The 926,021-nt window shown below is 41.3% G+C and overlaps 3 protein-coding genes and 2 long non-coding RNA genes across 8 annotated transcripts; 3 read left to right on the plus strand and 2 right to left on the minus strand.

Moving 5' to 3' along the window:
* The first annotated feature begins 328 nt into the window (after positions 1-328).
* On the plus strand, positions 329-29,110 carry LOC132405395 (uncharacterized). Its single transcript, XR_009515853.1, has 4 exons — positions 329-491; positions 11,910-11,951; positions 15,264-15,432; positions 28,864-29,110. It is a non-coding gene; the product is annotated as an uncharacterized LOC132405395 (long non-coding RNA).
* Positions 29,111-65,743: 36,633 nt separating this feature from the next.
* LOC132403911 (fibulin-7-like) lies at positions 65,744-96,556 on the plus strand. Its single transcript, XM_059987736.1, has 9 exons — positions 65,744-65,855; positions 66,838-66,995; positions 68,312-68,468; positions 73,519-73,689; positions 79,976-80,101; positions 83,924-84,052; positions 84,387-84,524; positions 85,059-85,197; positions 96,196-96,556. The coding sequence occupies exons 1-9, from the start codon at positions 65,744-65,746 to the stop codon at positions 96,554-96,556; spliced, it is 1,491 nt and encodes a 496-aa protein (XP_059843719.1).
* Positions 96,557-154,644: 58,088 nt separating this feature from the next.
* Positions 154,645-192,133, plus strand: LOC132383400 (uncharacterized). The gene is made up of 3 exons (XR_009508660.1): positions 154,645-154,713; positions 176,128-176,206; positions 191,727-192,133. It is a non-coding gene; the product is annotated as an uncharacterized LOC132383400 (long non-coding RNA).
* rgs6 (regulator of G protein signaling 6) lies at positions 157,344-726,084 on the minus strand. Of its 4 annotated transcripts, none has more exons than XM_059954274.1 (18): positions 725,952-726,084; positions 725,411-725,515; positions 331,272-331,371; positions 244,758-244,808; positions 239,283-239,389; positions 236,681-236,732; positions 227,161-227,225; positions 226,922-226,998; positions 223,878-223,959; positions 221,792-221,866; positions 219,917-220,015; positions 219,513-219,574; positions 216,266-216,376; positions 212,134-212,259; positions 193,393-193,579; positions 179,929-180,018; positions 178,404-178,457; positions 157,344-167,577 (listed from the first exon to the last, which is right to left on the minus strand). In XM_059954274.1, the coding sequence occupies exons 2-18, from the start codon at positions 725,492-725,494 to the stop codon at positions 167,527-167,529; spliced, it is 1,473 nt and encodes a 490-aa protein (XP_059810257.1). In that variant the 5' UTR covers positions 725,495-725,515; positions 725,952-726,084; the 3' UTR covers positions 157,344-167,526. The 4 variants fall into 4 exon arrangements, with proteins under 4 accessions (XP_059810257.1, XP_059810249.1, XP_059810245.1 ...); XM_059954266.1 differs by lacking the exon at positions 725,952-726,084 and adding an exon at positions 725,602-725,808 and having other exon boundaries at positions 223,878-223,950; XM_059954262.1 differs by lacking the exon at positions 725,952-726,084 and adding an exon at positions 725,602-725,808.
* LOC132405400 (general transcription factor II-I repeat domain-containing protein 2-like) lies at positions 699,234-700,483 on the minus strand. Its single transcript, XM_059990168.1, has 2 exons — positions 699,597-700,483; positions 699,234-699,511 (listed from the first exon to the last, which is right to left on the minus strand). The coding sequence occupies exon 1, from the start codon at positions 700,201-700,203 to the stop codon at positions 699,601-699,603; it is 603 nt and encodes a 200-aa protein (XP_059846151.1). The 5' UTR covers positions 700,204-700,483; the 3' UTR covers positions 699,234-699,511; positions 699,597-699,600.
* Positions 726,085-926,021: the final 199,937 nt, after the last annotated feature.

Genomic DNA, 926,021 nt, shown 5'->3' on the forward strand with positions numbered 1-926,021 from the left:
TAGCTTTATCTCCTTGCTTTTATATTCTATTCCCCTTGAAATAAATGCCAACATTGCATTTGCTTCTTTACCACAGACTCAAACTGTAAATGAACCTTCTGGGACTCTGTCACGAGGACTTCTCAGTGCCTCTACACCTCTGATGTCTGAATCCTCTCCCCATTTAGATAATAGTCCACACTATTGTTCCTTCTACCAAAATGCATTATCGTACGTTTCCCAACACCGTATTCCTTAACGCTAAGTGTAATACCACTTGGTGTGATGTCTAACTACTACATGATTTCAATGTTTGATTAAATTTCTGAAGTTCTCTAGATTTGGGGAAGGTCCCATTGCATTGGAAAACAGCAAATACAACTTCTTTATTCAAAAAGGGAAGGAGACAGGATTCAGTAAACTACAAGCCCATTCCTTTAACATCCATCAAAGGAGAAAATGCAGAAAGCTGTTCTTCAAGATGTTATTGCAGAACAATTAGAAAAATCAAGGTAATCATCAACTTGGTTTTGTGAAAGGGAAATTGTGTTTCACCACTCTATTGAAGTTCTAAAAAGATGTAACGTTTGCTATGGATAAGGGGAACTAATTGACATACAACATTGAGAGATCCAGAAAATGCCTTGTAAGACACCAAGTCAAAGGTGATTTGGAGGCAAGAGAAGTACACGGTGAAGGAATAATATATTAGTGTGTGGAGAATTGGCTGGACGACTCTTTTGTAAGATGTAAATGACTGGTGTTCCACAGAGGTTAGTGTTGAAGGCTCAGCTTTTTATAATTGGATGTAAGGATCAGAGGTGTGGTTGCTGACTTTTTCAATGCCATAAAGATAAGAAAGAAAGTTGTGAATAGATGCACTGAATAATCTGTTGGGGAACTCAGCAGGTTGAGCAGTATCTGTGGAGGGAAAGGAATTTTCAATTGAATGTAACAATCAGGTTACAAGGAGACTACAGAAGGATAAAGTGAGTATGTACAAATCTGGCAAAAGGAGCATTTCCCCACTCGGGCCTCTTACCTCTTCTCACTTGCCTATCACCTCCCCCGGTGCCCCTTCTCCTCCCCTTTCTCCTCTGGTTCACTCTCCTCTTCTATCAGATTCCTTTCTCTCCAGCCCTTTACCTTCGTACCTGCCTGGGTTCCTCCAGGATTCTGTGTGTGTTGAAAAGGAATATATGTTACCCTGATCACTGGCAATGACTGAACCCAGGTGCAGAAGAATGACAGACTCCTAAGCAGAGACAGAAACCGGAGTTTATTCATAGGAATTCCAATAGTACATTGGTAGCTCAATCGAGCGACATTGCATATTAAATCATTCTCGAAACACGAGGACTCCGCGATAAGCACTAATTAGGAGTCCCCTTTAAATAGTCACAGTGCGCAGAAAACCCATGGCAGTTAAAATAAACTTGACAAGATTAAGCAGAAAGCACAAGGGCTTAGCAACTCTAGATAAGACAGCAATATGTGAAATAATGTGAAAGTGTCCAGTTTGGCATGATCAATGGTAAAACAGTACATTATGGTGAGAGATAGCAGATCTCTGAGATGCAAAAGGGTGTGCATTTTCTTATGCATGATTCTGAAAAGGCTAGTGTGCGTGTACAGCAAGTAATTAAAAAAGGTAAGGCAATGCCTTTTTCTGCTGCTTAAGGTATTCAGTGGCAGGAAGCTCATGCGGCAATTTTATTGGACATTTGTGAGAACTCATCTGGAGTACATTGATCTCCTTACTTAAAGTAGGATGTTAATACACTGAAAACAGTTCACTAACCTGATACTTGGAATGCATGTGCTGTGTTAGGAGGAAGGATTCAATAAGCCAGGATTGTAGCTTGCTGGAGTTTAGAAAAATGAAAGAGAACTTGAATGAAACTTACATGCTTCTGAAGGATTCTGACCAGGTAGATGTGGAGAGAATCTGGAATTAGTGTCACTGTTTAAAAGTAAGGCATTTCCCTTTTAAGATAAAGACATTTTTACTTGAAAAATATTTAACTATGTTCCTCAGAGAGCAGTGGAAATGGAGTCTTCGAATACTTTAATGCTGAAGTAGACTGATTTCGGATAAGCAAGGGAATGAGAGGTCACCATGGATAGACAAGAGCTGAGATTAAATCAGGTGCACCACGTGCTTATTGAAGAGCTGAATGGCCAAGTTCTGGTTCTAATACAGTACATGCATACAATTACTCTCCATCTCCTTGAAGAGGATGAAATGGCCTTTAAACGTGCACTTTACATTTAGAAGGTGTTCTCACAATACTGGTAACAAGTTTAAAGACACCAGGGAAATTGTAGGTTTAGATTTTGACGTCAACAGTGAAGGAAAATTTACCAAGGGACATCTTAAAGATTTTTGACAAGCAATTTGTTTACTTGAGAACACAGCACCTACAACAGGCTACCTGTGGCTTTTTAAAAATTAAATTTCTTGGGCAAGACTAGCATTCATTTTCCATCCCTGAAAAGTTTCTTGAATCTCTTCAATCTTTCTGATGAAGATACTTTCAGAGCCCCGTAGGGCAGTGAGTTCCAGGCAATCGTAATGAACAGGCGATCTATTTCCAAGCTAGGAAGGTGTCAAATATGGCAATAGAACTGTAAGATTTGGGAGTTGCTGTCAGGGCATTCTAGGTGGGTAACTGCATGCACTTAGCAAAGACTCTGCGGTTTGATGTTTCATATTCTGTATGTTATTCGCTCATTTTCTTGCCGTTTGTGTAATTTGGTTTTTTGGCATATTGAGTGTTAGATACTGTCTTTGAATGGGTTCCATGGTGCTTCTTTGTTTCATGGCTATCTTCAGGAAGATGCACCTCAGGGTTGTATACTGCATACATACTTTGATAATAAATGTACTTTGTAATTTATATATTCTGTATTGGTGGTGAAGTGAATGAATATTCGAAGTGTTGATAGGGTAAGTTTTGAAGGATGAACTAGTGCAGCCTTGAAATTTCTTTCTCAGAATCTACTGACACCAGAACAGTGTAATGCTGACAATAATTTTATAAGTCCCAAACAATCTCCACCTTCTGACATTAGATTGACAGATCAAAGCTGTTGGTGTAAAGCTGCTCAAAGTCAGTTTCAATGCCTAGTATTGTGTTCATCTGTTGCAAGATCAGATCCAGTCCATAATGGGACATGTGCAAAACACAAGCAGCAACCTCCAGCCATTGGAGAGTTTTGCTGGTTCAAGAATGGATACTGCCATGGTAGATAAAGGAATTCCCAGGTCCTGAGAGAGTGCTAGTAAACAACAGTTTCCACAGGAGGCATGTTCTTTGCGTAGGAGAGTCACCGCAACCTTCCAAGGTGACAGGCAGGTGGAAGTGGCAGGAGTTTCAGTCCAGGGAAGCCCCAGTCATAAGAGTAAAGAGTCAGTAGAAGAAATAGTGAGGCACCAGAGAGCTATTAAGTAGGATGGCAAAAAGATTAAGTTTGGTCCATTCATTGGTCCTTCAACTGGTCCAAAGATCAACCAGTTCATGTGTGTAAGCATGAACTGACACTCTCATACCAGGAGATTGAAAGTAATGCTGGTAATGACTATTGGACATTGAACTACGATTGATAAAAGCAAGGGAAGGTTTATGTCTGAACGATATTTCCATGATAATGAAAATTAAGGGTTGAATTTTTCTCAAGTGTTGGGGAAATGGGCATCATTAAACCAGTCAAGGCCACCACATTTTTCAGCATTATTAAGGGGTTTCTGGGTCTGTGCAATCTTGACAGCAATTCAGCCAAATCATAAATTAGAACTTTTAATTCAATGTGAAATTGTGTTCTGGCATTGAAATAAAAGGGAGGAAAGACAGGAATTAAAAGAAAGATTGTGGAATGAGCTTCCAGTAGAAGTGGTACAGGCAGATTCGGTATTGTCATTTAAAGTAAAATTGGATAGGTATATGGATAGGAAAGGAGTGGAGGGTTTATGGGCTGTGCGGGCCAGTGGGACTAGGTGAGTTGGCATGGACTAGAAGGGTCGAGATGGCCTGTTTCCATGCTGTGATTGTTATATGGTTATATGTTATATGGTTTAAGTATACAAAAAATTAAACCAGAGATTGAAAGAAAGTTTCACCAATAATTAGAAGTTGAAGGAATGGAAGTCCAAGTGACAAAAGTGAACTTTTAGAAACTGGGAGGCAGTTTGACTTTGTTAAAATTTCACTGACACAATTGTATGAGCCCACACCCAGTTTCATGTTCAGCTGCATATCTCCAGATGTTTGAAGTTGCTACTCAATTTGTTCCATTATGACAATGAAGTCTGATGGTCTCACCATAATTCACAGTGTGGAATTGAAGGCAATAAAAAAGATGGGACGTCCCTTTTCTATTTCTGATGTATTAGGTTATTTAAAGTTTTGTAAGGTAACTGCAGAAGAAAACAAGAGATGATGTACACTTCCTGCTGCACATTAGATCTGTTTTGTTTGCACACCTGTGATGTGTCCATAAATATTCATTCAGAAATCTGATTCAGTGGTTTTCTCAATAAGTATATATAAAATAGATTGAAGATTACAAAATTAGCTACAAGTTAGTTAATTGGATTGAAAACTAGTTCAGCAATAGAAAAGGAACAGCAGTCATCATCATCATTATGTGCCATATCGTGTGACGTGAACGATCATGGTCTTTTTCTACAGAAGTGATTTGCCATTGCTTTCTTCTGGGCAGTATCTTTACAAGAAGGGTGGCCCCAGCCATTATCAATACTCTTCAGAGATTGTCTGCCTGGCGTCAGTGGTCACATAACCACAACTTATGATATGCACCAGCTGCTCAGATGACCATCCACCACCTGCTCCCATGGCTTCACATGAACATGATCTGGGGGCTAAGCAGGTGCTACACCTTGCCCAAGGGTGACCTGCAGGTTAGTGGAGGTAAAGAGCTCCATACACCTCCTTTGGTAGAGATGTATCTCCACCCTGCCGACCAAGGAACTGCAGTAAACAGGTAAAAGAACTGATGGCATTAGTTTACTTCATTGATATTAGTCTGACTCGTGGCTCACATCTGAGTTGGTTTGGAGCAAGGCTCAGTAGCACACTGTAAGTGATTTGACTGTAAGATACACATTGACTCTCCAGGGTTTCACAGGGGGAATGAAAGGAGAAATACATTCAGAAGAGATATTAAACTGAGGCAGCATCTATTTGTGTAGTTTGATATTGTTATGTTTTGTTACTCCAGAAACTCCACTGAATCTTCTGCCAGGGCATTCCCAGGGATGGAGAGGCACCATTCTTGCATCTTCTGGACATGTTGGGATCTCAAACAGTGCTGCCCAATCTGCTGATCTACCCCAGACCTACGTTTTAACTTTGATCATGCCTAGATGACCAGCATGTAGCTCCTCCAACACTTCAGCTCTCAGCTTGGATGATCCAACAACTCTCAATCCCTGCATAAGGCCATTACTGTCAAGGTTAAGTCCATCATGGTGCTGATAAAAATGAGGGAACTGGAACTTCTGCTGCACATTCCAGCCATTTTAAGTTGCCAAGTAGAGCTGAGACAGTTTGGGGTAATTTCTGGTTTCTCTTTGGATAATGTCTGCCGTACTAGAGAAACTCGTAAATTTTTCAGGTATTTCCTTTTCCAAGGGTAAATGAGATAGTGCATCAGCACTTCTATGAAAAGTTATCAGCAAGAATTCGATCTTGTAACTGTGTCCTCCAAGAAACAGAGCCCATCTCTGTATTTGTGCTGCTGCTGTTAGTGGAACATACATCTGTGGATTGAAAATGGTTTCTGATCAGTAAAGAGGGTAAACTCTCCCTCATCCAAGTGTTGGTTGAAACATTTTTCACCCCCAACCAGACTGAAGGACTCTTTGTCAATCTTTACGTCATTTATCTCTGCAGCGGATAAGGAACGCAATGCAAAAGCTATGGGGTATTCACTTCCATCACTCATAACATGTGGCATGACTGAACCTAAACCATAAGAAATCACAGGCTAGCTTCACTGGATGAGGTAGATCATAATGTGTGAGACCAGTGTCTGATGTCTCCACTCCCTTTGCCTTTTTAAAAGTCACCTCCCGCTGCTTTGTCCATTGCCGTTTCTTCCTGTTCTGTAGTGATGAGTTCAAGGGATGAGGCACGGAGCCGGGTTTGGCAGGAACCTGTTACAGTACTTGACAAATCCTAAAAAGGACCACAACTGTGACACATTTTTTGACCTTGGGGCATCCACCAATGCTTAGATTTTTTTCAGCACACGTGTGTAATATTTGTCTGTCAATGGTGTGATCACAGCAACTGAGGCTTGGTTTAAAGAATTCATATTTTCTGCGCCGTTCTCTGAACCCATGTTTCCCAATCTTTTTAACACTCCCTTGAGATTTTGGAGATGTTCTTTGTTAACAATGACATCATCCTGGCAACAGTGAGTGCCTGGGCAGCCCTGCAGCACCTGGTCCAGAGCTTTCTGCCTGAGAGCAGGTGCAGAACTACACCAGAAACAAGCCTATTATAGCGATAAACCCTTTTGTGAGTGTTTATGGTGAGAAACACTTTGGACTCTTCTTCCATCTCCATCTGTATGGAGGCCTCAGCTAAGTCCACTTTGCCGGAGGGGTTCCTCCAGATATGTGTGCAAGGAGGTTGTCTATCCAGGCATAGGGTATTGATTTACTTTCAGTACCAGATTGAAGGTGACCTTAAAGTCACCACTGATACTAACAGACACATTCTCTTGGCTTCTGGGACCACTGGCATCGTCCATGGGCTGCATTTAACCTTGGAAAGAGTTCCTTCAGCCTCCATGCCATCTAGCTCACTGACTAATTTATCATGGATGGTATAAGGAACCTGATGGGCTTTGAAAAACTTGGGTGCGGCATTTTAATTTAACACTATTTTATCCTTGATTTGTTTGATTTTTCCAATGCCATCCTTGAACACTGTTGTGGTCTCATCCAGTACCTTTCTTAATGTGCTTTCAATTGACTGTAGGGGATGTAAATGGCAGATAGATCTCCAATCAAATTGTAGTTGTCTCAGCCAATCATGGCCCTATAATGCTGGTCCACCTGTTTTATTTACCACATACAAGCTCAATGTGGCTTGTTGTTATGGTATTTCACATTAAGAATGTGATTCCCAAGGAGTTATCTTTTCTCCAGTATAAGTTCTTAGTCGGTTACCTGCAAGCTTCAGTTCGGTATCTTTGAAATGCCATTCAAACTCATGCTGTGGAGTGATTGAAACAACTGAGCCAGCGCCCAATTCCATTTAAATTAATTTGCTGTTCATTTCTTCTGTAAACCATATTTCTTGTCTCATAAGTTTTTACACTGTAAATCGCAAGGCTACTCAGCCCTGTATCACTCTCACCATTATCAGATTTTTTTTATCAACATCAGGCAGATTAGTGCTCTTTTTGAAATTGCATCTTGACTTTTTATCTTTATCTCTTCCCCGTGCAGTGTGTTTATTTTTAATCTGCCAGCATGCTTTTTGTATGTGTCCTACTTTGGTGCATTTTCTGGAAGTTTTGCCTTTAAACCTGTATTGGTCTGGGTAGTTGTTGTATTGGTATTTGTTGTTCCATACTGCTCAGCTGGTTCAGTACACAATATACGCTGACACTGCCACAACAGTAACACAGTTAGTTCAGTCAGGCAGGCTTCTGTTTAGATGCTGCAGTTCTGTTCACACTCACTTTCATTCCTGACTGCAACTCAATTCCGTCTGTGGCTGCTGTTTCCACTGTTACAGCGATTAAAAATGCTCTTTTCAATGTGAGCTGTGCTTCAGTTTGCAGACATTTTTGAATGCAGATACCATGAATTAACTGATCTCTCAGTGCATCATTAAGCCATCACTGAACTGACAATTCTCAGACAATTTCATCAATTCAGCCACGTAAGCTGAAATGGATGCCCCTTCCTTTTGAATCCACTTATGAAACCAAAAGGGTTCTGCAATGAATAACAGTTTCAGTTCTAAATGTTTCTGCATTACATTAAGAATATCAGCAAAGCTCATTTTGGCTGGTTTGGTTGGAGCAGTTAAATCTCTAAGCAAACTGTATCCTTTACCACCCAATGCACTCAGCAATACTGAAACTCTTTTTTCATCAGCTATTTCATTTTCTTCAAAATACTGCTGAATTTGTTCAATATACATCATCCAGCTCTCTGTTGTAAAATTGAATGTGTCTATCTTTCCAATGTAGCCAGCTGATTAATGCCTTAATTTTTATTTATTATTATCATGCTTGTTTATTTTGTCGATTTTCTTACTTAAAAAAAAATCCAATCATCTTTTCTCCCACCAAAGAGAAAACATGCTGTGCTTTTTTTTTAACTCGTGCGTCTCTCTCCCCACCTGAAGGAAAACACACAATGCTTCACAGGCAAGTAGTCAGCCAGGGTTTGCTTTAAAATTTCCTTGTTGCCTCTATGTTTTGTTAAGTCCAGAAACTAATCCAAAGAAAAGCACAGGAGTCAAGATACAGCTCTACTTGGATGTTATTTCCTTTTCTTTAGAAAGGCATTCTTATATGACGTGGTAGCGTACTTCCTATTCATACCCCACAATGTATCAGGTAAACAAAGGATTCTGAATCAAACAATATATTTACAATATTTCTTAAATATTACTGGATTAGTGAATACACTACAGATATCAAACATACATTTTGAAGAGCTTAACAGGTAATCTATTCAATATCCATCTCTTAACCAAAATTACTAACAGTTGGTCCTGCCTGTATCACATTTCTGTTGCTGTACTTCAGTATTTCCATACTGGATGCTGTCATGGTCCCAAAGAGCAATTCCCCATCTTGCCACTATCTCATTGATTGTGCCTTAATTCCTGTCGGCTGATTCCCCATGATTACTAGTCCCATTAATTACCGCGCACCCGGTTCCCGTTAACGAACACAGGATAGAACTCGGGCGTTACAGCCCTGCTTTGCCAGTTTGTTGGTTGACTCTAGTGTGAGTAAACCCTGTTTCCTTAGGACAGTCAGTTGTATGCTCTGCATCATTTCCTGGATACTCTACGTAAACCTCAGTGTAAAGACTCTCCTGGATACCAGTTCCCTGTTCACGATGGTGCTAACGCCTCCTGACTCTGCCTCTGTGCCTGTGTCCTGCACTTGGGTTTGTCCTCAGCCTCGTCCTTGCAACAGATGCTGCTTTTCATACATTAGAAGGGTGCCTCCATTTCATAAGTGCTTTACTTGTTGCACCGTATTCAAAATATCCTGAAATCCTGAAAGAAATGTTATAAATTAAGCACATTATTTTTAATCTTTCAGTTACTTTGTGACTAATAGATTATAATAAGAAGAATGATTGCAGTTTCTGAGAACTGTACTAACTAAAGGTTGGCAGGGGGTGTGGTGGAGGGAGAGACTGACCCTATTGGAGAACAAGTCCAAAGTATTTTTAACATCTGGGGGCTTGCATTAGGACAGTCACAGTCTGGTAAAGCAATCATACCCGTTCCAATCATCACCAGACAATGTTATCAACTGTGAGGTAAGAGAAGTTCAGTAGCCCATCTATCAGCTGAGGTTTGAAAGTTACTGTAAGTTTTTATTAATGTTCTAAAGTTTTGATTAATAGAAAAACTTTTTCTCAAGAAAATCCCTTTAAGAAATTTAATATATTCGATAAATTATGTGAAACTTCCTGTGTGGTCCGTGGACAAAGCAAGTGTAGTAACTTTATCCCAAGCTTTACGCTGTTTCGTTAATCACCTTTAATAAGATGGCTTTGCATATCTATTGAAGTAACTATAATCAGCCACTAGGTGCCGCTAACATCTGGAGTTCTTGATGAATGTGTGTTAAAACCATTGCAGGAAGGGAGAAAAAACTTGAAATACAGGCATGTGACAGGATGCATGGACATGTATGCATCACTCTGTATGAATTATGCATATTTGTGTATGTGCAGCTATGTTCATGTATATGTGTGTGTGTATGTGGGCAAGAGTAAATCATATGTGTGTGTCCATGAACATGCATGAGTGTGGGTGTAAAGTATGAGTGATTTATAACATTTTACACCATTGGGAGATTGATGACTATCTAATTCCTTCCGTGAGAATTTATCAATTATGTTGTTACGGAGAGAATTTTAATGCAATGTCTGGTTTTTGACCAGTGCAATTATAAAATTATCCTGTTGTTCACATTGCTATTTATTTGAAAAGAATTTCATTATGTAAAATACATTAAAATCATGGGCTGAATTTAATAAGTAAGAGACCTCAAGTACACTGAAGTTTGGGCACTGAGCCAGCCTTTTATGTTTTGTAAAACTACTAGCAAGTTGAAGGTCAAATTATGTTCACAGCAACATCATTTATGTAGCACCATTAATATAGTACAAATATCCAAGGAATTTATCAAAACAGGATCAGTTAAAATTTGACATCCAATCATGTCTTGTAATAGACCACCACAAGCTTGCACAATTAAGTTTTGAGGAGGAGATGGGGAGGGAGATGATAAAATGAGGAGATTTAAGGAAAGAATGGTGACCCATAGAGTCCAGGCAGAATGAGGATAACACTAACAACGAGGTGAAAGAAATCTGAGGTGCAGAAGAGGGCAAAATAAGTAAACATAGTTAGGAGGCTAGGGCAGAATCCTTTGAGGTTCTTCCCTTGGGAATGAGGATGGTTTGCTTCATGTGTAATCAGAGATGGTTGTAGATTCCTAGATAAGGCTTTCAGGCTCTTCTACAAGTGAGCCAGCTGGAATGTGATAGATAGGTCATTCTTTCTGCTGTTTTCATTTGGCCTCCTTGTGCACCATCAAAATGAAAGGCTCAGTACCGTCCCAAATGCTCCTTGTCCATTTAGAATGGTTTTGGTGAGGATTGCAAGAAAGTTTTGAGAACATTCTTCAAGTTTTTTTTTCCTTCCTGAACATCTCCTGTCACGCCAGGCTTGGTGTAGAGTTCTCATTTCAAAACTGGGCTTGCATGTGGTATGGCTTGCATGGATTTGGAGAATTTCCTGTACTTTGAGATGGCTGTTGAAGTGTATTTATTTATTGAAACACTTAATGCATACAAACTAAATACACACACACACACACACACACACACAGCACATTCAGCCCATTATACCTATGATGGCTCTTGGAAGGAGTTATCTGATTGGCCCAATCTCATGATGTTTATGCATAGGACCTGCATCTTCCTTTAGAAATAAATACATAATCCTCTTGGTAATTTTATTATTGAATTGGCTTCCATCAACTCGGGCAATTAACACTATCTGTGATTCCAAGATTTTTTTTATCACACAGCCATTTGTTATAGTCAGAAATGATGATCACAACAAATGGCTTTGTAAGGAAATTTCTCCATACATTCCCTTCAACTTAAACCTTTGTCCTCTGGCTAGTTTTTCATCTCAATAGAAACATCTTCTCCCTCTTTACTCAATGAAAAGCTCTCATAATTTTGAATTCAATCTTCTTTGCTCTAAAAAATTTAGCCCCTATTCTGAAAGGTGCCATTCTGAGAGATCACTGCTACACCACTCCAAGGCATTGGCATCTTTCCTAAATTGTGCAACCAGAAATGGAACGTTGTTCCTCAGCCGAGGCCCATCTAACAACTGTGTTATTATTGGGCGTTCAGTGCCTGCGGAGGTTATACCACAAGTAAGGAGAAATGAAAGCAGGGAATTTGGTGGCGGAAACTTGACTTAAGTGAATATTTGTCAGCAAAATCGGTTTAGAGATCCTAAGGTTAAAGATCTGTGTGTAATTTTCCCTGTGACGGGAACTTTCCATAAGCATCATCTTAAAAGTATATAACTGGGCCATCCTTTAGCAGACGGACCCGGAGTCTCCAGTAATTTACAAAATTTGTTTCCTTTGTGTCTCTTTTGCTATAGAGTCACTCTATGAAGATCTAAGAAGTAGAAGCAGGAGGAGAGGTAAATTGCTGAAATATGTGTATAAATATAAAAAGAATGTGTGCACATTTTTGGTCCAATAGGTCATGCACTTTACTTTTAAATCCAAGTCAAATTTATGGTTGAATTCACTTGTATAATTCACCATATAATTGAATTCACTTGTATGACTTGTGTCTAAACTGTTTGAATAGAAGTTGTACTTATCTCAATGAAATCAACTGCATGTGAATCAGTATAACTAATGGATATTGGCAATAGAGGATGATATCCCCCACTATCTCTTGTCTGTAAAGTTTCCAACATCCAGCGTCATTAATCATGAGGGGATGCAAAGATCACCTAGTTTTTTGGAGAGGTTTAAAATCAGTTTTAACTTTTTTTTTAAAAAAAGGTATTTCCACTAACAGTATGCCAAGTGTTGAAGAGTGTGAGTGAAGAGAAGTGAGTGCAGTTACTATTACAAGGGAGAAGGTGCTCAAAAAGCTGAAAGACCTAAAGGAATATATATCACCCAGACCAGATGAACTGCATCCTAGGGTTCTGAAAGAGGTAGCAGTAGAGATTGAGGAGGCATTAATAATGATTTTTCAAAAATCGTTGGGCTCTGGCATGGTGCCAGAGGACCGGAAAATTGCAAATGTCACTCCACTCTTTAAAGAAGGAGGAAGGTGTAAGAAAGAAAATTATAGACCTGATCTCAGTGATTGGGAAGATGTTTGAGTCAATTGTTAAGGATGAGATTATGGAGTACTTGATGACATGGGACAAGATATGAAAAAATCAGCATAGCAAGGGAAAATCTTGTCTGGTGAATTTGTTGGAATTCTTTGAGGAGATTACAAGTAGGACAGATAAAGGGGATGCAGTAGATGTTGTATATTTGGAGTTTCAGAAGGCCTTTGACAAGGTGCCACACATGAGGCTGCTTAGCAAGTTAAGGGCCCACAGTATTACAGGAAAGTTACTGGCATGGTTACAGCAATGGCTAGAGTGTGAGGCAGCAAGTAGGAATAAAAGGATCCTTTCCTGGTTAGCTGCCAGTGACTAGTGGTGTTCCACAGGACTTGGTGTTGGGACCACTTTTTTAAAGCTGTATATCAACGACTTAGATGATGGAATAGATGGCTTTGTCACCAACTTTGCAGATGATATGAAGATTGGTGGAGGGGTGGGTAGTGTTGAGGAAAAAGGAAGACTGCAGAAGGACTTAGACAGGTTAGAAGAAAGGGCAAGAAAGTGGCAAATGACACACAATGTTGGAAAATGCATGGTCATGCACTTTGGTAGAATAAATAAATTTGCAGACTATTTTCTAAATGGGGAGAAAATCCAAAAACTTCTTGTGCAGGATTCCCTAAAGATTAACTTGCAGGCTGAGTCCGTGGTGAGGAAGGCAAATTCAGTATTAGCATTCGTTTCAAGAGGTCTTGAATACAAGAGCAGGGATGTGATGCTGAGGCTTTATAAGGCACAGGTGAGGCCTCGCCTTGAGTATTATGAACTGTTTTGGGCCTCTCATCTTAGAAAAGATGTGCTGGCATTGACGAGGTCCAGAACAGGTTCACAAGGATGATTTCAGAATGAAAGGGTGATCATACGAGGAACGTTTGATGGCTCTTGGTCTGTACTAGCTGGAATTTAGAAAGATGAGGGGGGGAACTCATTAAAACTTTTTGAATGTTGAAAGGCCTAGACAAGGTAGATGTGGAAAGGATGTTTCCCATGGTGGGGGAGTCTAGGACAAGAGGACACAGCCTCAGGATTGAAGGGTGTCCATCTAAAACAGAGCTGCTGAGAAATCTTTTTAGCAAGAGGGTGGTGAAATTGTGGAATTTGAGACCACATTCAGCTGTGAAGACCAGGTCATTGGGTGTACTTAAGGCAGAGATTCATAGGTTCTCAATTGGCCACGGCATCAAAGGATACAGGGATAAGGCCAGAGAATGAGTCTGAGGAGGGGGTAAAAAAGGATCAGCCATGATTGAATGGAGGAGCAGACTCAATGGGCTAATGACCTAATTCTGCTCCTATGTCTTATGGTCATATTTTCGAACTCTCTTAGCTCCTACTCATTAAATATTGTTTAAAGGAGGCATAACTGGGCGCTCTGTGGATGGATCCAAATGACTAAAGGTGAATGGAAGTCTTTGCAACTGCTAGCATGAGAGTATTAGTCACAAAATCTTGTTAGATATAAAGTTCTTGGTGTGAACATTCTTTTACTTGAGTTATGGAGGAAAAATGGAGAATGCTCTTCGAGGCTTTCATGACCAATGTGAACAGTATCAAGCTCCATGTTCAGCTTCCTCATACTTAATGAACATAATATCATTGTCCAACAACCTCGAGTTGGTGGTGAAGCCACGGTGGCAGTGGAGTGTTCCCTGATTGCTGAAAAATGGTTGCAGTCACTCTGAGGATTGCTCCAGTGGGAACTTTTATAGAGGAGCCAACTCTGTCCATTGTCGTGAAGTCCTGCCTGGCAACAAGAGGGTGCTGCAATATAAACAGGGAAGAGGTGGAACCCTGATCACAATATCATTGAAAGATCTTAGTTACATCTCAGCTTCAGCTGTCAAAGGTGTCAGATATCAAGAATATTTCAAGAGCTAGAGACTCTGCAACAATTAACATTAGAAAAAATAAACAGAAACACATTTAAATAAAAACAAACGAACATATGCCAAAGCTCAATTTACCTTATTCTCAGATCCATTACCCTCCATGGAAATTAGTGGGATACAGATCTCTGTGCCAAATACAAAATGGCATTGGTTGTTCAAGCTGATTCCCCAAGTCCTGATGAAGGGTCTTGGCCCGAAACATTGACTGTTTATTCATTTCCGTCGATACTACCTGACCTGCTGAGTTCATCCAGCACTTTGAGTGTGCTGATTCCCCATTTTTTATGGTGGGGAAATGCTACAACATTACATATTATGAGAGAGGAACAGTTACACAGCAGTTAGCACTATGCTTTACCAGCTATATAATTGGGCTAAATTCCCTCTGCCCTCAGTATCTCCCCATGACTGCATAGGTTTTCTCCAGGTACTCCTGTGTCCTCCTATGAGAAGAAGTTTAAGTTGTATGCACAGTTAAGGGTTAAATCTTTTTAACTTTCCCAGGGTCAAGGAGATGGCTCTATTGCACCACACTGTACTAAAGACAGAGATGGTGTTCATAATATCCAGTAGGTAGGGCCCAACTTACAATCATACTCATTTCCAAATATGTACCAATTACTACAGATGACTTCAAATTAATTAATTTGTGTTTAACACCTTTCTTCAAAAATAACGACACAACATTTTCTGTACATGTTTGCAGGTTGGAGGATTAGGTGGAGAGTTCAGAAGGAGGAGAAGACTGAGCTTTGAAATTCATTTCATTCAGGGTTGCTCCTGTTACTCAGCACCCATGGTGGTGAAGGAGCTATTCTTGGTTTGACGACATTACTCTGAAGAAGGTCAACACAGCGCCTGGCACCAGAGGGAATGTGAGTAAGTTTAACCCAGACAAAACAGTGAGACTTTTGATAAAATTTGAAAAGTTCCATGGCGCTGGAATTAAACCAAGTCCCCTCTTTTTGGGGGAGGAAGCACAGAACTCTTTGAACTCCTTTTAACCTCTTCTAGCCCAGTTTCATTCTTTGGCAGTACAGCATAGATTATTGATCTGTTCACAAACAAGAGAGGATCTGCGGATGTTGGAAATCCAAGCCACATACACAAAATGCAGGAGGAACTCAGCAGGTCAGGCAGCATCCATGGAAAGGAGTGAACAGGTGACGTTTCGGGCCGAGATCCTAAATCAGGACTCATTATTGATCTATTGTTGGCTAGAAGCTTTGGTTACAGCCCCATTTGGAGTTCATGTCAAGGAAGGGTGTGGTGTTTAGTTTTTTCCCCGAGTTCGGAAGGTGACCACGACAGTAACGGTGCTTTGATATCTGTGTGTGAGACAGTGAAGACCAACATTTACTTCGACCTATCTGTGGTGTATTGAACAAGAACTGCAACGTATTGTAGTGTGATTAACTGTTGTGAATGTTCCTCTGTTCTGCTTCAATATTCCTTCTCTCTTCAGGTTGTAGATGCAGAATGAAAGAGTCTTCACCAGGTGGTATTGTCATGTCCAAGGCTTTCCCAAGACTGAGTTAACCTTTAAAAACTTCAAGGATGACTTGAAGGTTTTCTTGACACACACCTACGATAGCATTAGCTTGCTGGAGAAGATTTTCTTGGTCATTACTTGTTTGACACTATAGTAATTTGGATGCTTGGACTACCATGGCCTTTTTGTGTGCTGTGAGCCCATGTGAAAGCAATCAGTTTTAACAAACAACCTTTTTAGGTGTCTGGGTTTCAGATCACATGATAGAGAGGACAATATCTGTGTAGACCTTGAGTCAAGTTAAGTTTATTGTCAAGTATACTGAGATACAGATGCAATAAAAAACCTGCTTGCAGTAGCACCACAGGAACATACAGCACATCCAGCCAACACATGGAACACTCCAACCGGAGTCCTCTGGGAACCTCTCTCACTGCTCCCACTCTGTGTCTTCCACAGGGGAGCCTCCGCGCAAAACATAAATTATACTTAAATCATACGAGACAATAGAAAAATAAATTATTGCTGCAAACAAGCCATTAGTGCAAACAAAAAGAGACAAGTCCATGGTTGTGCAAGAGATACTCCATAGTGTTCTCTTGCTGAGGTAGAATCAGGGTGATGCAGGTCAGTTCAAGAATCTATTGGTTGTAGGAAATTAGCTGTTTCTGAAGCTGGAAGTGTAGAACTTCAGGCTTCTGTGCCGCCTGCCTGATAGCAGCAGCGGGAAGAGGTCATGACCCAAATAATGGCAATCTTGGATGATAGATGCTTCCTTCTTGAAGCAGCACCTCATTTCAATGGTGGGAGGAGCAGCGTCCGTGATGAATCAGGCTAAATCCACTATTGCCTTCCTGTCCATTGGGATTGCTAGACAAGGCCATGAAACCATTTGTCAGGTTACTATAATCAGAATCAGAATCAGGTTTAATATCACTGATATATTGTATGCCATGAAACTAGTTGTTTTATGGCAGAAGCAATAGTGCATGTCTCTATGTTAGCAAAATAAGTAAGTAATGCAAAAGGCAAGTAACAAGGTAGTTTTCATGGGTTTATGGACTGTTCAGAAATCTGATTACGGAGGGGGAAAAGCTGTTCTTAAAACACGGAGGGTGGGTCTTCAGGCTCCCATACCTACTCCTGAATGGTAGCAATGCAAATTTGGCATGTCCCAGATTCTGAGTGTCATTAATGATGGGTGATGGCTTCTCGAGGCACTGCCTCTTGAAGTTGTCCTTGATGCTGGAGTGGGTTGTGCCCGTGATGGAGCTGGCTGACTCAACAACTCTCTGCAGCCTCTGGTGATCCTGTACATTGGAGCCTCCACACCAGGCTGTGATGCAGCCAGTCGGAATGCTCTCCACCGAAATTTGCGAGAGTCACTGTGACATACAAAATCTCCTAAAGCGCCTAATGAAGTAGAGCTGCAGGCATGCCCTTTTCATGATTACGTGCCCATAGTACAGTGCATCTGTAGAAGTTTGTTGTTGTGTTTGGTGACATGGCAGATCTCCTTGAACTTCTAAGAAAGAGTAAGTGCTGGTGTGCCTTATTTCCTTGATGTTAGCAGTAAGGAAACTGAAGCTGCCGAGTATACTTCTGCCCCACCAATGAGAACTGATGTGTAGTCTCACATCTTCCTTTTTCTGAAGTTAATGTTTTGCTCTTTAGACTCATTAACATTTATTTGTGGATGAATCCCTCTGTTTTCCACTGGCTTGCAAGTGATCTGCAGGAGGCCGCACTTGCATTGGCAAATCTGTTTTGATCAACGATGTGGAACGTATCGTTGAGATAGGTGAACGCCTGCGAGTTTGGGGATAGCAGTTCACTTTAATGGTAGGTTGCATGGAAAGCATTCTGGTGCTAGGTGGTTCTGTCTTCCTGTCATAAATGGCCAGACCAAAGTTGTCACTAGCCAAGGAATATCCATTGTCAAATGGAAAATCACAATCAGTAACTTAGAGTATTCGAGTCATGCGCCATGGAAACAGGCCAATATCTAGTCCATGCTGACCAAGGTGCCTATCTGCTAGTCCTATTCACCAGTGTTTGTCCCAAATCCTTCTCAACCTTTCCTTTCCAAATGTCCAACTGTCTTTCAAAAGTTGCTATAGTACCAGCTTCAACTGCTTTCTCTGGCAGCTTGTTCTATATGCACATACTCTGTGTAAAAAGGTTTGCCCTCACGTTATTTGACTTCTGTGCTCTCTCATTATTGACTTCCCTACTCCAGCAAAAAGACTGCATGCATTCATTCTATCTGTGCGCCTTAAAATTTCATACACCTCGATAAGATCACTTCTTAGTCTCTGACTTTGCAAGGGAAAAAAAAATCTTAGCCTATATAACATCTCCCTATAACTCATTCTTTCAAGTCCTGGCAACATTGGTGTAAATCATTCATCACTTGTGAACTAGAACTAATGGGGAGATCTAATCTCCCCCTGATTCTACGTAAGACACAACAGAACCATAAAAAGGTTGACCATATCATGATAGTGTGGTTTTGGTTTAGTGAGGTGGAGATTATTCTGTACAAAGATTGCATTTGGGTGTGAAATCATTCTCCCAGCAATGGTTCCTCAAGCAGACTATCGAAGCCACTTGTCAGGACATCTCATCATCAGAACTTCAAGACAAGTAATGGGACCTCACACACAAAAATGCTGGATTAACACAGCAAGCCATGCAGCATCTATAGGAGGGAAGAAACAGTTGGCATTTTGGGCCGAGACTTTTCATCATTCCCCCGCATAGATGCTGACTGACCTACTGGGTTCCTCCAGCATTTTGTGTGTGTTGCTCCAGATTTCTAGCATCTGCAGAACCTCTTAACTAATTGGACCTCTTGGTTTTAAGTTGCAGGAAAGTGAGATTGAGTTTCAGATCTTATTTCCAAAACCTTGCTTGTCCAGTACAGAGGGAGAATGTGAAAGAGTTCCTCTGTGCACAGCTAGAGTCTGAAAATCTCCTGTAACTTTTTCCTTGTTGGTAGTTTCCTTGCACCAAAAAGTTTGCCATCAGTTTGTTAACTCACGTCAATCTAAATACCAATCATAAAAGGCATTGAAACCTTGATAGAGAATGTTATTCTACTAAGGCAACACAAAGTCCTCCTTTACACCACTGAAGGCTGGCTATAAGTCAACTATTTTACAGCCTTCATCAGCACCCGTGCAATTTAGAGGGAACTGTGGTACTCAGGCAACAGCCTTGCTCATTGTACAGAACAAAGTGCTTCAGCAGAATTCTGGCAAGGGTATTGCCAGCTACTGCCAGTGAGGTGATGCCCTGATGACTTTCATAGGGCTGTTTATGCCCTGTAAGTGGAAGGTGAATGTGTCCCTTTATTCTGGTGTATAGTGCAGTGACCAGAAAATTTCGGCCTGTCCTGGAACCAGAGAAATGTCTCAGGATGATTTTTTTACTGATATGCTATCTGTTCCAGGTGCTTTATCATGTAATGACTTATTCCTCATTTGTGCTGTCTACCTATTCACTTATCTATTTATTCATCTACAGTATTGTGCAACAGTTTTAAGTATATGTAAAAAATCTGTAAAGCAAAGATGCTTTCAAAAATAGTGAATTGAAATGTTTCTAAATATCAAAAAAATTACTATAAAGAGCAGTAAACAGTAAATTAATATTTGGTGTGGCCACCCTTCGCCTTGTGAAGTTTTATAAGAAATTCGGCTGTTTTCAATCATTTTGGAGAACTTGCCAATTCTTTTGCAGACTTCGGCTATCACACTTGCTTCTGATTCTCCAGATAATCCTAGACAGCATTGATGACATTTAGATCAGGGCTCTGTGAGTGCCCCGCTAACTAAAAATCACCTAAAAATCTAGGACTTTTACACAGTACTCAATTTATTTATTATTATTATTTATCTACTTATTGTACTTATAGCAATTATTATGCCTTGAACTGTTGCCACAAAACAGCAAACTTCATGAAATAAGTCAGTGATAATAAACCTGAGCCTGATTATAGAACATCACAGGTATGCATTGCCTCATTATCAGCCTGAGCCATGCTGATGTCCATCCAAAAGTATATGATTAATTGCATCTTTATTAATAGATGACAGTTGATTGCACTGGACAACAAAGATCTTGCTTCCTGAATACTTTACAGTGTACTTTATCAATTTTGGGCTGCTGATCATGAAACTCACCATGAAATTTCCCTAACACATACAACTTTAAAAAAAAACTGCCTACATTTGTTAATTCAATTCATAATTCAAGTCAATTAAAATGTTGCCCACAACATAAGCTGAAACCATGAAGTGCAACATGTCACTAAAGATTCATTGTCTGCATTCCTCCTTGCAAGTCTTGGCACTGTCAGTGATGAGCACGGTGAAAGGTTTCACCAAGACATTGTGGTCATGGGGAGATGGTATCAGGGCAACTGGAATCCATCATTGCTGGCTGATTATTGTTGGATACTTAAGTGGGAACCCTCAGACACTGAGTACAAATGAAAATCATCAACAAAACATTTTTTTTTAGCTTAGTTGAAAAGCTATTGAAAAGCTTCAGCACCATTATGCAATTAAATTAATTACATTAACTCAAAGTTAGTTTCTTGCCTACATTGAACTGGGTCTCATCTGTCTCATGGCTCAGCTCTGAGTTTTGCATCCCTCCAAATTTGTGCTGTGCAGCCTTGTTGACGTTGGGGTGATGTTAGAGAGCAAAGGGAAATGGGCTTCCCATTATTCATTCGTTCTCTGAATTAGACATTACTGGCAAAGCCAGCATTTATTGCCCATCTCTAACTGCCCGGGAGAAGATGGTGGTGAATTGCTTTCTGGTGTGAGTGCTCCCACAGCACCATTAGGGAAAGAGTACCAGGATTTATACCCAGGGATGATGAAGGGCCAGCAATATAATGCTAGGTCAGCACCATGCATGACTTGGAGGGGGTGTTATCTTCCCCTTAAAGATAAATGGCTAAAGATCTTTAAAGATACAAGTGATCAATTGCTGGAAGGCAAACAGTGTGTCGTAGATTAAAGGATGGTGAAGGCTGATATGAAAGAGGCATTTGAGGCTTAGACAGTCATACCGTATATGAATATGCAGAGAATGGAGCAAAAGAAATTAGTCTACTTCGGAATTTAATTAGTTCCACATAACATTGTGGGCTGAAGAGCCTTTTCAATGTTCAAAGAGACCTCAGGAGTAGGAAAAAGTACTTCAGAAGAGCAGAATCTGTTCTGCAAAACACGAGTGACACATTCCAGGATCAGGGAAGGTACATTGGATTAAACACAGCCAAAAAGAAAAAAGGAAAATTTGATTTGAATTGCATCTTGCATATCCATGGGATATCCCAAAGCATTTTACAGCTAATTAGGTGCTTTTGAAGTTAGTTACTGTGGTAATGTGAAAAAAGTATTGCCTATGAAATAGCACAACACTCCCTCAGTACTGGGGCAGCCCGGATTTTGCACTCTAGTCTCTAAAGTTTGACTTAATCTATCTGATGCAGAGCTGAAAGCGCTACCCCACTGTGCTACAGCTGAAATGGTCTGGCTCTTCTGTAATTTGGAATATCTCATTTTACATTGTGGCAAGTAGAAAAGAAATGGTGTATAACAGTGGGAAAGTGAAACTCCCGCACCATTTTGTTTGAACCGTAGAAATGTAAAGAAGTCCAAAGAACCGTACAGCCCATTAAGTTTCAAGTTCTCAGGAAATCTTTAAATATATTCAACACAAACACACATAAGCAGGAGTCCGGACAGAAGGTTTATCAATCCAGCTATTCATCTCAAGTTCTGTAAGGCGATCAAGTGACCACTATGCTCTGAAAATAAATTTTGATCGGCTCAAGTAACCCATTTCTGGCTGGATAATTGTACAATTACTTACATCTATACAGCACCATCTACATGGTGTAGAATCCTGAAGTTCATGAAGGAGGATTAACTCTTCATGAAAAATCATTCAACTGAAACATTAACTCTATTTCTTTCTCTCCATAATTGAATGTCAAAGCAGACTCAATGGGCTGAATGGCCTAATCCTTCTCCTAGATCTTATAGATGCATGGATCTTAATTTGAACTGCATCCATTACTGACTGAGGTCACAAACATGAGAAAATCCACAGGTGCTGGAAATCCAAGCAACACACACACAAAATGCTGGAAGGACTCAGCAGGTCAGGCAATCTCTATGGAAAAGAGTAAATAGTCAACGCTTCAGGCCAAGACCCTTCATCAGGACTAGAAAAAAAAGAAGCTTCTTTTCCTCTCCTCACACACCTTCTTATCCTCATTTGTCATCTTTTTCCATTGAGAGTCAGAATTCATTGTCCATCACTAATTCCCTTCGAGAAGGTCGTGACGTGGAACCAGGTTCTCCTGCTGCCTTTGCGGGGAGGCATCCTCCACTGTGTTAATGGGCTGGAATTTCCTGGATTTGGACCCAGTGACAATAAAGGATCAACAATATATTTCTAACTCATGCTGAGTGCTCCTCATTCTTTCTCAAATACTGTCAAGAAGACCCAGGCAGGGTTTTAAAACCATAGAACCATAGAACACTACGGCACAGTACAGGTCCTTCAGCCCTCCATGTTGTGCCGACCCATATAATCCTTAAAAAAAGTACTAAACCCACACTGCCCCATAACCCTCCATTTTTCTTTCATCTATGTGTCTGTCCAAGAGGCTCTTAAATACCCCTAATGTTTTAGCCTCCACCACCATCCCTGGCAAGCCATTCCAGGCACTCACAACCCTCTGTGTAAAAAACTTACCCCTGACGTCTCCCCTAAACTTTCCTCCCTTAATTTTGTACCTATGCCCTCTGGTGTTTGCTATTGGTGCCCTGAGAAACAGGTACTGACTATCCACCCTATCTATGCCTCGCATAATCTTGTAGACCTCTATCAAGTCCCCTCTCATTCTTCAATGCTTCAAAGAGAAAAGTCCCAGCTCTACTAACCTTGCTTCATATGACTTGCTCTCCAATCCAGGCAACATCCTGGTAAATCTCCTCTGCACCCTCTCCATAGCTTCCACATCCTTTCTAAAATGAGGTGATGAGAATTGAACACAATACTCTTAAGTGCAGTCTCACCAGAGATTTGTAGAGTTGCAACATGACCTCTCTACTCTTGAACTCAATCCCCCTGTTAATGAAGCCTAGCATCCCATAGGCCTTCTTAACTACCCTATCAACCTGTGCAGCGACCTTGAGGGATGTATGGATTTGAACCCCAAGGTCCCTTTGTTCATCTACACTCTTAAGTAAGTGACCATTAATCCTGTACTCAGTCTTCTGGTTTGTCCTTCTAAAATGCATCACCTCACACTTGTCCGGATTGAACGCCATCTGCCATTTTTCTGCCCAACTTTGCAGCCTTTCTATATCCTCTTGTAACCTTCGACCACCTACAGTTCCATCCACAACTCCTCCAATGGTTTTGGTTTGGCATCTCCCGAAGAAAGGAGCGGAAACTGTGCAACACCAAACTGGCTGTGCAGTCTGGAGTCTGTGCTTGACTTTCTAACCAGGACTTTGAGTTTCCTGTCTCTGCTGACCCAGATCTGCAATAGGACAGTCAGAAAGGGACTCAGCTGGCCTTTACTGCCTGATTCTCCATTGCTCCGTTCTGCGCTGTTTCTCATCCAGCTCCTCATAATAATAGATTAGAAGAGTATTTGTGCACATATTACCCAAAAGCCCCAGAGGGTTGGTTGTGCTTCAAAGTTCATCCCTCCGGAAATGTGACTGTCCAAGAAGTAAGCATAGGTGAGGGCAGCAAGTTAATAATAAACGTCTGTCAAAAGGGAGAGCAATAAAGACCTCCTCATTATTCTTTGTCTTATGCTTTTTAATAATGGGTTGGCACTAGTGAACAAGTTCAATTCATGTCTTTAAACTGATTTTTATGTTCGGCGGATCCTGGTTAATTACGCTATCAGATATTTGGAACAACCACTTATTTGGGACAATAAACAACTGAGAAAATAGCCAAGATTCCTTTCATTTATATGGGACACTAAGCCACTTAATTGGGACAGGAGGCTGTTGGCATATAGTTTCCGGCTACAGTCAGTTCAGTGCACCTGTGTGGCTATCAGACTCTACACCATGCTTGAGTGAACTCTTTAAATACTGTCAGTTGTGTGTGTGTTTCCATTCAAAAATCAGTGTTGTTGCCACTGAGTATTGGCAGTAAGACAATGCAGTTTTAAGTATTCAAGTATATTTAAGTACTCAGGCTTGGGGATGCCACAAACAGCCAGGAGTGAAAAATGAAACAATTTTGTTATTTCAACAAGTTAAGCACTGCAAAGAATTTGAAGGTATCAACAGCCATCTTGATTGTTACAATGAAGACTGGGAGGATGCAGTCATTGAAAACATTGTACGAAGTAGTTCATGATCTGCACCAGGTGCATGCACTGATATTGTTCTATCAAAATAACACATCTGCATACTCCAGATGAATTCCACTGTTGATAACTACTAGGAACTGATACACAGTTTTATAGTACTGTAGAAGTGTTCTAATTTGTTCTTGATTTTATTTAACTACATAATTTGCTACTCAGTTAAATGGCAGTTTGTCTTTTTATATCTTTTTAACTATTTCCAAGAAACTTTAGCTAATTGGGGCAGCTGCTTAATTGAGACAAAACGTAGTGGTCCTGATGTTTCCCAATTAACCAGAATCCACTGTATATCTAAAAGGGGCTGTATCTTAAATTTACTTGACACTGAACTAAAGGAAACTGTATTAAAGTCTAATTTACAGAAAACTCTGGAGGACTGTGTATTTACCTTAAGATTACACTAATTTCACACGATATGTACTTTTAAATCCCGTTTATCTAACTCTGTATAGACCATGCCTTTAAATTCAAGAATTAAGGGGCTGCTAAAAATAAACTGTCCATGTTTCTTGAGGAAAATGTTCTGTTTCTCTTGGCTACACAGCAGATTGCAAGCTATTCATGAAAGGATCTTGATGTTAGGGTATGAACATATTTTTCTTGTGATTTATCTTCGTCATGAATATTTAAAACTTGAGGATTGTTGAAGTTTAGCAACTACAGACCAAAAGCTAAATGGTACTAGTTACAAAGGGGCAGTATGCATAAGGATCTTCACTGAAACGTCAACTGTTCCATGGATGCTGCCTGACCTGCTGAGTTCCTCCAGCATCTTGCGTGTGTTGCTTTGGATTTCCAGCATCTGCAGATTTTCTTGTGTTTATAGTAGGCATAGATATTACTTTTAGTCAGACTATCTTATGCTAATAGTCCGATATAGAGTAAAAGTCAATGACCCATTTGGGACTAGTCCTTCCATAGATTCTGTCCAACCTGCTTTGTACTCCATCTGTGTTCATATATGAAAGTATATCCTTGGTTCTCTACATAATATTCTTGAATCTGATACAGTCATGGGATCAACCATGACTTCAGAAACTTGATTTCTTAGTTCTCTCCAATGCTTCTCAACAATATCATTGCTGTTGCATAACCAAATGGCCAGAATCTACCGCCAAACAAGACCAATTTTAAACAGTATTGTAATGTAGGAAACACTGCTGACAATATGTGAAACAACAAGTTGTAATGCATCTCAACGACATTAATCATGATGTTTCAGGGATAGGTATTAGCCAGGAAACTGGGGACAACTTTTCTGACTTTCCTGGAACTTCCACATGCACCATTAGCTTTATAGGACTTTGGTGAGACCATGTCAGGTGTATTGTGAGTAGTGTTGATCTCCCGGTTTCAATCATGTTAATGCGTAGGAGGCAGTTGAGAAGATTTACAAAGCTGACAACTGGGCTGGTGCCTTGAGAGGAAACTGTGCTTGTGTCTGCTGAGTCCTGGAGAATGTGGTGGGACTTGATATGAACATATTAAATCCTTAGGGGTCTTGACAGGTTGGATGTGAGAGATAACGTTTCATATTGTGAGAGAAACACTGTTTAAATATGGGGGGGGGGGGTGTTCACTCATTTAGGAGAGTGATGAGGCAAATTTTATATATATCATAGACACTCAGTGGCCACTTGACTAGGTACAGGAGGTATCTAATTAAGCGCCCAATAAAGTGGCAATAAGTGTATGTTTGTGGTCTTTAGCTGCTGTAGCCTATTCATCTCAAGGTTTGATGTGTTGTACGTTCAGAGCTGCCCTTCTGCACATCACTGTTGTAACACATGGTTATTTGAGTTACTGTCATCTTCCTGTCAGCTTGAACCAGTCTGGCCACTGTCCTCTGACCTCTCTCATTAACAAGGCATTTTTGCCCACAGAACTGCCACTCACTGGATTTTTTTGTGTTTTGCACTATTCCCTACAAACTCTAGAAACTATTGTGCATGAAAATCCCAGGAGATCTGTAGTTTCTGAGATTCTCAATCTACCCTGTCTGGCACCAACAATCATTCCATGGTCAAAGTCACTTTGATCATATTTCTTTCTCAGTCTGATGTTTAGTCTGAACAGCAATAGAACCTCTTGACCATCTCTGCATGCTTTTGAAGACGGAGTTGCTGCCACGTGATTAGATATTTGCATTATCGAGCAGTATACCTTATAGAATGGCCACTGAGTGTATAATATGACCTTTTTAACAGTTCTTTCAAAAGCAGGTACCCGCATCTCCAACTGCTCATGGAGTGAGACTCGAACCCTATACTCACTGATGTGCAGACAAGATAATGCAAAGCTGAGGCAAACCTGGATTTTCAACAAATCTGTCCTTGCTGATATTAAGCCATTTTGGCACAGTTAAATACTGTCTAAAGTAAGACAGTGTTTGCTGAGATCAGTGTAGGCTAGAAATGCAAACCCATTTTGGTACAACACACACAGATGCTGGAGGAACTCAACAGCATCAATGGAAAAGGGTAAACAATTGATGTTTCAGGCTGAGAACCTTCATCAGGACTGGAAAGAAAGAGAAGAAGCCTGAGTAAGAAGGTGGGGGAGGGGAGGAAGAAGTACAAGGTGGCAGGTGATGGGTGAAACTGGGAGAGCGGGGGAGGTGAAGTAAAGAGTTGGCAAGTTGATTGGCGAAAGAGGTAAAGGGCTGGAGAAGGGGGAACCTGATAGAAGACAGAAGACCACGGAAGGAGGAGGAGCACCGGAGGAGGTGGTGGGCAGGTAAAGAAAGAAGATGAGAGAGGGGAAACAAGAATGGGGAATGGTGAAGGGGAGGGGGGGGCAATTGCCAGAAGTTTGAGAAATTGGTGTTCATGCCATCAGGTTGGAGGCTACCCAGTTGGAATAGTCTGGTACGAGATCAGCTTTGTTCATTACTGCTGCTGCCCCAGCCTGATGAGGTCAACTAAATCCATTGATAATGAGACAATAGTCTAATATAGGTCAGCTCACTTCATTAGTAAGCAGGCCTCAGTTTAACTCACTTCGGATCAGTTCATTGTTAATGTGACTCTATTCTAGCACAGATCATTTCAAAGGCTGTCAGTCTGGTGAAATGGTGTCAAATGTGACCCTTAGTTTGGTATGAATCATTTCAGTCCATTATCAATATGTGACCTGCTGTTAGGATCATCATAGTCCTTTACTAATATGATGCTAGCGTGGTAGTTCAGTTTTATTGATTATCATTCAGACCTTAATCTGTTACAGCAGAGATCTCAGCCAAATCTTCATAATCAATGTGCCTCTGGCCTGGTGCAACTTAGCTTAATCAATATTGGGAAGCTAGCCTGAAAGAATTTAGTTTTTCTTTATTTTATTGTTGATGAGAATGCACTCTCACTTTTCTTAATACATGTTGACACCTTATACTCAGCAAATTTAGTGCAGACCAAAGCTGGACACAAAACATAGAGCGAAAATATCTCCTTTTGACATGTACTGTCATATCTTTATACTAAGATTTATTTGATCTCTTCAGTCCAAACAAGAGCAACGAAAGCCTTTGAAATAAAGCAGTAATTTCAGATCAAAGTTGTTGCTCTATAGTCTCAGGCTGACATTCAATTTGAGAAGGATTACATGAACTCTTTGTGTTCCTCTTCTTTATTCTGTGCTTTGACATGGAGAAATGTTATGATAATTAAGAGGAAATCTATAACCCCTTGAGGCTTGTTTCTGTATCAAGGCAGTGAGCAGAGACTGCCTAGGTGGTGCAGGGAATTCTGCTGTTTCGCAATTTTAGGGACCCAGGTTCCATGCTGACTCTTTTTCTCATCTTCTCATGGCTACAATGGAAAAACTCTCTCCTACCTGGACTGCTGTCAGGGAACCAGCTTCCTTCAGATATCAACTGAAACTTTGCTTTGTTACAGATTTAAGTTCAAAGTATGTACACTGTATACAACCTTGAGTCTTCTCTCCTTACAGGCAGCCACAAAGAAACCCAATAGAGCTCATTAAAAAAAAACAGGAGCCCATCAAACACCCTTATTGCAGAGAAAAAACAAATCATGCAAACAATGCTCAGTGGATTGACTTTGGTGTTAGAAACATTATAAATATCATTTTCCTACATATATGCATTCTTTTAAGTTTGATAATTATTTTCCTATCAATGCACTCTTGGGCTTTTCTGTGTATAAGATGTTGTACATATGGTTTTGAGCTGGAATAGAACATGGTAGATGATTGTAAGCATTTCCTTAGATAAAATTTACTTTCTCTTGTCTTTAATCATCTGGCAGTCTTCATTCAATTTATGTTTTTATTTGTGAAATGCCTTAAAAATAATTTTAAGCCTATTTGATCCGATTTTCAATTACTTTGAACAGCAGACATTTAACAACTATTGAAATTCTTTTGCAGCCTCCTAATCAGTCGACAGAAGAAATTATCGTGTTTTGAGTGGTGAGAGCGTGGAACACCCATCCGAAGCACAGAGCTGGCAATGCCTCGTCAGGAGTGTGGGCTGTCATACCTCTTGGCCCTCTGCATCCAGAGGAGGTAAAGGTGGAAGTCTGCAGTGGCTGCTAACATGAAGTCAGAACAACAGGACATTCCTGAGGTGGTTTGCCTTGTCATAGTCCCAGAGAGAATGCTCAAGGAGGGGATTGCCAAGTTGCTTTCTCCAAATGAAATGGCCATGTAAAAACACCAAGCAATGACCACACTTGTTTTGAAATTGGTGTTGTAAGGCACCATATCTCAAGATATATTTATTCAGAATACAGAACCTAGGGTATAATTCACAGTATTGGTCTCCTTAATTTTAGAAGAACAGATTGAAGCAGTTCATTGGTATTGGTTTTAGTTTATTATTGTCACAGGTATCCAGATATAGTGAAAAGCTTATCTTATGTACTGTGTATACAGATCAGGTCCTTACACAGTGCATCGAACTAGAATAAGGTAAAATAATAACAATGCAGAATAAAGTGCAAAAGCTTCTGAAAAAGAGCAATGCAGTGAAACGATGATGTTACAAGATCATTATGAGGTAGGTTGTGAGGCCATGAGTTACTCTGATCGTACAAAGGGTCCATTCAGGAGACGGGTAACAGTGGGATAGAAGCTGTCCTTGACCCTAGTGATACATACTTTCAGGTTTCTGTATCTTCTGCTGATGGGAGAGGGGAGAAGAGAGAATGCCGGGAGGATGGAGTCTTTTATTATGCTGGCTGCTTTCCTGAGGCAGAGAGAAGTTTTGACAAAGTTCATAAACAGGAGGCTGGCTTCAGACTAGTTTAGTGAGAGTAATAACTAAAAAGAGCAGGTTATCTTCTAAGGCAACTTAGGCTGGGTTGTTTTCTGTCTTGTGTGGGCTTCCTCTTACATCCCAAAGATATTTCATTTGTTTATTAATTCGCGAGTCAATTGACAATGTCCAATTAATTTATTAATCAGTACCCCGTAGACTGTGAGAGGAAACCAGAGCACCCAGAGAAATCCTGCGCCCTCCACAGGGAGGACGTATAAACACCTTTCAAAGGATGCTGGGATTGAACTCTGAACGCCAAACTCTGACACCCTGAGATTGTGCACTGGAACGTGTCTTAAAAGCGTAGTTTGAATTGGGGAGAACTGATAGCAATGTGGGAAGAGTAGGTTGCAAAGGAAGTCAGACAGGGCATAAAATTACTCTATGAACTTGCATAGACAAAGTGGATTGAATGACCTTCTTCAAAGATGTGAGGAAATAAGGAAACTTTTATACATCTGATTCCCTGTTTGGATTTCTACTGTGGCTACCCAAATGTGAAAATCTACAGTACTTTCTGACACAGTAGTCATGTATGGACCACAGGTATGCATACAGGCTTTGCTTTATAAGCTTTCCAAAAACCTGCGATGTGAATGGTAAGATTTCCCATGTAGTTTTTTTATTTGTGAAGTGGGAAGACACCAGATCATGAAGAAAAGTAGGAAATGATTTCTTCCCAACAATAAAGATACTGTAAGAGACTGTGTTAAAGCTGGCTTTAAACAGCTTTGACTGTTGTTATGGTAATAATACATTTTTATATACAAGATCAATATACTGAATTCTATTGCTCTAATGGTGTGCATTTTATTTACGTACTAACAAAATGTAATTAAGAGGCCTCCTGTAGAAGGATAAGAAATGAAATTGATTGAGGTAGAAACTGCTCATCTCCACATTGATTACTGTATGTTTGCAAAGGGACTTTTGAAGGATTAAGCATTTCAAGAGTTAAATGACCCCAAGCTATTCTCCAAAAATATCATTCTACACAAGTGAGCAGCTTTGCAATGTTTGTTTCCATCTTACAGTTACAGTGCCACAAATAGCCTTGACATTACATTACGATTGCCAGAAGAAAGAGGAAAAGAACAGGACAAGACCTGATAATGACTGTTATATTATCTCCTTCTGTACCTGTGAGAATACACCAAATTTTTTCACAGTACTGAAATTTATCCAGTGATCCAGTGATAGATCATTTTTGCTTCTTCGGAATAGAATAAAGACTCTCAGGATTGTAGCTTAATGTATATTGCTAGCTTGTTTTTATATCAATGTGGTATAATTTCTAATCTTTTTGTATTTGCACTGTTTGTTGTCTTCTGCACTCTGGTTGAATGCCCTAGTTGAGCGATCTTTCATTGATTCTGTAATTATTCTTTAGATTTATTGAGTATGCCCACAAGAAAATAAATGTCAGCGTTGTATATGGTGACATATATATTTTGATAATAAAATTTACTTTGAACTTTAAAATGAAGGAGGAGTATGATAAGATCTGGCTCTTACTTGCGGGCAGAACCTTCTTTATCGTGGTTCTAGATCGTACGATCAACAATGGGGAACAGGAAGATAAAAATAGATTTTACTATGAGTTAGCATTAAATAAAAGGGATCCAAGGGTTTTGCTGACTACAGCACTAGTTATGACTGGTTGCTGTCTCTGCAATTCTGGAATCTCATGAGAATCTAAAAGCATTTTTAGTGGGGAAAACTGATGAATAGATGGGAGAATGTCAACACCAGGGCTAATGAGTACTGCAACATGCAAAGTGTTGCTTATGAATTATCTCTTGGCCTTTACAACTCATAACAGTTACATTGTGAATTTAACTTCAAATATTGAATGGAAAGTGTGTAATCAATTTCAAATATATTTTAGTGGTGAACTTAGTCCATTGATCTTTTTAATTAAGAAGTGAATGAGTTAGGAATTGGTCTACCACTGAATATTTAGTTGAAGTAAATTGGGAGGGCATTTCTCAACTTGATTTCCCTTTATTATGGATGAATACCATAAAAGGTGAATCTATTGATATTTTAATCAATGTCTTTGAATGTGAGAAGACTGTTTTATTAAAATTCTATTTTACTTAGATGAATTTCTGATTGTTGTTCTGTAGTTGATTTATTTCTCTGGAGTAAACCAGGTGATATTATTACTCTGCTGATTTTCTATTTACTTGAGTAAGTCAAAGGAGATCTGGGGAATGATCCAGATTGACTGAAAATTGGTAATTAACTTTCATGAAATCTACAACCATTTCCAATACAAGAGAACTTAACTTCTTATCTGGAATCTCAACTGGTGTTTTCAATGGTTTTTGGCACCTGGTGCAGGCTGCCACTAGACATACCGCTTGGGCTCAGTAGGCTGTGAACTATTGATTGAGAATGGTGCAAAGGACTAAGCCAGCTATTGGGAGTTTTCGCTCAGGCAGGATGGAGGTAGAGATGTTGGGGAAGACAGAGGTAGTGAACACCAGGTGGTATTGGGTAACAGCAGTTGTATGTGTAGAAAGAGAATCGCAGATTTCTGAAAAATGGGAGAATAAACAGCCGGTTGAGGATTGTAGTGGCTTATTGTTCAATAATGAAGGTAGTAGACAGGATTTAAATAAAAGAAGGAAGGAATTGTTTAAGTTCTTGTTGACCTGCTTCTGCTATCAATCTAAGTAGACTAAGTAAGGATTTGGGGAGAAAAAGCATTAGGAGATATATTGGGCATAAACCATTTAAGAGATGGGGCACAAATAGTACTTGGTAAAGATTTAAACAATGTGAGAAAGCTGTAGGAGGAAGGAAAGTAATACAAGGAATTATATTTAACTATAGTGACTTTGGGGAGTAATCTCTGGAGTGCCTCTAGATGTATCCATGGACCAAGTTAAAAGAAATTTAGTTGGGGGAATAGTTGTGAACCTAAACTTTTAAAAGGGGTTTGTGGTGAGATTAGAGCAGATAGATTATTGGTCTTGATTAAATTTGGTGGTGGGGGGGGGGAGTTGCTGGATAGGGTTAATTTAGGTTATGATTTATATGGTTCAAGGTTTGAGATGTCAGAAGATTAGTCATGTAGCAGCTTTGTGTAAATGTTAAAAGGCATGTGGTAGATGTGGTGGTGAACATGATTGTGGCAAATGTGGAGAAGGCATTAGGCTAAATTGTAACAACTGTGGAGGATGTCAGCTTATGCAGAGTGTCCTGTATATAAGAAAGATGTGGAAGTGCAGCATGTTTTGGTGGAAATGGATATATCATGTGCAGAGGCTCTGCAGAAAGTACAGCAGAGAATCAATGGGACCTATTAATATCCAAAATACAGTTTAAAGACAATGTGTAAAGTGCACAATTGTATAATGAAGAAGAACTACTTCTCTAATTCAATTGTATTACCCTCCCTGAGACTCACTTTATTGATGCACAGTGGGCCATAGTTGTCCAGAAATTTAACACTATCAGCCACATAAGTACTATGATAGCAAGGTGGCTTGGAGGCTGGTATTCTATGATGAGCGTATCATCCTATACCTTGTGAAATCTTTTTTACTGTCCATGAAGTACAGTGTGAACCTGGCTGGACATGTTTTCAGTACCACCATCAAATACAAAGCAGTCCACTTGAGGTAAATGCTAAGGTACCTTAGCATCTCCCTTATCCTGCACATCCTCCACTAGTGACTACAGGAGAAAAAAGCGATCTCATCACTCACCTTGGAACCCATTGAACTAGAGTGGTAGAAACTACCCTTGACCCTGAAGTGTGAACTGAATCATTTAATGATGTTGTATTCATTGATGTGAATGAAAAGACAATTGCTTTGTTTAATATTTTAATTACTCTACTTCAATAGAAGGATGTTGAACCATGGTCAATCTATGAAACTGGATGTTTGGGAATGTGTTTGGTCAATACCTAACAATATTGGATGGTGAGACCATAGGTTGATCGGGTTTATTTACGAACTCTTCATGGTCCACTTTAATAGACTAAATAGGATAGGAAAGATTTAATGGGTATGAGTTCATGAATTTGAATGGTAGAGCATTAATTTTCTCAAGTTCTGAAAAATAAGGAGAATGGGAACAGAAAGCAACAAATAATCTGCAGCAGGACCTCAGCAGGTCAAGCAGCATCTGTGGGAGTAGGGGTTACCAACCTTTTTTATGCCATGGATCTCTACAATTAACCAATTGGTCCATGGACCCTAGGTTGGGAATCTCTGTATGAGAGGAAAGGAACTCTATGGTTTGAGTCAAAACCCTTGCAGAGACGCTGATCAACCCACTGAGTTCTTCTTGTGTATTATTTGCTGCTCCATGTTTCAGCATCTGTCATCTCTTGTGCTTCCTGAAAGGGAGTCTAATTGTCTATTTAAATTTTATACTATCGAGGTGAAATGGCAGGGTATTCTGTTTAGCTAAGGCAAATGAGAATTAATATATTAATCTGTATAATCAAAATGACTGGCTTATTTAACTAAAATGAATGGGACATATGCTGGATTATTCTAAATGTAAACAATTGAAGTGAATGTTTAGAGGTCGGTTTGCTGTTTTTTTTTAATTGCAGAGGATTAGAAGAAATTGGTCAATTGGTGTTGAATTTAATTGGGGTGAATTAGAAGGCCATGGGTCATTTTAATTCCCTCAATTTAAATTCTTCAGATGCCATGCTCGTATTCAAGCCAATGTCCCCAGAATATTAATGAGACTCGAGCTCTATGCCATCACACTAATTAGTAAGAAGGGGATTAGAATAATTTGAAGAGAAGCTGAATTTTACCAAGAGGATGCTCAGAAATACCTCAGTGGAAAGAAAGGTAGTAGAGACATGGTGGTAATGAAAACCAATAAAGGAAGTAGAAATATTAGAAGAAAGCAAGGGAGGCTGGAATCCTTCACAAGTCAAGTAGTATCTCTGGTGAGAGAAATAGAGCAATATATCAGGTCAAAGGCCTTCGTCATTGCTCCAATTACTGAAAGGGCTGCTCGGCCTAAAGCAAGCTAACAATCAAATTCAGAGAGGATAGCTCCTAGGTTGCTGTAAGAGATGGGAATGGAAATGATAGAATGGTTTGCTGTTAACTTCCAGTCTAACCTAAAAACATGAAAAATGGGCCACTTCAGTATTGTACTGCATTCTAGAAATAGTAACTTGGGAAACCTTAATGCACAGTCTGACTTGAGAAAGGAGAATCAGCAGGGATTTTTTAAACTTTACAAACCCTTTTTTATGCCACTGACCTCTACCAATAACTGAAGGGTCTGTGGATCCCAGGTTGGGAACCCCTTTCTTAAAAGGATATCCGGTTTAAATAATAGGATTTAATAGTTGATGTTGTAATAGAGATAAATGAATATGGGCAATAGATGCTATCTGTATGGATTTTAAGAAAATGTTTGATAAATCCCTTGCAAAAGGCTAGTTACTGAAATTGAGGTTGATGGGACTAATTGATCAGAAGCAGCGTGGGCTGTAGATTCGTTTAAAGGCAGAGGGCAGCTGGAATTTGTTGTTTTTTGGAAGTGGATTTTACCCAGAGGCCAGTGTTTTCTTTTGAATATGTATTAAAATTTGGAGACACACATTTGCAGGGTAAAATTTCCAGTTTACAGATGATACAAAGCTGGAACTGTGGTAAACAATGAGGCAGATAGCAGTAGATGGGGAAAACACACATAGATGGATTGTTTGACCAGGCAAGCAAGTGACAGATGAAACTTAATGCAAGTAACCCCCGCATTACAGAGGGGCTGTCTTCCTAGAAATTGAGGCATATCATGAATTTCTGTATGGTGAAGATGTGTAATCTGCACATGCTTCAAGAAATGCATGTTGAAAAAATTAAATTGATTTGTTTCCTCTTTCACACAAATTCCATGAGAATGAATTTTATTCCATATCTACTGGTAGGAAAGATACTAATATGATTGAAATAATGCAGGTAAAATTCAGAAAGATATTGCTAGGACTTGGGAAACTGAGTTATAGTGAAAAATTTAATATGTTAGGGCTTTAATTCCCCGGAGTGCAGGAGAATAAGGGTGGATTTGATAGAGGAATATAAAATTATATATACAGGTACAAGACAAGGCAAATGCTAGCAGGTCTTTTCACCTATTGGTTGGGTGAGATTACAACTAAAGGGTGAAAGGTGAATTGTTCAAAGGGAACTCACACACATCATGGTAGCAAAACGGTTAGTGTTATAGACATTTAGTTACTCAACAGGAAGGGGACTGGCTTGTTGATATTCTTTTGAAATGTTGAGGCTGGGAAGGTTCGTCGGAATGCTATCTAGCCAATGTGAATGGGAGGTAGAGTATATTTATTAACAGTCAATATATATGGATGGGAAATGTAAGTCGGTTTATGATGTCACATGGACTGAGATACTGTGGAAAAACTTATCTTGCATGCCATCCATATGTAGAAGCTGTCCTCGAGCTTTTGTACCTTCTTGTGAGGTGAGGGGGAGGAGAAAGAATGTCTGTAGTGGGTGGGGGACTTTGACTGCAAACAAGAGGAAATTTGCAGATGCTGGAAATCCAAAGCAATGCATACAAGATACTGGAGGAACTCAGCAGGCCAGGCAGCGTCTATGGAAAAGAGTACAGTCGACGCTTCGGGCCAAGATCCTTCACCGGGACTGATTGTGTTGGTTGCTTTACTGAGGCAGTGGGAAGTATAGAGAAAGACAATGGAGGGTAGGCTGGTTTCAGTGATGTGCTGATTTAATAACCTTGAGTTTAAATAGGCAAATCAGAAAGGGATTTGTTCTGTTAGAATTCAATGAAATTGAAACAATGAATAGGAGTTAGTTTACTAGACATTCATTTAATGAAGTGGAGGCTTTATCTAACAATTAAAGCAATTTGGAAAGTCTATTGAAATAGCTCAATTGTAGCAAGCGTGAAGCCATTGTGAATTCTATTTAAATAGGACAAAAAAATAGAATTGCATTAATCTTCTTAAATTCGGATGAATGCAAAAATGATCATTCTGCTATTCTTCAATAGCAGTTGGGTGTATTAGAGAGATTGATTCTGTTAATTTGTTAATTACAATCAATGGGAAATGTATTTGGATATTTTATTCAATTGAAGTGAATTCGGAGAGGACTGCTTTATTTGGTTGGAGTGAATAGGAACTAACTAGCAATATTCTACTTAATGAATCCAAATGGAATTAGATTTGCAAATGTTCTGTTGAAATGCAATGAATTGAAAGGTGATTGAATTATTGGGAATTTACTAAATTAGGAGCATGGTAAACTAATACTGTAGCTCAATTTGAATTCTATTTAATTACAGTAAATTATTTGAGGCTTTTTTGAAGTCCGTTTTAATTGTGAGTTTAAAGGTGAATTGGGTAATGTTACTGAATGAGACGTTCAGTTATTGAAATTCCATTTAACTGAGGTGAAAAGAAATGGATTTTCTTTGGGGAAATTATATTTAATTGAGACAAATAAGAAGGTAATTTATCTTTGGCAATTCCGTTTACTTGTGAATGGAAGGGAATTAGTATTCAGATGTTTATTGATTATGGTAAAGGACAATGAAATGATTATCAATATTTTACTTAATAGAAATGATGCTTGCATTTATATTAATTGTCTCATGATGCTAGGATCTTGTAAATATCTTACAACCATAAAGATCTGTAATCACTTTAGTGCTGTGGTATTGTGGTGAATGAAAAGAATTGTTCTTCTGATATGCAACTAATTAACAATAGATTGGACATAATTATTCATAATTATTCTATTTCTCACCCTGAATGCAAATAAATTGTTATCTTTGTACTTGATTGCATGATAGTGCCTTGTTCTATTTAATTGGGATGAATCAAAATGACTTTATTCAATTTGTTCAAAATCTGTATTCAATTTGACAGGTATATGTAGTTCACCACAAGTATATTGTTGTTCTTATGGTTAGACTTCATAACACTCTGCTACCACTCAGTACACAAGTACACCCTCCTGAATGCCCTGGTCATTGATCGATCTGGTTACTTTTTCATCTTTTATCACTGCTGCTTGTTTCTATTATAATACCGCCAGTAACATTATACTGTCTGACATACAAATGCACCTCACACTTTATGCCAAGCTGTCAATATTTAGGCCATGCAACTCAGGATCCTGTACTAAAATTATTCTGTGACAATGTGCTGGATCATAACTATATGTGCTGTGTGTGACTGTATGTACTGTGTTTTGCGTACTGTTTTGTTTAGCTGTACATATGGTTGAATGGCGATAAACTTGAACTTGAGTTTTCATTCCATAGAGCATGATAGCACTATATCTCACACACACACTCACACATCATGTCCCTCACTAACTTTGTTAATTAGACCTATTTCACTGAAATTCTTCTTTTTGCTATTTAATTACATCACAGCAATTGAATGATTGCTTCCTATTATGGAAATGAAAAGCTTTTCATTTGCACTTATTTTAATCAGCTCTGGATATTTCAAAGTTCTTCGCAGCCAATTAAATATTTCCCAGAGTTCAGTGCTGTTGCAAGGTCAAAATTGCAATGAGTAATTTTTGCACTGTAAGATATCAGACAGACAGACATACTTTATTGATCCCGAGGGAAATTGGGTTTGGTTACAGCCGCACCAACCAAGAATAGTGTAGAAATATAGCAATATAGAACATACTTTGGCACATACATTGCCAAAACTCTGAGAGGAATAACAATATTATTGCTGGTCCTTGTTGTTCTTGCAAACAGTGATCAAACCTTTTCATCCACCTCTGATGACAGCCACAGTGTAATATACGATCAAAAAGGTACCATTGCTACTGGTGTGTTATCCCCATGCTGGTGCTGAACTGTCTCTGCATTGTAGCAAACTGTACCATACACCTTTATTAGATTAATGGATGGTAGCCTAGTTGGTAGGGCCTCTACCGCTCAGCTCCAGTGATCTGCATTCAATCCTGACATTCCTATGTACGTGAAGTTTGAATGCACTGCCTGTGACCAGAAAAAGTTTCCTCTAGAGGTTTCTGATTTTCTCCTGTCTCACAAAGAGAGTGGTAGATCAATTGACCATTGTAAGCTGTCCTCGGTATGTGGTTGTGTGGCAGAATCTGAGGGTGGTTGAGGGGAGTGTGGGGTGTAATAAAGTGTGATCAGTGTGTGATTGATGACCGGTGTGGTCTTAGTGGACCGACTGGCCCGTTTCTAATATATGCTCAAACTTCTGGAGAGTGAACGTGAAACTGTGGCACCCTGAGCCATGGATGACCCTAAAAATAAGCAGGGAGAAATCTTTTTATATTATCACTCTAAACTTCTTTTCAATGCCTCAGTAAAGCAACTGGCATAATAAAGAGCCCACCCAACCCAGATATTCTTTCTTCTCCTCCTCCTATCAGGTACAAATGCAAAAAGCCCGAAAGCATCTGCCACTAGGTGCACAGACTGCTTCTATCCCACAGTTATAAAACCACCGAATATCCTTCGTCCCATAAAATGAATTCTTGACTTCAGCCTACCTCATTGTGCCTTGCACCTGATTGACTGCATTGCATTTTCTCTGTGATTGTAACATTTCATTCTGCACTTTTTAAAATTATTTTCTCTGGTACTAACTCGATGCCCTGATAAGATAAAACGATTTGTATGGATGATATGCAAAGGGACACGTGAAAATATCAAAACAGTTTGCATTTTACCTAGGTCCGTTTCCAGGAACTCCTTATTTCCAGGCTTAACGTTGTTTGTGAAATTGTTGTCATACATTTTTCGATATTCTTTCAAACATGTATTTTCTCCCCATACTGAATGGCCTTTAACAGAAACAGTGCATTGCTGCCTGGGATATAAAACATATTTGTTATGTTCAGGCAGGGCATTTGATCTGTAAGGGATGTGAACAGCCATCAAGGCGTGACAGTCTAAATAAATGGAAACCGGTTAACTTCAGGCGTTTGGCATTATTTCATAGCGTGGATTTCCTGCCCAGGATAACTGGCAAAAATATAAATTTCCAAATCCCTGCAAAACTCATTCCTGCTCGCACCACACCCCACCCACTTTTTTCCCTGCACACGCGCTCGCAGAGCTCTTTCTACATGTCAATCCAACTCACAGCATCTCATTCCCTGGATTTGCAAACCGCACAGATGCACGGGCGATAAATATCCCGGACCAGACCCAGTCAAAACTACCCTCGCTTGGGAGCAAGAGTTCTACAAAAGAACAAAACACGCCTAGAAGGACTTCGTTTCTGAGAGGGACCTGCAGAAGTCGGCGCCATCGAGACGTTCTGGGAAGTTTCATTTTGACAGATTCAAGATGATCTTTGGAGTTTTTGGCTGGATGATGCTATGTATTTTAGAACTAGTTTCTGGTGCAGACCAGGTAAGGAAGCTTGTACCTGGGGGAGGGGGGGGGGGAATACAGCTTAGAGCTGCGTTCACGAGTTTGCCGAGCAACTTTCTTCGCCGTTTTCACCCCCTCGGGATGTAAAGCATGCGGAGGATTTGTTTGCGGGAAGTGTGCATGTGACACCTCTCGGAGAGAAGGAATAACGAACAGTCATCTTTAATGAACTGCGAGCTAATGTGATGGAATTCACTGCTGGTCGTTTCAATACACTGATTGTTACCGCGAGGAAGTAGTAATGCTTCGAACTGGCCCCTACATAGCATCTTGACCTGGGTGAAACATCTGGCCTCCATGAGTGAGTTAAACCTGCAGGTATACTTGCAGTTCATAATTCACGTTATTCCAAAGCAAACTATATTTTAGCTGGCTCTTAAGTTCAGTGTGATTTCGAGTTTTGTATTAAGTTGGAATCTGCATACGCACCAATGTGAAATTTAAGACAAGAATTAGCGAAGCCATGCCCACCTCTGTGGAAGCTGAGGTGCCTTTGCAGATGTGCAGGGAAGTAGGTTCCTTGCTCTTCAGGTTACTGACTGGCATATTAAACATTTCGGCGGAATTGTAACCTAGAAGGCACAAAATACAATCGTCACTTCGTGAATCTTAACATATTTCTAATTAGTTAATTATGAACTGCAGAAAATGTTATTGGGCCCATGATGTTCACACTTGCACTGCAATATTGCTGAGACTTTTGGTAAAATGTAAATTGTATGATTGCTGAAGCTACCCTTTGGTTACTGAATGTTGATGAACGCTTATTAATGTTTTAACTACATTAATATGTGCTTTGTGTGAGAAATGTTGCAACAGACTAGAGCTTGAGGCTAAACTTGTGTCACCATATCTGCACCTGTAGTCGGTTGGAGGTTTCTATTGGATGATACCATTCAAATCTTTTCAAAAAGCTATTTGTCTATCTTTGGTCCTTTCATTCTTCTTGAGAGATATTTGGCTGTGTTCACCAGAAAATGGAACCATTTCCTTACATGAATAGTGTAGGAGGTGCAGAGCGAACTGTAAGTTTGATCCCACCAGCCACCTTTTAGACAGGTGTTAGATGTGATCCTGTAATACAACTGTGGCCTGTGTACTTGGTTGGGGAAGAGTGGGTGTAATTTCACATGTGTGTGCACAGTGCACGGATTGGTCTGAAAACCTCGAGGTTGTGAAGCTTCTGGAACACAGGAGCACAAGAATGAGAGCATTGTACTGTGACTGAGCAATTGAAGAGTGTGTTTATGTTGGAGTTTAAAGCATCATTTACTTTGGCATAAGTAGACCGAACGGTTAGAAGCTGTGATAAACATGCTGATAGCAATGAATGGGGAAAGTAGAACTCACAAACCTCAGTATATTCCAAATTGATTTGATTACCAATGATATACTTACAAAATGTAAGGACTGATATGGTAGAGGCAACAGGGCTGTCAATTTGCACACAGTAAACTCCCACTAACTGTGAAAAGAGAAATGTAATGAGAACCTGTTTCAGTCTGGGTGGCTGAGAGATTGAACCACTTGTTCCTGAAAGGAAGCTGGAATCTTAAAGGAATTGAGGAACTTGGAGGTAATACAACCAAAAGACAATGAGGGAGAACATTAATGATGATCTTGATGAATGGTAGAGCAGAGGGTTCAATTGGCATACTCCTGACCTTAATTCCATGCTCTTGTACTGATAACATTACCTGCACCAACACAGGTGCTGTTATATTCTGTATTCTCTTTTTCTATTTTACTACCTGAACGTACTTGTGTTTGCAATGATCTTTCTGGAAGGCATGCAAACAAAAAAACTTTTTCACGGTGCCTTGGTACATGTGACAATAATAAAGCAATTCCAGTTCATTCAGCCATGCACAAGGAATGTCAGCTTGTTGCTTGCGCTCAGCTTTCTGGATGGTGCAACATTTGGATTGAAAGATGAGATTGGCAAATTGGTTTATTATTGTCACATATCGAGGTATATTGAAAAACTTTGTTTTGCAGGTATCTATATAGTTCATTACAATCAAATATTAAGGTTGTACAAGGGGAAACAATAAAATTACAGTAATTATCCACCTGCAGTATACTAAGGTGCAAGTCCATGAGGACGTAGAGTGGGAGGTCAAGTGTCCATCTTCTCATTTGAGACTCTCATGACAACAGGATAGAAGCTGCATTTGAGCATGGAGGGGCGTCCTTTCAGGCTTTTCAGTCAATACCCTTTTTCAGATTCAAAAAGTTTATTGTGTGTCAGTTTTGTCAGTGATGCCTGCCTTGTCAAGTGGTAAGTTATTAGCTTCCATTTGAGACTCGAACAGAGAAGGTATACCGACTGAGGGAGAGCTCCAAATTTTGAGCTTCCTTACTCTCCCCACCCCTCTCCCTGCACCAGTGTGCGTGTATACACATACACACACACACACACACACACACACACACACACACACACACACACACACACAATGCTGGAGGAACTCAGCAGGTCACACACAGTATCTATGAGGGGAATGCACAGTTTGGTGTTTCAGTCAGAGACACTTGTTCAAGACCGGAAAGGAAGGGGGCAGAAATCTGAATAAGAAAATGGTAGTGAGGAAGGAGTACATGCTGGCAAGCATTAGATGAGGAGGAAGGTAGGTAGGTGGGGCAGAGGAGGGATGAAGTAAGAAGGTAATAGATAGAAGAGGTAAATCCCCCTGGTTATTATATTGTTGCTGACTCTGTGATTTTTCCCTACAGGCAAATTGACAGCAACAAGGATGGAGGTCTTTCAGCTTGCTGGGTCCATACTAACTCCCAGCCAATCATCCCCATTCCCTCCTTACATATACCCTGCAACTCTTCCATTCACACTTTGTTCCATTTGGTCAATTTTGTAATAGAATTCACACATCAAGAGCACTTCAATGGCTGCAAGGTGTGTTAGAATGTCCAGAGGTTGTGGAAGGTGCTGTCTAAAGAGAGAACATAGAGCATTGAACAATACAGTCCCGATGATGCTGTGCCGATCTTTTAACCAGAACAAGAAGGTGGGAGCAGGGAAATGAGTAGAAGCTTCAAAATCTTTGGTGAAGCCAGGTGGGTGAGGGAAGGAGGACGAAGTAAGAAGCTGGGAGTTAATAGGTGGAAAGGATAAAGGGCTGGAGAAGAAAGAATCTGATAGGAGAGGAGAATGGGCCATGGGAGGAAAGGAAGGAGGTGGGGCATCGGGGAGTGATAGGTGACGAGAAGAAAGGGAGGGGGTTTAGAGAGGGGAATTGAAGAAGAGGGAAGGGAGAGGTAAAATTACCAGAAGTTGGAGTAATCAACGTTAATGCCTTCAGGTTGGAGTTTATCCAGATGGAAAATGAGGTGTTGATCCTTCAACCTGAGAGTTGCTTCATCGTGGCAATAGTGGAGATTGTGGACAGACATGTTGGAATGAGACTGGAAACTGGAATTAAAATGTTTGGTGCTGTTGCTTTTCTTAAAAAAACAGATAATCTGAGGCACAACTAATTAGACGTAGATGTGTAAATGTGCTAATATTCAAGGAAGTTTGACATTCTGGTGAATGCTTCTTTCTTATCTAATGCTACTAAAACTGACCTTCTGGCTACTTACTCATTGCTGTTTGTAGGACTGCCAGTGACCGTGTCTCTATTTCCTGAGGAGACTGAGGTCCTTTAACATCTGCTGGACGATGCTGAGGATGTTCTACGAGGCTGTGGTGGCCAGTGCTATCATGTTTGCTGTTGTGTGCTGGGGCAGCAGGCTGAGGATAACAGACACCAACAGAATTAACAAGCTCATTCGCAAGGCCAGTGATGTTGTGGGGGTGGAACTGGACTCTCTGCCGGTGGTGTCTGAAAAAAGGATGCTGTCCAAGTTGCATGCCATCTTGGACAATGACTCCCATCCACTCCATAATGTACTGGTTAGGCACAGGAGTACATTCAGCCAGAGACTCATTCCACCGAGATGTAACACTGAGCGGCATAGGAAGTCATTCCTGCCTATGGCCATCAAACTTTACAACTCCTCCCTCGGAGTGTCACACACTCTGAGCCAAAAGGCTGGACCTGGACTTATTTCCACTTAGCATAATTTACTTATTATCATTTAATTATTTTTGGTTTTATTTTGCTATATTTCTACTCTACTCTTGGTTGGTGTGACTGTAATGAAACCCAATTTCCCTCGGGATCAATAAAGTATGTCTGTCTATCTGTCTGTCTATGTTAGTGACTGGACTTCAGAAGCATTTCATTAGCCATAGGATCTTCAGGACCCCAAACATCAGGAATGTGTGGTTTTAGTGCAGCTTCTTTGCAGTTTCCTATGACCAGGCAAGTGCTGAATGGGGACAACAGTGTTCTCAGTTCCATAAATTTGGTGAAACGAACATTTTGTGGTAGAATAGTGTTCATGGAGACATGCAGCATGAAAATATTAGTCCATCATGTCAATGCTGGATGTCATAGAAACATAGAAAACCAACAGCACAATACGAGCCCTTCGGCCCATAAGGTTGTGTCGAGCATGTCCCTACCTTAGAAATTACTAGGCTTACCTATAACCCTCTTACTAAGTTCCGTGTACCTACCTAAAAGACTCTTAAAAGACCCTATCGTATCCGTCTTCGCCACCGTTGCCGGCAGCCCATTCCACACACTCACCACTCCCTGAGTAAAAAGCTTACCCTTGACATCTCCTCTGTATCTACTCCCCAGCACCTTAAACCTGTGTCCTCTTGTGGCAACCACTTCAGCCCTGGGAAAAAGCCTCTGACTATCCACACAATCAATGCCTCTCATCATCTCATACACCTCCTTCAGGTCACCTCTCATCCTTGATGCAAGCAACCACTTTGTTGTCCTCACATTCCCATCTACTTCCCCTTCCCGTGCCCCCCCCCCCCCCAACACTCCACCACCCCAGGTTCCTAACATTCAAGGGGAAATCTGCAGTGGCTTATTGGAAAACCTAGTTTTATTTATTCCCATATTAACAACTTCAGAGCAGTGAACTCAGAATCCACTTAAGGAATTTGCAGATTCCTCCGCCTCCCCCAAAAGCTGCTTCTTGACCTGCTGAGTTCCTCTGGTAATGTGTTTTTGCTCTAGATTCCAGCATTGCAATCTCTTCTTTCTCTAAAGTGATCATAAATTTTGGAAGTAACTTTGTCTTGATCTACTGTGATTCTGGTGGCAGATTCTTAAATGACAGAGCTACCCTCTACTTCCAATAACTGATTATGGTGGTGTTAAGTCCAGGGGAGTGAAAGCCCATATACCTCTGTGCCACACCCTGTAATCAGCGTATTCGCCTGAAAATAGCATCTTTACTTGCAGCTGTGGTTCAGTTGTTTGTATATCTGAATCTGAGCGAGACGTAGGTGAATTAACTTGTAATGATTGGTCCACAGAGCTGAAGCCTCCAAGTTCATGTCAGCGCTTGCTGTGTTCTGTGCCATTAAACTGATGACCCAATCCTATTCCCTCGGTTCAGTCCCTTCCCACCCACATCCATGACACTTTTCATGCTCTTGATCTCTTCACTTAACTTTCAATTCCCTGGCCCTGACCCCCTCATTTTCACCATGGATGCCCAGTTCCTTCGTAATTGGGGGGAGGGTGGGAATGGACATCGATCCCCTCCCCTTAATCACAAAGGCCTTAAAGCTCTCCCTGCTTCTTTCTCAATTAAAGAATCAACCAATTCCCCTCCGTCAATAACCTTCTCCATCTGGCAGAGCTGGTCCTCACTCTCAACAATTTTTCCTTCAGCTCCTCTCACTTTCTCCAGACTCGAAGGGTAGCCAGGGACACACGCATGGACCCCAGCTATGCCTGCCTCTTTGTTGGCTATGCAGAACAATCCATGTTCCAAGCCTTCCCTAGTAATGCTCGCCAGCTCATCCTCTGCTACATTGATGACTGCTTTGGCGCTGCTTCATACAACCATACTGTGCTTGTTCATTTCATCAACTTTGGCTCTAACTTCCACCCTGCCTTTAAATTCACTTGGACCATTTTTGACACTTCCTTCCTGTTCTCAATCTCTGCGTTTCCATCTCTGGAGAGACACTGTAAGATGTCATCTTTTATAAACTTACTGATTCCCATAGTTATCATGACTATACCTCTTCCCATCCTGTCTCCAGTAACAATGCTATTTCCTTTTCTCTGTTCCCTCATCGGCGCCGCACCTGTACTCAGCACGCGGCTTTCCATTCCAGAACATCAGAATAGCCTCCTTCTTCAAAGAATGGGCTTCCCTTCCTCCTCCATTGAGGGTGCCCCCACTCACATCTCCTCCATTTCCTGAACATCAACACTCACTCTTTCCTGCCACCTTAACAGTGATAGATTTCCTTTTGTCCATATCGACCACCATGAGCCTCTGCGTCCAACACATCGTCTTCCCAAACTTACACTATCTCCAAAGGGATCTTATCACCAAAGATACCTTTACACCCTGCCCCCCCTGCTTTCTGCAGCAATTGCTTCCTCTGTGATTCCCTTGCCCATCCATCCCTTCCCACTAATCTCCCACCCGGCACTTATCCCTACGAGCGACCTCAATGCTGCATCAGCCCATTCTCCCCCAGTCAGGGCCCCAAACAGCCCTTCAAGGGGAAGCAGCACTTCACCTGGGAATCTGGTAGTGTCATCTATTGTGGCCTGCTGCGGCCCCTCTGCACTGGTGAGACCCTTCATAAATTGGAGGACTGCTTCATTGACCACCTGCACTCCATCTACCAAAAGCGGAACTCCCCCGTGGCCTTACACTTTAATTTTGGTTCCCATTACAACGTGTTGGTCCATGCCCTCCTCTTGTGCCACGATGAGGCCACCCTCAAGGTGGAGGAACAGCACCTTGTATTCCGTCTGGGCAATCTCCAACCTAATGGCATGGACATTGTCATTTTCCAGTAAAAGGATTTTCCTCTCCCCCTCCCATTTCCCACTCTGGCCTATTATTTCTTCTCACTTCCCCGAGTCCCCGTCGTCTTCCTTTTCTCCTAAAGACCACTTTTCCTTCCTATAAGAGTCCTACGCTCTCCAGCCCTTTATCTTTCCCACCTACCTGGTTTCACCTATCCCCTTCTAGCTATCCTCCTTCCCCTCCCTCTCCATCTTTTTATTCTGGCATCTTGCCCCTTCCTTTCCAGTCCTGAAAGAGAGTCTTGGCCTGAACCATTTATTCATTCCCTTAGACACTGCCTGACTTGCTGAGTTCTTCCAGAATTTTGTGTGTATGTTGCTTTGGATTTCTAGCATCTGCAGACCTTCTTGTGCTTTTGAAACTGATGCCCCATTAGCTTTTCTCAGGTGGATTTAAAAGCTTGCAATTTGGCACCTGTGTTGTTGTATTGCAATAGTGTCTGCTGTTTGAAATTGGCTATGAAACAATTTGGGAAGGCCAGAATAGTCCGTGGAAGGGGTAGGATGTAGAAGCCTCAAGAGAAATTGGAGTTCAGTTTTGTTTGAAATATTTTGTAAATGCTCTGGAACATGAAAATCCAAATTCAGTTTGGTCTTGCACCGAAATGCATGGTTGCCATTATCCTTGTGGGTATCTTGGCCAGAAGAAGGGTGTATTCCCGTGCATCCATGCCTGCTGATGTTTTTGTGGAAGCAAGTTTGTATGGGCTTTATGAAAGTAGTTGCAACCATCTTCAGCCCTTAGGAGATGTCAGGGTATTATGCCAAACAGATATTTGACTCATGCTCAGATGAACACAGATGATAGAGGAGCAGGGAATATCCCCCAGTGTTCCAGACAATGTTGGCCACTCTTGTGTACTTTGTTCACTTTCTCATGCAGTTTGAGGCCCAGTCAGAATAAGGAAACAATGCCACACAATGCTTTAGGTTACTTTGATCAAAGGTCAGACCCTACCTAACAGTTCTGGAGTCTTTGGCACAATTGAACATGTGTCCCTCCCACTCCTTCTGGTCGTCATCTATCTGGATGGCACAATGCTTGTTTGGGCCTGCTCTCATTTAGCTATAGCCAGAGAATCACTTGCAACAGCTTCTGTACCATTTCCACAAAATGTCCATGATCCATCCTTGGCTTCCTCCTCTTTCGCACCTGGATGATAGCTTTGACGACATAACTTGAAACCACTGCAGCAGCCTCCCCATACACTCTGATACTTGGCTCAGCCAGGCTCTCACTTCTCCCACACCTTTAAATTTCCCTTAAATTGCCACACTCAGATGCCTATACTGTGTTGATCCATTGTCATAAACCCCATTGCTTTCATCCCTCTCACTGTCAAATGTCTGAACCTGAATGCAAGTGTCTGAAAGCAGTGTCATGCTGTACAATGTAAGAATGATGAGCACACTCCGGTCGGCCCTGCCCAGTCTGTTTCTCTTGTTGTTTCCTTTCAAGCACTTGCCCAGTTTGCTGTTGAGTTGTATATCTCTTCACTACTTTCCCTGGCAGTACATTCCATACCTCAAACACTTGTGCATAAAAATGTTTTTCCTCACATCAGTTTTAAATCCTTTGCCTGTCATCTTCATCTCCTCGTTCATGACACTTCTGATACTGTTAACATATTGTATGTGTGCTCTTTGTGATCTTAAATCCATTTATCAGATACTGTTGCAACCTCCTCTGTTTCTCCGAGGACACCTCAGCCTCACCAGTCACTTCACATAACTTAAATCAGTATTTCCAGGAATCATTTTCACAGATTGATACGTACACTGAACTATAGAAATCGGCCCTTTGGCCCAGCTCCGCTGTGCCAACCAAAATGGCTATACACACCAATCCCATTTCATTAATCTGTTTTACACTTTTATAAAGCCTTTAGGTGTTTCTTAAAGTGTGACACTCAGAAGTGGATGCTGGCCAGGCCACAGGTTTATAAAGGTTTATCACAACTTCCTTGCTCTTGTGCACTGTCTCTCTGTTTATGACACCCAGGACCCAGTTTGATTTTCTGATCACTTTCTTGATCTGCCCTGCCAGTTGTATAGTAAAATATGCATGTATACTGAGATCTTTATTTTTAAACCTGTTCAGGAGATTGTCCCTAATAGGTTGTCTCTTCTCAATTTTCCCTTTGCAATATAACACAATATACTTTCTAAGTCTAAAGCCCCTACATCCCCGAGCTTTCTACTGTGTGTCTCCTTGAAGTCTGTTATTGTCTTCCCCTCACTTCACTACAATTCTAAGTTTTGTCATTTGTTAATTGTTACCTGTCATCTCAAATCCAAATCTTTACTAAACAGGTCCCCCCACCAACTGACACATTTCCAGCCTACTAAGGACCTATTGGAGACTGGGGGGGAATAGATTTGCTGGCCGCTAAGGAGGGTTTGCAGGGATCTTCTGTAAGGAACTCAGTTTGTAGCTAGGTTTCTAACTTGTTCAGGTTATGAACAATTATTTGGAATAAATTATCTTGAATAATGAGGATGTAACTTGGGGGAGAACCCATCTATTAGGGAAAACAATGGGCCATGTACTAATTTCTGTGAACTCCAATATGTACTTTTCTCCAGTTTAAAAAAGACAATGTGGCGACCCACTTCCCAGCGCACTCGAACCGGCTCACAAAGTGGCATGCGCCGGCATTGAGGCCAGTCCCAAAAAGGGCGCCAAGCCTGCTTCACCCGGGGAGGGTGGGAACAGGAAGGCTTTAAAGCGAGGTTGCGAAGTTTGAATAAACCTCTTTTGCAACTGCAGCTCACCAACTCCATGTCGTTATTTTAGCGCTACGTGTAGCGCACCGCTACAATTGGTGACCCCGACGACCCAAACGATATTTGGACTGGAGATGAACAACGCCACATCTGTTCATGCAGTTTCGTTAAGACTGCCAAGCTTCTGGACCTCACCTACGGTTCCAGCAAGCAGAAGCCCAATTCCACATTCGGCAGATAACCTCGGATTCCACACGTTACTACTATGTGGTGAGCTCCCTTGACCAGGAGACAGCCGCCCAGTTTGAGGAGTTCATACAGTCGGCCCCGGAGGATGGCAAATACACAGAATTCAAAGCCCTGCTCATAAGGACTTTCGGACTCTCACGTCGCGAGCAAGCTGCCCGCTGCACCTGGATGGTTTGGGGGACAATCCACACTATCGGCTTTGATGAATGAGATGCTGTCCCTGGCCGGAGGACACAAGCCCTGCCTCATGTTTGAGCATGCATTCCTGGAACAGCTGCTGTTGTCGCCCACCCTGCAAGTTCCCGGGAAACGCCAGGGCCAGCCGCCACTGATGGCTGCAGCGGCTGGCCATCAGGGTAGCTTCCTGTATGTGTGGGACAAGCGGTCGGGATGCCACTTTTTGATCAACAGCAGAGCCAAGATCAGCGTCTTATCTCCGACGAGTTACGACACCCGCAACAGAGCATTGGGTCCCACCCTGAGGGCCGCGAACGGCAGCACAGTAAGGACCTACAGCACCTGTACGGTGCGGCTACAGTTCGGCTCCAGCCGGTTCACATGGGACTTCACTCTGGCCGCCGTAGCCCAACCGCTCCTGGCAGCAGATTTTTTGCGAGCTCACAGCCTACTGGTCGACCTGCCAAGGAAGAGACTGGTCCACGCTGAGACCTTTCAAACGTTCTCACTGGGTGAAGCCCAGTTGCCAGCCCCTCACCTCGACTCCATCTCGCTGTCCAACAACGACTTCACCAGGGTCCTGGCAAATTTCCCATCGGTTCTGGCACCACAGTTCACGGCAGCCATGCCCAGGCACAGCGTAGAGCACCACATCCCGACACATGGACCACCCCTCCACGCCCGCGCTCGGCGGCTTCCCCCGGACAAGCTCCGACTGGCGAAGGAGGAGTTCAAGAGGATGGAGGAATTGGGGATCATATGGCGGTCTGACAACCCATGGGCCGCCCCCCTGCACATGGTGCCCAAAGCAACAGGGGGCTGGAGACCTTGCGGTGACTACCACAGGCTGAATGAGGCTACAACACCGGACCGCTACCCTGTGCCGCACATTCAGGACTTTGCAGCAAACCTGCACGGCGCACGGATCTTCTCCAAGGTAGATCTCGTCCGGGGATACCATCAAATCCCAATGCTTCCAGACGACGCCCCCAAAACGGCACTCATCACCCCGTTCGGCCTTTTTGAGTTCCTCCGCATGCCATTCAGCCTGAAGAATGCCGCAAAGACGTTTCAGCGGTTAATGGACGCGGTGGGTCGCGACCTGGACTTCGCTTTCATCTATTTGGATGACATCCTCATAGCCAGCAGCAGTCGTCAGGAGCATCTGTCCCACCTCCGTCAACTCTACGCCTGACTGAGTGAGTACAGTCTAACAATCAACCCTGCCAAATGCCAGTTCGGGCTCGACACCATTGACTTCCTGGGCCACAGGATTACTAAAGACGGGGCAACCCCTCTGCCCGCTAAGGTAGATGCGGTCTGCCACTTCCCCCGACCCACCACGATCAAAGGTCTTCAGGAATTCGTGGGTATGGTGAATTTCTACTACTGCTTCCTCCCTTCAGCAGCCCGAATCATGCGCCCCCTGTTGACCCTGATGTCGGGTAAGGGCAAGGACATTACCTGGGATGAGGAGGCCACAGCCGCTTTCGTTAAAACCAAGGAAGCCTTGGCAAACGCCATGATGCTAGTGCACCCCAGAACGGATGTCCCTACTGCCCTCACAGTGGACGCATCTAACATGGCAGTCGGTGGAGTGCTGGAACAACTCATCGAGGGTCGCTGGCAACCCCTGGTGTTTTTCAGCAAACACCTGCGACCACCGGAGCTCAAGTACAGTGCTTTCGACCGGGAACTGTTGGCGCTATACCTGGCAATCCGGCATTTCAGGTACTTCTTAGAAGGTCGGCCCTTCACCGCATTCACGGACCACAAACCTCTTACCTTTGCGTTCACGAAAGCATCCGACCCATGGTCGTCCTTCCAGCAGCGACATCTGTCCTACATTTCCGAATACACGACGGATGTCCGGCACGTCTCGGGTAAGGACAATGTCGTGGCCGACGCTCTCTCCAGACCTAACATCCAAGCCCTGTCCCAGGGGGTAGACTATGAAGCACTGGCAGAGGCGCAGCAGGCAGACGAGGAGATCCCTAGTTACAGAACCGCAGTCTCCGGTTTGCAGCTCCAGGGCCTCCCCGTAGGCCCAGGTGAGAGGACCCTACTCTGTGACGTCACCACTGGCCCCGTCATTCCGGCAGCCTGGCGGCAGCGCAATTTCAACTCCATTCACAACTTAGCACACCCCTCAATCAGGTTAACTGTCAGGATGGTAACCAACAGGTTCGTTTGGCATGGATTCCGCAAGCAGGTCAATGAATGGGCCAAAAACTGCATGCACTGCCAAACAGCCAAGGTGCAGCGGCACACCAGCACACCAAAGCCCCGCCGCTGCAGTTCCACCCCACCCGCCGGCGTTTCGACCACATTCATGTGGATATCGTGGGCCCCCTGCCAGTGTCACGAGGAGCGCGGCACCTCCTGACTATCGTAGACCGTTTCACAAGATGGCCAGAGGCAGTCCCGCTCACCAACACCACCTCCGAATCCTGTGCCCGGGCACTGATTGTAACCTGGGTATCTCGCTTTGGTGTACTGGCCCACATTACCTCTGACAGAGGTGCCCAGTTCACCTCCAGCCTGTGGTCAGCTATGGCCAGCCTTTTGGGGACTCAGCTGCACCACACAACTGCCTACCACCCACAGTCGAATGGGCTAGTGGAGCGTTTCCACCGTCACCTGAAGTCGGCTCTCATGGCCCGCCTGAAAGGGCCTAACTGGGTGGACGAGCTTCCCTGGGTCCTACTCGGAATCCACACGTTGCCCAAAGGGGATCTGCACACCTCATCGGCCGAGTTGGTGTATGGTGCACCCCTGGTCATCCCAGGAGAGTTCATACCAGCCCCAAGGGGGCAAGAGGAAGAACGCGCAGCAGTCCTGGACAGACTATGCGAGAGGCTCAGTATCCTGGCCCTCATACCGACTTCACAGCATGGGCAGAACCTGACCTGCATACCCAAAGACCTGCAAAACTGTAAGTTTTTTTTTTGTACAACGGGGCGGACATTGGGCACCGCTACAGCGGCCCTACGAGGGGCCGTTTACGGTGATCAGAAACAACAGGTCCACATTCGTGCTGGACAATGGGGGGAGAGAGGAGATTTTCACAGTGGACCGACTCAAACCGGCCCAGGTGGACTTGGCGCAGCCGGTTGAGATTCAGGCACCGCGGCGCAGAGGCAGACCTCCCAGACAGAGTCTGACCCAGACTGAGGACATTGAGGGGGGGTTATGTGTTGACCCACTTCCCAGCGCACTCGAACTGGCTCATAAAGTGGAGCGCGCTGGCATTGAGGCCGGTCCCAAAAAGGGCGCCAAGTCTGCTTCACCAGCAAGGGGAAAAGCCCGCGCACGGGATGGGACTGTGAATATGCGCCCCCTACAGCATTCCCACCTGGGGAGGGCGGGAACAGGAAGGCTTTAAAGCGAGGCTGCAAAATTTGAATAAACCTCTTTTGCAACTGCAGCTCACCGACCACGTGTTATTTCAGCGCTGCGTGTAGCACACCGCTACAACATTAACATTTTTCTTTACTTTTCTTATTTTATTGTACATTCTGATTTATATCATTGGCAGCACATTACACGGACAGTTTCCTACTCTGACTCTAATGACCTTTACTTATGGAGATGCAGTGCAGAATTGGCCTTTCCAGCCCTTCGAGCTGCCCCCACCCAGCAACCCTAGCCTAATGGGACAAGTTACAATGAGCAATTAACCCACCAACCGGTTTTTCTTTGGACGGTGGGAGGAAACCGGAGCAGGTGGAGGAAACCCAAGTGGTCGCAGGGAGCAAGTATGAACCCCTTGAAGGCAGTGGTGGGATTTGAACCCGGGTTGCCTGCACTGCAAAGTGTTGTGCTAACCTCTACACCACCATACCACCCCCAATATGGACTTATCTGCCATATTGTATAATCCTACCTCGCCCAATCAGGGATGTTTCCTTTGTTCTACCTAATCCCCTCCCCCATCTATTTTTGACTTGTTTCTCTCTTGCCTAGTTCTCTGACATGGAACATGAACTATTTCTTTTTCCACAGATTCTGCCTGATCTGCTGAGTGTGTCTGTATTTCTCATTTTCACATCTGAAATGTCGGCTTTATTAATGTTCAGCTGCTGCCCCTTGTTTTTCTTACGTAACTGTGTGCTTCAAGGGATGGTGCAGCAGTGAGGGTTTTTAAAACTCGTGGAGTGTTGGGATCAGTTCAGGAGTCGGTTGAAGCAATGAGAGATAAGTGCTCCTGGACATCTTAACAAAACACTCTCAGAAAATTACAGTAGTGTAATGGAGAAAGGATTATATTAGTTTGGCAGGGAAGAGGCGAGGAAGGTAGCATTAATTGGGAGAGACTTGTGCCAGAACAATTGGTCATGAGAAATGGCACTAGAATGACGTATAGAAGGTTGGCAGACAGGACTGAACTAGAGAGAGTATAAGCAGCCAAATGTACATTTACAGTGTGTTTACATAAACATAAGAAACCAATTAATGAAGATTGGCGAGCAGCAGAGGCCCTTGACCACATGGGGTTTTTGCAGTTGCCCGAAAATCTGCTTGCGTATTTGCTCTGATTTCTCCGTCGATATATCATCTTAGGTAATTGCAAGAAATCCAAAGGAGCAGCATCGTCTTCCGAATTGTTCAGGTCAATGCTCAACCCTCTTTGCCTAAAGGTTTAACTGGTATTCCTGAAGAGTTGTTTGTGAATGCTTGCTATGTCAAAATTGGTTCCAGGATTTCAAAATATTGCAACAGTCACAATGCTCCTTGAAGAGCTTTATTGATTGTAAAGTTTCAGATGTCCTGAGGTTATAAAGGTGCCAAGTAAGTACAAATACTGTACTTCTTACTCCAAAATTTTAAACAGATTTAGACTTCGCTGCTTTCCCTTTAATGGCCAGGTCTGATTTGATCTGCATGTTCTCTTTGTACCAGTGTAATGTATATGGGATTGATACATTAAATCAATCAAAAAAAATCTCAAAGGATTCTTTTGCATTTTTCCAGTATAAGTATTTTGCTTCAGTGCTGTGCCATTTTATTTTAAGAACAGGAAATCCAACAATTCATTGTGTTGTTTGTTCCAGTTAGCACAAAAGAGTAAATAAGATTTTGAGATTTGCTGTTGGTGTAGTACAACACTTCTTGCCTACTGCTCTGGGGGAGGAAAGTGTTAAGCATTCATAATTGTCTTCCTTTGGTGCCTAGGCATGTTGTTGAAAAGTCAGCATATTTGTTGTGAGCATTCCATTATGCATTCAGTCTACTTGCTTAAGGGTATATTTCAGCTGAAATGGAGTCTTATGGGAGCCTCCTTCTTTCATATTTCATCGTATATTACTCACCTCAGCAGCTTTGTGTTCAGGTCATGCAAATAAAATTAGAACAGCCTTTATAACAAACAAGCTCTGTGTTTTTGGACTTCTTGTGTGAAGCTGACCGTGCAGGAAGGAGCTGTAGCATGCTACTTTGATGCATCCATTGTAGCAGTCTGCAGATGTTTCATTCAGGACTGCAGCATGAATCCTTGTGATACCTATTCTGAGCTGCAGATCAGCGGAATAATTTGCTACCAGTGTGTCAGAATGCTGAGTGTATCGTCAGATCCTCTGTAACTTTAGAAGCGTATTCCATGTTCCTGCCTGACCCTTCAGAGATCTCATTACTTCAAAGAGCAAGTAACCCCTTCCTACAGTCCTGGCTGATAGTTACCCCAAGGCCAACATGCCTAGATTATCTGGCTGTTACCACATTGATATTTATAGGACCCTGATGTGTATAAATTGGCAAGTACATTTTCTGCATTGCAAATGTGCCTTAAAGCAAAAATACTGTGAAGCACTTTGTGAAGTCTTAAGGTCATAAGAAATTCAAATTCCTGATGAAGAACCTCTTGTGTTTACACGTTCCTGTTTCTTTTTTTATAATGAAAGGTCTTGCAGAATATCATTTTAGGAAGCTACATGGAGACATCTGTTGGTCCTCAGACCACCAAAGGGGATAGCAATCTGCTCCATTTCAGCCCATGGTTACAATCAGTGCGTCTGGCAAAGTGTCTGATTCCAAAGAATGTGTAATCGCTCTGGTGACTAAAATGCCAGTAGTTATTTTGAGGTTCGATACATCAAGGTTTGAGTGAATGATATATTAGCGAATGAGCTAAATTGTTGGGCTGCTGTCCTTGGAAGTATAGCTCCTAACTAATTTGCTGCTCCACTTGCTACTTTAACCTGTTGTGTGATACTTCCCTTGTTCACTAACTGAACCAACATGTGAGATATACACTCAGTGGCCACTTTGTTAGGTACCTCCTGAGTTTCTGTTCATGGTCCGCTGCTGCTGTAGCCCAACCACTTTAAAGTTCGACATCTTGTGCATTAGGAGATGCTCTTCTGCCCACCACACTTGTAACACGTGGTTATTTGAGTTACTGTTGCCTTCCTGCATGTACCAGTCAGGCCATTCTCCTCTGACCTCTCCTATTAACAAGGCATTTCCACTCTCAGAACTGCCACTCACTGGATTTGTTGTTGTTTCTTGCACCATTCTCTATAAACTCTAGAGACTGTTGTGTATGGAAATCCCAGGAGAGTGGTAGTTTCCGTAATAGTCAACCCCCCCCACCCCCCTTCTGGCACAAACAACCATTCCATGGTCAAAGTCACTTAGATCACATTTCTTCCCCATTCTGAACCTCTTGATCGTGTCTGCACACCTCTATGCACTGAGTTGCTGCCACGTGACTGGCTGATTAGATATTTCCATTAACGAGCATGTGTGCCTAATAAACTGGCCACAGGGTGTATACATTTTTATTGAACAGTTACGGATCATTCAGCATTTCAAGCTAATTTCACCTTTCATGGTGGTCTTGGCTGCCTTTAAATTTGTCTGAACTTGTCTACCTTTCCCATGGTTTAGTATTTTAGCTGGAGATGCTAGCAGTGTTGGCTGTTTTATAGAACTCTCTAACCCATGGGTATTCCTATCAATTTGTAGTACCTCCATAACATACAAACACTTCATTTGGTCCAATCCCAACAGATTTCATGGAGAGGAGTCCCAGTTTTCCACATTGGATAAAACAATTGTCTTTTGCCACTTAGAGTAGAGAACTTATTATGAAGGGGCAGAATACAGAGAAGCATTTGTTCAAAGTAAATTTATTGTGTGTGTGTGCAACTCAAGAAATCTATAAAGAATAATAACCATCACAGAATCAATGAAAGATGCACTGACATGGGCATTCAACCAAGGTGCAAAAGACACCAAAGCTGTTCAAATACAAAAGAAAGAAATAATAATTAATAAGCAGTAAATATCAAGAACATGAGATGAAGAATCCATGATAGTGAGTCCTTAGGTTGTGGGAACATGTTTGTGACGGGGCAAGTGAAGTTATCCCCTTTGGTTCAAGAGCCTGATGGTTAAGGGGCAATAACTGTTCCTGAACTTGGTGATGTGAGTCCTGAGGTTTTTGTAGCTTCTGACAACAGCAAGAAGAACAAGTGTAATCTTACTAAGAGGAAGAGATTGCTTTTAAGATGTTTAGGACAATCCCCGGTACTTAGGATCTTTTATTTACAGTAAGTGACTTTTGCCAATCTGAACCTGGACAGGATTAGTGTCTGCTACATGCTCTGAGATGGGATTGCTATCTGTTTCCTGACTCAGCACAGGACTGGTGTCACTTCCTGCAACTTGCATCAACATTGGAGTCTGTACCCATGACCTAAGAAGTATTGGTGTCTATCCTTGTGAAATGAAATGGGATGTTGACTGTCTCCTGACCTAGGAAAAGATTATTGTCTCCTTCCATGACCTGGGACAAAATTAGTATCTGACCCCATGACTGAGACAGAATCAGTGTCTTGTGATCTGAGGCAGAACCGTTGGCCTTGAAATTCTGACTAGAATTGATAATATGCTGAATTTGGAATGTTGATTACCGAAGTACAGGTGGGACGACTTTGCTGGACCAATATCTATCATTCCAATACCGAACAGTGAAAGGGTTAAATGAAAATTGTAATTTACCAGTACTTGAGTGTTAACTTGAAAGTGGCCCCTATGGATTGCTTCAAAATCAAACGTCAAACATGTGTTTGGTCTCTTATCATTCATCTGACCAAATAATTCTTATTACTCACCTGAAAATATGGGTCTGTGGCTCCTTCTCATACCATGGCCAACTCTCTGCCTGTTATCTGCATTAATAATAAGTGTAGTGTAGCCACACAGCCAAGTCTGACTTGGCCCCCATGCATGGCAATGCTATCTGTTTGATTACCTGCCGAACCCAGGGTTCTAACCGCTGTTTTGCTGCTGCCCCCTTCTTGGGTTGCATTTAAATTGGCAGAACAACGTGTATCAATGTCCCGGCAGACTTCAAAATGTTAATAGGACCCAATTTCACATGAGCTACGTGAGGAGATATTGGGTTAAATGCCCAAGTGCACGGTCAGAAAAGTAAGTATAACTCAGAGGGGAGTGTGGAAGAAAGGCACATTTATTTGGGGGGGTGGGTTGGAATTCCAGAGCTAAAGACCCAGACAGCTGTAAGGACAGTCACAATTTATAGATCAAAGAAAGGCAAAGGCATGCAATTGCAAAGCATTCCATTTTAAACCTCTAGGCCCTGCCGTTTGTGTAATCTGGTGCTCCGAGGAGATCTCTTCTTCCACCTATGCAGCCAAGCTTATTCCTGTTCTTGAAACTCATTTCTACACGGGCAGTACGTGTATCAGTTACATCACTGGAGATTTGTCTGAATTTCCTTTGATGGCAGAGGCTAGTGCTGGCAGTTCAACACATTGCGATGGCCCTGGTAAATGTTCACAAATATTTAACAAATGTTCACACAGTAAATATTCAGTTCAAATGTTACACATGTCAGGTTATTCTATGGAAGGCATTTCTCTAAAAGCTGGAAGTATGTTTAAATCAATTTAAGTAGGTCCCTGTCGGACTGACACGCAGTTGATGACACCTCAGCTCATATCGAGGTACCATTGTCTCTGACACTTGTGACTTGTGCCACTATACCAGACCTTGGGCACCTATATCTAGGTTAAATCACAGACACGAGAAAATCTGCAGATTCTGGAAATCCGAGCACATGCAAAATGCTGGAGGAACTCAGCAGGCCAGGCAGCATCTATGGGGGAAGAAACACAGTCAACATTTCAGGCTGAAACCTTTCAGCAGGACTGAAGAAAAAAAGCTGAGGAGTAGATTTGAAAGGCGGGGGGGGGGGGGGGGGGAGGGGAGAGAGAAGCACCAGGGGATAGGTGAAACTTGGAGGGGGAAGGATGAAGCGAAGGAAGTTGATTGGTGAAAGAGACAGAAGGCCATGGAAGAAAGGGAAAAAGGGGGGGGAGGGAGGAGTACCAGAGGGAGGCGATGGGCGGCCAAGGAGATAACATGAGAGAGGGACAAGGGGATGGGTACTGGTGAAAGGGGAGGGGGGAAACATTACTGGAAGTCTGAGATGTTCATGCCATCAGGTTAGAGGATATGCAAATGGAATATAAGGTGATGTTCCTCCAACCTGTGTGTGGCCTTATCCCAACAATGGAGGAGGCCATGGATGGACATATGGGAATGGGTGGCCATTGGGAGATCCCACTTGTTTTGGTGGACTGAGTGTGGATGCTTGGTGAAGCAGTCTCCCAATCTACAGCAAACTTACTGATATACAGGAGGCCACACCGGGAGCACCAGACACAGAATGTGACCCCAACAGACTCACAGGTGAAGTGTTGTCTCACCTGGAAGAATTGTTTGGGGCACTGAATGGTGGTGAGGGAGGAGGTGTAGGGACAGGTGTAGCACTTGTTTCGCTTGCAAGGATAAGTATTGGGAGGGAGATCAGTGGGGAGGAATGAATAGAAAAGGGAATCGCACGGGGAGCAATCCCTGCAGGAAGTGGGAGGGGAGGGAAAAATGTGCTTGGTGGTGAGATCCAGTTGGAAGTGGCGGAGGTTTCGGAGAATTACGTGCTGGACGTGGAGGCTGGAGGGGTGGTAGGTGAGGACAAGAGGAACTGTATCCCTGGTAGACTGGAGGGAGGATGGGGTAAGAGCAGATGCTCCTGTATCTAGGTTGAAGTTGGTTACAGCTGCCAGCCTTCACATGTTAATTGTGATTGGGTCTAATCTGATAACTTGCAAGTCAGGGTACTCAGGATTAGTGACATAGCTAGAGGAGTTGCTGCCTCACAAGCACATTAATCCCAGACCACACGTGCTGTCTGTGTGTAGTTTGCGTGTTCTCCGTGACCTCATGGGTTTCTTCAGGGTGCTCTTGTTCCCACCCAGATCCGGAATATGTGAGAGTTGATGAGTTAATTGATCAATATGAATTGCTACTAATGCTTAAATGGGCCGTACCAAATGTGGAAGGCAGATGATAGCAATGAGCTAGGATAGGATTTGTATAAAATTGGGTGGATGATAATCAACATGGGCTCCAGGTCAAAGGGCTTGTGTCTGTCTGTGTTGTATTTCTATGTCCCTGTGACCAGAGTGTTTTGATTTCCTAGAAAGGGTGGGATTTATTTCCACATATCATGTCTTTCCTGCTCTGAATTAGCCCAGGGTTTTGTTTGTTTTTGGTATGGAATGTCCAGATTGTGATGAGCGAAAGCTGAAACCAGCTTGCAAGCTGTCCGTGAGTTTCTGCCACTCGGGTAACCAAAATTTGGCCTTAAGGTATCTAGCAGCAAAACCAAACCAAAACAATTACTGCAACCGATACTTGCGTGACACATTGCTCCAATAGTCAAATCCTCTATTTGATCCTTTATTACCAATTAGCAAACATACAATCTTGAAGTGATGAAACTTAAGTGTTCCCAGGTAAGCTAAGCATTATCTTAGCTGTCACCAAAAGATACGACCTCCATCGGTCCCAAGCTACAAACTGCCACAAAATAAGGAAGCATACGTAACTTACTGTCCTTCACTTTTACCACGTCCCTACTCACGAGACTGCTTACCATAATAAACATGCAACACAGAAAACAGAACAGGTACGTGGCTCCGACAGAGTTCAAAAGTTGCTACTCAGAGATTTGAGGTACACATAAAATTCGCTCACACAGAAGATAAATGCAAAAAAGCAAATAAATCAATACGTTTGCTTTTCCAACTCTCACTTCCTGGTGCATGTGTAGATGGTGCAGCTTTGTGCAACGCAAAGTTGGGATGTGCGACAGACGTCTGCACTTGGGTGTATGTGACATTCACAATGAGAAGATGTCAGGGTTAGTACCATGCTGGCGTGAAGTCAAATGGCCTGATTGCCATTCAGTATGACAAATAATTTAAAGTATGCTTAAATCTATTTCAAAACCAAATGCATTGTAATCAATAAAACATCACAGGAATCTTTGTGTGCTGTATTTTATTCACTTCGGGACAGATTTGGACCAGACTTGGGTAGAAGTATCGAGGCAGTTTTACTTGGAAGCTCAGAAGTTCTGCACCAGTGCAATTTTCAGATTCAGTAATGCCACACTAATTCTGGAGCTTGCTTGGAAGTGTTTTGATTCTTTGATTTTGAGCATAATTTTAAAGTCTTTAATTAAGAAGCAAGTGGTGTTGTGTTTGTACATTTATTTATGTATTCTGTATCCCTTTCTGACAGGGAAGGAGACAATTTTGGTCCATTAAGTCCATGCCACTTGCAGGGCAGCTCCATTATCTCACTAATTTTTCTGGCACCCCTGCATTCCCATTAAACGCTCTCCCTCGGATTCTGCACACCTGGGGCAATTTATGGTCGCTAATAATCTAACAATCTCCACATTTTTGAAATGTGGGAAAAAGTGGAGCATGGGGAAGAGATTCGTGTGGTCTTGGGGGGAGAGTGCAAACTCCACACAGACAGCAAGGAAGGTCTGGATTTGATCTGCATTGCTGGAGCAGTGAGGCTTCAGGTCTACCTTCTGTGCCACAGTATGGCCCTTAGATTGGGTCAGTTCTCGTTGGTCTGGGTCCTTGGACCATAATTGCTGCTGGTATATATAGTCATACTTCTGCTTCCCTGTGCTGGCTAGTCTCATTGGCCTGAATCATACTTCAATCAAAGTATTCATTTCTGGTTGCCCCATTACAGGAAGGATGCAGAGGATTTGGAAAGGGTACAGAAGAGGTTTACCTGGATTGGAGACCATGTACTATAAGGAGAGATTAGACAAACTGTGTTTGTTTTCCTTGGAGCAGCAGATGCTAATGGGGAACGATGGAATTTTATAAGATTATGACAGGCATAGATGGAGTAGACAGCTGGTAGCTTTTGCAGACTATCTAGAGACTATGCATTTAACATGGAGTGGTGGAGTAAAAGGAAGAGAGTGGGGCAAGATTTTTTTATGGTGTTGAGTGTCTGGAATGTGCTGTCGGGGTGTTGTTGCCAAGGCAACTACAGTAGAGGCATTTAAGACGCTTTTTTAGGCACGTGAATGTGCAGAAGATGGAGGGATATGGACATTGTGTAGGGAGAAATTTGGTTCAGTAGTTCCATTTAATATTAAAGAATGTATACAATATACAACTTGAAATTCTTACCTTCATTGACATCCACAGAAACAGAAGAGTGCTCCAGAGTGAATGACAGTAAAAACATTAGAACCCTAAAGCCCCCCTACTCCCCCTCCCATGCAGAAACAGAAACAAAGCAATGACCCTCCCCTCCACCTATTTTAGCATAAACGCATCAGCACCCTACACCCACCAAGTAAGCAATAGCAAAGCCCCCAAGAAAGACCGTGATCTGCAGTACAACAAAAACTAATTGTTCACCCAACAATTCAACATACCACAGTTTCTCACTCTCACTTTAAAAAGAGAGGGGAGACTAACAAGACAAAAGGAAACACTCGCTCATTTACAGTGTTGGAGACGGCCATATTGCTTTTCTTCCCCCCCTCGAGTTCTCCAACTTGAGAATTGGCAACAAACTCTCCCCCACCAAGGAGAGAGAGAAAGTAATTCACTGAGTACAGAGTCCGCCGACAGCTGATCCACTGTTCACGATATTCCGTTTTCTCCCATGATGCTTGAGTCAGTGGTACTGGCATAGAATTGACTTGTCCCCAGGGCCGCAAAGCCTTGGAACCCCTTAGGGTGTTTGTCTTCTAGGCCGCATCCTCGGGATATTGAAAATGGCTGATCAGTGAGACCTGGGAGTGGGTCCCATCACTGCAAGGGTCTAAGTTTGAATGTAGCTCCAGGTCAGGGTCTTAAATGGAGCATCATCCACCTTGAGAAAGAAAAAGAAAAGCATTAAAGGTAGAAATTAAGCTGTTTCTGCAAATAGGCTTGAAGAAGTCACTGTCTAGCGCCATCGTAGCACCACCCAAAAACCCATCGTAGTTCCGGCCAAAAACCATGGTAGCTCAGTTCCACATCGTAGTTGGGCATTTAATTACTTGTTTAAGCAAAACACACAAAACGCTAGAGGAGCTCTGAGTCCTGATGAAGGGTCTCAGCCTGACTTGATGAATTCCTCCAGCATTTTCTATGTGTTATTCAAGATCTCTAGCGTCTGCAGAATCTCTTGTGTTTATAGTTACTAGTTTGTGACAACACTGTGGGCTGAAGGGCCCATTCCTGGGCTGTATAGTAGAGTTTACAATACTGATCTGGAGGGTGGCAGGGATTTTGCTGACACAGTGAAATGGCTCAGCCCCAAGGGTGAAGATGACATAGATTATTCATCCATCCTCTATGTTTGGAAGCGATACCCCCAAGGTTGGAGGTAATTCAAAGATGTTTCTCTAGGCTGTGTTCAGTGTTCAGAACTGTGTTTGGTTCTAGTCAGATCATTACAGGAAGGATGTGGATATTATAGAGAGAGTGCAAAGGAGATTTACAAGGATGTTGCCTGGATTGGAGAGTGTGCCTTATGAGAATAAGTTGAGTGAACTTGGCCTTTTCTGCTTGGAGCAACAGAGGATGAGAGGTGACCTGATAGAGGTGTATAAGATGATGAGAGGCATTGTTCGTGTTGATAGCCAGAGGCTTTTTCACAGGGCTGAAATGGCTAACACAAGGGGCATAGTTTTAAGGTGCTTAGAAGTAGGTACAGAAGGGATGTCAGGGGTAAGTTTTTCACACAGAGCGTGGTGGGTGTGTGGAATGCACTGCCGGCGATGGTGGTGGAGACGGACACAATAGGGTCTCTTAAGAGACTCTTAGGTACATGGAACTTTGAAAAATAGAGGGCTATGCTCTACGGAAATTCCAGGCAGTTTCGAGAGTAGGTTACATGGTTGGCACAACATTGTGGGCCGAAGGGCCTGTAATGTGCTGTAGATTTCTATGTTCTAGGCTAGATCCTGGGATGAGAGGGTACAAGGTACTAAGTAAAATTCATCAGAGCACCTACATGTCACCACATACAATCCTGAGATTCTTTTTCTCCAGGCATACTTAGCAAATCTATAGATCAGTAACTGTAAACAGGATCAATGGATAACAAACTGTGCAAAGGCAGATATAAATAAATAGCAATAAACAATGAGCATGAAACAACAAGATAAGAGTCCTTGAATGACTGTAGTAATCCCCTTTTGTTCAGGAGCCTGATGGTTGAGGGGTACTGTTCTTGAACCAGTGGTGAGTCCCGAGGCACTTGTACCTTCTACCTGATGGCAGTAGTGAGAAAAGAGCATGGCCTGGGTGGTGAGGATCTTTGATGATGGATGCAGTTTTTCTACGACAATGTTTCATGTAGATGTGCTCAATGGTCAGGATTGTCTGCTTGGGAAAATGCAATATCTCCTCTTGACTCCTGAGAGTGTCTGGCATAGAACACTCAACATGCAGGACAGCGAACCTCGAGATCATGCATTGGCAGCAGAGAGATCCTGTATCACCACGGCAACTACCCATCCTCCACCTTGGAAGACTATGAACAGAATAAAGGAGGAGTACAATATGGCTGCCTTTCACAGTGCCTTACTAGCATTGGATTTGAGCTGCTGGATCTGTTTATTGAATACTGAAGGGGATGAACAGTGTTGTGGCTAGTGGAGCTGCTATCCCACAATCCTGACCTCCTATGCCATCTGTGCGGAGTTCGCACATTCTCCCTACGCCAGTTTCCCATAGGTTTGCAGGTTGATAGGTTAATTGACCACTGTAAATTACCCCAGGTGTGGTGACTGGCAGTATCTGGGGTGGGGGAATGTGACGAGTTGATGGGACTGTGGGGAGAATAAATTGGGACTTGTGTGGTCATTTCTGACGATGACACGAAACCTGTGCGGGAGACTTTTTAAAGTGGAAGAACCTTTGCACTGAGGCACTCCCACTCTTGATCTCAAGTCCAAAGCTAATGGTACGAACTAGTGTCACAGACTGGGATAATCCTTGGTTGTAGTGGTTGACCATGACATCTTCTGTGCCCGGTCATGTCCTTCACTCTCCAGAGAGCATTGCAGGACCGCCTTCCTGGCCATTGTATCTCACTGTAGATCTCATCCGCCCAGTCTGCAGGAGCTGGGACGGGCATGTCCTTAACTCACCAGGATAAGAGGCCCACACCTGGTTTAGCCCGCCCGTTGGAAGTGGTGTGCCGGGGTGTGGCCGCTGTCGCTTGCAAACAGCTTCATGGAGCTACAAGTGAGAGCTGAGTGTCCGGTGGGGACCATAGGTGAGTGAGGTGCCCTGCAATGGACATGACAAGCCCGTACAACAGAGGTACTGCACCTCCCTGGACACCCCATACACCCCAGGATTTGTATAGGATTAGTGCAAATGTGGGCTTGTTGAGTTGAAGGGTTTGTTTTTGAGCAGTATAACTCAGTATGAATCCTATATATCAGGGGTGTCACACTATTTGGGGGAAAAAGTATATTCATGACCATTTATTACGTATCAGTATGGCAGCTGTACCATAGGTGGCAGTTAACCACCCACTGTGCATAAGCACCTACCACACTGCACTGAAGACCACTAGGGCCCCACTTACGTTGTCAGACACAGTATAAACAGAGTACTCAGGTCAGTGACACCTGTAGCAAGGCTGAGACTGCTGCTGTGGTTCCAAGAAAAGTTGACATCAAAGGTCGGATATTCAATGATAATTAGAAAGATCATATTTTCTTCTGTGAGGTCAATGGCAAACCTGTGTGTCTGATATGCTCGCAACAAGTGGCTGTGGCAAAAGAGTACGATATCAAATGACTCTATGAGACGTCACACGGAGAAAGATATGACAAGTACGCAGGACGACTCAGAACGCAAAAGGTAAATGAGCTTGAAGCAGCTCTGAAAAAGCAGCAATCAGTGTTCACCAAAAGTCAGGAGACTCGTGATGGAGCTGTCGAGGCTGGCTATATTATTGCCAACAAAATAGCTGCTGCATCGAAGCCAGACTCAGAGGGGGAAATTCATCAAAGCATACAGGCTGACGGCGGCTGAGCTGGCTGGTGCGCCCTGAGAAGAGACAGGCTTTTGGTAATATCAGCTTGTCAAGAAATACTGTGGCAGAGAGAGAATTGGGGACCTTGCAGGAGATTTGAACAGTTGACTAAAAGACAAAGTGAAGTCATTTATTGCCTTCTCTTTGCAATTGATGAGAACATTGATGTGACTGATATAGCTGAATTGAGAATATTTATTCGTGGAGTTGATGCATCTTTGACCGTCACCGAGGAGTTTGTGGAGACGGTGCGCATGACAAACAGCACAGCAGTGAATGACGTTTTCTCCAGCCTCGTCGAGGCCTTGGACAGACTGGGGGTTGACTGGAGTCGCGCTGTAAGCATGGTAACAGATGGCGCACCGTCCATAGTCGGGAAAAAGGCAGATGTTGTTGTGAAACTCAGAGAGAAAGTTCAGACAGAGAATCCAGAGCAGGAATTCTGGAATTTTCATTGTATTATACACCAAAAGGCATAGCAGGAGTCTGAAAATGGACAATGTCATGGATGTAGTAATCAAAACAGTTAATTTTATTAGAGTCATGGGACTCAACCTTCAGCAATTTGACACTCTTTTGTCAGAAAGTAATATTGGACATGGCCTACCCTACCACACTGAAGTCCACTGGTTGAGTAGAGAGGTTGTGCTCAAACGTTTTTACAATTACGTGCTGAAATTGGACTATTCATGAACGAGAAAGGGAAGCCAGGGGCAGAGTTCGATGACCCAGACTGGCTTCATGACCTTGCTTTTTTGGTGGATATAACAGAGCACTTAAATGTGCTTAATGTTAACATGCAAGGCCACAACAAACTTGTTAGGGAATACGACGATAGCCTTCATGCCTTTCGAATTAGATTAGGCCTGTGGGAGATGCAACTATCCCAGAGCAACCCAGCTCATTTCCCCTCTTTGCAGTCTGTGTGTGTCGCTCAGGGGAATAATGACAACATGGACAGGTACAAGGACAAAATACCACTGCTGAATAGTGAGTTTCAGAATCGTTTCCAAGTCTTCACTCAGCTTGAGAAGGAATACTCACTATTTTGCTCCCCGTTTGCTGTCAGCGCAGCATCAGATGTGCCGGAGGAACTCCAAATGGAACTAATTGAAATTCAGTGTAACTCAGATTTGAAATATAAATTTGAGCCTGTGGGTTTGAACTCATTCTATCAATACCTGGGACCGATGTACCCCAAGATGATAGACTTTGCCTCAAAGATCCTTTGCATGTTCGGGACAACATATCTCTGTGTACAGGTGTTCTCCATATGAACATTAACAAATCCAAACTGTGCTCGCAGCTGATACAAAGACATCTGCGTGACATTATGAAAATCACAACTGCCCAGAAACAGGTCCCTGATGTTGACAGGCTGGTTAAAGCCAAGAGATGTCAGGTGTCTGGAAGCAGCAAGCGTTCGATGCGCTCTCACCAGCTTAATTCCTTGACACATTTGAGGCTGTTTACCATATTTACAGAGATGACTGAATGGTAAGTTTTTCAAGTGGTTGTGGTTAGATCAGTTGTACGTGGGCAAAATTGCATGGGACTTGAAATTTCATACCTCTTGTGTGTGAGCAATTGGGAATGATTGTTTTGAGTGTGTGTGTGTGGGCAGGATTGATCTGTGGCATCCCTCCCTCCGCAGGGCTGCCCCAGTAAGCAGCAAGTGCTGAGTGCCATCCGGCAGATGCAGAAGCTGCTGTCTGCGCAGGAAGCCCAGTACAGTCAGGGGATTCGCATGATGAAGAGAAAGCTCAGCCTACTGCAGAACACAATGAACAAACAGGCTTCCAAGCACAATGGTAAGTCAGATGAAGTTCAGGTAAGTACTCGGATAATGAGATCTTTCCTTTGTGTCTCAGGCCACTTTCACACCACACCCATACTCACCACTGGTTTAGACCAAAGTTGGACTGTATCCAAGATGACATGAGCTGCTGGAGGAGCCTGTCTGTAGCAGGAAATGCAGTTGATCCTTCATGTTCAGAGTGCATCCTGAGCCTGTTAACCCATCTTGGTTTTGTAGTGCCTGATGCCCAATTGTCTGTAATACAGGTTTTGGGGATGTCACATTGTCACTTCTCAGGCAAACTTTGTCCATACAATTAAAGCTAATTTTAATAGACCTTTCTTTTTTTTTGTCTGATTGTAGTTCTAAAGCATTTTGAGGCTTTGATACGAAACAGTTGCAGTTTGTTCACTAAATACAGTAACTTACTGTATTTATTCTTATTTAAAATTTCCATTATCTACATTATTTTACTCCCACTGATCTGCTCCCTTATGCATTCTCCCCTCAGTTGATCTGATGACTTCTTCCTAGTGATTCATTATTTGTTTTCTGATTACAGATCCCAAGCCCACTCCACCTGCAATGTCGACCCTCCTCCCTGACAGAGGACTCATCATTCCACCCCTGGCCACTCACCTTCATCTCCATCCCGTCTCTCAAACCGAGCAAGCCTCAGAGCGTGTGAATGCAAGCCCATTGATTGTTCAATGGAATATAGAACAGTACGTCACAGCACAGGTCCTTGGCAACGGCAACGTTGTGCCGATATTCTTACCTACTTCGAGACCAATCTAACCCTCACCTCTCGCTTAGCCCTCCATCTTCCTTCATCCATGATGTTGTGGGCCTCATGCTACTGAGCTCTGTGACAGTGTACCATCACACACAATCTTTGTTGGTGCACTGAGTGTTTTAACCTGCTTTTATCAGCACTGCTCAACATTGTGCTGTCCACAACTTGGGTCGGAATTTCCACAGATCTTTAAAATCTCCTTTAAGTAGTTTTGGCTGAAATTAATATTTGTAAATGAAAGAGGCGATTGTAATGGATTAAGGAAAGTAACCCGATTAGAGCAGGATAACCATAACTCTTTGGTACAGTCTGTCAGTTGGTGCTTAGCACATCATAATCCACTTGGAAAGGATCCTCTGTTTAATTTGGAAGAGGAAGAGGGTGTGACTATGGGATCAACAAATAAAGGCACCCGACTTGTAGATCAGCAGAGAACATGAGTTTTGAGTTGAGCATATGCATAAGTCTTGGCTGATGTGATTTGCTGATAGCACACTTGATTTAGATTCAGCAGATTATCCAGATTCAGATGTCATTTTATTTATCACATGTACATCGAAATGTGCTGTGTGTGATAACAAGCAACCCACACGAAGATGTGCCGGGGGCAGCTCGTGTGTCGCCACACGTCCCAACGCAAATGTAGCATGCTTATGGTGCTTAGCAGAACAGCATGAATGGCATCACCATCAAAGCAAAACAAAACGAGACAACCTCTCGTGCACACGCGCACACAGACACCGCTAACCAAACTCAGGTTGGAAGAGCAACACCTCATATACTGTCTGGTCTCCAGCCCCTTGGCATGAATATTGAATTCTCCAACTTCCGGTAATTCCCTCCCCCTCCCTTCCCCCGTCCCAGTTTCACTCTGCCTCCTCCTCCTCCAGCTGCCTATCACCTCTCTCATGATTCTTCCTTCTTCTACTACACATAGTGCTTTCCCCTTACATTCCTTCTTCACCTTTCCTGCCTATCCACTCCCTGCTTCCCCTTCCCCACCCCTTGATCTTTCCTCTTACTGATTTTTCACCTGGCACCTTCCTACCCTCCCCCCACCTTCTTTATAGGGTCCCTGCCCCCTCCCCCTTCAGTCCTGATGAAGGGTCTCAGCCCAAAACATTGACTGCTCGTTTCCACAGATGCTGCCCGACCTGCTGAGCTCTTCCAGCATGTTGTACGTGTCGATATTTGGGCTTTTCCCTCCGGATTTCACTGATCTCTGGGTATTGACCCCAGAACTCACTGATCATGGGTTTGACCTTCTGGCCTTAACCCTAGCACTTGCATAGACCTCTTACCCCATGACCATCCCTTGTGATTCTTGCCCATATGATCTTCAACCCGTGCTTTGCCGATCTAGGGATCCTTGGTGTCCTCAGTGCCTACAACCCGACTTCCAGGATCGCTGCCCTTTAACCATGGAACTTCCAACATGGCTCCTGCCCCTGACCTCCAACTCTTCCTTACTCCATGTCCATAAACCCTAACTTGATCCTTAATCTACAAAGCTGTCCCAAAACCATCCTTATGAACCTAAAATACAACCAAATGGGTCATTACATCAGTGAAAATCACTACGTGGAGACATCTTGACTGGAAGATCTGGGTCTCAAAATTATTTGGCCAGTCTAAAGTTTAAAGTAAATTTGTTATAAAAGTATGTATATGTCACCATATACAAACCTGAGATACATTTTCTTGAAGCATGGTCAATAAATCTGTAATAGTATAATAGCCATAATAGAATTAATGAAAGACTGCATCAACTTGCAGTCACTGGGCTAATTATGGTTTCAAGTTGCATAGCATTAGATTTGAAATGCAGGCAACACCCACAAAATGCTGGAGGAACTCAGCAGGCCAGGCAGCATCTAGGAAAAGAATACATTTTGGGCCAAAACCCTTTGGCATGACTGAAGAAAGAAGCTGAGAAGTGGATTTAAAAGATAGGAGGAGGGGAGAGAGAAACACAAGGTGATGGGCAAAGGCTGAAGGTGGGGGGGAATGAAGCAAAGAGCTGGGAAGGGAATTGGTGAAAGAGATAGAAGGTCATGAAAGAGAAAATGTGGTGGGGGGGGGGCGGGGGAACATGTCGACTGTACTCTTCCCAGATGCTGCCTGGCCTGCTGAATTCCCCCAACATTTTGTGTGTGTTGCTCGGGGTTCTAGCATTTGCTATAGGCTGACACCCCTGGGTTTCCATATAACCATATAACAATCACAGCACGGAAACAGGCCATCTCGGCCCTCCTAGTTCGTGCCGAACTTTTAATCTCACCTAGTCCCACCTACCCGCACTCAGTCCATAACCCTCCACTCCTTTCCTGTCCATATACCTATCCAATTTTACCTTATATGACACAACTGAACTGGCCTCTACTACTTCTGCAGGAAGCTCATTCCACACAGCTATCACTCTCTGAGTAAAGAAATACCCCCTCGTGTTTCCCTTAAACTTCTGCCCCCTAACTCTCAAATCATGCCTTCTCGTTTGAATCTCCCCTACTCTCAATGGAAACAGCCTATTCACATCAACTCTATCTATCCCTCTCAAAATTTTAAATACCTCGATCAAATCCCCCCCTCAACCTTCTATGCTCCAATGAATAGAGACCTAACTTGTTCAACCTTTCTCTGTAACTTAAGTGCTGAAACCCAGGTAACATCCTAGTAAATCGTCTCTGCACTCTCTCTAATTTATTGATATCTTTCCTATAATTCGGTGACCAGAACTGTACACAATATTCCAAATTTGACCTTATCAATACCTTGTACAATTTTAACATTACATCCCAACTTCTGTACTCAATGTTTTGATTTATAAAGGCCAGCATTCCAAAAGCCTTCTTCACCACCCTATCTACATGAGACTCCACCTTCAGGGAACTATGCACTGTTATTCCTAGATCTCTCTGTTCCACTGCATTCCTCAATGCCCTACCATTTACCCTGTATGTTCTATTTGGATTATTCCTGCCAAAATATAGAACCTCACACTTCTCAGCATTAAACTCCATCTGCCAACGTTCAGCCCATTCTTCTAACCGGCATAAATCTCCCTGCAAGCTTTGAAAACCCACCTCATTATCCACAACACCTCCTACCTTAGTATCATCGGCATACTTACTAATCCAATTTACCACCCCATCATCCAGATCACTTATGTATATTACAAACAACATTGGGCCCAAAACAGATCTCTGAGGCACCCCGCTAGTCACCGGCCTCCATCCCGATAAACAATTATCCACCACTACTCTCTGGCATCTCCCATCTAGCCACTGTTGAATCCATTTTATTACTCCAGCATTAATACCTAACGACTGAACCTTCTTAACTAACCTTCCATGTGGAACTTTGTCAAAGGCAAAGGCAAAGGAGTCCTTCCTTGAGGACCTCCTGCATAGTAGGAGGTACTGCCTTTGGAAGAGGCAGTCTGAGTCTATATTTGCCTTGCTAGGTAAAAAGAAGACATTTGTAGGACAATAGGTATCTTCTGGTGCACTCTTTAATGTCTGTCCTCCTTATCACAAATCTTCAGATCACAACGGAAACAAATTGTCTGATCATTTATCTCATAACTATTTAAGGGAATTTGTTCTGGCTATGCGAGGGGTGATTAATAAGTTCATGGCCTAAGGTAGGAGGAGATGAGTTATACAGCTCTTGTTACCTACACATGCAGTTCAACTCTTTGAGTGATTATGCAGTAAGTTTGAAGTTAATAACTCATCTCCTTCTGCCTTAGGCCACAAACTTATCAATCACCCCTGATGAATTATTAACTTCAAACTTTCTGCATAATCACTCAGAGTTGAACTGTATGTGCATGTAACGAGAGCTGTATAACTCATCTCCTGCTTTAGGCCACTAACATCAATCACCCCTGCTGTGGACACTTTCTGGAGGTCCAAGATCCGTATGCTCTATGACCGCTGGATTAAGCATGTAAATGTAGGGTGGGACTATGTTGAAAAATAAATGCGCTAGGTTTTCTAAAATTGACTCTTTCTACCTAAGGCCACAGACTTATCAATCACCCCTCGTATTGCTGCAAATAAAATATCTATAACTTGCTGTAAGCTACTTTGGAACACTCCTAGTATCATTAAAATCACTATGTAAATTTAATTTCCTCTTTGTTCTGTGGTGCTGGTTGGAATTTGTTCAAAAATGATTATATTCTGCCTGAACACCCTAACCCCCTTCACCCCCCCCACCCATTCTCTCTTTCTCCCTTTCATTTTGACTTTTGTCTCCACAGAAACATGTCCTAGGCTCCAAGCCCCAAATAATGGGAAGAAATTTGGAAGCAGGTACATGGTGGGCCATGAGGTGCATTTTACCTGTGACCCTGGCTTTGTGCTGGTCGGGTCGAACACTAGGGTGTGCCTTAAGGACAAAAACTGGAGTGGACAGTTGCCTTTCTGTAAAAGTAAGTTTCCTGAAGTGAAGAATCCATTTTAAAGTTGGAAGGCAAATCTTTGCAAGACACCACTGGTTGAAAACAGGGCATTCTACAGTAGGAATTCCTGCTATTTGAACAATAGAATAATGATATTACTCCTTTTTTATTACACCAGTCTGGAACATGTTAGTGCAATAATCCTTTCTGAGGAAGCCACTTTATAACACTTCTGAGCTTAGAGCTGAAGTAGTTCATTTTATTACACTGACTTAAAAATGCAGACGCTTTCATAATTACTAGTATTTTGTCCTACATGTTCAATGCTCTTGGATTACCTTACTGAAAGTAATGCTTTAGCAAACTCGTGCCTGACATTAAACAGCTTCACTTCAACGATTCTGTAATTACAGTAATGTCTAAATGGTGCATCAGAACTGAGGCACGTACAGTACGATTCATCACAGAGCTCCTGACATTAACCTGCTCTTGTCCGTACAAGAACTAATGGTTAGGTGCAGGGATTTGCAAGGTGCAGTGCAAGACAGGAAAGAGAAGTAAAAGCATAAAATGTGGGGGGAAAAGTCAGCAGCTTAGGCAGCATGTGCATAAGGAGAAACAATATTTCAGGTTGAAGATCCTTCATCAGAACTGAGAAAGAAAGGGGGTTAGTTTAAGCAGCAGAGAATGTAGGGAAGGACAGAGAAGCAACAAAGGGAATGTCTGTGATAGGATGAAATGATGTAGCCACTGAGTGGACAGTTAAGCCTCTTTCTCTGTGTGATGTGTTCCTAATATTGCTTAGTCTGCATGGTGTGTAGTCAGGCATATGGGGGCGTGCCAGGCAGGCTAGGATGTACAAATGAAAGATGAAGAAAATCAGGATAGTGATGTTGTCAAATGCTCTGCCCTGATACAAACAGAAAAAAGTATTGCAGATATGCTGAGTTTCTCCTGCATTTTATGTTTTCATTTCAAATGTCTGGCATCTGCAATGATTTTTAATTTTCAATAACAAGATTTGCTTCCTTTAGTATTTATATTCACTGGAGCAAATGAAGCACATTCTACCAGTGTATAAATGAGTTGGAGCAAAAAAAATGAGATGTATGCTAGATTTCCATTTGTCAATAGAAGGCTCTGGTTGGTGTACACATACAGCAGCAGCCTCAGAAATACACATGAGCATCTAATCTCAGAGAGCAGTAAATCATCTCCTTTTACCTTGTATATTTGTAATAGGACTGACGTTGAGACACACAGGCTGTTTAAAACACTCTCAAATATATCGCTCTTCATTAAAAATGTGTACAAACTATGGACATTTTATAGCATTCTCAAAAATAATTTGGTAGAACAAATGAGGCTGACATTGGTTATTACTATTAGTACATTGAAGACAGATAATAGAATTTTAGTTTTCTTAGAAGGAACATGTTGCCTGTAGACTGAAAACATTTAACATAAATACTGCACTGACTGGTGTTTATTTTGACAGAAAGAAACTAAACTATTTGCATTTACAGCTCTTGTGCATTACTGAAAAGTGAATATCCATTGCTGATCCCTCATTATCCATTGTAGGGGAATTAATAATGAGCTACATTATGTCAAGGGTGTAATTTTCTCAATTAAGTGCCATTGGTAAGCCAGATACTTTCAGTCTTTCATAAGAATCTGCAAGTTTTATAGCTGCCATCTTTGTTTTATGTTTATAATTTGTTTAATTAATCAAATTTCAATTCTGCCAAGATGTGATTTGAACTTGTGAAGCCACCAGGTCGCTTGCTAGTAACATAACCTGAACAGGGATGGAATGGGCTTCGTGTCCAGTCAGTCTGTTTGAAGCATCCCAATATTATATCCCTCGCATTTCAGGCCCCCGCTCCAGCTATGATCTCCTGGGAAAGGAAGTTAAATCCAGAAAAAAAAGTCCAGGTCAGGGAGTTTCTCAGGGTATTTCTTGGAAATTTCTCCTGGGCTGCATTTCTCTCAGACAATGCAATGGCCCAATCTAAGGCTGATCAGACTCTCGTATAAACTAATCTCTGCATTGGTCTCAACATTGTGGCTCTCATTTGAGGAAATTTACAGATTTAACAATTTTCCCTGCAGTCCGCTCCACAGTTTCATTGGTCTTGTGGAAAAAGGTCACCCACATTCTTGATGTCAAATACTACTCTACGCTTGTGTAACTTTGGCTGTGTGAGGTGACAGTGAACTTGTCCATGCTATAGCAAGTCAGCATTGTAAGTGGCTCTCCAGCAACCAGACTGTGAAGTCTATGCTGATCGTTCCATGGAAGCATTGAGCACTAAAGGGGATGGGGTACTGTTATAGCGTGGGTGGGTGGGGGGGTCAGTTGGAGATGTCTTACAGATAGGATGTCATATAACTGTTCTCTCATGTCCATATGGTGCTGTTTAGTAATTTATTTTTTATTGAAGTTCATCAAACAAGCATTTCCATAAAATGTATTTCAGACATTGTACATATATATCATATAATCATATATATCACAAATCTCCACAAAGTATTTATCTGGGGTATACACTTATGGAAAAGAGAGGAAAGAAATAACAAGCAAAAGGAAAAAACTATGTACAAGTAGGGAGTGATCTTTTTTTTACAACATATTCATTGATTTGTGAGAATAAAATCAGGCCTATGAGGCATTATGTAGTTAAACCATTTTTTCCAATATGAATAAAATTGTTCCAGCTTATGATTAACAGATGCTGTTATCTTTTCCATTTTGTAAATGTCCATTGTAATTTCCATCCATGTATTTAAAGTTGGGCTCTCCTGTGATAACCATTTCCTAGTAAGAGTCTTTTTACCAGCCACCAACAGAATATTCATTAAATATTTATCTCTTTTCAACCATTCTTGATGAAGAGAAACTTGCGAGTTTGAGGTAATGTTTACTCCTAAGTATTATCACTTGATCAAACTCCAGCAGGTCAGGCAGCATCTATGCAGAGGAATAAATGGTCAATATTTCAGGCTGAGACCCTTCGTCAGGACTGGAAAGGAAGGGGGTAGAAGCCAGAATAAGAAAATAAAGGGAGTGGAGGGGGTAGTAACTTGCAGGTAATAGATGAAACCTGGTGAAGGGAAAGTGGGTGGGTGAGGGGTGATGATGTGAGAATCTGGGAAGTGGTGGGAAGAGGTAAACGGCTGAAGAAATTCTCCCTTGCCTACTCATCTCTCTCCACTGATCTCCCTCCTGGCACTTACCCCTACAGGTACCACACCTGCCCCCTACACCTTCTCCTTCAACTCCAGTCAGGGCCCCAAACAGTGCTTGCAGTTAAGACAGTGCTACACCTGCAAGTCTGTCGGGGTCATGTACTGTATCGGGTGCTCCTGATGTGGCCTCCTCTACAACAGTGAGACACAACGTATTTTTAGAGACAGCTTCACTGAGCACCTTGGCTTTGTCTGCCATGAGAGGTGGGATTTCTCAGTGGTCACCCAGTTAATTTTGACATCTCATTCCTGTTCTGTTATGTCGGTACATGACCTCCTCTACTGTCACAAGAGACCGTACTCTGGTTGGAGGAGTAATGCCTCATGTTCTGTCTTGAGTGGCTTCCAACATGATGAATGAACATTGAGTTCTCTAACTTCCAATAATTTCTCCCCCTTCCCATTTTTCCATTCTCCATTCTGATTCCTCGCTTACCCCTTCTTTTCTCCGGACCTGCTCCTTGCCCCTCACTGCCCTTCCTTCCCTTTCTTTCATGGTCTACTGTCCTGCCCTATCAGATTCCTTCTTTTCAGCCGTCTTACCTCTTCCACCTATCACCTCCTAGCTTATATAACTCATCCTCCCTCCTGCTTTCACCCATTACCTGTCAGCTTGTACATCTTCCCCTCCTCCACTTTCTTATTCTGTATTCTTCCCCTTCCTTTCCAGGCCTGATGAAGGGTCTCAGTCCAAAATGTCGACTGCTTACTCCCATTCATAGGTGCTACCGTACTCACTGAAGTTTCTCCAGCACTTTGTGTTGCTCAAGATTTCTGGTTAATATATTGTTTGCTGACTGTGTGATTTTCCTTATAGGCAAATCAACTACAACAAGGAAGGAGACTACCCAACATAATGGGTCTTTACCAACACCCAGCTGATCATTCCCATTCACCCCTTTCCTCATACCCTCAATTCTCATACACACATACCTTTGATTCATGTTGTCATTGTTCCATTGCCTCCATATCAAGAGCATCCCATAGGCAGCAAAGTGCTTTGGAATGGCCAGAAGATGTGGAAAGCACTGCATTGAACACTACAGCATAGTCTTGGGACTTCAGCTCATGATGTTGTGCCAGCTTTTAAATGATTCCAAGATCAATCTAACCCTTCCCTCCCATATTGCTCTCCATTTCTCTTTCATCTGCATGCCTTTGTAAGACTCTCCGAGATGTCCCTAAGACTGTACATCTGCTTCTGCCTCCACTCTTGGCAGCACATTACACACATCCACCACTCTCTCTGCAAAAGGAAAACCTACTTCTGACATCCCCCTATACTTTTCTCCCATCGCCTTAAAATTACGCCCCTTGGTAGCCATTTCCATTCTGGGGAAAAAAGGTGCTGCTTGTCCATTCAGTCTATACCTTTTATCATCTTGTACCTCTATCAAGTCACCTCTCATCCTCCACTCCAAAGAGAAAAGCCCTAAATCTCCCAACTTTTCCTTATAAGACATTCTCTGAAATCTAGGCAGTGTCCTGGTAGACCAGAGAATCAGAATCAGTTTTACTGTCTCTGGCATGTGACGTGCAATTTGTTAATCTAGCATCAGCAGTTCAATGCAATACATAATCTAGCAGAGAGAAAAAAATAATATTAAATAAAATGAAACATTATAATAAACAAGTAGATCAATTACATATATTGAATAGATTTTTCTAAAATGTGCAAAAACAGAAATACTGTATATTAAAAAAAGGGAGGTAGTGTTCAAAGCTTCAATGTCCACTCAGGAATCAGATGGCAGAGGAGAAGAAGCTGTTCCTGAATCGCTGAGTGTGTGTCTTCAGGCTTCTGTACCTTCTACCTGGTGGTAACAGGGAGAAAAGGGCATGTCCTGGGTGCTAGGGGTCTTTAATAATGAACGCTGCCTTTCTGAGACACTGCTCCCTGAAGATGTCCTGGGTACTTTGTAGGCTAATGCCCAAGATGGAATTGACTAGATTTACAACCTTCTGCAGCTTCTTTTGGTCCTGTGCAGTAGCCCCACCATACCAGACAGTGATGCAGCCTGTCAGAACGCTCTCCACAGTACAACTATAGAAATTTTAGAGTGTATTTGTTGACATGCCAAATCTCTTCAAACTCATAATAAAGTGCCCTTTCTAAAGCCTCCACATGCTTCCTATAATGAAGCATCCAGAACTGAAGTATGGATTTTTATGGAGCTGAAATTTCTTCTTGTAGCTGAGCTGTTACAAATTAGATTGCTATTTCTGAGATGTCCTGTTGTGTCATCCTGCCCCAAGTTATTGTTTGGCACATCACTGTGCTGTCTATATCAGTGATCTGTGAGCTGAAAGTTGTTTCTGTCCACAGACTAAGCATGGCTTTGTTCATCAGTGTAGGGAGATCCTCAATCATGTGCAACGAATGGAAGGAATGGTTTTGTCTCTGGAGGCTCTCTTGCTGGTATAACAGCCCCTTCTAGCCCCAGACTTTTTGGGTAGCCATCGTTCTGACTCATATTAGGCAAGATAACTGCCCTGTTGCATTCAAGTTCAAATGAAAACCTTGGACTTGCCCTTTCCTCCAGCAGGAGTGAAAGAACTTTAATGTGGACAAACTCCCCACCCGGTTTCCCCCCCAACATAATTCCTCCCAGACAGTTGATAACCCACCACACACTAGTGAACCGTTATGAGTATTAAATCACTCCCATTTCCTTTCCTTGCCACCTCCTCATGCCCTGCAGCCTTCTGGGGTTTCTCTGCTTCTAGTCCCTTGTGCTTCCTAGATCAATCATTGCAACATCACTGATCTATAGTGCAGTTCCCCTGTTTACAATACTTCCATCCAGCTGGAGCCAATGAATTGCAATTCTCTGCTTGAATTTCTTGCGTTTCTTAATTCACTTTCCTCCTTCAGTATGTTCCCTTGAAACTATTCGCCCAAGTGTCCTAATCTCTTCTAAGTCTCGGTGTCAAATATTGGGAACTTGGGATACCATTATATTAATAAAGGTGACATATAAATACTTGCTGCTTTTATCAGCTCAAGAGCAGAGCATCAGCTTAAGCACTAATTCTGCCCATTGCCTATACTCTCTTCCTGCAGATATAAATGAGTGTGCCAGTAATCCTTGTCTCAATGGTGGGACGTGCGTGGATGATGTAAACCGCTATGCCTGCCTCTGCCGTGCTGGTTGGGCTGGCTTTGATTGCCGCCTTGCTTTAGACTCACGTAAGTTCCACTAGATTGTTGCCATAACCCTCAGCACGGACACAACCCTCAGTTTCAAGCACATTATCTGGAAGGGTGCATTGAAAACACTGCACTATCTGTGCACTGCACATTAAGTTAACTGCACTGTCTGTGTGAAACGTGTTCTGTAATCTCTGCACTGCAAACACACACCGTAATTTCTGCTCTTGTTTTTGAACAACACATTCTAATCGTTGTACTATTTGTGAAATCACTGCACAGATATGAAGTACACATTGCAAAGGCTGCACTGCCTATGAACTCCATGCTGAAGGTACTTCGCTCTTTGTGAATTATGCATACAACACACGAGACAAGCTGTGGTCTGCATGTCAAAAAAGATGTACCATCCGCTTTCATTAAAACAGCTCTATTTGAAAGCCTTGTATTAGGTCTGATTCATACATTGAAATCACTCTCTGAGTTTCACATTGGAAGTGTTACACCAGTTGCAAACAGCTTCTGATGAGCTGAGCTCAGAAAATGTTTCTTAAATAGAGAAGTCTCTTTCTCATGTTTGTCTATTTCTCTTTTCTAATTCTCATTTCTTTCTCTTAATCCTTACAGTGTTTGGTTTTTTTTAACTTCCTTTGCCTTCTGTTCAAAGCTGCACTTGATTTTGAAGTATTTAATTCCGGGTGCCCCCGAAAGAAGAAAAAAATCAATAAAACCTTTTCAGAACCTCAGCATTGGAAGTCTGCTGATGGCAAGCAATTGTTGCTAGTTCCTTGTTGATCACACTTATAGACTGTCAAACGGATTGTAAAAGTGTGCAGGACTGTACGGCAAAACAAAGGCTGAGGTGATGCAGTAATAGTGGTGAACATTGCTCAAAGGTTTGACGCAAAACAATAAACTTAAACGAAGCTGGTTGTCATTTGTGGAAAATGTGATATAACACCTGCTGGCAAGAACAGCTGGTTTTTGCTCTTTTTTTTACGGTGAGCTTTGTGGGAATTTGAAAACATTGGTTCTATTCAGGGAATGCACGTCATGTCTGCTGCTGAATATCTCTATCGGTTGGATGGATCTCAGAGTATCTCCAGTAACTCTGGCACAATGAAGTTGCTGTTTTGTTCATAAAACAGAACAGGCTCACTCCTTGGGGGCAGAGATCAGTTACAGCGACAAAGAATGGAACACAGTGATCGAATACTGCGGCAGGAAGATAAATAGCTGTAGATTCCAGTCTCTAAGCCTCTTCATTCTCTCCTTGATCAACTGTGGGAAGTGGGAATCACGCCTTCTGGTAAATAGCCCAGGACTAGAAAAGGTTTCCTTTGGTGTTTGAAAATGTCCCATGCAGCATAACATGATGTGAACGATAGACAGCCTCAAAGTGCTGTCCTTGATGTATTTTAGGAACAAAAATTTCCACTTGGCAACAGCCGACAGCAGAAAAGTTTTGGTTTGGAGGATAAGTACTTATTCAGACGTTAGGGTTGCACTTAGGGTTGTTTTGATCAAGATAATGCCACTGAACGTGTACCTGAGAGGTTCAACGTCTCTAAGTGCCATCCTCTAAAGTTAGACCACATGCACAAGTTTTGGAGTGCACATTGAAGCATTTGCTTCTGATGTGAGTGGAGAATGTTAATAATTATATAATGATAAACCTGTTTCTGATATGGGTCTCTATTACGGACTGAAATTGAGGAGGGGGCAGCGAGAGTGGGATCATGGTTGGGGAAAAGGGGAAGGCTGAGGGAAGGGAGTGGGAATCACCAGAGGGACATTCTATGATGATCAATAAACCAATTGTTTGGAAGTAAATTATTTTGCCTGGTGTCTCAGGGATGGGTGTACCTGCGCCAGCGTCAATCTCCGGCACTCCTCAGCAACCTGTCCCACCGCTCTCCCGCGGTGCTCCACCCTCGCCATTCCCAACACTTCTTGCTCCCTCTAGATTTACAAATTCACTCTCTGTTCCAGTTTGACAAGTGCAGTACTGTGCAAAATTCTAAGGCACCCTAGCTGTACATAAGCGCCTAAGACTTTCGCACAGTACTGTACATATCTAAATCCATTGAAAGTGTACAGAAATAACCTTGTTACATCCTCAGGTGTGTCCACACCCGTACTGTGTACAGTTGATAGATCTGGTTTTCCCTCCCATATCCCAATGACAAGTGAATCACTGACCACTGACCCCAGTGTGTAGATGAGAGGGGGCATCTGGGGAATCTTTCCAGAGGCAATGTTCCAGAGCAAACTGGTGATGGATTGGGAATTCTTTGAGCTGGGATAAACCGGGAAGTGTTGGGGTAAAGTCAGAGTCATTCAGCATAGAAACTCACCTGGTCCACATTAGCCAAAATACCCATTTAAGCTTGTCCCGTTCTCTCCAGGCTTCTGCAATCACAAGCTACAGGGTATAAATTTAGAGGGGCAGCATGGTAGCATTGTGATTGGCAGGAAACTTCTTGGTACCAGAGATTTGGGTTCAACATCCACCACCTCCTGTAAGGAATTTGTACATTCTGCCCCTGAATGCCTGGGCTTTCTCCGGGTTTCCTGGTTTCCTCCCACATTCTAAGGACGTATCATCAGTTGGTAGGTTAATTGCTTATTGTTAATTGTCCCATGATTTGGTTAGGGTTAAACTGGGGGTTACCGGGCGTTGCTGTATCTCAACAAAATAAATTAGTAAATTTGCCTGTGTTTGGTCCATGTATCTCTAAACTTTCCCTACCTGAATACTGTACTGTGCAAAAGTCCTAGGCACACGTGTATAGCTAGAGTGCCTGAGATGTTTGCACTGTACTGTATTTGTCAATGTGGATCAGACAGCATGTTTGTAAATCTGGCAGGAGCGAAGGATTTTGGAAATGACAAGTGTAGAGCACTGTGGGAAGGGTGTGGGACAGGTGGCATGGGTGCGGTGTGGGTGCAGACACACCCAGCCCTGAGATACCGGGCAGGATCATTTGATTCCAAGCAGTTGATTTATTGCCATTACAGAATGTTTCTCTGGTGCTTCCTGCTCCCTCCCCTCTTCCTTTCCCATTTCCCAACCATGATTCCCCACTCCCTACTCCCTTCCCACTCTCAGTCCAGAAAGAGACCCAGATCAGAATCAGGTTTATCATCACGATGCAATATGTGAAGTTATTACAGTACAGTGCAAAAGTCTTAGGCACCCTGGCTATATGTGTGCCTAGGATTTTGCACAGTTCTGTACCCGTCGAAGCACGTTTTGAATGTTGTTAATGTACTTACCCTAACCTCTTCTGGCAGTTTATTCCATATACAGATCACCCTCTGAGTGAAAAGGTTGCCCCTCAGTTTCTATTTAATCTCTCACCTTAAATTTACGCCCCGTAGTTTGTGATTCCCTGGGGTGTCTGGGAGTGAGTGGGTGAACCCTGGGGAAAAGACTGTCCACATTGATCCTATCTATGCCCCTCATAATTTTACACACCTCTATAAGATCACTCCTCATTCTTCTACTCCAGTTTTAAAAAAACACACAAACATTCTCAACCTCTCTCCATAGTCCCGGGAACATTCTCATAGATCTCCTCTGCATTCTTCCATACAGCAGTGTGACCAAAACTAAACGCGATGTTCCAAATGCTGTCTCGCCATCACCTTGTCTCCAACATCACATGGAAATAGGGAAATATTACTTCATGACAAAATGGCCTCGAGAGGCCAGGTGGTGTACTGTTAATTCCCTCGTCGTATCGTTTTAGGTACAGTGATCCCACTGGAGCTTTCTCAGTGAACTGTAAGGTATTCATCTGATCTCCTGGTTATTTATTTAATGCACTTATACAAACTACTTCCAACTGTTGACAGAACGGACAACGGCGCAGAGCGACCCGTCCTTCAGTCGCCAGCCACGATGCACAGATATCCAAGGCACACAACATTGCACCTGTGAGACCGGCTTCCAGCTGAATGGGATGGACCTCAGGCAGTGTCGAGGTAATGCAACGTCCACGAAGATTGACCTGACCAATTTCACTGATGGAGGCCTGGCACTTAAATAATCAGTACAAAGCAGCCACTCTTCCCACAACCTCCCACACACCACCCACACAGACAGCCCCCACCCCTCCTTCTCTTCTGCACCCCACCTGTATGCTAAGTTCTTCACTCATTGCAGAGGCCAGTGGTCACATTCAGTATCGATGTTTGGTGTTCATTGTCCCCTGAAATTCCATGATGATTTAGTGAAGACCTCCCAGCAGTTTTAATCTACCATACTGAGGAAGCTTGTATTCCTAAAACGTTCAGCAGCCACTCTTGTTTCTTTCAGATATAGATGAATGTAAGATGTTTCACACGGGCAAGTTGGCTCGCCTCTGTGCACATAACTGTCTGAACACTCCAGGTTCCTATATGTGTGTATGCCCCTCTGGATATAACCTAATGGAGGATTCTCGGAGCTGTGAAGGTAAGCACACCCAATCCTCATACTCAACCTACAAAAGTTTATCACTGTCTGCTTGTTACTGTAACTCATTGCTGTCTGACCATTATAATTCACTACTTGTGCATTATACTCTCCTGTTGCTGTCCATCCATTGTATCCTTCACAGCTGACTCTTTATGCTTGCCTTCCCTCCACCTTCCTCCACCACCTGTACATTATACTCTTCCACCTGCCTTCTCATTACATTCTTGCCTGTCCACTAAGGTTCCTTCTGCCTGTCTTTTCTACTCTTAGCAGTTGCCTGTCCAGGATACTTTCTCCTGTCTATTTGTTATTCTTCCTATCCTCTCCACATCTGTCCATTGTCCTCATGTCTGCTGCCTTCCTCTTCACTTTCCCCAGTGCCTGCTCGTCGCTTCTCATAGCTACTCTTCCTACGGTAACTTACCGCTGGCTGTATATTATTTTCTAACTTACTGAACACTGGGCTTCTGTACTTAACATAATTGTGCCAACTACGTGTTATTTTATAGTGTTACTTTACCGCTTTTGCAGATATTAATGAGTGTTTGACCAATCAACATAACTGTACCGGAGAAGAGATTTGCATTAATATGCATGGCGGTTTCCATTGTGTTCGCCCAGAGTGTCCAAAGTCTCGCCACAATGCAAGCTACGTAAAAACATCCCAATTGTAAGTGTTGGCATATCTAAACATACCTCTATTGATGTGAAGAGATTTGCCATGGGAGGTTAGGTCACAGAGGCTTGGAGCTGCTCCACACTGAAGAGCCAGGTGACTGAACTCTGACCTCTGTGAGCGAGTACGTTCATTCGAGTTACAGGGAAAGAAAAACAAGTGGGCCCACAGTCTCAAACAGAAGTCTTTGAAAGATGGATTTAGAGTTAACAGTGGAGGCCGAGAGCAGACTGTAGAGCTGTATCTGAGTAGTGTCATTACAGAGGAGAGCTTAGAGAGGGAAAATAGGACAGGCAGTGGGGGAGCATGTAATGAACAGACAGTGATGTGTGGAATGGACAGACAATGGAACAATATAAGGGGCAGGTGGTGGGGGAGCGTAAGGGACAGGCAGTAGTGAATATTTAATGGAAAGGCCATGGGGGATCTGAAATGTTACTGTTTTTATTTCAAAATAATTGGAATGACCTCTGTTCTCTCTAATGAGACCTAACGAGTGTTTCTAACATCGCCTGTTTATTTTGGATTTCCAGCATGTATTGATTTTCACTTGCTGCTGAGCACCCGTGAATCTCCGCGTCATCATTAGCATGTGTGGGTAAGGGCTTGGCTGTGATGTGGTGGCGAGTCTCATATGACTGCACCTTCCACTTGCTAACATTCGAATAAACTACCATCCCATCCAAGTTCACAAGCAAGGGCTGGCAACTAGTTCCACATATTAAAGCTATGTTGAAATAAGAATCTGCTGGAGTTAATCAAAAGGGGAGTTAGGGGTTTTGCAGGCAAACATGAAATAAGGCAAAGCATCTGATATGGAAAGCATGTGGATGCTCAGTTGATAGTGGATTGGAAATCTATGCCGTTTATGTTCTCAGTAGAACAAACATTTAATCCTTATTTTATCTGGGCTATTTTTCGTTATGCGCTGCAGCTGCATCTAATCTTTGTCTGATGCCCTGAAGTATTCTCATGAAATTTTGGCATTTGAAGGATTTGCTGCAGAGTGAAAGGAAAGCAATGTTAGTGGGATGTTTAGGATGGACTCTTGGCATTAACCCGTCAAACCTAACAGGGCAATGTACTGAATTCAAATCCCAATATGTGTCGTGAAGCAAGGCCTGCTTCACTGTGTATCAGTCCTATAGCTTAAAATGCTGCCCGTGTTTTTGCCTCAGATCTGCCGATGTTAAGTTCAGATGGTACATGGTGTGATTAAGGACAATGAGGTACAATGCAGTGTGGAGGCACCAAGAGGGAGATGCCCACTTACTAGAATTATATAGAGAACTAGAAAGATGGCAGCTAAAATATGGTGTACAGCCTATCTAAGAGAGATGTAATTGAGGAAATGCAACAAAAGTTAATTCCTGAGATGTGACCCAATATATTAAGTGGACTGTATCTGCACTCTCTAGAGTTTAAAAGATCGAGTGCAGTTACTGAAACAGTCAAATATTTGAGGGACTGGATCAAGAAGATGAGAGTTACAGTCCTCAGCACTGCGGTGAGAATAAATATCTTAACCCAGAGTGTGGTGAATCTTTAGCATTTTCTACTCAGAGACTCAGTCATCAAACAGAGACTTTGGGCTGTTAAATTCTATGGGGTTAGTACGGTAAGATGGTGCAGGGGAAGGAAGCAGTCATGATCTTATCTACTGGTGGAACAGGTATTAGCAGATGAATGGCCTACTCCCTCATCTGTTTCTTACAATCTTAATTTTAAAATTTAATTTAGAGATACAGCAGGGTAACAGGCCCAATGAGCCCATGCAGCCTAAGAACACCAGTGTGACCAATAACTCTACTCACCCATGCATTAATGGAATGTGGGAAAAAACTGGAGCACCCGGAGGAAATCCATGCAGTCAACATGCAAACTCATTGCAGACACTAGTGGGAATTGAATCCGATTGGTGACGCCAAACAGCATTACACTAAACACTATGCTGCTGTGCTACCCCATCTTCTAAGCTGTCTAAATAAAAGGGTTGAGAAAGTCAATTAAAAAAATAACAATTGTATTAAGCTATTTCTTTTTCACCTACGATATGATTTAATATAATTTTGTTAAGTCGTCTGGCCTTCCATTTAAAAGGGGAATGTTGAATTGTGCTGTGCATGTTTTCTAAATAATATGTAGGAATATTTTGCAGTAAACTCTATAAGTATAATAAAAAGCTTGGGCTAAGATACAGGGATACAGCAGAGGTTAATATATCTCAAGCAACATTTATTACAAAATGGATACAATTCTGTTTTGTCTTGAATATGGTTTTACAATAATTGACATCTACACTACTGTACAAATATCTTAGGCCTGCGCTTGTCAATGTGAAGTGGAGAGCGAGCTTGTAGATCTGGCGGGAGCAAAGGATGTTGGGACTGACAAGAGTGGAATGCCACTGGAGGGGTGTGGATAAGTGGCAGAGGAGTGCCAGGTGTGGGAAGTGGTGGGGGCACGAGACCTGAGGCAAGCTCATTTGATTCCACGAGATTGGTTTATTGATCATTACAGAATGTCTCTCTGGTGCTTCCTTCTCCCTCCACTCTCCCTTTCCTTTTTTCCCAACCATGCCTGCCCCCTTCCCCATTCTCAGCCCCACAATTTCAGAATCAGGTCTATCATCACTCAAGTATGTCATGAAATATGATTTTTTTTGTGGTAGCAGTACAGCACCGTGCAAAAGTCTTAGGCACCTTAGCTATATATGTCTACATATGTGCCTAAAGTTTTTGCATAGTACTATACCTGAACTAGTATTTTCCCCCTTACACAGGAGAATAAGGCACACGCCAGTTACACAACATGGAAACAGGCTCTTCAGCCCTATTCATCTATGCTAACTCTGTTGCTCAGTGAGCTAGAACCACCTTGCCTGTGTTTTGGCATATAGCGCTCTAAACCTCTCCTATTCATGTACTTGATGATTGTTAAGTGTTACTAAATGGTTCACTTGTTTATTGAGATACAGAGCGGAATAGGCCCTTCCGGTCCTTTGAGCTGTGCTGCCAACCAGTCATCCAATTTAACCCTAGTCTAATCATGGGACAATTTACATTGACCAATTAACCTACCAACCGGTATATCTTTGGACTGTGGGAGGAAACCCACGTGGTCACAGGGAGAACATACAAACTCCTTACAGACAGCGGCAGGAATTGAACCCAGGTCACCGCGCTAACCACTATGCTGTACCCACCTCAACCGCCATTTCTGGCAGCTCATCCTAAATACACATCAGAAACCTAAAATGTATGCTTCCCTATCAAGGAATGTTAAATACACCAAGAATTGCTATCAGAGCTCAATTTCACTTAATACCCTAATTATTTATAATGATAAAATAATGTTGTTTGAAAATGCTTAGCCTTATTATTTTCATATTTAGGTAGATTATTACAGTCAGAGTAATTATAATCTTAATTAGGTACTTGTGCATGGAAGCATTTACTAATATTCTGGGGGTTTTTGCCCTGTGGGTTTAACGTGCAATCACCCTGTCAAAGATGAGTAGATTTCATTGAGGTCATTGAAGAATGGGTGGGCTGCTTTGCGTTATATTACCCACAGGTGGGAATATAAGCTCACAAGTTAAGTTAATTATGGCAGGCCTTTGTAGTACACTTCACTTCAGTTCCCCTCTGGGGTTCTGAACAAAGACTTCTGACAGGGTGAGGTAATTTTCAATTGTTAAGATGGACAAGCAATTTCTCATTACTTATAGATATTCCATTAACATCAGTTTAGCATTAATCACCCAAGTCATTATTAAAGGTTTCTACTCTTGTTGATACTGAATGCAAGTTTTCTGTAAGACCGTAAGATATAGGAACAGAATTCTGCTCTGCCATTTCAGCCATTTTCCCTCTCCGCCCCAATCTCTTGCCTTCTCTCCATATCCCTTCATGCCCTAACTAATCAAGTATCTATCATAATTCCGGGGTGCCTAGGTGCGACTCAAGTAGCAGCAGTACTCAAAGGATACAATTAAATATTCCCTTTTTCAGCCAGACACAGCTAAAAAGTACAACTGCTTCCAAGTCAACAAAGATGTCTTAATGTGTTTAAATGAACTATTGCTGCTCAAAACTGACGGAAACAACAGCTTGTGGTTGGAAGCGCCCATGGAGGACACCTCAGAGGAAGCACGGGTATAGATCAGGGTTACAAGTGCGTTTAAGGAAACGGGTTTTAAACTCCCTATACCGACTATCTTCCAGGTGAACGTGCAGTCTCTGGTGAATAATATCAATGATCTCAGAGCCAGGGTGCTGGATCAGAGGGGCATTAGGACCGAGTGTGTCCTTTGTTTTACGGAATCATGGTTAACCCCTTCCATACCAGATGCAGCGATTCAGATCGATGCATTTACTATACACTGTCAGGGTAGTTCGATAGTCTCTCAAAAGCAGAGGTGGAGGAGTATGCCTCATGATCAACTCCTCTTGGTGCACAAACATAGCAGTGCTGTCCCAATCCTGCTCACCAGACCTGGAATATCTAGCAGTAAAGTGCTGTCCTTTATACCTACCACGGGAGGTCTCCAGGGTCATTTTGGTAGCAGTTTACATTCCACTTCAGGCCAATGTCAAGCAGGCTTTAGATGATCTGAGCAATGGGATCGACATGCATGAAACAGCGCACCCTAATGTCTTCACCATCGTTTTGGGAGAATTTTAACCAGGCCAGTCTGAAAAAATCACTAAGCACTTACCATCAACAAATCACTTGCAGTACCAGAGGAAACAACTCACTGGACCATTGCCACACCAGCATCAAGAATGTTTACCGTGCTATTCCACGTTCTCACTTCAGGAAGTCTGATCATCTGGCTGTACTTCTACTCCCTGAGTATAGGCAGAGACTGAAGACTGCAGCACAGTAGTGTAGACCAAGAAGGTATGGACAAGGGAAGCAGAGGAGTGCCTGCAGGACTGCTTTGAATCGATTGTCTGGACTGTATTCAGGGGTTCATCTTCGAGCCTGAATGAGTGTGGTGAACTATGTGCCTGTCTGGACACGCCCCCTGCTGACTGCTCCTGTGGCTCCTCCCACAGGCCCCTGTATAAAGGCGATCTGAGGCCTGACACTCGGCCTCAGTTTCCAGGACATAGTATGATGGACACTCACTCCTGGTTCCTTCTTCCAGTCAATAAAAGCCGATATCTCGCCTTACGTCTCAGTGTGAGTTATTGATGGTGCATCAATGAGTATGCTGCAGTTGTTACCGACTTCATTAAAACCTGTGTGGATGAGTGTGTGCCTACAAAGACTCACTGTATGTTCCTAAACCAAAAGCCACGGATATATCAGGAGATACATTGTCTGCTGAAGGCTAGATCTGTGGCATTCAAGTCTGACAACACAGGCCTGTGCCAGAAAACCAGGTATGATTTGCAGAGGGCTATTTCAAAGGCAAAGAGACAATTTCGAATGAGTTTGCAGGTGATATCAGATGCATGGCAACTCTGGCAGGGCTTGCAAGACATTACTTCCTACAAAGCAAAACCCAACAGCATGAATGGCAGTGATGCTTCACTACCAGATGAACTCAATGTCTTCTATGCACGCTTTGAAAGGGAGAACACAACTACAGCTGTGAAGATCCCTGCTGCACCTGATGACCCTGTGATCTCTGACTCAGAGACCAATGTTCGGCTGCCTTTAAAGAGTGAACCCTCACAAGGCAGAAGGTCCGGATGGAGTACCTGGTAAGGCTCTGAAAACCTGTGCCAACCAGCTATCGGGAGTATTCAAGGACATTTTCAACCTCTCGCTGCTGTGGGCTGAAGTTCCCTCTTGATTCAAAAAGGCAACAATTATATCAGAATAATGTGGGCTGCCTTAATGACAATCACCCAGTAGCACTCACATTGACAGTGATGGAATGCTTTGAGAGGTTGGTCATGACTAGAATGAACTCTTGCCTCAGCAAGGATCTGGACCCATTGTAATTTGCCTATCGCCACAATAGATTAATGGCAGATGCAATCACAATGGCTCTCCACATGGCTTTAGAGCACATGGACAACACAAACACCTACATCAGGAGGCAATTCATCTACTATAGCTCTGCATTTAATACCATCATTCCCACAAATCTGATTGAGAAGTTGCAGAACCTGGGCCTCTGTACCTCCCTCTGCAATTGGATCCTCGACTGCCTAACTGGAAGACCACAATCTGTGTGGATTGTTGATAACATCTCCTCCCCAACAGTCAAAACTGGTTCACCTCAGGGGTGTGTGCTTAGCTGACTGCTCTACTCTCTATATACACATGACTGTGTAGCTAGGCATAGCTCAAATATGATCTATAAATTTGCTGTCAATACAACCATTGTTGGTAGCATCTCAAGTGGTGACGAAAGGGCGTACAGGAGTGAGATATGTCAACTAGTGGCTATATTTCATTAGGAATTTGAAGAGATTTCGCCTGTCAACAAATAAACTTAAAAGCTTCTATAGATGTACTGTGGAGAGCATTCTGACAGGCTGCATAACTGTCTGGTGGAGGGGGTGGAGGGGCTACTGCATAGGACCGAAAAAAAGCTTCAGAGGGTTGTAAATTTAGTCAGTTCCATCTTGTGTGCTAGCCTACAAAGCACCCAGGACATCTTCAGGGAGCAGTGTCTCAGAAAGGCAGCGTCCATTATTAAGGTCCTTCAGTACCCAGGGCATGCCCTTTTCTCATTGTTACCATCAGGTAGGAGATACAGAAGCCTGAAGGTACACACTCAGTGATTCAGGAACAGCTGCTTCCCCTCTGCCATCCGATTCCTGAATGGACATTGAAGCTTTGGACACTACCCCACTTTTTAAATATACAGTATTTCTGTTTTTGCACGTTTTTTAAACTATTCAATATACATATGCTGTAATTAACTATTTTGTTATTATTTTTTTCTCTTCTATATTATGTATTGCATTGAACTGCTGCTGCTAAGTTAATAAATTTCACATCACATGCTGGTGATAATAAACCTGATTCTGATTCTGAACTACTGACTTACGTATACCCTGTGACTTGGACCCACAAGATTCATCACTGTCTCGTGAAAGAAGCTCCTCCTCATCTCCATTCTTAAAGGACACCTGTCCATTCTGAGGTTGTGTCCTCTGGTCTTAGACTCCACCACCAATGGAAACATCCTCTCCACATCTACTCCATCGAGTCCTTTTAATATTTGACAGATTTCAATGAGGTCACCCCTCATTCTTCTGAATTCCACTGAGTAGAGGCCCAGAGCCATCAACTGCTCCTCTCATGATCAGCCTTTTAATCCCTGAATCATTTTCGTGACCCTCCTTTGAACACTCTCCAGTTCAGCACATCCTTTCTTAAATAAGGGGCCCAAAACAGTTCACAATATTCCAAGTGAGGCCTCACCAGTGCTTTATAAAGGCTTTACATCCTTGCTTTTATATGTCCATGGTTACATACTGGATAGGAGGGTAGGCAGAGGGGGTGGTGTGGCTCTGCTGGTAAAGAATGGCTTCAAATCAGTAGAAAGATGTTACATAGGATTGGAAGACGTTGAATCCTTGTGGATTAAGTTAAGAAACTGCCAGGGTAAAAAGGACTCTAATGGCCTCCCAACAGTGACTGGGAGGTAGACCACAGATTATAACAGGAAATAGAAAAGGCGAGTCAAATGGGCAATGTTATGGTAGTCAGGGGAGATTTTAACATGCAGGTCAATTGGGAAAATCAGGTTGGTAATGGGTCTCAAGAGATTGAGTTTGTTGAATGCCTGAGAGATGGTTTTTTAGAGTGGTTTGTCATTGAGCCTACTAGGGGATCAGCTATACTGAATTGGGTGTCCTGAACCAGGGGCGATTAGTGGGCTTAAGGTATAAGAACCCTTAGGAACCAGTGATCATAATATGATTGAGTTCAACTTGAAACTTGATAGGGAGAAAGTAAAGTCTAATGTAGCAGTATTTCAGTGGAGTAAGGGAAATTACAGTGGTACTAGAGAAGAGTTGGCCAAAGTAAATTGGAAGGAGATGGCAGGACCAGATGAGCTGCACCCTAGGCATCTGAAAGAGGTAGCGGCAGAGATTGTGGAACATTAGTATTGATCTTTCAAAAATCATTGGACTCTGGCATGATGCCAGAGGACTGGAAAATTGCAAGTGTCGCTCCACTCTTTAAGAAAGGAGGAAGGCAACAGAAAGGAAATTGTAGACGAGTTAGACTGACCTCAGTGGTTGGAAAGATGTTGGAGTCAATTGTTAAGGATGAGGTTATGGAGTACTTGGAGACACAGGACAAGCTAGGACAAAGTCAGCATGGTTTTTCTAAGGGAAAATCTTGCTGACGAACCTGTTGGAATTCTTTGAGGAGATTACAAATAGAATAGATAATGGGGTGCAGTGGATGTTGATTATTTAAACTTTCAGAAGGCCTTCGACAAGGTGCCATGCATGAAACTGCTTACCAAGTTAAGAGCCATAAGTATTACAGGAAAGTTACTGGCATGGTAAGAGCATTGGCTGATTGGTAGGAGGCAGCGAGTGGGAATAAAAGGATCCTTTTCTGGTTGGCTGCCAGTGACTAGTGGTGTTCCGCAGGGGTCGGTGTTGGGACCACTTTTTTTTATGCTGTATATCAATGATTTAGATGGAATAGATGGTTTTGTTGCCAGGTTTGCGGATGACATGAAAATTGGTGGAGGGGCAGGTAGTGTTGAGGAAACAGTTAGGATACAGAAGGATTTAGACTGATCAGGAGAATGGGCAAGAAAGTGGCAAATGAAATCCAATGTTGGAGAATGCATAGTCATGCACTTCGGTAGAAGAAGTAAATGTGAAGACCATTTTCTAAACGGGGAGAAACTCCACAAGTCTGAGATGCAACCTAAAGTTTAACTTGCAGACCTCCTTTCAAGAGGTTTAGAATACAAGAGCAGGGATGTGATGCTGAGGCTTTATAAGGCACTGCTGAGACCTCACATTGAGTATTGTGAATAGTTTTGGGTTCCTCATCTAAGAAAAGATGTGCTGACATTGGAGAGGGTTCAGAGGTGCTTCATATGGATGATTCAGGGAATGAAAGGAATGTTTGATAGCTCTGGACCTGTACTTGCTGGAATTTAGAAGGATGAGGAGGTAATGCCATTGAAACCTTACAATTATTGAAAGGCATGGACAGAGTAGATGTAGAACAAATGTTTCCCATGATGGGGGAGTCTAGGATGAGAGGGCATAGCCTCAGAATAGATGTGCATCTATTAAAAACAGATGTGGAGAAATTTCTTTAACCTGAAGGTGGTGAATTTGTGGAATTTATTACCACAAGCAACTGTGGAGGCCAGAGCCGTTGTGTGTATTTGAGGCAGAGCTTGATAGGTTCTTGATTGGACACAGCATCAGTGGCTATGGGGAGAAGGCCGGGGAGTGGGACTGAGGAGAGGAGTAAAAGATCAGCTATGATTGAATGGCAGAGCAGACTTGATTGGTCAAATGGCCTAATTCTGCACCTTTGTCTATGGTCTTGAATTCTATATTCTGCTGAATTCTCTTTGGCAAAGTTGCATTAGAAAATCCTTTAACACAAGGATGTTTTTTTCATTCTATCTTGAACAGCCCTACCTTAGCCAGCATTTGCCCAGCCACAATTCCACAACCACATCCCCTGACTTCTTGGCTGAGATAAAGTACCTTGTTCTTTCTCACTCAGGTCAAGCGCTCAGCCACTTAGCAGTCATGGTGTACTGAGAAATCTGTGGTGGAGCTCGGATTACTGAGTGAGAGGCCATGTTCTAGAGACTGGCAAGGGAGCAGAACCCCACTGGGTAGGCTGTCAGGAGGTTGGCATCTCAGCACTTGTTGAGTGTCTTTGCCAATCCATCACTTTCCAATTGGAAATGGGTGTAATGGCTTGCAGGAGGCCTGGATAATCTGGCCCATTAACATCTGGTGTCAAACAAAGGGTGGTGATCCATATACAATATCAATGTCACCTGATATAAATTGATTGGTATTAAAGTTTTTGCGATGTGAAAGATCTACCCTCATGCATTCGATGCAGTCAGATTGTCAAGCCTGAAATGAACCAAGTGGTCTGTCTGATCCTTAATTAACATCGGAACACTTTCAGCATCTTTCTAAAATAGAACTTCTAAATACTAAACTTCTTTACTCAGAGAGTTGTAGCTGTGTGGATCGAGCTTCCAGTAGAAGTGGAAGAGGCAAGTTCAATTTTGTCATTTAAAAAAAATTGGATAGGTATGTGGACAGGAAAGGAATGGAGGGTTATGGGCTGAGTGCAGGTAGGTGGGATTAGGTGAGAGTAAGCCTGTTTCCATGCTGTAATTGTTATCTGGTTATATATTGCATTATGTTCTGAAATACAGAAAACCAAATCTCATACCCATTTTTAGCCTTTATTTCCTATGTACGTAAACTGAGCATAAATATAAATGATTAATGATTTAGATATTGGCCATAGAAATGTTATAGACTAAATGTAGATGTTATAGACCAAATGATAAGTGCACACCCTGGATTTTGGTCACTCATTGTGTGTTTTTTATTTTGTTATTAATCAGAAACCTCCGTAGAAATGCTGAAGTGTCTAAGTTCAATCACCATGTCTGTTGCATTGACCAACGCACAGTCTGGTTCCTCACAAGTTCCAGCTCTGCTTCTGTTATAAATGTGGGACATGCTGCTTTGCTCGGCCAAAACACTTTGCTGATTGTGATACCTTGGCAGTGCACAAATTGACAATCATGTTTCCCACATTCTATAATGAGAACTCTTTTGAAAAAGTACTTTATTAACTGCAAATTACTTGGAGACGTACTGAGGCGATCATTTTCAATCATTGTTTAACAACAAATCTATGGAATTTTCAGCTGATCGCCTACCTCTTTTGTGCAGTATTGTGGGACAGGAAATGCCTGTATGATAAAAGATCCAACACGCTCTCTTTGTCCTCTTTGTTACTTGGTCTTACTCTTTTCTTTTTTAATCGCAGTAAATGTGAGAGAAGCCCATGCCCAATGGAAAGCAAGTTGTGTGCAAATGCTGCCTACTCCATTACCTTCCATTACCTCACCCTGACCTCCAACCTACGAACCCCCAGAACTCTCTTCCGGATGACAAGCAGCCGGTTCACAGGAGACACCATGCGCTTCAGCATCGTAGGAGGTGTTGGGCAGAACCATTTTTCCATCCAGCGGTCAGACAGGCAGACAGGAGAGCTGGTACTAGTGCATCCCATCCAAGGCCCTGCAACTTTGGAGGTGGATATGGAGATGACAGAACTTCATGGGAAAACAGTCCTTACCAAGCACATCTCTAAGGTCATTGTCTTTGTCTCACAGTATAACTTCTAGGTGAACTTCACTTTCTGGTGTGACTCCTGTTACTGTTTCTTAAAAGAGAGCTAAGATAAATGAAGTATATAACCAATAGAGTGTTAAAATGCTTAAAGGAAGTATTAACAATAATTAAGAGCTACACAATAATGACAAAGTATACTGCTGCTGTGTCAGAATGAAGGAGGACCTCTGAGGCAGAAGACTGAAGGTGATGGAAAGGATTGCATTGATGTCTAGGTGGGCAGAGGACCAACAATGTCTTATGCCATTGTATGTTCTTGAAAGGGCAAGTTCTTTAAAGCAAAATTTTCAGAAAGTGCATGCCACCTTCAGCTGGCATTTTCTTGTATGGTGATATGGGTACAGATCATGCCAGTCAAACATCTAAAGTGATAATAAAGCCATTATGAGTGAATATACATTCTTCATCTCCCTGTTCCATGAGGAGGTATGGGGAAATAGCGTCTCACCAGCATTTTGTCATTCCCCTATTGATCATTATTGTTACCCCATTCATCATCATCATCGTCATCTATTGTCATCATCCATCGTCATCATCCGTCATTATCATCATCATCCATCATCATCATCCATTATCATTGTTATCTATCATCCATTATCATCATCTCCATAATACATTATCATCCATCATCATCATCATACAACTTCATGATCATCCATCATCATTCATTGTGCATCATCATCTCCATTATCTATTGTCGTCATCATTATCAACACCATCATCCATCATCACGTAGCATCCATCATCCCCATCTCCATTATTGTCCATCATCATCACCCACCCCCATCCTCACCCATCACCATCTGACACCATCTATCATTGCCCATCATCACCCATCATCTTCATTGCCTTCATCACCATTGTCGCCCATCACCATCGTTGCTCGTTGCCTTCATTGCCCATCATCATCTTCATCACCATCATTGCCTGCATCACCATCGTCGCCCATCACCTTCATCGCTCGTTGCCTTCATTGCCCATCATCATCTTGATCACCATCAACATTGACCATCACCATCATTGTCTTCATTGCCTTCATCACCATAGTTGCCCATCATCACCATCATTGGTCACCACCATCATTGTCCATTGTCACCCATTGCCATCATCAGCATCATCATTCATCACCTTCATCACTTATTGCCTTCATTGCCCATCATCGTCTTCATCACCATCATCATCATGGTCTTCATTGCCTTCATCATCATAGTCGTCCATTACCTTCATTACCATCATTGCCTATCACCATCGTCACCCATTACCTTCATCGCTCGTTGCCTTCATTGCCCATCATCATCTTTATCACCATCATCACTGACCATCATCATCATTGTCTTCATTGCCTTCATCATCATAGTCACCCATCACCTTTATCACCATCATCGCCTAACACAGTCGTCGCCCATTACCTTCATGGCTCATCACCTTCATTGCCCATCATTGTCTTCATCACCATCATCGTCCATCACCTTCATCACCATCGCCTATCACCATCACTGCCCAACACCATCATCCTTCATCCATCCATCCAATCATCATAATAGAAGTACAAGAAGTAGCAGAAAAATAAGGTAGTTGGCAGTTTAAGCCTTCTCTGTGTTTTGATATTATACTTCTGCCTGATTTCCATATTCCTGTTCCACCTTCCTACTTGTTGATTCCCTCGGTATCCAAAATCTACTAATGTCTCACCAATTGAACATTATAATATAAAGTTTCTGATTCACAACTCTTTGAGTGAAGAGTTTTATCTGTCTCAAAAATTTGAATGTGACCGAATTCTAGTCTTCTAAGGTGGTGTGACATCCTCTCAGTCTTTGACCACGTGTGTACTTCCTAGGTACTTGTTCTTGCTGTCACCTTGATGCATGTGACTTCTAGCTCCATTTCCAGGCCATCCAGTTCAACCCTTTCATCACAATTCCCAATGGTTCTTTCTCAGTACCTGTGCTCTAGCCCCATGCATTGGTACATTCTGGAGTTCTCTCTCGCACAGCTCTGGTCTTAACTTCCCCAAACCTCTGCTCTATTTTGTCTTCCACTGGTTACTTATTTCAATCAGTGAGTCAAGAATTACAAGCTTGCTTGCTTCAAGGCTAGATCCCTTTACATCACTGGCTCCTACCTGAGACCTCTTCTGATTGTGCATCTGACTCTAGCTCGAAACCCTGCTGTGTCTTTACTACCCCTTCCAACCTCCCTCTCTCTGATCTTTTCTCAGCTGAAGCCGCACCTTTATACCCCTCATGGAGTTCTGAGCCTGCCATGATGCTGAACTCTTCTTCCACTACCTATGCCTCCATTCCTAGTTCATTGGTAAGGTGTCCTTGCCCTCCACCTTTTTTCCCATCTCTGAAAACCCTCTTACTTTTGCACACCCCTTCCTGGCTTTTTAACCTTCTCTTAGCCTTTTCATTTTCAACTGCTGACATAATATCAACCATTCTGAGTTCTTCACTCTGCTCACTCACTTCAGCCTCACTCACTGCTCACTCCACACCAATCCTAACATCACCCGCAGACCTGTTGACAAGGGTAGTGCTGTTGTAGCCTGGCATTGAATTCTACTGGCAGAGGGTAGGCAGCAGCTCTCAGAGGCACATCCTACTATGACTCCACCAATGATCATCAGACCACTGTCTCCCATACCAGCAGTTGATGGTCCATTTCTCTGCACAGATGCTGCCTGGCCTGCTGAGTTCCTCCAGGATTTTGTTTGTTTGATCCTCTCAATCTATTCCATACTAGTTCCTTCTAAGTATGTGAATCACCTTTCCTTGTTTTAAATAAGGAATATACAATATATCTCCTCCTAGGGTAAGAACTACATCAGAGAATCAGTCCAGATAATCAATATTATATTCTCCAGTATATTATTTTTCAAAACAAAACAATTTTTCTTTGGTCTCAGTCCTTCCTTATCTTGAACATCTCTATTAAATGATTTCTTAACCTTAATGTCTGGAAAGAGAACCCATCATTACAGTCTCACTCTCATAATTGTATCTCACTCCCATTGCACTCTATCATTGTGACTCATTGTCATCAGTGCCATCTGATTCAGATCTTGAAAATTACTTCACCTTTATCTAATTCTCTGTTATTGTCTCCTTCCATTTTCTACCTTCTCCTGCTCACCATTCTTATTCCATTCTTAACTAATTCCCTTCCTTGCTATCTCATTTCCAACAGCACTATCTTGTTCTCAACACCTCCATCCCTTTCTCATTATTTTCATTCTAATTGCTACCATCTCAACATTATGGCTACTAGTTCATTCCCATTGATACCACCATTGTCTAATATTTATTGACTCGATTTTCTTCTCATTGCAACCACCCCCTTTCTCACTGCTGCATCCTTGCTCCCAATTTATTTTAGTCATTATTAGTTTTATCAGAGCTCCTGTGGCCCCATTCCATCACCATCACATTATCATCATTCCAGGTCATCACTGTTCTATCTGCTGTTATCACAATATCCCCCGTTTCATCAGCAGTCATCAGGTCTTCCTCATATCAAGGCTTGCCATCCCAGAAAGCAGTGTGATGAGACTTCGCTGCTCTCCATCTATTCTAGTATACTGATTTTTGTGGTGAAAGATTGTTGTACATAATAATCCAGTTATGATTTTGCCAAGGTTATAATTGGATTAAGTAATCTTTTCTCCAGCAATAAATCCCATCACTATCACTCCCATCTCATCATAACATCATTGTGATGTTCATGATATCACTACACACCCATTGTGTTACTGTAGTCATTTCCATTGCATGGATGTTACTGCTATTGAATTATAATTATCCTTGCTTCCATTGAACCAATGTCACTCCCAACTAACTCCCATCAGATCCATGACATCACTATGTCCATCGCATCATTATCACTTCCACCACATCACTGTCATCATTCATTCCATCTCATAATCATTCCAATCACATCATTCTCATCATCACTCCCAACTGATTACCACTAGTCCCATCACATCTTTGCTTTGATCATTCCCATCGAATCCCATCACTCTCATATCAGTGGTGTCTCTCACATTTATTTATTGTCATTATTCATTCCATTTCTTCACCATTAATTCCAACACGTCACTATTATGATCACTCATCACATTTCTATCACTACCATTGCAGAAACGGTCAATTTCTATCAATCACATTAGTGTCACCCCGCCCCCACTCATCTCATCGCTATCACTCATTCCATTCCATCATCTTTACTCTCAACACTATCTTCCCAGCACATCAGAGCCATCTTGTCGTGTGCTTTCCTGTCATTGGCATCACTACTATTTCACCATTGTTGTTATTACACCCATGTCATTACCTGCGCTACCGCCTCATTGTTCTCATCATGATTCTATCTTTTTATTACTTCGGTGTTTTGCACCTCATCATTGCCACCATCATGTTCATCATGACCCATTACTTGCATCTCATTACCATCAGTCCTTTCTCATTGTTATTAGTTCCATATTATCATTGTCGTCATCATCATCATCACTTCTATCATTTCCCATTACCCATTATTACACCCGTTGCATCTTTGTCACCATCTCCCCATCTCATCAACGTCACTGTGATCTCATAACAGTTTTTGCATTACGTCACCATTACTCTCAAAGCATCAGCCACCACAATGACACTGATTCATTTCGGTATCACTCCCCATCCCTCCCATCTCATCGTCTCATCCCATGGCATCGTTGTCAACACCATTTCCATCATGATTGTTTTCATCACATCTCTGTATTGTCATTCATTATTTCCATCTCATCAATATCATCACGCTCATTGTATCTCTATCTCTCTTAAGTGTAATTATTGTTATCACTCCCATCTCATCCCCTCCATTTCCATTACATCATTGTCTTAATGACTTGCATCTTGTGGTCATTCCTTCTCACCATCATCAAGATAATCATGACTCTTCTCTCACCATCACTCCCAACCTGCCTGCATCATCATCCCATTGCATTGCTATTATTTGCACCTCACTACTGCCACTGGAAACTTGGCATCATAACCATCTTATCTGCACGCCCATCTTTCCATCACTAGAACCACTGGCAATGCCATCTCATCATCTGTAATGAATCTAGTTATCTCCACCATCTTCATCATCATCATAACCCTTTTCAATATAAACTTGACTGTTGCATTTTGATCACTCTGCTTATTAGCATTTTTATTGCTATTTGTTTCACTGTATAACTTTATTTCTGTTTGCAATGGTTATGATGGTTATCCTTTTTCAACATCATAATCTTTATTATATTACCATTTGCTGTTGCACAGAAATTAACATAGAAAGGTAAAAGATTCAATTCTTTCAGTGCTGTGACACATTTGCTTTAATAATCTAAGAAAATTAAAATATTTGGTGTTAGTATTTTGTGAACAAGGTGGGAATATTAATACTCAAACTTTAATAATCAAAATGAATTGATTCAATATTACAAGGCATGGGTATTTGTGTGTAATGGACATGTGGCATTTTCCAGTGCATGTTTGATGTGATTCTGCATAATTTACTATTTCAAGCAAAACCAGTATGTGTAATATGTGTAGATTTTTTTCTCTCTGTATCCTGACTATCATTCTATTTTTCATCTTTGATGCCCATGTCCCATTATGTGTATTTTAATCTTCATCATTCATCTCATTATGTTGTCCATCTCATCACTAATTCCATTTGATTTAAAATCTCATAATGATCTTAAAATCAATTTGCTAACCCCTCAGTCATCTGCTCATCATTTGCTGCTGGATGTATCCTCCTCCTCCTTCATCCTCACCATTATCAAGAAACCCAGTGAGCTGAAGAGCCTCCAGCTGTTCTCCGTTCTGGCAATTGTAGGTTGTGCCTACTGACAAAGTTTTCCTGGATCCTTCTAATCTGTCTTTACATTCCCGGAGGATGTTTGTCCTGCTTTTCTGCCACCCAATTTCAGCAGGTCAATAAAATCCTTCTTGGTTGTAGCAGGCATTCTTATCAATGAAAATTGAAACTCTATCCTTATGACAGTGATTGAAATGAAGGACTAGAATATTTCCACATCACCCTTCAAATAGTTAATATCCATAGGCACTAAATTTACCTCAAAGTTTGAATTAAAGTGACTTCTTTTGTTAGGTAATGATGAGGCTTGCACAGGGAAGATATTAAACACTAGAGGTGGCTCTGAGCTTGCTTGAAGCTTGGTAGTGGGAATCATGTTACAAGTTAGTTTTTTCTACACCTCTGTTGGCCACTGGTAGATTAAGGTCAGGCAGCTTCACAGAAAGAAGATCAGATGGGTGAGGTGGTCACAGTCTAGGTTCTCTGCCATGGCAACTCTGCATAGAATTGGTACATGCTTCAAGGATACACTCAGTTAAAAATGGAAAGGGAAGGATTATTAGGAGGCGAAGATGGTGCCTGAAGCTTCATTCCAAATATTCTCTTGCTGCACCCTGTTCCTTGTACTCTTTCATGGGATACCATGAATTGTGCTAGTAATTGATGTAGATCCAAACATCTCAGTAGATAGATGATTGAAATAGGATGCAGCAACTTTGCTTTTACAACAAAATTAATGTTTTTAATAGAGCTAGTTTGATAAGCAGTGTACTTCTGTTTAGAATTTTAAACTGTTGCTGATTTATATGTCAGTAAATTATCTTAAAGAACTGTACACAATGAATGTAAACGATACTGCCTGAATCATTAAACTATCAACCCGATTTTATATGGAGTCAAGATGAATCTTTTCAAATCGTACATAACACAATAGTCAATTATTTAAAAATAGCTTTCTTTTCTGTTAGGAGTTAGCTTTGGCCAACTTCTGACATGAGGTCCGTAACCTAGAATAGCCCTATCTGGTGAATGTAAGCATCGGATGTGTGCCCATGCATATAGCATAGTTAAAGAACCAGATAAGCAAGATGCCTGTGTTCTAACAACTTTCAAAGTTTCTTCACAATACCCAGTATACCCACAGTCACACACACAAACTTGCATTACAAGTAACACACAATCAGTACCATTACATTTCAAATTGATGACAAGAGTATTAGGAACAAACCTCCTGTTAAGCAGGAAGATTTCTCTTTGAGCTACAGTAACAAACAACAGCTGGAGGAACTCACCATGTCAACCAGCATCTGTAGAAGGAAAGAAGTGGTTGACGTTTTGGTTCAAAATCCTTCACTGGGACCTGAAAGATCAGCAATTCCTTTCACCTCTACAAGCGCTGCCTGACTTGCTGATTTCTTCCAGCAGATAGTTTGTTGTGACAGGTCTCAGCATTTGCCTGTGTCTTCTCTGTGAGCTGACGTGGTTTCAAGCACCAGCTGATTTGCTGAGTGCAACAGCAGTTAATACTGAGCAAGTATGGGCACTGCAGAGAATGGTAGCCAAACTGCAGCCAAAGTCCTTAGGCTCTTAAGAGTCAAGTCAAGTCACTTTTATTGTCATTTCAACCATAACTGCTGGTACAGTACATAGTAAAAATGAGACAGTGTTTTTCAGGACCATGGTGTTTCATGACACAGTACAAAAACTAGACTAAACTATGTAAAAAAAACACAACACAGAGAAAGCTACACTAGACTACAGGACTGAATAAAGTGCACAAAAACAGTGCAGGCACTACAATAAATAATGAACAAGACAGTAGGGCAAGTTGTCAGTCCAGGCTTAGGGTATTGAGGAGTCTGATAGCTTGGGGGAAGAAACTGTTACATAGTCTGGCCGTGAGAGCCCAAATGCTTTGGAGCATTACTAAGAGACTAGTAATGGTACAACCCTTCTACAGTATATCTTGCTATAATTCATATGATTAATGGGCATGTCACTGTGTATGTTCTATGAAAGGAAACTTCAGTGTCCAGGGGAATTATGGTAGAAAAAAATCACTGTTGGGTTGTGGCCAGTGAGCAAAACACTAACTGCAGAGGTAAGAAAACTTAGCACATTCTGGAGTGATGTCTTTAGTGGGTCTCAGGGTATTTGGAGGCACGTGATAAAATTGGCCATAGCATGGTTTCCGCAAGGGAAAATTTTGCCTGACAAATCTGTTGGAATCCTTTGAAGACATAACAAGCAGGGTAGACAAAGGAGAATCAGTTGATGTTGTGTCCTTGGATTTTTGGAAGGCCTTTAACAATGTGCCACACCTGAGACTGTTTAACAAGCTATGAGCTTGTGGTATTACAGGAAAATTCTAGCATGGATAAAGTAGTGGCTGATTGGCAGGAGGCAAAGAGTGGGAATATAGGCATCCTTTACTGGTTGGCTGTCGGTGTTCCACAGGAGTCTTTGTTGGGACCGATTTTTTTTACATCATTTGTCATTGATTAGGATGATGGAATTGGTGGCTTTGTTGCAAAGTTTGCAGATGATCTGAAGATAGGAGAGGCAGGTAGTTTTGAGGCTGAAGATAAGCTACGGAAGGACTTGGACAGAATAGGAGAATGGACAAAGAGGCTGATGGAAGTGTATAGTCATGCACTTTGGCAGAAGAAATGAAACGGTTGAATATTATCTAAATGTAGAGAAAATACAAAAACTAAGGTGCAAACAGACTTGGGAGTCCTTGTGCAGGATTCTCCAAAGGTTAATTTGTAGGTTGAGTTGGTAGTGAGGAAGGCAAATGGGATGTTAGCATTCACTTCAAGAGGACTAGAATATAAAAGCAAGGATGTAATGTTAAAACTTTATAAAGCACAGTTTGAGGCCTCACTTGAAGTATTGTGAGCAGATTTGGGCTCCTTAGAAAGGATGCGCTGAAACTGGAGAGTGTTAAAAGAGGTTCATGAAAATGATTCTAGGATTCAATGGTTTGTCATATGAAGAGTGTTTGGTGGCTCTGGGCCTGTATTTACTGGAATTCAGAAGAATGAGGTGTGACCTCATTGAAACATGTCAAATGATGAAAGGCATTGATCGAGTGGATATGAAGAGAATGTGCAAGAGTCTAAGGCCAGAGGACATAGCCTCAGAATAGAGGGGTGTTCTTTCAGAATGGAGATGAGGAGGAATCTCTTTAGCCAGAGGGTGGTGTACCTGTGGAAATTTTTGCCACAGGCAGCTGTGGAGGCCAAGTCTTTATGTATATTTAAGGCAAAGCTTGATCGATACTTGATTGCAGGGCATGAAGGGATATAGGGAGAAGGCAGAAGATTGGGACTGAGGAAAACTGTATCAGCCATGATGAAATGGTGGAGTAGACTCGATGGGCCAAGTGGCCTAATTCTGTTCCTATATCTTATCATCTTATGGTACTGCTGGGAGCAGCAGCAGACATCAAGATAGCTACAATGTCTCAAGCCATTTCCATTGCAAGCCAGTGAGCACTGAACACAGAAATGTTTTTTAGAGAGAAGAAAGATATTGGAGATTGACAGTCATGGCTAGAATGTCCTTACACAAAATTAGCTTCACTCGAGCACAAGAAAGCTAGTCTTATAACTGAACTGTATTCTAACCCATGCAGTACATTGGAAAATATTTTTGTCACAGAAAGCAAAATATGTTCATTTCCTCAACATAGGAGTGGGCCACTTAATCTATTTTTCCATGCAACCTGTAACTTACTTTTGTCACATTCTCACCTACTTACCCCGGTTCCTACTACTGCCTGTGTAAGGGACAATTTCTGGTGACTTATAAACCTGTCATTCATAATGTTGGGAATGCTGGAGGAAACTGCAAAACCCACGTCGTCACAGGGAGAGCATGCGCACTCCACACAGGCAGCACCAGCAGACAGGATTGAACCTGAGTCACTGGAATGGTGAGGCAGTGGCTCCACTAGCTATGTTACTGTGCTGGGAAATTTTGAAAAATCGACCTGTCAGATATTGTGAAGCCCTGCAAGCTTGGAACTAGGAATTGAAATGCAGGTTGGATCGTCTGGGAATAGTTTGAATTGGTTCACAGTGGAATCAGCCTGAATTGTCTCCTCAACTGACCGTGCTGCAGCACTCAACCTCTGTGACTGCACAAGATCTTGGTCCTTCCATGACCTGTCTTAGCATGCAATTTTACCCTCTCTTTCAACTGATGTGACAAGTTTGATAGATGAACAAATTCAATGAAAGCTATTAGACACATTGCATCTTACAGTTGAACTTGTGTGCAAGTTTGCTTCTTGGGAGAAAACAACACATTAAAAAATGTCACTGTGTGGTGTGCAAGTATGAATAAAATAGCTGCTTAGGATCATGAAGCAGGAGCCACAATGTCTTTTAGAATAGTAACAAGCCCTTCAGCTCACCTCATCTCTACCTCTACTAATGTCTCTGGCCTGCATTAATTCCATTTCCCAATATACCCAATCATCCTGTTCAGATACCTCTTAAATGCCAGTACTGTTCTTGCCTTCACCACCTCCTCTAGCAACTTATTCCGGATACCACTACACATTGTGTGAAAACTTTACCCCTCGGATCCCCTTTAAACCTCTCTTGGACAGTTAGCCTAAGTCATTTAACGTAAGACACTCCTACCATAGTGACGAAGGCCGCAATCTTGATTTGCTGATTTCTATTTGATATCTTCATGAAGCAAATGATATTATACCTTTGTATTTTTCGTTGTACCCTCAGCATCAAATGGCACAGCCAAGAGACCAATGCAAATTATCAAAGAAAACAAAGGTATTACCAGAGTGCTTGAGTTTAACGAGACATCAATTAGCAAACAACTTGCTAAGCTACAGAGTGCCATCTTCCTCACAGGTTCTGCCTGAGGTGTATTACTAATGCATAGAAGCTTCAGAACATGGTTGAGCATCGTGGAGCCAAACACTGGAGGATAGAGGAAGGGAAATAGCTGAGGTGGAAAAAATTGTTCTGACAACTTGAATGAAAAATGAGATCCTGCAAGATCCTGACAGGGTGGATTTGGCAAGGATGCTCGAGGGTACTGTTTATATAATCGATCGCCCTTGATTTACAGAAATGAAGTGACTTTTTTTCTCTCTCTCAGGGTGTTATGAGCCCTCTAAAGTTATTGAGCACAGAATCTCTGACTGTTTTTAAGGTTGAGCTTAATAAGCAGGGGAGTGAAAGGTTGGGAGTGAAATGTAGGCATGTGCCCTTAATGTTATAATCATTTCAGCAATGATTTAGTTAATGGTGGGGCAGCCAGAATCAGGTAACTTTGTTGGTAATTAAAGAAGTCATGTCCTGGTGCTTTTCAAAGCAGTTCATTGCCCTCAGTATGAGGAGAGGTCGGGGCTGCCAGAAGTTCACACTGGACAAGAATAAGTTTGGAGTTATTATTGTGTTTTCTTGTAGATATCATTTTGTAAATATTGGCATCTTTTCACTATTTTCATGAATTTCCACTTTGTAAATTTGATTTTTGATAGACCTAATAAACACCTTTGCAGTAAAGTACTAAGCGACTCCAATCGTTTTTCTTTGGTGAAAGTAAAGGTCACAACCCACCGTTTTTAACATTTGGTAAAAATGCCACTCAGACATAAGAGCAAAAGCAGAGTTGCTGGAGGATCTCAGTGAGTCAAGTAGCATCAGTGGACGCAAAGGGATGGTTGACATTTTGAGCCGAGGCCACAACTCAAGATTGCTTGCGGGGTCACAACCCAAAACATCATTCATCCCTTTGCTTCTGCAGATGCTACTCAGTCTGCGGAGTTCTTCCAGCATCTACAGTCTCTCAGCAATGGAACACTGGAATGACATCCTTGAAATATCAGAAGACTGAAGGAGATGTGCATTTAAATCCGCGTTCGATGATTACTAACACATTCCAAAGTAGAAAGTGTGTGAGTAACAGCACAGGATTCTATCAGCTCCAGGGTTGTGCTCCCAATGGGTTTTTTGATTTTTTTTCAGTTAGTAGAGGTTTTTTTTTCCCTTTTTCTTTCAAAAAAATATTCTTAACACTTCATTTTCTCAGCATTATTGATAAATTGCTTAGCTTTGTTAATCGGTTATTTGCTAATTTAATTCCTTATTGTATATAATGACATATTGATCTAATGTATCTTTTTTTGTTATCTTCAATAATAATAAGATTTTAAAATGAAATGGTTCTATGAATCGAATGAAAATAAATGACACCACTTGAGGTCAAGGAGAAAACACAACAGCAATGACACAAGATCCTTTGAGAAAATCAAAAGATTCAGGAAACCTGCGAACAGGTTGATTCTGTAAATCAAATGAATAAGACAATAAGTGAACACATTTTGCAAAAAAACAGAAGATGGCAGGATGTCGTGTAATGATAGAGTTGAATAAACAACACACACAAAATGCTGGAGAGGCTCAGCAACTATGGAAATGAATAAACAGTTGTGTTTCGGGACGAGACCCCTCGGCACCGAGAAGGAAGGGGAAGGATGCCAGAATAAAGGGGTGGGGGAGGGGAAGGAGGCTAGCCGGAAGTTGATAGATGAAGGCAGGTGGGTGGGATGCAGTTCCTTTGTATCTGTATATGATCCTCAATATACTTCCAATGTTAAAATAGGTACCATACACATGCAGATTCCTTACCTGTTCAGTGTGTTGAAGGTGTGCTTTCTTTATTTACCTCCTTGGGCAAATGTAAATAATTCATGGTGCCTTTTGAGCAAAAGTTGAGGAAAGCTCCCTGGTGCATCAGAGAATTAGTTGTTCATTCACTACATTTCTGTTTCTGGGATGTAATGTCTATAAATTGGCTGCAGAGTTTCCTGCATTACAGCCAAAAATACATTTTGCAAGCTGTAATTGTCACAACTGTGGACTCTGCTACAGAGTCTGAGTGCCCTCACACGTGGTCAGCTGAATGGAGTCAGCAATCATGCTTGTGAGTGTGCATGTTCCTGCCAATTCGTGTTTGATTGTGCTGTATTTAACTCGCTTCCTTTTGTTTCACTGTCTTTTTGAGTCTTGACCAAAGCGCAGTGAAATCTATGCTCCCTGCTTATCTTAGTCTTTGTTCCGGGGAAGAATACTACAGCTCAGATTGACACATTAAAGGAGTGGAATTAATTTAGTGTTAAGTTCCTGCTTCTGAGCTGCAGTGTTGGTGCTAGCTTTAGTCTGAGAGTTTTAGTTAATGACCCTGTTGGCCTGACATTTATTATTTTTCCTTCTGTTCTGCACAGTTCCTATTAAAAATCAGTGAGCTGTTCAATCTACTTCAGTGTCTCTCCCTCTCCACTTGGGCCATCAGCATACAATCTTGTCAGCAAGACTTGAACCACCAAAACAGAGCCAGCAGAGAGAGAGAGAGAGAGAGAGAGAGAGAGAGAGCAGCTGACATGGATCTAATAGTCAGTCATTGGTCAGATAGGAGAACAGTTAAAGTCGATGGAGGCTGCGATGGCAGAGGTGGCTCATGTAAAGCGACAGCTACGCGCAGAATGATGAGCTCAGCCCAAACGGAAGAGAAGTTAAAGTCAGTAGAGACTGGGTTGGCAGAAGTGACTCACAATATGACAACTACTTTCAGAGCAGTAAACCCAGTCCAGGCAGGAAGGACAGGTGTCCAGCTGAGCACTCACCAGTCAGCCAGAATCGGGTTACATTTATTACTGCTCCCACTGCTACTGTTCAGCAGCTCTCCACAGCCAGAATCAGTGGCAGCCATTACTGCTCTTGCTGCTGCAATTCAGCAGCCTCAGCTACTAATGCCCCAACTCCCATGATAGCATCCGGACTGCCAGGCAGATACTCTGGTGATCCCAACAGCTGCAGGAATTTTATTACCCAGTGTGTGAGCTGAATTTTCGAGCCAACCATATTGGTTCAGTGATGTTGTGTGTGAAACCCCTTTTTATTGGGCATCTCTGGAAATGTGATTCATTAGCCCATCGCTAACAGCCACTTGACTCAGCGGCGAGAAATCCACCTTTCTTGGGCTTCGTACGTCTAGGGTGTAAATGACTTTGGTCCCGCCAAATCCATGAGGTTGGGATGTCTCGCCCACCCAAACCCCAGTTTGTGTGAATAGTTTGTGATTTATTGCCCCCGCCAATCCCTGTCGGCAAAAATAACAGGTTGTATACTGCATACAATTATAAAGTATATCTAAGAACGTTAACTTAAGCAAACAGTTATTAAATGAAAGAAAAGAAAAACAAAAATGGCCCATTACTTTTAAACAGTCAAATGTGCACTTACACTGGAGCTCATCTTGAACTTGTCTGTCACTCAGGTGCTGGACCCTCAGTCTGCGTGAAAGCACACACCATCTTCCAAGCATCACTCGAAATCCCTCTTGAACAAACAGGTCTCTCACAGGAGTATTGGTCCTTCCTCCTTGAAGCCATTCATCTGCACGAAGCACCTTACGCAACAGGATGGCATCCTGAGGGATCTTCCCTCCTGTCTTCTCCCAGCTCCTGCAAAAAGAAAACTTTCCCACACCAGCGTTCTCCAGAACCTTCTCCCAATTCTACCGTCCTGATTGCCAGACACCACATTCCTAAGCTGAACAGCAAAGCATCTTCTTATCTCAGCTCAAACCCAAACAGGGTGAAAGCAGAACAGACTGCTCCTACAAAACTGCTAAAATGAAATCCCTACAGCATAGCAGTAAAAATCTTACCCAGGGCATTACACGTGTAAACTGGCTTACGTGGTAAATCTCTTAGACAGACCCTCACTTAGCCTGTGCAATGTTCTATGAGAACAAGGTTCCCTGCAGCCTAGTCTTTCCCCCAGTTTGTACTTGAGTTCAAGAGAGCGTTTGATCTTCCAGTATGGAACCATGAGGCTGACTCCTGGACCTGAGCCAAGGGGAAGGAACAGTGGGCTGCTATGCAGTGAAGTTCCGCACACTTGTGGTTGAGACTGGGAGGAACGAGAGAGCCTTTATCACTAGTTTCCAACGTAGACTGGAGGCAGGAGTTTGCTTCTGCAAAGGGGGATGAGTGGAAAACAACATTCAACATCTCCAATGGCCACTGTGAGTACCTCATTTCAATTGGTCTGCCCAATGCTCTAGCTGCTCTCAGTCTCTGGTCAGTGATAGGCTCTGGAACACGTACAATTAGTTTGTTCTTTTGTATATGGACGATGTCCTTATCTATTCCCACTCTCGTCAAGAACACATCCAGAGAGTTCTCAAACAGCTCCTCAGTAACAAACTTTATGCCAAGCCAGAAAATGTAAGTTCCACAAAGAGCAGGTATTGTTCCTGGACCTCAGTGTTCAAATGGGCCCGTGTAAAGTTCAGGCAGTCACAGGGTGGCCCAAACCATCCAAGATCAAATAGGTGCAGCGCTTCATGGAGTTTGCAGACTTTTATCATCAGTAACTTCAGTTCCATCATGACCCCCAAAATTGCACTCACCAAGAAGACCTCTGAAGGTGAGGGAGACCAGTCAGTCTCAGAACTAAAGCAATGCTACACTATTGCCAGTATGCACATCCAGAACCATCCCATCCATTCCTCTTTGAAGTTGATGCATCTGATGTTGGTATTGGAGCTGTTCTCTCCCAAAGCTCTTCTGTAGAGAGTTGGCTGCCCCACTGTGCCTTTCCTTCACTCCTGCAGAGTGTAACTATGATGTTGGGAACTGAAAACTTCTGGCTGTCAAACTCTGGAGGCATGGTGACACTGGCTGGAGGGGGCAGAGTACCCCTTACTGGTATGGACAGATCACAGGAGCCTTTCCTGCATCTGTAATGCCAAGGGAATCAACTCCCATTAAGCCCATTTGGCTCTCCTCTTCACCAGTTTTAATTTCTCCCTCACTTGCTGTCCAGGCAACAAGAATACCAAGGCTGATGCCCTCTCCCACCAGTTTGACTTAACTGAGGACAGCGCCAATCCGCAGCACATCCTTCCTTGCTCATGCTTAGCTGCCCCAGTAACTTGGGGAATTGAGGCAGAACTGAGGATCGCCCAACATTCAGATCCAAGCCTAGGTGGGGAACCTCCAAACTGGCTGTTGGTCGCTACCACTCTGCACTCCAGAGTGTTGGATTGTGGTCACGCTTCCTATCTGGTTGGCTATTGAGGATTCAATGGACCTTGAATTTATAAGGAGGCTACTTTTGTGTCTGTCCAAGTCTCAGGATGTCCCCAACTTCATCTCTGCCGGTCCCACTTATGCTCAGAACAAGATATCCCTCCTGCCAGTGTCCTTTTGGTCTACTCTGCCCGCTGACTGTGCCTCACCGCCCCTGATCCTACATCTCGGTGGATTTCATCACTGGCCTGCCTCCGTCAAATTGAAACACTATCATTCTGGCAGTGTCACAACCACAGATTCAGCAGTACAGCAGATACGGCAATTGTGCTTGTGAATATGCATGTGTCAGCTAATTATTATTTCATTGCGATAGTCTTTAACTCCATTCATTCCATCATAGTATTTGTTGAGATTTGGACACAGCAACACTCCGTTGCCTGTTTGCATTCTGCCTTGCCTGAGAAATTGGTCTGTCGAGTCAACTGACTCTGAAGCCTAGCGGTATTCGTTTTATTCTTAGTTGTTCTTTTCAGCCGCAGTGTAGGCTTTGTTTTCCATTTGAGAGCTTTAGTTAATGGCCCTGTTTGGCCTAGCGTTCATTGTTTTCTTTTCCCTTTAACACTGTTCACATTAAAGTCTGTGAAAAATCGACCTGCTTTCAGTGTCTCTCACTCTACACTTGAGCCATATCCACATCGGGTGACAGCAAAGCTCGACCAGACAAAGATGGACCCAGCAGAGAGAGAGCAGCTGACCTTGGCCATGAGATTCATTGGTCAGAGTGATTCGTCGAGGCAACAATGTTCCATTGGAATTCCTCTGTATAAACTGTTGTTTCTGTCTCCATTGTGACAGAAGGTTCTTGCCAAGTGATGGGCCCAGTGAAGTTTGAACAGTGATGTTTTGACATTGGTGGCTTGAGGAGAGGGTGCCTTTATTCTGAGTGCATGTCTGGACTCTACATTCCGAGAGTCCCGAGTCTACATTCCAAGCTTCTCTAGTCTACATTGAGTTATCCAGTATTCTTTCCAAGCTTGTTAAGTCACAAGTACCCAGGTTCCCAGCTTTGTGGTCCCATGACTCAGGTCTGGGTAACAAATGAACGCTTCAAGCAAGCTTATCAATTGATTCAACAAATCATCATGCAAGTCAATAGTGTAAATTCTGGAAGAGCCCTACTCCAAAGGCTGATCCCTGGCTGGACTGTGCAAATACACAAGAAAAGTAACCCTATTAAGAGTACTTTTAACTTCTTGATAAAAGTCATGGTACAGACAGGGAAAATTGAACTTCCATGTAGCAAATTAAGCAGATCTACAGAGAACCTGCTAGTTTATTGATAAAAGAAACCTGTCTGTGCTGTCTTGATCTGTAAAATTGAGAGTATATCCTAATTGTCTCTGGTAAAATGGTGTAAGATAAAACACTGTGAACAAGATATGAAAAGGTTCCTTCTCTTGATTTCAAGTTTCATGTTTTCAAGATTTTCCAAGGACTTGTCTCTACGTTCCCAAGGTTTTTATTTTTTCGATTATTTCCAAGGCTTATTCAATGTGTTTAGGGGTTTTCAATATCCTCCCCATCTTGAGGACTCCCAAGCCTTTCTCTCGGCCCCGCCCGAGGTTTCTTGATCTCACATGAGGTTCCCTGGACTCTCAGTCTGTTGGGGTTCCCAGGACTCAGTCTCTCTGGATCCCCAAGTCTCCCTGCCTCTTGAGTTCCCCATGCCTCCCTCTCAAGCTCCCTAGGTTTCTCGAGTCATCCCTAGATCTCAAATATTCAGGTCTTCCTGAATCAGGTCATCAGGTGTCAGCTATCGGGAGGGGGAGTCCTGTAGTGACTACTTCAGGCCTGTACAGGGCATTGGAGAGCATTGGGCTCTGAGGGTTTAGAGCTCCTGAATTGGTTAATCATTGCTTAACAACAGTTATTAATGGTTTAAGAGCTCCTTGTGTTTTTCTCGAGCGCCTTGCTCTTTGTAAAGCGGTTTCCTGGTGCTTTCTGTTTCAGTTTGTCAAGTTTATTTCAATAGGCTCAGAGATTCTGTGTTAGTTTTATTCTTGAAGCAGATGCCTGATTAGCTCAAATTGGAGGGTCCTCATTTTGAGAATGATTTGTCTCACAGTGTCACTTGGTCGGGCTACCTCTGTATAAGCTCTTGTTTCTGTCTCTACATTGAAGTCTTTGACTCTGATATTGGCATGGTTCTTATCTACCAGCATCACTGACGGACATCTCGGACAATTCCCTCATTCGGGACTTACAGGGGACACAGGTCTGTACAGCCTCAGGGGCTGCGCCTAGTGAGGGGGCCCTGTTACAACCACGGATTCAGCAGCGCAACTGATTCAGCAATCGTGCTTGTGAATATGCACATGTCAGCTAATTATTATTTCATTCTGATAGCATTTAACTCCATTCATTCCATCATAGTATTGTCGAGACTCGGACACAGCAACGTCCCATTGCCTGTTTGCATTCTGCCTTGCCTGAGAAATTGGTCTGTCGAGTCAACTGACTCTGAAGCCTAGCGGTATTCGTTTTATTCTTAGTTGTTCTTTTCAGCCGCAGTGTCGGCTTCGTTTTCCATTTGAGAGCTTTAGTTAACGGCCCTGTTTGGCCTAGTGTTTATTGTTTTCTTTTCCCTTTAACACTGTTCACATTAAAGTCTGTGATCTATTGACCTGCTTCAGCGTTTCTCACTGTGCACTTGGGCCCTATCCGCATTGGGTGACAGACTGTTGTGGACCAGTTCTCCAAAGCTGCTGACATAAATGCTCTCCCTAAGTGCCTGTCAGCTCATGAAACTGCCACTCTCAAACGTTCAGCCTGTGTTCATGCTCCATGGCGCCCCTCAGGACATAATGTTTGATCAAGGACCACAGTTCAGATCGCATTGTTTGGAGTGCTTTCTGTTCTCTGTTGGAAGCCACATCAGGTTTCTAATGGCCAGACTGAGAGAGTGAATCAGGAGCTGGTGACAACCCCTTGCTGTATTGTCTCTTCCAACTTCATGACCTGGAGCTCCCAAATGGTTGGGACAGAGATTGCCCACAATATCCTCCAATCATCCTCCACAGACATGTCCCCCTTTGAATGCCCAAAGGGATTCCAGCAAAACCACTTTTCCCTGACCAAGAGATCGACTTGTGAGACCCTGCTGCTGAACTGTTGGTCTAACACTACAAGCACACGTGGAGATGGGCCAGATTATCTCTGTTGTGTAGTCAGAAACAATATGCTTGGCAGGCTGATTGGCTCTGTTGACACGTGAGGCCTCTCAAGCCCGGGGAGGAAGTCTGGCTGGCACCTAGAGTTCTTCCTTTGAAAGTTCAGAGCTGCAAGTTGACCCACCCTATGTGGGTCCATTTGTAATGGAAAGGGCTATCAACTGAGCCCTCTGTACATGGCGCCTACTATCATCGATGTTTCCCAGCTCAAATCTCCTCCTTTAGTCCAGTCAACACCACCCCTCCCGCCCCGCTTGGTGGATGGGTCCCTTGCCATTCTGTGTGGCTCCTCCTGACATCACGCCGGGTGCAGGGTAAAGTGTATTGGGAGGGTTATGGCCCTGAGGAACGTTCTTTGGTTCCCATCAATCCGGACAGTTCTCTCTTCCAGGACTTCCACCACAGGTCTCTGGATCTGTGCCTAGGGAGGGGAACCCTGTAACAACCATAGACTTTGCTGCAGAGTCTGAGCACCCACATCAGCAGGCAGCTGAACGGGGTTGGCAATTATGCTCCTGAGTATGCATGGTCCAGCCAATTAGTGTTTCATTGTGGTTGTATTTAACTCCCTTCCTTCCATTTCAGTCTTGACCGACTCTTGACCAAAGTACAGCAACAGCAATGCTCCCTGCTTACCTTTATTCTCATTCCAGGAAAGAAGACTACAGCTTCAGTTGATGCTGTAAAGGAGCAGAATAAATGTAGTATTAAGTTACTGCTTCCACGCCACAGTATAAGCTTTAGCTTTAATTCAAGAATCTTAGTTAACGGCCCTGCTTTTCCCTTTGCTCTGACCCGTTCTTATTAAAATTCAGTAAACTGTTCACTTTGGGGCCTCACCAGACATCATTGTCAGTGAATATGAAAATGTGTATGTACAGTAAATGTAATTTCTTTATACTTAACCTAGCGACTGACTTTAAAATAATAAATAAGTAGTGATCGAGATATATTCCTTAGAGAACTCCCCTGGCATATGTTAAAATGAAAACAAAAATGCTCACCAGTTAAAATTAAATTGATTCCCTAGTATTAGATTATGGATTAGGCAGCTCATTCCTTCCCACAGGATTTTTAAAGTTATTTCAGAAAGGTGGCATTCAAATATAAGAGTTAGAATCTGGAAAGCACTGCTTTAAATGGTGGTGTAGGCAGGTACGCTCGTACCATTTCTTAGATGTATCTGGACAAAGGTGGATAAACCAGGGAAGCTGAGATTATCCTCTATAGGAAAAAGCTGTGAGACCTAAAGTTCAGCTCCTCAAAATTGTGAAGTGTCAAGACAGAGTGAATAAGGAGAAGCTGTTCCCCACTGATGGCTGGTTGCCAAAACATGGCTGGATGTAGCCCATGTATTGGTAAATGGGATTAATATTGATGGTTGTCATGGGCATAGTGGGCTAATGTGACTGGTTATGTCCAATATGAGTCTATGATTCTAAGACATTGGTTCAGCCATCAGAACCTGGTCTTTTATGTTCACTCAGTCTTTCTGTTTAGGATATCTCATCCCATCATAATGTTCATAGAGCCCTACCCAAATAGAAATTTATCGCCCGGTGATTCACAGAAGTCTAAGAGAAAACATAGCAAAAGCGGAGATGATTAGGTCTGAACACCTGTTGTGGCAGGGAGGGATGAAAATTAGTTCGACATCGAGACATGACGTTTCTTTTCCCCTCCATATTGTGTGTATGTGTTGACTGCATTGCCCAATCATAACTGGCAGCTTGACCAGCATCAACTCTGATGGTCGATTGGGTCAATATCGTACTTTTATTTGGGGGAGGGTGCTGTGTGCAAGTTACTGTTCCATTTCCTCATATCACCATAGTGAATGTGCTTCAGAAATTACTGTATTAATTCTAAAGCTCTTTTGGTGTTGTACAAACATGACTCATTGCTTTTTGGAAAGAAGCCATCAGCCATCAGCCATCAAGCCTACTTTAGTTTACTGCAAGAACAGTCCAGTCAGTCTCATTCCTTAGGTCTATCCCTAAACCCCAGATCTTTCTTACTTTGATTGATTTGTATTTGAACAACTTCTTTGAATCATTTTGTTTCTACCATTACTTCAAGCAGAGGATTCCAAATCACAGCTAATCAAATTGTGAAAACGTCTTCCTTCCTGGTACTTTTACCAATCATTTCATGTCTATGTCTTTTGATTCTCAACCCATCTATCAATAGGAAGTTGTTTCTTATTTAGCCTCATTCACTCAAGGCAAAATAAACTCAGCCAATCCAATTTCTTATAACTCAGGACCTCCAATCCAGATAATATCCTTGTTAATCTTTTCTGTACGTTGCTTTTTAACCCCATCCAACAGTGTGGTTGTAGAACTTCTTATGTGACCTAATCAGCATTTTGTATAAGTCTAACATGACATCCCAGCTCCTATATTTTTATATGCTAAACATCAAGATTATTTCCATTCTTGAATAATCTAAGCCAGGGGTTCCCAACCTGAGTCCACAGACCCCTAGGTTAATAGTAGGGGGTCCATGGCATAAAGAATGTTGGGAATGCCAGATCTAAGCTCTTAATTCTCTCCAATCTTTAAAACTGGAATGTTATCAAAAAGCACACAGTCCCATTCATTTATTTCTATATCCACATTTAACACGCTCCAGTCAAGTTATGCAATACTCTAAAGCAAGTTCTAAAGTTTCTTTTAGAGAGGAGTCACTTTATAGGAGTGGTTCCCAAACTTTTTTGGGTTACTGGGGCAGACCATATCCCTAGCACCCTCTACCTTTCTGGCCATTTCATAAAAACTATAAAGAATTTTGATTTACGATGCACAGTGAAAGAAAATATGAACTACAAATTCAAAGGAGTAACAAATAATTGCAAAAATTATTCAAATATATTTAAAGCTACAAATAAAATTACTTCTTTATTTATTTACAGTAAAACAATTTTCATCAACAATTTTAGAGCATACATTAGTAGTCCAACTTGTCAGGACTTCATTTGTTTTTCACCTTTCAGTGAGACCGATGATTTTGGTGTAGTTACATCAGCTTCTTGATGTCAGGCTGAATGGTACTCAAGAGTCTCAGATCCCCATGTTCAGTAATTTGAGTCTGTTTTGTTGATTTGAACAAAGTTGGGCGACTGCAGTGAAACAGCACTCCACTAAATATGTGCCAATAAAGAGCATCTTGACTTTTCTCCAGAGTGCAGGATGCTGTTCAGAGATTTCTTTCTGCAACCAAAAGTCCTGAAATGATTTTTTTGAACCTTGGCTTCAGCTCAAGCTCATTTTGTAGCAAGATCAGTTCTTCCTCATCCTTCCTGTTAATTCCTCATTACAACTGTACAGGAATGGATTTATTACCCAGTCTGGAACTTGGATCGAGAGAAGATCCTGAAATCTCTCTGACATGTCCTTAAGCTCACCCAGGTGGGCACAGAACACTTGAAGATCAACATCTGGTATTCTTTCTCTCTCTTCCAACTCAGGGAGGCTCGGAAATTGGAAAAGGTCACTGGCTAACATGTTTTGAAGTGTTTTCTGTTTCTGAAAGTTTTCACAAAGTGACTGAAAATAAACCAAGTTGTGGTTATTTTTATCGGAGTGTATTCTCTTCAAATGTTCAAGGAGCCTGAACAGTTTCATTGCCTCATTTGAAAAAACTTTTTCATACTTCAGACAGATAGACTGCTGTTGGTTGCTTGGTGCTGGTATAAATTTATATTTTCAGATACTCCACACTATAATGTCTACTCTTCTTTTTTGTTTGGCCTGCTTCTGCCATTTTCATTATGAATTAACGACCACGTCAATTTATGGTTGTTTAAGTCTAACTTCAAGTGCTGTGAAAAATGAAAACTTACGGTGTCTGATTTTCTGTCTGAAGGTACATTAAGTGGGGGCAGTGATATCCCATTTGAACCATGGACTACAGAAATGCTGTAAAGACCATTCAAAAGGGCAGATTCTGAACTTCACCTAATTGAATGCCATACCCTAATTCTCAAGAAATGTGTCGCTGCATGATAAGAGAATGGGAATTGTACTAGCTATCGCTGTACCACAGTAGTGAATGGTAATTAATGTGTAGGCCAGGCCTGGAAATAAACATAATTTCTTCAGTCCAGGTTTCTCATGATATGTCAAATTCAGAAGTGTCACATTGCTTTTTAACAATCAAATTCTAAGGTAACTCTGTGTTCGCAAGAGATGAGGTGATTACTTGATCATTGTAATCAATTATGAAACACTGAGAATCAAATATTTATAATAACCAATTAAGTTCTTAAATTAAGCCTGTAATCCCTCAGCTGCCCCCCTTGCAACCTGCAACACGAAGGATTAACTTGCCTGCCGGTCGAAAGCCGCTTTGGCTGTGCCAGTCACTGATTGGCCTGTTCAAAGGATGTGGTTAGCTCTCTCCCACTGGCTGGCTTTGCGCCATGGCACCAGCTTCCAGATTCGGGCACTGCAGGGGTATACCAATAGTGCATGCAGGATGCACAGTCTCCTTACGCCAAGATTCTCCCTTCAGGCCGGGTCACAACCAGGGCTGAAGAACCACTGAGAAAGTCTGCCTCAGATAGGAAGGCCCATGCACACTCTGAGGTAAGTACCTGTTGATTGAATGTTGTAGTTGTGTAATTTGGGGGCACAGTGAAGTGCATGTCCCTGTTTGAGTTAGAGGGGTTATTGGATGTTTAGTATCATAGTGTAACCTAGGGGCCTTAGATAAGTACTTGTTTGATTTAGATACTTGTTTGATTATTTCACTGTTTGTTTCTAAATAAATAGTAAATAAAAGCATGCTTACTCACCATCAGTGTCCTCTGTTCCACTTACCGAATCCACAAATCTGTTTCCAATAACACTACCAATGCACTCCCCCCCCCATTCCCTCCATTATTTCTATCACCCTTTTATAAAATTCTACCACTCCAGGGGGTTGATGTTGCCCACTTTGTGAACCACTTCTTTATACTGTGTATGGTTCTCCTCTGGAGCTTTTCCAAGGCATGTGGTAGGAGCAAATGTAGACATGGTACTCCAGATGTGGTCTAACCAGTAACCTGAATGGTGTCATACGGGGAAGCTTGGTTAGCTGTTCGAGAGGCTGAGAGTTGAAGAACATGCTGATCTGAATGGGCAGCTACGTCTAGTGAAAATGAGTTTAGTTTTACATGATAATAAGGAGAGGACATATAGACTAAAAAATAAGGGAGCAGAGAGATTTTTAAGTTTGCTACAAAGTAAAAGGAAAGTAGAACAAAATATGGAATGTTCACTTTTGCAGCTTTGAAAGCAGACTGCAAATTCAAATAGAAGCTTTGTTATCATAGTCCAAAATTCCAGAATTCTAAACTTGAAGCGCAGTACAATATTTCTCCCAGATGATCCAAATGACTTGCCGTGACTCAGATTCGATGAGGGCAGTTAATGTCTGCTCTGCCTTTATGTCCATATAGCAACCATATGTCAAGCATAAATTACTACAATTTACATTTATGCAGTATCTTTGAAGTGTCACAAGGTGTTTTGTTATTTTAAAGTACTGTATAAATATAAAGTTGTACACTATCAAACAAAACACAGTATTGGTAATAGGAGACCTGCAGTTATATGGCAAATACATTAAACTTTTTGTCATTAAAGAATTGCAAGAGAACATGAAAATGTATTCAACTCAATCAAAGCTTAGAAACTTACATTTGTTACTTACAACAATGTTTCTCCCCAGTTAAATTTTAGCCCATGACTCATTCCTGGAGATCTGCTATTCCATACATAAACTGCCTAAATCCCATATTTAGATCCCACTTTGTAACTTTCTTCTTGATCTCCATTATTCTGTACTTAAATCACCCGAACCCCTAGTTATAATTTCAATTTGAACTTTATTCCTAGTTAATTGGTTTGCTATAAATTTACACTACTCAGCCTTCTTGATTAGATTCCGGCCAAGAACTCAACATTCTTTCTGATGAATACTTATGCAAAGTCTCCTTCTCTGGGTGCCATAGTGGTGTAACAGTTGGCATTGGAGTTCAGAGTTCAATCCTGGCATTCTCTGTAAGGAGTCTATACGTTTTCCCCGTGAAATGGGTGTGTTTTCCTTGGGTGCACCGGTTTCCTCCCACAGTCCAAAGACGGACCGGGTAGGTTCATTGGACATTGTAAATGTTCCCATGGTTAGGTTAGGGTTAATCGTGCTGTTTGGGGGGCTGCTGGGGCGGTTTGTCTCAAAGGGCTAGAAGGGCCTACTCTGCACTGTATCTCTAAATAAATAATTTCATTTTTGATTGATGGATGCAACAGAATTAATTGTCACAGAACGTTCCATGGAAAAATATTTTTCAGCCTAATTGCCGTTGGATTTCTAATTTTCTTGCCAGAATACTCAGCAGAGGATTTGGCTGTTTGTAAAAACCCGAAGTGGGAACAGGAACAAACAAAAGTAGTAATTAGATATGCTGAACGGGAATAATTTCAAAACTAACTTAGGCAAAAAAAATGTTGAGTTATGTTACTGAAGTATTTGCTCTAAACCTTTGGCCTGCTTACTGTTTTCTGCTGTGTAAAAGTTTTCTGTCTAATTCAGGACAGAACAGAGGTAGCTCTTAATGCGTTTGACATGTTTGAATACCACAAATCTCTGAAGCTGCATGCATATAACTGTGCCATTGAGAAGAACTGGCACACACTAGTGTGATCAAACGCTGCAAATACGTCAGTTATGTTCAGCGGAAGCATCAAAGTGAAAATCATACCTCAGGTTGAGTCTGTTCTGTCTTTCCCTTAGATTGCTGGCATAATTGCGGCTGACATTTTTTTAACCGTTTTCTACCTTCGTATGGATACCTCGAACATAGAATGCAGAAGGAGAAGCAAAATGCTGCAGAAAATATGAAATAAAACAGGAAGCCCAGGAATCTCTGAGCAGGACAAGCATTGAGTTTTTCCTGATGAAGGGTCTTGGCCCAAAATGTCGACTGTTTATTCCCCTATGTAGATGCTGCTTGATCTGTTGCGTTCCTCTTCACTTTGTGTGTTGCAAATGGGGCAGACAGCCTTGTTTGGAGATAGCAATAATGTGCAGATAGGTTGTCACAGAATTGAAACATTAAACCTTGATAACGATAGGAATGTGTAAAGATCATTCAGTCCCCCCATGCCTCTTCCCATTCAATTGTATTTGAATATTAAATCTATCTACACCCCTAATACTTTCATCCAGTAAAAGTCTACCAGTCACTTTTTGGATGATCCTAATGACTCTTAGAAACCATTTGGGAGAGCGGGCTCCAGAGTTCTGTGAAGATGTGCTCCCTAACATAGGCTCAGTTTAGCTTCAATCTCACTTCACTGTTACCCACCCTTGTTGTGAAGTTCCCACCGGAGGAACCGTCCACTTGCAACCATCTTAAGCTCTACACCCCCAATATGACTCCGTTGGCACTGCTCAGTCAGCGCTCCGTTCAAAGGCAACTCCAAGCTGGAGTTGGTGCTGTCCCCAGTGTTCACTGGGCAGAAGACAAGCCATATGGTGTTTGACTGCAGGCTGCTGCACCATTCATAGACTCAGGGTCTTTGACCGTTTATGACTGTATTTTACTCATTTCTTCTAAGTGCTTGCTATATGTGCCGTGTACAGTGTGTGAATATTGGTACAGTGTCTTGCTCCTTGGCTCCAGAGTAACGTTGTTTCATTTGGCTGTACTCATGGATATTCATGAATGGTTGAATAGCAATTAAACTTGAACTTGCAGGTTCTGAGTTCAAGCCCTGCTTGGGAGAATGAATGCATTTGATCCAAACCAGCACTCCAGTGAATGTTCCACCAACAGAGGAAATGGCCTTTCAAACTGAGAGCCCATTCAGTTTCTCAGGTGAACTTTATATTTTCTTATATGATGTGGATTTCTTTATAGTACTGAAGGATGCTTTGGTCCCATCAAGTCTTTGCTGGCTTTCAGAGCAATCCCACCAGCTCCATTCCTCCCACTTATTTCCCAGTAACCTATTCTCTCTCTGTTATGTTTTCTAACCTCAAAACATTAAACTAATTAAAAAGAAAACAAGAGAATTGAGAGATACAGACATAGAACATAGAAATCTACAGCACATTACAGGCCCTTCGGTCCACAATGTTGTGCCAACCATGTAACCTACTCTAGAAACTGCCTAGAATTTCCCTAGTGCATAGCCCTCTATTTTCCCAAGTTTCATGTACCTATCTAAGAGGCTCTTAAAAGACCCTATTGTATCCGCTTCCACCATAGCCACCAGCAGCGCATTCAATGCACCCACCACTTTCTGTGTGAAAAACTTACCCCTGACATCCTCTCGGTACCTACTTACAAGCACCTTAAAACTGTGCCCTCTCATGCTAGCCATTTCAGCCCTGGGAAAAAGCCTCTGACTATCCACATGATCAATGCCTCTCATCAACTTATACACCTCTATCAGGTCACCTCTCATCCTCCGTCGCTCCAAGGTGTGCCAGTAGGCAGCGCGGCACGGCAGCAGCGGCCTTTCAAACCTGGTGTTACTTTAATTTAATCTTCTAAGTTAATTTTGCAGCGCAATTTTTTGATTAGGGCACATGGATAACAGAGCGGCTATCTGCCATTGCCAGATACTGCTGCAATACAGAGATCGCCCAAAAACAAACCTTCATGAAGATCTGCTGGTTAAATTACGTGACCTTGGCTTGCTGAGGGGATCGGGCTTACAGTCGTTGGAGTTGCCTGATGCTGGTGGCCGGAGGTGGGGAAGTCGCAAGTGGTGTGCGAGGCAAGCGGACAGGGGTCCGTGCCAGGCAAAAAGCAAACCCTAGCTCTCCCGTCCATTCTGCTCTCCAATGTCCACTCCCTGGACAATAAATTGGACTACATCATTATGAAGGACCCCACACACCCCTCATATAATCTCTTCTCCCTCCTGCCATCTGGGAAAAGGCACCGAAGCATTCAGGCTCTTACGACCAGACTATGTAACAGTTTCTTCCCTCGAGCCATCAGACTCCTCAATACCCAGACCCTGGACTGACACCAACTTACTGCCCTCTACTGTGCCTATCGTCTTGCTTGTTATTTATTGTAATGCCTGCACTGTTTTGTGCACTTTATGCAGTCCTGGCTAGGTCTGTAGACTAGTGTAGGTTTTTTTTTGCCTGTGTTGTTTTTATGTACTTTAGTGTAGTTTTTGTACTGTTTCATGTAGCACTATGGTCCTGAAAAATGTTGTCTCGTTTTAACTGTGTACTGTACCAGAAGTTATGGTCGAAATGACAATAAAAAATGATAACGACTTGAAAAGGCCAAGTATACTCCACCTATTCTCATAAGTTACACCTTCCAATCCAGGCAACATCCTTGTAAATCTCCTCTGCACTCTCTCTATCGTATCCACATCCTTTCTGTAGTGAGGTGACCAGAACTGAACCCAGTACTCCAAGTGGGGTCTGAACAAGGTCTTATGAGTCTTAGTTCGTGTTTACTTTAAGCAAGGTACACATTTATCACGTAGTAACGTCATGATGTTTACACTTTATGTACTTTTATACATAACCCACAGTGCATTATGTAAGCAACAAAGAATGATTAATCAAACAATATTTTTACAATAATACACAAATATTACTGAAATATTAAATACACAGCTCTCATATTTTATCAACAGGGACACCTCTTTCCTCCTTATTAGGGAGAGAGAGAGCTGAATTACTGGGTGAACATGTAGACTCTGGGGTACTGCAAGTCTGTTTCTTTATTGAAGCTTTGCTGCACGCTTGATCGCTTGGGGTGCGCTGATGCATTTTCTGCTGGTGGGGGACAGGGGCGTCATTGTCTCGCTGCTGGTTGTGTATGGGAGGGGGGAGCTGTGGGGGCGGGGTTTGGGGTTCTCACGGTTAACTGTCATTCATTCTTTGGGACACTCTGTTTTTGTGGATATTTGCAAAGAAAAAGAATTTCAGGACGTGCGAGGGGTGATTGATAAGTTCGTGGCCTAAGGTAGAAGGAGTCAATGTTAGAGAACCTAGCACATTTACAGTCCCCTCCTACAGTTACACACTTACAGATCTTGGCCCTCCAGAAAGTGTCCACAGCAGGAGTGATTGATAAGTTTGTGGCCTAGGTTATTAACTTCAAACTTGTACATTTCTCTGGCATTAAATGTACCTATTGAACTTCAATACTAGATTATCTACAAGAAATTTGTCCATGGTCAATAGTGAAAACACTACAGTGTTGCATCATAATCTGCCTCTAAAACTCAGCTCCATTGAAACTAATGGAATAAATTTCAATGGCAGAGTACAACATACTGATACCACAATATTGCTCCCAGCTACCCTTGAAGATAAGCAGAGTAATATTATCCCTCATTTTCTGTCATCATTATGGCAATGTTGTCTGTACTGGCTTGCTTTGAGCAACTGTCTATTCTGCACTGCAACAGTGACTGCTCTTCAAAAGGCACTTTAGAACATTGTAGTACTACAGAATGGAGACACAAGAGAATCTGCCGATACAGGAAATCTAGAGCAACACTCATGGAATGCTTGAGGAACACAGCAAGTCAGGCAGAATGTATGGATAGAAAGGGACAGCTGATTTTTTATTAGGACCCTTTACTGTCTTCTGGTCATTTCTCTCCATAGATGCTGTCTGACCTGCTGTGTTCCATCAGCATTTTGTGTGTAGTGCTAAAGAAACTAGAGAAAGTTATCATTCCCTAAATACACACATACTCTTTTCCTAAATTGATGCAATCCTATGAACAATATGGTCAACTATCAGGATACAAGATCAACATTGATAAAACCCAATCATTATGCCAAAAGATTTGGCAAAATTATCAGAATGTAATTATCAGCCTTTATATAAAAAAATTAAGGAAGATGTGGCAAGATGGAACCTGATTCCTTTTTTCTGTCTCAAAACTTTGCAATTAGCAAAGGAAAGCAGGGGGGGGGGAATGAGGCCTACCTTCTCTTAGAGATTATTATTTTGCAGCAGAGTTGAGAGCTGTGATATGTTGATGCAACCCATCATATGACGCTCAATGGAAATACATTGAGGAGCGGGTACTTCCCATCCCCATACAAGCAATTTTGGCTGATAACAAACTGCAAAGGTACATAAATACTATTGATAACCCATGGGTGAAATTGACTCTTAAAATATGGAAAACTACAATAAAAGAATATAATCTAGAGGGAGATATTGCAATTCTTAAATGGTGTGCATATGACTTGGATTTTACACCAAATAAATTGGATGCTAGATTTAAGGACTGGACAGCTAAAGGAATAAAAGTTCTTCGCAACATAATGAAAGAAGGAACACTGTTCAGTTTTGAAATGCTTAAAGAGAAACACTTAGAAAATCAAGATTTTTATTGGTATTTACAGATGCAACAATATGTTAATAAGATGCATAACAATGTAACCAAGGCAAATACATGCTTGATAGAGCTACTTAGAAAAGCATTTGATTCAGATCATGGTAGAAGAATAATTTCAAGCATGTATAAGTGGTTGTCAAATCTTAAAACACATTCGACTTCATACATTAAAACAAAATGGGAGAAGGAAGGAGGGATAATTATATCTGAGGAAGAATGGACAACAACATGGAGTTATCAATGGAAGTGTACCAGTTCACAGAAATGGAGGGAGATTGGATGGAAAAACTTGATAAGATATTTTATTACACCCTCTCAGAAATCCCATTATGATAGTAACCTCCCTGTTTGCTGGAGAAATTGTGGAAATCAAAATGCAAATCATTATCATATTTTTTGGGACGGCCCTGTTATCAAAAACTATTGGAGGGGGATACACAATGCCCTACAAGACATCTTTAAATGTGTAATACCCTTAGAGAGTAAGACCATATATTTTGGATATATACCTCAAGAATGGTTGAAAAGAGATAAATATTTAATGAATATACTATTGGTGGCTGGTAAAAAGACTCTTACTAGGAAATGGTTATCATAGGAGAGCCCAACTTTAAATACATGGATGGAAATTACAATGGACATTTACAAAATGGAGAAGATAACAACATCTGTTAATCATAAGCTGGAACAATTTGATTCATACTGGGAAAAATGGTTTAACTACATAATGCCTCTTAGGCCTGATTTTATTCTCACAAATCAATGAATCTTTTGTAAAAAAAAAAGATCACTCCCTACTTGTACATAGTTCTTTCCTTTTGCTTGTTTTTTCTTTCCACTCTTTTCTATAAGTGTATACCTCAGATAAATACTTTGTGGAGATTTTCTGATATATGTGATTATATGATATATGATATAAAAAAAACTAAATTACAAAAAAAAGTTTATCTTTCCTTTCTTTTTCTTAAACTTTGAGGCATGTGAACCTGGTTTATGCTCATGTCTCTTTCAGACTTGAACTGAGAGATACAAGATGCAGGAGTCTGGATCAACAATCTGCAAGCGGCATCTGTGAAAGGGAAAAGACTTGTTGATCAGTCCTGATGTAGGATTATGATAATTTTCCTTCCACAAATGCTGCTTGACTCACTGAGTTCTTCCAGCAGATTGTTTGCTACAAGTCTTTGCCATTTTGTTTTCACTCTCCTGCTCCTTAGCTCTATTGTCCCACGTTTTATTCACCCGGATTGAGTAACACACCTTGGTGGCCTGGTCTTCGCATGTGGACAATACTCGCTCTAAGTTGTAATGACCACTGTGTGCAAAAATCTGGTGTTGTGCAACTTTTTGCCCAGTGCCAACAACATGTGCACACTGAATAATTTCTTCAATAAAAACAATATAATTAAGCCAGTTCTAAAATATGCAGACAAATCATCGCAAACTCTGCGTTGTCAATACCGTCTGCATCAGAAACCAGATTGTGAACAATTGTGAAATATACCTATCATGCCAATGAAGTAGAAGGTGACAACCTTTTGAGTGCGAGGTTTAAATTCCTTTGCGTGCTAGTAGCAAAAAATATATGCGTACGTGTGACACCTTAGAGAGAACCTTGGTCTTTAGCACCAGTGCAGAGAACAAGTGTGCCTCACATTATTTCTGAGCCCTCTGTATCTTCATGGCCAGGTTACAGCAGGTGCCACTGGATCACAGGTATCTCACTGTTATTCTCAGAGCACCAATTCCTGCCTCACTCTTCCCCACCCAGCCCTTTGTAGTGGAATGGAGTCCGGAGTGTTCCAAGTAAGTGAGGAGATTCAGCTCGAACACAAGCTATGTAGCTACCTACTTCAGACTGTCATTTTACTAGTTTAGTACTTTGTTATTTACAGCCCACAGAAGATAGAGGTAACATCCAACATGTTATCTTAACCCTTGGCACCAGAAGGATACATTAAAAAGGTGTGTGTTTATATAATGGCCCTCAGGAATGCAAGAATTTCCAGAGCATTTTAAAGACACTGAAATATCTTTTGATAATATATTCCTGACAGCATCCCTTTCAGACTTAATTTTACTCATTGACCCTGCCCAAGAAATCCCTGATGCATACAATCCACTCCTGAGGTCAGTCACATATCCAATAATCTCCTTGTTCTATGTGTGATTTCTTCCCGTCAGCTCTGCTGTTCATAATTTCTTAGCCGCAACGACTGCTGCTTTCATCTCAACTCTCATGGAGTTGTACAAAGTAGAAAGGATCCTCCAGCCCATTGCACCTCTGCTGAGAGTTTCTCCCATGTACTTGCATCCTTCGATGCCCTGCCTATTTGAGTGCCTGTCTAAATGTATCTAAAACACAGTAATTGCATCTGATTCCACCACCTCTTCTGGCAGCACATTCCAGATGCCATCAACTTTCTTTGAATGCAAGTTATGAAGTTTGTAGCTAGTTTTTATCAAAGATTTTCATTGTCTATACAGCTCTCTGGAAATCCTTATTTTCCTGTGAGCCACAACATAAAATAACTTGGCAAACATGAGGAAATCTGCAGATGCTGGAAATTAAAGCAACACACACAAAATGCTGGTGGAACACAGCAGGGTAGGCAGCATCTATAGGAGAAGCGTTGTCGATGTTTTGGGCCAAGACCCTTCGGGACTAACTGAAAGAAGAGATAGTAAGAGATTTGAAAGTTGGAGAGGGACGGGGAGATCCGAAATGATAGGAGAAGACAGGAGAGGGAGGGATGAAGCTAAGAGCTGGAAAGGTGATTGGCAAAAGGGATACAGAGCTGGAGAAGGGAAAGGATCATGGGATGGGAGGCCTCAGGAGAAAGAAAGGGGGAGCACCAGAGGGAGATGGAGAACAGGCAAGCAATGATTATGAGAGGGGCAGAGAGAAAAAAAAAGAGAGAGAAAAAAATGGAATAATAAACAAATAAATAAATAAACAAACAGATAGATGGATTGACAAATAAATAAATAGATAAATAGATAAGGGATGGGGCAAGAAAGGTAAGTTTCGTTGAACACCTACGCTCTGTCCGCCAGAGAAAGCAGGATCTCCCAGTGGCCACACATTTTAATTCCACGTCCCGTTCCCATTCTGATATGTCTATCCATGGCCTCCTCTACTGTCAAGATGAATCCACACTCAGGTTGGAGGAACAACACCTTATATACCGGCTGGGTAGCCTCCAACCTGATGGCATGAAAATTGACTTCCCTAACTTCTGTTAATGCCCCTCCTCCCCTTCTTATCCCATCCCTTATTTATTTATTTGTTTGTTTGTTTATTTATTTCCTTTTTTTCCCCTTTTCTTTCTTTATTCTCTCTCTGCCCCTCTCACAATCACTCCTTGCCTGTTCTCCATCTCCCTCTGGTGCTCCCCCCCCTTTCTTTCTCCTGCAGCCTCCCGTCCCATGATCCTTTCCCTTCTCCAGCTCTGTATCCCTGTATCCTCTGTATCTGGCTCTCAGCTTCACCCCACCCCCTCCGGTCCTCCCCTATCATTTTGGTTTTCCCCCTCCCCCTCCCACTTTCAAATCTCTTACTATCTCTTCTTTCAGTTAGTCCGGATGAAGGGTCTCGGCCCGAAATGTGACTGTACTTCTTCCTATAAAATAACTTAAGAGTGCATTATATTGAAAGGGGCAATGGGACACCATCCTAATATCAATGTCTTGAACTGCCAGCTGCAATGTTGGGGTTATTTGCCACATCATACCTGCTCCAGTGTGGCCTTTCTACCTGACGCACAGCAGAGTCTCACACTGCTACCTTCCACCTTGCAGATTATCATGCACCTCACGGTGACGGGGGCAGGTGTCAGTACCTCCAGTTGAACTCTGCCTTTTTGTGTGTTACCCCCTAGCTGTCATTCTGTGTTTTTGTATTGCCATGAGCTCTTCTTTGTTTTCCTGCCCCATGTGCTCCTGTCCCTGCCCCTGCTCTATTCCAGCCCCTGTATCACTGATTACAACGCCCTCACCTGTTTCTCATTATTACCTGTATTGCTGCCACCTGTGTCTCATTGTGCTCCACCTATCAAATGCCTCTGTTTGTTGCTCAGTGTATTTCAGTCCTGTGTTTTGCCAGATTGTGCCAGTGAGTTTTCCTGAGCCTTTCCAGTATTCATATCTAAACTCTGTCCCTCTGAGTATTGACCCTGCCTGTTTATCTTGATTGTTCTGGTTTTTGACTCTGCTTGTTTCCTGATTCTGATATTTGGATTTCTCTGGATTTTTTGATCTCCGCCTGAATTTTGACACCAACCTTGTTGCCCCTCTGGATTTGTTTCTCGATAAATATCACTGTGCGCTCAGTACTGGGGCTCCGATTGGGTCCCTGCTCCAGTTCCCTGACAGTACAATCTGGCCAGAATGGATCCAGCAGACCCTGATTGTCTGAGAGCTGCCCTGGAACAACAGGGAGTGATGCTGGGGAGACACCAGAACCAGCTGGAGTCTGTGTTCAGGGCAGTGGAGTCGCTTTCTGCCAATGCAGTTGATCTTGTGGTGCCAACTCAGTCACTCCAGCTGTCCCACAGTGCCAACCAACATTCTGCAACTGGATCTGCTGCCCTGCCCTCCGCGTCCTTACATGCTCCTCCCGTCCAAGAACCATGTCTGTCTCCTCCAGAGAAGTACTCAGGTGAGCCCAGTACCTACCGCTCTTTTCTTTCCCAATTCACACTAACTTTTGAATTACAACCAACAACCTTCCTGTCTGATTGAGCCAAGGTAGCCTACGTCATAACCCAACTGTCTGGTCGGGTGAGAGAATGGGGAACAGCTGCCTGGGAGGTAGGCTCACCTTTCTGTATCAGTTTTCAGTTATTTTCTGAGGAAATGAGGTAAGTGTTTGATCACTCCAAATGTGGGAGAGAGGCTGCCTGTGAAATGCTGCACATGCACCAGGGGTGTAGATCTGAGTCAGATTATGCCATAGAGTTCTGGACCTGAACCACCTCCAGTGGCTGGAACTCAGGGGCACATACGACACCTTCCTGAAGGGCCTCTCTGAAGACATCAAAGATGAGCTGGTCACCCATGGCCTTCCAGCCAGCTTTGAAGCCTTGGTGGATTTGAGCATCTGTATTGATGTTTGCCTTAAGCAATGCTGCAGAGGGAGGGGTTCCAAAGGGTTTCCTGGGGGCACTGAGTGGGTTCTAAGCTCCTCGTCAGTCTACATTGCCCTACCATATTCCCCCATCTACAATTCGTGTTCCAGAGCCCGAAGCTATGCACGTTGGCTGTACCTGCCTGATGCCGACTGAAAGAGAAGGGAGAATCAGCACCCGTTCCTGTCTGTACTGTGGCCAACCAAACCACTTCCTCTCCACCTGCGCAGTAAAAAACCAGCGCTCACCGGTCAGACGAGGAGTACTGGTGAGTGTGACCACTGTCCTGGCCCTCATCGAAGCCACTCACTCTCATACCTGCTTCTCCAGGGTGGGGCGTCCAACAGCGGGCAGTCTCCACTTTGGTCGATTCCGGTACGGAGGGATGTTTTATCGATTCTGGCTTGGCTGCCCAGTGGGGGTTACCCACGTCTGCTCTCCAGTCATCATTGATGGCCAACACCTTGAACAGTCAGAGACTGGCTAACATCACTCGTATCATGGCCCCGGTGATTCTCAGTTTATAGGGCAACTATAATGAACAGTTAACCCTTTAGGTTATTGACTCTCCTCAAGCTCCCACTGTCCTAGGGTTAGATAAACACAACCCACACGTTGACTGGCTCAGTTGCAGGTATGTAGACTGGAGCCCATCCTGTCATTCCCACTGCCTCCACCATGCTCAGATCCCCCTGTCTCCAAGCCCAGACCCCTCCGACGAATTTCCGGACCTTAGTGCCATCCCTCTTGATTACATGGACCTCAAGGCAGTGTTCAACAAGTCCTGGGCCACTTCCCTGCCAGCTCATCATCCAAATGATTGCGCCATTGACCTCTTGCCTGGCACATCTCCCCAAGGGGCTGCCTGTATTCCCTGACTGTACCTGAAACAGAAGCCGTGAGTAAGTACATTCAAGAGTCTCTGGCTGCAGGCATCGTCCGGCCGTCTTCCTCCCCTGTTGGTGCCGTTTTTTCTTTGTGGAACAGAAGGGTGGCTCCTTATGTCTACGGATTGATTACCGGGGACTGAATGAAGCCATTGTTAAGAACCGTTATCCTCTTCTGCTCATGACCTCGGCATTTGAACTACTACAAGGAGCCTCAATTTTCGCCAAGCTTGATCTCCGTAACGCCTACTATCTCGTCCATGTCTGCAAAGGGGACAAGTGGAAGACTACCTTCAACACCACTTCAGGCCATTATGAGTATCTGGTCATGCCATTTGATCTCACCAATGCTCGTGCCATCTTCCAAGCCCTGGTAAATGATGTTCTCAGGGACCCGCAGAACCAATTTGTTTGGTGTATCTCGACGATATTTTGATTGTTGTTTTCTAAGTCTCTTGCTGAACAAATAGGTCACGTCTGAACAAATAGAGTACTCCAGCGCCCCCTGGAGAACCAGCTCTTTGTGAAGGCTGAGAAATGTGAGTTTCATCGCAATAGAGTCTCCTTCATGGGGTTTGTAATTTCAGGCGGTTCCATTCAGATGGACCAACAGAAGGTCGTGGTCAAATGGCCCCAACCTTCGACTCGTTGGGAGTTGCAACACTTCTTGGGCTTCGCTAAATTCTATCGTCGCTTCATCAGAAATTACAGTACACTGCTTGCACCACTCACTGCTCTTACCTCATCGGCTGTCAGATTCTTCCGGTCCCCTGCTGCTGAAAAAGCATCCTCTGAATTGAAGCAACATTTCACCTCTGCCCCCATCCTAATTTGACCCGACAGTGACCAGCAGTTCATTGTGGAGGTGGATGCGTCTGACATTGGTGTAGGAGCTGTTCCCTCTTAGCACATGGCCAAGGATGACAAGGTACACCCCTGTACCACCTTCTCTCACCACCTCACTCCCACAGAGCGGAATTACGATGTCGGAAACTGGGAGCTGCTGACTGTGAAGCTAGCTCTGGAGGAATGGAGGCATTGGCTGGAGGGAGCAAAGGTGTCATTCTTGGTCTGGACTGATCATAAGAATCTGGAATATATCTGTACGACCAAGCATCTCAACTCCTGTCAAGCTCATTGGTCCTTGTTTTTCTCAAGATTCAATTTTACTCTGTCCTTCCACCCCAGTTCCAAGAATGGAAAGCCTGCTGCCCTCTCCTGAAGATTTTCCTTCTTTGAAACCCCTGAGGTCCCTGATGTCCTCCTCCCTGCTCACTGTCTCGTGGGTGCAGCACAATGGGACATTGAATTCATTGTGCAAGCTGCTCAACAGAGCGAGACAGCCCCTAGTCAATGCCCCACTAACCATGTTTCTATTCCCAGCTCTGTCCACTCACAGGTATTGCAGTGGAGTCTTTCTTCCCGGTTATCCTGTCACCCTGGAACCCAATCAGCAGTTCTGGTGGCCCTCCATGGGAGATGACATCCACAACTTCGTCTCAACATGCTCAGTCTGTGCTCCAGGCAAGAATTCTAACTAGTCACGCGTTGGTCTGTTACAACCCCTGTCTATCCTGAAGATATGCTAGTCCTCCATTGTCCTGGACTTTGTCACCAGTCTTCTCCCATCAAATGGTAACACCACCACTCTCACAGTAATTGATCGCTCCTCCAAGTCTGTACACTTCATTCCTTTACCTAAACTCCCCTCCGCCAAAGAAACAGCCAACTTACTAATACTACATGTTTTCAAATTACATGGTTTACATGTAGATGTTGAGTCAGACAGGGGCTCTCAATTCACATCCAACTTTTGGAAGCCTTTCCATAATCTTCTTGGTGCCTCGGTGAGTCTGTCTTCAGGATTTCACCCACAGACAAACGGCCAGACCAAGCGGGCCAACCAACAGCTCGAGACAGTATTGCAGTGTCTAGTCTCCCAAAACCCCCACCTTGTGGAGTCAGCAGCTACCCTGGGCCATGTGCACCATAAACTCTCATCTGTCATCATTCATCGGTCTGTTTGGAAGACTATGGGCAGGGCTTCTTGAATTCCTTTTGGACCAGGTGACTCATCCACTTTATCTACTTCTGCTTTATTCAGTCTTAGCAGAATGACAGTACATCTTCCTTTGCTGTGACTCCAGTAACATCTCCATCCTTGGTGAAGACTCATTTCAGATCTCAGTCATGCCTTCTACCTCTGTAAGTACACTTTTGGTCTTTGATCCTCCCTCCCTCCCTTTTCCTTTTCACATTCCTACTGAATATTTTTATGTTGGTTGCCAGTCTATTCTCAGCCTTTGTGTTAAGAACTTACTTGGCTTCTGTCCTATGCTCTTTTTTTGGAGTTCTATGTTTTTTTTTCTCCTTCTCTTTGTTCTCCAAGGAATGTGGCTTTAATTACCCCACCCTTTCCTTCACAGGAATATACCTAGTCAGTATCTGATGCAGATCTATTTGAAACTGTTTAATTACAGTTTTACTTGCCAAAATTCGATTCCATTTTATCCAATTAGATCTGTTCTCATTGAAATTAACCCTTTGCCAATTGATTATTTTCAGCATAATCTAGCATTTTAACCTTGACAACATTATGATGTCTGTTTCCTCGATGTTCTTTGATTGATACTACATGATCTGGCTCATTTATCATAACAGATCCGAGGATTTTGCCTTACTTGTTGGTCTTGATGTGTACTGACCAAGGGTGTTCTCAGAACAAGATTGTTAAACTTCTGTCCTTATCTGTCCCTTATATTATTGCCACCTGCTCTATATTTACCACTGCCTGGTGTGGTTTGGAGGACCAGTTATACTATCTGCTCCTGAGATCAAGCAAAAGACCATTTATTGTAGTTGATTTTACACTTGCAAATGAGAGGGAGCAGTTCACTTTGAGGCTTTGTCCACACACTCCCTGTCATTTACAAAGCACAGTATACTGCGGAATAAGGTACAGTAACCCCATTCAATATGGTTAAAAAGTTAAAGTCTATCCCGAGCCTTATAGGCTCATCAGACTAGTGCTTATGCCAGTTTCCGTGGCGTGACATTCAATATGGAGGCAAGTTTATTTATTTATATTTATTTACTTATTTAGTGATACAGCACAGAACAGGCCCTTCCAGCCCAATGAGCCACACTACCCAGCAACCCCACTATTTAAACCTAGCCTAATCACCGGACAATTTACAATGACCTATTGACATACTAACTGGTACATCCTTGAAATGTGCGAGGAAACCATTGAACTTGTGATTGGTTCATTCTGACATTAGTAACGCTACATGTTCAGCAATTGTGAAAATTCCATACTCTGGTGGTTTCACAGTTGGGTCCCATCCTTGGCTATTCTAATTAGGCCTCAGAATACTCCAGGGAGGCCTACCAGGGCTATCTCTGGCTCTGCTCTTCAGCTGGCCCCATACACTACCAATAGGCTTGGCTACGTCTCTGCATTATGATGGAAGTGCCTATAGCAAAGGATATTCTACAGATCTGCTGTCATTTTACAGAAACCTATGTGTATCTTAACCCATCATATATCAGCAAGCCTTTTGCCAAACATGTAGAATTGTTGCTGCAGAATGTTTAATTGACTACTAAATAAGGATTCCCCATTTCCCCATAGCCAACTACAGATAAATACTGCTGTCACTTTGTGTGCATAGACAATATTGCTGTTGTTTTATTTAGCGTAAGTTCCCATTTAATTGCTCCTTTTTTTTGAACATTTTTTGCAATATTCGTGCAGATTTTTTCCCCCATTGTCCCTACTTTGGCAACCTGCAGGATAATCCCTACATGGAAAATCGAACCATACGGCATAGAACAGACAGACCAGACCTTTCAGCTCACTATCTTTTAATATACTCCAAGATCAACCTAACCCTTTCCTCCCACATAACCCTTCATTTTTCATTTACCCATGTGCCTTTCCAAGGGACTCTTAAATGTCCCATATCCTTATTTAATTTATTTTTTTATACATATTTCTTTTTGTAATTTATAGATTTTATTATTATGAATTGCAATGTACTGCTGCTGCAAAACAACAAATTTCACAACAAATGCCAGTATTAAACCTAAAACAAAAATCTCCTCTGCACCCCTCTGAAACTTCCACATATTTCCTATATGAGGCAAACAGAACTAAAAACGATACTCCAAATGTGGTCTAACCAGAGTCGCCTACTGATCGCCATGGTTATCTTGACTATATCTCTTCCCACCCTATCTCCTGTAAAAATGTGATTCCCTTTTCTCTGTTCCCTTGCTTCTGCTGCATCTATTCTCAGGATGAGTTTTCCTTACCAAGAGATTAGAGGTGTCTTCCTTCTTCAAAGAAAGGGGTTTCCCTCCTTCCACTGTTGATGCTGCCCTCACCTGCATCTCCTCCATTTCTCAAATGTGTGCTCTCACCCCATTTTTCTGCTGCCTTAACAGTGATAGAGTTCCTCTTGTCCTTACTTACCACCCCATGAGCCTCCACATCCAACACATGTTCCTCTGCAACTTCCACTGTCTCCAAAGGGATCCTACCACTAGACTTACCTTTAACCACCCACCTTCCACTTTCCACGAGGACCCGTCCCTCTGTGATTCCCTGGTCCATTTGTCCCTCGCAACTAATCTCCCTCCTGGCATTCAACCCTGCAGGCAGCCTAAGTGCTACACCTGCCTATTCACCTCCATTCAGGGCCTTCCAAGTGAAGCTACACTTCACCTGTGAATCTGCTGGCATAGTCTGTTGTGTCTGATACCACTGATATGGCCTCCTCTACATTGGTGAGACCCGCCGTAAATTGGGGGACTGCATCGTCAAGCACCTCTGCTCCACCTGCCAAAAGCAGAACTTCTGGTGGTCAAACATTTTAATTCCTATTCCCATTCTTGTTCTGACATGTCAGTCCATGGCCCCCTCTTCATCCCCTCTTCAGGATGAAGGAGCAACACCTTATATTCCATCTGGATAGCTTCCAACCTGATCGTAGGAATATTGATTTCTCCTTCCGATAATTATTTTTTCCTCCCAACCCCTCTTACTCTATTCCTCTCTCTGGCCTTTTACCTCTTCTCACTTGCCTATTGCTTCCCTCTGGATCCTCTCCTCCCTTTCTCCTGTGGTCCACTTTCCTCTCCTATCAGATTCCCTCCACTCTAGCTGTCTATCTTTCCCACCCACCTGGCATCACCTGTCACCTCCCTGCTATCCTCCTTCCCTTCCTCCCACCTTCTTCCTCTGGCATCTTTCCCCTTTCCTCCTCCGTCCTGAAGAAGCGCCTTGGCCCAAAACATCATCTGTTAATCAATTCTATAGATACTTCCTAGATGACCGGTGATGTTGTGGCATCTGCACTGGATCTTGAGGCGGATTGTCCTGGTTTTGAATCTGGCCGGTTCCTTGCACGCTTTCCATCTGTGCTGCTTGAGCATCGCACTAGCAACTCAGCCTCGTAAAATCAGCCAAAGTGCTAAAGCAAGGGCGAGGTCGCAACCACAAGGTGCAGAGAGGAACAACAATGGAAGCTGCCTGATGCACTGACTTCCTCCAGAAATTAGTGTGCAACTTTGGATTTCCAGCATCTGGATTTACAGCTCTTGAACTTAGTCCCCTAACTAATGAAGGCGAACCCACCGTATGATTTCTAAACCATCCTACCAACTTTTATGGCCAATTTGAGGGAATCTGTGGACTTGCACCCCAAGATCCCTCTGTAGCTCCCCACTTCTACGAATCCTGCCATTTACCCTGCTCTCTGGCTTCACGTTTGACCTTCCAAAGTGCATCATGTCTCACTTTTCCAGGTTGGCCTCCATCTGTAACTTCTCAGTGCAGCTCAGCACCCTATCAATATTCCATTGTAAACTACGCACCACTTCATTAGACACACCTGTATACCTGCTCATTAATGCAAATATCTTATTAACCAATTATGTCTCAGCATCTCAATGCCTAGAAGTATGCAGGCATGGTCAAGAGGTTAATTTGTTCTTCAGACCAAACATCAGTATGGGGAAGGAATGTGATCTAAGTGACTTTGATTGTGGAGTGATTGTTGGTGCCAGACAGGGTGGTTTGATTATCTCAGAAAATGCTCATCTCCTGGGATTTTCACATACAACAGCCCCTAGAGTTTACAGAGAATGGTGTGAGAAATGAAAAGTAAAATCCAGTGAGTGGCAGTTCTGTGGGTGAGAGGTCAGAGGAGAATGGCCAGACTAGTTCAAACTGACAGGAAGGCAACAGAACCTCAAATAACCATGCATTACAACAGTGGTTTGCACAAGACGTCAGACCTTGAACTGAAGTGGATGGGCTATGGCAGCAGGTCCACAAAAATATGCTCAGTAGCCACTTTATTAAGTATAATACAGTGACCACTGAGTGCATGCCAACTTTCTGAACTGTCCACAATACCACCAACATTTATGTCATCTGCAGTTCCTTTGTAGTTTCTTAATACAAATTACATAAAATCCAATTTCATTGAAATAATGTTAACCTCAAATCTAAGTTGCTCTCTAACAGGTCGTGTCTGACCTGCTGAATATTTCCATTATATTCTGTTTTTCATTTAATTCCCATAATTCCTTTAGGGACGATCAAAGCTTTGTAGCACAGGAGCATAACTTTAATAAATGCATAAGACAAAGGAGCAGAAGTCGGCCATTCGGCCCATCAAGTCTGCTCCGCCATTTCATGAGCTGATCCAATCTCCCCTTTAGTCCCATTCCGCCACCTTCTCACTATAACCTTTAATGCCCTGACTACTCAGATACCTATCAATCTCTGCCTTAAATTCACCCAATGACTTGGCCTCCACTGCCGCCCGTGGCAACAAATTCTATAGATTCACTATCCTCTGGCTAAAAAAAATTTTTTGCATCTCTTTTCTGAATGGGCGCCCTGCAATCCTCAAGTCGTGTCCTCTTGTACTAGACTCCCCCACCATGGGAAACAACTTTGCCACATCCACTCTGTCCATACCTTTCAACATTTGAAATATTTCTATGAGGTCCTCCCTCATTCTTCTAAACTCCAAGGAGTACGGTCCAAGAGTGGTCAAACGTTCCTCATATGTTAACCCTCTCATTCCTGGAATCATTCTAGTGAATCTTCTCTGACCCCTCTCCAATGTCAGCACATCCTTTCTTAAATAAGGTGCCCAAAATTACACACAGTTTTCCAAGTGAGGTCTTACCAGTGCCTTATAGAGTCTCAACAACACATCCCTGCTCCTATACTCTATTCCTCAAGAAATGAATGCCAACATTACATTCACCTTCTTTCACCTCCGACTCAGCCTGGAGGTTAACCTTAAGGGTATCCTGCATGAGGACTCCCAAGTCCTGTTGCATCTCAGAACTTTTAATTCTCTCCCCATTTAAATAATAGTCTGCCCCTTTATTTCTTCTACCAAAGTGCATGACCATACACTTTCTGACATTTGTAATTCATTTGCCACTTCTTTGCCCATTCCCCCAATCTATCCAAGTCTCTCTGCAGACTCTCTGTTTCCTCAGCACTACTGGCCCCTCCACCTATCTTTGTATCATCAGCAAACTTAGCCACAAAGCCATCTGTTCCATAATCCAAATCGTTGATAAACAACATAAAAAGGAGCGGCCCCAACACGGACCCCTGTGGAACACCACTGGTAACCGCCAGCCAACCAGAATGGGATCCCTTTATTCCCACTCTCTGTTTCCTGCTTATCAACCAACGCTCTATCCATGTTTGTAACTTTCCCATAATTCCATGGGTTTTTTATCTTGTTTAACAGCCTCATATGTGGCACCTTGTCAAAGGTCTTCTGAAAATCCAAATACACAACATCCACTGGATCTTGTAATTTCCAAAAAAAATTGCACTAGGTTTGTCAGGCAGGATTTTCCTTTAAGGAAACCATGCTGAGTTCTGCCTATATTGTTATATGCCTCCTTGACAATCCTTGACAATCGACTCCACCAACTTCCCACTACTGATGTCAAGCTAACAGGTCTATAGTTTCCTTTTTGATTCATTGCCCCCTTCTTAAATAGCGGAATGACATTTACAATCTTCCAGTCCTCCAGAACCAGGCCAGAGTCAATCGACTTTTGAAAGATCCTTGCTAATGCCTCCGCAATCTCCACTGCTACTTCCTTCAGAACATGAGGGTGCATTCCATCTGGTCCAGGAGATTTATCTACCCTTAGGCTATTCAGCTTCCTGAATACTTTCTCTGTCGTATTTGTGACTGCGTGTATTTCTCTTTCCTGACTCCCTTGAATGTCTGGTATATTGCTGATGTCCTCCTCAATGAAGACTGATGCAAAATACTCATTCAGTTCCTCCGCCATCTCCTTATCTCCCATTACAATTTCTCCAGCATCATTTCCTATCAGTCTATCTATTATAACAAGGAAAGAAAATAATAATTGAAGATAGCTTGAGACAAGTGATCGGTTATGATGTTATTGCATGGCAGTACAGGGCCAGGTTACCTTCTCCCACTTCTAGTTCTTATGTCCTTGTGTTCTTTATGGGTCTATTTCCTTTAGAGCAATGATGCTCCTTAGCACAATGCATATGCACTGATCTGTTGTCTAAGCATGCACATTGCTGTCTCTTTCTCTCATTGCAATGTGAATACACCAGTTAAAGCTACCTCGTGTATGTGCTTTTATTTTAATTGATATGTGGTTGTACAGCCACAATAAATTGGCAACGAGTTCCAACCTGAAAGTCAGTGAATATCACCAACTGCATTGACAGTTATGGAGAGACAACAAGAGAAAAGAGTTAAACAACACAGAGAAGATCATCACGGACTGTAACCAAGGATACATGAGTAACAGTGCATAGAACACAGTGAAAGACACATGACTAGTGAAGTTGAAGTAAAATTAATGTGATGATGGCCTCAGTTGGGTAAGTTGATGGATTTGACAGAGCTAATGAGTCAAGGGAATTGTATATCGAGAGGGTTGAACTGTATTGTAATGTGAACAATGTGGATGGGGAAAAGAAAATCTCTGCTTAATGGGTGCTAGAGTGTACAAGCTGTTATGTAACCCAGTATCTCCTGAAAAGCGAGCAAGCAAGATGTCTGACAAAATTGTTACAATTTTACAAAATCACTTGAGCCCTAAACTGCTGGTAATAGCTGAGAGATTTAAATTTTACCAGTCAAAGGAACCAGTCAAAGCAAATCTGAATGCATTGCAGAACTGTGCAAACTTTCCCAATACTGTGACTTTGAAGATGGACTTTCTGAAGCATTAAGGGACAGCCTTGTATGTGACATTAATGTCAAAGCACTCAACAGAGGCTACTGTCAGAAAGAGACATAACTTTAATATGGGCATTGACCATTGCAATATCGTAAGAGACTGCAGCAAAGGATGCAGCAGAACCACAGAAAATAGTTCAGAATGTGAAATGCACAAAGTGTCCCCAAATGGTGCAAAAATCCAAAAATGTTATTGCTGGGACAAATCCTCCCATGATGCAAATGTCTATTGGTTCAAACAAAAAGTTTGCAGAAAGGTTCACAGACAAGGTCACATAGAGTGTGCAAGTTAGCCAAAAAGCACAGCCAAGGAGAAAAGCCACATAGAGTGAAACGTTTCAAACACAAAACTAAATATGAAATGAAGTAAACAATACAGAGTCTGTCAAAGGTGGGCTGTCATGCCTAGAACTGCATGGCATTACTGAAGCAGATTACAAAATCATATCGATCACAATAGATATGTCTGGTGTAAAACTGAAAATAGAGCTGGATACAGGGTCAGCTTTGTTTATAATTTCAGAGGCTGACTAAACAAACTGTTTTTTTTTCAGATACCATCAGAAAATACCTTGGTGATGCTGAAGAGCTGTGCAGGTGAAAAAGTGTCTTCCAAAGGAAAACTGAAAGTGTGACAAACACAGCAGCAAGAAGCACTGATCATAGACTGTCACAGCTATTTAATGCTAATGAGAAGGTGCTTGAGAAGGGTATTGTTAAACTCAAAGGTATGAAAGCCAGAATTGAACTGGATGAAGCAGCAACAGGAAGATTCCATAAAGTGTGTTTTGTGCTTTATGCACCATATCCTAAAGTGAATACTGAACTACAGAGATTGAAGGCATTAGGCATTCTCTCCAAAGTTGAGTGGAGTGATTGAGCCATGCCCATTGTTCCAGTGATCAAGAAAGGGAAGGCTGGAACTGATTTCATATGTGGGGTCTTCATTGAGCATCAACCCTGTTCTGTGCACTGTGCAGTAGCACCTGCTACAAATGGAAGACATATTTGTACCTCCTTTTGGCAGGTGGGGAGAGGTTTTCAAAGATTGACTTGTCATAAGCCTGTCTGCAAATGGAGACTGTGGAGTCAAGCAGGAAGTTCCTCACAATCAACAGTCAAAAGGGACTGTTCCAGTGTAATTGTCTCCTCTTTGGCTTCACATCAGCTTCAGCAACTTGGCAAAGAGCAATGGGCCAAGTGCTCCAGGATATCCCAGGAACACAATGTGACCTTGATGACATCATCATTACTGGCAAAAGTGATGAAGAGCACCTCTAGAACCTTGCCAGGCTGAGGGAGTATGGACTGCGCACAGAGAGAGAGAAATGTGAGTTTTTCAAGAATGAAATCTCATATTGTGAACAAGTCATTGACAAGCCTGGCTTACATCAGTCACAAAAGAAAACTGAAGAAGATTGAAGCAGTATTACAGACACACACAAATTTGTCACAATTCAGGCCATACATGGGCCTTGTAAACTACTATGACTGGTTTCTCCCAAATATTGCTCAGTGCTGCATCCATTGAATACACTGCTACAGACAAGAGCAAAGTGGGAATGGTCAGAAAGATGTGAAAGAGCATTCAAGGAAACGAGAGATTAATAACTTCTGATAAGCTGCTCACCCATTATGACCCATCCCTGCCCATCAGACTGGTGTGTGATGCATCCCCCTTATGGCATTGGAGCCATTTTGTCACACACTGTGAAAGGTGGATCTGAATGTCTGATTGCTTTTGCTTCAAGATCACTGGCAAGTGTGCCAAGTGCAGAATGCAACAATGCACAGATTGACCAAGAGGCTCTTAGCCTAGTATGGGCACTAGGGACAAAAGTTTATGCTAGTGACAGATCCCCAGCCCCTTGAGTCTATTTTCAATCCCAGGAAGGGAATTCCAGTGATGGCTATTACCCTGTTGCAACGTTAGAAACTTTTCCTAGGAGCCCACTCTTATGTCATAGAGTGCAAGGGTACCAAACAACACAGCAACCCTGACAGCTTGTCATGCCTTCCACTGAAAACAACTGAAGCCAAGAAGTCTTCATTCTGTGACACAGCAGAGATGTTCCACACTGCATTGGTGGACCAGTTGCCGGTAACAAATTCTGAAATACAAAGAGAAATAAGGAATGACACAAGATTGTCAAAAATCTATGTTATCACCATGTATGGATGGCAAGCTCATGGTAATCCTAGGTCTCCATAGTTCTCAGTGAGATCAAAGAACCTTGATGTGGGTATCTTCCCTCTAAACTGTGCACCAGAGTGTTAGAAAATCTGTGTGAAGGTTATACAGTCAAGATGAAGAGTCTCACCTAGAGTCAGGTGTGGTGGCTGGGAATAGATAGACAGATTGAAGACTTGAAGAAAAACTGTTCAGGATGCCAGAAGTTCAAAATGTACCCCCACAGGCACTGTTACTCCTGTAGCAGTGTCCGTCTTCACCATGACAAAGAACGCACATTAGCTTCACTGGGCCATTCATGGACTCCGTGTTTCTGATTGCTGTGGATGCTCATTCGAAGTGACCGGAGGTAATACCAATGAAGTCAACCACTTCAGCAAAGACTCTTTCTGTTGTGAGGACTATCTTCGCCAGAAATGGCTTACCAGAACAAACTGTGAGTGACAACGGACCACAATACACGTCAAAAGCATTCAGAGCGTTCATGAAGAAACATGGCATCAAAAATCAAGTCAGCTCCTCACCACCAAGGAACAAATGACTTAACTGACAGGTTTGCCCACACCTTCAAGAGGTCCATTAGAGCGATGGGCAAGGAAAATGTTTCTCTACAGCACAAGGTGGACAACCTCCTCTTTGTGCATCGGACTCTGTTCATGCGACAACAAGTCAAACACCTGTAATGCTGTTCATGAGCAGAATCTGAGATCTACCATAGATCTCCTGAAACCAGATCTACAGAGAGAAGTGCAGAATAAGCAGTTCAGCCAGTTGCCAAGTGAAGCAGCAAGGAGCTTCAAGGTTAGATAGAAAGTCCCAGCGTTTGATTACCGAGAAGACAAGTGGACACCCAGTAGGATAGCTACAAGAACTGGACTACTGATGTACACAGTGGATGTTGGAGATCAGACATCTGGACCAGATGCTGGATGCTCAGCCGAAGAACACACCTGAGTCGAATTCATCCAACAAGACGGACACAATACAGCACTGGACTTACCACTCAGTGGTGATCATGTCACTAACAACAATATGACATCAACAACAGAGAACATTGTCTTTGACAAGACACTGGCCAAACCTGGTGCCACTCCACAGGTCCAAAGGCAGTATCCTGAAAGAAACAGAGTGCCACTCAAAAGACTGAATCTTTTGTATAGTGAAGTTACTTCTGGACTCTTTCTGTGAAAATTTGAATATGCTTGTTAAAGGGAAATTGTATGTTTTGATACATATACAGTTTTATGTTACATTAATTTAAAAGGGGAGGAAGTGTAATGTATGGATCTATTTCCCTTAGATCAATGACTCTTTAGCATTAAGTATGTGCACCGATCTGTTGTCTATGCATGTGCATTACATTCTCTCTCTCTTGCTCTAATGTACATACACCAGTTAAAGCCATTTCACATGCAAGCTTTTATTTTAATTGATATGTAGTTGTACAGACACAACACTCTTAATTGTTTTATTTAGCACATAAAATTGAGGGAAAACAGAAAGGACTTATTTATCCTGGACATTAAGATCAATAACTGGTGGAAACAGATGTAAGGATTAAGGAGATAAGTCAGCAGGGTTTCCTTAAGGTAAAATCTTGCCAGGCAAACCTGTTGCAACCCTTTGAGGAAACAACCTGCAGGATTGACAAGGGAGAATTGGTAGATGCTGTGCACTTGGATTCACAGAAGGCCTTTGACAAGGTGTTGCACCTGGGGCTGTTTAGCAAGACTAAGAGCCCGTGGTATTACAGGAACGATAGTAATGTGCATAGAGCATTGGCTGACGGGCAGGAGGCAAAGGGTGGCAATAAAGGGGACCTTTTCTGATTGGCTACTGGTGACTGGTGGTGTTTCCCCAAGGATCAGTGTTGGGACCACTTCTTTTTAAGTAGTATATCAATTATTTGGGTGACAGAATTGATGGCTTTGTGGCCAAGTTTGCAGATGATGAGAAGCTAGGTGGAGGGTCAGGTAGTGCTAATGAAGCAGGGAGGCTGCGGAGGGATTTTGACAGATTAGGAGAATGGCAAAGAAGTGGCAGATGGAATAGAGTGTTGGGAAGTGCATGGTCATGCACTTTGGGAGAAGGAGTAAAAGCACAGACTACAGTATTCTCTAAATGTGGAGAAAATTTGAAAATATGAGGCGCAAAGTGACTCGGGAGTCCTATTGCAGGATTTCTTAAAGATTAGCTTGCAGGTTGAGTTGGTGTTGAGGAAGGCAAATGCAATGTTAGCATTCATTTTGAGAGGACTAAAATATTAAAACATGGATGTGGTGCTGGAGCTGGTCAGGCCTCCCTTGAAATATTCTGAACAATTTTGAGTCCCTTATCTAGGAAAGGGTGTGCTGATGGAGGGAGTTCAGAAGAGGTTTATGAGAATGATTCTGGGAATGAAAGAGTTAACATATGAGGAGTGGTTAATGGCCCTCAGCCTTAGTCACTGGATTTAGAAGAATGAACGGGGATCTCATCAAAACCTATTAAATGTTGAAAGGTCTAGATGGAGTGAATGTACAGAGGATGTTTCCTATAGAGAAGGGATCTAGGACCAGAGGGTATAGCAGAATAGAGGGACATTCATTTAGAGTGGAGATGAGGAGGAATTACTTCAGCCAGAGGGTGACGAATCTGTGGAATTTGTTGCCACAGGCATCTGGGGAAGCAAGGCCTTTGGGAGTACTCGAGCCAGAGGTTGATAGCTCTTTGATTATTCAGGGTGTGAAAAGTTACAGGGAGAGGGCAGGAGAATGAGATTGAGAGGGAATTGGATCAGCCATGATGAAATGATGGAACAGGCTCGATGGTCAGAATGGCCTAATTCTTCTCCTATGTCTTATGGTCTTAGGTCTAAATGAGTTTGTTGTGACTGGAAAGGATGTTGGAGGAATTCCATCTCATCATTCTTAAAAAAGTTACTTGCACGAACACTTGAAGAGACATAAACTTCAGGGTTTCTCTGGGTTTAGACTAATGTTTCACTGAACATGAAAGAGGTGGACGAAATGGACCGTAAATTTTTGTGGTGCTACATTGAGTTCAGTTTTCAGCAGCTGCCTCATAGTATATTCAACAGCACAGCACATTTATTTCAAGGTTCACTAGTTTGTAAGGAATTAAATCACAATGTTTGATGATGTCACAAGGTCTGACTGCATTGACTAGACTTGCCCCTTGATATAGAAAAAGGAATGGTGAATTAAAGAAGTAAATTAAGATGATTAAAAGATTTGTTAGGGTGTCTCTGACGGGGAATGTTTATTGCTGTTGCTGACATATATTCCGACCTCTTTGAATCTTTGAATCTTTTTAGCCAATGCGAAGTTGCACGATTTGCAGGTAAGATTCATTGCCTTAACTGGCACCAAGTCTCTACTCAACAAGGAAAAATGGCTCTCAACTGATTGCAAAAGGATGCTGTAATGAATTTTCATGCTCAGAGCCACAACCAATGCAGACAGAGATAAGAAGAACATTTAAAAATCTGGAATGATTAGAGCTTTATGTGTAAATTGTACATAGAAGATTAAGCTGGATTACAGTGCACTCATGATAATTTCTAGGTGAAAGAGCACCTATTGTAAAACTGGGTTCAGCACTTCTGTGTGGAACTTGTGTTAGCATACTTGATATTCTGGCATCAGTTGTGCACCTAGTGACATCACTATTGATTGACTGCCTGCCAGCATTGCTTAGTGCTTCAGAGTACAGCCTGTAACTCTTGTGAAACGATCACAGCACCATAGATAGCACACTGGGCTGCTTGATGGTGCTTTCACCATTTAAAAGGCCTCACTAACAGTGGGTGACTTAACTGGGCACCTTTGACATGCATTACAGAAACGCTTCCCAAAATCCACTGTAGGGTCTATGTTGTCCCCTGTATAGTTATTGAAATACCTATACAACTTGTACCTTGGCGTTGATGTGGCAATGCCTAGCTGCATCTACTCTCTCCATGGATCCGTACAAATGATTACACAATTGTCCACCATGCCTCCCCATTTGCTGCTCTCCACTGCCTCAAAGCAGTCACCTATACATTGTATTTGTACCAAGATGATCACATTTACTTGGACTTCAGTGAAGAACACGTGGCAGATACGATAGACTGCAGATGCTGCAATCTGGAGTAAAAGCAAACTCCTGGAGCAGGGGTTCCCATGGACCCTTTCCTTAATGGTGTTGGTCCATGACATAAGAATTGCTGGAAACCCCTGTCCTGGAGGAATTCAGCAGCCAGGCAGCATCTGTGGAAGGAAATGGACAGTTGAAGTTTCCTATTTCCCTCCACAAATACTGCCTGACCAGTTAAGTTCCTCCAGCAGCCTGTTTGGAACAGAGAGCATCTCGGATGCCAGGATTTCCCAACAGGGCTGCCTTCCTACTCGTGTGAGCAAGCATTGGCTGCATACATGTTCTCATTAGAGCCAGTCTCAACAACCTGGATTTTTCCTCCTAAATAAATGTTTTCCCATGCCTATATCTCATCCTGAAGACAGCTGCTGATGGAGTCCAGCCAGTCTTTTGGTCCTTTTGTCCCATCCCATCCCTTAGTTTACTTTGCTGTTGAGAATTTCCAGACTCTCCCAGCAAACTGTAGAATTTTCTGCCTTCTCTGGTTTGTGTGACTGCTAAAGGTAAGGCTTTGTAAAAGTCCACACGCTTTACCGATTGGTTCACCACAGTTTGTCAGAAATGCTGTTCACCTAAGCGTTTTACAGGAGTTGCACAAGTTCTGTTCTACCACATGTGCTTTGTGTAAAGCATCACTACCCCATTTCAATTTCTTTCTTGTGAATTTCATTACCTTTTCATAGCAAAATTAAATGAGTGCTGATGATTTGGAGAGATTTACAGCTTAGTGCACCAAAAAAAAAAAATAGGTATATCTATTTCCTAGGCAAAATTTACTTTTTGCTTCTAATGCGATTTGACATTGTGCAATGACTCTGGCTGGTTCCTCATTTGTTTACCTCAGTCAGTTCAGGTTGGTAACATCTCCATGATCTCCATCAGCAAAGGTGTACCACAAAGCTACGTGTTTAGCTCCCCTGCTCTACTCGCTTTAACCCTATGACTGTGTGGCTAAGCACAGTTCCAATGCCATATTCAAGTTTGTGGATGTCATGGGCTGAATCAAAGGTGGTGATCAATCAGCATATAGGAGGGAGACTGAAAATCTGGCTGAGTGAAGTCATAACAACCTTTCAGTCAATGCCAGCAAGGTCATGGAACTGATCGTAGACCACAGGAGAGGGAAACATGAGGTCCATGAGCCAGTCTTCATTGGAGGATCAAAGGTGGAGAGGGTCAGCAACATTAAATTCCTGGCTGTAACTATTTCAGTGGACCTGTCCTGGGCCCAGCACGCAAGTGCAATTCTGTAGAAAGCATAGAACCATCTGTACTTTCTTAGGAGTTTGTGGAGATTTTGCATGACATCTAAAATTTTGATAAACTTCTATAGATGTGTAGTGGAAAATATATTGATTGGCTGCATCACAGTCTGGTATGGAAACACCAATGCCTTTGAATGGAAACTCTTACAAAAAGTAGTGGGTTTGGCCCAGTACATTATGGGTAAAGCCCTCCTGAACATCGAGCACATCCACATGAAATGCTGTTGTAGGAAAGCAACATCCATCATCAAGGACCCCCAACATCCAGAACATGTTTGCTTCTCGTGGCTGCCATCAGGTAGAAGGTACAAGTTCCTCAGGACTTGCCCCACCAGTTTCAAGAACAGTTACTTCCCCTTAACAATCAGGCTCTTGAACAAAAGGGGATAACTACACTAAACTTCATTTGCCCCATTATTGAAATGTTCCCACATCTGACTTTCAAGGACTCTTTACCTCATTATCCCCTGTTCTCTTTATTTATCACTATTTATTTATATTTACACTTGCACAGCTTGTTGTCCTCTGCACTCTGGTTGATGTTTCATTGATTCTTTTAGAGATACTATTCTATAGATTTGCTGAAGTATGCCCACAAGAAGATGAATCTCAGAGTTGGATATGATGACGTAAATGTACTTTGATAATAAAAGTTACTTTGAAAGGACAAGCCCAAAGAGACTTTATTGCTGTTTATATATATGGTTCTGTGCAGTTAGCTTATCAACTTTACTGAGTATTGGAAGCGAACACTTCAGCATAGTTGTACATAAGGTGAAGAGTGGAAGCAGCTACAATATCGAAGGGCTTTTAGATACAAACAGTTGCAGGGAGTAGAGGGAAAGGAACCATGTGCAGGCAGAAACGATTCAGTTTAATTTGGCATCATGCTTGGGGCATACATTGTGTTCAGTGCCGTGGAAAGAAGGGAACTACCAGGGGTATGGGGACCTTTGCTGACCTGCTTTGTTCAGAGAACCATTGTTCCAGGAGGGAACACTAGAAAGAGAATACTTTCCTTTGCTAAGTCAAAAACACTACACCGGATGATGTCAATACCATTGTTACCATCAAATGTGGCATGAATCATAGATGGATAAAGGCCAAACAACACAGGATCAATCACAGACACACACATGTACGGACTAGGGAGAAATGCAATATGCACACCCAGTGAAATATTTTCATAGCAGATTGATCATTATTAAGGATGAAATAGTGGCATATCTAAATAGCAGTGATAGGATTGGGCCGAGCCAGCATGGACTTACCAAGGGCAAATCATGCTTGACTAATCTATTGGAGTTTTTTGAGGATGTAACCAGGAAGTTAGACAAGGGAGATCCAGTGGATGTAGAGTACCTCGATTTTCAGAAGGCAGTTGATAAGGTCCCACATCGGAGATTGGTGGGTAAAATCAAAGCTCATGGCATTGAGGGGAAGATATTGACATGGATAGAAAACTGGTTGGCAGATAGAAAGCAAAGGGTAGCGGTGAATGGGTGTTTCTCGGAATGGCAGTTGGTGACTAGTGGGGTGCCACAGGGCTCGGTATTGGGACCACAGCTGTTTACGATTTACATCAACGATTTAGATGAAGGCATTGAGGATAACATCATTGAGGATAACATCAGCAAGTGTGACATGTGATGAGGATGTTAGGAGAATTCAGGGTGACTTGGATAGGCTGGGTGAGTGGACAGATACTTGGCAGATGACGGTTAATGTGAATAAGTGTGAGGTTATCCACTTTGGGAGTAAGAACAGGAAAGCAGATTATGATCTGAAAGGTGTAGAGTTAGGTAAGGGAGAAATACAAAGAGATCTAGGAGTCCTTGTTCATCGGTCACTGAAGGTGAATGAGCAAGTGCAGCAGGCAGCGAAGAAGGCTAATGGAATGTTGACCTTTATTACAAAGGAAATTGAGTACAAGAGCAAGGAAATCCATCTGCATTTGTACAGGGCCCTGGTGAGACCACACCTGGAGTATTGTGTCCAGTTTTGGTCTCCAGGGTTAAGGAAGGACATCCTGGCTGTAGAGGATGTGCAGCATAGACTCACAAGGTTAATTCCTGGGATGTCCGGACTGTCTTATGCAGAGAGGTTAGAGAGACTGGGCTTGTACACGCTGGAATTAAGGAGATTGAGAGGGGATCTGATTGCAACATATAAGATTATTAAGGGATTGGACAAGATAGAGGCAGGAAATATGTTCCAGATGCTGGGAGAGTCCAGTACCAGAGGGCATGGTTTAAGAATAAGGGGTAGGTCATTTAGGACAGAGATAAGGCAAAACTTCTTCTCCCAAAGAGTTGTGGGGGTGTGGAATGCACTGCCTCAGAAGGCAGTGGAGGCCAGTTCTCTGGATGCTTTCAAGAAGGAGCTAGATAGGTATCTTATGGATAGGGGAATCAAGGGATATGGGGACAAGGCAGGAACCGGGTATTGATAGTAGATGATCAGCCATGATCTCAGAATGGCGGTGCAGGCTTGAAGGGCTGAATGGTCTACTTCTGCACCTCTTGTCTATTGTCTATTGACCAGAGAGAAGTTGTGGAAAAGCAGTAGAAATAATTGGAGTCATGACAATAATTCATTGTATGAAGATTGTGATACAGAGGGATGGCATGTGCGCTGAACAATATTTACCTTGGAAGAGCTGTGTGATGCAAAATACACTTTACTGAGGCAAACAAGAGAAAATCTGCAGATGTTAGAGAGAGTTTATTTTACTGAGAGAGATAGTCCCAAATCCACACTGGCTCTCTGGTGGAAGTCCCTGGTCAACGTGTGATCTGAGACAATTGAGAAGAAGCCTAGCAAAGGTCTGACCTGTGACAGACAGCAAGGATATTTCCTGATGGTCATTGCAGGACTGTAGCTTTCCCTTCACTCACACAGGTGAATGATGGATGCATCTTTAAATTCCTGCAGAATCATCTCTTGCTGCCACATGAGTTAGAAGAGCTGATGGAGCTTTTCTGTTGGCTTTGCACCACCTTCCTTGTAGGCCTCAGCTGGTATTGTGTCTAATCTGGCCAACTTGTAACCAAGAGCTGATGCATCACTTTATGCGTCTCAGCTATGGTCAGTGGAACATCCAGTGATTCATAGACAGACACTTGACATGATGTTTGCTGCAAGGCAACTGCAGGAGAAATGGCAGGAGCAAATGCTGACCTGTTCTGCTATGTTGATCTGAGTAAGGCCTTTGACACTGTTAGCAGAAACAGTCTGTGGAAGATCATGGTGAAGTATGGATGCCCGAAGAAATACATTACATTGGGCATCAATTCCATGATGGCATGCAAGCTAGAGTTCTGGACAATGGTGAGATGTCTGTGTCTACCCCTGTTTGAAGCCAGGCTGTGTTCTTGGTGCTATTCAGTCTGGTATTTTCTGTCATATTGACTGATGCCCTTAGAGACAGCGTCATAGGCATCAACATCAGAATCTGCACTGATGGGAAACTCTCCAACCTGAGAAAGCTCCAAGCAAAAATTAAGGTTATGATATAAACATGAGAAAGTCTGTGATGCTGGAGATCCAAAGCAATACGCAGAAGATGCAGGTCAGGTAGCATCTATGGAAATGAATAAACAGTTGACGTTTCGGGCCGAGACCTTTCTTCAGGACTGGAAAGGAAGGGTAGGGAAGATGCCAAAATAAAATGGTGGGGGCAGGGGAAGGACAATAGCTAGATAGGTGAAGCCAGGTGGGTGGGAAAAATAAAGGGCTGGAGAGGAAGGGTTCTGATAGGAGAGGAGAGTGGATCATAGGAAAAAAGGAAAAGACTAGGGGCACCATGGAAGGGTGTTGATAGGCAAGTGAGAAGAGGTAAGAGGCCAGAGTTTGGAATGGAAGGGGGAGGGTGAGGAAAAATTTCTTTTAATGGAAGATGAAATCGATATTCATTTCATCAAGTTGGAGGCTATCCAGATGGAATATTAGGTGCTGCTCCTCCATTCTTGCAGCCTCCTATATCTGGTGTTCCCAGTGCTGCCTCCTCTATATTGGTGGTGAGACCCATTGTGAATCCGGGCATTGTGTCATTGAGCACCTCCACTCCATCTGCAGGAAGTGGAACTTCCTGGTGGTCAAACATTTTAATTCTCATTCCCATTCCGACATGGCCTCCTCTTGTGCCAAGTATACATAGGTACTTTATGTTAGAATGGACAGGCTGCTGTTTGTTTGGAGGGGGAATCGCAGTGCATGGTGAACAGTGTTTTACAGAGGAGGGACAGTGTGCAGTTGTCTGTGTCTTACAGAATGAGAGCTCTGTGTACTAAACATCAGCTTATACAAAAAGACATACGGGACTGTTGTACTGTAGCATGGCTTAAAAATTTTGTCACAATTAGGACAGAAAGACAGTTCAGTAAATTCTTAGGAGAAAACAAGCATCAGTCATAAATCGTCTTAAGTACCTAAATTGATTTAGTCACATTTTGTCATGGTCCGGTCCGGGAAAACTGCATTCCGGTTCACGGTCCAGTCCCTGTTCCTTATTCCAGGTTTTCTGGGTTTCCCCAGTTTCTGTTGAGGCAGGTGATTCTCATTTGGGCTGGCTTCATAAATAGCTTCAGGATTCCACCTCTGGCTGCTGGATTGTTCCTGTCCAAACCCCTTTCCTTCACCTACCTACCTGCCTGGAGCCTGGCCTTGTTGGAACTGTCTGTCTGTGTCCACGTCTTTGCTAGGTAGGTCTGGCCATTTGCTGCTTCCGAGTGTTGGGAGCTGTCTCGTTGTGTTCAGTGTTCTGTGTGATGAGTCCTGGCCCTATGTCCTGTACCCAAGGAGGAGTCCCAGCTCGGTGTTCCATGTTCCTCTCTCTCCCTCGGCTTTGGTTCTCATCATGTCCATGTGCCTCACCCAGCACAGGACTACCTTACCCAGCCTCATATTCCCTCATCCTGTGCTGGGGTTCCCTTTGTCCTGTCCAGTCCAGTCCTGTTGTCTCTCCCTTGATGAAGGCTCTGTGTTCTCATCATCTCCATGTACCTTGCCCAGCACAGGAGTTCCTTGCCCAGCCCGGTGCTTGGATTTCCCTGTCCTGTGCTGGGGTTCCCTTGTCCCATCCAGGAGTCTCCCATCCCATCCTGTGCCTCTCCTCGTCCTGTAACTTTGTCATGTCCTCGCCTAGTTCTAGGGTCTGAGCCTGAGTCAAGACCCAGGTTCTGGGCCCTTGTCCAGTCTCTGGCTCGGAGTCCAAGCCCAGGCTCCTAGTTCCCAGTTCCATGTCCTGGTTCCGCTATCCTTGTCTAGTCCTAGCCCAGGCCTGGATTCCTTGTCTTGTCCAGGGTCAGTGTCATGTCCAGTGTCCTTTCTTCCCCACTTTCCTTGCTTCCTTCTCATGCCTAGTCCTGTTCCAGGTAGTTCAGTGTCTGTCTTGCTTTTGCGTCCACCCCCAACGCTCACATTATGACACATTTGTGTTGAATACAGACATTTTATAAACTTTTTTTCACTTGCTAAAGAGGAAAACTGTTGAGGATAAACTCAAAATACTTGTTTCAAAATTTGGACCTGTAGAGGCAACATGATCTGGCATAACTGAGTGTTCATCTCTGATGTTAGGCTGCCCTCTGTCTATAGTAATCTGAATGTTCTGGATGTTATTTTTATTGTTTGCATGATTTTTTTCCTTGCTCATTGGGTGTTTGTTAGTCTTTTTTTAATAGGTTCTATTGGCCTTCTTTGTTTTGTGGCTGCCTGTAAGGAGATTAATATCAAGGTTATATATAGTATACATTTATAATAAATGTATTTGGAGCTTTGAACACTGAACATCAAGCCTGTTACTGACGTTGCCTCCACTGGAAATCATTCCTCCATCCCACCTCATTGTCCCACAGTGCTACACCCCTAATTCCTGAATGGAACTTGTCATACTGGGGAAATTCACATAAATGGTGGGTATAGAAATCACAGCAAATCATGCTCCCTGATGTAAGTAAGTTGCTCCCAGAATGAAAGCAATTTTACTTCAGAGCATCATTGCACTATCCTGTTAAGTATCTTGTCTCCGATTCTCTGGGAGAACTTAACAATAATAATCTTTAGGCAACGGAAGTCACTTCATGTAGATAACAATTAAGTAACAGAATCCCCTTTTCATTACTTAACACTTTCAAAAAGCACAGTGAGCTCTGGAATTAAAATTCTTTGGTTGCAGTTTGGTAATGTTCAAACCATGTAGTTATACTGACCCTGCTGGCCACAGTGATTACGGTTTTTTTTGCAGTCTCTATTAAAAATCAAGGTTAGATTCTCAGGGTTTCAGCAAATGCTCTGGGAAAACTCTTGCAGCAGTAATACAGCCTTGGGAGACCGCCCAAATGAGGGCACACTCTCTAGTGATACCACCTTGCAACTTGCAAGAATCAGTATTGTTTGAATGATGGCTGACAAAGAGAAGTTTGGCCCCTTCTTGGCAAAATTTCCTACAGAAGCGGTTTGCAATTGCCTTCTTCTGGGCAGTGTCTTTACAAGATGGGTGACCCCAGCCATTATCAGTACTCTTCAGAGACTGTCTGCCTGGAGTCAGTGGTCGCTTAACCAGGGCTTGTGATAGCACCACCTGGTCCCATGGCTTCATGTGATTCTGATCGGGGGGGGGGGGGGCTAAGCTGGGGCTATGACTTGCCCAAGGGTGACTTGCAGGCTGGCAGAGGGAAGGATCACCCTACACCTCCTTTAGTAGAGATGTATCTCTATCCTGCTACCTGATAGTAACACTGAGAATTCACCAGCAGCAGAGGGGTCCTGTGTACGAGGCTGTCCAAAGCAGCGCCAGGTCGATCATAGCAGGAGGTTCCTGGGGGTGGGGGGGGGGGAGAGGACACAAAAACACAGACCACAGTGGAAGAATTCAAGTCAGGCAGCATCTGTGGAAGAAGATACCAGTTAATGTTTCAGATCTGTCTCCATTCTACAGAACTGGAGGAAGAATGGAGTTTTCTAAACAGAATGAGGTTCAAGACAAAAGGCTTTATGGAGATTGGTTAGGACAGATCAGGTGATAAGGAGCAAGAGCTCTTTACACTAATGGTGGGGGGGGGTGGTCTGCATTTAATGAAAGTGAGTGAGAAAATCATATTGGGAAACAATGAGAGAGCAGTTTACCCGAAGTTGAAAGCAGCTAACTCACTGTGGTGAATCCCATCTGATTCGGTGCAATAGTGGCTGACTAACACTTACCTGCAGAGCTGTTGTGATGAACAATGTCCGCCATCAGTTCTAGATCTCACGTTAGAAAAGGGGGCAAGGAAGAAACCTCCCACTGGCTCACAGAAGACAGTAAAAAGAGAACCACCTTTTACATTGGCATTTAGGGTCTTTGTTTTTATTTTTAAGATCACAGAGTGATACAGCAATGCTCAAGCTTTGGTGCGTTCCATTAAAATAGCAAACAATCAGTAAACTTTGAATGCTTGTTATTTCCTCCCTCTTTCCATCTGGCAGTTAACTAGCACTCCAGAGAACAGTGGTTGTACATACTTTTACATGCTTAGTTCTATGCTAGCAATATTGTGCTTCCAGACAAAGTGAAAATTTTGGCGAATAATGTCACAAGTATTTACTACATCTCCTAACAATTTCCCAACTACTTGACAGGAATATAGACCAGTTTTAGCCTCAGGGGCTTGTTGTTGCTCAATGGTTTATAGGGTCCTCTTTAGTATTATTGAGATTCCTTCTCAAGGATGGCATCTTTGCCATCACAATGGTCTTGATTTCCAAAGACCCCTAGTTGGTAAACACCATTACATTTTTGTACAAGTTTTCATGATTTCAATCAGGACTGGTAGTCGGCCATTCATCCTCTCAAAACTGTTCCACTATAGCTGGCTTTATATGCATTCCCAGCTACCTTGACAAAAATTTATCACAAACAACTAAGAAAAGTTTCAATTAACCTTAAGCAAGTTTTCAGGGAAGAGAATCATAGGCTATATGTGTTGCAATGTGCTTAAAGTGATAAAAGACAGTGCTTTCAAAGTGTAAGTTGTAGCCATACTCAGCATCTATCTGTAGCTAAAGGCTGATCATCTTCTGCTCATGAATTGAACTTGCAGTTGTAAATAGACATATTCGTGCATGTACATAAACTATTAAAAAATTATAGACCAGTACAAAAAGGCTTGTAGAATGCTGGAGGTCAAGAATACAAATAGAAGTTATGCTAACACTGTACAGTGCTTTGCTAAAACTGTTGATGCAGTCTTGTGAGCAGTTTCGGGCACAGACTAGGATCAGAGTTGACAAGATTTCTGAACAGATTTACTAGAATAGAAACCTGGATTCAAGGATTAAATTACAAAGTGGAATTATGCAAATTAGTGCTGTAGGAGACAATTTCCACTGGAGTATAATGTAGACAATCATCCAGGCCTCTTAGGATGGTTACAAAATAGAGGGTGGCAGAAATTTGCAAGTCACTTCTGCAAATAGGAATGCATGCTAGGTTGATTGTTAGTTCTCAGTTCAGCTGTAAATTTATTGAAAGTCTGTTTGCAAATATTGAAAACTTATCCAGTCACTGCCTTCTTCCTACTCTCATCTCAAGGAGAATGATCTTATACTCATCTCATGAACTGTGCAGTGTGGTAGTCATCTGTGCTGCACCATGGTGACCATCTTGAGGCACTCCATGGGTCGGATTTTACTCTGGGATCCACAATAACCAAACTCAGTCCGGTTGTCTCCTGACACTGCCTGGTGCACCTTCCATGTTAAAAGGAGCCTATGGTCCTCCAAAGCCCGGCTGTCACAGCGAACGCAATGGCGCTCTGACACTTGCACTGGCAGCAGCTAACTGAATGTGGCTGACCCCCTTCTCATTCAGTGCGATAGTAGCTGCCTGCAGCTCCCCTTGCAACTGTTATGGGGAGCACTCTGCGATATCAGTGCTTATGAGTTAGGCTCTTCTGCCACACTCACTGGACTTTTCAAATAGTATAGTGAAAACAGGCTGAAAGGGTTAAATAGCGTTCTCCTATCCCTGTATATATAACTAGCCTGGAATGGTCCGCCATGAGGCTAATGTCTTTCCTCTAACGTATCCCGATATTATCTGAAACATGGCTTTCATTGCTATAGTGAGGTTGAACTTATTTTTGATTGAGGGTAAGACATTTGCATTGACTTTCAAGTGTGAATCAGCATCATTCCATTTCTTAAGCCTTTTAAGCCCCTGTCTAGATTTGCCAAGACTGATTGCTGTGTAGATCTTTGCAAGCCATCTTGATTGGCATGCCAGTCGCCACAACAAGAATTAATTCACATTTGAAAACATTCCAAAGCACTTTGCAGGAGCATTGGCAGCCAAAATTTGACACCAAGGCAAAGAAGGTATAAAAGCACTTGTCTAAGAGTGCAGACTGTGCCATGTTACTAATTGATTTCGAGTTTCACAAGTCTAATTGCAAGAGTGTGGAGTGAAAAATTGCATCACCAAAACAAAAAGAAAATTGGTGGACTACCTTTGGAAGTGCTACCTCACGAAGCATTTCAAAATGAATCTTCTGTAGCTATCCATGTCATCACACTAAGTGCAATGTTGTCCCTGATCTCAATCTTAACATTGCAACAGCTTGCTGCTCTAATCCAATTATTTGCCATTTTCTACATTCATAGTTTATTTTGCTGCAGCCATTAGAAATAACCATGAGAATATAATCACTTGCTGTTTTTTGTGATTTGAGATCATCTGCATTTGCAGAAGAAGTTCTTTGATGGTGGAGAAATTACCTGACCCTGTTACACAGCACTGTCTGTAGTTTGTTGCCAGAGCTGTCTGGGACACAGATGGATTTGTGGCAGGGCACAGGATCCTGTGCTTCCATTTTAAAGTTGTGGTACAATATAAATATAAAAGATGCCAAAGAAACTGTGATACATCACCTCTAAGATGTAATTAGGTATAACAATTGGCCATAAAATAAACCTTTAATATGTTTTTAATTATAATTACTAATTATGTTGTGAACTGTACAATCCTGTCTCCTGCCCCAATGACTGACATAAACACGCAAGAAATAGCAATTTAAGTGTTGTAAATATATACATGCTTAAGCTTATAGTATGTTTTTTACATGAGGATTATTTTCATGTATCTGTAAAGGCGGACATTGCTGCAATTTAGTTTCCAAGGACACCTTCAGGTATAAATCTTTTGAGGCTGTCAGTGAAACTTACAGCAACTTGTTTTCTTCATTTTAGTAATGCTTTATTCGGACTAAAAATGCATCAAATATTAAAAGTTTGCTTTGACATGCTGCCATATTATCTGTTGCAAACACTTCTGGAGGCAAAACACATTGTAATTCAGTATTAATTATTTGGTGTATAGAGTACTAGATGAATTATGGGTAGGGTAACACGGCAGCCATAGAGACATTCAGCTCAGAAGCAGCTCCTTAGGCCCTCCATTTATGTGCCAACCCTCAGGCACTCAATTACACTAAACTTGTACTAATCCTGTTCTATTCTCATAAAGTCCACATGGATTCTGCTACGCACTCAGCCTAGGAGCATTTACAGTGATTAATTAACCCACTGACCTGCTAGGTCTTTGGGATGTGGGAGGAAACGAGAGCACCGGAGGAAACACATGTGGTTCATGGTGAGAAAGTGCAAATTGCAGAGAGCACTGGAGATGAGAACTGAACCCAGGTCACTCTTCTGACGTGTTGTGCCAGTGTGCCACTACAGTTTCAAGATACATCTGCAGGAATTCAGCTGAAACAATGCAGCTTTGTCTCAGTACGGTAGCGGAGTGCTAGCCCGGATTGTATAGCCCAAAGTCAGTCGTGAGTACATCAGCTCTTGGGAGGAATGAACAATATTGGGAAAGACCATTATTTTCTTTAAACTGCTTTTTAAGCACCGATGGAAATATCTGTCATGGGGAGCAAAGAGGCCTTTGATAAAACATACATTGTGGTCAATATGTTCTGAAGTAGCCACAGCAGAAATGCAAACAAATGCTTTAATATGTCCTGCTGTATTATTTAAGCAAAAGTATAATCCAGTTGAAATAATTAATCATTTAACTTAAATGATTCACTGAGAATTAGTAAAATAAAAAAAAAAAATTGCATTCTTTCCCACTTTGCTGGATGAATCACTGCTTGATCCGGGGGGGGGGGGGGGGGTGGTGCAGAGACTTGACAGAAGACTTAAACTGAGGATACTTAAAAAGGAAAAATAGCAAAAAATGACTTGGAAGTAATGAGAGACATAGCATTTTAAAAACTGTTCATTAGAGACCACAGGAGATGTATATTTAACTAAAAGGCAAGTCTATATAGGCAACCTCCACAAAGGGACTGAGCAGATTTTCAACTAAAAAAAACTAGGCGTGCACTAGCTGCATGAGTAACAATGGGGAGGAAGACAAATGGAAATACAAAGATGATAGGAAAGAATCGGGCAAAAGTGAACTACATGATTGAAGTATCAAGGAAAGTGAACAGCATTTGACAGATCCATGCATATACAAAGGGAAGTTATGATAAGAGTAGTCTCCCCAAGGAATGGACAAACCAAATGAGTATCGCAGGTTAGCCACTGCCCATCTTCTGCTGAACGATTCACCTCCTGACGTTCCAAAGCTTTTTCACCATCTATGGAGAGATGGTATTACTTCCCACTTGCTTGGACCAGGGCAGCTCTGCTGAGACTTGAGGGGTATAACACCATCCTGGAGAAAGCAGCTGCTTCGACCAGCACACAATCCACCACTCTAAAAGTTAATGCCCTCCACCAATGGCACACATAGCTGCAGAATATACATTAACAAATACTTTCACCTAGGTGACTCCAACCTTGCAAATCTTCAGCTGTCGCCAACAAAAAGAAGGGCAAAGACCATAGGGGAACCTGAGCTCTGCAGATTGTCCCTGAAGACCATACTGACTTGTAGCTTAAGGGCGATGGGGTTTGCTTTATAGATGTGCTAGAGAACCAGATAGATCACTCTTATGTAGATCTGATATGCAGTTAATTGGCCAAGTGGCCAACTTCTGTTCAGTAAAGATTATGGAATTTTGATTCTGTAGTTCTTCATTATGTAAATCCTGAAACTCTCTGCCCAGCGACATTGTGGGATTTCTTTAACTGGAAACAATGCAGCAGTTTAAACTCACCTTCAGCTTCTCAAGGGCATTTCTCACTGGACAATAAATGATGGTGTTTTAACCCCTGCAAAATTCCATAAACAAGTTAAAGTCAATCATAGTTTTTGACTTTGAAGCATAAATTTCAAAATGTGCAGATGGCAGAAAATTGCAAGGTTCAGTCAATACAGAAGAAAATTACATAAAACTACAACAAGCTGTTAATAAACATGAAGAATGGGCACTATAGGCTTCCACATGCTTCCTAGATGTTAAGCGTTTAAATGTGAATAACAAAGTCATTTAGAGAGAAGTAGCAACTTGATGATAAAGCCATACACATGCAGACATAAACAGAATAGATTATGTTTATGTGGGATGCCTTCAAAGTGAAATTTTGAGAGTAAAGCTTGTGTGTGCCTGTCAGAATAAAAGGTAAAGTTAACAGATTTGGCAATTCAGGAGATTTTGAGGCCATGGTTAAGGAAAAAAGAGGTGCATAGCAGGTGTTCACAGACAGAAATAAATGAGGTACTTATGGAGGATAAGAAATGCAAGAGAACACTACGTAAATCAGGAAGGATAAAAGAAGTTTTCCCTAGCAGACAAGATGAAGGAGAATCCCAAGGGATTCTACAACTATGGTAAGAGTGAAAGGATTGCAAGAGACAAAATTGGTCCCCTGGAATATCAGAATGGTAATCCACGCATGAATCCAAAAGAGATGGGGAGATTGTAAATCATTTTTTTTTGTATCTGTATTTACTCAAAAGACAGAGTCTACAAAAGTGAGGTCATGGACAGGAGGAGGTGTTTGCTGTCTTGAGGCAAATTAGGGTGGATAAATCCCAGGGCCTGACATGGTATTCCCTTGGACCCTGTGGGAGGCAATTGCAGAAATTGCAAGGGCCCTAGCAGAAAAATTTAACTAATCCTTAGCGACAGGTGAGTTACTGGAGGATTGAAAGATGGCTAATATTGTTCAGCTGTTTAAGAAAGGCTCTAAAAATAAACCAGGAACTTGTAGGCCAGTGAGCCTGACATCAGTAGTGGGAAAGTTACTGGAAGATATTCTAAGGGTCTGGATATATGAGTGTTTGGATAGACGAGGACTGATTTGGGATAGGTAGCAGGTCTTTGTGTGTGTGTAGGTCAGTCTAACCCATCTTATTGAGTTTTCAAGGAGGTTTCCCAGAAAGCTGATGAAGCAAGACAGTGGATGTTGTCCACATCGACTTTAGCAAGGCATTTGACAAGGTCCCACATGGGAGCTTGGTCAAGAAGGTTCAGTGCTTGGCATTCAAGATGAGGTAGTAAATTGGATTAGACATTGGCTTTGTGGTTGTAGCTAGAGAGTGAGAGCAGATGTTTGCCTCTCTGACTGGAGGCCTGTGACTATCGGAGAGCTGCAGGGATCGGTGCTGGGTCCGTTTGCAATCTATATCAATATTCCAGATGATAATGTGGTTAACTGGATCAGTCAATTTGCAGATAACACCAAGACTGGGAACTTAGTGAGCAGTGAAGATGACTGTCACAGCTTGCAGTGGGACCTGGACCAGCTGGACAAATAGGCTGAGAAATGGCAGATGAAATTTAATGCAGACAAGTGCGAGGTGTTGGACTTCAGTAAGACCAACCGGAGTAGGTCTCACACAGTGAACAGTAGGACACTGAAGGGATCCAGGAATACAGGTCTATAATTCCGTGAAAGTGGCATCATACATAGACAGAGTCATTAAGGAAAACTTTTGTCACATTGACCTTCATAAATCAACGAATTGAGTACAGGAGATAGGTTGTTATATTGAAGTTGTATGAAACATTGGTGAGGCCCAATTTGGAGTATTGTGTGTAGTTTTGGTCACCTACCTACAGGAAAGATGTCAATAATGTTAAGAGTACAGAGAAAATTTACAGGGATGTTGCCAGGACTGAAGGATCTGAGTTTTAAGGAAATATCGAATAGGTTAGGACTTTAATCCTTGGAATGCAGAAGACTGAGGGGAGGGTTGATAGAGGTATGCAAAATTATGGGTATAGATAGGGTAAATGCAAGTAGGCTTTTTCCACTGAGCCTGTGTGGGACTACAACTAGAGGTCATGGGTTGAGGGTTAAAGGTGAAAACTTAAGGGGAACTTGAGGGGAATCTTCAGTCAGAGGGTCTTGAGAGTGCAGAATGAGTTGCCAGTGCAAGTGGTGCATTCAATCTTGATCTCAACGTTAAAACTTGGGTAGGTACATGGATGGCAGAGGTAGGGAGGGCTACGGTCAGAGTGCAGGTCGATGAGACTAGACTATTTAAATGGTTTGGCATTGACTAGAGAGGCCAAAGGGCCTGTTTCTGTGCTGTACTTTTCTATGACTCTATTGTGCAGATGCTGGAAATCCAGAGCAATACACAATATGCTGGAGGAACTCAGCAGGTTAGGCAGCATCTATGAAAATGAACAAACAGTTGACATTTTGGTCTGAGACTTCTTCTGGACTGGAAATGAAGGCAAAAGATGTCAGAATGAAAAGTTGGGGGGGGGGGGAGGGAAAAGAGGATGAATTAGAAGATAATAGCTTAAGCCAGGTGGGTGGGAAAGTTCAAGAGATGGAGAAGGAGGAATCTAATAAGAGGAGAATGTACCAGGGGAGAAAGGGGAGATGATAGGCAGATGAGGAGAAGAGCTAAGAGGCCAGAGCAGGGAATAGAAGAAGAGTGAAGTGGGAGTGAAAAACTATTACAGGAAGGAGAAATCAGTGTTCACACCATCAGGTTGAAGGTTACTTTGTTGGAATATTGAGTGCTGCTCCTGCACCCTGAGCGGGGCCTCGTCAGGCAAAGGAGGCAACCATGGACAAACATGCCTGAATACGAATGGGGATAGGAACAAAGTGGTTCTCCAATTTAGCAATCTTTCTTTCTTTTTCAATCTTTTTATTGAGTTTCATATATATATATATATATAAAAAAAAACATAACATAATAATGAATAGGTTATAGCAATCTCATCAATGTAGAGGGCGCCGCATCAGATTCACAGGTGAAGTTGTTACCTCACCTGGAAGGAGTGCTTGGGGCCCTGAGGGAGAAGGTGAACGGGTAGGGGTAACATTTCTACTGCTTGCAGGGACATGTGCAAGGAGGGAGATTGGGGGGAGAGACACCTGGACAAGAGAATCATGAAACAGCAATCTCAAAGGGAAAGGGGAAAGCAAAGAGTAGGGGGTGGGGGGGAGGTAAAGATGTGCTTGCTGGTAAGATCCCATTGAAGATGGTGGAAGGTGGATGTAGAGATTCATGAAGTGGTAGGTGGGGACAAGAGGAACTTTATCTCTTAATGCAAAGGTCACAAAATGCTGGAGGAACTCAGCAAGTCAAGCAGCATCTACAGAAATGAATAAACAGTTGACGTTTCGGGCCGAGGCCCTTCTTCAGGACTACAAAATTGTCGAGCACCTTTTCTCCATCCTCCAAAAATGAAATTTACTGGGGTCAACTATTTTAATTCCTATCCCCATTCCCATTCCAATATATCAGTCCATGGGTTCCTCTTTTGCCATGATGACACCGCATTCGGTGGAGGGTTTCCGGAGTGGTGATATTTAAGATAGAAATGGTTGCTGTTGCTGTTGCTTTCCATTTCAGGAAGTAGTATGTTCAGATATCCATTGTGATTAAATGGACAAAGTTGTGACTAACATATTCTATGCAGACTTCAGGAAAAATGTGGTAGGAATATGAATGAGTTCCTACAAGAAGTATCTGATGATGAAAGCAGAGAAGAATTCAAAGCAAAGTTAGATAAACAGTTGAGGAAAAGAGAAACAGATGGAGTTAAATGTTGAGGGATGGGATGCTACTCATATAGAACTTCAACATAATCCTATTAAATCCTGTTTCTCTACTTTTCTCATGTGTTCATCTATGACATTGAAGGAGGCCACCCTGCACATTGGTCTATGCCAAGTCTCAGAGCAATCTTTCTTCCCAGTGCTGATCCACGGTCTTGACCTGAAACACTGGTCATCCTTTTGTCTCCACCAATGCTGTCTAACTTGCTGACTTCTTCCGGATTTTTCCTCTGCATATTAGAAGTTACAGTCTCTTCTGTCTCTATTTCCCTGTAACCTTCTCTCTCCCCACGCTCATCAAGATCCCCTGTATATTTCTGCTGCTCACCCTCAATGGGAAAACTATAAGTAAATTTAATTCAGAATTTTTGAACAGTGCTCCTGACTTCCAAAGGTAATTCTCACTCAATTCTTCCTGCACATCATCAGAAAGCCTTAAAGCATTTTGCAGACAATAGTTGTTTTAAATTGTAGATATTATGGTGACAGCAAGCATAGCAACCAACTTTTGCAGAGCAGGACTCTACAAACAACAAATAGAAGACAAGGTAAATCTGCTGTAAGGGCAATTGAAGAACTAATATTGGCCAAAATATATTTTCACTGGGCCACTTTTCCTCTGAGTTTGCAAAGCTTGGGTGTGAACATAAACTAAATTTCTGACCTGTATGGTGATATAGCTACAAAGGTGCTGGCTACTTTCTTAACAGTGTGTTGTACAGTCCGTACTATAGTGTCTTTTCCTTTGGTGTTATTAGATCCCGATCTGTCATTAACTACCAAAATATCCAAAAGGTAATGATAATAAAGCTGAACTGAAATGTGGCTTCTGTATGCCAAGCTGAAAAACACTTATGAGACTCCTTTAATTAAACTTGAGTTTAAAGCTAATTTATGTGTTGTTATGGTGTTACTTCCCATTCTCTGTTTCACTGTGATCAGTCGGAATAGTTCATAACTACAATTATGCTGGAGCACCTTTATAGTTTACACAAGGTGCATTAAATACTCTAAGGTGCAAACATGAGAAAGATGGAAGACTTATGGTTGGCTGAAGTGAATGTGACGCTCAGGGAAACTGAGCTGGTTATTGCCTACAGATTAATCAATCTGCCTCATCCTTGGCAAAAGACCTTCAATATAAGCACCTGCTCCCTTGCTTGCAATTTATAAACCTCCTAATATTTCTCAGTCACACGTGGTTAAAAAGTTCTTTTATACAAATTGATTCTGTGAATTCACAAGCAATTCCCATTACAATATCTAGAAGGTCAAAAACATCCATATAGTTTCACTGGCAGCCAGAAATTCTATCTCTGCTTCCCTGCGCCTAAGATACACTAATTTATTATTTCTTAGTGTAAAAAAAAAGGTGATCTTCTTTGATACAGTTGTGGTAATTCATTCTGCACTGAGGAAGGATTAAAATGTCCTGTTGTCGAGTTGTACGATAGAACTCCTCACAGTTCTCCTTTACATGGTAGCTCCCAGGAGTATAGGTCCAAGTCTCTTCTCATCTTATTGCAACCAGTAAGCCCGGATTGCTGTCAGGACGACTGCATGAGACCGGTAAGCCGTTTGCCAGTCAGAGATTTGCCCTACAAAACATAAAGACATGTTCAAATACAGTACATCGAACACTGGCAATTACCATTACCTGAAACACTGATTAGACTACTGATAAAGCTACACAGGAATTCACTGTGGCTGCTTGAAGTTTTCATAACATTTCCAAATCAAACACACCCAAAAACATTAGGAGTGTTGCTTTTTCCAAATGTGAGTTGAAGGCCTGGGGTAATGAGGAAAGACTGAGTTTATACAAAAAAAATGCATAGCTCTTAAAAACACGCCTTTCACACAATGAATTATTTTAAAATGAAGTCACTGCTGCATAAAAAAACAATTTCATGAACCACAGGTTCAACAAACTTATGTAGACAAAAAATATAAACTACTAGTTTAATTCTGTTGGTCAGTACACCAAAAGCTGTCTATTATTCTTTGGCCAGACAGCTAGGTTCTTCACATTCATCTGACAACTGGAGAAGGAAGAAAGGATTAAACATCACACTCAAAGAATGAAAATGATGGCACGGCATATCACTCCTGTGTTAAATTTTCAACCTTGATTACAACAGCATGAATATTGATATGGGGTTGGACTCCCAAACTGCTACTGTTGGTGGATGTTCTGATGTAATGGCTTAAATAATTTTCTACTGGTACTATTAGTGTTAATGCATAAAATCCAATCAAAGCAGGAAGGACAATGGACAGTAAAGGGCAAATGAAGAGTAAGGACACCAAAATTAGGCAATTGTTTATTGACTGAAGCTCTGCCTTCAATACTATAATTGCAAGCAAACTCATCTCCAAACTCCTAAATCTGAGACTCAACATCTGTCCCTGTCAGTTCTGCTTTCTGTTTTCCAATTACCCCTGCCAGTCATTCCTCCATACCTTCTGTTTGTTCCTCTCTCCTTCCTTTCCTTTCTGGCATCACATGTCGATAGGGTAGTTTGGAGAGTTTTTGGCACAGTGGTCTTCATAAATAAAACTGAGTACAGGAGTTAGGATGTTATGTTAAAGTTGTGAATGGTGTTGGTGAGGCCAAATTTGGAATGTTGTGTGCAGTTCTGGTCACATATCTACACAGGAAAGATATCAATAAGATTGAAAGAGTGCAGAGAAAATTAACAAGGGTGTTGCGAGGACTTGAGGACATTTATAGGTAAAGTTTGAATAGGTTAGTAGTTTATTCACTAGAGTGTATGAAAATGAAGGGAGATTTGCTAGAGATATACAAAATTATGAGGGGTATAAATAGGGTAAATGCCGGCAGGCTTTTTCCACTGAGGTTGGGTGAGACTAGAACTAGGGGTCATGAGTTAAGGCTGAAAGGTGAAATATTTAAAGGGAACATGAGGGAAACTTCTTCAGTCAGAGGATAGTGAAAATGTGGAACGAGCTGCTAGCAGAAGTGGTGGATGTGGGTTCAGTTTCAACATTTAAGAGAAATTTGGATAGGTACATGGATGGGAGGGGTATGGAGGGCAATGGTCCCGGAGCAGGGAAGTGGATCAGAAATCACAGCCCATACTTTACTAAAGTTTTTCCAGTTCTGCATTATCCTTATTTATAAGAGGCGCATGGCCAATATGACATGCACATCAATGAACTCTGTAATTAAATAATATGGAGTATATTTGATATGCTGTTGGTTCTCTTAAAAATCTGCAGCAGCATACATTTAACCCTTTAGTACACTTATTATTATAAATAGGTATCTATTTCTATATACATGATTTCTACATATACTGTATATGGTTTAGAATTTAATCATATCCAAGGGTGGTGACATATTTTATGAGAGTGTGCCCAAATTGGCATAAATTTTCTCAAACATTCTCTCATGTGCCATGGTAATTTTGAGCAGAGGTTATCACTGATTAAGAAATTAGCAACAATAAATATAGACTCCTGTGAAAACAGCTCACTGCCCTCTAGTTCTGGAAAATCATTTGTTTCATTTGGCAGTAAAGATAAACATTATATCTTTTTACCTTGGGCGGGGTTTAAAGAATCAAGGGTCAGCACTACATGCCACATGCCAACAAAATTTTTGACTGTTCCATCTCGGGCAGGCATGCCATTGCTTTGCCATCCTCGAACGTAACAATTGAAGAGTTTTCATATACACAATCCCAATTGTGACTATAAGTGCTGACTTAGCAGCTAGTACATTAGATTCCACAAGATCATAAGAGAAAGAAGCAGAGTTAGGCCATTCAGCTCATTACATATTCTCCGCCATTCCATCATGGCTGATCCATTTTCTCTTTCAACCCTATTCTCCTGCCTTCTCGTCACCACTAGTCATCATCAGCCATATGGCTGATACAGTAATGACAATGCGGTTGCCATCCCAACAATCTGTCACCAGATTAGGAAATTGAATTCAACATGCATCATGAATAAAATACTATCTTTTCTTTCATTTATTCCAAGGAAAATCACTGGTAATTTTTCCTTTGATCTGAAGTCAATTCAAGAGTGCGCTAGGTGGAATTTTGTTGCCAGAAATTGGGAGGCAAAAGGAAGGAATGGAGGCATTAAGGAAGGCAAGGCTGAGAAGCTAAGACTTAAAGCACAGAAACATTCGAATTGAAGCTTGTGTGAATTAACTGCTCACAGAGTGACAAGCAGATGTTTCACACTGACAGACAATGTGTAGAAATCAGCATAGTTTTACAGAATGACCGGCAATAAAATTCATGATTGCTTTTATCTGTTCAGTCCGAAAAATGTTTTTTAATTTATTAGGCTCATTCAAGGAAAATATTGTCCTAATAGGAGAGATTAAGTAGACTTTAGGTTGGGTTTCCTTTCATTGGACCATAGGAGACGACACGGGAAAATGGGGCTAAATTGTAAGCTCTATGGTTGGCATAGCCAAAGTTGGTCTTGAGGGCTGGTTTGCATTCTGCATTGCTCTATGTCTTTAAGCTGAGGGATAACCCTACTGCCTCGTATCTGGCCATGCTGTCAATATGAATCTTAGTATCAATCTTTTTCTCCAGGGCTGATGAGTTTAGAACTGGAGGGCACAGGTTTAAAGTGAGAGGGAAGAAGTTTAAAGGAGATTTGAGGAATAAATTTTCACATGGAAAGTAATGAATATTGGGAATGAGCTGCCAAAGAGGTGGTGGAGGCAGATACAAATCAAAACTTTAAAATGCATTTGGACAAGTACTTGGATAGGAAAGGTGTAGAGGGATATAGATAGATACCTTATTGATCCCAAAGGAAATTACACTGTCTCAGTAGCATTACAAGTGTGGATAAATAATATTTTCTTTATTTAGATACACTGCACAGTAACAGGCCCTTCCATTGTAATGAGCCCGTGTGGTCCCATTACCTTACTAACCTGCACAGTTTTGGAATGTGGGAGGAAACTGGATTAGCCATGAGAACATACAAACTCCATATAGACTGCGGTGAAATTGCAGCCGAGTCACTGACAATATAATAGTATTATGCTAACCACTGTGCTACAGTTGAGCTGGTGCTACATTGGATTGGTATTGATCCAATCACTGTCAGTGTGGAAGAGCTGGGATGAAAGGGCCCATACTTATGCTGTACAATTTTATAATTTCAAGTAACACATTTTCAGTAGGTATGTGAACAGGAGAGGGCGAATTACTGAAAGAAAGGTAGGGAGAAGGAGAGGAGGGTTAAATGATATATGTAGTGATGCTGCAGAGCAACCATATAACCATGTAACAATTACAGCATGGAAACAGCCCATCTCGGCCCTTCTAGTCCATGCCGAATGCTTACTCTCACCTAGTCCCACTGACCTGCACTCAGCCCATAACCCTCCATTCCTTTCCTGTCCATATACCTATCCAATTTTTTAAAAAAATGACAATACTGAACCTGCCTCTACCACTTCTACTGGAAGCTCATTCCACACAGCTACCACTGTCTGAGTAAAAAAAAAATTCCCCCTTCTGTTACCCCTAAACTTTTGCCCCTTAACTTTCAATTTTCCTCTTGTTTGAATCTCCCCTACTCTCAATGGAAAAAGCCTATCCATATCAACTCTATCTATCCCCCTCATAATTTTAAATACCTCTATCAAGTCCCCCCTCAACCTTCTGTGCTCCAAAGAATAAAGACCTAACTTGTCCAACCTTTCTCTGTAACTTAGGTGCTGAAACCCAGGTAACACTCTGGTAAATCTCCTCTGTATGCTCTCTATTTTGTTGACATATTTCCTATAATTCGGTGACCAGAACTGTACACATTACTCCAAATTTGGCCTCACCAATGCCTTGCACAATTTTAACATTTCAACCCGACTCCTATATTTAATGCTCTGATTTATAAAGGCCAGCATACCAAAGCTTTCTTCACCACCCTATCCACATGAGATTCCACCTTCAGGGAACTATGCAGCATTATTCCTAAATCACTCTGTTCTACTGCATTGGTCAATGCCCTACCATTTACCATGTATGTCCTATTTTGATTAGTCCTACCAAAATGTAGCACCTCACATTTATCAGCATTAAATTCCATCTGCCACCTTTCAGCCCGCTCTTCTAACTGGCCTAAATCTCTCTGCAAGCTTTGAAAACCTACTTCATTATCCACAACGCCACTTATCTTAGTATCATCTGCATACTTACTAATCCAATTTACCACCCCATCATCCAGATCATGAATGTATATGTAAAACAACATTGGACCCAGTACAGACCCCTGAGGCACACCACTAGTCACCAGCCTCCAACCTGACTAACAGTTATCCATCACTGCTCTCTGGCATCTCCCATCCAGCCACTGTTGAATCCATTTTACTACTTCAATATTAATACCTAACAATTGAACCTTCCTAATTAACCTTACATGTGGAACCTTGTCAAAGGCCTTACTGAAGTCCATATAGACAACATCCACTGCTTTACCCTCATCAACTTTCCTAGTAACCACTTCAAAAAATTCAGTAAGATTTGTCAAACATGACCTTCCACGCACAAATCCATGTTGATTGTTCCTAATCAGACCCTGTCTATCCAGATAATTATATATACCATCTCTAAGAATACTTTCCATTAATTTACCCACCACTGACGTCAAACTTACAGGCCGATAATTTGATAATTGCTAGGTTTACTCTTAGAACCCTTTTAAACAATGAAGCCACATGAGCAATACACCAATCCTCCGGCACCATCCCCGTTTCTAATGAAATTTGAAATATTTCTGTCGGAGCCACTGCTAGTTCTATACTAAACTCCCTCAAGGTCCTAGGGAATATACTGTTAGGACCCGGAGACTTATCCACTTAAATATTCTTTAAAAGCGCCAGTACTTCCTCCTCTTTAATCATCATAGTTTCCACAACTTCCCTACTTGTTTCTCTTACCTTACACAATTCAATATTCTTCTCCTTAGTGAATACCAAAGAAAAGAAATTGTTCAAAATCTCCCCCATCATCTTTGACTCCATACATAGCTGTCCACTCTGATTCTCTGAGGGACCAATTTTATCCCTCACTATCCTTTTGCTATTAATATAACTGTAGAAACCCTTCGGATTTATTTTCACCTTACTTGCCAAAGCAACGTCATATCTTTTAGCTTTTCTGATTTCTTTCCTAAGATTCTTTTTACATTTTTATATTCCTCGAGCACCTCATTTACTCCATGCTGCCTATATTTATTGTAGACCTCTTTCTTTTTCCGAACCGAATTTCCAATATCCCTTGAAAACCATGGCTCTCTCAAACTTTTAACCTTTCCTTTCAACCTAACAGGAACATAAAGATTCTGTACCCTCAAAATTTCATCTTTAAATGGCCTCCATTTCTCTATTACATACTTCCCATGAAACAAATTGTCCTAATCCACTCCTTCTAAATCCTTTCGCATCTCCTCAAAGCTAGTCTTTCTCCAATTAAAAATCTCAACCCTGGGTCCAGTCCTATCCTTCTCCATAATTATATTGGAAACCAATGGCATTGTGATCACTGGACCTGAAGTGCTCCCCAACACTTACCTCCGTCACCTGACCTATCTCATTCCCTAACAGAAGATCCAACACTGCCCCTTCTCTTGTTGGTACCTCTATGTATTGCTGCAAAAAACTATCCTGCACACATTTTACAAACTCCAAACCATCCAGCCCTTTTACAGAATGGGCTTCCCAGTCTATGTATGGAAAATTAAAATCTCCCACAATCACAGCCTTGTGCTTACTACAAATATCTGCTTTCTCCTTACAAATTTGCTCCTCCAATTCTCGCTCCCCATTAGGTGGTCTATAATACACCCCCATAAGTGTTACTACACCTTTCCCATTCCTCAATTCCACCCAAATAGTCTTCCTAGATGAGCACTCTAATCTATGCTGCCAAAGCTCCGCTGTAATATTTTCTCTGACAAGCAATGCAACACCTCCCCCTCTTGCCCCTCTGATTCTATCACACCTGAAGCAATGAAATCCAGGAATAGTTAGTTGCCAATCACACCTCTCCTGCAACCATGTTTCACTAATAGCTACAACATCATATTTCCAGGTATCAATCCATGCTCTAAGCTTTCTTACAGTGCTCCTAGCATTAAAATAGATGCACTTATGAAATTCTCCACCTCTTACTCTCTGTTTATTGCTAATGGTGCAAATAGCATTATTATATTTTTCTTCCTTCTCCCCTACATCTTCCGTCTGAGCGCTCCCCTTCTCTATCACCTGCCTATCCTTCCTCACACACTGTTTACTAGCTTACTCTATTTATGAGATAATCTCCTCTCTCCTAGTCTCTTCAATTTGATTCCCACCCCCCCAACCATTCCAGTTTAAAGTCTCCCCAGTAGCCTTAGCAAATCTCCCCGCCAGGATATTGGTCCCCCTAGGTTTCAAGTGCAACCCGTCCCTTTTGTACAGGTCACACCTGCCCCAAAAGAGGTCCCAATGATCCAGAAACTTGAATCCCTGCCCCCCTGCTCCAATCCCTCAGCCACACATTTATCCTCCACCTCATTCCATTCCTACTCTCACTGTCGTGTGGCACAGGCAGTAATCACGTGATTACTACCTTTGCGGTCCTTCTTCTCAACTCCCTTCCTAACTCCCTATATTCTCCTTTCACAACCTCTTTCCTTTTCCTACCTATGTCATTGGTATCGATAAGTACCATGGCCTCTGGCTCCTCAACCTCCCACTTCAGGATATCTTGTACACAATCAGAAACATCCCAGACCCTGGCACCAGGGAGGCAAACTACCATCCAGGTCTCCTCCAGTAAAACTGGACAGTAATGGGAGCAATAAAGATAAAGGTATGAGTGGAAATAACAGTGTTATTAGAAAAGTTGTTGCCAGTTAAAATGGGAGGAATTGTTAGATCCAGAAGTGTTGAATTCAGTATTCAGTCTGAGAGGATGTAAAATGCCTTATGAAAAAATTAAGTGTTATCCTTTCAGTCTGCAGTGAGTTTGGAAACTAACAATGTAAACTTATGAACAAGATTAGGTGAGAGAATTAAAATGGCAATTTGAAAACTTAAGTTAGTCATTCCTGTGCCACTGAAAGCACCTGTATGCTGGAACAGTAAGCTGCCTGGCCCGTCCCTCCTTTAGCTGTTTCCATAATGGCAATAATATGCCAGAGCCATGTGGCTATCCTACCCATAAAGTGAAATAAATGCAGTTTATTCAGACGGGCTTTCCTCTCGCTTAACCATTCCCCTGCCTGTCATGCCTGTTTAAATTGCTATTACTTCCCAATTTCTCACTTGCCTCCCTGATGCTTGGGATCCTGCCCCTTGCCCTCCCAACTACTAGTTTAAACTTGCACTAACAAACTTGCCTGTCTGAATATTGACTGCTGTCCAAGGGAGAGAGACACCCACCACCACTACTCCAGTCAGTGTGTTCCAGGCGCCCACCATTTTCTGTGTTTTTAAAAAAAAATTCCCTTCACATCTCCTTTGAACTTATCCCCTCCCATCTTAAAAGCATTCCCTCTGGTATTAGACATTACCACAGGGGAAAGTACATTGCCTGTCCAATCTATCTACAGTATACCTCCCATAATTTTATTAACCATTATCAGATCTCCCCTCAGCCTTTGACGCCCCAGAGAAAATAACCCAAGTTTATCCAACCTTTTGTTATATAATATGTCCTCTAATCCAGGCAGCATCCTGGTAATCCTCTTCTGCGCCCTCTCCAAAGCCTCACCATCTTTCCTATAATGAGGCAACCAGAATTGATTGCAATATTCCAGATGTCGCCTAACTAGAGTCTTATTAAGCTGCAATATAATTTGCTCGACTTTTGAACTCAGTGCCTCCACTAATAAAGACAAGCATGCCATGTGCTTTCTTAACCACGCTATCAATCTGTGTAGTTACTTACAGGGAGCTATGAACATAGACCCCATGATCCCTCTGTTAAGGGTCTTTTTCCTAACAGTGTACTGTCTCTTTTTACATTTGGCCGGGTTAAACTCCATCTGTGATTTCACTGCCCATATCTGCATATGATCTACTGTATAATCCCGCTGTGCAATTCACAACGCCAATCACCAGCAAACTTACTGACCCACTCTTCTATATTTTCATTCAGATCATTTATGTACCTCAAACAGCAGAGGTCCTAGTACAGATCCATATGGAACACCAGTGATCACAGACCTCCAGCTAAAGTAAGTCCTTTCAATCACTACCATTTGTCTTCTGTGGGCACACCATTTCTGAATGGTGAAGCCAAATCACCATGGATCCTAAGGATCTTACTCTTCTGGATGAGCGTGCATGAGGGACCTTGTCAAACGCCTTACCAAAATCCACGTAGACAACATCCACAGCTCTCTCTTCATCAATCATCCTTGTCACCTCATCAAAAAACTGAATCGAGTTAGTAAGGCATGACCTGCCCCACACAAAACCATGCTGGTTCTCCCTAACTAGGCCATGGTTTTCCAAATGCTCATGAACCTCATCCTTAAGAATTATCTCCAGTAACTTCCCTACACCTGACACAAACTCACTAATATATAGTTTCCAAGATTATTCCTGGTTCTCTTCTTGAGTAATGGAACAACATCAGCTACTTGTCAGTCCTCCAGGACCTTGTCTATGGCTGGAGAGGACATGAAGGTATTAGTCAAGACCCCAGCAATCTTACTTTGCCTCTCAATAACTTGGGGTACATATCATCGGGTCCTGGGGACTTATCCAACTTAATGATCCAAAACTATCTGCTCGGCACTGATCTCCCTATCCTCCACTTCCTTCTCCTTAGTAAGTACTGATGTAAAGTATTTATTAAGGACCTCACCCATATCCCTTGCATTCAAGCAAATGTTCCCCTCCTTGATCCTTGAGTGGTCCTACACTCTCTATAGTTATTCTCTTTCTCTTGATGTACAGAATGTATAGAATGTCTTGGGATTCTCTTTAATCCTACTTGTCAAGGATATTTCATGACTACTCCTGGCTTTTCTAATTCCCTTTGTGGGTTCTTTTCTGGCTTTTTTATAATCCTCAAGGGCTCTGTTGGATTTTAAGTACCTAAGTTTTACATACTTCTCTTTTTTTTTTCTTCTTGATGAAGTTCATCACCTCTCTCGACAACCAAGGTTCTCGTACCTTACCACCCTTGTCCTTCCTTCTGACTGGAACATACCTGTCTTGATGGTCTTTAAACACCCTCCACATGTCAGAAATAGACTTCCCAAAAAACAGCTGTTCCCAATTAACTCTCCCCAGTTCCTGCCTAATGATCTCATAATTTGTCCTGCACCAATTTAATACTCCCCTGCAAGGTCCATACTTAACTTTATCTATATCTGTCTTAAAATTTAAGGAGTTGGGGTCACTGTTCCCTAACTGCTCATTCACTGAAAGGTTGGTCACCTGGCTAGGCTCATTATGCAACACCAGGCCCAGTAAAGCCTGTCCTCTTGTTGGTCTACCTACATACTTAATAAAAGAAACGCTCCTGGAATCACCTCACAAATTCTGCCCCATCTAAGCATCTTGCACTGAGGGTCCCAGTTTATATTAGAGAAGTTAAATTCCCCCATGACAACAGCCCTATTGCTTTTACAGCTTTCCTTAATCTACCTACATATCTATACCTGAATGTCCTGGTGTCTATTCGGGGTCTGCAGTACAATCTAATCAGAGTGATTGCATCCTTCCTATTTTTGAATTCTACCTGTACAGACACAGCCAATGAGCCCTGCATCATATCCCTTCTGAGTCCAGTAGTGATACTGGCTCTGATTAGTCTTGCAAGTACCCTGAAGCTTTTATCTTCCTCTCCAAAACGCTGAAACCCTGGGACATTAAGCACCCATTCCTGTCCCTCTCTCAACCAAATCTCTGCATTGGACACAACAATATGAAATACTGACTTAGTTTCCCTTTCTATTAATTCTGCCTGGCCAGCTGTGTGTTCCCAATGTTTTCTGCTTCTATTTTAACTAACAGTTTCCAGTTCACACAACATCCTCTTTAGCGCACTCTCCATTGCAATCAAATCCTTCTGGAAAATTTAGTGTCTGGACATTCATGCAGGACACAAGTTATGATCTAATTAGCACTTCATCAAAAGGTTCTGACGAAAGGTTGCTAACTGCTTTTGTCTCCACGGATGCTGCCTGAAGTGCTTAGCATATTCAGCATTTTCAATTTAATTTCATAATTCTAGCATTTACAGATTTTTTGCCTTTGCACACCATCTTTACGTGTAAAAACAGTTAGTCTAAGGCCATTAACAATCTGTATAATCAAAAGAAGTGCTTCACAGTTGTCCTTCATTAAGTTTTCTTGTCCCGGAGGAAGAATGTGGCTTGACAAACTCATGCTTCGTATCAAGAGGGTTGTGAAACTCACCACACTGCGAGTGAACTTTTCCAGCGAAGTTCTGCGGCCCTGTTCATTCTCAAGCTAGGGCAGAAGGAAGCAATCAGAAAATAAAGCTGAGAGAATGACAACATAAACTCCATACTTATTAGCTGCAAGTGGAAGTTAACATGAGGGAGGGAAAATTAACTTTCTGCTAAACAGGCAGCTTCACAGTGGAATGGAGATCAAAGTACCCTGAAGTGGATGGCTTACACTGAGCAAAGCTCCTCTGCTCTGACAACAATTCTGCTATAATTTATTTATTTAGTGACACAGAGTAACCCTTCTGGCCCTTTGAGCTGCAATGCCCCAACAACCTCTGATTTAACCCTAACCTAACCACAGGAAAATTTACAATGAGCCAGTAAGTCTTCGGACTGTGGGAGGAAACCAGAGCACCCAGAGGAAACCCTATGCATTCAATAGGGAGGACGTACAGAGAATCCTTACAGACGGTGCCAGAACTGAACTCTGAACTCCGATTCCCCGAGCTGTAACCGTGTCATGCTAACCACTTTGCTACCTGGGCACCCAGAGTATACTCTAGTTCCTGTGTTGAAAGGGAGTGGTGTGCTGACTTAAAAGCTGCCAACAACCAGAAGCTTCTTGCTATATAGAGGCACAAGAGAATGCCAATGTCTGAATCCACATCACCGTCCTGATTTAGGGCCTCGACCTGAAAAGTTGACAATACCTTCATTTCCACAGATGCTGCTTGAAAATGCTGCTTCATTTCCACAGTTCTTCCAGCAGTTTCTGCTTTGCTCATTGCTATTTGTCATTTTAGCTGATATTCCCCATGCAATATAGAAAGGATCTATCAAAGACTTGAGAAAGAGACTGCTGTTCCCAGAAACTACCACGGCTAAAAAAAAGATATTGTGAGTTGAGAATTGTCAAATCTGCCTTGGTCTCTACTCCTGATTGCTATCCCATGACTTGTCTATGTATGGGCATCTCCACCTTTGAGTAATCTATTACTCACTATGAAGCACACAGGATACTAATCAGCTGGGGAGGCATCTGAACACTCCTGAAAACAGTTACCCATAAAAAGGGAGGGAAAATTGGCGCAGATTTGAGAGAGAACAAGTTATTAAAACAGCATCTTAATAATTCCTAGTGTCTTCATTTGAAATGCATCCCACCTGTCCATTGCTCCACAGACTCAAAATTTGTTGCTTTTCCAGGACAGGCAGATGGGACACTGTTACTCTTTCACTGGTTCACATTTCCTCACAAATCTCTCTGGTTATCAACTTGGACCGACTACCCCTTGCTTCCCAGGGACACTAAGATTAACCCGCAGCAATTCAGAGTGTGTGCAAGTTGACATCAGCCAATATTGCATGGGCAGTGTTTGGATTCTGGTGCCACTTGTCTTTACTAATAAGTGGAAGCTGAACATTTTGCCTAAAGCTCAGAACAACCCGCATGGACATAGATGCTTAACAGATGACGAATAGAATTATCACTTCCCAATGTGAGAAGACATAGGTTTCTTGGACGGTACCTTTCTTTTTGCTTGTAAGAGCTCCTGATAGGCATTGGAACGCAGAAAACGAGCATAACTGTCACTTTTCATCAGCTTATAGATGTGTTCCTGAAAGACAAGATGATTTCTGGTTGTTTGCTTCCAATTTATCAGCACAACCATGTAACCATTTATGAAAATGCAACCAATATATCAACGTAAGAATTTGTGATGAACGTGGTATGTTGAAGGTTTGTGCATTCCTAATTGCAAACCTTCTGACCACAGGACTGTTATGCTTTCTTACAAATTGCAGTGTTTAGCATTTGTACCTTTATTTACTTAGAAGGCTATGGAATTTTGGCATTTCCCCAATTAGATGCACCACAGAGAACATCACATCCAGACGCATTGCAGCTTGGTATGGCAACTGCTCTGCTCAAGGCCGCAAGAAATTGCAGAGAACTGAGGATCCAGCTCACTCCTTCATGCAAAGTGGCTTCCCCCAAATTAACCACCTACACTTTTGTGATGGATATTCACTTTCCAGAGCCTGAGAGGCTTATTGCCCACCTCAGCTTTCTAGCACAGCGGCACAGCCTTTCTGAAGGATCGGAGTTGCTTATGACAAAGTTAAACTTCTAACAGAAATTCCTTGTTCAGCTTCTTGTTGCAAACAAGAATCAGCCTTCTGTTCTTAATGTAAGTTGCAATCAGCTTGAAGTTAAAAGCACAGCTTTGTAGACAGCATTGTTTACACAGCACAGGCTGCTGGCACACGGAAGGGGCTGGCTGCGCAAGAGATATGGTTTGCAGAGTGGAGTAACCATGAGACTTCATGTTCTGCATTAGACAAATGCAAGACAATGGAGTTATGTTAATCAGCCTACATCAAACCAGACAACTACAGCTAAGTTATTTACATCATTGTGATTACCTGCAACTCATTGACATGTTGTTAGTTTGTAAGTTTTGTACCTGTGCTTGGAAGCCCTTTGTAGTTTATAAATCATTTGTAATTTGGAAATCTTTTGTATATCAGAAATAGTCTGTGTGTTAAGATCTATTTGTCTAAGTTTAAACATCTATTGTCAAATATATGATAAACCGTGTTTAAACTACTTAATTAACTTACGGGGGGGGGGGGGAGCCCACCACTAAAGCAGTGGGTATTGGCAGCTAGACTTCACCATAGAGACTAGACAGGAAAGTAAGCTAGTCCTTGAAGAGTAGGTGGTTACAGTATTACCTTACTATAGTGAGGGTACCTGTAGGTTCCTATATCAGATAGGGCTTAAAATCCTCTTTTGAATTTTGGGTTTTGTGAACAGTGAATGCAATGCTGTCACATTTTCCGCTGCCTCGGTAAAACAGACAATATAGTCAAAGACCCTGCCCACCCTTGGTATTCTCTCTTCTCCCCTCTTCCACCGGGCAGAAGATACAAAAGAATCAGAATCAGGTTTAATACCACTGCCAGATGTCCTGAAATTTGTTAACTTCGCTGCAGCTGTACAATGCAATAAATTACAGTAAGTATATGTATTTATATTAAATAGTTAAATTAAAAATAGCGCAAAAACAGGAAAACAAAAGTGAGTTAGTGTTTGTGGGTTCAATGTTCGTTTAGGAATTGAATGACATGGGAATAAGCTGTTCCTGAATTGTCGAATGTGATGGTAACAATGAGAAGAGGGCATGTCCTGGGTGACAAGGGTCCTTAGAAGGGACATCGCCTTTCTGAGGCACCAATTCTTGAAGTTGTTTTGGATACTATGGAGGCTCGTACCATGCAGCTGACTAATTTTACAACTTTCTGTAGCTTCTTATGATCCTGTGCAGTAGTGCCCCCCCGCCCCCCATAATGGACGATGATGCAGCCTGTCAGAATGCTCTCCACAGTACATCTGGAGAATTTTCAAGTGTTTCAGGTGACAAACCAAATCTTCTTAAACTCCTAATGAAATAGAGCTGCTGTGTTGACCCCTTTATAGCTGCATTGATATGTTGGGACCAGGTTAGATCGTAAGACATTGACACCTAGGATCTTGAAATTGCTCACTGCATCCACTTCTGATCCCTCTATGAGGATTGATTCATATTCCCTTGTCTTACCCTTTCTGAAGTACACAATTAGCTCTTTGGCCTTACTGCTGTTGAACACAAGGTTGTTGCTGTGACACCATTTAACTAGCTAGCATATCTCACTCCTGTACGCCCTCTCTTCTCCCTCTGAGATTCTGCCAACAACGCTTGTATCATTAGCAAATTTATAGGTGGTATTTGAGCTATGCCTTTCTACACAGTCATAGGTATAGAGAGGGTAAAGCAGTGGGTTAAGCACACATCCCTGAGGTGCACCAGTGATGATCATTAGAAAGACGTTATTACCAATCTGCACAGATTTTAGTCTTCCGTTTAGAAAGACAAGGATCCAGTTGAAGAGGGAGGTACAGAAACTTAGGTTCTGTAGCTTATCGATCAGGACTGTGGGAATGATGGTGTTAAACACTGAGCTATAGTCAATGAAGAGCATCCTGATATAGGTGTTTGTATTGTCCAGGTGATCTAAGGCCGAGTGAAGAGCTATTGAGATTGCATCAGCCATATAACAATTACAGCACGGAAACAGGCCATCTCAGCCCTTCTAGTCCGTGCCAAACGTTTACTCTCACCTAATCCCACTGACCCGCACTCAGCTCATAACTCTCCATTCCTTCCCTGTCCATATACCATTCCAATTTTTTTTTGAAATGACAATACTGAACCTGCCTCTACCACTTCTACTGGAAGCTCATTCCACACAGCTACCACTCTCTGAGTAAAGAAATTCCCCCTCATGTTACCCTTAACATTTTCCCCCTTAAGTCTCAACTCATGTCCTCTTGTTTGAATCTCCCCTACTCTCAATGGAAAAAGCCTATCCACATCAACTCTATCTATCCCCCTCATAATTTTAAATACCTCTATCAAGTCCCCCCCTCAACCTTCTATGCTCCAAAGAATAAAGGCCTAACTTGTTCAATCTTTCCCTGTAATTTAGATGCTGAAACCCAGGTAACATTCTAGTAAATCTTCTCTGTACTCTCTCTATTTTGTTGACATCTTTCCTATAATTCGGTGACCAGAACTGTACACAATACTCCAAATTCGGCCTTACCAATGCCTTACACAATTTCAACATTACATCCCAACTCTTATACTCAATGCTCTGATTTATAAAGGCCAACATACCAAAAGCTTTCTTCACCACCCTATCTACATGAGATTCCACCTTCAGGGAACTATGCACTATTATTCCTAGATCACTCTGTTCTACTGCATTCTTCAATGCCCTACCATTTACCATGTATGTCCTATTTTGATTATTCCTACCAAAATGTAGCACCTCACACTTATCAGCATTAAACTCCATCTGCCAACGTTCAGTCCACTCTTCCAACTGGCCTAAGTCTATCTTCAAACTTTGAAAACCTACTTCATTATCCACAACACCACCTACCTTAGTATCATCTGCATATTTACTAATCCAATTTACCACCCCATCATCCAGATCATTAATATATATGACAAACAACATTGGACCCAGTACAGATCCCTGAGGCACACCACTAGTCACCAGCCTCCAACCTGACAAACAGTTATCCACTACTACTCTCTGGCATCTCCCATCCAGCCACTGTTGAATCCATTTTACTACTTCAATATTAATACTTAACGATTGAACCTTCCTAACTAACCTTCCATGCGGAACCTTGTCAAAGGCCTTACTGAAGTCCATATAGACACCATCCACTGCTGTACCCTCATCAACTTTCCTCATAACCTCTTCAAAAAATTCAATAAGATTTGTCAAACATGACCTTCCACGCACAAATCCATGTTGACTGTTCCTAATCAAATCCTGTCTATCCAGATTATTATATATACCATCTCTAAGAATACTTTCCATTAACTTACCCACCACTGAAGTCAGACTGACAGGCCTATAATTGCTAGGTTTACTCTTAGAACCCTTTTTAAACAACGGAACTACATGAGCAATATATTAATCTTCTGGCACCATCCCCGTTTCTAATGAAATTTGAAATATTTCTGTCAGAGCCCCTGCTATTTCTACACTAACCTCCCTCAAGGTCCTAGGGAATATACTGTTAGGACCCGGAGATTTATCCACTTTTTTTAAAAAAAATTTTTAATTATTAGTTTTTCAAAACATTTTACAAATTAAAAACCCCAAATCCCAATGAGGAACATTAAAACAGTGCAAAATTAAGCATACAATAACAATATGTTACAAAGGAAGAGAATTTAGCAAAAAAAAAGCACCTAAATTAAAGACAAGTAAGCTTAGTGTCCTCCCCAAGCCCCACAACACAAGAAAAAACAACAGATTTATCCACTTTTATTTCCTTAAAAGCACCAGTACTTCCTCCTCTCTAATCAGCATAGTTTCCATAACTTCCCTACTTGTTTCCCTTCCCTTACACAATTCAATATCCTTCTCCTTAGTGAATACCAAAGAAAAGAAATTGTCCAAAATCTCTCCCATCTCTTTTGGCTCCACACATAGCTGTCCACTCTGATTCTCTAAGGGACCAATGTTATCCCTCACTATCCTTTTGCTATTAATATAACTGTAGAAACCCTTTGGATTTATTTTCACCTTACTTGCCAAAGCAACTTCGTATCTTCTTTTAGCTTTTCTAATTTCTTTCTTAAGCTTCTTCTTACATTCTTTATATTCCTCGAGCACCTCATTTACTCCATGCTGCCTATATTTATTGTAGATATCTCTCTTTTTCCTAACTAAGTTTCCAATATCCCTTGAAAACCATGGCTCTCTCAAACTTATAACCTTTCCTTTCAACCTAACAGGAACATAAAGATTCTGTACCCTCAAAATTTCACCTTTAAATGACTTCCATTTCTCTATTACATCATTCCCATAAAACAAATAGTGCCAATCCACTCCTTCTAAGTCCTTTCACATCACCTCAAAGTTAGCCTTTTTCCAATCAAAAATCTCAACCCTGGGTCCAGTTCTATCCTTCTCCATAATTATATTGGAAACCAATGGCATTGTGATCACTGGACCTGAAGTGCTCCCCAACACTTACCTCTGTCACCTGACCTATTTCATTCCCTAACAGAAGATCCAACACTGCCCCTTCTCTAGTCCCATGGGTCCCAAGGATCTACTGTGCCAATAGGCAAACTGCAATGGGACTAGGTCGTTGCTGAGGCAAGAGTTGATTCTAGCCATGACCAAACTTTCAAAGCATTTTATCAACACAGATGTGAGTGCTACTGGATGAAAGTCATTAAGGCAGCTCACAGTACTCTTCATGGGCACTGGTATAACCGATGCCCTTTTGAAGCTTGAAAATACTTACCACCAGGCTCAAGGACATCTTCTATCTCACTCTTAAATGGACCTCTTGTCTCTGAAGAAGTAACAATGTATTCTGCATTCTGTTCTTTTGTTCTACCTTGATGTACCTGTGTTTGGAATGATCTGCTTGGATGGCATGCACAACAAAGCTTTTCACTGTGACAATAATAAACCACTTACTAATTAATACGCACGATCCAACTAGCCTATGCTTTCTCCTCCAGAAACTGGGAAAATAAAGCTTTCTGTCAGATATCTCTACACCCGACTGAACTATTCAGCAGGATGGAAGGATGAGAAAATATGATAAAAGAATAGCTTCTGCATTCACTGATGTCTTTAATATCAGCCACCTCCTGGAAATTGCTTGGACAGATTAACTACTTATTATAGATCTTGTCTGACCCTATGACTTTGAAGCAGATCATCCCACTATTGTAGAAAGGAGATTCCATTTTACATTAAATACATTAACAGATTCCTGCTTGTGGCCAGCGACTAGTGGACTGGGAAGTCTATATGATAGACATGTAATATGAAGCACAGATCAGGATTTTAAATCTTTAATGCTGATTTATAATGTAACTGCAGGAACCTTGCGCTATAACGCTAAATAAAAATGTAATACCCTGGGAAAGTTCACTGCTAACGTAATGATCTTTCTGCAGAAGCAGTGCTTGGGCTATGGTTGGAGATAATGGGTGTTTTGGAATGTGAGCTGTCTCAATCATGGGTTTGGTAGGTCCTGAGTGTGTATTCCCTAGACTTACGCAGCCAAGGAAACCAGTGGGATTTCAAAAATAAAAATAGAATATATGATTCCCATTGATGAAAACTGGCTATGATCCTAGTCTGAATTAAATGAATCAACTTTCCAAAGAAGTTGCCCATTTCTGACCTGTGCCAGTGCCAATTAGGGAGCATATGTCAGGGCAGAGAGTTGATCAGGATTTTCAGGAGATGGCTTATGTAAAAATTTACCTCCAATGTAAAACTAAATATAGCAGTTTCACTTCTAAGCAACAGACAGAAAGCGCTGGAGGAACAAAGCAGGTCAGGCAGCATCTATGGAAATGAATAAACAGTCGATGTTTCAGGCCGAGACCCTTCTTCAGGACTAACATATTTCATTTCTAACACATTTTTATCTTTGTGCTTGTTTATTTTTGTCTATAGGTTACATTGGGTATATTTAAAAACTTTTAATTATGACAAAATTTATTTATAAAAACAAAATGGTCTCTTTCACACTGTTAAACTATGGGTTTAAGGAACTCACATCATTGTAAATATAAATGAGTTCAGGAAGCTAGCAATTAGATTGTCCCAGATTAGATTCAGAGATCTCCCACTTCCCACTGGCATTTCAAAGGAAGTAGTGTCAAGGCAAAGTGAACAATGTCATTTTAACTACTGAAACCGTATTGAATCACCTACTGTTACCATTGATTTCAAAGGTATAAAATATGATGTACTTTTAAGTTTGTGAGCCTCTGTTGAGAGTGTTTCCATAAGGATACCTGCTTGTGCTGAATAAAGACTTCTTTAACACCAGCTTCAGTGTCTCCCAGTGACTTCAATCAGTCACAGCACTAATTTGCACCTGGTATATTCTCAAAGTATTGTGTTGATTACCTGTTAATCTATATTTTATCAGCTATGTTGAGTGTTGGATAAATATAAGCAAGATGCAAGTTATCAATCCGATTCAAAATTGTGCCACGGGTCATTTAAATCTTAGTGTGGAGATTGTATGTCTTCTTCAATAGAAGACATCTCCACTGTGCAGATTCCAGCAGTAATATATGGGAGTGTCTGCTTTTCCCGAGCTCAGCATGAACGGACCTTTCTAATTTAGGAGTAAGAGTCTTAAAAGATGTCTAATGATGCTGTCCAGTAATTTTCATTGAATTCTGACCCTTGCCCCATTGTTGGGATTTATCCAGACATCTCCACCGAAGTTCCATAGTCCAGTGCTGGCATCAGCATAAGTCAGTAGTGGCATCTTTTGCCTAGGGACTAGCTCTGGAGAAGTCCTTGTATAGTCTAAAGGGGCAATGCAATTTTCTGAAGTTCTCCCCATCCTCAGGAAGCTACCCGTGAGCCTGCACTGAGCTAACCCTGTTGAAGGCTTCACAAATTATCTAGTTTAATGAATTTAATTAGTTTTAATGAGTGACGTCCCTTTTTTTTTTAGCAATTTTATCTATTTAAAAAGTAACTTTTTAGCAACATATGCATTTTTAACTTGTGGCGATTGCTACTGAAGGCATATGAATGTCAAGACTTTCCCAATAAATGCTCTCAATCACACTAACGGCCCATTAAACTTCTTACAGAACGGAATGCAAGTCTGGAATTCTCTAAATTGGCAAAGTGCTTAAGTGAAAGTGGATTTTTTTTTTTGCAACTTTAAGGGGTGGTGGAGTTTTACTGGTTTTCAAAGCCATCCTGTGAATCTGTTTTTAGCCCCTGTGGTGTGCAGGCTGCTTTGAAGATCCTGGAGAAAGACTACCCCTGAGGCCAGCCTGAAATAAACAGCAGAGCTGAGGAGCAGCCATCCTATGATTTCTGGACAATGGAGGATCCTTGATAACTTAAAATATGGTTAACTACAGGTGAAGAACAAGACATTATAGAGTCACACAGCATAGAAATGCATCATTTGGCCCATGTAGATATTTTGCCTCACCACAGTAATCCCATTTGTAACATATCCTTCATGTCCTATTGAAGTACTTGTCCAAATGCCTCTTAAATGTGGTAATTGTTAAATATATTTTGCAAATATATTTCACTGTATTAGTAATGTGGGCTCAGTGATAACAATGAATAATTAAAGTATGGTGGTTCATGGAAAAACTCTTCATCTTCTGCAGGTTTTCCCTCATCTCAGGCTGAGATATAATCGAGTGGAAACTTGAACCAACACTTTGGAAAGGCCATGTACTTAAAGCACAATTTGCACCCAGTTTGCCAATTAAATCCAAGTGGAAACTTCACTCCCAAAATCAAAACTGAACAGGTGTCCTGATTATAAACTCAGTAATTAAAGGCTCTTGTCAATGGAAGGGCAGCTGATTTACATTGTACCAGCTTTTAACAGAGGAATATCAAATTGCTATTTATAGTTCTGTGCAGGAAGTAAAAAGAACATCTGCCACAAGCTATAGTCTTTTTTTTAATCTTTGGTAGTCTGACTGCTGCATAAAAGTTTGAAATTTGAAAATAAAAAAATATTAACTTGGGTACATACATACTTTATATCCTTTATGATATTCCTGACTGGATTGAGCTCAGTAGGTAGTGCACACTTTAGCTAGTTACCAAATGGGAGCATGCAACAGGCAGGTATGGGAAGCAGGGGTTATCAAGCTCATCTTGTGTTCCATGTCCATCTTAATTCGTTAAGCTCATTAACATTCATCCAGGCAGCTCTTTGCCTTATGCAGGTGAAATGAGAGAGCTGCCATCTTTGGGCATAGTTACATTGTGAAGCCAGCCCCGACATAAAGGAAACCCTGAGCTGCTGTATAAATTAAAGTTCATTCCACCTTAAGGATATAAGATGATCAGCTGAGTATTCTGACATTTTCCATTTTTATTTGAGACTTCTGGCAGCTGGTTAACATGATTAACATTTAATTAGCCACACCATGATCACTGGATTGCGAGTGCTTACCAATTATCTTTGCAGAATTGAATAGCATAAGCGTTAATGACACATCACTCTCTGACGAACTTAATGCTTTTAATTCATGCTTTGAGAGGGAGAACAATGACATGCCTGCATTAGTCCTCACAGCAACAGATGATTCTGTGATCTCAGTCTCAGACACTGACATCAAGGCATCCTTAAGACAGTAATTCCTCATAATGCATCAGGTGTACCTGAACAGATACTAAAACCTTGCACTCCAACTGGCTGGAGTGCTCAGTGACATCCTTAACCTCTCACTTCTGCAGTCTGCGATTCCCACCTGCTTCAAGATGGCATCAATTTACTAATGACTAAAAATGTCGGGTGAACTGCCTCAATGACTACCATCCAGCACTGCTTATACCCACCATAGTGAAGTGCTTCAAGTGGTTAGTTATGGCTTAAGTCAACTCTTGTCTCAGTGAGGACCTGGACCCATTTCAGTTTGTCTATTACCACAACTGGTCTGTGGCAAATGCTACGGCGCTAGCTCTCCACTCTGCTTTGGAGGCTGAACAACTGGAAAATGTACATCAGACCTTTGTTCAATGACTACAGCTCATCATTGAACACTATCATCTCCTCAGAAACTATCATCAAGCTCAGAGACTTAGGCATCCATGCCTTCCTCTGCAATTGGATCCTTCACTTTTTCATTGGGAGATCACAATCAGTCCAGATTAAAAACCTCATCTCCACCTCAATGCCCATCAAAACTGAGACTTGGGGATTGAACCTCTGCTCTGCTCTCCATATACGCTCCTACAATTGTGTGGCTAGGCATACAGTAGGTTCAACACCATCTACAAGTGTCTCAATTATACAGCTGTTGTTGGCACATTTGAGGATGATGACAAGGAAGCATGCAGTAGTGAGTTAGGCAATCCGGTTAAATGGTGTCATTGCACCCAGTGTCAGCAAGAGTAAGGAAGTGATTGTGGACATTAGGAAGTGGAAGCCAGGCAAACCCACACCAACTCTCTCTGGAAGATCTACAGTAGAAAAGGTGAGCAAACTTCAAGTATCTGAATGTCAATTTCTGAAGGATATATTGTATACTCAGCACACAGATGCAGCCATGAAGAAGGCTCACTAGCATCTTTACTTTTTTAGAAGTTTGAGGAGATTTGTTATATCATCAAATACTCTGACAAACTTCTACAGATGCGCAGGAGAAAACATTCTGACCGGTTGCATCATGGTCTTGTGTGGAAACTCCAATACACGGGAACACAAGAGACTAACAAAGTTCTTGACTCAGCTAGTGCCATCATGGGTAGAGCTCTCACCAGCATCAAGGACATCTAGAAGAGGCAATGGCTCAGGAAAGCATCATCTATCATCAGTGGCCCCACCATTCAGGCTATGTGTTCCTTTCATTACTGCCATTAGCCAGGAGGCACAGGAGCATGAGGGCCTCAAGGTTTAACTACAGCTTCTTTCCCACTGCAATCAATTGCTTGAACTGACCCGAAAAACCTTGACACTATTTTGGACTATATTTTTCTCTTTTTTTCTCTCTATCTGGCACTAATGTTGTCATTAAAGAAGATTACTTCTTCACTCAAACTTTTCCACCTTTCAGCTCTCAGCTTCTCACTTCATTCCTCTCCCTCACTCACCATCCGCTTCATCTCGCTTCCTCTGTCAGCTCGTACTTTTGCCCCTCCCCAACTTTCTTATTCTGGGTTCTTTTCCCTTCCTTTCTAGTCTTTAATAAGGCTTTTGGCTCAAAATGTCAATTTCACTTTCACAGATCCTGTCTGACCTGCTGAGTTCCTCCAGCATTTTGTATGCGTGGCTCTGGACTTCCATCATCTGCCAAATACCGTGTTTATGTTGTTGTCATTGCTTGGTTAGAACATGTTTAAGTTGTGTATAATTTACGTTAATTTGCGTTTGTCCTCCTCTTGTAATGTATCCTATTAGTACCATATTCCTAGTTTTCATGGCATTTACTGTGTGCCCTGTGTCTGTATGCCCATGACAATGATAAACTTGAACTTGTGTGTATTTTGCAGACAGAAGTGTTCAGGAGGAATGACTTCAGTAGCAAATGTCTTGCTAAGGTACAATTTTAGCAAGTATTAAGTTAGAGATATAAACTATGTGTAAGCAAGAATAATGGTTTTAAATTGTTTCTACAGAGAGAGGTTACAAGGGACCAAATTGCTCCTTGTACTTGTAGCACAGTCAACATGGGACCTCACATAACTGACAAAACAAGGGAGTGGCCAGTTCTACATCTTGACCACACAAAATCTGTCACTAACGATTAAGGGAGATTACTGTGGAAATAAAGCATGTAATCCAACTGTGTGATGGCACAGCCATATAAACCTCAGCTCAGATTACCTTTGTTTGTTTTTAAGCAGATGGACTTTTGACTCAAGTGACTCAAATAGCAGGGAAATGCCGTCTGCTAGCCTCTTTATGGCCAATAAAAACAGGAGTGTCTCCCAGGTGTAGGACCAGATGGAGCACGAACTAGATTGACTTCAGAAACAGGTGGTCACGAGCTACATATTCAAGCGTAAAACTGTGGATATCCGACAAGGCTCACAAGGCACGTAATACCTGTTCAAAGTAACTTGACTGGTTGTATTGTGGTCCGATACAGCAGTTCAAATGCATGGGAATGTAAGAGGAATGAACTCAGCCCAGATACATCATGGTTCACTGGTTCAATTTAATATCAGAGAATGTATACAGTATACAACCTGACATTCTTACTCTCCACAGGCATTCATGAAAAAGAAGAAAAACCCCAAAGAATGAATGACAGGAAAATGTTACAACCTCAAAGCAACATGCAGAAGCAGCGGCAAGTGCATCAGCCCTCCTCTCTCTCCCATCTGCCTCAGCAAAAGCAGAGGCTCCTCCACCATCCACCATGCAAGGAACAGCAAAGACCCCAAAGAGACCATGATCTAAAGTCCATCAGAAACCACTGTTGACCGCATCAGTTCAACGAGCCTCAGGCTCTCTTTCTCAGTATAGCAACACAATGCACGCGTTAATCACGTTGCACTCCAATGGATGATTCATTTTGTTTTAATTGTGCTCTTTCTTGTATAATTTTGTCTATTCTATATTTTCCTTATTAATGCTATGTATTTGCAGCTATGTGCCCGTGATGCTACTGCAGGCAATTTTTTTCACTCTACCTGTGCATACTTTCATTTGTGCCTATGGAAATAAACTGAACTTTCAATTCTATGCTCAATGACTAAATTGCTATGAAAACATGGAACTGAGATTAACTGTGGCTCCCCACCTCTCTTTCTTACTCTCCCTGTCCTCCTTTTTCCCCTCCCTTCATGGTAGGGAATCAGTGTCACTAGCATGGCTTGCATTTATTGCCTAACACTAACTGCCCTTGAGGAGGTGGAACTCATCTGACTCACACTTCGGAAACTCCGAATGGAGATGAGGGAGGAGGTGTTTGGCCAGCTGTAGCTCTTCGGCTGCTTGCAGGGATAAATACCGAAAGGGACAAACGGACAAGGGAATCGTGGGGGAAGTGGTAGGATCCCTTCGGAGATGGTGGAAGTTATTGAGGATAATAGGGTTTTCTTTTTGGAGCAACGGAGGATGATAGAGGTGGATACGATTATGAGAGACACAGACAGAGTGGACAGCCAGCAACTTTTTTTTCCCAGGACAGCAATGGCCAATACCAGAGAACAGCCATGTAAGGTGAGTGATGGGAAGTTTAGGGGAGATGTTAGAAATAGTTTTTTTTTTACACAGAAAGTCAGTCTTGGGTACATACTACCAGGGTAATAATAGAGGATAAAACAATAGGGGCATTTAAGAGGATCTTAGATAGGTGTAAGAAAAATGGAGGTTTATGGGGGTAAGGGTTAGATGGATCGTGGATAAGTTTATAAATGTGGGCATAATATCATGGGCTGAATGTCCCCTGCTGTACTATACTGTTCTATATGTTATGAGATGTGAACAGGCAGGGAATGGAGGGATACAGGCAATATGCAAGCAGATGTACAATTGACTAGAAGCTCAACACTTCTATAAAAATTAGTTTAAGACTGACCAAATGTTTCAAACATTCACAGTTGAAATTGGGGTGTCATGGTCAGCACAAACATTGTGGGCTAAAGGACTTGTCCCTGTCCTTTACTCTTCTATGATCGGTGACCCATTGTTAGGACCTTGCAACACAAGGTCTGAGACAGCATTAGCTGTGTAGTGTGCAGCTAAGGTTTACAGACTGCTTTGACCATAGGGGTCCTACCTAATTGCTATACTACAAGAGTGGCTGATTGGTTAATGCCCAACACTCAGGCATATTCAGCCATTAGTTTACAATCATCTAATACTGCTTGACTTTTAAAAACATAGTTTATTTAATATTAATACAATTAAACTTAAAACAATAACAAACCTGTGCATCTTCAAAAGAATACCTCCCTGGATCCTTGACATTTTGACTGGTTATCTCATACGAATGGGAATCCAGATTGATAGCACTGGGTGCCCCAGGAGCAAGAAATTCTTGCCAGGTTTCTTGAACTTTGTCTGGAACTTCCACGAGTGGTCGCTTCTTCAAATCTTCTGCGGCTAACCAAAATCTAAAGAAGGAAGAAATGCATAGGAACTTAAAATGCAATAAAGAATTAAATTAGCAAATAACTGATTAACAAAGCTAAGCAATATGTCAATAATAATACAAGAAAAATAAAGTGTTAAGAATATTTTTTGAAAGGAAAAAGAAGGAAAACCCCCCCTACTAACTGAAAAAAAAACAAAAAAAACCCATTGGGAGCACAACCCGGGAGCTATACATCATACAAGCTTCCATAGAAAAAAAATATCAATCTGCCAACTCAAATCCACTTAAAAAAATTGGAAGGAAACCATATTAATTATTTCAAATTAAATGATAGTAGCAGGCGAATGAACTCCACCTTTTCTCAAAATCAAATTGAGGATTGAAAGTTCAACTTCTGATTTTCTCCAAACTAAGGCATAACATCACCTGAGAAAACTATTGTATCAGAGTAGGAGCAAAAACATCTTTCCACTTCAACAAAATAGACTTTCTGGCCAATAATGTAACAAATGCAATTACATGTTGGTCTGATGGAGAAATACCATGAATATATTGAGGGACTATACCAAATAAAACTGTCAATTTATTATGTTGTAAATTAATTTCTAAAACTTTAGAAATTGTAGAGAAAATAGACTTCCAAAGATGTTTCAGTACAGAACATGACCAAAACGTATGAGTCAATGTGGCTGTCTCGGTTTTACTTCTGTCACACTATCAACATTAGAAAACATTTTAGACGGTCTCTCCTTTGTTAAATAGTATCAATGTACACTTTTAAATTGAATTAGAGAGTCATTGGCACAAATCAAAGAAGAGTCAACCAACTTCAAAATCCACAACCAATCTTCTGTTATCAGGGTCATGTTAAGCTCTCTCTTCCAATCTTGCTTAATCTTAAGTGAAGTGTCATTGTGCTGTTGTAACAATAACTTATAAATTTTCCCAATAAAACCCGTCACTAAAGGGTTATTTGCTAATTTGATTCTTTATTGTATATAATGACATATTGACTTAATGTGTCTTTTTTTTGTTAATCTTCAATAATAATTAATAAAAAGATTTTTAAATAGAATTTTAAATGCTCTCAAAAGAATACAAATTAAAGGCAGTAATCTTTAATGGACAAGTATAGTCATTGCTCCAACAAAGTAGTTGGCAATGATCTGTTAATGATTAAACACTTTCAACGCTGGAATTAATATTTGCCTCCATGTTCAAATGTAGCATGTTCAAACATTACAGGTACATCAGATCCATAATTGTTGCAGAGCACTGAGATTCCAGAGAATTATATACAATATAGGAAAGGCTACATATTTACAACATATGTATTTTGTCATGAAACCCGTAATATTAATTTCCTAAATTACAGAGAATCAATTCCATAAATTTAGATCTGACTTATAATGGAATGCCCTACATTTCTTCACATCTTAAAGATCAATCGTCTTTCACAAAAGAAGTCCATCTCAAACTTATATATTGCTGTTATCTTTGGACAATTTGGTTCATGGATCTCTCGGATTTCAGGGGAGAATGAATAAACACAGGTTGACTTCATGGCATGCTAGAGATTATTGGTTTAATGCCATGCACTATGGACAGTTGGGCATGATTAATTGTTTTAAGCTTACCTTTGTGTTTCAAACTTTCACAGCTGGATGAACAATGGCTATTTTTTTCTATATATAAATCTGTCATGGGTTTAAACACATATCCAAGTTATGAGGAGAATGCGTTAATCCTCTCTGTACTATCTACTCTGTCTCATCAGTGATTTTGAAAGAATTTTGATAACCAACCTTGGATTCATGAGTTTACACAAGAATATATTCTAGAATATTTATTGTGGAAAAATTATCTCTGTGTTTGCTGTGTCTTCTCCTGTCTAAGCATGGCAGGTAGCTACATCTCAACATAGGCAAAATGAAGTACAAGTATGTCTTAGACAATGCAACAATGCTTCCATTTTCCAATGGCATACTTAAGCAATGCACTCCCTTTGAGGGATTTCATACCCTTGTATAACAATTCACATAGGTCAAACAGCGCAGAAATTTGTTCTTCTATGTTATCTTTTCTTTTCTCTTGTATACCTAACCAGCCTCCTTTAAATGCTCCTACAATATTCACCTCAATCACTTGCTGCATTAGCAAAATTTTCTATTAATATTGTAACACCTGTGTAGCGCTTGTCTTATCTCATATGACTGATCGTCACAATCATCACACAAGATCAAATTACATTACACTACACTAGGTGCTCGTGGCCATCAGAAGCTCTAGATATCGGAAGAAGGCAGTGAATAGAAAACACACACTTCTAGAGGAAAATTTTGTTTAAAAAAATACTAGACATACAAAACATTTACATGAGTAAAAACAATTCAAAATTACAACATTTTGTTTAGGATCCAAATCTCAGATCTCAAACAAAAACCAAATTCCTGTTTAGTTAGAATCAGTGATACTTATTGGAATAACAGTTGTTACTCCAATTTCTCTAATTAGATATGGTATTAATCCCCTTTAAAAGGTTTACAGATTAACCTTTCCTTTTTTAATCTCTAGTTAGTTAGAAAACTAATTGAATTCCAGTTCAAGTCAGTATGTCTATAAATTCAAAAATTATATATCTATACAGCTCAACTTTCACAGCAATTCTCCAACATCACACCTTTTAAACAAAGTAAATCTCATTCACTAATTTATCAGTCTTTGCAAAAAACAATCTTTTCCCGCAGAAAGTCGAATTCAGATCCTTTGAATGAAAATAAACTTATACATCCAACCATATTAAGCCCTCTAGGTCAAACATTTCGTGCCTGCACTTTTTCTTCATCTTGGGTGGCTCGCCATCTTGATTTGTTGGATGAAATAGTTGATCATCCAGTAAAGTCGATTCACAATACTTACACAAAAAAAGACCTGACCAAATCCCTTGGTATGATTTAACAGAACTAACTTCCTGTTACATGGGAGAGATCTTGGACATTTAGCTCTGCCGATATTGTCTTGTTACAGCTGCAGCTTCAACAGGTCTTTTATCGTTATCATCTCTCCTCCAGAGGTTTCACCCTGAGGTTTTCAAGTAAGTAAGGTAGAGATACTCAACCCTAATTCCATTCTTAACAATTTATATCTTTAGTTTCTAATAGTTTGCTGTGTTTCTCTCATTTCCTGCGCTGCGTCAGCCATGCCTTGTTCTCTCCCCTCCCCTCCAATTCTTTTTTTTTTCAAATTTGGTAAACCTTGTTTTCATCTGTCCACAGGCCAAGCTTTCTAACATCAGATCTTTGGGTTTAATTAACCTGGGTTACAATATATTCCTTTTTATAGGATTATGGCATGGCTGACTTTGTGAGCATTACCCAAAAAAGGTGGTGGTGAGTTGCCTTCTTGAACCACTGCGTTATTTTCTGGTGAAGGTGTTGCTGTTGGGGACAGAGTTTCAGAAACTTAGATCCAGACACAGCGAAGGAATGTTGGTATAGGTATTTCCAAGTCAAGATGGTGTACAGCTGGAGGGGAACCTGCAAGTGCTTGAGGTCCTTATACTTCTTGGTGGCAGTAATTATGAATATGGGAGGAGCTGTAGACATGTAGACCACTGTGAGCTCATGGTGGAAGAAAATAACGTTTAGGCTAATAGATGGGTTGCCAACCAGATGTGCTGCTCTGTCCTCTGTAATGTTGAACTTATTTGGTGTTTTGTAGTGATAATCAGGTAGGCATGAGGAGATTAGACATCATGCTCTCAAATATGTATCTTAAGTATGGTGGAAAGACATTGAGATTTCAGGAAATGAATGACTTGCTAGAGGATATCTAGTCCTTGAGGTACTCTTGTAGCAACAATATTAAGGTGTTGAGCTTCTAGTCAATAGGTCCCACCATGACGTAGAAGGCAATTCCAGAAATAAGAGCAACACACACAAAATGCTGGTGGAACGCAGCAGGTCAGGCAGCATCTATAAGGAGAAGCACTGTCGACGTTTCGGGCCAAGACCCTTCGTCAGGACTAACTGAAAGAAAAGATAGTAAGAGATTTGAAAGTAGGAGGGGGAGGGGGAAATCTGAAATGATAGGAGAAGACCGAAGGGGGCGGGGTGAAGCTAAGAGCTGGAAAAGTGATTGGCAAAAGGGATACAGAGCTGGAGAGGGGAAAGGATCATGGGATGGGAGGCCTAGGGAGGAGGAGAGCACCAGAGGGAGATGGAGAACAGGCAAAGAGTGATGGGCAGAGAGAGAAAAAAAAGGGGGGGGGGTAAATAAATAAATCAGGGATGGGGTAAGAAGGAGAGGAGGGGCATTAACGTAAGTTAGAGAAGTCAATGTTCATGCCATCAGGTTGGAGGCTACCCAGCCGGTATATAAGGTGTTGTTCCTCCAACCTGGGTGTGGATTCATTTTGACAGTAGAGGAGGCCATGGCTAGACATATCAGAATGGGATGTGGAATTAATCTCATGCCATCAGGTTGGAGGCTCTCAAGACTTTCTTGCAGCAGATAGTTCATTGTTTGACACTTCTATGGCATAAAAGTTACTAAATATTTATCAACCTTTGTCCATTGTCAGTTACTCTCTGTTATTTCTTGATATCATGTGAAATGAATCAAACTGGCTGAAGCCTGACTACCCCAACCCATTATTCTCCTCTACCTCCTACCTTGCTTCCACTTAAACATATTTATGCTGCTTGCTTGAATCACTCTAAACTGCAGAGTTTCACATTCCTTTGCTCCTTTGGTAAAGAATTTTCTTCAGAAACCTGTGCTTTATTTTCTCTTGACTACTTTAAGTTGCTGACCTCCATTTAGTGCATACTCTCATTATATCTACATAAATAAAACTTTATAAAGTTCTACAGATCAGGTCCCCTTGGTCTTCACTTTTTAACTGAAAAGAGATTAACTGTTTACATTCTCCCCGAGGTGAAATTTTGCTGTCTGGCATCATTGCAAACAGTTACACACCTTCCAGTAAGTCTAATTCTGCTTTTACCAAACAGCAACCTGACCTATACAGCTTGCCTGAGTAATGAATGATTCCGTTTTTACAAATGTCCATAAATTGGTTTGTCCATAACTCAGAAAATACACAAAAATCACTTGATATGGTAACCATTCTACCACAGTATTGTAACAAATGGTATCAAAATCTCATAAGACTGGTTTGAAAGAACAATTGTTAAAGGTGGAGAGAGGAGACTAGTTCTGCTAATCATAGGAATAAACATATAAGTACAGTAATTCAAACTTTAGAATTTAATAATATAGTGAGAGCTCATAGTTATGTATGGGGTTCATATTGTCATGCATTTTTCATGTGGGAATGACCTGTACAAAATTTCCAGATATTATCTAAGCAAGATTCAGTTCAAGTTGATCATTTCACTTCTACAACTTTATTCACTCAGAAATATATACTAAAGCTAATTTTATTTCTTATTATTTAAGGTTTTAAGGAGGCAAAACGTAATCGTTTGCATTCGTGTCCTCAAGATGTATTCTGCTTCTCAATGCAGTTTTAATTCCACATTTTCAACAACTGCTTTCTTACTAATGAAGTTTTGATTCCAAAATCCATCTTGTAACTTAGAGTGGAGTAATAATGGTGCTAAATGGCGATTCCTTTGCTCGCATCTTCAGAAACAGCTCCACTTTCATCTTTAGTTTTCCCTTTCAGGGTTCTTTTGAAGTCCCTGACCTGGACTTATGTGCTAACTTTGGTTCTTTGCAGGAATGGGACCCGTTCTGGGGTTTCACAACCGGCCATTGTTCGGCACATTGTTGCTTGCTGCCACTTATGTGTGGGAGGGACTTCGGGGTTCTAACGTTTAAATGTCGTTTATATTCTTTGGGGCACTCCTCTGTTTAAGTAGATGGTTGCGAAGAAAAAGCATTTCGGGATGTGTATCGTATACATTTCTCTGACATTAAATTGGACCTTTGAACCTTTGAATCTTTGAATTAAGGTCAAATATGTCACAGATCGTTCTGCCCTATATATATACACAGTATCTTGACCCCAAATCTTTCAGTAATTCTGATTTTGTTCATAAAACAAAATGTCTCTTAATGAAATTTACATAACTATACAGGGAAAATGAAGGGAAATATGTCTGGTGCAAATGACAAAGGCTATTTGGATAGCAGTCAGCACTACTTTGATATTAATGCTGAAAAGAAATGGACAGATTTTTCTATTTAGTAGCAATTAGCACAAGTTGACACATCAAATAGAGTTTTGAGAAGATCTGCTTGCATTTCAGTCCATTTGCAATGTGAATACCATTGTTAAAGACATTGGTTGAAATTTCCATTCGTGAACATAATGAAACTAAAAACCTTTGGTCATGGATGGCATTTTGTTACATCAAGGCACTGGTCTAAATTGTGATATCAGTATTGAGCCTTATGTGGTAAGTGGTTTCTTATTTGTTAAATAGACAAACATGAACTTTTGCAGTTATTAAATAATTGAACAATTCATTGGATTTTCATTAGCTGGCTTGCTAACAGGATAGATCAACATTTAAATGCTTTCACTTAAGTGGTAGTTCTTTGATTTTTGTAAATATATTAATTATAATAATACCCTCCAAAACTTAAGCCTTCTCTAGTTTATTTCATATTTTAACCACAAAGTAAAAATACAAATTATAATAGGGTGCACAGAAAGAGAAACTAGAGCTTAGGAGAACATTTTCTTAGATCATTCCAATACTTAAACCAACAATCACATACAATTTTGGCTAGATAGTCATCTAGCAGTGGTACAGTTAGTGGAGCTGCTGCCTCAAAGGCTCAGGGGCCTGGATTCTATCCTAAATTCCCACCCTGTCTGTGTGGAGTTTGCACATTCTCACTGAAACCACGTAGGTTACCCTATGGGTGCTCTGGTTTTCTCCCATATCCTAAAGACGTGCAAGTCGGTAGGTTCATTGATAGTAATATCCAAAATTCTTAAGAGGTCTGAAAGGACAGATGTGGAGATGATGTTTCCCCTGGTTGCAGTGTTGAGAACCAGCAGTCATTGTCTCAAAGCAAGGGACTGACCATTTGGGGGTAGAGGTGAGAAGAAAGTTTTTCACCTAAAGGGCAGTAAACCTTGGAAGTTGTTACCCAGGAGAGACTACAGGACCATAAGACATAGGACTAGAATTAGGCTACTTCAACTATCAAGTATGCTCTGCCATTCCATCATGGCTGATTTATTATCACTCTCAACCTCATTTTCCTGCCTTCCCCCTGTAACCATGACACCCTTACTGAGGGTCATATGCAAACAGAAGCTTTTCACTGTGTCTCAGTACATGTGACAATAATAAACCAATTACCAAATAGACCCCACTCCATCATTTGTCACATGCCCTTATTACTTGCCTGGGTGGCTGCCCCTTCTGCTGCTTTATCATCAAGACAGCTCTGAAACACCATTCAGTATGACACCACCTCAACTGCCCTTTAGTACCCAGATATTCAGGGAAATCCTCCCAGATGACTGAAGTTAGAGCTTATTATTAATAACCTGAAAGAACCAAATATTACATTGACTTTCAAAAGCATTTTAATACCACAGGAACAAAAGTGATTGGATAGGGTGGGACTTCTTCCCCCAAAAGGACTGAGGGCTGACCTTACAGAGGTATGTGAAATCATGAAGGAGGATGATCAGTCTTTTTCCCCAGAGTAGGGGTGTCTAAAACTAGAGGGCAGATGTTTAAGGTGACAGGTGGAAGTTTTAAAGGGCACCTGAGAGCAAGTTTTTCAGACAGAGAAAGGTGGGTATGTGGAATGAGCTGCCAAAAAAAGCTGTAGAGATATGTACAATATTTAACATACTTCTGGGCAGGTACACAGATAGGAAATGTTTTTAGAGGGATATGGGACAAATGCAGGTCTTTTCTTGGCAGCACAGGTGTGATGAGCGTGTGTCGGTGTGGGAGACCTACAGGATATTGAGAAAGATAGAGAGACAGAGGATAAAAGCAGATTCAAGCAAGCCCAGTCTTAATGGGCTGCACAGGCACAGAATGTATTGGTGTCAGAGGCCTAACAAAGATTGGAGTGTGAGTATAAAAAGCGTAGACTTGGGTAGATCTGCTTGTTTTGGCAGCTCAGGCGCAAAAGAATGTGAGTCCTATGGAAGTCAGGAGAGAGAGGACAAAAGAAGCAGATTTGGGCAAGGCTGGCCTTTTTGGGCTAGACAGACACAGACTTTGTCAGCGCCAGAGGCCTAAACTCAGCTGCAAATAAAAGCAGGGTAGGCTCAAGTGGAGCTGCCATTGTGGGAGTGTGACAGTGATAGGGTGTGAAGGCTTTGGCTTAACAGGCTTCAGCGTGAACAGACGGGGGCACAACTAAGAAGAGGTGAGCCTGGTTTTTCATTCGTACAGGGTAGTCAGGATGGAATGTTCCTCCTGCCAGATGTGGGAATTCAGGACACCTGACGATTTCCCTGATGACTACATCTGTGGGAACTGCTCCCAACTTCAGCACCAGACTGATCGGGTCAAGGAGTTGGATATACTCAAGATCATCAGGGAGCTGAAGATATTATAGGTGAGACTTTTGAAGAGGAGGTCACACCCAGAGAGCAGGGTTTGGAGAGTAGATGGGTGACCACCAGGAGAGGTAAGGGGATTAGGAAGTCACTGCAGGGTTCCTCCGTGGCTGTTCTCCCTCAGCAACAAGTATACCTCTTTATATACTATTGGGCAGGGATGACCCATTAGAGCACAGCAGCAGCAGCCAGGCTGGTGATAATGTGGCTGGCTCTGATGCTCCACAGGGAAGGGTAAAGTCAGGCAGTGTGGTAGGTACAGGGAACTCAAAAGGGGGACAGAAAGGAGATTCTGTGGGACAACAGACACCAGGATGGTGTGTTGCCTCTGTTGCTAGGGTACGGGATGTATCAGAGTGTCTGCAAGATATTCTCAAGGAGGAGATGGGACAGCCAGAGATCATGATGCATTTTGGTACCAATGACATGGATAGAAAAGAGGAAGAGGTCCTACGCAGTGAGTGTATAGAGTTAGGAAAGAGGCCGAAGAAAAGGACCTCTAAGGTTGCAATCTTCAGATTACTCCCTGTGCTGCAGGCTAGCACAGGCAGGAATGGGATGATAGCACAGATGAATGAGTGGCTGAGGAGATGGTACAGGGGACCAGTGGTTGAAGGGATTTATTCAAGCTGGAAGTCTGTAATTAGTGGAATTCTGCAGGAATCTGTGCTGGGACCCCTGCTGCTAAATAAATGTAGATGGCTGGGTAGTATGTTTGTGGACAATACCAATACTGGTGGAGTTGTGGATAAGGTAGAAAATTGGCACAGAGTACAGCATGATATAGATCACTTGCAGATTGGGCTGAGAAATGGCAGGTGGAGTTTAACCCAGATAAATGTGAGGGGACAGTATACTGTTAAGGGCAAGACCTTTAACAGTGTTGCTGAGCATAGAGATCTTGGGATCCAACTTCATAGCTCCTTGAAACTGGCTACACAGGTCAATAAGGTGGTTAAGAAGCTTTACGGAATGCTTGCTCTTATTAGTCGAGGAATGAATTCACAAGTCAGGAGTTTATGGTTGTAACTTTATAGAAATCTGGTTAGGTTACATCTGGAGTATTGATTATAGTTCTGATCTTCCCACTCTAGGAAGGATTTTGAGGCTTTAGAGAGGGTGCAGAAGAGGTTTATCAGGATGCTGTTTGGTTTAGAGGGCATATGCTATCATGAGAGACAGGATAAACTTTGGCTGTTTTCTGTGGCGCTCCAGAGTTTAGGGGAGATTGGTAGAGGTTTATAAGATTATAAGAGGCATAGATAGAGTGGACAGAGAGTATCTCTTTCTGAGGGTAGAAACATCTAATACCAGAGGGCAAGCATTGAAGGTGTGAGGGGGTAGGATCAAGGGGGATGTGAGGGGTAGGTTTTTGACTCAGAGAGTCGTGGATGCCTGGAAGGTGCTGCCTGGCATGGTGGTAGACAGAGGTTTCTAAGAGATATTTGGATAGGCACATGGATGTAAGGAAGCTGGAGGGAAATGGACATGGTGTAGGCAGGAGGGATTAGTCTTTGGGTTTTTATTTGCTTTCTAGCTGGTTCAACACAATGTCATGGGCTGAATGATCTGTTTCTGTGTTGTACTGTTCAATGTTCTATGTTCTAAATAAGACCATCTCAGGTAGACTCATTTGTTAGCATGGCGAGTTGGAGAGTTTCTATACTGTATCAAACTATGACTCTAAGAATAAAGAATATCATTTTAGCTGTACATCCATACAAATACATCATTCAAGAAACATGATTCAGAGTAAGCAGGGCTAATTGGCTATCAAGAATTTCATTCAAGTTCATCTTCTTTGCACCTGATGTTCATAGATGAGCACTTTTCAAAAGAATCAGGAGACACCAAATCCTAAAGAGGGCTTGGGCAGAAGAGGAGGAATTTCTTCTCACAGAATGTTCTGAAGCTTTGGAAATATGCCTCCCCAATGTGGATGCTGAATCATGAAGTCTCTTCAAGATTGTTACAGATATTTGCACTTCGCAGGAGTCAATAGCTATGAAGATTGGGCAGGAAAAGTGATCAGGAGGCCTTGATCAGACCAGCCATAGTCATAGTGAAAGGTGAGCTGATCTGAGAGGCTATAAATAAGATCAGAGAGGTATAATTAGGCATTTAGCAAGGAAAAGTAGAAAGAAGTTAGGTTTAAGCAGAGCGGCCATTGTGTAAATGGGCCAGTGTTAAAGTGGAGAGTTCAGGCTTTGGCTCTGAGAGGCTTTGTGAGGAGAGGCAAATGTTGCAGTTAGAGTTTTTGGTTTATACTTTCTTTCTTCTTTCTTGTCACACAGATAGAGCAGTGGGGATGCCAGGCAGGATAGTAGAATACTCCTCTTGCGGGATGTGAGAAGGCAGAGAGACCGCCAGTGTTCCTGATGTCTATACCTGCAAGAAGTGTTTCCAGCTGCAGCTTCTTTCAGACCATGTTTAGATGAACTCATTTGGGAGGTTGAGGGGTTGATCGACAGGTCATAGAGGGAGGTAGTTACACTGAAGGGGCAGGGCACAGGCAACAGGGTGACTGTCAGGGAATAGGAAGATGGTGCAGAGTACCCCTGTGGTCATTCCTCTCAACAACGTGTTACGAATGAGGAGCAAATCTGATGGACAGAAGGGTCCAGAATCACCAATGCCCGCCTCCCCTTTTTTGAGAGTCACAAGATCGCTATTATTTCGGGTCTGAGACCCAGGAAATGAAAGAGATACACATCATGTCAGTAATGAGAGAGAGATGCAGGAATACACAAAAAGTGGAATGTCTCCTAACAAAAAGCGGAACAGAACCACTGATTACTGGCATTGTCTCTTGGAGAAGGAATTGTGTATTGAGTACTGTACTATTCATTGAAACCCCTCAGGGGGCAGCTAGAGTGGTCTGGTTGAGGGATTGCATCATCCCAACCTGATTGACATCTGAGACCCCGTGAGTGAGGATAAAAGTCGGGTCTGGGGAACACCCCTCAGACACACCAGGAGAAACGTACGAGACCAGTGGGGGGCTTGTGTGTGTGTCCATCCTTGCCTGGGTGGTGAGTCCTCCATGGAATGATCTAGCTAAAGGACGGATATGGACCAAGATCGTAACAAGGAAAGCTGGTGTTTCTCTCTCTCTCTCTCTCTCTCTCTCTCTCTCTCTCTCTCTCTCTCTCTCTCTCTCTCTCACACACACACACACACACACACACACACACACACACACACACACACACACACACACACACACACACATGCAACACAGAGACAAACCAATACCGCAGCCTGTGTGAACTGAAACGAACTTTATATTTCCATTGGACAATTCATTATCCCCTAGACAACGATAGAGCTTATTTCTTATTGATTATTATTATACCCACACTTTTAGGTTTAGTATTGATGATGTATATTATCTGTATATCTGCATTGATATTATTTTTGTGAATTTTTACTAATAAATACTGTAAAAAGTAGTACCATCAGACTCCAATGGATGTCTCTATCTTTGCTGGTAAGTAACCCAGTTACGGGGTTCATAACATCACGTTAGATGCTATTGGGGGAGGGTGAAATAACCTAACAGAGGTAAGCCACAGTGGTCAGGACTCCGGTACTGAGTCTAGCTCTGTGACTGAGAAGGTGAGGGGAGAGAAGAAGAGGCAGTAGAGGAGCAGATAGGATCCAGGGATGTGTCTTGGATCAGGTCTGCAGCAGAAGGGAGAGTGAGCAGCCAGAAGTTGTAGTACTTGTTGGTACCAATGACTCACATAGCAAAAGGAAGGAGGTCCTAAAGAGAATTAGACAGAAAGCTGAAAAGTAGAACCCCCAAGATAGTAATCTCTGGATTGCTGCTGGCCCAAGTGTCATGAGGGTAAGAATAGGATGATCTGGCAAATGAATACATGGCTGAGGAACTGGAGCAGGTGGGCAGGGTTTCAGATTTCTGGATCATTGGGATCTTTTCTTGAGAAGGTATGACATGTACAAAAAGGACAGGTAACCCACCAGAACCCGAGAAGGACCAGTAACCTTGCAGGCAGGTTTGCTAAAGCTATTGGGGAGGGTGGAGCTGTTGGATGATATGACCATGGGCATCATTGAGTTGAGGCTTAAAGAAGATCATAGTTGGGAACTTAACATCCAAGGATACATGTATTGAAAAGAAAGGCAGGTAGGCAGCGGAGGTGAGGTTGGTGTGTTGGTAAAGGAATTAAATTAAATCCTTAGGATTTATGGCTTAGGATTGAAAGATGTAGAATCCTTGTGAGTAGAGTTAAGAAACTGCGAGGGTGAAAAGATCATGATGGGATTTATATACAGGCCTTCAAACAGTAACCAAGATGTGGGGTACAAATAATAATGGGAGGTAGGAAATGCAGATAAAAAGGCAATGCCGCGATAGTCACGGGGTATTTCAATATGCAGGAAGATTGGGAAAATCAAATTGGTTCTGGATCTGAAGAGGTACAATTTGTAGAATATCTACAAGATGATTTTAAGATCAGCTTGTGGTTGAGCCCAGTAGGGGAAAGGCAACTCTGGATTGGGGTGCTATGTAATGAATCATATTTGATTTGGGAGCTTAATGTGGAGAAACTGTTATGAGACAGTGATCAAAACATGATAGAATTTGTGAATACACTCTTCTCAGTCTTCCAGCTGGGTATACACATCAATTATAACCGATGTTTTGAAGACAAGCTATGAAGATGGTGGAGTTTGTCATCAAAACATTGGTTATAATTGATGCCTGTACCTGGCTGGAAACCCAAGAAGAGTTTATTCATCATATACGCTGGGAAAGCACTAATTCTTTTTCATGATAGAATTCATCCTGCAGTTTGAGAGGGAGAACATAGAGTCAGATTTATCAGTATTACAGTGGAGTAAAGAGGCTTGAGACTGGAGCTGGCCAAAGTTGATTGGAAAGGTACAATAGCAGGGATGATGATAAAACAAAATAGCAGGAGTGATGGCTATAATTTCTGTGGGCAGTTCAGAAGATGCAAGTTACATACATCCCAAAGATGAAAAAGTATTCTAAAGGGAGGATAACATAACCATGGCTAACAAGGGAAGTCAAAGACAGCATAAAAGCAAAAGAGAGGGCATGTACAATAGCAAAAATTAGTGGGAAGTTAGACAATTGGGAAGCTTTTAAAAACCAACAAAGGGCAATTTAAAAAGCCATAAGGAAAGAATGGGTGAAATATGATGCTAAGGTAGCCAATAATATCAGAAGATACCAATTGTTTTTTTGAGATATATATCTCCCGTCCCATTATCCTTTTCCTTCTCCAGCTCTGTATCCCTTTTACTAATCACCTTTCCGGCTCTCAGCTTCACCCCACCCCCTCCGGTCTTCTCCTATCATTTCGCATTTTCCCCTCCCCCTCCTACTTTCAAATCTCTTACTATCTTTCCTTTCAGTTAGTCCTGACGAAGGGTCTTGGCTCAAAATGTCAACAGTGTTTCTCCCTATATATGCTGCCTGGCTTGCTTTTTGTAATGATTATGGGCATAAATTGTAAATAAGGTTATCTGGTCAATGAGTGAATGGGAGAAGTTTGAGAGTGAGAACATGGACAAAAATGTAGGAATTGTGAAATACAGAGCAGGACTATGTATCTAGCAGGTCAGGCTAAGCAAATCCTCTAAGATGAGTTACACATACACACAAAGGAGGAAATCAACAAGTCAGGAAGTACACATGGATAGGGTTAAGCAGTCAGTGTTTGAGGCTGAGACTCTTCATTAGGACTGAAAAGGACGAGGGAAGGTCAGAATAAGAAGGTGGGCAGAGAAGTAGGAGTACAAGCTAGCAGGTGACAGGTCAGACCAGGTGGAGGGGAAGGGGGGAGGGGAGAGTAAGCAAGAAGCTGGGAAACGATAGGAAAAGGTGATGGGCTGAAGAAGAGGGAATTTGATAGGAAGGGGAGGAGAGGAGAGGATAGGAGAGAGAACTAGAAGAGCTAACCTCATGGAAGGGATGACTAATATAGGCTGAGAAATCAAGGGACCCGAAGTTGGACAGTTCATTATAAGTCCGTAAGTCTACAGCATGTCCAGTTAGAAGATGTGGTGTGGTTCCTCAAGCTTGTGTTGGACTTTATTACAACAGTACAAGGCCACTGACCGAGAGGGACAGCAGGATGAAGGACACAAGTGGCAGGCAATAGGAAGCTCTGGGTGACCCATGTGGACCCAACACAGTGGTCCATGAAGCAGTGACACAAATTATGTTCAGTTCTCCAAATAGAGAGGAATCAACATCAACACTGAATGCAGTCTACTGGATCTAAGACCATAAGACATAGGAGCAGAATGAGGCCACTCAACCCATTGATTTTTCTCCATCATAGCTGATTTCTTATCCCTCTCAACCCCATTTTCCCTGTAACCTTTCACACTCTGACTACCTAAGAACGTATAAAACTCTGCTTTAAGTATACTCAATGATTACATACTCATGCCCTCTTCTCATTGTTACCATCAGGTAGGAGGTACAGAAGCCTGAAGGTACTCACTCAGCAATTCAGGAACAGCTTCTTCCTCTCTGTCAACTGATTTCTAAATGGACATTGAACCCATGAACACTAACCCACATTTTTTTAAAGATTATTTCTGCTTTTGCACTATCTTTAGTTTAACTATTTAATATACATACATACACTTACTGTAATTGATTTACCTATTTTTTATATATGTGTCATGCATTGCATTGTACTGCTGCCACTAAGTTAACACATTTCAGGACGCATATCGGTGATAGTAAACCTGATTCTGATTCTGATTTGGCATCCACCAACAGTGACAATGAATTTCACAGATTCACAACCCAATGACTAAAGAAATTCCTTTTCATCTCTGTTCTAAACAGATGCCCCCTATTCTGAGGCTGATCCCCCTGGTCCTAGACTCCCCCACTGTAGCTAACATCCTCTCCATTTAGGTCTTTCAATATTTGATAGGTTTCACTGAGATCCCCCCCAACCCCCCCAAGTCTTCTAAACTCCTGATAGTAAAGGCCCAGAGCCATCAAGCACTCCTCATATGTTAACCATTTCATCCCCAGAATCATTCTTGTGAAACTCCCCTGGATCTTCTCCAATGCTAGTACATCTTTTCTGAGATAAGGGGCCCAAAGCTGCCCACAATACTCCAAGTGTGGTATGACTAATGCTCTATAAAACCTCAGCATCACATCTAACTTATATTCTAGGCCTCTCAAAATGAATGCTTACATTGCATTTGCCTTCCTTACCACCGACTCAATCTGCAAGTTAACCTTTAGGGAATCATGCACGAGGACTCCCAAGTCCCTTTGCATCTCTGAGTTTTGAATTTTCTTTCCATTTAGAAAACATGATTCCTTCTAAAGTACATGACCATACAGTTCCCTACACCGTATTTCATTAGCCCACTCTTCCCATCTGTTCAAGTCATTCTGCAGACTCCCTGCTTCCTCAACACTACCTGCCCCTTTACCTACCCTTATATCATCTACAAACTTCTCCATTAAGCCAACAATTCTGTCATCCAAATCGTTGACATATAACGCAAAAAGAATTGGTCTCAATAAGCACCACTAGTCACCAGCAGCCAACCAAAATAGGCCCCCTTTATTCCGTCTCTTGCCTCAATCTTCTACCCATGCTAGTATCATTCCTGTAATACCATAGACTCTTATCTTTTTAAACATCCTCATGTATTGCACCTTGTCGAAGGCCTTCTGAAAATCGAAGTAAACAAGATCCATCGACTCTCCTTTTTCTATTCTGCCTGTTATTTTTTCATAGAATTCCAACAGATTTATCAGGCAGGATTTCTGTTTAAGGACTTTGGTCTGCTTTAACATGTGGTTCCAAGTACCCTGAAACCTCATCCTTAATAATGGACTTGAACATCATTCCAACTACTGACTGGACTATAATTTCCTTTCTTCTGCTTCCTTCACTACTTAAAGATGGAGTGACACTTGCAATTTTCACTTTCAGAATCTAGTGATTCTTGAAAGATCATTACTAATGTCTATACAATCACTTCTCCTTCTGACTTCTGAGGTGTAGTTCATCTGGTCTATTTCTTTGTTTCCCATTATTATCTCTCCAGAGTAATTTTCCAACAGTCCGATATCCACTCTCACCTCTCTTTTACTGTTCATATATGTCAAAAAACTTTAGGTAACCTCTTTGATATTATTGGCTAGCTTAGCTTCATATTTCATCCTTTTCCTCCTTGTGGTTTTTTTAGTTGCATTCTGTTGGTTTTTAAAAGCTTCCCAATCTTCTAACTTCCCACTAATTCTTGCTACTACATGCCCTCTTTTTTGCTTTAATGCTGTCTTTGATTTCCCTTGTCAGCCATGGTTGTGTTATCATCCCTTTAGAATACTTCACCTTTGATATGTATTTATCCAGAAACTTCCAGATTACCCGCAGAAACTCCAGCCATTGCTATTTTGCTGTCATCCCTGCCATTGTCCCCATCCAATCAACTCTGTCCAACTCCAGCCTCATTCCTCTGTAATTCCCTTTCCTCACTGTAAGACCATAAGACATAGCAGGAGAATTAGGCCATTTGGCCCATTGAGTTTGCTCCGCCATTCAATCACGGTTGATCCTTTTTTCCCCTCCTCAGCCCCACTCTCCGGCATTCTCCCCGTAACCTTTGATGCCATGTCCAATCAAGCTCTGCCTTAAAGATACCTAACAATCTGGCCTCCACAGCTGCCTGTGGTAACAAATTCCACAAATTTACCACCCTCTGGCTAAAGAAATTTCTCTGCATCTCTGTTCTAAACGGACACCTCTGTAATATTGTTACATCTGATTTTATCTTCTCCCTCTCAAACCTCGGGGTGAATTCTATCATATTATGATCATTGGCTTCTTAGATTTTCTTTACCTTAAGGTCCCTAATCAAATCTGGTTCATTACCCAACATTCAATCCAGAATTGCCTTTCCCCTAGTGGGCTCAACCACAAGTTGCTCTAAAATGGCATCTCGCAGGCATTTTACAAATTCCCTCTCTTGGAATCTAGCATCATCCTAATTTTCCCAATACATCTGCATATATCCCACATCCTGTCTACTTCTCGGGGACCTGTATACAACTCCCATCATGGTCTTTTTCCCCTTGCAGTTTCTTAACTCTACACAGAAACATTCTACATCTTCCAATCCTACATCACCTCTACGAGTGTTTGATTTCACTTTTTACCAACAGAGCCACACCACCCCCTCTGCTTAATTGCCTGTCATTTCAATACAAGGTGTATCCTTGGATGTTAAACTTACAACTATGATCTTTCAGCCATGTCTCAATGATGCCCACAATATAATACCTGTCAATTTGCGCTACAATATGATCTACCTTATTCCATATACTGCGTGCATTCAAATATAACACCTTCAGTCCTGTATTCTTCTTCCTTTTGCTCCCATGTCATACTTAACTCATCCCACTGACTGCAATTGTGCCCTATCATCTGCCAGGAGAAGTGTAAGTTTGACCTCTCTGGAAGAGAGGTCTCGGCCTGACCTGCACGGCAGTCTATGTTCTCACTGAATAACTGTTCCCATTGACCAGATAACCATCTTCATATCAATGGTCACCCTGGGGTTTGTCCTGGAGGCATCACCCCTCCTTTATCCTTACTGCAGTTTAACAGGTTCCTTTTGTCTCCTTCCCTGTTCTGATGAAGTCTCCAACCTTAAGCGTTAATTCTGGTTCCCCTTCCTACAGATTTAGCCTGATCTGCCATGTGCTTCCAACATTTTCTGTTTTTATTATTGATGTTCCTGCTCCTCCATTTAGCTCCATGTCTAATATTTCAAGACACTGTCACAAGCTTGCTTCAATCACTATTTCTGCAGATGTTTTCCATAGCCTCATACCATTGTAAAATAAAGTCTTCTGCTGTTCTCTGTCATAAATGTAAACATACATTTAAATACACCCCAGTCTATGGACTGATTCCTCAATTAAAGATTCTTTAGTACAGGGCTGATCGCCTTACCTCAAATTCTCAGAGCTGAACTCAGACTCCAGAAACTTCAAGAATTGTTCGCGTCCTACAGGGTCCTTTAGCATTTCATCAAAGGAGAATCCCCATCTCCTCACACGTTGCTGGCTGGGCTCTTTGCTTAATGTACATGAAAAAGAAGAGGAAAATCTTTTCAGAAAATAAAAATATCTTGTTTGTTGTTTCCAAGAATTCTTTCAAAGCAATTAAGGCAAGAATATGCATTTATATGCCACCACATCTGAATCTGTTGCACCAATACCATGACTTGCCATTATTGAATTGAATTGACTTTATTACTTACATTCTTTAAATACATGAGGAGTAAAAGTCTTTATGTTACATCTCTGTTCAAATGTGCAATGTGCATTTATAGTAATTTATAATAAATATTATGTACAATGGGATAGTCAATATAACATAGAAATACAGTAGCTTCAGCATGAATTAATCAGTCAGATGGCCTCGTGAAAGAAGCTGTCCCGAAGCCTGTTGGTCCTGGCTTTTATGCTGCTGTACCGTTTCCAGGATCTTAACAGCTGGAACATTTTGGTTGGGGTGACTAGGGTCTCCAATGATCCTTCGGGTCCTTTATGTGCACCCGTCACTGTAAATGTCCTGAATAGGGGCACAGGTGCGCTGGGCTGTCCACACCACTCTCTGCAGAGTCCTGTGATTGAAGGAAATACAGTTCCCATACCAGGCAGTAATGCAGCTAGTCAGGATGCTCTCAATTACGCCCCAATAGAAAGTTCTTAGGATTTGGGGGGCCATACCAAACTGCTTTAACCATGTGATATGAAACATGCACTGTTGTGCCTTTTTCACCACACAGCTGATACGTACAGACCATGTGAGATCCTTGATGATGTTCATGCTGAGGAAATTAAAGCTGTTCCCCCTCTCAACCCCAGATCTATTTATGTCTATAGGGGTTAGTCTGTCTCCATTCCTCCTGTAGTCCCCAACCAGCAACTTTGTTTCTGCGACATTGAGGGAGAGGTTGTTTTCTTGACACCACTGTGTCAGGGTGATGACTTCTCTGTAGACTGCCTCATTATTATTTGAGATTAGGCCAGTCAGTGTATTGTCGTCAGCAAATTTAATTAGCAGATTGGAGCTGTGGGTAGTGACTGTCATGGGTACACAGGCCTGAGGGGCACCTGTGTTGAGGGTCTGAGGTGAGAGAACCTGCTCATACCACCTGCTGGCGATCTGACAGGAAGTCCAGGATCCAGCTACACAAGGCAGGGTGAAGGCCGAGGTCTCTGAGCTTCTTGTTGAACCTGGAGAGAATTATGCTGTTGAATGTTGAACTGTAGTCCAACAACATCATTCTCACGTAAGCATTCCTCTGCTCTAGATGTGTAAGGAGAGTGCGTAGAGCTGTGGTTATCTGTCGATCGGTTGTGTCGGTAGGCGAATTGTAGAGGGTCCAGTATGGGTGGTAGCATGCTGCAGATGTAATCCTTGACCAGCCTCTCAAAGCATTTGCTTATTATTGGGGTGAGTGTGACAGGATGCTAATCGTTCAGACATGTTACCTTGGTCTTCTTAGGTGCAGGGACAATGGTGGATGATTTGAAGCAGTAGGGCACTCTACACTGGGAGAGGGAGAGATCGAAAACATCTGTAAACACACCTGCCAGTTGTACCACGCACATCCCGAGTACTCGCCCTGGGATGCCGTCCGGTCCCACAGCCTTGGGACTGTCCACATGCTGGAAACGCCTGTGTACTTCGGCCTCGGGGGTGACCAAGCTGCCGGTCGCAGCATCTGCAGGTCTCCTCAGGGGCTCAGTGTTGGCGACATCGAGTTGAGAGTAAAAATGATTTAGCTCATCTGGGAGAGAGGCATCGATGTTGGAAACTCCACTGCATTTAGCTTTGAAGTCTGTGATGGTGTGCAGACCTTGCCATAAGCTGTGTGTGTTGTTGGTGGAACGTTGAGCCTGAACCTTGTCTCTGTATTGTTGTTTTGCTGCCTTGGTGACTTTGCGCAGACTGTAGCTGCATTTCTTGAGCTCTTGCTGATTACCGGTAATGTCGTGTCGTGCAGTAAGTTCTGCTCGCATGGAACTGTTGATCCAGGGTTTCTGATTCGGGAAGACCCTGATTGATTTCTGGGGGACCACATCCTTAACGCACTTTAGGATGAAACTCGTGACCCCATCAGTGAACTTAGAGACCATCCTCATCAAGGAAGACATTCCAATCAATGTCATCAAAGCAGCTCTGCAGCATGGAGGCTGGTTGGTTAGACCAACAGCAGATGGTTTCAACTCTGGCTGCCTCCTGTTTCAGCTTCTGCCTGTACTTTGGCAGCAACAAGATGGAAAAGTGATCTGATTTTCCAAATGGAGGGCGAAGAAATGCTTTGTAAGCATTGCAGAAGGGAGATTAGCAGTAGTCGAGAATGCTATCTCCCCATGTGCTCACCTGGATTTGTCGGCAAAACTTTGGAGAGTCTTCAGTCAGCGATGCTCTATTAAAGTCACTGGCAACAATGAAGGCAGCCTCCGGGTGTGCAGTCTCCAGGGTGCTGATGGTCTCGTACAGTTCGTTGAGAGCCAGGTCGGTATCAACCTGTGGCGGAATATGCACAGCTGTGATAATAACAGCCATTAACTCCCTAGGCAGCCTGCAAGATCTACACAGCAGCACAAGGTACTCTAGATCTGGGGAACAAAATGATTTGAGGGCATGCACGTTCTGGGAGCCGCACCAGACATTGAGCATGAAGCATACCCTACCTCATTTACTCTTCCCAGAGAGGTTTTTAGACCTGTCCACCCGGAAGAGGGAGAAACCAGAAGGCTTGATGGCGTGACCCAGTATCTTCTCTGTCACAGGTGTCCACGAAGCACAAAACATTGCATTCCTGATGAAGGGTTCTGGCACAAAACGTCGTCACTACCTCCTCCCATAGATGCTGTCTGGCCTGCTGAGTTCTGCCAGCATTTTGTGTTTTCATTTATTTCCAGCATCTGCAGATTCACTCATGTTGCATTCCTTTGTTTCCCACTGGCTCTCAGCTTGCACAGCTTATTGTCCAGGGACTGAATGTTGGCCAGGGGTATGCTAGGGAGTGGTGGCTGATTAGCACGCCACCTCAACCTCGCCAGGATGCTGGCCCTTCTCCCTCGCCTCTGACGCCACTTCTGAGGTAGTGGTGGTGTAGTGGGCGAGTCACCATTGATTACGCAAGCAGGGGATCCCAGTGTAGAAAAAGCAGCACCTAGTGGGTAAATGCCATCTTCTTGATGTTCAGGAGAGTCGGTCTATTGTATCTGATGTGACTATCAGCCAGTTGAACAAGAAATGCGAAGGAAATCGCAGAAATAAAAGTATACTTTTTATAGGAGAATGGAAAGATTCGTTCAAGCTGATAATAACTCAAATAGCTATGTGGTACAACAGCGGTGTGCAGAAGAGCATCTTTGAATGCACAACACATTGAATGTTGAAGTGGATGGGCTACAGCAACAGAAGACCATGGACGTACACTCAGTGGCCACTTCATTTGGTACAGGAGGTATCCAACAAAGTGGCACTGAGTGTATATTGCTAACATTCAAACTACAGTCTGTTACAGGGAGAAGAGAGGAGAATGGGGTTGAAAAAAAAGTCAGCCAGGATTGAACAAGCCAAATGGCTTTTAATTCTTTTCCTAGATCATATGATCTCAGCAAACTGGGCATCCAACAAACACACCCCAAAGCAGGTAAACTGCAACTTCTTTTCAATGGGCTGGTGAAATAGGCTGCCATATTGCAGAATAAATGTAGTTCTCCTTGCAAAGGAGAGTATGGAGAGAAAATATAATAATAAAAAAACAAATTCTGAAACTTGATAAATCTTCATCTTGAACTTATTTGAATATTGCATACAGAGATTGTTTTACATTTTGAGTTTCTAACAAGTATGCATCTTTAACCTATCCCACTTTTGAAAGGATTGCAGTAACCCCTGGACTGGATCCCACATCAGGTCTCAGGGGTGGAACAGCAGTAACCCATTATGTCCCGTATTCCCTTTCTAATAATCACTTTGCATTGGTATGATGAACTGAAAGTTAGTTTATCTTTTTACCTCCACCATTAGTTAACAAATCCTTCTTTGTTACCTGGCTTCCATGTCCCAGAATGCGCTGTCATCACTGATCCAAGGATTTGGAGGATCTTGTGGAGTCAGGAGGGGATCATATTCGAAATACTGCTCAGTGTAACTGACTAAACTGAAAATCAAAACACCAGAAAAGCATTAGTAAAAAGGAGGAATTACTGATGAAGTCTGAAATCAGAACAGGATGTGTTGGAAATACTCAGCAGGTCAGGCAGCATCTTTGGAGAGAAACAGAGATACGCTTTTTGAGTCAACGGAATTAGAATAAGTTAGAGACGTAACATGTTTTATCCAAAAACTAGAGAAGGGAATGGGGAAGTGATGAGGAGGGCTCAGCAAAGGGTTGATGGCGCAAGTCATTAAGTGGTTGGAATGGAACAAGTAAGTTGCAAACAAAAATAAACTTCTTCAGAGGAGCTTTGAATAGAAAGAAGAGCCAAATGTAGCAGCAATGGTGTGATCTAAAGCTGAACAATGAGGCCATGCCTCAGATGCTTCTGTCGGATCTCATTAGCAGTGTGTCTAAGGCAGGAAGAATAACGTGAATGGATGGGGAACCACAATGGCCAAGAAACTCAGGGTCATGACTGCAGATTGATTGGAGCTGTAGCTGATACCCAGAATGCCTGTTCCTTTTCAGTTTAATTTACTGTGCCTATTGTCTTCTTTATTATTTATTGTGATGACTGCACTGTTTTGTGCACTTTATGCAGTCCTAGGTCTGTAGTCTAGTGTAGTTTTTTCTGTGTTGTTTTTGCGTAGTTCAGTGTAGCTTTTGTATTGTTTCATGTAGCACCACAGTCCTGAAAAATGTCTCGTTTTCATTTATGTACCAGCAGTTATGGTCGAAATGACAATAAAAAGTGACTTGACTTGACTTGTTTATGCCTTCACTGAAAATATTATAACACAATACACAATATAGACTGTAAAAAAACATCAAGTAAATGTGCTTGAGTATTAATAGGAGTAAAATAAAAATCTTAAGAATGCCCAAGGTCCGGAATTATCAAAGGGCTCTGTAATATAAACAAGTAAATAGGGAAACTGGTTTATTATTGTCACATGTATTGAGATATAATGATAAATATTATTGTACATGCTGTCTATACAGACCATTACACTCCAGGTGACCTGGGTTCAATTCCTGCTTCGTGGGTTTCCTCTGGGTGCTCGGGTTTCCTCCCACAGTCCAAAGATATACTGGTTGATAGGTTAATTGGTCATTGCAAATTGTCCTGTAATCAGGCTCGGTTTAAATCAGGGGATTGTTAGGTGGCGTACCTTGAAGAGCTGTAAGGACCTATTCCATGCTGTATCTCAATAAATACATAAATAAATCATCTGATCATATCAGTCTATTGCGGTAGTACAGGGGAAAGCAATAACAGAATGAAGTGTTACAGTTACAGAGGAAGTGTGGTTCAGGTAGACAGTGAGGCAGTAATGAGGTAGATTGTGAGGTGGATATTCCATCTAACTGGAAAAGCGGGCAGTGCAATAGTTTGAGGCTAGTGGCATACCCTCCCAGGCTTTTATATTACTTTACCATAACACATTATTGAATATGTATGGCGGCATCAGCAACAGTTTTATAAAGTTCAAAGTTCAAAAAATGTTCATAGTAAATTTATTATTGAAGTACGTATATGAGATTTATTTTCTTGTGGGCATTCATGGTAGAACACAGAAATACAATAGAGTCAATGAAAAACTACACAAAGCGGCAAATATAACTGCACACTATTGCAGGTGAGTCTGTCATTTTTACTGGAACGGATAGTGTGTCTTTAATAATTGGGGCTCTTCATTAGCATTTAAATCAGGCCTCACAATCGGTGCTGGTGTTAATTTGGATATTGATCGTAGTGAAATGGAGTCAACAGCTCTCAGCTCAGGAAGGTGAGCATGATAAATAGAAAATCAATTCCTCCTCCACCTCCTGCAACCCACTGCCTGCCAGCCCACAACAACACCATCAGCAACCTTTGTTAATCATAATCTTCCTCAGTATCTTTGCAAATGGCAATCTGAACCATTGCCTCTCGGCACATCACTCCTCTGAGACCCAGGCTGGCTCCATACATCACAATCTCCACCATCGGACCACAGTCCAGGGATCAAACCATGACTTGGCTTCCCCCTGACCCCCATCACCTGACTGCTGCTGGGAAGTCTGTGTTGATATACTATTGGCAAGGAAAGCAAGTTTGAAAAAGAATAATGAGGGCTTGTTGTTAATTACACAGTGTTAAGGGAGAGATGAGTGGTGGGGCAGAGATGCCTCTCTACCGAAGGAGGTATAAAGAGGTTTCTTTCCTCCGCTGGCCTGCAGGTCACCCTTGGGCAAGGTGCAGCACCTGCTTAGCACCCCGATCAGGGTCATGTGATGCCAAGGGAGCAGGAATGTCGTATGAACAGCTGCTGCATATCACAAACCATTGACACCAGGCAGATAATCTCTGAAGAATATTGATAACGGCTGGATTCACACATCTTGTAAAGACAATGCTCAGAAGGTGGCAATGGCAAACCAGACTGGTAGAAAAAATTGCCAAGAACAATCATGGTCATGGAAAGAACATGTCGCCCACATCACACGACACTGCACATAACGAACGAATGATCAGGGACAGAATTTTGGCATTGGGACAACTGTTGTTTATGGCCAAAATGAGTTTTCTCCCACTTATCCCCATCTAACCTTTCACAATCTTTCTTATTCAGCCATACAAGATGGAAGCAAGACATCGATCCATCAAGTCCGTACCAACCATAATGCACCAATTTACGCTAGATGCATTTTATTCTCCCCACTTTCCCATCAACTCACCCCAGAATCCAACATGCATCTGCACATTAGGGGAGATTTTATGGTGGCTCATCAGCTTACCAATCCGCGTTTTTATAGATATGGGACAAAACAGGAAACATTCAAAGGAAACCCACACAGTTACAGGGAGAATGTGGAAGCTAATCACAATGACACTGGAGGCTAGGATTAAATCCTGCTCTGGTGCTGTGAGGTTGCAGCTCTGTCAACCCTGCCGCTGTGCTTCCCTTATCCTGTTTCTTCTTATTTTCTTTATGGTATTAAGTTCTAGAGTTGCTTTCTCCCTGGGATAAATAAGTTTCCCTTGAATTTTCAGCTGCACTTATAGATGACTATTCTCTTTTCAGAACTGTTTTGAAAATATCAGCCCATCAGACTTTTTTTTTGCAGGAACCTTACTGGGAAAAGCCCTTACCTTTCCGCTACTTTGGACATTTTTAAACAATGTCTGTCGAGCTGGATATTCAAAAATGTTATCTGGAAGTAGAAAGAAATAGTCATTGAGACAGCACATTAGTGCAGTTCGAGCTACCATATATAACATACTTGAAGCCAACATTCTGACCATATATCCAGTACATCCAATCCAAAATGTATGCATCAATAAATAAAACTTTGTTTTATGCTGGAGGGACAAACCTGATTAATGCCATATCACAAATCACCTTCTGGCAAAGCACTCAGGTTAGTTTGCAGGTTCATTCTGTGAGAGCTCAGAAATTAGGTTGGCAGGTGAGCCAGGTAGATGTAGATTCTGAAACTGACTTGAGTGTCCACATGTGCATTAACCAAGAACAGCTCTGTCTAGACTTACATTACCTGTTTCTTCAGATCATCTTTTGCAGGTTTCTTAGCTGCTGGTGTGACTGTATGTGCAGGACTGCGTGTCTGTGAATCTTCAGAAATCCCATACACTGACTGAAAAAAAATACAGTAACGCAAATCACGAATATTTCATCTTCAAATTGTGTCACAAAATGAGTGCTACTTCATTCAAAATTATGAATTTCAAAGCGTGACTTAAGATTGCATCTCCAAAAGCCTGCTGCTTACAACTGATTAATGCATTTGCAATATGTCATAACATGCCAAGGGAGTCATATAGTCAATTGCTTATTTTTCACTTTTTGCCAACAATGTATCATATTGACTATGACTCCCTTGATTCCATTAGTATCAAAAAATCTTTTGATTTCTGACTTGATTATATTCAGCAAGAGAGCCATACCAACCCCCTTGCATAGAGCATTTTAAAGAAAACTCAGTCCTAAAAAAGCATCTGTCAGGTGTTTTATAATTCTTTACCCTATGGATGATCCAATTGCCGAGCATATCCACAATACAATCCCTCAGTATTCTTATTTCCACTATTTCCAGAGAATTTTTTATATGTCTGGATTTAGTTGTAGGGAATCTGAAAAAACTCAGAGATTTCTTCCCACTATTTTGTGCATCTGTTGTTTCTGGTTTAAGATGGTGCTACCAAAGGCGTGCAACTGCTTCACTGGTAGTCTGAAAGGCAAGAAATTTGACTAAAAACATTACTTATAACATCTTTCCTGAAGCGAATTGTGGTGAACTATTGCTGTAGACAGTGAGGAGGCAGGTGGAGGCGAGGCTGGTTTGGGGGATGAACCGTGCTGGAGCATTGTGAGGCACAACATGCCCGAGCGGGGGTGGCAGATGGAGTTGGTATCACTGCTGGAGATGGCATGAGCAATTTGCAGAGGAGTTGATGAGGAAGAGTTTCGACTTGGCTCCAAGTGCTGAGCTGATTTGGTAAGATCGACAATGGCTTTGGGCTGGCCAGCTCAAGCAAGGCGTGGTGCTGTTGTTTGGATCCTACAATGAGGCACTACCTGTTGCTTGGACAATTTAAACACCAGCACAGGTAGACTGGAAGCCTGATTACTGGGGCTGGAGCCGAGGGTCAGGCTGGCTTTGCTCGCGCTCCTGTGTATGTTCATTCCTTTCTCCGTGGTGCCGAGGCTGTGAACGGATCCGGTTGCTGTCCACTTTTGCTCTGCTGGTGTGATGAACTGGCACCGAGGCTTGGGCCTACTCTAGCTGCTTCAGAGGCAGATCTGGGGATTCAGAATACTGTTGGTTTGCTTCCATTGTTTGCATGATTTGTGTTTTTGTTCTCTCTTTCTCTGTGGAATGGTTTGGTCTTTCTTTTTTTAAATTGAGTTATTCGGGTTTCTTACACTGTGGCTGCCTGCAAGCAGACAGCTCTCAAGGTGTATAATTTATACATTCTTTGATAATAAATGTGCTCTGAGTCGTTGAAATATGGACAAATGTTTCTGTCAAAACTGTATGCTATTTGCATATCAATGCTTCCATTAAAAAAATACAAACACATCATTCACTTGCACTTAAACACATTCACACACAAAGATGAGGAAATCCTAAATAGAAGATTCCATAACAAACAGGCAATTAATTTATGAATATAAGTAGTTCCATGCTTCAATAAAGAATAAAAACAGATGCTAAGTAGAATTTACGGTGTCATTTTGGAAGCTCTTGTAGTTGTAGTTCTAGTTATCAGTACAATAGGGTTCTGACTGCTTCTAATCAAAGTTCCTGTTCCAGTTCAGAATGAAGAATGCTCAAGTGGCAGGAAAAATGTAGTGATTTGTTTAATTAGAATTTTACATAGTAAATTATGAGCGGGCTGTTTGAACACACCTTTTTTACATTGTTGGGGTTTTTCATCCTACGACATTTCCTGATGTCCATTTCTGTGGTGTTCACACAGCCAGGCTGCAGAAAGGACAACAAAGGAGAATTTTAGTAAAATGTCTTGTGAGAGTCAATGACCATTCAATTTTTCATTCCTAGTTATATTTCAATTTCCAGTCAATATCTTTACAATTTTCATCCTTTCTACATCTGGAGGGACAAATACTTGCATGTATATCAGTACCCTCCAATAGCCATAATACATATATGGGAATCAATCAGATGGTAGATGTTGGATATCTGAAATAGGAACAGAATTTTTCTCTTACCCAAGTCAGATGTGAGTGATTACAGCAATCTGATTGTAATTTTCAAAATTATGAAAAGAGTTCTCAAAATTATTAAGGAATAAGACACTCATATTTAGATTGAAATTCCTTCAGAGTAAAATATCCACATATCAACATTCTTACACAATGGAGGTAAGAACTTTGAGAGATAGAAATGAAATATATGACTTCGCATAAGAGTCAAGCCACATATAATCAGACCTTTTGGCACACCATTTCCATGCAGACCATAAAGCACCCAACCATATTAAGACATTTTCTCTCTTGCATTTTCCTGTCAACTCTTACCCAACCCAACTCTCCTGCTGCACGTACACAAAGACAAAGTTACAGTAGCTAATTGCAGATGATGGAAGATAAGCTAAAGTACATAATCTAATTGCATTGGAGCGTCACTTGAACCCGAGGAATCTGGACGGGTTGGAAGTGGAGAAAATGTTTCCTCTTGTGGAAAAATCCAAAATTAGAGGTTACTTTCTTTTCTTTTCAAATCTTTTTATTATTATTATTTGAAAATAACACAAATACATCGAAGTAACACTTACAATGCCTCAAAAAAAAAGAAATTATCTTAAGGATTGAAAATTTTTGTGAATAAAAAAGCCCTACTAAGCAAGAAAAGCGAGAGAAAAAAAGAAATCCATTGGGGGTACAACCACAGAGCCATGCATCATACAAAAAGCTTATAAAAATAAATATCAAGCCACCAACAAGAAAGGAAAATATATCAAGAAAAAAAAGTTACACTTAGATCGTGGAGGAAATTTAAAGGGGTTACTTTCTAAAAACAAATGGTCACCTATTTAACAGAAATTAGGTGATTTTTCCCCTCTTCCATAGAGTCTTGAATCTTTGGAACTCTTCCTTCAAAGGCAGTGGAAATGGTATTAGTGAATATTTTAAAAATAGAGGTAGACAGATTTTTGAAAAGGTGAAAGACTTTTGGAGGTGGGCAGCAATGTGGAGCTGAAATTACAGTCAGATCAATTCCCATTTTATTGAATGGTGGATCAGGTTTGATGGACAGAATGTTAAAAGGCCTGAACAGATTAGATATGGCAAAGTTATTTCCCATGGTAGGGGAGTCTTGCGAAAGAGGGCACAACTTCAGGATTTAAGGACGTCCATTTAGAACAGGGATGTGGAGAAATTACTTTAGTCAGAGGGTGGTAAAGCTGTGGAATTTGTTGCCATGAGCGGCTGTGGAGGCCAAGTCACCGGGTGTATTTAAGGCAGAAATAGATAGGTTCTTGATTAGCCAGGACATCAATGGGGAAAAGGCAGAGGAGTGGGGATGACTGGAAGAATTGGATCAGCCCATGATTGAATGGCGATGGACTAAATGGCCTACTTCTACTTCTATATCTTATGGACTTAAGTGTTCTACTCCTGCTCCTAAATCATACATTTATCTTTACATTTAAAATCTATATCCATGTATCCATATCCTGATGAGGGGTTTCAGCCTCAAAAGTTGACTGTTTATTCTTTTCCATAGATACTGCCTGACCTACTGAATTCCTCCAGCATTTTGTGTGCATTGCCTTGGATTTCCAGCATCTGCAGATTTTTTTTCATCCATGTATTTCTGTCAACCTTAATTTATGGTCTAAAAACAGCACATCTACATTTATGATATAATTAAGAAGTTCAGCTGAGGCTCCTTGCTAGTAGTATAGAGCTTGGAATTGTGACTTCATCAAATATTCAAGGAATTCTTGTAAAAATTCAAATATACTCACAACCGGTCGGTGGACATCCCAGAATGCTCTTTCTTGACTGTCTAGGATCTTACGTTCCGTTTTGTCCTTCTTTCTGTCAATTCTAAAGGAAAATGATATCAACTTCCAAAGGAAACACTACATTTACAGGACTGTTACTTCACAGTTGGAATTAATCCTTGCAAAAATAACAGTTACTGAAGATCAACAGTGTTTCTTCTTCACAAATTATCTTCTACTCTGTCTGAGGTGAGTCATGAAATTAAGTCAGAGTGTACCTATTTGTGAACCACCTCCTTTCTATTCTCTATACTGAAATGCCATTTGCATCACTACATTGTCCTTCCCCTCAAGTATCCATTACGTTATGGACTTATGGTGCCCAGTTTTCCCAAGTCCAAATAAATGGGGTCAGGATTTACACTAGACAGGAAAGTATGGGAAATATCCAATGCATTATCTGCCTGAAATGAAAATATTGCTCCTCTACCTGGACTGTGGAATATCTCCATCATTTTCTGTGCTTTTATTGTTCTTGAAAAATTTAGCTGATGATAAACCTAGTGTCTTGTATAGTTGAAGTCCACAAAGGTAGTAAACCTTTAAATAAGATTAATGTTTATTATTCCTAATAGAAGTCAGTTGACATTTTCTAGAGGAGAATGTAGCCAACATGAAATGTCTTAAATACAACTTAGTGAGATCTGAGGAATCCCTTGACTGTTGAAGATACAATGGGAATAGGGTAAGGGCTTTTCTCCTTTTTGTTGCCCGAAATTAAGGAGTAGACGTAGGTGGGAGGTAATGCACAATGGAGCAGCTAGCAATGGAAGTTCTCATTCACAAGAAAAGTTAGATTGAATAAACATATATGCTGTGATTGGGAAATGTTCTCTTCCAGACTGATAGTATGGGATGCTGGATGAGAAAGACCTGCTCCTTGTTGTATTTATGTTCTGTGGATGCTGCTCTAATAAGGTATTGGCCATCAATCGTTTCCTATAAGACGAACAGTTGTAGACTAGGCTTCAAATACATTTTCCATAGTCAGTTCCTCTAGGTATCTAGAAAACAAACTTTTATAGCCATGAATTCATCCTCCATGTTATTACTGCTTATTTGACCAGTCCAGTCTCAATGTGGAGCAAAGATCTCATGATTACTGTGTTATACCTGTTATACCCATCTCTGATTTCCTGATTTATGCCACGCCAGACATGACAACTACTATTTTGTGGTCTACGAGTAACTTCCATCACAGTTTGGTGCATCTGAGCTCCACTTAAAATGAGTTTAATTCTACATGATGACCTGCTGAGCCAAGATCACTTCTCTATACTGTAATGTTCTCATCTCTCATTAACAGTGCTACCCCTTGTTGGATCTGACTGTTTAATTGTCATTTTCTTTGCAGTTTAACAATTATCTACCATGCACTTTAAGTAGTCCTTATATGCCTCTAGTTGCTATACTAGTATAAATATGGAAACTTCTTTGTACTTCATTAAGTGAATAGGTGTTTTCTCATTGGTTATTTTTTTTGCTGCAGTATTGAATAAGTATTCTCTAATTGGTTTATTGTTATCTATAGATTTGAATGGAATTTTCTTCTCTGCGGTTATGAATATAGCTGTTCCATGCTAGGCACTATTCATACTTTCTCTATTCTTTAGTCTTAGCTTTTCCTGTCACTATCTGTTCTGTTTCCTTCATTCTATCAATTCTTAGTAAAGCAATCGTGAAGCCGAAATTTTGTGCCTCCTTCCTCACTTCTAAAAGAATCTTGGATTACAAGGACAAAATCCATCACCTTCTTCCTTTTTACTTTTGACCGTCCTTCATAGATGTTGAATAACTTTGAATAGTCATCTACTAGCTTTGGTTGATTTGCAGCTGTAAGTTTTCTCAACAACAATTATATCATAATGATTTACTGTTATGTGTCATCAATTCATCATCTTTATTGTAAATGTGTGCATTTATATATAGTGTCTTTAATTTTGTCCTTTTAACATATTTCAATATTATGCCCTTAGTTACTGACTGCCTATGTTTTGCCTCTTTATTTAGCATACTACTTATAACTCTTGTTATTGTCCTCCCTGAATTCCCTCACTTTACCAAATTAATTTTTAAGTCCCAGTAAAAGTCTTGGAAACCTCCAATTCCACATCCCCATCCTCTTCTTCTACTTTCTCTCGCAAGAGAATATTGGACCCGGTCTTGTTCAAGTGAACAGAACTGATTTGTAATGGTTCCACTTTCTCTAGAGAAAGTCCCAATGCTTCAGAAATCTAAAACCCTCCTTTCTGTACCATCTCTTCAGCCGTTATTTATTTGCTCTGTCTTCCTATTGCTATTAGTTAGCACAACCCCAGAGGGTAGTCCTGGATTTGCTTTCTATTGCAAAAGTAATGCCTGTCTGCTCTTCTAGCTAATAAATCCACTATTACTACTGTTGTCTCACTCTTTTTCTGCTCCTATGAATCTGGGCTGATCATGACAGCACTTTTCTGCTCTATTATGTTCCCTAGGATAAAAAATAATGCAAGAAATGTATTTGTGGTTAATAGTTAGGTTAAAGCCAAATAACCCAGCAGGAGCTCAACTGAATAGCAATAAAATGTTTTTCTTGCTTTTCCAAAATGACTTGTACATTCAAAGTTATGTGTCCATCATTTTTCCAAGTATTACATAAAAGCATCAACGAGTCACAAATCTTAAATTGAACATTTGAAGACATGAATCCCAGTTATTTCTTGTTCCTTTTTATTCTGGGTTTACAAGAAAGACCAGGTAACCTAGAAAGACTTGCTATCAATCAACTGGGTAAACTCTAACTGACTTCAGGGCATATCTGGGGGCAATTCCCCATTTGCAATCCTGAACACAGCTAAATATTATAATCATGTTCTGGTTATCAGTTAAATATTATATTCATGTTCTGGGCTCAGATCATATAAAAGTAATGGCATATGAGATCAGTTTGCACATGTAATAAGAGATCTGTTATTTTCTAATGTTTATGTTCACTTTATATATTCACAAAGTTGAGAGTTACGTACTTTACTTGGGCCTCTGCTTGCATAAAGATGAACTCCCACTTTCTTGCAAATGCTCGTTGCAACCTGGCCAAATTTTCCTGCAGAATGTACAGTCATTGAGTTACCACAGAAAACAGGTTTCAGCTTTTTATTGTTAATATATGTCAGTGCAAGGTCTGAATAGAATCCACACTGTGTGTTCAAAATAACTGATTGGTGTTACAATATCACAATGCTGATTATAAAATTAGTATACCTACGGCTTCATAATCTGCAAGTTCCAATCTTGCTTTGTTCTGCATTGTCCGCTTGCACAGGTAGATCGCTATGATGGTTAAAAAAAGATGAAACAATTAATTACCTTCTTAAAATATATACATTATTTTCCAGAAATAATCCCATTTAATTGTTTTTTTTTGTTATAAAAAATGCAAGCATCCTCTTCAAAGTCATCTACTTTTTCCAAGAAGCTGTGAAATTTAACTTTTATAACATTTCTGGCCTCACACAAATCCCACGGTTGAAAAATTTCTGATAATGTACCTAATTTCTTCTTTGAAAGTGTAAGTGGCTTGTTTACCTCAAAAACTGAAGGGGATCCCATACCAGCTGAAGGGCGGAGGTACAGAATAGAAGCATGACCATGAGTTCAGTGTCCATGCGATATTGAGTAAGGCGGTGATTTTATTTTGAAAGTGCAATTATTGAATTTAGTTTAAATGTTAGATCCTGTTAATCCTGTAACTTTCATTTTTACTGGTAAAATATATTATTAAAAATGCCTTTAGTCAACCAGGTGAGCAGATATCCAGTTGAAATTGATTAACTATTTCATTATTTAACTCAAAACTACTGGGACTTGGGAATAAAAATCTGTAGTTTCTGCTAAGACACAATATATTTTAACACAAGGCACAGTGCTCAGTGTGAGTAGTGTCTATTAATTGTGGATTTTGAGAAAGAGGTTTTGGTGAGCTATACACTGAAGGTGCTGCTCAGAGATTGGCATGGGAAGAATGGATTTTAATTCATGAGGCACTGACACCAGTACTGAGTAAAAGGCAACTGCTCCACTGGAACAGACTTCACTCAAATCAAGCCAGTTTCTCCAAGTTAACGAATAGGATAACTATAATCCTAGAAAAGGCTCTAAGCTAACATGGCATTAGTAGGGGGTAGGGGAGAGGAGGATTCTGGTGAGGAGAAGTTTTGGTGAATTCAGCTGAGTTGATACTGTAGAGGGACAAAATGGATAATGACAATGGATTCAGTAAGGAATTTGATAAGGTACCCCATGCAAAGCTTATTGAGAAAGTAAGGAGGCATGGGATCCAAGGGAACATTGCTTAGTGGATCCAGAACTGGCTTGTCCACAGAATGTAAAGAGTGGTTGTAGATGGGTCATATTCTGCATGGAGGTTGGTCACCAGTGGTATGCCTCAGGGATCTGTTCTGGGACCCCTACTCTTCGTGATTTTTATAAGTGACCTGGATGAGGAGGTGGAGGAATGGGTTAGTGATGCACCATCAATAACTCACTCTGAGACATAAAGGCGAGATATCGGCTTTTATTGACTGGAAGAAGGAACCAGCAGTGAGTGGCCACCATACTACATCCTGGAGACTGAGAGGCCGGGCCCAGGCTCTGATCGCCTTTATACAGGGGTCTGTGGGAGGAGCCACAGGAGCAGTCAGCAGGGGACGTGTCCAGACAGGCACACGTAGTTCACCACAGTTAGTAAGTTTGCTGAAGACACAAAGGTTGGAGGTGTTGTGGATAGTGTGGAGGGCTGTCAGAGGTTCCAGCGGGACATTGATAGGATGCAAAACTGAGCCGAGAAGTGGCATATGGAGTTCAACCCAGATAAGTGTGAGGTGGTTCATCTTGGTGGGTCAAATATGATAGCAGAATATAGTATTAATGGTAAGACTCTTGGCAGTGTGGAGGATCAGAGGGATCTTGGGGTCTGAGTCCATTGGACATTCAAAGCTGCTGCGCAGGTTGACTCTGTGGTTAAGAAGGCATATGGTGTATTGAACTTCATGGGATTGAGTTTAGGAGCTGAGAGGTAATGTTGCAGCTATATCGGGCCCTGGTCAGACCCTATTTGGAGTACTGTGCTCAGTCCTGTTCACCTCACTATTTGAAGGATGGGGTGCAGAGAAAGGGTGCAGAGGAGATTTACAAGGATGTTGCAAGGATTGGGGAGCATGCCTTATGAGAATAGGTTGAGTGAACTCGGCCTTTTCTCCTTGGAGCAATGGAGGATGAGAGGTAACCTAATAGAGGTGTGGTAAGATGATGAGAGGCATTGATCATGTAGATAGTCAGAGGCTTTTTCCCAGGGCTGAAATGGCTAACACAAGAGGGCGCAGTTTTAAGATGCTTGGAAGTAGGTACAGAGGAGATGTCAAGGGTAAATTTTTTTTACTCAGAGAGTGGTGAGTGCGTGGAATATTCTGCCGGTGATGATGCTGGAGGCGGATACAATAGGGTCTTTTAAGAGGCTCCTGGATAGGTACATGGAGCTTAGGAAAATAAAAGGCTATGGGAAACCCTAGGTAATTTCTAAAGTAAGTACATGTTCAGCACAGCTTTGTAGGCTGAAGGGCCTGTATTGTGTTGTAGGTTTTCTATGTTCTACAACCAGAGTCTGCCAGGAAGGGGCAGATATACAAATACACATCTGCAATGAAACTCAGCGCAGGAAAAAGTGGCATAAAAACAAAACTGAAGACTCTTTATCAGAATGCAGCAATACATGGGTACAATCTAAAAGCTATTACAGAGACGAAATTGTAAAACAAACTGGATTGAAAATTAATTTTAAAAAATACTTGACTGTTAATTAGAAATAATTAGTAGTATCGATAAAAAACATTAGCTTGGAAAACCAAATGTAGAATTGGTTTAAGGAAACTGGAAGGAACAGAAAACACTGTGTTATTGGACATTGTCCATCAGTCCCCAGTCAGCTGAGGTAAAATCGAGCTCAGTATAAATCAGAAAGTTAGACACATTGATTACAAGGGTAAGGCAGAGGTTATGGGATCTTTAGTCTACAAACTAGCAGTGGAAGTGGAAAAAGTGAAATTCATAGAGTGTAAAAGAGAGGGTGTACAAGAGGAGATTATAAAAGCTTTCCAAAAAATAGTGTTTAACAGAAATTAATGTGTGTCCCTAACAGACTGAAACAGGAAAAATTATATCGAGGATTAAGAAAATGATGGAGAAATTAATTAGATATTTTGTGATTTTGTAAAAGACACAGCAGGTCTTTGAAAGTAGTAAACAGCTGTTTGGGGTGAATGAGAAGCTGGAAGAGATTTACTTCAGATTAAAAAATGGAGAAAGGTAATCTGTACCCAACAGTTTGGAAAAAGATGCTGTAGATTGAGATTTCATTTACAGACAGCAAACAGAGTAAAAATAAAAAAAGAACATTTTATATCTGTAGGGCTGTGGCAACAGGAACAATGGAACAACTAAGGTTGGGGCTCCATTGGTTGACCATGTAATATCTTAGACGAAGACCAAGTGTAATGTACCCAGATTTGTTGTTGATAGAAAGCCATGTGCCTTTGTGGAATGTGAGGAAGATGCAGAATAGATTTTTGGTGGATGCAGGGTGCAAGGATAGATGGATTAACTGAAAGGACCATGATAATTCAGATGGAATATGATGTGGAAAACTGTAGAGAAAAATAGGGATGTACGATATATTTTAAATAGCGAGAAACTGAAATATGTTTTATGTTCAGAGCAACCAGGCTTGCCCATGAATCAGTGGAAGTTAGCATGCAGATACAGCAAGAAATTCAGAAGGTAAATCGTAGGATGTCCTTGATTGCAACTGGATACGAGTCCAAGAGTAGTTCAGCATTTAACTGCAATTACCCAGTAAGACTTCACTTGGAATATAATGTCTAGTCTCCCTACTAAAGAAAAGGTATACTTATAACAGTAATATTCTCCAAATTGCTTCTTGTTATAAGGAAACTGGAGTGGGGGAATGCTTATCCTATGAAGAAAGATTAAGCAGATAGGAGCTATATCAGTGATTCCCAATGGAGGCGGTTACGTGTCTTAAGGCAGTGGTCCCCAACCACCTGGCCACGGACTGGTACCAGGCCGCAAAGCATGTGCTACCGGGCCGTGAGGAAACAATATGATTTGGCGATATGAAATGATATGAGACAGCTGCACCTTTACTCATTCCCTGTCACAGCCACTATTGAACTTGAACGCACGCGAGGTCATCAGTCGCCTAAATGCAGTGACATCCTCACGACAGGGATCACTGGTTGGCCTCGGGTAACCAGTCATTTTATGCGGCTGGCGAGAAGTGCCGTTGGTACTGGCCTGGAACCCGGATAGATGGGCGCCACCTGTTTAGCACACCAAATGTTTGTGGGGAACCCAGTGCTAAAATATTCACAGACGACCTAATTCGGGCTCAGGGTTTCATAAGTAGCAGAGCAGCTACCTCGCTGCGATCTGCTGAAAGTCATCCCTCGAGCCAAACTTTTGTTGGCAGATAGATCCTACCTACCTGCAAGGGGGGGTGGGTGCGCGTCCTGTTGCACTCCTCACTCGGTCAGTCGGTCTCTCTGGACTGCGACCGCTGTGGCTCCGGCCCTTACCTTGTCCTCTCACTGATGTGTTGCAATGATTTTATATGTTCATATGAGGAAAATATGTGCTGCGTGTTTAATATCCAAACGTTACTTAAAATGTTATGATGCTATTGACTTATAATTGACTTATCACTATATTTATGCGAGGAAAATATGCGCTGTGTGTTTAATATTAAATTTGTTAGATAAACCCTTTTAGAAACAAAATTGAGTGTATTAGCCACTTATAAGTGACTTATAGTTGACTTATCACCTGTATTCCGGTCGTGATTAACAACCCCGCCCCCACCTGTCAGCCGGTCCGCAAGAATATTGTCAATATGAAACTGGTCCGTGGTGCAAAAAAAGGTTAGTGACCCCTGTCCAAAGGGGATGTTAGGGGAATTAGAAGTCATTGGAGGGCATTCAAGGTTCTTGGGAGGGCCATAAGTGGCACCCTAATGTAAGGTATGAGAACTGTCCAACCGGTTGTTCAGCAAACACTTCCAAAAAGAAAATGCAGGAGTCACTGGAACACAGGAAGAACCATAGCTCTTCAGGCAGTGCGCACTCGTCGTCACATGTCAGAAACTCAGCAATTTCATCCGATCTTGCCAACGAAACACACAATTGAGGATGCATAAATTGGCAGCCAGGGTGCCCAACAGTTTCCCTTGACTTGTAGCACTGAACGAGTACATGCAATTTGGTAAAGCAAGTACACCCTATCAATTTTCTCTACAGATCTACGAAAATATGTTCCACAACAATACAGTGCTGGCCCAACCAAATGTCTAATGAAGCCATGAAACCATCAAGATAGCAGGAACACTTCCGTAAAAGAAACCATGGAAAGGCTACTTATGGTACTCATTACAGAAGATGAAAGAAACATTTGAAAAGCATTGTACACTCATGTCATTTACCAATGGAGTTAAAAATGACCTTGATAGTGGTCTCATTCCTTCTTACAACATTTCAAAAATGATAGCAGTGTGAGAAATCTCATACAATTGTTGAAAGATGAATAATGCCTGCGGTATCGGAAGTGCTCAGCACTGTCCTCAAAATGGATGCCAGTATCTTAAAATCAATTCTTCCAAGTGATAACTTCATAGCTCATCGTATTGACGAAATGAGTGAAGACATCGAGTATCAACTATGCACAGAGCTACAAAAAACAGAATTTGAGATACAAATGGATGAATCAACTGTATAAGACAACAAGACAATACTAATGGAATATGTGCAGTTCATGAAAAATGTATAAGTGTATGAAGAGATTCTCTTTTGTAAAAAGTTAAAAACAAATAGCAAAACAGAGAACCAATCTAACATGATCTCAAAATATATATTGAGGATAAAGGTATTCCAATTAAGAATATGATTTCTTGTGCAATAGATGGAGCGCCATATATGACAGGTCACCATGCTGGATTAGTGGCATTTCATGAAAAAATAAATTCCAAGTCTGTTTGCAATCTATTGTGTAATTCATCATCAACATCTCTCAGCCAAAAACCTCAGCCAGGTGACTTTTTTCAGGTATGACTTGTAATATCTGCTATCAACAAAATTAAAGCTCATCCATTAAATAGCAGAATATTCCACCAGTTAGGCCAAGATAATGAAGTAGAGTTTGAATGCTTGCTTCCGCACACTGAAGTACATTAGCTACCAAAAGGCTGCTGCTTAAGACATTTCTTCGGTCTTTCTGACACTATGCTTAAATTTTTGCTCAAAGTCGACAATTCTTGGAAAACAAGATTGAACTTCTACATGCAGATGGGGCATATCTAGCTGATCTGTATGACAAAATGAACTTACTAAATATGAAACTGCAGGGTGAGAATTTCAATTTAATCAGGCAAAAAGTGCAGTGTCCACCTCTATTGGAAAATTGGAAGCAAAACATTGAGAAAAGAATGTTCTCACAGTTCCCCTACATGGAAAGTATGGCCCTTTCTTTCACAGATGGTGATTTGCAAGAGTACTGCTTGCACCTGCAATCGCTGAAGAAGGATTTTCAGAATCAATTCTAGGATTTGAACAATCTGGAAATTCTGGACTGGGTAATTATCTCATATCTTTGCAAGGTCGAGGAACAGGAAGTGAGCTTCCAAGAAATAATCGAAATTCAGAATGATGAAGAACCAAGAATGTTTTTCAAAAATGTTAGCCTGTCACAACTTGAACCAGATACTTCAACTTTTGCTAAAAACCATCAAACTCAAGGGTCAAATTGATATTGAAACTACTGTACAGCACATAGGTACTGTGTAAGCTAGGTATAAAGACAAATAAAAATTTAAATCAGAATCATCTTTCTCATGTAAGCATATGGCAGACATGTTTTTACATTATGGGGGTGCTGGAAAGTATACCGTGTCTAAGAGGGGCCTTGGAAAGTATCAAGGTGCTTTAGGGGCATTGGCAAGTATGAAAGTTCTTTAGGGGAGCATTGGGCTAAAAAAGGTTGGGAAACTCTGACCTATATTCTCTTAGGTCAATGAGAGTTGAGTTATACAAAATGTGAGCTGGGCTTGACAGACCATATTAAGAAATAATGTTCTGGGATGCCCTGAACCAAAATAAGAGATAACAATAGAATTTCTAGTCTGAAATTGAAGAATAAGTGGCTCAGAAAAATAAATGCAAGATTAGTCTGTCTCTTCTGGAGGCAGTGTGGCAAGTCTGTTTGGCAAATGTTTCATCCTGTTAGGTATATTTTTTTCTTTTGAAGAATGGGCTACATAGCTCTTGAGCAGAATTGCTGTATTGATTTGTAGCTATGTGATAATAAATGAGTGGTGTTCTTGGTTAGTTCCACTTTTATAAATTCCTCTGCACATGGGTACTGCATGTATATTTCCATCTTGTGAATGCATTGTGTCAGTTTTAAAGGATAGCAATGTTAAACCTGATAAAGAATGATAAATTTATTAGGGTTAGAAATTATTATTTAGATATACAGTATGTACTTTTACACTTTTTTGGCCGTTGTTGAATAGAATGACTTAATTGAAAACGATTCAAAATAGTTTAATCTGTCATGTTTTGAAAAAGTTGATGCACACCCTTCAAGAGAAAAAATGAATGAAGCTTAAAGCTTAGAGTCAAAACTTCACGTATTTTCACCAACATAGTCAAAAGCTTATTACTGAAAATCAGCAATTTCAATTTATTCCATTAGCTTGGTAAAGAATCTTTTGCAGATGACTAGTTTGGGGTGAAATGATGCTTGATTGATTTGATAGTTCTTGTGCTGAGCCATGAGAGATATTGTTGAAACAGTTCAACTGCTCATCACCTCATCATCATACATGTTTGATCAAAACTGGATGAATAGTAATGCCCTCTATTTAATTTTCTTAAATCTTGATGATTATTGTGCAGGCACTGTAATATTAGACATTTATTGGCTTCATTATTCTGAGCAAGTGGCCCCTTTGGGCTATGTAACCACATAAGAAATGTATTTGGAGAATGAAGACACAAAGCTCAAACTTTTGAATGCACAATGTTGTTTTGACGGATGTTATTAGTATTCAAAATCTTCCTGTGTGTTCTTCATCTATAAAAGATTCTGTTCTTGTTTCACGGACTCCCAAAATAAAAAGAGAGTGTAGTAAATGCTCTCTACATAGACTATTAACAAACAACTAAAATATTGTGTGTTGGCTCTATTTGTAACAGCCAGAATGGCCTTTCAAATTTCTGGGTGTAACATGGTTTCAAGACCTGCAAATGATTATAAGGAAGGATTTTGCCATTTTTAATTTACAAGATACTTTATAAGGTAATTGAGAGATTTTTTAAAACTAGTTTTTTACTACAATCTTGGTCCTTGAGTTTTTGCCATATGATTGGTGGATAAAAATAGATACTTTGGGTTTCATTTGCACTGTTAATCTGTGGCGATGTTAAACTGGGGCTCAATCTAACTCTAGAGTGTGACAACTAAGAAAGCTGACTTTATGCAGTGATTTGGACCTAGGCCAAAAGCAGGACACACTGCAATATTTAAATGTAAAATTTAAAGAAACCTGCTTGGCACTAATGCAGCATATTAATGTGAAAGAAATCATAATTCACATTAAATGATTCGGTTGAAAGAGCTTGGCACTGAAACTGCCTGCACAAAAATAGAAATACTCAGCTCCTCAATTCCTATACCTTCATCATTATTTAGCAGAATGTTTAGCGAAACAATTACCTCACAGAGATATTGCAAGGAAAAAGGCTCTTTCATCCAAATATGTCCCAACCATCAAATGCCAATTTTTATACTAAATCTACCTGAACACAATTTATTCTCCTCTCATTGGTGTTGTCTTTCATTGATTCTATTTTGGTTATTACCCTTTCATGGATTTATTGAGTATTACCACAATAAAATGAATCTGTGGTTGTATATGGTGACATATATATACTTTGATAATAAACTTACTTCGAATTTTGAACTTTAATCTTTCTCGTAACTTTCCACATGCCATTAATCCTACATCTCCCAGCCCGATTCTACCCCACAACTTCACACCAGAGGTAACTAACAGTGGAAAATTAAAGTAACAACCATTAACTTTAGCAAACCAATGCACCTGGAAGAAACACGGAGTCACAAATAAAACGTGTACATCACACACAGACTCCACCAGAGGTCAGTATTGAACCTAATCTTGGGAGCTATGCGGCAGCACCTCAATCAGTTGCACCATGGTCAACACACACGAAGGGGGAATACACAGTTGACTTTTAGGACCAACTTCATTGTGACAGGGAAGAATGGAGGCAGAAGTGGTAGGGGGAGGGGGGGAAGAAGTGCCAGCTAGCAAAGTCTATTGTTTATTCCCCTCCATAGGGGCTGCATGACTTGCTGATTTCCTTCTGCATTTTGTGCATGTTGCTTAAGATTTCTAGCATCTGCAAAATCTCTTGTGTTTATGATAAACTGCCCTACAGTGCTGCAACAAACAGACTTTCCCTTGTAATTCTCCAACAAAGCCCTTTTGCCTCCCTACTTGCACAAAACCAGCAGCAGCACTTCCTATCAACACGTGATGAAGTGATGAAGGGTTATTGACCTTCACTTCATTTTACTTTGCCTTGATGCTTCCTACAGGGCTCAGTGTTTATTATAAAAGGCATGAAGGATACACTTACCATAATCTGTGTTTTCTGGCTCCCAGCAGTTTGATGGCCAAAAATATGGAGCCTATAATGAAAATTTATTTGTTACTGCTCTGAAATCAACAATACCTAAGAGATCAAGACAGCCTAGTTACATGTTTGCTAATGGAATCAAGTTTAATGAATACTTGAAAATAACTTCAGTTTATTGTTGGTTTAGATGACCATTGACCTAACCTCACTATTCACAGTGAACACATACAAGGACATACACAATAGACATGATGACCTAATGCTCCAAGTCAATTTCCATCATCCAAACTGAAACTAAAGGTTTAAACTGCTAACCAGCAACATCATGAAAATCATTTTCTCCAATTTCTGGTAATTTTCCCCCTCCCCCCTTCCCTCTTCTATTCCCCACTCTGGCTCCCCTCTCACTTCGCCTTTTCTCCTTACCTGCCTATCACTTCCACCTGGTGCCCCTCCTTCTTCCCTTTCTCCCATGGTCCACTGTCCTCTCCTATCAGATTCCTTCTTCACCAGCCCTTTACCTTTCCCATCTATCATATCCCAGCTTCTTACTTCACCACCACCCCACCCACCTGGCTTCAACTATCACCTTCTAGCTTGCATTCCTTCCTCTTCCCCCAGTTTCTTATTCTTGCATCTTCCCCCTTTCTTTCCGGTCCTGATGAAGGATCTTGGCCTGCAACGTCTATTAGACTAAACTGCTTAATTGTTACTTTCTTTGCAGCTTAACAATTAATTACCTTCTTGCTTTGTATAGCTACTTAGATACATGTAACTGTTTAGTATGTCTCCTAGTAGCCACAGTATGTATATGCAACTGTACAGTGAGTCCCCTTGTGATTACTTTTGTATGATTCTGGAAGCTTCTCTTGGTATTGCATTGTTTGAATGGGAGCTATTTGATTGCTTGACTTTTAACTGTGAATTTGAATGGAATATTTCTCATCTGTGGGGTATAAAAAGGTCTGACCATGCAGTTTCACCATATATTCTTCTTCTCTCCCTTGCTTACGAGCCTCGGGCTCTATTACTGCCAGTTTCCAGTTTCCTATGTTCTGGCAGCACTTAATAAAGTGGTCATGAAGCAACAAGATTTATGTCTCTTTCCTGACTTCCGAAAGAACCTTGGATCAAAAACAGCAGAATCTAACATGTTGACTGTTTGTTCATTTCCATAGGTGCTGTCTGACCTGCCGAGTTCCTTCAATATTTTGTGTGCGTTGTTTTAGATTTCTAGCACTTTCAAAATCTCTGGTGTGTCATAGAACCATAGAACATTACAGCACATAAACAGGCCTTTTGGCCCTTCTTGGCTGTGCCGAACCATTTTTCTGCCTAGTCCCACTGACCCGCTCCTGGCCCATATCCCTCCATACACCTCTCATCCAGTCAGTCTATAATTCCATGAAATCTAGCACCATGTGTGAATTTTCAGTGCAATTCTTAGGGAATATTACCAACGAGCAAAGAGCAGTTTACTGCAATGCAACGTCGTAGATCAATATTCATTGTGTAAAGCTGAGAAGCTGATGAATGCAATTTCTGTTAAATGCATATTTTATGGTGATTTTTTTTTTACTTTGATGTCTTGGTTCAATGATTCCAGTCACTGCTTAGAATAACTGTAATTCAATCATCTGGAGGGAAGGGAAATATGTTTTTTTTACCTTTAGCATACAGAGTTTGCAATGTTCTGCTACTTGCAACCCTTTCTTTGCTTTAATAGCTTCAGGCACATAAATCCTGGAAAATGCCATGTCCCAGTGTCAGCACCAGTGTGCACTCAGGCCGAGAGCGTGCTGAGCCAATGTCCTTTCCAAAGTCCATGTTGTCATGAGGAAATCCCCATCCACATCCAAACCCTAGCTCCAACCTAATACCTTTCCCACAGCCCTCACCCTATTGCCATTTTGTGAAAGAGGACTTCACCGAAAAGGAAGTGCTGTCAGTCAAACTGAGAAAAGGAACCAAGTTCTTATAAATTGTTCTCTTTCTCTCTCTATGGATGATGTCCAATTTGCCAATATTCTTTTCTTTTTATTCTAGATGTTAATTTCCCTAAAGGACCAATAGATTTTTAGATACCGAAATGAATTAAGCAACATGGGGTTGGTGCTGGCAAGTGGAGCTGCACTAAAATGTCAGATCTTACTGAATGCTTTAGCAGGTCTCTTACTCCTTCTACTTCTTATGTTCTCACGCACAAAAGTTGGTGTGAGAACCTATAGGCAATCAGTTTTCAAAACTTTCAAAATCCATTCATTCTTGGAGGTTTCAGATATGATCCTAGCTTTGAATTTGATTGACTGAATCTCACTACGGATAGGAGCTCAAACTGCTCCTCCCAATAACTGTGAAGCCAATGGAAAGAAAACTCTGAGACTTGCCTCCAAATCGGCCAAGGGCAGATTGAAGAGGATAGGTCAGATATAGGATAAGCCACTTCTCTGCTGTCTTGGTGATTTCTTCTCCAAGTTAAGGTGGGAGAACAGGAAGTTTGGTGTCACAGTATTTAAATAAGTATTGAAAAGTGAGTTGGCCCACGTAAAGTACCTGAGGTAGCAAGATCTCTGATTCCAAAGTAAGAGACACGGTTGCTCACCTGAAACCTGTAAAACGTCCCATCATCTTTCAGTGTCAGAACGTGATCAGAGATGGGAAAGAGGTATCCTTGAGCTGCAATGAGGCTCCCTAAATGTATTGCTTCACCTGCGAACAAGGAAACCGGAAATACATCTTGAATCCCATTGCTACTGACACCGATTTCATTTATGCAGTCTTCCTCCTGAGCTCTCTTCTGCACTCCATGGCATCATAACCCACTGCAATACTTACTTATTCAACAAGGTACATTTTGGTTATTGCCCATCATCAATACAGTTCCATAGTTTCTGCTGGTTTTCAGATTGATACTCTACATGAAAATATATGACTAGAAATTAAACTGCATAGCACCGTTTATTTCAGTTTTATATGATTGAAACTATACCATTTTTATATGAATCAGATAATGAATATCTTTGGTTTGGATAAGCATTTACCACCATTGGACATGAGCCGCCTTTGTCTGTCAATATGAGTTCCACGTCAGGGGTGCATAAAATGATGTCACTCCCACCGCACTCTTCCCTGTTGGACACTCTGGATTATGTCTGGCACAGGGTATGACTAGGAGACTGGCCAGGCATGTTCTTTGCCTAACTTGCATTGTTACTTTTAATTTCCCATAAACAACATATTTCTTTGCCTGATTTTGTCCAGAAATGCATGGATACAGTAGTGCGCAAAAGTCTTAAGCACATATATATAAAAACCAGGGTGCCTAAGACTTTTGCACAGTACTGTAGTAATTTTGTGCATTGCACTATACTGCTGTCACACAAAAAAATTCATGACATACATGAGTGATGATAAGCCTGAGTCTGGCTTGCCCACAGAAGGCAAAGAGTGGTTGTAGACGGGTCATATTCTGCATGGAGATCGGTCACCAGTGATCTGGGATCTGTTCCAAGACCCCTTCTCTTCATGATTTTTTAAAATGACCTGGATGAGGAAGTGGAGGGATGGGTTAGTAAATTTGTAAAGGTTGGGGGTGTTATGGATAGTGTGGAGGGCTGTCAGCCATGGATAGGATGCAAAACTGGGCTGCAAAGTGGCAGATGGAGTTCAACCCAGATAAGTGTGAAGTGGTTCATTTTGGTAGGTCAAATATGATGGCAGAATATAGCATTAATGGTAAGACTGTTGGCAGTGTGGAGGATCAGAGGGATCTTCGGGTTTGAGTCCATAGGATGCTCAAAGCAGCTGCGCAAGTTGACTCTGTGGTTAAGAAGGCGTATGGTGTACTGGCCTTCATCAATCGTGGAATTGAATTTAGGAGCCGAGGGGTAATGTTGCAACTATATAGGACCCTGGCAGACCCCAATTGGAGTACTGTGCTCAGTTCTGGTTGCCTCACTACAGGAAGGATGTGGAAGCCATAGAAAGGGTGCAGAGATTTACAAGGATGTTGCCTGGATTGGGGAGCATGCCTTATGAGAATAGGTGAGTGAATTCAGCCTTTTCTCCTTGGAGCGACGGAGGATGAGAGGTGACGTGATAGAAGTGTACAAGATAATGAGAGGTATCGATCGTGTGGATAGACAGAGGCATTTTTCCAGGGCTGAAATGGCTGCCACAAGAGGACACAGGTTTAAGGTGCTGGGGAGTTGGTACAGAGGAGATGTCAGGGGTATGTTTTTTACTCAGAGAGTGGTTAGTGCATGGAATGGGCTGCCGGCAATAGTGGTGAAGGTGGATACAATAGGGTCCTTCAAGAGGCTTTTAGATAGGTACATAGAGCTTAGTAAAATAGAGGGCTATAGATAAGCCTAGTAATTTCTGAGGTAGGGACATTTTGGCTGTAGGTTTTCTATGTTTCTATGATATGGATCTCTACTGTAGACAGAGTGGGCAGGGACAGATGGATCACGGTTGGGAAAACGGGAAGGGAGAGGGGTGGAAGTGGGAAGCACTGGAGAGACATTTTGCAATGATTAATAAACCAAACATTTGGAATTAAATTACCTTACTTAGTGTCGCAGGACTGGTTGTGGCTGTACCTGTGCCACCCCATGCTCATGGCACTCCTTCTCTGCCACCCATCCCAGAACACTTCCACTGCACTCCACCCTCACCCTCACAACATAATTTGTTCCCACCAGATTTACAAACCTGCTCCCCATTCCATGTTGACAAACACAGTACTGTGCAAAAGTCTTAGATACCCGACCTATATATATATACCTAAGCTTCCACATTTACTTTCACTTTCCAGGACGTCTGGTGTATCATCGGTGCTGGCCATGTTATATTGTCAGTATCTACAACATTCTGTGCCCATCTAAGTTGTATGTCTGGGAGATATAATCCAATGAACACATAAAAAAACAGCATATTTTTCAAACCAGTCACCAAATTAAAGATTTTCCCCACTCCCTTCACCCTACCACCTTCCCCTGATGAAAACTTCCAATGGATGGAATTAATTTGGCTTTTAGAGCTACTGTGTGAATGAAAGTCTAAGTAAAACCTTCACTGTAAATCAGTCAGTGAAATCACCAGTTCATCACGAGTTCCACCATGACAAAGCAGATGACAATGCACCATAAGGTGCAAGTATTACAAGCCTGACTCATGAAAGGCTGCCACTTGTTGATGGTTGTCTGTTGCCTCCCAGTTCTGATTAGACATCTGCTTTGCAACCATCACTTTCTTATTCAGCAAAAATACATTTCAAAGGCATCTGCTCAATTTTCCATTTTTTAACAATTCGAAACCTTGTCAAACACCATTAAAATATCAAAGTATATGATAATAGCATTTCTCAAGGCTGGCCTCTCAGTGGCTTTGAAAACCTGGTAAAATACTGTTTTCAGGCTTCCTGTTAGCAACCAGCAGTTGACCAGCCAATAAAAACATAGCTTAAGGATAGAAACCCTTCAGCTCCCATCTCCTTTGTCTATTTGTATTATGTATGAGTTTTGAACTCATTATTTTCAGGGCTGTCAGTGGAAGAAAATGGAATAATTTTCCCACGACCAAGCATAACTCAACCAGATAAAACATGGTAGGGTGCTAAGTTATGTCTGCCTCAGCTGAAAGGGGCAGTGGCAGTTTCAGAAAGGCACATTCTAATGCTCTACAGCATTCTCATATCACACACCTGTGCAGTCACTACATGACATTGTTCATTGGGTGCCCAGTTAAAATCAGTAATTTCATCCAGGCCCCATAGTTGGGTATCTGAATGCAGAGAACTTACATCCTTCTACATAGATCTCGTACAGGCAGCTGCCAAGTACATCAATATTTCATTCCAAATCCATTTGAAAACAAGTCCCAAAAGTGAAGGATATGTGTTGAGGGCAAGATTTACAAATTCAATACAGAATGAAAATAGTATAGCCATCAATGTAAACTGCAAAAAGGCTACTGTATTTTTTTTTTTACAATTTGTAGGAAATTAAAGATTAAAGGTGACTTAATATACCCATTTATAATTATCAGAGAGATTGATGGGTATGCAGAAAGATTTTTTTTTCTCATTTGGTTGGATACTATGACAACTGTGCTGCTCCAAAGTGCGCTATGTGTGGTCTTGCTTACCCTCGGAAAATTAGGCTCTATAATCAGTCAACCTATAGCCAGGGAAGCGATGACCCCCTCCTGTTAGACTGTTTGTGGTAGCTTATTTTTAGTCTTTCTACTTCTCTCCTAATAATTATATCTGTAAATGCCACTGTGACACTGCAATTTCGGGATTAATAAAGTATCTATCTATAAGCCCCAATTAGCTGCCATTGTTAAGCAAAAACAATAGGTAGTTTAGAGTAACTGTTTCACTGGTTGAAAGTTTAATGTGGGAGACTGTACAGTGTATGAAGATAACGAGGTACAGAAGGGTATGTTGGTGATGTTAAATGGAATGCAGGCAGGAGGCTTGCGTAGAGCAATAGCAATGGCATAGAACATCTCCTGTGTTGTAAGTACTCTGCAGTACCATGCATCCTGGACCTTTTGAAACACCCAGCATATTTGCAGCTATGTAAGTTGTTGTTTGTATTTACATGGAGCATGGGAAGAGGATGTTGTCTTTAATCTGTTTAATGGCATTTCTGAAATGATGGAAACTGCAAACACATATGAACAAGAAGCAACCATTCAGCCTTCAATAGTGTTACATCACTTAGCTGGATCATGGTTGACCTACAAATCAGCTCCAATTAACCCATCTTCGCTTCCCATCTCTCTATACCCTTACTATGTTAAGTCTATCTCTTACTTGCAATATTGTTAATTGATCCAAGCTTTTAAGTAAGAGAATCCATTTTATGTCACTTTTTTAAAGAGGAAAAAAACCTACTCACTTCACTCTTAAATGAGCTGGCTCTAATGTTAATATTTAATCTTTTGTTCTGAGCTCTTGCACGAAAGGAAAGACTTCCAGTGCATTAATACCTTTATCATTTTAAACATCTTGATTAGGACATGCCTCAAATGTCAGAGCTCACAGAAGTTCACACACAATCAGTTTATTAAATATATAATACTTGCATTTACCTTTCAACTTTCTCAAAGCATTTTACACCCAAGGAAGTATTTTCTGATTTGCATTCAACGGAACCCTTCAATCTCTGGTATCACTCAGCACTTCAAAAGCATTAGTGTAATGTTCCAGCATTCATTGAGTGATAGAAAAACAACACGAAAACAGGCTTCTCAGCTCACTAAAGTTCATGCTAACAATTTATGCACACCAATTCTATATTAATCCCATTTTCTTTTATCCTCCCCACATTCTCCGCTAAGGTTCTACTATTCACCTAGAGGTAACTTACAATGGCCAGCTAGACTACAACCTGCATGGTGGTTGTTTGTGGTGGTGGTGGGGCAACCGGAGCATCTGAGGGAAGCCCATGTGGTACATGGAAGAATGTGAAAGCTCCATATTAAGCAGCATCTGAGGTTAGGATTGAACTCAGGTCTCTGGCACTGTGAGGCTTCTCAATTCTGACCAGTTTTAACATAAGAAGGACACTGTTCCATTGAGCAAGGTTGAAAAGAAGGAATTCTGATGAAGGAACTTTGACTGAAATTTTAATTCTGGTTCTTTTACTGTTCTTTTTTTGCAGGTAAATAGCTTTCAATTCACTGACCTTTCAAATACTTCAGCTGCTCCAAACTTAATCTCCCTTTAAATATCTCCAGTATCTTAAGCAACTATTGTATTAATAGTGAGAGCTCCAGGATCAAACTTCATTTTTTTAGTGAAATAGGTTTTCTCACACCTTATTGCTGCAAGTATTTTTAAAAGCCCCTTTGTTGTTAAGTGACATTTTCTCAGAAATCTATCTATGATTCATTTGGCTGACCCAGCTCCTCTTTATAAAACCACTCAAGCCTGTACTCTTCAATCATATCTGAGGTAGTGGCAAGTCACGTATTTAATTTGCTTGGTAAAAGTATTTTGCAAGGTAACCAGCAATTGTGAATTCAGATCTTTGTCTTTACAAGTTGCATAATTAAACTTCCTTACCAGGGTCTTCAATGCTCAAGCTCTTCATCAGCCACTGTACGATGTCTGCACCTAAAATGTAAAGGTGTTGGAAATGAATTGTTGCACTGGGATCCCAAGGCAAGTGCATTGTCATTATCAGGTTCCTCTGTGAGTTTTGAAAGAAATTATATTTTACAATGAGGTTAAGAATAGACAAAGTTTCAGAGGTCCCACAACACCAATCCAGGAAGAGCTATTACCCTACAACCATCAGGGTCCTGAACCGACCTGGATAACTTCAGTCTCAAAACTGATTTTACACCCTACAGTCACACTTTCAAGGAGTCTTTACAACTTGTGTTCTCAGTATGATTTTTGTCTTTAGACAGTGTGTCTTCTTTTGCACACTAGCTGTTTGTCAATCTTGATTGTTTTATGTATAGTTTTTCTTAAATTCTATTGTATTTCCAGTCAAGGCCGGCAAGAAAATGAATCTCAAGGTAAGTACATGTTCGGCACAGCGTTGTGCGTTGAAAGGGCTGTATTGTGCGGTTATTTTTCTATGTTTCTATGTAGTATATAGTAACATATAAATACTCTGATAATAAATTTACTTTGAACACAGAACTTTGAACTTATAATGAAGGTCAATAGCAGAAAGCCAGGATTCAGATTAAGGATCTCGCGCTTGCCCACTCTATCAATCTGCCACCAGACTGCATTGGAAAACTCCCAATTTGTGAAAAGCTATCCTTGTAGAGTACAGATGTTTAATTAGAACTGAATGTTTGTGGTGATAGGGACATGCTCTGTTTCTCCTCCTGAGGGTGCAGTAGAATTGTGGTCAAATACAAGCAACAAGGTTTGGAATTAGGTTTTGTTCCCTGAAGGATGATCAGGATGCTGATCCAATGCACTGCAGAGAGCAGTGATAATATAAGACCACAGACAGTAAGACATAGGACAGAATTAGGCCATTCAGACCACCAACTCTGCTCCAGCATTCCACAACTGCTGATTTACTGTTCCTCTCAACTCCACTATCTTACCTTTTCCCCATAACATTTGAAGCCCTTACTAATCAAGAACTTATCAATTTCTGCTTTAAATATACCCAATGACTTGGCCTTCACAGACGTCTGTGGCGATGAATTGCAGAGATTCACTACTCACAGGCTAAAGAAATTTCTCCTCATCTCTGTTCCAAAGGGACATCTTCTATTCTGAGGTGTGTCCTCTGGTCCTAGACTCCATTTTCAGAAACATTCTCTCCACATCAACTCTAGGCCTTTCAATATTTGATAGGTTTCAATGAGATCCTCCCCCTCACTTTATTCTACTAAACTCGAGTGAGTACAGGCCCAGAGCCATCAAATACTCCTCATATGTTAGCCCTTTCATTCCTGAAATTATTATTATTATTATTAAATTATTATTATTATCTCCTCTGCACCCTCTCCAATGCCAGCAAGTCCAAAACTGCTCACAATACTCCAATTACAGTCTAATTAATGCCTTATAAAGTCTCAACACTATATCCTTGCTTTTACATTCTAATCCTCTTACAATAAATGCTAACATTACATTGGCCACTGACTCAACCTGCAATTTAATCTTTAGTGAATCCTGCATGAGGACTCTCAAGTCCCTTTGCACCTCTGATTTCTTAATGTTCTCCACATTTTGAAAACAGTCTATGCTTTTATTTCTTCTACCAAAGTGCATGACCATACATTTCCCTGCACTGTATGCTACTTTATTTTACAGGTATTACATTACTTTACAGGTATGCTACCTGCTACTTTATTGACCCTTCTCCAAATCTGTTCAAGCCCTTCTGCAGACTCCCTGCTTCCTTAATACTGCCTGCCCTTCCATCTATCTTTTTATTATCCACAAACTTGACCATAAAACCTTCAATCCTATCATCCAGATCATTGACATATAATATGAAAAGAAGTGGTCCTAATACAGACTGTGGAATACCACTAGTCACTGGCAGCCAATCAGAAAAAAAAACCCTTTATTCCCATGCTTTGCCAACTGCCAGTCTGCCAATGTTCTGTCCTTGGACTCTTATCTTGTAAAGCAGCCTCATGTGTGGTGCTGTGTCAAAAGCCTTCTGAAAATTCAAGTACACAATATCCACTGATTCACCTTTGTCTAGCCTGCTTGTTATTTCCTCAAAGAATTCCATAAAATTTGTCTGGCAAGATTTTCCTTTAAGGAAAGCATGCCATCTTAATCCTTAATCCTGAGAACTGTGTCCTGTGGTTACTGGATTTAATGGCAGAACAAATAAGTTCTTTCTGCTTCCCTCTCCAGGCCTCTCAATTTTATATGCTAATTTAAATGCACTAAATGAAGCAATCAAGAGCACAAGGGTATAAGAACTGGAAGCAAGAATAGGTAATGTGTCCTATACTGCCATACACTAACATCACACTCGATCATCTACTTCAGGCCATCTTCCTTCCTAAGTTCCTTTTCTTTTTATTTTTCTGTTATCTAGAGATCCATTATCATCTGTTTTAAGTGAACTCCATGACTGAAACTTTTGTCTTCTCTGTGAAAAATATTATCCTCACTTTTCCCTCTCAAATGTCAGGATGAATGCCATCACTTCTCCTAAGGGTTCCTTTACCTTAAGCTCCCTAACGAAATCTGGGTCACTGCATACTGTAACTCCCAATGGAGTTTACTGCCTGTAAAAGGCTGGTGATGGCAGTTAGTCAGGACTTTAAAGAGTGAATTATATAAGCAATTGAATTAAAATAATTTGCTGTCCAAGAGAAATGGACCCATTTCCAAGAAATCCAAGATTTCTTACATTAATCTAAATTGGTGCAGCATAGACCTGGTAGCCAGGGGCCCTGTTTCAATTCATTCACTCCCTTTCACTCTCCCACTCCCTTCCTATATATATCCCCACAATTGTTCTCACCCCATACAACTATCCAGTATTTTTCTCTATAAACAGAATGTGGATACACTGAAAGTGATAATTGCAAAAAAAACATCAGTGCATTTAGCATTGTTATCCTTTTAACCCAGAATATACACACTCAGTCTCCAACTCGTGTTCATTATGTTAAATCTGACTGATAACAGCACAGGCCAAACCAGCCACTGAGTTCCCAGAAATAGACTTAAACATTTACAATGGATGGATATCATCATCAACCACTCCCAATCATTATTCCATAACTTCACCACAGCAATCACTAACCTGCACTTCCAGTTATTACTCATAACACTTGAAACATGGTTGCATTTCTAATACTTCAATTTTGAACAAATAAAATAATTCCAAATGTCATCTAGTGTGCAAGCTGCTGGGAATCAGTTGATTGATTCATCAAATTCATTACTTGTCAGTACCAGATTCAAATTCTTTATGTTCAGTTATATTTTAATTTTCCCAATTTTCTGGACAGCTTGATTTATTTCAGCATTATATGCACCAATGGAGAGGAAATAATTAACTGCTTTAATGACATTTAAACACCATGCACAATTAATTCTTGTATTAAATGTAGAAGAACAATCAAGTGTTTTAATAGCATGGTGATAATGCTGGGTACTGGAGCCTGGCTCAGATATACACTTCAGTTACGCAAGGGAAAAGAGGCTTACTTCTACATATGGAGTCAGAGGTTCAAACTTGGCACTGAAGTAGACTCTTCATGTACACACCCGATGATTCAATTTCCTGTTCTCCATTCATGCCCATTAACTCACCCAAGTTTTGACCAATCGCCTGCACAGCTACAGCAATTTACACTGGTAAACTAATCTTCTGATCTACCAGACGTGGGAGTAAACAGGAATACCCATAGAAAATGAGCACTGTGTGGGGAAGACACTGCAAACTTCTCACAGACAACACCAGAGGTAAGGATCAAACCCAGTACACTGGAGCTCTGAAGCAGCAGCTCTTCTGGCTGCATCACTCTCCTGTCTTAACATAAACTAAGCAACTTTAGCATGGACAATCAGGAGCTGAAATGTCCACATTATACACACTTTTTAATAATAATAGTAAGTAATTGATCCCGAGTGGGAAATTATTTTGTTACAACAGCAACATTTAAAAACACAATTAGCAATAATAATAAATAATAAAGTACAGAATAATATACACAATAATTTACCAGTGCACAATAATAATGTACAAAATAATAAAACTGAGCCTATCGTACTGTGATGTGTGTTCTCCCGCCACACAGAGATGAACTGTTGTATTTGCTTATTGCATTTGGTAGGAAAGATTTTCTGTAATGATCCTGTGACAGCGGAGCTGAATGAGTCTATTCGAAAGGGTGCTCTGCTCCTTATTCAGTAGGTGATGGAGAGGATTGTCCACAATGGATAGTTTAGTGACCTCCTCTCCACCATTAACTCAAAAGAGACCGGGTTGTAGCCAAGGATGGATCCAGCCTTCTTGATGGGTTTATTTAATCTTTTTGCATCACTCAGCACTGATACTGCTCCCCCAACATAAAGTCATAAAGAAGACCACCCTCGCTACATCAGACAGGTAAAAGATCTCAAACATCCCACTGCACACATTGTAGGGTCTCAGCTTCCTTAGAAAATAGGGTCTGCTTATCCCCTTCTTGTAAACAGCCTTGGTGTTGGTTTTCCTGTCAAGCCTGTTGTCAAGGTAAACATCCAAGTATTTATACTCCTCCACCACCGTAGCGTCTTCTCCCAGAATATATACAGGACTCATTACAGTCCTCTTCCTCTTAAAATCAATCACCATCTCCCTGGTTTTGGCCACATTCAGGAGCAGATGATTCCTCCCACACCACTCCACAAACTTGTCCACCTGTCCTCTGTACTCTGACTCCTGCCCAGCTCTGATACACCTACCCACCGCAGAGTCATCAGGGTCTATCTGTCAGGTAGTCAGTAATCCAGCAGATAGTGGATTCCTCTACGCCCATCCTTTGCAGCTTCGCACTCAGAAGAAGTGGCTGGATTGTATTGAAGGCATTAGAGAAATCTAAAAAATGTGATTCTCACAATGCCACGAGCATCATCCAGGTGGGACTGAGCTCTCTGCAAGAGGTAGATGATGACATCATCCATTCCCACATGAGGTTGATAGGCAAACTGTAGAGGGTCCAATGAAGATCTCACCTGCAGTCCAGGGTATGTTGGGACCAGCCTCTCCAGCACCTTCATCACATGAGATCTGAGGGCAATTGGTCTGTGAGTTTTGTAAGTTTGTAAATTCAAATGGAGTTGCTTTCGTGGGTACAGGAACCAAGCAGGAAGTCTTCCACAGCACCAGTATCTTTTCCTGACTCAGAGTCAGATTGTAAAGGTGTTGCAAAATACCCAACAGATGGCTTGCACAGGCCTTCAGTACCCTGGGGCTGATACCATCTGGTCCAGTACCCTTGCCTTGATGTAGTCTCTCCAGCTGTCTCTTAACCAGACCTACAGTCACTGTCACTGTCCCCATGGAGGCAGGATAATCCAAAGTTGGGGGTTTTGGAACACAAGCACTCACCAGAGGGGACGGAGGGGTGGAGGGAGAAGGCTTCAGGGGTAAGGAAGGGTGTGTGGCTTGAGCAAGGAGAAGGCAGAAGGAACAACATGTGGTCCTGTGCTGAACCTGTTGAAAAACAAGTTCAATTTATTATCCCTCTCCAGGCAGCCCTTGATCTTCCTTTCCCTAATCTTGAAGCTTCATGCCCGACCACAAGTCCCTTATGTTACTCTGCTGGAGCTTGTACTCCAACTTCCTCTTGTAGGATTCTTTGCACTCCCTCAACTCCCTCAGTTCACTCTGTACTCACCTCAGTACTTGTCTGTCTCCAGGCCTGAAGGCTTTCTTCTTCATACTCAAAACTTCTTTCAGGTCGAGCTTGTTGGGGAAGCTGCAAGATGGTGTTAGAATTTGATATAGTCTATGATACAGTCATCTTGTTAATGTCTTCCTGTGTGGCTCACATAACACATCTCAGTCCGTCCTCTCAAAGCACTCCTACAGTGCCTCATAAACATTCTGAATTCACCTCCTTACAGTCCTTGTTGACACAGGCTGCCACTGAACAAGAGGCTCATACCTGGGTGCTAGCAGGACCGGGTTGTGATCAGATCTGCCAAGTGGAGGAAGGGCAGTGGCACTGTATGCGTCCTTTACATTGGCATACAGAAGGTCCAGTGTCCTATTGTCCAGTGTAGGGCAGCTGACACACTGATGAAAAGTTGGTGCTGTTGCCTCGAGAGAAACATGATTAAAAGCCCCAATATCAGCCACAAAAGCATTGGGATATTGAGTTTGTATTCTAGCGATGGTCAGAAGAATAGCAATGCATGCTGCATTCACGTCAGCCAATGGCTAAATGCAAACAACTAAAATAGCTATTGAGAATTCCTGAGACAAATGATATGGTTGTATCCCAATGGCTAAAAGCTCAATGTCCAGCTACATAAATGTTCCTTTACAGTAGCATGTCTGGGATTACACCACCTCTCATTCAAAAACGCTGCAATCCCTCCTCCTTTCCTCTCAATGTAACATCTCTGTCCAATCTATGGATTAGTGAATCATATCCCAACTATTCTCCAGGTAAAAGAGGTTCTTTTGAATTTCTTACTGGATTTATATATCATTGTGTCAAATAACATGTAAATAGACTCTCTGGTCCAACCCATCCAGTCTGGCTGCGTCACCCAGTGAGTTAATCCCATCCACCTGCTTTTGGCCCATCATCCTCTAAACCTCTCTGACCATTAACATAGCTAGATAGTGTTTAAATGTTGCTGTTACTCTCGCTTTGGCTAGCGGTTTAATATAGGGGGTGATAACCTCCGGCCCGGCCAAACTTAAGAAATCTCTTTTGGGTGGATGCTGTGCAATGTGTCCCCTGTTACAAATCAGTACCTTGAAATAACAAACGGTACACAATAAGCGATTAAATGATTAAGCTTTATAATTCTTACTTTGACTATATGGTTAGTAAAGAAATGAAAAAAAAGAGAAAAAAAGGGCCCAATCTTATAACGACAAGCGGTTTGTCGTGCAATGTTGGAGCTCACTGGTAAGTCGGTTGTCCACCATTGACCTCCTCTGATTGTCGCTGCCCTTCAGATGCTCGCTCCAAGTCCACCCTGTCCAGCGGTCTACCAACTCTCTTCATTCGATTGTCTTCTCTCCTCATCTCTCCCCGGCAAAAGACTGCGAAAAATCTCCTTCCAGTTCCACAAGACAGAGCAACGATCTCTGATTGGCTAACATGCATACCACAGTCCTGTTATCTCCAGCCATAACCCAAACATTGCTGCTACAGAGAAACCACTATCTCAGCAGTGAACATTACAGAGAAGCCATTACATTAGCAGTGATTCCTTACAACGCATTAAATTGCTAATGTGCCCACCTCAGCCACTGGGCCTTTCATCTAAGAAAAGATGCACTGGCATTGGAGAGGGTGCAAAGGAGGTTCACTAGGATGATTCCTGGAATAAAAGGGTTATCATATGAGGAACGTTTGATGGCTCTGGGTCTGTACACAGTGGAATTCAGAAGGATGAGGGGGATCCCATTGAAACCTTTTGAATGTTGAAAGGCCAAGACAGAATAGACATGGAAAGGATGTTTCCTGTGGTGGGGGAGTCTAGGACAAGAGGGCATAGACTCAGGCTAGAGGGGTGCCCTTTCAAAATAGAGATGCAGGGAAATTTCTTTAGCCAAAGGGTGGTGAATTTGTAGAATTTGTTACAACATACAGCCACGGAGGCCAGTTTGTTGGGCGTATTTAAGGCAAAAATTGATAGGTTCTTGATTGGACATGGCATCAAAGGTTACGGGGAGAAGTCTGGGAACTGGGGTTGAGGAGGAGATAGAAAAAGAATTGAATGCCGGAGCCAGATGGCCCAATTCTGCTCCTATGTCTTACAGTCTATGGTCTAGATAATATTGTGGTGAGTATTTGATCCATTATGGCACATGAGTATGCCCCTTAAACTCAGTAAGTGTTTTTATTGTGATAAACACAAAAACAGACTGGGTGCTATGGCCCAGGATGAGTGAACCCACTCAGTCATATACAGACTGGTGATCACATACCCCAGACGGTCAGGGTGACCCACAAACACACAACCCCAGCTAAAAGATAACAATAAATGAACTTGAACTTCCCACCATAATCCCACAAAAGCATTTTAGCACCAGCACGATAAAGAGGAATGGTCATTAGAGTTGTGGGGAGCGGGCTGTCAACCTCACTCCCCCCACCCGTCCTCAGCTTCCCCAGAGTCCATAACAAAGTCCAAATGTCCTAGTGGTGGCTGACGCTGCTGCCTGGGACGCTGGGTGTTTTCTGAAACCCCCTCCAGGCTCTGTTTGGGCACCTGGAGTGTTACTTCCTTCCCTCAGCCTCGCTGGGTCGGCGATGGCCATGAGCCGATACGGTGCCAGCCGGTCCCAGCCTCCCGCCACTCAGGCAACCGCACCCATTGTACCACATTGGAGAGGTGGTCAAACACTCCTGGCTCCTTCTGGTGGCTTCCCAGCTTGGGGGATAGTCCCCTCTTCCGGCGGGTGGGGGGGGGAGGCAGTGGACCCATACTGGGGCCCCCTCCATGTACTGCTGCACTGCTGACCTAGACTCTTCTGGGACGTGCAAGCATCACAGCAGCTCTGCATCCTTCCTGCAGCCATGCCAGTAGAAGCGTTCACACAGCTTGCCCAGCGTCTTCGCAACCCCAAAATGGCCGGCCCCCACCAGCCCATGCATATATACATACCTCTCTCTCTCTCTCTCTCTCTCCCCCCCACCACCCGCTATATCCATCCGATAGGATGCTGATAGTTCCTTTCAGTCAGTTACTGGGGTTTGATACGTGCGTACTGGAGTCGCTGTACAGGCTGATCCTTGATAGGTACTGCTTGTCACGTATTTGGCAGGTGAGGCCTGAAGGGGCAGCAGGGGCAGAAGCTCTGTTGTGACGCTTCCTGTGCCTTTCCTCTGTTGCCTCTATGAGCTTGTCCTCAGCAGCGTCCACACCTTTTCTGATGGCGTCCCTTCACTGTGAGTGAACTTGAGCCAGATTCTCCCATGTTGATGGGGCAATGTCAGCTTTCTTGAGGCTCCTGTGCAGAACATCCTTGTACTGTAGTCACTGGCCTCCTCGTTTTCGGGTACCACTGGACAGTTGGCCGTACAGGATGTCCTTGGGCAGTCTTCTGTCTGGCGTTCTGACAACATGTCCTGCCCAGTGCAGTTGGGCTGACATCACCAAGGTGAAACTGCTGGCAGTCCGGCTCGCGAGAGGACTCGGTATTGGAGACCTTGTCTCACCAGGTGAGCTTCCTCAGAGAACGTAAGTGACGCTGCTGCAGTTGGTCAAGCTGGCATAAGTGACTCTGATATGGGCACCACGTCTCACATCCGTATAGCAAGGCTGATAAGACAATGGCCCTGTATACCTTGCACTTGATGGCCAACCTGATGTTCTGTGACCAAACTCGACCAAAGGCAAAGCAGGCTTTTCTGGTTCTTGACTCAATCTCCACAACCAGAGAAGTTGAGGATGTTATTATGCTGCCCAGGTAGCAAAACTTGTTGACAGCATTGAGACGAGTGTTGGTTCTTTGTAGCTTGAGCCAGGAGCCGGATGGTACAAAACTCTTTTTCAGGCTGATTGTCAGTCTGAGGCTTTTGGCTGCACTGGCAAAGCGACTGGTGATCTCCTTTAGGACAGCAATGTACGCGGAGCACCTGGTGAACCACCAGCTGCAGGAGATGTCCGTCACCATCGGACAACTGCCTCTGGCAGAATAGCAACCTGGTCCCCACTAAGAGTACAGGGCTTTGGTCTCTCAATCTAGGGCAGAGAACTTTGTCCTCTCTGGCTGCTGTCCACCCTCAGCCAGGCCCAAATGTGATCACTCACCTGCTCTCAGCGCATCTGCTGGTGGTCAATGGTGGGGAGGTCTACCTCGTGGCCAGCTGTCACCATCGCTTGCCCCTGGCTCCGCTGTGTTGCATTGGGCTGCTACGGGTGTGCTGCGCTGCCGCGGGCGCTGTCACTGCCTCACCAGGGAGCCACGGCTTCAGCACGGAGGTAGAGTGCTGCCCCTGGCACATCTACACGGGTCCCCCTGCAGAACAGCGGGGGTGATATAGGAATCCCGGATGTCAGCTGGCCATGCCTCATACTCCACTGCGTTTTTTCCCCACTGCAATGCAATCCACCCCTTTCTTCTCGGCACCACAGTCGCCAGAGACCGCGGCCAGCTAGACTGGCTTTGTTGTCCACCTAGACGAAGATGGCTGGTCCACATTGGGGAGGATACCCAGATGGATGAAAGTGATGGTTGATCCCATGCCAACCAACTCACGGTACCTGACCCCCTCCACCACGCTGTCCGCATACAAGCCTTGCCCTTCACTCCAACGGCCCACCCAGGCAAGCGACAAGGGAGGGTTTCTGCTGGAGGTCTTGGCGTTGTCCGAAGGCTGTGCTGTGACATGGCGCTGGTGCGGGGCAGTTCCAGGCACATGGCCTGTCTCGTCACAGCTGTAGCAGAGATCGTTCTGTGGCCTCCGGCGGGGTTGGTGTGGTGCTGGTTGGGCCTGTCTCACAAGCTCCACCTTGGCAGTTCCCTCCTCTGCCTCAGTGACACAAACCCGGGTTTGTGGCATGTGGGGCAATGCTGGAATGCCTTGGGAGGGGGCTAAAGTTGCTTCTGCTGTCTCTACCTTGGCCAGCGATGATGGTGATATCAGGTGAATGTGCTGCTGAATACACTCTGGGATCAGCGACTTTATAACGGAGGGCAGTCTCTTCCTGGGCCTCGGGAGGGAACTGAGGGTAGTCATGCCGAGCACAGTGGTGGCCATCTGCTGCAAATGCCCCCAGGCTTTCTCCCACACTATCCGGTTCTTCCCTCGTTACTTCCTCCAATGGCCTCTGCTCAAAATGCTGCTCCAGTGCTGTTACGAGGGCCTGTAGTCACACTGTTCGGCTGGCATTAGGTTGAGGAGGGGCCACAGGGCATCCCCCCTCCAGAGCCAGGGCAAGGTGCACCACCGTCTCAGCGGGGCTCCACCCACCGTGCCATGCGGCAAGCTTGACTTCCCCTAGGTAAGGCGCCTGGCAGCTGGAGGCATGAATGCTGAGGTTCGGTGGTCTTCCTCTTGCTTTGGCATCCTGGGATCCCCGGTGCGGATCGCGAGGGAGACGGGTGATGGGCACCACCATGTCCCCTGGGTCGAGAAGCCTAGGTATGCTTGCTCTGTCAGAGCTTCCTAGGAAGGCACGTTGCTCGGTTCCCAGGTCCTCCCTCCGGGTCTCACCTTCGTGAGCCTGGCCTGGGAGCGAGGGGGAAAGCATATTGCTCAGTCCCTTGACTTATTCCCTGAGCTTTAAGGCGCTCTATCGATGTCATAGCTCTTCAATCTCGCTGTCAATTTCTAATCCCACTCCTGACACCACTGTGGCAAGCATTCTGTCCATGATGACTCATTAAACTCAACAACACAAAAACTGATAAACACAAAAAGAGATCGGACGTTGTGACCCGGGGATTGAACTCAGTCAGCCACATACAGACTGGGGAGGTGGTGATCACACACCCCAGTTACAGTCAGGGTGACCCACAAACACACATGCCAATAACTGTATAACCCAAGCTAAAATGTAACAAAGAATGAGCTTGAAATTCCCACCATAATCCCACAAAAGCATTTTAACACAAGAACAATAAATAGCATCAGTCATAAGAAATGTAGGGCACACTGTCAACCACATCCCCCCCCCCCATCACAATATGGAACGTCATTAGGATGAGTACAAAGAGAAGATGGATACCACTTGGTTTTGGTCAGGAGTGGATGCTAAATCTCATATGACCGGAGGAGGTCTGAAAAGAAGAAGGGCAGAGGAGGGGGCAAAATTGGAATTGTGAGAAACAGAATACAGCAGTCAATGCAAACCTGAAAAAAAGGGGATTGCTGGGAATGCCCAAAAGTACAGGCACCATCAATGAGGAGAGGAAAAATCGAAATTCAGTAGAGCTGGTAAGAGCTTGAAAAGTAAGACCTGCAGATGTTTGAAATCAGAAAGAAAATCCCACTTACATAGGCGATATCTCTGATACCTTTTGTACTCATGATCCCAATGATTTTAATTCCACTATGCTCTTCCAGTCTCTCTACACCCCTAGCCCAGGACAGAATGGCCTGAGGGCCCTTCATATGAGATCAAGTCAGCCACTTCTACCTCTATCCTCTTTCAGTTGCTGTAGATGGCTCATTCTTACATTGACCAATTCTGCTTAATTTCAATTATTTTCTCCAGACCAAAGTTATAATAACGGGAACTGGTATGTGCCAAGTTTTACCAGTCTGTCTGAGACATGTGAAACAATTGTTTCAGCCCAGCTCAGTGCCTCTCCGTTACCTCTTTTCAAGGACATTGATAAATATATTGGAATTATTTGGGAAGTTTTGTCACCTTTCCTGTGATTTATCTCTAACTCTCCCCTTCCTTTTCTTGACTTCTCCACATTTGACTCAAGGTTTAAGTTGGCAATTAAAGACAATTAAAGCCCACGGATTCCTACAGTAGTCTTGACTACACCCCCCACTATCCTGCTTCCTGTATGGACTCCATTCCATTTTCCCTAATCATTTGGCTTCGCTGCATCTGTTCTGATGATTAAGCTTCCCATTCAGTCCTTCTGAAATGTCTTCCTTTGTACATAACTCTGAATACCTCTCTACGATAGATGACATTTAAGCATTCCTGTTACATTTTCTTTCCTCTCCACACCTGGAGGATATTCAAAGCATCTTCTTTTCAATCAGGTCTGTGGTGACGCTGTTGTGCCTCACAGTTTCATTGTGGTTTTGCCTTTCTCAATCTTCGTCTATTTACACCTTCAGACAGATTAGTTGCCCTTTATACGACTACAGCACCCTCTCCAATCGATCTCCACCATGCATTCACTTTATTCTCTCCTCACAATGATGGAATACACAGAGGTCAAGTATACATTTACCTAGAGAAAAACAGAATAAGTGCCAAATATCAATGATGTGAAACGTTCATTATTTTTCCTCCACTAGCACACCTGAACCCATCAAGCACTTTCTGCATCACTGCCACATTTTGTTGTTGCTCATGTTTCATTATCCTGTCCACTTTCTTCCCATTTGGCATATTATTAAACATCCAGATTGATTAACTGTCTCCTTGCACCCACATCTTGGCTCAATGTTCAGTGTGAAAATCAGGCAAATCTGAGTTTCCCTTTTGCTGGCAGTATATGGTAAATGCCAGGAACCATCTCAGAGACCTAACAAATTGGATAATATCTGTGACACTCGGTATACAAAGCAAATACTTATGGTCAAGTTCCAAAACAAATTACAACTTATGATGTCTTCCACACAGAAGCAGTGAATGCAGAGATAAGAAAAAGCAGAAAATTAGCACGAATAGGATAGAAAGGATTTTAGACTTGGCTGGCATCTGATTGTTAGCTTAGTTCTAAGCTACCCTCTAGCTCCAACAGTAGCCCATGTCTTAACCTCCTTCCTCTCCGCTCCCAGGCAAGATGCATTCTATCAACAACACTTCGTATTTAAGCAGATATAAATTTAGCTTTTATTTTACGAACCCTACTTATTTGATGCTTTCCATGGATCTTTAAACTATTTTTTAAAAATCCTACAGTTTGATGATTTTCAGCTGGTCTGTCCAAGTATCCAAGTGAATCAGACCCAATTAATATTGTCCTTACAGTGAAGGTCACAGGATGACACCCATTTACAGAAATCCTTACTGATTTTCTCCACAATAAATCAGATGTTTTGAGACAAAATGGAACAACTCTATCAATTACCCAACATTCTTCTATAATAATGCTCCTCTGAAGCATTGGTATTAAAGGTGCTGTATAAATATGTGCTCTTGTACCCTTTCCCATTAGATCATGCGTAATTTCTTGCCATCTGTTATCCATTTGATATTCAAACTCATTAGACACCTCCTTGGGCCTAGTGCTTGGCCAGACATACTGAGTATTAGGCTAATGTGCTTTTCCCTTTTGATGACAGTTTTAATTAATTGGTATAATTACAGGAACATTCCAAGTAGTTACTCAAAGAACTGAGAAATTGGATGCAGCTTGCAAATTTCCCAGATCATTGAATAACTTCCAGAAGTGTCAACGTAATCTGCCAAACTATAAATTGTGACCTGGAAATACAGTACTTAAACTTCCACTGAAACATGATTGCTTCTGGTGAAATGGATGCTGACATGAGGGCTGTGAAGCACACATTTTGTTATGAAAGTTGACAGCAGAGTTGCGCAGTTAAAAGAGATGGCAATGTATTCATTATGTGAAAGAGAACCCATTCAATGAAAGAGATAGTGTTCTTAAAGTCACCCATTCATCAGCAAATCAGTTTGATGGGAAGCTTGGTGAGTACTATGAGTTCATTTTATTTTTCAGTGAATGATTTGAAACAATGGTGTAAGTTACTAAAGTATGGCGACCGTTTGGCCTGCACATGAAGCCTCCAACTAGTTTCCATTCAGTTAACATGAGTCACCTGCTACTTATTTCCAACTCATCACCTGCAGTCTATTTAAACCCAGCCCTCTTCCACAGTCCTAGTTCACTCATTTGAACCAGCTAGTCACTTTTAGCTTTCAGTTACCTTGCTGCTTTGTCATGTTAAGTATCAGTTCTCTCTCTGGTTTTTGAGCAATTTATTATTAAAGTTATCATTCACTGCTAATTGTCTCTGCTGTTCTGCATGTGGGTCATGCCTCCTCTACGTTTCATAAGAGGCAGCACCAGAAACTGGGACAGATTGGCTCTGGGAATATTGTAAGGAATATCAGTAGAAATGGCAAGCCTATGACATTCTATCAATCACCCATATGACACCCTGTCTGCTGTTAACTTCAATAGTCCTGAATATCAGGTGTGATTTACAAGCATTACACTGGATTTTGTGAGTTTAGCATTTGTTTATTCATTTTAATTTATAATCACAAATGATCTGATGATAACTATAAGATCACCTAAATAGGATGGTGATGGAATATAATATGTAGTTTTGAGTTAAACCTCCTGGTCTTATTGGCCACTTGCCAAGAGAAATATTAAGTAGGGAAGACATGAGATGCACAATTGCAGGAGATGAATCAATTGCATCAAATAGCCTAGAGGGAATGGTTTAACATGTTTTGATATTATGATATTGTTAAGTTTTTAAGGTGAAGCTTGTTGGTTTCTAACACTCTAATGACAATACAAAGTGATGCACCATAAATAATGCAGCAACCTTTGGCTCCGTAAAGGAAAATGCAAATATTTTAGTGCAGTCTAAAGGACCCCTTGGTGCTGTTTCATTGGTATGCGTCACATTTTAAAACATTAAAGATTTGATTTTTAATTTTCATTGGTTCTCAGGAGATTGAATACACTATCTTGCCGGTAGCAGAAATCACTTATGTAAAATGCTTTAGTATACAGCTCCATCAAATCGGCAAAGGAGAACAGTGCTTTAATATATAGATGTAGATCTGAGCTGGAGTTCAGATCTATATCCAAGTGGGGAAAGCCAAATTAACTGCATTCTTCAGGCACTTTCTAATTCTTTGTTTCAAATCTGCACCATTTTTTCCTGTTATTGAAAGACATCTATTTGTTTACCCTTGGGCTTGGATGAAGATTGAAAGAGGAAAGGAAAAAGGGGAAATTTAAAGAATATGCTTCAAATTTGATTTTAAATAATTGAGAGATAATTTTCTGAAATTTCTTATGTAACTTCTGTATTACACTAAGAAAAACAGACTGTTAAACTGGATCAAAAATAAAAACCCAGTCAATCTCACAAGTTTCATGGAAAATCCAGGCCATTTTAAACTACTTAAACCGTTCAGAAGTAACAAATGAAAATGGAGACCATTTAGCTACCAGGTTTAATCCTCTCAGACTGAGATAAGAGTTAGAAGGATATGGGTTCAATCCAGGGGCTCAAACACACAATCCAGGCTGACACTACAGTGCTATACTGAGGAAGGGCACCACAGCTGCAAATGATGTTTCTCAAGTAAGCTGAAACACTTATTTTGATTTATTTATTTAATGAGATACAGCGTGGAACAGGCCCTTCCGGCCCTTCGACATTCAATGCCCAGTAATCCCTTGATTTAATCCTAGCCTAATTATGGGGCAATTTACAATGACCAAGAAACATACCAACCAATATGTCTTTGGACTCTGGGAGGAAACCCATGTATAAACTCCTCACAGACAGTGGTGGGAATTAAACCCTAGTCACCTATACTGTAAAGTGTTGTGTCAACCACTATGCTACTGTGCCACACTCTCTTATGGTTAATGCTCCCATGGCATTATTTGAAGAAGGTTTTCTTGCATTTTTGCTTATGTTTGCCCCCATATTCTTAGAATGGATTTATTTAAATTTACCCTGCGACTTGTAACCCTTTATTACAGAAATTAAACCCCTGAACTCTTGGGATACGTCTTAGTCACTTGAACTTGATTAGTTCCTCTCAGATTAAAAAAAAAGATGAACAACACATATAGTTTTAACCAAGGTGATTCAACAAAGACAGAGTTAACATAGAAATGGTATAGCACAGGGAGAGACCCTTCAGCCCATGATGTTATGACATACTAATTAAACTAGCAATTAAATGTCCAACTAAATCAATCCCATCTCCATATTCCTCCATAATCTGCAAATTCATGTGCCTATCTAATAGCCTTTTGAAAGTTTCTGTCATAACATAGTAGAATGTTCATTGCAGCCTGGATGGCAGTAAAATCCCTTACATTAACATCTTGGAGATTTATGCTTAATTGGAAGAGCTGTCCTTTAAACTAGGGGATTTGAATATTTTTTATGCCATGGACCCCTACCACTGATCGAAGGGTCTGTGGACCCATGTTGGGAATCTCCTCTAAAACAGACCAAGTCATAGATTTCAGCTAATGACTTAATCTTCTGCAGTATCATCACCAGCTATGTCCCACTGGTGGCCCAACCCAAGAGACATAGCAACAGGATAAGAGTGGAGCATTTGGAGTCTGTCAAGTACCTTTTCGCTACATCTTAGAACAAACAACAATTAACTCAGAGTGGATCAATCTTAAGTACATTTATTTTACTTGCAGCAAGGGAAGACCAGCATTACATAAGAGCTGGCGATAGCTTTGGAAAAACAGACAGCATAGTCACTCCTTTATACACAAGTGGCTCCTTTAGCTACTGCATGTCAGTTCAAGGACAGGGCGGATTCTGTTCACCTGCTTAATCGCTGTACTTGACATTCCTCCAGTAACACATCTGCTGGGTCTGCAGTTTGTTAAGGACTTGGGTTCCGTCGACATTATGTCTATGTACACTAGTAGCAAAGCACTCTGGGACAATACAGCCTCCATTATGTTACAGACAGAAGTGCCAATTTGTTATTATAAGTGAAGTACATTTCTACAAGTCCTGAACATTGACTGTTTACCATTGCAACTTGTGTTCTCAGGTCAAAACTATTGAATACTAACTCATTAGCTGCTGATTTGATGTACTTCAACAATGAACATTACTTAAAGTGGCACTGAGTTAACAAGGGCACTGACTTAACACTGGGTAGTGACTTGGTGATACCATTGGCAATCACATTGTTTGAGTCCTGAATGACACAGTTGTTATTCTGTGCTTGTGACAGGTAGTGAGAGTAACACCATGAGAGAAAAATGCACTTACAAATCTAGCTGACACAGCTGTATCTATTCATGGCAATATTGGTAGGAGAGACATCTCCATACACCCTTTGTACTGAGAAGACCTTTAATCATGTAGTTCCACGTTCAGTGGGACAGACTTAGAATAGTCCTATCAACCTAAAGCTGGGCATCACTGATGAGCTTGGTGGGCATCCAAACTAACTTGCTATATCCTCATCAAAAAATGATGAAAGTTATTTTCATCAAGTATTTTTAACACACTGAGTATACAATCTTTTAAAACATGGTGGATTGTGTGAAGTGTTTTTATACTCTCTCATTACTACACCTGTATTACTGTGTTTTGCTAGACAAAACCAGTTACTATCTGAAAACCCCCTTCATGGACATCTTAAATAGACAATTTTTATTCCAATATTCATTCCTTTAAACTAATGTCTGCAGAGTTCTATGAATGCTTAGCTCTAGGGGACAGGAATATAAGTATTAAATTGCCTCCTAATTGTACTGCTGGTCACATTTTGTGATAAATTTTCTATTATGCATGAAATCTCCAAAGTAGCAGTTTCATCAGGTCACAACACTTTTCCAGATAAATGTAGATTGTATTAATAAGGCAGGACTTTGAATGTCTGAATTTAGCTAGGGGTTTTTGTCCTAATTGCCGATTACTATAATTTGAGTTTATCTTTAGCAAAATCAGCCACATATGAAGGATGGCACTGAATCATTGATATGATGCACTCTGTAGTGGAGCTGTGCATGTGGGCTGATCACTCATTTTCCATTGCAGATATCCCCTGGGTAGATTAGAGACAAAGTGAAAGGGCTTATTGTTTATTGGATGTGGCACAGGAAGGCACGGTGGAGGAGTGCCCAAAATGCTCAGTGAGGAAGGACGGCACCTCCTGTTTCTCTATGCTGCAGCAGCTGGGATTTAACCAACCCCCATTTTCTTGCTCCATTTCTTCTCCCCTTAAAAAAAAAACATAGTCAACACCCCACAACTTGTGGGGCAACATATCAACTACACTATTTGGATGAAGTCCTCAGAAAAAAATACCCAAATAATTGTTGCTGGAGTCTTAACTATATTTCTTAGTCATATAATGCATATTAGATGTCCTCTTAAGGGCCTAACAGCAAATCTTAATAAATTCTTCAAAGAGATGCTCAAAAGAGATAATGGTGCTTTGTCTAGACTTAATGAGCAGACCACATTAAGAAAGAGCTCCAGGGCATCACCACTCTGTGCCACGTCATATAACATGGCTGGTCATGGTCTTCCATCTGTCTTTAAGCTGAGAAGTTCTAATAAGCTCTTCAACTTTCCTCTAACTTGAACATCTACCCTACTGTTAGTTGTTCTGTAATTGAATTTCCGTGTTTGTTTAATTGTTTTCTGACCCACTTTCAGTTTGCACTTCTGTATTTCTTCTTTGTGACATCCACACATTCGGTCTTGTTGCAGTAGATGGTCAATCCTCCCCTTTGCAGTTCTTCAATGGCTTTGCCTGATACTTCTCTTTAGAAGTAGCTATCAGCACTATGTCAACCCCATATTATAGGCTGATCAAACTATCCAACAACTATCATGCCTGGAATACTGCTAATTTCTCTTAGAACCTTCTCACTACAAAGGTTGAAAGGATGTGCTGAAACTGGAGAGGGTTCAAAGGAGGTTCATGAAAATGATTCCAGGATTGAATGGCTTGTCATATAAAGAGCATCTGATGGCACTGGGCCTGTATTTGCTTGAATTCAGAAGAATGAGGGGTGACTTAATTGAAACCTATTGAATGGTTGAAAGGCCTTGATGGAGTGGATGTGGAGAGGATGTTTCATATGGTGGGAGAGTCTAGGACCAGAGGACACAGCCTCAGATAGAGAGGCATCCTTTTAGAATGGAGATGAGGAGGTATTTCTTTGGTCAAAGTGTGGTGTATTTGTGGAATTCTTCGCCACAGGCAGCTGTAGAGGCCAAGTCTTTATGTATGTGTAAGACACAGATTGATAGATTCTTGATTGGTCAGGGCATAAAACGATACGGGGAGAAGGCAGGAGATAGGGGCTGAGGAAAAATAGATCAGCCATGATAAAATGGCAGAGCAGACTTGACTGGCTAAATATCTTAATTCTGCTCCTTTATCTTATGGTCTTATGGAAAGTATCTGCTCAGATGGGATACCTGGCTGAGTTCTATAGACCTGTGCTGTTCAACTGGCTGGAGTGTTCACTGAGATCTTTAACCTCTCGCTTTGACAGTCTGAGGTACCCACCTGCTTCAATTATACCGGTGCCGAAGAAGAATGTGGTAACCTGCCTCAATGACTCTTGTCCAGTAGCATGTACTTTTACTGCGATGAAGTGCTTTGAGAGGTCGATGATGAAACACGTCAACTCCTGCCTGAAAAGCAACTTGGATCCACTCCAATTTGCCTATCAAAATAATCAGATTGAAAGCAGATGCCATTTCATTGGCCTTTCACTCAACCCTGGAACAACTGGACAGCAAAGATGCACACACAAGGATGCTCTTCATCGATTACACTCAATACTATCATCCCCTCAAAACTAATCAATGAGCTTTATGTCCTCTGGCATTATGATTCTTCATTATCTGAATCCATGTAAACACTCTGTGCTCTGTGTACAAGGTTAAGCTCCCTGCCAAGGAGGTAGTCCTGGAGGCTGTATAGGACCAACTTAATGGCCAGACAATACTCTTCAAAGGTGGAATACCTGGGTTCCCTTGGGAGGTGTGTTTGGCTCAGATAAAGGACAGGTTGCTCTTCTCCAGGTTCTCCTTGGGCCGGAACTGCTCCAAAACCTACTCCTCAGACATCCACCTGGACAAAGAGCAATTTGAGTCTGGGCTCTGGTGAACAGGTGAAGAAGATATATGAGCTTTAAGGGCTTGAAAAGCACCCTCACTTGTCCATGTTATGGGATTGCTTATAAACTTGGAGAGATTAATCAGAGGTGGGACTTGAGTGGAGAATTGGGGAATGCACCTGCAATACCACCCAACCAGACCCAGGAAGGACTTCACTTTCTTCTTGGTGCGAGGTCAAGGACTGTCGCAGATCACTTCCACTTCGTCCACCTGTGCTCGAACCTCTCTATGTCCCAACTGGTAGCCAAGATATCTGGTTTCCCTTCTTGCCCACTCACATTTTCGTAGTTTGAAGGCGAGACCAGCAGCATGAATATTCCCCAGGATCCTGCGCAGAAGGTCCAGGTGCTCTGACCATGTCTGGCTGTAGGCAATCATGCTATCTAGATGGGCCACACTGCAGTCCTCACAGTCTTGGATCACCTGGTCCATCACACATGGAACGTTGCTAGTGCACCATGGATATCAAAGGGCTTCATGGTGAATTGGATATACAGAGTGCAGTGAGAGGTTTTGATTGATCAAACAGGGGAACCTGCCAGCAGCCTTTATAAAGGTCCAGCGTAGGCTTGTAGCTTGCTTGTCTAACCCTTTTTAGTAGGCCACCAATGCGGGGCATAGGATAAGCATCAAAAAGGAAACGGCATTCAACTCCCAGAAATCAATGTACACTCTCAGCACGTCATCCTTCTTGCTCTCCCATGCTCCACTCACTATTTGAAGGCTCGATGACACCCAGCTCCAGCACGTTCTGAATCGCATCCTTCAGGGCCCTCACAAATGACTCTGGGACCTTGTGGCAGTGCTGGCATACTGAGCACTTGTCAGGTCTGATCCTGGTGGAATGTTTCAAGTGCTTTGTCAGCCCTGCTGAAACAGCTGTGGAAAATCAGCACCATCTGCAGCCCCACTGGTTGGAACCATCAAGATGGGAGAGCTCAACTTTCCCAGGCCTCCACGACCCCTTCAGAGTCACGATCAATGGGTACATCTATACAGATATCAACAGAGGCAGGAAAACCACAATATTTCCCATGGCGTCACTGCCAGTGTGACTTTCTAGGCCTTTTGGTTCCTCCTTCGCATAGAATGGCATTCAAGTCAGTCAGATATTTTAACCCGGCTATTACTTTGGTTTTTGCACAAGTCGTGACAAAACAGGAAACAGCATTATCTACTCCTTGATTAACAGATAAATGTGATTGGCTATTTTCCTTCCTCAGTAACTCATGTAACACAGGCAAATCTCTCCCCAGAATCATGTCAACTGGCATTTCTCCAGTATCCCCACTTTCATCATAATACTTGTGGGCATCCAGCTCAATAGTGAGTTTGCCAGTGGCTCAGATTTCCAGTCACCACGGACACACGGGATAGGTGTTTGGTGACTATGGTCAACCCAAAGGCAGGGGCATGAATTTTCCTAATAAATGACAGTGACCTACCAGAATCTAAAAGAGCTTTACCAGGTTTTCCATTAATTGTGTCTATCATAAACACTGGCTCTTTCTCCTCACATTCTGCTTGTTTTCCAAAAACATACTCATAACCATTATCAGCATCTTCACATTCTCCCTCTCTGGCTACTTAGCATATACCTGACAATTTGGACTTCTTGACAGTTCACAGAGAACTGTCAATGACTAGAGAAGGAGTGGGTCTGCCAGCTCGTGTCACTGCTGGTGGATAAAGCTCTCAAACCCTGCACTGCAATGGATGAAGAAAGGTCTAGTATGACCTGGCTGCTGACAATGGCAGAAAATAAAAGTCTTAGAAGAAACTACTAAAGGTCCTTTGCCCTCATTTCTCTCGCTCCCCAATTCAGCAGAGTTAGCCTGAGAGTCTCTTGGAGTTTTAGAGTCACCATTACTTTGGAATGATGGCTGTGATGGTTCCCCCTTGCAGGCATCAAGGTACTGCAGTGAATCCATCCGCTGGCTCGTCCTCTTAGACCCATGCTGTGGTATGTGGAGGGAGAACCTGCAGCAGCTGCTTCAGAACAATGGCCTCACCAATCTCCTCCTTGGACATCTGCTCTGGTGAATCCATTGCCAGCTGAGACCTCTCGGGCACTGATACATTTCCATGGGTGACTCCTCCGGTGTAGCGTACTGGAATGGAAGCATTGATGATAGGTTTCTACCGAGATAGAAGTTTAGCCAGCAGCACCTCCTTCAGGTCAGGATAGTTGTTGGACCTTTCTTCATCCATTGCAGTGCAGGGTTTGAGAGCTTTATCCACCAGCAGTGACACGAGCTGGCAGACCCACTCCTTCTCTAGTCATTGCATTATCTGGGCCATCCTCTTGAACCTGAGGCGATAGTTCCCAAATTCATCACATTGTTGAGAAGATTCTATCTTGGGATGCCTTCACCATTTGTTAAGTGGTACGTTATGACTAAAGGGAAATAAAATGGCTGGAGTTGCTTAGCATTTCCGTGCAAGGGTGTTTATTAGGTTCAAAGGTCCAATTTAATGTCAGTGAAATGTATGCAATATATATCCTGAGATTCTTCTTCATCACAAACATCCATGAAAACAAAGAAGTGCCCCAAAGAATGAATGACAGTTAAATGTCAAAAATCAAACTTACAAAGATTAGTAGAATTGTGAAAAGAAAGCTGTCAATAGTTACAAAAGGATATTTGCCAGAAAACACAATAACAGCTCCATAGCTCCTGGCCTTCCAATCTCTTTCTGACACTGAGAGTGATGAACCCTGTTTATTAGGCACAGGTCAAACAATCTTTAATTACCCACAAAGTTAACTTAAGACTACACATAAATGAGAATATGGTGCACCTGACAATGTAGTTACAATCATAATACCAAATAAACAGAGGTATCTACCTTAAATACAAACAATGTATGCACATTTACACATCCACATTGCCAAAGAAATGGAATATTCCACTGTGTATGGCAGGAAAGGCACCATAAAGCCAACCCTGTGGGACCCATCATTAGAATATACCGGGCAAAGTTACAGAAGTGCGTATACTTGGCGCAATGACGCAGAATGACAAGGTAATGTTTGTGTGTGAAAATGTGCATGTGTAAGGAGTGTGTTTACCAAGTGCTCTCTGTCACAGGATTGGTGGTATCAGAATGCCATGCTATAGCACACCAATTTCCATGGGAGAGGCATAATCAGCCCCTATGTTCAGAGACCCCAGAATTAGAAGTACCTATTGAATCCTCAACTACACTCTTCATTATCTCACCTCATATATATTATCATATTGTGAAATCATGTAACTGATGAATATAATTTTCTATAACTAAAATGTGGTTAAATGGCCTATTGTTATGGTGATTGGTAATGCCCCCACGTAGTAGTTGCAAAGGACAAAGGTTACTAACAAGGAATTTTATTTTCCACTCAGTTGCTACCCAGTCTACTGAGTATATCCAATAATTCGGACTTTTACTTTCAATGGTTTTAATGCAGGTTATATATATGTAGCAAATGAACTTATTCACGATGCCCTTTTCTAAGGCATATCATAGTCCAGAACTGCATTACTTTTTAACATCCCAAGTTAATTTTTATAAGCTAATTAAATACTCAGTATTTTCTCCTAAAACCATTATAGGTTAATCACAGTACATTTTGGCTGCACTGCAGTCTCCTTAGTTTTACAGCCAGAACAGCACATTACATTTCAAAGCAATACACACAAAACTCTGGAGGAACTTAGCTGGTCAGGCAGCAGCTATGGACAAGAATAAACCTTTCATCAGGAAAGAGAAGGAAGGGGGAAGATGCCGGAATAAAAAGGTTGGGGGAGGGGAAAGAGGCTAGGTGAAGCCAGGTGGGTGGGAAAGGTCAAGGGTTAGAGAAGAAAGACTCTGACAGGAGAAGCATGTGGAAAATAGGAGAAAGGGAAGAAAGGATGGGCCCGGGGGAAGTAATAGGCAGTTGAGAAAAAGTGAAAGGTCGGAGTGGGAAGTAGAAGGAGGTGGGTGGTGAGATTTGATCATCCGAAGGAGAAATCAATGTTTATGCCATCAGGTTGGAGGGTGCCCAGATGGAATATAAGATGTTGCTCCCCCTCTTGAGGGTGGCCTCATCTACATGTTAGCTTGTAAGAAGCAATATCCACATAGTTAATTAGGTGAATCTGATATATTGATCTGTGAGGCAGTGTTTCACTTTGTATATACAGCAGCAGCTCAGCTCCATTTGTGTCTTCCATTGATCAACTGCAGTACCATTCAGAAGCCTGCTGCAGAAACCTCAATTTGCATTTATATAGCACCTTGTACAAAGCAAATCAACTCCTACTGGAGACCTGCACCCTTTGCTCTTACTTCTCTGCATCCGCTGCCAATCATTCTTTTAAAAATACCCTTGTGTGCTGCAGGAATTATTTTGGCCTGATGTAATAGCTTTCCATTCTGTTTTGTTGGTCCTCATTGACCTTTCTCTGACATATCCAAACATTAATTTTGACTGCAGCCCAGATTTTAGGAAAGCAAGCAAATAAAGAAAAAAATTCTAAAGTGTCAGTTCTCCTGTAATGTTCTTTTGTAATTACCTTGCTTTGTTCCTATTAAATCCTCTCACTATTGGGAGAACTCAGAATAATTTCTTGGGATTTCCTTTATAAGCAAGTGCATTATTTTTTGTTGGTTTAAAACTTTTGCATCACTTGCTATTTCAGCCTTGCTTTTTCCTGTCCTTCCTCTGCACTTTTATTTTATTCATATTTATGGATATTACCGTCCAGGATTCATTTATTAGTCACACTTATTCAAAAGTTAATCATAAGTTCAAAGTACATTTATTATCCAATTATGTATTCTATATACAACCTTGACATTTGTCTCCTTGCAGGCAGCCACAAAACAAAGAAACCCAAAAGAACCTATTAAAAGAGACCATCAAATACCCGAAGTGTAGGCAAAATAAAAGAAATCATGCAAACAATACAAGTAAGCAAGTAGCCTTCAGAACTAAAATTCATGAAAATGAATCCACAGCCACAAAGCCAGTCATCACTGCCGCTGATCCAGGAGCCTTTCAGTTGCAGACTGCAGCCTCAGTTCAGTGTAGTAACGAGTAAACCTTGCTGACTAGTGAGCTCAACACTGGCCCCCTCACTTTGACCTTTCCAATCTGGCCTGGCACTTCGGGTCATTCCTCATTCTCAGACCTGGCCCCTACCATAAGACCATAAGACAAAGGAGCAGAAGTCGGCCATTCGACCCATCGAGTCTGCTCCGCCATTTTATCATGAGCTGATCCAATCTCCCCTTTAGTCCCATTCCCCCGCCCTCTCACCATAACCTTCGATGCCCTGACTACTCAGATACCTAACAATCTCTGCCTTAAGTACACCCAATGACTTGGCCTCCACTGCCGCCCGTGGCAACAAATTCCATAGACTCACCATCCTCTGGCTAAAAATTTTTTTTCTCATCTCTGTTCTGAATGGGTGCCCTGCAATCCTCAGGTCATGTCCTCTTGTACTAGACTCCCCCAGCATGGGAAACAACTTTGCCACATCCACTCAGTCCATGCCTTTCAACATTTGAAATGTTTCTATGAGGTCCTCCCTCATTCTTCTAAACTCCAAGGAGTACAGTCCAAGGGCGGTCAAATGTTCCTCATATGTTAACCCTCTCATTCCTGGAATCATTCTAGTGAATCTTCTCTGACCCCTCTCCAATGTCAGCACATCCTTTCTTAAATAAGGAGCCCAAAACTGCACACAGTATTCCAAGTGAGGTCTTACCAGTGCCTTATAGAGCCTCAACATCACATCCCCGCTCCTATACTCTAGAAATGAATGCCAACATTGCATTCGCCTTCTTCACCACTGACTCAACCTGGAGGTTAACCTTAAGGGTATCCTGCATGAGGATTCCCAAGTCCCATTGCATCTCAGAGCTTTGAATTCTCTCCCCATTTAAATAATAGTCTGCCCATTTATTTCTTCTACCGAAGTGCCCGACCATACACTTTCCAACATTGTATTTCATTTGCCACTTCTTTGCCCATTCCCCCAATCTATCCAAATCTCTCTGAAGACTCTCTGTTTCCTTAGCACTACCGGCCCCTCCACTTAACTTTGTATCATCAGCAAACTTAGCCACAAAGCCATCTATTCCATAATCCAAATCGTTGATATACAACGTAAAAAGAAGCGGCCCCAACATGGACCCCTGTAGAACACCATTGGTAACCGGCAGCCAACCAGAATAGGATCCCTTTATTCCCACTCTCTGTTTCCTGCCAATCAGCCAATGCTCTATCCACGTATGTAACTTTCCCATAATTCCATGGGCTCTTATCTTGTTTAGCAGCCTCATGTGCGACACCTTGTCAAAGGCCTTCTGAAAATCCAAATACACAACATCCACTGCATCTCCCTTGTCTAGCCTACTTGTAATTTCCTCAAAAAATTGCACTAGGTTTGTCAGGTAGGATTTTCCTTTAAGGAAACCATGCTGAGTTCTGCCTATCTTGTCATATGCCTCCAGGTACTCCGTAACGTCATGCTTGACAATCGACTCCAACAACTTCCCAACCTCCGATGTCAAGCTAACAGGTCTATATTTTCCATTTTGCTTCCTAGCCCCCTTCTTAAATAGCAGAGTGACATTTGCAATCTTCCAGTCCTCCGGAACCAGGCCAGAATCTATCGACTTTTGAAAGATCATTGCTAATGCCTCTGCAATTTCCACTGCTACTTCCTTCAAGTCGTCATTTTTATTGTCATTTCCACCATAACTGCTGGTACAGTACATAGTAAAAATGAGACAACGTTTTTCAGGAACATGGTGTTACATGACACAGTACAAAAACTAGATTGAACTACGTAAAAAAAAACAACACAGAGAAAGCTACACTAGACTACAGACCTACACTGGACTGCATAAAGTGCACAAAAACAGTGCAGGCATTACAATAAATAATGAACAGGACAATAGGGCAAGGTGTCAGTCCAGGCTTTGGGTATTGAGGAGTCTGATAGCTTGGGGGAAGAAACTGTTACATAGTCTGGTCGTGAGAGTCCGAATGCTTCGGAGCCTTTTCCCAGACAGCAGGAGGGAGAAGAGATTGTATGAAGGGTGCATGGAGTCCATCATAGTGCTGTTTTCTTTGCCGATGTAGCGTGTAGTGTAAATGTCCATGATGGTGAGAAGAGAGGCCCCGATGATCTTCTCAGCTGACCTCACTATCCGCTGCAGGGTCTTGCGATCCGAGATGGTGCAATTTCCGAACCAGGCAGTGATGCAGCTGCTCAGGATGCTCTCAATACAACCCCTGTAGAATGTGATGAGGATGGGGGGGTGGGAGATGGACTTTCTTCAGCCTTCACAGAAAGTAGAGATGTTGCTGGGTTTTCTTTGCTATGGAGCTGGTTTTGAGGGACCAGGTGAGATTTTCAGTCAGGTGAACACCAAGAAATTTGATGCATTCAGAACATGAGGGTGCATTCCCTCTGGTCCAGGAGATTCATCTACCCTCAGACGATTCAGCTTCCTGAGTACTTTCTCTGTCGTAATTGTGATTGCGTACATTTCTCATCCCTGACACTCTTGAATGTCTGGTATGTTGCTGATGTCTTCCTCAATGAAGACTGATGCAAAATATTTGTTCAGTTCCTCCGCCATCTCCTTATCTCCCATTACAATTTCTCTTGCATCATTTCCTATCGGTCCTATATCTACTCTCACCTGTCTTTTACTCTTTATGTACTTGAAAAAGCTTTTAGTATCCTCTTTGATATTATTTGCTAGCTTTCTTTCATAGTTCATCTTTTCCCTCTTAATGACCTTCTTAGTTTCCGTTTGTAAGCTTTTAAAATCTTCCCAATCCTCTGTCTTCCCACAAAATTTTGCTTCCTTGTATGCCCTCTGCTTTGCTTTTACTTTGGCTTTGACTGCTCTTGTCAGCCACGGTTACATCCTTTTTCCATTTGAAAATGTCTTCTTCTTTGGAATATATCTATCTTGCCACTTACTCACTTCTCACATAAACTCCAGCCACTGCTGCTCTGCCACCCTTCCTGCTAGTGTCCCTTTCCAGTCAAACTTGGCCAGTTCCTCTCTCATGCCACTGTAATTTCCTTTACTCCACTGAAATACCGACAGATCGGATTTCGGCTTCTCTTTCTCAAATTCCACAGTGAACTCAATCATGTTGTGATCACTGCCTCCTAAGGGTTCCTTCACTTCCATCTCTCTAATCACCTCTGGTTCATTACACAATACCCAATCCAGTACAGCCGATACCCCAGTGGGCTCAACAACAAGCTGTTCTTAAAAAGCCACCTTGTAGACATTCTACAAATTCTCTCTCTTGAGATCTGGTGCCGACCTGATTTTCCCAATCCACTCGCATGTTAAAATCCCCTACAATTATCATAACACTGCCCTTCTGGCAGGTCTTTTCTATTTCAAAGATTCAAGATTCAAAAACTTTATTGTCATTCTAACCGTACATCAGCACTGCAGGGCAGAATGAGACAGCGTTTCCCAGGAGCAGTGCAATCATAACATAACAAACGCAACACTAAATAAACATAACAATAAATAGTAAAACACAACAGCCACATGTCAGTTAAAAACAAGTTATAAGTGTCCAGTGCAAGTTAAAAGTGTCCAAAGCAGAGTCAGGTAGAGCAGCTATTTAGCAGTCTGACTGCGTGTGGGAGGAAGCTGTTTAGTAGCCTTGTAGTTTTAGTTTTGATGCTCCTGTAACGTTAAGCATCAAGTTGTTGTCACTGCACCAGCTCTCTAGGTGTTTAACCTCCTCCCTGTATTACTACCTCAGCATACTCCTCAATGTCTGTATGGTCATCATAGAAGGCTGCTGTTTTGAATATGTCCCAGTTTGTGTGCAAAACAGTCTTCCGTTGTAATTTGTAGTCCACATCACTGCAGCTGTTTGGAGGCCTGTAGATAACTACCATCAGGGTCCTTTTACCTTTGCGATTTCTTAGCTCAACCCATAAAGATTCTGTACCACTTTGATATGCTTTCGGGCCTGGGCCCCACCGGCTCGATTCGGCCTATACCCGACCTTTCCAATCTGGCCTGGCACTTAAATCAGCCAAACAGCAGACTGGGACCTGCTGCATTAACTCTGCCTCACCTCGGTTCTGCCATTACGGATCAACTCCAAGGCTGCTCCAGCAAAGGCCAAGCATTAGCTCATTCCCCACTGTCAGGCCCAGGCCCTGCCACCTCAATTCCGTCTGTACCTTGTTCCGCACCTGTGACATGTGACGGTGGTGTACTTGTCACGTGACTGGTGTCGAAGCTATACTGGACTTGAGGTAATGGTTTTGTGATGGTGGAGTGACGTCATTTTCCTGCCAGTAGAGGTCATGTGACAGTTTTTTTTACAGGGTATAAAAGGAGGACCCCTCCCTGTGAGGAGGGGCAGTTCGTGGCTGGATTTGCCATGTTGACTTCATGCCACTGCGTGATTTAATGTCATGACGCAATGCCTAAAGTTTAAAAGGTCATTGCCAGCAGTTTCTTTATAATACTGCTAGTTGAGAATCAGTGGAGAATGAAGATCGGAGTTCGGGAGTTAAAAGATCAAGGAGAATCGATTTCGACGGTGAAACAGGTTCGACCTTGTTTGATCCTCATTCGGAAGGAATTTGTTGACTGTTCTCGTGTTAATCCCTGTGAAATAGCAGAAAGGATTGGGAACAGTTCTGTAAGGGAAAGGTCAGTGCCTTTCAGCCGTTTCATTTGTCCATCTCTGTAAATTCTTCGTGGGAAAAGTTGGATTTGGGAACCGAAGCAACACGACGTGAAAGGGAATTTAAATCGTCTTAAAAAGTCTCTCCTTAAATGGACTGTAAGCATTTTGAACTTTTGCAATACTACTTTGAAGAACTGCTTTTGCAACATCGCTTTAAGAACTGTTTAAGCTGCCGCACAGCAGCTGATTTCCAGTTACGTTAGTGATTTGTTTACTTTTGGGGGTTTGTTTTTCAGTGTTTAATAAACGTGTTATTTGTTATAAAAACCCCTGCCTCACTCATATATTTATTGTTGCTTGAATCCGTAACAACCTACAATCGTCCTGCACCTTCGAGACTTCAGCTCACACCGCAAAAATGCAATGTCATATATGTGGTTCAAAAGTTCACCTTGAAACTGGAATTTACAGGCGATTGGTTGCAGTGATCCTTTACCAGAAAAAGTGTGATTAGTGAAGTAGTTAATAGTTATGTTTGCTGCCAACAAGTCCTTGCTGTGCTTCACCAACACCATCTTAAACCAGAACATAATCTTCCCTTTGAGTGCTTTACCACCTGAAAATATAACACAAATATCTGATTTCTCTGCAAGTAAATTTTAATTCACTGCTCCAAAAATGATTTCCGTGGGGGTGATGGTGGAAGTATTTGTAAAGGAGGAAAAATAAAGTCCATTGCACGTCGAATGAACCGTCTAGACCTGTACACTTGTCACACTAATTCTGTGAGGACAAGGTCTTAAAGATCATTGAAAGAGTCCTGTAGCACATTGGTCTCAATATCAGAAACGAAGACGCATAAGCCAACTGAGATCCAACAACCTGAGTCTCATTAAGGGTTTGGACCAGGAACCGAGATAATACTCAGTTTATTTACCAGATCATTTCCTATATTGAAATCACGGATAAATGGTTATATGTATACACTATTCATTGGATAAATAGGATGTCAAACTGTCTGGGTATGAGAGTATAAAGAATGAAGAGACTTAGAAGTAAGATGGTAGAAGAAGGATTAAAAAGCAGAGATTGATGATGAAGCACAGAGATACAGGAACATGGTGACATGTTGGATTTTGCACTTGTGTATTCGTTAGACATAAACAGAATGCAATGGTATCACATCGCATCAAAACACTGGCAATATCCCTAGCAAGATACAGCAACCTGAACCTCATGAACGTTGGCTTAACTAAGATATCACCCAATTTATTTACTATATCATCTACTGTATTAAAATAATTGATCAATGGTTATCACATATACTAGTCATAAGAAATATTAGATTCCTGAGGAAGGGTCTCAGCCCAAAACATCGACTCTGTATTCATTTCCATAGGTGCTGGAGTTCTTCCGGCATCTGGGGTGTGTTGAACTAGATAACTAGTTGCATTTGTTAGAAATTAATTCATATAGTATTTGGTAATAAGATGAAACAATCATGTAATTCCCATGCAACAACAGTGATGATACTCATCTCCATCATTTACAGGTACTGATAGTGGCACCTTGGGCTCAAAACCGAAACTATAAAATTCAAATGTGTTGTCGCTTCCCAAATCCCAGTTCATCTTTCCAACTCTGCACCTGAATCTCCTCACTCAGCTTTCCATTCCTGTCATAACATGCTGCTTTTGTGAAGTTATTTTAATGTTTTCCTGCTTTATCATCTACTCATCCATATTGCCACACCGTTTCCTGGGCTTTGTTGGCACCAGACACTTTTGTCAAGTTAAGGAAAGCAAAGTCACTGGTCCTTGACCCAGCTTCTCCAGATCCTATTCATTCATGACATTTACGCTGCTGGACTAGAAAAGGAGTCAATGGCAGTTGATGGACTGTTCTCTGTAACTGCAAGACAACTTGAGTAGAGGTGGTTTGCTCCAATTACGTGAAACTTTGGTGAGACCATATCCGAGTTGTTGCATGTTGACATGGTCTTCCTACTTGGAGAAGGACAGTCTTGTATCTGAGTGACGGTTTATCAGATTGATTCCTGGGTTTGTCATACATGAGAGATTAAACAAATTGTGCCATCTTCTGAAATAGAAACAGAAAATTCTGGAATCACTCAATGGATCAACAGCATCTGTGGAAGGAGAAAAATAATTAATGTTTCGGGTTGAAGATTCTTCTTCAGAACTGGGAAAAAGAGAAAACAAGTTAGTTTTAAGTTTCAGAGAGGGTAGGAGAAGGATAATGTCAGGAATATCTCTGATAAAGTGAGGCCCAGATTAGTTGGGTTGATCACAATGCTTAGGAAACCATTTGGTTAATAGATGAATGTGGAAAGCTAGATCCATCAACTTAAATGCCTATTTTTTCATTTTCTCTTATTCTCTGAGGCTGACCATTAAATAGGATCAGCTCCCTCTTGCGTTCAAACCATCATGAGCCACCTATCACAGCCATGTTCTTGCCCTTGGATTAACAGTGTAGCCTCTCACTGTGTCTCCTAGTGGCAACACCAAACAGCCATCTCTCTCCTGTCCTCCAAAGCTTCCTTGATAACCGTATCAGGAGTCTGCTTGAAACTGGCACGTGACTGACATTCCTAACTAACTTTCCTCCCGGTTTTTGAATGCTGATATTGATCTTTGTTGAGGGTTCTCAAGGCATTTTCCATTTTAAAAGACACAATGTAAGTGTTGGTGAAATCAATTCTTCATATGTACTTCTGAGAAGTTTCAGCCTATGACACAGGAGCTTGTATCAGAACTGCATCATCTGTAGTTAAGCTGCCTGCCCATCATAAGCCCTAACACAATCTCAAACAAAATTATTGGTAAGAGCTCGATTTAAAAATACAAATCTTCCCATTGATGCACTGATGCTGAAAGTTAGGGTGTGCTAGGTTTAATCCATTGTTCCAGTTCTACTCTGACAAGAATCTAATGATGTAAGTTCAAATGGGATTCTGCATTTGTTTTTAACAGATGACTAATTGTTCAAAATGGTGGCTTCTGTCCCTGAACTGTCAAATTAATCTCTATCTATTTGATCGATTTAGCATAAATTTAAGATGAAAGGTGAGCGTATCTGAATGGAAATAATTTCCCAGAGAGAAGGGTTGGAATCTGGAATATGCTCTCTGGGAAAATGGTGGATACAGGTACTGCCACAGAAACATCTGGACAAGTAGTTGTATTGCCAAGTCATGGATTGATATGGTGAATGGTGTTGGCCTAAATGGGTGCAATGTCTGGCATGGACCTGGTGGGGTGGAGAGCCTTTTTTTTAACATCCTGTACGACTCCATGACTATTCATCTATAATTATGAATCTGAACTCTGAGAATGACTATCGACCTATCAGGCTGTGAATCAGTGGATGAGGAACCAGAACTTTTCAGACTGTTCTGAATAAAGACAAACCCTGATTTAGTATCAGACAAATGTGATGGCAAAGGATTTCTAAACTTAAAAACAGAGAACGCTGGAAACTCTCAGCAGGTCAGGCGGCATCTGTGGTAGGAGAGTTAACATTTCAGCTCCAAATTGGCAAAGGCTCTTCAACCTTTTTTTTTTACAGTTTACTGTTTTTCTTTCATCAGAAAAAATGAAACCACAAAACAACTAATGTCATGATGTATTTCAGTTATAATAAAAATGATTCTGATTCAAATAGCAAAAGAGTTTCTCAAAACATCAATGTACTTTTGAAAATAGCTGAGTTCATATGTTCTAACTTGGAATGGACTGAAGACTCCATCTATGAAAGAAAAGCAAAATTAAAATTATAGATATTTAGTCTTGCCTTCCACTATTGCAGAAAGTGGCACAATAAATTTCCCAGTGTTAAACATTACAAAACTTGAAAACAGCTATTATGTTTGAAATTCATGGAGGCTTTTGCATGTAGCTACAATCTCTGACCACTTGGTGTCAGTGTGGGCCATATTACACATCTAATCCCACACGTAAGCAAGGTGATGTCAGGTTTCCAAATCGGAAATCAATTTTATTATCACTGTCTTAGACGCGGTGAAATTTGTTGTTGAATGGCAGCAGCACAGTGCAAAGACACAAAATTACTAAATAAATAAAGTGTAAACGTGTAATGAGGTAGCGTTCATAGTTCATTGGTTTATTATTGTCATTTGGACAAGTACATGTATGCACAGGCACACAGGTAGGCATAAACATTTTGAACCAACACAGACAAAATGATTGGGGAACTTATCACATCAAGAGAGGTATTAACAGTCAACATTTAAGCCAAGACCCTTCATCAGGATTCACGTGACTCATAGGACTCATCAAGAGGTATTGAAGTTGTTTCTTCATCTTTTATAAACAGTTCTTTGCTTTTTGTTGCCCTGGTCACATTGCTTCTAGTTCTTTCTCCTTTATCTCACTGAGAGATGCTCTAAATTCCTCTTTTATTAATTGTCCAAAGGGGAGGTCAATCTCACCCCCACCCCATTCTCTCCTGTTATAGATTCAGATTTATTATTATAAGCTTAAAACAAATTCTTTATTCAGAGTACATATATAACCCTGAGATTCATTTTCTTGTGGATATTCACGGTAAATACAAAGAAACAAACAAAACTTTAGAAAGGAAAATAACTGAAATGACAAAGTTTAGAAAACACTTTGCATATTTGAACATACTACTTAGGACAGAAGGAGGAAGAGGAATAACAGACAATAATATTCAACACAACAGTCAGATAAAGCTTCTCAGGATATATTTTTATCAATGAAAACAGGATTCAGCACTCCATGTGAGCATATGCAATTCTGATAAGAAGTACACACTACTAAAATTAAGTGAAAGCCTAACCCAGGCAAATGAAGAAATTACCACCACAGAAGAAAGAATTAACCAATGGAAGAGCACGACCCTCCACTGAAGACATTCCCACGATCTGAGCAGACTAGAAGTCGCATCAGACACCTGGCTCAGAATTGAAAGTCTCTTCCCAGAAACGGAAGGGTTCTTTGTAGTATTATAGGGGTAGGTGATTAACAAAACAAAAATCAAAAATACAAGACTAACAAGTTCAAGACAATATATGTGGAAAATGCTGAGAGAAACTAGAAATAATCCAACACGTGACAGGATCCTGTATCAGTTTACCTCAATCTGACTACGTACACAGGCAAAACCAAGTGGCAAATATCAGTCACCAAAATCTTGTTTTAAAGCACAAACTCATAAAAGACACCGTACCTTACTGCAAATACAAGCAGGATCGTTTTAGTCAGAATTCTACAAATTATATTATGACTGATCCATTATTACAGTCCATAATAACTGTCTGGATATAATATTACAGGACAAACGAACAAGAACAACTTACTTAATGGATATAGCCATTCCAAACACACATAACATATAAGTGAAACACATCAGAAATATGCTAAATTAGAAGAGGAAATTCAAAGATGATGGAACATGAAGAGGGTATACATTATCTCAATTGTATTATCTACAACTGGTATCATCCCAAGGTTACAATACAATAACATTAAATAATTAGGGCTAAACAGCAACATCTATGTAAACCTCCAGAAAGCCACAATGGTAAACACCACTAGAATAGTCTGAAATTTCCTAGCAATTGAGAAATACATGTGCTTGGCTATGCCTGTACCTATGGTTTTACCAGCTTGTGCTGAGAAAAAATATATAATAATAACAACAAATAAATAAGCAATAAATCACAAGAACATATGATGAAGAGCCCTTGACAATGAGGCCATAGGTTGTGGGAACAGTTTAGTGTTGGGGTGAGTTTTAGTGTCTGCTTCAAGAGGCTGATGGTTGAGGGGTAATAACTGTTCCTGAACCAGGTGGTGTAGGTCTTGAGGCTCCTGTAACTCCTTCCTGATGGCAGCAGCATGAAGAGAGTGCAGCCAGATTTTCAATCTCCCTTCTATATGGTGATTCATCAACACCTTTGATTCAACCAACGACAGCGGTGTTGTCAGCAAAGTTAAAACGGTATTGGAGCTGTGCTTAGCCTTACAGTCACAGGTATAGAGCAGGGGGGTAAACACACAGCTTTTGTTTAACCCCTTGTGCTGATGGAGGTTGAGGAGGAGATGCTGTTGCCAATCCAGAATGACTGTGGTCTGCAAGTGAGGAAATCAATGATCCAGCTTCACAAGGAGGTATTGAGGCCAGGGTCATGGGGCTTATTGATTAGTTTTGAAGGGATGATGGTATTGAATGGTGAGCAGTAGTAAATAAAAAGCACCCTGATGTATAAATCTTCACTGTCTAGATATTCCAGAGCTAAGTGGAAAAACTAATGAAATAGCATTTGTTGTTGACCTGTTGAGATGGTAGGCAAATTGGAGCAGACCCAAGTTGCTCCTCTGGTAGAAGTTGATATTCTCCATCACCAAAAACTCAAAGCACTTCATCACTGTGGCTGCAAGTGCTACTGGACGAAAGTCATTGAGGCACCACGTTCTTCTTAGGCAATGGTATAATTGCAACCCACTTGAAGCTGGTGAGTACCTCGGCCTGCTGAATGGAGAGGTTAAAAATATCAGTGAACACTCCAGCCAGTTGTTCAGCACAGGTCTTTAGTACTTGGCCAGGTATCCTGTCTGGGTCAGATGCTTTCTATGGGTTCACCCTCCTAAAGAATGCTCCCATGTTGGCTTTGGAGACTGAAATCATAGGGTCTTCAGGGCTCGTGGGAGCTCATAAAGTTGCCTCCATGTTTTGACAGTCAAAGTGAGCATAAAAGGCATTGAACTCATCTGGGAATGAAACCTTGTTGTCATCTATATTGTTTCATTTCACTTTGTAGATGGTGATAACTTTAAGCCCTACCTCAGCTCTCGAGCATCCTTCAGCGATCCAAGTTTGGTCCAGAATTGCTACTTCACATGTGAGATAGCTTTCCGGATGTCATACTTGGTTGTCAGATCTGAATGACTCTAATCTGGCCCTCAGCAGATTGTGCATCTCTTGGTTCTTCCAGGGTTTTTAGTCAGGGAAGTCTGAATGATTTTCTGGGGACACCTATATCTCGGACTGTTTTTATGAAGTCTGTGGCAGCTGTGCCCCCAGGAGACCCACAACCTTGTTATAGTTTGGAGGCTTGTGTGCCTCATTGACCCAGAGTGTTATGTTGGCTGAGGGTTTATGCTTTAGCAGTTGTTGAAGTCGCCCACACCAAACAGAAAGCATAAAGGCCATATTCAAAGTTGTCCATCGGTCCTCCAGGTTTGGGGGTTCAGCTCCGGGCTAACCACCCTGACTGGTAAAACAAAACTGTTACAGAAACACCGGCAAACAATCCTCCTGCATCTGAGTGTGACGGTATTCCTGGGACCTCCAACTGGAACTTGCATGGCTGATAGTAATGAAAATTGCGCGGAAGCCACGACACGATGAAGGAAACCCTGAACACTGCCAGAAATGGAGGAGCTTCATTGCTGTTCTGAACACCAGTGGTGTAATGGACAGTATATAAACAAGTGACAACTGTGTCGTATTTGATTAGATCCTTTAATGGGTCCTTGAACACAGCCCAGTCGACTGACCTGAAGCAATTCCACAGCCTCTCCTCTGCCTCCCACCACCATCTCTTTATCTCCTTATATCTGGAGTCTTACTCTTTAGAGTATGCCTATACACGGGTAGAAGGCTGACAGCCAGATTTCTTAAAATGCAGTCTAGGGATGGATCGGTAGGCATTCCTGATTGTAGTAAAACAGTGTGTTGGGACCCCTTGTGCTGCCGGTGATACGTTGATGAAGGTTTCTTCAAGCAAGCCTGATTGAAATCCCCAACAGGCGTTGAAATGGGCAGCGATTACCTAATCACTGTACTCAGTATCTCAAGCGCTTGCTTAACTTCGACCTTTGGCAGTTACGTAAACTGCAGCCAGGGTCACGGAGGAGAACTCTAATGGTAAGTAGAACGGTTGGCACTTAACTATGAGATGTTCCAGGTCGGGGTCACTGACTTACGTGACATGAAGTTTCTAGTTTTGAGGCAGTAGTACAATGGAAAGCCAAAATTATGAATTATAGAAATAAGTAAATAATTCAAAAAAAGGGAGTAACGAGGTGGATTGTTCTGAAATCTAATGGGAAAGGTCAAGAAGTTATTTCTTTATCACTGAGGGTGGGTCTTTAGGCTCCTGGACCTCCTCCCTGCTGGTAGTAAGAAGAGGAGATGTCCCAGATAGTGAAGGGTGTTAAGTAATGAATGCAGCCTTCCTGCAGCACTGCCTTTTGAAGATTTCCTTGATGGTGAGGAGATATCTGCCCCTGATGGAGCTGGGCTGAGTCCACAACCCTCTGCAGCCTCTGTCATCCTGTTCATTTGAGCTGAAACAACTAGTCAAGTGCTCTCCACCATGAATCTATGAAACTTTTTAAGAGTCTCCACAATTTCCTAATAAAGTAGAACTGCTGACATGAAAATCCTCTAAGATGTTGATGCCCAGGAACTTGAAGCTGCTCACCTTTTCCATCAATGAAGACTGATGAAGACTGGTGTGTTTTCTCCCGAATTCCTCCCCTTCCTGAAATCCACAATCAATTCCTAGGTTTTGCTGATGTTCAGTGTGAGGTTATTATTGTGACACCATTCAACCAGCTGATCTATCTTATTCCTGTGTACCTCAATGTCACCATCTGAGATTCTACCATCAACAGCGGTGTCATTGACAAATTGATAGATGGCATTTGAGCTGTACCTAACCATTTAGTTATGAGTGTAAAGAGGGTTGAGCAGGGCTTGGCTCTTGATGTATGCCTGTGTTGATTATCAGGGAGGAGGAGATGTTAATTGTGATCTCCCAATCAGGAAGACAAAGATCTAGTTACAGAGGCCTAGGTTCTGAAACTAGATGATTAGTACTGAGGGGATGATGGTGTTGAATGCTGAGCAGTAATCAATAAGCAACAGCCTAATGTATGGTCTGTAGTTGTCTAGGAGACAACCTTGAGCAGTCTTATCAATATCAATCTGTATTCCTGCCACTAGGCCAGCAGGCAGGCTTCTTTCTGGCTTATGTGCTCAGGAAACTGGCTCACAGCTCAACCGGAGATGGGAGATCGATGGGAGCTGTGCTAAACAGCTCTGCAACAGTGATCAGCGATGTGTTATTTCCACTCTGATATCAATATTCCTTTCTCAGATGATATTCACTGGGCAAAATTCAGAGCCACCATCAAACCATCTGGAGTGGAATGTTGCAATTCCCTTATGGAAATCTGTGACCTAGAGTTTGATCCTTTATGGGTGAAAAGTTGTTCAATCCTTTTTGCTTTGCACACATTACCTAAGTCAGTAACACCAAATTTGATTCTGAATTTTGAATTCAATGTTCAGAGTAAATTTACTATCAAAGTACATATATGTCATCATATACAACCCTGAGGTTCGTTTTCTGTGGGCATTGTCAATAAATCTGAGAAACATAATAGAATCAATAAAAGAGCACAGCAAACAGGGCTTACAACAACCAGTGTGCAAACGACAACAAACTGTGCAAATACAAAAGAACAAAAAGACATAATAATAATAATAAATAAGCAATATAAATATTGGGAACATGAGATGAAGAGTCCGTGAAAGTGAGTCCATAGGTAATGGTAACAGCTTAGTGATGGGACGAATGTTGTTTCGTGGTTATCCCCACTAGTTCAAGTGCCTGATGGATGAGGAGTGGTGACTGTTTCCGAACCTGGTGGTGTGGGTCCTGTGGCTCCAGTACCTTCTTCCTGGTATCAGTAGTGAAAACAGAACATAACGTAGGTGGTGGGGGTCCCTGATGATGGACGCTGCTTTCCTGTGACAACGCTCAGTGTAGGCGTTGTCAATGGTGGGGAGGATTTACCTGTGATAGACTGTGTCATATTCACTACTTTTTGTAGGATTTTCTATTGAGAATTCTGTTACCATGTGGCAAGTATAATAGATTGTGAATTAATATGGAATGAGAGTAAGTTATAGTAGTATGGATAACCAGCTGGGCTAAACAATGTTCAGGTAACTGTCAAAACTTCCTTCAGGTATTTTGTGTCAGGAACTTGCTCTGGATCCACTCCCCACCCATGTGAACACATTACAGTCTCACTAAAGGACTCTAACCATGGTGGTGTAGCAGTTAGCAGAATCTCTTTACAGTGCCAGAAATTAACGATCAGGGTCCCTGACAATACAATACACGACAAAACTTAGTTCACATTCCCGTGCAGCGATGTTCAGAGGCTGGACCAGTGTCTGACCCAAGCAACAATAACAACTTCGACTAACATTGTGACTTTGACATATCAAAGATGTACGGTCAGCATCAGTGAGGTGTGAGCAAGCCCCACTGGTGCCAGATGCATGGAGACACTTGGGAGCCTCCCCCAGCACAGTCCTCGGACTGTGTAGGTCATTAGCACAAAAGTCGCTCTTCACTGTATATTTCGTCATCTCAATCTTCATGTGACAAATAAAAGTAATTATTCAGCCACAGTACTCCACTAGTTAACCAAGCACTTAGTTCACTGGGCTGGTAGTGGGTGCATGCTATCTGCCATTGACTGCAGATATTATTTTGATCTCTTATTCTGATAAAATAGCCAGGGAAATTGCCTAAATTATCTCATTCATCAAATAATGCCACCACTTTTTGTATCTATCTGGACAAGCAGAACCTTTTACTTTGATGGGCAGTTCGGAGGAGCAATCTCTGACTGCTTTCTCTTTCCACAGATGCTGCTTGAGTTCTTTTAGCATTTTTCTGCTTTTAGTAGCTTATTTTAGTACCCAGTTTAAGCATTGCACCTTCAATAATGTAACATCCTTTAATGCTGGAGTGCACTGACAGCCTACCACAGCAGTTCAAATTGCGTGGGGCTCTGAGCCCTCTGACTCAGAGGCAGGACTGCTTTGAGAGGAGTCGATCATTATTTTCCCTTTAGGAAGGTCACGGCTATTTTATTTCCTGACAATACAATACATGGGAAAGTTTAGTTCATGTTCCTGGGCAACGGCATTCAGAATGATTGACTCAAACAACAACAATAACAACTTCCACTCACAATGTGGCTTTGACAGATCTGAATGCCACTAGATACAGAAGTCCAAGCTGCCTTCCACTGCAGCACCTGTGCTGAGGAAGATGCTGTCAATCAGACTAGCTCCAATAACTCGCTATGGTTTGGCACCATGCTCACCAGCTGCTGTTTCCTGTGCACCCATTGAACTGTACGGGCCAAACACAGGCAACTAGGATTGGCTCAGACAGACTTCTTGTCATGGAAAAGCTGGGCCAAAAGGCCTGTTTTCTTGCTCTATGAGTTAATGATCCTTTTGGAAGAATATTAAGCTTTTCTGAATATTACTCACTGGTGCCCCATTTCCATTTGAAGTCACTGGAGCTCCATCTCTGGCACTCCCTTTAACTTTACGGCACCTCATTTCCTGCATTTTTTCTATACTCTTAAAAGAAGATACAGGAGCCTCAGGACTCACACCACCAGGTTTAGGAACAGTCATTGCCCCTCAACCATCGGGCCCTTGAACCAAACCGGATAACTTCACTCAACTTCATTTGCTCCATCAGTGAAATGTTCCCACAACCTATGGACTCACTTTCAAGGACTCTTTGTCTCATGGTTCCCAAAGTTATTGCTGATTTATTTATTGTCAATATTTCTTTCTTTTATGTATTTGCACAGTTTGTTGTCTTTTGCACACTGGCTGAAATCCAGTGAAAGTTGGTGCGGTCTTTCATTGATTCTATTATGGTTATTAGTCTATTATGAATTTATTGAGAATGCCCACAAGAAAATGATTGTTTATGACATGTATGTCATTTGGTAATAAATTTACTTCATTGGCTTTACTGGAATATATATTATAATATTTTGCAACATTTAACATAAAATTAATTAAGAATGTATTGAGATAACAATGAGAGTAATATCCAATAGCTCAGAGAATCTGTCTGTTTAACATCACCAAAGTCCTGAGCGTGACTGGAGTTCTATTATACCTGAGACCCATGTGCTCTTCAGGTTGTGATGGAAGATCTCACGGTACCTCTATGAAGCATTATGATCAGAGACCTTGACAATATTTATTATGGAATCAATACTATTAAATTAAATTGCTTGAAAATTATTCTAATTTGGGACTGACATACGACATGGACTAGAACAGTTTATAATGGCATCCCAGTGCAATATTCTAATCTGGAGAAAGCCAGTGCCAGCGTCCCCACTGCAAAATTTTATTGCTTACAAGATGCAGGTTGTTGTGCAAATCAGAATGGGACTTGCACATTCCTTGTGCACGGAGGCCTTTTCTTGTGTTGCAGGATTGTGGGTTCAGGTGGAAAGGGAGACAAGAGTCAAGACTTTATGTAGAGAGCACCAGGACCTCGAAGATTTGCAGTCAGTTGTGAGTATGTTGATGGGGGTGATGAACTGGTCCTGGCTGTGACCTTGGCATGTGTGGGTGGTGGGCTGAGGCTGGAGGTTGTAGTGATTAGCAGTATGTGGCATCCAGAGATAAGGGAACCAAAGTGAAAATAATCAGATCACTTAAAAGTAACCCAAGTGCAGCTGGATTCACGTGCCAGACAGTCACAATCCCGCAAGTCACCTTTAGGTCCAGTAGATGAAGAAGGCTTCAGAGTTGCAGTAATAGTCTTCTTCAGCAAAGATAGCCTCTCTTCCACAGCCCAAGCTCACACAACTGGATCTTGCAGATGTGCCATCCAAATGTCAGATTTCATTGGGTCATGTCTATTCATCTCTGCCACACTATTCACAAAGAGGACCGAGAAGTGAGTTAGTATCTTTCTAGAACAGTGCATTCTGGGCCCCTATCCACATCTGATCACATTGCAGTCGTTGGGAGCCTGTTAGGCACAAGCTGGGCAGTCATGACTCAGCAGTGGTTACACTTCAAAGATACCTCACTTACTTAAAATCACTTTGAGAAGTGTGGCAAAAAAACATAAGTCTCTCTTTACATTGCCAAAGAGTCTCTAAAAGTAAAGTGGAAGTAATTACAGGGAGCCATGTCAAAGGCTTTTCAATGTTCAATTACCTTTAAAAGCTATCTGAGGGTTACAGGATTTAAGCATCTAACAGTAAAATATTTCTCACTACTTGCTTGCTTTGTAGCTTTCAGAATATCTAATTAGGCTCTTCCGTTTTACAAATTTAAGTCTGTCAAAATATCTGATGACCCAGAAGATGTAGCCTCTGAATTTGTCATCACTACAAAAGCAATGTGACTCACAAAGTCTTAAGTGTCAGCCGCAATCTATTTATATCCAAAGATCAAGATCATGTCAAACTAACAAAATAGTGTTATTTACAGAAATTTAACAAAGCATTTAAACTTCAGGTGTAAATGATAAGGTCGGCTTTATATTCAGTGAACTTGATTACTAATTTTAATAAGTTTGGTGTGTATGTTTCATTTTGCCTGTAACAGGGGACCCTTCTTTGTGAAGGGTGCAACATGTTATGGGTATGTAACTATGGGCAAAGAGCAGAATGGTCTCTCTGACCATAGAGGTGGGACACAAATGGCACAATGGATCACACAATCCATTACATCTAGATGTGGAATAACTTTATTGCAGCCATATTGCATACAATTTGACATAATTCATGCATACTACCCTACTGTCACTCTTTTTGATGCAATCTGCTGAGGGCTAGATCAGAGGCATTCAAATCTGGCGACCTTGAAAGTTACAAGTGAAACAAGGCCATCGCACAGGTGAAGTGGCAATTCCAAACTAAATTTGAATCAATGAAGGATGCTTGACCGCTGTGGCTGGGCTTGAATGCTGTCTCCTCCTATTATAAGGTGAAATCAAGCAACATGGGTGACAACAGGGCTTTGCTTCCAGGTGACTTCAAAGCCTTCTATCCTTGCTTTGACCCTCAAAACATGGAGGAAACTTCAAAAACTCCCACAATCTCTGATGATCCTGTGATTTTAGTTTCTGGAGCCAACATGAGAGCATCCTTCTGGAGGGTAAACCCACAGAAAGTATCCAGACCAGATGGGATACACAGGCGAGTACTAAAGACCTGTGCTGATCAACTGGCTAGAGCGTTCACTGAGATTTGTAACCTCCTGCTTCAATTGCACCGGTGCTGAAGGAGAATGTGGTAATCCGCCTCAATGACTCTCGTCCAGTAGCATTTACAATCATAGTGATGAAGTGCCTTGAGAGTCTGTGATTAAACATAGCAAGTTCTGCCTGAGAAACAAATTGAATCTGCTCCAATTTGCCTACCGGTGCAACAAATCTACAGCAGGTGGCATTTCATTGGCTCTGCACCCAGCACTGGAACATCTGGACTGTGAAAATGCATTCATCAGGATGCTCTTCACTGACTTCAGCTCGACATGCAATACTTTCATCCCCACAAAACTAATCAATAAGCTTCAAGACCTTGGCCTCAATACCTCTTTGTGCATTTGGGTCCTTGATCTCCTCACTTGCAAACCCAGTCAGTTTGGATTGGCAACAACACCTCTTCCACAATCTCCATCAGCACAGGTGATCAGCCCCCTGCTCTACTTGCTTTACACTTATGAAAATGTGGTTCATGCTGTATTGATGTTTGCTGATGACATCACTGTCATTGGCCGAACCAAGAGTGATGATAAATCAGCACATAGAAAAGAGATTGAAAATTTCGCTAAGTCGTGCCATAACAATACAGTCCATATCTGCGAGTTTTGCATGCGCGAATTCAACCAACCGCGAATTGAGAAAAACCCGGAAGTGCTCTTCCAGTACTTGTTGTTCGAGCATGTACAGACTTTTTTTCTTGTCATTATTCCCTAAGCAATGCAGTACAACAACTATTTAACACAGCATTTACATTGTATTAGGTATTATAAGTAACGTAGAGATGATTTAAAGTATACGGGAGGATGTGCGTGGGTTATTCTGGATCGGGATCAAAAAAAATCTTAAGTTCTCTTACCAAGTAAGTTGGAACAGCTACATCCAGTATTATTTAGCATCAGTTAGTCAAACGTTTAGAAAATAGCATACATTTTACCTTTATGCATATAAAACTTATGTATTTCAGTAATTAAACCACTGTGTTGCTTAATAATAATTGTAGCTTTCATCGGGGCAGGGCTTTTCTCAATTTATCCTTGGTTCCATGGTGCAGATGGGAAAGAGGAAGATGAGGAATGCAGTGACATAGGGGTTTCCATAGTGAGGGGGAACAGACAGGAGGTTCTGTCAGCCTGATAGAGATACCCGCTGATGCACCATCAACAACTCTCGGAGACGGGAGGTGAACGTTAGGCTTTTATTAGCAGCAAAAGGGAGCACGGCATCTCGGAGACTGAGGGAGGAGCAGTGCCTCCAATCGCCTTTATCCAGGGGTCTGTGGGAGGAGCCACAGGAGCAGTCAGCAGGGGGCGTGTCCAGACAGGTATACATTGTTTACCACAATCACATGGTGTGATACCTCCCAGATGCCAAGGTACAGGAAGTCTCACATCGGGTGCAGAGTATTCTGAGGGGAATACTCTGAACAGCCAGAAGTCTTGGCACACGTTGGTACCAATGACATGGGTAGAAAAAGGGAGGAGATCCTGAAGAGAGAATCGAGGGAGTTGGGTAGGAAGCTGAAAGACAGGACCTCTAGGTAGTATTCTCAGGATTGCTGCCTGGGCCACATGCTAGTGAGTGCAAGAATGGCATGATCAGGTGTATTAATGTGTGGCTGAGAGACTGGTTTAGGGGGCAGGGATTCAGATTCCTGGATCACTGGGGCCTCTTCTGGGCGAGGAACGACCTGTACAAAAAGGATAGGTTACACCTGAACCCAAAGGGGTCCAATATCCTGGCAGGCACATTTAATAGAGAAGTTAGGGAGGGTTTAAAGTAATTTGGCAGGGGGATGGGAACCGGAGTGATAGGGGTGAGGAAGGGGAAAACAGAAATAAATCAAAGATGGTGTGCAGCAGAGTTTATAGATAGAACAGGCAGGAGGGGAGGCTTAATCAAAAATACTGGACTGAAAGTGTTATATTTGAATGCATGCAGCATAAGGAATAAAATGGATGATCTTGAAATTCAGCTACAGATTGGCAAATAAGACATTGTGGCCATCTCTGAAACTTGGCTAAAGGATGGCAGCCATTGGGAGTTGAAAGTCCAAGGATATATGGAGTATCAGAAAGATAGGTTAGTAGGTGGGGGTGGTGTGGCCCTGTGTATAAAAAATATTATTAAATCATTAGAAAGAGATGACATAGGATTGGAAGGTGTAGAGTTTTTATGGGTTGAGTTAAGAAATGGCAAAGGTAAAAGGACTCTAATGGCAGTTGTATACAGGCCTCCAAACAGCAGCCGGGACATGGATTACAAATTACAGCAGGAGATAGAAAAGGCTCATCAGAAAGGCAATGTCGTGATAATTGTTGGGAATTTTACTATGAAAGTGGATTGGGAATACCAGATCAGTACTGGACTTCAAGAGAGGGAATTTGTAGAATGCCTAAGGGATGGATTTTTGAACAGCTTGTTGTTGAGCCCACTAGGGGTTTGGCTGTGCTGAATTGGGTGTGGTCCAATGATCCAGAAGTGATAAGAGAGCTTAAGGTTAAGGAACCCTTAGGGAACAGTGATCACAATATGATTGAGTTCACATTGAAATTTGAGAGGGAAAAAAATAAAATCCAATGTGTCTGTATTTCAGTAGAATAAAGGAAATTACAATGGCATGAGAGGGGAACTGGCCAAGTTGACTGGAAAAGAAAGAACAGTAGAGCAACAATGGCTGGATTTGCAAAAAATGAGGGAACTACAAGACAGATATATTGCAAATAAGAAGATATTTTCAAAGGGAAGAAGGACACTACTGTGGCTGACAAGTGAAGTCAGAGCCAAAGTAAAAGAAAAAGAGAAGGCATACAAGGAAGCCAGAGCTAGTGGGAAGATAGAGGATTGTGAAGCTTTTAAAACTTGTAGAAGGAAACTAAGAAGGTCATTAGGAAGGAAAAGATGAATTATGAGAGGAAGTTGGTGACTGATAGCAAAGAAGACACTAAAAGTTTTTTAAGTATATAAAGGGTAAAACAGCATCGAGGGTAGATATAGGACCAATACAAAATGATGCTGGAGACATTGAAATGAGAGATATGGAGATGACAGAGGAACTGAATGTATATTTTGCAACAGTGTTCACAGTGGAAGACATCAGCAGTATAGTGGACTTCCAGGAGTGTCAGACAAGTAAAGTTTGTGCAGTGAAAATTGCGACTGAGAAGTTGCTCAGGAAGCTTCATGGTCTGAGGGTGGACCTGGTGGAAAGCACCCTTGGGTTCTGAAGGAGGTAGCTGGATAGACTGTAGAGGCACTAATGATGATCTTTCAAATATCGACAAATTCTGGCATTGTACTGAATGACTGAAAAATTGCAAATGTTACTCTGCTATTTAGGAAGGGTGGGAAGCAGCAGAAAAGAAACAATAGATCTGTTGGCCTGACATCAGTGGTTGGGAAGTTGTTGGAATCGATTGTAAGAGATGAGGTTATGGAATACCTGGAGGCACATGACAAGATAGACCAAAGCCAGCATGGTTTCCTGAAAGGAAAATCCTGACTGACTAATGTACTGCAATTCTTTGAGGAAATTACAAGGAGATGCATTAGACATGGTGTACTTGGATTTTCAGAAGGCCTTTGACAAGGTGTCGCACATGAGGCTACTTGGCAAGATAAGAGCCCATGGAATTACAGGGAAGTTACTAGCATGGGTGGAGCATTGGCTGGTTGGCAGAAAACAGAGAGTGGGAATAAAGGGATCCTATTCTGGCGGGCTGCCGGTTACCAGTGGAGTTCCAGAGGGATCGGTGTTGGGACCACTGCATTTTACAATGTATGTTACTAATTTGGACTATGGTATTAATGGATTCGTGGCTAAATTTGCCAATGATACAAAGATAGGTGGAGGAACAGGTACTGTTGAGGAAACAGAGAGCCTGCAAAGAGACTTAGATAGTTTAGGGGAATGGGCGAAGAAGTGGCAAATGAAATACAATGTTGGAAAGTGTATGGTCATGCACTTTGGTGGAAGAAATAAACGGGCAGACTACTTTTTAGATGGGGACAGAATTCAAAATGCAGAGATGCAAAGGGACTTGGGAGTCCTTGTGCAGGAGACCCTAAAGGTTAATCTCCAGGTTAAGTCGGTTGTGAAGAAGGTGAGTGCAATGTTGGCATTCATTTCCGGAGGTATAGTATGTAAGAGCAGGGATGTGATGTTGAAGCTCTATACGGCACTCGTGAGACCACAGTTGGAGTATTGTGTGCAGTCTTGGGCTCCTTATTTTAGAAAGGATATACTGACATCGGAGGGGGTTCAGAGAAGATTCACAAGAATGATTCCAGGAACAAAAGGGTTACCGTATGAGGAACGTCTGGCATCTCTTGGGCTGTATTCCCTGGAGTTCAGGAGAATGAGGGGAGATCTCATAGAAATATTCCAAATGTTTAAAGGCCTGAACAGATTAGATGTGGCAAAGTTATTTCCCATGCTAGGGGATTCTAGGACAAGAAGGCACAACTTCAGGATTGAAGGACGTCCATTTAGAACTGAGATGCAGAGAAATTACTTTAGTCAGAAGGTGGTAAATCTGTGGAATTTGTTGCCACAAGCAGCTGTGGAGGCCAAGTCATTGGGTGCATTTAAGGTAGAGATAGATAGGTTCTTGATTAGCCAGGGCATCAAAGGGTATGGGGTGAAGGCCAGAGAGTGGGGATGACTGGAAGAATTGCATCAGCCCATGACTGAATGGTGGAGCAGACTTGATGGGCCGAATGGCCTACTTCTGCTCCTATATCTTATGGTCTTATTTCATGAAAGCCAGCCTCCACTTCAAGAGCTCTGCATTTCCAGCTGCCTCAATAAGGCAATCAACGTGAACAAAAACCCGTTCCCAGACTGGTCATTCACTTTTCTCTCACTTTCCATCAGACAGAAGCTACGAAAGCTTGAGGGCAGGCTCAAGGACAGCTTTTATCCCACTGCTATGAGACTCTTGAATTGACCTCTCATATGACGATGAAAGCTTGATTTCAAGATTTATTTCGCCATGGCCATTGCACCTTATTGCTGGCCTGCATTGCACTTTCTCCATAACTATAGCATTGTATTTCACTTCCTGTTTTTGTTTTGCTTTTGTCCCAGCTGAATGCACTGATACATGGAATGACTGCCTGGCTGGCATGCAAACACAGCTTTTCAAAGTATCTCAGTATGTGTGTCAATAATTAACCAATCACCAGTTATAGCTGTAGTATATATGGGACAAAGAGTAAAAGGACCCTGATGGCAGTTATATACAGGTAACCCAACAGTAGCTAGGATGTGCACCGCAGTTGACAACATGAGATAGAAAAGGCATGTCAAAAGGGCAATGTTATGATGGTCATTGGAGATTTCAACTTGCAGGTCAATTGGGAAAATCAGGTTGGTAATGGATCTCAAGAGAGTGAGTTTGTTGAATGCCTACAAGATGACTTTTTAGAGCAGTTCATCGTTGAGCCTATTTGGGGAAGTTATACTGGTTGGGTGTTATGCAATGAACTGGAGGTGATTAGGGAGCTTAAGATAAAAGGACCCTTAGGAACCAGTGATCACAATATGACTAAGTTCAACTTGAAATTTGATAGGGAGAAAGTAAAGTCTGATGTAGCAGTATTTCAGTGGAGTAAAGGAAATTACAGTGGTGTGAGAGAGGAGTTGGCCAAAGTAGGAGGAGCTGCTGGCAGGGATGACAGCAGAGCAGCGACGGTGCGAGTTTCTGGGAAAAATGAGGAAGGTGCAGGATAGATGTATTCCAAAAACAAAGACATACTTGAATAGCAAAATAGTACAACAGTGTCTGACAGGGGAAGTGAAAGCTAATGTAAAAGCAAAAGAAAAGGCATAGAACAAAGCAAAAATTAGCAGGAAGATAAAGGGTTAGGAAGCTTTTAAAAACATACAGAGAGCAACTAAAAGAATCATTAGGAAGGAAAAAATGAAATATTAAAGCAAGCTAGCAAACAATATCAAAGTAGATAGTAAAAGCTAGTAAAAAATAAAAGAGAGATGAGAGTGGATATAGGAAACTGGAGAAATAATAATGGGGGGCAAGGTGATGACAGATGAACTTAATGAATATTTTGCATCACTCTTCACTGTGGAAGACAGTAGCAGTGAGCCAGATGATGAAGAGTGCGGGGGAAGAGAAGTGAGTGCAATTACTATTACAAGGTTGATGGTGCTCAAAAAGCTGAAAGACCTAAGGGTACATAAGTCTCCTGGACCAGATGAACTAGGGTTCTGAAAGAAGTAGTGGAAGAGATTGTGGGGGCATTAGTAATGATCTTTCAAAAATCATTGGGCTCTGTCATGGTGCCAGAGGACTGGAAAATTTTAAGTGCCACTCCACTCTTTCAGGAAAGAGGAAGGCAACATAAAGGAATTTATAGGCCAGTTAGCCTGACCTCAGGGGCTGGGAAAATATTGGAGTGAATTGTTAAGCATGAAATTATGGTGTACTTGGTGACACAGGACAAGATAGGACAAAGTCAGCATGGTTTCCTTAAGGGAAAATCTTGCCTGACAAACCTGTTGGAATTGTTTGAGGAGATTACAAGTATGGTAGATAAAGGGGATGCAGTGGATGTTGTATATTTGGACTTTCAGAAGGCCTTTGACAAGGTACCACACATGAGGCTGCATACCAAGTTACGAACCCATGGTATTACAGGAAAGTTACTGTCATGGTTAGAGCATTGGCTCTTTAGTAGGAGGCAGAGAGTGGCAAATGAAATACAATATTGGAAAATGCATGGTCATGCACTTTGGTAGAAGAAATAAATGCACAGACTATTTTCTGAACAGGCAGAAAATCCAAAAATCTGAGATGGGACTTGAGAGATCCTGTGCAGAACACCCTTAAGGTTAACCTACAGGTTGAGTTGGTGGTGAGGAAGGGAAATGCAATGTTATCATTTATTTCAAGAGGTCCAGAATACAAGAGCGGGGATGTGATGCTGAAACTTTATAAGGCACTGATAAGGCCTCACCTTGAGTATTGTGAACAGTTTAGGAATCCATATCTAAGAAAAGATTATGCTGACATTGAAGACGGTTCAAAGGATGTTCAAAAGAATGATTCGGGAATGAAAGGGTTATCATATGAGGAATGCTTGATGGCTCTGGACCTGTACTAGAAGGATGAGTGGGTTTGGGTTTGGATATTTGATCCTCCACAATATTCCGTGTTGGAACTTAAACTGGAGGTGGCAGTATTTTTTTTAACGAGGTCGAGTTGCGAGCTCAACATCAACCCGGCATGGATGGAGAGTGCGCTTGGGAGCGGTCTGTCACTGGATCGAACTCAGGAACCTCCGTTCTCGAGCCTGACGCTGATCTCACTGCGCCACAAGCTGACCTGAGTGGGACCTCATTGAAAACTTTCAAATGTTGAAAGGCCTAGACAGAGTAAATGTGGAAAGGATGTTTCCATGGTGGGGGAGCCTAGGGCAAGAAGGCTCAACCTCAGGTTAGAGGGGTGTCTATTTAAAACAGAGATGTGGAGAAACTACTTGACTCAAAGGGTGGCGAATTTGTGGGATTTGTTACCACAGGCAGTTGTAGAGGCCAGATTGTTGGGTGTATTTAAGGCAGAGATTGATAGGTTCTTGACTGGCCACAACACCAAAGGTAATGGGGAGAAGGCTGGGTAGTGGGGCTGAGGAGGGAAAAAAAGGATCAGACATGATTGAATGGTGCAGCAGACATGATGGACTAATTCTGCTCCTATCTCTTCATGGTCTTATAAGAAAGAGAAGCAGGAGTAGGATTTCAACTCCTTACACCAGCTCTGCCACTCAATGAGGTCATCTGTTCTTCGGCCTCAGCACCATTTCCTGGCACTAACTCCAAAAATAGGAGAGCTGGAGACCTTCCTCAGAACTATAGCAAATATTTTGATTTAAAATCAAGAGATTCAATTGCATTCATCTTGTTCTTTGGACATTATATATAAATTTCAAATTTAACACAAATTCAACATTCTTAGATGAAATTGTAACAGATGCAAAGTTCGACCAGGCAGTTCTACATGGAATTCACCAGCACCAAGCAGGCACATATCAAATGAAACATTATTTGCCTAATTCCTATTTACATCTATACCACTGTGAATAGTTATTTAAAAAGGGACTTTTCTTATATTTGTTGATAGGACTGGGCACTTTCAAAGCAAGCTAACAGCTGTTCAGTGTATACAGGTGTGGTTCAACTAACTGGGAGTGTTTTGCTTAACATTGCGAGCTGTGACAGTAATAGAACTACAATTTTATTAATCCTTTGAATTCTCTAATTTCTTTTACATCTATTCTTTCTACATACCTGATTCTTGTTTTAAAGGAAACTTTCAGTGCTGCTTCTACGAATTATCACGATTTGTCTTTTCAATCATTGAACCAATGTGAGATATCTTAAAAGATCAATAGAAACTGGAGAGCATGTTAATTGGGTTACCATAGAGATCCAGCTACATCCTTTTGTCTTATCCAGAACCTTTCAATTCTGATAGACATCCAATGTGTATGAATAATATTTCCCATGGTTTTCCACTCCCTATCTCGAGATCTGCTGTAGTCACAATGACCCTCCAATATACTTACCCTCCTCAAATACCGATTGCTTGTTCTTTCTCAAATTTGGCTGTACTACCATTGATGGCTGCATCTACAGATTCCAAGACCCAACGTTTTGTACCTGCCTTCCTTAATCTCTCCATCTAGACCTTTTACCTCTCTAAGGATGTTCCTTAAAATCAATTTCTTTGGTCATTTGTTTGTTATCAGTCCTGTTTTGCAAAGGAGAAATGGGATTTACCCAGAGTGGAACATGTTTGGGATCATTCCCAAATTACAGAGCCCCATCTTGGCAATTCCAGACAGGCAACACCCTCTATTGTCAGTGTGAAGTTTGTCCCAAATTACAGTATATAAATTATTTTACAATGCAATCTCCCAACATAATAAGAGTTTCCAGGTCTGGGCAACACCATATCTGCAGCACCACATAATTATGAACGGTTCACAATTTAAAGCAATGTTTCATTTCAATGGGGAATACTGTCAGGTCTCTGCAGGATCCTCTGGAGACTACTTTCATAGCCCAACTTAAACACTGCCACTCACAACTAATTATCATGGATGCTTGGTGATTCAGAAGGGTGGAAATTTTGAGTGGGAGCTTGAGGCTATGTCTAAGTCAAGGTCAGTGACCTCTAGATCACTGCATATATGTTTTGAGGCTACTAGAGTCTGTGGGAGCGCATAGTCGTGTTTCACTCCCCAAAGGTACATTTCCCCTATACCCTTGGGTTTGCTAAGCCAGTCAGCAATGAAAAATGCAACATTCTGGAGTGATTGGAGTGCTCAACATAATTCTTCCTCTCAATATACCTGGCCTCACGCTCAGAATGGGCTGCCACAGCAGATCTATGGCATTCCTCAGAGCTTGCCTGTGTGCCACAGTATTCGAGAAGTCATCGCACTCTTTACTCAAGAAGAAGGGACCTTTCTTCAGTGATGTCGATGGGGCTCCACGAGCAGGTCTCTCTGGCAGCATTACCTGATTCCTCAAGTATTAAACTGTGGTGGACCATACTCATTTAGTGATTGAAACTCCCCTTCAAAACTTAAACCCACCATGAATCAACCTACTCAGATGGTAGTTGTCTGAAACGAATTTTCTCTAAATTCCCAGTCCTTTTGCAATCATCAAGCACTTCTGTTGTGAAGGTGTGAGGTTTGTTTCAATGGTCCATGTCTTTATCACAAATGAGAAACATAAGAAATAGGAGCAGGAGTAGGACATTTGCCCTGTTGAGTCTGTACTGCCATACAATCAGATCATGGCTGATCTGGCCATGGACTCAGCTCCATCTACCTGCCTTTTTCCCAAATGAAAAGAAAGTACTGGCCAACCCTGTGGAGACCTGTTCCCACAGGCATTATTCTTTATTACCTAGCCTTGAGAGAGCACATCCATTCTAGTCTTTAGTTCATCAGCAAGTAATTCAATTAAGGTTTTGAGTGGAAGGGCATGGACTTGATTCCTTCCTTCTGCTCCCATTCTCTCTTCTGCAGCACGTATTGTGTCTATGAATTCTGTTGAAATGCCATGGTGAGTGTCCCTTTAAGAGCTGAGAGTTGGCTGTGTTGCAATTCCTATCTTAGATTCCAACTCTATTCATTTGGCATCAGGGAAATATGAAACAGTTCTCCAAAACGGTGATAATTAACTTTCCAAAAATGGTGTTAATTTGTATTTAGTTGCAGAAAGTAAGTTGATAAAGAATGCTTTATTGTGCAGGAAAAGTAGCATTTGAGATTAGCTCTATTGATCATAAGTAGTGTTTATACTTAATACAGGGTGCTCAGTTATCAGAGAAGCAGAAACAAAAGCTTCTTCCCAGGTCTATGAGAGCAGGAGAGGTAAACAAGAACACAAATTATCTTTCCGATCACTGGACAATGGGTTAGTAAGAACTTCATGTACTTCTGCAGTTCTCCTTTGGATCTGTCTCCACTGCGAAGCATTCCAGATGCTTCAAAAAAACTTCCTTTTGGATAGAAGATTCAAGAATTGGCAAAACAACAAGTAACAGCAGGTTTCTTCTGGTTATTTTTCAGTCTCTTTATTGTGTCCAAAAAGAAAAGTTCCCTCTGGTTCCACTTTGCCCACATCCTGCACACTGTTAAATGCTGACACTGGATTTGTTAACAATCACTTCTCCAGTTGTTGGCAGTTTTGGTCGCCACGTTACAGGAAGGATTGGAGAGGGTACAGAAAAGGTTTACTAGGATGCTTCCTGGATGACAGCTCTAAGGAGAGGTAGCACAAACTTGAGTTGTTTTCTCCACAGCATTCGTAGTTGATGAGAGACCTCACAGAAGTTTATAAAATTATAAGAGGTTAGTTAAACAGAATTTTTTTCCGCCAGGGTAGAAGTATCAAATACTAGAAGTCATGCACTTAAGGTGAGGGGGGAAAGTTTAAAGGAGTTATTAATACAGAGAATGATAGGTGTCTGTAAAGGGCTGTCAAAGATGGTGGTGGGAGTAAACAAGATTGTAGTGTTTTTAGAGGTTCCTAGATAGACATGCATGTGCAAGAACGGAGAGATATGGATCATGTGCAGGCAGAAGAAATTTATTTTCGTTTGTCATTATGTCAGCCCAGACATCAAGGGCCGAAAGGCTTGCTTCTGTGCTCTACTCTTCTGTGTTCCTAGTTTGTGGGCAAACTAATATTTTATAAAAGTTCATCGTGACATTTTTTTGTTCTTGAATTTAATGCTTTTATTTATAAACCCAGGGTCTTGTATTTCTTAACCTCTTTCTCAATCTGTTCCTGTACTTTTGATCATTTATGTACATACTTCTGTTTTTATATTTCCATTAGCAACTGTGCCCTTTGGTCTATATATAAAAGTCCAGTAATCTGACATACTCAGGACTTTGGGTGCTGAATTAGAAGATAATGTGCATTATTGTCAGATATTCCTATTAATACTCTTAACACATTTCTAATTTACTTTTTCCCAAGTGTAAATTATTAGACTACTGCATTTGTAGTGAACCTGGTAAATTTCAAGTGAGTGTGGGTGAACTAGCTGAGTTTAAAGGGATGGAGGAAGCAAAGTGCCAGTGAATTTAAAGGGTGTGTGCAAACAGTCATTGAATCAATTGTCTACCCATGCTATGATAGTAGCTTTTATTCCAGGGACTTCTCTCTTGATGACTAGCCTGTTTTTAGCATTTTATTGAATGCCTTTTTATCAAGTCCCTTCTTTCAATTGCCCTTTCTGTGTTTATCAAAAACTATTAATTAAGCACAATTTGCCTTTAACAGCTTATCATCAGGTATCCAAAAGATTATAGGCAATACCTCTGCAATTTCCACCCTACTTCCCTCAGTATCCTGGCATGCATCCCATCTGAACCAGGTAACATACCCACTTTAACACGAGGAAATACTTACCTTGTTTTAGGCAAATTCTTGAGTAAAATCCTGTCTCTTCAGGATAGTTGAGCATGGAAGACATTAAATGGAATGTATCAAGGTCTTCATGTTTAAAGAACCTACATTTATGTATGTAAACTATTCAAGTAGTTTGCACAGTTTATTAATAAAATAATTACAAATTATTGTTAATAGCTCCTAAAAATTAAGGTGATGATGTAGGAGCATTACCTAATGGCTCTTACCATATTATATTTGGATAACGATGCTTCTCATTAACCAAATGACATCAAATCCATCTCAGCTTTGTTAACTACTCTTAATTCTGTCATTGTTTTAATTATTTAGCTGTTGTTCATTCTTGCACAGAACTTAAAGTTGTTTTATAGAAATATGTATCACAGAGATTTAGTTCAAAACCAATTGTCACAGGCCAATGACCATTGCCTGTATTCTTTTATTTCAAACATTCCTTACCCTTTTTGAGAATTAATCATCATCCTACATTTGATCAGCACCTGACTGCACTTTAAAGGGATAAGTCATTTCGTCTATGGTAAAATTCTTGGGCTCAGGTAGGTACTTCAGAATGGACAGCGGTGGCTTCTGCATTGGGAATTTGTCAATGGCAACTGTAAAAGATTGTATTTTGTTCACAAATATCATGGCTTTCAGTCATAAAGAAATCTTACTCTTCTGCTTGGAAATCCATTGCCTTGCTTTTTGACTATTGTTGGAATTGGAATTGGTTTATTATTGTCATGTCAACCAAAGCTAAGGTTTAAGGTTTGCAAGCCATCCATGCAGATCATTTCAACACACACACACACATACAAAATATAGCATGAGGTTTACAAAGAAAGTGCTACACAAGGAAACAATAAGATCATGAGGTCATGATGAGGTAGATTGTGAGCTCCAGAGTTCATCTTTAACAAGCAAGAGGTCCATTTAGGAGTCAATAGCTAGAAGGTGGGGTCAATAGGGGAGACTTTATTGGAAAGCAGTAGTCACCCAGGACAGGCCAGGAATAATCTATTATGCCAATGTCAATTTACAAACAAAGGAGGTATTACAGTGATATACACACACGCAACACTGGAGGAACTCAGCAAGTCAGGCAGTATCTATGGAGGGAAATAAAATTCTTCAGGTTGAGACCTTGGACTGTTTATTCCCTTCCACAGTGGCAGTCCGATTTACTGAGTTCCTCCAGTATTTTGTATGTGCTGCTTGAGATTTCCAGCATCTGCAGAATCTCTTGTGTTTATGTTTACAGTGATATTTCTCTGCTGTTATCAATCACAGCCACCTGAAAATAAATTATAACTTTTGCTTGACATTTATAATAGCCATGGGAATGGACAGAAGAGGTGATGGGCTTCTATTAAATAAATCATTTTCATTTTATTACCTCTGAATGATTACAGTGCAGTGGAGGCATGAGATAACATACTCTGCAGTGATTTACAACTCCACTTGTGATAGAAGCAGAGGATTTATCCTCATCATTTTAATTCCTTGGGGGAAAATGTACATGGTATTTGAAGTTGTTACATATATATTTCAACTCCTGTGGTCCAGTTTCTGCTAAAAAGAAGCTCTACTAATATGTTTTGTGAATGTGTAGTACATGTTAAAGTCACTGAGCCAAGAAAGGGGTGACTTGTTTTCTTTCTTCTTTGGGGGAAAAAAATTACAGATATCCACCAATCTTTGCATTAAAATGCACTTCTCGATTTCATTCCAAATTCCCTGGATTTATATGAATACCTCCCCCAGAGAGAATTACATCTACCTGCTAATGTCCTTTAGACTTCATAATCATCTCGACTAGATTGTCACTTAATCCGCTACAATGGATAACAGTTTGTTTAAGAATCACTGTAATCATTCCCACAGCAGCTCAATTTGAAGCAATGTCATTTCTGAGTTAAAAAATTATCTGGATGTAAGAGCACAACAAGATCTGCACTGACATTCCCATACAGTTTGAGGGCAAGCTGCAGTGACAGTGGATCTCTCAGATAAACTGTTAAATTGGGGCCATTACGCTCACAGGAAGACACAAAAGATTCCATGGAGCTATTTCAGGAAAGAATTGTGGAATGATCTGTCAGTCAATATTTATCTTTCATTCAGTGCTACTAATGTAACAGCTGATTATCTATTCATTATTATACTGTCGCTTGTGGGAGTTAGCTGTGCCATCTTTCTTATAACTGTGACTATACAAAAAAATGTTTGCTAAAAGCTCCTTAAAGAGGCACTGTGCATATGCACTTTGGTGTTTTCATTTCGGAAATCCTAATTTCATTCTGATGAATGCGTGCTGCATCAATGTCAGGATAATATCCTTGGAGCTTTGGAACCCAAATCTGAGTGAGCACTCCTGATGGGATCTGACCCTGACAGTTTTTAACAGCAACTATCCTCCCACTTTTGCAATCGAGTTTCTCATGATAAAGCCTGACATTTCCAATAGTAATATTACCTGAACTTCTTGCTTTCCGTCCACCTAAGGAACTGAAAAAGCTTTCATTAGGGTTATAATTTTTAGTCCATTTATGGGACAATGGCAAACTCCCCCTACTCGTCTTCTTAATGTGTGATTAAGTACAGCATGCTCGCCCAATGCTTCACCGCCAGTGTCCGTTTGGATAGGGACAATCCCACCTAGTCCAATCCTTTCCCATCCAATCCAAACCATTGAATCACCTGCAGTGGCTCATCTTCCTTACTCATACAATACATATCTTTCTCATTTCTCATTTACATACCTGTCAGCAAGAAAATCCAAAAACATCATACAGTTCTCTGGATGACAGCTAAGTGTTTTATCACCACTTTCTCAAACCCTCCAGTTCCTACAAATTTTCAGACTGCTTCTTCATTATCTAATGCTGGGTAAGCAGAAATTTCCTTCAACTAAATATTCAGAAAACCTAAGCCACTCTCTCCAGTTCCTATCACAAGCTATGCTACTCACCCAGCATCTGAAACAAGTCCATTTTACTTTGGGGTTTTTTCTCACCTCAAGTGAGCTTCTGTCCATCTGTTTACACCATCATAAAGTCACCTATTCTCACCTGTAATGTTGCCTAGTTTTGCCCTGCATAAGCTCATCTTCTGCTGAAACTCTTTACCACCTCCAGATCTTCACAGGCAGCTCCAAAATTGTCCAAAACACTGTTGACCATGTCTTACCTTGTAATTACCTACTAAACATTTACTTGCTGACTTACATTGGCTCCTGTTTGTTTAATGTAACAGTTTCAAAATTCTCATCCATGCTTCAACCTTTCCTATTATGGCAACCTTCAGTCCATTGGTTTTTACCAACAAATCTGTACTCCTGCACTTCTGCACCCTTAACTGAACCCAAATGCAATTGCTTTTCTATCACAGGGGGTACTTGCAGCTACCACCCTATAAATTTTCCTATCTTGTTACCAAACTTTCCACTTTTAGGACATTTTTCAGCAAAACAGTACAGCAAGTAATTAAGAAGGCAATAATATTTATTGATAATAAACAGCCTAGTGCAACCATCACAGAAGTTTGCTTCAGGAAGTATATGGTAAAATTTAAGGAAGTTGTGTGTGGCCTCCAGCTTTGGGGATTGATAGTTGTCCAATTTGCCTGGATAACAATTGTGATCTAGAAGTCATTTTTATGTGAGATCTTTTAAGTCATTTCAACTATATGAAAAGCTAGCACAGAATTTAACTGAGAGGCCCTTGTAATGCACTTCACATAACTCCAAATGCATTGATGCAAACTCATTGCAAGAAGTACAAGGACATTAGTCAATGCCATGGGATAAAGCACACAGAGGCTCTAGACCAGGGGTTCCTAACCTGAGGTCTATGGACCCCACAGTTAATGGTAAGAGTCCATGGCATAAAATGGTTGGGAACCCCTGGTCTAGACTGACTTGTGGTGAGCTAGCGGTATTCTTTAGGTGTGTTCAGGGACTGAGCTGGCATATCCATTGGATCTGATGTGAGGGACATTTGTTAGGTTCAGCTTCATTCAAAACATCACTGATGATAATTGGCCAAAGCTAAGAGCAATCCCAGTTACTATTCCTGCTATTATCCTTCGGTCTGAAGTCCCAGACTTCCAGCCTCACAACTCTTTCTGTTCCAAAATGGGAGCTGTCTACAAATGTCTACAGGTTGTCATCTCAGGCAGTGGATGCTGAGGCTTCATGCCCGGTTGACCCTTCTGACCCCCTGACAACTCAAAGACATCTTTAACTGTTTTTTAAAATTTTGTTATACTGGAAAAGTGTTTTTATTTAATAATGAAAATCTAAGGGTTAATAATAAATATCAAATGCTAAAAGGTAATACATCACTTAAAAAGTACATCTAAGCAATTGAAATAGATTGAAGACATTGATTATGTAAAACAATCAAAATTATTTACCTGCACATACTTTTTAATCCAGATCAGTGATACCATTCAAATAAATAGTCACATATATCAATCATCCATGACATAAAGTTGGAACAGCTGGTTCTGAATTGCTTTTGGTCCTTCAACACAATCAAGTCAATCCACAGAGTGAGTAGTCAGATGTTCAGACACTTAAAATCCAGCTCATCTCAGAGATCCATTATGCAGGCATGGGCATCAGGAGTGAGCTGACCAAAACACTGCAGCTAGTAGTAAACTGTGGGCAGTAGCAAGTCACATAATCCAGCCAGATACTCTGAAGCAGATCTAAAGGGTAACTTCAACAGCATTTGCCATCCCATGGTCCATATGTACTTCCATGAAGAGTAAGAGAAGCAAGTGGAAAGATTGTCACTAGGAGTCAATAATATTTTGGCCTGGACAGTTCCTAATGTTCTTCTGTTAGTTCTAATTAAGGTCCTGGAATTTCTTTCTATTTACACAAATGCATTTCATCAGTGCAAGCACCACAGGTCTATATGACTTAAGGATGCAACGGTTCTTCAGTATCCGTAAAGGGCAACTCAGGAGAAACAGAGACTGCAGCCTTAGCAACTTGTTTCACATCCTGACTATGAATACTTAAAGTCCTAGTGCCCATATTAGTTATTCCAAGGGGAGAATCCCTTTTCAGTTTTGAGTTCAGGGAAGTCCACTAGAGTATTATTCACTGTTCACGTTTTCAGTTTTTGTCACAACTAAAAGACTAATTCTGCCTTCTAATTTGAAAGATTAATTTTCCTAGCAGTACCAAGGTGAATGAAAAAAAAATGCTACAGGGAATTAATCATACCTTAAATCTAATTCTGCCTACCTGCCTATGGACATTATCCTGTCACCCGATCTGGTAAAGAATCAGAGGTAAGCGTAATCTTACAAATGCAGCAAGACAGCCCATTTCACAAAGAATATTTGACCATAAGACATAGGAGCAGAATTAGGCCATTTGGCCCACTGAGTCTCCTCTCCTATTTCATCATGGCTAATCCAATTTTCCTCTCAGCCCCAATCTCCTGCCTTCTCTCTGTAACCTTTCATGCCCTGACCAATCAAGAATCTATCAACCTCTGCCTATATATAAACTTACACACACACATAAAGACTTGGCCTCCACAGCTGTCTGTGGCAAAGAATTCCACAGATTTACCAGTCTCTGGCTAAAGAGGTTCCTTCTCATCTCTGTTCTAAAAGGATGCCCCTCTATTCTGAAGCTATTTCCTCTGGTTTAAGACTCTCTCACAGTAGAAAACATCCTCTCTACATCCCCTCTATCAAGGCCTTTCATCATTCAATAGGTTTTAATGAGGTCACCTCTCATTCTTCTGAATTCCAGGGAATACAGGCCCAGAGCAATCAAATGCTCTTCATATGACAAGCCATTCAATCCCGGAATCATTTTCATGAAACTCGTTTGAACCCTTTCCAGTTTCAGCACATCCTTTCTAAAATAAAGGGTTCGAAACTGTTCACAATATTCCAAGTGAGGCATCATAGTGGTTTATAAAATTTCAAAATTATATCCGTGCTTTTATATTCTAGTCCTCTTGAAGTAAGTGCTAATATTGCATTTGCTTTCCTCACCACAGACTCAACCTGCAAATTAACCTTTAGGAAATCTTGCACAAGGGCTCCCAAGTCCTTTTGCACTTCAGGTGTTTGTATTTTCTCTCCATTTAGAAAATAATCTATCCTTTCATTTCTTCTACCAAAGTGCATGAGCATATACTTCCATCTGTCATTTCTTTGCTCATTTTCCTCTACAGTCGAAGACCTTCTGTAACATTTCTACTTCCTCAAAACTACCTATCCTCATATTGTCTGCAAACTTTGCAATAAAGCCAAATTCTATCAACCAAATCATTGACATATAACATAAAAAGTATCAGTCCCAACATTGACACCTGTGGAACACCACTAGTCACTGGCAACCAACCAGAAAAGTCTCCATTTATTCCCACTCTTTGCCTCCTACTAATCAGCCATTGCTTTATCCATGCTAGAATATTTCCTATAATACCATGGGCTCATAACTTTTTAAACAGCCTCATGCGTGGCATCTTGTCAAAGGCATAAAAATCCAAGTACACAATATCAGTTGATTCTCCTTTGTCTATCCTGCTTGTGATTTCTTCAAAGAATTCACACTCTGGAGATGGACAGATCAATGGTTGGCATCCCGGAAGGAGTTCGGTGTGTCATGGGAGTCAGAAGATCTATGACCTTTGAAACCTTTGAATTCCAACAGATTTTCAGGCAAGATTTTCCCTTCAGGAAAACATACTGACTATGGCCTATTTTATCATATGCCTCCAAGTATCTTGTGATCACATCCTTAATAATTGACTCCAACATCTTCCCATCTAATGCGGTTAGACTAACCAGTCTATAGTTTCCTTTCTTCTGCCTCTCTCCCTTCCTGAAGAATGGAGTGATATTTGCAATTTTCCTGTCTTCTGGAACTATTCCAGAATCTAGTAGTTCTTGAAAGATCATTATTAATACCTCTGCAATCTCTTTATCCATCTCTTTCAGAAACTTGGTATGTACACCATAAGGTCCAGGTGACTTATCTACCTTCCGACCTTTCAGTTTCTTAAAAACTTTCTCTCTAGTTATGGTAACTTCACACATTTCATGACCCCTGATAGCTGGAACTTCCACCATACTGCTGGTGTCTTCAACAGTGAAGTCTGATGCAGAATACTTATTCAGTTTGTTGGCCATTTCGTCGAACTCCCCCCCCCCCCCCCCCCCACTACTGCCTCTCCAGCATCATTTTGCAGGGGTCTGGTATCCACTCTCACTTCTCTTTTACACTTTATGTTTCTGAAGAAATTTTTGGTATCCTCTTTAATATTATTGGCTAGCTTACTTTCATATTCCATCTTTACCTTCTTAATGACTTTTTTAGTTGCAGTCTGTTGGTTTTTAAAAGCTTCCCTATCTTCTAACTTCCCACTAATTTTTGCTCTATTATATGCTCTCTCTTTGGCTTTTATGTTGGCTTTGACTTCTCTTGTTAGCCACGGTTGTGTCATCTTTCCTTTAGAATACTTCTTCCTCTTTGTGATGTTTATATCCGGTGCCTTCCAAATTGCTTCCAGAAATTCCAGCCATTTTGCTGAGCTGTCATCCCTGCCAGTGTTCTTTTCCCAATCAATTCTGACCAACTCCTCTTTCATGCCTCTGTAACTCCTTTCACTCCACTGTAATGCTGATACATCTGACTTTAGCTCATCTTTCTCAAATTTCAGTGTAAATTTTATCACATTATGATCATTCCCCTTAAGGGTTCTTTTACCTTAAACTCTCTAATCAATTCTGGTTTATTGTACAACACCCAATCCAGAATTGCTGATCTCCTCGTGGGCTCAACAACGAGCTGTTCTAAAAAGCCATCTTGTATGCACAGTAGAAATTCCCCCTCCTGTAATCCAGCACCAATGTCATTTTCCCAATTGACTTGCATATTGAATTCCCTCATGACTATTCCAACATTGCCCTTCTAGAATGCATTTTTTATCTCCCATTGCAATCCTCACCACAGTTTGGGTGTTTGTATACAACTCACATCAATGTCTTCCTTTGCAATTCCTTAGCTCTTTGCGCAATGATTCATCATCTTCTGACCCTACGTCTTCTCTTCTGATTTGATTTTTCTAACAGAGCACTAGCATCCCCTCTGTCTTCCTACCAGTCCTTTCAATATAAAGTGTTTCCTCGGATATTAAGCTCCCAGCTATAATCTTGTTTCATCTATGATTCAGTGATGCCCAAAACAACACGTGTGCCAATCTGTAAATGTGCTACAAGTTCATTTACCTTATTCTGTGTACTGCACACATTCAATCATAACGCCTTCAGTCCTGTATTTACCCCTTTTGATTTTGACTGAACTTTACATTGCAACTCATTCTGTTGACTGCAATTTTGCTCTATCAACAGCTTCTCCTCACTACACATTACCTCTGTAAACCAGTTACCTCATCTTCAGCACTATTATCCGCCTTTCCTACGATACTTCTTGCATTGAAATACATGCAGCTCAGGGCACTAGTTGCACCATGCTCGACCTTTTGATTCCTAACTTTGTCTGAGGTCTTAGCAACAGCTGCCACCACAAACTCTCCTCTAACTGTCTTACACTTTGGTTCCCATCCCCCTGCAACTCGATGCAGCATTAACAAGCCTTCCTGCTAGGATATCGGTCCCCCTCCAGTTCAGATGCAAAGCGTCCCTTCTGTACAGGTCCCACTTTCCTGGAAGTGAGCCCAATGACCCAAAAATCTTAAGCCCTCCCTCCTACACCAACTCCTTAGCCATGTTTTAAATGGTACTAACTTCCTAGTTCTGGCCTCACTAACGCATGGCATGGGTAGTAATCCTGAGATCACAACCCCTGGAGGTCCTGCCCTTTAACCTCACACCGAACTCCCTGAATTCCCTATGCAGAACCTTGTCACTCATCCGACCCATGTCACTGGTACCTACATGGACCATGACTTCTGGCTGTTCGCCCTCCCACCTAAAGAATGCTGAGCACTTGATCCAAGATATCTCAGGCCCTGGCACCTGGGCGGGGTGGTGGGGGGCAACATTCCATCAGGCAAACTCGTTCTCGCCCACAGAGCCTCCTGTCTGTTTGCCTAACTAATGAATCCCTTATCACCACAGTTTGCCCTTTGTCCCCCCTTCTCTTCTGAGCCACAGAGGCAGGCACAGTGCCAGAGACATGACCACTGTGACATTCCTCTGTTAGGTCATCCTCCCCAACCATATGCAAAGTGATATACCTGTTGTTGACAGAGAGGGCCTCAGAGTTACGCTGCACTGGCTCCTTAACCCCTTTCCCCTTCCTGACTACCACCCAGTCTCCTGCGTCCTGCACCTTGGGTGAACTGCCCCTCTATATGTCCTATCCATAAGCCTCCTGAATGATCCCAGGATTCATCCAGTTCCAGATCCAACTCCTTATCGCGGATTATTAGAAGCTGCAGCTGGATGCACTTCTGGCATTGCAGTTGTCTGGGATACTAGAGGTCTCCATGCCTTCCCACATCCTGCAAAAGCAGCGTTCTACTATCCAGCGGAGCAGATATAAAGAAGGGAAGGAGAAAAAAACTTAACTTGAGCTCTTCTTTTGTTTTGCCTTCACTGACTGAAGCCTTTCTTTTTTGCTGTACCAGCCCGCTGCTGCCTTTTGTACTTGGGCAGTAGACCTGCCTGGAGTACCCTCCTCTCAAAACTTCCGATGTCTGGATTGGTCGCTGGTCAAAGCTCATACGTCCCATCTTTTAAAAACCCTGATCTCCCTTTTTTTTGTTCACTTAGAGAATAAGTGTGTTACTAGCAAGGGCAACATTTATTGACCATCCCAAATTAACCTAGAGAAGGTAGTGATGAGCAAGCTGTCTTAACCACTGCGGTCCACCTGATGGAGAAATTTCCACTGCTCTGCCAGGTAGGGAATTCAGTTTTGAAGTTAGGTTGGTGTGGAATACAGTGGAGAACCTACAAATGTTGCTCTTTTCATGCACCTGGTGCCATTGCCCTTCTTTGTGTGTGATTCATGTGAGGCGGCTGATGAATAAACCATTGCAACTCCTCAGTCTTGGATTATTATGCCAGAGTAAAAGAACCCAAACCGCTGAACAGCACTTGGCAAAATCAAATCTGGCCGTATTTGGGAAATGAAAATACTCAAAATAAACATTGAATAATTCTCTCAGTGAAAGTTTGCAGTGGCCATCATTGTTTGATTCGGTTAATCTGCATATCTACCGTGCACCAGGTGCTTGGCTCCTGCTATCAATTTATTTCAGCAATAAGCTGTATTCTTAAGTAAATGGCCTTTCCATAAAACATGGGACTAATTTTCAGCTCCTGCAGGGAAAGATAAATGTACTGACAGGCCAAATAGCCAGGTGGAATATTCAATTGAACCAAGTCTTTACACAAACCAGACAACCTGGAATTGTAGTGGGATGCAATTCAATGATGCTTTTTTTCTCTCAAAATCTTCTCTGCGCAAGCTGGAACATGGATAGCGTGTTAGTTTGTGAAAGCAAATAATAATGTTCCGATGAGAAAACATTCTCTGCTGAAATTATCTATGTTGATCATTATCTCAGTGGCAGTCAGAACCTTGTATGGAAAGCAGGACTTTACTTTTGAGCTACTATTTCTAGAAGTCTGGGCATGATGAATGAGGTGGCAACAAAACAAATGATTTAAAATATCAGCTCCCAATATTCTTGAAACAATGTGAAGTATGTAATTATGGATCTGGTAGAGGGATAGTAATAACCTTACACACAGGAATCAAGGGCAAGTGGTCTATAACTTGTGTTGAGGAACAGGTCAGGCTGATTACTAAAACAACAACACACACAAAATGCTGGTGGAACGCAGCGCTGGGTCTTGGCCCAAAACGTCGATAGTGCTTCTCCTTATAGATGCTACCTGGCCTGCTGTGTTCCACCAGCATTTTGTGTGTGTTGTTTGAATTTCCAGCATCTGCAGATTTCCTCGTGTTTGATTTCTAAAACATAGATTACAGAAGTTTTTCCCCTCTTACACTTGTGACTTGAATATTGTTGTTCTTATGATTTTGTTCACTTCCAACTTCTGTCCCAGTTTTGTTGGTGTTATCACTTTCCTGACAAATTGGGGACACCACTTTGGGAGAGAAAGAGCCTGTGGTATTTCGAATTACTGAGTGAACGAGTAGTCTTTGGGGAACTGCAAGTCTGTGGTTTTATTGATGCTTTGCTGCACGCTGGAGTGCTCAGTGGGGGGGAGCCAATGCTTTAGGGGAGGGGGGATTGTTGCTTGTGTGGGGGGGAGGGGTCTTTGGGGTTCTAACATTTAACTGTCATTCATTCTTCGAGGCACTTCTCTGTTTTCGTGGATGTTTGCAAAGAAAAATAATTTCAGGATGTATGTTATATACATTTCTCTGACATTAAATGTACCTATTGAAACCTATTGAAATTGTCTGCACCATTACGTTATCTTAATTTGTTTCAGATGCTGTACAGTACTGAACAGATCAGTTGGCACAATTGTACCTAGCTGTAAATTGGAGGTAGATTTTACAATTTGTTCTGGTTGTTCTGCTTACTGCAACCATTCAGAAGACAAATCAATATGTTGTCAAAATTGTTCTACTCTGCCAGCTATGTTTAAGCCTCTTGATTTTCCTATCTTTTTGCTTTAAATTTATGAGTGAAATGTACAGTATTGTAGATGGTAAAGCCAATGTGCATGAGAATCTCTCAAAATTCTTTCTCATTTGCAGTGTATGTATTGGATTAACAATAGAACAACCTCTTTCTAGAATCCCTTATTCTTCCTTAATGGAAATATTCATGAGAGCTACAGGATTGAATTTTTTTACTTCGGTTATTTCCCAGCACATAACCCACTGCCACCTTCCTAAATTCCACCAGCCAATAACCACCCTTCAGTGAGGAAGTATTGTGTCACTGTTGACACAAAGCACAATGATTCAACTAGCAGAGCAGCTGCCTCACTAATTTTGTGACCCAACTACTTTCCTAATCATAGGTGCTGACTGTGTGCAGTTTGCTTATTTCCCCTTGGACTATACAGAATTCCACTGAGTGCTCTAGTCTATTCCCAAGGATATACAGGCTGATATGTTAATTAACAGCTGTATATAGTCCCTGTGGCTGGTTGGTAGGAGGCAACGAGTGGGAATAAAAGGATCCTTTTCTGGTTGGCTGCCAGTGGCTAGTGGTGTTCCACAGGGGTCAGTGTTGGGAACACTTCTCTTTATGCTGTATATATGAATGATTTAGGTGATGGAATAGATGGCTTTGCAGATAATACAAAGATTGGTGGAGGGGCAGGTACTGTTCAGGAAAAAGGTAGGCTGCAGAAGGACTTAAACATATTAGAATGGTTAAGAGAGCAGCAAATGAAATACATTTCTCTGACATTAAACATACCTATTGAAAATGGATGTTCATGCACTTTGGTAATAGAAATAAATGTGCAAACTATTTTCTAAATAGGGAGAAAATCCAAAAATCTGTGATGCAATGGGACTTGTGCAGAACCCCCTAAAGGTCAACTTGCAGGTAGAGTCGGTGGTGAGGAAGGCAAATGCAACATTATTATTCATTTCAAGAGGACTAGAATACAAGAGCAGGGATGTAATGCTGAGTCTTTATAACGCACTGGTGAGGCTTCACCTTGCGTTATCGTAGGCAGCTTTCTAGCTTATCTAAGAAAAGATGCGGTGGCATTGGAGAGGGTTCAGAAGAGGTTCACAAGGATGATGCTGGGAATGAAAGGGTTATCATACAAAGAACATTTGATGGCACTGGGTTTGAACTTCCTGGAATTTAGAAGGACAGAGTAGATGTGGAAAGGATGATTCCCATGGTGGGGGAGTCTAGGACAAGAGGGCACAGCCTCAAGATAGAGGGGCATTCATTTAAAACAGATGTGGAGAAATTTCTTTAGCCAGAGGGTGGTGAATTTGTGGAATGTATTATTACAGGCAGCTGTGGAGGCCAGGTTGTTAGGTGTATTTAAGGCAGAGATTGATAGGTTCTTGATTGGACATGGCATCAAAGTTTATAGGGAGAAGGCTGGGGGGTGGGGGGGGCGCTGAGGAAATTTAAAAAAAGGATCATCCATGATTGAATGGCAGAGCAGACTCGATGAACCACATGGCCTAATTCTGCTTTTATGTCTTATGGTCTTGAGGTCTGAATTGTCTGCTCAAATATACCAATTTGCATTCTCGGTAGAAACTTACTGCTGGCAATAAAGTTACTCCCTCAAGCGACATAAGTTCCAATATATCAGAGTTTTTATCATTGATCTACCTTGGCTAATAATTCTGTAATTATACTTTACAGGGAAACAGCTGGTAGAAGTATTCTTCTTGCTTCTTAGTACATTGTCATTTAGCTTCACATCGAACAAATACCTGTACAGTAGAAATGAGTCAAACAGAGTTGTAACAGAGCAACTATAGCTGCAAATTTTGATTACAGAGTACGGATCTTGTATAGGTATAGATTTTCTCTAAATTCACCCTGGGATATTCACTAGCATTTCCCTCTCTGGATCTCAGAAAGCATGATGAATCTGCTCTTCAATAATGGTTATAAAAATATACTTTATTCATAAAAATCCAAATATTATGCAATGCAGAATACTTAAGGCAGTGTTCTAATTCTGTCCTGTTGCTCCCAAACATAAGCTACTCTTCGTATATCACTGCTGAGTAAATAGTTCACGGGGTTTTAATACAGATCACATATTAGTATTCTGTGGCATTTCCGTTAACTGAGTACCACTGAGCCATACTACATACTTATCCATGGCTACAACTGCAGAGCCACACAAAGAACTCTTTGCCAGAGTTGGCTAAGGTCACATTGACCATGCATTTCTACACTTCATGATTCTTCCAGGTGGAGATAGAGTTTCTGCCATATATCTCTCTCTGATGCTCACCACTGAATAAAGAGACCGAAAAGAATATTCTTCCATGCCTAAGAAGAGCAGGAAGAGCAGGGAGCTGGCTTTGTACTATGGACCATCCTCATGGTGCAAGCTACTATCTATTGTACTCACATGTCAGCTCAAGCATCTACCATGAGCAAAAATTATTCCTTCGGTGTCCAACCAGAGTATATCATGCAGTTCCTACTCAAGACTATCTCCAACAGTGTCACCCATGTTTGATCTTTCATAACAAATGACAAAGTCACAGCAGGGCAAAGGTTGCTCGACTTTAACCACTTTGCCACTGGTTTACAACTCTTGCGTTTACAACGTGCTAAAACTTAATAAGCAGATACATAGCAGGAAGAAGGCTTTTATTGCAAGAGGGTTTTAACATAATAATGAAGAGAAACACAAGAGGTTCTACAGGTGCTGGAAATCTGGAGCAACACACAAAACACACAAAATTCTGGAAGAACTCATCAAGTCAGGCAGCATCCACAGAGAGTTAAAAACAGTCGACATTTTAGGTTGAGACCCTTCATCAGGACTCGGCCTGAAATATCAACCATTTATTCCTCTCCATACAGTAGATGCTGCTTGACCTGCTGAGTTCCTCCAGCACTTTTGTGCATTTAACAAATTAAGATGTTTTGTTATAATTATATATGACACTGTTAAGACTGCACCTGATGTGTTGTGAAAAATTTGGTTTTCTTACCTAAAAAAAAGATATATGTGCTATAGAGCAGGGGCTCCAAACCTTTTTATGCCATGGAGCCTTACCATTAACTGATGGGTCCGTGGACCTCAGGTTGGAACTCCTGCTATAGAGGGAGATTGACCTGGCCAATTTCTGGGATGGTGGTGATCTATCATAAGAGGAGAAGTTGAGTAGGCCAAGACCTTTTTTACTAGAGTTTAGAAGAATAAAAGGTAATTCCATGGAAAACCTTCAGAATACTCAGTGAACTTGACTGGGTCAATGGAGAAGGATGTTTCTCCTGGCTGAGTTGCTCAGTCAGGTGTAAGTCATTTCAAAATGATTAGTAGATTGCTTACGATTTAAGTAAGGAGAAGTTCGTTTACTCAAAACAGATTGAATCTTTCGTATTTCCTACCCTGGAAGAAAGCTTGGTCACTGATTGCAGTGAGAAATGAGATTGATAGATTTTTGGATGTTAAAAGAATCAAGGGATATAGGGATATAACTCCTAAGAGTCGTCGAGGCACCATCATGACAAGCTTTTTGCATTGATCCTTTTGGTGATTGCTCATCGTACAGCATATCTTGGGCATCTGAAACCTGGTGGAGCCCATCCCTCTCCAGGAATTTGAGTGTGCAAGAGAGCCGGATGGATTCGAACTCGGGACCTCTCGCCCCGAAGTCCAACATTGATGCCATTACGCTACCAGTTGGCACAAGACTGAGGTAAAAAATCAGTCACAATCTTGCTAAATGATAGAGCAGGTTTAAGGGGCTGCATGGTCTACTCTTATTCTGAATTCTTCAGTTGATGAGTGATTTACTTACAATGAATGCAATGATTCCACACACAATCTGACAGATAGTGAATAATTTATGTTAATTTAAATTTATGTTTGTCAGATTTGTAATGTACTGTGCTACTGCTGTTAAAAAGCTACATTTCCTGTCATTTATACTCCGGGCATGGATGCCCATGACAATAATCAATCTTGAATTTGAAACCTGAATTGAGAAGACTGTTGATGTGCTCAAACAATCATTCTGCTTGACAATACCTTTCCCTTTGAGGAGTGGAGTAACAACAAAGCAGCATAGACTAAGCGACAAAGCAACAACTTCAAAACAAGCACTGTGCCCCCCCTCCCAAACATGCATCCATGAACATACACCGTCCCCTAACCCCAGGACAGGTCATCTTCTTTGGACTCCAGCCTCCAGTTGACTGGTGCATTCGCAGATATTGGACCTTTAATTTCCCCAGTGCTCTGCAGAGATTTGCAGACTTGGGGATCTGGCCATTGAACCTCAACTTCTAATTGACCTTCAGGGTTCAATCTGGACTTCTGAGTGACTTTCAACTTCGGTACTGAACCAGGACTCAAAAATGATAATGAATGAGAACTCAAAATCCAGGCCTACAGTTGTAAAGTTATGAATGACAGAGACAGACCCTCAGCCCACATGGCTACTCTGACCATCAAGTATCTATCTATATTCATCCTATTTACCAGCAATTGGTCTGTAGCCTTCTATACCCAGCATGCCTTGCAAATCCTGGATGTTGCCTGCTCCACTTCAAAAGTATGCAGGCTAATCATGTACACATTCAGAGAGGTTTTCAATACAAATGGGTGCTGCCGTGTTTATTTGACACAAGCAACACTCAGGATACTCTGTGTCTGCTTTACTATCAGTTTATTCCTTCCACAAATCACACTAGCTCAGACAATAACCATTAAAGCTGTTTGGATGGATAGTTAATTTCCCCAATTTGCTATCAACCTGATAGGCAGCTCTATAACTGCAGTGACACTCAACAAAACACACTTCTGTTTAACAGCCTTTCAACCTAACGGGGAGCTGATATAATCATGGCTTTCAAATGTTGTGTTGGATTGTGCAATGAACTGCCGTGATTTAATGGGGCGTCAAGTTATTACATATTATACATCAGTGTGTCGCTTGTGTTGAATATTACAGATCTATTAAGATTATAGAATTTAAATATAAATGCAGTTGAAATTGCATCAGTGATTATAGTACAACTAACTCTTCAAATGATTTATTTACTTCCTGAACTGCAGAGTAAAGAGCTCTTCGGCAGAGGTCAGAAAGAGCATCCAATTGTTCCATGTGTAATTTCTCACAGTCAGAATTAAAGTACATCTCTTCCAGTAGTAATGCCCTTGCTTGTTTGCGTTTTCCTTCTCTTTTTCTTTGTTTCTTAAACAATTTCTACTGTTCTCTCTGCACCTTTCTCTCTAAAAATCCACTTCTCACCTTCTCTGTGTATAAATTTCTGTGTTGTGCTTGTCCCTCCTGTCCTTTATCTACATCGATTTAATCAGTCTCCACCTTATGTCCTCTATGAAAGGTAGGCGCCATTGAACAGATGGCCATGTACTAGGCTGAAAAGGGCAATAGGGAGGAGAAAGTTCCTGCAAAGTATGAGAGAGGCAAACCAACCAAGATGCAGGCCTAAGGTCCAAGCTTTTGAAGACCAGAAGCCTCGGTTGGATGGAAGGAGGAGAACAGAAGAGGGAGATTGGTGTTTTGAAATATAGGGTGGAAAATGGTTCGAAGAGGGAAAAGAGGATCAGTACTAAAAAAAAAGAGGAAATATGTCTGCTACTGCAACATAACATCATATCAAGAAAAAAAGGATCTTACTCTCATGTCTTTGCACCTATTCCACCAGGTTTATCCCATTCTGCTCAATAGGATCTCTGGGTTATTTTTCTCTTGCTTGCAATATCTGCCTCTCTCTTTGTCCCCAACTCCTTCTCTAACACTGAAGCTGGTAGCAGCTTACAGTAATATTCTCCCTCAGCCCTTCTCCATCTCTCTCTCTCCCCTCTCTTTTTCTATCTCTGTCTTCATGTATATATATACCATAGTGAATTACTTAAATGAAGAATGCTTAATCAACCAATATATATACACACAAGATTATTCAAATATTACTGAAATACTAAATTACACAACACCCCTCCCAGTTCAGCTACAAACTGCAACTCAATAGAGAATGTGTCTCAACTATACAGTGTATTGTATAATGCAACTACTATAAACAAATATCCACAGCATAGTAAATCATAAATTGTCCCATTTAGGCCTAAAGATTTAATCACTTGTGGGATAACATCTTTCCTGACAAGGGGAATCACTCTGCTTGGCAGGTGAGACTTGTGCTGTGAAACAATCTCAGGTTCTAGGGCCTCCTCCATGGTGGCTGTAAGAGTTTATTCTGAGCCCATAGGAAGTGGTTCTGTCAGTGGTAGCCATCTTTCTTCTCTAACAGTTGACTTTGTTCTCCTCAACTGACTGATGTGTCGTCTCCAGATGATATCAGATGTAATTACCACTGTGTAGGAGAGTGATTGAGTTTTGTCCTTAATCTTTCTGAGTACCCCACTTTTGATCAGCTCTGTAGTGTCCCTCACCAGGACTGCTTGTCCAGGAGAGAAAACTCCTTGTTTGAGGAACTTTCAATTTGCCTCAGCCGTTTTTCCTGCATACTCCCTCTGAGACGGAGTTTGAGGAGATCCAAGTGTGAACGCAAGGGATGGCCCAGGAACAGCATAGCTGGTGAGTTGTTGGTTTTGGTGTATGCTGCATTACGATATGCAGGCAGAAAATTGGCCAGCTTCTGATTCAGTGTCAGTGCGGTGCGTTCTGCTGACATTGCTCACTGTGCATTCCTAGACTCTGAACAAACCTTTCAGCCAAGCCATTTGTAACTGGGGGATGGTGCAGATGTAATATGTCTTATTCCGTTCAGTTTTAGGAATGACTGAAGCTGTTCCACCACAAACTGTGGTCCATTGTTTCTGACTAAGTGTTCTGGAACACCAGTCAATACAAACAGGCTTCTCAACACGCCATTAGCGTGTGAGGCTAGTGGGAACACTTCTGGCCATTTTGTAGCTGCGTCCACTACTACCGAGAAATTTGTGCCCATGAATGGCCCAGCAAAATCCACATGAATCCTCTGCCAGGGCAATGCATGGCATTCCCAGGGATGGCGAGGTGCTGCTCTTGGCATCTTCAAGTTGTGCCGTACAGTACATGACAAACTGCTCAGTCTGTTGATCTATCCCAGGCCACCAGACACAGCTTTGAGCCAACACTTCCATTTTGGCCACGTCAGCATGTAGCTGCTCCAACACGTTATCTCTCGGCTTGGATGGCACAACAACTCTCAATCCCCATGTTAGGCAACCTCCATCAAGGACAAGATCATCTTGATGCTGGTAAGAATGAGGAAACTGGAATTTCTGGTACACATTCCATCCATTTTGGGTTGCCATGTAGACCTGAGATAGTGTGGTCTTTTCTGGTTTTCTTTTGCATCTTCTATGATGCAATAGGGAGACTTTTGATTTGCAATAAGGAAAATACATCAAGAGTATATGTTTTGGTAAATATCTCTGATATTTTCTTTTCCAAAGGTAAATAGGACAATCCATCAGCATTTCCATGATAATTCGTCCTCTTGAATTCAGTCTTGTAATTGTGTCCTCCAAGAAACAGAGCCCATCTCTGCATTCAAGCAGCTGCTGTTAGTGGAACACACTGCTGTGGATTGAAAATGGACACCAGTGGTTGATGATCAGTAACAAGAGTAAATTCTCTCCCACACAAGTACTGGTTAACAAGTACACTCCAAACTAGACTCAAAGCCTCTCTGTCAATCTGTGCATAATTTTTCTCTGCAGCGGTAAGAAAACATGATGCAAAGGCTACGGGCGTTCACTTCCATCACTCATAACATAAGGCAAGGCATCACAGACAAGTTTCACCGGATGGTGTGGCTAAAGCATCTGACATCACCATTTCCTTACCTTTTTGAAAGACACCTCAGAATGCTTTTCCATCGCCATTTCTTCCCAATCTACAGTCATGACTTCAAGAGATGGAGCACAGTCACCAGGTTTGGGAGGAACCTGTTATAATAATTGACAAATTCTAAAGAGGACCGCAACTGTGAACCATCCTTTGGACTTTGGGTATCCACCACTGCTCAAATTTTCTCAGCACACTTGTGTAATCAGTGTGCGTCAGAGGGTGGCCATAGTAAGTGATGCTGGGATTAAGTAATTCACACTTGCTGCATTGTGCTCTGAGCCCATAATCTTCCAATCCTTTTAACACCACCTTGAGATTTTGGAGATGTTCCTTATCAACGTTACCAGTACTAGTGATGCCATCCAGGTAACAGTGAGTGCCTGAGCAGCCTTGCAGCACCAGCTCCATAGGTTTCTGCTGGAGTGCAGGTGCTACTCCAAAAATCAGCCTATTATAGTAATAAAGCCCTTTGTGAGTGTTTATGGTGAGAATCACTTTGGACTCTTGTTTCCATATGCAGATAGGCCTCAGCTAAGTCCACTTTTCTACCCGGAAAGGTTTGCCAAAATATCCTTTATCCTAGGCAGAGGGTATTGATCTACTTTCAGTAGTTTATGATGACTTTAAAATCACCAGAGATTCTCACAGACCCATTCTTCTTGGCCACTGGCGACACTGGTGTTGTTCCTGACCTCTACTCAGTCTCAGAAAGAATTCCTTCAGCCTCCATGTGATCTAGGTCACTGACTACTTTATCAGGGATGGTATAAGGAACTGGACAGGCTTTGTGATACTTGGGCGTGGCGTTTTCATTTAACACTATTTTACCCTTGATACGTTTGAGTTTTCCAATGCCATCCCTGAACATTGCTCTGGCATCATCCAGTACCTTTCTTAATTTGCCTACAGTTGACGTTATTACAGGGGATGCGGCAAGCAAATGGTGGATGGATCTCCAGTCAAGTTGTAGTTGTCTCTGCCAAACACATCCAATAATGCTGATCCTCCTGTTTTTACCACATGCAAGCTGAATATGGCTTGTTAGTTGTTGTATTTCACTGTCAAGAAACTCAATCCTACAGGAGTTATCCTTCCTCCGGTATAAGTTCTTAGTTAGATATCTGGAGGCTTCAAGTTCAGTATCTTTGAAATGTTATTCAGCCTCATTTTGTGGAATAACTGAAATAGCCAAGCCAGTCTCCAATTCCATTTTAATTGATTTGCTGTTTGCTTGTGACATAAGCTTGCCTTTTGTCAGTTTTCACATCTTGAGAAGTTTCAAGGCTACACAGTCCTGTGTCACTCTCATCATTATCAGATTTTTCATCAACAGCATGCAGATCAGAGCTCATTTTGAAACTTGAATTTGACTTTTTAATCTTTCTTCCTTCCCAGTGCAGTCCATTTATTTTTGTCTGCCTGGCAAGCTCTTTGTACATGTCCGACTTTGTTGCTTTTTCTGCAAGTTTCACCTTTGAATCTGCTTGGCCAGCTTGGCTTTTGTTTAGACACTGCAATTTTGTTCACACTCACTTTCATTCCTGACTGACTACAACTCAATTGTGTCTCTGCCTGCAGTTTCTGTTGAAGCAGTGATTTCAACTGCTCTTTTAAATGTAAGCTGTGCTTCAGTTAGCAGATGCTTTTGAAAACTTTCTTGTAAGATTCCACAACTAAATGATCTCACAGCACACCATTAAGCCCATCATTGAACTGACAATGAGGAGAAAATCTGCAGATGCTGGAAATCCAAACAGCATACACAAAATGCTGCAGGAACTCAGGCCAGGCAGCATCTATGGAGGAGTAAACAGTTGATGTGTCAGGCCAAGACCCTTCAACAGGACTGGAAAAATCAATAAGAAGTTACAGCAACAAGTTGGTAGGCGATAGGTACTTGAAAATTGATTTGGAAGCTATGTGGCGTTGAAGTGATGTTCTCTGGAAAAGAGCTGGCTGTGGCAGCAGGTCTGGGTGAACACATGGTTGAAGAGTCACCTACTACCATGTACTTCTTCTCCCCTCCCCTCATATTAGAAACATAGAAAACCTACAGCACAATACAGGCCCTTTGGCCCACAAAGCTGTGCTGAACATGCCCTTACCTTAAAAATTACCTAGGGTTACCCATAGTCCTCTATTTTTCTGAGCTCCATGTACCTATCCAGGAGTCTCTTAAAAGACCCTATCGAATCTGCCTCCACCAATGTCACCGGCAGCTCATTCCACGCACTCACCACTCGCTGCGTAAAAAAACTTACCCCTGACATCTCCTCTGTACCTACTTCCAAGCACCTTAAAACTGTGCCCTCTTGTGCTAGCCATTTCAGCTTTGGGAAAACTCATCTACTGTCGCTCCAAGGAAAAAAGGCTGAGTTCACTCAATCTATTCTCATCCTTGTAAATCTCCTCTGCACCCTTTCTATGGCTTCCACATCCTTCCAGTAGTGAGGCGACCAGAACTGAGCACAGTACTCCAAGTGGGGTCTGACCAGGGTCCTATATTTCTGCAACATTACCTCTTGGCTCTTAAACTCAATCCCACGACTGATGAAAGCCAATGAACAATATGCTTTCCTAACCACAGAGTCAAACTGCGCAACAGCTTTGAGTGTTCTATGGACTCAGACCCCAAGACCCCTCTGATCCTCCACACTGTCAAGAGTCTTACCATTAATACTATATTCTGCCATCATATTTGACCTACCAAAATGAACCACCTCACACTTATCTGGGTTGAACTCCATCTGCCATTTCTCAGCCAGTGTATCATCCTATCAAGAATACCAGATGTTTTTGCTTTAACTTCTCATCTTTCTTCCTGATGAAGGGTTTTGGCCCAAAACATCGACTATTTACTCTTTTCCATAGATGCTGCCTGGCCTGCTGAGTTCCTTCAGCATTTTGTGAATGTTGCTTGGATTTCCAACATCTGCTGATTTTCTCCTCTTTATGCTACTATTATACTGCAAGAAAAGCCTACCCTGAAGAAGTTCAAATCCTCTCACTGTGATCTCTGCTGCCCTCTGACTCTTTGACCATGTGCTCACGCAGACCTTCTATTTAGCCACATACGTTGAAATGGACTCCCCTTCTTTTTAATTTATGAAACGACGCATTCTGGAATCAACAACAGTTTTGGTCCTAAAATTTCCTGCATTACGTTCATGATATCAATATAACTCATTTTGGCTGGTTTGGTTGGAGCAGTTAAACTCTGAAGCAAACTGTACGCCTTTAAACCCAATGCACTCAGCAAAATTGGTACTTGCTTCATTGGCTACTCCTTTTGCTTAAAAATACTGTTCGTTTTGCTCAGTGTACATGAACCCATTACCGTTGAGCAAACATTCACATCTGTCTTTCTGAGGTAGCCAGCCATGTCTGCTGTTTTTTAAATGATTATTATCATCTTGTACTCACTCTTTATGAACCCGTGAATTCTTCTGTTTTCTGCCTTTTAAGAAAAATCTCATTTGTGTCTTTCCATCTAAATAAATACATACTGTGCCACTTTCTTTTAACTTGAATAGCAGTCATCTTGGGTTTGTTTTGAAATTATCTCATCTCCAATGTTAAGTTTTGTAACTTCAAAGCATTAAACTAATTCAAAGGAAGACACAGTCTCAAATGTAAATCTAACTTAGTTTTTACTTTAAGCAAGGTATGCACACATCACATGGTACTGTGAAGACCTGTGCAATTCATATATGCAACTCATATATAACCCATAATGAATTATTTAAAGGAGCAAGAATGCTTAATCAACCAATATATATACATACAAGATTACTCAAACATTACTGAAATATTAAATATACAACTATTATCTCTTCAGCTTGAATCCCCAAGCAGTGATCTTGCTGGCTTTTTTTTTACAGTTAATTAAATGAAAAGGCTACTGACATAGCAAGTAAAATTGGATTCCACATTAGACAATAAAATGCACTAACCTAAGGAAAATTATTGTTATGATAATAATCCTTCCTGAATTGAATTTGCATTCTTACTCTAGTTAAATTTTCCATTCCAAATGAATTAATTAATGGATATGCAGTGTTTGCCCATATCTATAATATTAGTCATACCTCAGGAGGTAACACTCCTTTGTCTCAGAGTCAAAATTTATGGATTCAAGTCTCTTCCCCCCCCCCCCCAAGAGACTTGAGTTTAAAAACTGTGCCAACACTTCAAAGCATTAGTGAGAGAGTGCTTCTCCGTCATCGGTCCTGTCTTTTTGATGTGGTGGGTACTAAAATGAAGTTGTTTGCCCTCTGAGACAGAAAAAACAATCCATGATTTTGAAGAGAAGCAGGGGTCCCAATCCCTATACCCTGTTTAAAATTAGTCAACCAAACTATATCCCTTCACAACCGTTACTATATACACCAAGTCACCACTTTATTAGGTACAACTGTTCATTAAGGCAAAGATCTAATCAGCCAATCATGTGGCAGCAACTCAATGCATGAAACCTCACAGACATGGTCAAAAGATTAAACTGTTGTTGAGACCAAACGTCAGGATGGGGAAGAAATGTGATCAAGTGACTTCGACTGCGGAACAACTGTTGGAGCCAGACTGGGAGGTTTAAGTATCTCAGAAACTGCTGATTCCCCAGCATTCTTATGCACTACAGTCTCTAGAGGTTACAGAGAACGATGTGAAAAAAAAATCCAATAAACAACTATTCTTGGGCGAAAATGGCTTGTTAACGAGAGAGGTCAGAAGAGAATGGCCAGACTAATTCAAGCTGACAGGAAGGTGGTGGTAACTCAAATAACCATGCATTAGAACAGTGTGTGCAAAGGAGCATCTCTGAATGCACAACAAATCAAACCCTTAAGTACATGGGCTAAAGCAGCAGAAGATCACAGACACTCAGTGGCCACTTTATTAGGTGCCTTCTATACTTTAAAAAAATGCTCTTAGTAGGTTTTTTCTGCATACAAATGACTTGCTTTTTTCCTGACATGGCAGGTACGAGTGGAAGTACAGTTGGCCCTCCTTATCCGCGGGGGATTGGTCCCTGGACCACCGCAGATACCAAAATTCACGGATGCTCAAGTCCCTTATTTAACATGTATCAGTGCAGTGGTCTTTAGGACTCAGCGGAACCCCGGACTTTATTTAACGTGTCTCCGTGCGGTGGACATTAGGACCTGAATCCGCAGTGTTTCTGTTCACGAAAATAATCACGATTGAAAATAAAGTGGAAGTAATAAAGTGATCAGAAAGAATCGAAACACCATTGGTCATTAGAAAAGCGTTAGGCTACAATTGGTCTACGATCAGAACAATTTTAATGAAGCATGTGAAGGGCCCTGCCCCGATGAAAGCTACAATTATTATTAAGCAACGCAGTGGTTAAATTATTGAAATACGTATGTTTCTTAAGTGTTTTAAGTGCATAGAAAGGTAAAATATGTACTATATACTAAGAAAAATGTTTGACTAACTGACACTAAATAATACCGGATGTACCTGTTCCGACTTCAAATCCGATTTAAAGACGGACTCAGGAACAGAATTCATTCATAACCCGGGGACTGCCCGTACTTTTAAATCATCTCTAGATTATTTATAATACCTAATACAATGTAAATAGTTGTTATAATGTATTGTTTAGGGAATAATGACAAGAAAAAATAGTCTGTACATGCTCAAGTAACGAGTGCTGGAGAGAGAACTTCTGGGTTTTCCCGATCCGCGGTTGGTTGAATCCACGCATATGGAATCCGCGGATAAGGAGGCCTGACTGCATGTCATAAATGTACTTCAATAATTGTAAATTCCTTTAAAATGTTGCAGGATGTAAACAGAGATACGAAGATGTATTGTACATTATTGTTAAGAAATCAAGACTTGCATTAAATCAGAGGCCAAATTTACTTTGATACAACCAGGTATAATTTGGAGGGATGCTGAATATTACCTAACCTCAAATTTTGATTGTATCCTTGCTTCTGCTTCTATTTGCCAGCACAAAACCATGTTAACAACAGCTGAGGTGGTTCTGGTAGTTGCACTTTTCTGCTTTTATTCTCTGTCTCTAAATCTCTTATCAATCACTACCCCAGCCTCATCCCGTCAGAGATATTCCCTCTACCCCAGGGGTGTCAAACTCATTTTCGGTCACGGGCCGGATTGGGCAAAATGCAGCTTCATGCGGGCCGGATCAGTCGGGCACGTGCGAACGCAGCTTTCATTGCCTCCGTTTTTTCAGCCTGTTCTCATGTGTCTCAGTCTCTGCTATAACTACAAAGTGTTTCACTTCACAAATTCCGTTTCTTATGAAGAAGACTGCTGAGCAAGCATCATTTTTATGATTGGTATTAACTTACAATCATAGGCTTCATATCGCCGGGCCATTAATAATTAAAATAATAGATCCATCTAAAATGATCTCACGGGCTGGATATGGCCCGCGGGCCTTGAGTTTGACACCTATGTTCTACCTCATCTTTTTCTCCTACACTCTCTTATAAACTTAAAAATAACCTGCTTCTCTCTTTCCCTTTTCTGGAAAAAAAAAGGGTCTTTGATCTGAAACACTATTTGACCTGAATAACACTATTTCTCTTTCCATTTCTTTTGAGTGTTTCCAGTATTTTCTGTTTCAGGTTACCAGTATCCTCCGTTCCTAGATTTTTCACAAAGTCAGTTATTATAGACTTCCTCACACGTCTTTTGCCTAATACAAATAAGTTTAATTTTGAATCCTCCATTAGCAAACCTGCTATCCAGGACTTGCTCAGTGTAAAATCAAGTTACATCATCATTTCTCACTCTCACTCTGCCTATCTGCTAGTCCCTAGTATTAATGTTACCCCCATCTTCATATCCCATAAATCAATAAGATCTGTATGGAAAGGATAGCTATACCTGGTCACATCACTTACATCAGGTCAGATCCACTTACTCTGTCAGTAAAAGGAATTCAGTACATTCAGTGAAATGTAGGCTAACACCAGAAAAGCAAACTTGAACACTGAAAGACAACTGGAAAACTCACACTGTTTCATTAAAGCCATTTAAGGAAAGGACTTTGTTACCTCTGGTCTTCCTTACATGTGAGTTCTATTCTACATCCCCGTGGAAAGTTAACGTTCCCTAAAATGACCCAGTAGTCATGCTAAAGGCAATGTCCATATCTCAAGAACAAATCATATCATGGATGCAGGAAAGACTTCTCTACGTTGGATGTCAGCACAGCACAAGTGAAGAACTAACTTTTGACTGGAGAAATCAACTAAAGAAACCAGATATCAGCTGAAGAAATACTGACAGCATCAGACAAAAGCTGGAACTAAAACTCTGCAACAAGCAATCTGCTGAAGGAACTCAACAGGTTGAGCAACTTTAGCAGGGATTGTTGATGTTCTGGATCTAAACTCTGTATCAGAGGGAAAAGCTTGCACGTCCCAGTGCAAGGTAAGCAGTAGGGGAGGAAATTGGAATGGGTTGTGAAGAAGAGGGGACATTGGCAACATCTGAGGGGATATCAGCAAAGGCAGGAGGGAGTTGTAGGGCTGATCACTAATGATGAGTATGCAGCTAACTTAAGGGAAATCGACACTTCGTAATCCCCAGCAGTAACATAGATAGGGGTGGCCCTTTAACATTCATAAATTAAACATGCTTGCAGCTTGGGCTTGTTGTACTGATCAAGGCCTGAATCATCTGCAAAATTCAAATGTGCAACAGAACTGACATTAATTCACGCAAGCAGTCTTCGTGTACATTTGTATCACCTCCAAAGAGGATCTGCTCTGATTTTTAAGTGCTTCGCACAACTAATTGCCAATCATGCTTAACAATGAGTATTTAAGTAAAAATTCACATGTAGTTCAAATAAATCTGCATGAAAAAATAACCTCAATAATCCTTATCCAGACTTCAATGTAACAATAAACAATCCGATATCTCAATGAGAAAGCTTAAAATGTAACATTCAAACAATAGGTATGTGATTGCATTTCATGTACATTTATATCTGACCAGCTGAAATCATAAACAGCACAATTTTTCCTCAGGATATATCTTTTGAGTAACATCACAGTTTTCCCAGTATAACATCCATTTAATTGCACTATCCACGTTTTTAAATTAGTTAAGTGATCTTGATGCTCAAAGTACTTGTAAACAGTACAGATGGTTCAGTATAATTTTATTTTCCGTCACCTAAACACTAGGGTTGAGTGACTTTCTCCTATTTCTGTCCCAAATGTTCCATTATTGGGATTTAGAGAAAGGGCCTATCAATGAGATCTGATGTGCAAACTTTGCAAAGAGCAGAATCAAAGGTAAGCAGATAATAAAGAGGTTCTAGTCATCCTTTCAGTGAAACTCGTCCTTATATCAAAGCTGCACATGCTGTACTCTTTAAATCGCCTTATCGCATACTTGCAGCTTCAATAAATGAATGAACACACAGCTCTGTCTTTTTTGTGACTAATGTCAGGGAGGTGCTACTTTGTGGACCCAGTGGAAGTCCAATTCTCCGGATATTTCCCATGCCAATGTTAAATGCATGGCTTTGATAAATCATTCTTTTCTTTTATTCATGCATTTGGTGTTGATTTATTTGATTGTCAACAATGGAATGTAAAATATTCTGATCAAATGACAGGGTATATGGTACAACTTCTCCAGAGCTGACAACGATTTGTTTTCCCACTTCCACTCTGGCTGAGTTAACTGACACAGTTTTTGGATACAATTGCACTTTGTGTCTCTGCTTACTGGCACACAAGTTGAAATTGTCCAACCTTAGATCACATGATACCTTTTCAGCTAAAGAAGAGGTGAAGGTCTTCATTTTTTTGACAGTACATTGGATTTAACCCAGATGTTGGAACTGAAATCTTACTGTGTAAATTATTCCACGCAATACAATCACATTTGTTAGTAACTGTGAATCCAAGCTTATCGCATCAGGGAACAGCATTAAGATAAATATTTGAGTGTGGTGTTAATTCTCCTGTCCATTATCAAGAGAAGATATGGATGTGGTGCAAAGTTGATTTGAACTAAACCTGTCCACTTTCTATGGTTTGTTTCACTTAAAATTACCCTTAACTACTTAAGTAAATGGAAGCGTGGATTGTAAATGAAGCTCCACTAATGAGCTATTGAAAAGCAAATAGAAGGACATAGAGAACTGAGGTGGTACTGGATGATTTTCATATTCAGGTTGCTGGCATTGTAAGTAGCATCATAGAAACACTGTCATGAATCTAGATAGTTATACTTATCAGCTGAAAGCACTGACATTTGTGTAGTTTTACCTTCTGTTTCATTGCTCTTGGCTATGTGCTTTAGATCCTATCAAATGTTCAAATTTACATAATGCTTGTTACTTCCCTCATCAATATCTCATAAAGTGAAGTGCTGTTGCTGATGTTACGCTGGCAAAAGTGCAAGCATTTTGAATGCACAAATATTATATCTGAGCTCCTTTTGATGAGTGAAATGTTAACAAGTGTGCTAGGGGTGAATTTCTAGCAACACCAATAGATAGAAAATGCTGGAGGAACTCAGCAGGTCAGGCAGCATCTATGGAAATGAATAAACAGTCGATGTTTCAGGCTGAGGCATCTTCCTTCTTCAGGACTGGAAAGGAAGGGGGGGAAGGTGCCAGGATAAAAAGATGGTGGGAAGGGGAAGGAAGATAGATAGAAGGTGATAGGTGAAGCGAGGTAGGTGGGAAATGTAAAGGGCTGGAGAGGAAGGAATCTGATAGGAGAGAGGAGTGGACCATCGGAGAAAGGGAAGGAGGAGGGGACGCAGGAGGAGGTGATAGGCAGGTGAGAAGAGGTAAGAGGCCAGAGTGGGGAATACAAGAAGTGGGGGAGGGGATATTTTTTTACTGAAGGTGAAATTGACATTCAAGTCATCAGGTTGGAGGCTATCCAGACAGCAAAAACATCTGAGAGGCCATCAGATTTTATCTAATACTTGTTAATGATTAAACTGCATTCCAATAGTCAGAAGGGTTTTGGTTAAGCAGTTTGCAAAAGATAGACAGTCAACTTTGTTTGAACATTTATAAGACAAAGGTTATATAATTTCTGTATAAATAAAGTAGACTTATGGTTCTATCATGCACATGGTATAGTATTTGTACAAATCCAAGTTTGAACTTAAACACACAGGGACAACCTTGGAAGGAAGTGTGAGATTCATAAGTGAATAAAAGCAGAAAATACGGGAAGCGTGGAGACAGAAACAGAGTTCATATTTTCGGGGTAGAAAGAAAACAAGTTAACTTCAAGTTGCAGAGGACGTTGCAATCCTTGCCTCATCCTAGCAAGAATATCAGAAATATTCCCTTTGTCCAATCCTCCCCAGATTCTCTTCAACTCATCACTGACTTGTTTTCTCTCTTTCCCAGTTCTGAGGAAGAGCCATCAATGTGAAATGATAACTTTGTTTCTCTTTCCAGAGAATCTGTCTCTCCTGCTGAATGTTTTCACCATCTTCTGCTTTTACTTCAGATTTCCAGCATCAGCACCTTGTCATTGATTCTCATTTACACGTTGCTCAATCTTATTATCAAACTGTGCATGTGCAGTGCAGGAATGGCTGCATGAGCTTTATGTAAATCTGGCCAAGCAGACTTGCCTGTGATGACACTGGGAATCTTTGACAGAAAGCTCTTCACTGTTCGAATAGGCACTCCACCCGCCTTTTCGTCCTGCATCCGCATGATAATGTTTTCTATCTGTTGAAGAAAGAAAAAGACCGCTTGTTGATTCTCTTTTTTTGTTAATTTAATAAACATAAGCCCTAACAAGCAGAGCACTCTGGCATCAATATCAACTGTGACCAAAATGCATACGGTCTGGTATAGTCAAGCATTTTCTGGTACCATTGGTTTCTCGCACTGGCTGGGTGGGAGATTGAGGGAGACAGTTGATCTTAGAGTCACACAGTATGGAAACAAGCTTATTGGCCCATCATATCCAGGCCAAACATCAGGTACACTATTACACTAAATATTTTATTCACTTTGCAATCTCATCAATTCTAACACTCACCTACACACGGGGGGGTAACTTACACTGGCCAATTCACCTACCAACCTGTGTGTCACTGGATGCAGGAAGAAACCAAGGAACCCAGGGGAAACATATGCACATATACTGACATATTATACACACAGAAGCATGCATACAGATATAAATGCAATCACACACACACCCCAAACACAAGTATACCTGCATAGAGATCCCCTAGTCCACACCATTTTCTCAACTCCTCCCTTGCTAACATTAATTCCCCTCTTTCCTGCAATTCCCCCTCTACTAACTTTCTCTTTTGCTCCCTCAATGCCTTTCTCTCTCAGCTTTCCTCCTTAGTTCCTCTCCTTCTTAGACCTTTCCCTCAGATGGTTATGATTATTGTATCACCTGCTGAACTTGCGACCCTCGAGATAGCCTCTGCAGAGAAATCCACCTCCAGACATCAAGGCCTCAGTTTAGTTGTAGCAGAGAAACTCATCATCATCTGAAATATGCCAGGTTGTGGCATTATTCCCAATGAGACCAAAATGTTATGAGATATTTATTTCAATAGTACCCACTTTTCTGCCAAGGGTACTTTCAAGCTTACTTGAACCCAGAGAGTGAAATTCCAAAAAACAATTCCCAATGTAATCCCATAATTACCTTATTTTATGCCTTCCTAACTTTTATTTTAGCAACAGTGGTTATAAAAGGGGCTACTGGAGAGGAGTCTTTTAATTTTGTTGAAGATTGAAGATTCAAGATAGTTTAATATCACTTCCTGTACACAAGTGTAAGGAGAACAAAATAATTGTTACTCCAGATCCAATGCCCCATAAAAAAAACCCACAAAAGATCAAGAACAATAATAATAATAAACACAATATGTACAAATATATGAGGGCTTATAAACATAGAATGATTGTAGGTCCATAAAGTAATGTTAGGCTGTACATAAGATGACTGACGGGAAGTAATAAAGTAGTGGTGGATGTATTGATCAGCCTTACTGCTTGGGGAAAGTAACTGTTTCTGAGTACACGTGGATGCTACGCAGCCTCCTTCCTGATGGGAGTGGGACAAACAGTCCATGAGAAGGGTGTGTTTAACTGTCTCTGCAATTGCAGATTCCCCATGTGAGAAAGACTAAAGGAGATAGAGAATTATTCAGTGCATCAGAATTGTATTTTAGATAAAGTAATTGTTGAAGCACTTCACAAAACTGCAAAAAAAAAATCTCCTTTCCATCAGTCACACCGCAAAGAAATCCGAGAAAAGCAAGAGATATAGGCAGTAATAGTTCTTGTCAGATGATAGTGAATGCGGGGGTATGACAACAATGAGTGAAGTCTAAGGAAGACATTGCAAATCGGTGGGCGAGATGAATCATGCTAATGCAATTTTATGTTGCAACACCACTTCTAACTATGATCCTGCATGTCATTTGTAAGAACTGTTCTATTTGTATTATTGGTAAGTTTTGGCAGTTTAGTCAGATTTTCTTTCAGTAAATACAGATTCTTCTTTCAAACAACGATACAACTGTAAACAGGGTTACGGTCATCAATAAACAGTGTTCCAATAATCCTCACTGCAGAGCTATAATCCTTTCATTTGTTGAATGGCAGCTATTTTAGTAAAGTTTGTTCTGAATAAATGAGAACAAACACATCATTTATTAATTTCTAAACTGAACTTGTTCATAAAAAATACACAAGTACAAGAAACAATGTCTGGCTCTCTTTGCACTCACTGTGTTGTCAGCTCTGTACATTGGTGCTGTTCGCACATTTTGTGTGCCTAGCACCATTGCCACTTATGTGCTGCTGGGATGATACAGATTTCAAGCGTTAGCGACACAGGACCAATCCACACAATGTCTCGAGGCAGAAGGACCTTCATCAGCATTTCTTCCCCATGAATTGTGGGAAGGAATGATCCTACAGAGAGATACTACGTCTCTATATTTGTGCTTAGGAGATAGAGGTGATCCATTAACAAAAATCAAAATTCTCCTGGGATCAGACAGGGTGGGTAGATGGATGATGGTTCTCCTGATTGGAGTGTTCAGAACCACAAGCCACAGACTCAAAGTAAAGGGTGAGTGGCTGGAATTCTCTATACCAGTGGAGACTGATTTGCTGAGATATCAAGATCAAGGTCTTTGAATGATATGAGAATCAAGAGATGTAAGATTATTACAGGAAAGTGAGGCTGAGATGAAAAATTTATCACCATTTTATTGCTGTCACAGTGGACCAAATAGACAAATTTTGCTTCTGTTTCTTATGTTTAGGCTTTGAAGCTACACTATGTTATGATAATGATAAATTTTCTATTCAAGTGGATGTGTTACCTTGTTTAATTTAAATGCTTAAAGAGAAAATTACAGTACCTCATAGCATGCAAGGAATTCCCTAATCCATTTTGAAAAAGAAAGCAAACTACGGAAGAAAAACAGTGGGGTGGACAGCATCCGTAGAGGAAAATAAACAGTTGATATTTTGGGTGCATTTCCTCGCACAGATGCTGCCTGACTCACTATGCTCCTTCAGTAGATTGTTTTTTCTTGTCTCCAGATACCAGCATCTTGTGTCATCCAGTGTTCAGCCTCCTCTGAGCTTTAAAGCAGTCTTTCTGAGCTGATTCAGGCTCCTGCTCCTGGCCATGATATGATAAGTCTCGCTCTGCAATACTGTCTGAGCATAAAGTGCAAAGACCAGCTTTGTGACAAGACCACAAGGATGGCCAGTGAGGGTTGAGCTAAGAGACAGGCAGCCTTTGTAGAAAGTGAGGTTAACTCATATGGAAACAATAACTTTGGGTGTAGGGTAGTGAAGCAGTTAGTGTAACACAATTACAGCCTCATCAACCCACATTAAATTCTGCCACTGTCTGTAATGATCTGTACATTGTCCCTGTGGCTATGTGGGTTTCTCCGGGTGCTCAGGTTTCCTCCCACATCCTAAATTCATGTGGGTTGGTAGGTTAATTAGCCACACAGGTGTAATGGGAACTGAACTTCAGTGCATTCGTCAGCCTTGAATCAAGCAGAATCAAAATCAGGTTTGATATCACTGGCATAGTGTTGATATACTGCAATATAGAGTAATAAAAATTGTGAATTACAGTTTAAAAAAATAGATAGAGTGGTGCAAGACAGTTTGTGAACCCAGGAGAAATTTCTCTATTTCTGCATAAATATGACCTAGAGTGTGGTCAAATCTTCATGCATCCTAAAACTAAATAAAGAGAACCCAATTAAATAAATAACACCAAAAATGTTATATTTGATTATTTATCTATTGAGAAAAATGATCCAATATTACATGTATTTGTTGGAAAAAGTATGTGAACCTCTGGGGTAATGCCTTCTACAAAAGATATTTGGAGTCAGGTGTTTCAGTCAATGAGATGAGATTGAAGATGTGGGTTGTAGAGGTGCCCTGCCCTATAAAAATGGCGCGCAAAGACAGAGCCGGCTCTTCTCGAGAAAGATCTGTTTATGCGCACCATGCCTCGATCAGAACAACTTTCAGGGGATCTTAGAAGGAGAATTGTAGAGATGCATGAAGCTAGAAAAGGCCACAAAACCATTTCTAAAGATCCGAGTGTTCATCAGTACACAGTAAGAGAGATTGTCTACAAATGGAGAGAACTCAGTACTTTTGCTACTCTCCCTGGGTGTGGGCATCCTGCAAAGATCACACCAGGAGCACAGCATGCAATGCTGAAAGAGGTGTAAAGAACCCAAGGGTAACAGCACAAGACGTGCAGAAATCTCTAGAACTTGCTAAAGTCTCTGCTTATGTGTCCATTATAAGAAAAACACTGAACAAGAATGGTGTTCATGGAAGGACACCATGGAGGAAACCACTGCTCTCCAAACAAAAGAACAATCACGGCTCCATGTCTCAAGTTTGCAAAAGACCACCTGAATGTTCTGCAACACCTCTGGGACAACGGCCCATGGACAGATGAAACAAAAGTTGACCTTTCTGGCAGAAAAGCACATTGCATTGTTTGACGATGTCCTTGATGCTGGGGAGGCTAGTGCACATGATGGAACTGTCTGACTTTGCAACTTTTTCCAGCTGTTTCCGATCCTGTGCAGAGACTCCTCCACACCAGATGGTGATACAACCAGTTAGAATGCTTTCTATGGTACATATTTAGAAATTTGCGAGAGTCTTTAGTAATGTACCCCTAATGAAATATAGTCATTGTCATGTCTTTGTAATTGTATCCACTTGTTGGAATCAGGATAGATCTTGTTGACAGCCAGGAACTTGAAACTGCTCACCTTTTCCATTGCTAATCCCTCAATGATACTGCTGTGTGTTCACTCGACTTCCCCTTCCCGAATTCTACAATCAATTCCTTGGTCTAACTGACATTGAGTACAAGGTCGTGAGACACTTCTAGACCAGTGGAACTACCTCACTCCTGTATGCCTCCTCATCACCGTCTGAAATTTGTCCACCAATAGTTGTCATTGGCAAATTTATAGATGGTATTTGAGCTGTGCCAAGCCACACAATTGTGGATGTAGAGAAAATAGAGCAGTGGGCTAAGCACACATCCTTGAAGAGCGCCAATTTTGATTGTCAGCATGGAGCAAACATCATTTTCACTCCACTCTATTGATGCCTGTCTTGGTATACATCCCTAAAACAGCCTGTAGATCAGAGAATTCTCCATTACACAGCTCTTTTTTGGATACACCTTGACATGGCACCTTGGATCTTTCTCCAGGCCTTCTTTGTCAATACACAGTCTGCAAAGGGGTCAGTATTCATCTCATCCTCATTGCAACCACCCTAAGCACAGCAGGTGTTATGAGTGTGATTCCCCGACTGTACAAGAAAGGCCTAATAAGGAGGGACCCTCTTACTACCAGCCAAATGAGCTCTTGGCAAGTTCTGGTGAAGAGGCATTCTGCAAGGCAATGTGGCAGATCTATGCAGGAAGCTATCCCACAGGATCCATCATGTCTTTGTCCTTCTCCGCTTCTAATTTGCTCCATGCACTCTATTGCCTGATGGACCCATGTCCCATTGTGTCTCTCTCAAGGAATACAATTGATAGGATGTTGTGTGGCAATGGGCGGGGGGGGGGGGGGCTGGATCTGTTTTTGCCCAGAACACCCCAAGTAAGAGTAGAAAACCAGATCTTAAACTGATTCAAAATATTGTCTGGTGGTACTAATATAATGCACGAATAATACTTGTGAAGAGGGAGAGATGCTGATAGTTTTCACAATGGATGACTTTGACTTTTCGCTGGCTAAAGCTACACTGTTGATATGTAGCATAGTAGACGTAGCATATGATGGTAGCCATACAATCGGCATGCACATTATTAGTTCCACGGACCTTATCTACAGACACAATTGTTCAATTTGAATGAGGTAACTTGTTCTGATAAGTTTGCATGCAGTACTTTTGCTATGGACCACAAATGTGTTTACAACCTGTTTCTGTTGGAATGAACAAACCATTTTGATCTACTGCTTTGTAAAGGGGAAACTTATAAATAGTTGAAAATTGGTACTCTTGTTATGAAATTTTCAATAAAGGGTTTTGCAAACAGCAAAAAAAAAAGGTCCTTTGTGATAATGGGGTCAGGTAGAAATTCAGCACGTGGTGATAAATGCACTTAAGTTATGCACTTAAGTTCCAAACACAGCCTGATACAATGAAATGCAAAACTGCCCATCAGGAACGGGTCCTTTATTCCACAATGATTAAATTAGTGACTAACTACCTAAATAAAATAATCCCTTCTGCCTACACAAGGTCCATATCTCTGCACATTCCTGTGCCTAACTAAGAGCTTTCTGTTAACCCCTATCATACCACTACCCCTGGCTGTGCAATCTAGGCACCTACCACCCTGTACAAGATACTTGCCCTGCACATACCCTCTCACCTTCAATGCATGCCCTCTGGTATAACACACTTTGACTGTTAGTAAAGATACCAGCTGCATACCCGATCTGAGCCTCATACAGATTATGGTAAATATCTGGAACGAGCTGTCAGATGAAGGAGTGGAAGCAGGCACTAGTACAACATTTAAAAGATATTTGTTCAAGTACCTGGCTAGGAAAGGAGCAGAGTGATCTGGACCTAAAATGGGCAAATAGAATTAATGTTGCAAGGCTTTAAGGTTGGCATAGATGAGCTGGGCCTATTTCTGTGCTGTGGGATTCTGTGACTCCATGAATAATGATAAGCCACATTTCCTTCTCAATCCATGACCTCAGTTGCTAAATTCTTCACTGTTCAGAGGCTTTTCCTCCCCACCATATTGTCACACAATGTCCCATCAATGGGTATCCTTTGTGAAAAGATTCAGTGGGTAATTCTTTCACTTCAGAGCAGGTTCAGATCTAGAGAGACAGATGGATAAGGGGAGAGAGACAGAGAGAGAGAGATGGATACTGCCTTTTGAATGTCCTCTCAAATCCTAGTCTCTCCTAGGATGAATGTCCACTCTGTCCAGATTTACCAAATACAAAAAAAATTATCTGATAATCGCACTGCTGCTTGTGGAGGCTTGTGTGACAATTGGCTGACACATACCCCATTTTACAACCAAATGCATCTCACTGATTGTAAACTATTAAGGAGTAACCTGCAGTGGGCTGTAAAAAAGAAAAGCCTTTCTCTTGAGATCTTCAAAAGGCATGATGCCTTAAAATAAAAAAAACAGGATCCATCATTAAGGATGTTATCACCCAGGACATGCTCTTTTCTTGTTACGACCAGACAGAAAGAACAAGAGCCTAAAGACACACATACAGCGTTTTATGAATAGCTTCTTTCCCTCCGCCATCTGATTTCTGAATGGACAACGAATCAATCCATGAACACTACCTCACTATTTTTGCTCTTTTTTGGCGCTAATTTAATCTATAGATATATTTCTTGTTGTAATTTATAGGATTATTATAAACTGCACTGTACTGCTGCCACAAAACAAATTTCATGATATACTGTAAGTCAGTGACATTAAACCTGTTTCAGATCAACTCCGTCTGACTCAAAATCAGCATATTATTGGCATACCAGATCTTTACTTTCTGACAGAATACAGGGACAGAGATTGAATGCTGTACTCTTTCTTCCCGTCAGTTTTTGTGGGACAGAATGATCTCCACCAGCCAGACCAGAAGGGCAATGGAACACAGGAGAGACTGAGTTAGCAATGAGCTTGTTAAATCGAGCCAGGTGACCTGTTGCTCTGGGGATTCATAGCTCGTTCATGTTTGTAGCAGAAAATAATGAACATATTAATTAGGGTCAGTAACAGGCCAGTCAAGCTCTCAAGCCTGCTCCATCGCATAATAAGAACACAATATCTCTGACTGTAACTCCAGTTCAAACCATGGTAAATCTTCACTCCTTTGCTCATCAAAAATGAATCTAGCTCTGCCATGAAGATTCTCAGGACTCCCTACGCTGAACTTGGAGGAACAGAGCTTTGAATACTTCTGACTCTTTCAGAAATAATGTCATCCCTACCTTATATAAGCAACCTCTTATCTTTAAAAGTGATCCCTTGTTCTAGGTTCTACCACATGAGGAAATAGCCTCTACATATCCAGCCTATCGAGACACCATAGTATCTTGTACATTTCAGTCAAATGTCCTTTTACCCTTCTAAAATCCAGTGGATACAAACCCTATTCTGCTCAACTTTTCTTCTATAACATGACCCACCCATTTTAAATTCCAGGTTTTAGAAAGTAATTGACCAATGCGAGCATCAACGCTTGTTTGCTGTGTAATAAAGCACTTAATAACTGTGTTTAGTTTCACCTTGAAGAAATTGAAGCAGAAAATGAACGAAAGCACAAACAGCAAGTCTATATCAGAAGAGGTAACACACCCTCTTTTAACATGCCAGATACAGAGCAGGGTGAGCCACTACCTGAAGATGGAAGTTCAAATTCAGTATCAAAATCCGTATCTGTCACCACATTCTACCCCGAGATAAATTTTCTTGTGGGCATTTGCAATAGATATCAAGAAATACAATGAAGTCAATGGAAAAACTACATGGAGCAGGATGTGTTGGAAATGAAGCAGGAAAAGTGAGCTGGGTGTGGACATGACCGAGCAAAACAGAATTCCATGCCTCTCAGTCTGGCCAAATATGAAGCATCTGTGCACTAGTCAACATGGAGCGGGAGCAGGCTGAGCAGGCAGCGGGAATTAGAAGTCGCTGAATGGAGCACATCAGTTGTGCACTGCACAGAGAAATGAGTCGGAAAAATAATTATGAATGGACTGGGTAAAGTGGGTGCCAACCTGTGAGCGTGAGGCAGAAGCGGTCCTGACAGGCTGTCAGAATGCAACAGGCATGGGCAGAGTGAAGCAGGCGCAAAGCCAATAGGAATTGTCTCCCAATGTGAAACAAGTTGTGTCTCCTTCAAAACTACCCAGGTTATGTTATAATTAATTTTATTTATTTATTAATTTTTATTAATTTATTTTATAATTTAAAAATGTTTGTATAAATTAATGATAGAATGACTTGAGAGCTCAATGGTTATCATTTAGAATTTCTTGTAAGTAACTCATATTTTGAAATAGAAAGCAGAAGGGAACAAGAGGAACTGTATTGATTTCTGCAAACTTGTTGTGTATGTGTCAGGGTGGAGCTCAAGCGGTGATAGAGGGTGAACAGGAGTAGGGACAGACAGAGCGAAGAGGCAGTTAAGGAAATAACCACATTATAGCAACTGAGTAGGGTGCCCTAAAGCAGACTGGGCAATGCGACGAGTCAGTGCATCAAGTTGGGTGAAGCGTGAACGGACTGAGAAGGCAGAGTGAAGTGAGAGGGAACATCATGGAGTAGAGAGGTAGCAGGTGTCGGGGGGGAGTGCGAAGTGAGTGGGGTGATCCCATGTGGATCTGGCAGACAGGGTGCAGACCTGGCAGGGTTACGCGCAAGCGGACCTGGATGGGTGGATGGTCCGTGCTGGGTGAACTGGGAGCAGAAATGGATGAAACAAACGGGCAATGAACTGAGGAAGTTGCAACAAGGTGACAAGTGGTGATTGTCAACGGTCAGGGAAACATGAGGATGATACGAACTCAGCACAGAGGCAACAGGCAAATAGGACAGTGCAGGTGGATATGTGCACTCAGCAGTGACCAGTCCCTTTTTGGATATCATGATGGTAATATTATGTCCAAAAGACTCCTTGGGGCAAGCTCTCCTGGTCACAACCTCACATTGTCTCTCCGTTAAGCCTTACACCGAGACAAACGCCATCAGTCACTCAACTTAACAGGAGGAGGTGCAATGTGCCAAGGTTCTTCGTGACTTGCTGTGTGTGCCTCAGACTGAGTCAAAGCTACTTATCTGCAGCCTGACATGGCAGGACTGTCAGCAGCTATGCATTGGTGTAGTGTGATTAATGCTCCCACTACTTACTTTCTTTGTAAAAAAAGGTTAGCTTCATCTTCCAAGCTGCATGAGGCAAGTTTTAATGTGGCAATAACAAACTGCAAGCAACATGCCACATAAATAGGGAGCAGCAGCCATAAAAATGTGCCTGACACAAATTAATTTCTACTCCATAGATTTCTATTAGCAATGCTGTATACTTCAAAAGTCCATTTTCCATTTCCATTTCTCTTTAATATTTGATTGCCCCTCTGTGCACTTTAATGCACCAACTCTGGTTGCTGTGTTGATGCTGTGCTCTTGTAGCAAAAATACATGAATCTCACATACTCGATTTGCCTTTGAAACATTTTCCCTGCAGGGGAATTGGAATTTTTCTAGTTAATGCATCAATGAGACACTGATGGAGAGGAAATAACACAATATGAAATGTGCAGTACTGTGCAAAAGTCTTAGGCACCCTAGATTTTTATATTGTTTCAGATGGTATGGTCTCCACACAGCCCTGATCTCAACATCATCGAGGCTGTCTGGGACTACCTGGAGAGACAGAAGCAAGTGAAATAGCTGTGGCCTTCTGTCCTCTCCCATCAGACTCCCCCTTCTCTAGTCCTGTATCTCCTTCACCAATCAACTTCCCCGCTCTTTACTTCACCCCTCCCCCTCCCAGTTTCACCTACACCTTGTGTTTCTCACTCCCCAACCCCCCCCCCCCCCCCACCACCTTTTAACTTTACTCCGCATCTTTTTCTCTCCAGTCCTGCTAAAGAGTCTTGGCCTGAAACTTCAGATGTAATATTTTCCACAGATGCTGCCTGGCTTGCTGAGTTCCTCCAGCATTTTGTGTGTGTTGCTTGGATTTCCAGCACCTGCAGATTTTCTCGTTTCAAATTAATTTCTCTTTTTTCCATTTCTTATGTCTTTACTTTCAACCAAAGGGTTTACAGGACAGGTTTACCAGGTGATTAAGAGAAATAAGTTCAAATAGCATAATTTTAAATGGTAAAGGGTAGTTACTGTCACAAGTACAGAGGTATAGTGAAACTTTTTGTACACCGCCCACACAGATCATTTCACATCAGTATGTAGAAAGGAAAGGAAATAATAGGATTCTCACAGAGGAAGCACAGTTTAGGCAGACAATAAGGTGCAAGGCCATATCGAGGTAGGTAGTGAGGTCAAAAGTCCATCTTATCAAAACATTTAATAATGTTATAACAATGTACAGAAGCTGCCCTTAAACCTGGTGGTTTGTGCTTTCCGGCTTTTCTGGGTCAGGAAGAGATAATGTTCAAGGTGGGAGGAGTGGGGTTGTAAAGGATTTTGAATTCAGGTACCTCAATAAATATTGAATTTTGAAAATTCCATCACAATTACTAAGAGTCTACCAGACTCTCTTAACCCTCATCTGTCCCACAGGGAAAGAAATTGCCATCCTTGGCTTGATTGAACCATTAGTGACTCCATGTGGTTGACTCATCTACAACCTCTCTGCAGGGTGGACAATAAATCCAAATACAGCAGATGATACATGTTGTGAATGAATGACTTTTAAAATTGCACAAAATGCAGAGAATTCACAGGGAATACAAGAGCTCTCCAAATTCTGCTGCCAAGTATGGGTACCATCTTGAAGCTACCAGTGCTCTGATACCAAGCTGTGAATCCTTAGTTGTGGTTAATTTGGAGCTGCAATACATCCTGTTCATGGTTGATTATTCAACCTTGTGTCCTTTTCAAGAGGAACCATACCCTCAGTGGCCATTTTATTAGGTACATCTGCACGTTAATGCAAATAGGAAATCAACCAATCGTGCAGCATCATCTCAATGCATAAAAGCATGCATTCATGGTCAAGGGATTCATTTATTGCTCAGACTAAACATCAGAGTGGGGAAGCATTGTGATCTAAGCAACTTTGACTGTGGAATAATTGCTAGCATCAGACGGAGAGGTTTGAGCATCCCAGAAAATGCCGATCTCCTGGGATTTTCAGATATGATAGTCTCTAGAGATTTCAGAACAACTAAAAACAAATCCAGTGAGTGAAAATGCTTTGTTAATGAAAGAGGTCAGAGGAGAATACCCAGACTGTTTCAAGCTGACAGGAAGGGGACAGTAACTGAAAAAAAACACTAGTTACAACAGAGGTGAGTAGAAGAGTATCTCAGGATGCACAGCACTTTGTAACTTGAGCTGCAACAGCAGAAGATCAAGGACATACACTCAGCGGTAACTTTATTAGGCAAAGGAGGTACCTGATGAAGCAGCCACTGAGTGTATCTGTAATGCCACCACTTGTAAACACTTGGAAAAGTGCAGACTATTACGACATGTGGAAAATTAATACTGACTAAATGCTTCCTGGTCAATGTATCAACAACCAACAGTCTCAACAATAACAGCTCTAGCAAAATTGCAGAGAAGTCTGTCTCCACTTAATTAAGTAGTGTCCACCTCAGGCAATCTTTCCAACTCCAGTGTACCTGCAGTCACACAGTCATTAGATCATACAGAGTTACAGAGCTGTACAACATAGAAACAGGCCATTCAGCCTGACTCATCCATGTGGTTCGACCTGAGTTAGTCTCAGCTGCCCACAATTGACATACATCCCACTAAACCTTTCTTATTCATATTCCTATCCAAAGGAAAACTTCGTAGTTATACCTGCCTCTATCATTTCCTCTGGCAGCTTGTTCCACATATCCACCGTCTTCTGTGGAAAAAGTTGACCCTTGGATCTCCTTTATATCTTTCCCCTATCACCGTAAAACTGTTGCCTCTAGTTTTGGACTCTCCACGAAGGAAAAATACTGTGACTGTTCACTGTACCTAAGCCCTTTATTACCTCATTTCATTGCAGTATTACCAGTTCTTTGATTGAGTCTTCTAATTAGCACTCTCTTCCATGGCTCTAAAGAAGTATCTTTTCTTGAGTGTACTTCCAGTTTCTATGCCTTCCTGTTAACCTTTGTGACTTCCATGAACTTGTAGTATTTGCCCATTAATTGCCAATTATATTAACTGCAGACTATTCTGTGACTTGTATTTGTACTTTAATGATGCAATTCACCTTCCTGACAGACAACCTTCTCAGAAACTGTGGGGTCTCATTTTAAAATAACTTAATAAATTTTAATAACAAAATTTGTTTTCTGATCTCTCTGTTGTACAAACATGTGACACAGCTAGAAGGCTTCTTGTAAGTGCAAAGTGGGGATGCTACATGCACATGTAATTATTCAGTACCAAAGAGCACGGAGTATCTCTTCACAATGTACGCAACTTAGACAAACTTCCATAGGAGCACAGTGGAGAGCACCTTGACTGGTAGCATCATGGACTGATATGGAACATCAATGCCCAAGAACAAAGCCTACAAAAGGTGGTGGATATAGAACTCAGGAAAGGCCCTCCCTACCACTGAGCACATCCGCAAGCAGCTATGCCACAAGAGAGCAGCATTCCTCACCAATAGCCCCCACTATTCAGGCTATGACCTCCTTCCTCTGCCTCTGGAAGGAGCCACGAAGCCTTGGGTCAGGATCAGGAACACTTATTAACCTTCAACCATCGGTTTCCTGAATCAGCATGGATAACTTCACTCACCTCAACTCTGATCTGATTCCACAAGCTGCACTTGGTGGCTACTTTATTAGGTACCTCCTGTCCGCCGCAGTAGCCCGTCCATTTCAAGGCTCGACATGTTGTAAGTTCAGGGATGCTCTTGGCACACCACCATTGTAACATATGGTTATTTGAGTTGCCTTCCTGTCAGATTGAACTAGGCTGCACATGCTCCTCTGACCTCTCTCATTAACAAGGCGACTTCACCAACAGAACAGCCGCTCACTGGATGTTCTGGGTTTTGCACGCCAACTGTTGTGTGTGAAAATCTCATACCACTGTAATTCCTTTTATCAGTATTACAGTGCAGAAAAGGAAATTCCAGAGGAATGAAAGAGGAGCTGACAAAAACTGACTGATAGGGAACAATAGCAGAGATTGCAGCAACGGCTGGAATTTCTGGGAGCAATTTGGAAGGCACAGCATAGATACATCCTATAGGAGAAGTACTTGAAAGGAAATAGGACACAACCGTGGCTGACAAGCAAAGCAAATGCCAGCATAAAAGCCAGAGAGAAGGCAGATAATAGAGCAAAAATTAGTGAGAAGTTAGAAGATGTGAAGAATGTAAAAACCAACAGAAGGCATCTAAAAAAATCATAGAGAAGCAAAAGATAGAATATGAAGGAAAACTAATCAATAATATACAAAAAGTTTCTTCAGATATATTAAGTCTAAAAGAGAATCAAAAGTAGATATCAGACACCTGGAAAATGATGCTGGAGAGGAAGTGATGGAGACAAGGAAATGATAGACAAACTGAATGAGCATTTTACATCGGTCTTCACTGTGGAAAAGACTAACAGCATGCTGGAAGTTTGAGCGTGACAGTGGACAGAAGTGGGTGAAGGGAAGCTGAAGGGTCTGAAAGTAGATGTGTCAATTGGACCAGATGGTCTACACCCCAGGGTTCTGAAAGAGGAGGCTGAAAAGATTATGGAGACATTAGCAATGATCTTTCGAGAATCGGTGGAATTTTTTTGCATGGTTCCAGAGGACTGGAAAATTGCAATTATCACTCCACTCTTCAAGAAGGGAGGGAGGCAGACAAAAGGAGACTATAGGCCAGTTAGTCCGACCTCAGTGGTTGGGAAGGTGTTGGAGTCAATTGTGAAGGATGTGGTTTCGGGCTACTTGGAGGCACATGATAAAACAGGCCAAAGTCCTGAAGAGAAAATCTTGCCTGACAAATCTGTTGGAATTCTTTAAAGAAATAACAAGCTGGATAGCCAAAGGAAAATCACTGGATGTTACAGACGGCCTTTAACAAATTGCCACATGAGGCTGCTCTTGGTATTACAGGAAAGATACTATCATGGATAGAGCATTGTCTGATGGGCAGGAGGCAAAGAGTGAGAATAAAGGGAGCCTTTTCTGGTTGGCTGCCAGTGACTAGTGGTGATCCACTAGGTTCTGTGTAGGGATTGCTTCTTTTTACATTATACGTTTATGATTTGGATGATGGAATAATGGCTTTGTGGCCAAGTTTGTGGACAATATAAGATAGGGGAAGGTAATGTTGAGGAAGCAGGGAGGCTACAGAGGACTTAGACTACTTCGGAAAATGTAAAGAAGTGGCAGATGGAATACAGAGTCCGAAAGTGTATGGCCATGCACTTTGGTAGAAGAAATAAAAGTGTAGACTATTTTCTAAATGGAGTGAAAATTCAAAAAAATGTGGTGCAAAAGCTCTTCAGTGTCCTCATGCAGGACTCACTAAAGATTAATTTGCATGTGAGGAAAGCAAATGTGATATTCACATTCATTTCGAGAGGACTAGAATATAAAAGCAAGGATATAATGTTGAGACTTTATAAAGCACTGTTGAGGGCTCACTTGGAGTATTGTGAGCAGTCTTGGGCTCCTTATCTAAAAATGGATATGCTGACATTGGAGGGTTCAAAAGATGTTCACGAAAATGATGTGGGATTGCTAGAAAGGCTTATATGAGGAGCATTTGATTTGCTCTGGGCTTGTACTCACAGGAATTCAGAAGAGTGAGGGGAGATCTCACTGAAACATATTGAGTGTTAAAAGGCCTCGATAGAATGGATGTACAGCGGAGGTTTCCAGGGGTGGGAGAGCCCAAGACCAGAAGACACAGCCTCAGAAGAGAAGGGGCATCCTTTTAGAACAGAGGTGAGGAATAATTTGATTAGGCAGAGAGTAGGAAGCTGTGGAATTGGTTGCCACAGGTGGCTATGGAGGCCCGGTGATTGGGTACATTGAAAGCAGAGATTGATATATTCTTAATTAGTCAAGGCATGAAGGGATATGAGGAGAAGGCAGGAGACTGGAGCTGAGGAGGAAATAGATGAGATGTAATGAAATGGCGGAGCAAACTCGATGGGCCAAAAGGCCTAATTCTTCTCCTATAGATCATGGTCTTATGGAGATCAGCAGTATCTGAGATACTCAAACAACCCCATCTGTCACCAGCAATCATTCACTTTCAAAGTTACTTTGAACACATTTCTCCCCATTCTGATTTGCTCTGAACCACAAGTTGAGTTGCTGCCACATGATTGGCTGATTAGGTATTTGCATTAGTGAGCAGGTGTACCTAATAAAGGGGTCACTGAGTGTATCGACTCACTTTCTGAGACTTGGCAATTCATCTTCTCAGCAAAATTTATCATTCACTTTTTTGTACTTACAGTTTGTCTTCTTTCACTCATTGGTTGTCAGTCTTTGTGTGTCTTTTCATTAGCTCTATTGTATTTCTTTGTTCTACTGTGAATGTTTGCTTGAGAATTAATCTCAGGGTAGCATACGCTGACATATACATACTTTGATAACAAATTGACTTCGAACTTTAAGATTAACGGATTTAGATTTCATTGGTTTGGACCTTTCCCCTGATAGTCAAAGTTGAGTTTGTTATCAAAGTTGACTGTGTATGCACAGGTGCAATGAAAAACTACCCTAGAGAAACATTACAGGTATATTGCATCAGATAAACAACACCTCAAAAAAGCATAAATTAGTCATAAATTATTCAAATTTATAGATGGAACACAATTACAACAAAAATGTCTATTATAGTGCAAAGTGGTCATTGTGTCACTATACTAAGGTAGTGAATAGGGTTGTGCAGGTTAGTTTAGAACTGGGTAGTTGGAAGGAATTTGCTGTTCTTAAACCTGGTGATATGGAACTTTTAGCTTTCCGTACATTCTGCCCCATGGTGGCTGCAAGAAGATGACAAGGTTGTGATAGTGAGGAGCTTTGATGATAGATTTGCAGTGATCTCTCTCCTAAACTTAAACACAGAGGGCCCACTTTGCTAACTCAAAATTTCTGTCTCTCATGACCAGAGTTCTTAAAAAAGGTCTCCCAACACTTGCTGTCCTTCATGCCAGTTCACGATCCAGTTCACCCAGAGATGTTCAGCCTTCCAGTCACCCACTGTCATAATTTAACTGATCCTATATTAGCTTGGTTCTCTAAATGCTAGCTTCCACAAGCTGAATAACATAAAGCCCCAAGCAAACTGGTGGATCTTTAGAGTGAGAAAGTGATGTACATGGCAACAAGAGATTAGAAAAATAAGGAGCATTAAGGTGCAAAAATCTTCATTGATATCCAATGAAAATCATCATCTATTGCCAGACTCATGCTTTTTCCTCTCCATTTTATCTCCTGACCTCTTGAATTAGGATCTTCTTCCGAGGAATCGTAGTGTCAATAAATTCTCAGTCAGCGAGATACATCAGCTCACCAGGCTTGTTTCTACAGTGGGCTCGTTTAGGAGTCAACATACCAATGCCTTCAAGATCTCAGGGTTTTGCCAGCTCAGAAAACAATAAGAAAATAAATGCTAGATAGAGACTTAAAGCACTGTGCAAGAGTCTTAGGTACATATATATAGCTAGGGTGCCAAAGGCATTTTTATAAAGTACTGTATATTATGTCTTTCTAGTTACCAAATAACACTTAATACTACTGAGCTAGTATAAAGGTAACTACTTTTATTTCTGTTTCCCAACCACATTTCTATTTTAACCAATATACAATACTTCACAAAAGTCTTAGGCAGCCTAGATATATATATACATATACCTAAAACTTCTGCCTAGAACATCAAGATGAGAGCTACTGATCTATGCTGTTTATTTATATTTCATAAAGGAGATGAAATCATTTGAAATACTCAATGAAAGAGAAGGCAGAGGGAATCAATTGCCTGCACTGGACAGGTTAATGGAGAGGTAGTGAGTGATGTTTGAGAGGTTAATAAAAACAAACGTACTGGAAAACCTCAATAGATCAGTTAGCAATGATAGAAAGAGAAACAGTTAACACTTCAAGTTGAAGACCTTTTGTCATAACCAATAGTCTCACATCCTGCTGTGTTCCAGCATCTTCTGGTTCTGTTTCAGGTTTCCAACATTTGTCTGGATTTCTTTACAATCGTAATATTTACTGTTCCGTTTTAGCAATCTATGGTGGCACAGGACTAATAGAGACCAGGATCATTCAAAAACTGAGTGGGAATACTAAGATGTCTACATGATGGCATCAAGAACGTTATGGAATGGGGGAAAAGTCAAAAAAATTCCTAACATTTGCGACATCTTCTTGACTGTAAACACCAAGAATGATTGGACTAGGTGTGAATCTCAGTCCTCCCATCTATGTTTACTGTACGACCATGTCGTTCTGTTCTATCTACTAACAGACTCTCAATCCTCTTCCACTTTCCATTGCCTCCATCCTGGAAGTTTAACTTACTACTTCCTGGTCTGAGTAAAATTCGAGGCCAGCAAGCTGTGCTTGTCCACTGTGAAACTCAGTGCCTTCCTGGTCGTTTGTGGGGACATGCTTTTTGTTGTGTTGTACTCATATTTATGACTACATTGCAGCAGGTGCAACAGTATCTGCAGCTGCATATTACTCTGTTTTCTTCACAGCAGTTTTTGATACTACATCTAAACATGGCACCAGCACTAACACATACATACAATAGTGTGCAAAACCAGTGCTGTCTTGAAGAAATGTTGCTTTCGAAAACATGATAAACATGACTGTACTCAATGGAAATTATGGAACTGAAAGTGTGTGAAAGTTCCATGGAAGTGAGAATGGGACTAAAGGTAAATTGAACTTCCTATTAACAGCCTCTTCTCTGGTAGTCTCATATTGTTCCATGTTGTTTTGTTCTATCTACTAATGGAATCTCAATCTTCTTCTACTTTCCATTGTGTTCATCCAGGAAATTTAACATTCTAATTCCTGGCCTGAGTGAAATACAATTTCAGCACACAGATCTGAGCATTTGGGGGGGGGGGGGGGAGGGGCAGGGGGGGAAGGTGAGAAAAATGCTTAAAAGAATAAAAAAAAGGGACAAAATGTAAATTAAACTTCCCATGGACACTCTCTTCTCATGCTGACCCCTGGCATGGGGGATGACTCGTGCCTGACGAGGCCAATTTTGGATCTACACACTCTGACAAGTATGGGGTGGGTGCTGCACAAGGGAGTGAGTTGTATGGAACTTTATGTCTTTCTTCTGTTGGCTGTGCTTGTCCACTGTGAAACTCAGTGCCTTCCTGGATACACCTCCTCCACTTTGAGTACTGGCAGCCCAGAGATTTATATAAGTTGTAACTGATACAGAACTGCAAGAATATCTTTAAAGCATTTTTTTAACAACAGTTAAGCAATGTATGTGAATGCCAACCTCAGAATCTGTGTAAAACTTACATCTCCCCACGACAATTAAATTTATTCCTCATGTATGCCCTTACAGCCTGCTTTATACCACAGAATCTCACCCGTAGTATATTGGCTGATGTTGAAATGTCTTTCAGCTAGTGCATCCCATTAGCCTGAGCTGGACTTGAAGGTGGGTCCAACAAATAAAAGGCAACAGTTGTAGATAGTCATGTCATCCACTGCTGGCTGGAAGCTACTACCATATGAAACATTTATAGACCAACTCCCTGCATGCTGCAAATATTTGAACAATTAAATTTTCAAAGGAACAGGAGGGTTACACTTCAGGAGTGCACACTCACTGTCAAGCTCCAAGTCCTTTACCACCTTGTTGATAGTGTGTATCAGCAAAGTTTTTGATCCTTGCTACTTCCATTTATGAACTAAAAAGGACTTCATTTCCAGTGAGTTCCAACATGCTGAAAGAAAAACAAACTTTCACATTCACAATGAGGCTAAAAACCAGCAAAGCAAACTAAAGCTAGCTAGTCAAAAGCCTTTTCAAAATCCAAATGCTCACATGGAACCATTCTATTCTTTTGTCAGTTCATTCAGTAACTGTTGGAAATCTGCACGGGGCCCATCACCATTGAAAACCCACACTGCATGAAGCTATCCAAGTCTCACTGCAGCTTGACTCAATACTGCTCCACTTGCTCTTGGCTAGTTTTGTTATGGAGAATGAGCTGAGGAAGGAGAGTGACGGAATTCGGAAGCAAAACTTAATTTAAACAGGGACAGTTCTAAATAATAAAAATTAAATATGCGAAAATGCAAGAACATGTTGAGAATATAAACCAGCTTGGCCTTGAGCCTGGAAGATGGAATTAAGAGGCTGGAATATAATATAACTCAGTTGTCCTGGGAGTTCTCAACTTTGACTCTAGTCCTCATGAAATATAAAATCTTCAGGTCAAACACAGATAAAGAAATCTACTAAGTATTACCTTCTATGCCCCCTTAGCTAATAAATCAATACTTTTCCTTAAGGACATAAAAAACAGGAACAATTGAGAGTCTTACAGCCCTTCAAGTCTGCTGCATCTCTCATCGTGGTCTTGACTGAGCTTCTATCTCTGCATTCCCTGATTCCTCTAATGTCCAGAAACCTACTGTCCTCCACATGTGTGAGGGCAAGAGAACATTCGTCTTGGTGGAGCACAGGGACAGTTTCCATACTCCATGACTCCACAAATCTGAGGCTGGACATGTTGTAGGTGGTGAGCACATATCCCCTTGTCCTCGCACTCATACCCAGAGCATTTGCCCATGAAATAACAAAAGGACAAATAACTTCGGAGGTTTGCTCTTCTGTGATGTTTAACCTGATAGCTATTGCTGCATTTGGCTTCATTTATTATCTTCTCGTGACACATTTCAGTAAAGATGTCTATCTCCATTCTGAATCACTTTGTTTTAAGATAATTTATTTTAATGTAGCTAACCTAGTCTTCATTATGTTTGATCAAGACAAGAGGCCTCAGGCAGCTGTTGGGCCCCTGTCACGCTTACAATGGGAATAAAGTTTTTTTTAGGCTTTCCCACCCATAGTGGGTGCTGCACTGATGAATGAGCAACTTCTGCCCATCATAGGCGGATCTTTAGCCTCTGGTGAAAGGGCACAAAACTTCTGAATGTGAGTAGTGGACCTATGGTAATATCGACTCCTAACCTCACAATCTAACTCATCCTTGTTTAACTGCACAGCACTTTCTCTCTAACTGTAACTCTATATATTGCATTCTGTAATTGCTTTACCCTGGTGTTCTGAAATGATGTGGATATTTCACTTTAGCTCAGTACATGTGACAATAAACCAATTCCATTTCCAATTTCAGTTTCTTGTATCAATAGTAAATATATGGAACTTGCTCTAAAACTAGGTCTCACCACCAATCCCTATGGCATTTCACTGGTCACAATCTGCTAACCCAAAGATGGGGTTTCACTGTATCTTGGTACATGTAACAGGAACAAACCAACGACCAATAAGTCTATCACTGCATTGTCTAATGGAAGGGTATTGTGGGTATCCTCATTCCTGCAGTGTACCATATTGAGTTAGAAATTCCTTAATTGACTATGTTAAAAATCCCACCCATACTCTTTATCAGCATGGTGGGTCTACCAGATTTAAAGGAATACTTGAAATAACTTACCTTGGACAACTTGGGGCAGCACAGTAGTGTAGTGGTTAGCATGATGATTTAAGGTACCAGCAGCCTGTGTTCATTTTCCGCTGCTGCTTTGTAAAGAGTTTGTACATTCTCCCCATGACCGTGAAGATTTCCTCTGGGTGCACCAGTTTCCTCCCACAGTCCAAAGACATACTGGTTGTTAGGTTAATTGGTCATTGTAACTTTGTGACATTAGGCTAGGTTTAAAATGAGGGCATTTGCTGGGTGGCTCCGGGCAAAGGGCTAGAGGGCCTATTTCACATTGCATTTCAATTTTAAAAAACTAGATCTGAGCATGGTGGACCATATCTCAAATAATGATAGGAAAGGGATAGAGAGTTTAATAACATGGTGTTGTGACAATAACCTTTCCCTCTATGTCAGCAAAACAAAACAACAAGTCATTGAGCTTGAAGCCCAGGTGCGAATGGTTAACTACGATGTTGTTGGGATAACGGAGACATGGTTGCAGGGAGATCAGACTTGGGAAATGAATGTACAAGAGTATACGTGCTATTGTAGGGACAGAAATGTGGGCAGAGGGGGATTCAGTCCTTTGCAAGGGGGGACATAGGGTCAGGAGAAGTAGAGTCTGTGTGGATAGAACTAAGGAACAGTAAGGGCAAAAGGACCCAAATGGGTGTTGTCTGCAGGCCACCAAACAGTAGCATGGATATTGGGTACAAGTTGAATAGGGAGTTAACATTGGCATGTGGCAAAGGTAATGTCGCAGTAGTTCTGGGGGATTTCAACATGCAGGTGATCTGGGAGAATCAGGTTGGTGCTGGACCACAGGATAGGGAGTTTGTAGAGTGCTTACAGGATGCATTCTTGGAACAGCTTATACGAGAGCTGACCAGGGACAAGACTATTCTGGATTTAGTGTTACGTAATGAACAGGATTTGATAAGCGATCTTGCAGTAAAGGAGCCATTAGGAGGTAGTGATCATAATATGATAAGTTTTTAATCTGCAATTTGAGAAAGATAAGGGCAGCTCGGAGGTGTCAGTGTTGCAGTTAAACAGGGGAAACTATGGAGCCATGAGGGAGGAGCTGGCCAAAGTTGACTGGACGGATAGCCTAGCAGAAAAGACAGTGGAACAGCAATGGCAGGTATTCTTGGGAATAATGCACAAGGTGCAAAATCAGTTCATCCCCCAGAGAAGGAAGGATTCTAAGGGGGAAAGGGGCCACAGTGGTTGACAAAGGAAGTCAGAGATTGCATAGCATTAAAAAAAAGGAAGTATGACAGAGCTAAGGTGAGTGGGAGGACGGATGATCGGGAAGTTTTTAAGGAACAACAGAACTTAACTAAAAAGACAATGCGGGGAGAAAAAATGAGGTCCGAACACAAGCTAGCCAGGAATATAAAGGAAGATAGCAAAAGCTTTTTTAGGTATGTGAAGAGAAAGAAGATAGTTAGGAACAATGTTGGGCCCTTGAAGAATGAATTGGGTGAAATTGTAATGGGAAACAGAGAAATGGCAGAAGAATTTAATGAGTACTTTAGATCTGTTTTCCCTAAGGAAGACACAAGCAATCTCCCAGATGTATGGATGGGCCAAGGACATAGGGTAACAGAGGAAATGAAACAGATTGACATTAGGAAGGAAACGGTGATGAGAAGACTGATTGGACTGAAGGCTGACAAATCCCCAGGTCTGGATGGTCTGCATCCTAGGGTACTAAAGGAGGTGGCCTTGGAAATTGCAGATGCATTGGTAATCATTTTCCAATGTTCCTTATATTCAGGATCAGTTCCTGAGGATCGGAGAATGGCTAATGTTATCCCACTTTTTAAGAAAGGAGGGAGGAAGAAAACAGAGAACTATTGACCTGTCAGCCTGACATCAGTGGTGGGGAAGATGCTAGAGTCCATTATTAAGGATGAAATAGTGGCATATCTAGATAGCAGTGATAGGACTGTGCTGAGCCAGCATGGATTTACCAAGGGCAAATCATGCTTGACTAATCTGTTGGAGTTTTTCGAGGATGTAACCAGGAAGTTAGACAAGGGAGATCCAGTGGATGTAGTGTACCTCGATTTTCAGAAGGCATTTGATAAGATCCCACATAGGAGATTGGTGGGTAAAATCAAAGCTCAGGGCATCGGGGGGACGACATTGACATGGACAGAAAACTGGTTGGCAGATAGAAAGCAAAGGGTAGCGGTGAATGGGTGTTTCTCGGAATGGCAGGTGGTGACTAGTGGGGTGCCACAGGGCTCGGTATTGTGACCACAGCTGTTTACGATTTACATCAACGATTTAGATGAAGGCATTGAGGATAACATCAGCAAGTTTGCTGATGATACTATGCTGGGTGGCAGTGTGACATGTGATGAGGATGTTAGGAGAATTCAGGGTGATTTGGATTGGCTGGGTGAGTGGGCAGATACTTGGCAGATGGCATTTAATGTGAATAAGTGTGAGGTTTTCCACTTTGGGAGTAAGAACAGGAAGGCAGATTATTATCTGAATGGTGTAGAGTTAGGTAAGGGAGAAATACAAAGAGTTCTAGGAGTCCTTGTTCATCAGTCACTGAAGGTGAATGAGCAAGTGCAGCAGGCAGTGAAGAAAGCTAATGGAATGTTGGCCTTTATTATAAAGGGAATTGAGTACAAGAGCAAGGAAATCCTCTTGCATTTGTACAGAGCCCTGGTGAGACCACACCTGGAGTATTGTGTACAGTTTTGGTCTCCAGGGTTATGGAAGGACATCCTGGCTGTAGAGGAAGTGCAGCGTAGATTCACGAGGTTAATCCCTGGGATGTCTGGACTGTTTTACGCAGAGAGTTTAGAGAGACTGGGCTTGTACACACTGGAATTAAGGAGATTGAGAGGGGATCTGATTGAAACATGTAAGATGATTAAGGGATTGGACAAGATAGAGGCAGGAAATATGTTCCAGATGCTGAGAGAGTCCAGTACCAGAGGGCATGGTTTGAGAATAAGGGGTAGGTCATTTAGGACAGATTTAAGGAAAAACTTCTCCCAGAGAGTTGTGGGGGTCTGGAATGCACTGCCTTGGAAGGTAGTGGAGGCCAATTCTCTAGATGCTTTCAAGAAGAAGCTAGCTAGGTATCTTACGGATAGGGGAATCAAGGGATATGGGGACAAGGCAGGAACCGGGTATTGATAGTAGTTGATCAGCCATGATCGCAAATTGGCGGTGCAGGCTCGAAGGGCCGAATGGTCTACTTCTGCACCTATTGTCTATTGACTTCAGAAAGGCAGATGTGCACATGTTTCAGTGGTTAGGTTGAAAGATTCAAGTTTCTAAGAGAGAACATTAGCAAGAGCTTGAACTGGTCCAAATACACCAATACCACAGTCAAGAAAGCCCACAATGCCTCTACTTCCTCAGGAGGTTAAAGAATTTTGACACATCCCCATTCACACTTACCAATTTTTATCGATGCACCATAGAAAGCACTCTAACTGGACATATAATGGCTTGGTATGACAACTACTCTGCCCGTGACTGCAAGAAACCACAGGGTTATAGACACAGCTCAGCATGTCACGGAAACCAGCTTCCTCCCTGAGGACTGTCGGAGCAGAGGTGAGTAACCACTCTCCTCAACTCTGAACTGGTTCCACAACCAACAAACTTACTTTCAAGGACTCCACAACTCATGCTCTCAATATTCTTTCTATTATTTGCACAATTTGTCCTCTTTTGCACATTGGTTGTTAGTCTTTGTTTATGTATAGTTTTCATAAATTTTATTGTATTTCTTTATTTTCCTGCAAAATGTCTGCAAGAAAATTAATCTCAAGATAGTGTGTGGTGTCATCCATGTAAGTTTACTTTGACCCTGATTTTCATTCTTCACTGCTGCCTCAGTTAAGCACCAGAATAACTGAAGACCTCAACCACCCCAGACATTCTCTTTTCTTCCTTCTTCCGTAGAACAGAATATACCAAAGCCAGAAAACACATAGCACCATGTTCAAGGACAGCATCTACCCCTCTGTAATAACACTATTGAATAGCTCTCCAGTACGATAATATGGACACTTGACTCCACAATCTACTTCGATACGATCTTGCACCTGATTACTAACCTGTACTGCACTTTTTCTGTAGCTGTTACACTTTATTCTGCATTGTTATTGTTTTACCTCCATGGACTGTATCTCAGTACATGTGACAATAATAAATTGATTCCAATTTCAGTTCCAATAAACAGCAGCATAATCAAAGATTGAAAAGTCAGAGTACATTTATCAAAGTATGTATACAGAATACATCTCTGAGATTCATATTCCCCCAGGCAGTCACGAAACAAAGAAACACCATGGAACCCATTCAAGGAAACATCAAACACCCTACACATGAATTAAAAAGACCAAACTGCACAAGCTGCAAGAAGTAAGGGAACAACACAGAAAATCAAACATCAAACCAGTTGTATTCAGTTCAGTTCGGCACTGTGACGCGAGTCAATGCAGGCCACACCAGCCATTCTTCACTGAAGTGCGCCAGTCTTATCAAACGTCCCAATCAAACCACTCAAATACAGCAAAGAAGAGTAACCACAATCCAGGAACACATGGAACATGAACCTTAGAGTCCAGGTAGCCTCCGTTTCTCAAACGTTTGCTTTACGACAGCTCGTTGTTATGAAAGATCCACATTAGTACCTGTTTTCACTAACCAAAGAGGATTTTTGCTTTTACGAAAAGAAGACGCCTGCTTTATACGTGTGTTCACTCTGAGAAAAACTACCATGACCATGAAGCCTTGTGCGGGCAGTTGTGTGTGCATGCGTGTACGTGCCAATTTTTTTTTCTCCAAATCGATTTTGGCTCACTGTCTTCCCCTTTCTGATAAGTGAAACTACACCGGACGTACAATATTTCTACTTTATATAGGCTGCATATTTATCATATCATTCCTACTTTTACTATATGTTCATGTTATTTTAGGTTTTATGTGTTATTTGGTTTGATGCGATAGGTTACCTTTTGGGTCTGGGAATGCTCAAGAATTTTTCCCGTATAAATTGATGGTAATTGCTTCTTCGCTTTACGACATTTCGGCTTACAAACAGTTTCATAGGATAGCAGGGGAAGCTTGTATTCAGAGAATACTGCTTCATTAAACAACTTCTGCAGAAAAACAAAACAGCAGAAGCAGAAATCAGACTGATATTGATCATCCAGTGGCAGACAGAAGGAAAGTAATTCATCTTAGATTAATCTGAATCCTGTTATATATACTAACGTAATTTCTTTGTAAGTGAAAACTAGCAATTAAATTAATTCAAAATCTGTAAAACGTAAGATTTCTAAGTTCCACTTCAATGATGCACCAAATTATGTTTCAAACACCGTTTTACAGTAATACCAGTCTTACACCCGTTGGATCCCATTCTGCAATCTCAGAATTATATGTTTAGCGCTGATGATCCCTTAATAGACCAAATGTTTTCCATATAGTCTTAAGCATTGGAAAATCTGTCAAAACCGCATTGTAGAGGGAGGCTTGTAGGAGCCATGGGATTGTAATTCAAAGTTCAAATGTCTAAGTAAATTTATATCAAAGTTTATGTCACCATATACTATCCTGATTGAATTTTTTTTTGCAGACATTCACAACAGAACACAGAAATCCAACAGAATCATATTTCAATTCAGTAGCAAAAGAATGCAATTTGAGATACCTGGGTTCCCAACAAAGATGTTCTTGACCGTTGAGATATACTCCTATTGTAAATAGGTGAATCTACAGAGATTTACAGTGGCATGCAAAAGTTTGGGCACCCCTGGTCAAAATTTCTGTTACTGTGAATAGCTAAGTGAATAAAAGATGACCTGATTTTCAATTAGGCATAGAGTTAAAGATGACACATTTCTTTAATATTTTAAGCAAGATTACTTTATTTCCATCTTTTATAGTTTCAAAATATCAAAAAGGGAAGAGGGCCCAAAACAAAAGTTTGGGACTCCTACATGGTCAGTACTTAGTAACAGCCCCTTTGGCAAGTATCACAGCTTGTAAACACTTTCTGTAGCCAGCGAAGAGTCTTTCAATTCTTGTTTGGGGGATTTTCATCCATACTTCCTTGCAAAAGGTTCTAGTTCTGTGAGTTTCTTGGGCCATATTGCATGCACTGCTCTTTTGAGCCTATCCACAGAATTTTTCATGATGTTTAGGTCAGGGACTGTGAGGGCCATGGCAAAACATTCAGCTTGCGCCTCTTGAGGTAGTCCATTGTGGATTTTGAGGTGTGTTTAGGATCATTATCCTGTTGTAGAAGCCATCCTCTTTTCATTTTCAGCTTTTTTACAGATGGTGTGATGTTTGGTTCCAGAAGTTGCTGGTATTTAATTGAATTCATTCTTCCCTTTACCAGTGAAACATTCTCCATGCCACTGGCTGCAACAAAAGCCCAAAGCATGATTGATCCACCCCCGTGCTTAGAGCAGCCCATGGCTGCTGATTGTTGGGATAAGGTTTGAGGAGTCAGGGTATTTATAATGCTTTGAAATTAGCATCACCTGGCCTTTCCTAATGATGACTGTGACAAGCCATAGCCCAACAAGCTAATTAAGGTCTGAGACCTTGGTAAAAGTTATCTGAGAGCTTAAATCTTTTGGGGTTCCCAAACTTTTGCATGGTATTCCTTTCCTGTTTTTCACTCTAAAATTGTACAAAACAAAAATAATACACTAATCTTGCTTAAAATGTTGAAAAGAATGTGTCATCTTTAACTTTATGACTTTTGGAGGCCAGTTCATCTTCTACTCAATTATTCACAGAAACAGAAATTTTGACCAGGAGTGCCCAAACCTTTGCATGCCACTGTATATCTACACCTGGAATGTTGAAGTAAACTGTAATTGTGACTACTGAAATTACATACAGGTTTACTTATTTACCTGCAGCTATCTTTGAGTTTATAGAGAATACGACTTCCTGGATTTCAGAGATCAAAGAGTTTCTCTGAGAATGTCTGCTTGTTGTGCCTTCAGGTCTACAAGTTCAGCAGCCTCTGTGTGGCTCATTCACTGTCAGAAATATGTTCTAAACCTCCACCTAATATCAGATTAGAACCAAGGATATCAACGCACAATCCATCAGCATCACAGGAGCTCGAAGAGGAGCACCTCAATGTGACCCAGTACTTTATGTAGTGGGAATTCTGAGGCAAACTTGCCATCAGTTGGCAGGTGGGAAATGGAAGGGCCACCATGGATCTTTGGATGACAGTAGTCAACAGGCATGTAAGTAATTTATCCTGCGAAACAGCTTTGAAACCTGTCGTGTTTCTATTGTTATCAGTAATTGTTTTAGCACAAAATCAAGTATGTGGTCAAAGTCTTGCTCAGTGAGTACATAAGACCAAAAGATAGGGGAGCAGAATTAGGTCATTTGGCCCATCGAGTCTGCTCCACCATTTCATCATGGCCGATCTATTTGCCTCACAGCCCCAGTCTCTTACCTTCTCCCATATCCCTTCACTTAATGCCCTGACTAAATCAAGAATCTATCAACCTCTGCCTGTAATACAGTCACCTGTGGCAACAAATTCCACAGAATAACCACTGTCTGGCAAAAGAAATTTCCCCTCAATTCCCTTCTAACTCAAAGCTGAAAGTTCAAAATACATATATTAGCAAAGTATGTATACTTTATACAACCTTGAGATTCATCTCCTTACAGGCAGCCACAAAACAAAGAAACACAATAAAAGCTATTAAAACAAAAGAAGGCCATCACACATGCACACACAATGTGCAGAGAGAAAAAAAATTACGCTAACAATAAAAGTAAGCAAATAATGGTGAAGATCGATACAAACTACTTATTCAATTCATCCGCCATTTCCTTGTCCCCCATTACTACCTCTCCAGCATCATTTTTCAGTGGTCTGATATCTACACTCGCCTCTCTTTTACACTTTATACATCTGAAGAAACTTTTGGCATCCTCGTTAATATCATAAGCTAACTTACCTTTGCATTCCATCTTTTCCTTCATGACTTATTTAGTTGCTTTTGGTTCGTTTTAAAAAATCTTTCCATTCCTCTAACTTCACACTGTTTTTTGCCCCGTTATATGACTTCTCTTCGCCTTTTACATTGGCTTTGATGTCTCCTATCAGCCACGGTTCTGTCATGCTGCCTTCAGAATATTCCTTTCTCTTCGGGATGTACATATCCTGTTGAGTACTGTTTGTATTCAGTGTTCTGCACACTGAAGTTTGCCAATAGGAAAGGGCCCTTGTAGCTTGCTCCCAACACAGAGTCTGTATTATTTTGACATTTGTACCAAGGGAATAAAGCCTGATCTGTCAATTTTTAAAGTATGAATTCTAGCCTCTGCAGTAATAATAAGTTATAAGCAGCTGGTAGAGTCACTACCACACAGCACTGGATACCTAGGTTCAATCTTGGCTAGCCACATTACCTGAGCAGATTTGGCACATTTTCCCCATGATCACGTGCGTCTCCTCTGGATGCTCTGGTTTCCATAAGACCAAAAGATATAGGAGCAGAAGTAGGCATTCGGCCCACTGAGTCTGCTCTGCCATTCAATAATGGGCTGATCCAATTCTTCCAATCATCCCCACTCCCTGCCTTCACCCCATACCCTTTGATGCCCTGGCTAATCAAGAACCTATCTATCTCTGCCTTAAATGCACCCAATGACTTGGCCTCCACAACCACACGTGGCAACAAATTCCACAGATTTACACCCTCTGACTAAAGTAATTTCTCTGCATCTCTGTTCGAAGCCGACATCCTTCAATCCGGAAGTCATGCCCTCTTGCCCTAGAATCCCCTACCTTGCCATATCTAATCTGTTCAGGCCTTTTAACATTCAGAATGTTTCTATGAGAACCCCCCTCACTCTCCTGAACACCAGGGAATACAGCCCAAGAGCTGCCAGATGCTCCTCATACGGTAACCCTTTCATTACTGAAATCATTCTTGTGAATCTTCTCTGGACCCTCTCCAAGCTCAGTATATCCTTTCTAAAATAAGGAGCCCAAAACTGCACAGGATACTCCAAGTGTGGTTTCACGAATGCCTTGTAGAGCCTCGACATCACATCCCTGCTCTTATATTCTATACCTTTAGAAATGAATGCCAACATTGTGTTTGCCTTCTTCACCACTGACTCAAAACATCATCTCAAAAAAAAAGTGATTTGGTAAGTTAATTGTCCACTGTAAATTACCCCTCGTTTGTAGATAAGAGGTAGAATCTGCGGTTGGATGATGAGAATGTGGGAGAATAAAAATTGTGATTAAGGTAGGATTGGGAGACCAGCAGCCATTATGGACTTAGTTGGCAAAAGGGTCTGCTCTGTACATATTTTTTCCATGACTTATCATTCATATTCATTTACAGCAGGCAGTTCTATAGACAATATCCTGTATGTTGGTTTACACTCTAATCTGGTAAGAGCTATTAAAGTAAGTTTATTAGACACTGATTGCAAGCACTTTTGAACTAGTCTGCTGAAATGAAGATAAATAATTGTTAACTAGGATTGGATTAGTCTTTTGTTTCCCTTTGTATTTGTGCTGGTTTTAACAAGTGTATGATGGGCTGCTGACTGGGTTTTCCCATTAACTGCCTGGAAAGCAAATGTAAGAAATTTTTCATTACAGTACTGACATGCATGACAGAACATTATAATTGCTCCTGTTACACATAATAGGCTGAAAAATTACAGCATAGGACAGAGAAGGTGAAATTATGCAACAGCATGTCAGCAAATGAAAGAAAACTAACTTTGGGAGAAATATCGCAGATGCTAGAAATATGAAATGAAAATGCAATATTCTGTTGCAGCTCTACGAATCTGTGATTGGGCCATGTTTGGTACCGCCTGCAGTTTTGGGTACTATTTTTCAGTAATTTCTGTTGGTTTTGGAGTAAATTCACTAAAAACATTGTAAGTGAAATCTGTCACAGTAGTTATAAATGATATCCTATGGAGGAACCATCGTTCATGAGCTATACATCCAGTAATGGCCATCTGACCCACTTGAGCAAGCAGGCTCCTCCAAAACATCTGCACATTATTGAGCTGAGAAGCACTATCACTAGCTGATCAATTCTAATCAGTCTTATGATTAGAGCACTGCCTTCAATGCCTTTTGTTCTCACGACTGCACCCTTATAAGACAGACAGACATACCTTATTGATCCCGAGGGAAACTGGGTTTCGTTACAGCCGCACCAACCAAGAATAGTGAAGAAATATAGCAATACAAAACCACAACTAATTAAATAATAATAATAAGTTAATCGTGCCAAGTGGAAATAAGTCCAGGAGCAGCCTATTGGCTCAGGGTGCCTGACACTCTGAGGGAGGAGTTGTAAAGTTTGATGGCCACAGGCAGGAATGACTTCCTATGACACTCAGTGTTACATCTCGGTGGAATGAATCTCTGGCTGAATGTACTCCTGTGCCTAACCAGTACATTATGGAGTGGATGGGAGTCTTTGTCCAAGATGGCATGTAACTTGGACAGCATCCTCTTTTCAGACACCACCGTCAGAGAGTCCAGTTCCACCCCCACAACATCACTGGCCTTACGAATGAGTTTGTTGATTCTGTTGGTTTAGACTACCCTCAGCCTGCTGCCCAGCACACAACAGCAAACATGATATCACTGGCCACCACAGACTCATAGAACATCCTCAGCATCGTGCGGCAGATGTTAAAGGACCTCAGTCTCCTCAGGAAATACAGACGGCTCTGACCCTCCTTGTAGACAGCCTCAGTGTTCTTTGACCAGTCCAGTTTATTGTCCATTTGCATCGAAGGTATCTGTAATCCTTCATTATGTCCACACTGACCCCTTGGATGGAAACAGGGGTCACCGGTGCCTTAGCCCTCCTCAGGTCCACCACCAGCTCCTTAGTCTTTTTCACATTAAGCTGCAGATGATTCTGCTCACACCATGTGACAAAATTTCCCACCATATATCTGGTGTTCTCCAAAAGATTTTATCTTTGGGCTCCTTAAAATTTTCAGCAATGGGCTCCATTTCAGTGGCATTGCCCAAAAACAGAAAATAGGATTCCACATAACTCCACATAAACACTTTTCGCCATTCGTCCTTTGAGCTGATTTGTCACACTGCTGAGCGGATATCCAATACTGGATTGACAGAAACCTCCTCCACCAAAAGACTGGAAATCTAAAGCCACTGTTGGATTGGACTGTATTATTGCAGTTTAACTACCTTATGCTTGTTTGTATTTTTGTATCATTACCTATATACAGTTTGTTGTATATTTCCGGAAACTTCTTGGTTTCAGTGGCAGCTATTGCATTACTTGAATAAGAGCTATCTTAATGTTAATTTAAGCAATGGAATTTGAATGGTTTATATGTGTTATCAGCAATTTGGTATTAGAGGACCAGGCCACGTGAAGTCTCACTCTGTCTCCCTTGTCCTTTCCTCACCACTAGGCTCTTGGTCTTTTGCTCACTGTAACACTTTCCTCTCATAACACTTAATAAGAATGATTACAAGCAAGCAACAAGTTTTAGCCCTCATTTTTGACTTCCAAAGAGCCTTGGGGTGAAAAAAATCAGAATCCAACACCACTACCCTTGGCCCTCAAAGCAAATTTCATTCTCCCACCACCATCACTCCTCCTGATAAACAATGATGGCTGAGTTAGTCTGTGCCCTACCTTTATGTCATCTTGACTGCTCAGTGAGCTCACAACCACATACCCTCTTCATCACTGAGACCTAACTCTACTTAGAACACAGAACAAGACATACCCCCTTTAGCCCATGAAGCTTGCCAAACTAATTAAACCAGTTGCACTTAATTCACCTAATACCCTCTTCCCAGCACATTGACCATACTTCTCCCTTCTCTACATATTCATATGCCTAACCCGGAACCTCTTTCTTAAATGCTCCAGTGCTATCTGCTTCTGTTACCATTCCTGGCAGTATTCCAGGTCTCCATCAGCCTCTGTGTAAAAAGTCTGCCTCATACACCTCTGTCATAATTTCCACCTCTCACTTTAAATACTGTGCATTTCAACCCCAAGAAAAAAATACGGGTTGTCTACTGTAGCAGTGTAACATTGTACCGTAACATTGCAGCAGTAGTCCTGTACCACTGCTCCTCTATAAACCTGATGCAGAAACTCTCATCCCGTGCAGAAACACCTCCTTACCAGACGGTGATGGAAAAACATAGGAATTCTGTTCACTGTACATGTATAGAAATTTGCTGGTCCTTGGTGACATAGCAAATCTCATTAAACTCCAAATGAACTATAGCCACTGTCTTGTCAGCTTTGGAATTACATCAATATGTTGGGCTCAGAGTAGATCTTCAGAAATACTGACACCCAGGAACTTGAAACTGCTCTCCACTGCTCAAACCTCAATGAGGACTGGTGAGTGTTCACTTGATTTCCCTTTCCTGAAATCCACAATCAATTCCTTGGTTTTACTGACACTGAGTGCAAGGTTTTTGTTGTGACATCACACAACCAGCTGATCTATCTCGCTTCCTCATCACCATTTGAGATTCTCCCAATGATAGTTGTGTCATGGATAAATGTTTTTATATATATATATATATATATATATATATATATATATATATATATATATATATATATATATATATAATTTGAGCTGTGTCTAGCCTCAAGGTCATGGGTACGGAGAGAGTAGAGCAGTAGGATAAGCATGCATCCTTGAGGTGCGCTCATGCCAACTATCAGCAAGGTGGAGATGTTATTTCCAATTTGCACTGACTGTGGTCTCCTGTTGAGGAAGTCAAGGATCCAGTTGTAGAGAGAGGTACAGAGGCCCAGATTTTGAAGCTTGTTGATTTGTACTGAGGGTATGACAGTGTTGAACACTGAACTGTAATCAATAAACAGCACCCTGACGTAGGTATCGCTGTTGTCCAGATGGTCCATGGCTGAGTGGAGAGCCAGTGAGACTGCATCTGCATTAGACCTATAGTGGTGATAAGCAAATTACGGGCGGTTCAGGTCCTTGCTTTGGCAGGAGTTGATTCTGGCCATCACCAAAATCTCAACCCACTTCGTCAAGTTGATGTGAGTGCAGCTGGCTGATAGTTGTTGAGGCAACTCACCCTGCTCTTCTTGGGCACTGGTAGAATTGACACTCTTTTGAAGCAGGTGGGAACCTCTGACTACAGCAGTGAGAGATTGAAGATGTTCTTGAACACTCCCACCAGTTGGTTGGCACAGGTTTTTTAGTGTCCTACCTGATACACCATCAGGACTTCACATAGTGCAAGGGTTCACCCACTTGAAGACGTTCTGACATTGGTCTCTGAGACAGAAATCACAGGGTCACCAGATGCTTCGGGGATTCGCACAGGTGCAGTTTTATTCTCCCCACAAAGCGCTCATAAAAAAACATTTGAGTTCATTTGAGAGTGAATCTTCAGCTATTCATGATGTCAGGTTTTGTATTGTACGAACCCCTGCTAGAGCTGATGTACATCTGATTCCATCTCTAACTTCCATTGGAATTGTTTTTCCACTCATAAAAAAGCCTTCTGCAGGTTGTATCTAGATTTCTTGTATAATTCTCGATTACTGGTCTTGAATACCACAGATCTAGCCTTCAGCAGACTGCAAATCTCCATGGCTTCTGATATTGATAAGTCTGGTAGGTTCTCGAAGGCACACACTTATTCACACAGGTCATGAATACAACACAGGTGACAACTGTGGAAAATTCATTCAGATTTGAAGATCAATCTCCGAGTATCGTTTTGTCCACTGATTCAAAGCAGTTCTGTAAGCTTTCTTCCACCTCCCTTGACCATACTTTGGTGGTCCTCACCAATGGTGCTGCAGTATTTATAACCCAAATTCTATATGAGACAGATATAATAATTAGAATGCACTTCTGGCTAATATCCCACCTGCATAAACATATCCAGCAATCAGCTGAAAAATATTAACTTGCATCAGGTACCCTTCAACTATCACCTCTGGTCTACATTGGCTAACGTTAACATTATATTTTTTTTAAACATTCATGTTGGCTCTCAAATTCTTTTTGCTCCCCATCTTCCTTTTCTCAGTAATTGCCTAGAACTATGAGAAATTTCTGCATTTGAGACACTTACAATTACTTACTTATTGTTGATGTACCAGCCACAAAACTTTGAAATGATCCCCCTAAACTTACCAGGTTCCCTCAGGCTCCCTCCTCTAACATCTACCTCTTTGATCAAGCCGTCAACATCAGTTACTGATACAGAGAATACAGTGGCAGAATTGGGTCATTTAAGGACTTTTAATGCTGCTTTCTGAGCCTATTTTACAAAGAAGCTCAAGGTGCATTGTATTTAAAGCTGTGGGAAATTGAACATGGATCACTTTGCCCATATCTGTGGTCCCATGCGAATTCTTCAGTCACCCATGGTATCTGATGTTTCTGGTGAGACTTGACAGACCGGGGGATTGTTGCACTGAGCACCTTCACTCCACCCACTGCAGCAGCCAGGATCTCACGGTGGCCAACAATTTTAATTCCTCTTCCCAGTTCCTCTTTGACATGTTCTGTCTATAGCCTCTTTCACTGACATGTTGAAGCCAGGGGCAGACATGAGGAGCAACACCTCATACTACATTTCTGTAGTTTGCAACCTGACAGTAGGAACTTCAGTTAATCCAACTTTGGGTAACCACCTGCATCTGGTTTCCCCTACCCAACACCACTCTGATTTCCCTTAACTCTGTGGCTCACTTAGCCCTTGACCTTCCCTTCTCCTGCCCTCATGACCTGCCCATCACTTTCAATTTTCTCCCTCTAGATCTCCACCACTTTCCATTTATTTCTGGTCTCCTGTCCTTGGCTATTGGATCTTTCCTTCTTCACTCTTTCATTTCCTCTCCTATCACCTCCCAGCTTCTCACATCATAAAACCATAAGACGTAGGAGAAGAATTAGGTGATCTGGCCCATCGAGTCTTTTCCACCATTTCATCAGGGCTGATCCAATTTTTCTCTTAGCCCTAATCTACTGCGTCCCCTTGGTATCTCGCCATGCCTTGACCAATCAAGAACCTATCAATCTCTGCCTTAAATAGACATAAAGACTTGGCCTCCACCACTGCCTGTGGCAAAGAATTCCACAGATTCACCACTCTCTGGCTAAAGAAATCCCTCCTCGCCACTATTATAAAAGGACACCACTCTATTTTGAGGCCATGTCCTCTGGTCTTAGACTCTCCACCATAGGAAACAAATTCTCCACATACACTATCTCCATATACAGCCAATAGGTTACAATAAAATCATCCCTCATTCTTCTGTTCTTCTGAATTATAGTTGAAACAGGCCCAGAACCATCAAACGCCATTCATATGATAAGCCATTCAATCCTGGGATCACTTTGTGATGCCTACAACATAGAACATCATACATACCAATCTGTAAAAGTACTACAAGTTCATCTACTTTATTCCGTATTCTGCATACATTCAAACCTAACACCTTCAGTCCTGTATTCACTCTTTTCAATTTTGTTTGCCTTTTACTTTGCAACTCATCCTGCTGACTGGAATTTTGCCCTATCAACGGCCTTTCTTGACGACAAGTTGCGTTTCTTTGTAAACCAACTACCTCATCTTTAGCACTATACCTCTGCCAAATTAGTTTAAACCCTCCCAAACAACTCTAGCCAACCTGCCGACAAGGATTTTGGCCCCCTCTGGTTCAGATATAACACATCCCTTTTGTACAGGTTGTACCTTCCCCAGAAGAGACCCCAATGATCCATAAATCTGAACCCCTTCCCCCTGCACCAGTTCCTCAGCCATGCATTCACCTGCCAAATCATCCCATTCTTACCCTTACAGGCATAGATGTCAATCCAGAGATTACCACCCTGGAGGTCCTGTTTCTCAGCTTTCTACCTAGTTCCCCAAAATCTCTTCAGGGCCTCCTTACATTATCTACCTATTTCATTGTTGCCAATTTGTACCAAGACTTCTGGCTGCTCACCCTCGCCTTTGAGAATGCCATGGACCCAATCTGAGTCATCCCTAATCTTGGCACCAGGGAGACAACATACCATCATGGTGTCTCTATCGCTCCCACAGAACCTCAACTTTGTTCCTCTGACTAGGGAATCTTTTATCAACACTGCAGTCCTCTTCACCTCTCTGCTTTTCTGAGCCACAGCACCAGACCCAGTGCCAGAGACCTGGTCGCTATGGTCCCCTCATGTTAAGTCGGCTCCATCAATAAGTACCTAACTTAATATACTCACTATTGAGAGGAGTGGCCACAGGTATTCTCTGCACTGACTGTGCGCTTTGCCACCTCCTCCTGACAATTACCTAGTCTTCTGTCTCCTACAATCTAGGGGTGACTACTTCCCTGTAGCTCCTGTCTATCACCTCCTCATTCTTCTGTATGAGCTGAAGGTTATTGAACTGCAGTTCCAGTTCGTTAGCACATTCTCTCAGGAGCTGCACCTCCGTGCACCTGGTGCACATTTCCTACATCCTACAAGCAGTACAAAACACTGCCCCTGGAGCTATTCTCACTAAACTACTCTGCCCTAACATATGAGGAATTAACAAATAAGAACAGAAAGAGAGTAATTTACAAGATACTTTAGCTCATCAAGCTTGGGTGAGATAAAGCCACTCTAAACACTGGCACATTCAAAAGAATGGCCGCTCCGCTCATACCTGCTCTATTTTTATTGGTTCCTTTCCAAAGAATCCCTCTTGTTGATTGGTCACTGCCCAACTCCAAAAAACTGTCACAAAGCTCTACCTTTAAAATCTCAATCACCATCCTGATTAAAAGCTAGCTCTTTTTATGCACCCCTGACGTTGATCATCCAACTCAGAAAATTGCGGCAAAGGTTTGCTTTTTAAACCTTGAACACAGACCTGACTGAAAGGTAGCTCTTTTTATGCACTGCTTCTTGCTGATAGGTCACTTCTCAATTCAGAGAAACTGCTGTGAAGCTGTTTTTAAAATCGTTGTCTTGATTGAAAGCTAGCTCCTTTTGCAGACCTTGACATTGATTATCCAACTCATCATTCCCTTTCTCCCCCTCTCTTCCAACTTCCTGTCTTCCTCTTCACACGTGGATTCAGCTGTCACCTGGCAACTCATGCCCTCTCCCTTCACCTACCCTTTTATTCTGGTTTCTCTCCCCATCCTTTTCATTCCTGATGAAGAATTTCGGCTTGAAACAACTGTGCATGGATGCTGCTTGACCCATTGAATTGCTTCAGTGTTGTACAAGAGTGTGTGTGCATGCGCGTCAACATGAGCTGTGCTGTTCTGGTTGAAGGACTGTGCACGAATCAAAGCAATCAAAGACACTTACAGTCATATAATACGGAAGCAAGGACCTTAGGCCCACTAATTCGATTCCAACCAGCAAACACCCGTTTGTAATAACCCCAATTTTAATTCTGCACCCATTCAATCATCTCCACCACTCCCCTACCTATCTACCTCCACTCTTGGGGCATGCACCAGTATTCCTTTGATATGTGGGAGGAAAGTACAGCACGTGAAGGAAATCCACACTGTCCCAGGATGAACCAGCAAACTCCACATGGACACCTCCACTGGAGGCGAGGACTGAAGCTGGGTCACTGGAGGCGAGGACTGAAGCTGGGTCACTGGAGGCGAGGACTGAAGCTGGGTCACTGGAGGCGAGGACTGAAGCTGGGTCACTGGAGCGGTGAAGCTGGCTGGGCCATTGTCATGCTTCATACACGACTCTGCCGCACTCCAGAAGTAAGGGCCATCAACCCACAATCTTAGATCACTGTAGCAGTGAAAAGCACTCAATTAATCCTAACTCTTCCCCATCCATCTAGAAAATATTTCCTTTTCTATGCATATTAAGTCAAGTTTATTGTCATTTAACTGTATACCGTCAAATGAGACAATATTTCTCTGGACCAGGGTGTAAAGCACGGTAGTAAACATAACAAACATATAACACAGAATAACTTATGAAAGTAAGAAATAAATCTACAAATGACTTACACCTAAATAAACTGAGTAAAATACATAAATTAAATATTGTAGGGAACAGAAGAAATTAATTTGTGACAAATGTGATGTGGCAGGGAGTTCAGAAACCCAATGGCCTGAGGGAAGAAGCTGTTTTCCTTTCTGACCGTTCTTGTTTTTATGCACTGGAGTCTCCTGCCTGATGGTAGAAAGTCATAAATTAAGCTAAGTGGATGGGTGGGATCCTTGATAATACCTAGGGCCCTGTGTAAGCAATGCTCCTGATAAAAGTCCCCAATGGATGGTAGGGAGAACCCATGATCCTCCCAGCCAGTCTCACAGTCTTTTGTAGGGACTTCCAGTCCGATGGCCTGCGGCTCCCATACCGGATGGAGATGCAGCATGTCGGGAGGCTCTGAATGGAATATAATCAATTCCCTTTAAAAATTATTGAACTTGCTTCCACAATTCTTGGAACTGAAAAACTGATTTGTAGACTATTATCACATTGAATCACACAGCATGGAAACAGGCCTTTCAGCCCACAATGCCCATGCTGACCAGTAGCACTCATCTGTATAATCCCAGCCATCTTCCACCAGTTGTCCTGTAACCTTCAGTGCTCAGTCAATTCAAATGCCGTTACTATGTCTGCTTCCTCCTCACTCCTCAGCAGTGTATTCCAGGTACTCACAATGCTCTGGGTAAAAAAGCTTCCCTCAGATCCTCTCCAAGTCTCTTACCCTTCACATTAAATCTAGTTTTATTCACCTCTGATAAAAGGAAAGACTTCCTATAGTCCATTCAATCTATATCCCTCATAATTTTATACCCCTCACTTAGATCATCCTCTTAACCATCTCCAGCCTATCTCTCCAGTCTCTCCTGAAATGCTCCATCCTGATGAACCTTCTCTGGAGCACTACTACATCCCTTCTATGCACTGATGCCTAGAACTGTATGCAGTACACCAGCTGAGGTCTGACTAATGTTGGAACATTATCTCCCTGCTCATCTATTCAATGGTCTGCATATTGAAGACCAGCATCACATATGTCTTCCAAATCATGTATCTGCCTCAGACAGTGTCCAGTAGACTCTTTGCTTCTAATGGTTGGGAACATGTCTGCAATAAAGATGGAGTGTTATCTGATAGTATCCAGACTAAGCAAGCAGGCTTATTAAGAGGAACAGATAAAACAGGAAGCCATGAAGCAAGCAGCAGTAAGGACATCATGCTTTTGCTTTTATCAGAGGTGAATCAAACTAAGAACAGCTAATAGATATGTTAAACCTACTTTTCTGTAGTAGTAACTGGGACTAATTCCACCATCCTGATGTAAGGAATAATCCTATCTTTTGTTGAAATGTAGCTGACAGTTGCTTATAAAATTAAGAAAGAAGCATAGGCTCACTAACTGCTTCAGTGGCCACTTTATCTTTAAAATGTATCTAATAAAGTAAACAAAGGAGTGGAACCCGGTGTGGTCTTCTGCTGCTGTAGTCCATCCACACGAGTTTTGATATCTTGTGCATTCAGAGATGCTATTCTGCACACCACTGTTGTAACGTGTGATGATTTGAGTTACTGTCCCATTCCTGTTAGCTGGAACCAGTCTGGCCATTCTCCACTGACCTCTCTCATTAATGAGGCGTTTTCACCAACAGTTGCTCACTAGATTTTCGGCTGTTGTTGTTATTTTGCACCATTCTCAGTAATATCTAGAGCAGGTTCCCTACCTGGCGTCCAGGGGCCCCTCGGTTGATGGTAAGGCCCCACAGCATAAGGTTGGGAACTCCTGCTCTAGAAACCGTTGGGTGTGGAAATCCCAGGAGAGCAGCGGTTTCTGAGATCTATTTCATCCAGCACTAACAATCACTGCACGGTCGAAGTCACTTACACCAAATTTCTTCCTCATTGTGATGTTTGGTTTGGACAACTGAACCTCTTGACCATGCCTGTATGCTTTAATGCGTAGAGTTGCTGCCATGTGATAGGCTGATTCTATATTTGCATTAATGACCAGGTTACCTAATAAAGTGGTCACTGAATGTATGAACTATAAGCAAGCTAATCGGACTTCATTTTGGACTGAAATCACAAACAGGCGCTGGATCCCTAGAAACCTCCAAACCAGAAGTCGTTCTGTAGACTGGCTGGTGGAAAGAAGGGCATGAGACTCATTTCTTCATTAATATTTTAGTAACATGGTGCTTTTTCAATACTTGAATGAATTTAGTAATTGCTACAGTATGTGATTGATGTGTTCTTTCTCTAAATCCTTGAAATCTGTTTAATTTCTGTTACATTTTGGCATAGTCAGCAAGATTCAGTGAAAATGCTGAGAAAGAAGACACCCACAAGCAGGCAGCCAAGACCTCTTGGGTCACAGTGTGGAGGACAATTCCAAAGAGTTCAGTAGGATCGCTTTAATATCAGACAACCACTGCAAATTGAAGGGCAAGTCAGATAGGTTACTAGACTCAATTGTTAAATATCTGAAGAGAGTGGGCTTCACCAAAACGGAAGAGAATCACCCACTAGTGGGATTCAGTCACACTTCCCATAGCAACCTGGTCTTGGGAATTTATCCCTCTGAACGCCTGCTTGGGGATTGATTACCTCCTCTTTATTTGCAGAGAATTGCACGATCTAGTTAAAAACATGCATCAGCCACAACAGATCTTGAGAAGAAGTGGGCGAGAGGCTGTAATCTACACCTACTTTGTCTGTGACACTAGTTTATTGAGGATGACTGCTAGAAGGTAGCCTGTGAAAGGCAAGGTACCTTAAGCAGCGTCTTCTGGATATGCAGAAGAACCTTGCAGTTGGAGTCATAGTCTCACAGCACAGCATGGAAACAGAACCTTTGTCCCAACTGGTCCATACCTCCTGAAATGCCCATCTAAGCTAGTCCTATTTATCAGCATTTGACCCATAATCTTCCAAACCGTTCTAATCCATGTACTTGCACAACCACCTGTTCTTTACTGTCTGCCTCAGCTCTGGCAAATCATTCCACATATACACTATAGCAAGTCAGATCAATTGCGAGAACGTGGCAAGTGTGCGTGCAGTTGATTGGTCACGTGGCCTCCAACACACAGGGCACTCTCTTTTGGATAAGGGCTTTCGAGCATGCATGTCTTTCGTCTTGGTGGACCCAGTTTCTAGCTCCTGCACTGTACGTTGCACGGCATGTACCATTACTAACATGAGTCAGTAAAAACATTTAATTACACTACTCCATTGTAGTTCTTGCTCCGCACAATACATAAGATTTTGATGGTGAGGGTCTAAACAAGAATCATTGCTCTGTTCTAAACACCCAATCCATTCTGACCTTCTGCTATGACAAAACTAACCTCTGGAACTTGGCTATAAATGGAAGTCAAGCCTTTTGGACTGCATTGAACTCCTACTACTTTTAACACCAGCATCAACGCTGGAGGAAATAATGAAACACAGGCTGCTTCACATGCACTTTGGGAGAACTCAAGTAGAAATACTTCAATGCTCTGTACCTGCAGAAGAAATCCTAACTGACAGAAATGCTTGGGAACATTTGGGGAATGCACGACAATGTCTTTAAGGCAGACTTCAGGTTGTCTCGTTTACAGTAATGCCCAATGAGAATGTAGGTGATTTCATCATAAGACTGACCTTAGGGGAGCAAGGATGCAAGTACAAAGGTATTTCCCTGAGCAAATTTGAAACTGTTGGAGTCCAAGATGGGAGGACAGAGGAGAGCCTCCTTTCTGAAAAAGCACAATTAGTCTTGGGACAAAACATACTCCACAATTCGCCATTGGAAGTGAGTTAAAATAGATTCAGACACATCCATGACCACTAATTCAGGCAGTACTGGAGCAAGAGACATCTTCTGCAGTGTCAATGCTTTCCAGCGGATACTAATGCACAGCTTATAGTCCCTACATAAACATCCATAGAGACGCCTTTACTATGATGGAAGTCATGCCCAATGGTCTAATTGCAAGCACCAAAAGACAGTCTGTCTGTTGTGCAGAAGGTCGGGCATCTCGAGAAGATGGGCTTTGCCAAGCACCGTGCTATTGGAAAACAGCAGAATTCAACTGTCAGCTCCACACAAGGAGATAGCCAGATCAAGGATGAGAGCACTGTTTTCCAAACCCAGGCCACCAAAACCATTCTCTTTAATTCTCTTTTGAAAATGACTATCAAATTTGCCATCAGGCAGTATAAATCAATTCCTGGCCCTGCACTTAACTTCCCCCCACTGCATGTGTTATCTTAAGTCTTCCAGGGAACTCAAAGTGACAGAGCACATTTCTTCCTTGATGCCAAAGCAGGTTCAATCTAATATCTGGAAATTTTGTTTTGAATTGTATATTTCCTTGGCCTAAATCGTGACCTATACAATAGATAGAAATATAATTTACAACTGGCAAAGCAAAAAAGAGAACTGAAATTAACAATTAAAGCTTTAAATTCAGCAACTGTGAAAAGACACATCATTTCAAAGCCCAATTATCTCACCCATATTTCTACAAATATACTTCACTGAAACATGTCCAGTCGACTGGAAAAAGCATTGTCAGTTCATTTACATCACATTTTTATCTCTTGTGTAAGCTTGCTAAACTTAATGTGAAATAGGACTAGGCACACATTAGTCCCCTAGCATCAGTGTTACGCTGGCAGCACTTCTTGCTGTATAATCAATGACCTAGACCTGGGTATCTGAGAAATGAATTCAAAGTCTGCAGATGACTCAAAGGTTTAAAACTTCAAGGAGCTTAGAGACCTTAAAATAAACCACAGACTACATATAAGGGCAGACCCAAAGGGGGTTGAAATTTAAAGCAAAAAATATTAAAGGGAATTGATTATGATATCATGAGGTTTGCAACAAAGATAGAAAAGGATGTAGACCATTCCAACATACAGGGAGAGAGATATCATCCAATTTCCCTTTGATTACTACAATTAATTCTGTTTTATTTTTACCCCGACAATGGATTCATGATCTTAACCTCTTACTGCTCAGAAAAAATTGTCTTTTTGAAATGAACCATCAATCATCAATTCCAAAGGATCCTTTATATCTAATAATATAGATGACATATTACAAACAGCAAACAAGGAACTGTAACACTTGATTTTAAATAAAAGTTTCAAAGATTTTACAAAGTAAGTTGAGGATATAAACATGAGATTGAGGTAGAAGTATAAATGAATATCCACACATACAGACTCTCAGATTAACATTGACTTATATACCAACTCTGTCCTTGAGCACATCAACAAGTGTGTACATAGAGTGATATCACAAAAACAAATATAAGTTTTCCCCAATCAGAAACCATGGATGAACAGAGAGGTTCGCCTCCTGCTAAAAGCCAGAGATTCAGCCTTCAGGTCTGGAAACTGGGAGGATTACTAGCTCAGCCAGGGCCAACCTGAGGAGGGGAATCTCTCAGGCTAAACACATATACAAACAGGAGCATTTCAACACTTGGACCCCCGGCACATGTGGCATGGAATACAGGTCATTACAGATTTCAAACCATCTAGTACTGCGCCCCCTTCCAGCTCTGCTTCCCTCCCTGATGAGCTCAATTACTTCTATGCTCACTTTGACTGAGAGAAAAAGGAGGTCACCCTCAAAGTGGATCTCCCACCTGGTGAACTGCCTCCCTCACTTTCCACCTCTGATGTTTGTTCCACCCTGAGCCGGGTGAATGTACGAAAGGAATACCTGTCCGTGTGCTCAGAGTCTGTGCAGGGTAGTTGGCCGGGGTCTTCACAGACATTTTCAATCTGACCCTGGCCCAGACAGTTGGCCCCACAAGCTTGAAGATTGCCACCATTGTGCCAGTACTGAAGCATTCCACTGCCACAGGCCTGAATGACTTCAGCCCAGTTGTACTCACCCCCATCATTGCAAAGTGTTTTGAGAGACTGGTTCTATCACATCTGAAATCCTGTCTGCCCACTACTCTGGACCCCCATCAATTTGCCTATCGCACCAACAGGTCAACAGAGGAAGCCATCTCCACAGCACTTCACTCTGCCCTGATCCCCCTGGACAGCCCCAACTCTTACATCAGAATGCCGTTCATTGACTTTAGTTCGGCATTCACTGTGATCCCCTTCAAGCTGATCGCCAAACTTTGCCAGCTTGATATCAGCTCATCCCTCTGCAATTGGCCCTTGGACTTACTGCCTAACAGACCCCAATCTGACAACCTTTCCTCCTCCACTCTCACCCTGAACAGTGGCGTGCCTCAAGGCTGTGTGCTCAGCCTACTTCTGTACTTCCTTTTCACCTATGACTGTGTTCCTGCCGTTGTGACCTTTTTCATTTTCCAAACCTCTGAGTTGGAAGAGAAAGTAAGAATAGCAGATGATGATCTTCATACTACGCCCACTTGGGTGAGCTGTGTTAAAACATGGCAGAGAGATTTCAGGATTTTCACTTGATCCAAATTCTAGATTGGGTAATACATCCATAGCTTGTAACAGGAAGGATGGAGGAAATGTCACTACAAAATGACTTTGAGTGCTGAAGCGGAGGTTCAAAAAAATTATAGCAAGGTTTTTGGTTGCAGAAAGAAATCACTGAATGCTATCAAGCATTGTGGTAAAGGGTCAAGATGTTCCTTGCTGCCTTTCCAACGTCACATTTAATGGAGTGCAGTTTCAGTGTAGTCGCCCACCTTCTTTCAAAACAATGTAACAGACATCTAATTACCGACCGTGGGGATCTGAGACTCCTGAGTGACATACAGCCTGATGTTGAGAAGCTGATATCACTGCACCAAGTCTATACAGCTCATTGAAAAGTGAAAAAACAATGAAGCAGTGAATAGTTGTACCAATGTACCCTCAACAGACTGCTCGTGAAGCACCAAAATGGAAGAAAAACAAGAGGAAGAAATTGAGCCAGAAACTGTGGAACTAAGACAAGAAATTAAACATCTAAAATTTGTGGCAAAAATTGTTTTTATTGTAATTAAATAATTTTATTTGTAGCTTTAAATAAATTTGAATAATTTTTTGCAATTATTTGTCACTGCTTTGAATTTGCAGTTCCTATTTTCTTTCACTGTGCATCATAAATCAGAACCCTTTATAGTTTTTAGGTAATGGTTGAAAAGTGAGGGGGCTGATTGGGATGTGGACTGGGAGCCAAGGAAACAGTAACCTTAAACTTTTGGCAACTACTGATCTGCATTAATCAAAATTGTAATCAGATCACATGATGCTGAAAGATTGCCCAATATGCAGACCATTTTCAAAGTTCAAAATTAAAAGTAAATTACTTGTCAAAGTACATATATCTCACCATATACAACCCTGAGATTTATTTTCTTGTGGGCGTACTCAATAAATTTATCATAGAATAAGAAGCATAACAGAATCAATGAAAGACCGCACCAACTTTGGCATTCAACTAGTGTGCAAAAGGTAACAAACTGTGCAAATACAAAAAGTATATAATAATAATGATGTTAGTAATAATAATAAATAAGCAATAAATATCCAAAGCATGAGATAAAGAGTCCTTGAAAGTGAGTCCATTGGTTGTGGGAACACATCAATGATGAAGTTGAGTTAAGTTGTCCCCTTTGGTTCAAGAGCTTGATGGTTTAGGGGTAATAACTGTTCCTGAACCTGGTACGTGAGTCCTGAGGCTCCTTTATCTTCTACCTAATGGCAGAAGATAACATGTCCTGGGTGGTGGAGGGCCCTGATGATGGATGCTGCTTACCTACGACATTTCATGTAGATGTGCTCAAAGGTGGGGAGGACTTTACCCGTGAGAAACTGAGCCGTATTCACTACTTTTTATAGGATTTTCTGTTCAAGAGCATTGGTATTTGCATACCAGGCTGTGATGTAGCCAGTGAATATACTCTCCACTACACAGCTATAGAAATTTGTCAAAATCTTAGAAGTGATGCTGAATCTTCACAAACTCCTAAGGAAGTAGAGGTGCTGCCATGTTTTCTTTGTAATCGCCCTGGACAGGTCCACCAAAATAATAACACCGAGTAACTCAAAGTTGCTGACCCTCTCCACATCTGATCCTCTGAAGAGGACTGGCTTATGGATCTCTGGTTTCCTTCTCTTGAAGTCAATGTTCAGCTACCAACATGAAGGCATAATTTGCTTTCTAATCATTGTGAAAAGATTATTGCATGCATGCAGGTGAGGAAAATAAATGTTTCCCTACATCTTGATGTGGCCCTGAACAGTCTAAATGTAGTAACCTACTCTCTGACCTTACGGGATTTGAGCCAGCATTCCCGTGGGACTACATAACAAACACAGTGGGATCTCCAGCATTGTGTGATTAGGAATGATCCATAAGAAATGCAATACAGCAAGAAACCTTCACTTTAATTTCCTCTCCATTGTTCCCCGCTGTATTTAATTTGCACATTTCTCTTTTCCAACTGAGGTTCCTACAGAGCTGTCAGTACTTCCAGTTTTTCAAATCCTGTTATTGCTCTGTTTTAATTTTGTACCTTTAAGTAATATTTGACCCAACTGCTGAATTAAAAACCTGCCCTTGTTGGTGCAGACCACTTACACAAAGAAGGTATTACTCCCTGCATTAGATTATTTCAACTGAGGCAACAATGTGATCACAACAGCTAGGCTCAGTCTCTCTAGTCTAGAGATGGACTAGAGTTTCTCATTTCAGTTTCTCATTCTCATAAGACAGAGTTTCTCATTTTCAATCATCGATCACTCACACTTGTTAGAATAAAGGTGAGGGTCCAGTAGGAACTGGCTGTTGTCTTTATGGATCAATAGTCCTCTGCCTCTTGCTGTTTAATCTAATACATAAACAACTGGCTTCTAAAGAAAGAACAGGAACGTAATTGGTGGTTAGGGAATGATATGGCCAGTGTCCATCTCTGAGCTCAGGAGAGATCGAGCGGGGAGAGATCAGGAGCAGGATTGTCAAATGGAGAACATTTCCTACTTGGAAAATGAGTTTAAAGTAAGTGACTCAAGTCATAGAATATCAGAGCTGGATCTGGTGTAGGACAGAACAACCAATAGCAGAGGTTGAGATGAACTGTAATTTAAAACTAGGAAAGGTTGTGATTGATGGTGTCAGTACGCAAGTTTTGATTTGACTGTTCTTACAAGGATTAATTAATGAGTCAATCAGAAGCAGATGTTAGAGAGATGGAAATAGGAGGCCTCTATAATAGTGTGAAGGAGTCATTATATCTTAAAGGCCAAGGCAGTCAGCTTTTACGACTACTTGAGAGTCAAGGGTTATGAAGAATAGATCTGGGATGTAGATCTGGGGCTGTCAGATTAACCACAATGCAACTGAGTGGCAGGGTAGGCTTAAGATGTTTTTCTTATATTCCTATGTTCAATACCAAGGTCATGACAGCTACTGGAGATCAGTGGGCAGGGGTACAAGTACCTGAAGTCGATGTATGTATTAGAACCAAATGGATGTTAGTGAATAGGAGTCCAAGGCCATTATGTAGATTGGAAAGAAAACACTTAGCTGAATCTAGAGACAACAGTTACATCATGTATGTCAATATATATTTATGAGGGCAGCCTTGGTAAAGTAAACCTGAAGTACTGGTAAGAAACCATGAAGAAGTTTCCTCACCATTGAGGACATGTCCTCATCTTGTTATTACCACATGAGAGGAACTATAGGAGCTTGAAGGCCAATATTCAATGATTCAGAAATTGTTGTTTCCGCTCCACCACGAGATTTCCAAATGGTCTACTATTCGCTTTTTTGTACCTATTTTAGTAATTTATAGATATTTATTTCTTTGCACTATATTGCTGCCACAAAAGAACAAATGCACATCATACAAGTTAGTGATTTTGATTTTGTATCAAAGGATTGAAGGAATGAAGAGGTATAACTCCCCATTGTCATTCTCACCGAGAACATCCTTTGTGATTCTGATCAGAGCCAGTTCAGTGCTGCAGGAGGAGCATAAACCTGATCCCGGATTGAAGTGAGCAGTTTGATTAAGGAAGTAAACAAAAATGTGTCAGTCGTTTTCAAAAAGAGCAGGGATTTGGCTTTTGAAAGTGTTGATGGTGTTGAGAGGAAAGGAAACAGTATTAGATCATAAGACACAGGAGCAGAATTAGGCCATTTGGCCCATTTCATTATAGCTGATCCATTTTCCCTCTCAGCCCCAATCTCCTGCCTTCTCTCTGTATCCTTTCATGCCCTGACTGATAAAGAATCCATCCACCTCTGCCTTAAATAGACATACAGACTTGGCTTTATGGCTGCCAGTGGCAATAAATTCCACAGATTCACCATCATCTGGCTAAAGAAGTTCCTCCTCATCTTTGTTCTAAATGGGAACATCTTCTCCATATTCACTCTATCAAGACCTTTCACCATTCAATAGATTTCAATAGGGTCAACCCTCATTCTTCTGAATTCCAGTGAATACAGGGCCAGAGCCATCAAACGTTCTCCGTATGACAAGTATGGGAGGAGAAGGAATGCTTTATGTCAACAATCGCTCTATTGATCAGATATTCAGCAACAAAGGGAGATAAATAGGTTTTATGGGATAATTAAATTCAAAGCAGCAAAATATGAGGCGAGAGAGACTGACAGTGAAACAGGTTGAAGAGGTGATGGGAGGGTGTTATTGCTTGGTGGGAAAGCAGAAAGGATGAAGCAAATAATAATGCGGTCCCTTTCACTCCTCACTATTGCAGGCAAAGATAGGGGAGCCAGATACTGGGTTTAAGGAAATAGTGAACAATAATTAGTAAGGCAGGTAGCATCAGCACAGAGGGAGAAAGAGAGGGAAATATTATGAGTTAATGTTTCAGAACAAACATGTTTACAAAGGAGGACTTAAGACATGTTTTATTTCCATTTTTCCTAGCTTTGATAAAAGACCATTAACCTGATATATTAGGTCTGTTTTTACACAATTTGTTTTTGAGCATTTCCTATTTTACTTCCGATTTTCAGCACCTGCAGTTTTTTTTTTGCTTAAGGAAATTGTTACTAATTGTACTTTCAAATAATTCCATCGTGCATCATTTGGTATAAACTGGCCACACGTGACCCCAGATATCGCGACCTCAAATATTTGCCTGTTCCTTTTCTTATCAAGTGTTGATAAGCTGCACATTTCCAGTAGCTTCTGCCTTCATTGTAAATAGAAAAACAATCTCAGATATTTTCATTCTGATAAAAATGCAAATAAAAGTTAAGTCTATTGTACACTCGAATTCCCTGAATTAGGGAGAAATAGTGTGATCAGCAGATGCTCTGCAAAGAAGTGTTATATTTATAAAACTTTGATAGCCCTGACAAGATACTCACTAGAGTGTTACTGTTTGGTGTCAAAACATATTTACACATTGAAAGAAAATCAGATCATACCTTATTGAAATTGAATTTCTGCAAAGTTGAGGAGCGTTTATCAGAATCAGAACCAGATTTATTATCACTCACCCATGCCGTGAAAAGTTAAAGGTACATTCAAAATGTATTGCTAGTATAGTCAGTCATAAATCACAACATTCCAACCAACTTCCTCAGGTGTCTCAAACCAACAGAAAGCAAGTTGCAGATTCTGTGTTAGGGATACTGTATCCAAATGGCATTGTGTCATTCTGACTTGGCAACTCAGGAACTAAGAGTAGTAATAATGGTGTATTTCTTTTTACTTCAGGCATTCCCAAATTTTCATAACCCATAAGATTCCACACAAAGGGGGAAAATGATTGCATACAGTCTTAATAGTCATTAGCCATTAACCTAAACTGGCTCCATCTGGACGTTTGTTAATCTGTTACATAAGTAGAGTCAGAAAGTCATGAGGTCACTTCTTATTGTGTTATAGATCAATGATTTAGATTTAGATGACAGAGTTGATGCCGAGAATTGTGGCCAAGTATGTAAATGATATAGGACAAGTGGAGGGGCAGGCAATGTTGGGAAGCAGGGGGTCTACAGAAGGACTTAGACAGATTAGGAGAATGGGAGAAGAAGTGGCAGATGGAATATAGTGTAGGGAAGTGTATGGTCATGCACCATAGAAGGAATAAAGGTGTAGACTATTTTCTAAATGGGGAGAAATCAGAGGTGCAAAGGGAATTGGGAGTTCTCATGCAGACTTCCTTGAAGGTTAAGGAGCAGGTTAAGTCAGTGGTAAGGAAGGCAAATGTGTGAAGTCTAGAATATAAAAGCAAGGATGTAATTCTGAGGCTTTATAAGACATTGTTCAGACTGCATGGAGTATTGTGAGCAATTTTGGGCCTTTTAGCTAAGAAAGAATGTGTTGGCATTGGAGAGTCCAGAGGAGGTTCACCTGAATGAAAGAATTAATGTATGAGGAGTGTTTGATGGCTCTGGGCCTGTACTCGTTGGAGTTTAGAAGAATGAGGAAGGGTCTCATTGAAACTTATTGAAGATTGAACAGCCTAGAGAGAGTGGACATGAAGAGGATCTCTCCTATAATGGGGGTGTCTTGGGCCAGAGGGCACAGCCTCAAAACTTTAGAATAGAGATGAGGTGGGATTTCTGTAGCCAGACGGTGGTGAATCTGCGGCATTCATTGTCACAGGCAGCTGTGGAGGCCAAGTCTTTGGATATATTTAAAGTGAGGTTGATAGATTCTTGATTAGTAAAGGTGTCAAAGGTTATAGGAAGAAGGCAGGAGAATGGAGTTGAGAGGGATAATAAGTTAGCCATGATTGAATGGTAGAACATACTTGTTATGCTAAATGATCTAATCATACAGAACAGAGACAGACACTTTATCCAGCTAGTCTATGCTGCTCAAAGTGCCCATCCAAGTGAATACCATTTGCAGCATTTTGCCCATAACCTTCTAAACCTTTCCTCTCCATGTACCTGTCCAGCTATGTTTTAAAAGTTGTCATTGTACCTGCCCCAGTCACTTCTTCTGGCAGCTCATTCCACAGACATGCCACACCCTTTGTGCAAAATAGTTGCCCCTCAGGTTCCAGTCAAGTTTTTTCCCTCTCACCTTAAACCTATGCCTCCTAGTTTTTGATTCCCAAAACAAAAGCAACGTAAATTCTAAGAGAAAGGTATAAAAATGTTCAGGACTATTAATCACTCATAACATGGGCTCCTTGGCTTTATTACATGCGGGTTACTGCCTGATAATGGTTGTGACAGCTAGAACATTCTGCTTCATACTGTGACCTCATACAACAGAACAGCAAATAACAGACTGGTTAACAGGGAGAACAAGGTTGGCCACAATCCTATTCCAACAAAACAATAGCTACATTTAAGTACACTATAAGGCCAATTATACTCCTGCTAATTAACATATTGCAATGCAATGTCAAGAGTTAAATCCAACAGTAGAATTCTGGGAAAATCTAATTTCAGTGACCCAGGGAACTGAAGCAATATCTAACTAAAAACCTTTACTTAACTAACTAGCAGCTTAGGTTAAAATGTTAGCTGGTTAAAATGCACAAAGATAACCTCCTTTTACCAACCATTTGAGGAATAAGTGTGAGGAAACAGACAGGCATTCCCTTACAAAGCTACTCCAATATCTATGAAGGGATAAAACAGGCTGTAGCAAATCACAGAGTCCACAGACAGAACAATTCCACTGACAATTTTGTTATGTCTCAAGACCATATAGACATGAGGATACATGGTGAATTTAAAATCTTTCAGAACCGTATGAAATCATCTGGGGAGACTTACTATAGCCTGCAGTTGATAGAGAACTGTAGCTCCTTGAACCTTTGAAGGGGGTCAACATTCCTTTGGGTCCTAAACAATCAACACCCAGCTTGTATCTAAAAGATTATTCTTTCAGGGTAAACAGGATCAGGAGTATAGCTGATCTCTATCTAATGGCTTATTCTTGTGGTCTCCCCATTCACCTTGATGCTTTTAACTCTGTAATACAAAAAATGGCAACACTTTATTCTGGTTTCTGTACATTCAAAGAAAATAATTTTTTATCTGTATGGCACCTTCCACAAACTTGAAATGCTACAAATTGCTTTTCAGCCTGTTAGGAAGTATTCTGGAGTTATATATGCAGAAATTGAAGTTACAAGCACAGGCTGCTGCACAGACTAAGGGATTGCATATGTGAGAGACAATGGGGTTGAGTTAATTGGCTTGCAACAAAGCAAGCAACATGGCTAAGTTATATGCACCATTGTGACAGACTAGACCAATGGTCACAGGTATAGGCAATCAATAGTTTTTGTGCACTTATCATATTTGTGTACTCAGACAGCCTCAACAACATTAATTTTGGGTGTCTGGCTCTCTGTTGTCAAAAGGTTTTAGAATATTTCTGTTAACTAGTTTCTCCCAAAACCATTTGCAACTTCAGAGGAGTCTTATCAATTGCAATATGCTTCCATTACGTACCTCTAAGGAACCATTTGTCAACCCAATGTACTGAGGTAAGCAATGTCATTGGAACTATTGAAATTGTACTGAATTATTTGCTATTAACTTTTATCTTAATGGTATAAAAACGTGATGTACCGTTGGGTTTGTGAGCCTTTACCAAGAGTGTCTCCACAATGATGTATTGATGAATAAAAACTTCTGTATCACTAGTTTCAAGTTCTTTCCAGTGACTAGGTTCATAGTCACAACACATTCAATAAAGAACATTTGAAGTTGCCAGTGTTGCAATACAGGAAACTCACTCACCAATTTGCACATGTCTGGGACCCTAAAGAATAACAATTAAAGCCAGATAAAATGTTTTAGTGATATTAGTTGAGGGATCAGTATCAACTTTCTCCATAGCTATACATCACAAAATAGGCCCTTCAACCACACTGAACTTTTTGCTCATCTACCTGAATCTTATTTGTTTACAGTTGTCCACTTTCTTTGTTGCAATCTCTGCTTACTGCTGTATTCTCTTATATTTGCCTTTGTGAGCAGATGGAGCCTCAATTAATATTTCACACAAAAGACAGTGCCTCCAACAATTCAACACTTTCTCTGTTGTAGTGAGGCAGTGTCTGTCTAGATCTGTTAGCCTAAATTAATTATATTTCCTCAGAAAAGATTATAATTAATCTTCATTTCTCATGTGCATTCTGACTTCTAGTGACAACGTATTGCTCAATCATGATAATTAATCAACTCTGGAGTTTCATGGAAGGATTACTTAAATATAAAAATACACACTTCTGTATAAGATCTACCCAAAATTATGCTCCAACTGTAATTAACTCTGCCATTACCAATACACTGAAGTGACATATTATGCTCATACTAGGAAAGCCCAGCAGAAGTTGTTTCTAGGCCAATTTCAGGGTAAATCCTGATGAATTTCTACTCAGCCATCATCGAGAGTGATGTGACCACCTCTATTACCATTTGGTTTCCTGCCACTCTCCAAGTGCAGGTTGGAGAAAGTGGTCCACTCGTTAGAGATCATCATCGGCTGTCAGCTACCAGCATTAAAAGTCCTCTACATCACCAGAGCAGAGCTGAAAAAATTACTGCTGATTCCACCGACCCTAGCAGTCACCTATTTAACAAATTGTCATCAGGGAGATGCCACAAGACCATCACCACCAGGACTACACATCTTCCCTAAAACTCCTTTCCTGTAGCTGACCAGCTTCTGCACAAAACTCACCAGGTAAAACACCCCAACTGTCCCTGCTCAACATCCGATAAATGGTCTTTCTTACTCTTCATGTTCTGTAGATAAGTATTGAGCTTGTTCATTTGTTCACATCTATTTAAGTTTGATTATTGATGTTTGCACCTGTGACTGTCTTGCTAATTGGTAATTTCTCATGGCTGGTTGCACTATTGTCTTGTAAATTGTTGGTTGCTATTGTGTTGTCTGTTATGGTACTGTAGGTATGTTTTATGATTAGCACTGAATCACAATCAATTCTGGTATGTTTCACATGCTGGCAATACAGTGATTCTGATTTTTAGTCTGAAGAGTTTTCATTGAGTTAAGTTGCTTGTCATGTGCACAAATATGGTGAGGTACAGTGAAAAACTGATTGTAGCCAACATCACAAGCACATAGATACAGACAACGCACATAGTATAATATTATTCATAAATTACATTAGGACTGCAAGAAGAGAGTGAAAAAAGACAGTGCACACCAGTGTGGAAAAAAAGCAGACACAATGAGAGACAAGTCTATGATAGTGCAACAGGTAGTCTGTAATCTTCCACAGCTAAGATATATGCACTCCGGAGAGCATTCTGAATATGTTAGACTGCTGAGCAGGTTTACACATCAATAAAACACATTACAAGACTCATTCTTATCCAAGTGATATTAAAAAGATACCCAAAGAAAAGAAAAGCAATCAACATGCCATAGGGCACTAACCCTGAACCCTGCAATGATAATGCTGGTGCTGTCTGGCTTCAGCAGTGGGAGTTCTTTCAGCACATGACTAATAAATGCTTACTTGTGAGAGTGCTGATGATAAACAGATCCAGCAGCATTTCATGAAAGTGAAGCTGTATCGCTTATTTAGAACTCGATTTCAATATCTGTAAGCATCTAAACCAAGTCTAACAGAACAACAAGACAATCCTATCAAATATTTAAAGCAAGCTTACGGACTGAATTGAGTTGGATTCCCTTTGTGCATTCTTTTGTCTACCTCTCCCAATTGTTTAGTGACTTGAATGAGCTATTATTTCCTAAACAACTCAAGCTATCTCAAGATAGCTTTCTTAATTCCTAATTCCTTATCACCCAGTTTAGAGAAAGCTTCTACCCCATATAAACTTATAGCTTTAAAGCCTTCAATGCACATAGTCAGAGATAAAAACTGACAATGAAGTTGTAAACAGACCATTTTACAGAGTTGAAGGGCAAAGAGATTAAAATTGTCCCCACAAGTTATTAAGTTTAGTGTTTTATGCTGTGTACAGAGACAGGCCAGAACATCACACTACATTAAACGCAGTCTGAGGATACTGTTGTATCTTCTCCCTTTTCTCCACACACCTCAAAGGGGATGTTGCTTAGTGCAAGTAACCTCATTGAAATAGAGGTTACTATTTCAATAGGGCAAGAAGTTTGGGACAAGGCCATCGTAAACATAAGGCGGCCATAAAGTAATTAAAAGCAGGCCATATATTTGGCATATTGATATTTAATAAGTAATAGAAAAGCTACAAAATCATTTCACCCTAAGGCCACTGGAAAATGCTGAATATTACTAGTAAAAACTCATAACCAGAGGGTAGGAGAAGCAATTATGGGTTGTATAGCTTTTGTTAAAAAAAAATCTGTTGTGCCATTGCAAAAGAATGGTCTTGGATCATATGTTTGAAAATAAGTTTGTTCATGGGTAGACTGATGAGATACCCTGACCAAGTTACTAAACATAATAGATTTAATGCTCAATATACAAGATCACAACATTCATTGAAAAGACCTCTAAAATATTACAGAATTTCTGCTGGTACAAAATATCAGTTTAAATGCAATATGGGCCAAGAGCACAACAGTATACTAGGAGCTCCAGTAACAAGTATCAGTGCTGCGGGCTTAAAAAGCAAATCCAAAGGGAAACAGTACTCCCATTAGAATGGGTATCAGCCAGTATATGTGTGTCATATCAAATGCCAGCTACCTGCGGTGCATGAGTCATATTATACCACAAAGACTATTATATCACAAAGACTTTCCACATCTACCAGGGACAAGACATAAGCATGATGCAAAATTTTCTATTTGCCGTGATCGATACATGCAAGACACTTGACAGCATTCAAGATTAAATAGCAAACTTAATCAGTTTCCATCAACATTTTGCAATTGTTCCCTAAGCGATCAGTGCTACTGTGTCCATGATATACAAAATGTATTGCAAGTTTATTTACGAAAGCTATTTTAATAGCATTCCCAAAACCAGAATCTCTACCTTCAATAGATTATCACTATTTGCAGGTACACACATCCTGACTTGAAAATATATTGCTGGTCATTCGGCATCACAAGATCTAAACCCTGGATCTCCACACCCATTCAAACTGTGACTTTATCAGAAAGATCAAAGCAATTCAAGACATCAGTCCTCCACCATATTCTCAAGGACAATAAATGCTGACACTGGAGAAGTATCTCTCCCATCCTAACAACAAAATGAAGACCACCTAGCATTGGAGACACAAGCAAACAGTTTCAGAAGTAGAGCAACTGAAAGTTTAAAGGTGTAAAAATGATTGAGAACATATGCAAGTTGGTTCATGACGGATGACAGAGTTAAATCCCTTTTTCATTTTTATATATCAGTAGAAGACTTTGATTTTCCAAGAGGACCACAATATTGTCATGGCTTGTGATGCTTGTGTACCTGAAGAACTATGTTGTCTGGAGTCAGGGCTTTATACTTTGGCAGTTGGTAGGGTCAACCATGCCAAATAGGTTAAAGGATAAAGGGCAGTCTAAGAGTGGTCCACTGGTCCTCTAGGTTCAGGGGTTCAAACTTCGGGCTAACAACACTGAGTGGTCAAACAAAACTGTTACAGAAACAGCAATGAAGAATCCTGAACTCCTGCCCCAGCAAGGACCTGGACCCATTGTAATTTGCCTATCACCACAATAGAGTAATGGCAGATGCAATCTCAATGGCTCTTCACATGGCCTTAGAACACCTGGACAATACAAACACCTTTGTCAGGATGCTGTCCATCGACCATGGCTCAGCATTTAAAACCATCATTCCCACAATCCTGATTGAGAAGTTACAGAACTTGGGCTTCTGTAATTGGATCCTCAACTTCCTAACTGGAAGACCACAATCTGTGGGGATGGGTGATAATATCTCCTCCTCGCTGATGATCAACACTGGCGCATCTCAGGTGTGTGTGCTTCGTCCACTGCTCTCCTCTCTATACCCATAACTGTGGCTAAACATAGCTTAAATACCATCTATAAATTTGCTGATGATACAATCATTGTTGCTAGAATCTTAGATGGAGACGAGAGTGTGTACAGAAGTCAGATATGCCTAATAGTGGAGTGGTGTCACAACAACAACCTGGCACTTAATGTCAGTAAAATGATAAAGCTGATTGTGGACTTCAGGAGGGGTAAGACAGAGGAACACACACCAATCCTCAGAGGGATCAAAAGTGGAGAGAGTGAGCAGTTTCAAGTTTCTGGGTGGCAAGATCTCTGTGGACCAAACCTGGTCCCAACATATCAATGCAGTTATAAAGAAGGCAAGACAGTGACTATACTTCATCAGGAGTTTGAAGAGATTTGGTATGTCAACAAATACACTCAAAAACTTCTATGGATGTACTGTGGAGAGCTTTCTGACAGGCAGCATCACTGTCTGGTATGGGGGGGGGGGTTTACTGCACAGGACTGAAAGAAGCTGCAGAGGGTTGTAAATTTAGTTGGCTCCACTTTGGGTACTAGCCTACAAAGTACCCAGGACAACTTCAATGAGTGGTGACTCAGAAAGGCAGCATCCATTATTACGGACCTCCAGCACCCAGGGCATGCCCTTTTCTCACTGTTACCATCAAGTAGGAGGTACAGAAGCCTGAAGGCACACACTCAGCAATTCAGGAACAGCTTCTTCCCCTCTGCCATCTGATTCTTACATGGACATTGAACCCATGAACACTAACTTACTTTTAAAAAATATATATATTTCTGTTTTCTGTATGATTTTTAAACTATTCAATATACATATACTGTAATCGATTTATTTATATATATTTTTTTCTTCTTTTATATTAGTGTTGCATTTAACTGCTGCTAAGTTAACAAATTTCATGACACATGCTGGTGATAATAAACCTGATTCTGATTCTAAATCTGAGTACGATGGTTTTCCTAAGCTTCCACCCAGGACTTGCATGACCTACAGTAGTGAAAACCAAGAAATATGGAAACTACTGACACAATGAAGGAAGTCCTGAACATCACCAGAGATGGAGGACCTTCATTGCTGTCCCGAATGTCAGTGGTGTAGCAGGCAGTCCAGAAGGCTTTATTAATTGTGTTTTCTACAAACAATAGCTGGTTTAGATTGTTAAATATTTGCTTTCTGTAAGGATATACATACAAGTATTTTTTTAATACCTGAGACTCCTCTTGCAGTTCCACAAAGATTTAAACTCTGAATAGTCATTGCTGGGAATGCCACAAAGGCTTGGTATTTAATAGTTTTATGCACTTTATAGGATTTAACATTTCTAAATTCCTTGAAAGCATCAATGCACTGAATATGATCATTTGTGAATTTATGATTCAGCATTTAGATTAGGAAGCACTTTATGATTCATATTTCTAAGTAAAGCCTGCCGGTGTGGATTTACTGGGAGTAGAGCTGTTGTAAAGGCAGAAATTAGTGTTCAAAATTTGACAGGAATTACTTCTGAAATTGTGGCACTTATTCGGAGCTTTCGAAAGCATTCTGGTCTAGCTTGTTTAAACTCAATTTCTTTAGATATGTTCATTATTGTTTCACATAGATAGAAAGGACCTGATGATAACAATGACATAATTTTTCAAAACTTCTATAAGCATTTGCTACATTGATATTTAAACTATTTACAATTCAAGAAATCATCTAACATCGGCGTCTCCCAGGCAGACATAAAACTAATGCTTTAAAGATAATAAGGTATAATAGATTAAATATTTTAATAAAATTCTGGAATGAATTAAAGTGGAATTATTGAGGTCATCCACCCTATTAAATTGTCAATATCTAACTTTATATTAACATTATATTTGTAGTTAAATTCCATTAAACATTGTCTGATGGACTTGAAACTTAATGCATTAGAATTGCCAGTATCAGATTTTGTAAATGTTTAATGATTTGAAATAGAATTTGTCATCTCCTTGGCAACAATCTAGACTATATTATTTAAGCAAAGCAATTAAACTTATTCTATGAGGTTCAAGACATAAAAGAGCAAAAACAAATAGCATATAATTCTTTGTCAATTGGGATTTTTCTTGAATTTCATGCATACATCTAACAACACTTTGCTTTACTTTCTGAAACAATGATAAAGGTGATAATCCTTAGAGCAGACAGCTATGAGAATTCTGTAAACTTTAATATTTGATTGTTAAATATAAATTTATATACAGAATATTACTGCATTACTATTTTCTTCACCTGAGTGAATATATCAGCATAATGACACAAAGAGATCACAAATCATCTCTTCAAGATCTAGAATGAGACAAACAAGTGTTACTTCTTATAGGCAATGGGCTATGGTTTTCCAGACCAATAAGAATTTGATGGCTAAGCAAGAAATTCAATAGTTTCAAGAACTGGACAGATTTTTCTCGGACAGCTGCAAATACCAATGTGAAACCATGGCAATTTGGACTTCAAAGGTGAGAAATTAAATCAATGAGAACCATTGTTAATATAGTGCATAAAAGTGGTTTAACCCAGGCTAGATAGAACTACTTCAAAGATCAAAGAAAAATTATCAAAGTACATACAGTATATGTACTGTATACTGCCCCGAATTCATTTTCTTGTGGGCATTGACAGTAAATACAAAGAAATACAATAGACAATAGGCGCAGAAGTAGACCATTTGGCCCTTTGAGCCTGCACCGCCATTTTGAGATCATGGCTGATCATCTACAATCAATACCCGGTTCCTCCCTTGTCCCTATATCCCCTGATTCCCCTATCCATAAGATACCCATCTAGCTCCTTCTTGAAAGCATCCAGAGAATTGGCCTCCACTGCCTTCTGAGGCAGTGCATTCCACACCCCCACAACTCTTTGGGAGAAGAAGTTTTTCCTTAACTCTGTCCTAAATGACCTACCCCTTATTCTTAAACCATGCCCTCTGGTACTGGACTCTCCCAGCATCTGGAACATATTTCCTGCCTCTATCTTGTCCAATCCCTTAATAATCTTACATGTTTCAATCAGATCCCCTCTCAATCTCCTTAATTCCAGTGTGTACAAGCCCAGTCTCTCTAAACTCTCTGCGTAAAACAGTCCAGACATCCCAGGGATTAACCTCGTGAATCTACGCTGCACTTCCTCTACAGCCAGGATGTCCTTCCTTAACCCTGGAGACCAAAACTGTACACAATACTCCAGGTGTGGTCTCACCAGGGCCCTGTACAAATGCAAGAGGATTTCCTTGCTCTTGTACTCAATTCCCTTTGTAATAAAGGCCAACATTCCATTAGCTTTCTTCACTGCCTGCTGCACTTGCTCAGTCACCTTCAGTGACCGATGAACAAGGACTCCTAGATCTCTTTGTATTTCTCCCTTACCTAACTCTACACTACTCAGATAATAATCTGCCTTCCTATTCTTACTCCCAAAGTGGATAACCTCACACCTCACATTAAACATCATCTGCCAAGTATCTGCCCACTCACTGTATCAATGAAAAACTGCACACAAAGGCAGCTTAATATACAAAAGACAATAAATTGTGCAAATACAAAATGAAAAAACAAAGTATTAGTAATAAGTAATAAATACTGAGAACACTAGTTGTAGAGTTCTTGAAAGTGAGTCCATAAATTATAGAATGAATTCAATGATGCAGTGAGTGAAGTTGATCCACTCTGGTTCAGAAGCCTGATGGTTGAGGGGTAATAACTTTTCCAGAACCTGGTGGGGTGGGACCTAACGTTCCTGTACCTCCTTCCTGATGGCAGCAGTGAGAAGAGAGCATGGCCTGGACTATGGGGGTCTTAGATAATGGCTGCTGCTTTCCTGCAACAGCGCTCCTTGTTGATGTGCTCAATGGCGGGGAGAGATTTTCCTCTGATGGACTATTTCTTCCACCACTTTTTTTTTTCTTTTTAGGTTTTTTCCATTCAAGGGCACTGATGTTTCCACAACAGGCCATAATGTAGCTAGTCAGTATGCTCTCCACTGTGCATCTATAGAAGTTTATAAATAGATGATCTCCTGAATCTTTGCAAATTTGCCAAGAAAGGAGAGGTGCTGCCATGCCTTCTTAGTAATAGCACTTATGAGCTAGACCCAAGACAAACCCCCTGAAGTGATAATGTTGAGGAATTTAAGGTTACTGACCTTCTCCACCTCTAATCATCTGATTAGGTCTGGCTAATGGATCTTTGGGTTCCTTCTCCTGAAGTCAATAATCAGCTCTTTGGTTTGCTGACGTTGAGTGAGAGGTTGTTGCTGTGGCACCTTTCAGCAGATTTTCAATCTCCCTCCTATATACTGATTCGTCACCACCTTTGATTCTGCCGACAACAGTGGGATCATCAGCAAACTAAAATATGGAGCTGTACTTACCCTCACAGTTATAAGTTAAAGCAAGTAGAGCAAGGGGCAAAGGAGACAGCCTTATGGCGCACTTGTGCTGATGATGATTGGAGAGGAGATGTTGTTGCCAATCCAAAATGACGGGGGTCTGCAAGTGAGGACATCGAGGATTCAGTTACACAAAGAGGTACTGAAGCCTCGGTCTTGGAGATTATTGACTAGTTTTGAGGGGATGATAGTGTTGAATGCAGAACTGGTTAATTAAGGGCATCCTGACATGTGCACCTTCACTGCCGAGATATTCCAGGGTTGAGTGGAGAGCCAATGAAATGCACCTGCTGTTGATCTGTTGTGACAGTGGGCAAATTGGAGTGGAACTTGTGATTATTCCAAGGTAAAATTGAACCCTTCAGGAAATTGGCCCTGGCACTTCCGTGGCTAATATTTTCCCCAAAGTCATTCGCACATCCAATGTTGTCGTCCTCTGTACGTCCCTCCAGTCTGACATTTAGCTGAAGTTTTCAAGAGTAACCCATGAGCATTGCTGAATTTAGGATTGTACTGATCAGACTTTCTATGGTTAAGACAAACTCTCAGTCCACCTCGTCATGTCCCCTGTACCTTATTTGACCACCTGCACTGCACTTTCTCTGTGACTGTAAGATGGATGGAAGATCTGTTTGGAGGGCTTCCAAACAAATGTTTTCACGGTATCTCATTGGGGAAGGCAATAATAAACCAATGACCCATTTTTGGGATTGAAGGTAGGTTTCTCACAGAGACCTTGCATAGTTCTCACTGCTGAAGATATTTGAAATTTCACCAAAGTTCCATCGCTGACTGTAGCCTTTTTATATAATGTGTGCCAGGAACCCCACTCTCACTGGGAGGAGAAGGGAGAGAATGCTTGGTCTCCTACCTTTATATTGGCAAATAATCAGGCAATGGCTAGGTGCCCACTCACTCATGATCACTGCCCTCCCACTCTTGTGCTTTTTCTGTACCCTATGCCAGCCATTTAATGAGCTTGCGTGCAGCTGCCAAGGTGGTCTGAAATCTTTCCCACAGCTCAATGCAGCAAAGACTTGGACAGTAGGATCTTTCAATGCAAAACTACACAGCTATCATTTTGGCACAGCAGGAGAGTCGACTGTATTAGCTTTCCAATCTATAACTATAAATGAGATTCCTATTATAGGAAGTCTTTTAGGCAGCTGAGAGTTATCTGTTTGCTCCTCTTTCTTGAGTAAGTATTCTCAGGCAGACATTCAGTCCCTGGCCCCAATTAATCCTTCAAGTACCAGACAGAATATTGCTTCTGGGGCACAGGCTGGGTAACATGTGTGGTTGAAGTGAAGATGAGAAAAGCACAGTATTGACAACATGCTGCCTCCTCTCAGCTTTTGGTCTGAATTACATTGGATGGATGCAAGAGGGAGTAGTAACAATGCTGTGCATTGACAGCAGCAAAGGCCAGGGATATGCAGACTGGTAGTTTGATGAGCTGCCTCCATGGATTGTAGGTGGGTGTTTGACTCAGGGGGCAGTTGACTGAAATCTGGGGAGAATAGTCTTGGGCTAAGAGGACAGTTTATGAGAATTATGTTGGGAAGTAGTAAGGATTTGTATTGAAGAATGGGTCACGGACATGATCAGTTACTTGATAACAATGCAACATGACAAGGTTATGACAAGGCAGTGAAGAGGGCAAATGGAATGTTGGCCTTTGTTACAAGGGGAATTGAATACAAGAGCAAGGATGTTCTTTTGCATTTGTACAGGGCCCTGGTGAGACCACACCTGGAATATTGTGTACAGTTTTGGTCTCCAGGTTTAAGGAAGGACATTCTGGCAATTGAGGAAGTGCAGCGTAGATTCACTAGGTTGATTCCTGGGATGGCAGGGCTGTCTTACGCAGAGAGATTGGAGAGATGGGCTTGTACACGCTGGAATTGAGGAGATTGAGAGGGGATCTGATTGAAACGTTTAAGATAATTAAAGGATTTGATAGGATTGAGGCAGGAAATATGCTCCAGATGTTGAGAGAGTCCAGTACCAGAGGGCATGGATTGAGAATAAGAGATCAGTTATTTAAAACAGAGTTGAGGAAGAGCTTCTTCTCCCAGAGAGTTGTGGAAGTGTGGAATGCACTGCCTCGGAAGATGGTGGAGGCCAATTCTCTGGATGCTTTCAAGAAGGAGCTGGATAGATATCTGATGGATAGGGGAATCAAGGGATGTGGGGACAAGGCAGGGACTGGGTATTGATAGTGAATGATCAGCCATGATCTCAGAATGGCGGTGCAGACTCAAGGGGCCGAATGGTCTACTTCTGCACCTATTGTCTATTGTCTATTGTTAATCTGATGTAGAGGAGTGAGACAGCCAGCTTTTTAACAAGCACCCTGTTAGGCTTACAGAGGAATTAAACTTGAAGCAGAGACAGGCAGAGTTTGGTGTATGACAATTTAGGACTATAGATGAATAAGACAGAGTAAGAATTAATCAGAAATTGACAGGTAAAAGGAGAGCTGAAGATCTTTTAATTCAATACATTTCTTGATTATATTGAACGCTTTGAATTTCAGCACAAACCAATATAGTTTTCTCTGTTTGCATTAGCCCAGCTAACACTTATCTATTAGAAGTTAGATTGGTTTTGAAGCCAATGTGAATGTAATATTAATTCACTTCAAATTTCAAGATAATTCATGACAAAACCATTATAAAAGAGAGTCATTATGCTTTATTTGTGGGGGAGGATTGGTAGATTTCACTGACATTTTAGGTTGGCAGCCTGCATCAGCAATGTAGGGAAACATAACCTTGTCTTGAAATATAAACAAGAAGTCTAATGAACAAGGGAAACATATGGCCGACTTTGTAGAATATTGTAACAAAATATGCATCAGGGAGGCAAGTGGTTACAGGACTGTACTCTGTGACCTTTGCTATGTGTAAGCACAAACTCAAGTTGTTTCATCAGAATAAAAATAGAAATGGATCTCCTTTTCCTGGAGGCTGACGAGCAATGCAGCTTCACAGAAGACCAGGCAGAGGAGCAAGTTCAATTCAAGTTTAATTGTCATTCAACCATACAGGAATACTCATGAGTACATGAGATAGCATCACTCCGGGGCCAAGGTGCAAAACACAGTACCAACACTCACAAACAGCACAACGTACACACAGTACGCACAAGATAGAAAGTACGTGTTTGTATCACAGCCACACAGTAGAAGAGTCCAAACTCAAGCCATCAATTTACAGTTGACTGCAACAGAGCTCGTCTTGTCAAGTGAACACTTGGAGGCAGCAGCAACTCCAGTCTGCCACAGTGCCCCCAATGGCTCTCTTCTGGTGGCCTAGGCTTGAGGCCTAGCCCTTGCACGTACAAGATGACAAGGACATACTACTAAAACACAACTATAGGCATCCATTACTCTCGAGAGACCATGGAATTGTGCCTTGGAAAGTTTCCATGGTGTAGGCCTGGGCAGGGTTGTACGGGAGACTGGCAGTTGCCTGTGCTGCAAGTCTCCCCTCTCCACGCCACCGATGTTGTCCAAGGGAAGGGCAAGGGCCGATACAGAGTCATCGTAGAGCAACGTGTGGTTAAGTCCCTTGCTCAAGGGCACAACATACTGCCTTAGCCGAGGCTTGACTAGCGACCTTCAGATCATTAGACCAATGCCACGCGCCACCACACCTATGCAATATATGTATATATACATGTATAGTTCAGTCTTCAGTCCATTGAATTAATCTTCAGTCGATCACAAGACAGCTTGTCTACTTCTACTGAGTGAACATGGGGGGGGGGGGGTGGCGGTGGTGATAACACTGACTACATCTGGATGCTGTACCACTCTGCCCCTTATGGAGTGCAATGGCTCCGACGCCTCTTTCCTGACACATATTGTCAGAGGGCATTACTTGTATTTAACTCTTACTGGAAGGTCACATCATCTCTGTTACAATCGTGAGTGGGCAATTCATGAGCAGAATCACCAACATCCTTTTTTCTCCTTTTGTACTACCACAATATACTTATATATGGAATGATCTGCAGGATGACATACAAATAAAATCTTTTCACTGTACTGTGGTCCAGGGTGACAAGAATAAACCAAGAAATGAATCATGGTTTCAACATCAATTACCACCAAGGGCACTAGAGGGTTCAGAAGCAATGCGGTTTTACACCATTTTAGTGATCTTCACTCAATAAAAGTAGCAACATTTTGACACTTATTTTAATAAAAGATTGAATTCAATTTAAAAGCCCATGGAAAAGTAACTGAACTGGTTGACTCATGTCTGTTAATCCTTGCTTGATCTAATCCTGATGTAACTTCAGTGCTACAAGAAGAGTTGATTCTTAATTTCTCTTTAAAGTGTCCAACCAACCCACTCAGATGTATTCAGGGTAACAAGGGCAAATGTTTTCCAGCAACGTTCATGTTCAAAGAATACACTTTAAGAATAATCATGCTATTAAATCAAATAATCCTTTCAATACATCAGTAGCTCGTGTGCTCAGATAAATGCGATTCTAGTCCTAGTCCCTGTGAACATAAATAAAATTAATGCATTTGATTCTGATCTTCTTTGAATTCAACTTCAAAATAAGCTCAATGATTTGAGTTTTCAATTGATGCCAATTCTGTGGTTCAGCTGAAACAATGAAAGTTCTTATTAAACAAGCAAAGGAATTGCAAACGTCCTTCCGTGCTAATGATCAGCTTATATCTTTTCATAAGTTCATTAACAGGATATAGACATCATGGGCAAGGACAGAATTTATTGGACGCCCCTTATTGTCCTTGAGCAGTTCTTGATCGGCTGCAATCCTGGGCCAGGTAAGCTGCCAGTGTCTAAAAAGATATGGATCCAGTTGATGAAAATGCCTTTGATTGACAGAGGCTTGCTGAGGATGTTCTGTTCACTTCTCCGCATCAGCCAAGCCCTCACACCTGAGCGGGACTGAGTCATCTCACTGCTACCACTGGAGGGAAGGTGCACGCCAGTAGTGTCAGGAGTAGTTGTGCCCTGCAGCCATCGGCCTCCTGGACCGGCTTCACTCGTCTCACTGCTGAACCGACTCGCCAGCTTTGGTCTGCAGCCATCGGCCTCCTGGACCGGCTTCACTTGTCTCACTGCTGAACCGACTCGCCAGCTTTGGTCTGCAGCCATCGGCCTCCTGGACCGGCTTCACTCGTCTCACTGCTGAACTGACTCGCCAGCTTTGGTCTGCAGCCACCGGCCTCCTGGACCGGCTTCACTCGTCTCACTGCTGAACCGACTCGCCAGCTTTGGTCTGCAGCCACCGGCCTCCTGGACCGGCTTCACTCGTCTCACTGCTGAACCGACTCCCCAGCTTTGGTCTGCAGCCATCGGCCTCCTGGACCGGCTTCACTCGTCTCACTGCTGAACCGACTCGCCAGCTTTGGTCTGCAGCCACCGGCCTCCTGGACCGGCTTCACTCGTCTCACTGCTGAACCGACTCGCCAGCTTTGGTCTGCAGCCACCGGCCTCCTGGACCGGCTTCACTCGTCTCACTGCTGAACCGACTCGCCAGCTTTGGTCTGCAGCCATCGGCCTCCTGGACCGGCTTCACTCGTCTCACTGCTGAACCGACTCGCCAGCTTTGGTCTGCAGCCACCGGCCTCCTGGACCGGCTTCACTCGTCTCACTGCTGAACCGACTCGCCAGCTTTGGTCTGCAGCCATCGGCCTCCTGGACCGGCTTCACTCGTCTCACTGCTGAACTGACTCGCCAGCTTTGCTCTGCAGCCATCGGCCTCCTGGACCGGCTTCACTCGTCTCACTGCTGAACCGACTCACCAGCTTTGGTCTGCAGCCACCAGGCTCCTGGACCGGCTTCACTCGTCTCACTGCTGAACCGACTCGCCAGCTTTGGTCTGCAGCCATCGGCCTCCTGGACCGGCTTCACTCGTCTCACTGCTGAACTGACTCGCCAGCTTTGCTCTGCAGCCATCGGCCTCCTGGACCGGCTTCACTCGTCTCACTGCTGAACCGACTCGCCAGCTTTGGTCTGCAGCCATCGGCCTCCTGGACCGGCTTCACTCGTCTCACTGCTGAACCGACTCCCCAGCTTTGGTCTGCAGCCATCGGCCTCCTGGACCGGCTTCACTCGTCTCACTGCTGAACCGACTCCCCAGCTTTGGTCTGCAGCCATCGGCCTCCTGGACCGGCTTCACTCGTCTCACTGCTGAACCGACTCGCCAGCTTTGGTCTGCAGCCACCAGGCTCCTGGACCGGCTTCACTCGCCTCTAAGCTGAACTTGGTGAATCTGAAGCTCCTGTTCAGTGTATTATTTGTTTACTTTCTTATTGATTTCATGATTTTTTTTTTTGCACATTGGATGCTTACTCTCATTGCTAAATGGGTTTATTCATGGATTCTAGTGTTTCTTTGTTTTACAATCATAAGACCACAAGAGAAAGGAGCAAAATTAGGCCGTCTGGCCCATCAAGTCTTCTCATCATTAAACCATTTTCCCTCTGAACCTCATTTTCATTCCTCTTCCCATATCCTTTCATGCCCTGACTAATCAATTACCTATGAACATCTTCCTCAAACACACACAATGACTTGGCCTCCACAGCCATCTATGGCAATGAATTCCATAGATTCACAACCATCTGGCTAAAGAAATTCCTTCTCATCTCTATTGAGGTTGTTCCCTTTGGCCCTACGCTCCCCCACTATAGGAAATATCCTCTCCACATCCACTATAGCTAGATCCTTCAACATTCAAAAAGCTTTTTTCATAGGAACATAGAAAACCTACAGCACAATATAGGCTCTTTGGCCCACAAAGCTGTGTTGAACATGTACTTACTTTAGAAATTACCTAGGGTTACCCATAGCCCTCTATTTTGCTAAGCTACCTATCCAGGAGCCTCTTAAAAGATCCTATTGTATTCGCCTCCACCAGAGTCACCAGCAGAACATTCCATGCACTCACCACACTCTGTGTTATTAAAGAAAAACTTACCCCTGACATCTCCTCTGTACCTACTTCCAAGCACCTTAAAACTGTGCCCTCTCATTCTAGCCATTTCAGCCTTGGGAAAAAGCCTCTGACTATCCACATAATGAATGGCTCTTATCATCTTGTATACCCCTATCAGGTCACCTCTCATCCTCTGCTGCTCCAAGGAGAAAAGGCCAAGTTCACTCACCCTATTCTCATAAGGCACGCCCCCCTGTTCAGGCAATATCCTTGTAAATCTCTTCTGCACCTTTTCTATATTTTCCACATTCTTTCTGTGGTGAGGTGACTACAACTGAGCACAGTACTCCAAATGGGGTCTGATCAGGGTCCTATACAGCTGTAACATTACATCTTGGCTCTTCAACTCAATCTCTCAGTTGATGAAGGCCAATGCACTGTAGGCCTTCTTAACCACAGAGTCAACCTGTGTAGCAGCTTTGAGTGTCCTATGGACACAGACCCCAAGATCCCTCTGATCGACAACACTGCCAAGAGTCTTACCATTAATGCTATATTCTGCCATCATATTTGATCTACCAAAATGAACTAGCTCACACTTATCTGGGTTGAACTCCATGTGCCACTTCTCAGCCCAGTTTTGCATCCTATCAATGTCCTGTTGTAAGCTCTGATAGCCCTCCACACTATCCACAACACCCCAAATCTTTTTTGGTCTAGTGATTTTCATTGCCTTCAGTTGGCTTTTAAAAGCTTCCCAGTCTTCAAACTTACAACTAAATTTGGTTCTATAATATGCCCTTTCTTTTGATTTTATATTGTTTTTGACTTCCCTGCCAGCCATGTTTGCATCATCCTACCTTTAGAATACTTATTTTTCATTGGTATGTATCCTGTACCTTCCAGATTTTTCCCAGAAACCCCAAACCTTGCTGTTCTGCTGTCATCCCTGCTAGTATCCCTTTCCAATTAATTTTGGCCAGCTCATCTCGCACATCTCTATAATTCCCTTTACTCCACAGTAATACTGATATGTCTGTTAGCTTCTCCCTCTCAAATTATAAGGTGAAGTCTTTATGATCACTGTCTCTTAAGGGTTTCTTTACCTTAAGCTTTGTAATCAAATTTGGTTCATTACACAGCACCCAATCCAGAATATCCTTTCCCCTAATTAGCTCAACACTGGTTGTTCTAAAAAGCCATCTTGTAGGCATTCTTGGTCTCCAGTGCTAACCTGATTTTATCAATCTACCTGCATATTGAAATCTATAACTACTGAAATATTGCCCTTTTGCCATGCATCTTCTGTCTCCCGTTGTAATGTATAGCTTATATCCTTGCTACTGTTTGGAGATGAGTTATAACTTCAAGCAGGGTCTTTTTACCATTGCAGTTTCTTAATAATACCAACAAGGAATCTACATTTTCTGATTCTATGTCAACTCTAAGGATTTGATTGCATTTTTACCAACATATCCATCGCACTCCCTCTGCCTACCTGCCGGTCCTTTGGATACAAATTTGTATCCTTGTATTTTAAACTTTCAACTCTGATCTTCTTTCAGCCATGTCTCAGTGAAGCCCACAACATCATACCTATCAACTTCTACCTGTCAATCTCTATCATTTACTTTATCTGAATACGGCACACATTCAAATACACCTTCAGTCCTGTATTTGTCACCCTTTTCAATTTTGTCCCCCATACTACACCAACTGACACTGATTATGAATTTGCCCTATCATTTGCCTGTCCTTCCAGACACTGCATCTAGTTGTATGTCGACTGCCCTGTCCTCAGCCCTATCACTCTGGTTCGCATTCCTCTGCCAAATTATTTTAAACCCTCTCCAACAACTCTAGCAAAACTATCCACAAGTATATTGTTCCCCTTGGGTTCAGGTGCTACTGTCCCTTTTGTTTTACATGTCATACCTTCTCCAGAAGAGATGACCTGTACAAAAGAGATGGGATTTGTGGCTGCCTGCAAGAAGTTGAACATCAAAGTTGTCTATGGTATACATACTTTCATAATAAATTTACTTTGAAGTTTTTGAACTTTCAGCTGTGATGTCTGCACATTTTTGTGCATTGAGCTGCCGCCACATGATTTGCTGATTAGATATTTGCATGAATGAGGTGTACAGGTGTATCCAATAAATTGGCCACTGAGTGGATATTCATAAAATACTGGCAGGAGCAATGAGGTTAACAAGAAAATTCAATCAAATCAATGGGGAGACATTTCTAGAGGGTCAGAATTAAAAACACAAATAGGTTACCTCAAATGTACATTGAACTTTAGACCATCCAATGACAGTGCACAGTTCTGGGTTCTATATTACAAAGTAGGATGTAAAAGCTCTTCGAGAAAGCTTCTAAGCATTTGCAAGGATGTAACTCCTCTAAACCGGATGGGACTCTTCTCTGGAAAAGAGACGATCAAGTGACCCGACAGATCTCTTTGAAATTTTTTTTTAAAGAAGAGGTTCAAAAAGTGAAAGATATTTTTACTTGCAACCAACTCAAAGTTGAGGAACATAGAGGGCAAAAGAAAGAACCTGATGTGACAGCATGTTGTGCCCACAAGAAACACCTTCTTTGTGACTGGCAAACCACACAGGTGGCTTTGCTTCTTGTTTCTGACCACATTATAATTTCTAATCAAATTCTGCCTCTCGGTCAAATGCCGATAATTAAATCACTATAACCAGCACTGTTTAACTCTGCAGTCCTTGTGGAATACAACACAGCATTCCTGAAATCATATTGGAACAGACATTTTCATTTAATGGAGGTATTAAATGAGTCGTGGCAGTCTTATAAGGTAAAGCTGATTATTTCTATAATTCATTTTACAGATTGAGAAATATTAAATTTATTTTTTTCAATTGGTATTCAGTGACAGAAATTCAATGTCTCTGCTGATACAGCCCATTTCTGCATAATATCTGGTGACTTTTGTTATTAATTATAATAAAGAATTACAACACTGATGTAAATGGAGATAAGTAAGCGGCAATGATTTTGACTTACTTTGTGTTAATCCTCCAGGAGGGTTTTGAGTCTTGCCTGCCTCAATGACCCAGAGAACTATGTTGGCTGGAGTCAGGGGTTTATGCTTTGGCTCTTGGTAGGGTCATCCATGCCAAACAGGTCAAAGTGTGCCAGACTAAGAGTGGTCCACTGGCCCTCCAGGTTTGGGGATTCAGCTCAGGGCTAACATCCCTGACTGGTAAAACAAAACAGTTAGCAAAAAGCAATGAAGAACCCTTCTGCATCTGAGTGTGACAGTATTCCTGAGTCTCCACCCAGAACTTGCAGGACTCACAGTGCAATGAGCTACTGACATGATGAACACTGCCAGAGATGGAGAACCTTCACTGATGCCCCAAAAGCCAGTGGCATAACAGGCATAATAGTGTTTTTGTGTTAATAGATGAAGAGTATAGTGTTGTGTATTTAATATTTCAGTAATATTTGAGTAATCTTCCATACATATTTTATCTGATTAAGCATTCTTATTTGTTTAAATAATTCATTACAGGTTATACATATAAATATGCAAGTTGCATATGTTATCACGCTACCATGTGATACATGCGTGCCTTGCTTCAAGTACACACAAAGTTAGATTCATATTCCCAGACTCCTATGTTTTCCTTTGAATTAGTTTCATATTTTGAAGTTACAAAACATAACAGATAGCATCTTCAACATCCTGAAAAATTGATACTAGATAAGTGATTATGACTTGCCAGAACTGACAGAAGGAAAAGAATAGCAGTGAAGAAAGTGCAGATAATGAAGGTTCCCATCCTATGATAGTGAAGGAAATAAGGATCTGACAAATCCTTAAACCACAATCTTCCCAAGTTCTCCCTATTCAGGAAACATTTTTTGGATTGAAAATATCATGCTGAACCTTTATGAAAGATGTGAGGCTGAAACCAGGGAATTTTCAACCAGTCAGCCCATAGTTGATAACAGGGAATGATCAACCAAAATATCTTCAATACTTTCAGTTTAATCACAAAAATAACCCAAGTCAAGAATTAGGTTGCGCTTGAAGAACCTGATTGAAAATTTTGAAGTTGACCAAAGTTCATGGTATTAAATACAGAAGGAATTTGACAAATTCTCTCAGAAGAGATTGATAGCTTAAGATTTCAATTCATGAAACTGAAGGCAAATTATTAACCTGGCTGGGAAATTTGCTGAGAGGCAGGAGACAGAGAGTAGGAATAACAGACAGATAGAATATAGCCAGTGAACCCCAAGCAGCAGTTAGGACTACAACAATTGTACAAATAAATGACTCGGCTAATGGGATTGAAAGTCATGTATTCAATGTTGCCAATGAGCACAAAAGAGTACTCTGCAAGCAGCAATGGAGGAAGAACAAATTTACAAAACAAAAATTGACTAAATCAAATATTGCAAATGAAGGGAAATACGAGGTTATCTTCTTAGGGCATATTGCATTCCCTAAATTGTGCTGAGAGTCTTGAAATCCAGTTTAAAGTATTATAAACACTTTAGATCTCAGTTAATGATAGAATAGGCTTAAGGGTCTAAATGACCTATCTAAATACCTTCCTTGGAACAATAGTAGTGTGTTATTACTTTATGTACTTTTGCTATTGTGTTATTAACTCTATGGGGTGCATGGCTTTGTTCTATTTTTTAATATTAATCATGCATCATTACCAACTCATAGGGGTACACTATACCAACACACCTGCAATGCGTTTTGCTCGGATTTTTCAATGTACAAAATCCTCATGGTGAAATATCTTCTACGAATACATGCCTTTCATAAATTGAAGAATTACTTATATCCATATAGTCCTAGGGTGAAACAGTGCAAAGTGGACCTTTTAGCCCATCTGACCAACAATTGACCATCCAAGAAAGGAGGAAGCTAAGCTGCCATTTCAAAACGGTAAGAAAGGCAGAGAAATGCAAAGCAAGACCTTCATGGCAGAGGTCAAAGGAAGACAGGCATGTCAAGCAGTAGAAGCAATATGTATTTTTAGTAAATGGTAGACAGCGAGGAAGAAATTGAAGTCAAAACTATTCGATAGGGTCTTTTAAGAGACTCCTGAATAGGTACATGGAGCTTAGAGAAAAAAAAGAGGGCTATGGCTAGGTAATTTCTAGGGCAAGGACATGTTTGGCACAGCTTTGTGGGCCAAAGGGCCTGTATTGTGCTGTTGGTTTTCTATGTTTCTAAAGTTTGATGCAAGATAAAAGTGCCAATAAAGCTTTGGAAAATGAGAAAATCTCAAAGGTGTTCAAGCAACTGGATTCAGGCAGACACGAGCAGAGAATGTTGACTCAAAACCCTGGTACAAGGGGTAGACAGCAGATAGTTAGTGATAAAGTTCAAGGTTAGAATCTGGTGAAGGAATCATGACCTTCATTAATAGTGCTCACTAGCAGACCAAATATAGTAGTTATGGAAATAAGAGGTGTGAAACTCAAGGGAACATGAAGGGTGCGAAATAAATGCATGGAATGAAAGAGGTTAATTTTGGAAGTCATCTATTGTGAAGTGAACAGTAATAATAACTTGGGACGGAGGTAAGAGTCATGACAGTGAAAGTACAGAGAGAAAGCTGTCTTCAATCTTCAACTGACCCTATGCAAAACGACAATATGTGTTTCCACTTAAATGTCAGGAAATGAGTTAGCAATCAATACACTTTAATCAGTTTATTTACCCAAGACACATTTCTTCCCCTAGAGTTTATAGCACAGGGCGTTTGACCCATCCTCCTCCTATCCCTCTTTTCCAAACTCCTTCTCACACTCTTCATTACATCCTTCCATTCCTTTCTCTCAGCTGGTCATCATTCATTCGTTATCTGCCATGTCGTGTGACTAGATCATGGTCTTTCTATGACCATGATTGTTCTTGTTAATTTTTTCTACATAAGTGGTTTGCCACTGCTGCCTTCTGAGCAGTGTCTGCACACCACGGTTGACCCCAGCCATTATCAGTACCCTTCAGAGATTGTCTGCCTGGTGTCAGTGGTCACATAATCAGGGCTAGTAATATGTATCAGCTGCTCATACAAACGTTCACCACCTGCTGCCATGGCTTCACGTGATCCTGGTCAGGGAGCAAAGCAGGAGCTACACCTTTCCCAAGGGTGACCTGCAGGCTCACAAAGGGAGGGAGTGCCTTACACCTCCTTTGGTAGAGATTGTATTTCCACCTTGCCACTTCTTCATCACATTTCCCATTAAATGTCTCCATGCCTCTGCCATAGAAAGGAGTGTGGAATCAGGGTTTACCAAAAAGCAAGTGTTCAACTTTAAGCAGCAATAATTCAGTAACAAATGAGCAAAATTCACAGCAGAAAATCACCCAGCAGCAGCCACCAAAGCCTAATCAGGATCAAATGATAAACTTTTAAATATGGGACATAAAGGAAGAACAGCAGATCCTGACACAGAGGCACCCCATCCAGAATGCAGTCTGAAGAGAAAGCAGCAGTGACGATGGATTTCACAGCAAGATCCAGAACACCTGTGAAGAAACAGATTGTAAATCAGGAAGGGAACCTTTCTGTCCAGGAAGTGGATGCACTGTATCCAGGAACCAGAAAGGTCAGCTGCACGATGCTGGGAAGCCTGCTGTACACTGGAGTACTCTGCTTTATTGAGACATTTTGTGACAGCACAAGAAAATAAAAAAAAAATCTGCAGATGATAGAAATCTGAAATTGAAATAGAAAATGCTGGAAACTATGAGCAGATCAAGTGCATCTGTGGAATGAGAGATGGGTAACATCTCAGGTCAAAATGGTAGCACAGCAGTTAGCATGACACTCTTACAGCTCAGATGCTCCTGAGTTCGGAGTTCAGTTCCGGCATCTTTCTGTAAGGAGTCTCTGTATGACTTTCCCATGGAAAGCTTGGGTTCTTTCCCAGGTGCTCCAGTTTCCTCCCACAGTCAAAAGACATACCAGATGGGTTAACTGGTCATTGTAACTTGTCCCATGATTAGGCTAGGACAAAGGTTCCCAACTTGGGGGTCTATGGACCCCTCGGTTAATGGTAGGGGTCCATGGTGTACAAAAGGTTGGGAATCCCTGGGTAAGGATTAATCAGAGCTGTGGGGATGCTGAGGTGGCGTACCTCGAAGGGCCACAGGGATCTAGTCTGTGCTGTATTGCCCAAAATAAAAATTTAAAAACCTCTGATACAGGGTCACCAACCTGAAATCTCAATCATGGTTTATTGTCCACAGATGCTGCATGACCTGGTGAGTTTCTAACATTTTCCATATTCAGTCATGAAGACACAGTCCTGCCATGGCTCTTGACTTCTGAATGCCTTCATGTACGGTTTCACCTAAAATCAAAACTATTACATTCCAAAGAATTTCACGCTAATGGAAATGAATGGTGCCTACATTAAAAACTTACACTCATTCATAAAATTCCTGCAGCAGGAGGGATAATTCTGATTTTGAGCGAAGGTCTCCAAGCAATGCCAGTCTGCCTTAGCCCTCCTGGTTCTTCATTGACTGAAAAAAGTATGGGGACATGTAAACTGATTGAGCAACTCACTATCATACATTTATTCCCCAGCCTTATGTTGCATTAAGTGAATCCATTGCTTCCACGATAAATGAACCTGCACAGGTACTTGGGATTAGATCTTGACAGGGGACAAAAGTGAAATGTATTCTTACAATTTATGCCCAACCTTGAGTGGAGATAACTTGGCAGTGTGCCATCAATCATAGAACCACGGTATACGGCTTGGCTAATGGCCAAAGTAATCCCTTACCCTGTCAACAAACTGCTCTCACCCTCAGAAAGATTTGTCCTGCCTGGTTATTTTCTTAAGTTTGAGGCAGGAAAATGCTAAATGCTCAGAACAGAAGTCAGATGGGGCACAGTGGTGAACCCGTGTTCCTGAAAACCAACAGTGCACCTTCTCAATCAGTCTGACTTGTGAACTCTGAAGTAAACAACACAAAATCAAAACCAAATCGTGTGTGTGTATAATCACTGTTAAATCCGCACAAGACCTTTCTGCCTGATTTACACCCCTTACTTACCCTTGCAGCTTCACACACACCCTGATTTATGTCCAGTCCAATTCACACAAAAATTGGTTCACACAAGGACATAGAAGCAGCTGGAATCGGAAGCAAAGGACAAACTGCTGGAGGAACTCAGCAGGCTGAGCAGCATCAGTTAGGGATAGCAGGAGGGGAATTGTAAACAGGTCAGGCTGAGACCTTGCATTAGAATTACGTGGGTAAGAGCAGTTTGTGACGGGGTAAGGGATTACTTTGGCCATTAATTATTGCACACTTGGATCCAGAGCCCTCTTCATTCACACTCAACTCAGTTCACACTCATTCAGGCCTCTTAATTTATATCACATCTACACCAAGGCTAATTTATATTTCTGCTGATTCATACACAGTCCAATTCAGGCCCCTGCTGAATCAATCGAAAAGCAGAATCAGGTTTATTATCACCGACATACAGTACCGTGCAGACAACTTAGGCACATATATATATATATATATAACTTCTGTATATTATTGTAATAATTTTATGTATTGCGTGTGGCCAAGTGGTTAAGGCATTTGTCTAGTGATCTGAAGATCACCAGTTTGAACCTTGGCTGAGGCTGCATGTGTGTCCTTGAGCAAGACACTTAACCACACATTGCTCTGCGATGACACCGGTGCCAAGCTGTATAGGTCCTAATGCCCTTACCTTGGACAACATCAATGGCACGGAGAGGGGAGACTTGCAGCTTGGGCAACTGCCAGTCTTCCATTAAAAAAAAACCTTGCCCAGGAAGCTCTCCAAGGTACAAATCCATGGTCTATCGAGTCTAATGGAGGCCTACACACTGGGGCAAAAATAAATTTCATGACATTTGTGAGTGATGATAAACCCGATCCTGATATCAGTATCTATTGTAGACTGAGAATGGGAAGGGGATAGGGAGAGGCAAATCATGGTTGAGACAAGGGAAGGGAGCAGAAAGCACCAGAGAGACATTTTATAATGATCAATAAACCAATTGCTTGGAATCAAATGACCTTACCTGATTTCTCATGGTTGGGTATGCCTGCACTCATGCCAGCCCTCAACCTGGCTCTCCTTCTCTGCCACCTGTCCCACACCCTCCCATAGCACTCCACTCTCACCATTCCCAACATCCTTTGCTCCCACCAGATTTACAAACTTTGTCTTTTGTCTTTGTCAGACCATTGAACCTTCTTCCAGCTGACTTCAGGGTCTCCCATGTGCATTCTGCCAAACTGTAGCTGATATTACATGTGTGTTTTTTCCCCAATGGTAGTCTTTTCTTTGCCACTTTCCCATAAAGCTGCAGCTGATGAAGCAACCGGGTAACAGTTGTTGTATGCGCAGTCTCTCCCATCTCAGCCACTGAAACTTGTAACTCCTCCAGGAGTTGTCATGGGTCTCCTGGTGGCCTCCCTCACTAGTCCCCTTAGAAACATAGAAAACCTACAGCACAATACAGGCCCTTCAGCCCACAAAACTGTGCCAAACATGTCCTTACCTGAGAAATTACCTAGGGTTAACCATAGCCCTCTATTTTTATGAGCTCCATGTACCTGTCCAAAAGTCTCTTAAAAGACCCTATCTTATCCACCTCCACCACCGTTGCTGGCAGCCCATTCCACACACTCACCACTCTGCATAAAAAAACTTACCCCTGACATCTCCTTTGTACCTACTTCCAAGCACCTTAATACTGTGCCCTCTTGTGCTAGCCATTTCAGCCCTGGGAAAAAGCATCTATCCACATGATCAATGCCTCTCATTATCTTGTACACCTCTATCAGGTCACCTCTCAACCTCTGTCGCTGCAAGGAAAAAAGGCCAAGTTCACTCAACCTGTTCTCATAAGGCACGCTTTCCAATCCAGACAACATCCTTGTAAATCTCCTCTGCACTCTTTCTATGGTTTCCACATCCTTTCTGTAGTGAGGCGACAAGAAATGAGCACAGTTCTCCAAGTGGGGTTTAAACAGGGTCCCATATAGCTGCAACATTACCTCTCCTAAACTCAATCCCCTTCTTACACAGTTTTGTCACTTTTTGAAGATGGCCTACTCTAGACAGATTTACAGCTGTGCCATAGTTTTTTCATTTCTTGATGATTGACTTAACTGTATTCCAAGGGATATTCAATGACTTGGAAATGTCGTATCCATCTCTTGACTTGTGCTTTTCAATAACCTTTCACAGAGTTACTTGGAGTGTTCTTTTCTCTTCATGGTGTAGTTGTTGCCAGGATACTGACTCACCAGTAGTTAGACCTTCCAGATGCTGGTGCATTTTTACTACAATCAATTGAAACACACAGGGGATCTCCATTTAACTAATTTATGACTTCTAAAATCAACTGGGAGCACCAGCTTATGCAATCAATTATTAAGTGTGTTATATTTGTAATTAACTCAGATCACCTTGTAAAGATCTGTTTTCACTTTGACATGAAAGGGTCTTTTTCTGTTGTTCAATGTCAAAAAAGCCAAATGAAATCCATTATGATTCAATGTTGTAAAACAATAAAACATGAGAACATCCGAGGGGGGAGGATGAACACTTTTTATAGGCACTATGTCAACCTTCACTCAGTGACTTGGATTCCACAACTACCTGTGATCCTACATATTTACTACCCATTGACTAATGAAATTCCTCCTAATCTTTCTTCTAAATGACAGCCCTCTAGTCTGAGGTTGTGGTCCCCGACTCACCCACTATAGGAAACTTTCTCCCTACATTCACTCTATTTCTTCAATCTCTTCAATTATTTCACTTTCTTCATGTCTTCCACTTGTTTTTTTTTCTGTCTTGATTGTGTTATGGAAACGGTTGGTCTGTGATGTACAGCTTGGAATTTGCCCGAATGTTCTAGTGCTCAGCTGTGTCCAGAGAGTACCAAGAACATGAGGTGCCTTGTTGAGAAGACACGAGAGGGGTTCAGGGTGATGAATGACTCCATTTCAAAGCAATAAGGAAGATTGAAGCATCAAGGCGAATGTGGAGGAGTTCAGAGATCACTCTCCTCAGATACCACCGGGTTGGTGGCATTTGGACCCAACATGGCAATCACTCTTCACAAAAAGACTGAGTTTGTGCAGCTGCACTCCTTCATGCTGATGGGAGGATGTTTTCAAAATTCTGAGAGTTGTGCGATTATTGTTCTGTACTATATATTGGTCTCCTTCAGTTTTTGGTGTTTCTTTTTTGTTGCCAATTGGCAGATGGACAAGATGCTACTTTTACTGCATTCTTGGTATTTTTCTGAGTGGGTGATCTGTTAATGTTAGTGTGTGAGAGGAGAGTTGGGGTTTTGATACTACTGTTACTGATCTTTTCCGAGAGGAAGGGGGTTGGGAGTTTGATGTTATTGTCACAGTTCTTTTGTGAGGGAGGCAGTTAGGGAATTGATGGTATAGTCAGGTTTTTTCTTGCAAGGAAGGAACTGGGGGTTGGGGGTTTTTGATGTTCCAGCTGCCATTTTCCATGTGGGCAATCTGTTAGTTTTTTTGTGCAAAGGAGGGTTAGGAATTTCAGGCTTGCAAGTTTTGTTTCTTTTACTGTTTCATGTGGGGGTGGGAAGTTGATGTCATTTCTTTTAACAACGCTCACGGTTTTTCTGTATTTCCTGACTATCTGGAGAAGACAAATATCAGAGTTGCACTGTACATGCATACTTTGACAATAAGATTAACCTTTGATCTAGACCTTTCAATATTCAATAGGTTTCCATGAGATCTCTGCTTATTCTTCTAAATTCATAGAAACATAGAACAATACAGCACAGTACAGGCCCTTCAGCCCACAATGCTGTGCCGACACTTAAACCCTGCCTCCCATATAACCCTCCAACTTAAATTCCTTCATATACCTGTCTAGTAGTCTCTTAAATTTCACTAGTGTATCTGCCTCCACCGCTGACTCGGGCAGTGCATTCCATGCACTCACCACTCTCTGAGTAAAAGACCTTCCTCTAATATCCCCCTTGATCTTTCCACCCCTTAACTTAAAGCCATGTCCTCTTGTACTGAGCAGTGGTGCCCTGGGGAAGAGGCACTGGCTGTCCACTCTATCTATTCCTCTTAATATCTTGTATACCTCTATAATTTCTCCTCTCATCCTCCTTCTCTCCAGAGAGTAAAGTCCTAGCTCCCTTAATCTCTGATTATAATGCACACTCTCTAAACCAGGCAGCATCCTGGTAAACCTCCTCTTTACCCATTCCAATGCCTCCACATCTTTCCTATAGTGAGGCGATCAGAACTGGACACAGTACTCCAAGTGTGGCCTAACCAGAGTTTTATAGAGCTGCATCATTATCCCACGACTCTTAAACTCTATCCTTCGACTTATCGACTAACACTCCATAAGCTTTCTCAACTACCCTATCTACCTGTGAGGCAATTTTCAGGGATCTGTGAACATGTACCCCCAGATCCCTCCCCTCTGCTCCTCCACACTACCAAGTATCCTGCCATTTACTTTGTACTCTGCCTTGGAGTTTGTCCTTCCAAAGTGTACCGCCTCACACTTCTCTGGGTTGAACTCCATCTGCCACTTCTCAGCCCTCTTCTGCATCCTATCAATGTCTCTCTGCAATCTTAGACAATCTTCTACACTATCCACAACACCACCAACCTTTGTGTCGTCTGCAAACTTGCCAACCCACCCTTCCACCCCCACATCCAGGTCGTTAATAAAAATCACGTAGAGGTCCCAGAACAGATCCCTGTGGGACACCACTAGTTACAACCCTCCAATCCAAGTGTACTCCCTCAACCATGACCCTCTGCCTTCTACAGGCAAGCCAATTCTGAATCCACCTGGCTAAACTTCCCTGGATCCCATGCCTTCTGACTTTCTGAATAAGCCTACCGTGTGGAACCCTTGTCAAATGCCTTACTAAAATCCATGTAAATCACATCCACTGCACTACCCTCATCAAAATGCCTGGACTCCTCCTCAAAGAACTCTATCAGGCTTGTTAGGCACAATCTGCCTTTCACAAAGCCATGCTGACTGTCCCTGATCAGACCATGATTCTCTAAATGCCCATAGATTCTCTCTCTAAGAATCTTTGCCAACAGCTTTCCCACCACAGATGTAAGGCTCACTGGTCTATAATTACCTAGACTATCCCTATTACCCTTTTTGAACAAGAGGACAACATTTGCCTCCCTCCAATCCTCTCTTCCCGTAAACAACGTGGACATAAAGATCCTAGCCGGAGGCTCAACAAACTCTTCCCTCGCCTCATGGAGCAGCCTGCTGAATATTCTGTCATGCCCCGGGGACTTATCTGTCCTAATGTACTTTAGCAACTCCAACATCTCTTCTACCTTAATATCAACATGCTCCAGAACATCAACCTCCCTCATATTGTCCTCACCGTCATCAAGGTCCCTCTCATTGGTGAATACCGAAGAGAAGTATTTATTGAGGATCTCACTCACTTCCACAGCCTCCAGGCGTATCTTCCTACCTTTATCTCTAATCAGTCCTATCTTCACTCTTGTCAACCTTTTGTTCTTCACATAATTGAAGAATGCCTTGGGGTTTTCCTTTACCCTACTTGCCAAGGCCTTCTCATGCTCCCTTCTTGCTCTTCACAGCCCCTTCTTAAGCTCCTTTCTTGCTTCCCTATATTCCTCAATAGAATCATCTTATCCTTGTTTTCAAAACCTCACGTATGCTGCCTTTTTCCTTCTGACTAGATTCTCCACCTCACTTGTCACCCATGGTTCCTTCACCCTACCATTCTTTATCTTCCTCACCGGGACAAATTTATCCCTAACGTCCTGCAAGAGATCCCTAAACATCGACCACATGTCCATAGTATATTTCCATGCAAAAACATCATCCCAATTCACACCAGCAAGTTCTAGCCTTATAGCCTCATAATTTGCCCTTTCCCAGTTAAAAATGTTCCTGTCCTCTCTGATTCTATCCTTTTCCATGATATTGTTAAAGGCCAGGGAGCGGTGGTCACTGTCCCCCAGATGCTCACTCACTGAGAGATCTGTGACCTCACCCGGTTCATTACCTAATACTAGATCTAGTATGGCATTCCCCCTAGTCAGTCTGTCAACATACTGTGACAGGAATCCATCCTGGACGCACTTAACAAACTCTGCCCCATCTAAACCATTGGAACTAATCAAGTGCCAATCAATATTAGGGAAGTTAAAGTCACCCATGATAACAACCCTGTTATTTTTGCACCTTTCCAAAATCTGCCTCCCAATCGGCTCCTTAGTATCTCTGCTGCTACCAGGGGGCCTATAGAATACCCCCAGTAGAGTAACTGCTCCCTTCCTGTTCCTGACTTCCACCCATACTGACTCAAAAGAGGATCCTGCTACATTACCCACCCTTTCTGTAGTTGTAATAGTATCCCTGACCAGTAATGCCACCCCTCCTCCCCTTCCCCCTCCCCTATCCCTTCTAAAGCACTGAAATCCAGGAATATTAAGAATCTATTCCTGCCCTGGTGCCAGCCAAGTCTCTGTAATGGCCACTACATCATAATTCCATGTATGTATCCAAGCTCTCAGTTTATCACCTTTGTTCCTGATGCTTCTTGTATTGAAATAAACACACTTTAGCCCTTCTACCTTACTACCTTTACACCCTTTATTCTGCTTCTCTTTCCTCAAAGCCTCTTTATATGTTGGATCTGGCTTTACTCCATGCACTATACTTGCAGTTCTTGCATGACCTTTATCCTCCTCCACCTCACCATCTGCTCTAACAGTCTGGTTCCCCTCCCCCTGCAAATCTAGTTTAAACCTGTGAGTTCCAGCCCAGAACCATCAAATACCCTGTACTCCTTATATCTAAACCCTTTCATTCCAGGAAACATTTTTGTGAGATACCAAATCTTCTCAAGCTTCCAATGAGATATAACCACTGGTGTGCCTACTTCATGATTGGATCAATCTGCTGGGCCCAGGATAAATCCTTCAAAATTTTGATGCTTAGGAACTTGAAGCTGCTCACCCTTTTCATTACTGACCCCTCAGTGAGGACTGGTGTGTGTTCTCCCAGTTTCCCCTTCCTGAAGTCCACAATCAATTCCTTGTTTTTACTGATGTTGAGTGCAAGGTGCAGTTGTGGCACCACCCAACCAGCCGATCTATCTCACTTCTATCACTTCTATCAACAACAGTTGAGTCATCAGAAAATTTATAGATGGTATTTGAGCTGGGCCTGGCCACCCAGTCATGAGTATAGAGACAAGCAGGCAACCTCAAGATGTATCTGATTTGATTGTCAGAAAGGAAGAGATGTTAGCACTGATCCACACTGATTATGGACTACCAATGAGGATCCAGTTGCAGAGGGATGTACAGAGGCCAAAGTTTTAAAGCTTCTTGGTTAGTACTGTGGGGATGATGATTTTGAAACACCAATAATCAATAAACAGCATTCTGACATAGATACTGATGTTGCCCAGATGGTCGAAGGCTGAGTGGTAAACTATTGAGATTGCATCTTCTGTAGACCTGTTGAGGCAGTAGGCAAACTGCAGAGGGTCCAGGTTGTTGCTTAGACAGGGGTTAATTATAGCCATGACCAACCTCTCAAAACACCTAAGCACGGGCAATAGTTGTCGAGGCAGCTCACCTGCTTTGCCTAGGTACCAGTATGATAGATGCCCTTTTGAATCAGGTGGAAACCTCTGACTGCAACAATGAAAGGTTGAAGGTGTCCTTCAATATTCCAGCCAGTTGGTTGTCACAGGTTTTAAGTACCCTTCTAGGTACACCATCTGATATTTTACTAGAAACATCTTGAAAGATGTTCTGACATCCACCTCCAAGACACAGATCACAGGGTCACTGGATGCTGTGTGGAATCACCTTCGAAGCGTGTATAACAGGTGTTGGGTTCATCGGAGAGTGAAGCTTCAGTGTTAGCTTTTGCCTTATAGGAAATGATGGCAAACAGACCCTCATATAACTGTTGTACATCCAATTTGTGTCTGGAATTTCACACAAAATTGCTTTTACAATCCTATGATGGCCTTCAAAAACTCATACCTGGACTTCTTGTATGTTTATGGAATGCCCATCTTAAATGCTACAAATCTAGCCCTCAGGAAACTGCAGATCTCCTGGTTAATCCACAGAGATCTTAATGAAGGCAGTGACAACTGTACCCCAACCTAATTCACTCACAACACAGTTCGCACTTTTCTGATTGACACTAGGTTCAATTCGTAATCTTCCTGATTCACAAATGGGTCAGTTTTCATTTATTTAACTGACCCTCTGCATGGTTTATACCTCTCCTGTTTGTTGTGCTCTACAATAAGTCAGTGCACTTGCAGCCATGGACATAACAGCTGACAAAGGATATAGGATCACAGCAAATCCTTTACAGTAGTCAGTATCATCAACAATAATTGGGGTCACTATTGCGGAATCACAATCGCCCATTAGCCAATGTGTGTGCAACCATGATACCTATAGAAAGTGAAGCACATGGCAGTGTAGCAGTTGTGTGCTGCATCGAAGCCCCAGAGCTCCAGGCTCAATCCTGATGTCAGGTACTGTTCTTGTTCTTTCCGTGAACAAGTAAGTTTCCTCCCATATCCTAAAGATGTGCTGAGAGGTTACTTTGCTCCTGCAGATTGCCCCTTAGTGTAGGTAAGTGGTTAAAGAACCAAAGGTGTGTTGTGAAGGGGAATAAGTTAATAAGGAGATGGATGGGAGCTGCCATAAAACTGTATGAAACTCCTTCTATGATCTGATAGGTAAAATCCAATTCCGGAAGAAGCCAGTGACAATGACTCCCACAGAGGTGAGAGCTTCTGGACCCATATCCCAACCAGAAACTGGTGCATGTGGAATCTTTACCATTGAGGTGCATATCCATATTGAGCTAGGACCCAAAAAGGAGTCCATTTCATAATATGTGGTAGCAACCAGGTGCCAGTGTCACTGAAAAGCCTGTACATACTGAACCCTTACCCAAGAAGCTGGTTCAGTTCGTACTGGTGTATAGGAATAAAAAGCCTACCATGAATCAGCCATGTGCTACCATGATCCAACCAGGAGTCACCATACCTTTAAGGACTCGGTGAATGCTATCCCTGATCCAGCTAGGTGTCAGCCATCTAGTGTCTTGACTCAACCAGGAGTCAGTGTACATGCTACTGAGACCCAGAGAATAGAGAACGTGCATTGAATTATGGCCCTGTGTCTAAAGAACTATGACTTTAATTGGAATTAGTGCCTTTGGAAATAACCCTAAATGTGACTGGTGTGATTGGAACCATGATAGCATTAGACTCATTCCTCCAAGGGTAGGTAACCATTTTGCAAAAGCTAGTGCTGTGGAAATAGCTTGAGATAAGGTCTGTGTTATTTAATCAGCCGATTTACAGTATAGAATTAAAACATCAGTGAAGAGATAAACAGATGGGGTGAACTATTAAAGCTAATTACACCTTAATTACTACTTCTGTAATTTGTACTGTCAAACTGAAGATATTATTTCAGTGCACAAGTCTGGACATCAAATAAGTGTACGAGTTATTGCATCTATAGCAACCTCTGTTAAAAAAAGCAAACTGCTGTCCTTTGCTAACTTTGTCCTTAATCTGCAAAGATGCAGCAAGAGGGAACCCAAGTGAAATCATATTGGAAACAAACGAAGGAAACAAAGGCATTATGGATTCCTTTTAAGAATGTGCTTCTGAAGCCTGCCTTACACATTTTGAACTTTCTACTATTATCAGTGGAACTGATAATACTCGGATCTGCTGTGACCTCCATTAATTTGAGTGCCTTGAAGCAGCAAGACTTTAAATTTAAGAGCTTTACCTTATCTTTGCCCTTTATCTCTCTTGCTTGAGCACATTGACAGTACAAGAGCAGAAATCATTCTATACCACATAAACTGTTAATTTATTCTTTTACAGATTTTATTCTTTCTATTCATGTGTAAAGACAACCTTTTTATCTTTCGGGTTTTCACTCTTCCACAGTGCTTGGCAGTAACCTGTTCTTTACTTCCCAGCAAAACTGCAGTGAGCAGGATTTCAGAACTGAGGCTCACGGCCCCTGGTGCAAAACTCAGTGGAGGTTCCAAGGACTAAACCAGGATAGACCAAATACAGGTAAATGAAAGTAGTGTAGATCAGTATAATGTTTGGAATGGACTGGGTGGGCTATAGGCCCTGGTTCTGTGCTGTACGGCTCTTTTTACTTGTCCCATCATTGAATTTTCCACAACCAATGTACTCACTTTCAAGGACTCTTCACCTCAAGTACTCGATATTTATTATTTATTATTATTACTTCTTTCTTTTTGTATTTACACAGTTTGTTGTATTTTGCACACAGTTTGAAAGCCCAAGTTGGTGCAGTCTTCCATTGATTCTATTACAATTATTATTCTTTGGATTTATTGAGCATTACTTACACATTATGCCACTGGAATGAAGGTCCTCCATCTCTGCTGGTGTTCAGGGTTTCCTTCATCAAGTCAGTAGCTTGCACTCGGTTTTCACTACGATCATTCATGCAAGTTTCAGGTGGAGACTTAGGAATACTGTCACACTCAGATGTAGACTGCTTTTTCATTGCTGTTTCTGTAACAATTTTGTATTAGCAGTCAGGATTACTTGCCCTGAGCTGAACCCCCAAACCTGGAGGACCAGTGGACTACTCTTCATCTGGTCTCTACCCTTTGACCTATTTGTCAGGGGTGACTCTACCAAGAACAAAGGCATAAAGCCCTAACTCCAGCCAACATAGGTCTCTGGGTCATTGAGGCACGCAAGCTTCCAAACCCATTTACAAGGTTGTGGTCTTCTTGGAAGATATTGAGTATGTCCACAAAAAAATGAATCTCAGGGCTGTATATAGTGACTTACATGTACTTTGATAACAAATTAACCTTGAACTTTTTGACACTCTATGATATTGAGACATTTTCAAGGAAAGTATGGGAGAAATGGAGTCAGTGGCAGGACTCACAACCTGGGTCAAGCAGGAGAGCTAAGGCTGGGTCAGGGCAAAGTACCATGGCCAAGGACAGTCCAAGGAATGGTTTAGTACAAAGTGCCAAGGCTGAGGTTTGTACCCGCAGTCATGGCTCCCAGTGCTGCCTCCACCATAGATTGCATTGCTGTCCCTAAGATGGTGCACACTACTGGACCTGGCTCATTACTGACTCCAACATATCTCCCTGTGCTCACCCTGGACAAGCCTCTTAGCAGATTAATCCCAGTTTTTGGAGATGTGGTGTCGACTCTGCCTTGAAGAGCTGGCTCCACCATTTCTTTCAACAGCACAGCCAATAGGTCAATGGCTTCAAGTCTTGGTGCTGGCCACAGCTCTCTTCACTTTCTCTTCTAGTAGTGACTGCTCCATGTCTCCTAGTTTTCACTCTGCCTTGTCTCCCAATGCACACTCTGTGTCTCCCCATCCACACTACATCAATGTTCACTTCCGCATTGACGAAGTGTATTTTACTGTGTTAGCATTATAACATAGCTGGGTAGGCTACCTATGGAACTATCCATTTCAGGGAGTGAAATAACCACTGTGGCTCACTTTGCCCCCCTGACGTATCTGGACATGCTTTGGAAGTGAATAAGTATTGAGCATTGCCAACCCAAGCTGAGCATTTAACTGTTTTACAATCAATATTTGGTGGGAGAGTCTTTGATGGATGATTATAGGTTCAGGATAAAGGGGGCAACATTTAGCACTGGAGCAGGTTTCAAACTTTGTCCCCTGGGTTTCATGAAATCTGGATTTTTCCCTCCCAGGGGGGAACAATGCCTATTGTTGAATACATTTAAGAATGACACTTACAGATCTTTGACACCCAAGAGCCCAGAGGTGAAATGGGAATGTAAAGTGAAGCAGGAATTAAGCCATGTCCTTGATTTGACCCAAATAATGCATTTCACTGTACGTTTTGATGTGCATGCAACAAATAAAACTGATCTTTATTTTCTTTCTTTTGAAGCTGGCTTCCTCCTGGTCTCACCTGATGGATGGTACTCTGTTCTCGTAGCTGGCGTTTGTGTTTGGAAGAAAGGAGGTAGAAGATGGCGGAATAGCTTACTGGTTGATCTTCCTCATCTGCCCTTCTCTATGGCATTCAGATACCACTGCTCAGGAGGTGAATACATAAATCAGAGTAGCGACAAAATGAAAGCAATTGATACTTTGAAGTAATGTACATACGATTCCTTTCTTCACCATTACTCTGCAGAAGTTAGCCAAGTGGTTAGTTAGGGTGTTAAGCAAATATCAGGTCAGTGTGACTAGAACAATTAAAAGCCCAGGGTGGTATCCCAAACTCAAGAAAATCTGCAGATGCTGGAAATTCAAAGCAACACACACAAAATGTTGGACTCAGGTCCTGATGAAGAACATCGGCCTGAAGTGTGTGTGTGTGTGTGTGTGTGTTGCAAAAGTCCAGGGTAAGAGGGATTGTCTGTATTACATTTTAATTTTTTTTAAACTATGATACCTTTCCTTTGATTGGCTGATTGTAAATCTGTCAACAGTGTATGATGTCTGTGAAGCCTTGAGATAGTAATGAGTCACAGTAAGGGCCAGGGATACACAATATGCATGGAAGATAGGACTTGGATAATGGAACAAAGAGAGAGGGCATAATGTTAAAGCCCCTGCTGACGAACAGGAGGGCGATACATTTCCTGCCGTGGCTCAGATGCCGCGTCATTGTCCTTTATAATTAGGAATTTTTTTTATTTGAGATCATTTTTTTTCCCAATCAATCACATCCCCTCAATTTCAATAGGTGGACACATTTCTATGACATCAGTGTTGCCATGCAAGTGACAGGACAGTGTCTCTCTGCGCCTGAGCTGACTCACCACTGCAGTCACTGTGGGTTGTTTACAAGTAAAGCTTTGCCTGCACAGTAATCACCCATAAAATCTCCTTCAATCCCTCCATCACATCACATTTCTGATTTTTTTCCAAGAATCCATACAAAAAGTGCTGCACATATTTTAGCAACCTCAAACTGGACAGAAAGTTTGATAATAGAGCAGAGATTACAGGTAATCCTTTGTTATTCAACTGCAGTTAACCTCTAGCAGAAAGAATTAGGATCAGAATCAGGTTTAATATCATTGGCTTATGTTGTCAAATTTTTGGCTTTGCAGTAGCAGTACATTGTAATACATAATAATAAAAGAACTATAAATGACAATATGTATATATAGTACTGAGCAAAAGTCTTCAGCACATGTAAAAAAAATCTATAAAGCAAAGTTGCTTTAAAAAATAATGAAATAAAAAGTTTCTAAAAATCAAAACATTACTATAAAGAGCAGTAAACAGCAAAAAACCAAATCAAATCAATTTTTGGTGTGACCACCCTTTGCCTTTAAAACGGAATCAATTCCCTTTTATTTATTGATTGAGATACTGTACAGCCCAGCAATCCCCCAATTTAGTCCTAGCCTAATCATGGGATAATTTACAACAAATAATTAATCCACTAATTGGAATGTTTTTGAAATATGGGGGAGACTGCAGCATCCAGAAGAGACACTCATGCACATGGGAAGAACGTACAAACTGTCTTTCAGGGGACATCAAAACTGAGCTCCAACGCCCTGAGCTGTAATAGTGTAGCACTAACTGTTACGCTACCGTACCACCCCATGTTGATGTCATTTTTATTTATATAGGGGTTATACTCCACGATGTCAGCCCCTGTAGAGAGAAAAAACATCAGAGACCTTATGTTGTCCATCAGGTGGTCTGAGTTGTGGCCGTCACTCGGTATTCCTGGGGAGGAGCTGCTGCCTCAGGGTTCAGTGACACACATTCACTCTTGACTTTGCGTGTTGTCATTTTGCAGTGACAGTACAGTGAATAAGTGCAGATTGGTAGGTTAGACAAGTTGCCCTTAGTGTGTAGGTGAGTGGCTGAAGAGAGAGGATATACCATAGGTTACAAGTAAAGTTAGTAGGGTAATTAGTTACAGTAGGACAAAGGGATCTGGGGATAAAGACTCATAATTCCTTGAAAGTGGTGCCATATGTAAATAGAGTCATAAAGAGAGCTTTTTGCACATTGACCTTCATAAATCTAAGTACGGGTACAGGAGTTGGGATGTTACATTGCAGTTGTATAAGACATTGGCAAGGGCAAATTTGGAGTATTGTTTGTAGTTCTGGTCATCTACCCATAGGAAAAATAATCAGTATCATTAAAATTTCCAAGGATGTTGATGGGACTTGAGGACCTGAGTTGTAGGGAAAGGATGAATAGTTTAGGACTTTATTACCTAAAGCATAGGGGAGAATTGATAGCGGTATAAAAAGTTATGATGGGTTCTAGATAGGATAAATGTAAGTAGGCTTTTTCCCCCACTGAGTTTGGGAGAGACTAGAAATAGAGGTCATGGGTTAAGTGTGAACGGTGAAATATTTAAAGGGAACCTGAGTGGAAATTGCTTTTTTCAGAGGAGGGTGTGAGTGTGGAACAAACTACCGGAAGAAGTGGTGGAGATAGATTTGACTGCTGCATTTAAGTTTGAATAAGTAAATAGATGGGAGGCGTATGGAGGGCTATGGTCCAGGTATGGGCTGATGGGACTAGATGGTATAGCGTTGTCGTTCTCTATGACTCTATTGAGATCCATCATTAAGGACCCCCATCACCCAGGACTCTTCTCACTACTATCATCACAGAGGAGGTACAGGAGCATGAAGACACACACACTCTGTGTTTTAAGAACAGCTTCTTCCCCTCTGCTATCAGAATTCTGAATGTACAATGAACCCATGTACACTACCTCACTATATTTCCCTCTCTTTTTGCACTACTTATTTAATTATATATATATATTTCTCATTATAGTTTATAGTGTCTTTTTATGTATTGCAATGTACTGCTGCTGCAGAACAACACTTTTTATGACATATGTCAATGATATTAAACCTGATTCTGATTCTGGGATTCCTGTGTTGATGAATATTGATTCAATACGCTCAAGTAGGAACTGATCAACTCCTTTAGAGTGTGACTAGAACACCTGCCTATTAAGTAAATCATCCTTAGTCACCAGGCTAGCCCCTAGAATACTCCATTACAAATCTCATTTGGCAGTAGCCAAAAAAGCTATTGCAGTTACTTGGAAATCGGATACACATTTAAGTATAGATTCTTGGAAGAAAGAAATCTATGGTTGTATTCCATTAGAAAAAATTACTTATAATTTAAGAGATAAATATGAAACATTTTTGAAAATTTGGAGCCCTTATTTACAAAAGACAGGATTAAATATATAGATGCTTTGAAGATGAAACAATTGGTTATTAGGGGAAAGAAATAAATATACATATTAAAATTATTACGAATTCCATGGAGCATGTGGAGATCTTCCAATAACCAGGCTTTCTTTCTTTCTTTCTTTCTTTCTTTTTTTTTTCTATAGGGCAGTTAGGGGGGAGGGGTTAAGGGGAGGGGGTATGGGTTATATACATTGTTTTTTCATACTTTGTAATCATTTAAAAATGCAATAAAAAAAAAAGAATCTCATTCCCCATATTGATGTGGTGTTGGCTATGCTTCAAAATGATCCCTCCTCCACATTTCCCGTTCTGTTTAGTGGCCTCAACAGATTGATCCACTCACCCACCTATGCCATGCCAGTTTCCAAGTGTTCTTCCCCCCTTCACCCATACCATCTCTGATCTAATCCACCCTCCAATTTAATCTCCTATCCCCAAGTCCATTTCCACAAACCATTATACCAACACTATGCCAATTTCACAACAATGATGCCAAACTTTCCCATGCTTCCTGGGCTAGACCAACTCTGAGTACTAATCTCTTGCCTCCGATCCTCATCTCTCTCTTCATCCTACCAATTCTACACCTGTCTCCTATGCTGAATCTATCTCCATCAGCAGCCACTGCAAATATCCACTGTCGTCCAAGGTCTACCAACTGCTTGGATCTAGTCTTAGAAAAGAGAAAGGGAAGTACGCTGAGCTCTGAAAATAGTCTCCTACAAGAGATGCCTTCAGCAGAAAGCTAATACCTAAGCCTTTCTCCATACCCACTGCTTTGCTCATTCAATGCTACTAACAGGGCTACTGGAATTTCTACCAACAGCCATCCACAGTTTAAATGATAGAGCTACTTTTCTGCAATACCATCATATTTTACACGCATTTTGTTTTATCCTGTGGCCTGTTTGCCAGTTGGGAAACAATAATCAGTCAATATGAGAAACTCACATTTAACCTGGAAACAAATTATTCCATCTTGGGTGTTCATCCAAATGTCATTCTCAACTACCTTCTTGTCACATTTTGAGTAAAGACCTGCAACATTTTCAGACTACTTGGCACTTGTGTATGTTGTAAGAGACTGGTTGTGAATCCAGACTCTAGATCAGTGTGCTTATCCACACCTTGTTACCCGGTTACCATATGATGGATTCTAACAAAGTAATAACGGCATGTGGTTAGAGACCTAATGAAACAGAAGAATTCTCACATCATGCCATCACAAGCTTCATTAATAAATATCAGCTGAAAGGGAAGTGTCAGTTAGATTATAAATTTAAACTCCACATCCGGAAGCTTGGCTAACCTGAGGAATTTCCACTGAGGCTGAAGATGCCAGGCAATCAAAGATCTTTACACCTGTCAGATGCTTTTAATTTAGAACTGGACCACAGTAGTCCAAGGTGTGGGAGCTAAATTATTCAGCTTGGGGAAAATTTGCTGAAACACCCACAAACTTGATTATTTTTTTAAATTGCAATATCCAGAGATGCTCTGTGACCTCCACATTTCAATTGTCTGAAAATGAAAATCAAAACAAGGCTACAAACAAACAAGCTCTGGGGATAGTGATTCACCTAAAAGAAAACCTGTGAATTATTCTGTCAGTCACCTGCAGTGCTTCCTTCTGGGCAGATCACCAGCTTCCTTAGTATATATAGATATTCTGACCTCAGTTTATTTAATATATTTACATAACGCTATATCATCATGTGTTTTTATTTATTGCACCAGATAAGCTCAGTATTTCTCAAGTGAAAATATTTATCAGCTACATCCTTACTCTGTCCTGTTAATTATCATTTATTGTGGAGTTATCTAATAGGAGATTCACTGCAGTAGCTTAGGAGTTTTTCCGGACTGTGCAATGTTTTTATAGTCTCTGCGAGGGAATATTATTAGAAACTTAGCCACTGAACCTGAACTTTCCGCATGATCTGAGAAGGTGGTCAAACTTTTCATTAACATCCACGTATATGCCATACAGAATAACTCAAATTCTCCACTGTCTGACTATTTAGAAACCACAGTGGCTTAGTGTCTGGTACACCCAGTGCTGATTTCTGCACTCCCTTCCACTCAAAGTTCAAAGTAAATTTATTATCAAAGTACATATATGTCAACAAATACAATCCTGAGAAACATCTTCTTGCAGCATACTCAGTAAATCCAAGAAACATAATAGAATTAATGAAAGGCCAAATCCAATAGGATAAACAACCAATGTGCAAAAGGCAAAAACTGTGCAAATACAAAAGAAAAAAGGAAATAATAATAAATAAACAATAAATATCAAGAATGTAAGAAGAAGAGTCTTTGAAAGTGAGTTAATAGGTTGTGAGAACAGTTCAGAGATGGGGTAAATGAAATTATCACCACTAGTTCAAGAGCCCTATGTTTGAGGGGTAATAACTGTTTTTGAACCTGCTGGTGTGTTTCCTGAGGTTCCTGTATATTCTTCCTGACAGAAGCAGTGAGAAGAGAGTATGGCCTAGGCGGTTCCCAATAATGAATGCTAATTACCTGCAGCAGCATTCCACGTAGATGTACTTAATGGTTGGTAAAGTTTTACCCATAATGGACTGGGCCATACCCAGTACCTTTTGTAGGATTTTCCATTCAAGGGCATTTGTGTTTCCATATCAACCCATGATGCAACTAGTCAGTATACTCTCTACCACACAGCGATAGAAGTTTGTCAAACTTCTAAGTAAGCAGAGGCGTTCCTGTGTTTTCTTTGTAATTGCACTTGCATGCTGGGCCCAGGAGAAGTGAACACTGAAATGATAACTGTGATAATTTAAAGTTGCTGACCCTCTCCACTTCTGATCCCCCAGTGAAGGACTTCCAGTTTCCTCCTCTTGAAGTCGATAATCAGCTCCTTGGTCTTGCTGACACTGAGTGAGAGGTTGCAGTTGTGGCCTCACTCAGCCAGATTTTCAATTTCCCTTCAATATGCTGATACGTCACCACCTTTGATTTGGCTAGCGACAGTGGTGCCGTCAGCAAACCTAAATATGGCATTACAGCTGTGCTTAGCCTCACTATCATAAGTATAAAGTGAGCTATGTGGACAGCCTTGTGCACCTATGCTGGAGATTGTGGAGGAAACATTGCTAATCTGAACTGAGTGGAGTCTGCAAGTGAGAAAATTGAGGATCTAATTGCACAAAGAGATATTGAGGCCAAGGTCTTGAAGCTCACTATGGTCCCTTGCTCCCTTCCACATATCTGGATTCTGGGTTCTGATATCTTTTAAAGCATAACTGGTTCAAATTCCATGCTCAACTGATTCTGTTTGGCACACTCCTTTTAAATTTACCGGGTTCGGTGGAATATTTGTAACTTTTTCTTAAAAATTGAGTGAAGTCATTGGGAATATTCATAGGAATGAAATCTGATAGGAATAAAGTCTGGAAAATATGCTTCTCTGGCACTACCAAAGTTCTGATTGGACTGATAAATGGAGTTTTTCTGTACTTGCACGGAGAGGCAGATGCCAGTTTATGTGCGGTGATGGGTACTGATGAACAGCAGCTACATAAATGCAGAGAGCACGTGCCATTCATGCAGAAGCAGGTTTTCACATTGCATGTGATGTACGCTTAAGCATAACTTAAAGGAGTCCTGTCTAATCAGGTCTTAAACCTAGCACAACAGTCTCATCTAACTCCTCTTCTTAGGTCGCTTACTCGGCTCCTCCATCAATGGGACTTAGCATGATCATCTTCGTGACCCTAACTCTATACTCCAGATCCAGAAGTCAATTGAGACCACCACCGCTCTCGGACTACATCCACAGCCTCTGTTGCACCTGTACACAAAGTCTTTCAAGAAGCTCTCAACCGAAGCTCCGACTACATCTCCACTCTAACCCTCCCATCCATTGGACCATAAGACACAGGAGCATAATTAGGCCATCCAGCCCATTCAGTCTGCCCTGCCATTCCATCGCTGGCGATTTATTACCCCTTTCAACTCCATTCTCCTGTTTCCTCTCCATAACATTCAATGTCCTACTAATTAAGACTCTATTAAGCACTGCTTCAAATATACCCAATGACTTGGCCTCCTCAGCTGCCTGTGGCAAAGAATTCCACAGATTTCGCCATCCCCTGGCTAAAGAAGTTCCTCCTCATGTCTGTTCCAAATGAACAACCCACTGTTCTGAGGATGGTCTTAGACTCTCCCACTTTACGAAACATCTTCTCCACATCCACTCTACTTAAGCCCTTCAGTGTTTGATAGGGTTCAATGAGATGCCTCCTCATTCTTCTAAATTCCAATAAATATAGGCCCAGAGCCATCAAACACTTCTCATATGTTAAACTTTTCATTCCCAGAGTCATTCCTGTGAACCTCCTTGGGACACTCTCCAATGGCAGCATATATTTTCTTAGATAAGGGACCCAAAACTGCTCATACTACTCCAAGTGTCTTGTAACCAATGTCTTATAAAGCCTCAGCATTACGTCTTCGCTTTTATCCTATAGTCATTTTGAAAGGAAATCTAAAATTGCATTTTGCTTACTTACCACTGACTCAACCTGCAAATTAAACTTTAGGAAATCCTGCATGAGGATTCCCAAGTCCCTTTTCATCTCTGATTTCAAAATTTGCTCCCCATTTATTAGATAGTTTAGACTTTTATTCCTTTTACCGAAATACATGACCATATATTTCCCTACACTATATTCCACCAGCTATCTCCTTGCCCATTCTGATCAGACTAAGTCTTCCTGCAGACTCTCCGCTTCCTCAACACTAACTGCCCCTCCACCTATCATCGTAATGTTCGCAAACTTGGCCACAAAGACATCAATTCCATCGTCCAAATCATTCACATATAATGTGAAAAGAAGCGATCCCAACAGTGACCCCTACAGAACACTGATAGCCACCAGCAGCCAACCAGAAAAGTCCACTTGTATTCCCACTCTTTGCCTCCTGACAGTCAGCCAATCATTTACCCACACATATACATGGTAGAGCATGCTGGTGGAGTGTGCCTTTCTAGTGCTATGGGACAGATGCTTGGAAGGACCTAAATCTCATACTGTTTGCAAGAAAGTCTAGCACCAGTAAGAACACACTGAAGCACTTCAAAATAAAATCACTATCTATGATTGTAATTTTTATCCAGAACACATTGTTCAATTCTTATCAACTTTTTTTTTAGTGGGATTCTTTGAGAGAGTATGGCAAATTTCAAGAATATCCTTCTCCCTTTCCCACATGGTCCAAAGTACAAAATAAACAGAAACTCTGTCAATTATTAGGAGAAGCTGTCCACAGGACTACAGAGGCAGGAGCTATGAGGACACCCATTGACACTGGGTAACACTGCCCCAATGAGAGATGAAAGGGCATGATGACCAAAGGTGAGATCATGGCTTAGTTCATGGGCAGATTCCAGTGTCAAATGGTTTACTGGTATGAAGTGCCTTGACATTCAGTAAGAAATGCTGCAGGAGAGACTTAGGATCTGATTCAGAACAGAAACTAGCAGTGTAATTTCAGGTTGGCAGGGGGAAATAATTCTCTGATATCCTTCAGGCTCCTTATACTTTAACATGTTTGCCTGAGTTCAACACCAAAGAACACCAGTTAGCATGATTTCACATCCAGTTTACACTGGAATATCTCATCCCTCTTTGTCCTTTGATAAATTTTTATATGCTAGATACAACGAAAAGCAACAAAATTTCAAAGTTCAGAATATATCAAATAATTGTATATTTTATGAATAAAGTACAGTATATTTTTGGAAAAGAACTTTGTCCACATCCTTTCATTAATCCGAAACAAAACATGTTTTAATGTAAGGTAATGGATGCTTTTACAATCATTCTGTTAGCCGTGTAGCATGTCTCAAGAATCTGAAGAAAAATACCAGTTCTGCAGCTGCATGTTTCAGAAAAATATATTAGACACTGAACCATCTGGACTTGTTTGGTTGCTTTAATTTTGAAAGGAAAGGGAAGACTTTGTATTAAATAAAATATGAAATTTGTGATTATGAAATCTTCCCTGAGCAAGTGGAACTGTTGAATGCTGGCTATCCATTATCCAGCACTTTCCAACAGTTAAATTGCTATTATTACCCTCCTGGAGTAATAAAGATCTAATCTGAGGGTTCTGTCCATCTGGTTTGCTTCTTTACCAAATTAGAGTAATGTGCAGGCCCAGGTGCCCTAATAAAATGTTCATTGGTTTCTAGCATCGCACAAAATTCTTACACACACTGCAGTACCAATTACAAATCCTTCCACTCTGTGTTATTGCCCTTCTGATTAAGTCATAGATAGAATTGGCAAAAATCCATTTTAAGGCAATCTCAGGCATACACACTCTCTTTCAATATCTAGACTTGGCAATATGCCTGTTGTCTAAGTCGCTGCCCACTCTATTGCTTCTCCAAGATGAAATATTAAAATCAACGACAAAGTTCACATGCTTTAAACTTTAGGCCTGGACTTTCCATCATGGAACACTTAAATTTTCTCAGCATTACCCAGAGCGAGATATGCTGATGGCCAGCTCAGTATAGTTTCATATCTCTGGGCAAATTTTACCAGGTTTGTCCAGGAGTTTATCAACACTTTGCATTTGACATGAGTCCCACTGCAGAGTAAAGATCATTCCTAACCTTACGTTCCACTGAAGGGGTAATTAGACTGGGAAATTCTGAGAGTGACCAGAGCATAGAAGACAGGACAGGGCAGAGCAGTAGACTAGCAGATTGCTCTTACACATGCCCACTATAGCTTGGAGTGACTGAATAACCTAACCTGACAAATGAATCTCTCATCTTGCATTTCACAACTTTCTAGATTCCTTTATTTATATTCTTGCTTTTTAACTGAACTTACCTCATGGATTTTATTCAATTCGTTCTCTGTCTCTGTCACTCTCTTTATTAACTCATCAAATGGATGACCTCTACAGCTCATCTCCATAGCAACCCTGGTATCACTATTCCAGAGATATACCCTCTGTCCTATCCATCCCTTCCCTACCTTTTCTGAAAACTAATTTGATTTCTTTCCTCTTAAATAAATGTGAAACAATAGCTCTATTTGTACAAATAATGCCTGACCTGCTGACTACTTACACTGTTTTCTGCCTTTAATTCAGATATCCAGCATTTGAAGTTTTTAAAATTTTTATTAGAAGTGAATATGAATTTTATTAAAGGTGAATATGAGCAGCATTTACAGTTATGGGGAATAACTGTCATTGTCTCTCATGTAGTCTTGGTTCTACACTATAAATTAAACATTAAAAATGGTTAACAGAGAAGCAGGGTTAATACTCTTGGTCAAAGACCCTTCATCCAAAGCCAGTTGTTGCCTGCTTTGCCTCGGAAAGAATTGCTATGAAAAATCATTGAAATATCTGACCAAACACTCACATTGGATCTACACAGTAGCATTTTGTCTCCACCCCCAACAAATTTACATCAAGATCAAGCACCGAGGCTACTCAACTTAAATATTAATTTGCATTTGATTTTCAAGATAATGGTAGAATCTTGTTATATGTCAATGTCAGTGATTTGGATGATGGAACTGATGGCTTTGTCGCCAAGTTTGCAGATTATATGAAGATAGGTGGAAAGACAGGTAGTGTTGAGGAAGCAGGGAGTCTGCAGAAGGACTTGGACAGATTAGGAGAATGGATAAAGTGGCAGGTGGAATATGGTGTAGGGAGTTTACGGTTGTGCATTTTGGTAGAAGGAATAAGGGCATCGACTAATTTCTAAACGGGGAGACAATTCAAAAATGAGAGGTGCAAAGGGACTTGGGGGTCCTTGTACAGCATTCCCTAAAAGTTAATTTGCAGATTGTTTCTTAAAGCCAAATGAGGTGCAAGACTTCATTTCAAAAGGACTAGTATATAAAAACAAGAATGTAACACTGAAGCTTAATAAGGCATTGGTCAGGATGCACTTGTTGTGAACAGTTTTCAAAATCAGTTTTAATATCCCTGGGCATATGTCATGAGCTTTGTTGTTTTGCAGCAGCAGTACATTGCAACACATAATAATTATAGTAAGTATATATATAAATAAAATAAATATATTAAAAAGAGAGGGAAATAAATACTGAGGTGGAGTTCATGGATTCATTGTCCATTCAGAAATCTGATGGCAGAGGGGAAGAAGCTTTTCCTGAATAATTGATTGTGTGTCTTCAGGCTCTTGTACCCCCTCCTTGATGACAGCAATGAGAAGAGGGCATGTCATGGGTGATGAGGGTCCTTAATAATAGACACCACCTTTTTGAGTCATTGCCTTTTGAAGGTTTCTTGGATGCTGTTGAGGTTAACGCCCATGATGGAGAGTTAACACCTTTCTGCAGCTTTTTCTGATCCTATACTGTGGCCCCAACATACCTGATGGTGATGCAACTCTCTGGTATATCTGTAGAAATTTGCAAGCATCTTTGGTGCCATATCAGTTCTAGTCCTAATGAAATATAGCTGCTGCCATGCCTTTTTTGCAATTGCATTAATATGTTGGGCCCAGGATAGATCTTCAGTGATATTGACACCCAGGAACTTGAAACTGTTCACCCTTTCCACTGCTGATCCTTTAACAAGGAGGTATGTTTTCCTTCGACTTCCCCTTCCAGAAGTCAACAACCAATTTCTTGACCTTACTGACATTGAGTGCAAGGTTGTTGTTGCAACACCACTCAACCAGCAGATCTATTTCGCTCCTGTATGCCTCCTCGACACCATCTGAAATTCTGCTAACAGTAGTTGCATCATTGGTAAATTTATAAATGGCATTTGAGCTGTGTCTAGCCACACAATTGTGGGTGTAGAGATAGTAGAGCAATGAGCTAAGCATGCATCCTTGAGGTGCACCAGTGTTGATTGTCAGTGAGGAGGAAATGCTATTTCTAATCCATACTGACTATGGTTTCCCGGTGAGGAAATCAAAGATGGAGTCACAGAGGCCCAATGTTTGGAGCTTGTTGATTTAAACTGACAATACGATTGTGTTGATTGCTGAGTTGTAGTTAATAAACAGTAGCTTGACATGGGTATTGCTACTGTCCAGGTGATCCAAGGACGAGTGGAGAACCAGTGAGGCTGCATTTGCGGTACACCTATTGTGGCAACAGGCAAATTGCAGCAGGTCCAGGTCTGCGCTTAGGCAGGAGTTGATTTCAGCCCTGACCAACCTCTCAAAGCTTTTCATCACAGCAGATGTGAGTACCACTGGGTGACAGACATTGAGGTAGCTCACTCTGCTCTTCCTTTGAAGCAGGTGACTGCAGCAGTGAGAGACTGAAGGTTTCCTTGAGCACTCTCACTAGCTGGATGACATAGACTTTCACAGCCCCATCACGTACACCACCAGGGCCTAACGCCTTGCGAGGGTTTGCACTCTTGAAAGATGTCCTGACTTTGCCTTACTTTTAGAAGAAAAGATGTGCTGCCATTGGAGAGGGTCCAGAGGAAGTTCACTAAAATTAATCTAGGAATGAAAAGGTTTAATGTCTGAGGAGCGTTTGATGGCTCAGAGCATGTAGTCACTGGAGTTTAGAAGAATGGGGGAGGGGGATCTCATTGAAACCTATCAAATATTGAAAGGCCTAGGTAGAGTGGACGTAGAGAGGCAATTTCCGATTGTAGGTGAGTCTAGGATCGGAGGACACATCCTCAGAATACAGGAACATTCTTTTAGAACAGAGATGAGGAAGAACTTCTTTAGCCAGACAAGTCAAGTCACTTTTCATTGTCATTTTGACCATAACTGCTGGTACAGTACATAGTAAAAATGAGACAACATTTTTCAGGACCATGACACAGTACAAAAACTAGACTGAACTACGTAAAAAACAACACAGAAAAATACTACACTAGACTACAGACCTTCCCAGGACTACATAAAGTGCACAAAACAGTGCAGGCATTACAATAAATTATAAACAGGACAATAGGGCAGTAAGGTGTCAGTCCAGGCTCTGGGTATTGAGGAGTCTGATAGCTTGGGGGAAGAAACTGTTACATAGTCTGGTTGTGAGAGCCCGAATGCTTCAGAGCCTTTTCCCAGATGGCAGGAGGGAGAAGAGTTTGTATGAGGGGTGCGTGGAATCCTTCATAATGCTGTTTGCTTTGCGGATGCAGCGTATAGTGTAAATGTCCGTGATGGCGGGAAGAGAGACCCCGATGATCTTCTCAGCTGACCGCAATATCCGCTGCAAGGTCTTGCGATCCGAGATGGTGCAATCTCCGAACCAGGCAGTGATGCAGCTGCTCAGGATGCTCTCAATACAATCCCTTTGAATGTGATGAGGTTGGGGGTGGGAGATGGACTTTCCTCAGCCTTCGCAGGAAGTAGAGACACTGCTGGGCTTTCTTTGCTATGGAGCTGGTGTTGAGGGACCAGGTGAGATTCTCCGCCAGGTGAACACCAAGAAATTTGGTGCTCTTAACGATCTCTACCGAGGAGCCGTTGATGTTCAGTGGGGAGTGGTCACTCCGTGTCCTCCTGAAGTCAACAACCATCTCTTTTGTTTTGTTCACATTAAGAGACAGGTTGTTGGCTCTGCACCAGTCCGTTAGCCGCTGCACCTCCTCTCTGTAAGCTGACTCATCGTTCTTGCTGATGAGACCCACCACGGTCGTGTCATCGGCGAACCTGATGATATGGTTCGAGCTGTGTGTTGCAGCACAGTCGTGTGTCAGCAGAGTGAACAGCAGTGGACTGAGCACGCAACCCTGGGGCCCCCCTGTGCTCAGTGTGATGGTGTTGGAAATGCTGCTCCTGATCCAGACTGACTGAGGTCTCCCAGTCAGGAAGTCTAGGATCCAGTTGCAGAGGGAGGTGTTCAGGCCCAGTAGGCTCAGCTTTCCAATCAGTTTCTGAGGGATGATTGTGTTGAATGCTGAACTGAAGTCTATGAACAGCATTCGAATGTATGTGTCTTTTTTATCTAGGTGGGTTAGGGTCAGGTGGAGGGTGATGGCAATGGCATCATCTGTGACAGTGATAAATTTGTGGAATTCATTGCCAAAGATTGCTTTTGAGGCCAAGTCATCGGGTATTCTTTGAGCAGAGGCTGATAGGTTCGTGATTAGACAGATCATCAAATGTTATGGAGATAAGGTGGGAGAACAGGTTTGAGAGGGATAATAAATTAGCCATAACAGAATGGTGGAGCAGACTCAATGGGCTGAGCAGTCTAATACTGTCATATGTCTCATGGTTTTATGGTGTTATATTCTATCAACGAGTTGTTTGCTCACAAGCAGGCATGCCATCATTGGGATAATCTATTCTAGAGATACAAACTAGAACTCTAGAACTAAATGAAAGAGAGACAAATATTGGCTAGGAAACAGACAGAATACTTTGCTCTTATTGAACATTGTACCACAGGATCTTTTAAACCCTTCTGAGGGAGGAGAGTGTGCACAATTAACAGAAAATTTTCAACAATTGAGTTAACTGTACAACAAAGATTTGCTCCTCTACAGCTACAAAAAGCACCGGGATGCAAATCCACTCTTTGATAAGTGCCTGCTTCTTTGTTGTACATCTAAGGTACAAATTACCATTGACATGAAACACCTCAGGGGTCACTTTACATGCATGGAAATAATAAGCAAATTAAAGCATTAAAACTGGACCAACAAGTACCATAAAAATAGGACAAGCTGTCATTTTATAACATTTCAAAGATTAATTTTCTTAAAACATTATTCACTAATGCTTTCAGGCATTGTCAATAAGAATGTGCAAAGCTGTTAGTCTGAGGACTGGGACTGTTCTCCTGTGACTCAGCTTTGCTCCACTGGAAATTTGGGTAAAATATTTTGCAGCTTATAAATCGTTTGGACAGTGATATTCCTAAGACCAAATCTCTACAGTTTTTAATCAAAAATACATTTCCTCTTGAGAGCTTGATAGTTTTACTGGTGGAACAGTTTCATAGCAGTTTTTCAAAACATTCTTATAACACCAGAAAGGAACAATTCAATTTTGATAATGTTAATTGACACAAAAATTAGTTAAGGTCTACTGGGAACCCTATGACGGTAAATTTATTCCCAATGATTTCCCTCCCACAATGAAGTTGAAGTTTACCTTCATTTCCTTTCCTAAGCTAGCAACACTCAGCTAAGTTGATAGGTTTGGGTTTGTTGGATCTTATGTAATTTCTCAGATTTCCATATGGCATGAATAAGCCCAATAAGCCCAATGAATTTATGTGAATTCTTAGAGCAGTCCCATCAATTCCATTCCCTCACTTAGTTCTTTATTAATTACTCTCTAACACATGCCAATTAACTCCTCTGACCGTCTACACTCAGGGACAACTACCAATATCCAATGAATCTAATCTACGTCTCTAGTACATGGGAGGAAACATAACCCTGCCACAGGGGTGATAATCCATACAGACAGAACCAAAACCACCGACAGCAATGGAGATTGAGGTCAAAGTTTAGACCCTGAGGTGGTGAAACAACACGATTACCTGCTGCGCTACCATGAGACATTTTCCTACCCATGATTATTTCCCGCTCACGGTTGGAACGAGCTCCAAATCCAACTTGATCCAGAAGAGGCCATGCCTTCTTCTCGTTGCCACCATTGACCAAGAGCTACAGAAACCCTTGGTCCATCTGTCTGGGAACAATGATTACCTTACAATCATCAGGCTTCTGATCCAGTGTGGATAAGCTTATTCACCATTACTCTGAACTGATTCTATAGCCTCAGTTTCAAGGACTCTATACAACTCATGTTCTCAGTATACCTTTTAGCTGTTTGATTTGTCTTCTGTTGCACATTGTTTGTCAGTCTTTTTGATTGTTTATCTAGGTTTTTGAAAAATTCTATTGTATTTCTTTCTTTCCCCATTAAATGCCTGCAAGAAAATGAACAGCAAGGTAGTATACAATAACACAAATGCATGTTGATAATGCATTTACTTTGAACTGAAGCTGTGGAATAGAATATTATTCTTAACTACTGACACATTACAAGGTATATTTATTACTGTCCTTTGTTTCTATGATGCAGGTGATCATTATATTTAGGCTTATAAAGCCAGGCTTATTTGAATAGAATCAATAAGTTACTGATTCTAACGGTAAAATAGTTTAAATACAAGCTGAAGGAAAGATTGGACCAAATTCTCAAAGAATCACAGTAAAACAATGCTCTCTTTGTCATTAAAAACCTCTCTGCCACGGATATGTTAACAGCTGCTCAGAGAACGGCAGTAAGAAAGCCAGAGTATGAGGATTTTACAGACAAACACCTGAAGGTAAGTTTAGGGCTAAATCTGAGAGCTAAAAATTGAAAGCCTGATATGAAGTGCATCAGGAATATGTCAAAGGTCATTTTGAAGTATAGAATTTGAGTTAATGGTAAGTTAGATTGTTTGAAGTAGCCTATTTCAATTCCATCTAAACTCCTTGCTTAAAGATTCATTATATATCAGTGGATATATGTGTTGAAATATAATAAGTAAGGGCAGTGTAGTCAAACTATTTAAGGATACTTGGTATGGGGTTTATAACTGTAAATTAGGCAAGTGTGAAGTATTACTCAGCAATCTTTCTAAAATTAATTCACAGATCTGTGGATTTTTTCCATGTGATTATTTTATTCAAAAATATTTATTCTAAGCTACTTCTGCCTCATGTTGAATGAGTCTCTATTATAAACTTGCATCCATAAAAATGATTCCTTTCAATCAAGCAGATGCAGTAGCTTATGGTATTAGGCAAATTTCTCTGGATGGAGTAAAGGAAGAGCCATTTTCTAATAACCACAACTGCATCAGATTATTTTATGACTAACAGCGATGTGCCCACAGATCCCTGGAGTACACCAGATTATTGACTCCCAGATTGTAAAGCATCCTTCAGCTACAATCTACTGCCTCCAATCAACAAGCCAAGTTTGAACCTAGTTTGCCAACACATCTTGGATCCTGTGTGTCCTAATTTTCTGGTCCAGGCTACCATGCAGGATTTTGCGAAAAGCCTTTCTAAAGTCCGTGCCAATCCTGCCTTCTTCCATTTTATTAGTTAACTCAAAAAATACTATTAGATTTGTGAGATAGTATTCTCCTGCACAAAAATCTTTAGATGCCCCCTAAACAGCACCCACATTTCCAAGTGACACTTCGTTTTTCCCCACAGTTATATCCCTTCTGTTGATATAATGCCTACTGACCTGCTGTTTCCCAGCTTATTTCTACTGTCCAATTTGAACAAGCGAACAACATTAATAATCCTGATACCTCATCTGTGGCTGTAAAGGATGAAAAAATCTACACTAAGCCTTAGCAAAATCCTCCCTAGTTTCCTGTAGTATCCTGGGATAGATTCCATCAGGATGTGCCAATTCTCTTACATTCTCTTACAGCATCTCTCCATTCCTGACACAGACATGTTCGAGAATATCAGCACAGTCCTCCCCTAATGTCCTCCACATCTTCCTCCCAATGAATACTGATGAGACGTATTGACTTATGTTTGGATCATTCTAGCTTACATAGAAACAGAAAACCTACAGCACAATACAGGCCCTTCTGCCCAGAAGGCTGTGCCAACCATGTCCTTACATTAGAACTACCTAGGCCGGGGGTTGGCAACCCGCGGCTCCAGAGCCACATGCGGCTCTTTTACCTCTGTGCTGCGGCTCCCTGTTGCTTTGGGAAATAATTGGTCTTTTGCAGCATCCGCGCCCATGGGGGCCAGGTTGAGGGAGGCTTAAAAGCAAGGCTGTTTAGTTAGAATAAAGTTATTCGACTGCAGTTTACTGACTGCATGAGCACACCGCTACAACGTGTTTTTATCGCTATTAATATACGTCACCACTGCCAATACCTGACACCCGTCAGTGCGCGATTTCTTTAATTTTTCGATCCAAGGTAGGCCAACTATGGAGAATTCTAAAAAAAGAAAAGTGACTGAAGAAAACAGAACGTTTAATGATACGTGGACAGATTCATTTGCTTTCACTGTTGACGAGACTGGTTTACCGGTATGCTTAATATGCAATGAGAAACTAGCAAACAACAAAAAGTCAAATGTTGCAAAGCATTTCTAGAATAAACACGCAGCCTTTGCTCAAAAATATCCGGATGGAGATGAGAGATAAAAAGCCGTTTCGGAACTGATGCGGAAGGTTGATCTGAGCAAAAATCATTTCAAGCAATGGATGAATTCCGGAAAACCAACGACATACGCTAGTTATATTGCTGCTCAGGAAATAGTCAGGCACGGGAAGCAGTTTACAGATGGTGAATATATAAAAGAATCTTTCATTAAGATTTCAGAACATCTATTCACGGACTTTAAAAACGAGTGAAATTGTGCAGAAAATCAGGGATATGCCCCTCTCTGCAAAGACTGTCAAAGACAGAACCATAAAAATGGCAGAAGACATCACAAGACAGCAAATTAAAGACATCAATTCAGCTGTGGCCTACTCGATTGCCTGTGCCGAGTCTAAAGACAAAGGTGATATTGAACAAATAGCGTTGTTCTGCCGGTATGTAAACTCTGCCGGGCCACAGGAAGAACTGATTGAGTTGATACCTCTAAAAGACCAAACACGGGGGGAGGACATCTGTGAGGCTGTCTTGAATTGTTTAAGAGCCAAAGGAATAAAGACCACCCATCTGGTGTCAGTAGCTACTGATGGGGCTCCGAATATGACGGGAACGCACAAGGGATTTGTGGCTTTACTGCAGAAGTCGCTGGACAGAAAGCTGCTGACTTTTCACTGCATCTTGCACCAAGAGGCACTGTGCGCTCAAACATTTCCTCCGGAATGCACAGAAGTAATGAATGTTGTCATTCAGATTGTCAATAAAATAATGGCAAAAAGTTTAAATCACCGTCAATTCCGTTTGTTACTGGACGAGCTGGAAAGCGCATATTCTGATCTCCTGCTGCACAACAAAGTCCGGTGGCTGTCCAGAGGGGAGGTGCTGAAACGCTTTGTCGCGTGTCTGGAAGAAGTGAAAACTTTCCTGGGCAGCAAAGGGCTGGAAAAGCTACACTTCATGGTAGACATGACAGTGCACCTGAACACGCTGAACACAGCTCTTCAGGGGAAAGGACGTACAGCCCTACACATGTTGGAGGAGTTTTGGCATTCAAGCGCAAGTTGACAGTGCTTGCCAGAGATTGACAGAAAGGCACTTTGTCTCACTTCCCCAATTTGAGAGAGTTCAAACAAGGTCACGACATGATAATTTCGGAGTATTTACATTCTGCAATCATCGCAATGCAAACATCGTTTGGGAAATGCTTCTGTGAGTTCAGAGAGGAAAAAAACACATTATCCTTCCCGGTCACTCCCCCAAGCATCGATTCATCTCTACTGAATACGACTGCATTGGCAGGTGTGAGTAAACCTGATCTTGAGATGGAACTGGCCGAAATAGCCAACAAAGACATATGGGTGTCCAAGTTTAGACGCTTGACAGCAGACCTTGAAGATGTTGCCTGTCAGAAGGCCGTTCTTGCTCAGAATCACAAATGGAGTGATATTGAAAACCTCCCTAAACCGGACAAACTTGTGTTCGAAACATGGAATGCTATCCCCGACATTTATGTAAACATTAAAAAGTATGCGCTTGGAGTCCTGTCGATCTTTGGATCCACATATGTATGTGAGCAGGTGTTCTCCAACATGAACTTTATTAAAAACAAACATCGTGCACGCCTCACAGATGACAGCTTGCGATCCTGTGTAAAGATGAAGGTGACGTCATACAGCCCTGATGTGCAGACGCTGTGCGCTGAGGTCCAGGAGCAGAAATCCCATTAACCAAGTATGATACATATTTTAATTGCCTATTATTTTAGGAATATTCATATTTTTTCATTGTTCAGTGAAATAGTCCTTTTATTTTTCAGGTTGACAGCTGGCTGACGTTATTTTTGGTTTGCTGCTGGCGGAAAATTTAAGTTCAGCGTTTTTCATAAATACAAGAAGAACTCAAATAGACATTGAGTATTTTACTTAAAAGTAACCTTCAACCCAACGTCTTTTTCTCGGAGTTCAAAATGTTTTTGTTGCATGCAGAAATGTAATTTCGTTTTCTCTGCAGGAGTTCATCAATTTCATAAATGCAACACATTATAGTTTGTTTATACATAGCATAAAGGCAAAAAAAACGTTGTATGCAGTGTTATTTCATTTTAAATGTCAAACGTGTTTTGCGGCTCCCAGTGTTTCTTTTCTGTGGGAAACGGGTCCAAGTGGCTCTTTCAGTGGTAAAGGTTGCCAACCCCTGGTCTAGGCTTACCCATAGCCCTCTATTTTTCTAAGCTCCATGTATCCATCCAGGAGTCTCTTAAAAGACCCTATTGTTTCTAACTCCACCACCACCGCCGGCAACCCACTCCATGCACTCACCAATCTCTGTTTAAAAAACTTACCCCTGACATCTCCTCTGTACCTACTTCCAAGCACCTTAAAACTATGCCCTCTCGTGCTAGCCATTTCAGCCCTGGGAAAAAGCCTCTGACCATCCACACGATCAATGCCTCTCATTATCTTGTAAACCTCTATCAGGTCACCTTTCATCCTCTGTCGCTCCAAGGAGAAAAGGCTGAGTTCACTCAACCTATTCTCATAAGGCATGCTCCCCAATCCAGGCAACATCCTTGTAAATCTCCTCTGCACCCTTTCTATGGTTTCCATGGCCTTCCTGTAGTGAGGCGACCAAAACTGAGCATAGTACTCCAAGTGGGTATGACCAGGGTCCTACATAACTGCAATATTACCTCTTGGCTCTTAAACTCAATCCCACGGTCGATGAAGGCCAATGCACCGTATGCCTTCTTAACCACAGAGTCAACCTGCGTAGCAGCTTTGAGTATCTTATGGACTCAGACCCCAAGAACCCTCTGATCACACTGCCAAGAGTCTTACCATTAATGCTGTATTCTGCCATCATATTTAACCTACCAAAATGAACCGTCTCACACTTACCTAGGTTGAACTCCATCTGCCACTTTTCAGCCCAGTTTTGCATCCTATTAATGTCCTGACAGCCCTCCACACCATCCACAACAACTCCAACGCTTACTTTCCCTAGTTAACAGATTGTTCTCCTGGGTAATTCTTACATGGACTTACCTTTGATAGTGTGCAGGTACATTGAATCACACAGCTCCTCCAGCCCACCATGTCCGTATTGACCATGAAGTACACGTGTCTACCAATCCAGCTCACTGGTGCTCAGTCTGTAGTCTTCTACAGCTAGTGGTCTAGCTAAGTGTGTGGCAATCTCTGGGTAAATTGACTGTCAATTCTATCTAATTATTGCTTTTAGCTATTTGCTTACCTGATGCTTCCATGTTTCTCTTGTCCTTGAGAGTCATAGAACCTTACAGCAGATCCTTTGCCATTTAAAATGTGAAATTAACTTACTGTACAAATAATGATGAGAGTTATCTAAAAATCATACAGAGAGTTATTGCAGAATATCTTTTATCAAAATCAAGTAAATAAAAGGTTACAACTGAGATAAATCTTAACAGATATGATTTTAAATACTGTATTTGTTTTATTTCAGGCCTAGCAAGCACTTTTTGTCTGAAATTTTTATTACGTCCCTTCACTTTGGATTGATCCTTTAGTCCCTCACTGACCCTGGGAAAGAGTTCCTGTAATTTTGTGTACTTTGAAATGTAACCATATAAATTAAAAAGCAAACCAATGGCAAAATCTGTGCATGTTGGAAATTCTACTAAGCCTGTTATCATTGTTGCTCTGACAGTTTCAGTCATGCATAGTTAAATGTATAGGATTTTCTTCGGACTTCTCAAGAATGATACACTTGGAATAGCATAGAAAGTGGCTAATCATTCCATCAATTCCATGTCAACTCTTTAAGATTAGTTCCATCAGCCACACCTTCCTGCACTTATACTGTAGCCCTGCAAATCATTCTCTCTCGTGTGCTCATCTAACTCTCTGTTGAAAACAAAAACTGAAATTCCACCAGTCAGCAAACAAGTTCCTTGCTCCCTTGTATCTTGTGCCCACTCATTCACTTGTATCTATTGGGCAAAACCTTATCAATTGCCCCTAGTTCTAGAAACATAACTATTGGGAACACCTTCATCCTCTGCAACCCACTCTATCAAAACTTCTCTCATCTTTAAGCCCATTTCAACAAGCATCTTTTCCTGTTTATTATAAAAGTGCCTGTGTTAAAATTGCAACTTCAAAATAATATTGGAAGTAATTACTTTCCTGTTGAAAGCTTGCCTAAATATAGCTCAGCATGTGATGTCATTCAATCTTCAGTCGAAGAAAAAGATTCATTCTTTAAAGATTACCTGTTTGCCACTAACTTCAAATGGATTATACTCATCACGTTAGTCCTATCAAAGGTAGGCCATCGATTCTCTGGTGACAGTATAGGACAATTGTGCCTGTCAAACAAATCCTAAAAATCAATGTCATCATTGGAAAATAAGTGGAAACCAGTGGGAAAAACAGTTTGCTAATGAACCACAACAGATCAGTGAAATCTCCTTGCTAGTTCATTTGTTTAAGGTCCTTAATTATATTTAATAACAATACTTCAAATCTGGAGCCACAATTGCTGCAAAAGATGCCAAACATATTTTGGATAATGCAACAAGACTTAAGTGAGAAGGCTATTATGCTCAATAGTATGCCAAAATGATACAAAACTGTACAACACTCAAAATTCTTGTGGCCTTTGAGACATAATCCAAATTCCTAGCACCCAAACATATTGCAGAATGTATTAAAACATTTTGCAAAGTAGCTGCTTTGAACATAATATCACATCAGTTATTGCAAACTCCAGATAATAGAGTTAATTTGGGTTGTATGCTGGAAATTATTGCTTTAGTCAAGCAATACTTGCTGTTAAACAAGTGCTGTGAAGCAGGTGCAGGAACAGCATTGTGGCTGATTTCCAACATCACATAGAGAAGAGGATTTTTCATAAATATTACCACAGCCACTCTCTAAGAAAATAAGGAACGTGGACTCTCTTGGTGTCATTTACAAACGCCATCTGTCTGTGGACTTGCGGTCGATGCTACCTATGCAGTGGATGCCGATGAGGTGATGAGACTGGGGACATGTGCTTGCAGCTTGGGCAGCAGAAAAGGAGAGCATCAGTGTCAGTTTACTGCAGGGTAAGGTCATGCATGAGCACTGCAGTGGACAAAGGTGGATGGTTACACACAGTGACATTGGAAACCTATTAGAATACTTGTAGGAAATGTCGAGGAGCATAAAGACATCCATCTCCAATTTAGTAAAGGGCTCAGAGCCTATTTTTTCATTGTTCAGGTGGCTGCCTCTTTCAGGGTGGTCTGGTGGAAGCTTTGCCTGCTTTCACATAAGATCAGCTTGCTGCCCTGGCAGTTCTGACTGCAGATTAAGCATGCTGAGACACTGCCCTGGTAGGGAATAGAAGTGACTCTGTGGAACACAGACATGTGGCTGTGTCTCAAGAAGATAGCATCTGTGCTACCGACCTTGCAGCGGCTGAGGCACTGTCACCTGTGACCCTGCTGCTGTTTAAGCAGCCAGCGAGCCTGCAGTGCGTCATGCTTGGCAAGTGGGTGCAGTCTACATCTGCCTGCTGTGCTCATCATTGACTTCCTTGCATACTACCTGCCCCACCATAGGTGCAACATTCCCCCAAAATCGATGACATCTTCAAAAGGTGGTGCTTTGGGAAAAAGATATCCATCATTAAAGACCCTCACTCTGCTCTGGACCATCTGGCAGCAGGGACTCATACAACAGGTTTCTGTTCACTGATTACAGCTCTGCATCCAACACAATCATCTTATCAAAACTCACTATCCAGCTGCAAGAACTGGGCCTATATCTCTCCCTCTGCAACTGTACACTTGTCCTCTTTATTGGTGGTCCCCAGTCAGTGAGGACCAGTTGCACCCCCTGCTCTGTTCTTGATGCACCATCAATAACTCACACTGAGACGTAAGGCGAGATATCGGCTTTTATTGACTGGAAGAAGGAACCAGGAGTGAGTGTCCATCATACTATGTCCTGGAGACTGAGGCCGAGCGTCAGGCCTCAGATCGCCTTTATACAGGGGCCTGTGGGAGGAGCCACAGGAGCATTCAGCAGGGGGTGTGTCCAGACAGGCACATAGTTCACCACATTCACCCCCCCTTTGTTTGAAAGAGTCCCCATGTGGCGAAGTTTCTTACAAGTCAAGTCTATCAGGTGGTCGAATCTGTCGCTGCGATCTACGTAGCACTGGCTGTGATCGCATGGATGCCGACGACATTGGTGATTGCACAGGGGACGGAGGTTGCGCTTGTTCCTGCCCACTAGGCGCCGGTAATCCCTCACGCATGTGCGAGGCGCCTGGTATAAATGCGTACGAAACGCCCGGTATACAAGTGTCGTGAGGAGTCTGTGTAGGGCCTGGTGAGCACGGTGTCACCTCTGGTGCAGGGTTCATAGTTACCGGAGAGCCTTCAGGGTAGTGGTCTGCTGCACCTGCGGGTGCCAGGTCGCGGATGGAGACCGTGTCCTCCCGCCCATCAGGTAAGGCCACGTAAGCATACTGGGGGTTCGCATGTAGAAGGTGAACCCTCTCTACCAGCGGGGAGTATTTATTGCTCCTCACATGTTTCCGGAGCAGCACTGGCCCCGGGGACGTCAGCCAAACTGGTAGGGTGGTCCCAGTGACAGACTTCCTGGGAAAAGAGAATAGGCGTTTGTGAGGGGTGGCATTGGTGGACGTACATAACAGAGAGCGGATAGAGTGCAGTGCCTCAGGGAGGACCTCCTGCCATCGAGAGACCGGCAACCCTTTTGACTTAAGGGCTAAAAGTGTGGCCTTCCACACTGTGGCATTCTCCCACTCCACCTGGCCATTACCCCGGGGATTATAACTCATGGTCTGACTGGTAGCAATGCCCCTAGCTAGTAAGTACTGGCGCAGCTCCTCACTCATAAAGGAGGACCCTCTATCGCTGTGGATATAGCAGGGATACCCGAACAGAGTGAAGAGCTGGCGCAGGGCTTTTATGACGGACGTGGCAGTGGTGTCGGGGCAGGGGATGGCAAAGGGGAACCGTGAGTACTCGTCGATAACACTGAGAAAATAGACATTGCGGTCAGTGGAGGGAAGGGGGCCCTTAAAGTTAGCACTCAGTCGTTCAAAAGGGCGGGTGGCCTTGACAAGTTGTGCCGTGTCAGGATGGTAGAAGTGCGGTTTGCACTCAGCGCAAATTTGGCAGTCCCTGGTCATCGTCCTGATGTCCTCCAGGGAGTATGGCAGGTTCCGAGCTTTCACAAAATGGTAAAATCGGGTGACCCTCGAGAGTAGAATTCTGTGCATAACGGCAGGTTCAGTTGCACAAACCTCCTCCAAGTACGATTGGAAGCATGCAAGCCAGTGTTCAAAAGCGAGAGCTGCGTCAGGGTCTTGAGGGTCCAAATCCAACCGGTCCGGATGCAAAACGGTTTCCATGTTTTAAAACTTCCAGTCAATAAAATTGATGCACCATCAATAACTCACACTGAGACGTAAGGCGAGATATCGGCTTTTATTGACTGGAAGAAGGAACCAGGAGTGAGTGTCCATCATACTATGTCCTGGAGACTGAGGCCGAGCGTCAGGCCTCAATTGCCTTTATACAGGGGACTGTGGGAGGAGCCACAGGAGCATTCAGCAGGGGGCATGTCCAGACAGGCACATAGTTCACCACAGTTCTATACACATATGACTGTGTGGCTAAGCTTAGCTTCAATGCCACCTTCAAATTCACTGATGACACTACCATTTTTGGGTGTATCACAGTGGGAGATGATTCAGTGGACATGTCAGAGATAGAACAGCAGCTTTAAATTCCTGGCTATTACCATTTGAGGTGACCTGTCCCTGGGTCCAGCACATGGATGCCAATAAAAAGGACGAGTAAACAGTTGCAGAGGGAGGGATAGAGGCCCAGGTCTTGAAGTTGGATAATGAGTTTTGGGAAGTTCAATGGGGAATTGGTGGTGGACAGAGTCAGCAGCTTTAAATTCCTGGGTATTACCAACTGAGATGACCTGTCCCTGGACCCAGCACATGGATGCCATCATGAACAAAAGCATTCCAGGGTCTTTACTTTCTTAGGAGGTTAAGGAGGCTTGGCTTACCATTGAAAACTTGGAAAAACTTCCACATGCATCGTTGAAAGTATCCTGACTAGTTGCATCGTGATGTGGTATGACAATTTTAATGTACATGAATGTAAGAAACTGAGAGGAGTAGTGGACTCTGCCCAATACATCACAGTGGGGAGGGACATCCCTCTTCATCACTGGTACTGCATGAAACATTGCCTCATGAAGGCAACATCTATCATCAAAGATCCCCACAATCTGGGCCATGACATCCTTTTGCAGCTACCATCGGCTGGAAGCGCAGAAGACCAAAGTCCCACACAATCAGGTTCAAGAATTCCCCTTCAAACATTCAGTTCTTGAACCAACTGGAAGAAACCTAATCACTACAGATTAGCAAGACTATGAACAATTGTTTGCCATCATTTTCTAACACCAAATATGACAAGATAATTAATCTCACAGAAGATAATCTTAATCCTGAATGCCTGCACTTCTCACTGCCTCAGTAAAGCAGCCAGTATGATTTAAGACACCACCCACCCCTGACATTCTCTCTTCACCCCTCTTTCATTGGGTAGAAGATACAAAAGCCTGGAAATGTGTAACACCTGGTTCTACTGTGCTGTTATAAGAAAACTGAATGGTTCCCTGGAATGATAAGCACTTGACTTCAAAATCTAACTTGCTAGGATCTTGCACCTTATTGTTTACCCGCACTGCACTCAATCTATAGCTGTCACATTTGTTCTACATTGTTATTGTTTTACCTTGTTCTACCTCAACACATATAACAAATTGATCTGCAAGACAAGATTTTCAATGTATATCAGTAGCTGTGACAATAATAAATCAATTCAAACCAATTCCAATCCCAACATTCATGGAAGACAGAGCTCACCAACGGGCAAGTAGGTTGCTTAAACTCTTGAAAGAAGCAACATTATTTCACTTTAATCACAACCAACTTTGCTTCCTGAGCTTTGGAAAACCTAGCAGATAAAAAGAAGTTGAGAGGGCTGGATCCTTTAGGTAAATGCCCTTACAGAACTGATTATGTACTCTAGGGAGAAGGATTGTTTCTCATAGGTGACCAATGTGCCCTGAAAATAATTAGTTACTGTCCCATCTTTCTACTTTCAATTATCAACAAAGAGACAGCAGGTAACTTCACCATTTTTAGTCCGCTGCACATGTCAATGATCTGTTCAGTGATGTGCAGTTTGGGTTCTGATTGATTTGTTATTGTCACATACATCATGACAAACTTTGAAAAACTTGTTTTGTATGTCATCCTCGCAGATCATTTCATATCAGTACATCAAGGCAGTACAAGGGAAAAACAATAATAGAATGCAGAACAGAGTGTTCCAATTGCAGAGAAAGTGCAATGTAGGCATACATTAACGTGCAAGGTCATGGTAAGGTAGATTAGGAAGTGAAGAGTCTATCTTAAAATACAAGCGGTCCATTCAATAATCTTTTTACAACAGAAGATAGGATATTGACACTTAGAGGTCGACACAATAACCTTGATTCAAACTTGGATGGGGAACTGACAGAAGGTAGTTTTTAACTAGTTTTTAATCTGTCTTTAACATCAGTTGACTGAGGAGCTGAATGGTGTACAGAACTTCTGTTCCTGTTTCTTCATTCTTAGGTTTGCCCCCGAAAGCTGTTGTGGCCTGCAGCATGCTGACTCTCTCAGTTGATAACTTCGTCCTTGTGGAGCTATGGGGAGCAGGCTGGTGTTGTCCTGCTAGCCCTTATCTGCGTCCAAAGTTGCCTGTGTAAGCAACATTCATGCTCCACAAGGGAGTCAAGGGTATGTGAGTAATAGTGGCATTGAGGCAAATATTGAATCAGTCAAAATGATGAAGCAAGCCTGATGGATCAACTTGACTACACATATTCATTGTTTTTCTTGGAGATTCATCGGTAGACAGGCACAGATATCTACAGAGTTTCCAAAGTAACTTCCAGAGAAAATCTATCTGTAGGAATACTGCAAACAAAGCTTGCATGGTGTGGTGAACTATGTGCCTGTCTGGACACGTCCCCTTCTGACTGCTCCTGTGGCTCCTCCCACAGGCCCCTGTATAAAGGCGATCGAGGTCTGATCCTCTGCCTCATTCTCCAGGATGTAATATGATGGTCACTCACTGCTGGTTCCTTCTTCAGTCAATAAAAGCCAATATCTCGCCTTACGTCTCAGAGTGAGTTATTGATGGTGCATCACATGGAATGAGACAAACAGTTTGATTCTCCATCTCCTTGGTCACCACTGTATTATTTCCTCACTTCCACTGCTCAGTTCCTCTTGGAGCAGGCTCCACAGTTAATTCCACTGGCTTTCATCTTCCTCATTTGTTCTCTGACCCATGTGTATTGAAAGTCAACAATCTGAATTTATGAGAACAGAAAATCAGAAAACAGATGCAAAGGTATGTCCAAAACTAAAGATGTCTTTGTGGATTCAGACCACAGCCAAGCATTAAGCCTGGAGCTAAGAGTCAGGGTCACATGCAGGGTATCTGTTTATGTTGAGGATCAAGATCAAAGTTGGTAAAAGAGGCTTAAAATACTTTAGATTCTTTATGTAAATATGTGCAATCAAAGAACATAAATCTTCTGTTTGTGGATGATCCTCCTATTTACCAAATTGGTTCATTAATAGCTTGTGTAGTACGGACCAATTTCTTGGCTAGAAATTTAAGAGCAAAGCACTTTTACGAGCAGTAACCAGTGACATGGAAAATAGCTCCAAGCCTCTATAGCTCCTAACAATTTCTCCCTTTCTTTCCTAAAGCCTTAGTCTATTCCTGAGCAGTGGTCAACGATCACCAAAAAATTATTGGTGCCTAACTTTAGTAAATAGTTCAGTCATTGGAATTACTTGCACTGTGGCAAATTAACAAAGGAAAAGAGAGCTCTTTTGAAGCATCACAACTTAATTTTAGTTTTAATTTTCCAACTTATTTTCATTCATTTTAAGTAGGCACTCATGACTAATCTTAGTATTATTGTAGCATTAACTCTTAAGTTCTATTGCCAAATTGAACAAAATAATTAGGAGCAGGAGTAGGTTATTTGCCCCTCAAGACTAATTCTCCATTCAATACGATCATGGCTGATCGGTTGAACCTCAAACTCCACTCATATTCCTATATAATGCATAATAAACCTTCACCCCACCCCCCCTCCCCACCATTTCATCTTCAATCAAGCACTCACTCTGCTTCCAATGGGTGGGGAAGAGAGTTCCAAAGATTCATTATCCCCTGAAGGGAAAATAAAATCGGTGATCAAAATGGACATCTATCCCTTTTCATAATGTTACTGAGATCTTCCTGGAAGTCAACTTGGAGAAGTGCCTCTAAGCTCTCTGTGACAGTGAGTCAGTGGTACATGATACCTTTACTGATACTAGTTGTCACGTGCCAACAACCTGCAGTTCCGCAGCAGAACAGGACTCGGCAGCAAGCAAAGTGAGACAGAGGGCGGCCAAAAACAAAATGAGTTTCAAAGTTCAAAGTAAATTTATTAGCAAAGTACATATCTGTCACCATATACAACCCTGAGTAAATATAAGAAACATAATAGAATCAATGAAAGACCGCACCCAATGGGACAGATAGTTAATGTGCAAGAGACTGCAAACTACGCAAATACCAAAATAAACAACAAATAAATAAGCATGCAAGCAATAAATATTGAGAACATGAGATGAAGAGCCCTTGAAAGTGAGCTCCAGAGGTTGTGGCAACAGTCAGTGATGGGGTGAATGAAGTTGAATGAAGTTATTCCCTCTGGTTCAAGACCCTTATGGTTGAGGGGTAATAACCATTCCTGAAGCTGGTGGTGTGAATCCTGAGGCTCCTGTACCTTCTTCCTGATGGCAGCAGTGAGAAGAGAGCATGGTCTAGATGGTGTTGGTCCTTGATGAAGGATGCTTCTTTCCTGCAACAGCAATCCGTTTGGATGTGCTCAGTATGGGGAGGGCATTACCCATGATAGACTGGGGCATATCCACTACTTTTCATAGGCTTTTCTGTTCTATATGCTGTTTCCCTACCAGGCCATGATGCAACCAGTCAATATACTCCCCACCACACACTTATCGAAGTTTGTCAAAGTTTTAGATGTCATGCCAAAACTTTGCAAACTTCTAAGAAAGTAGAGGTACTGCCCTAATGCTTTCTTCGTAACAGCATTTACATGCTGGACTAAGGATAGATCCTCTGAAATGACAACACAGAGGAACTTAAAGTTGCTCACCCTCTTCACCTCTGATATCTTGATGAGGACATGATCATGGACTTCTGGTTTCCTCCTTTTGAAGTCAATAATCAGCTTCTAGGTCTTGCTGATATTGTGTGAGAGGTTGTCATTGTGGCACCACTCAGCCACATTTTCAATCGCTCTCCTATATACTGATTCATCACCAGCTTTGATTTGGCCAGTGACAGTGGTGTCATCAGCAAATTTGAATATGGCATTGGAGCTGTGCTTAGCTTCACAGTCATAAGTGTAAAGTGAGTAGAGCAGGGGGCTAAGCACACAGCCTTGCGGAGACGTTGTGCTGATGGATATTGTGGAGATTTTGGATCTGTCAAAGGAAAGTAAAAGGTCTTAGACATGGGAACCTATAACATCATTAAGAACAGGGAAAAAGGGAAAAAATTATGCAAAAACTAACTATTTTCCAAAATACCATAAAACTAATATTCTCATGTAGGTGGAAACTGACAAGCTGATTTTCTAGGATATTGGATTTTTCCCTCCTACACCAATATACTTTTATTTCAGTGTCTCACATACACAGGAGTTCAGTGAAATTCCTATTGAACTCAGTGCCTTCATAAGGAATGTGGGGATGGGGTTAGAGTGAGTTGAAAGCAAGGAGAGGAAATGGAACCAGGTAAGTTTCAGCTTGGATACTTCAGTTTAGCCAAACCTTGCAAGTAAAACTTTGCTTGACTGGCAGTGAAAGTGACCCTGGCTGCATGACGATTCTGAATTGAAGCTGTCCTTGAGGTGGCTCAAGTCAAGACAAGTCAAGTCACTTTTATTGTCATTTTGACCATAACTGCTGGTACAGTACATAGTAAAAATGAGATGGTTTTTCATGGTGTCACATGACACAGTACAAAAACTAGACTGAACTACGTAAAAAACAACACAGAAAAAAAACTACACTAGACTACAGACCTACCCAGGACTGAGTAAAGTGCACAAAAAAGTGCAGGCATTACAATAAATAATAAACAAGTCAACAGGGCAGTAAGGTGTCATTCCAGGCTCTGGGTATTGAGGAGTCTGATAGCTTGGGGGAAGAAACTGTTACATAGTCTGGTCGTGAGAGCCCAAATGCTTCGGAGCCTTTTCCCAGACGGCAGCAGGGAGAAGAGTTTGTATGAGGGGTGCGTGGGGTCCTTCATAATGCTGTTTGCTTTGCGGATGCAGCATGTAGTGTAAATGTCCGTGATGGCTGGAAGAGAGACCCCGATGATCTTCTCAGCTGACCTCACTATCCGCTGCAGGGTCTTGCAATCCAAGTTGGTGCCGTTTCCAAACCAGGCAGTGATGCACCTGCTCAGGATGCTCTCAATACAACCCCTGTAGAATGTGATGAGGATGGGGGTGGGAGATGGACTTTCCTCAGCCTTCGCAGAGAGACGCTGCTGGGCTTTCTTTGCTATGGAGCTGGTGTTGAGGGACCAGGTGAGATTCTCAGCCAGGTGAACAAGAATTTGGTGCTCTTAATGATCTCTACCGAGGAGCCGTCAATGTTCAGTGGGGAGTGGTCGCTCCGTGCCCTCCTGAAGTCAACAACCATCTCCTTTGTTCACATTCTGAGACAGGTTGTTGGCTCTGCACCAGTCCATTAGCCGCTGCACCTCCTCTCAATAAGCTGATTCGTCGTTTTTGCTGATGAGACCCACCACGGTCGTGTCATCGGCGAACCTGATGATATGGTTCGAGCTGTGTGTTGCAGCACAGTCGTGGGTCAGCAGAGTGAACAGAAGTGGACTGAGCACACAGCTCTGTAATGAAAACAACATGATTGTCCACCTCTTTGTGGTCTGTGTGTTTGCAAACAAGATCTAGAGAAGGATACAAGGGTTCCAGTCAAGGTTTGTCTCAAGAAGCTATATAACAGAGGACTCTGTGATCTATGGGCTATTTCCAGGGATGCATGCTGAGACAAACCTCAAATGCTTCTGAAAAACTATCAATTCAGTGAAAGATGCATTTTGGTTTGCATCAAATTAGTTCATCTTCCAGAACAACAAAAATAAAAAGTGACTGGTGCACTCCAGGAGGAGTATGTGCTGAAGGGCAAACTAAAGCTCGGTGCAGCCAACACAGAAGTTTTGTTTGAAGGACTATAGTCTCCAGTCCTACTGCCTGTTGGCACTCGGGGCCTGTGCCCTGTGTAACAGAATAATCTAAAACTGAATGGTTGTATTGATCAAACAGGCCATATGTGCAGCTGCCTTTCTGTAAATAGAATGCATTGACCTGATTTACTGCATTTTCTCAATTGATTTTTAATGAATTAAGTTCATTTTTGAAATATGAAAAGGAACAGACATATCCATTGATCAGGGATTCCCAATCTTTTTAAGCCATGGATCCCTACCACTAAGTGAGGGGTCCGTGGGCTCCAGGTTGGGAACCCCTGCTGTGGGTTCACAGAAATGGAGATGAGTTAATTGGTGTGCCAGATGTCAAAACATCAGGATTTCTGCACAATTGGATACTGGATTATCTGTAATCCTGCAAAATCAATAATACACTGAGCAATATCTGAAAATGTTTGGAAACAAAAACACAAAAGCGCCTCTTTTAGGATTTTTTTCAATCAATCAACACATTACATTTCATCCTAATTTGGCAGTAACTCTGCTGATAGAAAGTGAGTTAGACATTTCACACTCTTGTCACACTGACCTTGTGCTACATATGGTGCTAATGATTAGTACAACACACAAAATGCTGGAGGAACAGCTGACGTTTCAGACCAAGACCCTTCATCAGGACTGGAAAGGAAGGGGAGAAGTCAGAGTAAGAACTCCATGTTCTATGTGTCTTCTTACTCTGACTTCCCCCCTTGCTTTCCAGTCCTGATGAAGGGTCTCAGCCTGAAATGTCGACTGCTTACTCTTCTCCATCAATGCTGCCTGACCTGCTGAATTCCTCCAGCATTTTGTGCCTGTTGCTTGGAATTTGCAGCATCTGCAGATTTTCTCCTGTCTATGACCAGTTATATGCCCTGCAAACTCACGAATTTGAGAGTAAAGCAGCATTGCAGAGCGTGCACACAGAATCAAGCAATACAAGACTTGTTCAGTTCCTGCCAGGAGGTGCAGGCAGAGCTCAGGTCTGCTGCAAAATTGTCATGCTGACTGCTGGGAAGGGAGTCGGAGCTTGGAGGATCTCTTTCCATGTGTTGACAGACCAGTTGTGACAAAGGGAACAATAGAAGTACAGGAGTAGCCTTTCCACTCTTGAGTTTGATAGAATGGAAGGTAATCCCGCTGAAAGGTATAACATTCTTATCTTGTTAGTAACAGCGGATAGGAAGTTGGAAATTAAAATGCTAGAATCTTTATCATATTTCTCCTTCCATAGATGCCACCTGACCTGCTGAATGCTTCAGCTTTCTACAGATACACTTGACATCTGTTGCATGGTTACAGACAGAAAGGAAGCTGGAGCCGTGCAGGTATTGATTTGAGATTTATAACTCAATATAACTTGTGGTCTGTTGGTCTCAAGATTATCTGGAATTTAGAGAAACAAGCTGAGAAATTCCATTCAATTACATTTACATCTTTCTCAAAATCAGATTGATTATCCCTGATACGATGAGAAATTTGTAGCATTGTGGCAGAAATATAATGCAAAGACATAAAATTACTATAAATTACAGAATAAATAAACTGAAAAAAAAGGGGAAATGAGATAGCGTTCATGGACCATTGAGAAATCTAATGGCAGTGGTGAAGAAGCTGTTCCTAAATTATTGTGTGAGAATTTTCAGGCTCTGGTATTTCCTCCTTAATAAGAATGATGTGAAGAGGCCATATACCATAAGACGATAAGATACAGGAGCAGAAGTAGGCCATTCGGCCCATCGAGTCTGCTCCACCATTCAATCATGGGCTGATCCATTTCTTCCAGTCATCCCCACTCCCCTGCCTTCACCCCATATCCCTTGATGCCCTGGCTAATCAAGAACCTATCTATCTCTCACATAAATACACCCAGTGACTTGGCCTCTACAGCCGCCTGTGGCAGCAAATTCCACACATTTACCACCTTCTGATTAAAGTCTCTGCATCTCTGTTCTAAAAGAATGTCCTTCAATCCTGAAGTTGTGCCCTCTTGTCCTAGACTCCTGTACCATGGGAAATAAGTTTGACATATCTAATCTGTTCAGGCCTTTTACATTCAGAATGTTTCTATGAGATTCCCCCCTCGTTCTTCTGAACTCCAGGGAATACAGCCCAAACTGTACCAGACATTCTTCATATGGTAACCCTTTAATGCCTGGAATCATTCTCCTGAATCTACTCTGAACCCTCTCCAATGTCAGTATATTGTTTCTAAAATAAGGAGCCTAAATCTGCACACAGTACTCCGTGTGGTCTCACGAGTGCCTTATAGAGCCTCAACATCACATCCCTGCTCTTATATTCTATACCTCTAGAAATGAATGCCAATATTTCATTCACCTTCTTCACCACCAACTCAGCCTGGAGATTAACCTTTAGGGTATCCTGCACGAGGACTCCCAAGTCCCTTTGCATCTCTGCATTTTGAATTCTCTCCCCAATTAAAAAATAGTCTGCTCATTTATTTCTTCCACCAAAGTGCACAACCATACACTTACCAACATTGTATTTCATTTGCCACTTCTTTGCCCATTCCCCTAAACTACCTTAGTTTCTCTGCATGCTCTCTGTTACCTCAACATTACCCATTCCTCCACCTATCTTTATATCATTGGCAAATTTAGCCACAAATCCATTAATACCATGGTCCAAACCAAATAGTGATGTTTCTTAGCGATAAGCACAACCTTCTTGAGGCACTCCCTGCTGAAGATGTCCTCAGTGGTGGGGAGGATTGTGCAAAGATGGAGTTGGCTGAATGTACAACCCTCTGTAGTCTCTTAAAATCCTGTGTACTGGAGCCTCCATAGCAGGGTGCGATGGAACCAGTCAGAACGCTCTCCACCTTACATCTGTTATAAACTGTCTTTGATGACATACTGAATCTCCTCAAACATCTCTCAAAGCAGAGCCACTGGCATGCCTAATTTGTGATTTCATCAATGTGTTGGGCCCAGGATTGATCCTCTGAGATAGTAATGGCCAGGAACTTGAAGCTGCTCACCCTTTCCACTGCAACACACAAAAAATGCTGAAGGGACTCAGCAGCCCAGACAGCATCTATGGAAAGGCATAAGCAGTCAATGTTTTGGGCTGAGACCATTATCTTCTTGTGTTTGTCACCTTTTTCATCACTGACTGATGTATCTTCTCCTGACTTCCCCCTTTCTGAAGTTCACAATCCATTCCTTGTCATACTGCTGCTGAATGCAAGGTTGTTGCAAAACCAATCAACCAATTACTCTGTGCCCCTCCTAATCACCATCTGAAATTGTGCCACTAGCACCGATATTGGTAAAATTACAGATGGCATTGCATAAAAATGATTTTACCTCAGGTTCTCAATCATTTCTGGATGAAAGTGTGCCCATTGGGAAACTGGCACTGTCAGTTGATGTCGTACAACTGCAGCCTGGAACATCCAGAAACACAGGCTACATACTCAATTATTCAGAATAGTGATGAAAGGAAATACCTCAACTCAGATGGTCCAAATAATTAAAAAATAATATTATTGGAGCTCTCTTCTTAAGAAAGCATGAAGTGTCAGTTGTTGAATGTATTCAAGCCATAAATCTGGAAATCTCTAGGTATTTGATATAGAAAGACATGGGTCAGTATAGGAGGGAGGTACTAAGGTACCATTGTAGCCTATTGATTAGCCTGGCAGGGATGATAGGTCAAGTGGCCTATTTCTGCTTCTATTTCATTATGGTCTTACATGTTGCAGGGGATGGGGAAGCTGCATGTTACCTGTGGGACCTTCATGTGATGATCAGCTCCCTTACTTCAGGTTGCCTGAAGCCCAGATAAGATGTGGGCTGATTTACACTAGACACCACAGAAAGAGAAGGAAAAGCATGAGTCTTGTTTTATATGACTTTGACAACACTGAGGCAGGCAGCATTACATTATGGGCCCTTTCACTGACATGATATTGCCATGTTCTTAATTTTTCTACAGAGGCAAAGGATGATACATCTACTAAACAGTCTGTGATGTGTCAATTTGCCAATGGGTGTGATTTCGACTAGAAATTATTGCTAACCTAGAGAAAATCATTTTGAGTACAAAAATGCTGCACCCAAATGAGTGGATTTTCTAATCTTGTTTCTCAAAATTCCAATCAATCTTGAGTAACCAGCTGATAACTTACATTATGCTATAAATCTCAAATCAATACACTAATGGGTCACTAATGCACAATCTTCCTTGCAAGCATGCAAGAGGAACCAAGTGGTATCATTGGGGTGCAAAGATGTACCATCAGGCTTTGTCCAATGGTCCTGATGTATTCAAGGCCAATAACGTTTTGACTTGCTCTTCTTCAAGCATAAGAAACCTATCTGCCCCAGAAAGTGGAACCCTAATAGGTTTCAATAGATACATTTTATGTCAGAAAAATGTGTACAATATATATCCTGAAATTCTTTCTCTTTGCAAACATCCACAAAAACAGAGAGGTGCCCCAAAGAATGACTGACAGTTAAAACATCAGAACCCCAAAGCCCCCCCCAGCTCCTCCCTCCCACGCACAAGCAGCAATAAGGCACTGACCCCCCCCCCACTAGCAAAAAACATCAGCACCCTTCACCGAGCACTCAAGCATGCAGCAAAGCATCAATAATGACACAAGTGCTGCAAGACTACTTTAAAGTAGCTTTAGATCAAAGGCTCCCATACTAGGGTCCACAGACCCTTTGCTTAATGGTACTTATTTATTTATTTATTGATTGATTGATTGAGACAGTGTGGTATAGGCCCTTCTGGCCCTTCAAGCTGTGCTACCCAGCAATCATCCAGTTTAATCCTAGCCTAATCACGGGACAATTTACAATAAGCAATTAACCTATCAACCATTATTCATTTGGTCTGTGGGAGGAAACCCGAGCACCCAGAGGAAATGCACACAGTCAAGGAAAGAACATACAGACCACTTACAGACAGCTGCAGGAACTGCAACCGAGTCGTCTGCTCTGTAAAGAGTTGCATTAACCACTACGCTATGGTTCCACCAAACCCCCGCTCTGGACAAATATTCTACATGTGTATGAGTATTCAAAAGATCATTAATAAGGAAATGGTTAAAACACATAAACAGATTTACAAGACTAAATTGCTGCTGTTCAAATACTTAGCAGAAAAAAGTGGAAATTCATCTATTGAACAAGGTACTGTTATATAGACACCAATTTCTGCTTTTGAAATTTATTTCCTTTCCTATATTGCATACAACCAAGAACAAATTTCTATCTTTCTGAATGTTAACAAATTAGTCTCTCTGCTCTGAAAGCCTCATTATGGAGTAATCCAAGCTACAATGTAAAAGAAAGCTGCAGGAAGATCGATCTTCCTCTGTCAAAGAAGCAAAGCTGCTTTCCAGCCGACCTAAATATAATTCAATGCTGGAGCCTTATCGCTTCTCTTTTTGCTGAATCAGAAATTAATCCAATTTCATTCTGAGGATGTGATAGTTTATCACACAATAATTGAAGCCTAAAGAAGCTATTCCATTGGTTTGCTCTACTGAGACAATGCAACAGTATCTTAAGCAGTGCCCTAATGCTCCCAGTCCGATATCCATTTTGGATGCTTTAATGTTTTAGGAGGAAAACTTATGGCTCTCAGGCTGCTCGGAGACAAACAGAGGTTGGTCAGTAGCTTCCATCTTTTAATTTTTTATTTAGAGATATGGCTTCCAGATGGTGGCGTGACACAGTTTGCAGCGGCCTCTCCAGAGTTGATATCTGTTATTTGTCAAGCGGGGTGCTGTGCACAATCTGATGAAAAACAGATGTGGGAGCACAGAGGAACATCTGGACATCTCCAGGAAGGCCTTCTTCATGGCTGCTGCTGTTGTGAGGTCTGGGTCTCTGCTGGGACGAATAGGCCCCCAGTCCTCAGGGTTGCGTTGCCGGTGGCCGATGGCGGGGTGTTGTAGTGCGCTCGGCAGAGGATGGTGCTCAGAGAGGCTGTGCCGGAGGGGATGATCGGAGGCTCGGAGGTTCGACAGACTCGGAGTCTGCTGCGGTCAGGGCACTTTCATTGTGTGCTGCGTCTGAGAGACTGAGTCCAGTGGTGCCGTGGAAGTCCATAGCAGGGGTATTCCCTTCTGCCACCTGTGTGGGATGACGAGTCTATCGGGACCCTGAGGACTTGTGGAAACTGTGTGGTGGTTTCTTTTGAACTTATAGTCTTTTAACATCTTTGGGCTATTTGTACTGTGCCCGTAGTCTTTTTTTTAAATCAATTATGGTATTGTTTGCACTGTTGTAACAATGTGGTTTTGTGTAGGTCTTGTAGCTTTAGTTTTTGGTTTGTTGGGTGATAAAGTTGGTCTCCTGACTTGGTGTGTCTGGGTAGTCTTGTTTTGTCCGGTAGATTTGGAGCTCCTTTCCAGGGAACGCACTATGATGGTAGCGTGATATTCAATACGCAGCAGCCTCTCCGGACTCTGGATTTGGGGATTGCTGAACATTACGTGGATTTTCTGGTGTAGTTTGTTTTGTCGTGTGCTTTTGTGATTTCATTCTGGAGGAACGTTGTTTCATTTTTTAACTGCATTGCAGTTGTGGTTTCTAAATGACAATAAACCGAAATTCAATTCAATTCAATATGGTACAGTAATAGGCCCTTGCAGCCAATGAGCCCCCGTGGCCCAATTATAGCCATGTGATGAATTAACTTACTAACCCGTACACCTTTGGAATGTGAGAGGGAGCCAGAGCACCAGCGGTACATGAAGAACATACACCTTCCTTACAGACAGAGGCAGAATTGAACCTGGGTGACTGGTGCTGTGATTGTGTTATGTTAATTGCTCAGCTACTGTGCCACTCCTGAAAGCAAATTGCTCATCAGCAACAGACCAAATGGTAATATAGAATGCGTCAGTGCCTAATTATCTGTTATTCTTCTGAATAAAAAATAGACTTACCAATATCACGTTTCTTGCTAATTGAGATTTAGTACCTCTGACCCCATTCTTCGCTCTGATAAACAACCTGGGTCCTGGTAGATTATTTAATTTTCATGAACTAGATAACTCCTAAACCAAACTCCTGCCTCCCCTCATCCCTCCATACTTCAATGTGTATCCTTCTGCTTTAAGAAGTACAGTATGACACTGTTTAAACTGTCCTCTTAATTCACAGGGTTATACTCATTCACTAGCTTCTTAATCCAAGTGACATCTAAGATACTTCTTTAATCTGTTTTATCATGGATTTGCAATCCTTTGATTATATTTTGATTACTTTTCAGGCTATATTTTCAAAGATGATTGGTCTCGGAGCGAAGATAAAATAGGACTGGAAATCTGAGGCAATAGGATTTTCCATCAATATCCAGTACCGGCCATAAAAGAACGTTTGGCACTGTTAAAAAATAACAACCCTGGTATCCATGCACTCTCCCTTTTGATATAAGCTTCTCTTTCAATGCAGCAAAAGTTTCTGGATGAGAGCAAATAAAATACCACATGAAGCAAAGAAATGGGAGTGTAAAATTCTCAAATGGAAGTCGAAGATGGCGTTTAACATATAAGTAGAGTGGAATTAGTTAAAACGGTGGTAAGTAATGAAGGGATATGTCTTTGAACGAAAATTAACTATACAAAAACAGTATTATAAAATGCATTTAAAATGTCTTTTTTATATCAATGGCTTTGGGTCCAAAGAAGTCAATGTGGTTGTCATGTTCTTCATGCACACAGATGTATACATTTGAATCCAAGGAGTCAACCTTACTTAATACATGAGGCTACTTATTCTTCTAAATTCATGCCAGCTTCCAGCAGAGCAATCCCTCCAATCCAATCAATAACGCCCTTCTTATTTACCTATACCATGCAAAATTTTCTCTTCCAACACATTTCTTTTTACCTACTTCACTACAGCAGGGGTAATTTACAGTTGTCAACTAAGCTGCCAGCACACCTCTGGGAGGCAGAAAAACAGGTTACCCAGATAACCCCACAAAGTCAGTGGGAGAACGTGCAGGCTCCGCGCAGAAAATACCTGATGACAGAATCAACCACCATGTGGCATGCACCAGGGTAATCTGACACCCAACCAGTTAATCAGATGCTGATCTATCAGTCTTAATTTTGAGATTAAAAATGCCTCAGTATTTAAAGTGAATTGAAGGAAAAGACCTCCAAACTGCTGTTCCTCTTGATGTGATTCTTGATATCCCATCTAAGTCATCCAGCTCATATTTTAAGGCTATGCCCGTTTCCTTTCCGGTTTCTCTCACAGGAGGAAATGGATGCTGAATGTAAGTAGTACAAGCAAGGAGAGACTACATGTTTCCTCAGCTTTCTTCATTATTTAATAAGAGCATGACTAATCCTGTGGAGATACAAGAGACTGCAGATGCTAAAATCTGGAGCAAAACAACAATATACCCTGAAGGAAAAAGTTCAAAGTAAATTTATTATTGAAGTATGTATATGTTACCATATACTTCATTGAGATTCATTTTCTTTCCTGCATTTATGAGGAAAAATACAATAGGATATACACAAAGCTAACAGATTAACACAGATTATAGAATAAGTTCAGGGTTAACGTGACATCAACACTGGTTCAAGAGCTTGATGGCTGTAGGGTAATAACTGTTCCTAAACCTGGTGGTATGGAACCTAATACTTCTGTAGCTCCTGGCTGCTGACAGTAGCAAGAAGAGAGCCTGGCCTGGATGGTGGGGGCCTTTGACAGTGGACGCTGCTTTATTGTGGCAGCACTCCTTGTAAATGTATTCAATGGAGGGGAGGGCTTTGCCTGTGATAGACTGTGCTGTGTCCACTACTTTCTATAGTCTTTTCCATTCCTGGGCACCACTGTTTCCTTATCAGGTCACGATGCAACCAGTTTGGATACTCTCCACTGTACATCTATAGAAATTTGTCAAAGTTTTAGGTAACATGCGGAATCTATGCAAATCTTTAAGAAAGTATGGGATTTGTCATGCCTTCTTTATGATGACAGTTACATGCTAGTCCCAGGACAGCTTCCCTGATATGTTAATGCCAAAGAACTTAAAGCTATTAACCCTCTCCACCTCCAATCTCCTAATGAGGACTAGCTCATGGAATTTCTCCCGTGGTCGATAATCAGCTCTTTGCAAATACAGTGCTCAATAGTGGTGATCGCTTGGTTCAGTGAATCCAATCCAAGTGGAGGTACAGGGAAGCTGTCCTAGGATGCTGTAATTAAATGTTAATATGATCATAAGCCTGGAATTAGAGGAATGTAGAGAACCGGGAAGATTGGTTCAGACAAGGATAATGGAGGGATCAGAAGACAGAAATTACAATTGTTAAATTGAGAAATTGCTTTAACAGTAGCCTGTATAGTACTGGACTGACAGGGAAATGGAAATGGCTGTGAGTCATGTCCCAGCCAACAGAGATGCCAAAGTCCTCATGTTTGTACAGGATGGACTGGGGATAACTGACTGGAACACCCTGGAAATACATGATTTCCAAGGTAATGAACACAGGGAAAGGATACCAGTGGTTGATGAGATGAGATTAAAGGTTCAAAAATTCAAAGTACATTTATTATCAAAGAATATAGGCAATTCTCAATCCTGAGAATCGTCTTCCTGCAGACAACCACAAAACAAGGAAACACCATGAACCCCATTCAAAGACAGCATCAAACACCAAACGCACAGGAAAAAGAGAACAAATCACGCATACAACAAAAGATGAGCGAAAAACCACAGAGCCCTTGAAACAGTCTAGGAGTGTTCACGTTAGTTCAGTTCAGTCTGGCACTGTGTTGCTCGTTGACTGTAGGCCACAGAGCTAGTCCACCCAGATCAAAATCTCACTAAACAGCAATAAAAAATGAGAAACCAGAAAAATAAATAAAACAAGTTCCAGAGTCTAATCCACAACAATTAAACCTCGCCCAAAAACCATGACCTGGCACCATCCTCCAGCATCATCGAGCAAGAGGGAGAGAGAGAGAGGGAACAGGCACTTCTTCCGGAAGCAACAAGCGAGAGGGAGAGAAAGCTCGGTTAAATGCAAGCAGATGGCACAGAACACCCACTTCACTTCCGCTCTTCTCTCTGGTTAATTTGAATCTTGCTCAGTGCTGTAAGTGGTGAGATCAGTGAGCAATGGAGCCGATCATTGGCGCACACCCCATCTCCAGTCCTCACACTCCACTCCAAACGTCACCAAACTCTCTCGGAGATGGCAAAGTGTCAGGTCATTCATCCGGCTCAAAAACACACCAAAATGTATATCACAGGTTCCAATCATACACAACTTAGTAGAAGTATCATATTTGAAAGAAGAAGAAGAAAAAGAAGTCGTTTTGTGAATCATATGAAGGGTGTTGCCTTTAGTCACTTTATTCCAGTTGGCACAGAACAGGGAAACGTTATGGAGGTAGAGACACTAAACCTTAATGATGATGTTAAGCATTTTGAAGTTTAACTTTGCACTGGATATGACACTATTCAACGAGTTTGGTTCATTTGTTAGGGAGAAAGTGGAGAAATTGGGTGAAGGAAGCGGCTTTGATGTTTCTAATACATCACTGAAGTAAATTCTTGAATGTCATTCCTGGCATTCTGACAAATAAGAGGGAGTGGAAGGGTCAAGAATGATGGTAATGCAATAAAACAAGATATTATCAATAGACCAGAAGAATGCAAAATCATGTTTCTGGAAGTTGTTGCTGACAAGTGGTACTGGTGAAAAAGTGCAATGAATCCAAGGAAGCTTTTTACTAGCCTGCACATTCTGTGCAATATATTGGGACCTCATTGAGCCTTCAGGGTGCATCCTGAGGATCAAGAGCACCAATGGAATCAGTACTGAAAGTGACCCTTATAGCATTAGGATTTGTTACTCACAGCATCACCAGGGAGCCTGGAGCAACCCCCTGCTCTCGCTATTATCACACACTGAGGTGGGTGATGGGAGCTCAACGAGAACCCCTGCCCCTCACCAGAGCTGTTGTATCACCCATGGTATAGTGTGAAGAAGCTTCTGTGTTTGCTAGTTTGGCGTGCAAACCAGGGCAAGTGTGTGGCCATTCAGTGCTAAGAAGCAGAGTCGGAGACTGTACCCTAAATCTGCAAGGAGTTGCTGGGTACAGACAGCACTTGCTGCAAGTCTCTTGTACTCTTTTCCATTGGATGTGGGAGAAGGTGTAGTCCCCTCCACTTATAAACACAAGGTATTCTGCATATGTGGGAATCTAGAGCAACACCCACAAAAATGCTGGAGGAACTCAGCAGAGCAGGCAGCATCTATGGAATAGCATAAGCAGTTGATGTTTTGGGCCTACACCCTTCGTTAGGACTGGAAAGAAAGGTGGGAAGAGTCACCTATCACCAGTCAGCTTGTAGTCCTTTCCATCCCTCCACCCCCCATCCTCTTATACTGGTTTCTTTCCCCTGTCTTTCCAGTCTTGATAAAGTGTCTCAGCCCACAGCATCAACTATTTATCCCCTCCGTAGATGCTGCCTGACCTGTTGAATTCCTCCAGTATTTTGTGATTGTCTCCTCCACATTTGGTTTTGGTGCGTGGCTCTCCTCAGCCCAGAGATTTCTCTGCAGTAACAGGTGCGATGGAGATTGTTGGCCATTAAGCCTGCTATTTCGAGGCCTGAGAGATCTATACAGAGAAACAAGGAGGTAGGGAGACAGCAGATTTCATCATGTTTGAGAGACTGTAGGAGTCTGGTGTCGATCAACATATAGAGCAGAGGTTACCAGTCCCCACAGCCAGGAGCCCTACAACTTGGTGCTGTACTATTGCACCACTCAGATTGACTACTGAACACCAGCCCTCAGTGTGGAAGCGTCTACTCCCCAAACTGTGAGTGTGTCTCCTCTGGGAGCTTCAACAGAGAACAAAGAATTAAATAATAGTCTAGAAACTTGGCTGAACTGTGTAGTTCTTGAAACAGTGCTATCTGAGAGAGAAGATAGCACCTCTCAAGAAGTTCAAGATTCTCTTGTGTGAGGCCTCAACAATATTATGGATTATCAGTCTAATTCCTACCTCAAAAATATCACTTTCTGAGTCTTCTTTCTATCTACTATGACCTGAGTTATAGGGAAAGATTGAATTGGTCTTTGTTCCCTGGAGTATAGGAGGATGAGGGGAGATCCGAAAGAGGTATGGCAAATTATGAGAGTTTGTGGGGTAGAGATCGGTCTCTACAAGAGGAGGTGCAAGGTGCTCTTTCCCTCCACTAGCCTGCTGGTCACCCTTGGGCAAGTGGTAGAATAGGCTTAGCCTCCTGGTCAGGGTCGAGCGAAGCCATAGGAGCAAGTGGCGGATGGTCGTATGAACAGCTGATGCATATCACAAGTCAGGTTATGTGACCACTGGCGCACGGCAATCTCTGAAGAGTATTATTAATAACTGGGGTCAACCAACTTGTAAAGACACTTCCCAGAAGAAGGCAATGGCAAACCACTTCCGTGGAAAAGATTGTAAAAACAATCATGGTCATGGGACCATGATTGCCTATGCCATATTACATGGCACATAATGATAATGATGATGAGTACGTGCAGGATTTTCTCTGGGGTTGAATGAAACCAGAGCTAGAGTTCATAGATTTAGGGTGAAAGGTGAAATATTTAATGGGAAGCTGAATGGAAATGTCTTCTCTCAGAGGATCCTGCAAGTGTTTAAAGAGCTGCCTGTGGAAGTTATAGATCTGTGTTCAATGGTAACATTTAAGGTGAGTTTGGTAAGGTACATGGATGGGAAAGATTTATTGGAATATGGTTTGGCTGAATGTAGATGGAACTAGGCAACTCAGTTCAGTATGGACTAGGTAAGCCATAGGATTTGTTTCTATGACACTATGATGTTCAATCATACTGAGTCTGGGTCAGAAATTGGGCCATATTTTCACTCATGAACATCATTAAAAAATAGAAAGTATTTGCAATTATATATCATAGCACTTATAGTCATTGAAGTACTATTGATAGATAGCCACTACTGGAATGCAGAAAAATATGGCCACCAATTTGTGTAGATCAAAATCAAATAAATATGTAAACCCCATCTCAGGAAACCAGAGGCGAAGTGAGCATAACAGGGGAAGAATGGGGAGAAACAGATTGTGTGACAGCACGCCACCTATGGTGGTAGTTGGCATGTAGCATCCCATGGTTTTTACTTGTTCCCCTTCAAAAATGTACTACTTAGATTTTCCTTGGCAGTTGGAGCCTTCAACAGTCATATTGAAGATTGCTGGTTCAGACTGGTGGGTATCTGGGTCATCTGAAATTAATTGGCACTGCACCTACCATCTGCATTGGAGTAACAGGATTGTACAGAGAAGGTTTCAAGCCAGTGTGCAATCAATTGTTTTACAAAAGTTCTGGACTTGGATTGGGGTCTTCTCTTTCATATTTGCTGATACTCGCATGGAAGGTGATGCATTTCTCACTTGTAATAGGATGGTTTCTCAGCTGCTGCACTAGAGGTTTGCACAGGGCCACAACTCCGTCAATTTTTCAGGCCTATATGTGGAGCAAGACAAAAAGGCAAGTCCATTTTGATTTGCTCCCAGCTTCTCACACTGTCCATGAGAAATTTTGACATTCTTCCTGTGATAGTATGGGTTACCACCCAAATCCCAAAGATGTGTGTGTTGGTACGTTAACTAACCCTAGTGTGTAGATGAGCGTTAGGTTCTGTTGGGGTGGGGATGTGAGGAAAGCAAAATGGGATGGATGCAAGATCAGTTGATGGTCAGTGTAGACTTGATGTACCTCAGCTCATGATACAATGACAGAAAAACCACAAAGAGGGTCTTTATGGCCTGGAACACAAGAGATTCTGCTGATACTGAAAATCCAGAGCAACACAAAACAAAATGCTGGGGCAACTCAGAATTCAGGCAATATCTATGGAAATGAATAAACAGTTGACTTTTTGGGTCAAGGACCTTCATCAACCCAAAACGTCAACTTTCTGTTCATTCCCACAGGTGCTGCCTGACCTGCTGAGTTCCCCAGCATTTTATTAATGTTGCTCATTCTGGCCTAGAATTGATCAGCTCTGGATGATTTTGTAAAATTCTTGATGTAGAACTGGCACTCTAGGTAGTTTCATGAGAAAATGCAGATGGAGTTCAACCTGGAAAAGTGTGAGGTGATTCACTTTGGAAGGTCAAATTTGAAGGCAGAAGTAGGTTTAATGGCAGGATTCTTAGCAGTATGGAGGACAGAGAGATCTTGGGGGTCCATATCCTAAAAGTTGCCGTGGAGGCTGAAGTTGTTAAAAAGACGCATGGTATGTTGGCCTTCATTAGTTGGTGGATTGATCTCAAGAGCAGTGAGACAATGCAGAAGCTCTATAAAACTCTAGTTAGACCACACCTGGAATATTGTGTTCATTTCTGGTTGCCTTATTGTAGGAAGTATGTGGAACCTTTAGAGAGGGTGTAGAGGTGATATACCAGGATGCTGCCTGGATTAGAGAGCATATATTATGACAGGAGGTTTGGAGAGCTAGGGGCTTCCTCTTTGGAGCAAAAGAGGATGAGTGATTACTTGATACAAGGCATAGACAGACCATATCCAGAGACCTTCTCCCATGGCAGAAATGGCTGATTCAAGAGAGGTATCATTTTATCGTGATAGAAAGGATGTATAGGGAGATAACAGAGGTAAGCAATTTTGGTGTGTGGAATGCTCTGTCAATGGTGGTGGTAGAGCCAGATACATTTCAGAAACTCTTAGATAGGCACACGGATGATAGAAAGATGGAGGGTTAGGTAGGGCTAGATTGTTGGCACAACGTTGTGGGCTGAAGGCCTTTATTGTGCTTATAGTGTACTGTTCTATAAGCATACCTCATGGGTTGCAAATCATTGCAAAGTGCAAATCCATGTGTGTTTTTTTCCTGGGGTACACATACCATTGGAAAGTTCTTTCTTAACTCACAATGAGTAGGTGCAAAGCAAATTAAACCTGATGCAAAATGCAAGTTGTGTTAAATGGAATTTGTGATCCAACTTATTCTTTAAGTTGCCTTTGCTGTGAATCTAACTATAAAATAAAGATTATTCCACAATTCCATGTGAAGACTTAAGAATGCAATTAAAATGATTTGTTTAACTGATTACATGGATTTGCTGCATCGATCCACTGTGAATTCCCGGCTGGGAGTGAGTCAAAGCCAAATTCATTTCTGCTTATCAGGAAATGTGTTACCCAAGCATACTGAAAGAAAGTGGGTGCAGTGATTTGTACATAACCAACAATCACTATGTGACTTGCACAGTTTTAGAAGATATGCAATTTCTCCCCATGGACATCTAACTCGGATCCCAGAACTTCATGAAGTAAAGGACAATCTACACCCCAGGCAACTAGTTGCACCTTCTTTTTGTTTACTTGTCATTTTCTATAACCAAGATAAAGATGTTTTCCCTGCATGTAATTCAGTGATAATCTGGTAATTTCCATTTACATAATCTAATGTCCAACATGTCTCTTCTGAGTTTTCTCGATCATTGAATTTTATTTAATAAAATTAGGAAATGTGTGTATGCATCAGGCAGTACATTGAAAATGAAAAAGATTAACTTTTCAGCCTTATCATGCTCTATCAAAACTGGAAAAACAAGCCTGATGGAAGTTTTCATTGTGGAATGCAGCATTCACAGACACTATAGCTGTGCTTAGAAGTTCAATAATGTGACCTATGGTATAGGCATTATGAATGTCAGTGAAAAGGAATGGACTGCATTCCTTCTGTTGATTTTTTATCCAGGGAATCTGTATACACTTACAGTATTTCCCTGGAAGGCAGTGGCCATTTCATACCTCAGTATAACTTCCATCAATAAAGGAAGCAAACAATGGTTTGAGAGATTGAAAGTGAACAGAAAGTGAGACTGATGCACATATTAAGTTCAGAAGGCCAAAGTGTGTCTGCTTTAAATATGAGATGTTGTCCTCTAAAAATGACCAACTTTGTTTTTTTTTTATTCACCAGGGTCCCAGGTGTCTTGTTGATTTCATTGCTCTGTTGTCCACAAATCTTCTGGTACCAAGTAAGCTGAAGTTCTTGGGTGAGAAAAAAAAATTCAAACTCATAAAATGTGCAGGTCCAACATTTTCTGATTCCAGAGCATTGCAATGACAGCTCAGCAGTTCTCTAGCTGACCCTTTTCACTCATTCTCCTTTATTTAAATCCAGAGCCAAGATTAAACAGGACACTTTCAGAATGAAGCAGCACAAGGTCACGTTCTGTTTGTAACTGCTGTGTTCCTTATAGAATCCCAAAGACTGTTGCATATTTATGTATACTCCTACCAATAAAACAAGTGTGAATGCTGACAGCACCTTTGAACCCTATTTCTTCAGTAGATTGGAAGAATTGAGCAGAATTTCTGCTGCTTTAATTTCCACAGAAGATTCATCTGCCAAATTATAAAGTGGCTTTCTGATATGGTGTGCTTGGATGCAAAGAAGAAAAGATGCTTCAGGCTGTGCAAATGACTATAGACACTGATTTAATTTCTCTCTAATACTAATCTAGTATGAAGTTATATTCTTAACTTAGACGGCCACTCTATTTTATCAATCATAGTGCATAAAACAGGTAGCAGATTTGAAATACAACCACTCCCATGCCTGCCTAATGTAATGCTTTTATCTGAGGCCAGACTTTGAAACATTTTGAATTAAATTCAGAGAAAAGGATCCATTTTTGAGAGCTAAAGTACAGCAGTCATACTCCACTTGACTTCTCAGCTCACAAATTGCCATTATATTTTCAACAGGGCACGAGTCAATGGTTTCCAGAAGCATTAAATCCTGCACTTGGCAACTACTCACATTAAAGTGCACCATATAAACATTCAATTTATTTAATACGCATTGACAGTTTCAATTAGTTGTCAGGGCCGATGATGGAAACCACACAAAGGAACAGTTTCCTGTTTGAATTTTAAAAGGATTCAGCCACTGTACTGTGTATTTGGTGTGGGGTGGTGGGTGGAATCAAACAGTGATTAAGGGTGGAGTAACAGTTACAGTGGTCCACCCCTTGTGTATTTTCCTGACCTAGGTTATGTATAAAGAGGAAAGGATCTGTACTTACAACTGTGCCTTTCTTAACTTCAAGAAAAGGGAGCCAGGGAAGTACCACAAAGTACTCTAAACTTACTCCTGTAATCCAGGGAAACACAATAGCCAACTTGACTACAGTAAGGAGAAGAAACAGCAAGAAATGATTGAAGCCGTGGCTTAAAATCACCAATTGTTTAAGGAGGTTGATCATGAAAATAAAAAGTTTTTGGTTTCAGAATTCTTTTCCCTTATGAACCTATGAATGAGGAACAAGATAGGCTACTCTGCCATTGCATCATGGATGATCCCATTGTAACCTCAACTCTGCATTCCTGTCTACCGGCAGTAATCTTTCATTCCCTTCCTTATAAAGAAGCTATCTATCTCTGCCTTCAAAATGTTCAAAGGCTATGCTTACAGGGAGTTAATTACCCCAAGACTGCAGGAGCTAAATAAGTGGGTGATGGTCAGGGAAGTGAGGGGAAGAGCTCAGATAGTAGAGACCCCTGTGGCCATCCCCCTCTGTAATCATCATTTTGTTTTGGATGCTGTTGAGGGGGATGACCTGACAGAGGACAACCATGGTGATCGGGTCTCTGGTACTGAGCCTGGTTCCGTGGTGCAGAAGGGAAAGAGGAAGATGAGGAATGCGGTAGTCATAGGGGATTCCATAGTGAGGGGAACAGACAGGAGGTTCTGTCAGCCTGATAGAGATGCCTACATGGTGTGATGCCTCCCAGGTGCCAGGGTATGGATGTCTCAGATCGGGTGCAGAGTATTCTGAAGGGAGAGGGTGAACAGCCAGAATTCTCGGAACACGTTGGTACCAAAGACATGGGTAGAAAAAGGGAGGAGATCCTGAAGAGAGAATCGAAGGAGTTGGGTAGGAAGCTGAAAAGCAGGACCTCTAGGGTAGTAATCTCAGGATTGCTGCCTGTGCCACGTGCTAGCGAGTCCAAGAATAGCATGATCAGGCGTATTAATGTGTGGCTGAGAGACTGGTGGAGGGGGCAGGGCTTCAAATTCCTGGATCATTGGGACATCTTCTAGGGGAGGAACGACTTGTACAAAAAGAATGGGTTACACCTGAACTCAAAGGGGTCCAATATCCTAGCAAGCACATTTAATAGAGCTGTCAGGGAGGGATTAAACTAATTTGGCAGGGGGATGGGAACCGGAGTGTCAGGGCTGAGGAAGGGGAAAACAGAAATAAATCAAAGATAGCGTGCAACAGAGATGATAGAACAGGCAGGAGATGGGGCTTAGTCACAGCCAGTGGCATGAGTTACAGGGCAATAGAGGCATGGTGCAGTTAAAAGAGAAAGCAACAAATACTGGACTGAGCATAAGGAATAAAATGGTGTATTTTGAAATTCAGCTAGAGATTGGTAAACTTGATGTTGTGGCCAACTCTGAAACTTAGCTACAGGATGGCTGCCATTGAGAGCTCAACGTCCAAGGATATATGGCATATCAGAAAGATAGGTAAGTAGGCAGAGGGGTGGTGTGGCTCTGTGTATAAGAAATAATATTAAGTTATTGGAAAGAGATGACATAGGATTGGAAGGTATAGAGTCTCTATGGGTTGAGTTAAGAAATGGCAAGGGTAAAAGGACCCAGGCTGTGGATTACAAATTACAGCAGGAGATGAAAAAGCATGTCAGAAAGGCAATGTCATGATAATTGTTGGGGATTTTAACATGAAAGAGGATTGGGAAAACCAGGTCAGTACCGGACCTCAAGAGAGTGAATTTGTAGAATATCTAAGAACAGCTTGTTGTTGACACAAAGTACACCACAGGTGCTGTAGTCAAATCAAGACGTACAAAAAAAAAAAGAGCTTGTTGTTGAGCGAACTAGGGGATCAGCTGTGCTGGGTTGGGTGTTGTGCAATGAATCGGGTGGGATTAGAGAGCTTAAGGTTAAGGAACCCCTAGGGAAGAGTGATCACACTATTATCGGGTTCACATTGAAATTTGAGAGGGAGAAACTAAAGCCAGTGTGTCAGTATTTCAGAGGAATAAAGGAAATTACAATGGCATGAGAGGGGAACTGGCTGAAGTTGACGGGAAAGGTACAGTTGCAGGAAGGACAGTAGAGCAGCTGGAGTTTCTGCGAAAAATGAGGGAAGTGCAAGACAGATATATTCCAAATAAAAAGAAATTTTCAAAGGGAAAAAGGACACGACTGTGGCTGACAAATAAAGTCAGAGCCAAAGTAAAAGCAAAAGAGAGGGTATACAAGGAAGCCAGTGCCAGTGGGAAAATAGAGGATTGGGGAGCTTGTAAAAACTTGCAGAAGGAAACTAAGAAGGCCATTCGGAAGAAAAAGATGAATTATGAGAGGAAGCTGGTGACTAATATCAAAGAAGACATTAAAAGCTTTTTTAAGTATATAAAGGGTAAAAGAGAGTCGAGGGTAGATATAAGACCAATACAAAATAACGCTGGAGATATTGTAATGAGAGATGGAGAGATGCAGAGATGGCAGAGGAACTGAATGCGTATTTTGCATCAGTCTTCACAGTGGAAGATGTGTGAGATGTCTGCAGTATACATTCAAGGGTGTCAGAGAAGTGAAGTATGTGCAGTTAAAACTATGACTGAAGGTGCTCGGGAAGCTTAATGGTCTGAGGGTAGATGAATCTGGACCTGATGGGATGCACCTTTGGGTTCTGAAGGAAGTAGCTGGAGGGATTGTGGAGACATTAATGTTAATCTTTCAAGAATCAATAAATTGTACCAGATGACTAGAAAATTACAAATGTTACTCCGCTATTTAAGAAGGGTGGGAGGCAGCAGAAAGGAAACTATAGACTTGTTAGCCTGACATCAGTGATTGGGAAGCTCTTGAAATTGATTTTTAGGGATGAGATTACGGAGTACCTGGAGGCACGTGACAAGGTAGGCCAAAGCTAGCATGGTTTCCTGAATGGAAAATCCTGCCTGACAAACCTACTGCAAACTTTTGAGGAAATTACAAGCAGGGTAGACAAAGGAGATTCAGTAGACATGGTGTACTTGGATTTTCAGAAGGCCTTTGACAAGGCACCACACATGAGGCTACTTGGCAAGATAAGAGGCCATGGAATTACAGGGAAGTTACTAGCATGGGTGGAGCATCGGCTGGTCGGCATAAAACAGAGAGTGGGAATAAAGTGATGCTATTCTGACTGGCTGCCGGTTACCAGTGGTGTTCCACAGGAGTCAGTGCTGGAACTGCTGCTTCTTACGATGTATGTCAATGATTTGGACTGGGGTGGTTAATGGATTTGTGGCTAAATTTGCCGATGATACAAAGGTGAGTGGAGGAGTGGGTAGTGTTGAGGAAACAGAGAGCCTGCAGAGAGACTTAGATAGTTTAGGGGAATGGGTAAAGAAGTGACAAATGAAATACAATGTTAGAGAGTGTATGGTCATGCACTTTGGTGGAAGAAATAAACAGGCAGACTATTATTGCGATGGGGAGAGAATTCAAAATGCAGAGAAGCAAAGGAACTTGGGAGTCTTTGTGCAAGATACCTTAAAGGTTAACCTCCAGTTTGAGCAGTGGTGAAGAAGGTGAATGCAATATTGGCATTCATTTCTATAGCTATAGAATATAAGAGCAGGGATGTGCTGTTTAGGTTCTATAAGGCACTCATTAGACCTCATTTAGAGTATTGTGTGCAGTTTTGGGCTCCTTATTTTAGAAAGGATATATTGACATTGGAGACGGTTCAGAGAAGATTCTCGAGAATGATTCCAGGAATGAAAGGGTTACCATATGAGGAACATCTGGCAGCTCTTGGGCTGTATTCCCTGCAATTCAGGAGAATGAGGAGGGATCTCATAGAAACATCCTAAATGTTAAAAGGCCTGAACAGATTAGATATGGCAAAGTTATTTCCCATGGTAGGGGATTCCACCACAAGAGGGCACGACTTCAGGATTGAAGGATGTCCTTTTAGAATGGAGATGGGGAGAAATTACTTTAGTCGGAGGGTGGTAAATCTGTAGAACTTGTTGCCACAAGCGGCTGTGGAGGCCAAGTCATTGGGTGTATTTATGTGAGAGATAGATAGGTTCTTGATTAGCCAGGGCATCAAAGGATATGGGGTGAGGGCAGGGGAGTGGGGATGACTGGAAGATTTGGATCAGCCCTTGATTGAATGGCGGAGGAGACTTGATGGGCTGAATGGCCTACTTCGGCTCCTATATCTTATGGTCTTGTTGAGGAAGAATACTCCAAAAACTCACAACCTCAGATAAAAACGAATCACCTCATTGATGAATTCGACCTTGGAGAGAACGTTCTTTTAAAAAGTGATCCTTACTTTCAGTTACTGTCAAAAGGGAAAATATCTTTCTTTATTTCATTCACTTTTTACTTATTTCAAAATACAGCGCAGAACAGGCCTTTTGGGGCTAACAGGCAGCACCGCCCAGAAATCCACCTATTTAACCCTAGCCTAACCAGAATGTCTTTGGAATGTGGGAGGAAACTGGAGCACCCAGAGGAAACCCATGCAATCTGGGAGAGGACATACAAAAACTCTTACAGAAGGCTTCAGAATTGAACTCCGAAGTCTGATGCACCAAGCTGTAATAGCGTTGCACTAACCATTACACTGCCATGGCAACTCACATCTGCATCTTCCCCACATCTCTCCTGTTAAAGCTCCTCAGCATCTTCCAGATTCCATCAAGTCATCTCTCACTTTTCAAAACAGGGGTGTATACAAGCCCCGTATGTGCAACCTTCCCTCATAAAATTACACAGTTATACCAGGTACTTGTCTTGCTAAATTCTTTTCAATGCATGGACATTTTTCCTTAAATAAATAAATGAATACTATACACAGCACTCCAGATGTCAGTGATTTGTTATATTGACCTTAGCACGTAGAACATAGAACAGTACAGCACAATAGGTTCTCAACCATAATGTCTCTGCTATTCATAAAGTCAATTTAAACTACACATAACCTACATCTCTCTAGTCCCTGCCTGTTGATGTGTCTGTCTAAATATCTGTTAAAAATTGCTTCTGCCATTTCCTCAGCAATATGTTTCAGTCTCTTACTACTCTCTGCAAGCAATTTTCCTCATAAATCTGCTTTGGTCTTTGCCCCTTCCATCCTCAGAGAGATATCCTGAACATCTACCAAATCCATGCCTTATCCGAGACAACTCCCTCCCCTGTCCTTTGGTCTATTCACACTGTATGAGGATCTTCTTTCCCTGGTGGTTAGCTTCAGTCTGTGGTGTTTTTTCCAAGATAAATGTTTGGTTTACATTGCAAAGCATACTCAGTTCATATCTAATCTGCAACAAAGCAATCCGGGTCCAGTAAGATTCTTGATGACCTTCTAAGTTCAAGAGGATTTTTGATTAGCTCAGTACATTAATCATCTCTACTATGAAAGTGAATTTGGATAGTGCATAAAAGGTCTACTTATGGTCCCTGTATGAGCAATAGTCTCATAAAGGACTGTAATCCCTGATTGAGAGCAAGACTTTGCAAATAAAAATATTGAAAATCAATGCTTTAGTTTTTAGCACAATAGTCCAAAATGTTATCATTACTGCTCTGAACTCTGTAGATTGGCTTGAACCACAACTTCATGAGCTAGAAATGAGTGTGCTACAACTAAACGATCTATGCCAGATTGATAGAGAGACAGTCCATTCAGACATCCAAATGGCGTTCATTGCTCTCCAATGGATTGTGGCTGAAAATACTCAGAAGGTCAGAAGGTGGGAAAACAAAAAGTGTCAACGATTCACATTCTTCATCAGAACCAAAATAGGAGCAATCTAGTAACCTAAGGGCAATGTCTCTGACATGGTAAAACTGGGATGGTCATGGATTATGGAAAGGATTAAATGACAACTGAATGAATGGGAACAGTTAGAGTGTGAGAACATCAATAAGAAGAATACAGAGCAAAAGAATAAATGTCTGTGATGCTTCACTCCCCAATGAGCTGAATGCCTTTTACGCACACTTTGAATGGGAGTATGAAACAATAACATGTGAATCCCTACAACAGCTGGCGACCCTATGATATTGGTCTCAGTATGATGATGGTCTCACCCTCATCATTCAAGAGGGTGAACACTCGCAGGGCATCAGTCCCAATGGCGCAACAGGCAGGGCACTAAAAACTTGTGCTAATCAAGTGGACTGAGTGTTCAAAGATATCTTCTATTTCTCATTGCTAAAGGTGAAGTGTTCCACCTGCTTCAAAAGTGTATCAATCATTACTGGCGCCCAAGAGGAGCTACTTCAATGAATATTGCCAGTAAGTACTCACATCTACTGTGATGGGGTGTTTTGAGAGGTTAGTCATGGCTGGAATTAATTCCTACCTGGCAACACTGCAATCATGGGTACTAGCTTCCCCACCACTGGGGACATCTTCAAAAGGTGATGCCTCAAGAAGGCAGCATCAATGATGAAGAGCACCTTTCTCATTACCAGCATCAAGGAAGTAATACAGGAGCTTTAAGAACTCTCAATGTTTCACAAACAGCTTTGTCAGCTCCACCATCAGGTTTCTGAATGGTCAAAGAACCCATGAATACAACGTCATTATTTTACCCTCTCTCTACACTATTTATTTTTATATATTCTTATAGTAATTTAAAGTTTTTTTTAATGTTTTGCACTGTACTGCTCTCACAGAACAACAAATATCACAACATGTCAGTAATAACACACCTGACTCTGATTGTGAATGCAGGGGATGAGAAAAACACTGTGGATGAAATGCTGAGCAGGTCAGTCTGGGCAGGTCCTCCACTCCCAGGGACAAAAAAATTAAATTAAAAAGAAGCTGTGTCAAGGAAATTGTCACACTGTGTAACATCATAGAACAGTGCCCAGAGTGGCAGAGACAACTGTATTTACATCTTGTAGACTTGGCATCCATAGGGAGTGCCTCTGGTGAATTCTCAGAGCATACAGAATCCCTTCCAAAATAGTCCAGTTCATCCAGAGTTTGTAAGCTAACTGCACCTGCACAGCTGGAGACAGTAACATGAGCTTTGAAGTCAAGACTAGAGTCAGGCAAGGCTGTGTGATGTTGGCGATATTGTTTAACCTAGTGATTGACTGGGTTATGAGACAAACAGTGAAAGATAAGCAGAGAGGCATTAGATGGACTCAAATCTTTACTTTAGAAGTCCTTGATTTTGCAGATGACCTCGCATTTCAATCACATATGTACCAACACGTGCAAGAGAAAACTGAGTGTACCTTTGTACTGAGTGTAACTGTGTACCTATGGTGGACAGGTTGGATTCAGAGTCAGCCAGAGAAAGACCGAAACCATGTCCTTCAATGTAGAGTCTCCTCCTCCCCCCATCAACCATATGGCATCGACTTACCCAGCACTGGCAGTTTCAGCTACAAGAGTAACATCACTCTATAGGATGGTGGGACCAAGGGCGATATCCTGTCAGATCAATGAGCAACATATGGGGATCAACCAAGCACAGTGTCCACAGCAAGGTGAAGTTGTAGCAGAGTGGTGTTCTACGTACGCTTGCATGGGTCGGAATGCTGGTACATAACAGGGAGCATCCTAGCCAATCAGCCAAGATTTTCCATTATTTTCAGGCCAAGTAATATCTCCAACCATGCCTTGCTCCTCAGTGTCATCTAGAGGACGTGACCACACTGATCATGAGGAAGCACCGGAGATGGATTGGGCATGTGATGAGAAGAGAAGCCAACACTGTCATTAAGGCAGCACTTCACTGGACCCCTGTAGGGTGGAGAAAACGTGGAAAACCAAAGGCAACTTGCTGCTGCACCACAGAGGCATGAATGAGGACCCAGAACCACACCTGGGGCACAATAAAGAAAATGGCCAAGGACAGACAGAGATGGAGGTCCTTCGTTGCTGCCCTAAATACCAGCAGTGTAACGGGCTGTATGTGAGCTAATTTTACTGACACAGACCAAGAATCAAGTTAAAGTTGTAAAATATTGAGTCCAAAAGGTTGCTTTATAGCCAGACAGATGATGAGGAGCTGTTCCTCCAGCTTGCACTGGGCCTTGCTGTGACAGTACAGGCCACAGACTGCTAGGTCAGTGTGGGAGGGGGACGATGAATTAACGTAGCAGCCAAGAGGAAGGATCAGTCTGCAGGAACAACCCTGAGCTTCTCCTCTTCTCCTATCCAGATTCCAGCACCCTGCAGACTCTTGCATCTTCCTTCTACAGAAACAACCTCTCTTGTTCATTACAACTTAAATGGCCGTTCACTAAGATATATATATATATTTTTTTATTTTTTTTTACTGAATTTTCAAATAGGTTACAGAATAGAAAGAAAGAATATAATATCAGCCCTACCCCTCCCCATAACATATCCCTATATATATATATGAAAAGGAGGGGAAAAAAAGAAAGGAAAAAAGAAAGAAAGAATGAAAGAGTGCTTGGAGATCGGAAGATCCCTACATGCTCCATGGAGTTCAAAATAGCTTATATATATTTATTTATTTCCCCAGATGACCAATAATTTTATCTTCGGAGCACCTATATATTTAATCCTATCTTTTGTAAATAAGGGCGCCAAATTTTCAGAAATATATCATATTTATTTCTTAAATTATAAGTAATTTTTTCAAGTGGAATGCAGCTGAAAATTTCATTCTTCCAACGATCTATACTTAAGTATAAATCCGATTTCCAAGTAACTGCAATAGCCTTTTTGGCTTCTGCCAATGCAATTTTTATGAATTCTCTCTGATATTTGTTCAATTTGGGTTTCGGTTTTATTCCTTCAATGTCATCTAGTAAGAATAATATTGGGTTGTGTGGAAGTTGTGTTCCAATAATTTGTTCCAGCAAAACTCTTAAATTTGTCCAAAAAGATTGAATTTTAAAACAAGACCAAGTAGAGTGTAAAAAGTACCAATTTCTTGATTACATCGAAAACACACCGAGATATATTGAATCATGAATGAAAACTCTGGGTTCCTGCATCACGAAAACAACAAAAAAAAATGCTGTACGAAAAGGAGCTGTCAAATGGTCGGTATGATCATTTATAATAACCACGGCAGCCTATGAGAAGAAAAGACACTAATAAGCAGCTTCAAAGGAGCACATCATGGCACAGTACAGCACACAGCAAATTACATTCAACCATGTCCCAAGGGAAGAACAAGGATGGTAAGGAGAGGACGCTCTGACTGAGCTTTGTGCGAGTTAAAATTCATAGCAAGTATTTGGATAAAGTAATGATCGCAGTTACTGGACAGAACCCAGAGTGCTTTAGTAGTATGAAAAGACATGCACAAGCTTTGACCCTTACTGTAAGACACAACCTGTAAATCTGTGCACTGTATTTCGACAGTTGTCAACAATTGAACTACTTGCTCTGGAAGAAATTACTACAGATTGTGGTTTTAAAATGTACAGTAACAGATTTTAATTTACTTAATAATTATTCAGCATTTGGTTTCACTTATAAAACCATCAGTTATTGCCCTGTTCTAAATGCCTTGCAAAGCTGCCACCTTGAACCACTACAGCCCTTGCATCAAAGATATTTCCATGGCACTGTTAGGTAATTCCAAGTTCTAGTTCCAAGATTTAGACCCAGAAATGAGGAAGTACTAGTGACATATTTCCATTTCAGGACGGTTTGTCTGGAGAGAACCTGCATGTGTTCTCATTCAGTTATTGCTCAAGGCCTTAGTGGTCAAGGTCATGGAGAAAATATGCTTCCATGCATTAACTGAAAGGCTGATGTTATCAACTTCTCTCAGTGTAGTACCTGTGACTGAAACTGTAACTGCAGCTAGTCACATGGCACAATGCTTTCATGCATCTCAGAAAAATTATTCAGCCCACCAGTTCCATGTTGTGTCACTGAACAAACTCTATCTTACTTCCTTGTTCTCAAACTCACCCCAACATACACTCAGGGGTCACTTTATAAGGTACACCTGCTTGTAAATGCAAGTATCTAATCAGTTAATCATGGGGCAGCAACTCCATGCACAAAAGCATACAGATATGGTCAGGAGGTTTAGTTGCTGGTTAGGTACTATGATTGGATCACATCCTTGTGGCATGGGGTTATTGGCAAAAATGGCCAACTCCTGATATGGATCAGGCAGCTGAAGAGTCCACCTCTACCTAACACAGAGTTAGCAGTCTACTCAGACCATCTGCCAAAACTGACTTGAAATATATCCAAGTTGTAAATAGCCAATTACACAAAATTACTAAATCAAACATAAAAAGCACAATTGATTATTATGTAATGACAGTGATGATAAGAAATCCATCAACTGGATTTCTCATATTGGTAGCAACCTATTAAATACAAATTAAGGTTTTTACATAGGTCCCATAATTTTAACAATTTTTGTAAAGGAATCACTACAAATAAGAAGTTAAAGTCTAGTTCACAAATCCAATCTATGGAATATACAGCAATCTTCTGGATGCATGCACATCCTATCTATAAATCTATCCTCATTGACATAAATGTTCAATTATAAATTCCCATGTGCATAATGATAATGAAATCTAATGTGTAAACTTCTCACATACATCTTCAACGTAGCCTCAGTATTGTATCTCCCAACTTCATGTTCGGTGCTGCAGATCCAATTGTCAGTTCATCCAGTTGATCAACAGATGGAACAATCTCTATATGATCAATACCGTAAGAAGTAGGGAGAATGGCTTCAAGAAGGTGACTGTACCAGTTCTAACTGAATTTATCTTTTGATGTCCTCCTCTACCCTTTGCAAACTGCAATTCTATCTTATGCTCAAAGTTACTGATTATGTAGTCAAATAACTATGTGCCATTTTGGAGATGGTTAAAGAAGACCATCTTTTTAACATTAAATTTTGGTCTGCTCTATTTCCTTCATTTAAGTGTCATTTAGATATCTCTTGGTCATTGCTGCCCACTAACACTTGTTGTAACAGATCCAAACACATAACCCATAGTCTCAGCTGTTCAGCACCTGCATTACCCACCAAAAGCAGCCCCAGTTGAAATGAAACATATTCTTATTTCCACTCTCCGTCACGGTTGGGATTGGGGATAATAAATCAGCATGGGTTCGAGAATGGCTCATGAACTGAAAAATAATATGATAAAATGGGTCACTTTCAGGATGCCAACTTGTAATTAAGTATAAAAATATTTAGGCCAGAGCCATGTACAATCATTCTCAATGATTTAGTTGGGAAGATTGAATATAAGATATACACTCAAGATACAAAGTGGAAGTAGGCTGAGGAGTTTATATGGACTGAATGTGCAGTTTTTTCCCAGGGTTGGAGAATCAAGAACTGGAGGCACAAATTTCAGGTGAGGGGCAGAGATTTATGAGGAACCCGAGGGGCATGTTCACTCAAGGAGTGGTCAGAATATGGAATAAACAACAAATAAGCACAGCAATTAATAAATAGATCATTAAAATCCCAATGACAGTTACAAGATGTAATTAAAAAATGCCTTTAGCACAGTGACTTTACATCCAGTAGAATGGAAGAGTGAGCAGCTTATCTTAACAGTACAAGTGTGTGTGAGCACAGGAGAAGAATTGCTCACAATTTTAGTACCTACAAAAAGAGGATACACTTGGCACAGAGAATATAATTACTTGATTTATTTCTGGGATTAAAGGATAATCTTATGTGGAGATAATAGGCAGTCAGAACCTTCATTCCCAAGAGTTTAAAAAGGAGAGATAATCTCATTGAAACATATAAAGTTTTTAAGGAACTTGATGTGAAAGATGTTTAACTCACTGGGTGAGTCTAGATTTGGGCTTTCACCTAAATGACTTGACATTGAGGAGAGAGATGAGAGGAATGTTTTTCACTCAATGGATATTGAATCTTTGGAATACAGCATTTGTTAAGGATTGCTTATATTCTGTCTTTGAACACTTTCTTGACCAAGATCAATAGATTTTCAGTACTAAAATAACAATGAGATGGGCTTTGAGTAGATAGGTGGCAATCGATCAGCTATGCTCTTATGGCAAGGGGATAAAAAGCTAAATGGTGCACACCTATTTCTTAAATATTTGGATACATTTTAAAATAATTTGTTTTTAACAAACTACAGGTGTTCCCCTGCATTTACAAAGGTAGAGCGCTCCTATGAAACCTTTCTTAAGCCAAAACGGAGTAAAGCGAAGAACCATTAATTTATATGGGAAAAATTTTCGTAAAAGCGAAAATCCTCTTTGTAATGTGAAAGCAGGTTACTAATGTAGGTCTTTTGTAAAAATGAAGTGGCACAAAGCGAACATTCGTAAATGGGGGACATCTGCATTACTATTTTATTTGCTGTTTATCTCTTTTCTTCAGCATTCCTCACCAAATGGGAAATTTTAACATGATAATTCAGCCCATTTTTTCAACTGGGGTCTCCATAACGTTGCTTCAGTTCGATTTCCAAAATAGGTCACCTATGTTGTAATGTGAGTATTATTAAAAGTAAGTTAATACTAATTGGGAAGCTGTTGGTAACAAGAGACGGGATCTGGAGTTGGTGGGGTCTTCACTTCCGCCCTTTTTACTCCCGGTATGCATTGTATATAGTTCCTCCACCCATGCCGCACGAGGTACCTGGAAGCCTCGGTATTGTAAATATCATTTGCCGTCCCAGATAAAGATTTCTTTTGGCCATAAAATTGTCGAGTGGTCTTTTGTAAAGTAGAAGTTACCACATATTTCTGGCCACAAGGTGAACTGGTTTTGCGGATGAGTCAGCCGGTTTCAATCAGGAGCTGTGTGGGGATGAGGAGCCTTGCATTCGGATGGCTACGTTCGGGACTATCGGTGAATTCAGGGCACGAACCGAGGAGTGGCCGGAGTATGAGAAAAGGTTGGGACACTTTTTCTGTGCTAATGGAATTACTGAGGAGGCTAAGAAGCACTCTATTCTCCTGAGTGTGTGTGGGGCAAGGACTTACAAGTTGATAAGGTACTTAGCCACACCATGGAAACCGGGAGAAATTCCATGTGACAGACTGGTAAAGCTTGTGGGGAACACCACAATCTGAAGCCTTCGGTGATCGTTCAATGGTTCAAGTGCTGGGGAGTAGGTACAGAGGAGATGTCAAGGGTAAATTTTTTACTCAGAGAGTGGCAAGTGCGTGGAATGGGCTGCCAGCAACGGCGGTGGAGGCGGATATGACAGGGTCTTTTAAGAGGCTTTTAGTACATGGAGCTTAGTAAAAAACAGGGATATAGGTAAGCCTAGTAATTTCTGAGGTAGGGACATGTTCGGCACAACTTTGTGGGCCGAAGGGCCTGTACTGTGCTTTAGGTTTTCTATGCTTCTATGTTAAGTGACCTAGGTTCGGTACTAACCTCTTTGAGCATCCGCGATAAGCTTGCATGTTCCCACTGTGGTAATGTGGGATTCTCCAACAGTGCTCCAGTATTTAATAGGTTAATTAGCCATCAGTGTAAGTTGGTAGCAGAAGATTCAGGGGTAAATGGGCATGAGGGAGAGAACAGGTTACAGAGAAATAAGAGGGGAATGGGACTGATAGGACTGCACTGACAGCCAGCAACAACTTGAATGGCCAAAGACCTTTTATATTTAAGAAAAAAAAATCAATAAATAGAAACTGTTAGTGTATATGCAAGACAGAGAGGGGTGGGTCTGTGTGAGGGAGACAGAGTGTAATGTAGGGCCATGGAAACAGTTAAAGGGTGTGGGGGAACAGAGGGAATGAGTCACTATGCAAAAAGGAGGGCCCAAGTTTGTGAGAGGTAGAGAGACTTAAAGTATGAAGAAGGGGACAAGAATCAGAAAGGGAGAGAGCTTCATTATGGGACAGGGAGTGTCAAAACACGAGGGGGCAGGGGCAGAGGAGGGAAGGGGAGAGGGGGAAAGGGGGTGAGGGGGAATCATTATGTGAGGGAGCCAGTCGAACTGCAATATTGGCTTGGTCAAAAGGTTCCACTGAAGACCCAATATGGCAGAATCTACAAATTGTAGGAAATTGTGCAGTTTAAGTTCAGTCTCAGCCACGTCCTTGAAGGTAGTACAAGAATGTATAAAATAATTCAGTGTAGAAGCCGGTCTTCAGAATGCCTTGTTGTACACAAACTATATGTATATCATATTTATAAAACGAGAAAATCAAATAGTCCGCTAATGTCAAAATGTCCATGAAATACTTGTGAAACATGAGATCAGAGCTGACTGAACTGGCTAGAAATGCATTAATTCTTTTTAATGCCATTGTAGTAATCCTTTTTAATACCTTTGATAAATATGGTAAGGTCACCCTAACATATCTATCAAAGCTGCGAAACGGGTAAGAACTTCAATTGTGAGATTTGCAGCACAGCATTGCTGGAGTTCCTTGTGTAACATCAAGCTGAGGTTGACATTGTTAGTTTCAGAGCAGGATTACCTAGTGATGTCTTCACAGCTACCAGCACTGAACGCAGCAGGTGCAATCTGTGAAGCTAACTCCTAAAGGGACATCCACAATGGAAGCAGCACTCTTCCATCTCAGGGACAGTGTTGTTAATGAATGAATGGAAGTAGCAGTAATGGGATGATGTGCTGTACTCCCAGTGAGGTTGAACATCAGTCTGGAGACATACAGCATTTTGCATATTTTAAAATAATTTGTGTATGTAATTGGGAGAGTTTGCGCTTTAGAGGCAAGCTGCAATGGAAAGCAAAGTCCTCACAAAAAAGTCAGGAATCAACCTTTTTGATAACACATTAATTGGACACAAAATTAGTCTACGTTAAATCAAACTTCAATCTTGCTGAGTTTTTTTTACAGTTATGTAAATGATCCCTCTGCACAGCAGTTCTTATGTAAATAACTACACTGAAAGCGACTTCAGATGAGAAATTATTTATAATGTTTGAATACCTTTTGTGCATAGATTTCAATCCAAGTCTTAAACTTTCATAAGCCTCGATGAATTAAAGAATGTTCAAGATCTTAAGACCCACTGAAGGAAATGTGTTTGAACACAAGTTAGTTGATAAGCACTCTCTTGAAGACAGCAGTTATCCTTTCAAACAGAATCTAGTACTTCTTTAGAGGAATGATATTTGTGCTGATTGACAGAATTTAGCATTCAGTAGTGAACTAGCAGAGGGCAGCACAGTGATGCCACCAATAGATCCACTACATCAAAGCTCCAAAGATCCAGATTCAAACCTGGACTGTGTGCATTTTGCCAGTGTACCCTGATTTCCTTCCACAACTCAAAGATGTGGGTTGGTATACATGGGACTATAGACTTGGCAGAATAAGGCCATTTGACCCATTTAGTCTGCACCACCATTCAATCATTGCTGATTTCTTTTTTGCCTTGCAATCCAATTCTTCTGCTTCTACCCTAATCCTGGACATCCTTACTTGTTGAGAACATATTAACCTCCACTTTAAATATATATCCAGTGAATTGGCCTCCACAGACATCTGTGGCAATGAATTCCATAAATTCATCACGCTCTGGCTAAATAAGTTCCCCTCATCTCTTTTCTAAAGGGACATCCTTCTATTCTGAGGCTGTAACTTGATCCAAGAATCTCCTACTCATGGAAACATCCTCTCTACATTCACTCAATCTAAGTCTTTCAATAATTGGTAGGATTTATCGAGATCTCCTCTCATCCTTCTAAACTCTAGTTAGTATAGGCCCAGAGCCATTAAACACTCCTCATATGTTAACCCTTTCAACCCTGTGATCATTCTCATAAATCTCCTCTGGACCCTCTCCAATGTCAACATATTTTTTCTTAGATAAGGGGTTCAGAACAGATCACAATACTCCAAATGTTGTCTGACCAACACCATATAAAGCTTCAGCATTTATGTCCTTGCTTTTATATTCTAGTCCTCTCAAAATTAATACTAACATTGTAATTACCTTCTTTACTATTGACTCAACCTGCATGTGAATGTTTAGGATATCCTGCACCAGGACTCTGAAGTCCCTTTGCACATCTGACTTTTGACTTTGAACCATCGACGATTAGCTAACTTCCCAGTATACTGAGGTACCTTTCTAATATGAAAGGAATTTACAGTACAAATGTAGGCATTCAGATGATCTCCACTGATCATCTTCATGAGCTTCCACTGTTCCTTTCTTCCTCACCCAGCTCCTCTTATATGCATCTTCACTACTCATCTCAATCAAAATAACAGTGAGCTGCACATTCAAACCATGATCTGAAATTCTTTAAGATGTATTTTGTGAATCATATTTACGCCTCCGAACACTGATGTGGGTACTCTGGCTCTGGCTCAACCAAAAGCTTCTCTAAAAAGCCATCTGGTAGGTATTCTACAAATCCCTCCTCTTGGAATCTAGTGCCAACCTAATTCTCTCAGTCTGCCTCCAGATTAAGTTTCCCCTAGAACATCATGACCCAGCCTTTCTTACAGGCCTAATCTATCTCCTGTTTATACCCAAAATCCTGGATCCTATTCATCAGGCTATATATAACTCGGGATTGCACAGATAATAAATGCAATTCTTCAGGTTCCACGTGGGGTGGCACAGTAGTGCAGAGGGTAGACAATGCTATACAGCATAGGCAACCCAGGTTCAATTTCTGCTGCTATCTGTAAAGGGCTTGTATATCCTCCCCTTGTCCATGTGGGTTTCCTCTGGTGCTCTAGTTTCCTCAGACAGTCCAAATATATACTGGTTGGTAGATGCATTGATCGCTGTAAAATGTCCTGTGATTAGGCTGGGATTAAATCAGGTGGCGTGGCTTGAAGGGCCTATTCTGTGCTGTATCTCATACCTCAATCAATAAGTGACTCCCTCCCATCAGCCTCTTTCTAACCTTCTTTAATTCTGCTCTCAGTGAACTGCATCTTCGCATCCTATGGCACTTCTTACTAAGGATCTGATTTCATTTTTTACCGAGTCGAATATCAGTGTACCAAGCTGATATGTGGTGCTCAGAGTCAATCCAAATATTCAAGGCATGGTCTAACCTGGCCTTTTCATAAGATTTTGAATTAGATATTAATTACTTTCTTCTATCTCTCTGCTGCTTTCTCTTTTGACCCAATCCAGTGAATAAAATACCTCACCAACAACTCACATCATTTCAACTTCAGCATCTTCTGCACTTTGATTAAAAATAAATCTAAGGATGGATCAATGAACAATGAAGAGGAACTCTACTGACAGTAACTGCTTGTAGTATAGTCACATTAAATTAATACACCAGCTCCACTGGGTGCTGAGGTGTTGATTACCCCAGCTTACGAGTGCTGCCAAAGAAAGGTTAAGATGGGATTGGAGGGCTTCACGTTTTATGATGAAAATATCAACAACAACCGGCTGGCACTTGAAGACTTAATGGTTCACAAGTACAGATTTGGAGATTTCATTTCTGATTCATTCTGATGATTTGAAAATACTCCCAAATCTCCCTGATGAATTGCGGTGTTATTAAAGGAGCAGGTGGCTGCCACAAACTTTCTGTTTGCTGTGGTGATGCTGAAATCAAACAACCCCATGGTGTCTCAGCTGGTAAATGAATAATATCTTTCAATGGAAGCTAACACTGCTGGAAACTCTCAGCAGGTCAGGCAGCATCTGTAGAAATAGGAACAGTTTATGTTTCCCTGAAAGAGAAGCACAGTTGACAGGGACTCTTCTCCAGAATTTGAAAAGGAGTAAACTTAGTTACTTATTGCATGAGGGAGGGCAGAGGAAATCTCTCTGATTGGATAGCCAGGGTTGCTTGGGGGAATTCACTCTTTACAAAGCTGAGTGTTAATAAATTAATGCAGACAATCAGAGAAAGAGAAAAAGGAGAGGGGCTAAGTTGGTGCAGAGGGCAATTTCTTTGAGTTCATCCATGAAACAGCTTAAATTCCTCTCTTTAGTTTTTTTTTCCTTTTCAAAGTGGCTGGGGTCCTGACAGAGTCTGTGATCTGCAGCTGCACTCAAGCCACGGTTCTTCATGGCAGTGGGTCCCCGAGCTTGTCGACTGGGCAGTTTCAATATCTCCAGGAAGTCGTGCACCTTCACAGTGTGGCCTTGTTCAGCCCCTATAGACTCACTTTCTTGCTCACGTTGCCAATCGGAATGTCAAGACAATGGGCGCAGCTGTCTGAGGCCTCTGCACTCAGGTGATCACTCTCTCTCGATAGAAGTGGAGCACGCCTCCTCCTCTGCCTACCTTCCTGTTCGGCACAGCTTTGTGGGCCGAAGGGCCTGTATAGTGCTGTAGGTTTTCTATGTTTCCTACCTCTTTGATACAATGTGTAACACTGAACGTTCAGCTCCCAACTACAACCATCCTTCAGCCACGATTCAGTGATGGCCAGAACATCACACATGGCAATCTGTAATATTGCAACAAAATCATCCACCTTATTTCTTATACTACGTGCATTTAGATACAACACCTTGAGTAACATATTTGCTATCCTTTCTGATTCTGCATCCCTAATGTTTTGATACTCAGCCTATTGGCTACAAGCAAGTCCCATCACCTGCTGCCCTTCCTGACAATCTGATTGCACGCTATCTTTACTTTTTTACCATCCATCCTATCCTGAGTCCCATCACTCCAGTTCCCACCTCCTGCCAAATTAGTTTATACCTTCCCCAACAGCTCCGACAAACTTGCCCACAAGAATATTGGTCCCCCTCGGGTTTAAGAGCAACCCGTCACTTTTGAACAAGTTGTACCTCCCCTAGAAGAGAGCCAAATGATCCAAGAACCTGAAGCCCTGTCCCTTGCACCAGCTTCTCAGCCATGCATTTACCTGCCATATTCTACTGTTTCTACTCTCACTGGCTTGTGGCACAGGCTGCAATCCAGAAATTACTACCCTGGAGGTCCAGCTTCTCAGCTTTCTACCTAGCTCTCTGAAATCTCTTTTCAGGGCATCTTTGCTTTTCCTTTCTATGTCATTGGTACCAATATGTACCAAGACATCTGGCTGCTCTCCCTCCCTCTCCAAAATGTGGATGCGATTTGAGACGTCCCTGACCCTGGCACCTGGGAGGCAACGTACCATCCGGGTGTCCCGTTCACAGCCACAGAATATCCTGTTTGTTCCCCTCACTATCGAGTCCCCTATCACTACCACTCCCTCCTTCTCTCTCTTTCCCCATGCTCGGTGCCTGTAACTCGATTGCTGTGGCATTCTCCCATGACTGGACCGTGGAAGGAAATTGTAAGACCCAGAGAAAACCTACACATTACATAGGGAGGACATACAAAGACTCCTTATAGAACGGCATCAGAATTGAACTCCGAACTCCGGAATGCCCAGAGCTGTAACAATGTCATGCTTTGAGAGGTTGGTTATGACTAGACTGAACTCCTGCCTCAGCAAGGACCTGGACCCATTACAATTTGCCTATCACCACAATAGGTCAAGGGTAGATGCAATCTTAATGGCTCTCCATATGGCTTTAGATCACCTAGACAATGCAAACACCTATGTCAGGATGCTGTTCACCGACTATAGCTCAGCATTTAATACCATCATTTCCACAATCCTGATCGAGAATTTGCAGAACCTGGGCCTCTGTACCTCCCTCTGCAATTGGATCCTTGACTTCCTAACAGGAAGACCACAGTCTGTGTGGATTGGTGATAACACATCCTCCTCGCTGACGATCAACACTGGCGCACCTCAGGGGTGTGTGCTTAGCCCACTGCTCTACTCTCTATATACACATGACTGTGTGGCTAGGCATAGCTCAAATACCATCTATAAATTTGCTGACAATACAACCATTGCTGGTAGAATCTTAGGTGGGGACGAGAGGGCATACAGGAGTGAGATATGCCAACTAGTGGAGTGGTGCCGCAGCAACAACCTGGCACTCAACGTCAGTAAGATGAAAGAGCTGATTGTGGATTTCAGGAAGGGTAAGATGAAGGAACACATACCAATCCTCATAGAGGAATCAGAATTGGAGAGAGTGCGCAGCTTCAAGTTCCTGAGTGTCAAGATCTCGGAGGATCTAACCTGGTCCCAACACATCGATGTAGTGGTAAAGAAGGCAAGACAGCGGCTATACTTTATTAGGAGTGTGAAGAGATTTAGCATGTCAATGAATACACTCAAAATCTTCTATAGTTGTACTGTGGAGAGCATTCTGACAGGCTGCATCACTGGCTGGTGTGGAGGGGCTACTGCATCGGACCGAAAGAAGCTGTGGAAGGTTGTGAATCCAGTCGGCTCCATCTTGGGCACTAGCCTACAAAGCACCCAGGACATCTTCAGGGAGCGGTGTCTCAGAAAGGCAGCGTCCATTATTAAGGACCTCCAGCACCCAGGGCATGCCCTTTTCTCACTGTTGCCATCAGGAAGGAGGTACAGAAGCCTGAAGGCACACACTCAGCGATTCTTCTTCTTCGGTTGTCCATTGAAATCCAATGATGACGTCCACTCCTTTAACAGTGAGATCTTTGATGACTATACAGTCCTATGCTGGACCTACAAGCTCTATTGCAGGTGAGACATGCATATGTAGTAGTGGTAGTAGTGATGGCAACCATGGCTGCATTTCTCCTGGTTCTCCTCTGCTGTCTCTGTATCAGCTTCCACTGTTCCTTTTTTTCTCATCTAGCTCCTCCCATATGTATTTTCACTCTTCATCTCACACTAAATTAAAGCGAGTTCCACATTCAGACCACGAGCTGGATAGAGAGCGGTTTTCCTGAATTCTTTAATGAATCAAAGTGCAGGATTTTTTTAAAATTACCTCTACAACTTACACTGATGTAGGTACACTGTGCTCATTACTGCTCTAAGGAGGGTATTGTGTCATGGAAGTGGGGTTTCACAAAACAATGATCCAATTACGTAAGTTTGCTTCTAAACAAGCCATTGAATTACATTTACTGTACACTGCAAAAATGAGGTTTCCACAACTAACCAAACTGCCTGTCCCACCTAAGGTAATAACAATTCCTCTTAAATGACAGTATTTTCATGGAGTTCTGTGCATCCTAATACTGGTTAATTAAAGGCAAGCCTCACCATTTCTTAAAATGTTAGTGATAGACTTGCACACTGTGATTACTACACCTCAGAATGTTAGTCACGTTAGGATTCATTGCATAAGTGCAGGCTCACAAAAATGCAGGAATAATCTCCACACATCCTTATTTAGATTTTTTTCATAAATCAAAATTGCACCTTTCCTGTTGGATGCTCACTCAGTCTCTACAACTACCAAACCTATAACATTTAATGGGCCTAGATTAAATAATTAAATAGCTCACTTTACATCAACTGTCATACCAAATTAGAATACGGTTGAAATGCCGATGTGTTCAACATTCCACTTTATCCTTCAGTCTACAAGGTAGTAAAGATATGGATCCATTATTTATTAGCCAACATAGATTTTTGAATATAAGCTGTGTATTTTACATATACCAATACTTACTTCTGTGTCCACAGAAACTCTAGGACATAATGGTTTCTGAGGTTTAATACTTATCTTAGATCAGGTCACAATCTTACACAGCTAAACACAACTTGCCACTTATCCACCTACATTTGATTATTGCCAAGGTTTAGTTTAGTGCAGGTTCGAGTGTTTCAGTCACAGAGGAATTGCAAATGGAACAGAATTTTACACAGTCATCAGCAAACATCCCACCTTATGGCTTCATGATGGAAAGATGAAGCAGCTTTAATGTCCTGGGGCTGCAGATAACTCCAACCATTGGAACATCCTCTGTTTGATGCCCATTAGCTTCACTTTTTATCATGGCACCTCACGCTACACTTGTATTTTGAGGCATGGTGAATTAGATAATTGCTTAAATCTGGAAACACAAGGGACTGTAGATACTGGAATCTGGAGCAAGACAAAATCAAAGTGCTGGAGAAACTCAGCTGATCTGTCAGCTTCTGTGGAGGAAAATGGACAGCTGAGGTTATTGGTTAAAAGGTGGGTAATGAGAAGATGGTTTAAAGCTTTCTTAAATATTGGTTTATAATTGAGGCAGCTATTGACAATGAACAACTATTTTAACTTCAAGGTTATTCTTTCATTATCTTTTAAGGCATCATAGCTTTTGATAAAGTTCAAAGTAAATTTATTATTGAGGGTATATTCAATAAATCCAATAACCATAATAGCATGAATGAAAGACTATAGCAACCACTATGCAAAAGATTAAACTGTGCAAATAACAAAGAAAAATAGGAATAATTAATAAATAAATAAACAAACAAGCAAGCAATAAATATCGAGAACATGAGATGAAGAGTCCTTGAAAGTGAGTCCATTGGTTGTCGGAACAGTTTAGTGACAGGGCAAGTGAAGTTGAGTGGAGTTATCCCCTTCAAGAGCCTGATGGTCGAGGAGTAATAAATGTTCCTGAATCTGGTGGTATGAGTCTTGAGGGTTATGTATGACCTGGGTGGTGGGGGACCCAGATGCTGGGGTGACAAAGAACATTGGAAATTATACATTTATAGAATTCCCACTTCTTTTTAAGAGCAATGACAAGAAAAGTCAGAGGACGGACAACATGATAGTGACTTGCATGCTGTTATACTTCTCTTCATGTTTTACTTCCTTAACTTCCAAATTATTCCCACTGATAGAATGACAAAACTGACCAAAATATCCCTTATTGTTCAATAGCCTTTCAATTACAAAATGGAAAGTGAGGCAACTTTATGAAAAGTAATATATACCCCAATGCTGAAAGAGGGTTTACTTAGTTTTAAATCAGAATACTCAGGGAACAAGAGAGTTTCCTAAGGAGGAGACCACTTCAATCGCATGATATTACAGCAAATAATAGAAAAGTGTTAGATCTCTGGTAGAACAATTAGTTATTTATGCAAATCATACACCATATAAAAATGGGGGAAAAATGATTGGTTTCCTAAGGACAGTCTGATCAGAACCTTAGTTGAAATCATCTCTTCTGCTTACGTAATCCACATTACACATAGAGAACAAGGTATGCCAGCCCTGGGTATTCCATGTGCTGGTTATACAACCTCCAGAGCTCCAGCATGTTCCATAAATAATGGTGCCTATAAAAAGTATTCACCCTCCTTGGAAGTTTTTATGTTTTAGTGCTTTACAACTTTGAATCACAATGGATTTAATTTGGAATTTTTATCACTGATCAACAAAAAAAATGTTTCATGTCAAAGTGAAAACAGATCTCCACAAACTGATCTAAATTAATTAGAAATATAAAACACAATAATTGATTGCATAAGTACTCCTCAGTTAATAGTATGGGGTTCGTGCCATTAAAAAAATGTTGGGAACCCCTACCTTAGACTTTTGTGCTCATATTTCTGGAGTGGGGTCGAAACCTACACCTGCCCAACCATGATGGAGGCAAGGGCAGGTGGGAGTACGGTCATTAGTAATATTTGGATGAACCATCGCCATGCATGAAGACTTGTAAGCAAATGCATTACAGTCCTTGACACCAACGTGTCAGCTGGAAGATCCACGCTCCCAGCCAATCAGCTGGGGTTATTGGAGGCAATGCAGAGGCATTCCTTTTACTCTCTCTGCTTTTTTCCACAGCTTCACTGTCCAGCACAATATTGGGAGGTTTTCACTCCCTCCTCTATATCTCCTTCCTTCTGCTTGCTTCTTCAGACTCTTCTCTCACTTCCTTCCTTTCATGCGTCCCATCATATCTGAACATCGTGGCAGAAATCTACAATGGATGGAAAGTAGTGGAAGAAATGGACAGACTGTCTTTTGCACATGAACTATGAAATTAGTAGGAGATGGCAGGGGATCTGATAGCTTCATAAGAGTGAAAGATGACTTGTAAACAACATCCCATTGATTGCTGAGGGAGTCCAACCTTGGAGGTAATGTAGCAGGCCAACTTAATTCATGAGGACAAGTATCATGGACATGTCAGAATTACTAAATGGTGTTGAAATTCGAGGCAAGCATTTGTTACCCAATGGAAAATAAGATCAATTCTTCTGGATCCAAGTGGGGTGGCACAGTAGCATAATGGTTTGCACAGTATGTTACAGTACCTGTAACCCAGTTTCAATTCCCACTGCCACCTGTAAGGAGGTTGTACATTCTCCCTGTGATTGTGTGGATTTCTTCTGGGTGCTCTGGTTTCCTCCCATAGTCCAAAGGTCCATTACTCTTTGCCAAATTGCTGGATCTGATGCAATACCAAAGACAAGACAATTTTCCAGATCCTTGTGAGTGTTGATTGCGAGGAACTTCCTGCTTGACTCCTCAATCTCAATTTGCAGATAGGCTTGTGACAAGTCAATCTTTGCAAACCTCTCCCTGCTTGCCAAAGATGTAAAAGTGTCTTCTATTCATGGCAAGGGTTACTGCACAGTATGGAGCACCAGATTGATGCTCTCTTTGAAATCTTCACATATGCGAATGGCTCCAGTCTTCCTTTCCTTCATCACCGCGACAATGGGCATGGCCCAATCACTCCACTCAACCTTGGAGAGAATTGCAGATGCCTCCAAGCTCTGCAGTTCAGCATCCACTTTAGGATGTAGTGTGTAAGGCACTGCATGAGCTTTATGGAATCTTGGTGTTGCTGCTTCATGCTGTTCAGTTCTGGCCTTCATGCTTTTGAGTTTATCAATCCCCTTCTCATTAGCATTAAGCAACTGGGCCAGTCTCTGGTTACTGCTACCATTTGGCTGGAGTTGATGCCACACTGAGAGCTTTGATTGAGTGCCAGTCCAGTTAGATTTTTCTCAGTCGTTCACGTCCGAAAAGTGCTGGCCCCCACTTTTCAATACATAAAGCTCTAGCTGTTGTGTTTGGCCTGCATTTATCACATTTACTTTCAATTTGCTTTTGGGAGACACTTTTTTACCTATGTAAGTCTTTAGCATTACTGAGGTCTTCTCTAATGGTATTGTAGAAAACAGTCTGTTGTAGTCGGCCTCTGGAATTATGGACAAAGCTGACCCTGCATTCAACTCTATTTTCAGTTTTACACTGGACATATCTATTGTGATCCAGTTGATTTTGTGAACTGTTTCAGTTATACTATGCAGTTCCAGGCATGACAGTTCATCTTTGTCAGACTCTGTGTTGTCCGATTCTGTTTCACATCTGGCAACTTGCTTCGTTTTTTGTTTGCGACTTTTCATTTGGTTTTGCTTTCTGTCTGCCTTGCACACTCTCTCTATGTGACCTTGCCTGTGACACTTTCTTAAGACTTTCTTTGAACCAACAGTCACTTGCATCACACCAATAACATCTTTGCCTTTTTGCACCATTCAGGGACATTTTGTGCACTTCACATTTTAACTTACTTTTCTGTAGTTCTGCTGCATCCTTTGCAACAGTCTCAAATGATATTACAATAGTAAATGCCTATTCTAAAATTAAGTATCTTTTGGATAGTAGTCTCTTTTGAGTGGTTTAACTATGCATGCCACATACAAGCCTGCCCCTTAATGCATCAGAAAGTCTATCTCTAAAGTCACAGTACTGGGAAAGTTCCTGCAGTTTTGCAAAGTATTCAGACTGATTCCTTTTGAAAAATCGAAATCTTTCAGCTAGTACCAGTGGTTTAGGCCTCAGGTGATTTTGTAAAATTGTAACAATATCATCAAATGTCTTGCTTGCTCATTTTTCAGGAGTTACCAGGTTTTGTAAGAGACTGTACCTCCTTGCTTCCATTAAGCTAAGTGCAGGGGCCTTCTTTTGCTCCTCCATGTTGTTCACCTTACAATACAGTTCAACCCTCAATGTACAGCTCCCAGCCTTCATTGGCACCATTAAATTTGTCAACTTTCCTGACTGAAGCCATCGCCATGTTAATTTCAATCTAAAGTCAGCGCATCTTTCCCTGCTACTCATAGGTCATTTGGCTTTCTCATGCTGTTTAACTGTCGCTGTTTCAAACTGTAACTGTCGGTGCAGTTCATGATATTTTCTGATTTTCAGGTTTGTAATCATCTCCAATTTGTTTGCCTATGCGCAACTACATATATATTAGTTAAAAGCATGCAGGCAGGAGATGGCTTTATTTGGTCTATTCACATTGCAGTGAAAGAGGGGGAGCAATGTGCATACATAGACGACAGATCAATACCTAGTGCTGGGGGCGGGGTCATTGCTCTAAAAGAAATAGATCCATACATTACAGTCTTAAGGCAGCAGAGTTCCTATGCATTATCAAATAAAATTGGACACCAAGTTACAAAAGACATAAAGGCGAACGAGCAAAGGGTCAACCAAAGAGATGGGCTATTACATTTATCTTAAAGAAAGAGAGGTTAAGGAAGAGAGGTTGGGGAGAGAAATTTGGATACTGGCGATTGAAGATGTACCTATAAATAAAGGAATTCAGTTTGGGGAGGAACACAAGGCAAGTAATGTTTTGTTAGGGAATAACAGAGTGGAGAGGAGACAAGACAGCAAAGGTGACTTGAAACAATGAATGATAAACTTTTTAATGAGCTACTGCTTGACCTGAGGCCTAAGTAGGTTATCATGCCCAGGGCTAAGGGAAAAAAAATAATATGGCATGGCTAGAGACACAATCAACTTAGTTTGGGATGAGAAGAACTAGGAATCCACCCAGAAATACAGAATACATTGCCAAGCTAGAGGCAGCAGGCAAGGATGCAGGTTTCAGAACTAGAAACTAGAAAATGAAGGACAGAGCAGGACAATGTTATAGAGCTGGAAGTAAATTGTCTTAGTAACGTCTTGAATATACTGTATACCTACAAACTCAATTTATGGTGACACTTTACACCTCAGTCAGGAAAACAATTTCAAGTCTTTGCCAAAGAGAATAGACTCAGACACTGGGTTGGAGAAACTGAGCTTGAAAAGTAAGGCTTTGAGGAAATACTTGGCTTATGAAAAAATAGGCAGTTATTCCACCACTCTTTGAGGAAAATAAGAAGGTTACCGAAGATTCTCTGCCCTCTGTCATAAACGGAATAGGCCGTATTTTTAAACAGTGACCTCCAACTCAAAGGCCTTCTGCTGCAGGAAACACCTTCCCCACAGCCACTCTGTGAATTTAATGGTCATAAATTATTAAGTATCAAGTAAGCCCATGAGCTCCTCACACTTAAAACTGAGGCTGGGGAGACTGGATAAGAGTTTACAAATTGTTTTTGTACTTAATATGGCCCAAGCAGATCTGCTGAGAAACGTTCAGTTATGTCTAATCATGCTGAATCTAATCATTTTGCAGCCTTTGCAATTAATTCTCATCCAGTTCCTGAAAATTCAATATTTTGTCTCGTTTCTGAGGTGCTACACTATTTCTGACTCTACTTGTAACAGTAGAGCAGACCAGAGTCTGCCACATATAGAAAAATTATTTTAAGCTTCAATAAAAAAAATTGTACTTCCCTTTACTTTTACAGAGATATTGGAAGGGAAAGACATTGTTGAAATAAATTGTGCAGACCAGTCTTATATCTGCAGACTGAGTTTATAAACTAGTAATTATTCTTTGAAGGTTGAATTACAGAACTATCTGTTGCTAGATTAGCATGTATAATTACAGGTTAAGATAAAATGCAGAACAAAAGTTTAAATAACTCAGATTAAACACACCCTTTAAAAATGTCAGCTACTGTGACAATTTTGTTATTTCTATGGCTGTTATAATTCGAAATGGTTGGCATATTAAGTTGCACTATGAAAGCTGTGCCGTGATAATACTAGCCTTCCCTAACTGGAATCATTCCTTGGAAAGTTGCTTCAAGCAACTTCCACTAAAAGGTTAAAGGATTTTAATCATTTGATTTTAAAATGTATGTCTCCAATGTGGGATGCACCTGTACCTCCAATATGAGAGGATCAGCCATCCAAATTAAATTCACCTGTAACAGACAAGTTAAATCACCTTTCAGTTGGCTGGTAATAATTTTGCTTAGTGAATTAATGCCCCTAATATAGAATAAGTAAAATCCTTAAGTTAAAACTAAACTCAATTTCTTCTTCATTTTTCTCACAACATACAGTGGCAGCAGCGTCCACCAAGACTCTTCTGAGAAAGATTCAGCATGGAGCTTATAATTGCTTTATGCAAATGACAGTGAATATAAACAGTGATCCTGGAGGCATACATTCCAAGCTCCTGTGCTGGCTGACAATAGGCTTCAGTTTTGCTGGCTTGCTTTAATTTTTCCTGGAACAGCTTTCTGCTTTTTCAAGTTATAGGAACTGAATATCACTAGATATTCAGTTGATGGCAATAGATGCTACAGGTGCAATTGTGAAGATTGATTGAGCCCCAATTATCATAGTTGGTCACTTCGTAAACTGACTCTTACTTGGTGTAGGGCTGTTATAGAAAAGAGCACAGAACTATTTCCCACTGATCACTCCCATCAGCACCATACAAAAGTTTTCAGTGATTTGGAAATAAAATTAAGCAAAGAATAAAAAAGAATTGGCCATAAAGATGACAGAACTCATACCTATTTATTCCTTACTGTCCGTTAACATTCATTCAATCCTTTTTCAACAGAGTAGGTGATACAAGTGTTAACATATTAACTGCCTCTATAGCAGATGAGGAAACATCAGAGGAAAAAGAACAAGCAACTCAAGATACTGGGACATGAGCAATAAATAAACAAACTGCAGAAGAACTTACAAGCGCAATCTGTGGAAGCTAAGAGATTATCAATATTTCAGGTCAAGAACCTGCATCAGGAAACACCAGAGATGGGCTCATCTGGGATTGAAGAAGTAGAAACTTTGTCACTTGGCATTCACTCAGAATTTTGGTATTTTATACAATCTGTCAGAGAGCCTCAAGGGAGTAAACTACTTTCAATTATAAATCTTAAGTGATCAATGACTTGGGTTCTCAGCAGGTATTTGGCTTGGACCTCAATACTGTCTGATTGAAAAGAGGCAAAAGGGAGTGATCGTAGGGTCGTCAAGCAGCTTTCTGACTTCGTGGTGCATGGTGTGTTGAAAATAGGAAAAGCAGAAGAAAATGTTTCAACATTGACCTCCTCTCCTTTGCTATATCTGCATTTGTTTCATGAAATAGCAATAAAATCATTGCAGAGGTATTTGGCTCCATGATTTGAATAGCAAAGATAACATTTAATTAAAGTAATTTGGGTGTTCCACTGCTGGAACTATTATAATTAACACGGACAAGCTGAGTGATCACATCACAAGCATTCCATGAAGGAGACATTATATTTTCAGATTGGTCAGCTTAATTGCTTTTTCATGTAAGATATTGTTGGAATTGCAGCAATCTAATAATTTTAAAAGTTGCGGGCGATTTCATCTAATAGGATTAAGAAAAGCTTGCAAGATATCTCTAAATCCTTAAATTTCACATCTTACAGTTGATAGAACCTTTGACACTGCAGAGTCACTAATTTCTATGTGCTGGTCAGAGTAGATAATGAATTGCAAATTATTATTTGTTCAAAATGCTCATTCTAGTTCAGGAGGTTCCGCAGAAGCCAAAGCCAAATAATTTTCACCTACACTTGATGATTAAGGTTCTGCTGCTAACTTTGAACAGGTTACAAATACACAAAAACATATAAGCAATACAGACACATACATTCTTTTTAACTAGATTGCAATAATAATGAAGAGGATCAAAAGGGCTGTTTGTCATAAGAACAAAGTCCCTGAAACTGAATCAAAACCTATGCAACATTGACCAATTACAAATTCTCTTTTTGATTACATGTGCTGTAGTAGCTCTATTTATTATCTAGTGGTGATCATCTCATTAAAGACAATGTTGATGCCAACTACATTTTACACTCATTATTACTGTCAAATACAAATCATGTTCTTTGCAAATGATTGTATTGAGATATCATGGTTTTGGGCGAATTTCAAACTACAGTCACATTATTATTCTAATCAGGGTGTGTGTGTGTGTGTGTTTTTGTGATTTATTCCGACCCAAGCAACAAAATTAACTCTGTTCTGCTGTGAACAAAGTCACCGGAGAGCAGTAGCAGGTAGATATGAAGTAGTCTCCTTATTTGATAAAGTGAGATATATCAGGCATCAAATTAAGACCCTTTTGGAGGAAGAAGCTTGCTCGACACAACATTACATGAAATTTTAAATACGAAAGATCAAAGGACAATTCTATATTTGTAGGTATCTACAATGCTTTCCTTTGAATTACACATAACTTTCACACCTCCTCCTTTGCACCCACACTTCAGACGCACAAATGTTAAATCAGCATTGTCTGGTCTTGCAATTAACTGTGGTTCACAGCTTTTAGGAACCCATTGTCCAGATCTGCATTTTAAATTTAATGTGCAGTCCATATTCAGATCTGAAGATTGGTAAATGAAGTTAGTTGTTTTGCAATATACCTCAAGTCCAGAATATGCTCTAATAAACCCTACTTGCTTTATTGCAAATAGGCAATGGGGCAAGCATTTTAAATTGGGCAATGCTTTCAGTAGCCAGTGAGGAATGGAAAGAGACCAAGAATGAAAGCCCATGAAGATGCAAGGATATGTTCATTCAATTAGTTTTCAACTGATTTGCTGATTATGATTCTTTTGATTTAGTACTGTCTCCTCACGATTGCAGATCTGCAGGGAAAATGATTGTTCTCAGTTATAAGTTCTTAATGACATGAATTTTCCCAAGTGACTTGGGTCCACAATGAAAATGAGGACAAGAATTGACCTGGCTTGGGCGGATGCTATAAAAATGACACAGTAGTTTTGGGGTTAAAGGACACTGTTAGAGCATCTTAAAAGCAGTTCCACTGTCAGTGCTCTCTCTGACTGTTATTTTAACAGCTTTCCATCTGAACTCATCACCAACCTTGGTGTCTGTTCCTATGAACTCCTGTTCTATTGGAGGGTAACAACTCTAAGCTAGAAAACTCATTTCCATTTGATCCATATGCAACCTTTGCTTCCAGGTCTGTGAGTGCACAATCTGGTATGAGGTTGGTATATTGCTTATTGGAAAAATTGAGATCAGCTGCTTTCAAAAAAGAATTTTCTGTTAATCTATCTGTCTAGTTAAAAGAAAGTATATGCAGCAAGACACCAAAAGTAACAGAATGCATCTAGCTTAGCAAGCACTATATCCAGTGTAAGCGAGCAACACAGTCACTTGATATGACAATTGCTCTGCATGTCACTGCAGGAAATTACAGAGAGTTCAAGACTCACGATTGATTAATATCATTTCTTGTATAAAGAGAAGGAATAATTGTTATGCTGGATCTGATATAGCACAAATAAAAACCACAAAAGATAAAGAACATGATAATAATACTAAAAAAACACACAATAAATACAAATACACAAGATAGCTTCTATACACAGATTGATTCTATGTCCATACAGCAGCCTAGATGAGTGAAGTGTTGATGATGTCTGTGAAGATGGTAGTGAGCTGTTGTACACACTCCGAATACTCAGCCTGGAAGCCTAATGGTGGTCGACTCTCTGCGGAGTGCTGCTGTTACAGACTGTGGTTGCTCACATGGGAAGGTAGCTCTTGTGACCGGCATTGTGCTTCATGTTTAAAAGCTTTTAGAGTATCATGAAGGGAGGCATCACAAGTACAGTTGATGCTGTTACTCCCCGTGTGGTCAGTAATGCCCTTGATGCCTAGCCACATATTCCGGGGATTGTTATCAGACAGCTGTCCCTGTCCGTGAAGACAACTCAGAATATCATGGAAACCAGCCTCCCCTCCTTGGAGTCTGTCTACAATACTCAAGGTATCACTAAAATAATCAAAAAATCAAAAATACCATGGACATTCTCTCTTCTCCACACTCCCACTGGGCGGAAGATACAAAAGTCTGAAAGCACAGCTACTAGGCTCAAGGACAGCTTATAACATGCTGTTATAAGACTTTAGAAAGTTTCCTTGGCATGATAGGTGGACTCTTGACTCACAATCCACCTTGTTGTGATCTTGCACCTTACCTGCTCTGCATTTTCTCAATACCTTAACACTTTATTCTGCATTCTGTTATTGTTTTTATCTTGTACTGCCTCAACACAGTGTTCTAATGAATTGATCTGTATGGATGGCATGCAAGACATGTTTTTCACTGTATTGTGGTGCAAGTGACAACAATAAGTATTATACCAATTTATTTACACTCCTTCAACCTGTACTGTTTAATTCTCCTATCAATATCTCTAAACAGCTTTTGAAATTCACATTTCAGTGTTATAAATTTCTTCCTGATTTTTTTCTCCCTGAATGTTGCCACACAAGTCAACTGACAGGCTGGCAAAAAAAAAGGCGTATTACATGCTAGCTTTAATTCGACAAGGCACTGAGTTCATGAGTCAGAAAGTTATGTTGCAGCTTTATAAAACTCTGGTCAGGTCACATCTGCAACACTGCATTCATTTTTGGTCATCCCATTATAGTAAAAATGCAGAGGCTACAGTGAGGGTTTAGAAGAGGTCTTCCAGGATGCTTAAAGCAAGAGGCTTTAAGAGGCTCTTAGATTGGCATATGAATAGAAACATAGACAACCTACAGCACAATACAGGCCCTTTGACCCACAAAGCTGTGCCGAAAATGTCCCCACCTTAGAACTACCTACGCTTTACCCATAGCCCTCTATTTTTCTAAGCTCCATGTAGCCATCCAGGAGTCTCTTAAAAGACCCTAACGTTTCCGCCTCCACCACCACCACCGGCAGCCCATTCCACACACTCAACACTCTCCACGTAAAAAACTTACCCCTGACATCTCCTCTGTACCTACTTCCAAGCACCTTAAAACTATGCCGTCTCATGAGAGCCATTTCAGCCCTGGGGAAAAGCCTCTGGAAGCAACCAGTACAGTTACAGAGCAATAATAAATACAACTGGACTGCTTTGTACACATCCACATTCGGCCATGTAACTGAAAAGGTTTCTGCTTCCACACACACTTGGCAGGAGTAATGCATTTGTAGAAAAGGATAACTATTGGGTATGTTCATCAACCTCAGATGGGTGATATGTACTTCATTGCTACCGGGAAAAGTGTGTGTTGTGGCAGTTAATGGGTTAACCCTGGGCCACTCAGTTATCCTCTCCCACATGGGAGGAGTTCAAGCAGTGTTATCAATAAAGATCAGTCGAATAGCCTGCATGCTGATGTCCTCGTGTGCTCTACACTCTCCCTCGATGTCAAACACAAAAGTGTGCCGAATGCAGTTGACATTTACCACATTATAAACATCCTTTTTAAATAAGGACCAGGTATATCACTTCCTTCACAACGTCTAAAAGTGCTTTACAGTATCTTCAAAGTGAGGTTTTGGCTGTAATATAAAAGGCAGTTTGCATACAGTCTTCTCATACACTCATCTGATTGAGAATTGTTGACTGGGGGACAAATATTGATAGAGTAACAGGATGGCTTCCTTTCACTTCCAGAATAGTGCTACGTTATCTTTTACACAAACTGGAAAGAGGTCTATCAGTTTAGCACCCCACCTACAAAAGAACACCTCCTATTGTGCACAGAATCAATCTATCAACCTAGATTACTGAATTCTCCAGAGTAAGGCTAGAATCCATAATCTTTTGTCTTAGAGGAAAGAGTGCCCGCAACAGAACTGCAGCATGACACTAACACTTAAACTCTGAGATACAATGACAACATAGAAACCTTCATGACAAATTGAAAATCATTAAATATATGCAGCTAATTCCTGTAAAGTATGTTTGCATAATAAAATAAATAACTTGTTCTGTTATTAAAGGTGCAACTGTTTAGAACAAACAGTTAAACATTTGATTGGTTGTGCAAATATAATTATTGCTGGTTCACCCAAGCAGTATCCTTCTCCACGCAAATACAAAGATAACAAGCAACCTTGTAGAGACTCCTAGCTCACATTAAACAGGATATTCAGAAAATTTCTAGCCTGCTGCAGATTTTCACTTAATGTTATACATAACAGCAATACAGATACATTACCTACAACAAAACACATGTAAGTATAACCTTTAGAAAAATCAGTACTTATTGCCTTTTGCTGTTTGTCTATTGTCTATTTCATTATGTCTTTCCTTTCGGCTTTCCAGCAACTAAAGAGGCTGAGCTATTTATGTGGGCCACCTGTTCAATGTCTAATTAACACTGCAGATATTTCAAGTATTTTTACTGGGAAGGCTCCATTGGGAAATTGAAGAGCTGCATTGCTTTGCCTCTTTTAATATTGTGCCATGACATACTATCACAATATTATCCATAACAGAGAAATAGACTACTATAGAGAAAGGAAATTTACTGATAACAGTGAAAAAGCAGCCTCACAACCACCCGAAGAGCTGTGAATTATACAGTGAAGCTGATAGCTCTAAGTCTAAAGTGTTTGGCAGGAGACCAAACAAGGTGGAGAGGCAGAGTTGCTGATGATATGAAGCTTATCCCCAGCATGTTATCTTCATCAAAGCAAGTTAAAAAGGACTGATGTGGCTACCGTCCAGAAAAAGTGATGGCAGATTGAATCATCATTGTCGGTATGCTTCTGTTGCACCTTAAAGGGTTGTGTTTCTGCTCAAGGGAACAGCCATCTGTGTTTTGTTTTACTTCACATTTTCTAAGCCCTTTTTTAATTGCTAGATCTTGCTGAGTACATGATTTAATCAGAATAAATTGTCCACTGTTAGTCGCAAGTAATGAGTTGTAGAAGCCACTGAAATACACAGCAGGTGCCAACAGCAACCATTTAGTCTGGGGGGTTAATGTGAGGAATAAGATGTCACTGGCTTTCCTATCAATAACTTTCTGCTGCAAGCATTCTACAGCTTGAGCAACTTCTCTCTCAAAATGTCCTTGTTTGATCAGAGGAACTGACACAAGTTCTGAAAAATCACCAGATTTTGGTTCTGCCAATTTGTGAGAATCAAAAGCTGGATCACTTTACATAGGTGATTTTTAAAAAATAAATTCAAGCACTTTGTTCTTCCCTCTGCCTGATAGATCAAATGGAAAATAAGTCAGATTGTTCACTGACTTGCTATGCGTAGATTATTTTAGGATAGTAATTTTTGTCACTCTCTGTGTGTAGTTTTTCACTGATTATATTGTGCTTCTTTGCTCTACTGTAAAAGACTGCAAGAAAATGAACCTGCAAGTAAATTGTGACAAATATATACTTTGATAGTAAATTTAATTTGTACTTTGAAATTTGACAGTTAGGTATCATTGACCTTAAACTCATGTAAATGAGTCGCCATGTCATGTAACGTCAATGAGTTCTGTGATGATAGAGGACATGATAGGGGGGAAAGACCAGAAGTCAAGTCTGGGGGATTAGTAGAGCCAGGCATTTGGTTAAGGAGTAATAGTCTGTGTTCTCCTGATCCATTTGGGCATATATCACTAATTACTTAATTTATTGGAAGCATACAGTCCAAGATCTGGTTTAGCTTCTCCTTACTGTTTTGGGACAAACACCAAATCGTCAGCAGCCTTAAAAGATGTGCCAGTCCCTGGTTCGTTCCTTGCCGATGCAGAGTTACTACTGCCTTTTTGTAGCTCAAGCACTTCATGATAATATGTTTCCCCTCATTGATAGACTAGTAGCATTTTTTTGAAACTTACTCTTCTTTCAGGACCTGGGGATCAATGACAAAGCCAGCATTATTGCCCAATCCTAAATGCCTTGAGAAAACTGATAGTGGATCTTTTTTTTTTAAACCACAGCAGTCCTTCTGATACAGACACTCCAAGAGTTCCTTGATTCAGACCTACAACTAAAAATGGTTGCTTCCAATTCAGATAATAAAAAACTTGGAATGGAATCTCCACATCGGTCGAGATTGATAGGTTCCAGATTCCAATGACATTGCAGGGTTGTGAGCTGCTGTTGGAGTAGCTAGAAAAGTAATCATTGCCCTTTTTATAAACGGCCACTTTGGACTGATGGTGGAGGAATAATGTTTAGGAGAGTTGAAGAAGTGTCAATCAGTCTGGCTGCTTTGTCTTCAATAGCAGTCAGGTTCTCAAATGTTTTGGAACTGACCTTATCATCACCCTCCTGATGTGCCCCGTAGATAGCAGAAGTAGAGAGGTGGTAATACTTAACCCTTAATCTGCTCAGAAAGACATGGTACTTATATGGCTGATCCAGCTGAATTTTTGTTAATGGCGATGACCAGGATGTTAATGGCGGGGGTGAGGTGGAAATACCACTAAATGAATATAAAGTTAGGAAGATGGAGTCTTCTATTGGAGATACACATTGGCTGGCAGAAGTGTTACTTGCTACTTATCAGCTCATGCCTGACTATTGCTCAGGTGTTCTCAGGTGTAGGAATAGGCTGCTTCACTGAGAATTTATAAATGATATTGAACATTTTCCTCTCATTTGACTATCATGAACATCTCCTGCTCTGACCTTATAACTGAAGTGTGGTCACTGATAATGCAACTGATGACGATTGGGTCCAGGGCTGCAGAATTCCAGTACTGATGTTCTGGGCCCGAAAATATCAGCCTCCAACAATCATGAGTGACATGTTACTTCTATTTAAACATACCATGGGTTAACAATAAAGAATCACATTCTGGAAGAATTAAAGGACTTTTATTTACAGAAATAAAGCACATCTTAACCCCGCCACGTGCTGAAATATTCTGGCAAACCCCGCGCATGCCCGGTGCTGCCCAATCAGGTACTGGCACATCACTGCACGTGATATCACCAGAATGAGCACCTTTTTTTTGAGCTATGACTCCAACTTTGGTGCCCAGTGACTTCAGGTCAAAAAACCATTGATACCAGAGTTGGACGAATGCTGCTTAGATAATTATTTCCTGTCTGTTAAACAAGAGCTTAGAAGGCTGCTAAGCTTCTGAATTTATGGATCACACTATCCAGGATTTAAACTGCCTAACTGTATTTAATGCAAGATCATGAAACAGTGATCAGAGTGAAGCAGACTTCCTGACTTCAATAAAATGCAGTGCTAGATATAAAATGCCATAATGGCATCAGATCAATCATCCAAAGTCATTCCTCACCACAGTTCATATCAATCACTAAAGGATTATGAAACTCACCCAACACTGAGCTGCTGCAAAATGTCAAAGCAAAATCGATTGATTGGAATAAATTGCATAATGCCTTGAGTTACACCATAAGAACTTAAGACAGAGGAACAGAATTAGGCTAACAGACCATCGAATCTGCTCTGCCATTCCATCACGGCCGATTTATTATCCCTCTCAACCCCATTCTCCTGCCTTCTCCCTGTAACCTTTGACACTCTGACTATCAACTTCCACATTAAATAAATCAAATGAATTGACCTTCACAGATGTCTGTGACAATGAATTCCACATATCACCAGCCTCTATCTAAAGAAATTTGTCCTCATCTCTGTTCTAAATTGACATCCCTCTAGTCCGAGGCCATGCTATCTGTTTCTACAATCCCCCACTATAGGAAACATCCTCCCTACACCCATTCTATTCAGAACTTACAATATTTGATAGGTCTCAAAGAGGTCCCCTTCATTTTTCCAAATTTCAACGAGTACAGACCCTGAGACACCAAATGCTACTCACATATTAACCCTTTTATTCCAAGGATCATACTTGTGAACCTTCTCTGGAGCTTCTCAAATGCCAGCTACATTTTTCTTTGAAAAGGGGCCCAAAACTGCTCACATACTCCACGTGTGATTTGATCAATGACTTATAAAGCCTCAGTATTGTATCCTAGCTCTTATATTCTAATCTTCGTGAAATGAATGCTAACATGCGGAGGAGATTTACAAGGATGTTGCCTGGATTGGGGAGCATACCATATGAAAATAGGTTGAGTGAACTCCGCCCTTTCTCCTTGGAGCGAAGGAGGATGAGAAGTGACCTGATAGAGGAGCACAAGATAATGAGAGGCATTGATCGTGTGGATAGTCAGAAGCTTTTTCCCAGGGCTGAAATAGCTAGCATGAGAGGACATAGTGTTAAGGTGCTTGGAAGTAGGTACAGAGGAGGTGTCAGGGGTAAGTTTTTTTTTTAAACGCAGAGAGTGGTGAGTGCGTGGAATATTCTGCCGGTGATGATGGTGGAGGCGGATACAATAGGGTCTTTTAAGAGGCTCCTGGATAGGTACATGGAGCTTAGGAAAATAGAGGGCTTTGGGTAAACCTAGGTAGTTCTAAGGTAAGGACATAGTTCTTCCTTTCTTCATAAATTGATAAGAGGAGAATTATACATTCTATATCAAATTTATACTTTGCAGATCAACACTATGTGTACTTCTGATATTGTTTATTTAACCTTCTGTATGTACTGCTATTGACATATATCCCAGAGATATTCTCCTCCTCTTTGTATACACACTTCCAATAAAAAAACTAAAAAAAAGAAAGAAAGATAAGGACATGTTCGTCATAGTTTTGTGGGCTGAAGGGCCTGTATTCTGCTGTAGGTTTTCTTTGTTTCCATATTTCTATTGCATTTATCTTCCTTACCACCAACTTGACCTGCAAGTCAACTTTTAGGAGATCTTGTTCAAGGACACCCAAGTCCCTTTGAGCCTCTGATTTTTTTTTTAATTTTCTGCCCTTTTAGAAAATATCAAGTAGTAGTAAATCAAGCCAACTGGACTTGCTGCGTTGTCTAGAACCATTTCACCACTCACACAAGAGGCTTCTTCAGTTCTGATCCATGGTGGGTAGTTTTCCGGCTTATAAACTCTGTGAGTTGTTTAAAGGTATAGCAATTACATGGTCATTAAGAGTCATAGAGGTTCTAGCATCTCTATACCAGCATCTCCTCAACAGTTCACACCTCTATTCATGCATTAATAAGACTAATGATCCTCTCATTACCCTCATGTGATTGCTATACCTATAAATAACTCACAGAATTTAGAAGCCTGGAAACTACCCACCATGGATGAGAACTGATTAAGCCTTTTCGATGAGTGGTGAAATGTCTTCTAGACAAGACAGCAAGTCCAGTTGCCTTGATTTACTACTGCTTGATTTACAATGACCTGAATGACTCAGAACCTGCATAGACATTTAGAAAATAACTTATTCCTTCTGCCAAAGACCATGACCATACATTTCCCTACACAATATTTCATCAGTCATTCCTTTACCTGTTCTCCCAACTTGTACATGTCCTCAGCAGACTCCCAGCTTCTTCAATGTTACTTGTCTCTCCACATATCTTCGTATCGCCTACAAATTGGGCCACAATTCCATCATCCAAATCATTCACATACGATGTGAAAAGAAGTGGTCCCCACACCAAACACTGCAGAGTACAAATAGTCAATGGCAGCACACCAGAAAAGGGCCCCTTTATTCCCACACTTCGCCTCCCGCCAGTCAGCCAATCTTCTATCTGTGCTAGTATCTTTCTTGTAGTACCATGGGCTCTTATTTTGTTAAGAAATCTCATGTGTGACACCTTGTCAAAGGCCTTCTGAAAATCCAAGTAAACAGCATCCACTGACTCTCCTTCATCTATCTTGCCTGCTCTTTAATTAGCACCACAAACTAACAATAGCTCAATTAATTAACTAATGCTCAGGCTTTCCCTAAACCAATGACCTTTACCACAAAGAACAACAAATCAACAGGAGCATGGAAACACCACTGTAACCGTCTGCAGATTCCTTTCCAAGACCACAGCAACCAGATGTAAACATCCAGACTTACTCACTGTTACTCCATCATCACATGATCCAAATTCCCCAAGCTAGAAATTCACTCATACATCTCAAACAAAAATGCTGCTGTGCTATTGAAAACAAATTAACTAAAAATACATGCGAGTTATGAGATTAATCTTCCATCCCTGTGCAGCCATCACACAATTCATTCCTTCGAATTCAGCGTTCCCCAGCTGTGGCTTATAAATGTAGTATGTCCCTGCAAGTACAGTTGACCATCTAATTATACCCTCTGTGCTACTTGCTGACAAATTGGTAAGTTGGTTTACTGTTGTCACGTGTATGAAGGAACAGTCAAACACTTTGCATGCCATCCATATAGGTCATTTCATTATAATGGGGCATTGAGGTAGTACAACAGAAAGCCATAGGGAATGCAGAATTTAGTGGTATATTAACAGAGACAGCAGCAATGCAGTCAGACAGTAAATTGCAAGGCCACAATGAGGTAGATTGTCAGGACAAGAGTTCATTTTATAAGTACATGTGCACCCTTCACTAGTCTTATAACAGTGTGAGAAGCAGTTCTTGAGGCTGGTGGTGTGCAATTTCAGGATTTTGTATCTTATGACATAGACACAGAGGCAGAATTGGGCCATTCGGATCTTTGCACCTGCTCCGCCATTCCATCATGGCTGATTTATTATCGTCTTTGACCCTATTCTCCTGCCTTCTCCCTGTAACCTTTGACTAATCAAGAACTAATCAACCACTGTCTCAAATATAACCAACAACGTGGTCTTCAGAGCCATCTGAGGCAATTACTTCCTCTGACTCACTTTTCACTGGTTGAAGAAATTTGTTCTCATCTCTGTTCTAAATGGATGTCGCTCTATTCTGAGCCAATGCCCTCTGGTCCTAGACTCCCCCACAATAGGGGGCATACTTTCCTCATCCAGTCTGTTTAGGTCTTTGAACATTTCATAGGTTTCAATGAGATCTCCCTCTCACTCTTCTAAACTCCAGCAAGTACAGGTTCAGAGGCATCACATGCTCCTTACCCCTTTTATTCCTGGAATGATTCTCATAAACCTCCTCTGGACCCTCTTCAATGCCAGCACATCTTTTTCAGAAAACGGGCCCAAAACTGCTCACAATACTCCAAGTTCAGTCCAGCCATTGCCTTAAAAAGTAACAGCATTACATAATTGCTTTTATATTCTAATCCTCTCAAACTGAAAGCTAACACTACATTTTCCTTCCTTACCACCAACTCAACCAGCAATTTAACTTTTAGGGAATCCTGCACAGGGACTCCCAAGTCCCTTTGAATTTCAGATTTTTGATTGTTCTCCCCACTTAGAAAATAGTTTATACCTTTATTCCTTCTACTAAAGTGCATGACCATACAATTCCCTACACTATATTCTTCATCCATTCTCTCAATCTGTCTGTGTCCTTCTGCAGACTCCCAGATTCCTCAACATTACTTACCCCTCCACCTATCTTCACATCATCTGCAAACCCGGCCACAAAGAACATCAATTCCATTATCCAAATCATTCACATATGACATGAAAAGAAGCAGTCCCAACACCAACAACTGTGGAGCCAATCAGAAAAGTCCCCCTATTTCCACTCTGTGTCCTGCCAGTCCACCAATCTTCTGTCTATGCTTGTATCTTTCCTGTAATACCATGGGATCTTATCTTACCATGCAGGTGTAGAGTTAGGTAAGGGAGAAATACAAAGAGATCTAGGAGTCCTTGTTCATCAGTCACTGAAGGTGAATGAGCAAGTGCAGCAGGCAGTGAAGAAGGCTAATGGAATGTTGGCCTTTATTACAAAGGGAATTGAGTACAAGAGCAAGGAAATCCTCTTGCATTTGTACAGAGCTCTGGTGAGACCACACCTGGAGTATTGTGTACAGTTTTGGTCTCCAGGGTTAAGGAAGGACATCCTGGCTGTAGAGGAAGTGCAGCGTAGATTCACGAGGTTAATTCCTGGGATGTCTGGACTGTCTTACGCAGAGAGGTTAGAGAGACTGGGCTTGTATATGCTGGAGTTGAGAGGGAATCCGATTGAAACATAAGATTATTAAGGGATTGGACAAGATAGAGGCAGGAAATATGTTCCAGATGCTGGGAGAGTCCAGTACCAGAGGGCATGGTTTGAGAATAAGGGGTAGGTCATTTAGGACCGAGTTAAGGAAAAACTTCTTCTCCCAGAGAGTTGTGGGGGTCTGGAATGCACTGCCTCGGAAGGTAGTGGAGGCCAATTCTCTGGATGCTTTCAAGAAGGAGCTAGATAGGTATCTTATGGATAGGGGAATCAAGGGATATGGGGACAAGGCAGGAACCGGGTATCGATAGTAGTTGATCTGCCATGATCTCAAAATGGTGGTGCAGGCTCGAAGGGCCGAATGGTCTACTTCTGCACCTATTGTCTATTGTCTATTGTCTATCCTCATGTGTGACACCTTGTCAAACGCCTTCTGAAAATCCAAGTAAACAGCATCCACTGACTCTCCTTTGTCTATCTTACCTGTTCTATAATTAGCACTACAAACTAACAATAGCTCAGTTAAATAACTGCTATAGTCCTTGGTAAAGATTGCAGGGATGAATTTAAAACTTGATTCAGTGCAGTACAGCCATATTTCCACATTTCTCATATTTTCTGACAATATAGAAGCAGGCCATTCATATAATTCTGTTCACGTCAGCCCTCATGTCACTCCCTTCCCCAGATAATTGCCATGTTTAACCATTACTGAAAGGCAGGGTTTAAAAACCATCTTCAAGGCTATTGGGTTAAATTTTTTTGCTGCATTGTAAACGTGCATCAAAATGAAAACCAAAAGAATTTGAGATCCGCTGGACTTACTTAGATTATCACAGACATGTAATCCTCTAGAGAGATAGATACTTTATTGATCCCACAGTAGCATTATGTGCAAATATATACAAATATTAGAGGTAAGAAAAATAAAAAATAAGATGTATAAAATTTATAAGTCAAATGTGTTTTTTTCTTCAGCAGTTTGAACAGGGCACGACCGCGCAAGTGCGTGGAGGTCGGCCAGTGAGAAAAGCAGGAAGCATTTAAAAGGAAAACAGATCTACAGAGCAGGCAACAGAGTAGAGGGCGAGAGAGTAGGAAGGGTTTGGCTCAACGGCGCTTTGGTGATAAGGGGTCGAGGCCAGGTAGGTTATCTGTTTAAAATAAAGACAGAAAGTATGTGTGTGAGGCCGGTGTTCTGTGATTGGTGTCAGATGTGGGAGGTCCTGGAGACTCCCAGCCTCCTGGACGACCACATCTGCACCAGGTGCGTCGAGTTGCAGCTCCTTAGGGAGCCGGAGATGCAGTTCGATGACCTTCGTTTGGTCAGGGAGAGTGAGGAGGTGGTAGAGAGGAGCTACAGGCAGGTAGTCGCTGCAGAACCACAGAGAAGTATCAGGAGAGGTAAGGGTAAGAAGCAGGTACTAGACAGTACCCCAGTGACTGCCCCCCTTAACAATAAGTATTTCTGCTTGAGTACTGTTGGGGGAGATGGCCTACCTGGGGGAAGCAACAGTGGTCGCACACAGACCTCGGGCACAGAGTCTGGCCCTGTGGCTCAGAACGGTAGGGAAAGGAAAAGGATGGCAGTGGTGATAGGGGACTCTATAGTTAGGGAGTCAGACAGGTGATTCTGTGGATGCAGGAAAGAAATGCAGATGGTAGTTTGCCTCTCAAGTGCCAGGGTCTGGGATGTTTCTGATCACGTCCACAGTATCTTGAAGTGGGAAGGAGAACAGCTAGATGTCATGGTACATATTGGTACTAACAACATAGGTAGTAGGAAAAGGGAGGAGGTCCTGAAAACAGACTACAGGGAGTTAGGAAAGAAGTTGAGAAGCAGAACCTCAAAGATAGTAATCTCGAGATTACTGAAAGGCAGGGTTTAAAAACCATCTTCATGAAGACGGCATGTCCTGGGGGGGGCGGGGGTGGTGGCGATCCTTAATGATGGACGCCACTTTCCAAAGGCACCGCTCCTTCAAGATGTTTTGGATGCTATGGTGGCAAGTACCCATGCTGGAGGTGACTAATTTTACAAATTTCTGCAACTTATTTCGATCTTGTGTCTTAGCCTCCCCATGCCAGGTGATGATACAGCCTGTCAGAACACTCTCCACAGTACATTTGTAGGTGTTTTCAAGTGTTTTAGTTGACAAACCAAATCTCCTCAAACTGCTAATGAAATATAGCCGCAGTCTTGCCTTTTTTATAGCCACATCAATATGTCGCGTCCAGGTTAGGTCCTCAGAGATATTGACACCCAGGAACTTGAAATTGCTCACTCTCTCCACTTCGGATCCCTCTGTAAGGATTAGTTTGTATTGCCTCATCTTACCCTTCCTGAAGTCCTCAATTAGCTCTCTGGTCTTCTTGACGATGAGTGCAAGATTGTTGCTGAGATCAACTAACCGGTATATCTCACTCCTATATGCCCTTCGTCACCATCTGACATTCTGCCAACAATGGTTGTATCAGCAGCAAATTTACAGATGGCGTTTGAGGTGTGCCTAGCCACACAGTCATATGGATTTACATAATATATACTTGTTTTTGAAGGGCAAGTGTAGACTCAGTCAGCCAGTTTCTGTACTGTCTATCTCACCCTGTGACTCAGAGTAGGATCATTTCAGGTTGCTGCTGCTTACTGCTACTCAAGGAGAATTCATCCACTTTACCTTCAGCTACAGCAACAGGCAAAACAATCTGTTTCTATTACAGACATTATAACTGCACTCTTCACTTACAGAGACCTTCCAGGCAACTTCTTGCCAAATCTGTCCATCCCATGCTCTAGAGAGTCTCGATGACCCCAAAGCATGGGGAACGATCCTGCTGTGAGTACAGGTCTCCACCAGGCAGGTCAGCTCCTGCTGACTGTCTCACAGCAATCTTCTATCCCTGTGCAGACATCACGCCGTTCAGACTCAGTACTCTCCATCTCTGGCTTATATTTGGAGTATGTCCCTGGAAGTAGAATTGATCACTCTGATTACCCCCTGTGCTACCTGCTGACAAACTGGTTTATTAATGTCATGATACAGTCAAAAATGTTTCATGCCATCAATACAGATCATTTAATTGTAACAGTGCATTGAGAAAGTACAATAGAAAGTCATAATTAACAGCGAAAGAGCAGTGCAGACAGCCAATAAGGTGCAAAGCCACAATGAGAAAGACTGTAAGATCAAGAGTTCACTTTATAGTACATGGGCACCCTTGTAACAATGGCAGAGAAGCTGACCTTACGTCCCGTGGTATGTGCCCTCAGGATTTTCTATCTTTACACATAGACATAGGAGCAGAATTAGGCCTTTTGGGCTATTGAGTTTGCTTCACCGTTCCAGCATGGCTGATTTATTATCCCTCTCAACCCCATTCTCCTACCTTCTCCCTGTAACCTTTGACACCCTGACTAATCAAGAATCTATCAACCACCATTTTAAATATAACCAACAACATGGCCTCCTCAGCCATGGATCTACTGCTCCAGTTCCTTATCATAGTCTCTAAGTTCAATGCAAGTCTGGAAGTTTCCGAGAGTTCCCACATCTCACATGAAGATCACTAGATCCATTCTCAACAGATTAGCTGTATACTAATGGATAAAGTAAAAGTACCAGAAACTTACTTGGAACATCCACCTGTTCTTGCCAAAGCCTGTTAGGCCAATGCCTCCTACTCTAAACCTGGCTCACACCAACAATAGCTGCTCTGCTTACATCTAACTTCTTTTTATTGGCCCTTGCCAATACTTACCTTATGAACACCCCAAACAATCTCCCACTCTACAGACAAGTCTTGACAGGCCCTACTGGCTTCTTAAAACTGGTGCGTAAACTCCACAACAAAGTGCCTCTAACTCCCTCTGCAATCTTCTGCTCTACAGATGTGCTGAGCAGTATCTCACAGCTCTGTGCATTTCCCCGTAGTTTAAGGCAGAGCAGATGCCACACTAAGCCTGTTGCATCACAATAGGGTAGTTTCTATGGTGACCAACAAAAAGAGTTGAAGGTCTATGGCAGGGGTCAGCAACCTTTACCACTGAAAGAGCCACTTGGACCCGTTTCCCACAGAAAAGAAAACACTGGGAGCCGCAAAACCCGCTTGACATTTAAAATGAAATAACACTGCATACAACGTTTTGTTTTGCCTTTATGCTATGTATAAACAAACTATAATGTGTTGCATTTATGAAATTGATGAACTCCTGCAGAGAAAATGAAATTACATTTCTGCATGCAACAAAAACATTTTGAACTCCGAAAAAAAGACGTTGGGTTGAAGGTTACTTTTAAGTAAAATACTCAACGTCTATTTGAGTCCTTCTTGTATTTATGAAAAACGCCAAACTTAAATTTGCCGCCAGCAGCAAACCAAAAATAACGTCAGCCAGCTGTCAACCTGAAAAATAAAAGGACTATTTCACTGAACAATGAAAACATATGAATATACGTAAAATAATAGGCAATTAAAATATTTATCATACTTGTTCAGGTTGACTCACACCTGACAATGCAGTCGTATTTAGTAGGGATGGATCGATGCTTAGGGGAGTGACCGGGAAGGATAATGTGTTTTTTTCCTCTCTGAACTCACAGAAGTGTTTCCCAAACGATGTTTGCATTGCGATGATTGCAGAATGTAAATACTCCGAATTTATCATGTCGTGACCTTGTTTGAACTCTCTCAAATTGGGGAAGTGAGACAATGTGCCTTTCTGTAAATCTCTGGCAAGCAACGTCAACTTGCGCTCGAATGCCAAAACATCCTCCAACATGTGCAGGGCTGTACGTCCTTACCCCGTTGAAGAGCTGTGTTCAGCGTGTTCAGGTGCGCTGTCATGTCTACCATGAAGTGTAGCTTTTCCAGCCACTCTGGCTGTTCCAGCTCAGGAAAGTTGAGCCCTTTGCTGCCCAGGAAAGTTTTCACTTCTTCCAGACACGCGACAAAGCGTTTCAGCACCTCCCCCCTGGACAACCATCAGACTTTGTTGTGCAGCAGGAGATCAGAATATGCAATTTCCAGCTCGTCCAGTAACAAATGGAATTGACGGTGATTTAAACTTTTTGCCATTATTTTATTGACAATCTGAATGACAACATCCATTACTTCTGTGCATTCCGGAGGAAATGTTTGAGCACACAGTGCCTCTTGGTGCAAGATGCAGTGAAAAGTCAGCAGCTTTCTGTCCAGCGACTTCTGCAGTAAAGCCACAATTCCCTTGTGCGTTCCCGTCATATTCGGTGCCCCCATCAGTAGCTACTGACACCAGATGGGTGGTCTTTATTCCTTTGGCTCTTAAACAATTCAAGACAGCCTCACAGATGTCCTCCCCCCGTGTTTGGTCTTTTAGAGGTATCAACTCAATCAGTTCTTCCTGTGGCCCGGCAGAGTTTACATACCGGCAGAACAACGCTATTTGTTCAATATCACCTTTGTCTTTAGACTCGTCACAGGCAATCGAGTAGGCCACAGCTGAATTGATGTCTTTAATTTGCTGTCTTGTGATGTCTTCTGCCATTTTTATGGTTCTGTCTTTGACAGTCTTTGCAGAGAGGGGCATATCCCTGATTTTCTGCACAATTTCACTCTTGTTTTTAAAGTCCGTGAATAGATGTTCTGAAATCTTAATGAAAGATTCTTTTATATATTCACCATCTGTAAACTGCTTCCCGTGCCTGACTATTTCCTGAGCGGCAATATAACTGGCGTATGTCGTTGATTTTCCAGACTTCATCCATTTCTGGAAATGATTTTTGCTCAGATCAACCTTCCGCATCAGTTCCGAAACGGCTTTTTTTCTCTCATCTCCATCCGGATATTTTTGAGCAAAGGCTGCGTGTTTATTCTGGAAATGCCTTGCGACATTTGACTTTTTGTTGTTTGCTAGTTTCTCATTGCATATTAAGCATACCGGTAAACCAGTCTCGTCAACAGTGAAAGCAAATGAATCTGTCCACGTATCATTAAACGTTCTGTTTTCTTCAGTCACTTTTCTTTTTTTAGAATTCTCCATAGTTGGCTTACCTTGGATCGAAAAATTAAAGAAATCGCGCACTGGCGGGTGTCAGGTATTGGCAGTGGTGACGTATATTAATAGCGATAAAAACACGTTGTAGCGGTGTGCTCACGCAGTCAGTAAACTGCAGTCGAATAACTTTATTCGAACTAAACAGCCTTGCTTTTAAGCCTCCCTCAACCCAGCCCCCATGGACGCAGATGCTGCAAAAGACGCATACTCACAAACCCCCGTAGGCTATCTCCCTTAGCCGGAATGCTGGCTAATTGTGAGGAAATGTGTCGCCACACTTAGATTGTACAAGATCACCATAATCTTCAAATTTAGAATTACATTTCAAAAGCTAACAAACTAACATAAAATACATTTTAATTAAATACTGACCAATTATTTCCCAAAGCCACAGGGAGCCGCAGCACAGAGGTGAAAGAGCCACAAATGGCTCGGGAGCCGCAGGTTGCCGACCCCCGGTCTATGGGAACGTGACAGATTTCTTTAGCCTCCTGCTGCAATAGTGGTGCTGGTGAACTTTCTTTGCCATGGCATCTATGTGGATGGACCAAGATAGACTACTGATGAGTGTTCACTCATAGGAACTTGCAGCTCTCAATCATCTGAACCTTAGCATCCTGCATGCAAACAGGAGTGTATACACGGTCCACATTTCTGAATCCAATGACCAGCTTTTTCGCTGGTCAAGGGAAATATTATCATGACACCATGCCAATAGGCATTCCATCCTCTTCCTGCACTCTGACTGATCATTGCTTGACACTCAGCCCAACTACAGAATTCTAGATAAAATTAGAACAGAATCTGGCCATGCAAGGGTGAGTATCTAGGGAGTAGAGTAGCAAGCTGAGAAGCACCTTTTGAAGCACCAGTTTTGAGGATAATCATGACACATACATTATCAATATCAATTACACAGATATCTAACAATGAAGCTCTGTGAAGATTTCTTATGCGACTCCCTCAAGCAGCTCTAAGATGATCCATGATCGTGTTCATCTATGAAGAAAAAAAGAGGAGCAATTTCCAGGCTTATAATTCCTTTCTCAACAGAACGGTCAGAATGCCTTCATCAGAAGGACTCAAGTGGTTCAACTTGGGTGCTCACCAAATTCATTTAAGGGCAATGAGGATCAACAAGAAATTCTGATCTTCTTAGTAACACCTACTTTCTATTAATAAATAAAAAAAAGTTGTGCCAAATTTCTATCATCAATTTTCACATTTTCTCCATTCTGGATAATGCCTAGAAATACTTTAAAACAGAACTGTGTGCTTCAGTCTATTATTTTATCTTTCTGGCATCCAAAGAGATTGCACTCTTCTTAATGGCTCCATGACCTCCACCAGCTGTCTGTTTAGTGCCACAAATTGCTTTAGACAAGCTTGAAATTCTTTAATTTTCATTAACTTTGAAATACACTCCCACTAATTAATTAATAATCCAACTTTCGCTGTCACATTGTGGATACTATCCAAAGGAAGCTACAGTTCTTTTCAGAAAACTGATAATGCGGTGGAACTGCATTTTATGGGTCAAAATTAATTCTAATTTCACACTTGGAAGAAGATTAGAGTATGCAAGATAGAGATGGGGCCAAGAAAGAGAAGGTCTGTGGATGAAGGGGGAAAGCAGACTGGAAGAAGAATCGGGACAGAAGAATGGAATGAGAGGTGAGGATGATTGGAGAAGATTAAGATAATGGTACTGGAGAAAGCCAGAGGATGCTGTGGAAGGTCATCACATAAGCAGGATTGGGCTGGGTTAGTGATTGTGGAGTCATAGAGGAGTTCAGTGCAGAAACAGACTTTTTGGTGCAGTGATTCCACACTGACAATCAGCTACTTATTTATGCTCTTCATTAATCCCAGTTTTTATTCTTCCATATTCCCATCAACTTTTCCCAAGTTCCAGCACTCACTGATGCACTGGGGATAATTTTCTGTGGCCTATTAACCTGCCAACCCACGTCGTCAGGATCTGGGAGAACCCAGAGGAAACTCATGTGGTCACAGGGAGAACACGCAGGGTCATCTCTGACAGCGCCCGAGGTCAGGATTGAACCTGGCTCTGCGGCAGCGACTTTACTAGTACCACTACTGTGGCAGCCCATTGCATCATTACAGTAAGGTAGGTGGAGAAGGCTGCCAGCTGTGATGAAGACAAATTAGAATTAAAATCACTTCTAGGGAAATTAATTTACTAAGGAAATTCAATTAAAATTGGTCACAAATAAATTGAACATGGACTTTAAAGTGACTTGAGAATATCCTTATTCATGAACAGAGGAAGAGTGGCTCACTAACAATGCGATCACAAGGTCTTTCAAAAAGCAGCAGTCATAGCCTCTTTTTTACATGAACACAGAAAGTTGATTACATCAGCCAAAGTTTAAAAAGTTCAGTCCTGTGCAACTTATCACATCCTACAATGACACAGTTCGTCTACACAGAGATAAGTTGTTATTCATCCATTCAAGGTAAATCATTGCAAGCAAGCAACCCAAGGACGAATGGTGAATCTTTATTTATTATATTATAGAATTTCATTAAGCCCTTAAATCCAGTAAGTTCATTAAAGTACAAAGGTATAATTTGCTTTACATGTTAGTACCTGATGTGTGAAAGAAAACAAGGACACCTCTTAATGGTCAGAGACTTCACAGCCTACAGGGTCCTCCCCACATTTTATGGCCTTCACTGTCTTTATCTTGGTTATGCAGCTGTGGTAAGCACCAGAACTAGCACTAGATATATGGTTTGTTAATTAAAGGAAGGTACAGGGCATTAGCAACTCAGATATTTTAACCCTTCATTCAGAATTTTCTTCTACGATCACCCATAAAGTATTGGCAGTAGATTATCAGCCCATGAAAGGCTCCTACTTGTAATGCAGTCAATAACATGGAATGGGGAGAATTAAAAATCTGAAGCCTTCCTTCATCACAGAGTGGCAGGAGTCTGATTTTAGTGAAACAATGGTTAGACTATCACATTTAATGAGGTAGTAATTTGAAAATTATTACTATGTAATGATCAAGCATTCCTGATTGAAGCATCTAATTTGAGAGCTTCCATGGCGGATAAAAAATATAGAAAACTACTTTTCTTGAGGCTAACATATTTTACCCCAGGTGTTCAGAGGTAAAGGGGGAATTGGCAGAGTAGCGATAAAAGACATGAAATTATACTTCCTTTCTCTTCTGCATTAAGGTAGAAAAACTTTTAAAATATTAAAGGAAAGGTACCTTGCAAGAAATGCAAAACCTTCTTTATACAAAAATGAAATAACAGTGACAGCAGTTTTACTCAAGGCATACCTACTAATTACTTAGCAATCCAAGTTCACAAAGTTCTACAGATTTTCCCTATGAGCTAGAAGTAATTAGTGGTGCTAATTTAGCAACATAGGGGCTATTTCACAGCATAGCTCTCACACCTCTGTGAAGAGAGTCATTACAATTTTCGGTTTGGAATTGTTTGAATTTGTCAAGGGAAGGTCACATCTGACCAAGTTGATTAAATGTTTTGAGGAGGCTACCATGGGAGTCAATGAGCGCAGCATGTTGCAATATTTAATTTCATCTCCATGGATAATTAACAAGGCTTTAGATATGGCAGTCTGTTTAGGAAAGTGGAAACAAATAGTCGAAGGAAAAATGGAATGCTGACCCCAAAACTGCCTCAATGGCAAGAAGGGGTAAGTAGTTTGCAGGGGTCTAAGATATCTTCACCACATGACAATTCAAAGAAAATCACAAGAAACATCAACTATCATTCTACACAATAAACACTGATTATTTCAACCTCACTAGAGCAGTTGGTTCTGCCAACTGAGAGACTAAAAGAAATTAACCTCAAATTTGGCTGCCTACAGAAATTTACCTCCATTCTCCTTACCACAATCGCTATAATCCCACTGCTGACTGGGGTCTAATGTACCTGTTGTTGCTACAATCCTCTCCTTAATCTTCTTCACCACAATAATGTTTTTCACCACCCTAATGCTGCTTCCCACAGGATGAATGGGAAACAGTTCAGGCATCACTGCCTCTACTCCAAAATCAAATTACTTCAACCTTAGTCATCAAACTGAAGTGCACAAATGCCAAATAAGCTCCAAGTCATTGTTAACTCATTTATTGAAACATACAGGACAAACAAAGGAGATTTGCACTTAATGCTGAAATGACAGAGACCATCTCCAAACTTAGCTCCATTACACAACACGGCACTCGGATTGACAATGGAGATCCATGATAAGATTCTGGAAAATGTTGACCACCTACAATAACTTTGGAGACTTCCCTCACCAAAGGTAGGGGGTCAATGACAGATTTCACCAATATACTTCTAGCATAACAACAGTCTTTGGCCATCTGAAGAAAAGACTTTGAATGTCCTGATCTCAGATTTCAGAGATGCCCATCATTGTGTGTGCTTACAAGACCACACTACCTACAAGCAGGCACTCCAAGGAACAATTCCACCAATGCTGCCTCTGGAAAATCTGTGAAAGATTCATATTCTACATCCAATTAATATTACTGTGCTCATTTTTATTGTTTTGTCTCCCCTCAATTGAATTAGATTCTAGAATTATCCTCAGTCCGATGGGATTCCTGCCATGTGCTTTGAATGGGTAAAACAGGAAAAATTAACTTTTGGATCATCATTGCTTGCTTTATTCACCCTCTTGTATAGTTGTTTGTTTAGCTGAAAATATCCATGGATTAGCATTATTTATTTTCTTCTGTCAGATACTAGCAGAACTGGAAATAGGCACAAATTTATGGTCATAAATTATATAATCACAACAACGTTATTCTGCCTCTGAAATTCAGTTCATTAAAGTCAATCGAATGAATTGCAGGAACAGAGTACAATTTGCTGATACCTCCATATGAAAGAGGTAATGAATGGCTGTAAAATTCTAGGCAACTATAAATATATTTGACAATAGCATCAAGCAAGGAAGAAGAAAATCTAGTTTTGTTAATAAGGCCTCTTTTCAATTTGAATCCATTGAAAAATTGTTTGTTGATAATGTTTCACCAATTTAATGTCACTCAGGTTTGGAATGAAAAATCTCAGCAAATTACATTCATTAGCAACCACTGAGGACCACTGAGAGTCATAGAAAGGTACAATGCAGAAACAGGCCCTTTGGCCCATCTAATCCATGCTGAACCATTTAAACTGTCTACTTCCATTGACCTGCACTGAGCTCTGCATATCCCTACCATCCATGAACCTATCCAAACTTCTCTTAAACATTGAAATCTAGCTTGCATGCACCACTTGTGCTGGCAGTCCATTCCACACACTCACAATCCTCTGAGTGAAGAACTTTCCCCTTGTGTTCCCTCTAAACATTTCATCTTTCACCCTTAAGCCATGGTCTCTGGTTGTAGCTCATCCAACCTCAGTGGAAAAAGCCTGCTTGCACTTACCCTATCTATACCACTTAAAATTTTGCATATCTCTATCAAACCTCTCCCAATTTTCTACACTCCAAGGAATAAAAACATAGAAAACCTACAGCACAATACAGGCCCTTCAGCCCACAATGCTGTGCTGAACATGTATTTACATTAGAAATTACCCAGGGTTACACATAGTCCTCTATTTTTCTAAGCTCCATTTACCTATCCTGGAGTCCCTTAAAAGACCCTATTGTATCCACCTCCACCACCATTGCCAGCAGCCCATTCCATGCACTCATCACCCTCTGAGTAAAAAACTTACTGCTAACATTTCCTCTATATCTACTTCCAAGCACCTTAAAATTGTGCCCTCTTGTGTTAGTCAGTTCAGCCTTGGGGAAAAACCCTCTGGCTATCCACACGATCAATGCTTCACACCTTATACACCTCTATCAGGTCACCTCTTATACTCCATTGCTCCAAGGAGAAAAGGCTGAGTTCACTCAACCTATTCTCATACGGCTAACTTAATCAATCGTCCTTTATAACTCAACCTCCACACTCAACAATATTCTTCTAAATGTTCTCTGTAATCTTTCAATCTTACTTACATCTTTTCTGTAGGTAGGTGGCCAAAACTACACATTATACTCCAAATTTGGCCTCACCAATATGTTATACAATTTCAACATAATATCCCAAATTCAGTATTTAATACTTTGATTATTAAAGGCCAATATGCCAAAAGCTTTCTTTACGAACCAATCTACCTGCGATGCCACTTTTAATTAACTAAGGACCTGCATTCCCGGATCCCTGTGTTCTACTACACTCCTTAATGCTCTACAGTTCACTGTGCAAGACCTACCTTGGTTGGTCCTACTGAAGTACAACACTTCCCACTTGTCTGCATTAAAGTCTGCCACTTTTTCATCCCATTTTTCCAGCTGGTCCAAATTCTGCTGCAAGCCATGATAGCCTTCCTCACTGTCCAATGCTGTTTTCCAATTTCCAGTTAACCACATTAACATCCAGGTAATTAGTATAGATGGAAAACAACAATGGACCCAGCACCAATCCCCGCAGCATTCCACTAGTCACAGGCCACCTGTCAGAGAGCCAACCATCTACTGCCACTCTTTGGCTTCTCCCACAAACCAATATTTAATCCACTGCCTTGCTTCCATCCATTTTCCTGGTACCTTCCGCAAAAAACTCTTAAGATATGTTAGACTTGACCTACCATGCTTGAAGCTATGCTGACTATCCTTAAACAGTAAGTGTCTGCTCAAATACTCATATATCCAGTCCCTTAGAATACCTTTCAATAACTTTCCTACTATTGATGTCAGGCTCACCAGCCTATAATTTCCTAGTTTATTTTTAGAGCCTTTCTTAAAGCGCAGAACAACTTTGGTTATTCTCCAATCCTTTGGTACCTTTCCTGTCACTGAGGATGATCTAAATACATCTGCTAGGGCCCCAGCAATTTCTGCAGTTGCCTCCTGCGGAGTCTAAGGGAACACCTCGTCAAGCCCTGGGGATATATTCACCCTAACCTGCCCCAGTACAGCAAACACCTCCTCCTCTGTATTCTGTATAGGGTCCATAATCTCACTACTGCTTTCCCTCACTTCTATACACTTTGTGTCCATCTCCTGAGTAAATACAAATGCAAAAAATTCACTTAAGATCTCCCCCATCTCTTTTATCTCCAGAGGACCATCTTTTGCATTCTTTTTGCTCCTAACATGTCTGTAGAATCCCTTAGGATCCTCTTTCACCTTGTCTGCTAGGCAAACTCATGCCTTCTTTTAGCCCTCCTAATTTCTTTCTTAAGTGTTCTCTTGCATTTCATATATTCCATAAGCACCTATTTGTTCCTACATGCCTATACCTGCTATTCACCTTCTATTTTTCTTAACCAGGGCCTCGATATCTCTTGAAAACCAAGAATCCCTACACCTGTCATCTTTATCTTTTATTCTGACAGGCACATACAAACATTATTTTCTCAAAATTTCACTTTTGAAGGACTCCCACTTCCAAAGTACACCTTTTCCAAAAACAGCCTGCTCCAATCCACACTTGCTAGGTCCTTTCTGATACCGTCAAGATTTATTTTTCCCTAATTTAGAATCTGAACTCGGGGACCAGACCTAACTTTTTGAATATTTACTTTGAAATTAAAGGCCCTGTGATCTCTACATGCAGACTGTTCCCCTACACAAACTTCTGTCACTTGCCCTGTCTCATTCCCTAACAGCAGATCAAGAATCACACTATCCCTGATAGCAGATCAAGTATATTATGGATTATATTGATCTCGTAAAGGCAAATTATTTCAAATTTTGAAAAACTTGCAACAACATAGAAGGAAGCTATTCTGTTCACCAAGGTCATGCCATCTCCCAGGGAAACAATCCATTCATTCCCATTAAAGCCCCTCTCCTTATTTCCCTTTATCCTCATAACTTATCCTCCCTTGCACATCCCAAACAACTTCACTTTGCTTCTTTTTGCCATTAACCTATACAAAAGGCAGAAACCCCAAATTATGGTTTGGGCAGAGGAGGGAAACTGGAATACCAGGAATAAGTCTGCATGGTCATAGGGAAAATGGGCAAATCACACACACACACACACCCCTCCCCAAAGTCAGGGTCAAACCTGGAGTTGTGAGATAACCTCATCAAATACTCAACTGTAGCGCCTACTTGGGTAGCTGATGAGTAAAGATTCTGTGCAAGCATTATTGGGCATGCATTAGTTAGTCCACCTTTTCACCGCCATGCTCATCATTTTTATTCTAAATACAACAAACCCCATGCCAGCTTATACAATTGCTGACATTGCTCTGTGATGTATGATGCTGCTGTACTCCTTTAAGTACAGATGTGGTATGATTTAATGCTTTATATAGAACATGAAACATAGAACAGTGCAGCACACGAACAGCACTTTTGGCTCACAATGTTGTGCCAAACCATTTAAATCAGTAAACAAATGGCGAACGAAACTGTCTATACAAAGTCTACTCAGCTACAATAAATCTCTTTGATCACTATCCTTTGTCTTATACAGGCAAGCCAGTTCTGAATCCAAACAGCCAATTCACAAATAATCTTTAGTCTTAATCTCCTTGATGAGCCTATCATGAGGGACCTTGTCAAACACTTTACTAAAATCCATATAAACAATATTCATAGATCTACCTTCATCAATTACCCTTGACACCCTTGATACTTTGTCAAAAAACTCAATCAAGACACATGCCCCGCACAAAGCCATACTGGCTCTCCCTAATTAGGCCATGGGTTTCCAAATGTTCATAAATCTTATCCCTAAGAATTCTCTCCAATAACTTTCCTACCACTGACGTAAGACTTTCCGGTCTATAGTTTCCAGGATCATTCCTGGTTTCCTTCTTGAATAATGGAAAAATATGAGTGGCTCACCAGTCCTCCAGGACCTTGCCTGTGACTAGAGAGGACACAGAGATATTGGTCAAGGCCCCAGCAATCTCTTCTCTTGCTTCTTTTGATAACCTGTGGAATGTCCCATAAAGGCAGGGACTTATCCACTTTAAACTTCTTTTAGAGACCCAGCACAACCTCCTTCCTTACCTCATAGTGTCCCAACATATCAATATGCTCAGCACTGATCATCTCATCCTGTATGTCCTTCCCCTTGGTAAATATTGATAAGTTACCCTTTAAGGACCTCACCTTCATTATCTGCATCCAAGCAAATGATTCTCCCTTTATCCTTGAGTGGTCCTGCCCTCTCCTTAATTGTCCTCTTGCTCTTGATGCATGTACAGAATGCCTTGGGATTCTCTTTAATCCTACTTACCATGGCTCCTCCTGGCTTTCCAAATTTCCTTCTTGTGCTCTTTTCTGGTTTCTTTATAATCCCCAAGGGTTCTGTTGATTCCAGATTCCTAAGGTTCACAGACACTTCCTTACTCTTCTTAATGAAATTCATTCAACTTCCTCAACATCCTCTTACCTTGTCATCCTTGTCCTTCTTTCTGACTGGAACATACCTGTCCTGTAGTCTGTACAGTTGGGTTTTAAACACTGTTTAACAGCTGCTAAAAACAGCTGTTCCCAGTTAACTCTCCCTAGTTCCTGCCTAATACTCTCGCAATTTGCCCTGTTCCAACTTAATACTCTCCCACAAGGTTGATACTTATCCTAATCTGTAGTTCTGGTCACTGTTCCCTAATTGTTCATCTGTTGAAAGGTCAGTCACCTGGCCAGGCTCATTACGCACACCAGGTCTAGTCCAGCTCCTCTATCTAGATGTTGATTTAAAAAAACATCCTGGTTGCACCTAACAAACTCTGTCTCATCTAAACCTCTTGTACTCAGAAGGTCCTAGTTTACATTAGGAAAGTTGAAGTCCTCAATGACAACAACCCTATTATTTTTATACCTTTCTTTAATCTGCCTGCATCTGTTCCTCAATGTCCCTTTGGCTATTGGGGTGGGGGAGAAGTGTAGTACAATCCCATCAGAGAGGTTGCACCTTCTCTATTTTTGAGTTCTACCCATATAGACTCAGTGGAGAAGCCCTCCATAATGTCCCCTCTGAGTGCAGCTGTTAAGTAGTGCAACTCCCTCAACACTTTTATCTCCCAATCTTTTCTAAAACTTCAAAACACTGCAACATTAAACACTGATTTCTGTCCCTCTCTCAATCAAGTCTCTGTAAGGGCCACAGTATCACAGTTCCATGTGCTGATCCATGCTCGGAGTTCCTCACCTTTACCCATAATACTCCTAGCATTAAAATACGCACACTTCAAACTATCCACCCAATCATATATACTTGTTTGCTCCTGCCTATTTTTACTAGCCCTGACATCTACATTCCTCTCCATCTCTCCCCTTTCTGATCTGGTGCTATGGTTGCCACTCCACTAAATTAGCTTAAACCCTCCTGGGTAGCACTAGTGAGCCTTCTGGCCAGGATATTGATTCCCCTCCATTTAGGTGCAACCGTCCCTCATGTACAAATGACTCTGGCCCAGAAAAGATTCCAATTATCCATGAACCTGAAACCCTGCCCTCTGGACCAGTTCCTCAGCTACTCATTCATCTGTACTATTATCCTATTCCTACCTTAACTAGCACGTGATATTGAGAGTAATTCAATAATTATTACTTTCTGTTCAGCCTGTTTCCCAACTCCCCATACTCCCTGCGCAGGTCCTCCTCCCTCTTCCTAGCAAGGGGCACTACAGCTTCAGGCTGCTCAAAGGTCAAAGTTCAAAGCAAATTTATTATGAAAGTACATATACATCACCATATATAACCCTGAGATTCATTTTCTTGTGGGCATACTGAACAAAACTATAGAATATTAACTATAACAGAATCAATGAAAGACTACCCAGCCAGGGCATTCAAGCAGAGTGCAGAAGACAACAAACTAAACAAATATAAAAATAAGAAGCAATAATAATAAATAAATAAGCAATAAATATCAAGAACATGAAATGAAGTGTCCTTGAGACTGAGGGCAAAAGTTGTGGGAACAGTTCAGTGAAGGGGCAAGTGAAGCTGAGTAAAGTTAAAGCCTCTGGATCATGAACCTAATGGTTGAGGGGTAATAAATGTTCCTGAACCTGGTGGTGAGAGTCCTGAGGCTCCTGTACCTTCTTCCTAATGGTAACACTGAGAGGAATGCATGTCCTGGGTGAAAGGGGTCCCTGATAATGGATGCTGTTTTCCTGTGACAGTGTTTCACGTAGACATGCTCAATGATTTGGAGAGCTTCACCTATGATGGACTGGGCCATATCCACTACTTTTTATACGATTTTTCTTTCAGGGGCTATATCAGGTGTTTCTATACCAGGCCATGATGTAGCCAGTCAACATACACTTCATTACACATCTGTAGAAGTTTATCAAAATTTTAGATATCACACTGAATGTCAGTGAACTCCTAAGGAAGTAGAGGTGCTGCCTTGCTTTCTTCATACTTGCACCTACATGTCAAGCCCAGGAAAGATCCTCCAAAACAATAGCACCATGGAATTTAAAGTTGCTGACCATCTCCAGCTCTGATCCTCCAATGAGGACTGGCTCATAGATCTCCAGTTTCCTTCTCTTTAAGTCTATAACCAGCTCCTTGGTCTTGTTGACATTGAGTGAGAGGCTGTTGTTATAACATCATTCAGCCAGATTTTCAATTTCCCTCCTATATTCAAATTCATCTCCACTTTTGATTCACCCTCCATCTTGAGAATCTTCCACAGCTGCTCTGAGACATCCTGGACCCTAGCACCTGCGAGGCAACGTATGATACTGGCGTCTCTTTCGCACCACAGAATGACTTCTCTGCCCCCCAACAATGGAGTCTCCTATCACTATCACTCTGCCTCACTACACCCTTCCCTGCTGAATCTCAGTCACAACCAGCAACACTGCTACTGCCCTGGCTGCTGCTGCTGTAGGTCACCCACCCCCTCCCCCCCCCCCAGCAGTATCCAAAGGGATATACATCTTCATAAAAAGAAAATAATCCTATATACACATCTTGCATATATGCTATAGTTCTATTTTTAAATACAGCTTTGCTGACTTCCCAGAAAAATTGATAACAAATGCTTTCTCAAAGGAATGAATACCATCCAACAAAATGCCCCTGGTTTGACAGCATCGCATCTACTAAATTAGCACCTTGCAATTACTTCTAGTTTACAATCAAACCCCGTGGAATTGTATAAACTGAGATTGTTCAAAGCAATACAGTATTAGTCCCGATGAAGGGTCTTGGCCTGAAATGTCAACAGCGCTTCTTGCTATAGTTGCTGCCTGGCCTGCTGCGTTCCAACAGCATTTTGAGTGTGTTACAGTATTTAGGAACTCTCTTCTCTTTCACTCATCAGTTTCATGCTTCCAATTTACCACTAAGATAGATTTTCTTTGTTTAAGTTCATATCCATCCAAAGGGCAGTGTATTATCAAGAATAAATGCTATCCCTGTCAGGGATATCCCATTTGTATTATGTATCCATTAATACAAATATACATTGTATTCAGGAAACTTGATGTGTATTAGAATGCAGAATGAAAAATTAACATTCCCAAATACAACTAAAAATAAAGCTTCACAAACATATCAACCAAAATGACACAGAATATCATACACTTGCCAGGCCTGCATAGACAGGCACCTCCTAGTCTCCACCCAGCTAACAGGAGTCACCTGCCAAATCACCTGCAACCCATTCAAACCCAGCACTCATCCACAGTCCCTGTTTACTCATGTGAACCAACCAGTTGTTCCTAGTATCTGTTCTATCTTATTTTGTGGCTTATTATTTTGCAGTTTATTGGTAAAATATCATCTTTACTGCTCTGCTTTTCAGTCAAGACTCCTCTACATTTCTTGACAGGATGAGCAAACCAACAATGAACCCAGCAGTTTGCTCACCTGAAGGAAGTTATCTGTTGATAGGAGCACATGATGCTGAAGCTGATGGAAACCATTGGCCATCTGCTAGTCATTCTCAACAAACTCTCCATCTCCAAACATCAACCTCATGCCAGTTAACCTCCTACATCAGAGCCCCAGATTCTGGTGCCAAATCTTTGACAGATCTCCAACCTGATACTGCACCTTACAATTCCAGCTCCAGCCATTTCTGTATGTTACGGACCAAACCAAAATTGCCTCTGCCTGCCATTTCTCTCTCAACGGGTGAGCTCTGATCTGGGCCGCCACCAACTGACACAAAACCACTGGTTGGAATAAATATGAAGATTTTACCGCTGAGATGTACCCGGTTTTCGACTATCCAAGAAGCGGATGGGAGGCAGATACTTTGGCTATGTCAAGGCTCATGGTCAGTACTGGGTTACACCACAGAGCTGAGGAGACTCGCTGCCTGCCGGTTACTATCACAGCCTCTCAAAGCGCTTCAAAGATGAACTGTCTACCTAAGCGATGCCGAACAACTTCAAAAGCCTCATCACTTTGGCCCTCTGAATTGACAAGCATTTCAGTGGACCAGCCCTCCACATCTTCAGCCAGAACACCAGTTCCATTCCCAGAACCATTTCAGGCAGCAGAACCTCCAGAATCCAGGCAGTTCAGGATAGCTCACTTAACAATCCGCCCCCTCCCACCCCCCCACCAAAACAGCACGTGCTTCTGTGGAGAAACAACATGAGCACTTATTGGGGAGGTGCTAATCTATCTGGTAAGCTCCCCTAGCCTCTAGTTCTGGCACCATCACTCTACTCACTCTCTCTGTCCTCCACCGTGCCCTACACACACAGGACGCTTTCATGGATTCTGGCTCAGCAGGCAACTTTCTGGACCAGACTCTGGGTTTGCAGCTTGGACTCCCTACCAAGCTTATCCCTCACCCCTTCTGTATCACAGCCATTGACAGATGTTCTTTGGGATCTGGGATGATCAGAGTGCACGAGCATCTGGTTGCATCGTGAGTTCATCCAATTCCTCCTGATTGACTCCCCCAACACTTCCCTCATTTTGGGTTATCTTTCACAACTCGCACTTCATTTGGTCGTCCAGATTCACTGCTGAGATGGGGACCCACCTGCCTGCAACTTCAGCTGACTTCACCGCATAAATCTGTGGAGAGGGAGGAACCCCTCAACCTCATCAAACTCCCACAGAAATGCCATGACTTAGCCATCATCTTCAGTAAAAGGGAGATCAGCACCCTGCCACCTCATAGACCACATGACAGTGTGATTGACCATCTCCTGGGAACTGCCCCTCCCCAAGGTCATCTGTTCATCCTCCCCACTCCTGGGACCCGAACTCTTCTGGACCTGGACTGATCATCAGAACCTCATCCATTCAACAGACCTACCACCTCAACCCATGGCAGGCTCACTGGGCCCTCTTTCTCAAGCAATTCAACTTTACCATTTCCTACTGGCCCGGCTCCAAGACCAATAAGGCAAATGTCCTTTCACAGGAGTTTGATGCAGCTGAAATAAAACTGGCCCTCAGCCCATCATTACATCCTCTAAGATCTTTGCCTTGATTGCCTCGATTTTTTGGGACTTTGAGAACCAGATCTGCCAGGCCCTGCTGCACAAGCCTGCTCCGGCCAACATGCATGACAACAGCATGTATGTGCACGTGGCCATGCACACTGAAGCACTCCAGTGGGCCTACTCCTTGGCCATCCAGGCGCACAACAGATCCTGGATTTTCTGCAACGCTGGTTCTGGTAGCCCACTATAATCACTGGTTACATCACTGGTCATTGCTTTGTTGCTTATGCGTGGGGGGGGGGGTGGGGGGGAGAGCTTTGGAGTTCTAACTTTTAACTGTCATTCATTCTCTGGGGCACTCCTCTGTTTGCAAAGAAAAAGAATTTCAGGATGTGTATTGTATACATTTCAGAATTGAATGTACCTATTGAAACTTTTTGCTCCCTCCTCTGCACCTCAGTGAGTTTGTCTTCTGGCTATCATCCACAGACCAATGAGAGTCAGAAGAACCAATCATCAAGTGGAGAAATTTCTGCACTGCTTCACCTCTAACCCTTCTACCTAAAAGAAGTATCTTCACTGGGCTGAACTCTCCCACAACCTATGGACGTCCTCTGCCAGGGCTGTGCCACCCTTTACAGTTCTTCATGGATATGGAGTTGTTCTCCGCAAAGGAGACAACGGTGGAGGTCCTGTCTGCAAGGACCTTGGTTTGACAGTGTCTGCATGCTTGAAAGAGGGCATAGAGGGCTATCCTAGCCACCAATTGTGTCCACTGATGCCAGGCTAACCATCATTGGAATCCAGCCAGACTACTCTGGCCTGTGGACAGTGGCTGTTCACTCAAGACTTACCCCTGTGCACCGACTCCCAAAAGCTCTTGACCCTGCTTCTTGGTCCCTTTAAGTTTGCCCATCACATCAACCCAGTCACTTACCATGTCCAGCTGCCACTGTCCCTCAGGATCACATCTACCTTCCACATGTCCTGCCTCAAGCCTGTTGTCCATGGACCCACCTGTGCCTGCACTTTCAGAACCAAGGATGGTGCAAGGTGGTCCGGTGTACATGGTTCACCAATGGGATTCATATTGCTGAGGATGGGGTGTGCAGTACCATGTTGAGTGGGAAGAGTATGCCCCAGGGGAGAAGTCTTGGGTATCATCCAATTTAATCTTGAATCCATTGTTCATCAAAGAGTTTCACCAGATCCATCCTGGTTGGCCTGGGCCCTTAGGTGCCAATGGTAGCAGGGAGTGGGAAGGAGGTCCTGTAACACCTGCATGATCTCAACCCAGTTAACATTAATCACCTGCCAGTCAATTCCAAATAATCACCCACAGCCCATAGGCCTTGTTTATTCATACAAACCAACCATCCTTAACCAGTTGCCTTGTGTATAACATCTGTTCTCTCTCATTTTGTAGCCCCACATAGATTGTTATTTTGCAGTTTATTAATAAAATATCACTTAGAGCAGAATCGTCTCTCCTGCTCTGCTTTTGGGTCAAGCCTCCTCCACGTTTCCTGACAATACTAGCAAACATGATTACATTTCTCAAGCACAACAGAAGGTTGAGACACAAGCTACTCTCTTCTAATAAAGAAGTTTTCTTACTGTTTAGATTGGCATCCAATCCTTAAACCTGAGCATACTTTCCTTTCTTTCCTAATCATACAGTATAACCAGAAATAATCATGTTAATTTAGAGATTCTCAGTATTGAATGTTCAATATTACATAGAATTTTTTTTTTATTATTGACATAAAGTGCAGAATAGGCCCTTCTGGCCCTTTGAGCTGTGCTGCCCAGCAATCCCCAATTTAACCCTGGCCTAATCACAGGACAATTTACAATGACCAATTAACCTACCGTCCGGTAGGTCCTTGGACGGGAGGAAACCAGAGCACCCAGAGGAAACCTATGTATTCATGGGGAGAAAGGACAAACTTCTTACAGGCAGCAGTGGGAATCGAACCCAGGGCACCTGTACTGTAAAGCATTGTGCTAACCACTATGCTACTGCGCCACCTTGCTTACAAGTTACAATGTGTATCTCTTTTTTAAAAATCTATGCTTACTTTTGACTATTAGTCCATTACTTGCATGCTCTACTGAAGAAGTCTGGCCCTCTTTCACCTATCCCAGTACACTAAGGTCACCCAACACTTTAAATTCTAACCTTCTCTCTTGAGGCTCTGGCCAAGGTAGCACATCACTGCCTCTTTACTCCCTGAGAAAATTCAGCATATCCACAGTGACCCTCAGTGATAGTTGCAGATGCACTACAGAAAGCATGCTATCCACATGCATCACCGCTTGATATGGCAACTGACCACAAGAAACTGCAGAGTATTGTGAGTGCAGCCCAGACCATCACAAATACCAACCTCCCCCATTAACTCTGTCTTGGAAATTTTGCCAACATAATTAAAGGCCCTTCCCCCCCCAGACACTATCTCCTCTTCTCCCGTCCATTAGGCAGAAGATACAAAAGATGAAAAGATGTGCTTTCATGCTCAAGGACGGCTTCCTTCCCACTGTCAGAAGATTCTTGAATAGTCCTTTATAAGATAAAGATGAACTCTTGAAATCTCAGTCTACCTCCTCGTGGACTTTGGACTTTAGTTGTCTATCTGCACTGCATTTTTCTATATTCTACACCTACTTTGTTTCTTTACCTTTTGAGCTTAAGTAATGGCATGATCAGCCTGGGAGATATGCAAATAAAAGCTTTTCACTTTATCTCATTATCTGTGACAACAATAAACCAATTACCTGCCATATACCATCAGTCATAAAACATATTCTAACAAACTTGTTATCAATCCTTTCTCCTGCCAATCTCATACAAGAGATGCAGCTCCTTTTACCTACAAGGAGAGGTTCACAGTCACATAATTGCTTGTAATGATGAGGTTATAAGAATGGATATATTGAGGCAAAAGATGACAATATAGTTTTTAGTAAAAGGCCAGAGCTCTAAATTGGTATACATATCTCCATATTTGCTACATTTCCAGATGACATAGATAAAGAGGCTTATCACGTACATACCCACTCACAGTGATCCAACTGCCCAACTCAATGACCAAATATCCTAATGTTCCCTTCAACCTGTTCCCATTCCATCACCCACTCTCTGATTTTACCACTCACCAACAAACCAGGGATAATTTACAGGGATAGCCCACTGAACCACATCTTTGGGAAATCAGGGGAAACTACAGCACCTGAAGAAAGTCACAGAGGAAGGCGCAAACTCCACGCAGATAGCACCCAAGGTCAGGACTAAACCTGAGTTACTGGTGCCACTGGGCAGCAACTCTACTAGCTGAGTGGGTCCAATGGAAAGCCATTAAGTATGTACACAAGATAAAAGGGATATTTCCAAGTCTGATTCCCAGTGCTAGACTGAGACCCGTGGAGATCCTAAATGAAATTACAAACATATGAATTATGTTTGTAACATGAATTATGTTTGTACAATAGGTCACTCAACCTCCCAGACCTTTGCTGTTTTTTGATAAGATTGTGGCTGATCTGATTATTATCTGGTCTGTTCATTCTTGCCTACTTGTAGTCTTCTGCCCCCTTGCTTATCAAGTGTCCATCTTCCAGTTGTGAACACCAAGCACAATGTTGGTGGAAACTCGCTGAAGCTGATGGAATTGCAGTGGATGATCCCTTGAATATAGAGGCTGGTGGGATGAAACAGTGGAACACTATGCTTAACACAAAGTATACTGCAGATGCTGTGGTCAAATCAACGTGTAGAAACATGCTGGAGGATCTCAGCAGGTTGGGCAGCATCCGTGGAAACGAGCAGTGAATGTTTCGGGCCGAGACCCTTCATCAGGACTGATGAAGGGTCTCGGCCCGAAACGGTGACTGCTCATTTCCACGGATGCTGCCCGACCTGCTGAGTTCCTTGGAACACTGTGCTTGCTCTAATGAGGAAGGAAGAGTGTGAGAGCTGTGCAAAGTAGACGAAACGTGGCCAAAGGCTCTGTCAGTGACAATAAGGGAGAAGATGTTTTTCAGTAAGAAGGAAGACAGTGCAAATGTAGTACGTGGAAAGTCTTTCACTGGAGAAAAAGCAATGGAGACAGAGCTTCAGAAATTGTGCCTTGCCTTTCAATCCTCTGTTTCTATTAAAGCTAGGATGCAAGTGCAAAGGGTCTATATTTATCTGAGATTAAATGCCATTATTTTCTCCATTACTATATTCAAAATTATACCAACTTCATTTTCTCCATTTATTTTCAGACATTTTGTACTCCTCTAACTATTAAGACTAATGCCAATGCTAATTTAACAAATTGCAAATTCCTTGTTACCCATAAAATTCTCTCCTGTATTCAGCTGTAATAGTGTCTGTCCTCTTCATCTTCTTTCTCATTTTGTATTTATAGAATCATTTAATAATAATGCTAAATCTCCTTAAAAATTGTTTCATATTTCTCTTTTGCACCACTTATAGCTGCCTTTGCAACTATTGGTGCTTTTTATAATTTTCCTAATCTGCTGGAGTTTAGCTTTACACTTGCTCATTCATTGAGCATAGTCTTGATTGTGTAATTCAAACTGCTCTGCCAAACATTTCTACTCTGTCTCTGGGTCTGACATTTGTGTAACTGTCGCTCTCAATTTACCTCCAATCTCATTCCATTAAAGTTCTTGGATATTGCTCCTGTGAAGCGAAACTGCAGAGCAATACTTGGTCATTGGTGCTAAACTCTAGAATGAGCATCAGTCTGCTTCTCCCTCACATTCCCATGCACTGTTCACCTCTCATCCAGCCATTTTTCTTGCTGGAAGGACTCTTGACCTTACAATCTCTTTGTAATGATCTTGCCCTTTATTGCTTTCCTGCACTGCACTTTCTCAGTAGCTGTTATACTTTATTCAGCATTGTTATTGTTTTACCTTGTAAAACCTCACTGCACTGCATAATGAATTAATCTGTATGAGCAGTCTGCAGAACAAGCTCAGTAAATGTGACAATAAACTAATTCCAATTAGCATATTTCAGAGAGGACAGACCTTGAAATAAGAACTTGCCTAATACATCTCAGCAGGCAGCACAGCTATTTCCAGCTTCCTCTGCTGTTGATGCAAACATGCTGATGCAAACATTTTTCCTTTAGCTGAATTTTTATTTATTTTGGAATTAAATTATTTGCTTTCCCAGCCTTCTCTCTTTTAAAAAAAAGAGAGCTACCTTTTCATTCAGGTTCACACTCAAGTTTGAAAAGGCAGCATTTGGCGGTAGTTTTTCGAAGTTGGACTGCGAACAATCACTGCGTGGGATTCATCAGAAAGGACAAATAAAAATAAGGTAGGCGCAAGTGGAGCAGCCATTGTTTTGAGAGGGCCAGCGTGAAAGTGGCTTTGGCTCATCAGGTTTGGGTGAGGTAAGTATCAAGCAAGTTTCTTTTTCTTTTTTTTTATTCTTCATTCTTCATCTGTTATGTCACAATTAGTGCAGTGAGACTGACTCCAAGGGCAGTGTTTTGCTCTGTTTGTGAGATATGGGAATTCTGGGAGACATCCAGTGTCTCAGATAACCTCACCTGCACCAGGTGCACTGAGCTGCAGCTCAATAACCTTCAGGTCTTATGGGAGAATGAAGAGGTGATAGTTAGGAGCTACTGGTAGGTAGTCACCCCCAGGGGCCAGGTAAGGGAAGGGAACCCCTGTGGCCATTCCCTTCATAATAGGTATCCCACTTTGAATACTGTTGAGGGGAATGACCTACCAGGGGGTGCCGCAGTGAACAGGTCGCTGGCACTGAGTCTGGTGCTGTGGCTCAGAAGAGAAAAGAGGTGATGAGGAATGCAATGGTGAAAGGAGATTCTGTAGTCAGAGGAACAGAAATGAGATTCTGTGGGTGCAATAGAGAAACTCAGATTGTATGTTGCCTCCCAGGTGCAAAGGTCAAGGATGGCTCCATTGGGTTCATGGCGTTCTAAAGTGGAACGGGGAGCACCAGAAGTCTTAGTAAATGTTGGCACCAGTGACATAGGTAAGAAAGGTCCTGAAGTGAGATTTTAGGAAGCGAGGTAGAAAGCTGAAAAACGGGACCTCCAGGGTAGCAATCTCTGAATTGCTGCCCATGCCTGCACCAGTGATGGAAAGAAAAGGATGATCTGGCAGTTGAATGCGTGGCAGAGGAACTGATGCAGGAGGCAGGGGGTTCAGGTTTGTGGATCATTGGGATCTCTTCTGGAGAAGGTATGACCTGTACAAAGGAGATGGGTTACACCCGAACCCGAGGAGGTCCAATATTCTTATGGGCATGTATGCCAGAGCGGTTCAGGAGGGCTTAAACTAATTTGGCAGGGGGATAGGAACTGGAATAATAGTGATGCCGATGAGGGAGTTAATTTGCAAACAGAGGCAGTATGTAGTGAGACGGCTAGCAAGCAGAGGCTTACGATAGGACACAATTGCAGCCAGAGGATGAGTTGCAATATAAAAGGCTGCCAAAATCGAGAAGAGTGAATACAGGACTGAATGTTATATTCGAATGCACATGGTATACGGAATAAAGTAGATGAACTTGTAGCACAGTTTCAGATTGGTATGTATGATGTGAGCATCACTGAATAATGGCTGAAAGAAAATTATAGCTGTGAGTTTAATGTCCAAGGATAAGCATAGTATTGAAAGGACAGGCAGGTAGGCAGAGGGGGTGGCATGGCTGTTGGTAAAAAATGAAATCAAACCATTAGAAAGAGGTGGCACATGATTGGATGGTGTTGAATTGTTATGGATAGAGCTAAAAATACTGTGGAGGTTATATACAGACCCCTAAACAGTAGTAAAGAAGTGGTCTACAAATTACAATGGGAGGTAGAAAATACATGTAATAAGAGCAATGTTATGACAGTCATGTAAGATTTCATTATACAGGCAGATGAGGAAAGTCAGGTTGGTGCTGGATTCCAAGAGGGGGAATTTCTAGTATGCCTACAAGATGGCTTTTAACAGCAACTCATGTTTGAGCCCACTAGGGGATCAGGTATTCTGGACTGAATGTTGTGCAGTGAGCTGGAATTGATTAGAGAGCTTAAAGTTAGGGAAACCTTAGGAACCAGTGACCATAACATGATAGAATTCATCCTGTAATTTAAGAAGGAAAAGCTAAAGTCAAGTGTATCAATATTACAGCGGGTTAACCGGAATTAGAGAGGCATAAGAGAGAAGCTGGCCAAAATTGATTGGAGAGGAACACCAGCAGAGATGAAAGCAGAGGAGCAATGGCTGGAGTTTCTAGGAGCAACTCAGAAAGCGCAGGATATTTCCATCCCAACAAGGAAGTATCCTGAAGGCAGTATGAACAACCATGGCTGGCAAGAATAGTCAAAGCCTAAGAGAGAGCAAAAATTAGTGGGAAGTTGGAGGATTGGTAATCTTTTAGAAACCAACAGAGGGCAACTTAAAACGTCATGAAGGAAAAGATGGAATACGAAGGAAAGCTAGCAAATAATACTTAAAAGGATACCCAAAGTTTTTTCAGATATATAAAGAATAAAAAAGAAGCAAGAGCACATATTGGACTGCTGGAAAATGATGTGGGAGGGAAATAGTGGACGAACTGAATAAGTATTTTGCATCAGACTTCACTCTAAAAGATACTAGAAGTATGCCGAAAGTTCAAGAACGTCAGGGTGCAAAAGTAAGTAAAGTTGCCATTACCAGGGAGAAGCTGCTTCAGAAACTGAAAGGTCTGAAGGTAGACAAGTCACCTGGACCAGATGGTCTACACCCCAGGCTCCTGAAAGAGGTGGCTGAAGAGATTGTGGAGGCATTATTAATGATCTTTCAAGAATCACTAGATTCTGGAATGGTTCCAGAAGAATGGAAAATCCCAAATGTCACTCCACTTTCCAAGAAGGGAGACAGGCAGAAGAAAAGAAACTATAGGCCAGTTAGTCTTACTTCAGTGGTTTGTAAAATGTTGGGTTTGATTATTAAGGATGTGGTTTTGAGGTACTTGGAAGCACATGATAAAACAGGCTATAATCAGCACAGCTTCCTTAAGGAAGATATTACAGGAAATACACTAGCATGGATAGAACACTGGCTAATCGGCAGGAGGTGAACAGTGAGAGAAAAGGAAGTTTCCTCTGGCTGGCTGCCAGCAACCAGTGATTTTCCACACAGGTGTGTGATGAGACCACTTCCTTTTATGGTTTATATCAATGATTTGGATGATGGAAATGATGGATATATGGCCAAGTTTGCAGATGATACGAAGATAGGTGGACAGCCAGGTTGGTTTAAGGAAGTAGAGAGGCATCAAAGAGGCTTAGACAGATTAGGAGAATGAGCAAAGAAGCAGCAGATGGATTACACTGTCAGGAAATGTATGGTCATGCACTTTGGTAGAAGGAATAAAAGCACAGACTATTTTCCAAATGGAGAGAAAAATCAAAACTGAGGCACAAGGAGACCTGACGGTCCTCGTGCAGGATTCCCTAAAGGTTAATTTGCAGGTTGAGTTGGTGGTGAGGGAGGTAAATACAATGTTAGCATTCATTTTGAGAGGACTAGAATATAAAAGCAAGGATGTAACGTTGAGGCTTTATAAAGCAATGCTGCTGTTAGCTAACTGTTAGCTGTCTAGGGCCCCATATTTAAGAAAGGGTGTGCTAACAATCCACAGAATTCAAAGGAGGTTTACGAAAATGACTCCAGGATTGAAAGGCTTGTCATATGAGAAACATTTGATGGCTTGGGGTCTCCACTCACTGGAATTCAGAAGAATGAGGGGTGACCTAATTGAAACCTATTGAATGTTGAAAGACCTCGAAAGAATGGATGTGGAGAGGATGTTTCCTATGGTGGGAGAGTCTAAGACCAGAGGACACAGCATCAGAATAGAAGGGCGTCCTTTTAGAGTGGAGATGAGGAGAAATTTCTTTAGCCAGAGTGTGGTAATTCTGAGGAATTTGTTGCAACTGGCATCTGTGGAGGCCAAATCATTGGATATATTTAAGGCAGAAAAAGATAGTTTCTTACTTAGTCATGGCATGGGGAGTGATATGGTGAAAAGACAAGAGATTGGGGATAAGAGGAAAAATAGATCAGCCATGGTGAAATGGCGAAGCAGACTTAAGAGGCCAAAGGGCCTAATTCTGCTCCTATATCTTATGATCTTTTTGGTTCATGAAATGAGGAAAGGTGCCCTGTTTTCTCAGAGGTCCTTCAATAGTAAGGGGCATAAACTTCTAGTTCAGCAAATAATACCTGAGATGGAGGTAATCATAGAGATTTTACACTGGAACTTCCCCCACCCACCATAACGTACGAAAATGCTGTGCCAGATTCATAAGGTACAAAACTTATTTGTGACCAGAAAAGTATATTAAATCAGAAGCCCCAGGGCAGTAAGTGCAAAATTCTAAACCACACAAGGCCAAGGAGTAATGCAGAGTAAAATGAAACTTGCAGAGTTAACTCAGTGACATGCTGTTCTATGAGATACACAGTAAAAATCAAAGGAGGGGGCAATATTAAGACATTGAGAGCTGGGTTAGAGGATTAGGATCTGGGCATCACAAGTGGTTGTGGAGATTGAAGAGCAAGACTGTATCTGTGTTTAGGTGGGTGAGAATGATTGTCATGTTGTGGAGGTGGTTGTCATCATCAGGATCCCATGGAAGGTGAAAGCCACTGCACTATGCAAAATGCCCATTTGACAGAAGATCTATCTGAAGTGGATCCAATTTGGGAAGTCTAAAATGAGGATCAAACACAACACATGCTATGGAGGCATTTTTCTACACCACTTCTGCAAACTTGCATTCAGGGACCAATGTCATTCCACATTGTATGTCATAAGCACTCTCATGTGTTAGTTCATCAGACGACGGGGCAAAAAATCCTGGACTTAACAATCTAAATAATGAACGTGTCCAGTTTTAATAAAAACTGCATCATGTAGTGCGTATAAATCTTGCACTATCCATAAAATTTCTAGGCCATAGACCTCACTGTTGTTTAAGAAGAACTATTGCTAGTGCACTGAGCCATAAAGATTTTCCATCATTTTTATGATTCATGAATCAACCTGCAATACTCAAGCCATTAGAACTCAACTTAATCCAGTCCCAAAACATAATGCAAGGCAAAGAGACAGAATGAAAATAATTAAAATTAATGGATGGGTGCATTGTTTTTTGTCCCCATTGAGACATCAGAAGCAGATGGCTCTCCTCTCACTCAGTCAAAATGTTACTATAATCTGTGGAAAAACTGATAGAAGAAGATTTTTCTACCCTCCTTTTCTGCAGCTCAAGAAAATTTAGCAGATAAACTTCTAAAAGCACCAAGTACACGTTTCTGGAGCTCAAGTAATCATGAAGCAATGCAATGACATTTGCTGTTGGACTGTGGTTTCTGAAATCATAATTAATTGCTTTCACTGCTATGTTACTCTTTAATTATTGATTGAACTGCATCTTACAAATCTGTCACTAATAAAGACTATTAGATGTCAAAACGGCATTGAATATGTAGAATAATGGTACAGCAGTAGAGCATTTCACCACTAAATCAATCCAGATCATAATGGAAAATGGAATGCGTAGCTCTCAGTACTCAAAACTCCTTTTAGGCCCCACATATGATGCCTATAAACAATGAATGATCAATCTTTCAGAAGGAATTTCTAATTGGTAATTGACATCCAGCCTAAAACCTTTACCCTATCTTGCATATGACGTACTTTTTAGAATCTCCTGACTAAGAGATATATTCTTGTCATCTGTCCAGACAGAGTACTGAAGATTTGTGCTGACCAACTGGCTGGAGTGTTCATAGATACCTTCAACCTCTCACTCTGGCAGTGTGTGGTACCCACCTGCTCCGAACAATCCTTCCATTGCCGAAGAAGAGTGTGGCAACCTGCTTCAACGACTATCGCACAGTGGCACTTGCATCCACAATGAAGTGTTTTGGGAGGCACATGTTGAAGTCTATCAGCTCCTGTCTGAGTGCTGACTTGGATCCACTCTAATTTGCCTACCAAAGCAACAAGTCCACAGCAGATGCCATCTTATTGGCTCTTCACATATCCCTGGAACATCTAGACAGCAAATATATTCAGATGCTTTTTATCGATTACCGCTCAGCATTTAATACCATCATCCTCTCAAAGCTAATCAGTAAACTTCAAGACCTGCTTTTGCAATTGGATCCTAGATTTCCTCACTTTCAGAGCCCGGTCAGTTCGGATTGGCAAAAACATCAGCTCCACAATTTCAAAAGCACAGCAACACTACAGGGATATGTACTTAGTCCCCTACTCTACTTGCTTTACACCTATGACTGTGTGGCTAAGTACAGCTTCAACACCATATAAAAGTTTGCTGATGACACCACTGTTGTGGGCTCTATCAAAGGGAGTGATGGTTCAGCATACAAATGGGAAACTGAAAATTTGGCTGAGTGGTGAAATAACAACCACCTGTCACACAATGTCAGTAAGACGAAGGAACTGATTGTAGACTTCAGGAGAGGGAAATCAGAAGTCCATGAGCCAGTAACCACTAAAGAATCAGAGGTGGAGAAGCTCAGTAACTTTAAATTCCTGGGCGTCACCATCTCAGAGGACCCATCATATAAATAGAATTGCAAAGAAACCATCGTAGTGTCTTTACTTCCTCAGGACTCTGCGGAGATCCAGCATGTCATCAAAAACATTTATAGATGTGTGTTGGAAAGTTTTACTGACTGGCTACATTATGGCCTGGTAAGGGAACACCAATGCCCTTGAGCAGAAAATCCTACAAAAGGTAGTGTATTCAGCCCAGTACATCACAAGTAAATCCCTCCCAACCGTTCAGCACATCTACAATGCCGGAGAAAAGCAGCATCTATCGAAGATCCTCACCACCCAAGCCATGCTCTTTTCTCGCTGCTGCCATCAGATAGAAGGTACAAGAGCCTCAGGACTCACACCACCAGGTTCAAGAACAGTTGCTACTCTTCAACCATCAATCAGAATGGTTTTCGGCAGAAGCATTCAACAGTAATGCAAATAGTTGCTCTCCATAGAGTCATCGAGGAAGTCAAGAAGAACAACCTACCAGCCGTGCTTACTTTCATTGATTTTCACAAAGCTTTTGACTTCATTCACCAAGGTAAAATGCTGAAGATCCTGAAAGCTTACAGAGCGCCAGACTGTCTACTGAGAGTAATAGAGTCCAGCTATAATGAGGCCATGGCGAAAGTCATATCACCAGACGGAGAAACAGCAGTGTTCGAGCTCCTAGCTGGTGTGCTGCAAGGAGACACTCTGGCACCCTACGTCTTTATAATCATCCTTGATTATGCTCTACATCAAGCTACCAAAGATCATGACAGGCTTGGTTTTACCATAAAACCAGGACACACCAAAAAGGTCAGACCAATTACGATCACAAATCTCGATTTTGCAGATGACACGGTCCTGCTCTCTGACCAGATGGAGCAGCTACTGACAAAAGTGGAAATTGAGTGCAATAAACTTGGACTTCACCTAAACGCTAAAAATACAGAGTATATGGTGTTCAACTGCAATGAAGGTACTCTCGAGATCGTAAAGAAAGATACCATCAAGAAAGTCTTAGACTTCAAGTACCTCGGGTCAAGAATGATCAGTTCAGAGAAGGACGTAAAGATACGGAAGGCACTGGCGTGGAGGGCTATGAACAACATGAAGGAAATCTAGAGGTTGAACCTGACCAGAGGGCTCAAAAAGAGGATCTTTACAGCAGTCATAGAGTCCATTCTCACATATGGATGCGAGATGTGGACACTCACCAAGACCATGCAAAAGTCATTAGATGGTTGCTATACACAATGCTCCGGATGGCTGTTGATGTGAGTTGGCAGCAGCACATGACAAATGTTGAGCTCTATGACAACCTACCGATGCTCACCACTAAAATCGAGGCAAGAAGACTGCAACTAGCGGGGTACTGTCTATGCCATCCTGAGCTACCTGCCAGCCGAGTCTTCACATAGGAGCCCGAGCATGGGGGGATGAACCCTGGGCGCCCTCCCAAGACTATGGTCAACAAGCTCCTAGAAGATAGCGGCGCGGCTAATGTAGATGAACTGAACACACTGATGAGGGAGAGGGAGGAGTGGAGAGTCCGTCATTGTGCCCGATGCCGGCCCCCTAGGCCTGAGTCGACATAGCATTAGTAGTAACCATCAGGTTCTTGAACAAAAACTATGCTCATTCTACTTCTCATGTTCCCACAGCTGACGGTTTCACTTCAAGGACTCTACCTTGTAATTTCATGCTCTCATTATTTATTGCTATTTATATTTGCATTTGCACAGTTCATTGATCCTGTTCACAGTTACTGTTCTATGGATTTGCCAAGTATGCCCACAGGAAAAGGAATCTCAGGTTTATATGCAGTGACATTTATGTACTCTGATAATAACTTATACTTTGCACCTTGAACTTTGATAATCTCAACTTTAATGTATTCAGAGTGTTGTTTTGAGCAATTATACTGAACAGTTAATTGTCACACAATGTAATCTACCATCCTATCAGGGAAGACTGGATGCCTAGCCCTGTCTTGGCTGTTAGAAATGCTTCAGTTTAGTTATCTTTCTCCACACTTGGTTTGCCAACCTCTTCCACCATCTGTACTCCAAAAATGGAAATAGAAAAAGGTAGATGCTGAACACTAGCCACATCACAGGAGTACAGGCAGCTACCGACAACTCAAATGTAAGTACATAATTCATCATAGACTGAAAGAATAGATCTACAATACAGATTCAAATTAATGAACCTCAAACAAAATTAGAAATTTGATGCCAGCCTGGAGCAATAGATCTGTTTAACAGACAGAAGAACTGGATATTTCTTCAAAAATGGAGCTACATATTGCAAGTTTTTTTTTAACGAAAATGTTGTTGTTGGAAATAGGTAGAGGCTAAGGAGAATAAAGACGTCACAGTATGTGCCACTAAAGGAAAAGACCACAATGCAAGAAATCTGAAATAGCATCATATCCTCTGTGTTCCTGGTCCCATCACCATCCCCTTTTGCTATTTTTTTTTCTCCTACCTTCTCTCCTACCACAGGCACGTTTATTCCTCCCCTCGCCCCCAGCTATTGTACTTCCTTAAAATTAGCCCTTGATCCTACTACAGAGGATTTGCAGGATTTTCTGCTTGTTATTATTTTGAAAGCACCAGCCCTGACAAAAGGTCAGAATAATTTCTTCTTGTTCACAGCAAAACAGAAAAAATAATACTGCAGGAACTCAGCAGGTCAGGCAGCAGCTACAGAGAGAAATGAAGAGTTGACTTTTGGGCCAAGAACCCTCACTGGGGATACTCTCTATTGTACATCTATAGAAGTTTGACTAAGATCTTGGTGACCTATGGACTCTGTTTGGATGCCTGGAATCAGATTTCTGCTCCTACCACAATCACAAACTCAAACCTGTGTGACTGTGACCATGGTCCATGACTGTTCCTCACCTGAGTGTAGCCCTTCTTCGAGAAAGTCTTTCCTCCATGCTCGTGCTAATGCTGCATGAACTGCCCTTCGCTTGTTCTATTTTTATTCTAGTTAGAGCCACTGAACTTTCTGGAATTGCTTCCCTTCTTTCCCAGGGTCCATCACTTCTGGAGCCTAGCCTCAGCTTCTCCTCATCCACATGACCTGTGACACCCAGCCCATCAATTCCCCACACTCTGCCCCCAATCAGAATACAATACTGGGAAGGACGTACATGTCCTCCAACTGATTGATCTAAGCCTTTGTCTTTTGTGCCTGCTAAAAACCTGACTCCTCCTCTCTCTGTGACGCTTCTGGTCGAAACCGAATCTTTCAAAACCCAGGTAACGTACTTGACTCTGGCCACACTTTGTCGCCAATTACATCCAACTTCACACTTTTCATGAGATCTGTTGCTGAGCTCATTACCACTGTGGTTATGTCCAGTTTTGGCCATTTCAAATCTCATCTTGATACATACAATGCCCAGTACTTGCCCTCTACATATTGCAACAATTAGGAAGGAGGTACAGAAGCCTGTAGACACACACTCAACAATTCAGGAACAGCTTCTTCCCCTCTGCCATCCCATTTCTGAATGTACATTCAACCCATTAACACCACCTCTACCTCAATGTCCTGTTTATTTTTGCACTACTTCATTTAACTATAATATATATATATGTGTGTGTCACATACACACACAGTAATTAACATTTTTTCTCTATTATCATGTATTGCATTGTGCTGCTGCTGTAAAGATAACAAAGTTCAGGACATATGCCAATGATGTTATAATGTAACATATCTGATTCGTAAGTATGGCTATTTTGTTTCAATATTTCCTTGATACCTGGGTGATAATACCCCTTTGAGGTGTCTTGAATAAATTATGAGATTAAAGATGCTACACAAATGCAACGTACTGTATATTCTGCATCTCAGTGAGATGAGGCGCAGTTGGAAGATGAATCTCAGAATGATAACAGTTCAGACTTGTTTTTCATTGTATCTATTGTACTTCTTTGTTCTAGATGAATGCCTGCAAGCAGATGAATCACAGGGCAGTAGTTGGTGATATATACATACTTTGATTATAAATTTACTTCAAATGTCTGCCTAGTTCTGTCAGACACCTGCATTAAATCCTAGCAGGGCCCAGAAATGCTGGCAGAGTGAAGATGGGTCAGCAACCCTCATCCATTCCCATGCTGCTACCTGTTTGAAATGTTCCGCTTCAATATAGGAAGGTTCTAACATTGGTAGTGGGGTTTTTTAACTAGCTGACTTTTGAAAAATGATCTAGCTGGTTTTTCTCTCAATCAGTCAAAACTTGAACTGTTGTGAAGCACAGGAATGCCGCACATCTTATTGCTGGTCACGGCTATCTGTGGGATATGTTTTGCATACCAACAGGACTCGACTGCAGCTAGTCTGCACTGTCGTTCTTGGTGAAATGATAAGCTGCATATAAAGTAAGAAATGTCAGGAAGTGATGGCTGGAAGCTGCTGCATCCATGTATCAGCTGTGTAATCTGTCCTCTGATCCAGACCTCACAGTGAACCTAATTTCAACATAACTATTTGGGTGAAAACTATAAGTCTCGATTGATGAGTGGATGAAAGCTAGAATTGTACCTGAATATAAAGAAGGTCAAATTTTTGATTACCAGCAATTTTAAAGCTATAACCAGTGTTGAGAATTTATCACATATACAGTGGCATGCAAAAGTTTGCAAAATTTCTGTTACTGTGAATAGCTAAGCGAGTAAAAGATGACCTGATTTGAAAAGGCATAAAGTTAAAGATGACACATTTCTTTAATATTTTAAGCAAGATTACTTTTTTATTTCCATCTTGTACAGTTTCAAAATAACAAAAAAAGCAAAAGTTTGGGCACCCTGCATGGTCAGTACTTAGTAACACCCACTTTGGCAAGTATCACAGCTTGTAAATGCTTTTTGTAGCCAGCTATGAGTCTTTCAATTCTTGTTTGGGGGATTTTTGCCCATCCTTCCTTGCAAAAGGCTTCTAGTTCTGTGAGATTCTTGGGTTGTCTTGCATGCACTGCTCTTTTGAGGTCTATCCACAGATTTTCGATGATGTTCCATGGCAAAACCTTTAGCTTGCACCTCTTGAGGTAGTCTATTGTGGATTTTGAGGTGTGTTTAGGATCATTATCCTGTTGTAGAAGTCATCCTCTTTTCATCTTCAGCTTTTTTACAGATGGTGTGATGTCTGCTTCCAGAATTTGCTGGTATTTAATTGAATTCATTCTTCCCTCTACCAGTGAAATGTTTCCCGTGCCACTGGCTGCAACAGAAGCCAAAGCATGATCGATCCACCCCTGTGCTTAACAGTTGGAGAGGTCTTCTTTTCATGAAATTCTGCACCCTTTCTTCTCCAAATATACCTTAGCTCATTGCAGCCAAAAAGTTCTATTTTAACGTCATCAGTCCACAGGACTTGTTTCCAAAATGTATCAGGCTTGTTTAGATGTTACTTTGGAAACTTCTGATGCTGAACTTTGTGTTGAGGATGCAGGAAAGGTTTTCTTCTGATGACTCTTCCATGAAGGTCATATTTGTGCAGGTGTCACTGCACAGTAGAACAGTGCACCTCCACTCCAGAGTCTGCTAAATCTTCCTGAAGGTCTTTTGCAGTCAAACGGGGATTTTAATTTGCCTTTCTAGAAATCCCACAAGCAGTTCTCTCGGAAAGTTTTCTTGGTCTTCCAGACCTCAACTTGACCTCCACCGTCCCTGTTAACTGCCATTTCTTAATTACATTACGAACTGAGGAAATGGCTACCTGAAAATGCTTTGCTATCTTCTTATAGGCTTCTCCTGCTTTGTGGGCATCATTTATTTTAATTTTCAGAGTGCTAGGCAGCTGCTTAGAGGAGCCCATGGCTGTTGATTGTTGGGACAAGGTTTGAGGAGTCAGGGTATTTATAAAGCTTTGAAATTTGCATCACCTGACCTTTCCTAATGATGACTGTGAACAAGCCATAGCCCTAACAAGCTAGTTAAGGTTTGAGACCTTGGTAAAAGTTATCTGAGAGCTCAAATCTCTTGGGTGCCGAAGCTTCTGCATGGTTCTCCTTTCCTTTCTTTCACTCTAAAATTGTACAAAACAAAAATAATACACTAATCTTACTTAAAATGTTGAAAAGTATGTTTCATCTTTAACTTTATGACTTTTGCAGATCAGTTCATCTTCTACCCACTTAACTATTCACAGTAACAGAAATTTTGACCAGGGATGCCCAAACTTTTGCATGCCACTGTATGGTATTGGTAGTAAACAAATATTTGGCTGTAAGGATCATGTCATGTAACTCTACCCTCCTTATAGCATTCTTTGGGATCAAGGATGAATTGCTTTGCTGAAGGTGTTTAGGTGTGGTTCTTTTAATTAAGGGTCGTCATCGCACACCATCACCACAAAGGCTCCACAAAATGAGCTGTTGTTCTAATGATAAGAAGGCCCAAGGCCGTTGAAAACAGACTCTGCAGCATCAACTTAGCACTCTGCACACACGTTATGACCACCCATTTCCCAGGAAATCAAACAGAAAATCAAGCAGGCACTCTTCTGCTCAGCTCACCCCACCTCACCACAGCCCACCATCTGGGCCATGCACTCTTCCCAATGCTGCTGGAAGGCATATGATCCTCAATGTTCAACTATAGCTTCTTCCCCACTGCCAACAGTTCTCAAACCAAACTGAAAAAACTTAATACTATCTCAGACTATTTCTTGCTCTCTCAATATGGACTAATGCTGTCATGCTTAATTTGTTTAATTTTATGTACATGAAAATTATGTGTAAGTTATGCTAATTTATGTTTGCCTAAGACATAGGAGCAGAATTAAGCCAGTCAGCCCATTGAGACTGCTCCCCATTCCACCATGGCTGATGTATTACTCCTCTCAACATCTTTCTCCTGCCTTCTTCCAGTAACCTTTGCTGCCTGAGTAACCAAGAAACTTTAAGTATACTCAATGACTCTACAGGCATCTGTGGCCATGAATTGCACAGGTTCACCATACCCTGATTCTCCGACTAAAGAAATTCCTTCTCATCTGTTATAAATGGACTTGCTCTGTTCTGAGGTTGCACCCTCTGCTTTTAGACTCACCCACTTGTTTGAAACAACCTCTCCAGATCCACTCTATTTAGTGATCTAATAACCACTCCCACCTCTCTTTTACTCTTTATATATCTGAAAAAGCTTTTGGTATCCTCTTTTATTGACATCTATATTACTGATTTTCATATTTCACTGTGTCGCCTTATGTATTCATTTAGTTGCCTTCTGTTGGTTTTTAAAAGCTTCCCAATAACTTCCCACTAATTTTTGTTTTATTACATGCCTTCTCTTTTGCTTCTATGCTGTCTTTGTCTTCCATCAAAGTCACAGTTGCCTCATTCTCCCTTTAGAATACTTCACCTTAGAATACTAAATCTAGCCAGCCTCATGAACCACCTTGAGGACATAAAGTGTTGGATGGCACAAATCGTCCTACAGCTGAATGAAAGCAAGTCTGAAGTTGTCCTCCTCGGCCCTCCTGACTCCATCAAACCGATCACCAACAGTCTTGGTAACCTGTCCACCCTTGTCAAACCCCATATCAAAAACCCTGGTGTGATATTTGATTCTACCTTTAAGTTTGACAAGCAAGTTAATGCAGTAGTAAAAGCCAATTTTTTCCAGCTTCCTACTATTGCTAAAATCAAGCAGTTTCTCTCCTTCAAAGACCTCGAGAAAGTCATCCACACTCCAACTCCCTGTATACTGGGATTAGTCAGTCGGCCCTGTCCCGCCTGCAACTGATCCAGAACGCCACAGCCAGGTTCCTGACAGGTGCCCAGAAGAGGGACCATATTACTCCTATCTTGGCCTCCCTCCACTGGCTACCAGTACAGTTTAGAATTGATTTTAAAGTTCTTCTGTTTGTTTATAAAGCCCTAAATGGGCTGCCACCCTCCTATATCGCAGACCTTCTAACCCCTTATTCTACTTCCAGATCCCTCAGGTTGGCTGACTTGGGGCTCCTGGCTGTTCCACGATCTAAATTTAAGTTCAGGGGTGATCGTGCGTTTGGCTATTGTAGCCCCTAGACTATGGAACAGCATTCCCCTCCCTATCAGATCTGCCCCCTCCATCAACTCTTTTAAGTCCAGGCTTAAATGTTCACTAGCGTTTGAATCTTCCTGATGTGGCTGGTTTTTGGCTTGTGCCCAGGCTCATGTGTTGTTTATGTTCTGCCTGTAAGCTGAGTGCCTTGTTGTTTATATCTGTGTTTCTTGTATTTGTGATTTTAGCTACCTGTTATGGTTTGTACAGCATTTTGGTCAACATGGGTGGTTTTTAAATGTGCTTTATAAATAAATTTGACTTGACTTGACCTTTGGGATGTATCTATCGTGCGCTTTTCAAATTGCCTCCAGCAACTTCAGCCCTTGCTGTTCTCTCATCATCTCTGTTGATGACACCTCCAAACAACCTCATTTCTCTGCAATTCCCTTAACTCCACTGTCATACTGATATATCTGACTTTATCTTCTCCCTCTCAATTTGCAGGGAGAATTCTATCATATTACGATCACCATTTCCTCAGAGTTCATTGACCTTAAGCACCCTAATCAAATCTGTTTCATTACACAAAAGCCAATCCAGAATTGAATTTCTCCTAGCTGCCTTCCCAATGTACTGTGCTGCTGCTGCTTTAAAAAACTAACTTTGATAGAATTTATACCCTGTGTATGTATACCTGTGACGAACCTGAATTTTGAAATTCACAGTGATCACGTCCTTCAGCTGCCCTTTCCATAACTCCCTGCTCAGTCCCCAGCTCTCCCAGTTCCCACTCCCCTTCCTCAACCACTCTTAGTTAGTCCATTCCTTCCCCTTTCATTCCCATATGCTCTCTTTGCCCCTGAGACTCCCCAGTATTCAACTGCTGAGTAAATGCACTCTGGGTTGCAAGAGTATTTGATGAAAGATCCTTAGAGAGCTTTGAAATAAAACACAGATAGCTTAAGCTCTGTGTGGAAATCTGTGATTAAAAACCCAGTGGTCACATATAATTCACAAGAGTATACAAATTAATGCAACTCGAGTTAGCATTTATCAATGTAGATAAATCAATACATTTCTTTGAAGTGTCATCCTATTAATAAATTCCAGAATGTTAATATAAAACAATATTTCACATGCCCATCTTGTTTACAAAAATAAAAAGGCTCTGCTGATTTTCAGCATGATTTTAGTTTTTTTTAAATGACAAAGGAAAATATTTTGGTGTGTTTTAATGATATCATCTTTAACCTCTTTCCCCCATATGCCAAGTAACATTGATCAGGTTTTGACAATGCCTTACCAGGCCTGTATTATGAACCTCACATATACATTTCATATACATTCACTAATGTAGAGAAACTGTAGACAATAGACAGTAGGTGCAGGAGTCGGCCATTCGGCTCTTCTAGCCAGCACCGCCATTCACTGTGATCATGGCTGATCATACACAATCAGTACCCTGTTCCTGCCCTCTCCCCATATCCCCATAACCCGCTACCTATAAGAGTTCTATCTAACTCTCTCTTGAAAGCATCCAGAGACTTGGCCTCCACTGCCTTCTGGGGCAGAGCATTCCACATATCCATCACTCTCTGGGTGAAAAAGTTCTTCCGCATCTCTGTTCTAAATGGCCTACCCCTTATTCTTAAACTGTGGCCTCTAGTTCTGGACTCACCCATCAGCGGGAACATGCTTCCTGCCTCCAGCGTGTCCAATCCCTTAATAATCTTATATGTTTCAATCAGATCCCCTCTCATCCTTCTAAGTTCCAGTGTACACAAGCCCAGTCGCTCCAATCTTTCAACATATGACAGTCCCGCCATTCCGGGAATTAACCTTGTGAACCTACGCTGCACTCCCTCAATAGTAAGAATGTCCTTCCTCAAATTTGGAGACCAAAACTGCACACAATACTCCAGGTGGGGTCTCACCAGGGCCCTGTACAGCTGCAGAAGGACCTCTTTACTCCTATACTCAATTCCTCTTGTTATAAAGGCCAGCATGCCATTAACTTTCTTCACTGCCTGCTGTACCTGCATGCTTGCTTTCATTGACTGATGTACTAGATCTTGTTGTACTTCCCCTTTTCCCAACTTGACTCCATTTAGATAGTAATCTGCCTTCCTGTTCTTGCCACCAAAGTGGATAACCTCATATTTATCCGCATTAAACTGCATCTGCCATACATTTGCCCACTCACCCAACCTGTCCAAGTCACCCTGCATTCTCATAACATCCTCCTGACATTTCACACTGCCACCCAGCTTTGTGTCATCAGCAAATTTGTAGTTATAGTGTTCTCCTCAAATATGTGCTTCATAATCCAGCTATGTTCACCCCATCTCAATCTGCAGCTTTTTTCTCAAGGCAAGTGTTCCTGGAAAACATTTCATGAAGCAAAATTTTCCTAAATCAAAAGTCTGAGCAAAATGCATCATGAACATTTTGGTACACTATGTTCTGATTGACACAGGTTGGTACATTATTTAGTATAGAAAAAAATAGATTCATAAATCAAAGATATACACTAATGTTACTGGCATCAAAGCAGAAAATGAGATGCATGTCAATCATTCATGAATTGAGAAGAACATTTTCAGACATGTACAAGCACAATATCTGCCAAATTATTACTATTTTTATCCCAATCTCTGCCATATTCTGTAACATTTTGTCCCTCTACAATCATCCTTGCTCAGTTTGGTCTCTGTTAGTCTCTGTCCTATTATACCAGAGTTGTCTCTGGTCTTCCTTGCCTTTCAAGATGTACTTTTCGCAATACTACTAACCAAATGAGACTTAAGGACCTTATTTCATTATGTTATTGGACACTTCCATGGTGATGCACCATCAATAACTCTCAGAGACGTGAGGCAAGATACAGGCTTTTATTGGCTGGAAGAAAGAACAAGCAGCAAGTGACCACCACACAACATCCTGGAGACTGAGGCCGGGGTTGTGCCCCCAAGGACCTCATCCCTAGGAAAGGAAGGATCTTTGCCTAGAAGACATAATCTTGGGAACCTCTGTAGTCAACTTGAGAGACTGGCCAGGACAATGGACTCTGTCAAGCTGCTGTAGGGGTGTTGGGCTGAACTAAACAACTTGTATTCCAAATATGTTCAACCTCTTGTCTCAAGTTCCTCATATCTTTCTTTTACATCTCTTAATTCTCAGGTTTATCATCTTTATGCTGTATTTAGTCCCAGTGAAGTCATCCATTGCTCACTACTATCTGCCTCAATGTAGGATGTAACCCTTCAAAATTTCTCAGTAATCCTTCGACTGCCCTTCATCACTACTTTGCCCAGAACCCATGGTACAGGGCATTCTGGGTCAATGCCTTCAAGTGTGTGCAGAGCCTTCTTTTCTCAGTTAGCCAGGTGTACTTGCTAAATTCTCTTTTTGTACTCAGAAGGTCCTATGAAGTATTTTCAATGGCAGCTCAACTAACCTTCACAACCCAGTCTCCATGCAGAGTCCAAAAGCAGAGTTTTCTCAGAAAAGTGCCACTGGAGTTTTTCCAGGAAGTTTGGGACATTTACATTTGTGTGCAAATCCTGAACATGCAGGCACTTAAATTAATCAATACTGATGGTAGTATACAGAATGTTGTCACTTCCCAGGATATCCAGCCTACTGTTATTGTACTGTCAGACTGCGAACAGAACTGTAATAGAAATCACACCAATACCCTTTCCAAATTAAATAGTACATTTACTGCATTTAACTTAGTATTGAATAAAATTGCTGACCAATTTAATTGTTTATTACATCAGACTAAAATATAACTCATAAGACATTGGAGTAGAATTAGGCCATTTGGCCCATCGAGTCTGCTCCACCATTCAATCATGGCTGATCCTTTTCTTTCCATCCTCAGCCCCACCTGGCTTTCTCCCCATAAACTTTGATACCGTGTCTGATCAAGAACCCATTAAGCTCTGTCTTAAATACACCCAATGACCTGGCCTCCACAGCTGCTTGTGGTAATAAATACCACAAATTCACCACCCTCTGGCTAAAGAAGTTTCTCAACATTTGTTTTAAATAGATGCCCCACTATCCTGAGGCTGTGCCCTCTTGTCCTAGACTCCCACACCATGGGAAACATCCTTTCCACATCTACTCTGTCTAGGTCTTTCAACATTCGAAAGGTTTCAACAAGATCCCCCCCCCACCCCCAGCTGTCTAAATTCCAGCGCATTCAGACTCAGAGCTGTCAAACGTTCTATGTACGATAAATCTTTCATTCCCAGAATCATCCTTGTGAACCTCCTCTGAACCTCTCCAATGCCAGCACATCTTTTCACGAGGAGCCCAGAACTGTTCACAATACAAAAGGTATTGTGCCTTTTGCACCCCAGCTCTGGTATTCTAGAACTCTAGAAATGAATGCTAACATTACATTTGTCTTCCTCACTACTGACTCAACCTTCAAGTTAACCTGCAGGGTGTTCTTCACAAGGACTCCCAAGTCCCTTTGCATCTTAGATTTTTGGATTTTCACAAGTTAATAGTATACACATATGAAGATAGTGGTATATTGAAGTATCAAGTGCCCAATCACAGTATTATCCTGTCAGTGAAGGGAAAGTCCTATAACTGATCTTCCTCTCAAACCAAAATCAGAATGACCATATAAAATAATGCCACATGTTAAGATCAGGTGTCAGTTTTAACAAGACATTAAAACAATATGTAAAGGCAAGAGATTCTGCAGACGCTGGAAATCTTGAGCAACACACAAAAAAACTGAAGGAATTCAGCAAGTCAGACAGCATTTATGGACTTTTCTTTAAATGACATCATGGGCCAAGACCCTTTAACAGGACAATTCTGTGATTTCAGATTCAGAAATGCACCTTTAACATATTACCTGCGATCTCTTCTGTCCTTCAATTTTCTTTTGCTCCCTACCTACCAACTTCTAAGCCCTATAATGCTGGTATATTTTATTTTTCCTATTGATTGCAACTGTTGAACCATTAAAAGATTGAACTGCAATAACCCTAGGAACTTGCAGAGACTTGAACTCCTAAAAGCTTCCAGACACATTCTAGATTCTAAGCAAGGCTCTAAAAACATCAAGGGAAAGACTTCAATTTTAAAAATAAATCACAGAACAATAGTTAACTTATCATGCCTGATCACACTTGAAGCTAAATAGATACTGTTACAAATAATTTTTGTACAACTTCCTTGAAATGAATTGATTGCATTTTACAGTAAATTGCTGTTAGCCTGTAACATTATGCAAACATATTTCTAATTACTGCATTTGATATCAGTTTTGCTATAACATTTCATTATGTATTCTCCAGTTCCACATGACTTTATAATAGCTTAATAATTCTTTTAAAGACATTTGCTAAGATGCTATAAATGAGGAAGATTCAAAATAACACTGAATCTCTCCCAGGTATCACCCTTTTACACTCTCACAAAGTCTATTGGTACAATCCTCATGAAAGGATATCAATCTTTGTTAAATAAAAGCTATATATATGATGTATATCTGTTGCCACAGAAACTAAATCATAAATCAACACAATCCTCCCAGAATCAGTATGAGCCCAGAAACATTCAATGCTTGGCATTTTTGCTCAAATACAATTGAATAAATTATATCAAAGATAAACATATTCAAAGATAAACCTTCAAAATTTAATGTATTAAGAAAAAGATCAGACTTAGGTGCTCGCAATATGCCAGGAGTTACCCATTATCCATACAGCAGTCATGGTTTGTGCTGTTGTCAGTCAACATAAGCAGTGCCAGCTTCTATCATGGCACCTATACTGTCAACCATTCATTGCTGCACTGCAGTCCTCTTGTAGACTAATGGGGCAGTTTCCCAACTCTCAGCCTAAACCAGGTTACACATAATGTAAGCCTTACAACATCAATGCCCAAGAGAAAAGTCTGTGGTATTTTTAATTATTATTTTAATTATGAATTATATTAATTCATTTTTAATGTTTTGTTGTGCTTTTCAACCTTTGTGTAAGAAAATATGAAATTATTTGATCAGTTTAAAATTACTTTGTTACAAGTTCATGCAATATTTTCAATTAATATAAATCAAACTGCCTAATTATTTTGGATTCTTCCCCCTTCCTTTCTAGTCCTGATAAAGAGTCTCAGCAAAAACGTCAACTCTTTATTCATTTCCATAGATGCTGCCTGACCTGCTGAGTTCTTCCAGCATTTTGAGTTTGTTGCTCTGGGTTTCGAGCATCTGCAGGATGTCTTGTGCATAACTTTACTGATGGTAACTATAAATTATACTTCACTAAACCACATAGTTATTCCAGTTACTACAATCCCTATATCACAGCACTTCAAGATCCTTAAGAAACACCTGTTTTTACAGTGCATAGTGCAAATCCATTTCACGTGCACCTTCGGACTGTTCTCCAAAAGATTAATAGAAGATCCTTTGAATCAGTGTCAGGAACTATTTGCTATACTTCAGTTTTATTTTTCCACCTCGCAGCAGACTAGAACATCATAATGGCTAACATCAAAGAGGAAAATTCAGCAGTAGTAGGCTTGATCTGAGAACATTTCAAATGGCTTACTGGTGATCGGTGCCATGAAGGGAAGCCTAAGCAGTGTAGGATTGAAGGGGGTATGGTCTGGCTGACACAGGTGGGAAAGAGCCCATGGAAATTTCATGGCAACAACATGGAAATCAGGAGAGGTCATTGTAACCAGAGAGCACCTCCTGCTACTCCTGGCCTACAAGGATGGATGTGTGCTTTCCTATCACTGCCATTTTCTGTCAAATCCCCACAGCCCTCAGTCTTCTAATCTATCAATAATTTCTCTACCTGCTCTTGAAGTACTTCTGAAGAATTGGCCGCCCATACACCCTGAGCCATAGTATTTCAGATTCAGCACTCTCTACACGGAGATCTTAAATCAGACCTCAATCTATCTGTGGATTCAAACATAATAACAAAAGTGCTCTACCTCATTATAGGAGGATACTCCTGAATGCAGTTCTGAGTCATCCAATTACAGAAGGGATGGAGAGGCTTTGGATAGTTTGGAAAGTGTACAAATAGTTTACTAGGATGCTGCCTGATTTACAGGGTATGACTGACAAACTCGGGTTGCTTTCTCTTGAGCACAGAGGCTGGGGGAAGACCTGAATTTTAAAATATTGAGAATCATAGACAGGGTAGACATGAAGACGTTCAGAATCATTTCCCCAGGGTAGAAATGTCAAATATTAGAAGACATTCATTTAAGGTGAGAGGGGGTAAGTTTAAAGGAAATATTTGGAGCAATTTCTCTGATGGAGAGTTTCAGATGGCCTGAATAGGCTTCAGGTGTAATGGTGGAATCAGATACCACAGTGATGCTGAAGACACTTTTAGATAGATAAACAAATATTCAAGGAAAGGAAGTGTTATGCTTTGTGACTTCAAAGCATTAAACTAATTCAAAGAAAGACAAAGGATTCCGAAATGCAGGTCTGACTTTGCCTTTACTTTCAGCTAGGTGCACATGTATCATGTGGTCGTGTGATGACATATGTAATTCATTTACTTTTATGTACAACCCATAATTATTTAAACAAGCAGGATTGCTTAATCAACATATTTACAAGATTACTAAATATTTTTGAAATATTGAATACACAACAGATAGGATGAGACAACGTGTGCGGGCAGAAACGATTTACTGTGGTTTAATTTGGCATTGTGTTTGGTGCAGACATCACAGATGGAAGGGTTTCTTCCTGTGCTTTACTGGTCTGTGCCCTATGACACACTGAATTATTGCAATCAGCTGCCATATAACAGCTGTGTGTTTGTGTGTGGCACTGGAAAAGTGCTTCCAAAAACTAAACTCATCTGTCTTTGAACTGTTAATATCAAGGGCATTTTTCCCCAGAATTCTCCAGTAAATACAAACAGTGCAATAACAGCATTACTTAAAGACCAATTACTCCTTTTCTCCTTATCTACACTGTGCACAGACTCACCAATACAAAAGAATTGAACCTTAAACAAGCTGTGAAATGAAACTGATGGTTACAAAATACCCTTCAATAGAATCCAATCTCCACGTCATTTCTTTTATCTCATCACCCCAATCAGCTGTAACCTTGTTATCTGGCCATTTTTTTATTTCTGGAAAGAACTTGCAGAAAGCAACAGAGACCTCAATTCTACTCTGGTTTGCAGCAGCTCACTGCTCTTGTGCCTCAGGTTATAACCACTGGACATCTGAACATTACAGGAGGATAAGTGATAAAGGACCCTTTGCTGATCTTTACCTTCGAGCATAAAACAGAGAGTTCTACCTCCACACTCCCAGAAATTAGCATGGCGGTCTCCAGGCTAAATCTTGAAGACATTTTGGGTGGAAATTGGGCTTGTGGGGGAGGTTGGAGAGACGAGGTTCTATATATTTACATAAATGCTCTTTTACCTTTGGTCTCCAGACTCTTAGACCTAACAGTGGGACCTCCCAGCCAAAACCCAATGACAGGTCTTTAAGTACCAATTTGAGCTTAAATAAGGTGAATTGAAATATTCTCTGAGCTGTACGTGAATTGACCAAAGAAAATAAAATGATAAGAGATTTGAATGCATAGGTTAAACAGTGATATTGAGTGTATTCCTACCCATGGGATACCAGCAACATTACCAGGGAATGCAGGAATCATTCAATTAGGTTCAACTTCACTTCATTTGGAGTTGGGATCTGGATCCTACAAGTCAGATAATTAAGGTTGCTTTAAACTAAAAAGAAAATCAGTTGCTGTGGTGGTAAGAATATAAGAAATCAGAGCAAGAGTAGGCCAATTGTCTGCAAGACTGCTCTGCAATTCAAGATCATGTGACAGCTTCCTGCATTATCCAAATATTCCTTAATATTGGCCTTTGCTTTGAATAAACATAATGACTGAGCCTCCACAGTCCTCTGGGTTAGAGAATTCCCAAAATTTATCACTCCTTGTATGGAGTAATTTCCACTCATCTCAGTCTTAAATGATCGGTCATCTATTGTGAAAACATGACACATGGCTCTATCTACCACACCCTCCCCTAGTCAGGGGCAACATCAGCACTGAATCTTTCAAAACCTGTTAGAAGTGATATCATGTGTTACAATGATATCACCTCTCATACTTCTAAACTCAGAAGAACACAGGCCTGATCTGTGAAATCTCTGCTCATCTCCTCATACCATCCATGGGAACAGTAAAGTGTATCTTCACTCTCAATGCCATGACACTTGTATCATTTTCTGGTTAAGGTGGTGAAAACTCTACATGGTACTCCAAGTGCAGTCTCAATGAGGCCACTACATAACCGAAGAAATAGCAGTACAGCTGAGATTATAAACTTAGAGGCAAAATTCACATTGAGAGCACTGTGACTATCTGGATGACGATAAGCCAAGTACAGGGTCAGAATGGGCATTTTGCTTAGTGGTCAAAATGCATCAATAAACAGAGAAAAGATAACATTCAGAGAGCTATATCTGAATACATGAAATGCATGTAATATGGCAGATAAATTAATGGGATGCATAGAATAACATGTTTGAAATTACCATTACAAAGACCTAGTTATAGGGTGTCACCCTCTACATTTCTTTCAAACTCTTTTTCAAGTGGTTATCCTGTTAGTGTCCAAGCAAATGTATAAAAGGGAGATAATGAAATGGGGATGCTGGAAATCTATGAAAAGAAGGAGGACAGCAAAAACCTGTAGTTGCTTGAAATATGAAATTAAACAAAAACATTCTAAAGACAGAGAGAAAACATGCTGAGTCTTTCCAAACCAATAACACTGGAATGTCCAGGTTGATGATGGCTGTGGCATTCAAGCATTGTGATCCAGAATGCTACAAGAAGTCCAGGTATGACCTTCAGAAGACTATTGTGAGACCGAAGGGACAGTTCCATATGAAGTTAAAGACACAATCGGATACATGACAGTGGTGGCTGGGTTTGCATGCCATTACTTCCTATAAAGTGAAGTTGAATAGCGTAAGTGGCAATGATGCTTCACACCCCAATGAGCTCAACACTTTCTATGTTCTCTCCTTTGAAAAGGAGAATAACAACACACCTGTACACATCCCCACGGATTCTGGCAACCTTGTGATCTCTGTTTCAAAGTCTGACATCAAAATACCCTTTAAGAGGGTGGACCCTCACAAGGTGTCAGCCCTCAATGCTGTATCTAGTAGGAATCCATGCCACCATCTGGCTGGAGTGTTCAATGACATCTTCAGCCTCTCACTACTTCCTCATCTGCTTCTAAAGGGCATTAATCATACAGGTGTCCAAGTAGAGCTTAAATGACTTTTGCTCTCATATCTACAGTGATGAGGTTGATCATGGGTAGAATTAACTCCTGCCTGGGCAAGGTCCTGGACCCACTGCAATCTGCCTACAATCACAACAGTCCAGATACAATAGGCAGCCATTGCATATCTAGAATGGAAGTAGGGGTAGGAATGAATCTCCATGGAGGCAACATTAATAGGCTTGGTACAGAACATCAAGTTTCAAAGTTGGAGGCTTTATAGGTTTTGATAAAGCCATTCATATATGAGAATAGGTCTCATTACTGTTGCAGAATTAAAGAATTAACTCTGCATGCCTGTTGTTCAAGGAACATCCACAATAAAGAAACTTCGAAGTCTTGTTGTTTTCTAAAAGACTTATTGCATATATCCACTGCATGTATAATTAAAATAACAGAGCATCTCCTATTATTCACTGTCCTCTGCTTCCTGAGGAAAAAAATTGCAATGCTATTATTCACAAAGCCACTTGGTCACTCCATTCTATGCTCAAAACAACTTCTTAATTAAACCATGGTGCATTTAGCCAAATAGACAAAAATCTATTTTACAACGTTGTCAGGTTTCAGTTCAACATTTCTTGGTTTAAAACTAAAGGAACACAAATGTTTCCAACTTGAAGCTCTCTTGAAATGAAATATGCAATGCAATGCTTGCTTGTCCCACAGCATTTAAACTCAGATTTCGATCTTAGATCTGAATTTTGCTTTCCCAGAATTTTTTTTTTTGTTTATGATAGACCGCCTGAAGCTGAATACAAATATAATTTCAGACTACTTGTATTACGCAGGAACTCGGAGAAACAAAAAATTAACTTTTATTGAAAAATGTATTTAATTGCATAATGGTGCTGATGTTTTGCAATAGTTCGACCAAGCTAAAAAATGTTTTGTTGATTATTTTCATTTGTACTCAGTGTATGAGGTGTCTCACTTAAGTTCCCAACAATAATCAGCCAGTTTTGATGGATTCTAATTGCCCTGATTCTGTTTCTCCAGGACCACAATACCCTGGTGAAACCTTCCACCAAGCTTGTCACTGACAGTGCCAAGATTTGCAGGGAAGAAGCAAACAATAAATCTTTAGTGACATGTTGCACTTCAGAGTTTTGTATGCTTGAAGCATGTTGTCAACAAACTGCGTGTAGTTTGGTGCTCTGTCGTTACCAAAGAGATTTTTCAGCAACATTCTTTTCAATAACGTTTCTCTGGTCCCACTAGAAGCTCTTCAAATTGTCTGTTATTGATGACCCATTTGATTTATGGACCAACAAAAATGCCTTACTTAATCTTGGAAACAGTTATTCTGACTTTAATTATGAATTGAAATAACAAATCTAGACACTTTAAAAAAATAGTGCATGATAGAGAAATTTCATGGTGATTTTCATGATGAGCTGCCCAAAATCCATAAGGTACACCCAGAAGTACTCATGAAGGAAAATCTTTGTTGTGCAGTATCAATGACTTTATATTTCTGCCCATTCCCTCCAACCACCAGCATGGTAACACTTTAATATAAAATGTGTTACCTGGTTATCTAGTTAAGAACGGGTAGACCTCACTACCCTGATGAACCAAAGTGATGGGTTTTGTGCTCCTGCTACGACTTAGAAGAGAGACTGTTGAGCCATCTTCCACCCCAGATATAAAGCTCATCCAAAACACCATATCCTAACCCACACTATTGTTGGAGAGGTAATTATCATGAACAGGACCAAGGATTTGCCATGAGGTGTCATTATGTTCTGTCACTTGAGGGGATTGGAGGTGTGCCCTCATTATACCATTTCTTCAGCAAAGCACCAGCTACTAAACCACTTTATTCATTTTGCAAAATCAGAACACATTCCAGATATCTTTTTACTCTTATCTGAAAAACAAATATAGCATTTCCTCTTTCTTTTGGTCAATGCAGTTATATTGAATAAACTGAATGATACTATTGACAGAAGTAATTTTCTTGTCCTTTTCCCAGATGAAGTACTCCAAATAAATACATCAAGGATCTCTTTATACCTGATCATCATCATAATTCCACCTTATTTACTTACCATCAAAATGCATAATCATATACATTCAGTGGCCAATTTATTAGGTGCCTCCTGTACCTAATAGACGGGCCACTGAGTGTATGTCCGTGGACTTCTGCTGTTATAACCTATCCACCAAGGTTCACTGTGTTGTGTGTTCAGAGATGCTCTTCTGAGCACCACTGTTATTAAGCATGGTTATTTGAATTACAGTTCCCTTCCTGTCAGCTTGAACCAGTCTGTCCATTCTCCTCTGACCTCTCTCATTAACAAGGCACTTTTACACATGAACTGACAAACACACCGTCTCCGTAAACTTTACGGCAGCGTTTCCCAATCTTTTTATGCCGTGAACCCTCATCATTAACTGAGGGGTGTGCAGACCTCAGGTTGGGAACCCCTCGTCTAGAAACTGTTGTGCATGAAAATTCCAGGAGACCAGCAGTTTCTGAGAAACTCAAACCAGCCCGTTTGGCACCAACAATCATTCCATGGTCAAAATCACTTAGATCACATCTCTTCCCCATTCTGAAGTTTGGCCTGAAACAACAATGGAAACTCTTGACCATATCTGCATGCTTTTATGCATTGAGTTGCTGTCACAGGATTGGCTGAATAGATATTTGCAACAGTGAACATGCGTACAGGTGTACCTAATAAAGCAGCCACAGAGCGTACATTTTAAAGTGACTATGGTTTCATTTTGGCAACATAGACAAATATTCTTGCTTGAATTTCCAGCATCTGCAGATTTCCTCGTGTTATGGTTTCATTTTGTATGAGTCTTTCCAAGCCCACAAAAACCTGATTTATGTACAACATAAATCATTTGGGAGATTGGCAGAATGGATCTGCTGACTGCTGTGAGACTACAGCATCTTCTGTTGTGTGGAAACTCACTTCTGGTTTACTAACTGTGCAGGGGGCAAAGAGACACTCCTGTTCCCGTTCAGGAATGGATTCTTGCTCTAACGTGGGGATGACCAGCTGTTGCATTTTCTTTGACAGTAAATGAAAATTGTTCTGTGAAAATTAATCCACCTCTCAGATAATGGGAACAATGTTTATGCTGCTAAAAATCTCAGTACTGGTTTACAATAAAGGTTCAAAGGCTCATTTTATTGTCAAAGTAGGCATATATAACCCAACTTTGATATTTGTCTTCTCCAGATAGCCATTAAAACCAGAAAGAACATGGGCATAATGAAAGAAAATATATCAACTCCCACCCTCCCCACCCCGCCATGAAAAAGAGAAGAAACAAAACTCATTGACGCCGAAATCCAACCCCAGCAGCAAAAAACAGCCACAATAACAATCCCTGACCCCTCACTCACAGAAAAGAATAGTGACAGTAAGACCAAACCTCCAACCCCCTCCCCATCACACACAATACAAACAGATCACCACTTGCCAAGTCCACAAGGAAGAAAACACTGAAAAACTAAAGGAAACCGATATAAAGTACAGTCCAATAATCACATACATTTCAGAATACTGGAAAGGTCTTTTTGTCTGCAGATGAGGAGAGGAGGCGCATGAACTCAGTCCTTCCATAAAGACTGCCGACCTGGGTCCAAAAGCCATTACATTCATAGTTACAGAAGTTACATCAGTGTTACAGCTGTACACATGTCAAAAGAAATCTCCCGTTATATGTTATTAGAGCAGTCTAACTCTGGTTAGATTTCACATCTATTTCACACTGACAAAGAGGAGCCCAAATGGCCCATCAAGTCTCTACCCCGCTCAGAGCAATCTTATTATCTCACGTATCCTAATCTTTTCACACATACCCAATGGAACCCTTTTATTTCTTCCTCAAGCCTGGCACAAAACTCATGGACTAATCTTCCACTGGTCAGAACAACCAATGTTTCTGCAGTTTTCCACACTGTGAGAGAGAGTACAACCCATCAAACCATGCTTACTGATCCTACGGGGAAGATTCTGCATTAGGGTGATAGAAGGAAACTCCTTACAACCTATTTCATACCCCCAAGTAGAAGACTAGCTATTGCTTTAGAACATTTCTGTGTAGTGCCTACACCAGACTGACTAGTATGGAACTGCTTTTGGGTTGGATATTTGATCAAAAGCGAAGTGACCTTGAAGGAAGCAGCTTATAAAGAACAATTGAACTTTCAGTTCAAGAGAATCCCTGGAGACCAACAAACTCCATGAATAGTTCTCACAGAGGCCAAACCGGGAGGATAAAGAACAATTTTTGAATTAGTACTTTAAACAGTTTGAAGAATGTGAAGTAACATTTTGGAACATGCACATTTGGTTGAAGTAGAAATTGAAATATTAAACTGACTAAAAGAAAAACTCCATTGAATGTTCAAATGATTTCTTAAGGATTTACAATCTACACAGATAAAATTACATTTTTTAGTGCTAGAGGGTATGGTTTAGTACACCGATATAAATTCACTCAAACATTATGCAACACTATCAAAATATTTTACAGCGAAAATAGCTTGCTCAGACCTGGAGCTCTATTATTTAACAGACTGATGGAGATTAGTTTGGTACTGCCTTAAGGAAGAAGAGGAGCAATACTGAAAGGAAGTAATGAAAGCACCTTCTGGATTTCCAACATTCAGCTGAACAGAAGCTGCTGTCATTTCAAAGGTGCAAGTGAAGGCAAATGTCGACAGATTCACCATCATTACCATTAGAAAGTTATCGTCATAACTTCCACTGTAACACTAGGGAGCTATTCCTCTGGTATCAGCTTTGAACACAAGCAGAAAACTCCTCCAAGGGAAATCCCACAGTTCAGCATTGATAACCTCTAATTACAGTACAATCTGCTGTGATATTTATTTCCCACATGAGTGGTTCTAATCTTGATTTATTTAACCAGTGGCTGGAATTTGTTCCCCTGCCTTCAACACTGAATGCACCAATGTAGTTACGTATGCTTTAATGGCATGGGCAGAATCAAACTTCCAAGCTTAAACATTTTTACACCAATTATAAACATCTTGCAGGTTTTTTTGAAGGGCTTATTCACTTGAAAAGTTGCTTTACTATCTTGTGCCTCCTCAATACCTTGTAAATTCTATTGTTTTCACATACCATCTAGACTCGCCTCCTTCCCACCACTTTAATAATTAGATTCACACCACAAATCACTCCTTAAAGATTCATGAAAGTCTGGCTGCCTCATCTTCTCTATATTTGCCTCTTGTAATATACCTGCATCACTCACGGGGGAGAGTGGTAGCTGCAGGAATTAGTTGAACATTGTAATTGTGTTGGAAATTAACAAGGTGCAAAGGGAAACACAGTCTTTTGAGCAGCACATTGACTCAACAACTGAAGTTGCTGCCTCAATAACTTTACTGATCCGGGTTCAATCCCAACGACTGGTGTTGTCTATACACAGTTCGCATATTGTCCTGGTGACCACATGAGTTTTCCTCCAGGTGTTCAGGTTTCCTCCCACATCTCAAAGATGCAAGGGTTTGTAGGTTAATTGACCACTGTCAATTATCCCTAGTGTGCGGCGGAGTGTCAAAATCTGAGGAGAGTTGATGGGAATGTGGAGAGAATAAAATGGCCTTATTGTAGAATTTGTGTTGAGGAGTGCTGATGGATGCAGTGCGCTTGGTTGGCTGAAGAGCTGTTTCTAATCTGTATGACTCGGTATAAGCTTTGTACAGCAAGACTGCAGTGGCTTACTTAGAACTAAAACTTGTCACTCTGAAAGGCAAGGTATTAGTAATTTAAAAGTCAACTCCACCATTATAATTGTGGGTAGGCAAAAAGGTCACTTTCAATTACAATGTTTTTGTTTTAATTTTACTTGAGTCCCACTAAGCCTAGCTGTTTCTGTCAAAACCTACTCAAATCAATAACAATATTTTTATTGCGAACCATAACCTTATTTTCCTTCCTCTGCACTGAACTCAACCAATAACAAAGCTCAGGATGATGTATGACAGGCTGAAATGCCTTGTAGCACTTTATAGGCTGGTGCCTGAACAAATTTAACTCTGTTCCAAGGTAAAACATCCCAGTTAAGCAGCTTACTGCATCCGTCACAACTGCAATAATAGGATAACAGGTGGAATCCCTTCCATTTTGCTGAACCTGAGTTTTATATCGACCTGACTTAATGCTAAAGTCCCAACATCATTCAGTTTATAACTGGCAAAAGTGGCTACCTGTAGTGCAGCCAAGAGCATGAAAGAAATGTCATACTGCATAGTGGAAATTAAACATCTACAAAACATCATAGATAACAATGTTCTGATGACCTGCTGAGTTCCTCCAGCATTTTGTGTGTTGCTTCTGACAAAGAGTTTTGACTTGAAACATTAACTCTAGCCCCACAAATGCTGTCTGACCTGCTAAGTGTGTTAACATTTTCTATTTTGTTTCAGGTTTGCAGCATGTCCATATGTTTGATCTTCATTTAATATGCTAATGAACAGCTTTGAGCTCAACCATTGTGATGCAACAAACTTTGCCATTCAGCACACAAAACCATTTCAAATGCTTACAAGTAAAAGTGTCCGGCATTAGCAATTATTTTCAGCCTTGATTGAGAAAGCATAAAGTACTAAGAGGTTCTGCAGACGCTGGAAATTTTGAGCAACACACACAAAATGCTGGAGGAACTCAGCACGTCAGGCAGCGTCTATGGAAGGTAGTACTGATGAATAGTCCCTGCCCAAAACATCGACGACTTACTTCCCTCAATGAGTTGCTGAGTTCCTCCAGCGTTTTGTGCATGCTGCTCTCGAAAAAGTAGCCTTCACAGAAAATTTCAATCCACAGATCAAAACCAAAAGTTTTCCCTGCAAGAAATTTAGCTTATGAATAATGTAACATCCCGACCAAACAAGAGTAACTAGTACATTAGTCATCCTTAAGCAACATCATACTGGGATCACCAAAGTGAACTTACAAAAGCTTTAAGATCTTCATAAAAAATAGTTTTGGGAATAGATAGAAAGGACAGCAATTGTGTTTATCAAAAGCATTGGTTAAATTCATGTGTAGAATAAAAACAGAAAATGCTGGAAAAACTCAGCACACCAACCAGCATTTGTGGGAAAATAGTCAATGCTTCAGGTCCAAAGAACTGAGTAAGAGAGAAAGCAAGATATAGTCGACCCTCGTTATCCGCGGGTTCCACATGCACGGATTCAACCAACCGCGGATCAGGAAAACCCGGAAGTTCTTTCTCCAGCACTTGTTGTTTGAGCATGTACAGACTATTTTTTCTTGTCATTATTCCCTAAACAATAAGGTATAACAACTATTTACATTGTATAAGGTATTATAAATAATCTAGAGATGATTTAAAAGTACAGGCAGTCCCCAGGTTATGAACGAGTTCCATTCCTGAGTCCATCTTTAAGTTGGATTTGAAGTCGGAACAGGTACATTCGGTATTATTTGGCGTCAGTTAGTCAAACGTTTGTCTTAGTATATAGTATATATTTTACCTTTCTATGCATATAAAACACTTAAGAAACATATGTATCTCAATAATTAAACCACTGCATTGCTTAGTAATAATTGTAGCTTTCATCGGGACAGGGCCTTTCACATGCTCCATTAAAATTGTTCCGATAGTTGACCGACTGTAGCCTAACGCTTTTCCAATGACTGATGCCGTTTCACCTCTTTCCGAACGCTTTATTACTTCCACTTTATTTTCAATCATGATCGTTATTATTTTCGTCAACAGAAACACTGTGGATTCAGAGCTGCGTCGTCAGGTCCTAAAGTCCACTGCACTAAGACAGGTTCAATAAGGTTCGGGGTTCCGCTGGGTCCTAAAGACCACCGCACTGGAACAGGTTAAATAGCGGACTTGAGCATTCGTGTTTTTTTGGTATCCGCGGGGGGTCCTGGAACCAATTCCCCACTGATAAGGAGGGCCGACTCATCTGAAGTAGCAGAGAAACTGGGTGGGGGACAATGGGTGAAACAAAGGAAACATCACTAATAGGGTGAAATAATGTACAGTGGCTATTAAATGTAGTTGGTACGATGTAAACCTCAGTGATACAAATCAAGTGAAACAGCTGAGAGAATAAATCATCAAAGGGCTTAAAGCCATCGATAAGACCTTGCTGCTAGGAAACCTCAGGTTTGCAGATATGGTGGGCCAGGTGCAATCCGGAAGAGGGGGCCTTGGTACAGGCTCAAATGGACCCATTTAGGAAAAGGTGACAACACAAAAGCAAAGGTAAGCTATGGTGGTGGAGGAAGTACAGCGACAGGAGGAACAGTTGAGATCTATAAGAACAGGGATAGCAGACAAGGTGGGAAACATTGAGAAAAGAAAATTCAGCTGGAAAGACATGAGAAGAGGAAGGACGGAGGATTAGCTTCCTTATAAGAGCTGTTCATGTGGCTCTCCCAACTTCCAAAAATCTGAACCAGTGGCTCAGCGAAGACCCAGCTTGTCCACTCTGTGGAAGAACAGCAAACCTCAAACACATCCGCTCATCTTGCAAACTAAGCCTCACTCAAGCAAGATACACATGGACGCACAACCAGGTCCTCAGACGTTTGGCATCCATTGTGAAGAAGCAAAGGCTGAATAACAACTCTCAGCCCTTTACGACTGGAAGAACCACCATCCCCTTCATCTGGCAATAACAGACAGTGTCACCCTCAGTGACATGCTTGGTGACAGGCATACTGGAGCCTGCTCATGACTGTTGACTTTGACAAAAGACTAATGTTTCCCCTGGAGATAGGCACTCAGACCAGACTGGGTCTTGTGCTCCGGAAGTCTGAAGGCTGTAGGAATCTCAGAGCTCACAGTGCCCTGGGAAGATGCAGTCTGCAAGGGGAATGACTGGAAACATGCAAGATTTGCTGAGCTGGCCACAGATGCTCAGCAGCATGGATGGAAGGTACAGATTTTCCCAGTACAGGATGTGGCTACTTCCATGGTGAGATAGCTGAAGGGATTGGGAGTCCAAGGCCAGTGCCAGCGGCAAGCTTTCAAAGAACTCGCAGAGGTAGCCGAGCAAAGCAGCCACTGGTTATGGATGAAGAGAAGTGACGGCAGCTGGACCCTAAAATGACCCATGGGTGGCCAGATGTGAAGGTGGGTGCACCTGGGGCTCCGGGTCACTCTGTTGAGCTCTCTGGAGATATAATGGGCTTACACTGACATCACATCTAAGAAAGGGGTGCCCACCTAATGACCTCTAGGAAGCATTTGCAACGCACCAAGCCCAACCTCAAGATCGAGTTAGGATCTGCTTATCAGAGGGATTGAAACAGCTAGTCCTATGAGCTCAGAAGACCATAAGACAAAGGAGCAGAAGTCCGCCATTCGGCCCATCGAATCTGCTCCGCCATTTCATCATGAGCTGATCCAATCTCCCCTTTAGTCCCATTCCCCCGCCCTCTCACCATAACCTTCGATGCCCTGACTACTCAGATACCTATCAATCTCTGCCTTAAATACACCCAATGACTTGGCCTCCACTGCTGCCCGTTGCAACAAATTCCCTAGATTCACCACCCTCTGGCTAAAAATTTTTTTTCCGCATCTAGGACTAGATTTTTTCGCATTTTTTCACATTTCAAAATTTTTTCGCATCTAGGACATTTTTACGGACTAGGAGGGCCAAGATGGCCTGTTTCCGTGCTGTGATTGTTATTGTTATATGGTTATCTCTGTTCTGAATGGGTGCCCTGCAATCCTCAAGTCATGTCCTCTCATACTAGACTCCCCACCATGGGAAACAACTTTGCCACATCCACTCTGACCATGCCTTTCAACGTTCAAAATGTTTCTATGAGGCCCCCCACTCATTCTTCTAAACTCCAAAACTCAAGCTGACAGTGGAATGTGCTGCTAATGTTATTTACTCTGAGAGATGGTATATGGACTAGCATTATGGGGTGAGCTCAGCTGACCAGAAAATACAAATGAAAGGGAAAGGCACAGAAGAATAGCAATCACACATATCCAGTTCTGATAAATTTAGCTGCACTAAAAGAAAAGGAAAGATAAGAAACCCACTAAATAAGTTGCATAATGTTCTTTATGACTCTTCCCCAGACTGCAAAGTGTTTTTCAATAACTTCATTACAATCATGGAAAGGGAGCATCCAAGGTACAGGACCCTAAATATCTATTTGTTTATTAGGTGTTAAAGGTATTTTATTGACAAGAGCCCTGACAGAATTGTTCTATGAAAGAAAAACAATTTCTTTCTTATGAAAGAAAAGTTAGGCAACAAAAATTACTCAAGTTGCAAAGGAAATTTAAAAAACAACAAGACAAATTAAAGTGAGGTGGGGCAGGCAGAGCTACCATTGTCGGAGTGGACAGAGTTAGAAGGTGGATTCTGAGGCATTAGCTCTTCAAGGCTTCTGGGAAGAGAAGCTTGAGAGAGAAAAAGCAAAAAAGCTGTAGGTAGAGTTACACCCCGCCCCCCACAGTGTATTGTTCTTTCTTCTTTATATTTGGTCAATTAAAACAGTTGAGAAGCCAGACAGGATAGTGGAATGCTCCCCTTGTGGGATGTGGGAAGGCAGGGAGACCTTCAGTGCCCTTGACCACTACACCTATGAGAACTGCATCCAGCTGCAGCTTCTAACAGACAGTGTTAAAGAGCTGGAACTGGATGAACTCCGGATCATTCGGATTTTTCGTGTGCTTTTGCATGCAGGTTTTTGAAGTTCAATAACATGTGTTACGGGTTTCATTGAACATAAAACGCTTCACTTTGTTTTATTTGCGAAAACCTACATTGGTGACCCTGATACTCTAGGATGATTCTGGAGTTATTGAATATGTCGGCCAATGCAGTCACTTTGAAACTGCCAGAGCTTTGGGAACAAAATGCTGTTGCTTGTTTCATACAAGCTGAGGCCCAATTCACTCTGCAAGAAATTTCCATGGACGATACCAAACTTTACTATGTGGCACCATCACTCAGCAATTCTACAGCTGCAAGAGTGGTAAGTCTGCTCAAACACCCGCCTGAACACAATAAATACAGATCGCTGAAAACTCACCTTTTACAGATTTTTGGACTATTGGCATCTAAGCGTATCAAACAGTTGATCTCCTTACCTGGTCTTGGTGATACTAGGCCTTCTGAGCTAATGGACCACCTGTTGTCTCTCCTGGGAAATCACTATCCTTGTTTTATTTTTAAAGAACTCTTCATGCAGCAAATTGCTGATGGAATTCACATATTCGCTAATGTACCCATGATGGACTATAGGGAGATTGCTAAAATGGCTGATAGGCTCCAATCCATCAGACAGCGGTGCATTATTTCTCCTCCTTTCTCTACCTCAATATGCCTGGTTAGCAAGGCCCCCAACATAAGGACACCCATGGCTGCAAATCAGACAAATCCAGGCCTGTGCTTTTATCATGCTCGCTTTGGTAGGAATGCTAGGAAGTGTCAGCCATCTTGCAGCTTCGTTAGCGCCAGTGCATTGAGACATCAGAGGTCTGTGAAATGCCAGGGTTGTCTACTGTTCATTACAGATGCCCTTTCAGGGCAACACTTCTGCTCTGACACTGGTGCTCGACTGAGTGTGCTGTTAGTATTGCCGATTGATGAGAAGGCAAAGAGCGACGAAACCTCGCTGCAGGCTACTAACGGCAGCAGGACCCAGACGTACGGGACATGACTCTCTGCTTCATCCTGGCTAGAGTTGCTAGACCCCTGCTCAGTGCAGATTTCCAATATGCCCAAGGTCTGTTGGTCAATCTTAAGAACTGCCGACTTGTGGTTGTCAAGGAATATGAGTCCTGCTCCCTCAATAAGTCCCTCAGAACAAATCTGTCAAGGCATGCACCACCGCATGCAAGTTTACTTGATTGCTGGGTGAATTTCCGGACCTCACCAAGCTAACAATCTCCAGTACAATCACAAAACATGGGGTTGAACACTACATTCCCACAACCCGGCCCACCAGTTCATGCTCAGACTGGACCCAGAAAAGCTGGCAACCACAAAAGATGAAATTGCCAGCATGGAAAGGTTTGGTATTGTACCCAGTCTGAATAGCCCCTGGGGTGCCCCCCTCCATACGGTCCTCAAGACTGATGGTGGGTGCTGCTCACATGGTGATTACCTGCACCTTAACGAGGCCACCATCCCCGATCCCACACATTCAAGATTCTTCAGCACACTTACCTGGAAAGGTAAATGTTTTTCTCAAATTTGACCTAGTTAGGGGCTACCGTCAGATGCCTGTGTGCTTGGGGGGCCTTCCTAAAACAGCTGTAATAACCCTGTTTGGCTTTTCCGTTTCTGTGCATGCTGTTTGGACTGAAAAACGCAGCACAGTCTTTGCAACGGCTGCTAAACTCTATTGAAATACTTAGATTTTCTTTTTGTTTAAATCGATGACATACCTGTCGCCAGTGCGTCCAAACCTGAATACATATCCTATCACCACACACTTTAAGTGCTTAACCCAACACAGGCTGATTAATAACCCTGCTAAATGACAGTTCGGGTTGTCAACCATTGATTTTCTTGGCTATTGCATCTCCACAGAAGGTGCAAAACCCAACTCATCAAAAGTAGCCATTTTTCATGATTGATCCAAGATGGCGGCGCAACGCAGCTTGCAGCGGCCACTCCGGAACTGATTATCTGTTATTTGTGAAGTGGGGTGCGGTGTGCAATCATAATCGATTGAAATCGGACGTGGAAGCACGGAGAAACATCGGAAAATTCCAGAAAGACCTTCTTCATTGCTGCTGCTGCTGTGAGGTTCGGGACTCTGCTGGGAAGAACAGGCCCCCAGTCCTCGGGGTTGCATTGCCGATGGCTGTTGGCGGGGCCGTCTTAATACACTCAGCAGAGGATGGTGCTCGGAGAAGCTGTACCAGAGGGGATGGTCGTCAGCTCGGAGGTTCGATGGACTCGGAGTCCTTTCGACGGACTCAGGTCACTTTCAGTGTGTGCTGCGTCTGCGAGGCTGAGTCGGACGGTGCCTTGGAAGTCCATAGCGGGGGTATTCCCTTCTGCCACTGGCGTGGGATGGCGAGTCTGTCGGGACCCTGGGGACTTGTGGAAACTGTGGTGATTTCTTTTGAACTTACAGTCCTTTAACGTCTTGGACTATTTTTACTGTGCCCATAGTCTGTTTTTTTTTTATCAATTATGCTATTGTTTGCACTGTTGTAACTATATGTTGTACTTATGTGGTTTTTGTGCAGGTCTTGTGGCTTTAGTTTTTGGTCTTGTTCTGTCTGGTGGATTTGGAGCTCCTTTCCGGGGAACGCGCTAGACGGTAGCGCGATATTAATACACAGCAGCCTCTCTGGACTCTGGATTGGGGATTGCCAAACGTTACGTGGATTTTCTAGTGTAGTCTGTTTTGTCATATGCTTTTGTGATATAATTCTGGAGAACGTTGTCTCATTTTTTAACTGCATTGCATTTGTGGTTTCTAAATGACAATAAACTGAATCTGAATCTGAATTTGAATTATGGACTTCCCACTGCCTCGCACTACTAAAAACTTACTGGAGTATTTTTAAGGCATAGTGGATTTCTATCACCAGTTCATTCTGTGAGCTGCTGAACCTATGCCACCACCCCCCCCCCCCCCGCCATATAGCACACTCAAAGGCAGTACAGTACCCTAATCAACTGCTTGACTGGTCAGCGAACATGACCAGGGCATTTGATGATACCAAATAATCTCTTTCTTTCTTTTTCAATCTTTTTATTAATATCAACGATAAACTTGATACATAATTATCAGAATTACAAAACTAAAAATTAAAATTAGCATATAATTATACATAAACAATAAGTACCCTATAGTTAGGTCTTCCCAAATCATACCTGACACAAATATATAATATAAACAGGACAAAAAAAACTCGGTATATCAATATGAAAAAAAACAGAAAAAGCAAAAAAATTATACCCCCCCAAAAGAACAAGAACTAATCTAACAAAATAACCACTAACTAATTAGAAAAAAGAAGAGAGAAAAAAATCTCATGGGCTGTTTATAGTATCTAAGAAAAAACAAAAAATCAATGGCATCATCAATTCCAATCCTCTCTACCTATATAAAATCGGAACCAAAGGGGGTAAAAAATAGGATTGGAACCGGGTGAAATTACATCATGTGAAAATATTGAATGAATGGCCTCCAGATCTTTCAAATAAGCTCTTTCCAACGCGACCCTACTGGTGCACCCGCTCCCCAACACACCCATGGCAATTACTACTGACACTTCAGACTACGCTGTGGGTGGTGTGCACAAATAGCCGGTCAGAGGTGTGTGGCAGTCTTCTTCAGCCAGCACTCTGTCCATCCGAAAAGAAGTACATCACGTTTGACTGTGAGCTTCTCAGTCCCTATCCGGCTGTCTGCCATTTTTGTTTTCTTCTGGAGGGTCACCATTTCATAGTGTTCATAGACCAGAAACGCCTCGTGCACACGATAGCCAAAATTTCAGACTCTTGGCCCGCACGGCAGCAATGCCACCTGGCCTATATATTGGAGTTCACAACTGATATATAGGGGAACATATTAAGGGGAAAAATAATGCCTTGGCTGATTGCCTGTCATGGCCAGCCTTTGAGGGTACACATAGGGATTGAGTATGCCGGCATGGCAGCTGATGAAGTTACTGATCCAGAGATCCAGGCTAACCAAACAGCAGTCACCGGTCTGCGGGTTAGCTGACACTAAGTTCAGAGATGGGATTTCTCTCTTGTACAATGTCTCAACTGGTCGCCCTCTCCCCATCATAAGCACAAACGAGAGACAGTGTTTTTGACTCCATACGTGGCCTCTCGCAGGCGGGCCAAAATGTCTCACAAAAATTGGTTACACTACAGTTTGTGTGCCACGGACTTTCAAAGGACATCTGCGTGATTGGACTGCAGCTTGTGGGGAATGCGAGCAGGCAAAAATTAATCATCATGTTCAGGCACCATTGGCACCTTGAGTGACAGTCTGACCATGTCAATGTGGACCTTGTTGGTCTCCTCCATCCTTCCCCCTGCAATAGCATTAGTGACAGTAATATTCACCATCAATAATTCTGAAATACTAGTGATATAATGTTTATATCACTAATATAAATATTAGTATTTATATTCATATACATACAGTATTAGTATATTAGTTCAGCACAGCTTTGTGGGCTAAAGGGCCTGTATTGTGCTGTAGGCTTTCTATGTTACTAAGTACTGTAAACTCAGCATTTATATTAAACCCTGGCAATCCTGCTAAAATCCGCAATTCCCTGTGAAATCATAGGCTTGTGAGCCTGACATCAGGTGTGGGAAAATTATTGGAAAATATTCAGAGGGATTGGATATACAAGTATTTGGATAGACATAGACTGATCAAGGATAGTCAGCATGGCTTTTTGTGTGGTTGGTCACGTCTAACCAGTCTTAGAGTTTTGAGGAAGTTACCAGGAAAGCTGATGAAGACAAGGCACTGGATGTTGCCGGCATGGTAAGGTGTTTGACAAGCTCCTGTCTGAGAGGTTGGTCAAGAAGGCTCATCCACTGGGCACTCAAGGTGAAGTTGTAGACTGGATTAGGCATTGACTTCGCGGGAGAAGCCAGAGAGTGGTAGTAGATGACTGTCTCACTGACCGGAGGCTTCTGACCGGTGCTGCTGAGATCAGTGCTGGGTCCATTGTTGTTTGTCATCTATATCAATGATCTGGATGTTAATGTGGTTAACTGGATAAGCAAATTTGCAGATGACACCAAGATTGAGGGCGCAGTGGACAGCGAGGCAGGTTATCGCGGCTTGCTAAGGATTGGACCAGCTGGAAAAATGGGTTGAAAAATGGCAGATGGAATTTAATGTAGACAAGTGCAAGGTGCTGCACTTTGGTAAGAATAACCAGAGTAGGGCTTACACAGTGAACGGTATGGCATTGAGAAGAGAGGGAGAACAAAGGAGTCTTGGAGTACAGGTTAATTGAAAGTGGTATCACAGGTAAATAGGGTTGTAAAGAAAGCTTTTTGCACATTGGCCTTCATAAATACAAGTCTTGAGTACAGGAGATGGGATGTTATGTTGAAGTTGTTTAAGGTATTGTTGAGGTCTAATTGGGAATAGTGTGTGCAGTTTTGATCACCCACTTACAGGAAAGATGTAAATAAGGTTGAAAGAATAGAGAGAAAATTTATAAGGATGTTTCCAGGTCTGGGGCACCTAGATTAAAGGAAAGATTGAATAGGGTATAACTTTATTCCTTGGAACATAGAAGATTGAGAGGAGATTTGATAGAGGTATACAAAATTATAAAGGGTATAGATAGGTTAAATGCAAGTAGGCTTTTTTCCCATTGAAGTTGGGTGGACTACAACCAGAGGTCATTGGTTAAGAGTGAAAGATGATAAGTTTAAGGGGAACATGAGGGGAAACTTCTTCACTCAGAAGATCGTGAGAGTGTGGAATGAGCTGCCAGCACAAGTGGTGCATTCAACCTCGATTTCAACATTTAAGAGAAGCCAGGATAAGTACATGGATGGTAGTGGTATAGAGGCTATCGTCCTGATGCAGGTTGATGGGAATAGGCAGGTTGAATGCTTTGTCATGGACTAGAGGGCCAAAGGGTCTGTTTCTGTGCTGTTGTAATCCATGTTAATTAATGCCAATGATGTAATGTTAGAAAGCTCCTCTTGTGAAGGGATGAAAATCAGGTTTACCAAATTTTAAAAAATGAACTTGAAAAAAAAGCTATGGAGAATGAGGCGTTGCTGGCGCAACTGTGGACAAGAGACAGAAACACAGCAAACTATAAAAATGAACAAAAGTGGGATTGTTAGTTGGTATCTCTATCCTACTTACTGGATATCCTCAGGGTGAAATCCCTGGAGGAGAGACTCCATCAGTAAAAGATTTATTGAAGCACCGGCTATAGTGAGCATCAGCTACATACAGTGAGACAATATCGACAGAGACGAGTGTCCAAGATCTCTACCACATAACTGGGAATTAGTTCTTTTAAATTACTACAAGATATTTGGTGAGTTAAACACTTCTACTGTTTTGAGTGTACAAGGCATGTGTGAAATATTTTTAGTAGTGTTGTAACTGAGGAATGTTTGGAAATAACAATGTGATAATGAGTTATTTAGAAATCAAAAATAGAATGTGTACAAGAACTTTCGTACTGTGATCCTGTTACATGCAGGTCAGGTTTTTTTGTGCAAGTATTGTGAATAGACTTTCCATGGATAACCCACCAATCCGTACAATGAACACAATGGTGAGCCACCCAAGATCAAAGAACCAGTGCGGGAAAAGAATGCTTTAGGACATCAAGGATTTAATAGGGAGGATGTATAATTTGTATAATTCTGCTTCTCATTCAAAGGATCTGAAGTTGATTTTCTGGAAGAATTGATTATTTTTGCAAGGACTTTAATAAGTGACTGAAATACACACACACACACAATGAATTTATGAATTTGAATTCGTAGATATACTAACCTGAACTTAACCATAATACTTGAAAATAGGAATTTAATTAGTTTCTTAACTAACTGGGATAAACAAAAAAGCAAATGTTAGTCCGTAAAGTTTTAAATAGGGAATAACACTTGATCTAATTAGTTAGAATAACCTTTATTACCCCAATTTCTCTAACAAATCTTATTGATTCTAACTAAAGGGAATTTGGCTTTTGTTAATACCTGAGATTTGGAACTTAAACCAAAATGTTGAAATTTTGGATTGTCCTTATTTATGTGCATATTTTGTATTTTTTTTCTTAAATACACAAAACTTACTTTCAGAAGTGTGTGTTTTCAATTCACCATCTCCTTTCAATACCTAGAGCTTCTGACGGCCCAGTAGCACCTGGTCAAGTACTATGTAATTAGATTTTCTCATAAAGAGTGCAGTGACCAGTCACACAAGATCAGACCAGTACAACACAGGTGTTACATAAAACTTGGCAAACCAGCTAAGAAGCAGTTATTAGATAGTATACTAATTAGTACTAAAAGAATCTTATTGTTCAAACTTACTTTTGATCAATTAAAACCTACAATGAAAGAAAACAGCTGTCATAGAGGAAAAGGGTGTTAAAATCCCAAATGGTGTTTTAGTCAGTGTCATAACAGGAACAGAAAAGGATGATAAAATACTAGACTTTCTGAAATAATATGGTTCAAATGCCAGAATTATTTGTCTAACAGAACCTAGGGCAGAATCTCTTAAGTCCCTCACAGCAGAGTGCAATTTTGGCTCTGCAGTGCAAGATCTCCAGCCCTTGCTTCCACACACTCAACAGGCAAGCAGTGAGCAAAAAGTTTCCTACCATGTTGTTACTTTAGCCAGGTTTTACACTCGGAAAGTTGGAAGAGACACCACTCAAGATTATGAAGAAATCCTGGGAGAGATGTTAATAGAGATCAGTTGAGAGTAGGGAAACAGTGGCTGTTGAAACTGCAGGAGCTGTATATAACAAGACCATGACTCATTTCAGAGCAGACTCCCTTGTTACTAACGAACAAAACAACTCAGTCCTTGTAATACAAACTATTGCAGTTGCAGTCAACACATCGCTCTCTCCTAGTGAGCTTAGGCCTCCAGAGACTCAAAGAGTCATAGTGGAGCACATTGTGCTCAGTAATGACTTGATAGCTCATGGCAATCCACCAGTGAGGCTCTGAACTTTTTCTGGTAGAACCCCTCATCCAGCTAATGAGGCAGATTATGAGACTTGGAATGCTAGTGTTGCACTGCTCTTGCATGACCCAAGTGTGTCTGATCTTCTTAGAACTTGGAAAAATATGTGAAGGTATTCTTCTACCAGCTTCTGACATCATCAAGTCAATAAGCCCTGGAGCTTCACCCGCTATTTACATAGAACTCCTAGAAATAGCTTTTGCCACCATGGAAGATGGTGATGAATTATTCACCAAATTCATGAACATGGTACAGAACATGGGTGAAAAACCGTCTGCCTACCTACAGCGGGTACAGGTAGTGTTGAATCTGACTGTAGCCGCAGAGTTGCTAAAACTGAGGCTAACAAACATCACGTAAAACAGGTTTTTTTAAAGAGGATATTGGGACTGCTCCCCAATCATAGAGCTGCAGCTGAAATAGAAGAAACAAAACCCAGCATTGTTTACTGAGCTATTGACATTTCTGTGCACCGAGGAAGACAAGCTTCCAGAACTGCATGCAAAAAACAGCATATAGGAACAGTCAAACAACATGCCAATATATAGTCTCAGACAACAGGTGCCTGTAAAGAAGATGATGTAGCACAGCTAACTTCAGTAATTCCTCAACTGACTAAACAAATCGCTGAGCTTTAAAGTCAACTAGCTACTCTAACCACAAAAGGTAAAAGAAATCTCTAAGACAGCAGATCATAAGCCACCAAAAGCAAAGGCTAACACAAAAGATAAACAAGAGTCAAACCAAGTTCTTGGTACTGTTTTAAATGTGGCGAAGAGGGGTACATAACCAGCTCTTGCTGCTATGAACCCAATCCTGCATTATTAGCAGAAAAGAGAAGACAGCTGAAAAGGAGACAGTGAGTGGGATTCACTTTATAGTACTCCTAAGCCTCATATAAACTAGAACCAGTTCCTGTTGTGGGACAAACGGAGACTGATGATGGCAAAGCATGTCCCAGAGGTTCCAAGATCTTTCTTGGTGAAACAAAGGCCAGAAATCAGACTGTTTACCTACCTAGGGAATTAGTTGGCACAAAGTGCACTGCTCAAATACATCTAGCAGGAAAAAAATGCAATTGCTTACTAGATACAGGATTGCTAAATTCTACCATGATCACAACTTGTCAGACCCACCAGCTCATTCTCCCACCAACTTGTTGCAAGTTGAGGGTGCTGATGGGCAAGCTGTCCCATACCTGGGATATGTAGAAGTAAATGTTTAATTCCCAAAAGATTTTATAGGAGAGAACATGGAAGTGCTCACCCTAACAATGATTGATCCAGATGTGTCTATGTTCACTACACGAGTTGCGTAGGCATGAGTACCCTTGATGAGCTGTGTAAGGACTACTCCAAACTGCGAAGTAGCCAGAAGCTCTCTCCCAAGTTTGGCTACAAACAAGTCCTGAAAGTTTTACAAATGCAACAAAGACAGACTATGAAGGAAAATGTTGGGCCAGTGAGAGCACACAAGAAGAAGCCCAGAAAAATTCCAGCTGGGCAGTCTCTCGTCTTCAGTCAAAGAACGCCACATTCTGACAGATAGGCTACAGTCGAGCATCCATTTTCTTCCCCCTTGCCTGATTACTTTAGGGGGGAAAAAAGGCACATTATGACTTATTTCCAATATTACAGCACATGATGTCACCGTTCCCTCCCCCCAAGTGCGTTATAACCGAACTAAATTCAGTACACACCATACTTCAGAAAGAACCACAAATTTCTCCCATCAACACTCAGATTTTGGATGTATTGAGAAAGTGAAACATTGAATCACGTTCAAATATCAACTTTGATATACACACACACGTGCATCATATACAACTTCAGTTTTAGCTTCAGGTCAGTATGCCTACAAATTCAATTTCACCCCCCCCAAAAAAAAAAATTGGGGGGGGTGAATTTGAATTCGTAGACATACTGACTTGAAAATAAAACTGAAGTTAACCACAATTCTTGAAAATAGGAATTTAATTAGTTTCCTAACTAGGGATAAATAAAAAGGCAAATGCTAGTCTGTAAAATGTTAAATGAGGAATAACACTAGATCCAATTAGTTAGAGAAATTGGAGAATTAATTGGAAAATTATAATTGGAATAACTAATAATTAATAATTAATGAATAATAATTGGGAAATTATTCTAACAAATCTTACTGATTCTAACAAAAATGAATTTGGTTTTTGTTGATAGCTGAGATTTGGAACTTAAACCAGAATGTTGGAATTGTGAACTGTTCATACTTGTACACATTTTGTACATGTTGCTATTTTTAATAAACAACACTTCCCTTCCGAAGTGTGTGTTTTCCATTCCCTGCCTCCCTTTGATACTTCGAGCTTCTGATGACCCACTAGCACCTGGTCTAGTACAATGTAATTAGATTTTCTCATAAAGAGTGTGGTGACCAGTCACATGAGATCAGACCAGTACAACACAGGTATTACACTGTACTGCTCTGACTTGAACCATGTATAGAATACATCAGATCTTTCAGGAAACTGTGCTTATGGATGGAAGTTTAAATTCAAGTGTTGTTAAAAATCTGACTAAATATGTAGGCAAGCTGACTCGAGGAGCAGCCATGCTCCTTCTGGTGTTCCAATGAAACTGGTCAGGTAACAGATCTCTTGGTGGGTGAGCATTTCAGCGACAGTCACCACAAGTCCCTGACCTTCACCATAGCCTTCAACAGGAGCAAATAGAAAGGGATTTAATTGGGGAGGGGTAATTAAGAGCCTGGGAATTAATGTACTCAGGAAAATGCATAGTTGAAATTGGAGGTTGTTTAGGGAGTGCTTGAGTGGGGCTCTGGATAGGTTTGTCCCATTGAGCAGGGAAAGGATGGTGGGACGAATGAACCAAGAATGACAAGAAAACACCTAGTCAAGAGAAAGAGAGAAACTTACTTAAGATTTAGGTAGCAAGGCTCAGATAGGGCTCTCAAGAGCTACAAGATATCTAGGAAGGAAATTGAGGATCTGAGGAGAGCGAGAAGGGGCCATGAGAAGGTCTTGGTGAGCAGGATTGGGGAAAACCTCAAGGCATTCTACATGTATGTGAAAGAGGGTGACTAGATTGAATGTGGGACTGAACAGGGATGGCAGAGAAAACATGTGCCTGGGCTCAAAGGATGTAGGGAATATCCTTCATGAACACTTTCTTCAGTATTCTCCAGTGAGAGGGTCCTTCAGGTTTGTGCGGACAGCACTAGGTGGGATATACCCTTGGTTACCATGAGAAGTAAGGGAAGACATTGCTGCACTTTTGGTGATGATCTTTGCATCCTCACTGGCCACAGGAGTGTATCATACTATTGTAGGCTGGCAAATGTTATTCCTTTATGCAAGCAAGGAAGTAGGGATAACCCTGGGAATTACAGACCAGTGAATTTTACTTCTGCAAATTATCAGACAAGATACATAGAAACAAGGTTTATGAGCATTTGGAGAAGCATAGTCTGAATAGTGATAGTCAGCATGACTTTGTGGAAGGCAAATTATGACTCACAAGCCTGAATGGATTAATTGGACATGTGACAATCCACATAAATGAAGGCAGAGCAATGGAGGTGGTGTATATCGATTTTAGGAAGGTATTGATAAGGTTCCTCAAGGTAGGCTCATTGAGAAAGTCTAAGCGCATGGAATCCAGGGGACCTTGGCTGTGTGGATTCAGAATTAGCTTTATTGAGATCTGTTCTGGGATCTCTGCTCTTTGTGATTTTTTTTTCTTGAGTAATTGATTTAGATGAGGATGTGGAGGGTGGGTTAGTAAGTTTGCAGATGACACAAAAGTTGGTGGGGTTGTAGGTAGAGTAGAAAGTTGATATTGATAGGAGGCAAAGCTGGGCTGAGAACTGGCAAATGTAGTTCAACCCAGAAAAGTGTGAATTGATTCACTTTTTAAGGCTAAATTTGAATGCAAAATACAAGGTTAGTGGCAGAATTCCTGGCAGTGTAGAGGAATAGAGTGAGTGGGGTCCATATCCATAGATCCCTCAAAGTTGGTATGAAAGTTGTTGAGAAGGTGAGTGGTATGATGGTCTTCATTAGTGGGGGAGGGGTATTAAGTTCAAGAACTACAAGGTAATATTGGAATATTGTGTCCGGTTCTATTTGCCTCATTATCGGAGGAATGCGGAAGCTTTAGAGAGGGTGCAGAGGAGATTACCCAGGATGCTGCCTGGATTAGAGAGCATCCCTTTTGAGGATAGGTTGAGCGGGCTTGGGCCTTCATAGCCAGAGACTTTTCCCAGGGCTTATATGAAGTGGCATATTATTAAGATGATTGGAGGAAAATATAGGAGATAATGTCAGAGATAGCTTTTCACACAGAGTGTGGAGAGTGTGTGGAATGCCCTGCCAAGGATAGTAGTAGAGGCAGACAATTTAGGGACACTTAAGAAACTCTTCGATAGGAGTAAGGCCGATAAAAAAAATGGAGGGCTATGTGGAAAGGAAGGGTTAGGCTAATCTTAGAGTAGGTTGAAAGGTTAGCACAACATTGTGAGACACAGGGCCACAAAGTTCTATGCTCTATGTAAAAAAAAATCCTTGAATGATTAATTGAAACATACAGGATCCTGAGGGGTCTTGAAGGACGGATGTCAAAAGAATGTGAGAAAATCTAGAATTAGGAGTCACTGTTTAAAAATTCGCCTTCATTTCAGGCTTGAGGGTGAAGGCTGATCTGTTTTCCTCCGAGGGCATCATTAGTCTATGAAACTCTCCTCTTCAAAGAGCTGCGGCAGTACCATTTCTGAAATTTTTAAGGCAGAGATAAGTAACTGATAGGATATAGAGCATAGACAAGAACACAAAATTCTGCCGTTACGTTATTAAGGTGGCGGAATATGCTTGAAGGTCTGAATAGTTTATTTCAGTACTTAATTTATATTTTCGTGTGATTAACAATACAGGGGTAGGAATTCAGCATCCTTGCAATCGATTTGTTACCGATTCAGCAACAATAAATATATGAGTGAGGCAGGGGTTTTTATAACAAAGAAAACATTTACTAAACACTGAGAAACAAACCCCCAAAAGTAAACAAATCAATAACGTAACCGGAAGTCAGCTGCCGTGCGGCAGCTTAAACAGTTCTTAAAGCGATGTTGCAAAAACAGTTCTTCAAAGTAGTATTGCAAAAGTTCAAAATGCTTACAGTCCATTTAAGGGAGAGACTTTTTAAGACGATTTAAATTCTCTTTCACGTCATGTTGTTGCAGTTCCCAGTCGAACTACTTTTCCCACGAAGAATTTACAAAGATGAAAAATGAAACGGCTTAAAGGCACTGACCTTTTCTTTACAACACTGTACTCAATCCTTCCTGCTATTTGCAGGGATTAACACGAGCACAGTCAATGAATTCCTTCCGAATGGTCAAACCTGTTTCACCATCGAAATCGATTTTCCTCGATCTTTTAACTCCTGAACTCCGATCTTCACTCTCCACTGATTCTCAACTGATTCTCACTGATTCTATAAAGAAACTGCTGGCAATGACCTTTTAAACTTTAGGCATTAAATAAAACTCCATCTTTCAACTAAACTGCATCATAACATTGAATCACGCAGTGGCATGAAGTCAACATGGCAAATCCAGCCACGAACTGCCCCCCCCCCTCACACGGAGGGGTCCTCCTTTTATACCCTGTAAAAAAAAACTTGTCACATGACCTCTACTGGCAGGAAAATGACATCACTCCACCATCACAAGACCAATACCTCAAGTCCAGTATAGCTTCAACGCCTGTCACGTGACAAGTACACCACTGTCACATGTCACGGGTACATAACAGATTCTTTGTGTACAATGGAGAAAAAGTCACCTTATTGTTGCACAATCTTTGGTGCCAATTGACTCTTTACTAATCCCAATGAAATGATAATACACTCCTGATGCAAGGTAGGCTGCCATGAATAATACAGCCCTGGAATAGAAGAAGTGTTTCTGTCACCTCCAAAGAACTCCTGATCCCCATCATCAGCTGTCATCGGTCCTTCATGTTATTCTTTGCCAGCAGGGACAGCCTGTCCCAGCTCCAATCATCCTGAAGGAAAAGCTCTCTGTGTATGTATAGGTGTGACAGGTATGGGTGAGCAGCTCAAGACACATAATTGAGGCCTGTAGCCAAGTTCTGTCCAGCCAAAGATCTCTCAGATCATCTATGTACATTAAGTCAGGTTGCAGAAAAAACACCAAGAAACTTACACCCAAGAAAATCAGATTTATGTGGGCTACCAGTCATGTGGAGCATTCATTCAAAGCAGGGGAATTCCCAACCATGGGTACCTTGCTTAATCGTATTGGTCCATGGCATAAAAAAGGTTGAGATCCCCTAATTCAAAGCATCAAACTAACACTTTCCTTAAAGCAAAGGACTGACTATATGAAAGAGAAAGTGAAAAGAATTAAGGTATTTTTGAATTCTGTACACTACAAATATTATATTCATAATTAAGTATTTAAGCATACCACCACCAAAAGGGAAAGTGCAGTAACGACAATGACATCAGGTGCTTTTGATCCAAATTATAAAGTTATACAATATGGAAGCTGGTCCTTTGGCCCTATATGCCAGTGCTGGCCAAGATGTCTATCTGAATTGATTGCATTTGATCTATGTCCCTATCGGCTTTTTCTATCTTCAATTATAGGGAGAGTTTAGAAAAACTGAATGGAAAAGAGCTGACACTGAACTGCATTAGAACAGGAGTACAGTATTCAAAGTGTGGGTGGATTTGATGAATTTCTGCAACCAAATTGCTGACCTTAGGCTCGTGGGGATGCTGTCTTACAGTCTGATGTGGTAAGGCTGAAGAGTTTTAATCTGTTGGTTGTAAAAGTCACTAGCTCAGTCTATTGTGTGTTGTTTTTGCTAATTAATGCATGATGTTCTGTTACAAGATCACTTGACTAACATCCCAACTTTTTAAGCTATGCTGCTCAAGCAGAGCCTTTTGCATTCCTTGTTGAACCAGGGTATAGCCCAAACTTTATAATAGATTTAGAGAGAAGGATGCACCCAGCCATGAGGTTATAGATTGTGCTGGTTATAGATTTCTGCTACTGACAGTGGTCCACAGCACTTCTTGGAAGCCTAATTATGGTCTATTCCATTCAGCGTAATTGTAATGTCACACAACACAATGTAGGGTGTCTTCACTTTGAAGACTGGGTCGTGTGGTTGGCACTTCTATCGATGTTCTCACAAACTGATGTATCTGTCACTAATAGATGGGTGAGGACTCAGCCAAGTAGAATTTTCCCTCATTTAAAGGTGTGCAACAAATAAAAACTAGGTTAAGGCCTCTGAGTTAAGATGAAATTAATTTGAATGTTTGCTTAATGATTTAGTAAATTTAGAGCATCTCCTAATAAAATGTATCAAAGAATTTATACCTATATAACCCCTGCCCCTTTCATGACCCCAGTGTACCCAAAGATACTGTATCATTGTTCTGATGTGAAGAATCACAGCAGCTACTTTGTACTGCAAAGGGTTCCACAGAGAGCAGGAGTCCTCTTTACCAAGCTACACTGGATTAGGTAAATGTTTTCAGATAAGGGAGAAGAGGTAGATGAAGTAGGAAAGATCTCACTTGCCCCTTTTTATTCATTACTCTATCCAGCACATAATACCAGCAGTTCAGAGCTTTAATAATGTGATTTTCCACAAATGAAGAAAATGCTTCACCTGCAAACAACAAAGCATTCCGCAGAGACATAAAACAGTGCGGACGTTACCAAGTATTATTCAAATTCAGGTTTATTGTCATGGCCATACAGACCCAGGATATAAATCCAATGAAAACCAAGTTTGTACAGCAACAACAGTGCATTACATAGCAAAGATGAATGATATTAACTTAAATTAAGAAATATAGTCCTTAATATCATAGAAGATAAAAGAAACAAATTACATTTCTCTCAAAGTGGGTAAGTAGATTAAGTGTACATTTGAATTTAATACATTTATATCCCATGTTTGTTTTGTATAAACTCACCCAACCTAATATACAATTTGATTTTTCTTAAATTAAACTCACATTATTTACATGCCCCAGTGTTAATAAAATCACCCTTTCCAGAAGAAATACACCACCCTGAAGGAGAACTTTAATTGTTAGAACAATTAATTGTATTGTGCTTTAACACAATATACCTACTCATTTATTTCACTCGTTCAAAGCTAATTCAATCTAGATTTAATTACCATGAGAATCATGGGTACTTCTGCAAACACAATCATTGTAGTAATCAAGCAATGAATGTGGACCCATTACTGAGTCTCCAAGAATACAAATTTTGACTACCCTGCCCAGTACCCACTCCTAACCAAAGTCCCAACACCTATCCTAGACATCATCTTCCATTTCCCTTCATGCTATCACCAAACATGAAGACGATTCATTTAGACTCTGGATCACCTCATCAAACTCTGTTCCTGACCTTTGTTCCAGATTCACTATCCTCCATGTGTTCTCATATTCAAGGATGGACCCAGACATCCTTTAAAATTATTGATGTTGGATTGTAAAAGTCTACCATATAAAATGTCAAATCAATGTCTTGCATATTTTTCTAGAATCAGGAGTATTTTAAATAGGGTGCTTCTGCCTCCATTTTACATGAGATGCAGATCCACGACACACTGAGGGGAATTACTTTCCTCAGAACTCCTTCTCAAATCTTTCTATAAATTGCTTTTTATTCATGTTCCTGAAGATATTAACCTCTTTGCCTTGGACTATAGATTTTACCTCAATTTAAAAAAAAACAAAAAAGAAAAAAAAACCTTTGTCTTCCCTTATGATAAAAATCCTTCTAAATCTCTTCCATATTCTTTTCACTGCTGTCAAATTTGTGCTACTGTATGGTGACCTGAAATGCACACAGAACTCTAGCTGCAGTTTAACTACTGTTTTAGAGAATGATTAATCCTGAAAGTAAAACATCTCCTCAGTCTTATCATTTTCAATTGTCACCCCACATTCAGCTCTGCTCTGCAACTGAGCCCCTTTGCTTAAGGTACTACTCCCTTGAATACATTCTCATAGCACCGAGATTCTACTGGAAACCAGTAATGTCACATCCTGCCCTCCTTTGATCTCTGCTGTTTTTGATATCCGTTACCACCTTGAACACATCTTAACATCTCAAATTTTCAACATCTGCTACAGATCCTATTCAGCTCCAACCATATCTATCTGATTCTTGTTTAGTTTTTCTCTGGCATATATCAGGCTTCCAAACTAACCTTCATCCCTTGATTAGATCTTTAATGCCCATTGTCATAATGAAGGAGACATGTTGGTTCATCTGAGAGCAGCCCTTTATTCTTTCTTTGTAACTCCCCCTGCTGGTAAGCTAGCACTATGGCTGCCAAGGCACCAACCACACAGAAGGTGTTTTACTCAGGTTAGGCAGCACCTAAGAGAGGGAAGTGGACAGTCTGAAATGCCAACTGTCCATTTCCCTCGTAGATGCTGCTTGACCTGCTGAGTTCCTCCAGATTCCATCTTTTTGCCTCCATCAAGCACCAAAGCGCTACCACGGGCTATCAAAGATGGACAAACATAAATTATACAACTTGATATACCACACTCCTTCCTCTTCAGATAAACTTCCCTTAATAAGAGCACACAAATTATAACTCTCTCATCAACACACTGTAAAGTCTTAAGTCTTGAATGAAGCCGATTGATCAATCACAGAACAAGTTCAGGAATTGTTCTGATCACTTATAGAACCTGTTGACAATGAACCAAACCTAATCAGGTATGACCAATGAAAAGGTCAAATCTCCTTAGTGCATTCCATTCCTACAGAGAACATATTTCTTCAAGAGTAGCAGATGCTGTTGAGACCTGGGGCTACGGTCTTATGCGAAGAAGCAAAGTTTTCTATATCTCTGAATTGATCATGAAACACATTTGCCAGGGGTGTTAGAACTCTTGAAGGCAAGAGGTGATCAACATGGCTGTGAACATTTCTAATTCCATTGTTGCTATCTAGGTCAAAGGTCCTCTCGCCTTGATAATTTCTCTAGAAATCCACAGGCATTCTGGATGTCTGAAGTCCCAGGCCATCATCTCCCCTGAGAGGCCTAGTTATCATATCACAAACTTTCAAACACTGAAATTGACATTTGGAAAAAGTGGATGACAAGTCAAGCGTGCGCACAGCCAGCTGAGAGCAAGGTTTATGCTTCAGAAACAATTTTCCAGGTATCCTTAAAATCACTGTGTGAAATATGGTCCAGTATGCAAATAAAAATTGAGCCAGCATTTGGGAAGGAGGACAATACCAGGAATCCTGTTTCACCTAGGCCTTCTTGAAGGCTTGAACAGCCTGTTCAGCTGCACCATTGGTTATCGGGTGGGGACAAAGTAAGGCAAACCTTTCTGTTTTAGGAAGAGCTCAAACTGACATGAAACAAACTGAGAAGTGTTATGAGAACAGAGACTCAGCTGGTCAGGCAGTGTCTGTACAAAGAGGAACAGAGTTACATTTCAGGTCAAACAGCCTTGTTTGGATCTGTGAAGTTAGTTAACTTTGCTGTAGAAGTTGTAATCTAAACACAACCAGTGTTGACAGAAGCTTCATAAGTATAGGTATCCATAAAACAGAACAGACAAAATCTGATCCATGGTATGCTGAAAAATGACTAATGCTGTTGGAACCCTAGGCAAAGTGTTAATATTTAAACAGTTCCTTCAAGGTATTAATGTGAAGATAGACATATGACATCTCCAGCATTAGTATGAATAGCACAAATCCACTGTACTGAAGAACCTTTGCCTAACAAGACAGTAAAGAAAACAGTGGAGTTAAGCAATATGTTTCAGCTTTCACAGTGATTTATAGAAACATAGAAAATATGCGCAGGATTAGGCTATTCGGCCCTTCAAGGCTGCACTGCCATTCAGTATGATCATGGCTGATCATCCAACTCAGAACCCTGTACCTGCTTTCTCTCCATACCCCGATCCCTTTAGCCACAAGGGCCATATCTAACTTCCTCTTAAATACAGCCAATGAACCGGTCTCAACTGTTTCCTGTGGCAGAGAATTCCACAGATTCACTTCTCTCTGTGTGAAGAAGTTTTTCCTCATCTCGGTCCTAAAAGGCTTCCCCTTTATCCTTAAACTGTGACCCCTCGTTCTGGACTTCCCCAACATCGGAAACAATCTTCCTGCATCTAGCCTGTCCAATCCCTTTAGAATTTTATACGTTTCAGTAAGATCCCCCCCCTCAATCTTCTAAATTCCAGTGAGTACAAGCCTAGTCGATCCAGTCTTTCTTCATATGAAAGTCCTGCCATCCCAGGAATCAATCTGGTGAACTTTCTCTGTACTCCCTCTATGGCAAGAATGTCTTTCCTCAGATTAGGGGACCAAAACTACAAACAATATTCTAGGTCCAGTCTCACCAGGGCCTTGTACAACTGCAGTAGAACCTCCCTGCTCCTGTACTCAAGTCCTTTTGCTATGAATGCCAACATACCATTTGACTTTTTCACCGTCTGCTGTACCTGCATGCCCACCTTCAATGACTGGTGTACCACGACACCCAGGTCTCGTTGCATCTCCCCTTTTCCTAATCGGCCACCGTTCAGATAATAATCTATTTTCCTGTTCTTGCAACCAAAGTGGATAACCTCACATCCATTGCATTTGCCATGAATTTGCCCACTCACCTAACCTATCCAAGTCACCCTGCATCCTCTTAGTATCCTCCTCACAGCTAACACCGCCGCCCAGCTTCGTGTCATCCGCAAACTTGGAGATGTTGCATTTAATTCCCTCGTCTAAATCACTAATATATATTGTAAACAACTGGGGTCTCAGTACTGAGCCTTGCGGTACCCCACTCGTCACTGCCTGCCACTCTGAAAAGGTCCCGTTTGCTCCCACTCTTTGCTTCCTGTCTGCCAAGCAATTCTCTATCCACATCAATACCATACCGCCAATTACCGTGTGCTTTAAGTTTGCACACTAATCTCCTGTGTGGGACCTTGTCAAAAGCCTTTTGAAAATCTAAATATACCACATCCACTGGTTGTCCCCTATCCACTCTACTAGTTACATCTTCAAAAAATTCTATAAGATTCGTCAGACATGATTTTCCTTTCACAAATCCATGCTGACTTTGTCTGATGATTTCACCTCTTTCCAAATGTGCTGTTATCACATCTTTGATAACCGACTCTAGCATTTTCCCCACCACCAATGTCAGATATCTTGATCTTGTAGTCAACACATTGACTCATTGCCTTGTACTGGAGTAGAACTATGATTGGAACTGTCCACTCACTCTCCTCATTGCATGACGGGATGCCATCATTCTCTAACAGATTTAGTCGATGCTCAGTCACTTCCTTCAAGGTACAGGGCCCAGATCAAAGCTTGGAGGATGTGAATGAATTCTGCTTACAGCTGAATTTTGACTTTGACATCCTTCATCTTCCTATAGCCTTCTTTAAAGGATATCTACCTAATACTTTCGAGAGTGCATGTTGTGAATGCTTTATTTGCTTTGTGAGCAGTAGATTTGTTCAGGTTGATCCTTTGTAATCAGTTCCACCCCACTCATTAATAAAGGGCTCTTCCTCTGCCCCTGCTAAAACCGGTGACAACATCCAACTTTTGCCTCTGTACTTGATGGAATTTGAATTACTCCCAAAATAAGAACTTTATCTCAATGGCCTCAAGGGGCACATCATGAGCTTCCCCTTGCATACCGCGCAAACACCTTAGACACATATATATAGCTCGGATGCCTGACTTTTGCCTAGTACTATAGTAATTTTATGTATTGCACTGTACTGCTGCAGCAAAAAAAAGATTTCATGATATATGTGAATGATGATAAACCTGATTCTGATATTGGTCTCTAGTGTGGACTGAGTGGAAATGGGCTAGGAGAGGGAAATCATGGTTGTGAAGAGAGGAAGGAAGAAGGGAGAGAGCAGGAAGTACCAGAGAGACTTTCTGTAATGATCAATAAAAAAATGGTTTGGAATAAAATGACCTTGCCTGGCGTTTCAGTGCTTGTGCCACCCCTCTGCCCCTGGCCCACTACCATCTGTCCCACATCATTCCTCTGGGGCTCCACACTCACCATTCCCAACACCCTTTGCTCCCACCAGATTTACAAACTTGCTCTTCACTCTACATTAACAAATACAGTACCGTGCAAATGTCTTAAGCACCTTAGCTATACATAAGTGCTTAGGATTTTTATACAGTATTGAATAATGGCCTCAAGGGGCACCCCATTACCTACTGAATGTTGAAAGGATTAGATAAGGTGGATGTGGAGAGGATGTTTCCTATGGGTATCCAGAACTAGAGGGCACAGCCTCAAAATTGAGTGGCAACCTTTCAGAACAGAGGTAAGGAGAATTTTTTTTTAAGCCAGAGAGTAGTAAGTCTGTGGAATGTTGTGCCACAGATTCTGCAGTAGAAGCCAAGTCCATGGGTATATTTAAGGCCGAAGTTGATAGTTTCCTGATCAGTCAGGGCATCAAAGGATATGGTGAGAAGGCAGGTGTATGAGGTTGAGAGGGATCCAGGCTCAGGTGTGTAGGGTTGAGAGGGATGAATGGCAGAGCAGACTCAGCTTGAACGGCCTAATTCTATTTCTAGGTCTTATGGTCTAAGTGGCAGGGTGTCCAGCTATGTGCACACTGATTTTCCTTCTGGGTGTATAGAACTATGCAGTATGGAAACAAGCCGCAAGGCCCAACTGTCCAATGCTGACCAAGATTCACCAGAAAGTTAACTCAATTTCCGTTCCTTTCATTTCTGCCAAGTTAACAGCATAAAATATCTCTTCCACTTGTTTATTTTGATGTCCATCACATTCTGTTTGTAATATTTTGTATATTTTCTGCAAGTACATTATTTTTCCACAACTATTAAACCTTTCCTGTTGCAATATGAAGGAAATTTGTTGATTGCTTCTATCAAAAATAACATACCTGCAATTAATTGGGGAGTACATTTCTGAGGATGCTGCATTTGCTGATGAAACAGAGGAGAGCTGTTATGTATTCTGATATTGATATTGCCTCTCGGTGCTGTGTAAAATCTTTGAATGACACCTTTGGTTGAATCAATGTTTAGTGTCCTTTCAAGCAAATTCCAAAGTCAATGAAATATCAAAGGCCAACTTCAGAGTTAAATGGTCTTGGAACAATAGCCATTAGTAATTAGATTCCCCCTTGAGTTAACAGGCAACCAGATTTCAGAGGGCATCATCAAGGAACACTTCAAAGTCACAGGAGCTTCCCTGATGCTTCAATGCACAGATGTTAAGAACAGAGCCTTCTCTTCTTCTTGATGCTGATGATGAGATCTCAAGCATTATACATTTAGATTTATTTTGGGCTTAAAATGCATTGATAAGCTTTTAATCAGTCCTGTGTGAGAAAAACCACCAATTTCTTTGTCCTACCAAGAATTTTATGACATCAAAAATCTGCAGGTTCCAAAATCGGTAGGAACATCATTTCCTTTTTCTTGTCTACAATATCAATTGCTAACAATCATTAAAACTTTCCAAATAGTAATCAAAATCTTCCCTCAATTTCTCAAGATATATCACCTGTCCAGTTGTCATTTCAGTTTTTTTTTAATAACTTTGGAGATTTAACTGTAAAAATGAAACATTACTGATAACCCACTTTACAAAAACCTATAATTTCTGTTAAGATCAATTTTATCTCATTGTCACTAGAATATTCTCAAATATAATAATTCAGAGAGGGAGACATATAGAATTCACACGGACCCAGATATCTTTTTCTTTCTCTACCCATCTCTCATGTTGTTCAATTGCTGCTAAGCTTGCATTAAGGTAAACCAAGGTGCAATATTGCCATTGGAAAGTTTCCAGTCACTTAATATGTATGCATTAACAACACAAGTATTTAACTATCCATGCAATCCACTATCTCAAATTAGCTAATATCTCTCCAAAAGACTATCTCAGTTTAAACCCCGGATGAGCCAAGACCACATCCGGTGAAATATCATTTTAAAAAGAAAACAATTTCAGTGCCCCTACCCCAGACTTTTCAGATATATTTCAATCAACGTCCTGAAAGCAACTCTCCAATCCAAGCCTAGGATTTTACGAACTTGTATGTCCTAAACACCACTGCATGGCGCAATGCTTCATTGTTCATTTTGATTTTACTTTTCAGATTCGATAAACACAACAATTCTCTTTCTATATTAGAATTTACACAAAGCTCATGCTCTAGGAGACCAAACAGCAAAAATCCAGAGGCCTGTCTGCAAAACTGACCATGGCAGCTGGGGAATGTAAATTCAAGAACTGTAATTAAATAAATGAAGAATAAAAAAAAGCTAAACTCATTAAATACTGAAAAAGGACTTATTGGACTGTCATAAAGGCTTTCCTAGTTTATAAAGGTCCTTGAGGGGAAAAGAATTTGCCAGGCTTACCCATTTTGTCATATATTTGCCTCTAAACCAACTACGGTGGTTGACTCTGATTTACTCTCTAAAGTAGGCTATCAGTTTACTCTGTTAAGTGGCAATTAGCAATATGCAATAAATACAACATTGCCAGTAAGATTCAAATTCTCATGAATTAATAAATAGTGTTTGTGCTTACATTGTAAATCTTCAATGTACTAAGTACTCGTAAAATATTTACTGATTTAAGATGAAAGGGACTCATGGTAGTGTATATATTGAATGAACTACCAGAAGTGTTGAGGCAGGTAAGATATTATTTAAAAGGCACTTGAACCAGGACATGGGTAGGAAAGATTTAAAAGGCTAAATGCAGGCAAGTGGAACTAACTTAGACTAGCATCATGGTTGGCATGGATGAGATGGGCTGAGGGCTTGTTTCTATGCTACATTAATTAATGACCATCATACAGATAGCAGCACAGGTGGGGACTGAACCCAGGTCACTGACACTGAGGCAGTCACCCTGCTACGTACACCACTGCTCCACCAGAGAATCATTAATCTTAATGCTGGACAAGCAAAGATGGCTAAATGCACTTCCTCATCCACAATTCATCAGCAAATGATAAGGTGTTCAACTAAATCAGGGCTAATGCAGTTAGGAGTTAAATGATAATAAATGATATGACATATTGAAAAGAGTGAATATAGATTACATTTTCAATGAGGAGTATTATTTCCCCCTAACCACTGTTACAATAATAACAAGCTATTCAATTGATTTTGCATTCCTTTTTGATGTTCTTGTATTTTGCAAAGTTGGTGTATTTCATGAACACAAGAGACTCTGCAGATGTTGGAAATATTTCTTCCATGGCCCTCATTAATGCTTCTCAGTTTCATTTGTTCTTGTTTGAAAAGAAATCCCATGAATCAAGTCACAAATTGGTTCTGTCCAAGAGGATTTGTGTACCTCCTGGTGAAGTTGAAAGTGGACAACAGATTTAAGGTGTAACATTTACCCGAAAAAGATAAGAAAAGGACAAGAAAAAAATTGAATCTGAAGACCCCACCCCCACCCCACCCGCTCAGGTGATTTACACAAGATACTTATTTTTAAAAATGAATAATAAATATTTTATGCCTTTGTCAGAATTAAATCTAGGGCTGATGAAAGGCACAGAAACCAGAACCAAATGCAGAAGTCAATTCAGAACTCTTTTGCTCATTGTGGTTTCAAGCATTCAGGCTAGGTGATGCCAGAAATTAACAGAAGTTAAAAAGTGAAACTATTTCTTTACTTAGTAATGTAGGAACTATGAAGAATGTGGAGGTATTGACATCTTGAATGTAACAATGAAAATGCAGATCTTGAGAATGCAGTCATCAAAAGCATTGTATGAAGGCAATCTGCTGGGGTTCTACTGTTTCTTTGGGGTGTATTCTGTTTTGTGGATGTCTATGAAGTGTAAGAATTTCAAGTTTTATACTGCATACATTCTCTGATATAAAACTGAACCATTTTATATATATGTAAAACTGAACCATTTTATATATATATATATATATATAGCTAGGGTGCTAAAGACTTTTGCACAGAAGTGTATTTGTTAACATGGAGCAGAGAGCAAGTTTGTAAATCGGGAAGGAGCAAAGGATGTTGGGAATGGTGAGAGTGGAGTCCCATGGGTGGGTTGTGGGACAGGTGTCAAAGGAGTACCAGGAGTGAGGGCGGCATGGGTGCAGACACACACAGCCCCGAGACTCCATGCAAAGTCACTTGATTCCAAACAATTGGTTCATTGATCATTATAGAATGTCTCTCTGGCACTTCCCACTCCCCCCACTTTCCCTTCCCTTTTTTCCAACCCCGAGTCTCTCTCCCTGCCCCTTTTCCACTTAGTCCACAATGGACACCCATATCAGAATCAGGTTTATCATCTCACATGTCATGAAATTTGTTTTTTTTTGCAGCAGCAGTTCAGTGTAATACTTAAAATTACTACAGCACTGTACAAAATTCTTAGGCACCCTAGCTACATATGTGCCTAAGACTTTCACAAGGCACTGTATGTGATGAGTAAGCTGAAAAATGCTGTGATGGTTTGGTGCTAACATTTTTCTTTTATGATATATACAGAGCTTATAAAAAGCATTCACTCCCCCTTAGAAGATTTCATGTTTTATTCTCTTACGACATTGAATCAGTGGATTTAATTTGGCTTTTTTGACACTGACCAACAGAAAAAGAATCTTTCATGTCAAAGTGAAAACAGATCTCTATGAAGTGATCTAAATTAATTACAAATATAAAACACAGAATAATTGATCATATTAATATTCACTGTCCTTTCAATATGACACACCAAGTCATCACTAGGGCAGCTAATAGGTCTTAGAAGGCACCTAATCAGTTAAATGGAGGTCTGTTTTTGGAGACCTTTGCGCAGTCAAGGTGTTTCAATCAATTGGATAAAAATACGCCTGTATCTGGAAGGTCCAACTGCTGGTGAGGCAGTATCCTGGCTAAAACTACACCGTGAAGACAAAAGAACACTCCAAGCAACTCCATGAAAAGATTATTGAAAAAGCACAAGTCAGGAGATGGATAGAAGAAAATTTCCAAATTACTGAATATCCCTTGGAGCAGTTAATTCGATCATCGAGAAATAGAAAGAATATGGCAGAGCTGTAAATCTGCCTAAAGCAAGCTGTCCTTTGAGTGACTCTGCAAGAAGGGGGCTAATGAGGAAGGCCACCAAACAACCCATGACAACTCTGGAGGAGTTACAAACTTCAGTGGCTGAGACGGGAGAGACTGCCCAGGTGCTTCACCAGTCACAGTTTTATGGGAGAGTAGCAAAACGAAAGCCACTGTTGAAAAGAAAAAACTTATGAAAATTTGGCTAGGGTTTGCCAGAAGGCATGTGGGAGACTCCAAAGTCTGCTGGAAGAAGGTTCTATGGTCTGATGAGCTTTTTTGGCCATTAGACTAAACACTGTGTTTGGTGTAAACCAAACACTGCACATTATCAAAACGACACAATCCCTATCCTGAAGCTTGGTGGTAGCTGCATCATGGTGTGGGGATGCTTCACTGCTGCAGGCCCTGGAAGGCTTGAGAAGGTAGAGGGTAAAATGAATGCAGCAAAATACAGGGAAATCCTGAGGAAAACCTGATGCAGTCTGCAAGAGAGCTGCGACTTGGGAGAAGATTTGTTTTCCAGCAAGACAATGACCCCAAGCATAGAGTCAAAGCTTAAAAACAACAAAGTTGATGTCCTGGAATGGCCAAGTTACAGTTCAGGTGTCAATTCAATTGAGAATGTGTGGCTGAACTTGAAAAGGGCTGTTCACTCATGAACCCCATGAAATTTGACAGAGTTTGAGCAGTTTTGTAAAGAATAGGGAGAATTATAGTGTCCAGATGTGCAAAGCTGGTAGAGACCTATCCACAGAGACTCAAGGCTGTAATTGTTGCCAAAGGTGCATCTACTAAATACTGACTTGAAGGGGGTAAATACTTATGCAATCAATTATTTTGTTTTATACTTGTAATTAATTTAGATCACTTTGTAGAGATCTGTGCTCACTTTGACATGGAAGTGTCTTTTTCTGCTGATCAGTTTCAAAAAACACCAAATTAAATCCACCAAATTATATCCACAGTGATTCAATCTTGTAAAACAATTAAAAAAAAGACTTCCAAGGGAGATGAACACTTTTTAAGGGCACTATATTACAAAAGGCAGATCACCTGAAACTGTGAGTCAATAACAATTAAAATTCACCATTAATTACTTTCTGCTCCACGTAAAAATCCATCTCAAAATAAACTGCTTTCTCTGCATTTTCTGCAAAGAACCTGTTGTAAAATGTGTAGGATATCACATAGGTGACAAATTTATTCAACTATTCCACTTCACAACTGCTAAGCTTAGCTTTTCTTCAGCATTGTCACAGATTGCAACAATGTTTATTTGCAGGCATTTTCATTTTCCTCAGTTTGAATTTTCAGAACAGCACAAAATTAGGAGTGTGGCAGATGAACAATTCCTCAAGGAACACTGTCTATGTCAGAGGAACAATTTATCAGCAACATGTTAGGCAGGTCCAGAAGATTAAGTCACACGGGATCCATTGTGAGTTGGTAATTGGATCCACAACTGGATAAGTAGCACTGGAGGTCTGTGAGAGTGATGGTCTGCAAGGATTGGTACTGGGACCTCTATTGTTGGTACTATATATTAATGTTATGAATGAAAATGTAGACAGTCTGAGTAGTAATTTTGCACATGACATTAACGATGGTGTAGTTGTGGATAGCTGGCAAGGTTCCCAAAAGATTTGCTGGAAGGTTATGTAGAGAAATGATAGGTGGAGTTGAATCAGGGTCAGCATGATATAATACAATCTGAGGCTCTGAATGCCAGGAACCTCAGGAGCATTGATGTGCAGGTATAAAGCTCCTGAAAATGGCAAAATGAAGTGGATAAAATAGCAAAGAAGACATCTAACATACTTGCCTTCACCTCTCGGGGCTTTGAGTATACAAGTTGGGAAGTTAACTTGTAACTGTATAAATATGGTAGATTCTTGTTAATTGGGACCCAGTGGAACAGTATATTTTAGCCCAATTATGGGGCTGCCCCAATTAGCTGAAGATTCATGGAAATAGTTAAAAAGGTATTAAAAAAAAGACAAACTACCATTTAACTGAGTAACAAATTAAGTATTTAAATGAAATACAGAATGAATACTACTACAGTACTATAAAGCTGTATTAGTTCCTAATAGTTACTGCGGGAGGAATTTACCCATTACTCTGGTGTGTTCTTTTGATTGTAAATAAAAAGATATCACAGACAGTGCAGATAATAGACTGCCTTCATACAATGGTTTTACAATACAATGGCAAAGCTTCAGAGACCATGGAATTGCAGGCTAAAGAGCTTTTTAATGAAAACTACATACACACTGTGAATAACCACGAACATATTAGAAAAAAATAATAAAATGGCAATAAAACCAACAGAGAGCAAAACATCATCAGAAAGAAAAAAAACTTTGTGATCGCTGTGGGCAGCAACATCAGCCAAAAAAAGAGTCCAGCATACAGAAAAATGTGTAATGACTGCAGTAAGAGTAATCATTTTTCACACTGTTGCAGAAGTTGGAAGGGAATAAAACACGTAAACGAAGTGCTTGAAAATGAATGCAAGGAGTTTTATATAGGTGTGCTTTGTGAAAACAAAGTAAGAATGACGAGACTATGCCATTACAAGTGAACCAAAACTTTAGTCTGTTTTTAAACTGGATACTGGAGCACAAGTGTTCTTGCAGAATCTGAGTTTAATGCAAGACTAAAGTTACATCAAATATAAAAGTGTCTGGCTATTCAGGTGCAGACATTGTAGTTTAAGGAACATGTGTGGTGAAAAGTATCACAGAAAAAGTGTGTACACGCTTTGATTTTTGGTGATGCCGAAGTACGTAGTCAATACTGGGTTTATCTGCCTGTGAGAGACTGAATGTGGTGAAAAGAGTCTTAGTCCTGGACAGTGACAGAGTCAGAATACAGTGACTTGGGGGGAGAGAAAAGAGAGAGAGAGAGAGAGAAGAGAGAGAGAGGAGAGAGGAGAGAGGAGAGAGAGGAGAGAGAGGAGAGAGAGGAGAGAGAGGAGAGGAGAGAGAGGAGAGAGAGGAGAGAGAGAGAGGAGAGAGAGGAGAGAGAGGAGAGAGAGAGAGAGAGAGAGAGAGAGAGAGAGAGAGAGAGAGAGAGAGAGAGAGAGAGAGAGAGAGAGAGAGAGAGAGAGATAGAGAAGTAAAAGCAGAAGTAAAAGAAGTCATAAAGAAAAATCCCAGACACATCCCTTTGTCACCAGCATCTGACAAAGCATTGCCACCAAAACGAAACTTGCCGGTACAGTACAATACTGATCTGAAGCCAAAGAGTTACAAGAATCAGGATCTAATTAAAGAAGTGAAAGCACAAATGAAGGAATTGAGAAGTTTTATTGAAATGATGAAGTCTTAACATTACAAAAGAGCGACACAGTTAATTAATGTATTAGATGAAGAAAAGAAGATTCATATTTAATTACAAGTGGAAGTGGATGGAATTAAGAAGGTCTACTCATGTTCGTAAACCCCCAGAGAGACTGATAGAGGCATGGTAAATAATGCATTTGTTATGATCTATGTTGCTAATTGTTTTTCTTTTTAAGGAAAGGAAGGTGTGGTGATATCAGATGTCAGAACGTGATTAGAGTTCGGAGCATGCGCAGAAATCTGAGAAAGATCCAGAATGATCTGGAAGCACGGCGGTGTAAAACGTGGTTGCCGTTTGCTGTTGTTAAATAAAAGTTCTAGTTCTATTCTTCCAGAATATGTTTTGTTATTGGAAACCCTTGGTACATATAAAGAAAGCAACATGTAGTGCCTTGTCCTCTTAGCCTGAATTTTGCTACATGACCCGTAGGTCTTCACCACCCTTCTATTCATCCTCCAAGGTAAACTCCCCAGCAACAGACGGGAATTGACCAAGGTTGGGAAGTGGGAGGTAGTTTGTGAGCAACCATCGTAGAGCTGGTGTTCTGCATTAAGTGAACTCAGAGTCAGTCATGTTGCATGGAAAACAAGCTCTGTGGCCCAGCCGGTCCATGCCAACTGAGATGCCTATCCAAACTAGTCCCATTTGCCAGCATTCGGCCCACAAGATGCTAAACTTTTCCCGTCCGTGTACCTCCCCAACAGATTTTTAAATGTTATTGTTGTACTTGCCTCAAAGCTACTTGCTCTGGCAATTTGTTCCACATACCTACTGTACCACAGTTTGTGTAAAAATAAGTTGTCCCTCAAATTCCTATTAAATCTTTCTCCTCTCACCTTAATCATTATGAGCTTCAGAACAGCAGAACCAAACCAGAAGGAAGCCACTCAGGCCTTCTATGTCATTCAATGAGATTGTGGCTGGTCTCAGTCCTACTTTCCTACTTAAACCCCATATTCCTGAACTCCCATAATATCCTAAAATTTACTGATCTTTATTTTGAATGTACTCAGTAACATAGCCTCCATGCCCTTGATTAAGGAATTCCAAAGATCCACTACCCTCTGGATGAAAAATCTTTTTCACCTCAACCATGAACAGATTCCTCCTTGCGGACAATCAACACCAGTGGACTGGAAAGATGCGTGCTGAGCTCACTACTCGACTCTCTTACACCTATAATTTCCCAGCCTGTTTTAGAATAATGGAACATTTACTATATCCAGTCATCTAACACATCAGCTGTGGCTAAGGACATTTTAAATACCCCTGTCAGAGCCCCTGAAATTTCTGTAAAGCTTCCCCTATGGGGCACCTTGTGAGGCCTTGGGAATTTTTTCTCAACAAAGCAAAAACCACCTCTTCTGTATTCCTGAAACAGTCCACACTACACTTTTAGCACCTCACTCAACATTTGCCTCAGTTCTATGGATTCCATTCTCATCTTTTAAGTAAATATAGATGCCAAAAAATCCATTTAAATCTCACCCATCTCTTTTAGCTCCATGCATAGATGACCACGATCCAATACTCATCTTCAAGCGGACTATTTTTTTTTCCCTTTGCTAGCCTTTTGCTCTTAATATTTCTGTAGAAGCCTATGGGATTCTCCTTCGCCTTGACTGCCAGAGCAACTTAATCCTTCTTTTAGCCCTCCTGATTTTCTGTAAGTGTTCTCTTGCATTTCTTATACTCAAGAGTCTTATTTGTTCCTTGATGTTTATATCTACCTTTTTCTTTTTAACCATGGCCTCAATATAACTTGAAAATCAAGATGTAATAAATCTATAGACCTTTCCTTTTATTCTGATGTATAACAGAAACATATCAACATTGTACACTCGATATTTCACTTTTGAAGGCATCCCACTTCCCAAGTATCCCTTTGCCAGAAAACAAACACTTCCAGTTCACGTTTGCCAGATCCTTTCTGAAGGCATCAAATATTTGCCTTTCTCTAATTTAGAATCTTAATCCAAGGACCAGTTCTGTCCTTCACCATCTTCCTCTACACACATCCTATCCCTTGCCCTGCCTCATTCCCTAATAGGAGATCCAGTCTCATGCACTCTCTAGTTGACGCCTTGACATTCTGATTAAGGAAACGTTCCTAGACAGTTAACAAACTCTATCCCATCGACTCATTTGAATATATGGCAGTCCCTGTCAACATGTGGAAAGTTAAAATCACCAACTATCCACAACCTTAATCTTCTTTGAACTAACTATCATTTCTCTACATATTTGCTCCTCTGAATCCTACTATTGGGAGGTCTATAAAATAAAGTCATAATCCAATTAATGTGTTCATCCCTTTCTGATTCATCAATTCCACCCTCATAGACCCAGAAGATGAGTCCTCCAGTCTTCCCTGTCTGAGCACTGCCAAAACAATTTCCCTGATAAGCATTGTTATCCCTCCTCCTCTTTTGATAGCCACACACACACGTACAGGAAGGGACCGGAAAAGGGCCAACAACATCATGAAGGATCCCACACACCCTGTTGATGGACTGTTTGTTCCACTCCCAGCAGGGAGGAGGCTACACAGCATCCATGCCAGGACCACCAGAGTGAAAAGCAATTACTTTCCCCAAGTAGTAATGCTGATCAACACCTCTTCCCGCTGACTCCACCACTACTTTATTATTTCTGCCAGCCTTGCATACGCTCTTGCATCACTTTATGGACATACAATCAATGCATACAAGCCATGTATTTATAGTGTTTTTATTATTTTTTCTGTTTGGTATCTTGTGTATTTTTTGTGTTGCATTGGATCCAAAATAACCATAATTTGTTATTACCAATTATTTAAGATTTGTTATTTTATTATTATTTTTATTTTAATATATTTATTTATTATTTTGTTATTAAGATTTGTTAATAATTGTTACTAACAAATATTTAAGATTACTTTAAATAATCTTGACTCTTGATCCATGCTCTACGCTGATCTGCCTTACTGACAATAAACCGTGCATTGAAACCTTGCACAGAACAATTGTTCCACCATGCTCAATGTTTCAGTTCCTGTTATTGTATGTACGCTTAACATCTTCCCCACAATCACTCCACTGGCTGCCCTGGTACTCTAGTTCCCATCCCACTGCAACTCTAGTTCAAACTCTCCAGATCAGAGCAGCAGTAGCACATCTTCCTGCAAGGACATTGGTCCACCTCCAGTTCCGGTGCAACACATCCCATTTGTTTCAGTCCTACCCTCTCTGCAAGAGAGCCCAATGATTCAAAAACCTGAAGCCTTTCCTCCTGCACCATCTCCTTAGCAATGTGTTAAACTCTTATCTTCCTACTTCTAGCCTCACTAACATGTGGCATGGGTAGCAATCCTGAGATCACCGCCTTGTCCTTTAACATAGCACCCAACTCCCTGAATTCACTTTGCAGGACCTCATCGTCCTTCCTGCCGACATCATTCATACCGACATGGACCACAACCTTTGGCTGCTTAAGAATGCTATGGACTTGATCAGAAACAGGGGTTCCCTGCCTTTTTTATGCCGTGGACCAATAGCAACGAGTCCATGGACCCCAGGTTAGGAACCCTGATCCAAGATATCTCTGACCCTGACACTTCGGGATCAATTTACCATCTGGAAATTTCATTTTCATCACAGAAACTACTGTCTACTCCTCTAACCAATGAATTCCCTATCACAACTGCTCACCTCCTCTTCCCCCTTCACTTTTGAGCAACAGAGCCAGACTCTGCCAGAGACCTGACTGCTGTGGGTTTCCTCTGCTTAGGCATCCTCCCTGCAGCATCCAAAACAATATTTTGTATCAAAGGGAATGGCCACAGTGGGACCTGCAATACTGCCTTTCCCCCTCCTGTCAGTGATGAAGTTATCTGTGCCTGCACTTTAGGTGTAACTACTTCCTGCCCATTTCCTAATGAGCTGAAGGTCATCCAGCTCAGTTCCCCAACATAGTCTGTAAGAAGCTGCAACTGGATGTATTTTCTTGCAGATGGAGTCATCAGGGACACTAAAGATCACCCCCGTCTTTCCACATCCCACAAGAGGAGCATTCAACTGTCCTGACAGCTATTTCAACTGTCCTGACAGCCATTTCCACTGCTCTAACTGTGCAATAGGAAAGAAAATCAGCAGAAACTTGCATTAACCTCTGCCTTTTCTCACCAAATTCTCTTGAGCCAAAACATCAGCTCCCCACTCTAAGCCTAGCCCATTCTAACAATGGCCTCTCCCACAAAAGCTATTTTGTTTAAACCCAACTTTTTTTAAATTGGCCTTTTCCCAGTGCCTAATAACTCAAATGATCTCAAATTCCCACAAAAATTAAATGTTTTTATAAATTGCCAAATGAAGAAAGCTGATGAATTCTGAGGGGTGTGCTTCAGATTAAAATTTATTACAATCTGTCGTGGAATCAAGATTTGAAATGGGACAAAGAGCTTCATCCTATTTGTTTGACATTAGCTATATATCCAAGGCCCAGCAGTGATCAGCTAATGTTCTATCCCCATCTTTAACGTACTGTAACATTGGCAATAATGGTAACTCAGTTTAATCAATTGTACAAAGCAACAAACTATCACATCAATATTGAACAAAACACTGGGAGGCCTTGTGCTTCTAGTAATAAACAGACATTGCATTAGGAATGGTATACCAGGCACCTAAAGGACACCAATGAACCCCTTTAGGGCCTTGTTAATTCAAACCTTTGACCAAAGCATTTCCCTCCATACCCATTATAATGTTTTTACACAACTATTCCTTGGCTACTCAACATTGCGGAATGCACATCTATCATTTAACAAAGATTAGATTGTTCTAATCTCAACGCTGCAGATTATACTCTACAATCCTGAACCTTCCAGATCTTTTGAGGGAGGTTTCACTTCAAGGTATTAATAATAAAGAGAGCATTTCTGACTGTCCAAAAACTGACTACCCACTATACTTCCATAACTGGATTTATTTTATTATTAGTTCTTGCTGTAAGAACAGAATAATATAGATGGAGGACTTTACTGTATTAATACAATCAAGACCACAAGATATAGGAACAGAATTAGGCCATTTGGCCTATCAAGCCTTCTCCAATATTTTATTATGGAGATCCAATTTTACTCTCAGCCCCCATCTCCTGCCTTCTCCCCATATCCCATTATGCTCTGACAGATCAAGAATATACTAACCTCTGCCTTAAATATACATAAACATTTGGACTCCATGGCTGCCTGTGGCAAAGAATTCCACAGATTCATTGCTCTCTGTTTAAAGAAATTCCTCATCTCCATTATAAAAGGACACTCTTCTATTCTGAGGCTGTGACTTCTGGTCTTAGACTCTTCCACCATAGGAAATATCCACTCTATTTCCTCTTTCTCAAGGCCTCCATCATTCAATAGGTTTCAATGAGGCCACCACTCATCCTTCTAAATACTAGTGAACAGGCCCAGAGCCATCAAATGCTCTTGGTATCAAAGCCATTCAATCCTGGAATCATTTTCGTGAATCTCCTTTGAACCCTCTCTACTTTCAGCATATCCTTTCTAAGATAAGGGGCTCAAACCTGCTCACAATACTCCAAGTGAGGCCTCACCAGTGCTTTATAAAGTTTCAACATTATATCCTTGCTTTTGTATTCTAGTCCTCTTGAAATGAGTGCTAACATTGCATTTGCTTCCTCACCATAGCCTCAACCTGTAAATTAACCTTTAGAAAATCCTGCACAAAGATTCCCAGTTCCCTCTGCACCTTTGCTTTTTGTATTTTTTTTCCATTTAGAAAACAGTCAACCCTTTTGTTTCTTCTACAAAAGTGCATGACTATACACATCCTAACACTATCCATCTGCCATTTCTTTGCCCGTTCTACTAATCTGTCTAAACCCTTCTGTAGCCTCTCTATTTCCTCAAAACTACCTGCCTTACACCCATTTTCATATTGTCTGCAAACTTTTCAACAAAACCATCAATTCCATCATCCAAATCATTGACATTTTACAAAAAGAATCAGTCCCAACATAGACGTCTGTGCAACGTCACTAATCACCAGCAGCCAACCAGAAAAGGCTCCCTTTATTCCTACTCTTTGCCTCCAGCTAATCAGCCACTGATTTCCTGTAATACCACAGGCTCAAAGCTCGTTAAGCAGCCTTGTGTGTATCACCTTGTCAAGGGCCTACTGAAAACCCAAGAACACAACAACAACCGATTCTCTGTTGTCTACCCTGCCAGTTATTTCTTCAAATAATTCAAACAGATTTGTCAGGCAATATTTTCTCTTGAGGAAGCTATGCTGACCATGGCCTATTTAACCATGTGCCTCCAAACACCTTGTAACTTCATCCTTAATAATCAACTTCAACATCTCCCCAACCACCGAGATCGGACTAACTGGCCTATAGTTTCCTGTCTTCTGTCTCCCTCCCTTCTGGAGTGACATTTGCAAATTTCCAGTCTTCCGGAACCATTCCAGACTGCAGTGATTCTTGAAAGATCATTACTAACTAATGCCTTCATGATCTCTTCAGCCATCTCTTTCAGAACACTGAGGTGTAATCATCCAGTCAAGGTGAATTACCTACATTCAAACTTTTCAGTTTCCCAAGAACCTTCTGTCTAATTATGGTAACTTCCACATTTCATGCCCCTGACACTTAGTATTTCTACCATACTACTAGTGTCTTCCACCGTGAAGGCTGATGCAAACTACTTATTCAGCTTGTTTGCCATTTAATTGTCCCTCATTACCTCTCCAGCATAGTTTCCCAGTGGACTGATATTCACTCTCATCCCTCTTTTAAACTATGCATCTGAAGAAACTTTTGGTATCCTCTTTAATATTATTGGCTTGCTTACTTTCGCATTCAATCTTTACCTGCTTAAAGGCTTTTTTAGTTGTCTTCTGTTGGTTTTTAAAAGCTTTCCAATCCTCTAGCTTCCCAATCCTCTAGCTTCCCACTAATTTTTGCTCTATTATATGCCCTCTCTTTGGCTTTTACGTTAGCTTTGACTTCTCTTGCTAGCCACGGTTCTGTCATCCTTCCTTAAGAATATTTCTTTCTTTGGGATGTATATATCCTGTGCCTTCCGAATTGTTCCCAGAAACTCCATCTATTGCCATTCTGCTGTCATCCCTGCCAGTGTTCTTTTCCAGTCAATTCTGGCCAACTCCTCTCTCATGCCTCTAATCCCCTTTTCTCCACTGTAATACTAATACTACTGACTTTAGTTGCTCCTTCACAAACTTCAGGGTGAATTTGATCATATTATGATCACTTTCCTCTAAGGGTTCTTTTACCTTAAGCTCTCCAATCAATTCTGGTTCATTGCTTAACACCTAATCCAGAATAGTTGATGCTCTAGTGGGTTCAACCATGACTGTTCTAAAAAGCTATCTTGGAGGCATTCTGGTAATTCCATCTTCTGGAATCGAGAACCAACCTGAGTTTCCCAATCTACCTGCATATTGAATTCCCCTGTGACTCTTACAGGTGTCCCCCACTTTACGAAAGTTCACTTTACTCCACTTCACTTTTACGAAAGATCTACATTAGTACCTGTTTTCGCTAACTGAAAGAAACCTGAAAAGGATTTTCACTTTATGAAAAAAGGCACCCACTTTAAACTTGCGTTTACTTGTGTTTACCTCAAGAAAGACTACCATGACCATGAAGTCTTGCACGGGCAGGTGTGTGTGCATGCATGTACGTGCTCATCCGTGACTTGGGCATGTGTGTCCGTGCCAATTTTTTTCTCTACAAATCGGTTTTTGGCCAAATCTTCCCGATTCTGGTAAGTGACACTAAACAGTATATACAGTACAGTATTTCTACTTTATACAGGCTGTGTATTTATTATATCATTCCTGTTTTTACTATATGTTAGTGTTATTTTAGGTTTTATGTGCTATTTGGTATGATTTAGTAGGTTATTTTTTGGGTCTGAGAACAGTCAAAAATTTTTCCTCAATTTCCTCAAAAATTAATGGTAATTGCTTCTTCAGTTTACACCATTTCAGCGTACGAAAGGTTTCATAGGAACACTCTACTTTCAGATAGCGGGGAAACCTGTATAACATTGCCATTTAGGCATGTATTTTTGAACTCCCATTGTAATTTGTAGGCAACATCCTTAGAACTATTATTTTTTGGGGGGGGGGGGGATGAGAGAGGTCTGTATTCAACTCCCATCAGGTCTTTATACCCTTACAGTTCCTTAACTCTATCTACAATGAATCAACACCTTCTGATTCTATGCAGAACGTCGTCACTCATCTTACCCATGTCATCAGTACCTACATAGACATGACTTCTGGCTGTTCACCCTTCCACATAAGAATGCTGAGGACTCAATCAGCGATATCCAGACCCTGCACCCAGGAGGCAACGTATCATTGGGGTATCTTGTTCTCACCCACAGAACCTTCTGTCTATTCCCCTAGCTAACGAATCCCCTATCAGCACAGCGTGCCTCTTCTTCACACTTCCATTCTAAGACTCAGAGGTAGACTCAGTGCCAGAGACCAGACCACTATGACTCTCCTCTGTTAGGTCATCCCTCCCCATCAGTATCCAAAGTAACAGGCCAGTTGTGATGGGGGGGTGTGGCCAAAGGGGTTCTGCACTGGCTTCTTAACCTTCTTCCCTTCCCAATTATCACCCAGTTTCCTGTATCCTGCACCTTGGGTGTAATTACCTCTCAATATGTTGTATCTATCACTTCAGCCTCCTGAATGATCCGGAGTTCATTCAGTTCCAGCTCCAACCCCTTAACGCAGTTTGTGAGAGGCTGCAGCTGGATGCACTTCTCGCAGTTGTAGTCATCAGGAACACTGGAGGTCTCCCTGCCTGCCCACAGCCCGTAAGAGGAGCATCTCACTATCCTGTCTGTCATCCCTACTGTCCCTAGCTGTGCAGATACAAAGAGAACAAAAAAAAGAGCTTTTCTTTCCTTTGCCTTCCCTGAGTGAAGCCTCTCTTTGCTGAAGGCTCAAAGAAATAAAGCCTCGAGATTGCCACTCCATGCTCTCTCAGATGACGGCCACTGCGCTTGTCATACCTTCCTTTAACTTGCTCTTACTACTCAATCCCAAATTCCGACTGTTCACTGATCAAAGCTCTATTGCATTGCTGTAGCCTGCTGCTGCCTTTTATCCTCAAGCAGTGGACCTGCTTGAAGTGCCCTCCTCTCCAAACTTCTGATGTCTAGATTGGCCATTAGTCAAAGCTCTATTATGCTTTAACCAAGATCACCTTCTGAAAGCATTGGCACATTTGTAACAAAACACATGTGGAAAAATCTATTTATTACACTGCAAAGAAATTTTAAGAGATTTATTGAACTTAATTCATTCCAACCTATGTTATTATGGGATATAGCAAGCAGAGGTGGATTTGTCAGAACTCTTAAATAGTTTATTCATTTAAATAATGTTGCATCATTGGTAAGGCTGATTATTGTTCATTCCTCAATAGTTTGTTTTGAGCCATTTTCTTAAACCACTGGGCTGTGAAAATACTCACTCAGTAGGGAGAGCAAGGATTCCGATCCGGTTACAATGATGGCGGTATTCTTCCAAGATGGGAAGCATTTCCCTCACATTCCAAGTTTAAATACATTTGGTGTACAGAACTTGGATCCTTCCTCTGGTATCATGTGATTACCTGGGCCTAACAACAACATACGTACACCATGTTTAACTTGTAGAAAGTCAAATATAAAACAAACTGTTAGGAAACTTAGTACTTTCTGTCCCATTTTGTGTTCACAATTTGTAATTGATGGTACTGCAAATAAAACAAACATGAATGGATCATCTAAATGTAAAACATTTTAATTGTGCTTTGATGCCAGAAAACAAGCACAGAATTTGTAATCTGAAGGCATGTAAACACAAGCTAATTATGACGTGCTTTAAAATTATAATCAGTTATCTCAAAGGTTTCAAAGGAAATGATATATTGATGAAAAGGATCTTGGTACAGTAGCTTTCAGGACCTCAGGGTACCATCAGAACACTAAAGCAGGAAAATAATCTGATGCACAGTTACTTCCATAAAACAGAAAACCCAGCCATAAGGTTGCAAGAGGTCCCATAAATGAGACAATTGTTTACATCTGGGTAGCAGTTAAGGGATAAATATTGGCCAGGCCATGTTGGAGATGTCCCCTTACCAACTCTAAACAGAGTCAAATAACCTCCCTTCACCAATTCTAAACAGTACCATATGATCTGTTCAATTAATACAACAGGGTAAATGGAGCCTATTTTTCACTTTGGCTAAAGCTTATCCAAAAGGAGGAGAACAAGCCCAAGGAAGTACACTCTCATCATTCAATCCTCCATATCATACACCTACAATTAAACATCCTGACCTAAATCCTAAATTCTACCCAATCCCATTTCATTCCTAGTTCTCATATTTTCCTGACTGTTGCTAGTATATCACCTATTGGCCAGAAGTTCAAACCAACCTGGTGACAGGAAGGAATTAATGAAAAATTATACAAGTTAGGTTCTGCTATTAAAACTGTCAGTTCCTCCAGGTGTATTATTGTGTATAGGCAGTTAGGATCAAATGAGGTATTCGAAGAGTATAAGAAATGCAAAAGAACACGAGAGAAATCTGGAGAATTAAGAGGACATGAGGTTGCTTTGGCAGAAAAGTTGAAAGGGCTTCTATAGCTATATTAAAAGCAACCTGATTGCAAATTTCAAAATTGGTGCTCTTGAAGGTCAATATCATCATAGACGCATGGAGCTGAAAAAGGTGAGAGAGATCGTAAATGAAATGATTGCATCTGTATCGATGCAGACGTAGACAGAGTCTACAGAACTGAGGCTAAAGAGTGAGGTTATGGAATATCTAGATTACAGAAGAGGTGCTTGCTATCTTGAGGTGAAATAGGGTGAATAAATTCCCAGGGCCTGAAGAAGTGATGCTAATGCAGAAATTGCAAAGTCCCTGATAGAGATATTTAAAACAGTCTTAGCCACAGGTGAGGTGCCAGAGAACTAGAGGTTAACAAATGTTCTATTGTTTAATAGTAAGTTAGTAACTTATAGATCAGTAACCTACTCATCAGGGGTAAATTATTGGAAGGCATTATAAAGGGACCAGATACAGTATACAAATATTTGGATAAAGGGAATGATTAGGGATAGTCAACATGGCTTTGTGAATGGTGAAACGTGTCTAAACAACCTTAGAGTTTTGAGGAAGTTACTAGTCAAGTCAATTTTATTGTCATTTCGACCATGACTGCTGGTACAGTACATAGTAAAAATGAGACAACATTTTTCAGGACCATGGTGTTACATGACACAGTACAAAAACTAGACTGAACTACGTAAAAAAAAACAGAGAAAGCTCCACTAGACTACAGACCTACACTGGACTGCATAAAGTGCACAAAAACAGTGCAGGGGACTTCCGGTAAGATGACGATTGCTTAGCTGCTCCGAACTTTTGTTCCGTTACTGTCACTATCTTTGCACTAAATGTCTCTATTTTTTAAACCTTAGTTGGGAACTTTTTCGGCATCTCTTACTTGCCTGTGAACACATCTAACTTACAATGTCTAGCAAGAGTTCTAAATCCGGGAGAAAGGAAGCTACAGCTCTCTCAGACGAGACCCTGGCTGTGCTCGGACAGCTCCGAGACGAAATTTTAAAGGAATTCAAAACCGCTTTCAAACAGTTGGAAGACAAATTGGATCGGATCAACGATAAAGTGGACAAACATGCTGAACATTTATCTCGCATCGATTCGACTTCTGAAGATTTAGAAAGTCGTGTTCGATACTTGGAGACTCTCTGTTCCAGCTTAGAGGAAAAGTGTAACAAACTCCTTTTCAAAATGGTGGATCTCAAAAATCGCAGCAGACGCTGCAATCTTAGAATTCTTGGATTGCCAGAGGCCACCGAACAGGGATCAATGGTGAAGTTTTTCGCCGAGTTTCTCTGTGAGATATTCGGGAAAGATTTGCTTCCGAACCCGCCTGAGCTCAAACGGGCACACCGGGTCTACGTTCCCCCCCCCCCCCCAGAATTCTGGACTCCTGCTCGCGACCAGTAATCTTGTGCTTCCATCAATACCAGGTAAAACACAGTGTGATCGTGGAGGCACGTCGCAGAGGTTCTTTTAATTTCCAAAATACAACCATTCGCTTTGTGGAAGATTTTGCACCCCAGACCTTAAAGATGCGCGTTGAGTTTAAAGGCTCAATGAAAGTGCTTTTTGATCGTGGTTTTAAACCCTCTCTTCATTCTCCTGCCAATCTACGAATCAAGCTTAACACTGGGAAATACAAATGGTTTAAATCAGTGAAGGAAGCTGAAGCATTTGTGGCAAGTCTTCCGGCTATCCAGTCATCTTCGGAACCCGATCGGACCTCCTAAAAAGGTGGATAAGTACTTCTCGTAGTAAAATTACTTTTTCTGGACTCAGACTTTACTTGAATCACTCAGACATTATTCATCGAGACTCTAACGGCTGTTGACAATCTCTCCCTGGATTTGGTGTGTGTGTAATCTATTTTTATTCTTGTACAACTTTATCTACAGAGTTCTACAACTGACTCTAACTTGTTTTGGAGGTTTGAAGTCTTTAGTGAAGGCCTCCCTGTTTGTTGGCTCACAGTTTAATTGCCGATTTATTTTTCCTTCTTTTTATATTTATTTATTTTATTTTTCTTTTTTTCCTTTTCTTCACCCCTTTTTTCTAATCTCTGAATTTTTTTCTCTCTTCTCTGCAAATGGTTGATAAATACTCGTCTTGAATTTATAATTTTCCCCTTCCTCTCCTTTTTTTAAATCTTTTTTTTTCCCTTTCTCTTACTTTATTCTTCTATAATTTTTCGCGGGCAGGTTAGTTTTGGTCTTCTTCCGATTTTCTCTGTATTAAGTTTTATATTCCTGCAGAAGGTGTTCTAATCTGTAGTTATGTTTTCTAGTGCATAAACTAGTTACTATTTGCTATAGTATTTATACGGAACTGCTGTTAATGACACAGATCTGGAAGTTGCATTTGGGTTAATTTTTTTGGTAGAGCAAGCTGCTTGTTTTGGTAGCCATCTAGTTTTGGGTTGTGTGGGTGGGGTGGGTTTTCCAGTTCCAACATCACTCACTGTATATATTATTTCTCTTTATTGCTCAGGACATGTATATGTTTTGATTTTACAAATCTATGCTTACATCTCTGCTCCCAGATTGCTATTGTACTGCTTGACTTTTTATATGCCTGCTGCCTTTTATGCATTAGTAATTGATAATGGCTAGTGCACTTAAACTCGTGAGCTGGAATGTAAAGGGATTGAATCACCCTGTTAAAAGGAGGAAGGTATTCTCACATATCAAACAATTCAAAGCTGACATTGCTTTCCTTCAAGAAACTCATATTCGTTGTTTTGATAACTCCCGGCTTCTGTCAAAATGGGCGGGTCAGCATTTTCATTCATCCTTTGCCGCTAAAGCTAGGCGAGTCTCCATTCTTATTAACTCAAATATTCCTTTTGAACTCCATAATAAAATATCTGATACAAATGGCCGTTTTATTATTGTTTCTGGTAAACTATATAACACTAAAGTTGCACTAGCAAACCTGTATGCCCCCAAATTTGATGATGTTAATTTTTTTGAACTTTTTTTTCCTCACTACCAGACTTAAACTCATACTCTCTTATACTGGGTGGTGACTTCAATTGTTGGTTAGATCCTAATTTGGATCGATCGTCCTCTGTTACTAGACCACCTACTAAATCTGCCTTAGCTATTCAATCGTTTCTCTCTAATTATGGTATCTCTGATATATGGCGTTTCCTCCATCCTACGGAGAGAGATTATTCTTTTTTCTCACATGTTCACCATACCTTCACTAGAATTGATTATTTCTTACTCGATACCCAACTTATTCCATTTGCCCACTCTTGTGACTATCAGAGTATACTGATTTCTGACCATGCCCCAATTCTGGGATGCCATGAAAGTATATCCGAGGGGGCAAATAATCTCTTACACAGCAAATCTCAACAGAAGATCCCGTGCAGATCAATTAGACCTCATTAACCAGATTAAAGAATTGGATCAAATATATGCCCAAACTAAGAACCCTGAATTATGCAAGAAGCACGTTGAACTCCAAACTAAATTTAACCTTCTGTCCACTCAACCTGTCGAATGCCAACTTCTTGAAAGTAAGAGTCGCTTTTACATTCATGGGGATAAGTCTGGTAAATTCCTAGCCAATCAGCTGAGCGTTCCAAAGCCAAACAACATATTACAAAGATCCGGAAGGAGAATGGAGACTTTACATCGGATCATTTAGAAATTAATGACGCATTTAAAAATTTTTATTCTCGGCTTTATTCCTCTGAATCTCTGAATGACAATATCTCTGTTGATCAATTTTTACAGAATCTGAATATCCCCTCACTTTCATCTGATTTCAAAGCCAAACTCAATGCGCCTATGTCATCAGAAGAAATATCTATTGCAATTTCTGCACTGTCCTCAGGGAAATCTCCTGGACCTGATGGGTTCCCTGTAGAATTTTATAAATCATTCTCTTCACTTCTTTCTCCTCAGTTACTTTCAGTATTATCTGACTCGTTTAATTACGGCAAATTGCCACCCTCTTTCAGTGAGGCATCTATTATTTATCTTTTTAAAAAGGGCAAAGACCCAACAGAGTGTTCCTCGTATAGGCCGATCTCTCTGCTCAATGTTGATGTAAAGATCTTAGCTAAAGTTTTGGCTCATAGATTAGAAACCGTCATTCCCTCCATTATCTCTGATGACCAAACAGGCTTTATTAAAAACCGTCTCCTTTTTTTTAAACATTCGGCATTTATTTAATATCTTATACTCACCTCCAACTGGGATTCCTGAATGTTTTATTTCCCTCGATGTGGAGAAAGCATTTGATCGTATAGAGTGGAACTACCTTTTTGCAGTCTTAGAAAAGTTTCATCTCTTGGATCCAATTGCTGTACCTGTGTCCTACTGCTTCTGTTTTAACTAATTTTCAGAAGTCCCAAATATTTAATCTCAAACGTGGCACCCGTCAGGGATGCCCCTTAAGTCCCTTTCTCTTTGATTTGGCTATAGAACCTCTGGCGATAGCATTTTGAAATTGTCCTGAATTGACCGGGATTTGGAGAGGGGGTGTTGAGCATAAAGTTTCTCTCTACGCTGATGACTTATTACTCTTTCTCTCAAATCCATCTACATCCTTACCTCTAATGTTTTTACTTCTTGACCAGTTTAGCCAGATCTCTGGCTATAAACTTAATTTACATAAGAGTGATTAATTAATAAAGAAGCACAAGAACTAACATTTCGTGATCTCCCTTTTAAAGTAGTCCATAATCAATTTACTTATCTTGGAATTACAGTCACAAGGAAGTTTAAAGATCTCTTTCATGAAAACTTTGCCAATCTTTCATATGCTATAAAACAGAGTCTGGTACAATGGTCACCTCTATCTATGTCTTTGGTAGGTCGTATTAATGTTGCTAAAATATATGCTTTCCCCAAATTTTTATACATATTTCAATCTATCCCAATTTTTATTCCTAAATCTTTTTCTGATTCCTTAGACTCTATTATTTTGTCATATCTGTGGCAGAATAAGCACTCTAGAATTAATAAAATCCATCTCCAAAAATCTATAAAAGAGGGTGGCATGGCTTTACCTAACTTTCTTTTATGTTATTGGGCAGCTAATATATGTTGTGCTACCTTTTGGTCTTTCTTCTACGGCCAACCCGAGTGCCCTATCTGGGTGGCGATGGAGTTGAGCTCCACTAAAGAATTATCTATCTCTGCACTTCTTGGCTCTGCACTCCCTAGTAGTCTGCCCAGATCAATAGCTAATCCTCTTGTTAGACACACTTTGTGTATATGGGCTCAGTTCAGGAAATGCTATGGTTTCCAGGGGTTTTCCGTTTCCAGCCCTGTTGCTCATAATCACCTTTTTTTACCTACTACATACGATTCAGCATTCCAGGTTTGGTATAGGAAGGGCATTAGACATTTTGAAGATCTTTTCATTGATAATCGCTTCGCTTCTTTTCAGCAGCTCTCTGTTAAGTTCAATCTTCCTAACGCTCATTTTTTCAGATATCTCCAAATCCGACACTTTATTGCTCCTTTAATTCCTAACTTTCCTGAAATGCCTGCGAAAAATGCTATGGACCTATTTCTTTCCATTAATCCACTAAGTAAAGGCTTAATATCAATCATCCGAGATAAACAAGCAGCCTTACGACGGGCCCCTAAGGATAAAATCAAAATGGCCTGGGAGCAGGATTTAAATATCTCCTTATCTGAGGAGAGCTGGGATTCAGTTCTCAAATCGGTTAACTCAACCTCTCTTTGTGCTCGCCACTGCCTTTTACAGTTTAAGATTGTTCATAGAGCCCATATGTCTAAATCTAAACTATCTCGATTCTACCCTAGCATTAGTCCGGTCTGTGATAAATGCAAGAGGGGCGGGGTCTCTCTCATCCATATGTATTGGTTCTGTCCTAGCTTAGAGAAATTCTGGAAAGATGTCTTCACTACGTTATCATGCATTCTGAATCAGCACCTAGAACCAAACCCCTTAATTGCTCTGTTCGGTTTTTGGGGCGAGACAGATTTATGTCTGGGTCCGACCAAATGTCGAATATTATCCTTTGCCTCTCTCCTGGCTAGATACTTGATCCTCCTAGATAGAGAGATGTTGCCCCGCCCACTCATGCTCAATGGCTTAATGACATCGTGGCCTGTTTGGACCTCAAAAAAATTCATTATTCAGTTCTCAATTCGGATCTAAAGTTCCATAAGGTCTGGGGACCTTTTATCGAGTACTTTCATAACCTTCCTCTTGACTAGGGTTTTTTTTTCTTTTCGGTCCCTTGCTTTCAGCTCCCTTTTTTTCTCTGGTAGAAGGCATTATTATCCTCTGTTGCTGAGTGTATTCACAGTCTGGGAGTTTGGCTGTCCTGACTTATACTCTCTATATTGTGTTGTGGTTGGTCTGGAGTTGCTGTTGTTTTCTCTTGTGTTGTGGGGCTTGGGGAGGACTCTAAGTTTACTTGTCTTTAATTTAGGTGTTTTTTTGTTAAATTCTCTTCCTTTGTAGCATATTGTTATTGTATGCTTAATTTTGCACTGTTTTAATGTTCCTCATTGGGATTTGGGGATTTTAATTTGTAATATGTTTTGAAAAACTAATAAAAAAAACAAAAACAAAAAACATTGCAGGCATTACAATAAATAATAAACAGGACAATAGGGCAAGGTGTCAGTCCAGGCTTCGGGTATTGAGGAGTCTGATAGCTTGGGGGAAGAAACTTTTTCATAGTCTGGTTGTGAGAGCCCGAATGCTTCAGAGCCTTTTCCCAGACGGCAGGAGGGAGAAGAGATTGTATGAGGGGTGCATGGAGTCCTTCATAATGCTGTTTGCTTTGCAGATGCAGCATGTAGTGTAGTGTACTGGGGAAGTTGATGAAGGCAAGGCAGTGGATGCTGTCTATATGAACCTTGGCAAGGCATTTAACAAGGTCTTGCATGGGAGGTTGGTCCAGAAGGATCAGTCACTCAGTATACAGGATGAAGTAGTAAATTGGATTCAACATTGGAGGAGCCAAAGTTCTGATGGTTGCCTCTGGCTGACTGGAAGCCTGTCTGGAGTGGTGTACTGTTGAGATCTGCACTGGGCTGCAGTGTTGTTTGTCAAGTTTTAATTGTTTGAATTATAATGTGGTAAATTAGATCAACAAATTTGCAGCTGACACTAAGACTGTGAATTAGTGGGCAATGACAAAGGCTATTAAAAGCTTGCAGTGGGATCTTGACCAGCTGGAAAAATGGGCTGAAAAAATGGCAAGCTGAATTTAGTGCATTGCAAGTGTGAAGTGTTACACTTAGGGATGGAAAGCCAGGCTAGGACATGCCCAATGAATGGTAGGGAACTCAGGAGTGCAGTAGAACAGAGAGATCTGGCAATACAGACCCAGGATTCCTTGAAGGTGATGTCACAGGTAGATGGGGTTGTAAATAGATTTTGGCATATTCACTTTCATAAATCAGAGCATTGAGTAGTCAATGGGATGTTATGTTGGGAGTTGTATAAATAATGGTCAGGTAAAGTTTGAAGTATTATATGCAGTTCTGTTCACCTACCCACAGGAATATTATCAATAAGCTTGAAAGAGAAAATTTGCATGAACGTTGCCAGCACTTGAGGACATGGATGCGGCAGGAACTTGAGGATCTTGAGAACAAGGAATAGGTTGAATTGGTTAGGACTTGTTACATACACTTGATTCTCTGGAGCATAGGAGAATGGTGGGAGATGTGATAGAGGTATATAAAATTATGAGGGGGACAATGCTTTTCAGGATAATGAGATTGGAACTAACGGTCATACATTCTGTGTGGAAAGGTAAAATATTTAAAGGGAATCTGAGGGGACCTTCTTCAGAGGGTGGTGTAAATGTGGAATGAGCTGCTAGTAGAAGTAAATGCCATTCAATGGAAACTTTTGAGAAGTTTGGATAGATACATGGCTAATAGAAGTATGGAGGCCTATTGTCCAATTGTGGACCGATGGGACTAGGCAGAAAACCAGGCAACCACAGATAGATGAGCCAAAGTACCTATTTCTGCATTGTAGTGCTCTATTACTCTAGTTTGGTCAGAGCCATTGTCCATTGCAAGAGGAAATTAGTGCTCACCTCTCCAATACATCTGAGAACAGCACACTGGAAAATAGAATAGATAGTGATTTTCTGTCACGGCAACATCTTTAGATGGCAAACTGAATGTCTCTGAACACAGAACTCAATGCCATTTCTTTGCCCCAACCCAGTTTGTGAGTAAGTAGATTTGCAGCTGGGTTTGAAATTCTGACATCTCAGCACAGGCTTAGTATAAAGCTTAATGCAGAGCTGAAATTCTGAATCTCCTTCAAAGCGCAATGCGGTTGTATCAATCCCAGATCTAAAACACTGCAGAATAATGAGCACTCAGAAGTAATAGTAATACAATAATCTCTTAAAGTGATTCAAATGCAATGGCACGCTGATAGTGCAGTTTCCATCCTTACGAGATTGCTTTCAAATTGGTCCTGTGCTATAGTTTTTTTAAAATTTGGTCAGAAGTGTCTGACAATTTTTGATTAATTTTCAGCCTGATGTCAACTGTAAATTGATGAAAGCTGAAACACAAGCAGGATGTGAACACAGGACTCTCCATTACTTTTCTTTTCGTACCTGGTAGTGAACATCACAATATGGTGTTGCATTCACCAATCCCATTTACAATTATAACTACCTTGATAAACTACACTGAGGAATCCACATGTACACATACAAACACACCCACAAAAATACACACATGCATGCACAAACATCTGTGAGTAATTTTCAAGATTCAACGTTCAAGTGCATTTCTCATGTGTACATTGAAGCAGACTGAAATGCATCACTTGCATTAACAAGCAACAAGCTCTCAGGTAGAGTGGAGGCAACCCACAAACGTCACCTTGCAATGCAGCAACAACATAGCACGCCCACAGAGTTTGGTAGAACTTTCTTCCATCTCAACAATGCTCACCTCAGGGTAGGCCTCCAGCAGACTTAGCCTCAGGCCTGCAGTCTTAATTTTTAACCTGGTCTTAAAACCCTGTCTGTGGAAGAAGGTTTCTGGAAAGCACGTCCGACATTTAAAAATAATCAGTTTAACAATTACTATGCAGTTGCTGTAAGCTTGATAGGTGGCGGGGTGGAGACATGTCCCTACTAAATGAGGTTTATGATGCTCCTTCCCTTCGTTAGCCTCCAGGTCACCCTTGGGCAAGATGTAGAATTTGATTAGCAACAACCCCACCCCACTGATCAAGGTCATGTGATGCCACGGGAGAAGATGGTGGATGGTCATATGAGCACTGATGCACATCACAAGTCCTGGTTATACACACACTGATGCCAAGCAAAAAATCGCGGAAGAGTATTGATAATGGCTGGGTTCACCTGTCTTGTAAAAATTCTACAAAGGCAATGGTAAAGCACTTCTGTAGAAAAATTTGCCAAGAACTAGCAGGGTCAAAGACCATGATAGCCTGCATTATTTTGATCTGGGAAGCACGTGAAAGGGCTGTGAAACCAGTAATTTTTAAAGGAAATTGGATAAAACCTCAAATAGGAAATGTATCCAGGTTGATTAGAAACAAGCATTGCGAGACTAATTTGATAAATGAAAGCATTTGGTGACATTTTATAATGGTTCTTTTCATCATAAAAGATGAAAGAATCATTATAAAATACTAAGCCACATACTTGATTAAAAATGACTTAAGTTTGAGATAATGATTCTTTCATATATGACCTTTTGCCTTAAGCTCAGTGATTGGAGAGTGGAGAACAACCTACTCATTTTCACACTTAACCCAAGTGAGAAGGACAAATTTATTTCATTACTCCTGCAGTATCAAATATCGTTAGTTAGAGAGGCAACATCCAAGGCTAAAATTAACTATTTGGGTCCAGAATTTGAGACAGTAACTGCTTGTTGGTGGATTACATGGCCCAGCCCACAGACTTCAGTTTTGTCTTGCTCCACTTCTGTTGTAAAAATGTAAGGAGTGGTTAAGCAGATGGGTAAATATTCTCAAGTTTAGCAGAATAATAAGTTCTCAAAGAAACAAAGCTTGCAAGGGCCCCGATTAGGTGGATGATACTTTCCCTGATTAGAGCACCTGAAAACAGATGTTGGGGGTCACAAAATATGGTCTTTGAACGATGGGGAGAAATAATATCACCCAGAGGGTGGGGAGTCTTCAGAATTATCTACCCTATGTGGCTGCAGGGTCTCAGGACATTGACCAAGAGACTTTGGGATTTTAAGGATATCAGGATATATAGGATTTGTTGAAGATAGTGGCCCTAAGGTAATCAGCCATCATATTGAATGGTACATCAGGCATGAACAACAGAATGGTCTACTCTTATTTCTGTTTATTCTTCCATCCTTTCCTCCAAACCAATATGTGCTCAAATGTTGATTTATCTTTCTGTAAAATGATTACAAATGTTATCAAACTTGTGCACTTGACTTCCTGGGCTAGTGCCGTGGGAGGGATAACAATCTGATTGGCTGTTCAGCTAGTTTGATGATGTTGTGGCTACTGAACAACATCAGTCCTCCACAGAAAACTGGAAGCTTCAAATTCTGTTGGAAGAATCTATATTCATTCCACAGAGCCAACATAATTATTGTAACCTGATCCCAAGCGTTTGAAAAATATATACTGCGTGTTAAAAAAGTATTTCTGAATGGAGAAAATTTGAAGAAATTACAGAATACATTCAAGCCCTGTGGTAATTTGCACTTAGTCTTTGTCTCTAGCAATCTTGGCCGTTTGCAATGTTTGGACTTGAGTTCAGTAGGTGCACACATGTTGTGTACGTGTGCGCATGCATGCACATCTCACACGTGTACGTTTGCCTGTGTCTATCTATTTTCTCCTCCAAGTACTGAATGAGGATGGCATCAATTCCCTGTGGAGCTTACCCAGATTTCCTCTTCAGTGCTGTACTCAGTCAGCCAAGCTAAAACACGTCCAAAGAGATAAACACCACTGCCCTAAATCCATTCTATCAAACTGCCAGCTCGGTGCGAGGGGATGCATTTCATATTCCCTGACATTAACATTCAATCCTGTTCTGGATTCAGAATTCTGGTCATGATTTTGCTGCCATAATTATTTCATTATGTACATAAACTATAGCTCATCATGATCTATAACAGCCAGAGGAAATTTAATTTGCATTGATAACAACACAAAGTTCAGCCTGTGGTCAGACTTCTGAAAGATCTATTTTATTTGTTGAAGTAAAGCAAGAAGGACAGCATTAGTTACATTGTCCATTCCACATAATTATTTGCACATCTAAACCCAATTTTACGTTGCTGCTGACTGAGCTGTTCCAGGGAAGGATGGTAATGCAGAGCTGGTTCAGAGCATTTCAATAGGGTTGGGCCTGGGGCCTGGGTGTCTGGAGTGATGCGAGTGTTAATCTAAACTCCAGCACATTGGACATTAAGAACCCATAATAATATCAAATCTTTTCTAATTCATTTATCTGAGTAACTGGAGAAGTAAATCAAGTGGCTGCTGCTAAAATATAGCTGTTAGCACATTAATACAAAGGTCAGCACAGCAAAAAAAAAATATATATAGATCTGCAGAAACAGTTCGCCGTGCTTCATTGACAGGGACTTTGCTATCCTTTTCTATTATGGACAAGTCAATGGACATTAGCGATTTTTAAATACAGCGTCTTCTGAGACAGAGACCAGGCAATTCCTTACACTATATGCAGATACGGTTTAAACAATCTTGGGACGGAGGGCTAAATGATCAGTAGATAAAATAGCCCTGATCAATTGTACTTCACTGCAATTCTGGGCCAGGTGGGTTACTCAGTAAAATCATGGTAGACATTTCTTGAGACATCAAGTTATTCTATAAATAAAGTGGTCTCATTTAAAAGTATAGGATGGATTTCATACCACCATCCGGCAGATAATTAGATAGTTTGAATTGCCCATTCTCTCCCTTCAACTATAGGGTCTGCCCAGTGTTTGTCCCATAAGCTTCCACAGATGAGAAATACCCACCAAATAAGACAAGATGGGGCAAAGCCCTGCCTCCATGTTGTAATGATGCTAATTATTGCCATAACTTATTGATTAGAGGGGTCAAGTGCCCATGCAGCATGGAAGGAAAATTCACATAACTTCAACAAGGGTGGATAGCATATCAACATGTTATGCAACCACTGCAGTTCACATTCTATTTGTTATTCCTCCAATGACAAGATGTAGCCCACTGACAGGCAAGCAAGCTACCGACACCACACAGACCTGAGAGTTCGGACAAAGATGAGAAAACAGCTGTGTATTTCACTTTCATTAGGCACTAAGTGGCTTGAATTATTACATGTATGCTATCCTCATCAGCTCTTTATGTCATTCCGAATTTCATTACACAAAGCTGTTCCACAGCCTGTGCGTAAAGGACCTATTCCTGTGCGGTACTGTACTGTTCCAGCCTAGTCAAACAGCAGTTATATCAGTTACAGAGTTACTATGATTATCATTTAGCCATTTAGGGTAGGAAAGGTAAAAGGCTGTTTTATACACCTATGTTCAGCTTGTCAATTTTATTAGCTTTGTCTTCACCTTCCATTCCGCCTTTAACTTCACCTGGTTCATTTCTGATACCTCTCTGTACTTGATCTCTGGAGACAAATTGTCTACTGACATCTTTTATAAATCTACTGATTCCCATGGCCATCTTGTTTATACCTCTTCCCACCCATCTCCTGTAAAAATGCTATTCCCTTCTCTCATTTCCTTGGTCTCTGCTGCATCTGTTCACAGAATGAGGTTTTCCTTTCCAGCATGTTAGAGATGCTCTCCTCCTCAAATAATTGGGTTTCCCTTCCTCCATTATTGATGCTGCCCACAACTGCATCTCCTCTACTTTCCCAAACATCCACGCTTACCCTATCTTCCCACCTCCGCAACAGCGATATACCACCTCATGAGCCTCCACATCCGACACATCATTCTCTGCAACTTACACCATCTTCAACAGGATCCCCCAACTCTCCACAGGGATCACTCCTTTGTCTACTCATTCTCTCCCCACCCCCCCCCCAACACTACTAATAACCCTCCTGGCACATATCCCTGCAAGTGACAGAAATGCTACATCTGTCTGTTCACCTCCCACCTTACCTCCATTCAGGACCCAAACAGTCCTTCCAGGTGAGGCATCATTTCACTTGTGAAACTGTTGGGGTCGTCTATCATATCCAGTGCTCCTGATGCAGCCTCTGCATTGGTGGGACCTGACATAAGTTGGGGGACCACTTTAGTCAAGCAGCTCCACTCCATCCGACAAAAGCAGAGTTTCTCTGTGGCCAACCATTTAATTCCTATCCCTATTCCCATTCCGACAGGTTGGCAAAAGAAGAGGCCATTGACCATGATGAGACCATTCTTGGGGTGAGGCGGCTACTCTCAGGCAGAGAATTGAATTGACTTTATTACTTACATCCTTCATACACATGAGTAAAAATCTTTACATTATGTCTCTGTCTAAATATGCAATTTATAGTAATTTAAAATAAATATTATCTTCAACAGGATAGTCAATACAACATAGAAATACAGTTGCGTCAGCACAAATTAAGAAGTCTGATGGCCTGGTGGAAGCTGTCCTGGAGTCTGTTGATCCTAAATTTTATGCTGTGGTAATATTTCTCAAATGGTGGCAACTGGAACAGTCTGTAGTTGGGGTGATCTGGGTCCCCAATGATCCTTCAGGCCCTTTTTACACACCTGTCTTTGTAAATGTCCTGAATAGTGGGAAATTCACATCTACAAATGCACTGGGCATTTGTGTCCATACCACTTTCTACAAGACCTGCGATTGAGGGAGGTACAGTTCCCATACCAGGCAGTGATGCAGCCAGTCAGGACCCTCTCAATTATGCCCCTGTAGAAAGTTCATAGGATTTGGGGGTCCATACCAAACTTCCTCAACTGTCTGAGGTGAGAGAGGAGTTGTTGTGCCTTTTTTCACCATGCAGTCAGAATGTACAGATCATGTGAGGAACTTAAAGCTGTTCATCCTCTCAACCCCAGATCTACTGATGTCAATAGGGGTGAGCCTGTCTCTATTCCTCCTGTAGTCCTCAACCAGCTCCTTTGTTTTTGCGACATTGAGGGAGAGATTGTTTTCCTGACACCACTGTGTCAGGGTGATGACTTCTTCTCAGTAGGCTGCCTCATTATTATTTGAGATTAGGCCAATCAGTGTGGTGTCATCAGCAAATTTAATTAGCAGTTTGGAGTTTCAGGGGGCGACACAGTCATGGGTAACAGAGAGTAAAGGAGGGGGCTTAAGTACACACAGCCCTGAGGGGCACCTGTGTTGAGGGTCAGAGGGGCAGAGGTGAGGGAGCCCACTCTTACCATCTGCCAGCGATCTGACAGGAAGTCCAGGATCCAGCTACACAAGGCAGGGTGAAGGCCGAGGTCTCTGAGCTTCTTGTTAAGCCTGGAGGTAATTATGGTGTTAAATGCTGAACTGTAGTCCAAGTACAGTATTCTCACATAAGCATCCCTCTTCTCCAGGTGTCTAAGGACATTGTATAGAGCTGTGACTATGGAGTCATCTGTTGATCAGATGTGAGGCAGCCACCCTCGGGGGAAGAGGCCACCTCATTCTTTTATGTAACCACCAACCTGATGGCATGAACATTGATCTCTCCTCCTGTAATTATTTCATCTCTCCCTTTTCTATTCTCCACTCTAACCTCTTTTCACCTACCTACCACCTCCCACTAGTGACCCTCCTTCTTCCCTTCTCCCATGGTCCATTCTCCTCTCCGATCAGATTCTGTTTTCTCCAGCCCTTTACCTTTCCCACCCACCTGGCTTCACTTATCACCTTCTAGCCAGTCTTCCTTCTGCTTCTCCCGCTTTTTTATTCTGGCATCTTCCACCTTCCTTTCCAGTCCTGAAGGGTCTTGGCCCGAAACATCAAATGTGTATTCAATTTTATATATGCTGTCTGACCTGCTGAGTTCTTTCAGCATTTTGTATTGCTCTGGATTCAGACCAGATTTTTCAACATGGAACTGAGTGTCCAAACATTTCTGTGGCATATCAGTAGAAGTGCAGTCCATTACAATTGCAGATATCATACTTTGCCACTGTAATTGGCAGGCAATCAATAATAATTCACAGATCAGAAAAACCTGTTCTGAACATGATCAAGGAAAATTACTAACCAACAGCCAATTTGATGAGCTTAAAACATAGCATAAGTGGCAAGAATCATCAGCAGCACAAGTTAAACCTACTTGCTTTTTCCACAAGATTTTGGCTTTTGATTTAAGTGGATTTATGTGCTGACTTTCATAAGGAGATGTCTTCCCAAAAGAAAGGCTTTCTGTGTTTACTAAATGCAGATGTTGAATGATCTGCCTTAGTGATTCAAGATTGCCAATTAACTTCAGAGCACTTAGCAAAGCAATTTTCTTGGATTTCATCAAAGCAAAGCTTCATTTGGCTTTATTATGTACTGTAAGCTGATGTCACTCATGGTTATTACTGTATCATTTGATACCCACATTGCAAATGTAGAATCTCTAGATTTTACAGTAAATATGTTCAAACAGTAATTTATTGTTTTGGAAAAAGACCAAAAACAGTAAGAGGGAGCAGTGAAAATAAGGATGCAGAGCAATGGATTGCAGCTCCATTTTCACATACATTGACATAAAGACCAATGGATTTATCAGGCAGCAGAAAACTGGATCAGGCTCATGCATGAACCCCTCAGACATAGTCTGAGAGGGTTAGCATCTCTAGAAATCTATCCAATCATGTCTTATTCCCTTCAGGCCCACCGGAAGGGACTATCATGTAGCAAAGATATTTAAGATACACAATTATAAGCAAATAAATTCTGATGCAGACTGAAATGGTCATAATGAAACCACCTGCCCTCTCCCCCCCCCCCCCCCCGGGTTTTCTACTCGCACTGTTGAAGGTAAAGCTGTGTACATTGCCACAGTTTCTGGCTTCCCATTACAATGACCATTACTTAATTCCAGACACGAAACCTGATCATCAACCTATTAATCATCAGTCACACTATAGTCGCTCAAAGTGTGGCACATCCAAACTGGTGTTACAATGGCATCAGATCTATGGATGTTGTTTTATTTGTTAACATGTAGAGCTAGCATTCTAACAAAATGGTCCAGTACATTGGCCAACAGTGACATGTGACAAGTTGCAAATCCATTTGTGGAGATTTGTTGGACAAAGGTATCTGTCAATGTTCTTCAGTTTGTGATCATAATATACATTCATCTAGGCATCTGTGTATTAACCCAGTGACTTAATTATTTTGTCTTTTACTCCAGCAGGTATCAGCAAACTGAATAGCAGTTAAAGCTGTTCCTGCAGCTATAACTAACTGATTTTCTGTTAGATCAAAAATATGTATAACTGAAGTAATAAATCAAGTGATGATCTCCAAGAGTGAGGCAGCTAAGCATTGATAATGGGTTGTTATGGACTTTATAAAAACAGCCAGGGATAAGTGTGTCCCCACAAAAGCATTCAGAGTCTTCCCTAACCGGATGCCCTAAATAAACCATGAGATCTTCCATCTGCTGGAGGCCAGAGCAGTGGCATTCAGGTCTGGCGACAATGTAGGATACAAGAGGTCCATGGAGGATATGATATCCGGAAGTCCACCTCACAATCAAAGTGGCAATTCCAGACAATCTTAAATTATTGAGGGATACTTGAAAGCTGTGGCAGAACTTGAATGCTATTATCTCTTATAAAGTGAAACTGAATGACAACAAGGCTTTGTTCCTTGATGAGTTCAATGCCTTGTATGCTCGCTTTGACTGTCAAAACATGGAGGAACGTTCACAAACTCACACAGTCCTTGATGACCCTGTGATTTCAGTCTCTGAGGCCAATGCAAGAGCATCCTTCAGGAGATTGAAGCCTTGGGCTATCTGGCCAAGTACGAAAGACCTATACTGGTCAGCTGGCTGGAGAGTTTACCGACATTTTAACCTCTTACTTCAGCAGACTGAGATGCCCACCCTCATCAAGCAGACTTCAATTACCCTAGTGCCTAAGACTATGGTAACCCACTTCAATTCTATCTCCAGTAGCAATTACATCCACTGTGATCAAGTGCTTTGAGAGGTTGGTGATGAAGCACATCAACTCCTGCCTGAGAAGAGAATTGGATTTGCTCCAATTTTCCTGCTGTCACAACAGTTCCAAAGCAGGTAATTTTTCATTGGCTTTTCACTCAGCCCTGAAACATCTGGGCAGTGAGGGTGCTTATATCAGGATGTTCTTCATTTACTGCAGCTCGGCGTTCAATATGATCATCCCTACAAAACTAATTCATAAGCTTCAAGGTTGTTGGCTTGGATTCCTCCGTGTGTAAAAACATCATTGATTTTCACACTTACAGACGCCAGCTAGTTCAGATGGACAAAACCTGAAATCCAAGAACTTGTAAACTTCTCTGCAATTTCAAATGATCTACTTACATTTAATCTAAAGTATCAATTCACCCAAAGGGGGTTGTTAAAATCTGTTTGGTTACATGTTTGCTCATTCCATCTATTCACGTATAAGGCAGTGGAGCTATTAATCCCTTGTTAAAAGTAAATCTGAATCATTTAAGTTTTTTGTATTTTTTAAATTTTAATATCTTCAACGGAAGTCTTGCAGTGAACTGAAATGCATACTTTTTTCCATTCTGCCAGGATTAACTCCAGTATGCTGTGACACAATTGGCCTGTGCTCAATCTCCAAAGGATGCCTGCTCTTCGCTGTACATTCCATGAAGACTCACTTCTAGTTCAGTAACTTTCCCAATCACAGAAGGTATTGTCCCATTTCCAAAATAAAAATTACTCTTATAGAAACACAAGTGGCTTTATACCACTCAGTTGGATAAAGATTGGACCCATTTTCCTGTATTTGATGCCTCTTTCTTGGTCTACTTTACCAATTAAAAAATAGACAACCACAGATAATTGAATGTCAAAGATAACTGAATGTTGCTTGTCAGAGAAAATTCCAACAATTGCAATGTTCCTCGACTCTCCAGTGTGGTGATCAATTTACTTCTAACAGTGGATGCTTTTGTTCTGGACCATTTTCCAGTTGGAACACAGCTGTGATCAACCCCACTGATAAACTTAACAGATAGTAAAAAAATTCCCTCCGTTATATCATTCCAAGCTTTACATAAACCCAGCCACCAAGAAATGAAAGGAAGTAAGACTGTTGTCAATCCCTTTCACTGGATAGCCATGAAGTTACACTTCAGATGAATGAATGTTATTGCACCGTCCAGAGACAGTATCAGGTTTTTGCTCATGATGACAGTAAATGTCACAGATATTCAGAGACAAGGTTTCCATTTATTCTTAATCATATCCCATTGTTGAAGAGAATAGTGAATTCCAAGTATGAGCATACTTCTTTAAGAAAAGGTGTGAGGTTTGTTTTAAATAACAAAAAATTAAAACAATTCTTATACAAATTCTTCCACATGGGCTGACATTGTCTGCACCATTATCTGGCTGGGAAAGGCAGAATCCTTAAAAGCAGGCTTGAGCCAGTATGTGCTGATCGGTTCAAGAGAGTCAAGTTACAAGTATACTATTGTATTATATAAAGATAGCAGTTCGTATTTCAAAGGAGAACAGGCTTTTCTTTTTAAATGGGTATAACAAGCACTGATCACCACCATGTGCTTGAATCAAAAGAAGAAAGATTCTTGGGTAATATTATTGCAAGTAGGTACCAAATGTTTATTGAAGTGCAAACCAGTTACATATTTCCCCATCATCTTCCTACATTGACATACTTCCACCCCAGTTTCTAGGGGTATGATGCATTGCATCTGAAAAGGCCAAGCTGGCATCCACAGAATCTGCCACAGTTGGGACAGATAGCCTTTAGAAAAGGGTCATTGGGTAGCACAGGAAATTGCACATTACTCCTGCCATTTTCACTTGGCTTATGTGCAATTCCAAACAGACCCAAGAACTAACAAATTCTTCATTTGCTTAGCATTCACAATAATCAAATTCAAGCTCATCATCACAAGCTGGGCCTCTGTACCTATTCTGAAACTGATTACTCAACTAATGTACCTCATTGGCAGACCGACAACGATGTTGGTAACAATACTTGACCATCGATTTGGAGATAGTCATCACAATTCTATCTCCTTTAACATAGCATTGAAGAGGGGCAGGAACAGACAAGTTAGGAAAGTGTTTAATTGGAGTAAGAGGAAATAAGAGGCAGGAACTTGGAAGCATAAATTGGAAACAGATGTACTCAGGGAAATGTACAGAAGAATGTGGCAAATGTACAGGGAATATTTGTGTGGGGTTTTGCATAGATATGTTCCAATAAGATTGGGAAAAGATGGTAGGGTACAGGAACCATGGTGGACAAAGGCTGATGAAACTCTAGTCAAGAAGAAAAGAAGAGCTTACAAAAGGCTCAAAAACTAGGTAATGACAGAGATCTGGAAGATTATAAGGCTAGCAGGAAAGAGCCAGAATGAAATTAGGAGAGCCAGAAGTGGCTATGAGAAGACCTTGGTTAACAGGATTAAGGAAAACCCCAAGGCATTCTACAAATATGTGAAAAGCAAGAGGATAAGATGTGAAAGAATAGGACCAATCAAGTATGACAGTGGTAAAGTGTGTATGGAACCGGGGGAGATAGCAGAGGTACTTAATGAGTACTTTGCTTCAGTATTCACTACAGAAAAGGATCTTGGCGATTGTAGGGATGACTTATAACATACTGAAAGCTTGAGTATGTAGATATTAAGAAAGAAGATGTGCTGGAGCTTTTGGAAAGCGTCAAATTGGATAAGTCACCGGGACCAAATAAGATATACCCCAGACTATAGTGGGAGGCGAGGGAGGAGATTACCGAGCCTCTAGCAATTACCTTTGTATCATCAATGGGAACAGGAGAGGTTCCAGAGGATTGGAGGGTTGCATGTGTTGTTCCTTTATTCAAGAAAAGGTGTAGAGATAGCTCAGGAAATTATAGACCAGTGAGTCTTACTGCATTGGTTGGTGAGTTGATGAAGATCCTGTGAGGCAGGATTTATGAACATTTAGAGATGCATAATATGATTATGAATAGTCAGTAAGGCTTTGCCAAAGGCAGGTCATGCCTTACAAGGCTGTTTGGATTTTTTCTGGATGTGACTAAACATATTGATGAAGATAGAGCAGTAGCTGTAGTGTATATGGATTTCAGCAAGGTATTTGATAAGGTACCCCATGCAAGGTTCATTGAAAAAGTAAGGAGGCATGGGATCCAAAGGGACATTGCTTTAGGGATTTAGAACTGGCTTGCCCACAGAAGACAGGGTGGTTGTAGACGGGTCATATTCTGCATGGATGTCGGTGACCAGTGGAGTGCCTCAAGGATCTGTTCTGGGACCCCTATTCTTCATGATTTTTATAAATGACCTGGATGAGGAAGTGGAGGGATGGGTTAGATAATTTGCTGATGACACAAAGGGTATTGTGGATAGTGTGGAGGGCTGTTAGAGATTACAGTGGGACATTGATAGGATGTAAAACTGGGCTGAGAAGTGGCGGATGGAGTTCAACCCAGAGAAGTGTGAGGTGGTTCATTTTGGTAGCTCAAATATGATGGCAGAATATAGTACTAATGGTAAGACTCTTGGCAGTGTGGAGGATCAGAGGGACCTTGGGATCCGATTCCATCGGACACTCAAAGCTACTCCACAGGTTGACGCTGTAGTTAAGATAGCATATGGTGCATTGGCCTTCATCAATTGTGGGATTGAGTTTAAAAGCCAAGAGGTAATGTTGCAGCTATATAGGACATTGGTCAGACTCCAATTGGAGTACTGTACTCAGTTCTGGTCACCTCACTACAGGAAGGATGTGGAAGCCATTGAAAGGGTGCAGAGGAGATTTACAAGGATATTGCCTGAACTGGGGGGGCATGCCTTATGAGAATAGGGTGAGTGAACTTGGTCTTTTCTCCTTGGAGCAGCAGAGGATGACAGGCAAGATGATGTGAGGCATTCATTATGTGGATAGTTAGAGGCTTTTTCCCAAGGATGAAATGGCTAGAATGAGAGGGCACAGTTTTAAGGTGCTTAGAAGTAGGTACAGAGGAGATGTCAGGGGTAAGTTTTTCTTTAAAAATGCAGAGAGTGGTGGTGGAGGCAGAAAAGATAGAGTTTTTTTTAAGAGACTCCTGAATAGGTACGTGGAGCTTAGAAAAATAGAGGGCTATGGGTAACCCTAGGTAATTTCTAAGGTAAGGACATGTTCGGCACAGCTTTGTGGGTTTTCTATATTTCTATCATCACAAATGCACCTCAAGGCTGTGTGATTAGGCCCTACTTTATTCTCTGTGCTCATGATTGTGTAGCTAAGCACAGCCCCAATGCCATTTACAAATTCGCCAATAACAGTAATTTTGCTGGACGAATAACAGATGGTGATGTGTCAGTTTACCAGGGAAAGAGAGGACACCTGGTTGAGTGACGCTGCAACAAAAATCTTTCATTCAACATCAGCAAAATTAGAGAGTTGACTGTTGACTACAGGAATGGGAAGGAGGGTAAATATGCACCCATCTACGATGGAGAATCAGTGGTGGAGAGAGGCAGCAGCTTTGAATTTCTGGGTAAAAACATATCAAGTGACTGCTCAACACATGATGCAATCACAAGGTGCATCAGTGTCATTATATTCTTAGGAGGTTAAGGCGATCTGGCTTGTCATCAAACACCAACAAACTTCTAAAGATGTAACATTGAAAGTACATTGACTGCTTTATGGTCTGGCATGAAGCTGCAAGAAACTGCAAAGATAGATGATACTGCCTCATGGGGGCAACATTGCTCATCGAAGATCCCCACCATCCAGCCCATGCCATCTTCCACAGACATCATTGGGCAGGGGTATAGAAACATGAAATCCCACACAACTGAGTTGCCGGCCTTCAATCTGTAAAAGAAACCTGTCTCCTGCTGTCTGCACAATGACCAGCCCTAGCACAAATGCACAATGAATAACTGAGGGTACTGAAGGATTTAATTGTCTTGTCCCAAGATCTTTTGATATTATTAATGCAAAACTCCTAAGTTTCACAGCTATAAAGATGTGCTGGTATGAAAATCTGTCACAGAACACTTGGTTATGGTACAGAGAAAATACTCATAGGTAGAATCTGAACAATTGATCCTGCCTTGGATAGCTTTCTCGATATTTGTCTCTTGGGAAGGAGCACTACTTAGGTAGGCAAAGTAGTCACATTTCTTATAACTTAAGCATCAATCTTCATGCAGTAACAGCCTTAATAGCTTAAATATGTGGAAGAATCAAAGAGATTTTAAAGAATTTTTTTTTAATACCCATGGCTTTAAGACAAAGCAATGTTCCTGGGACCTGGCAAAGGGTATCAGACCCAAAGTGTTCATCACTTCCCTTTCCAAAGATAGTCTTTGACCTGCCGTCTTTTTCCAGCGTTTGCTGCATTTTCTACGTCACATTTCTGGTATCAGATTATTTTGGATTTTTTGCTTATTCCTCCAATTTGCAGCAGTTCAGCTCAATTGTGTCAGGACCACGGGCTGAGTAAAACCCGGTGTCAATTATGTCCACCTCCATTTGGTCCAGTAGTCTCTATACTGAACCCCTGGAGAACTTCCCAAAAGCACAGCCTTCAGAGTCAAGTGCAAGATTGCTACTATGGAGCTGAAGTTGAAATTTGTTAAGAAAGCTATATATTAACTCAGCTATTTGCTACCAATCAAGAAAAGTGAATGCTACAGAGGTCCCTAAATTGGTAGTTTGTACAGCTTTATACACAATTGTAGTAATCCAAGTTCAATGCTGATCTCAAATGCTACATGTATGAAGTCTTCAGAATCTCCATGTGATCACCTTAGGCTTACCCCTGATGTACTTGCTTGCTCCATTTCCCAAAGGTGCGCAAAGCAATAGATCAACTGGCCTCTGCTAGTTTTCCCTATAGTGTAAATGAGTGTAGAACCTGGGTGAAACTGATAGTAAAGAGGAGAAAATAAAACGTGATTAATGTAGGGTTTAGTGTAAGTGGTGGCTTAATGGGTTGTAGGATTTGTTTCCATGCTGAATGACTATGACAATCAACACTACATCTCATTCTCCATTCACCTGACAGCAGGTAAAATGGTTGATCCCAAGGGGACTTATACTTGTCTGAGCACTGGGACAATAGTTCAACAATATACACTCAGTGTCCACTTTATTAGGTAGATGAGTGGAACCTGACATGGTCTTCTACTGCTGTAGCCCATCCACTTCAAGGTTCAACATGCTGTACATATAGAGATACTCTTCTGCACACCACTGTTGTAGCCTGTGGTTATTTTATGCTACCATTACCATCCTGTCAGTTTGAACCAGTTGGTCATTCTTCTCTGACTGCTCTCATTAAGAAGGCATTCTCATTCACACAACTGTCTCTCACTGAATTTTCCTTTTGTCTTTTGAACCACTCTTTGTAAACTCCAGAGACTGTTTTGCGTGAAAATCCCAGGAGATCTGCAGTTTCTGAGATACTCAAACCATCCCATCTGGCACCAACAACCATTCCACAGTTAAAGTCATGTAGATCACATTTCTTCCCCATTCTAATGTTTGGTCTGAATAACAACTGAAACTGAACCTCCTGACCATGTCTGCACGTTTTTCTGCATTGAATTGCTGCAATGATTGGTTGATTAGATATTATATCTAATAAAGTGGCCATCAAAATTAGATACTTGGAGGTGACGTTGACCATGGAATGATATCAAATAGATTATAGATATCTTAAATAGTTAAATTGGGTTCACAGAAACTATAAATTCAGTATTATTAGATGAACATAAGGTGATTTTTGACTTGACTCTACTGCTGTGAACCTTTAATGCAGTAGAACTTCAGAATAAGAGTAGGGAAGCAGATCATGTAGTTTGTTCTACCTATGCTGGCCTATGCTACATAGTTCTATTCTCACTCACTTTTTCTCTCAGCTGTCTTTCTTGAATATAAAAGCACACATCTTTTTGAATAAACTATTGAATCTACCATTGCCAATCTCTAATGGCTCATTCCAAATCATAAATTCCTCACCACATCTGTTTTCCTTTTGTGCTATCTCTTTGGTAAGAACAAACTCTGATTATGACTGATTAAACTTGGAGCAAGGGCAGTTCTCAATTTCAAATGTACAGATGCCTTGCAGAACAATATTTGTTCTACAAAGTCACATTAAATCTAGATCTTTCTGATTTCTAATCCTACTGCCAATAGATAATGCTTCTCCTTATTTAAGTATCATTAATTGGGGATTTCTTTGCTTGATCCCCTCTTCACAACCTCTAATCCAAGAGGAAATACTTCTCCACTATTCCCATTACTAAAATCCAATTTGGTGGCCCTCCATTTTGTTGCAACTCTCTTCAATATTTGGATATCCTTTTTTTTAAGAGCTGTCCACAGAAGTAAATATAATACATTTGCAGAGGGTTAGCCATTATAGCCCTACACAAGTTTTGTTGAAATAGTCCATTCTGTTAAGTGTGCCATGTGTTGATTGGACTATTGCTGTCAATATTGACCATCACCTTTTCATCCCCTCAGACACTAGCTCTCTCTCATTTGAATTCTTGCTATTCCAGATACTTCATGGCAAGGGAAAGAGTGAGGCATGGCAGGTGAGTGATGTTGGTAAGACAGACTTGTGCAGAGGGATCAATGCTTGTAAATAGTCAATGGCAAGCAGGGTATGGAAGCAATGTAATGGACTGCTTGCAGATGCTTGGGTGAATTGATGGGTGAGACCTGTCCCGGGGGCTGTAATTTTGGGGCACTAACTACCAGCACCTTCACCTCCTCCTCCCCCCACCTCTTCAGGCCATAAGTGCTGAGTACAGCATGCCTCATTACCAGCCTCCTAATAGTGAGTCATGGCTGAGAAAGAACAGTAGCTGGTTCCTAACATGAGCTGCAATACACAACATTTATGAGCAGGTATGTAATACATTGGCAAAAAAGGTATTATTTTAATTTAAGCCTCCCTCCCCTCCCAATATTCCTCAACTTCCAGAAATTAATTGCTCACTCACTTTTGAAAATTATGCCAAATGCATTTCTGCATTTTTTTTAAACAGGCCTGTTCACAGCCTAGCTACAATACAATATTGATAGGGGCTTTATTAACCATCACTTTTGTAATATTTGATATAATCTCTTTTTGTCATGTTCTATTACTAAGGACTCTCCCTCCCCCCCCACCAAGTGCCTTATTTTCCATTTAACAAACTCCCAATATTTTCATTTTTAGAATCTTTTTATAGATACATAATATTTTACAGCTATAAAATGATACAAAACTCCAACAAATTGATATATATATACATACATACAATAAAGAAGAAAAAAAGCTGATCATATTATATGAAAATGAAAAAATATATTTTTTTATATAAGGAAAAGGAAAAAAAGAGGACCCAACTAACTAAAAAAAACCCACTAATTACAAAAAAAAAAGAAAAAAGGGAAAAAAAAAACCCATTAGGAATCAACCCTTGGAGCAATACGTATTACAATCATATAAAGAAAAAGGATCATCAACCGCCACTTTGTGTTTATATAGAATAAAACTGGAAGGAAACCATATAAAATAATTCAAATTAAATGATAATATTTGGCAAAAGAGCCCCATCTTCTCTCAAAATCGAATTGAAGATCAAAAGTTCTACTAATTTTTTCCAAACTGAGACTTAACATGACTTGAGAAAACCATTGAATTAATGTAGGGGCGGAGGTATCTTTCCATTTTAGTAAAATAGCTCTTCTTGCCAACAATGTAACAAATGCAATTACATGTTGATCTGAAGATGAAATACACTGAATATGATGCAGAACTATTCCAAATAGAACAGTCAATGTATTAGCTTGTAAATTAATTTTCAGAGCTTTAGAAATTGTAGAAAATAAAGATTTCCAAAAAGATTTTAATGACGAACATGACCAGAACATATGTGACAAAGTGGCTACTTCAGTTTTACACCTATCACAGTAATTGTCTTTGCTAGGAAATATTTTAAATAGTCTTTCCTTTGTTAAATAATAATGGGGAACAATTTTAAATTGAATTAAACAGTGATTGGCACATATTGAAGAAGAATTTATCATACAAACTACCAATATTTTTATTCCAAAAAATCCTACTTTTTCCAGTTAAGTGGATTCCTTCAGGCAACGATGCATTAAACTCCATCTGCCAGGCATCTGTCCTATTCCCCAGTCAATGTTTTCCTAAGCATTCTGCTACTCTCCCCAAAGTCTACTACATTTCCCAGATGGTCTTCATCTTCAGACACTTAAACAATGACCTGATGACCTGGGTGCAGGTAATTTTTTAAAATTTCATCATTAGAATACAAGTCCTCCTACTGAAGCCAGTAGATATTGCAGTGTACATGCCTCTAGTCTGAGAAGTAATCCATCACCCCTACTTTGTTTTCTGTCCTTTAGTGAATATTCAAGCTGCCATTGCCTCTTTAATCCAATGCATGTCATTTTTCTTGCAGATTTGTTGTGGCACTTTCCATCAAACAGCTTCTCAAAGTCCACATACACATCATTAAATGCAAAACCTTCATGAACCCTCATATTACTTCACTGTCCAGCTTTCAATTCTAATTCATATTCTGTAGGTGGCATGATTGACTTTGCCAGGCTGATAACAACATTATCTTATCAAATTACAGCCAGTGCATTTGATACGTACAGTATGAATGATCACTTTTTCTGGTCTTAAATAGAAGGACCAACATCTACAAATAGTACAAAATATTATTAAAAAGACAGAAGATGCAGGAAATCTGAAATATAAACCAAAACTACTAGAAATTTTCAGCAGGTTAGACAGCATATTTGGAAAAGAGAAACCTACTTTCCTTGCAGTAGTCTCCAATTACCTCACTGCCCTTGAAAAGTCCACTTGTCTTGATTCTATGCAGGGTGGGGCACTAGAAAATAGACCTTCATAATAGGATGACATTAAAGTTGAGTGAACCTATTCAAACTATTTTGAGATCATAGAGAAAGCTAGTTAACATAACTTCGGCAGTCCGAGTCAATTATTAATACATCTTTACAGAAAAAATAATGTACTGTTGAATTTCATTACATCAGTGATTCCCAAACTGGGGCTCACAGACCCCTTGCTTGTATTGATCCACGGTATAGAAACAGTTTGGGTATCCCTGGATTAAATGAACCCCCAAGATTTAATTGTCTTTACTTGCATTAAACTATTAGTCTTGTTTAAAATGATTCAGACTAATCCTAATATTAAATTTCCATTTTTGTGTTGGTCGCTGAATATTGAACCACAGATAGCCTTGACAGTGCTAAGGATTCTGTTCACGTCATGATTAAAAATGAGCTGCTTTACCTCCTACAATCTTCTCACCCATCATCTGTTACTACTGGTCTTCAATTCTTTTAACTTCTATTGCACGCAAAGCCATTTATTTTGCCTTTGAATACTGAAAACCTTTCAATACTCAAGCACTTACACATTGTTAATTTGCAAATGGATCTCACAGCCATTCCTATAAAATGAGTCACGGTGTTTTCTGGTTGCAAAGCTAAGTTTTGCTTCAGAGGTGTAAATACTGAGGGTATTAAGGCAATCCAGGCACTGTCAAAATACTCTAGCTTTGATTGGCTAAGATCTGACAGGTTATCTGAGAAGGTTTATCTCTGTAGAGTTCTTGAGACTGTGCAACATTGATTTTTCTTGCAGCAGTGTTTCTGCTGACGCTGAAGTTTTAGGGCCAGGCTGACAGAGGTAACAGAATTAATTATCTTCCAGTTAGCCGCACAGAAATTTGTAAGTGTCACGGCAGAGGTGATGCAGACATCTTTACTGTCTCTCGCTCAGATGATGATACAATCTAAAAGGTGCCATTCTCTGGATCAAAGACGCTCAAAGTTCAAAGTAAATTTTATTATCAAATATACATCACCATATACAACCTTGAGATTCATTTTCCTGTGGGTATACTCAGCAAATCTATTGAATAGTAACTGTAATATGATTGATGAAAGAATAACCAGAGTGCAGAAGACAACAAGCTGTGAAAATAAACAGCAATAAATAATGAGAACATGAGATAATGAGATAAAGAGTCCTTAAAATGAGATCATTGGTTGGATCTCAATGATGGGGCAAGTGAGTGTAGTTATCCCCTTTTATTCATGAGCCTAATGGTTGAGGGATAATAACTGTTTTTGAAACTGGTCATGCGAGTCTTCAGGCTCTTGGGCCTTGTACCTGATGGTGGCAACGAGAAGAGGGCATGTTCTGGATGGTGGGGATCTCTGATCATAGATGCTGCTTTCCTGCAAAAACATTGCATGTAGATGTACTCAATGGTTGGGAGGGCTTTACCCATGATGCACTGGGCCGAATCCACTCCTCTTGTAGGATTTTCTGTTCAAAGGCACTGGTGATCCATACCAGGCCATGATGCAGCCAGTCAACTTACACTCCACTACATATCTATAGAAATTTATCAAAATTTTGGATGTTGCCTTAAGTTCTTGTATTTATTGTGTAATATTGTGTCAGGAGGTTAATGCTTTGTTACTGATAACTTCACTTATCTAGGTATAAAAATTACCAAGAAATATAAAGATTTATTTAGACTGAATTTTTTACCTATGCTTCATCAAATTCATCAACTTACTACAAGATGGTCTCCCTTGTTTTTATCATTAATTGGTCGGATTAATGCTGTCAAAATGATGATTTTACCGAAATTTTTATATTTATTTCAAGCCCTACCAGTTTTTATTCCTAAATCTTTTTTTGATAACATTGATTCAAAAATTTCTTCATTTGTGTGGCAAAATAAAAACCCTAGGTTAAGTAAAAAGCAATTACAAAAATCAAAAAAAGATGGTGGTTTAGCTTTACCTAATTTTAGATTTTATTATTGGGCAAATAATATTCGTAATTTATTGTATTGGAAATTAGATTTGGATTCACCACTGTGCCCACAGTGGGTAAATTTGGAATGTAATGAGGTAAAGGGATATTCTCTATTCTCTGTTCTTGGTTCTTGTCTTCCTGCGGATTTAGTTAAATTTAATAAACAAATATTTAATCCTGTTATTAAACATACATTACGAATTTGGTTTCAATTTCGTAAGTTTTTTATTTTGAAAAACTTTGTTCTTGATAGCCCTATCTTATTTAATTTCTTTTTCAAACCCTCCTGGACAGATCAAGCTTTTAACATATGGAAAAGGAAAGGTATAAAATGTTTTCGTGATCTCTTTTTTGAAGATACTTTGATGTCATTTGATCAACTTTCTAATAAATTTGAATTACCTAAATCTAATTTTTTCAGATATTTACAAATTAGAAATTTTTTACATAAAGTTTTACCATCTTTTCCTAATTCAACTTTGATGGACACTACAGATTTGATCTTTATCTTAAATCCTTGTCAGAAGGGATTAGTAGCTTTTATTTATAATATGATTATGAAGATACAATCAGAAATATCAGTTAGAATTAAACAAGAATGGGAAAAAGAACTTCAATACAACATATCAACAGATAAATGGGAAAAAATTTTGCAAATGGTTAATTCTTCTTCTATATGTGCTAAACATGCTTTAATACAATTTAAAATTGTACATAGAGCTCATATGTCTAAAGATAAACTTGCTCGATTTTATTCTCATATTAACCCTCTATGTGACAGATGTCATTTAGCAGTGGCCTCATTGACCCATATGTTTTGGTCATGTCCCACTTTACATAATTATTGGAAGGATATATTTACTACTATTTCCTCAATTTGGAATATAGATTTACAACCTCATTTTATTACTGCAATTTTTGGCATACCAAATGAAGATGGCAATCAGTTTTCCCCCTCAATCAGACGAATGATTGCTTTTGTAACATTAATGGCCAGAAGGTCTATACTACAAAATTGGAAAGAAGTAAATCCTCCTACTACATTTCAATGGCTTTCTCAAACTATTTCTTGTCTGAGTTTGGAAAAAATTAGAAGCACTATTTTTGACTCATCAATTAAATTTGAAGAAACTTGGAGACCGTTTATTCGACATTTTCATATGAATTAATTTGGCCTTCTCCAGACCTTTCTGCTTATTCATGTTCAGGTATGGAGTTCCGGAGTTCTTTGACACTATCTTATACTTGTAAACTGTTATTATTGCCTATGTTAGTTTAGTTTAGTGTTTTATTTTTTTTTAATATATATATTTTTTTTTCTCACATATTTTTTAATATTTTTTTTCTTTTTTAATGGTTATTTTTGTTTTTTTTTCATATAATCATGTGGACTTGATTAAGGTATTTTCTTTTGTTGATGTTTAGTAGGATATTATTATCTTATTATCAATGTGATTTCAAGTCTACTGTATTTATAATTTACTTATTACTATGTTATTTTTTTTGTGTATATGTGAAAATCAATAAAAAGATTGAAAAAGAAAAAAGGAGGTTAATGCTGTTGGAGTTGATCTCCCTGTACACTCATTGCTGAAATGGTGCACCCTTCCAAGCTGCACTGATATTACCCTTGAGGATCAGTTCATTTCCCATTGAGGTTCAGACCAGCGCCTTTTCCCAAGTGAAAAGAGGTCCTTTTTGGTCTCTACTCTAACTTCAAGGGTTGAGTTGTATATGCCAATGACCACAGCATGGTGATACAACATTAAAGAGAACAAGGCATTCGCTATTACAGGTCAAGTCACTGAAATACCAGACTATCTCAGTTTCAACTGAGAAACTCACCAATGAATATACTGTTTGTCTTCCAGTTTGCCATTCCCACAGCACAATATTCTTTGATTGGCCCACATTTTGCTTATCACCTCTCACTCAGAACATTGAGATCAGTGTCAAAGGATCTGAGTTACCATGATTCACTAACAGACCAATACTGAAGTCTGTCACTTCTGTAACAGTCCATGAGGATGCTGACATTCCAGGTCATGAATCCCAAATGGACACGGACATGCACTACCTCAACCTCACACCTTCTCCAAACCTCCTCTTGATCTCCCCCATCCATGATTCACCCAATTCCCAAATCTTTTTGTTTTCCCCACCTCTAGCCCCACCCCCTAACCTTCACTTCACACTTCCCCCTCTCTTGGCTCAGCCCTCTCATCCCTACCTTTGACACCCCTTTTGAAAGTCCGTTTAAAAGTGTTATAATCAGTAGCAAATAATCAGTGTTCTAATTTACGTATTACCTTAAACTTCTCCCAATGAATATCTTTAATTCTTCTGGTCAGTTTTTTAAGACACTATTAAATCTCCAATACACTCACTTTATCACAAGATTGATCAATGTCATTATCAAATGGAATAAATCAACTTACTTTCTTTCCTGAAGTAGGATAAACAGGAGGCACTGGGTCCAGAGAGTATATTCAATACCACACCAACCATCTCCCTCTGTAAACAACTGACATATTATTTTCACACATCGTCGTATTTGCTATTCATTGCCAAACCTATTCCAATCCAATTTGACAATCTGCCAATAGCTGAACAAGCAGGAGAAACACTCGTACAAAATGGTTCTGTGAATGGAAGGACATTACATCTACTAAACAAATCTTCTCCACTGATTTTGCCAGCAAGGTCCAATTCTCACATAATTGTGATACTTCATTCATGCCAGTGCTCCACAAGTACCTTCAACAGACTATGCACAAGCTTCAGTAAGATTCTATTAAACTAACTCTTCCTGCATCTCTTTTTATTCCATATCAAATATAGCAGTAATATTCAAAACTCATTGCATCTATGAAGCTCTCATAAATGTTAACATTCAAATCATTACAATATATAATTAAACAAGAATTACCTTGTCAGCCTTTACCTTCAGTCTCTTTGCCAGATGCCTTTATATAACATTAAATGAAGCCAACATACCGGCTCAGAGCAATCCAATAATTATAAATAATTTCACCTTACTGCGTTTCTTTTGCTGCAAGACTATTCTAGATTTCTGCTCTCATTTAGCCCAGTAATCAGCTTGTGTAACAGTAACCAAACTGGTCAAAGTTGTCATGATATTGCTAAACTGTAGTGATTAGGGTTGTGTGGGCCGGTTCAAGAAGCAAATGGATGAAGGGAAGTGGCTTATCCTGAACCCAGTAGTGTGGGATGGTATGCTTTTCTACGTCCCACTCAATGGGATCTGTGAGAAGATGTCACGGTCTGGACGGTAAGGGTCTTTGGTAGTATCTTCATGAGGCACTGCCTCAAGAAGAGAATGTGTTTTCAATGGTGAAGAGAGATGTGCCCATGACGCATTGGGCAAAGTCCACTACTCTCTGAAGCTTCTTAACTTTTTGCACATTTGAGTAGCTGGACCAGACCATAATGAAGCTATTCAGGATCCCTTCAGCAGTACATCTGTAGAAGTTCAGAATCTGCAGTGTTCATTGTTAAGCTGAACCTCCCAAAACCCACTAAGATACTGACAGGCTTTCCTTATGACTGCATCTAAGAGCTGAGCGAGGGACAGGACAACAGACATATTAAGGTCCAGGAATTTACTGACTCACTCCTGTTTCTGATCCCCCAGTGTAGTCTGGCACATGTTCACCCTCTTTCCCCTCCATGAAGCCACAATTAGCTCTTTGGTTTTGCTGAATGTTGAGTGAGACACAGTTTTTAGTGGCACCACTCAACCTATCTCACTCTGGTAAGCTAACTCATCAACACCTGTGACTCATTCAACATAAATAAGCCATTAGAAAATGGTATTGGAGCTATGCTTAGCCATACTGTCATGTGTTTATAGAGAAGATCAAGGGACTAAGCACACCAACCTGAGCTGGTGTTCAGTAAGAGTACATGCCGTACCAATGATCATTGATTGAGGTCTGTCAATGAGTAAGTTGAGTTGCAGAGGGAGGTACTGAGGCCCAGATCTTGAAACCTGATGAGGAGTCTGAATCAATGATCCCAAGCTGCAATCAATGAACAGCAGCCTAATGTATGAGTTCTTCTTGTCCATATGGTCCTGAGAAGTGTGAAAAGCCAGACAAGTCACATCTACTGTTGGTCTGTTATGGGGGTAACAAAATGCCAGTGGATGCAGGCCATTTCTGAAGTAAGAGTTAATTGAAGCCATAACACTTCATGGTTAATGTAGATGCAACCGGACAGTCATCATTGAAGCAGGTGATCATGCTCTCTTGGGAACGATACAATAGATGCCCTCTGAAGCAGATGAGAATGTCAGATTCCAGCAGTCAGATGTTGAATATATCCACAACTACTCCAGCCAGTTGGACCTTTCAGATCATTAGAACTCAGCCAGGTACTCCACCTGGGCCAGACACCTAATGTAGATTCACTGTCTTAAAGGATCCCAGGATGTTGGCCTCAAACCAAAATTACAGAGTCATCCAGAGATCTGTCCATCAAAGCATGCATAAAAGTCATCAAACTGATCTTGTAATGATGAGTCATTGCCATTTATGCTACCCAATCTTACAATTATAGGAAATGATACTGTGCAAGTCCTATAAACCCTGCCAAAACTGTCAAACATCCACATGGAATTCCAGTTTAGTCCAAAATTGACTCTATATACTTGCAAATGTCTTCTGGAGATTGTATGCAGGCATCTTATGTCTCTGGGTTGCCAGTCCTAAATGCAGCAGATCTAGCCTTCAGAATATTATGAATTTCTTGGTCCATCCAGGGCTTCTGGTTGTGGAAGACCCGATATGTTTTTGTGGATATACAATTGTCTATGCATGTCCTTGTGGAGTTGGTAACAACTGTGACATATACATATAGATCCACTGATGAATCTTTGAAAATGGTCTAGTCCACTGACTTGAAGCAATCCCAAATTTGCTCATTTGTTTCTGCAGTCCATCTCTTTGTAGTCCTCTTCACTGGTACCATGTTCTTCAGTCTCTGTCTGTACTCAGACAGAAGCACAGCCAGGTGGCTGGATATACCAAAGTCCAGGCGAGGAATGAAGTGGAGAACATTCTTGACTGTGGTGTACCAGTGGTGTCTGCATCAGTAATTGAGGCTTATCAGCTAACATAATGTATTGACACTTTGGATGGATAAATAGAACCAGGCATTTTTGGCATTTTCTTCTACATTTTCTGCCAATTATTTTATTGAAACTTGGTATCTATTTGGATGATGTACTGTCCATCTGAGAGTCATCTTCCTTTAGTCTATCTGACTGATGAATAGTCAATGATACATATATAGTAAAGCCTGGAAATGTCAATGAGAGCACTAACCCCAAGCTTTCAACTGGCATAGGATTTGTCATGATTCCAAACATAATAAGTGTGCTCAATGCAAAGTTCAGAGGTGATTATCTCAACCTATTCCCCCTTCTGAATCCATCAGCAAACATCACACACTCAATGCACCCCCATATGTCCGGCACTTACCACAGTTCAAATGATTAATAAAGAGTCTAAATAAAAAGATGTCCTTCAGCAGCCACTTTCAAATGTTTTTCAACAACTCCTTTATTTCTCCATTGAGAATCATTATCACTCAGTATAGCAAATGTACATGTCCTACAAACCAGGAAACATATAGTAGGATGGTTAGGGATCAATCACTAAGGGGAACTTCGTTCACATTCCTGTTATTCTCTTCAAGATCCAGACAGAAGTGTTCCCCTTCATTGGAAAGCAGCTGCCTTGCATCTTTCCCGGTATCACTAGTACTGCCGACACACCCTTGTTGCTAGCGTGTGCTTCAAGGATACTTCTGACATCGAAAAATTTGCTCTTAATAAATATTGTCAAGTTCAATGTTCATATTTTTGAAACCACAATTTCCTTTTTTGAATGTTTGTAGGAGCCTGTACTTCAGGGAAAGGATAAAATAAACATCAGACATCACGTCAAATGAAAACGCAAAACACTTTTTGGGGAATTGGAATAAATGCGATTAGATTAGCTTGAGATTTTTTGCTATTTCCATTTGGTTAACATCGGCACTGGACTCAAGTCAAATAAAATGTTGTATAATGGGCTTCCTGATATTTGTGCATTTTACTTGCATTAGAAGAAGTAAGCGCCTACTCCATATTTTATAGCCGGCTGGTGGCGTAGTGGTATCAGACTTCAGAGCGAAGGCTTCTGAGTTCAAATCCAGCCAGCTCCCTTCCATGTTTTCCATCCATGCTAGGTTGAGTGTCAAACTAGCAACCTGACCTTGTAAAAACAAGAAAGACTGCTAAAAAAAAATGCCGTCATGACGACTCCACTTGGAGTTAAGGGTCTTCTTCTTCGTTTTACAGCCTGGAAGTTATTGGAATGAAGAACATCTGTTATGCATATCCATTAGATCTGCACTAACACACAGGCTTCAGATTTTATAATGAATTTAACTACTTATTGCATTACAAAAAAATAAAAGACTATAGAGTTCAATTACTTTCCTAGAAGTCATCATTTGATTAATTCCTTCATCATTCATGTCTTTTTGCACTGATTTTACAAATGCCTCTTGAAGACTGCTCAGAGTTTTATTAGCAAATTCCATAAACAAAAACAGAAGAAAACCACTTCATTGTTCTAACCACTAACAGGATATATATTATTTATAGAAAGACATAAAAGTGGAAGCACTGAAGTGATATCCAGACAGTTCGCTTGTTGTTCGTTTGACAGCTAAATCTACTTGAGCTATGCTCTTGTGGTTTCTGGTGCCATCCAAACCATTCTATCAAACTTCTAACTTATAATCATCACAGATACTAAAATGGGAACAATGTATATAAATAGTGTTAACCAGGATGAAGTCAGACAGATTTATAATTCCCTAGATAACCATAATAACCTCTAATGTAATTACACATAAGTTTATACCAAAGAGCATTTCATTTCCCTAATATTAATTCAAAATTCATTTCTCACCCCAAACTTATTACTGATTGTTCAGTGTAGTCCTCCAGCTCAGTGATACTGAAGTGGTTCATATTTACCTGCTGGTCTTAATGATGTTTAATGACAGATTACGATACTAATGGGCCACTTCAATGTTATCTTGCACTGAGCCAATATTTTCGTCTGACCAGATAACTTTTACTTCCCCAACCTGAAAGCAGGGATGATGGAAGCTGTGTGGGTCAGGGTGGAAATGGAGGGATGTGCTGTTTTGGTCCAATGACACATTTCCACTGCTCCCAGGTCATTCCAACTCATTCACCAAATGCAAGAACGAACTTGACTAGGGTGAACAATTAGGCTGTAAAAATATTTTGGAGATATGCGGTGAGATTGTTGCCCAACAGTTGCTCGCAGTTATCGAAATATTGAGTCATTATACCATAATTAGTGGCTTTGTTTCAAAGAATCTTTGGAGAAGTGACTTCTGGAGCAAAAACAAACAGCCAATTAAGGGTAAACTTTATATGGCCACAATCCAAAATAATTCATGGCATATTCAGAGAAGCTGGTTTATACAGTCAATATACATCCTATTGTTTGATCTTCACAGTCACATACTTACAGATGCTGATTGTACCATTTCAACAGTAAACCTAACCACATTCCTCACACACAAGTTAATCAAATGAACAGTCCCATTCGAGACACCTCCCTATATACCCTCTCGAGTGAGCGGGGAACTTTTAGTGCTCAATCCTGATTGGCTGGATCTGAATTGCCTATTCCTGATTGGTTACTTTGAATTGGCCTTGTTCTGTTGAGTCTTTTTTTTAGACCCACTCTCTTTAGGAATCTGTGGTCCCAGACCTGACCTCTTCCCAAAGAGGTTTGGCCTCAAAATAAAAATAAAATGTTTTTTTTTTAAATTGGCCAATCATATCAAGCTAACCAAAGAAGAATAGGCAATTCAGATCCACCAATCAGGATTGAGCATTAAGCCCCACCTATGCCCTGCTCACTTGAGAAGGTATACAGGATGGTGTCTCGGGAGGTGGGGGGGCTTGTCATTTGACTCACTTGTGGCTCAGGAAGATAGTTGGGCTTACTGTTAAAATGTTGCAATCGGTATCTGTAAGTATGTGATTCTTAAGACCAATGGATGGATCTGATAGCCAGCCACAAAGCTTCCATACTCAGATATGCATCCTGTCCTCACCTAGTTAAAGTAAGTTCAAAATTGAATACAAAACTCAAAAGTATCCTCTCCAAAGCAGACTATTTTAACATTTTCCATCTTGTATTTAAATATATGACTCATGATTCACTCTCTTGTGGTACCTTTCCAGGACTGGGACACAAATGAAAGTATTGGTGCGGCAGGGGGAATGGAGAGAGGGAAAAGGGAATTGCCAATGGAAATTTCTGCCACTAACACCTCATTGTTCTACTGGTGTCTCAGTCTAGGTTAACCTGCTCAAATATTTAGAATGGGTCTTGAACCTGCACACTCTCACTCAAGACAGATAACACTGAGTGAAATCAAAAACTTATCAAAGTTTGTCCAAATTGCATATTTGGAAGCTCTTTAACACTGTGTTTGAGTTATGAGATGGGGAGAGCAAGTTCCATCTCCACATGGTGGTTATTAAACAAAATCATCAGGGTGCATTACTACAGAATCTGGTAAATTTACCATATAAATTACTTACCATGGAATGACTGAGATAACAAAAAAAATGGAATTGTACATAATCTTAAAAGAATTGAAATTAATTGAAAATAAAATCACAAATGCGTTCAAGTCAGTCATAAATATTTTTCCCTTTCAACATAAAATATTTTAAATTAAGTTTAGGATGCCAGCTATTTCTAAGTTAACATTTTAAGAATTACACTACAATGGCATCACCATCCATTCACCAATATTTGATAGTAGCACAGAACTCTTCAGGAAAGCTCCAGGGCCTTCCTTCTCAACTATTTACATGGAAACAACTCTTACAAAAGAAAACACAAAGTACACTGCAGATGCTGTGGTCAAATCAATATGTACAAGCAAGCTGGATGAACTCAGCAGGTCGGGCAGCATCCGTTGAAATTAGCAGTCAAGGTCATACCGTGTTCTCATTGCTACCATTCAGAAGCAGCTGCAGAAGTCTGAAGACACACACTCAATGATTCAAGAACAGCTTCTTCCCCTCAGCCATCTGATTTCTGAATGAACATTGAACCCATGAATATATGTACTACCTTATTATTTTTATTTTTGCACTACAGATTTAAGTTAACTGTTTATATTTACTGTTATTCACATTTTTTTCTATTATTTTGGACTGCTGCCACAAAGGCAACTAATTTCATGACAATTTCAAGCGTCCACATATTGTAGAATGAAGCAGTTTAGTTTGGAAGACATTGATTTGGTCAAAAGATTAACATGTATTTCATGCTGAAAAAACAGAAAACACTTCCAATGCATAATATCCAGTTTATCCTTGGACCTAGTCATCTGCATCAGCTCCAGAAGTATAATATCACATAATCTGGTCACCCCATTTAGTATTATCTACATGTTTTATTCTACATCACTAATTTTTTAAAAATTGCCTCACCCTCCCAACTTTGCCACCTATCCTCCTTTCTCCCCCAAGCCACTCATTCCTATCCCATGTCTGGCACTCACTCATCCATCAACCACTCTTCCTCTAAAAATCAGTCATCACATTCTACCTCAGCAGTCAGTCACTGCACTTCCTCCTCCAGCAATGTCACATCACAAACTGAACTGCAACACAACTCACCTGCCAATTTTCCTTCCTTGGCTGGAGATCCCTTTAATCCCCTTATTAATTAATAAGGGATTTATTTATTAATCCTTTTCCAATTAGTTAGCAATCCTGTGCAGCTCACAGAAGAAAGGTCCTGAGCATAATATTGAAGGTGCATGGACAGACATGTGTACCCACTATGTATTAATTTACCAATGTTCTTGTCTTTTTTGTAGAACAGATAAGAGTTGGCAGGCAGAAATCCATACATTGCCATAATTATGTGCATTGATACATCATGCAGAGTGATTTTGATATAATTGAAACAGTCTCTACAAACCAACAAAATTAAAAGTCAATCAACTGGAACTAATTGCTCAAAATATCTTTGAGCTATTTCTGATTTTCAACATTTACTAGATACTCAGCCTTTTTATTGTGAAATGACATTGCCTTTTCTTCATCATGTTACTGGCTATAAAGCTCTTACCAGAGTTGGAGGCAGGTAAATTCAACTAAGGAGAATGTCGAATTATAACTTTCTCATATATGCTGCAGAGCTCCTCAAGTTAAATTACTTCTGGGAACTAGTCCAAGAATATGTACAAGAACCTGCTCTGAATGTTAAATTTATTATAGCATAGTACAGAAATAAAGATTGAAGTTGTCATAACATTAAGTATGTTTGGGCTCCGATTCTAAAAATGTTTTACATTAGAAAGTTATCAGTATATAGGAGCTCATTACCAGCATTAGAGACAAAATGTTAACAATAATTTTTCTTCTATGCAGAAACATTCACTATCAAATGAGGATTAAATACTAGGTAGGTGTGGGAGTGCAACTATACATGCAACTATTTCTAGAGTTGACAAATGACACTGAGTATTATAACAATGAATGTAATCTTAAATTGTCAGTTTCATTTGATCCATCAGCTATGAATAGCAGCTTTACTAAGTTAGAACTTAATTATTCTGCCTTTGCATAGAACACAAGAAATAGAAATTATGCATCAGGCATTCAATAAGATCACGACTGATCTTTTACCTTGGCACTACTTTCCTGCATTAACACAATATTTTGATTTCCTTACCACCTAAAAGTTCAACAATCTCCGACTTAATTCAACAACATCAAAGCCAAGGCAAGCCTTGTTGGATTGAGAGTTCTTAAGATTCACTGCGCTCTTAATAAATGGCTTCTCATCTCTGTTCACACTGGCCGATTACTCAATTTGAGACTTTTGATTCAAGACAGCCAAGTCAGAGTAATGTCACCATGTCTACCTAACAAGACCTGCAAAAATTTTGTGTGCATCACTGGGACCATTTCTCATCCTTCCACGCTCAGCTCTGCTTAATCTCTCCTCAAAGGGCAAACTCTTCATGTCAGGAACCAATCTGATGAGTGCACTTCAATGCATTTCCACTAACACAGGGGTTTCCAACCTTTTTATACCATTAAGCAAGACATCCATGGACCCCAGGTTGGGAACCCTTGCTCCAACAGATGTACTGTCTATCCTTAATTCATAGAGTGATCAGACCTATACTTCATATTACAGAGGCAATATCACCAGGATCGAATCCTTGAGTTTCCTTGTTAGTTTCTGATCTTTTTTTCTGCTCTTGACTCAAATCCGTGCCATGGCAAATACATAGATAGAAAGCAGCATGGAATGGAACAGTAAACTGGAATGCATCCTCAAAATTCAATCAAACCAAGATAAATGCACAGCAGAGATGGCAATATCACACACAACGGCAGAAGCTTATAACAGCAATGCACGAAACAGCAAGATTGTGTGCAGAGAATAGACCAGTAATACTAATGTATTCAAAATCACAGTCCAGTTTGTTGTCAATGCATATGTGCGTAGAGGTACAATGAAAGACTTACTTGCAGCATGCACTTTGTAAGTGTTCCACCCTCTTTCTGCTCAATTCATCTTCTCCATCATAATCAACAGCATTCCAGAGATAACCAGCAAACCTGAGCACATAGGAGGTTGCAATCCATAAGGAAAAGCAAAGTGCACACTGCAAGGCATCTAGGTGGTTACAATAGATTTGGGGGATTGGATAATATTTAATATATATTAAATATTCTGCATGTTAGTGTAGTAATGAGTATGTCACCACTCAGCCTGACAACCTCGAGTGCACCGTAACTTGCAGTCACCTTTGCAGACTTTAAACCAGTCTTTCAGAGACAGAACCCATGGAAAACATTTAGACCAGATTATGCTGCTGACTGTGTACTTAAATCTTGTACAGATCAGCTGACTGGTGTACTTGCAAATATTTCTAACCTCTCCCTAGTTCAATTTATGGCTACCACCTACTTAAGGAGACCACTATCATCCTGGTACCTAAGAAAAATATGACAATGTATCTAAACAAATACCATCAAATTGTATCGTAAAGTGAATTGAGAGACTGGTCACTGCACACATGAGCCCTAGCCCTCCAGACAACCTCAGCCCACTGCAGTTCACCTACCACCGAAACAGTTCTACAGCAGACACAATCTCCCTCATCCTAGGTTCATCTCTGGAGCAACGAAAGATACTCATGCCAGAATACTCATGTCAGCACCACCCATCCAGCACGGTCTCTCTTCTCTCATCTGTCAGGCAGAAAATACAAAAGCCTGAAAGCACACACCATCAGACTCAAGATCAGCTTCTACACTATTACAAGACTACTGAAGATTCAAGAATGTTTAATGTCATTTCCAGTACACATGTGTAAAGGAGAATGAAATAATTGATATTCCGGATCAGATGCAACACCAGAAAAAAAACAGAATAAGATAAAGAACAAAATAATTTTATAAACTCAATAAATGTTAATACATAAGATAGCTTCTATACATAGGTTGAGTATATGTCCATAAAGTGACGCTAGTCAAAGGGGTGTCTATACCCTGAGAGAAAACGATTAAGTAGTGCTGGTTGGGGGTGTGAAGGTTAGTGAGCGGAGGTGTTGATGAGCCTTACTGCTTGCAGAAAGTAGCTGGTTTTGAATCTGGTGGTCCCAGCATTGATGCTGCATATCCTCCTCCCTGATGGGAGAGGGACAAACAGACCATAAGCAGGGTGGGTGAGATCCTTCATGATGTTACTGGCCCTTTTCTGGCACCTTTCTGTATATATGTCCTTGACGGTGGGTAGGCTGCTGCCAATGATGAGTTGGGCAGTTTTGACCACCCTTTGTAGAGGTGCAGTGCCGTTTCTGTACCATGCAATGAAACAACATGTTAGGATGCTCTCTACTGCTCATCTGTATAAGGATTTCTAGTATGATAAGATGGACCCCCCCCCCATCTTGAGATTTGACCTCACCTTGAGCTTGCACCTTGTTGTTTACTTGCTCTGTGATTTCTCTGTAGTTTTTACAATTTATTCTGTATTGTTATTGTTTTATTCTACCTCAATGCATTGTGCTATGATCTGATCTGTATGAACAGTATACAAGACAAGATTTCCACTGTACCCCAGTACAATTTCAATTCTAATTTATATTCCAATATGTGTGCAACACTATTATAGATTCACACAGATGACTTTTCATGGAAGGTTTCACATAAGCAATTACTTCTTCATAAGAAAGAAGAGTTAGGAAATCAGAAGCGTTAACCTGGCAAATCTCGTGAACGTTCTCATGGGTGTTTACAGCAACCCTGCAGTCAAGCAGTGCAGACACAATAGTTGTGGCCCAAAAGATTAATATTTTTATAATCAGAGTGTGGAAGAAAAGCAAATAAATATTTAATGTCAGCATTCAGACACCCGTGGATACATTCACAGGGGATATCATCAGTGAAATCAGATTGGTTTCCACCTCCAGAGTAAGTTTGAACAGTGGGATGTCATCCTTATCAATCCATTTGTTAACAAGTCACTCTCTTTCACAACTATTAGAAATTTCATTCAAAAACATGGCAGCTGTTGTCTCTTTCAGAGATGATCCCAGCCTGCCTCAAACCAATCCCGATGCACCCTAATTTTGAGGATCTGGATTGATTTAGGGTAGGCGGAATCATTTCTGAAAAATGCAGAGGGTGATCCAGGATTTAGACCCAATACTAATAATTGAATTGTGACACATTTGCAGGGACAGTGTGTAATCTGGCAGAAATTTGAAGGGAGGCAGTGATAAATCTAATTCTCTTTCTTAGTAGTAGAGGACATGGCCAGTCTAAGCTGTAGCCGCACTATAGACAAATAACATCCATGCATTTTCTAGCTGGTACCCAGTACATTCTGAATCCCACAGTTTACAAGTGAGCAAGAATGAATATTTAGGGTGTCAATGGAATGCTTATCAAGTTGTCTACTTTGTCCTGGTTTGGTATCAAGGTTCATGTACTCTATGCTGTTGGTACTACTCCAACTTAGGCAGATGGAGAGTATTCCATCATACTTCTATACTGCATACAAAACAGTTTTTTCTGCTTTTTCAATCAGCAGGCATATCCATACAGCAGCAAAAAGAATTATGGAGCAATATCCTGAGACTCACAAGAAGACAGACTTGAATTAATGAGTAAGGGATTTGGAGATCATGTTGGAAAATGGCACAGGATATAAGATAAGGCTTGATATTGCTGAATGGTGTAACAGACTCAAAGCTACTCCTGATTTTTTAAATGTTTTTAAGTTCTTTAATCTGCTGAAAGTTTACCAAGTCCTTTGGCACTGGATGATGTATGGGCTTAGGTATTATCCGCCACAACTAAACTCAGCTATTAAAAGATTATGGCTGACCATAAATAATTTTACTTACAAAAATCAATGAAAGGAAACAATTTGTGGTTGTGAATATCCTCTTCCCATGTTAGTGTACTTGCAGCCTTTAATATCAAATAGTAAGTGTAGTAAATAAAATATTTCTGAAAGGCAATGGCTGGGGAAACATCAAAACAGGATGCTAATTGTTCCTGAATCACTGTTAAAAAAAAAGTCAGAAACACAGGTATGAACTTGTAATGATTACAGTACAAAAACTATAGTTGGACACAAGATTGCCTGATTTTAATACAGATGGTGAAAATGTATGCCAAATCTACATCCAGTGCTGAGGCAAAGATAGAGATTTTAACAAATGACACTTCAACACTTTCCTGTCAGTTAATATTAGAAGCAAAGAGAGGAGGACTATCTTTGATTTATTTCTTAAATAGTAACATCTAATTAATAAGCTTTTTTTTTCCAAAAAAAAGGGCATGATTCAGTTGCAGTTACTCTCATCTCCTTACTGAAGACCCAAGGCCATCCTCACGAGCAAAACAGAAAAGCACTGTCGCATTAGTGACTATCTAGTCAAGCTGCTGAGTGAACAATCAAATTTATACAGCTGCCATTTCAACACAGGAGTACATCTCCTTTTCTACATATAGTAAAAATCCCAAGTTATGTTAATGCACAATAATGAAATTAGTACCTAGTTAAAATTGGTTGAGGAGGAAAATCTGCTGCAGTGTCAGCCCATCAAGCTGGCTCTTTTAAACTATCTCAGTTCCTGCTCATTCAGCATTTGAATTTATCTTCCATTCAAGAATTCCTTCAGCAATGTCCATTGAATATACTTGCACCAGGCACGGCAGCAAGAACTTGCTGCAAGATGTTCACTCCTGTCTCCCACTAGTTTTAAAGCCGTTGCTTTAAATCTGTATTCTCTTCTTAATGCTCTTTCAGCTGCTGGGAGTAGCCTCTAATTTTTCAACATTCATAATTTTGATTACACTAACAAATCCTCTGAGACATCGAATCATACACCATGGATACAGGCCCTTCAGCCCAACTAGTCTATACTGACCACAACATTCTCCCTGCTAGTCCCAGTTGCCCAGTTTCAGCCCATTGCCCTCCAAGCTTTTTTCCTCCATGTCCCTATCCAAATGTCTCTCAAGTGTTGTAATCATCCCTGCTATGACCACTTCCTCTGGCAGCTCATTCCAGCTACTCATTACCCTCCATGTAAAGAAGTTACCTCTCAGGTCGCTTTTAAATCTCCGATCTCTTGTATCTGTACCCTCTAGTTTTGCATTACCTAACCCTGGGAAAAGACGCAAAGTCCACTTTATCCATACCTCTCATGATTTTATGCACTTCTATGATTCTCTTCTCATTCTCCTTTGCTCAAAAGAATAAAGATTCATTGTAGCCAACCCTTCTCTATAACTCAGGCTTTCTAGTCCAGGAAGCATGCTTGTAACATCTCTTCTGCACCCTCTCCGGTTTGCCTTTCCTATAATAGGGTGACCAAATCTGTACACAATACTCCATGTGGTCTCACCAATAACTTGTCCAACTGCAGTATGTCCCTACTCCTCAACTCAGTGCCTTGTCTGATGAAGACTAGCATGTTGAACACCCTCTTCACAGCCTTGCCTACTTGCACGGCTGCTTTCAGCAAGCTGTGCACTCGTACTCTGTTCTACAACCCACAGCAGTGTCCTGCCACTCACTACATAGGTTCAGCCCGGGTCTGACTGCCCAAAATGCATCACCTCATACATCTCCAAGTTGAAATCTATTTGCCATTCCCCAGCTCATCTCCCTAAATGTTCAAGATTTCTTTGCAATTCATTTCAACCCACTTTACTATAAGCAAGACCTCCTAACTTAGTATTATCAGCAAGATTGCTCACTCTGCCATACACCTCTGTGCTGAAGGGAAAGAACTGGAGCTTTTCTAATCTACTGTACCTTTGTATCCGAAGCCCTGCTATCATTCTAGTGAAAGGTTTCAACAATCCCATCAGGATCTTTGCACTATTTTTCAGGTATGATGTACAGCCTCGAACACAGTAACTCAACTAAGTACTAAGGCAGACATCATAAACTTTAGCATAATTCTCTTGTTTCAATATGCTATAAATAAAGCAAAGGATACTTCATGTATTTAGAAGTGCTCGAAGTGTCCTGTCACTTACAAGGTCCTATGTGCATATAGGGAACTCCTCTAAAATGAATTCCAATAATATGACGTTGCCACACACTGCAAAACCAGAGTATCTGTGTTGGTGCTCAGAAGAGTGCAAGTGCGTAACTTGTTCACTTTCACTAACACACCTAAGGAGTGGTGAGTATAAGGAAGAAAATTTCAAATGTTTAAGAATTGTATATATATTGGAGAGAGTTGTGTGGTAGAGTGCTACAAGCAGTTAATGTTGCTGCCTCACAGTTGCAGTGACCCAGGTTAGATCTTACACCACTCCACCCTTCCCCTTCCCCTAGGTCGGGGGTCGGCAACCTGCGGCTCCCGAGCCATTTGTGGCTCTTTCACCTCTGTGCTGCGGCTCCCTGTGGCTTTGGGAAATAATTGGTCAGTATTTAATTAAAATGTATTTTATGTTAGTTTGTTAGCTTTTGAAATGTAATTCTAAATTTGAAGATTATGGTGACCTTGTACAATGTAAGTGTGGCGACACATTTTCTGACACATCCGAAACGGCTCTCAATTAGCCAGCATTCCGGCTAAGGGAGATTGCCTACGGGGGTTTGTGAGTACGTGTCTTTTGCAGCATCTGCATCCATGGGGGCTGGGTTGAGGGAGGCTTAAAAGCAAGGCTGTTTAGTTCGAATAAAGTTATTCGACTGCAGTTTACTGACTGCCTGAACACACCGCTACAACGTGTTTTTATCGCTATTAATATACGTCACCACTGCCAATACCTGACACCCGCCAGTGCGCGATTTCTTTAATTTTTCGATCCAAGGTAAGCCAACTATGGAGAATTCTAAAAAAAGAAAAGTGACTGAAGAAAACAGAACGTTTAATGATACGTGGACAGATTCATTTGCTTTCACTGTTGACGAGACTGGTTTACCGGTATGCTTAATATGCAATGAGAAACTAGCAAACAACAAAAAGTCAAATGTCGCAAGGCATTTCCAGAGTAAACACGCAGCCTTTGCTCAAAAATATCCGGATGGAGATGAGAGAAAAAAAGCCGTTTCGGAACTGATGCGGAAGGTTGATCTGAGCAAAAATCATTTCCAGAAATGGATGAAGTCAGGAAAATCAACGACATACGCCAGTTATATTGCCGCTCAGGAAATAGTCAGGCACGGGAAGCAGTTTACAGATGGTGAATATATAAAAGAATCTTTCATTAAGATTTCAGAACATCTATTCACGGACTTTAAAAACAAGAGTGAAATTGTGCAGAAAATCAGGGATATGCCCCTCTCTGCAAAGACTGTCAAAGACAGAACCATAAAAATGGCAGAAGACATCACAAGACAGCAAATTAAAGACATCAATTCAGCTGTGGCCTACTCGATTGCCTGTGACGAGTCTAAAGACAAAGGCGATATTGAACAAACAGCGTTGTTCTGCCGGTATGTAAACTCTGCCGGGCCACAGGAAGAACTGATTGAGTTGATACCTCTAAAAGACCAAACACGGGGGGAGGACATCTGTGAGGCTGTCTTGAATTGTTTAAGAGCCAAAGGAATAAAGACCACCCATCTGGTGTCAGTAGCTACTGATGGGGCTCCGAATATGACGGGAACGCACAAGGGATTTGTGGCTTTACTGCAGAAGTCGCTGGACAGAAAGCTGCTGACTTTTCACTGCATCTTGCACCAAGAGGCACTGTGCGCTCAAACATTTCCTCCGGAATGCACAGAAGTAATGGATGTTGTCATTCAGATTGTCAATAAAATAATGGCAAAAAGTTTAAATCACCGTCAATTCCGTTTGTTACTGGACGAGATGGAAAGCGCATATTCTGATCTCCTGCTGCACAACAAAGTCCGGTGGCTGTCCAAAGGGGAGGTGCTGAAACGCTTTGTCGCGTGTCTGGAAGAAGTGAAAACTTTCCTGGGCAGCAAAGGGCTCAACTTTCCTGAGCTGGAACAGCCAGAGTGGCTGGAAAAGCTACACTTCATGGTAGACATGACAGCGCACCTGAACACGCTGAACACAGCTCTTCAGGGGAAAGGACGCACAGCCCTGCACATGTTGGAGGATGTCTTGGCATTCGAGCGCAAGTTGACAGTGCTTGCCAGAGATTGACAGAAAGGCACTTTGTCTCACTTCCCCAATTTGAGAGAGTTCAAACAAGGTCACGACATGATAATTTCGGAGTATTTACATTCTGCAATCATCGCAATGCAAACATCGTTTGGGAAATGCTTCTGTGAGTTCAGAGAGGAAAAAAACACATTATCCTTCCCGGTCACTCCCTTAAGCATCGATCCTTCCCTACTGAATACGACTGCATTGGCAGCTGTGAGTCAACCTGATCTTGAGATGGAACTGGCCGACATAGCCGACAAAGACATATGGGTGTCCAAGTTTAGACGCTTGACAGCAGACCTTGAAGATGTTGCCCGTCAGAAGGCCGTTCTTGCTCAGAATCACAAATGGAGTGATATTGAAAACCTTCCAAATCCGGACCAACTTGTGTTTGAAACATGGAATGCTGTGCCGGACATTTATGTAAACATGAAAAAGTATGCGCTTGGAGTCCTGTCGATCTTTGGATCCACATATGTATGTGAGCAGGTGTTCTCCAACATGAACTTTATTAAAAACAAACATCGCGCATGCTTCACAGATGACAGCTTGCGATCCTGTGTAAAGATGAAGGTGACGTCATACAGCCCTGATGTGCAGACGCTGTGCGCTGAGGTCCAGGAGCAGAAATCCCATTAACCAAGTATGATAAATATTTTAATTGCCTATTATTTTATGTATATTCATATTTTTTCATTGTTCAGTGAAATAGTCCTTTTATTTTTCAGGCTGACAGCTGGCTGATGATATTTTTGGTTTGCTGCTGGCGGAAAATTTAAGTTCGGCGTTTTTCATAAATACAAGAAGGACTCAAATAGACATTGAGTATTTTACTTAAAAGTAACTTTCAACCCAACGTCTTTTTTTCGGAGTTCAAAATGTTTTTGTTGCATGCAGAAATGTAATTTCGTTTTCTCTGCAGGAGTTCATCAATTTCATAAATGCAACACATTATAGTTTGTTTATACATAGCATAAAGGCAAAAAAAACGTTGTATGCAGTGTTATTTCATTTTAAATGTCAAACGGGTTTTGCGGCTCCCAGTGTTTTCTTTTCTGTGGGAAACGGGTCCAAGTGGCTCTTTCAGTGGTAAAGGTTGCTGACCCCTGCCCTAGGTGTTATCCATGTGGAGTTTTCTCTTTCTCCCTGTGACTGTGTGAGCTTCCCCTGGATATTCCAGATTTCTCCCACATCCAAAGGACATTCTAATATTTAACTGGCCACTGCAAATTACCACTTAGTGTAGAGAATTGTCAAATTATTTTTTTTTAAATGAAAATACCACAGATGAGTGGGAAAAAAAGTGGTTGGGTTTCAGGGAAATACAAGGGAAATTATTCTGCTGGAAGTAGGCATGAAGAAAATGGGCTGAATGACCTCATGTTATGGCATATAAGTTAATAAAATTTGACAGGGTGGGAGATTGAGATGTATCCCTTTGGGCTAGTGCACCTCTCCTCACGTACATTGCTGAGATCTATGCATTTCCTGCTGAATATGGTACTCTGTTTCCATTTACTTGAATTCAAGGCAGATTATAGATCATGAAATTAAATTATGTTTTTAAATTGGTCCTCAGCATTGATATAAGCCAGTTTCACTTTAATGAGTTCATACCCAAAACAGTTAAATTGGATAACCAATGAGCAGAAAAGGAAGCAATATTTGCATTTGACAACCCACAGTAAATATTTTTAAAGAAAACAAGGAAAGAAAAATAAAATCGCATCTTGGCACATCTCATTGATTAATAACATGAGAATGTAAACATTTACTTCTGGCGGCTCCTCAAGGTGTTACAATCATATTTTAATATATACATATGAACCTAACAACCATTGCATGGCACACTGGTTGTTGAGTCCAACGGCAGGGCAGAAAGGATGTGCAGAGCTCATCTCTAAGTGTGGAACCTGGTCAGGCAGGTAAAAGTTGTGAGCCTCACTTTAGTAACAGAATCAACAAAACATCCTGCCTGAAAGGCAACAGGGGGAACTTAGTCACTTGCACCTGCAGCCAGAAAGCAGTTCCTGTTGTCATTCAAAGAAGGATTCCAAAGAAATTATGGAGCCTTCAGAACTTTCAGTTGTTTCAAAAAGTGCTGGGAATCCCTGTTTAAGTCAGTTGCAGAGGACTGTAGGAATGACCATTGAATAAGTAGCTTGCATCCCAAACTTCTGCAGCAAAACAGTATTTACTGACAGATACTAATATAAGCATCCATATGCATAATTCATAACAAAATAAAAGCTTTCATGCATGCTTGGTCATTGTGGCTTCTTTGATGCCCATTTTCATCCATACCCAACTAGTCCAGTAACAGTCTGTTTGAAGATAGAGTTCAAAATTGACCGATCTGGTGGAAAAACAATTGCTTGCTACTGTAGTTAATTCCACAAAAGGGAGAAAGACAAAAACTGAAAGAGTAAAAGGCTCACTTTCAAACCACAGGATCCTCCAAGGTCTTCATCGCCCATGAAGTGCTCCTGAAGTTTTCCACTCATTGCAAATGGAGGAAAACCAAAACTGAACTAATTAGTCAGGAGACTTCTCCTGAACATAAAATATAATTGACGATCAACTGTTGAAAAAGAAAGCTGCTGGAGAACAGTGGCATGCTGTCTGTAACATTTTAATAATTGACTTGGACTTGGTCCAACTTGAGAATAATGAAGACATGTTGGCACTGATGTGTCTTCTGAGAGACTTGCAAGAGTATACTTTAAATTTGAATTACGATGCAGTGCACTGTGAAATTGATACACCAGTGGTACCATAATTACAAAGTCATCTCAATATCATATGCAGCTGCACTGTTATATTTGGCAATTTATTCACTGAAAATCCATTTATTGAAAGAAGACAGTCTGGAGATCCATTGAGTATCATTATTCCACAAATTCTTTTGAAATTCTATGGACCTTAAATTTCTACCTCTACCTTGATGCTAAAATAATTCACTTGTTAAATGATCCATGTACTGACATTTGAATGTACCCTTTGCTCATGGTTACATCTAGCCATTAAACAGTAACCGTCTTTCCTGAGATATCAGACTCTACAGCTGGTGTCATCTCATTCTCACCCAATATACTCAATTACAATGATGCTTCATTTGGCTGTGTTTGTAATGTTTGTAATAATATTCACTCAGTAAACAGTTAAAACTGCTTTGAGCCTCAAAACCAGTCTTTTAGATGATTCATCTCACTAATTATGTGTGAGTGGCAACAATATAAAGGACCTATGATAGCTGATCACTGACCTCTGGTGAATGGACATCATTCATGCATCTGCCAATCCACTGGCTTGCTGGCTAAGAGTTCACATATATATTCACAATGGCATTACCCTGCAAGTGTTTTATAATGCTATTGTGTCACTGGCCCATAAACAAAACAGTTGATAAGAAAAATCTGTACCAACCAACAGAAGTACATTCAGAAGGTGTAATAACTTGCTAAAAAAAGTTAGAGATTTCTCAAGGCAATTATAAAACAAAGCAGGCAATGAAATGACACAAACACAATGAAATCTGCAGATGCTACAAATTCAAGCAACACACACAAAATGCTGGTGGAATGCAGCAGGCCAGGCAGCATCTATAGGAAGAAGTACAGTTGACGTTTAGGGCCAAGACCCTTTGTCAGGAAAAAAAAAGTCGACTGTACTTCTTCCTATAGATGCTGCCTGCCCTGCTGTGTTCCACCAGCATTTTGTGTGTGTTGCTTGACGCAATAAATTGATTTGCCTTATAACTTATCTTTCTCCCTTACAGCCAATCCTCTCCATTTGAATGAATTGGTTCTAGGCTTCTGGATTTAGTCTAACCTGGCCCAAGTTCATTAAATAGAGTTCCCAATGGAAATGCTCTGGAATTCAGTAAACTCATGCACCCTTACTGCTGAATTAGAGCAAGGAAACAGCTAACTATTAAGGGACTTAGATGTCTTGCATGGGGGTTCCAAACCTGCTGACACATAATTAGATAAGTGCTGGCAGTTCTATCAGCATCTCCCAACAATTTCCAGCATTATAATTACTTCCTAAGCAAAAACAGAAAACGCCACAATCAATGAGCAGATTGGGCAGAAAAAACAAGAGCTGACAAAAATCGTTTGACAAAATATCATTGATGTGAAATGTTAACTCTGTTCCTCTTCCCACAAAAGTTGCCTGAGCTGCTGGGTCTTTACAGAATTTTCCAATTTTACTTCACATTTCCAGCATATTCAGTTTTTAAAATTATATTTAATTCCATTTAGATGGAACCAGGGCATTTTCTTAAAGCTCAAATAACAATAAAAACCATTTTTTTATTTGCACATAATTTGTTTTCTTTTGCATATTGATTATTTGTCAGCCTTTGTTTATGTAAAGATTTCATAAATCCTATTGTATTTCTTTATTTTTCTGTAAATGCTTGTGAGAAAATGAACTGCAAGGTAGTATATATATAAAATAATAAATTTACTTTAGCTTTCACTTTGAAATCAACATTCCCTTCACGTTCATTCAAATGCCAAGATACAACCCCGCATTGCACTTAAAAGGTTTTATTTTAGCAGGCTAATCTTCTGTGGGGTTTAGCAGTGGAGATGCAGACTTCATATCTTTCCAGATGATGTTTCTATAGCTAGAATTCATAAGAAATTTCTTCATTCAAATAGTAGTGGATCATCAAAATACTCCACCCATGATGGCAGAATATATTTAAGATGGTGGCTAGATTTTTTTTTAAGCTGTAAAGGGAGTCAAATGATCTGAGGATAGTGCAAAAAAAGTGACTCTGGGTTAAAAGATTAACCATGATTTTATAGAACAGAAAAGAAAACACAAAAATGCCAAGTGGTCAATACCAGATTTTCTGTTCTTGACACTGTAGTTGAAATCTCTACCACTGCCTTGCCATCAACTTCAGCTGCTGGTTACCAGAGTGCTGGGTGCGATAAAATCCATCCAACTTCTTGAATCTGAGTACTGTATAAAGGAAGCAGGTTTGACCTCAATTCACTTCACGTTCTGAAACTCCAGGCTAGGTTACTACCGGCCATTGCTTATGCTTGCATTTGCTCAAATGGAAATTAATGACCATAAAAACAACTTGCAAAAAAAATGTTATTAGTTTCCTTTTGCCTCATTTATTGAGCAGGTTTACAGAGCAACCTGGGAATATTATTTTCCTGTTATGCTTGTGCCCACTCTGACAACTACCAGCACGGTGCAAATGAGGTTTCTAAAATTTCCCAGGACATTTACACCTGCTCCCAATTACTTTTAACTATATGCTTTAGACAAGTTTTTCTCCAATGAATGAAAAAATGAACAAAGGAAGCATACAAGGTCCTCCAGAGCTTGTCTACAAACACTGTTTTGTCGTAAGATATATCAGGTGTAATATATTTGAATGAAACTTGCAGAAAAAACAGATAATAATTTACTTTAAGCTAAATCTCATGAAAGGCAATTTCCCACATTTAACAAATTGTCTGTATGGATTGAACAGGAGTGAGGAAGAGATCTTCTTCTGAATCAGAGTAAATACGCATTTTTATATTCTATCTTTTGAATGAAAATGTATTTCTCTACAAAAATTCAGTTACTATCCTAATCTGTTTCTGACAATACATTCCATATACTTTGCATCCTACTTCAAAAACTTTCCAAGCATTCCTGGGGTTGCACGAATGCAGACATGTCCTTCTCATTGAACATTCAGTTTTTAACAGGATCGATTTTCTTTCAGTTCATCGGCTGTAAACACACTGCTGCAAGCTTTCCATATCAGTGGTGGCTTTTGAACTTCAATGGTTTCTAAAATATATTTTACATTGCCATGGACTTTGTATGGTACAGAAGCATCTTCATTCACGTAAATCAGGGATTCCCAAACTTTTTTTATGCCACAAACCCCTACCATTAACTGAGGAGTCCAAGTTGGGAACCCCTGATGTAAGTTGGTCCTATGTCCCTTACTAGAGAGCATTAATCTTCGGTATTTAATATCTAATCACTTTCTGAAAGATCTAGATGTGAAGCCCTCCTTTGAAAACGTAATACTCCAGTGTTGTACTCTGTGAGTTGTTTCCAACTTCTGCAAAGCAGAAATAAAAGCAAATGTATATTATCAAGCTAGTAATTTTAAGGAAGTATAAAAACAAGCAAATAGTTTCAAAAGAAATTTTTATTATTTAGTATCATGTATAGTCTAGAAATTAACACAACATACCACACCATCCTTATTATCAGGTTAATTCACACCATGGATTAACACATACTCTGAAACTTGCTGAATCTAATTTTAAGATGAAGATTCTTTTCCTCTGTGGCTCAATTCCACTCAAATTTGGAATTGTTTTTAGATAAAAATATAAATAGCCATCACTTTTGACATCCTCACTCCATCACCTGTTTCCATAACGCCCACATCCTCATCTAAGAATAGCCTACAGTGTGATAGATATTCAGTTTTGAGGTTGAGAGTGTCAGAGTTGTTGATGATAAAGTTAAACTTTAAGCAAATATTCTTTACTCAGCTTTTTGTTGCCAACAAGAACCAATCCCTAGTTATTGAGGTAAATTGCAAGCAGCAATCAGTTTGAAGTTGAAGGCATAGCTTTGCAAAGTAAAGTGACCAGGGGACTTGTTTCTATTAGCCAAACAGAAGACAATGGGGTTATGTCACTTAGCACATCAAATATGGTTACAAGTTGGGATGTTTGTGACTCCAGGGATAAACCCTCACAGCATTAAATATTGATGTTTGGAATCTCTGCCACCAGAGGCTCTTAAGACCAAATGTGTGAGTTACTTTGTCCCAGAAATGATATCTGGAAAACATCATACACCGATGATGTCTAGTAGAAGATAGTACAGATATCAGCAGCAATGTAGATTGTTAGGAATGACAAGGAGAATGACTGAAAGATGAGGTTACAGAAAGAAGGACTGGAATTCATTCCTCAACCTTTCGTTTCTGTGACGAACGACTTGTTCATCTGCAACTCGTTGGTATGCTCTTCTAGTCTGTAAAAATCGTACCTGTGTTTGGATATCGTTTGTAGTTTGGAAATCTCTTGTAATTCAGAAATCCTTTATAAATTAAAAATCCTCAATGTTAAATGTGTGTTAAGAATTATTTGTCTGAATTTTAAAGATATTATTAAAAATAAGCTAACTGTGTTTTTAATTGGAAGTATCTCCTCCTTAGTAAGGGAGGGGAGAACCACTACTCAGTCTGTGGGTATTGGGAGCTAGATCTCACCACAGAGATTAGACAGGGAAGCAAGCTAGTCCTTGAAGAGTAGGTGGATACAGTATAACCTCCCTACAGTGAGGATACCTGTAGATACCTACATAAGATAGGGCTTAAAATCTTCTTTTGACTTTAGGGTTCTGCACAATACCATCACAATAGAATGACTAATCAAATCACCTGCCATCATCCTAAATGAAGTCTCTTTTCTGAATTCAAAGTAATTCCAGCAAGTTGATAGTCACCAAAGTGACCTAACAAATCCCATACATAATCTTTAACTGACATAGTCATCAAGTTGAACAGCAATGAAACAGGCCATTCAGCAGAGCGCAATCATCATTTCTATTCATAAAAATCTCTCCTGGTTGTATTAATTCAATATCCCTCTATGACCTGCCCATTCAAGTACCTTACCATATTTATTTTAAATGTTGTTGTAGTTCCTTCCTTTTTCACCTCCTCTGGCAGCTCATTCCAGATACCAGCTATACATTATGTAAAAATATGTATCCATCAGATCCCCTTTAAACTTTCTCTCCTATGTCCTCTACTTTTAGGCACCACTGCTCTGGGAAACAGATTCTCCACTACCTGGCTCTAGCTCCTACCACCAAGCAAAACTTGTATCCAATTTGCTCAGTCACTCTGGATTCCATGCTTTCTCACCTTTCAGACTAGCCTACCGTGCAGTAAGTTGTAAAAGACCACATTGGCAATTTCTACTGCTCTGTCCTCATCAATCCCCATGCTCACATCTTCAAAAAGACTCAAATTTTTCAAACATGATTTCCCACACAAAACTCTATGCTGACTATTCATAATCAGTCCTGGCCATTCCAAATGTAAATAAACCCTCTCTCAGAATACTGAAGGGGTCAATGAGTCACAACTTCAAAGTTTAAATAATATCCCGATCAAAAATCTTGAAAATGCAATGTTAAAGTAATTGATTAGTTTTCACAAGATGTTCTTATCTTGTTTGTGCCGATCAGCAAATATTCTTCATCCATACTGATAAAGAAATGTTTTGAAAATACTCTGTTTTGAAAATACTTTGAACTACTCTGATGTACCATCTTTGAGCCTTTTTTTTAAATGTAAAGATTCAAACAATGTTTATGAAAAGTTGTACTTAACTGAATGAATTCCATAGATAATTTTTCTTACATAATTTGGTAAAAGTCATTTCCCAATAGATAAAATTTTTACAAATGGCATACTGTTTTATTGCTTATTGGCAATGATAATTTCAAATCAGTCAAAAGTAAATTCTGCAACTAATGTATGAAAACATTAAAGCCAACTTTATTTCAATCACATTACAGTGGAAGAAGCCACCAGTCCTACAGACTGCATCTTCTGAGTCAGACTGAGCAGGATGGCACTCGATCAGGTCAAATCCTCTTTCATGCAATGAGGTGGTGCATTAAGGAAATATGGTTGCATCAGTCCCCTGTCATGACTTTGCCAGCTGGTAGTCTGAATCTTGCTTGTGGAGGTAGGAGAGCTACCTGCCCTCTCTAGCTTGGATGGTATTGGAATGTTGTAAGAATTGTACTATTGAACTGGACAGATCAATCAATCAAGCACAGAATCAGATGACATTTCATCAGATTTGTAATACGGGCTTGATGTATTATTTAAAAATTGTGCATAGTAGCAATGCTACAGAGAAGATTAGGTTTGCTTGCTTGCAAATTGCCTTGGCTTCTTACACTATGAATATTCCAATATTAAATTCTCCTATCATTAAATTGCTCTTTATTATCCTCTACTTTACTCTGAATTTCTAATTACTATTTAATAACTATGAAAGGCAAAATGTGTTTGAAATGATTTCCCTCGCTCTCGAATGTCAGCCATTTGTAACTGATCATCAATTCTATTCAGTGTCCTCTCAGCTGGTGAATTGTGTAATAGTATGTAATGCTGGAATCAAGTCTTCAATGTAGCTGAAATGCTCAGACCTTGACTGTGTGCCTCTACATTTCTAAAGAATGATATTCTAGTAAACCCAGATTCTCATGCAAATGTTAAAGTTACTGGAGTCATTAAAAAGAGCAACAGAACTGATTACAAGGATGAAGGAATGGCATTTTTTTGCTTCATTTTGGGGATTTAGCATCACTGATAAGTCTGGCATCTTTGTTAACTGCTCTTGAGAGGGTGAGGAGCTCCTTGTTTCCACCATTGAAGTCCATTCAAACATTAGCTGAGTGGCTTGATCCACACTTAATAACTCAAATAGATGGGGTGTGTCTAGAGTCACATACAAACCAGGCTACGTAAATATGACAGAAATCCTTGCCCGAAGGAAAATATCAAACCAAACAGGTTTTTATGGTATTCTAACTGAGTCCATGGCTGTCATAACAAAGCCTTGATATTCTGGACCAGTGGTTCACAAACGTTTTTGTGTTACCGCTCCCTTGGCTCCCAGGCCATATCCTAGCACTCCCCTCTCCCTTTCTGGCTATTACATAAAATTACGAATTATGGTGCAGTGAAAGAAGATAGGAACTTCAAATTCAAAACAGTAACATAATTGCAAAAATTATCCAAATCCATTTAAAGCTACAGATTTTAGAACATACATTAGTCCAACTATTAACTACTTTTTTTCAATGAGATGAATGGGCTTGGTGCAGTGATGTCAGCTTCTCAATGTCTGACTGAATGTCATTCAGAAAGAGACTCAGATCCACACGTTCAGAAACCTGCAGTCATTTCTGTTGCTTTGAAAGAAGTTGAGAAACTGCACTGAAACTGTGCTCCACTAAATATGAAGTCAGAAAGGCAATAAAGGATATCTTGACCTTTTTTCACAATGCAGAGATTTCTCGGAACAGTAATTGATGTTCTGTGCAGCTGATTACTTAGGTTTTTTCAAAACAGTACACAGCAAATGGCAAATACATTAGGTACAGCTTTTTTCAAGAAAGTATGAACTCCATGGTGATGTACTGTCATTGATGATGTCCCATCTGTTACACAAGCAAAGAAGTTGGTGAGTGGACTGTCTTTGTTTTTGAGACACTCTCAGACATTTCATCTATTCATCTTTGAACAGAGTTGCTGCTGATCAGAATTGCTTTATTTATTTGATCTGGTGACTTATACAAAACTGTATTCAGAACCTTACTTGCTGCTGGCAAAATTAGTTCTTCTCCAGTTGTATGGGGCTTTCCAAATTTAGCAATGAGCAATGGAATATTGTATGAAGCACACAAACCATCACTGTTTTGTTGTGAAGTGCTGGCAAACGTGTTTAAAGTGCTTTCCATTTTATGAAAAGATTTCACGAAGTGACTGAAAATAAGCCAAGTTCAAGTTTGCTTTATTCTCTTAAAATTTCATTGACAAACTTCTTCACACACAGACACATTGGCTGCTGCTACTTTTTTGGTACTGGTATAAAACCATAATTTTGATACTCCACACTATACTGTGTACACTTCTTCATTTGGTCTGCTTCTGCAACTTTCATTATAGATTAATAACCTCAGTCAATCACTATTGTTTAAGTTCAACCTCAAGTGCTGCGATCAATGAAGTAGAAATGACACCATAGCTCAGGTAAAATCAAACTCTCTGCCTGAAGGTACATAAAATGGGGCAGTGAAACCTTGGTGGGACTGATAGCTACAGAAATGCAGTAAAGATTATTCACAAGAGCAGATTCTGATCTTTACCCCACTGAATGCCATACCCTAATTAACAGGAATTGTGTCACTGTGTGATTAAGAGTCTGAGAATTGTACTAGATAACACTGTTCTACAGTAGTGATCTGTAATGATGCGTGGGCTGGCCCAAGAAATAACACAATTTCTTCAGTCCAGATTTCTCACGAAGTGCTAAATACAAAATCATATTGCTTTTCAGCAACTAATGTGCTTCAGGCAAAATCTAAGATAACAATGTGTTAGCAAGAGATTAGGTGATTACATGGTCATTGTAATCAGTTATGAGGCACTGAGGGTCAAATGCTTATAAGTAATTCAGTTCTTAAATTAATCTCTCAAGTTGTAATCCATCAACTGCCCCCCTTACTACTTCCCCTTTATCTTTATCACCCTCTAGAAATACCCACCACCGGGGGGAGGGGGAGAGAGGAAGTTGACATTACCCACTCTGGGAACCACTGTTCTAGATTGTTATCTGAATTTAAACACACAGGTGCTCTGGTTGTGTTTAAATTCACATTTCTGGATTGTTAGTTTAGATCTCTATTATCACTAGACTAGAAATTTAACCACTGCACCACCACTACACCCTTACAAGAAATGATAATGTAAACAAGGGAAGTTAGTGTAAATAAACTGAAGGTGACCCATCACAACAAACCAATACATTGTAATGAGAATGAAGTACCAGAAATCTCAGAGAGATATTAAATGTTAATCTTAGAAAACAATGAGCTGAATTTTATTTCCTAAGGACAAATGTGATTGTACAGTACAAGAACCTGGAGCTCCAAATGAATTCATCTGCTTCCCTTTCTAAACAAAGAAGCCACACTCTGCTCAAAACCCTACCAAACTCCCTTCGGATCAGCAAAGCACTATACAGCTCAATCAGCCCAAACAGACACAATTAACATATAAATCACAGGTTCCAAGCTTTGTAGCAGAATCATATTGAAAAGTAGTAGTAAAAATAGTAATTCTGTGAACTGTCTAAAGGATGTCACCTTTGGTCATGTGGTTCACTGATGCTATCTTCTTCATCAAGTATCTGACTGCCAACGAAATATCATCATCCATAAAGATATGCACCTTTGCAACATTATTTGTGAACCAAGAGAAGCTGGTAAGTTTCCTACAAGGACCAGATGTGGTCAGCAAGATCCCCAACAACAATGTCTGTTCCTCTCCCATCTATATTCTCAGCAGCAACCCACAATCCCTCCTAATATTTGGGAGTACAGGCATCCACTACACCAACTCCATCGTGAACTGTACCTGGCACCTATCATGCCTTGCCATTCCTCAACCGTATCAGTTGCTAACTGATTACTTATGACACAGAAGGAGGTCACTCAGCACATCAAGTCCATGTTAGCTCCCAGCACAACAATCCCATCAGTCCTACTCATTCCTCCTTACAATTGACTGTCAACTTCCCTTAGTTCATATCTTCATGACGTCTCAAAGTTGGTTACAGCAAATATATGAAGATGTCTGTTCAATCCCCATGACTAAAGCAAATGTGACAGTAACTACTGTGGTGTAAATGTAGTGAAGTGGCACTATAAACAATTCAACAATTACCTGCATGGTCCAGAAAATGATTACTGCGTTCCTCCAGACAAGTGTACTCCTGAGAATTTCTTTACTTCAATTATGGACATCAAACAGCATTCTTGATCAACTTCCAGCTAAGTGAGGAGTATCAAAATTTAATTCTGTATCACTGGCCCTTATCCAATTTTCTCTTTATCACCTAGAGAGGAATACATCATCTGCAGGTAGCCAGCTGCATTCTGTTTCTTTTAGGTAAACTCTTAATTGACAATGACTCTATATTCAATATTATAATCTCCTCAAAACTAATCAATAAACTCCAAGGCCTATGCTTCAATACCTCAATGTGCAACTGGAACTCAATTTCCTTACTTGCAGACCCCAGTCAGTATGGATCTGTAACAACATCTCCTTCACCATGAGGCTGTGTGCTTTTCCCCCTGCTCTCCTCCTTTCATACTTATGACTGTGAGACAATGCAAAGCTCCAATGCCATATTTAAGTTTACTGATTACACTAATGTGGTTGGCCAAATTAAAGGAGGTATTGAATCAGCATGTAGTAAGGAAATTTAAAATTTTGCTGAACAGTGCCACAATGTCACTCAATGTCAGCAAAATCAAAAAATGCTGATTATTGACTACTGGAGCAGGACACCAGAGGTCCATAAGCCAGTTCTCATTGGGGATAAGAGGTGGAGAGGGACAGCAACTTAAAATTTCTTGGTGTTATCATTTCAGAGGATCTGTCCTGGGTCCAGCATGTAAGTGCCATTATAAAGAAGGCTTGGCAGCACCTCTATTTTCTCAGACATTTGTGAAGATTCAGCATGTCACATAAAAATCTGACAAATTTCTATAGATGCATGGTAGAGAGCATACTGACTGGTATGGAAATACAAATGCCCATGGATGCAAAATCCTACTAAAAGTACTGAAAATGGCCCAGGTAAATCCCTCCCCACCACTGAACACATCTACAAGGAGCACTGTCATAGCAAAGCTACATCCATCAAGGACCCCCACCATACAGACCATCTGTTCTTTTCCCTGCTACCAACAGAAAGACACAGGAGCCTCAGGACACACACCACCAGGTTCAGAACCAGAGTAGACAACATCACTCATTGTCACTTATCCCAAAACTGAACTGTTCACACAACCTGTGTGAACCGATGTGTTTTTGATGATGTAGAGTTTAGTCTAATGGCCAAACAACTCAATTTTGGTTTCATCAAACCATGGAACCTTCTTCCAGCTGCTTCAGAAGCTCTCACATGCCTTCTGGCAAACTGTAGCCAAGATTTTATGCGAGTTATTTTTTCGAACAGTTGGTTTCTCTTTGCTATTTTCACATAAATGACCAGTGACTTGGAAATATTCTTCTATCCAGCTCTTGGCATGTGCTTTTTAATAAACTTTTTGCGAAGTTGCTTGGACTGTTCTTTTGTCTTCATGGGGTAGTTTTTGCCAGGGTACTAACCCTCCAGCAGTTGGACCTTCCAGATACAGGCATATTTTTACTATTATCAATTGATACACCTTGACTGCACACAGTGATTTCCATTTAACTAATTATGTCACTTCTAAAAACAATTGACTGCACCAGTGACGATTTGCTGTGTCATATTAAAGGGGGTTTATACTTATGCAATCAATTATTTTGTGTTTTATATTTGTAATTAATTTAGATCACTTTGTAGAGATCCATTTTCACGTTGACATGAAAGAGTCTTTTTTGGTGTCAAAAAATACCAACTTAAATGACTCAATATTGTAAAACAATAAAACATGAAAACATCCGGGGGAGGGGGTGAATACTTTTTATAGGCACTGTTTGTATTTAATACTAAATTTACTTTAAAATTAGAAATCTTAACCACATACGGTTGAAAAGGAAAACAGTTTATCATTTTAATTAGCAGATGTTGAGTGGTATAATCATAATTCAACACATCATCAACATCCCAATATTGTATTGCAATATAAATGTAGCTTTGTTCACAATACTCTAAGCTTAGAAAATGGGGGGATAGTGTAGCAGGAGTCCACATACTGGAACATTCAGTATTATAAATAAAACTCACCATTAGACTGCAAATGTTCTCTGTAGTCAGGATGGCTATAGGTGTTATATTGCCAAAAAGCAGTGTCATTCAGTAACGAATCAGCACTATTGTCTATAATGCTGGAGAAACTCAGCAGCTCAGTCAGGCAGCATCTATGGAAATGAATAGATTGTCGGCATTGGACTGAGGCCCTTCTTCAGGACTGGGAAGGAAGGAGGAAGACGTCTGATTAAAAAAGGTCGGTGGGGGGGGGGGGAAGAGGAATAAGGTTCCCTGAGAGGAGATAGATGAAGCCAGGTGAGTGGGAAAGTTCAAGGGCTGGAGAAGGTGGTCTCTGATAGGAGAGGAGAGTGGATCATGGGAGAAAGGGGAGGAGAGGACCTAGGGGAAGTAACAGGCAGGTGAGAAGAAGTAAAAGGTCAGAGTGGGGAACAGAGGAGGCAGGATGAGAGAATTTCTTTACAGAAAGAAGAAATCAATATTTATGCCATCAGGCTGGAGGCTACCCAGATGGAATACAAGTTGTTGCTCCTCAACCGTAAGAATGGCCTCATCTTGGCACAAGAGGAAGCTATGGACTGACACGTCCGAAAGGGAATGGGAATCAGAATTAAAATGTTTGGCCACCGGGAAATCCAGCTTGTGGCAGATGGTGCGAAGGTGCTTGATAATGCGATTACTGTGCTTTGAGTGCTGGGATGCGTATTTACTGAAAATAATAATTTGTTCACATATTCTTCCAGCTGTAAACACTGCAAAAATGAAATCTGCACCATCACAAAGCTTCAAAATAGCAAACATTTTAAGAGGAAGGTGTAATGACATGAATGATGAAAAGAGAATAACAAGCCCACATTTCACAAACTCAGGATACCCAAAGTCACCTGCAAACTGAAATGTGGTTGCCGTCACAGTGTGGAATAAACCACAGCCATTCTGCGCAGAAAAAGATGACATAAAGAACAAAGTGTCAATGAACAGATGATCTGCTATTTATGCTGATTGAAACCGTGTAACAGCAAGGAAATACTGGTGTCCACTCAAGCAAATAGATGGGCTCTTGGATTAACACGTCATCAGAAAGTTGCGACATGCATTCCCTGAGCACTAGCCTAAAAGATGGGCTCAATATCTTGACTGGGTTGAGAATAATGATTTTAAGCTTATCCAAAGCAGTGCTAGAGTCAGACAAATTGGATCATTATTTCAAGGAACCAGATGGTGCAAATGCCCTCCTCTGCTGTTTGATTCCCTTTCCTTATTCTTGATCTTTTATTTTTCATTTATTGCCTAGTAGTGCTAAAATCATCCCATTTAAGATTATTTTCAAGAAATATTATCTAAAATAACAATCTGACAGGAAATGCAAGGCAGATAGATGAGGAAAGATTCTGGTGGGAAATCCTAAATGTTCCTCATACAAAGTGCAGCAAGAATATTCTTAATGTTATCGTAGAGCTTCTTCATCTCCTTTCCAACTCAGTAAATGCACCATCTGCCACCCGCTGATGCCCCTGTGGGTCCAAACGTATCAAAGTAATAAAAGCTCCATTGAGAGATTAATGATTCGTTAAAATTATAAATTAGCTGCAAGTATATTCGCGCAATTCAAAGATTTTAAAGATCACAGTGTAATGAAGAGATAGAGAATATCTGTTTGATGTGTATACAAATTAGAACCAGGAGTAGGCCACTTGGCTCCTTGAGACTGATTCGCCATTCAACAGAATGTTGATGGTCGGATTGAAAACTCAACTCTACATTTCTGTTTACCCTCAGAATCCTTTCACAGTCTTACTTATCATCAGTCTATACACCACTGCCTTGAAAATTTGCGAAGGCAGAATCAGAAGCAGGTTTAATATCACTGACATACTTTGTGAAATTTCAGGCCTGTGGCAACAGTACATTGCAATACATAATAAAAAATATAAATTACAATAAGCATATATAAAAAAGTAAATTAAATGAGCAGTGCAAAAAGAAAGGGACAAAAATACTAAGGAAGTGTTCATGGGTTCATTGTCCCTTCAGAAATCTGATGGTGGAGGGGAAGAAGCTGTTCCTGAATCATTCAGTGTGTGTCTTCAGTCTCCCGTACCTCCTCTTTGATGGTACCAATGAGAAGAGGGCATGTCCTGGGTAATGGGGGTCCTTAGTGATAGATGCCTCTTTTTTTGAGGATGTCTTCAATACAGGAGAGGATAATGCCCATGAAGGAGCTGGCTGAGTTTACTACTTTCTGCAGCTTTTTTCAATCCCGTGCAGCTGCCCATCCATAGCAGATGATGATGCAGCAAGTTAGAATGCTCTCCATAGTATACTTGTAGAAATTTGTGAGTGTTTTTGGTGACATACTAATTCTTCTGAAGCTCCTAATGAAATATAGCAGCTGTCGTGGCTTCTCTGTAATTGCATCAATATGTTAGGCTCAGTATAGATCCTCAGACACCCAGGAACGTAGGATTTCTCAGGCATCTAGGATTCCACTTGCATTGTCCGAAAACAGCAACAACGCCACACAAACTGTGGAAGATTGCAGAGCAGTTGCAATGCATAATGACCATCGTTGGAGCAGAATCCTGATACTCTCTCCTTATCAGCCTTGTACATATGCCTTCACATTCACCACTGCAGAAGTTCAAGAAAGCAGATCACTATCACCTTTTCGAGGTCAGTGAAGAAGGGACAATTAAATGCTAGCTCAGCCCGTCACACCCACATCCCCGGAATGAAAAAAAAGCTTTGTGTACTCAGCAATTAGTAAGCAATGCATGACTGAGTTCACTACAGAAATATTCTATTGCAAATGATTGGCTTATGAACACTGTGGGTCTTATACCCTACAACATATCTGCCCCCACATAAATTAAACGGCCTGTAATTTGTCAAGTTCTTGTTGTGGGAAGTTGAAGCCACCTTTCTTAAGGTAACTGTAAGGGAAAACTGCATTCTTTGTTGTCTCCTCCCCTTTGCAACAATGACAATAATTCCTACCCTAGGTGACCTAGATATCCCATCACTCAGAGATGCATGGCACGCATTTCCATCAATCAAAAAAAATGCCATACATTGGGCCTTTGTCTTAAAGTATTTGTTCCTAATGTACATGTTCTTTTGAGAGCTCCCACCTCATTGGGAGACCAGATAGGAACATTCACATTAAGGATGTAATACCTGGCCAACCTTGTCAGCCATCTTGACAGAGCCTCCACAAAGTTTGGAATGGAAATAAGTGCCAAGAAAACCAAGCTCATGGCAAATGTCAATGGAGCCATCACAGCAGACATCTCAGTCCATGGTTAGAAACTTGAGAGAGTGCAGCAGTTCAAATACTTGGGGGCAATCATCAGTGATGAAGGATCAAGACCAGAAGTCCTGGCAAAAACTGCACAGCCAATGACTGCACTATCCAAACTTAAGACAATATGGAGGGACAGCAACATCACCATGAAGTACAAGATCAGACTCCTGCGTGCATTGGTATTCTCCATCTTCCTGTATGCATGCGAGACATGGACCCTCACAGCAGAGCTTCTGCAAGACCATCCAGCATCACACTGGCCCCCATGAAGACCTTCTCACAACGGTGAAGAAAAAAAAAAGCTGAGATGGTATGGCCACTTAACAAGATCCAGTGGCCTTGCAAAGACCATTCTACAAGGAACTGTGGAGAGGAAAAGAAGGAGAGGCAACAGAGGAAAAGATGGACTGAGAACATTAAAAAGTGGACAGGGAAAACATTTGTGGTGACCCAGGCTCTGGCACACAACCACAACAGATGGAACAGATTGATGCAAAGCTTGTCGTGATGGCGCCCCGATGACTCCACCAGGAGTTAAGGGTGCAAGGCAAGGCAAGGCACCTGTATTAGGCAAGCATACAGATAAAGACCAAAGACACATACCACATTTGAAATACCACATTCAGTCAACATGAGGATATAAGAACTGTTAATCTGGTAGAAACTGACAAGTATTCCTCACACAAATCCACTTCAGCATGCTTTAATTATTACAGAATAAGCATCCAGTTCCACAACACTGAAAATGCAGCATTGTGCTGCAGTGAAAAGTGAAACTGGATTATTCACTCCAGTACTGCAGCAAAGCTTATTGGCATAACTTCCCAACATAGTGGCATGTATTGCCAACTGAGCCAAACTGACCACACACAGCCACCCAAAATGCTTCTACATTTGTTTTTATCTTAATTTAAACTTATCTTTCCAACCTGCAGCATCACACATTCACTGCCTTCTTTATTGTTTTCATAATTTTAGCGTGTGGCGTTTTAACAACTTACATCCATCATTTGATTGTTACTCCACAGTACTTGAAGATCAGTGCATCTTTCATTATCATCCTTTGCATTTAGCACTTCACAAAGAACAAACCTGTCTTAAAAAAACATTAATCCCTGAAGACTTGGAAGAAAGCATGGGAGGCATCTACAAAAGTTGCAAAAAAAGAAAGCACATTACTTTAAAACATGTCAGTTATAATTGATATAAACTCATGGCAGTGGTTCCTTTCTTGAAACATTTTCAATCTTAATCAAGATTTCTGGCGCTTAATACTTTACCCAAAAGGATAAATATTAGCATAGCTGATTTGAGTTTTGTTGTGAAAGCTTTGTCAGATATTGACATCATCTGGGATGATATTGGGAATCTTAAGGTCATGCAACATCAGGATACACGGACGTCTTATAGAAGAGAGTGAAAGAGGACACCACTTCATCTGACTTGCTCACTCAGTACAAGGTCTGCGCTCCTAAATAGGGCTCATTAGCCACTTCAGCACCCACAAAACCAAAGTGGAAGTGAGTCACTCTCAATCCCAAGGCTCTGCCAAAGCAGCAGCAGCGGCTAACAGAAAACAATATAAGACAACCACTAAGACCAAGAGAAATAACAGCAGAATTAGGCCACTCAGCCCATCGAGCCTGCTCCACCATTTCATTATGGCTGATATATTATCCCTCTCGACCCTATCCTCCTACATTCTCCATGTAATCTCTGATGTGCCCGGACTAATCAAGGAACTATCAACTTCCACTTTAAATATGCACAATGACTTAGCCTCAACAGCTATACGTGGCAATGAATAACAGAGATTCACTGCCATCTGGTGAAAGAAGTTCTTCCTCATCTCTGTTCTAACTGGACGTCCCTCAATGCTTAAGCTGTGCCCTCTGGTCCTGAAACATCATCTCCACGTCCACTTAATCTTGGCCTTTCAAAATTCAATAGGTCTAAATTACTTTAATTCTTCTAAACTCCAGCAAGTACAGGCCTAGAGCCATCAAATTCTCGTGTTAACCCTTTCACCCCTGAATCATTCTTGTGAACTTCCTCTGGAGTCTCTCCAATGACAGCACATCCTCCCTCATACAAGGGGCTCAAAACTATTCACTATCCTCCAAGTGAGGCCTCGCCAGTGCCTTATAAAGCCACAGCATTAGTGTTGCTCTTATATTCTACTCCTCGCAAAACGAATGCTAACATTGCATTTGCCTTCCTCACACTGCCTCAACCTGTACTTAACCATTAGGGAATGGATTCCCAAGACATTGCATTTCTGATTTTTGTGTTTTCTCCCTCATTAGAAAATATTCTACATCTTTTTCCTTCTACCAAAGTGAACAATCATACACTTCTCAACACTATCTTCCATCTGCCACTTTCCCATTCTCCCACTCTGTCGAGGCCCTTCTGCAGACTCCCTTCTTCCTCCATCACAAAACCTTCAATTCCATCATACAAATCATTGACATACAAAGTGAAAAGAAGTGGTCCCAACAACAATGACCAGCAGCCAACCAGAAAAGGCCCCCTTTATTCCCACTTTGCCTCTTGCCAGTCAGCCAATCTTCTATCCATGCTAGTACCTTTCCTGTAATACCATGAGCTCTTATCTTGTTTAGCAGTCTCATATGCAGCGCCTTGTCAAAGGCCTTCTGGAAATCTAAGAAAACAACATACGCTGACTTTCCTTTGTCTATCCTACCCGTTATTTCCTCAAAGAATTCCAACAAATTTGTCAGGCAAGATTTCCCCTTAAGGAAACCATCCTGACTTTGGTCTGTTTTATTATGTGCCTCCAAGTATCCTGAAACCTTATCCTTAATAATGGACTCCAACATCTTCCCAACCACTGAAGTCAGGCTACCTGACCTATAATTTACTTTCTTCTGACTCTCTCCCTTCTTAAAGGGTGGAGTAACATTTGCAATTTTACAGTCCTCTGGAACCATTCCAGAATCTAATGATTCTTGAAAGATCTTTACTAATGTCTCCACAATCCTTTCAGCTACCTCTTTCAGAACCCTTGTATGTAATCCATCCGGTCCAGGTGACTCATCTACTTCAGACCTTTCAACTTCCCAGGCACCACCCGATTGGTAATAGCAACTACACTTTTCTAGCACACTGCTAGTGTCTCCCACAGTAGACACCAATGCAAAACATTAAGTTTGTCCACCATTTCCCTTTACTCTACTGTAATACTGATACGCCTGACTTCATCTTCGTCCTCTACGTCCTCTAAAACTACAGGGTGAATTTTAACATATTATGATCACTGCCTCTGGAATGTTCCTTTACCTCAAACTCCTTAATCAAATCTAGTTCATTACACAACACCCAATCCAGAATTGCTTTTTCCCTATTGGGCTCGACCACAAACTGTGCTACAAAGGCAGCTTATACGCAATTTACAAATTCCCTTTCTTGGGATTCAGCACCAACTTGATTTTTCCTATCTGGTATCATATTGGAATCCCTCAGGTCTATCATAACATTGCCCTTTACACATGCCTTTTGTATCTTCCATCTCCCATTTTAATTTCCTGGCTACTGTTTAGAGGCTTGTATATAATTCCCATCAAGTTGCTTTTTAAAAAAAAGAAACACTTGTACTTTCTGAACTCTACCCATAAGGAATCTACATCTGCCGATCCTTTGTCACCTCTTTCTAGGGATTTGATTTCATTTTTTTTTACCAACAGAGCAATCCCACCCCTCTGCCTACTTCCCTGTCCTTTTAATACAATGTTTGCCCTTGGATGTTAAGCTCCCAACTATAACCTTCTTTCAGCTGTGACTCCAGTAGGTCCACAATGTCATACCATCCAGTCTCTAACTGCATAACAAGATCAATTACCTTATTTCATGTACTATGTACATTTAAGTGTAACATCTTTAGTCCTGTATTCATCGCCCTTTTTGTTTTTGCCCCCATGTTAAACTTCAACTCGTCCCACTGACTGCAATTTTGCCCTCTCATCGGTCTATCCTTCCACAGTCTCAGTACACATTGCATCACTTGTATACCAAATGTTCCATCCTCAGCTTCCATCCCTCTGCCAAATTAGTTTAAATCATCCCCAACAGCTCTAGGAAACATACTTGCCAAGATATTGATCCCCGTCAGATTCAGGTGTAACCCATCCCTTTTGTACAGGTTATACCTTCCCTAGAAGAGGTCCCAATGATCCAGAGATCTGAAACCCTGCCACCTGTACAATTTTCTCAGCTCCATATTCATCTGCTGAATCACCCTATTCTTACCCTCTTGGTGCATAGCACAGGCATCAATCCAGAGATTACTATCCAGGAGGTCCTGCTTTTCTGCTTTCTATCAAGCTGCCTGTGTTCTCTCTTTGGGGCCACCTCCCTTTTCCTACTTATGGCATTGGTACCAATATGTACCACAACTTCTGGCAGCTCACTATCCTCCTTTAGAATGCAATGGACCCAATCCAAGACATCCCTGACCCTAGCACCTGGGGGCAATATACATCCAGATGTCTCTTTCACATCCACCGAATCTCCTGACTGCTACTCTAACTATGGAATCCCCTTTCCCTACTGCACTCCTCTTCCCTTCCAAGCCAGAGAGTCAGACTCAGCACCAGAGACCCACCCATTGTCCCTTCCCACTGGTAGATTGATTTTCTGAATAGTATCCAATGTATTATTCTTGCCATTGAGGGGGACATCCACAGGGGTACTCTGCAGTGGCGGTCTATTCCCTTTCCCTCTTCTGACAGTCACCCACATACCTGCCTCCAATAACTTATGGGTGACTACCTCCCTGTAACTCCTATCAACTCCTCATTCTCCCATATAAGCAGAAGGTCTTCAAGCTGCAGCTCCATTTCCTTAATATGGTATCTAAGCAGCTGCAGCTCGAAGCTACATCTGCATGAAGTGCAGTCAGGGAGATTGTCAGTCTCCCTGCATGCCCACCTCTCACACAAAGAACATACCTCAAACTCTGGACCAATTCTCAGTGCATTAGCTATGTAAAAAAAAAATCTTAAAAAACTTAACTGGAAACTTACTTAGAACCTGTGCTTGTCCAAGCCTGCTCTCGCCCAAGACTGTTGAACCAAATCCTCCTACTCTAACCTTGGCCCACTCCAACAATGGCCACTCCGCTTGCATCTCCCTTCTTTTTATTGTCTCATATAAAACTCACTTCCAATGAGATTTGATCTTTTCAAATGATTCCCATCATGCAATGATGCCTTTTGCTTACTCGCTAATTCAAATTATGACTCACTACCAACAAGACCTGTTCTTTTCAAAGAATGCACGAACTTTAAATGTACATGTACGATACATTGCTTTCAGAAGCATTGACAACAAAAGAGAAAATACTTCACCCATTTAAAAAAAATCATCTACCCAAGTAAAGAAATGTGTATTGCTGCACATTCTAATGGACTACCTTTGGAAGATGAAGACAAAAAGTACCAGGAATGAGCCATAATGAACCTTGAACAATGCCTCTACTATTGAGCAGGATTACAGTGGATCAGAGTTTTGGCCTCAAATGCATCTCTCCATCTGATCCCTGTTATACTTGTCCAAAAGAAAGTCTCTCTCCGGACCTTGAATATGCCAAGTAGCAGAATGTACAGCATTCTGCAGCAAACATCAGAAGAGGCACTTCCTCATCTCAATCTTCAAGAGCCTATTGTTTCTCCAGAAATTCCTGTCCTAGTTCTGGAACTCACCATCAGGGCAACGTCCTCACAAATCCATCCCACCTGGCAGCTAAAAAATATTGTTTAAATGAGGAATGCTTCGGTAAAATCCCATTCAGTGAATTGTTTCCCCTTGGCTTTTCAATAGCAGGGACAGACATGAGAGTCAAAATTCACAAGATTCTTGGTTCTAACCAATCATAACGCGAGAATCTGAAGGAGAGACTAAGACTCTCATTGCCAACACCCAAGTACAGTTCCTCTCTGGATTTTGAACCCCAAATCTACAAACATCAAATGCATACACACAAGTATTTGGAAGACTAGTGGATAGATGGAGATGGATTAACCAGCTGGTCAGGGCTACAACCATCTGCTGCTGGGTGGGAACAGAGCACTTCCATGTACCCATCCTTCTCTCAAGGCGCAAGAATTGGGGGCTGGGTCAAGCCAGGAAGAGCTGGATCCACAGAGCAGACTCATTCCATCATGGAGTCAGTGAGGCTGACTGGTGGCCACTCCTCCTGCAGTTTCTCATTCTACTACCACAGCTCTATGATCCTCTCCCATACACTGTTTCGGTTCATTTCCAATCTACAGACAGCTTAGATTAAGAACAGCTGTCTGGAATGGAACCCTGTCATAACCTGGATCTGCCTGTATGAAAAACAAGGTCAGCAGCACTTATGGACAAACCTGCAATTTTTCTGCAGATGTTTTCATTTTGACAGTGTTTGTCCATTAATCTTCCCCTCAAGTGCCAGGAGTCTGATAGTTTAGAAGCTGATTAGTTCTGGCTGCACTTCACCCCACCTAATAAGTGCTTCCAGCAGTTTTTATTTTAATGTCAGGTTTCCAGCATCTGCAATTTTATTTTGCTCTTCAGTTGATAAAGTACCAGAAGTTTTCTAAATATAGTGCATGAATCAGGGATTTATACCAAAACCTGCATGAGGCCATAGCTTAGCTACAGCTGGAATATTATGAACAAGTTGGGCACCAATCTTAGTATAGAGAGTGAAAATTTTGGAATGCTATTCAAGAATTGTGATACAGATTTTGTGTTAATTAAGAGATTTGTAAAGCTTATGATAGATAGATAAATAAATAGATAGATAGGTACTTTATTGATCCCAAAGGAAATTAAAGTGTCACAGTAGCATTACAAGTGCACAGATACAAGAAAGAATAAAAAATGAGTTACCTCAAACAGTCTAACAGGAGGGGGTCATCACATCCCCGGCTATAGGTTGACTCATTGTAGAGCCTAATGGCTGAGGGTAAGAATGACCTCATATAGCACTCTTTGGAGCAGCACATTTGTCTTAGTCTATTACTGAAAGTGCTCCTCTGTTCAGCCAAGGTGGCACTTAGAGGGTGAGAAACACTGTCCAGAATTACTAGGATTTTCCATAGGTTCATTTGTTCTACCACATCTTCCAGTGTGTCCAGTTTGATTCCTATAACAGAGCCAGCCTTTCTAATCAGCTTATTGAGCCTGTTGACATCACCTGTGTTGATGCTATTCCCCCAGCAAAACACCACATAGAAGATTGTACTGGCGACAACAGACTGGTGGAACATGTGAAGGAGAAGCCTGCATATTCCAAAGGACCTCAGTCTCCTCAGGAAGTCGAGATGACTCTGACCATTCTTGTACACAGCCTCTGTGTTGGTGTTCCACTCAAGTCTGTCATCCATGTGCACCCCCAGGTACTTGTAGGTCCTCACCACATCCACGTCCTCACCGTCAATGGTAACAGGGAGCAATACAGGCTTAGTCTTCCTAAAGTCCATCACCATCTCCTTTGACTTAGTGATGTTGAGCTGCAGATGACTCAACTTGCTTCATTTGACAAAGTCCTCCACCAGGGCCCAGTATTCACTTTCCTGTTCTCCCTTTGTACACCCAACTATTGCTGAGTCATCAGAGAGTTTCTGCAGATGACGTGACTCAGTGTTGTATCTAAAGTCCGAGGTATACGAGGTAAACAGAAAGGGAACCAATACGGTCCCTATGGAAGCCCCTGTGCTTCATGTCTGACACACAGCTCTGAAGCTGCACATACTGTGGTCTGCCAGTCAGGTGGTCCATTGTCCGGGATACAATGGAAGTGCCAACCTGCATTGAATGGAGCTTTGAGGGCTGTGTGGCATTGAAGACACTTGAGAAATCAAAAAATGTGATCCTCACAGTGCTGCACTGCTTACCCAAATGGGAGTAGGCTCTGTTCAGCAGGTAGATGACAGTATCATTGAATCTAGTGTGCTCCTGGTAGGCAATTTGCAGGGCAGAGGGCTGATCTGACAAGGGGTTGAAGGTGAGTCAGGACCAGCCTCTCTAGGGTCTTCTTGATGTATGAAGTCAGTAGTCATTTAAGACTTTTGGTTGGCCCTTCTTGGGTACAGGGATCACATGTGATGTTTTCCACACAGTCAGGACCCTTTCCAGACTGAGACTCAGATTGAAAATGAACTGGAGAACTCCACACAGCTGCTCAGCACTCTCCTTCAGGACCTTGGGGTTTTCACCTTCCAGTCCCAACACTTTGCCATATCTGAGTTTCCCCGGAGTCCTTCTCACCTGCTTAGTAATGAAGGCAAGATTTATGTCTCAACAGATTAAGGGTGACATAGTAAGAGGTCTTTATTTTATAGGCTTTGTTAGGATAGACAGGAACTTAGAATGTTCAGAACAAGAGAATATAAAATTGTCAGTAAGTAAATCAACAGAAAATTGTTTTTCCAAACAGATGTTATAAATGGAATCAAAATAAGAACCAGGTTTAATATCACTGGCATATGTCGTGAATTTTTTTAACAGTGGCAGCAGTACAATGCAATACATGATAAGATAGTAAAATAAGTAGTAAGTATATACATGTATATTAAGTAGTTAAAGATAGTGCAAAAATAGAAATACTATAAAAAGGTGAGGTAGTGTTCACAGATTCAATGTCCATTTAGGAATCGGATGGCAGAGGGGAAGAAGCTGTCCCTGTATCGCTGAGTGCATGCCTTCAGGCTTCTGTACCTCTTTCCTGACAGTAACAATGAGAAGAGGGCTTGTTCTGGGTGATAGGGGCCCTTAACGATGGACACTGCCTTTCTAAGTACCACTCCTTGAAGATGTCTTGGATACCACAGAGCCCAGTACCCAAGATGGAGCTTCTTTCGATCCTGTGCAGTAGCCCTCCCCGACGCACACACCAGACAGTGATATAGCCCATCAGAATGGTCACCACAGTACACCTGTAGAAGTTTGAGTGTGACAAACCAGATCTCCTCAAACTCCTAATCAAATATAGCTACTGTCTTGCTTTCTTTGTAGCTGCATTGATATGTTGGGACCAGGTTAGATCCTCAGAGATCTCGACATCCAGGAATTTGAAATTGCTCACTCTCTCTCACTCTCTGTTACCTAAAGGAATAGTTAATGCAGATTTAGAAATGCATATTTGTTATGTATCAATGGGAGTAGAAATAGAAAAATCTGTCAGTTGTGCAAGATGAAAAGCAATGCAATGACACGGTTAGAAAGCCTTGTATTTGCTCTGTGCTCTCAATGTGATGCCAAATGTTAAAAAACACCAACACTTCAAAGGAAGACTGAAGGAGGAAAATTTGCATTGTTTCAAAATACTAGTCTTTCTTCAGAAGCAGTGTTCACAGGGTTACCATTTTAGAAGGTGCTTGTGATGACTGCAAATCTCCCATTATGACAGTAGCAAGCAACTTGTCTCAGAGGACAAATACTATGTATACAATGTGTTTTCTTCCCCCTCACCAACAGCAACTTCATTACTGTATTTGGCACCAATCTCTTCACTGTCAGCAACACAAACTCCTTTTTTCTCCTCTGGCATGTCTATATGCATGGACATATACTTTATTGCTAGATTGTGATCCCATTGGACAGCACAGTCATAGTCATTTGGTATTCCTGCTTTATAAGAATAACTAACTGAACAGTCTATAGAAAATCTTGAAGAGTCAATCTTTTAAGTATTCAGTCTCACAAATAAACCACATTCTCTTTTGATTCACATGCATTGTGTCTTCTTATATTGGTGATCCCCAACTCATCACTTAAACCAGAACTCAAAAGCCACAAAGATCTTTGCTAATCACTAGTTTGAAACATAGAAAACCTACAGCACAATGCTGTGGCAAACATATTCTTACTTTGGAAATTACCTAGGATTAACCATAGCCCTCTACTTTTCTAAGCTCCATGTACCTAGTCAGGAATTTCTTAAAAGACCCTATCGTATCCGCTTCCACCACAGTCTCTGGAAGCCCATTCCATACACTCACCACTCTCTGCGTAAAATACTGACCACTGACATCTCCTCTGTACCTACTTCCAGGCACCTTAAAACTGTGTCCTCTCGTGCTAGCAATTTCAGCCCTGGGAAAGAGCCTCTGACTATCCACACAATCAATGCCTCTCATCGTCTTATACACCTCTATCAGGTCACCTCTCATCCTCCAAATGCACTTCAAGCAGATGTGGCAATCAGGGAGACTGGAGGTCTCCCTGATCTTTCACATCTCGCATGAGGAACACACTGCTAACCTAGAATCCACTCTCACTACTCTTGCTAGTCAATAATAAACAAAGAGAAACATGACAGATATCTCAATCTAGCCACCTCTTGAGCAACACCCTCAGATTTTACTCTGTAAGATAGCCACAATGGCCACTTTGCTTAAACCTAACTTTTTTATTGGCCCTTTATGAAGTGTCTAATAACCCAAATAATCTCAAGCTCCATGGAAAGTCTCAGCAGGCACCACTCACTTTTTAAATCTTGCACTACTCTTTGCAAGTAACTGTCCCCATGATCTCAAGCTCTCCAGGAAGTCCCAACAGGTGCCTACAGATCCTACAATCTCAGGCTCTGCAGATAGTCCTGAGAGGCACTATTCTCCACAAGTAATTTACTGCCAGACCTGGATTTACGTGCTAGAGTGAGAGGAATGAGTAAGAACAGGGGAATATCTCGAACTGACCACCATAAGTAGCTCCAGTTTGTAGGAAACAAGGTTGAATCTGGAGGAAATTACTGGGAATATATGCTCAGTGCCCACTTTAAGTATCTCATACATCTAATAAAGTAGCCACTGAATGTACCTGTATGTCTGGGGTCTTCGGCTGCTGTAGCTGAACCAAGAATTGAATTGAATTGAATTCTTACATCCTTCACGTAGACGAGGAGTAAAAATCTTCATGTTATATCTCCCTCTATATGTGATTTATAATAAATAGAACAGTCAATGTAACATAGAAATACACTCAAATCAGCACGAGTTAATCAGTCTGATGGCCTGGTGGAAGAAGCTGTCCCGGAGCCTGCTGGTCCTGGCTTTTATGCTGCAATACATTTCCCGGATGGGAGCAGCTGGAATAGATTGTGGTTGGGGTGACTTGGGTCCCCAGTGATCTGTCGAGCCCTTTTCTCATACCTGTTCACAACTACAGATGCACTGGGCTATCTGGACCACTCTCTGCAGAGTCCTACGATTAAAGGAGGTACAGTTCCCATACCAGGCAGTGATGCAGCCAGTAAAGATGCTCTCAGTTGAGCCCCTGTAGAAAGTTCTTAGGATTTGGGGGCACATACCAAACTTCCTCAACCATCTGAGGTGAATGAGGTGCTATTGTGCCTTTTTCACTACACAGCTGGTGTGTACAGACCAGGTGAGATCCTCTGTGACATGGATGCCAAGGAACTTCAGGCTGTTTACCCTCTCAGACCCAGATCCATTGATGTCAGTAGGGGCTAGCCCAATTGACATATTCTGCATTCAGAGATGCTCTTCTGCACATCACTGCTGTAACACATGGTTATTTGAGTTATTTATGCCCTCCTGTCAGCTTGAACCAGTCCGGCCATTACCCTCTAACCTCAGTCATTAACAAGGCAGCTTTGCCAACTGAACTGCTGCTCACTGGATGTTTTTGTTAATTATACCATTCTCTATAAACTCTGGAGACTACTGTGTATGAAAATCCCAAGAGATCAGCAGTTTCTGAGATACACAAACTACCCTTCTGGCACCAACAATCATTCCACGGTCAAAGTCACTTAAATCACATTTCATTTCCATTCTGACATTTAATCTGAACAACAATTGAACTTCTTGACCATGTTTGCCTACATTTATGCATGGAATTGCTGCCACATTCAGTATTTTGCATTAATGAGTAGGTATACAGGTGAATCTAATAAAGTGGCCATTGAGCGCAAGGGATATAGCTTACAGGGAAAATTTATGATAGCATAGGAGGCAGCTGGGAAGCACAATCGCAACTGGGAGTCTCTGTCACATTTTCATAAGTCTCATTCATGGATCAAATCACCTCTTTCCTTGTAATATGGAAATACAAGAAGAAATCCTTTGTTTCCTCATTTGCTGGCTCCAGTCAGATCAGGTTGGTAACAATGTCATCTCTACGATTTCCATCAACACAGGTGCACCACAAGGCTGTACGCTTAGTCCCCTACTCTACTCATTTTACATTTATGACTGTGGGGCTAAGCAAAGCTCCCATGCCATATTCAAGTTTGTCAAAGGCCAAATCAAAGTTGGTGATAAATCAGCATATAAGGAGAGGTATGGAAAATATGGTTGAGTGGTATCATTACAACCTCACATTCAATGTCAGCAAGACAAAGGAACTGGTTATAGACTTCAGGAGAAGGAAACTGGAGGTCCACAAGCCAATCCTCATCGGAGGATCAGAGGCAGAGAGGGTTAGCGACTTTAAATTCCTAGGTGCTTCTATTTCAGAGGACCTGTCCTGGGCCCAGCACGTAAATACAATTGTGAAGAAAGCATGGCAGCACCTCTACTTCCTTAGAAGTTTGCAGAAATATGGCATGATACCTAAAACTTTGAGAAATTACAGATGTGCAGTGGAGGGTATACTGATTAGCAGTGCCATAGCCTGCTACGGGAATGGTAACACGCTTGAACAGAAAATCCTATAAGATGTAGTGGATAAAGCCCAGTCCTTCACGTGTAAACCCTCCAAAACACTGAGCACATCTACATGAAATATTGTCATAGGAAAGCGGCATAGATCATTATGCACTCCACCATCCAGGACATGCTCTCTTCTCACTGCTGCATTCAGGAAGGTGGTACAACAGACTCAGGACTCACACCACCAGGTTCAGGAACAGTCATGACCCCCTCAACCAACAGGCTCTTGAACCAAAGGGGATAACTTCATTCAACTTCTCTTGCCCCATGACTGAAATGTTCCCACAACCAATGGACTCACTTTCAAGGACTCTTCATCTTATGTTTTCGATATTTACTGCATAGTTATTTATATTATTGTTTCTTCTTTTTGCATTTGCAGTTTGTTGTCTACTGCACACTAGTTGAATAACCTAAACATAAAGTACACTGCAGATGCTATGGTCAAATCAAGACGTACAAAAAAGCTGGATGAACTCAGCAGGTCGGGCAGTATCCATTGAAAGGAGCAGTCCTGACGAAGGGCCTCGGCCCGAAACGTTGACCGCTCCTTTCAACGGATGCTGCCCGACTTGCTGAGTTCATCCAGCTTTTTTGAACAACATAGTTGGGCAGTCTTTCAATGATTCTATAGGTTTGTTGTGTATGCCCACAAGAAAATGTATAGGTACTTTGACAATGAAATTTACTTTGACCTTTGACTTTTTGAAAAAAATGTCAGGAGTGGGAGAGAAAAACAAAAACTGGAGAAGCAGAGAGGAACCGCAATGTGTGGGAACTGCTATGAATCAGACTTTTAAAAATAAAATGAATTAAAGTAAACATTTGCAGATACTGGAAGTCAAAAACAAAATTAGAAAATGTCAGAAAGTCTAGGCATGCTAGGCAGCAAATATGGACAGATAGAATAGATATTTCAGGTCAGTGACCTGAAACTTTGACACTATCAAAATAAAAAAAATTCTCATATAAAGGATATTAAAGGATATGTAATTTAAAGAAAATGTCATTTGTGGAGAGGAATTGAAGATGTATTTTGCTCAATTTGTTGTGCAAACATTTCTGTTAGGCACAAGCGTGCAGGAGACTGAATCCCAGTCAAAAGTGCCAAGAGTGTGGGCAAGGCCAAGGATACAGAAAAGGATGAACTGCAGAGTTGGGTAAATTTGAAAATCTCTCAGTAAAACCACTGAAGCAGAACATATTTCTGACTGAGTTTAAAAGATTTGAAAAGTAAAAGACTGCAAATGCTGGAAACACCCAGCACGTCAGGCAGCACCTGTGGAGAAAGAAACACTTAATATTTTGGATCTTTGATGCTCCTTAATCAAAGAAATTTCTAAGATTTCACCCTACACACTTAAATTGGCCCATGATTCCAAGGAAATCACTGGATTGGGTAGAGAAGATACCTGTTACACGAGGTTCAGCAATTGAGAGGCATAGGTCAAATAGGCTGGTGGGACTTCCAGACATTTCTGTAATATATTTGCATTTTTGCATATAGATGTATAAGATGATGAGAGGTATTGATCATGTAGATAGTCAGAGGTTTTTTCCCAGGGCTGAAGTGGCTAGCACAAGAGGGCACAGTTTTAAGGTGCTTGGAAGTAGGTACAGAGGAGATGTCAGGGGTAAGTTTTTTCACGCAGAGAGTGGTGAGTGGAATGGACTGCCGGTGATGGTGGTGGAAGCGGAGACAATAGGGTCTTTTAAGAGACTCCTGGATAGGTACAAGGAGCTTAGAAAAATAGAGGGCTATGGATAACCCTAGGTAATTTCTAAAGTAAGTACATGTTTGGCACAGAATCATGGGCCGAAGGACCTGTATTGTGCTGAAGGTTTTCTATGTTTCTGTTTTATTCTTTATCTGATGCTTCTTTCACAGCTTTCATTTTTAAGTTGCAAGTGTGACTTCCATTTTAACATAGCTGCCACCATTGAGAAAGATTTTGTGTTTCTGCATCCTGTCAACATGTTTCAAGTTAACAATTAAAACAAAAATAGTTTTCAAAGAACATTACAACTTGATATTAAAGAATGATTCCATAAAAAAAACTTTGTCAATTTGTAAATCTGTACCCATTTAGCCAAAGTAAAAATTTGTTTGTGAAATACAATTTATCAGTTAGAATTTTCCATTATGCAGTCTGCTTTGAGTAGGAACATAATTTATAGCCTGCATCTTGTGGGTGAACTCTTTCAAAAATTCATAAGAAGTCATAAGGTAGACGATTAGGCTGTAATGAATAACTGACAGTTATTATAAAGGAATTATTGAATCCAGGGACTTAGATGACATTTTAATTTGAATGAGTCTATAAGAGTCATCTGAATTCAAATGAGATTACAAACTTGAAATCACTCCAATTTATTAAATATCTACATGCACTGGTTTCTCTCCCATGGCAATGTTCCTATCAAGCAAGTAATGCATATTTTATCATTTAGCACATAACCAGAGCCATATCTATAGTAGAAGAGTAACATTTCATCCCGCTGTTTATAAATTGCATTTATTATGAATGAATATGTTATCATGTACTTATTCAATGCAGGTAGGAGAGACTTTATATCATTACAATTTTATGAACTTGTTTAATTTTGACTTTTAAGACTTGTCCTGAATACACTGAAAACTTTTTACTGAAAAAAGCACTTGTAGTATAATACCTTTCATAATATTATGACATTCCAAAACCCTCAACAGCAACGAAGTACAACTTGCTGCAGAAATGAGAGACAACGAGGTGGAGATGACTTCCCTGGACATTTGTAAGAACCACAATTGTTCATTGGGGTTTTACACAGAGTTTGAAAATCTTTCACCTAATCGTGTGATTGGGCAAATTACACAAAATGTTTTATAAACACAAGACTTTCTGCAGATGTTGGAAATCCAGAGTAACACACAATATGCTGGAGGAACTCAGCAGGTCAGGCAACATCAAAGGAAAGGAATCAAAAAACAATGTTTCGGGTTGAGATCCTTCATCAGGAATGGAAAGGAGGGGGGAAGAAGCCAGAATAAGGTGGTGGGCAGAGGGGAATAAGTCTGAAACACAGAAGTTTCAGCCCAGTTTTGCCACTTGCTGCTTTTGTTGGTAAACAAGTCAAGGGTCACAGAGAGGTGGGAGAATTTCTGCTCAGTGGTTGGAATGAAAAGCTGAGAGATAATAGAGTATTTAAATGCAGAGTTGCATCTGGGGTGTGTGCGCGCAGCACACAAGTCAGTTATGCAATTATACAACTTAATATTATCAGGTATGTACAAGAACATTTCTGATAGGCAAGCATCACCCTGTAAATATTCCCACAGGTATTTCTTACCAGTAAAGAATAACGTATTCTTCATATACATTAGAAAGGTAAGGGACTTTCTGGGACTGAGTATGAAATAGGTAAAACAGGGGAATTCAGAAGAGGTGAATGAGGTGACATCTGAGCTGAGAAAGATTTTCAAAAGCTTGCAATTAATACTTAAAAATATAGAAATCACCTAAATCCATCCATAAATTTCATGGACACTGTTTCAGGAATATTAATGGCCAATTAACTGGATTGGCCATTGATTAACTGGAATCAATTAATCAAAGGCAGAAGAAAGAATAAAGAAAGTAAAAGACAGAAACAGAAAAAGGAAAGAGCAATTCCTTGTTTTATTCTTTATTTTCCCTGCCTGTAATTTCTTCTTCTGATGGAAGATCATTGTTCACAAATGTTAACTCCTACTCTTAATTTTGTTGAAAATTGAACTGAAAAAAGATTTTAAATTAAACGCATTAAATGTACAATAAATCTTGTTAAAAAAAATTCCAACCCACAGAAATACCCGAGTTTCATTGATTAGTTCCTAAGTGGCATGAGGATTACCAATTACATTTACAGGGCCCTTTTTGTGAAATTTACGAGAAATGCCTGAGCATTTATTGTATTTATGGTGCAAATTTAAGAGTTTCTCAACAACCAAAAAAAATTTAAGAAAATACACAAGTAATTTAAAGATCCGTGACAATTGCTAATCAGAGATAGTATCCCAGCTACAGAAAGCGAGGACATCATGAAGGGATTTTCTAGTGAATCAGTTTGGGTTGAAATCAGAAACAGGAAGGCAACAATCACTTTATTAAAAGTGTTCTATAGGATCCCCAATAGCCACTGGGGCACCGGGGAGCAGATAAATAGGCAGGTTTTATAAAGGTGCAAATATAACAGGGTTGTTGTCACAGTTGACTTCAACTTCCATTATTAAGGATTTCAACATCCTTAGTGCCAGAAGTTAAGGTGGGGTAGATTTGTTAGGTGTGTCTGTATGAATTTGGTACTAGACACTGGACCTAGTCAGGCCACAGACCTCTTCTTGAGTGATTATTTTGGGGATAGTGACCACAACTCCCTGACCTTTAACATAGCCATGAACAAGAATAGGAGCAGATGATGTGGGCAAGTATTTAACTGGGGGTGACTTAATAACTATGGAAAGAGTTAGGCACTTGGAAGTGTAAACTGGGAACAGATGCTCTCAGGGAAATACACAACTGAAATGTGAGGGGTGTTTATGAACACTTGCATGGGTTTCTGAATAGGTCTGACCTACTGAGACAAGGAAAAGATGGCAAGGTGAAGGAACCATGAATTGCAAGAGAAGTGGATCTTTTTATCAAGAGGAAGAAGAAATCATACTTGGAACCAAAGGAGATATATCCCAAGTTACTACAAGAAGTGAGGGAAGCAATTGCTGGAGCATTGACAATGATCTTTGTGTCCTCCCTGGCCACAGGCTTGGAGATGGCAAGTGCTGTATCTTTATTCAAGGGTAATAGGGTTGATACTGGGGATTTGATGCCAGTAACTTACAAACACTTGGAGAAGCGTAGTATTGTTAGGGGTAGTGTGGCTTTCTGAAAAGCAGGTCATGCCTCACAGACCAAATTGAGTTTCTTAAGGAGGTGACAAAACAAACTGATAAAGGTAAAGCTTCAGTATATAGAAATGCTTTTGATAAGATCTTTAACAAGATTCACCATGGTAAGCTCATCCAAAAAGTCATGCAGCTTTGAATTCCTTGAGACTTGACTACATAGATTTGAAGTGATTTGCTCACAGAAGGCAGAAGATGAAAGTAAATGGAGCATATTCTGCCTGGAGGCCAGTGACTACCAGTGTTCCGCAGGGATCTGTTCTGGGATCCCTGCGCTTTCTGATTTTTATTAGTGATTTGCATGAGGAAGTAGAGGGGTGGGTTAGTCAGTCTGGACCTGACATGAATGCTTAAGGTGTTGTGGATAACGTGAAGGGTTGGCGTAGGTTACAACAGGATAGAGGGTGCAGGGATGGGCTGAGAAACGGCAAGAAGAGTTCAATCCATTAAAGTGTGAGGTATCCAATTTGGAAGACTGGAGGTGCAGTCCAAAGTGAATGCCGAGATTCTTAGTAGTGTGAAGGAACAGAGGGGTCTTGGGGTCCATGCCACAGATCCCTCAAAGGTACCACGCATGTTGATAGGTAGTTAAGGCAGTGTATATTATGTTGGCCTTCATTAGTTGGGGGATCAAGTTCAATAACTGCAGAGTAACTCTGCAACTCTATGAGGCTCTGGTTAGATCACACTTAAATCATATGACCATAAGACATGAGAGCAGAATTGGGCCATTCAGCCCATCATATCTGCTCTGCCATTCATCATGGCTGATTCTGGATCCTACTCAACCCCTTAAACCTGCCTTCTTGCCAAATCTTTTGATGCCCTGAGCAATCAAGAAACTATCAACTTCCACCATAAATATATCTATGGACTTGGCCTCCATCGCAGTCTGTGGCAGAGCATTCCACAGATTCACTACTCTCTAGCAAAAAAAATTCCTCCTTACCTCTGATCTAAAAGGCTCCCCCTCAATTTTGAGGGTGTGCCCCTTAGTTCTGGATACCCCCCAACATAGAAAATATCCTCTCCACATCCACCCTATCTAGTCCTTTCAACGTTTGGTAGGTTTCAACGAGATCCCCCAGCATTCTTCTAAATACTAGCAAGTACAGACAACCAGACAGACATACTTTATTGATCCCGAGGGAAATTGGGTTTTGTTACAGCTGCACCAACAAAGAATAGTGTAGAAGTACAGCAATATAAAACAATAATTAAATAATAAGTTAATCATGCCAGGTGGAAATATGTCCAGGACCAGCCTATTGGCGCAGGGTATCTAACACTCTGAGGGAGAAGTTGTAAAATTTGATGGCCACAGGTAGGAATGACTTCCTATGACGCTCAGTGTTACATCTCGGTGGAAGTACAGGTCCAAAGTTAACAAATGCTCCTCATATGTTAACTCATTCGTTTCTAGAATAATCCTCATGAAGTTCCTCTGGATTCTCTCCAAATGCCAACATTGCATTTGCCTTCTTTACCATAGACTCGACCTGTAAATTAACCTGCTGAGAGTCCTGTAGGAGGACTTCTAAAGCGTTCTACACCCCTCATGTCTGAAAGTCCTCCCCACTTAGCTAATGGTCTACACTATTGCTCCTTTTACCAAAATGCATTATCATACATTTCCCAAAACAGTATTTCATCAGCCACTTTTTTTTGCCCATTCTTCCAACTTGTCTGAGTCCTGCTGCAATCACATTGCTTCCTCAGCACTACCTACCCCTTCACCTATCTTTGTATCATCTGCAAACTTGGCCACAAAGCTATCAGTTCCATTATCCAAATCAATGGGAAAAGTAGCGGTCCTAATACTGACCACTGAGGAACACATCACTGGCAACTAACCAGAAAAGGCCCCCTTCATTCCTACTCACTGCCTCCTGCCTGTCAGTCATTCCTCTATCCATGCCAGTATCTTTCCGGTAATGCCATTGGATCTTATCTTGTTAAGCAGCCTCATGTGTGGCAACTTATCAAATGCCTTCTGAAAATTGTGGAATATTTTGTGGGTCTCCTCAATTCAGAAAGAACGTGGAAGCTTCAGAGCAGGATGCTGCTTGGATTAAAGAGCATATCCTAAGACAGGGGTCAGCAACCTTTACCACTGAAAGAGCCACTTGGACCCGTTTCCCACAGAAAAGAAAACACTGGGAGCCGCAAAACCCGTTTGACATTTAAAATGAAATAACACTGCATACAACGTTTTTTTTGCCTTTATGCTACGTATAAACAAACTATAATGTGTTGCATTTATGAAATTGATGAACTCCTGCAGAGAAAACGAAATTACATTTCTGCATGCAACAAAAACATATTGAACTCCGAAAAAAAGACGTTGGGTTGAAAGTTACTTTTAAGTAAAATATTCAATGTCTATTTGAGTCCTTCTTGTATTTATGAAAAACGCCGAACTTAAATTTTCCGCCAGCAGCAAACCAAAAATAACGTCAGCCAGCTGTCATCCTGAAAAATGAAAGGACTATTTCACTGAACAATGAAAAAATATGAATATAAGTAAAATAATAGGCAATTAAAATATTTATCATACTTGGTTAATGGGATTTCTGCTCCTGGACCTCAGCGCACAGCGTCTGCACATCAGGGCTGTATGATGTCACCTTCATCTTTACACAGGATCGCAAGCTGTCATCTGTGAGGTTTTCAATATCACTCCATTTGTGTTTCTGAGCAAGAACGGCCTTCTGACGGGCAACATCTTCAAGGTCTGCTGTCAAGCGTCTAAACTTGGACACCCATATGTCTTTGTCGGCTATGTCGGCCAGTTCCATCTCAAGATCAGGTTGACTCACACCTGCCAATGCAGTCGTATTCAGTAGGGAAGGATCGATGCTTAAGGGAGTGACCGGGAAGGATAATGTGTTTTTTTCCTCTCTGAACTCACAGAAGCGTTTCCCAAACGATGTTTGCATTGCGATGATTGCAGAATGTAAATACTCCGAAATTATCATGTCGTGACCTTGTTTGAACTCTCTCAAATTGGGGAAGTGAGACAAAGTGCCTTTCTGTAAATCTCTGGCAAGCACTGTCAACTTGCGCTCGAATGCCAAAACATCCTCCAACATGTGCAGGGCTGTACGTCCTTTCCCCTGAAGAGCTGTGTTCAGCGTGTTCAGGTGCGCTGTCATGTCTACCATGAAGTGTAGCTTTTCCAGCCACTCTGGCTGTTCCAGCTCAGGAAAGGTGAGCCCTTTGCTGCCCAGGAAAGTTTTCACTTCTTCCAGACACGCGACAAAGCGTTTCAGCACCTTCCGTCTGGACAGCCAGCGATAAAAACACGTTGTAGCGGTGTCAGTAAACTGCAGTCAAAGATAGCTTTATTCGAACTAAACAGCCTTGCTTTTAAGCCTCCCTCAACCCAGCCCCCATGGACGCAGATGCTGCAAAAGACGCGTACTCACAACCCCCCGTAGGCTATCTCCCTTAGCTGGAATGCTGGCTAATTGTGAGCCGTTTCGGATGTGGCAGGAAATGTGTTGCTACACTTAGGTTGTACAAGATCACCATAATTACATTTCAAAAGCTAACAAACTAACATAAAATACATTTTAATTAAATACTGACCAATTATTTCCCAAAGCCACAGGGAGCCGCAGCACAGAGGTGAAAGAGCCACAAATGGCTCGGGAGCCGCAGGTTGCCGACCCCCGTCCTAAGAGGATCAGGGGATTAGGTTGAGTGAGCTAGACCTTTTCTCCTTGGAGTGAAGGAAGGTGAGGTGATTTTATTAAGTTATACAAGATGATTAAGAGGCTTGATAGAGTGAACAGCCAAAAACTTGTCCCAGGTTGGAATTGGCTAATACAACAGGGCATAATTTTAAGGTGACTGGAGGAAGGTGTAAGGGGGATGTCAGAGGTAGCTTCCCCCCTCCCCCACACACACAGAGTGGTGAGTGCATGGTACATGTAGTCATAACATAGACATAGAAATGTAGAAATCTAAAGCACGTTACAAGTCCTTTGGCCCACAATGTTGTGCTGACCATGTAATCTACTCTAGAAACTGCCTAGAGTTTCCCTACCGCATAGCCCTCTGTTTTTCTTTTTTTTTGTAATTTATATTTTTATTGAAGTTCATCAAACAAACATTTCCATAAGATGTATATCAGATATTGTACATATATATCATATATATCACAAATCTCCACGAAGTATTTATCTGGGGTATACACTTATAGAAAAGAGTGGGAAGAAAAAAAAAAACAAGCAAAAGGAAAGAACTAACCCTCTATTTTTCTAAGCTCCATCTACTATCTAAGAGTCTCTTAAAATACCCTATTGCACCCGGCTCTACTTCCTTCACTGGTAGTGCAGTGATAGAGGCAGATATATTAAGGACATTTAAGAGACTCCTGGATAGGCACATGTATGAAAGAAAAATTGAGGGCTATGTGCAAGGGAAGGGCTAGATTGATGTTAGAGTAGGTTAAAATGTCATCACAACATCACAGGCTGAAGGGCCCATGTTGTGCTGTACTGCTTTAAATGCTCTATGCTGTATGTTCATATATTGGGAATTACAACCTTTGTGAAACTCATCAGGTTGGAATAATTCCCAATTGAAGTTGAAATTTTACAAATTGACCAAGGAGAAATGCACTTCAGGAATGATACTGACATTTGGCCTTTCTGTTAAAGTGAGAGAACAAGGCCTGGTCAACTGGAAAGCTTCTCACTTACCTGCTGTAGAACTTTAGCTACAACCATCTGATGCAGCCACGCCACCTTCTCTGATTTTCAGCGCTCTCACTGCTCAAAGTGATTATCCAGCTGTGGCTTCATGTTGTAATGCATCATGAAGAAACCCACAATCTAAAAAGACACTTCCGGGGTTTAATTTCAAAAAGCCATGGGATTATCACCTCGAATACTTTGATGGCTCACATGTGAAAGAGCAGTCTAGCCAGTTAGAATTGATCGAGCACAGTACAGCCATAAGCATGGGCAAGTCAATGATGATGAACTAAATGTGCAGGAGACCATTAGCTCCAAGTAGCAGTTTAGCATATGCTCTTCAGAACACAAAGTCTGCAAGAATTAAAGACAGATGCACAGTTAATTTGAACTGTAGTCCCTTAGGAACAAGTTCTTGACCTACTTATCTACAATTATATGCCAGCAACAGAAGCTCTTACTACTCACCTAAAAGTTGCAGAGTTACCATGGCACAGAAGGAAGCTTTAAAGACCAAAGTTTAAATTGACCTTAAGTCATGGAATCCTATCAGTACAAATCCCCAGGTTCTCTCCCCAAATACCAAAAAGGTATTCCAGCCTATATCTATCCAGTTCTCCTCCAGAGGTACCGACTGGTTGATTTTCCAACATTCCTACAGACAATAAATTCTGGGTCCCAAGTACTTCCTGCCTAAAGTTCTTCTTCACATACTCCTTTGTCTACACATCACAATTTTTTAAAATCTATATTCCTTTGTCTACACATCACAATTTTTTTAAATCTGAGTGCATTAGTCTATGAACCATTCACTTGATGGGCACAGCTTCCTTTCATCTAATACTCAATCTTAAATTACATACTTGTAGTAAATCTCCTTTCAACTTTCTTTACTCCAAGAGAACAAGTCTAACTTCTAACTGTACAGCTGAAATCACCTATCATTCTACCTCGCTAACTTCTCTAGGCTGTACACATCCTTGTTACTATAATGTAACAAGGATGCAAAACTCTTGTTATGGCTTAAATCACTGTTTGTAGACAATCAGTTCAACTTCCCAACCTTTTCATTCTAAGCCTTTGGTTTTGAGTCCCAGAGTCCCATCTGATTTACTAATCACTCTCAGCATGTTCTGCCACCTTCATATTGGAGTCTCTCCTTTTACTGTTAGCTACAGTGTAATATAAAATCTCCATCAGTGGGCAAGACACAGGGCCATGGTTACTAAATGAGGGTCATGTTCAGAAATTTCTTCCCTCGAAGGGTAGTGAATCTCAGAAATTCTCTACCTCTGTGCTTGGCGAACCACAGGGCCATGGTTACTAAATGAGGGTCATGTTCAGAAATTTCTTCCCTCGAAGGGTAGTGAATCTCAGAAATTCTCTACCTCTGTGCTTGGTGAAGCAAGGTTATTATATACATCAAACATGGAGATATGTAACTATTTGAAAAAAACAAAGAATTGAGAGTGATAGGGACTGGGACAAAAGATGAGAGTAGCACAGAGCTGCTACAATCATACTGAATGGTGGATTGAGGGGCCTGGTGGCCTTCTCCTCCTCCTGTTTTCTGTGTCCTCATGGAGTAACCAGTAGCCCCTGAACTTCTGAAACCTACAACCTGTGGAGGTTTATAGGAAAAGATCAAACAAACACTCCACCTACAGACTGACCCATGTAACTCACTTAGCTGTGCAAGTAGTGAGAGGAGGAGGGCTGTTGTATTCTGGTTTTGGTAATTGCTGCAGAAAAAAGCCATTGTAAAATTGTTGCAGATAAGTGCACGCATGTTATTAGGCCAATGTATTATAAGGTCTTTCCCAACTACCTCATTCCCATCTAGGCCTTGCAACCTGGCTATCTCTTCTGACCACAGCATATTCCTCCATGTAAAATGATAACACTCAGCTCTCCTTCCTATCAACTATATTGACATTCCACCATGGTTCCAGAATATTAAGTGTGTAGTAGAGAAAGGTGAGGCGGAACAAGTGATAAGGAGGACACATGTACAGGGGGATGGTCTGACGGAACATGGAGTTAAATGTGTTGAAAGAATAAGTAAATTTAGGAAGGACAACAAAATTCTAGGGGCATATAGCCCAATGAGAGTTCGGGGAGCTGGGTTAAGCACAATAGGCAGCGATTCAAACAGAGGGAGGAGAAATGGGCTAAAAATTCTATATCTGAATGCACGAAGTGTCAGAAATAAGGCGGATGAGCTTGAAGCCCAGGTGCGAATGGGTAACTATGATGTTGTCGGGATAACGGAGACATGGCTGCAGGGAGATCAGACCTGGGAAATGAATGTACAAGGCTATATGTGCTATCGTAGGGACAGAAATGTGGGCAGAGGGGGTCGGGTGGCCCTATTGGTGAGGAATGAGATTCAGTCCTTTGCAAGGGGGGACATAGTGTCAGGAGAAGTGGAGTCTGTGTGGATAGAACTGAGGAACAGTAAGGGCAAAAGGACCCAAATGGGTGTTGTCTACAGGCCACCAAACAGTAGCATGGATATTGGGTGCAAGTTGAATAGGGAGTTAACATTGGCATGTGACAAAGGTAATGTTGCAGTAGTTATGGGGGATTTCAACATGCAGGTGAACTGGGAGAATCAGGTTGGTGCTCGACCCCAGGATAGGGAGCTTGTAGAGTGCCTACGGGATGCATTCTTGGAACAGCTTGTACGAGAGCCGACCAGGGACAAGACTATTCTGGATTTAGTGTTATGTAATGAACAGGATTTGATAAGCGATCTTGCAGTGAAGGAGCCATTAGGAGGTAGTGATCATAATATGATAAGTTTTTATCTGCAATTTGAGAAGGATAAGGGCAGCTCGGAGGTGTCAGTGTTGCAGTTGAACAAGGGAAACTATGGAGCCATGAGGGAGGAGCTGGCCAAAGTTGACTGGATGGATAGCCTAGCAGAAAAGACAGTATAACAGTAATGGCAGGTATTCTTGGGAATAATGCACAAGGTGCAAAATCAGTTCATCCCCCAGAGAAGGAAGGATTCAAAGGGGGGAAAGGGGCCACAGTGGTTGACAAAGGAAGTCAGAGATTGCATAGCATTTAAAAAAAAGGAAGTATGACAGAGCTAAGGTGAGTGGGAGGACAGATGATTGGGAAGCTTTTAAGGAACTACAGAACTTAACTAAAAAGGTAATACGGGGAGAAAAAAAACTGAGGTACGAACTCAAGCTAGCCAGGAATATAAAGGAAGATAGCAAAAGCTTTTTTTTAAGGTATGTGAAGAGAAAGAAGATAGTTAAGAACAATGTTGGGCCCTTGAAGAATGAATTGGGTGAAATTGTTATGGGAAACAGAGAAATGGCAGAAGAATTTACTGAGTACTTTAGATCTGTTTTCACTAAGGAAGACACAATCAATCTCCCAGATGTATGGATGGGCCAAGGACAGAGGGCAACAGAGGAAATGAAACAGATTGACATTAGGAAGGCTGATGGGACTGAAGGCTGACAAAACCCTAGGTCCAGATGGTCTGCATCCTAGGGTACTAAAGGAGGTGGCTCTGGAAATTGCGGATGCATTGGTAATCATTTTCCAATGTTCCTTAGATTCAGGATCAGTTCCTGAGGATTGGAGAATGGCTAATGTTATCCCACTTTTTAAGAAAGGAGGGAGGGAGAAAACAGAGAACTATTGACCTGTCAGCCTGACATCGGTGGTGAGGAAGATGCTAGAGTCCATTATTAAGGATGAAATAGTGGCATATCTAGATAGCAGTGATAGGATTGGGCCGAGCCAATATGGAATTACCAAGGGTAAATCATGCTTGACTAATCAGTCAGAGTTTTTCGAGGATGTATCCAGGAGGTTAGATGGGGGAGATCCAGTTTATGTAGAGTACCTCGATTTTCAGAAGGCATTTGATAAGGTCCCACATAGGAGAATGGTGGGTAAAATCAAAGCTCAGGGCATCAGGGGGAAGACATTAACATAGATAGAAAACTGGTTGGCAGATAGAAAGCAAAGGGTAGCGGTGAATAGGTGTTTCTCGAAATGGCAGGTGATGACTAGTGGGGTGCCACAGGGCTCGGTATTGGGACCACAGCTGTTTACAATTTACGTCAACGATTTAGATGAAGGCATTGAGAATAACATCAGCAAATTTGCTGATGATACTAAGCTGGGTGGCCGTGTGACATGTGATGAGGATGTTAGGAGAATTCAGGGTGACTTGGATAGGCTGGGTGAGTGGGCAGATACTTGGCAGATGACGTTTAATGTGAATAAGTGTGAGGTTATCCACTTTGGGAGTAAGAACAGGAAGGCAGATTATTATCTGATTAGTGTAGAGTTAGGTAAGGGAGAAATACAAAGAGATCTAGGAGTCCTTGTTCATCAGTCACTGAAGGTGAATGAGCAAGTGCAGCAGGCAGTGAAGAAGGCTAATGGAATGTTGGCCTTTATAACAAAGGGAATTGAGTACAAGAGCAAGGAAATCCTCTTACATTTGTACAGAGCCCTGGTGAGACCACACCTGGAGTATTGTGTACAGTTTTGGTCTCCAGGGTTAAGGAAGGACATCCTGGCTATAGAGGAAGTGCAGCGTAGATTCACGAAGTTAATTCCTGGGATGTCTGGACTGTCTTACGCAGAGAGGTTAGAGAGACTGGGCTTGTACACGCTGGAATTAAAGAGATTGAGAGGGGATCTGATTGAAACATATAAGATTATTATGGGATTGGACAAGATAGAGGCAGGAAATATGTCCCAGATGCTGGGAGAGTCCAGTACCAGAGGGCATGGTTTGAGAATAAGGGGTAGGTCATTTAGGACAGAGTTAAGGAAAAACTTCTTCTCCCAGAGAGTTGTGGGGGTTTGGAATGCACTGCCTCGGAAGGTAGTGGAGGCCAATTCTCTGGGTGCTTTCAAGAAGGAGCTAGATAGGTATCTTATGGATATGGGAATCAAGGGATATGGGGACAAGGCAGGAACTGGGTATTGATAGTAGATGATCAGCCATGATCTCAAAATGGCGGTGCAGGCTCAAAGGGCCGAATGGTCTACTTCTGCACCTATTGTCTATTATACTTTAATTGTTTGCATTTACCCAAAAGTAAGTTCTGGAGGAGTAATTTTCTCCAACTAAATGTTGGACAGAATGAGCTCATCAAAAACTCTATTCCCTAGTAACTGATACCAACTGTTTGTAATGTTCACACCAGTTGTTTCCACCTAACATTGCTCAAAATACACTCCTGCCTCTGCTCAGCAACTGCTGAAGTCTTCAATCCATGCCTGTCTTACCTCTAGACCTGTCTATTCCACTACCATCCTGGAGCCATCCCATCCCATTCTCCTTAAACTCAAGCCAGTCAAAGCTCCTGCCATCAGGAAGCAGGTATAGGAGCCTTAGGTCCCACACCACCAAGTTCGGTAACAGTTATTATCCTTCAACCATCAAGCTCCTGAACCAGTGAGAATAACTTCCCTCATCTCAATGATGAATTCATTCCACAAACTATGGGACTCACCTCCAAAGACTCTCCAACTCAGGTTCTCCATATTATTTATTCACTATCTATCTATCTATCTATTTATTTATGTTTTAGTATACTTGCACAGTTCTTTTGCATATTGCTTGTTTGCCGATCTTTGTGTATAGTTTTTCATTTATTCCATTGTCTTTTTTGTTCTACTGTGAATGCCCATAAGAAAATGAATCTCAGGGTAGTACATGGTGACATATATGTACTTTGATAATAAATTCACTTTGAAGTTTTAACTTTAAACTCAGATTCCATAAATCAGTTCCCATTCATCTCTCATCTGTTCTCACTCACTTCCACTGATTCCTGATTAAGGAATGCCTTGCGTTGAAAATTTCATTTTTTTCCAAATTCCTCTCACTTAACTAGGTGCTACCAATCTATGTTATACACTCCTCTGTAGGAACTAGCATCCTTCGTGAAATACTAAAGCACACAATGTAAGACACTAGCAGGCTTGCGAGAAGGGAAGAAAATCATTTTGTAACATTTAGATTACAGCAAGATGCTTTGATTGGATCAGTGATGATTTAGCCCTTCAAGGTCCCACTGACAATCACTGGTGATTGTTTGAACGAATGGTTGGACAGACATAGAGAAATAGTGGAAGGAAAAAGAATGAGAAAAGGACTTAAAGAAATGTAACTTTTAACACTATTAGTTAATTAATGTCTTTATGCACCAACAAGATTACAGACAGATTCGACTGCAGAATAAATCTATCTGTGAAATCTCTGACCAGACAAAACCAATTGCTGGAAACTGATTCATAAACAGCTTCAAAAACACAAGTGCATTAACATCTTGATGCTTATCTGTCCAACCGTGAGTTTTACCAAACTGTACAAAAAAAAAGAGCAATTACTTTAATCAGTGAATGCTCTCTGAAAATCCTGTAACATTGGACACACACAAATTTGATTTCCTTTTGGCGAAGATCAAGTGTCGTATCTTGGTGGATCTTTGAGGATGCTGACATTGACGACAGAAGACAGATTCGGTGTGATTAAGGGGCCAATAAGAGTTTGACCTGCTGATATTTGGGCAAAACCTCACGCCCTTTCCCAGCAATCAGCCCAGTTAAAATGGCTGCATCTACCAATGACTGGAGGACCTGGGATCTAAAACATCAGCTGAGTTGCACTGAAGGATCTCAGTGATAGAAATCTCTTCAACAGGGACTGCTTCATTTGGAAGGTCCTGCACAAGGGCTGCAGGTTAGATGGGAAGGACATCTACAATGTCCAAGACTTCACAGGTAATGGCTTCTTCAACATCCCCTTCAAGTACGCAGCAGGATGGCAGAAGATCCTTCAGAATTCAGGAGAAGTGGAATGAAGTGCTGCTGTCACAAATGAAGACTCCCCACCATTGCCACCCAGAAGGAGCATGTGATCATAGTGCCTATCTAACCTATTATGGACATCCTCACCTTCCTGGCCCATTACATTGAGGGAGCAGGAAACTATGTGGACATCAAAGATATGTTCAGGATCTGTACAAACGAGCACAGATGAAGGTCAAGCTGAGGGTGGATTTAAATTGTTCCAACATCCACCCTCCCTCAGCAGGTGCCTGCCAGTGGAAGGAACCACAGTAACATGATGTATGCCAGTCAACCCAGGCTGTGTCTCAACTGCAATAAGTCTGGACATGCAGTACAGTGATCTGTAAGAACTGCAAACAGGAAGACCACCAGACAAAGGAATGCCAGGAAAGCAATCACTGCAACCTGTGTGGAGAGGCAGGCCACCCCTACAAAGCCTGCCCTAACGTGCTGCCACCTACCCACGGGCAATATGAGGGGGAGCTAGCACTGATAATGCCCACACAAATGGTGATCACACTACCAGCAGAAAGGCTACAGCCAACACAGAAAATGAGATGTGACAGAGGAAAGGCAGAGCACCTGAAGCTTTCAACCTCCAGGCCCCTCTGCAAGATGAGAAGGAGTCCATTGAGGAGGGAAGGGCAGAGGGAAAAGGAGAAGAATGGAGGGTGTGAAGAGGAAGAAGTCATGGAAGACACCATCCAAGAGACAATGGGCTGCCAAGAATATAAGTAATGGGGAGAAAAGAGCAGGGCAGCAAACAGAGGCCAGCAACCTCTGCTCATTGAGGATGAAACAAGCATTGGAAACCAAAGAAGCAGGCAGAGGAAGCACCAGACAGAAGAGGAAAATGTAGAAGGAAGCCAGTAAGTAAATACAGATAGGGAATGAATTCTGCTGACCAACTCCCAGCCAGAGAGACTGAGCAGCACAGTGCCCAATCAATACCAATTCCAGGAAACCAAGAGTTGTACCATTTTAATTCCAGTTCTCAATCCTGTTCTGACATATTGGTCCAAAACCTTCTCCTGTGCCATGATGTGGCCACGCTCAGGGTGGAGGAGCAACACTTTATATTCCATTTGGGTAGCTTCCAACCTGATGGTATGAACATCGATTTCTCCTTCTGGTTAAAAAAAAAATCTCCTTTCTCTCTTCTTCTATTCCCCACTCTGGCCTCTTACTTCTTCTCACCTGCCAATCACTGCCCACTGGGTCCCCTCCTCCTTCCCTTGCTCCCATGGCCCTCTCTCCTCTCCTATCAGATTCCTTCCTCTCCAGCCCTGTATCTTTCTCACCCACCTGGCTTGACCTATCACTTTCTAGCTATCCTTCTCACCCTCTCCTCACCATTTTATTCTGCTGTCTTCCCCTTCCCTTCAAATCGTGAAGAAGGGTCTCGGCCTGAAACGTCAACTGTTTATTCATTTCCATATGTGCTGTTTATGCTGCATTTTGTGGGTGTTCATTTTGATCTCCGGCAGCTGCAGACTGTCTTGTGTTATGTTCTCCAGAGTCCATTGGCCCCCAGCTCCAAGAGTCTTGGAGCAGACTAGCACCCGGCACACCCCAGCCCAGAGAAGTGGAGGGCGCGGGTCAACCAGTGCAAGATGTCGGAGAAAGAGCTGTGACCAATGTCCCACCTCCATCCCCCTACCACCACCCACCCCTGGCACACCAGCAGCAATGCCACACCCGAGGCAAGATCACCCTCAGTACCATAAACAGTGGGGCAGTTCGCCAAGGCTGTGGGCATGATGGCTCAGACCAAGTGACAAATGGATAAGGACTGTGAATCAAAAACTCCAGTCATGGACATAAAACTAACATCTTTGAACATGTGCAGTGAGAAGAGCACAGAGTGATGTGTTAATGCCTTATAATAACTGGACAGAATCAAGGCTGATGCGATTTCCTTATAGATCTGCTGGCTACCACACATCGGCAACTATCAGAGGTGCTCAGAATGGTGGCGCCATGGATTGTCTGTGTGGTCAGAGGGCAATAACTGTGGCGTTTCTGGCCTGGGAATTCTGCTATGGGGAGGCACCCATGTCAGAGAGGTTGTGTGTGTGTGTGTGTGGGAGGGGGGCGGTGGTGGGGGCTCCTCGTGGAAGATGGAATGTACTGAGACACTCCACTCTGGCTAATAAAGGTGTACTCCGCACCCACTGAGAGAGAGAGAGAGAGAGTTGCCAGCCCCAAGCATCCTGGCCAGTCCTTCTGGTTAGTGACTTCAAGTGCATCATCAATGCAGCTGGACGATCTGGTAGTGCAGACTGCAAGCCGGACAGCAGCTCCTGATGGAAATAGTTAAAATAGCTGAGCCACATGACACCTTCAGCACCCCTGCAGCACGGCCTGGTCACGATCAGGCTCCTCAGCACTCTCCCAAATCAACTTCATCTTTGTGTCAGAGCCCAACACAGTCAGATCCATCAACACCACTGCTCTTTTCTGACTATGCCTCCTCTGAGCCACCTGCGACCTACAGGAGAACAAGACGACAGCCAGGGGACATGGAAGCTGAATGTCAACCTGCTGGCCCCAGAGAACATTAAGGAGCTAGAAAGGGAGTATGCAGGTTGGAGAACTTTGAAACCTAGCTGGCAGCTCTTCACTGTCAAATCCTCCAAGATCACTTTCTGATCGAGGGTCAGCACCGTGAAACAGGAAGAGACATGCTCGCTTTCTTCTTCCAAAATGCTCATAGAGGAACCTCTGTGATCCACAGAGGACAGTTCAGTAGGAACCTCATGCACAGACATATTGAGGATCTGCCGATTTATAGACGGCAATAGAAGATCCTCAATATGTCTGTGTGTGAGGTTGCCACTGAACTGTCCTCTTCCTTAAGGCTGTGGATTACAGAGCTCCAGGTCAGTATGTTGATAACTTTATTATATCATCAAGGTGCATGATAACTACCTGGATTTTAAAGTGGGCAACCTGGTGCACAAAAGTAAGTGCTACTCCTGAAAATAATCCTGTGTAATTATAAAGTACATCAGGCTGCAACGGAGGTAAAAAGAAAATTCCACAGTTTTAAAGAAATGAGCAAGAATGGAATCAGATGAGTTTTGAATTTCACCACAAAGATGGTATGAAGAGAAAGCCATTTTAACTGTAAATTGACAATGTTTGAAAAATCAGGCTCCTTGAACTAGGTTTAATAGACCACAGCTTAATCATTTAAATCTAAATTACTGAGGCAATTAAGCACCAAGAAATGGAGCAACTTATTAACTTCTGGCTCGGTGCCAAATGCTTGAGGGTCCATACAACAGTTTATACAAAATCTTGCTAATCATTTATTAGTGGAAAAACACAGCCACATTAACTGACCAATTAATTCCAAACAAGCAACATATCCCAGCATTAAACAAATTATTTTACATAAATATCAGTGGATAAGCAGGCACGTATTACCAAGTTCAAAGAGAAGCTGGAAAGCCATGGTATTAGTGTAAGGAATTTAACAGAGCGGTAATTAAAACGTGATAAAATGATAATAATAGACAGACATGAGACCAAGTTGATTGTTTTGATCTCAAGCAGACGGCACTCCATCCAGCGAATTGCATTTTGAATAGACCTTCCATGTAAGCAAGTATGCTTGAGCTCCCAGCTTTACTTTGCCTAAACACAGCAGGTGGCTTTTAAAGTATTTATTGACTTTAGGAACACAGGCTTTTGTAATTATGGCAATATTACAACAAAAACAAACTTTTCCACAGCAAAGATGTTAGCATTTAAAATTACAAGTGAGACTCAATCACCTGATAATTCAGGGATTTAATGAGCTGAACCAAAACCACTCCTGATATTTAATGAGTAATTTAAACATCTGTCCTATTACTTTCAAGTTATTTGGCAACTTTACTATAGACTCTCAGAAGTAGTTTTTTAAAAAAACCTAAAAGAAAGCTTCACTGGAAAACTAAGGTGCATTTTTTTACTTAAGTATTAATCTCTATTTAATGAGATTACAGTTAAATTAAATCAAAAATGCAGGTAAGCTTTGAATGTACAGTAAATAGTGTCACAAGAGTGATTGTAAAATGGTCATACTAGATCTGGTTTACTGCACCCAACAGTAAGTCAGTAACATTTGCCCTCAATTTGGACTAGACTCAGGTACTAGGTGTATTAAGCTGTACATAAACCCAGAGTATGCTGACATGGTGTCACAATATGCAGAGCTTCTCCCTGTCCCTGATGCTGTGAAGGATGGGTATTGCTGTGCAATGTTCCCTTCAGTTGGACCTGGTTAAACTACCTAACCTTTGGAGAATGGTTTCTGTAACTAAAATACTTTTCACGACAAATCCATCAACTAGTCAGCACAGTTTCCTGCAGACCCCAAGGGTGAAGGAGGTGGTGGATCTTGTGGGATAGTTCCCTAAGCAGTCTGTCAAAATCAATGTGTCATCACCAGAATTCACAAACAAGCATCAAGAGCTCACTTGGCAGTGAGAGGGGCTCGCCCCATCAGATCACTCATGCGTGTTGGAGCCTGAATACCATTCCACACTACATTCCAGACAGCTGTAATACAGGTGAGGTGATTAACCACCCCCTGACTGCATGTTTGCCAAGTGGTTTGGAAAGGAAGGCAATGGTTTGCTCTAACAGCTGAGCATGAGAAGACTCTGTGGGCTCTTCGTATACTGAGATAAAGTTCAAGAAAGCTGGAAGATCACCAACTTGATGAAAGATGCACAGAACTTGGTTTTCCTACGAAAGGAAGTTCCTGTGAGTGAACGATGCCGACTGACATGCTCCAGGAGTACGTGCTGAGGGATGAAATGAAGCTCGGCGCAGCCCCGAGTGGCTTTGTACAGAAGGACCACAGTGTAGGGTTCTGCAGGCACTGGACAGTGAGACATTTGTACCTCAAAAGAGTTCATAAATGCAAGGCATCATCAGGAAATAACACATTAACGCATTGTAAAAGAATGTATTGAACTGATGGCACCATGAATGTTGAGAAAGACATGACCCTGTTGTATAGGAAAATAAATGTATCTACAATAACCTCAGAGACCATCAAACAGACAACTACAGGCAATTTGAGCTTCCACACATTGACAGAATATCAATTACACAGATTAAAAGAGAAAAATAAGCAGATGAGTTTCTTTGGTTTACTTGTGTACAGGAATACTGTGTGAATCACCTTGCTATTAAAGGCTGGATCTCAGGACTTTAGTTCAGTTAGAAGATTGCACACTAGGATCAAATAGGATAGCTATGAGTAAATCACTCTTAATCCATCTGATGAGTTGTACTAAAAGTGTAAAGCAATAATACATTCTCTAAATCAAAACGGTGTCAAACATTCAGGACTGAAGATGAATTTTATTTATTTAGCGATACAGCACGGACAGACACTTCAGGCCTAATGAATCACGCTGCCCAACAGCCCACCTATTTAACTCATTAAAGCCTTACCATTTAGAAAATTTCACTTATTTAAATAAATGTCTAAAAATTTTAAGTATGCACTTAGAGTTCAGATGGCAGCTGAATCATCAAGTCATACATAGAGCAAGGAAACAGGTCCTTCTGGTGCACTGGACTATCCTGACCAGGAGTCCCTGCTAATGGCTAAATATCATTTTATCTATATCCGTGTTCCTAATATATGGAATTAAGTTTCTCTAAACCTTCCTAAATACTCTTTCTCCACATTATGTATCCTGAGACAAATATTCTCAGAAGTCAGTGGAGATAGTGCATTTATTCAAGGACATTCATGCCTTTCCAGTTGATAATTTTATCCTGTGATAGAACAGGACAGAGTAGCGGTTTAGGAAGCCCAGTATTGGGCAAACAAATTATGTGTCCTGCCCAGAGCTATTAACTGAGTGTAATTAGAACCTCAATACAGCATACACTGGCCTGAGAGAGAGAGAGCACTGACATTGGTTTAATTATCCTTTCAATGAATTTAGAAGGTTTTGTGTAGACTGCATTGATGGCATCTTACCAGCACCTTGACATGCCTGCTGTAGGTAACCCAGCATTCTAAAAGCACACAGGCAGGTAGGGATCATTGTTGTAGGTTGTGTACCAGGTCTGAGGCCTTGATCTTCATACACATTTTTCCTCAATCTTTCAAGGGCAGTGAAGATGGTGATTCCATTGCTCTATTTCTCAACAAATAGCTTCCAAGATACGCGACATAATTTACACTTTTCTAGGAGTCTCCCATGAACCTCTGTTCTGCAATGGTGATATTAACCACCAGATACAGGTTGGCAGAGAACTTTCATCTATGAATGTTCACTGCAAGGTCCATCTTCTCCTATGCTTCAGTGAACGAGTTGACAAAAGCTTGGAATTCAGTCTCCAAATGCACACACACGTATGCATCACACTAGCTTGGATAACCTTAGCGCTGGAGTATAGGCACTATTGGTTGAACAGCTTCCAATCAATTCTGAAGATCAGCTCCATTCCCTTGAAAGTTTGTTAAAGGAGGGGGGATGCAAAATTGCAATGACAAAGAATAAGTGTTGAGGATATAACACCTCAACACCTTGTATGTTGACCCTGCTGTAAATCCATTGGTTAGGATCATGGCATGCATGCTTCACAAAGTAAATATGCAATGCGGATATGTTTCTGTGACAAGCTGAACTTGAGGAAAGTGCTTCATGGTGTCTCCTAGTTGATGAAGTAAAAAAAAACTAGAGGTCTAGAAAGGGCTTTTATAGTGAGCGGTGCTGCTTCCTACATTTTCTCCTGAAGTTGTCACACGATGAGGATCATGTCCACTGTGCCTAGAGTTGGATGAATTCACTAAGTGATCAGACAGCAGGGAGTTACTGTCAATGGACTTGGAAATGTTCATGATTATTGCACCTCCATGGTTCCCTGGCACATCCTCCTCTTCCCATACACAGAAATTGATTCTCACTGTAGAACTATAGAAGTTCATTGTGGACGGTCTGCTCCCGAGGCTTTACCTTGTCAATCAAGAATCGCTCAAATCTCAACTGAATAGAATGTGGTGGGACTGAGTTAATAGCAAACATGTCAAGGTCAGAGTCACAGCTAAGAAGTCCTTTCAGCAGACATCAACTAAATTCCACCTTTACTCTGTTCATCTCTGTTCTTGACTCTCAATTAGGATGGGGGCTCTAGTGTCTGGACCACAAATAGCTTTGACACTTCTGAGAACCACACACATCTCATGGCTGTCAGTGAGTTTGCTGAATCTCTTGTGCTTTTTATGGTCAACATCTGTTCTCTATGTCGTTTTCTGCTGCACCTATCCGGTCAGAGCTATTTGAGTAGAGGTAGAGATACCAGCCCAGATACAATGCAATTGATAGAGCTGTCAAAAGGGAGCCAATTATAATGGACTTTAGGTCAGCCCCCATGTGTCGGCCATCGCTGAAGCAGACATCTGGCCAGACTAAAGCCTCAAGGCCTCAGAGTGGAAAATGAACTGATGTTCACCACCGTCTGCCTGTGTGAGACCTGTAACTCTCACTTCTCACAACTACCACTGAGTTGGAGGTGCAGGAGTCACGAGTCCCTCAACAGCACGTTCAAGAGCAGTTGTTGCCCTACAGCATCAGGCCCCCCAATTGACTTCACTCGACTGTTAGCCTGTAGACTCAGTTTGGGGGACCCTGCAGCTCATGTTCTATATATGATATGTACTTTTTTTATTACTTGCATGATTTGTCCTCTTTTACACATTGGATGTTTGTCAGTCTTTGTTGTAAGTGAGTTTTCATGTATTATATTGTGTTTTGTTGTATTGTAGGCAGAAAAAAATATAAGGTATACATACTTCGATAATATATGCACTTTTGATCCACCTTAAGAGGTACTTAGCCAGGTAGAAGCTCTCAGTTCCAGGCTGGAAACTTGTGAATTGAGGGCCCACTTTTAATCAATCCAACCATGCTGACATAGCAGATTTGTGTAAGTGCCTGCCTTTGAATGAAATGTTAAACTGTGGCCCTGTAGACTTTTATATTATCCTACAATTTAGAAGTCCATTTGGCCCATCAAGTCTATGGAAGCTCTCAGAGCAGTCTCGGCACTCCCAGCACCCCAGTTATATTCCCGAAACTTCATCAACTCTAAACTGATTTTCCTTCCAAACTTATAAACTGAGGGGTAGTTTACAATAACTGACTATCCTACCAACTGGAACATCTTTGAAACAGAGGAAGAAACTGCAGAATCCTATGTAGCCACAGGGAGAATGTGTAAACTCCACAAAGCTGGCATCCAAGATCAGGAATAAACCAGGGTCAACGGAGCTGTGAGGCAGAAATAACAAGTGTTATGGTTTAATTTCATTCTGATGGTTCAGATTGATGTTAAAAATGACCATACACAATTCAAAGAAAGGCAAACTGCTTCTGGCAAATCCAAATCAAGGAAATTTAAGTTTGGCCAACTGGAAAGGACATGTGCATGAGTCCGTAATATGATAGTCCAAACATGCATGGGTGTACACAGATTCTTTAGCTTACATTAGATTTGCTCGTTGTTTGTAATTATTGATGGGGATGGTGCCTGTGACCTTGCAAATACTCCTTCATCTAATGCTAAACATAAAGATGACAGATAAATCAGTCCTCATTTTATCGCTGTTTATGGGACGTTAGAGCCTGTTGGATTTGTCTGCACAACATTCACCACAGGCTGAATCAAGGCAGCAGGGTCCAGGTCTGAGAACATATCGAAGCGGCCAGGCCCTGGTCCGAGAGCAAGGAAGAAACTGAGGATTGACTGATTTAAGTGCCAGGCCAGTTTGGAAAGTTTGGGTTCAAGCCAAATTGAGGCAGCTGGTCCCAGGCCCAAGAGCATAGTGGAGTGGAAGGGCACAGTTCCAAGAGCCAAGAATGACCCAAAGTTTGGCAGATTTAAGACTGGAAAGGTCAGGCTGTTTGGGCCCAAGAAGAGGGATGGGCTACTGTTCAGCTCACTGCTCTGGAAGGTTTACCCATCTCTGCTCTGAACAGAGGATGTGGCCTGTAACTATCAGGGTCCTCAATCTGCTGCACTGATGACTGTGGACTCACTTTCATGAATTTCAGTTCTGAATGATATTTACTTACTTTTATTATTTGCACAATTTGTTTTTTTTTTCCCCTGCACATTGGGTGTTTAACAGTCTTTTTTAAAAAAATGGTTCTATTGGGTTTCTTTGCTTTGTGTCTGCCTGTAAGGTGATGAATCTCAAGTCTGTATATAGTTTAAATACTCTGATACTAAATTTACTTTGAACAAAAATCATTCATTCATGTGAAAACATTTGGCTGATCTGACAGAAACAAAAATTCAAGTATTTTGCTATAAAAGCTGAAAACTTATGATTATAAAGTCAAAAGAGACCTCACCTTTGCCCTTGCTAAAGAAAGCAGTGAAATATAAAGAGATCAGAGAGTATGGGGAAAATAATAGTTATATCCTTCTCCTAAAATAAAATAGTACACTTATCCTTTTGCACTTGGAAGCTACAATATTAATTCAGCCCAATGAGTGCATGGAAACCTTTCTTTTTTGCTCTTTTCCCATGCCCCTGCAAGTTCATTTCTCTTCCAAAATTCTTACTCAGTTTTCTTGTGAACACCAGGATGCAATCTAGCTCTGTGCAAACTATCATGACCAACAACAACTCTCATCCCTCTACCAGCCTTTCATTTGATTATAAGGGTCATCTGTTACAACAACAGTCATGAATAAGAGAGTAGTTCAATCCTAAAACAAAGATACACGTGTACTATTCAAAGTACCAGTCAAGATAGCACCAACAAACAATGATTCCTCAGCGATATCTTCCAGATAGCATGTCACTTAAATTATTTCACCTTTTCCAACCCTCCTTGTTCTTTTTGTCTTGACTGCATTACAGAAACTGCTGGATCCTGGGACTTGCAGTTTGGTACTTGATCGCGTGATCTAGCACTCTGCTGATCTAGACAGCTGCCTCATGGAGATTGGAGGTGAGGACCCAAAAAGGACCAAGAACACAAGATGACTTGTGGAGAAGACCAGAGACGGAACGCGGGGTCACAAATGACTCCATCTCAAAGCAGCAAGGAAGAAGAAAGAAGTGAGGTGAATACCAAGGAGCTCAGTAATTGCTCCCAATGGAGGCCACCGGGTCAGTGCCCTCCGGACCCGGTCAGTGATTGCTCCCTATGGATATCACTAGGTCAGTGCCCTTCAGACCCGGTGAGTGATTGCTCCCTACGGAGATCACCGACCAGGTCAGTGCCCTTCGGACCCGGTCAGTGATTGCTCCCTACGGAGATCACCAGGTCAGTGCCCTTTGGACCCGGTCAGTGATTGCTCCCTACGGAGATCACCAGGTCAGTGCCCTTTGGACCCGGTCAGTGATTGCTCCCTACGGAGATCACCGGGTCAGTGGCATTTGGACCCGGTCAGTGATTGCTCCCTATGGAGGCCACCAGGTCAGTGCCCTTCAGACCTGGTCAGTGATTGCTCCCTATGGAGATCACCGGGTCAGTGCCCTTCAGACCCGGTCAGTGATTGCTCCCTACGGAGATCACTGGGTCAGTGCCCTTCAGACCTGGTCAGTGATTGCTCCCTACGGAGATCACCGGGTCAGTGGCATTCGGACCCGGTCAGTGATTGCTCCCAATGGAGGCCACCAGGTCAGTGCCCTTCGGACCCGGTCAGTGATTGCTCCCTACGGAGATCACCAGGTCAGTGGTATTTGGACCCAATCAGTGATTGCTCCCTACAGAGATCACCGGGTCAGTGGCATTCGAACCCGGTCAGTAATTGCTTCCTATGGCGATCACCAGGTCAGTGCCCTTTGGGCCCAGTCAGTGATTGCTCCCTATGGAGATCACCAGGTCAGTGGCATTCGGACCCGGTCAGTGATTGCTTCCTATGGAGATCATCGGGTCAGTGGCATTTGGACCCACTGTAGGGGTAGGGGACTTTGGGGTTTGAGAGGTTTATTTTTCTGTCTGCTATCTGTAGAAGATAAATAATACACCAACTGTTGATATGTTAGTGCAATTAAAGAGGAACTATAATGATAAGAATTCCGATTTCAGCATCAACCTCTGTTGTAATGTCAGCCAGAGTGACAGTACAAACACCCCAATGAATATAATACTCCTAGATTAGAGGCAAGGAAGAAAACCGACCAGGACTCCAAATGTGAATCACTATCCAATAAGCTCATGCAGGACAGTAAATTTGGGAGTGTTTGAGAGCTCTGCTAACCTCCCATATCCTAACAATGTTGTGCCATTCTTTCAACCTATTCCACGGTCAATCTGACCTCTCCCTTCCGCATAGCCCATAATCCACCACTTCTCTTTTGATCCATGTGCTATAAAGACTTATATATATCCCTAACGAATCAGCCTCTACCACCAACTCCTGGCAGTGCCATCTCTGCATAAAAAAAATCTGACAGTGTGCTCGGGGAGCAGCAACCACACCTGGGCCAGCCAACCAAAGTTTTTTTTTAAACATCTTTTTTATGAACACAAGACACTGCTGGACATTAAGAACTTCAGATACAGTGGGTCTACCCCATCAGCAAGTTGTTCGATAGCAGGGGAGCTGGATGTTGTGCAAGCCTGGAGCTATGCGCTGTAGAAGGGTGTCAGAGTCGGTGCACAAGGGCAGTGTGCAATCTAATTGCGAGCAATTGTCTTGGATGTTTTTCTTGTGATTGTAAGACCCTATTGGACATTGGCAATGTAGAATGCTGCAAGCCCAGTTTACTGATTTATTGGAAAGTCCAATGGCGGGGTGGCTGCACGGACTAAGCCTCATGCTGCAGACTCAACTGTTTTAGCCGCCCAGAAGAGGAGATATCAGAGGCGCTGTGGCACGGCATCCATGCTGGATTCGGGACAGGCCCCTCCTGTCAGTGCTTCCCCCCGCCATGTTCATTTGGTGGGGAAGAGGGTGGACTGCATAGGTTCATCTGCAGACGGCTGAGGGTTTGTTCTTGATGACAATCAATTGCTGACTGGCAACTCCTGCAATGCTGCTGGCTCCATCCATCTGCAAGACATGTCACTCAGAGAATTGGGCTACATATATTTTTTTTAAATGTGACTGTATGTTTGCTGCTATCGTATATGTGCCTGGTGTTGTATATGACTGTTGGTGCTCTGTTTTGCACCTTGGCCCTGGAGGAACACTGTTTAGTTTGGCTGTATTAATAGGCAATCATGTATAGTTGAATGATAATTGAATTTGAACATCTGACATCTCCCCTCAACTTTCTTCCACTCACCTTAAAAGGATCTCCTCTGGTGTTAACCTTTCCTGCCCTGGGGACAGAAAAAAAAACACTGGCTGTCCACTCTGTCTATACCTTTTATACCTCATACTGTACACCTCTTTCAAACAAAAATCTCTATCAAAATATCCCTCATCCTTCTTTGCTTCAACGAGAAAATCCCCAACTTACTCAACCTTTCCTCATAAAACAATGAGTTGGCAGTTTAGTTGGCCATTGTAAATTGTTCCAACTGTGCAGGTGAGTAGGAGAGTCTGGCAGAGCTGATGGGAATGTGGAGACAATAAAATGATTTAGGATTAGTGTAATGGGGTGCTTAATGGTTGGCACAGATTCAGTGGGCCAAAGGATCTTCTTCCAGGTGTTGTATGATTCTAACATTTATGACTAGAAAAGAGGAATAAGAAGTATCAAGATCTACGCATGTCCAGGAGCCATTTGAAGTAGGCTATTGGAATGATGTCCTTTAAAGTTACTTAGCAAGAAATGCAGGCATCATCGTGACTCCAACACCTTCAGGACAAAAATCACCGGAAATTTTGCAAAATAAATTTGCATGGAATCAGCATCCACAACCTCACTGCTCCCAGCAAAATTAACTTCTAGGGGTGATAGAAAAATTGTCTCATCAAGAATGGCATAATTCAGGAACTGGTGTTGAACAATACCTGTAGCAGTGAAATATCCTGCTCCTATTACCTTCCACATTCTAAACATTGGATAATCCCCTAGTGTTACTGCCAGCCATTTGAAAAGAATAGTTCACATTAGACCATTACTGCAAAATTAGCATCTATTATCTATATTACTCTCAAATTTAACGAGTAATTTCAACTCCATGGTGACAAAAGGCAAAAAGAAATGAATTGCTTAATGAATATTTCAATGATTTAAGGATACAGCTTACAGGTTCTAAATTACTCAAATGCAGAAATACCTGCGTCAAAAAAGAAGAATGCTGAAATGTTTTGCACATACAGTGGATTCCAGTAAATTGGGCCATTGGTTAATCAGGGAAGCCGCTTATTTGGGACAACTCTGGAAGAACAAAAGCTAATTGATAAAATTGCCAGGATTCCCTTCATTTACTAAGGACACTATGCTGCTTAATTGGGACAGGATTCTGTTGCTGAACAGTTTCTAAATGGTATCAGTTGCACACACTTGTGTGGCCATTAGATGCTATACCATGATTAGAATGACCCATTTTTAAATTGCATCAGTTGTGGGTGCTTGTGTTCAAAAAGAAGTGATTTCTGTCACCGAATCTTGGCAAAAAATAAGTCACAAGACAATTTTGAATTGTTTTGCTCACTGGAGTACAGTTTCAAACATTCAGTCTTGAAGATGCCAGAAACAGCCAGGAGTGAAAATGAAACAATTTCACTACTTCAATAAATTAGGAACTATGAAACATTTGAAGGTATCAACAATCAACTTGAATTTGGAGGATGCAATCATCCTCCGTTGTATGAAGACAGTCCATTATCTGCACCAGTGTTTGTGCTGATTTTGTTCACTACATACACTGGATGAATCCTTCCATCAATAACTATTGGAACTAAGTGGTTAAGGCATTGGTCTAGTGGTCTGAAGGTCGTTAGTTCGAGCTTCAGCTAAGGCAGCATGTTGTGTCCTTGAGCAAGACACTTAACCACACATTGCTCTGTGACAACACCGGTGCCAAGCTGTATCGGCCCTTGCCCTTCCCTTGGACAACATCAGTGGCGTGGAGAGGGGAGACTTGCAGCATGGGCAACTGCCGGTCTCCCATACAACCCTGCCCAGGCCTGCGCACTGGAAACTTTCCAAGGCACAAATCCATGGTCTCTGGAGACTAATGGATGCCTATTATTACACAGTATTATATACTGTTACTAGTTTTGGTTCCTTAAGGTTGCTAGAGCTGGAGGTGGTAGTGGGACAAGCTCCCACCAACTATTAAGTGCTCCCAAAGGCATGCACTTCAAATAGCCTCTGACAACCAAGTCCAGCTCCTGGCCTTTATGTGGCTTAGCTACTAAGCCTGGCAGAACCGTTGCTACCGACAGGAGAAGGGCCAAAGGCAGATTAATGGCCTTAAAAACCAGCCATGGTTGGCAGCTCATTGAGGGAAAGGGAAACTCTGATTTCAGACTTCCTTTGCCTTGTGGCTATACCTACTCATGGGAAGGCTTCAAGAGTAAACCCCAAGGGAAATATCCGGAGCTGGAGTCGCTAAGGCAGGCATACATTGAGTTCAATGCTGACTGGCAACTGCTGCGACGCTGCTGGTACCAAACTAATTAGTCTCGCTGTTCCTTCGGGTTTTTCAAATGCATGGAGAGGGAGAGCTTGCTACATGGGCAACAGCTCACTCTTCATATCGTACTGCCCTGGCTTGTGTGTCTAGACAGCTAGGAGGAAATATCCATGGTCAACACTGACTGACGGAGGCCTCAGGTGGTGTTCTGATTTGTTATGTATTTCATTTAAATACATAATTTGTTACTCAGTTAAATAGTAGTATGTCTTATTTTGTTTTATACCTTGTTAATTGTTCCATGGCACTTTGGTTCATTAAGGCAACTGATTAAATGGGGCAAAATGTACAGGTCCCAATTAACCAGAATCCAATGTATTTTCTTCTAGAGAAAGGAGAGCCAAGTTTTAGTCCATGGGACTACAAGACATAGAAGCAGCATTCGCCCATTTGGCCCATTGAGTTTGCTCCACTATTCCATCATGGCTGTCCTATTATCCTACTTACTTATACATCTGAAGAACTCAGGTGCTTTTCTACATTAAAGGGCACTATAGAAATGCAGCTGGTTTTGGCAAACCTGACAAGGATAACATTGAAGTAATTAAATGAATGAAGTGAGAAATAAATGTTCAGAAAGAAAACTGGATGCAGCATCACCAGATGTTGCATTAGGAAGTACATGCTCAGCCACCCTTCCATATGATAAAAGCATTATTCCACCACTCAAAAAAAGCAGTAAAGAGCTGACAGCCATTAGCAGGCATTTTCTGCCATTAACGATTTTACAGAAACTGCCAAACACACTCCACCCGAGCAGCTTCACTTTCCTCATTTGACCACAAACTAGCAAGTCCAGCGGCCAACTTGCATGGTTCCTACAAATGGCTACACCGTAACAGGCATTGCTAGAATTACATGATAATTGAGTGTTACAAGTTCTGACACTGGGAACATGAGGCAGTGTCTCATCCAAAAGACAACTGCACTTTTGCACAGCTGTCAACTTTTACCATCATCAATACCACTGAAGCTGCTACTCACGAACAGCCAAGCATTGATTGCTTTGCTAGGAAGTGTCAATGTTCATTAAAGATCTAACCATTGCCAGTGGATCTGTTAATCTGTTATTTGTAATTAGATTCCACAGAAGGCTTCGTTAAGAAATTCACAATTCTCAGCTACAGTAACCCAATCTCTGAACATCTTAATTTAAATTAATATAGATCAATAGATTTTACATGTACAAAGGTCTCTGAAGAGTTCAACGATCTTTGAACATGAATCTCTTCTTTCCCCTCAACTTCTACAGAATCAGATTTTTAAAATTGCATTAAGATTGTAAATTTTATAAATTGGTCACCTGTGTAATATCCCACGGGACAAGTGCATTTCTGGTTAACCAGAATCCTCCAAAGAGCTTTCCCTCTGTCGGATGTGCAGTATCATGCGCCTGCTCTCTCCCTCATGGTGTGCTTTGGCCGCCAGCACCAGACATCAACTAGAGGCGTCTAAAGCGGTCTTTTAAATTTTACTCTCTTCCAGCCTCTGGCCCCAACCAAGAAGATTGTTTCAAAGGTAAGGCACGTTTATCCATGTCAAACAAGCAACAACTTTAACAACCCCCCCCCCCTCATATTAGGAACCAGGCAGAAAACAATTATTTTATTGAAAAAGTGTCACCAAGCAGAGAAACCAAACTAAACACGGTGATTTTAAGTGTTAACCACACTGAAATTTCTCCGAAGCCAAGGACTGATGTTGAGATAGTGAATCGTACGCCTCGTGAGCCGTGCTCTGGCAGGTGAATAGCGTTTAGACTTTCTCCAGGTAAACAACTTGACCTTTTTTCCTGGGAGAACAAACACTCTAATTGTTTGACGACCAATACAATATATATTTGAATTTGCACAGCGACCTATCTACCACGTTGTACCGTTTCCGAGTGGGTAAACACCTCCCTACTTCCCCGCCCTTTCCGCTTGCGGAAACGGGAAGGCGTGTTATTTTTTCAGTGCGGCCCGGTGGGCGAGAATACCGGGAGAACTTACCGCTCTCCTAACAGTACAGGTAAGACTGTTTCAAGTCCACGAAGATAACTCAGCGCAACGCCAAATACTAGGGCTACGTTAAGATTTGTGGAGTATGCCGTGCAAAACAGAAGTTTCTCTCAAACCCCAGCAGCGTAAGGCGCTAATTATCATCTTAGACGTTTCACAGAAATCAACTTCTGCACATTAAAATAAACATCCCGTCAGTAAGGAAGAAACAAAAATCCCGAAGAGCGAGGAAGCCAGTGTACCTACCTTTCGGTACACCAGCATATTGGGGGAAGTTTCCTCGGACTCACTACCCCGGGGAACAATTTGCTCAGAGGAGCCTTGAGCCATCCCGGGACCGTTAGCCGAACTCTACAAACAGGAATAAAGAGAATGGGTGACACTGTCCACACAGGCATACACAACCAATCCGTTGAATTACTGATAGTCCGCTTCACCTCAACGCGGATGACCGATGTACCCAAGGCGGACCGTGCCCACTCTGACTGACGCCCAGTCTTATTGTCGCCTGCTTTGTACATACATCCCACCATCGAGCTGCCCCCGAACTCCAACCTAGCGCACGCTGACTGCAAACTATTTTTAACTCTTCGCAAGGAATGGTGGTGAAGAAAAGAACAATAATTATCTCCCAAACCAAAAATAAAACATCCAATCATTATCCATAAATAGCGACCCTTATGCAAATTATGTCATGATGCTCGGAAAAGTAACAAATAATAAGCATTTTATAATAAATAAAATGCATGCGCGCACACTTCTCTACATCGCTTGGCCTATATCGTACCTTAGCAAACGAGATGTGACTTTTCCTTCCCCTTCTACAGCGCCGACAGCAGGAGAATCAGGCAGTGGTGAGCATGTTGACTGACAGTGAGTGAGTGGGATGAGATGGGTTGTCTACGTGTGTTCGGTTCTTCAGGAGAGCGGGGACTGGTTGCAGGTGAGTCAGTGCTGGGAGTGAGGAGGAGGATCTATCGACTGCGCGCACCGCCTCCACTCACTCACTCTCTCACTCCTTCACCCGAGCTGCGACTGCAGCAGCGCCCACTGACGCTGCCGGCTCCCCTGGTACTCCGCAGCGCACGCTTTTTTTAAAAACAAGGTAGCTACAGATCCCCCCCCCCCCCAAATTGCGCCGAAGTACTAATTTCTCCTGTCACCGCTGTTCATTGCGACCATGTCACCCCCCCCCCCCCATAGCCGCGCTCTCTACAAATAAAATGTGAAACGCGCTTGGGGATGTCATTTCTTCCCTCACGGCTGCGGACAAACTTACAACACATGGTATGGCGTGTCAGATCAGGGTGAATGCGTATGATTTTGCACTTCCGATTGCTAGGAGGCTGGCAGCTATTTCAGCACCCGAAGACAGCGGAAATTTCGGCGCCCACATGCCAGGGGATTCCCTTTCTCAGGAGTAAAATTGTTGGAAGAGTAATTATACGTTTTCTGGTGTAAAACCAGGCAGATAATTGTTACGAAAAACCATTGCGCATGGTGGCAGGCTATCAGGGAAAAAAATTGGTTGTTCCAGTTGCTTTAATATACTGCTACGTTTAGTTCACTCTTTGCTATCGTAGTACGTCTCCTTTCTAGACTTTGGTCTGACAATGAATCACTGACGATTGCTAGCAGCAACTCTTGGGTCGATACCGAAGCGCATCGGCCTCTGTTCCTTTAGAACTAACATTTGACGTTCATCGTAACTCAATGGGATACGGACTATTTAGACTTTCAGTGAAATTTGCACACTGCAGTTCTGGTTAGCATGGACTAATGCTGGGACATCTACTTGTGAATATGATTTATGTACAGTATAATAGAAGTCAGTAAGAATTCAAATATTATGGTATGGAATTTTGCACTGAAAAGTGCAGGTGCAAGACATTTGCAAATATTAAGGCTCAACGACCATTCTTGTTATCCCAGGTATACAGATGACTGTGGTCAGCTGTAGTCAGCAAAATGAAATTTTTTTCTGAAAGAGCAGTTTTCATATGAGTAGATTGTTTTCATGATTGTGGTATTGTTTGGTGACACAAAGCTTCTGCTTTGCTATAGTTACACTCCCCTTGAACAGCCCCTCTCAACCTCACCTTCCCACAACTCCCCTCACTATCAAATCCCCAGAACAGGTCAGTTATTAACCCAGTGGTGAAACCTGCATTTGTCCCACTGCCCCTTGTCTCTAGAACCACTGCATTGCATCATTTTACCCTAGTTTAATTCCTAACCCTGGCTTCATTTATCTCCCTACTCATAAATATTGGTTATCTCAATCACATGGTTTTATTAATTTATGCTGGCTCAATTAAAAAGACCCAGGGTGCTATTTTCTTGTGTCATTCATGGGTATTAAACATATTCTCCAGAAATCCAAGAATGGGATATTCAAGTTCATAACCTTATGAAGATGTGTAAGTGGATGAATGTTGACATTATGCAATAAATGGAATCCAGATTCATTCTTCAGCTATGAACAATTAAAAATACACACAATGATTATCCTCTTCATTACACTTAAGCCCCAGGGAGGAAGTGTGAGGAATTTAGTATTACCAAAGGCAAATCCCAGAAGCAACAAAACCCTGCAACAAAACCCTGCATCAAAACCCTGCATATGACCTGCATCAAAGGGTTTTATTAAGATGTAGCTTCAGAAACAGTTGAATTAGCAGTGATTTCCCTAAGTTTCCTAGATAATCAAACAGTATAAAAAGATTGAAAGGGAATAAATAAAATATTGTTCTTCAGTAAAATGTTTAAAGTTCTATTTCGTCATGCAGAGAGCAATTTTCTTCTGGCATTTTTCTAATCTGCTACTGAGCCAGAAGCATTACTTTAATCCTTGGCTGCTACTGACCCAGGCACAGCTGAGAGTGACCAGGCTATGCAAATGGATTTATTTCTGAAGCAGGGAAGGAGCAATATTAGAGAAAGCACTCAGGTAGTGTCCTTTGAACTGATGGTGGTTTGCTAGCCACGGAACTCACTAATAGCAACAATTGCTCAGAACTGCTGTTGTCAAACTATTCTAGCCAACAGAAAGCAAACACCTGAAAAGGTTTGCCCATGATACACGACTCTGTGGATCACTGCTGAAGAGTTCATCATCGTTTCGTTTGTGACAAATGTGTGGAATGTCAGAATGCACAACTCAGCAGTAGCAGCTTATTATGGTTCAATTTCTGGGATCTCATTTTACTGATAGAAATTTTATAACTTAGCTGGGAATAACAAAATGATTTTTGAAAAGGAAAAAGAAGCCAACATTTGATCATCTAAGCACTAAACTCCATAAAAGCTCTAAAACAAACAGCTGCACTACCTCTTACTGTCCAGGCCCTGCCACAGAATACAAACATTGTCCTCACAGCAGTCAGTATTTAATAGAAATAAGATTCATGGTAGATTGCTTGACTAAAATACAAGAAAACAAGCACCATACAGTAAACTAAAATCCTGACTTACAGTCAGAGAAATTATTAAATTCCAACTCCAATACCATGATATACAGTACTCAAAATGGCTCTTTTATTTTAATCCAGTGGTAATTCACAATTACCTCAAAGCATTATAGAGCCAAAAAGATCAAGAGTTGTTTTAATAAGAGAAAGAAAGCAGAGAGTGAAAGGTTGGGGCACTATCAGGTTGGGGGTTATGGAAAGGAAATCTGATGTTGAGGAGATCTGTAATTATCCTGGAGGCAGAGACTTGGCATTCACTTGTGATTGGTCATGGTCCATAAGAAGATATAAGGATGTGTCAGAAACTTGGCACCTGGCACAACTTACAATTCCTATAAAAATAATAACGCAAGAGGCTTTTTGGATGAGGAAGGAAGTCAGAGCAAAGTCATGCAGTCACAGGGAGAATGTACAATAAAGATTGTACCGTAGGTGAGAACCGATCCCAGGACAGTGGAACTGTGACACAGCACTGCTGCTAACAGCAGCACTGTCCCACCCTGGGCTTGGATGGAATGTCCTAGTACTCATCTGTTAACCACAGACCAAATTCTCTCAGGAGGTGACTCTGAGATTTGACTGCTGAATTGACGCTCGCTTAGAAGTAGAGGCAACTCTGGCCCTTCTTGTACACAGCCTCTGTGTTGGTGCTCTGCTCAAGTCTGTCATCCAGGCGCACCCCCAGGTATTTGTAGGTCCTCACCACATCCACGTCCTCACCGTCAATAGTAACAGGGAGCAGTGCAGACTTAGTCTTCCTAAGGTCCGTCTCCATCTCCTTTGTCTTACTAATGTTGAGCTGCAGATAATTCAGCTTGCACCATCTGACAAAGTCCTTCACTAGGACCCTGTATTCATCCTCCCGTCCTCCCACATATTAAATACAAATAGATCAGAACACCTGTTAAGCTCACTTCCTCCACTTGATGTATTAGTTGACCAGTTTCGAAACATAAAATATCAACTCCTTAATCTTACTTTGGTCATCCCATCCCCTGACTGCTATTAATGACGACAGCAATAAAGTTCTTAAAATACAGTCAACTTCAAGCCATACGTCATCCTGACTTGTCTCTTCTTTCATGGTAGATAGGTTCAGTATGGGACCATTATTACCTTAAAGGTATCAGCAATTCAACTAGAATTTTTGTCAGCATTTCTCATGGTAACCATTCATAGACAATTAATGGAGCCTTAACTGTGACCCCACAGCCTGAGAAACAAATATATTGACATTATAAATTTATAGCCACCTAAGTAACTATCATTATGTTCCACAGGCCACAGATGTAAGGAGAATGTTCACATTATTTTCTATACATCTCTGACTAATGGACTGGGTGTTCAAGTATAAGAACTTCCAAGTCTATAATCAACTACTATACAAACAGGAGAAACTAAAGTATTTAAAAAATATATGACTTGCTGTTGGATTGCATTCCAGCTAGCCATGGGTTAAGTATAATAATTTGTGCACAATGCAATTGCAGCTTTTTTACCTGAGTGTTCTTTTTCCCCTCATGTTGTCAGATATCTACAGCAAGAAATGTTTGGCTGATGGTTTTCTTCTCGAGCTCTTACCATGTGGTAATATCACTCAATAAGTCATCAGGTGAAAACAAGACAACCATTAGCAGGCTTTTGAAAGCAGTAAACATGAGAATAAACCCACTAATCATTTTAAAATGCTAACCTCAAACATTTTCCCCATCAAAGTATCTTTGTTGTATTAATAGTTGGACATCAAACATTCTTACTTTGGACTGGCTATGCTGTCAGAAGCAGAAGGACAAAGATGGTACAGTGAGAAGGAAGAGCTGCATCAGTTAGATTGGAAAAGGTGTGGCTTTTTACATTATAAAGTAATTAGAGTTAAGGATAAATTTTGGTAAATGTGCAAGGGAACTGCAAATAGAGTTGATCACCTGTACAGCCAGAGAGAGCTGTGTGTAAGCATATGCCGTTGGTTACAGCCAAGGGTTAAAACCAAGTACAGAGGTTACATCAGTGTACTGCAGTATTTCCCAACCTTTTTTTTTAGCACGATGCCCCCGCAAACACTTTCATACTTGCCAATGCCCCTCTTAGTTACAATACTCTTTCTGGCATCCCCACAGTGTAAAAATAAGTCTACCATATCCTATCATGAGAAAAAAGATTCTGCTTCAAATTTTTATTTGTCTTTAAACCTAGCTTACACTATACCTGTACACTGTACAGCAGCTTCAGTATCAAAGTGACCTTTGAGCTTGATGGTTTTTAGCTAGAATTGAAACATCTGGTTCAAGTTGTGACAGCAAAAGCCTTAACTCCCCATGCGCAGCAATATCCAAATGGTTTCTGTTATTTGTGAGTGTGTGGTTCACTGAGCTGTAGCCTCTTTCAACAAGGTAGAAGGATGGAAATGCAATGAAGAGCAGTTTGGCTCATCTCCAAAGACCAAGAAACTTTGTATGACAGTGTAGCCATATACCACAAAAGCTAACATTTTTGAAAAGCAGCTTTGCTTCTTCATCATTCAGAATTTTGATCATTTCTTCTGGCAAGCTCTCCCTTTTCTTTCACCTTGCAAAGAAATGGGTTAATTACCCAGTCCAAAATTTCCCATTGTTCAAATCCTTGAATAGCTTCTGAAGATCCTTCTTCAGTGACTGCAGGTGTAAGCAGTACTCTTGCAAATCACCGTCTGTGAAAGAGAATGTCATACTTTCCATGCAGGGAAACTGAGAACATTGTTCTCTCAATGTTTTACTTAAATATTCCCAATTTTCCTATAAAAGTGGATGCTGCACTTTTTGCCTGGTGAGGACGGTGGCTAGACACCCTGCAGGACAAAAAACAAGACCTGTCAAAGGCGGATGAACCCTCTCAAAAGGTCAATAGCCATCTAGCAAACATGTGCCCTGAAGCGCAGAAAGGGCATCCCTTGCATCAAAGCTTGGTCTGGCCATTCACTGCAACAGATCTTCCCCCAGCCGTCTTGGACCCCACCATCCCACCATGCTGCTGGATCCAGGAGGGGATGTCAAGAGGGTGGATCTGGACCTGTGCAACCGCCTACTCACCTGAAAACCATTCACGCACATGCTGTTCCTTTCTGGGGGGGGGGGGTATCCAAATCCCACTGACTGACTGGGAGGAACCATCATCATCCTATGGGATGGATAGCCAGAAGAAGGAGATGGCGACCTGTCATTTATGGTGCTCCATCCGTTGCACAAGAAATCATGTTCCTAATCAGAATACGTTTATCCTCAATATACATTTTGAGCTCATCATAAACTGATACTTCGTTGATACTTGTTTTTAACGTTTTACAAATGGGAACCTCTTCTTTATCTTTTCCATTTTTGATAAACTGTACATATACCATTAACAATGTCTTGTGTCACACAGTTGACTCGACCACCTGTATCCCAAATTCTGTTTTTTGTAGCTCTGCATAGATAATACTCAATGTCTTCACTGATTTCGTCAATTTGATGAGCTACAGAGTTATTACATATTGATTTTAAAATACCGGTATCCACTTTGAGAACAGTGATTCTGATACAGCAGGCATTATTAATTTTTCACCAATTGTATGAGATTTTTCACACTTTGCTACCATTTTGGAAATATTATAAGAAGTGACCAGGCCACTATCAATGTTATTTTTAGCTTTCCTGGCAAATGACTTGAGTGCCTGTTGCTTTTCAAATGCTCTTTCATCTTCTGGAACTGAGTACTAACATAAGTAGCCTTTTCAGGTGTCTTTTATGGAAGTGTTTCTGCAATCTTGATGGTTTCATGCCTTCATTAGGCAGTACAGTATTACAAAAAAGACACGTGGGGTGTCGCTGGTCTGACGGGAATGAAATAAAATCATACTCCAGATGTGTAACATTGTATTGTCTCTCGTTCTGTAATTTCTGTTTCTCAGCAGGATTACAATTCAAGGCTTCACTGCCTTCAGACTCATAGAGATCGCGCCATGCATATTTATCCATCATTAACGGGGCTAAATTAAAATAAAAAATGAACATAACTGGGAATGGCTGTCGGATGTTGACGTCTGCAGCGAGTTGACACAGCCGTTTGGGTCTTGTGCCACAAGTCAGGGTGCCGCTTACCACTGCCCCCCCCCCAAGAATCTTGAATACCCCATCCCCGCCGATGAATTCTATTTCCTGACTACCCATACTGCTTTCCCCTTAACTGCTTCACCTCTCCTGCCTATCCCCTCCCTGCTTCCTCTCCCCCACCTCTTGATCTTTCCTCCGATTGATTTTCCACCCTCCCCCCCACCTTCTTTATAGGGCCCCTGCCCCCAAGAAAAAAAAAGAACTCTATTTCCCATAACACCCCCTTAAGATACGTAACCAGCCCGCTGGAAATCACTGCCTTAAGCAAACCCTCAGACATGATGGGTAAAACAACAATTATACCTGCCATTTAGTGGGCAAGTTAATAAGAAAATAATTGATAGATTTAAGCACCAAGCTATGGATATCACATGTTCTGACAATACCTTGCAGCGTTACAATGTATTCACAAATGAATAATTTCTGGCTTTTCTCAGCTGTTTACACGATGTACCACTTCCCTATCTCTGCAAAGTGAAATTGACCATCTCTTCACTGCTAAAAGAAGTTTTGAGATGCCATTCTGCCCTCTACAGTGAATAGCTATTAAATGCATTAAAATAGATCTGCAGTGTATAAAATTGCTGTTTAAATCTGAAATAATAGCACTGACCTTTCGCTAGGTGTATAATCCCTTTGGTTTTAAAAGGAACCTATCTGAATCCTGTTTTGTTACATAGATTGCTTTTTCCCTAAAGACAGTAGCCCAAAATTCCATGCATGTTGGCCTCTGTTCAGTCCTTGGCTAGATCCATGAAATGAATCAGTCAGCTTTCTAGTTCACAACATCCTTCAAAACAGCCACAGTGATTACAGATACAGCAAGCATCTGTGTACATCTGTGGGAGATTTTCCAGAGATCACCTAAGACAATAAGACATTGGAGAAGAACTAGGCCATTCAGCCCATTGGATCTGATCCACCATTCGATTATGGCTGATATTTATTCCTCTGAAACTCATTCTGCTGCCTTCTTCCCTGTAACCATCGATACCCTGATAAATCTATTGACCCCCCTCTTTAAATACATCCAATGACTTGGCCTCCACAGCTATCTGTTGCAATGTATTCCACAGATTCATTAACCACTAGCTAAAGGAATTCCATCTCTGTTCTAAGTGGGCATCCCTCTCTTATGAGGCTGTACCCTCTGGTCTTTGACTCACCACTATAAGAAACATCCTTTCCACATCCACTTTATCTCTCGGCCTTTCTATATTCTATAGGTTTCAATGAGACACCCTCTCATTCTTCTAAACTTCAGCAAGTACAGGCCTCAAGTTATCACACACTGCACATATGTTAACGAGGAATTCCTGGAATCATTCTTGAGAACCTCACCTGGGCCCTCTGTAATGCCTGATAAACTTTTCTTAGATAAAGGGTGCAAAAATGCTCACAATACTCCAAGTGTCATCTGATCAATGTGTTATAAACCTTCAGCACTACATCTTTGCTCTTATACACTAGTCCTTTCGAAATGAATGCTAGCATTGCTTTGCCTTCCTTACCACTGACTCAACCTGTAAGTTAATCTGGCATGAGGACTCTCGGGTCCCTTTGCACCTCAGATTTTTGTACTTTCTCCTTGTTTAGAAGATTGTCTATTCCTTTATTCCTTCTACCAAAGTGCATGACCAGATGCTTTCCTACACTATTCCATCTGTCACTTCTTTGCCCTTTCTCCCAATCTGTCTTAAGTTCTTCTGTAGACTCCCTGCTTCGTCAACACTATCTACCCATCCATCTATCTTCATACCATAAGACCATATGACATAGGAGCAGAATTAGGCCATTCAACCCATTGAGTCTGCTCTGCCATTCCATCATGGCTGATCCTGGATCCCACTCAACCCCATATACCTGCCTTCTCGCCATATCCTTTGATGCCCAGTCCAATTAGGAAACTATCAACTTCTGCTTTAAATACAGACAGACAGACATACTTTATTGATCCCAAGGGAAATTGGGTTTTGTTACAGCCACACCAACCAAGAATAGTGAAGAAGTATAGCAATATAAAACCATAAATAATAAGTTAATCATGCCAAGTGGAAATAAGTCCAGGACCAGCCTATTGGCTCAGGGTGTCTGACACTCCGAGGGAGGAGTTGTAAAGTTTGATGGCCACAGGCAGGAATGAATTCCTGTGACACTCAGTGTTGCATCTCGGTGGAATGAGTCTCTGGCTGAATGTACTCCTGTGCCTAACCAGTACATTATGGAGTGGATGGGAGTCTTTGTCCAAGATGGCATGCAACTTGGACAGCATCCTCTTTTCAGACACCACCGGCAGAGAGTCCAGTTCCATCCCCACAACATCACTGGCCTTACAAATAAGTTTGTTGATTCTGTTGGTGTCTGCTACCCTCAGCCTGCTGCCCCAGCACACAACAGCAAACATGACAGCATTGGCCATCACAGCCTCGTAGAACATCCTCAGCATCGTCCGGCAGATGTTAAAGGACCTCAGTCTCCTCAGGAAATAGAGACAGCTCTGACCCTTCTTGTAGACAGACAGCCTCATTGTTCTTTGACTAGTCCAATTTATTGTCCATTCGTATTCCCAGGTATTTGTAATCCTCCACCATATCCACACTGACCCTTTGGATGGAAACAGTGGTCACCAGTGCCTTAGCCCTCCTCAGGTCCACCACCAGCTCCTTAGTCTTTTTCACATTAACCTGCAGATGATTCCTCTCGCACTATGTCACAAAGTTTTCCACCGTCATCCTGTATTCAGCTTCATCTCCCTTGCTGATGCATCCAACTATGGCAGAGTCATCAGAAAACCTCTGAAGATGGCAAGACTCTGTCTTGCAGCTGAAGTCCAAGGTGTAGATGGGGAAGAGAAAGGGAGACAGAACAGTCCCCTGTGGAGCCGCAGTGCTGCTGACCACTCTGTCTGACACACAGTGTTGCAAGTGCACATACTGTGGTCTGCCAGTCAGGTAATCAATAATCCATGACACCAGGGAAGCATCCACCTGCATCACTGTCAGCTTCTCACCCAGCAGAGCAGGGCAGATCGTGTTGAACACACTGGAGAAGTCAAAAAACATGACCCTCACAGTGCTCGCTGGCTTGTCCAGGTGGGCGTAGACACGTTTCAGCAGGTAGATGGGATGGCATCCTCAACTCCTAGTCGGAGCTGATAGGTGAACTGGAGGGGGTCTAAGTGTGGCCGGAGCTGCTGTAGAACAAGTCTCTCCATGATGTGGGAGGTCAATGCCACCAGTCTGTAGTCATTGGAGCCACTGGGGCGCGACATCTTCAGTACAGGAACTAGGCAAGACGTCTTCCACAGCACAGGAACCCTCTGGAGATTCAGGCTCAGGTTGAAGACATGGTGAAGTACTCCACTTAGCTGGGGGGCACAGGCTTTGAGCACCCGGGGGCTGACACCATCCGGGCCTGCAGCCTTGGATGAATACACCATGGGCTTGGCCTCCACCGCAGTCTGTGGCAGAGCATTCCACAGATTCATTACTCTCTAGCTAAAAAAATTCCTCCTTACTTCTTTCTAAAAAGTCACCCTTTAGTTTTGAGACTGTGCCCTCCAGTTCTGGATACCCCCATCATAAGAAGCATCCTTTCCACATCCACCCTATCTAGTCCTTTCAACATTCAATAGGCCTCAGTGAGATCCCCCCACATTCTTCTAAATTCCAGTGAATACAGCCCTAAAGCTGACAACTGCTCCTCATATGTTAACCCCTTCATAACTGGAATCATCCTTGCAAACCTCCTCTGAACTCTCTCCATTGACAACACATTCTTTCTGAGATATGAGGCCCAAAACTGCTGACAGTACTCCCAAGTGCAGCCTGACTACCCACACTTGGCCACAAAGCCATCAATTTTGTCTTCCAAATTAGAAGATCTGCAGATGCTGAAAATCTGAGCAACACACACAAAATGCTGGAGGAACTCAGCAGGCCAGGCAGCATCTATGCAAAAAAAGTACAGTTGATGTTTCAGGCCAAAGTCCTTCAGCAGGACTGACTTGTGTGTACTTTTTCCCATAGATCCAGCTGAATTCCTCCAGCATTTTGTATGTGTAATTCTGTCTTCCAAATCATTGACATATAATGTGAAAAGCAGTGGTCCCAAAACAGACCCCTGTGAAACACCACCCATCACTGACAGCCAACCAGAAAAGACTCCCTTTATTTGCACTCTTTGTTTCCTGTCAGTCAGCCAATTTTCTATCCATTCTAGTACCTTCCCTGTAATTCCATGGGCTCTTATATTGTTAAGCAGCCTCATGTACGGCACCTTGTCAAACACCTTCTGAAAATCCAAGTATACACCATCCACTGACTCTCCTTTATCTATCCTGCTTGTTATTTTCTGAAAGAATTCCAACAGATTTGTCAGTCAAGGTTTCCCTTTAAGGAAGCCATGCTGACATTGGCCTATTTTATCCTGTGCCTCCAAGTACCCCAGAAGCTCGTTCTTAAATATGGTCTGCAACATGTTCTCAATCACTGAAGTCTGGCTACATGGCCTATAATTTCCTTTCTCCTGGCTCCCATCCTTCTTAAAGAATGGAGTGATATTTACAATTTTCCAGTCCTCCAGAACTGTTCCAGAATCTAGTGATTCTTGAAAGATCATTACCAATGCATCCACAATATCTTCAGCTACCTCTTTCAGAACCCTGCAGTGTAGTCCATCTGGTCCAGGTGCTTTCAGATCTTTCAGCTTCACAAGTACCTTCTCCTTGGTATTAGCAGTTACCCTGACCTGCCCCCTGATACACTCAGATTTCGGGCATACTGATAGTGACTTCCACAATGAAGACTGACACAAAATACTTATTAAGTTTGTCCACCATTTCTTTGTCTCCCATTACTACCTCTCCAGTATCATTTTCCAATGGTCTAATTTCCACGCTCGCCTCTTTTTTTACTGTTTATATATCTGAAAAAAAAAACTGGTATCCTCTTTTAAACTATTGGTCAGCTTACATTCATATTTCATCTTCTCTCTCTTTATGGCTTTTTTAGTTGCCTTCCATTGTTTTTATAGCTTCCCAATCCTATAACTTCACTTAAATTTTTGCTATATTATATGTCCTCTCTTTTAATCTTTGACTTCCCTTGTCAGTCATGGTTGTGTCATCTTCCCTTTAGAGTACCACTTCTTCTTTGGGAAGTACCTATCCAATGCCTTCCAAACTGCCCGCAGAATCTGCAGCCATTGCTATTGTGCCATCATCTCTGCTGGTGTTCCCTTCCAATCAACTTTTGCCAGCTCTTCTCTCATGGCTCTGTAATTCCCTTTACTCCACAGTAATACTGATAATCTGAATTTAGCTCCTACCTCTCAAACTGTAGAGTAAATTCTATCTTATCATATTGCCTCCTTATAGTTCCTTCACCTTAAGATCCCTAATCAAATCTAGATTATTACGCAACACCTATTCCATAATTGTCTTTCCCCTAGTGGGCTTGCCACAGGCTGCCCTAAAAAGTGATCTTGAGGGTATTCTACAAATTCCATTCTTGGGATTCAGCACCAACCTGATTTTCCCCGACTACCTGCATATTGAAATCCCCCATGACTATTGTAACATTGCACTTTGTAGATGCCTTTTCTGTCTCCCATTGCAATCTGTACCCCACATCCTGGCTAATGTTCAGAGACACCTGAATATGAGTCCCATCAGGATTGTTTTACACTTGCAGATTCCTAACTCTACCCACAATTCTAAATCTTCCAATCCTCAGGATTCATTTCATTTATTACCAACAACTTCACCCCATCCCCTTGGCTTCCCTGTCTGTCGTTTCAATACAGGGTGTATCAATGAATGAATTCCCAAATAGGATGTTCTTTCAGTCATGACTCAGTGATGCTCACAAAGTCATATTCAAAGATTCAGGGTACCTTTATTATCAAAGTATGTATGCAGTGTACAACCATGAGAATTGTCTTCCCCACAGACAGCCATGAAAGAAAAAAAAAGCATGGAACCCAGTCAAAGAAAAACATCAACACCCACCCACACCACGTCAAAAATTGTGCAAACTGCAACAAAAAGAATAAGTGAAGAACACAGAATATAGGATACAACTTTGAAAGAGTCCAGGCATATTCCGTTCAGCTCAGTGTTCATTACTTGCAGGCCGCCCCAATCCTGTGTCGCCCAAAACTGCAGCAAAAAAGGAGCGACCAAAAACCAGAAACACATCGTAACATGAACTGCAGAGTCCATTCTACAAGCAGTGTCGATTAAACCCCTGGCCCAAGACCCAGGACTCTGGTACCATCCTCTGACAGCATCGAGGCAGAGAGAGTGAGAGACCATTCAAATGTAGGGACCTTCTTGTGGGAGCAGTGAGCGAGAGGCTGCTAGACAGTGCTGAACCTTCCACATCTGGCTTGACGATTTCAATCTTCCACAAGATTTTAATCAGCAAAATTGGTGAAAAATTGAGCCGATCTCCAGGCTTCTTGGCATTGAGGCTGCATGTCTATAGGAACCCCCCTTGGAGACAGAAAAGTGCCAGATTGCTCAATCAGCCCAAAAACATACCATCACTGTAGATCACAGGCTTTTTATCTGCCAGTCTCTAATCGCAGTACAAGGTCATCTACCTCGTTCTATATGCTATGTGTATTCAAACATAAGACTTTCTGTGCTGCATTCATCATCCTTTTTGATTTTTCTCCCATGTTACTCTTAAATTCATCCCACTGACTGCAATTTTGTCCTATCATCTGCCAATCCATCCTCAAAGTACCTCTATACACAGTATGTACTTGTAAACCAACTGCCCCATCTTCAACCATATCACTCCAGTTCCAATACCCCTGGCAAATTAGTTTAAACCCTTACGAACAGCTCTATCAAACCTACAAGGATATTGGTCCCCCTCTGGTTCAGATGTAACCCGTCCTTTTTGTACAGATCATACTTTCCCAATGATACTGAAATCTGAAACCTTGCCCCCCTGCACCAGTTCCTCAGCCACTCATTCATCTGCACTATCATCCTATTCCTGCCTTAACTAGCACGTGTCACTGGGAGTATTCCAGAGATTACCACATTGGATGTCCTGTTCTTCAGCCTCTTCCCTAACTCTCTATACTCACTGTGCAGAACATTTCTCCCCTCCCCCCCCCCCACCTTTCTACCTATGTGATTGGTGCCAATATGCTTAGGACCTCTGGCTGCCCACCCTCCCTCTTGAGAAAATTCTGCAAATGCTCTGAGACTTCTTTGGCTCTTGCACCAGGGAGGCAACACACCATCCTGCCATCTCTTTCATGGCCATAGATTCTCCTGTCCATCCCTCTAACTGCAGAGGCTCCTACCACTATTGCTCTGCCTGACTTCACCCTCCCTGCTGAGCCTCACAATGCCACAGGCCTGGCTGCTGTTGTTGTACCCTGATAGGTCATCTGCCTAGCAGTATCAAAGGGGGTTTACTTGTTGCTGAGGGGAATAGCCACAGGGGAACTGTGCACTAACTGCTTATTCCTCTTCTCCAGGTGGTCACCCATCTACTATCTGGAACCTACACTCTTGGTGTGACTGCCTCAGTAAAAATCTAATTTTTGAGGTTTTCAGTCTCCTGAGTGGTCCTGAGAACGTCCAGCTCCATTTTCTTGATCTTGGTAGCCAGGAGCTGAAGTGGGTGCACTTCCTCCAGATTTAATCAGCTGGGAGCCCATTGTACCCTGCATTCCCACATCTGACAGGAGAACATCCACTGTCCTCTCAAAGATCTTACCTACACATTATACTTCTGGATATAACACCTTAAGATTAAGTTCTACAAGTAATTAAGTGATTCTAGCCTGCACGTGTTCTTGCTGAAGTCTGTTCCGCCAAGACCTGACCACTCTAACACTGGCCCGCTCCCACAATGACTGCTCCACTTAAACCTTGCTTCAAAGATTCAAAGTACACTTATTATCAAAGTACGTGTACAAATTCAACCTCCCACAGGCAGCCATGAATTATTAAAAAAAGACAATGAAACCCGTTCAAAAAAAATCAAACACCCAATGTGCAAAAAAGAGCAAATTGCACAAATGGCAAGAAGTGAGCAAACAACACATAGACTATCAAACATCACACCCCAATTCCAGTAGCATTCAGTTTAATTCAGTTCAGCACCACACCACTAGCCCACTGCAGACTCGGGGCCTTTCTGAGGTTAAAAGGGACACTGGAATTCTTGAACAGGATTTACTACTGGTTAACATGCCAGTTGAATAGGGAGTAAGGAAGATAAATGCGAAGTTTGAGAGAACTAAAATATAAGAGTGTACAGAGGAGGTTTATGAGAATGATCCTGGGAATGAAGGGATTAATGTATGATGAATGCTTTGCAGACTTGGGCTTCTTCTCAATGGAATTTAGAAGAGTAAGGAAGATATCATTGAAAGCTGCTTCATATTGAAAGGCCTAGATAGAGTGGACATGGAGAGGATGTTTCAAATTGTGGGAGAGGCCAGTCTCATTTCCTTAGCGAGAGTGAGTGAATAGAGTGTGCTATAGATTCAGATTCAGTTTATTGTCATTTAGAAACCTCAAATGCAATGCAGTTAAAAAATGAGACAATGTTCCCCCAGAATGATATCACAATAGCATATGACAAAACAGACTACACTAGAAAATCCACGTAACATTTGGCAATCCCCAGTCCAGAGTCTGGAGAGGATGCTGCTTATTAATATCGCGCTACCGTCTAGCGTGTTTCCCGGAAAGGAGCTCCTAATGCACCAGACAAAACAAGACCAAAAACTAAAGCTACAAGACCTGCACAAAACCACATAGTTACAACATATAGTTACAACAGTGCAAACAATAGCATAATTGATCATTGGGTATACTGTGATGGATATTAATTTTCTAAGGCCTGAGAGACTTATTACTAAACTGTGCTCTCTGGCATAGAGGCATACTCTTTCTAAAGGATCAATTGTTGATGATGCTAAAAGAATCAGTTGTTGATGGCCACATCTGCACCAGGTGTATCGAGCTGCAGCTCCTTAGGCATTGTGTTTGGGAACTGGAGATGCACCTTGTTGATCAGGGAGAGTGAGGAGGAGATAGAGAGGAGCTATAGGCAGGCAGTCATGCCAGGGCCTGGGGAGATAGATAAGTGGGTAACAGTCAGGAGAGGGAAGGGCAGGAGTCAGAGGCTAGAGAGCACTTCTGTGGCTGTACCACCTAGCAATAAGTACTCCTGCTCGAGTATTGTTGGGGGAGATGGCGTACCTGGGGGAAGCAACAGTGGCCACGCCACTAGCACAGAGTCTGGCCCTATGGCTCAGAAGGGTAGGGAAAGGAAGAGGATGGCATCAGTGATAGGGGACTCTATAGTTAGGGGGTCAGACAGGCAGTTCTGTGGATGCAGTAAAGAAACACGGATGGTAGTTTGCCTCCCAGGTGCCAGGGTCCAGGATGTTTCTGATCGTATCCACGATATCCTGAAGCGAGAAGAAGAGCAGCCAGAGGTTGTGGTACATATTGGTACAAACGACATAGGCAGGAAAAGGGAGGAGGTCCTGAAGGCCCACCACAGGGAGTTAGCGACGAAGTTGAGAAGCAGGACCTCAAAGATATTCATCTTGGGATTACTGCCACATGACAGTGAGTATAGGAAAGGAGTGAGGTGGAGGATAAATGCATGGCCGAGGGATTGGAGCAGAGGCCAGGGATTCAGATTTCTTGATTATTGGGACCTCTTCTGGGGCAGGAGTGACCTGTACAAAAGGGATGGGTTGCACTTGAATCCCAGGGGGACCAATATCCTGGCAGGGAGGTTTGCTAAGGCTATTGGGGAGATTTTAAACTAGGATTGTTGGGGGGTGGGAATCGAACTGAAGAGACGGAGGAAGAGGCGGATGGCTCACAAATAGAGAAGGCTTGGAGACAGTGCAAGAGGGAGGATAGGCAGGTGATAGAGAAGGGACGTGCTCAGACCGATGGTTTGAGATGTGTCTATTTTAACACAAGGAGTATTATGAACAAACCGGATAAGTTTAGAGCATGGATCAGCACTTGAAGCTATGATGTTTTGGCCCTCACTGAGAGTTGGATGGTGCAGGGGCAGGAATAGTTCGAGTGCCAGGCTTTAGATGTTTCAGAAAGGACAGGGAGGAAGACAAAAGAGGTGGGGGCATGGCACTGTTGATCGGAGATAGTGTCATGTCTGCAGAAAAGGAGGAAAACATGGAGGGATTGTCTACGTTGTCTCTGTGGATGGAAGCTAGGAACAGGAAAGGGTCAGTAACTTTACTAAATGGTTTTATAGACCAGCCAACAGTAACAAGGACATCAAAGAGCAGATAGGGAGATAGGGAGACAGATTCTGGAAAGGTGTAATAATAACAATGTTGGTGTGGTGGGAGATTTTAAATTCCCAAATTTTGATTGGCATGTCCCTAGAGTGAGGGGTTTAGATGGGATAGATTTGTTAGGTGTGTTCAAGAGGGTTTCTTTTTTTAAAAAAAATTTTTATTGAATTTTCAAATAGGTTACAGAAAGAAAAAAAATTATCAACCCTTCCCCCCGTCCCCTTAACCCCTCCCCCCTAACATATCCGTATAGGAAAAAAAAGAAGAAAAAAGAAAGAAAGGAAGAAAGCCTGGATATCGGAAGATCCCCACACGCTCCATGGAGTTCATAATAGCTTTAATATGTATATTTATTTCTTTCCCCAGATAACCAATAATTTTATCTTCGGAGCACCTATATATTTAATCCTATTTTTTGTAAATAGGGGCACCAAATTTTCAGAAATATTTCATATTTATCTCTTAAATTATAAGTATTTTTTTCAAGTGGAATGCAGCTAAAAATTTCATTCTTCCAACAATCTATATTTAAGTATGAATCCGATTTCCAAGTAACTGCAATAGCCTTTTTGGCTACTGCCAATGCAATTTTTATGAATTTTTTGTGATATTTATTCAATTTGGATTTCGATTTTATCCCTTCAATATTGCCTAGTAAAAATAATGTTGGATTATGTGGAAGTTGTATTCCAATAATTTGTTCCAGTAAAACTCTTAAATTTGTCCAAAAAGGTTGAATTTTAAAACAAGACCAAGTAGAGTGTAAAAAAGTACCAATTTCTTGATTACATCGAAAACATTGATCGGATAAATTTGAGTTTAATCTATTCATTTTTGGTGGTGTAATATATATTTGATGTAAAAAGTTATATTGTACTAATCTTAGTCGAACACTTATTGTATTTGTCATACTGTCAAGACATAATCTTGACCAACTTGTTTCATCAATTTTAATTTTCAAATCAGTTTTCCATCTTTGTCTTGACTTATGAATTCCTTGTTTAATTGCCTGTTTTTGAATCAAATTATACATACCGAAAATAAATTTTTAAGTTTTTCCTTTATGAATTAAAGTTTCTATTTCATTAGGTTTTAGCAATAACATTGTTTGACCCAGTTTATCTCTTAAATAAGCCCTTAATTGGAAATAACAGAAAAGAGTGTTATTTGATATTTCACATTTATTCTTTAATTGGTCAAATGATATTAATATACCTCCTTCAAAACAGTCTCCTATATATCTAATCCCTTTGTGAATCCAATGATATAAAAGTGATTATCCATTGTAAAAGGGATAAATTTATTTTGAATTAAAGGTCTCTTTGCTAATAAAGATTTCTTTATCTCATCATCAACATTTATCTTAATCCATAAATCAATCAAATGTTTTAGTATAGGAGAATCTTTCTTTTCCCGTATCCATTTAGATTCCTATTTATATATAAAATCTTCTGGTATATTTTCTCCTATTTTGTCTAATTCTATTCTAATCCATGCCGGTTTATCTTCATCAAAAAAGATGCAATAAATCTAAGTTGATTTGCTTTGTAATAATTCTTAAAATTTGGTAATTGTAACCCTCCTAGGTCAAATTTCCATGTCAATTTTTCCAACGATATTCTTGACATCTTACCTTTCCAAAGGAATTTCCTCACACATTTATTTAACTCTTGAAAAAATTTCTGTGGTAATTGTATTGGTAATGTTTGGAATAAATATTGTAATCTAGGGAATATATTCATTTTTACAGTATTGACTCTACCTATTAATGTTATTAGTAACATCATCCATTTATCAAGATCGTCTTGAATTTTTTTCAATAATGGCAAATAATTTAATTTATATAAATTCTTTATATTATTATCAACTCTTATACTTAAATAATTTATACCATTTATCGGCCATTTAAATTGAGTTATTAATCAAAATTGACTATAGTCTCCTTTAGCAAGGGGTAGAATTTCACTTTTATCCCGATTTATTTTGTACCCTGATATTTTCCCATATTCTTCCAATCTAGAAGATAATTTATGCAATGAATGCAATGGGTTAGTTAGATAAATCAGAACATCATCAGCAAATAAGTTAATCTTATATTCTTCCTGATTAACTCTGAAACCCATAATATCTGAGTCAGTTCTAATTAATTCAGCTAATGGTTCTATCGCCAACACAAATAAAGCAGGTGATAATGGACAACCTTGTCTAGTTGACCTTGTTCACTGAAATGATGTTGAAATTTGGCCATTTGTCACCACTTTAGCTTTGGGGTTAGTATTTAAGGTTTTAATCCATTTTATAAAAGATACTCCTAATCCATATTTTTCCAATACCTTATATAAAAAATCCCATTCCAATCTATCAAATGCTTTTTCTGCATCCAAAGCAACTGCCACACTCATTTCTTCCCTCTTTTGTGCCAGATGAATTATGCTAAGTAACCGAGTTACATTATCTGCCGATTGTCTATTTTTAATAAATCCTGTTTGGTCCATGTGTATTAATTTTGGTAAGTATTTAGATAATCTATTAGATAAAATATTTGCTATTATTTTATAGTCCGTGTTCAACAAAGAAATAGGTCTATATGATGTTGGCTTTAAAAGATCTCTGTCTTTTTTTGGCAATACTATTAAAATAACTATCGAAAAAGATTCTGGAAGTTTATGTGTTCTTTCGGCTTGGTGTATTAGCTCCATAAAAGGAGGAAATAATAAATCTTTAAACTTTTTGTAAAATTCAGGTGGAAAACCATCTTCTCCTGGAGATTTATTACTCTGAAGTGATCCTAGAGCTTCTTCGACCTCTTTTAATGCAAAAGGCATATCTAATCCCTTCTGTTCTTCCGAATTCAATTTTGGGAGAGTTATTTGGGATAAAAACCTTTCTATCTCAACAATATCATTTTGTGATTCTGACTGATACAATTCAGAATAAAAATTCTTAAAAGTTTCATTGATTTCTAAAGGTTTATAAGTAATTTTATTTACACTTGTTCTAATTGCATTTATCGTTTTGGAAGCCTGTTCTGTTTTTAACTGCCAAGCAAGAATCTTATGTGATCTTTCACCTAGTTCATATCTCTGGTTAGTTCTCATAATTGCTTTTTCTGTTTGGTATGTCTGAAGTGTACTATATTGTAGCTTCTTATTAACAAGTTGTCTTTGTTTTTCTTCTGTCATATATCTTTGAGATTCTTTTTCTAATTGTGTAATCTCTTTTTCCAATTGATCCATTTCTACCATATATTCCTTCTTAATTTTAGAAGTATAACATATTATCTGGCCTCTCAAATATGCCTTCATCGCTTCCCATAATATAAATTTATCATCAACTGAATGTGAGTTTATATCTAAAATAAACTGAATCTGTTTTTTCATAAAATCACAAAAATCTTGATGTTTTAATAATATTGAATTAAATCTCCATCTGTAAATTGATTCCTCCTTATCCATCATTATCATTGCCATTTCTTGTATAAAGGCTATATCTATTTTCATTTTCTTAATGTATGTTAAAATTCTTCTTCTTTTCACCGGTCCATTAAGTCCATTAACATTAAAACTTTAAAAATTCAGTAAATTAGTCATTATTTTTAACGGGGTTACTCCAGTCTATAATAATACATAATATTTCAATTCTCATAGTACCTTGGGGAAATATTTTAAAATTCTCCATGTTGCTATGTGTCTCCCCTCCGATCATCCAGGCAAAGGAAGATAAAAGAAAAATAGATTATAAAGAAAAAAAACCAAAAAAAACCCCCTGCTAATGTTGTGAATGAAAAAAACACAACATTACCCCCCTCCATTGTACGGGTCATGGCAAACTCCATGATTACACACATGAATCCCGTAGCGATCGATCTGAAGTTCCCCCAGCTCCCCGTAACATGAAAAAAGTATATATAAGAGAATAAAAAATAATATCACTACTCTCAATTAATATTTCTCAAATATTTACCTTTCTCCCCTGTATCCTATAATTAAAAGTATATTTAAATATTCTTCTGTCCTTAATGTCCATCAACTCACTTCAGTGTCCCCGTCTTCATCTTTAATCTGTTACACTTTTAAATCTTTACTGTGTCTAGCGAATATTTGGGAGTTCTTGTGCAAACTCCTCTGCATCCCGATGATCAGTAAAAAATCTTCTTTTGCCATCATCCAAAAAAATTATCAGTGTTGCCGGGAGGTGCAATGTAAATTTATAACCCTTTTCCCATAAATCTTTTTTCGCTGGATTAAATTCCTTCTTTCTCTTCAAAAGATCATAACTTATATCAGGATAGAAAAGAACTGCTTTCCCTTCTATCATCAATGGCTCATTTCTCTTACTCGTACATTGGCCAACCGCCTTCAGGATCTTTTCTTTATCTTGATATCTTAAGCATTTTATCAGGTTGAGGTTGAGGTTTTGGTTGAGGTTGAGGTTGAGGTTGAGGTTGAGGTTTTGGTCTTAAGACTCTGTGGACCCTTTGGATTTCAATCAACTGGGTTCCCTCTTCCATTTCCAAATTTTCCGGGATCCATTTTTGAAAAAAATTTATTGGATCCTCTCCCTCTATCCCTGCTTTAAGACCAACAATTTTAATATTATTTCATCTACTAAAATTTTCAAGCACGTCTATTTTTTCCAACAGTCGTTTTCTTTCTGATGTCCAGGCAAGAATATTATCTTCCATTTTATTCACTCTGTCAATAGTGTTTCCCATTATTTCTTACAGCTTTTTAACTTTCTTGTCCATTTTCTCCTGTTTTTTCACCATTTTATCATAGTCTTTGTATTTTTAATATCTTTTATTATTTTTAATATTTTAATTCTTTTAATTAATGCATTATTTGCACCAAAGCTTCTCTTATGTCCCCAGAATATCTTCCACCTCCAACCTCTTCCTTTATCTCCTCATCTTCATCTGTATGTTCCAGAGAATCCGAATCCACCTCAGGTTCTTTTCACTTCCACTTCCAATCGTAGCTGGGATTTGTAGTTCAGATTGCTCATGTTTGCACATGCCCTTTCCTTCGCGCACATGCAGTTCCTGTTGTCTCTTCTTGGAGACTGTTGATGTTGCTGCCAATTCCTGTTCTGTATTGCCAGAGGTGAGATGCACTTGAGTCTGAGGCTTCTTCATGGCAGCCGGCCCAACTTGTACTGTCTTCAAAGTGGTAGTTTTCTTCTTTGTCTGTTTGGGAGGCATTTCTAAGGAAAATCCTGAGTAGTTTAGATGTAGTTTTTAGAAAATATTTACTAACTTTTCTTCACTTAAACATTAATTTATTAGTTTTTTACGGGAGAGCTGGATTTCCACGTCTCAATCCTACGTCATCATGTGACGTCCCCACCACTTTGGATACTTGGGGGGGGGGGGGGGATGACCTAGCAAAGGAAAGTCAAAATGGTCAGGTTTCTGGCACTGACTTTGGTCTGTGACTCAGAAGGGAAGGAGGGAGAGGACATAAGCTGTGGTGATACAGGATTCTGAAGGGGATCAAATCTGTTGGAATTCTTTCAAGCAAGGTAGACAAAAATGAATCGGTAGATGTTGTTTACTTGGATTTTCAGAAGGCCTTTGACAAGGTGCCACACATAAGGCTGCTTAGCATGTCAAGAGCCCATGGTATTACAGGAAGGACACTAGCATGGATAGAACATTGGCTGATTGGCGAAAAATAAAGGGAGCATTTTCTGGTTGGCTGCCAGTGACTAATGATGTTCCACAGAGGTATGAGTTGAGACTGGATTTTTTTTATGCTCTATGTCAATGATTTAGGTGCCAGAATTGATGTTTTTTTTGGCCAGGTTTACAGACGATACGAGCATAGATGGAGGGGTAGGCAGTGTTGAGGAAGCAGAGAGTCTGCAAAAGAACATTAGTAGAATGGGCAAAAGAGTGGCAGTGTAGGGAAATTTATTTCTTCTAGCACTTTGGTAGAAGAAATAAAAGCACAGACTATTTTTGAAATGGTGAAGAAAACTCAAGAATCCGAGGTTGAGTTGGTGGAGAGGAAAGCAAATGTGATGTCGGCATTCATTTCAAGAGGAGTAGAACATAAAAGCAGGGATGTAATGTTGAGGCTTTATAAGTCAGTGCTTAGTCCACACTTGGAGTATTGTGAGCAGTTTTGGGCCCCTTATCTAAGAAAGGATATGCTGATGTTGGTAAGGGTTCAAAGGAGGTTCACAAGGATGACTTCAGGATTGAAAGGCTTATCTTATGAGGAGCATTTGATGGCTCTGGGCCAGTACTCACTGGATATCAGAACAGTGAGGGAGGGATCTCATTGAAACACATTAGATGTTGAAAGGCCTCAATAGAGTGGATGTAGAGAGGATGTTTCCTATGATGGAGGGGTCTAAGACCAGAGGGGATAACCTCAGAATAGAGAGACGTCCATTTAGACCAGTGATGAGGAATTTCTTTAGCCAGAGAATGGTGAATCTGGAATTTTTTGCCACAGTTGGCTGTGAAGACGAAGTCATTGGGCAGAGATTGACAGATTCTTGATTAGTCGGGGCATTAAGACAATGATCACAACATGATTGACTTCAATTTGAAATTTGATAAAGGAGGAAGTAAAGTCTGACATAGCAGTATTTCAGTGGAGTAAAGGAAATTGCGGTGGTATGAGAGAGGAGTTGGCCAGAGTTAAATGGAAGGAGCTGCTGGCAGGGATGACTGCAAAGCAGCTATGGTGCGAGTTTCTGGGAAGAATGAGGAAGGTGCAGGATAGATATATTCCAAAAACAAAGAAATACTCAAATGGCAAAATAGTACAACCATGGCTGACAGGGAAGTCAAAGCTAATGTAAAAGCAAAAACGCAAAAATTAGTGGTAAGACATAGGATCAGGAAACTTTTAAAAACCTACCGAGAGCAACAAAAAAGAATCATTAGGAGGGAAAAGATGAAATATGAAAGCAAGTGAGCACACAGTGTCAAAGTGGATAGTAAAAGCTTTTTCCAATATGTAAAAAAAAAAGAGAGGTAAGAGTGGATATAGGACCGCTAGAAAATGAAACTGGAGAAATAATAATGGGGAACAAGGAGATGGCAGACGAACTAAATGAGTATTTTACATCAGTCTTCACTGTGGAAGACGCTAGCAGTGTGCCAGATGTTGAAGCGTGTGAGGGAAGAGAAGTGAATGCAGTTACTATTACAAGGAAGAAGGTGCTCAAAAAGCTGAAAGACCTAAGGGTACACAAGTTACACAGCCAGATGAACTGCACCCTGGAGTTCTGAAAGAGGTAGTGGTGGAGATTGTGAAGACTTTAGTAATGATCTTTCAAAAGTCATTGGTCTGGCATGGCGCAAGAGGACTGGAAAATTGCAAATGTCACTCCACTCTTTAAGAAAGGAGGAAGGCAGCAGAAAGGAATTTATAGACCAGTTAGACTGACCTCAGTGGTTGGAGTTAATTGTTAAGCATAAATTGGTGACACAGGACTAGATAGGACAAAGTCAGCATGGTTTCCTTAAGGAAAAGTCTTGCCTGATTAACCTGTTGGAATTCTTTGAGATTACAAGTAGGATAGATAAAGGTGATGCAATTGATGTTGTATATTTGGAAGTTCAAAAGGCTTTTGGCAAGGTGCTACACAAGAGGCTGCTTACCAAGTTAAGACCCCATGGTATTACAGGGAAGTTACTGGCATGGTTAGAGTATTGGCTGATTGGTAGGAGCCAGTGAGTGAAAATAAAAGGATCCTTTTCTGGTTAGCTGCCAATGACTAGTGTTTTTCCGCAGGGGTCAGTGTTGGGACCATTTCTTTTTATGCTGTATATCAATGATTTAGATGATGGAATAACACACACAAAATGCTGGTGGAACACATCAGGCCAGGCAGCATCTATAAAGAGAAGCACTGTTGGCATTTCGGGCCGAGACCCTTTGTCAGGACGGAGGAGTAATCCTGATGAAGGGTCTCGGCCCGAAATGTCGACAGTGCTTCTCCTTATAGATGCTGCCTGGCCTGCTGTGTTCCACCAGCATTTTGTGTGTGTTGTTTGAATTACCAGCATCTGCAGATATCCTCGTGTTAGATGATGGAATAGACAGCTTTGTTGCCAAGCTTGCAGATGATATGGAGACTGATGGAGGGCAGGTAGTGTTGAGGACCCCGAAGAACCCCTTGACCAGATGCAAAGTGAATCCAGATCTCTCATCTCATTTTGCCATGGAGTGCCAGTTTTTTTATTTATGTGCGGTTATGTTTAACACACAATAGGAGCACAAACAATTACTTTGGATGCTGTTGCTGACCATTAAAAAATGAAGTTCAAGCTAAATATTTGCTTATTTTTATCTTACTTTATTTTTAAATTAAACTTACACCAGGTTAATGTATTTGGACTAATCCATCATTTTATTATTTTAAGTAATTGAATTAGTTTAATCAAGGGACTGAGCTATAGTTGGAACGAGAGGGTGACTTCTCCCAGCCCATTAACAAAACAGTTATCTTCTTCTTCTTCTAATGTCTCCACTTTCCTTTTCAGGGTGACTGGGGTCCTGCCAGGTTCTTTGATCTACAATGACACTCCAACTATCGTTCTGAACACATCCAAGTCCAGCCTGGGTTCAATGGATGCTGATTCTTGAGTCAGGGAACTCGCACTAAAAGCCACGCTTCAGTCTGACTAACATCAAAGTACTGACTGCTTGTCTCCCCTTTCATTGCGGAAGGAGCAATATCTGTCTCTCCCTTTTTAGTGAGAGAAGAAGCTGTGAGATGTCAAAATGATGGCGTGAACAGTTACTTTTTGATGTACTGTGGACCATGTTCTCTCTCTGGTGCTTTTGCTGTTGCTTGGTGGATGGTGGGAATACCGATGCTTTATGCTAGAATAAATAAGGGGAGGGTTGATGCTGCTTGTTGCTGCTTGTGTTTGGCAGGGGAGTATTGCTCTTTGGGATTCTTGCATTTTTCTTCTGTCGTTCTTTGGGGTTTTTCTGTTTCGAGAATGTCTGTGAAGAGTAAGAATTTCAGGTTGCATATTATATACATTCTCTGATATTAAATGGAGTCATTGAACAATTATTTAAATCCAGTTAAATAGTTTCTCAATCTGTCACAATATTACAGACATCTAAAACCAACAAGCTGTTAATGGAACAATCAAAGGTTCAAGCCCTTCAAGAATGTTGGGTCACAATCTCCTCCACGTTCCTGGGCATTGATCAGAGCTTTTCTGTTGAAAATTCCAGTGCACCAAAGACTTTGGTGTGTGCTATATCTGTATAGAAGGCCAATTGATGTCCATACCCAAATTTGCAGTGTGTTACCCTTGGAGGATCTTACACCTTTTTGCTTTCCCTCCTGTCGTTGATCCCAACAGACTCCATTTTTGCCTCTCAGAATTGCAACAAAGTTTAAGCTGGGGCTATGAGTATAATATCTGTGCATTTGCACATTCATTTTTCTTCCAGTTCTCAGGTAGCTGAAAGATAATGAGGGAAAAGGGTTCAGTCACGATGACAGGACAAGAGAAATAATTTTGTGCATGCTTATAATCTTTGCAGCTTCTTTGTCAGAATAGTAAAACGAAAGAAGAACAGGAGGATTAAGTGTTTAGACAGACTCCTAATGGACTGTTAAAGTGCTATTGGTGCCCAGAGGCTTGGGGACACCTTTTCCATGTTGCCCTATATCATCTCCTCCAGAGAAGATAAATCACAATTTACACAAGTTTTCTTTTAGTTTGCTTCCCAAGGATTTCATGCAAATTCTGCCTGAATACTCATCAATGTGTATGACTGAATATTTCTTGGGATGTGTAAACTTTTCACGATATGTGTGTGAGTTTTGCAACAGCGATACGTGTTGATAGTATGAGTAAAGTCTGTGGGAGAACCCTGATTGATAGATATTGTTGATAGTCCGGTCTGTGGATTCAGTGAATTTGTAACTACTGGTGGTATTTGAATGTGACATTGTTCAGTTTCCTTCTACACTTCACCCTGGAAGTGACATTGCTGTTTCACTGTTCCTTATTCCATTCCTTTCTGAGCATGTTCTTGAAGATCTGATGTTTAGAGGCAGGAAGTCTCCCTTCTGTTCTACTTCTTTTAATACAACTTTGGTAGATTATGAAAAGGCCAATGCACACATTTGCTTACAGTTAGCTAGCAATCATTCAAAAAGCTATTCTATTCAAACAACACCTTAGGGGCACAGTTTAAGAGGACTTATGTCTAACATAAAGGTTTGAATCTGAGTGAATATATTGACTTATTGGAAGGATCAGAGCATAGATGAGGATATGTTTTCACCCAGGGATGATGGAGATGTGGAAATGATAGCCAGGACTAAAGTTAAGGCTGAAATTTTCATCACATTCAAATAGTGGAGATGCACTTGAGTAGTTATGATTTGTCAAGTTATACACTTAATGGTATAAAGTGGGAGTAGTCTGGGCAGGTCTCTTTTTCTCTGGGCTGAAGAGGTTCCCCCTATACTTTTCCTTTAATTTTCCTCCCTTTTCCGGCGAGAGTGCACTTCCCCTTTAAAAAACTTGGGCCACCGTTGAATAGCTGGTAATCAGCTGTGATACTGAGCCCCTTGCTGACACAAGCAGTCAATAAGCATTCCATGCTTTTTCTTGATGTGACAATCATGTAAATAGTCCAAATTCATCATCCTGCAAGCAAAGTGAAGAAGGTTTGCAGGTACATCATCCACCACTGTTTGCTTACCACTTTCTGTTTTGTTGCAACCTAACCCTTCTAAGTTCAGATCTGCTGATTTCGATTTCGATTATTAAAGTGAATTTGGATGATCATAGATTGTCTTACTCAGATAAAATAGAACAATATCACATTAATGCAGTAGCTAGTAACCTTCTGAGTGTATGACTTCAGAGAAGAAACCTTTTCCTATGTAGTGGAATGGCTTATGACTGCCTTGGGAGCGCTTGATGCTGGTAATGGATTCCCAAATGAGATACCTTTTGATAAGCCTCTGACATCCCTCACTTTGATGCGCATAAAATTCACTAAAATAAAAACTCTTAAAAGCAATTGGAATATACAGTCATAGGCTGTGGGTTCAACTAGCAATCATATCAAAAGTAACAATTATTCAAAATGTTTGAAATCGAATAAATGAGAACCCACTCAGTATTTAATAAGCTTTTGCTCATTCACAAATGCTGATACGGACGAGGATGGTGCCAGTGAACGACATGACCAAGGACGCTGTCCTCCAGGCGGTTCCCAAAACTTAATTCTTTCACTTCTTCTTCTTTCAAAAGTGGTTCTGCTATTGTTGGAACCTGTGATCTACATCTTAATTGAGCGATCTAGTGCTTTGCTGTCTCCAAGGGTGTTCAGTGAGGGCTTTGAGTGAAGCGTCTTCGAGGCTAAGAACCCAGGAGACAGGCGAGAGCCCATGATCGACTTCATCTCCCGCCGATTAAAGCCTCAAGGAAGGTTGAAATCATCAAGGTGAGAGTTCAGCGCCGTCTGGCAACCTCTCATTTGCTTCTGTTGCGTGTGACGTTTACTCTCTCGACGCTGCTTGAGGATTGTGCTGGAGTTTAATCGATGCAGTTTGCTGATTGGACTCTGTGGTACTTGTTACGTTGTGCTTTTTTTACTCCTTTTTTTGTTGGTATTTTGGGGAATTTTGAATGGGGCAGCCTGCAGATAATGAACAACACAGCACTAGATTGAACTGAACTGGATATTCCTAGACTCTTTCAAGTTTGCGTTTTATATTCTGTATTTTTCACTCCATTTTTGCTTTTGCCCTTTGAGTGCGGGAGGGGATTTGATGTTTTCTCTTTGAATGGGTTCCAGGGTTTTCTTAGTTTCGTGGCTATCTGTGAGAGGATGAATCTCAGGGTTGTGTACTATATACATACTTTGATAATAAATGTTCTTTGAATCTACGTTCACTTTTTTGACCCATGCTCCAGTCAGACCTAACATACACAAACTCTCAAGACAGCTGCTGACCAGCTAATTCCGTGTCTTTATTTCATGTGTGCCAATTTAGTTCAGACCTCCCTACTTTCCTCTATTGGTTACTGTAAAACAAAACTACTGATTCAACCCTGCTCCTCAAGCCAGTCTTTCTTCCACTTCAATCTCAGAAATGTTGATGCTTTATCTAGTATTTACTTACTGCATTCGAGTGGAGTGTCACAGCAAATCCACCGGCCCCATTCTGCTTCTTATTATCCCCAAACCTATTCCTTCACACACACTTGTTAACATCCATCTGTTTGTCATTGCCACTCACCTACACCAGGGACAGTTGATTCATCTGGCCCCCACCGTAACTTTGGGGTGGAGGAAACAACAGCAGCCAGAGTAAACTCATGAGGTCAAAGGAAAACAGTGCCAACTTCACAAAAACAACTCCAGAGGTCAGTTGCCTAGGTTAAATTCTGACCTATGACCTATGGGTTTCCTCTGGATACTCAACTCTTTGATATTCCAATGGTATGCATGTCAGTGGGTTAATTGATCACTAAGTGTACACTAGAGTATAGGTGAGAAATATTACATCTGTCAGGGTGGTCAGGGGGCAGTGAAACTGGGGAAAGATACTGTAAATGCATGATTACTGCAGAATAATGGTACTTGGTGACTGGTACAAACTTATTGGGAATGCAGGTTACGTACTCATCCGATTATGTTTGAATGTGAAGTTCTGGGTGCCCTGTAGATCTCTGCAGTTTTCTTTTGGCTGTGTTACTGAGGTGGTCGTGGTGTGAGCGCTGTTATTGTGCATTACCATACATTCATGCAGTGCTGGTTTTAGCGACTATTGTTAAGCCCAGCTCTCCAACATTGAGAGATCCACACAAAGGCCTCAAGAGTAATCCAGCAACATTCAAACAGTTTTAAAACACATCCACAGACCGCATTCAATTTTCTAAGTGGTAAAAATACCTTCTCAAGATCTTCAGGCTATAAATTCTTCCTTGCTACTTCAACTCTGCATCTCTAAAGTGATCAAGGATCAAAAGGATCAAGGAAGCAGCCAGGATCTTGATGCAGGGATCAAAACTTTGACTAGGCTCAGGAAGGGAAAATTTCAAGACTGGCAGAAGTCTTCCCCGCTGAGGTGAAAGCCACACAAGGACTAACTCTGTGAGTATGGAGACACAAGACACTGAAAATTCAAGTTCAATTACTTCCCTCAAGATTGATCAGCGAACGCAGCCACCCATTAACCCACCCCACCACTCTCACAAGCACCACTACTTTATCATGTCCTACCACAGATACCTTATGTCAAGTGTCACTCTATGTACATACAATCAGCCTATGTACTGTATATAAGTAAAACATATGTATTTATTGTGTTATTTGTGTTTTATATGCTGCATCAATCTTGAAATGCTGGAATCCAGAGCAACAAGTAAAGTCAAGTTGCTTTTTATTGTCATTTTGACCATAACTGCTGGTACAGTACACAGTAAAAATGAAACTTTCCCCCAGGACCCTGGTGCTACATGAAACACAAAACTACACTAGAGTATGTGAGATAGCTCAAGGCTACACTAGACTACGTAAAACAACACAAAAACTACACAAGACTACTGACCTACACAGGACTACATAAAGTGCACAAAACAGTGCAGGGCAGTACAATAACTAATTAATAAACAAGACAATAGGCACAGTAGAGAACAAATTTCAACATAATAATAAATTATGTATATGTCAGTCAAGACTCTGAGTATTGAGGAGTCTGATAGCTTGGGGGAAGAAACTGTTGCACATTCTGGTTGTGAGAGCCCAAATGCTTTGGTGCATTTTCTCAGATGGCAGGAGGGAGAAGAGTTTGTGTGAGGGGTGCATGGGGTCTTTCACAATGCTGTTAGCTTTGCAGGTGCAGTGTGTGCTGTAAATGTCTGTAATAGCAGAACGAGAGACCCTGATAATCTTCTCAGCTGACCTCACTATCCGTTCCAGGGTCTTGCAATCTGAGACGGTGCAATTTCCAAAGCAGGCAGTAATGCAGCTGCTCAGGATGCTCTCGATACATCCTCTGTAGAATGTGGTGAGGATGGTGGGGGGGTGGGAGATGGACTTTTCTCAGCCTTTGCAAAAAGTAGAGACGCTGGTGGGTTTTCTCATCAATGGAGCTGGTGTTGAAGGACCAGCTGAGGAACCACCTGGATTCTCTTCCAGGTGAACACCAAGAAGTTTGGTGCTCTTAATGATCTCAACAGAGGAGCCATCAGTGTTCAGCGGAGAGTGGTCACTCCATGCTCTCCTGAAGTCAACAACCATCTCTTTTGTTTTGTTCACATTCAGAGACAAGTTGTTGGCTCTGCACCAGTCCGTTAGCCACTGCACCTCCTCTCTGTAAGCTGACTTCATCGTTCTTGCTAATGAGACCCACCACGGTCGTATCATCTGTGAACTTGATGATGTGGTTCGAGCTGTGTGTTTCAACACAGTCATGGATCAGCAGAGTGAACAGCAGTGGACTTTCATGTGTGTGTCAATGTACCTCTTGGGAATTCAATGGGTCAAACAACATCGGTGAGGGAAAGTTTCAGTTTGAGACCCTTCTTCTGGTCTGAGTACACTACAGCTTTAAATATCAATATCCGAATGAACAGCTTCATTATTACTGCATAGAAAAGTTGATGTATTGGCAATGAAAGACAGGACATCAATACTATAATTTTATTTCAGTGGACTCCTATAGATAGCTACAGGAAAATAATGGAACACCTCACAAAGATTATAAAAATACTTTGATGACTGATGAATCTTAGTATCAGTCTCATTAGTGATTCCTAGTGCCAATTTAGTGTAAGGAGACCCTTATTTTTTTAAAAAATTTGCTCAGTATGGCAGTAAATATTTGAATCAACAAAATAATAACAGTACTAGGGCTGAGAAGGTTACAAGTGTAATTGCAAGTGGTAGGGAACTGGCCATGGGAATAATAGTGAAACAGTAAGTACTAAATACTAAAGGAAGTTAACTTCTGGTATGTTCATATAGGTAGTTATGAATCTAGTAGCTTCTGCCAGTTATGTTTGCATGTGAGTTTTATATAACATTGTATCAAATGACAAACAATTAGTATGCTGTGGTTTCCCTAGAAGCTTCCAAATTAAAATACATAGTGTGGTTATTGCTTGACATCCATTTTTATTTTAAAGACTATTATTGTTCTCTAGGATATACAAGAGCTCCACTACAATATACAGAACTCCTCGTAGTTCCAACTTTCTCAGCATCTTCTCATTTCTATCAGCTTTGTGGTGTGTCGAATCTCCGATTCCTAATTATCAAGGCTTGGTTCATTTTAGTTAATCTGGCAATGATAAGCTGTCCAAAGTATTGTTTCTTTCTTGCTAAATGTCTGAAGCACTGCAATATGAGATGCAGACCATATTAGGTTTGAATCATATGTGTAAATTTCCAACTAATTATAGAATTCCTTATTACATTTTAAGTTATTTCTACTTACTCATTTTCCATGTTTTAAATTAAAGTAAATCTCTATGGTTTAATGCATTTCTAGCTTTCCTGACACTAAATAAGGTGAAAACTTAAATGAGGACAATGACCAGCCAACCTTCCTTTAGATATTGCTTGAGATGTAAGAATTAACCTGTGCCAAAATCCATCATTTGGAAATGTTAAAAATCTTACCTATTTGAGTTTTAAAATGAAGGACCATCATTTAACATGGCATTCAGAAAATCATGCTGTATAATTTGGAGGGTTGCTCTGGGGCTGATGATCTTTACCACCTAATCAAGTTGTGTTGCCACTTTTGGGGAGCTATGGACTTGCACCCCACAATCTGTCTGCATATCTTTGCCGCTAAGTGGCTAGCCATTAACCGTATGCTTTCCTCTTACATTTGACCTCCCAAACTTAAACATCTCACACTTGCCTGAATTAAACTCTATCTGCCCTTTCTCTAATGACATTTCCAGTTGATCAATATCCTACTATATCATTTGACAATCTTCCTCCATATCCACAACTCCACCAATTCTTGGGTCCTCTCAAGGTTCAAGGTATATTTATTATCAAAGTATGTTTGCAGTATTCAACTGTGAGATTTGTCTTCTCCAGACAACGAATTTACTAATCATCCCAGCTACATTTTCATCCAAATCATTTACCTACAAACACAAACAACAGAGGTCCCAGCACTGATCCCTGTGAAGCACCACTGGTCATATACCTCTAGTAAGAATAACAGCCTTCCACCTGATATTCCACACCAAATCCTTGTGGATTTGAATGCCTTAATATTCTAGATTAGTCTACTATAACAGACTATAACTGTTTTATTAAAGTCTCTTCATACGACATCTACTTCCCTACCCTCAATCATCCTTGCCACTCCTCAAAAATCTCAGGTTTGTAAGACATGACCTTCTCACAGAACCATGCTGACTATCCCTGGTAAATCAATGTTTTCTCCAGATGTGAGTAGATCCTAGCCATTAGAATCTTTTCCGATACTTTCACTACAACTGTTATAAGGCCTGTTATTCCCATTATCTTTCTTCAACAAAGGAACAATGTTTGCTGTTCACCAGTTCTTGGGACATCTCATATGGCTAAAGCAGATACAAAGACCTCTGCAGTCTCCTCTCTTGGCTTTATCAATAACCTGGGATAGATCCCAATAGGTCTTGGGGCAGGTCATCACTCTGTTCTTGAGACCAGTAAAGGGAGGGCAATAAATACTGCCCTACCAGTGATACACAGATCCTGAAAGATAAGTAAATAAGAATCTCAAAAAAGATGGGATTAGTAAGACGGTACCTAAAGGTCAGTGTGAATATGGTGGGCTGAATGGCCTATTTCCATATTGCATGCATCTGAATTCTGTGTCCAGTATTTATTTTGTAATAAAAAGCTGAACTTTTTCAACACAAAAGGCATTTTCATTAAAATATCTCACAAGTCAAGAGCACTTATCATATGCACTTCATTCTGTTTCAGAATCTTCTGAAATAGATTTTTGAAATAATTGGGAAAAAAAACACTCTGAGATGATAGGGTTGCTAATGGGAGTAGACATTATATTGGAGATTGCGGTAAATCAGTAAATGCTGGTAAAATGGATAATCCAGAATTCAGTGGGTGCTTTTACATATTGTGTCCTAGAGGTGAAAATGATCATCAACTGTTGTGTTTGTTTTTTGACCTTGTGTCTTCCTCCATCAATCACTCCACTCAGTTGATTTTCATCTCATCCCTTGATAATACAACCTTGGTAGTTAGAATCTGCAGAGTTCTTAAAAGCAAAACTGGCTCTGAAGTTTGTTGCATCTGAAACATTTCTATCTTAATTATATTGACCAGTATATGTTTAATACCTACAATATTCAATTATTCATGGCCCTACAGCAATGAATAAATTTATTTAGTTCAAAGGTGAAATACTATCTGTACAATAATGCTTCCAATTAGTTCATCTTTTCCATTGGTATGCTTTAAGTGTAATAAGCCACAGATGAATATTTTGGCAGACTAAAATTAATTATTAAATGTTAATGCTCCATACATTCAGGGATTGGAATAATCAAGGTTCCTTGTTAATTGTTGATAGTTGAGAAACATTTTGTGAGCACAGCACCAATAAGAAGTAGAAAACAGGTTACATTTAATATTTCATTATTACATGGTAGGAGGCCCTATAGTCTGGTCAAGTCTATGCTGCCTCATCAATATACTAGTCATCTCATTGTCATTATAAATACAAAGTTCTCCTTTTAAAAATGAAATGCTCTATCACCACTGTGTTGTGTGACACCACCATCATGTTCAATGGAATAGATTTAGAACAGATTTAACATCCTTTAGAAAATGTGAGTGATCAAGAGCAGCTCTTCCACAAACATTCGGGCCCAGTATATTCCCCACTGCTCAGAGTATGAGTTCGTAGCATAATGAGAAGGGCAAATAGCAAAGAAAGAAATGTGTGAGAGTCAGAGGTAAGCAATTCCACAAGTAACAAGTTAAATTAAGACTCTACAGTCCTGTCACATCCATATCAGGGTGTTAATAGACAAATGAATAACCAGCAAATCATCTGTATCATTAACAGAGGAACTGGGTGGTCAAGTGTAAATCACGAAGTTGAAAATTTTGCTAAGACCTTTAGCCCAAAGTGTTGAACACATGATGATTTCAGTCTGGCAAAGATTCCCACTTGCATAAAGGCCAATGTTCACCCAATTTGATTCACTGTGCATCATCAAGGGCACTGGGGCTACATCCACACTAGACTGGATAATTTTGAAAACGCCGGTTTTGCGTAAAAACGATAGGCATCCACACTGTGCATTTTTGAAAATATCTCTATCCACACTGAAATGGAGATTTCGGCGAATCTCCTCCTACTGCACATGCACAGGACACATCGACAGAAAACAAGCGACATGTTTGGTGTCGAATCTCGCCGTAAAAGTGCGCGTTTGTGCAGTTACAAACTAGAAAAACTTAAAACGACGGACAGCTGTTGGCTCTCGCACAGGAGAACTTAAAACTAAAAAAAACAAATACTGAAGCGTACGGTGGCAACCGACGGAGTTCACGGACAGATTGATCCGGCTGACAACGAACATTGAAAAACTGACTAACTCTGTTGCATTAATAAAGCACCTTGTTAAATGTATAAAACCTGTCTGCATCAGTGTTATCTTGTACTTCCATACAATGTTACATTAGACTGTTACACATCTATTGTCAGAGAAGTACTTGCATAAATAGGTAAACCACCTTCATACGAGCAAGGACAGAAAACAGGGCAAAGTGAGTACAGTATACTTATTTATTCAGTAAGTTATGGGTCAAAGTATTCAGTGAGTACATTTCTAACTCTTCTGGCCTCAGTCTCGTTGCCGTCTGTTCTGAAATTGTTAGATTGTGTGGGGGGTTGCGTTCAAGAAAACAATGAAATAGCGTGCTGCCGTCTGACAGCGTTTTCAGATTTCTCCGGTTACCCCGTCCACCCGAGCATCGTTTCCAAAAATACCCACACTGGAAAGCGTTTCTGAAAAGCTCCAGTTTCAGGGGATGAAAACGCCATTTTAGTGTGGACGGATGGTAAAAACAAAGAGAAAAAGCTGCGGTTACAGATTTATCCAGCGTAGTGTGGACGTAGCCTGGATTTCATGGTGAATACAAGCTCCTGAACATGGCCACATGTCTATCCAATCACAATTAAGAGAAAATTTGCAGAGGCTGGAGATCCAAGTAACACACAAATCACAAACGAGAAAATCTGCAGATGCTCCAAGCTGTTAAAGTGTGGTTATAGCATTGGTACAGGCATAACTATAGAAAAATGCACAGGCAGGCAAGTCTAGAAAAGGCAGCGATCTACTAATCCAGCCACATATCACAACCGCCGTTTTAATCATCAGTAAAAGAATGGAAGGTGTCATGGAGGGTACTATCATTTATTCACCAAACAGCCCATTCACTGATACTCAGCTGGAGTCCTACTATAACCATTCATCTCTATTCTTTATCTGTAGCTTTGGTTCAACATAGGTAATAAAAACAGAGCTGAGTTCCCGAAGCAGCATCAATTTAACAGAAAGTTACCTTCAAGAGCCTAGGCAAAACTGAAGTCTATACAGATTTAATCAGTTCGAAAAAAAAACTCCATTGGCTAGAGTCAGAGTTATACAGACAAGAAACTGGCCCTTGGACTCATTTCATTCATGCTGACCAAGATAGCTAACCAAGCTCATCCCATTTACTTGCCTTTGGCCTATATCCCTCAAGAGCAGGGGTTTCCAACCTTTTTTCAGACGATGGATCAATACCATTAAACAAAGGTTGGGAACCTGTGCAGAACTTTCAGATTTATGCTTATTGTAAACAATATTATTACACCCACCTTTACAGCTTTTAATGGCAGCTGTTTCCACCTACCCACCACCCACTGTGTGAAAATGTTGCCCCTCATATCCCTTTGAATTCTTAAACCTATGCCCTATAGTTTTAGACTCCCCTACACTGGGAAACAGGCCATGGTATGCCATTCCTACAGCTTTACCTGATACTATAAAGCCCACTTTATAAATTGTCTATTAACACCGTTCAGTCTCCTTTGCACAAGGGAAAACAGTTTCAACTGATCCAGCCTTCCACTCCTGGTAATATCCTCATGAATCTTTGCTGCACCCTTTCCAACTTAATGACATCCTTCCTATGAATGGTTGAGCAGAAACGAGCACAATGCAATAACAGAAAGCAAAGTGAGTGGGCGATTGGGTGACAAATAATGTCTTCTAGTTATATTTATGTGTCTGCTCCAATTTTCTGGACAGTGGCAGCTTCCAAGATTCTGATGCTGGAGTCCTGATATCAACAATGCAATTCTGTTTCAAAGGAGAGGCAGTCTGTCTCTTCCAGCGTCACCGTGTACTGGTTTCACAGCGGGGCACATTTTTGTGGGGAAATGCATATGTGGTTGTACACAGGATCTCTGGCATTCCACACCTAGGACATTTAAGAGGCATCTAGACAAGTACCTGAATCTCCAAGGCATTGATAACTACAGAGCTAAAGCAGGTAAATGACTGAAGGTATGTAAAACGAGCAGAATGTTTCTCTGATTAAGTGCCAGCAAGTTCAGCATTTGCGAATGAAAGGAACTTGCAAGCAGGGCTCACTGGCAATGCCATGACTACACCGGATTCCACCTTCTGCCACCTGACCCTCTGAGAAGTTTCAGCAATTCTCCAGCACCATTTAAAAAAAACTTAAACCACCTTATCAACAGCACAAGGAAACATCATCCATTGATTTCAGTGGAGAAAAGCAAAGGGATTAAATGAGTAGATTTAGAATTTACCAATTATTGATGTGTGTTAAAATGTTTTCAGCTTTATACCATCTTTACAACATTTTCAATTTACTGCCTCTGCCAGTTAACAAAACAATCCCATTCTCTACCATTCTGACTCCATTATCATCAACAGCCCACAGATTCTAGCAGTCCTCATTACACTAGAGACAACTTCCTGTTCCCAATTAACTGACCAACCCACATGTTCTTGGAATGTGGAAAGAACCCAGTGCTATCTGAAGGATACCCATGCAGTCACAGGGAGAGCATACACACACCACACAGTCAGGTGATGTGGTAGAGAAATAAGAACATAAGAAATAGGAGCAGGAGTCGGCCATCTGGCCAGTCGAGCCATTCAATAAGATCATGGCTGATCTGGCCATGGACTCATCTCCACCTACCTACCTTTTCTCCTTAATCCTTAATTCTCCTACTATGCAAAAATTTATTCAACCTTGTCTTAAGTATATTTACTGAGGTTGCCTCCACTGCTTTTTTGGGCAGAGAATTCCACTGATTCACCACCCTCAGGGAAAAGCAGTTCCTCCTCATCTCCGTGCTAAACCTACTCCCCCAAATGTTGAGGGTACATCCCCTAGTTCTAGTCTCAGCTACCAGTGGAAACAATTTTCCTGGGTCTATCTTATCTATTCCCTTCATAATGTTAGATGTTTCTATAAGATCTTCTCTCATTCTTCTAAAATCCAGCGAGTACAGTCCCAGGAGACTCAATCTCTCCTATTACAATTACAAATCCAGATACAATTACAACATGTAAAAGTCACTTTAAGACAGAAAGGTGTGCAGGTTGATAAGATTAGTGTCGAGAGACATCACGGTTGGCAAGGAAGAGGTGGGTGAGAGGACCCATTTCTGATTGTATGAACCTTTGATTCTAATGCAAGAGAGGCCAGCATTGAATCGGGGTTGCTGGAACTGTGATGCAGCAGTTCTATTAGCTACTTCATTGCACCACTCTCTAGTTTCATTATCATTTTAAAATTATAATTTTTCTGTTATTATCTTTGCAATGGCTTTGAATATTTTGGAATGGCAGGAATACTAAGAAACACAATGTTTGAACAGCTTTTACTAACCAATTCATAATACTGTTTTCGGCATCATAGACTGTGGCCTATGTGTGATGCGATTTCTAAGCAGAATGATCTACTACCATCTAGGCCCCAATGCTGAGGATGGAACTAGCATTTTTCATCAGATTTATTTGCAAAATTCACCCAATACAGTTGCAAACTTTGCCTGTAGACTTAGTGGGGGCAGTTCACTGCAAATCCTGTGCCAATGGGTGCAGTTTTGAGGTGAAATTGCAGAGCTGGTAAATTATCTGATATGTATCATCTCAGTTATTGTTGCAAAACTACCTTGGTGAAGGAAAAAACTACTTAGGGAAAGATTGGATAAAGTCAGAGAGCTCATTTGAAACAATATTTAGATTCTCAGTGAATAAAATAATCTAACTATGAAATAATTTCCTTTGCTAAACCCCACTTCATTCATAGGAACATAGTTATACCACTCATTATGTAATTAATCACAAATTTAGGCATAAATATCTGGAAAATTCCCTTTGTGGAGTAATGTTAAACGTGCAGTATACAAGGGCTTACATCTTCAAGCCTTCATTGCTGGGGGAAAGCTCCAGTCAATGCAGATTGGCACTTCCATTGTATCCTGGATAATAGACTACCTGACTGGCAGACCACAGAGTATGTGACTACAGACCTGTGTGTCAGACATGCCTAAAGGCAGCTCTGGGGCCCCACAGGAGACGGTATTAGCTCCCTTCCTGTTTATTCTGTAGACCTCAGACTTTAGATACAACACTGAGTCATGTCATCTGCAGAAATTCTCTGATGACTCAGCAGTAGTCGGGTGTATAAGGGGAGGACAGGAGGATGAATACCAGGCCCTGGTGGAGGACTTTGTTGAATGGTGCAAGCTGAATCATCTGCAGCTCAACATCAGTAAAATAAAGGAGATTAGAAAGGCTGGCTCTTTTATAGGAGTCAATCTGGACACACTGGGGGCCTGTGGTAGAACAAAACACCCTCTGGAAAATCCTGGCAATTCTGGATAGTGTTTCTCACCTTCTGCCACCTTAGCTGAACAGAGGAGAGCTTTCAGTAATAGACTAAGACAACTGTGCTGCTCCAAAGAGTGCCATATGAGGTCATTCTTACCCTCAGCCATTAGGCTCTATAATGAGTCAACCTGTAGCCGGGGAAGTAATGACCCCTCTTGTTGGACTATTTGCTTCTGCATACTAGAACTCTGTTTAAGCTCTGTTTAGCTCTGTTTACCACACCCTGCTATCACAGACACCCTGTGCAATTCTAATGCAATACTATCGTCACTTCTTATCTGGACAGTGTGAGCATGAACCCAGTGCTGTATAATATTACAGTAATTCTTACACTACCACCTTATCAGTGTGAACTTGGAAATCTTATACATCTTGTACATCTTTTTTAAGGTAACTTATTTTTTATTCTAATAATTTTATTCTTTTTTTTGCTTCTCTTCTAATATGTGTATATCTGTGCACTTGTAATGCTACTGTAACACTTTAATTTCTTTTGGGATCAATAAAGTATCTATCTATTTATCTTAATTGCATTGAAGTCAACTGACTGATAGTGAAATTTCTGAGAATGTTATTATGTAGTTAAAATGCTCCTGTATAGGTTTCCTACATGCCTGTTCTTCCATTCACTAAGATCATGGCTTGCTGCAGCCTGAACCCAAAACTCACACTTTACACAAACTCTTTCATTATTTTGAATCACAAGAATTTATCAGCTTCAGATTAGAACAAGCTATTAACCCAGCCTAAATAGTCATTGGAGAAGAAAGTTCTAAACTTCTCTCACCCTTATAAAATTCATTCCCAACATGGCCCTTGAAATAAACAGAAAATACTCAAACACGAGGAGTTTGCAGATGCTAGAAATTCAAGCAACACACACAAAATGCTGGTGGAATGCAGCATTTTGTGTGTGTTGCAGAAAATACTCAACAGGTTTTTCTTGAGAAATCTGATCAGAAGTCAATAATCTGATATGCTGCCTTGCCCACTGATCACTACCAACACTTTCTATTTTTAATTCAGGTTTCCAGCGTCAAGAATAATTTATTTTTTTCCATTATCTTCCACAAGATGTTGCACTAATAGTTCAACTGTGGTCCCATTTCTAGCTTCACAAAAAGTGTGAGTATTTACACACACAAGATGCCGGAGGAACTCAGCAGATCAGTCAGCATCCATAGAATGAATAACCAGTCGATGTTTCAGGCCGAGACCCTTCTTCGGGACTGTGCAAAGAGTTATCCATATTCTACCCAATCAATTTTCTTTACTAGCTTCAATATGTCAATAAACTCACTGTTTAATTGTGTAAATTCAAGGGAAAATAAGCCTATGCATCTTTCCTTGAAATGGGACACTGAAAGCTTAGACATCATTTTAATCAATCTACTTTACATTCTCTCCAAAGTTGCTATCCTTCCTTAAGTGTGGTACCCAAGCATGGTATTCATTATGATCAAATCAGGGATTATGTAAAAATGTAACATAAATTCACCCTCCTTTTAGTCCTCCATATATGAAGACATCACCAGCTGGTAGCATAGTGGCATCAGCGCTGGACTTTGGGGCAAAAAGTTCTGAGTTCAAATCCGGCCGGCTCTCTTGCATGCTCTCCATCCGCTTGACACAGGGTTGAGTGTCAAGCTAGCAACTCAACCTCATAACCTGGGCTCCGCTAGGTTTCAGATGCCCAAGACACGCTGTACGACGAGCAATCACCAAAAAGGTTGGTGCAAAAAGTTTATCATGACAGCGCCCGGACAACTCCACCAGGAGTTAAGGGCGCACATACACACACACACACACACACACACACACATACATACACATATGAAGGCTAAGAACAAGGCTCCAGGTTATTTTCTACATGTGTTCTTAATAGATTACCTATTCATGTACTTGGACCTTTACATCTCAAAAGACCTCCACTGCTGCTGGCATCTTGCTATTTAGAAAACCTCTTCTATGCAAACCAGACTGACCAGGTAGGTCCATTGTCTCAGCCTGCTCATTCTCCACTGACCTCATGTTCTCATAGCTTGACTCCATTCTATCCCTTTTGGTTCAGTCCCATCCCACCTACATCCACAGCACTTCTCATACTATCGATCTCCTCAGTAACTTTCAATTCCTTGGCCCTGACCCCCTCAAAGCTCTCTGCTTCTTTCTCAATAAAAACACCAACCAGCTCCCCTCCACCACCACCCTCCCCTGTCTAGCAGAAGCGGTCATCACACTTAACAATTTTCCCTTTGGCTCCTCCCACTTTCTCCAGACTTGAGGCGTAACCATGGACACTAGCGTGGACCCCAACTATGCCTGCATTTTTGTTGTCTACATAGGACAGTCCATGTTACAAGCCTTCCCTGGTAATGCTCCTAACCTGGCCCTTAAATTCACTTGGTCCATTTCTGACACCTCCTTCCCCCTTTCAGTCTCTCTATCCATCTCTGGAGAAACTGTTGACTGACATCTGTTGGAAAGGAACTGATCCCCACAGCTATCTTGACTCTACCTCTTCCAGCCTGCCTCCTGTAAGATTGTCATTCCATTTTCTCAGTTCCTTTGTCTCCACTGCATCTGTTCCTAGGATGCTGTTTTCCCTTCCAGGACATGTCCTCCTTCTTCAAAGAACGGCATTTCCCTTCCTCCGCCATTGACGCTGCCCTCACCTGCATCTCCTCCATTTCCCAAACATCTGCACTCACCTATCTTCCCACCATTTTAACGGTGATGGAGTTCCTCTTGTCCTTACCTACCACCCATGAGCCTCTGCATTCAACACATCATTTTTCCCAACTTCTGCCATCTCCATAGGGATCCTACCACCAAACACATCTTTACTACCCCCCCCCACCACCTCAACTTCCATTTTCCACAAGGATCGCTCCCTCAGTGATTCCCTTGTCCATTTGACCCTCTCCACTAATCTCCCTCCCAACACTTTTCCCTGCAAGTGGCTAAAGTGCTGCACCTACCCATTCACCTCCTCCCTCACCTCCACTCAGGGCTCCCAACAGTCCTTCCAAGTCAGGCAACACTTTACCTGTGGATCTGCTGGGGTTGTCTATTGTGTCTATTAGTGAAACATGTCATAAGTTGGGGAACTGCTTAGTCGAGCATCTCTGCTTTATCCGCCACATGCAGAGGTCCCCAGTGGCCAAATATTTTAATTACAATTCCTATTTCCATTCTAACATGTCAGTTCATGGCCTCCTCTTGTGCCACAATGAGGCCACCCTCAGGGTAATGTCCATCTGGGTAGCCTTGAACCTGATGGCACGAATATAGATTTCTCCTTCACTTTCTCTATGGGCTACTCTCCTGTCCATTCAGATTCCTTCCTCTCCAGCTGGCTTCACCTATCATCATCTAGCTCGCCTCCTTCTCCTCCCCCATTTTTTAATTCTATCGTCTTGCCCCTTCCTTTCCATTGCTGAAGAAGGGTCTCAGCCCAAAATGTCGTATGTTTATTCACTTCCCATAGATCCTGCCTGACTTGCTGAGTTGTGCCATCAATTTTTGTGTATTACTTTATTCGACTCAGTTTAAGGCCAAAGTGGATTACCTCATCTTACCTGCATTTTCTGTTGTTTTAACAACTCAATTAATCGATTCATGATTCTTTGTAATTTATTGTTCCGTCTATACTGCCCATGTTAATGTAATCAGCATAGTGACAGATAGAATCTCTCTCTCTTTCTCTCTCTCACACACTCTCACTCTCACTCTTTCCTTTATATTATCCATCTTGTTAACAAATATAATGAATATTTGAGACCCTCACTTAGATGCTTGGAAGATACCACCTTGCCAATTTGAGTACCTGTCCATTGCCCAGTTTCCAAATTGAGACAGTGATTTTCCTCCAGGTCTGTGAGTTGGCCAGAAGTCTGTTATGGGGATCATATTGAATAGCTAATATTATTCCATGTGAATAATGTGCATGCATTCCTCCTGGGCACCACTTTAGACATCTGCTCAAAACAAATTCAGATTTGTCCAAATAAACCTAGCCTTTTACAAACCATGTTAGTTACTCTGAACAGGTAAATATTTTCAAGCTTGTCAGGTTCACCAGCTACATGCTACGTGCTCTTGTAATTTCCTCAAAACAGATGTTAGGTTGACTGGCCTACAAGTCCTTTGTTTCCTTCGATCATCTCTCTTCAATAGTGAAATGGCAGGTGCAATGAAGGAACACTTCACAATTTAGAAGAACTTTGGAAGATCAAGATAAGCCTTGTTTGTGCAACTTCATCCTTTAAACCAAGGGTTGTAACCTTTTTATGCCAAGAACCATAGAACTGAGAGGTCTCTTTACCCCAGGTTGGGAACCCCTGCTTTAAACCCTTAGAATTGTAACTATGTTACCCAGTGTAGTTGCACTTGTTAGGGACATTGTATTAATTACAATAATTATTGTGAGTTGCAGAACTGTAAAACATGGAAAATGGTCATTTGGCATCCCTGTGTTCCCAAACTGTTTTCCTTTTAATGGCCAGTATGCTCTCTATTTGTCAACTGTAATTATTGATGTGAAGTTATTGTTCAACATGACTACATTTCCTTATTTTCATTCACAACACTGGCAGAATTTATTTTAAAGAGCTTTGCCTGGAAATGCAATTGTTCTTCATGGTACAATTGAAAATCAATTTCTTTTCTGCAATGAGAGATGGTAATGACCATCTCTGAGTTGCTTCCTGTCATTTGGACAATTCAACCAGGCACTTTCTATCATCAGCAAATGCCCAACATAATTCTCATCTCAAGGGCATGTAGAATGATTTCCTGGGCATAAACTCTTCTAGAGAATCATAAGTAAACTTAAACTACGTCACATTCAAGATAACTATTATTAAATAATCCCAGGCCTACATGAGCTTCACATTGCAGAACTGACCTTGGAGAGTTGCAAGGTTAAGTAAATAACTATGCTTCTTCCTTGGTCCTATTTCATAAGCACTGAAAAGATTTCCTTTGCAGCCAATCCAATGCCATCACATCTCAACCACAACACCATCCCCACCATTCCCACAAGATCCCCCTGTTATGTCGCCAGTCCCAATTTGCAAGTTCCAACAGTATAGGTTCTTCCATATATCACTGGCCTTCATCTCCCATAAATTTGAGACAAAAATAAAAAGCAATAAACATTTAAAAATCAGCAAGGGCCTCAAAATCAATTTGAGCAGCCTGGGATATTGAAATCAACACAGGTTTAATAAAAATGCTAGTTCAAATGTAGATGCTGGAAGGTTCTGGTATCCCATTAGCAGTCCACTTTGTGCCCAACACACAGTGTCTCTAACTCAACAGAGCCTGAACACTGATGTGCTGCTTGTTGTTCCTTTCCGGAGCTGGGCCCGGGAAGACGTCAGCCTCAAGTTTGGAGTCAAGAGGGTGTTGGAGCTCAGCATTTGTACCATCCTGGGCCAAAATACTAAGTGGAGAGAGCAAACAGATTGTTCAGAGATGGGGATCAGACTAACAGTGGGGAAGAGATCATAGTCATTGGTATGCTGGAGAATAAGTAAACTAAATTTTTCAATTTTGTAGGCTGTTCAACAGTTTAAGGTCTTTTGAAAGCAACATGAATTTCCACTGCATCAGCCTTTCCACTGGAAATCATTTATTCACACTAAGACATTAGCATCAGCATTAAGGTATTTCACTGTTGTTGGACATAGTCAGATCGCTACCATACCAAGAATCTAATCTCTGCGGACCTCCATCTCCCATAACTCTGATTCAAAAAGCAATGTGACAAAACAGCACGGAAGAGCCTCCGCCCAAAACAGCGACAGTCTTTTCATTTCCACAGATGCTACCTGAGCTGCTGAGAACCTCCAGTATTTTGTGCATGTTCCTTTCAAATTCCAGCATCTGCAAAATTTCTGGTGTTTAAGATTTTCTAAACTGAAACCCACTGAAAGCTTGAATGAAAACTTATCCAAATGGGCACATTAAGTTTTGCTTGAGCGTTCTGACTAGCTACCAAATGCCCTGGTATTTCGGTTTTCATCCAAGGGGCTGCCTCATTAAAATCTCCATTTGAGTCCATGCAGAAATGCCCACTCTAGAAAGGGGGCACCAGCACTGTCCCTTCCCTCTACTTTGGCTGCAGGCCACTTGCACCCAGTGACTTACCAAGTACAGGTCTCACCTTCCAATTGTGTTACACACAGATGCAGTAGCTTTGGGATGCGTATGAAAGATGTGTGCTTTCCTTCTTGAACCTCTACCATTGCCTTGCCAAGTTGTATTTCCTGTCCATCTCAAACGAGAAAGTCACTTAAGGAAAGTTGGAAAGCAGGAGGTACATGTCTCCTCTAATTACAAACTGTAGAGCAGAGGAGAGTGTATGATGGGGAAGAAATTAAGAAATAAATTCTGCCACCGGTTAAACAACTGGCAGTCAGCAAGAAATAGTATGAGCACCAAAGAGAGTTATGTCATATATTCTGATGATGGATTAGGAAAAAAAATCTCTTAATTATTTCACCTTTGACCCTATTAAATTAAAAACTACTCTGATCGACATTGTGTCTTCACAGAAAAGCAATAAACTGATAAAAAAATTAATATGACATCTTTTCAAAATAGTTCAGGTGATTTATAAAGAGTCTGCAAAACCGTAATTTACTCTTAAATTAACCAAAATTAATCCATGCATTTTCATTCTGGATGCAATTATGCTCTCATTCTCACTCTTGAATCTGAATGCATTGCCTCAGGCTGCAATATAAGCAACTATTCTAACTTGCCATTCACAGGAGAGAGCCAATTAATTCCTCTGATAAGCAGCCCAATAACATTAGGAGTACATCATGGGTAGAAATGGAGGACGTAATCAGAGCACAGCACTGATATGACATTATTGGAAACATGGACAAGTATTAAATACAATGGGCATTCAGCAGGTCATGCCATTGAGGCTTTGTGAAAGAGAAATCCAGTGTTCAAATGCCTCTTCCCTGTAACCTGGTAACATTTTGTTCTTCAAGTATTCATCTGGTTTTTATTTTAAAATATGTATTGAATATTTTCACCACTCCTTTATGGAATGAAACATACTGAAAAAGAATCCTTGTCATCTTCTATCTTGAATTCTTACAATAATCGCCTTATATCAATGTCCTCTACTTGGTGCCTTCCCAGTTACAAGAAATAGCACTAGAAACTTCATTGCCCATAGAAGGATACGCTATGATTTCAGTAACTGCTGCTCATGCCAATCACTTCCATCTCCCTATTAGCTCATGAGAGACATGAGTAATTTGCTCAGCTCTGATGAAATTAGTTAATGATGGGCAAGATCAAACTCTTACTTCTGAAAGGAAGGGTAAACACTAAACCATCCTTGGTGGTAAATGTGCAACCCAGAGGAATGGCAGGACTGGGACAGAAATGGATAATGGCATTGAAATCTGAGTGAAAGACGTCAATCGCTCAAGGTGGATGTGTACACCGGAGATTTCAGTAAGGCCACCCAGAGCAAGGTGCAATAGAATAGGGAAAGAGTTAGATCAGCGGGAGAATGATGCCCCCTGAACTTAGTCCATGGCCACAAGAATTTTAATTGTGTCACACATGTAATCAAAGATGGCTGAGGCAACCAAACAGGCGAATTTACTTATAGTAAATTACAATTTTTTGTGGATTCAATTTAAGTAATAAAATTAGGAATGGTCAGATATACAGTTTATTGCTTTTCTGTGAAGATGCAATGTTGATTTTTAAAAAGTTTAATATGGTTACAGAGATCAAATATTTTTGAAACTTTCCCTAGTCCATCACCACCGTATATTACATTTGACTCACTGATTCATGCTACTCTTTCTTGCAGAACAGTGTGACATCAGGAGCACCATTCCATTCACACACTCACTGTGGTGCACACACATTTTCACATCTCACCCACATTTTAACAGTTATTCAGTTGCACAAACTGAAATGTGACCAATCACTGCTCTTCTTCCCTCTGTCTTTCAGAAACAACTAACAAGTGGCACAGCAAGTTGGAAGGAATTCTTCCAAAGCCAAAGGCTGATTTGATTAGAGTATCGTGTATTGGCATTAGCCCTGAGGCTGACCAGCCACTGGAGAATGACCATTGGTGTATTAGAGGTCTCTGTAGATTGTGATATGCTTATAAACAGGGAAGCCCATAGATTTCATTCCATGAGAAACACACAAAGTCCACAATAAACAGTGAAAAATTAATAACTATGTATTCACATCAGTGCCTCAGGCACTGCTTGCATTGTATTCAGTTTCAAGGGCAGCTTTGGCTCTCTGAATGCTCTCCATAATTTCAAATATATAAAGAAGAATTGCCAGGGTAATGACGATTCCATTACAAACACCCACATTCCAATTTCAAATGAAATCAGATATCTAGTTTTAAGTACGTGATTTGTTTACTTTCTTTTCCTTTTTCTACTATCAACAGTTAAGAAGTGCGAGAGGGAAAATAACTAAGGCTTCAAAAAAGATCAAAATAATACAAACACAATTTCTCAAAGGATACATGGCGTAGGGATCAACTCCTTGATATAAAGTTCATTTTTGTTACATTCCCTCAATCCAAAAACATCAAGGCCATTTGTGGCAGCATGACAGAGAAATTATTATTCAGTTGGAAATACATGAAACCTTAATGAACAAAGGGAAATGTCTGGCATGAATCACTCAAACATTGACTGTGACTGTGTTCAAAAGTAAAACTAATCTTTTGAAATAGTCAGAACCAACCCCAACTCAACATTTATCCAAATTTGAAGTTTCCTTTGTTCATTCTGGTCCTTTCCTATTTAGAAAGCAACGTTGTTTTAGCTTGTGTAAAGTTTTGCTGATGAGGTCAGCTCCAGGATTATATTTTCTCTAACTATCCACACCACTGCTCACACCCCTACCTGTGCAAGAGTGAGTTATCAATCGATTTCCAGGGATACCATTCAAACGAGATTTTGTCCATGGAAAATAATGGCTCTAATGAGTCAAGGGTTTGCTGAATGTCTTTTGGACAGTTCACAGGTTGATATTAGGTGTGATTGCTTGAGTGGAAAGACCAAGTCCTCCTGATTCTTCCTGAGGCCCAGCCAGCATCATGACCAGCAACAGCACCTCACCTGTGATTTCAATTTTCCAGTCAAGTACGCACTAAGCAGTGAACAAATGAGCCTGTGAGCAAGTTGTGTGTAGAGACTGGGATCAACAGGAGGCAATTCAGCCTCATTGAGGCTGAACTGTCAACACTCAGTTTTTTTTTCCCATCGCCCACCACGTTCAGTAGCAACTGGAATAAAGAATGCATGTTATTCCATAGCAGTGGAACTGAACAATGGTATTGCGTCATTTATAAACAGCAACTGAGTTTCAACAGTGTAAACCCCTCTCTCCCTTTCTCACACACACACACACACACACACACACACACACACACACAAGCATACATATATACACACATATAAACAGTACTGCGCAAATATCTTAGGTACATGTGAATAGCTAGAACACTGAAGGCTTCTGCTTAGTACTATATTTGTCAATCTGGCAGGAGCAAAGGATGTTGGGAGTGGTGAGGTTGGAGTGCCATGGGAGGGTGTGGGAAAGGTGGCTGAGAAGGAGTGCCGGGGTGGGGTTGGCATGGGTACAGGCACACCCAGCCTTGAGACACCAGGCAAGGTCATTCCAAACAGTTGGTTTATTGAACATTACAGAATGTCCCTCTGGTGCTGGTGCTCCCTGCTCCCTCCCCTCTCCCTTTCCCTTTTCCCAAACATGATACCCCACTCTCTGCCCCCTTCCCACTCTCAGTAGAGACCCATATCAGGATTAGGTTTATCATCACTCACATATGTGTTTTTTTGCAGCAGCAGTACAGTGCAATGCATAAAATTACCACAGTACTGTGCAAGAATCTAAGGCACCCTTGCTGTATATATGTGCCTAAGACTTTTGCACAGTACTGTAGAAAATTGCAGTGTCATCTGATTTAATGAATTCATAAAAATAAATGCACCCTCTCTCTTTAAGGTCCAACAGCAAGGTAGATTTCAAACAGACCAAACAAAAATGAAGAGAGAAGTGTGTTCAAGACAGGTCAGGGAAATGATAATAGAGAAGTACAGATCTGGGGAAGGGTACAAGACCATCTCAAAGGCACTGAAGATATCTCTGAGCTCAATGCAGTCCATTGTGAAAAAGTGGAAAAAGTGTAGAACCCCTGCCACACTGCTTCGAGTCAGGCTGCTCCTCTAATTGTCTAGTTGCTGGAGAAGAATGGCACTTGTAAGAGAGGCCGCTGTGATGTCAGCAGTCACTCTGAGCTGCAGTAGTCAGTGGCTGCAACTGGAGATGAAGTTCATATCTCCACAGTCTCCAAGGGTATTTATGGAAGAGTGGCAAGGAAGAAGTATTGGCTAAAAAAAAGCATATCCTTGCCCGTAAAGTGTCACTTAGAAAATGCTAGGAGGATGTGGACGAAAGTCTTGTGCTTGGTTGAGACTAAGGTAGAACTTTTTGGCCTCAGTTATGTGTAGTGTTATGTGTAGCATAAATCTAATACTGGGCATCAGCCAGGTTACACCGTCCCTACTGTAAAGCATATGGAGATAGCATCATGCCGTGGAGATGCTTTTCAGCAGCAAGGACTGGAAATCTGGTCAGGATTGATGGGAAGATGAATGAATGCTGCTAAATAAAGAGAGATCCTAGATAAAAACCTGCTAGCTTTTTCCAGAAAGCTTAAACTGGAGAAGAAGTTCGTCTTTAAGCCAGACAATGACCCAAAGCACACTGCCAGAGCAACCAAGGAGTTGTTTCAAATGAAGGAAATTGATATCCTTAATGGCCCAGTCAGAGTCCTGACCTTAACCCGATTGAACATCTCTGGCAAGACCTCAAGATTGTTGTCCACCACTGCTCCCCAACTTTATTTGAAAATTGTAAATTGCTTTACAATTTTCCCTGTTCTTTTGGGCACTACTGTGAAAAAAGATACATGTGGTTCTGTGGTGAACTGCATTTACCTGTCTGGACACGCCACCCCCCTGCTGACTGCTCCCGTGGCTCCTCCCACTGACCGTGGCTCCTCCCACCGACCCCGGTATAAAGACGATTGGAGACACTGCCCCGGCCTCAGTCTCCAGGATGTAGTGTGGTGGTCAATTGCTGCTTGTTCTTTCTTCCAGCCAATAAAAATCTATATGTTGCTTCATGTCTCCGAGAGTTATTGATGGTGCATCAGGTTCACAATAAAAAAAACTCAGTTAAATTGATCAAAATCTCTGGTTGTAATACTCATTTATGTGAACAAATGGTTAGGAGCTGAATACTTTTACAAGGCACTGTATACATATATACATTTATATATGTGTCTGTTAATTCTGTTTCTCTCTATAGCTGTTGCCTTACCTGCTGAGTTTTTCTGGCATTTTTTTTTTTGCTTTTGTCATCTAATTTTTGTTACACTGCAGCATTTTACTTTGTAAATTAGACTTTGGGTATGGCACCATGTAATGCAATGGGTCACACTGACATTGCAAATCCACAGTATATTTTTACTCTGGCACTCAGGGAACATCAGTTGAAGTCCAGTTCAGAGAATTTTGAATACACCTGCCATTAATGCAGAGGAACATCAATATTTAATGAATGAGAAAACTGAATCAGTAGCTATTGATAACAATATTAACCTAACATTCTAACATAATCTGAACTCTTTTTTTAATAGAAAGAAAGCTTCATTTTTAAAGCAACTTTATTTTCGAATTCCTCCTTCTTCACCAATTTTCCTGAGTCATTTATCAAGGTTGAAAATGACTTATTTCCACCCTAGGACAGTTGATTTTGAGGTGACTAATGAGACAAATACAAGACCCATGGACTTTGAATTGAATTGACTTTATTTCTTACATCCTTCATATGCATGAGGAGTAAAAATCTTTATGGTGCATCTCCATCTGAATGTGTAATGTGCAAATTGTAGTCATTTGTAATAAATAGTATGTACAGTAAGGTATATAACCAAACAGTCAATACAGCTTAGAAATAAAATTGTGTCAGCGTGAATTAATCAGTCTGATAGCCTGCTGGAAGAAGCTGTTCCAGAGCCTGTTAGTCCTGGCTTTAATACTGCGGTACCATTTCCCAGATGGTAGCAGCTGGAACAATTTGTGGTGGGGTGACTTGGGTCCAGTGATCCTTCAGGCCCTTTTTATGCACCTGTCTCTGTGAATGTCCTGAATAGTGGGAAGTTCAAATCCACAGATGTGCTGGGCTGTCCACACCACTTTCTGCAGAGTCCTGTGATTGAGGAAAGTGCAGTTCTCATACCAGGCAGTGATACAGCCAGTCAGGATGCTCTCAATTGTGCCACCTGTAGAAAGTCTTTAGGATTTGGGGATTCATGCTGAACATCTTCAACCAGAACTTCTTCTGGTGGAGCAAAGTGCAATCGATGGTATGGTTGAATTCTTTGGGAACTGTATGTTCCTCCTGTCATTTATGATGGGCTTCTGTGTGCTTGCCATGTAAGACTAAAAGTTTATCAATGCGATGCCAGATGCAGTCATGAGCCCACAGCTTAATGGAGACATAAAACTTCTTTTCTTGAAGAGGCAGTGAAACATCATTAAAGCATTTCATTTGTTAATCTCTTGTTAATTTCTTGCAGTGCAAATGATTTGTAATTCAATCAGTTGCATTTGCAAGTATGAATTCAAGAGGAGGAGGAAAAAATTAACCGCCTCCCATTGCTGGGAGTTGAGTTCCTCTCCGCACCCTGTGGTGCATCAGGCAACAACCTTACCATTTCTTTAGCAATTGCCTGTTTTTTAGCTGGTGAGATGCTCCACTCGGCACGGATGGAAACCCTGCGAGGAGGTGGCCAGATTCAAACCCAGGACCATTCACCTTGAAATCCGGTGCACCACCAGCCACCTGATACTGGGAGAGTCAACATTAATTCTGTTTATCTCTCCACAGACACGGCCTGGCATGTCAAGATTTCCAGCTTTTTTTAAATCTCATTTCCACAATTTTTAATTTTCAGTTAAAGTGGAAAAATAGAAATACATTAACACTGGATATAATAGTAGATGTTTGTTCAGAAGGCTCAAATCCTTTGTGTGTGTGAAATGTTTTCATCACCATGACCTTGAGCATACCTGATTAGATGAAGAAGCTTCAATGGCAACCATGAGAATGCAACTGTGAGAACGTAGAAGTGACAGAAGTTGTGTTCATGAAGAACAGTGACACGAGATGATTGGTTCTGGTTTGGTGCTAATGGATTGGTCCTCTTAAAGCAGCATTTCGTATCAGTGGAGTCGGTATAATGGAATCAGGGCAAATGGAATCCACCAATGCTGCTCGATTATTGTTGGACACTTAAATGAGAAGCCTCAGACACTGAGTACAAATGAAAAGCATCTACAATATTGATCTTTTATCAGAAAGTATACTGATTATGGTTTGGGAAGCAAATGCTTGATTATTTTGTAATATGAGGAACTGCCCTGTTTATAATGGTCTCTACTTTTTAATCTTAAAGTCCAATAGGAGTAAGCAACCTCTGACCAATCTTGCAATTGTTCTTATGAATATGTCAGAATGTGTGTATCTAGAAAATTCTTCCTACAGAAATTTTATTCAAAATCTGGTTCCGCAGTAGAATTGTAAGGTTCCACAAAAGTTCATTGATTTATTTTTTGCTTTGTTCTCTTTGTTATTTGAGGAAGTGGTCACAGTCTGCTTAGTTCTGTTTGTAGCTCTTGCTGGTGACTTGTGGACTATTTGTTTTAGAACCAGGCAGTTTCTGCTCCTTAGTGTGACCTGTTGAAATCGCCTATGTATCCGGGTGCTTTCATTTCCTTGTCTTTCTGCTGATTTTTCATTGGGAACATTTGCAAACCAAGATCAGATTAAATGCATGCACTATCACTTTTTTTTGTGGTAGTGTATATTTTTGGATAAGCACACAAGTACTAGGATATTTAATTGGAATGTTAGCTGACTTGCATTTATTTATCACTGGTGCCTGTCTGAGCAGAACTTTTTGTCAATATTTTATGTATTCCACCTCAAGCAGCACTAACTGGAATATTTCCATTGTGAACAAAGTTTGTTATCCAAAATACATTTAATAAAATCTATACTAAATTTTAAAAAAAAGAAAACCATCAACAAAGCTTAGTTGAACTATTGCAAAGCATCAGCTCTGTTATGAAATTAAGCATATTCTATTCAATAAAAGTTAATTTGTTGTTTCTCCAAATTCCTACGTGATGCAGGTAGTCTGAAATTATATTTATGTTCAGCTTCAAGCAGTATATCATAAACAAAAGAAAATTCTGAGATGAGGAATAAACACTTTCGAAAAAAATTATTGTCCAGACTGATTTTGCATGATAGCCTCCACGGGCTATGAATGGCTAGGCTGTCCTGGGAAATGTTATCCATGGGGTCTGCAATGGAGACATTAGCCAATAAGATCAAGTCAAGTCAAGTCAACTTTTATTGTCATTTCGACCATAACTGCTGGTGCAGTACATAGTAAAAATGAGACAATGTTTTTCAGGACCATGGTTTACACGACACAGTACAAAAGCTAGACTGAACTACGTAATACAAAAAAAACACAGAGAAAGCTACACTAGACTACAGACCTACACTGGACTGCATAAAATAGTGCAGACATTACAATAAATAATAAACAGGACAGTAGGGCAAGGTGCCAGTCCAGGCTTAGGGTATTGAGGAGTCTGATAGCTTGGGGGAAGAAACTGTACATAGTCTAGTCATGAGAGCCTGAATGCTTCGGAGCCTTTTCCCAGATGGCAGGAGGGAGAAGAGTTTGTATGAGGGGTGCATGGGGACCTTCATAATGCTGTTTCCTTTGCGGATGCAGCGTGTAGTGTAAATGTCTGTGATGGCAGGAAGAGACGGCTTACGCTCTAGAGTATTCAAAGAATGTGTTGACTTAACTGTTGATATAAGTGATAGTTGCGAGAACGGTCATCCTGCGGAATAGAATGGCTTTGGATTTCCCATTTTCAGAGAAAGGAGGCACCTATGCCATTACATGCTGGGAGGCTGGTCAGCTATCGTAGTGCACCAAGGTTTTACCAGACCCATCTTGCTATTCTAATAAGTAGATTTAAGATTTGTTTGTAATATAGTGGGGTGTCCATGGGGTTGTATTGAAGCCTGCTGGCTGGATGTAATGGGGTTGTGACATTTAAGGGATAGAATCTATTGTAAAGAGTCATTAGTGGAAAGTGTCAAATGTCTTCACCACCATGGCTTTCAAATGCAATATTACTACGAAAACACAACCGTGTAGGGGCAAGTGTAGCACTTGTCCTGCTTGCAAGGATAAGTACCAAGAGGAAGATCAGTGGGGAGGGACGAATGGACAAAGGAGTCACGTGGGAAGCCATCTCTGCAGAAAGCAGAAACTGGGGGGAGGGGGAAGGATAGATGTGCTTGGTGGTGGAATCCCATTGGAGATGGCGGAAGTTTTGGAGAATTATATGCTGGACATGAAGGCTTGGTGGGGTGGTAGGAGAGGACAAGAGGAACTCTATCCCTGGTAGGCTGGTGGGAGGATGGGGTAAGTGTAGGCGTGCGTGAAATGGAAGAGATGCAGTTGATCCCATTTCCCATTCCCAGTCCAATATGTCTGTCCATGGTCTCCTGCACTGTCATGATGAGGCCACAGTTAGGTTGGAGGAATAACACTTTATATTCCATTTGGGAAACCTCTGACCTAATGGTATGAACATCGGTTTCTTGAGCTTCCGGTGATGCACCCCACCCTCCCCCTCTCCTTCACCATCTCACATCCCCTTTTCCATCTCTCACCTCATCTCTTTGCTCATCCATCTACTCCCTATAGTGCTCCCCCTCTTTTTTCCTTCCATGGCCTTCTGTCTCTTTCACCATCAACTTCCAAGCTCTTTACTTCATCCCTCCCCCTTCAGGTCTCACCTATCACCTTGTGTTTCTATCTCCCCGGGAGATCCTGTCTGTTGTGACACCTCCTCTCTTACCACCATTCAGGGTCCTAAACAGTCCTTCCAGGTGAGGCAACACCTCACTTGTGAGTATTTTGGGGTCACTTATTGCATCCAGTGCTCCCGGTGCGGCCTCCTCTACATCGGTGAGACCGCTTCATCCAGCACCTCTGCACCATCCGCCACAACAGACAGGATCTCCCGGTTGCCACCCACTTCAACTCTGCTTCACATTCCCATTCGGATATGTCTATTCATGGCCTCATCTACTGCCATGATGAGGCCAAACTCAGGTTGGAGGAGCAACACCTCATATATCATCTGGGTAGTCTCCAGCCCCTTGGCATGAACATCTAATTCTCCAACTTCCGGTAATTCCCTCCCCCTCCCTTCCAACATCCCAGTTTCACTCTGCCTCCTCCTCCAGCTGCTTATCACCTCCCTTATGATTCTGCCTTCTTCTACTACCCATAGTGCTTTCCCCTTACATTCCTTCTTCACCTTTCCTGCCTATCCCTTCCCCCTCCACTTGATCTTTACTTTTGTTCCCCTCCATCCACACCTCAGTGAGTTCCGTGCTTGCCATGATGCTGAACACTTCTTCCGTCGCCTTTGTCTCTGAGCCTACTACTTTAACAAGGATTCCCCTGCCCCTATTGATGACCTCTTCTCCTGTCTTCAACCCTCCTCCTCCTCCTCCTGGACACCCCCCTACCCCGGGCCTTCTAGCTGCATCGATCTTTTCATCTCCAATGTCGCTGAGTCATCAGCCATATCAACTTCACCACTCCTCTCTCCTGTTCCAACCTCACTCCCTCTGAATGCACTGCCCTCCACTCTCTCCACACTAGTCCTAACCTCAACATCAAACCCACAGACAAAGGTGGTGCCAGACAAAAGTAATCTGGCGGACGGACCTCTACCTCACTGAGGCCAAACAACAGATCTCTGACACCTCCTCTTACTTACCCCTGGAACAAGACCCCACCAAAATACATCCAACCATTGTCTCCCATACTATCACTGGCCTTATCAACTCCAGACACCTTCCATCCTAGTCAAAAACTCATAATTCCCACACACCGCACTGCTTGGTTTTACCTCCTCCCCAAGATCCACAAGCCTGACTGTCCTGGTAGGCCTATAGTTTCGGCCTGCTCCTGCCCCACCGAACTTGTATCTGCCTACCTAGACTCCATTTTGTCACCCATAGTTCAGTCCCTCCCCACCTACATCCGGGATACATCCCATGCCCTCCACCTCTTCAATATCTTCCAGTTCCCTGGTCCCGACCACTTCATTTTCACTATGGATGTCCAATCCTTATACACTTACATTCCCCATCAAGAAGGCCTCAAAGCCCTCCGCTACTTTCTTGACAATAGACCTCACCAGTTCCCCACCACGACCACACTCCTCTGGTTGGCGGAACTGGTACTCACACTTAATAACTTCTCTTTTGGCTCTTCCCACTTTTTTCAGAGCAAGGGTGTAGCTATGGGCACTCACATACCTGCCTCTTCGTTGGTTATGTGGAACAGTCTATGCTCTAAATCTATACTGGTACTGCTCCCCAACTTTTCCTTCACTACATTGACGACTGCATTGGTGCTGCTTCCTGCACCCATGCTGAACTCGTCAATTTCATCGACTTTGCCTCTAACTTTCACCCAGCCCTCAAATTCACTTGGTCCATCTTGGACACTTCTCTCCCCTTTCTCGATCTCTCAGTCTCCATCTTTGGAGACAGACTTTCCACTGACATCTTCTATAAACCCACTGACTCTCATAGCTACCTCAACTATACCTCTTCCCACCCTGCCAAACGCAAAAATGCTACTCTCTATTCACAGTTCCTCTGTCTCCACCGCATCTGCTCCCAGGATGAGGCTTTCCATTCCAGGACATCTCAAATGTCCTTTTCCTTTAAGGATTTTGGTTTCCCTTCTGCCATCATCAATGATGCCTTCACCCGCATCTCCTCCATTTCCCGCACTTCATCCCTCACCCCATCCTCCCGTCACCACAACAGGGACCGTGTCCCCCTTGTCCTCACCTATCACCCCACCAGCCTCTGGATCCAGCACAATTTCCTCCACAACTTTCGCCACCTTCAACAGGAGCCCACCACTAAGCAGATCTTTCCCTCTCTACCCCTCTCTGCTTTTCCAGGGATCGTTCTCTCCACAACCGCTTGGTCCACACGTAACTCCCCACAGATCTCCCACCTGGCACTTATCTCTACAAGTGTAAGTGCTACACCTGTCCCTACACCTCCTCTCTTACCACCATTCAGAGCCCCAAACAGTCCTTCCAGGTGAGGCAACACTTCTCTTGTGAGTCTGTTGGGGTAACCTATTACATCCGATGCTCCCGCTGCAGCCTCCCCTACATCGGCGAGACCCAACGCAGATTGGGGGACCACTTCGTCAAGCACCTCCACTCCGTCTGCTACAAATGACAGGATCTCCCGGTTGCCACCCACTTCAACTCTGCTTCACATTCCGATTCAGATATGTCCATACATGGCCTCCTCTACTGCCATGATGAGGCCAAACTCAGGTTGGAGGAGCAACACCTCATATACCATCTGGATAGTCTCCAGCCCCTCGGCATGAACATTGAATTCTCCAACTTCTGGTAAATCCCTCCCCCTCCCTTCCCCCATCCCAGTTTCACTCTGCCTCCTCCTCCAGCTGCCTATCACCTCTCTCATGATTCTGCCTTCTTCTACTACACATAGTGCTTTCCCTTTACATTCCTTCTTCACTTTTCCTGCCTATCCCTTCCCTGCTTCCCCTCCCCCACCCCTTGATCTTTCCTTTTACTGGTTTTTCACCTGGCACCTTCCTACCCTCCCCCCACCCCTTCTTTATAGGGCCCTTGCCCCCTCCCTCTTCAGTCCTGACGAAGGGTCTCAGACTGAAACATTGACTGCTCGCTTCCACGGATGCTGCCCGACCTGCTGAGTTCCTCCAGCGTGTTGTACGTGCTACTTTGATCCCAATATCTGCAGAGTATTTTGTGTTAGTGAATCTTTAGTGACCATCTTTAGTACTTAATGGTTTTGTATGGTTGAAGCATGTTGTCCACCAGCTGCACATAGTTTGTTGTACTGTAGTTGCTAAGAAACTGTTCAACACATCCTTGAACGCATTCCATGTGGTTTTCTCCGGTCCCACTAGAAGTTCTTTGAATTGCCTGTCTTTGATGAGTTGCTTATTTTGTGGACCAGCAACAATGCCTTTCTTACTCTTGGCATCAGTCATTCTGGGAAACACCTGTCTCAAATATTGAAATCCTTCATGGAAATTCATAGCCTTTTCAAAACCTGTCCTGCCATGCCTAAGCATGCCTGGACAAGATAGGCAACTTTACAGCTCACATTGTGGCCAACACTTTAGTTGAATTGGACTGTGAATTGAAATAATGGAGATTTTTCATAATCAGCAGCCCAGAATCCATAAGATACACCCGAAAGTATTCAGGAAGCAAAATCGTTGTTGTTCAGTGTATCATACACATACGGCATAACATACCACAGGTAGCAGAATCGGGTTTATTACCACTGGCATAGGTCGTAAAATATGTTGTCTTGTAGCAGCAGTACATTGCAATACATAATAATTTAAATCTATAACTGCAATAAGAAATATATATTAAAATTAACTAAGTAGTGCAAAAAGAGAGCAAATAAAAATAGTAAGGTGGTGTTCATGGATTCATTGACCATTCAGAAATCTGATGGCAGAAGGGAAGAAGTTGTTAACTGGAATGTGAGTGTGTATTCTCAGGCTCCTGAATCTCCTCCTTGATGGTAGCAATGAGAAGAGGTCGTGTCTTGGGTGATGGGGTTCCCTAATGATGGATATCACCTTTTGGAGGCATCGACTTCTAAAGATGTCATCAGTGCTGGGGAGGATTGTGCCCATAATGGAGCTGTCTGAGTTAACAACTTACTGCAGCTTTTTCAGATCCTGTGCGGAGGCCCCTCTATGCAACCAGTTAGAATGCTCTCCATTGTACATCTGTAGAAATTTGTGAGAGTCTCCTCAAACTTCTAATGAAATATATCTGCTTTTATATCTTCTTTGAAATTGTACCAACATTTTAGGCCCAGGATGGATCATCAGAGATGTTGACACCCAGGAATGTGAAACCTCTCACTTTTTCCGCTGCTGATTCTTTGATAAGGACAATAATGTGTGTTTCCTCAATTCCCCATTCCTGAAGACCACATTCAAATCCTTGGTCCTACTAATGTTGAGTGCAAGGTATTTTTTGTGACACCACTCAAAAAGCTAATCTATCTCACTCCTGTACACCTCTTTGTCATCATCTGAGATTCAGCCAAAAAGGTCTTGTCATCGGCATTTTATAAATGGCATTTGAGTTGTGCCTTGTTACACAGTCATGGGTGAAAGAGAGAAGTATCCATCTTATTGAGTGTGGCACTTCAATGATTCTATTGAGTTTCTTTGTATTTACTGTCTATGCCCACAAGAAAATGAATCTCAGGGTTGTATACAGTGACATATATGTACTTTGATAATAAAATTACTTTAAACTTTTAGAACTTTGAACATAATGTCATGTACACAGCATTCATAAGAGAAACATAAACATAAATCTTACATTACTTTTTGCATGAAGAACAGAATTAGAACACAAACAAAAAACAAAGCCAATTTTAGTGCAAAGTCATCAAAAAGGTTGTGTGTTCCTAAATTGGATTTTTATTTAAATTAGGGTTTTGCCAGCAGGTTCAAGAACAGAATGACTGAATGGAAATAGATGTTTTTGATCCCCTATATATTTGTTTTTGAAATATAACTAGTACATGAGTGCAAGGCTGAAATGCCTACATATTAACCCATGAACATAGGTACACAAATGGTTATATACAAATGGACAGAGCACAGAATAAAGTTTCCATTTCAAGAATCCAGTACTGCTAAAGATGTTGGCCTGGGAGATGAAGATGATGATGATTGATTTGCTGGTGGACTCGGAAGTGGAGATGTCATTGATGGCATCTTTTCCTTGCTTTGAACAGCCTACTGCAGGTAGCCCATGCCTCAGTGCATCAGTGTTGCCAAGCAGAACATGAATTTTGTGCAGCATCTTCAAACACTGTGCTTTTCTTTAAATTTACATTTGTTATGCAAGGAGATCCTACAATGATTTATCTTCCATTTCATGTCCAGGTCTTGAGAGTGATACATTATCTAGAATAAAAGACACCCCTTACCCCTTGTCAGTTCAAATGAAATAGGATTCATCTAAAGTAATTCCCGAATGCAGTGTGTTGAGTGAGATGTTGCTGCTATTGTTGGCAGAATTTCAGATGGTGTCAAGGCAGTATACAGGAGTGAGGTAGATCAGCTGGTTGAGAGATGCTGCAAAAACCTTACACTCAGTGTCAATAAGACCAAGAAATAGATTGTGGACTTCAGGAAGGGGAAGTCAAGGGAACACATATCAGTCCTCATCGAAGGATTAGCAGTGAAAAGGCTGAGTACTTTCAAGTTCCTGGGTGTTAACATCTCTGAAGGTTTACATCCTGGGCCCAACAAACTGATGCAATTACAAAGAAGACACAACAGCAACTTTATTTCATTGGGAGCTTGAAGAGACTTGATATGTCACCAAAGACATGTGCAAATTACCACAGGTGTAGAGTGGAGATTCTAACTGGTTAGGCCACAGCACAGGATTGGAAAAAGCTGCAGAAAGTTGCAAACTCAGTCGGCTCCATCATGGGCACTAGCCTCCTCAGCATCGAGATCATCTTAAAAAGATGATGCCTCAAAAAGGCGGCATCCATCACGAAGGACCCCCATCACCCAGGACATGCCCTCTTCTCATTGCTACCATCGAGGAGGGGGTTCAGGAGCCTGAAGCCACGTACTCAATGTATCAAGAACAACTTCTACCCCTCCACCATCAGATTTCTGAATGGACATTGAAGTACAGTACCTCACTATTTTTTGCTCTCTTGTTGCACTACTTATTTAATATATTATATATATTTCTTGCTCTAATTTATAGTTTATTATTATGTGTTGCAATGTACTTCTGCCATAAAACAACAAATTTCATGACATATGGCAGTGATTTGAAGCCTGATTATGTTTCTCGAGAATCTGGAGTGCAACTTGAATCAAAGATTTTCTGATTTATAAGCAAGAACACTACTAAGTGAACTACATCCCTTATAATAAAGCCTTAATGAAGAATTCCAAATGCCTTGAGTACTATTGTCACTATTTGGAGGTCAAATTCCATACATTTCACTCTTCAGATCAAATAAAACTTCACTGCCTATTTAACAGAGACCCTCATTTCAATAAACGTCAGATGCGACTCAGTTGAAAGCATTGTTCAGCCAGCATAAGAAAATCACAAATTTCCCACTTTGAAGTAAGCTAGTGACAAAAAAAAATCTAATCTGCTATTCCACTGAGGAACTGCTGCCCTATTGAAAGTATAATAAATCAAGGTTCTAGCCTTGAAATATATTATACAAATTTAGACTGCTTTCTCTGCAGCACTGGGCGCTAAATCAGCAATCGGATAGAAGTACATAAATGGCATAGATAGCACCCACCTTTCCTTTCTCCCATGGTGCACCCTCCTGTCCTATCAGATTCCTTTTTCTTCAGCCCTTTAACTTTTCTGCCTATTACCTTCCAGCTAAATTCTTCATCACCCCTCCCCCACCCACCTGACTTCACCTATCATTTTCTAGCTTGTGTCCTTCCCCTCCCATACCTCCTTTTGCTGGTATCTACTCCCTTCCTTTCCAGTCCTGAAGGAGGGTCTCAGCCCGAAGCGAGGACTGTTTATTCAGTTCCATGGATGCTGCCTGACCTGCTGAGTTCCTCCAGCATTTTGTGTCTGTTGCTCTGGATTTCCAGCACCTGCAAAATCTTTTCTGTTTATAGATTGAGTAGACAGTCTTTCTTCCTAGTGTAGAAATGTCAGTTACCAGAAAGCATAGGCTTGAAGGGAAGAGGGAAAAGTTTAAAAGAAATTTATTGGGTATTTTTTTTTATTTAGGCAGAGTTGTAAGTGCCTGGTGAAGGTGGTAGAAGCAATAACGAAGAGGAATTTAGACAGAACCATAAACAGGACTGGGATACAGAGATACAGAGTGCATGTGGCAAATGAGATTAGTTTAAATTGGCATCATGGTTGATACAGACAAGGTGAGCCAGTGCTGTACTGTTCAATGTTTGATCATCGAAAGGATCCCAAGATACACTTTCAAACAAGAACAGGGGTGCTGTCCCTGCAAGTATGTATATCACACTCACTAAAAAATAAAATAAGGCCAAAGATATAGGAGTAGAATTAGACCATTTGGCCCATTGAGTCTGCTCCACCATTTCATCATGGTTGATCCATTTTCCCTTTGCTCCCCAGTCTTCTTCCTTCCCCTCGTGCATCTTCATGCTTTGACTGATCAAGAGTCTATAACCTCGGCCTTAAATATACATAAAGATTTGGCTTCCACTGCCACCTGTGGAAATGAATCATCACTCTCTGACTAAAAATCTCTCCTCTTCTCCATTGTTAAAGGATGCCTCCCTAATCTGAGACTGTGTCCTCTGGTCTCAGACTCCCCCAACATAGGAAACATCCTCTCCACATCCACTCTGTTGAGGCCTTTCAATATTTGATCGGCTTCAATGAGGTCACATGTCATTCTTCAGAATTCCAGTGAGTACAGGCCCAATCATCATCAAATCACTGTTAGTGGAAGTCTGTTACGCATGTACTCACTGGCCACTTTATTAAGTATGCCTGTGCACCTGCTTGTTAATGTCAGTATCTAATCAGCCTATCATGTGGCAGCAACTAAACAAAGGTCAAGAGATTCTTTTTTTTCAGACAAATCATCAGAGTGGGGAAAAGATGTGATCTAAGTGACTTTGACTGTGGAATGATAGTTGGAGCTAGACGGTATGGTTTGAGTTGCTCAGACACAGCTGGTTTCCTGGGATTTTGACACACAACAGTCTCTAAAACTTGCAGAAAATAGTGTGAAAAAAAAACCAAAAACAAAAAAAAAATCCAGTAAGTGAAAATGCCTTGTTCATGAAGGAAGTCAGAGGAGAACGACCAGACAGGTTCAAGATGACAAGAAGTCAACAGTAACTCAAATAACCACACTTTACAATGGCAATGTGCAGAACATTTCTGAACACGCAAACATTGAACCTTGATGTGGATGGGCTACAGCAGCAGAAAACCACAAACATATACTCAGTGGCCACATTATTGGGGACAGGAAATACCTAATAAAGTGGCCACTGAGTGTAGACTGGCTGCAGTACTTTGTGCATTTCAATATTGACCGAGGAAAGTACTTCCTTGTTGTATTACATTGAAGGACATCTTAAATGCAAATGCAGCTTCACTTCATTATTTAAGACCATTTGTGCACTAAAAATAAGTACTTTTCAGAATCTACTCCATTACTTGGATGTTACTGTAGCTTACCAAGCCTAAGTATTCCATGTTGTTAAACAAGCATATTTTAACATCAGGTAGTTTTCACTCAATAGGAATAGGGGCTTGGATTCTGACTGATTCTCAATGGATATGGGGCACCAACACTGGCCAGACATAGCAACTGATGAACTACAAAACAACCCCACAGTTATACACTGACCACAAGAGATTTTATTCCATCAGCCTGCAAGTAGTGTCCAAACAGAAGGAAAGATTTCAGGGGCATGTGCCAGGTTGGCATGGAGCTATCATGTTCCTTTCAAACTCTAACAATCCAGACAGACACGAGGGGTAGACATTTGCAGATTTCAAACCTAATCAGATCACAATTATGAACAACACCATCAATAAAACAAGAGAGCCTCCCAACAACAGCTATAAAAATTTCATTTTAGATAAGTTGTATACTTTTTCTTTAGAAGGACAACAGGTTTCAATACTTCTTGGAAATGAGGGTGGATATTAATCTTTGGACATTAATCCTCAATTGCTCCAAATTTGCACAGTTTCCAGGTCAACTCACTGCTGGGAAGGGCAACACTTCCACTAAGTGCTAAAATGGATGAGAAGACAGAGGGATCAATGTTCAGGTGCCAAAATTCAATAAACCCATAGTAAAACCATGCAAAGTTATTGGGTTAGGTTCTACAGGGAAGGAAATGAAGATCAAAAGTTGAACTGACATAGAGCCTTGAATCACATTGGGAATACTGGTCACCTCTGATTATTGCAATGCAGAAAAAGAAACTAGAGATACTCTAAAAGGTAAAAAAGGAAATTTGGCAGGAAGCTACTGAAGCTGAAAGGTTATACCTATCAGAAAAAGTCAACAGAGACTGAGCTCCTTCCACTGATAAAAAAAACATCAGCAATGTGTGAAAGCAGGTAAGAAAGAATGGGAGAAAGGAGAACAGTTATTGATTGAGTTTAGGAGCTGAGTAGGATTGAGTTTAGGAACCGAAAGGTAACGTTACAGCTGTATAGGACCCTGGTCAGACCCCACTGTGCTCAGTTCTGATCGCCTCACAAGGATGTGGAGACCATAGAAAGGGTGCAGATGAAATTTAGAAGGATGTTGCCTGGGTTGGGGAGCATGCCTTATGAGAATAGGTTGAATGAACTTGGCTATTTTTCCTTGGAGCGACAGAGAATGAGAGGTGACCTGATAGAGGTGTATAAGATGATGAGGCATTGAGCATGTGGATTGTCAGAGGATTTTCCCCAGGGCTGAAATGGCTAGCATGAGAGGACACAGGTTTAAGGTGTTTGGAAGTAGGTACAGAGGAGATGTCAGGGGCAAATTTTTTATGCGGAGAGTGGTGAGTGTGTGGATTGGGCTGTCAACGATGGTAGTGGAGGCAGATAAAATAGGGTCTTTTAAAAGACTCCTGGACAGGTACATGGAGCTTAAAAAAATAGAGGGCTATGGGTAACCCTAGGTAATTTCTAAAGTAAGAACATGTTCAACACAGCTTTGTGGGCCAAAGGGACTGTATTGTGCTGTAGGTTTTCTATGTTTCTATGATATGTTGACAGATTAAACTATGAAAAAGTAAGAAGTTCATACATCAGAAAAACAAAGGCATAGATAAGAGATTTGTTCTATTTTGTAATTGCTTTGTGACACATCATCAAGATGTGCATCAAGCAAGCCATTGGCATGCTCAAGATGTGCTCTGTATACCTCAAATGCTCTTCAACCAGCCTTCAGTATTTACCAGTGAGGGCCCATCAGATTATCAGGTGGTATTGCATTCTGCATAACATTTCCCAATTATGGGTAAAGTTGGGGTTGGGATTGGGTTGATGGGTGAGGGTGTGGTGGTCTGGGAAAGAAACAGACCTCTATTACAGGGTACTAGTGAGAGTTCACCTGAAGTATTGCATGCATTTCTGGTCTCCTTGCTTTAGGAGAAATATATTGACTTTAGAGGTTCACAAGGTTGATTCCAGAGATGAGAAGATTAGTCTGTGAGGAAAGATGGAGTTGCTTGGGACTATACTGACTGGAAGTCAGAAGAATGAGAAGAGATCTTATAGAAACATATAAAATTATGAAGGAGTTAAGTAAGAAAGAGGCAGGGAAACTGTTTCCACGGGTTGGTGAGACCAGAATTAGGCAATATCAGCTCAAGATTTGGGGAGTAGGTTTAGGACATAGATAAGGTATAAATGGTTTTGTTTGTAGTAAAGAGGCAGAGGGGAGTAATGATGGCACAAAACGACAACTCCTCTGCTTGCATCTTTGGAAACAGCTCTATTTCCATCTTTAATATCTTTGTTTTTCCCTTTCAGGTTTCTCTGACATGGAGTTACATGCTGACTACGGTTCTTTGCAGGAATGGGACCCACTTTCGTGGTTTCAGGACTGGCCGTTGTTCGGCAGACCAAGGGCTCGACCTAAGCATTCGTCTTGGCTTTGGAAGCCTATGATCTCGGGCCTCTGGAGACGGGCAGATCAAGGATCAGTGTCACGACAGGAGATGGAATATCTGCGGCTGTATGCCCGGGCACTCATGATCTTTGGGCACAGAGCTCGAAAAAAGCGATGTGGCAGATTTTTAACATCGTAAACCAATGAGTTGTTTGTTATGTCTCCCCACTCGCTGTGAAAACAGTGACATCTCTTTCTCCCTTATTAGGGAGAGAGAGAACCTGTGGTAGTCGAATGCCAGGTGAACGACATAGCCAACGTAGTCTTTGGGATAACTGCAAGTCTGTGTAGTTTACTGTTGCTTTGCTCACACTTGAGTGCTCAGTGGCGGGTGCCGATGCATTTTTTGGCCAGTGAGGGGAAAGGGGGATTGTTGCTTGCTGTTGCTTACACGCGGGAGAGGGGAGCTGAGGGGGACTTTGGGGTTCAAACGTTTGACTGTCATTCATTCTTTGGGGCACTCCTCTGTTTTCATGGATAGCTGTGAAAAAAAAAACATTTCAGGATGTATATTGCATACATTTCTCTGACATTAAATTGTATCTTTGGAAACTTTGAATTCTCTTCCCAGGGAAGCAGTAGAAATTACCTCATTGAAAATACTTAAGACACATTCAGACAGATTTTTGCATAGCAGTGGAAATAAGGGCTATGGGGAAAAGGAGCTGAGTCCATGACCAGAATGGCCAGGATCTTACTGAAAGGTAGAACAAGCTTGATGGGCCAGTTGGCCAACTCCTGTTCCTGATTTTTATGTTGTCAGTGCCTCCACTGAAATAATTAATATTACATTGCACTCACAAGTGAAATCAAGTCAACATTGCCAAGTCTGTCACCAGACAGCTGCAAAGCTCCAGTCATTCCATTTCCAACGGCCAGTGATGCGGAAATTATCTCCAAGACCTCTTTGGTTGCTATCAGCTGGAAAACTATGGCAAGAGATCTTCAGTCCTTGTTGTGCCTATTTAACCAGCAATACAGGAAAAAACAAACTTTTGACGGAACATATGAGTGTGAGTTCACCTGATTGATGAGTGATGGAGACAGAGATGCCAGGCTGTAAGGACCAAACTGAACACCACTGATGGATGGACAAATAGAGATGCAAGGACTGTTGAAGAAAGCACGCACTTCAAACATGTGGCTGTGAAGAACAATGTGATGGATAAAGCAAATGGGAGTAAATAAGAGGCAATTTTTTGAGGCTGGTTGTTTGGTTTATGTTGGTCAATCAGCAAATGTAGTGACATATTCTGACCCTGGTTGGTTGTTAAACATGCGTGTGTTTGGATTGTCAGAATGACTGGAGCGTGATGGTTCCTTGATAATCACTTATTCATGACACCATGAATCAGCAAACATTAACTGTCTGGCTGTCCCTATTAACCACCCACTCAACTAGAGTAGATCGCAGGAAACATTTCCCCATGTCAGCGATAGTTAAAACTAGAGGATGTACACTCAGTGGCCATTTTATCAGGTATGCCTGTACACCTGCTCGTTAATGCAAATATCTAATCAGATATCAAGCAGCAACTCAATACATAAAAGCCTGCAGGCATGGTCAAGAGGCTCAGTTGTTGTACAGACCAAACATCAGAGTGGGTAAGAAATGTGATCTAAGTGACCCTGGCCGTGGAAGAATTGCTGGTGCCCTGACAGAGTGCTGTGAGTACCTCAGGAAATGCATCTCCTAGGATTTCCATGCACAACTGTCTCGAGAATTTACAGAGAATGGTGCAATAAACAAAAAACCTTCAATGATCAGCAGTTCTGTGGGTGAAAATGCCTTGTTATTGAGAGAGACAAGAGAAGAATGGCCAGGCTGGATTAACGTGACCGTAACTCAAATACTATTGAGTGGTGTGCAAAAGAGCACCTCTGAACGCACAACTCGTTGAACCCTGAAGTGAATGAGTTACAGCAGTGGAAGAACACAAACATACTCTCAATGGCCACTTTATTAGGTACAGGAGGAACCTAATTAAGTGACCCCTGTGTGTAGATTTATGGTAAAGAAGAAGCGATTTGGAGGAGATATGAAGGGAGGACTTCCTTCACCGAGAGAGTGGTAAGTATTTGAAATAGACAGTCTGAGCAAGTGGTTGAAGTTGTTTAAGTGACTGTATTTAAGAAGTATCTAAATGTACACTTGGACTGCCAAGGCAGGGAAGGCCATGGACCAAGTACTGGGATATTTCAGATTTAGATTTATTTATCACATGTGCTTCGAAACGTACAGTGACATGTATCATTTATGTTAACAAGCAACACACCCAAGAATGTGCTGGGAACAACCCACAAGTGTTGCCACACATTCTGGCATTAATGTACATGCCCAAACTGCTTGGCAGAACAACACAGTACATAATAAAACAAAACATACCAAGAAACGGAGTAACAACAAGGCCCACTCCTCCCTGCCTCCCACCCAGGCACATACACGGTCCCCTAACCGCAGGACAGACTGCTTCTTCGGCCTGCTGTGGACTCGTAGATTCACAGATATTGGTCTTCCCCGGCAGAGTCAGAGATTCACAAACTCAAACTCTGACCATCAGACCTCGACTTCCGGACTTTCTACTTGACCCTTGGGTTTCGATCCGAACTATCAATTGACCTTTGGTCTTCAATGCAATTAATATGGAAGGCTTCCCACTTGTTGGTGTGGGTAAGTTGGGCTAACTAGCCTGTTACCATGCTGGATAATTCAATAATGTCGTAACCGGATCAGCCACATGAATACAGTGGTTACAACAGCAGCATGTCTTTTTATCATGGCTCACAATAACTCCAGCCATTCTGACAACCTTGACCCACTGCAGTATAATGTAGGACTAGGGAGATGGACCAAAACAGGTCCATCGTCCTGGTCCTACATATTTCTGAAGCTCCTGGACAATAAAGATAATTATCTCAGTCTATTATCGACTACAGCTCTGCCTTCAATGCTATATTTCCAAGCAAACTCATCATCAAACCCCGGAACCTAGGAGTCAACATGTCCATCTGTAACTGGATTTTTGACTTCCTGACCAAAACACCTTAATCCATAAGGACAGGAAGCAACACTTTCTCCATGATTACTCTAAACACTGGTGCTTCACAAGGTTGCATCCTCAGCCCTCTATACTACTCCCTGTACATTCATGGCTGGGTGGTCAAATTCTCCTCTAACCCCATGTAAAAGTTTGCAGATGATACTACAGTAGGGGCCCGTATCTCAAATAATAGTGTGCTGGAGTACAGGAAGGAGATAGCGAGCTTGGTAACATGTTGTCATGACAACATTTCATCAACGTACATAAGTAGAACAAAAGAGCAGGTCATTGATGTAAGGAGGGGTGGGGGAGGAGGCAGTGCACATTCTCCTGTCTACATCTATGGCACTGAGGATGAGAGAGTTGAGAGCATCAAGTTCCTAGGAGCAGACAACACCAGACCCAACCGCATAGGCATCACAGCCAAGAAACCTCACCAATGCCTCTACTATCTCAGGAGGCTAAAGAAATCTGGCATGTTCCCATCGACACTCAACGATTTTTTAATAGTGCATCATAGATGGCATCCTATCTAGATGCATCACAGTTTGGTATAGATACTGCTCTGCATGTGACTGCAGGGTACTGCATAGAGTCATGGACACCGCTCAGCACATCATGGAAACCAGCCTCCCCTCTATGGGCTTGGGCTATACTTTTTACTACATCGGTAGAAAAACCAGCATAAACAAATTCCCCACCTACCCTGGACATTTTCTCTTCTCCACTTTTCTAATGGGATCAATTGGATTCTTGACCTCACAACTACCTCATTATGATCTTGCACCTTATTATTTGCCTGTTTCTCTGTTGCTCTGAAACTTTATTCTGCATTGTTATTACTTGACCTTGTTCTTCCTCAATGCACTGTGTAATAATTGGATCTGTGATGAGCCTGACATCTTAGTGCTGAGTGCTCCATTCTGCCCAACACAAGCCCTCAGATGCAGCCTCTCCATACCAAGCAATGGCCGATTCATTGCCTGAATCGACAATAAACCATGAGAAATTAATTACTATGGGACCTCTAGCAAAAAGCAGGGATTCAAGCCAGGTTCACATTGAGCCACACAGCCCGATTGACATTTTAATGACAGAGAAATATGCACTTTTAGATATTTGTGCTGGAGGACCAAGAGCATTATAGCAAATCAGTGCTTGATGGGGTAGAACTAAGCAAGGTACAATGGTTCTCACCACTTGCCTGGCTCCAAAAAGTCTCAGGAAATTTGACATGATCCTTGACAATGCAGATATTTTGATTGACAGCCATCAATCACCCTAAACACAGTGGCCACAGTGTGTAACCTCTACAAAACACACTGTAGTTACTTGGCAAATCCAACAGCACCTCCCAAGAACTGAGGAAGGCATGAGTAGCAGTAAGTCACAAGGGTCTTCAAGCCTGCCTTGCCTTTCACTATGATAATGGCTGATCTATGCTGGCCTCAACACCTTGACCTTCTATTCCTCCAACTTTCAAATATACTGTGTATTCATCTCCACCTTAAGTATTTCTAATAAGCTGGTCTTCACCACCCTCTAGGGAAGCAATTTTTAACCCTCTGAGAGAATAAATTTGCATGTAATCTGGTTTTTAAATGACTGGGCTTCTGTAACTATGTTAGTTCTTTCAATCCTCTGCCACAAGTAGAAATATCTCAACGTCTGTCCTGTCAAGCACATTAGGTTCATATATGTCTGCATAAGGTCAACCCCTCATTTTCTAAACTCCAAGGAATACAACACCCAAACTGTCCAGCCTCCTTTGGTAGGACAAACTTGCGACTTTACTACCAATAAAGGCAACAAAAATATACGGAAACACCATTACCTGTATCTTCCTCTTGAAGTCACATACCATAATGATTGAAAATTTATCACGGACCCTTCATTCTCACCAGGCGGGTCTAAATGTTGGAATTCCCCACCCAACAGCACTGTGGGAATATTTTCATCAGGAGCTGGCTCACCACTCCTTTTCTAGAGCAATTAGAGGATAAATGGTTAACGCTGCCAATACCAACAATACATACATCCTGAAAGGGAATTTTAAAATATTCTGACTAATCAATCTTTACCCATTTATTTTCATTTCTTTTTTCTTTTGCCATCTAACATTTCTTCTTTCTGTCTTTAATTTTTACATTGTGCTTCTCTTCCAATCAGACTTATTCCTGTTGCATTCAGAGTGTTTGTTAATAGAACATTATTTCAGTATTTAACAATCTGTGTGTTTCTGTTATTTATGTCCTTAATGAACTACAGGAGAAATGTATACTTCCAGAACAAGTTGAATTGCATGGTCACGTGGTTCTTGTCTGACTTTTTAACAATGGTTCAAGTTCTGGCAGTCACATAGCTTTGGGATTTGCTTACAGTCTTTATTTGTACATCAGTAGAACATATGGTATGAACTGGATTGTTTTCTAAGAAGTGTATAAAAACAACATCATCAATTAAATTTGTAATTCAACCCAAGTATATTTTTTAAATGAAAACTGTAGAGTGCATAGATTGCTTTAAAAGTAAAAGAGGTTTGAAGAGTCAATAAAACAGGGGAGGACACAGAAGAGAAAGCAAATGATATCACTTTGTTGCATACTGACGTTGAAGTGGGACAGTGGGATGATGTAATGGTCTTGTTAGTGGGGTGATATTATGTCACGTGAGGGCATGTGGGTATGTTCCAAATGGTATTTAAACCAAAGCCCAGGACTGTGAAGCAGTTCTCATTTTTATTTTTGTGCAACATTGTTGTTGCCAATTGGAGGTGTGGAGGCTCCACGGGTTTTGTTTGTTGCACATTTATTTTTCCTTTTCAGTCCAGTATAGGAGAGTAAAGGCATTACTGGAGTTATTGGAGTTCAAAGGATTGGATAAAGTTAATGTCCTTCAGCGTTTTGGGGAGTGATAGACCTTTGTGTCTTCATTCAGGAATTGTGACATGCATTTGAGTTAAAGCCCTGAAAAGTCAGGAAGGTTTGTGCAGTGACCACCCTCCAGTCAAAAGGTCTGTTCCTTGTATTTCCTTGTGATTTCTGCAAACAAGTCATCTTCCGGCTGCGGGATTGGCAGATTTGTCATTACTTCGAAGGAATCGTCTGTTTCAGGGAAGTCTCTCTGTAATGACTGTATAAATCACATGGAGTTTTGAATTTATCACTTTAAGTCTGTGCTTGGATGAGAACTCATTAAGAATAGTTTCTAAGTTTGAATGTTTGTGCCGCCTAACTGTTAACTTCTGGTTAAGTTCGTCATTTGTTTACTTTTCTAAGTTTGAGCAGACGTTAATAAATCTTGGGATTTGTTTTAAACCCTGTCTCAGTTTCATATTCATTGCTGCTGCATTTGTACCAAATGTGGGGGCTCGTCCAGGATTTGAACCCATAGTGAGCTTAATTGCTTGTTTAATTATCAATTTGATTTGGAAAAGGAGATACTCGATTCCTTTTGTTTGATTGGTTTGTGTGTGGGTTAGCAGCAATAAATATTAATAATTTTATGGAATCACGAACCCCAGCAGTATTAGTGTATGCAGGAATGGGTGAGGTGCGGGAAATTGCTAAAGAAGCTTAAAGGAATACTGACGATTACAACTAAGCCAGTAGCTCAGAGAACAATATAGGAACACTATACAAATGTGGGAGGTTTTGCTGTCGTGGAGTTAGATAGATTCCCTGTAAATAAAGAAGTGATCCAGTTACATCTGGAACAGGTAGTGTTCAAGAAACAGTTAGAAGCTGACTTGGAACGAAGTCAATTAGAAGCTGCAGAAAAACAAAGGGATTTTGAGCTAGCGATAGTGAAGTTAAGGTCTGAGAATCAGTCTTCTGGTTCCAGGGAACCATTTGACGCTAATCAGGGAGTTAAATTGGTTCTTCTATTTAATGTGGCAAAAATTCAGGTAATTCCCAAAGTTCTCATTCCATCTGGTTAAAATGGAAATGGTTAATTAAACTCCAACTTAACATTAGAAAAAACTTAATTTTACAGTGATATGATATTTTAATAATGCATATTAAAGGCAAAGATAATATGATTGGCGATTATTCAGATGTTTAATTTACAATGTAATTTTTTTATGGAGTGGAATTTTAATATTTGTAACACTCCTACTGTATATTAGTTTGTAAGGTGCTGTATAATAATTATATGTATATTGTATATTTTGTGGGTTTATATATTTGCTTATTTTTTGTAAATAACTGTTAAATTTTTGCTCATAATAGACCAAAACTTCCCCGTTTTGGAGGGAGGTGTTGCATACTCACATTGAAATGGGACAGTGGGATGATGTAATTGTCTTGTGAGTGGGGTGATGTTCCAAACGGTATTTAAACCAAAGCCCGGGACTGTGATGCAGTTCTCATTTTTATTTTTGTGCAACGTTGTTGTTGCCGGTCAAAGGTGTGGAGGCTCGACTGGTTTTGTTTGTTGCATATTTATTTTTCCCTTTCAGTGCAGTATCGGAGAGTGAAGGCATTACTGAAGTTATCCAAGTTCAAAGGATTGGATAAAGTTAATGTCTTTCAGCGTTTTGGGGAATGATAGACCTTTGTGACTTCATTCAGGAATTGTGGCAAGCACATTTGAGTTAAACCCCTTCAAAGTCGGGAAGGTTTGTGCAGTGACCACCCTCCAGTCAAAAGGTCAGTTCCTTTTATTTCCTCATGATTTCTACAAACAAGGCATCTCCCGGCTGTGGGATCAGCAGATTTGTCGTTACTTCGAAGGTATCGTCTGTTTCAGGGAAGTCTCTCTGTAATGACTGTATAAATCACATGGACTTTTGAATTTATCACTTTAAGTCTGTGCTTGGATGAGAACTCATTAAGAACAGTTTCTAAGTTTGAATGTTCGTGCCGCTTAACTGTTAACTTCCTGTTAAGTTAGTTGTTTGTTTACTTTTCTAAGTTTGAGCAGAGGTTAATAAATCTCGGGATTGGTTTTAAACCCTGTCTCAGTTTCATAATCATTGCTGCTGCATTTGTAACAATTTTAATAGCTAAATAATACTTCTTAGGCTGATTAACTCCAACACAAAACCCAACTAATAACCACTTGCAAAGCAGTAGTCTCCAGCTCCCCTTGCCTTTCAATGGCAATACAGATGCTGAGCATCATGTATTCATGTTTTCATATTTCTTTACAACAGAAGAGACTTCTTCACCGATCATGCCTTTTGCTGGCGGAGAGAGCAATACCATTCTCCCACTAATTTTCTCAGTAAATTTCTCTCTTCACACTGCCATTTCATCTACACTAGGGGCATTTTACTATGGCTAATTCACTATTGACCTGCAAAATAACATAATTTGCAGAGAGTGAAACATTTCCAGTTTCACACAAGTCCTTTCTCTTCCTACAAAGTCAGTGAAAAAATTCCTTTGCACTTGCCTGAACAACCACAGGTTTTGCACATTCAAGAAACTTAATTCAATTCAACAAAGTAGATCAATTGACTGATACGCTATACCCACCTCTAAGCACTTACTCTACCCATCTCCATCAGTCTGTGCCATCTGCAGAACTCACTGTTGTAACTCATCAAATCTTGTTGAAGTACCTTCCAAACCTCTTGGGTTTTTATCACCTAGAATGAGGGTCATTGATGCATGTGCACACACTGCCACCTTCTGGTTTACTTTCAAGAGCATTTGAAAATTGGAGTGGTGGGCCTCAAGCTTGGCCTACCATTCAATATAATCATTGTCTAACACATGCCTCAGTTCCTCCATCATAACACTTGATTCCCAATCTTTCAAAAACTTATCTGTCTCCTCTTTAAATACTTTTAATGATCCTACCCCCACAATTCACTGCATCATAACATTTGAGAAATTATTTCACCACCCACTGTGAGAAAAAATTCTACATATTTTAACAAAATGTCCATTATCATAAAACTGTGGCTCGTTGCTTGAGACTCACCCACAGGTGAAAACATCTCAATACATACCTTATCATATCCTTGGCCAATAAGGACATGAAATGTTAAATGTCTCAATAAGATCACACTTCATTCTTTTAAATTTTCACCCAGCATCCTGACTTAGGAACTTCACTAGATCTAAATCCAGAAACTCCTTCCCCAACAGCAAAATAGAAGAACCTTCACCACAAGGATTGCCCCAGTTCAAGGTAGAAGCCTATTGCACTCAATTCAATTAAGAGATGGCATTAACTATTGAATAAAAACAGAAAATGCTGGAAATAGTCCACAGATCAGGCCACATATGTGGGAGAGACACAGGGTTAATGCTTTAGGTCAATAGTTTTCATGAGCAGTCTTCAACTTGAAATGTTAGCAACACATCAAGTGTTGGAGGAATTCAGCAGTTCAGGCAGCACTTACAGGATGAAATATATAGTCAATATTTTGCATCGAATCCCTTCATTTGGACTCATGGGTCTCAACCTGAAACACTGACTGACTGTCTGTTTCCCCTTATAGATACTGCTTGACCCACTGAATTCCTCTGGAGCTTTGCATGACGGTCCAGATTCCAGCATCTGCAGTCTCCTTTGTCACAGTTCTGAAATTTTAATTGTTTCTTTTCCTACAAGTGCTGCCTGGCTTGCTGGGTATTTCCAGCATTTTCTATTTTTATTTTAGACTTGCAGCATCTGCAGTTCTTTTATTCTTTTTTGCTGAAGCATCAAATATTGACCCTGCCTGTGATTCTTGTGTCCCATGAGAATTAAAAAGAAGATAGGGTCCAAGTCTGAAGATAGGTGGAGTCATGGCAATTGTAATGCCCTGTGGGAGCTGCTTGGCTCAAAGCATCAAAGTTCAAAGTACATTTATTATCACTATATTATGTACACTATATGCAGCCTTGAGATTTATCTTCTTACAGGCAGCTATAAAACAACGAAACTCAATTGAACCCATTTTAAAAAAGAATGTCATGCACCCAATGTGAAGAAAAATAATCAGGGCATGCAAACAATAAAAGTAAGAAAATAACCTTTGGAACTGAAGTTCACAAATGTGAGTCCACAACCACAAAGCCAGTCATCACCGAAGCCGATGTAGGAGCCCATTCGTTGTGTTGGCCACAGCTTCAGTTTAGCACAGAGGCGTGTAAAACTTGCAGAGCACTGAGCTGATTCAGCCCCTCTCTTGCCCCTGGCCCCAACACACTCATCTGGTGTTTAAAACATGAAGTGTTTTGTGCACAAAGTATAAAGAGAAACATTATAGATCATGATGTCCTTAGGGTTGTCATTGGATGGGAAGAGAGATCATGGTTGAACAAATGGAAGATGAATTCTGGTGCAGATTTGTCTCAGGACTGCAGGGCAGTGTTTTGTTAATGCAGAAAATACAAGATACATGAAGGAGGGATATTTGCATAATACAATTGATGAATAATAAATACGTAAAACAAAATATTAAATGAATAATCAGAGAACGGGCAAGCTGTGAGGAGGAAGACAATTTCTGCCTTAGTGTAATTAGTACATAACATACTTGACAAACACAAATTAAATAGTATTATCAAGATACATAGGCCTCAAGCAGTGCTAAGGGCAACCATAGCTCTGGTGGGTGAAACGCCAGCTCTATTGCTGGGTTAGAACAACCAGTTTTTACAAAAGACTACAATCCAAAGAATAAGTGATAGCTACGCTTGCATTATATGGTAGAAATACCCTCAGCAGATTCAGATAAAATTACAAACCAGGCAAGCAAATTCCAAGTAGTTCTTAATCATTGTTGGAGCCTAGATATAAGACTACATTTGAAATCTCTCCTGGGCATTTAGCATTTTCTTTAATTTTTTTTTAATCCTGATATGGTCTGGGGCTGACTTTTATTTTGATAGTATTTGACAGTCAAGAGGGGGCAAATCATGACCTCCTCAGTTACAATTATTGCAGGGAAGGGCATCCCCCTCATGGTGCTCTGGTGGCAGCCTTTTGCTGCCTCATCTCCACCAATCTTACACTTAGTTTGAACTGTCTAACGACAGGCCAGAGGGAGCATAATTTAAAATTCATAAGGGCTACAGGATGTGATTAGGACCAAACACTCCATGGCAAGCCAGGTAGGGGAAACGTAGGATCTTTGTAGGATTAGAATTGAGCCATGACCGTCTATACGGATGCCCAGTAAGCACAGACACAGACCCTGTCTAAGCCAGTAGGAATTAACCTGATCAGCTTCCTTCTCTATTTGTGTTGCCTACTTGTCTAAGCAACATGTCATTCTAGCCACTGTAAGCAGGATCACTCCACTCAAACTCTCTGCCTTAGGATTGTTCTTGGTCTCCTCTGAGAGCAGCTCATGTATCAAGCAAGTATCACTGCACAATTTACCAGAGATAATATTGTATGCAGTGCTTTTCCATTGAGATCAGTCAGTAGCAAATGTTGGCATACTGCAAGGCCAAGATACAATTGACATTCATCTTTTATTCATTCCCAATTGTAAGAGTTTCACTGACAGGAGTGAGATAAATCAGATGTCACAACACCAACCTTACACTCAACATCAGTAAGACCAAGGAATTGATTGTGTGCTTCAGGAAGAGGAAGTCAATGGAACACACACCAGTCCTCATTGAGGGATCAGCAGTGGAAAGTGTGCACAGTTCAAGTTGCTGGGTGTCAATAGCTCTGAAGATCTGTCCAGGGCACATCATATTGATGCAATTACAAAGAAGGTATGACAGCAGTTATTTTTCATTAGGAGTTTGAGAAAATTAGGTATGTCACCAAAGATTCTCACAAATTTCTACAGATGTACTGTGAAGAACATTCTAACTGATTGCATCATCATCTGATATGGAGGGTCCACTGCACAGGACTGGAAAAAGCTGCAGAAAGTTGTAAACTCAGTCAGCTCCAGTTTCCCCATCATCGAGAACACCTTAAAAAGGCAATGCCTCAAGAAGGCAGCATCCATCATTAAGGACCCCGATAACCCAGGACATGTCCTCTTTTCATTGCTACCATCAAGGAGGAGGTACAGATGTCAAAAGACTCACACAAAGTTTCAGAAACAGCTTCTTCCCCTCCACCATCATGGACAATGAATCCATGAACACTACCTCACTAATTTTCCTCTCTTTTTGCACTAATTACTTAATTTAATTTTTATATTTACTTCTTACTGTAATTTATAGGGTTTTTATTATTAAGTACTGCAATGCACTGCTGTTGCAGCACAAAGTTCACAACATATGTCACTGATATTAAACCTGATTCTGATTCATAGGATCTGTCCTGGGTTCAGCATGCAACTGCCATTACAAAGGAAGCATGGCAGTGTCTCTACTTCCTTAGAAGATTTCAAAGATTTGACATGCCATCTAAAACTTTGACAAACATCTATGGATATGTTAAGAGTATACTGACTGGTTGCATCAAGACGTGGGATAGAAACAGCAATGCCATTGAATGGGAAAGCCTACAAAAATTACTGGATATAGCCTGGTTCATTTAAAGCCCTCCCATCCATTGATCACTTCTAAAAGGAGCATATTGCAGGAAAGCAGCATCCATCATCAAGGACCGTCTCCATCCAGGCCTTGCTTTCTTCTTGCTGCTGCCATGAGGAAGGGGGTACAAAAGCTTCAAGTTTCATACCACCAGGTTCAGAAACAGTTATTACCCTTTAACCATTTGGCTACTGAACCAGTGTGGATAAATTTGTTCACCTCAACATTGACCTATTTCAACAACCTATGGACTCACTTTCAAAAGTCTATAACTCACGTTCTCAGTATTATCTATCTATTGTATTTGCACAGTTGGGCTTCTTTTGCACATTGGTTGTTTGTCAGTCTTTGTTTTGTGCATAGCTGTTCATTGATTTTATCGTATCTTTGTTATACTCTGAATGCCTGCAATAAAATTAGTCTCAGGGTAATATATGGTGACATGTACGTACTTTGATAATAAATTTAATTTGAATTTTGAACTTTGAACAAAGCATCAAGCTTCACAAAGACATATCTAATGTAAGAAACCGCATCTCTAAATCTTACCAGCTATAATGATGCTGACAAATAACTTTCATCAACTAGTTTCCTTGTTCCTGTTGTATTGTGAAGCTAAACAAATGCTCAGCATATTAATGCACAGTATTTCTAAATCTTCTTACAGCATCAACTGTTGCAAGATGTAAATATTCAGGCAATTACAGATACAAACTGAAGCTAAGCAGGTTATTTGTTTCAGTCCTAGCATATGTCAAATTAGCCTTAACACCCACTTGCACTCTTACCTCACCTCTCTACTCTTCATCTTTCTGAGCCAATCTCACAAATCGTAGTAGGCAATAACATGTAAATCATTCCTGACAGAAACTGGTATATTCCCCCTTCACAGTGAGAATCACTTGCTCAACGACCATTGGAACATTAGCCAAAGGAGGTAACGTTCCTCACCCTGATGAATTAGCTCATTACAAGATATCTCATGAGATAACAAAACTGTAAAACCAACAAATGCTTGTAAGCTCCACAGGGCCACTTCTTCCATCTCCCAAGTTTATTGATATTGGAGGATCACACAGGCAGAACCCATATTGACAAAAGAATTCCTTTATAAGTAAATCAGCTCCTGAACTAGGCTTACAGACTCATTCACTCATATGGGTATGAATTGCAGTGCATGGGGAAAAGAAAATATCAACATTCTGAGCGTGGAATAGTGAACACTTCTTCAGCTCCTTAGTCCAAAAAGAACAGATAAACTATTTGGTTGAGGAAATGCTGTTCCAAGTAACATTATTGATCTAGTCCAATATGAAGCAAATTCTGTGATACAGTGGATTCTGGTTCATTGGAACACATCATGACCATACATTTTGGCCCAATTCAGCAGCTACTCCATTTAGTTGAAGTTTCATGGAAATAGTTAAAAAGGTATAAAAGAGACAAGCTACAAACAATTTAACTGAGTACCAAATTATGTATTTAAATGAAGTACAGAACAAATTAGAACACTAGCATTTCTACTAAAAGACTCCAAGTAAATTTATTATCAAAGTTCATAAATGTCACCATATATAATCTGGAGATTTGTTTTCTTGTGGACATATGCAGTAAATCCAATAAACACAATAGAGTCAATGAAGGATCACACGCAACAAGATGGACAAACAACCAATTTGCAAAAGACAAGAAACAGCAAATACAAAAGAGAAATATATATATGCAATGAATATCCAGCATATGCGATGAAGGGTCCCTGACAGTGAGTCCATACGTTGTCAGAACATCTCAGTGTTGGTGTGAGTGAAGTTATCCCCTTTGTTTCAAGAGCCTGATGGTTGAGGGGTAATAACTGTTCCTGAATCTAGTGGTGTGAGTCCTGAGGCTCCTGTACCTTCTTCCTGATGGTAGCAGTGAGAAAGCATGACCTGGGTGGAGGAGGTCCATGATGATGGATGCTGCTTTCACACGACAGCACTCCGTACAGGTGTGCTCAATGGTGTGGAGGGTTTTTCCTGTGATGTGCTGGACCATATCCATTACTTTCTGTCAGCTATTCTGTTCAAGGGCATTGGTGTTTCCATATCAGTCAGTGATACAACCAGTCAATATACTCTCTCTACGTATATAAATATATATATAGAAGTTTGTCAAAGTTTTAGATGTCATGCTGATTCTTCGCAAACTACTAAGGAAGTAGAGGTGCCGCCATGCTTTCTTTGTAATTGTACTCATGTGCTGGGCTCTGGACAGATTCTCTGAAATATCACTGAGGAATTTAAAGTTGCTGACCCTTTCCACTTCTGATCCCCGGATGAGGACTGGCTCATGGACCTCTAATTTCCTCCTGAAGTCACTAATCGGATCCTTGGTCATGCTGGCATTTAGTGAGCGGCTGTTGTTTTACAACAAAACTGTGTATTAGCTCTTAATAGTTATCAATGGAGGAATTCATCCAGTGAATGTTGCCATGTTCTTTTGATTGACTGTAAATGAACAAAATCAGCGCAACCACTTAGTACAGATATTGGACTGTCTTTATACAATGCTTTAGATTAGTGGTCACCAATCTTTTTAAATCCAAGATCCTCTACCTGCGCCTTAGTGAAAGGCAAGATCGACCTACTAAATCATTAAAGAAAAAGCAGCTCAGAATTTACTTCCAATTTGAGGCCATTTATTTGGGCTAATTGTATTTGAATTACATAAAATGCTTTTGTCAAACTTTCAAATTAATTTAACCAAGAAAACACTGTAACTAGCATATCAAACAGGCCATAGGGGCATTGAACTCATCCAATAACACCTTGAATAAGCGGTGCTGAAGCGCTTTTGCTCGAATCAAGTTTATCAGTTTCAGCACCAGTGTCATTACATGAGAAAAGTCCACGACCTTCCCAGCCAAGGCCTGCCGATGAATCACACAGTGATAATCCAGAACGTCAGGAAAATCAGGGTAATTACGGCACAGTGCTATAAAAACCAATGCGCTCATTGCGCATTGCTGGGGCCCCATCAGTAGTAATTGCCACCAGTTTATGAATGGGGATGTCATTTTCACGGACATTTTTTTAAATCTCATTGTAAATATCCTCATCTCTCATTCTCTCCTTTAAGTGCAAAAGAGTGAGGAGGTCCTCCTTTGTTGTAAAATCCTGGAAAGCCATTCTGACAAATACAACAAGCTCAGCTGTTTGCATTACATCAATCGTGAAAAATAGTCACAGAGTGGCAAGTCCTTTAACCCTGTAGATCCACGTCCTCTGAGCAACATGTTTGCTGGGCCTTGAACCCCGATTTCAGCTCCTCAACTTTCCTGGTATTGGTAAACTTACTGAGACACTAGTATAAGTTTCAGGGGTACACATGCTAATGACACCACTGATTTTGTTTCCCATTTCTTGTACATTTGGGGAATGTTGGAATTTAAAGAGGGAGAAGGGTTGTAATGTGAGCATTATAAAGATAAGTTAATACTAATTAGGATCATGGTAATATAGCAATACTCCCACTATGGAAAGCTGTTTGTAAAGAGAGATTGTTTCCAGGGTTGCAGGGTTTTCCTTCCGGTCTTTTCAGCCCAGTGCACATTAGTGAAAATTTCTGTATGTGAATATCGTTTTACCATCCTAGATAAAGTTGTTCCTTTTGGGCATGAAGTTGTCAAGTAGTCCTTTTTCAAAGTAGAAGTTACTACATACTTGCATCAAATGGTTTATCAGGCATAATGTATTTCTGTATTTATTTTTCTTTTTTTTTGGGATCCACTGGGAAAGACTCAAAGATTGACTGGTCGATCGTGATTGACTGGTTGGCAACTACTACTTTAGATGAATGCAACCACCAAACCTTCATTTTCATCGCAACATTCAAGATAATTGTTAATACCTTCAAGTTTTTCATAGTTTATAACTTGTTGAAGTAAATAAATAGTTTCATTTTCACTTCTGTCTTTTTCTGGTATCTTCAAGCCTGAAGTTGCAGTGAGCAAAACAGTTCTGAATTGTCTTACTGATTATTTCTCACCAACTATCAGTGACAAAAATCACTGCTTTTTGAACACAACATGTGCAACTGTCATGCTCCTGTCTGACAATTCCCCATTACCTCTTTAATTGGGCCCTAACCCCCTTGCCTGATTTTGAATCGTTCCCGGGTCAGCAAATTACACACACCTGCTTCCCATCAGGAACTGCAGGATAAAAACCCTGGAATCACAACAAGGAACTGCCAGTTCGTCGGTCAACTCTTGTATGAGTAACCTTGTTTCATGGTTATTTAGGACTGTCAGTTCTAAGTTCTGCATCATCTCCTGGATTCTCCACGTGAACCTTGTCTCTGTATAAAGACTCTCTGAGATATTGGCTCTCCGTTCCCAGTGGTGCTAACGCCTAACAACTCTGCCTCAGTGCCTGTGTCCTGCACCTGGGTTTGTCCCCAGCCACCTCCTTGCGACAGCAACTGATGATATTTCAAAACTTTGCTCTTAGCATGGTGTAGTGCATGCAACTGACGTTAGTTGGAAACTTCACAGCAGTCTCCTGTTCCAATTAAGTGGTATAGGGTTACAAATAAACAAAGGGAATCTCAGCTGTTTTCTCAATTAGTTTTAGTTCTTTAAGGTTTTTCCTAAATGAGTGGCTGTCCCAATTAACCAGAACACATTTCAGTACTACAGCAGGTAATATTCAGATGCTGGGGTGACCTACGCTCCTGTGCAGTAAGGTTCCTTTGTGATTGCTGTCTCGCTGAACCTCAAGAGTCAAAAAAATAGTCAAAAGTTGACTTTATTGTCATTTGCACAAATAGACATATGCTCAGGTGCAATGAAAAACTTTCCTGATGCAGCATCACAGGGACATTGCATCTTACCTTTTAACCTACTATGCTAATCTGCATAAAAACATCCTTAATTCTCGTCTACTTCCTGAGGAGACTGAGGTCCTTTAACATCTGCCGGATGATGCTGAGGATGTTCTATGAGTCTGTGGTGGCCAGAGCTATCATGTTTGCTGGTGTGTGCTGGGGCAGCAGGCTTAGGGTAGCAGACACCAACAGAATCACCAAACTCATTTGTAAGGCCAGTGATATTGTGGGGGTGGAACTGGACTCTCTGATGGTGGTTTCTGAAAAGAGGATGCTGTCCAAGTTGCATGCCATCTTGGACAATGACTCCCATCCACTCCATAATGTACTGGTTAGGCACAGGAGTATGTTCAGGCAGAGACTCATTCCACCGAGATGTAACACTGAGCGTCATAGGAAGTCATTCCTGCCTGTGGCCATCAAACTCTACAACTCCTCTCTTGGAGTGTCAGACACCCTGAGCCAATAGGTGACTTATTTCCACTTGGCATAATTTACTTATAATTATTTAATTATTTATGGTTTTATATTGCTATATTTCTACATTATTCTTGGTTGGTGCGGCTGTAACAAAACCCAATTTCCCTCGGGATCAATAAAGTATGTCTGTCTGTCTGTCTTAATAACTGATCCACAATGATTGATAAACATCTGGAGCATTTCATAAAGCTGCTATTTGATTATTTAGAAATTCTGATGTTTCGATGTTTACCACACTCCCCTTGTACTCACCATGCTGCAGTTTCTCACGTTTCCTGGCTCAGCATCTCTAACAGCTATTCATTGGTTCCACTTGTGCAGGGTACTTGCTAAACTAAGGCAAAAAATTGAATGGGACGGTAAGCAAGAGTGCATCTCTGAGAATATAGAGAAATAGAAAGGATGACAATAGGTGGTGTGTTTTGGGCAAGTGGTAAGGAAGATATAACAAGCTACAATGAATAATGTTGTATATTAGAGTCATAGAAAACTACAGAACAGAAATTGGCCCCTTGGCCCATCTAGTCCATGCCAAACTATTTAAAATACCTAATACCATCGACCTACATCTGGACCTTGGCCCTCCATACATCTCCCATCCATATATTGAGCCAAACTTCTCAAGAGTTGAACTTGAAATACCATCCACCACTTGTGCTGGTAACTCATTCCACATGCTCACAACCCTCTGAGTGAAGTTTCCCCTCACGTTCCCTTAAACATTTCACCTTTCACCCTTATCCCATGACCTCTAATTGTAGCTACACCTATCCTTGGTGGAAAAAGCTTGCTTGTATTTACTCTATCTATACCCCTCATAGTTCTGTATACTTCTATCAAATCTCCCCTCAGTCTTCTATGTTACAGGGAATCAAGTTCCAACCTATTCAATCTTTCCTTATAACTCAGGCTCTCCAGCCCCGGCAACATCCTCGTAAATTTTATCTGTACTCTTTCAACCTTATTTATATCTTTCCTATAGGTAGGTGACCAAAACTACACACAATATTCCAAATTAGGTCTCACCAATATCTTATGCACCTTCAGCATACCATCCCAACCCCAGTCCTCAAAATTTTGATCTATGAAGGCCAATGTGCCAAAAGCTTTCCTTATGGCCCTATCTACTTGTGATGCCACTGACAAGGAATCATGGATCTGCATTTGCAGATTCCTTTGTTCTACTGTATTTTTATTTATTACAGAAAGTGATCAGGTGAGTAGAATTATAATTTAATGCTGAGTTTCATATTGCAAGCAAAAACAATTTCAGAATTACTCTTGTGGTTTGCAACACAATTTAAAGCACCCTGATTAAATCCCAGATATATTGCTTTCTCTCAGACATCTATAATAATATATCTAGTTCTCAGGAGAATGCAGCATATTCACAGAGAATAGTCAACAGTGCCCTAGGGTTAGTAATTTCACCATTTCCCTCCCTGCTTTGGCACCCTGTCTGGGAAGGAGTAAGTACTTGCATTTGCATTTGAAGCTGGATATTCAAATATGAACACTGTACTTCACTTACTCGGCTCCCACTCAGCTGCTGAAAAAATGTTTAGAACCAGCTCATTAAAACAGAATTCAATGATGAACTGCAGAACAGATAATAGCAGGCACCACACCATGCAATTAATAGGACAATGGCATTGTGAACATGGAATTGGCTGGTGACAGAAGAGAAGTTGTAGGCTTGTTTTTTTTTGGTTCTGTAGGAATAGCCAAGCTCCTGTCTTGAAATCACAAAGTACACTGCAGATGCTGGGGTCAAAGCAATACGTACACCAATCTGGAGGAACTCAGCAGGTTGGGCACCATCCGTGGAAACGAGCAGTCAACGTTTCAGGCCAAGACCCTTCATCAGGACTGAAGAGGGAGGGGGCAGGGGACCTATAAAGAAGGTGGGGGGAGGGTGGAAGGTGCCAGGTGAAAAACCAATCAGAGGAAAGATCAAGTGGTGGGGGAGGGGAAGCAGGGAGTGGATAGGAAGGAAAGGTGAAGAAGGAATGTAAGGGGAAAGCACTATGAGTAGTAGAAGAAGGCGGAATCATGAGGGAGGTGATAAGCAGCTGGAGGAGGAGGCAGAGTGAAACTGGGATGGTTGAAGGGAGGGGGAGGGAATTACTGGAAGTTGGAGAATTCAATGTTCATGCCAAGGGGCTAGAGACTACCCAGATGGTATATGAGGTGTTGCTCCTCCAACCTGAGTTTGGCCTCATCATGACAGTAGAGGAGACCATGTATAGACATATCTGAATGGGAATGTGAAGCAGAATTGAAGTGGGTGGCCACCGGGAGATCCTGTCTGTTCTGCAGACAGTATCTGCAGTGCACTTTGTGTTTACGATTCGCTACTCCGCTGCGAAGTCGCTTCGAGGTATGCCTACCCTGAAGAAGTTTAAATCTTACCTTCGACGGGAGTTCAGTGAGACCTGCTCACCCTCTGTGATCTCTGGCTCTCTCCGACTCTTCAACCACATCCTGACCCAGACACAGTACTACAGCCACGTCTCATTTGTGGGAACATGTCTCCGCTACAATCTTGTACCGCAGGGATTCCAGCTCCAGTTCCAGGCCCGCGAGGATCCCAGGTATCTCCATTTTATTGACCGCTGCTCCCGTCGAATTCTCTGAGCCACGCTCACCGCCATGCAGAGATACTTACAGGCCCTGACCCTCTCCCTGCCACCACTCCGGGCCTCGCTTTCCGCCGTCTGCCATGGACCTCTCCTACACTTCATTTTCCGCCGGATTCACACCTCCAACCACCATTTCTTCTCCTTCCTCGCATCCAAGAAGGATCACAAGCTCGCCCGCCTGCATCCGACGACGATGACTGCCTCCAGCCTGGACCCTGACCCCTCGGACTTCAACTTCTCAGGCCTTCGGCAGGCCGAAGACCCATCTGCCTCTGAATCTGACCACGACTGGAACCACGGCCTCCTGGACATGGGCACCAGTCCCCGGCGGGACATGGACTCATTCGTTTCTGAATCAGACCTCAGTTCTGGTGCCCTGCAGGCCACAGGCTCTGCCACCCCCAGCTCCAGATCCAGCTCAGACTGAGGTCCTGACCCTCTCTAGACCAGGACCGTAATTACTGCCGCTGGGTCCTACGGCTCATCTTATTCCTCTACTGCCCCCTATCTTCCCTGTGACTCCCAACCTTCCCTCCACTCCTCATCCCCCCTCCATTCCATCTTCCCCTCTCTGAAGCAGAATGTTCTGTCCTTAGCAAGGGCCTCACTTTTGTCCCCCTCCGTCCACACCTCAGTGAGTTCCGTGCCCAGCCTGACGCTGAACACTTCATCCGTCGCCTACATCTCTGAGCCTACTACCTTAACAAGGATTCCCCTGCCCCTATTGATGACCTCTTCTCTTGTCTTCAACCCTCCTCCTCCTCCTCCTAGACAACCCCTCCCCCCACCCCGGGCCTTCTAGCTGCATCGATTTTTTCATCTCCAATGTCGCCGAGTCATCAACCATATCAACTTCACCACTCCTCTCTCCTGTTCCAACCTCACTCCCTCTGAACGCACTGCCCTCCACTCGCTCCACACTAGTCCTAACCTCAACATCAAACCCACAGACAAAGGTGGTGCCAGACAAAAGTAATCTGGCGGACGGACCTCTACCTCACTGAGGCCAAACAACAGATCTCTGACACCTCCTCTTACTTACCCCTGGAACAGGACCCCACCAAAATACATCCAACCATTGTCTCCCATACTATCACTGGCCTTATCAACTCCAGAGACCTTCCATCCTAGTCAAAAACTCATAATTCCCACACCCCGCACTGCTCGTTTTTACCTCCTTCCCAAGATCCACAAGCCTGACTGTCCTGGTAGGCCTCTAGTTTCGGCCTGTTCCTGCCCCACCAAACTTGTATCTGCCTACCTAGACTCCATTTTGTCACCCATAGTCCAGTCCCTCCCCACCTACATCCGGGATACATCCCATGTCCTCCACCTCTTCAATAACTTCCAGTTCCCTGGTCCTGACCACTTCATTTTCACTATGGATGTCCAATCCTTATACATTTCCATTCCCCGTCAAGAAGTCCTCAAAGCCCTCCGCTACTTTCTTGACAATAGACCTCACCAGTTCCCCACCACGACCACACTCCTCTGGTTGGTGGAACTGGTACTCACTCTTAATAACTTCTCTTTTGGCTCTTCCCACTTTCTTCAGACCAAGGGTGTAGCTATGGGCTCTCGCATGGGCCCCAGCTATGCCTGCCTCTTCGTGGGTTATGTGGAACAGTCTATGCTCCATATCTATACTGGTACTGCTCCCCAACTTTTCCTTTGATACATTAATGACTACATTGGTGCTGCTTCCTGCACCCATGCTGAGCTCGTCAATTTCATCAACTTTGCCTCTAACTTCCACCCAGCTCTCAAAATCACTTGGTCCATCTCGGACACTTCTCTCCCCTTTCACGATCTCTCGGTCTCCATCTTTAGAGACAGACTGCCCACTGACATCTTCTATAAACCCACTGACTCTCATAACTACCTCAACTATACCTCTTCCCACCCTGCCAAATGCAAACATGCCATTCCCTATTCCCAGTTCCTCTGTCTCTGCCCCATCTGCTCCCAGGATGAGGCTTTCCATTCCAGGACATCTCAAATGTCCTTTCTCTTTAAGGATTGTGGTTTCCCTTCTGCCATCATCAATGATGCCTTCACCCACATCTCCTCCATTCCTCACACTTTGACCCTCACCCCATCCTCCCGTAACCACAACAGGGACTGAGTTCCCCTTGTCCTCACCTACCACCCCACCAGCCTCCAAATCCACCACATTATCCTCTGCAACTTTTGCCACCTTCAACAGGAGCCCACCACTAAGCAGATCTTTCCCTCTCTACCCCTCTCCGCTTTACGCAGGGATCATTCCCTCCACGACTGCCTGGTCCACACATACCTCCCCACAGATCTCCTACCTGGCACTTATCTCTGCAAGCGTAAGTGCTACACCTGCCCCTACACCTCCTCTCTTACCACCATTCAGGGCCCCAAATAGTCCTTCCAGGTGAGGCAACACTTCAGTTGTGAGTCTTCTGGGGTAATCTATTGCATCTGGTGCTCCCGGTGCAGCCTCCTCTACATTGGTGAGACCCAACGCAGATTGGGGGACCGCTTCGTCGAGCACCTCCACTCCGTCCGCTACAACTGACAGGATCTCCCGGTTGCCACTCACTTCAACTCTGCTTCACATTCCCATTCAGATATGTTCATCCATGGCCTCCTCTACTGCCATGATGAGGCCTAACTCAGGTTGGAGGAGCAACACCTCATATACCATCTGGGTAGTCTCCAGCCCCTTGGTATGGACATCAAATTCTCCAATTTCTGGTAATTCCCTCCCTCTCCCTTCCCCCATCCCAGTTTCACTTTGCCTCCTCCTCCAGCTGCCTATCACCTCTCTCATGATTCTGCCTTCTTCTACTACCCATAGTGCTTTCCCCTTACATTCCTTCTTCACTTTTCCTGCCTATCCCCTCTCTGCTTCCCCTCCCCCACCCCTTGATCTTTCCCCTTACTGGTTTTTCACCTGGCACCTACCAGCCTTCTCCTTCCCACCCTCCCCCCACCTTCTTTATAGGGACCCTTCCCCTCCCTCTTCAGTCCTGATGAAGGGTCTCGGCCTGAAACGTTGACTGCTCATTTCCACGGATGCTGTCCGACCTGCTGAGTTCCTCCAGCTTGTTGTAAATGTTGCTTCTATCTTGAAATAATTTCAGTGCTCTTGCCTACCCAAGTTAAGATACAGTATTTAATGATACAGTATTTAAGGTTGGTGTTGGGCAGCCCACAAGTGTCACCATGTTTCTGGCGGCACCATAGCATGCCCACAAGTCACCAAGCCTAACCTGTACGTCCTTGGAATGTAAGGGGAAACCAGAGCAGGCTGGAGGAAGCTCTCATAGTCACGGGGAGAACATACAAACATCATACAAGCAGTGGCAGGAATCAAACCTAGATGTATTGGTAGGAAGAGTGAATATGGGCAGTATATACTGAGTTAAATTATTAAAGATCAACTCAAGAGATTCTGCAGATGCTGGAAATCTGGAGCAACATATACAAAATGCAGGAGGAATTTAGTAGGTCAGGCAGCATCTACAGAGAGGAATAAACAGTCAATATTTCAGGTCAAGACCCTTCATCAGAACATGATGAAGGATCTCAGCCTGACGTATTGATTGTTTGTTTCCCTGCATAAATTATTAAAGATCTGAGGAAGAAGATCAAGGTGGAGAACCATTTTCAACCTCTCATTGCTACGGCTAAAAGTTCCCACCTGCTTCAAAAGAGCAGCAGTTATACCAATGCCCAAGAGGAGCAATATGAGCTGCCTTGATATATAATGACTATCATTTAGTAGCACTCACATCTACAGCTTTGAGAGATTGGTCGTGGCCAGAATCATCTCCTGCCTCAGCAAGGACCTGGACCTACTGCAATTTGCCTATCGCCACAATAGGTCTACGGCAGACCAATCTCAGTGGCTCTTCACACGGCCTTAGACCACCTGGACAATGCAAACACCTATGGCAGAATGCTGGTCACTGTCTATAGCTCAGTGTTTAACATTATCAGTCCTATAGTCCTCATCAATAAGCTCTGGAACCAAGGTCTTTGTACCTCCCTCTGCAATTTTATCCTCGACTTCCTAACCGGAAGTTCCCAATCTGTGCAGATTGGCATTAATAATTCCTCCTCAGGGAATTATGCTTAGCCCATTGCTTTACTCTCTCTAGCCCCATGATTGTGCAGCTAGGCATTGCTCAAATAGCATCTATAAATTTGCTAACGATACAACCATTGTTGGCAGAATCTCAGATGGAGATGAGAGGACGTACAGGAGTGAGGTATCCACAGCACTGAATACAAAACCAATCAAAATCTATGGTTTGTTGTAACATTTGTGTGAATGTAAACTTCCAGCAATGTTAACCATCACACAGATACTTTTATTTCCCCTCCCACCAGCAAGAAGCACATTAATAATGATTACGCATAACCAGCTAAGAGAAATGAGCTTGTCATTGCCTTCTAACAACCTTCAAAATGCTCCTGCAAAAAGAAGATAGGGATTTCAGCATCCTATTCAGTCTCTGTGCACATACTCTGCAAAGTCCTGAGAATTTTATTCAATTGTGCCAGGAAGTAAAAAAATCTCTGATTGACAGGGATATCATGATAAGAGCATTGTATGTTTTTAATAGATCATCTTTAAGTTCTAATTCTATATTATCAACTTCAACTCTGACTTCACAAGGACAATTTCTTGTCAGTCTGTCTTTAACGTTCACCATCTCCATGGAAGATTTTGCATTTCTATAATGCCATTCATATCCTTCTCAGGATACCCCAAGCCATTTTATAGTTAAGGAAATTCTACTGAAGTGTGGTCACCATGGAGATAACATCCAATTTGGTTAGAACCTGTTCTCACACATAGGAAAGTACTGTAGTCAATTTATAATGTTTTCAGTTAGGTTAATTAAGAGATTAGTATCAGCCAGGAGACCAGGGGTAACATTGCTCTTCTTCAAAAAGGTGATTTGGCATCACCTGGAAGAATACACTTTGATTTTTCATCAAATGGCCAATTCTGAACATTCTCAGAAATTTTTTGTTGCTGTTTGTTTTACTTTTGAAAAGGGCTGGAGGAGAGGATTATTCTGCAATTATTTTTTAGACCTGGGCACAGCTGATCTACAGATTACTAAATATCAGTCTTGGTTTTCTAATTCCTCCCTATCAAATATTAACATGTGAATATATTCCGCTTTGCTTGAGCAGCATTCCAACTGAGAGATATCAATGCATGGAAAATTAGCAAAGATATATTTTTCAGCAGGAATGTCCTCAAAAGCAGTTACAACCAGAGACTTATAACTGTTTTCACTACAGTTCCAATAAGTATCATTACTATTCAGTTTTAGCTTATATAACATGTTCTGTAACATTGAGTTCCACTCAAACTGTAAAGGCAAAACAAGGACAATTTTTAATATAATTAAAGTTTTTGTCACTTATCCTTTTCCTTGGGATAAAAATATGATATATATTCTTCTGCCACTTTACCTGTCAACCTATTCACAAATTACATCTACAAACTTTAATATAAACACCTTAAACATTTATCTTGCAGTACTCCTTGGTATAATTTTAAGGTAGTTAAGAAGAAAGAGACCATATTTGTAGCAACTCTATCAATAATATCCAATTAAGATCTAATTGCTTAGAACACTATTGTTGGCTGGACAAGTACTGACTTTCAACAAATCCCAAAAGTAATCACTAACTAAAGGAAACATTGTGCTTTAGGAAAATAAGTGAATGGGCAGCCAAGCAAATACATCAGCAGCATTGCTAGGACACCTACTGCCTCATAGCCCGAGTGTCGGAGATTCAAACCTGTTCACGGGCGTGATCTGTGTGTTGTTTGAACATTCTCCCTGTGCCCAGATGGGTTTCCACTATGTGCTCCAGCTGCACCCCAGATGTAAAGGGCGTGCATTTGGTCAGTCATTCAGCCATATTGTGCTGCTGACTGGTATAATCTAGCAAAGATGGAGATGAGGAAAGAAAGAATTGGTAGTAATGTAAGGAGAATAGAGTGGATTAGGTTTGGTTTGGTGTAAAAATGGCTGCTGGTTGATCAGTGTAGATCTGGTGGGCCAGAGACACTCTATCACTCCATGACTCTGTCAGATGAGTTCACCTCCCTAAAGGGTTATGTGCATTTCCTTCAGATCCAAGGGGTTGAGAGAAGCAGCAAAGTAACCCACCCAGTTCTCCGATTAATTACAGAGTAAATGATTCTGTATATATCTCTGCAGGTCCATTAGGTCTCTGCCATCATTAATCATTTCCTCCAGGAAAGATTAGGTCTTGCTCCAATTATCCTGTAAATAAGCTCCAGGCTTGCCATTCTGTCCCATCCAAACTCCAACTTTACAGGAGCACAAACAGGCTACAATGGCCTCTTTTGCTGCTGCCAGCTTTCTTATAATGAACAAATATTCAAAATAAGTCTTCATGACCCCACTTAATACCATCCCTTCCCCCCGGTGCTGATTTATCTCAACACATCTTGTTACCTTCTGACAGGATGAGACAAAAATGCATTCCTGTACCACACTCAGCAACAGGCTGTTCTGTCCACCAACATCTCTGTTTGTGCAACACCATTAATTCAAGATGACATCATGGGGTTATTACTTTCTTGAAGAAAAATGTACCTAACATATTTACCATTCACTGTGTAATTCAGACAGCATCTTGTCGCAAAAAAAAAACCTATGTGATCAGCTTCATGAATCATTAAATACTGGTAATACAGTGATAAATAAAATCAAGTACCATGGTCTCAATTCTCAGCTTTTTCAAGAGCTTCGCATTGAGAATGATGAATCGCTTGAACGTTTGCTGTTGCACGCAGAAGTCAAATGGCTCTCAAAGGGAAACTGCTGAGATGTTTTCATGCACTTTTTGAAATTGTGATAAAATTCTTTGAAGAATCAAATGCTTCATCCAGCTATCAACTCAAGAATATTTGGTATGACATTGTTTCTTTACAAAATTATTCACAAAGTTTAATGAAATCAGTCTTCAACTGCAATGAAATGATGTGAATCTTATCAAAGTGAAATCATTCACCTCCACATTTTTGTCCAAGTTAACCCTGTTTAAGTGCGACATTAGGCTTCACAACCTTTACCAATTTCTGAGCTTCTCTGAGTTGGAAGAGAAAGGAAGAATACCAGATGATTTCTCTTTACAGTAAAGACTAATGAGCTGAGCCTCATAAAGACATGTCAAGGAGATTTCAGTATCTTCTCTCTATCCAAATACCAGACTGGGTAATAAATCCATTCCTGAACACTTGTAATGAGGAATTAACAAGAAGGACGGAGGAAGAACTGACCTTAAAGAAATTACTTTGAGCTGAAGCTGAGGTTCAGAAAATCATATTAAAACTTTTGGTTGCAGAAAGACATCTCTAAGCATTATCCTGAACTGTGGAAAAACGTCAAGATATTCTTTATTGCCTTTCCAGCATCCTATTTAGTGGGGTGCATTTTCAGTAGTCACCCAACTTCTTTCAAAACAACAAAACAGACTGCAAATTACTGAACTTGGGAATTGGTGACTCCTTCTGAGTGACATTCAGCCTGATGTTGAGAAGCTGATATCATTGCACCAAAGTCATTCATCTCATTGAAAGGTGAAAAAAGCAATGAATTAGTAGACTACTAATGTATGCTCTAAAATTGTTGATGAAAATAGTTCTACTGTATTAATTAATTAGCTAAATAATTTTATTTGTAACTTTAAATTGATTTGAATAATGTTTGCAATTATTTGTCACTGCTCTGAATTTTCAGTTTCTATTTTCTTTCATTATCCATCATAAATCAAAATTCTGTATATTTTTTGTGTAATGGCCAGAAAGGGAGAGGGGATGCTGGGGATTGTGATAATGACCAGACACCTCGTGTTTTCATTATTAATGCTTGTTCAAAGATAAACAACAGCTAAGGAAGGGAGTGGGGGAGCCTGTGCTTTGATTTTGTAAATTACCAAGAATTCTTCAACCCAAAAGACAAAGCTCAACAGTGAAAAGGTACTTCCAGGAGAGCAGCACTTCCTCAAACTTCATTACATTACTGTACTGCAGGTTACATATCGGACCACAGAGTAGAACGCGGACCCAAGTTTATACAATTTGAACATCTGTGCATCTCATTGGCTCTAGTTATCGTTAGCGCTCCAAACTTTAAAAGGTGGTTGACCATTAAACACATCATAGTTGGAAGTCAACAACTTGAAAGTCAGGTTCAGCTGGAAACTATAGAGAAGTCTTTCAGGTGTCTACCACAGACAGGGCCATCTCCTCAGCCACATCATTACAATGGCCAGAAAAAGTCTTTGCAAAATATATCTGACTGTCAAGCAGGCAACTCTATGGAGAATCTTTTCTCAATGTGACTGAATTCAGAAGTCCATCTCCATTCTATAATTGTTGTATAAAGACAAGCTGTGTGTGATTCTAATCAACCTTCCCACCATGAATCCAGTCCTGCTGCAGATGAAGATCAGGCAACATTTTTCTAATCTCTTTTTTGCCACAATATTGCACCTCATCCCTAACAAATTTTCCTGTGGGAGTGAATATTATCCGCAGAATGAATACAAAATTGTTCAACTTTCATCATCCCTACTCCAGAATTAGGGTTACCTCTATCAAAAGCAGAAAGAATATAAAATTTGCCACTGACCCAGTTTGATACAAAGGATCATTTTAACTCTTATTTTTCTACTCAGAGCCTCTATTTATCTGCAGCTCTAAGATTCAAGAGTCCTTTTTAACCACTTTCCCAACCTACGTTGCTACCTTCAAAGATCTATCCACATTTACTCCCAGAACTCTTATTATAAACACTTCACGGTGCAGACTCGAGGGGCCGAATGGTCTACTTCTGCACCTATTGTCTATTGTCTATAGAGTATTTCTTTGCCCTTCCTACCATGCATCAATTTGCATGTTCTGCAGTAAATTTAATTCTACAACATACAAGAAGTTCAAAAAAGCATAAGCCATTCTACCAGAGTGTCCTGCTCTTTTTCATATCCAATACTATTTTCACCACTGTACATTTTACTTCCAAATTTTGTATCATCTCCAAATTCTGCTGCCTTTACAACCAAATCCAATTTGTGACATAAGGAAATGCTGCCCACCACTAGCTCAAGTTAACACCACCACCTACTTTCCAGTAATCCAAAAATCAACTTGCTGATCAAAAAACCCATAGATGCCAGAACTATGAACAAAAATTGCTGTAAATATCAGATCGGATGGCATCTGTGGAGAGAGAATGACAATTAGGGTTTCAGATTGGTGATATCTTTTTCCAAGTAACTCATTCACTGCATCTCTGCTTTCTTGTTTAAATCCAATTTCATATCCATGTTTTCACTGCTCCTTCATTCCATGGGCTTCAGCCTTGTTATTATGTGGTATTTTTATCAAACTAGAATTTACATAACATTATTGATATTATCCTTATTGATAAACACTGTTAAAATTTTGATCAGGTTAGTTAAAAACAATTTATCTTTTTTCCTGAAGAAGCCTGAATCATTGACTGTTTATTCCCCTCCATAGATGCTTCCTGGCCTGCTGAGTTCCTCCAGCATTGTGAGTGTGTTGCTTGGATTTCCAGCATCTGCAGCTTTTCTCTTGTTTTTATCTTTTATGTACCTATGATATATTACATTCATTATACCTATCAAAAGGGCTGAATTTCTTTTTTATCCTGGATTATTAATCAATTACCCTGGGTGATTAATCATTTTACTGATAAGGTTAGTAGTTGATGGTCTGTAGTTGTCTTTAATCACTTTCTGAAAGGAAGTGTAATATTTGCAATTCTCAAGTCCTCTGGCAATACCTGATATTAAGGACATATGGAACATTGTGGCAAGTGCTCCTATAATTTCAACCTTGACTTTCTTTTACAGTTCTTCCCACGTGTCCCAGTAATATGCCGAGCCAGCACTTCTAGTACCTCCTCTATCAATTTGCTGGAGATTACTAGGCAAATGAGACAGAGCGCAAATGATAAATATGTTCCAAACTGCTGCTAATGAAAATCAGTTATTTTGGTATTATTGGCAGGGTCCAGTCCGAGAGCATATCGAAGCAACAGGGCTCGGGTCCTCGAGTGAGGAATGACCCAATGTTATACGCTGGGTCAGATGGATTGAAAGGACAGGGTGTTGGGACCAGAGATGAGGGTTGGTCTGGTTCTGCTCACTGCTCTGTGATGTTCACTCCACTCCTCAGTGCACTGAGGCTGAGGCCGTGGGTTGGTTTACTTTTATTGCTTGCATAATTAGTTTTTTTCTCCCTCTCTGCACATTGAGTGTTTGTCTTTTTTTTTGTGGGTCCCTTTGGGTTTCTTATTTTGTGGCTGCTTGTAAGGAGATGAATGTCAAGGCTGACATACTTTGATAATACATGTAACTTTGATCACATCCATTTCAAGTTGCACCACTCTAGATAATCAACTGTGCCAAATGATGCGATTTCTGCATCAAATACATATTAATACATGTCATTTCCTGTGGAAATATCCTTTACAATGTTCCTCTGGAATTTTAGTTTGGTATATTGTTGTTAGTTGGGAGTCAACACTGACATTGAATGTCAACCTCTGTAAGCAGCCAGCACTAAAGAGGCTATAGACATTGGTCACATTTCCCAATAGAATTTGATTGTCAGAAAAACCTTCAAAACAACCACATCTTACAGTTCTGCGTCCTGTGACGGTGAAAAGCCTGAGCAGGTAGATTTGTTTATCTCCTAACAATCAGGACCTCAACACCTACAGAAACAAATCTCAAGCTTAACTCCCCTATTCAAAACCCCTACAATCACTAACTGAACCCTGACCAAACCTGAAATAAAATCCTGATTCAATCCCTGAGTCACAACAGCTGGTTCTTTCTCTCTTACAATCATAACCCCAACACCTTCCCCATTCCTGGGATTAACGGGCAATTTCCTGCACTCTCTTTAAACACTGCCATGTCCAAAACACTCAGTAGCTTTGTCATCTGCTATTTTGACCTAATTTCTGCTATACCTTCAAATTAATGCCTCTGCAAGCTAATGAACGTGCATAATGTAGTAGCTTCTACCAATACATGCTGTGGGACTGAAATTGCTGGTGAGTGGTGCCAGTACTAACATGTATTACTGCTGTTCATTGTTACTTTCATTAAAACATCCAACAACTTGCTGAGGAGAAAGGAGATATACCACAAGTCATGATTTAACACCATCAACCTCACCAAATCCCTATTTTTTTTTAAAACACATGGACTTTCCCAATGAACTTCTGAGCAATTGCTGGATATTTGATATTAATATAAATTATTAACACTATGCCTCTTCAATGCTGGAAACATACATTACAAATGACATGACTTAAGATTCTCTAGCTGGGGCTTACTCAGAGATCCAGAAAGCAAACAATTAATCTGTGGATGTTCATTACAACATATTGTTCTCCAAGGACTGCTACATTTTTAAATTGCCTTGACAATCACTTGGTGAAACCTTGCACCCAGACTTCTGATAATGTCAGAGGATAATAGTTTTCAGATTGCAGAACTGTTGTAACATTCAGCAGAGTGTTCCTCATTCAATGACAAATTAGTGCAATTTCTCTTTGAAAATAACATTTTTGGAACATTGTGTGATTGTAAAATAGAGGAATGACATGTAGTAAGTGAAATGTTGTAAACAAGAGGAGATATATTGGTTTCCCAAAGATTTCTTTGTGGATCTGTTCTATTGATCAACTACAGTGGTTAGTCAATAATTCCCTTATCAATTCATCACAAAATCATCAGGATATAAGATGTAAAATTAATTAGAATTAATTTAGGTCTTTGTATTGAAATTCTTGAATTTCTGTGTAGTTTGTATAGCTGTGTATCCTGTCGATGTTCTATACTCCTAACTATGATTGCCAAAGGCTTTGGCTCTTCACGAAATGTATCAAACCTGCCTGGGAACTTCACACATTTATCTTCTTCCTGACTCAATAACTTGGTTCTTTCATCTGTACATTGATTATAGAGAATAGATACGTAGGCCATAGATTGGAAAATTGCACGTATAACAGTTCATAACCACAAGAGATTGTGCAGATGCTGCAAATTCAGAGTAATATACACAAAATGCTGAAGGAACTCAGCAGGTCAGGCAGCACATATGGAAAGGAATAAAGAGTCAATGTTTCAGGCCGAGACCGTTCAGCAGGACTGGAAAGGTCAAAGCACAAGTCACGAGTTCTGTAAAAATGGAGAGGGGAAACATCAGAAAAAGCTCTTCCAAAATTTAATGTCATTTAAAGACTTTTTAATAACTCGTAAGTAGTAGGAATAAATATATTGCAGCTGTAACATTAAATTTTCTAAAGCTCAAAATACTTATTAGAAATGCAATTTGTATAAATTATCTAAATACTTTCAAAATTGAGATATAAATACCTATCTAGATAATATTGCACTTCACGAGAGACACCAGGAAGTGAACCAGACATGGAATTCTAATAACTCACTTAAATTGCAAAACAGTATCACCTTCATGGACGCCATACAAACACAGGATAATGTAGGTAAATTGTCATCAGCACCACAATTCTTGTTAAGCAGAACATAGTTTCACAATTCCTTCTGTTGTACAATCATCTCTGCTAACTTTACAATTAACTCTTGGCAGTGCCTTGGTCAAACTTTTATAAAATTCCTAACCCAAGTACAAAAAGAAAGAGCTCAAGTGTTGGGTGTGCACTTGCAAATTCAAAATCAAAAACCAGTGGGTAATGAGGAAATATAAAAGACAACAAATAACTTGAATCTGAAGTGAAAAGAACAAATTGCTTGAGGAAATGAATGTATCGGGATGGAAAAGAAAGTGACGACATCTAGGCGGAGGCCCAGCATTAGGATTAGCAGTGAAGATGGAAGAGGAAGAGAAGGGAGGGGTGCAACAGGTGAACCAAAGAAGGGTGAGGGGTGATGATCAGATGAAGCCACGTGGGGGAGTGCAGAAGTGGATTTGGGAGACAGAGGCTGGTGGTGATAGGTGGAAACACACAAGAAAAAGAAAAAGAAAACAAAAACCCGAATAGAACCAGGGAATGGGAGGGTGAAGGAGGAGTCAGCTGGGAATATGGTATGCAGGAACACAAAGGACACCAATGCTGGATTCTGATCAGATGATAATGGTGACTGGGAAGTCAGGAGTGAAGGGCGGATGGATAGGTGAAGGGTTCCAGAGGATTACAAGTGGGTGGATGAAACAAATGAAGGGCGGCTGAAAATGGGGCAAAAAATTGAAAGGGAGCTAGAGGAGGCAAGGTGGGGGCAAGTGATTGAGACAAGAGAGAGATGTGAGAAGCAGGGGTAAAAGATGGGAGTAAGGGAGATTGGTGACAGTTGGCAAGGGAGGGGAGGCAAGAAGAGGGTTAAAGTGAGTGCAAGGGGCCAGAGAATGAGGGGAGAGAGGGGGTGAGGGTGGATATCAGAAGAGTGGGTAGGGAAAGTGAGCAAGAGAGGTAAGGTGGGTGATGTGAGGCAAGAGAGGAGGGTGACTGAAATTGGAAGGTAAGATGGGGGCAAGAGTAGATGGTACCGTGGGAGGTGGCAAGAGAGGGAGGAGAGAGCAGTTGGTGAGAGGGAAGGTGGGGTGATAGTGGGGGCACAAGAGGGAGTGAGAAGGGCCATTGATGGGGAGTGAGATGGATGATGGGTGGTGCAAGTGAAAGTTGATTAGGGGTGTTGATAAGCCATCCATAAATTTGCCAATGACACTGTTGTTGGCAGAATGCTCTGGATCTCCTCAGCAGATTTCAATTCCCTGGCTCTGACTGTCTCATTTTCACCATGAATGTCTAGACCCTATACCGGGGGTCGGCAACCCGCGGCTCCGGAGCCACATGTGGCTCTTTTACCTCTGTGCTGCGGCTCCCTGTTGCCTTGGGAAATAATTGGTCAGTATTTAATTAAAATGTATTTTATGTTAGTTTGTTAGTTTTTGAAATGTAATTCTAAATTTGAAGATTATGATGATCTTGTACAATCTAAATAAGACGTTGTGGCAACCCATTTCCTGACACATCCGAACCGGCTCACAATTAGCCAGCGTTCAGGCTAAGGGGGATAGCCTACGGGGGTTTGTGAGTACGTGTCTTTTGCAGCATCCGCGCCCATGGGGGGCGGGTTGAGGGAGGCTTAAAAGCAAGGCTGTTTAGTTCGAATAAAGCTATCTTTGACTGCAGTTTACTGACTGCGTGTAGCACACCGCTACAACATGTTTTTATCGCTGGCTGTCCAGAGGGGAGGTGCTGAAACGCTTTGTCGCGTGTCTGGAAGAAGTGAAAACTTTCCTGGGCAGCAAAGGGCTCACCTTTCCTGAGCTGGAACAGCCAGAGTGGCTGGAAAAGCTACACTTCATGGTAGACATGACAGCGCACCTGAACACGCTGAACACAGCTCTTCAACGGGATAAGGACGTACAGCCCTGCACATGTTGGAGGATGTTTTGGCATTCGAGCGCAAGTTGACAGTGCTTGCCAGAGATTTACAGAAAGGCACATTGTCTCACTTCCCCAATTTGAGAGCGTTCAAACAAGGTCATGACATGATAAATTCGGAGTATTTACATTCTGCAATCATCGCAATGCAAACATCGTTTGGGAAACGCTTCTGTGAGTTCAGAGAGTTCATTATCCTTCCCGGTCACTCCCCTAAGCATCGATCCATCCCTACTGAATACGACTGCATTGTCAGGTGTGAGTCAACCTGAACAAGTATGATAAATATTTTAATTGCCTATTATTTTACGTATATTCATATGTTTTCATTGTTCAGTGAAATAGTCCTTTTATTTTTCAGGTTGACAGCTGGCTGACGTTATTTTTGGTTTGCTGCTGGCGGCAAATTTAAGTTTGGCGTTTTTCATAAATACAAGAAGGACTCAAATAGACGTTGAGTATTTTACTTAAAAGTAACATTCAACCCAACATCTTTTTTTCGGAGTTCAAAATGTTTTTGTTGCATGCAGAAATGTAATTTCGTTTTCTCTGCAGGAGTTAATCAATTTCATAAATGCAACACATTATAGTTTGTTTATACATAGCATAAAGGCAAAACAAAACGTTGTATGCAGTGTTATTTCATTTTAGATGTCAAACGGGTTTTGCGGCTCCCAGTGTTTTCTTTTCTGTGGGAAACGGGTCGAAGTGGCTCTTTCAGTTGCTGACCCCTGCCCTATACACTTCTCTCCGCGTCATTATCGTGTATGTGGTTAGAGGTAGAACAAGGTTACACAGGATGGTTGTTCAGGCTGTGGCATGCTCCTCCTGTGAGACATGAGATTTCAGAATACCTAACAGTCTCCCTGATGACTACATACGCAGGAAGTGCACCCAACTTCTGCTTCTGACTGACAAGGTCAGGGAACTGGAGCTGGAGCTGAATGCACTTAGGACCATCTGGGAGGTGGGAAACTTCATCGAGTTGTCTTTTATTGAGACGGTCACACCAGAGTGTACTCTTCAGATAGTAGATGGGTGATCATTTGGAGAAGTAGAGGGAGCGAGCAGTCAGTGCAGGCTTCCCCTGTAGCCATTGCCCTCAGCAACAAGTATGCCCCTTTGGAAACTGCTGGAGGAATGACCTATCAGGCCACAGCAGCAGCAGCCAGGCCTGTGGCACTGCGGCCAGCTCTGAGGCTCAACAAGGAAAGGTAAAATCAGGCAGTGTGGCAGTGATAGGAGACTCAGTAATTAGGGGGACAGATAGAAGACTCTGTGACCACAAAAGGGAAGCCAGGATGGTGTGTTTCTCCTAGGTGCTAGAGTCCAGGATGTCTTAGAACTGCTGCAGAAGACTCTCAAGAGGAGGGGTGAACAGCCAGAGGTTCTGGTGCCTGTTGGCACTAATGACAAAGGTAGAAAGGGGAAGAGGTCCTGGACAGTAAGTGTAGGGAGCTGGGGAAAAGGCTGAAGAACAGGACCTCCACAGCAGTAATCTCCAGATTATTCCCAGTTCCATGTGGTAGTCAGGCCAGGAAATGAATGACAGTACAAGTGGTTGAGGAAGTGGTGCAGGGGGCAGTGTTTCAGATTTCAGGATCATTGGGATCTCTTCTGGGGAAGGCATGACCTGTACAAAAAGGGTCAGTTACACCTGAACCCGAGGGGGACCAATATCCTCACAGGCAGGTTTACCAGAGCTGCTGGGGAGGGTTTAAGCTAAGTTGGCTGGGGAGTGGGAATGAGGATGGGTCAGTTGGTATGCAAATTGATCCTGTGTGTAGAGACAGTAAGGATGAACAGGCAGAGGATAGGGCAAAATTGCAGTCAGTGGAATGAGGTGAAGTGCTACATGGGGGCAATATTGAAAAGGAAAATGAATATAGGACCGAAGGTGTTATATGTGAAAGCACACAATTTTTGGAATAAGGTAGATGATCTCATAGTGCAGTTAAAGATTGGTAGGTATGATGACATGGGCTTCACCGAGATGTGGCTGAAAGAAGATGATGGTTGGGAGCTTAAATTCAAAGGATAAACCTTGTATCAAAAGGACACGCAGGGAAGTAGAGAGGGTTGGCTCCAATGGTAAAAAATGAAATCATATACTTGGAATGAAATGACATAGGATCGGAAGATGTAGAATCCTTGTGGGTAGAGTTAAGAAACTGCAAGGGTAAAAAGACCCTGATGGGAGTTATGTATAGGCTCCAAACAGTAGCCAGAATGTGGATATAAATTGCAATGGGAAGTAGAAAAGTCATGTAAAAAGGGAAATGTACAGGTAGATTGGAAGAAGTCAGATTGGTGCTGGATCCTAAGAGAGAGAATTAGTAGAATGTCTACTATATGGCTTTTTAGAGCAGCTTGTGCTCGAGCCCACTAAGGTATCAGCTATTCTGGATTGGGTGTTTTGTAATGAACCAGATTTGATAAGGGAGCTTAGGGTAAAGGAATCCTTAGAAGACAGTGATCATATTATGATAGAAGACACCTTACAGTTTGAGAGGGAGAAACTAAAGTCAGATGAATCTGTATTATAGTGGAGTAAAGTGAACTTCAGAGATCTGAGAGAAGAGTAGGCCGAAGTTCATCGGAAGAAGACACTGGCAGGGATGACAGAAGAACAACAATGACTGGAGTTTCTGCGGGGAATTTGGAATAAGTATGTTAAAGGAACGATGACACAACTGAAGCTGATAAGGGAAGTCAAAGACACCATAAAAGCAAATGAGACGACATATAATATAGCAAGAAATTTGTGAGAAGTTAGAGGATTGGAAAGATTTTAAAAACCAATGGAAAGCAACTAAAATACCAAAAGGAAAGAAAAGATGAAACATGAAGTTAAGCTAGCCAAAAAATATCAAGTGGATACCAATTTTTTTTTATTGGATTTATAAAGAGTAAAAGAGAGGCATGAGTGGATATGGGAATGCTGGAAAATTACTCTGGAGAAGTAGCAATGGGTGCCAAAGAAATGTCAATCAAACTTAATAAGTATTTTGCATCAGTCTTCACTGTGGAAGACACTAACTATGTCAGAAGTTCAAGAGTGTCAGCAGGCAGAAGTGAGTGCAGTGGCTATTACTAAGAATTACTTGGGAAGCTGAAATGTCTGAAGGTAAATAAGTCACCTGAACCAGATGGACTACACCCCAGGGTTCTGAAGGAAGTAGCTGAAGAGATTATGGAGGCATTATTAATGATCTTTCAAGAACTCTAGATTCTGGAAGGGTTCCAGAGAACTGGAAACTTGCAAATGTTACTCTACTCTTTAAGACGGGAGATGGGAGAAAGGAAATTATAGACCAGTTAGCCTGGCTTCAGTGGTTGGGAAGATGACTGAATCCATTATTAAGGATGAGGCTTCAGGGTACTTGGGGGTGCATGATAAAGTAGACCAAAGACAGCATGATTTCCTTGGGAGAAAATCTTGTCCGATGAATGTATTGGAAATCTTTGAGGAAATACCAGGCAGGATAGACCAAAGAGAATCAGAGCATGTTGTTTACTTGGATTTTCAGGTGCCACACATGAGGCTGGTTAACAAGGGAAGAACCCATGGATAGATCCAGAAAGATGCCAGATTGGCTCACTGGAAGGAGGCCAAGAGTCAGAATAAAGGGGCCTATGCTGGTTGGCTGCTGGTGGGAAATGGTGTTCGATAGGTGTTAGTATTGGGATTGCTTTTTTCACATTATATGTCAATAACTTGAATGATGGAATTGATGATTTTATGACCAAATTTGCAGTCATTTCAAAGATAGGTGGAGAGGAAACGTTGAGGAAGCAGGGAGTCCGCAAAAGGACTTGGACAGATTGGGAGAATGGGCAAAGAAGTGGCAGATGGAACATAATGTAGGGAAGCATAATGCTCTTATAATGCTAATATATAATATATAATGCTATTTGGTAGAAGGAGTAAAGGCTTAGACTATTTTCTAAACAGGGAGAAAATTCAAATATCAGAGGTGTAAAGGAACTTGGGAGTTCTAGTGAAAGATTCCCTAAAGCTTAACTAGCAGCTTAAAAAGTTGAGATTCCCTGAAGTTTAACTTGCAGGTTAAAACATTAAGTGTCCACTTGAGTTGGTAAGGAAGAGAAAAGTAGTATTAACAATCATTTTGAGGAGACTAGAATATAAGAGCAAGAAATAAGAGAATATAAGGATGATGCCTAGGTTCTATAAGGCATTGGTCAGACCACACTTGGAGTAGTTTGAGCAGTTTTGGACCCCTTGAAAGATATGCTGGTAGTGGAATGGGTCTAGAGGAAGTTCACAAGAATGATTCTGGAAATGAATGGTGTTTGATGGACCTGGGCCTTTACTCACAGGAGTTTAGAAGAATGAGGAAGCATCTCACTGAAATCTATTGAATACTGAAAGGCCTAGATAGAGTGGATGTAGAGAGAGTCAGTGAGTCTAGAACCAGAAGGCACAGCCTCAGTATAGAGGGGCATTCACTTAGAAGAAATAAGAAGGAAATTCTTTAGCCATAGGGTGGTGAATCTATAGAATTCATTGTCATGGGTGCCTGTGGAGGCCAAGTCACTGAGTATATTTAAACCAGAGGTTGAGAGGTTCTTTGTTAGTCAGGGTATCAAAGATTATGGGGGTAGACAGGAGAATGGAGTTGAAAAGGATAATAAATCAGCCATGATGGAATGGTGGAGCAGACTTGATGGGTTGAGTCCTCATCGAAGGATTAGCGTTGGAAAGGATGATCAGGATCCTGGGTGTCAACATCCCTGAAGATATATCCTGGACCCAAAATATTGATGCATAGTTTTGATCTGACTATCTGGAGAAGACGAATCTCAGAGTTGTATTCTGTGTACATACTTTGATAATAAAATGAACCTCTGAACATTTGAACAACAAAGAAGGCACAACATTGCCTATATTTCACTAGGGGTTTGAGGAGACTTTGTATGTCACCAAAGACTAGAAAATTTCTACAGATGTGCAATGGAGAGAATTTTAACTGTTTGTATCATCATCTGGCATGGAGGAGTCACTGCACAGGATCTGAAAAAGTTGTAGAAAGTTGCAAATTCAGCCAACTCCATCATGGGCCCCACCCTACCCAGCATCGAGGCCATTTTTAAAAGGCAGCCTATGTCATTAAGGACACCCATCAGCCAGGACGTGCCCTCTTCTCATTGATGATATCAAGGAGGAGGTACAGGAATATAAAGTCTTAAACTGAACAGCTTCTTCCCCTCTGCCGCAGATTTCTGAATGGGCAAAGAACCCATGTATACTCACTTTTTTTGCACTACTTGTTTAACTTATTTTTATATATATTTTCTTATTGTACTTTATTGTTTATTGTTATATAATGCATTATACTGCTGTCGCAAAACAATAAACATCATCACGTATTTACTGCGTATGTTAATCAAAATGGCTTCTTTGTTAAAAGTAAAACTGCTTCTTTGTTATGCTAACTGATGAGAGAGTGCTTTTCTTGCAGAGCACTCTTGTGAGGACACGCAGTCCTCCTTTATTGTCATTTAGAAATGCATGCATGCATTAAGAAATGATACAATGTTCCTCCAGAGTGATATCACAAAAAAACAGGACAAACCAAAGACTCACACTGACAAAACCACATAATTATAACATATAGTTACAGTAGTGCAAAGCAATACCATAATTTGATAAAAGCACACCATGGGCACGATTAAAAAAAAGTCTCAAGTCCCGATTGACTCCAATAGTCCCGATATCTGGCAGCAAAAGGGAGAGACTCTCCCTGCCATAAACTTCAAGGCACCGACGACTGATGCCTTGGAAGCACCCGATCTCAGCAGACTCTGAGTCCGTCCGAAAACCAAGCCCCTCCGACCAGCCCCTCCAATACAGCCCCCCAAGCGCCATCCTCTGCCGAGCACCTTCGACCTCGTCCCGGCCACCGAAACAAGCAAAGTCGAGGTTCGGACGCCTTCTCCTCCAGAGATTCCGGACTGTGCAGTAGCAGTGGCAGCGAAACGGGCATTTCAGAAGTTTCTCCAGATGTTCCTCCATGCCCTCACGTCTGTTTCCATCAAATCAGGATTGTGCACGGATCCCTACTTAACAAGTTACAGATATCAATCACCAGAGAGGCCGCACATGCTGCGTCGTGCCGCCATCTTTTCCTCTTCCTCCTCCTCCCAGTTAAAGTTGCTGATAATGGGAATTGTATTAATTTGTTAACCAATTGGGTTGGATGTTATTTTCTCTTGTGGATCTGGGAGCTGGGATTGTGTGGTCTTTTTGGGTTAGTCGGGAAGAAGATGGTGAGGAAGGTGGATCACCGAGAGGGTTCCCAGGGGCGTAGGTTGTGGAGGTCGGAGAAGAGAGAAGAGTGGTGGGAGGGTTCAATGAGTGAGCTCCAACGATGTGCACTAATTGACTGAACTGTGATAAGTTTTGGCGCCTTTTTGTTATTTTCTTTCCCTTCATATATATTGTATCTTTATTAATCACTTAGTTCTAGTAAGATTTATAAAGTGTATTCTGTAAACATAGCCGGTGTGAGCTTGATTGTGTGTGTGGGTTTGTATTAGCATGTATTTCACAGCATCCACGTATACAGGAGGCGCGGTTTGGCGGGTGGACGAATTTTCCCCTAGACATACACCAGCCGATCGCGTAAGCATTACACGTATTAAACCTAATTCTGATTCTGAGCATAGTTTTAAGGTCCTATTTATATAACTCTCTCATTACTTTGAAAAGCACATGAATAGTTTTCATTTGGTAAACCCACCATACAATTTTTAAGAATGGAGGTGCCCTTGAGCACCTGTTGCAGTACAGTTGGAAGAATGAATGAATTCTAAAGCTCGAGGCTAACTTTTGCTTGAAAGAAAATGGCTAGAGAACTACCGAGAATGTTCTACCTCGGAAAGGCTCGGTGCAAGTTGTCCGTTCCATCTGTGGACTGTACCTTACTTGCTTTGGGCATAAATCACACTCTGCTTCCAATATCTGAAGAAAGAAAGTTCAAGGCAATGATTGGTTAAAAAAAAAATGAACTAATTTTGCACTATATTAAATACCTTTAAAATGATCTATATAAAGGATTCTACTAATCTCATGTTCGGCTAAAATAACCTCCTTATGAACGGTGTCTTGCTCTTTCCTTGGAAAATATCTAAGTGAAATCCACAACCATCGGGCAAGCATCTGTTGCTTATCTGCAAATGACCAGGATTAAGCCTGAGCCTTTGTTCATCATGTATGACCGTTACCTTTTCCTATCTGATTTTTCCACCTATCAGCACCCCTCCCCAACCACCCACCTCTTCTATCACCTTTGCCTCACCTATCACCGTCTAGCTTGTACTTGTTCCCCTCCTCCACCTTCTCATTCTGTCTTTTGTCCTGTTCCTTTCCAGTCCCGATGAAGGGTTTTGGTGCAAAACATTGACTGTTTACTCCTTTCCATGGAAGCAGCCAGAACTGTTGTGTTCTTCCAGCATTTTGTATGCATTACTCTGGATTTCCAGCATGTGCAGAATTTCTTGTGTTTATGATCCTCTTCTGATCATGCTGGCCCAATGAGCAATCACATGGTTCACCTACTGCACTGAGATGCCAAAGTTTGTTCCAATGAATTTTATTTAATGTAAGAAACAGAAGCAAACACAATTACACCAAAAGAACATTAAATCCCGGGTACTTTGGATGTCTGTTCCTTTTTTAAAAACGACAACAGTAACTTCACAGCAAGTTAAATAAATAGAACTTAACAAAAGTTCTTCACAATCACTGCTGATGTGTTGAAAATGAAGCAGCAAGTTAGTACACAAGAAGGAATTTAAAACAGCTTTGAAATAAACACCATCTTTCATGATGAAAAAGAATCAATTTAATGCCTTTGAGTAAGGAAGAATGTTGACCAGGATACCAGTTCTGTGGGTTTATTTATGGATTACTTGAAAAGCAAATAGGGCAATGTTTCCTGTTTTATTTATTCATCCATGCATGCATTAGCTACTATCCCCACTAGTCTCATTTGAGCAAGAGACAGCATCTTGGCAAGACTACATTCAACATGGCTGAGAGGCAAAACTCCGGTGTGGGGGCAGGAATACTACTACTGAACCACAGTCACAGTAAAGACAATTATCTGTGCAGCGCTTTCACCATAACTCATGCAAGCTAGGAGAAAGTCCTTGATTTGTAAAAGCAGGAAACCATTTCGCAGTGCTTCAATCTGCAATCTGTTCTCCCTTAGGAACAAGATTTCTGGCCTTGCCTTCATGAAAGATCGGGCACTGAGAAAAAATAAGTCAGAGATGCTTATCATAATGCCTCAGCCAATGGACTAGATTATGTAAGAACTGCAGTCTGCCACACAAGTGCCCTAGAAGGAAGCTTGCTCTGGATTTAATTACAAATCTACAAGCTATGGCTGCTTCAGCATAAGGTTCTACAATGAGGAACAACAACATTGTTTAATTTATTTACATTGATCTCCCTCTGGTAATTGTGCTAGTTTTGTCAAAGTTATAAATCAAGTAAGTAAAGAAACAGTTTTGCTCTTCAGGAACTCTAGTGTTATAATTCTAGCACATTACTGGGAATAATAACTGAGATTTAGGAAGAATGTTTTAAGATAACTTTAATTATTTAGCCTGCTATGCCTGTCTGATCTATTAAGCATCATTTTCAATGCCCCTTGCCCCTATCAGAGACCAATCAAAGTCCTGATTTGTATCCAGCTAACATTAATAAATTCCACACTTCCCAAATTAGATTCACATCCAAAAATATAATTACACACTTCTTATGTAACTGGGTCAAGGAGATCTTTATTGTCTCCTCATGAAGGGTTTCAGCCCGAAACATCGTTATTACCTTCTCCCATAGATGCTGTCTGGCCTGCTGAGTTCTGCCAGCATTTTGTGTTTTTTATTTATTTCTAGCATCTGCAGATACACTCGTGAGATCTTTATTTTCATTGCTTTTTGATGGATAAGCTTCTGAGTGGAAACTTAACTATAGACAAAATATCATTGGCTTCAACCTTTAAGCAGTACCTGTAACAAAGAATGCTCTTTATAGAAATCTGAGATGTTGCCCTGGTTCAATTTTGAAAACATTTCCTCCTGTCTCAAATTCCTTCTGATTTGTCCCTTCCAGCTTCCAAATGTGAAACGGGCAGCTAAGTCTCCTAAACAAAGAGTTGAGTAATTACTGAACCACCTTCCACATAAGTAGAGGGAAAATGTGTGCAGAAGCAAGAGCGGTCCACATCTTATTAACAGCACTCCATTACGGACATGAGTACAGCTAGGAGACTGGCAACTGCTCATGATCCTTGTACTCCAACCTCCCAAGGACAACCAGCAGGTGACTGCTCTCTCTCTCTCTCTGTCCGTCTTGTTTTACGGCGGGTGGCACCCAACTTAATGGTGCATTACCGCCACCTTCTGCTCCGGAGTGTGCGACAGACTCACATTCTAAATCCCTTCACCCAATCACTCACACACACATACTCTAACCTACACTTTATCCTCCCATCTTTGGCTATCCTAGTACCCTATTCCCGTTTATCCATCATATCCAATAAAAATCCCTGTAAGCTAAAAATACCCTAACCTGTGCTCTCTCACCCATGCCCAGCAACCCTTTTAATGTGAATTCCTGCACCCCCAAGTCCCTTAGATTAATCCTCATCATCTCTCTCTGTATCCCATACTTCCTGCAAGTCAGAACTACATGTTCTACTGACTCCTCTTCCTGACATTCCTCACACAGTCCTGTCTCGTGTTTCCCTATCAATTTCAATGTTTGGTTTAGTGCACAGTGCCCAAGCCTTAACCTAGTCCACACAATTTCCTCTCTTCTGTATCTAGTACCTACCCTAGTACCTGCAACCCTTCTTGTATTTGATATAAATGCCTCCCTTTCCTCTCCCTGCCCCATCTTTCTTGCCACATTTGGCTGATTTTTTTCCCAGATTACACACTTAACCTCTGCTTTACTGATACTAACATGCCTTTCTATATTTTCTTTCTTTATTGCCCTCTTTGCCAACTCACACACCCTCTCATTCCCCTTCACCCCTACATGAGCTGGTACCCATAGAAATTTAACCTGACCTCCCTGATTTGCAACTCTTGTGACTGACTGAAGGACTTCATGAAGTACGTCTTGCCGGCTGTTTGAGTGAGAAGACCTTAAACTTGCTCGAACTGAAGATGAATCTGAGTGTATCAACACTTTGACTAGTCTAGCTTTCTCCACCCAACGCAACGCAACGCAACCAACGCTGCCAACATCTCCACTGTATACACCGCTAACTTATCAGATGTTCTTCTGCTGATTACAATTGCTTTTGCTGGTATAGCCACCCCAAACCCTGTCACTCCTGTCTCAGGTTCCTTAGCACCATCGGTATAGACCTGAGTATAATCACTATACTTTTCCATCACATGACAGTTAAATGCACTACCAAATCAGTTTTATATTTTCCTTTCCTCTTTACCTCTAAGAAATGCCAGTCTATGTCAGGCCATACAAGCTTCCATGGAGCTACAACCAGATAAACTACTGAAGGACTTATCCTTAGATCAAACACTCCACGTTCTCTAGCAATATCATTCCCTACCCAACTAAAGTTTTCCCTCTGAAACCTCCCATTTTCCCAGGACTCCTGCAACACTCCTTTAGCAGGGTGAGAATCATTGTGTCCCTGCAAATTAGCCCAGTAGTTTGCCATCAATTGCATCCTTCTTAATTCCAAAGGCATTACTCCCATTTCTACTGCAGGGCTGATACTGGTGATGTTTTAAAAGCCCCACTGCACACTCTCAAAACCTGAGCCTGAATCACATCCAGTTTCCTGATAAGAGACCTAGCTGCTGATCCATATGCTACACTTCCATAGTCCAACACAGCTCTTACTAAAGCCACATACATTCTCTTCAATGCTGAACAACTTGCTCCCCATTCCCTACCAGTCAAACATCTCATCACCTTTATTACTTTTTTACATTTCTCCTCAACTTTCCTGATATGGTCTGCCCATGTTAATCATGAATCAAATATAACTCCCGGAAATTTAAATGATCCAACCCTTTCTAATTCAATCCCATGCATTCTTAACTTCTTCCCTACCTCAAATCTTTTCCTGGTGAAAAATACAGTTTGAGTTTTTCCTGCTGAAAATCTACATCCCCAATCATAACCCCACTCCACCACTTCATCAATTGCTCCTTGTAGTTTCCTGATTATATGCTCCATGTTCCTGCCTCTTTTCCACAAGGCCCCATCATCCGCAAGCAGTGACCTACCTATATCCACTGGTACCTTTGTGAAGACATCATTGATCATAATGATGAAAAGTAACGGGCTAATCACACTACCCTGAGGTGTGCCATTTCCCACTATGTACTGTTTTGATAATTCTGATCCAGTCCGAACTTGAATTTTTCTACCAAACAAAAAATCTTTAATCCAATTTAAAACTCTCCCCCCAACCCCCATCTTGTGCAGTTTAATTAATAATCCTTCCTTCCACATCATATCATAGGCTTTTTCAACGTCAAAAAACACTGCAACTATTGATTCTTTATTTGCCTGGGCCTTTCTTATTTCAGTCTCTAACCTTATCACTGAGTCCATGGAATTCCTTCCTTTCCTAAAACCACTCTGATAACTTGCCAGCATTCCTCTCTTCTCAAGATCATACGATAACCTTTCAGTTATCATCCTTCCCATGACCTTACATATATTTGATGTTAATGTTATTGGCCTGTAGCTAGTGGGTTTTGCCGGATCCTTGCCAGGTTTCCTTATTGGAATTACTACTGCTTCTTTCCATGCACTTGGTAATCTTCCCTGCTCCCACACTCTGTTGTCAAGATGCAGCAACTTCAAGAGCGCTCCTTCTCCTGGATCTTTTAGGATTAACATAACATATCAGATCTTTCCCTGGGGAGGTTGGTCTCGATCTCTTTATTGCTCTCACCATTTCTGCCAAGGTAAATGGATCATTAGTTATATCATCTGTTTCTTCCCTCCTGTTTAACACACCTGGGTATTGACTCATTGTTCTTTCCCTTCTCCTTCTCCCTTCTTCAGACAAATTTTCTGAACTATGTATCTTTACAAATGACTTGGCCATAATTTCAGCCTTATCCCTGCTGGAGACTGCTGTTTCCTCCTCAGATATCATTACTGGATATTCCCAATCCTTTCTATCTCCCCCCATCCTCTTATTCATTCCCTATACCTCTCCCACAAGTGCTGTTCTTCCTATTTTGTTGCAAAAACTCCTCCAACTTGCCCTTTTAGCTTGACGTATAGTTCTTCTCACTACTGCCTGTGCCTTCTTATATTGAATCAAATTCTGCATATTATGGGTTCTTTTAACTAGCCTGAATGCTCTATTTCTGTTTTTTTACAGCCTGACAACATTCCTCTGTCCACCATGGTACCAGTCCTCTGTTCATCCTATGTTTACTCCTGGGTTTAGATCCTTCTGCTGCCATAATAATTGCTGAAGTCACCTGACTGTTTAATTCATCTATATTTCCAGAAATATCAATCTTTGTCGATGCTTCTTCACTTAACTTCTGGAACTTATCCCAATCTGCTTTTCCAAACACCCACTTTGGGATTCCACCACCTGGACTTACTTCAACTCTTTCACCCACTGAACGTAAAACTGGGTAGTGATCACTGCCTACTGTTGAAGCAGTCCAAACTCCCCAGTTACTAATGCCAGCCAAGATATTAGACACTAACACAATATCTAATACCGACTCAGTTCCTGTTGTTATGTTTATCCTTGTTCCTCTACCATCATTCATACACACCAAATCCCTTTCTTCCATCAAATCTTCAATTACCTTTCCATTTGAATCTGTAATCAGATCCCCCCATATTGTGCTGGGAGCACTGAAATCTGCACACCACACTACTGTAGGTCTGTTTTGTCCTTGTATCCTTAATAGGCTGTCCAAATCCAACCTTTTACATGGATTGTAGTAGTTAATTATAACCACTCCCTCCCCTCTCTCCCACATTTCCACCACTGTGTATTCTTGATCGTCTCCTATTTCCAGTACCCTATATGGTATACCTTGCTTGATTAACACAGCGCAACCCCCTCCTCCGCCTTGATTTCTATCATTCCTTATCATTGTATACATTCCCATCAACAATAAGTATACCATTTTGGATACTGTTGGTGGGGACGACCTACCAGGGACAAATTGCAGTGGTTGCGTCTCTGGCACTGAGACTGGACCCTTAGCTCAGAAGGGAAGGAGGGAAAAGAGGAGTCCAGTAGTGATAAGGGATTCAATAGTTAAGGGGACAGATAAGAGGTTCTATGGAAGAGATCGAGAATCCCAGATAGTCTGTTGCCTCCCTGGTGCCAGGGTCTGCGATATCTCAGATCGAGTTCTCAGTATTCTCAAGAGGAAGGGTGAGCAGCCGGATGTCATGGTCCATGTAGGGACCAATGACATGGGTAGGAAGAGTGAGGAGGTCCTGAAATGTGAGTTTAGAGAGCTAGGTGCCAAGTTAAAGGACAGGACCTCCAGGATAGCAATCTCAGGATTGCTTCCAGTGCCACATGCAGGTGGGTTTAGAAATAGTAAGATAGTGCAGATCAACATGTGGCTGAAGACATGCTGCAGGAGGGAGGGCTTCAGATTTATAGATAATTGGGCAGTTTTCCAGGGAAGGTGGGACCTGTTCCGGCAGGACGGTTTACATCTGAACTGGAGGGGGACATATATTCCTGCAGGTAGGTTTACTAGAGAGGCTCCAGTGGATTTAAACTAGATACGAGGGGAGAGAGGAACCAGAGTGTAGGAACAGATGTATGGGAGAAGAAAGAAAAAGAAGACAGTAAAGTTCTTTGTACTGTTAGAGATAAACAGAGAGGAAGAGGTGGAGAATTTCTTAAATGCATCTATTTTAATGCTAGGAGCATTGTAAGAAAGGTGGATGAGCTTAGAGCATGGATTGATACCTGGAAATATGACATTGTAGCTATTAGTGAAACATGGTTGCAGGAGGGGTGTGATTGGCAACTAAATATTCCTGGATTTCGTTGCTTCCGGTGTGATAGAAGGAACACGAGGAGGAGGTGTTGTGTTGCTTGTCAGAGAAAATATTACAGCGGTGCTCTGGCAGGATAGATTAGAGGGCTTGTCTAGGGAGACTCTTTGGATGGAATTGAGGAATGGGAAAGGTGTAGTAACACTTATCGGGGTGTATTATAGACCACCTAATGGGGAGCGAGAATTGGAGGAGCAAATTTGCAAGGAGATAGTAGATATCTGTAGTAAGCACAGGGTTGTGATTGTGGGAGATTTTAATTTTCCACACGTAGTCTGGGAAGCCCATACTGTAAAAGGGATGGATGGTTTGGAGTTTGTAAAATGTGTGCAGGATAGTTTTTTGCAGCAATACATAAAGGAACCAACTAGAGAAGGGGCAGTGTTGGATCTTCTGTTAGGGAATGAAATGGGTCAGGTGACAGAGGTATGTGTTGGGGAGCACTTTGGGTCCAGTGATCACAATGACATTAGTTTCAATATAATTATGGAGAAGGATAGGACTGGACCCAGGGTTGAGATTTTTGATTGGAGAAAGGCTAACTTTGAGGAGAAGCGAAAGGATTTAGAAGGAGTGGATTGGGACAATTTATTTTATGGGAAGGATGTAATAGAGAAATGGCGGACATTTAAAGGTGAAATTTTGAGGGTACAGAATCTTTATGTTCCTGTTAGGTTGAAAGGAAAGGTTAAAAGTTTGAGAGAGCCATGGTTTTCAAGGGATATTGGAAACTTGGTTAGGAAAAAGAGAGAGATCTACAATAAATAGAGGCAGCATGGAGTAAATGAGGTGCTCGAGGAATATAAAGAATGTAAGAAGAATCTTAAGAAAGAAATTAGAAAAGATAAAAGAAGATACGAGGTTGCTTTGGCAAGTAAGATGAAAGTAAATCCGAAGGGTTTCTACAGTTATATTAATTGCAAAAGAATAGAGAGGGATAAAATTGGTCCCTTAGAGAATCAGAGTGGACAGCTATGTGTGGAGCCAAAAGAGATGGGGGAGATTTTGAACGATTTATTTTCTTCGGTATTCACCAAGGAGAAGGATATTGAATTGTGTAAGGTAAGGGAAACAAGTAGGGAAGTTATGGAAACTATGATGATTAAAGAGGAGGAAGTACTGGCGCTTTTAAGGAATATAAAAGTGGATAAATCTCCAGATCCTGACAGGATATTCCCTAGGACCTTGAGGGAGGTTAGTGTAGAAATAGCAGGGGCTCTGACAGAAATATTTCAAATGTCATTAGAAACGAGGATGGTGCAGGAGGATTGGTGTATTGCTCATGTGGTTCCATTGTTTAAAAAGGGTTCTAAGAGTAAACCTAGCAATTATAGGCTTGTTAGTTTGATGTCAGTGGTGGGTAAATTAATGGAAAGTATTCTTAGAGATGGTACATATAATTATCTGGATAGACGGGGTCTGATTAGGAACAGTCAACATGGATTTGTGCATGGAAGATCATGTTTGACAAATCTTATTGAATTTTTTGAAGAGGTTACGAGGAAAGTTGACGAGGGTAAAGCAGTGGATGTGGTCTATATGGACTTCAGTAAGGCCTTTGACAAAGTTCCGCATGGAAGATTAGTTAGGATGTTTCAATTGTTAGGTATTAATATTGAAGTAGTAAAATAGATTCAACAGTGGCTGGATGGGAGATGCCAGAGAATAGTGGTGGATAACTGTTTTTCAGATTGGAAGCCGGTGACTAGTGGTGTGCCGAAGGGATCTGTACTGGGTCCAATGTTGTTTGTCATATACATTAATGATCTGGATGATGGGGTGGTAAATTGGATTAATAAGTATGCAGATGATACTAAGGTAGGTGGTGTTGTGGATAATGAAGTAGGTTTTCAAAGTTTGCAGAGAGATTTAGGCCAGTTAGAAGAGTGGGCTGAACAATGGCAGATGGAGTTTAATGCTGATAAGTGTGAGGTTCTACATTTTGCTAGGAATAATCCAAATAGGACATACATGGTAAATGGTAGGGCATTGAAGAATGCAGTAGAACAGAGTGATCTAGGAATAATGGTGCATAGTTCCCTGAATGTGGAATCTCATGTGGATAGGTGGTGAAGAAAGCTTTTGGTATGTTGGCTTTTATAAATCAGAGCATTGAGTATAGGAATTGGGATGTAATGTTAAAATTGTACAAGCCATTGGTACAGGGAAAGATTGAACAAGTTAGGTCTTTATTCTTTGAAGCGTAGAAGGTTGAGGGGGGACTTGATAGAGGTATTTAAAATTATGAGGGCGATAGAGAGAGTTGACATGGATAGGCTTTTTCCATTGAGAGTAGGGGAGATTCAAACAAGAGGACATGAGTTGAGAGTTAAGGGGAAAAAGTTTAGGGGTAACACGAGGGGGAATTTCTTTACTCAGAGAGTGGTAGCTGTGTGGAACTAGCCTCCAGTAGAAGTGGTAGAGGCAGGTTTGGTATTGTCATTTAAAGTAAAAATTGGATAGGCATATGGACAGGAAAGGAATGGAGGGTTATGGGCTCAGTGCAGGTCAGTGGGACTAGGTGAGAATAAGCATTCAGCACGGACTAGAAGGGCCAAGATGGCCTGTTTCCATGCTGTAATTGTTATATAGTTATACTCATATACCACAAAATCTAAAGTTGGTTTCAACCAAGTTTCCTGAATACACACTACATCCAGTTTTACAACCATTTCTTTAATAAAGTGTTTGAATTCCTGACCATTGGCCAGTAAGCTCCTTGCATTCCATTGCAAAAGAATCACCATAATAAGTATTATCCAACTCATGACACTTCCTGGCTTGACTGATTAGTGAGGTTCTCCCTCACTTCTTCCCATGCCAGTCCTACTAACCCTAAATGGTTTACTGCTGCTTTGACCACCAGTTGAATTTTGTCACTTTTTGACTTTACCTCAGCCGCACTATTAATCACTCCTGCAATAAATGTTACTAGAGCCTTTTTGTCTACATAAATCCTGTCATTTGTTCTTTGCTGCATCTCTCGCATCTCTATTGCTCCCTGTTCATTAGGAACATTATTCTGTTCTCTTGACATTCTTACAGCTTCTTCATAAGTGATCTTTCTTTTCACTCTTATTTCTTGAATTTTATTCTCCCATCTCATAACCTATATGCCACATTATGAGCTCCTCCACAATTGCAGTATTTTGGTTGCATTCCTGTTCCGCACACTTTCCATATTTATGATCACCCCCACATCTAGCACATCTCCTCTGCATTTTACAGTTTTTAGCTATATGTACAAACCTTTGATAATTATGGCACCTCAATGGCTTTGGCACCTACTCTCTTACTGGGTAACTCATGAAACCCAGGAACACTTTCCTTGAATAAAAAACACAAAATGCTGGCAGAACTCAGCAGGCCAGCAGCATCTATGGGAGGAGGTAATAATGACATTTCGGGCCGAAACCCTTCATCAGGAGTGAAGTAACATGGGACGGTCGAGGGGGAGATAAGAAGTGGGTGGAGGGATAAAGTAGAGAGCTGGGAAGTGATAGGCTGGAGGGAAATGGGCTGGGGAAAGTGGAGAATTATGGGAAATAAAAGAGAAAGAAAGGTAGGGCTGGGGGGAGAGATTACAGTGAGGGGGGAAAAAGAGAGAGAAAGAGAACCAGACTAAAATAATAGATAGGAATGGTGGTAAGGGTGGGGGGCAGGGGTATCAACAGAGGTCAGTGAGTTGAATGTTCATGCCGGCAGGAAGGAGGCTACCTAGGCAGGAGATAAGGTATTGCTCCATCGACCTGCTTGTGGCCTCATCTTGACAGTAGAGGAGGCCACGGACAGACATGTCAGAGTGGGAGTGGTCTGTGGAATTGAAGTGTGTGGCCACAGGGAGATCCCACCACTGCTGGAGGACTGAGCGCTGGTGTTCAGCAAAACGGTCTCCCAGTCTGTGGCGGGTCTCCCCAATGTATAAATGGCCACATCGGGAGCACTGGATACAGTATATCACCCCAGTTGACTCGCAGGTGAAGTGGTGCCACACCTGAAAGGACTGTCTGGGGCCTGGGATGGTGGTGAGGGAAGAAGTGTTCGGGCAGGTGTAGCACTTCTTCCGTTTGCAGGGATGAGTGCCCGGAGAGAGGTCCGTTGGGAGGGATGGGGGGATGAATGGACAAGGAAGTCGCGTAGGGAGCGATCCCTGTGTAAAGCCGAGAGTGGGGGGGAGGGGAAGATGTGTTTGGTGGTGGGATCCTGTAGGAGGTGGCGCAAGTTACAGAGGATTATACGTTGGATCTGTAGGCTGGTAGGGTGATAGGTGAAGACCAGGGGGACTCTATCCCTGGGGGGCTGGTGGGGGGATGGGGTGAGGGCAGAGGTGCGAGAAATACGGGAGACACGATGGAGGGCAGAGTTGATAGTGGACGAAGGGAAGCCCCTTTCTTTAAAAAAAGAAGACATCTCCTTTGTCCTTGAATGAAAGGCCTCATCCTGAGAGCAGATGCAGTGGAGGCAGAGGAATTTAGAGAAAAGGATAGCATTTTTGCAGGAGACAGGGTGGGAGGAGGAATAGTCTAGGTAACTGTTGGAGTTACTAGGTTTGTAGTAGATGTCGCTGGATAGGCTGTCTCCAGAGATAGAAACAGAAAGATCTAGAAAGTGGGAGGGAGGTGTCGGAAATAGACCAAGTGAATTTGAGGGCAGTGTGAAAGTTGGAGGCAAAGTTAATGAAGTCGACGAGCTCAGCATGCGCGCAGGAAGCAGCACCGATGCAGTCGTCGATATAACGCAAGAAAAGAGGAGGACAGATACCGGTGTAGGCTTGGAACATAGATTGCTCCACATGGCCGACAAAAAGGCAGGCATAGCTAGGACCCATGCGGGTGCCCATGGCTACACCTTTAGTTTGGAGGAAGTGGGAGGAGTCAAAGGAGAAATTGTTAAGGGTGAGGACTAATTCCGCGAGGCGGAGAAGAGTGGTGGTAGAAGGTGACTGGCTGGGTCTGGAATCCAGGAAGAAACGGAGAGCTTGGAGACCTTCCTAGCGGGGGATAGAGGTATAGAGGGACTGGATGTCCATGGTGAAAATGAGGTGGTGGGAGCCAGGGAACTTGAAATCTTTGAAGAGATGTAAAGCATGGGAAGTATCACCGATATAGGTGGGAAGGGATTGAACAAGGGGAGATAAGACAGAGTCGAGATAGGTAGTGTTCAGTGGGGCAGGAGCAAGCAAAGACAATGGGTCTGCCTGGACAGGCAGGCTTGTGAATATTAGGTAGGAGGTAGAAACGGGAAGTGCAGGGTGTGGGAACTATAAGTTTGGTGGCCGTGGATGGGAGATCTCCTGAGCTGATGAGATCAGAAATGGTTTGGGAAACAATGGACTGGTGCTCCCTAGTGGGGTCATGGTCCAGGGGTAGATAAGAGGAGGTGTCAGTGAGTTGTCGTCGTGCCTCCGCTATGTACAGGTCGGTGCGCCAGACGACAACAGCACTCCCCTTATCAGCGGGTTTGATGGTAAGGTTGGGATTGTTGCGGAGGGAATGGAGAGCAGAGCGCTCAGAGGGGGTAAGGTTGGAATTGGAGCAAGGGGTGGTGAAGTCGAGACGGTGAATGTCCCTACGGCAATTAGAGATGAACAGATTCAGAGCGGGTAGAAGTCCTGGGCAGGGAGTCCATGAGGAGGAGGAGGAGGAGGGTTGGAGATGGGAGAACAGGTCATCGGTGGGGGTGGGAGAGTCCCTCCCGAAGAAGTGGGCTCGAAGAGCGGAAGAAGAGCTCCATGTCCTGGTGCACGCGGAACTCACTGAGGTGAGGGCAAAGGGGAACAAAGGTGAGGCCCTTACTAAGGACAGAGCGCTCAGCCTCAGAGAGAGGAAGGTCGGAGGGGATGGTGAAGACCAGCAGGGTTCAGAGCTCTGGTCCAAGGGGGGTGGGAGGCTGGTGGAGTCAGCGAGGAAGGGGTGGGGGTGAGAGGAAGCTGAAGCCCCCGAAGGCCCGGAAACCGGTGATTGAACCTCAGGCTCGGAAAGATCAGATGGCAGCGTGGTGGTGGGGGGAGGGGGGAGATGGCAGCGCGTGGAGATCCAGCTCGGAGGTCAAGGCTGGGATCCAGCGTGCTGGTGGGGGGAGGAGGGAGATGGCAGCGCGTGGAGGACCAGCTCAGAGGTCAAGGCTGGGATCCAGCGTGCTGATGGAGGGAGGGGGAGACGGCAGCGCGTGGAGGTCCAGCTCGGAGTTCAAGGCTGGGATCCAGCATGCTGGTGGGGTGGGGGGAAATGGCAGAGCGTGGAGGTCCAGCTCGGAGGTCAAGGCTGGGATCCAGCGTACTGGTGGGGGGAGGGGGGAGATGGCAGCGCGTGGAGGACCAGCTCGGAGTTCAAGGCTGGGATCCAGCGTGCGGGTGGGGGGAGGGGGGAGATGGCAGAGAGTGGAGGTCCAGCTCGGATGTCAAGGCTGGGATCCAGCGTGCTGGTGGGGGGAGGGGGGAGATGGCAGCACGTGGAGGACCAGCTCGGAGGTCAAGGCTGGGATCCAGCGTGCGGGTGGGGGGAGGGGGGAGATGGCAGTGCGTGGAGGACCAGCTCGGAGTTCAAGGCAGGGATCCAGCGTGCTGGTCGGGGGGGGGGGAGATGGCAGCGCGACTGGAAGTTCAAAGCCGGAGTCTCTGAAGGGGTGTCCATGGCCGTAGGAACCTGCATTGGTGGTACTGGAGTCAGGGTACGGAGTCTATCCATTGCGTCTTGGCGTCGGAGCCAACGGGCTCTGGGGTCCGCAGATGGGCGATTTTGTGGTGTTTGACGGATGAAACAAAGTCAAAAAAATGGCGATTGCATGCATGAATCCGTTGAAGGATGAAATAGCGGGTGGGTCCATGACACACGGCGAAGAAGGCGGCCCGGAGGTGCGGGAGGTACGAGGACAGGGAGGCCAGGTATCTCCATGAAGCCTTGACACTCTTTCTTCTTCAAATTCAATCAATACTGTTTCACTTGCCTTTTTCACTCCCTCCTTTGTTGTTTTCAGTCTTAGAACATTAATTACTTTTCCTCCTTTGATATTCCTCTTTAACTCCATATTTATACTCATTGGTACACCCGTGATCACTCCTTTACAACCACCGTTTCATGCTCCCACCCTCCCTGTATATTCCACTTTGCATTTTCCTATCTCTTTTAGCTTGAGTGCTTTCTCAAGTTGTTCCTCATTTGCACATCTTACCAATAGGTTGCCATCATTAAGGACTTCTGCAAATACTATTTCCCCTATCTTATTTGCCAGAGTTGTTGTTAGCACAAACAGGTTAACTTTCTTCATGTGTCCTTGAGCCTTCTCATTAAACCTAATTACGACAACACCTTCTCTCTGAACTTGTTCATCTTCCTCTCTTTCAGAGCTCTCTCCACTGTCATTTCTTGTTCTTTTATTCCCTTTGTCTCGGTTTTCATTCATCCGTCCCCTCACTATCTCCTCATTCCCTTTATTTCTCCCCTCACAATAATCTATTTCTCCTCAGCTGCCTACCTCTGATCCCAAATCCCTATCCCGCTCCTTCTCCACTCTCTTTCCCTCAACTCCCCCTCTCACCTTGTCTGCCATTACCGGACCCGGGCAACCCCCTCCCAGCAATTCCCACTCCTTCCCCACTCTCTTTCCCTCAACAAGTTCCAAACCACATTCATGCATGTACGCCAGCAGTTAGACCTTCTCCCAGGTGACTGCTGATTGTCTACAAGATACTTATGCAAGTTAACTAATTAATGAGTATAGCAAGGCCTCACCACTCAGCACTGGAGCCCACATGAGAGGAATGAAAAAGTCCTATCCAATCATGTTTCAGGATTGGTTACCAATCAGTACCAGAATCCTAAACACACTTAGTTGAATAGCAATAAATAGCAACAGCTCTGAGTCATCTTGCACCCAATTGTAATAATGTTGATTCTATTGCCTCAATGACATTAAGAATAGGGATCAAAACAGACATTCATTATATGCTTACCTCAGTGACTTGCTTCTTAACTAACCAGGCCAATGATCAAGTTCTGTTAATTTTGCCAGTCCCCAACATTTCACTTTAAGTGCAAATAAGTGCACCACTTGTGATGCAAGGAAACTCCTAGAACAGGCAGGTAAGGAAATTTGGGTTTTGATGCACCATATCATCTACAGCCTGAGGCAAGTGCTTCAAGGAGAAAGGGATATGATTGACAGAAAGGCTAGTGGGGGAGTTTTAATTAGGTGATTGGATTAGCTAATTCGGGGAAAAGATGGTCAGGCATTTTGAATCTATTTCTTTTAACTTAGTGCAGTTAGAAGAATCTTAACTAGAGACCATACATTTATTTACTCCCACATTTTTCTTTTTACAGTTTTATACAATTTTTTTTCTGCAAATTATTTTGGGCATTCAAAATTGTGACTTCTGAATAGGTAAATTGTTGAACAAAATAACATCTCTGACAAAATATCCGGCTCCATAGATAAACGCAGGTCCATATTAGGAAGTGTAGTCATTCACATTGAATCAATAATCTGGATTTTTCAAAGAAATACCAGTAGTTCTATGTGGAACAGCACTCTACAAAACCTGCCAAAATATTGTGATTGCTGTTAAAACATACTTCAACATAGAAGTCCATGACTTGAGAGATTCCTGCTGCTGTCATCCTGACTGCTTTTGGACACTTGATTCAATTGCGTACCCGTCAGTCTATGGGATTCTCGAAACCACTTGTTGCCTAAAGTACAGCCAGATATAAAGTCAATTCCCACCCCCCCCAGAACACAATCTAAAATATTTAACCTTTACTACACCCATTGCTCCACTCACAGCAACAATATAGCAAAGAATAATTCTACCGTGTCAGTCAAGTGTCTAACATACTTTTCTGTTGAAACCAGTTTACATTGAGCGTTTCAGCTTGCAATGTGATTCATTCTAACGTCCAGCATATTTTCAGGATGGTCAGCTTTTGTTGTTTATTCAGACAAGTCAGGATTAGGAAAAGCCCAATTCATCTCTATAATAGAGGGAAAATATTTTGTAAATAGTGCTAATTTCATGCATAATATACAAAATTGCCTTCCTCCTTTGAAGAAAACATGGGAAAGCATTTCAAACCCATAATGACTGTGAACTCAATTGACATTTCTTTCATCATTTTGACATTTGGAATGCACACTTGTCCGAGCATAGCAATTGTTTTTTGGAACTATGGAACTTGCAAGGTTATTTGAATCAGACCAATCCTGACATAACTTACAACAGTGTTGCAATTCTAGAACAGTAATTAGTTCTTCATCAATGTCAGGAATAGACTTGTCATTGTTGTGCAAGCTGCAGAAGGTTGTGAATCTAGTCAGCTCCATCTTGGGCACTAGCCTATAAAGAACCCAGGACATCTTTAGGGAGTGGTGTCTCAGAAAGGCAGCGTCCATTATTAAGAACCTCCAGCACCCAGGGCATGCCCTTTTCTCACTGTTACCATCAGGTAGGAGATACAGAAGCCTGAAGTCACTCAATCAGCGATTCAGGAACAGCTTCTTCCCCTCCACCATTCAATTCCTAAATGGACATTGAACCCATGAACACTACCTCACTCTTTTTTAATATACAGTATTTCTGTTTCTGCACATTTTTAAAAATCTATTCAATATCTGTAATTGATTTACTTGTTTATTTATTATGTTTTATTTTATTTATTATTATTGTCGTTCTCTCTGCTAGATTATGTATTGCATTGAACTGCAGTTGGTAAGTAACAAATTTCATGTCACATGCCGCTGATAATAAACCTGATTCTGATCTCAGTAACATTGTAAACATATTGTTTGATTTAAGCATTAATTTGTTGAAAAAGGCTCTGGTGCCTTCCTGGTGTATAGGACAAATAAACTCTTCTCAGGCTTCCAGTCGGTATGGGTATCGATTATAACCAAAGTTTTGATGACAAACTCTGCCCTCCTCTTCAGGGATGATACCTGTGCATGTCTCATCTGGTGGTATTTATACCTCCATAGTCTGTCCCTCCAGATTAGTTAGTCCTCATCCAGTCAGGTTTCCGCTCTCCCATCTTGTTTACAATCAAATTCCAGTTCTTACTTAGAGTGAAACCTTCATCTTTGTTAAAATTATTTTCCTCTAGTTTTACTCAATGGTTTCCTTTACCAGGTGATCCCAAAAGCCATTGGCGCGACACAGTGGTTTTGTGCTGTCGAAGTGAACAGTATGGCTGTTGCGAATGCAGTGTTCTGCTACCACCGATTTCTCTGGGTGACTGAAGCAGATACACCTCCTGTGCTCCTTGATGTGTGTTTCCACTGTGCGTCCCTGTCCACTGATGTCCAACAAAAATTAAATTCTTCCTTTTCAGACCACAACTTCTAATCAACTTTGCAAAGGTCCCACTGCAAAGATTTGGGCTTGCTGTATGGTCTACTATCAGACTCTCTCAATCAGCTGAAATTGCTTCATTTCCCTGAAGCATCACCAAATATATCAGTTGCTGTCTCTTTTCAATGTGCCAATCACATGTAGTTTGATCAAGAACACTTACTGTGTCACCCTGCACCTGAACTTCGGAAAATCCAATCAGCTGACTGTATTACTCCTGACATATAGGCTAGGACCAAGAACAGAAGCACCAGTGGTGAGGATCGTGAAGGAGTGGTCAAGGACAATGGAGCTTACTGGACTGCTTTGGACTGGACCATATGTTTATGCCATAGCCATCGCTGACTTCATCAAGGCCTGTCTGGATGAATGAGACCTTCGAGAACCTATTGAATTTTCTCAAACCAGAGGCCCTGGATGAACCAGGAGATTCACAGTCTACTGAGGTCTAGATCTGTGGCATTCAGGACTGCTGATCCAGGATCCTACAAGAAGTCTGTGTACAACCTATAGAGGAACAAAAGGCAACTCTGTGTGAAATTAGACATAATCAGATGCTTATCAGCTGTGACAGCGTTTGCATGTCTTATAAGGCAAAACCTACAGCTAAATGGCAATGCTATTTCACTCCGATGAGCTCAATGCCCTGTATGCTGGCTTTGAAAGGTGAATAACACCCACACTTGTCTGAATCTCCACAGCATCTGGTGACCCTATGATTACTGTCTCAGAATATCCTTCAAAAGTGTGAACCCTCTGAAGGCATCAGGCCCAGAAGGTAGCTTTGAAGGACATCTTTAGGCCTCACTGCTGCAGTCTGTGGTTTCCACTTGTTTCAAAAGGCCAGTGATCATACCAGTGAGAAGGATGAGCTGTCTTAATGACTGTATTAACTGGAAGCACTCACATCTGTCATAATGAAGTGCTTCGAGGTTGAGTATGGCTATAGTTAATTCCTGCTGAGCAAGATCCGGGACTAATGTGATTTGCCGACTCTTCAACAGGTCTACAGCAGGCAAAATTTCATTGATGTCCAGGTGCTTTGGGGCACCTGGACATCAGCAAACATATGTCAGGCTGCTGGATTATAGCTCAGCATTCAATACCACCTGTCTCAGTATTACTCAACGACTTTCTAAGCTGGGGACTCTGGATTCTCGACTTCCTCAGTGGGAGACCATAATCAGTTAGGTCAGTAATGTGATGTCCTCCTTACTAACAATCAACACAGGCACACCTCAAGGATTCATTTCTTGCCCATTGCTCTACTCTATCAACACTCTTGTGTGGCTGAGCATAGCTCAAACGCTATCCATAAATTCACCAATGAAGCTACTATTGTTAGTAAAATCTCAAACTGCAATGAGAAGGCATACAGGAGTAAAATAGATAATCTAGTTGAGTGGTGTCGCAGCAACAACCTCATGACAGCGAGCCAAAGAATTGAAGGTGGACTTCAGGGAGAGGAATTCAGGAAAACAGAAGCCAGCACTCATTAAAGGATCAGTGATAGAAAATGTGAGCAGCTTTAAGTTCCTGTGTGTCAACATCTCAGAAAATCTAACCTGGGTCCAATACACTTGAGGCAACTACAAAGAAGGCATGGCAGTGGCTCTGCTTTGTTAGGAGTTGAAGGAGATTTTATATGCCATCAAAGACACTTAAAAATTTGTACTGATGTATGGTGGAGAGCATTCTGACTGGCTGCATCACAACCTTGTATGGAGGCCCCAATGCACAGGATCCAAAGAGGCTGCATAGTTTTATAGACTCAGCGAGCTGCATCATGGGTGCAACCACCCCCCCCCCCCACCATTGAAAAAGTCTTTAAGAGAAAGTGCCTCAAGGTGATGGCTTCCATCCTTAAGGATCTTCATCATTTGGGACATGCCCTCTTCTCATTACCACCATCAAGGAGAAAGTACAGGAGCCTGAAGACCCTCACTCAATGATTCAGAAACAGCTTCTTTTCCTCCACCGTCAGATTTCTGAATGGAACATGAATCCACGGACTCTACACCATTATTCACTTTTTGCACAATTTATTTATTATGTAATTTATAGTAACTTTATATTGTTGCACTGTAGTGCTGCAGCAAAACAATATTCATATCATATGAGACAATGATAACAAACCTGACACTGATCTGATGACAATGATATTGTTATGTTCCTTTTGCTGAAATGGCAACTTAATTTGTCCATCTTAAACATCCTAGAATGATTAATTATTCAAATATGACTACAGAATGGCTATAAAGCTTCATTTTGGACACTTCTTCTCCAGACAGGTTCATCCTCTCAAAGTGTGCTCACTGTCCTTCTTCGATACCATGTCAAGCCAAGTTGCTCGAGATTCTCATTGGCAGTGACTTGGAAATCTTTGTCAACACATCACAGTGTGAAAATCAAGCTTACACTCACACTATCAGACAATTTAAACAGTGAAATAGAGAGAACATTAGCTTGCTTGGTTAGTAAAGACTTATACCCAATCAGTTTGCAGCCCTTGTAATTCAGGCTTTGTTTATTTATGCAATGCTCAGTGTGGTCCATTTCAACCAAAGGTAAGGAGAGACATTGGCCATTGTTCAGAGCTCAAAGTTCGAAGTAAATTTAATATCAAAGTACAGTCATGTTAGCATATACTGCTTTGAGATTCATTTTCTTGCAATCGTTTACAGGAAAAATGGGAATCTTGTACAATAGAATTTTATGAGAAACTACATAAACAGACAAAGACTGACAAACAGCCAATATGCAAAAGACAAAATGTGCAAATAAAAATAACCCTGAGGGCATAAGTTATAAAGAGTGTTTGTAGCACATCTGTCCCAAGACTTTCCAAACCTGTCCTAATTCATCTTCATGATGAAAGAGAGGTTGTGGCTAAATCTGCATTTTAATGTACATTCCATCATTCAAACCTGAGACCTTTAAATCTTGCCATCTCACACCAGTGATGCTTGCACCAAAGATGCGAGAAAATATAAATTTTCTGTCACCTGCGAATTATTAATACTTATTAATTCCCTTTTTTATGACCTTGTGAGCAACAGCTTCACCGTGCTAATTTTGTATTGAAGATGACACTCTTCTATGTTGCCTTGTATTTTTATCTGACAGGTCAATGCTGCGTCCTTTCCTCTGCTGCAAGTTGAATTTAGGCATTCTGTTGCCTGATAAATGACTCACATCAGATACAGACTTTGATTCTGGTCCATAGTTTTGAAAGATGCTGTTTATCAATAGGTTACCATTATACATCACAACATGATAGACTATCAAAAACAAGAGCACATAGTTTTAAGGTGAGAGAAAAGAGTTTCTAAGAGGAAAGTAAAGGGTCCTTTTTTGTCAGGGTGATAGATAACTGGAACATGCAGCCAGAGGGCATGGTGGACTCAAACACAATTACTATAATTTAGAGAGAGGATCAGTTAAATAGGCAAGGCATGAGAGGATACAATCCAAATGCAGGCAAATGGAATTTGTGTAGGTGAGTGAAAAGGTCAGCATAGTATGGTGGGCTTAAAAGGCTTGTTTCTTTGCTGTACAACTCTACAACTACACTTGTGATTGGCATAGGGCAAAGCTTCCCAACAATCGTGACTATCACGTCGATGCAAATCCAATCCTACACGTCAAATTAAACAAAGGTTTTTCGTGCCTTGCCAAAATGGCTGCGCTTTATCCAGAAAACAGTGGTTTGTGATCAAAATGAAATGTTAGACCAGCAAGAAACTCTGAAATCAAAGAGTAGCAAAGAAAATATAGGTAGACCACCACATTTAACCCTCGTCCCCATTAGAGAGGGAGTTTGGAAAAGGTACACAAACTCATACAAGACAACAAAGATCTGAGTCACCTGGACCAGATGGACTATGCCCCAGGGTTCTGGAAGAAGTAAAGAAAGAACACTTTTGACAAGGTGCCATATATGAGGCTGCTGAACAAGATCCCTTGGTATTACAGAAAAGATACTAGTTGGACAGAAGATTAACTGACTGGCAGAATGAAAGAGTGGGAAGAAAGGGGGCCTTTTCTGGCTGGCTGCCAGTGACTAGTGTTCTGCAAGGTTCCACGCTAGGTCTGCTGCTTTTTACGTTAATTGTCAATGATCTGGATGATGGAATTGATGATATTGTGACCAAGTTTGTGGATGATACAATGATAGGTGGAGAGGCAAGTAGTGGTATGGAAGCAGTGAATCTACAGGAATTGGACAGATTAGGAGAATGGGCAGAAAAGTGCCAGATGGAATACAGTGTAGGGAAGTGTATGGTCATGCAATTTAGTAGAAGGAATAAATATGTAGACTATTTTCTAAACAGGAAATGAATTTAGAAATCAGAGGTGTAAGGGGACTTGGGAGTACTAGTGCAGGATTCCCAAAAGGTTAACTTGCAGATTAAGTCAGTAATATAGAAGACAAATGCAATGTTAGTATTCACTTAAGAGGACTGGACTATAAAAGAAGGGATGTAAGGCTAAGGTTTTATAAGGCATTAGTCATTCCACATTTGGAGTATTATGATCAGTATTGGGCCCCATATCTAAGAAAGGATTCATTGACATTACAAAGTGTCTGGAATCAGCTTATAAGAATGATCCTTGGAAATGAAAGGGCTGATGTATGAGGGCTGCTTGGTGGCTCTAGGCTTGTACTGGATAGAGTTTAGAAGAATGAAGGAGTATCTCAATAAAGCCTACTGAATATTGAAATACCTAGATAGGGTGGATGTGGAGAGGGTGTTTCCAACAGTGGAGACATCTAGGACCAGAGGCCACAGACTCAGAAAAGAAGGACATCCCTCAGAGACAGAGAAGAGCAGGAATTTCTTTAGCAAGAGGGTGGTGAATCTGTGGAATTCATTGCCGCAGATAGGGTTGTGCAGGCCAAGTCAGAGTTAAAGCAGAGGTGATAGGTTCTTGATTAGTAAAGGCATTAAAGGTTACAGGGAGAAGGCAGGAGAATGAGGTTGAGAGGGAAAATAAATTAACCATGATCAAATGGCAAAGCAGACTCAATGGGTCAAGTGGCCTAATTCCTATGTCTTACAGTCTTATGTCCTAACTCCAAAACAAGGCTATTATGGCCTCGTCATTATTTAATACCAACCATCAAATACGTATCCCAGCTAATACCATTTTCTAACACTTGGTGTTTGGCCTTCTATACCTTGGCAATTTAAATGCTTGCTGAGATATGTAAGGTTGAGAGAGAACTTGCCTCCATTGCCTCCTCCCAATCTGCGAGTGAAAACATATTCTCTCAGATCCCCTGATCCCCTTTAAACCTTTTCACAATCAGAATCAGCTTTGTTATCATTGACAAATGACATAAAATCTGTTATTTTATGGAAGTACAATGGAATGCATTAAAAATTACTACAAGTTACAATAAGAAATATAAAAAATAAATAGTACAAAAAGCAAGCAAAATAGTGAGGTAGGGTTCATGGGCCATTCAGAAATCTGCTGGTGGAGAGGAAGAAGCTGTTCCTAAAACATTGACTGTGTGCCTTTAGATTTCTGTTCCTCCTCCCTGATGGCACTCATGAGAAGAAAGCATGTCTCTTACCCCACAGATGAGGTATCTAAAACTGAAAGGAAGAGTTTCTAACTATATACCCATATCAATTTTGTGTAGGTCTGTCAACTTTCCCTCAGCCTCCTCCACTCCAAGGAAATCAAACCTAGTCAATCCAGTTTCTCATCACAACTGAGAAGCCCCATACCAAGAAATATGGAAAAACTTCTCTGCAGCTTCTCCAGTATAATCTTTCCTAAGGTAGTACTCCAGCTGTGTTCCAGACACTGTTTTGTAAAGTTACACTATAACCTCTGGGCTTTCATAATCTCCGCTTGACTAATTAAGATCAGTATTCCATGTGGCTTCTTAACCAGCTAGATTCATAGAGCACAACAGCAGAGAAACAGGTCCTTTGGCCCATCTAGTCCATGCTGAACCATTGATTCTGTGTAGTCCCTGCACACGGACCATAGCCCTCCATACCCCTCCCATCCATGTACCTATCCAAAGTTCTCTTAAATGGTGAAATTGAAATCGCAACCACCATCTGCACTGACAGCTCGTTCCACACTCTCATCAGCCTCTGAATGAAGAAGTTCCTCCTCATGTTCCCTTTAAACATTTTTCCTTTCATACTTAACCCATGACCTCTATTTCTAGTCTCACCCAACCTCAATGGAAAAAGCCTGCTTTCATTTACCCTATCTACACCTCACATAATTTTGTATACCTCAATCAAATCTCCCCTCACTCTCATGCACTCTAGAGAATCAAGTCCTAACTCATTCCACCATTCCCTATTACTCAGGTCCACAGATCTTGTTAACATCCTTATAAATTTTATATGCCCTCTTTCAATCTTACTGATACCTTCTGTAGGTAGGTGACTAGAACTGCACTCAAAACTCCAAATTAAGCCTCACCAATATCTTACACAACTCCAATGTAATATTCCAACTTCTGTACTCAGCACTTTGTTTTATGAAGGCCAATGTGCGAACAGCTCTCTTTATAACCATATCCATCTGTGATACCACTTTCAAGGAATTATGGATCTGTATTCCCAAGTCTCTGTGTTCTACTGCACTCCTCAGTGCTCTATCACTCATCATGTAAAACTTACCCTGGTTTGTCCTCCCAAAATGCAACGTGTCACACTTGTCTTCATTAAATTCCATCTGCCATATTTCAGCCAATTTTTCCAGCTGGTCCTGATCCTGTTGCAAGTTCTGACAGTCTTCTTTACTGTCTACCACACCACCAATCTTGGTGCCATCCGCACAATTTTTAATTTAGTTTATCACATTATCATCCAGATCCTTGATATAGATGAGAAACAATAATGGACCTAGTATTGATCCCTGAAGCTCACCACTAGGCACAGGCTTCCAGTCAGAGAGACAACCATCTACTAGCACTCTCTGGCTTCTTCCACAACCTTCTTGACCAACTTCCCATTCAAGACCTTTTCAAAGGCCTTGCTAAAGTCCATGTTGACAACATCCGCTGCCTTGCATTCATCAACATACTGCCATCTGACGTGGTAAATGCAGGCTCACTCTTAAGTTTTAAGAATAAGTTGGATAGGTACATGGATGGGAGAGGTCTGGAGGGTTGTGGACTGGGCGCAGGTCAATGGGACTAGCAGAATAAAGTTTTGGCACAGACTAGAAGGGCCGAATGACCTGTAGAGTTCTATGGTACTATTCTTAGTTACTATCTTGAAAAACTTTGTATGACCTACCTCGCACAAAGCCATGCTGAGTATCCAAGCTGATTCATGTACTCTCCCGATGCTGTGATGCTGCTTTTGTTACCTGGCACATATTATATTTTCATTATATTAAAGATATGTAAACCATTTTTACTGTTAAGTATGCATGTGTGCTGAAAAGGTGTAAGATAAAGACTGCTTACTGGTAGCACATAAATTCAGTCTGAAATTATGGTGATCTCAAGCATTGTACTGTAGATTCCAAAATCCAAAACATCCAAAATTTGAAACACCTCCAGCCCCAAGCTAAAGATAAAGGGTACTCAACCTGTATCAGCTTATGTTCTACTCCACAATCTATTGAATTGGAATTCTCAGCTACTGTGGTAGGATTTGGAATCATCTCCAAAATGGCAGTCCAGCCCTCTAATTCAGTAACTGTGTCAAATATAAAATTAACATAGCTTTTCTACTCTTTAACTCTCGCAAATTCCTTAAAATTATACTTTAATTTTGAAGAATTTTCTTTCTATTGTGAGTGTTTTTTCAGTTCACAACACCTTGATGTCTTCAATGTTGATCGGCCAGGTATCACAAATCACAACATAGCATTGTTGGCCCCGGAATGTGTGGCGACACTCATGGACTGCCCACTTAGGTGCGTTGGTTGTTAATGCAAATGACGCATTTCACTGTATATTTTGATGCATGTGTGATGAGTAAATCTGAATCTGAAGGGTAATGAGACATTGGTTTAACAAGAACTTGTTCTGTGGAAGTAACGTAGGAGGCTCATGTTTATGTTTTTCAGTAAAGTGCAGCATTTCATATTTAATTCATAAACACTACCTGCTGTGACACAGCAGTAATGATGTGGGAGATACTGTATTTCTATATGAACTAAAGAATAATTTTCATATTATCATAACATTAAGTAGAATTGCATTATACAGCTGTCAACAAAAATAGTATTGTTTTACATCAGCTCTAAGTGTGTCAGTGTATCTGCATACAGAGAACAAAAAAATTAACACTCTTCAATGTTTTCAAACTCAACACAAGGCCTTACTAAACTAATTAAGAGTCCAAATAATTTCCAGTTTCCCTGTTTGTTCCAAGCTTTAAGATCTGACATGTTATAATTCTCATAATAATACTTCTGTCTTTTGAAATATTCTCTTCAGAGAGTGAGGCCTTCTGTTGGTCGGGGTTGACAACTGATGTTGCTTTGCAGCTGTCCATGTGATATGCAAGCTCGGGCAGTACGATATGGAGAGTAAACTGACCCTCATGTAACAGGCTCCCCCTCTCCATGCAGCTGATGAACTCAAAGGAATGGCAGAGACCGATACACTTTGGCACCAGGAGTTGCCCGTCAGCTTTGAACTCAACATAAGACTGCCTTAGGAAATCCAGCCCTGGATTGTTCATCAGAGTTTACTCCTGATGTCTTCCCCATGCGTGGGTATAGCCACAAGACAGCAGACATTTGAGATCAGAGCCATTCTCCTCCTACGTGAGTTGCCACCCGCGGCTGATGAGCCCCATCTGCCCGAAGCAACTGGTTTAAGGTTCCAATAATCTGACATGCTTCTCCTCCTGTCAGAAGAAATGGTTCCACCAGGCTTAGTAGCTAAGCCACACCTGAAGACCAGGAACTGGACTTAGTTGCCAGGGGCTATCTGAGACGCATGCCACTGGGAATATTGAATAGGTAGTGGGAGCTTATCCCCACTACCGCCCCGGATATAACAATTTTAACAAACCTTGAGATTCCACTATGATTATGTAAAAGTCTATGTCATGTCTGACAGTGGTTCATTATCTCTACTTCATAGGTCACAGTAGGACCTAGTTGCTAGGATACATTATTCATATTATAAATCAGGAGGATATCATGCACTTCATTGTTAATTTTCCATTCATCAAGGTAGAAGACATTTCTCTTCCACTTGGGATCTGGACCAGTTTCCACTCACATCTTGGCACTCGGGGGCCCAACAAACTTCTCCTAGGCTCATCCTTGGCTTAAAGACTAGCCTTTAAGTAACCTTCTCTTCTGACAATAATGTGACTGTACATGGATAATCAGACAAAAATGCCAGCCAGTGAGCTAATACACAGAGTCACATATTCATTAAATGGCATCTTTGCAATTTGTTCTGGAGCTAATGCATTTCTGCTCCAATCTGAGATGTTGTGTCATCACCCTTAGGTATTTCACTGTAATTGTCCACATGGGCCAAAGAAGTCCCCATAGCACACACTTCCCTCATATTATCTTGTTATGAACCTCAGCCCTGCCAATTAACCCCGAATCCATGTGTTTTCAGCTACTTCTGTTGAATGTTTGATAAAGTAGGTGGAAGATAAAAACTTCTAATAAATCAATAAAATGCAAAGTGGAAGTTTTATGTTACTTTAAGATAATTAGCTTCAGTTTTACATACTTCTAGATGAAGAAATAATAATGATGCCACCACATCTAGTACAGGCTGATTTTCAAGGATTAAAACATAGAAAAAAGTCAAATTGGTAAATTTATAATTAAAGTACGTGTATGTCACCATATTCAATTCTGAAATTCGGTTTCTTGCGAGCATATCCAGTAAATCCAAGGAACACAGTAGAATCAGTGCAAGACCACACCCAACAGGACAGACAACAACCAATGTGCTAAGACAACAAACTGTGCAAATACAAAGGAAAAGAACAAAAAATAATAATAAATAAATACCAACAACTTGAGATGAAGAGTCCTTGAAAGTGAGTGTGGGAACAGTTCAGTGATGGGGCAAGTGATGTTATCCCCTCTGGTTCAAGAGCCTGATGGTTGAGGCATAATAATTGATCCTGAACCTGGTGGTGTGGATCTTGATGCTCCAGTACTTCCTTCCTGATGGCAGCATTGAGAAGAGAGCATCACCAGGTTATGGGGATCCTTGATGATGGATGCTGCTTTCCTGCAGAAGCTCTCCATGTACATGTGCTCAATGGTGGGGAGGGCTTTGCCCATGATGGACTGGGCTATATCAATGACTTTTGTAGGATTTTCCATTCAAGGACATTAGTGTTTCTGTACCAGCCTGTGATGCAGACAGTCAATACACTCCCCACTACACATCTATACAAGTTTGTCAAACTTTTAGCTGTCATGCCAAATTGTCACCAAATCCTAAGGAAGTAGAGGTGCTGCTGTGATTCCTTCATAATGACACTTGAGTGCTGGGCCCAGGACAGATCCTCTGAAATGATAACTCAGAGGAATTTAAAGTTGCTGACCCCCTCCACCTCTGATCCCCAGTTGAGGACTGGCTCACAGACCTCCAGTTTCAACTGCTTGGTCTTGTTGACATTGAGTGAGAGGTTGTTGTTGTGACAACACTTGGCCAAATTTTCAATCTCCTTCCTATAAGTTGATTATGAAGTAGTTGCAGAAAGTGTTCACTTCTGGCTTTGGTCTCATGTACCATGTCAATTTACTCAGACTGAAGTGGATGCTGTCAGCTAAAGATCTTCATGTTGTCCATCCATCACAATAAAAATACGCTCATCCAAGGTCTTGTCCCACATATCTACAAGCACTTTCAATTTACACTAGTATTTTTAAGGCAGAGCAACTCAATTCAATGCAACATTGCCACTCAAGAATTAATCAGTCATCCCCCACTGTGGGGATATTTTGGATCACTCCAATATCCAAGACCAAAAACTGAGCAGCAAGAACAGTGAACAACCTTTACCCTTGTGAAGACTCACTGAAAACCCTGGAGTTAGGTTTTGTTTATATATTTTATCAATTATGTTGCAATTCACTAGAAGATTCCCAACAGGATGGTGCAGCTTGATGAGCAGAAGGAAGACAGCTATTGTTGTCTCTCCAGTTAAGATACCAATTGCCACGTAGGTGTTAAATGACATTACTTTGGAATGTACCTGCAGATCATGGAGAGGGCAGGAAAAGGTAAGCACAACTAAGAGAAATATAGATGAAATCAAAGAAATAAATGCACATATTTAGTGTGAATTCCCAGGGAGCTAAGCCAACGTTGAAAAATTCTTCCTCTTACCACTTCTGGCCATTTTTCTGTTTCTTCACCTTCTCTTCACCATTGGTCTCATCTCTTTCTTGTGGTTTCCTAACCCTTTTGGCAATGTTTTTCTAATTTTCTATTTTACTCTCCTTAACTCCTATTGGTTGGGTCATCATGTGGCCAAAGCTATTTAGAAGGACATGACTTGTCCAAGATCTAGCATCATGAGATGAGGAATGTGGCCATGACTAGAAGGCTAATACTGCAAGTCATTGGAGGGAAAAGAAAATCAAAGAAGGTGAAATATATCAGCTTGTCTACAGAGGAGTGAATCCAAACAGGACAGGAGATTAATAAGGTTGAAAGGAGACTGGGAGGAGGCTCATTGCCAAGCAACAGATGGAAAGAAACATGGAAGAACATACCAGGCCTTAACACCTTTTAGTTCTGGTCTGTGGGGAATTAAGAGTCACTAAAACATTCTTGTCATTTAAAAGTTATGTTGAGTGTTCTGCTTAACCATCCCCAGTAATTGCTGCCTGATTGTCTGTGTTCAGGATTCAAGAGCTAATTTTACAGTTTGCCTACCATCATCTTTTAAAAATTACGTTAAATGAAAGTTGTTCTTTTGTTATTAGCAAACCTATGTTACACCTGCAAAGTAACTTGATCATTAGTGGATCTTATCAAAACTATCCCAATATATTCATGATGAGTCCATCATGATGCCTTTGGGTTCCTTGCTGAATTCTCTGATTTTTTTCATAACTTTGCCTGTAAGATGTCAATGAAGATGAATATTGATGAAATGGGATTGTCAAGAGTGCACTTTGGCACTATCATGAATACTTAAGTTATGGTTTCATTGTACTCAATAAGTCACATAGTGTCCATGGCAACATCTTCATCCACTGGGAAATTTCCTCCAGGAATAAAAAGAAAGCTTTGGATCTTCCATTGCATGAACATAACTCTAATTATTCCTCACACTCTTGACTTTCATGATTTGAAGCTGCACAAAGTAAAGCTCTGAAATAAGTTCACAATGGATGCTGGCTGCCTGAGATAATGTTACAGCAAGTGGTGGGTCTCTGAAATAAAATGCATAAATTGAATGTTATGGTAGACAGTAGAAAACTTTGAGAAGTTTTAAATGTTAAGGTCTCTCTTGCAATGTACCAAAGACATCAGGGTCTTAATTTAAGAATATGAGAGGTTTGATTTAATAAATATAGACTGAGTTAAAGTCTATGAATTTAATATTTGGGATCCCAAACCTTTTCAGTCCTTCTAGTATTTAAAGGTGTATAAGCCAATATCATTAGTTCTCACTCCACGTAATTGAATAGAAATTCAATTGCATAATGTTGCTTGTTTTCGGAACCATGTAATTGAAAAATACTTTTGCATCACTCAGAAAATGTAACATACACTTTCTACACCAGATTTTGAAGGATAAAGCTATTCTTTGCACAGCAATCTTTTTGCAGCATTATAGAGGACATTTAATCTTGGGAAGATTAATTTTGCCTAGGGAAAATTCTTGTTGGACACTGCCTGGCTAATGTGGTCTTAAACTTGCCAATAATAATTCCCTACATCCCTGGGCTCTGACTTCTGTATTAAAACAGAACCACCTCAACTTCCAGAGCCAATCTCTTTGCAGATGATTTGAAACTCTCTACGCAACAATCAAATGGAATAACCAACAGAAAAAAACCTGAAAGCATGTACTAGCGGGCTCAATCAGCAGCTATCATGATGTTGTAGGACTATCGAATATTTCCCTAAGTTTGACTCTTGACCATACAATCTAACTCATCATAACCGTGCATCTTTCTGCCTACCTACACAGCACTTTCTCGGTACTGTAACACATTATTCTGCACTCTGTTAATGTTTTACCTTGTACTATCTCAATGCACTACTGTAATGATTTAATCTGTATGAACAGTATGCAAGACAAACTTTTCACTGTACCTTGATACATGTGACAATAAACCAATTAACCAATTATAATGATTAGTTCTCTACATGTACTCACACCCAGTAGGGAATCTCTCAGCCTCTCTGATCTCAATTCTTCCACCATCCAATGTCCAGCTCCCCTCACAACAACATGGCACTCTGATTCCCAACTCCTACAGTAATCCCTCAGTTACTAACCCAACTACACTCCTCCTGTCCAACCTCACCTTGCTTCCAACAATATATCTGTCCTCACTCCCGATCCCAAATCCCATTAAAATTCTGGCTCCAATATCCCCTGCCTACCCTAATCTCACTCACGGGACCAAGAAGACACATCTCTGATCTTCCAGGCTTACTCTCAGGAGATAAGGTCTGTGCAGGAAGTAAGTAGGAAGGACACTTACTTCCTACCCAGTAAGTGTCATTTTGCTCAGTTTCACTAAGCTGTAAACTGTAAATTCCAAAACAAATAAACATACTACTTTTCAGCCCAGAGTTATGTTTCCTTGTCATTTGAGATTTACTTCCCTTCCATTCACCTAACCAATACACATTGCAATCCTCCAAAAACCCAGGCAGAGCATTCAATGTGTTATGACCGGAGTGAACTTCCATCACCTGTAATTGCAGAGACTGGAATCTAAAGTTGCTGGTTCCCTTCCTATTGTCTTGAATCATTGCTTTTAAACAGTCCTTACACAGGAGACAGTATTGATTGTTGGGAGAGTGGTTATTGTGAAAGTTTTCTATGCATGAGAGCACCTAACTCAAACTGTGAACATTGATTTTTTTTCTCTTAAACCAAACAATTAGTCACAGCTGATCTTGAGGTGCTGCAGGTGAAACTGGTTAGCACTTCAGCTTGTCTACAAATTACAAGACATAAATGTAGAGAGATACAGCGTAGAAAAAGGCCTTTCATGATGACCACAAGCTGATTAACACTAATCCTACCCTAACCCATAATGTCAGGGTGGACATTTGCAAGCATTAGAAATAGTAGCAGGAATATGCTATGCAATTTATTGATTACTTAACAGAAAAAATCCTACATATCTAGAATTAAAGTTAACATTTTTCTAAAAACAACTTAAAAATTGCAGATGTGGAAAATCATTGAGAATATTCAGCAGGTTAGGCAGTAACTGTGAAAAGGAAGAACTAATAATTGAGGTAGACAGCCTTTCATTCTACCTAATAACATTTCCTACACCACTGATTTCTATTCTTGTCTTTCACAACATTCAATATTTTTTGTCCCAAGATGGCACTTATATTTCCACTTAAAATTCTTCAAAGCTAGAACTGTTGCAGCTCGTGTTCACTATAATCTGCTGGGTTATTCCTCAAGTGCATAAGTTGCTTTATGTCTTCTTCAGATCGGCCATATGATACTCCGAGCAGTAAACATTTCAAATAAGATGTGTAACTAAATCATCGTATGATAGCTTCCAATGTACATACAACATATTGTCAACCAGTGTCCCTGCTCTGTTCGGTTACCAGGATTCAATTCTTAGTCAGCTTAACCTGTTACTGAGCAGCTGAAATGGTAGTAGTCTGGTAATGAGCCGTTGTGGATGTGACTTTTGTCACCCAACTGGCTTTACCTGTTACATTCCAGCTGGCATCTTTCCCCTTCTCCCACCTTTTTATTCAGGCATCTTCCTGCTTCCTTCTTAGTCCTGAAGAAAGGGCTCGGCCTGAAACATCGACTGTTTATTCTTTCCATTGATGCTGCCTGACCTGCTGAGTTCCTCCAGCAGTCTGTGTGTGTTGCCTAGGACATGGAGCCACAGTTAAGGGGCACACCATCAAATTCAGAAAACATCAAATGGGAACCTGATCTGAACCTGAATCTGAATCAATTCTTCCTTGCATTTTGGGATGACTCTCTCAATTCTCTTATCCTGTTTTCTACAAAAGGCAGCTTCTACATAAAACAGCATAAAACTCATGAACTGAAACCTATATTTATATTGAACGCGTTGACACAAAATAATATCCCCTGTGGCTACTGACTCAAACTGGAAATCTCAAGTGATGACCTCTTCTACATTTCTGATCCCTCCAAATATCAGAAAACATCACTGCAACCGTGTTTGGGGTAACCTTAATAAGCTCTGGTAAAATGACAATAAACTTCATAAATACTCAGAAGCTCTGGGTCCTTCAGGATCTGGATGATTGTTTCCATCTGATCACATGGACCCATTACAAGGAGAAGGCTAACTGTCTCTACTGTAGCTTCTCATTGGCAGCCTTAGAGTCTCAGCCACATACTGCACAAGGTGAAATGGATGGCTTCTTAACGGATTCAAGTCCACCCACTGACTGAGACACATGGTGTCTCCATATCAGTGCAAACTCTGACTGCTTTAGCTCTTGTAATTGTGATTAATTATACAGACTCTCTGCAGAGCATAATATAAACAACATCTGCTTTCTTTATCACCACACTCAAGATACCAGGAACAACACACACAGTCTTAAAAAGGAAACTCCAAGTGGCTCTTAAAAGGAGAAATGCAGCAACATACTATTACAATAAAATTAGGCTGTTATCTCATTACGATTAGAATCCAAAACAATGCTATTTTCTCTGTAATAAATGAACCACAAAATTGCTTTCCTACAGCAAGTGACCAGATATCTTCCTTCCTCTTGGCAGCTGATGCCAGACATACCATATGTGAGCTTGGAGGTTGTTTGAGACCTGCTCCTATTGGCATAGACAATCACAAGCTACATTTATAGCAGGTTGGGTGACCTTATCCTGAACACACGGTGATTAGAAAGTAAAGAAACCGAGATTTTATCATGATCCCTGTGTGCACCCAGGTAGGCATATGAACGAATAAATTAAGAGCAACGATGGCCACTGGACCCCTTAGACCTGGTCTGCCATTTAATGAGATGATGATCTAAACTTTCTCGGGATTAGTCTGTACTTATGTGGGAGACCACCTCGAAATACCTAGTGTAACAGGCTTGCTGCCTGCAGAAACATGTGATCCAACCAGTAGAATTAATTCAAAGTCATCAGTCATTTGCACTGTGTGTAGGAAACAGCTGCCTGAAACTACTTCTCTGGAACCCTCAGAGTCAATGCCTCCCTTGATAACTTGGGAATACTTTATTGCGAGGAAGAAATATCCAGACATACAATTCAGTGTTTTTCATTGATATGGAACAGGATCTTTTAAAACTGAAAGCTTTCATCATTTTCCCTAAATGACGCTTTAGTACACCTGGCACTGTGTCTGAACATGCTGACCTGATCTGACTAATTGCCTTGGGTAGATGCACCAAGTATCTTCCAAGAACAAGGAAGTTAATCAAACTAGGTCAAAAAGTAAGCTAGGAAAAATCTGCAGGTACTGCAACTTTGAAATAAAACTCATTAAAAAAATGCTGAAAATGTTCAGGAGAACAGAAAGCATGAAAGTTCTAATGAAGGACCTTTTGACCTGAAACCCCCACACACCTGCTAAATATTTCCAGAATTTTCTTGTGGGGTGGCTTCATGTTCAAAGATATTAAAAATAGCAATGGGTATGATTTTGTGAAAACTACAAGTTCCTCAACATTGGGCCTCTCCCGCAATTTTTAGGCAGGGGCTAGCAGAGCCACTGACCCTTCGCATTTGGGAGGGCAAGAGTGTCTGGGGATTAACTTACCAGGAGCCAAAGCCGTGAAGACAACCCATCCTGCTGAGTGAGTGCCCTGGTGAGACCTGTTCAGGTGATCTGCCTCACCTCTGCCCTGGCTATCACAGGGAGCAACACTGCAAAAACCCCTCCCTCCACAGTCCTCGCTGAAGAACAACTGCTGAGGAAAGATGGTAGTTGGTTTTCCACAGGTGCAAGGCAACAGGGTATAAAATGTTTTTATCTAAAAGTGAAGAAGCAATTGTCCTCTCCTATCAGATTCCCTCCTCTCTAGCCTTTACCTTCCCCATCCACCTGGATTCACCTATCACCTTCCAGCTTGTCCTCCTTCCCCTGCCTTCACCTTTTTATCTGGCATTTTACCCCTTCCTTTCCAGGTCTGAATGAGGGTCTCAACCCGAAATATTGACTGTTCCATGAGTGCTGCCTGACCAGATGAGTTTCTCTAGCATTTTCTGTGTATTGAGGTATAAAATGTGTTTATTTGAGTTAGACAAACATCTAAGTGGACCCCACACTTAATTCAGTTCACCCCACAATTTTGATAGGATTGAAACCTGCTTCAAACTTTGCACATCTTGTGTGATGATGAAATATTGATAGAAAAGCACCTTTGGGTGGCTCAGCCCTCTGTCTCCTCCACCCCCACTTCACAGCACCTTAATAATTTAACCACAGTATCTGATCTTTTACTTCTTCCCTTCCACCAATTGGAGATCCAACACTCTTTTCAGGCAAAGCAACAATTGACCTGTACCTTTTCCAATTTACTCTTCCCTGTTCCCTGATCACAGCAATGACCTTGCAGCAACCAAATGTGGATTGAGAGATTACTTCATGGTAGCACCAAGCTGCAACCTCTGCTGATGTTTTTATTTGACATTGGTAAGGATGGGTTTTGGGACAGAGAGGGGAGTTATGGATCAGCGTTAAAAGTGTGTGTGTGTGTGTGTGTGTGTGTGTGTGTGTGTACAAATGACATTCACTGTGTGTTTCAATGGACACATAATAAACTTAGTTCTTGAATCTTGTAGATCACCACCGTTTATTCCACAAGGGTGGTCCTGAGATTCCTATTCCCCATTACTTTAATTCTCCATCTTTCTGCCATCCTGACCTATTTGTATTTGATCTCTTACCCTGCTCCAACAACACTCAGATGGTAGCATCTCATGTTCTGACCAAGCATGTTATGGCCCTTTGGACTTTGCATTACATTGAATAATTTCTGTACTGTACTATATATGTATCTACTGTATATGTATGTAAATTAAATCCAATGCAAAGTGTTGTTGCAGAAATGATAGTGATCCATTTGGGGCAGTATCTTTCTGTTCATCTGTTACCAAGCCATCAATAAGACATGTAGGCCCAAGCCATGGTTTGGGGTATATTTCAATCATGTGATGGAGGGTCACAAACACGAGAAAGCCTGTCCTGAAGAAGGGTCTTGGCTCGAAATATTGACTGTTTTCCATTAAGGCTGGCCTGGCCTGCTGAGTTCCTCCAGCACTTTGTGTGTGTTGCCACTGGATGAAAAGTTTTCACCCAGAAACTTTCATTCTGTTTCTCAGTCAGATGCTGAAAATATTCAATACTCCTTGTTTTTATTACAAATTAAATCCTTTGGTTCTCAAAGCAGAATAGACAATCTGTTTAATGGAGGCATTTATTCAAACATGGAGCAGCCGGCACAGGGACAGGCCTTTCGTCCACCATGTCTTTGCTGACCACGTTAACCATGATGCCAATCTACAGATCTCATCTGGCTGCACATGGTCCACATCCTTCTGTTCCCTGCCTTTTCATGTATGGCGTGAAATGCCTGTTAAACAGTGATATCATATCTGGTTCTATCAGCACTCTTGGAGGTGTGAAAATGAGGTGGAGTTAGATAGGAGCAATAGGGAAGAAGTCACACCTAATTTGTAAGAGGCAGGTAGCTGGGTGCCTATCATGAGAGGGAAAGGAGAGGGAGAGGGAGTGGCAGTCACTGCAAGGAACCCCTGTGGCTGTTTCTTCAATAACCGCTTTGGGGAGGGGTGGGGAAGGGAGGAGTGACCTACTTGAGAAAGCCACAGTGGTCAGATCTCTGGCATAGTGTCTGGCTCAGTGGCTCAGTAAGGAAGGGGAAAGAAGAGAAGAGTGGTGGTGATAAAGGATCTAACCTTTAGAGGTACAGACAGGAAATACTGTGGATATGAAAGAGACTCCCAGGTGACCTGTTGCTTCCCAGGTGGCAGGGTCAGGGATAGGCCAAGTCAGGTCCACAGCATTCTTAAGGGGAGAGTTAGCAGGCAGAAGCTGTGGTATATGTTGAATCCAATGCCACGGTTAGAAAAGGGATGCAGTCCTGAAGGGCAACTATCGGAAGTTAGGCAGGAAGCTAAAAAGCAGGAACTCAAGATTAGTAATCTCTAGATTGCCGCCTCTGCTACACGACAGTAAGAATAGGATGATAAGGCAGGTGAATGATGTGTGGCTGAAGAGTTGGTGCAGGGGGAAGGGTTTCACATTTGTAGATCACTGGGACCTCATCTGGGGGAGGTGTGGCCTGCACAAAAGGGATAGATTACACTTGAACTCGAGAGGGAATGATGTCCTTCCGGTCACTTGCACGGGGTCCTGGATAGGTTTGGCTCACTGAGACAGGAAAAAATTTGGTAGAATGAAGGAAACATGGTTGACAAGACAAACAAATCAAGAGGATGAAGAATGCATATTAAGGTTTAGGAAGCAAAGATCAGACTGGGGTGTTGAGAGCTATATAGTAACTAAAGAAGGAACCTAAGAAGGCACTTAGGAGGTCTCTGTTACAACACACACCCGACTGTGCCAGTCTCTGGGATTTAGGTGCTCTAACTCTCCAGAATATGGATAGCTGGTGCACCCCCTTTAAATACTTGGAGTCATCCCGATAATTGCTGTCATATTTTGGTGCCAGGATTTTGAATTTTAAAGAGTACCTGAACTAAAGTTCAGTTCTCAATCATCAGCTCAACTTTGAATTCTCGTCTAGAGTCTAGTCTAGAACCCTGTCTTCATTTCATTTTCCTAGTCTCAGATACACCAGCACTTGGGTCCTAGTTATCCTCACCTAGATCTCTCATTACAGTACAATTGAGCCAACACGGACCCAGTTGGGTATCAGAACCTTTTGTCAGCTATGGCCAGCCGCAGGGAGAAAATTTCTAGACAGAGCCTGGAGAAACATGACCTCCAGGTGACCAAGGGTCAACTATCACAAGGAATGAGCCAGAATCGTTTGGGTGAGACTGTTGGTGGCTCTGCTGAGTCAGTCCATCTTCCAACTCTGGAGAGATATGGCGGTGACCCAAACTTCTGCTGAAGCTTCCTCATTCGGTGTCCATTGGTATTTGAGCTCCATCCATCCTAATTCCCTATAGAGCATGGAAGGATTGCGTTCATGATCTCTCTCTTGACTGGGAGAGAACTGGCCTGTTCTGAGGTCAGAGATTTGCTTGGATTCGGAGGAATTTATAGATGCCGTGAAGAGGGTGTTCTATTATCCCACCAGAGCAAAGAGAGCCTGATGATGGTGCTTCAGGGTAGTTGGTCAGCAGCTGACAATGCTATTGAATTGTGGACTTTAGCCAAGGAGAGTGGATGGTACAGGGAGGCCTTGGCCACTCTGTACCACCATGGACTCCAACTCAAAGTAAAGGATAAACCTGCCTTGGGAGAGCCAAGAGGGTACTTAGAGGCTCTGAGCAACCAGTCCATCTACCTCGATAATCTCTTGGTGGAGTGAGAGCGGGACTACCTCAAGAGGTCGAAGAGGGCTAGCCTGAACCTGTCCTCAATACTCTGTAGATTTATTTCCTTACTTCAGACAATGACCAGCCTATCTCTTGCTCAGAGTCCTCTCAAGCCCATGCAAATTGGCTGCACAAAAGTCTCTGCCGATGAGAGGCTCCAACATTGGAGACAAAGTTACTTTTATTACTGTGGGCCAAATGTCTGAAGCTGCAGCCATCGTTGTTAGGACAACTGTGATGGTAACAGCTACTACTCATAATCCTGTTGTTTCTGGTGTCACATTGGGATAAGAACTGACGAGAAGTGAATGCCTTTGTGGACTCTGGGGTAGCCAGTAATTTCCTGGACTTGGGGACTGCCCGTCGGCTCAACCTACCTCTGCAGGAGTTGAGTCAGTCCATGCCCAAAACAGCCCTGGAAAGTCGTCCTCTTGGTTCCCGGCAGATCCTGCAGGAGACATCAGGTTTGCAGAAGTTGATGCAGAGGACATTTGTTTCTATATCATCGATTCTCCTCACATACCCCTGAACCTCAGGCACCCTTGACTGTCCCAGCTTAACTGTTCTGAGAATTGGAAGGAAGAGGGGGTCATTGCATGGTCCAGTCAATGGAAGAGGTACATTTCTGGCTTGGTGTTCTGACTCTCAGACTCTCCCGAGACCAGCAGCAGACGAGGAGGCAGACTTTCGTTCTGGGTAAGCTGGAGCCTTCAGGAGACAGTTCTGCCTCAGAGGGCAGAGAAGACAACAGGGCCCTGTAAGTCCTGACTCTGTCTAGTTGGGGGTGTGCTGGATCCAGAGAGAGGGTGTCTCTAGTTCAGGAGACCAAGGAGGTGCCCAAGCAGTCAGGAGTTTTAGCAGCTAAGCCTAAGGGATTCAGTCACCAGTTTAGGAGACCCACCCATTAGGAGCCTAGTCCCAGGAGCAAGGACTATTTGTAGTGTCTCATTGTTGTTGTCTGAGGATACAGATGAGGAATTAGACTCCAATTTTGTTTCAACTAAAGACCCTCAGGGACTTATGGAGGGTCTGCCGAATCACCCCCCACTACCTAAGGAGCCTCGGGAGTCCACCTTGAAGGGAGGTTCATGGTTAGTTGCAACACCCAAGCTGGTTGCAAAGAGTTGGAAGAGATCCTCAGCAAGGGAAAAGGCTGGACTTTTCCACTGCACCAAACCTATGACTGTGCCATAGATCTATTGCCTGGTACTTGTCCTCTGTGGGGTCAATTATACATGTGCTCAAGCCCAGAGAGAAGTGCTATGGAGGAATACATAAAGGAGGCTCTTGTCATGGGACTAATTCAGCCCTCCACCTCACCAGCCGGCACAGGCTTTTCCTTCATATGGAAGAAGGACAAGGGACCACGCCCATGCATTGATTATAGAGTGCCGAATTGTATAGAGGTCAAAAATCATTTCCCCCTTCCACTTATGAACATGGCTTTCAAGATTCACCAAGGGGCAAGTATATTCTCAAAGCTAGACTTGTGGAATATGTTTAGTCTAGTCTGTAAAACAGGAGGGTGATGAGTGGAAGACAGCATTCAACACACCGGCAGGGCACTATGATTACCTGGTCATGTCTTTTGGCCTCGCGAATGCACCAGCAGTTTTCCAGGCCTTTATAAATGACATGCTCTGGGATGCTCTGCTTTGGTACACTTGGATATAATAATCTTCTCAAGGTCCATGGATGAGCACGTTGCTCACGTCAGACATATCATAGGTCATGGACTTTATGTCAAGCTGGAGAAATCCAAATTTCACATGACCATCATTTCATTTTTGGGTTTTATCATCTGTAATGGCAAGCTCAAGATGGACACTGCTAATACACATGCAATCAGAGATTGGCCACAATCATCAATATGAAACATGTGCAATGATTCCTGGAATTGGCCAACTTTTACAGAAGGTCCATCAGGAACCTCAACTCAATGGCAGCTCCACTGATGGCACTAACTAAGAGATCCACAGGCCCTTGTTTGGGCTACCAAAGTGGAGGCTGCTTTTGCAGAGCTCAAACAGTGGTTCATGACAGCTTCCCTTTTGCTTTCACCCAAGCTGGACCTTCCCTTCTTTGTGGAGGTGGACGCCTTGAATGTTGGAGTGTTGTCTCAATGGACACCTTCAGACAATAAACTGCGCCCATGTGCGTTCTTCTCCAAGCAGCTACCCCGGCAGAGGTGAACTACGGTATCAGAAATAAAGAGCTGCTTGGGGTCAAGTTGGCGTCAAAGGAATGACATCACCGGCTTGAGAGGGCCAAGAACCCTTTTATTGTATGGACAGACCTCAAGAACCTGGCTTACAGCATATTCAGGGGGCTGAACGACTCAGTTCCAGGTAGGCCAGGTAGTCTCTTTTCTTTGACTGCTTCAATTTCGTCCTGACCAGGGTCAAAGAATCAGAAACCGGAAGCTTTGCCCCATCAGTTTGATGAACCCAATGGAGAGGAGCAGCCTACCACCATTTTGCCCCAGGCTAAGATGATAGCGCCAATTCATTGGAGAATTGATGCACTTGTGCAAGGGGAGATTCCAAGAATAGTCTTCCAGATCATCTGTTCTTCCCAAGTTCCATCGGTTCTCAGGCACTTCAATGGGGACATGCATCAGGAATGATCGCTCACCCAGGGACTGTCAGGACCCTCAGGTTCATTAAGACAAGACACTGGTGGCCTGGAATAGCAAGAGAGGTCCAACAATATGTGCAGGCATGTGAAGAATGTGCCTGGAAAAAGAACTTCAAGGGCTCCTTCACCCTCTACAGGTCCTCTATAGGCATATAACTCCATGGACTTTGTCACAGGTCTTCTGCTTTCCAAGGGGAAGGCCATCATCATGGTAATTGTAGATCATTTTTCAAAAGACTGCAAACTTATTGCCTAGGACAAACTACCACCTGCGGCAGAGACGGCCAAAATCGTCCTGTACCAGGTCTTCAGGATCCACGGATTTCCAATGGACATTGTGTCGGGTCATGGTCCTCAATTCATGTCATCTTTTTTGGAGGGTGTTCTGTACGCTGTGTAGGGCACCGATTGAATGTTCCCTTTAGCACAAGCAGTACAGAAATTTCTCCAACCTGAAAATGTAGGCAGACAACTTCTCTCCTTCCTCCTGGAATGTGTACCAGATCAGCTTCATTTTCAGCACTGGCAAAAGCATCTTCTAGAGCTTGCAGTAATTAGCTGATGCAGCAAATGGGGTTTCTGCTTTTAGGAATGTCACTATATCAAACGCTGGACTCTTCAAGCTCTCTACCAGTCTCTGCTGCTTCATATTATCTGAGCACTGCCATTCATTCAGTGAAGGAGATGTCTGCTCAGCCCAAGCCTCATATTCTTCTTCCCCATTGGGTGTGGGCTTTACTCCAAGGAACACTCCCAACATACAATAACTTTGGCTCTCTGCAGGTACACTTCTGCATTTATCAACCAGTGTTGCAAATGCCAAAACCAGCACAGAATTTAAATCAACTGACCTTTCACATCAGACAACTCATTTCCCTCACTTTGCAGAAACGAGACCAACTTCTCTTTAAAGTCTTCACCCTCTGCTACAGGCCCCCTTCTCTAAAAATATGAAATACCCATAACCCCACCTCTCCAGGGTCTTCCAACTTATGAAACTTCAATCACGTCACTGCTAGCCCAGATTAACACATCTTTACCAGCCAATTGGTCAAAACATGGTTCAATCAATGTAACTTTTCCCAAAACCTTTATAGAATTTAGCACTCTGAGCATGCTTTTATTGGAAGTTCCTACATCCACCCAGCTCAAAACACAAGCATTGCTAATGGGTAGTCTCCTTGAATTGTACCAACCCTAAACCCTTCCTCAGTTATTTTCCTGACACTAGTTTACCCACAGGCTTACAGTCACAAACCGACTGTACCATTCTGAACAGCAATCTGAATCTGAACAGCAATCATACAGCATTCAGCAAATCGCCAGACGATAGCCTCCACAACGAAGCCTTCTCACCAGGCTCATGCGGAAACTTGGCTTGTTGCTGGCCTGCTACAGCTACGGGACTCAGCAGTGAGAAAGCCACATTGCATAAACAATAGGTGTCCAGGGTGAATATGAACCAAACAGGAATGCTGTGATGTTCCGGGTAAGGAGGCCTCGACATGAGCAAATGCTGCATAAATACTGCCTTTACACAATTGTCGGTCAGCACGAAATAACAAATCGTACACCGCATAAAATTATAAAGAAAGCATATTTGCATATTTCAGTTTATTGAACAGTTAGCAGGGAAAAAAAAGGAAAGATAATAAAAGGACCCACTTCGGTTAACCCAGTCTAAATGTGCACATAGGGTTGGAGCTCATGCTTGGGTCATCTTCAACTCACAGGCTGGACGCATGGAGTACGTGAAAGCACATATCACATTCCAAACCACTTCAAATCCATCTTCTGGGAGTATTGGCCCTTTTTCCTTGAAGCCATTCATCTACGTAAAGCACCTTGTGCAACAGGACAGCATCCTCAGCCACCTTCCCCCGTCCTCTCCGCAGCTCCCGCCAATAAGACCACAAACCCCACCAGTGCCCGTCAAAATCGCTCACCGCACAGCTTTCTCTAAAACTTTCTCCCAATTCTACCATTCTGAATGGCTGACACAACATTCCTGGGTTGAACTTCATAGCCCTTTACCTTTAGCTGAAAACCCATACAATGCGATTGCAGCAGGGCTTAGAGAAATAGGAAGAGTGGACAAAGAAGTGGCAGATGGAATACAGTTTGGGGAAATGTACAATAATACATTTTGGTTAAAGGAACAATAGTGTGGACAATTATCTAAATGGGGAGAAAGTTCAAACATCAGAGTGTGGCATGGGGACTTAGGAGTCAGCGTGCAAGACTCCCAGAAGATTAATTTACAGGTTGAGTCTGTGGTAAAGAAGGCAAATACAAAGTTGGCAGTTACTTCAAGGGGAATAGAATATAAAAGCAAGGAGATAATGCTAAACCTTTATAAGACACTGGTCAGGCCGCACTTTGAATATTGGGCCCCATTTCTCAGAAAGGATGAGTTGTCATAGGAGAGAGTACAGAAGAGGGTCACAAGGATGATTCTGGGAATGAAGGGGTTAACATATGAGGTACATTTGGCAGTTTTGGGCCTATTCTCACTGGAATTTAGAAGAATGCGGGGGGATCTAGAAAAGGTGAATATGGAGAAGAAGTTTCCTGTGGTGGGGTTACCCAGAACTAGAGGACACAGCCTCAAAATTGAGGGGCAGCCTTTTAGAACAGAAGTAAGGAGGAATTTTTTTTAGTCAGATAGTAGTGAATCTGTGGAATGCTCTGCCACAGACTGTGGTGGCGGTCAAGTCGGAAGTTGATCATTTCCTAATCAGTCAGGGCATCAAAGGAGAAGGTAGGTATATGGAGTTGAGTGGGATTTAGGATCAGCCATGATGGAATGACAGAGAAGACTCAATGGGCAGAATGGCCTAATTCTGCTCCTATGTCTTATAGACTAACATGATAAAAGCAGAACACACTGCTTTTACAGAAATGCTAAAAATGAAATACATATAGCACAGTAATAAAAATCTTAATCAGGGCATTACAGGGTGTTCAGCAGTTCTTTGTAGAGTTGTTCCTTGGACTCGAGGAATGGTGCTAGGTTCCTGAAAGGGACATCTTGGATCCCATTCACATCATCAACTCTCCGAGCAGCCAGGGCCGTCAGTAGTTGGCCATGGGGAGAGGATCCTGTTATGACACGCATGTGACCATGCCAGCCTCCGGGACTTAGATGCGCTAGATGTATGTGAAGAACAGGAGGACGCCTAGAGTGAGGTTAGGACTGCGCAGGGATAAAGGTGAAAATGAGATTGGAGTTGGATGAATATTTCGCTTCTGTGTTCTCCAGGGAGCGGGATCTCGATGAATGCGCAGTTGACTTTAAACATACTAATATGCTGGATCTTGTTGACCTTAAATATACTAATGTGCTGGAGCTTGTCAAACTAAAACATACGAATATGCTGGATCTTGTTAAGAAAGAGGCAGTGTTGGAGTTTTGAAAAACATTAATGTAACCCTCTGGCTTTCCCAGCTCGTGTTCGTCTAGGCCCCACCAAACTGGGAAATCATGTTTGTGGAATGTACCCCCAGTTACAAACCCACAACGCAAAATATCAGACAGTGCACCATATGCAATTAAATGATTGAACTTTATGAATCTTATTCTGAATATAGGGTTAGTAATGAAAATTTAAAAAGGGCCCAATTCAAGTCAAAAGTTCATGTTGGAGCACACTGAGTCGTCATTTTTCCACCATCGGTCTCCTCCGAGTGTCGCCGACCTTCAGACCCTCAGATCCCAGTCCACTCCGTCCAGTGGTCTACCAGCTCTCTCCACACGCGTCTACCCTCTTCATCTCTTCTCAACAAATATATGGCATCCTTTAGTCTCACGAGACCATAGATCTGTGCCTGGAAAATCTTCTCCAGGGCGCAGGCCTGGGCAAGGTTGTATGGAAGACCGGCTGTTGCCTAAGCAGCAAGTCTCCCTTTCCATGCCACTGATGTTGTCCAAGGGAAGGGTAAGGGCCGATACAGCTTGGCACCAGTGTCTTTGCAAGAGTTGTCAGAAGGAGGTTGAAGATTACATCGGACTGCCTTAGGGACTCCAGCTCCGGATTTGTCCTCAGGGTTTACTCCCAAAGCCTTTCCCATGAGTGGGTATGGCCGCAAGGCAGCGGAGGCTTGAAATCAGAGTTTTCCCTCTCTTAGATGGACTGCCTTCCCAGGTTGACGAGCTCCATCTACCCGAAAAGACCACGAGAAAACATCCTTCCAGATACACAAGACAGAGCAACAATCTCCGATTGGTGAACATGCATACCACCGTCCTGTTATCTCCAGCCACAACCCAAACATTGCTGCTACAGAGAAACCGTTACCTCAGCAGTGAACATTACAGAGAAGCCATTACATTAGGAAAGATATGCCCTAAGATCGGATGGGATATATCTCAGGTTACTATGGAAAATGAGGGAAGAGATATTCACTAGCCGCAGAAATAGTAAAAGAAGATTGGAGGATGGCAAAGTTGCAACTTTTTTCAAGAAGGGTAATAGGGTAATCCTGGGAATTATAGATCGGTGTCTTACGTCAATGGTGGACAAACAAATGGAGAGGATTCTTGAGGACAGGATGTATGAACAGTTGGAGCAGGGATAGCCAGCTCGGATTTGAGAGGGGTAAGTGATGTCTCATGAGCCTGATTGACTTTTTTGAGGAAGTGACAAAACAATGATGAAGATAGAGCAGTGGTGTATGTGGATATTAGTAAAACATTTGACAAAGTTAGCCATGGAAGGTTCATCTGGAAAATCATGAAGCACAAGATACATAGAAACTTGGCTATGTACGTACAGAATTGGCTTTTGCCCACTGAAGGTGGTGGTTTATTGTAGATGGGGCATATTTTGCCTGGAGGCTGGTGACCATTGGTGTTCCACGGGGATTTGTTATGGGATCCCTGCTCTTTTTCTTAGTTTTTATAAATGAATTGGATGAAGAAATGAAGGGATGGTTAGTTAAGTTTTCAGATGACACAAATGTCAGTGGAGTTGTAGAAGTACGGAGGGCCGTTGTAAGTTACAACAGTACATAGATAAAATGCAGAGCTGCGCAGAGAAGTGGCAAATTGAGTTCAATCTGGAAAAGTGTGAAGTGAGACACTTTGGAAGGTTGAAGTTGAAGGCAGAGTACAAGGTTAATTGCAAGATTCTTGGTAGTGTAGAAGAATAGAGGGATCTTGGATTTTAAGACCAAAGATCCCTTAAGATAGCTGTGTAAGTTGATAGGGTTGTTCATTTATTGGTGGATTGAGTTCAAAAGCAATGGGCTAATGTTGCAGCTCTATAAAACTCTGGTTAGACAACACTTGGGAGTATTGTGTTCAGCTCTAGTCACCTCATTATAGAAAGAATGTGGAAGCTTCAGAGAGGGTGCAGAGAAGATTCACCTGGATGTTTCTTGGATTGAGGGAAGGTTGCATGAGCTAAGGAAGGTCAGAGGTGATTTGATAGAGGTGAATTTTTATCAAAATAAACTTTAGTCATAATATAAAATATTTGCAAGAGTAAATTGTGCAATGCCTTTTTATTCTTTACATACATAGTCAATGCTTTCAGCACTTTTCTATTACATTCCTACATATCAATAGCACTGATGTCTCCAGAGGTGTATAAGATTATAAGAGGCATAGACAGGGTGAAGAACCAGTGTCTTTTTCCCAGACAGCAATGGCTGATAGCAGAGTATAGCTTTTAAAGTGAGGGGAGGAAAGTTTAAGGGTGATGACAGAGGTAGGTTTTTTTACACAGAAAGGGCTAAGTACCTCGAATGCACTGCAGGGATGGTATTTGAAGCTGATATATTAAGGACATATAACTACTGCCATTAGTTTCAAGGTAAATATGCAAAAAAGATAGGTCTGGTCCACGGGTCGAGATTCTAAATTTGAGAAAGTCCCATTTTGATGGTATAAGAAAGAATCTGGCAAGTGTTGACTGGGACAGGCTGTTTTCTGGGGAAGGCGTACTTCGTAAGTGGGAGGCCTTAAAAGTGAAATTTTGAAGGTGCAAAGCTTATATGTGCCTGTCAGAATAAAAGATAAAGATAACAGGTGTTGAGAACCTTGGTGCTTAAGAGATATTGAGGCCTTAGTTAAGAAAAGAAAGAAGGTGCATTGCAAGTATAGGCAGGTAGGAACAAATGAGGTCCATTTGGAGTATAAGAAATGCAAGAGAACGCTTAAAAATAAATCAGGAGGGCTTTAGCAGAGAAGCTGAAGGAGAATCCTAAGCAGTTCTACAGATATGTTAAGAGCAAGATAATTGCAAGGGACAAAATTGGACCTCTGGTGGATCAGAATGGTAATCCATGTGTGGACCCAAAGAGATGAGGGAGATCCTAAACGGTTTTTTTTGCATCTATCTTTGCTCAGGAGATGGACACTGAGTCTATTGAAGTGAAGCAAAGTGGATCAACTTCATGGACCCTGTACAGATTTCAGAGAAGGAAGTTTTTGCAGTCCTGAGGTAAATTAGGGTGGATAAATTCCCAGGGCATGACACAATGTTCCCTTGGACCCTGCGGAAGCAACTGCAGAAATTTCAGGGGCCTTAGCAGAGATTTTTAAATCACCCTTCGCAACATTAGCAACAGGCGACATACCAGAGGATTGGAGAATAGCCAATGTTGTTCTGCTGTTTAAGAGAGGCTCCAAAAATAAACAAGAAAATTTTAGGCCAGTGTTCAGGGACTGGATATATGAGTAGTTGTACAGATGTGGACTATTTAAGGATAATCAGTATTGCTTTGTGCTTGATAGGTCATGTCTAACCAATCTTATAGAGCCTTTTGAGGAAGTCACTAGAAACATTAATGTTGCTCAAGGCAGCGGATGTTGTCAACATGGATTTTAGGAAGGCCTTTGACAAGGTGAAGAACGGGAGTTGGTCAGGAAGGTTCGGTTGCTTGGCATTCAGTGTGAAGTAGTGAATTAGATTAGACATTTGCTTTGCAGAAGAAGCCAGAGAGTAGTTGCCTCTCTGACAGGAGCTGCAAAGATCAGTGCTGGGTCTGTTATTGTTTGTATTCTATATCGATGATCTGGATGATAACATGGTAAACTGGTTCAGAAAACGTGCTGTTGACACCAAGATTGGGGGTGTGGTGGAAGCATCAAACCTTGCAGCAGGATCAGGACCAGCTGGGAAAATGGGCTGAAACATGGAACTTAATGCAAATAAATGTGAGGTGTTGAACAACCAGGACCTGGTGTGAGGACCAACCAGGGTTGAACTTGCATGGTGAAAAGTAGGGCACTAGGAGTGCAGTAGAAGAGAGAGACCTTAGACTACCAGTCCCTAATTCCTTGGAAGTGGTATCACAGATAAATAGGATCATAAAGAGAGCTGTTGACACATTGGCCTTCATAAAATATTGAGTACAGGAGATGGGATGTTATATTGAAGTTGTATTAATATTGGTGAGGCCTAATTTAGAGTATTGTGTGCAATTTGGTCACCTACCTACAGGAAAGATGTAAATAAGGTTGAAAGAGCACAGAGAAAATTTACAATGATGTGGCCAGGACTGAAGGATCTGAGTTATAAGGAAAGATTGAATAGTTAGGACTTTATTCCTTGGAAAGCAGAAGATTGAGGGGAGACTTGATAGAGGTATACAAAATTATGAGTAGTGTAGATAGGGTAAATGCTAGCAGGCTTTTCCCACTTGAGGTTGGGTGGGACTGTAACTAGAGGTCATGGGTAAAGGATGAGAGGCTAAAGGTGAAAGTTTAGTGGGAACATAAGGGGAACGTCTTCACTCAGAGGATGGTAAGAATTTGGAAGGAGCTGTCAGCACAAGTAGTACATTCGTGCCTGGTTTCACATCTTCAGACAAGTTTGGATGGGTACGTGGATTGTTGCGGTATGGACGGCTTTGGTCCTGGTGCAGGTCACTGGGAGTAAGTGGTTTAAATGGTTCAGCACAGACTAAGTGAACCGAGGGGCTGTACTATGCTGTACTTCCCTATGACCCTTAGATTGACACATGGATGAAAGGAAAGAGGAGGGTTATGGGCTATGTAGAGGGAGGTGTTAAATTGATCATGGAGTAGGTTAAAAGGACAGCACAACACCTTGGGCCGAGGGGCCTGTTCGCTGCTGTACTGTTCTATTGTCTGTGTTCTAAACTGGAAAGAATGCAGAAAAGATTTTTGAGTATGTTGCCAGCACTACAGGGCCTGAGTTAGAGGAAGAGTTTGGCCAGACTACATCTTTATTCTTTGGAACATAGGAGAACGGGGGATGACCTTATAGAAGTGCTTAAAATTATGAGAGACATAGCACAGGTGGACAGGGTGGGGTTAGAAGACACAGATTTAGGGTGATGGGGAAAGATTTAAAAGGAACCTAAGGGGCAACTTTTTGTACGCAGGGTGGTAAGTATAAAGAATGATCTGCCAAGGGAAACGGTAGAGGAAGGAACAACAGTGTTATTTAACAAAGCAAATTGAGGAGCTGGATTTAAGAAAGGTATGGACTAAACACAGTAAACTAGAACTAGCTTGGAGGGCACCATGGTCGGCATGGACTTGTTAGCTAAAAGGCCTGCATCCATGATGTATTGATCTATTACTTATTCAACTAAAAATGCATCACCTCACACTTGTTTATGAGAACCTTTTTTGAGATAAAATGCCTGAAACCTCTAAATAATTTACAGTATATGTAGCATAGACTACCAGTCACCAATAATCCTAAGTATATAGAATTGTTAGCCTAGTAATCAGTGTTAATTATTTCATATCACTTGGACAAGGTGTTGCAAACCTACTCTAGCTGTGTGATGAAAATCAAAAAGCTGCAGGTGCCAAAATTCTGAGATAAAACAGGCTATACATACTAGAAACACTCAGCAGGTCAAGCAGCTACCACATATTGCCTGGACTGCTGAGTGTTTCCAGAATTTTTTAACCATCATTGTTAATTTACTTTTCCTACAAGGTTTCGGGTTAAGAGAAAAGAGATCTTAACAGCCCTTGATTACTAGTTACAAATTCAAACATTATATTCTAATTTTATTGCAAAGCAGATGGAAACTTAAGTCCATTTTTTCCATAGATGCTACTTGGTCGGCTGAGTATTTTCTATATTTTTTTTGTTCCAGATGCTCAGCAGCTTCTGTGTTCAACATCTCACAGTTCCAGGTTTTAGTTCAAATTCTATAATCACCCTCGTTCATCTCTATTTGCACAAATCCAAATAGGTCATCTGTGATTAAGTAGACACAGTCAAAAGCAGTTGTCCTTGTTTTCATCCCTACCTCAAGGGGATCCTAATTTCCTCCAGGGGAGGGGCCTAATGTCCAGGGGATCCTAATTTTTTTTATGCCATGGACCCTGTCCATCTGTGGACCCCAGCTTGGGAACCTCTGCTTTAATCCTTTGCATAACCTCCCTTTCTGCAACCTAAAACAGTTCTTTTTATTTGTTGAGATCTAATTAATGGTTATTAGAGTTGACATTATTTATTTCTCTGTAAGTACTGCCTGACCTGCTGAGCATCTCCAGCATTTTCTGATTTATTTCTAACTTTATTTCTACTCTATTTAGGAAATAGTGTATCCCAATTCTATCTCAGTTAGCTATATATTGAAGAAATAAGCTTGTTCTCATCTTAATGCCTTCTTCATAGCTTATGGAAGAAAAATATAGACAAAGTAGGGAAACTGATTTAAAAATCATGACCACAGTTGAACTTTGCTTCCAATATTATTTACTCCAAAAACTGCAGAATCAGATATCATTAACAAGCAAAATGTTGACAAGGATTACTTTAGAAAAGGCTTATTTTTATTTTGTGAGTCTAATGATGTAGGGAGTTCATTAAGCTCCACAGGGAGCTCCAGTGCAGAGTCTCCAGCTTGAAATGTCAACTGTGTTCCACTTTCCATGGATGACACCGAACCTGCTAACTTTCCAGCATTTTCTGTTTCTATTCTTAATACTTGGGCCTATTGTTAGCAATTATATCATAAATATATTTCTGTTATCGATAAGACACTGTAACCTGTATGCTTAGCAGAAGCAAGTTCCACACAATAGCATCAAGTTGGTATGGTTCATGGACACACATTGTTAAAGTCACCCAGTCCACGCCTATTTTGCACTGAATGACATTTAAAGCAGGTGTTAAACAAAAAGGGACAGTAGAAGTGTTCTGCCCTTCAGGTAGTTCATTTGTTTTTCTATGTGATTAAGCACATTCAGTTTTTATCTTAATGAGTAGTTTCTGATCTGTATTAGGTCAAATATCTTAAATTCAATGTTTTTTTATTAAGTACTTGAATTGAGTTGTGGGCATTTCATGCAGTTGATAGAGATGGTGGGGTTGGGGGGGCAGGACATTGGTTTGAATGGATGTGCCCAGACTGATTTATAGATGACCAGAACTTCACAGGAAATGGTACAAACACTAAAAGATAGGCAAGTGGCAAATGAAGCAAAGAAGATAAAATGCTTAAAAATGTTAACAATTCATGTGCATTGTTTTTAGATGTCTATTGCACAATTGTTAAAACCTCTTTACATCACTGGAAATAGATTGTCAGATGCACCGGTAAACCTCGAGTTGAAAGACATAGTCAAGTCCAATCCTTTCATCTCTGCCAGAGCTTTTAAGCCACCAATTTGTTTCCTCTCACTAAGCAGTTTACACTTAACAATCTGAAGCCACCAAAATATTTCCAAAGTGCAGAAATGCTAAGCTCAGCAGACGTTAGGCAAATTGCAGTGAAATAATTGAGATAAATAATGCATTAAGGCATAGTAATTAACATTGGTTCCAGGGACAATTCAGCATGAACTGCTGAAGATTATCTAACCACCTGAATGTATTAGTATTCAGTTTCCTTTTACGCTGGGAAAGATGCTGCTGATCAGCATAAATGATTTCTTACATTCACTGAAATGGTCACCTGAAGATGAGTTCTTCTGCCCTTTCTGGGAGCAAAATAGTTGTCATTCAGGATATTTCAAGGTCTTAGCTGAGTCCATTCATACTTCTGAAGGGTGAGCATGCATCTCCGTAATGTTAGAAACTATATTTAGGAGCCAGTACAAACAAGTATTTTGAGCATGAATCCTGCTCCAGATTTCGTCTTTCAACTAGGTCGGAATAAATTGTGTATGGCAGCAATGATGGCTCTATTAAGTTCTAGTTTGGAGAGGGCGTTATAAACTGTCCATTAAACCTTGCTGAGGAGGCAATACTGAGACATTGTATAAAGAGAAGAGATATGGAGGGTGGGGTATGATAAAAAGGGGTCATAATTGGCTCAGTGACAAGATGAAGGATGCAATGTAGGTGGGAATGAGATGGGTAGTTGGGACTGACTCTAAGCCATATGTCATGGGGCTCCCTGGCCATCACTACCCTCAAGGATGCTGTGTTCTGTGGAAAGTGATTGGTGTTTCTCGTGTATATAATTCACTCACAGATATTTGTGAATATTATTATATTATTTCCTCCTCCTTCCAGCCTCTATGCCCTATCCTCTGACCTTCTTATTTGAGTATTGGGCTTTCTGCCTCTTTCTATACATACATCAAAGGCAAGGTAGGGTAAAGGAGCTTGGAAGCCAAAGATGTGGATGAGGTCCTAAGCAAGTTCTTTGCATCAGTATTTACCAAGGAGAAGGAAAAGGAGGATAGCGAGCCTAGTAAATATACTGGGGCATTTTAAGTTGTTGAAGGAGGTAATGTTGAATCTCTTAAAGAACATTAAGGTGGATGGGATATACTGTAGGGTAACATAATTGGGAGAAATGTACATAATTCATAACCACATAACATTGAGCTGGGGTTTCATTTTAAGAGGCTAGTCAGTTGAAGTGATGTTATTATGCAAAGATTTCTGGCACACTTTTGTGTTTAGGTTTTGGAGTTCAATAAAATGTGTAATGGGTTTCAATAAACATTAAATGCCTCACTTTGTTTAATTTGCGAAAACTACAATCCTGCTTAGAAAGGCAAGAGATGAGATCTGTGGCCTTAACCAATATTGTTAGGTTGTCTCTAGCCACAGGTGAGGTCCTGGAGGACTGGCGAGCAGCTAAAGCTGTTCCTTTATTCAAGAAGGTTAATCCTGGAAACTATAGACTGTCATCTCACTGGTGGGAAAGTTACCGGAAAGGACTCAGGGATAGGATTTATAGTCATTTGGGACTATGGTTTTGTGTGGGGCTACCTTCTTTTGAGTTTTTTGTGAAGGTGATTAAGATGATTGATGAGATAGGACAGTGAATGCTGTTTTCATGGCATTTGACATGATCCCTTATGGGAAGCTCATCCAGAAGATTTAGATGCATAGGATCTATAGTGATTTAACTAGTTGGATTCAGAATTGGCTTGCCAATGGAAGACAGAGAGTAATGGTCAATGGGACTTTTTCTGGCCGGAGGTCTATGACTAGTCGTGCTTTCACAAGGATTCATACTGGGACCTCTGCTGCTTCTGATATATACAGTATACAGTATATGTCACCCTCTCACCAAGGCACGTAACAAAATAAGCTCATTAGCTAACTTTGGCTAACAGCCATGTGGCTCAGTATTGCATGGGTAATGGTGAGAAGTTCACCTTCAATAAGCATCACGTGTCTAGGGTCGGTAAGATTCGGGTTCAACCAAATAGGATAGTCGGAGTGTTCCATTGAGAGAATGAAAATGTATTCATACTGCTCCAGGCAAAGTTATCATTTGCCAGGGAATAACAGGCCTTACACCAGCATAAAATTAAAGTGGAACTATATTTACAGATGTTTCAACTTTAACAGCAAGTTAATATAAAAATAGAAGGGCCCATTACAATTAAACCAGTCTAAATGTGTGCATAACATTGGAGCTCATTTCTAGATAGTCAGGTGCTTTGCTTTGATTACTGACACGCTGAACGTTTTGCGTGAAAGATACCAGCCACGGTTCAAGCTTCCCCTGAAGACCATTACGACCGAACTGGCTAACTCAGGAATATTGGCATTTCCTCCTTGGAATCATTCATCTGCACAATGCACTTCATACAAGGGGGTCTCTCCTTTGAGCAGGATTCTGTGAGCATCTTCCCTTGCACTCTACTTCACTCCTCCTTCTTCTCTTAACCCCTGCCAACAAAAGATGCAAAACCACCCCACTGTCCCTCATAAATGAGATCTTATAAATAGATCTTGTGAGATATTATAAACAGCCCACTTTTTTTTTTCCTTCTCTTTTGTTTGTTTTTTTTCTTTTATATTACTTATTAGCTATAGTTATTAGATTAGATTAGTTAGTTCTGCATTATATAAATTTTTTTTGTTTTTTTTTCTTTCTTTTTTCTGTTTTTTTTATATTATACATTATGAAATATTTAGATTTACTATGTCCATACATATATCTTATGGCTTATGTCTTGGTAAACTCATTTATATTGTAACTATTATGTATGTTTTTTTTATATGTAATGGAATGTGTATGTTGGTAATTTCTTTATCAATATATCATCTGTATTCTGTCCATATTATTAATATTAATAAAAAGATTTAGAAAGAAAGAGATCTCACCCAGCTCTCTCAAATGTTCCATGGCACCTCACTGGTCAGAATGTTACCAAGACAAACTTGATTGGCTGACACAACATTCTAAAGCTGAGCAAATAGCTCTTTATCTTAGCAGATACCAAAATACTGAACTGTGAAACTTAATTAACAGCATTTTACAGGAAAGCTACAGAAATAAACACTATATAGCACAACAGTGATAATACAATAAAATATATTCTTAACCAGGGCATTGCATAAATGAGCTGGATGAAAACATAGAAGAGTGGGGAAGTAAACTTGTAAATGATACAAAGGTTGGTGGTGTTTTTGACAGTCTGGAAGACTGGCAAAGGATACAGCAGGATATAGAATAGATGCAGATATGAGAAAAGAAGTGGTACATGGAGTATACCTGTCAAATGTGACAAGTTGCACTGCAGAAGATCTAATGTAAAGAGAGAGAAAGAGTGGCTAGACAGGCTGATTGAGTAGTAAATATGGCATGCTTGCCTTTATATGTCGGAAAATTGAGTTCAAGTGTTGAGAAGGTATGTTGCAGCTTTACAAATTTCTAGCTTGACCACATCTGGAGCATTCTATTCATTTCTGGTCATTCCATGCTAGGAGGGATGTTGGGGCTTTGGAAAGGCTGTATGTTGCCTGCATTAGAGGCCATGCGCTATAATGAGAGTTTGCACAGGCTTGTTTGTTTCTTCTGGAGCTACAGCGTCTGAGAGAATATGGACTGGAGGTTTATAAGATTATGAGAGGCATAGAATGAACAGCCAGGGAACATAATAGTTGGAGTAAAATTAACAGAATGAACTTCATTGGTTCATTCTAAAACAAAGGGAGGCTGGCAGGCATGATCATGTGGAAAGAATGCTCCTTTCTTCTGAAAGAAAATGTCAATCTCCTGGCAGCCTGGATAAAATGGAGACAAGGGACTGTAGATGATGGAAACTGGAATGAATTGAAATCATTAGAGGAGCTCAACGGATCAAGCAGCATCTGTGGGGGTAGGAGACAGTGAATGTTTCAGTTTGCAATGCTGCATGAGGATGGAAGTCTGGTCATTGTATGGATTCTACCAAGGTGATTTTTTGATCAGGGCTGAGTCTTGGTGTAAGGTCTTGACCTGAAACATCGACTATCCCTTTGTCCCAGTGGATGTTGCTTAACATGCCAAGTCCATCTAGCAGTTGAATAACAGCCTTGTAAGTTCAACTGTCCTTTAAACAAATGCATAAGCAGCCCTCAATCCTCCAGTTTAGGCTTGTATGTGATGATGCACAAGTGACGCCGTGCCATTTAATCTCACTGTATTGTGTCTCGCACCCTCTCTATTTCTGTACATTGAATGAAGGAACAGCATATAAGTTGGAGCATGCAAATAACCAGCTAAGGGCTCATTGCTAAACATAGATGTAAACCTCAGGTCCCACACCACTGGGGTGAGTGTTAATCAAATTGCTCAAGGGACTCAACAGATCAAACACCAATACCCCTGAATGGAAAAGCCTATAAAAAGTAGTGGATACGGTGAACTCTATCATTGAGAAAGCCCTTCACACCATTGAGCACATCTACAGGAGCGCTGTTGCAGGAAAGCAGCATCCAAGGCCCCCCGTCATCCAGGTCATGTTCTCTTCTTGCTGCTGCCATCAGGGAGAAGCTATAGAAGCTTTAGGTTCCACACCAGCAGGTTCAAGAACAGTTATCCCTCAAACATCAGGCTCTTGAACCAGAGGGGATAACTTCACTCAACTTCAATCATCCCAACAGTAAACTGTTTCCACAACCTATGGACTCAGTTTCAAGGACTCTTCAACTCATGTTCATGATGTTTATTACTTATTTTTTTTTTGCATTTGAACAGTTGTTGTCATTTTCACATTGGTTGGTTGTCCCCCTTTGTTACATGTGCTTTTTAATTGATTCTATTTTGTTTCTTTGTATCTACAGTGAATGCCTGCGGGAAAATGAATGTCAGGATTGTATATGGAGACATACATGTACTTTGATAATAAATTTACTTTGAACTTCAATAAAATTACATATCATAAAAAACATTGACTTTAACAATGAAGTTCTTAGATTACACTCAGTTGCCACTTTATTATGTACCTCCTGTAACTAATAAAGTGGCCATTGAGTGCATGTTTGTAGTCTTCTCCTTCTGTAGCCCATACACTTCAAGAGTTGACGCGTTGTACATTCAGAGCTGCTCTTGTCAACCTCACTGTTGTAACATGTAGTTATTTGAGTTACTGTCAGCTTCCAGTCAGCTTGAACCAGCCTGGCTCTGCCATTAACAAAGTGTTTTTACCCATAGAACTACCACTCACTGGATCCTTTGCTGTTTCTCGCACCATTCTCTGTAAACTCAAGAGACTCAGGAGATCCTCAGATTCAGAGGTACTCAAAGCACCCGGTCTGGCAGCAACAATCATTTCCTGGTCCTTCCCATTCTGATGTTTGGTCTGTGCAACAACTGAACCTCTTGACCATGTCTGCATGCTTTTATGCATTGAGTTGTTGCCATATGATTGGCTGATTAGATATTTGCATTAAAAATCAGGCGTAAAGATGACACATGCAAAATGATGGAGGAAATCAGCAGGCCAGGCAGCACCTATAGAAAAGAGTATAGACAACATTTCAGGCTGAGACGGTGACTATACTCTCTTCCACAAATATTGATAACCCTGCTGGGTTCCTCCAGCATTTTGTGTGTGTTGTTTGGATTTCCAGCATCTGCAGATTTTCTCTTGTTTGAGGTGTACAGGTGTACCTAATAAAGTGACCAATGAATGCAGATATCTCACACAATATGCAAATAATCTGTGGCTATTTTTAACAGTAACCTTTTAAAGAAGAAAAATTATCAAAATGAGATCAATCAGCACTCTATGAAAAGTCATGAACCTCAACTTGGCAGGGGCTGGAATTACTTATCTGCAAGCTGTTGCTTTCTGCAAAAACATGACCAGTGTATCCACTCATCCCTCAGTTTGCAAATAGGATACATTGCTGGAAAACAGTAAATTGAAATTTTGTAAATCTAAAAGTTTGGGGAAAATGTATTGTGGATACTTCAGTACAGTGCACTAATCCAGGCAGAAGGTGGTACTCTATTTGTGGTAGGAAAATAGCTTTGTAAATCAATGAGTCAATGGTGTTAATTCATAAAGCAAACATATAAATAAATCAAGAAATTACTGTACCAACACTGCAAATGCTAGAGTGATTTTGCAGTTTCACACATATAGCAAATAACTTCAGCAACAATCTTCAGATCTGAATATGGATTGTAGATTAAACTTAAAATACTACTCTGAACAATGGGTTCCTAAAAGCTTAGAACTGCAGACTGGACAATGCTGAATAAAATTCATTTAGATGTCTTTGATGCGGGTGCAAATCGGGATGTGTGAAGTTTATAGTTCAAAGAAAGCATTGTGAATGCATTGTAAATATGAGATTGTCCTTTGGTGTTTAGCACATGAAATGCCATGTGGCATTGAGCCTGGCAGACCTTTCCAGAAAGGGTCTCAATATAATGCCTGCTGTATCTTATTTTGTTGAATAAAGAGGCTGCTTCATATCTACCAGTACTGTTCTCCACTGACTTCATTCATGCAATAACAGTAAACTATAAGATCATGTCCCACTATATTTTGAGTTTGACTATTTATTTCTGTAAATCTCTAATGAGGGTCATTTATGATTTGGGGTTTTTTTGAGTGTGTACTTGAAGAAAATGAAACACATATTATTCAGGGATAGGCATCAAAGGCCTGAGGAACCCCACAGCTAAGGAGAGCTAGAATGGGCCAGGTCCTTCAAGTGCTTTACCCATATTTCCTACAGACCAGGAGTAGCAGCAGTTTTCCCACCAAATCCTTTAAGCAAATCGTCTTCCCTGGCTGGTAAGGTATCACATTCCCACTCACTCAAAGTGATTACTCCTGCTTTACTTTCTCTACCACATAAGCTATATCACAACAGGATAAGACATAAAAACAGAAGTAAACTGGCAGCCTCTCATATCTGCTCCACCATTCAAAATGATCGTGACTGATCTTCGATCTCAGCTCCACATTCCTGTATTAACTTCAGTGCTTTACTTCCTTAATTACAAAAGCTATCTTGATCTCTCATCTTCCATTCTAACTGTCCCTGCACAGTTACCCACCCTCCCCATCCCTAGAAAGCAACCAGCAATGTATCCCACATGCAGGAACATCTCCCTGTGGCCTGCTGGGTTTTGGGCATCTGTCTGTGACGATCTAGCACTTAACCACATGGGAAATAGGGAACAATAAATGACAATAAAGTCCTGACGATAGTTCCTACGTTCTTAGCTTTTAGACAGGAAACGTGAATCTTGTTTTTCCATAAACATTGGATCCATTAGATCTGTTTCTTCCTGTAAAAACATTGCCCAGGTTGCTGAGTATTTCCAGCTTTCTGATTTGAATTCAGATTTCCAGTATTCCCCTAATACAGCAAACTTACTGGTGATTTTGGCATTACAACTCTCCACAATTGCTGTGACTGTGGTTGTAGAAAGAGTAGATTGTGGGTAGTGACAGAGTAAATGTTGAGATGTTCCCATGAGTGGGCAATTATCAACGGAGGGAAGTCGGTTACAAAATAAGAATCAGATATTTAAAGCTTCTGAGGAGTATCTTTCTATTGAAAAATTCTGGTGAATTTGTAGAATTCTATATCCCAGATGGTTGTGGAGGTGAGATCATGGGCTGCATTTAACGACAAAGTAGAATTCTGAGCAGGCACAGAAGAGTTCAAACTGGGGACAGAACTACCAGCTGACTGGAGATGCAGGCTTAAGGGGCCAGGGAGCATAGTTCTGATACTGTTTTCTTGTGAAAACCTCTTTCAATGTCAGATATTAGTAGACTTCTTTAACAACACTGCCACCTCCAGCCAGCAAGAGTGAAAACAGTACCCGTCTCCTGCACACTGCCATGTCTTTCGCTAGCAACTGAAAGACTCCGTATCAAGTCCAACTGACACGTGAAGCAATGCTCCACCAACCTCTGACATTTCTCAGCAATTAACCTTTATCTTGAACATCTATGGGATTTTAAATTGATTGGTCTGTGCAATATGAAGCAATTTCCCATCATTATCAAAAACTCAGCACAGGATGAATAGCAATAATTTGCTTTAATGTTACAGCTTTAATCTGGAAATATATCCCAATAACATTTTGCACATTAAACTAAGAATACTGAAAGAGAGCAGTCTTTTGCTGGATAAGAAAACAATTTTTGATGCAATACTTACATCTTGGCCAATCACTGCTTTGAATTTGATGATCTAATTCATTCAGTGATGGAGAGAGCTGTCCATGTCCGATCTGAGCCAATGATGGAAGAAGTACCCTAACTTGTGATGGAGCAGTACCTGGCTAGGTATTGGAAGAGGCAGCTATATTCAAACATGGACAGGTGGTGGAAGAAGCCAACCTGGCCAAACCTAAGTCCATATTGGAGATGGCATTTCCTACTGACCAGTGCCAGAAGTGGAAGGAGCTGTACTTGGCCTGTTCTGGACTAGTGAGGTGAGGACCTGACCCTAGCCAGACCTGGGACAGTGATGAAAGTGGCTGCTGCTCTCCAGGTTTAGGGGAAGAACTGATCTGTATATGGTGTTGGTTTCAATTGGGAGTCTCTTAAGAATCTGAGAGCTCGGGGGTGGAGTTTCAAGATGGCGACGTAAGCATCTGCCTTTTAGGCGCTCTTTATTTTTTTAACTATAATCACCCTTTAATTAGACCTTTTCGAACTTAATCATATGAGTTGCTACCTTTGATTGACCCTTTTTTCCTAAAATAATAGTTGATCTAATCTTGTCAAACCTAAAATGGCTACAAGTAAGAAATCGGCTAAGGATCCTGTATCCATCGACGCAATTGTTGGTCTTTTGGACACTAAACTGGATGTTAAATTTGCGGCTATGGAAAGTAAATTGGACAATAAACTGGATGCTAAATTTGCGGCTCTGGAAGGCAGACTAGAAGGTAAATTGGACAGTAAACTGTTAAGTTTGGAAAGGAGGATTACTTCGAAAATATCCGATCTTGAAGGAGTTGTTAAATCGCTTGAAACTAAGTTTCAGTCGCAGGCGTTAGAGGTTCAACAGCATGGAAATAAGATCACGACTCTTGAACAATCAATTTGTGAAAAAGCACGTACAATTGAAGTGTTAGAGAAGAAGATAGAGTCGACTGCTAAAACTTTAGATCAGTACAAGTTTAAAATTACTGATCTTGAAAATCGTTCTCGCAGACAGAATTTGCGCATCATCGGAATTCCCGAAAAAGTTGAGTCCGGTGATTTAACTGAATTTTTCTCTAAATTACTGTGGGAAATTTTCGGTGGTGAAGGTTTGAAAAATGAACCTGTTATTGACCGCGCTCATAGAGTTGCGAGGCTTTCGTCTGTGTCTGATAAACCACGAGCGGTGATTGTTCGCCTTCATTATCCTCGTGAGAAAGAGCTTCTAATTCGATTAGCTCGTAAAAAAGGTATGATCTCCTACAGAAATTATTCATTTCGAATAGTTGAAGACTACTCGTATGAAGTAATGAAAGCCAGGATCGCTTTTAAACCAGTGATGGCAGAGATTCATTCGATTGGATTTAAACAAGCTTTAATGTATCCAGCGAAACTTAGAATGGTGCTGCCCGACAACAGTCTACATTTTTTTATCACTCCTGAAGAAGCGAAGAAATTTGTTGAAGAATATCGATCCTCTAGTGCAACTTGAACTATGAGTTACATTGAAGATTTTTTTTTGGAGAGAGGATGTTATTTCATTTTAAGTTTTAACCCTGGAAGTTGGGTTATAACTTCTTATTTTGAACTATGGGTCTGGGTCTTTTTTTTTACTACTATTATTATTGCTTATAGATGCTGTTTTAATTTTTATAATATCCTTTTTTTATATACGTTTGTATTTTGTAATAATGAATTATTTTTTTTTTCAAAATGTCGTTTCTTCTTCCCATAAGTCTTTACTTTTTATAAGCGTTTATTTGCTTGCCTGTATTTAGAAATGGAACAAAGGTTTTGAATTCTTTTTCTTTAGTTTTTTTTTTAAATATGTTGTAGTGTCTATTAAATCTTTTTTTTTATAAAAATATTCTATTTTGATAACTTTTTTACTATATTTTCTTATTAGATTGCTGAATTTATATTCATATTTTGTAATATGGCTTTCTCAAAATGTCGTTTCTTCTTCCCATAAGTCTTGGCTTGTGAAACGTCATCTTTGTATCTGAATATGGAATTTCTTTTTTAAAGGTGTATCACATTTTTAAACTTTAATGTGCATTTTTTTTTATTAATGATCTTTCTGGTTTTACTATTTTAGTTTTTTTTTTGATTTGTCTGATATGGGTGTGTATGTGTATGTGTGTATATATATATATATATATGTAGGTATATATATATATATATATATATTTTTTTTTGCAACTCTATATTTTAATTGGGGTGTTATATAGTTTTTTCTTAAAAAATTTTCTTATGGAGCTGCCATCTTGAAATGGGGGTAATATTAGTATTAGTTTATGCGCCTGCCGCTTGGCTTTCTTTCAAAGGGTGGGGGGAGGGGGGAGGGATCTTTTTTCATGCTTTTGCTTTTTATTTTTTTGCTTTTAGTTTATGGGCTGACTTTAAATTGTTAATATTGTTGAGGTGTCAGGATCTCCGGTTGCTCCTGAATCAATTTTCCTTCTTCCTAAATTGTGGGTTATGTGTCTTTTTAACCTTTTATGATACACACAATTAATATTGGTATGATGGATAAATCTATTAACTTTATCTCGTGGAATACTAATGGTTTAAATCATCCGATTAAACGTAAAAAAATATTTAAAGTATTCCATAGATTGAACGCTAATATTATTTTTGCACAGGAGACCCACATTAGGAGGGAGGATAATCAACGTTTTTTTAGGTTCTGGAAAGGTCAACAATTTCACTCAAATTGTACCGCTAAAATTAGGGGTGTGTCTATTTTTATAGACGCCTCAATTTCGTTTACACATTATGAAATTATTTCTGATCCACAGGGTAGATTTTTGTTGATAACTGGTTCACTTTTTAATCGGAAAGTTGTTTTAGTTAATATTTATGCTCCAAACTTTGATTGTCCTGAATTTTTTAAACGTTTATTTACTTCTCTTCCTAATTTGAATGAATATATGTTGATTATGGGTGGAGACTTTAATTGTTGTTTGAATCCTTCGATGGATAGATCTAAACCTATTCGAACTCTTCCGAATAGATCAGCTTTACTTATTAATTCTTTTATGGTTGATTCTGGAATTACTGAAATATGACGGTTTTTGAACCCTAAAGGTAAAGAATTTTCATTTTTTTCACATGTATATCATAGTTATTCTAGAATTGATTACTTTCTTATTGATCATCGTTTATTAACAGATGTTATTGATTGTAAATACGATTCTATTGCTATTTCGGATCATGCGCCTTTGAAGTTATCTATCAAGATTTCGGATTCTTCTATCAATACTAGATCTTGGAGACTTAATGCTACTTTACTTCAAGATCCAGAATTTATTACCTTCATAAAACAACAAATTGACTTATTTTTTTCAACAAACTATAATGAAGAGATTGATAAAGGAATACTTTGGGACTCTTTCAAGGCTTTTATTCGTGGACAAATTATTTCATATTCCGCTGGTAAAAGAAAACAAAGATATTCAGATATAGCTTTATTGGTGGATAAAATTAAAGAAATTGATAAGATTTATTCCGTTACTCCTACCAAAGAACTTTATAAGAAGAGAGTTGAGCTTCAAATGGAACATAGTTTATTATTATCTTCTTCAATTGAGAATCAATTAATTAAGACTAGGGCTCAATTTTATATTCATAGTGATCGAACTGGTAAATTGTTAGCTAATCAATTAAAAGCTATTTCGACTAAGCGACAAATTATTAAAATTCGTAAACAAGACGGTAATTTAACTACTGATTATAAAGAAATCAATAACACTTTTCAAGATTTTTATAAATCTTTATATCAATCAGAATTTGACGGTGACCGGTTTACGATGGATAATTTTTTTAATAATTTGAATATTTCTAAACTGATAGATGAAGATTGTAGCTTGCTTGATGCTCCTATTTCTATGGATGAAATAAGAGAGGCTATCTCATCAATGAATTCAGGGAAAGCTCCTGGTCCTGATGGTTTTATTGTAGAATTTTTTAAAACTTTTTCTTTATTGCTTTCTCCTTGGCTATGTGAAATCTTTAATGATGCGTTTGTTAAGAAGAGATTACCTCAATCGTTTTATGAAGCTACTATCTCTTTAATTCTTAAAAAAGATAAAGATCCTACCTTATGTGCATCTTATCGCCCTATATCATTATTAAATGTAGACTCTAAGATTCTTACAAAAATTTTAGCCATTAGATTAGAAAAGGTATTACCACAGATTATTTCAGAAGATCAAACTGGTTTTATTAGGAATCGATATTCCTTTTTTAATATTAGAAAATTGATTAACATAATTTATACTTCATCACCTACAACCCCAGAATGTGTTATCTCATTAGATGCTGAAAAAGCCTTTGATAGAGTTGAATGGACATATTTATTTAATGCATTGAGAAACTTTAATTTTAGTCCTAATTTTATATCATGGATTAAATTAATATATTATAAACCTGTTGCTTCTGTTCTTACAAATAATTATAGATCCTCTTTTTTTCAATTATCTCGTGGTACGAGACAAGGTTGTCCTTTAAGTCCTTTATTATTTAATATTGCATTAGAACCTTTAGCTATTGCTATTCGTGAGTCTCCTAATATTTTTGGTATTACCCGTAATGAGAAGTTATACAAATTATCGCTTTATGCTGATGATTTGTTGTTATATATTTCTAATCCTAGTAGGTCTATTCCTGCTATTTTATCCTTGTTGGCTCAATTTGGTAGTTTTTCTGGTTATAAGTTAAACTTAGATAAGAGTGAGTTATTCCCTTTAAACGCGCAAACTTTATTGAGTGATAGGATGCCATTTAAAGTTGTTACTGATAACTTTATCTATTTAGGTATAAAAATCACCAAGAAATATAAAGATTTATTTGGACTGAATTTTTTACCTATGCTTCATCAAATTCAGCAACTTACTACTAGATGGTCTCCCTTATTTTTATCATTAGTTGGTCGGATTAATGCTATTAAAATGATGATTTTACCGAAATTTTTATATTTATTCCAAGCTTTACCAATTTTTATTCCTAAATCTTTTTTTGATAATATTGATTCAAAGATTTCCTCATTTGTTTGGCAAAATAAAAATCCTAGGTTAAGCAAAAGGCAATTACAAAAGTCTAAAAAAGATGGTGGTCTAGCTTTACCTAACTTTAGATTTTATTATTGGGCGAATAATATTCGTAACCTAATGTACTGGAAACTAGATTTGGATTCACCTGTGTGCCCACAGTGGGTAAATTTGGAATGTAGTGAGGTTAAGGGATATTCTATATTTTCCGTTCTTGGTTCTTTTCTTCCTATTGATTTAGCCAAATTCAATAAACAGATATCTAACCCTGTTGTTAAACATACACTACGAATTTGGTTTCAATTTCGCAAATTCTTTAATCTGAAAAACTTTGCTCTGGACAGCCCTATTTTATGTAATTTTTTTTTCAAACCTTCATTGACAGATCAAGCTTTTAGTATATGGAAAAGGAAAGGTATAAAATGTTTTCGTGATCTTTTTTTTGAAGGTACTTTGATGTCTTTTGATCAACTATCCAACAAATTTGAATTACCTAAATCTAATTTTTTTAGATACTTACAAATTAGAAATTTCTTACATAAAATTCTTCCATCTTTTCCTAATTCAACTCCATCGGATTTTTCAGATTTGATTTTTACTTTTAATCCTTGTCAGAAGGGATTAGTAGCTTTTATTTATAACATGATTATGAAGATACAGCCAGAAATATCGGATAGAATTAGACAAGAATGGGAAAAAGAACTTCGATGTAATATATCAACAGATAAATGGGAAAAAATTTTACAAATGGTTAATTCCTCCTCTATTTGTGCTAAACATGCTTTAATACAATTTAAAATTGTACATAGAGCTTATATGTCTAAAGATAAACTTGCCCGATTTTATTCGCATATTAATCCTCAATGTGACAGATGTCACTTAGAAGTGGCTTCATTGACTCACATGTTTTGGACATGTCCCACTTTACATAACTATTGGAAGGACATTTTTGATGTCATTTCCTCAGTATGGAATATCGATTTACAACCCCATTTTATTACTGCAATTTTCGGTATACCAAATGAAGATGGCAATCAGCTTTCCCCTTCAATCAGACGAATGATTGCCTTTGTAACATTAATTGCCAGAAGGTCTATATTACAAAACTGGAAAGAAGTAAATCCTCCTACTACATTTCAGTGGTTCTCCCAAACTATTTCTTATCTGAGTTTGGAAAAAATCAGAAGCACTATCTTTGATTCTTCAATTAAATTTGAAGAAACCTGGGGACCATTTATTCGACACTTTCATATGAATTAATTTGGCTTATTTCAGATCCTTTTCTCTACTTATACTTGTTCAGGTATGGAGTTCTGGAGTTCTTTTCTTGACACCTTTATATATTTATAAAGTGCTATTATTGCCCATGTTAGTTTTAGTTTAGTATTTTTTTTCATTATATATTTTTTCTCATATATAATTTCAATTTTTTTTTCTTTTTTCGACGATTATTTTTGTTTTTCATATATATTTATATAGACTTGATTGATTTATGTACCTTTTGTTGATGGATGTTTTAATAGGATATTATTATCCTATTACTAATGTAATCTCAAGTTTATTGAATCTGTAATCTATTCATTATTTTGTGTTGTTTTTTTTATATATGAAATTTAATAAAAAGATTGAAAAAGAAAGAGAAGAATCTGAGAGCTCACACATGCTTTGAACGTTCAGGATAAGCAATGGCATAAAATGGTTATAGTAGAGGTGCAGTAGATCTTTGCACTTGTATCTGGAGGCCTGGACATTTGATTGGAGACAGAAGTTTAAATCCTAAAATGGCAGCTAAACAAAGTAAATTTTTGTAATTTTAAAAAATTGATACAGTAAATAAAACTAGTGTCAATGATGATGACAATAAAATAGATAGACAGATAGATAGAAACTATTTGCGCCTTTGAGGAATCTAGGACTGTGGTGAAAGGCTAAATGATGATTGAAGTCAGCAAAGACCCTGGGTCAAAAAAACAAAGGTGTAATTTTAGAATTTCCTCTGTAAAACAAGGGGTTAGTGTTAATGTTAAATCTAAGGCTGATAGATTTTTGTTAAACAGCATTCTTAAGAAGAATGGAAAATTGAGAGGATCACAGAGATCAGTGGGGATCTGGGGAATAAGCAGTCAGCTTGTTCCCACTGTAGGAGAAATGTGGAGCTCAACTGACTTGTCACGGTGAGGAAAGAATAGAAAACTTGAGATAAGAGCCAGAAGAATAAAATTGATATTCAGAGTTTCACTACCAGAAGAGATTACCAGACAGAGGAAATGATTAAAGGGTATATTCAAAGCATCCTTGAAGAAATACTACCAGCTCATTCCAAGTAGATAGTGGAAGCTCACAGAAGCCTGTGGCATCAATGAAAGGAATGTACCACTGGACCACTTACTCAGCCAGGTATATCCTACCATCTGTGCAAAGGGGGTGCATTTAGTTATTGGAATATGGAGAGCAAAAGACTGTTGCACAATCACAGAGCTGAAAGGTCAATTACCAGCAGTATGCCGATATGTGCCAGGATGAGACAGGTGAATTCCCCAGCTCTAATAATTTCCACATGGCCAATAGAGGAACAGACTAACTCAAGTGTTGACAATCAACCTTACACAGACCATTACAGAAGATAAACTCATCAGTTTTTAGTCTGTTGAAAGGCATCAGCTCAATGTATACAAGCGAAATAGGAAAAAGATTACTGGTTCATATGTAGTTCCTTTACCTGAACTTTTTTTATTATTGCAGGTGCAGAGTCAAGCTATCTGTAGTTCAAGAACAGGTCACAGCCACAAAATCCTCATTGAAAATGGTTGCTGTAGTGATGTACTTTGGCCACTGGAGAGTGCTGTCTGACTTCTTTAAAGACTATCAAAACAGCCTTGGGTTTCAAAGAACTGGAGAATCTTAAAATAGGCCATAATTTTAACTAATGATTAAGTGGCATTGTTTTGAGATAAAGGTAGTTACAAAGTGTGAAGTTTAAATATGAAATAGACTTCCCTGGTCTGGGGGGGGGGGGGGGGGGGGCGGGTGTGTGTGTGTGTATATACAGAGATGTTGAGAGTATTATCAATCAAGCCCAGCTGTGACATCCCTACTGATCAAATGATCACCTGAATAATACACTAATACACCTGAAGGATGTACCGGCAGAGTATTGCCACCAGGAAGTACCATTAGAATATTGCTAGCCATGGCACTCAGCCTCAGCACCAATAGGTGCCTTCAGCAAAGGAAATTAATCCATTAACCCTTTGCAGAAAAGTAGATGGCATATTGGAAGACTGACCTACTTGGCTCACATTAATGTTGACGGTTTCCTGTGAATAACCCATATCACTGATCTCACGGTTCTAGCTAGGCACTAGTTATAAAGCAGTGTTGAGAAAGCACAGGAGCTGGATGTTATGTTGAAGTTGTATAAGATGCTGATGAGGTCTAAATTAGAGAATTGCGTGCAATTCTGGTCAACTATCTACAGGAAAAGGTATCAATAGGATTGAGAGTCTGATGGAAAATTTACAAGAATTATTCCAGGACTTGTGGACCTGTGTAATAGGGAAGGTTGAATAAGTTAGAATGTTTATTCACTGAAGCATAACGAATAAGGAGAGATTTCACAGAGGTATAGATAATTATGTGGAATATTAGTACAAGCAGGCATTTCCACTGAGGCTGGGTGAGACTAGGTCAAGGTGCAAAGGGAAATGTTTAAGGGGACAGTGAGGAGGATTTTCTTCACACAGATGGTGGTGAGAGCGCGGAATGAACTGCCAGCAAAAGTGGTGGATGTGGGTTCAATTTCAACATATAAAAGAAATGTGGATAAATACATTGATGAGAGGATAAGGAGGACTAGAGTCCAGGTGCAGATGATGAGACTAGGAAGAGTAATAGACTCAATGGGCCAAAGGGCATGGTTTTGTGCTGTAGTGTTCTACGACACTATGCTACCAAGTGCACATTTAATCAGTTTTTTTTCCAAGAGGAGATCATATTGAATGCAGTGCACTAAGTTGGAAGTTGCACAGGAATCTTATCACTTCATCCAGACCCTTTTGCTGGTGGGAAGGGAACAAAAGAGCAGACTTTGTATCTCCTGGAGAAAGTGCATTTGTGATGATGGAGGTCAATAAAGTAGACAATAATCAAAAACAAACCAAATATAAATTCATAAGATCGCTCATAAATATAGATTGATTGTATGTCAATGAAATGACATCAGGTACAGGAGTGTCTGTACATAAGGTGACTGACAGGAAATGATACAGTATTGGTGAGGGTTGTGGAGGGGTGGTTTAGTGGGTGGAGTGTTGGTCAACCTTACTGCTTGGGGACAGTAACTGCTTTTGAGTCTGGTGGCCCTGATGTGGGTGCTCTGTACTCTCTTCCTTTTGTGTCATTTCAGTCCCTTTTTGTCTACACCCTGTCATGGCATTTTCTTTGCACTTCCACGTCTCCATCTTTGCAACTTAAGGTGTGTTTGATTTGTAAGTTTCCATAATTCTGAGAAAAGCTCATCAACTTGAAACATTATCTCTGCTTCTCAAGCCAGAGAAACTCAGAATTCAAAATCAGGTTTATTATCACCAGCATGTGTCATGAAATTTGTTAACTTAGCAGAAACAGTTCAATGCAATAATTGTTAAGTATAGAAGTAAATCATTTACAGAAAGTATATATATTAAATCAATCTAAAATAGTGCAAAACAGAAATAACATACTAAGAAAAAGTGAGGTAGTGTTCATGTGTTCAATGTCCATTTATGACATTCCTTTACCTCACATGGGTACCTTGAAGCCATAACACAATCCTCCTTCTCCCTCCAGTCATTCCCCAAATGCCATTCTCAATTGGATGAAAGTATGTCCAGCTTGGAATGATATTTGGGAAATGAGGGAGCGAGGAGTAGGATCATGATATCGATGTTGTAAAAGGCAAAAGATCTGCTGAATGCAGGGGTGGTGGGATGAAAGGACATGAGAGGACCATTTTTAAGTTTATTAATATGAAAGTTAGTCTCACACTAAGGCTGGAATTTGTTGAATAGCAAAGCATTTGTCAAGGTGAGAGGCGGGGAAGCAAGTAGGACAAGAACAAGGACAGAGGAGTCACATGTCCATTTCACTCCTGTTCAGAAGTTCCAAATCAGGAAAGAAAATATTTGATTTAATGGACGATGAGAAATCATGAAAATAGGTACAAACTTTTGCAAAAACATGGTGAAGGTCGGTGGTTTCAGAAATGATGAAAGGGATTCATGTACAGTTCTGTGCAGAAGGCACATAAGCTAGGATGCAAGGTACTGTACTTATCAACATGGCGCAGAAAGTGAGTTTTAAAACCTGGCAGAGTAAAAGATGTTTGGAGTAGTGAGGGCGGAGCACTGTGGGACAGGTGGCAGAGAAAAAAGTGCCAGGGGTGGGGATGTGGGGGTTCAGGCACACCCAGCCCCGAAGACATCAGACAATGTTATTTGATTCCAACCAATGATTTATTGATCATTACAGAATGTCTCTCTGGTGCTTCCCACTCCCTCCCCTCTTTATTCCCCTTTACTCAACCATGATTCCCCTAGCCCTACCCACTTCCCCCTCTCAGTCCACAATAGGCACCTATATCAGAATCAGGTTTATCATCATTCACATATGTCATGACTTCTTTTTGCGGCAACAGTACAGTGCAATACATAAATTACTACAGTACTATGCAAATGTCTTAGGTGCCCTAACTATATATACATGCCTAAGATTTCTGCACAGTGCTGTAGGTGTAATGGTGGACACATCATCTACAATGTGGTGATACCCCTCTAGTAAATCATTAGATTTTCTTATTCCATTGATTATCTTATTCCAAGTTTCCCATTGACTCATAACCTTCAATGAAACCAATGTCTTGGATCTTTAGCAATGGAAGCGTACATTGTTATCGATTGTTACTGTGTCCAATTCTGCTTCTGGCAAGAAATATCTCCATCTGGGAAATGGAGCCTGCTCTATTTCTTATCATGCTTCCTCAACTTTGGATGTTTAAATTTTTACATCATTCTCCAAGCTAGGCTAGTTCTGCAAAGGTGCACAAGTTGGAATTCCAGATGTACTATGTAACTTGCTTTTGAAAAATTGTTAAGAATCGTACCAAAAGTCAGTGAACTATCCAGGCAAAACCTTCTCCACTTGTCAGTGCTCCATTTCCAAATGATCATACAGACGTACTCTGTCGAAAATATTTTCAGTGACAAGTTGTACTGAAACACAACCCATTGATGTTGACATTTTCCACACTGTGTCTCTCCCCATAGCAATTTTTCATAGAGCTGACATCGTGACTTTTTCAGGTGACTAACTGAAGGTCTAATGAAGGGCTCAGTCACCTAGCAACAGTACAAGGAACATCCAATGACAATTTAGCAAGTGGGCTGGTGTGGGGGTGGAGTTGCTCTGAGACCAAAGTGCATATCTATAACCCAAGGAACCCAGCCAATCACACAGGTACAATCTGCACTTGTAGTGAATATGTAAGGAGGCCTTTCTGATAGCAGTCCTTTCATTAATTCTGTTATGGCCAGCTTTTGGATATTCAGTTAAATGAGCCAGCATTTGTTCAGGGGTGAAGTTAACTGACAGTGTGTGTCTCAAATAGCCTCTGACAACCAAATCCAACTCCTGGCCTTAACATGTGACTTAGATATTAAGTCCAGTGGAACCATTTCTGTTGACAGGGGAAGGGCCAAAGGCAGGTTGCTGCACCTTAAAACCAGTCACTTCAGGCAGTTGGGGATCATCAGCCAGGTTGGTAGCTCACCTAGGAGAAGAAAAATTTTGTTCTCAAACCTCCATTGACTTACGGTTATACCCACCCATGGGGGAAGGCTCTGGGAGTAAACTCCAAGGAAAAGTCCACAGCTGGAGTCCCTAAGGCAGGCCTGCATTGAGATCAAGACTGACTAGCAACTCCTGCGACCTGCTGGCACCTAACAGTATCGATCTCTGCCATTTCCTTGAATTCATCAGCTGCATGGAGAGGGGGAGCCTGCTGCATGAAGAACAGCTTGATCTCTATATCGTACTCCCCTGGCTTGATATAATTAGGACGCAATATCTATGGTTAATCTCGACCAATGGAGGACCTCCGATATCAGAAACCTGGGAAGCACTTAAGCTAGAGGGCACTATGGTGGCAACAGAAATCAGACTCAGTTTATCAATCCTAAAACTGCCCTATAAGACACCCCTATCCAGAAGCAAATACCTTCTCATTAGTACCAGCGTTCAAGGGAGGAAGGACAAATAATTATTTTCTTTGTGTTTGTAAATGTATGTAAACCAAGAGCTCAGGAAACTGATCTGGATATATGCATATTTTCAAAAAGGAAGTCAAAGAAAAATTATGACAAAGGTGAGAAATAAAAAAACAGGAGTTATAATTTGGACAGAGATTTTCTGTTTATGACATTCCTTATATTCTTTGAATGGAGGACTGATTATATGTCTGCATTCCTTAACATAGCTGTGGGTAATGCAACAATGTTGCGGAGCTTTGGGCCAAAATGCTGGAACATATGCAACCAGTTTGTTCAACAATATGAACTACACTGTGCTCCTCTTCTCCTCACCTGCCTACCACCTCCCCCTGATGTTCTCCTCCTTGCCCTTCTCCCATGGCCCACTCTCCTCTCCTGTCAAATTCTTTCTTCTCCAGATCTTTATCTTTGCTACCTATCATTTCCCAACTTCCTACTTTATCCCCCTACCCCACCCACTTGGCTTTACCTATCACCTTCTACCTTGATTTCCTTCCCCTCCCTCCCCCACCTTCTTATTCTGGCTTCTTCCCTTTCCTTTCCAGTCCTGATGAAGGGTCTCAGGCCAAAATTTCAACTATATATTCATTTCCAGAGATGCTGCCTGACCTGCTGAGTCCCTCCAGCACTTTATGCGTGTACGTACACTGTGCCATTCTTCTACCCTGAAAGTAATATCTCTTGGAATTATGGAATCATGAAGACTTGAAGACAACTTTCACACCTTTCCATTTGGCCGGTCCACAGCAGAAATCATTCAAAAGAGAGAAAAATCTCTCATAAATAACTTGAGTTTGAAAAGCTAGCAGAATGTAAAAGGAAGAGAAGACAGAGCAACTTTGAGATCTTGAGATGGAAAAAGCTGAAGCAGAGATGTAGGCACTGCTTTTGGACAAAGAGAAGAAAGCAAGATCAATAATCATAAGTGACCCCCCCCCCCCCAGGTCAGACAGCATCTGTGGAGAGTTAACATTTCACACCAGAATGCAGACTTATCCCACTGAGATTCTTCAGCATTTTCTGATTTTATTTCAGTTTTCTGGTGTCTGCAGGATGAATCGCTTTTTGGTGACAAACTACTGACTATGTGTAAGGAAAAATAAATAAACAAGTATTTATAAGAGCATGAAAATAAGGAGCAGAAGTAGTCATCAGGCCTTTTAAGCATGGCTAGATATTCATTGAGGCCATGGTTGATCTCCTACTTAAATAATATTTTCCAGCTTTATCCCCAGATTGCCTTCATATCCAGAAATCAGTATCTTGAATGAACCACTGCAACCTTCCATGGTGGAAAATAAGTGAATAGTTTCTCCTCAACAAAGTCCTAAACAACTTACCATCTGCTTCCAGGCTGTGACTCTCAAGTTCTAGACTGCTCAGTCAGACGAAGGCAACCTCTTTGCTTCCAGCCTGTCAATTTTGTAAGAGTTTTCAGCGTTTCAGTAGGAATCTTTCATTCTTTAAACTCCAGAGGATACAAGCCTGGACTACTGAATTTATTTACAAGTGCAAGTACATCATTCACTGAATCAGTCCAATTGATCTTTGCTGAAATCTCTCTATTGCAATTACATTTTTTTAAATGAAGAAGACCAAAAATGTGTATATCGTTCAATTTGTGGTCTCACCAAGACTCTAGATAACTGCAGTAAATTCTTTAGTCTTATCCTCATACCTTTGCACATTAACTGCCAACATAACATTCCCCTTCCTATATGCTTGCTGTTAGCTTTCAGTGACCTGTTTACAAGGATACACAGGTGATTTTGAACATCAACATTCCAAATGTCACTCTTTTAAAAAATCATCTTTTCTGTGTTGTGTATCAAAGTGAATGACCCAAGATTTTCCACATTATTTTCCATTTGACCACTCACTTAGTTTGTCTATAGCCTTTTGAAGTTTCTTTGCATCTTCCTTACTACTCTAAATTTGACTTAGTTTTGCAACACCAGTAAATTTGGAAATGTTATATTTGGTCTGCTCAACCAAATTATTGATCTAGATTTTGAAGTAGTTTGATCCAAACGCTTATCCCTATAATAGCCCAACTAGCCATAGTTTGCTAATCTCAAAAAAAATTTATTATTCCCAATCTTTGATTTCTGTAAGTTGAATATTGACCTACCCCTCTGGGATGTTATCAAAACTCTTCTGAAAATCTAGATAAACCTCATCCCTTAGTTCTATTAGTAAAGTCCTCATGGTATCAAGATAGATTTAATCAAATATATTTAAATTCATAATGTTCCTGCTCAAGACTATTATTTTTTCTAGATGTTCTGTTATGAAATTCTTCATGAAAAAAACTCCAGTGTGATCCTTTCTACCAATATTAGCTTAACAAGTTGGTAGGTCCCTAATTTTTCCTCTCTCTCTTTCACACATTCTCCCTTCAACTGGACAAGGTGGGGTCACCTTTGCATCCATCCAATTCACAGGAACAATAACAGCATCTGTCAAGCTTTTGGAGATAATTTGCAGAAGCATCCACAACCTCTATAGCTAGCTCTTTCAAAATTCTGGGATGTAGTTGTTTGCTCTTGGGAATGATTAGATTTCAGTCTCATCAACATTGAGTACAATACTGACACAAACTTCCTTAAGTTCCCCAATTCTGCTTGACACTTGGTTCTCATTATTCTGGCATGTTTCTTGTGCGATCTTCTGTAAAGAGACATTTGCAGCAGTCATTTTTCAATTGACTGAGCTGCCAAGTTCAGAAGTGTTGAGGGTATTAGAAATATATGATGGACGCAAGTCCACAGTTCCACTCAACAGTACTGTAGTAAGATTAAAATTTTGCTTAGAAAGCAGACAACCATGGAAGATCCAGTCAGGGGAACTGTGTGAATGGAGTGGCTACTTCATGCAGAGAATAATCTTTTGTCCATTAATATTTGATAGCCTAAACTTAAAGCTTGAATTATCAGTGTGGAAGTTGCATTGAGGCAAAGGTTAAAGGCAACGACCAGGATAGAATAGCCTGCGGCAGTTGTAGTCAAGTGAGATCTTTGAAATAAGACTGTCAGAGACACTTCTGCTTACTACAGGTGTGTGTGACTGTGGCAGTGTGTATTCAAGCCAAACAAGTAAGGCATCTGTACTGAGATTTTTCTAAAAAATCTTACTAAAACTTTTACTAAGACTTTTACTAAAACATAGTGCTCCTTTTCACAAAAGGCAGTGCTGAAGCCAGACGAGATAGGAATAATGGAATAATGTGAAATACACCCAACAACTAAGGGGCAATTGCTTGTCTTAACTTCAGAATATCGTCCGTTGTCAGCTTGAAGTTTCAAATGACTTTTAACACCTCTATTGCGAATGGTGATTGATCTTGCAAGTAACGAGTTCAAACATATAAAATTTACCCAGTGGTCAATATCTGTAACTGATAAGCCAATTCTAAATAAAATAGCTGTTTTCTCTTCAGATTTCAGAATGGTGTAGGTGACAGGGGCCACGCTGTTCACCTTGTGCACATTTAAAATAGAAATATGTTTGAGTCAGAGAGTAAGTGTGTTCTGGCCCCAGTTATTTTAGTTACTTTATTATTGAAGACAACATCAGCATATTTAGATATGTAATCTGATTGATTAAATAAACTGTGTTGCATTCCAGGAAACATTAGATGGATAAAATAAAACCAGTAAGAAAGAAAATTACACTGAAGTTCCATGATCAACACAGGCTTCTTTCTTGAAAATGAGGGTGGATAAAGCAACTCAGACCCTCTGCTGGAAACTACTTGCATCATTTGTATCCAAGGCAACAACACAAATTCAGTGTCTTTCTGTAAATTGATTGGTCCTTCAGCTTCTGGTAAAGGGTTTTTTTTTGGTGGTCTATAAAAATTAACCAAATTTCAGGTGCAACAAATATGAATTTTGTAATTATGAGTAGGAGTAGTAAGCCACTCAGCCAGCTCCTTCGCCCTGCTCTAACATTCAGTGAGACCATGGCTGATCTTATGGCAATGTCCACTCTGCATTCCTGCTTACTCAGAGTAACCTCTTGTTTTCGAGAAGCTCTCTACTTCTGTCGTAAGAATGATTTTAAAAATCACTTAATCACCATCAATAATAGGTGACACATTCTATCTAAAGTTACCGGAAGAGTTAGGTTGTCGCACAAGCGGAAAGATCCTCTCTGGGTCCTCCCTGTCACAATCCCTCAGGATCTTAGATGCTTTACTCATGGAACCCCAGCTCTCCTGACTTCCAGTAGTTATAAGCCCAGTCTGTCCAGCCTTTCCATTCCAGTGTCTTAGTCTGGTAGAGCTTTTCTGATCTGCCTCCAACGTGTTTATTTGCATCTGTAAATAAGGTACATGGTACCTCACATTTGATCTCAATCCTGAAGCATATAGTCTCTAACTTTGTAATTAATCCTCTCGGCAATATTCGATAACATTCTGTTAGTTTTCCTGCTTGCTTGCTCTGTCTGTATGTTAGCTTTGACAGGTCATGCATTTGGATAATCAGACACTTCTGTCCCTCAGAGCTCTTCAATCTTTCACCATTTATATAATTATATTTGCATCAGGATGAGCAGTTTCACATTTTCCCTGATTATACTCCATTTTCCAATCTTTATCCACTCAACCCTGCTCTGCCTGACAGCTGGTACCAATGTTCTGTAGTGTAGTGAGATACAGATAGAGTACTGAGTCTCCTCCTTTACTCCCTGTGTACCCATGACTGTATTGCCACCCACAGCTCCAATCCGCTAATTAAATTTGCCAACGACATTACATTGATTGACCTTATCTCAAATAACGAGGTGGCCTACAAGGAAGAAGTCATCTCTCTGACACAGTGGTGTCAAGAAAACAACCTCTCCCTCAATGACGCAAACACAAAGGAGCTGGTTGTGGATTACAGGAGGAATGGAGATGGGCTAAGCCCTTTTGACATCAGTGGATCTTCGGTTGAGAGGGTAAACAGCTTCGAGTTCCTCAGCATCCACATCACCGAGGATCTCGTGGCCTGTACACACCAGCTGTGTGGTGAAAAAGGCACTACAGCACCTCTTTCACTTCAGACAGTTGAGGAAGTTTGGTATGGAACCCCAAATCCCAAGAACTTTCTACAGGAGCACGATTGAGAGCATCCTGACTGGCTGCATCACTGCCTGGTATGGGAACTGTACCTCCCTCAACCACAGGACTCTGCAGAGAGTGGTACGGACAGCCCAGCGTATCTGTAACTGTGAACTTCCCATGATTCAGGACATTTTCAAGGACAGGTGTGTAGAAAGGACCCGTAGGATCATTGGGGACCCAAGTCATCCCAACCACAATCTATTCCAAATGCTTCAATCCGGGAAGCGAGATCGCAGCTTAAAAGCCAGGACCAACAGGCTCCGGGACAGCTTCTTCCACCAGGACATCAGACTGATGAACTCACGCTGATTTGAGTGTACTCTATATTATGTTGACTGTTCTATTATTATAAATTATTGTAAATTGCACATAACACATTTAGATGGAGACGCAACAAAGATTTTTGCTGTTCATGTATGTGAAGGATGTAAGAAATAAGGTCAATTCAATTTAATTGGGTATGCATAGAGATATTCCTTTTCCATGTGTGGGTGTTTCCCTGGTCAACAATGAGACAATGCTGAAGAAGATTAGCGTGAAACTTTACACACACTGTTGTGGATCTTTATTGTGCACCAGGTAGCATTGTAGTTAGCTTGACGCTCTTACAGCTCGGCGCGTCCCGGGGTTCAGAGTCCAATTCCGTTCTGGAAGGAGTCTCTGTACATCTCCCCTGTGGAAAACAGGTGTTTCTTCCGCATCTTCCAGTTTCCTCCCACAGTCCAAAGATGTAGGTTAATAAATCATTGTCAATTGTCCCTTGATAAGGTTTGATTGGGTTGATTGGGTTTACCAAGGGTTGCTGAGGCAGTGTGGTGGAAGGGCCAGAATGGCTTACTCCATGCTGTGTCACTGGGTTATCTCCAGCATTACACATCACTTTGACTCTTTACTGATAATTAGCACAAAATCCATCACATCGAGTCCATCATTAGTAGTGGAATATTTTATTTCCATCCTAGGGGTCAGTGTGGACATGGTGGAGGATAACAAGTACCTGGGGGTTCGAATGGACAATAAACTGGACTGGTCAAAGAACACTGAGGCTGTCTGCAAGAAGGGTCAGAGCCGTCTCTACTTCCTGAGGAGACTGAGGTCCTTTAACATCTGCCGGACGATGCTGAGGATGTTCTACGAGGCTGTGGTGGCCAGTGCTATCATGTTTGCTGTTGTGTGCTGGGGCAGCAGGCTGAGGGTAGCAGACACCAACAGAATCAACAAACTCATTCGTAAGGCCAGTGATGTTGTGGGGGTGGAACTGGACTCTCTTACGGTGGTGTCTGAAAAGAGGATGCTGTCCAAGTTGCATGCCATCTTGGACAATGTCTCCCATCCACTCCATAATGTACTGGTTAGGCGCAGGAGTACATTCAGCCAGAGACTCATTCCACCGAGATGCAACACTGAGCGTCATAGGAAGTCATTCCTGCCTGTGGCCATCAAACTTTAAAACTCCTCCCTTGGAATGTCACACACTCTGAGCCAATAGGCTGGTCCTGGACTTATTTCCACTTGGCATAATTTACTTATTATCATTTAATTATTTATGGTGTTATATTGCTATATTTCTACACAATTCTTGGTTGGTGCAACTGTAACGAAACGCAATTTCCCTTGGGATCAATAAAGTATGTCTGTCTGTCTGCACAAATAAAATAGGTCCTTTGCAATAAGGCAATTGCCTTAAAAAGACTGCAGCCTGAAAGCTAGCCCTCCCGTTCAAACATCCTCACACACATTGCTAATCCTGCCCTCATACAACTGGTTTTAAAGCTGTCAGCTGAACCAAGGCTTTGAGGTTCTGACACTTACATAATGAATGAAGCCCCTGTGCCTTTGCTGAAACACACAGGAAATGGTTTCTGATGTCCACAAATTTAAATTACCCTTGCTCATGTTGCTCTCAGTTTTGCACTTAGGAATTTCTTTGGAAATGAATAATGATTACCAATCAACTGGATCTCGGTCAACTATTTGTAAAAGTACCATGTTAAATCAGCTCACAAATATGTCACTAGTGGTTATTAATGACCAGTCAAAATACCCACCGTATTCTAGAGGGTTATTTTAATTTCCTGTATTCACCAGCTTCCATGAAACCTGTCCTGGGATCCATTTCATGTACCATGCCTCAGTCAAATGTACTTCGGCTTCTATGTCTGAAAGTCGTAGGTTCAGGTCCTGCTCCAGAGCCTAGATTATCTTATTCAAATATACTTAAACTTATTCTTTTATGTAATGTGGATCTTGCTGGTTGGATCAGTTTTCATTGGTGGTACCTAATTGCCCTCCGAGTGAGTATTTGAGAATATATTGATGGGTTTGGAAACAAGTAGGGGCCAAAATGGATAAGGACAATTTTCAGCTGGTTCATTGTCTGGAAGACTGATCTTATGCAATAGTGACTGTGAGGTCAGTTGCACTGGAGATGTTGAGTTGGGTGGTGACATATCAATTCCCTTCTGTTTAATTCAGGCATAAAATCCATTATGCTCAAAAGGAAGGGATGTGCTGTCATCAGCGATTCTGCCTAACATCATTCCATAACCTGTTGCAGCATGTAAACTCTGCCACAACTGACACAAGGTCTGGGACACCATTTTGGACTGATACTGTCTCTTAGCATCTTTCATAGCTTTATGGAGGTCATATCTCAACTTCTTGTAAAGGTCAGGGTCATCTGATTTGAATGCTGCAGACCTAGAGTTCAGTAGGAAGTGGATCTCCTGGTTCATCCATGGCTTCCTGTTTGGGAACACCCAGATGTCCTCTTTGGTACACAGCCCTCAGCACAGTTGCTGATAAAGCTTGTAATGATAGTGACATACCCATCCAGGCTGGCAGCTGAGTCTGAACAAGGGCCAGTCTACCAACTCAAAGAAGTCCTGAAAGAAGACTACAGGGAGTTAGGAAGGAAGTTGAAAAGCAAGACCTCAAAGGTAGTAATCTCGGGATTACTGCCTATGCCACGTGACAGTGAGAATAGGAATAGAATGAGGTGGAGGATAAATGCGTGGCTGAGGGAATGGAGCAGGGGGCAGGGATTCAGATTTCTGGATCATTGGGACCTCTTTTGGGGCGGGTGTGACCTGTACAAAAAGGACAGGTTGCACTTGAATCCCAGGGGGACCAATATCCTGGCAGGCAGGTTTGATAGAGCTGCTGGGGAGGGTTTAAACTAGTTTGGCAGGAGAGTGGGAATCAGAATGTGAGTGCAGGGATTAAGGTAGAAGGACAAAGGCATGATGCTAAGAGTTCTGAGTTGATGAAGAAGGACAGGCAGGGGACGAAAATAATTGTAGCCAGATAAAGGGATTGAAATGTGTCTATTTCAATGCTAGGAGTATTAGGAACAAGGAGGATGAACTTAGAGCATGGATTAGTACGTAGAACTACGATGTGGCCGTTACTGAAATTTGATTGGAGGAAGGGCAGGATTGGATGATGCAGGTCCTAGGGTTCAGGTGTTTTAAGAGGAATAGGATGGGAGGTAGAAAAGGGCGGGGAGTGGCATTGTTGGTCAGGGATAGTATCACGGCTATAGAAAGGGAGGACGCTGCAGAAGGAGTGTCCACGGAGTCAGTCTGGGTGGAAGTCAGAAATAGGAAGGGATCAATCTCTGTGCTGGAAGTAGTCTCTAGGCCCCCAGATAGCCCTCGGGACACCAAGGAGCAGATAAGTAGGCAGATTTTAGAATGGTGCACAAAATACAGGGTAGTAGTTGACCGGCACCTCCTGAGTGCAAGGGAGATAAATGGGGCTGAATTTGTCAGGTGTGTTCAAGAAAGATTCCTGACACAGTATGTGGACGGCCAATGAGAGGAGGGGCTAAACTGGATCTAGTTCTGGGTAATGAACCTGGTCAGGTGACAGACCTCTTGGTGGGGGAGTATTTTGGTGAGAGTGGCCACAACTCCCTTAGCTTCAGCATAGCTATGGAAGGGGATAAAATCAGGCGAAATGGTAAAGGGCTTAACTGGGGAAGGGCTAACTTTGAAGAGATGAGGCAGGAACTAGCGAGAGTAAATTGGAAACAGATGTTCAAAGGGGAAAACACAGAAGTAATGTGGGAGAAGTTTAGGGACCACTTGAGCTGGGTTCAGGATAGGTAAAGGGAACTGTGGCTGACGAAACATGTGAGGCAACTCGTCAAGAGGAGAAAGGAAGCATATGTTAGATATAAGAAGCAGAAAGTAGGAGGGGTTCATGAGAAATATAGGGTAGCCAGGAAGCAGCTAAAGAAAGGACTTGGGAGAGCTCATAGAGGGCATGAGAAGGCCTTGGCATGTAGGATTAAGAAGAACCCCGAGGCGTTCTATGCGTATGTGAAGAATAGGAGGATGACGAGAATGAAGGTGGGACCACTAAAGGATAAAGAGGGCAACATGTGCCTGGAGGCAGAGAAGGTTGGGGAGGTCCTAAATGAATACTTTGCTTCAGTATTCACAAGTGAAAAAGATCTTGATCAGGGTGAGGTCAAAATAGAACAGGCCTGTGTGCTGGACAGTGTGGAGATTACGGAAGAAGAAGTGCTGGATCTTCTTAAAAACATCAAGATTGATAAATCCCCAGGGCCGGATATGATACACCTCAGGTTGTTGTGGGAATTGAGAGAAGAGATTGCTGGAGCATTAGCTATGATCTTTGAATCCTCTTTGGCTACAGGGGAAGTGCTAGAGGATTGGAGAATGGCAAATGTAGTTCCCTTGTTTAAAAAAGGTAATAGGGAGAAACCTGGGAACTATAGACTGGTGAGTCTTACATCAGTGGTCTGCAAACTACTGGAAAGGATTCCTAAGGATAGGATCTACAAACATTTGGAGAAGTACAGTCGACTCATGGATAGTCAATACAGCTTTGTGAAGGGACGATCATGCCTCACGAGCCTGATTTTTTTGAAGAGGTAACAAAAGAAATTGATGAAGGTAGGGCAGTGGATGTGGTCTACGTGGACTTTAGCAAAGCATTTGACAAGGTCCCCCACAAGAGACTCATCCAGAAAGTCATGAGGCATGGGATAAGTGGAACCTTGGCTGTTTGGATAAAAAATTGGCTTAAAGGAAGAAAGCAGAGGGTAGTTGTGGAAGGAAAGTATTCTGCCTGGGGGTCGGTGATTAGTGGAGTGCTGCAGGGATCTGTCCTGGGACCCCTGCTATTTGTGATTTAAGTGACCTGGATGTAGAGGTGGAAGGATGGGTGAGTAAGTTTACGGATGACACGAAGATTGGAGGAGTTGTGGATGGAGCTGTAGGTTGTCAAAGGTTACAAGAGGATATAGACAGCCTGCAGAGTTGGGCAGAAAAATGGCAGATGGAGTTCAATCCGGATAAGTGTGAGGTGATGCATTTTGGAAGGACAAACCAGAAGACTGAGTACAGGATTAATGGTCAGTTATTTAACAGTGTGGATGAACAAAGGGACCTTGGGGTTCAAATCCATACTTTCCTCAAGGTCACTGCGCAGGTTGATAGGGTAGTTAAGAAGGCCTATGGAATGCGAGGCTTCATTAACAGGGGGATTGAGTTCAAGAGCAGAGAGGTCATGTTGCAACTCTACAAATCTCTGGTGAGACTGCACTTAGAGTATTGTGTTCAATTCTGGTAACCTCATTATAGGAAGGATGTGGAAGCTATGGAGAGGGTGCACAGGAGATTTACCAGGATGTTGCTTGGTTTGGAGGACAAGTTATATGAAGCAAGGTTAGCAGAGCTGGGACTTTTCTCTTTGGAGCATAGAAGAATGAGATGGGACTTGATAGAGATCTACAAGATTATCAGAGGCATAGATAGGGTGGATAGTCAGTACCTGTTTCCCAGGGCACCAATAGCAAACACCAGAGGGCATATGTACAAAATTAAGGGAGGGAAGTGTAGGGGAGACATCAGGGGTAAGTTTTTTATACAGAGGGTTGTGAGTGCCTGGGATGACTTGCCAGGAATGGTGGTGGAGGCTAAAACATTAGGGGTATTTAAGAACCTCTTGGACAGGCACATGGATGAAAGAAAAATAGAGGGTCATGGGGTAGTGTGGGTTTAGTACTTTTTTTAAAAAAAAGGATTATATGGGTCGGCACAACATGGAAGGCTGAATGGCCTGTACTGTGCTGTAATGTTCTATGGTTCTAAGTCATGCAGAAACTCATCAAATTCCTCAGACCAGGACTGTATGATTTTCTTTACCATATTCTCCTATTTCAGCTTCTGTTTGTATGCAGGGAACAAGAGCACAGTCCAGTACTACCGATCGCAGTGCAGCTGGACTTTGACAATGACCTTGATAGAGTGTAGCAGTGAAATCAGCAAGCTGCTGAAAAGAAATCTTGTAAATTCTTTCAAAAACATATGAATAGTGTCAAGGAAATAAGTACTTCCCTCTCATTCGGGATTTAATAAAGCAAGTTATTTGGTGATTACTTCATATCAGATTGTCAGATTTTTTTTTGCTAGTTGGCTACAGTGCTTCCCATTGGCTAAACATCAAAAAGTACATCATTGGGTAAGAAGCACATTGGGATGAGTTGATAGTGATAGATAGGGTGATATGTAAATTCAAGTTTTTCTTCTCTATTCGTTCAATTCTGCTGAACTCTTTATCCTCTCCGAATCCATGCGCTTTTCATGTACGTGCAAATTCATATCCAAATCTTGCTTCTATCCTCCACCAATCCATGAGCAGCTCCAATTCAAATGCTTTTCATTGCTAATCCATAGTCAGTCTTCCTCTATCTAAGCTCTATTTTTTTGTCATTCTTGCCTCTCACAGCCAAATAACTTGCTAGCATTTATAGCTAGCCTTTACAATCAGAGTCATTTTAGTTTAGGTATTCGCCCATTTGGTTTTACTGGGTTACAGCTTGTGTTTAAAGGCTGAGACGATCATGAACTGTGTCTTTCATCAAGGCAGTTCATTGCCTTGCAAGAAGGAGCAACACTCCTGCCTTTTAATATCCCCCATATTCCAAGAAAACATTTTTTCCATATCTAGTCTTCAGCACCAGAAATCTAACAGGAAAAGCTCTGGAATATCCCATGCTACTCAGGATTATTGTGTATAGTAATGCTTAGACAGAGTAGAAAAAGAGGATTTAATTGGAAGGATAGAAGGCAGGATAAATTGTATGTATTATAGTTTAAATTTATTAAATGGATAGCACAGAAACTTCATTAGATTATGCATAGCTATAAGATCATCCCTCACCCACCCACCACTACATGTTCAATTCAAGGCAAAATGTCGCACAGGCAGAAACCTACCTGCAGATTTTTTAAAAATATATACACTCCAAGTATATATTGGCCTATAAATCTGGTAAGGGACAGTCACGAGGAGCAAAGACAGCATAGTAAATTGTTGTTTGCTGACAACCATCAGACACTTAGAACCGTTGAACTATAGAACATTACAGCACAGAAACAGGCCTTTTGGCCCTTCTTGGCTGTGCCGAACCATTTTTCTGCCTAGTCCTACCAGCCTGCACCTGGACCATATCCCTCCATACCCCTCTCATCTATGTACCTGTTTGAGTTTTACTTAAATGTTAAGAAATGTGCATTTACCACTTCATCTGGCAGCTCATTCCACACTCCCACCACTCTCTGTGTGAAGAAGCCCCCCCAATGTTCCCTTTAAACTTTTCCCCCATCACCCTTAAACCATGTCCTCTGTTTTTTTTTCTCCCCTACCCTCAGTGGAAAAAGCCTGCTTGCATTCACTCTATCTATACCCATAATAATTTTATACACCTCTATCAAATCTCCCCTCATTCTTCTGCTCCAGGGAATAAAGTCCTAACCTACTCAATCTTTCTCTGTAACTCAATTTCTCAAGTCCCGGCAACATCCCTGTAAACCTTCTCTGCACTCTTTCAACCTTATTAGTATCCATCCTGTAATTCAGTGACCAAAACTGCACACAATACTCCAAATTCGGCCTCACCAATGCCTTATACAACCTCACTGTAACATTCCAACTCTTATACTTAATACTTTGATTTATAAAGGCCAACGTACCAAAAGCTCTCTTTACGACCCTATCTACCTGTGACGCCACTTTTAGGGAATTATGTATCTGTATTCCCAGATCCCTCTGTTTTACTGCACTCCTCAGTGTCCTACCATTTACCTTGCATGTTCTACCTTGGTTTGTCCTTCCAAAGTGCAATACCTCACACTTGTCCGCATTAAACTCCAACTGCCATTTTTCAGCCCATTTTTCCAGCTGGTCCAGATCCCTCTGCAAGCTTTGAAAACCTTCCTCACTGTCCACTGTACCTCCAATCTTTGTATCATCAGCAAATTTGCTGATCCAGTTTACCACATTATCATCCAGATCATTGATATAGATGACAAATAACAATGGATCCAGCACTGATCCCTGTGGCACACCACTAGTTACAGGCCTCCACTCAGAGAAGCAATCCTCTATTACCACTCTCTGACTTCTCCTATTGAGCCAATGTCTAATCCAATTTACTACCTCACCATGTATACCTAGTGACTGAACCTACCTAACTAACCTCCCATGCGGGACCTTGTCAAAGGCCTTACTGAAGTTCATGTAGACAACATCCACTGCCTTCCCTTCATACACTTTCCTGGTAACCTCCTCGAAAAACTCTAATAGATTGGTTAAACATGACCTACCACGCACAAAGCCATGTTGACTCTCTCTAATACGTCCCTGTCTATCCAAATACTTGTAGATCCTATCTCTTAGTACTCCTTCCAATAATTTACCTTCTACTGATGTCAAACTTACCAGCCTACAATTTCCTGGATTACTTTTAGAGCCTTTTTTAAACAATGGAACAACATGAGCTATCTTCTAATCCTCTGGCACCTCACCCATAGATACTGACATTTGAAATATTTCTGCCATGGCCCCTGCAATTTCAACACTAGTCTCCTTCATGATCCGAGGGAATACTCTGTCAGGTCCTGGGGATTTACCTACTCTGATTTGCCTGAAGACAGCAAGCGCCTCCTCTTCTTCAATCTATATAGGTTCCATGACCTCACTACTTGTTTGCCTCATTTCCATTGACTCCATGCCAGTTTCCTTAGTAAATACAGATGCAAGAAACCCATTTAAAATCCCCCCCATTCCTTTTGGTTCCATACATAGCCGACCACTCTGATCTTCAAGAGGACCAATTTTATCCCTTACTATCCTTTTGCTCTTAACATACCTGTAGAAGCTTTTAGGATTATCCTTCACCTTGATGGCCAAAACAACCTCATGTCTTCTTTTAGCCCTCCTGATTTCTTTCTTAAGTATTTTTTGCACTTTTATACTCCACATACCTTATTTGTTCTCTGTTGCTTATACTTGTTATACATCTCTCTCTTCTTCTTTATCAGAGTTCCAATATCCCTAGAGAACCAAGGTTCCTTATTCTTATTCATTTTGCCTTTAATCCTGACAGGAACACACAGACTCTGCACTCTCAAAATTTCTCCTTTGAAGGCCTCCCACTTACCAATCACATCCTTGCCAGAGAACAACCTGTCCCAATCCACGCTTTTTAGATCCTTTCTCATTTATTCAAATTTGGACTTTTTCCAGTTTAGGAACTCAACCCGAGGACCAGATCTATCTTTATCCATGATCAAGTTGAAACTAATGGTGTTATGATCACTGGAACCAAAGTGTTCCCCTACACACACTTCCATGAAATGAGTTCCTAACTCATTTCCTAATAGGAGATCTAATATTGCATCCTCTCTAGTTGGTACCTCCATATATTGATTTAGAAAACTATTTAAAACACATTTTACAAACCCTAATCCATCTAGACCTTTAACAGTATGGGAGTCCCAATCAATATGTGGAAAATTAAAATCCTCTACTATCACAACTTTAAGTTTCTTGCAGTTGTCTGCTATCTCTTTGCAGATTTACTCCTCCAATTCTCGCTGACTATTGGGTAGTCTATAATACAACCCCATTAATATGGCCATACCTTTCATGTTTCTCAGCTCCACCCATATGACATCAGTAGACAAGCCCTTTAACCTGTCCTGCCTGAGTAAGCATTTTCCCTGACTAGCAATGCCACCCCACACCCTTCATCCCTCTGCCTCTATCATGTCTGAAACATCTAAACCCTGGAACATTAAGCTGCCAGTCCTGCCTCTCCTGCAGCCAAGTTTCACTAATTGCTGTAGTGTTGTAATTCCATGTGTCAATCCACGCCCTTGGCTCATCAGCCTTCCCCACAGTACTCCTCGCTTTGAAATAGACACACCTCAGAAGATTTTTACCACCACACACAAACCTTCAATTTGTGACTTTGCATGAATTTTAATATCATTTATTTTCACCCCCGCTCCACTATCTGCTCTGTCACTCTGGTTCCCATCCCCTTGCAAATCTAGTTTAAACCCTCCCCAATAGCACTAGCAAACCTACTAGCTGCAAGAATGGAAGGGAAGTCTGAGGCTATAGATTCTCAATAGGACTGAACTTCAGCCTATTCATTGACCCATGTGCCATGTGTCACTCAACCACAACTGTTCACCATCGGTGTCAATTCCCAGCCCAATCTGTGATGCACATTTGCTTCCTGGGCCAGGGTTTCTCATGTTTTGCTAAGCTCGGTTTCTAAACGCTGCTGCTTCCACTTGTAACATCAAACAGTTGTTTAGCTTCTGGCTATAAACAGGAGTCAGTCTTCAGTTCTTAAAACATAAATGGCAAGCTGAAATTAGTTTGAAGTTTAAACAAAGCACTGTCTACAGGGCAGCTTGCAAACAACCTCTGTTTATAATACAGGTTAATTGGCACTTAACACTCTGCCAACTAGCCGCTTCAGAGGTGCAGTATAAAATGATGGATTACGTAATATGGCATGTTTCAAAACAGAGAAGCTGACTAAGTTGCTTCACTCAAGGAAGTTTGCAGACCAGATGTTTGCATATCAACAACTGATCTATTAATGATGGAAGTTTTATATACTCAAGGAAGTTATCTTTACAACTTTATTTATAGGTCGCTGGGAACTACATGTAATGCCTTGGGTAAGATTTCTACTGCTATTCTGTGAGGTATTTTTATTTTAGAAGTTTTCTGTAAAGCAGTGGGTCCTGCTAGTAATGGTATTTTGACTTTGGCTAAAGTTAAGAAGTCATGTTGGCCAACTTAGGAATGTTGTGTCAGCAAGCAGGACTATCTGGGTACATCACATAACTTTCTGCCCAGTGGAAGGTTCTGAAGGGCTGGGTGGGATCCGTTTTCTGAAGGACAGTAGTCTGGTTGGGCAGGAGCTGCCGAGCGGGGAAACAAGATGCTGCAGAATTGCGTTTGAAGGAGAGATCCCATTGTAAGAAGTGCTTTGTGCAGACAAATGGTTCTTAGGAAGAAGTGCCAAGTACTCCTGAGTTAGCCAATTCTTTTGAGAATGTCTTGAAGGGAAGTTCAAACTGTGGCTGGTGTCCTTCGTGCAGAAATGTGGGTTGAGCATATGAGTAAAGCGATATGCCCGACTACTCCAGAAGTGAGCTCCAACATTTATGTGCGCACTGGACTGGTTTAACTCTAATGGGCCTTTAATCTTTCTTTTCTTTTCATAGTAACTGTTCGTTAAAGTTGAAAAATTGGTAAAAATACTTGCTTTATAATTTTATGCTGGTGTATGATCTGTCATTTCTTAGCAATCGATAATTGTGGTGTGAGCAGTATTTACACAGCATTTGCTACAATCATTCTTCCTTAATCGAAACATCCTAACTTTCCTGTTTGGTTGAACCCCAAATCATACTGACCCTAAACGTATAGTTTCTGAAAGATGGCCTTTTCACCACTGCGTCACATGGTTGTTAGCAGAGTTATCTAATGAGCCCTGGTGAGAGGGCTGCATATATCTCCAAGAAGCTTTTAGACATTTTGTGTAAAAAGGATATATGAAGAAACATGTGTGAAGTCACTCAACTGGTAAAGAAAAGGTATAGATGTAGAGAGCAGTTCAGGCTTATTAGGAATTGGGTAAGGAACACTAAGACTCATGAAGAAACATGGGGTGAACAAGGATCCATTCAACTGGCTTCGACTTCTACAACTGGTGATTCATTCATCGGCATTGTCGGTATGTCTTTCTAGTTTATAGGAATTGTACCTGTGTTTTGGAAATGTTTAAGATAGAAATCCTCTGTGAGTGTTAAATGTGCTTTAAGAAAGTTGTTTGGATTTAAATGTGTATCACTGAAAATAAGGGAACTACTTTATTAGCTGGAGGTACCTCTTCCTTGTTCAGAAGAGGGGACCCACCACTCAAATAGTGGGTATTGGCTGCTAAACTCACCATGGAGAACAAACGGGAAGTAAATTAGTCTTTGAAGATTGGGTAGCTACAGTATAATCTCCATTTCGTGAGAGTACTCGTGGCTATTTATATCCAATAGGGCTTACCATCTTCACTTGAGTTGAGAAGTTGGCAGTCAGCAAACCAATCACAAATGCATTTGTATCAAAGCTGTTGACTGCCAAACAGCAAGAAGCCTTTTTATTTTTGAAACTGACCTTCAGATCCTGAGTACTCTCTCTGATAGTCAATTACTGGTGCATGAAAGACCTCTTATCCATTATAATCGAATACAACTTCCAGAAAATGACTGGACCTTACCGTTCTCCATTTCTTGTCATCTCAAGTTCATGCACTCTTACAACTTGGTGATTAGTGATTAATGATTTTCTTAAAAAAAAATCTAGTGCATCAAGCAGTTGAGAACAAGACAATATTCTAAAATAAATCTCCTGCAAAAGATGATTGGAATCACTCAAAATCGCTGTATTTGATCTCAGTATCTGATCCTCTGAGAGGATAATTACTTCCATGCTTACTAGTAAAAGTATTCACTGGTGACTGGTGGGAGGGAGGCTATAATTATCGTTTAAGTGATCTCTCCTCTGCAGCTTTGCTCCTGGCATTGTCAATTTGCAATATCCCCAAGATCGATGTCACCCTCAGGGTGAAATGTGTGATGAGTGGTGATGATGAAACATGAACGATTGCTTGGGCAAGGTTTGAGCATTCAGGCAACTGTTGGAGGGAAAATTCCCACATGCACTTAGATCAAGAAATTTGTGAGCAGGAGCATAGATAACATCAACCTGCAGTGCACCAGTTTACCAGTTTATGTCATCTTAATTGACAATTAGGGAACAGATAAGAACGGCAAATTATTGTCCCATGAACATGACATTGTCTTCTATAATTGAACTTGAATAGAAGTTTGATACAAATAGCTTATTCACTTCCAGGAAATTGACTGTATGGAACTGCTTTGAATGAGAACAGTCATGTAATTATCTGATTTATGGCTCTGCACAGACACAACAGATAAATTGTTCACTTTATCCCTGTTCTTTTTTTGAATAACTGCAGAGGGAAAGATTGTGAATCTGAGGTCATTAAGACACACTGGCCTTTCATTAAACATGAGAACAGTCTAAGAGTGGAGAGAAAGCAACAGAACTCTTCCAAGTAATCAGGCTGAAAGGTTTGAACTTTGCACATTACTAAGAAGGGCAAATTCCTCACGTCCTATCAAAGGAAGCAAAGCTCCCTCTCGTTTCCTCATGACTCTTGAAGAACATCCACTCAGATAGACCAAGCACTTTAATCTTATGGAGTGTAATGACACAATTGTTTAGCTCCAGGACCTCCCAAACCCTCTGGGGTTTAATCTTTCTGGGTGCATTTTCTGAAACACCCCCAGGAAGTTTAAAACTTAATTGCTGTAATCAGTTACATGTTGCATTGATTCAGAGAGAATATAACTCTGGATTTTCAAATTTATGGAAATATTTGCCACACAGACTGTCCTCAGGTTATGATCACCTGACTTAATAGATGCTAATATGAATGATCGAGTCTCTATTGTACTGTTAGTTCAAAATTTTGAGAGATGCACAAATGAATGACAGTTCTCTTTCTCTCTCTGTCTTCTAGTGATTGTTCTTTCTTATCGGTCTTAGGTATCGTTGATACTCTGCATTACAATATAGTG

The sequence above is a fragment of the Hypanus sabinus genome, chromosome 2, assembly GCF_030144855.1.
Source record: "Hypanus sabinus isolate sHypSab1 chromosome 2, sHypSab1.hap1, whole genome shotgun sequence".
NCBI classification, from domain to species: domain Eukaryota; kingdom Metazoa; phylum Chordata; class Chondrichthyes; order Myliobatiformes; family Dasyatidae; genus Hypanus; species Hypanus sabinus.

Bases quoted from the DNA above. Each gene is read 5' to 3' on its own strand.
- LOC132403911 (XM_059987736.1), top strand. From the start codon at position 65,744: ATGTCCTTAACTCACCAGGATAAGAGGCCCACACCTGGTTTAGCCCGC. The intron at 66,996-68,311 runs GTAAGCATGGTA...CTCCCTCCGCAG, and splicing joins GGGTTGACTGGAGTCGCGCT to GGCTGCCCCAGTAAGCAGCA. The intron at 80,102-83,923 runs GTAAGTTCCACT...AACTGTTGACAG, and splicing joins CCGCCTTGCTTTAGACTCAC to AACGGACAACGGCGCAGAGC.
- LOC132405400 (XM_059990168.1), bottom strand. From the start codon at position 700,203: ATGGTAGACATGACAGCGCACCTGAACACGCTGAACACAGCTCTTCAG.
- rgs6 (XM_059954262.1), bottom strand. From the start codon at position 725,697: ATGGTGGGATGTATGTACAAAGCAGGCGACAATAAGACTGGGCGTCAG. The intron at 221,867-223,877 runs GTGAGTATATTT...TCCTTTCTGCAG, and splicing joins GGGATGTCCACCGACCGGTT to CCTGGCTGTGTGAACACCAC. The intron at 180,019-193,392 runs GTTTGTTATTGT...CTTGTCTTTCAG, and splicing joins ATTCTTTTGAAGATGCACAG to GAACACATCTATAAGCTGAT.